Source organism: Lutra lutra, chromosome 8, assembly GCF_902655055.1.
Source record: "Lutra lutra chromosome 8, mLutLut1.2, whole genome shotgun sequence".
Lineage (NCBI taxonomy): Eukaryota > Metazoa > Chordata > Mammalia > Carnivora > Mustelidae > Lutra > Lutra lutra.
Window position 1 is genome coordinate 20,054,264 of NC_062285.1, and position 1,153,433 is coordinate 21,207,696.

The following is a 1,153,433-nucleotide window of genomic DNA, read 5'->3' on the forward strand; positions in this document are numbered from 1 at the left end:
CCACACATTACCACCACTACTGATCTTCAGTCCTGATGCTTTGTTCTGCACTTCCTTTACACACCTTGCATTTTTCTTGTCTTCTTATCCTATTGATCATACTCTTAATTTTCATCTGTATTATATGAATTTTATTGATGTCAAATTCACATAATTTAAGATTAACCCTTTTAAAGTATCTAATACATGGGTTTTTAGTATATTCATAACATGGCGAAATCAAAGCAATCATCTAATTCCAGAACATTTTCATCACCCAAAGCCCTGTACCTATTAGCAGTCACTCCTCAGTCCCCCTCCCCCCAATCCCTGGCAACCTCTTATCTATTCTCTCTGTCTCTATGGATTTTCCTATTCTGGATATTTCACATAAATGGAATCTACAATATGTGGTCTCTGGTGTCACTTCTTTCACTTGGCATATTTTCAAGGTCCATCCATGTTATATATAGTCCATTGAAGGGATCTTTTTTATATCCATCAGTTGATGAACATTTGAGTAGTTCCCACTTTTGGGCTACTATGAATTATGATGCTATCAACATCCACGTACTATTATTACAATTTGTAAGGACATATGGTATAATGATGACTGTGTGTGATGCCAACAAACTGATTTCCACAGTGGCTGCACCTTTTTACATTCTCAGCAATGTATAAGGGCCCTGATTTCTCCTTGTTCTCACAGACACTTGTTATTTTCTGTTTAAAAAAAAAAAAAATATATATATATATATATATACACACACACACATATGGCCATCCCAGGTGGCATGAAGTGGTATCTCACTGTTGTTTCGATTTACATTTCCCTAGTGACTATTAATATCAAGCCTCTTTTCATGCACTTATTGGGCATTTGTATTTCCTCTTTGGAGAGCTATCTATCCAAATCCTTGCCCCCCCTTTTAAATGGGTTGTGTTTTCATTGTTGTGAAAGTTCTTTATACATTCTAGATACTAGGCTCTTATCAGATGCCTGAATTGCAAACATTATCCCCCATTCTGTGAATTGCTGTTTCACTTTCTTGATAATATCCTTTGATGCACATTTTTTACAAAGTCTTAATTATATATTTCCATTAGTTATTTTTGCTTTTGGTGTCATGTATGACACCTAATGTCATGTATGACGCCTAATCCAGGGTCACAAAGATTTACACTTCTGTTTTCTTCTAAGAGTTCTCTTGTTCCAGTTCTTACATTTTTCATCCATTTTGTTTAAATATTTGTATACAGTGTAAGGAAAGGGACTAAAATTATTCTTTTGAATATGGATAAAAAATTGCCTCAGCCATTTGTTGACAAGATTATTGTTTTCTCATTGAATGAACTTGGCATCATTGTTGAAAATCAATTGGCCATAAATACATGGGAGTTTGTATCCTCTCAATTCTATCCTGTCAATCTGTATGTCTAGCCTAGTGCAGTACCTAACTATTTTGGTTACTGTGCAAAAATGGTAATTGGAATTTTTGTAGGGATTGTGTTTAATCTGTACATTTATATGGAGACTACTGCCATCCTGACAATATCAAATCTTGCAACCCATCTACATGAGATGCTTTCCCCCTTACCTCTCAGTCTTCTTTACTTTCTTTCAAAATTGTTCTCCAGTTTCAGTGTACTAGATTTGCACTTATTTGCTATATTTATTCCTAAGTGTTTTATTATTTTTGATGCTATCGTAAGTGGCAATGTTTTCTTAATTTCATTTCTGGATTGTTCGTGGCTAGTATATTAGTTTGCCAAAGCAGCCAAAACAAATTGTCACAGACTAGATGGCTCAGACAACATAAATTTATTTCCTCACAGTTCTGGAGATAAGAAGTACAAGATCAAGGCATCAGCAGGTTTGTTTTCTTCTCAGGGCTCTCTCCTTGGCTTACAGCTTGTGACTTTCTCTCTATGTCCTCATATGGTCTTTGCTCCATTCAAGCACATCCCTGGTGTCTCTCTGTGTGTCCAAATTTCCTCCTCTTCTGAGGACACTAGGCAGACAGAGATGCCTGGCTGGCTCAGTTGATAGAACATGCAATTCTTGATCTCAGGGTTAAGGTCAAGCCCTGTTAGGTGTAGAGATTACTTAGAAATTTTTTTTAAAAATTGGATAAAGGCCTACCCTAAAGGCCTCATTTTAACATAATATCCTTTTTAAAGAACCTATCTCCAAACACTGTCACATTCAAAAATAGTAGGATTAGGATTTCAAAATATGAATATGAGGGGATGGGACACAATTTGGTCCATAATAGCAGTTAGTATATGGCAACACACTCGTATTTGCTCATCCTTTCTGTATCCTGCAGCCAACCTTGCTGGATTAATTCATTAGCTCTAAGTAGTTTTTGATATGTATATATCCTTTAGAGTTTTCTATATGTAATATCATGCCATTTGCGAATATAGTTGGACATCGTCCTTTCCAATATGAATGCCTTTTATTTTGTTGCTAATTACCCTGGCAGGAGAATGTTGAGTAGAAATGCTGTGGCATCTTGTCTTGTTTTTGATCTTAGAGAAAGTTTAGTTCTGTCACCACTATACTTTACATTACTTGTGGACTTTTCATGTATGCCCTTTATCGAGTTGAGCAGATACTTTCTATTCCTTGTTTGTTAGGTATTTTTATTAAGACCAGGTGCTAGATTTTGTCAGATTCTTTTTTGTGTATTTGCTGCATTTGTTCCCTTTATTCTTTGGTATTACATTGCATATTTTTCATATGTTGAACAAACCTTGCATTCATGAGATAAATTCTACTTAGTAATGGGGTATACTACTTTTCCTAAGATTCTGTAATCAATTATCTAGTATTTTTTGAGGATTACTGCAATCCTACTCCTAAGGAATATTGCTCTGTATTTTCTTTTCTTGGGTTGTCTTTGTCTGATTTGGTATTGGGATAAAACTAGACTCATAGAATGTGTTAGGAAGTGTCCCATTCCCTTCTATTTTTCAGAACAGTTTGAAGAATTGGTATTAATTTTTTAAACATTTAGTAGAGCTCACCAATGAAACTACCTAAGTCTGGATTTTTCTCTGTGGAAAGTTATTTTGATGATTAATTCGATGTTTTTTTTTTAATATTTATTTTATTTTTTTTAAATAAACATATATTTTTATCCCCAGGGGTACAGGTCTGTGAATCGCCAGGTTTACACACTTCACAGCACTCACCATAGCACATACCCTCCCCAATGTCTATAACCCCACCCCCCTTCTCCCAACCCCCCTCCCCCCAGCAACCCTCAGTTTGTTTTGTAAGATTAAGAGTCACTTGGGGCGCCTGGGTGGCTCAGTGGGTTAAAGCCTCTGCCTTCAGCTCAGGTCATGATCCCAGGGTCCTGGGATCGAGCCCCGCATCGGGCTCTCTGTTCAGCGGGAAGCCTGCTTCTCCCTCTCTCTCTCTGCCTGCCTCTCTGCCTACTTGTGATTTCTGTCTGTCAAATAAATAAATAAAATCTTAAAAAAAAAAAAAAGAGTCACTTATGGTTTGTGTCCCTCCTAATCCCATCTTGTTTCATTTATTCTTCTCCTACCCCCTTAACCCCCCATGTTGCATCTCCACTTCCACATATCAGGGAGATCATATGATAGTTGTCTTTCTCCGATTGACTTATTTGGCTAAGCATGATACCCTCTAGTTCCATCCACGTCGTCGCAAATGGCAAGATTTCATTTCTTTTGATGGCTGCATGGTATTCCATTGTGTATATATAGAGCCAAACTATGGAAAGAACCTAGATGTCCATCAACAGATGAATGGATAATTCGATGTTTTTACTTGTTTTTCCTCTGTTCAGATTATCTATTTCTGTCAATGCCTGTTTTGGGATTTTGTGTCTTTTTCAGTTCTTCATTTCTTAGCTAATTTGCTGGCATACAATTAATTGTTCATAATATTCCCTTATCACTGTTATTTCTGTTAAGTTTCATGGTAATGGCCACTTTTTCATTACTGATATTAGTAACAAATCTTCTCTCTTTTATTATTGATCAATGGAGCTAAGAGTTTGTCAATTTTGATCAAACAGAAATTTTTGGTTTTGTTGATTTGCTCTATTCTTCTCTATGTTTAATATTCTCTCATTTATTCCCTCTAATATTTATTATTTACTTCATTCTCTTTCCTTTGGGTTTAGCGTGATTTCTTTTTCAAATTTCCTATGGTAAAAAGTTAGATTACTGATTTTAGATATTCATTTTTTTTACTTTTATTGAGACATACTGACATGTAATATTATGTAAATTTAAGATATACAATGTGATGACTATACACAATGCATACTGAGAAAATTGCCATTATAAGATTAATTAACACATCTGTCACACCTCACAAATTTATTATTTTTTATTTTGTTATGATGATAGGGATATTTAAGATGCATTCAATTAGCAATTTTCAATATACTATACAGTATTGTTAGCTGTAGTCACCATGTTTTACTTTAGATCCTCAGAATTTATTTCTCTTATAACTGAAAAGCTTGTATCCAATACTGAATATTTTCCTTGTTTACCCCAATCCTTGTTTCCTGGCAATGAGCAATCTACTCTGTTTCATGAGTTTTGCTTTTTAAAATTTCACATATAAGCAGACTCATACATTATTTGTCTTTTCTGACTTACATCAATCACTTAGCATAATGCCTTCAAGGTTCATTTATTGCAAATGACAAGACTTTCTTCTTTCTTAAGGCTGAATAATATTCCATTGTGTATGAAAAGTGTTCCATTTTCTCCATATCCTAGCGAACACTTGTCATTTGTCTTTATTTTTTTTTAAGATTTTATTTATTTGAAGAGAAAGAGAGAGAGAGAACATAAACGGGGTGGAGGGGCACAGAGGGAGAGGAAGAAGAAGGTTCCCCACTGAGCAGGTAGTCTGCCTACCTGGAGCTCCGTCCCAGAACACCGCAATCCTGACTTGAGCCAAAGGAAGACACTTAACCTACTGAACCACTGAGGCACTTCTTCATTTGCTTTTCTGATAAAAGCCCTTCAAACAGGTATGAAGGGATAGCTTAAGGTTTTGATTTTCATTTGCCTGACAATTACTGATGTTCAGCACCTTTCACGTACCTGTTGGCCATCTGTATGTCTTCTTAGGAAAAATGCCTACTCAAATCCTTTGCACATTTTTATTCTCATTATTTGTTTTGGGCTTGTTTTTTGTTTTTGCCAATAAAATGTATAACTCCGCAATATATTTTGGATATTAACCCCCTTACAGATACATGGTTTACAAAAACTTTGTCCCCTTCCATAGGTTGCCTTTTCGTTTTGTTGATCATTTCTTTTGCTATATGGTACCTTTTTAATTTAATGTAGTTCCACTTGTCATTGTTTTATTTTGTTCTTTGTGCTTAAGGTTATCATTTCTGAAAAATCATTGCCAAGGCCAATATCAAGATTTTTCCCCATGTTTTCTTTGAGTTTTATAGTTTCAGGTCTTGCATTTAAGTCTTTAATCTATACTGAGTTAATTTTTGTAAGATAGGTATCTAGTTTCATTCTTTTCATGTGAATATCCAGTTTTCCTAGGACCATTCACTAAAGAGACTGTCTTTTTTTCATTGAATCTTCTTGGATCATTTATCAAACACTAGTTGACCATACTACATGTGCAGATTTATTTCTGGATATCTGCCATATTCCACTGGTCTATGCCCCCCCCCCCTTTTTTAACAGAGAGAAATCACAAGTAGGCAGAGAGGTAGACAGGGGGGAAGGGAAGCAAGCTCCCCGCTGGGCAGAGAGCCTGATGATGGGCTCAATCCCAGGACCCTGAGACCATGACCTGAGCCGAAGGCAGAGGCTTAACCCACTGAGCCACCCAGGCACCCCATATGTCGCTATTTTTATGCCAGCACAATACTGTTTTGATCACTACAACTTTGTAATATAGTTTAAAATCAGGAATTGTGATCCCTCCCTCCAGTTGTGGCAATTTAGGGTCTTTTGTGCTTCCATATGAATTTTAAGGTTGTTTTTTCTATTTCAGTAAAAAAGCGCCATTAGAATTTTGCATTGAATCCATAGATGGCTTTGAGACATTTTAACAATGTTAGTTCTTCTGATGTACAAACAAAGAATATCTTTCCATTTATTTGTGGCTCCTTCAATTTCTTTCATTCATGTCTTAGTTTCCAGTGTATAAATCTTTTCCCTTGATTTATTGCTAAGCATTTTATTGCTTTTGACACCACTGTACATGGATTATTTTCTAAATTTACCTTTTACAGATAGTTTATCATAAATATATAGAAATGCAACTGATTTTGCACGTTGATTTTGTATCCTAAAACTTTACTGAATTTATCAGTTCTAACGGTTTTTTGGTAGTCTTTAAAATTTTTTATATGCAAGATTATGTCAGAGACAACTTTAGTTCCTTCTTTATGAATTGGATGTCTTTTATTTCTTTTTCTTGCCTAATTTCTCTTAGGACATCTAGTACCACGTTGAATAGAAGTCACAAAAGCAGGCACCTTTGTCTTGTTCCTGATCTTAGAGGAAAAGCTTTCGATTTTTCACCATTGAGTATGATATTAGCTATGGGCTTATTGTATATGACCTTTATTATGTTGAGGTATGTTTCTTCTAAATCCATTTGTTAAATCTTTATTATGAAAGGATATTTAATTCTGTTAAATGCTTTTCTGCATCTATTGAGATGATATGATTATTTCATTCTATTAATGCAGTATATCATATTTATTGATTAACCATCCTTGCATCCCAGGAATAAATTCCATTTGATCATAATATATATTTCTTTTAATATGATGTTGAATTTGGTTTGGCAATATTTTGTTGAGAACTTTTGCATCTATTTTCATCTGGGATTTTGTCTGCAGTTTTCCATTAACAATATCCTTATCTGGCTTTATCATCAGGGTAAGGCAACCCTCTTAATATGAGTTTGAAAGTGTTCCCTATTCAATTTTTGGAGGAGTTTGAGAATAATTGGTGTTAATTCTTTTTTTTTTAATTGGTGTTAATTCTTATTTACATGTTTGGTAGAATGCATTGGTGAAGCCTTCTGGTCCTGGGTTTTTGTTGTTCTTGTTGGAAAATTCTTGATTATTGATTTCATCTATTTATTAATCTATTCAGATTTTCTCTTCCTTCATGATTTAGACTTGGTAGGTTGTATGATAGGAATTTATCTATTTCTTCTAGATTGTTAAATATGTTGGCATATAATTCTTCATAACTATCTAGTATGATCCCTTGTATTCCTGTGCTATCAGTTGTAAAGTTTCTTATTGAAGTTATAATTTTTTGAGTCCTCCCAATTTCATGGTGAGTCTAGCTAAAAGTTTGTCAGTTTTATCTTTTTTAAAAAATGCTTCCGTTTCAATGCTCTTTTGAAATATTTTTTCTATTCTTTAGTTCTTATTTTTGTTCTGATCTTTGTTATATTTTCCTTTGACTAACTTTGGTCTTAATTTTTTCTAACTTAGATTATTTGAGATCTTTCTTTTCTCTTCATATAGGCATTTGTCACTCTAACCCTCCCTCTTAGAACTGCTTTAGCTACATCCCATAAGTTTCGATCTGTGGTGTTTCCATTTTCATTTGTTTCAAGATATTTTTGGATTTCCTTTTTTATTTCCTAAATTTCCTATTTTATTTATGGTGCATTGTTTAATTTTCTCATATTTGTTAGTTTTCCAGTTGTCTGCCTATCACTGATTTCTAGTTTTTTACCATTTGGTTGGAAAAGACACTTAGCATAATTTCAGTCTTTAAAAATTTGCTAAGACTGATCATTTGCTTTGTGATCTAATGTATGATCTCTTCTGGAGAATGTACCATGTGTTCTTGAGAGGAATATATATTTTGCTGCTGTTGGAAGAATTGTCCTACATACTACTGTTAGGTTCCTTTGATCTACAGTATAGTTCAAGTCCAATATTTCTTTATTAATTGTCTGTATGATCTATCCATTGTTAAAAGTGGAATACTGCAGTCCCCTATTATTGTATTGTTATCTGTTTCTCCCTTCAGATTTGTTAGTATTTGCTTAATATATTTAAGTGCTCTGATAGCGTATGCATGTGTACTTATAATTGTTCTATCTGATGAATTTACCACTTTACCATTATATTTTGTCTATTTAATAATTTTTAACTTAAGATATATTTTGTCTAATTTAATATATGCATCTTTGTTCTTTTGGTTACCATTTCTATGTAATATGTTTATCTATCCTTTCACTTTGAGCCTGTATTTATCCTTAAATCTGAAGTAACTCTCTTAGTAGGCAACATATAGTTGGGTTTTGTGTTTTTACCCATTAAGCCACTCTCTACCAATCCATTTACATTTAGAGTAATATTGATATGTAAGGATTTCTTATACTATCTTCATTATTTTCTGGTTGATTTGTAGTTCTTCTTTTCTTGTTGTCTTTGTGATTCGGTGGCTTTCTGTTGTGGCATACTTGGATTCGTTTCTTTAGGTATTTGCTTTGTGGTTACGTGGAGGCTTACATTAAATGTCTTACATATAAAACAATGTGTTTTAATCTGATAACAAGTTACATCATGTACAAAAACTGCTCTTTTATTCCTCCAACCACATTTTATGTTTTCATGTCACAAAATTTAGATCTTTTTTATATTGTACATTCATTAACAAATTGTTATAGATAAGAAATTATTGTAGATTTTTAATACATGTCTTATAATCTTTATGCTAGAGTTAAGTGATTAATATATTACCCTGTTATCACACTGGAGTATTTTGAATTTGACTATATACTTTACCAGTATGTTTTCTAGTTATACTCATTTTCATGTTACTAATTACTATTCTTTCATTTTAGCTTTAACAATTCCTTTCAGCATTTTTTAAAAAAGATTTTATTCATTTATTTGACAGATAGAGATCACAAGTAGGCAGAGAGAGAGAGGAGGAAGCAGGCTCCCTGACGAGCAGAGAGAGCCCAACGCGGGGCTCAATCCCAGGACCCTGAGATCATGACCTGAGCCGAAGGCAGAGGCTTTAACCCACTGAGCCACCCAGGCACCCCTCCTTTCAGCATTTCTTATAAGATGAACTCCTTCAGCTTTTATTTGTCTGGGAAAGTTTTTATTTCACCTTCACTTCTAAAGCACAGCTTTTCCAGATATTCTTAGTTGGCATATATTTCCTTTTAGAACTTTGAATATATTATTCCAGTCACTCCTTATCTGTAAGCTTTCTTCTGAGAAACCCATTATAGCATTAGGGAGGGAGTTCTAAGTGTTAAACTTCTATTATTACATTTAAGATACTCTATTTTTGACTGTTTTGTTTTACTATGTTTTGGAGAAGATTTCTTTAAATTTATTTGGGGACCTATGAGCTTTGTGAACTTGGATATCCAAACTCTCCTCAGATTTTTAAGTTCTCTTGCCATTATTTCTTTAAATAAGCTTTCTGCTCTTTGCTTTCTCCCTCTCTTCTTCTGGCTCTCCAATAATGCATAGATTGTTTCTCTTATCAGTGTCCTGTAAGTCCCAGAGGCTTTCTTCATTACTTTTCACTCCTTTGTCTTTTTGATCCTCAGATATAACTTCAAATTATCTCTGATTCTTTCTTATCACCGATTCTTTCTTCTTCTTGATCTAGTCTGTTGTTGTCTAGTCTAGTCTGTCTGATTCTTTCTTATCACTGATTCTTTCTTCTTCTTGATCTAGTCTGTTGTTGAAGCTCTTTACTGGATTCTTCAGTCACTGTATCCTTCATTTTAAAAATTCCTGCTTGGTTCTTTGTTTTCTATTTCTTTGTTGAATTTCTCATTTTGTTCTTATATCATTTTTCTGATATTAAGTTGTTTATCTGTGTTCTCCTATAGTCCTCTGAACATCATTAGCACAATTATTTTGAATTGTCAGGCAGATTGTATATCTCCATTTCTTTGCGGTCAGTCACTAGTTTATTTCATTCATTTGATGGTGTCATGTTTCCAGTTCTTTGTGATTCCCCAAACTTTGCTAGATATCTTTGCATATGAAGAAGCAATCACTTCTTTCAAATTTCATGGACTAACTTTGGTAAAGAAATATTTTCACCTATGGGGAGAAGCATGCTGGAGTACACTGTGACACTTGGTTTAGTGGTATAGAGCACGAAGTGCAGGGGCATGTGATAACTCTGGGTCCAGAGGTGAGTGTGTGATGACTTGTTGACTCAAACCCAAGTGGTCCACAGCATTGGCAAAAGCAGGATCTCAGTGATAGCTGTTGAGGTCCCCATTGATAGCAAAGGCTATTGATGGTCTCAGCAGTACCTCTAGTTCCAGTAATTGGGGACCACAAGGCAACGATGTTGGCTGGAGTTGGTGACATGTACATGATTGGCTTGTGGGAACCAGCTGTGAGAGCCACTGTGTGGTGGCAAGGATTGGCTGGAGACACCTATTTAGTGGTGTTTGTTTGATTGCTCATTTGTTTTATTTCTTAAATTCCACATACGCATGAAATCATATGATATTTGCCTTTCTCTGAATGACTTACTTCACTTAGCATTATAAACTCGAGGTCCATTTATGTTGTCACAAATGACAAAATTTCATTCTTCTTTATGGTTGAGTTGTATTCCATTGTGTGTGTGTGTGTGTGTATCTTACATTCTCTTATCCATTCACCTATTGATGGACCTCTAGGTTGTTTCCGTATCTTGGTTATTATAAATAATGCTGCAATAAACATAGTACAGCACATATAATTTCAGATTACTGTTTCCATATTCTTTGGATAAAAATTCTGAAGTGGAATAGCTTGGATCATATGGCCGATCTGTTTTTAATTTTCTGAAGAATCTCCACACTAGTTTCCAGAGTAGCTGCACCAATTTACATTCACAAGAAGAGTACATGAGGGTTTGCATTTCTCCACATCCTCTCCAACATTTGTCACTAGTCTTTTTGATAATAACCATTCTAACAGGTGTTAAGTTGTTATCTCATTGTGGTTTTGATTTGCATTCCCCTTGTAATTAATGATGTTGAACATCTTTTCATGTACCTTTTGGCTATTTGTCTTTTTTGGAAATATGTCTATTTAGATCCTCTGCATATTTTTAAATTATTTTTTTTTTGCTATTGAATTGTATGAATTCTTTATATATTTTGGATATTAATCTCCAATTGGATATATCATTTGCAAATATCTTCTCCCATTCAGCAGGTTACCTTTTCATTTTGATGACAGTTTCCTTCACTGTGCATAAGATTTTTAGTTTGGTGCAGTCCTGTGCAGTTTATTTTTACTTTGTTTCCATGTCTTTGGGTCAGATCCACAAAAATATCATGAGGATCACTGTCAAAGAGTTTACCACCTATGTTTTGTTCTAGTAACTTTATGGTTTCAGGTCTTTTAACTTCTTTAATCCATTTTGTATTAGTTTTTGTGCATGGTGTAAGACAATGGTCTACTTTCATTATTTTGCATGTAGCTGTCCAGTTTTACCAAAACCATTTATTGAAGACACTGTCTTTTCTCCATTATATGTTCTTAGAATTCTTTGTTGTAAATTGTTTGTCCATTTATATGTAGGCTTATATCCATACATATTTTCTGGGCTCTCTATTCTATTGATCTGTATGTTGGTTTTTATGTCAATACCATACTGTTTTGATTACTGTACTTTTGTAATATAGTTTGATACCAGGGAGCATGATACTCCCAGATTTGTTCTTCTTTGTTAAGTTTGCTTTGACTACCCAGGTACTTCTGTGGGTCTGTGCAAATTTCAGAATGATTTGTTCTAATTTTGTGCAATATGCTGTTGCAATTTTGATAGGAATTGCCACTCAATCTCCGGATTGCTTTGGGTAGTATGGACATTTTAACAATAGTAATTCTTCTAATACATGAACATGGAGTATCTTTCCATTCATTAGTATCTTCTTCAGTTACATTCATCAGTGTCTTGTAGTTTTCAGTATATAGGTCTTTCACTTCCTTATTTAAATGTATGCTTATGTATTTTCTTCTGGATGCAACTGTAAATGGGATTGCTCTCTTAATTTGTCTGATAGTTCATTATTAGTGTATAGAAATACCACAAATTTCACAGACTGATTTTATGTCATGCAATTTTACTAAATTTATTAGTTTTAATAGTTTTTTGGCAGAGACTTTAGGGTTTTCTATATATAGTCATGTCATTTGCAAATAGTGACAGTTTTACTTCTTTCTTCCTAACTTGGAAGACTTTTCTTTATCTTGCCTTTTTACTGCGACTAGGACTTACACTACGATGTTGGGTAAAAGTGGCAAGAGTGGGCATCCTTGTCTTATTCCTGATCTTAGAGAAAAAGCCTTCAGTTTTTCACCACTGACTCTGACATCAGCTGTGTTTTTTATATATGGCCTTTATTAGATTGAGATGCATTCCCTCTAAAATCACTTTGTTGAAAGTTTTTATTATACATGGATGTTGAATTTTGTCAAACTTTTTTCCTGTACCTATTGAGACAATCTTTTAATTTTTACCCATTTTAATAATGTGGCATACTAGGTTGATTTGCAGATCTCTGAGGCCTGAAATGAATCCTAGCTGACCATGGTATATAAATAACTCTTGTAATGGATTGTTGAATTCTCTCTGCTAATATTTTGTTGCTAATAAATGATATTGGTCTGTATCTTTGCTTCTTTGTGGTCTTGTCTGTTTTTGTAACAGGGTAACATTGGCCTTGCAAAATGAGTTTGGAAGCATTTCTTCCTCTTCAGTTTTGTAGAATCTGAGAAGCATAGGTATTCAATCTTTGAATGTTTGACAGATTAACTATTGAAACCGTATGGTTCTGAGCTTTTGTTTGTTGAGAGTCTTTGCATTACTGAATCAATCTGCTTAGAAGAAATTGGCCTATCCAGATTTTCTATTTCTTCATGATTCAATCCTGGAAGGTTATGTGTTTCTAGGAACTTATCCATTTCTCCTAGATTGTCCAATTGGTTGGTACATAATTGATTATAGTAGTTTCTAATGATCTTTTGTATTTCTTTTGTATCAGCTGTAACTTCTCTTTCATTTTGTATTTATTAAGTCCTCTGTTTAATTCTTGGTGAGTCTAGCCAGAGGCTTGTCAACTTTGTTTATATTTTCAAAGAACCAGTTCATAGTTTCATTTATCTTTTCTGTTTTTAGTCTTTCCTTCATTTATTTCTGTTCTCATCTTTATTATTTCCTTTCTTCTTCTAACTTTAGGCTTTGTTCTTTTTGTATTCCTTTCAATGTAAAGTTAAATGGTCTATTTGTGATTTTGTTTGTTTCTGGAGATAGTCCTGCACTGCTGTGAATTTCCTTCTTAGAAACACTTTTGCTGCATCCCATAGATTTGGTGTGCCATATTTCTGTTTTTATTTGTCTTTAAGTGTTTTATGATTTCTCCTTATTTCATTGATGATTTAGTAGCATATTGTTTAATATCCACATTTCTGCTGAATCTTTTTTTTTTCCAGTTTTCTGTAATTTATTTCTACTTTCTTACCATTGTGGTTGGAAACAATGCTTGAAATGTTTTGAAGCCCAACATATGATCTATCTTGGAGAATGTTCCATGTACACTAAAGGGAAGAATGTGTATTTTGCTCCTTTTGGATGGAATGCTCTTTATATATCTGTTATGCCCATCTGGTTTCATGTATCATTTAGGTTGATGTTTGCCATTGGTTTTCTGTCTGGATGATCTACCCAATGATGTAAATGTGGTGTTAAATTACCTTACTATAACTTTATTCCTGCAAATTTCTCCTTTTAAGTCTGTTAGTATTTGCTTTACACATTTTGGTGCTCCTATGTTGGGTAGATATATATATCTACCCAACAACATAGGAGCATGCATATATATATATATATATATATATATATATATATATATATATCATCCATCCAGCAAGAAGATCTAACATTTACAAATATATCTATATATAATTTTATTATTAACATTATTTTATTATTGTGCAATGCCCTTCTTTGTCTTTTATTACAGTGTTTGTATTCAAGTCTATTTTATCTGAAATGAGTATAGCTACACTGTATTTACTTCCATTTCCATTTGCATGGAATATATTTCTCCACTTTCAGTGTGTGTCCTTACTTCTAAAATGAGTCTCTTGTAAGGCAGTATATAGATGGGTCTTGCTTTTTATCAATTCACCCACTCTTTTGATTGGAGAATTTAGTCCACTTATATTTAAGGTAATTCTTGATAGTTATGTACTTATTGCCATTTTGTTGTTTTCTGACTATTTTTGTAATTTCTCTCTTTCCTTCCTTCTTCTCTTTCTCTGTTCCCTTATGTTTTCATGGTTTCTTTTGGTGTTATATTTGGAATCCTTTCTCATTTAATTTTGTATATTTAAGTTGTTGCTTTGTGGATACTATGTTTGTATATAGCATTACACACACAAACACACACATATTATGGTCATTTTTAAGTTGATAGGGATTTAAGTTGAACACATTTCAAACCTACATTTTTACCCCCCACAAACATATTTTTGATTTTGCATTTTACCTATTTCTATTTTTGTATCTCTTAAATAATTATTATAGTTTTAGTTGATTTTACTACCATTGTCTTTTCACCTTCATACTTGCTCTATATGTAGTTGATCTGTTATTTTTACTATTTATCTTTGCCAGTGACATTTTTATTTTCATATATCTTCTTGTTATTAATTAACGCCATTCCTTTTCAGCTTAAAAAAAAAGTCCCTTTAACATTTCTTGTGATGTTGGTTTAGTGGTGATAAACTCCTGTAGTTTTTGCTTATCTGGAAAACTTTTAATATTCCATTCAATTCTAAGTGATAAGCTTGACAGATAGTGAATTCTTGGTTGGTTGTTTTTCCTTTTATCACTTGGATTATACCATGTCACTCCCTTGTGGCCTTCAAAGTTTCTGCTGAAAAATATACTGGCAGCCTTATGAGGTTTCCCTTGTATGTAACAATTCTGCCCACCCCCTGCACCTTGGTGTTTTTTAATTATCTCTTTAACTTTTATGATTTTACCACTTTTCCTTTAGATCTTTGAACACATTTAAAATAGCCAATTTAAACTTTTCATCTAGTAAAATAAACATCTGAGCTTTCTAAAAGATTGTTTTTATTGATTTCTTTTTTATCTGTGCATGGGCTATATTTTCTTGCCTCTTTTTTTACTTTCTTACTTCTTTGTATATCTCATATTTTTCATTGTTGCTTACTGTACATTTTAAATAATCTATTGTGACAACTCTGTAAATTAAGATATCTGTTACTCCCCAGGGTTTGTTGTTTTCTATTTTTACATAGCCATTGTTTGTTTAGTAACTTCCCTGAATTAATTCCATAAAATCTGTATTCTTTTGTCATGTATGGCCACTTAAGTCTTTACTTGGTTAGCTTACTCGTTGCTATGTTTGGGCAGAGATTTACTTAAATGATTGCCACCCAGAATTCTCTCATTCTTTGCTGAGTGGTTCTGTATGCATGTTGTATGCCTTCAAACCCAGTCAGACAGTTTACAACTTCATCTTAAGTCTTCATTTCCTACTTGTGTATGGCCTTATGTTCAGTCAAAAGTGAGCAGTTATAGCTTTGTACAGTCTTTCCTCAGCAGGCACACAGTTCTACAAATACATCTGGCCTTCCAGATTCCCAGGAATATGTTGGAGTTTTACAAAGCCAATTAGACATACCATTTTCTAGGTTTTCCTTTTAAGATTTTTGGTTAGTCTATTGTTTGCTCCAACAGTTACCAATCTCCTCCAACAGGTGTGATAGCAAAACACCTGCCTGTAATTGTTTTTGGTAACTGCTCCTTAACCACCCTCTACTGTGCCATAAGAGAGAAGGCTTTTAGTACAGAGTGTATCCCAAGTTACCCTTGTAAGTTGGCTTCCCAGGGACTCTCTAGACAGGTAAGATATTAACAGTTTTTTGGAAATGAGGTTTTGAGAGAGATATAGCTATATTTGCTCATCTAGTGGCTGCATGCAAACTGTTAATTTTCATGCTACCACAAAGACAGAAAGCAAGGGATAGCAGAATAAAATGCAAAAAAACTTACTGCTATTATTGAGATTCAAGCATTTTTTTTCTTGAATAGACACTCCCTAAATGCTGCAAGCCTTTGGTTAACTTTCAGAATTCTAAAAAGATTCTTCTGATAATTGTACCAGTTGCTGTTACCGAAGAGCAAATTTTAGAGGTCTTTACTCCACTGCTTCTGCCAAAATCTATCCCTGAATATTTTAAAATAGTCTAAAAACATTTGGGATTAAGAAGGGCTATAAATAAATAAATCTGGAAAATAATTTAAGTATCACAGACAGAATATTATTATGTAAACTTTAAAACACCTGATTTAACTTTTAAGTTAAATTAATTCTTTTAAAATATGGGGAAGGAGAATAGGATTACATTTGTATATTCCATTCATTTAAGAAAAAATTTTAAGAGTTTTACGAAATACACTTTTATCTTTAATATGTTTTGCATTTAAAAATGTAATATATGTCATAGTGCTATATGTTCATACCTTCAAGTTCATTAGCCTCATGGACCCAACTCTGGTACTATACAGCTATGCCATTTATTGCTTAGCCCCCTTGCATAATTTTTAATTATTCACTTTTAATCTGTAGAAGAGAGATAAGCTATATACATGGAGTTTAATTTCTTTGTTATTAGAAATCTCAGCATAACTAAATTGATGAATTCTTTTTTTAACTTGGCTTCTTCTGAAGGTATCTTTGTAAGCAAAATGTGTTATTTATTTATGTATTTATTTAGAGCATGAGCTGGCGGATGAGGAGTGAGAAAAGGAGAGAGAGAGAATTTTTTTTTTTTTTTAAGATTTACTTATTTCAGAGAGAGAGAGAGTACACAAGTTGGGGAAGAGATAGAGGATGAGAATCATCAAGCAGACTCCCCACTGGGCATGGAGCCCAAATTGGGACTTGATCCCACAATCCATGAGCTTAGTTGAGCCAAAACCAAGATTTGGACGCCTGAACAACTAAGCCAGCCAGGCAACCTGGGAAAGAGAGACTCTTCAGTAGGCTTCACAATGCAAGGCTCAATCTCACAACCCTGAGATCATAACCTGAGCTGACATCAAGAGTCAGACGCTTAACCAACTGAGCTACCAGACTCCCCAAAAATCCTTTATTAATCGGTCTAGATTCAAGAAGGGAACAGATAAAGAAAATAATATAGAATTCTTAAAGAGATAGAAATTTCCTTATATGCAAATTTTCACTAAAGTGACCAATTTCGTTACATATTTCTTTTAATGGTATTGTTGTGGACCCCAGCCCATTCTTTTTTGCTCTCCACATATTTTCCTATAGTTGGATTTCACCATGGCCTTGAAGTGGCTTTAAGTTCTGAGGATGTTTCAAGTTTTCTAACTCCCTTAAAAAAAAAGATACCACTATTTATATCTAGAATCATTCCAAACTAAAACTCTGTATCTATTAAACAATAATTCCCAGTCTTCCTTCCCTACAACCCCTAGTAACCACTATTCTACTTATTATCTTATGAATTTGCCTATTCTAGATACCTCATTTAAGTGCAATCATACATTTGCCCATTTTTGCATCTGGCTTATTTTACTTAGCATGATGTCTTGAAACTTCATGTTACATGTTCTAGAATTTCATTCTTTTTAAAGCTGAATAATAATATTGTTAATATAATAATATTCTGTTATATGTACATAACACTTTTTTTTTTAAATTTATTTGACAGAGAGAGATTACAAGTAGACGGAGAGGCAGGCAGAGAGAGAGAGAGAGGGAAGCAGGCTCCCTGCTGAACAGAGAGCCCGATGTGGGACTCAATCCCAGGACCCTGAAATCATGACCTGAGCCGAAGGCAGCGGCTTAACCCACTGAGCCACCCAGGCGCCCCTACATAACACTTTTTGATCCATTCATTGTTCACAGATACTGGAGACTACTTCAACAAGGACATATTATAAGTCCATGTACACACAATCAAGAAGTCAGTTGGAACAAAAGAAAATTATATCAATAAGTGACCAAAAATCACACTGAATATAAATCCTTTGGGACACATGCATCTATAATGATGCCACATTCACATGGCTAGTATGTAAATAAAACTGAATTTTCATCTATTCAGCTGGATACAGATACAATACTGATTGCTAGCTGAAATGTTCTTTTTCCTGGATTTTTTTTTCTTTCATGTTAATATACTCTGTGTAAAAATCTGTAATTATTCTCAACATTAAGATCACAAAACACACACAAGAAGTCCTAAGGACTACCTGATATTATATCTTGTTTAGCACTAATTTTGCAATAAGCATGTTTTGTTCTGTATCTTGTTAGTCTGGTTTTATCTTTTATTTTAACCTAAGTTTCCAATGACATGTTTTAGAATTTTCCTGGCAATCTGCTTTCCTCCTGAAACTCTGCTTTGCTTCCTAAAATATGATAATTTTTTTCTTACTAGAGATTTTATTTCCATCTAGTTCCGCTCTTTTTTTTATTCTCCAACAAGAAAATACCATAGAACTGACTTACTATAAACATATTATTACTATTAGGAAGGAAAATTAATAACACAATTATCAGTGTACACTACTTAAATTTGAGAAATGTTAATAGGTTATCACAACTACAGCAACCTTTATTAAGGAATAAAGGCCAAACCTCATATGGAATTTGGATGATTAAAATCAACATATGTAAGAGGCAGGATTGCTCATGCAATGTGAACTAAAAGCTTGAGAAGTCAAGAAAGGGTGTGGTGAAAACTCAGCTGTACACTCAGTCATCTGAAACTTGATGGCTCCTGCAAGTTTCTACACACCCACATAAAACAAGCTAATGTCAACAAGTAATTCTGCTCCTTTTCTGGTCAGAATGAAAGATAAAGCCACAGTTTTGTAAGAAAACATATTCACTTCAATATGATCCTCAGCAGATCTGAACTAAAACTTCAAAAGTTAAGGACAATATTTTTGTTTCTTCCTGCTCTGTTGAATAAATATTAGATAGATTCTATTATATTAGAAGAGGATAGTAGACAAATATATAGGAAATTAGTTCCAGTAATCTAATGGGTAACCCCCATTTTTATGGAAAGGAAGTTTAAAATGGCTTTCAAATAGGATTGATGGAGATGGCATGGTCAAGTTGGATATAAGATTCCTCTCACAATGTTTTAAAACCAGGTAGATCAAGCCAGCAAAGAGAGGAAGATGCAAAATCCTGGTCAGAAGACATTGTTTTCCAAAGGTCCAAGTAGGTCATTTTAAAATTTTAATCTAGAAAAAGAAATATTTCTATAGCATATATATTGTGAAGTATGTTAATACCATAAGTTACCAGGACAGTAATAAAAATATCTTTTTATTTCATTGTACTACTGAAATCGCATTTATTTAAAAAAATTGTCAAAACAAAAACATTCAAGCATTACCATTATATATTGAATGTCTAAGAATAGACTATTAATAACCAGAACAGAAGAGTGAAGACTACTTCAGAGAGCTACACAGAATAATACTACAGTGATCTAATAAATAATACTATAACTATAAGCTACAAGAGCAAAAGTCACCTCATTTATAGTCCACATTGAGCTTTCCTACAGATTTCTATTGAGTTTGTCAGAATAAGATACTTTGAAAACTATAGGTTTTATTGTATTTTTATGATAGAACATTAGTATTTTTTAATTGTGGCTGATTTACTGAATGCAGTATTTACTGAAATTCTGTAAAAAGAGAGCGAAGGAACATTCAAATTCAGGTACTCTATGATCTATTTAAAATGACTTAAAATGACAGAAAAATCAAGGTATGGTGTGTATGTTAAAAAGCCAAGTGGAAACTTTAGAATCTCTTGGAGCATCAAATTTTTTTTAATGAATGCTAATGTTCTATTGTTAATGAATGCTTTGCACATAACTGGAAAAGTCTATTAGTTTCTTTTAATACTTAGAAGATTCCATTTATTACTAAAGAATCCAATAAGCCATTTTTTCCCCAGCTCTGCAGAATTTGGTCCAACATATTTTCCACCTGTGTGTGTGTTCTCTTCTTCTGATTTAATTCTAGTTGTCCTGATTAAATCATCCATCATTTTTAGGAAGATTTTTCTCCTTATTGGTTTTTTGGTACTGCCTCACTAGTTTTAGCTATTTGCTACTTTCTCTTCCTGATATGTCACTTTGAAAATATTTCAGTAACTTTCTTATATTAAATTTTCTAATAGCATTTTAGTTTCAGTTCATTTTTCTATTTTTTATCCTTCAGGCTGTCGGTATCTTTCCAGCAGGTGTTGAAATTTTGGGTTTCTATGTCTACTTGGGACCTTCAATAACATAAGTAGCTCCCCCACATAATGTTATCCCATTACATAGTTTGTAAATATTCCATACCCCTAAATCCTCTGACACTTAGGGGTAAAAACTTTCTAATGTATTGGATTTGGGTGATTATATTAGCTGCTTACTTTTTCTTATTTTATGGACTAAGAAATGTTTTATATTAATCCCAAAAGGACCATTTAAGCTTTGTGTTTTGTACAACATGGCATACAAAGAGATATGCTCAACAGGGATTGAGGGCTAACTTTAAAATTTACCTGATGAAGGTCAACTAAGATCAAAATCCATACCAGAAATGTTTGTATCACTGTACAGAGGATATACATGATAGGTAGATTGGTGATGTCTGAACATAGAGGCAGAGAATGTACAGAGGAAGGAGGAACAGAAGAACTCAAGCATGAGTGAAGAGAAGTAACACTGAATGGTAAAAATCAAGAGGTTGCATTTTAAAAGACTTGGAAGACCTATACCCCCTGGGGCAAATAATACATTGTATGTTAATAAAAATAATTAATAAAAAGAAAAGACTTAGAAGATCTTGATAGGTATGGAGATAGAGCATAGTCTAGGTAGATATATCCATTAGCAGGCGATGAGCATGGATGTCTGACACATGAAAGAGTATATAGTGAGTTTCTGGAGATATCATCAAAGAATGATTCCAGATAAAGTACAGAAATGTAAACAGAGAAAAACAATCATGAAATTACAACAACATGATGATCTATTTCTTTGTTCCAAGTGATAGCCCAGAGTTCTAACATCATCATCTAACCTCATGACTTGTGGAATAAATCTATACACTGTAAAATTGGGGCCAAGATTAATAACGGCCATTTGAATCAATATCCAAGTTTTTATTCTAAGCATGATAGTGTTTTATATAAATGCAATTCTCAACAGAATGAGCTTATTATTATTTCTTGTAGGACTGGGGAATATTTGGGGTAAGAATTCTGTAATAACAGGAAAAAAATCTTATGATTTTTTATCGGGGAAGCAAAGAAAATCTACTTTTAAAAATACAAACTACAGAAAATAACATCTTCTCAGCTAATGGGAATACAAAAAACAGTCATGATTTTTAACCCGAGCTGGGATGCAGCTGGCACACTCTGGAGTCATATCAGAATTTTCATGAGAACTGAGTATGGTTTTTGTTTATCAAAGGAAGACATGAAAAAAAGAAGAAAATAGTATCAGTGTTGCATAATAACTAACCCAGTGTTGTCACTCAAGTAAGCGTGTTCAACATTCAACAACTCAGTAGCTTGGAAGAGCCTATGATCAAAGGAGGAACTGGGCTAATTTAGTGGTCTTTAAAAAAATCCATAATTATTGTCATCATTATAGGCAGTTCCACAAATTGTCAATGATCTATTTAAAAACTCACAAAATGTGTGTTAGACACACATCTGACATTATATGAATGTGTACTTTAAAGATCTATAGAATAAGCCTTAGAAAAATGTGATATTAACTCCAAAAGCAGGGTTGTTTTAAGATCACTCCTTGAGCTATCTCCACCAGTATCACCAAGTATGCTTGTTTTATATGCACATTTCTGATCCACACCCCGGCCTACTGAGTTGATTCAATGAGTGTGAGTTGGGATGGAATGTGGGAAACCTCATTTTTTAAGAAGATCATTAGGTGATTAAGTAATACAAATCATCCCAATACCACTCTTGGAGAACACTGTCCTACAGCAAAGTCATAACAATAAGATCCTTTTTATCATGTATGTGTAAATGAGTGAATTTTTTTTTTTTTACTATCTCTCAATTGTTCATGGCAAACAACAGTAAGCTGAAAGAAAAAAAAAGAAATTTTACCTTTATAAAGTATTTTTTTTTTTTAAAGATTTTATTTGTTTGACAGACAGAGATTACAAGTAAGCAGAGAGGCAGGCAGAGAGAGAGAGAGAAGGAAGCAGGCTCCCCACTGAGCAGAGAGCCCGATGCGGGGCTCGATCCCAGGACCCTGGGATCATGACCTGAGCTGAAGGCAGAGGCTTTAACCCACTGAGCCACCCAGGCGCCCCTATAAAGTATTTTTTAACAAAAACCTGTAGCATTTAAATTTCTGAAGTCACTGTTATTAGTCAGATAAGAAAGTAGAAAGCATAAATTAAAAATTAACTATAAAGCACATTCCTCTAAGATTAAATTCATTTATATAATGAGGTGTTGTAATTCAGAATTTAGAAAGTAATAGCCAAGTTGAGGACAAGCCCATTTCATTAAATTATTGCTCCTTGGTTATGAGTTTACATCTTTTTAGTCAGAGCTTAAATCCTTTTGATTCTAAAACAATGGTTTCACTCTCAGGGCTTTAGAGATATCTGTGGGAACTTTTCTCCCTCTTTGTTTCATTGATCAGGATAAATAAAAAATATCTCTATGGGGCAGGCCATTGTTCATATGTTCTCATTATCTTAAAGAGAAATGTAATTTCTATCTAGGAACAAGACTAACCTTTTAATTATAAATAAAACTTCTCATTGTGTGTAATATGTTGATAGCCATCTATTATTTAATTATTATTCACTTTCCTCTTAAAATTTTTCTTTAATCAGTTAACAATCCACATTGTTTGTATCTTTATCTGAGAAGACAGTGTTTACTGGTTTTATTGTGAAATATAAGAAACAAAGTATTTTGTGTTTCAAGTATTGCACAAAGAACAGTTTTAGTCCTATTGTTTTTTTTGCTTATTTGCTATTTTATAGGATTAATTCAAAATGTATATACCATTTCAGTGGTAGTATTTCATACTTTGTGGTTCTTATATAAATGCTGTTATCTAAAAATTTAAGTGTTTGAATATTTAGACTGACCAGGATAAAATAACTGCTCTTCCAAACAAATCAAAATGATTGTTTCAGTAAAAACTGGTAATGTCATACACACAGTTTGGGATGTAAAAGTTATTAAAAAGTTAGAGACCTTGAGAAAATCTTTTATTTGAGACATTTTTATTTGGTGAATCCATTAAGTCAAACTTCTAGTTTTGTGATATCCTACAATAAAAATGAATCCTCATCCTCATAACTCAGTTGTATTCTGCTTAAGTAGAGGGTTTGCCCAAATTATGACCGAGCTTGACAAAGAGACCTATTCTCAAACTAGATTGTAAAGTAGCCACTGAGACACCCTAACACAACAGTAGAGTTACAGTAAGGGAAACAATACCCTTTTCTTCCCAGTTCAGAACACAAGCCGATTTGACTAATTTGGGAACTGTGACAAAATTAGTAATGGTCTGTAAGGGCATAATTTGAAGATTTCATACGTTTAACTTATATTTTAATATTTTGGATATAAGATAAACAGAAAATCAAATGTATATCTAGAAAAAATAGCTTCAATTAGTTCACTATTCATTTCGGCCTTTTTTTTTTTCTTTTCCTTAATGCTTATATGTGCCTTTTCCTTTCATGAAGATTCACATATTTTTAAGTCTCAAAGTGTTTTTGTCATAAACAAACAACAATTTATAACCATGGCTATGTTTCTTCAAGTTTTTCTTAGAAGATTAAAAGAAACCCCAGTGCTTGCTTATATTGACAAATACATATATAATATTACACACACACACACACACAAACACACAATATAACTGGAATAGCACAGAGAAGATTAACACAGCCCATATACAAGGATGTTTCACACATTTGTGAATCATTCTATATTTGTCAGTCTTTGTTCTGGAAGAGATGGGTGTGGAGAAGCAGGATGGTAAGAGAGCTCAAAGAGTAATTAATCTCTACCACTTACATTTTATTCATTTTATTATGTAAAACACCAGTGCTAACAAAAATCTTGCTGTGTGAGTATGGTGTTTGTTGAATGACTCTACTTTCTCTGTATTTTAAAATAGAAAAATCTATCACCATAGTAGACATTCAATTTCCAAATCTACGAAAATTATCAGAGGTGCGTGTTAAGATTTACTCATAGCAATACCCTCTTCAGCAATATTTATCATTGGGAAAATGGGAAACAGTCTAAAATCTGAATAAAGGAATAGCTAAGTAAATTACAGTAGAGTAACATGATTATTGTGTATTTATTTGGAAATCTTGTTTTCTGTATTAATATCCTATTGATGGCATAAAAAATTACCACAGACTTAGTGCTTATAAAACACATGTTTGTTACCATATAATGCTGGAGATCAGAAGTCTAAAATGGGTCTCACTGGGAAAAATCAAGACATCAGTAGGGCTGTGGTCCTTCTGAGGAGAAGACTTTGACTTTGTTAGCTTTTAGAGGCTACTGCATGTGATGTCTCCTGGCCCCTAGTTCACACCACTCCAACCTTTTGCTTCTATCTGCACATCTCCTACTGCTGACTCTGACCCTCCTGCTTCTCTCTTCTACAGATCCTTGTGACTACACTGTGCCCGTTAGAATTATCCAGGATAATGTCCCCATCTCCACATGCATTAAATCAACTACATCTGCAGAAGCCCTTTTGCCATGGCAAGTAATACACTCATAGGTTCTAGGGATTAGGATGTGAGCATCTTTGGGCAGCCGTAGGGGCATTGTTCAGCCTACCACATTCTGTAAGCAAATAAGAGCATGTGAGGATTTAAAGTGCTTAGGACAGTGCCTGGAACCAAACACCTTCCACTATGATTTGTAAAAGGAATGGGCTTGTGAACTTCTCACTGCTTTCACAACCAGATCTAAACCATCATCTCTTGCCAGGATAATTCCAGTAGTCTCCTCACAGGCCTCCCTACTTCTACCCTCATCTTCACCTAAGTCTCAGCACAGCAGCCAAAGTGATCTGCTTAAAACATAAATCAGTTTGTGCTTCTCCTCTGCTTAAAACCCTATACAGTCTGTTTTCCCCACTTAATTCAACTCTTCGGGTGGTCTCCACAGCCCTACACCATAGGCTCCTTCTAATGTGACCTATTTAACAAACTATACTTGAATTCAGCTTGCTACGTAGGCCCTTTATTGATTCTCCAAAGCGCTAGCCTTGTGCCCACCTCAGGACCTGTCACTTGTGGTTTCCTCTGCCTGGAATAGGCTCTTCTCAGAATTTCACGTGGCTCACATCCCCATTTCTTCAGATCTGCTCACTGAGGCCTACCGGGTCACCCATTTAAAATCTCAGTTGCCCCATTTCTATGCTCCCAGTCTTCCTGCTATTTTTCCATAGCACAAAACTTTTTGGTATTCTAAATGTTTTTTAAAAATCCTTATATTTCCTCATCCCTTATTGAAATATAAGCTCCAAAGGACAAGACATATTGTATATTTTGTTCAATGATACATACACATATTAATTTTCTTGAACACCGTGTGGCACACAGTGAGTACTCAGTAAATAACTGCTGAGTGATAAGATCCTATTAAGTGCCAGTTTCTGTCATAGGTGCTGAAGCCACATGAGTAAACTTGACAGTTTCTCCTTTATTGGAGTTTACTTTTAAGTTTTATCAACATACACTCTGCCCGAGTCCCCAGACGGACTGAGAGAGAAGAAAACACTTGATGAGAAGTGGTAAGACTGGAAATTATTAATTACCCTTGCTTTCTTTCCAAACCATCCCCACCCTTACCACTCCCATACTTTTGTCCCAATTACCACGTATGGTTTTACTGATGTTTTGGAGATGAATTCAAATGGATATAGTTGTTAATTGATGGTGCTATGAAAAACAAACAAAAAACAACATGGCAAATCTAAGTGTCACAGAATAAATTAGTGGGAAAAGAGTCTTTAAACATTACATCATTTTATGTGGTATATATACACAATGGAATACTATGCAGCCATCAAAAGAAATGAAATCTTGCCATTTGCAATGACATGGATGGAACTAGAGGGTATTGTGCTGAGCGAAATGAGTCAATCAGAGAATGACAATTATCATATTCTCTCCCTGGTATGAGGAATTTGAGAGATAGGGAGGAGGGTTGTGGGGGGTAGAGAAAGAAAAAATGAAACAAGATGGGATGGGGAGGGAGATAAACCATAAGAGACGCTTAATCTCACAAAACAAACTGAGGGTTGCTGCAGGGTGGGAAGGTAGGCATAGGGTAAGGTTGGGTTATGGACAGTGGGGAGGGTATGGGATATGGTGAATGCAGTGAATTGTGTAAACCTGACGATTCACAGACCTGTACCTCTGGAGCAAATAACACGTTATATATTAATAAAAGTCATTTAAAAAATTACATCACTTTACACATACATTGATAAGGTATACTCACATATTCAGGAAGAATTGGCTACAAAATGAATTAGCCTTTTTCAAAAAATATTTTCTTATTGACAGTTGTATTTAAATTACTTAAGTATAAATCTCGGTGTGAAGTGTATGCTTCAGTATGTTACATGAAGTCCTGACACAGTTACCAGTGACTCTAGGCTAGGATTTTTCCATTTGTTCTTCTGGCACCACATAGATAGCAGCCATCTTTAGAAATCAAGAAAACCAGGGAAGTCAGTGATTAGTAAACCAAAGTTTAAATCTGGCTGCTTTATACTATGCCATTTCCTTTCAATAGATGATGTATTCTTAAATTTTAGAAGAAACACACCAATATTTCATTGTTTCAGACTTTCTTTAAATCAGTGAGTGCAGTGCTGGAACATACCAAGTGACTGACATGCAACTTCCAACTTTCTGATCTCAACCATCAGGCTTCCCACAGATGAGATTAACAAAGACCAAATAATTTAATACACTGTTCTATTTGGTTTTACTTTTTTTCTATTGCAACGAATATTGTTTTGAGATTACCAAGTGTAAGTATTAAAGAATACTATATTTTAAAGTTTCATTAAAAATCAAAATTTGAAGAGATTCACCTACATGGTTACCATAGTAAAACATGTCCTCTTGGCTTAAAAGACTTTCTTTCCCTTCACATTTTGTGAGAAAATATAAGCAAGCCTCAATTTCTTAAATCCTCATCAGACATTTGAAAACTATGTAACCTTTTAAAAGGCATCCATTATTTTACGTATTTTTGCTCCAATGAAAATTACTCATCATTTATTATCTTTTAAAAAGTAAGATTTGAGGGGCAGCTGGTTGGCTCAGTCAGCTAAGTGTCCGACTCCTTAAGATTTTCTCTCTCTTCCTCTCCTTTAGCCCCTCCCCTGCTCACTCTCTCTCTAAAAGAAAAATAAGATTTGAGAAGGCACCTATAGTTTTGAAATGCTGGTAAATTCTGACTCATTCTGTCATCAACTATAATTTTAGTATCTTCATATGTAGATAGTTTCTGATTATACTCTCAATTCAATAACAGTAGTGTTACCAAGGTACAGTTAAATACTCATCAGATAAGTTTGTTTTTACTTTTTTACATAGCAACATTTTATAGTTTCATAAGGAAATTGTATCTTGCTTGAAAACAGATGTGTTAAAGTCCACATTTTTTAAATATCAATCATTTATTCCTCTAAGTAAGTGATATGACTATTTGCTTGTTTTTGTTTGTTTCTTATGTTTCTAGTTTCAACCAAATGATCTGAACCTGAGAGTAACTTATTAGTTATGTGTCCTGGATCAGGTCACCCAGTACCCCTGAGCATCACTTCCTCTATGATATGTAGATAGTTACTTCTGCCCCACCTCACAGGAGGGTTGTAAAAATGAAACAATATGGAGGCATGCTGTAAGTGCTAAAACAACTAGAAATACAACATCATTTTCTATCAGAGATATTGAGTGTTGGATAAGTATTCTTAGTATAAGTATAACTAAAATGTCTGCCCCGCACCCCCCAACTTTTGTCTGGATTACTTTGTCTTAGAAAATCAGCTGCCATGAGATACATAAAGACAACTATCACATGATTCTACTTATATGAGGCATCTAAAATAGTCAAATTCATAAAATCAAACACTGGGTCGGTGACTACCAGGGGCTATGGGAAGGAAGAAATGGGATTATTAACCAACAGGCATAAAGTTTCAGTTAAGTAAGATGAATAAGCTCTTGGGGCACTTGGATAGCTCAGTCTGTTAAGCGTCCGACTTTTGATTTTGGCTCAGGTCATGAACTCGGAGTCCTGGGACTGAACCCTATCTTGGGGTCTTTGCTCTGTAAGGAGTCTGTTTGAAGAGTCTCTCTTTCCTTCTCTCTTTGCCCTTCTTCCTGATGTGCATGCTTTCTCTCTCTCCCTCCAAAATCAATCAATATTAAAAAAAAAAAAAAAAGAAAAAAAGGTGAATAAGCTCTAGAGATCTGTACAACGTGGTACCTTTAGTCAACAATACTGGATTGTACACACAGATAATTTGTTAAGAGGGCAGATCTCATGTTAAGTATTCTTACCACAAGAAGATAAAAATGAAAATACCTAATTGTTTGATTGTTTAATTCCACTAATATGAAATATCAGAACAGGCAAATCTATAGACACAGGAAGTAGATTAGAGATTGTCAGAGGCTGAGAGGAGGGAAGAATGGGGAGTTAGTGCAAAGTTTCTGTACAGGTTGATGACACTGTTCTGGAAATAGTGATGACTGCACAATATTATGATTATAATTAATGTCACGGAATTGTACATTTAAAAATGGTTAAAATGGTAAATTTTACATTATGTATATTTTACCACAGTAAAAAAGGAAAGAAAATTGGGGGCCGCGAAAATCCTTTCTCCCTCTAGGTTATCAGACCTTAAAAAAACATGAACATGCTGGGGCACCCAGGTGGCTCAGTGGGTTAAAGCCTCTGCCTTCGGCTCCCTTCGGCTCAGTTCATGATCCCAGGGTCCTGGGATTGAGCCCCACGTCGGGTTCTCTGCTCTGCAGGGAGCCTACTTCCTCCCCTCTCTCTCTGCCTGCCTCTCTGCCTATTTGTGATTTCTCTGTCAAATAAATAAAATCTTTAAAAAAAAAAATGAACATGCATCTACTCAACAATTATTTATTGAGTAGTGATTTTTAGCTGGACTTACTTTAAAAATACCCTTTATAAACAGCCATTGTTTTCCTCTGTGGGGAATATGAATGCTTTCAGTTACAAGGTATTCACAAATTCTAACCCTAGTGCTAAAGCAAGAACTTCTCACTTTGATGTTGACTCTGTACTGATTTTTTGATAATAAAGATCTATGCCCCTATCTATTTCTGGCTTCACTCTCATTTTTATTATGATTTTTACAATGGAGGAAACCATACTGATTGTATGAAGCTCATGTTCACTACAAGGAAAATACAGGTTTATATCCACTTTTTACCATAATTCTCTCAAGATACATATTTAATTTGGTTACTCTGCTGATGTTCCAGCACCAATGACTCACTGTGCACTTATCATCTCCCTTTCCCACCCCGAGCTCCTCCCTCTGACTTCATATTAATGCCAATACCACTTCCTGTGGCCCACTAGTTTGAGAAGTCTTTTTGTTTCTGACCTCACATTTTTTATTTCCTTTACTTTTCATTCTATCACTAACATTGTTGCCCACTTAACAAATTTCATATTTTGGGCACCTGAAAAATCTTGGGCCTAAGTAGTAAATTATAGCTCTGCCTATAATCCTTCTCCACTCTATTGCCAGTCTAATTTCTTGGAGATGTTATGCTCTTTCCCTCTTAGAAACTCACTAGAGTTCAGCTTTCTTAGACTGCATTCAAAATTAACCTTCATACTGTCCATCTTTCTAGGCTCTTATCCCAGTAGCCCTGAAACTTGACTACTTGTTCTTTATGCCAAAATCTGTATTTTTTTCCTGTCTTTATTTGCTCTTGCCATTAACTTTACCCAAAATGTACATCCAACTTTTTTTTTTTTTTAAGATTTATTTATTTGGGGCAGGGTGGAGAGAAAGAAGGAGAGAGAGCATGTGCGTGCACAAGTAGCAGGAGGGGCAGAGGGAGAGAATCTTCAGGTAGACACCCCCACTTAGTGTGGAGCCTAATGCGAGGCTTGATCCCACGACCCTGAGATCAGGACCTTAACCAACCGAGCCACACAGGTGCTCCTACATCCAAACTCTTAATGCATCTTCACTTTTTACCCTACCCATCACTGAAAACCTAATCCACCACCTTTATGAAAAAAAGTGCAGATGGATTTTTCTTCTATCTGCCCAGTACTTTTAAATGACAAACTTGAATTGTATTTATATCTTACAGTGTAGAATCAACAGACTGACTACACATGGAAAGAGAAAAATCCTGAGGGAGGATGAAAAATCAAAGAATTGAGAGAAGAGTTTTGAGATGTTGGGAAAATAAGCCACTAGCCACAGCAAAAGAGGAAATGCAATTTTGGGGAAGAGAAAAGGAAATATATTGAAGACAGCAGTGAGTATATTAAAGAAATGAAATGATCTTTCCTTGGCTATTGGTTTCTGTTAGTTTTAATGGTTACCCTCTGTGTTTCCTGGAATATTTAAAAGTTATTACAGTGCTAGGTAAATGAAAGAAGAAGACATTCAATTCTTACTGTTGCCTCATTTTCCGATATAAATGCTTTGAATCTCACTCTTTCTGGGAAGTTTTCTTGTTTCACTAAGTACAGATAATGAGAGTGGTCATAATTCAGTACCATTTTGGTATCTTTGGATTGTAAGAAAATTATAAACATCTTGTTCATTCTCTTAGTTCTTTAAGTTTTTATTTAAATTCCAGGTAGTCAACATACAGAATAATATACTGTCTTACTTTTAAGAAAGGGTCTGCTTTAACAATTAACTTACTCACTGTTTTAATTACTTTAGTAATTGTCACTGATTCCCAAGACTCCATCATTGAACATTTTAGGAATTTATTAATGCTTTTTTAAAAAAAAATAGTTATTTATTTTTGAGAGAGCTCATGCGAGAGCATGTGCAAGAAGAGCAGGGGGAGGGCTGAGGAGGAGGGAGAGGTATAAGCAGACTCCATAGTGAGCAAGGAGCCCAACATGTGCCTTGATCCCATGACCCTGAGATCACAACGCCCACTGAAATCAATGAGAGTTGGACTGAACCACTCAGGTGCTCCCTGATTAATGCTTCTCCAGGATCAGGTAAAAATATGGAAAGGAAGCTATTTTGCTTCTAATATTTAAGTTATTTTGAAGGGAGAACCTTTATTTTCATTAAACTGTATCCACGCCTTAAGCATAACAGTAATTTATTCCAATACAGTATAATTAGTATAAAAATATTTACTGAGTGCCTGCTGTATGCCAGATGCTTCATATACATATGTCTTTGCAATCTTCACAATGATACTGAGTCATCATATAGACATTTTATAAATGAGGAAACTGATTTTTTTTTGTGGCTGAAGAGCTAGCACACGGTTATGTGGATGAACAATGACAGAGCCAAATTTTTAATTCAGTGCCAGCACATATACACATTTTCCAGTATGCCATGCTATGCTAGTCAAGTTATCCAAGGTTAACAAATCTCAAGTCTCTGGAGCTTTCTGAAAATGAGAGAAGAAGCATATAGATTCTAGAACCTTTGAATCTTTAAAATTCACAGCAGAGGTCAATCCATTCTAAGTTCTCTAGCTCAGTACTCAGGTGTACATTGCCTGTGACTACATTTAGGTATCACTAGGAGGCCTGATGTAGTAAAAAAAAAAAAAAAAAAAAAAAAAAAAAAAAGGAAAAGAAAGAAAAAAGAAAAAATCACAGAGGAACAATAAAAGTGACAGAAAAAAAGAAAGGGAGAGATAAAGGGGAGGTATACTTGCTTTTAAGGAGAAGGGAGACTATTATAACCAATTAGCTACCAGATGCCCCCATTTGTTAGGCCTACTTTCATACTTAATGCATTTTGGAAAGCGTGTGTAAAGGTCTCACAGGCAGTAGTCAAATACAGGGAGTCTGTCTGCCAGAGAACTGAAGGGGGGAAAAAAGCAATCTCTTTTTTGTTAGATCCAGTTTTCAAGGATAAAATTCCAACATTACATACACGTTCTTAATCTTTTTTGTTTTAATCTGACAATCAAATGCATACTATCCTCGCTTAAATCTAATGAGAATCAAATATGATTTTTTAAACTTTAAGTGTTTTCCACTGTTATCGAAAATCTATTAATTAGACTTATGAGAGTCATACTTCTTGCCAGGTTGAATCAGCATATTTGTTTCTGGTTTTCATATTTTTAATAAAGTGATAGGGACAAAATGCAATGATATGAAAATAATTACAAAACTCATGCACATAAATGGTGATGTTACTGGAACTGAACTATAGCCTGACAATAGTTCCCGTTTGTGACAGCTTGAAATGTTTCTCAGGGGATTATGAAGGTCTGAAATCAGAGCACTGAGGGTTGTTTAGCGACGCTGGTGTATAACTTGTGAAAATGAAATTTCTGTAAGAAGATGAACACATGAAAAAACTGAAACTGCCTATGATTACTTACCTTTTGTCTCCTGGGTTCAATCTTTCTGAGGTCATCCAGTGTTCCTTTAATTATAATTCATTGAGGACAGGGCTGTTTTTTCAAACCTAAAGGGGTCAAAAGTTCACTTTATCATTCATTTATTCATTCCTTCTTTCTGTTCTACATTCATTAATGCTTTTTCCTTAAAGTATCAACAGAGTCAATGCCTTCCTCCAGGAACTATGGAAGAACAAATGAATGAGGAGACAGTCTTCCCTCAAGGGGCTACAAACCCTGAAGTCCATGAGTATGCAACAACTCGGTTGTTCAGTTTGTTCTTATCTTGCTCCCTCCTGAATCCCAGTAAATGGAACAATGGCTAGTACCCTACCAGCAGACAGTCAACAAATATTTGTTGAATGGATGAAAACATTCCAAAATAGGCCAGAGTGCTCATAGGTAGAGAACAGAAGGAAAGGAGGAAGGAAGGGAGAAAAAATGGGGGAAAGGCAGGGGAGGGAAAGAAATAAAGAGAAAAAGAAAAAGAAAGGAAGAAAAAAAAGAAAGGATTTACAGCTGGGGGAAACCTTAGCAGTTTTGTAGTCTATGAGAAACCAACCAGGTTATTCCACTTAATAAAAGTGAGAGTTACGAATCATATTTTCATTTATAATTCCCAATACAGTATTTTCTCAACATTACAGCAGAACAAACAAATAGGTATTAACTACTTAAGATGCATCCAGCCAGAATCAGGCTTTATAAAGGATATAAGAAAAATAAGATATTAACTATCTTTCAATCTTTGCATAGTACAGTGTTTGTACAATAAATGCTATTATTATTATTATTAAGTAGCTTATACCAAGAATTCTGAGAATGCCTCATATTAATAAAACTACAAATACCTTTATATATTTATATATTTATACAAATATAACTACAAATACCTTTCAAGAACTGGGAAAATAAAAGATAAAAGAATCATCAAAGAAAATTTAAAATAGCACCATAACATTATTAAATTTTACAATGCTTAATATATTAGTCTTGGTTCTTATAAATAAACAGCTTAGTAAACATCTTTCAATGTCATGAAGCATTTATTCTCTGAGATAAACTAAAGCTATTAAATCTTTCCTTTTTAATTCACTTACACCTTATCTCTAGAGCACTTTGGAGCCCTTAAAGTTTTTCTGCTTTGATTTTCTAACGGTGCCTTTTCCTGAGGCTGCCACCCTGTAAAAAGGCAGATTAATCAGCATACATCACTTGCTGCTCACTTTCTCTGAAGTAAGCTAAGTAGCATTCCTGAGTGAGGCAGAGTGTCGGAAAAGAATGTCCTCCGTACCTCCGTACCTGGATAGTAATGTCAGAAATGTGTAGAAACTTGTTTCAGAAAGAGTGGTATTCTTCATTGTTTGGGGGTTTTGTTGTTGTTGTTGTTGGTTCTTTTGTTATTTTTGTTTTTGATTTGCTTTTGGAAGAAATAATGACCAAAAAATGGTGAATCAGGATGGAAGAAACTTTTTGGTGTAAGAAAAAGCAACTGCGTGGGAGGCCGTGATTTTAGATAGTACAGTATACTAGCTACATGTGGGATGGGGTGGATTATATAGTACAGATAGTAGTAACTCACATCTATGTTATGTATCTTTGCTAGCACTTACGGAAGTCTGAGTTAGAATACAGATAGATACAGTTTTTCTCTTAGTTCCCATTTTGGATTGTGAACTCCTTGAGGTTACAATGAGTGCCCAATCTGTTTGCTACCTGACATTCCTAAGCCATATCTTACATATTGTAAGGGCTGCTGCAAAATATCAAACTTTAACTAATCAGTTACCTTCAGACCTCATAACTAGACACTACAAATCATTAAATGTCACTGAAAGAAAATGATGAGGGTTTATAGTAAGAGAAGAGCAGATGAGAAGGAGGAAAGATGATAGATTCAAGATGTTATTTTGGAAATAGAACTAAGAGGACTATCTGATGGACAGGATGTGGGAATGAATCAAGAATGGCCCTAGCTAGGATTTTTATTTGAATCAGCAGGCAGACAGTAGTTCTGTTTGCTGAGATGGCAAGGACTCAGAAGAAATAATGAGTAAGAGACCTTTACTCAATGCAAAGCACCAATTTTCTCCTTCTTTCTTGGCAACACAATTCAAATTGTAGTAAAGAGGGAAGCGGGTCCAGCTGAAATCCATTTTTGCATTCCCTTCCTTGCAGCTAGGTGTGTGCCCTTTGGCCGAAGAGATATATTTGGAAATATTGTGTGAGATTCTTGGAAAGGTTGCTTTTATCTGAGTGATGTGCCCTTTTCACCCTGTTATTTTTCTCTCGTCTTCCCTCTGGAAACCTGGGCAAGATGGGCGGCATGCCAAGATGACCGTGGATACTGAAGAGCTTTGAAAGATGGAAGCACCTGCTAAGGCATTGAATCAGAAACATAAAAAGAAACCTGATGACCAAGGAGCCTTCAGAGTAGCTCCGAATGCTGACTTTCAGATGTTTTTCATATAAAAGAGAAACAAAAGTTATATTTTTAAGTTGCTGTTTTATACACATATTTACATATGTATATATTGTATATATTATATATATATATTTTTTTCCCCCTCTTCTTTGCAGCTGAATTCAGTCCCACTGATACCAAATGGCTTGAGAAGAGAGTTGCGGAAAATCAAGAACTAGTTTTAAAGTGCTAATTTGAGATGCCTATCAGACATCAAAATGAGAGTGTCAAGTAAGCAAATGAGTACAGAACTCTTATTCTAAATGGAAACAAGGGCTGAAGAGATAAATTTGGGAAAGAGTGGGCATGTTAAAGCCATGGAACTGATGAGATCATGTAGGAAGAAGATGGGGGTAGAAAAAAGGGTCCAGCACTGAGCCCTGGGGCCACAGACACTGAGCTATCAGCACAAGAGAAGGAGCCAGGGAGTGAGGCTAATAAAAGGAGTCCAACAGAGTAACACAAGAATTCAGAAATTGAGGGGTGCCTGGGTAGTTCAGTGGGTTAAGCCTCTGCCTTCGGATCAGGTCATGATCTCAGGGTCCTGGGATGCCTGCATTGGGCTGTCTGCTCAGTGGGGAGCCTGCTCCCCTGCCCCCTCACTGCCTGCCTCTCTTTTTACTTGTGATCTCTCTCTGTGTCAAATAAATAAATAAAATAAAATAAAAAAGAATTCAGAGATTGTGGTATCCTAGCAGCAAATAAAATACACCAAGATATAGGGAGTTGCCAATTGTATTGAATGAATCCAGTAGAGAAAGAATCTGTAAGACCGACTAACACGGAAGACATTTTATCTTTGACACTAACAGTTTCAGTGGGATGAAGGAAGGGGACTGGAGCCTGCACGGGAGATAGGTAGAAGAAGTGAAGGGAAGGACTTTTGTTTCCTGCATATGGAAATACAAATCTTAGAAACCCTCTCAACAAAACACAACAAAACTTAGAAATGCTGGACAGAGCATAACAAACACCTTAAATGTACAGCTAAGCTGTAAGAAACTAAGGAGATTCCTAAAGGACAGAGAGTGAAGAGGGATGAAAAGGGACTTAGTAGCCAGACAACTGTGTGGTTGTCCTTGGATAATCTGTCAATCACTGTTAATTTTTTCTCAAACTTACTAAATAGACACAAAAAATATTTATTAAGCATTTGCAATGTATGAAAACTGTAATACAATGAATACTTACAAGTCTTTAAAGTCTTTGTGTCCCCCCTTTTTTAAAAGATTTTATTATTTATTTGAGAGAGAGAGAGAGAGAGAGAGAGAGCGCAATAGAGGGGAGAAGGTCGGTGGGAGAAGCAGACTCTCCATGGAGCTGGGAGCCCGATTTGGGACTCGATCCCAGGACTCTGAGATCATGACCTGAGCTGAAGGCAGATGCCCAACCAACTCAGCCACCCAGGCACCCTCCTTTGTGTCCCTTCTAATATTACCCTTTTCCCTCCCCCACTCTGAGTTAACCCAGTCCTGAATGTTTTATTACTACTTTCACTCATCAAAGTTGTAACCCCAAACAAGTTACTGTTTATCAGTATTCATAACAAGATATAATCTATATTTAAAAGAATTCAGTTTTTACATTCTTCTATAACTTGTTTTCTTGGGCTTAATAATATTTTTCTAGTGTTTATCAATGTTGTTACATGAAGCCATAATTCAATAGCTAATGACAAATATAACACTGCCCAGCTCTGAAAAAAAGGTGGCTTTTTCAATAAATGCACAGGCCAACTGGAAAATAAAAATTTAACCCCTACTTCACCCATCTCACAGAATAAAATAAAATAGTGGATTCAAGAGCTAACTATAAAAGGCAAATAATAAGATTCTAAAAATCAATACAGGAGAAAATCTTCGTAACACTGGGGTATGAATATTTTCCTAAAGCAGATGCAAAAGTCACTGGCCATAAAAAAGAAAGATTGATAAAGAAGAACATATTAGAGTTAGAAATTTTTCTTCATCAAAAGACTACTAAGCAAAAAAAAAAAAAAATGCAAAAAAACAATTTTTTGCAACATATATATTCAACAAAGAGTTTGTAATGATGAGTATTCAAAGAATTTTTATGTATCAGTAAGAGTTTGGCTACCCAATAGAAAAATCAGTAATAAATCTGATTAAGAACTATAAGAGAGTGTAACTAAATGGCCAGACATTATAACTGAAGGTCTTGACCTCCTTATTAATGAGGGAAATGCAAATTGAAACCTCATGAGTTACATAATAGAATGACTACAATTTCAGATGACAATGCCATGTGCTGGAGAAGACGTGCAGCAATAAAAACTGTTAGGCTGGTGGGATAATAAATTAATGCAGAAAATTTGGAATGCTCATTGGCAGTTTGTATTAAAGTTAAGCATGCATTTATCCTAATATGTGGCATTTCTATTCTTAGACACATACATAGCAAAATATGTTTATGAAGAGGCATGTCCAAGAATGTTCAGAGCAGCATTACTCGCATAACTCTAAACTCAAAATATCCATGAACGGGGCGCCTGGGTGGCTCAGTGGGTTAAGCCGCTGCCTTCGGCTCAGGTCATGATCTCAGAGTCCTGGGATCGAGCCCCGCATCGGGCTCTCTGCTCAGCAGGGAGCCTGCTTCCTCCTCTCTCTCTGCCTGCCTCTCTGCCTGCTTGTGATCTCTGTCAAATAAATAAATAAAATCTTTAAAAAAAAAAAAATCCATGAACAATGAAATGGATAGATAATTGATATATCCCAATAGCCAATACTTCACAATAATGGAAACTTGTGAAATGTCACAAAATGAATGACTTTCACAAATATAATGTTGAAAAAAAGACACAAAAAAATCAAAAGAGAAGTTACCTTTGGGAAGAAGGCAAAGCTAATGATTGGAAGAAACCCCATGTCCAGGTGCTGGTCATGTTTTATGTTTTGATCCGAGTGCTATTTGTTTGTCAACCATTTAAATTAATAAACTTAAATTTCTGGGAATTTTCTTATTCAGATTCTTTTTTCCTCTGACAATTCCAGATAAATTAGGTAGTAGAAGTGCAATTATGTGCACTTGGACACTAAATTGATTTCTACAAAGGATAAACAAGAAATAAATAATTTTCACTTAATTTTAGGGATGCAGTGTTATAGTTAACTCTGGAAGTTTTAGAAGATACCAGGATAAAAAAATAGGAAAGCTTAAAAATGTCCCTAATAAGTCCTTTCCTATAATTAAGTTTCAGGTTTTCTACTTGCAGGTAAAGAGTGGATTCCCTTATATAGTATAAGGTTGAGGAAGAAAGAAATCACGTGAATGTTCGGTTATACTTTGGTGTAGACTCAGATTGTAATACTACTCTATAGACATTCAAATATCTAAAGACGTTAATAGATAAATGCCCGAGATTTAAAAAAAGACAAACAACAACAACAACAACAAACAAAAAACCAACAACCGCTAATGCTGCATAGCTCCTGACCATTCTTCCAGCTCTAGGCAGCCAACTGGAGGTGCTCCTATTCAGAGGAAACAGAGGAGAGAGTGTAAATGATGTACTTCAGTGCAGAAATCAAACTCATTTAAAAATTTTTTTTTTTTTTTAAAGATTTTATTTATTTGTCAGAGAGAGAGGAGAGCGAGCGAGCACAGGCAGACAGAATGGCAGGCAGAGGCAGAGGGAGAAGCAGGCTCCCCGCCAAGCAAGGAGCCCGATGTGGGACTCGATCCCAGGATGCTGGAATCATGACCTGAGCCGAAGGCAGCTGCTTAACCAACTGAGCCACCCAGGCGTCCCCAATCAAACTCATTTAAAATTAACTCAATGCACGTGTCTAATCAATGGGTAACCTATGTGTTCATTTATTATCATTAGTATTACTACAGAATGCACACTGTAGGAGGCAGCTAAGCCTCATAGCTCAGGCTGCATTTTGTAGAGACAGAGTCTGAATTCTGCCATGGGGTGCCAAGATTAAGCATTATTTCTTGGTGTGTCTGTGAGGGTATTTCTGGGTGAGAGTAGCATTGGAATTGGTGGACTCAGAGAAGTAGACTGTCCTTCCCAACGTGTGTGGGCCTCCTCCAATCCACTGAGGGCCTGAACAGAAAGAAAAGCAGAAGCAAGATTTGTCCCCCTTTTTTCTTGCCTCAGTGCTTTAACTGAGACATGACATCTCATCTTTTCCTCTCCTCAGACTGGGATTTACACCACCAGTTTCCCTATATCTCACCGTCTTCGGACTCCAACTGAATCACACCACTGATTTCCCTGGGTCTCTAGCTTGCAGACAGCAAATCATAGGACTTCTCTGCCTCCATAATCACACGATCCAATTTCTCATAATACACATGAAATAGAATCAGAATATACTCTGAAACAGAATCAGAAAGCATATACCTGGAAGACCCTAATACGGGGTTAACGAATTAATACATGTAAAAAATGTGCTTAGTATTTACCATTAAGAAGGTTTTCAATAAATACTGCTATCATTCTAATCTTTATCACTATTACTGTGTAACCTAAAGAGTAGGACCAGCTCAAGGACTTATGAGCATTGCTCTCAGAAAGGACACACAAGTCATAACTACATTGATTCAAGAAATCAAAACCTATCCCGGAAACCAGGGCTGCTGTGGGGGTTGAGTGTGAAAGCATCAGTATCCAAAAAGGCTCTCTCCATTACTTCCTGGTCTTTAAGGTAAATATTCTACTAGTATGGAAGCAGTTTCAACTTCTTTCTTGTGCACCATGAGTAGAAAAAGAAATGAGAAACCTCAATGAGAAGTTTCTAGCCAATATCCATGTGAAAGGAATCAAAGGAACTGTGAGGCTGGCGGAAACACCTTGAGGTCAGGTGGCGTGAGAGCTGCACAGATGAGGATGAGTGGGCCCGGGGCCCAGGTGAGGCCAGTGGAGAGAAAAGTGGGCCACCCATTCAAAGACTGACATTCCTCTGACAACTTTAACAAGTTTTAACATTTCGTCAAACTTACACCATCTTCTCTGCATACCCTCCCTTCCCCCCACCAGGCGATGACAGATGCTTCGAGCCTTCTATTGGTAGCTATGGGGTTAAGATACCACCTCAGCATCTGCTTGAATTCCTGACTCTTCAACTTTGCCAAAGACGTCAGGTCAAAGACTTGTGGTAAGACAAAACAAACAAAAATCACCTCATCAGGAGGGAACTACAAATTGTCTAGACTTAATAAACTTTGACTTTCACTAAGGGTAGTGGCAAACAGTAGGAATTGGGCAATCTGGTTTCCAGCACTTGGGACACGATACTCTCCTCAGTTATGTATTACTGAAAGGACCTGCAACTAGTGGAGGATGAAGGGCAGGTTTGAGGGTAGAAGTCCTGGCTCTGGCCCAGCAGCTGTTAGAGGTCTCCTTTTTAGCTCAAAATGTCAGAACATCTTGGGAATATTTAAAAAGAAACACTTTTTTTTTTAATACAGATTCAAACAAATAACCTTATTATTTTAGAGTGGTGAACTCTTCTTTGGCAGTGTCCCTTCCCCCTCCTTCCTACTCCCCATATACTCCAGGTTCTTTTGTATGCATTTATCTCTACTGCAGTTTTAAGCAGAGTGTGAGGGTGTGTATCTCCAGTTCTTTTGCTGGGGGTGATAGAGAGGGATGGCATGGGGTAAAAATAATGTGCTTTTCTCTCATAAAAATTGTAAATTATCTCAAGTTTCTAAGCTTTTTGCCCCCTTTTCTATTTGTTTTGATATGGAACTTGTTTTATAAAATGTAGCAGTTGAGGTAAGACTGTCAAAATATATGGATTATTGCCAAAGAGCCTTGAAAAAACAACTATGTGTTCATCAAATGAACACATCTATCAAATCATTGAGCAAATATTTTAAAAATGAATAGTGAGATGTGTGTTTTATATAACATTTATAACAAAACAGCAACAAAACACCCAAAATGTAATACATACAAAGCACCCTGATTAGCACGTAGACATGAAGATACACAAAGACCCATACCCGATAGGTATGCAGTAATGGAGCAGAAGTAATGGCAAAAAAGAGATCTTTTCATTCCTGCTACCGTAAAGCTATGATTTTGGGCCATTTGCTTAATCCCTCTGGATGGGCCTCAGTATCTACTTTCATACAACGTAAGGTTGAACTGACACACTTCTGTGGCTATTTCTACTCTTATAATCAGTCTGCAAGTACAGAGGAAAGAGTTTGCTGCAGGCCAAGTTCCGGAGGGAAGGCTTCGTGGAGGAGGAAGACTTCAGCTGGATAATAAAAACAGGATAGGAATTGAATTGCAGTAAAGACTACATAGTTTTAATTGGTAATCACGGCAGTGTGATTGTGGGTGATAAAGTCCAGGTTCAATAACACGAGGGTGGGGGTGTGTGTGTGGAAGTTTTGCCGAGAGAACGCACAAGAAAAGTTTTGAGGAAATAAGTTGCAGTTTGTCTCTGATTCATCCACTCCCCACTTTTCTGGGAAAAAAAATCTCAAACAAACTAAGAAACATACAGTGCTCTATGAACGGACTGATTCTGGCAATGGTATTAATTGCTTGCTTTTGTAATTTTCTAATTGCATGACTTATTTAATAGAATATGAAACTGAAAAAAATCACTAACATTTTCCATTTTGGATTAATTTCATACAATAAATGTTATTTCTGTATTAATAAAACCTCTTAAGCACTGGATGATATTAAATGTCAAATAAAAAATAATTTTGTGATACAGAATTGGTCTTTCAGTCAGCAAATATTGATTTGGCAACTACTATGTGCTAGGCTCTGTGGTACGGGCTGGGGCAGATATAAATAATAAATGTTCTCTGAGTGTAATAACAAATGCTGGTTTTGGAAACAAGAATGACTCAATTATATAATATAAATACATCTAACTGAAGAGTGCTGCAATTTTTACTTTATCCCAAAGAAACCTGAAAAATATTTTTACATTATCACTGAATCTTTCTTGATATAATTGTTAATTTCATCCAATAAATACATTTTTATAATTGCCAATCAGAATAAATAATATTATAACTAGTTTATAGAGGTGATCAAAGTTGTCATAACTATTTCAAAATACTCACTGATTGAAAGGAAAGGAATTAAAAACTTTGGATGACTCAAATATGTCAATAAGCTACTGTTTCCTCCTTTACAAAATAAAAAAGGTAACAGAATTCTGACATTACTTTTTGTGAGAAAATATACATCATACATAAATCAATGCCATCAAATTTCAGTGTGTTTGGATTTTCCTTGTAAAAATAAAAATGACAGTGGCAGGCACACACAATGTTAACTGTGATAATTTCTTCTTAGAGCAGAATGTATTAAAGGTGTTAGTTCTAACCAAGATAAAGTACTTTGACTTGTTCCTACATCCTTTTCCTCCCACACTTTTTTTTTTTTTTAAGTTGTGGCATTGCTAACTGTGTTAATCTTCAGCTTTATTTTATAAATGTACAGTTTTGTGAGTGTGATTTTTTTTATTTTTTATAAACATATATTTTTATCCCCAGGGGTACAGGTCTGTGAATTGCCAGGTTTACACACTTCACAGCACTCACCATAGCACATACCCTCCCCAATGTCCATAATCCCACCCCAACCCCCCTCCCCCCATCAATCCTCCGTTTGTTTTGTGAGATTAAGAGTCACTTATGGTTTGTCTCCCTCCCAATCCCATCTTGTTTCATTTACTCTTTTCCTACCCCCTTAACCCCCCGTGTTGAATCTCCTCTCCCTCATATCAGGGAGATCATATGATAGTTGTCTTTCTCCCATTGACTTATTTCGCTAAGCATGATCCTCCCACACTTCTTTAGGGACTGCAGCTGTAATTCATTTCTCTGAATTAACAAAAAGTCTATCAATTTTCTCCTACAGGTAATTAAGTGTTCAAGTTCTTAGTATTCAACCCAAGTGTTTAATATCAGCATCAGTAATGCTGGTTACTTGTGTGTGTGTTGGGAGAGGGAAGTGGATGGGATGGGAAGATGGGAGAGAAGGGTGACTTGCCTTTTGGGGGACAGAGATGGTGAGAAGCGCATAATTTGCAGACCCTTAACCTAACAACAATAACAACTCTTTTTGGTGTTTGAAGCACATAATTTGTAACCTCTTAACCTAACAACAGCAAAAGTCACGGTAACCTTAACTAGAAAGAATTTGTTCAATTTCAATGGGATTTTTGGAGTGCAAGTATGTAGGAGCTACAACATGCGGCAAACACTGCTGGTTATGTATATGTAAATTACACAAGATACTTAAATTGTAAAATATTTAGCTTGCGCATTTTAAAATTTCTGGTTATCCTGTGTTTTAAGTATTTATTCACCACATTAATAACATGAGCCAACTTTCCCTATGCCAAATTTCTCAGACCCTACTGCTGTCACTCTACAGGGAAAGCACCAACCCAATTTCTCAAGGCTTGAACAAAGGTTATACATTGCGTTGCATACTTAACTGCTCTCTGGACGCAGACTCAGGCTGGAGTGGAGTAGTGGCGCTGAGGGGACCGGCTAGGTAGGGACTCCTGCCAGCCGGGAGTGGGGGGTGGGGCTGGATCAGGCTCCTGGGACCAGGACCCGCGGGGCTTCCTGTGGCCATGACAACAAGGTGATTGATGCCATCTCTCCGGACCGGTGCGACTGCTCTGTCAGACCCCCTTCTGCAACGGCGTGGGGGCCACCCAATACTTAGTGCAGGTGACTCCATGGGACGGCCTGCCCCTCTCAACCATCATCCGGGCTGAGGCCACGCCAAGAGATGATCCGCTCTCCCGGATCTGCCCTGAAATAGCAAATTAGAGGACCTCGCTGTCTCCCTGCTTTGGGACCCAGCAACGAGGGCTGCCTGAGGAGGTGGCCTTCCCGGCTTCTGTGAGTTGTCCCACACGGAGTCTGCAGGAGAAAAGCAGCCTAGGCCAGCACAAGCCGGAGTTAGAAAGTCGCGGCCTCGCTGCAGAGCGCGCTGCGTGCTGCGTGCACCACGTGGTACTTCCTGTTCCGCACGCCGCTGGCTCTATTTTTTGCCTGGCCGCGCCTGCGCGGGGGCCCAGAACGGCCTGCGACTCCACGGCGGGCTGGAGGCTGAAGGCTTCTGACCTTCACCGTCTCCTTCTTTCCCGTCTTCCTATTTTGGGTTCTGATCTCCGCCCATTGCCATTGCTAGCTGCACTTTGAGTAGAGGAGAACCGGCCCGAGAGCGTGTTATAGAGCCAGGACTTGGGTACTCCTCCGAGAGCACTGAGAGCTCGCAACGGGCCCCCGGACTCCTGAAGAAGGTGACAGAAGGGACACCCTCGTGAGGGCCAGACGGTCAGGAGCAGAGACAGCTGGCGAGGCCCGACCTCTGACCCCTCCTGCGCGGCCAGAACGCTTCTTAGGCCAAAAGACGCCAAACGGAGCTTCTTCTGTGATCCCTGGGGAAGGTATTTTCAGATTTCTCGGCACCCGGTTGTATAAGAGAAGGGAAGAGAGACGTAGGCCTGAGCTTGTTTGGACGTCCACGCGGCCCCTTGCGGCGGCTGCAGCCACAGGTGAGTTGAGGGTACCCATTGCACGGGGAGGTTCTCCAAGCTGCTCCTGCTTCTCTGTACTGGCAGCCTCGCTTCCCGGACACCGTGGACTCTGTAAAGCAGCGCTGCGTTTCAAAAACCCACTCGGAATGTAAAAAAGAAGTCCCTGCTGCCCCTCCACTGCAAATAGTGGTCAAGAGCGTCCGTACGTCACTCAGTATGATTTTAGATGTGATAATTCACAAAGAAAATCAACATTTCCCAAGTGTTTTTTATTTAAACAGAAATTCTCTTTCAGTAATATTTTAAAGAAGGGAGGAATCCTTATCTTCTGGTTACATATTTTTCTAGTGAAGGCAACATTTTAGGAACTTTTGCCATTCCTGGGTTCAAAGGAAAGTGCTAGATAAAAAGCCCTGGGTTATTGTGGCTGCTATACTGCCTTACATCTCTAGAGTCTTCCTTATGAAACTAGATACTTCACATTTATAGGATTGTAGTACTGTCCTTGGTTTATGAATAGAGAAACCAAGGCTGAAGACTAAGGGACTCCATGATCATGGGATCACAGGAAGGAAAAAAATTCTCAACATAGACCCTCTCTCAGTCATTCTGCTGATGACATCTGACTGTAGGAGAGAGAGAATGCCTTATGCAAATATGATAATGAGTTTATCTATAAAGGGTTAATCAGTGATCTTAAGAGATTTTCTGACTAGGGGCATTCTGTGTGGCACAGTGGGTTAGCATCTGACTCTGGATCTCAGCTCAGGTCAGGATCTCTGGTATTGTAAGATCGAGCCAGGGGCTTTGTGCTGGTCATGGTGCCTGCTTAACGTTCTCTCTCTACCTTTCCGTCTGCCTCTGACCCCACTTAAAAAAAAAAAAAGTTGTTTTTTTTTTTTTTTTCCTGACTCAAACACACATTTTCCCAGACTCTCTTTTCCAGCCAAATCCTGTGGCTGGCGGGCATTAGCCCTAGTCATTACTTTTTATCAGGTACCACAGGAACAGTGTTTGGAGACTAAGCGTTTTCCAAGAGTCTAGGAAAATTTTGGAGAAAGGGGACAATGTATTTTGTTAAATATATGAAAAAAAAATCACAGAATTTAATATTTGATTCATGGTTTACAAAATGTAGCATTACAGTATCTTGGTAAGTGCAGTCCAACTCTTACGATTATGTGTAAATTAAAAAGCACACTTTAATATCTGATACGGGTACATTTTAAACGTGTTTGATGTTACATTAAGGATTTCAGAGAACATCCAGAGCTTATGAAGGACCTCCTTCCCAGGCCTACCTGGAGACAACTACTCATCTGTCAAATGCCATCTCAAGTGCTCCTTCCTCTGAGAGACTGCTTATTATTCTGCATTTCTGCTTCTTCCAGGCTAAAGAGGTAAGCACTTGTTTCTCTGTGTCCTGATGATAATTTGTTCAGATCACTATTGTAATAGTTTATTATAGTTTTCGATTGTTTGTTGGTTGGTATGCTTTGACATACTGCCTGGATTCTTAGGTTATCAAGGACAGGGACCACCTCCTACTACTCATCTCTGTATTCCTAGCATTGAGAACAGTGTTGATAATATGATAGGAGCCCCATAGCTGTTTAATGATTTAAATTCTTTTTCCATGCAGATACCAGAGCATTTGAAATTCTACCAGTACAGTTATACTTTGGGAGGGGGTCCACATATATTTTTGCAAAATACACATAATCTTACTTATATTGGATTGTTTTCCCTGGATCGCTATGAATCTGTAATAGTTTTTTCCAGGACTGGGTAGACAAAGAATGTTAGAATTATTTTTGATCATTTAACTTTCTTCAAAGGATGACAAGTAGTCTGAAACTTCCTTGAAGTGCCTCGCTCCGCCGTTCTCTTATTCTGTTTCCTCTTTCCATCTTTTTTCCCCTTTATCTTAGACCTATCAGTAAAGGTTTTACTTAGAATCAATTCTCTTGAGAGCTTTTTCTATCTAAGAACTCTGAAGATTCAAGATTTTCTTTCATATAAACCTTTTTGTAAATTACTCATTCTTCCAGGCTGTTTATTTTCTATATAAGTGGAGAGAAAAATGCAAGAGACACAACATGCTTATCCTCTTAATATTTTTGTGCTTACCCACTCCCGATTAATTACAATGATATGCTGCAGATGTCCAGCATAAACTGCATCATTTAATGTGTAATTACACTTTTTAGATGAATTCCACATCTTATTGCTATTATTTTCCATGGACTGGAGCAGTTATGTGCCTGAGCAGAATTAAGTTTCCATCATCCTGTGTCCTAGGATATTATCTCATGGAAGATGAAGAGTGAAATACAAACTAGCTTGAGGAGAAATTTTTCTTATGATAGAAAAAGTGGCACTTTGGGAATGTTTTGAGGTTCCTAAAACTGCCAAATACCACTATTAACTCATATGAAAAAATAAACTCCATTTTACAGATGGTGAAACTGTGCACATGACTGAGTAATAACTTCCACTAGAGGAAGGTTTTTCAAGAAATATTATATCATGGACTTGGTAACAAAATACTGTTATTATGCTTCAACTTTCTTTATAGGAGAATACTTATCTTTTATTTATTTACTTTTCAAGATTTTATTTGTCAGAGAGTGAGAGCACACACAAACAGGGGGAGCAGCAGGCAGAGGGAGAAGCAGGCTCCCTGCTGAACAAGGAGCTGATGGGGGACTGGATCTCAGGACCCTGGGATCATGACCTGAGCTGGAGGCAAACACTTAACCAACTGAGCCACCCAGGTGTCCCAAGAGAATACTTACCCTTTAAGCCCAAGAAAAATTTTAGTGTTCAAGTGGTAAAAGGGTTAAAAAAAAATGTAAGGCTTAATTTTTTGGGCTTCATTTTAAACTTTATTTTTCAAATTGGCATAGAACTAATAAGATGGAAGTGCCATTTTTTTTCCTGAGGGTAACTGTTATTCAAGACAACACTGATCACATCTGGCTCAGTTTTTTAGAAATAACAGTAATCTTTTAAAATTGGTTGGTTTAAATGTTACAACAGTATCGCAGTTTTAATATCAACTCACAAGAGTCAGTACAGTACCAGCTATATCCGAATTATTTAATTGAATTGTATACTCAAAACTTTAATTATAGGTTTTGGACATTTGTCTCCTTCTTGGAAATGTTTTTCTAATGGGAGTGATAAACCACTAAGTGCTTTCAAAGTCAAAAAGTTGTATATCAGAGCTCCTTCCAAATGCAGTATTTCGTAGGGCTATTTTATTGAAGTCTGAGGTAAATTCTGGAAAGAAGGATGAATGTTAAGATTTGATAGGGCAGAGCTGTAGGCTGAGAGTCAGAAGCTAGATATGCAAGATCAGTTCCATAACAATACATATTTTGTGACTGACCGTGGACAGACAAGTCATAAGCCTTATAATATCTGCTTCAAAGAATGCCTGTGAATTTGATCAGATGATGTGTGAGAGGGCACTTTGAAAAGTACAAACAAATCTGAAACTCTGTTTGGATATTTTCCTGCTCTGCTACCCCAAGGCCTCAAGTTTGACCTAAGATTGAAATATTTTGTTAACCCACAAAAACATATTTTGAAGCACACTTTTAGACTCAAATACATTGTATAATATACAATACACAGACTCAGATACAAATGTATTAACCTCAAATACATTATATATTCTCTCTGGATTATTGAATTCATTTCTGTTAATCCAAATGACTTCAAAAATAGATAGCAACATAGCTGTCATTTATTGAGGTGACTTGCCTCCTAATATTTAATCACCCACTAAAACTCTGAGGTACTATAACTACCTGCATTCTTATTTATTTTTATTCAAGTATAATTAACATTAGTGTTACATTAGTTTCAAGTATACAATATGATTCAACAATTCTGTACATTTCTCAGTGCTCATCAACATAAGTATACTTTTTTTTTTAAGATTTTGTTTATTAATTTGTCAGAGGGAAAGAGAGCACACAAGCAGGGGGAGTGGCAGGAAGTGGGAGAAGCAGGCTCCCTGCTGAGCAAGGAGCCTGATGCAGGGCTCCATCCTAGGATCTCGGAATCATGACTCTTGTGGAAGGTAGCTGCACAATTGACCGAGCCACCCAGGTGTCCCATAAGTGTACTCTTAATCCCCTTTGTATATTTCACCCCCAACACCCACTCACCTCCCCCTCAAAACCACCAGTTCTGTATTTAGGAGTCTGCTGTTTTGTCTTTTTTGTTTTGTTTTGTTAAATTCCATATATAAGTGAAATCATATGGCATTTGTCTTTCTGATTGACTGATTTACTTAGAATTCTACCATCCATGTTATTGCAAATGGCAAAATTTCATTCCTTTTTATGGCTGAGTAATATTCTGGAAGTAAGTAATGCTGAGTAATATGGAAACAATCCAAGTGCCCATCCATAAAGAAAATGTGACATGGTGTATACACACACACACACACACGTACACACATGTCACATTTTCTTTATGGATGGACACTTGAATTGCTTGCATAATTTGACTATTGTAAATAATCCTGTAGTAAACATAGGGGTACATATATCGTTTCAAATTAGTGTTTTCGTATTCTCAGGGTAAATACCCAATAGTGGAATTCTGGATCCTATGGCCATTCTTTTGTTAAATTTTTGAGGAACCTCCGTGCTATTTTCCCTAGTGGCTACATTTCTACCAATAATACACTAGGGTTCCCTTTTCTACCATCCTGTCCAACGTTTGTTATTTGTTGTGTTTTTTATTTTAGCCATCTGACAGGTATAAAGTGATACCTCATTGTGTTAATATGTATTTCACTAATGATTGGTAAGGTCGAACATCTTTTCCTTACCTTACCTTACATCTTTTCCTGTGTCTATTGGCTATTTGCATGTCTTTGAAAAAAATGTCATGACTCGACATTAAGGACCTGAATGATCAGGTCCTCTGCCCATTTTTTAACAAGATTGTTTTTTGAGTGTTGAGTTATGTAAGCTCTTAATATGTTTTGGATATTAACCCCTTGTCAGATATATCACTTATAAATATCTTCTCCCATTCAGTAAACTGCCTGTTTTGTTGATGGTTTCCTTTGCTGTGCAAAAGCTTTTTCTTTTGGTACAATACCAATAGTTTGATTTTGGTTTTGTTTTCTTTGCTAGAGGAGACATATCTAGTAAAAATGTTTCTGTGGCCAATTATCGGCATTTTTAAGAAGAAATTAGAATGATTTCTCAGGAAAAACAGGTTGTAAATTTTCTTGTGATATAAGCTGGTGTGAGTTTTATCTTCAGTCCCTGTAGATAATGTCCCTGAAGATAATGACCTGCTGATCATTTTTATTTTATTTTATTTTAGAGCGGGTGAGAGAGAGGGGGAGGGACAATGAGAGAGGGAGAGAAAGAATTTTAAGCAGGTTCCATGCCCACTGCCGAGCCCTATGGTGGGCTCTGTCTCACAACCAAGAGATCATGACCTGAGCTGAAACCAAGAGTTGGATGCTTAACTGACTGAGCCACCTAGGCACCTTACTTATTGTTTATTAGAACCTTCATTGGGATGTGAGGGTTATTCAAATTTAAGATGTTTAAATCTAGACTCATTATTTTTCTTCCTAGATTGGTTTCTTTGTCTTGCATCATGATTTTAATTAAGTAGATTTTATTCTACTTATGTTCTCAAGCCCAAAACCTAGTATCATTTTACATTTCTCCTTTTCCCTATCCCACTGCAGTTTACTGGTAAAGAAATTGCCAATTATAGGGGCACCTGGGTGGCTCAGTTGGTTAAGTGTCTGCTTTCAGCTCAGGTCATAACTCCGGCATCCTGGGATCGAGCCCCCTTTAGCCTCTCTACTCTGCAGAGCCTGCTTCTCCCTCCGCTCCCAACCCCACTCCTGTTCTCTCTCTCACATACTCTCTCTGTCTCTTAAATAAGTAAAAATCTTTAAAAAAAATTGTCAATCATATAATAAAATTGGGCCTCAAAAATCTGTCCCCATGACCATATTTTTAGTGACAAAGCCAAATAACTGTTTGTCCATGTAGTAGCCTTTACCTTGGTATCACTACCACCAGCTATTCCTTATCCAAGACGACCTATCACATTGAAATCACGTATTTTCTAAAAATAATAACTAAAAAATGAGTAGCCGTGCTACTTCTGTGCTAAAATAGCCACCATGGCTTTTCTGGCCCATATACTAGAATCCAAACTCCTTATCAAGACACAGTGTCTTTTATTCATTTGCCTTGACATACATTTCTGGTCTTATTTCCTACCTCCATATCTTGTATCTGTCTCACACTCATTAAATTACAAATTATTTGGTGCTTCTGTATTTCTATATTTTTCTTCTGGCTTTTATCTCACTAGACATTCCCAATATTTCTTGCCTTAAAAAGTCTCATTCATTCTTCAGACTTAGCTTATGGTATCTCTTTATTGAGTCCTTCCCTTCCTTCCTCCCTCTCTTTCTCTTTCTTTCTTTCTTTTGGTTCTAAAAACTGTTTTTCTTTATTGTTATCTTACAGTGTACCATGAACACTTCTTCCATGCACATGGATGAAATTCCCTAGTGAAAGATAGAGAACACTGTTGCTGGATCCAAAGGCTTCTGGCAGCAAGAGTGACCCCTACAGCAAAGTATCAGGTTAAGATTAAAGCACGTAGCCTGGCAAATGCCTGCCAGGGAAAACAGGGTCAGGAATATTCCCTTTAGAGAAATTAGAATTGAAGGCCCAAGTCATTATAGGTATGGGATATCATGTAAGCCCCTTTGGCCCCGACCTCCGCCCCTCATTCCTCTGACACCTTGTTGCCTCTTGGGGTGAAGGATTTCGTACATCTCTCTTCATCCAATGAAAACCACCCATTTTCTATTTTTTCTTAGCTCTTCCTTAGCCCTTGCCATGTCTCCACATTCTGTTGTCATCTCCACACTGCCCAAGTTCCTTTCCTGTAAGAAACCCCTGGTAGTCCTTGGGGGGATCCTCTGTCCCCCTCTCCATTTTTCTTTTTGTTTTCCTGGGTGTATAATCTTTAGGTGGGCATTTAGTGGCAGCCTGCAGCTCACTCTCAGCCTTTGCCATGGATTCTAGCTTGCCCGCACTGTGTGGTTTTCCCTCATTTTCGGGCTTGCCCTGCTTTCTTGTTTTCCTCTATCTTCTGGTTGTTCATCTTCTGACTGTCCTTCCTTCTGGAGCTTTCCTTTAGCCCTGGCTTCCCCTCCAGTTCCAGCTTTTCTTCCTCATCTGATTTTCCTTCATCTTCAGGCTCTACTTCATCTTTTGGCTTTCCCTGGATCTTGAGCTTTACCTTCACTTTCTGTAGAGTTTTTTTCATGTTGAGATTTCCCCTTCTTTTCCTATCTTGTAGGGATTCTGGACAGGTTCTTCCGCCTTTTCTATCCTTGGAGAGTGCTAGGGACAGACACACTGACCTGTGGGGACCAGGGCAGGCCTGCCCCTTCTCAGGCACACCAAAGCCCATTCACCACTTGCCTGTGGCCTGGTCAGTTCATGAACCTGGTTTCCTTGGGCAATGGGAGTAGACCGTGCAGGGATTGGGACCACAGGGTGGGTGACCGGGCTGTTGAGTCTTTGGTTTTCTGTCTATACATGTTTCTTCTAGTAGACTAATATCTTTTGAAAGATAAGACTCAAGATTTACTCCCTGATAACTGCAGCATAGGCCATCATATATAGAAATGTTTGCCAAATAAATAATTGAATTAATGATGTATTTCTGAATACACTAGAAATTCATAGGACATTCAGAAACATAGCTTATCTTAATAAAGTCTGGGCATATTTGTACACTCAGTAATGTTATTTAGATTAGATATAGGAAGCGTAGGACAATTTTGTTGTTTTTCTCTCATACTGCCTCCCAATTTGCATACATTATAGTTTTACCATCTACAAAGTAGGAGAGTAAAACAAATGCTACTTACTATAAAAAAATAAAAACAAATTACAACTTAGGATGTAGAAAGTAACCCCCAACCTAACAATGTAAAAAATCTAGACAACCTACAAAATCATGATTTGGGGGGAATCTGTTAGAAAGCTGGGGATATAAGTTAAAGCAAGTTCACTCAGTTCCTTAGTCGTCTCTCAGAGGAGAAAGAGGACAAAACAACGGTTCTGTCTTGACAGAGTGAAGGTGATAGAGGTGACTACCATAGAAGCAGGTAAAAGGAAATCCAGTGAAAAACTTCCAAATGATAGCATAAGGAGCGATGATGCCTGTTTCCCAGTAAAACTGGTGAAAACTGTATTTAAAACAAACAAAAACATTTAAAATCTCTGTAAATGGTCCTAAGGGCAAATAGCAAGCATATATGCTTGAAGAAACATCTATTCAAGAAAATTCAGTAATAGAAGTGAGAGTCTGTAATATTTGAACCAATATTCTCCTCTTGCTGCTTGCTGCCAGCCCAGTGAGACAGATACTAGATTCCACACTGGCACCTTCAAGAACATCAGGCACTCTTCTCTTAGCTCCCAGAGGGAGTCAAGCATCAGTGTTTCTTATTTCATCCCTCATCTACCTACTACTGAGGTTAAGTCCTGGATGAATGCAGTCGAGAAGTAGAGGGGTCCCTTCTTCTACTCAACCCTGACTCATGGAGCAGAGACTCTGGCTTGGGTACAACATGCTAAAATACTGGGGCCCTGGTACCTTCTGTCCTGACTTTGGAGCTAGTGGTTTCACACTAAGGGAAGCTGAGAGGACCCTGTGCTCCTGCCGCCATGTACCAAGTGTTGGATTCCTAGAGCAGGGTGTCCCTCTGAAGACTGCCATTGTCATCACTCCTAACTCCAGAGCTTTGGCTCAGAGATTTTGTCTAGGGGGAGAAACAGGCCAAAACAAAACAAAACAAACAAAAAAACAAAACAGATTCCTACTAATTTCTTCCCAAGGAACTGATTTCATTTGCAACAGAGTGAAGAAATTCCAGCCTGAAGGCACTCTGAACAGTGGAGGTTGTGGTGAATCCATTTGGGAGGAAATTCAAGCTATAGGCTAAACTGTAGGTCAAGTAGTTTGAAAGAGAGAACTAGGGAATAAATACGTCAGGGAAGAGAAGTCCTGGCAGCAGAACAAAATGAAGGGCTTATCAGAATCTGTTTCTCCAGAGAAGTCCTATTTGATTGGATTAGTTTGTAGAACAACTTATGCCCCAGGCATTATTAAAAACAATAGATCAGCTAGCTGGTGAATGATAAAGTTTAACCTTTAGAGGTGAGTAGGGGAAATAGATGAAGAGTCCCACTAGTACCACTGTCATCTCAGTGTGACTTGGGACATACCCAAGTTGTACTACCTTGAGGAACATCATCACAGGCTGATGCTGAGGGTAGGGGGAGATCAGCTTCACGAAAATATTCCAGTAAGTCACTAGATGAACAAGCAACTAATAACAACAAGCCCCATGGTAAGGGGTGAAATAATACTCAGACTTGCTATTATATATTACACAAAATTTCCAGTTTCGCCACCCCAAAAAGTAACAGGAGTCTAAAGAATCAGGAGTATATTGATAGAAAACTCAATCTGTCAGGAGGGTACAGTGATTATAAACATATATGCCCTCAGAAACAGAGTACTAATGTACATGAAGCCAAAACAAGAGAAGTAAATAATTCAATAATAATCAGAGACTTGAATATCCCATTTTCGATAATGGGTAGAAAATCTAGACAGAGCAGCAAATAGAAAACTTGAACCACATGATAAACCAACTAGAACAGACATTTTTAGGACACTCTACCCAACAAATGCAGAATATGCATTCTTCTCAAGTACACAAAACATTCCAGGGTACACCATATGTTAGGTAATAAAACAAATCTCAATGACTTTAAAAGGATAGAAATAATACAAAGTATGTTCTTTGATCACAATGGCATGAAATTAGAAACTTAGCTGGTTAGGGTGCCTGGGAGGCTCAGTTGGTTAAGTGGCCAACTCTTGAGACTTGATTTTGGCTCAGGTCAGGATCTCAGGGTCTGGAGATCAAGCTCTATGTTGGGCTCTCTGCTCAGCGGGGAGGTTGCTTCCTCTTTGTCCCTCTCCCTCCCCTGCTCACACATCTGTACATGGTCTTTCTCTCTGTCTCTCTAATAAATCTTTAAAAAAACGAAAAAGAAACTGATAGTTGGAAAAATCGGGGAACATAATTATTTGGAAATTAAATACCATATTCCCACTAAATAACCAGTGGGATCAAAGAAGAAATCATAAGGGGAATAAGAAAATACTATGCAATAAATAAAAATAAAGACCGCTTACTAAAATTTATTGGATGAGACTAGTCGTAAATGCCTGTATTAAGAAAGAGAATTTATAAATTAGTAACCTAAACTTTGACTTTTGAACACTGAAAAGAAAAACTGATTAGGCTTAGGAAATAAAGGAAATAGGGAATAGACAAGCAATAGAGAAAATAAGTTAAACCAAAAAGTGAGTTCTTTGAAAAAGTTATTAAAATTCACAAAACTTATCTAGATTAACCAAGAATAAAAAGACTCAACTTACTAGAATCAGAAAGGAAAGAGGGGACTTTACTGCTGACTCTATAGAAACAAAAAGAATTTTAGAAGAATCCTATATATACTTTAATGCCAACAAATTAGGTAATTTAATGAAATGGGAAAATTCCTAGAAATGCACAACTACCAAAACTGACTCTGGGGGAAAAAATAGACATTCTGACTTGACCTATGTAATATGTGAAGAGATTGACTAATTTTTTTTTAAATCCACAAAAAAAAAGCCCAGATTCAGATGCATTCACCAAATTCTACCAAACATTTCAAGAATTATAGCCAATTATTCGTAACTCTTCTAAAAAATTAGAAGAGGAACACTTCCCAACTTTCTTTGAGGCCAATATTGCTATGATATCAAAATCAAAGATAACAAAAGAAAAGGAAAAGAAAACAGATCAATATCCTTTATGCATACAGGCACAAAACCCTCAAAATATTAGCAAACCAAATCCAGAAACATTCAAAGAAAAAAAGAAAAAGCATTGTATACCATGACCAAATAGGATTTATCCCAGAAATCTAAAGCAGCTTTAACCTTTGAAAATCAATGAATATAATATAATACATTACATCAGTACAATAAAAAGCAAAATTTACATAGTCCTCTCAATAGATTCAGAAAAAACATTTGACAGAGTCCAGTATCTTTTGATAATAAAGACATTCAACATACTAGGAATAGAAGGGTTTACCCCCAACTTGACAAAGAGCATCTACTGAAAAAACACAACTAATGTGACATTTCATGATGAAAAACTGTGTTTCCCTTAACATCAGAAAAATGAGTTTCTCTCACACAGCTTTTATTCAACATTTTACTGGACGTTTTAGGGCAGTGAGTCCAGCAAAAGAAATAGAAGCTATCCGGAAGTAAAACTATCTCTGTTTGCAGATGACATTATCTAATATATAGAAAGTCCTAAATATTTCACTAAAGCGGGGCGCCTGGGTGGCTCAGTGGGTTAAGCCGCTGCCTTCGGCTCAGGTCATGATCTCAGGGTCCTGGGATCGAGTCCCACATCGGGCTCTCTGCTCAGCAAGAAGCCTGCTTCCCTCTCTCTCTCTCTCTCTCTCTCTCTCTGCCTTCCTCTCCGTCTACTTGTGATCTCTCTCTGTCAAATAAATAAATAAAATCTTTTAAAAAAAAATATTTCACTAAAGCAAATTAGAATAATAAATAACAAGACAAACTGAAACAATTACAACTAATACGTTTATAGGATACATCATCAGTATACAGACATCAATTGTAGTCCTATCTACTTGGAAGTAACAGTCCAAAAATGAAATAAAAAATTTATATTTATGATAGAGGAAATAACAAATATTTTAGGAATGAATTTAGGAAGAAGTACAAAACTTGCACTCTGAAAACTACAATGCAATAGGGGGAAAACTAAAGAAGACGTAATAATTGGAAAAATTCCTTGCTCATGGATCAAAATACTAAATTTTTTTATAACGACAGTACTCCTAAAAGTAATCTACAAAGGCTACATAATCTCCATAAAAATTTCAGCTTACTTATATACAGAAATTTACAGTTTGATTCTAAAATGCATATGGGATTTCAAGACACCAAGAGTAGGCAAAATAAATTTGAAAGAGAATTATAAAGTTAAGAAGACTCACACTTCTCTATTTCAAAATTAACTACAAAGCTTAAATAACCAAGGCAGTGTCATACTGCCACAAGGGTTTACATACAGACCAAGGGAATAGAATTCTGATTCCAGATACACACCTGCACATCCGTGGTCAACTGTTTTAGAATAAGAGAACGAAGACCATTCAAAGGCAAACAACAATAATCTTTTTAACAAAAATGGCCGACACAACTGGATTTGTGAAAGAATGAATGTAATCTCCTTCCTCAGACCATATACAGTAACTTACACAAAATGCATCAAAGCCTAATGCTAGAGCTACACCTATGAAACTCTGAGAAGAAAACAAATAATTTGAACTTCATCAAGATTAAAATTAAAGTATATCTAATCTGTTTCATTGATCTACTTGTCTCGTTTTGTGCCAGTACTATATATACTGTTTTGATAATTACAGCTTTGTAGTATATCTTGAAAAACTTGATCAAGAATTAGAACTTCTTCTAAATTCCAGTGTAGTGTTATGTTAGTTTCAGTTGTACAAGATAGTGATTAATCAGTTCTAAGCAACGTTTAGTGCTCATTATAAGTGTACTTTTTTTTAAGATAAGTGTACTTTAAAAAAAATTTAATTCCAGTGTAGTTAGCATAATATTAATTTCAGGTGTACAATATAGTGGTTCATCAATTCTGTACATTACTCAGTGTTCATAATGTAAGTACACCCTTAATCACCTTCACCTACTTCACCAGTGGTGCCCCCCTCCACTTCCCCTCTGGTAACCTCAGTCTGTTCTTTATAGTTAATTCTTTTTTTCATTTTTCTGTATTTTGTTTCTTAAATTCCACATGTGAGTGACATCATACAGTATATGTCTTTCTCTGACAGACTTGTCACTTAGCATTATACCCTCTAGATCCATCCATGTTGTTGCAAAGAACTCAATTCTTTTTTAAGGCTTAGTAATATTTCAGTGTGTGTGTGTATTATATATATATATATACACATATATACGTATATATGTGTATATATATATATATAAAATATATATACACCACTTTTTCATCCATTCATTAACTGATGGACACTTGAGTTGTTTCCATAATCTGGCTGTTGTAAATAATGCTGCAGTAAAGATAGGGGTGCATACATGCTTTCAAATTGGTGTTTTCACACCCTTTGAGTAAATACCCAGTAGTGAAATTACTGAGTTGTAGGGTAGTTCTACTTCTAAAATTTTGAGCAGTTTCCATACTGTTTTCCACAGTTGCTGCCCCACTTTGCATTCCCACCAACAGTGCACGAGGGTTCCTTTCTCACTACATCCTCACCAACACTTGTTATTTCTTGTGTCTTGATTTTAGCCATTCTGATAGGTATGAGGTAATATCTCATTGTAGTTTTATTTTTCATTCCCTGATCATTGGTGAGGTTGAACAACTTCTCCTGTGTCTATTGCCTATATGTATGTCTACCTTGGAGAAATGTCTGTTCGTGTTGTCTGCCCATTTGTTATTTGGATTATTTGTGTTTTTGGTGTTGAGTTGCATAAGTTCTTTATATAGTTTGGACACTAGCCCTCATCATATATGTCATTTGCAAATATCTTCTATTCAGTACATTGTCTTAGTTTTCTTGATTGTTTGCTTTGCAGAAGCTTTTTATTTTGATGTAGTCCCAATACTTTATTTTTACTTTAGTTGCCCTCGCTTTAGGAGACATTCCTAGAAAAATATTAACTATGACAGATATCAGAGACAATACTGCTTGTGTTCTCTTTTAGGATTTTTGTGGTGTCAGGTCTCACGTTTAGGTCTTTAATCTGCTTTGAATTTATTTTTTTGTATGGTGCAAGAAAGTGTCCAGTTTCAATCTTTTGCATATAGTTGTCCAGTTTTCCCAACACCAATTGTTGAAGAGACCATCTTTTCCTCATTGTATATCCTTGTCTCCTTTGTCATAGATAAATTGACCATATAATTGTGGGTTTATTTCTCAGATTTCTAATCTGTTTAATTGATCTACTTGTCTCATTTTGTGCCAGTTCTATACTGTTTTGATAATTAGAGCTTTGTAATATATCTTGAAATTTGGGACTGTGATACCTCTAGTTTTGTTCTTTTCAAGATTATTTTGGCTGTTTGGGGTCTTGTGTGGTTCCATACAAATTTTAGTTCTGTGATTTAGTTCTTTATTTTTCTGTGAAGAAAGCTATTGGTATTTTCATAGGGTTTGAATTAAATCTCTAGATTGCTTTGGATAGTATGGGCAACATTTGTTCTCCCAATCTGTGATCATGGAAAATACTTTGTGTCATTTTCAATTTCTTCAGTCTTTTATAGTTTTCATAGTACAGATCTTATACCTGCTTGGTTATGTTTAATCCCAAGTATCTTATTATTTTTGGTACAATTGTAAATAGGATTGTTTTCTTAATTTCTCTTTCTGCTACTTCATTATTAGTGTGTAGAAATGCAACAGATTTATGTATATTCATTTTGTATCCTGTGACCTTAGTTACTGCATTCATGTATCAGTTGTAGTAATTTTTTTTTTTTTGTAAAGTCTTAAGGGTTTTCTATAAATAGTATTCTGTCATCAGCAGTTATTTCTTTGTTATGAATTTGGATGCTTTTTTTTCTTGTCTGATTGCTGTGGCTGGGACTTTTCAGTACTTTGTTGAATAAAGGTGGTGTGAGTGGACATAGTGGACATCTTTTTCTTCTTCCTTCTCTTAGGGGAAATGTTCTCAGTTTTTCACCATTGAGTTTGATGTTAGCTGTGGCTTTTTCATATATGGCATTTTATTATGTTGAGTTATGTTTTCTCTAAGCCCAATTTTTGAGGGTTTTTCACTGTGAATGAAAATCAAAAACCTTTTTGCTCATAAGAATACCACCTAGAAATTAAAAAGACAACACCCAGAATGGCAGAAAATATTTACAAATCTCGTAGATATTGCTGAACATGAAGGTGAAGCTGGAGTATTGAGAAAAAACTTTTGCACCTCAGGTCCCATTCAAAGTGCAAGGTAACAGTAGCCAGTTGCTATAGGTATTTGAAATCTGTGGGAAGGAGGTTATGAGATAAGTAACAAAATCCATAGACAGCCAAACTCCTGATTAGAATTAACCGCACACACTGGCACCATGACAAAAGAAATGTTAGGCTGCTTTAGAGGCATAAATACTACGTGCTCAGTCTCTACCATTCCATATATGATATTTAGCATTATTAATTAATTAATATTACCATTTAGTTACTTTAAATTAATTTAGCATTTAGTAAAACTTAATCAGATAAAGAGGAAAACCAATCAATAATTAAGAGATGAAGTAATCAAAAGATTGGGTTTCAAAATGACCCACTTATTGAAATGATATGAAATTTTTAAAAATAATTATAATTTAACTATAATTAACTATATTTATATTAATTAATGTAACTATATTAACTATAATTAATGATAATTAAAAACTATTGAAAAACTGGGCATCATGTAGAAGCAGGTAGAATATTTCAACAGGCTGGAAGGAACTTTCTTAAATAGCAAATAAGAACACTGAAAATAAATAAGGGGTGTCTCGGTGGCTAAGTTGGTTAGGTGTCCAACTCTTGATTTTGTTTCTGGTCATAATTTCATGGTCCTGAGATGGAGCCCTGCATTGGCTCTACACTCAGCAAGGAGTTTGCTTGGGGATTCTCTCTCTCCTCTCCTACTGCCCCTCCCCCTGCTTGTGTGCACGCTCTCTCACAAATAAATAAGTCTTAAAAAAAAAAAAACACTGAAAATAAAACATATGGCATCAGAGATGAAGAATTTCTCCAGTGGACCAAGATGGGGCAAAAATTTTAAAAAATTTGCAAGTAAATCAATAGTCATTATTGAAAAGAAACCCATGGATAAAAAAAAATGGTGGTAAAAAAAAAATCACCCAACATAAAACAGTAATCAAGAATCTCTGGACAATATCAAATGGTCTAACATGCATGATATTGGAGTCTCAAAAGAAGAGAAAATGAGGGAATCAATATCAAAAGACAATGCCTTCAGATTTTTCTAAAATGTATGGAAAAAAAAAAAAAGCCACAGATACAGGCATTCCAAAAAATCTTGGCAGGATAAATTTCCCAGAATGCTTATACATGTCATAGTCAAAAGCTAAAACTTAGTGATAAAAAAAATTTTTTTTTTGAAAGTGAACAGAATAAAAAACTACATACAAAAGGACAAAGGAAATAATTTCATTAGACTTTTCACTAGAAAGTATATAGCCCAGAATAAAGTGAAATGACATCTTTAATGAAAAATCTTTCAACATAGACTTTCTTAGTCATATCTTTAAAAATGAATGCAAAATAAAACTTTTGTGAGGTAAACAAAAGCTGGGAAGATTTATTGCCTCAGGTCTATGCTAAAAGAAATGTTTAGGGAGTTCTTTAAACAAAGAAATGTGATAACAGAAACTGAGAACTATTCAGAGTAATAGTGCAGAGGAAAGAGTAAAAATCCTGGTAAAATAGGGGGCACCTGAGTGGACTCGGTTGGGTGTCCAACTCTCGATTTTGGCCCAGTTCCTCATCTTGGTCTTGTAGGATTAAGCTTTGCATGAACTCCATGCTCAGTAAGGAGTCTGCTTAGGATTCTCTTCCTCGGCCCCTCCCTCTGTGCTCGCATGCGCACACTCTCTCTTTCTCTCTCTCTTAAGTAAATAAATCTTTTTTAAAAATCATGGTAAAATATAATAGATATTTTTCATAATCTTAACTTGCTTTAAGAGATAATGCAGAAGTAGTAACAAGACCTTGTGGAGTTCTGACATATAGAGAGGTAAAAAGAATGGCAAAAACAGCATACAAAATTAAGAGGGGGGAAATAGAAGGCTACTATTTTAAGATTCTTACACTGTATATGAAGTGGTAGTTGAAGGTTGATTATGGTAAGTTATTGATGTATACTGTAAACCCTATAGCAGTCACTTAAAAAAATAGTACAACAATATTTCTTTCTTTTCTTTTTTTTTTTTTTAAAGATTTTTTATTTATTTGACAGAGATCACAAGTAGGCAGAGAGGCAGTCAGAGAGAGAGAGAGAGAGAGAGGGAAACAGGCTCTCTGCTGAGCAGAGAGCCCAATGCGGGGCTCGATCCCAGGACCCTGGGATCATGACCTGAGCCGAAGGCAGATGCTTTAACCCACTGAGCCACCCAGGTGCCCCTACAGCAGTAAGGTAGGAAATATATAGGAAAAAAATGGTATAGTCTTAAAACAAATTACGAATTAACTAAGACCTGATCTCTTGTTAAAACACATTTGTTACACATTGAAAATATAAATGTATTTTAATGAAGTCTTTAATCCTAAAACCAGTAAACTTTCTCTAAAATGCCTATAATTAATATAGTAAAGAATTTATTGGAAAAGGTGAACACCATTTTGTTCTATTCATACTCGTGAAAGTTTAAAAATACTTTGCTCTAAACAGCAAACAATAAGATGCAGTCTTTTCATTCCTTACCGTGGTAGGAAAAATAGTAAACTTGCTTTATAAAATACATTTCAGGGCATCATATTTCAAAATATACCATCAAAAATCTATAGACAGTCTGAAGAGCCCCAGGCAGTAAGAGGAATGTTAAATGTAGATCCGTCCATATGAAGAAATAACATTGGTCATTTTTTCCTAATAGTTTCTATTTTATTTTTACTTGCACTGGTATTTTAGATCCAGAAGACATCGGAGAAATAGAGTATTTGTCTTTTCAGTTGTCATACAACACATTTAGTTCAAATAAAACAAAACAAGTTGAGCTTTTAATCCTAATATCAACTTTCCTATTTTTTAAACTTTCAAATTATAGTTATTGATGTAATATGATTGATAGACATATAGCAAACACATTTTCTTGCATTAATTGAACTACATTTGTTCTAATCTTTCGCTTGGTGATGTTTTTAAAAAGCTCTGCATGGGAATGAGCAGTGACTGGTTTTTCAGTAATCTCTTTCCATCCCTCTTTCTTTCTTTTCAGTTTTGCCTCTAGATGCTGCAGTAGATAAGGCCTTTCAAAAGCAGCATCATGCTCATTGTCTTTCCAGTCATGGTATGATAGAGTGACAAAGAGGAACAAGAATGTTTGGAACAACTATAATAGTATCTATTATGCATCAATCATAGAAGGATGAGCTGAATTGTGTGGAATTGATACGTGCCTATTGTCAAAGCTTTTTCTGTTACATCTGATAGAAATAATCATTCTGAGGCAGGCTTTCCTGGGAAAGATACCCTCTGTCTTTCGGATGTGTGTTTTCAGTGTGGTAGGCGGTTCTGCAGTTAACGTAAGGCACATCAAATGAGTAATTCTGTTTCAAAGAATTGGTTTTAATTATTGTGGCAATACTAAATGATCAAGCATCGAAATGTATAATACTAAGCACTGAACTGGCAGTCCTCTGAATTAGAAATTGTCTATTTTTGTATTTATATCTGGCAAGTAACTTAAGTGTGGAGAAATGTAAATACTTCAGGGAACTGCAAATGGGTATCTGCCAAATATGTATCCATTAAGGGTAAAATATCTGGTGCTCTTGAGAATCTTGAAATTTGTTTTCAGAAATCCACAGGTCACAAAAGTCCTATTTGGCACATGCATAATTTGTCTTGTGTCCATACTTAGGGCAACAGGTGACTTTGCACCATTTTCTTCTGCTAACATAATTTAAATGAAAATGTTAAATGTTTTATTTAATTTTATAATAAAATATTTTTGATTATGGTATACTTCATCAAATGTCCTTCAAAAAGTGAAATTCCAAGGTCATCTTCTAACATTTTTTTCAGAGACTCATTTTGTGTTTTTTTCTAACAATTGTTCAGGGATCCATTTTGTAGGAAAATATACTAATTCATTAAAAACTAGAGAGATTTCTATAGCTTTATAAGCACTACCAAAAACATAATTTTCCAGTAGACGCATTATTAAGAATGTAAAGTGATAAATTTCAGATTAAAAAGAGGAAAAAAGTCTATAAGAAGTTGCTCTTAAACTTCTCTGTTAATTAAGTTCTTCAGTATTTTCCTCTATAATACCTGCAGGGGAAAGATCTTCCTCTAGTCTGTCATAATTGGTCCTTCTTGAGCAGCAGAGCTCTTGAACTAAAGAACTTTGCAAACATAGGGGAGGTGACCTAAGAATTTGACCATTGACCACTTTCGTCTTGGCTCAGCTAGGCAGGTATGGAGAGGTGACTTCTTTCTGTGATGCCTGGTAAAGCTGTCTTAATTAGATATAGATAGACTAAAGAATGGTATCAAAAGAAAGGGTTTGGGCCTCAATCTCAAGATATGCCACAAACCAGAATATGATTTTGCATTCTTTCTCTGGATCTCTTTACTTTCCAACCTACCTGGATACGCACAGATCTATACACAGTCTGCATTGACAGACCTACATCTACATCTTTGTCTTTATCTTACTTGAGAACCCTAGACTTGTATCAGTATTTAGTACCATCACTGCAAAGCTCTTTATTGAATCGCATGTTGTCTGGACATACTGTCTGGACATAAGGACTTTTTTTTTTTCATAAGGACTTTTCTAATCGTTCTATATAATGTAGTATCTGAGTATAGACACAGCATAGAATTGCACATGGGCTCAAGTGTGCTACTTACCTTTCTGGACAGAACTATGTCATTTAAATGAATATATTTCCTGCTAACCAAATCTAGGAAGTCATCACTAATTTGCAGGCACACATAAATTATAATCATTCTTAATATTAATGTGATTATAATGTCAAGTTCTAGCATTACCTAGAAATAAGTATGCTTTAATATGCCATTAAATACCCTTCAGTTCTTGAAAATTATTGACATGTACAGATTAATATGGAGGTCTTTATTTTATTTGGTTTCCAAGTTTAAAACAGTTTAATACTTTACATATTTGAATCTGAAACAAAAGCAAGACACTATAAACTGATTTCTGAGGATAACATATTTCCAAATCTTCATAGAATGTTTATTAGGACAGTGAATGTTGAGTGGAATTGTATTTATTGGGAATAAACACAATTTGGCAAAGTTGAATGGAATTATGTTTTACTAAATCAAATCTATGTAAATTTAGCAGATAAATATGATTCTTCATGCTTTAGTTTAAAAGCAGTCTTAGTAGCTTAATTCAGTGTTAATTCACCTTCACCAGTGATTTTTTTTTTAATTTTGAAAGTAGGGTTTTTTTTGGGGGGGGTTGTTTTGTTTTGTTTTGTTTTGTTTTAATTTGAGAGCCAGAGAGAGAGTGAGCATACACAGGGGAGCCAGCATGTGCACCTGCACAGGAGCAGGGGGAGGGGCAGCTGGAGAAGGAGAAGCAGACACCCTGCTGAGCAGGGAGCCTGACCCAAGGCTGGATCCTAGGATCCTGTGATCATGACCTGAGCTGGAGACTGATATTTAACTCACGGAGACATCCAGGAGCCCCTAAAAGTAGTTTCTAAAGAAAGTTGCTTTTATCTGTCCTGCTCTTACATTCTAGTCTTATATCATGGACAACTTTCTGAAAAATGTATAAAGATAGTATTCAGTATTGATTTTTTAAAAGACTAAACTTTTAATATAATTAATCATAATAATGGACAATGTGCAAAATTTATCTGCAAAGAAGACTGAAGGAGTTGTTAGAATCCTAAAGGGGATAGATGCCTTAATCCATTCTTTTTTTTTTTTTTTTTTTAAAGATTTTATTTATTTATTTATTTATTTGACAGAGATCACAAGTAGGCATAGAGGCAGGCAGAGAGAGAGGAGGCAGCAGGCTCCTTGTGGAGCAGAGAGCCCAATGCGGGGCTTGATCCCAGGACCCTGAGATCATGACCTGAGCTGAAGGCAGAGGCTTAACCCACTGAGCCACCCAGGCGCCCCTCTTAATCCATTCTTGATCTATAATCTCAGGTCCTTATCTAAATCAGAATCTGAGCCTGGTGATAGGTAGTAAGGAGGGCACAGATTGCATGGAGCACTGGGTGTTATATGCAAACAAGGAATTTGAAAGCTACAGCAAAAACCAATGATGTACTGTATGCTGACTAACATAACATAATTTAAAAAAATAAATTTTTAAAAAGGGAAAAAAATTAGAATCTGAACTTTACATTCTTACTCCATTTTCATCCAATTCTTAATATATTTCCCCCATCTATTGTCTATGAACTAAAAACAGCACACACACACAAAAACACCCAAAACATTGCAGGCTGTATGTAATAGTACTGCTGTTTGTATCTTTCAAAATTCACTTGAAGCCCTAACCATAACTTGATGGTATTTGGAGATGAGACCTTTAGGAAATAGTGAGATTTAGGTGATGTGGAAGCCACGTGATAAGATTAGTGCCCTCAGGAGAAAACAGAGAGCCTACTTTCCCTGCTTTCTCCTCTCAGGCAAGGGAAAAGATTTTTGTGAGCTCATAGTACGGGAAAAGCAGAGGCTTTAGAATGAAACCTACTTCGCGAGCACCTTGATCTTGGACTTCCTAGTCTTCAGACGTGGAAATGAATTTCTATGGTTTAAGGTACCCAGCGTAAAGTATTTTTGTTATGGCACTTCCAGCTGAATAAGGAAAGCCCTAATTTATGCTTAATTTGGTGTTCTTTAGTTGTTAGCAACTAAAACTGATCGTGACCAACTTAAGCAAGACAAAGGGATACATTGGGAAGATAGTAGGGAGCTCACACATTTAAAGAAGAATCAGAATAACCAGAACATGTGAAGTATTTGCAGAGTTGCTTTGAATATCGTAGTAGCAGGAATAAGGTCACAATCATGAGGCATTTCCTCTCAGATGCTTCAGCTTCTGTTACCTTCAGTTAAACGACCTTTCATTCTCATGTGTTTTTGCTTAAGATACAAATTCTTATCAGAGAGAACTTAATTGGCCTGCTTCAGAGTAGGTAACATTTAATCCAGGATATTCATGTCAATATTTGTAAGTGATTTTATATATATATATATATATATATATATATATATATATATATTTTTTTTTTTTGCCATCTTCTAGTTTTGTTAACAGTATGAGAGTATTATAATTGGAAAGGGGAATGACCATTTAAAATATTTTAAGTATCGCAGAAATCTGATCTTTGAAATAGATTAGAAAATTCGTTGTTATTTCCTGGAAGCCATTTGTGTTTTTGAGTTCTCAATCCTCTATGGTTACTACATGGCTTTCAATCTTGTCTCAAATCAGTTTTTTGTAACTGGAATTTTCTTAGAAAATCACTGATTTTATCTGGATTTTCATGCTTGTTAGCATTCAGTAATGCAGATTTTTTTTATAGTGAACAATTATGTTTTCTCCAGGGTTATTGAGACATATGACCTATTGTATATTAATACAGTATGACCTGTATAACATGATTTGCTGTATGTATTCTGAAATGATCACCATGCTAAGTTAACATTTGTTAGTTAACATTTTTTTCTTGTGATGAGTTTTCCTAATGTTTACTCTCTTAGCAACTTTAAATATACTTTAGAAGATATTATTAACTATAGTCACCATGCTGTGCACTTTATCTCCAGAACTTATTCATCTTATAACTGGAAATTCATACCTTTTCCCCCCTACTTTCATTAGAAATAAAGGACATTTTAATTTTATTTCATTTCCTTAAAAAGGTTTTATTTATTTATTTGAGGGAGAGCACATGAGAGAGAGCATGAGTAGGGGTGGGGAGGGTCAGAGGGAGAGGGAGAAGCAGACTCCCTGCTGAACAGGGAGCCAGAGACAGGCCTGGTCCCAGGGCCCCAGGATCATGGGATCATGATCTGAGTGAAGGAATATGCTTAAATGAATGAGCCTCCCAGGTATCCAATTTTAGTTCATTTTGAAGTGTAATTAACATACAGTGTTACATTACTTTCAAGTGTACAATATAATAATTAAACAATTCTGTACATTTCTCAGTGCTCATCAACATAGTGTACACTTAATCTCCTTTATCTATTACCAATCTCCCAACCACTTCCGCCTGATAACTACCAGTTATCTGTATATGATAGCCTGTTTCTTCTGTCTCTTCTTTGTTAAGTTTGTTTTGTTTCTTAAATTCCCTGTATGAGCGAAGTCACTGGTATTTGTCTTTCTCTGGCTTATTTCACTTTGCATTATACCCTCTAGGTATCTCTGTGTTGTCACAAATGGCAAGATTTCATTCTTTTTTATGGCTAAGTAAAACTCCATTGTGTGTATATCTATGTATCTGTCACATCTTATTTATTTACCTGTGGATGGGCACTTGGGTTGCTGCCATATCTTGGGTATTGTAAATAACAGTGCGATAAATACAGGGGTGCATCTGTTTTTTCTAATGAGTATTTTCATTTCTTTGGGTAAATCCCAGTAGTGGAATTATTGGATCCTATGGTAATTCTATTTTTATTTTTTTGATGAACTTCCATACTATTTTCCACAGTGGCTGCATCAATATACATTCCCACCTGCAGTGCACAAAGTTTTCTTTTATTCAAGTTCTCACCAACACTCATTATTTCTTGTGTTATTTTAGTCATTCTGGCAGGTGTGAGTTGACATCTCATTATAGTTTGGTGTTCATTTCCCTGATAATTAGTGATGTTGGTCATCTCTGTATCTGTGTATCTTCCTTGGAAAAATGTCTATGCAGGTACTCTTCTCATTTTTAAACTGGATTACTGGATTAGGTATTGAGTTGTAGAAGTTCTCTATATATTTTGGATATTAACCCTTTATGGGGTTTATCTTGTACATTTATTTCCTTCCATTCAATAGGTTGCATTTTGTTTTGTTGATACTTTCCTTCACTATGTAAAAACTTTTTATTTTGATGTAGTTCCAATAGTTTAATTTTGCTTTTGTTTCCCAGGCCAGAGAAAACATATCTAGAGAAATGTTTCTGTGGCTCATCTCAAAGAAATTACTGTCTCTGTTTTCTTCTAAGAATTTGATGGTTTCAGATCTCACATTTAGGTTCTTAGTCCATTTTGAGTTTATTTTTGTGTGTGGTGCAAGAAATAGTTGTTTCATTCTTTACATGTAACTGTCCAGTTTCCCCAGACTGAAGAGACTATCTTTTCCTCATTGTATATTCTTGTCTCCTTCCCTTAGATTAATTGATCATAAACACATGAATTTATTGCCAGGTTCTCTATTCTGTTCTGTTGATCTATGTGTCTGTTTTTGTGCCAGTACCATACTGTTTTGACTACTATGGCTTTATCTTGGATTATGATACCTCCAGCTTTGTTCTTCTTTCTTAAGATTGCTTCTGCTATTGAGGCTTTTTGTAGTTCCATCCAATTAAGGTTTCTTTGTTCTAGTTCTTTGAAAAGTGCTGGTGGTATCTTCATAGGGATTGCATCAAATCTTTAGATTGCTTTGGGTAGTATGGATATTTTAGCTGTTTTTGTTCTGCCTATCCATGAACATGGAATATCTTTCCATTTGTATATCTTCAAATTCTTTTACCAGTGTTTTATACTTTTCAGAGTAGAACTCTTCCATCTCCCTGGTTAAGTTTATTCCTAGGTATTTTATTATTTTTAGTGCAATTGTAAGTGGGATTATTTTCTTAATTTTTTTTCTGCTACTTCATTATTAGTGTATAAAAGTGCAATAGATGTCTGCATGTTAACTTTGTATCCTGTGGCGTTACTGAAATCATGTATGAGGTGTAGTAGTTTTTTGGTGGAGTCTTTAGGGTTTTCTATAGATAGTATCATGTCATCAGCAAATAGTGAAAGTTTTACTTTGTTATGAGTTTGGGAGCCTTTTATTTCTTTTCCTTGTCTAATTGCGATGGCTAGGACTTCTGGTACTCTGTTGAATAAAAGTGGTAAGAATGAATGGATATCCTGTCTTAATCTTAAAGGACGAGCTTTCAGTTTTTCATCCTTGAGTTTGATGTTACCTGTGGTTTTTCTTTTTCTTTTTTTTTTTTATTTTTTTTTTAAGATTTTTATTTATTTATTTGACAGAGATCACAAGCAGGCAGAGAGGCAGGCAGAGAGAGAGAAGAAGGGAAGCAGGCTCCCTGCTGAGCAGAGAGCCTGATGCAGGCCTCAATCCCAGGACTCTGGGATCATGACCCAAGCTGAAGGCAGAGGCTTTAACCCACTGAGCCACCTAGGTGCCCCAGCTGTGGTTTTTCATATATGATATTTTATTATGTTGAAACAGGTTTCCTGTAAACTCATTTCACTGGAAGTTTTTAATATAAATGGATGTTACACTTTGTTAAATGCTTTTTCTGCATTTATGGAGATGATCATATGTTTTTTATCCTTTCTCTTGTTTATGTGTTGTATCACATTGATTGATTTATGAATATGGAATCACACTTGTATCCCTGGAATAAATTTCACTAGCTCATGGTGAATGATTTTCTTTTAAATTTATTGTTGGATTCAGTTTGGATATATTTTGTTGAGGATTTTTGCATTTATGTTCATCAGAGATATTGGCCTATAGTTGCGGGTTTTTTGTTTGGTTTTGTTTTTGTTTTTTGTTTCTTTGGTTTTGGTTTTTATCTCCCTGCCCCCACCCCCAGCCCCACAGTGTCTTTAACTGGTCTTGTTATCAGGGTAGTGTTGGCCTTGTCCAATGAATTTGGAAATTTTCCATCATCTTATATTTTTTGGAATAGTTTTCTTGATTACTGATTCAGTTTCATTGCTAATAATCTGTTCAGATTTTGTATTTCTTCCTGATTCAGATTTAAAGGTTTTATGTTGGGAAACCTGTGTGGCTCAGTGGGTTAAGCCTCTGCCTTTGGCTCTGGTCATGATCCCAGGGTCCTGGGATCGAGCCCCGCATTGGGCTCTCTGCTCAGCGGGGAGCCTGCTTCCCCTTCTCTCTCTGCCTGCTGCTCTGCCTACTTGTGATCTCTCTCTCTGTCAAATAAATAAAATCTTTAAAAAAATACATAAAGGTTTTATGTTCCTAGGAATTTATCCATTTCTTCTAGGTTGTCCAATTTGTTGGTGCATAATTTTTCATAATCTCTATAATCCTGTGTATTTCTGAAGTTTTGATTGGTATTTCTCCTTGTCATTTCTGATTTTATATATTGAGTCCTCTCTCTCACTGGATAAGTCTGGCTGAAGGTATATCAGTTTTGTTGATATTTTTTAAAAAAAAGATAGTACCTTGATCTGTTCTCTTGTTTTTTCAGTCTCTGTTTCATTTATTTCTGCCCTAATCTTTATTATTTTGTTTCTGCTACTGCCTTTAGACTCTGTTTTTCTTTTTCTTGCTCCTTTTGGTGTAATCGTAGTTGCCAGTTTGAGACTTTTCTTCTTGAAGTAGACTGGTATTGCTATAAACTTCCTTTTAGAACAGCTTTTACTGTATCTCAAAGATTAGTTTTAGACTGTTGGGTTTTCATTCCCATTTGTTTCAGTGTGTTTGTTGATTTTTCTTTGACTTATCAGTTGACCCATTTCCTATTTAATAGCATGTTATGTAGCCTCCATGTATTTATGTTCTTTCCAGATTTTTTTCTTGCAACAGACTTATACATTCATACTATCATTGTTGGAGAAGATGCATATGATTTCAGTCCTTTTGAATTTCCTGATACTTGTGTTATGGCCTAACATGTGATTTCTTCTGTGGAATGTCCCATTTAACCTTGAAAACAATGTGTATTCCATTGTTTTTGGATGGGATGTTCTGAATATATCTGTTAGACCCATCTAGTCCAATGTGTCATTCAAAGCCATTGTTTCCTTGTTGATTTTCTGTCTGGATGATCTATCCACTGATGTAAGTGCGGTGTTAAAGTCCCTCACTATTATTATATTATTGTCAGTTTTTTCCTTTGTATCTTTTAAAAGTTGCTTTATATATTAGGTGCTTTCATGTTGGGTGCATAAACATTTACAATTGTTGTATCCTCCTGTTGGATTGTCCCCTTTATCATTGGGTAGTGCCCTTGTCTCTTTTTAGTTTTTGTTTAAGATCTATTTTGTCTGATATTAAGTACTATTACACAGATTTCTCTTCACTTCCATTTGCATGGTAAATGTTTTTCTATCTCTTTGCTTTCAATCTGCATGTGTCTTTATGCCTGAAGTGAGTCTTATAGGTAGCATATGCACAGATCCTATATTGCCTTTTTTTTTTTTTTTTTAAAGATTATGGGATAGAAAGCAGGGGAAGAGCAGAGGGAGAGGGACAAACAGACTCCATACTGAGCATGGAGCCTGATGTGGAACTTGAGATCACTACCTGAGCTGAAACCAAGAGTCAGATGTTTAACTGACTGAACCACCCAGATGCCCCTAGGTCTTGCTTTTTTATCCATTCAGTCATCCTATGTATTTTGATTGGAGTTTTTAGTTCATTTACATTCGAAGTAATTATTAGTAGGTATGTACTTACTGACTTTTTATTACTTGTTTTATGGTTGTTTGTGTAGTTCTTCCCTTTTTTTTTTTTTCCCTCTTTCCTTTTTTTTTTAACCTGTTTCTTTTCTTACTCTTTTACCTTGTGGTTTGCTGGGTTTTTTTAGTAACATGCTTGGACTCTGTTTTTTCTATTGTTTGCACATCTGTTACATATTTTTGATTTGTGATTATTATGAGATAGATATATAACACCCTGTGTGTTTAACAGTCTACAGTGAGTTGATGGTCACTTGAGTTTGAACCCATTCTAAAAGCAGTACATTTTTACTCCCTCCTCCTCCCCACCACCGCTTTTTATACATTACAGTGCCATACTGTACATCCTTTTATTTTGTGAATCCGTTGATTGGTTTTATCCATAGAATTGATTTTACTACACTTGGGCTTTAATGTCTGTACTGGTTTTATGTATTATTAATCTAGTACTTTAATCATCTTTGTATTTACCTGTTAAGAATTTTCCTTTCATGATTTTCTTACTTCTGATCACTCAAAGAATTAACTTAAATGTTTTTGCAAGGCTGGTTCAGTGATGATGAACTCTCTTGTTTGGGAAATTCTTAGTTTCTCCTTGTATTTTCAGTGACAGCCTTGGTAGATAGAGTATTCTTGGTTGCACTTTTTTTCTTTTTTTTCTTTTTTCCCTTTCAGCACTTTGAATTTATCAAGCCAATATTGTGACCTACAAAATTTCTGCTGAAAAATCAGCTGATAGTCTTATGGGGTCTCCCTTGTGTATGCCTATTTTCGTTTCTCAGGCTGCTTTTAAAATTCCCTCTTTATCACCACTTTTTGTCATTTTAATTACTATGTGTCTTAGTGTAAACTTTCACGGGTTGGTTTTGTTTTGTGTCATCTGTGTGTTTTGGATCTGAGTGTTTTTTCTTTCCCTAGATTAGGGAGGTTTTCAGCTATTATTTTCTCAAGTAAATATTCTGCCCCATTTCTGTCTCTTCCTTTTGAGATCCCTATAATGCAAATTTTCTTTGGCTTCATGGTGTTGCTGAGTTCCCTTAACCTACTCTCAATTTTTTATTCTTTTTTCCTTTTGCTTTTCAACTTGGTTCCTTTCTGTTACTCTGTCTTCCAGTTCACTGATCCACTATTTCTCGTCTAATCTAGTGATTTTCTCTAGTGTATTTTAAACTTCTGTTATTGAGTTTTTAAAATCTGATTGGTTCTATTTTTTTCTTTATAAATTTTATTTTTTTGACAGGGTGAACACAAGTAGGCAGAGTAGCAGGTAGAGGGAGAGGGAGAAGCAGGCTCCCTGCTGAGCAAGGAGCCCAGTGGGCTTGATCCCAGGACCCTGGATCATGACCTGAGCTGAAGGAAGTCGCTTAACCAATTGAGCCACCCAGGCACCCCTGATGGGTTCTTTTTTTGTTTTTTCTTTGTTGAATGTCTCACTGAGATTTTCCACTCTTTTCTCTAGTCCAATAAGAATCTTTATGACCATTACTTTGAGCTCTCTATCAGGTAAATTGCTTATCTCCATTTCATTTAGCTTTTTTGCTCTTGTTTAGTCCTGTTCTTTCATCTGGGACCTATTCCTTATTCTCATTTGGGCAGGGTTTGGTTCTTGTCCCATTAGGAAACCAGTCTGGGGCCATTGTGGGCTTGTATTTATGCAGTGTCAGCAGTCAGACCAGAGAATGCCTCTATCTGTTGGGGGTGCAGTAGCACTGCACTGCAGGGTGATCTCCCTGCCTTGTCCCCTGAGAGGCATTTGTTGGTAAATGGGCCCGGAACTTAAGCCAGATGCTACGTGGGCTTCAGATGCACTGATGGGCATGGCACTCTCTTTGGACTATCAGTTAGAAGATTTGGGTGCCAGGATTCCCAATATGCTAAGTGTGTGTGTTTATCTTCTCCTCTTCCTAGAGAAAGAATCCCTTTTTGAGTGTTGCTGTCTCTGACAGGGATGTTTGCAGGAATGAGAGGTGTAGGAGCTGCTTTGGAAGGACTCCTGCTGGGGAGGCTGGTCGAATGGGGCAAATCTATAGAAAATTGTGTCAGGGTGGGGGGTGCAGGTTTGTAAGACCCAAGCCAGGAGCAAGTTAGGTGAACGATGTTCTTGCTGTTTCCTGCAAATTTCTGTCTGTCTATGCTGGGAGTGGGGTAGGGGGGGTGGCATTTGTGAGCTCTTTTATTCCTGGAGAAGACCCCTTCAGCATGAGTTCTGAGATTCATAAATCTACTTCCTGTATACTCCAGGTACTTTTCAAACTCTGTGCTCTATCTTGGCAGGGTTATTTATCTCTAAGGGCTGGAACTCAGTTTCCTATTACCCTCCAGCTCTTCCAAGCAAACTTACTGATTTTTAAAGTACCGAGGTATAAGCCCTGTTGGTTATAAAAACTCACAAAGTTAAGCTCCACTGTTGAAGCCAGTTGTTAGGAGAACTCGACTTGTCTTTCCAGTGCAGGTCCCTTGTGTTTGTAAGAGCTAGTGTTGGATCTGCTCCTCTCCCTTCTTCGTGTGGTAATGTACCTCCAGTTTATGGTTAGTCTCTTAGGATTTTGGTTCCTGACTGCATCTCTGCCCTCTCTACCCTTTCTGGTCAGTCCTCCTCTGTAGGATTAACTGTGGAAAGTCCGTTCTGCCTGGAAAGTCTGAGTTTTGGTCATCATCTGGGTTGGATGTACTGATGTGGCTGTTGTCTAGGTATGTCTCTGGGGCCAGGTGATCTTAGGATTCTTCTATTCTGCCATCTTTTCAGAAGTGGAATTGTGTGCTTTTTGACTGCTGTTACCTATTTTCTACCACCCCTGAATTCCCAACACCCCATTTCTGGCAACCAACAATCTGTTGTTTCTGTGAGGTTTTTTGTTTGTTTGGTTGTTTTTTCCACATATAAGTGAGATCATTCACTGTTGTTGTTGTTGTTGTTTTTTTCCTCTGTCTAGTTTATTTCACTTGACATAATACCCTCAGGGTCCATCCCTGATGTTACAAATGGCAGGATTTTCTTATTTCTCAGGGCTGAATAATAGTCCACTGTGTGTGTATGTGTTTGTGTGTGTGTGTACCACCTTTTCTTTATCCATTCATCCTTTGATGGACACTTAGGTTATTTCCATGTCTTGGCTGTTATGAATACTGCTGGAATGAATGTAGGGGTACAGATAACTCTGAGACAGTGATTTGGTTTCCTTCAGGTATATATCTAGCAGTGGAATTGCTGAATCGTATAGTACTTTTGTTTTAATTCTTTGAGGAACCTCCATGCTATTTTCCAGATGATTGTACCAATTTACATCCCCACCAACAGTACACAAAGATTGCCTTTTTCTCTACATTCTCAGCAACACTTGGTACCTCTTGTCTTTTGGATGACAGCCATCCTAACAGGGGTAAAGTGATATCTCATTGTGGTTCTAATTTATATCTCCCTCTTGATTAGTGAATGTCAAATACCTGTTCTTGTATTTGTTGGTCATTTGTATGCCTTCTTTGAAAAAAAAAGTCTATTTAGTTTCTCTGCTCATTTTTTAATTTGAATGTTATTTTGCTATTGAGTTGTATCAGTTCTTTATATATTATAGATTTCAGTGCCTTATCAGATGTGTGATTTGCAAATATTTTCTCCCATTCAGTAGATTCCGTTTTCATATTGCTGATTGTTTCCTTTGCTGTGTAGAAGCTTTTTTGATATAGTCCCTCTACCTCAAATTTCAAAACCTGCCCTGTATTTATGAAAGTTTTCCCTGGCTCATCCCTCATGTCTTTATATTGGGTTTATTTGTTTTATTAGAATAGTTTTTGGCTTCTCTCTTTAATTATGTTACTTTAATGCATTTTTTGTCAGTTGCAATATATGTATATATATTGTAATATTTTTAAATTTTCCATTTGTCTTTCTTCAGACATTTTTTATATATTCTTTCAACTTGTTTTCAACTTGTTGTATATGTATTTGTGTTTTTGCACTCTCTATATTACACAGTTGAGTAATTATTTTTCCTCTTACCTGTTCTTGGATAGAAATAATTCTGCCCATCTGTACTATATATCACATGACCCTGCCACAGTGGTGCTCCGTGGCATCAGTAAAACACTGTGGAACTGGCACCTTTCTTTATCTTTTGCCTCTTGACTGTATTGTTTCAGTAAGTGAATAAAGATCTGATTGGTATTTGCATTTGGGCTTCTTACCCTAATTGACTCCGTTGACACCTGACAGCTTGACAGTAAGGTTCAAAATGTCTTTTGATTATATCCAGATGTCCCATTTTCAACAAAAATTTTGAGGCATATAAGGAACAAGAAATTACAATACATAAAGAAACAGTATAAATTCTATCTGAGAAAGCTCAGATATTGGGCTTATTAAAGACAAATGATTTAAACTATGTTAAAAGTACTAAAACAATGTATAAATAACTAAAGGAAAGAATGAGAATGATGTCTCATCAGAGAATATCAATAAAGAGATAAAAATTATAAAATGCAACAAAATTGAAGTTATGGAGATGAAAAATGAATTAGTTAAAATGAAAAATTCACTCCCAAGGCTCACCAGCAGATCCACATGCAGAAGAAAGTAGTAATACACTTAAAGGTAGGACATTTTCCACTATAAGGAAAAGAAAAATGAAGACCTCACAGACCTGTGGGATACCATCAGGCACACAAACACATGCACGTGGGAGGTACAGAAAGAGATGGAAAAGAGAAAAGGGGCAGAAATACTGTACAGAGAAATACAGGCAAAAAGCTTCTGAAGTTTGACTAAAGGCATTATTGAACACATTTATGAAACTCAAGAAATGGTGTAACTCTTAGAAGAAAACATAGATGTAAAATCTTGACATTCCCGGTGGTAGGAGTTTCTTAGATATTACACCAAAAGCATAAACAACTAAAAGGAGAAAATGGATAAATTTGACTTTGTCATATAAAAAAATTATACATAAAAGGACACTATTAAGACATTGAAATGACAACCCAAATAGAGGCAGAAAATGTGGATCATTTATCTGAAGCATTTAATATTCACAGTATTTAAAGAATTCTTGCAATTCAACAATAAAGAAGTGTATTAAAAATGTACAAAATCATTTAAATAGACACTTCTCCAAAGAAATTACACAAATGGACCAAAGAACATTAAAAAAATGTTCAACATTATAGATTATTAAGGAAATCCGAGTTAAAACCAGAAAATAACCATTTCATAACCACTTGCTATAATACGTGGACGATAGTAAATCTTTGTGAAGATGTTTGGTGGTACCTGAAAGAGTCAAATATAGAAGTACTATATGATACAGCAGTTGCAATTTTTGGTATGTACACCAAAAAATTGAAAGCATATGTTTACACAAAAACTTGTACATGACTGTTTATAGCAGTTCTATTCAAAAATAGCCAGAAAGTGGAAACAGTCCTGATGTTCATCAATTGATGAATGGATAAACAGATGTGGTATATCCATACAATGAACTTTTGTTAAACAATGAGAATCAGTGAAGTCCTGATAAATACTATATAATGGATAATCTTGAAAACATTATCCTAAATGAAAAAAACTGACATAAAAAGTCACATACGGGGGAGGAGTCAAGATGGCGGAGAAGTAGCAGGCTGAGACTACTTCGGGTAGCGGGAGATCAGCTAAATAGCTTATCTAAAGATTGCAAACACCTACAAATCCAACGGGAGATTGAAGAGAAGAAGAACAGCAATTCCAGAAACAGAAAATCAACCACTTTCTGCAAGGTAGGACTGGCGGAGAAGTGAATCCAAAGCGACGGGAAGATAGACCGCGGGGGGAGGGGCCGGCTCCCGGCGAGCGGCGGAGCAACGGAGCAAAATCAGGACTTTTAAAAGTCTGTTCTGCTGAGGGACATCGCTCCAGAGGCTTAACTGGGGTGAAGCCCAGGCGGGGTAAGCACGGCCTCAGGTCCCACAGGGTCGCAGAAGGATCGGGGGTGTCTGAGTGTTGCAGAGCTTACCGGTATTAGAACGGGGAAGCCGGCTGCAGAGACAGAGCCGAGGAGTGACTCTCAGCTCAGGGTTGCCTTGAACCGGTCGCAGGCTCGGTCAGCTAGGAGCGCGGCCGGAGGCCAGGGTGACGGGAGTCATTTGGCGCTGTTCTCTGAGGGCGCACTGAGGAGTGGGGCCCCGGGCTCTCGGCTCCTCCGGGCCGGACACCGGGAGGCCGCCATCTTTATTCCCGTCCTCCGGACTCTACGGAAAGCGCTCAGGGAACAAAAGCTCCCGAAAGCGAACCCGAGCGGATGACTCAGCGCGGCCCCGGGTAAGGGCGGGCAACTCCGCCTGGGGCAAAGACGCTTGAGAATCACTACAACGGGCCCCTCCCCAGAAGATCTACGGGAAACCCAGCCAGGACCAAGTTCACCTACCAAGGAGAACGGTGGAATTCCAGTGGAGAGAAAGCAAAGCACGGAACTCATGGCTTTCTCCCCATGATTTTTTAGCCTTGCAGTTAATTTAATTTTTTTTTCTTTTTCAATTTTTTTTTTCTTTTCTCTTCTTCTGCTAAATTTTTTTTAACTTTTACCATTTTCTTTTTTTTAACGTTTTTTAAATAGTTTATCTAATATATATATATTTTTTCCTTTTTTTATATTTATTTCTTTATCGGCTTTCCTTTTTTTAATAGTTTTTTTTTTTCTTTCTTTCTGAGCCCCTTTTTATCCCCTTTCCCCCCCCTCACAATTCAGGATCTCTTCTGATTTGGCTAAAGCATATTTTCCTGGGATTGTTGCCACCCTTTTGGTATTTTACTTGCTCCTTCATAAACTCTTATCTGGACAAAATGACAAGGCGGAAAAATTCACAACCAAAAAAAGAACAAGAGGCAGTACCAAAGGCTAGGGACCTAATCAATACAGACATTGGTAATATGTCAGATATAGAGTTCAGAATGATGATTCTCAAGGTTCTAGCCGGGCTTGAAAAAGGCATGGAAGATATTAAAGCAACCCTCTCGTGAGATATAAAAGCCCTTTCTGGAGAAATAAAAGAACTAAAATCTAACCAAGTGGAAATCAAAAAAAGCTATTAATGAGGTGCAATCAAAAATGGAGGCTCTCACTGCTAGGATAAATGAGGCAGAAGAAAGAATTAGCGATATAGAAGACCAAATGACAGAGAATAAAGAAGCTGAGCAAAAGAGGGACAAACAGCTACTGGACCACGAGGGGAGAATTCGAGAGATAAGTGACACCATAAGACGAAACAACATTAGAATAATTGGGATTCCAGAAGAAGAGGAAACAGAGAGGGGAGGCAGAAGGTATATTGGAGAGAATTATTGGAGAGAATTTCCCCAATATGGCAAAGGGAACAAGCATCAAATCCAGGAGGTTCAGAGAACCCCCCTCAAAATCAATAAGAATAGGTCTACACCCCGTCACCTAATAGTAAAATTGACAAGTCTTAGTGACAAAGAAAATATCCTGAAAGCAGCCCGGGAAAAGAAGTCTGTAACGTACAATGGTAAAAATATTAGATTGGCAGCAGACTTATCCACAGAGACCTGGCAGGCCAGAAAGAGCTGGCATGATATATTCAGAGTACTAAATGAGAAAAACATGCAGCCAAGAATACTATATCCAGCTAGGCTATCATTGAAAATAGACGGAGAGATTAAAGCTTTCAGGACAAACAAAAACTGAAAGGAATTTGCAAATACCAAACCAGCTCTACAGGAAATATTGAAAGGGGTCCTCTAAGCAAAGAGAGACCCTCAAAGTAGTAGATCAGAAAGAAACAGAGACAATATACAATAACAGTCACCTTACAGGCAATACAATGGCACTAAATTCATATCTCTCAATACTTACCCTGAATGTTAATGGGCTAAATGCCCCAATCAAAAGACACAGGGTATCAGAATGGATCAAAAAACAAAAACCATCTATATGTTGCCTACAAGAAACTCATCTTACACCCGAAGACACCTCCAGGTTTAAAGTGAGGGGGTGGAAAAGAATTTACCATGCTAATGGACATCAGAAGAAAGCAGGAGTGGCAATCCTTATATCAGATCAATTAGATTTTAAGCCAAAGATTATAATAAGAGATGAGGAAGGACACTATATCATACTCAAGGAACTGTCCAACAAGAAGATCTAACAATTTTAAATATCTATGCCCCTAACGTGGGAGCAGCCAACTATATAAACCAATTAATAACAAAATCAAAGAAACACATCGACAAGAATACAATAATAGTAGGGGATTTTAACACTCCCCTCACTGAAATGGACAGATCATCCAAGCAAAAGATCAACAAGGAAATCAAGGCCTTAAATGACACACTGGACCAGATGGACATCACAGATGTCCATTCAGAACATTTCATCCCAAAGCAACAGAATACACATTCTTCTCTAGTGCACATGGAACATTCTCCAGAATAGATCACATTCTTGGTCCTAAATCAAGTCTCAACTGGTATCAAAAGATTGGGATCATTCCCTGCATATTCTCAGACCACAATGCTCTAAAGCTAGAACTCAATCACAAGAGGAAATTTGGAAAGAACCCAAATGCATGGAGACTAAACAGCATCCTTCTAAAGAATGAATGGGTCAACCAGGAAATTATAGAAGAATTGAAAAAATTCATGGAAACAAATGATAATGAAAACACAACGGTTCAGAATCTGTGGGACACAACAAAGGCAGTCCTGAGAGGAAAATATATAGCGGTACAAGCCTTTCTCAAGAAACAAGAAAGGTCTCAGGTACACAACCTAACCCTACACCTAAAGGAGCTGGAGAAAAGAACAAGAAAGAAACCCTAAACCCAGCAGGAGAAGAGAAATCATAAAGATCAGAGCAGAAATCAATGAAATAGAACCAAAAAAACAATAGAACAAATCAACGAAACTAGGAGCTGGTTTTTTGAAAGAATTAATAAGATTGATAAACCCCTGGCCAGACTTATCAAAAGAAAAGAGAGAGGACCCAAATAAATAAAATCATGAATGAAAGAGGAGAGATCACAACGAACACCAAAGAAATACAGACAATTATAAGAACATACTATGAGCAACTCTACGCCAACAAATTTGACAATCTGGAAGAAATGGATGCATTCCTAGAGACATATAAACTACCACAACTGAACCAGGAAGAAATAGAAAGCCTGAACAGACCCATAACCAGTAAGGAGATTGAAACAGTCATCAAAAATCTCCAAACAAACAAAAGCCCAGGGCCAGATGGCTTCCCGGGGGAATTCTACCAAACATTTAAAGAAGAACTAATTCCTATTCTCCTGAAACTGTTCCAAAAAATAGCAATAGAAGGAAAACTTCCAAACTCATTTTATGAGGCCAGCATCACCTTGATCCCAAAACCAGACAAGGATCCCAACAAAAAAGAGAACTACAGACCAATATCCTTGATGAACACAGATGCAAAAATTCTCGCCAAAATACTAGCCAATAGGATTCAACAGTACGTTAAAAGGATTATTCACCACGACCAAGTGGGATTTATTCCAGGGCTGCAAGGCTGGTTCAACATCCGCAAATCAATCAATGTGATACAACACATTAATAAAAGAAAGAACAAGAACCATATGATACTCTCCATAGATGCTGAAAAAGCATTTGACAAAGTACAGCATCCCTTCCTGATCAAAACTCTTCAAAGTGTAGGGATAGACGGCACATACCTCAATATTATCAAAGCCATCTATGAAAAACCCACCGCAAATATCATTCTCAATGGAGAAAAACTGAAAGCTTTTCCGCTAAGGTCAGGAACACGGCAGGGATGTCCGTTATCACCACTGCTATTCAACATAGTACTAGAAGTCCTAGCCTCAGCAATCAGACAACAAAAGGAAATTAAAGGCATCCAAATCGGCAAAGAAGAAGTCAAACTATCACTCTTCGCAGATGATATGATACTCTATGTGGAAAACCCAAAAGACTCCACTCCAAAACTGCTAGAACTTGTACAGGAATTCAGTAAAGTGTCAGGATATAAAATCAATGCACAGAAATCAGTTGCATTTCTCTACACCAACAACAAGACAGAAGAAAGAGAAATTAAGGAGTCCATCCCATTTACAATTGCACCCAAAACTATAAGATACCTAGGAATAAACCTAACCAAAGAGACTAAGAATCTATACTCAGAAAACTATAAAGTACTCATGAAAGAAATTGAGGAAGACACAAAGAAATGGAAAAATGTTCCATGCTCCTGGATAGGAAGAATAAATATTGTGAAAATGTCTATGCTACCTAAAGCAATCTACACATTTAATGCAATTCCTATCAAAGTACCATCCATTTTTTTCAAAGAAATGGAACAAATAATCCTAAAATTTATATGGAACCAGAAAAGACCTCGAATAGCCAAAGGAATATTGAAAAAGAAAGCCAAAGTTGGTGGCATCACAATTCCGGACTTCAAGCTCTATTACAAAGCTGTCATCATCAAGACAGCATGGTACTGGCACAAAAACAGACACATAGATCAATGAACAGAATAGAGAGCCCAGAAATGGACCCTCAACTCTATGGTCAACTCATCTTCGACAAAGCAGGAAAGAATGTCCAATGGAACAAAGACAGCCTCTTCAATAAATGGTGTTGGGAAAATTGGACAGCCACATGCAGAAAAATGAAATTGGATCATTTCCTTACACCACACACGAAAATAGACTCAAAATGGATGAAGGATCTCAATGTGAGAAAGGAATCCATCAAAATCCTCGAGGAGAACACAGGCAGCAACCTCTTCGACGTCAGCCGCAGCAACATCTTCCTAGGAACATCACCAAAGGCAAGGGAAGCAAGGGCAAAAATGAACTATTGGGATTTTATCAAGATCAAAAGCTTTGCACAGCAAAGGAAACAGTGAACAAAACCAAAAGACAACTGACAGAATGGGAGAAGATATTTGCAAATGACATATCAGATAAAGGGCTAGTGTCCAAAATCTATAAAGAACTTAGCAAACTCAACACCCAAAGAACAAATAATCCAATCAAGAAATGGGCAGAGGACATGAACAGACATTTCTGCAAAGAAGACATCCAGATGGCCAACAGGACACATGAAAAAGTGCTCCATATCACTCGGCATCAGGGAAATACAAATCAAAACCACCATGAGATATCACCTCACACCAGTCAGAATGGCTAAAATTAACAAGTCAGGAAATGACAGATGCTGGCGAGGATGCGGAGAAAGGGGAACCCTCCTACACTGTTAGTGGGAATGCAAGCTGGTGCAACCACTCTGGAAAACAGCATGGAGGTTCCTCAAAATGTTGAAAATAGAACTACCCTATGACCCTGCAAATTGCACTGCTGGGTATTTACCCTAAAGATACAAACATAGTGATCCGAAGGGGCACATGCACCCGAATGTTTATAGCAGCAATGTCTACAATAGCCAAACTATGGAAAGAACCTAGATGTCCATCTACAGACGAATGGATAAAGAAGATGTGGTATATATACACAATGGAATACTATGCAGCCATCAAAAGAAATGAAATCTTGCCATTTGCGACGACGTGGATGGAACTAGAGGGTATCATGCTTAGCGAAATAAGTCAATCGGAGAAAGACAACTATCATATGATCTCCCTGATATGAGGGAGAGGAGATGCAACATGGGGATCGAGGGGGTAGGAGAAGCGTAAATGTAACAAGATGGGATTGGGAGGGAGACAAACCATAAGTGACTCTTAATCTCACAAAACAAACTGAGGGTTGATGGGGGGAGGGGCTTGGGAGAGGGGGTGGGGTTACAGATATCGGGGAGGGTATGTGCTATGGTGAGTGTTGTGAAGTGTGTAAACCTGGCAATTCGCAGACCTGTACCCCTGGGGATAAAAATATATGTTTATAAAGCTGTAAAAAAAAAAAAAAAAAAAAGAAAGGATGAATCCCCGTTTTGTAGCAACATGGACGGGACTGGAAGAGATTATGCTGAGTGAAATAAGTCAAGCAGAGAGAGTCAATTATCATATGGTTTCACTTATTTGTGGAGCATAACAAATAGCATGGAGGACAAGGGGAGATGGAGAGGAGAAGGGAGTTGAGGGAAATTGGAAGGGGAGGTGAACCATGAGAGACTATGGACTCTGAAAAACGATCTGAGAATTTTGAAGGGGTGGGGGGTGGGAGGTTGGGGGCACCAGGTGGTGGGTATTGTAGAGGGCACGGATTGCATGGAGCACTGGGTGTGGTGCAAAAATAATACAGTTATGCTGAAAAAAAAAATAAAAAAATTAAAAAAAAAAGTCACATACGTATTCATTTATGTTAAGTATCTAGAATTGGCAAATCAATAGAAAATAGATTAGTGATTACCAGAGAATGTGAATATACTAAAAATCCTTGAATTTTGCAATTTAAAATAGTGAATTTTATGGTACATGCATCATATCTTAAGATATTTAAAAATGCATAGTTTGAACACTCATGAAAGAAATTGAAGAAGACACAAAAAGATGGAAGACCGTTCCATGCTCTTGGATTGGAAGAATAAACATTGATAAAATGTCTATACTGCCTAGAGCAATCTATACTTTTAATGCCATTCCAATCAAAATTCCACCGGTATTTTTCAAAGAGCTGGAGCAAATAATCCTAAAATTTGTATGGAATCAGAAGAGACCCTGATGAATCACTAACGAATCGCTAAGGAAATGTTGAAAAACAAAAATAAAACTGGGGGCATCACGTTACCTGATTTCAAGCTTTACTACAAAGCTGTGATCACCAAGACAGCATGTTACTGGCATAAAAACAGACACATAGACCAGTGGAACAGAGGAGAGAGCCCAGATATGGACCCTCAACTCTATGGGCAAATAATCTTCGACAAAACAGGAAAAAATACACAGTGGAAAAAAGACAGTCTCTTCAATAAATGGTGCTGGGAAAACTGGACAGCTATATGTAGAAGAATGAAACTCGACTATTCTCTTACATTGTACACAAAGATAAACTCAAAATGGATAAAAGACCTCAATGTGAGACAAGAATCCATCAGAATCCTAGAGGAGAACATAGGCAGTAACCTCTTTGATATTAGCCACAGCAACTTCTTTCAAGATATGTCTCCAAAGGCAAAGGAAACAAAAGCAAAAATGAATTTTGGGACTTCATCAAAATCAAAACTTCTGCACAGCAAAGGAAGCAGTCAACAAAACAAAGACGCAACCCACGGAATGGGAGAAGATATTTGCAAATGACAGCGCAGACAAAAGGTTGATATCCAGGATCTATAAAGAACTCCTGAAACTCAACACACACAAAACAGACAATCATATCAAAAAAATGGGCAGAAGATATGAACAGACACTTCTCCAATGAAGACATACAAATGGCTATCAGACACATGAAAAAATGTTCATCATCACTAGCCATCAGGGAGATTCAAATTAAAACCTCATTGAGATACCACCTTACACCAGTTAGAATGGCCAAAATTAGCAAGACAGGAAACAACATGTGTTGGAGAGGATGTGGAGAAAGGGGAACCCTCTTACACTGGTGGGAATGCAAGTTGGTGCAGCCACTTTGGAAAACAGTGTGGAGTTTCCTCAAGAAATTAAAAATAGAGCTTCACTATGACCCTGCAATTGCACTACCGGGTATTTACCCCAAAGATACAGATGTAGTGAAAAGAAGGGCCATCTATACCCCAATGTTCATAGCAGCAATGGCCATGGTCGCCAAACTGTGGAAAGAACCAAGATGCCCTTCAACAGATGAATGGATAGGGAAGATGTGGTCCATATACACTATGGAGTATTATGCCTCCATCAGAAAGGATGAAGACCCACCTTTTGTAGCAACATGGACGGGACTGGAAGAGATGATGCTGAGTGAAGTAAGTCAAGCAGAGAGAGTCAATTATCATATGGTTTCACTTATTTGTGGAGCATAACAAATAGCATGGAGGACAAGGGGAGATGGAGAGGAGAAGGGAGTTGAGGGAAATTGGAAGGGGAGGTGAACCATGAGAGACTATGGTCTCTGAAAAACAATCTGAGGGTTTTGAAGGGGCGGGGGGTGGGAGGTTGGGGGAACCAGGTGGTGGGTATTGGAGAGGGCACGGATTGCATGGAGCACTGGGTGTGGTGCAAAAACAATACTGTTATGCTGAAAAGAAATAAAAATTTTAAAAAAAGACTCAAAAAAATTTTTTTAACTCACAAAAAAATGCATAGTTCATTATCACATCACAAAGATAATACCTCTATAACAACACTTAAGTAAAAAAAAAAGTAGGACATTGTCAGTTATTACATATCTCCTTTAATGTTTTTTATTTTCATAGTTTTACCACCTGGATTTGTATATCTAAGTGCTGTATTCATCATAAATATGATGTTTTTGTATATACCCTTATTTTAATGAAAATTATGCTTATAAGATTCATCAACATTGCTGTAAGTTTGTTTACTTTTATTGTAGTATATTTTTCTATTTTATTATTATGCTATATTTAATATATGCATATTCAATTGACAGAAATTTGGAATTTTTCATATTACAAATAATATAGTAATCATTCTTTTATATGTTTCTTGATGCACATATGCATGCAGTTTTGTTGGTCACACATTTTCATGGATGCACATGTGTATGTAATTCCTGAGGGGGTGAATTGCTGGATGATACGCATATGCTAAGCTTTAGTAGATAATGACAAACAAATTTACACCCTCACCAGCAAGTATGAAGGGTCCAGTTGCTTCATTTCCTTAGTGTTGTCAACACTTTGTATATGTCCTTCGTTTTTGCTTATTGTTCTAGTCAGCTCTCACTGCTGTAACAAAATATCACAGAGCAGATGGCTTAAACAACAGAAATTTATTTCTCACAGTTCTGGAAACTGGAAGTCCAAGATCAGGGTGCTAGCAATTTAGGTTTCATTCTGAGGCTTCCTGGCTTGCAAACAGCTACTCATTCACTATGTGCTTACATGCTCTCTTTGGGTGCTTAAAAGAGGAGAAAGAAAAGCAAGTCCTCTGATGTTCCTTCTTCTAAGGGCATTAATTCTCCACACTCAAGACCTCATACCTAATGACCTCCAAAGGCCTCATCTTAAAATACCATCATATTGAGGGCTGGAGTTTCAACATGTAGGTGAGGAGAGAGGAACACAGACCTTCAGTCTATAGCACCAGTATTGCCATTGTCAATGGCTTTTTTAACTTAGCTGTTCTGTCTGGCATGTGGTAGTACATATTAACCAAGTATTTATTGGTATCTAGCCTACATTTAATTTAGATTTGCCCGATGATCTATAGGGTTGAGGATTTATTCATATGTGTATTGACTCATTTTCTTTTGTGAATTTTATGTTCAACTGGCTTGACAATTTTTTGGTTGCCTTTTTTCTTTTTTCCTCTTTGGCTTTTAAAAATATGCTTACTATAAATGTTTTAACTTTTTTATATCCCAGTACAATTAACATACAGTGTTTTATTCATTTCAAGTGTGCCATATAGTGATTAAACAATTCTATACATTAATCAGTATTCATCATGATAAGTATACTTTTAATTCCCTTTACCTATTTCACCCATTCATGCCACCCACCTCTCCTCTGACAAACCATCTGTTCTCTATAATTAAAAGTCTCTTTTCTGCCCTGTCTTTTTACTTTGTTTTTTTTTTCCTTAAATTTAACTTAAGAGTAAAATCATATGGTATTTGTCTTTCTCTGACTGATTTATATCACTTAGCATCATACCCTTTAGATCCATCCATGTGTCTGTAAATGGCAAAATTTCATTCTTTTTTATGGTTAATATTCTGTGTCTATTCTGTGTATACACACACACACACACACACACATATCTAACACATTATCCATTCATCTATAGATGGACAGTTCAGTTGCTTCTATAATTTAGCTATTGTAAATAATGCTGCAGTAAACATAGGGGTGCATATATCTTTTCAGATTAGTGTTTTCATATTCTCTGAGTAAATACCCAGTAGTGGAGTTACTGGATCCTATGGCCATTCTATTTTTAATTTTTTGAGGAACCTCCATACTCTTTTCCACAGTGGCTGCATTAGTTTATGTTCCCACCAAGAGTACACAAGTGTTCCTTTTTCTCCACAACCTTACCAACACTTGTTTTCTTCCTGTGTTTGATTTTAGCCATTCTGACAGGTGTAAGGTGATACCCTATTGTGATTTTGATTCACATTTCCCTGATGATTGGGGAAGTTGATCATCTTTTCCTGTGTCTGTTGGCTATCTGTATGTCTTTTTTTAGGAAATGTCTGTACATGTCTTCTGCCCATTTGTCATTTAGATTATATATGTTTTTTGTGTTGACTTGTATAAGTTCTTTATATATTTTGGATACTAACCCCTTATCATATATGTCATTTACAAATATTTTCTCCCACTCAGTAGAATGTCTTAGTTTTCTTGATTGCTTCCTTTGCTTTGCAGAAGCTTTTATTTTGATGTAGTCCCAGTACTTTGTTTTTGTTTCCTTTGCTTTAGGAGACATATCTAAAAAAATGTTGCTATGGCTGATGACAGAGATATTACTGTCTGTGTTCTCTTCTAGGATTTTTATGATTTCAGGTCTCATAGTTAGGTCTTTAATACATTTTGCATTCATTCTATGTATGGTGAAAGAAAGTGGGCCACTTTGATTCTTTTGCATGAAGTAGTCCAGTTTTCCCAACACCATTTGTTAAAGAGACTGTCCTTTTACCATTACATATTCTTGCCCCCTTTGTTGAAGTTAAATGATCAAAAACACATGGATTTCTGGGATCTTTATCCTGTTCCATTGATAAATATATCTGTTTTTGTGCCGGTACCATACTGTTTGGGTTACTATAGTTTTGTATTATATCTTGAAATTTGGGATTGCGATACCTCCAGTATTCTTTTTTTTTTTTTTTAAAGATTTTATTTATTTATTTGACAGAGAGATCATAAGTAGGTGGAGAGAGAGAGAGAGGAGGAAGCAGGCTCCCCACTGAGCAGAGAGCCTGATGTGGGGCTCAGTCCCAGGACTCTGGAATCATGACCTGAGCTGAAGGCAGAGGCTTTAACCCACTGAGCCACCCAGGCGCCCTGCGATACCTCGAGTATTTTTGTTTTTAAAGATAATTCTGGCTATTCAGGGTCTTTTGTGGCTCCAAAGAGTCCTAAAACTCTTTCTTCTAGTTCTGTGAAACATGCTATAGGTATTTTCATGAGGATTGCATTAAACTGTAGATTGCATTGGGTAGTATGACATTTTAACAATATTTATTCTCCCACTCCATGAGCATGGAATATCTTTCCATTTGTTTGACATCCTCAGTTTTTTTCATCACTGTTTTATAGTTTTCAGAGTACAAATCTTTCACCTCCTTGGTTAAGTTTATTCCTAGGCATTTTATTATTTTTGTTAGAATTGTGAATGGGATTGTTTTCTTAATTTCTCTTTATGCTACTTCATTATTAGTGTGAAGAAGTGCAACAGATTTCTGTATATTGGTTTTTTTATCCTGACTTTAGTGAATTTATCAGTTCTAGTAATTTTCTTGGTGGAGTCTTTGGGATTTTCTATAGATAGTGTCATGTTACCATCAGATAGTGAAAGTTTTACTTCTTTCTTACCAATTTGGATGTCTTTTATTTCTTTTTCTTGTCTGATTGCTGTGCCTAGGATTTCTAGTACTATGCTTAATACAAGTGGTGAGAGTGGACATTCTTGTGTCTTCCTGATCTTAGGGGAAAAGCTCTCAGTTTTTCATACTTGAGTTTGATTTCAGCTGTGTTTTTTTTGTTTTGTTTTTTTATGACCTTTATTATTATTATTATTATTATTATTATTATTATTATTATTATTTTGGTGTTTCTTTGTTGTTTTGTTTTTAATTTTTTTGGCCTTTATTATATTGTGGTATATTCTCTCTAAACCTACTTTGTTGAGAGTTGTTATCATTAGTAGGTGTTGTATTTGGTCAGATGTTTTTTCTGTGTCTGTTGAAATGATTATTTTTTATCCTTTTTCTTGTTAAAGTGATACATTATGTTGATTGATTTGTGAATATTGAGCCACCCTTGCATCCCTGAAATAAATCCCACTGGATCATTGTGCTGACTTTTTTAATGTGTTGTTGGATTTGATTTGCTAATATTTTGTTGAGGGTTTTACATCTATGTTCATCAGAGATATTGGGCAGTAGTTCTCTTTTTGGTATTGTCTTTATCTACTTTTGGTATCAGGGAAATGCTGGCCTCAAAAAAGGATTTGGAATAAATTCTGTTTGCATTTTTCTTACTGATTTTTTAAGGTTTTGAAATACATTAGATATGTAAGTTGCTTTTATGTGTTGCAAATAACTTCTACTCTATGGTTCATTCTTTTTTGTCTCTTAATGCTGTAACTTTATTGAGCAGAAATTTCTAAATTTAATGTCCAATTTATCAGTCTTTTCTTTTATTCTTAATTATTTGATTGTTAAATAAGTCTTTCCTTTCATGGACATAATTATCATGTTTTTCCATATCTTATATCCTAGGTCAGTATAGGATGTATATTATTGTTTGTGTTATTACTGTTCACCTTTATGTATACATCAAAATCCACCTAACATTGATTTATAGTGGGAGTCAGGTTTTACTCATTTTTCTAATGAACACAAAATTTTCAACCCATTATTGACATGCCTTTCTTTATGTACTGTTCTGTAGTGCCATATGGATAGATCAGGTGTAATAGGTAGATAGATTGATCATATATGTGTATATCTGTTTCTGGAATCTCGTCTGCCTCATTGTTCTATATGTCTATTTTTATGCCAAAACCACCATCTGCTAATTATTCTAGCTTTATATATGATATCCAGTAAAGAAATCCTCATACCGTATTTTTTCAGTTTCTTGGCTACATTTGCCCCATTGTATTATGGGTGTTTTAGAAAATTATATTTTCCAGGAATTTATTTTCTCTAAAGTTTTATAATTTTTTGTCATATTTCTTCTTGTTTTTGTTTTTTATAATATCTTCATTACCTTCTCACTGTTTGTAGAATCTGGTGATAATAACATTTCCATTTCTGACATAGGCTATTTGTGCATAAACTATCTTTGATTCATTTCCTGAGGTTTTTATTAATTTACTTCACTGAAGGTTTATTTTGTTTATGTTGTTGTTTCATCAGGGATTTATTATTCATTTTAAAGAACTTGCATTTAGTTTTATTGGTCCCCTTCATTGAAAAAAAATAAATATGTATACACATATATGTGTGTGTGTGTGTTTATTTATTTATTTCATTTTGTCAACTTCCTACTTTATATGCTTAAAGATATGTATTAGCACTGGAGTGCTAACAAGGTAGAGAAAAATTTAGAGGTCCCATGTAGGGCAAGGTAGAAGTTCCAGATGGGAACAATCCACTTTATATATTGTATTTGCTATTCACTCTCCTCTCACTTTCTGTCTTACTTATTTCAATGTAATATTTATGTACAAATATTTGTTGAACAGATGAATAGCAATTATAGTTACCCCACAGTGACTATTTTTCTCTTTAACCATTAGTTTATGGGTAGAAATAGATTACATGGTTACTTAGTATCTGTTGTGGGGGGAAATCTAGATAGAGAAACTAGGACTGCTATTTTTGATCTCTTATGCTGGTTTTTAATTTTTATTGACCCCAAATTGTATTATAGTGACTGCAGAAAATTATGCTAATTTCCTGAGCTGATTTATTAGTAACACAACTCTGAATAAATATAAAACTTAAAGGAAGTCATCTTGACAGGGCCCAGAACCAGACCTAAATAAATAAATGTATAAAAATTTAGAAAAGTAAAAAGCTCTTTATTTTTGCTTCCACATTCTAGAGAAGAAAATGTGCTCTTTAGAGCACTCCACTCTCTTAGAATGTTTAATGACATGAATCAGTGTGAATTTTTAAGTGGGTCCTTAAGTATTTTGTTTATTCATTTATTTTCTTATTTATTTTTGTGCATGTTTTAACTGATTCATAGTTGTAGAGTTCTTTAATTCAATATATAACATGTATCTACTTTCATTGAAATTTCACAATGTGTGCTCATTGAAGTGTGGTGTCTTTCCACTTGTAATTATTTAAAGAGAGGGACATAGAGTGATGATAACTTTAGATATTAACCCTTGGATTAGCTTTCTAGACACATTAGCAATGAAATGGAAAGTATTTTGCAAGTTGATACAAAGAAGAGCAGAAAAACATTAAGACTCACAAACCTGTCATTGGTTTGGCAGTGAAATATATACTTAATCTTATTCTTAAAAGGCATTTTGGGTTAAAAAAAAAAAGTCACAGCTTTTTATGGAATTTCCCTGGTTTTTATCTTTAAGGTGAAATTTAAGACTACTTATTGCAAAAGATGTTGCCATGGATATAGTTGTTGGTTTACCTGAAGCACATTCCCTTAATATGCCAAACATAGGCAGTTAGTAGTTAAAGGATTTGTGAATCTTGTTCTTAGTGTGGTATATGTGAAAAATGATTGATGGTTAAGAAGATTAATAGAGAAAAGCAAATTCTTACACAGTTTCTTCAAGGTGCCATCAAAATGTGGAAAAAGGAATAGCAAAGATGATATAGTATGATAGAATGTTATTTGACATTTATATGTCAAGAGAGCACTAATAATATGTACTTGTTTATCACATATTTGTTAGTTTTCTTTCAGATAATTATGGCTTGTTTTATTTAAAATTTGTTATTATTCTAGAAATTGGCCATTTCTCGTGCTTCTTATATTTGTAGAGGTTACAGATTACTTTTGTGCTATTTATAGCAAAATACTTCAACATTGTTCTAAACAGTGCTGTCTGAAAGAACTTTATATAATGAAAATGTTTCCATTGTTTTCCATTATAGTGGTCACTGGTCACACATGGCTGTTGAGCACTTGGAATGTGGCTAGTGCAACTGAGGAGATGCATTTTCAAATTTATTTAATTTTAATTAATGTAAATTTCATATTAAATATCCACACGTGGCTGACTACCATAGTATACAGTATGCTGTTTACATTTATCTGAGTTAAAACATGTAAAATACTTAACAGTTTTCAGATAATCAGTACTTATCATCATTTATTGCTGTTATTAATATTATTATGTGTTTATAGTATATTTGGGAAATATGTTGGTCACATGAATTCAGTTAACAAGAATATTATGCACATCTTAAATATTATGCACAAAAAACCCTAAGAATCAGCTATACTCGTTAGGATCCATTCTCCTGACATTCACTGGCTTCAAAAAAAAAAAAAAATGATTTCAGTGGATTCTGTGTCCTGTGTGAAATTTGAGATCTTTTCATAATTTAAAGCTGAATTATATAATTTGTGAACTCCATATACTTCTTTTTCTTCTTTCCCCTATTTTTCTTTTTTTTTTATATTTTTAAAATCACAATGATGCAGATTTGGACTTACATCAAAAAGTTGTCAGAGGAAGAACAATGCAAATTAAAACAATCTTTTTATTCCTGAATGTCACATTCAATTATGAAAACAACAAACACATACCTCTTCTATCTATTGGATAGGAAAAAAATCAGTTCCATTATTTTAGTTTCAGAGAATCACCATATATATTTATAAGACCTCACAAAATGTTTGATTTAAACATTTTAGGGGGCACACAACTTGCACCTGAAAAAAATTTTAACTACTCTTAAGAATACCTTAATTTCTGATCTCTGTTGATTTTCTGTTGTTACCCTCAGTTTGGAGCTACCTGTATGTCATGAATTTCCTCAGTACTCCTATGAAACAAGCCTAATCTGGATAATCATTGCTATTATTTCTTTTGTAAAATGGCATTTTTCCTACATTTCTCCTATAGTAGCCCTGAGGTCTTTTACTAAAACCGTATTTGAATTTTAACACACTTCTGTTCTTTAAGCTTAGGCAAAGCTTCTGAATGTTTCTGGATGATAGTTTTTGTTTTGTTTTGTTTTGTTTTGTTTAAGACTCATTTATTTGAGAGAGCACCAGGAGAGGGAGAGAAAGTCTTGAGTAGACTCCTCACTGAATGCGGAGCCTGATGCAGGGCTTGATTTCATGACCCTGAGATCACCATCTGAGCCCAAACCAAGAGTGGTACGCTTAGCCAACTGCACCACCAAGGCACCCCAATGATAGTTTTAAGCTAAAAAAGTGCAGCTTCCCCAAATGTATATGTACTGTAATGTTAGGGGCCAAACTTCAGCAATAAGAATAAGTGATCCTCTTTTGTGTGAGTTTTTCTAGGATCAAAAATTTTGACTTCAATAAGAAAGCAACAGTTAAAAGATAATCAGAGAGAGTGCAACTAGAATGCAGTTAATGGGCTTCAAAACAATTAACAGGGATAAAATTTGAGATTAATATGTTGGAAGGTTAATGAACAATAATATATTTTTTCCCAGTCTGTAGTTTCACAAGAGGCACTAATAAGTTGGTAGTGAACCTTATATTGTATACAACTGACCTTACATTGGGCTGAGGAATGTCATAAATGATCATGTGATAGTGATTCATGAACTTTTATTCTTCTCTCCAAACCCTTAAGAACAGAGGACTGGCAGGTTACTGATCACTAATTTTGTCTGTATCCAGTAGACTGCAAGGAAACATTCCCCTTATTATTATTTAAAGCAGATGCACATAGTTGCTTGCTATATGGTTATGTCCCCTTCTTGATCTAACTATCCTCTAATTTTGTTCAAGTATCTACCTTTAAGTCCTTCTCAGTGAGCTTTCCTTTCAAGAGGTTGGCTTGGCATGGGGTCCATGTCTCTCCTGGCCAGTAAGAGTGCTGTTGCTGGGAGTGCAGCCTGATAAGGGTTTTCTTGTTGGTAAAAGGTGACACGAGAGAAATCGCCCCTTTTTCCGCCTCCGAACTTCATTGTGAATGCAACAGTGCCGCAGCCTATAAAGCTATCCTCTAACTTGTAGGAGAGCTAGCCTGAGAACATAATCTAGAGCTAAAACTTATAAATAACCAGAATCCTTGCTGAAGGCATGGAGCTTTTGCAAAAACCAACCAAAGAAAGTGCTCTACCTCCCAATTTCCTGATTTTAGGGATTTTAACTGCCACATTATTTAAACAATTGAAATAGGGATTTTTCAGTTTCTTGAAGTCCAAAGCTTTTTAACTCATCTATTTCAGTATTATTTTTATATCTATATGAAGATATGTGTTAAATAATTATTTGAATAAAGGCATGATTAGGATGACAATTTCACTTTTTTTTTTCAAGATACAGAAATAACTTTTACTCATAATTATGTGGATTAGGACTGGTGTAATTTGTCCATTCCTGCTAATTTGTATATTAATTTATTCACTTATTCTTGTTTCTAAGCTCTATCTCATTTAAGTAAGCATTTTAACACTTATATTCAGGATACAAAACAGTTTGATTTGTAATTTTAAAAAATGATCATGATAAAATCAAAGGAAAACAGGAAACTCAAGTAGAACATTTTATTAAAATATTCAGATACACAAAGAATATAAGTTCTGATTCAGATTCCATGAAAACATCTAATATATTCAGGAAGAAAATTTATTTGTAAATATAATAATTGCACTAGTATTCTGAACTCCTTCTATTTTTACTATTGCATAAGATGAGTTTCTGTCAGATTTCAGAGTAGGATTTTCTATAAACTTCATACCCTAGATCATACTGGATTTGGATGGTACTATTTCAGATGATTAGATATGGTCTCCAGGCATCCTGATGTTGTGCCATATAATGGATTTGAGAAGGAGTATACAGAACTCTAAAAAAAAAAAAAAAAAAAAAAAAAACCACATTGAAAAGGTTAGGATTTTAAGCATTAAAGTAACAGACTTCTTTCCAGATCATGCAGAATACAATGAGTTTTTAATGGATTTCCACTGAAGTAATAACTAGAGCATTCCTGACTCTCTCCCCATTACCTACAATCCACACTGCCTACACTGCTGACAGGCCTACGGTTGGTATGTGTCCTAGGCCCTTGGGGCATGAGAGTCACTGCCTTATCCTCACCTCTGGTGGAATGGGGACATAACAGTGGTAGGATCTTGACTACCTCTTTTCTGTGGTCCTGGTTTCTCTAAGTCTGCTGTGTTGATCATAGCTAAACAAAACAAAAAAATACAAAACAAACAAACCTGACTTTTAGTTGAGAGAGTTATATTTTATAGAGTATATTAGAAAACCTAAAATTTGCTAAGTTCTAATAGGACAAACACTGATTTCTTCAACAAAGAACATGCAAGGAAAACATGAGAGAGAAAATGGAGCCTAGAGATTAAAAGAGTCTTAGGAGACATGTCTCTCAGTTTGGATGATATACCTTATATCCATCCTGATTTTAAAAATATAGCAACAACAACAAATATAACCCCCCTATTTATTTACAAGATAGTGGGGATAGGTTGAACACTGAATATTTAATGGCATCAAGGAATTACTAAATTTTTAGGTATGATACTGTGGTTATATTTTTTAAAGTCTTTATCCCTTAATATTACAACATAAGTCTTTACAGGTGAAACCTAATGATATGTGGGATTTGTTTAAAAATACCCTGGTTAAAACCAAGAGTGAACCCTAATGTAGACTATAGACTCTGGATGGTGGGTAGATACAGATTTGTCAGTGTAACAGATATACCATTCTGTTGTAGGATGTTGACCATGTGTTTGTGTGTTGGGGGGAGATATGTGAGAACTCTGTGTGTCTTCTGCTCAGTTTTGCTATGAACCTAAAACAGCTCTAAACGTGCCTGGGGGGACGCCTGGGTGGGTGCCTGGGTGGGTCAGTGGGTTGGCCTCTGCCTTCAGCTCAGGTCATGGTCTCAGGGTCCTGGGATCGAGCCCCATGTCAGGCTATCTGCTCAGCAGGGAGCCTGCACCCCTGCCCCGCCTGCCTCTCTGCCCTCTTGTGATCTCTCTCTCTCTCTCTCTGTCAAAATAAATAAATAAAATCTTAAAAAAAAAAAAAAAACCAACACTACCATTCTGGTGTGTAGTGGGAATGGGTGGTAGTAGAGGTGAAACAAGAATGATAATGGATTGAAATGATTGAAGTTGGGAGATGGGTATATGGTAGTTTGTTATACTATTCTTACAATTTCTGTATCAGAATTTGAGAATTTTCTCTAAGAGGTTCTGGAAAAGTATTTTGGAGAAATCTATTTCTCTGTTACAAAGTCAGGGAAGGTACACTTAGTTTAATACAACGTCATTGTTTCTGAAACAATAGAAATCAAAGCAGCAACAAAGTTCAAGAACTGTGACATAATTTCTTCTCTAGCCATTCTTGATGAAACGGGAAAAAATGTGAAAGAGGAAATTTTTTTTTATTTGTATAGAAAAAAGGAAATTGCTTCCAAGTTTCTTTAGAGTCATCAATTGCACTGCCATGTGCATACATAGCATAGTCTTGAAAGCACCTTGAAGAGTGGGTGTTTGATATGAACCCCCACTCGTGTGCCAGAGCAGCCATTTCTCAGTAGAAAGTAAAAGATGCACAGTACCTTCCTAGCAGCTTTTTAACTATTACAATTTTAAGATATCAATATAAAAATGCCAAATTTAAAACACAGATATCATTTGTATCTTTCAGATACTAAATGTTAAAGATTTAAAAAAAAAAAAAAAGATTAAATTTTCTTTCCTTTCCTAAAATGAAAGTGAGTTTGTACTACACCTGCCTACTTTGCCAGAAAGATACCTTAGGCTTCTCAAATATCCATTTATTTATTTATTATCCATTTGAAGTAGGGAGGGAGAAAGGTGGGGGCCTATATTTTAAGTTTTACTCTGTGTCTTGACTGACTTGACAGATCATCCAAATTGATTCTCTTTGTGCGCTGGGAAATATTTTCTTGTTTTCATTCCTAACAAAATAATACTAAAAGTATGTACAACATCATTATTGAATAAAACACAAAATTAAGAAGTCAAGTGTTGTGTCAGCCTTCAACCATATTAACCAAGGCTCCAAAACTACTAGAAATCATCTAATCTGGCACCTTATTACTCATTTAAATAATGGTAACAACTCTTTGTGGCCTATTTTCATTTAAAAATAATAGGGGGGAAAGGAACACTTTAGCTTTCTATATGCTCACCTTGACAAGAATGAATCTGATAAAATATTGCTAAAATCAGATGTAAGGAGGTTTTCCCAGATAAGAAGTGATGCGTCATGGCTAATCCTATTTTATACCTAAGTGAATGCTCATATTATCTACTTAAGAAAGAGATGAGAAAGATTTTACTTCATTTTCTCTCTAGTCTACTTAGTGCACTGATAAGATATAGCCCTAAAAAGTCCCAAGAAGATGTAATACACTTTAATTTCTCCTTTAGTCTTCTAAATTAGCCGGTAATAGCCCTTTACTGCTCACACCTAAATTTAAAACACAGCACAGAATGCTGTCCTCCCTTTTGTCTTTGGGAATAGAATACAAAGAATAGTCAATAAAGAGTTACTATGGGTAGCTGAGTAATACTCTGGGTTAAACTGATATTTTCCAGATTTGTCAGCTCTTGTCGAGTATGAACAGTGACCACAAAGCCACTTAACATTGAACTGACTTTACAAACAGATTGAATCTGTCCTGGAATGGAAAATTCTCATTTCACATTCAGAGAGACTAAAACCCTTCCCATTCCCAATAAAATAATTCCATTAAAATATTCTTCTTAGCCATGATATGGAAACGTGTCCAAATAACACTGTGTGTGTGTGTGTGTGTGTGTATGTGTATGTGTGTACATATTTTTGCTTCTGAAACAATACAGTTCACCATTACCACTTACCTCTGTTTTCTCTGGGTTACTCCAGTTCCCATAAACCGGATTAAGAAATGCACAGTTAACACTTCCTTTAGTTTTCCTTGAAGCACACAGGACCATAAAAAAAGAATAATTATTGAAATGTAGCACACTACATTTCCAGTTTATTACCTGGTAGACATCTTTGAGAGACACCTTCTAGCCAGCATATTTATTTTTATGAATGTATTACCATAAGTAAAGTTATTATTATTTTTTTTCTTTGCAGGACACTAAGGCAACTACATTCTTGAAAGTAAATGTTATTTGACCTCTGAATATTTAAATCAAAATAAACACAGGGAGATAAAAAGTGGCATAAATTGGTCTTAAAATTGATTTCTTAAAGTTTTACTCAGGTAGTACAAAGGGTACAACATTATAAAGAACCAGCTATACGGAAAGGCTACCTTAGACTTCAAAAGTGCCAAACACCAAATCCTGAGGACTATTTTTAGTGACAGTGTTTGTCATAAAAATCTATAGCAATGAGTCATTCTTTAACATTTTAAATAGCAAATTTAAATATGAGTTTTTTGAAGAGTTCTTAATGTTAGCATTTCCTTTAAATGAATCACAAAGAGATGTGTCCTTGATAAGCTCACATGTTGGTCTAGATCTGCTAATATACTCTGATTAACTGAACTCCTAAATGATCATTTTCTTTTTGTGGTTTACTTAATTACTTAAGAGTCCACAGACTTACTAGAAGACGACAAGCCTTGGAATACTTGGTCACAACTGTTGAGAATAAAAAATGCCCACCAGGGGAACAAAAAATATAACCAGATAACTAAATACACCCCATTAAAGATATACAGAATGATCCCATATATGCACACACACGCAAGCATAATGGAGAATGGAAGACCAATTGTAGGATGATTGCCAGTGTCTTGAGGACAGCTAGGAGGAAAAAAATATAGTAATACCTGAGTATTTTTGCCTAATCAGCGTTTAATGATAATAAGTCTGTCAATCATATACCCTTAAATCCTAAGGGAAAAGGCAGTAAAGAGGAAACTAACTTGTTGTTTTTTTTGTTTTGTTTTGTTTTGTTTTTAATTTTTTAAATTTATTTTCAGCGTAACAGTATTCATTGTTTTTGCACCACACCCAGTGCTCCATGCAATCCTTGCCCTCTCCAATACCCACCACCTGGTTCCCCCAACCTCCCACCCCCCGCCCCTTCAAAACCCTCAGATTGTTTTTCAGAGTCCATAGTCTCTCATGGTTCACCTCCCCTTCCAATTTCCCTCAACTCCCTTCTCTCTAACTCCCCATGTTCTCCATGCTATTTGTTATGCTCCACAAATAAGTGAAACCATATGATAATTGACTCTCTCTGCTTGACTTTAACTTGTTTTTTGAAAAGATATCTTCAGTTAATGACTTCTTATTGTCATCTACCAAAACACATAGGCCAACAGCCTGGTCTGGGTAATTGTGTTTGGCTGGCAATGTGTCCTTTCTGTTGATTCAGTCTTCAAAGCTTCCTAATCTCCACTATTTCTGTACAATTGGCTTAAATATTCAAAAGCTTAACCAGCTGACCCTCATTGAGTCTACATTTTGGGTATCAATCCATAGGGAGATATAGATATATATATATGTATATATACATATATATATATATATATGAGCTATATTTGTGTATGTGTATATGTATATATATATATATATATCAGCTATATTTGTCGGTTATTATTGGAAAAAAATTCATAGATACGCTCTTAAATGATGCAACAAATATCTGTTAATTCCTTAACTACAGTAAGTGAGTACTTGGGATTTGCTACAGTTAGGTTGAATAAGTGGTATTTTATTCTTTGCCTTTCCTTCCTCCAGGACTAGTAGTCAATGTAAACTTCTCAGAGTGGTAAGCTCAGTAAATGCTACAGTTAGGTGCAGGCCTAGGCAGTGTTGCTTTTAGAATTGAGACTAGATAGGGAGTTGAATGGAAGTTTCAGAGTATGTCACAATGCCAAAACAAAGGCTGGCACAGGAGAGACTGAACATCAAGGTAGGAAGTAACAAAACAAAATGGAAACTAGGAACTAGATAAAGATCAGACGAATGCAGACACCACTCAGAAAAATTAATCTCAGGGTGCCTGGGTGGCTCAGTGGGTTAAGCCTCTGCCTTTAGCTCAGTTCATGATCTCAGGGTCCTGGGATCGAATCCTACATTGGGCTCCTTGCTCTGCAGTGAGCCTGCTTCTCCCTCTGCCTCTACCTGCCACTCTGCCTGCCTGTACTCTCTATACCTCTCTGACAAATAAATAAAATCTTTAAAAAAAAAAAAGAAAGAAACTAGGAACTAGATAAAAATCAGACGAATGCAGACACCACTCAGAAAAATTAATCTCAGGGTGCCTGGGTGGCTCTGTGTGTTAAGCCTCTGCCTTTGGCTCAGGTCATGATCTCAGGGTCCTGGGATCAAGCCCCGCATCAGGCTCTCTGCTCAGCAGGGAGCGTTCTTCCCCCTCTCTCTCTGCCTATCTCTCTGCCTACTTGTGATCTCTCTCTCTGTCAAATAAATAAAATCTTTTTAAAAACATTTAAAAAAGAAAAATTAATCTCAGCTGAAATCAGGCATGAAATCAGGAAGCAAGAGGAAATCTAAACCATAGGCCTAAAGAGGACAGATGGTCCAAAGGCCAGGCAGGCAACCAGGAACTGAAGGGACAGGCTTGGCAGTCATTCGGATAGAAGTGAGGTGCACGGAATACAAAAAGATCTTGATGTGAGACAATTATTTTTGGCTTTGGAGCTAGAATCCCAAATGACCTAGACCAAGATTGGCAGGCAGAAGTCAGGTAAATTGATCAGTTTTCCAGTTGTTAAATTCAGGTATTGGAGCAACTTTTTCCCCCCTGAGAGGATTTTAAGTCTTAAATAATTTTCTATTAGAATGAAAAAAAAAAGACCTATAGGTGGTAGACTTTGGGGATCAGGTGACCACAAAGAAGGAAAGGTTGCACTTAAGGTAAGAATGTGAAGTTGTAGTAAAAGAGGAAAGGGTCATGGTATGAGTAGCAGAATGTGAGCAGTGGTAAATTTGTCCTTCCTTAAATTATGTTTATTAGCAGTCAGAAACTACTACTGATTTTCCTATCAAAGATATGTCCCCAAATATGAATTGTTAGGCTTAATTTTTAATGTAGTTCCTGTTTATAGTATAAAATATCACCCATCATCAATAGATACTTACATTAAGTAAATTTCTAGTGTCCACTCCATACATTTACTATTTCAAGTACTATGATATGATTTTCCATATGCATCAATTATATATGTTTTATATTCAGACATAAAGAGTTTTACTTAAAGTGGTAGATCCTTCTATAAGGAAAACAAAATGTCTGTGAAGTTTTCTGCCAGTTCTAACACTGTAATGTATAATGATAAGCCTATATTAGGCTAAAAAATGCTACATTTAACTTAACACTATCTGTCAGTAGGCATACAGCTCTAAAAGAGTTGAGGTTTCAAAGAATCTCACCACCTTCAGGAATCAGCAGGGAATTGACTTGGAAGTTTGGAGTAGAGAGAAAAAAGCAGCATGGATCACATGAGTTTTCCATCCATAATTTAATCATGTGTTCACTTAAATTATTATTAAGCTCCTGCTGTGTCCGGTATGCATAGTAGCTATATAGGGTGGCATTTTGAATAGGCTGAAAGAGAGATGTCATTACTGTGAACTAGGATAATTCCAATGGGAATTTCCAATTTAAATTTAGTGAGCATATGTATAACTCTAAAGGAATTCAATTCATGGCTTATTAACTAACAATTGTTTTAGTATTGATTAAAAACATGTAAGTGTTTATAATATGTATCTGAAATTACCATATATGGGCAATGAAGAAAAAGAATAAAACAAAAACTCATTTTTGTTACATCTAGTAAACATGACTTTGAGGTAAATATTCATGTGTATTTTAACAGCTTTATTCAATTATCGCACATCATACAAATTTACTCATTTAAATATGATTCAGTGTTTAATAACAATTTTATTTTTAAAACTTGTCAATATATAGGTAACATAAAATTTGACATTTTAACCACTTTTCAGTGTATAATTCAGTGGCTTTCATTATTTTATTTTTTTTTAATTTTATTTTTTATAAACATATATTTTTATCCCTAGGGGTACAGGTCTGTGAATCACCAGGTTTGGCTTTCATTATTTTGACAGTGTTACGAACCATCACCTCTAGTCACAGAATGTTTTCATCATCAGAAATAGAAACTCCATAGCCACTAAACCATAGTTTCCCATTCTCCTCTTTCTCTAGCCCCAGGTAACCTCTGATTTACCTTCTGTCTCTATGAATTTGCCTACTCTAGGTACTTTACATACGTAGAACTGTACAATGTTTATCTTTTTGTGTCTAGCTTATTTTACTTACTATAATGTTTTCAAGGTTCACCCATATTGTAGCATGTATAAGGACTTCAGTAATTTTTGTGGCTGAGTAGTATTCCATTCTCTGCCTGTGTTACACTTTGTTTACTCATTCATCTGATAATAGACACTTGAGTTGTTCCACCTTTTGGTCTATTGCAGATGATGTTATGAATGTTGACATGTGAGTATCTGAGTTCCCGTTCAATTATATATCTTTTCACATGCTAATCTGCCATTTGTGTATCTTTATTGAAGAAATGTTTATAAAAGTCTGCTGCTTTTAATTTGGTGGTGATTCTTTGTTATTGAGTTATAGGAGTTTTTTTTATAGACTCTGGATATTAAACTCTGATCAGATGTATGATTTCAAATATTTTTTTCTGTTTTGTAGGTTGCCCTTTTAGGATTTTTAAAGTATCCTTTGATACATGAAAATTTTTTATGAAGTCCAGTTTTCTTTTTGTTTTGTTTCTTGGGCTTTCGGTTTCATCTAAGAATGCGTTGTTATCTTTTCACATGTATGTTGGTCATCTGTATGTCTTCTTTGAAAAAATATTTATTCATGTCCTCTGCCCATTTTTTTTTTTTTTTTTTGGTTTCTCTATAAACATATATTTTTATCCCCAGGGGTACAGGTCTGTGAATCACCAGGTTTACACACTTCACAGCACTCACCATAGCACATATCCTCCCCAATATCCATAACCCCACCCCTTCTCCCAACCCCCCTCCTCCCATCAACCCTCAGTTTGTTTTGTGAGATTAAGAGTCACTTATGGTTTGTCTCCCTCCCAATCCCATCTTGTTACATTTATCCTCTGCCCATTTTTAATTGGATTGTTTTTTTGCCACTGAGTTGTATAAATTCTTTATATTTTGGATATGAACCCCTTGTCAGATTATATCATTTGTAAATACCTTCTCCTATTCAGTAGGTGCTTTTTTGTCTTGTTGATGCTTTCCTTCGGTCTGCAAAAGCTTTTTATTTTGGTGTAGTGCCAATTAGCTTAATTTTGTTTTTGTTTCCCTTGCCAGAGAAGACCTGTCTAGAAAAGAAAAGTTTCTATGGCTGATGTCACAGAAATTACTGCCTTTATTTTCTTCTAGGACTTTAATGGTTTCAGGTCTGTATCACATGATCAGTGAAATGCAAATTAAAACCACAATGAAGTATTACCTCAAAATGGCTAAAATAAAAAACCCAAGACTTAGCAAGTATTGGCGAGGATGTAGAGAAAAAGGAATCTTTGTGCATTGTTGAAGGGAATGAAGATTGGGATAGCCACTGTGGAAAAACAGTATGGATGTTCCTGAAAAACCTGAAAAGACAGAATTACTGTATGATCCAAAAATTGCACCACTGGGTGTTTACCCAAAGAAAACAAAAACACTAATTCAAAAAGGTACATGCACTCCAATGTTTGTTTATTTTGCCTAAGTGCTCTGGTTAAGGTTTTTTTTTTTTTTTTTTAAGATTTTATTTATTTGACAGAGAAAGATCACAAGTAGGCAGAGAGGCAAGCAGGGGGGCGGGGGAGGAAGCAGTCTCCCCGCTGAGCAGAGAGCCCGATGTGCACTCAATCCCAGGACCCTGAGATCATGACCTGAGCTGAAGACAGAGGCTTAAACCACTAAGCCACCCAGGCAGCCCCTCTGGTTAAGGTTTCTTACTGATAAACACATTTATATCTAGCTTCTTGGTGCTAAAACCTTTACTAATATAAAACTAAATTATGCAGTGCCTGAGTGGCACAGTGCGTTAAGCATCCAGTTCTTGGTTTTGGCTCAGGTCATGATCTCAGGGTCCTGGGATCAAGCCCTGAGTCAGGCTCCGTGCTCAGTGTGGAGTCTGCTTGGGGTTCTCTCTCCCTCTGCCTCTTACCATTATGTGTGCTTGCTCTCTCTCTCTGTCTCTAATCTTTTAAAACAAACAAAACATTAATAAAACCCTGAATTGTAATGACAGTGTATGATGAAAATATATATGTCAGTGTTTGGATAGTTTTAGGATAGATTCTGATTGTCACTGTGACCATCTTTAGACTAGATGAGTGAATAAACCTTTATTTAGGTTGAAAGAAAAGGTGACAGTGAACATGAGTATCACCCTGAATGTTGAAGAATGGCTATCAGGAAGATTACACGAAGAATGATAGACGGTACCTGAGTTGTTTCTATTGAAAAGTCTGTACTCCAAAATGAACATCTGTTTACATAAATCATTAGCTTATTAATTAGTAACTATAATCCACTTTAATAATTAGTTTTGTTGGGCATGTCTTTTAATTTTATTTACCAAATTAATTGTTGTTTTTGGTTATCAGTGGGTTAGTTTCTTTTTGTTAACAACAGACATGTTTTTCTCTAAGTTACAGTATGTCATCTTGTGTGTCTGAGAAACTGGTCAGGCTTCTTAGTCTAATCTACCAAATGCCTTCATCCCCACTACCATCTCAGGGGAACAAGCTGTCTCAATTTTTTCTCCTATTTAAAAATAGGCTTAGAAAACACTCAGAGAAAAATGAGCTACAAATTTTAGTGCGAATTATAAAAAAAAGGAAATACCATTTGAGAGGGCAATGTGTGATGATTCTGGGTAGACTGTATTATAAAATTCTATTGTAAAAACCTGTATGCTAAAAAGTATGGAGAACTGTCATCTCTGAAACTGAGGTAATCATAATGCAGTTACCAAGGTGATTTGAAGGCATGAACATGATAATTTACCAAAAAATGTTGCTGTTCGTGTGTGTGTGTATGTTTGTGTGTGTGTGTGAATCTTTTCTCATGCTTCCACTAATGAAATGATCTGGATATATTGCTTCTAAATGTTGAAGGATATTCTAAAATTCAAGAAATGATTGTTCCGAGTTACTTGCATGAAGGAAAATGATGCTTTACAAAGCGATGACTCATTTCTTAAGATGGCAGAATGATAGAATATTGCTGATGTTATCATCTTTTATAATTATTTAAATATATCCAATAATTCTAGGATACAAACTATGTACTAAAACATTGTGTTAGGTCTTTGACTTACAAAGTTGATCAGTATATGCCTCTAGAACTTTTGGAGGGTGGCAGATAATGGACTTCTGTCTCTTGGATGAAATTATATGTATAGACAATGTCTACCACAAGTAGATGCCTGGTAATAGTTGAATGCAATTCTCTTTACCTTCTTTTCTTCTTCTTTCCTCCTTCTGTCAACTGTCTTTTTTTTTTTTTTAAACTTTTTACTTCTTTGTCCTGTCCACAAAGCCTGGATTCAATGAAGGGATATTGGGATAAAGAGAAATAATAAGGAAGTATCAAAGTCTTCTGGAGGAGAAAGACCGAATCTAGTTATTCTTCTCTCTATCACAGTATCTAATGCAGTAGGAATCAACTGACTACTTATGGAAAGAATAATTTAATGTATATGGTCTGAAGCATTTATGATGGAACAAAATCCACTAACCTGCTTTCTGTCCTGTTCCCTCAGGAACAGTGTCCTGTGCCCACTTCTACCAATATACTTCCTAAGTTCCCACAGAGAAAAGATAATCATTTTTACTGTCATGGAGTCACATTTGTATTTAGCTTTCTGTTCCACTTAGCACAAGACTTTAAGTGGGCCAGGAGCCTCCTTCTGCTCTCTCTCTCTTTCCATTTTTTTTTTTTTTTCCAGTGGATTAACTGCCAGCTCAGATGAATAGCTTGGGGCTTCCAGGAAGACTAGAGGAAAAAAATGGGTGTGGCCCTTCTATCTCTCTCTATTACCTAGAAACTGAAAAAGTCATATGATTGGCAAAAAAACAACTTAGTGCAAATAACTTATTTTACAGTATTTGAAAAGTAAAGGTCTGAGTTCCTAATATCTCATGTATCTCTGAAAAATGAGAGGTATGAAACATCCATATACAAATATAAGAATCTTGAAATGAATTTTCAGTCTATGAAGTATTTGATTTGTTACTATTAGGGAAAAATATTTTCTAACCATAAAGGTACTTTTATGGTTAGAAAAAGTGACTTAAAAAAGTGACTTTTTTTTTAAGGATACATCTAAATTATGAAATACAGTTATTTCAGTGGTGGAGACAGAATTCATTTATCCTGGGAGTCATGTCCATTACGTTAAATTTTGCTTAGCCTGATCAATGATGAATCGGGGGTGTCCCAGAGAAGTAAATCTCAATTCCACTCTCCCTGTTTCTACCTCTGTCATTTAAAACTCTTCAGTTAGTTTTTTTCCAAATGTTCTTAGTCTTAAGACTTTGTTAGTATGCCCCAGTCTTTCTGAGTGTGCTAATCTTTCAGATGAAAATATATTATAAAATCTTAATAGAAATAAATTATTCCTGGGTTTCCACATTTATTCATTTATATTTAATTGTTCATTAAACGTATTTTTGTCAAGAATGGATTTTTTTTTTAAGATTTTATATATTTGAGAGAACAAGAGCGAGAGAGAGGATGAGCAGGGGAAGCAGCAGGCAGAGGGAGAAACAGGCTCACCACAGAGCAAGGAGCCCATTGTGGGACTTGAGCCCAGGACCCCAGGATCATGACCTGAGCTCTTGGTAGACAGTTAACCGGCTCAGTCATCCAGGCTCCACAAGAAGAAATTTTTTCTTTTAAGAAATGATTGTTTCCGGGGCGCCTGGGTGGCTCAGTGGGTTAAGCCGCTGCCTTCGGCTCAGGTCATGATCTCGGAGTCCTGGGATCGAGTCCTGCATCGGGCTCTCTGCTCAGCAGGGAGCCTGCTTCCTCCTGTCTCTCTGCCTGCCTCTCTGCCTGCTTGTGATCTCTCTCTGTCAAATAAATAAATAAAAATCTTTAAAAAAAAAAAAAAGAAATGATTGTTTCCTGACCAGGGTAATACTAATTTTTTTCTCTGTCCCATCAAACAGATTAATGAATTTTTGTTTGTTTTTACTTCCTGATTTTAGATTGATGCACTTTTTTTAAGTTTTTTTTTGTTTGTTTTTTTATTTATGTGTTTTTGGGTTTTTTTTTTTAATGTGTTTTTGAGAGAGAGAGCAAGCAAGCCAGGATGACCATGGGGAGGGGCAGAGGGAGAAGCAGACTCCCTGCTGAGGAGGGAGCCTGATGCAGAACTCTATCCAGGACCTGGGGATTATAACTCTAGAGGAAGGTAGATGCTTAAATGACTAAGCCCCGCCCCAGGTGCCCGATGCACTGTTTCCTATGAAATTGTCAGTGCTCTATGATTCACATAGATTATCTTTTTTTTTTCCCTTTCTCTAAGCCTTAAACAAGTTTTATTTTATACCTGGTCTCTGTTCATTTCCAGTCCAGATTTTAGCCTGTTTGAATAAAACTTTTTAAAGGAGAATTATTACAAATTATAAAATTTACACCTTATTTTGTTCTTTTCTTGTCTTTCAGCTTGCAAAGATAAGTACAATAGAAGAGTATAAATTAAATAAGAAGTAGGTAGGAAGTTCAAGAAAGGAATTGTGAGGACAGGAAAATAGAACCAGAGGTAGTGAAATGGGACAGTACATGAATTGAGAGTCTATATATTTACTAAATGAAGGATACAGCTTTGACTTTAAGATTCTTAAATTTAGGGGGCCTGGGTGGCTCAGAGGGTTAAAGCCTCTGCCTTCAGCTCAGGTCATGATCCCAGTGTCCTGGGATCGAGCCCCGCATTGGGCTCTCTCCTTGGTGGGGAGCCTGCTTCCTCCTCTCTCTCTCTGCCTGCCTCTCTGCCTACTTGTGATCTCTCTGTGTCGAATGAATAAATAAAATCTTTAAAAAAAAAAAAGATTCTTAAATTTAAATGTAAGCAGGACAATCAGTTACATAGGTAACTGCACTACAACTCAGTGCAATGTAGGCTGAAAGAGCAGCAAGTCCCCAGGGCAGTTCAAAATATCAGTGATAAAGCGTGCCTCAATAAAATCTATCTCGGAGAATGTGGTAACAAGGAGGGGGATGAATTTTATGGAACCCTTGAAGCACAACAGTGCCTCAGAGAATTTGATTTCGGGAGCATTTTCATATGTTTATGTTTGTTATAAAAAAAGCCAACAGATTACAATTAATAAAAAGATTACAATTTGTAGTAGGTAATTACAGAGCAAATATTAAATGTTATAACAATCAATAGCTAGAATAAAATCATATAACATCATGAGGCATTGTAACAATAAATTGAGTCTATCAAATCACCTTTTATCATTGAATGTGTACTCCTGTAAAATACTATATAATCTGGTATGTATTTTATATATATATATATATATATATATATATATATATATACATACATATATATATTATATATATTTTAGCAGTATTATATAGTATTTTGTGTGTGTATATATATAAACATACACATATATAAAATATATATAAATATATTAAACACACACTATATAATACTATGTAATACTGCTAAAAAAGGAAAAAATCAGGACATATTCAGCTATATAAGAGTCTTTATTTCTAGCGAGATACTGAGTTTTGTTTTGTTTTAGAAGTAAATCTGGGAAGGAGAAAAAAAAAAGAAAAGCCAATTTTAATAAAGCAGGGATAAATTAGGGGGGCATGTCCATGACTCAAGTTTTCATTTCCAAGTCCTTAAGGAACAAGCTGAACCAAATGTTTGGGTGAAGAAGTTCAGAAAGGATTGGGTTTGCAAACATAACCAGAAATGCCACAAAAAGGAGAGGAAAGGATTAATCATCTGGGGTCACAAAACCAAACAACTGGGACACTGAATTTTGCTAAACTCATTCACATGACACAGCAGCTGCCATATTTTTCTCCTCTTTTCAGGCAGGAAATAAATATCACTGACTACAAAACCTGTCACTGTTTAATGTGATCTTGCTGTGGCAGAGAGCCTAAAAAGGAACATGCCTAGGAATATGGATGCAATTAGTGTGAATAAAGCTAACCCAGGTTCCTGTAGCTTAACCTTAGGGAGACTCCCCCATGCTGCCAGTGTGAGCATAGTCTCAACTTGGCTTCTCCCTATCTGAGTGTAGTGTTAGCACATTCACAACTGCCCAACAGGAACCAGATGCAGAGCTGGACTCCCTTTGGAAATATATTTGGTAGCCCTTTGAAAATCTTCTTTGGCCTGGTAAAATTACTAGGAGTCAATCTTTAGGAAATAATTAGAGAGGACAACAAAGATTTATGTAGAAAGAGGCTTATCACAAATTATTTGTAATAATGAAAAATTATATAACTTAAATGTCTAATAATAGGATAATGGTTAAATGATGATACATGTACTTGAGAGAACATTAAATATCCCTTTCGAGTAATGCTAGAAAGAATATTTATTGGTTTAAGGGCAGTGTTTCTCAAAGTGTAGTCTGTGGACTGCCAGAGGTCCTAAGACCTCTTCAGAGGTATACAAATTCAAAACTATCATCATCATCATCATCATCATCAGACCCATTGGTAAAAGATTCATTCAAATGCAAGCTAGATCGATGAATTTTTATTTTAACAGACTTTTTCACTGTGTTGAGATTTGCACTGATGTTGCACTGATGATTACAACTGTCAGTGCCTTAGCAGGGAACAAGATAATGGTACCTGGCTATATGTTACATTCTTCACCAGCACGTATTTACGGTAAATTTTTTGACAAGTTCGTTTCATTTCAAAATGATCTTGTTGAAACAACAAAATTGATTATATTAAATCTCAACTGTTCATGCAAGGTTTTTCTAGTATTCTGAGAACTATGCATAAAGCACTCTTATGGCATATTGTCTTGTGGAATAGCACTGCAAGACCGAGTTGCATGCTAAACTAACCACTTTTTTCATGCAACAGCAATTATATTTGGAAGAATGACTGACAGCTTGTGGTTATTCAGTTTAGGGCATTTGGCAGACATTTTACTAAAAATGAACATGAGCAATGATATCAGAGAAAACACCTGACAGTATCTCTTGCTAATGATAAAATTTGAACTTTCAAACAAAAGTTAGAATTCTAAAAAACTTGCATTTTCCATCAGGATCACAACAGCTTCCCAGTATTTTAAAGACTTGTCTGAAATTTTTTTCTTACATTGCATAATGAAATGTTTCAACACTTGAGAAGCTACATAACTCACTTAACATTTTCTAAATGAAAAGTGCAGGACACTACAGAATGGGTAAATGATCCATTCATAGTGCCAGATAGACTAATGAATTTTTGATGTAACAGTGCAAAGACTTCTTCATTGATAGGGTTTCAGATTCCACATTACAACTACACTTTACCACAATGTCAAGTTTTGGTATAATAGAAAACATGCATGATTACCTAAAAATCTATGAAAATATATCTCCCTTTTCAAAATGTTTATCTATGTAAGGTTGAATTTTCTTTATATACCTCAATCAAAACAATATACTGCAGTTCTTTTAATGCAATAGTAGACACGAGAATTCAGTGCTGGCTCTCACTAAATTTTTCTTTCAGTTTGAGTACCTCTGTTCTACTGAGCATTCTGGTTTCAAAGAGGAGTAAGTACCCATTTACCTGGCAGGAAACAAGACATACTTTTCTTCAATAAGTTTTTGCTATCTCTTCTAAAGATATTTTGCTATCTCTGTATTCTTTTCCTGTCTCCTATAAATGTGATGCCATAAAGTCCTACATTAATAAAGGTCATTTTCATAAAATGATATGTATATTAATATGTATAATACATATATGAATATGTTTTTATAATATGTATTTTATCTTAATACATGATGGATTTTTTTATTTTAAAATGAATTAATACATATAATTTAAAATACTTCTCAATTTTATAAATATAAATATAAATTTTGATAACTGAACCACATAAAAAAGTTTTTTGGGGTTCTCAATAATGTTTGATGATGTAAAGGTATCTTGAGAGTAAAAAATCTGAGAGTGATCAGCATAGGGAGAAAAGAAAAAAAAATTGGTAGACAACTCAAATTTCAAGATGCAAGCATGTGCACATATGTTTATACATGTGCACATTGATAAAAGTTTAGAAGATACATTGAAGTGGTAATAATACGTATCTCTTCATGGTGACATTAAAGATAATTTTAAATTCTCTTGTAGCACTTTGTTGTATTTCCTGGTTTATCATCGTTAAGTTGTTGTGTATTAGAATCTTGGAGGAGATGAGATGGTTTTCTAGTTCAGATACTATCAGGAGGCATTACCCCAGCTTGAGCTCCATACCATCCTGCCCCAACGCCTGTTAAGTCATTTGCCTAAAAGATAAGATCTGCCATGCTTACCAGGTTTTCCTGATTGCCTTCTTTTAGCATTTCTTCTCAAAGCTAGTCTGGTCCACCTTGCTGCACTACCTAACAGTTGTTGGATAGGCTGCACTTTTTCATAAATCCTGCTTTTGCTCTGAGGTTCACTCTCCATTGGCCAGAACTGAGCTAGCTCTGGAGCCAGATAAACTTTTCTTTGTACTCGACTATGCGTGGTACATTTTACTACCAGGACATATGGTACTTTTTTAATTGGAATGAAATACTTTTCCATGTAAATTGCTCTATATGAAAACTCTAATTTCATTATTGAATTCTTTTAGACATATAATCTGTTTGATTGAAACTGATGGCAGTGTTGAAGTTAATTATCAGTCTTCATGATTTCCCTTAGCAATCATCTAGCAACTTGCTGCTTTTTAAATCTTTTTAGACAATTTAAAATTTACAACACTATATGAAAATCTGTATAGAAAGAATGGACTTAATATTTTATTATGACTCACAAGTTTCCACAAATTTTTAAAAATATACTGTTTTGGATTTATTCATATATACAGCTAAAGCTCTCTTGGACCTATCAATAAATTTAGCTTATAATACATTAAAAATGGGGAAAAAAAGGCATTTTCCTGTCTTAAAACATATTTAGAAATTATAAGCACCCATGCACACAAATTAGCATTCTATGTAGATTTCTTACATTTCTACATTCTATGTAGGTTTCCCTATTAATTCCTAGTAAATTTACCATCATTTTTAAAAAATTTTTTATTCATATATAATGTATTATAAGCTCCAGGAGTACAGGTCTGTGAATCACCAGGTTTACACACTTCACAGCACTCACCATAGCACATACCTTCCCCAATGTCCATAACCTACCATCCTCTCTCTACTCCCTCCACCTGACAACCCTCAGTTTGTTTCTTGAGATTAAGAGTCTCTTATGGTTTGTCTCCCACCCAATCCCATCTTGTTCATTTATTCCTTTCCTACCCCCCAAACCTCCCATGTTGCCTCTCAACTTCCTCATAGCAGGGAAATCATATGATAATTGTCTTTCTCTCATTGACTTATTTCACTAAGAATAATACCTTCTAGTTCCATCCACGTCATTGCAAATGGCAAGATTTCATTTCTTTTGACAGCTGCATAGTATTCCATTTCATATATATATACCACATCTTCTTTATCCATTCATCTGTTGATGGACATCTAGGTTCTTTCCATAGTTGGGCTATTGTGGACATTGTTGCTATAAACATTCGGGTGCACGTGCCCCTTCGGATCACTACATTTGTATCTTTAGGGTAAATACCCAGTAGTGCAATTGCTGGGTCATAGGGTACCTCTATTTCCAACTTTTTGAGGAAACTCCACTGCTGTTTTCCAGAGTGGCTGCACCAGCTTGCATTCCCACCAACAGTGTAGGAGGGTTCCCCTTTCTCTGCATCCTCGCCAGCATCTGTCATTTCCTGACTTGTTAATTCTAGCCATTCTGACTGGTGTGAGGTGATATCTCATTGGTGCTCCACATCACTCGGCATCAGGGAAATACATACCATCATTTTTTCTTACATTACCTGTTTAGTCACACTAACCATGCCACCCTCTGTCATGGCTTGTGCCTTTACACAAGATGTTCTGTCTTTGTGATGTTCTTCCTCCTTTTCATCTAGTGGATTTCCGTCCATGATTTAAGACTTGACTGATGCAGCACATTCTCACAAAATCCTTCTTCAATGTCTCTAGCGTATTATTCTCACCTCTGAAGCAAAGTCGGCCTCTTCTTTACCTGTGTTTCTCCATTGCTGTGCAGGAAGTGACTGTATGTGCTTAATACGTGCTTGCTGAAGAACTGCTGTTATTTGCTTTTCTAGGTGCCTTCTTCACCAAAGTCTAAGTTATTATTTATTTTTATATTCTCATCATTAGCACAGTGCCTGCCACAAAATAGGTGTTTAATAAATGTTTGCCAACAAATACCTGAATGGATTGCTAGGAGTTTTATGATTTATGCCTTTCTTTTTATAAAGATGAATATAAGCTGGTCTTTTACATTCTGTTGTCATTCTGTCCTTTGATTCATTAGTGAGCTAGAAATTTTAACACAGTAAACAGATTGATGAACTTATAGGAGTATCCCTAAGGATGCTTTAAGGAGAAATTGTGTGAAATATGATTCAAAAGCATAAAAGAATCTCTCAGGAGAATAGCAAAGCAGTTACTGAAGAAAAATTATGAAACTGATCCCATTCTCCCCCGCCCTGCCAGATTCCCCACCTTTTAGTAACTCCTAATGAAGGAAAATACTTAGCATCTTGATTCTCCAAAGGTGCTGAATGTATTTGCTGCATACCATGGGAGAGCAATGTGATTTACTAAATGATTAGTATACTTATCTGTACTGCCTTCCTCATTTAAGCAGGTTACTTTTTTCAGTGAGCAACTCTGATTTCTTGGACATGAGGGAACAAATGTAACATAATGTCTTCTTGCTATGTAAGATTTATAATAAACAGAAGATGCTGAAAAGGTCCTTGAATCCTGACCTGGGGACAATTTTTGTTAAAAAGTCACCTGTATTAATATGGTAAAATATCTATCTTCAGATCAAATAATTAGAACACGGGGCTGCTAGATGGTAAAGTGCTCTTTATAAGTTTTACATGGATTTTATTTCTTAGACTATTTGGAGTCTATGTCCAATGACCATAGATTTGAAACAACTTGGGATAGGTAGTAACTGTAACATACACACTTATGCCAGTGCAGCTTGCATTATTCATGACTTGTATTTCTCATACATTGCATATAAACTGTTTTTGTTTAGTCAGTATCTTAAATGATCAGAGAATTAAACAATGACTTGATATTTAGTAAAAAATTGCAAATCATTTAAAAATTTATGTGAAATTTCTAATTTTGTTCCTTTGAGAAGTAGATTACTTTCTTTTTTAAAAGATTTTATTTATTGAGAGAGAGGGAGCAAGCGTGCACAAGTAGGGGGAGGGGCAGAGGGGCAATCGGACTCCCCACTGAGTGTGCAGCCAGACCTGGGGCTTGATCCCAGGACCCCAAGATCATGACCTGAGCTGAAGTCAGATGCTTAACCGACTGAGCCACCCAGGCACCCAATAAATTACTCTCTTGAAAAGATTTCATCTGTACACTCACAAATTACTTCTCTAAGTAAATAGAATGAGAGTAATAATGTAAGTAAAATTGTTAATCAGATTAGCAGCCAGGTTGATTAGATTAGGTGTCAGTTGCCAGGCTAAGTTTTCAGAAACTTCAGTGCCAAATCTGTCATAAAGGTGGACACCTAAATTAAATGGTCTAGTATGAGGACAGTATTGAGAATGGACACAATTACTATTTCAACTAAATTCGATTTCTTGAAATGCCCAGGTTTTTTGATGTTCAGTTTCTTCCATAGATTTTGAGTGCTTATACTTGTAGGTTTTTGGTATCCTCTAATGTTCAACATTACTATTCTAGCATTTAAGCTTCTGATTATGGACTAATTTTGTAACCCATCATGGATCCCATTAATGAGTTTGCAAAGGGTCATATGTGTAGGCATCATTTGGTATTCCTTTATTTGCTTTCAGCTTCCACAGAATGAATGAAAATTGGCCAAGCTGGATGGAATTTCTTCAAGAATATCCAACAATGATATCCCAATGTTTTGAGTCATCTGTGAGGATTCTAGTATAAATAAATTCTGGAGCATTAAGGCAAGTAAAATACTCTTTTGGAGTAAAAAAAGAAATGTTCATTTGGGTTCCAACATCCTATTTTAGATATTTGAAAATTCAATTTAATAAAATATTTACTGAGATGAATTCCTACCTGCTATTTGTTGAATTTAGGAACATAAATATGAATAGAGCAAAGATCTGCCATTAAGAGGCTTCCGAATCTGTTATAGGGGACATCAGACCAAAAGTCAGTGTGATGAAGGCTGGGAACAAAGTGCTTTGGAACCTCAGGAGTGGTTACTTCTGCCCAGTGTGTCCTGGGAAGATCCACAGAGGACACCACTTTTATGGTTAGCCTTTGAAAGTCTTCTTTTATTATATTTTATTTCTATGGTAAAGGAAGAAGTAAACCTAGCATTTCTGGAAACTTCCCCTATATTCCTTTGACCAATAAGTTGTTGGACATTATAGTCTGGAAAGATGGCAGTTGGTATCACTCATTCTGTGTCTTGGGTATATTTAGCCCATAGAAACTCAATTCAATTATTTTCATATATTATTGCAAATTTACGAATCCCAGCCATCTGACTTTTCATCTGTCCTACATGTTACTTACATAATGCACGGTGTGCTAGGCAAGGTGCAAGACAGACCAACAGTGCTGTGCCTGCTTTCCAGAGATTTATCCACAAATGGAATTATAAGTGAGTTCCAGATACTGTTTTTAACTATCAGTCTGTTGTTTGGTCAAGACTACCATACAGGTAGATTTGCCAGGTGTTTAGTCCAATACTGAATTGTAATTTAGGAACTTTTTTTTTTTTTTTTTGATAAGCCTTAACTATCACAGGGAATTGTAATGCAAATATAAAGGTAGATCACTACTAGTGAGACTGAAAACACCCTAATAGCTGAAGGTGTAATGCAGTCACATTACAACCGGAGAATACTCAGGGCCCTAAAGAACCAAGTTCAATATTCTGTTTGACTCATGCAGTTTTGGAACTGGGAGAAAACTTTAAAATAATTTATCACTCCCCATGTAATAGGTGTAACATGGGTTACAGGAAGGAGTAATTTAAGCAACATAAACATTTTAAGTTTGTAGTTCTATTTTATATTAAAAATAGAACAGAAATATAAGAATGACACAACAAAACCATGCTTTCACAAATACTATTTCTTTGGAGAAGGCTAAGAAAAAGAAAAGTCTACTTAAAGATAAATACATAAATAAAAGTAATAGTAAACATAATATGTAGGCCCTAAATTGTGGGGACAGCCTATAAATGATAGAAGTTTGGGAAAGATGACTGAGTTCAACTTCCCCCATTTTACACGTGAGAAAATATAGAATATGGTTTTCTTTCTGTTCTCCAAACCCATCTTTCTTCTTGGATTTTTGCCTCTCTCTTTGTGGCATTATCAACCATGCAGTTGCCTAAGTACAAGATCCTCAAATCAACTTTGACAGTTGTTTTTTTCTCATCTCCTATATTAAGGCATTCAACCACTGTCGGATTCAAGAATTTATAATCTCTCTTCTAAACCTCTTGTGTAGCCTTATGTCCTAAAAGATTAGATATTTTCTAATCTAGTCGCATGCTCTGCCTGTGTGTGTGTTTAAACACAGATACGATCTGGTCATTCTTCTGCTTAAAACACTTTCCTGGCTTTTATCAGCTAAGGTCCTACCGGAAAATAGCTGACATACTCAAATTGGAGAACTGCATGTTTGATAAAGTGAAAGTTTGCAGAGGTATGCCAGAATGTAGAGGAACAAGAAGAGATGGTGCAATAGACTGGGCCCGTCATCGGGCCTGCTGTCACCCTAGGCTGGAAGGGGGAAGGAGGAGGATGTTGGAGAAAGTAGCAGTAGTATGCAGAGGGGCTTTTGACAGTTCTTCACTTCTAGCAGCCAGCTGGAACTTCACTGTAGGAAGTAGTCAGGGTTATGAACACCCAGGCCTTCTCTTTTTCCTTCCTCAAGGTACCCTACTCTGGCCAAACATAATGTAAATTCAGATGACAAGGGATCCCATTAATGCAATTGATAAAGGCCAAGTCTCCAGATCAACCTTCTCCTCTTCCCCATCCTGTTTAGTGGAAAAGAGTGGAGGGTGGACCTGAGGGGAAAGATAGAAAATAGCCAGCACTCAGCTCTATTTTTTTCTCAAATGAGTTGAAATCCCCTGAGTAGGCATTCAGACTCTAGTCACCTCCCCCACAGAGTAGTACTAAGTGTAATTTTTTGTTCCCCCTACCATATTTTGTAGCTGTGGTGGCCATTTTTGGAACTCTGAGTGTCCACATTATTTTTTTTGAACTCCCTAATCTCATCTTTGTCTGGTTGCTACCTCCCTTTTGTAGCCCTCTTAATCCTTCTTCCATGTGAATTGCTAGCTCCCTCGAATGCCTCCATGTGATGTTTCAAGACTTGTCTTATGTACCGCTCACCCCACTCAAATGAGAGGCCACAGGGTAGGAAGTGGAATTCCTACGAGAGGAGCAGAAATGTGACTGTCTTGAGACAAATGCTTTTTCCTCTAAATACTCTATTGGCCTTTTCTTCCATTTCGGGAAAAGAACACAAAGTTTAGGATTGGGGGAAAGTATCAGGGAATAAACGGTATAGGCTTCTCTTTAAAATAGAGAAGAGAGAGGAGGAGGAGGAGGAATCACATGTTGTCCAATACCATTTTTAAGGGGAGGATTTGGAAACCCTGTTCTCAATTTCCCTTTTCCAACTCAAAGCAAACATTTGGCAAGATTGGCAGAGCATGGCTCCAGTATACAAAGGAACTGAGACTGGGGAGTGAGGTTCCTAGGTTTTAATGGCTGTATTTCTTTCTTTTTTTTTTTTTTTTTTAAGATTTTATTTATTTATTTGACAGAGATCACAAGTAGGCAGAGAGGCAGGCAGAGAGAGAGGGGGAAGCAGGCTCCTCACGGAGAGCCTGATGCGGGGCTCGATCCCAGGTCCCTGGGATCATGACCTGAGCCGAAGGCAGAGGCTTTAACCCACTGAGCCACCCAGGCGCCCCTAATGGCTGTATTTCTTGTGGGCAAATGCACACAACTGGAGAGAGCACAGGTTTGCCAGCATTGTGAGACACCCTTGGTTGCTGCTGCTAGTGGTTGTTGTCTAAGGGTAAGTACCTATTTCTGGGATCAGGGCAGCCTCACTAGGGACACTGTAGCTGCAAAAGTTGCTGAGTGCCTTGAACACAAAGTAAGTGAGGTTTTGGTTTTTACTAAGGATGGATATTCATTGCTGGGCCCAAGTTAGGCCTGTCCGGGGATCTTGAAGTAGAGAAAGTAGCTGCCCTTCTGCCTCCAAAGCTCCACATTATTATACAAGGTGTTTGCAGTGACAAGGGTCTGGTAGAGAGAATATAGTATTAGAGGGATAGATAACTTTATCTGTGGGCAGGGCCACTCATTCAGGCATCTCCAAAAACAAGAACACCTGAATCTCCCATGGGGTTATAGGCAGCTGGTTCAGCTGTGGAGACCCTAATCACCTTCTTTCTTATCAGAAATATAAACACCAGTCATTCTCTGGATTATCCTTTCCTTCTACTTTACCCCCAGAATATTTTGGATTATGTTTCTACTGTTACACTTATCATAGTTAAACATATGTTATGAGTTAGAAAGCAGGGTATCATCTTACATATCATCAAGCTCTTTCAATACTAGCACACAGGAAACTTAATAAATGTTTGTGGAGTTGAACCATGAAGCATTCCCAAGATCGCATTCAGATCTTGTCATTTCCTACTCCACAGTCTTTCCACTGTTGCACATATTTACAATCCTGTGAAATTACTTAGAAATTTCCAGATGCAAACTTTAAAAAAAAATCCTCACATGGACATATCTTATTTCTTAGCGTAACTAAATGAAATATGTTTATTTTCAACTTTTATTAAATTAACACAATCCCTTAGGAGTATCTGTCACAGTACAACATAATAAACAGCTCTTTATTGCCAGTTTCTCCACAGGCAAAGAAGATATAATCTAAAGTAGAAAAGCAGTGGGTATTGTATGGCTTCAGGTAAGGTGAGAATAAACGGTCCACTATTGACTTGTATCCTTTATTTTTCATTTCTTTCTTTTTTTTTTTTTAAAGATTTTATTTATTTGACAGAGAGAGATCACAAGTAGGCAGAGAGGCAGGCAGAGAGTGAGAGGAGGAAGCAGGCTCCCTGCCGAGCAGAGAGCCCGATGCGGGGCTCGATCCCAGGTCCCTGGGATCATGACCTGAGCCAAAGGCAGAGGCTTTAACCCACTGAGCCACCCAGGCGCCCCTTATTTTTCATTTCTAAGTATGTTTGGTGATCGCATCTACTTTTGATTACTGAAACAATTCTAGAAGGCTTCCATATTTGTCACTTCCTCTCAAGTGTCATGAGTTACAATCTGGTGGATTTTGTGCCATGGGAAGGGGGTACTAGGTAATTTCAGAGACCTTTCATGATGACCCCACCCCACACTACAGTGCCTTTGCTTACAGTCCCTCCAGCAATGTTTGTGTATTGATGCTACCCCAAATCTCTCCTACAGTTGTTGACCAGAAATGGGATCTTGACCCCTAGGTGGGCTAATCATTAGGTCTTTTTTGGAATAAGTAATGGGGACAAAAAGACAAAGATGTAGTTTCTCCACAAGTCTAAAGCCATAATGGGTAACTAACACCCCATTGTAGGCAGCACCATTTTTATAAAGATGTGCAGAGAGGGGCGCCTGGGTGGCTCAGTGGGTTAAGCCGCTGCCTTCGGCTCAGGTCATGATCTCAGGGTCCTGGGATCGAGTCCCACATCGGGCTCTCTGCTCAGCAAGAAGCCTGCTTCCCTCTCTCTCTCTGCCTTCCTCTCCGTCTACTTGTGATCTCTCTCTGTCAAATAAATAAAATCTTTAAAAAAAAAAAAAAAAAAGATGTGCAGAGAGAGAATTACCAAACAAAGCAGTAAAAAGCAGCAGAGATGAGAGGCAGATGAAGAATACCACTGGGTCCAGCCCTTCCCATCCTCATTCATTGTTATCTTTGAGCTCATGAAATGTACATTTTTACGCTAAATTCTTTATTCTGATTAAGCTAGCTTGAGATGATTTCTTCTGCAGTCAGAGTCCTCACTAATATATTTGGTAGCAAGTAGCTAACAGAAAGGTCACAGAATGTATAATAAAATCTACGAAACAGATCTCTAAAAACAACTTTAAGAAGCTTATTGCTGTGCTTAGCATTGTTTGAGCATGCAGTGCTTCAGCCTGTGTTTTTGAAAAATAGTAATAATAAAGTTTCTCTTAAGTCACTGAAAGGCTTCTTATGCTACAGATCCTTTTTACAGAAGCTAATGAAAAATCTCAAGGTTTATTTAGAAAGAGTAACAAATTTCCTGCTTATGTTAATTCCTGTATACTTACGTTTTGGTATTATTTTTGGTGTGAATCAAAAGACAAAAATTTGATGTGCAACATTTTTATTTAAATGTAATCTGTAGACATAAGCAATGTTTTTGGTGCTTCTCAGAAGCAATAATGGTCAACAAAATAATAGCTAGTTTTCAGTAGTCACGTAGTGGATACCGATTATGCTTTCCGAGCTAGATACTGGGGACATGAGAAAAGGACTGGTTAATATGGAAATAGTTAAGTCATAATACTACATAATAGTGCTGTCTTCCTGAGGACAACATTCTGACAGCTCAGTGACTGAACCTGAAGGGAAGCCAGGATGTTTTTGTTTGGTATCAAAAATGTGTGGGTTTGGATAGCTCTGTCAGGCAGCGGGTGTGGAAAGCCATGTGTTTTGGGGGAATGGTGAGAATTTTTCCAAAGACTAGGGGGTGGAAGGGTGGGGATGGTAGAAAGTTAAACTTGGTGCAGTGGTCTTTGAACATTGCCATTTGAGTTTCCCTAAAATAATTTAGAAAAAAAGAAAAAAAACTATGCCTCTCCTTTTATATTATTAACATCTAAAATTTTTATTATGAGTTTAGTGGTTGCAAGGGATATAATTTCTGAAATATTTTATGCGAGTTCCTTAAAATTATGGAATTTGTCTGCCATGAAATCTAAATGACAAAGTCATTCCTGCTCTCTCCTCAACTCCGACTTAATGTTCTGAAAAAGAAATGTTAAAATGTGTTCCATGACAATCATCTCGATTAATTTTCAAATTCTAAGTAGGAAAGGAGAGAGAGGGAAAGAGAGAGAAGTAACTTGGCAATGGATTCCTCTCCTACCTCTCCTTTTGTACTTCTTCATCCAAGTATCTTGGTACATGAGTCCCTTTTGGGGGGCTGTATTCTCAGTTCATACCTCTGTTTGGCTCCCTGGGGGGTATGCCTTTGTCCTCCCCTTTTCATTTATTTTGATGAGACTGAGATACGTGTGAGGTGAGAGAAGAAATGGGAAAGGAGAAGCAGCAGGCCAGATGCACCTTTTTCAATCAGAAGAGTAGGTTAAATTTGAATGTCTTTTTGAAACTACTTTGCTGTACACTTTTGAGAAGTCTCTGAGACCTAAAGTAAGCATCCTCTAGCCAGGGGGCCTCTTGTAGAGAGAATGGGGGCAGCTCCAGTTTTGGCCTATCTGGTTCCTTTGAGGGGCTCCTCTCCTCAGTCCCACAAATGAGAACTTCATCACTGTGGCCTCTGGGGCAGGATGTGTAGTGAGCAGTTCAGGAGATCATTAACAAGACAGAATACAGTCTTGAGTGATTATTTGTGTTGGGAATAAAACCTTTTGAGATTCTGGAACTTAGAAGAGAAGGTACTAGAGAGAGGGAAGTGGACAGGGAGGTAAATCAGAGCGTTACAGGCAGAGATACTGTCTGGAACCTCAAGTGTTGGACCTTGCCTGCCTCTTGTAGGAAGTGGAGACTAATATTTGGGTACCTGATTGAGTGAGCTATTTCAAGAAGGTAATTTAAAAACATCAAAATGCTTTTCTTCTTTTACAGTCATTTATTTCTACATTGTTTTATTAATCATCCTTCGTTCTCGGTCCAGTTCACATATGTTGGGCAAATTTCATAGCTATATCATCACTTTTAATGATCAAAAGTTACTTTTTAATGATTAAAAGGTAATCCGACCCACTTGAAAGATGCCAATATCTGATTCTAACCTCAGTTTGTGTCCTGCTCCTTCCCCATTTCAGACTTGACATTTGACTGTAACTACTGCTTAGGGTAAGGAAGAGGATGAGGGTCATGATCTGGCTTTGCTACATTCCCACCCCTTTTCTTGAGGCTTAACTCTCTGGTGTAGACACTGAGAAGAGGGGGAAATGGGTGCCTGGAACATTCCTACTGCCTAGTTAGCTGTCATAGTACGGGGCCCCTTTCCACCCCCACTGTTTGCACAATGCATTTGTGTAGTTCTGACTTTTTTGGTGGACTTCTCCTGTCACGGACTCCATGGTGATAGTATATGGAATTTGCATGTATATGTAAATCCGCTTCATTGGGCCCTTTCTATAATTAAAGAAAGGAAAAAAAAGGGCAGCTAAGTCAGCTGTCATCTCGGTCTGGCCTCCATTCCTCTCTCCAGGAGAGGCATCACCTCACCTAGACTAGCAGCTGCCTGATTCAATTCATCTCTGTTCTCTGTGCTTCTTCAGATTCACTGAAGAAGGAAGCTCTATTCTCTTCCTTTCCTTTGGAGGATCTTGCACAACTGGGATGCAGCTAACCCCCCACTGCCATCTCCTATCTTCTTACTGTTCTCTGGTATATTATACCACAGATCTTTTAAGGCCAGTGATGCAGAATATTCTCATGGCTATTTTCAGAACACTGAACCAAAAATTATCTTTGTCTGAAAGCATACATATGTCAGATAGTCCCAAGAACTTTTCTTTTTCTATATTTTGCTCTAATAAGCACCAGGAAGCAGATTTTGCAGGTTTTTCACCTTTTTTTCTGAACATCACCAATCCGAACTGTTGGTTCTCTTGGAGACCTCCCATCATTTGGTGTTGGGTGGTGCCGGTGGTGGCATATCCTTCCCCTTCTTTGTTGGAAAGAGGTAAAACTTCTTAACCATAAATGCTGCACTACCCTAAAGACAATGACTCCAAGAATGCCTCTTCCTCTTTTCTTTCTAGTCTTTTCCTTAGGGTAGACCAGAGAGATGAGAGATTGGATGAAAAGATTGGATGATGACAGTATAAATGGTTCTGCTTCCATTACAAGCCTTAGTGGGTTGTATTTGATGATCCCAATTACTGGTAGTTTTCGACAGCTAGGAACCTCTTATTTGAGGAATGTAGCCAGTTTCCCTCAGTTTCTTGTTAATCTTCTGCAAGAGGAGTTACTGTCACCTAAGAACTCTGGTGTGTTCAGATAGTGTGATATAAGCAGTTATGTCTAAGCTTTTCATCTTAAATAATGAAGTTACCCTTTATTTCTGGTACCTCAAAGGTAGGTTCCAGATATGGAAATGACAGGTACTAATATCCTACATGTTGAAGTCAGTGTACCTAGAAAACAATTCTATGTAGAAATCTAGGAAATGGTTGAAGGCATAGTATGGATGTGGAGATTGGAAGAGAATTTCAGTAAGGGAAAGATGTTTTGAAGCCATTAACATATAGACAACATTAAACCTTGGAGATGAATGACATCTCCCATGGAGAATGTGTAGATGGGAAGGAAAGCAGATATAGAGGGAAAGTATAAAAGTGAAGGACAGAAATGAGAGAGAAAAAGAAGTGGCTGTCAGCTGTCAGGTTATGGTGTAATGCCAACAGAATTTGTCTAAGAGATCGCTCCATAGCCCCCATGGTACAGACTGTCCAACACATATCTGCAGGAGTGAAATTCAGGGTTCTTTTTGAATATTCTCACTGGTTGTGTTAATATGACAACTTGTTCACATATTGTGATGATTAATTTTATGTGTCAACTTGGCTAGGCTATAATGCCCAAATGTTTACCCAACACTAGTCTAGATGTTGCCATGAAGGTATTTTTAGGTATGATTAACATTTACAATCAGCCAAGTTTAAGTAAAGCAGATTTCTTCCATAATGTGGGTGGGCCTTTCAATCATTTAAAGGCTTTAACAGTAAAGACTGAGGTTTCCAGAGGAAGAAGGAATTCTGCCTCAGGGCTACAGTGTAGAAGTACTACCTTGTTTCTAGCCTGATACATTTGCCTGGTGGATTTTGGACTCAGCCCAGCACCATCAACTCATTCCCCCAGGGCCCCCGCTCTGGTGCACTTTTCTTTCTTTTTCTTTTTCTTTTTCTTTCCATTTTACTTTATTTTTTTACAGTGTTTCACAATTCATTGTTTATGCACCACACCCATGCTCCATGCAATACGTACCCTCCGTAATACCCACCACCAGGCTCACCCAATCCCCCACTCCTCTCCCCTCCCAAACCCTCAGTTTGTTTCTCAGAGTCCATAGTCTCTCATGGTTTGTCTCCCCCTCCAATTTCCCCCATCTCACTTCTCCTCTCCATCTTCCAGTGTCCTCCATGTTATTCCTTAATGCTCCACAAGTAAGTGAAACCATATGATAATTGACTCTCTCTGCTTGACTTATATCACACTCAGCATAATCTCTTCCAGTCCCATCCATGCTGATACAAAAGCTGGGTATTCATCTTTTCTGATGGAGGCATAATACTCCATTGTATATATGGACCATATCTTCTTTATCCATTCGTCCATTGAAGGGCATCTTGGTTCTTTCCACAGTTTGGCAACTATGGCCATTGCTGCTATGAACATTGGGGTACAGATGGCCCTTCTTTTCACTACATCTGTATCTTTGGGGTAAATACCCAGTAGTGCAATTGCAGGGTCATAGGGAAGCTCTATTTTTAATTTCTTAAGGAACCTCCACACTGTTTTCCCAAGTGGCTGCACCAACTTGCATTCCCACCAACAGTGTAAGAGGGTTCCCCTTTCTCCACATCCTCTCCAACACTTGTTTACTGTCTTGTTAATTTTGGCTATTCTAACTGGTGTAAGGTGGTATCTCAATGTGATTTAATTTGAATCTTCCTGATGCTAATGATGATGAACATTTTTTCATGTGCCTGTTAGCCATTTGTATGTCTTCTTTGAAGAAGTGTCTGTTCATGTTTTCTGCCCATTTTTTGATGTGATTATCTGTTTTGTGTGTGTTGAGTTTGATGAGTTCTTTATATGTCATGGATATCAGCCCTTTGTCTGTAGTGTCATTTGTGAATATCTTCTCCCATTCCATGGGTTGCCTCTTTGTTTTGTTGACTGTTTCCCTTGCTCTGCAGAAGCTTTTGATCTTGATGAAGTCCCAAAAGTTCATTTTCACTTTTGTTTCCTTTGCCTTTGGAGACATATCTTGAAAGAAGTTGCTGTGACCGATGTCTAAGAGGTTACTGTCTATGTTCTCCTCTAGGATTTTGATAGATTCCTGCCTCATGTTGAGGTCTTGTATCCATTTCGAGTTTATCTTTGTGTATGGTGTAAGAGAATGGTTGAGTTTCATTCTTCTACACGTACCTGTCCAATTTTCCCAGCACCATTTATTAAACAGGCTGTCTTTTTTCCCATGTATATTTTTTCCTGCTTTGTGTAAGGTTATTGGACCATAGAGTTGAGGGTCCATATCTGGACTCTCTACCCTGTTCTGCTGGACTGTGTGTCTGTTTTTGTGCCAGTACCATGTTGTTTTGCTGATCACTGCTTTGTAATAAAGCTTGAAATCAGGCAACATGATGCCCCCAGTTTTGTTTTTCTTTTTCAACATTTTCCTGGCAATGCAGGGTCTCTTCCAAGTCCATACAAATTTCAGGATTGTTTGTTCCAACTCTTTGAAAAATGCCAGTGAAATTTTGGTCAGGATGGCATTGAAAGTATAGATGGCTCTAGGTAGTATAGACATTTTAACAGTTTATTCTTCCGATCCATGAGCATAGGATGGTCTTCCATCTTTTTGTGTCTTCTTCAGTTTCTTTCATAAGTGTCCTGTAGTTCCTCAAGTACGGATCCTTTATCTCTTTAGTTAGGTTTATTCCCAGGTATCTTATGGTTCTTGGTGCTCTAGTAAATGGGATTGATTCTCTCATTTCCCTTTCTATATTTTCATTGTTAGTGTATAAGAAAGCAACTGATTTCTGTACATTGATTTTGTATCCTGCCACATTACTGAATAGCTGTATGAGTTCTAGTAGTGTGGGGGTGGAGTTTTTTGGGTATTCCATATAAAGTATCATGTCATCTGCGAAGAGAGAAAGTTTGACTACTTCTTTGCCAATTTGAATACATTTTATTTCTTTTTGTTGTCTGATTGCTGTTGATAGGACTTCTAGTACTATGTTGAACAATAGTGGCGAGAGTGGACATCCTTGTCATGTCCCTGATCTCCGGGAAGGCTGTCAGCTTTTCCCCATTGAGGATGATATTTGCTGTGGGTTTTTCATAGATCGATTTTATGAAGTTGAGGATTGTTTCCTCTATCCCTATACTTTGAATCATTTTAATCAGGAATGGATGCTTTATCTTGTCAGATGCTTTTTCTGCATCAATTGAGAGGACCATGTGGTTCTTCTCGCTTCTCTTACTGATTTGTTCTATCACATTGATTGATTTGGGAATGTTGTACCACCCCTGCATCCCCTGGATAAATTCCACCTGGTCATGGTGGATAATATTTCTAATGTTTTGTTGGATCCTATTAGCTAGGACCTTGTTGAGAATCTTAGCATACATATTCATCAGGGATATTGGTCTGAAATTCTCCTTTTTGGTGGGGTCTTTGCCTGGTTTGGGGATCAGAGTAATGCTGGCTTCATAAAAAGAGTCTGGAAGTTTTCCTTCTGTTTCTACTTTTTGAAAGAGCTTCGGGAGAATAGGTATTATTTCCTCTTTGAATGTTTGATAGAATTCTCCAGGGAATCTGTCAGGTTCTGGGCTCTTGTCTTTTGGGAGGTTTTTGATCACTGCCTCAATCTCCCAGCACCATCAACTCTTGCTTGAATTTCCAACTTAGCATCCTGCCCTACAGATTCATGCTTGCCAGCCCCCACAATTATATGAGCCAATTCTTTAAAATATATCTCTATTTCAGTATATTAATATTTTAAATTACTATAATTAAAATGATTTCATTAATATTATGTATCATTTGTATAATTGTATAAGCATGATGTAATATAATAATACATCTTATTTGTAGAAATATGTTTAAGATATCTTCTATCAAGATTAATATATTTATATAATTTGTCAATATTCTATATTATATGTGTTAATATAGTAAGATATTTTAAGATATATACCCATAAATACACACATACACACACACACAGAAATAATAGAATACCTATCTGATCATTTCTGTTTCTAATACATGTGTGCATTCTAGCACAAAATTGTATTTCACTTAGAAACTGTGGATATCTTTCTCAGTAGATTACAAACTCCTTTAAGTCCACACTGATTCTCATTCATGTTTGTATCCACATTGTCTGGTATATCTCAAGCACATAAGAAATAATTAACGAATTAATAGATGAGTAAGATCTTCTTGATAGTAATAAGATTGAAGATGTCATTTTTTTTCCTGATGAACACTGTAGATCTATAATAACTGTCTTAATTTATATACCAAGATTGGTGTCTGCTAATTACCATGATTGCAGGCTGGAGACCTGAGAAGAATTCATCAAGTATACAAAAAACTACCACCAAGGAAAATGCAGTCATCTAGTATTCTGTGACACATTGGTATTGGTGGAGATCTAAGTCTTTGATCACATTCTGGCATGCAAGAGATGATGCATTTCTTTAATTCCTTGAAATGTCATTAAATCTTATTCTGAGCCCTTATCTTGCTCAGTTCATGGAAAAGTCAATCATTTTCATTACTGGGGTGACCTATATTCCATATGTGTGATAGGAAGATGGATATTGGGCAGGAAGCTCTCAGGATCCTGAATGGCAACGTAGATTGTAAGCTCTTCTTACTTTTTGGTATGTTTGGTTTTGGTTTTTAATTCAAAAATATGAAAAATATGAACTATTATATTAAGTTTCAGGTATACAATAAAATGATTAAAAAAATTCTACACATTTCTCAAACCATTAGTTCTGTGTATATGAGTCTTATTTTTTGGTCTTTTTGCTTTTTTTTTTTTAATGAAATTCCACATATGAGTGAAATCATACATCACTTATATCACTCAGCCTTATACCCTCTAGATCCACCCATGTTGTTGCAGATGGGAAGACTTAATTCTTCCTAATGGCTGAGAAATACCCCACTGTACGTATGTGTACGTATATCTCACATCTTTTTTTTTTTTCCAGATTTTGTTTAGAGAAAGAGAGTAAGAAAGAGTGTGAACAGAGGGAGAGGGAGACAGAGAGCATCCCAAGCAGACTCTAAACTGAGTGCAGAGCCCAATTGGTAACTTGATCTCACAATCCTGAGCTCATGACCTGAGCTGAATCAAGGGTCATATGCTTAACTGATGGAACTAACCAGGTGCCTATATACCACATTCATCTATGATGGAAATTTGAGTTGCTTCCATAATCTGGCTATTGTAAATAATGCTGCAATAAACATAGAGATATGTAGATTTTTTCAAATTAGTGCTTCTCTTTCCTTTGGGTAACTGCTCACTAGTGGAATTACTGGATTATAGAATAATGCTATTTTTAATGTTTAAGGAACCCCCATACTGTTTTCTACGGTAGCTGAACCAATTTGCCTTACCACCTATAGTGTGAGGGTTCCTCATTCTCTACATCCTCGTGAACACTTGTTATTTCTTTTTTATCTTAGGTATTCTGATAGGTGTGAGGTGCTGTCTCATTGTGGTTTTGATATGCATTTCCCTAATGATTAGTTGATGTTTACCATCTTTTCATGTGTCTGTTGGACATCTGGATATCTCCTTTGGGAAAAATGTCATGACCTGACATTAAGGTCAGATCCTCTGCCCATTTTTAGCCAGGTTGTTGTTTGGATGTTGAGTTATTTAAGTTCTTGATATCTTTTGGATGTTAACTCTTTATCAGATGTATCATTTGCAAATATCTTCTCCCATTCAGTAGGTTACCTTATTGTTTTTTCAGTTGTTCCCTTTGCAATGCAAAAGCCTTTTTTAATGATACACTCCCAGTATTGAATTTTGCTTTTGTTTCCCTTGCCTGAGGAGACCTATCTAGAAAAATTTGTCAGAAATAGCACTGCCTGTGTTTTTAGAGTTGTTGGCTTCAGGTCTCATACTTAGATATTCAGTCCATTTGAGTTTATTTTTTTGTATGGCATAAGAAAGTGGTCACGGTTCATTCTTTTGCATGTAACAACCCAGATTTCCCAGCACCATTTCTTGAAGAGACTCAGTTGCGTATTCTTGTCTCCTTTGTTGTAGATTAACTGACCAAATAAGCATGGTTTATTTTGAGGCTCTCTATTCTGTTCTATTGAACTATGTGCCAGTAGCATACTGTCATGATTACTACAGCTTGAAATCTGGGGTTGTGACACATCCAGTTTTCTTCTTCTTCAAGATTACTGTGGCTGTTTTGGGTCTTTTGTGGTGTCATATAAAATTTTAGGATTATTCTAGTTCTGTTAAAAATGCTGTTGGTATTTTGAAAGTGATTGCTTTAAATCTGTAGATTACTTTGGTAGTATGGACAATATAACACTGTTCTCTCAATTCATGAGCATGGATTATCATTCTTTTTGTTTCTGTCATCTTTAATTTCCTTCTTGAATTTGTTAAGAGTTTTCAGAGTAAAGGTCTTTCACCTTGGTTAAGTTCATTCTTGGTAGTTCATTATTTTTGGTGCGATTGTAAATATGATTGTTTTCTTAATTTCTCTTTCTGCTACTTTATTATTAGTGTATAGAAATGCAGTAGATTTCTATATGTTAATTTTGTATCCTGTGAATTTACTGAATTCATTTATCAGTTTTAGTAGTTTTGTGGTGGAGTATTTATGGTTTTCTACAGACAGTATCTGGCATCTGCAAATAGTGAAAGTTTTACTTCTTTCTTATGAATTTGGGTGCCTCTTATTTCTTTTCCTGTCTGATTGCTGTGGCCTATCCTAGCAATCAGACAAATCCCAGTATTTTGTTGAATAAAACTGGCGAGGGTGGACATCCTTGTTTTATTCCTGGTCTTAGAGACAAACTCTCAGTTTTTCACCACAGAGTATGATGTTAGCCGTGTTTTTGTTTTGTTTTGTTTTCATATATGGCCTGTATCATGTTGAGGTATGTTCCCTCTAAAACCATTTTATTTAGAGTTTTTTTTTTATCATGAATGGGTGCCATCCTTTCTCAGATGATTTTTTTGCATTTATGGAGATGATGATATGATTTTTATCCTTTCTCTTGTTAATGTGATAGATCACATTGATTTGTAAATATTGAACCACTGTTACCTCTGAAATAAATCCCACTGGATCATGGTGAATGATTTTTTAAATATATCATTGGATTTGATTTGCTAATATTTGTTGAGGATTTTTACAACTATGTTCATTAGAGAGATTGGCCTTGTAGTTTGCTTTTTTCCTAGTGTCTTTATCTAGTCTTGGTATCAGGGTAATGCTGGCCTTGTCCAGTGAATTTCAGAGTCTTTCCTTCATCTTATACTTTTTTGGAATAGTTTGAGAAGAGTAGGTATTAACTCTTCTTTAAATATTTGATAGAATTCACATTTCAAGCCATCTGGTCCTGGACTTGTGTTTGTTGGGAGTTTTTTGATTACTGATTTAATTTCATTGGTAGTGTTCAGTCTGACAAGAGAAAGGATAAAAGCCATATGCTCATGTCCATAAATGCAGAAAAATCATCAAAGTATGGCATCCATTCATGATTAAAAAAAAAAAACTCTCAATTCAAATTTTGTATTTCTTCCTGATTCAGATTTGAAGGTTATATGTTCCTAAGAATTTATCCATTTTTTCTAGATTGTCCAATTTGTTAGCATATAATTTTTCAAAATCTCTATTATTGCTTATATTTCTGTGGTTTCAGTGGGTATTTCTCCTCTTCATTTCTGATTTTATGTATTTGAGTCCTCTCTCTCATTGGATGAATCTGGCTCAAGGTATATCAGTTTTGTTGATATTTAAAAAAAAAAATAGTACTTGGTTTCATTGATCTGTTCTCTTGTGGGTTTTTTTTTTTCATTCTCTGTTTCATTTATTTACACTCTAATATTTATTATTTTGTTCCTTCTACTGGTTTGGGGCTTGGTTTTTCTTTTTCTTGCTCCTTTAGGTATAAGGTTAGGTTGCTTATTTGAGATTTTTCTTCCTAAGGTGGACCTATATTGCTATAAACCTGCCTTTTAGAACAGCTTTTGCTGCCTCCCAAAGATTTTTGGACCCATTTGCTGTTTAGTAGTGTGTCATTTAGCTTCCATGTATTTGTGTTCTTTCCAGATTTTTTTCTTGTGATTGATTTACACATTTTGTGGTCAGAGAAGATGCATGATATGATTTCATTTCTTATGAATTTGCTGAGACTCGATTTATGGCCTAATAATCTATTCTGGAGAATGTCCCATGTGCCCTTGAAAACAATGTGTATTCTATTGTTTTTGAATGGGGTTCTCTGAATATATCTATTGGATCCATCTAGTCCAATTTGCCTTCCAAAGCCACTGTTTCCTTACTGATTTTCTGTCTGGATGATTTATCCATTGATATTAGTAAGGTGTTAAAAGTCCCCTACTATTATTATATTAATGTCAGTTTAATCCTTAATATCTCTTAATAGTTTTTTTTTAATGTATTAGGTGCTTCCATGATGGGTGTGTAAATATTTACAATTGTTATATTCTCTTGTTGGATTGTTCCCTTTATCTTTGGGTACTGTCCTCATCTCATGTACAGTCTTTCAGATTTATTTAATCTTACTTGTTTCATTTGCACGGTAAATGTTTTTCCACCCTTTGCTTTCAATTTGTATGTGTCCTTAGGTGTGAAGTGAGTCTCTTGTAGGCAGCATATACCTAGGTCTTGGTCTTTTATCACAGCTACAGCATAACTGTAAAAGGTGTAACTAAGGGGTGCCTGAGTGGCTCAGTGGCTTAAGCCTCTGCCTTCGGCTCAGGTCATGATCTCAGGGTCTTGTGATCGAGCCCCACATCAGGCTCTCTGCTCAGCAGGGAGTCTGCTTATGCCCCTCTCTCTGCCTGCCTCTCTGCCTATTTGTGATCTCTGTCAAATAAATAAATAAAATCTTTAAAAAAAACGTGTAACTAAACACTGGAGTTTTTAGTTCATTTACATTCAGAGTAATTAGCAATGGGTATGTACTTACTAACATTTTGTTACTTGTCTTATGGTTGTTTGGATAGTTCTTCCCTGTATCTTTCTTTCTTGCTCTCTTCCCTTGTGGTTTGCTGACTTTCTTTAGTGATCTACTTGAATTCCTTTCTCTTTATGTTTTGCGTATCTGTTATAGGTTTTTGATTTGTGGTTGTCATTGGGTTGATGTATAATATCCTATGCATGTAGAAATCTACATTAGTTGATGGTTGCTGAGGTTGGAACCCATTCTAAAAGCACAAAAGCTTACCCCTCCATGTTTTATGCATATGATATCATATTCTGCATCTTTTATTTTTAATTTCTTGACTAATGTTTATTGATATAATTGATTTTACTGCTTTTGTGTTTTAACCTCTGTACTTGTCTTATATGTGATTAGTATGTACGTTTTTTTTTTTTAAGATTTTATTTATTTATTTGACAGAGAGAGATCACAAGTAGACGGAGAGGCAGGCAGAGAGAGAGAGAGAGAGAGGGAAGCAGGCTCCCTGCTGAGCAGAGAGCCCGATGCGGGACTCGATCCCAGGACCCTGAGATCATGACCTGAGCCGAAGGCAGCGGCTTAACCCAATGAGCCACCCAGGCGCCCACGTTTGTTTATTTTAAAGTTTGTTTATCTCTACACCCAACTTGGGGCTTGAACTCATAACCTGGAGATCGAAAGTTGTGTGTTCTTCCGAGCAAGTCAGTTGCTCCAAATCTGATACTTTTTATTATGTTTGTATTTGCTTATGAAAATTTTCTGTTTCAAATTTATCTTCCATTTGTACATTTTCTTTCCAATCAGACTCTATTCTAACATTTCTTGTATGACTGGTGATAAACATATTTATTTATTTACTTATTTCCAGTGTTCCAAAATTCATTGCTTATGCACCATACCCAGTACTCCATGCCATACAGTGAAGAGCATTTTTAACATTTGTTTGTCCGGGAACTCTTTAACAGTCCTGTGTTGTAAATGATAGCCTTGTTGGATAGAGTATTCTTGGTTGTAGATTTTTTTTTTCCTTTCAACATTTTGAATGGATCATGCCCTTCTCTTCTGGTCTGCAAAGTTTCTGCTAAAACAGTAGCTAAGAGGCTTTATGGGGTACATGTCTTCTGTTCTCTTGTTGCTTTTGAAGTCTTTTTATCACTACTTTTTTCCATTTTAATTATTATGTGGCTTGGTGTGAACCTCCTTGGGTTGATTTTGGGGCTCTCTCTCTGCCCCTTGGATTTAGATTTCTGTTTCCTTCTCCAGATTAGGGAAAATTTTAGCTATTTTTTCTTTATATCAATTTTATGCTCCTTTTCTTTCTCTTCTCGGATCCCTATAATGTGAGTGTTATTACACTTGATGTTGTTGCTGAGTTTGTTTAACCTATTAACGTATTAAACCTATTGTTTAACCTATTCTCAATATCTATTACTCTTTTTCTTTCTGTTCTTCAGCTGTTTATTTTCCATTATTCTGTTCTCCAGGTCATTCATGTGTTCTTCTACTTCCTCTAATCTACTGTTTATTTCATCTAGTGTATTTTTAATTTCAGTTATTGAGGTCTTCATCTCTAGGTCTTTTTTATGTTTTTTATCTCTTTGTTAAAAGTCTCACTGAGATCCTCCATTCTTTTCTCTAGTCCAGTAAGTTCTTTACGATCATTACTTTGAATTCTATTAGGCATATTGCTTATCTCCTTTTCCTTTAGCTTTTTGCTGTGATTTTGTCCTGTTATCTCTATTCTTATGTCCCCTCATTTTGTTTTAAGTCTCTGTGCTTATTACTCTATAGTAGGAAAATCAGTTATGTCTTCTGATTTAAAATTAGTGGCCTTACAAAGAAGAGGTCTTGTGGTGCCTTTTAGAGCACTGCTCCCTGTTCACCAGAGCCAGTCACTACAGAGGCGTTTCCTTTATGTATTGCATGCATCCTGTTGTGGCTGAGCCTTGTTTGCCCTCTGTCCAGTTGGCTACAATGGCCCCCTTTCTCTGTTCTGGGTAAGGTATGATCCTTGTGCTGTTGAAGGGCCAATCTGTAGTTACCTTGGGCTTTAAGTTGGTCCAGACCAAATGCCTACCATCAGCCCATTTGCTGGGGCTGTGGTAGCATCAAATTGTAGAACGCTTTTCCTGCATCATTTCCTGAGAGGTTTTGGGGTCTTCACCGAAACCAAATACCTGCCTCCAGTCTGTTGGGGTTGCAGTGACCCTGAACTACAGGGTTTTTTCCTTGTGCTGTTCCCCTTGAGGTTTTTGTTGGTGGATGGTGTTGGCAGTCGTTTCAGATGTCTATCCCTAGTCTCTTGATGGGGCTGCAGTGGAACTGGTGTGTATGGTTATCTTCCCCTCTCCCCAGCTCCCCAGGGCAGGAGTCACTTTGGAGTGGTGCTTTGAACTTTGTAGTTGATTAAAGGATGATACTTGTCAGAAGCTGCTACGGAGGGATTCTTCCCCAGTGGAGCAGGTTGGATGGGATAGGTCTGCAGTAGAATGCAGGGCATGTGGTGTTAGCAGGGTAGGTGAGGAATGTCACTAGTTCCTAGCAGGGCTACTTGTAGAATGAGTTTTGACAGTCACTGCTTTGGAATGACTCCTGCCCAGCTGGGTGGGTATGATGGGGCCAGATCCATAGGAGAATGTGGGGTAGGGTATACAGTGTTAGCAAGCTAGATAACGAGTGTTCATGCTTATTCTTGAAGGTGTCTGGTTGTCTAAGCTGCCAGGAGGTAGAAATGTCACCTGCCAGTTCTTATGTTCTTAGATAAGTCCCCTAAAAATCCTTGCCCTTGCTGCATGCATTCTGAGATTAGTAAAGAAATCTACTTCATGCATGCCCCAAGTAATTTTCAGATTGCTGCTGCTTTGCTATATTTTGGCTGGGTTGTTTGTTATGTTCTGTCTTTAAGGATGGCAACTCAGTTTCCTATTGCCTTCTAGCTCTTCCAAAGTAAAGCCTACTGATTTTTAAAGTACCCAGTTTTAAGCTCTGCTAGTTATAAAAACTCCAAAAGTTAAGCTCTGCTCATTTTTGGAGTAAAATGTTAGGGGCACTGGTCTTTCCAGTGTAGTTTAATCTTGTGGGACTTTGGTTCTTGACTGTTTCTCTGTGCCTCCCACCATTTTTGATGTCACTGATGCTCTAGAATTAACTGTACAGAGCCTGTTCTGCCAGTCTTCGAGTCTTTTTCTAGGTTAGTTGCACTGATGTGGCTGTTATCTAGGAGAGGAGAAGGGGAACTTGGGATCCTCCTACTCCACTATCCTCTTGGGCTCTCTCCCTCCAGTAATTGGGGTCTTCTTAGTATTGCATGAGTTCTTTTGGGTACAACAACTCCTGGTCTCTGTTTTGTATATTACCTAGAACCTGGGAGTCTTGACCTGAAACACTGATGTTTAGAGTTCACTGGGAGGGCCAAGAGAGCATCTCATTTGCAGTTCTGTTGCCTTCCCCAGGTGCCACCAGCAAGGGGGACACTGATACCCTCACATCTCTTAATCTGTGGAGAATGCCACATTCCCTTTCTTGTCATCAAAACTGCTTTTAACACAATGTGGAAAGTAAACTTAAGGCTTTTTACTGAAAAAAGAAGAATGATTATTGTTAAGTAGCTCCTACATTCTGCCCAGAAGAAATCCACAAAGCGTAGAAACACTAAAGTTACCTGCATGTAAATGAAGTGAAAGAAAAATGAAGGAACTGAAATGTTTCAGAAAATTGTTCTGCCACAGTATATTTTATTTAGCAATCAAAGGCATCACTTACCTGACTGTTACTTTTCTGTTTGCAAGAAAACACACAACTGCGACTATAATATGAATCATCAGGAAAGCTAATCCAATGCCCAGGAAAGTCCATATATCTGGAATTTCAAACCAATTAAAAAGATAAGTATGCAGCGAAAAACGTTTAAAATTCCAAATTTAAGCAATTAGTCACAATATCACCTACTATTCTGAGTGTGTGTGAAATCTGCAGGGGAAGGGTTAACCTTGATGTGGCATCGATTTCCTTTCCATCCTTGTCCACATCTGAAAAGGAGATAAAATGTGATATTTAAATTTAAAAAAGTAGAAACCTATTTTAGCAGCATTGTAATGGAATAAAATGATGAGTGCCAATAAATAATACAAGGAATGTGGGTAACTTTGATAAGAAACCAAAAATATTAAATAAGAACAAAAAAAATTAAATTTTTATTATTTTCATAATTGAGATGATTTTTAAAAATATAACCTTGATTTTATCTGTAAGGTGGGAACTTAGCTTTCACATGCTCTTTTGTTATTTTCAGTATTGATTTGATTTTTATGAACGTCCAATCCACTATTTTATTGTTCATTTGTCTCAAAGTTAAAATCTAGTATTTTTCACTAATGAACAGAATTTTTTTCAATATTGATGGAAATATTAAAATTACGTATTTACATAAATCAGACAGTATATTTATCACTACGTCAGGATGATCCTTCAGGTACATAGATTTGAAACCAGGTTAACAACATCATTGGATATACCTGCAGTATTATGACTTAATTAATTTTGCTTTATTTGGGGACAGCATAATGAAACCTGGAATACTGGGAGTATTTCCTTTATGGGTGGCTTTCAGAACATTCCGAAATGGGGATTAGCTTATATCTCAAAGGGAAATCAGGTTTATTTTTAAGCAGTAAATATGTCAGATTTTTTTCTGGTATAGTGTGTGTGTGTGAGTGTGAAAGCTTATGTATTCATTTTTTTTTATCAGAAATAACAGGATACAAATTATTTGTATTTGTTTAGTTGAATTTTCTACCAAGTTCATAGTACATCTCGCAGATAGGATTAAAAGGTAGCTTTTGAATATGTATGCACTGAAGCTGTGTGTTACAAGCAATGCTTCTTCAATAGTTATATTTTCCCTCAATCTTTTTGAACTTGAAAATTTGAATGCTTAATAGCAATTTCTGCACAAAAGCGGTAGCTTCTTTAAATATAAAAAGCTTAGAGTTTCAAGAAGATCTATAAGAAAGCCTTCTTTCTGGGACACCTAGGTGGCTCAGTAGGTTGGGTGCCTGCCTCTTGGTTTCAGTCAGGTCATGATCTCAGGGTCATGGGACTGAGCCCTGCATTGGGCTCTGTGCTCAGCACAGAGTCAGCTTGTCCCTCTCCCTCTGCTCTTACCCATCTTGTACTCTCTCTCTCTCAAGTAAATAAATAAAATCTTAAAAATAAAATAGGAGCACCTGGATGGCTCAGTCAGTGAAGCACCTGCCTTGGGTTCAGGTTGTGATCTCAGGGTCCTGGGACGGAAGCCCTGCATCAGGCTCCTTGCTCACCGGGGAGCCTGCTTCTCCCTCTCCTTCTGCATTGCCCCTGTTTGTGCTCTCTCTCTTCCTCACTCTGGCTCAAATAAGTTAAAAAAAAAATAAAAAATGCCTTCTTTCCTTCACAGAACTAGAAGAAATAATACCAGAATTTATATGGAACCACAAGAGACCCTGAATAGCCAAAGCAGTCTTAAAAAAGCAGAACAGTACTGAAAGATAAAATCCTGAATTTCAAGATCTAATGCAAAGAAGTAGTGATCAAAACAGTATGGTACTGCCACAAAAATACTTGGACAGATAGAACAGAATGGCCCAGAAATAAACCCACGCTTATATGGTCAATTAATCTATGAAAAAGGAGACAAGAGTATATACATTGGGAGAAAGACAGTCTCTTCAATAAATGATTCTGGGAAAATTGGACATTACATGCAAAAGAATAAAACTGGACCATTTTCTTACACCATAGACAAAAATAAATTCAAAATTGATTGAAGATATAAGTGTGAGACCTGAAACCATAAAACGCTGAGAAAAGCATAAGCAGTAATTTCTTTGCATTGGCCTTAGCAACATTCTTTTAGACAAATCTCAGGCAAGGGAAATAAAAGCAAAATTAAGCTATCAGGACAACACCAAAATAAAGCCTAAAAAAAAAAAAAAAGCTTTTGCACAGTGAAGGAAAGAAACCATCAAAAAACCAAAAACGCAACCTAATGAATGGGAGAAGATATTTGCAAATGATACATCTGAATTAATATCCGAACTATATAAAGAACTACTACAACTCAACACCCAAAAAACAGTTCAGTTAAAATTGGGCAGAGGACCTGACCATTCAGGTCCTCACTGTCAAGTCATGACATTTTCCATAGGAGAAATCCAGATGGCCAACACACACATGAAAAGATGTTCAGCATCAACTACTCATTTGGGATATACAGGGAAAAACCACAATAGATATCACCTCACACCTGTCAAAAGGGCTAGAATCAAAAAGAAGAAAAAAACAAGTATTGGCTAGGATGTTCTAAAAAAAAAAAAAAAGGAACCCTTGTGTACTGTTGGTGGGAAGGCAAATTGGTATAGCTATTACAGAAACAGTATGGAGTTTCCTCAAAAAATTAGAAATATCTTATGATTCAGTAAATCCAGTACTGGCAATTTATGCAAAGAATACAAAAACAGTATTTTAAAAGATAAATGAACCATTAAGTTATTGCTACATCATTTAAAATAGCCATGACTAGGAAGAAACCTAAGTGTCCATAAAAGATGAATAGATAAAGAAGATGTAGTGTGTGAGTGTGTGTTAGCCATATAAAAGAATTAAGAGTTGCCATTTACAACAACATGGGTGTACTTAAAGGGTATAATGCTAAGTGAAATAAGTCAGACTGAGAAAGACAAATACCAAATTATTTCACTTATATGTGGAGTATTAAAAAAATGAATAAACAAATGTCCGAGACCTCTAGGTAAAGAGATCAAACAAGGGGTGCCTGGGTGGCTCAGTGGGTTAAGCCTCTGCCTTCGGCTCAGGTCATGATCCCAGGGTCCTGGGATCGAGCCCCGCATCGGGCTCTCTGCTCAGCAGGGAGCCTGCTTCCTCCCTCTCTGCCTGCCTGTGATCTGTCAAATAAATAAAATCTTTTTATTTATTTATTTGACAGAGAGAGATCACAAGCAGGCAGAGAGATAGGAGGAAGCAGGCTCCCCTCTGAGCAGAGAGCCCGATGCGGGACTTGATCCCAGGACTCCAAGATCATGACCGGAGCTAAAGGCAGCGGCTTAACCCACTGAGCCACCCAGGTGCCCCAAATAAATAAAATCTTAAAAAAAAAAAAAAACAATACTTGCCAGAGGGGTGGGCAGTAGGGAATGGGCAAAATGTGTTAAAGGGAGAGGGAGAAACTGTAGGAAAAAATTCCCTTATTTTTTAAAAGTAAAAATACAGGATAAATTGTTTTGATGTCTCTGAAACTTTTTTTTTTTTAACTCTTGTCACTCACAAGATGTTTCTTTGTCATTCCTTAGTTAACATTGAATCTACATGCCAGTTTTCACATGCACAGACATTGTGTACCTAGTAACAGGGGACACTTTTTCCTCCTGGGTTATTCTGGCTCCTTTAGATTTTGAAGTTCCACTTCACTAGTGTCAGATCAGAACTACAGCAATATTTAGACAAATTGCAATTTTAAACAAATTGTAAGTGCTTGAATGTGCCTATTAAGATAAATTCCAGTGGATGGGGTGCCTGGTGGCTCAGTGGGTTGAAGCCTCTGCCTTCGGCTCAGGTCATGATCCTGGAGTCCTGGGATTGAGCCCCGCATTGGGCTCTGTGCTCCACAGGGAGTCTGCTTCTCCCACTGACCTCTCTCATGGTGGGGCACCTGGGTGGCTCAGTGGGTTAAAGCCTCTGCCTTCGGCTCAGGTCATGATCCCAGGGTCCTGGGATTGAGCCCCGCATCGGGCTCTCTGCTAAGCAGGGAACCTGCTTCCCCCTCTCTCTCTGCCTACTTATGATCTCTGTCAAATAAATAAAATCTTTAAAAAAAATTCCAGTGGAAGATCTTTTGGAATACCAGTGAAAAATAACAATGGGAGAAACTTCCAGGTAAGTTGGCAGAGTAGAAGGATCCCAAGCTCACCTCATCCCTTAGATACAAGTAGATAACATCCATGTAAAGTACATATAAAGCAGAAAATGACCCAAAGACTGATGGAACAGACTCTCCACAGATAAATATAGAGAAAAGACCATTTTGAAGAGGATAGGAAGGGCAGAGGTTTGGTTGGGAGCCAAACTGACCTGCAAGTGTGTGTTTTGAGGAGGGATATCACACATGTGAAGGGGAGAGGAGCACACCAGACACCCCAGGCACAGGGGAACCTCACTGAGAAGATAAATCCCCATAACATTTGGCTTTGAAAACCAGAGGGTCTTAATTAATTTCATGCATTTTCATAATCACTGGGGCTTAACACTTGAAACTTTAAAAAGCAGCAGGTTTAGCTGTGGGAGAGCCAGAGCCCGGGGATAAGCAGCAGAGTCCCGCCCTTAAAGCGACCAGCATAACCGCTTCCCTGAGATGCAGTATAGGAGCAGCAGTTTGAAAAACACCTAAGGTATATAGGAAGATTTATATCCTAATCTCAGAACATATCTTAGAGGGGCAGGGATCTTTGGGAGACTGTGCCAAGAACAAGAGTGGGTGGCACCATCCGCGCAGCCCAGATAGGACGGTACCTGCAGGAACTGGTGCAACTTGATTACTCTCCACCTAGCTAGTGGCCCGACCCCACCTGCTCAAACCAGTTCTCACCAGTTTTCCAAAGCCGCCACAGGTCCCCTCCCACAGACTGGAACAGTGCAAGTGAGCTAACACCATTCACCCAGCCTCTGAATTTTCCTGCACACCTGCCTCCTTGGCAGGAGTTTTCCAAAGCAGCTACAGGACTCCTCCTATAGTAGACTTGCGCAAACCTTGCTGACACTGACGTGTAACCCCTGTGTTCTCTTGCAGACCTGTCGTGTTCAATATGCCCTTGGCTAGAGTCCATCCAAAGCATAGCAGTGTGCAAGCAGCCCAGACAGCTACTAGCACTACTTCAAAGTAACTCCTGCACTGTGGAGAGGGAAAAAACAAAAAACACACATCTACCAGTTCAATTATAGCCACAGCAGTGGGCTGGGGGCAGGCATCTACTCTGAATATAGGCTGTGCCCACCAATGAAAGCTTCTCCGGAGATGTCACTCAGGTGCTATTATGGCTCTGAAAAAAATTCCTGATCTGATCCAACTCAAGCTCAAGGTGACCCCTGCCTGGTCCTTCAATAGAAGGGCCAGTTGCTCCCCACAGCAGAAGAAGAGCCATTGAGCCAACTGGAATGAAGACACACGTGGCTCTGACACAGTGGTAGGTACATGCAGTACTATAGGCTACATCTCTGAAGTGTCAGGTTCTGGTGAACATAGCATGGCAAGACACTACAAGACCTCTTCATCTAGCCACTACTTTCAAGAGAAGGAGCTATAGCTGAATATCCTAACACAGAGAAATACGAAGAGTGATTTAGACAAAATGAGACAGAAGAATCTGTCCCAAGTGAAAGAAAAGAACAAAATCTCAGTAAAAGAACGACCCAGAATGGAGATAATATGCCTCATAGGGAATTTAAAGTAATGGTCAGAAAGTTACTCCCTGAACTTGAGGAAAGAGTAGAGGATCTCAGTGACACCTCCAACAGAGAAATGGAAAACAAAAAAGAAACCATAAGAGACGAATAAATAAATGAAATTAAAAATACAGTAAAGGGAATAACCAGTAGACTAGGGGAAGGAAAATTATGAATCAGCGACCTGGAAGACTCAGTAATGGAAAGCAGTCAAGCTGAACAGGAGAAAAAAAATAATAAAAAACATTAAGGGCACTCAGCAACACCACCAAGTGTAATAACATTCACATTATAGAGATCCCAGAAGGAAAAGAGAGAAAAGGGGGTGGAAAATTTATTTAAATAATAGCTGAAAACTTTCTGAATCTGGGGAAAGAAACAGAAAGCCAGATGCATGATGCACAGAGCCTCAAATAAAGCCAACCCAAGGAGTTCCATACCAAGAGATAAAGTAATTTTAGTTGTGAAAAGCAGTGAGTGACAGAATTTTAAAAGCAGATACCTACAAGGGAAACCCCATGTCAGCTGACTTCTTTTGTCGCAGAAATTTTGCAAGCCAGAAGGGAGTGGCATCATGTATTCAAAGTGCTAAAGGAAAAACAAAAACAAAACCCAAACCTAAAACCAAGAATATTTTATCCACCAAGACTGTCATTCAGAATGGAAGAGATTAAAGAGTTTTTCAGAGAAACAAAAGTTAAAGGAATTCATTACTATTAAACCAGTCTTATATATTAAAATGGGACCCCTTGATTTGAAAGGAAAATGTAGGCAGCAGTAAGAAAAGTAGGAAGCACAAAACCAGTAAAATTAAGTATATCAATAAAAATCAGTCAAGGGATTCACAAAATGAAAGAAGGTAAAGTATGACACCATATACCTAAAATGGGAGGAGAACAGTAAATTTTAGTGCTTTTACCGTGGTTTCAAACTTAAGTGACCATTAACTTAATACAGACTACTGCATGTATAAATGTTATATATAAACTTAGCAGTAACCACAAATTAAAAACAGGTAATAGATAAACAACAAGTAAAGAGAAAGGAGAATCCAAGCACATAACTCAAGAAAGCCAGCAAACCATGAGAGAAAAGAGAGAAGAAAGGAATACAGAACTACAAAACAACAACAACAAAAAGTGAAAGGGCATTAAGTACTTACCAGCAATAATTACTTTGGATATAAATGGACTAAAAGCTCCATCTAAAGACATACGGTGACAGAATGGATAAAAAAGCAAGACCCTATATGCTGTGTACAAGATACTCATTTCAGGGGTGCCTGGGTGGCTCAGTGGGTTAAAGCCTCTGCCTCGGCTCGGATCATGATCTCAGGGTCCTGGGATTGAGCCCCACGTTGGGCTCTCTGCTCAGCGGGGAGTCTGCTTCCCTTCCTCTCTCTCTGCCTACTTGTGATGTCTGTCTGTCAAATAAATAAATAAAAATCTTAAAAAAAAATACTCATTTCAGACTTGAAGACATGAACACTGAAAGTGTGAAAAGAAAACTGGGGTCATAATATCTGTGTCAGAGAAGATACATTATCTTTTTGAAATTTATTTTAGAGACAGAGTGTGCACAAATGGCCAGAGGGGAGACGGAGAGAATCCTCAAGCAACTCCCAGATGAGCATGGAGCCCGATGTGGGGCTTGATCCTAGGACCTTGATATCATGAACTAAGCCAAAATCAAGAACCAGCTGCTTAACCAACTGAGCAACATAGGCACCCTGAGATAAAATAGACTTTATTATTTTTTAATTTAAGATTTTATTTATTTGAGAGAGAGCACATAGCAGAAGGGGAAGGGAAAAGGGAAGAGAATCTTAAGCAGACACTATGCTGAGCACAGAGCCTGATACCGGGTTTGATCTCACAGTGCTAAGATACCAGAACCTGAGCCAAAACTAAGAGGTAGACGCTTAACCCACCACACCATCCAAGTGCCCCTCAAAAACAAAGACTGTAACAAAAGACAAGGATAGTACATAATCATAAAGGGAAAAATCCAACAAGAAGATCTAATTATACAACATGGAAGCACCCATATACTGAAAGCAGCTTTTTAGCAAACACAAAGGAAGTACATCAGTGGATCGATCATCCAGACAAAAGCAAAAAGGGAACAGTGGCTTTGAGTGACACATTGGATTATATGGATCTAAGACATATATTCAGAACATCCCATCCTAAAACAGCAGAATACACATTCTTTCAAGGGCACATGGAACATTCTTCAGAAAGGATCACACATTAAGCCGTAAAACAAGTCTCAACAAATTCAAAATATTGAAGTCACACCATGAATCTTTTGGACCATAATGCTATCAAAGTAGAAACAAGAAGAAATCAGGAAAGAAAACAAGTAAATGGGATTAAATAATATGCTACTAAACAATGAATGGGTCAACCAACAATGCATAGAGAAAATTGAATATATGCAGACAAATGAAAATGAAAGACAATGGTCAAAATCTTTGGGATGCAGCAGAAGTTGTTTTCAGAGAGGTATTTATAGCTATATAGGGCTACCTGAAGAAGCAAGAAAAATCTCAAAACAACCTACCTTTACACCTAATAGAGCTAGAAAAAGAATAAATAAACCCACAACCAGTAGAAGGAAGGAAATAAAGATTTCCTTTATTTAAGAGAAAACTTTTTTCTTTAAAGATTTCATTTATTTGACAGAGATAGCAAGAGAGGGAATACAAGCAGGAAGAGTAGGAGAGGGAGAAGCAGCTTCCCACTGAGCAGGGAGCCTGATGCAGGGCTTGATCCCAGGACCCTGGGATCATAACCTGAGTTAAAGGTAGATGCTTAATGACTGAGCCACCCAGGTGCCCCCAAAAAACTTTTTTAAAATAGAAACTAAAAACCAAACAAAGATAACAGATTGATGAAACTAGGAGCTGACTGGTTTAAAAGATCAACAAAATTGATAAACCTTTAGCCAACTAACAGAGAAAAGTAAAATCAGAAACAAAAGGAAAAGTAACAGCTGACAACACAGAAGTACAAAGGATTATAAGAGAATATTATGAAAAAATATTGGCCAACAGATTGGTCAACCTAGAAGAAATGGATGAACTCCTAGAAGCAAATAACCTCCCTGAAGTGAATCAAGATAGTCCAGGACCAGATAGCTTCAAAGGTGATTTCTACCAAACATTTAAAGAAGTGTTAATACCTATTCTTTTCAAAGTATTCCAAAAATAGAAGAGGAAGAAAACTTTCCAACCTAATTCTATGAGGCCAGCATTACCCTGTTCCCAAAACCAGATAAAGATACTACAAAGACAGAGAACTGGAGGCCAATATCTCTGATGAACATGATGTAAAACTGTTCAACTGAATCCTTCATTACATCAAAATTATACACCACAATCAAGTGGGATTTATCTCTGGGATGCAAGGGTGGTTCAGTTTTCACCAATCATGTGATGCATCACATCAACAAAAGAAAAGACAAAAAGCAAATGAGTGTCTCAACAGAGGCAGAAAAAGCATTTGACCAAGCACAGCATTCATTCATGATTAAAGCGCTGGTACATCTACAGGGAACATACCTCAACATAATAAAGGTGATATATAAAAACACCCCAACCAACATCATACTCAGTGCTGAAAAACTCAACAGAGTAGTGGAGTTTGTAGCCCAGTAATCAGACACAAAAATAAATAAAAGGCATCCAAATTGTAAGGAAGATTAAAAAATACTTTCACTATTTGAAAATGAAATGATACTATCTATATAAAATTCTGAAGATTCCACCAAAACAACAAACCAACAAAAAAAACCCAGAACGGATCATTGAATTCTGTAAGTCAGTGGATAAAAAATCAATACACAGTACTCTGTTGCATTTCTATACACTAATAATGAAATAGCAGAAAGAGAACAATCCCATTTACAATTGCACCAAAAGAATAAAATACCTAGGAATAAACTTAACCAAAGAGGTGAAAGATTTGTACTTTTTATTGTTGTTGTTGTTTGTTTTTAAGTAATCTCTACACCCAACCTGAGGCCTGAACTTATAACCAACCTTGAGATCAATAGTCACATGCTCTATCAACTGAGCCAGCCAAGTATTCCCTGTATTTTACAAACTATCACACTTTGATCAAGAAATGGAAGATGATATAAATGGAATGATATTCCATATTCATGGATTAGTAGAATAAATATGAAAGTATTCATATTACCCAAAGCTATCTACAGATTTAATGCAATCCCTATGAAAATACCAATAGCATTTTTCACAGAACTAGAACAGGCAATCCTAAAATTGGTATGGAACAAAAAAAAAAAAAAAAAAACCAAACCCAAATAGCCAGAGTGATCTTAAAAAAGGAAAAAAGAAATGGAGGTACCACAATTCCAAAATTTCAAGATATACTACAAAGGTATAGTAATCAAAGGAGTATGCTACTTGTATAAAAATACACACAGATTAGTGGAATAGCATAAAGAGCCCAGAAATAAACCCACACTTAAACAAGGTCAATTAATCTTCAACAGAGGAGGCAGTAGGATGCAATGGGAAAAAGAAGTCTTTCAACAAATGGTACTGGGAAATCTGGACAGGTATATGGAAAAGAATGAATCTGGAACACTTTCATAAACCATACACAAAAATAAACTCAGGATGAAAATGTCAGACCTCAAATCATAAAATTCGTAAAGAAAACATATTAATTTCTCTGACATTGGCCACTGAATCTTTTCTAGATAAATCGTAGGCAAGGGAAACAAAAGCCTAAATAAACTATTGGAATTACATTAAAATAAAAAGCTCCTTCAAAGCAAAGGAAACCATCAACAAAACAAAAAGGCAACTAACTGAATGGAAGAAGATATTTTCAAATGATATATCTGATAAAGAGAATCCAAATATATGATGAACTTATATAATTCCACACCAAACCCACAAATGATCCAGTTTAAAAATGTGCAGAAGATATGAACAGACATTTATCCAAAGAAAAGACATACAGAAGGTCCACAGACACAAAAAAAAGATGCCCCATATCGCTAATCATCAGGGAAGTATAAATCAGAACCACAGTGAGATACCACCTAACACCTTTCAGAATGACTAAAATCAGAAATGCAAGAAACATGTTGGTGAGGATATAGAGATAAAGGAACCCTTGGGTTGGGTTCCCTTGTGTTGGGAATTCAGATTGTTTCAGCAACTGTGAAAAAACACTATGGAGTTCCCTCAAAAGTTTAAAAATAAAATTATATTTGATCCAATAATCTTAATACTGATTATTTATCCAAAGAACATGAAAATACTAATCTGAAAAGACATAGGCACCCTATGTTTATTGCAGCATTTACCTTAGCCAAATTATGGAAGCAACCCAAGTGTCCATCCATAGATGAGTGGATAAACAAAATACACAGAGGAACACACACACAGGAACATTACTCAACCTTAGGAGGAATGAAATCTTGCCATTTGGAATAACATGGATATATCTAGAGGATATAATGCTAAGTAAAATAAGACAAAGACAAATATTTGATTGTACTCATGTGTAATGTAAGAAACAAAGGAACAAGGGGGGAAAGGGAGGCATAAAACCAGACTCGAACTTTAGAGAAGAAACTAGTGGTTTGTGATCAGAGGGTAAGTGTGCGGGGGGGGGGGGGGATGGAGAAATAGGGGAAGGGTATTATGAGTACCCTTATCATGACAGGCCCTGAGTAAGGTATAGAATTGCTGAATCACTATGTTGTGTAACTGAAACGAATACTGTACTTTCATTATACTGGGAATAAAAAAAAAAATAGGCAAAAACCACAAACCATATGGGGAAGTAGTATGCATGCTACCTGTCTACCTGTCTGTATCCCTTTTATTTAGCTATGCATATTTATAGATTTATGTATATAAATAAAACCTGGTGATGAACAAGTGGGAGTATTGTATGACCTTTTCTTTGATGTTTCTTTGAGGAGGTTATACTGAAAAAAATTTGATGTTATTTTTTTTCCAGAAATATGGACACTATGGATAAAAGGAAAGATAGAGGTTTAGTTGATGGAAGTTTACCTATGAAAATAACAGGAAATAACCTTCCTTTCAGTAGGCACATAAATATATATCACTGAATTTTTATTTTTGTATTTACTTATTTTTTACCAAGGACCGATATTTTTAAAGTATAGATTCAAGTCATGTAACTGTGTGAAAACTAATGGAAAGGAATGGACTTTATGGGTCGAAATTAGTTTCAAAATATGCTTTTTGGGGCACCTGGGTGGCTCAGTGGGTTAAGCCGCTGCCTTCGGCTCGGGTCATGATCTCGGGGTCCTGGGATCGAGTCCCGTATCGGGCTCTCTGCTCAGCGGGGAGCCTGCTTCCCTTCCTCTCTCTCTGCCTGCCTCTCTGCCTACTTGTGATCTCTTTCTGTCAAATAAATAAATAAAATCTTTAAAAAAATATATACTTTTTTTTCCTCAGTCATCTGATACATGCTTAAAGTCTTAAATGAAATTATACACGAACATATGTCAAAACATAACCCTTTATCCCCATACGCAGTTCCATTCTCCTGAATGCATATGGGGATGAAGAGTTATGTTTTAACATATGTTTCTCCATAATTTCATTTAAGAATTTAAGCATGTATTATTTTTAATCTGGTAAACATCAGATGATTGAGAAAAAAGTAAACATTTGAGAATCAGTTTGGTATGGAGAGTACAATTTTTACTTCAGGATTTATATTTATATTCAGATTTATTAAAACTTTTTGAATCTGATTTCATGATATAATTAAATCTCTGGGTTAGTGGGACTGGACAGTGACAGAATTTATGCTGTCTCCACCCCACATTTAAAGTACACACTGGAGTAGGGTCAGCATACCATAACCAGTTGACTTCAACAGGTGCCAGGTCCCCAAGCCCACACCAGCTCCTGTTGTGCTGGGGCACAGGAAAAAAACAAAAAGCCCCAGGGTTTAAAAGAATGATTACCATATAAAAGAGCCAGCCCTAGAACTCAATCAAGTGGTGAGGGTGCTACTAAAATTCCCTCTGGGTAGCAGGGGCTGATGGACATAATCCATGTTCCCCCTGCACCTTGAAATCATAGAACAGTATACAATCCAGTTCCCTAACTGGCCTGCGACCTCAGTGAACCCTGGGCCCCTAGCCCATACCAGCCCCAGCTGTCCCACTAAGGAGGCCAAAGCGCAGTGCACAGTAGGATGCCCCTGGTTAGTGCTCAGGACCACTCCAGCCTTTGTGCCAAAGACACACAGGCACAAAGCACCCTGGAACACTCCAGGCCCATACCACTTCAGCTTTAGACAGCTTGTTAGGGCACCCCTCTATCAACATGCTCTGGAACCTTCTGGCTTTGGAACCAACTGCCCTGCCAGGGTGTCCTGGTGTGAAGCACCCAGAGAACCCCTGGCCCTTGACTGCACTGGTTCCACTGACCCCGCCAGGGGGTACCTCCTGTGTGGAACACATGAGAACACTCCTACCTCACTGGCCTTGTCTTCAGTCCTGTGGCTAGGGCACCTCCTGTGCTGAGCACTCAGGGACACCCCAGCTTTTACCCTGTTCAGCATCAGCTATCCTGCATGGGCAGCCCCAGTGGAACTGGGACAGCCCAGCTTACAACTGCTTCAGCTTTAGCTGTCCTGTCACGGCACATCTTGCATAAAGAGCTCAGAGACTACACCGGCTTTACACAACTGTTTTAGATTTACCTGTCCTGCAAGGGTGCTCCCTGCAGAGTGCCCCACTACCCCTCAGCCTCTGCCCCACCTCAGCTCTAGGCACCTCTCCAGGGTACTCTCTGTGTGGAGAGTCCTGGAACATGATGGTTTCACTTCAGCCTTATTTATCCTGCCAACGCACCTTCTGCATGTAGAGTTTTGAGACACCCCAGATTACCTCCAGTTTATCCTGCCAGGGGACCCACTATGTGGAGAGCCCAGGAACTCCATAATCCACGTCCACTTAAGCTTTAGCTGCTGTACTAGAGCACCCACTATGTGGAGAGCCCCAGGAACCCAGCCAGCCAGGAGAAGTGACCAAGAACACCTTATCTATATAGGGAATGACCATACACAAGACCATTCCTTGAAGTTCAGAAGGAACTGTTCCACCCAATCAATGGAAACGAAATATAGCAGATCAGGGAGACGGAAGAATATTCTCCAAAAGACGGAACATGACAAAATCTCAGAAAACTAAATGAAACAGAGATAAGCAATATGCCTGATTAAAGATGCTTACTGGGCTAGGGATGAGAGTGGCAGAACTTAAGTGAGAGCTCCAGTAAAGAAATTAAAAAAATAAAAACCAATCACAGTTGAAGAATACAATAACAAAACATCCTCTGGAGGGAATTAACAGATGAGTAGATGCAGAAGAGCACATCCGTAATCTGGCAGACAAGTGAATGGAAAGCACCCAAATTGAACAGCAAAAAGAGATAATAATTTTTTAAAAATTAGGAAAGGTTAAGTGATCTCTTGGGCAATATCAAATGAACAAACATTTGCATTATAGGGGTCCCAGAAGGAGACAGAGAGAGGCAAGAAAACTCGTGATGAAGTAAGAACTGACTTGTTCTAACTTAGAGAAGGAAATAGACACCCAGGTTTAAGAAGCAAAAAGAGTTCCAAATAGATGAACCCAAGGAACTCCAGACAGAAATGAAATCAGTAAAGTTACAGCATACAAAATCAATATCCAGAAGTTGGTAGTGTTTCTATACACTAATGATATAGCAGAAAGATAAATTAAGAACACAATCCCATTTACAATTGCACCAAAAGTATTAAAATATCTAGAAATAAACTTGAGCAAGGAAGTGAAAAACCTGTACTCTAAAAACTATAAAACATGAAAGAAATGAAGATGACATAAACAAATAGAAAGAAATTCCATGAGCGTGGATTGGAAAAATTAATTTTGTTAAAATGCCCATACTACCCAAGCAATCTATGTATTTAATGCAATCCCTATCAAAATACCAACAGCATTATTTCAGATAATTAAAACATAAGAGCCCTAAACACTTGTATGGAACCATGAAAGACCCTAAAGAGCCAGAGCAGTCTTGAAAAAGAACAAAACTGGAGGTATCACAATCACAGGTTTCAACATACACTACAAAGCTGTATTAACCAAAACTGTATGGTACTGGCACACACACACACAGATACATAGATCAATGGAACAGAAGAGGAAGCTTGAAAATAAACTCACATTTATGTGGTCAGTTAATTTATGACAAAAGAGGCAAAAAGGTACAGTGGGAAAAAGTCTCTTCAATAAATGGTGCTGGGAAAACCGGACAGGTACATGGAAAAGAATGAAACTGGACTACTTTTCTACCATACACCAAAATAAAATGGATTGAAGATCTGAATGTGAGACCTGACCCATAACAACCCTAGAGAACATAGACAGTAATTTTTCTGACACTGACTAGCATTTTTCTAGATAAGTCTCCTGAGATGAAGGAAAGAAAATTAAAATTAACTGTTGAGCCTATGTCCAAGTAAAAACCTTTTGCCCAATAAAGGAAACAATCAGCAAAACAGAAAGGCAGCTTACTAAATGGGAGGAGATATTTGCAAATGATATACTGTATAAGGGGTTAATATCAAAATATATAAAGAACTTACACAACTCAATACCCCCCAAAATCCAATTAAAAACGGAGAAGATCTGAAGAAACATTCTTCCAAAGACCTACAGATGGCCAAAAGACCATGAAATAATGGTCATCATCACTATCATCAGGGAAATGCAAACCTATACCACAATGAAATATCACCTCATCTCTCTCAGAATGGCTAAAATTAAAAAGACAATAAATGTGTTGGTAAGGATGTGGGGGAAAAAGGAACACTGTGCACTGCTGGCAGGAATGTAAATTGGTGCAGCTAATGTGGAAAATGGTGTGTAGGATCCTTTAAAAATTGAAAATGAAATACCATATGATTCAATAATTTCACTACAGGCTGTTTACCCAATGAATATGAAAATACAATTTTGAAAAGATCTGTGGACCCCTATATTTACTGAAACATTCACAATATCAAAATTATGGAATCAATCTAAGTGCCCACTGATAAATGAATGGGTAAAAAAGATGGGATGGATGGATACACACACACACACACACACACACACACACACACACACACACGGGAACATTATGCAGCAATATAAAAGGATGAACTCTTCCCATTTGAGGCAACATGGATGGACCTAGAGTGTATTATGCTAAGTGCAATAAGTCAGACTGAGAAAAACAAATGCCATATGATTTCACTAACATGGAATCTAAACAAATGAAAATAAATTAATAAGGAAACAAAAAGCAAAGTCACAACCTGTTTAAAAAAAACGAATCTTTATATTTTCAGACCCAGAAACTGTAAAATGTGCTATCTCAACTAGACTTTAATGGAACAGGTGATAACTTATTCCAAAAAATGAAGTGCTTTTATATGTATTATATAACTGTTTCAGAAAAACTGGTTATGCAGTATATACAGAAATCACCTATAACTGATGAGATCTGGAGAGATAGGTTCAGATTTTTTTCAGATTATTAAGGGGATCCTAAACTAGATTTTCCTGTCCTTTGCCACAGTATATTTTTCAGCTATAGTTCCTCTAATCTTGTAGTTTTTAATGTAGAAGGAAAATCCCACAGTATGCATTTTTTATATATTCCACATTAGATTTATAGTTTGGCATAATAGCACTACACTTATTTTTCTTATTAGGCATTTCTATTATAACATCCTGAGTATTAAATTCATATATATGGTTTTGTGTTAGAAGTCTGTATTAGTCTACATTTATATTCCATGCTTCAGAAAACTCCAATATCAAAGCCCAGTAAGAATAATGTATTGAATACCTGCTATTTGCTAAAAACAAAAATTCTAAATGCTCTAATATCTTATTTATAATACAGTAATGTTACAGGGTAGGGATTATTTCTCCATTTTGATGATTGAGGAAATAAGGCACAGAGAGACTGAGCAGGAAGTTACCCAGAGGTATATTCTGAGTGAGTTTTATATTGTATCTCTGTGGCTTCTCAGGAGATGTTCTTTTTACTACTTGGCTTTCCTTCCCATAATCTTCCTAAAGTTTATCATGGTAGTAAACTTGAAAATTTTTTGTCTGTTAGAATAGAAACAGGAGAAATTTTTTGTCTTAATGGTCTGAAAATGTCCACTTATCAATTAAAGCTCACCCTGGAAGCATCTCTAGGTTAGAGGGCACTCAGATGTGGCCCGGGGGGTGGGGGGTGGGAGGGGAGTAATAGTATCAGGTGAATGAATTTGAGGCAAGACTCTGCCACTTTCTACTTATGTAGCTTTGGAACAGTCAAATAATTTTAGTTTTCTGTTATAAGCAATAAAAATTACAACTCACCTCATAGAATGCAGATGAAAATTAAACAAAACAGTGACATGAAAACATACTGTTAACTGTAAAATGTTATTTATGCCAAGCTGTTTGACACGCAGTCTTTTGCTTTCTGGTGTAAATCATGGTCATGCCTGCTCCTGCTGACCTTATGCCCACATGCCCTAACAGACTGGTCCTCACATTCCTGCCCTATTTTCCATTGTCGCCTGAGCATCGTTTAAGGATTAGGAAGCCATGAAAAGCCTTCGCCATAGCTTCTGTTTTCATGACTTATTAATTATGCCATTAAAACATTTTTACATATGAATATGCCTGAAGGTTCTTCATCCAATACACATGTAAGGGAAGAAAAAGCAGGTGGCAGGTGTTGAAGACGCTTTTTGCTTACCATGCACATTCCTCTTCCTACCACCCCCTGGTGGCTGCTACCCATTAGAGTACTGCAGGCAGGGAGAAAGTAATGCTGTCTCAATGCAGCATGAAAGCATCAGCTCAAACCAAGTGTTTTCTGGGCCATAGGCTGAGCGGATGTCAGCGGAAAGGGAGTGGGACAATTGAGGTAAGCCCTCAAGGAGCCATCCTTATTGTCATGGGTGAATTCATTTTAACAGAAAACAAAAAAGCAGGAAAAGCCACTATATAATCTCCTAGCCGCAAAGCTCTGAAATTCCACATTGAGTACCAGTGATTAATTTGCTTAGACTAATTTCCTGTTGATTAATTAGTTACACTGTATTTTGTAACATTAAGAATTAAGTAGGGTCCACCTGAAAGAGAAAGATAAATGTCCCACTCCATCCATGCATAAGGGCCTGGGTTTTTTGCACAAACAGGAGAAAGGGAGAAATAAAATAAGACTCTTTCAGCCAGAGCCAACACCCTAAATTCAAACAGGTCTTCTGCTATTAATAGGTTATAACTGAAGAGTTATGAAACAATTTATTTCTCAGTCCGCTTGGTAACACCCATTCATTACTCACTAACACCTGAAAAAGCTCCTCCCATCCATATTGTCATTTGTGTGTTAGCCCTAGCTTAAATGTCTCATTGCCAGGGAAAACAAATGAGCCACACATTTTCTAAACATGTGTTCATGGAGTAATTTGGTGGGAACTGGCAGAGGGTTTACTTTGTTTTTTAAAGGAGTTGAATTTTTCTGGTAGACAAATCAAGGGCTAATATAGAAGCAAAGTTATTTCATAAAAATGTTGATACTGCACATTCAAATCTAGAAGGAATTAGAAATATAAGTTAAATGATGTGATCCAATATTTTTCACTAATACAGGAGAATCGGGAGAATGCATTTAATTGCATTTTTCTTAACAATTATGAAATTAAAGGGAATCTTAATCCTATTCTGATAAGGGACATTTGAAGCATCAGAAAGAGATAAGAATTTAACGCTAGGGACGCCTGGGTGGCTCAGTGGGTTAAGCCGCTGCCTTCGGCTCAGGTCAGAATCCCAGGGTCCTGGGATCGAGTCCCGCATCAGGCTCCTTGCTCAGCGGGGAGCCTGCCTCTCTCTCCGCCTCTGCCTGCCTCTCTGCCTGCTTGTGTGCTTTCTCTCTCTCTTTAAAAGAAAAAAAAAAAAGAATTTAATGCTAAAAAATATATATAAACAGTTTCTGAATTCCCATATCCATTCCTCTACTCCTACTTCATCATCTCAGTCACAGAAGTTCCATAAAATTACCTGATAAATGTATCTAACATATAGTCTTCTGCCCCCGTCCTGCTTAGACCATGTGGTCAGAATCCCCCATCGTTCTACAGTAACAGTTTCCTGACTGGATGCCCTACCTTCAGACTGATGTCACATTGTACAGCTTCCCTGATTTAAATCCTTTACCACATTCTCACAGCTTTCAAAATCCTGTCCAGACAAAGCAGTTTTACACAGAGGCTCTTATCTGATATGACCTCTTAATAGTGGAACTGGTATGATCTCAGTTCTGCTTTTGCTCATAAATCCTTTAATCTTTTTAAGATTTATTTTAGAGAAAGAGAGAGACAGAGTGTGCAAAGGGCAGGGGAAGGGCAGAAGCAGAGGGAGAGAGAATCTCAAGCAGATTCCCCACTGAGCACGGAGCCTGATGGGGGGGCTCAGTCTCACAACCCTGAGATCATGACCTGAACTGAAATTGAGTCAGACACTCAATTGACTGAGCCACCCAGGTGCCCCAATACTTTCCTCTAATTTAAAACCCCTTCACCTGAAAGATATAATCTTCCACACTTGGAGAACTTTCCATTATATCTATTCTTACTGGCCCAAAGATGGCTTTACTCCTTCTTATCAATCTGGCTGACTCATTTTCCCATTAAGGACATAGCCCAAATAACATTTACCCCTGAAAAGCTTCCTTGGTGCTCTTTGGTTCCATGGCATCCTGCCAATTCCTATGACAGCACTTACCACACAGTACTGCAAATGTCAGTTTCCTTATAAATACTCAGTTATTGAAGGAATCTGCACATAGATATTTGATGAAAATATTGTGTTTTTTTTTAAGATTTTATTTATTTGACAGACAGAGATCACAAGTAGGCAGAGAGGCAGGCAGAGAGAGAAGGAAGCAGTCTCCCTGCTGAGCAGAGAGCCCAATGTGGGGCTCAATCCCAGGACCCTGGGACCATGACCTGAGCCGAAAGCAGAGGCTTTAACCCACTGAGCCACCCAAGTACCCCTTATGAAAATACTATTATAGTCATAATAATGGCAGTTAACATGTGGATGATGTGTTACAGTGATAAAAGCACTTATTTTGTTACATCCATTGTCTTGTTTAATCATTTAGGATAGTTATTGACACTTTTCCATGCATTAAACTTACCTGGAAAGTTTGTTAAAACACAGATTGTTGGGTCTATCCCCAGAATTTCTGATTCAGTAGGCCAGGGGTGACCCAATAATTTAATTTTTAATAATTCTGCCACACTTTCAGAACAATTGCCTTTGATCATTCCTATGTGGTTAAATGTTATTGTTCCCAATTTATAGAGGAAATTGAAGCTCAGAGAGCAATGACTTTGTAAGTGGTGAATTCAGGTCCTGGGAACTGCTTAGTTTATGGTCTTGTCATCTTGTCATTGTTCTATATGAATATTCATGAAATACTATACTCCATTTCCTCATAAAAAGCAGTGTATATATTATCAGATTCTGTCCTTTGGGGATAATAAGTTGAAAATGCAAATAATGGGACACCTGGGTGGCTCAGTTGGTTAAGCATCTGCCTTTAGCTCAGGTCATGATCCCAGTGTCCTGGGATCAAGTCCCACATCAGTTCCTTGTTCAGCAGGGAGCCTGCTTCTCTCGGCTTGCCGCCCCCCTGCTTGTGCTCTCTCTCTCTCTCTGACAAATAAATCTTTAAAAAAAAAAAAATGCAAATGACATGCTCTGTGTGGCTTTTACTGCAATTCCACTTGAACTGGTAGTTCAAGATGTAGAGAATTACAAATATAGGAAGGAAGCACATTCAAACATCATTTCAAATTATTATAGCACCGTAGAAAAAAATGATTACTTCAGAGTAGAAACCAAGCAATAAAAAGTGTTCTTTTGTTTATCTTTTGTTCAAACAGATTAGTGTGTGGTGTTGTGGCTTATGTAACACCAAAAAAAATTTTTTAATTAAAAAAATAATCTTAAGTTGATGTTTTGAGTTTTACACTTTTACTGATTTTTTTTCAGCATATAAAGTTATGAAGTAATATTTCCCTGGAGTTGAATGGAAGGAAAAAAAAAGGAAGAAGAAATAAGAAAATAACTCACAAACTGGGCAACTGAAAATGGGTTGCAAGTCAATAGAACGTAGTCTTTTTCTAAGATGAAGAAGGTCAGCACATTGTTTTTCAATTTTGTTTTTTCTTGTGGAGTACAGTACTAGCAAAAAATAGGGTTTTGAAAATTTTCTCTGTCTTCATATGAAGTATGAAAGAATTTTTTTTTTTTTAAACACAGGTTCTGATTTAGGTTTAGCAAGATCTTATCCATGTTTTCTCTCCTTCACACTGAAATACACGTGAAAACACACATATAAGCACAAATGGAGAGGCTGAAAATCAGGAAGGACAATGAATTGCTGGGCTCTAGAAGGAACTACCACTAACCACAGTATCCTTACAGGTCAGGTTTATAATCCATTGCTGTCTAAGACTCACTTTGATCTTTTGGTAAAGTAACAAGGTCCTTTACTTGCTCAGTAAAAAACAAGAAATCTTCTAATGGCTTTCCAGCAAACTAACTCTATATTCTTTGTTCCCTAAGCAATAATTCAGTGTCTTCGTTTGCTAGGCCTTGTTCTAGGTGCATTGCTGTCTATTAAATCTCATGCTTTCTGGCCTCCAAACTCACTCAGCTTCATTAAGATAATGTTCTTCCCTAAACACACTAAGCTTGTTCTTGCCTCAGACACTTAATGTTTTCTGCTTTTTCTGATAATTAAGCAGTTTAGCCAAATCTTGGATTAGCTTAAATTTTCATGTAATTGTTATCTTGGCTTAAATTATACCCTCTCGGAAAGGCCTTAATCAACAAGTCTATCTAATATATACTACTGCCAGCATTCCTTCCCCTTGCCTTTCCAGTACTGTTTACTTGAATTATTTTTTATTACGTTTGTTACTGCCCCAATTTCATGCACAAGCACACATGTGCATCTGTATGTATACATATTTAAAATATATTTGTAAGTGTAAATATTAATTGGAAGTACAGATTATATATGTGAAAAATAAATTTATGTATTATGTATATATCTATATATATGTTAAATTATATGAACAGAAACTTGAAAAATCTCAATGGTTTTGTAATGATAATATAAATTATAAAATCAATGTTAGTAGAAATTCACAGTAGTTCAATAGCACTTACTAATAATACATGATACTGAAAAAGCCTTAAAAACTGCTTCAAGATGAGGCTGTTTTGTTGTTTTGTTCTTTCAAAGTTTCAAAAAAGGTAATTCTCACGTTTTACATGCTGTTCCAGAAAATAAAAGTCTAGGCTGTTTACTTCATGGGGCAAGTGTCTGCCTGATAACAGAACCTCAAAAAATAATTTGGCTCCAAAGAAAACACAATGTTACTTATAAATGTCAAAATCCTAAATAAATTCCCAGGAATCTGAATACACTATGATGTAAGATTTAGTAAAAACTGGGATGCCTGGGTGGCTCAGTTGGTTAAGCATCTGCCTTCAGCTAAGATCATGATCCCAGGGTCTTGGGATCAAGTCTGCCATCAGCTCCTTGCTCAGTGGGGAGCCTGCTTCTCAACCTCTGCCTCCTGCTCCCCCTGCTTGTGCTCTCTCTTGTGCATGCTCTCTGTCAAATAAATAAATAAAATCTTTTAAAAAATTTAGTAAAAACTGCCTCTTCCTTAGGTATGCAGTTAAAACCCATGAGGAAGAGGCAAAACAATCTGTATAAGGAGATCTTGTGGGTTAGTAATATAAATACAGTAGAAAATCTGCTCTTCTCTTTTACCAGCAGATTCCCTTCCAATGTTTCCATCTTGAAATCATGATACTGAGGAATTTTCTTAAGCTATAAATGAATAATAAATAATTCTAATGTTATAGAAAGTCTTCTAAATAGATAAAGTGGGTAATAGCGATAAAACTACTTTGTTATTAATGAAAAGTCCCCTAAAATATTTGTCTAGATCAGTTTATTGGTGAATTCTCTCAAATTTCTAAATAAACAGAAAATTCCCAAATTACATGAGCCCTTCTAAACATATGAAAAGATTTGTTTCATAAAGCTATATATCTCTGTTACATAAATCACATATAGGATATCCACAAAATCACAGGTCAGTCTCATGCCAAGATGTGCAAAAGTCTCAAAATACAGGAAAAAAAATATTAAGGAGTCTGAAGAACAGATAGTTGTGTGTGTGCATGTGTGCGCGCGTGCGCGCGCGCGCGTGTGTGTGTGTGTAATTCCACTGTTTATGTATCTGTTGTTAGAGTATGTCATGATCTTTTAAGACTTCACATTCTTGGACAAAATGAAGAATGATGGTGTTCAATGTGTAAGCCTGGTAATGTGGGAGCTCCAGGTGACTGGCTGGAGTTGGCACAGTGGCTGAATCTCTGAATAAGAACAAGGTGGTGTGCCCAACAAACAAAAGTCCAGGACCAGATAGTTTCACAGGTGAATTCTATAAAACAGTTAAAGAGCTGATACCTATTCTTCTCAAACTATTCAAAAAAAAAAAAAAAAGAAAGAAAGAAAGCTTCCAAATCCATTCTATAATGCCAGCATTATCCTGGTACTGGATAAAGACACCACTAAAAAAGAACTACAGGCCAATATCCCTGATGAAAATTAATGCAAAAATCCTCAATAAAATACTAGCAAACCAAATCCAACAATACATTAGCAAAATCATTCACCATAATCAAGTGGGATTTATTTCTGCAATACAAGGGTGGTTGACTATTCACAAATCAATCAATGTAATATATCACATCAATATGAAAAAGTATAAAAAGCATATGATTATTTCAATAGTTACAGAAGAAGCATTTGACAAAGTACAACATCCATTCATGATAAAAACCCTCAACAAAGTAGGTCTAGACAAAATATACCTCAACATAACAAAAGCCTTACATGAAAAACTGACAGTTAAATCATACTCAATGGGAAAAAAACTGAGAACTTTTCCCCTACAGTCAGGAACAAGATAAGGATGTTCACTCTCACCTCTTTTATTCCACATACTACTAGAAGTTCTAGCCTCAGCAGTCAGAGAGCAAAAAGAAATAAAAGTCATCTAAAGAAGGGAGAAGTAAAACTTTCAGTATTTGCAGATGACATGATAGTATCTATAGAAAACCCTGAAGACCACCAAAAAAACTACTAGAACTGTTAAGTGAATTCAGTAAGGTCACAATATACAAAATCAATATACAGAAATTCATTGTGTTTCTATACACCTATAATGAAACAGCGGAGAGTGAAATCAAGAAAACAGCCCTATTTACACTTGCATGAAAAATAATAAAATATCTAGGGAATAAATTTAACTAAAAATGTGGAAGACCTGTACTCTGAAAATTATAAAACACTGATGAAAGAAACTGAAGATGACACAAACAAATGGCAAGATATTCTATGCTCATGGATTAGAAAAACAAATGTTAAAATGTCTATTCTACCCAAAGTAATTTACAGATTTAAGGAAATCCCTATCAAAATGGCAACAGCATTTTTCACAGAACTAGAACAAACAATCTAAAAATTGTATGGAACTTCAAAAGACCCTGAATAGCCAAAGCAATCTTGAGAAAGAAAAAACTGGAGGTATCACAATTCCAGACTTCAAGTTGTATTGCAAAGCTGTAGTAATTAAAACAGTATAGTACTGGCACAAAAACAGAGACATAGATCAATGGACCAGAGTAGAGAGGTCAGAAATTAACCCACACTTATATAATCAATTAATCTTCAACAAAGGAGGCAAAAATATGCAATGGGAAGACAGTCCCTTCAAGAAACAGTGTTGGGAAAACTGGACCACTTTCTCATACTACACACACAAAAAAACCTCAAAATGGACTGAACCACCCAAGCGCCCCTGAGAATTTGTATTATGAAGTGGAGAAGACAGCTTTGTTGAAAACTGAAACAGAAAGTGAGAACATGTGAGGGTTGTCTTCTTTTTAAAAATGGCATAGCTACTAGAGCATGTTTGTTAATAATTCAGTACACAAGGAGAGATTGGTATCTGATGATGAGAGAAGGGTGACATAGGAGAAATTCTTGGGGTGAGTGGAAGGAATGGATTCCAGAGCCCATGGGTTATAGGGTCTTTTCTGAAAGAAGACATGAAACAGAAAAACAGAACAGATCATTTGCTGATGGAACAACTTGAGAGTTCTCTGTTAATGAATCTTTTAAAGAAACTGGAGGTTAAGTAATTAACAAAGATGATACAATGTGGTGGGGATTTGAGAACCAGGGGAGAAAGCATAATATTGAAGTAATTTCTGACTTTCAGAAAGCACTCAATCTAGAAACACAATGGTTTTCATGCAGTGTTGAGTGCCTAGTTGAGGTCTGTGTTTGTGTTTTGTGTGTGTATGAGAGAGAGAGAGAGAACAGTGGGCATTTTGCTATATTTAGATTTTTATTAAATTATTACATACAAACCGTTCAGAAACTCAAGATGCACTGAAAGTCTAAGGCTCCTAAGACAAATACTTTCAATTTCCTTACTATTTCTTCTAGTGTGAACTTCCATTTTTATAACTAATATGCATATGTGGTGTCTTTTTTTTATCTATTTTATTGTTATAGCTAGAAATTTCACTACATTATATAACCAGCAGTTTCTTACTTACTACCTCTCAGAGGCCTCCGTCCACCACTCAATGTAATTAAATCCATACTCAAAGTTTTTAATAGTAATATAATATTAAATTATTATAATATTGCTGCTCACAACTAAGCCAATAGCCTACAAAGATTAAACATCCATTTCCTTCTTTCTTGCTTTCTTTCTGGAGTTAATTTTCCAATTTATTTCAATCTGTTTAGTTTTCTGTGCTTTCTGGCTAATTCTTAAACCCTCCAACAACTTTCTCAATACAATTTTCCACCAGATTAAAATATCAGATAGACTATTAGTACCTTATTTCTTTTGGAAACCTCCAAAGCTTCGTCTTCCTGTAGGCCAACCTGGACTGCTTACTGTATAGGCTGCTTTTCAAGAGCTTCAAGGACTTCGGTTCACCATCAGCCCTGTGTTCTGTATCCCATTTTATCCTCTTTGGTTTCCTCCCTCATTTTGCTAGGGCAGTGTGTAGGGGACGTTCATTTTAAAAAATCAGTTGTTACAAAACTTGGGTAGCATGGAGGATAAGGGGAGATGGAGAGGAGAAGGGAGTTGAGGGAAATTGGAAGGGGAGGTGAACCATGAGAGACTATGGACTCTGAAAAACGATCTGAGAATTGTGAAGGGGTGGGGGGTGGGAGGTTGGGGGCACCAGGTGGTGGGTATTGTAGAGGGCACGGATTGCATGGAGCACTGGGTGTGGTGCAAAAATAATGAATATTGTTATGCTGAAAAAATAAAAAATTAAAAAAAAAAAAATCAGTTGTTTGGGAATGCCTGGCTGGATCGGTCAGTTAAGGGTCCCACTCAGGACGACTCAGCTCAGGTCGTGCTCAAGGGTGGTGAGATTGAGCCCCAAGTCCAACTCCATGTTCAGTGCAGAGTTGGCTTGAGATTCTCTCTCTACCTCTGCCCCTCCCACTGTGCACGCACATCCATGCTCTTTCACTTAATAAATCTTTATTTTTTTTAAGATTTTTTATTTATTTGACAGACAGAGATCACAAGCAGGCAGAGAGGCAGGCAGAGAGAGAGGGGGAAGCAGGCTCCCCGCCAAGCAGAGAGTCCCTTGCGGGGCTAGATCCCAGGACCCTGAGATCATGACCTGAGCTGAAGGAAGAGGCTTAACCCACTGAGCCACCCAGGCGCCCCTACATAAATCTTTAAAAAAAAATCTGTTGTTTGAAATGCTACACTTATATTCAATTTTTAGTTTGCTTGGCTTTAGAACTCAGGTATGAATATCATGTAATCAGTCAGAAGATTTACTGTCTTCTAGATATTGTCATCATTTTCTAGCTTCTAGTACTTTGATTATTCTTCATTCTTTGTATGCAAACTTTTACATTCACATATAGAGTTGTCATCCCAGGTTTTCTAAAATTTCCCCATGGAGAGTCCTAGTATAATTCTTTCTTCATCCATTATACCTGACACTTCATCAAACTAGGGATTTTGTTTTTATTAGTTCTTTGAAAATTCTTCATTTTATTTTCACTTTCTTTCTAGAATTCTTGGTCTTTGGATATTGAACATCCTGAATTAATCATTAAATTTTCTTATTTTTATCACACATTTCCTTGGGCTTATATATTTTTATTTTAGGAAAATGCTCTCATTTTATCTCCCAATGTTTTTATTAATGTTTAAAAATTTTAAGAATTATATATTTCCTAAAGCTTTTTTTCTCTATTTTTCATAGATAACAGGCATAATATATTTTCTCACTCTGGGCACACTGAATAGAAGTAAACTTTTCTTTAGATCTCTATGTTTCTGTTTTATGAGTTCTATTTTTTTATTTGAATCTACTGATTTATTAGCTCAACCTATTTTTCATATTAGTCTCTTTTCCACGTTAGCTATCTAGCTTTTTAAGTGTATTTAAGAGTAAAACCCTAAAAAAGATGGTCACCTGGTCTTTGTCATGGACTATACTGGTTCACTGATAGGCTACAGTGTAAGGCAACAAGCCTCCCTTTTTGGGTGCTGTTCCATTATGGAATTTTAGGTCTTTATTCTGGTGTCATTCAGCCTCTCAGTTGAGAGAGGCTTCCGTCTTTCACTCTGTGGTGGGGGTGGGCATTTGGCATGGGGAAGATATAAGATTAACTGCTGCTCTTCTGGGGTCTGTGAAGGAAAAGGAAAATAGAGTTTTCTTCATTAAACATGTAAAAAGACAACTCTTGGAGCAGCATTTCCTGAGTGATCTTTGCCAAAACTGTTCTTCCTGTGTCCAGAGTCTTTGGCACAATTTCTTCAGAGAACAGATCTCCTGAATGGATGGGTACATTTGGGGTTTGGCTATCTAAGAACTCATTATAGACTTTCAACACATTATTTTCTGAGTGTACCATGTGGACACTGAGATACTCAGGTACCCAGTACCTCTGTAATCATTAGGCATTCTAGGGTGTCTATAGAATGAATGCACTTGCACTTCATTGGAAGCTCCTTCTGCATGTGCTTAGGATTAAGCTTGTTCCACTAAGCTAACTCATTTTCCACCCGTATGTTGTCTCCTGAAATGCTATCAACTTCTCTTGCCCTTTGTTGTCCCTTCTTCATTACCTGCCCTTATAGATTTATAGGGCTTTTATCCATTGTTGTTGTTATTTTGACAGGTGCGGAAAGAAGATGGGGTAAGTACTTGACCTATCAGCTTTTATAATTTAGTTCATCTACCTTTAGCTGCTCTGATGTATTCATAGAAAATACACATGTTTGGGTTCACTCAGAAGTGAAGTTTTTTCCAAGAAATTATTTTAATAATGGACCATGGGAATTAAAGTTTGGTAAGAATGGAAGTAAAGACATGAGGAAGATGATAAAGAATGTAAAAACTAGTTTGAGGTCAATGGTTTGGGAATCTGAATGAAAGTAGAGACTACTGCAGTAAATATGCTATGTCAGATATGTGGTCTGGAAGTGTAGGGCTCTAGTCAAAAGACTATTATTTGAAATCTAAATAATGTAGCTGTAGGTAAGGACAGTGTCCAGAATATAACTGTAAAAGTGAATAGATCTAGAAGTAGAAAAGCTAACTGGGGAGAAGTCAGAAAATTGAAAGGATCAAGATTTATTTTGAAGAAACACTCATTGCCTTTTAGCTCAGTAAGAATGAGTACAGGAATGGAAATGAATACAACTGAAAGCCAAAACCTCTGCAGAGAGGCAGATGCTGGGGAACAATGAGGAGCAGCAAATGGTGGGGCCAGTAACACATTTTTCAAGGGACAGTCTGTTTTCTGTTACAGCAGGGAGGTAATGAAAATCACTCTAGAAGATGTTGAGGCTATGGGAAACTTTGACGATCATACATCTAGAGGTGGGACAAAAGTAAAGTGTCCAAGAAAAGAGGTAGGGGACTGATTTAGATTAGTAAATTTATTTTCACAAAATGAGAACGAAAGTCCTTGGTCATAATAGATGGAAGAAAAAAAATGTAGAAAAGTTTAAGTTAAGGTCCTGAATGACTAAGTTTTGGTAGGGTTCAAGGCAGCTGGTCTGTTCAATAGTGTAAGGTCATGCCTTGTCTTGGGGGGAGGAAGAGAATGAACACAGTCAATCCTAAATAAGTGCTTGTTTAACTACCAAGACTTTTGATAATGGCCTTTGGATTAAATCCAAATTCTTGATGATACATGAAAAATTAATATTATTTAAAAACAATTTTTTAATAACATGCAACAACTGTTTATGATAAAATGAAAAGTAAGAAAAAACATGTTTTAAATAGTACACAAACAGTATGATCTTAATTTAAAAGTAAACTTAGACAACAACATATGAATTTTGACTATTTTTAAGGTTTTCTCTTGGGTGCCTGGGTGGCTCAGTTGGTTAAGTGACTGCCTTCAGCTCAGGTCATGATCCCAGAGTCCTGGGATAGAGTCCCACATCAGGCTCCCTGCTCCATGGGGAGTCTGCTCCCTCTGACCTTCCCCTCTCATGCTCTCTCTCACTCTCTCTCTCTCAAATAAATAAATAAAATCTTAAAAAAAAAAAAAGGAAAACCTTAAGGTTTTCTCTTTGGTGTCCTTCTGAATTTTAAAATTCGCTACGATAAGTATATTAACATATTACTTTTTTATAAGAAAGAAACAACCAAAATCTTTAAAAATATATCACACCATGAAATGAATCTTTTCTTTTATTTACATATGGGCTTGTTTAAGAAGAAAAAAAAAAAGTTACTATGTGAGACTTCCAGAGTAGTAACCCAGTTCACTTTGAGATATACAAAGGCCCTGACACTTTCAACATGAAACTGAACAAGCACTTTAAGTCAACAATTTCCAGACCACACTTAACATCAGCATCACTGAGAAAGTGATTTTAAAAAAGAAAGAGAGATCGTGTGGCCCCACCTGAGAATTACTGAAGTGAGACATCTTTCTTCCAATTAGACATGTTGGAACTGCTTTTATAAAACAGTATAAAATGAAAAAAAAAGTATAAAATGAAAATTATATTAGCTCTAATGAATCATTAATGATCTAACTAGCAGGTAAATTGAATTAGTCATCATTTTTTTTCTTTCCTTTTCTTTTACTTTTTTTTTTTAATTTAAAACTAGAATTTTAGATGGAGTAAAGGCTCTGTTTTACTCTTCCAGGTGATCACAGGAGAAAACAGTGGATACATACGAAAGTCAACTCTTTTCTAAAAGGAAAAGAATAGGAAGCGACTGGCTAGGGAGCTCAGGAATGGAGGAACCCTGTGGGGATGAGTTTCCTGTAGCTTTTGTTTATTGTTTCCTTGTCTCTAATACATCCCTGCCTGCACAGTAGAAGAGGGCACAACCCATAAACACCCATTTTTTTTTTCAGTGTTCCAAGATTACAACCATAGTTTTAATCAGTAGAGGTTTCCTGCAAAGCCTGTTTTCTCCCTAGCCATAAAACTGGTTAAAGGTGGCCCCAGCAGAACAGAGACCTTTCAACCATACCGACCTATTATCTAGACTAGTGCCAGGGAAGAAGTTGTGCCATTTCCCCATCTTATGAGGTGAATTCTTTTGAAACCATCTGAAAGCACCCAGCTTTTGAGTTAGGGAGCCAAGTGCAATAGGACCCACTCAGCCCAGCTATGCTAATATTCTGTTTTGTTTTGTTTTCCATGATCATACTCTTCTGTGGGTTCCCCATGGTAGATGAATACTGGCCTCTTCTCTTCAGGGTTTTCACCTTGACTTTTTCTACAGAAACTTAGTCACCTCCTCAATGCACTCATCTACAAATTAAGGGCTATCACGGAGACTTTTCAGAATAATTTTGACTCACTTTCTTTGCTTTTATTGGATTTGTGATGGAGGTTACTTGGGTTATAGGAAAAGCCTATGATGAAGTCTAATCAGAAATCATGTTTTACTAAGTTATATATAGAACTGCATGAAATAGCGCTAAAGCATGAACTGTTGGAAATTTAAAAACTTTACTTTTCTCTTTGGATAACCTGATGACCCTGAGTAAATCATTTAAACTTTCAATATCTTTGTCTGCAAATATCCACAGTATACTTTTTAAGTCTCAGAAATGCTATGAATATATAATTGTTTCAAGAATGGGGAAATATTCTGAATTCTTCACAGAGAATGACACTATATAAACTCAACAACAACGTTTGATTTTGTTCAATTAACAAGTGATGAATAAAAAGACTCCTTCTCTCTTTACTTTTTTTGCTTCTGCAACCTAGTACTCTGAAATGTTCTTTTGCCTTGTCTCTCACTTACAAAGAGCTGGTTAGGTAGAAACTCAATGAATACTTCCATCTTAAATGTTCTTTAAGTTCCACTCAAGCCACCATTTCACGGTATACACTTTGCTTCAAATAATAAGTTCATCCACTTTTATTCAATTACAAGTAACAAAATAGTGCTGGTATTGAATAGTACCTAATCAATAGCAAAATATGGGACAAAGCCTCGTCCAATTAACTTTTTTCTCTCTAGGACTTAGAATATAGTATGTACTTGGGCTCCTTGCTCAGCGAGGAGCCTGCTTCTCCCTCTGCCTGCCATTCCCCCTGCTTGTGGGCTCGCTCGCTGTCTGACAAATAAAACCCTAAAAAAAAAAAAAAAAGAATATAGTATGTACTAATTACTATACTCTTTTTTTTTACTATATTCCTTCATATTAAAGTAGTCTATAATTTTATTAACAGATGCTACATTTTTTGATGCATTTTTAAAAATGAAAGAATGGAGGAATGGTTGTTACAGTGAATCTGTTTACATATTGGAAAGTTATTCAAAACCTCAGATTTCCTCACAAGAAGTGAGACTGTTTTCCTCAGTTTTCCCTCTGTGATTACCTTGTTGTTAATATTAATCTGTCATTTGTTTTCCTTTTTTAATAAAGAAAAATTGTTAAGTGTGTTAGGAATGATGGTATTGGAATAACTGAAGCGTCTACCATGTCTCCTGCACAAAAAGACAGTTTAACAAGCAAGTGCAGCTGCAATCCAGTTCTTTAAAGAATGATGATCGCTGTTCCTAATTAGGTCTCTCTTTAATGAAAATGTAAAGAAGTAAGAAAAGCCTTCTAGAATTAATGCCACTATTTTGATAGCCTGTTATTTTGTTCAATTGAGTGCTTATGCAAGAAAATATACAGTGTTCTCAAGGGATTACAATTGCTTTGGACTCTCAAAAGCAAAGCAAAGCAAAGCAAAGCAAACAAAAACAAAACCAAACTTCCTCTCATGGGGAAAGGTGAAGGTAGCTTATAAAATAATTTGGACATTTTGAAATGATATCTGACTGCTGTAAATATGCCTAGTCTCCTGTTCTTCCATTTTCATACATTCATCATGCAGATATAACAACTTGGTAAGAGTGTTTTTTTCCACGTAACCTTTAAGACCCACGAAGGCAGCAGTCATGTCTGTCTTGTTCACGGTTTTGTTCACCACAGCCTGGACAGGAAGCACTTTGTGGTCATTCAGTATACTCATTTTGAATTAAATTGTTCTGAATGCTTATAACTTCTTGTATTGCTATCTCTGATGACCCAGAAAAAGAAGAAAACTCAGAAACCCAAAACTAAGATTGATATCCCACCGACTGCCAGAGACAAGGAGAAATTTTTTAAAATAACAAATTAGGCAGATTAGGACAAACGTACCCAGGCTTTAACATCTTATATAAGCAAACTGTAGCTGCAAGTTCAGTGTCTGTGCCTAGCAAAGAACAAGAAGTCATTCTCTTACTGCCATGGTGTGCTTTTATCTCTGTCTTTTCACTGGGTGATTCGCCCCAGAAAGCAACATGACACAAAGATATTGATTGGGGTACATTATGTCCTCAAGATAATGTCCCCACAGCTCAAGTCACTGAACGTGGGGAGAAGATGTTCACACTAGCTCAGGCTATGCATTGTTTCATACACAATGCAGTATGTGTTACTCATCAGCTCAGCAGATCCAAAGGCCAGCTGGCAAGAATAGAAGGTTGTCAGCTCAGCACCTCAGAGCGGAACCCGAAATAGGACTGTTGTGCCCGTTAACACGTGCAGTGTGATTTGTGATAGACTTCAGATCACCTGGGCAAAAGTGGAGAAAGGACATGAGCACGTTATATACTCTGTCCACTGTCCTGAGTCCACAAGGATTCTGTACAGCTTACTCAGTTCTCAGAATAGCCCTATGAGGCAGCCAAGACAAACACTGCCATCCCATTTTTAAGATGGAGAAATCAAATTTACAGAACTCTCACAAACAATAATAGCAAAAGACAGGAAGCATCATGTTTCATGAAGACAAGGTCAGGAGAAGTTCTGGACAATCTGATGGACAACCTAATGAACCAATTGTTGCCTGCTCTAAAATCATCATGTTACTCATAAAGCAACTATATCGCTTAGAAACATTTCCTAGAATGCTAATATTCTATCTACTTAGGAAGTTTTAATAAGACTACGTGGAGGCTACAGATAAACACACAGCATTGAAGGTTCGTTTGGGTCAGACAGAGAGAACAAAGTTCAGTGTGGAAATACTGCCAGAATTTTCGGTACCACAATAGCAAAAGGAATACTGAAAAAATTTGCAAGAATACTGAAAATTCGCAAGAAGTAATTGGCCCTTAATATTATTTTAAATTCTGTTTAATAAAGAAAAACATTTATAGAACTAGTAAATTGGAAAATGCAGGCAAATATGTCTGATTATTGTTCTCACATATATTACTGATAACATCAATATATTGGCTATTGTGAACAAGATCAAATAGAGCATTCTAAGATAATTGATCTTTCATAGATATTTTTCAAATATGAGGTTATAACTGGTGAGCATAATTAAACATAAAAACGACTGGAAGATGTGGTCCATATACACTATGGGGTATTATGCCTCCATTAGAAAGGATGAATCCCCAAGTTTTGTAGCAACATGGACGGGACTGGAAGAGATGATGCTGAGTGAAATAAGTCAAGCAGAGAGAGTCAAGTATCATATGGTTTCACTTATTTGTGGAGCATAACAAATAGCATGGAGGACAAGGGGAGTTAGAGAGGAGAAGGGAGTTGGGGGAAATTGGAAGGGGAGGTGAACCATGAGAGACTATGGACTCTGAAAAACAATCTGAGGGTTTTGAAGGGGCGCGGGGTGGGAGGTTGGGGGAACCAGGTGGTGGGTATTGGAGAGGGCACGGATTGCATGGAGCACTGGGTGTGGTGCAAAAATAATGAATACTGTTATGCTGAAAATAAATTTAAAAAGAAAAAAAATTATGGTAAGGAAAAAAAAAAACAAACAAACAAACAAACAAAAAACTGGAACCTTCAGACACTCCACAATATATTTGACCTAATATATTTGAGCTAAGATATAAGATACAGTACTCTGTTTTTTGATAAGCTCTATAATACAGAACTTTTTCTTAATGCCACTCTACCAAAATAATTATAATAGCTTCAAGAATTAATATGTGCTAGGCATTGTTTTAGGTGCTTTGCCAGTATTAGCTCATTTAACCTTCACACCTACACTTGGTTCTATTACAATTTTCAATTTTCACATGAGAATTTTAAAAAGAGTAATGAACTTGCCCAAGCTTATGCAGCTAGTTAGCATAGGAACCAGAATATCAATTCAGACACCCTGAATCCCAAATTCTATACACTCAGTCATGACATTCTGGTGTCCTAAATCAAGATTTTATAAAATTAAGGACAGTGTGTAAAGCAAAGGTACGTGGAGATTGTAAGATAAATCAGAAATGTAATAGGTCTTCCTATTAGAGTTACTATCTACTTTAAAAAAAAATGTATCTGATATTTTTTCAGCATTGCATATGTCTAGATATATCTCATATAGCAACTGGTTTATTTCAGGTATAATGAGAATAATTTGGATAACACCATTCATGGTCTTATCTCCACAAATATAATGACTTTCTGGGATCTTTGGGTTCTTTAATATCAAGCGTATCTTCAAATCATCAAAAACAGTTGACCTTGAATATCATGAGTTTGAACTGCTTGGGTCCACTTAAAGGCAGCTCTTTTGTTTGTTTTTGGATAAATACAGTACAGTACTGGAAATATATTTTCTCTTCCTTATGATTTTCTTACTTTATTTTCTCCAACTTTCTTTACTGTAAAAATAATATATAATCCATGTAACATACAAAATGTCTTGATTGACTTTATGTTATCAATAAGGCTTCTGGTCAATCCACTATATTAGTAATTAAGTTTTGGGGGAGGCAAAAATTATACATGGATTTGTTTGACTTGTGAAGGGTTGGCACTCCTAACCCCTGTTTTGTTCAAGAGTTATCTGTAGTTAAATTGAAGAAAGGCAGGCCTAGAGTAGTAAATAGTATGGAGCAATTATGGTCAGTAATGGTCTATAAAATTACTTCTCTCTCACTGCATACAAATGGCAACTCCTAGAAACAGACCCTGCTCTCAGATCTTACTGCAGAAATTTAAACATTTTTCAATTTACATTTTAAAAAATTAATTTGGACAGAAGACTGTGAGAGAACCACCACCACCAAAATATTCCCAAACGGATGCACAGGTTTTCTTTTTCTTTTTTCTTCTTCTTTTTTTTTAATCTCAAATGCAGTTTCTCTGAGTTTTGAAGCTTTATTCTGTCTACAAATTTAAACTATGTGTGATTTTTTTATCCCCCAGAATATGGCAAAATATTGACCAACTGAATTATGTGTCCTGTTCTTGACAATGAGTCTTTAGTTTTACATAAATTCTGTGATTCACTTAAAGTTACTTAATTAGAGGAGAAGGACTGTTCCTTTCGGTTACATAAACAGGAAAAAAGTTAATATTCTTTACTCTTTGAACCAAATGCCTCAGATCTTCATAAGAGTGTTATGCGGCAGGTGGAACAGGAAGCTGCAACGATCCATGAATATTTAAGAACTCAGCCCCCGCGCACTCGGCGCGGTCTCTCTTTCACATTTCTTTCTTGCATCTGATTCTCTTGCTACTCACTTCCTGATTTCCCCTCTGTATGTGGATATTTTCAGCTTCAATTTTCCTGCTATCTCATTTTCTTTTTTACTATATTCAGCAACAAAGGTAGTTTCTTATGGCAACTTTGTTGTCTAACCCCTTTTTAATTTAAGAACACCGAAGTTTAGGGGCACCTGGGTGGCTCAGTGGGTTAAGCCTCTGCCTTCAGCTCAGGTCATGATCTCAAGATCCTGGGATCGAGCCCCACATTGGGCTTCTGCTCAGCGGGGAGCCTGCTTCCCTCTCTCTCTCTCTGCCTGCCTCTTTGCCTACTTGTGATCTCTCTCTCTCCCTGTCAAATAAATAAATAAAAATCTTTAAAAAATTGTTTAAAAAAAAAAAGAACACCGAAGTTTAGATTCAACAGAATCATTTGTTTGTGATTAGGAATAAGCAAATGCAAAGAAATCCAGCCATTTATCACAGCAAATATTTCCTTTCCAAAATATAGTGAGAACAAGAAATTGCACTATTTAATATAACTCTCCTTTTGAGTTTGTCTATGTAGAAGTATGAATAACGGTCATTTGTCGCAGCCAAAGACAGCCTTCATATCTGTTTTCTTATATCTTCTTTACTGACGATTACCTTATAAATCAGCAAAACACTGATAAACAGGCCTTCACTTAAAGGCTTGAATTATAACTATGTTTGATGGAATGTGTTATGCTACACATCTTGCTAGTAAGATGGATTAAAAAAACATTTTTTTGATAAATTTTTTTCTTTCCCTTCTCTTAATGTTGGTTTAGTCTTTTATCCATCAAAATTGTTTTTTTTCCCATTGGAAGGAGCCTGCCAGGGGAAGCATTACTCCTGCCAGGTGGATAGCAGTGTATATGGGAGGTGATAAATCATTTTGTCATTTCGAGAAAAATCACAAATTCATCTGCTTTCACAGGAGACAATATTATGCTATAAAGTCTATGGCTGCCTATTCTTAATGCTGTACATGTCAGAAAGCCACTCAATATATCGATGATAAACCTACTCATTGTTAGCAAAAAGCTTAATTAAACTGTTAACATGTGATTACAGTTCCACTTGGAGTTGACCCTCTGGGTGATTGCTGGGATCACGGACTGCTGCTCAGCAGCAGAGTACTCAAATTGTCTCATCAAGGTTTCAAAAAAAAAAAGTGGAAGAAGGAGAAAAAAACCTAAATGATATTTAAGGTTCCTTTCTTTCATCTATAGGAGTTTGTTTCTGTGTTTCTACTATGCTGTTCCTCTCATTATGAAGTTAAATAGCTAATTAATTAAACTCTAAACTAAGTGTAAGTAAGAGCTGTACTGGTGAAGAAGTCATAATTATCTTTGTGGTGAGTCAGTACTTCAGTGAACTGAAAGGCACAAGGATTTAAGGAGGGATGTCTGCAATTTGTAGATTATCCGAAGGATGTCACGGGAAAACAGACCAGTTTTTAAAGTCTTTAGACAACTGGAAAACATTATCTTGCATAAATTTGCATATATATTCATAATAGCATTTGTAAGCCATAAGCAATGGTGTAGAATTCAAATATTTTTATTAATAGTGGAGAAACTATTAAAATGGATCACCATGGGCCACCAAAGAATAACTGAGAAATTATTAAGTTTAGAAGTTGCCTTTGAATTATCTGCATAGAGGTAAGGAAGAACTAAGTCCTCTAAAAAGATAAAAGCACAATGAAAAAATTACAAGTGGACAAAAAAAGCTTGACTGGAAGAGGACAAATGAACTTTAAACTCTTTCCCAAGTGTTCCTCTCTGTTCCTTTCTTTCCCTGCTTTTAAACCTTTGGAAAATGCAACTTAGATCTAAGGAAAAATAATATTCAGTAATTGTTTAGGCTTATTCTTGCTAGGGACTTAGAGGATTCTTTGCATTTTTAAGCTGCAGGTAATTTTCAGTCCTCTCTTTTTAAAGAAATGTCATTATCTTCTCATATTTACTCAATATGTTTTTTTTTAATATTTATGATATCTATATCCCATGCACCTCCCCAATTTATGAGTCAGCTTTAAGGCTGCTGATACTGTATCTGTTCACAGGTGGACATCTTCCATGCGTTACCTTTCTAGGATCTTTTGACAATGGAGATAACTGGTTGAATCTTCTCTAGGATTTCATGATACCAACTCTCTCAGTTATCTTCCTTAGTCAATGTTCCTTATGTTCTTTTCTGCACTCTGCCTGTCCCTTGAATTTATAGTCTGGCAACTCCAAAATTAAAACCTGTGGTTCTAAATATTAAGAGCTAGCTGCTTTTTAGCAGGTATTCATTATGATTCATAAACATTTCTTCATATATATGAACCCTAGAAATACAAGTTAATCCTGTTTTATAATTGAAAAGCTGAAATTCAGAGAGTTCAAGTAACTTGCCTAAGTCTCACAGCCTATAAGTTGTACGAGTGGTGACTCAAATCAAAAACAGACCAAAACCATCAGCCCCTGCACCATACTATACAGATTCTGATCAACAGTCTTACCTAAGTCCTGTTTATACTGAACTCTCCAGAAGGTATCTCCCTGTGGATATTCTACAGGTGCTTCAGGTCACTATATTTAAGGTTTAACCCAACATCATCCTGCAAAACTATCTAACATATCTGTCTCACTTAGTTCAGAGACTGTTACTCCATTAACAACCGATTTGTACAAATCTGTGTTATCTTATGCCATTTATTTTCACTCAAGCCTATAACTGATCAGTTTTCGGGTCTTGCTGAATTCTCTCCTATATATATATATATATGAAATATATATATATATATATACACACACACACATACACACACACACATACATATATGTATGTATGTTTATATCTTCTTCCTTTGTTCCTGTAACTATAACCATCGTCCAGGCATTCATCTCTCCTCACCTTAAATTTCCTTGAATAGACTCCTAATTGGACCCTCCTTGCTTCTGTGTGGTACTGACCCAAACTCCACTTTTAGAGCAGCCTCCACCATGCATACAGAGTTTTATAAGATTCAAATCCAAGAATGTGCCTCCTCATTTCTCTCAGAATAAGACTTCCCTTTCTTATTATGGCATACATGAACTTCTATGATCTGGATACTCATCACCTTTAGAATTTTACCTTCTATCCCTCTCTCACGTGGGCTACGTATCTGAGCAGCACATTCAAGAAAAATCGTATGCATTTGGTTCCTTTTTCATAGAATATGTAATTCCCTCTCTGTTTAGTAAATATCTATTTTTCAAAAGCACTTCCAGGGGTGCCTGGGTGGCTCAGTGGGTTAAAGCCTCTGCCTTCGGCTCGGGTCATGATCCCAGGGTCCTGGGATCAAGCCCCGCATTGGGCTCTCTGCTCGGCAGGGAGCCTGCTTCCCCCTCTCTCTCTGCCTGCCTCTCTGCCTACTTGTGATCTCTGTCTGTCAAGTAAATAAATAAAATCTTTTAAAAAAAAAAAGCACTTTCAGTCATAAGTGAGAGGCAGAGCCCACATCCCACTGGAGAAATTGAACACTCCAGACACTTGTTTTTCCAGCTTCCATGGCAGCTAAGATGTCAGCATATGACTTAGGATCTCATAAGGAGAGGCTCTCACTTTAGACTTCAAATCTGGAGCTAGGGACGCATCATGGGGATCCTTGTTGGTAGCACTGGGAGTCTCATCACTTACTAGCTTCTGGGACAATACTACACAACAGTGCTAGAGGTGCAACACTAACGTTCTATGGCAGCTACAGTGATGCCCCTTCACCATCAGTTTTGGGGTGTGAAGTCGGCCATTGTCCCTGGCTTCATAGCCCCTGAGTACCTTCAAGTATTGCTGTAGATTGTACAGTATTTTTAAAATAACTTCCTTTCTACTGAAATCTACCAGGGTAATTTCTGTTGCTTGCAACTAAGAGCACTGATTGTCATGCCCAGGCAGGATTTAAAAAGCTGTACTCTGATCTCCTTGCATTCTTTTTGCAGGGCTGTTAATGCACATCTTTTATTAAATTGTGTCTCTAATGCTCACTTGTCTTCCTCACTATATTAATCATTCTGAAGCTAGGATAATTGCCTTCTTTATGTTTCTGTCCATATCCTATCACAGGTCCTGATACATAATAGTGCTCGGTTTAAGTGTTTGTTTTGAATGAGGATACTGTTTAATGAATAACTAAATATTTGTGATTGTGAAGTAGTCTGCTTCTGTACATTATGCTTTTTCTCCTTCAAATAATGACCTTCTCTTAAAAATAAACAAGCCTACGTAGGCTCAATCTGCCTATATTGAATCTGATGATTTAAAGTGTTTTCTAAAGATACATAATTGAGAGATCAAACAACATTCTGTCTGCTAAAAAAATGTCTGAAAGTAAATAAGATTTAGGTGACCACAGGACATCTCAACATATTCGAAGATGTCCCAGTCCCAATCAGTTTTCCTAACTAATCTTCTTAACAAAAACATCAATTTCCTAACCATGACAGTTAACTCTAAAAATTACTCTAATTAAAACAATGCCTAAGTTCTTTGGACATATGACCATTTAATTCACTTTTTTTTTTTAATAGGAAAAGGAAAGAAATGGTATTATAGAAAAATTTCCATTACTCATTTCAATTATTCCATTTGATTCAGAGACTACCCTTAGATATAGATAACGGTTCTAGAGAAGTTGAGGAGACTGGTTTTCTACTGACCACTCAGTAGAAACAGCACCAAGACTCTTAACTAGAGGGAACAAACCTAGGGTTGCTGGAGGAGAAGTGGGTAGGGGGTGGGGTAACTAGGTGATGGGCATTAAGGAGGGCATGAACTCTGGGTATTATATGCAACTGAGGAATCACTAAATTCTATCCTTGAAACTAATAATAACAGTATTTGTTAAATATAACATAGTTTTATATGTATATGTATATATATGAATTTAAATAGAGAATTTTTTTAAAAAAGAAAGAAAGAAACAACACCCAGTATATCCTCTGACATTCACTACAGTCTTCTGATTAGGAGGATTGACTGTCAGGCTGAAATGACACCAGTTCTCACTCTCAGTACAAATTGCAACTGCAGATTTAACCTAATAGGACACACAGGAAGCAGTTAGTAGAGGCCTACCTGACTTAAAAAGATGCTTATGGGAGTTGGTAAATGGCCCTGTCCTCCTGTCCTCACGGACTACGTGGTTCCAGTGCACTCAGAACACCCTGAACACTCATGAAACCAGACTGAGATGTAGGATTATACACTTCTGGATCTCTATGGGGTCAGAAGATGCCAGTCAAGGGGTAAAGTGGAAATCGGACTGATATCAGAAAATAAACAGAACAGGAAGGGAGCCACCTGAAGCAACCCATTGGAAAGTACTACCCCAACACAGGAGTGCCCTGTGATTGGGGACCAGCATTAACTTGGAGTCTGGTTAAAAGGACTCAAAAAGAGCAAAAGATCTTAAGGGGCAACTGGTGGAATCAGGTGGTCACAGGAATGGGCTTAAGCCCACGGACCCAGGACGGCCACCGCCGAGGCCACTCGTGCCAGAGGGAGTGCTGCAAAGCCTCCAGGCTGTGGTCCTTGAGCCTCTGCCTTTCAGGGGCTTGCACCAGTGCTGGGCCAGGCGCCCTTCCCATAAGAGAGTCCGATGTGTGCACCAGCCAGTGCTCTCTAGAACCACAGCCTCTTGCACTCTGCATGCTCACTGCACGACTGACTGGGGACTGAGCCCACAGGCTCCCTGCCCCTGCCTGAGTGCTCTGTGCAGGCGCTATCTCTGGTCTACCGCAGTCCAACAAAGGCAGCCATTGGAAGCGGGCTCCCTGAACCAATATCGGTAGCAGTTTTAGTAGCACGGGGGTACAGAGACAAGCAGGGGTGCTTTGCCTGAGACGGTGGCTGGGGTTGCGCACTGCCTGTGGGAGATTGACGGCTTAGCGGAATTTGCAGAGGGGGAGTCTGTGTGTTCTGGACCACCCAGAGGGGAGCAGACTGAGGCTTCTCTCTGAGGCGGAGGTCTGGGCACAGTTTGCTTTCCATTAAACCTCCGGAAAGTCGCAAAAAGCCACCAAAGAACAAAACCTCCAGAAAACAAAAGGCTGAAAAACCAGTTTCCACAGAGCCCAGCCCCTTGACAGGGGCAGGACGACTCAACCCAAGCAAGAATTACTCAAAAACAACCTGGCAGACCCCACTCCCAAAAGGCAAGCCAAAAGAATGAGAGGACAACCACCACAAGGTCCCCATAAAACTGAAAATCCCAACATCCAGGGAAAACAATATATTAAACTCATGGTTGCAAGCCAAAAGGATGAGAAGACAACCACCACAGGGTCCCCATAAAACTGTAAAACCCCAATATCAGAGGAAAAGAAGATATTAAGCCCCCAGTATTGCCCTAAAACCTGTGTATTTCATAAATACAATTTTATTTTTAAATTTGTTCTCACTATTCTTGTTCTTTTTAATTTTTTAACCTATTTACCATTACAAGAGGTTCAATACAAATAATTCCATAATAATCTTTTAACTTGAACTTTTTTCATACATATACCTGTGTTTTTCTTTTGCTTTTCTATTTTTTTAAATATACATATAGATAGATGTACATTAACACTTAAGCTTCAAGGTAATACTCTTTCCCTAATCAATACTACCCCTATATATAAACCAGTTTTAATCTCCCTTTATCTCTGGAAAGTTGAGTCCTTTAAAAAAGATACCAAGATACACCCAGGAAGAATCAAAATAAACTTCCTTGCCTACATCAAGGATTTATAACCACCGTCCCAACTTTTTCTTCTATCAGTGTTTCTGTGTATTTGTTTTTGTTCTGGTATTATATAAATCTTATACTTGGGCTTCATTATTGCTGGGTTTTTCCCCCCTTGTCATTTACTTCTGTCGATCTTTTAATTTGTCTGTTTTTGTTCATATACCTTATAAAGCTTACCTTTGGGCCCATTCTGGCTGGGTCATCTTCTTCTTTCTTCTTCCTTCTTCTTCCTTCTTCTTCCTTCTTCTTCCTTCTCCTCCTTCTCCTTCTTCTTCTTCTTTTTTTTTCCCTGTCTCTGTCTTTTTTAAATTTTTTCTTTCTTTTTGGTGGTGACTTGCAATTGCTCAGAAGTGTTTCAGAGTGCACCCTGCCTGGATCACAGTTGATATATACAGCTACGCATCCCCTTGACCACCTCTCACCAAAATGACTAGGAGGAGGAATACCCAGCAGAGGAAAAATTCAGAGACTGTGCCCTCTCCATCAGACCTATTGGATATGGACATAAACAGTATGTTGGAAAGGGAATTCAGGGTAACAACTATCCAGGCAATGGCTAGGTTGGAGAAAACCATTAATGGCAACATGAAATCTATTAGAGCAGAAGTGAAAGCTGCCTGCGAAGAAGTTAAAAATGTTATCAATGAAATCCAATCTAATCTAAATTCTCTAACAGCTAGGGTAACCAAAGCATAGAAATAGTGATCTAGAGGACAAAATGATAGAGAAAAAGGATCAGGAGGAGGCCTGGAACAAACAGCTTAGAACCATGAAAACAGATTTAGGGAAATGCCATGAAATGTTCCAGTGTCAGAATTATTGGGATCCCTAAGGCGGAGGAGAAAGAAAAAAGACTAGAAGATATAGTTGAACAAATTCTCCATGAAAATTTTCCCAATCTGGGGAATGGAACCAGTGTTTGTGTCCTAGAGGCAGAAAGATCTCCCCCCAAGATCATAGAATCTAGAAAGACCTCCAGACAACTGATTGTTAAACTGATGAATCAGAATTTTAGGAGCTCTTGAGAGCAGGCAGGGGAAAGAGATTCCTTATCTACAGAGGAAGGACCATCAGAATAACATCAGACCTGTCTATAGAAACCTGGCAAGCCAGAAAGGGTTGAAAAGACATATTCAGGTCACTGAATGAGAAGAACATGAAGCCAAGAAAACTTTATCCAGCAAGGCTGACATTCAAACTGGATAGAGAGATAAAGAGCTTCCAAGACCGGCAAGGTTTAAAAGAGAATGTGACCATCAAGCCGGCACTACAAGAAATATTAAGGGGGGGGGGGGTTGTATAAAAGAAGAAAGAATCCAAGAGTATCATAGAACAGAAATTTACAGAGACAATCTATAGAAATAAGGACTTCACAGGCAACATGATGTCAATAAAAACGTATCTTTCAATAATCACTCTCAACATGAATGGCCTAAGTGCTCCCATAAAACAGCACAGGGTTGCATCCACATGATTGTCTACAAAAGACCCATTTTGAATGAAAGGATATATCCAGACTGAGAGTGAAGGGATGAAGAAGCATCTTTCATGCTGATGGGCCTCAAAAGAAAGCTGGGGTAGCGATTCTCTTATCAGATAAATTAGATTTTAAACTAAAGACTGCAGTCAGAGATGAAGAAGGACACTACATCATTCTTAACATCTATACACCAAGAAGATCTAACAACTGTAAATATTTATGCCCCCAATACGGGAGCTCTCAACTATATAAGACGACTGTTAATCAAGATAGAGTCATATTGATATGAATACATTAATAGTAAAGGATCTTAACATGCCACTCTCAGTAATAGATCATCCAAGCAGAAAATCAATAAAGAAACAAGAGCATTTAATGACACATTAGACCAGATGGGCCTCATAGATATATAGAGAACATTCCACCCTAAAACAACAGAATACTCATACTTCCTGAGTGCCCATGGAACTTTATGCAGAATAGACCACATACTGGGTCACAAATCAGGACTCAACTGATACCAAAAGACTGGGATTATCCCCTGCATATTTTCAGACCACAATGCTGTGAAACGGGAACTCAGCCACAAGAAAAAGTTTGGAAGGAATTCAAACACTTGGAAGCTAAAGACCACCTTGCTTAAGAATGTTTGGATCAGTCTCAAGAACTCTTTCTTAGTCATCAGCTCCAGACCTCACCCCACCGAAACTCACCTATATTCTAGAACTTCATCATTTGGTGCCTGAACGTGGGGCTGTGAGTCTTTACATCTGGACTCTGAGCTTCGGTGCAAAACTGGTTAGTAGAAATATAAAATCTGGAGGGGAGAAGTCAAGATGGCAGAGGAGTAGCAGGCTGAAATAACATCAGGTAGCAGGAGATCAGCTAGATAGTTTATCAAACCATTCTGAACACCTACAAATGCAACAGGAGATCAAAGAGAAGAAGAGCAGCAATTCTAGAAACAGAAAATTGACCACTTTCTGAAAGGTAGGACCTGTAGAGAAGTGATTCCAAACTGATGGGAAGATAGACCGCAGGGGGAGGGGCCGGCTCCCAGTAAGCAGTGGAGCAACGGAGCACGAAATCAGAACTTTTAAAAGTCTGCTCCCTGGAGGGACATCACTCCAGAGGCTAGCCGGGGAGAAGCCCTGGCGGGGACAACATGATCTCAGGTCCCGCAGGGTCACAGAGGGATCGGGGTGTCTGATTGTTGCAGACCTTGCAGGTATTAGAGCAGGGAAGCTGGCTACAGAGATGGAGCTGAGGAGTGAGCTCTCAACTCGGGGTTACCTTAAACTGTGATCTGAGGCACAGTCAGACCACTGCTCTTTGAGCAGGGACCACATAAGATCTGGGGAGACCCCCCTGGAAGAGCGCAGGGACCTGCTGGGTTTGGAGACTCCAGCCGGGACTCTGTGTCGGAGACAGAGATGCTTGGTCACAGGGTAGGTGAGCTCATAGCGCAGCCAGAGGCCAGGGAGATGGGAGTGATTGAGCGCTTTTCTCTGAGGGTGCACTGAGGAGTGGGGCCCTGAGCTCTCGGCTCCTCTGGGCCAGAGATCGGGAGGCCGCCATTTTCATTCCCGTCCTCCAGAACACTACAGAAAGCGTTCAGGGAACAAAAGCTCTGGAAAGTGAACCTGAGCAAATTACTTAGCCTGACCCCTGGGTAAGGGCGGTACAATTCCGCCTCAGGCAAAGACACTTGAGAATCACTATAACAGGCCCCTCCCTGAGAAGATCAGCAAGAAATCCAGCTAAGACCAAGCTCATTGATCAAGGACAACAGCAGAATTCCAGAGGAGGAGAAAGCAAATCATGGAATTCCTGGCTTTCTCCCCATGATTCTTTAGTCTTGCAATTTTTTTTATTTTATTTTTTTCTTATGCTAAAATTTTAACTTTTATTCATTCCTCTTTTAACATTTTATAAGTTTATCACAAGAATACCTTTCATTTTTTTCATTAAAAAATTTTGAACCTTCATTATTATAGTCCTATTTTGTCCTTCATAGTATCTAACTTTATATTTTGTATACACATAGGGTTTTTTCTTCTAAAAAAATTTGGGATACAACTTCTTCTAATAGATCAAAATATACCCTAAATCTAGCACAGGGCTTTGTTCGATACTCCAGCCTGAGCAAATTCTCTCCACTTTCTTTTTCTTTATTCTCCTAACCAATTTATCAACTCCTTTTTTAGATTTTTTTTAAATTTTCATCTTTATAGTCATATTCCATCCCTTCATTGTGTGTACCCTTATTTTGTGTGTGTGTGTGTGTGTGTGTGTGTGTGTGTGTGTGTATGTAAGTTTTTCATTCTTTAAAATTTGGGGAGGTAGTTTCGTCTAAGAGACCAAAATGCTCCCAAAATTAAGTGTGTGACTCTGTTCTACTCACCAGTCTAATATATATTTTTTCTCTTTTTTATATTTTTCTTTATTTTTTCTTTTTAAATTTTTTTTTCTGAACTTCTTTTTACCCCCTTGCTTCCTTCCATGATTTGGGGTCTCTTCTGATTTGGTTAAAGCACATTTTCCTGGGGTCTTTGCCACCATTTTAGTATTTTATTCTTTCGTTCATATATTCTTATTTGGATAAAATGACAAGGTGGAAAAACTCACTACAACAACAACAAAAAAGAAAACAAGAGGCAGTACTGAAACCTAGGGACCTAATTAATACGGACATTGGTAGTATGTCAGATCTAGACTTCAGAATGACGATTCTCAAGATGCTAGCTGGGCTCAAAAAAGGCATGGAATATATTAGAGAAACCCTGTCTGGAGAAATAAAGGCCCTTTCTGAAGAAATGAACTAAAATCTAACCAAGCTGAAATTTTAAAAAAGCTATTAATGAGGTGCAGTAAAAAATGGAGGCTCTTACTGCTAGGATGAATGAGGCAGAAGAGAGAATTAGTGATATAGATGACCAAATGACAGAATAAAGAAGCTGAGCAAAAGAGCGACAAACAACTCCTAGACCACAAGGGGAGAATTCGAGAGATAAGTGATACCGTACAATGAAACAATATTAGAATAACTGGGATTCCAGAAAAAGAAGTAAGGGGGGGGGCAGAAGGTATATTGGAAAGAATTATTGTAGAGAATTTCCCTAATATGGGAAGGGGAACAAGCATCAAAATCCAGAGGTGAAGAGAACACCCCTCAAAATCAATAAGAATAGGTCCATACCCCATCATCTAATAGTAAAATTTACAAGTCTTAGTGACAAAGAGAAAATGCTGAAAGCAGCCCGGAACAAGAAGTCTGTAACATACAATGGTAAAAATATTAGATTGGCAGCAGACTTATCAGCAGAGACCTGGCAGGCCAGAAAGAGCTGGCATGATATATTCAGAGCACTAAACGAGAAAAACATGCAGCCAAAAATACTATATCCAGCTAGGCTATCATTGAAAATAGAAGGAGAGATAAAAAGCTTCCAGGACAAACAAAAACTAAAAGAATTTGTAAACACCAAACCAGCTCTACAGGAAATATTGAAAGGGGTTCTCTAAGCAAAGAGAGAGCTAAAAGTAGTAGACCAGAAAGGAACAGAGACAATATACAGTAACAGTCACCTTACAGGCAATACAATGGCACTAAATTTATATCTCTCAATAGTTACCCTGAACATAAATGAGCTAAATGCCCCAATCAAAAGACATAGGGTATCAGAATGTTAAAAAAAAAAAATCAATATGCTGTCTACAAGAAACTCATTTTAGACACAAAGATACCTCCAGATTTAAACTGAGGGGGTAGAAAACAATTTACCATGCTAATGGATATCAAAAGAAAGCTGGGGTGGCAATCAGATAAGTTAGATTTTAAGCCAAAGACTATAATAGATGAGGAAAGACACTATATCATACTCAAAGGGTCTGTCCAACAAGAAGGTCTAACAATTTTAAATATCTATGCTCCTAACATGGGAGCAGCCAACTATATAAACCAATTAATAACAACATCAAAGAAACACATCAACAATAATACAATAATAGTAGAGGACTCTAACAACCCCTCACTGAAATGGACAGATCATCCAGACAAAAGATCAACAAGGAAATAAAGGCCTTAAATAACACACTGGACCAGATGGACATAACAGATATATTCAGAAATTCCATCCTAAAGCAATAGAATACACATTCTTCTCTAGTGCACATGGAACATTCTCCATAATGGATCACATCCTGGGTCATAAATCAGGTCTCAAATGGTATCAAAAGACTGGAATCATTCCCTGCATATTTTCAGACCACAATGCTTTGAAGCTAGAACTCAATCACAAGAGAAAAGTTGGAAAGAACCCAAATACATGGAAACTAAGAACATCCTTCTAAAGGATGAATGGGTGAACTAGGAATTAAAGAAGAATTGAAAAAATTCATGGAAACAAATGATAATGAATACACAACAGTTCAAAATCTGTGGGACACAGCAAAGGCAGTCCTGACAGGAAAATATATAACTGATACAGGTCTTTCTCAGGAAACAAGAAAGGTCTCAAATACACAATGTAAACCTACACCTTAAGGAGCTGGAGAAAGAACAACAAAGAAAGCCTAAACCCAGCAGGAGAAGAGAAATAAGAAAGACTGGAGCAGAAATTAATGAAATAGAAACCAAAACCAAAACAAAACCAAAAACAAAAACAATAGAACAACTCAACGAAACTAGGAGCTGGTTCTTTGAAAGAATTAATAAGATTGATAAACCCCTGGGGCTAGACTTATGAAAAAGAAAAAAGGACCCAAATAAATAAAATCATGAATGAAAGAGGAGAGATCACAACCAACACCAAAGAAATACAGACAATTTTAAGAACATATCATGAGCAACTATACACCAGCAAATCTGGCAATCTGAAAGAAAGGGATGCATTCCTAGAGACATATAAACTACCACAACCAAACCACAAAGAAATAGAAAACCTGAACAGACCCATAACCAGTAAGGAGATTGAAGCAGTCATCAAAAATCTCCCAAAAACAAGAGCCCAGAGCCAGATGGCTTCTCAGGGGAATTCTACCAAACATTTAAAGAAGAATTAATTCCTATTCTCGTGAAACTGTTCCAAAAAATAGAGACGGAAGGAAAACTCCCAAACTCATTTTATGAGGCCAGCATTACCTTAATCCCAAAACCAAAGACCCCATCAAAGACGAGAATTACAGACCAATATCCTTGTGAACACAGATGCAAAAATTCTCACCAAAATACTAGCCAATAGGATCCAACAGTACATTAAAAGGATTATTCAACACGACCAAGTGGGATTTGCTCCAGGGCTGCAAGGTTGGTTCAACATCTGTAAATTAATCAATGTGATACAATACATTAATAAAAGACAGAACAAGAACCGTATGATACTCTCAATAGATGCTGAAAAAGCATTTGACAAAGTACAGCATCCTTTCCTGATCAAATTCTTCAAAGTGTAGGGATACAGGGTACATACCTCAATATCATCAAAGCCATCTATGAAAAACCCACTGCAAATATCATTCTCAATGGAGAAAATCTGAGAGCTTTTCCGCTAAGGTCAGGAATATGGCAGGGGTGTCCATTATCACCAATGCTATTCAACAGAGTACTAGAAGCCCTAGCTTCAGCAATCAGACAGCAAAAAGAAATTAAAGGCATCCAAATCAGCAAAGAAGTCGTCAAACTCTCACTCTTTGCAGATGATATGATACTATATGTGGAAAACCCAAACGACTCCACACCAAATCTGCTAAAACTTGTACAGGAGTTCAGTAAAGTGTCAGGATATCAAATCAATGCACAGAAATCAGTTGCATTTCTTTACACCAACAACAGGACAGAAGAAAGAAATTAAGGAGTCAACCCCATTTACAATTGCACCCAAAACCATAAGATACCTAGGAATAAACCTAACCAAAGAGGCAAAGAATCTGTATTCAGAAAACTATAAAGTACTCATGAAAGAAATTGAGGAAGACACAAAGAAATGGAAAAATGTTCCATGCTCGTGGACAGGAAGAACAAATACTGTGAAAATGTTTATGCTACCTAAAGCAATCTACATGTTTAATGCAATCCCTATCAAAATCCCATCAGTTTTTTTTAAAGAAATGGAACTAATGGAACTAAAGAAATGGAAATAATTCTAAAATTTATATGGAACCAGAAAAGACCTTGAATAGCCAAAGGAATATTGAAAAAGAAAGCCAAAATTGGTGGCATCACAATTCCAGACTTTAAGCTCTATTACAAAGCTATCATCATCAAGACAGCATGGTACTGGCACAAAAACAGACACATAGACACAATGGAACATAATAGAGAGCCCAGAAATAGACCCTCAACTCTATGGTCTACTAATCTTCGACAAAGCAGGAAAGAATGTCCAATGGAAAAAAGAGAGTCTCTCAACAAATGGTGTTGGGAAAATTGGACAGCCACATGCAGAACAATGAACCTGGACCATTTTCTTACACCACACATGAAAACAGACTCAAGATGGATGAAGGACCTCAATGTGAGAAAGGAATCCATCCAAATCCTTGAGGAGAATACGGGAAGCAACCTCTTCGACCTCAGCCGCAGCAATATCTTCCCAGGAACATCGCCAAAGGCAAGGGAAGCAAGAGCAAAAATGAACTATAGGGACTTCATCAAGATCAAAAGCTTTTGCACAGCAAAGGAAACAGTCAACAAAACCAAAGGACACCTGACAGAATGGGAGAAGATATTTACAAACGACATATCAGATAAAGGGCTAGTATCCAAAATCTATAAAGAACTTATCAAACTCAACACTCAAAGAACAAATAATCCAATCAAGAAATGGGCAGAGGACATGGACAGACATTTCTGCAAAGAAGACATCCAGATGGCCAACAGACACATAAAGTGCTCCACATCACTTGGCATCAGGGAAATATAAATCAAAACCACAATGAGATACCACCTCACACCAGTCAGAATGGCTAAAATTAACCAGTCAGGAAATGACAGATGCTGGCTATGAGGCAGAGAAAGGGGAACCCTCCTACACTATTGGTGGGAATGCAAGCTGGTGCAACCACTCTGGACAACAACATGGAGGTTCCTCAAAAAGTTTAAAATAGTGCTAACCTATGACCCAGCAATTGCGCTACTGGGTATTTACCCTAAAGATACAAATGTAGTGATCTGAAGGGGTACATGCACCCAAATGTTCATAGCAGCCATGTCCACAATAGCCAAACTATGGAAAGAACCTAGATGTCCATCAACAGATGAATGGATAAAGAAGATGTGGCGCATATATATATATATATATATCTATATAGATATATATATATATATACACAATGTAATACTATGTAGCCATCAAAAGAAATGAAATCCTGCCTTTCTTGACAATTTGAATGGAACTAGAGGATATTATGCTTAACGAAATAAGTGAATCAGAGAAAGACAATTATCATATGATGTCCCTGATATGAGGAAGTTGAGAGGCAACATGGGGGTGGTTGGGGGGAAGGAAAAGAATAAATGAAACAAGATTGGATTGGGAGGGAGACAAACTCTAAGAGACTCAATCTCACAAAATAAAGTGAGGGCTGCCGGGGGGAGGGGTGTAGGGAGAGGATGGTGGGGTTATGGACACTGGGGAGGGTATATGCTATGGTGAGTGCTGTGAAGTGTGTAAACCTGGTGATTCACAGACCTGTACCCCTGGGCTAATAATATATTATATGTTAATAAAAAATTATTTAAAAAAAAAGAATGTTTGGATCAACCAGGAAATCAAAGAAGAACTTAAACAATTCATGGAAACCAATGAGAATGAGGAAACTTTGGTCCAAAACCTATGGGATACAGCAAAGGCGGTCCTAAGGGGGAAATTCATAGCCATCTAAGCCTCCCTCAAAAGAAAACCCAAAAAATCCAGATTACACCAGCTGTCTTTATACCTCAAATAACTGGAGAAGTTATATCAACAACAAATTAAGCCAACTCACACACAAGAAGGGAAATAAGATTAGAACAGAGATCAATCAGATAGAAACTAGAAATACAGTAGAACACATCAATGAAACCAGAAGCTGGTTTTTTGAAAGAATATGATTGATAAACCATTGGCCAAACTAATAAAAAAAAAAAAAGTGAGGACCCAAATTAAAAACTATGAATGAAAAGGGTAAGATCACGACTAACACCAAGGAAATAGGAACAATAATCAGAAATTATTATCAACAGTTATATGCCAATAACTTAAGCAACCTAGAAAAAATGGATCATTCCTGGAAACCTATAAACTTCTGAAACTGAATCAGGAAGAAATTGACAACCTGAATAGACCAATATCTAGTAATGAGATTGAAGCAGTGATTAAAACAAAAACAAAAACAAAAACTCCCAATAAACAAGAGCCCATGACCTGGCAGATTCCCTGGAGAATTGTACTAAAGATACAAAGAAGAAATAATACCTATTCTCCTGAAGCTGTTTCAAAAAATAGAAACAGAAGGAAAATTTCCAGATACTTTTTATGAAGCCAGTATCACCCTGATCACCAAACCAGACTCCACCAAAAAGGAGAATTTCAGACCAATATTCCTGATGATTATGCATGCTAAGATTCTCAACAAGATCCTAGCTAATAGGATCCAACAGTATATTTAAAAGATTACCCACCATAACCAGGTGGGAGTCATCCATGGGATACAAAGGTGGTTCAACATTTGTAAATCAATCAATGTGATAGAACAAATCAGTAAGAGAAGAGAGAAGAACCACATGGTCCTTTCAATTGATGCAGAAAAAGCATCTGACAAGATACAGCATCTGTTCCTGATTAAAATAATTCAAAGTACAGGGATAGAGGGAACAAAAAACAAAAAACCCACAGCGAATATCATCCTCAATGGGGAAAAGCTGACAGCCTTCCCTTTGAGATCAGGAACACAACAAGGATGCCCACACTCACCACTCTTGTTCAACATAGTATTAGAAGTTCTAGCAACAGCAATCAGACAACAAAAAGAAATAAAAGATATTCAAATTGGCAAGGAAGAAGTCAAACTCTCTCTCTTCAAAGATGACATGATACTTTATATGGAAAACTCAAAAGACTCCACCCCCAAACTACTAGAACTCATACAGCAATTCAGTAATATGGCAGGATACAAAATCAATGTACAGAAATCAGTTGCTTTCTTATACACTAACAATGAAAACACAGAAAGGGAAATGAGAGAATCGATTCCATTTACTAGAGCACCAAGAACTGTAAGATACCTGGGAATAAACCTAACCAAAGAGGTAAAGGATCTGTACTCGAGGAACTACAGAACACTCATGAAAAAACTGAAGGAAACACAAAAAGACGGAAAACCATTCCATGCTCATGGATTGGAAAAATAAACATTGTTAAAATGTCTATACTGCCTAGAGCCATCTATACTTTCAATGCCATCCTGACCAAAATTCCACCAGCATTTTTCAAAGAGCTGGAACAAACAATCATATAATTTGTATGGAACCAGAAGAGACCCCACATTGCTAATGAAATGTTGAAAAAGAAAAACAAAACTGGGGGCATCACACTGCCTGACTTCAAGTGTTACCACAAAGCTGTGATCACCAAGACAGCATGGTATACTGGCAGAAAAAGACACACAGACCAGTGGAACAGAGTAGAGAGCCCAGATATGGACCCTCAATTCTGGGGTCAAATAATCTTCGACAAAGCAGGAAAAAATATACAGTGGAGAAAAGATAGTCTCTTCAATAAGTGGTGCTGGGAAAATTGGATAGCTACATGTAGACCATTCTCTTACACCATACACAAAGATAAACTCGAAATGGATACAAGACCTCAACATGAGGAAGGAATCTATCAAAATCCTAGAGGAGAACATAGGCAGTAACCTCTTTGACATCGGCCACAGCAACTTCTTTCAAGATATGTCTCCAAAGGCAAAGGAAACAAAAGCGAAAATGAACTTTTGGGACTTTATCTAGATCAAAACCCTCTGTACAGCACAAGAAACAGTCAACAAAACAGAATGGCAACCCACAGAATGGGAGAAGATATTCACAAATGACACTACAGACAAAGGGCTGATATCCAAGATCTATAAAGAACTCCTCAACTCAGCACACACAAAACAGATAATCACATCAAAAAATGGGCAGAAGACATGAACATTCATTTCTCCAAAGACGACATACAAATGGCTAACAGACACACGAAAAAAATGTTCATCATCATTAGCCATCAGGGAGATTCAAATCAAAACCACACTGAGATACTACCTTGAGCCAATTAGAATGGCCAAAATTAACAATACAGGAAACAACATGTGTTGGAGGGGATGTGGAGAAAGGGGAGCCCTCTTACACCGTTGGTGGGAATGCAAGTTGGTGCAGCCACTTGGGAAAACAGTGTGGAGGTTCCTTAAGAAATTAAAAATAGAGCTTCCCTATGACCCTGCAATTGCACTACTGGGTATTTACCCCAAAGATACAGATGTAGTGAAAAGAAGGGCCATCTGTACCCCAATGTTCATAGCAGCAATGGCCACGGTCACCAAACTGGAAAGAACCAAGATGCCCTTCAACAGACAAATGCATAAAGAAGATATGGTCCATATAAACAATGGAGTATTATGACTCCATCAGGAAGGATGAATACCCGGCATGGATGGGACTGGAAGAGATTATCTGAGTGACAAGAAGTCAAGCAGAGAAAATCAATGATCATATGGTTTCACTTCCTTGTGGAGCATAAGGAATAACACAGAGGACACTGGGAGATGGAGCAAAGAAGTGAGTTGGGGGAAATCAGAGGGGGAGACAAACCATGAAAGACTGTGGACTCAGAAACAAACTGAGGATGTTGGAGGGGAGGGGGTGAGGGGTTGGGTGAGCCTGGTGGTGGGTATTATGGAGGGCATGTATTGCAGGGAACATGGGTGTGGTGCATAAACAATGAATTGTGGAATACTGAAAAGAAATAAAATAAAATGGGGGAAAAAAAGAAATGCAAATTCTTAGGTCCTACCTGACCTATTAAATGAGACACACTGATTAAAAAAATGCATATGAATTGGTTAAAAATCTGACTATTTTTAGAAATACCAAAAGGCTATTACAAAGATATTAGTTGGGGCTGAAATCTAATTTTATTGACCTTACAACTGGGTATTACAATTATAAATTGATGTGTCTCTGCCATAGTCTACCTTGTGGGTAAGAATTTTGTTGGACTTTACCATTCATCTTCACACGTCTAAATACTGTGCTTGGCAATTTTTTAAAAAATAATAAGCCATGATAGGATAAATCCTGTAAGCCAGTTCCCCTTAAAATAAAAGTTTAAAAGCTGCTTTTCTACAAGTCAATTCAGTTTTTTCTAGGACCCATTTGATGGTTGAGACACTAGTCAGTAATATCCATTTTATCCTTTCCAGTGATTTCTATATTGCTTTAATCAGTTTTTCTTATTCTTCCAAGAAATTCTAAGCAATGCTTTGATTTTGTAGCATATTTAAAATTTAACAGTACCATGATCATAGTTGATAATAACAAACATGCATACTAAAATTTTAATTAATACTAATATATGTGATAATACTGTTATTTATTAAACATAATAAACATTTATTATTTTTTTTAAGATTTTGTTTGTTTATTTGACAGAGATTACAAGTAGGCAGAGAGGCAGGCAGAGAGAGAGAGAGAGAGAGAGGGAAGCAGGCTCCCCGCCAAGCAGAGAGCCTGATGCGGGGCTCGATCCCAGGACCTTGAAATCATGATCTGAGCCAAAGGCAGAGGCTTTAACCCACTGAGCCACTCAGGCGCCCCAAACATAATAAACATTTAAAATATTTAATTGATTTGCAGACTAAAACATCTTGAAGAAAAGCAAAGAACTCAAAGGATGAAACATTCAAAAAACCAATTTTTAAAAGAAATCTCTGTCACAAGAAGATTTCTGATGTAAACACTGACATGATTAATTGTGGGAATCTTGAGCCCAAATTGGGTCACAATTCCAGCTCTGCTTGTTGCTAATCCTGTGACTTGAATTACTTTACTTCTCTAAGCTTTAATTTTCTCATCCCTCAAATGGGGATATCCATATTACTATTTCATAGAGTAGCTTTGAGGATTAACTGAGATAATGCATAAAAAGTACCCAGCAAAATGCTTGATGTTATAAAAAATATTTATACCATCTAAGTCATATATATAACTACCATGGAAACAAAAACGGGCCCATTCTTTAAGTGGAAGATAAAAACCGATGTTATTAGAAGTATATTTTTTAAAAATTAAGTGGAATGGATTCCTGTCACTTTATTTTTTTATTTATTTATTTTTAAAGATTTTATTTATTTATTTGACAGAGAGAGATCACAATTAGGCAGAGAGGCAGGCAGAGAAAGAAGGGGGGGAAGCAGGCTCCCCGCTGAGCAGAGAGCCCGATGTGGGGCTTGATCCCAGGACCCTGGGATCATGACCTGAGCTGAAGGCAGAGGCTTTAACCCACTGAGCCACCCAGGTGCCCCGATTCCTGTCACTTTAAATACAACATTAATAATAATGATAAGTGTCTACTCTAAGTAGAAGGCTTAGTTATGACCACATTCCTATTGGCAATAAAGTGACAGATTCCTAGGAATACACAAAAAATACTGACCATCTACTTACATTGTTCTTTTTTTAAGAAAAGCAAATTAAATCTTATTTAGCCTGACTCAAGGCTTACTGATTTTATTGATCTTTACAAAGAACTAGCTTTTGATTTCATCAATATTCTTTATTGACTCCCTTTTTTCAGATTTATTGATTTCTGACCAAATTCTGATTACTTTTCTTCTACTTACTTGGGATTTAATTTGTTCTTCTTTTCCTAGTTTCCTAAATGGAAACTCAGGTTATTGATTTTAGATCTTCCCTTTTTTCTAATATATTTATTCAATACTATAATTTTTCCTCTAAGTGCTGCTTTCGGTACATCCCACAAATTTTTGATTTTATATTTTCACTTAGTTTAAAATATTTTTCATTTCCTCTGAGATTCCTTCTTTGACCATGTGTTATTTAGAAGTGCATTGTTTAAATTCCATGAATTTTTTGTATTTTCCTTTTATCTTTCTATTGCTGAATTCCAGTTTAATTCCCTTGTGGTCTGAGCAGACATTGTATGATTTACATTCTTTTAAGTTTGTTAAGGTATGTTTTGTGGTCCAGAATGTGGTTTGTCTTGTGAAAGTTTCATGTGAGTTTGAGAAGAGTATATATTCTGCTGTTGTGGGATGAGGTAGTCTATAGATGTCACTTATAGCCTAGATTGATGGTATTATTGAATTTAACTCTTTCTGATCTTCTGCTTGCTAGAACTGTCCATTTCTGACAGAGGGTTATTGAGGTCTCCAGCTATAATAGTGGATTCCCCTGTATTTTTTGTTTTTTTCCTTGTAACTCCACCAATTTTTGCCACATACACATTTATCTTCTGGAGAACTAACCTCTTTATCAATATATGATTACGTTCTTTATTCCTGATAACTTTCTCTGTTCTGAATGAAGTCTGCTGTGTCAGAAATAAAGCTCTTCTTGCTCTTTAAAAAAAATTTTTTTTTAAATTTAAATTCAACTAGCCAACTTGAGAGTTTCCTCAGTCACTTCCAGTCTGATGAGCCCATCAAAGGCATTCTTCATCTCTTTAATTTCTAGCATTTCTTTTGGTTCTTAGAATTTCCATCTCTATACTTACATTTTCCCCCTGTTCTTGGATATCATGTACTTTATGCATTTGAGCCTAATATTAATCATAATTATTTTAAATTCCCAGTCTGATTATCTCAGTACCACTGTCCTGTCTGGTTCTGATGCTTGCTATGTCTCTTAAAGTTGTGTTTTCTGCCTTTTGGTATGCCCTCTCATTTTTTTCTTCCTGATAGCCAGACACTATACTCTGTGTAAAAGGAACTTCTGTAAACAGGCCTTTAGCAGTAAGGTGGTGAGGTATAGGGGAATAGGAAGCAATCTATAGCCCTATAATTAGGTCTCAGCCTTTTAGTGTCTCATGAACTTCAGAAGTGTTTCTCCAGTTTTGTTTTTCTTGCCCCAGTTGGGACAGGATGGCTAGAATGGGCTGTAGTTGGGTATTTCTCTTCCCCCAAGTCAGTTAGGTCTGATTAACCAAGTCTCCCCTGAGGATAGTCCTTGTTAAGAATAGAATGCTCTGGAGTATTTAAAAATGGTTCCTTTTTTCCCCTGGTTACCACTGCTGGAATAAAGGATTTTTTCTCCGATACTCATTGTGGGAATCATGTAAAGCTGCTGGAGGTAAATCTCAGAATACTGTCATGTCTCTACCTTCAAACTTTCTACTTGGTACATTGGTTAAGATTGGTTTTAGGCTTTTTAGAATGGTATGAATTAGGCCTTATTTTGGAATGTGGTCCTTACTCCTAAAATGCGGTTTTATCTCACATCTAATTTTGTATGTTTTCAGATTTAATGTTGGTGGTGTTAACAGATGTTAACAAGATCTCTGGACTGCGGCTGAACTGGACACCACCCTCAGCACCACTTGACTTCTAGAATTTCTCTTCCATTTTTGACCCCATAACAGTTGTTTTCTGTTAATCCTTGAGTAGTTTTGCACTATGCGTGTACAGTGCCATCTTCACAGATTTCTGGATCCCAACTCTTCAGAGCTTTTTCCCACGTGGTACCCTTCTTTGCAAATGCCAGTAGCTTCAAAGGCCCTAAACATTATGTTCTGCTTAGACACCTGCTTTCACAGTTGGGAAATTACGTCCAGGCAGAGCGGAGTCTATGAAACCATGAGGCCCACCTCATAACCTTCCCTTCTTCCAGTGACTGCAGACATGTGCTGCCTGTTAGTCCAGTGCCAGAAAAATATTTGCGTTATATTTTTTGCCCGGTTTTATTACTGTTTATAAGGAGATGGCTAGTTTGGTATCAGTTCATCCATAATAGCTGAAAGTAAAAGTCCTAATATTTAATATTGTTGGTTAAAATATTCCATTTTGTCTATTTCCTCCTTTTTTTTTTTTTCATATATATCTACATTCCAGGCTAAATCTTTCTTCCTTAATCGACTGTATTCAGACTACTATATATACTGGTGGGATACAGTACAGAATATATATTTTGTGGTTTTCTTCCTTCAGTTCCTGAGTAATAGAGGTGATAGGAATATCTTTTGGTATTCATAACCAGACCCTTTCAACCATAACTGAGTTTATGCTAATGAGGTGACCCTTGGTGGGCCCCTAGATAGCTTCTGCCTAGAATATGGTTGCCAGAGAAACCCACCAGGGAACTTACAGCCCTGTCCCTAGCACTGAGGGGATAAGAGAAGGGCTGCTGATTGAATTCAAACACCAGTGGCCAATGATTTAATCAATCATGGCTGTGTAATAGAAACTTGATTAAAAACAAACAAAACAAAACAAAAAACACTGTTAAATGGTGGTGTTTGGAGATATCTGAGTTGGTGAGCATACTGAGGGGGCCGCAGGGTGGCGTACCGAGAGAAAGCATGAATGGTCCCTGCCTCCGTCTCATACCTTGTTCAGTGCATATACTCCATTGGATTGTTCCTGAGCTGTATCTTTTAATAAATTGGTTATAGTAAGCAAAATGCTTTCCTGCCCTTTACCAGCACTTGTGCTTGGTACCTGAAGTGGGGGCCATCTTGTGGACTGAGCCCTTTAACTTGTGGGATCTGATGTTAATTCTAGTTAGAATTGAATTAAATTGTTAGACACCCCATTGGTGTCTGGAGAATTGGCGAATTGGTTGGTGTGAGGAAAATACGCACACAATTGGTATCATAAGTGTCGTGAGTAAACCAGTTCAGACCCGGTTTAGTGGAGACAGTCTGGGATAATTTATCCTGCGCCAAGTGTGCCCCTCTGATATTCAAACATGTTCCAAGCAGGAGAATAAATTATGTGGTCACTTTACTTAGCTATATAACCCTGCTCAGGTGTAGTTAATCCACAATAGTAACTTTTTGATGTAAATTTCAATTGCCATATGTCCCCAAGGGGACTGGGCATGTGAAGCCCCTCTAGGTTAGTTTTATTCAAATGGATTGATATAAAAGTGGAATGCTAAGGAGTATGCTAAACATGACAAAAATGCTATACCTAAGTTGCAACATCAATTAAAGAGTTTTGAAAAACATTATATATAGAGAAAAACAGTTATAGTATGGTATACACTGTAATTTTTACTAACTTTTTCAAGATAAAGTAGGAGACTATCAGGAAATGCCATACTTGGAATCGTTGCTTCAAGCTGCACCCCTAAGCTTCTCAAGGGAAATGCATTTGTTTCTTTCTGCTACTAGGGCTCTTCCGATGGGGAAGAAAAAAAAAAACGTTTGAAGAACACTTACTTCTAGGTCATATGAAGGCATTTTTCAAACCTTACCCAGCTTTTAAAATTGCTCTCTGTGCCTTTCCTCTGTTTGCCCATTCACCTCTCATAGATCTTTTATCACTCATTACTTGGCACAGCTGTTATAACTTTTCTGTTAAAGATATATATGTATATATAGATACAGAGGTATCTCTCTCTCTCTCTCTCTCTCTCTCTCTCTATATATATATATATATATATATATATATATATATAAAATCTCCAACACATTTTAGGTCTTCAACAACAAAGCAATGCATACTTCTCTCCCTGTACTACTGAATCAGAAAGAGTGAGACGCCATTCATAGGTTATCTCACTCAACACAGAAAATAACTCTATGAAAAAATGTACTATTATTATTATGTCCTTTAGTATTATTTTTTTAAATATTTTACATATTTATTTGAGAGGGAGCGATAGTGAGAGAGCACAAGCAGGGGGAGAGGTGGAGGCAGACGCCTAACCAATTGAGTCACCCAGGCACCCCTATTTTGGTTTTAAAGCATACATGTGCCAGACACTATCCTGAATGCCAGGGATACAGACATAAACATGTACTCAGCCCTGTAATTGAGAAACTGACAGAGGAAGCTTTAAAACCTACTTTAGACATAAAATATTTTACATTCTACAAATAGGTTGGGTCATTGGTTAACCAAAAGTTGGAAACAATGTAACAGATGAGACACTGGAATGAGCTCCCCTATTAATAATCCTAGCCAGCAGCTACAGGCCAATGCCCTCCCTAATGAACTGCTGAAAAAGGAAATACTAACCTTTGGATGTGTCTCAGAGAAAATAAAAGAAAAAACAGTGTCATATTTTAGAAAGAAAAGAAAGGGAAAGTGGGGAAAACTTCATCTACATTCAACATAGTAAAACTTTGCTTTTCCTTATTTTACATGAACTATAAAACTTTCATTTAGTCAACAAAAGAAATGCAAATGAAAGAAAACCAGGGTTTGTTTTTGTAGGAAAAAAAAAAGATTCTGTTTAATGCACTGTTTAGGAGTTAAGAAAATAATTTGATTCCTACCTATTTCTTATATACTGAATTCAGAAATCATTGATCAGGATTTTTTAAGATCAGTGAAACCATTAAATATGAAAAAATGATGAGAATTATCGGATAACGTCCTTTAGTGATAACTTACATATAGTTTATTCCAAGTTCTAATCTGCACCCGATAACTGTCTATAAACTATCAAAATATAATTAATTTTTATAGGATCTGTACTTACCCCAAATAGACAATAAGCGGTTTTATGAACTATAGATTTTCTACATATGTACCAAAGGCTAATTATGAGACTGGTAGTTATGAGATTATTATTTGCAGTCAGACATTTCATTTATATTCTAATTTTGCTACTTGTTAGCTTTGAGGAAGTTAATGACTTTGAGAAAGTTAATAAAATGTTTGATCCTCAGGCCCACTGTCTGAGAATAATATCCTCATGGAATTTTTTCTTAAAATCGACAGTGCTACCTGACCTATAGTATTAAAAAATGATTATCATATATTAGATGAATAAGGTCTACTAACACAACTGTTTTGGTCTCATCATGGAATCTTTTCATGAAGTAAGATCTTTGAAAACGCTAATTTTAAGATTTTATTCCTTAGCATATGAAACTGCCTTGCTTGTAAGCATAAAATAGTATAGGTATAAATTTATATAAGTATAAATGACCCCCTATCAGTGCACATGGCCCAAATGAATGAACTGCTTCCCCGTATCCTTCTCTGACACCCATAAGTAAAACTCTGGAGATGTTAGTTCCTTTCAACAAAGCTGACTGATGGGCAGTTATGGTGAACATCTGTTGAACCTTAATACATACTTCATTGTCTCTATCAAATGAATAACAACAGGGCTTCTTTGGCAGATCAGGTATCTAATATGAGTTCAGGAAGACACTATCCCAGGAGATCTCCGGTGTCCGTACTTAGCAGCTCTATAAGCTTACAAAGCACTACCCTTGAGTCTTTTCAGCCCTTCAAATCAAGAGTTTGGAGAGGAAGTGTTCAGGCAGGGTCTTGTAGAAAACAGATGACATAGACAATTTGGTTTATTGAGGAGGATTTGTTAAAGGGAATTTTTGTAGAAGTGAAGGAAAGGTTTAGGCAAAGCAACAATGGGTGGAACAGTAAACCAGGACAAGTAGCAGTGGGAAGTGGAAGAGGCAAAAGGAGAGAGCTCTTTCCTGAGCTCAAAATAGAATTGTGGCAGGAAGGGCTCCCTGTCAGAAGCATTGTGTCAGAAGTAGTTAGGTAGTCAGTCTGTAAGAGCCCAGAAGGGATTGGGCCAGGGAAAACACTCCTTATACCCTCTGATCTCTACCAGTGTATCCCACTGGCTGAATTCAATTAGAAGCCAAAGGGCAAAGGAACCTGTTTATACAGTCCATGAAGGTTAGCATCAGGCACAGACTGTGGAAAAAGACGGTGGAGAATAGGGAGGATGGAATATATGCTTCAAAGAGGGGATTGAATATGCATATTTCTAGTGCAAAGTTTTTATAAGTGTAATATAGGGTTTAAGCTTGAAATATATCATTTAAAGGTCATTTAAAAATACAACTTAAATGACCAAGATCAGTTTTCATTTTGAGGGAGAATATTACTCAACTCAAAGATAATCTCCAGTTCTTACCATTACAAGCTTACTTGTTATTACCAAAAATAAAAGGACAGGGTTTAGAGGTATGGACTGTAACACAATTTGGGCCATTTAACATATATCAGTATTGAATTTACAATTTAACTCTGGGAAAGTCAGGCCTAGTGACTAGGAAATATTTTGTAAAGTACACGTGTCATAAAATTTAGGCTGCTTGTAACAGGCAGCTTGCATAAGAAACAGGTGAATCCACATTAGATTATAAGTAGAGGAACACAGCTGCAATGCTCACTCTTCTAACAAAAGCTTTCCACTCTAGGAAGGTAGCAGAAGGCTCTAAGATTCCTTGAAGGTCTTATTGTTCCATTCTTTGTTTATTGGGTCCTATAATTTGTAATGGAGAACTAGAGCATAAACAAAAAGTCCTAAGCAAAGTCCATATTGTAAAGGGAAAATTTTTAATTTCCTCAATATGAAAACAAAATTATTCATATGTCTCAAGATGATGTCTTTGCTTCTAGGAACCACACTCTTATAAAGTATTATCTACTTCTGTCTTCCTTTTGTATTTAAGAATAAACCTTTTCCTTTTTCATGTAAAGTCTTTGTCTAATAATATAAGGGTAATGCGTGTACATATAATTATTACTTAACATCGTGATATGTAGTCACTTTAGCCATTTTATCTAACAATAAGATTTTGAATGTTAATTCTAAATGTCATTATGCATTACTTGTGGTTTATCAGATTTATTATACCATGTATGTTATCATACAAAAACATAACCTACCAAAGAAACTATACTAAATATATCTTTGGAAGAACCAGAAAGCAATTAACAAAATGAAAATAAGTATGCAGCTATCAATAATTACTTTAAATGTAAGTGGACTAAATACCCCAATCAAAAGATATAGGCTGGTTAAATGGATTAAAAAAAATATCTTTATGCTGCCTAAAGAGACTTGCTTCAGTTCAAAAGACACACACAGACTGAAAGTGAAGGGATGGAAAAAGATACTCTATTCAAGTGGAAACAAAAAGAAAGCTGGAGTAGTAATACTCATATCAAATAAAATAAGAGTTTAAAACAAAGACTATAGCAAAGGACAAAGAAGGATACCACATAAAGAGGTCCATCTAAGGAGATATGACATTTATAAATATTCATGCACCCAACATTTACATATATGTTGGAGTGCCTAAACATATAAAGCAAATAGTAATAGACATAAAGGGAGAAACTGACAGTAATAAAATAATAGGAGAAAACTTTAATACTCCACTTACATCAATGGGTAGATCATCCAGACAGAAAATAAATAAGGAAAACTGCCTTTAAATGACACATTAGGCCAGATGGATTTAATAGATATATACAGAACACTTCATCCAACAACTACAGAATACACATTCTTTTCAAGTGCACATGGAATATTCTCCAAGATGGATCACATGTTAGGCCACAAAACAAGTCTCAAAAATTCAAGAAGACTGAAATCATATCAAGCATTTTTTTCCAACCACATGGTATGAAACTAGAAATCAATTTTAACAAGAAAATTAGAAAAACACAAACATGTGGAGACTAAAAACTATGCTATGAAACAACCAATAAGTCAACAAAGAAATTAAAGAAAAAAATGCCTTGAGACAAATGTAAATGGAAAAACAACTTTTTAAAATTTATGAGGTATAACAAAACTACTCTGAGAGGGAAGTTAATACTGATTCAGGCCTACCTCAAGAAATAAGAAAGTCCCCCACCAACAAACCTAACATTTTACCTAAAAGAAGAAAAAAAAAAAAAAAGAAAGAAAACATAGGCAGTAAGCTGTGTGATATCAGTCTTAGGAATATTTTGGGGGGGGCAGTCTCCTCAGGTAAGGGCAATGATAGCAAAAATAAACAGGTGGGATTACATCATACTAAAAAGCTTCTGTACAGTGAAGTACACCATCAACAAAATGAAAAGGTAATTTACTGAATGGGAGAAGATATTTGCAAATCATACAGTTGATGAGGGTTTAATATCCAAAATATATGGAATTTATACAACTGAATATTTTAAAAAACTACCTCATTAAAAAATGGGCAGAGGACTTGAATAGACACTTTTCCAGAGAAGACATACAGATGACCAAGAGACACATGAAAAGATGCTCAAGACCACTAATTACTAGGGAAATGCAGATCAAAAACATAATATCACCTTATACTTGTTGAATTGGTTTTTATCAAAAAGACAAAAAAATAATAAGTACTGGTGAGTACGTGGAGAAAAAGAAACCCTTGTACACTGTTGGGTGGGAATGTAAATTGGTGCAGCCTCTACGGAAAACATTACAGAAGTTCCTCAAAAAATTAAAAATAGAAATGCCATATGATCCAGCAATTCCACTTCTGGATATTTATCCAAAGAAAATAAAAACACAAATTTGAAGAGATACAGTCTGCCTTATGTTCATTGCAGCATTATTTAAATAGCCAAGATATTGGCTAAGAAGCAATCTAAGTATTCACTGATAGATGAATGGATAAAATGTGGTGTTATGTTTGTGTGTGTGTGAGTACACGAGTGTGTGTGCATGCGCACACACACACAGAGGAATATTACTGAGCCATAAAACAGAAATGAAATCTTGCCATTTGTAACCACATGGATGTACCCAGACGGTATTATGCTAAGTGAAACAAGTCAGAGAGACAGACACAAACACCCTGTGATTTCACTTATCTGTGGAATCTAAAAATACCATGCGATTTCACTTATCTGTGGAAACAAATGAACAGACAGAATGGAAACAGACTCAAAGATACAAGAAACAAACTGTTGGTTACCAGAGGGAGGAGGATTTGGGGGGGAAGCAAAACGGGTGAAGGTGATTATGAGGTACAGATTTCCAGTTATAAAATAAATAAGGCATGGGGTATAATGTGCAGTATAAGGAATACTGTCAAATACTGTTAACAACCCTGTATGGTGACAGAAGGTAATTGACTTATTGTGGGTATCATTTTGTAATGTATAAAAATATCAAGTCACTATGATGTACACCTGAAACTAATAGGATATTGTAGGTCAGTTATACTTCGATACAAATTTTGGGATGTTTAAGTCTTATAAGTTTATGATAAAGATAATTTTGGCACATTTAAATCTGATAATTTTAGCCTTTTTCTCTTATTCAAGCCTAAATTGTTTCTTCCTTTGGGATCATTAGTAAAAATTAATATACAAGATAAATACAGATGGCGCTAAGATGATAATATGAGTAGAGAGCAATTCCTAGATGCCTTCTAGTTGGATATGAAAACTATGTATCACTATTTTTTTAATAATAAAACTCCACATTGGGGAGTGTATGTGCTATGGTAAGTGCTGTGAATTGTGTAAGAGTGATGATTCACAGACCTGTACCCTTGAAACAAATAATACATTATACATTAATTTAAAAAAAAAAATAAAACTCCATTTTTCTGACAATTTCCTTATTAGCTTTTTTCATTTGAAAAACAAAAAAAAATTATTAAATAATTTCCACATTTCAGCTCTTTTGCTGAATACCATGAATGCAGTTATTTCTAAACTGTGCAGAAAGGGGGAAGGAGGAAACTAGATAAGTTCAAGAAATTAAATAAAAGGAACTTTTTAACCACAAAATAACAGTGACCCAAAGAGATATGTATTAGAATTAGGTGCTACTGGATACCACATATTCCAAAATAGCATAGTGCTATGAAACTCTACAAAATAATCTGATACAAAATACGGTCAGGGCACAAAAGAATAATAACAAAATGTTCAGTGTTCAGTTTTAATTTTTGAAAGACGTCGTAGACATGTATTTATTTTTAAAACTAAAACCCCTTTTTCAGGGTTGCAGACACCCTTGGATACTACAATCTTAGACTTCAGGGAATACCACCTAAGGAGTAGAACATAAAGAGGCATGACCCCCTGGTGGGCATCATAGTAAATGGTGAATCACTGGTATGCACTGAGGACAGGAGGTGACCTGAGCAAATTTCAATTTAATTTAATTTAATTTGTGCAGCTTGGCTGTAGAATAGACTCTATCTCCACTACCACCAATCCCGAAAAAAAAAAAAAAATTCTGTTAATACAAAACGACATATTGACTCTTTAAGGCAGTTGCAACTCTGAGGTTTGATTAATGGGGACTTAAAGTATATCTTCTCTTGTTAAGTTAAAAACATTCTAATTATCTATTCTGAGAGTGATACAATGGTTAACTTCTGGTCAGAGGCATACGCACTGCAAATATGATAGAAAATACTGATGTTCAACTGTTTTACATTCACGCTCTCTTAATTCTCTCTGCCAACAAAATAATTTGTGTATGTAATGTCTCACACTGATTTTATGCTAAAAGACTAGAAATGTGTGCTGATTTCTGTGTACTGAAGGAATGGAACACTGAGAAGTCAGTGACCCCTTCAGGGATGTTGTGGAGAGTCTGAGTCTGATTTTGAAGTGCGATTCTAGTTCTGTTGATTGACTGGCTGATGGTGTATTTCCCAAAATGTATAGTTTGAGCTAGGGAACAGTTGCTTTAAAGGGTATGAGAACCTCCTTATGTAGTGGGAAGTGTTATTTCAAAGGATTCTTGTGGGAATCAAAGAGATGTATCTGTTGAATTTAAACTACTTCATTTCAACCATGTTCCCAGGATAGAGAGGACTGTATCCTGCCATGGTTCTGCAGAAAAATAAACACGGAAGTTTCATCGATTTATGTACAATTGAACCCTACTAGATGATAGAGTGGATGCTTTTTCTAAAATAAAAGCTGTCTCAAGACTAAATTTTTTTCTTTACTACATTTTTTTTTTTTTTTGAGAAGAAAAAAGATGTATGTTTTGACAGCATATCTGTCTCTGTATTTGAACTTCTGGACCATTCCTCACTTCCATTTCCTAACTTTTACTTTCTGTTTAGTTGTATGTCTTTGGAGCTCTGACCTATTTCTTTTCTTTCTTTCTTTTTTCTTTTTTTCCTCAGATAAAGCAGAGTTTAAGAATTTAGTTTTCATGAGGCTTCAATTAAAAAAAAAAAAAAACAACTAGCCTTCCTGTTACTCTGGTCACCCACATGACAAAAAGGAAGTTAAACTGTTTGCTGACATGTCTCTTATGGTTTGAGTCTGAAGTTCCTTCACAAGGAGACTTGCCAAACACTTGGCTTCCACAGACAATCTGTTGTGGGAGGTGACCTCATTGGAATCTAAGAGCAAAGGCTAAAAAAAAAAAAAAAAGGCCATAATAATTGCAAACAAACCCTACTCTGGTGAAGGATTGTTTGGTTCGCATTCCCAAAGTAGCTGGAAATATACTTCCTGGATAGTTTAATAGAATAGTAGGTTTCTTCTCTTAAAAACAACTTTTCTTCCAGACATTCAAGTTCCGGCTCACAGTGCCACCATCTTCCCAGTTATTAGAAAGGGCTTAGGATAATCTTTGATTCTTTCTTCTTCTCCATCATCCTTTACTCAAATTCAGTTAATTATTAAATTCTAACATCTCTTTCCCAAAATTAATCTTCTGCTACTTATGGCTTTACTTTTAGACTAGCGGTGTGTCTGTAAGTTTTACAATTAATTTCAGTCTCTCTAAACATTCTCTCCACTCTGTTTATCTTGTGCCTTTAACAAATTTGACATGTTTTCATAATTTATGGTGAGAAACCAATAAGGAAAAAAGAAGTGGCCGTTGGCACTTGATCTTATTCATTGCTTTGTCTAAATGCTTCCCTTGTTATCATACCCTCCAGCATGCCTTTTCTTGACCATTAAGAACTAAAACTTCTGCCTTCTCTCCTGAATTTTTTGATCTGTCATGTGGTGCTGTCTTTCTAGCACAAAGCTCCTTTCTGGGAAAATGATCTTAACCTTGTTTTGGAGACTGCCTCTTTCCAGACATACCAGTACTATGACTTAAACCCAGATGCCCCCCCCCCGCCATCATTGGGCTGGCATATCTGTTGATTCATCTGTTATTTCTGTAGAGGGAATGGGACATTTACCTTCCCAAAATGGAATTTTGACCATTTGATTAATGTGGTTATAACCCATCAACGACTCCCCTTGGACTCTGATTCTGGAACCAGGTAGGCCCAAAGTCCAGTTTTTTCACTCCCAAAGTGGCAAGCTGTGAATTTCTCTATGACTAAGTTACTTTATCTGATAACAACTGTTATCAGATAAACTGTTTGCAAATATTTCACTTTTTTTTTTCTAATTTAATTTATTTTTTTCAGCATAACAGTATTCATTATTTTTGCACCACACCCAGTGCTCCATGCAATCCGTGCCCTCTACAATACCCACCACCTGGTGCCCCCAACCTCCCACCCCCCACCCCTTCAAAATTCTCAGATCGTTTTTCAGAGTCCATAGTCTCTCATGGTTCACCTCCCCTTCCAATTTCCCTCAATTCCCTTCTCCTCTCCATCTCCCCTTGTCCTCCATGCTATTTGTTATGCTCCACAAATAAGTGAAACCATATGATAATTGACTCTCTCTGCTTGACTTATTTCACTCAGCAAATATTTCACTTTTGATTTTTGCCTTTGTGCTTAGAAGTAAAATCGATCTTTTTTGTTCTGTCCTTATCCACTATTGGTATCAACATTATTCTATCTCATAAAATGAGTAGGATGGTTTTTCCACCTCCTTTCATATGTCTGAAATAATTGGTAGAAAATAGGATTATTGTTCTATGAACATTTAGTAAGTAAACTTCATCTTACAAAATCATCAAATATAGGAGCTTCCTTTGAAATTATTTATTAAGTTAATATATATTTTCTTCAATTTTCTTTTTTATATTTTATATCCTTTTATTAATTGCTTTTCTTGACTAATTTTTACAGATACACTTTTTTTTGCTTGCTATTTTTCTTATTCTTACTTATCGTTTTTCTTTTCCACTTACAGAGTCCTCCTTGACTTTTTTTTAAGGTTTTATTTAAATTGCTGTTAGTTAACATACTATGTAATATTAGTTTCAAGTGTACAATATAATGATTCACCATTTCCACACAGCACCTGGTGCTCACCAGGACAAGTGCGCTCCATAATCCCCACCACCTATTCTCTCTATCCCCCCACCCACAAATGGTCCCTCTGGTAACTGTCAGTTTGTTATCTATAATTGAGTCTGTTTCTTTGTTTTCCTCTCTTCCCCCCACCCACTTTGCTTATTTGTTTTGTTTCTTAAATTCCACATATGAATGAAATAATATGGTGTTTGTCTTTTTCTAATTGCTTATTTCGCTTAGCTAACTACTCTCTAGCTCCATCCACATCATTGTAAATGGCAAGATTTCATCTTTCTATTTCTGAGTAATATTCCAGTGTGTATATCTGTGTGTGTGTCTTTGTGTATGCATGCACATATACATGTATTTCCGTAATCTGTCTATTATAGATAATGCTGCTATAAACATCGCGGTGTATGTATTCCTTTGAATCAGTATGTTTGTATTCTTTGGGCAAATACCTATTTCTCATTTAAAATAGGAATGAAAAGGGGAAAAGAATATAACAGGAGTAAAAGTGGATAAAAGAACTTCTAAAATAAAAAAGGAATTTGCACCTAGAACTACCCTCTGAACTCTTTCCTCTTCTCAATGCTATTCCTTTCCAGATTTTAGTTCTGACTTTTTAAAACAAGTTTTAAAAATGGGTACAATTTTTGGAGTTAATAGTTAATAAATATATAGAAGAGCTTACCAGTTTCTTTAAACATCACTGCTTTTGCATCCTCACTTTCATGTTGGGATAAAAGTTTCATTTTGCTTAAGTATTTACCAAGGAATTATTTATCAGAAGGTCTATGTATAGTAAATATTCCTAATCTCTGTATGATGGAGAATGTTTTTATTTCAGTTTTCCAGGGCATGCAATTCTAATTTGACAATTATGTTCCCTCAGCATCTTCCCTCTGTTATCATCTGGTGTTTATATTCTTTAGGGAGTTCCATGGTCAGTTTAATAAAACTTCAAAAGTACTGTATTTTCTTCTGCTTTTATTTATTTATTTATTTATTTTAAAGATTTTATTTATTTATTTGACAGATAGAGACCAGAAGTGGGCAGAGAGGCAGGCAGGGAGAGAGAGGGGGGGAAAGCAGGCTCCTACAAGCAGAGAGCCTGATATGGGGCTTGATCCCAGGACCCTGGGATCATGACCCGAGCTGAAGGCAGAGGCTTTAACCCACTGAGCCACCCAGGCGCCCCTTTCTTCTGCTTTTAAAATACTCCCTTTCTCCTGATATTGTGCGACTTTCCTATGCTACATTAAGGTGTGGATTTTAGTTTTTTTTTTTTTTGTTGTTTTGCATGTACATGTGCGTGTAGCATTTTATGTGCTAAATTTAAATCCACGATTTTATTCAAATCAGAAATATTCTCAGTTACTTTATTTTTTCAATATTGCTTTTCTAGGGACACCTGGGTGGCTCAGTTGGTTAAGCAGCTGCCTTCAGCTCAGGTCATGATCCCAGCGTCCTGGGATCGAGTCCCACATCGGGCTCCTTGCTCATCAGGGAGCCTGCTTCTCCCTCTGCCTCTGCCTGCCATTCTGTCTGCCTATGCTCGCTCTCTCTCCCTCTCTCTCTCTGACAAATAAATAAATAAAATCTTTAAAAAAAAATATTGCTTTTCTAATATTCTATTTTTCTATGTTTTTAGAAATCATAGTGGCATATTTTGAAGCTCATAATCTGCCCTATCTCTCTATATTTTAAGTATTATTTCATATTTTTATATCTTTTTGTCTTTCTGTGTTTTATGCTGAGTCATTTTAAAAATATCTTCCAATTTATTAATTCCCTCTTCAACTGTGTTCAACTTAGATTCTATTTTAAATTTCCATGATTACTTTTTCATCCAATTTTTAAAAAAATTATAGCTGCTTCATTATTAAAAAAACTTCTACATTTTATGGACTGCATTTCTTCTTTTAGATTTTTGAGGACCTTTAATGTACCTACTTTAAGCATATTTTAAATTGCTTTTTTAAATTTTTGGTTGGTTTGGAGTTGGTTTTGCTTATTGTCTCTTTTATCATTAGATTTTGTCTTATTGCCTTAGAGTTTTATTTTGTGAACTCATCCTGAATTGGCGTTCTCTCTCATGATTCTCCCCATGGAATGATTTTAGGTTACTTTTCTTAGGTTGCTCTCCATTGGCCAAGTTTTAGTGTTTCAACGCTCCATGGCTGCCATGATATTACAGATCTCAAATATGTAGTACTCACTCCCATAGGTAGCCTGGGCCAAGTACTAGTTGCAGCGCAATCTGTGTTCTCGCTGTGACAGGCATTCTCCTTCATAAAAAGTACAGATCAACACCACAATTGTAGTTTTTTCATCCTGATTTCATGGGTGCAGAATCTTGCTTGCTACCTCGTTTCATATGTTTTCCCACCAACTTGGAATTATATCCAGTACCAGTTCTACAGGAGTCAGATGTCCAGTCAATTTGTCCTTTCTATAGTCCTTTTTATTTGGTTTTAGCCAAGTACGTGTCTGGAATCAAATGCATCTTACCAAATTTTTACAGCTTGTTTTTTTATGGCCTATTATTTTTTATAGCTGTGCAGTCATATTTGAGGACTCCAGTCTAGTTAATCCCACTCATTTTGTAGATGAGTTCTATGTAAGAGACTTCTCAGCACTAGCCATATCCATTCTCTCCTTCTTCCTCACCAAAAGAAACCTGAAAAATGCCCAGCTAAGAAATTATTAAACCTGACATTGCATAAGCATGGCTTTTGGGATATAGTAAAAATAAACCCATTCTGTCTTCCATGGTCTTTAAATCTACTACATATAAATTAAAATTCCAGTAGGCCTCATGACTCTCTTGCTCAGTTTAGGTAAATGAGTAAGATGATCGTCACTTTAAGTGATAAAAGCATCATTTTGATAATTTAAGTGCTCAATCTTATGTAATAATCAAAACCCCAAACTTAAGGTTGTGTTTCTTCCCTTCTCTTAGCAGAGACCAGCTTTAGGATGGTTGCCACATTTTGGGAACACGTGACTTGGCATTTTCTTTCTCCCTCAGCCCCCCCCCCCCCACCGCTTCAGGTCCATCGCTGGGATCTGGGAAGGAGAAAAAGAACATCCTTCCTTGACTTGTGCTTCCAGTTCTCTGGGCCTTGCAAGCATGTAAAGAATCTTTGGATTTTTCAGAAGGCTGTTTTTGTCCTTTTAGTTTGGGGTCTCCTCAACTTCTAGCATAACCTCTCTGGTGAAAGATTTTTTGTTTGTTTAAAACCACCAGGATGACATTACTAATTGAGTATAATATTCTATCTCCAGGATTTGTGTATTTGTGACCTACTTCTAGGGGAGGCATGCACTTTTTTTTTCAAGGTTCCAGCTACTGTTCCATTGTGCCCTGCCACCGTAGGGTAAGAGCCATGGCCAAACACCTCAAGACATCTCATATGCATGACAAACACCAGTCCTATGATTTCTTACAACTCTAGGAACTATTATCAGTGATCTCTGAGACATCTCTCTGAAGCCAATCTCCTTGTGCTATACCTTGAGGAACAGGGTGGGACTCAACATGGCCAAGAAATCTTCATAAATCAACTCCCTCAAAAGTCCTCTGTCAACACTTTTAATAGTTTCAATGTTACACAAGCTGTCTAAAAATCAGTCTCTTTTAACTTGATGTTCTTATTGATCTTTACCTCTTACTCCAAACTTCCACTGAATAACTTCTCATAGTGTATTTCTTAGGCAAAGGAGGTATATTCAGAAATTGTTATGTGAGATTCTGGTTAAGCTCCCTTTTCCTTTCTGGTTTGTTGTTGTTGTTTTTTGTTTTGAGTTTGTTTGTTTTGAGTTGTTTAGGAAAGGGTTATGATGGAATACCACCCCACACTGCAAACCAGGAAAAAAATCACAAATTTGTTTTGGGCATCCCTGAACAAGTAAACTGACGTTAGTAATCATTTTTCCTAGAATTTTTATAAGAAAAAAATGTACCTTTAGGTTTAATTTCACTATAGCCAGATGTCTTTTACTAGAAGCTGAATGGGCTTTCTAATTGATACACATTCTAAGATAAAGAGAGGTTCAGAGAATTGCTGAGGTTGGTTGGTGGACTCAGATCTCTTTTGATGCCCTAATCTGTGGCCTGAGAGAACACTAAGGACTTCATCCTTATCTCTGTTCCTTTGTTGGCTTTCTGTTGGGTTTAGCCAATGGAAGACAGAAGCCAGAGCTTGGATAGTAGGAGGAGAGAAAATCTGAATATGTTTGTCTGTTTCCTCCAGCTTCTATGCCAGGTCAGTTGCTGCATCTTTCCCCAACTACCCTTTCAGCTTGAACCTCCCCCCGCCACCCCCTCAACCCCCCACCAAACACACACACAGCTCTCACTGGAAACTGGTTATCTATGATCTACCCCTTGTCCCTCCAATTTAGGCTTTCTACTGCTGCCAGTCTCTGAGAGTCTTATCATTCTTTGTCATTAAGTTAATCTTACCTATACCCATCATTAAAGTAAGTATTCTTGATTGTTATGACATCCATCTGGGGTGAATTATCTTTCCTGGTAGGTCCCTGACTAACACTGCTATGTAAGTATTAAATGTAGTCAAGACAGAACTTCTAATTCCAAGTCTAGTCTTCCTTTCCTTATACCACACAGTATTTCATTAAACTTGATTTTCAATGACTGTGTTTTATATATTGTGAAGTTTTACCATAAAAAACAAAAAAACTTGGCAAAATACTTGTCAATATGGATATGTATGTGTTCACTACGGTGATTTATCCTAGTGAACAATATTTTATAAAATAATATATACCATTTTTCAACATATACCTTTTCATTCTCATAGCTTATATTCCTTCAGCATCATAGAATGCATACATAACCAATAGAAAAATACAATGCATTATAATTTACCTTATTACAGAGAAATTTTATATTATCACTTTTAATTCCAACAAAATGGAGAAGAGTAATATATGTAAAGCCTCATTTCCTATATTGAAGTCTTTTTTCAAACTAAACACATTTTTATTCTGACACTCTAACAAGAGAATCATGTTTTCAATTTTATCTACAAAGTTAAAAATGTCATTATTAGTATATATTTATTCCAAAATTTGAATTCTCCGTGTATATTCAAAAAAGCATGCCCCTTTAGTCCTCAACATTATTAGATGGTAGTGACTCTAAAATGAAACGATTTGCTGTAAAGTGATCTTAAATGTTTTACTCTGGATCCTCAAGCAGTAAATTCAAAAGGGAATGCATTTCTCTTTGTTCAGTACCAAAATGCATGTTCTCTCCTTTTATCTTTTCCTTGCTGCCCCTGTGGCATTTGCTACAATGCATTTGTATATTCAGTTATTGCCCCACACATAGAGAATGAAAAGGCAAGTAGGAGTTGTATCAACACTATCATTGTAATTTCTAGAATATTATTTTTTTCTATATCGTGTGTTTTTGCATTTCCAGTTTTTGCATGTAGGTCTCTCACAATTCTTTATTTCTCTGTACATAGTAAACAGAAGGATAATGCGGATCTAGAGATTTATAGATTACATAAAATCTAGCTACTGATCATGAACAGTCATCACTTACTATTAAACTTGAAGACAAAAATAGTTTCCATTGCCTCCTCCTTCCTCCTTGTGAAAAGAAGGAAAATAAACTAAGTCTATGAAGAAAACAAAGAAGTATCCTACATCTCAGAGGTATAATAGATGGACAGCAGATTAAGGCAATGGCAAACATAAACTAGGGCTTTCAGAGGATAAGAAAAGTCCCACGGGGGTTTCAAAATTAAAATGCATTGAACTACTTAGATCTGTCAACATTTCACTAGTAAGAGGGATAGGTTCAAAAAGTTCTACCTCATTTGCTAGATTTTGCTTCTGTAAGGCAGAGATCAGCCACCTAGCAACAGCACAAAAGATTCTACTCTGACATAGTTAAACTCATGCTGGCTGAGCAGGAAGAAAAGCTATGTAGGATCAGGGCAGAGCTGGATGGCCTGCCGTTCCAGTGCCACTGGGGAGCCTGGTTTGGGAAATTGTGAAATTCATTCTGAGGAATGACTTTTTGTCAGCATTCTTCAACGCTCAGGTCTCTGAGCGCCTCCAGGGGGCTGTGCCTCTCTTTCCCCATCAAGAGTACAACGGACACATGCACACGGCACACGCAGCAGAGAAAGAAAAGATGTTATTTCCAATCAACTGCTGTCCCATTAAAGCTCAGTCGTGCACATGCTAGGAAAATTGACAAAAATTGTGCAGATTAGAGGAAACATTTTCCTGTGCAGCTATTTTAAAAGACCAGTAAAGTAGTGAGGTTTTTCAAGTTCCTAATCCTTATAATATAGACAGCTATCTCTTGTTCTCTCTTTTAAAGCAAGTTCTTTGGCATTAGATACTGCCCTCAGAAATAACCCACCACTTTTCTTCCAGGAGGAAAGAAATATCTACTTAACAGTCAGGTCATACCAGAGAGTTTGGAAAATATCTGGATCACAAATCCCTGTCACCAGTGACCAGTAAACGAAATCTGGGCCATGTCCTTCCTTGCAGAATGCCCTCCCTGGATGAGTCAACAGGTCATTCAAGAGACACTTACATCAAATTGTCAAAGCAATGCAGTGTTCAGCTGTGAAAACTTATGCCTGGCATGAAAAGCCTAAACACGATTTAACAGTTAAGCGTACAAACACATCACAACACTTTCTTTCTGGGAAAGGGGCAGAGAAGGAAAATTAGGTATTACTGTGCTTTTCATTTTCATGACTCTTTTGGCATACGTGATTGGAGAAGGATCCAGCTTTGGGAGGGACGGAGAGAGGAAGGGAGGTTTGGTGAGAGAGGTTATTTGCTTCATCTTCAATCACATTCCTAGTCTGTCTGGCTTGTTTGGCTCTTCACGAGGCAGAAAGTGTGTAATACTTTCTGACAACAAGAGAGAAAAACCAAGGGACAGGCCCATTTATCTTGGAGACACTGTTAAAAGCAGCCAGTTGGCTCTGCCTTTTACTGTAAGCAGTGTTATTATTTTTTCAACACTGTAACTGTTTTAAGGCCTTTTTAAAAAAAATGTAGTTCTGAGTTACAGAAGCAGTATTTGTTAAAGAAAAATGAAGAAACTAAAATATGAAATTGTGCTATATCCCAAAGCCAGTTTCCTTCTAGGGAGGTCACTTACAACTCCTAACACTTAGATATGACACTGCTAGACTTGTTTTTCATTATTTATAGGCACTCACATTTATACACCTTTTCCCCCTGTAGATTTTAATATGCATATTATTGTGGAATTTGCATTTTTCATTTAAAAATATAGATAATTTTCCATGTCAGAATTTATATTTTCCATTTTAAAAACTGGTTTTACAAGATCGCATTACACTATTTTGAACTTAATTTTGTTTTCAAAACAATACTATAGGGACGCCTGGGTAGCACAGTCAGTTAAGCATCTGCCTTTGGCTCAGGTCATGATCCAGGGGTCCTGGGATCTAGCCAGACTTTGGTTTCCCCACTCAGCGGGGAGTCTGCTTATCCCTTTCTCTCTGCCCTCCCTCCCCTTGTGCTCTCTCTCACTCTTTCTCCCCCTCTCAAATAAATAAATAAAATCTTTTTTAAAAAAAAAGGTACCATAAAATACCAATTTCAGGATATTTACCTACATATTTCTTGTTAATATGTCAGTAGGCTAGATTCCTAGGACAGAGGTTGCTGAGCTAAACAGTATAAATATTGGAATCTTGAATGGATATTTTCCCTTTGTCTTTCCTGAAAGTTTCTTTTCCTAAATGCTGTATATTTTGTTGTATATTTACCTTCCTAGATATACAGATTTTATTCATATAATCTATGTATAAAAGTGCCAGTGTTTCTACATATTCACAAATAGTGGATATTACTAATTTCTTTTTGTCACTTTAGTAAAACTGGGATTTCCAAAGGTTTACTTTGCACTTAACCTATTAATGAAGGTAGAATTTTTTCCAGGTATGTGTTGAGCATTTATATTAATTCTTCTGTGAATAATCTCTGTCTAGTTGTTTATTACATAATTTTTATTGCTTTGGGGTAACACTATATATAGATAACTAATTAATGTAATAATTAATCCCTGTCTATAGTGTACTGTATAATACTATATAGCTTTCTTGTGGCCTGTTATGTATATTAAAAAAAGATATCATATGTATGTGTATACACACACACACACATATGATGTCTTTTACCATATTGTAGCTTTAATTCTGTTTGAGAACTATCCATGTGATCACATTTTCAAATTTGTTTATCTTTTCTCTTATGGCTGCTGATAAACTTATAAATGGCTTCCATATTTCAAGATTTTAAATCTTTTTTTTTTTATTTATTCATGGACAGAGAGACATCACAAGTAGGTAGAGAAGCAGGCAGAGAGAGAATGAGGAGGAAGCAGGCTCCCTGCTGAGCAGAGACCCCGATGCGGGACTTGATCCCAGGACACTGAGATCATGACCTGAGCTGAAGGCAGAGGCTTAACCCACTGAGCCACCCAGGCGTCCCTATTTCAAGATTTTAAAATGGCCCTTTATTCTTTATTCTTCCTAAAAGTTTTTATAATTTTACCCTATCTATTCCTTTATTAAATATGGAATTGTGTAAAATGTCAATAATTTATATTCTAACTAAATGGCTAACCAATTGTTTTAATATCAATTATTCCTAGTTCAGTCCATCCATTTTCATCAACCCGAAATGCCGCTTCTTTATCCTAGTTTCACATAGCTACATTAATCTACTTGTAGAATCTTTATTCTTTTGCACTAGATTATTTGTCTATTTCTGTCCTGGCTCCCCAGTATGTATCACCATGACTTTACAGCATACTTTAATATCAGGTACAACATATATCAAGTCTTAATTTTGCCTTTAAATATTTTATTTATGTGGCCATTAAAATCCACTGGTCTTAAAAAACCAACAAAAATCTAGAACACTGAAAATGTTCTTTGGTTGTCATTTGTACTCTAGTGAATACTGCTGATTCTAGAAGTAAGTTTACCCATTCTTTTTCCCATTTACATAATCAAGTCCTTGAACACCCTTCATGTGAGCTTTGCAGTTTTCTATTTACTATTAAGTGTACATTTACTATTAGTGTAGGCCTGCATATGTTACAATAATTCCTGCTATTTCAGAATCGAGTTCTTTTCCCATTATTTTCTTCAGTCATTGTCCCTACTGGTGAAAAGGAAATGTATCTAGTGTTGCATATTTATCATGTATCCATCTACCTTGCTGAACCTTTTTTTATCATTCTAACAGTATTACACTTAATTGGCTTGAATTTCCTAGAATGTGAATATCTGCAATAATATTTGTGTTTCTTCTTTTTCAATACGTTTAACTCTTACTTCTTTGTGCTTGTTTCTTTGGCTAAAACCTCTTGAGCAAACAGAATAATCCCAGTGCTAACAGACCATTCTTTCTCTTATTCCTAGCTTTAAGAGAAATGCTTTTAGTTTATTTAAATAGATATATGCATTTAAGTTTTTGGAAGAGAGGGACTACATCTTTGACTTCTAAAATTTCCACTATGTCATTCAATCTACTCAACTTTAATACCTCTTCTTGGGGTAATTTTGGTAATTCATATTTAACCAGAAAATCGTTTCTTCCATGTCCTGGATTTGAAAAACAGACACCCACATGGCCTCTCAAGCTTTATAGCATTGAAGATTTCTAAATGCCCTCCTCCTCTTTAAATTGGATTTTTGAAATTTGAAATGATTTTCATTTACAAAACATTAGCTTAACTATGAATATTTGTTAGTCCTTAGTGCTTGAGTACCATGTTTGAAAAAATAACAACGGAGGCCATGATCTTAAATTTTGATGGTTTGTTCTGTATTCCACCTCATAAAGAACTATTGCTGGTTGCTATGGGGATGATTTTGATGATGGTAAATAAGAAACTGGTTAACAGATTACTAATGCTTTCCATTGAGATACAACATTTTAAAAAATGTTCTTCAGTAAATAAAACAATTATGAATTATACATTTCAGAAATACAGAAGCCCTTTTCAGTTCACAGCACCATGGTGGCAGAGAATGTTAGTTTCTTAGTGAATATCCCTTTTCTTCTCGCCCCCTTAGAAAAAGGTTAAGTTATTTATTCAAAGTCATGGCATTAGTAAGTGCTGGATGGAGTTCATACCTAAACTCAGGTTTACCTGTTTTTAGACTCATATCCCAGTCTTCTTTTGTACATTGCACACAGGCTATGACTCACATGCATGTGGGTTCAGGGAGAGTTCTAGAGAGGAAGGTCTACACAGGTTGAGACATAAAAGATGAATTTAGAGGTTTTTTTCAAGTACTCCAGGTAGGAAGGTTAAAAAAAAAAAATGGGCAAAAAGGAATGACATGAACACCCACAGGAATTAAAAAAAAAAAAAAAAAAAGCCAAGTGCTAAGAGCCAAGTGCAAATAAAGCTTAGTTATAGATTTTCCATAGGCACTTGATTCATATCTCTAATCATAGAATCTTGCAATCATAGAATCATGAGCCACCTAGTCAAATCTCCAAAGAGGAAATGTGACACAGTGATTAATAACCTAGGCATATAAACGTTGGCAAAAAGACAGGTTTTGAATCTGAATTCCACCATTTGTTTTATCCCTCCCTCCCTCCCTCCCTCCCTCCCTTCCTTTCTTAAGACTTTATTATTTAAGAAAGAGAGAGAGACCACAAGCAGGGGGAGCAGCAGAGCAAGAAGGAGATGTAGACCTCCCACTGAGCAGGGAGCCCAACAAGGGCTCGATTTGCAATCCTGACCTAAGCTGAAGGCAGACACTTAACCAACTGAGCCACTTAGGCTCCCTGAAATCCACCATTTCTTGCTTTTCGTGTCTGAGAAAATTACTTAATTTCATTCCACTAAGTCTCAATACATTAACTGCTAAATTAGTACATGATCATCTGTCTTATAGGTTCATGTGAAGGCCAAAGACATGTCAAACACGTAAGAGGTTCTGACATGTTATTATCAACAGTAACATTGAGATTTTTTTTTTTTAAAGATTTTTACTTAATGCATTAGAGAGCGAGAGAGAGTGTGAGTACAAGCAGGGCAGGAGAGGCAGAGGGAGAAGCAGACTCCCTGTTGAGCCGGGAGTCTGAGATGGGACTGGATCCCAGGACCCAGAGATCAGGACCTAAGCCAAAGGCAGACATTTAACCATCTGAGCCACCCAGGCACCCCTACTCTCCAGAATTTTAACATTTGAGTCAAATGAAAGAACTACAGAACTATTCTATATTTCTTCGTTTCCTTTATGCTGCTCCCCACATCACCTTTCTACACCTGGCTAAAGGGACACTCCTTAACTGTTCCATATTTGAGTTATACCCCATTGTGTGCATATGCCATAGTTATTAACCACTCTCCTATATGGAGGCATTTAGGTTGTTTCCAATATTTTGAAATTGTAAGAATGCTGCAGTGAGTAACTTTGTTGCTCAATATTCTTACAGTGCTGGAGTTGTACCACCAGTGTAAATTCTAGAAGTGGAACTGCTAGGGCAAAAAGTATGTGGATATATAGGTTTTCTTAGATACTGCCAAAATCACTTCCACAGAAGTTATACTAATTTCCATTTCTGTTAGCAAAATGCTTGTTTCTTTGCATCCTTACCAACAGAATATGTTTCTCATCGGAGAGGTGAGAAAAAGCATATTAGAATCACTTAAATTTGCCTTTCTGTTATGAAGTTGAATTTTTTTATATGTTTGATCATCATTTTATATACCTGAAAAATAATAATCATCAGGTTTTTTAATATGATGTTTGGTCTTTTCCCATATCTTGAAATAGCTAAGTATTAGGGACATTTCCTTTTTCTGAGATTTATGATATAAGCATTTCCTTTAAGATTGACCTTTGTCTTTTGACATTGCTTATGGTATTTCTATATCATGCAAAATATTCTTTTTAACCTAATTCTTATGTAAATTTATCAGTATTGTCTTTCATTGCATTTGGGCTTGAGTCATTGAAAAAAGCACTTTCTTACATCGAGAGTTTAGAGAAATTTATCCTGTATGTCTCTAGTATGTGTCTGGTCTCACCCTGCATACTGTTCCACCTGAAGATTATTTTTATGTGTGTACCTGGTTCTAAGTTTGTCTTTTTCCAAATAGCTAACTAGTTGCCTGACACTTCCTGTCTAAAAGTCCATCCTGTCCAGTGATTTGAGATGCCATTTTATCATTTACTAAATTTTCATATGCACTTGAATATATTTCTAGATGTTCTACTTTGTTCATCTGAAATGTCTTTCAGGTGTTTATACCATGTTGCTTTAACAATAAGAGCTTTATTCCAATTATATTAGTAGGGCTCCTCAGCCCCTAATAGCTTATGTTTTTCCATGTTAAACCAGCTAGTCCCATGTTCATTTTCCATAGGAACTTTAATATCAAATTATTTAATCCCACAAAAAGCGTGTGGGTGTTTTTGTTGGAATTGCATTAAATATATAGATTAATTTAGTAAGAACTAAGATCCTTACTATTTTGAGCCAGCTATTCAGAAAAGAAAATGGGTTTCTACTTGTTCAAATCTTTGGGGATTGTTTTTTATCATAGAGCTGTGGTTTATTTTATTAAATTTATTTCTAAATATTTTATCTGTTTTTTTTTATTGTGAATATATTTCCTTTTCCTATTGCCCCTCTAGTTTTGTTTGTGTACATATACTGTTGTCTCAATGCTAATTTTATGTCTCCCAACCTTACTTACTGAGTTGTTTTTAATTTTTTAATAACTTTTTGTGATTAATTCCCTAGGGTTCTCCTGGGATACTATCATGATAATTTAACTTTATTATTATTATTGTTATTTTGAGACAGAGAGAGATTCTCAAGCAGACTCCACTCTGAGCTCGGATCCTGATGCAGGGCTCGAACCCATCACTCTGAGATCATGACCTGAGCCAAAATCAGGAGTTAGACACCTAACTGACTGAGCTACCCAGGTATCCCTTTATTAATTCTTATTCATTTATTTATTTATTTATTTATGGTCAAATTATGTTGCCTACTACCTCTCATTTGATATTAAATAGCAGTGAAGACAGAGGTCATGTGTGCCTTTGTTCCCAATCTTAATGGTAATGTCTCTCACAATTCTCTGTCCAGTAAAATGCTGAATTTAATAAGGATTTATATCAGTTGGATACCAATTCATATTTTCTTTAGTGCCTTTAAAAAAATATCAGGAATGGTAATTGAATTTTGTCAAAGGCTTTTTTTGCAACTCTGGGACAATCACAATGGGTTTCCTTGTTTCTTAACTTTCAGAAGTCTAATACTAGACTAATCCCTTTATTATTTGTTCTTTTTCCCTAGAGGCCCTGAGGAGGCGCATATCTATCTATCTATCTATCTATCTATCTATCTATCTATCTATCTATCTTTGTGTGTGTGTGTGTGTGTGTAGATAATATCAGGCAAAACACCTATCCTTCCCATTCTTGAAGGAGTGTATTTTTCTTCATTTTGAAGTCCCATATTTTTATTAGGCCATGTCTTGGAGTTTCTGGCTTTGTGTCAAATTTCCCAGGTAACTTCTGGCCCTTTCATCACGCAAATTCATTCTTCTTTCATTTCTGAAAGTTTTCTTGGATTACAGTTTTAAATATTAGTTCCATTCCATTGTTTTGTTTTCCTCTTTAGGGACTCCAATTATATACATGTTCTTTATCTTCCACTTCAACTACTTTCTCTTTGAATTATGTACTTTATCTCCTTTTTGTTCCCTTGGTTATTTTTCAACTTTGTTCAGAATTCTTTAATAGAATTAATTTGAATCTATCCTCTCTTGGGAGAAGTATTATAATTTAGTCTTTCCTTTTTATTTCATTTCCTTCCTTGCTTCAATCCACTCTTATTTGATTCTTACTGTTTTGTTATCCAGTTGTATTTGGACTTTAAAATCCCAATTAAGTTTTACTCCCCACTCCACCCCCTTTCCCTAAATTTAACTGAATTAATATTTAATTCAGTTTGGAGTCAGGGTCTTGGAGTACTTTCTTTTTTGCTTCATATTTCTTTGTTTTTGTTTGTTTTGCTTTTGATGGGGAAAAGGAGAGAGTTCATAAGCTGAATTTTATTTTAAACAGTGGCTTTTTATAGATGGATAACTGCACCTACCACTTAATTTTAAGCCCGGGGTTGAAGAGTTGAGGTAGTTTACAAGATTCCTAGTTTAAGAGTACCCTCTTCTGTCATTGTAGCAAAGTAGACTTTCTTTAGTGAATATTTTCTATGGGTATCTGTTCTGTCCTATACACAGGAGTGATTTTTGTTTTATAGTATAATGAGTACATCATATGTTCCCTCACTACACTGTTTGCTGTCTACATATAAAGTATCCAAGAGCTCCTTTGTGATTGGCAGTTTGGACTGTGGTATGTTATTTACTCATATCTTAATACATTTTAGGAACATATTTATTTTTTTATTTTTATTTTTTTTAAAGATTTTATTTATTTGAGAGAGAGAGAATGAGAGAGACAGAGAGAGCATGAGAAGGGGAGTAGGAGAGGGAGAAGCAGACTCCCCGCTGAGCAGAGAGCCCGATGTGGGACTCGATCCCAGGACTCCAGGATCATGACCTGAGCCGAAGGCAGTTGCTTAACCAACTGAGCCACCCAGGTGTCCCTTAGGAACATATTTAAAAGTACTGATACTTTTCCTTGAAATCTCAGGACTTTCCATTTGTATTTCATTCACTTATACTTTAGTCAGTGTATTATTCAAATAGCTCTTACAATGTCAAGTGTGTGTTAGGTACTAGTCATACAAAGCTGTGGAAAATATAACCCTTATTTTCTAAAACAATGGTCTTCAAAATTTTGCCTGCATACTCTGTCTTTAACAGTTAGAAATTCCAGTTGATCATTTTCCTCCTTAAACTGTTACTTTGGCCCTGTTCTAGCAAATATTTATCCTAATTTAATATAGTTTACACTTAAAAGCCTTTGATTATTTTTTTAATCTTTTTTACACTAAAAGTATGAACATAGTATATTTTTTAAAAATTTTCAGTGACCATAATTGTCTAAGAGTTATCCTTACAAATAAAACTAATAAAAAGTGGACAGAATAAATTTTGATAGTCATAAAGAATAAAATTATAAATCTATTTCTTCATAGGATATAACAGGTTCCAATCTGTAGTTTAGTAAAACCAATACTTGTAAAATAACAGAATGAGGGAAGCAACAGAGGAACCCAGAAGGAAGGATGAGGCATTCTCTCTGGTTGGTCTGGGAAAGGCTTCCCAGAGAAATTGCCATTTATATTTGCTTTAAACGATTAAAAGGCATCTTTTGGGCAAATGCAGAAAAATAAAATTCTAAGTAGAGAGAACAGTGCGTGTAAATCTGAGAGAAAGAGAAGAATATGGCCTGCCTACATGCCAAATCTTTTTAGACATGTTAAATTTGTAATGTCTATGACATATCCAAAGGAACTCTGGTGTCCTATTGGCAAGCAAATTTAAGAATGTGGAACCTAGTGGGATAGGGTAGTTGTTGATAAATTGTATTCCAAATCTATAAATTAACCCAAGCTCTAATATTTTTCTGCCTATCTTCACTAACAACGTGATCTCATGTATACATATATATGAAATATATAATAAATTTATCTCTATATGTGTATATATATAATTATATATGCATTAATTTAATATTATTTCCTATTTCTTTCTTTTAGCTTTGGTGACTTGATTTTTTTTTTCTTTGTAACCTCTTTCCTGCCCTTTGGAATTGAATTACACAGCTCAGTCCATTTTTCAAAGAAAAATACAGATATATCAAAATAATATAATAACCAAGCCTCCTTAGATTAGGAATAATTTCCCTCTTTTGGCTCATGATTTGCTTCTTCAGCCCTCAGACATGCCACCCTGTTGGTGGTCCTCAGGTCATGGAAAACCATAGTTCACATAGTAGTGTTTATGCTTGTGGATAATTATAAACTTCCAGCAATCCAAATGACCTTTTTTTTTTTCTTAAGTCTCTCTTCTCTAGGATCCCAGGTAAAAACTGAAGGTCCTTTCTCAAGATACCTTAGATCCCAAGAGAAAACCCAAAGACTCTCGTGACAAGCCTCCTTTTGAATACCATGAAATTCTTATATTCACAATGCCTGGATAAGAGATGGGCTTTGGTCTGTCCTTTCGTCTTTGAGTGACAGATACCTTGAATTCTCACACCTGGGAATGACAGGGGTTTGATATAAAGCCAACATCTTTCCATAGTGCTTTATGTTTACTCTAAAGCTTTTCATTCTAAAGCCACCCTCATTGAACCTTAAATCCAAAAAAGAATACCTGTGTGTGACATGACCTGCATAGGAAATTTAATAGGAAATGAATTTGATACTAAATGCAACTAGAAATAATTTACATTGTTATTTTGCATTTCAGTAAGGTATGTTATGCTTAAGGAATTGTGCAAGTCCAAGTCAAAGGATGCATGTTGCAAGATTATTTGTGAAAGCAAATATTTAAGAAAGAAACTAAACAACCATTAATAGTATTAATGGGGTTATCTAAATGATGACAAACCATACATTAAATATTGCAGACTACACAGCATAAAAAGGGATGATATAATTGTTCTGATGGCTAGCCTTCCTATAGTATCTTTTGTATGTCAGACACAGTACCAAGTGTCTCACATATTTAACCCCTTCAAGTCTCACAATACCCTGTGAAGTAGGTGCTATTATCTTGTCCAGTTTGCCAGAGAAGAAGCTAGACATATTAGATTGGGAAATTTACTCAACACAACACAGCCAAGAAGTGATGGATCTAGGAGCCAGATGTACCGACATGGAACAACAGCACAATATTTTATTAAGAGAAAAAAAACATAAGCAAGGTACAAAGTGAATGTATAAAGTATAATTCATATTTCTATAAGAAACAAATATGTGCTTATGTGGGTACATGTGTTGGTGAAAGGAAAACCATATTTAAGTGGAGAGAAAAATAATACTACAAAGTGGGATTTAGATGTTGGGGTTTCTACTTTTTGCCTGATGTACTAGTATATGCCTTCTAAAAGTTTATTATAATATACATATGTTTACTTTTGCAGTTGATGGCTTTAAAGTAATTAGAATTTGAATGAAGAAACTACCATATTGTAATATGAAAAAAAAAAAAACCCACAACTCATTTTTCATACCTATGTTGAAAAGAACACTAATTCTAAACATTTGTTTATACTGGTGGCAATTAGTTATTTCACTATCTGAAAAGTATTATTTATTACTAAAAACACTATTTTAAAATATTTGATTAATGAATTTATTTCTACATTTGTCACACTGATTTCCTTCCTCTGGTCCCTTTGCCTCTTAATCCTCCCACTGCATCTTCTCCCTCACGTTAAGAGTTTTCTCATGTGAGAGAAACCCATTTCAGACGTCACCATCTGGATTTCCATTTTTAAAGTTTATTTAAGTACCAGAGGATGCTGCCAAGAACGCAAAATTCTGTTTGCTTAGCTAAGACTAGCTACAGTCTGAGAGAGCTTTCTTGTCTGGCAGGGTTAGAGAAGACAAAAATGCAAACCTCCTTATTGTAAATAGTTAACACTAAACAACATTATCCACTCAGCTGACATTCGATGGACATTATTTATGGCATCATTCTCAATTTCTTTCAGGAGATTTTAGAAATTATACTATGCATCCTGTCTTTCCATCAACTTACAGTTTGTAAAAAATTAATTTCCATGGAAACTGATACAGGGGAAAGCATAATTTTGTTGAGATGTTGTGAAATAAATTATGTAATGAAGTAGAGAGACAAAACACTTAGAGAAACCCATTAATAATTCACTTCCAACAATGTTAAAACAGTGTCTAAACATATCTCATCAAAAAAATTTTGTTGTTGTGTTAATTGGTAGAGATATTTGCTTTTATAAGGCATAAACAACTTTTCCTAAAATACAAGTGTTGACTCAGAAGGATATAAGGATTCAAACAACTATCAATCATTGTTTTCCAGATACTTCTGTGTGTTTTGTTATGACTTCAGTTTCAAACTACCATCCGTTCTCTAATAAGCAAAGTAATATATCCATTGGTCTGCTAGATTAAAAAGTCATAAACACAAATATAATGGAATATGCATCATTTCCTTTGGAATTTATGAAACTGTTTTTGCACAATTCCCTAAAGGGTGAGGGGAAAAAAAATCAAGCAATCTTTGATATGCAGTATAAATAATTCCCCAAAGAAATCACAAGGACCGGTTTTGTTTATTTTTGCTTTAAGCATGCAAATGTATTCCTTATCTGTACCTTAACTTTGGGTACTCATAAACATCCACTGCTTAAACTAGAAAAAGGTCTTATTTATGAATTAATTTTATCCTTTGTTGTTAGAAAAGAGAAATATGAAATGTGAAATAAAAAGGGAATAAGGAAATACAGACACTAAGTTCATCTGAAATAGGATGACACCCATATATACAATCTTTTTATAACCTGATATAAATATTAAAAATAAGAACGAATGAGTATTAAAACTACGTCCTATATAATACAAAATGTTAAGACATAAAATCATGTTAAATAATTGCCATCTTTTTTCTAAAATATACCCACATCTTCCTTTCTCATATTCAGAAAGATAAATGCATATAATGCCATTATCCACTATTTTTGCCTTAATAACTTTGTGTTCATTGGTGTTGTATTATACCAGCTTTGAGAAAAATAAGTAAGCCAATGGCAATAACTATTCAAAGACAAAGTAGACAATGCTCCTTACCGACACACAGGGCCGTTCTTCTCCACTACACAATTCCCACCATTTCTGCAGTAACCCAATGGGCACTCTATAAAGAAGCATCACAAAGCCCACAGTTAATTATAAATATTATTAGGAAGGAGGAGGACATATTACTGTTAATCGCTGCATTAAATCTAGCCACTGAGAATAAATTGCTTCTAAAAGAACAAGAATTCTCCTACGCTACTTCTCTGTGGCCCACAAATTTGTTCCGTGGCCCTTGCCACCCTCGATGTGTTCATTCTCTTCACATGCCTGAGTGGTTGACCACAAGAGAAGACTCTTTTCCTCCCCTGGATTAGCAAAATCTACTTATTTAGAACATGTCTGCAAGACATATTTGTGATTATACTGAAATTTGTTCTTTAATGCAACATTTATTGTCTTCAGTTCCACACACAAGTCACTATCATGACAGACAACGCTTTCCTGGGTGTCCTTGTCTTCTTGGTAAAATGTCACTTGTGCATGAGCATGTCCAACCTTTGCATCCACGACAAACATCAGTATAGCTCAAACTGACCTTTGCTTCCCTGGTGCTGCTCTCTTGCTGCTTGTACCATTCCCCACTCCTAGGTTAGTGTCAACATTTATCTTCAGAGGTGGTTTGCTTATAGATTAAAAACAAGCTAGATATTGTCACATAGGTATGACACTGGAAGTGGTTAGTGCCTTTAGCTCTTCAGGTTTCTTTACAGTATCCTTGGATCCTCACATGTATTCTGATCTACTAAGACCTGTTGGTTTCCTTACTCACATAATCCCCAAATTGCTTTTCTTGGCTTTTTTTTTTAAACAACTTCTCTCTTGCAGGATACCATTCTCCCCTGGTTGGGACTGTCTTACCTCCAATACTTGGTGGAAACTTGTAATTCAACATATCTATTCTGAGCATCTGTTAATATCCAGCACTAGGCTAGGCAATTGATATGTAACAATATATAATACAGGAAGTTTACAAAATTATTAAAGCTGCAGGCACCAGAGCCAGACTGCCTGAGGAAGAATCTCAACTCAACTTAATTAGCTGTATAATACAGGATAAGCTAGTTAATCTCTCTGTATCTCTGGTTCCTCTCTGTCAAACTGGGTTAAAAATAGTATCTATCCTGGAGTTGCTGAGAATGTTAGAACACAGCTAGCTCATGACACATGCTTAAGAAATGTTGACCTAAAGAAGAGACAGGGGAACCTGGGTGGCTCAGTGAGTTAAGCCTCTGCCATGCAAGATCTTAGGGTCCTGGGATGGAGCCAGCGTCCAGCTCTCTGCTCAGTGGGGAGCCTGCTTCCTCCTCTCTCTCTGCCTGCCTCTCTGCCTACTTGTGATCTCTGTGTGTGTGTCAAGTGGATAAATAAAATCTTTAAAAAAATAAATAAAAAATAATAAAAAAGACAATTGCGGTCTTTGCTCATGTTGACCTTCCAGCTTTATAGAAAATGCAAAAAAAAAAATGACTAGGGAATTAAAATAGAATATTAAAATTAGTATACTTTGGAATTGTAAGGGTAACTGGAGTACCAAGAAGGGCACCTAAATCAAATTTGGGGAATAAAGAAAAGCTTTCCAGAAGAAAATCAGCATTCATTTGGGTACAGGGGTATATGTGTGTGTTTAAATATAGTCATAAAGACTCAGAGGCCCACAAAGAGAGTGTGGTATGTTTGAGGATCGGAAGGAGGTTCAGCCTGATTGGACTGATCATGCAAAGAGAGTATGGGAGAAGGTCAGAGACACACAGGGGCCAGCTCATATAGGCTCAGTGAGCAGTTTAAGCTTTAACCTGGAAGGCCAGAATTTTAAGAAACTAAGTGCATGTTTCATTCATTAAAAAGACAGTTCAGGGGACGCCTGGGTGGCTCAGTTGGTTGGACAACTGCCTTCGGCTCAGGTCATGATCCCCGGGTCCCGGGATCGAGTCCCGCATCAGGCTCCCAGCTCCATGGGGAGTCTGCTTCTCCCTCTGACCTTCTCCTCGCTCATGCTCTCTCTCACTGTCTCTCTCTCAAATAAATAAATAAAATCTTTAAAAAAATAAAAATAAAAAGACAGTTCTGGATCCAGTATGTAAAGTCAACAGAAGGGCTAAGAATAAAATGCAAGAGCCCAGTTAAGAGCTTTTTGTAATAATCCAGTAAGAAACCATGGTTGCTTGAATGAAAGAGGTGGGGTAAGAGCCTAAGAATTGTGGGGATTTGTAAGATAGTTTTTTTTAAAGATTTTATTTATTTATTTGAGAGAGAGACAGTGAGAGAGAGCATGAGCGAGGAGAAGGTCAGAGGGAGAAGCAGACTCCCCACGGAGCTGGGAGCCCGATGTGGGACTCGATCCTGGAACCCCGGGATCATGACCTGAGCCGAAGACAGTCGTCCAACCAACTGAGCCACCCAGGCGTCCCGATTTGTAAGATATTTAAATGTTGGGACTGAAAGATCCTGGTGATTATTTGGAAGAATAAAGGGTGATGTTAAAGCCTCTGGCCGGGCCTCTGGTTAGCTGGTGGTTTCATTCACTGAATTGGGGGATCTGTGGGGAAGGGAGAATTTGTAGGGAAAGATGCTGGTGTTTTAAGTGCCTAAGGGGACATCGAAGTGGAAGTATTCCTTGGGCAATATTATTTGCAGGTCTGAAGCTCAGATAAAATACAGACTAGGGCATGGATTTGAAACTTTGGATTTCTTCCTCTGCCTTTCAGCTATCATCAATTTTCAGGCTTGCCCCTCAAAAATCACTTGAGATCATTTTATTAAGTGTCATGCGGGTCACAAAGACACAGTCTTTGACTTTACGGGAGCAGACTAACCTTAGCAGAAAGAGAAACGATTTACTTGGGTCGGGAAAGGATGATGGTAATGAACAATAGCAGAAAAGTAATAAGGAGAAGCAAAAATGCCATGTAGGAAAATAGCCCTCGGAGAAGAACTCTGAAGGGCAACTAGACAGAGTCAGATTGTGGAGTCAGTCACTGAACACTGGAAAGGGGGCAGAAGAAAGAGTATGAAAGAGGAAAAATAGGCAAGGAGGAAGGTTGCAGTGTGGGAACAAATTTGCAATATACCACATGTCTGGTGTTCTTTTTGCTCTCAAAGGTTTCCAGTGATTTGCTCTTCCAGGGATGTAGTTGGCCCCTAAACAATGTGGGGGATTTGGGGCACTGACCCTCGCACAGTTAACAACCCATAGATAACTTTGAACTCTCCCGAAACTTAACCTCCAATTGCCTACTGTTGACTGGAAGCCTTACTGATGATATAAACAGTTGGTGAACGTATCTTTTATATAAACAGTTGGTGATAATATAAACAGTTGGTGAACATATCTTTTATATATGATGTGTATTATATATTGTACTTCTGCAATAAAGTAAGCTAGGAGAAGAAAATGCTATTAGGGAAATCAAAGGAAAAGCAACTGCATTTCCAGTATTTTCCTGTAAAAACTCTGCCTATAAGGGGAGCCTCACAGCTTGAACCTGTGCTACTTAAGGGTCAACTGTAGTTTCCAATCTTGCCTTCCCTCCTCCTCCCTATTTAATTACAGCAAGGGAGTGTGGCACTAAAGATGGGGGTACAGCTACACCCCTCAGGCTTTCGGGCATGCTCAGCTGAACACAACAGATGTGAAATTTCCTTCCTAAACAAGAAATTATCTGGTTTGACTAAAAACAGCCCACCAGCATGATAAAGCATAAATAGCTAGAAACCTTTTAGATAAACCATTTTATGGTTATGTTTGGTCTTAAGTACAATTTCAGTCTTTCTCACATAAGGGCTTTGTTTTTATAAGAAAAAAAAAAAACCTGTAGAGTGTCTGATATTACAGAACATCAACATACACATGGCTGCACGTTTTTTTTCCCCCTGGGGTTATTAGTATTTACCTTGATTGCTGAGAGTAAAACATAGGCTTGCTTTACATCAAAATAAAGCTGTGGAAATTTAAATATGCATTTTATTACACTGGATAATGGAGCACAGTGGAAAGGAAGCATTGGCCAGAGCAAGGAGTTAAACTCGGTGTTTTGGAAGAGAGACTGTAGATGACCTCCACAGGTTCTTTATCCATAAGAATGGAAAGACACAGTACAACATATTTTCACCTTTACTTTACTCAAAACAGTTTAAAGTAGGGAACAGCTGAAATAGGCAGGGAGGGGTCTATGACTAGTTAGCAATGAAGAGATTAAACTCCCAGGATATAAGCAGCTCTCAAATGGCAAGTTGGGGTCTACGGGGTTGATAGGAGAACCTCAAGCTCCGTAGCCACATCAGTGTCTCGCTGCCTTGTGCCCTCCTGCATTGGTTATTATGACCATGTATCTGGAAGCCAGTAGGATTCAACTGGAGGCCTAGGATGTGAGAGCTCTTGTACGGTGGACTGCTGAGAAGACTGATAGACATGTGAGTCCTGGTTCTCCCTCATTGACACCTGCTCAGTTAATGGGTTGTGTAACTTTGGACTAAGCGGTTTAAGTCTAAGCTTTCTCATGTTTTAAAGTGCAAATTATATCTATCACCTTGCCTTCTAGGGCTGCTGAGAAGATAAAATGAAAGGTATTTGTAACATTTCTATACGAGTGAGTTAGGTATGCATAATGTATTAAATAATTGTTCTCAGCTAGCTCTCTGTATTTGGGGATTGTTTAAACTGCCCATGAAACCTAGTTTCTATTACCAATGCTCTCTCCGCTTTTCCTTTCCTTCTCCCCTGTACCATTATGATCACCACTACCACTATCATTTACTGAAGACCTGATCTGTGTCAAGACTGTATTAAGAGCTTTACTGGCATTACCTCATTTAATCCTCATAGCATTATGTGCTATATTAATAGAGATCCTTTTTCACAGAGAAGGAAACTGGTTAATAATATAATTTGCTCAAGTTAATAGCAAAGGAGCAACAGATATTGAACTAAATTCCAGTCCTCTAACACCTAAAGTCTATTGGTTTAAAAATGTCAAATGATCTGCCAATAACTTGCCTGTAGTTTCAGGAGCTATATGGATCTAAGAATCTTCCAGAAAACCAAATGGCTTGGTGCAGTAAACCAAATACCCAGTGGGCACAGACTGTTCTCTTTATCTTGAAATCCCAGCACAGGGACTGCAGGGAAGATTAACTATGGCTTAGAAATCTGGCACAGCTCTACTCTATAGTGCTTTGGTTTGGTGGATGCTTCGAGTAAAAAATGTTCTTGTTGGAAAGAAGAGTAACTCTAACGGAGGGTATTCATTTAAAAGAGAGCAAATGGAGGTGAAGGGGTGAAAGAGGTGAAGGGGTGAAGCTCACACTTATCAAAGCGAGCACGGCGTGAGGCACAGCCGTGATGAATCAATGTACTGTACACCTGACGCTAATATAACACTGCATGTTGAGACCACTGGAATTAAATTTTTAAAAAAACTTAATAAAAGTAAAACCTTCTGAAATATTAGGCATTATTATTATTAAACATATTAAATTGTATTCATAACATCCCATCCTAAAACCTCATTTTTTTTCAAGGATTTTATTTATTTATTTATTTATTTGAGAGCGAGAATGAGCACGAGCGGTGGGGAAAGGGAGGGGCAGAGGGAGAGGGAGAAGCATATTCCCTAATGAGCAGGGAGCCTGGTGCAGGGCTTGATCCCGGGACCCCCAGGTCATGACCTGAGTTGAAGTCAGATGCTTAACTGACTGAGCCACCCAGGCATCCCTACAACTTTATATTTTTGATGCCTTTTCCTTATTCTACTTCAAAGGATGATTATCATAATTGTAGTATCACCTTAATTCATTAACCTCCACTACTACAGATGACTGGAAAAAACTCCCAATTTAAATTAAGCCAGACACATTCTGTTCAATAACCTTCTGCTGCATAAACAACCAAAACTCGAAAATAATATGCCTTTCTAACATAACTTGGGAACACACGGCCTTGTCAAAATATATTTAACCTGCAACACTTACATAGGGCCTGAGGTCAATGTTCCCGTTAATGACTTAAACCTCAGGTGAGAGGAGACCAGATGCTCACCACCTGCTGTGCGACCAGGGACATTATTGGATGCTGTCAGGATCGGGCTCATAAAGTCTATGAAATGCTACCCATAAAGGGATATGATGTTTGGAAAGAAAGAGGAAGGTGTCATGGGCATTGACACCTCTTAGTGTGGATTAAGCCGAGACACATTCTTAAACACAGAAGCATTGACTACATCGTATTTGTTTGACAAACTAAAAAGCACAGAAAATATAGAGAACAAAAAATATAATGTGAATTTTATTTCTGAAAACTGTTTCCCTAGTTCTTTATATTACTGTAACCCAGTAGCTGGGGCAGTATGACGTGTAAATGAACTGTGAATGAATTGCTGAATGGCGCAACTAGATGGGGCGACCAGAATGTGCTCTCCGTTACTACCTCCATGTTGTCAGGATGAATGATAAAAGTAAAATACATAAAGTCAGACAATAACCCATCACATGTTATGGCATATTTGTTCTCACTGAGGACTATCCTGAACAAAAATCTCACCTTTATGCAAATAAATTTGGGTACTGGATATCAATGCTTTGTCTTAATAGTTTCAAAGACTGAAACCATCTTGTTTATATTTTTCTTACTCTGGAAAGAAAGTGAAAGCATTTTCTTTGGGTTTCAATCTGATGTATAAGCATGCCTGGTACAGAAATAATGGCAGAGACCATTCATCTTTGCATATTTTATGGGACCAGATTTGCTCGCTTCTTGATTTCTTTTTGTACTCATAAAATTCAGTGCTCTGTGAGTATTCATTTCAGCAGCATAAAAAATAAGACTTTCTTGCACTGTGATCTGATTATAATTATCATGCTTTTGTCTGCGCTCTTGAAAGATACAAAGAATATATTCTCACCTAGTTTTGATATTAAATATCTCCAATTTATTTAGAATATATGATTGAATATATCTTTTATTATGACTTTGTATTTTCGTTGTGAGAGATTTATATTGCCCCTACTTATCTATTATTTCATATATCTCCTGCATGAAATAAAAGTTCAATTACCCAGGAGAGATGTTAGCAATGGACTATAATAAATTAGAGAATTTTAAAGCAGTTCTGATAAAAGTATAATCACAAACATACATTATCAGTTCTGATAAATATTGCAGGGTCAGGAGAGAAGAATTTTTAAAAGTCAGTCTAAAGCTTAATAAACTGACTTTTAAACATGACTAGATCATGCAAATAGAGAAGTGGGAAAATTATAATTAAAAAATTAATAACATGTTAGATTGTTTCCTTATTCTAGATACCAAGCAATTTGCATCAAAGAGATTATCAAATACTAATAACTTTAAGTTTTATTAACTTAAAATTTAGTGTTTGATTTTTCTTCATTGGGGAACATTCATTTATATAGAATAAGCATGAGTTCACTATATATTTATATATATTATATATGTTATATATTATATTATATATTTATAAGCTTTTTATATGTTAATGTTAATATTCTTCCTGACCTAAACCAATAATAGAAATCCAATTATTCCGTACTTGGAAATTATTCAGAATTTCAAGTTTTGCTATTTTTATCATCTACAGGGTTAAGTTACTGGCTTATATTGTAAAGAATATGTTAATGGAAATCGAGTACCTGTGCAGCTGGACTCATCAAGGTGGAAATCCATGCAGTCGACCAAACCATCACAGCGCTTGTGAAGTGGGATACAGCTGTTAGAGGAAGTGCATGTCAACGCACCATCAGAACAGCTCCTGTTGGCTGGGGGGAATAATCATCATTTTTTAAAAATGAATTTCTTCTAATGAAATAGTAAGACAGTTTATTATATCATCCCTCATCTTTCTGGTCTTATATTTAAATTATATATTATAGTTCTTTTTGATTTTTCAAAAAGAAGTTTGTTGACAGAATCGTTTCCCAGCTGCGCACTAGGTACTGTTATACAGGCATGTATGTATAAAATCTACTGTGTATACTATGTCGTCTGAATTGATTTTAGACTTAACTTTTATGTCCAAGTAGAGCTCTCTGTTCCTCTGCTGCTCCCCTAATGTCCCTGCCATTATGCTCATTTGCAGTGATAGCAACCATTACTTGAATGTTCATCAATTTCCACATGATTGTAAGTCCCAGGTGGTCACCAGATACATAATGTAGGTCACAGCAGCTCAATGTAAGATGACTCTGTGTCTTCCTGGCATGGTGCATTTTACTAATTCCAGAGTCTCTTGTCGGCCTGACTTCAAGAGACAAGCCCAAGTCTTGCTCATAGGATGAGTTGTTTCAGAAAAATGACTTTACAGATGCTAACCAAGGGCACTGATACTTCCGTGGCAATCTAGTCCTGACAAGTACTCGACCTCCCCCAGATGCTGCAATTAGTCCTGAAACTGCATTTTTGTCTTCCTGCCCCTCATTCTCTTGTCTCATCAGGGCTATAATTTCCTGTAAAGTGGTAAAATGTTGAGGCTCTTTTTACAAGTTAGCGCCAAAGAACCCTCCATTCCAGACTGCCATTAGACATCTCTCAATTTGTATTTGCTTGAGAACCTGGAACCATGCCTGATTTCTCCTCTCTGGTTGTACTCCAGTTTTGCCCCATGCTGAAATCTGTCATGTCTCTAAGCCTTTCTTTGTGATAACTCTTCCATCTAGCTTTGCTGTGTTCGGAATAGAGGGAATGTCGAAGCCTGGACCCATGGCATCATCTCGTCAGGAATCCTGGATAGATTTCAAAAGCATGAAATTATAACAATATTGATTACACCGATTTTCTATGCTTAATCCTTTGAGTCCTAGGGTTCCTCAGAGATAAGTGGAGGGCAAGGTTTTGTGGTGCTTAATCCAAGTTCAGCAAGAATGGTTCTGCTTCTCTCTGACTTCCCTAATGGTGTCACATACAATACCTTATTTGAACACTTTAATCCAAGCCTGCTGCTAGAATTTTTTAAAGAAGGATTGACCTGGGAAGTTACTTCTACTAGGATAGAGACAAGTTGAAATTTCTCAAGCTAAATTGGTATTTTAGAAGACTCGGGAATAAATGTACCCATGAATGGGTCTTACACAAATTTTGCCAATATTATGTTTTTTTTCTCTTCTTTAAGTATATTTATGGGCTGGTGAGGTGCCTGGGTGGCTCAGTATGTTAAGCATCTGCCTTCAGCTCAGGTCATGATCCCAGGGTCCAGGGATTGAGTCCCGCATCGGGCTTCCTGCTCAGTTGGGAGCCTGCTTCTCCCTCTCCCACTCCCCCTGCTTGTGTTCCTCTCTTGCTATGTCTATCTCTGTCAAATAAATAAATAAAATCTTCTAAAAAAAAGTATATTTATGGGCTGGAATTGAGTTATCATACAGTTTGACAGCTACCTATCAAAATTAATTTTCAAGTTACACACAAGATGTTTTTAAGAGTGTGTCTATCCATTGATTAAAAATGCTAGCTCTCAACAGACGAATGGATAAAGAAGATGTGGTATATATACACAATGGAATACTATGCAGCCATCAAAAGAAATGAAACCTTGCCATTTGCGACGATGTGGATGGAACTAGAGGGTATCATGCTTAGCGAAATAAGTCAATCGGAGAAAGACAACTATCATATGATCTCCCTGATATGAGGGAGAGGAGATACAACATGGGGAGTTAAGGGGGTAGGAGAAGAGTAAATGAAACAAGATGGGATTGGGAGGGAGACAAACCATAAGTGACTCTTAATCTCACAAAACAAACTGAGGGTTGATGGGGGGAGGGGGGTTGGGGGGGGTGGGATTATGAACATTGGGGAGGGTATGTGCTATGGTGAGTGCTGTGAAGTGTGTAAACCTGGCGATTCACAGACCTGTACCCCTGGGGATAAAAATATATTATATGTTTATAAAAAATAAAATTTAAAAAAATGTAATAAAAAAAATAAATTAAAAAAAAATGCTAGCTCTGAAAATTAAAGCGATGCTTTTCACTGAGTAATCCTGTGGTGCTAGAACTTCAGTTCCCACCAGTATATATGACAAAGCTGTTCCTCCACGTAAGACTCTATGTTTAGCACTCCAACTGGAGAGTGCGGGGAAACACTTTTCAGAAAGAGTGACGAGAAAACAAACAAAAAGAGTGACCAGAACATATGTAACAATAAAAGCAAAATGACAATATGAAACCAGTTAAGAGTCCAAAATAATAACAAAAAGAAATGCCATAAGGCCAGACTTAATTGCAAAAGCATTGGTACAGATCAGTATTATAAAAATGAGAGTTTCCTTCAGTGCACGAAAGTCTGTAAGGACTGAAAGAGTAGAGTCTCGAGATGTTTTAAATTTTCATGTTTCTAGTAAAAAGCCATTTAGCAGAGTGGGAACAAAATCTATAAATGGGGAATCAATAGGTTTGATATTAGAACAGTGAGTAAGGCAGTTTGTCTTTCACTGGGGAGTGTGTGTAAGGAGGTAGTGCAGACAAACAAAAACCACGCCAAAACCAGACTATACAAATGCCTAATGTCCCAGAAGATATGATCTTTAAGCTTTTGCAAAAGGTTAAATAATTTTAAGATCTACATTGACAAGATAAATGATACTGCAAACCAAGTAAACTAGGAAATAGAATAATCTTCCAACTCTTCTAAGATGAAGAGGTGTTTGTAAAAAATGAGTATGTATGTACACACACGCACTATATATTCGTGTGTGTGTGTGTGTGTGTGTGTGTGTGTGTGTGTACACATTCTTGTCATCATTGTTTTGCATTGCAAGGGGCTGAGAGATCATATAAGATGACAGTTTTTAGGGGTTTTTAATTTTTTTTTTTTAAGATTTATTTATTTGAGGCTGCCTAGGTGGCTCAGTTGGTTGAGCGACTGCCTTTGGCTCAGGTCATGATCCCGGACTTCCAGGATCGAGTCCCGCATCAGGCTCCCAGCTCCTTGGGGAGTCTGCTTCTCCCTCTGACCTTCTCCTCACTCATGCTCTCTCTCTCATTCTCTCACAAATAAATAATTAAAATCTTAAAAAAAAAAAGATTTATTTATTTGAGAGAGAGAACACAAATGGGAGGGGCAGAGTGAGGGAGAAAGAATCATAGGCAGACTACATTCTGAGCAGAGAGGCCGATATTGGGCTTGCTCTCATGACCCTGAGATCACAACCTGAGCTGAAACGAAGTCTTAGATGCTTAACCAATTGAGCCCCTCAGGCACCCCGACAGTTTTAATGTTTTAGATAATAGAGTATGTTGAAATTTGTATACAAAGCTCATAGATAATACTCATCTACTGTTGAAGCATTATTTCAGACACTTCTACACTTGAAAATACTCATCTAATCCAACCATATTCCCTCAACCAATTTCCAGTGTGAGTGATAGCTTATTTTCAAATTGACTATACAGTGAAGAGCTCTAACCTGTAAGGGCTATAAATCCTCTCAGCTTTGGCCCAAATAGTATTAAAACACATAAAAATTATGTAACAAAATAAATGGTTTCAATGTACAAAAAGTATTCCTTTTCCCTTCTTGAGAAAGTTTAAGAGTTAAAAATTAAGTGTTTTATGAAATTTAAAACTAAATTCTTAGTTTCTATGGCATTTAAAATAGTATAATATTAAAGTTAATAGATATTTATCAATTTCCTTTAAAAATAGGTGGCAAATAAATTATGAATAGCAAGTAGTATTTACTGAAACCCACACAGCAAAGTACATTGTACTGAATATAGGAAAAGTCATCAAACCATTACTTTCTTTTTCTCCTTCATTATTACTACAGATATGACAAAGAAAAATTTCAAAAATACTCCAAGTAATCTACATATGAAACTTATAGGAAACTCAGATTTTGTAATTTCCCTGGATAATATCTACTTTCACCATATTCAAACATTATGGTTTAATGTCTACAAAAACATTTATTTCAATCTGTCATCCTAGAATTTGACACTCTTTCTTACCAAAATAAGCCAAGTAACACAGAACGTTCTGTGACTTTTAGCTCCTTCACTAGGTATTAGAGATACATTAAACAGAAGCAATTCATGAAGGGTTCACTAGAGTTACTTTCCTAAAGCAAAATTCCCTTTATAAATTATTGTTGCTGCATACAAAACATACACAAAAGTAAAGTACATGTGTCTAGGGATGTGTATCCATTTACTATTATGAAGAAAACTCATGTATGCAGCTCAGTACTTCTGAGAGCAGAGTGACCACGCTCTTGCTCCCTGAGAATAAAGGCTATCAGCCTTTCAAGGCATGCCTGTACCTAGCACAGGAAGGATGGGTATTTACTCTATCCTTAAACTAAAACCAACTACTACTCTTACTGAAGTATCTTGGCAGTTTAAATAATTTTTATAAAACTACAAAAACAATTTAATGGGAAAAGAATAATAACTTATTATGTGTATTACACAATTGACTATATTCATCCAATTCTTCAATATCTCTGGAAAACATGGGGCGCCTGGGTGGCTCAGTGGGTTGGGCCGCTTCCTTCGGCTCAGGTCATGATCCCAGGTCCTGGGTTCGAGCCCCACATCGGGCTTTCTGCTCAGCAGGGAGCCTGCTTCCTCCTCTCTCTCTGCCTGCCTCTCTGCCTACTTGTGATTTCTCTCTGTCAAATAAATAAATAAAATCTTAAAAAAAAAAATATCTCTGGAAAACAGACAATCACCATTATTTTAATGTTGAATAAGCTGAGGAACACTTTGGTAAGAAGCTGTCAAATGCAGAGGGATGATCTTCATACTATCATTGAGAAGCACCCGAGGATGCTGGGATCACAGCTAATATATTTAAAGGCTAGTAATAAAAATATTGATGATAAAGGTTGGTTCACAAATCTGAGGAGCATGACCCATTCTAAATCTTCCAAGTGTCAATCAACTTCATAAGACATGTTGACTAGTATAGGAGTATAAAGTTAGGAAGTAGGTAGACTACCCACTTTCCTATCTTTTTCAGTCACATCCATCACTGGCAGCTTCCATGGGCCTCTCCTGGAACTTTCTGCATCTTCTCTCTCTGCTCAGGATCCAGGAGGCTGAACTATAAAGGACATATCCACATGCTTCTTTGTCCTCTAGCTTTTCCTTGGGTTTGGCTGATATGTAGAACCGGCAAGAAGTAACATGGATGGAAGAGGCTATGAAATCACCATGGGCTAGCTGTTCCCTGACCTTGCATCAGGAGGCTCTCTTTGATTCCAGGTTAAGACAAATCTTCCCTCTTCTCACATACTTTGGTCCAAGGGTGATAACAGCACCTGCTTTTACTATCTGTTGTGGTTTCTTTCTGCACACTACTTCCCTAAATAACTCCTTTATTGAATAATCTCAAATTTAAAAATATCAGTGTGCCATCTCTGTCTTGCCAGGATACTGACTGATGTAACATATGATGAACTGGGGGAATATCAATAAGAGGAATCCTCCTAATTTTGTGCTATTTTCCTTTATAATTAAACCATATTTATTTTTCCTCCTTTTTCTTTTCTTTCTTTCTTTTTTTTTAATGGAAGGGGGATATTTTTGGTAAAGATGTACCACTTCAGTTTATTAAAAAAAATGTTTCCAGTGGAAAGACAATATTAAATATGAATTATTTTTAAATGCTGAACTCATCACAGGTTTACATAAACATTCTGATCCCTAAAACATTTATTTTTGCAAGAATAAAAGGCCTTTAAATACCATTTTCTATTGATTTCCCTGTTTAAATTATAACCACTTCAGAATCCTTATTCCTACCAACATTTAAATGTGTACAAGGTTCTCAAAACCAACCAACTTAAAAAACAAAACAAAAAACCTCTTATTTTGTTCTATAACACATTCTAAGTACCGGCTTCTTGGAAGAGTCAACAGTTGATGTCTCTCTTTGACTATTTTCTCTATAAAAGATTGGCTTCAGAATTCTCCCCTTCCTGTCCATAGCAAGTTTCCTTTCCAAAGTCACCAGGACTTTTGCTGTGCTTTTCCCAATGCATAGTTTTTAGGCCGAATCTTACATGATCTCTCAAAAACATTCCAACCTGTGAATACTCTTCATATTTAAGACTTTCTACCTCTCATTTATGGCTATCACTCTTCTTTTGCTGTCCTCTTGTGCCTGTGACATCTCCGTGTCTTTAAGCATTTTGTTTTTTTAACTGTCCTCCACCTTTTGTCTTCCTCTCTATGTTATCTCCTCCACACCCACAGCTTCAAGCCTGTATACTGAAGGCCATGTGATTTACATAAATCGCTTTATCTCTTTCCTGAGCTCCGCACATCCATTCTGAATACATTCTGAGTATCTCCATGTGAATGTGCCATAAATACCACAATCACAACACGTTTAAAAATGAAGCCATAATCTTCCTCTCAGAGGTGCTTCTCTTCCCGGTATCCCCAGCTCAGGAAAGGGCAAATTTGCTGTCCTATTGCCCAAATCAGAAACATGGAAACTAATGTTGGTTACTTTCTCTTCCTCCTCACCTGACCATCTCTAAAGTCTAATCAAAATCTTTCCTTCACCTTCTTCCCCAATCAACTCCTGTGACATCTCCTAGCCAGCCCGTCCCTCACTGCAGCACATTCCCTGTACTACCTGAACAGTGAGTGGCGGTGGTATGATGGGTGAGGAAGGACTCTTCCAGACCTACTCCCGGCTTATCTCTCCAGACTTATTTCTACATTTCTCACCACAAATTCCACTCCAGTTATACAAAATTTGCTTTAGGCAAACAAATTTTTCTCTATTTCCAGACCATTCTTTAGTGGAATCAAGCACCTCTGCTTCACTTGCCTAATGACTACTATCTTTCTAAATTTAACCCTGAAATCACTTTTCTTATTAAAATTTATGGGTTGCCTAGCACCACTGTTAGGAAGTACCCTACACAGTCAATAACACTGTGTTTATCTGTCACAGAACTTCTCACATTTTATTCTTGATGATCACCTTCAGTAACATATTATGTATCTACAACCTGAGTTGGTCTAATACCATATCCATCTATCATCAATGCCCATATAATATATGGCATAGATTACATTCTTTTATTTTTTTTTTTAAGATTTTATTTATTTATTTGACAGAGAGAGATCACAAGTAAGCAGAGAGGCAGGCAGAGAGAGAGGAGGAAGCAGGCTCCCTGCTGAGCAGAAAGCCCGATGTGGGGCTCGAAACCAGGACCTGGGATCATGACCTGAGCCGAAGGCAGCGGCTTAACCCACTGAGCCACCCAGGCGCCCCCATAGATTACATTCTTAATGAGAGTTTGTGAATGAAGAAATGACTGAATTTTTAAAAAAATTACCATTCTAAATCAATAGGTAAACCCAGCAAAACAAACAAAAAAACTAGTATGTCTTTAATTTTGGTAAACTGTCATCATTAGGTATTTTTATCCTCTAAATTTGCCTAGCACTTTTTCCCCTAGTTTATTTTCATACAGTTTTCCTTAGAGACTCACAACTTAATCAAATATATCAGAGATGGATAGAAGCGATACTCTCATGATACCAGTCTATTCCTAGCATGGGCTTATCTCCCTTCAGGAGCAGAATTTCATATGTGACTCCATCATCAAACACCAAGTTTCCAGAGAGTGTCTCAAAGTATAAGGATACTGTACTTTCCTAAGCTTCTATTTAAATAGCATTCGTATTTGAAATCAAGTATCATATGACTCTATTGAACTTACTAAGATTTCTTTCAACCAAATTATATTAGAGCCCTGATGGGAATAGGGATAAATTACTTGGCAGGCTTTCTCTTCTTTATTCACTTCCATTTGTTTACCTTCCTCTAAGAAAATGTTATAGGATTTGACAAGCTGGCTTTATTACAGAAAGAATATACATATAGGAAATAACATGGAAACGGAAAACCAATCTCTAAGCCTAAACTAGGAAACGAAGTTCACTTCTTTATGACTGAAACCTTTAAACATCCAAATGCTGTCTCCCCTTTCTTGCATTCATCTGTACTCCTTTTCTGATAGTTATAATTCCTGATACCCACTCTAAATAAGACACTGAAATAGCCTTGTATTTCTTTCAGTGTCCCCTCTTACATTCCAAGATGTTTTTTACTACTTAAAAACTTTTTTACTACTTAAAAAAGAAAAGTGGTCATTAACAGGTAGTTTGTGTAGCCCTATCACTGCAACCTATGCCAAATATAGAATACAGTATAATATAACACCAAGCATACAAATAATTAAATGAGATGATAGTGGTGCTTTGACTCACTATGCTTTTGTGCTCACCTTAATGATGGGTGTAATTACTTCTTAACCAACACTCTCCCTTCCTTAAACGAATAGGTTAGTTATAATGAAAGTAGAAGGTGCTGAATGCCAGGCTAAGGACTGTCCATATATTCTCTCAAATCCTCATAGCTCTAAAAGGCAATATTATGTGGATGCTAAGGCTGGTTCTAATAACTTTCCCAAGCCTGAACATGTAGTAAGTGATAAGGAGGATATTCAAACCCATGTCCTTAGGATTTACTATTCCATGAACTCTTATTGACATATCTACCCAGGTAGTTGGTCTAGGTCCAACCTCTACCTACATATATTCATTAAAATGAATATTTGCCTATAGCCCTTTGCTTGAGCCAGCTTCATAAATACTTACATTGGGAAGAAAGTTTACCTACGTGTCCTCGATCCATTTCCAAAAACATTTGTTAAAATGGTAACAAGTCCCATATACAACTGCATCAAAAAATATCTAAAAATTAATTTAACCAGGGGGTGAAAAATCTGTATGCTGAAAACTGTAATGATGTAAAATCTGTATGTTGAAAACTGTAAGATGTTGATGAAAGAAACTGAAAACAACACAAATGGAAAGATGTATCATGCTCATGGGTTGGAAGAAATAATACTGCTAAAAGGTCCAAAATATTTGAAGCAATCTATAGATTCAATGCAATCCCCATCAAAATACCCATAGTATCTTCCACAAAACTAGAACAAATAATCCTAAAATTTGTAGGAACTACAAAAGACTCCAAAGAGCCAAAATCATGAGAAAGAACAAAGCTGGAAGCATCACAATCCCAAATTTCAAACTATAATACAAAGCTATAGTAGTCAAAGTAGTATAGCACCAACAGAAATCACGCACACAGATCAACGGAATAGAATAGAGCTCAGAAATAAGCATGCACATAAGGTGACTAATTCATGACCAGGGAGACAAGAGTATACACTGGGGAAAAGACAGTCTCTTCGATTAATGGTGCTGAAAAACTGGATGGCTACATGCAAAGGGGTAAGTCCAGAGCATTTATGCCATATACACACATAAAATCAAAATGGATTAAGGACCTAAATGTAAGATCTGAAACCATACAATTAAAAGAAAACATAGGCAGTAAACTTTTGGACATTGGCCTTATTTTTCTGGATTTGACTCCCCAGGCAAGGGAAACAAAAGTGAAAATTATCTATTTGGAGTACATGAAACTAAAAAGCTTTTACACAAAGAAAGCATCAGCAAAACTAAAAAAACAAACAAACAAACAAAAAAAAAAACCCAAAACCAAACAAAAACAACAACAAAACCCTACTACATGGGAAAAGATATTTGCAAATGATGTACCTGATAAGAGCTTATTATCCAAAACAAATAACTGCACACACACTCATCCACACACACGTAATCTAATTAAAAATGGGCAGAGAGGGGCACCTGAGTGGCTCAGTGGGTTAAAGACTCTGTCTTCGGCTCAGGTCACGATCCCAGGGTCCTGGGATCGAGCCCCTCATTAGGCTCTCTGCTCATCAGGGAGCCTGCTCCCCCCTCTCTCTCTGCCTGCCTCTCTGCCTACTTGTGATCTCTGTCTGTCAAATAAATAAATACAATCTTAAAAAAAAAATGGGCAGAGGACCTGAAGAGACATTTTTTTTCAAAGAAGACATCCAGATGGCCAACAGAAACATGAAAATTTGCTCAACATCATTCATGGTGGCACACGGTAATAGCAACAACAAAAAAGATAAAAAATACATAGGCACATTCTCCACATGAATGGCTCAGATATAAATAAAAAAGGAAATCAGGTAAGTTTAACAGAGATTAGTGTGACTACAAACAGAATGTTTCCAGAAATTCTAAGTAAACACAGCAAAGGAAATAGTAAAACCAAAAGACAACTGACAGAATGGGAGAAGATATTTGCAAATGACATATCAGATAAAAGGCTAGTATCCAAAAATCAAAAATCTATAAAGAACTTAAACTCAACACCCAAAGAGCAAATACTCCAATCAAGAAATGGGCAGAAGACATAACAGACATTTCTGCAAATAAGACATCCAAATGGCCAATAGACACATGAAATAGTGCTTATATGGCATTATTCATCAACTCATCTGTCGATGGACATCTGGGCCCTTTCCATAGTTTAGTTATTGTGGACAACAGCCACAATAGTAGCCACTGGCTACTGTGGACATCACTTGGCATCAGGGAAATACAAATCAAAACCACAGTGAGATACCACCTCATACCAGTCAGAATGGCTAAAATTAACAAGTCAGGAAATGACAGATGCTTGCGAGGATGTGGAGAAAGGGGAACCCTCCTACACTGTTGGTGGGAATGCATGCTGGTGCAGCTACTCTGGAAAACAGAATGGAGGCTCCTCAAAAAGTTGAAAATAGAGCTACCCTATGACCAGTAATTGCACTACTGGGTATTTACCCCAAAGATACAAATGTAGTGATCCGAAGGGGCACGTGTACCTGAATATTTATAGCAGCAATGTCCATAATAGCCAAAATCTGGAAAGAGTCCAGATGCCCATTGACAGTTGAATGGATAAAGAAGATGTGATATAGATATATATATCTATATATATATATATCTATATGATGAAATAGTATGCAGCCATCAAAAATGAACTCTTGCTATTTGCAACAACATGGATGGAACCAGAGGGTATTATGCTAAGTCAAATAAGTCAATTCGAGAAAGGCAATTATCACATGATCTCACTGATTTGAGGAATTTGAGAAACAGACAGAGGGTCATAGGGGAAGAGAAGAAAAAATGAACTAAGACAAACAACAGAGGGAGACAAACCATAAAAGACTCTTAATCTCAGGAAACAAACCAAGGGTTGCTGGAGGGAAGGGGGTTTTGGGGGGATGGAGTGACTGGGTGATGGACATTGGGGAGGGTATGTGTTGTGAGTGCTGGGTGCTATGTAAGACTGAATGAATCACAGACCTATACCCCTGGAACAAATAATACATTATAAGTTAATTTAAAAAATGCTAAGAAAGGCCTACATGCTTTGTTTAGCAACATAATACAAGCAACTATGTTACTGATGAGAAAATCACGGTAAGACTCTAGAGAACTTTGTTTCACCCGTCAAGTTCTCTTTATAATTTCCAAACTGCATTTCTTCCCTGGCACACCGAGTTAGTGAAAATAACTCACAGCAGCTGGATTCATCTTCATTAAAGTGACAGTCGGGCACTTCATCGCATAGCAGGAGGGATGGGATACACTCGTCGCTCGAGCACTGGAACTCCATTTTACCACAGCTCTGAGGAGCGGGGCTGAGAGAACAATCCATTTCGTCAGAGCCATCTATGCAATCTTCCTGACCATTACATTTCCCCGAGAGAGGGACACACTGGAGTGTGTAGATACAAGAAAATTGATTGGCTTCACAGGGTGATGGCCGGGGTGCCACAGGACCTAAACAGAAAGCAAGTCATTTCCGTATTAGGAGAATTATTGCTCTGTCCATTGTTGAAACATTATAGGATACATTTATTACTGGGTAAAAATGAAAAATTATGGTAATTTAAGTAAATTAATCCTCAATTAGGAATGATAGGAGCTCTACAAAACATCCAAGTGCTATTAGAGAAGATGTCTCTTCTTAACCTCAGAAACGACATTCTTAAAAAAAGGACACTTCCAAATTAAAGAAAAAATTTTGGTTCATCAGTCTTAAATTTGACCACTAAATCAGATTTTCCTCAAGAGTAAAGATATTTTATGCAGTAAGGTAAGCATTTTGGAAAGCTGCATTCACAATTTTCAAATTTTGTGAAGGGAACTGTCATTCTACCAGTAGGAAATTAATAAACATTCTGTGGTTCCACTTGGGAGATTTGGCTCCTGAGACCCTGGTTAGGACAGGGTCACAGAAGCAGACCTCTGCCATGGCTCTATCACACTCCCCTCTGCCTCTGGGTCTTGATGACAGCTCAAAGGTCACATGCTACCATATGTAAAGTGCCAACAAAGTCATACTGGATGGCAAAACCCTGCACTAGCAGGCATCCTGAAGATAATGTGGTTCAAACCCAAACTGACTTCTTTTACAAATGAGGACCTGGAAGCCCATAAATTTTAAGGGCCCAAAGGCATAATACTAGTTTAATAAATTATTAGCACATGAAACTATTCTGCAGAAATGGTTAAAATCAGCTCTCAGTCAAACCTAAAGCATGAAAAAAGACTGTTGACTTGTTGCAATTTCCAGAGGTCAGAAATACATGAGCGTATACATAAGTGCACTAATTTGCTGGGACATTATTAGTAGAATGGTCCTTACACTTCATACTGTCTGAGAGTAGTTGATGGGTGACTCATCAGTATATCAAGAGAGAAAAAAATACCTAATAGTGGGGACCAGTTCAGGAATAGTTTTGTGTTCTTTACATCTTAAAACAACTTTTACTCATAAATTATTTAAATTATATGTAAAATTATATATTATATCTTACATAGAAGATATAGGATATAAAAATTACATAATTATATATAAGATGTAGATTACATATTATATGTAATATATGTGAGATTATGTAACAATGGTAATTATATAATTATTTAAGAATAATTTGTTTTATGCATTAAGATGGTGATGTGACATATTAAGAAAAAAAAAAACCAGAATCTGACACTTCCTCTTCCCCCTGATTTGCTCACTAGAGGTAATATATCTAGGATATATTTAGACTCAAACTCAGTGGGGAAAGCCATATATTTGAGGGAACCTTCCATGGAAACCAGCATATTGAACTGGAGACTCTGCTACCTTGTTCTTATTTAGCGACTGACAGGTCAGAGCAGCACAGAGAGTTATATGCTCCCACATATACGTGGGATCAGGAACATGACAAGGATGGCCACTCTCGCCACTGTTGTTCAACATAGTACTAAAAGTCCTAGCAATAACAATAAGACAACAAAAAGAAATAAAAGGTATTCAAACTGGCCAGGAAGAAGTTAAACTTTCTCTCTTTGCAGATGACATAATAATTTATATGGAAAACCCAAAAGACTCCACACCTAAACTACTAGAACTCATACAGCAATTCAGTAATATGGCAGGATACAAAATCAATGTACAGAAATCAGTTGCTTTCTTATACACTAACAATGAAAATATAGAAAGGGAAATTCCATCTACTAGAGTACCAAGAACCATAAGATACCTGGGAATAAACCTAACCAAAGAGGTAAAGAATCTGTCCTCGAGAAACTACACAACACTTATAAAAGAAATTGAAGAAGACACAAAAAGATGGAACACCATTCCATGCTCATGGATCAGAAGAATACACATTGCTAAAATGTCTATACTGCCTAGAGCCATCTATACTTTCAATGCCATCCCAATCAAAATTCCACTGACATTTTTCAAAGAGCTGGAACAAATAATCCTATAATTTGTATAGAAACAGAAGAGACCCCCGCATTGCTAAGGAAATGTTGAAAAAGAAAAACAAAACTGGGGGTATCATGTTGCCTGAATTCAAGCGTTACTACAAAGCTGTGATCACTAAGACAGCATGGTACTGGCACAAAAACAGACACATAGACCAGTGGAACAGAGTAGAGAACCCAGATATGGACCCTCAACTCTATGGTCAAATAATCTTTGATAAAGTAGGAAAAAAAATACATGGGAAAAAAGACAGTCTCTTCAATAAGTGGTGCTGGGAAAATTGGACAGCTATGTGTAGAAGAATGAAACCCGACCATTCTCTTACACCATACACAAAGATAAACTTGAAATGGATACAGGACCTCAATGTGAGGCAGGAATCTATCAAAATCCTAGGGGAGAACATAGGCAGTAACCTCTTCGACATTGGCCACTTCTTTCAAGATATGTCTCCAAAGGCAAAGAAAACAAAAGCGAAAATTTATTTTTGGGACTTCATCAAGATCAAAAGCTTCTGCACAGCAAAGGAAACAGTCAACAAAACAGAGAGGCAACCCACAGAATGGGAGAAGATATTCACAAATGACACTACAGACAAAGGGCTGATATCCAAGATCTATAAAGAACTCCTCAAACTCAACACACACAAAACAGACAATCATGTCAAAAAATAGGCAGAAGACATGAACAGACACTTCTCCAAAAAAGACATACAAATGGGTAACAGACACATGAAAAAATATTCATCATCATTAGCCATCAGGGAGATTCAAATCAAAACCACATTGAGATATCACCTTACATCAGGCAGAAGGGCCAAAATTAGCAAGACAGGAAACAACAAGTGTTGGAGAGGATGTGGAGAAAGGGGAACCCTCTTACACTGTTGGTGGGAATGCAAGTTGGTGCAGCCACTTGGGAAAACAGTGTGGAGATTCCTTAAGAAATTAAAAATAGAGCTTCCCTATGACCCTACAATTGCACTACTGGGTATTTACCCCAAAGATACAGATGTGGTGAAAAGAAGGGCCATCTGTACCCCAATGTTTATAGCAGTGCCTCAGTGAGGGACATCTCTGAAAGGGCCAGTGCGGTTCCAGAGCCCAGTGACATGGGCTGAGGCCCCTACCGAACCTGCCTCGTCCCCTACCGTCCCTCTGCCCAGTCCCACTCCCTTTGCTTCACGGGGCTTGCTGCTGGGAGGATTTCTAGTCCGCTTTCTGCATAGGAATCTGTGCCTCGGGGTCCACTTCCCTGGGAACCCGACCTAAGATACTCTCTAACCAGCAAAATGTATCTTGTTTTAAACCGAATTCCTCTGAATCACTTCTTAAATTTTCCACTGAAATATTTCTGATGCAAGAGGAACACGAACTTGCATCTCTAGGGGAGTCTAAATAGGCTCTTAGCCAGAAGCAGTTCTCCACACGCTCAGCATTTCTCTTAAGTCTCTTGTTTTATCTAATGAAAATTCTCTATTTTACTACAGAATATATCTGTGCTTTTTTCTAATATAAAAAACTTCCTCCAGGTATTCAAATGAAATGAGCACTCTGGGAAGACGTGGCATATTTATCTTCTGAATTCAGCGCGTTCTGCTGCACAATCCCTTCGAGAAGTTCAGAAAGTGTTCCTAAAATTTTAATAAATGTATTTATTCTTGGGTGTCACCCGTGGAGTCAGCTAATCATTACAGGTGATATCTTTGTCATACAATCCTGTAAAAAATGAACAGTATTAATTGTTCTTTTTTTTTTTTTTATTTGACAGAGAGAGATCACAAGTAGAGAGAGAGAGAGAGAGAGAAGAGGAAGCAGGCTCCCTGCCCAGCAGAGAGCCCGATGTGGGACTCGATCCCAGGACCCTGAGATCATGACCTGAGCTGAAGGCAGAGGCTTTAACCCACTGAGCCACCCAGGCAGCCCCAATTGCTCTTTTTTATAACCAGAATATTCTCAGCACCATCTTAAACACAGATTACTGAATGGAAAAAAAAAAAAAAAAGTCAATTGGAAAAGGTGAAGTATTGCCAGATTCTAACTATATGATATTCTGGAAAATACAAAACTGTGGAGACAGAAAAATGCTCAGTGGTTGTCAGGGGTTGGGGGGAAGAAGAGATTAATGAGTGGTGCATAGGGGACTTTAGAGTGGAGAAATTCTTCTGTATGACACTGTAATGGTAGCTACGTGTCATGCCACAGACTGAATGTTTGTGTCCCCCCGCCCCAGTTTCATACACTGAAATGTGGTGAAATCTGGAGGTGGGGCCTTCCAGAGGTGATTAGCTCATGACGGTAGAGCCCCCATGGACATAAAAATAACTCTTGGCCCTTCCACCTTGTGAGCACACAGCAAGAAAGCATCGTCTAAGAGAAAGCAGTGACAATATACCTCAGAATCTGTATGCTAGTCTGTAACTCATATTTGATGTTCTGCTTCTGAAATTTTTACGTTCTAGTTTCTCCAGATCCCTTCTGAAATTCAACATTTAAAGTACACAATGCTTTCGGGGCACCTGGGTGTCTCAGTTGGGTAAGTGTTCAACGTCTGATTTTTAGTTCAGGTCATGATCTCAGGGTTGTGGGACTGAGCTCTGTGTGGGGCTCCGCACTCGGCGCTGGGTCTGCTTGTCCCTCTCCCTCTGCTCCTCCCCCATGCGCACTCTCTGTCTAACTCCAATCAATCAATCAATCAATCAAATCTTAATAAAAAATAAAGTACACAATATGATGAAAAATATAGAGTACACAGGCCAAGCACACTGACCCATTACTTACCAGGCCCAGTGAGCCGCTTAGGCAGGTTGTTTAAAACCAGGGGAACTTAAGTGCGAGGCCAGTGAATACACAAGGGAACAAATGCCAGATCAGTCCCAAGCCTAGCACACTCTTTTGGAAATGTGCGTTGCTGTTCACTGCATAACAACGTGGCCAGAGCAGAACAAAGACCTCCGCCAGGAAGGTGAGCTAAAATAGCACATTCAGGGCTCACAGTGTCCTTTCCATATACCCCGAAGGGCTCCGTCAGCATAGAGAAAGTGGAAGAAAGTAGGAGAGAGAGAAGGTTGCTCATATGGTGGAGATTGTGACAGGGAAAGACAGGAGCAGGAAAAAAGACACTTCAGGAAATTGGTGGACTCATTTTAACAATATGATTCGCTGTTAAACTTAAAAGTACTTCTTGTTAAGTCACCATCTCTCGGGCTGTATCTGATGGGAGGTATTGGGTGGATCCGAGGTTGGGGCAGGAAGAAGCCAGAGGCCCGGTGGGCAAGCCTGGTGCACGTGCGCATGCACAGACACACACACCTGGTGCACGTGTGCATGCATGCACACACACACACACACACACACACACACTATCTCATATTAGCCATAGGGGAAAGTGTCTCAAATGATTTCCAAGTCTAACGGGTGATGAGATCAATAATGAGGTGTATCTCCTGCTGCAGTCTGCAACTGATTTACTCTCTGTGTGTTAAAGCCGACGCAAGGCGGTCCCAACAGTAAAGCTATGCTCCTGCGCTACCTCCCGCCAAGGATGATTCCTCCAGGGGAGACGAAGTGGGGGGGTACAGCCGGCATCACAAAGTGTGCCGAAGTCACCGCCCTCTTGTCTGCGCTGCATGAGGAGTGCGGGAAGCACGCAGGCATTCACTTCAGTGTGTTTCAGCAGAAAACAGGTTAAGACATGCTGCTTTAGAGTACAGGGGATCTGTATGGCCGTTTGTTTTGACAGGAGTCGTTCTGAGACCAGCAGAAAAATCCCACCATGAAAGCTATTCTAGCGCCATCAAGAAAGGGCAGGTGCGTCACTGCGACCGCCTATTTGCCACGTCTACTGCCTGGTTTTTGCTCAGAGTCTGGACAATCCAAGCCAGAGGTGGAGAAGTTTCGACCTTCGTTTGAAAATACGGTGACATCTTAATGTCCAAAGGAGCACACATGAAGTGTGGGCTCAATATTTCTTAAATGGATGAATAATAAGGGAATGGCTTATAATAGTAGTTTTACTTTCCTCGACAATATAAGCAAAATGGATAAAATAACGAATGCACTGACTAAATGACTATGTCCCTTGATTTAATTAGCCATGAGACAGGGTAGACCAGAAAAATAGAGACCAAGAAGTTCTCTCAAAAATAACCTTCTAATGTATTTTAATAAATCTATAATTTTAGCAACTAAAGCTATCATACATTCATACGGACACTATGGGTTTTTACCAATTGCTTCAGAAGGTTTATGGGATTTTTACATGAAAGGACTTTGACAGACCACGCTCTCTATATGAATAAATCTGCCCTTTTGGTTTTGCAATAAATCTCAGGATATGGTAGAAAAAATGAAAACAAAACACCTGGGATAAAAGGGAACTGACACTGTTTAACATTCATATTCCCAGTAACTAAGACATTCTTCTGAACACCACAGTCTGCTTCATTCTATGCTCTACACACAATTATAATTCCAGATATTCTGGGGTCTTTCTTTTGTCCTACAGGATGTTGAACTTCCTTGGTCACTCAGTTTGGGAAGCCGTTGAAATATCTTTCTCATACCAATAAAAACTACTTCATACTGATGATTTACAGTGAAACACAGTGAAACATTCTTATGATTTTCATATAAATTCAATAAGAGTCTAGAGTCCCAAGGATAATCAGATGGATTTTTATCTTTATGATTAATATGCTTAGTGAAGACAAAATTGATTGCCTGTTTTGAAAGGAAAAAAATATGCACAAATAAGTTCAGTTTTAAAGAGCAGGAAGTAAGCTGTTGCCAAATATTGCCATACCCAATGACATAAATGGTAAAATGCTCACTGTAAAATATATCGGTTATAAATGGGTAATTGTCTCTGGCACACATCTCATGAATAATACTCAGAAACATGACAAAACATTGTAAGATTATAGGAGGGGAAAATGTATATATATATATATATATATACACACACATACACACACACACACACGCACGCATGCACACACACACGTATATTTTTAATTTTAATTCTTTAGAACTTTTAGTTTGAGGCTATTTTGAGTTATAATTTTATGTTTCCTATTTCCTGAGGGACCTTCATAAAGTATAAAAATATTCATTTCTTTTTTCATTAATAATGGTTATTTCTAATTTGGAATCCTAAGAAAATCATTTTGATCTACTTTAATTTCCATATCTAATAGCTTAAATATTCCTGAAACGATGGAATGTGACCTCTGTTTGGACTAAAGAGAAACAGAAGAGTAGGGGCACACAGAGACGTCTGGGGCGCATGCAGAGTATGTGAGAAGTCAGGAGGGCTTACACGGTTTGTCAGAAGGGCTACACAAATGAGAAATGTCAAAAGTCTGACAGAAGAGACCAAAGTCAGGAAAATCTAAAAGCTTCCAGAAGTTGGATCCAGCATGGAAGCTGATAAGGGCCTGAGAACAGATGCCAAATAGAAAGGCATCATTATTTTCAAAGGGAGGAGCTGTGGCTACTCAAGGCTAAGCTATAATAAATATAGAAGAAAGCTGAGTGAATTTCAAAATGTATACAGACATACGTATAATGTGTATATATGTGCATTTGTGCAAATACTGTGTGTTCACCCGTATGCACACATGTACTCGTGCACATTGGTGGGTGGTTTGAAAGCACGGAGCTCTTTGCTATTGACAGAAGGGTGGGGGGAGGAGAAGGCGGTGGGGGATAGGCACCAGAAGGGAAGTGCATACGAGGCTATAGAGGGGTGAATACTCTACTGCCCTAGTTCCCGCTCCCCCCCAGCTCATATGGAGGTCACATGCTTAAAAGAAAATCAAGAACACATTTAGGGAACATCAAGAGTTGAGGAAACAGGACCTAATTCAGAGGCCCCCAAGAGTGATCCCTTTTACTCCACATCAACGTTTGCCACGATTATGGCCAACTCCTTCCTAAAGGAAAAACAGTGACGGTAATGTAAATGGCTGAGATTGCATAAATGAAGAATTTTCTGCCATTAACTAACCTCAAATAATCTAAAACGTGTGTGAATGTGGGAATATATATAAAATGTTGCTGGTCATTTCTTTCTTGTCATGAAGCCTGGAGCCCAGACAGACCCTAGTGGATTAACTGATTCATTCCTATTTTATCATTTCCAGATGGTGTGATAGTTCCCGGTCGGACACATCTATGCTGGTGTGGCCTTAGCTATACTCCATGTTGGACCAGGTTGCGCACTTGACCTAACTGACTGCTGTTGTTCACTTGGTAGCTCTGGCCCACATTAACTACAACTTTATTGAATAGTTTCAAAAAAAAAAAAAAAATCCCCCAATGCTGAACTCTTGACTTCTAATTTTAGGACCATTATTCTTAAATACATTCCTTTTTAAATTCATGCTTCATATTGTTTCCAGTTTACATTCCCCAAAGGAAGACTCCTGCTCAAAAAATGGTTCTCCAATGCCTTACAGGATTTAGGGCTGAAGTACCACTGTCCAGATGCCTGACTCAGCCTCACCCATGTTCTCCCTCTTAAGCCTATAACTGTGGAGGAAATAACGAAGATTTCAGATATGATGGTGTTATACTCTTTGCTGGCTGGGAAAGGACCAGGAAAGAAAATGTTGTTGGCAAGCTTTTACTTACAGAAATTTTGAGTATTTTGGCACCGATCAATTATTAGATTTTTGTCTAAGCATAGAAGGCTTGAGATGGAGAGTAGGAAGCTATCTCTCCATCACACACCAGAAATACAGGCACTGAAGGGAGTCTAAAGAGTTTTAAGCAATCTGCAGTGAGAGAAGATTGTTCAGTTTCATACACACTTAAGAAACATCTGCTGTACATGTCTTAGGAAGGCCAAAGTACAGATAGATGATGAACTGAGGTAGATGGTAGAGAAGACCACTCAGGGGTCAAATAGAATTCTATGGTGGTCTTTCAGAGATCTCTCAGCTGTAGCGTCTTGACTACTTCTATGACCCAACCAGAAAAAAATGGCTGTGATATCATCACTTTCAGTTAATAGGGCACTGTGCGCTGGAGACAGAGAAAAATAGAGCTATGTTTAATTTAATCAATATTAACTTTTGAGAAATATTAATCAGTAGCTCACCTCTAAGTTCAGAGTGTTGTATGTGATTATTATTATTTTAAAAACCACATAATTTTTAAGATTAATTTTTCCCTTCTGATGAAATGATTAAAAGTGATTACTTTGAAGTATATTGGGTTATCTTGCCCCATATGGGATTCTACAGAAGGAAAGAATAACATTATGTTAATTATATTACAATCAGAAAGACCAGAAGGGGCAAACAGCAAAGTCAGGATATTCTAGAACTTGGACTTACCTCCTAATTGATCAATCATTTGCCCCACCTGGCAGAAACAACCCAGTCATCATTTCTTTAGAGCTGTTTTTACCAAAACCTGGTTATTTCCCTAACTTCTTGTTTTCTGTTTTGAGCAAGTTTATGTTAGTGAAAATAACTCATATGTATGAAACCATTTATTCTTCATTAAGCCATGAAAGTTGTGTTTTATTTGCTTTTGTTGTTTTCTATTTCTGTCACTTCCAACTATTCCCAGAAAGAGTAACCAGTCATTTCTGGGTAAAATGTTGTCACAGGCCAATAAGATGTTATCAGAAAAACCGTTATGAGAATTATTGAAGTCACTTGATTTTTAATTAAAAAAAAAATCTTCTTAAAAAAATTTTTTTTTTTTTTTTTGTTTTTAGTGAAGCAGTGTCACTTTTTTGTTCTATTCCTTAGGCAACAAACAAACAAACTTGTTTTCATAAAGTCTGGATGTTTTCTAGGTAACAACATATGTGTTCCAGGGAATTAGGAAAACCATGATAAAAGTAGACTCTAATAGCCCAAGAGAACAAAACAGAGCCAGATTGACCTTGGCAATGAAAAACTCCCAGAATGTCTCAGACACACTTGGCCTGGTAAAACAGTTGGCCCTATTTCTGAGTGAAAAGAAAGGATTTAGCAAAGGTTATGATAATTTCCAAACATGACTAGGAATTTAGGAGTTGATTACTGCTTTCATATGGTAGAGAAATGGCTATATTACTACACCATGTTTTGTTTTATACAGATGTTATATTACTTATACATTAAAATATATATTATGTATATATTATATGCCATACATACAGAAATATGTACATTTATATGCTAGTTATCAGTGCTCACGTAAAAGCATTCACCTTTAAGACAGAGTTAGAACAATAACCTGTGTTTATCTTCAGGTTCAGAGGGAGATACTTATCAAATCCAGCAAACCTAATGGAGTATGGTTCATAACGGGACTGAGTTTTTCATGGTTTTCATTTGGAACTTTCCCCCTAATTTAACAAAATTCCTTCCAGCCTGATAATAAGTAAGAAATCAAGTAAGAACCATTTCATAGTATAACAAGCAAGCTTCTCCAAACATAGGCAAGGGGAACCCAGGTCTTGCCGGCATAAGCCAGCCTGGTATTAGTTTTTAATGCCATTTTCTGGTTCTTGTGTTTTGTTTTGTTTTTCCTTTAAATGTAATGTCCCTTCCTTGAGTAAAAAGGAATTATCCCATCCTTTGATAAACTGTGAGGACTTCATAACCCACAATAATAGATTTAAAGTCTATGGGCGCCTGGGTGGCTCAGTGGGTTAAAGCCTCTGCCTTCAGCTCCGGTCATGATCCCGGGGTCTTGGGATCGAGCCCCATATCAGGCTCTCTGGGGCCTGGGTCATGATCCCGGGGTCCTGGGATGGAGCCCCATATCAGGCTCTCTGCTTAGCAGGGAGCATGCTTCCTCCTCTCTCTGTGCCTGCCTCTCAGCCTACTTGTGATCTCTGTCAAATAAATAAATAAAATCTTAAAAAAAAAAAAAAGATTTAAAGTCTAATAATATTCTCTAAGCCAAAAAGTGAACTGGGGTTGACTGGTTACCATTTTCTTTCAGCTTTTTTGGTAATCATCACTACTCATTTTAAAATTAGGCTCATGATTCACTAACTGAATCAAAATTATAAAAATGAACCATACATTAAAATCATGTTTTAAGGGGCGCCTGGGTGGCTCAGTGGGTTAAGCCTCTGCCTTTGGCTCAGGTCATGATCTCAGGGTCCTGGGATCGAGCCCCACATCGGGCTCTCTGCTCAGCAGGGAGCCTGCTTCCTCCTCTCTCTCTCTGCCTCTCTGCCTACTGTGATCTCTCTCTCTGTCAAATAAATAAATAAAATCTTAAAAAAAAAAATCATGTTTTAAATAATTTATCTATAATTACTATATACTTCTGATATAAAATGAATATCTATTCTGTATCATGTGCTGACTTGGAATTTATTTTAGATTTTTCTCAACATAAAGTTAAAGATCACTCATTCTCACTAAAATTAAAACACACACACACACACACAGAGAGAACAAGATAATGACAATGGTGATTTTTTAACATGGGCCAAAAAAAAAAAAAGACTGAAAATAAGCCATGAATATCATAAAACACCATGTAAACGATATTATAGGAGAGCTGTAAACTTTAAGCTAAGAGAATCTGCAACAGGGTTTGGCTTCCTGTGGGAAGTATCAAGGATAAATTCATGAAAAAGGCGGTTTTGCTCTGCCCTTCAAAATAGAAAAGCATTTACACAAGAGGAGGTAAAGGGCAGGGCGTTCCCAGCCATAGAAGTAGTGGGTCCAAAGTCATGGAGGTGGAAGACTCTGGGCATAGTTGGATAGAGGGAGGGGGTGCTATTTTGAGGTATTATTTCATAGACAGAGACAGATAAGACAAGAGTTGTACTAAAGGATATGAAATTTATTTAGTAGGTAATTGAGAGCCTATAAGCATTTTTCTTCTTCTTTATAACTTGTGTGAATTTGTGTATTTTGATTAGTTTCCCTTTTATTTCCCCTCTCTCTGTTAGAGTCCAGACAGATGATTTACTATTCTTGGTTAACTTCATAATTTGGTCCATATGCTTCAGAGTATTCAAGATTGATTATGATTAAAAAGAGAACTGGCCATTACGCAGACCTGGATGGTGTGGAGATTAGATATGAGAGCATAACCTAAGGGACCCTGACGCATGGGCTTGGTTAAGGGTATGCTTCCTAACAACAATTTTAATTCTGACAGAATGACACAGGGACTGTTAGAGATCATTCAGAGTGATGACAGGGGAGTAGATAGACCAGTTTCCAAAGCAAGTTTTCAAAGACGGTGGAATTAGCCAGTTTTACCCTCTGATGTACTTCATCTCACTTGCTTCCCACTTGTTTTTCTGAGTTAGATTCTCAGTATTCTATTTAATTTTTGGAACTATCCAAAATCCTTTCAACAAATTTAGTTTCTACTTAAGTTAACCCAAGTCAGATTCTATTGCTTGGGGAAAAAAAAAAAATCGTTACTATGTTGAATAAGAAAGATGCCAGATCTACTTTTCTATAATACGTCCTAGAAGATGAATTTGGTAGTTTGCTACATGTCAGTAAATTAGATAAATCAGTAATGCAGCCATTACAGAGATTCTGGTGACTAATAAGGATGACTTGAACTAGAGTTTGAACAGTAAAATGGAAGCAAAGTCGGGGGGAAGCAAAATCTATAGAATCTGCCGCCTGAGGTGTGTTTAGACTAAGGTAATGGAGGGGTTAAAACACACACACACACACACACACACACACACACACACACACACACACACAACTTCTGCTTGTAAGTGCTCTTCCAATCCAAATCCAGGACAGTACACAGTAGATTTCCAACTAACCTGGCTGAAGGGCCGTCCTGCTCAAGTTCACCAACACACCAAAGAGTGAGGACCTTCTCTAACTGCAATGTCACCTCTGCTTTCCCCTGTCTGCCTTACCCCTACCTTACCCCCTTTCTGCCCCCCGCCTCCTTCTCTCTGGACTCTCTCCCTTTCTCCATCACTCTCTATGCATTCCTTCCGCTTTCCTGATCCTCTTGTACAAACCCAGCCCTGCGTGATTTGGAAGGGACTTAGGAGATCATCTATTTCAGCTCCCTGATGAAGAAACATGGTCTAAGGAGTTACAATGATTTTCTGAGAATTGTACAGTTATTTAGTGACACAGTCATGATTTAGACTCGTGTCTCCACAATTTTAGTCCAGCTGTCACCTCCTCAGCACTCAGTACGTGTTTATTCCAAATGTCATGTAACGCTTTATGTAACTTCTCTCCCCAGATCGTCAAGTGAATCCAATGGAGCATGCTTCCTGGCATGTCACTATGGGGGCCCTGATACCCCCACTGGAGAAACACTGGTTCAATTGATGATTTTCTAAAAACATCTGCCTGAATCGACCACAAAGCACTGCTGTAAAAACTATACCTAAAGATTCTGGATTTTGGATGTGGGTTTGGTTGGAGGCACTCTTTTGTAGAAACTTACAGAAAGAAGACATGGTTTAATGCCAAAGATCTTACTGTTTATTCATTTGTTTGTTTGTTTTTAACTATCTTCAAAAGCAGAATCTGTCCTATAACATAGTGGGCAAGAACCTAAGGCAAATGTTAGCAACTCTGTTCACACAACTAGTTATCATTGTTATTATGATTATTTAGAATAATAGTAACTTTTCAGCCCAAATTTCCTAGTCATTGTGTTAGACTCTGGAGATGAAATGAACAGGCTCCTCTTGCTCATGAGGAGCTCAAATTAGTGGGAAGTGATGTATAAATGCATGTACGTGTTTATATGTATGTGTATATACATATGTACGTATGTATGTTTGCATGTGTGTGAGAAGAGCTAAGAGTAAGTAGGGGAAGGAAAGAAATAGGAAGGAAGATATAGGACAGGGAAGACTTTGATGGAACAGTGACTGGGAGGAACTAAAAGTGGAAATGACCGAGAACATTTACTCTTGAAAGACAGAGGATTTTTCCTGAGACAAATGGTACAAAAAAGAGTTTGGTTGTGGATATAGTCACATTTAGAGGTAGAAACAAGAGGTTAAGGGTGTTTGTTATTTAAGGGAGTTATTTTCTATTCAAGGGATATAAGAACATTGGCAGAGTGAAGGATGTTCAAGGGAACAGCTGGGAGATTTGAGGATTATTATAGAAAATCAGTGCCAGGAATGGGAAATAGATGTGTGTAGGACCCTTGACCACCAGCTAAGGTGATAAACCAAAACATTTAGTGGTCCCAGTGAACATGATCAGCAGCAGCCTGGAAAATACAAATGGTTATAGTAACCCAATTTCAAAGACCAATAAAGCCAGTATGACTGAACATGTCCTGGATATTTTTATTTATCCTACAGAGTTTGTCCAATAAATAAGTGTGTTAATACATGTAATATACTTAGCAAGATGCCTGGCACATAATTAGAACCCAAATTTATCTTTTAAAAAATCTGGACATGGGGCACCTGGGTGGCTCAGTTAGTTAAGTGTCTGCCTTCAGCTTAGGTCATGATCCCAGGGTCTTGGGATTGAGCCCTGCTTCAGGCTCCCTGCCTGGCAGGGAGTTTGCTTCTCCTTCTCCCTCTGCTCCCTGCCCCCTCCTAGGGCTCTCTCTCGCTCTGTCTCAAATGAATAAAAATCCTTTAAAAAAAGTTAATAAAAAAATAAAAAATTGGACATAAAATAATTCAAAGTGCTGATTGAGAATGGAATTGAAATGTTAGATCACTAGATCTAGGATTATTAAGGGAAAAAAAGTATAAAGAAACTGTTTTGGGGCGCCTGGGTGGCTCAGTGGGTTAAAGTCTCTGCTTTCGGCTCAGGTCATGATCTCAGGGTCCTGGGATCGAGCCCTGCATCGGGCTCTCTGCTCAAGCGGGGAGCCTGCTTCCTCCTCTCTCTCTGCCTGCCTCTCTGCCTACTTGTGATCTCTGTCTGTCAAATAAGTAAATAAAAGTCTTAAAAAAAAAAAAAAGAAACTTTTATGGGAGAAAGCGGGAAGCACTGAGAATCTAGAATTGCATTTTTTTTCTTATTAACAATGTTTGAAAACAGGTTCTGGAGGAGTAATTAGAAAGTAGAGGATATGATGATCAGATGAAATTTTCAACCCTAAAATTTCAGACAGGATGATAAGATCCAGTGTGGGAGCTGGTTATGAAGGAAGAATATTTATGAAAGTAACTGAAACTGAAAAGGTCAACACTGTACAGGGCTGAGTGACCTGGAAGCTGAAATTACCAAGGATTTAGGATCTAGAGAAAAATCACTGGAAGGATAAGAACCCAGATGTGTGGCCTTTTTTTATTTTAAAGATTTTATTTATTTATTTGACAGAGAGAGAGAGAGATAACAAGTAGGCAGAGAGGCAGGCAGAGAGAGGGGAGAAGCAGTCTCCCTACTGGGCAGAGAGCCTGATGCGGGACTCGATCCCAGGACCCCGAGATCATGACCCGAGCCAAAGGCAGAGGCTCAACCAACTGAGCCACCCAGGTGCCCCAGATGTGTGGTCTTAAAAAGAAGAAAATTTTAAAAAACAATTTTAAGTTTTTTTTAAGTAATCTCTACACTCAGTGTGGGCCTTGATCTTATAACCCTGGGATCAAGAGTCACATGCTCTACAGACTGAGTTAGCGAGGCATCCCCAAAAGAAGAAACTTTTAAATAACTCTGTAAAAATAAAAAAAAAATTTTTAAAGATTTTATTTATTTGTCAGAGAGAGAGAGAAAGAGAGAGAGAGATCACAAGCAGGCCGAGAGGCAGGCAGAGGCAGAGGGAGAAGCAGGTTCCCTGCCGAGCAAGAAGCCCGATGTGGGACTCAATCCCAGGACGCTGGGATCATGACCTGATCCCAAGGCAGCCGCTTAACCAACTGAGCCACCCAGGCGTCCCTGTAAAAATAAAATTTTGAATGAGGCATAGAGTAGCCAGAAAGATAATGACCCTATTATTTAACACTGAAAATCTGAAGATTTTATAAAAAATAAACAGCCAGTCAAGCGGAAGCATCATAAATAGCAGAAATTCGGATTTCAGTTAAGGGGATGATTTCTTACAAAATGTGTTATTGACAAGACTCTTGTTTTGACTAAGAATTCTACACTGTACTGTAGAAACAGTGAGGAGAAGGCAAATAGCCCAGGGAATGGGGAAAAGCTAATATGGATGGAAAAGACACTTTGGAAGATGATAGGTGACCAGAAGAATCCTTACCTTGTGTAAGTCTTGTGAACCTTTAGAAATAAAGTAGACAATAATGCTCTTCTAATGAAACTAACTTTCCCCTATGTCTCTTAAAGGACTGTAATCACAGTAATCTGGTTGCCTAGAGGACATGAAAACTTGATGGTTAGGCTTATGGACAGAAAAACTTTACCCCCTACAACATATACTGATCTTCCTTCAATGTATGAATAATCTTAGACCTGGAAACAAATGTTATTCATCAGGAATTCCCAGTTCTTCTATATGTAGATAGTAAAACAATCCTTGCACATCCCATCTACTAAGGAAATCACTTACCTCCAAAGACACATTCTGGGGTGAAAATGATGTCATCAAGGGCAATAAAGATGTCCTCATTTCCAGCCAAATCAGCTTCAAATGCCACTTTAAATGCACTAGTACTGGAGAGAGGAACATGTCCATACATCCAACCAGTTCTTTTACCTCCAATCACTGACCACACAAGGATGTTTAGTCCAGATTCCTCAATGGTATATACCTAATAACGGGGACAAAAAAAGAAAAGGCAACTCTTTATGGTTTGGATGTTAGAGATATATGGGCATCCTGGTTGTTAATGGAAGAATGGAGTCTGGCAATGGGACAGCACAACACCTCGGCTATAATGCTTCCTATCTGTACAAATTGGGGTTAGAGAGTGAGTTATTTTTTCTTTAAGCAGTCAGACCTTTGTTTGTTTTTTTCATGTCAATTTCTGTGTATCATGGTAGGCATGGCCAAAACCTGTAACTATCTTAAGAATCTAAAAGAGTTGGAAAGCTATAAAACTAGAATCTCTCATGCTAAAGGACCACATTTCCCCAAGGCTGTTTCAATAGAAGAGAACACATATCGTAAGTGAACATGACCATATACGAGTCATTTTGAAAGCCAAAGTAATGTGCAGAACATACTTATTATTCTGACAAACAGGGTATCTTCCTGAATTAACTAACATCAATACCCAGGACTTTTCAAATGCAAGAACTAACAGGTTCAACACATAAAAGTGAAATAGCAATAAAGTTAGCTTTGAAACCAATCACCAGGCCAAAGTTCCAATAATCTTTTTGAACAGTAAAAAGAAATTCAAAACAAAACAAAAAATGTCATTTCCTAATGCACTTCAAAAAAAAAATCTGTATTTTAAACAACAAAAACAAGCAAGGTTGTAAACGTATTTTTCTATACTACCTTTCTGTATCTAACTTTCAGTTATCATTTCGCTAGAAATAGTTATACACACACATACACACACACATATAGTAATGTATGTTAGCAATCACTTATACAATGCTTTCTTTCATATGGGAAAAATATGACTCAGAGAAAAGAAAACATATAATAGTAATTTTCTTCTATTGCAACAGTGTTTTTGTCTAATAACATTTCTTCCTACTAAAAAATCCTACTTTCTCACTTTTTTTCTTGGTATCAAAATTTATCTAAAGATAATTTATCCTTCAAAAGTTCATTCATATTTTATACTATCAGGAGAAAATAACACCACTCATTCTGTTGCATGTAATGATATGATATTGTATGGCACTCCAGAAATACTCCTAAGAGCCAGAGCCACCAAATTATCTAAAGCCAGAAATTAGCATGCTGCTAACCGTAGTTAGCAACTACAACGTTACTGTACTACAACTACAACTGTAATGTTCACTGTTACAAAAAGTCTAAGTCAGGAATCCAGCTATTAATGGACGTTAAAAAAAAAATTAAAAACACTTCAAGATGATCATAGAGAAAGAAAAGTAGAAAAACCTGCCCCAAATTTGTAAACCTGAAAAGTGAGATTTAACATTAATGGTATGAAAAAGCACACATTTTGTAAGCAAAAGCCCTTTTTACATTGATTCCTCAATAGATGAAATTAACTAAAAGTCAGTATGAAGGGAATTTGGGTCAACAGAGTGTTTCCAGTCTCAACATAAGCAAACATTCATCCCAAAGCTCTAAGATCTGGTGGGTACCTATCTCTCAAATAAATACAAATTTCCTCCATTTTCAAAAAATTTAAAAAGGTAAGAAGCTTCCAATTCAATGTGATAAGAGGACAACTTTATAAAGTCAAACTATGTTGAAGTATCTCTTTTTTTCCTTCATAAATCCTGTTACAACTTAAAGATTTAAAAGGGGATGGCTTTATTTTATAACTTTTTCTACAAAAACCAATTCAGAAAACCAAATTACATGAAGACACACCCAACACTTTTTGCTTTTTTTTCAAAACCTTAGTATAAATGTATTTTATTAACTTTTTTATTGTTTTTCATTTCATTTTTCTCTTTCAGTCATCTTAATCTTCAATTAAGCTAGCATGCTCTTGCCAAATTCCATGCTCCTTTTACTATGCTTCTCCTGAATCCACCATGACATCCCCTGCCTGTTCTCCCTCCCCCTGTGCCCCATGAGCATTAACTCTAATAGACTTCAAGCTATGGTACCCAATATTTCACCCTACTACAGTCCATATTCATTCTGATCAACTTCACTAATCCCTACTTAACTCCAATGAAACTTTTTGACAATCTCATGGATTGTTTCAATTGTGACATGTATTTATAATACTATCAGTGCATTAAACTGAGTAATTGCTATGTCAGGGTTTCTGTAGCCACAATGGCCAATGGTAAAAATAGGAGGACCATTTAAGGGCTCCATATAATGCTGGGGTTTTTTTGTTTGTTTTGTTTTGTTTTGTTTTTTTGGCAAGTGAGAAACCTACAAAAGGTTAATATTGTTTATTTCTGTCTTTCAGTGAAAATAATATTCTCTGTCTTCACAGAAAATTTTTGTGATAACTGTCAGCAAAATATTTTTTATTATTATTTTTCAAAAACGTAAAAAGTAGACAATATGCAAGAATGGGTGGACAGTATAAACAGAGAGATAGGAACTCTAAGAAATAATCAAAAGTAAATGCTAGAAATAAACAAAAACACTCTAACAGAAATGAAACACACCTTTGAAGGGCTCATCAATAGACTGGACATAGGAGAGGAAAGCATGAGTGAGGTGGAAGATATGTCAATTGAAACTACTAAATCTGAAATAACAAAGGAAAAAAAGAAGACTGAAAAAAAAAAAAAAGGAACAGAATGTCCAAGAACTGTGAAATGCTTCCAAAAGGTGTAATATGTATAAGGTAAATATCAGGAGAAGCAAAATAACAGAAGAAATATTTAAAGTGATAATGAATGATAATTTTCCAAAATTAATGATAAACAACAAACCACAGATTCCAGAAGATTTGTGAACACCAAACATTTATGTACACCTTGGCATATGATTGCAGAGAATCAAAGACAAGGAGAAAATCTTGAAAGAAGCCACAGGGGGTTGGGGTGGGGTGGGGGCAAATACCTTACTTAGAGAGAAGCAGGGATAGGAAATATATCAGACTTCTCTTTAGAAACCATGCAAACAAAAAGAGAGTGAAATAAAAATATTGGAAGTACTGAAAGAGAAAGAAAAAAAAAGAGAGAGAGAGACTCCAACCTGGAATTCTATACCCAATAAAATTACCCATCAAAATAAAGAATAAAGGTTTTCTCAGACAAATATGAGTTAAAACAATTTTTCATTAGTTCTACTGCCTTGCAAGTAAAGTTAAAATAAATTCTTTAGAGAGAAGGAAAATGATAGCAGTCAGAAAATATAATCTACATAAAAAGTATTGGAGAAGAATAAATTAAGAAATAAAATATTCTATTTTTATTATTAATTAATCTAACAGGTAACAGTTGGTTCAAAATAATAGCAGCAAGAATGTATTCACTGATTTTAGTTGTGGGGTAAGTGAAATAAATGAACAGCAGCATGCTATAAGGACAGAAAGGAGGACCTGAAAATACTGTTTATAATGTTCTTGCACTACCCATGAAGTGGCATAGTGTTCTTTGCAAGTGGACCTGGGTTACTTATAAATGCATACTGCAAATTCATGGGCCCAAAATTAGAAAAATGAAGTTTAAAAAGAAGTATAATTGATATGTTATGAAAGGAGAAGAAAAGGAATCATACAAAACAATTAAAACAAAGGTAAAAAAAAAAAAAAAGAGTAGAGAACCAAACAAAGCAAAGCAAAAACAAAACAAAAAAACCCAAAGGGGGTTAAAAAACAAAAAGAAAGCAAGGTCAGCAAGTATAAAAGAGAAACATATATGCTAGATATTAATCTGAATACCAGTAATCACTTTAAATGATAGTTTTCTAAATATACCAATTAAAGAGACTGGTATAGTAGATTAAAAAAAAAAAGAGAGACCCAACTATATGTTGCCTATAAGAAACTGGAGTTAAATATAAGGACACAGATAGATTAAAAGTAAAAGGAATAAAAATATACCACATTAATATTACTGAAAAGAAAGCCAGAAAAGCTGTATTAACTTTGGACAGAGAAAATTTCAGAGAAAGGAAAATTATCAGGGACAATAGTTCATTATAAAATGAAGAGAGTGGTAAATTCCCTAAGAAGACACAACAGTCTTGCATGTGTATGCACCTAATACCACAATGTCAAATGCTTGAGACAGTAACTGGAAGAAGTGCAAGGAGAAACAGATGAATTCACTCAACATCCCTCTATCATTAATTGACAATCAGGAGGCAGCAAATCAGTAAGGGCATAGCTGAACTGAACAGCGACCATCAACTTTATATTTATAGAATACTTCATGCAGCAACAACAGAAGACACAGCACTCTCAATTTCACAGGGAACACTCACAAAGACTGACAACATTCTAAGCCATCCAGTACACTGTAGCAAATCTGAAAGAACAGAAATCATACTGTATATGCTCTCAGGTCACAATGGAATTTAACTAGAAAACAGTAACAGGGAGATATATAGGAAACCCAAAAATACTTGGAGATTATATAACACACTTCTTAGTAACACACGGATTAAAGAAGAAATCACAAGAAAAAACTATTTCAAATTAAATGAAAATAAGAGTATAATTAATTAAAATTTGTGGGATGTAGTGAAGCAGTGCTTAGAGGGAAATTTTATAGACTTAAATTCATATAACCGAAAGCAAGAAAATCTGAAATCAATCACCTAAGCTAGTTTTTTGAAAAGTATAAAATTATTGTTTATATTTACCATTATTTTTATATATTTATTATCATATTTATTAAAAATAAAATTAAACTTTTAGTCAAGTTACCTAAGGAAGCAAAAGAAGATGCAAATAGAAATATCAGCGATGACAGAGGAACTATGACTAGTGATCCCATGAAAGGATAATAAAGAATTATTATTAACAGCTCTATGCCCACAAATTTGATAAACTAGATGACACTGCCAAATTTCTTGAAAGGCATATCTATCAAAATTCACACAAGGACAAATAGATAATCTCAATAGGCCTGTAATAATAAAGAAATTGAATCAACTATTCCAAAAGAGAAAGCACCAAGCCCAGATAGGTTCACTGGTAAATTCTACCAGACATTTAAGAAAGAGATTATACCAATTATCTGTAATCATAACCAGAAAATAGAAAAAGAGGAAACATTTCCAAATCCATTCTATGAAGCCATCTTTACCCTAATGTCGATACTAGGTAAAGAAAACGCTAGAAAGAAAAATGACACAGCAGTATCACCCATGAATATATAGATTCAAAAATTCTCAGCAAATATTGGCAAAGTGAATCCAATAATGTATAGAAAAAATGACAAATAACCACTAGGTGAGATTTATTCTAGGTATGATAGGCAAATAAACACTGGGAAATTGACCAATGTCATCTATCATATCAGCAGGATATAAAAGAAAAATCATATGATAATATTGATGACTGATATGCAGAAAAATCATATGACAAAATACAACACCCATTCATGATAATAACTCAAAGAAATTAGAAATAGGAAAGAAACTTCCTCAATTTAATAAAGAACACCTACAAAAAACCTACAGCTAAGCCTATTCCTCATGGTGAGAAACTACACACTCTTCTGCTAAGATCAGGAGATAAGCAAGTATATCTTCTCTCACTGCCTCTATTTGTACTAGAAGTCCTAGCTAATGTATACATAAAATAAAGAGAAGAAAAGGAATAAAAAGATATACTGATCAGGGTGTTTAGGTGGCACAGTCAGTTAAGCTTCCAGCACTTGGTTTGGGCTCAGGTAGTGATCTCTGGGTCCTGAGATACAGCCCCATGTCAGGCTTCATGCTCAGTGGGGAGTCTGCTTGCAATTCTCTCCCTCTGCCCCTCCCCACCTCTCTCTCTCAAATAAATAAATAAATATTTGAAAAAAAGATATGCTGATCATAGAAAAATAAAAATCCTTTGTTTGAAGACATCCAGATGGCCAACAGACACATGGAAAAAGTCTCTACATCACTCGGCATCAGGGAAATACAAGTCAAAACCACAATGAGATACCACCTCACACCCGTCAGAATGGCTAAAATTAACAAGTCAGGAAATGACAGATGCTGGCGAGGATGCCGAGAAAGGGGAACCCTCCTACACTGTTGGTGGGAATGCAAGCTGGTGCAACCACTCTGGGAAACAGCATGGAGGTTCCTCAGAAAGTTGGAAATAGAGCTACCATATGACCCAGCAATCGCACTACTCGGTATTTACCCTAAAGATACAAACATAGTGATCGAAAGGGGCACGTGCACCTGAATGTTTATAGCAGCAATGTCCACAATAGACAAACTATGGAAAGAACCTAGGCATCCATCAACAGATGAGTGGATAAAGAAGATGTGGTATATATATACAATGGAATACTATGTAGCCATCAAAAGAAATGAAATCTTGCCATTTGCAACAACATGGATAGAACTAGAGGGTGTCATGCTTAGCAAAATAAGTCAATCGGAGAAAGACAACTATCATATGATCTCCCTGATATGAGGAAGTGGAGATGCAACGTGGGGGGTTTGGGGGATAGGAAAAGAATAAATGAAACAAGATGGGATCAGGAGGGAGACAAACCATAAGAGACTCTTAATCTTACAAAACAAACTGAGGGCTGCCGGGGGGAGGGGTGTAGGAAGAGGGTGGTGGGGTTATGGACATTGGGGAGGGTATGTGTTATGGTGAGTGCTGTGAAGTGTGTAAACCTGGTGATTCACAGACCTGTACCCCTGGGGCTAATAATACATTTTATGTTAATAAAAAAACAAAAAAATGCTTTTGTTTGCAAACAACAGGATTGTCTACATAGAAAATCCCAAAGAATCAACAACAACAACAAAAACTCCTAAAACTATTAATTTACAGCAAGGTTGCAGGATATAATGTTAATATACAAAAGTCATTCATTTTCTTCTAACCCAGCAATGAACAACTGGATTTGAAATTAAAAACATAATACTACTTAGAGTAGCCCAAAAAGTACAGGCTCCATATGAAGAACATTATAAAACTGATGGGAAAAAAATGAAAGCTCTAATTAAATGGATGATATTCTGTAAGGAAGACTCAATATTGTCAAGATATAAGTTCTTCTCAGCTTGATACATAGATTCAATTCAATCCCAGTCAAAATCTCAGCAAGTAACACAGAGGCTCCTGAAAAACTCATTCTAAAGTTTATAAGGAAAGACAAAAGTCAGAGAATAACCAAAACAATACTGAAGAATAAGAACAAAGTCCAAGAACTGACACAACTTGACTATATAAGACACTTCAAAGTTACAGTGATCAAGCAGGTGGTATTGGCGAAAGACTAGACAAAGTGATCAAAGAACTGAAGAGAGCCTGGAAACAGACCCACATATGTACAGTCAACTGATTTTTGATGAAGAAACAAAGGCAACTCAGTAAGGGAGATTAGTATTTTCAACAAATGGTATTGAAACAACTAGATCCACATGCAAAAAAAAAAAAAAAAAAAAAAGTGATCCTAGACATGGAACTTCCATAGCTCACTCACCAGAACAAATTCAAAGTAGCTCACAGACCTAAATGTTCACCACAAAACTCTAAAAGTTTAAAGAAGATAACATGGGAGATAAGTCTATGTGATCATGAGTTGTTCTTTTTTTTTTTTTTTAAGATTTTATTCATTTATTTGTCAGAGAGAGAAAGAGCACACAAGCAGGGGGAGTGGCAGGCAGAGGGAGAAGGCTCTGGCTCAGCAAGCACGATGGGAGACTCGATTCCAGGACTCTGGGATCATGACCCAAGCTGAAGGCAGATGCCCAACCGACTGAGCCACCCAGCCGTTCATGATCTTGGGTTTTGAGATGACTTTTTAGCTATAAAACAAGAATCCTGCATGATCCATGAGTAAAAAAACTGGTAAGGTAGACCTCACTGAAATTAAAAACCTCTGCTCTGTTAAGGACACTGTTATGACAATGAAAAGGTAACACAAAAACTGGAGAAAATATATTTTTTACAAATTTATTTATCCCAGTGAGATAGTGCACGCGAGAGAGCAAGTGGGGGGCGAGGAGCAGAGGGAGAGGGAAAGAGAGAATCTCAAGCAGAACGCAGAGCCCTACTCGAGGCCCGATCCCATGACCCTGAGATCATGACCTGAGCCGAAACCAAGAATTCGATGCTCAACCAACTGAGGTCCCTAGGAGCACCTGGGGAAGATTTCAAAATACACATCTGATAAAAGGACTAGTATCCAAAATATGCAAGACGTTTAAGACAAAAATGAGAAAGTAACCCAATTAAAATAGGGACAAAAGATCTGAAGAGACCCCTCACCAAAGCAGTAATACAGATGGCAAATAAGCAGAGGAGCAACTCTCAACATCATATATCACCAGGGAAATGCAAACAGAAACGGCTAGCATACTCATTAGGATGGCTAAAATCCAAATCACTGAAAACACCAAATCCCAACAAGGAACAACAGAAACTCTTTATCACTGCCGGTGGGAATGCCAAATGGGACAGCTACTTCAGAAGACAATTTTGCAGCTTCTCACAAAACCAAATAAACTCTTATCATATGATCCAGGAACTGTGCTCCCAAGGGAGTTGAAACTTATTTCCATACAAGAATCTACACATAAATGATTATAGCAGATTTAGAATTGTCAAAACTTGGAAGCAACCAAGAGGTTCTTCAACGGGTAAATGGATAAACAAATGTTGGTGCATCTGTACACTGGAAGTTTCTTTAGCCATAAACAAAAAAATGAGCTATCGAGCGACAAAAAGACATCAGGGAACTTCAGTGTTTACTTCTAAGTGAAAGAAGCCAATGTGAAAAGGCTAGAAACTAGAAAACTTTGAGAAGATAACAAAGGAAAAAAATCTAGGTGACTGTGGGTTTTGTTTTGTTTGTTTTTTGGTTTTGTTCATTTGTTTTTGCTGTTTTAATTTTGTGTATGTGTTTTGAATAAGAGGTAAGTTCAAGGATAACAGTACGGGACAGAGTGGGTAGATGCTAGGGCCTGTAGTAATGAGCTTCCCAGAAATAGAAACACAGACAGGAATTGTCCAACAGATAAGTAGACAGACAGAGGGACAGGAAAACAAAGACAAACGGGTAGGAGGCCAGGACCAGTCTCAGCACCAGTGTTGGGGCTGCAGATCCAGTTCTGCCCTGGCGACCTAGGAAATGGACAGGGCTGGCATGGGCCTCAGTCCCCATTGTGCCCCTCTCTTCACTTGGTCTTGTGCCTCCCCAGAAACCAGGGACTTTTGCATGTTGTTTCCTGGGGGAACAGAATGTTTTTTCTGGGAGTGCAGGGAAGGCAGAGGGTGAAGGCGCTTGGAGGCTCCCTGAAGAGGTGGAGGTGTGGGTGATGTCGGGGTAGCAGCAGCAATGGGGCCAATCTGCTCAGTTGGGGGCTCTGCAGCTGGGGCAGGCCCCTCGCACCCTGCCCACCACCCCAACATGGTGCAGATCAACACAGTTTCCAGTATAATTCTACCTTTATGGATTTCTGGAAAAGGTGGAACTATCTATAGACATAGTAAAGAAGATGAGTGGTTGCCAGGGGTGTTGGACAAGAAGGGAGGGAGGAACAGGTCGAGCATAGGGGACTTTCAGGGCAGTGACACCACTCTGTCCAATACTGTCGACAGAGGTCATGACATCCATGTGAAAACCCACGGAATGCACAGCACCAAGAGTGAGCCCCAATGTCAACTACAGACTTTACTAATAAAGTGCTAATACTGACTCATCCATCAAAGCAAACATGCCACAGTGATGTAAGATGTCAATAATAGTGCAAAATTGGAGAGAGGTGTGGGGAGGGGAGGCTCTATGGGAACCGTCTGCGTAGGCTGCTCATTTTTTCTGGAAACCTGAAACTGCTTAAAAATTAAAGTATTAATTAAAGAATACTTAAAAAATCCAAATATACACAGTAGAGGAGCAATATAGCTAGTGGAGAATTTTTCTTATTTGCTCTGATTCACTCAATTGCCTATTTTATTGGAAAAAGACTAATGTCTCATCCATTTCAACACCAATTAAGCATTATTCAAATGGGTCACTTGGTCCTCTCTCTTTTTTAAGATTTATTTATTTATTCATTTTAGAGAAAGAGAGTGAGAGAAAGTACGCATGCAAGTGGGTGGAGGAGGACAGGGAGAGAGAGAATCTCAAGCAGGCTTCACGCTCAGTGCAGGGCTCCACATGGGACTTGATCTCATGATCTGAGCCTAACCAAGAGCCTCACACTTAACAGACTGAGCCATCCAGGCGCCCAGTCCTCTGAACACATCTACTCTCTCTTTCCTCCCTTCCCTCTTCCCATCACACTTTCTATTTCCAGTATTGGACATTTATAAAAATCACGTGGCCCATCATCTCTTGCCTTGCAGATGTCAACCGCTTACCCCAGTTCCCTCTTAAGAAGCATCTTTGTCTATTAGAGGCATGAATTATCAAAGTACTAGGTACATTAAGCTATCAAAGGAAGCCCTGAAGAACTCAGTAATAGCACTTTTCTAGAACTGGGCCTCATAACACAGGTAATAAAAATGTCCTTCCAGAGGTATAAATACTTCAAGATCTCTCTCCCCTCCCTCTTCTTACACATCTCACTACTCTCTCCCTCCATGAGGCTCCCTTGCCAGTCCTCCTAAACATCAAGGAATTTCTCAACTCGGGCTGTTGCACTCTTTTGCTTTGTTTTCTTGTCTGAAATATTCTCCCAGTATGTCTCCCCTAGTTGCATGGCTCACTCCCTGGTCTCTTTCAAGTGTTTGCTCCAAGTTTACAATCTCAGCGTGGGCCACTGTGACCATCCCAGACCCCACCAATCCTCTTACTCAGCCTCACTGTGTTACATGGTCTTTGCAAAGAGTATCCCACATACTCATTGATCATGTTTCCTGTTTTAACGTCTGTTTCACGGTGACAGCGGAAATCCTATCAGGGCAAGGAGTCTGTTTTGTTTATTTAGGTACACCTAAAATACATGTATATAACAGGTGCTCAGCAAACATTTGCTAAAGAATGAAAGAATGGAAAAGTTCAACATTTCATAACTCCAGAGTTGGAGAGCATCTCAAGACTTTCTAATCAAAAACTTCAGAGAGGACCAGGGAAAATGCCTGACTCTCCAGTCAGGGTTGGAAGCAGAATCTCGGGTTTCTCGCTGTGCAATTTCCACCTTAGCAAATTCATTATTTTGTTTGAAAAATAAATGTATCTACTTATAAGAATCAAGATCATGCGGGTACTGCACTGAGAGCTAACAAAGCTCTTATGGCTAAGTTTACAATTAAGTGCGTGTTCACACTAAAACATCACCATGCAACTTTTTGGGTTTGGAAGGCACAGAGTTATAAAGAAGCTACAGTGCCTTAAGATAAGGAATTTATCTGAGGTTAAACAGAGGAGCAGATGATTAAAAAACAAACAAAAACCAAAAAAACTTGGAATGATCAGAATTTGAATCAAAGAACAATCTACAATTCAGCTCTGTCTTTAAAAGTTGAAAAGGAGGCTGTCTGGGTGGCCCAGTGGGTTAAGTATCTGGCTTCAGCTCAGGTCATGGTCCCAGAGTCCTGGGATCGAGCCCCACATCAGGTTCCCTGCTCCAGGGAAGCCGGCTTCTCCCTCTCCCACTGCCCTTGCTTGTGTTCCCTCTCTCTCTATCAAATAAATAAATAAAATATTTTTTAAAAATAAAAATAAGTAAAAAAATAAAAGTTGAAGAAATATATCACTCTTTTATATATCACACATTTTTTTTCTTTGTCTTTCTCATTTGAGATAGGGGATCGAGAACTCCAGTCTGTTATCTAATATCTCAAAGCAGATGAGGTAAATTCATTCACATGAAACCACTGTTCAAACTAAAAAGAACTACCTAAAAGTGGCTGGTGATTATTTATGGTATAGGAAGACATTTCTGGTCATCCTTTTCATATTTAAAAAGTGTGAAACTTTGCTTTAGTATTTAACTTACCTAGCAATAAGAAGGCTGAACAGTGTTACAATCAGAGGCTAGGACCCAGATTCTAATCCTGGCCATCCCAATACTAATTGGATATCTTAGGCTAAATTATTTAATCTCTTTGAACTGTGACTTATCCTCTATTAAATAGAAGAAATATTAATATCTATTTGATAAGTCTATTATTAGATCTAAATTAAAAGTATATACATTTATATACAAAGTATATAAATGTACATAAAGTACTAACACTAAGTGCATTTCCTTTCTATTATTAATCATTTACATGTTTGCTACTTCACATCCTATTTCATCTATTCTAAAAAAAAAAGTTCACATATGAGGATGAGTATGTTCGTGAGAATGTTAACTGGATGATTTCATTATGAAAAGCTGATACTCTCTGTGGGATCCCAAAAAATGATCTCACAGTACAATTCAAGGTTTTTTCAGATTTTTTTACAAAAACATTGCCCGGGTCCTTGTAAATAAGGGGAAGAAGGACCAAAGAGCTTTAGAAATGTTCTGTGTTTCTAGTCATTAGTAACTTAGGAAGCTAAGGTCTCCTACCTTTCAGTCAGTTGCCTTTCCTGAACATCACTCAGTTTGCAATAAACATCACAGGCTGTATCCGAGGGGAAAGAGCTGAGAAAAATTACAGCTACTACCCATGTAGAAATTGAAATGGCTGATTTGCATGTAGCTCTACAACATTAACTTCACTTTCCTTGAAAGAGGCAGACTGTTTAGGAGTAATGAGAAATAAAGAACCAAACAAATGTCTCTTACTAGCAGAATGACCTGGGTAGCATTTGATGTTACGCTGATACTCACGTGCTTTTTCTCCCACCTGACAAGACCAACTTTAAAATGCTTTCAAAACAACTTCCCTCAAAGTGAAGGAAAATTTAGACTGCAAAACAGCAAAGGAAAAAACATGGAACTGTGAGCTGATTGACTTTTCTTTTAGCATGTTCCACAAAACTGTAAATATGTGGAGAAGATGGTCTCTGGTTCTGATAGGCAACGGAAAACACATATTTACCTATATTCCTCAAAATAAATATAAAATATATTTACCTATATTCCTCAAAACTATTCCACTGAAAAGACAGAAAAAATTCTGAAATAAATCCCCAGAATCACTGGAAAATGAGGAGCACAGCTACCAATACACAGAAATAGTTTTTAAGGACTTTCTATAAAACAAATGGAAACTGTTGGATAAAAATGCGTGAAATTGAAAAACTTGCAAACACCTGCAGGTGAAACAAAGAGGAACAAAAAATGTTCCCAGCAGAATTCTGGAATAACCCAGATTGATGGAGGAGGCCATAGTGGAGGAGCCGTACATGCGTCACTAAGTAAGTCAACACACTTCTTAAAAAAGCCAGGTCACTCCCTTGCATTAGAAGCCATTGATTCTAGTGTTTGTACTTAAAGGACTTAATTACCAGTGACATGGGAGATGTGACACAGGAGTCCCTGAGGGGCCAATGGGATGGGAGAAGTAACTGCCATGAACAACTTTACCTCCCACACCCCACCCCCAAATAAAGAAGCTACCAGGACATCATTAACGTAAGCCCGATGGAAAACAGAACTCCTCCTCTACACTCAGAGCAACACATAACCAGAGATCTTGACTCAGAATGTGCGTTCCCTGCTGGGGCAGTGAATTTCTTACTGGGTCTGAGGGCAACAAAATACATGGAGTAATACTGTTCAATCTGGATTCATCATCATATAGGAATAGAAAACCAACAGTAAGTAACCTGACAGTTGAGGAAAATTCTGAGAGAGAGACATTATATTAAACAGAACACTGAACATGATGAGGATGACTGCTATCAGAATAAATGGGGAAAAATAAGGAAATATAATTAATTCCCTTGAGAAACTGGGGCCTCCATCATATCTATGAAATAGGACAGGCTTTAAAAGAAGCATTCAGAGTTCTCAGAAATTAACAAAATGATTGCTAAAATAAAACTCTCAGAGAAGAAATGACTAGCAGAATCAATGCAGATTAAACTCCAACCAGTGAACAGGAAAAATAAGCAAAGTGATCCTTCTAAGACTACAGTGCCAGAGAACCAAGAGATGAAAACTTGGAGAATATCTGTGAAGGGATAGCAAGGACAGATCCAGAAGTTTCTATGTCTGTCTCATAGATTCTTCTAGAAGGAGATAATCAGATAAATTACAGATGAAAATCTCCCTGAGATGAAAAATGACAAAGGCCCATCAAATTGCTGTAGGGATTTATGAACTCCAAGCATAAAAAGAACATTTTCCCTACTTCCTGACAGAAAAGAAGAATACGTAAAAATCCTGGAGCAGAAATAATCAGACATCTCTCTTCTATAAGGCAAGTGGGTAATGGATGTTAGAATACATTGAAACAACACTATCAATTACTTAAGAAAAAAATAAGTCTGACCCTAGATCAAACTACTTTTTAATAAGGGTACATATGTATGTACACACACACAAACACACACACTTTTTTTTCAATCAAGAACTCAAAAAGCTTATCACCCATGCACAATTTCTGAAATGCATGAGCAAAACATGTTGTTAGGGCTGAATGTGCCTCCTGCCCCCAGTCCACATGTTGAACCCTAAATCCCAGTACTTTACAATGTGACTGTATTTGGAGATAGGCGCTCTAAAGAGGTCAGTACATGAAAAGGGGGCCATTCACATGGCCCTTAATCTAATCTTGCTGGTGTCCTCAGAAGAAGAAGAAATTTGGACACAGAAAGAGACTCTGGAGTTGCACACACAGGAAGAGATACTGCGGTTGCCCACACAAAAGACACCCAACTCGAGGACACGGCAAAAAGGCAAACATCTTCTGCACCAAGGAGAGAGGACTCAAGAAATCAAACCTGCCTGCACCTTGATCTTGGAGCACTAACCTCCAGGATTGTGAGAAAATAAATTATTGCTGTGTAGGCCACCCAGTCTGTGCCATCTCCTTAAGGCAGCCTTAGCAAAGTAATATCAGCAAAAAAAAAGAATCCAACGTAGCGGATTATGTAGGAATCAATAAAGAGTAGTGAGCAAAGATGCCTAGAAAACATACAGAATTATATAGTATAAACGTACACTTGGTAATTGTGTTCTTGTGAGGTCTACAGCGTTTTTACGAATATGACTGTCAAGAAAGCAGATGAATTATTTTTCACCCTGAATCTAAGGTTCCCGCCAAAAAGAATAAGCCATAAGGCTGTAGGAGAAGATGAGCTGGGTCAATAAAACTTGCCAAAGTTGTCTTTCATTTGAGGGGTGGGTGAAAACATGCAATTGATTTTCAGTGATACTGGATAAATATTTTAAACAAAGTGATCCTCCTTAAATCCTAGTCATTAAAATCTTAAATCACTTAAACAAAGTGATTTACTAAAAACTGTGTCCACTTTAGAAAGAGAGACCCAGAAAGTAAAATTTACTGGAAGTTAGGGGCACTGGGTGGCTCAGTTGGTTAAGTGTCTACCTTTGGCTCAGGTCATGATCTCAGGGTCCTGGGATCCAGCCCCTGCATCAGGCTCTCTGCTTAGCAGGGAGTCTGCCTCTCCCTCTGCCTACTGCTTCACCTGCTTGTGCTCTCTCTCTGACAAATAAAAAAATAAAATCTTTTTAAAAATTAAAATAAAGAAAATCAAATTTATTGGAAATAATTGGAAAAATTCAGGAAATCTAATCAACCCTACTAAAGACTGGTATAGGGGAAAATATAAAACAAATGAAAGACAAATAGAAAACACACAAAAAATAGGTCTATATCATGATGAAACAATAACACATGTGAAAAGGACTTAATTCAATTATAAAAGCCAGAGACTCAGATTATGGGAAAAAAAATCTAGCCATATGCTGTTTGAAACTGATATAACTAAAGCCAAGTATCATGGGAGAGTTAAAAATAAAGGCATGGGTAAAGTACTAGTAAAATTATTTTTAAAATTATTTAAAAAAAGAAACTTCCATATTATTAACTGAAAAAAAATAAGATTTGGGGAAAGGTATAAAGAGGGACATTTAATATTGATAAAAGTTATGACTCTCCAAGCACATATAACTGTCTGGAATCTTTATACATTCAGCAAAATGGCTTTGGAATAAAAAAGGCTGAGAATAATGAAAACAAACTGTAACTTTCATAATTTCCCTGAAGCAATTTAAAATATTATTTTCCTAAGTTGACAAATTAATTTGAGATAATAGTAAATATGTAGAGGAGTATGACTTAATTTATCTCTGTGCGTCTATCATCTCTCTCGCCATCTACTTATCTTTGTAGGGAAGGAGTAATCATTCTTTCATACACCCATAGAAAATTCACAAATAAACATATGAATTCCACATGTGATAATGAAAGTATGTCAAATTAACAGGGAGAGGACACAGTAATGAATCAGTAGTATTGAAAGAACCAGCTTGCTATTTGGGGGGAAAAAAAATGAGCTTCTAACCTTTCACCATACCCACACAAAATGAATTATAAGTGGCTTAATTAGTTTAATCTAAAATCGAAATTATGTATTAACTAAAAGAAATGACAATATTTTGCATTTTTTTAAGGTTTTATTTTTTTGAGACAGAAAGCTTATATAAGGGGAGTGGGGGGAGGTGGCAGCGGGAGAGGGAGAGAGAGAGGTAGCCTCCCCACTGAGCAGGGAGCCTGGCTAGAAGGAGCTCAGCATTTGGACCTCGGGATCATGACCTGAGCTGAAGACAGATGCGGACACTTAACCAACTGAGGTATCCAGGTGCCTCAAGAATATTTTGTTATTTTACAACTGGCAAGGGCTTCCTCAGCATTAAATCTAGAATCCACTAGTAAAACAGATTCAAAGATTTCATTAGATAAAAATGTAAAAGGTGCTTTCACTTTGAATATGTTTTTTGTTTTTGTTTTAAGAAATCCTATTGTGCTTGGGACCTAGACTTCTAAGCAAAGCTGACCTTTGGTTCTTTCTCAAGGTGACTTTCCATCTTGCCCCTTTGTAGGCAGGTGTAAGAAATACCTTCTTTTGCAAATTCCCACATCTCTGTCTTAAAACTGTGACTTGATTTTAATTTTTAGCAGCAAATATCTTTGACTTGAGGTCACTTTTCTTTTTCTGTTTTTCTGATATCCTAAAGGCAAAGTCTAATCTGAAGGTCAAATTAGATTAGCTCCTTCTCCCAAGTGTCAACCTTTGCATTTCCCACGGCACCTTCCCATTCTGCTAATTTAGCAATTATTTCATAGCAACTTAACAGCTGGGTTTTTACCATCCTTCAGTTAACTTTTCTGTTATCTACAATGGAAGATACACAGTACATGCCGGCATCCTTTTCTCTACCTGAGCTATCAAAGTTTCACTGCTGTGAAGATCTGTACGCCTGTCTTTACTAAGCTGCTGATACAAGCCCAGGATTCTTACTATGTCTTGGGTGACATGTGTGTGTTTGAGACATTCCCCTACATACGTGTAACCCACCGCAGGGTCGGAGGTGGTGAACTGCCTTGCAGAATGCCCTGCACACTGGATCCCACCTTACCTTTCTCTCCTACTCTGAGACCTATCAGATTAAAATATCGGATACTGATATTATATAGGGAGAATTGTGAATCTATTCTCAAAAAGGGAGGAAACTGCTAAAACATACTTCGGTTCCTTTCAACTATTGTTCTCGATATTACCTGTGCCACATGAGTGTGCAAAACACATTTAGAACTACTGCCCTCATATTTTACTTTCCATATTTCTGCTTAAAATAGCATGAAATGCTCAAATTTGGAGTACGATCCAGAATCTTCCCTACAAGTCTGTTTAGAGGGCAGAAATTTGCTAAGTATGTTCAACAGCTCCTACCCTCATCTCTCTACCTTTTATGCAAGGGGACATTTGCCCTATTATTTCCTGTCTTAACCATTATTTAATGGGCATTCTCAAAAGCTTCCTTCATAAACTGGGTGCCGTCACTTGTACAAACATGTTCATGAGGTTCGGCGTTCAATAGGAATGAGAGAGCAGCAGTTAGCCTGGAACATTGGGTAAAACGTACTTTAAAAAAGGGTAAGATTAAGGGTACCTGGGGGCTCCGTCAGTTAAGCATCTGCCTTTGGCTCGGGTCATGATCCCAGAGTCCTGGGACGGAGCCCCACATCAGGCTCCTCCCTCTGCCTGCTTCTCCCCCTGCTTCTGTGCTCTCTCTGACAAATAAATAAAATCTTAAAAAAAATTTTTTTTAAAGGATAAGACTATATATAGAACACTGATGGTGCCTCCCAACAACTTTCATAATAATATATCATAAAAAATGTATTTTAAAATGAAGCATTAATAGTAAAGAAAATGAATAAAAATCTATAAATTGTCTTAAGCATATGCTATGCAAACTTGTATCTATTTAATTTTGAATATGTATTTTCATAAATCAAGTATACATTAGACTTTTATGAATATATTTGCTCCCCTTTGGAAATTTAATATTTTTGCTCATTTTTCTTGTTATTCAACATAGGACTGGACAAATTTCTGCATCGGACTATTTACATAATAATTATGCCATTTTTTGGTAAAGTCTGCAAACTCAAATCAAATCTATACTGAAAACTATAATATGCAGAACATGTACTAGGCAAAGCACCTTTGAAAGAATAACTATTGGTCTAACATATGATTTTGAATAATAGAAATACAAAACATAAAATATGCCCAAAAAAATAACCTTCTAATTCTAAGATGCAGTAGAGCAGAGTAATTAAAAGCACAGACTGGGGCCAGAGGATCTGGGGACACCCTGGCCTGCCATCTGCCATCTCCTAGCTCTCTGACCTTGAACAATTTCCTGAAGCTTTCTTGATCTCATTTTCCTCATCTGTTAAAATGTAGATAATGTCAGTATTATCCCATTGGCGTGTGAAGACTAGATACACACACACACACACACACACACACACACACACAGGACTTTAAACAATGGATGGTATAGTAACCATCTGATATTTTTCTCAGTCTTTTTTTCCTCTGTTCTTACTATCTCCATAAACATCACATTAAAACAAAACAAAATTCACAAACATGGGGCCACAAGAAAAACAGTTCCCTGATTGGAACATTTACATGCTAAATTCCACGGGTTTTAGCAGAAATCATTTGTGTTTAAAACTCAACCCTAAGATAAAGATCATTTCACACGGTAGGCTGACTGTTCTGAAATATGAATAATAGGCTTCTTGAAGCCCATTTAGATCTATTAATTCATCTGTTATCACTGAAGGAAACTTTAGGAAGTAGTTCATTTTTTTCCCCTCTGAGCAATTAGAAATTACTGTAAATTACAAAAAAAAAGTTATGAAAAGTATCGATTATAAAAGTTCCCTATCCATTTCCTTTCTGTGCCTTTATAAATGAATCCAGAATAATAAAAAAGATATTAGTCATTTTTAAAGAAATTCTCTTTCCCTGTGACAAACTTTCTTTTTGTCAGCATTCAATAATTCACCTGAGTTGGCTAAGTATCAAAACAAGCCAGAAGCGGGGTGCCTGGGTGGCTCAGTGGGTTAAAGCCTCTGCCTTCGGCTCAGGTCATGATCCCAGGGTCCTGGGATCGAGCCCCACGTCGGGCTCTCTGCTCAGCCTGCTTCCTCCTCTCTGACTGCTTTCTGCATGCTTGTAATCTCTGTCTGTCAAATAAATAAATAAATAAATAAAATCTTTAAAAAAAAAAAAAAAAAAAAAAGCCAGAAGCTAGGAAGCCGAACTAATGGAACTAAGTCATCTCATGGGAAATTACTTGGTTCACTTAGGGCTCTTTTAGCAATGTGGATCAAAAAGTGACCAGCACCATTTTAAGGAGAGCTTTTAATTTTATATGTAGGGAGGTAATTGAAAGACAGAAAAAAAAAAAAAACCTGACCTAAAAAATAAAGTATGTATTAGCATTATCCTTTAATTTTCTAAGCCTTTGAATCAAAGGACACTGATGCCTGTGTGAACATTTTATTATTCTGAATATTATCCATTTACTATTTTGAATATTATTCCTTTACCATCAGGCTTCCATGTTCCTATAAAATACAACCCTTCTCTATGCAACCTATTTTGCCAACTTTGCAGGCTGGGGCAAATCTGAATCTTTTGGCTTTTTTTTCTTTTTTGCTTTTGGCTTTTTATCCTAAAAATTAATTGGAAAATCATATCACTCTGATCTCATTGACGGTACAAGTCTTATCTGCTTTAGGTCTATATGATGCCCTTCATTAATACACTAATAAATTAAAGCATTTTTTTTTAAAGATTTTATTTATTTATTTGAGAGAGAGCATGAGCTAGGAGAAGGTCAGAGGGAGAAGCAGACTCCCCATGGAGCTGGGAGCCCGATGCGGGACTCGATCCCGGGATTCCGGGATCATGACCTGAGCCGAAGGCAGTCGTCCAACCAACTGAGCCACCCAGGCGTCCCGAAGCATGTTTTATTTAGAATATAGTTTTTTATGCCAGGTGAAGATCTAAGTATTCATTATTTATAGAAATTACTTCCCAATTTATCCTTAGATTAGACTCTAAGCAAAGCCTGGAAATCACCTCTAACTTGCCTCTTTGTTTCACTGCCACACCTCTAGCCACCTACCACCCACCAGTCCCCATTTCTTCCCACAGAACAACCAGATAGACCTTCTAAACTTCCAAATGAGGTTATATTATTCCACAATTAAATACTCTCTTCCATCAACTGAACACGTCCCCCCAACCCCGAATCACATGCAGAAGCTCCAATTCTCAGTGTTCTGCATTTTGGAGATGAGGTGAGGTGTTTGGGAGACAATCAGGTCAAGAGGGTAGACCCCCGCCCCCCATGAATGGGATGCATGTCTTTATAAGACAAGACGAGGAGAGATGATCTCTCTAGAGGTGAGCACGCAGTGAGAAAGAAGGCAGCCATCTGCAAACCAGGAAGAGGTTCCACACCAGGAACTGAATTGGTCAGTACCTTAAACTTGGACTTCTCAGCCTCTAGAACTGTGAGAAGTAAATTTCCATTGCTTATGCCACAGTAACCTGCTGTAGCAGCCCAAGATGACTAAGACCCTCTTCAATGACTTTCTGTGGTTCTTAGAAGTGTTCCTAAAAAGGGCCCTGCCTATATGAAGTGACTCTAGCCTGCTTCATATCATCATTCTCCCGACCCCCACCCCGGCCTCTCTCTCTCTCTCTCTCTCTCTCTCATTTTGCTCCAGCTATACTGTCCTTCAAATACCTTACACGTTGAGCTTTCTCTAGCTTTTTTTGCCTTCCGAGAGATTCTTACTCCAGATGTTACCGAGGCTGGCTCCTTCTTTTTTTTCCAAGCCTAAATTCAAATGTCATCGTTCTCAAAGACTTCCTTACCATTCAGTATAAAATAAAACTCTTTCAGCAGACCAGGAGTAACTATTTATTATAGAAACCTGTTTTATTTGCTCCAGAGTACTGCATCACAAGTTGAGGTTTTCATATTTGCATTTCTTTAAATTTGTTTTCTGTCTTCCCCAACTGAAGGGCAAGTTTTTAATAAGTCAATACAAGGAGGACAAATTTAAGCTGACTGGAGCTCGCTCAAAATTTTTCATTGTGTTACAAGTTATTATCTTGAAAAGATTTGTGTTTTCTTTGGAGTGGACGCTGTATCAGACTGGGCCAAGCTAGAAAATATAGACTAATGTATTTCAAATAGAAAAACTTTAATGTAGAGCACTGGTTATAAAGTTCATTGCCAAGGAAATCATGAAGCATTCTAGAGATTAATCATTATGTGTAGGAAACACCTCTAAAACCAGACAGTCAAAGGGAGGGAGTTACTGAAACTGAGATTGTGAAAGATGGAGTTTGGCAGGCTTATTTGGTGGAGGCAGGGCTTAACTGGAAAAAGCTGAGTCATAAATGAAATGCAGTTAGAAACTCAGCAGAGGGAGGTGCTGGGGGTGGGGGAGGTAGGGAAATTAGGAGGGAGGGGGAGGGGGGAAGGAGAAGAGAGGAGGAGGATGAAAAGGAATGAGGGGAGGGAGGGAGAAAGGAATAGGGAGAGAAGAAAGGCTTGTGTTCCTGCTTTCCTGTCTTTGGCCAGTGGAAAGCTCTGGCCAAACCTATCCAGGAAAGCAGAGAGCAAAGAGCCTGGGAAGTATAGTTCTCTTGGGTACAGAACAAAGCACAGAAGAGCTGGGGATGCACAGCACTTAATACAATTGCATAACATGTGTGCTGACAAGAAAGCATTCCACCACAAACTACAATCTGAAATCTCTCCTAAGAATTCCCAGCTATTTCCAAGACCCTCTACTATAAAACTTCACCTTGGGTATTTTGCCATACCTTTTCTAAAGGATTTGTGCAATCAATTTAAGAAATGGTTTCAGATTAGAACAATTATGATGCACCATGTGCTCCAGAACCGCACACACATAGAATTTTCCAGACCAATAGCTGAGAAAGTGAGACTTGCCCCTTATGTTTGTCATTGACATAAGGATACATTATGAAAATGGTTTCTTTTAGATTTCTGTAAAGGTTAGGACTTTTCAATAGCAAGTAACAGAATTTTATGGGCTCAGACAAGGTAGGATCCAGGATTTAAACAGAACAAATATTGTTCTGTTTCTTCATCTTTTTTTTCAGTTGGAGTCCTTCTTATGTTACCTTCTTTCTCCGTCTCTCTCTCCACATTGGGAAAGATGGTCTCCACGAGCCCAAATGTAGTCTATCTCCTTATGACTTGTGAAACAGAAGAAAGACAAATCATCCTATAATCTGCACCAACTACTGGAGAAGATTATGACCTGGGTCAGCTGTGGAGGCGGTAAAAGAAACTTAGAGCGACCGTCAACCCTATCAAGACGGTCTGGAGTGGGGGAGGGTGATTCCTCTTCAAAAACCAGATGTCCCGCTAATCCCCCAGTACTATTCTTCCCAGTAGACCTCTCTGAAAACCGGAGCATAAAAGCATTGCCACACATACTTGCTGCCTCTGGTTAGGAAAACCAAAAGTTGCCAAAAGTAAGGTATCAGAAATCAAGAGTTGAGGCCAACATTTCTTTTTGATGTTTACACGTTCCCCGAAATATGGCTCAAAGCAATGAGTAACTTAAGTAGTTGTCTCAGAAGCTCACAAACGAATTGCCCGGGGTGGGGGTGGGAGGGGGTTCGAAAATATTCGGTCTGACCAACCAGCTGGACATAAGGATGCTCTTTTTGAACTAAGGAAGCAACATTCTGAGAGGAAGTGACTGAAATCAACTCGTGTTCTGTTGAAAGGTCTCTTGGCCTTTCCCTTGGTATTTACTTCCATAAATAACCACCATGGACGTGTATCCTCTTTCACCACAGCAAGCTGCGTTTAAAACATCGGTAGAAATAATGCGCTGTGGAGTCTGTCTAAGGTTAGTGGTTATAAATTACTCTAGGTAAAATGGAACATAAGCAATAAGCTAATCTGCTGAGGTTTCAGATACTGTAACTAAAAACTATGAAAAAAAATTCCAGGGGCGCCTGGGTGGCTCAGTGGGTTAAGCCGCTGCCTTCGGCTCAGGTCATGATCCCAGGTCCTGGGTTCGAGCCCCACATCGGGCTTTCTGCTCAGCAGGGAGCCTGCTTCCTCCTCTCTCTCTGCCTGCCTCTCTGCCTACTTGTGATTTCTCTCTGTCAAATAAATAAATAAAATCTTTAAAAAAAAAAAATTCCAAAGTTGTCAAAGGATCTTCATTTACTTGTTTCAAAACTGTTAAAAATGACTCTCTGTTGTTTTTACCCTCTTCTTTTCAGGAACACAGATGTGCTTGGAGAATCAGTACAAATTCCCTAATTTCTTTGCATGTTTGCATTTTTACTTGAAGAGCTCTCTTTTCTATTGCTGGCTAGAACGAATAAGGCCCTTTTTTCCCTTTCTCTCTGTTCCCAGGTTCCTCCCTAGACTTCTTTGGCAGACTGCAGAACACCTGTGAAACCATGCTGGGTAAGGGATGTCAGATTTTGAAATCAAGATTTTTCATTGATTTTGTAATAGAAAAGTTACTAAGCCATGTTGAGTCTCAGTTTTTAAACTATAAAATTGGGGTGAATACACTACCTCATGAGATGAATGATAGAATTAAAGCAGAGAGCAGGTACAAGTTCATAATACCCAGTTACTAAGATCACTTAGTAACTGTTACTGTTTATAAGGGATGATGTTTGAGATACAGTCAAAGATTCCTATTTTCTTTATTCAGGACAACAGGTGGTTGTATAATTACAAAGCAGTAACACCAGGTATTGTGTTCTGATATTTAATCTTACTGTTAGAAATCAGGATTTCCAAATTGCTTCAGGCTGATTGAAAAGCTTACGGATATTCCAGACAATGAAAAGTAAAAATGCAGTAACCTGCTTCCTCAAAGACATTTGCATCTGATGCAGATTCTTGTCTTAAATTAGTCAAAAATGGAGCACACAATGTTATTTTTCAGGTAAGTTGATAGATGCTTAAAATTGTAAATTTCTTTGCTTTTACCTTGTTTGGGGAAGAAAATTCTTTTTATCATTATCCTTGCCATCACATTTCTGCATTTTCCCTAAGTTTTTAGTAGAAGATGCATGAGAATGTGCCCATCCTCTTTTATCTCTAGATAATGTTTTCAATAGCAAGCACCATAATTGAGTTCAGGTGGCTGCCTTGAATGAGATAAATCTTGAATGAGATTAAGATGAATGACAGCACTGCTGGCCAAAGTCCCACTGTCCCAGAAAGAAATGAGAAATTAATGGACTCAACACCCGTTTTGTGTGATTAAAAAAAAAAAATGTTCAAACACACGCTATGAACATTTCCGTGAAAAACTTCCTACCTTCCTTTCGTACCTTTAATATCCCCATACTCCTGGGATCAACCGTGTAGAACCAGAACCGAACAGCACATATTCCGAGACTTGCTGGAAAGTACTGGGAAGTAGTGATTCTTGCCATGTGTCCTTCTTTGTGTCCAGATGAGCTGACATATAGGAAGTGCCGGCCGCTCCCTTGAAATAGACAAATACAACTCCTTCAGCACAACGATAGGTGTCATAGCGTGAGGCAGAACATATTTAAACCATGAGCAAACTGCATGCCTCCCACCCACACACAAACAAACACAACTCATTTTCTTTCTGTGGAGTCACAAATCAATAATGTTTCATTCTTTTGACCCAAAAAGAAAAAACAAGAAGGAGAAGGAGAAGGAGAAGAAAGAATGTCATGTAATCACTGTGATTACATGATTCACAAAGTTCACCTGAGTATGTGACTCTTACCGAAAGTGATCAAATATCTGAGCTCACTCTTTAGGTACATTTCTTTTCTTCTAATTTGCTCAAACCTGTCTGCCCATTTCAAGTAAGGAAAATATTTTGTATACTGTGTGCAGAGCAGGGACATGGGGTATTGGAGGCTGATTGATAGTGTATCTCATTTCCAGTTTTTCTGATTCCCACAATGAGCACAGTAGTAGCGAATGGCAGTAAGAGTGAATGAAATGTAAACTTGAAAGTCACCATGCTGAGCGATAGCTTCTATTCTCCTCAACTGCAGCCGTACATGAAAGATCTCTCCATTTAAACACAAATGGATTTTTTTTCTACAGACATCATTGTCAAAATTCATCATAACTACTATCCTCTGCATGGCTTTTATTAGGAAAGAATGAAGATAGATAGAAAGATAGATAGAATGATTTTCAGTGCTAGCATATAATAAAGTAAATGACATTGTGTACTAATATATATATGTGTGTGTGTGTGTGTGTGTACATATACACACACACATATATACATGCATTTTTAGGTTAAATGTTTATTCACAGTTTTAAATCAAAGCTATTAAAATATTTTCTAATTAAAATATTCTCCCCCCCGACATTTTAGTACTGTTACTGAGACATATGGTTTGCAATCATCAATTGTACATTAATAGTACAAGAGGCTTCTTTTATGAAGCTTTCCTATTGAAGAACCTGTCAGGTGAATTCAGTATTCTCTGAGGAATCAGTATATATGTTGTGACCTTTATTCCTATGGCACTGTATTCTTCAATGCAAGAAACACTCATGCATTACTCCCTTGAATAGAGTTAAGAACAGAAGTAGCCCAAGAGAATTGCAAAAGAGAGTTAGATGATCACAATCACACCCTCTAATGGGTTAACTTTTTGCCTGTTCATGTTCACAAATACCATTATTTCACCAAATGGATTGCCAGTAAATATAAATATGTGGTTAATAAGACAGACTGGTTGGAGTCCTCATGAAGTCACTAAGGGGTCGCTTGTTCTTCTATCCACTTAAAAAAAGAGAGTTGTGAGAAATTACAGAGTTCCAACCTCCCCAGTACATGGAATTTGCCTAGTATTAACACTTTGCATTAGTGCAGTACTTTGTTACATTCAATGAATGAGCCTATACTGATTCATTATTATTGACTGAAGTCCATAGTTTACGTCAGGGTTCATTCATTCCCTTGTGTGTTCCACGGGCTCTGACGAATGTACGACGACATGTCCACCACTGCCCTATTGTGCAAGAGAGAGTTTCTGTGCTCTAAGATCTCCGGCGCAGCCCCTCTCCATCTCTTCCTCCCACTCTCCCCCATCAAATGCCTGGCAACCACTGATCTTTTTACTATATCCACTGGTTTCTCTTTTCCAGAGTATGATATGCTTGTAATAATATAGTATGTAGCCTTTCTAAGTTAGCTTCTTTCACTTAACAATATGCATTTAACGATTTTCCATATCTTTTTTGTGGCTTGATAGCTTACTTCATTTTATCACTGAATAAAATTCCTTTGTATAGATGTACCACAGTGTGTTTATCCATTCACCTATGAAGGACATCTTGGTTTCTTCTAACTTTTAGCAATTATGAATAAAGTTCCTATAGCAACTGTGTGCATGCTTCTGTCTAAGCTTAAGTTTTCATTTATGTATATACCAAGGAGCACAACTGTTGGATCTTATGGTAAGAGAATGTTTAGTTTTTTAAAAAATGCCAACTTGTCTTCCAATGTTGGCCGTACCATTTTGCAGCCCCATCAACAAGAAAGGAGAGTCCCCTGTCCTCTTTATCCCCATCAGCATTCATGTTGTTAGTGTTTTGGATTTTAGTTATTATACTAGGTATGCAGTGGTATTTCATTTCAACTCAATGTCATTTCAATGTGCATTTTCCTGATAACATATAATATGGAGCATTTTTTCTTATACTTATTTGCCATCTGTCTATGTTCTACAATAGGTATCTGTTCAGATCTTTTGTCTATTTTTTTACTTTTTTACTGTTAAGTTTTAAGCATTCTTTTTACATGTTGGACACAGTCCTTTCTCAGATATGTGTTTGCAACTATTTTCTCCAAGTCTGTGGCTTAAGTTTTATTTTTCTTAATAGTGTCATATGCAGAGTGGAAATTTTAATTTTAATGAAGTGCAACTCAGCAATTTTTTCATTCACAACTCAAGCTTTTAGTATTGTATCTGAAAATTCATCACCAAACTTAGAGTCACCTAAATGTTCTCCTATTTGGTCTTCTAGGAGTTTTACAGTTTTACATTTTACTTTAAGATCTACAATCCACTTTGAGTTAATTTTCATGAGAGGTTTAAGTTCTGTATCTAGATTTTTTTTTTCATATGGATGTCCCGTTGTTCTAATACCATTTATTAAAAAGATTATCCATTCTTTGTTGAACTGCCTTTGTTCATTTGTCAAATATAAGTTGATCTTACTCATATGGGTCTATCTCTGAGCTCTCTGTTCTGTTCCATTTCTCTATTTATCTATTATTTTTCCAATATTACACTGTCTTAATTACTATAGCTTCATAGTAAGTCTTGAAATAAGGCATTATACTTCCTCCAACTTTGTTTTTTTTTAATACTTCAATATTTTGTTGGCTATTTGAGTCTTTTGCCTCTCCATATAAACTTTAGAATCAGTTTGTTGCTATCTATAAAATTATGTGCTGGAATTTTGATTGGAATTACCTTGTACATATACATCAAATTGGGAAGAATGGACAGCTTCAAAATACTTATTCTTCCCGTCCACGAACATGGAATATCTCCCAGTTTATTTAGATCTCTGATTTCTTTCATCAGAGTTTGTATTTTTTCTCATGTAGAACCTGTAATTATTTGTTATATTTATACTTAAGTATTTCTCTCTCTCTCTCTGGTATTAATATAATCATTGTGTTTTAAATTTCAAGTTCTAATTTTTCAGGGCTAGCATATAATAAAGTAAATGGCATCTGTGTACAAACCTTGTATCTGACAACATTGCTATAACTGTTTATTAATTCCAAGATTTTTATTCATGGTATATAACTGCATGTCATCTGCAAACAAACACAACTTTATATCTTTCTTCCTAATCTTTTGTTTTCCTCACTTGCCTTATTGTATTAGCTAGGACTTCTGGGATGATGTTGAATATGAGTGGTGAGAACAGACAACCTTGCCTTACTCTGCTCTTACCAGGAAAGTACCTAATTTCTCACAATTATAAATGCTTGCTGTATGTTTTCTGTAGATATCTTTTTTCAGCTTTACTGAAGCATAATTGACAAATACAATTGGAATTCATTTAAAGTGTACAACATGATGATTTGACATTTGTACACACTTTGAAAGGATTCTCACAAATGAGTTCATCCATGCATCACCTCACATATTTACTTTGTGTGTGTGTATGAAAATGCTTAAGAACTACTCTCACAGCAAATTTCAAGTATATAATACAGTATTATCAACTACAGTCACCATAAAAATATGGAATATATCACAAATTCATGTGTCATCCTTGTGTAAGGGCCATGCTAATCTTCTCTGTATCATTTCAGTTTCAGTATGTGCTGCAGGAGCAAGACATTCTTTATCAAGTTAGAGACGTTCACCGCAATTTTTTAGTTTACTGAGGTATTTTATCACAAATGGATGTTGGATTTTTTCAAGTGCTTTTTCTGCATCTATTGACATGATCACTTAATTTTTTGCTTTACTCTGTTGATGTAATGGATTACATTAATTGAATTTCAAATATAAAACAGGTCTGACATACTTGAATAATTTCCACTTGGTTGTGCTGCATATATATGTTTTCATTAGATAAGATTCGCTAATATTTTGTGGATAACTTTTGCATCTATGTTGATGAGAGATACTGATTTGTAGTTTTCTTTTCTTGTAATGTCTTTGTTTTTTATTTGAAATCCTCGTCTGATTTAGAACAAGGCAGAAGATGTTCCTTTTGTTTGTATTTTCTGGACTATATATAACTGGTTTCATTTCCTCTTTAAATGTTTGGGAGAATTCACCAGTGAATCCAGTCAAGTCTAGTGATTTCTGACTTGGAAGATTTTTAATTATGTATTCAATTTTTAAAAAACATTTATTTGAGAGAGCCTGAGCGTGTGGAAGTGGGAGAGGGTGGTGCAGAGAGAGAGAGAGTGAGAATCTCCAGCAGACTTCCTGCTTTAATGTAGAACCTGAGTAGGGCTCAATTCCATAGCCCTGAGATCATGACCTGAGCTGAAATCAAGAGTTGGACATCTAAACAACTGAGCTACCCAGGCACCCCTGTAAGCAATTTCTTTGTTACAAGCTTGTTTAGATTATCTATTTCTCATGTGATTTTGGTTGCTTGTGTCTTTGAAGGAATTGGTCTACTTAGATTACCAGATTTGTGGGCACTTAGTTGTACGTAATATTTTTCTATTATCATTTTAGTGTCTATTATCATTTTAGTATCATTTCTATTATCATTTAGTGTCTATTATCATTTTAGTATCATTTAAGTAATGATGGTTCCCCCTTTTATTTCCGATAATTAGCAGTTTGTGTTTTATTTTCTTTTGAGGTTTATGTATCTAGAGGATCTTCAATTTTATTAATCTTTTCAACAAACTAGATTTTTATTTTACCTATGATTTATTTTATTTATTTTTATAATTTCAAGTTTTTACTTAAATTCGAGTTAGTTAACATAACAGTATAATATTAGTTTCAGGAATAGAATTTAGTGACTCATCACTTACATAGAACTCATCAAATGTGCCCTCCTTAATACCTATCACCAATTTACCCATCCCCCCACCAACCTCCCCTTCAGCAACCCTCTTTGTTCTCTGTAGTTAAGAGTCTCTTACAGTTTGCCTCCCTCTCTCTTTTCCCCCTATGTTCATCTGTTTTGTCTCCTAAATTCCACATAAGTGAAGTCATATAGTATTTGTCTTTCTCTGACTTCTTTTGCTTAGCATAATACACTCTAGCTCCATCCACATTCTTGCAAATAGCAAGATTTCATTACTTTTTATGACTGAGTAATATTCCATTATCTACCTATCTATTCATCTATTTCACATTTTTTTATCCATTCGTCAGTGGATGGAAATTTGGGCTCCTTCCATGATTTGACTATTGTTGACAATGCTCCTATAAACATCAGGGGACAGGTGCCCCTTCGAATTTGTATTTTTTTAAATTTATTTATTTGAGAGAGAGAGAGAGAGAGAGAAAATGAGAGAGTGAGAGACAGCAATCACAAGCAGGGGAGGGGCAGAGGGAGAGAGAGAATCTCAAGCAGACTCCCTGCTGACCACGACTCTGAGATCATGACCCAAACTGAAATCAAGATCAGATACTCAATGAACTGAGCCACCCAGGAGCCCCACTTCTAATCTTTACTTTTGTATCCTTTGGATAAATGCCCAGTAGTACAGTTGCTGCCTCATAGGGTAGTTCTGTTTTTAACTTTCTGAGGAAACTCCATACTGTTTTCCACAGTGGCTGAACCAGTTTACATTCCCACCAATAGTGTAAGTTCCCTTTTCTCCACATTCTTCCCCATGTGCTGTTTCCTGTGTTGTTAATTTTAGCCATTCTGACAGGTGTGAAGTGATATTAGTTTTGATTTGTATTTCCTTGAGGATGAGTGACACTGAGCATCTTTTCATGTGTCTTTTGGCCGTCTGGATGTCTTCTTCAGATAAATGTCTTTTCATGTCTTCGACCCATTTCTTAACTGGATTATTTGCTTAATGATTTCCTGATTTCAATTTTATATATTACTCTTCTTTTCCTAGTTTCCTAAGCTGCAAACAAATTATCAATTTTAAATATTTCTTCTAATGTATGCATTTGTTGCTAAAGATTTCCCTCTATGCATTTTCACTGAATCTCACAAATTTTTGTAAGTTATATTTGCTTTTTCATTTAATTCACAATAGTTGTAAATTTCCTTTGAGATTTTTTTCCTTTGGTTCATTATGTTATTTAGAAATCTACTCGTTTAATCTTCAAGTTTTCTGGAATTTTCCAGTAATATTTGTTACTGATTTCTACCTTAATTCCATTATGTTCTGAGAGCTCACATTATAGTATTTCTTTTAAGTTTGTTGTGTTTTATGGCTCAAATGTGGGCTATTTTGGTGAATGTTCCATGTGAGCTTGTGAAGAATGCATATTCTGCTGTTGTTGAAGGATTCTATAATGTCCTTTGTATCCAATTGATTGATGGTGCTGCTCAGCTTGACTATGTCCTTACTGATTCCTGCCTGTTGGCCCTACTATTGACAGAGGGGTGTTGAAGTCTCCAGCTGTAGTAGTGGATTCATCTTTTTCTTCGTTCAATGCTGTTAGGTTTGCTTTGTGTATTTTGATGTTCTGAGGTTAAGTGCTTACACCCTGAAGGATGTTTTGTCTTCTTAGAGTAATGACCTTTTTATCATTTGTTAATCCTCCTCTTTATCCCTGCATGTTCCCCTTCCTCTGAAGTCTTCTTTGTCTGAAATTAATGTTAACATTGCATATTTTTCTCCATTCTTTCACTTTTTTCCCCATTCATTCATTCAATGTATTTATACTGGAAATTGGTTTGTTACTGACAATACATGGTTCTTTCATTTTGTTTTAATCTTCTCTTAATCTTTTAATTAGTGAATATAGATAGACTAGCAACATTTAAGCTGATTATTGAGATAGGTGGATTAACATTGACCTTATTTGTTAGAATTTCCTATTCACTGGTATTGTTCTTTCTTTCTCTTTTTTCTTTCACTGTTTTTCAGTCTTCTCTGATCTTAATTGAGGATTTCATATGATTTCATTTTTTATCATGTCTTAGCATACCAATTAGATATTTTTAATCTTTTCTAGGGGTTGACAGTGAGTTTGCAATATACATTACCACTAGTCCAAGTCCTCTTTAAAATATCACAGTACCACTTCATGAGCAGTGTAAGAAACATACCAGGTTATTTTCCCAGTAAATTCTCCCATCTCTTATCTCTTAGGTCAATTGTTTGTTTTTTGTTTTTGTTTGTTTGTTTTGTTTTTAAGTCCGTTAGTGCTAGTAAAATAGTTTCTCTTGAGGGCAGGTTTGTTATGAAAAACAGAAAGCTCTGGGAAATGTTCAAAATGGCTATTTCTTCCCTCTACCTGCTGAAAGCAGAGAGGAGCTTCCTCTAATCTTCACTGTGAAAACCGACATGGTTTCTAAAGGTAAAACTTACAAAAGTGTGGGGGCTCTCTAACACTGAAACCCCCTGGACTAGCTCTCCAACTCGTCCACATTGAACCTACAGCAATCCATCAGTAATTGGTGAGGATGTCCTGCCCCATAAGGACTCCTGTTTGACCCCATACTGACTGGAGCATCTGCTCCAGTAAGTGTCTCCAGTTTGGGGGCAGTGGTGTGTGTGGAGCCCTTAATTCTCTAATAAATTTAAAAAGAGTTTTGTTGATTTTTAGTTTGTTCAGCTTTTGGTTTTTTTCTTATTATGGGGAAAGAAAAACTGACTTCCTAGCTCCTTACATGCCAGACCAGATACTGAAAGAGACTTACATCTACTTTTTTAATGATTTATTTTAGAGAAAGAACATGTGCCTGTGCACAAGTGAGTGTGGGGAGGGGCAGAGGGAGAGACTCTCCAGCAGACACCTAACTGAGCTCCAGCTAGATGTGCGGGCTCCAATCTAACAACCCTCAGGTGTTCGATGCTTAACTGATTAAGCCACCCAGGTGCCCCTATTTTCTTTTTAAGTTCCTTACTGAAAATATTTCTGTTCACTTAGAACACTTTATAAAAGTCTCACCAAAAAAAAAAAATCTTAAGAAAAATACCAAGGAATATGACATGTGAACGGATGCTGCAAGATTTTCCTCAATATAAAATAGTAGTGGAAATAACCTGTTAAGTTTCCTGGCTTGCACCATTGAACTGTTTTCTCTCCTCACTATTTTATGAAATACATGTACTACCTAACATTGTATTAGGAAAATTGTGCACAATATTTTAAGTCAGCCACAGAAAAGTTTGCTTTCATAATTGTTTGCAAGGATGACATGTTTGTTTTCTTATTTGGAACAAGAAGACATGAATGTGGCATGTGCAGCCAAGATATACCTAGACACCATCAGTCAAATCTCCTACAAACTGTGGCTTATTCATTAAGAACACACATTTGTTAAATCTACGCTCTCTGATTAAAGAAGAAGATCTAGGTGTTCCCTCATTTTATTGCCTTTTACACCCATAAGGATTCCCAGTGCACTTGGAGAACAATATCAGACAAATCTTACAATGTTATCCTGAATAAAGAAAATATATATAGTCCAATTCACTATAATAATAATGTATACAGTTAAGATGAAAGCATGGAATCTATTCATACTATACTGGATGTGAAGAAATAGCCGTGACCAAGTTCCAAATAAGAAAAATTAATGTTCAGTATGTGTGTATGAAACTATTTTGTATTTCATAGCTCAGCTCTTAAATAGTATGACATATATAATGAGAAGTAATATACCTCCATCTCAAAAGCAAATCATGTTTAACCCTGACTTTAAATATATATCTATCCGTGCTGTACTACTAACCTGATATTGAATGTCAAACATTTGGAGCAGTGAGAAAATAACTGATTGTGTCCACTGGCATAAACTTAATCCATTTTAAAAATAGAAATTCTGGGGCTGCCTGGGTGGCTCAGTGAGTTAAGCCTCTGACTTCGGCTCAGGTCATGATCTCGGGGTGCTGGGATCGAGTCCCGCATCGGGCTCTCTGCTAGGCAGGGACCCTGCTTCCTCTTCCCTCTCTCTCTCTCTCTGCTTGCCTCTCTGCCTACTTGTGATCTCTCTCTGTCAAATAAATAAAATCTTTAAAAAAAATAGAAATTCTGATTTAAAATCTTGTATTTTGGTAAATTTATTCTTCTAACTACATAAATACACTAACCCTTCACTAACTCAGATGTTTCTTTTGAGTAATTTTAATCATGTGATACTTCTTTTTTAAAGGTAAGTTTTAAGTCTGCACAGCAAAATGAATACAAACTAACCAAATTCTCCAGCCTTAGTCATTGCCTATAGGCTTCTTGTGGAACCCCAGTCACAGCATCCTCAGGGTCTCAATAATTTTTTTATGGCACCCCAGGAGGAAAGCAATATTTTGGTTTTGTTTATTAAGTCCTTAAGTCCAAACAACTTAAAGCCTATTAAAATACTAACAACATCACGGCTTTCGAAAAACTAATACATACAAACTGAAAAAAACAAAACAATTCTTAAATAACCACAATTACTTTCCACTAGAGAGTGTGTTCATTAGGCACTGCCCAAAGTCTCAAACCTCGAAATTACATTGAACATCACCACCTTCATTTCCTATCCCATTTTTGTTTTCCCTAGTACTTACTTTCATCATAGCAACTACCATAAATCAGCTTAGCAAAGATATGACATCATTGAAAGGAATGTAGAACAATATAATGTTTGTATTTTAGGGATATATTATGAAACTTAATGTAAAAAAAAAAGTAATTCATGGGGGATGATAATAATCCAGGATGTTTCATATTTATTTCATATTTATTTCAGTATTTCATATTTATTTCAGTATAAGACAATGAATATTCTGTAGGGCTCAACATCAAGGGTAGCAATTCCAATTATTAGTTAGGGGACTCTGGGTGAGCTTTCAAAGTGTACCCCACCTAGCCTCTCCTGATTTGCATATTCAATTTGGTCTTACAACATCCTGCAGTGGAACACAAAAGTCAGAAAGTCAATTCCTGGCTGATGTATTAATGCATGCAAATGTGAACTTTTAACCATTTTAAAATTTAAGAATACAAAACTATGCCTGGAAATTTAGAAGCAACCATTGCAAATTTGGTATTTTGGTATTTTTAATTCTAGAACTCTAGTATATCCAAGCTTGACTTTGTAAGGGGAATAGACTTGTTGAAATGCCATATTTTTTCCTGAGAATCACTAAGGTGAAAAGTTGCTTAGCCTCTTGAAATTATTAATAGAAATATGTGAATTATCCAGGAACTATGTACTATATCACAAAGTTATAAAACCTTACATTGAATTATATTTTCAGAAATAGACTCATTCTTTATCTAGCAAGCTCAGACTAGACCTACTTTCAAACATTTATAAATTTTCAGTTGCTTCATTGAGAACTACCTATTTATATCTAGCAAAATCCTTGGGGAAGGTCAATCAAGCTTTCCACACGAAGTTCAGAATTTGTTAAAGCAGATAATAAAGCTTAAAAGTCTCAACTGCCACAACATATTTAGAGTTTAATGGTAAATCATTAAACCAGTTGACTTTATTTACATGTGACTCTGTGGAATGATCAACCACCTTCATCTCCAATTCTACATTTATTTTTCCCAATCCCTACTTTTCCCAACAGTCATGGGATAGATTTTTACAGAAGCAGACTTTTCTGATTGTCGGTCTGATTTTAAACTGCTTTATGGCTTTCTGTTGGCCATTGTAAATTAATTCTCATATATTAGAATGCCTTTAATTACGTTTGTAAAACTTTAATACTGCCAGAAGCAGTACTCCGGACTGTGGGCACTTACTAAATATGTCTGAATGTTACCTCTCCCTACACTCTGCCTCCTGATATTTTCTGTACATTTCAGTGTAACACTTCAATTTTGTTGGTACAGGTTTTAGGATTACAAGTTCTTAGGGTTCCTAGCGTACAGATTTTATATGTCATATGTTAATTAACTACAATCAGGCACTGGAAAGAAGTTTCTCATCAATATTCAATTTTTACCTTAGACACTCTTTAAAGAATTACACACATTCTCAAAAACTGGAGCCACTTACTGTCAAATAGTATAAATTCAGCATCACTTTATTTGGCTCTCCATTGCTACTTGACAGGAGAGAGCCAAAATACATTAGCCACATTCAGAATCTAACGGGGTGCCTCACGGACATTCTTTTTCACTTTGGTGTTGGCATGCAGTAGAGACTCTAATTTGTCTTTTCGATGTGATTAGCTACAATCTTGAGTTTTTGAAAATGTTTTGTTGAGTCATTATGTCATAATGTAATAAATTTGACATTTCTTTTATAAAAAGACAGTTAATACTTTCAAAAGAAAGCTATATTTTTTTCAGCTCCAGTGCCCTCGGAAGAATCATACTTACTTCTACTAGGGTCAAATCATAAAAGACAATTTCCCACTTCAAGTGATCTGAATTCACTTCCCACTTTAAATTGTAGGCCATTTTAGTCTTTTTTTTCCCCCTTGCTCATAAAATAAAGTTGCCTAATGGTTTTTGAAAATGTGATGCAGTATGCCTCTCTTCCAAAAGAGCAAATGCTCCCTTGTTCAGAGTTAGACTTACTTAGCTTGGTTCCACATCCTCTGTAATTTCTGCCTGTCCTTCGCTCTACAAAGAAAGGGGAGGGGGCACAATGATTATCAGCTGAAATGCCCTCAATCTCTTTCTGTCTGCAAGTTTTAAAGACTGTGAAATGTAAACATGCTCAGAGAGAGACAAAAGTTTTTCTTAAAGTTGTCAAAATGGCAACCACAGATACAGTGCCTCTGAAGTCAAATGAAATGTTTTCATGGCATTTGATGAAAATGTCTGTCATCACTTCTATTTGCTTTTTGAAAGGCTATACAATGAATTGATTTGGCATTTCTTTATTTCTACCTTTTCTAAGTTTATTCTTCAGGCATTACTCTTCTTTTTTTTTTTTTTTTTATTTGACAGAGAGAGAGAGAGAGAGAGATCACAAGTAGGCAGAGAGGCAGGCAGAGAGAGGAGGAAGCAGGCTCACTGCTGAGCAGAGAGCCCAATGCGGGGCTCGATCCCAGAACCCTGAGATCATGACCTGAGCCGAAGGCAGAGGCTTAACCCACCGAGCCACCCAGGTGCCCCAGGCATTACTCTTCTTAAGAATAATTATTACTTATTAAGAAAAAATAGGCTATCTCATTTTAAGGCTATTTATTATTACCAAATCTTGGTGCTATAAACTGTTTCCTTCAGTAATCACTGACCTGATCTAAAAATGAAGCTTAAAGTTGAGACACGCCAAAACGTGATCTATTCATCGTAGGGATATATTCACCTTATTTTGAAAGATTTTAATTTGCTCAGGGATAAGTATACCTCAATCCCATGAAGGTGCCATATGAATGGAGTTGTTGGCACTTCCAGGAGTGTAGCTGGAGACAAAGGATTCTGACTCTCTTAATCTTCATAATGGAAGAACCCTGAAGAACCTCTTTATGTGTTATTGTCAAGATGTCTTGAGAAACAAGCATTTGCTTAATAGCATTTGTGTAACTTGATTTTATTTGCCAAATTGAGATTAAAAAGAAAACTTGTTTCCCTGTCATGTAGGAAGGGAGAACTAATAAAGCATAAATCCTTTAGTAAAATGATAAATGGTATGAACTTTGACTTTAGATTTGACTTTGATGTTTAGATTTCAGGCCCATTTTACCTGAAAGAGTGTGGAAAGCAAACAAGAACAGAAGAATGTTTCTTTTCACTAAAACAGAAAACAGTATCATCAGGTTATTTTAATGAATATGTAATGAGCAGAAACCTTGGGCTGGGTGGCCCTATGGTTAAGCCTGCAGGTACTTGAGCCGTTGGCTTCCATTCAAATCCTGACATTACCACCTATTTGGTATGTGACCTTGGGCAACCTATGGAAATTCTCCAGGACTCAGAAGCATGAAGAGATAATTATAGTCAGTACCTTACCTCATGGGGTTGTGGTAAAGATTAAAGGATACACTACATGGAAAGTGCTTAGAACAAAGTTGCAAATTAGTGTTACTCTCCTGGGAATTTAAAAAAAAATAGATTGAAAGATGATTCTAGTAGTAGAAAAAAGACAGTCAATCACAAGTTATTGACTGGATGACTACTACAAGGAAGGTGTCATGTCTTGCATTTGGATGTTAAGGAGAAAGACAAGTTATAGCTCAGAACACATGAAACATACTCAAAAGAATCTGACAATGAAAGCTAGCAGTATGTACTATTTAGAAGACACATTAAGGTCAGACTACCCGGAGTGCCGTACTGTACTTACAAGCTTTGTGACTTTGGGAAAATCACTGAATCCCCATGGTGTCTCATATCCACCCTCTGTCAGATGGGCGGTAATAATAATAATAATATACAGCTCACTGGGGTTATTGTGAGCCTATAATGCCAAATATTGACATAGGCTGTAAATGCCATCTAGTTCATCTAATAAAAGATGGCTTAAACTGGATGACTAAGAAAAGACTTTATAAGAGACCTATCATTATATTAAGATGTTAAGGAATATAATGGAGATGGTAATAGGTAAAGAAAGTAGGTTAGAGGGGCAAAAGTTCATTCTTAAAAAATCACTAAGAGGTTCTTCCTGGTTTCTAGTCTAGCATGTAAGAAGCTTAGAGCACATCTTTACAACAAAAAAAGCCAGACAAACTAAAAAAAATAAAAAACTCTTCTTATATCTATGAGAGAATTAGAGTAGACATCACAGGGAAAACCACTGGAGACAGGAAGGCAGACACAGAGAATCACAATTCACTGGAGCAAAACCGCAGGAGCAGGAACCACAGATGGAGCCAGCCCTGGGTGAGGAAAACGGGAAACTGCAATTAACAGACTGCCGGAGGCTCAGCATGGAGAAGCTCGAGAGATCGGAACTCCAGGGGGACAAGTCTTAAGGGCATCCCCAAAGTCTTATATCCAGAAGCCCTACCAAGTTCCCCAGTGAAGACAGGAGAAAAATCCCCTCTGTTTCTTTCTGGGAGAGAGGAAAAGTAGCCATTTTGAAGTATGCCTATTTTTCTTAAAAAGGTCTAGAATTCCCATCACCTAAGGGGGAGGGAAAACTGAGAAGTACTTGTCAAGGTCACAGTAAAAGAGCACACGCTTACTGAAAGATTGTGATAGATCACAGAATTATGGAGGGTTCCTAGTGCTGTGACTTTCACACTCAACACCTCTTCACCTTCCCATCCCATCAAAAGGCTCCTATATTACAGTGGGGGCTGAAACTGAAAGGACGCCCTCTCTCAGAGCTTATTGAAGAAGTCACTAGGGAGGGGTGCCTGGGGGCTCAGTCAGTTAAGTGTCTGCCTTTGGTTCAGATCATGATCACAGGGTCCTGGGATGGAGCCCCCCATCCGGCCCCCTGCTCTGCGGGAAGTCTGCTTCTCCCTCTCCCTCTGCCCCTCCCCTGCCAGTATGCACACTCTCTCGTTCTGTCAAATAAGTAAATAAAATCTTTAAAAAAAAAAAAAAAGAAATTCACTAGGGAAACCAAAAGACAAGGGAGAAGCTGAGGGGGATACTGGTAGACGTTAAAACCTTCTGACTCCTACAGCTCCAACCAACAGTAAATAGTAAATGACCTTACTTCCTACCAGATAGACAGAAAAGTTCACCCAGAAGACCTCTTTACCTTGATTCCTTTTACCTGGTACACTGTATCCACTATCAACAAAAAAATTACAAGCCATGCTAACACAGTGATATGACCAAAAGATGACATTTATAACTCCCAGAGCATGTCTGAGGAACAAGAACACAAGAGTTTGTAGGAGAATTAAAATCAGAAATGTCATTTTGGGAAGAACATAGAAAGCTCTTCATGCTACCCTAAAAGTCAACGGAGAGCTTCTGATGATTTTCAGAACTAATAGTCCCCATTGAAACATTAATCCTGCGTCAGTGAGAAGAGTGGCCTGGTTTAGGAGAGTATTTGCACTGGTGATGAGTTTTCTTGACACTGGCAACAAGAGCCCAACAGTGACTTGTGATGACAGAAGTGAAAATGCTAAAGTAAAAACATGTAAGTTGAGAATGAAGAGTTGAATGAATTGGAAATTGAGAAAGACTCGTGTTAAATAATAATAAGGTCAATAACAGAAATATTAGGGGCAGAAATAGCAGGAGGAGATCCTTTCTGAAAGGAAGGTAAGCTTGAGTTTGGATACGTGACTTGCAGATGCTGGAAATTATCCCACTGATAACAGATAATGTGAGATTAGACATGGAAATAGAGACCAGAAGCATGCAGAAATTAGCAAATTTTGAACATTGAGAGTATGAAAACTCTGTGCGATCAACAAGTGTAGGAAGAGATTTAAAATAGTAAAAGTCGGAATACTGAGTAAGACTCACAGTTGGGTTTTACAAGGAAAAAGAAAAAGCATCAAATACACCTATTAGGAAATATATATCACAGTCCACTGCGGGTGAGAACTTCCAGGAAGCTGTGCATTGAGCAGCAGTGTCAAGTGCAACATGAGAAGAATCAGAATAATGCAAGAAGAATTACAAAATCATAAAGTCCTCAAAGGAGCTAGTACTTAAGCCCCATGAGAGCTGGTGTGTTTGGTAAATGTGCGTCACTACAGTGTTTAGATCAGTGACCCAGAGTGGGCAGCCAAAAGTTATTTGCTGAGGAAATAATATTTTTGCAGAAGATAAACTGCAGGGAACCAAAGAAAGTATGTATAGTGTGGTAGAGAGTATAAACACTTTTTTGTATTGTCTCATCTTTGAAATATAAGAAAAAACAACAGTACTTAGAAGTGAAATTGAGGTTAGATTTCGTTTTTCAAGATAAGAAAAGTGTGATGCTTAAAGGCAAAAAGTATGATAACAGTAATAGGCAGTTTAAGGACACTTAGAAAAAAGGAATAAATACAAAAAGTTTTTGAGAAATAAAGTCAACAAATAAATAGGAGTTGGGTGAATTCCTTTTTGGGAAACTATAATGCCTGGATACTTGTGAAATGATGGAATAATTGACCTGAAAATTATGGAAGAAGATACTCTCATATTTGAGCAATAATGCAAAAAAGCATTATTTGGGGACATGAAAATTGCTGATATCATAAGAAGACTGTGTGTTACTATTTAATGGATGTATTTTGTTAATATACATAATGAAATATTCTGAAGATAATAAATTGGATTAAATTATTATAATTGTACCACTTTGCTAAGTACCTTCCACCCTTCCACTTAAACCAGATTGGAACCTGTGAATAGATCATCTTTGGAGGTCCCAGCTGGAAGTGTATGAATTCATAAACAAGAGACTGCACATCTTTAAAGAGATCCAGAGATGGGCACTTTCCAGTATTTCTTTAGTTGCTTCTAGTGTTTTATTCCCTTTGTAGACAGGAAAGCCTTCCCTATGGTGTGGGCAGTGTAATACAGAATAGGGCTGTCCCATAGAAACATACTGTGGGCCATTTATGTAGTCTTAGTATTTTCAGTAGTCATATTTAAAAGAGCAAAAAGAAACGGGTGAATTTTTTGTAATTTATTTTGTATATATTTTGTAATATATTTTATCTAACCCATGAATCCAAAGTGTTATTTTGATATATAAATAATTGTTGATATCATATGATCTCCCTGATATGAGGAAGTGGAGATGCAATGTGGGGGGTTTGGGGGGTAGGAAAAGAATAAATGAAACAAGATGGGATCAGGAGGGAGACAAGCCATAAGAGACTCTTAATCTCACAAAACAAACTGAGGGTGGTCGAGGCGAGGGGGATAAGGAGAGGGTGGTGGGGTTATGGACATTGGGGAGGGTATGTGCTATGGTGAGTGCTGTGAAGTGTGTAAACCTGGCGATTCACAGACGTGTACCCCTGGGGCTAATAATACATTATATGTCTATAAAAAATAAAAAAATATTTAAAAAATAATAATTGTTGCTATGTTCATATATATATATATATATATATTTTTTTTATGCTACATCTTCAAAGTCCAATGTGTGTTTTATGCTTATAGCACATCTCAACTTGCACCAGCCACAGTTCAAGGGCTCAGTAGTTTGTGTAGCTACTGGCTATTATATGGGACAGTGTAGGCTATAGAACAAAGTCTTTTGAGTCAGAGTCTGATATTCAAATCCTCCAGCTCAGTCATACCCATGACTTGTTCAAATTTTTTAACGTTTCTAAGAATGTAGCATCTTCCATGTCTCAATGTTTTAAAGATTAAATGAGATAACATCTATATCACCCTTTACACTGCCTGACACTTAGGAAACATTTAACTGCTGTTACTTCCCTTTCTCTAGATCCCTCTGGAATTTCTCCTTCTTTTGTCTGAAAAAAAAATATTTTGTTTGGATTTGAGTGAATGGATAAGAAGAGCAACTGTTTGACATCCATTCAGCCTTTATAAAACTGAAAACAGGAACACAGGCCCCCTCCTTCTAGTGGCTACACATGAAAATTTCCTTAACTTACTTCCTCCCCATACTCCCATAATTCCTACACCACCCCGCACTGGTCCTCTCCTGATTGATCCTTCTTTTACTGCTCTGTTTCCTTTTCCGCCCATTGTTTTAATTTATAATGCTTGACATTGATTTTCTATCCCTTTCTCTTATGTTAGCCATGAGGTGGCAGAGATCCTTCTCTGATCTGACCTACAAGTATTGTAAGTACCTAAAATAGTGGCTGGCAAAAAATGAACTCAACATTTGTGAAATGAATGAATGGGGGAAAAACATTTTTTTACCATGCCAATGCATATAATTTTATCTTCCATTTCGTCACATGTATCTTTAAAGTGATGGCTGAAGCATCACACAAATCACATTTCTTTTTAATACTCTTCTCATACTTTAATGTAATTATTATTATTATGGTATATTAAGAATTAACTCCTCTTAGTATATCCAGAAGGTATCCAATTTTAAACAAAAATCTCTTCTGAACTGGTATCATAATAAATGCCAGTGTATTATTAAATGATGAGATAAAAGGCGGATTTACAAATTAAATCCTTTGATATATCTCAGTGTCCTTGAAGGATCTAGCGAAGATATTATTTCTGTTATTATTGTTTTTGTTGTCTTCAACTTCTACCTGTTGACAATTCTCTTGGTGTTTTCTGATTATTCAGTTCTTATTTCACACTAGACATCATATTGTCAGTTTCTTTACTTTGGGTAAGTCATACTCATCTCTTGAGGGAACAATTTTGTTTTTGGAAACTTTCACACTTCTACCAAAGTAGAAAGAATAGCATAATGAACTTCCCTGGACCCAAGACCTAGCTTCAACAAGTTCAACCATGGTCAGTTTTGTTTCCTCTCTTAACACCTACCTCCTTAACACCACTAATTTGAAAGTAATCCTAGATATCAAATTACATCTCCTTTAACCACATCAGTATATATTTCTATAAGATTAGGATTAATTTTTTTCATAACTAGCATATTATAATGAAAAATAACTGTATTTCCTTATTGTAATTAAATTTTTGATCAATAGGACACAGTTTATATTAAGATATATTAAGTATAGATAAGATTGTTGGAATATTATATAGGTATTATATATATGTTCCTCTATTTTAGTATCATTTTGTACATAAAAATGGTTATAGTCCTATAGAGCATGTTGGGATAAAGAGAGGTGAATAATGGGTCTTGCAGGCATGTATCTGATTGGCAGCTTTCATCCTAAATCCACAAGAAGCTGGGCGAGCTCACCCAGATGGGGCTTCTACAGCTCAATATGAAATACAGCCTTCTAAAGAGCACCAAGAAAATATAACGAATGTCCACTACACCGAGCCATCCATTTCCTCCAGGGGGAATTGTTCTCTTTTCATATCCCCATTTCTTTCTTTCATGGTATTGGTTGTCTTTGGTTGCCTACCGACTCTTGGTTAGGCATTGAAACTTCTGAATGAAGGCTTTCATTGCTTAGTGTAGGCAACTTGGGAGAATTTCCACTGCTGTTACACAGAACCGTTTTCCTGGGAGGCTTGTCCCTCAGGAGAATGAAAAGTAGGTGTGCTACAGGTGCACTGGGGGTGTAGGCCTCCCTGTAGTTCGCAACTTCAGCTACATGCTAAAATCACTTGAGGAATTCTTATATGTCTTAATGCTCAGGCCACAATATTAACCAGTTAAATCAGGATCTGAGTGGATAGAGGCAGATAATTTGCATTTTTTTTTAACTCTTCAGATAATTCTAATAAGCAGCCAAGTCTGAGAACCACTTTCTTTGGTTAAGTAAGCAAGCAGACAGGCAAACTGCAATGCCCCCAATTTTTTTTTTTTTTTTTTTTTAGGATTTTATTTTTCTAGAGAAAGAGAGAGAGAGTTTGTGTGTGTGTGTGAGTGCAAGCAGGGCAGGGGCAGAGGGAGAGGGGAGACTGAATCTCAAGCAGACTCCATGCTGAGCCCGAGATCATGACCTGAGCCAAAATCAAGAGTCAGAGGCTCAGCTAACTGAACCCCCCAAAATCCCCTTAATGCTTTTTTTTTTTTTAAATTCTTGGATGGAGTTATCTTTATTTCCCTGCAAACTTACAGTGTTGATCCAGTGTAACTCCACACATGACTGTGCCTTTATCTTAGATTGTAATTGTCTCACGATAATCTCTCCCCACTCAGATGTCTGCTTATCTGTACGTGGCAGCTCTCTGATTTTAGTTTGTGAGAAAAAGCCCTTCTGTGGTCACTGGAGGGAATGCACGGGTGGGGCCAAGTTCCCAACTCTGCCGGGTGATCTGAGTGCTGGTTTCCAGCAAGTTAGTCTGAAGAGTTCACAATCTTTCCTGGTATTTGTATAATTCGGTTCAACCTGCCATAACAAAATACCACAGAGTGGGTGCCTTAAACAACAGAAGGTGATTTTCTCATAGTTTTGGAGGCTGAAAGTCCAAGAGGTGCTGGCAGGGTTGTTTTTCATGAGGCTTCTCTCCTCAGCTTAGGGGCTTGTCCTTGTCTCCTCACAGGGTCTTTCCTGTGTGTGTGCACATCCCTGGTATCCCTTCCTTTTTTTATAAGGACATCAGCATTAGATTCAGGACCCACACTTAAGACTTCATGAATTACCTTTCTGTCCCAACTCTGAATGTCATCACACTGAGGGTTAGGGCTTCAACGTACAAATTTTAGAGAGACACAATTCTGTCCATAACAGTATTTTTACTTTGATTTTAGACTATTTATATAGCTTCCTTGGGAAGACCTACAGTGAACCATATTTCCCTGGGCTGGAATTTCTACTGTTTTATCCATCCATTCTGGTCCCATTGGCCTCTCCCCTGCTTCCTGGAATATCTCAAAAACTGCTGGTCTAATGATCAGATTTTATATGTGATGGTTTAAAAAATGTGTTACCATACAATTATTATCTTTCTCATGTGTATGAGTGCATGAGTGTACATGAGTAAGATCAGAGTGAGCAGTCTGGTAAACTGTGAGTGAAGGCTGGCTTCCATATCTCTAACTCCACATCCTTGGCCAAGCCCCAATCTCCCAAGCAAATGAATATGAGGGTCTCCCTCTATTCTATTAGAAACCAGAGTGAGATGGTAATATCCCCCAGACTGAAAGAGAAGTTAAGTGGCCCCAGATAGAGAGGAAGGAGATTCATGATTTATAAAAGTATCTAAGGTTAACTCCTAAATTACATCCTCACACTCTCTCTATAAGATCCAACACAATAGTGAATATACATTAAGGACAAAGCCTGCTCCTGGGAGGTCCTGAAGTGGGCTTGGATTAGGCTCATACACGCGGGGTTCAATTCTGGCTTTGTTATTCTTTATATAGGCTTAGACAAGTCATTCACCTTTTCTGGTTCCTCACCTGTGGGAATAATAATAGTACCTGCATCTACTCAAAAAGAAGTACCATTATCATCTGCCTATGGTTCTGTCAACCCACGTTATCAATTAAGTTTTATCTGTTGAACACCTAGTACTTTAAATTATCATTATACACATTAGAGCATTAGTATCACTAAGATAGTTTTAGAATATTTTTTGACCTTGTGTTGTGAATATACAATTGCACAATAGTAACTTCCTGTGCCTTACATCAGGCAGCGTATTTCATTCCAGTTACTTTACAAACATCTTCCTTAACTCACACCCTTAGTTACCAACACACTGTGTATTTACTAGGCACTCAGGAAGTGCTTGTTGCATTAATTAATCCAAAATATTTTCCTGTTAATAAACACAGAAGGATACAGACAAGTAACATGAGACCTACACAAGTATGATCAAGTGCCTTTCCGTCTTCAATGCTAGAGGGAATACAAAAACAGCAAAAAGATGACTCTTATCTTTCCCAATTTTAGAATTTAATTGTGGATATGGTCAATTATACCACAAAAAAGAAAATGAAGTTGTGAAGAAAGGGGGGAAAAAGAGAGAGAGAGAGAGAGAGAGATGGCAGCTTTTGTTTTATACCTTTGTTAGTTCGTGTTACCCAAATGTCACTCTTGCCATTAAAGGCTGTATATACTAAGCCTAAACACTATTCATGTGCACACGAAAGTGGATTAATGTCTGTAGTTTTCCTCCACAGCTTCCAAAATGGCTCCAAAAAGGCTCATAAATAGGCCTGTGATGAGCATTGAAAATGTACTCCTTATGGACCTAATGCCTCATCTTGGTGACAAAAAGTGAAAAGATCCATAAATACAGTTTTAATTAACAGCAACGTTGAGATGTTTAGAAATAGACCGTAGGCTCCTTGAATCGGTTGGCCTTCTCATAAAGAATTTTGTTTTTCCCAGGGGGTCAAAATTAATTAATGTCCTTTATTTAGCAGCCCATTGTTTCAGGGATGCCTACACAAGTTCAGTGAGCCACATTAGTGTGTCAAGGATGATGTAATCGGGCTGCTTTGAAGCGAGTACTCTGTAAAAATACACTGTCTCAAGTAGTGATTAACAAGGAGGATAATAAAGTATTCTGTCAGAATGATTACTTTTCTTTATCTGTGGACATTACTTGTGTACAATATTGCAAATAATGACCAGATTCAAAACCTTTCAGGTGGCCTTTCATGAACTCACACAAGCTATAAAAGTTCAAAAAAGAAAATAAATGCAGCCATTAATAGTCTCTAATTGTTCCATTAAAAGGTATCAATTGATCACTCATATTTGTCTCTTTGAGCAATGCACAGAACATTTCCCACGTCTGCTGATTATACTTTTATCTTTTCCTAAACTGAGCCTCTGATACTTTTGTACCCTTAGAAGCATTATACTAGCAGATGTCCTCCCCGGTTTCCAAATTCTGTCTTAAGATAAGGAAAGATTGCTGCAGATGTTATCAGGAGACCTCACAGACACGGCATCTAAATGGGACTGTTGAGATCTTAGCAGCAAAAATGAAAACTGGATTATTTCTCCTAAGTTCTCATGAAAGAGAAAGTATTTATCCTCAGGAACTATCATAAAAGTAAAAAAACAAAATTTCATCTAAATGTATTTTCACTGTTGTGATGTTTACCATAGTGAAATTGTTAGGAAATAATTTAAGAGTTTACCATTAGATAATTTTTATAAATTATGTTATATCCAAAAAGCAGAATATCATGTTAAAAATATTTCATAACAGATGGAACTAGAGGGTATTATGCTGAGCAAAATAAGTCAATCAGACAAAGACAATTATCATATGATCTCCCTGATCTGAGGAATTTGAGAGGTAAAGTGGGGGGTTTGGGAGGTAGGGAAGGAAAAAATGAAACAAGACGGGATTGGAAGGGAGACAAACCATAAGAGACTCTTATTAATCTCATGAAACAAACTGAGGGTTGCCTGGGGAATGGGGTAGGAAGAGGATGGTTGGGTTATGGACATTGGGGAGGGTATGTGCTATGGTAAGTGCTGTGAAGTGTGTAAGCCTGATGATTCGCAGACCTGTACCCCTGGGGCTAATAATACATTATATGTTAACAAAAAAAAAAGAAATTAAGAGTTCAAAATTTAAAAAAAAATAATTTCATCACATATAAACTTGTTCATAGTATATTTATCAAATCACTTAGTAGAAACCTATTTTTATATGAAAATGTATACATCCAGAAAGAATGGCAAGATATACAAAATAGAAAGATTACAGGTGATTCTATCACTCTATTGTGATTACCAGAGAAGGTTTTTTTTTCTTTTTTCGGCTTATTTACACATTTAAATTTTAGGAAGGGATGCATTACTTAGTAATGTAAAATTGATGAAAAGAAATATTAAGGAAAGAAATCAATATTAATAGAGGAAAAAGATCATTCTTCAGGGTTTTTCCACGGTAAAACTTAAAAATACTCACCACAGTTTCCACAAACAAATGTAGGTGCTACCATCATGTACCTTAGATTTTCTTTTGAGGTGCAATTCTTGTTTTTACTTATTTCCTTTTTGTTTTTAGATTTATTCTCCCTGTCGTCTACTCCAGCCCTATCATTCATCCAAGGATTCTGGGTTAATAAACCCGTATATCCTTTTTTATCTTCCTCTCCATGCTCACACAGTTATTCACAGACATACTATGTGGAACTATATATGTTCACGAATAAGGGGGCATTAGTTATTGTCTGTCCTATAAAAAATTGGACCATAGATAACTATAGAATCATTTTGTGTATTGCTTTAGCCTTTAATAATATGTTCTGGGAATGCCTGGCTGGCTCAGTTGGTTAAAGTCTGCCTTGACTCAGGTCATGATCTTGGCATCCTGGGATCAAGTCCCACATCGGGCTTCTTGCTCTGTGGGGAGCCTGCTTCTCCCTCTCCCTCTGCAGCTTCCCCTGCTTGTGCTTGTTCTCTCTCAAATAAATAAATAAATAATATCTTTAAAAATATGTTTTGGAAATCCCTACAAATCAACTTCATAGTGCCAAAATCTCTCTTTTTCGTGGCTGCATGATACTGTATGCTGTGGATTTAAAAAGTTACACAGGCCTCCAAGCTGTCCCTCAAGGTTCCCAAAAAGGGGAGACATTGTCCCCCAAGGGCAAGCTGGCAATTTTTAAAAACCTTTTTAGCAAGGAGATGAATGTTATTGGTATCTAGTGACTAGAGGCCAGGAAGACCGCCCAACATCATACAGTGCACAGGATGTACCACAGTAACTCATTAGATCACCTAAAACATCACCTGTGGCCTGGGGCACACACCCCGGGCATACTCGGATCTCAGGGCATTTGGCACTGGCTATTCCTCTGACCTCAATACTCTTGACTTAGGAATCCAAATTGCTCACTAGTCATCTCCTTCAAGTCTTTTTTGAATGGCATTTCCCCACCACAGCCTAACTGACCAGCCTAGAAACTGTGATCCTTCCCCAGCTGTAACACACACAACCGTCCATATGCCTTCTCAATCCTACTTCTTACTCCACTCAACTTCTAATGGACCCTGTACTTTATTTCCTTACCATGTTGAATCAGTTAGATTTTTCCCTCCTTCTAGAATGTGAACTGCACTGGGGCAATTGAGTTTTACTCACTAATGTATCCCCAGCACCTAGAACAGTGCCTAGCATTCAACAGGCCAATTCATGAATGAATGAGGGAACAAATAAATGATGGTATGAATGAGGGACATTCATTTTATTTCCCATTATTTTCAACTACAAACAATGTTGAGGTAAATATCCTTATATACATGTGCTTATGTGGTGGTCTTTTTATTTCTATATGGTCAGAATGCTTTCCAGAATGGAAAATTTCCCAGAGAAGCATGAGTATCCTTCTCTGGCTACCTGCTTCTCCACTTCTCTGCCATCCAATGGTGGCTTTTAAAAACCTTTCCCCATCTTTTTTTTTTTTTTTTAAAGATTTTATTTATTCATTTGACAGAGAGAAAGAGAGATCACAAGTAGGCAGAGAGTCAGGCAGAGAGAGGGGGAAGCAGGCTCACCGCCGAGCAGAAAGCCTGATGCGGGGCTCGATGCCAGGACCCCAAGACCATGACGTGAGCCGAAGGCAGAGGCTTAACCCACTGAGCCACCCAGGCGCCCCCCGCCATCTTTTTATTTTGATTTGTATTTTTCTGATAACTTGAGGACTTGAGCATCATTTGATATTTTTGTTGATTATTTGAATGCAATCACCTGTGAATGAGTTATGCAGATCTTTTCTGGTTGTTAAAATTTTCATCTCCAGTAAGTCCATAAGAGTTATCTATATGTATCCAACTTGTAATTGACACACAAAAATTTTTCTAGCCTATTGTTTGCCTGTTGATTTTGTTTATGGAATTTTTAGGCCACAGCTATAATTTTTTTTTTAAGATTTTATTTATTTATTTATTTGACAGCAATCACAAGTAGGCAAATAGGCAGGCAGAGAGAGAGAGGAGGAAGCAGGCTCCCCGCTGAGCAGAGAGCCCGATTCGGGGCTCCATCCCAGGACCCTGAGACCATGACCTAGCCGAAGGCAGAGGCTCAACCCACTAAGCCACGCAGGTGCCCCTACAGCTATAATTTTTCACCATCAAATACATGCATCTTTTCTTTTGTGGCTTCTGGTCTCTTGGAAGTGAGATTCTGTCCTTACATTGCCCATAGTTTACCCTCTGTTTTCTTGCAAGAGTTTTATTGTTTTTACTTGTTGCATTTAAGTCTTTAATCCACCCAAATATATTTCTGTCTATAAAATACACAAAAAATGTCATTTCCTTTCAGCTATGTACCCAGATAAGCCAACTCCATACTGAAAAAGACTATCTTTTTCCCCTCTGAACTGGTCTCTGTTTTGTATTAAATCCTAATTACCAACCTCAGTGTCCTGATGGCCTATCCTGTTCCATTAACCTATAATCTAGTGTATACTAACTTAATGCTTTAAAAAAACAAAACAAAACACTCAAAAACCACACTTGGTGAGGAAGAGGAAATACAATCTGGCAGGTCAAATGGAGTAAGAATATTCAATCTGGAAATGAAAGGCAGGCCATATGTCAAGCAAAAATGAACACATAGGCTGTAATGGAATGTCATAAAGTTTTCAATCTGCCTGAATATACAAATAATACAAGTATTCTTCCCTTTTTGCTAGTCATAGAATGGCTGAGACAATCTTGCATATTTTTCCTCTGAAGTGTCATTTTAATCAATTCCATTATAATCTTGTCCTTTTTCATTGTGCCTATGCTTCAACTGTTTTGAGTGATACTGTATTAGAGTTCTCCAGAGAAGCAGAACCAATAAAATGTATATGGATCCAGAAAGACATTTACCGTACGGAATTGGCTCATGTGATCACAGAGGCTGGCAAGCCCCCGGGATTCGCTGTGTGGGCTGGCGGGCTGAAGACCAGGAAAGCCAACGGGACAGATGACATCTGCATGCAGCGTTGAGGGGAATTAATTACTCCTTGCTCAGGGAGGCCAGTCCTTTTTTGTTCCATTTAGGCTTTCAACTGATTGGATGAGCCCCACACCCTTTTCCCACATTACGCAGGGTAATCTTCTCAACATTCACTGATTTAAATGCTAACCTCATCCAAAGACATCCCCCAAGCTGACACGTAAAAGTAACCATCACAAATATCTCAGTTTTTTTTTTTAATCCCTAAGAAAAACTAGATTTTATCCCTAAGAAAATGTAGACAAGTTTTATCCCTAAGAAAAGTTGTCTCTAAAATGATTATTTTTTTATCCCTAACAAAAGTTAGATTCCATGGTGGGGGGCATACAGAGTAGGCAAGACTTCTGGGTAAAAGTAAATGAGAATATAAGCTTACTTCTGCTCTGACCCTATTACCTGGCAGACCATTAAGGATTCCTTTAACCTCAAATAACAAGGAAGGAGGCAAACCCTGTCAAGAGTTTGTTGATGTTCATTCCTTCCATCACCACTTATCTTTTATGTCTCAGCCCCTACACATCAGAGGGACTGGAACAACACTGGTGGCCAGCTGCTGGCCACTGAGGCCACAAGAGAACTCCTCCCATTGTTAACCTCTGCCTACAGCAGGCATTCATCTGAATGTCCCTTACTTGTTGAGTAGATGAAACCTGTGAGTCTCTTAAAACAGGAGTCATGGATTTCCTTGTTGTAGCAATATCAGTTCTGGGTCTAGTCAATAATTCAGAGGTTACAAAGGACTCACTCTCTTTTCATGAAGACTATTGAGCTCTGCCCACACATAGACACAAGGAATGCTGTCTGATATTCACTCAAATGGTGAAGGGAGATTTCCAGGGGTGCATTACTTGGCCTGGGGATCTCTGTTAGACTTACCTGGGGTATGATCCAAGTCTGGGCTCAATGCTTCAGCAGGAATTCTGGTGCCAATGGCCCAGTCCAAGTCATCTTCAGAGTCCTGAGTAAGACTGCAGGCTGTGGTCCAGTTTCCTGAAGTTATTTCAAAATTGCAACTTCCTGGTGTGCTTGTATAATGGCCTAAGGAAAGGAAGATATTAATAGAATGTTCTGGAAATGTACATTACACTAGGTATTATACTACGTTTGTGATAATTTAGAATTAGTGCCTGCCTATTTTACTTATTAATCAATTTAAAGAACCAGAACATTGGCATCCATTGGTAATTTCAATTGTACAATGTACATGGTAGCTTTTTTTTTTTTTAATCAGAAAGTCTAGAGGCAGTGCATGAACACTATCATTTATCCATGAAGGCATTGTATGGATTGACTAATAATATTATAGATGATAGATAAAACTGTGTCTACACATAAGCAATGAACATAATATTATGATAATACAGGTAAGTCAGATCAACTAAATCAATAGCTTCAATTGTCTCAAAGTTCAGTTCAGTCCCTGTGTTCACTCTGGTGTTTGAAGAGTACAGACGATTAGAGGGGCAAAGTCATTAAGGAAAAAAAGGTGCCTTTGGAGAAGTAGTAAACTGTAGAGGACACACACCCTCTCAGCATACCATACTAACCAACCGCATACAACATTTCAGAGCTAGTCACTCAATACTGAAAAAAGTTCTCTTCTAAGGGTTGATTGATAACTCATTAAAAATTAAGTTATTCATAATGAGACAAATTACCAGATAATAGCTGAATGTCTACTACTTACTCATCCGTGAAAAGTACCATCATAATACAATTGATATCTGCTTTCGTTTTTAATTTTTTTCACACAGCAGTTATTATCTTTGAGCATTCACTGTAAAAGTGTGTTGTACTGACAGAGTGATTGCGTGATTTAACCACTAGGAATCAATTGAGATTGTTATTGACTTTTCCTTCCTTTTTAGAGAGATGACATTTATGTTGCTTTTAATATTTCTTCTCCAGATGGTTTCCCGTTCATAACTTCTTCTTAATGTAAAACTAATACTAGCATAAAGAAACTGCATCAGGAGAAAAACATGCTGTTAAAATGGATGACAAACATATCGAAAGCAAAGCTTTAAAAAATTGTACAGAAAATGTTCTGGATTCCTGACGATACTCTCATTAAATATCAGTATTTCACTTCTCAGGCATGATTGCATCTTATCCTTAAAATCTAGAATCATGGAACGCCTGGGTGGCTCAGTTGGTTAAGCAGCTGCCTTCGGCTCGGGTCATGATCCCAGCGTCCTGGGATCGAGTCCCACATCGGGCTCCTTGCTTGGCAGCGAGCCTGCTTCTCCCTCTGCCTCTGCCTGCCATTCTGTCTGCCTGTGCTCACTCTCGCTTCTCTCTCTATGACAAATAAATAAATAAAATCTTTAAAAAAAAAATCTAGAATCATTTTTAATTATGTACATTTCTTTCATTCAACATGGTATATAATGAAGTTAATTTTAAATGCTTATTCATGGGCTCTCTATATCCCCTCCTTATGTTTATCATTCTAGTATCATGATATAAATAGGTTTATAATGTGCTATCAATACAGATGAAAGTAAGAAATCTAGTTCTCCAGGTGTTTAGCTAACATTAGGGCAAACATGCAGAGTCTTCCAGTATAAATACAAAATGGCCATTGTGTGTTCTTTAGAATGATGTCATATACAGGTTCTGCACTATTGCATTTCCATGTAACTGACTCCCTAACACACAGGACCTATAAAATAATTGTTCTATATCCTTTTTGATTTTCTGTAACCACTCTTGAACCTTCTGTTCCACCTTATCTAACATATGACTTTATGTATGACTCTAAAGATATCAATACAATCACAATAAATTCTATTTCATTCTCTCTACCTCAAAATTATGTCATTTTTCCTTTTCCCTTTTCTAGGGCTAATCTCAGCTTATGATTTCAACACCTTATCAAGCATTCTACAGCTATTAGCATTCTATGGCTCCACTTATTTCAGTTAGAGAACTTTTCCAGGTCCTTCAATCTCACACTTTCTACCAATTCCTTTCTTATAACTTACAAACATAGCAGGGTGCCCCTCTTGATTCAATTTTATATCCTTAAATTTCTTGCTCTGTATACCTTTCACTCAACCTTTCCCACAGCCCTTCACACTTTAATGCAGATGACCTACAAATCTACAGCCAGGATGGAATGCAGGTGTTTACCTTCAAATGTTTGTTGAATATTCCATTTGGAACTTGCAACTGTTGTCTCAAAATCAAAAAGCCTAACATGAACTCATCATTCACCTCTCCAGATGAGTTCTTCTCACTGAGATTACTGATTAAGTTCAGAGAATGAATCTTCTCTTTTCTTAAAGATTCTACCTTTGAAGTTCTCTTTGGTTCTACATTCCTCATTTCCATATTCAGTCTATCACCAACACTTGTCAGTTCTCCATTTGAAAACTTAATTCTCTCCTTCCCCTGAAGTTTATAACCTCTGCCCCAGTTCCATTGGTCCAAGCCCCTGATTTATTTAAGAGCCTATTGTTTTTTCAGTGTAGCCTTCATTGATCAACTTTACAAACCCAAACCACATAAATCATCCTTAAGAATGCTCTTGGGTTATTTCCATGGCTCAAAATATCAGGTTTTTCATACTGTTTGAATATACTCTCCTAAACCCCTTGCCTTGCATACAATAACCTTTACTTTGATGCAAAATGTTTTGAAACTGAACCTTAAAATTGACTCTGTGCCAACTAAATTTTTCAGAAAATTATCTCTTAAATAAAAACCGATTTTTTTTCCAAATTTTATGTGTAAAACTACTTTCCTCTATTTTTTTAATGTTTTCCTTAGTTTTGGGGGGGTTCATTTATCAGTCGTTCCTTCTCTCTCTTGTAGAGGACAGAAGTGCTATTTTATTTGATAATCCACCCTCTTTCACTCAGATAGCCAGACATGACTTATAAGTTATCTAAGCAATCGTGATGGGCAGTGTTTTCTCTTTCCTCATCTTGATTAGTTTAGCCATAGTCCTGGGATACAATATAGACATTGAGCCTTACTGTGGAAAAGGCACCTAGGAAAAGTTTGCCTTTTTCTTAAAAACAAATCAAAAGAAGGAAATCCATTTATTTTTTTCTCAGGCTATCACTGTAAAGATATGATCATTAGGACCAAAGACATTATATGGGTAGGGTGGCTAACTTTATTACAAAGTCATTTACATGAAAACAGCCCTGGATAAAGAAGGAAGGAGTCTGTGTAGTTCTAATGTTTTGATAACAGAAGTTGCTAAAATCAACCAACTCTAGGATTCTTGCTTTTGACCTCTTACTACTAGAGATAATACAGCTTCCTTATTGTATTAATTAAACATCGGATGGTTCCAAGCAACTGAAAACCCAAGTAGTAGAAGCTGAAACAGACAGGAATTAATTCATCTCAGTTAAAAAGAGGCCAGGAAGTTGTCTGTTTAGGGTTGGTATTATAGTTCAACTGTGTGGTTGTGAAGCACATATTTTCCATCTGTTATTCCTGCCACCTTATCATCTTCCTGCTCATTCATGGTTACAAAAGGACTGTGGTACTCCCTAGTATCACATGTGTTCAAGGCACTGAAAGAAGTGGAAGCGGAAAAGAGAAGAGACTTTTCCTCTAGTCTGGTGTTTTTCCTTCTAAAGAGATACCTTCCCCAAATTCCCATGTATAGTCATTGGCCTCCGGTGGCTACAAGGAAGTCTGGAGAGGATGGTATTTGTCACTGGTTGCAATGCCACCACAGGTAAAATTGGGAGTTCTGTTTTTAAGAAACACAAAGGAGGGCCAGGCAACTAACAGGAATTACCATGATGTTAGGCTGGCTGATGTTGAAGTTTCTACTGTAAGTATATTTACTAATATACTTAGTATATTAGTAAATATACTTAAAGTATTAACCACCAACGTCTCAACAAATGGCATTTTCCCAGTGGTATGGTAATCCAGCCATACAGTGGTATGGTCAGTGTAAAATTGTTCAACTTACTTATATATTTTTAAGAGCTGGCTCCATAATTATTTTTAATTCATCACATTCACATTATTTGCCCTATTGAGCTATACCACGATACGTAATACAGGGATATTTAATACTGTCTCCTCAGCATGAAATGGCTTCATAAAGTGCTGCATTGAGGAGGATTTGGAAGACTTTGGGTTCAGTGGGAAAGAAGGCTCTGACTGGATAATCATGTTTGTAGCTGCTGTAAAAGGCATCAGAGTATGCACCCATCTACACCCTGCACATCCCTAGCCTAGAGTACAAAGCACACTTAATACAGGCTTTAGGTAATTTTCTTCCAAGTAAAAAAAAAAGAGCACATTTTGGGACTTTATGGTTTCTTTTAAAAAGAATCGATTTCATTTATTCCAAACCAGGAATTTTTCCAACAGGAGTTAGAGATGCAAAAGAAAAATTTACCTTTGTTTATAACCTACAGTAAAAATTTACTTTTGAGGAATTGCTGAGTTTATTTTCTGGTAAGTATATAAAGTATATATAATACATCCATTTTGACTGACAAATTTCAAGAGAGTATAAAAATAATGAATGGACGAAGATCAATTTTGTATAGTTTATTTCAACTTAAATAAAATGTGAATTTTGTTTAAAAAAAATAATGAATGGAAGAGGCTGACATTATCAATCCTAGAAGACTGAACAAATACATTCTTTATATCATTTAATTCCCAAAGTACTCTATAGAACGGATGGGATTCTAGCTAAGATGAAGATGAGGAAACAAGTCTCTGAGAATTTAAATAGTTGCTGAACATGAGAGGGTCAACATCAAAATGAAGACTTCAGTTTAATAAACCAAAGGTCCATTTTTTCCTTATTTTTCTCCAAAGGTCATTTTGAAAATTTTGTAATTTATTTCATCATCCACAACAGATTATCTGATTGCAGGAATCTAACCCTGATGTCTCCAATGTATCCAAAAGACTTTCAACATAAAATACTGATGAAGTCACTTTGCAGAATCAGTAAGCCACCCGTATACCCACGTGTGCCGTGGAGTGCTCCTTTTGGATGTGAACAAAGTCTGTCAAAGATCTTCAGGAAAGTGACCATTTCATTTGTCAACATACTGTTTTAATTTAAAAAAAATCAAATTATGTATGCGGTTGTCCACCAAAGCTGTAGGAAACACTAACAAATATGGGCATGCAACTGACTCAGGTTCTGAAAATCAAAACTGCCTCTGTGTATTTTCACATCAATAGGTCAAGTACCGTGGGAAAAATAAAAATCATATAAAGCAGTCTGAGAGGAAAAATGAGTGAAGCTGAGGTGGCGGGGGGGGAACAAAAGCAGCATTCACATTTGAAAAACCAAAATAGTAACTAGGTTTTACAAGCCGATATTCACATTTCACGGGCACGTGCACGCACGTGCGCATGCACACATACGCTTGTCTTCATTTGTACTGTCCAAATGTGCTGTGATAACCTTATTATGAATAGTATATATTACATTTCAAAAGTAATCAGAATTCTTTTATAACCAACTTTTTCAAAAAGCAAAGAACACCATATTTTAATATATCACTTTGCACCCCCCACCTGGGAGAAAGTGAGTTTCTGAAATCTAAGACAATGTCTTACTCATTTTTATATATTCAACACTTAGAAAGCTGTTTCCAGCCCATACTAATAATAGGAATAAATGGAAGAATATAATTTGTATATAAATATTTTCAATACATGTGCATCTGGAAGTGAGAGGAGGAACATTTACTGCCTGTAACTATTTTTCTTTGTGCACATGACAGCTCTCCTTCCCCTCACTGGATTATGTATGTCAATGTCACCTTGTTCAAATTATTTTTCTTTTAGAAAATTCATTTTCTTTTGCTGGTGATTTTTTCTTTGACTTTTGATTGGATATTACTTATTTTCATATGCAACCAATGAATCGTTGACCACTACATCAAAAACTAATGATACTATATGTATATAGTATACATACATACTATAATGGTACTATATGCTGATGATTTTTTAAATACTCTCTACTTGTTATGTCTGGTGGGGAAAATAGTGATTTTACAAAGGTTTTGGAGCTTTTTTTTTTTTTTTTTTTTTTGAGTGTCACTGGAATTGGTTCTCTACAGTCAGTATTAAAAATTTATTTTTGGGAGTACTTTAAAAAAGCTAGAAAGAACACTAGGGGAAAAAAAAATAAGTTAAACCTAAATAGAAGCTTTTAAAAAAGAACAGTAGGAAATCTTTCAATATATTATGAATTTCATTTGAGAATGCATATATTATAAAGGTAATACATAATCGTTTGTAAAATTAAGATTATAATACTGTGGCATTGATAGTACAGTTTTAGGAAGTGCCAGTGATTTTCACTCCCTTTGACACTTTGACTTAAAATTAAAATATAGCATAAATGAGAAATTTATGATAAGTGAATTCAGTCCATCACAGCAAGAAAAATACTATATGGTTCCAAATACTGGTGTTAGATAGCCAGATTGTCAAATGCATAGAAACAGAGAATCAAATGGTGGCTTTCAGGGGCTGGGGGAGGGAAATTGGAGCATTAATTGTTTAATGGGTATAGGATTTCAGTTTTTCCAGATGAAAAATGTTCTGGAGATGAACAGTGGTGATATCTGGACAATAATGCCAAAGCACTTAATGCCACTGAACTATACAGTTAGAAATGGTTAAAATGGTAAATTTTTTTTTAATTTTTATTAATTTTATTTTTTATAAACATATATTTTTATCCCCAGGGGTACAGGTCTGTGAATCACCAGGTTTACACACTTCACAGCACTCATCATAGCACATACCCTCCCCAGTGTCCATAATCCCACCCCCCTCCCAACCCCCCCTCCCCCCATCAACCCTCAGTTTGTTTTGTGAGATTAAGAGTCACTTATGGTTTGTCTCCCTCCCAATCCCATCTTGTTTCATTTACTCTTCTCCTACCCCCTTAACCCCCCATGTTGCATCTCCTCTCCCTCATATCAGGGAGATCATATGATAGTTGTCTTTCTCCGATTGACTTATTTCGCTACGCATGATACCCTCTAGTTCCATCCACGTCGTCGCAAATGGCAAGATTTCATTTCTTTTGATGGCTGCATAGTATTCCATTGTGTATATATACCACATCTTTATCCATTCGTCTGTAGATGGACATCTAGGTTCTTTCCATAGTTTGGCTATTGTAGACATTGCTGCTATAAACATTCGAGTGCACGTGCCCCTTCGGATCACTACGTTTGTATCTTTAGGGTAAATACCCAGCAGTGCAATTGCTGGGTCATAGGGTAGTTAAAATGGTAAATTTTATGTTATGCACATTTCACCACAATTTAATAAAACTAATAAACACAAAAGAAGAGAAAATGAACACTTCAGAAGCATCATTACTATAAGATCTTGAGGAATAAAAAGGATATTGAGTTAAAAAGAAAAATTTGAACATGACTTCTATGATACTCCTTTCCTGTACATGCATGAAATTGTCCCAAACGTAAAATCCACCCCCTTTCTCTGTTCGAACTGAAGCTAGACATTTTAATTTGCATGACCACTGGAAAGACCCAAGAGTGACCTTCTAGAATTACCGAGGCTAAATCATATGAATTCTTCCTGTTTTTCCTGTGGCTCTTGGAATGTTTGCTCTTGAAAGTATTTACTCTGGTAAAAGCCAAACCCATGCAAGATATCTGACTGTCCTGTGATAGCCCTGTTATGGAAAGCCCAAGCCACATTAGATTGCCCTGGAGAATGAGATGCTATGTCAAGCCAGACAGAGAGATCAAAGAGTAATAATGTGCCAAACCCGGAGGGAAGGAAGCCATCTTGAAAGTGACCCTCCAGTTCCAGCCATACCTGGTGGGAGCCATGTGGATGAGAAACAACCTGCCTTGCTGATTCCTTTCTGAATTACTGATCCACAAAATTGAGTACAAAATGAAACTTTTTTAGGCTACTAAACTTTAGGGCAGTTTTCTATGCAGCAAACCCTAATTACAACAGGTAGTTTATATGGTAGTGAGGTTCCTTCCGTATGAATGTTCATCAAAAAGAAATACAAAAAAAAAAAAAAAATCTTTGGATTTAAATACATGCTCATATTTTAAAACTACATACTTGGTTTTATGCATGACTTCTAAAAATCACTTGAATTAAAGTTTGAATAAAAAAAACAATGTGGCTGGGGCGCCTGGGTGGCTCAGTGGGTTAAGCCGCTGCCTTCGGCTCAGGTCATGATCTCAGGGTCCTGGGATCGAGTCCCGCATCGGGCTCTCTGCTCAGCAGGGAGCCTGCTTCTCTGTCCACTTGTTATCTCTCTGTCAAATAAATAAATAAAATCTTTAAAAAAAAACCCATGTGGCCAATCTAGCTCCGTTTTCCCAGAGCAATGTAACTGACTAAACTAATCATTTACTAGCATTTATTTGAAGTGCTCATTTTTAGCCTTATCTATAAAATCAACCATCTTCTGGAAAAGGAAATGAAAACCAATGAAGAAATGTAGACCAACAGGTCAGTTTTGGCGATTAAAATTCTGACACTCCCCTCCCCCTGCAGTTCTGCGCAATGACACGTTGAGAAATTTTTAGGACAAGATTTGCTATGGTGTTTAGTATGGGGATAAAACAGTTAAGTGGGCTGTGATTTGGATGTGTGGATAGAGAAGCTGGGAAAAATGTTTTGACTATTTTAAATCTCCTCTAGTGCACGGAAAGAGTATTTCCTCTCCGTCATCAATGCCAATATGTTACTTTCCTAATGAAGTAAAATCTGTGCTGAATGGGCTGCATGAGAGCAGACAGATCACTTACCACAGTGAGCCTCATCAGACCCATCAGGGCAGTCTGGCTTATAGTCACAGACAAGGTGGGATGCAACACACTTCTTGTTGTGGCACAAAAAATCAGTGGCTTCCGGGCAACTCTCAGAAGTCTCTCCCACTGGGAAAAATAATAAAAGCAAAGTCATTTTTATAATATTTCTTTAAAATTCTAATATTCCTTTTAGTGGTTTTACAGATACACTTAACTAAGTTACTGGTTTTTTTTTTTTTTTTTAAAGATTTTATTTATTTATTTGACAGAGAGAGATCACAAGCAGGCAGAGAGGCAGGCAGAGAGACAGGAGGAAGCAGGATCCCCGCTGAGCAGAGAGCCCGATGCGGGACTCGATCCCAGGACTCCGAGATCATGACCTGAGCCGAAGGCAGCGGCTTAACCCGCTGAGCCACCCAGGCGCCCCTAAGTTACTGGTTTTAATAGCTGTCCAAGGCAGACTTCTAGACCCCTCTCTGCTCTTGGTCTCACAGCCAGTTTTCCAGCAACTTATATAGACTGTGCTTTCAAAATCATCCATTGCCTAAATCCAACATCTTAATCAATGCAGTAAAAATGTTTTGTTTTGGGTGCCAACTTAGTTTGCTAGTCTCATTTTCTGCAACTCTCCTGGTAAGCACCTGCAGCTAAACCACAGTACACCCTACTCCTTAAGGGCTCATGAAGAGGTCACATGTTCATTTCTCCATGTGTGCACATCTGCTACCTCCTTCACCTACATTGGCCATTTCCTCTTGGGCTCCTGGAGGTCTGCTCAACCTCAAGACTCAGGAAACAGCTCCCTTCTCCCCTTGTTTTGCCTTTTCTTTGTCAGCCAAGCCCCAGGTGGATACGCTATGTTTCATGCCACCTAAGAACCCTTCTATTTCTATGTTAAATGTTTACCACCTCATAGAGGAGCTGCATTACAGCTCTGTCTGCCACTCCAGTTTCCAAGCCCCTTAGAAGCAGGAGTTTGGGTTGTATTTTCTTAAGCCAAACACAGCTCCTAATCCATAGTTTGTGCTTAGTAAATTCCGGCTATAGTAACTGAAGGCATAATGGTTTTATCTAAAGGGAGCTTAGGAATTAGCATAGAATTTTCAAAGCAATTCATACTTTTTAATTGAAGTATAATGAACATACAGTGTTATATTAGTTTCAGGTGTACAATACAAAGATTCACCAATTCTATACATTACTCAGTAGTCATTAAGTGTATTCTTAATCCCACTTACCTCTTTTCACCCATCCCCCCCCACCCCTTCATCTCTGATAGTCATTAGTTTGTGCTGTATTTAAGAGTTTGTTTTCTCGGGACGCCTGGGTGGCTCAGTTGGTTAAGCGGCTGCCTTCAGCTCAGGTCATGATCCCAGTGTCCTGGGATCGAGTCCCACATCGGGCTCCTTGCTTGGCAGGGAGCCTGCTTCTCCCTCTGACTCTACCTGCCACTCTGTCTGCCTGTGCTCGCTCTTGCTTCTCTATGTCAAATTAAAAAAAAAAAAAAAGAGTTTGTTTTCTCTTTTTTTTGCTTGTTTGGTTTCTTAAATTCCACATATGAGTGAAATCAAGCTATTTGTCTTTCTCTGACTGACTTATTTCACTTAGCATTATACCCTCTAGGTCCATCCATGTTGTTGCAAATGGTTGAATAATATTCCACTGTGGGTCTTTACATATATATGTGTGTGTGTGTGTGTGTGTGTGTGTGTGTATACACACACACATCTTTATATATAGGGTATGGTGTGTGTGTATATTTACACGTAATATATATAAATATACACATACACCATTATCATTCATCTACAAATGGATATTTGAATTGCTTCAATATCTTGACTATTGTAAATAAGGCTGCAATAAACAGAAGAGTGAATATATCTTTTTGAATTAGTGTTTTCATTTGCTTTAGATAAATATCCAATAATGGAATTACTGTATCATAAGGTATTTCTACTTTTAATTTTTTAAGGAACCTCTACATCGTTTTCTACTATGGCTACACCAATCTTCATTCCCACCAATAGTGCATGAATGTTCTTTTTCTCCACATTCTTGCCAACACTTGCTATTTCTGTTGTGTATGTGTGTGTGTGTGTGTGTGTGTTTTGTTTTGTTTTTGCCATTCTGACAGGTATAAAGTGATATCTCATTGTTTTGATTTGCATTTCCCTGACGGTTAGTAATGCTGAACACCTCTTCATGTGTCCTTATGCCATACATATGTCTTTTTTAGAAAAATGTCTGTGTCCTCTGTCCATTTTTTAAATGTGATTATTTGGGGGTTTTTTGGTACTGAGTTGTAGAAGTTCTTCATATATTTCAGATATTAATCCCTTATCAGATATATCATTTGAAAATATCTTCTCCCATTGAGTAGATAGCTTTTTTTGTCTTGTTGATGGTTTCCTTTGCTGTGCAAAAGCTTTTTATTTTGGTCTAGTCCCAAGAGTTTAATTTTGCTTTGTTTCTCTTGAATGAGGAGACATGTTGAATGGAAAAATGTTTCCATTTTTCCAAAGAAATTTCCAAAGAAATCACTGCCCCTGTTTTCTTCTAGCAATTTTATAGTTTAAGGTCTCATACTTAGGTCTTTAATCCATTTTGAGTTTATTTGTGTGTGTGGTGTAAGAAAGTGGTCCAGTTTCTTTCTTTTCCATGTAGTTGTCCAGTTTTCTCAAAATCATTTCTTGAAAGGACTATTTTTCCCCATTGTATATTCTTGCCTCTTCTCTAGCAGATGACAATATAAGTGTGGGCTTATTTCTAGATTTGCTATTATGTTTTATTGATCAATATGTCTATTTTTGTGCCATTACTATACTGGTGTGATTATTACAGATTGGTAGTACATCTTGAAATCTGGGATTGTGATGCCTCCAGATTTGTCTTTTTCAAGACTGCTTCAGCAACTCAGGGTATTTTGGAGTTCCATATGAATTTTAGGAATATCTTTTCTAGTTCTATGGAAACTGTCATTGGTATTTTGATAAGGATTGCATTAAATCCATAGATTGCTTTGAGTGGTATGGCCACTTTAACAATTTTCACAGGTAGGGTCACCTGGGTGGCTCAAAGTGCCATCGGCTCAGGTCATGATGTCAGGGTCCTGGGATGGAGCCCCGAAGCATCGGGCTCTCTGCTCAGCAGGGAGCCTGCTGCCCCCTCTCTCTCTGCCTACTTGTGATCTCTCTCTCTGTCAAATAAATAAAATCTCAGAGATGCAACATGGGGGGTTTGGGGGGTAGGAAAAGAATAAATGAAACAAGATGGGATCGGGAGGGAGACAAACTGTAAGAGATTCTTAAAGTCACAAAACAAACTGAGGGTGGCCAGGGGAAGGGGGTAGGGAGACGGTGGTAGAGTTATGGACATTGGGGAGGGTATGTGCTTGTTCTATGGTGAGTGCTGTGAAGTGTGTAAACCTGGCGATTCACACACCTGTACCCCTGGGGCTAATAATACATTATATGTTTGTAAAAAATTTTTAAAAAAAATTAAAAATTTTCACAGGTAAATTCTACCAAACATTTAAAGAATTAATACCAATTCTTCTCAAACTATTCCAAAAAAATAAAAGAGGAAGGAAAGTTTCCAAATTCATTCTATAAGGCCAGATTTACTGATATTGAAACCAGACAAAGAGATATATAGGTCCATATCTCTGATGAGCATAGATGAAAAAATCTTCAACAAAATATTAGCAAACTGAATCCAGCAACATGTGAAAAAATTGATTCACCACAATCAAGTGGCATTTATTCCTGGGATACAAGGATGGTTCACTATTCATAAATCAATCAACATGACATCAGATTAATAAGAAAAAGGACAAAAACGATATGATTACCATATGATCAAGAAATGCAGAAAAAACATTGGACAAAGTACAACATCCATTTATGACAAAAACTACCAACAAAGTAGTTTCAGAGGGAACATATACCTCAACATAATAAAGGCCCTATATGAAAAATCCATAGCTAATATCATCTTCAAGGGAGAAAAAGAAGATATTTTCATCTAAGAGCAGGACAAGGACTGTCCACTCTCACTTTTATTCAGGGTAGTACTGAAAGCCCCAGTCACAGCAATCAGATAAGAAAGGGAAATAAAAGGCATCCAGATTGGTAAGGAAATAAAACTTACTATTTGGAGATGACATGACACTGTATATAGACTCTCTCTCTCTCTCTCTCTCTCTCTCTATATATATATATATATATAAAGACTCCACCAAAAAACTGTTAGAATTAATAAATGAATTCAGTAAAGTCACAAGATTAATTAATTAATTAAAAAATTAATATATAGAAATTTCTGCATTCCTATACACTAATAATAAAGTAGTAGGAAAAGAAATTAAGAAAACAATCCCATTTACAGCTGCACCCAAAATGACAAAATGGGAAGAAACTTAACCAAGGAACTGAAAAACCTGTACTCTGAAAACTATAAAACATTAATGGAAGACATTAAAGATGATATAAAAAATTGGAAAGATACTCCATTTCCATAGATTGGAATAACCAACATTGTTAAAAGTCCATATTACCCAAAGCAATCTTAGCAATTTACATATTTGAGTATCATTTTAAATCACAGGAAGTCCAATGACGATACTTTATACCTTCACAGAGATGTGCATTAACGGTCCCAAACTATTTTTAATCTACTTCAACAAATTAAATAAAGCTCACAATTCCTTTGTTACAGATTATAATAGGTACATAGCTGATGTGCCTGAGATAAGGGTAATTTACTCAAAGTTAGGTAGTATTTCCATGAAGAAAAAGAATAAATCTCTTGGGGTGCCTGGGTGGCTCAGTGGGTTAAGCTGCTGCCTTCAGCTCAGGACATGATCTCAGAGTCCTGGGATCGAGTCCCGCATCGGGCTCTCTGCTCAGCAGAGAGCCTGCTTCCTCCTGTCTCTCTGCCTGCTTGTGATCTCTCTCTGTCAAATAAATAAATAAAATCTTTAAAAAATAATAAAAAAAATCTTTAAAAAAAATAAATCTCTTGATAAAAATGCAAGTTTTAACTTCTATAATTTCCAAAAATAATTTATCAGTAAAATATAGTATAAAAATGAAGAATGAAAAGAAGGCATATAAGAAAATGGCAAGTAGTTTAACTACAGGCATCAGCAAGAAGAATTAAAGGTCATGGTCACTGAGTGGTTTATAGAAGAAGCTTTGCCATATAATTTTTAATTAACACTAGTGAGAATTTATAGTTAACTCAGAGCAGTATGTGAGCATTATTTAGTATGCAACTCTATGCATTGGGGATTATTTTATTTCTCCATGCCATAGGCTGTGGAGCCCTATATAATTACTCCACAGAGGAAATGTGTTTTGACTTTAAATAATTCACTCTTTAGTTTTGAAAAATAACTAGAATAGACTACATGTCTAAATGAGGCTCATTTCCTTAACAATATAGAGTAGCAATGACATGAAAAGAAATCAAGTCAGTTCTTTGCATTGCGGTAAAGCAAGCAAAGACTAAAATATCTATAGTTTAGACATCACCCCAAGAAAAAAGAAAAGAGCCTACAATTCTAAGAGAAGTAGATCTTCTTTAAGACAAGAATGTAGACAGACAGTTGTTACCAAAAACATCATGGTAAGTAGAAAAGGCAGATTCTGTTAGTGGGACTGTCTTACACGTATTCAGCCACTTTCAGGTTTATTCAATCAAAATGATAAAAGTACCTCCTACCTGGTTGACAAATATGTGGGATGAATGATAATCTCACATATTCCACAGTTAATGATATAAGAATGAAAAGAATAGTGGTGCTCATAATAGAGAGTTGAGATAATATGGCTGGCAGAATAGAGCATATGAAAAAAAAAAAAAAAAGAACTAGAGTTAATATTTATTTTAGGAAAAAAAAAAAAGTTGGGGCACCTGGGTGGCTCAGTCAGTTAAGCATCTGACTCTTGATTTCTGCTCAGGTCATGATTTCAGGGTTGTGCGATCGAGCTCCACGCCAGGCTCTGTGCTGAGCATGGAGCCTACTGAATATTCTCTCTCTCCCACTCTCTTTGCCTCTACCCACCCCCACCCCCTCCCCAAAAAAAAGAAAAAGAAAAAAAAGGGTGGCAGAATCCTAAAGACCTAAAACTAAAGCATGATACATCGAAAATCCTACAATGAAGAAAAGGTCTATAGAAGAATGTAGCTGAGATATTTAATGCAATAAAAGGATGATGCATATGTTAAGACTAATCTGCTATGGATTGGAACAGACTGTCACCAGCCTGAAAGTGACTCCAGGTTAAAACTGGCTTTATTCTGCTTTGAAACAGTACTGACAATCAAGAAGCTCTCGCCCCTTTAAATTTGTATTTGGATTAAATTTTTATATACGGGGTTCATTATACAGAACTAGATATAATCGTTCTGTAGATTGTATTTGTGGGCAAACATGAGTTTTATCATCTTCTCAAGTAATGATATTCAATATACCCTCAACTGCAGACAGTAAATTTCACATGGGCATACATCTTTCAGCACCTTCATTTCTCCTACAAAATATACTAATCACATGCAAGACATAATGGGCATATTCCCCGCCTTTGAAGACAATGCTATTTAGGTGGTAATGCCATGTCTTCTCAGGTGACTCTGTTCTGACCACTTCTCAGATTTACCTTGTTTTTGATGACTTTCCTAGTTGAAGAATACTGGCTAAGTCTTTCGTAGCATGCCTTTCTCCTGGAATTTGGGTTTGTTGTTGTTATTGTTTTATTTGTTTTCCCCTCATGATTAGATAGAATTAATGGCCTAGGGGAAGAAAGACTACAGAAGTTATATTTTCATCAGGTAGTGACAAGAGTATAAACTATTAACAGGACTTGGTAGTGCTCCTGTTGACCTTGTTCACCTTGCTGGTGTAGTGCCTGCCATGATTCTCCACTGTAAGGTCTCTTTTCTATCCCTTTCCATACTGCATTCTTTGGAAGGGAATCACTGGGTGTAGGCCACATCTACAGTGATCTACAGTCCCCCTTCTTCAGGGCATGGAATCTACATAAATTAGCTGGAAATCTTATTCATGGAAAATGTTTCTTCTCTCTCGTTTACTTATTTATTCAGTAAATATTTATTCGGACGATCTGAATATTCAGTAAATATTAGTATGGACTCAAGAATATTTTATAATTTGAGTCACAATACAATGCAACTTTATTTTATTGTTCAACTTGTTCCAGTTTCGGCCAAGAAGAGCTCTTTCACTTGGCTCCTGGGTGCCTTTGATATACCCACCAACGTAGGCTTCTCTTTCTGCACACCACCTTATCTTGTAGCACTGTAAGTTGCTTCAGGCAAATCTTGCATGTTTTCTGGCCCAGTCCTAGGATCAGCCATCAGCCATTTCTCTATGAAGTGGTAGGCCCTTTTTTTAACCTTTTTTAAGATTTTATTTATTTATTTGAGAGAGATAAAGCAAGAGAGAACGGAGCAGGAGGGAGGAGCAGAGGAAGAAGCAGACTCCCCACTGAACAGGAAGCCTGATGCAGGGCTCCATCTGGGACCCTGGGATCATGACCTGAGTAGAAGGCAGACACTTAACCAACTGAGCCACTCAAGCTCCTCACCCGGTTCCTTTTACTGGAAAATGTTATATGAAACCAAGCTCTGGATACTAGGTTGCTCCTTGTCACTGAGATGTCATTGTTTCTAAGCTATAATGACTTGAAAAGTCATGCCATTTTTCAGTTATAAAAAATCATCAGTATTATCTCCTCACCTAATGTCTTTCCCTAAGTCTTTTCTAACTCTGGAGCTCCTATTAGAAAAATGTTGCATTTCTCTCTGATCCTCAGTGTCTCTTAGTCACTGTCCTGTGTTTTTCCCCTCTTTACTATGCAGTATTCTGGTAAGCTCATATATATATATATGTGTGTGTGTGTGTGTGTGTGTGTGTGTGTCTGTACACACACACACACACACACATATATTTTATATGTATATATATAAAAATATATACACATGTGTATTATATACTTATATATATATATATATATACACATATATATATATTTTTTTAAGATTTATTTATTTAGAACACATGCAAGCGGGGGGAGCAGAGGGAGAGAATCTTCAAGCAGATCCACACTGAGGGCAGAGCTGGGGCTGATCTCATGAGATCATGCCATGAGGCGAACCCAAAAGTCACTGGCTTAACAGACTGAGCCATCCAGGTGCCCCAAACTCATATTCATTTGATGATTTACTCTTCAGTTTTTTCTCTAATCTCTTTGTTCCACTTTTCCATTGATAATTATGTTCAGTTATAATTTTATTACTAGTTTAACTCTTTTTATTTAGCATCCTGCCTATTCTTTTTGTCATGCTTTCCTTTTTTCTGTATCATAATCCCATTAGCAGATGGCCCCAACAAGCATAAATTTACACCAGCTTCTGCACTGTCCTTGAAGTTAAAGTGGTTCTAAAAATTTTAGTATTAATTTGCTGTTTGGAGTTCTCACTCTTACATTACATTCCATCCTATATGTGGTGTGGCACCATTTCATGGTTTTGGTTTCATGACGGTAGCTCCTGTTTTGTTTGTTTTTCCCAGGTCCCTACACAGACAACAAATTATCTTTGAGGCTTTTCTGGAAAGGACCGGGCCTTATGCAAAGGTTTCATTGCCTACCTCTCCCGTTCCCCCTACAGGATTAAAAAACCCGGTCTCCAGGTACTATACTCTATGGCCAGGTCCTCAAACCCTTTAGGACACTGGGAAGTTAGCTTCCACCTATGATCTAGGTTTTGAATTCCTTCTTATGATCATAAGACTGGTAGATTTTTTTTTCTTTCTTTAAATTTAGTTTAGAGTACTAATTTGCACTTTTTGAAGTATTTTTATATGTTTTAGTGAGTGGGAAGCATATCCCATGATATAATTTTGTCAGTTCTTCCATAGCCTAAATTTCAATATAAATTTAATATTTAAAAACTATTAATGTCTTAGACCATGTATTCTAAAGATAACCCAAAGAATGTCCAATAAAACATTTTCTCCCAATAGTTCTTTATTTAATATAAACATTACACTAATTGCATTTTGTTCAATGGTAGATCTATGCTTTAGATTGAAATTGGCATATATGATTTTTTTTGTATCTTGTGTTCACTTAAAGGTAAACATATATCAGCATCTGAGGGCATCCATTGAAGCAGAAACATTAAGATGCATTTGTACTGTCTGGAAGAGGGAACTTTTCCATAAATATGGTTTCTTTTTACGGGTTAATATGTAGGTTTGCCTGGTCATTTGACTGTTTTAACCTCTTGATTATCTTTGGATAGTTTTTATGGAAGGTATGTTTCAAAAGTTTTATCATTCTAAGTAAGTTTACCTCTAGTGAGAACTGGTAGTGCTCAGCAGTAAATATCGATTATTTTTTTAAAAGATTTTATTTATTTATTTGACAGACAAAGATCACAAGTAGGCAGAGAGGCAGGCAGAGAGAGAGAAAGGGAAGCAGGATCCCAGGACCCTGGGATCATGACCCGAGCAGAAGGCAGAGGCTTTAACCCACTGAGCCACCCAGGCACCCCGTAAATACCGATTATTAATGGGCAGTCCAAATATGAGGACCAAGGTAGTGATCTGAACCCCCATTCTTAGAAAAGCTCTGTGCCCTTAGGTAAGCCATTTAATGTTCATCTCTAAAAGGGAATACTGAAAATCAGTCTCCCATAAAAAGTACTAAATGTTTACATCTAGTGATGTTATCACCTTAGAATCTTGTATTCATTCATCCTAGAAACATGTATTAAGCCACTGTTGGACAACATGGTGGATATTGCAATAGTTCTTACCTTCAAAGAATTTATAACCTGGGGATAAAAATTTATTAGTAAAACAGTATGGGTAGCACTATAATTAAAGATATTTATGTGTTGCCCTCAGAAAGCAATAAAAAGTCCAAGCTTACAGTGTTGCATTAATAAATATTTAATGCAGTTCTTTCATTGATGGCCTTTCAAAGTGTCTGTCATCTCAGCTAGTCATTTAACCAATTAGAAAGATAGACTGGCACCAACAACAAGACAGAAGAAAGAGAAATTAAGGAGTCAATCCCATTTACAATTGCACCCAAAACTATAAGATACCTAGGAATAAACCTAACCAAAGAGACTAAGAATCTATACACAGAAAACTATAAAGGACTCATGAAAGAAATTGAGGAAGACACAAAGAAATGGAAAAATGTTCCATGCTCCTGGATTGGAAGAATAAATATTGTGAAAATGTCTATGCTACCTAAAGCAATCTACACATTTAATGCAATTCCTATCAAAGTACCATCCATTTTTTTTCAAAGAAATGGAACAAATAATCCTAAAATTTATATGGAACCAGGAAAGACCTCGAATAGCAAAAGGAATATTGAAAAAGAAAGCCAAAGTTGGTGGCATCACAATTCCGGACTTCAAGCTCTATTACAAAGCTGTCATCATCAAGACAGCATGGTACTGGCACAAAAACAGACACATAGATCAATGGAACAGAATAGAGAGCCCAGAAATAGACCCTCAACTCTATGGTCAACTCATCTTCGACAAAGCAGGAAAGAATGTCCAATGGAACAAAGACAGCCTCTTCAATAAATGGTGTTGGGAAAATTGGACAGCCACATGCAGAAAAATGAAATTGGATCATTTCCTTACACCACACATGAAAATAGACTCAAAATGGATGAAGGATCTCAATGTGAGAAAGGAATCCATCAAAATCCTTGAGGAGAACACAGGCAGCAACCTCTTCGACCTCAGCCGCAGCAACATCTTCCTAGGAACATCACCAAAGGCAAGGGAAGCAAGGGCAAAAATGAACTATTGGGATTTTATCAAGATCAAAAGTTTTTGCACAGCAAAGGAAACAGTGAACAAAACCAAAAGACAACTGACTGAATGGGAGAAGATATTTGCAAATGACATATCAGATAAAGGGCTAGTGTCCAAAATCTATAAAGAACTTAGCAAACTCAAACCCAAAGAATAATCCAATCAAGAAATGGGCAGAGGACATGAACAGACATTTCTGCAAAGAAGACATCCAGATGGCCAACAGACACATGAAAAAGTGCTCCACATCACTCGGCATCAGGGAAATACAAATCAAAACCACCATGAGATATCACCTCACACCAGTCAGAATGGCTAAAATTAACAAGTCAGGAAATGACAGAGCTGGCGAGGATGCGGAGAAAGGGGAACCCTCCTACAATGTTGGTGGGAATGCAAGCTGGTGCAACCACTCTGGAAAACAGCATGGAGGTTCCTCAAAATGTTGAAAATAGAACTACCGTATGACCCAGCAATTGCACTGCTGGGTATTTACCCTAAAGATACAAATGTAATGATCCGAAGGGGCACGTGCACTCGAATGTTTATAGCAGCAATGTCTACAATAGCCAAACTATGGAAAGAACCTAGATGTCCATCAACAGACGAATGGATAAAGAAGATGTAGTATATATACACAATGGAATACTATGCAGCCATCAAAAGAAATGAAATCTTGCCATTTGCGACGACATGGATGGAACTAGAGGGTCATGCTTAGCGAAATAAGTCAATCGGAGAAAGACAACTATCATATGATCTCCCTGATATGAGGGAGAGGAGATGCAACATGGGGGGTTAAGGGGGTAGAAGAGTAAATGAAACAAGATGGAATTGGGAGGGAGACAAACCATAAGTGACTCTCAATCTCACAAAACAAACTGAGGGTTGATGGGGGGAGGGGGGGTTGGGTTATGGACATTGGGGACGGTATGTGCTATTGCGAGTGCTATGAAGTGTGTAAACCTGGTGATTCACACACCTGTACCCCTGGGGATAAAAATATATGTTTATTAAAAATAAAATAAAATAAAAAGAAAGACTGGACCACGTGACTGAGACAAAGCGGTTCCTTTATGAATTTCCTTTATAAAACTCCTTTCTTCTCAGTTTCCTTAACAAGAAAGTTTGGCAACATATGGAAGGTTCGGGTCTATTTGAAGGAAGAGCAACATCTGGTGTAAAAAAGAAAAAGGCTAAAACACATTTTGGAAGAGGATCATGCACCCCAAATCTTCCTTCACAGGTGAACTGTTTATTTCACTTGAGCACTCTCCTGCTCTGTAAATGCAATCAGGGGCAATTCTGCAAATGAAAGTAGATTTCAACACTGCTGACAACTTAATATCGCATGACCCGTATTTTCAAACATCCGGAAATTAACAATACCTTCCATAGTTTCTATTCAGCAGAAGCATTTAAATCTATCTTATGTTAGAAAAATTGTTAGGTTTTAAGAAGGTCAATGCACACATATCAGGCAATTCTTAGCAAGACATCTGAAAATGTAACCTCAGTGGTCTCCGCGAAGGCAAAGTTCAGCTTGCGTCAAAATTATCAGAAGTGTTAGCAGAGTTAGTGGACTGTGTCTTGGCATACAGCGAGGGTTTAGGAACATACCAAAAAAAAAAAAAAAGAGAGATTCAACTGGTGCACACTAAAATCTCCTAAAGACTGATATTTTCATGTTTTTACACAAAAAGGTGATTTCATAAACTATTTCTAGGTTGGTATGAACGAAAATATTGATATTTCTACTTTAGATCCGGACATATGTTAAATATCCAGTGTTCTTTATGGATTCTTCATATTCTTTAAGAACAATGGACTTCTGAACCCCAGGCAATATATCAAATCAGTGACTCAAAGGTTTCGACAGGAAAACATTATTAGAATGCCTGAGAAGGAAGGAAGGAGAAATAATAAGGAAATAAAACACCACCAACAACAAAACTCAGAATGTGATACTTTTATGCATGAATGCTTTAGTGGTTTAGTGACTTGGAAGTGCTTACCATTCGCACCTCTTTTCTATTCATTATGTACCTCAAACAGGATGCTTGTTCAGCTATCTGGTGAGTTCCTGATTACCATTTTATTTTATTTTTTTTTAAAGATTTTATTTATTTATTTGACAGAGAGAAATCACAAGTAAGCAGAGAGGCAGGCAGAGAGAGAGGAGGAAGCAGGCTCCCTGCTGAGCAGAAAGCCCGATGTGGGGCTCGAACCCAGGACCTGGGATCATGACCTGAGCCGAAGGCAGCGGCTTAATCCACTGAGCCACCCAGGCGCCTCCTGATTACCATTTTATTTTTTTTTATTTTTATTTTTTTAAAGATTTTATTTATTTATTTGACAGAGAGAGATCACAAGTAGACGGAGAGGAAGGCAGAGAGAGAGAGAGAGAGAGGGAAGCAGGCTTCTTGCTGAGCAGAGAGCCCGATGTGGGACTCGATCCCAGGACCCTGAGATCATGACCTGAGCCGGAGGCAGCGGCTTAACCCACTGAGCCACCCAGGCGCCCCCCTGATTACCATTTTAAAAGAAGTATCAACCTTTTCCATTCCGGACTTCGCTGTTGCCTCTGGTATGTGAAATGCCTTTCTTTTTGAAGACCCCTGTTCCCTTAGCTCCTTGGCTAAAGGAATCACATTCCTGGCCCTCTGACATTTCTTCACCTTCCTTCTCATCTTGGCTCCTTTTTAGGCCAAGCCTTTTAATTAATTAATTAATCAATCAATTAAATTTTTTTTGAGAGAGAGAGAGAGAGCATGCATGTGAGTGGGGGAGGGACAGAAGGAGGGAGAGAATCTTAAGCAGGCTCAATGCTCAGCAAGGAGCCAGATACAGGGCCAGATCTTGGACCTTGAGATCTTGATCTGAGCTGAAGTCAAGAGTCTGATGCTTGACTGACTGAGCCACCCAGGTGCCTATGACTAAGACTTTTAAATGTTAACAAAACAAACTGTGATTCTGCTTTACTTCTTTTTGTTCTTCTTTGGACATCATGGTTTTATGTGCCACCTTGGCCTGATGACCTGATATCTATATCCCAATCTGTACCTCTTCCTGAATTTAGAAACCTAATACATTTTTCTGTTGGATTTCTCTACAGCATATCAGACACACTAAATATAACAAAAAATACACACACTTTCTTCTTTTGCCTACTTTATCTCTCCCACCTTCTTGCATTACTTATAAACCTCATAATGCCTACCTACGTATGGTCCACAAACACACAGATTTTTCACCTATTTCTTGCCTATATTCATGTTTCTATGTTCTCATCCCAGAATCCTTAGCAAAAAATGACCTTGATTTTCTCAAGGCTGGTAAAACTGGTTTCAGGACATGGACTAAAAAGGAATGTGAACAATTAATTACATCTATTATTGATCTCTCTTGGTCTTATTATAGATTGGATGGGCTATAGCAATGGCCAATAACATATGCAATAAAAAACAATCCCATGTACAAAAATACATGGCCTTCTTAAAAATATAAGGTGCTAGAACCTCTCTGATTTTGGTACCATTTATGGGCTTTAATGAAGAATAAGAGATTCTAAAATGCTAAACAATCTAATTCAGACTTTTTAATTAGCCCATCCTATTATTTATGTAGTAAGGTTACTGCAGGACATTGTTATATAATTTTCAATTTATGTGCAAATTTCAGGGTCATACAATGATCAAGTTATGCTTTTGTGTGCAAAATGAATACAAACAAGTCTAATCACAGTAAATATTATCTTTGACCCTTTCCATTGAACTCCCACATATTTGTAAGATGTATAAAATTTTATTCTGCACTGTATTGTCAATACACTATTTGAATCAGCTCTTCAGAATTTAAGAGGAGTATTATCAACTGAAGATGATTATTAAAACTGAGACTCAAAAAACACAGAACTACTTTATAATTGTAAACAAATAATTTACCAAAGAAGAAAATTTAAAATATTTTTTAACAAAACCTTAATATCTCCCTGAGTAAAATCTGTAACAACTGTGTGATCTGCTTAAATCAGTGGATCTTTTTGAGGCTCAGGTTCTTTCTCTGACAAATGGAGATACTGTAGGTCCTATACAAACTTGTATGTGAAATTCAGATGAGATGATGTATGCAAAGTTTTTAGTATATGCTTGACACTGGTAAAAGTTCTGTTACTATCAGTTCTTCCATTTTCTTCTGGGTTCTGGACTGCTTGCCCCTCAAAACCTTTCTTTATGTATAAAATGTGTTCTTCAAAGATTTAGCTAACACAAAATATATAAAGCTGATAAAACTATTCTATTTATGGATAATGGAAGTCCTAATTCATTCATCCTGGGCCAGCTTTCTTTCTACAACAAAACACTGCCTTGTGAAACATTAATAATATTTTATATTATCATTTACTTTCTGAACAGAGTTAGAAAACAAAACCAGTATTAACAAATAATAAAAATTGTTGATTTAGGCTAGGATCACTTTGCAAGGATTAAATCAACACATTTTCACAATAATCTAATTGTAAAGAAGAGGCAGGGTAGCTTACTGACTTGTCCCAGGTTATACAGCTGAGAAATAGTAGAGTTAAAATTCAAACTCAGATAATGATATGAAAGCCTATCATGTTATATAGTATCTAAGATCACTGCTTTTCTAATCAAAAAGAACAGAATCCTTGTTTTGGAGAGAATTAAAATTGAGAGAATATAATTAAAGTTTATGTTATAAAAATAAAATTAAATAAAGTTCATGTTCTACACTTTTAAGGAAATTTGAAAAATGATAAAATATTTAATGTTTTCTTTGAACACAACATAAAAATTTTAGACTCAAAACACCTGGATACTCACTGGATTCACTAAAAATCTCAACATAGTATTTAAATTGCTTAATATGTTTCATAAGTTAGTTTAAAGAGAAGCTCACCAAAGAGTACATTATTTCCTAAAGAATAAAGCAAGACTGACATCTTGGGAAAAGATGTACATTTTAAATACCTAACCTTTCAAAAATGGTATTAAAATTTTTCATAATATATGTTATAGAACATTCTAAAACACCTTTATGTTACTATTATATTCTACATTTTTAAATATTATGGATGGAAAAACCACTTTTTGATTAGCATTTTGGGCAGTATGAGATTTTAGTCACCTTATTAAGATCATCTGAGAGGAAATACCTACATGTGTAATACAATATTGAAATGTTTTTAAATGCAAGAGTCTTCAAAGCCAGAGATGGAACGGATTCAGCCAACTGGAAATTTCTGTTGAAATCTGGAGACAACTTCATTGGCTTAGGGCCAGCCCAGGGCAGAGGATGCATCGGAGGCTCCCGTACAAAACTGGGACCCACAGGCTTATACCTGCTGCATAGAGTAAATGAGAAACCTGTCTCAGTGGCAGATGAATGTACATCCATATACGTAGATACAACATGGATGTGTGTGTGTGTATTCGTATCCACATGAATCTAAAATTTCCATGGAAGAACAAAAGGCTAAAGTAGAGCCAAGGTGCTCCCATAAGAGACTATAGACTCCAGATAACAAAACTTAGGCATAGCAAGATGGTGTGTGAGAAGAGTAATAAAGAATAATAGACTACTGAAACATAAAAGACCTAGTCTGAGCCTCATGTGTTTAGAAATTTGATTTTTGACAGACCCGACATTCAAACTGGAAGGAAAACAAAGGACTAAATATATACATCATCAATCTTCGGGCTGAGCTATGGAGACATCAGAGATTACATAAAGATTTTACAGTGGAGATAAAGGAATACAGTTTTAAGGAAATTGATTTTTAGATCTCCATTTCCAAATGCGAAGCTTCCTAAACTGATCTGCTTGAAAACCCACCCATGATCACTCTGGTTCTCCTTTGTGCACTTGCTTTACCAACACACTCCATACTTTGCAGAAGACAGACCTTTTCATCTTTCCTCTATCTGACATTCAGAGATATATATATGGCCAGGTTGTGACAGGAGAGATGTGGTATTTCTAGTGCATTTAATGCCTCACACTTTTTATCCTCTATCTTAAAAAAAAAAAAAAAAGACTCATCTAGGTGGAGTTTCATGAGACTGAAATAAAACAAAATTAGCATGAGGCCACTTAATCATACAATATTCTTTACTACCAATGCATTCATAACTAAAGCTACTTTTTGAAAATTAGGAAAACTGGGGCACCTGGGTGGCTTAGTCGTTAAGCTCTGCCTTCAGCTCAGGTCATGATCCCAGGGTCCTGGGATCAAACCTGGCACAGGCTCCCTGCTCAGCGGGAAGCCTACTTTTCCCTCTCCCACTTCCCCCACTTACGTTCCTGCTCTCACTCTTTCTGTCAAACGAATAAATAAAATCAAGAGAAAGAAAGAAAGAAAGAAAGAAAGAAAGAAAGAAGAAGAAAGGGGAGGGTGGGAGGGGGAGGAAGAGAAGAAGGAAATTAGGAAAAGTGAAGTATAAATGTAAACAGGTTTGATATTCACAAGCTCTCATCAAAGTTGTCTTCGGAAGTTTGATACAAATTAGCACTGCTCACAGTGAAAGCTAGAGAAGCATATGCACCCACAGAAAAATGGCAGTCCTCAGTATACATTAGTAGCTATAAGTTAGAAGTTCAGCTCATCACCTCAGAAAACTGATTCTCTATAATGAAATCACTGTGCTTGATGAATAAATATGATGGCTGAAGCCACTGTTCAACAGACTGTGTCACAAATTATGGTAGATTAAAAAAAAAACTATGCCTTAGAGCAAACAAAACTATGGTATTACTGAGAAGAAAAGAGACAAATGGCCAATAAGCACATAAAAAGATGTTCACCATCATAAATGCAAATTAGAGCAATACAAATCAAAACCCAAATGAGATACCACCTCATGCCCATTAGGATGTCTCCTATTAAAACAAAATAAAGAAAATAAATAAATAAATAATAAAATAAATAAATACAATAAAATAATAAATAATAAATCAAAATAATAAATAATAAAATAAATAAAAATAAATAAATGAAATAAATAAAAACAATAAAATAAATTAAAAATAATGAAAATAACAAAGTTTGGTGAGAATATGGAGAAACCAGAATGCTTATGTACTATTGGTAAGAATGTAAAATGGCACAGGGACCATGACAAACAGAATGGCGATCCTCAAAACACTAAAATATAATTACCATGTGATCCGGCGAGTCCATTTTTGGGAAACTGAAATCAAGTACTCCAACAGGTATTTATACACTCATATTCTTACTATTCACCAGAGCGAAAAGGTGGAAGCTACCCAAGTGTACACTAACAGAGAACCCATAAACAAAATGTGGTATATACATACCACAGAATATAACTCAGCCTTAAGTAGGAAGGAAATTCTGACGTATGCTACAACATGGATGAACTCTCTATGCTAAGTGAAGTAAGCAAATCACAAGTAAGTCTGGGTCCATCTAGATGAGGCACTTAGAGTAGTCAAATTCATAGAAACAGGAAGTAGAATGGTGGTTGCTATGGGCCGTGGGTAGAGGGTGGTGGGGAGAAGAGGTTTACCTGGTACAGAGTTCCAGTTTTATAAGATAAGGACTTCTTGGGTGGATGCCAGTGATGGTAGCACAACCATGTAAATATCTTAATGTCATTACACTACACACTTAAACACAATTAAAGTGGTACATTTTATGTTCTGTTTATTTTACCACAATTAAAAAAATTTTAAAAAGGAAAAAAAAAAATGTTTGCTGATTGCCTACTAAGTGCTAGGTACTGTGCTAGGAGCCAGTGTTATGGCAAAGCCTGATTTTATCTTCAGCTTAAATTTGGAAACATTTTTACTGAGGAACAAGTGTTGGATGCCTAAATGTTTTCCCTTTGATTTGCATGGACTGTGGGATGTTATCATTAAAATGGCAAACAGTACTGTTTAGGATATTAAGCTTGCATATGTTTTAAAGAAATATGTGAAGAATGTGGGACAAATTCACATTCTGTAAGTACTGCATTTACAACTGGGATGGGGATGTGTTTTTACACACTTAAACATGAATTTTAAAAAAGACAGGCTTATTATAATGACAGGTAAACCTGATTTAATCTGCCATTTTGACTATGAGAACTGTGGCAGACATTTCAAATCAGTAAGTGAACTAAGTCCGCATCTCCAAAGGTTAGACATAAGTATGTCTGAATCATGTATGAATAAGTTAAAATCACATTAACTTATTTTATCAAAAAGTAATTGACAAAGCTATATTAAAATTATTCATGTTTCAAATTTTCCACATCTTTTTTTTTTTTTTTTTAAAGATTTTATTTATTTATTTGACAGAGAGATCACAAGCAGGCAGAGAGGCAGGCAGAGAGAGGAGGAAGCAGGCTCCCTGCTGAGCAGAGAGCCCGATGCGGGGCTCGATCCCAGGACTCTGAGATCATGACCTGAGCCGAAGGCAGCAGCTTAACCCACTGAGCCGCCCAGGCGCCCCTCAAATTTTCCACATCTTTAGGAGTATATTGAGTTAAACAAGGAGCCTTGAATTGGAAGCATAAAAAGATTTATTAGCGGTGATTCTCTAAGTCTTGATACGTAAATAATTCTTGGATATTGTTCCCAGAAACTGAGAGAATGAATGATTCTACCAACTGTACTGTAATAAATATTTTTGTAAGTCGGGTGGTTTCTAATTTGTTGCTTCCAAAATCTGAGGAGTGACTTAATTTTCTGAAGCTGGGTCAAAAAATAAATTTTAATTACACAGTAGTTTTTTTTTATACAGTAGTTTTTAATTTACAACCTATTTTGACACATAATCCCGTTCAAACACTTGAGAGAAAATGCTATGACAAAACTCCCATCTTAGCAATTATCACAATCTTATATGAATGAGGCTTTTTAGCACTGAATTCTCTAAAAGCAAGTTTTAGAAATAGGATCAAATTTTTTAAAAAGATTTTATTTATTTATCTGAGAGAGAGAGATGGTGAGCACATGAGAAAGCATAAGTGGGCGGAGGGGCAGAGGGAAAGGGAGAAGCAGACTCCCTGCTGAGCTAGGAGCCTACACTGGCTCCATCCCAGGACCTAGAGATCAGGACCTGAGCCAAAGGCAGAAGCTTAACTGACTGAGCCACCCAGGGACCCCCTGAATCAAATTATTTTGAGCTAAGAAATAATCGCCCATGACTATATGAAACAACTGATAAAATTAATGTCACAGTTCTATGCCTAGTGAAGAACTTCACAACCATACAACTAGAAAAGAAGCAAGTCACCAAAAATGCACATTATTTTATAGTGTAACTCTATTTATATCAAGTACAAAAAACTGACCAAGCTAAATAACATTATTTAGTACCATCAACTGCACTACAATAAAAATAAATTCCAGAGGATGATTATCATAAAATGCAGGCCAGTGATTTTCTCCAGCAGAAAAGTGCACATAAAAAATTTCCAAAGTGTAGGGGCGCCTGGGTGGCTTAGTGGGTTAAGCCTCTGCCTTCGGCTCAGGTCATGGTCTCAGGGTCCTGGGATCGAGCCCCGCATCGGGCTCTCTGCTCAGCAGGGAGCCTGCTTCCCTTCCTCTCTCTCTCTGCCTGCCTCTCTGCCTACTTGTGATCTCTGTCTGTCAAATAAATAAATAAAATCTTAAAAAAAAAAATTTCCAAAGTGTAGATAATGCTCTTAATTTGTGTATAGTAACCTGGGGGATCACTTTATTCTAATATTAAACTGAAAATATAATTTGAGATACTGTTTCATATGTGTAATAAGGGCTACATGTTAGAATTACATAAGGCTTGAAAAATTATGCATGCCAGAACCGCACACCCAGAGATAACAGTTTAATTGGTCTGGAAGGAGGCTTGGGTAGAGATATTATTTTAAGGTTATGATATTTAATATATACTGAGATAATAATCAATCAATGACTCAACTCATAAAAATATATCTAGGCATAAAACAGTCTTGGAAAGATGATCTCGAAATATACCAACAGTAGCAGATCAGTTAGTGAATAATAAAATGGTGAACTTCTTAATTTCATTTCTTTTTGGTTTTCTTTTTTTTTAATAGTTCAACTAAGGTATTTAGCTTTTGTATAGATTAAAAGAACCTTTAATACTTTGGACTATGCTTATACTTAAAGCAATTAAGAAAATGAAAACATCACCCTGCCAAATGAATTCCCATGAGTCCTGGATAATACGGATAATCACCTAATTCCATGTTTTAGTTTCCACCAGAGTAAGACAATAAAGAGAATTCTAATTAACCACTAAGAAATAACAACTGAAAAGAAACTAGGGTGTTCCCCCAGTGCACAGCACAACAAACTAAAAAATAAAATAGTAGATCACAACATTAGGAAAGTAAAATGTACCAGAATATTGTAAAGAAAACAACAATAATGTTATGGTGAATTGTTCTTGGTAGGGCACTTTGGAAAAAGAAACAACAAAAAATATAAAGCATAATTAAAGTTAACAAAAATCTCTATGGTGATGGAGAAGTATGGCACAAAGACATTTAAATATAAGCATTAAAATTAAAGATGAAAAACAGAAGAACATGAGACCCACATTTTAATCTCAGAGTGTTTCTTAATGACAAAAGCAAACCTATAAAGTAAAACCTTCATTAAATTAAATTGAACAGAATTAAGTGAATGAAATGTTCTCAAAGTACTATAAACAATATGAAATGACAATGAAAAGCAAGAAAATCGTATTAGGATATATCTTAAAATAGAGGGTTTATATAGTTAGTGAAGAAAGAGCATGCCCAAATCAACATAAGAAAGCAAACAACTCAATAAAAATCTTGGCAAGGAAACTAATGGGCAAGTCTCAAAAGAAGAAATGTGAATGTGAATAAGGACCACACTGGTTTAAAAAGATTTAGCCTCATTATTGATAGTATATATAATTAAAACACTATATCAACTAACCTACTAAATTAGGAAAGATTATGGAAAGGGAAACAATCTTGATGGAAAAGGTGGGAGTTTAAGAAAGGGTTAAGAGGACATTATGGAGATTGGGAAGGGGGAGGATACGTCCAAGGATTGAAAGTTAACACACAGGCACCTTAGCAGAGAGCATGCAGAGAAACAGAGCAAAGAACTGGGTGCTCCGAAGAAGGGTGGGACAATATACCTTTATTTAGTTTTTAATTTTAGATTATTTGAGACAGAGAGAACACGAGTGTGTAAGCATGAGCAGGGGGAAGGGGAGAGGGAGAGAGAGAGAAATTCTCAGGCAAACTCCCCGCTGAACACAGAGCCTGTCTTGGGGCTCAGGGCTGGATCCCAGGATCTTGAGATTATGACCAGAGCCGAAATCAAGAGTTGGGTGGTTAACCAACTTAGTCACCCAGATGCCCAGACAATATACATTTAAAGTCATAATTCTGTATGTTCTTAGGCTGAGAAGTTGCCTAGCAGGAAACTGTGGTAGGCTATTTTTCCCTAAACAAATTTCCGCTACCTTCTTCCTTAGTTTTGAATAAACATATGGCCTGTATTTCTTTATAGTTTGAACACGGATTCAAAATTGGGCTAATTAGTCATAAATGAAATTGCTGTGCAAAAGAATCTTTTAAAGGACAGTTAGTATATGCTCTTTGCCTCTTTCTCTACCTTTTTTTTTTTTTTCCTGTCAGCTGGAAGGTAGACATAATGACCAGCCCTAAAAGCACCCATCCTGAACTGTCATCTCCCCACAATTTTTTATACACCCTTTGACCACTGTTCTATTCCCACTGCATCTTCTAGGTCAGTTCATTGCTTTTTACCTATGCCATTAGACTAGCCATCTACTGAAATAGTCGATTCATTTGTGTCATATAATATTTGTTTGTAGAAAGTCTTATATTAATATTTGTTTAGTGAATGATACAACATCCTAAGAATACATTGTCAATGGACCCACACTAGAATTGTTTACCTCACTCCCTTCATCTGATGATTCCCTCTCATCCATATGGTTACCGAGCTTGGGTCCCAGTAGGCTTAGGTGTACAGTATGTCCTTGCCATCGGACTACAGTTCTGATGAAGGTCATCTGATCATTGATCTTGATCAATCAGAGTCCTCTACCAGAGAATTTAGAAATATAATGAGTTTCTGCTGCAATTGTTAGGGCTCTTAAATCATGAGGTGTACTCATGTTTTCTGCCTATGCATGGCGAAGCAGAGAAAGCTGGTTCCACAGGGGGAGGGAGTGAAACAGATGTGCAGACATGCAGTTAAGAGACAAGAGGCACAGAAAAAGCATGGCTCAAGTTCCCTCTTCAATCTTGGTTTCAGAATCTTCTTGAAGCTGGACTGTGTTCCTGCTCTTGGCTTTCCTAAGATGCCTCCTATCCTTAAATCAACTCACTTTGTGTTTAATGCTATTGGCAATTAAACTAGACCTAATTAACCTAGAGACTTCCCAGAAATTATCATGAGAATGTATAAAGACCCAAAGACCAAAAAGTAAACTAGTGGAAAGAAATCCAAACCACACTTGGTTTCTTTTGCTGAGCTCCTTCCTGACCTTTGAGTCAACAATTTGAAACTTTGCATTTCCCAAATCTGCTGAGGCAACTTTCCAGACAATTTGTGTGACTTATTTTGCTCAAATCCTTCAAGAACCCATTCTGTATTAAATATCTTTATCCCCTCCTTAAAAGAAATCATGCACAGGATACGTCTAGTTTGACCTTGGCACCCACGAATGTCCAGTAGTACTAGGTCCCTTCTACTATCTTGATTATTTCATAGGTAATCCATGTTTCTGTAGAACAATGAAGACTTTATGCAACTGACCAGGGGGGGAATTAGGTCACTACAACACAGAAGTCGTGCTAATTCCTCTATGATGCTCTTCACTAAAATAATGCCTTGTGCCACCAAGTAAGGAAACCAACACAGCTGAGCCAGAGAGCCAAGAAAATGCAGGGCTGTTCAGTATGCGTGTTAGGCAGTGTTCACTCTGCTTCTCCACATGTTTTCTTTTGCCAGGTACTTCTTTATCATACAGTTATTCCAGTCTTTGGGCACTTTCCCCTTGTCTCCATTATTAAACAACCTCACACATTTTTTAAACCACCCTTCCACCAAGATTTCTGGCTTCCCAACTTACCCCCTTTTTAGATACAGTAATATATTTTCTGAAAAGTTCCTCCATGAGGATTTTAAATTGTTTTATACTGTGCTAGTCTTTATTATTATTATTATATATAATATTACCATTATTATTATTGTTTATATTATTATTTATATTAGTAGTATTTACATTAGTTATCTATGCCTCACATGGCCTGCCCCAATCCTATTTTCTCACAAGCTCTTTCCTTGTGTGATTATTCAAAATATGAGGTTTTTCAGAAACTCACATATGCCTCAGTGTGTATGTGTTTGTGTGTTTCATCAAATATGATAAGTAAGTTTGTTTCTAGCTTTGGCTTAATATTTGTACACGTACATATATATGCAAATTTTATTAAAATCTACTTCTTTATGTTTGATCCAACTGATAATAATTTCTTGTGTGAAGTATACCTGTAGATTATATATGTTATATGTATTTCTACTAATGTTTCAAGACTGAAGAACACATCTTTCAACTGTGTAATGGAAAATTTTTAAAAAATAACATGAATATAAAATGGAAGTTTTGTTGATATGAATATTAATTTTGAATAGAAAATAATTATTAAGACATAGTTCAGTAAAAAATGAGGTTCCATATTGTCACAAATAGTTTGTGCAATGGTCTTCCCAACCAAGGTAACTGTGGAAATATTCACTGTAATTAAAACAAAAATTCTAATTAGAAACTAAACGAACTGAGGATAATGTTAGTATTCGAATTTATAGTAGCCTTCATTTGAACTTACAGGTATTTCAAAGGCATTTAATCCTTACTGAAAGGTATGCTTCAGCAATTACTTTCCTTAATATTATGAATGAATGAAGTTATATCATTGTGCTTAGATTATAATCAAGAATAATCACATTAACTATAATATTTAGTTTGTCACTGTGATATGATTATAATTATAGCTTTAAGTATGGACTTTTTTGACACTGGAACACTAATCTTATCAACTATATTGAAAGATAAAGTAATATCTGATATTTCCCAGGAATATAACAAATGATTTCTATATAACACTAATTAGATGTATAATGGCTTTAATTTTTTAATTTGAAATAGCTGATTGTGGATATAATAATCTCAACTGCATAGTTCTGTTTCTAAAAATATGGGCATGGGACCAAGAACAAGAATCAATGCCCTGAGTTTACAAGAAGCAAATAACTTGGCTCTAAGCCTTATTGAAGAACAATGTTATTGGTTGACCGTGACAATGAAGCCTCTCTCCTGAGGCCTGTCTCCAATCAATTCAAGCAATAAAGCAAAGCGAAGACTATAGCTGGCAACAACTGAAAGCAGAGGGTTGAGTCCACAAGGACTCTCCAACCCCTGGCTCTGAATTTTGTGTACTGTCAACTTTTTTCTCCTAACCACTTTCCCCACAAGGCTAGAGAAGGGTTGCTGAAAGCTCTTTCTTAACGTAGAGTATTGGATTCTGAAAGATCGGTATCCTTCTCCCTTACATCTTCAGTTTGGAAAAAAACCTGCAAAGGATTGACAGCTTGGGTTGTGATTTCTTTTTTGTTCATTAATTAAGCAACAACAATCCTCATGAGGTAACCTCGAAGACAACAAATGTATTTGTTTCAATACATTTGACAACCCAGTGTCAAATACAACTTCATATATGTTTACTACAATTCTGTAATAGCTCTAGCTGTAAAAATATTCCCTCTGTAATATAGGGGATATGACACGTAACAAATAAACCCAAAATTTCAAAAACACCGTTTCTGGAGGGTCACTTGCTATCCACATCTAAAATAAATTGGCAGAGGGACTTTTCTCTACCAATTCAGGAAAGACCAGGCAGGTGGAGACGAAACATCTGGAAAATAAGGCCTCCTCTACCACAGCATCAGAAGGGAGACCCGGAGGGTTGTCTTCCAGCATGTAAATGCTTCAACCTGCAAGTGATGCTTCACTTTCTCAGAGCGCACTGACCACATCTTTTCACATGGATCCACTTACCCAAAAGGGTCTGGGAAACATGGAAAGAAATGATGAGCATTGGGTGTTATACGCAACTAGTGAATTGTTGAACACTACATCAAAAAGTAATGATGTGGAGCACCTGGGTGGCTCAGTGGGTTAAAGCCTCTGCCTTTGGCTCAGGTCATGATCCCATGATCCTGGGATCGAGCCCCACATCAGGCTCTCTGCTCAGCGGGGAGCCTGTCCCGCCCCCCACCCCGCCTGCCACTCTGCCTGCTTGTGATCTCTGTCTGTCAAATAAATTTAAAAAAAAAAAAACCTTAAAAAAAAAACTAACAACGTACTATATGTTGGCTAAATGAACATAATTAAGACAAATGAAAATGGATATTTTGTGAATAGTAAATAATATCTACAACGAAAAATGATAGGTTTAAAAAAATTGTATTTTTTGTTCCTAAGTCCATGAACTGATATCACCACTCTTTTCCACTGATGAAGAATCAAAATTTTCGAATCAATAAAAATCAGTTGCCTCTCTTGACTAAAACCAAAGAGTATCACAATTTTAGTACTGCTACATGTTTTTATGGCTAACAATGGCTACAGTTCTATGTTGTTAAGTATCAGTAAGGAAATGTACCTAGCTGGTATTAGTTATTGCAACCTCTGGGTACCTCAATTTTCTGGAGTTTTACTGAGGATTAGATTAAATATGATGGTGATGATTATGATGATAATCATATGTTTAGCATTTATTGAGTAGTTAAAGAGTTTCTGTTTAAACCTCTTAGCATATGTTAATTTGTTAAATCTATAAAAGTAGGTCTGATTTTTACTGCCATAAAGATACGGAGGTAACAGAGTTGATAAGCATGTATTCAATGTCACATGGCAAGTAAGTGGGAGCGGCAAAATTGAAACCTAGGGAGACCAATTCCAGTCGGCCTGTTTAACTCCGGCGCTGTGAGGAGATCCCCAATACAGAGCAGGCGTTTCTGATGACAAAGTTCTGAATGATGAGACTCACTGCTATCCCCTTACCCTTCATCCATCAATGTGCTATCCTTCTGATAAATCTGCCTGGCTGGCCCAGAGAACTCTTCACTGAGATGTTTGCATGGTTACCTCTTCTTTCATTTAAGGCTCTGCTCAACTGTAACCTTCAAAGAGATTGTTTCTTACCACTCTAATCAAGGTAATGATTCTCCATCGCTTTTTCCCTGTATAATTCATGGCATCTATTACCCCATGACACAATATTACATATTACTTGGTTTATTATCTGCGTCTGCCACCAGAATGTAACTCAATGAAGGCAGAAACTTGCTCTGATCTGAATTTTCACACACATACCAAGATCTGAATAAATGGTTTCTATTAATCTACCTGTCATTCCTTCCTTCCTTCCCTCCTTCCCTCTTTCCTTCCTTCCATCCATCCATCCATCTGGATTCATTCTTTATCTATCCTTATGTTATACATAGCTACAAATCATCTAACCATTAGTTATTAAAAATAAGTGGCTTTTAATTATTTCATAAGGGTGAGATACTCAATTACTATTATTTTTTTTTTACTCACTGCCATCCTTTTTTTTTTTTTTTTCTTTTCTCCAACATATACTTTAAAAGAAAATTATGTGAGGGGCGCCTGGGTGGCTCAGTGGGTTAAAGCCTCTGCCTTTAGCTCCTGTCGTGATCCCATGGTCCTGGGATCGAGCCCCACATCGGGCTCTCTGCTCGGTAGGGAGCCTGCTTCCCCGCCCCTCTCTCTGCCTGCCTCTGTGCCTACTTGTGATCTCTGTCTGTCAAATAAATAAAATCTTAAAAAATTTTTAATTAAAAAAAGAAGAAAATTATGTGAGATCTAAAAGCAACACTTGAAGCACTCATATGTTGAGCAGAAGTACAGCTTTTCATCTGAACTAAGTGACAAAGGTTAAGTTTCGAAGGCAAACTCTACAGACTTCTGTTTATAGATTTATGTATTTGTGAACTTTATATAGAGCAATCACTGTTTTGTGATCTCCCCAGTTCAATTTGAATCCAGAGTAATGCTGCACTGAAATCATTATCATCAAGCCACTATTTTTCACTCCAGATCAATTACTATTTAAAGGATACTTAGGAGTCATACATACAGTTTTTGAGGGGAAAAATTAAAGGTGTGAAAGAGTAAGCCTTTTCAGTTTATGTGTGAAGACAATGCACCAGACAGCTAAAACTATAATGATGCTGGCCTCCCTTATTTTATCCCCAAACTATTTCCCTCTCTTCACATTTAGGATTATTTGGGAAGCATGATTATTTTGTTCTGTATGAATTTAGAGAAAGACAGAGTAGCTACTGTGCTACTGTCTACTTAGAAGATTTTATTGACTTCTGGAAGCATTTTCTACTCCCTAAATTATTCCTTCCTTTTCCCTAAACTCAAATCTAGTCATCATTCAATTGAATCTTCTAGATGTTTTAGTGGAAAAGGCAACATCTTACACTATTATTGGCTTCCACCCTAAGGGACCAGGCTAAGGGACCAGGCTTGCGAGTTTCTTGGAAACAGTTCACAGAACAGTCCAGGAAATATAAGGCACAGGGGGCATGTGGGGAAGGGGAGGAAGTGCTGGGAGTCAAGGCAGGGGCACTGAAAGGGGAAATGGAAAATCAATGAAGCCAAACACTGCGTAACATGTGCATCTCAGCTCTGTTTGGAGGAGATGTGCACAGTACATTGCACAGAATTTTCTGCAGTCCAGGCAATCGATACATGTTTGCTGAACAAGTGAACAGAAGAGAACCGATCTTGAACAGTGATATAAAAAGTGTTATGCCTACAATTAACAAGTCTTTTGCTCTTGCTGCTCCTTTATACTTTTAGCTAACAAATATTCAGGGCTTACTGTATATCTCACGCATTCCTCAAAGCACTTTGCATGAAGGAAATGATTTAGTCCTAAGAGCTCCCGGAGATGGAAGCAGTATTATTTCATAGCTGAGGAATGTGAGACAAAGGAGGATCATGTGACTTGCCTAAAACCACAGAGCGGACTGTAAGATTCTAACCTAGGATTTGCACCTAATGGTTTTGCAGAACTGGGCTACCAACAATTGACATAAATGCTACTTAGTATTCATAGTAAACACAGTAAGTACCAGCTGAATGATGGTCCTTAATAAATAATATTCTCTTTGAAAAATGAGTGACCATTAAATTTAGAATTGACACTTTGATAATTACAATGATGGACTATTTCATTCCTGTCTATATAAATTCCAGTCCTACATCCCTCTTCTATAGGATGGTAGTTGCACTTTATAAGATTTTTATTAAAAAAACCAACATTTTAAATCAACATGAATTTTAAAAGAGGAGATAACGAGTTCCTAATCTGTCACTTATTTTTCCATGAATAAGCTACTTGCTTCCTTGTTAACTTGCCCAAAAAAGAGATATGCTTCTTAATGTGTTCCTGGACAGACTGAAGACTATGCCTATGCCTTATTTTTCTTTTTAGAAAAATACAATAGATTTGGCAGTAAATTGAAGATAGTACGGTGATGTATTCAGAATGCAGAGAAATAAAAAAATACATACAGCTTTATGTTGGTCATGTACTAAATATTATCTAATAATTGAGTTGTAAGTTTTTGAATGGAAAATAAAAAGTAACTATGGAGCTCAAATAGCTTTCTTATTTGCAGGTAAAGTAGATAACCACCAAATAGAAATAGAAATACATGGAAATCATATATATCCTCCACCTTCTTCCACATGCACTTTTCATCAATTTTAAACTTTGTTCCCAATTATTCCAAACTTTTAAAAATATGCATAGATTCCAGGATTGTCAGATAGTTCTAGGAAAATCTCAGAGTCCATTATGATCCTGCCATTCTGCAAATGTGAAAAGTGAAGCTCTATAATGACATGGAGGAAGTTAAAGGATTTGTGTTAAATCCCTGAAAAAGGTTATTAGTGTATAGTAACCTACATACAGTGCTGTGTCTGTTAATGTTTTGCTTCGCTGGGTTTCCGAATGGGAACCACTGAAATGGAAGGGGATCATGGTGGATCAAGCTTGCGAGTTCATGGTGTCAACGGCTCCAACCTCACAGAACTTCCCACAGAGCTCTGGACCCATTCATTCCATAGGTTTTAGCGCCCTCCAGTTTTAGCTGCCCTTCTTAAACCACATGACTGAGTTTCCCAGTGAGTGTCTGTTGGCTCCTTCATGATTCTCCTGCCTTCTCCTTTACAGACATAAATAACAAACAGGAATTGTGGCTATTGGTGGTTTATCCCTATTTTATTTGCTTATATACTGGATTTTGCAGGGATGCCTTTGCACTTAATTTTGTTGTCTATGTTTTCTGTGATTTACTGACTTTGCTAACTAGGTGCTCTGACTGTTTTGATGTGAGAACTTGGGAAAACCCAAAAACCACTCTGCATCATCACTACCATGTTTCCATAATCCTCCCTGCTTTTATAGATATTTTAAACAACTTCATTGTGTTCTAATTTGGAATTTACATACCTTTGAGGTCACCTGTATTTTGCTTACAATTTAATGTCTTTTGTATATTTATGCAGTTGTACAACAAGTGCCATAAAAAATGTAGAATATTTCATCATCCTACACAGAAATGCCATGTTCCTTAATAGTTACTCCTCAGCCCTTTTTTCCTTCAACCCAATGGAACCACTAATCTACTTTCTGTCTTTACATATCTGCCTGCTATGCATATTTCATATAAATGGTATCACATAAAATATGGTCTTTTGCTATCAGTAGTATGGGACAGAAAAATAAACATGATGTAATGTTTTAAGTTCTTTACCTCAAATGGCTGACAGCAACAATTCCATGACAGACATTATGACAATGTGTTTGCATATGATTTGAAGTTGGCTACCTGGTGCAGGGCAATAAAACACCAACTGAGAACATGGTCATGGTCAATAGGAACGGTGACAACTATAACAATAAAATGTGACATACAAATTTTACTATGTGTCAAGACTCTTCTAAGCACTTCACATATATTAACAGATTTAATATTCACAGGAAGTTATGATGGAAGTACTATTGTTATCGTCCCCATTTTATTGATAAGGAAACTGAGGCAAACTAAAATAAAGTCACCCAAACTCTAAGTGGAAAAGCTGATTCCATACCCAGATAGTTAGACTCAAGTCTCCTTGTTCTTTTTTTTTAATTTTTCTTTTTGAGAAAGAAAGAGTCGGTGACTGAGAGGGAACAAAGAGAATCTCAAGCAGACGCCTGCTGAGCACAGAGCCCAATCTCACAACCCTGAGATCATGACCTGAGCTGAAATCAAGAGTCAGATGCTTAATTGACTGAGCCACCCAGGTGTCACAAGACTCCTTGTTCTTAACAACTGTTCTATAGTGCCTTTCTGATTTTGGGGTGTTTCGTTAAATGCCATTCTCTTCTAAATTGGTGACAGTGCCAAGCGCTTAGGGTAACAAATTCTGAGTAATACTAACATTTTACTGGCGTGTAGGTTAAAACTAAGAAGACACCCAGGTGGTGGCTGGGTGGCTCAGTCCTTAAGCATCTGCCTTTGACTCGGGTCATGAACCCAGCATCAATGGATCAAGCCCCACATGAGGCTCCCTGCAGGGAGTCTGCTTCTCCCTCTCCCTCAGCCTCTCCCCCTGCTTGTGTTCCCTCTCTCACTGTCTCTGTCAAATAAACAAAAACAATTTAATAAAGAAAAACCCAAGGAGAGAAAATATTCATTGTCTTTTAGTTTCATAGATATTCTTGCACACGTTGTCATAATGCTTTTTTACTTCTATCTTAACTAAAACGTAATTTGAAAACCTTCATTATCTGTAGCAGATTGGGCTTTAACTGCTTTTTAATAAAGCAATGGCTACTTTGTCCTAAAACATATTTGATATACAACTGACCACGTTCAAGTACAACTGGTCATGATTTGCCTCTTTATTTCTAAGACACGGAAAGAACTATAGGCCTAAAAAGTACTTTATCACTAAACATAAGATATTAAAGTATTTCTCAGTAGGCTGAGCAATGATTATAATCATGTAAATTCTCACAGGACTTCATAAGAATGGGGGGAAAAAAAACAGTGTAAACTCCTCCACAAAACTGGCAAAGTTGGAAAAATAATGCTCGGATATCTTCCCTGAATCAGCCCATCTAATAATCATTCTGCCTCCCTGAAGAGGAAAGGAATCTCTTCTGTTCAATAAAAACTTCTTTCTGTCAAAAATCTTAGAAAAAAAAGTTCTGGACATTTTTTTTTTAAGTTGCCAGAATCATTTATAGATTGAAGAACTAACTATAATGGAAAATCAGCATATTACTAGGAAGGTGACTAGAGAAGAACTGAAGAGGCTCTTTCTTCTAGAACAAACGCCTATCTTCTAAGATACATCTTCGTGATTGTATGTCCAGAGACTCATTTTCTGTTGCCCAGCACCCTCTCCCAAACATCTCCACGCCCAAATCCTGTCCCATTCTCGACATGAAGACCCGGAGCTCTGCACTACCTACATCATCTGGGATCTTTGAAGCTGCCTTGCTCATAAAATGAGCAGATGCGGCAATATCACCAAATACTGAATCACGTTTAGGAACTGACTCAGTGAAAAGATACTGTAATGTGAGAGCAATAATAAAATTAAACAGCACTCAAGTTTAGCTCTCAGTCCCAGGAGCTCGCCTCCAAGAGAATCAGTGCAGAATTCGTTGGCAGTGTCATTCGCATGGCGCTGTTTTGGAAATCAGATGGAATAGTGTCTCAGAAAGAACTTTGCCAGTGTATTTGTAATTATTTTTGACATTTTCTGGGTAGTTTTGTAAAGAAAATCTAAGTACAGTTATACTTCACACATTTGGAAGTGAGATAAATGAGAGCAAAATTTTTCAAGTTGCTGCTCACTTGCTGAAGTAGCATTTTAAATACCCCAAGTCTTGCTCTCAATTCAAGTCCGGGTTGAATTTATTCCTCCTATTTCCACTAAGTGATGGCTTTCTACCAATTTTTTTTTTTTTTTACTGGTTCATTTTAAATTAATTTAGATAAATGTATGTAAATGTTAGGAATACACTTACATTGTGTTGAAAAATAAATGCAAAGGGAAATACTTGGGCATGTCAGGGGATGGTCTGAAGGAAGAAAGGAATTAAATGCTTATGTACTTGTGGGAGGGAGAAGCTATCTTCCCTTACACGGATGTTCAACAATTGTGAAATGATGCCTTTCGACATCTTTGTATGCATGTACCAAATAGATGTCAGCAGAACATTTTGTAAATGAGAAGTAAAGATAAAAATGCCTAGATTACGACAGTTGTTCCAAAAAGAAGTGATTTCCAGAAACTTACCAGTCATGCAGTCTTTAAATTCAATGTCATCAACTGCCGCTCCTCCTCCCAGATCCCTGGTTCTGATGCCTTGAAATATGACTTCGAAATTCCTTAGCTTTCCTAGCAGGATGGCAGCCTTTTGCCAATGCTCACCAGAGTTCTGCTCAGGTTCTTGCCATACTTTTGACAGTCCTTTCTCTGTCTGCAGTAGAGAAATAAACACAAAAGAAGAAACAAAGCCAATCCCTTAGAACAGAAGTATTTGATTAGGGAAAACTGATGAAAAAACAAACCCTGGAACTCTGATAATATCCATGATGTACCTGACCTCAGCGAAACCGAGGCATGTTAGTCTACTACAGTGTTTCCTAGCAGCACGGATAAATCTGTTTGGGTGTTTTCAGAGACACCACTATTTAGGCGTAGCTCACTCAGTGCTTTCTACCTCTCCCCTGCATGCACACGAAATCCTCAATATCTCATGGGATCTGAACATTTTATAAAAACCCTGGATTATAGCTTGGGATGCTCCCCCAACCTTCTATTCATTTTCTGAGTGGAAATAATTTACATAGGGGAAGAGAAGAAATGAGATGGAAGGAGGAATACGTGGGAAAAATCACTATCCCTGATGGATATAACAAAGGGATTGTGACGTGAGCTACAGTGGCAAAGTGATGATTTCTAAGATCAGCAGGATTTCAAAAATCCTACTAATATATTATTTTGGCTATCTAAAAAATTCTATTATAATATGACTGACCACTCTTCAGTTATAGGAAAAATTAATTTTCTAAAACACTTATGTAAGTATCTCCTCCGTATGTTTAAAGTTGGTTTTCAATGCTCTTTGGTCTTCTAGACCTAGTTCCTCCCGAGAATTAGATGTTTTGATAAATAATGATGATGGGGGGAGGAGTCAAGATGGCAGAGAAGTAGCAGGCTGAGACTACTTCAGGTAGCGGGAGATCAGCTAGATAGCTTATCTAAAGATTGCAAACACCTACAAATCCAACGGGAGATCGAAGAGAAGAAGAACAGCAACTCTAGAAACAGAAAATCAACCACTTTCTGAAAGGTAGGACTGGCGGAGAAGTGAATCCAAAGCGACGGGAAGATAGACCGCGGGGGGAGGGGCTGGCTCCCGGCGAGTGGCGGAGCAACGGAGCACAAAATGAGGACTTTTAAAAGTCTGTTCCGCTGAGGGACATCGCTTCAGAGGCTTAACAGGGGTGAAGCCCACGCGGGGTCAGCGTGGCCTCAGGTCCCGCAGGGTCACAGAAGGATCGGGGGTGTCTGAGTGTTGCAGAGCTCACAGGTATTAGAATGGGGAAGCCGGCTACAGGGACAGAGCCAAGGAGTGAGCTCCCAGCTCGGGGTTACCTTGAACCGGTTGCAGACTTGGTCAGCTGGGAGCGCGGCCAGAGGCCAGGGTGACGGGAGTCATTGGGAGCTGTTCTCTGAGGGCACACTGAGGAGTGGGGCCCCGGGCTCTCAGCTCCTCCGGGCTGGAGACCAGGAGGCTGCCATCTTCATTCCCGCCCTCCGGACTCTACGGAAAGCGCTCAGGGAACAAAAGCTCCCGAAAGCAAACCCGATCTGATTACTCAGACCTCAGGGACAAAAGCTCCCGAAAGCAAACCCAATAGGATTACTCAGCCCAGCCCAGGTAAGGGCAGTGCAACTCCGCGTGGGGCAAAGACACTTGAGAATCACTACAACAGGCCCCTCCCCCAGAAGATCAAAAAGAAACCCAGCCAGGACCAAGTTCACCTACCAAGGAGTTATAGTTTCAATACCAAGGAGAGAGGCAGAATTCCAGAGGAGGAGAAAGCAAAGCACAGAACTCATGGCTTTCTCCCCATGATTCTTTAGCCTTGCAGTTAATTTAATTTTTTTTCTTTTTCAATTTTTTTTCTTCTGCTAAATTTTTTTTAACTTTTACCCTTTTCTTTTTTAACGTTTTTTAACTAGTTTATCTAATATATATATATATATTTTTCCTTTTTATATTTTTCTTTATTGGTTTTCTTTTTTTAATTGTTTCTTTTTTTTTTTCTTTTCTTTCTGAACCTCTTTTTATCCCCTTTCTCCCCCCTCACGATTTGGGATCTCTTCTGATTTGGCTAAAGCATATTTTCCTGGGGTTGTTGCCACCCTTTTAGTATTTTACTTGCTCCTTCATATACACTTATCTGGACAAAATGACAAGGCGGAAAAATTCACCACAAGAAAAAAAAAAAAAAGAACAAGAGGCAGTACCAAAGGCTAGGGACCTAATCAATACAGACATTGGTAATATGTCAGATCTAGAGTTCAGAATGACGATTCTCAAGGTTCTAGCCGGGCTCGAAAAAGGCATGGAAGATATTAGAGAAAACCTCTCGGGAGATATAAAAGCCCTTTCTGGAGAAATAAAAGAACTAAAATCTAACCAAGTTGAAATCAAAAAAGCTATTAATGAGGTGCAATCAAAAATGGAGGCTCTGGGGGGAGGAGTCAAGATAGCAGAGAAGTAGCAGGCTGAGACTACTTCAGGTAGCGGGAGATCAGCTAGATAGCTTATCTAAAGATTACAAACACCTACAAATCCAACGGGAGATCGAAGAGAAGAAGAACAGCAACTCTAGAAACAGAAAATCAACCACTTTCTGCAAGGTAGGACTGGCAGAGAAGTGAATCCAAAGCGACGGGAAGATAGACTGCGGGGGGAGGGGCCGGCTCCCGGCGAGCAGCGGAGCAACGGAGCACAAAATGAGGACTTTTAAAAGTCTGTTCCGCTGAGGGACATCGCTCCAGAGGCTTAACCAGGGTGAAGCCCACGCGGGGTCAGCATGGTCTCAGGTCCCGCAGGGTCACAGAAGGATCGGGGGTGTCTGAGTGTCGCAGAGCTCACAGGTATTAGAACGGGGAAGCCAGCTACAGAGACAGAGCCGAGGAGTGACTCTCAGCTCGGGGTTACCTTGAACCGGTCGCAGGCTCGGTCAGCTCGGAGCACGGCCGGAGGCCAGGGTGGCGGGAGTCATTGGGCGCTATTCTCTGGGGGTGCACTGAGGAGTGGGGCCCCGGGTTCTCGGCTCCTCCGGTCCGGAGACCGGGAGGCCGCCACCTTCATTCCCGCCCTCCAGAACTCTACAAAAAGCACTCAGGGAACAAAAGCCCTGAAAGCCCGAGCGGATTACTAAGCCCGGCCCCGGGTAAGGGCGGTGCAATTCCGCCTGGGGCAAAGATGCTTGAGAATCACTACAACAGGCCCCTCCCCCAGAAGATCAGCAAGAAACCCAGCCAGGACCAAGTTCACATACCAAGGAGTGTAGTTTCAATACCAAGGAGAGCAGCGGAATTCCAGAGGAGGAGAAAGCAAAGCATGGAACTCATGGCTTTCTCCCCATGATTCTTTAGCCTTGCAGTTAAATTAATTTTTTTTTCTTTTCTTTTTCAATTTTTTTTCTTCTTCTGCTAAATTTTTTTAACTTTTACCCTTTTCTTTTTCAACATTTTTAACTAGTTTATCTAATATATTATTATATATTTTTCCTTTTTATACTTTTTCTTTATTGGTTTTCTTTTTTTAATTTTTTTTCTTTCTTTCTGAACCTATTTTTATCCCCTTTCTCCCCCCCACGATTAGGGATCTCTTCTGATTTGGCTAAAGCATATTTTCCTGGGGTTGTTGCCACCCTTTTAGTATTTTACTTGCTCCTTCATAAACTCTTATCTGGAAAAAATGACAAGGCGGAAAATTCACCACAAAAAAAAAAAAAAAAAAAAAAAGAACAAGAGGCAGTACCAAAGGCTAGGGACCTAATCAATACAGACATTGGTAATATGTCAGATCTAGAGTTCAGAATGACGATTCTCAAGGTTCTAGCCGGGCTCGAAAAAGGCATGGAAGATATTAGAGAAACCCTCTTGGGAGACATAAAAGCCCTTTCTGGAGAAATAAAAGAACTAAAATCTAACCAAGTTGAAATCAAAAAAGCTATTAATGAGGTGCAAACAAAAATGGAGGCTCTGACGATTAGGATAAATGAGGCAGAAGAAAGAATTAGCGATATAGAAGACCAAATGACAGAGAATAAAGAAGCTGAGCAAAAGGGGGACAAACAGCTACTGGATCACGAGGGGAGAATTCAAAAGATAAGTGACACCATAAGACGAAACAACATTAGAATAATTGGGATTCCAGAAGAAGAGGAAACAGAGAGGGGAGCAGAAGGTATATTGGAGAGAATTATTGGAGAGAATTTCCCCAATATGGCAAAGGGAACAAGCATCAAAATCCAGGAGGTTGAGAGAACCCCCCTCAAAATCAATAAGAATAGGTCCACACCCCGACACCTAATAGTAAAATTGACAAGTCTTAGTGACAAAGGAAAGATCCTGAAAGCAGCCCGGGAAAAGAAGTCTGTAACGTACAATGGTAAAAATATTAGATTGGCAGCAGACTTATCCACAGAGACCTGGCAGGCCAGAAAGAGCTGGCATGATATATTCAGAGTACTAAACGAGAAAAACATGCAGCCAAGAATACTATATCCAGCTAGGCTATCATTGAAAATAGTAGGAGAGATTAAAAGCTTCCAGGACAAACAAAAACTGAAAGAATTCGCAAATACCAAACCAGCTCTACAGGAAATATTGAAAGGGGTCCTCTAAGCAGAGAGAGACCCTAAAAGAAGTAGATCAGAAAGAAACAGAGACAATATACAATAACAGTCACCTTACAGGCAATACAATGGCACTAAATTCATATCTCTCAATACTTACCCTGAATGTTAATGGGCTAAATGCCCCAATCAAAAGACACAGGGTATCAGAATGGATAAAAAAACAAAACCCATCTATATGTTGCCTACAAGAAACTCATCTTAAATCCGAAGACACCTCCAGGTTTAAAGTGAGGGGGTGGAAAAGAATTTACCATGCTAATGGACATCAGAAGAAAGCAGGAGTGGCAATCCTTATATCAGATCAATTAGATTTTAAGCCAAAGACTACAATAAGAGATGAGGAAGGACACTATATCATACTCAAAGGAACTGTCCAACAAGAAGATCTAACAATTTTAAATATCTATGCCCCTAACGTGGGAGCAGCCAACTATATAAACCAATTAATAACAAAATCAAAGAAACACATCGACAAGAATCCAATAATAGTAGGGGATTTTAACACTCCCCTCACTGAAATGGACAGATCATCCAAGCAAAAGATCAACAAGGAAATCAAGGCCTTAAATGACACACTGGACCAGATGGACATCACAGATATATTCAGAACATTTCATCCCAAAGCAACAGAATACACATTCTTCTCTAGTGCACATGGAACATTCTCCAGAATAGATCACATTCTTGGTCCTAAATCAAGTCTCAACCGGTATCATAAGATTGGGATCATTCCCTGCATATTCTCAGACCACAATGCTCTAAAGCTAGAACTCAATCACAAGAGGAAATTTGGAAAGAACCCAAATGCATGGAGACTAAACAGCATCCTTCTAAAGAATGAATGGGTCAACCAGGAAATTATAGAAGAATTGAAAAAATTCATGGAAACAAATGATAATGAAAACACAACGGTTCAGAATCTGTGGGACACAACAAAGGCAGTCCTGAGAGGAAAATATATAGCGGTACAAGCCTTTCTCAAGAAACAAGAAAGGTCTCAGGTACACAACCTAACCCTACACCTAAAGGAGCTGGAGAAAGAACAAGAAAGAAACCCTAAACCCAGCAGGAGAAGAGAAATCATAAAGATCAGAGCAGAAATCAATGAAATAGAAACCAAAAAAAACAATAGAACAAATCAACGAACTAGGAGCTGGTTCTTTGAAAGAATTCATAAGATTGATAAACCCCTGGCCAGACTTATCAAAAAGAAAAGAGAGAGGACCCAAATAAATAAAATCATGAATGAAAGAGGAGAGATCACAACAAACACCAAAGAAATAGAGACAATTATAAGAACATACTATGAGCAACTCTACGCCAACAAATTTGACAATCTGGAAGAAATGGATGCATTCCTAGAGACATATAAACTACCACAAATGAACCAGGAAGAAATGGAAAGCCTGAACAGACCCATAACCAGTAAGGAGATTGAAACAGTCATCAAAAATCTCCAAACAAACAAAAGCCCAGGGCTAGATGGCTTCCGGGGGAATTCTACCAAACATTTAAAGAAGAACTAATTCCTATTCTCCTGAAACTGTTCCAAAAAATAGAAATGGAAGGAAAACTTCCAAACTCATTTTATGAGGCCAGCATCACCTTGATCCCAAAACCAGACAAGGATCCCATCAAAAAAGAGAACTACAGACCAATATCCTTGATGAACACAGATGCAAAAATTCTCGCCAAAATACTAGCCAATAGGATTCAACAGTACATTAAAAGGATTATTCACCACAACCAAGTGGGATTTATTCCAGGGCTGCAAGGCTGGTTCAACATCCGCAAATCAATCAATGTGATACAACACATTAATAAAAGAAAGAACAAGAACCATATGATACTCTCCATAGATGCTGAAAAAGCATTTGACAAAGTACAGCATCCCTTCCTGATCAAAACTCTTCAAAATGTAGGGATAGAGGGCACATACCTCAATATTATCAAAGCCATCAATGAAAAACCCACCGCAAATATCATTCTCAATGGAGAAAAACTGAAAGCTTTTCCGCTAAGGTCAGGAACACGGCAGGGATGTCCGTTATCACCACTGCTATTCAACATAGTACTAGAAGTCCTAGCCTCAGCAATCAGACAATAAAAGGAAATTAAAGGCATCCAAATCGGCAAAGAAGAAGTCAAACTATCACTCTTTGCAGATGATATGACACTTTATGTGGAAAACCCAAAAGACTCCACTCCAAAACTGCTAGAACTTGTACAGGAATTCAGTAAAGTGTCAGGATATAAAATCAATGCACAGAAATCACTTGCATTTCTCTACACCAACAACAAGACAGAAGAAAGAGAAATTAAGGAGTCCATCCCATTTACAATTGCACCCAAAACTATAAGATACCTAGGAATAAACCTAACCAAAGAGACTAAGAATCTATTCACAGAAAACTATAAAGTACTCATGAAAGAAATTGAGGAAGACACAAAAAATTGGAAAAATGTTCCATGCTCCCGGATTGGAAGAATAAATATTGTGAAAATGTCTATGCTACCTAAAGCAATCTACACATTTAATGCAATTCCTATCAAAGTACCATCCATTTTTTTTTTCAAAGAAATGGAAAAAATAATCCTAAAATTTATATGGAACCAGAAAAGACCTCGAATAGCCAAAGGAATATTGAAAAAGAAAGCCAAAGTTGGTGGCATCACAATTCCGGACTTCAAGGTCTATTACAAAGCTGTCATCATCAAGACAGCATGGTACTGGCACAAAAACAGACACATAGATCAATGGAACAGAATAGAGAGCCCAGAAATAGACCCTCAACTCTATGGTCAACTCATCTTCGACAAAGCAGGAAAGAATGTCCAATGGAAAAAAGACAGCCTCTTCAATAAATGGTGTTGGGAAAATTGGACAGCCACATGCAGAAAAATGAAATTGGATCATTTCCTTACACCACACACGAAAATAGACTCAAAATGGATGAAGGATCTCAATGTGAGAAAGGAATCCATCAAAATCCTCGAGGAGAACACAGGCAGCAACCTCTTCGACCTCAGCCGCAGCAACATCTTCCTAGGAACATCACCAAAGGCAAGGGAAGCAAGGGCAAAAATGGACTATTGGGATTTTATCAAGATCAAAAACTTTTGCACAGCAAAGGAAACAGTGAACAAAACCAAAAGACAACTGACAGAATGGGAGAAGATATTTGCAAATGACATATCAGATAAAGGGCTAGTGTCCAAAATCTATAAAGAACTTAGCAAACTCAACACCCAAAGAACAAATAATCCAATCAAGAAATGGGCAGAGGACATGAACAGACATTTCTGCAAAGAAGACATCCAGATGGCCAGCAGACACATGAAAAAGTGCTCCACATCACTCGGCATCAGAGAAATACAAATCAAAACCACCATGAGATATCACCTCACACCAGTCAGAATGGCTAAAATGAACAAGTCAGGAAATGACAGATGCTGGCGAGGATGCGGAGAAAGGGGAACCCTCCTACACTGTTGGTGGGAATGCAAGCTGGTGCAACCACTCTGGAAAACAGCATGGAGGTTCCTCAAAATGTTGAAAATAGAACTACCCTATTACCCAGCAATTGCACTGCTGGGTATTTACCCTAAAGATACAAACGTAGTGATCCGAAGGGGCACATGCACCCGAATGTTTATAGCAGCAATGTCTACAATAGCCAAACTATGGAAAGAACCTAGATGTCCATCTACAGACGAATGGATAAAGAAGATGTGGTATATATACACAATGGAATACTATGCAGCCATCAAAAGAAATGAAATCTTGCCATTTGCGACGACGTGGATGGAACTAGAGGGTATCATGTTTAGTGAAATAAGTCAATTGGAGAAAGACAACTATCATATGATCTCCCTGATATGAGGGAGAGGAGATGCAACATGGGGGGTTAAGGGGGTAGGAGAAGAGTAAATGAAACAAGATGGGATTGGGAGGGAGACAAACCGTAAGTGACTCTTAATCTCACAAAACAAACTGACGGTTGATGGGGGGAGGGGGTTGGGGGGGGTGGGATTATGGACATTGTGGAGGGTATGTGCTATGGTGAGTGCTGTGAAGTGTGTAAACCTGGCGATTCACAGACCTGTACCCCTGGGGATAAAAATATATTATATGTTTATAAAAAATAAAATAAAAAAAATTTATTAACCTAATCAAGTTAGTTTAGAAATTAGAAAAAGCACAGGAGAATAAACATAAATAAAGTTAAAGGAAGGAAATAATAAAGATAAGAGAGAAATTAATAAAATTTTAAAAAGATACAATAAAGATAATCAAGAAGTCTAAAGTTGACTCTTTGAAATACTAATAAAATTATCAAGTACACAGCAAGATTTGTATCAAAAAGAGAAAGGTCACAAACAAAGAGTGAAAAAGAGGACTAAGTACAGACAGAGCAGAGATTAAAAAGACATGAGAAAATTACAGATAACTTTATGCCACTAAATTTAAAAACAAAGTGGACAAATTCCTAGGAATTGAAAATGTTTAGGACAATGTTTACCCTTAATTGATCTAAGAAGGTTGAAGAAAACTGGATCATCTTATAACCATTGAAGTAGTTGAATTGGTAGTTATTTATCTTTCCGTTTTTAAAGCCTAAGGCCAGAGTTTTTCTGTTGTGATCTAGCAAAATTCAAGGAAGACATAATTTAAATCTTGGATGGAACTAGAGGGTATTATGCTAAGCGAAAGTAGCTAATCAGAGAATGACAATTATATGATCTTGCTGATATGTGGAATTTAAGAAACAAAATGGAGAATCATAGGGAAAGAGAGGGAAAAAAGTAAGATGAAAACATAGATGGAAATAAATGGTAAGAGATTCTTAAGCATAGGAAACAAACTGAGGGTTGCTGTAGGGGAGGGGGTGAGGGGTGGGGTAACTGGGTGATGGACATTAAGGAGGGCACATGATATAATAATGAGCGTTGGGTATTAGAGACGATTGATGAATCACTGACCTCTAACTCTGAAACCAATACATTATATGTTAATTGGATTTAAATAAAGATTAAAAAATAATAATAATAAAATAAATGATGATGGACACATTGCAAAGAAAGAGAAATAAACTATATATTTGCTATAGATAGCATTATAAATATATATACTTATTATGTATGTTATTATAAATATATGCACATCTATGCTTATGTTTATGGTTAGCCCCAAATAACTAATATCTCAGGATCCACTATTTTGTTTTCATAACAAATTAACAACAGTAACAACAAAACCTTGTGTCTGAAGCTTGTAATCAAACAGTGGAATCGAGGGGAATACTGAGGGGAATGGCAGCCATAAAATCAAGCAAGCTGTTCCAATAGATTTATAGCATGCAACTGTGAAATACATAATTTACAGGTATTTTTTTTTTAATATAAGCTGAAGAAAAACAGAAATATTGGAAAAAGGATCCAAAGGAATTACATTTCTACAGGTTTGAGCTTTTAGGGTACTAATGTTGATAAATATGGCTGACACCTTGTTGTGCTGAGGGAGACACAATCAAACAGTTCTTCCTTGGCTGAATTACAGAGAAAGTGGAGCCTCATATTAGTTAATACAAACTTAACTTTGCAAAACAACTAATGGTGTCTAGATAGGTTTCTCAATGGTCTTCCCAAAAAAATATAAGAAAAAGAAAAGTCTTTACACCCAGAGACTCATGTAACTTTTGTCTTGAAGGGGATGGGAAATTCACACCTAATTAATAGAATTTTATATCCTTCTGATGACTAAAGAAGCGAAGCCTTTCTCAAGGTTAATCGTTGACTATCAGTGACGTTGTAGTGATGTGAAATCAAAGGAATGATTACTTAAATTAAAGATTAAAGTAGAGGGGGCCTGTCTGACACATAACAACATAACAGGCATGGATATTGGTAAAGTCTGTCTTAATTTACAAACTTAACTCACTTTGCTAATATTTTCTATTAATCTACTTCTGAAGTTTCTAGAACCACTCATTAACTGTGACAAGCCCCCAGTGGGTTTTCAACAAATACCATCACAGAAGGTTGTGTGATTACTTTAATCAATAACATAAAAACCATTTCTTCAATCTTACAACTGACCTTCTGGTGAAAAAGAGATTTGAATAACATATCCATTATCATTTTATGTAGTAAGAAAAGAAAACAAGGGTGAATTCTTTTGAAAACCAACCATGGGTCAACCTAATGGCTGGTGACATTAGAATATCTAATATATTTACTATCATTCCTCTTTAAATATATCAAATCTTATCCCCATAATTTCCAAAATTATGCATCCAAATGTAAAATGGGAGATTTATTTGCTTATTGGTTTATCTGCCCATTCATTCATATATTCTGCAAACATTTGATGTTCACATGTACTATGTTAGATACCAGGAATAAAAAGGTGAAAAAAAAAAAAAAGAGAGAAAGAGAGAGAGTGTCTCACTGTGGAGTTAATAATCTGAGAAAGTAATAAAAATAAATTACTAGAAAAGTTACATAAATATAGATTATATTTATTATTCTTATATATGTCAATATACATCAGAACAATTTTTCAAAAAGTAGTTATATGTCAATCTAATTTTTGTTCCACATACACTGTTGCTTTATTTACTTAATATTCTGATTTTCTATTCTTTCTAAATTGACAAAAGGAAAAACTTCTTAATTTCAACTCATGACTCTGCCACTGGCCGAGGACATATCTCTTGCATTCATCCATATGGATGTTGAACTATCCCAAGGACCCAAGGTAATAAACATATGAAAGTGAATGGCCACACTAATAATAGTAAAAATAGACATTAGTTCAATAATAATTAAATTATAGAAATTGAAGGAATACTCTCTCCTTATAATTTAACCATTTACCTAACTTTTAACTGATTTCCATGTATTATGCATTTTTGACTCTTTATTTTATATATTGTGTATTTGTTCTGGCAATGTACTTGCCCTCATACTTTTTTTTTTAAATATTTTATTTTTTTGACAGAGAAAGAGAAAGCCAGAGAGGGAATACAAGCAGGGGGAGTGGGAGAGGGAGAAGCAGGCTTCCCTCTGAGCATGGAGCTTGATGTAGGGCTCGATCCCAGGTGCTGGGATCATGATCTGATCCAAAGGCAGATGCTTAAGGATTGAGCCACCCAGGGAACCCTGCCCTCATACTTTAAGTCAGTGTTTCCCTTTTGTGTAATGAAAAGAAAAGATGTAAGAAATACTAAAACTCTGCTTCCATCCCCAAAGCAAAGGCTGCGCAGAGCCTAGGACCCCTTCTTCCGAGATTTTTTCAAATGAAGGAAAACAAAGAGAGTTTGTCACCAGTAGACATAACTTAAACGAATGGCTAATGGAGTTTCTTCAAGATTAAAGGAGAGGATAAAAGAATAAACCTTAGAATAATTATCAAGAAGGGATTTAAAAAACAGTTAAAATATGAGTAAATACAATAAACTTTTCTTGTGTTCTTGAATTTATTTTTGATGGTTGAAGAAAAATTAAAATACCATCTTATATGGTTTTCAATGTATATAAAGCAAATAATTAAGGCATAAATACTATAAGTGCAAGAGAGTAAAGACATAAAGGGAAGTAAAGTTGCTATACTGGAGTTGATTAAGTCTTAATGTTGCATTTCAGCAGGTCACATTTTCATCCTCAATTTTTTGTTGTTGTTCTTTAGGTTTTCTCATACATTCAGTCTCCCAAATGAATTTTAGAATGATTTAATGAATAGCTGAAACGTTAAATGTTTAATTATTTTTACCCTGAGATATCTTTTATTTTTTTACTTATTCAGGACTCTTTATGTCACTTACTAAAACCTGTCTCTTTAATAAATAAGTTACATACTTATTATAACATTTATTTCCAAATATACGGCATTGTGTGTTACAGTGGTGAGTGGGAGACAGGCAAAGGGCTGGCCTTCTGCCTTTCCCTGAATCACCAGAGACAGCAACTCACATTAATATACTACAAGTTCATAGGCCAAAGTTACTAGGCTCCCAGGGGCCAAATAACTATTAAAAGATGACAATAAGTGCGGAGTCAAGATGGCAGAGGGTTAACAGACTGAGATGACATCAGGTCACAGAAGTTCAGTTAGATAGTTATCAAACCATTCTGAACACATACAAATCCAACAGGAGATCGAAGAGAAGAAGAGCAACAATTCTAGAAACAGAAAATCAACCACTTTCTGAGAGGTAGGATGTATGGAGAAGTGAATCCGAAGTGATGGGAAGATAGTCCGTGGGGGGAAGGGCCGGTTCCCGGCAAGCAGTGGCACAACAGAGCACAAAATCATAACTTTTAAAAGTCTGCTCCACTGAGGGACATCGCTCTGAAGGCTAAGCAGGGGTGGAGCACTCGCTGGGAGAGCGTGGTCTCAGGTCCCGTGGGGTCACAGAAAGATCAGGGGTGTCTGAGTGTAGCAGAGCTCATAGGTATTAGAGTGGGGAAGCCAACTACAGAGACGGGGCTGAGGAGTGAGCTCTCACCTCAGGATTACATTAAACTGTGATCCGTGGCACAATCAGGCCACTGCTCTTTGAGCAGGGATCCCAAAAGTGGGAGATCCAGGAAGAGCCACTGGAAGAGCAGAGAGGCAGGAATCTGCTGGGGTTGGAGACTCCAAATGGGGCCATGCACCAGAGATAGAAACACTTAGTCACAGGCCGGGTGAGCTTGGAGTACAGCCAGAGACAAGGGAGATGGGAGGGCGCACTGAGGATTGGGCCCCCAAGCGCTCAGCTCCCCTGGGCCAGAGATTGGGAGGCCACCATTTGCATTCCCATCCTCGAGAGCTCTACGGAAAGCTTTCAGGGAACAAAAGCTCCCAAGAGCAAACTCGAGCAGATTACTTAGCCCGGCCCCTGGCAAGGGCAGCGTAATTCCACTTCAGGCAAAGAAGTTTGAGAATCACTACACAGGCCCCTCCCCAGAAGATCAGCAAGACCATCCAGCCAGGACCAAGCTCAATGATCACAAACAGTGGAATTCCAGAGGAGAGGAAAACAAAGCATAGAACTCATGGCTTTTTCCCCATGATTATTTAATCTTGCAAAATTAATTAAATTTTTTTTTAATTTTACTTTTTACCTTATTTTAATTTTTTTAACTTTTCCTCTTCCCTCTTTTAACATTTTTAACTAGTTTATCTTAACAATACCTTTCTTAAAAAAAACCTTTTTAAACCTTCATTATTATAGTCATATTTTATCCTTCATTGTATCTAACTTTATTTTTTGTATACATATCAGATTTCTTCTAAAAAATTTTGGGACACAACATTTTCTAATAGATCAAAATATACCCTAAATCTAGCACAGGGATTTGTTCTGGTCTCCAGACTGAGCAAATTTTCACCACTTTCTTTTTCTTTCTTTCCAAACCAACTTATCAATTCCTTTTTTAGAATTTTTTAAAAAATTTTCATCTTTACAGTCATATTCCATCCCATCATCATGTTTACCCTTATTTTTGTATATATATGTTCTTCTTTCTTTAAAATTTTGGGAGGTATTTTCTTCTAAGAGACCAAAATATCCCCAAAATCAAGTGGGTGACTCTGTTCTAGTCACCAGTCTAATATATATATGCACGTGCATATATATATGTATATATATATATATATATATATATATATATATATATATAATTTTATATATATATAAATTTTAAAATAAAATTTCAAAATTAAAATAATAATATATATATATATATAAATTATTTTAAATTTTTAAAAAAATTTCTTTTTATCCCTGTTCTTCTCTCCCCAGTTTGAAGTCTCTTCTGATTTGGTTAGCATGCATATTTCTAGGGCCTTTGCCACCCTTTCAGTATTTTATTCTCTTGTCTGTATATTCTTACCTGGATAAAATGAGAAGGCAGAAAAACTCACCACATACACACACAAGAACAAGAGGCAGAACCGAAAGGCTAGGGACCTAATCAATGAGAACATTGGTAGTAACTCAGACCTAGGGTTCAGAATGATGATTCTTAAGGTGCTGGAGGGCTCAGAAAAGGCATGGAAGATATTAGAGAAACCCTCCCTGGAGAAATAAAAGCCATTTCTGGAGAAATAAAAGAACTAAAATCTAACCAACCTGAATTTTAAAAAGCTATTAATGAGGTGCAATAAAAAATGGAGGCACTTACTGCTAGGATAAATGAGGGAGAAGAGAGAATTAGTGCTATAGAGATGAAATGATGGAGAATAAAGAAGTTGAGCAAAAGAGAGACAACTACCGGACCATGAGGGGAGAATTCAAGAGATAAGTGACACCATAAGATGAAACAACATTAGAATAATTGGGATTTCAGAAGAAGAAGAAAGAGAGAGGGGGGCAGTAGGTCTATTGGAGAGAATTACTGTAGAGAAATTCCCTTTTCCATATTAGGGAAATTAGCATCAAAATCCAGGAGGTGCAGGGAACCCCCCCTCAAAATCAACAAGAATAGGTCCACACCCCGACATCTAATAGTACAATTTACAAGTCTTAATGACAAAGAGAAAATCCTGAAAGCAGCCCAGGACAAGAAGTCTGTAACATACAATGGTAAAAATATTAGATTGGCAGCAGACTTATCCACAGAGACCTGGCAGGCCAGAAAGAACTGGCATGATATATTCAGAGCACTAAACGAGAAAAACATGCAGCCAAGAATACTATATCCAGCTAGGCTATCATTGAAAATAGAAGGAGAGATAAAAAGCTTCCAAGACAAACAAAAACTGAAAGAATTTGTAAATACCAAACCAGCCCTTCAGGAAATATTGAAAGGGGTCCTCTAAGCAAAGAGAGAGCCTAAAAGGAACAGACCAGAAAGGAACAGAGACAATCTACAGTAACAGTCACCTTACAGGCAATACAATGACACTAAATTCATATCTCTCAATAGTTACACTGAATGTAAATGGGCTAAATGCCCCCAATCAAAAGACACAGGGTATCAGAATGGATAAAAAAACAAAACCCATCTATATGTTGCCTACAAGAAACTCATCTTAAACCCGAAGACACCTCCAGGTTTAAAGTGAGGGGGTGGAAAAGAATTTACCATGCTAATGGACATCAGAAGAAAGCAGGAGTGGCAATCCTTATAGCAGATCAATTAGATTTTAAGCCAAAGACTATAATAAGAGATGAGGAAGGACACTATATCATACTCAAAGGAACTGTCCAACAAGAAGATCTAACAATTTTAAATATCTATGCCCCTAACGTGGGAGCACCAACTATATAAACCAATTAATAACAAAATCAAAGAAACACATCGACAAGAATACAATAATAGTAGGGGATTTTAACACCCCCCTCACTGAAATGGACAGATCATCCAAGCAAAAGATCAACAGGGAAATAAAGGCCTTAAATGACACACTGGACCAGATGGACATCACAGATATATTCAGAACATTTCATCCCAAAGCAACAGAATACACATTCTTCTCTAGTGCACATGGAACATTCTCCAGAATAGATCACATTCTAGGTCCTAAATCAAGTCTCAACCGGTATCAAAAGATTGGGATCATTCCCTGCATATTCTCAGACCACAATGCTCTAAAGCTAGAACTCAATCACAAGAGGAAATTTGGAAAGAACCCAAATGCATGGAGACTAAACAGCATCCTTCTAAAGAATGAATGGGTCAACCAGGAAATTATAGAAGAATTGAAAAAATTCATGGAAACAAATGATAATGAAAACACAACGGTTCAGAATCTGTGGGACACAACAAAGGCAGTCCTGAGAGGAAAATATATAGCGGTACAAGCCTTTCTCAAGAAACAAGAAAGGTCTCAGGTACACAACCTAACCCTACACCTAAAGGAGCTGGAGAAAGAACAAGAAAGAAACCCTAAACCCAGCAGGAGAAGAGAAATCATAAAGATCAGAGCAGAAATCAATGAAATAAACCAAAAAAACAATAGAACAAATCAACAAAACTAGGAGCTGGTTCTTTGAAAGAATTAATAAGATTGATAAACCCCTGGCCAGACTTATTAAAAAGAAAAGAGAGAGGACCCAAATAAATAAAATCATGAATGAAAGAGGAGAGATCACAACGAACACCAAAGAAATAGAGACAATTATAAGAACATACTATGAGCAACTCTACGCCAACAAATTTGACAATCTGGAAGAAATGGATGCATTCCTAGAGACATATAAACTACCACAAATGAACCAGGAAGAAATGGAAAGCCTGAACAGACCCATAACCAGTAAGGAGATTGAAACAGTCATCAAAAATCTCCAAACAAAAGCCCAGGGCCAGACGGTTTCCCGGGGGAATTCTACCAAACATTTAAAGAAGAACTAATTCCTATTCTCCTGAAACTGTTCCAAAAAATAGAAATGGAAGGAAAACTTCCAAACTCATTTTATGAGGCCAGCATCACCTTGATCCCAAAACCAGACAAGGATCCCAACAAAAAAGAGAACTACAGACCAATATCCTTGATGAACACAGATGCAAAAATTCTCGCCAAAATACTAGCCAATAGGATTCAACAGTACATTAAAAGGATTATTCACCACGACCAAGTGGGATTTATTCCAGGGCTGCAAGGCTGGTTCAACATCCGCAAATCAATCAATGTGATACAACACATTAATAAAAGAAAGAACAAGAACCATATGATACTCTCCATAGATGCTGAAAAAGCATTTGACAAAGTACAGCATCCCTTCCTGATCAAAACTCTTCAAAGTGTAGGGATAGACGGCACATACCTCAATATTATCAAAGCCATCTATGAAAAACCCACCGCAAATATCATTCTCAATGGAGAAAAACTGAAAGCTTTTCCGCTAAGGTCAGGAACACGGCAGGGATGTCCGTTATCACCACTGCTATTCAACATAGTACTAGAAGTCCTAGCCTCAGCAATCAGACAACAAAAGGAAATTAAAGGCATCCAAATCGGCAAAGAAGAAGTCAAACTATCACTCTTCGCAGATGATATGATACTCTATGTGGAAAACCCAAAAGACTCCACTCCAAAACTGCTAGAACTTGTACAGGAATTCAGTAAAGTGTCAGGATATAAAATCAATGCACAGAAATCAGTTGCATTTCTCTACACCAACAACAAGACAGAAGAAAGAGAAATTAAGGAGTCCATCCCATTTACAATTGCACCCAAAACTATAAGATACCTAGGAATAAACCTAACCAAAGAGACTAAGAATCTATACTCAGAAAACTATAAAGTACTCATGAAAGAAACTGAGGAAGACACAAAGAAATGGAAAAATGTTCCATGCTCCTGGATTGGAAGAATAAATATTGTGAAAATGTCTATGCTACCTAAAGCAATCTACACATTTAATGCACTTCCTATCAAAGTACCATCCATTTTTTTCAAAGAAATGGAACAAATAATCCTAAAATTTATATGGAACCAGAAAAGACCTCGAATAGCCAAAGGAATATTGAAAAAGAAAGCCAAAGTTGGTGGCATCACAATTCCGGACTTCAAGGTCTATTACAAAGCTGTCATCATCAAGACAGCATGGTACTGGCACAAAAACAGACACATAGATCAATGGAACAGAACAGAGAGCCCAGAAATAGACCCTCAACTCTATGGTCAACTCATCTTTGACAAAGCAGGAAAGAATGTCCAATGGAAAAAAGACAGCCTCTTCAATAAATGGTGTTGGGAAAATTGGACAGCCACATGCAGAAAAATGAAATTGGATCATTTCCTTACACCACACACGAAAATAGACTCAAAATGGATGAAGGATCTCAATGTGAGAAAGGAATCCATCAAAATCCTTGAGGAGAACACAGGCAGGAACCTCTTCGACGTCAGCCGCAGCAACATCTTCCTAGGAACATCACCAAAGGCAAGGGAAGCAAGGGCAAAAATGAACTATTGGGATTTTGTCAAGATCAAAAGCTTTTGCACAGCAAAGGAAACAGTGAACAAAACCAAAAGACAACTGACAGAATGGGAGAAGATATTTGCAAATGACATATCAGATAAAGGGCTAGTGTCCAAAATCTATAAAGAACTTAGCAAACCCAACACCCAAAGAACAAATAATCCAATCAAGAAATGGGCAGAGGACATGAACAGACATTTCTGCAAAGAAGACATCCAGATGGCCAACAGACACATGAAAAAGTGCTCCATATCACTCGGCATCAGGGAAATACAAATCAAAACCACCATGAGCTATCACCTCACACCAGTCAGAATGGCTAAAATGAACAAGTCAGGAAGTGACAGATGCTGGCGAGGATGCGGAGAAAGGGGAACCCTCCTACACTGTTGGTGGGAATGCAAGCTGGTGCAACCACTCTGGAAAACAGCATGGAGGTTCCTCAAAATGTTGAAAATAGAGCTACCCTATGACCCTGCAATTGCACTGCTGGGTATTTACCCTAAAGATACAAACGTAGTGATCCGAAGGGGCACGTGCACCCGAATGTTTATAGCAGCAATGTCTACAATAGCCAAACTATGGAAAGAACCTAGATGTCCATCTACAGACGAATGGATAAAGAAGATGTGGTATATATACACAATGGAATACTATGCAGCCATCAAAAGAAATGAAATCTTGCCATTTGCGACGACGTGGATGGAACTAGAGGGTATCATGCTTAGTGAAATAAGTCAATCAGAGAAAGACAACTATCATATGATCTCCCTGATATGAGGGAGAGGAGATGCAACATGGGGGGTTAAGGGGGTAGGAGAAGAGTAAATGAAACAAGATGGGATTGGGAGGGAGACAAACCATAAGTGACTCTTAATCTCACAAAACAAACTGAGGGTTGATGGGGGGAGGGGGGTTGGGAGAGGGGGGGTGGGGTTATGGATATTGGGGAGGGTATGTGCTATGGTGAGTGCTGTGAAGTGTGTAAACCTGGCGATTCGCAGACCTGTACCCCTGGGGATAAAAATATATGTTTATAAAAAAAAATAAAATTTAAAAAAAAAATGGAAAAAAAAAAAAAAAGAGTGTCCCAATATATTGACCCAGGACTATTTTACCATCCACTGAATATGGCATTAAGATATCCTTTAACCAGGAAAGCATGAGGTGTGGGTGCACCACCTCATAGAGTAACTGTTGCATGGACCCATCTCTCTTGGTGGTAGAGTAAATCATGAGTAAGCAGGGTCCATGTGCCATAAGCAGTATGACTGACGTGCTATTAAATAAAATTTGGCCCTATCAAGTGATTTCATAAAATCAACGTTGACATCATGACACCAGAAGGCTGCTACTTACTGCTCGATGAGCAGACACCTGCAGTCTCAACATTGAAGTGGCTCACACCACCCCCAGGCCGACCTCATTTCACCAGGCTTCCCTCTTTCCTCCTCCTGCCTCAACTGCACTCACTCTCTGGCAGTCCTCCAATGGCCCAGGCTCCTTCCCTTCTCTGTACATTCCTATGAAATCTTTTTCTTTCCTCCTTTCATCTAGTTAATTCCTACTCATGTTTCAGTGGAACCACCACCTCCTTGCGCAGCTCTCGTTGATCTCCTCAACTCGATCGTACCTCCCTGCCAGAGACTCTGAGACGACTGTGTGCTTCCCCGTCACAGTACTCGCCACTCCTGTAATTACATAAAGTCTTCACGAGTGTGATGACCAGGTACATATCTGCCTGTCCTCTTCGATCCACGGAAGGCAGCGCTGGGCGTGATCTGAGAAACGGCACCTCACGTGGTGCCTTGCATACAGTAAGCGATTAATAGACAACTGGAAATGGACTGCATATTTCTACATAGACATGTTTCTGTGAAAAGAAACAAAAGCACCCTGCGTAACTGATACTAAATGAGTATGCAATGTATAGATCACCTGAAAACATTTTTATTGTAAAGCATCTAAAATATTTCAATTTCCTTTTCAAACTGTTGACAAGGCTCTAGCATATTTGGAGTTTGGGAGAGGAAGAGAAAACTGTAGCAGGAATGCGATTACTGGAATTACAGAAATGCAGTATTTAGTGATAGGATTTTTTTTCTTCCAGTATCACCTTAGAGAAGTGGGCAGAACCTTGAGGGTGGGTTCTATCCTCACTCCTACTCTGTTGCTGATAGTACCTTTCACTTCTCACTTTTCAATATCATTTTATGTTTCAATTACTTCAATATTTGTTCATTGTCTGTCTTTCCCACTACAGTTTAAGGTCCATGAGGATGAGAGCTTTCTCCCATCTTTTTCGCCTCTGGAGCGCCAAGCCTAAAACAGAGCTTGACATAGTGCAGGTCCTACAAAAGCATTTGTTTAATAAATGAATGGATATTTAATTTCAACTTGTGAATTAAGATGTTGCATGAAATTACTAGTATAGCTGAAAATTACCTCAAAGCTTCCTTTAAAACTTCTATTTGATTTCAGATTCTTTCTCTGATACAGGTAAAAAATTATTTTAATAGGTTTAATTTATTTTTAAAATTTTTTAAAGATTTTATTTACTTATTTGACAGAGATCACAAGTAGGCAGAGAAGCAGGCAGAGAGAAAGGGGGAAGCAGGTTCCCCATCAAGCAGAGAGCCCAATGCGGGGCTCGATCCCAGGACCCTGAGATCACAACCCGGGCCAAAGGCAGAGGCTTAACCCACTGAGCCACCTAGGTGCCCGTAATTTCAATAGGTTTAAGTTGTATAACTTAATTGTCATAAACTTTTAAAAACCCACCAAAAGATATGTTCTCTAAAGAGTGTGTTACTATATTCATAGAGATAATTTTCCTACAATTGTTCTAAATCTCAGGTGATAGAAAAAGGAGTGAAAGAATTATCCATAATAAGGAACAGGCCATAGAGGTGGAAAAGTTAGACTCAGAATGATTCTTGCAAGGTCTTTATTATACTCTTTATAGAAATAGCTCACGAACCCAATTAAAATCCCCAATCTATGATATTCAAGGTGATTTCCTACTTAGTGGTTGATGGCTGGTTTCTATTGTCTTTCACACTACATTTGGTTCCTGAAGGAGAAAAACATTCCTATGGTTGAGCACAGAAGAACAATGGGAAAAAATAAAAATGAGGAGTCCTTAGGAAGCATCTGACAGGAAGAATAATATAAGGAGACAGCAAGGTCTGGAACAAAATGTCAGTCATGAATGATTGTATCTGTCCCTCGGCACACTACTGTTCATGAGAGTTGATAATGATTCAATGCAAACAGAAGAGCAACATTTTATGACAAAATTATTGGACGTAACTCAGTTTGCTGTCTTCCTTGAGGGGTGGGGAATAATGGCAGAGAAAATAAAACAGATAAATGTGCGTACAACAGCAAATGTGTACAAATGAATAGCAAACTTCAAGCTGAGATCCTTGTACAAATTCTTCTTCACAAAGGGACACCAATATACATTGTTTGTAAAATGTGAATAAAAATCTTTCGGTGGTGGGGGCGCCTGGGTGGCTCAGTGGGTTGAGGCCTCTGCCTTCGGCTCAGGTAGTGGTCCCAGGGTTCTGGGATCGAGCCCCTCATTGGGCTCTCTGCTCAGCAGGGAGCCTGCTTCCTCCTCTCTCTCTCTCTGCCTGCCTCTCTACCTACTTGTGATCTCTGTCTGTCAAATGAATAAATAAAATCTTAAAAAAAAAAATCTTTCAGTGGGATTGGGAGGGAGACAAACCATAAGTGATCTCAATCTCACAAACTGAGGGTTGATGGGGGGAGGGGGGTTGGGAGGGGGGTGGGGTTATGGACATTGGGGAGGGTATGTGCTATGGTGAGTGCTGTGAAGTGTGTAAACCTGGCAATTCACAGACCTGTACCCCTGGGGTAAAAATATATGTTTATAAAAAATAAAATTAAAAAAAAAATCTTTCAGTAGAGTGTTAAAAGTCATATTTGCAATTCAAATTCCTCTAAGTATCAATACTATGTAATAAACACAAAATTCAATGTACAAAGGGGCTACTACTCAGGAAAGTATATATTATGTATATATAAAGAATGGGTGAATTTTCTTGCTTGAAAAAATCACTGGATTCCCCAAAATAGGAATAACGTTTGGTATTTAACAGACAAGTCAAAAATATCCAAACTTCTATTCTCAGAGTAGAATAATGAAATAAAAAGATACATTGAAAAAGGATGACAAACCTAAGATATGAAAACAAAGATGAAAGACCATACAAGTATAAGAATTAAGTCAATAACAAAAGAGATAAGACTAGCCATTAATTCACAAAGGATAGGAATTAAATAAGATAAATAATGGTTTATTAATTAAAGATTAAAATGCCAACTTCATAAAATGAATTGATCATTTTTCTACTTGTTTAACCCATATATTGAGCATTGACTCTAAGTCAGGCATTCTTCCATTTGCTGATAAAATGTTATAATGATAGAAATAAAACTTCAAGTTTCTTTTTGCATAAGCTCAAAGGAGGCATGTTTAAATTGCTAACTACATTTTAATATTCCCTGATGCATGTGAGGAAAGTAATGAAATCCGAATAGATATGATTCACATGAATGCTGTATTTTAATTTCAATCAATTATTATTAGGTTTCTTTTATATGCCATTAATTCAGCTGAGTGTTGAGAAGAAAAATAAGTTATTATTTAAATGGCTCACAAACCGAAGGGAAGAAAAACACCATATATATCGCATTCGAGTGTGAGCAAATTCCATTATATCATGGAACATGGCATAGTGCTTTGGTGGCGGTTGCAGTGAGATGAAGGGTCTACGTGAAATTAACAAGATACATTAAAGGGTGTAGCATTTGAATTGGGCCTTGAAAACTCAGCAAGAGACCACCAAGTACATCAGCTATAATGGGAACATTCCAAGCAAAGAGTACCACACGATTAAAGGTGCTGGCATACAGAAGTGTTTGAATATTTGGGGCCCTGAATTGTTTGATGCAATTAGAATTTCAAAAGTATGTTAAAAACTGAAGAGTCAAGATTAGACATACAGACATACAGACCAGGGTCATGTTATGGAAAGTGTCTTTAATGCCATTGTGAGAATTTAACAATCAGTCCTATAACCAATCAGAAGCCACTGGTAGCTGATAAGTAATGGAGCAACTTAGCGAGACTGCTTCCGTGGTAGCCTGAAACTAGGAATTAGAAATCATACAAAGACTGTTGAAAATATGAAGGGAAAATATATAGGACAGAGTTCAGAAAATTTAGGGCTAGAGCATTTATCAGAAGAAATGCATGCTTAAAGATCAGGTTCTGGATACAGATCGACTTTGGGATTTTAATTACATCACTTACTAGTGTGTGACTTTGGGCAGGTGGCCCCGTTCACTTTGACCTCTCCTTCCTTAGCTGTGAAGTAAGTGACAATGACAGCAATACTCATTCAGTTTGTGATTTCAACCCTTTGTGATAAATGTGCTCTTTAATTCAGAATTTTTCAGACTTTAGGAAGAAATTACAGTACACCTACCCTATTTTAGGTGTATATCCAGCAAGTTTGTACTATCGATTCCACAATAAGATATATGAATACTTCCGAAGTAAAACATGACTATTTTTTGTTCAGTGGAATCAATCAAGACTAGCAATAGCCTCTTCTAGTTTTTGTCAGGTCTTGATGTCAAATGAGTAAAAAATATTGGTTTTTTATTTTCAGAGTGTTTTAGATTTTTGAATTTAAAATTGGACAGGGAAGTGTGGACCTATAGCATCCAACACATAAGACTGAAATGATTAAAAGAGATAATATATATAAAGGCTACTGAAGATCACCTAGCACATGGGAAACAATCCTCTGAGGATGGGGATGGGTGTGGTGGGCATGATCGAGAAGAGGCAGAGATTAGGAGAATAAGGAGATCTTGGGCTTACCATGAGATAGAAAACAATGTTTAGTACTTTGAGGAATAAAATGATAGAAGGTAGTAATCAGAGATTAGAATTTCAGAGTTAATAAGAGCAATTTCAGGTAAATAAATCATTTTGAGCAGCTGACTGGCTATGAAGTTTGAAGAGAAGAGAAAAGAGGAAGGAGATAAACATATACCTGTATTTTATGAAGAAGGAATACCTTTGATGAAAATCACCAAATATGGAGCCTGCAGTGAATGCCAGCTAAATCTTTTAGAGACCATCTACTCGTGTCCAGATTACCAAAGCCTCTCTCCCCACACCAAGAAGACAAGAAGGCAGAAAGGGAAAGTGATGTGGGGTCAGACTCTTTATTCTGTCCACAAGGTGGGGACGTTGACTTAGAACAGCTGACAATGGTCAGAGATTCTGGACAAGTGGTGAGAAAGAATTGTCAAGCATTTACAACTCCTGATGCTTCTAGTTCAGGAAATTATTGCACGTGATTTGATATTTGGTCTGCTTGTATATCTATATGTGTAGTTATATTTAGTGTGTGTGTGTGTGTGTGTGTGTGTATCTTATTGGGATGAATTCCTTCATGGGAAATCCCATGTCTTATTTCTTTGTTCCTCTATCAAAGATGCCATATAAAATATCTCCTATACAGAAGATAATTGAACCTTTTATTTCCTTTCTTATACGTATATACTATATATAGATTATAATAGTATTAACATAGTAATTATAGTAATACCTATAATTATTCTGGGGTTTTAGATACAGTCTTAGAATGCTAAAAACAACCCTCAAATAACCTATTAATAATTCACTTTATAAATAAGAACACTGAATCTCAATAGTTGGGAAACTTGAAGCTGAGGACACACAGCAAGCAATTTAAGGGCAGAGCAGAGAATGAACTCAGATTTGTCTGATTCTACTGCCTGTGCCGCTGCCTACTACCGGGAACTGGAGGGCTCTGCTAACAAGAGGTCATCTATAAGACATGGTTTATGCCCCTGCTAAACCTCATGTATTATTTCTGTTTAAAAACTGAACAACGCTCACTCTATAATTTATTATCTGGACATTTTAACTGCTGAAATGCTAGAATAAGAACCATACATGAAAGTGATTTGGTTTAGCCTTTAATTTTATCTATCTATATGATTGAATATATGTATACATACATACATATACACAAACACACAAAAAATATGAGAGCCATACTAAGGTTTAATAGCATAAAAGAGCTATATGCATTCCTTAAAATCTTAGGCAACATCACTGAGACCTGGATGCCCATTAGTGGTGGGTTAATTACTCTGCAATAAAAGGCAAGAAATTTACTAGGGACAAGAACACTACATGTAAGGAATAATTATTGCACTTATTTACTCCTGTTTTTGTTCCAGAGATTAGAAATGATGATGCTAGAGTATAACAAGATAAAACTAAGTGATAATAAGGTAGTTAAGAAAAAACTTCGGTAAAAATTAAGCAGATCCTAGTACACTGACCTAGATGTCGGCCATGAAATTCCTCATGACCACACTCATTAGTGAAAGGAAGCTGCAAATAGACACACACACACACACACACACACACAAAAGGAAGATTAGAAAAGCATTACATGAATATATTAAAAGAATAAAATTGATAAAAAGTTCTATCCATAAATTTGAGATGCCAAAGCTTCTTCTCATTTATCAAAGACTGAAAATTCCAAAACTGCCCGTGGGCTTAGCAGAAAAACAACAATGAGTGATGTCTTCCATGAGACTTGTATGGGAGGGCAATGTGGCTTTTTCTCAGTATTTCCCACCCCTTAAACCACATGGTCGTGACAGAGAAACTACAACCTCTCACCACTTTCAAATCTGACTCAAGTATATTTATTTTGAGCTCAGTGGAGCGTAACAGAAATAACCCAGTTCTTTACTAATTAGACATGTTTTTAACCATCATGAACCTCCCTTTATGTAAAAAATGGAAACTGTCATATTTACCCTGTTTTGTGACAATTAGAGATTGAGCGTTTAAAGCTGCTAACACAATGCCTGGCGTGTAGGACACACAAATATTTTACCAATATCCTCATGCATGAATATTGAACATTATTAGTAGTATATTAAAAGTGTATTTCTAGGGGCACCTGGGTGGCTCAGTGAGTTAAACCTCTGCCTTCCGCGCAGGTCATGATCTCAGGGTCCTGGGATCCAGCCCCACGTTGGGCTCTCTGCTCAATAGGGAACCTGCTTCCACTCTCTCTCTGCCCACCTCTCTGCCTACTTGTGATCTCTGTCAAATAAATAAATAAAATCTTTTAAAAAGTATTTGTAAAATATAAATAATCATTTAAACAAGGTCATCCCTCGTCCGGTTTTCTTTCTAGTGGAATGTTTTGGGAGAGAGAGGAAGAAAAATAAAAATGAGAAAAACAAATACAAATACATAAATATGAGATACATAGATCTCTTCAGTCTCCAGGACTAGATTAGTGCCCTAGCATTCCTGGGGGAGGGGAGGGAGACTCGGGAACGAGCTGGTACCTCGCACTGGAAGGACAATCTAAGGACAAAACAGTTACCCTGCAATCATCCTCCCGCACAATGCCCTGGACCACAGAGGTCTGCACATTCGTCCTGTCAAAGTACTGCCAAATGTCCGCTGGAGATCTTTTCCCTCTTCCTTCCTTCTGTAGCTCTAATCATATCGGGGGCACGCATGCAGGTCTTTTAATACAACAGACAGAAGAGGCTCGGGTCCTTCACTTCTGCTCCAGGATTGCGGTCCACTACAGCCCAGTAAGAACAGCCATAACCTCCCTCTGATGGCACATTCGTGGGGATCCAGTGAAAACATATATATGTGCGGGCCTGTGTACACATACCTGTACACACAGACACGTGTATGTATAGCTACTATGCCATGTGTATACACACCCGCGTATGTGCCTCTACGGCCAGACTGTGTATGTGCGCATGCGCACACATACGTATACCCACCAGAACACTTTCCACGCTCCTGCCCCCGAGAGCCATTCTCTTTAAAAGAGAGATTGTGGGGGCGCCTGGGTGGCTCAGTGGGTTAAGCCGCTGCCTTCGGCTCAGGTCATGATCTCGGGGTCCTGGGATCGAGTCCCGCATTGGGCTCTCTGCTCAGCAGGAAGCCTGCTTCCCTCTCTCTCTCTCTGCCTGCCTCTCTGTCTACTTGTGATCTCTATCAAATAAATAAATAAAATCTTAAAAAAAAAAAAAAGAGATTGTGAATAATGGGTGAAGAGAGGACCAAACTGAGGCAAAATCAAAATAAGCTGCGAAGATTCTATTATGTAGGCTAAGGCTGTTCTTTTAAGGGCCAATAAAAAGATTGGGAGTTTACACTGACATTGAAAAGCTGTCTTAGGGGGCGCCTGGGTGGCTCAGTGGGTTAAGCCTCTGCCTTCAGCTCTGGTCAAGATCCCAGAGTTCTGGGATCGAGCCCCACATCGGGCTCTCTGCTCCGCGGGGAGCCTGCTTCCCCCTCTCTCTCTGCCTGCCTCTCTGCCTCCTTGTGACCTCTGTCAAATAAATAAAATCTTAAAAAAAAAGAAAAGAAAAAAAAAATCTGTCTTAGAGCAGATCACTGTTGTCTTGGAAAACCACTCGGGCAGATGAAGAAACAGAAGACACAGCCCCTAATCATCTTTTAATGATTTAATTAAATATACAACTACAGTACTTAAAAAGACAAACCCAAAAGTAATTCATGTCAACCACCGGTATCTTTTCGGAAAGTGGTTCTCTTGTTCCAACCCTACCTTCTTCCCCTTTGTTGCATTTTTCTTTTTCTTTCCCTTCCCCCCACTCTTGGAATCTCTTCATATCCAGTTTTAAAGAGCCACCCATTTTCACCTACGGCCCCCAAATTTTCTGGTATCTGATGTTAATCTGGTTGCTGGCATCTGCTGTCAACTAAACTCAGCTCGGATTTTTATCGCTTTTGGACAACGGCCATTTCAAGTCTTAGAGAGGATGAACTTGCGATTTTTATGGCAAATGTTAATACTTAACACCAAACACAACTGGGGGAGTTTCTGAATACAAAAGCAGGTAAGAGTGAATTTTTCATTTCATAAAGGCAACAAATCAATTTCTATAATATTTTAATCATATACTCATAATGACATTAACTTTGATTTTTGAAATGCCTCTGTAAAGAGGCAGATCTCAGGGTAATGAATGTTTGTGTGAGGGACAATCGGTAATGTCTCTTTTGTACTGCTTGAGCTGAAATACGTTAAGATTTAAGGAATAATTACTTCCAGAAATATGAGTTGGATTTCCATATTCCCAGTTCAATTCATTTAATTAAGCATATATTCCAAACAAATGGCTTTTTTTCCCTCTTTGCTCTATTTTAGACTTCACATGTTACATCAATCTCTTCTTAGACTGGCTTCATTTATCTTTACATGTCATCCCTAATTAGATCAATGCTTCCCATAAATTATTCACATGACATAATCATCTCCTTTCGTTCTTGGGATATTGGTCAGCCTCCTCCTATGTCACACTGTGTTCATTGGTAGAATGGCTGTCCTTATGCTGATTGAAATCAGATTCCCTGCTGTGTCCTGGCCTTCATAAACAGCAGAAGCAAGTGCTTCAGGGTGACATTCAGCTGCCGATGATAGAAGTCTCCTTTCTGCTTTGTCAATAGTTGGGTTCTGGGCATCACGTGCGGAAGGAACGCACAACCTTCCTTCCATGGCCCCAATTTGATTTCTCTTCTCTTCCTTCTTGGCAGTAGGGTCAGTTGGTTGTCTCATGTCTTTATACAGATGACAACCTGCCATTGGGGTCTCTCAATACTCTGGTATTCTTCTGTGGGTACTCAAAGTGCCATCTGTCCTACATTTTGTACAAGCAGGACACTTGTGACTTAATGCATTTAGTCTAAATCCTGATATCATCATTTGCATAGAGTATTTCATTGTAGGGTGTTTGCTTTTGGCCATTTTAGTTTCATGTTAACTCTGAAGCCTAATATTCCTTAATCACGGTCATTTGAGTTAATATAGACTACCTTAAAGATAGTAGAAATAATTATTATGGTATTTGTTCATAGAGTTAGTTGTAGTAAAGTTCTGTCACCAACGAAAGAGATTTAGAGTAAAACTTAGTAAGTAGGATTGCATTTGACCACGGAATGGCAAGATTATAAAATATATAGACCTATGCTTTGTTGGAACAATACAAACAATTACCACCTTATAAAATCTACTAAGCCAGATTTAGCTGAACCTCAAAATAGCAACCACTAGGTTTCACAAAACTTCTTCAATTGGAAGGAGCACATTATTTTCTGGCTGAATCCTCTCATTCTTTCCATCCTAAGGGGCCTCTTCCAACCTGACAGCATAACCCAGCAGCCACTGAATATAGAGTGAGCGCTGCAAGGATTTGAGAAGCTCATTTGGGACTTCACTGCTTAGGAGAAGATTAGTTATGATCATGACAAGTGAGGGAAGAGCCTGGTTAATGATGGAATTGCCCTAAAGTGGAACCAGAGAGAAGAGTGCAGACCCAAACTACTTCTCTTGGGGGTATACTTGATAGCATGAGAATGGTATCATTATTCCACACTTTGCATTTCTCACAGAAATTTCCAGGCCAATTAGTGAGGCTTCATAAACTTCCCACATTGGAGGGACAATGAAAACCCAGACAAATAAACTTTAGGAAAGAATTCTAGACAGGAAGTGAAATCTGGCTTAGGAGATTATAGGATATAGTAATTACTCTACATTGTTTCCATAAACCATAGATCCAGAGTTTTCTACATCTTAGCATTAGGTATAAAAATGCAATTCTCATTTGTTAAATTTGTTGGTCTAAATCTGTATCTTTGGAGCCAGAAAGCAATTACCACTCTATGCACAAATATCATGGGGCAATAATTATTTTCATCATTTTTAAATTCTAACGTGTTATCTCATAAGCCTTCAGGTTTTAATTCATGATTTCTCCAAATATCATAGGTCTTCCTGTTGTAGTCTACATGTTGCTATGTGTATTTTCCATATATGACATTTTTAATATCTAAAAGATATTTATCTTGCTAATACTTTTATTACTTTGTTTGAAATTCATTTCTCATGCATTGATTACTATGTTCTGGCATAAGGGTATTTTATTGATCATAAAATTGCAAAGATATTGCATAGTGGCATTCCATCTCAGGGCTTCAGAGTCAATTTCTAACATGAGGTTAGAAAAGAATGTAAATGGGGCAGAGCCCACATAGAAACAGTAAGACTTCTTTAAAGGTTCAAGAAATGGATTTCCCTTCTCAAAATCTCTTCCTGGAAGAAAGGCTGTTTTTCTGCACCAGCATTTTTATCAGCCTTCCAAAGGATTTTGTTCACTACTGGGATCATTCGCTGCTCTTTGTTGTGTTTTAATTATTTTTTGTTGCATCATCAAAGGCAATTTGCTACAGATGGGTCCAGTCATATGCTCCTTCCATCCTTCTTCTTGGCACAAACATACTAACTTTGGCTCTGGTCTTTGAAATCCCTGTATCTAAGCCAAACTTTCTACATGTCTTTCAAGTTGAGGGTTTTAACCCTGTCCTGTTTTAAAAGAAAGAAAAGATACAGTAACAGTCTGCCTTTGAAGACTGGGAGGGATATGATGAATTATAAAAATCTTTTTTATGTATAGCCGACAAGCCAAAACTCTGAGAGTGGGGAAAAAAGATTGGTGATATTTCTAACCATACTAATTTGAGAAGGATATATAGGATATGTTAACTAGAGCAGCAATTAATCACTGGTGCATTTGGTCAAATTTGCAATGATAAAGTGTGTTCCTTTCTTACACTCTTCAGTGTGTAAAGCTTTTAAACTTTCTCTAACCCTGGAGTAATTATCCAGGGACATAGTAATTATAAGACTTTGGTGTCTGTAATGTCTTGTACTTATTTCACTGTGGCCTCTAACCAAGAATTAAAAGTGCCCTCTTTTAAGATTGCCTTGTCCCACAATGACCCCAAGGGAACTGGGTATTACTTGGTATTCCTTATTTAACTTAGTGAGTTTCTTTGCATATCTCCAAAGCCAGCATTATAATGTCAGTGCTTCAGATCAGAGTGCATTGGACAGCCAGGGTTCAAGTCCTGGTTCTCATTAGCAGAATTTTTGCAATGTAGTGTGTTGCTTTAAAACACACGTGCACGTGCACACACGCACCAGAAACATCTACAGTGACAGAAAAAGATAACAAGAGTTATTATTGTTTTGACAGATTTGGAAAGGAATCCCTTTGAGACAAATGACAAAAGCACAAGATCTTTCCCATTAGCTTACCTACTGTGTCCCACCTATCTTTGGTAAGATTTACCCTCATCTTTGAGAATCCATAGTGGACCAAAAGATAGAGCCCTTCTCTAATTATAACAGAGAGTACTCAGGTGAATTATGTGAGCAAAACAAAAATGAATGAAAAAATGAAAGAAAAGTAGCCCCTCACCTCTTTTAAGAAAGTTGAATGTACATATTTGACACTGGTAGTAAAGATGATTTCACACCCCTGTACACTTTGTAGTTCCTCACAGGAGAGATGTTGTGAGCCCCTTTGGTGATATCACTGCTCTTTTTGCACTACATTTGTTGTTTAGATCTTCATCCCTTAAAATTTCTGCAAAGAAAATGTGTTCTTTTGTTTCATAATATTGCTATCCAACATGGATGGCAAAGATCCAATCCAGGTAAAGAGAATAAATGCAGAGAAGACTGTTAGAGACACAATAAAAACAGGGCTTTAAAAAACAATATGCTTAGGGCACCGGGGTGGCCCAGTGGGTTAAAGTTTCTGCCTTTGGCTCAGGTCATGATCTCAGGGTCCTGGGATCAAACCCTGCATTGGGCTCTCTGCCCAGCAGGGAGCCTGCTTCCCCCCGACCTCTCTCTGTCTGCCTCTCTGCCTACTTGTGATCTCTCTGTCATAAATAAATAAAATCTTTAAAACAACAAAAACAACAATATGCTCCATTACTGGCTGAAACTTGATGAAATGACCAGTAATCCAAACCATGGTTCGCTGATGAGCATTAGTTAAATATAGAGATGACTTTAAAGAAAACTTATTCTTTTTCATATCTGATAAAGAAAACAGTGACTCCACAAATAAGATATGATAGAAACAAATATGTGATAGCTCTTCTTTCTGCAGGTAACTTTTATCTTTACATTTAATAGAGTGCTAGGAAAGTAACACCTCACTTTAGGTCTTCCTGTTTTCCTTTTCCTAATAACAGCATTGTATTTAGTCCATTGATTCATTCAGTAAGCATTCATCATGCTTGGTTCTAGGCCTATGAATAAGGAAAGCTATCTGTCTTAAGGAGCTCAGAGACTATGGGAGAAGATATAATATATAATATAAAATACTACAAACTGCTAAAATTGAAGTATGAGCAAAATGCAAAGGCCACTTGTTTTTTTTTTATTAATTTTTAAATTTTTATTAACATATAATGTATTATTAGCCCCAGGGGTACAGGCCTTGGCTGGAACATTTCATGGTAGTGGTGATAGTGAATTAGTTTTGAAGAGTAAGAGGAATTTTTTTTTTTCCTCATTTGAAGTAAGGAAGATCATTCTGAAAAGGCCATGCATAAAACTATGAAAACCACAGAGGAACATGCATTACTGAGAGAAATGTAAGTATTAATAGCCTGGAATGGCTAGGGTGTAGACCTTGTGGGACTCAGCTGGCAGTGGAGGGAAGTGGGAAAACAAAGCAGTTAGCTGGAGAAGGTTGTGCATATTGAAACCATTTGAGTTCATCCTCGAGGGTAACAGGAGTCCGCCAAACGATCTTGAATAATGAAATGTGAATGTGAAATGATCACATACGTGTTTCAGAATCCTACTTTTTGTGGATTGATAAAGGAGGCAAAAGACACAGAGACCACTATCCTAGCTGGTTAAGGACATGTGAAGATAGAATGTTAGAGAGGCCAATCCCACAGTTCCTGTGTGATAAGGGGCCTGAACTGAGATATTGGCCATTAAGAAAGGAGGAAGTCATAAAACATTTATGGGTTAAACTAGGAGGAAATCATGATCAATTTATTTTGAGAAAGGAAATATATCATTTTTTTCTTACATTTACAGATAAGAACATGTTCTCTATATGACTCTGAAAAGAAGCTTTCCATCATGTTTAATGTATAGAATATGACAAGTCTTCATTTTGCAGTAATTTCAGTAATCAAAAAAGCACCTAAGGAAAGCCATATGACCATACTAGGTTAGCTATCATCCTACTCTAGAACAGTGATAGTAAACAACTTGGACATCATGGAAGGCCCTAGCAACCCACATTTATTATAATTTTACCACATGTTAGACACTACAATGGGTGTTGGAGTGTATTCAAAGAACAAAAACTTAACCCCAACCTCCAAAACACTTATGCTAAAATTCAAAGAAAATATAAGATATACCTTAAAAAATAGTGGATTATGTTAAAAATTATCAACTTTTATTTTATTATTAGTGTGGAATCTTGTAAAGTATGACATTAATGTTTGAAAGCAATGCATATGTGTGCATACGGAAGTTTATCCATCTGTCTATATTATCTAGCTAGCTGGATATATCCCTTAAGCCCTGATATTATGATAGTTATCAGCACATATATGAAGCTCTACCTTTATCCTAAATTTTTGCATTGTTTGTGATGATGATACTCATGGGTTCATGCATGTACAACTGTTAAGACCTCTCTTAGGAGAATCTATTTGCCTTAAAAGAAATGAATCCAGAGGGCAGGGGTCTATGCATGCATGTGTTTGCTGTTGTAACCCCAGGGCCAAGCACGCTATAGGTATTTGGTAAACATTTGTTGAAAGACAAGGAAATGATAATTAACATGACATTTATATGATGTGATATGTAATGTAAATATACATATCTATCATATCATATCTATCTATAACTTTGAACTGAGAACCCTACACTCTACATCATGGTGAAGAAATGAATAAAAACAGCAGTAAAAATAACTGTACTGGGCATAAATGAAAAAGAATGGTGTCAATCTAGGAAAAGCATTTTGTATTCATTTATATGGAAGCACATTCTATCTACCTGAAAATGTTACATGTACTTAAGACATAGTTTTAGATATTTTTGTTTATGTAAATTATTATAGAAAGGTTAATTAACAACTGTACTTAGAAGTAAATTTGTTTTACTGCCCAGAGCAAAGATTGAATTTATTTTACAGAGATTATTCCTCCTGCCATATTGATACATTAATTGAATTCAATGAGTATTAAGCATCAAATAGCTCCTTCCTCTTGTGTTAGATGTCATGACAAATATAAAGGTGTGAAATACAATTTCAAAACTGAGTACTTAACAACCACTCTGGGGAATATAAATCATGCATAAATGAAGCTATTATAAAAATAAGGGAGCATTAAAGCAGGCACCAAAATCAAAGTTTCATCTGGGTATATTAAACTCACTGGGTAAATTGAACTTGAATTCACTGGACAGTTTGATGTGAGACAAGTAATAAAATAGTGGACACTTAACCTATATGAAAGAATGAAATAACATAAGGAGACATCAAGAGAAAAAAATAAGGAAGCAATGATCCTGTCCTGAGCTCAGCCAGTATTTTACAAGTTGAGCAGAAACAGAAGAGTCTGGAAAAGGATGTGAAAGGAAAAGATGGAGGACTTAGAATAACACCCATTAAGGTAGAGCATCCCATAAGCTAAGAAAAGCAAAAGAAAAGTGTTTCTAAGCAGGGATGGACACAGATGTCGAATACTGCTGAGCCGCCAAGCAATATGGGCACAGAAAAGTGTTACTGGCTTCAGTGAGATAAAGCTGGTAACCTTTCCAAGAGAAGATTCAGTGAAGTTTTGAGAGGTGAACACAAATTGAAGAAGTGAGAGCAGGGAAGGTGAATAAAGACATGGTAATTGTAGTAAGGAATGAGAGAGGTAAAGGATTTTTAGAAGACCTTTGCACACCGATGTGATGCTTTGAGATGGTAAGACTGAAAACACAGGAGAAAGGACAGGGTTAAGGAGGCAAACGCAGAAGAAGGAGAGAGGGCTCCTGGGCAGCTCAGTCAGATAAGCCTCTGCCCTTGGCTCAGGTCATGATCCCAGGGTCCTGGGATCCAGCCCTTCTTGGGGCTCCCTGATCAGAGGAGAGTTTGCTTCTCACTCTTCCTCTGCCGCTCCCCCTGCTCAAGCTTGTGCCTGTGCTCTTTCCCTCTCTCTCTCAAGATCTTTAAAAAAAAAAAAAAAAAAAAAAAAAAAAGGGAAGAAGAAGAAGGAGAAGGAGAGATTACAATCCAGAAAATGCATGGATAGTAACCAGAGGTCCCCTATGGGACAAGGATGTGAACTTTGGTTACTGCCAAACCCGCAAAAGTGATTTAGCAAGGATTACAGATTCCAATTTTCTTGTTATTCACCTGGGCACGAGGCACTGCTGAATATATATGAGCAAACAAGGAGTGTCAGAAGGTATGTCAATGCAGATTACTCCGGTAGTGGTTATCAGGCAGCCAGCCTCCCAGCCGGGCCCCCAGCCCCCACCTGGCTGGTAAAAAACACTGTGACTTCTGCCTCGCTCCATGGGCAAATCAGTTGTCAGACAACCAGTGCTTTCTTACAAACAGACAATTTGTTTACAGCCAGAAGCAAGCCACAAGACTCTCCTTAGATTTTTTTTCTCTTAAAAGTCTAATTCATTTAGGAAATGAGTAGCTGCGTGTCTCTCTTTACCAAGCCCAATTCCTGATGCTTGGAATTCATCTATGAAAGAAAGAGACAAAAATCCCTGACCACTTTGAAACAAGGTAACTGTTCAGAGATCATAAAGACCATAAGCGTACCCTTTCCTACTGGCAGTATTACAGTATTTTTCACTTCTTAAAATTCTTTTAGTATGCCCATTAAATATGAAAACTATCCTAGGATCCTTTAAAAAATAGTTATCATGTGGAAGTCTACAGAAATGATCTATTCCCTAGGACCTATTTCTTAAAAGAGCACATTCAATGAGCTACAAAAACAAAAAACAAACAAAGAAAGCCATTAAGATGGTCTGGTACTTTGCGTATGTCCTATTAAAAAAAATTCTAATTTCCTCTCTGATCAACATATAGAAATGGCATGTTGATTGCCATTTATCATGCTTAAATATGCGAATCAACTCCATTAGCATGAAGACAGTGTAATAATACATTATTTATGAAAATACAAATCATTTTAATTAATAGACTCTCAAAAATTAGAGAGATTATGGCTTTGAATTATTGATTCTGTCTAATAAGTCAGAAAGGGAATCGTAAAATCATTTACTATTTTTTAAGATTTTATTTACTCATTTGAGAGAGAGAGAGAGATACAGAGAGATAATGAGCAGGGGAGAGGCAGAGGGAGGGGGAGAAGCAGGCTGCCCACTGACCAGAAGCCCAATGTGGGGCTCGATCCAAGGATCCCAGCATCATGACCTGAGCTGAAGGCAGACGTTTACCTATCTGAGCCACCCAGGCGCACCTCTATTTTTTGAGAAGTTTATGTAACCAACCTTCATTTAAATGAGCACAGATCTTATACTGATTTGAAGGTATGATCAATTCCCTAGTAGAAAAATCCTTTTATGGCTATATATCACTAGTATGTGTGCTTTAGCTGGTTGGCCATCTATCTGGGGGGCTATTAAGGTTCTTATCAGCCGCACCCAAGTCCTGCATACACTGTCCATACCCTGTTAGGCAACCTTTAAGTTTAGCTGTTTGACTCAGCAGCCTGGGTGAGCTACCTTCCCATGCCCACAGTACCTGATTCAGAGGCCCTCTTCCTGTTCCAATCATACTGCTTTGGTTTTGAGGATATAATGTCATTTTGGGAAGAGGCCACAATGCTCCACAACCAATTGCTTAAAGCAGTTCAACTGAACTTTCATAACATCTTATGTCCTATGGTTTAGTGGATAAATGCCTCTGGGGTAGAACAATTTAAACATGGAGCTAGGAAGTGCCAGGATATGAGTTTCTCAGGAAGGGACACCTGTCCGTTAAAAGGGCAGTAACATCATTGTAAAGACATGGGACCCTGAGCTCAGATACTCTGCGGTTAAAGACTGAAGTCCAGTTGGAGATACAAAGTGAAACAATTATGTAATAGAAAAAAGAAGACTGATGAGTCAGAAAGGCTCTTCCCCTAAGGAAGTAAGCAAATAATTATAATAATAAGGAATATATAACAAAATAAAACAAAAAATTAATCCAAAGTAGAATTAGAAGAACTTTTAACCATGACAGATTAGGAGAGGCAGTCAGAAAGTTTGGTGCTCTCAAATAAAAACATTTTCTTTAATTATAATTCAAATAAATAAAACAAACTTAACTTTTAGTGTTGGCAATCTACAAATACCAGGGGAAAAAAGTAAAAAGTATTAAAATAAAATTAAATGAGCAGAAAAGTACAATAACCGTTCAAGGACTCTGAACTGCCCATGAATTCCCATTGGCCTCCATTTATTTTATCACTCCCAAAATAAATTTAATTTTTCTCAACTACTAACATCCAAAATTAAATCTAAAAACCCATTTTCCTCAAGGCATGTTTTCCATTTGGTTTAGCTATCTCTAATTCAACACATTTAAAAATTATTGTGTCCACTGAAGGCTATTTTGTCTGTCCCATTTGCTTAATTATGCTTCTGGTGTTTACAAAAAACAAAAAGATATTTTCTATACCTATGCTTTTAACTTTAGATATAGAGCTGCATTATAGTTTCAATAGGGTTTTATGGACTGGTTTCTGAAACAAACCATGATTTACAATATTCTTTCTATAGAAAAAAAATGTGTTGCAAGTTTGATCCAGCTGATTTATTGATCTTTTGGAAAATAAAACATCCACACATCTGGGGCTGCCCAGCATTGATGTGAGGAAGGTTTGGTTGTGGTAAAGACTTACGGTGTATTCAAGATGCTTTCTTCTGTTTTGCTATTTATGTAAAAAGTTATGCCATTTATAAATTTTACAAGAAATTTCCTAAGTCCCACAATAGTCCAGAAAATTGCTAACCTACAGAGCTCTTGGGGGAATGGGTGGCTCAGAAGATGCTGATTACAACACTGATTGTCCACAGCTGTCATTACCTCTTTACGCTTCTCTTGCACACTGAAATTTACATCCTTCTCCCCAACTTTAGTACATTCCTGAGAGTAACGACCAAGTCTTTATCTCCGCCACCAGCGTCTTCCTGACCACAGCTGCGTAATTCAACTGACGTGCCCCATTTCACATAAGCACTAAAACACAACCTAAAACTACCTCATCACCTTCCTTCCAAAATGAGTTTGATCCTCCTCAGACTTCACGAATCTTCCCACTTGGAATTTTTACCCCAACCACTCAAATTCCAAACTTGGGAAATCTGTCCTCTTTACCTGGCTTCCCAATTCCAAGTCACAAATCACTTATTTAACAATGTGTTTTAAGATCTTATCATATAGTGTCCATCCTATTTGTGGCAAAATGGTTTATCAATAACTACTTTATGAGTTTTAAATTACACCTGAACAGACTTTGTTCTTTCTCCCCCTCACATGCATCCCATGTGCTACCATTAGAACTACCATCTAGAAGAGGAGTCAAGATTACTTATCCAGAGGACTAGTTCCTGGACACAGTATGTTATCATATAAGGGGTATAGCTTCTACAACTAGGAGAACTCGAAAAAAAATTATTGAATAATGTACTACATTTAAAAGCAAATTAACCTAGAAGGAAGGAGTGGGAAGCAGTGGTGAAGAAAGAAACTGGTAAACACACTATTAAAAAAAACCAAACCAATTGGGAGGGAGACAAACCATAAGTGACTCTTAATCTCACAAAACAAACTGAGGGTTGATGGGGGGAGGGTTTTGGGAGAGGGGGGTGGGGTTATGGATATTGGGGAGGGTATGTGCTATGATGAGTGTTGTGAATTGTGTAAACCTGGCAATTCATAGACCTGTACCCCTGGGGATAAAAATATATGTTTATAAAGCTGTAAAAAAAAAAAAAAGAAAAAAGAAAAAAGAAAGGATGAATACCCAAGTTTTGTAGCAACATGGACGGGACTGGAAGAGATGATGCTGAGTGAAATAAGTCAAGCAGAGAGAGTCAATTATCATATGGTTTCACTTATTTGTGGAGCATAACAAATAGCATGGAGGACAAGGGGAGATGGAGAGGAGAAGGGAGTTGAGGGAAATTGGAAGGGGAGGTGAACCATGAGAGACTATGGACTCTGAAAAACGATCTGAGAATTTTGAAGGGGTGGGGGGTGGGAGGTTGGAGGCACCAGGTGGTGGGTATTGTAGAGGGCACGGATTGCATGGAGCACTGGGTGTGGTGCAAAAATAATGAATACTGTTATGCTGAAAAAATAAAAAATTAATTAAAAAAAAAAAAAAAAAGAAACTGCCAAATTGTTTTCTTGGGTGGGTATAACATTGACATTGTCACCAGAAGTTCACAAGAGTTTCAGCTCTTCCACATCTTCGTCAAACTTGGTACAGTAAATTTTTTTTAAATTTTAGCCATTCTAAAAAAAAAAAAACAAAAACAAACAAAAAAACCAAAACAAAACAAAACAAAAAAAAACAAACCAAACCAAACCAAACCAAAAAATCATCCCCAACTCACTGGCTGCAGACTGGAGTAGGAAAAAAAGGAGAAACTGGAGAATAGTAACCTCATAGATGGATGGAGATAGTTGGGAATGCAAGTAAATGTTTTCAAAAATTCTTCTATTTTTCACGATTAAAAGAGAAATAGTCCAATTGAATTGCACACACCAAAGAGAAATTTAGCATACATTTTTGTAAGCATGAATCAAAAGTTGTAAGTAGAGAGAATCTCTCAAAATCAATCTAATAGTAGGAAATTGGCAAAAGAAGCAGAGGGAAACCATAGAAAATGGAATATTAACAGTAAAGTATTACTGTGTTTTATCTGAGAATTTTAATCAACGTCTTAGTCCTAAATTGAAGTAGTTGTAAAACGATAAAAAAAAATTTAAAGGCAATTTATTTTATTTTATTAAAGATTTTATTTATTTATCTCTTTGAGAGAGAAAGAGAGAGAGAAACCATAAGCAGGGGGAGCGGCAGAGGGAGAAACAAGCTCCCCGCTAAGCTCAACTTGGGGCTCTATCCCAGTACCCTAGGGTCATGACCTGACCCAAAAGCAGATGCTTAACAGACTGAGCCACCCAGGTACCCCCAAAGACATTTTATAAAATGCTAGCATAAAATTACCAATAGCTCCCAAATTTCAAAACTGTTTGGTAGTAGTTCATTGTTATCAAAAGCTATGAAGTTAGATTTAAAATCTTTGTGTCTTGGTTCTTCACTTCGTAAAGTGTAACAGATGACCTTTTTTATAATACTTTTCTAAAAAAATATTTTATTTATCTGACAGAGAGAGGGAAAGAGCGAGCATGAGCAGGGGGAGCAGGAGGCAGAGGGAGAGGGAGAAGCAGACTTCCTGCTGAGCAGGGAACCTGATATGATTCTCATGGGGCTCAACCCCAGGACCCTGGAATCACAACCGAGCGGAAGTCAGACACCTAACCAACTGAGCCACCCAGATGCCCCTCATAATGCTTTTTAAGGGAATTACAATATATTATGTGTATGTGGTGTGCCTGCACATAGAAGATGCTCGATAACTGGTATTTACTCTCACTTTCTTTTCAAAGGTTTCGATCTAGGTATATTGTGTAGGTTCAATATATAAAATTATTTTCTAAAATGCATGATCCAGGAAAGGAGTTTTTCTCCTTCTCTGTAAACTTTTAATTTACTCAATGTTTTAAGCATCCAACACTTATCATGACTATGAGAGAGAACACTGACACGCCAGCCAATCACGGAATTCCCCATGATGATGGGCAAATGTGTAAGGAGAAACATAGCAAGATGTAATCTCGGGAAGAGAAATGAGGTTGTAGTTCGTTCAGCTTTTGGGTGGCTGATACAGACTTGAGGTGGCTCATTTACTATCTTGGTTTGTCATTTTTCATTGTGAATCCATCCTTTGCAGGAGGTTGTGTGTTTAAGTTATGGCTGGATCTCCACAGGACTTCAAGTTCAGCCCTAAAGGTTCTAGCTGCCCTCCATTCACATGAATACTAACCTTTCAGCTCAGTGTGTCTCCACCATGCAGAAAGAGTACACCGGGATTTCCCATGAAGCATTTTACAAACTATGTTTTCAAGTATTTCAGAGACTTTCTAGCTCACACAAGAGTCCAAGAGGTGGCATACTTCTTTGTTGCCTTTCCTTGCTGACTGATGGGGTTTTGCTAGTACCATTTTTGTTGATTATTGGTTGAATCAATTTATGTGGGTTAATTATATGAACCCGGACCCATTTTTCCTTCCTTAAAAGCGTGGATTCCATTCTAAACTTTTTAATACAGTGTGTGTTACGAAATTTACATACACAATAATCATTGTGAAATGAAGATGACAGAAATACATCAGAAAAATGTGTGTATATCTCCCACACAGCTCATAACTTTCTTTAAAACTCTTTAATGGAGTTCTGTAATTAAGTGGTAAAATGTTCTCTTACCAAACTACAAATCACTGTTATGCTCAAATAATTCTAGGGAAGTACTTAGTGTCCTTTGGTTGCTTTCCTGCTAGATGTTGAGTGAAGGCTAAATGTGGAATTTGCAAACCTTGGAGTCCTACAAGTAGACAGGCACCTTAAGCTGATGCTTGGGAGCTTGAATCCTCGAGGTGGACCAGCTCAGCCACCAACTTTAAGAATCTGGGGCGCCTGGGTGGCTCAGTGGGTTAAGCCGCTGCCTTCAGCTCGGTCATGATCTCAGGGTCCTGGGATCGAGTCCCGCATCGGGCTCTCTGCTCAGCGAGAAGCCTGCTTCCCTCTCTCTCTCTCTCTGCCTGCCTCTCCGTCTACTTGTGATCTCTCTCTCTGTCAAATAAAAAAAAAAAAAGAAGCTAATGAGTACTCTGCGTTTTTGTTGCCTCTGAGTAAGAGCGTAATGATAATGCCCTTTCCGCAGAGTTATTATAAGGAATAAATGAGGCAATGTATTGAGTTAAAAGAGAGCTTAGTTTGTAAGAACAGATGAATAAGACTTAGCTACCCTTTGTTCCCTTAAGCAGATGTTTATCAATTGCTTATTCAGTGTTAGGTAGTCTTCAGAGATGACTGGCATTAGACCCTACTGCATAAGTGCTAGCTGCTGCCGCTCCTAGTTTTCAGAACTAGGCGAATCCATTCACAAACAGGGTCTCTGTATCTCTCCTCAGCTTAAAATGCTAAGAGGATGGAGCGTAAACACTATCTTCTTATATGCCCGGATTTTATACATTCAGGGTTGGCCCACACATCACTGTAGACAACTGCTATGGCCTACTTTGAAATGTCCTTTGTCCCCACTTGCTGTTGACTAAGACAGTGGCTCAATATTCAGCTTCTTCGTCAAAAAAGTGTGCAACTTGATATCCTATTAAATGATATACTCATTGACAAAACTTTTCTAAAATGAAATTGCAGCATATTTATCAAAAAAGTTCAGTTAAGAGAGAGTCAATAAAACTAACCTGGAAGAAAAAAATCCTTATCATCAAATAACTTATTAAGAGAGACTATGTTGCTGAGAAACACTGATACCAAGAAGATCCTTTATTATTATTACTATTTAATGTTCTTTTACACAAATTTAATTGCTGATGGAGTTCTGTCCAAGTATGAAACCCCTGAAGTAACCCATAAGCTAAAAAGAAATCTTAGAATATTAAATCAATCATCTATTCACTGCTACCATGCAGTATTTATTCCCATCTCTGCCTAGCTTAAAGTAGGTCCTCATTAAACACTGGAAAGAAGGAAGGGAGAATAGGAAATGAGGAGGGGAGGAAGGGAGGGAATAAGGAAGGGAGGGAAGTGGGAAGGAAAGAAGGGAGGGTGGGGGGAAGGAAGGAAGGAAAAAGGGTGGGAGGGAAGAAGAAGAAAGGGAAGGAGGGAGGAAGGAAGAGAGAAGGAAAGGGAGGGAGGGAGGAAAAGAAGGAGGGAGGATCAGAGGAAGGGAAGGAGGGTGGGAGGAAGGAAGAGAGAGAGGGGATGAAGGGAGAGTGGGAGGAAGGAAAAAGGGTGGGAGGGAGGAAGAAAGGGAAGAGGAAGAAAGGGTGGGAGGGAGGAAGGAGAAGAGGAGAAGAAAAGGGAGGGAGGGAGGAAAAGAAGGAGGGAGGATCAGAGGAAGGGAGGGAGGGTGGGAGGAAGGAAGGGAGAGAGTGAGGGATGAAGGGAGAGTGGGAGGAAGGAAAAAGGGTGGGAAGGAGGAAGAAAGGGAAGAGGAAGAAAGGGTGGGAGGGAGGAAGAAGGAGAGGAGAAGGAAAGGTACAGAGGGAGGGAGGAAAGGAAGGAAGGGAGGGTGGGAGGAAGGAAGTAAGGATGGGAGGGGAAAAGGAAGGGATAAAGGGAGGGAGGTAGGGTGGGAGGAAGGAAGAAAGGGAGGAAGGAAGGAAGGAAGGAAGGGCAGGTGAGCAGTTCACTAGCTTCTGTTTCCGCTCTCCCACATCTATTACCGAGGTTATTTTCCTGAAGTGCACAATGTTCACACTTAGCTGAGAGATTTAATTTAGATTTCCAGAGGTCGAGAGCTGAGCTTGTACTATGCAATTCTTTTGATTCGAAATACCTGACTACAGCTTCATCACAAAGTGAGAATTACTTCACCTAAAATTTCAAAGTAGTGAGAAAAGTATCTGTTTTCTAGGCTTCACATTTGTGAGGACTGCTTCAAGGTTCACTTAAAGTGATTTGTAATGAGCTTAACAAAAAATCCAAACTGAACTTGGGCACAAAATATCAAAAACCACTTAGCATACTATCAGTTAAAACCTAAAACTTGACATGGGATAATACAGACAATATGAAAAGCAGAGAGTGTGAAAATAATACATTTGGAAATAGGAATTGATGAAATAAGGGTAAAACTGAAAAGAAACCATAAGTAGCCAGGGATATTATCTGTGCATTAATTTCTCCAAGACACGGTTTATAATAGACAAGAACAACTTTCCAATTAACTAAAATCTGGAATATCGTGAGCTTACCATGGTAGCCATTTTGTGATAATACCAGGAATCTGTAGTATCTATAATTTGCTCCTTTTGATGGCAGAGTTACTATTCCATGGATATGCCACAGTTCAGTTAATCATTCACCCACTTACAGAAATATGGGCTCTTTCTAGGCTGTGCCTATCACAAATAATGCTGCTATCAACATCTGGGCACAACCTTTCATATAAACATAGGTCTTCCTTTTTCTGGGGTGAACACTTGAAAGTTCAATTACTAGATCACACAGTAGTTGTATATTTATATCTTTTTGTTGATTTAAGAAATCACCAAACTGTTTTCCAGAGGGGCTGTACTGTTTTATAGTGAGCACCACAGGAGTGCCCCAGTATCCCTACACGCCTCTCACATTTTGGTGCGGACAATTTTTTTTTTCTTTTTAAATATTTTATTTATTTATTTGACAGACAGAGATCACAAGTAGTCAGAGAAGCAGGCAGAGAGGGAGGGGGAAGCAGGATCCCCGCTGAGGAGAGAACCTGACATGGGGCTCGATCCCAGGACCCCGGGACCATGACCCCAGACGAAAGCAGAGGCCTTAACCCACTAAGCCACCCAGGCGCCTCTGGTGTGGACATTATTTATTTATTTTTATTTTAGCCCTTCTGATGGATGTAGTGATATTTCACTGTATATTTAACATGTATTTCCCTACTAGCCAATAATATTGAAAACCCTCTCGTGTTTCTGTTTTTGCTTTTTTTTGGGGGGGGCATCTATATACTTTCTATAGTGAAACATGTCTTTATGTCTTTTGTTTCTTACCTAACTGGATAGTGCAACATTTTCTATGTTAACATAGTCCACTAATGTGTACGATTTACATTGTTTCAACACATCACACATTATTTAATGGAGTCTATGAATGCATTAGGAGGACAGGAGAAGTAATTCCTTGAAAATACGCAAAGGCGGGTCAAAACTTCAACAAAAGAGCAAGGCTGGAAACCAGAATGTGCTTAAGAAGGGAATTCACGTGTGAAAGTTTGATATTTATTTCTCCTTTTATGTGAAGGGAATAGTGACTCACTAATTTTCTTCTTGACTAATATTTGGGTTGGTTCTAGCTTAGAACATTTATAAACTCTCTGCTTTGAATAATTTTTTTCATGACTCCTGGATACACAAGTATTTTTTTTTTTTTGAAAATGTACAAAGGAGAAACACAACTAACAGAAAACATGTGGCTTCAATTTTACTTAGTACTACCAAGTTATTTTCCAAAATTTCTATACCAATTTACACTCCCATCACAAGTGTTCAAAATCTGTTTTGTGTATGTTGAATTCCTCAAACTTAACACACACAAAACAGATAATCATATCAAAAAATGGGCAGAAGATATGAACAGACACTTCTCCAATGAAGACCTACAAATGGCTATCAGACACATGAAAAAATGTTCATCATCACTAGCCATCAGGGAGATTCAAATTAAAACCACATTGAGATACCACCTTACACCAGTTAGAATGGCCAAAATTAGCAAGACAGGAAACAACATTTGTTGGAGAGGATGTGGAGAAAGGGGAACCCTCTTACACGGTTGGTGGGAATGCAAGTTGGTGCAGCCACTTTGGAGAACAGAGAGGAGATTCCTCAAGAAATTAAAAATAGAGCTTCCCTAGGACCCTGCAATTGCACTACTGGGTATTTACCCCAAAGATACAGATGTAGTGAAAAGAAGGGCCATCTGTACCTCAACGTTTATAGCAGCAATGGCCACGGTTGCCAAACTGTGGAAAGAACCAAGATGCCCTTCAACGGCCGAATGGATAAGGAAGATGTGGTCCATATACACTATGGAGTATTATGCCTCCATCAGAAAGGATGAATACCCAACTTTTGTAGCAACATGGACGGGACTGGAAGAGATTATGCTGAGTGAAATAAGTCAAGCAGAGAGAGTCAATTATCATATGGTTTCACTTATTTGTGGAGCATAACAAATAACATGGAGGACATGGGGAGATGGAGAGGAGAAGGGAGTTGAGGGAAATTGGAAGGGGAGGTGAACCATGGGAGACTATGGACTCTGAAAAAAAACCTGAGGGTTTTGAAGGGGCAGGGGGTGGGAGGCTGGGGTAATCAGGTGGTGAGTATTAGGGAGGGCACATATTGCATGGAGCACTGGGTGTGGTGCAAAAACAATGAACACAGTTACGCTGAAAAAAATTTAAAAAAAATGTTCAAAATCTTTCACTGCTTGTTCTGTATTTTTGGCAATACTCGGTACTGTCTTATAAATTTGTTTCTGTTGTTTTTGTTTGTTTGTTGTTGTTGTTTTGGTACTGAAATGCCTTTGGAAAGTTTTCTCAACAACTGAGTATGCAGTAAGGTCTGCCTATGTTCTTACTTGTCTTATCCTGATTACTCCAGTGGTAGAGCATCTCTACGTATGTTCAATGGTCATTTCGTACTTTGTCTTAGGTAGAATACCTACATATATCTTCTGCTTATCTGGTTATGTTTTGCAGGAATTCTTTATTTATTTACAGAGGAAATAGGGTATGGTAGTTTAAAGTTACAGATTCCTAGGCTTAAATTTGAGATTTAATCCAGGCTCATGTCAAGCCAGATTCTAGGATGAGGGTACAATTAAGACTAAAAGTGGAACTTAGCCTACATCAGGAAGAGAGATCCTATCATCACTTAAGACAGGAATCAAAGCTGTAAATGTATTTAGAGATGGAAGAAGGACACAGTGGTATACATGGAAAACAAAAAAAAAGGTATTTATAAAATCAATCATTATTAGATCATCCTTCTCTTACTCAGTGCTTTTCTGGAGAACTGGCACTCTGATAAAGTATGGACACTATTTTTTTTCTCAGCAGAGTGCTACTAAGTGAGTTGTCTGCAGCACTATGTCATGTTAATGTTCTCCTAACCTGTGAGATATGCTGATTATTTGAGCATTTATCATGTGGAAAAAGGGAAATAATGTTTTCTTAATAGGATACATTGACATATCTCAATGTCCTTCCTTTACTTTAAAAATAAGTATCCTAGTTTCACCTGGGTATTTATTTGTCATGAAAAACCCACCTCAGGACAACATTCTGCTTTTTTAACATTATTTCCTAAATGACAGACATTCTTAGCCAGGTTATGAGAAGCAAACAATAACAGCTTGTACTCTAAGTTTAACACCTGACAGAACCTCATCATGGCTCAGTTATCAGGAAACGGAGGGACAAAGTTCTATGCACACCCATCCAAGCAGACAATGTGCAGGAATAAACACAGATCAGGAATTATGGCATCAAAAAAAAAAAAAAAATGGCTCCACTTAAATGAAAGCAATATGAAAACTCTCATTTTTTGGATAATACATTTAGTAGTACTTAATTTATTTTTAACAAAAGAACAAAAATAAATATTCTGGATTATTCTTTTTCCTCCTTTCCCTATGCTTACTTTTAAAAACAAACAACAACAAAAAAGGACCTAAAATTTGCTAAGTGCATTAGAGGATCTGCAGCACATTCTCACTTATAGCATCTGATGATCCTAAAACTATTACATTCCTGTTATAACTACCATTTTATATAGACAGATGGTAGCTCATAGATGGTACACCAGCTCATGGTCATAAGGTCCTGACTAATAAGTGGCAGAGTTAAGATTCAAGTCTAAGTTTATCTCTCTGGCTACTTGTCCAATGATCTTTTGTCACATCAAGAAGCCCACTGTGATGTTCTGTCAGCTAAATATCTCACATTTTGGGAAATGAGCTGATATAGGTCATGGCATTTTTTGATTGCTTTGGCAAAAGGGAGGAAAGTGCATCCAAAGTCAAGATCAATTGCTATATTTAGGGGACGGTGTTATTTGAGTCTGGAATCCATCTATGCATTGAAAGATGGACCATGAGATTCCTTAACTGACTCCAAGAAATGTCAAAAGTGAAGCAAAAAATAAGCCTGGGAACTAATTTTGTTTCCCCTCCAATGTTCTAAACTTCAAATTAGATTCAGGCCTGTAAAATCTAAGGCATACACCTAAGACTTGTTAGTGGTTTTATTGTGAATTAGTGGGTGAGATCAAAGGGGAACATAGTTCTCCTTCTTTGGTGAAAATAGCAAGGTGACAGCAGGGGAGTATCAAGCCAGGAGTCTGAGTCCCAGCCAGCAACCAGAACAGAATAATCAATGACCAAAAATATTATTAAGAGTTGCAAGTAGAAGTGTACAAGACTGAGAAGCAGCTTCCTGGTAAACAACTCGGTAGTAGACATAAAGACAAGACCAAAAATATTAGGAAATAGTGACCCTTGAAAGGGGTAGCCGTTCTTGTCCAACATAAATTTCCATAAAACTAATGAATTTGTCATAGAGCTGCCTGCACATGTTACTAGTAGTAACCACTTCCCTCATCAAAAAGGACAAGGATGTCATTTCAAGTATCTTACCAAATTCACAAATATAGAGAAAATTAGACTAAGGTGAATATATACAAAAAATCGCAAATGCTTCATTTCAAATCTCATTTTCACAAATTTTGCCATTCAAAGCAGTGAATTTCTGTTGTCATTATGTAAAACTTATTGAGTAAAACGCTAATTGTCTTCATGAATACACATATAGGCCCTTTATTTACATGAATATATTCACAGTAAATTATAAAGAGAAAATTGGTAAGTTTGCTTTCTTTGTGCATAAAATTTCGTATATATTCAGAGTGGTGATCATACATGAGAAGGCAAAAAAGACTGAGTAGTGTGCCTTGTATTAATGACTCTGATCTTAGCAATTCACACTGAAGTTAACAAATTCAACAGAACTTTTCTAAGTGCTAACTTAAAAGAAAATATAAGTAATTTACATTTTGTGTGTGCAAGATAAAATATAATACGGAGCTATCATTTCCCCAGAGAGCTAGGAAAACAAAGTGAATCTACAGAATCTGTCAGTCAGAATAATATTCTGCAATTTATTTGTCTCTAGTTCACTGCTTATGTTTCAATTCATAAAATTTTCTTAGAAATTTAATAGTGTCTAAGACAGACCAAAAAAAGTCCATGTATTTGGGATTAGAGAGTTTGGAGGAAAAAAAAAGAGAGATTTTCAAGAATACGAGATAAATAAGAAACTTTTCATATGAAATAAAAAATACTGCATCTTAGCAACAAAAAAATTATCTGAAGCTCCAGGTCAATAATATGCTTTTAATTGTTTTACAAAGTATAAAAACATTTTTCAAGTACTTAAATATCTATTTAAAGTATGAGTTTTTCCTAAATGATGTTTACTGCTGCATGGGTAGAATAGTAATAAAAAAGCATAAATGTACTCTGAACTCACTATTAATTACATATCTGTAGAGATACAATTATTCACAATCTCCCCACATTTAAGTTAAACAAAGCACATTGCAAAAAAGTTCATTTCTATGGGCCTATCGTATTTTGTGCTCAAACTCAGAAAGAAAATGAAAAAAATTTCCTGTAATTGTGACTATTTCATTCTTTATATACTTTCCCTTTAAACATTTCTCAAAATAAAAAAAAAAAATCTCAAAAGGAACAAAATTGCTTTGCAAAGGCTTAGCTTGTTTAACACTATCTGAAATTTTATTTTTTATTTTTCAATTTATGTGTTTGTGTATGTACATATTCTTTTGACTACAAAGAAAAATTAGGTCTGGTTCCAATGAAGCTAAGACATTTATTAACTTCAACAGTCTACCTTATAATTTAGAGCTCTTCTCAAAAGTAATTTCAATGAACCCACCTATCCCCACCCCGTCCCCCCCATGAATTAAGTCCTCCTCCTGTAACTTAAAGAATTTTCTCACCATTCTGTCATTCAGGAACCATAGGCACCTCTAACTTTGGTGAGATTTTATTTGCTGAATGACCCTCAGTGAAGTTAAAAAGAGTCAAGATCACTCATTAAAAATATGACCCCTAAATTAGGGCTCCTGAATGCTAATGAAAAGAAATCCATGAATTTACAAAAAATATTATTTTATCCTTCTTTTTAACCTTGAGTCTCTATGTTACTTCCATGCTAGCACTCAGAATAATGATCCTTCAGCTCACAAAAGCGAAGAACTAAGTACACTTTCTTGCCATAAAAGAGGACAAGGAAATGCACAATGATCATCTACGGAACATAATAAATAGCACACAGTTAGCAAAAAATAAAATCTAGGGGCGCCTGGGTGGTTCAGTGGGTTAAGCCTCTGCCTTCGGCTCAGGTCATGATCTCAGAGTCCTGGGATCGAGCCCCGCACCGGGCTCTCTGCTCAGCAGGGAGCCTGCTTCCTCCTCTCTCTCTGCCTGCCTCTCTGCCTACTTGTGATCTCTGGCTTTCAAATCAATAAATAAAATCTTAAAAAAATAATAATAAATAAATAAATAAATAAATAAATAAATAAATAAAATCTACTAGTATTTGAACCAACAGCAAAGTCTTCAATGAGTAATTCATGGAAATTTGATATGTATGCCATACATTTGATATGTAGCCATCCTACTAAAGTGGTCCTGGCACAGCATACCCAGGAACCCCAGAGCCTACACTTGGTCCATAAAGTAAATCCATAAGTAGATGGTCTAGTTGATAAAAAGAACAGTATTTCAGCCAAATCCACTTTAAACATCTATTTTTTTTCAGTTCTTAAGAGAATGATATCAATCACAACATGATAGAGGGCTTTAATTTAGGGCCAAAAAGTAGTGGTTTTATACAGTATGAACAATCTGTCTAGATTGCACAGGTAATTCTATCTTCAGCTCCTACTCAACATTTACCCCAAATCTTTCACTTTGCAAATTCTTATTATTATGTATTAATATATTGCTCCCCTTGTTTATATTTAAGCTTCCTGAGATACTGATAATTTTTTTTTCTAACAAGTATTTTTTTTTATTTAAACATTTCACTGATTTACTACATAATAATATACTTAGGGTAATCATATGCTTTATCATTCAAACTGGGATACTTTTGAAAGTGAAAGGAGAGCTACTGATAATTACCTGGGGACAGGTTATACAAGGACTACCCCATGCAAAACTTATTTCCATCATCCTATGTCTATCATAAATCTGTGCAAATCTCTCCAAGGTAGTACTATAATCACACTCCAAGTATACATTAGACTTCAGTGGCTAGAGACTAATGTAAGTCTTCTCTATGGCAGTGGTCCTAATCAAAACAACAAAATGCCATCCTAGAATGGATATTTTAAAAATGAAGACAGGGAGATAGGAATTTGGGCAGGCAATAACACAAAGTTAACAATTATGTTAAAGGTTACTATAAAACACATAAGGATGGGTTAAACAAATTTTAGAGTATCTAAGACCTGTTTGGGAAAAGGTCGGCATGGGCACTGAGTCTTGATGCTGAGGTGATATCTGTGACAATTGGCCCATCACTGAATGTTCCAGAAATCTAACAGACCAAGGTCTTTCCCTTTTCCCTTATCTTACTTAAAGGCTAATGACACACCACATATTAGCTTCAGGTTTAAAACATACTGACTCAGCAACTCTTTACCTTACACAGAGCTCACCATGGTAAGTGTAGTTACCACCTGTCACCATACAATGTTATTGTAATATTATTGAATATATTCCCTATGCTGTACTTTTCATCTCCATGACTTATTTATTTTATAACTGGAAACCTGTACTTCTTAATCCTCTTCATCTATTTCATTTATTCCCCTGTCCACCTCCCTCTGGCAACCACAAATTTATTCTCTGTACTAAAAAGTCTGGGTTTTCTTCTTTAGTTTGTTTTCTCTTTTTAGATTTGACATATAAGTGAAACCATATGGTTTTTGTCTTTTTCTGACCAATTCACTTAGTATAATATATTCTCAGTCCATCCATTTTGTAGCAAATGGGAAAATCTCATTTCTTTTCCATGGCTATGTACACATATATCTATATATCTATACACACACACACACACACACACACACACACACACATACCACATCTTTATCCATTCATCTATTGATGGGGATGGGAGTTGTTTCCATATCTTGGCTATTGTAAATAATGCTGCAATAAACATAGGGTGCATTTATCTTTTCCCTAACAGGTATTTTATGTGCCTAAAATGAATCATTCATTATGGGGGACACAAAATAAATTGTAGTTGTATCCTACCTTCAAGGTAGTGGTAAAAATGACAAGTACTAGAAGAATGTAGAAAAAGACATCGATTTTTTAAAATTATGAATAAGAAGAAGCCATGGATATGAGCAAAAATGATAAATGTACATGATAACATGTGTTTATATTTGCTTGATGAGAAATAGTTTAAGGGAAAAACTAAATGTAGCAATGGTGTTAAGTTAGAAAGCTTGTCCTGAGAAAAGATGAAAAATGAGGTCCTCATGAGAGGAGGAGGATGTGCAGAAATCATAGCTGGGACTTTTACTAGCAGAGAGGCAAGTAAAAGATTATAACAGACACTTTTAATGGGGTCAAAAACTGGTTCTTGGAAAGTAAAATTTCAGATATCACAATGGTTTGTGGCCTTCCAAACTCAGTGTTACTGAGAAAAATCTTATTCTTCAGTATTTAATTAATTGCATAGTTTCTTAATCACATGAGCAGCACTGATATGGAGTTCTTAAAAAATTACATAAAGTGTATGCAAGATGAGTGCTACAAAATGTTGGTAAATGCATAGCACTGAATAGAAAAACTCTTAATTGATTGCTCAATATTAAAGTCACCATGAATGGTGGCTACTGTGTATCTTTAGCTGCCATTAGCTGTCTTTATCAATATTGTCTATATTTGATCTTAAGAGATTTTGTGCATAATTTGGGCTATGAGAACTAAATAAAATTTATATGTATTTTTAATTTAATTCTACATAAGTTACACAAGCCATCATGTCAGTTACTGAAAATAAAATGTCAACCATGCCTAAATGAATATATAAAAGCTCACTTGATATTGGTTTTCCCATATCAAGCAAAATTTTAAAGTTAAATTCATTAAAATAAACTTTAAGAATTTAATTTTCAAGTGTTTTCCTTTTGCTTTTCAAAAAGCAATTTGAATTATTTTTTTTTAAGATTTTATTTATTTATTTGTCAGAGAGAGAGAGGGAGAGAGAGCAAGCACAGGCAGACAGAATGGCAGGCAGAGGCAGAGGGAGAAGCAGGCTCCCTGATGAGCAAGGAGCCCGATGTGGGACTCCATCCCAGGACGCTGGGATCATGACCTGAGCCGAAGGCAGCTGCTTAACCAACTGAGCCACCCAGGCATCCCAACAATTTGAATTATTTTTAAATTTGATTACACTATTACTAGTATTTACACAGTTAACTAATTTCCAATTATAATTTGATATATTACAATTTATTTACTGTAACTAATTACAAGTTACTCAATAAATGTGGCTATAAAGTTAAGTTAAAGCTATAGTTGACCCAGGGACTATGTGCTCTAAAACCCTCCACCTCTGCCTGCATACAAACCAGCTACCTGACCAATGTGATCCTCATCTGAAGTGACCAAGGATACCCTGGGATAGTACTTACACCATCTCTAACTATTGCACAAAAGTGGCCCCAGTACAGCATACTGTGGGACTCTCCTGCCAGACCACATCTGTATCAGCTTCAGCTGGCATGCCAAGGCAGACCCAGCAGAGTGTGACTTGAGCAGCTCTAGCCATCCTCCTACAGTGGTCCTGGCACAGCACACCCAGGAACCCCAGAGCCTGCACTTGGTCCAGTTCCAGGTGTCAACACAGCTCGCCTGTCAAAGCCACCAGGGATACAGATTTTATACAGGGGATGCGCCTACCTGAGCCCCCTCCTTCAAGTCTGGAAGAGGAAGCTATTCCACCTAATTTGTAGAAACAAAAATAGAAAGTCAAACAAAATGAGTAGACAGAAAACTAAGTCCCAAACAAAAGAACAAGATAAGACCCAGAAAAAAAGACATAATGGAAAAGAAATAATTAATGTTCTTGACAAAGAGTTCAAAGTAATGGTCATAAAATTGTTCACCAAATTTGGGAGAAGAATAGAGGAACACAGTGAGAATTTGAACAAAGAGAAAGTTTACAAAAGAACCCATCAAAGCTGAAAAATATAATAACTAAAATGGAAATATACTAGAGGGAACCAACAGCAATTTAAATGATGAAAAAAAAAAAGGATCAGTGATCTGGAAGATGGGGTAGTGGACATCACCTAATCAGAACAGCAAATAGAAAAAGCAATTTCAAAAATGACGATAGTTTAAGGGAGCTCTGGGACAACAATAAGCATTCTAGCATGCACATCACAGGAGTCCCAGAAGGAGAAGAGAGAGAGAAACAGACAGAGAAAGAGAGAGAGAGAGAAAGTGGCAGAAAACTTATTTGAAGAAATAATGGCTGAAAACTTCTCTAACCTGTGGAAAGAAAAAGACATCCACATCTAGGAAGCACAGAGCATCCCAAAGAAAATGAACACAAAGAGATCTACACATAGTATAAATAAAATGGCAAAAACTAAAGAGAGAATCTCAAAAGAAGCAAAAAAAAAAAAACAAAAAAACAAAACAAAACAAAACCAAAAAAAAAAACAGTCACATGCATGGAAAACCCCATAAGACTATTAGCTGATTTTTCAGCATAAACTTTACTTTTTATGTATTTTTAATTGACAGATGGAAGTGACAGGATATACTTGAAGTACTGAAATGGAAAAACAACCAGAAATTCTGTACCGAGGCAGGTTATCATTCAAAACTCAAGAAGAAATAAAGTTTCCCAGATAAACAAAAACTAAAGGAGCTCATCACCATTAATCAGGCCTTACAAGAAATGCTAATGGGTCTTCTTTAAGTGGAAAAGTAAAGGCCATAACTAGAAATAAGAAACTATATTAAAAAATGTTCACTGATAAAGGCAAATACATAGTAATGAGAGTGGATCAGTTACTTAAAAAGCTAACATTGAGATGAAAACACAAAAATAGTAAAATCAACTATAATAAATAGGTAAAGTTAATAAAGTACTGAAAGGATATAAAAAAATAAAAAGATGTAAAATATTACATCAAGAACATAAAACATGAACAGGAGTAAAAATGTAATACTTTTAGAATGTGAACTTAAGTGACTATCAAATTAAACAGACACTGTAGATATAGGTTCATATACATGCACTTCATGGTATCTACAAACCAAGCACACAAGATACATAAAAAAATACAGAGGAAAAAAACCCAAACATAACACTAAAGAAAGCCATCAAACCACAAAGGAAAAGACCCTGAGAAGAAGGCAGGAACAGAGAAGAACTACAAAAACTAAACTAAACAAAAGAAAACAAAAACAAAAACAAAAAACCCAAAATGGCATAAGTACAAACATAATGAATCATTACTTTAAATGTAAATGGACTAAATGTTCCAAACAAAAAACATTAGGTGAATGGATATAAAAACAAACAAAAAAAAACAAGATCCATCTATATGCTGTCTGTAAGAGACTCACTTCAGATCTAAAACACACACAAATTAAAAGTGAAGGGATAGAAAAAGGTATTCTGTGTGAATGGAAATGAAAAGAGTGCTGGAGTAGCAGTGCTCAGAGAGACAAAAGAGACTTTAAAACAAAGACTGTCACAAAATGCAAAGAAGAAAATTATATTATAATAAAGAAGTCAAAGAAGAGGACATAGAATTCATAAATATTTATGTACCCAGCATTTGAGCACTGACTATATAAAGCAAATATTAATAGACATAAAGGGAGAAATTGACAATAATGCAATAATAGGAGAAAACTTTAATACCCTATTTACATTAACAGATCACCCAGACAGAAATTCCATAAGGAAGCACTGGCTTTAAATGACACAATAGACAAACTGACTCAGTAGATAGACAACACTGCATCCAAAAGGAGTAATATACATTCTTCTCAAATGCACAGGAACCATTCTCCAGGATAGTTCACATAAAGAAAAAAATGAAAAGGCAAAAACACAAAGGAATCAACAAAGAAATCAAACAAGAAATCAAAAACACCTTGAGAAACATGAAAATGGGAATAGAACTTTCCAAAATCTATGGGATGCAGAAAGAACTGTTATAAAAGAGAAACTCATTAGCAATACAGGTCTACCTCACACAAGAAAAATCCCAAGTCAACAATCAAACTTTAAGGGAACAAAAAACAAACAAACAAACAAAACGACAAAACCAGAGGAAGACCAAAGTTAGCAGAAGGAAGGGGATAATGAAGATCACAGGAGAAATAAATGAACTAGAAACTAAAAAGCAAAACATCAACAAAAACAAACAAACAAAACCCCCACACATAATTCTGTTGATCAACAAAACCAAGAGTTGGTTCTTTGAAAAGATAAATGAAACCTATAAACTAGCCATAATCATCAAAAGAGAAAGAGGGCCCAAATAAAATCAGGAATGAAAGGGGATAAGTTACAAGTGACAAAGAAGTATAAGAGACTGCCACAATTATATGCAAACAAATTAGAAAACCTAGAAAAAAAATGGATAAATTCCTAGAAATGCACTATCTTCAAAGACTGAATAATGAAGATACAGGAAATGTTATTAGGCCAATTAGAATTTTTTTAAAAATCCCCCAAAACAAAAGTCCAGAACTAGACAGCTTCACAGATGGTTCTACCAATCATTTAAAGAAGAGTTGGTACCTATACTTCTCAAATTATTCCAAAAAACTGAGGAGGAAGGAATGCTTCCAAATTCATTTTACAAGGCCAGTACTACACTGACAGCAAATCCAAAGACACCACACAAAAAGAAAATCACATGCTGGTGTCTCTGATGAACATAATGCAAACCCCTTCAACAAAATATTAGCAAACCTAATTCAACATAACATTACAAGGAGCATACATTATGATAAAGTGGGATTTATCTCAGGGATGGAAGAATGGTTCTATGCTCACGAACCAACATGATGCACCACATCAACAAAACGAAGAATAAAAATCATATAATTTTCTCAACAGATGTAGAAAAAGCATATCACAAAATTCAACTTTCATTTATGTTAAAAACTCTCAACAAAGTGTGTATGGAAGGAACAACGTAATAAAGGATATACATGTCAAACCCACAGCCAACATCACCCTCAATGGTGAAAAACTGAAAGCTTTTCCTTGAAGTTCAGAAACAAGATAAGGATGCCCAACCTTGTCACTTTTATTCAATATAGTATTAGAAGTTCTAGCCAAAGCAATTAGATAGTTAAAAAAAATTAAATAACAGCCAGATTGGAAAGGAAGAAGTAAAACTGTCACAATTTGCAGATGGTATTACACTATATGCAGAAAACCCTAAAGACTCCAATAAAAAAACTATTAGAATTAACAAATGAATTCTGCAAAGTTGTAGGATACAAAATTAACTTACAGAGAAATTTATTGTGCTTCCATACACTAATAACAGTGAGGAAAAGATATTAATGAAGCAATCTCATTTACAACTGCATCAAAATAAATAAAAAGCCTAGGATTAAATTTAACTAAGGAGGTGAAGACTTGTATTCTGAAAACTATAAAACACTGATGGAAGAAACTGAAGACAAACACAAATAAATGGAAAGATACACTGTGCTCACAGAGTGGAAGAATACTATAAAAATGTCCATACTACTCAAAGCAATCTACAGATTCAATACAATTCCCATCAATATACCGATGACATTCCTCACATAACTACAACAGAGAATCTTTAAAACTTATATGAAGCCATGAAAGACTCAAAATAGCCAAAGTAATCTTGAGAAAGAACAAAGGTGGAGGTATAATGGTCCCTAACTTCAAGCTATACTACAAAGCTACAGTAATCAAAACAGTATTGTACTGGCACAAAAACAGACACATGGATTAATGAAATAGAGACCCAGAAACAAATATACACATATAAGGTCAATTAACCTATGACAAAGGAGGCAAGAATAAACAATGAAGAAAAGAAATTCTCTTCAATAAATGATTTTGGGGAAACTGGACAGCTACATGTAGAGGAATGAAATTTAACCGTTACCTTACACCATATACAAAAATAAATTGAAAATGGACTAAAGACTTGAATGTAAGACCTGAAACCATAAAACCCCTAGAAGAAAACATAGACAGTAAACTTTTGATACGGGTCTTAGCAACAGTTTATTTTTTGGACCAATTTCCTAAGGTAAGGGCAACAAAAGCCTAAAATAAACAAATGAAATTATATCAAAGTAAAAATCTTTTGCACAGTCATACATTCAATAAGGTGTTAACATCCAAAATACATAAAGAATTTATACAACTTAATACTAAAAAAAAGCAATCTGATTAAAAAATGGATAGAGAAGTTTGACAGACATGTTTCCAAAGAAGACATACAGATGTCTAACAGGCATGTGGAAAGATGCTCAACATCACTAAACATCAGGGATACCAGTCATACTGGCTATTATCAAGAAGACAAAAAATAACAAATATTGGGGAGTCTGTGGAGAAAAAAGAATTCCAAAGCACTGTTGGTGGGAATCTAAATTGGTGTAGCCACCATGGAAATTATAGAAGTTCTCCAAAAAATTAAAAATAGACTACCTGTGGTCCAGCAATTTCACTTTTGTTTATTTATCCAAAGAAAATGAACACATCAATTTGAAGATATATGCACCCTATGATTACTGGAGCATTATTTACAACAGCCAAGCTCTGGCAGCAACCTAAATGCCCCACAACAGATAAACGCATAAAGATGTGCTAGGTACATACAATGGAATACTACTCGACTGTAAAAATGAATGACATCTTGCCATTTGAAACAACATGGATGGGCTTAGAGATTATCACGCTAAGTGAAATAAGTCAGAAAGAAAATGAAAACAAAAACTGTATTAGTTCATTCATAGATAAAATCTAAAAAATAAAACAAAACAGAATCACAAGTACAAGAAACAAACTATGGTTACTGGAGGGGGTAGGAGTTGGGGGTAACAAATAAATAAATAAATTTGGTAAAGTGGAATAATAGGTATAAACTTCCAGATATAAAAGAAATAAATCATGAGGATGTAATGTACACTTCAGGGACTATAGTCAATAATATTGTAGTAACTTCGGCACAGTGACAGATGATAATCTGACTTACCATGGGGATCATTTTGTAACATGTAAAAATATCAAATCACTATGATATATACCTGAAACTAATACTATCTTGTATATCAATTAACTTTAAAAAATGACATTCATAAAATATAGTATTTCCTCCAAAAAGGACAAAAGGATCAGAAACAATTGAAAATTATAAAAATAAAAGCAACATTGTGTTAAATAACAGTAACTTCACAGTATCAGACATAACCTGAAGAGTTAAATCAATGCTTACTTTATTATTTCCATTAATATTCTATCTTTCGTTGCTGATAATTGGTAAACTCAAGGTCTGTGGGATACATCTGCTTCCCTACATTTATGCGTTCTCTCATTTGAAATGCCCTGCCTCCTTTCCTCTATTTATCTAAATCCTTCTTAACTGTCAAAATCCAGTTCAATTTTTTCTTATATCCTCTAAACACTTTCCGTTCATAAACATGTTAATAGCTTTGAATTCCATTCCTAGAATATTAAACATGTTTCATACGTAATTGCCATTTAATTATGCCTTGCTTGTACTTTGACTCATTCAATCAAAGTACCTACTACCAGCTAGGCACACTGCTACAGCTAGAAACAGGACAGTAAACAAGGCAGATGCAGTCTTGGTGTGGTTAAGGCTCCCCAGTCATTGGAAAATAGAACTTCAAACACAGAGTCATCCTGCAGGGTAATAAGGCCATGAAAAAAGGCCCAGTGGTATGGAGACATGATGCTACCCAAAGAGGATGCAACCTCGGAGAGGTTCCAGTTCCAAGAACACAGCACAGGAAGTCCCAAGTCACCTTTCCAGAAAGAGGATAATTTCAGAAAGAGGACAATTAAATATTGAAGAACACCCAGGGACTAGTGGAGAGCTCTGGCTGTGATAGAAAGACTGAATGGCATACTGCTGCTTTTTTGCAAACAATTAATTCCACTCTAAATTCAGAAGATCCATGACAGCTGGGAGTGTATTTAATAGAAGCTCAGTAAAGATCTGTTTGAATGCGTGAACTGGAAGTGAGGGGTGGACAGAGTGGGGATTGAGCCAGAACTCAGTATTTGCAAAGGAAAAGTTGTAGTCCTCAAATAAAAGAGATTGTTAGTTAGCAACAGACTGTATAAATTAGTGCACAGTATATCTTAAAGTGCCCAGATTTTCTTTATGTGTCCCATAATGCTATCCACAGAAGTGGAGTCAGCAGAATTTGCAGAAGCCCTTCTGCAAATATGTGAAGCAACTTACACATTAATAGAAAATATTTCTGACCTCTTTAGAAGATGTGAAGAGAGGCACTAATCTGGAAAATGTGAATTTAAGCCTAAATATTTCTTCACTGTTGAAGAAATTTTAAAGATTTTGTTTTAAAGATTTAACTGAAATTCATGAGAGATTACAAGCAGGAATATGTGATATATTCATTTCTTACAGAGGGAAGATTGCTAACGTTATTAGAATTTTGTTTATTTGGATAATGCATACAAGGGTGAATCACAGGGGTTTTCTCTACTTGGACTCTATGATCTATAATTAGCAAACACAGATTGCCAATCTTGTAGCAGCCTCTGAGTCAGAGATGTGATTTCAGTTAGAATAATCAGCCGACAGATAAGCAATTCTAACTTATTTTGGTAGGAGCCTGTGTCACAAACTGTGCGGAAAATTAACAGAGCAGGCGTTAAAAATTAACTGATGAGAACTTGTGAATTCCAGAAATTTACTACCATGTGCTGAAGACCATTATGATTTTTCAGGCAGTGTCCTTAAAAAAAAAGAAATGTAGCGAGAGGACAAAGGACTGTCTTCTCATGATAAATTTGTTTCAAACAGGTAAAATAAAAACATCACAGGAAACAAACAAGGGAAATGAACTAGCACAAGGGATTCCTATAAGAGACCAGTTCTGAACACAACTGCACCTACGACTTCTCTGGGGACAAATGAATGGTAAACCTGTAAAGCGACTAGCTACTTACCTCTTAAACTAGGTAAATTACAACATTGTTTTTCTTCTCTGCCTTCTCCCCTATCTTACATTACACGGAAACATCACTAGCTATGACTACTTACGACATGGGAAAAGACACCCCATAATCTGGGTGACGAATCTCAATATATTCATCCACTAACAGCCAATCTGTAAATCACTGACCAGCTGGGAGCCTGCTACCAAGGCTTCTAAACCAGCCCCTTGCTGTGGCATCACCTACATGTGATGTACGATTAGCTTGTTTTGAACTTGGTTCAGAGAGAATGTTACCTTCCATGTCTTTGCGCCTCAACTATTAGGAACTGAAGGCACACTGATCTTTCTTAATAAATAAATGTAAATGCTGAACACATAAGATAGATACCCTTACACAATTAAAAAAAAATTCAAGGCTTCTTACATATAAAATATTGGTTTTCAAGAGACCATAACACTAATGGGAGAAAAACATCTTTATTTTCACTAACTTCAACTAAAATTTGGTGTTTTCTTGAGTCATGAAAGCAAGCAACAAATCATGGTGTTAATACACCTGTGACTCTCTCGCCAATAATACTACTAAATATTTTAATATCACATTACAGTATTGGGGATATGTCAAAAATATCATTTATGATTATCAGTCCTTTAAAGTTATAACAGTTAATTCTATCTTCCTTCAGCTCTTATCACTTAACATATATTCACTAAGTCAAAATTTGGGATTTTAAAATATTTTAATAATTGGTAATGTTTTCTCTATAATTCTAGCATTTTGCTTCATATATTTGATACAGTATGATGAAAACCAAGACATTCATCAGACTGCCAAAGAGATGTGTGACACCAGAAACACATGATTAAGAAGCACCTGTCATGAGGCGCCTGGATGGCTCCTTGATCCCTGTTTTCAGAGGGAAAAACTTACTAACCAAGTCTGATCATACTAAAAGCCCAAGAGAGAAGATTCCCAAAGAATAGATGTTTGCAACAGTTTTAAAGATTTCGTGTTTGAACAAAAATTAATTTAATTAAGAGGTTTTATCTAGTTAGCTTTGCTCTTATAAAAATCAAATTACATTGTTTCTAATTCAGTTATTCCTCACTAAAATTAAAATGCAGCTATTAAATATGATTTTGAAATTTTTGAATTATGTTAGATGTGAAGCACAATGATTTAGATAAATATAATTACTGTCACAAGCTGTTGACAAGCTAAGTTAGAAAACAAAACTATAATAGTTGTTGAACACTAAGTAATCACCTCCCCTCTCTAATATATGTGGATCAGTGCCACTGGAAAACTCTGATAGTAATATCACGGCTTCCTGGATATGAGAATGTTTTAAATTCTAATAGCAGATGTTGAATGCAGTGGCTTGGAGGATGGATTTTGGAGTTAGAACTGGCTTTTAATGCTGATTATACCATTTACCATTTATGTGACCTGAGTCTCAATTCTGAGTCCTGAAAAATTAGGACAAAATACCTACCTTACAAATTTATTCTGAAGACTGAGTTAACAAGTGTAAAAGAATGAGCACATCATACGGAAAAAGGGAATCAGTTCATAACTGGGAACTGATCACAAGAGCGGCACCAGGAGTGGGAGGAGAAATGGAAGGGAAATAGCAGGAAGGGTATGAAAATACCATTCTTTAGAATTGGTCATAGGATTCTCCTGAAAGCAAAACGACTGGAAGCAATTAAATGAAACTGTTAGCATCTGAACAGAAACCCTCTCTTCAGCATTTGAGGCATCTGAAAGAGGTAAGTGATGTGGGGTAGGGGAGCAAGAACTTTAGAAAAATCTCAGTCAGAAATAACCCCGGAAAAAATATTGCCATGTTCTCCAAGATGATAAGAAGAAACATTGATTTTTATATAAATCAGGGCAGTGTGAGCTTGTGGCAATTAATTTAATAAAGCTCTGGAGGTGTTGATATCTTGTGTGCTGGAGTTTAAAATGCAAATATCAAGCTGCTTTCCCTCTCAGTTTGCTCCAGGTCAATAACAGAATATAGCCAAAATTATGCAGATTGAATTGCTAACATGCTGAAACAATTCAGGAAAAGCAAGAGAAGTTTTGGGACTAAAGACTTAGTTTAATGGATTTATGGTCTAAAATCTATTAGACAGTCTTTGAGAAATCAATTTTCTATACTCAGATTCTACGTATCCTCTCCATCCATGTTCCCTACATTCTTTCCTCTGAAATAATGAATAAAATGCCAAGATGACTAAAATAGGATCAGATGTTCAGTAGGCTGAGGAGATCAAAATACGCCTAAACCCGAAAATGTATCTGACACACTCCAAGTGTTGGACACTTGTAGTGTTAGCAATTAGTTGTCGATCTCTTCAGATGAGACTGTGGTGAGCATTTTGGGGGCGGGGGGAGGGCGTAGTGGTGACTCAGGAAGGAGAAGGAATGTTCACTCCTGTCGGTTAACCCTTACACACAACTGAGGTTCATTGTTCACTGGACTGAGGAGAAAAGCAGTCAGAACGACCACAGTCTTCTAAGCAGGGAAAGGAATCTGGCCTTTCATTTGTTGACTTGACCTTTTTCACTGCCTAGTGAACAAAATCTGTATTTCCATACTGAATAGGATCTTCAGATAGAAATTCCAGGTAGACAAATAGCAGAGCTCTAAATGAGAAATCAGGAAAAAAAAAAACCCACAAAAAACAACTGGATTCATATTCTTTTTCTTAAATACCATGTGAGCTGGGGCAAGAAATATAACCTCCTAATCTTAGCCCCTTCATCTGTAAACGAATAGTTTAGATTAAACAAATTACCGGCGACCCCATCTGCTCTCAAATTCTCTGAACCACTAGGCAAGATAAAACAATGAACTAATTTAGTAATGGTCTTTCAGCGTAACTAGGTTGCTATAATCAGGAGTCTCCTGAAATCCATTATTTTTCTCCACTTCTGTTTTGAATAAATTATTATTTTTTTTCTATCACAACAGTATAACAGCCCTGAATGCCTTCGGTCAAATATGTTAAAATTCCCTACAGCACACAGTCATCTTGATTAAAATATCAACAGTTTATTACAGATGCAGTGGTTCCAAAAAAACAATAATGCTCTTCCGGTAGCAGGTGTTCCTGAATTTTATTCAAATGGCTAGCTGAAAAGATGCAAAAGTTCTTTGTTTCCTAATGAGGCTAGACAGACTTTAACCCAAGAAAACCAATCGTCAAATACCAGTAAATTTAAAAACCCCTTTGAATTCTTCATCATGTACTAAAATCTACATATTACTCATCGTTGATTAACCCCATCATAAAACAAGTCACTATATAAATAGGTAAAATTAAATATATTTGTAAAACCAAGTTGACTTTTATGTAATGCAACTCTGTTCCACCCCTGAGTACTTGTTTCATTTTTTCGCTTTAAATCTTAGATGGTCTGAAAAGCAATATATTTGGTGAGAAATTAATGCTGAATGTAAATGAGTAAAAGTAAAAGGTAAGTAGAAATGATAAATGTTATCAAGAATGAGCATACTATTTAAAAAAAAAAAAAGAATCACTAAATTCAGAAAAAGACTCAGCCAATGTATTTTAATTTAAATTACCAACATCCAACTTTCCTCCATAGAAAGACAGAAACAAAACTGATTACGTAACATTCTAATCTTAACTTTTCAATCACCTGAGTTCAAGTCCGAGCTCATCCACTTTCTTACAACCTTTAACTTAAGTCCCTCTGAGTTTTGACTGACTCACCATAAACGAAGGGAACAAAATCACAGAGATCACAACTAGTCCCCATGCACTAAGTCCTACTCACAAATTGGCTTAGCCCAAGAAATGAGTTATCATTATATCCTTCTATGTACTAAATTACTCATTTCATTTAAGAAATTCAGTTATAGGGGCGCCTGGGTGGCTCAGTGGGTTGGGCCGCTGCCTTCGGCTCAGGTCATGATCTCGGAGTCCTGGGATCGAGCCCCGCATCGGGGTCTCTGCTCAACGGGGAGCCTGCTTCCTCCTCTCTGCCTGCCTCTCTGCCTGCTTGTGATCTCTCTGTCAGGTAGATAAATAAAATCTTTAAAGAAAAAAAAAATTCAGTTATATTTTAAAAAGTTATTTCTCTTGAAAAATTCACTGTGTATGTGTGTGTATTTTTTACACATATAACTAAAGCAAACTTGAAGGAAAGAAAAATTAATTTCTCAATAAAATATTTTCCCATCTTCTTGTAATTCACCCATCACTTCAAGACACAAACATTACATTTGCTCCAAACACATCACTTTAGTGAAAATGAGTTCTCATGTGACTGTAAGCAAGAAATATAGAAGAAAAATATAATATATAGAATAAGTAAAATTGCACCATTTTTTACTAATTGCTTCCTAAACAAATAGCATTGCTTTCCTGGTATTTTCCTAAATTCATACCTTTATCACAGGAGTAGTTTAAGGACCACACATACCCATGCTAAGAACTATTACTCCTTTTGTTTTCCTAAAAAAGAAAATATTCCATGATTTCATCCCATGAAAATGTATCTCACTAAAATAGAATCTGCATTTCATTAAAAAAGCGGAACTTTTTAACATCAGTGGAAAAATTCCTGGTAAGGACATAAGGATTCAAAGTCCCAGTCTGTCACTTAACTGGTTATGTAGCCATAGGATGGGCAGGTTATTTCTGTGAGACCCCTTGGCCCACCTTCAGTGAAATAGGGCTTACATTCTTTAACTCAGAGGGCTGTGCTAAGAATTACAGGAAATTGTATTAAGAGTTGATGTATCTACTATTGTGGTTGTAATGTGTAATCAATACTGTCCTTTAAAATTATAGTGTCATTAAACGATTGCTTAATGGTTGTGTGCCTTTTGCATCCGACTGCATGTATACATTTCAGAGTTAAGATTACAAATTTTCCAAATCAGACTTTTCATTGAATTAAAATTGACATACATTATTATATTAGTTTCAGGTGTATAGCATACTGATTTGATATTTTTACATATTATGGAATGATCACCTGGAGAGAACTAGTTACCATCTGTTAGTTTACAAACTTTCTACAATGTTATTGACTGTATTCCCTATGTTGTACATTACATGCCCACGAGTTATTTTATAATTGGAAGTTTATACCTCTTGATCCCCTCTGCCTATTTCAACTGTCTCCTGACCCTCTCCCCTCTAGCAACCACCAGTTTGTTGTCTGTATCTATGAGTCTGTCTTTCTCTTTGGTTTTGTTTAGTTGCTTTATAGATTCTACACATAAGTGAAATCATATGGTACTTGTCTTTCTCTGACTTACTCACTTAGCACAATGCCCTCAAGGTGTATCTGTGTTGTTGCAAATGCCACGATTTCATCCCCCCCCCCCCCCCTTTTTATGGCTGAACAACATTCTGTTATATAAATGTACCACATCTTCTTTAACATCTATCTCTCAACAGACACTTAGGTTACTGCCCTGTCTTGGCTATGGTAAGTAATGCTGCCATCAACACAGGCATGCATATATATATTTTTCCAATCACGGTTTTTGCTTTCTTTGTATAAATATCCATAAGTGGAATTACTGGATCATATGGTAGTTCTATTTTTAATTTTTTTTAGGAAAACTTCATACTGTTTTCCAGTGGCTACACCAGTTTGCATTCCCACCGACTGTGCACGAGGGCTCCCACATCCTCACCAAGACTTGTTATTTCTTGTGTTTTTGATAAAAGCCATTCTGACAGGTCTGAGGTGACAGCTCACTGAGATTTTGATAAGGCAGCATATAGAAGATCTTGCTTTTCATATCCATTGAGCCACACTCTGTCTTTTGATTGTAGACTGGTTCATTTACACTTCAAGTAATTATTGATTAAGTATGGACTTACTGTCATCTTGTTAATTGCTTTCTGGCTATTTTTGCTACTCACCTCTGTTCTTTTCTTGGTTTGTTCCTTTGTGTTTATTTTCTTTACATTTAGATTCCTTTGTCTTTTACTTTTGTGTTCTTAACTCTAAGTTTTTTATTTGTGGTTACTGTAAGGTTCACATACAAGACATATTTAACAGTCTCCTTTAAGTTGGCAGTAAGTTAATTTTGAACATATTCCAAAGCTTTATATTTTTACTCCCCTCCTGTGCATTTTATATCTTTGATGACACATTTTACATCTTTTTGTGTTATTTATCCCTTAACTAATTATTGCAGTTTTAGCTAATTTTACTACTTTTGTCTTTTACCCTTTATACTCGCTTTGTAAGGTGTAAATCAGTATCTTGATGACTTGTCTTTTCCAGTTCGGTTTTCAACTTCATGTGTTTTCCTACTAGCATTTGTGCCTTTCTCTTTTTAGCTTAGATGACCCCCTTTAACATTCCCTATGTGTATGGTCGGGTTCAGTGGTGATGAACTACTTTAGCTTCTGCTTCCCGGAAAACTCTTAATCTTGTCTTCAACTCTGAATGGGTTGGGAGTCTTCCCTTCAGCACTTTGCATCTATTGTGCAGTCCACAACCTTCTGAACTGTAACATTCCTGCTGAGAAACCTGCGGGTAACCTTATAATGGTTCCCTTTCATACAGTGTGTTGCTTTTCTCTGGCTTTTAATATCTTCTCTTTATTATTAATTCTTACCGTTTTAATTATAATGTGTCTCAGTGTGTTTCTCTTTGGGTTCATCTTTTCTCTTTTTTCAAAAAATTTGTTTGTTTATTTGAGAGAGAGAGCAGAGGGAGGAACAGAAGGAGAGAATCTTCAAGCAGACTTCCCGCTGAGTGTGGGAGCCTGATGTGGGGCTCGATCCCACATCCCATGAGATCACGACCTGAACCCAAACCAAGAGCTTGTCACTCAACTGACTGAGCCACCCAGGCCTCCCTGGGTTCCCCTTGTCTGGAACTCTCTGGGTTTTCTGGACTTGGATATTTGTTTCCTTCCCGGAATTAGGAAAAGTTTTCTGCCATCATTTCTTCGAGAATTTTTCTGGCCCTTCCTCCTCTCCTCCTTCTGGGACTCCTATCATGAAAATGTTATTCTGCTTCATACTGTCCTAGAGGTCCCTTAAGGCGTCCTGTCTTTTTGAAAATTCTTTTTTGCTTTCATTTTCCTGCTGTGATTGGGTGTTTTCCATTGCTCTCTTTCTGGTTCACTGACTCATGCTTCTATTCCATCCGTTCTGCTGTTGAACCCCTACAGTGTTATTTCTCAGTGCCGTTTTAACTTCTGCTCGGTTATTTTCTTCTATTTTTCTATCTCTTTGTTGAAATTCCTGCTGTGTTCATCCGTTCTTCCACCGAGATCAGTGAACATCTTTATGGCCATTACTATGAATTCTTTATTAAGGGTGTTGCTTATCTCAGTTTCATTAAGGTCTTTCTCTGAGAATTTCCCTTATTGTTTGGTTTGGAATAAACTTTTCTCTCTGCTCATTTTGTTTCTCTTTATTTCTCTCTATATATTGGGTGAAACGGCTACCTGTCTTGGTCTTGAAAGGATGGTCTTATGGAGGAGTTGTTGCATGGGATCCAGAAGCACCACCTCCCTTGGCACCAGAACCAGGCACTCTATGGGCTGCATGACTATGCTGGCTCAGACAGAGCCACAGCTGCTGTGTAGGGAGATCGGGGCTTACATCGCTGACCCATCCCAGTTGTGCACAGGGTGGCTGGGGTCCAGGCCATTCATCTGTCCTGGTTGTGCCTTGACTGCTGCATGGGGAAGATGGGTTCCTGGTACGTGCCTGGCCTTGCTGCAGCTCTGAAATGTACAGGGTGAGTGGAACATGGGGTGCTTCCCCCAGTCTGGTTATATGACGGGGAGGGCAGACCATGCCCTCTGTGCGTTAGCTAGAGAGAGGGCACCAAAAATGGCACCCATGTTCCATCACCAGGAAGTTAGGATGAGTGGCAAAAATGGCATGCACCAGCACTTCCAGCCCTGGATAAAATCCTCACACGTTCTCGCTTCCCTGGCAGTCATTTTAAAATTAGTAAATGGATCTCCCCTGCTTATGGTCTAGGTACTTTTCAGTCTGTTCCTCTTATGCTAGATCTCAGTGTAAGCGGGTTTGCAGTGAGCCTTCTTCAAGTGGGGTATATGTTCCTTACAGTTCGATGTTTCTCCTGGTCTTCATCCCCATTTATTTTTAAAATCAGATATTTAGCAGGCTCATCTTTCTGGTGCTAGCACTCAAGGTCAGAGTGCCTGACGTAGGGAACAAGCTCTTTACTCCTTGAGGGAGATTCCAAATTTTGGGGATCCCTCCCATTGTGGGATCACTGCATCTGTGGTAGGGTTCCAGGAAGGATGTGTCTCTGCTTCTCCTGTCCTTCTCAAAGTCTCTTCTGTCTTTTGTTGTGGAAATGCTAGTCATCTAGTTCTCAGGGGTTTTTGTTTGTTTACAGAGGAAAATTACATATGTAGATATAAATCTGTTGTATATAAAGGAAGGGGTTGTCTTTAGGGTCTTCCTAAGCTTGAACCACCACCCCTGCTTCCCAGACTAGAATTTATTGTTGTGCATGTTACCCACAACAGTCATTCCTTCATAAGGACTGTCCCAAAAAGGGATGCCTTGAGCCTGGCCGTGAGCTCAAGGAGGACATCTCTCCTTTCCTGCAGTCCCTTCTCTGAAGAGCTCAGAGGGACATAAAGACTAAAACTTCAAGGTCTTGCTCTCACAATTTTATGACCTACCTGTTGAATAGAATACATATAATTGAACCTTAAGTGAGAAAGAAGATTTCTGGAGCTGTGAGGGACACTCTGAGAAGGAGTAATCGTGGTGGGCAAAAGTGGTCAAGGAAAGTTTTGTGAAAAGCTGAATTTGCCAGATTGTGTTAGCTTTGGTAGGCGGCAAAAGAGGGAAACACAGAAGGAGACTTTCCTGAGAACAGACAGGGGAGACTGAGCCAGAGGCAACACATGCATAAATTGAGACCATTTCACAAGGGAGAGGTAGAGAAAGAAAAGGCTGAATCCCTGCCCCTATTGTGTTTGCCATCTGGCTAGGAAGCGTTCAACTTAATGAGCAGGTTAAAACCCAGCATGGTTCCACACAGAGAGCAGCCTAAGAAGTACTTTGTAATGATGATCAAAAATACTTACCATATTTTTTTTTTGTTTTTTTTTTTTACAGCTTTATAAACATATATTTTTATCCCCAGGGGTACAGGTCTGCGAATCGCCAGGTTTACACACTTCACAACACTCACCATAGCACATACCCTCCCCGATATCCATAACCCCACCCCCTCTCCCAACCCCCTCCCCCCATCAACCCTCAGTTTGTTTTGTGAGATTAAGAGTCACTTATGGTTTGTCTCCCTCCCAATCCCATCTTGTTTCATTTACTCTTCTCCTACCCCCTCGACCCCCCATGTTGCATCTCCTCTCCCTCATATCAGGGAGATCATATGATAGTTGTCTTTCTCCGATTGACTTATTTCGCTAAGCATGATACCCTCTAGTTCCATCCACGTCGTCGCAAATGGCAAGATTTCGTTGAGGGAAATTGGAAGGGGAGGTGAACCATGAGAGACTATGGACTCTGAAAAACGATCTGAGAATTTTGAAGGGGTGGGGGGTGGGAGGTTGGGGGCACCAGGTGGTGGGTATTGTAGAGGGCACGGATTGCATGGAGCACTGGGTGTGGTGCAAAAATAATGAATACTGTTATGCTGAAAAAAAATAAAATAATTAAAAAAAAAAAAAAATACTTACCATATTAATTACCAAAAAAAAAAAATGATTGCCCTAAAGATCCTGAATGTAAAATCAATATACACGACGAAAGATTTCTCTTTTGAAATAAATGTCACCAAAGGAGGATAAGCATCTTTCCTTTAAGCAAGTGTTACTGTGTTTTGAAAAATATGGTAGGAAGATAGTTCCTTAAAAATGCTGTGAAATGCCCACAGAAATCTGTTGGAGGAACCACAGGAGTTTAACCTGACTTCATAGGAAGACTTACCTCGCAAGATAGCTTCATTTTACATTTCACAGTAATAAAAAGTTTGTTACTGAGATGTAAGATTAAAGGTGAACATGAGGGGAGCAAATACTAACAGTGAAACCCACAGAGGGGTACAAAGTCCTTCACATGCGAAATCCTTCACTTTGTCACCAAGTGTCACGCTCAGTAATGTACAAGCAAAAGACTCTTGTGAGAACTTCCAGCACTACAGTTAGGCTTCTCTATTTAGATAGAAGCATAATTCACTGTGGTATTTGCTGCATGTTTCTTATCAGCATTTCCGATTATAGAAGAATCCAAAATTATGAAGTTACCTCAGGTTTCGGATAAAACATGGACTATGCAGCCATCATCGCGTCAGACATCAGAGCCCTGTGGCACTCTAGTCAGGCATTCTCCGATGGCATTAGGCCACTCCAGGCAAGCTCATGTGTGAAAAAACAGCAGTGGCCTCAACAGCATGTTTCTAAAATCAGCTTTCTCGGAATTCTAATCAAATTCTCTAAATGAACACACACACACACGCAAACTCATCTCCTTTTTCCTGCTGTTTTAACTTGTCAAAGAATAGAGGTATATGAACCAAGTCCTATTAATATTAATATATACTTTGCTATTTTGCTCCCTGAACACTGTCACTTTGTTATACTAAATTAAAGCCCTGACAGAAACATCCAATTAATTTCTCTAAGAAAATGCATTATTGTGTCATAGTTAATAAGCAGTTCAATGTAATCCCACCTTGATCATTCTTCTGACCAGTTCAGTCCGTGGCAAGGTATGGTTAGAACCCAAATGTCTAATATTAGTTCCCTTCGTGATTGCTCACCCAGGAGTTAAAAATGGATACTCATTCTCCCTTAAGATGTACAGATAATCGATTCTCTTTTACTGGGAAGGAAATGCCGAGATGGCAAGGAGAAATCTGAGTCTTCGACTAAATGTTATCATAAAAGGAATCTCTGGGATTCAGTCATAACCACAGAGTCTGAGGTTGAGCTCCAAGCTAGTTCCCATGGCCTGCTTATCAAAGCCCCCAGAGCATCTGAACCCCAAACAGAAGTGCCCCATGATGAAAGAAGCGTCCCCTGGTCAAGGTGGCTGAATTGTGAACACTCCCTTTGGCCACAGGCTGCCTGTAGGAACCTTCGCTAAGCTGAGAGGCATCAGGGACAAGGATCCTACCTTAATGAGGACCTGAATGGAGCCTGTTGCTTTTGCAGATATGAAATACCAGAAGCTTAGGGTGCAGGCAGTGCTGGATTCTTGCCACACAGCACTCCTGAGGTGTGCTTCTTCGCCCCGAAGGCCCACCGGAGTGGCCTCCAGGTACAAGAAGTGCCCTAGGAAGGAGGACAGCGTTCAGATACGACAGAAACAACGAGGGGATTATTTTAGCTTTTCCATCTTAGTTAGGGGTTTTAACTATAGTTCATAGAATATGAGCTGCCAAAGGCATTTGCATTTGAAACAGAAAGAAAATCGAATAGCCTTGCTTCTAGCTCACGGACAGAACATTTTCCAACTGTCTGTGCTTTGAGCAAAGTACCTCACAGTATGCAGATTAACTGATGTGACAGGATATATACGTGACCGAGTCAACAACATAGTTACAGATATCATTTAACAGACTCGCTATACCTTCCAGTTCTTGTAAAACAATGCAAAGATATTATCTATGAAAAATAAAGGAATTACAATGTACTTCCAAAAATGCAGTCATCTACTGAGAGCAAAAATAAAATCCTGAGAATCTTAATATGTTACATGGAAGACCCTGAGTTTTATATTTATGTATCCAAATATTTGAAACATTTTTTACATGTACATCAGAGTGTCTGCATGGAGCTCAGACCTTCCTTTCTCTGGGGTGGTCAGTTTGGCTTAGAGGGTTTTGCTATATCATAGGCATGAGGACTTGCTACTCTTAGACACCTTCTTTCCTATTCTGAAGCTTCCAGGAATTCAGGGTCCTTGCTTTATTCTGCTGACATCCTTTGTCCTTTGACCAAGGAGTCTGAGACTAGACCTCATCTACTCACTGCAAAAATGAGGCACTCTAACACGTATGACAGGTGTGACCTTACAGTTAATTTGCATGTTACCATCTATAGCTTCCGAACCTGCTTTCCCTTCACACGTATCATCTCATTTCTCTAATCCCTGCTTGGGACACAGGGAAAACTGGATTCTCTCCATTTCTGGATGAGAAATTTGAGAATCTGAAAAGCTACAGGACATGTTAATGATCCAATGAGTGGCAGAATTCAGGGTTATTAATTATAAAGATGGGTCATTGAGGAAAGGTGCCCGATGGCAGCATACATTATCATCTATCTACAACGATCAGAACAATACTAAACTTTGGTTACTCCCTGTTATGTGTTGACTTGTGTCTCCCTGCCCAACCCCACAAAATTGGTGAAGTCCTAATTCCAGTTCCTGTGAAAATGACCTTATTTGGACCTTTGTGGACGATCAAATTAAAACAAAATTATCAGGGTAGGCCCTTGTCCGGTAATGAAAAGGGTAAATTTGGACACAGAGACAGACATGCATAGAGAGAAGACAATGTAAAGACATAAGAGAACGCCACCTATAAGCCAAGTAATGTGTGAGACCACCAGAAGCTCGGAGAGAGGCACGGAATAGGCGACTCTCCCTGACAGCCCTCAAAAGGAACCAGTTCTGCTGACAACTTGATTTTGCTCATCTACGTTCTAGCACTGTGAGAAAATGTCTGTGGTTTACATCTCTGGTACTTTGTGATGGCAGCCCCAGGAGACAAATACACTCGTCAAACGTTGGACTCGCCTGCCATGACCCCACACTAGTCTCTCCGGAGCTCTCTAGTAGCTATCCAGGAGGACAACAAGATGACAACACTGTGACTATGATGAGGAAAACCTACCGTTTTTGTTTCCAAGTGTGTGGTCCTCAGGAGGTCGTAGGCTCTGATGAGAGCCAACTCCCAAAGCCCAATCAGAGTTTTCAGCCAGGGAGTTTTGCCAGCCACACCAGCCTTTCTCAAAAGTACAGGAGGTACCACATTCATTTTCATCCGTGTCATCTCCACAGTCATCTACAAAATTACAGATTTGCTCTGGTTTATAACATTTGCCATTTTGACATTCCCGATAGCCACGGGGGCAGGAACCTAGAAAACAGAAAATAAACGAAGATGAGGAAACACTACTAACTCATCACTGAGCTTAAAAGCTAGTAAGAGTGATTTACTTTAACATATAAAGAAACATGGTGTTCTTAGGAGTATAAGTTATCTGACACCAATCTCTTCTCTCCTGATCCTGTCCAGTGCTCTAGCCAACATATCGCTTACTAGGATTATTCAAAATGAAAAAAAAAAAAAAAAATCAAGTATCATCTTATTGATCTAGGAAAGTACCCCAAGTCTCCTCAAATACAGCATTTCCTGCAAGCTAAGTTCAAGGATATAAATTAGATCTGAAAGCCAGTGAGGCTGTCCATTTTTTATCCTGAAACAAAATCTTTAGGATACTAAGAGCATATGTATTATGGTGTATTCGGAAGCACATTCCATTACCACCCATGCATTTCAATATTTATCAGAAACCAAATACATACATATATATGTGTGTGTGTGTGTGTGTGTGTGTGTGTGTGTGTGTGTATTTGGTACTTTCAAAGAAGCAGGGATATGAATATATAAGTAATATTCAACTTTATAACAGATTTTTCTCTAAAAAGCATATATATCTGTCAATTGCTTAGAATTTTAGAAATAATTTCCCTACAAAGAAATGTCAACAATAGTTTTATTGTTAAATTGCTGATTTTTCTTTTCCTCCAGAAAGCTTAAAATAAAGAGCAATGTTTCCGAAGACCTGAGTTTGAACCCTGGTATTGATCCTCCTCAGCTATGAGACTTGCATCATCCTATCCTTGATGAGTTTAGTTTCTCTATCTAAAAAAATTAAAAAGAATAGTACAACCTACAGAAGTTAAGCTAATTAGAGAGACTACTGTTGATATCCCCAGTGCCTAGAACAGAGCTTGCCCATTAGTAGGTGATCAGAAAATACTAGTCAAATACATGAATGAGTGAAATACAGTGTTCTGGGAATGGTAAACCAGTTCAGTGTGTATGCTTAAGATATTATAATTATCCTGCTCCAATATTACAATAGGGTATAACACCAGGGTAACAATATTTTAGTAGAAGAAGTCATTTAAAGATCCAACTTAGGATTTTCCACTCCTCAGTTGCTGTGACTCTACAGTATCAGAAATTTTCTCCCTTTCTGTCTTTCCCATCTGGTATGTACAGAAACTGATAATGCCTCCCTTTTTTATTTCTCTGTGGTAGCTTCAATGGCCTGAGGTTGTCTGGGAGCTAAGGACAGGTGTGGATTTGATCTGGGGGGTGATACAGGGATTCACTAGATGCTGTTCTGGTTGCTGAAAACTGCTGACAAAATCTCATAAAGAAGCTTTCATGTCCTGGATCAGTCCCATATTTTAGAAAATAGATGGCTAAGAGGGAAGCAGTGGGAGGACATGGATGGGATGCCATGTAGAAACCACTGGGGAGAAGACTAGTGTTCTGAAGGCTTCTAGCCATTTTGTGTGCTAAGCTGTTTCTGGACTGTTTGTTCAAAATTGCCTAATTAAATGGCCTTTACACTTGCAAAGCCTTTGAAAATAAGTTTCAACCATGCATTCTGCCTCTAACAAAACTTTCTTGTCCGGGTTAATTGCTAACATTTTCCTTTCTTGCAGCGTGGGATTAAACTATTTTTATTTCTGCCCAGTTCAGTTTTAGCAGATTGGGGGTAAGACAAAAGGCCTTTAATGTTTCATTCACAGAGCCTGACTCAGAATCATAACATTAAAGCAATTCTGAACTACACAGAAATGAAGAGCATGTCCATCATCCTTCATTTATAGATGAAAAATAAATGATTATAGATGTTAAGCAACCTGATGATTTTTCAAGAGTAGAGATGCAATTTGGACCCAGGTCTATTGTCTTCTGAACTTTTTTTTTTTCTTTTCTTTTTTTTTTTTTTTTTTAATCTATTGAAAAAAAGAAGAGCAGTGATCCAGGTCAACTACCACCAAACCAGACCACCAAGAAACAAAAATGGTAGTGTTGACTACCAGATGCATTATTTCTCATGGGACTGTTGAGAACCTGTAAAATTACTAGATCATTTAATTTTACACAAGTTGGCATTTGTATTGATTCTGTCAATTCCAACTTGTTTGGGGAGTAAAAACAAAACTGGTTCTTAAGATGCTGTTCTCCAAAGATAAACCATAAGAGACTCTTAATCCCACAAAACAAACTGAGGGTTGCCGGGGGTAGGAGGGTGGGAAGAGGGTGTTTGGGTTATGGACATTGGGGAAGATATGTGCTATGGTGAGTGCTGTGAAGTGTGTAAATCTGACGATTCACAGACCTGTACCCCTAGGGCTAATAACACATTATATGTTAATAAAAAATAAAAAAAAATTTAAAAATTAAATTATATCTCTAAGGAGGTCACTTAGACGGTACCAATAAAAAGAGAAGTGCCTTTAAAAAAAAAAAAGATGCTTTTCTCCAAAGAGACTACATCAAACCAAAATTTAATTCTTTTAAAACAAGAAAGTAATTTGAACATGCTTCTAAATGGAAACACATCACAGATCCCAATATATTATACAACAGATATAGCCAATATTTTAGAATAATCATAATTTTTTAAAATTTCTAAAACATATGTAGCTACGTAATTCAAAAAAACATAACAATTTAAATATTACATTAGATTATTTTGAACAGAAAGCCCTTCACATTAATAAAAACAATTTCATTGCTATCATGTGTTCCTACCCATAAAACATTTTGCCAAATATCAAGGAAAATTATCAACAATGTTGATAGTGTTATTTACCTATCTCCAAATTATTTCCCATGTCTGTTGTTCTGTCCAAAGAAACCAGCTACTAAGGGGGAGGGTGTATATATTTAAGTGATTCTGATATTAAAGCTTTTATGACATTATTATCACTTTGATTTTTAGTAAAAAATATATTATTCAAATTAGACAGAGACCTTCTTCCTGGACAGTTTATTTTTGCAAAAAGGAACAAATGATGAAAGTGAAAAACCTCCAATGCAAATAAATCTTGGAGACATCTGAAGCTTAACTTACTGGAATGAAAACTGATTCTTTTTATTTTTTTTTTTTAAAGATTTTATTTATTTATTTGTCATAGAGAGAGAAGCGAGAGTGAGCACAGGCAGACAGAGTGGCAGGCAGAGGCAGAGGGAGAAGCAGGCTCCCCGCCAAGCAAGGAGCCCGATGTGGGACTCGATCCCAGGACGCTGGGATCATGACCTGAGCCGAAGGCAGCTGCTCAACCAACTGAGCCACCCAGGCGTCCCTGAAAACTGATTCTTTGCCTCCAAACTCTTCCAGGGAAGAGCCTTCCTCAACTGTGTTTATGGCAACTCTATAACCCCAGCTACTTGGAGGAAAAACAAATCTTAGAAGGAGCTCAGTGTGGTAGGGTCTAGCTCCACGTTTTGATGTCTGACTGGATTTGCTGACAGTGCTTTCTTTGTGTTCCACATCCAGAAACCCAGCACAATAGCCCAGGTGCTCCCCTTACTGGCAGGCAGTTCAAAACTTATCTGTGCACGGAAATTCTCACCCCAGTCCCGCCATCCAACCACCAGAAAACTCCGAATCAATTTCCTTTCCTTGTTCTCTAAAACTGCTTCTGGACATGCCTTGGAACTACCCTGTTGTCCCAGAAGGCCTCATTATGTGAGTAATGGACATTTTCAACCCTTTGAGTGTACAATCAATATTGTCAGTCTTAGCATCCAAAACAAATTTTGGCCGAAGGTGGGCCAATCCTCAGTTCCAAGGTGGGTACATTTGTGTGTGTATAAAACTTTTTATTTCATAACATATATAATTTTTCACTGTTACTATTTTGGTCTAAGAAACATCATTTTATGTGATTTTATTATAATGCTTTCCTTTCTGATTTCTGTGCCTTACCCTTGACCCCTTATGGTCCATTAAACAAAATAAAACCATGTGGTATTTTAACATAATTGAATATCACTCCTCTATCTCAAATTCTATTTATATTTAAATATTATTCCCCATTACAAGGAACCAGATCTCTGAGAAAATAGTCTGTTTGGAACTAAGAACAAAGAAATTCAAGATGAACCTAGATTTTTTTTTTTTTTTTGTACCAGAAAATAATAAAGTGCTCAAAAAATTATAGCATTATGATGAAAGGCTTTAGGGGGCAGCTTTTAGAGAAATTTATTGGCCAAATCAGAGACAACTTGAGTATCAAAATAAGTAATAGGAAGACTTTTGCTCCCAGCATATACACAGCAGGAATCAGTAATAAAGCATGAAATTATCCTTTAGCAATAAACAACTAGAAACGTAGGCAAAGTATATACAAGTGTTTTTAGAGACTGAACATCAGGAAATACAGGTTTGTGATCCCTTAGAGAAATGAAAAAAGGCATACCCTATGATCACCCCTAGATTTCTGTACGGAGGCTCTTTCTGGACTATAACTCCAATAGGATAAGCCCAGCATTAAATGGATTCACACACTGTAGAGGACATAGTATGGGACAGCTGGAATTTTCAAGGCTGGGTGCTGGGGGAAAGAGTGCTATACAGAGGAGATCCAGAGATATGCCTAAGTCTTTGTTTAAATTCTAGTTTTTATATTTGTAGGATAAAAATCCAAAAAGAGAGACTGAGAACAACTTCTAAGAGACTAATAACTAGGAGTTATATGCTGAAAAATTGCCAGAGTTCACAGAGGGCCACATATCTTTGAGTTTCTATCAGCCAGACTGTGGACGTTCATTAGGAACTCTAGAAAGGTACAATTTAGTATGGGCCAAAGTAACTCTAGAAGGAAGTAGAATCTAGACCGTGGATTGGATTGGCAATCTATCATCTTAGGACCAAATCTGGCCTACCACCTGTTTAGGTAAATAATGTTTTACTGGGACTTAGCCATGCCCACTTGTTTACACATTATCTATGGTTACTTTCACACTAAAATGGCAGTTAAGTAGTTGCAATCAAGACCATATGGCCTGCAAAGCTGAACATACTCACTCACTGAACATATTCTTTTAATCTCAACTTGTTTTTACACTAGATTACTTTAAAAACTAAAGTTTCCTGAGTTCAAGAAAAAAAAAATACAGAGAAAAATTTGCAAAGAGGCAAGTGATAAGGAAATACAAACTTCCAGTCATAAATAAAATAAGTCACAGGAATGGAAAGTGCCTCATAGGGAATATAATCAGCAATACTGTAATAACTTTATAAGGTGACTACAGCTATTGTGGTGAGCATTTTGCAACATACATCATGGTTAAATCACTGTTGTCACCCCAAAATAATGTAATATTGTATGTTTAACTATACTTCAAGAAATTAATATCAAAAATTAATTTTTATATTAATCAAAAATTAAAATATTTTAAATAATCAAAAATTAATATCAAAAAGTTGCAGACTTCTAACTTAAATCTGTCTTTTAAAAAACTTAAACATAAACCTCAAAAGGACCAGACAGAACTGTTAGCAACTTCAGAGCCTCTAGAACAAAGCTCAATGCTTTTTAAAGGAATATATCAAGCTTTAACACTTAGCAACAGGAATTCACAATTCCAGCATCAAATTAAAAATTACTAGTATGTGGGCACCTGGGTAGCTCAGTTGGTTAAGTCTCTGCCTTCGGCTCACGTCATGATCCTGGGGTTCTGGGATCCAGCCCCACGTCAGACTCATGGGAGTCTGCTTCTCTCTCTCCCTCTACCTCTCCCCCAGCTTGTGCTCTCTCTCCCTTTCTGTCTCTCTCAAATAAATAAATAAAATCTTAAAAAAAAAGAAAAAAAAAACATTAGGGCTTTGGGTAGATTATTTTGGGTAGGGTCAAAGAAAGTGGAATTTTGATCCAGATTGGGTGCTTTCAGGAAGGAGAAATAATTACATGATTGTCTCTCTTAATGATTCTTAACTAACAAAGGGATGACTAGAATAGGCTAAAGTCATAATGGGTTGGAAACACTCCTATGAGTCAAGATATGGAGATGTCTGGTCCTTTATTTTTTGGCCAAGCTAATGGTCGTGTTTGGCCTGTGTTCAGTCACAATTACAAAGTGATCTTGTTTATCTTGATCCATGGTTCCAGAGTGGCTTTGTCAGATGTTGACACTCTGTGAAATTGTTTATGTCCAACAAGAGAACCACCAGCTCAGAGCAACACCAAAGCCTAAATGATATAGTACCAGGCCAGGTCCCAGATGCCATGGGCTACTTTCCTTTTTTCTCACTTTGCAGTTCTATTTATGTGGCAAGAGAGTTCCGAGGAGCAGCCAACCCTTTTAAGGGATGTAAGGATAGAAAACAAAACCCTTATGGTTCTTCTTGGGTTTTTTGTAGTAAGTTAAAAAAAAAAAAAATGGTAGACCAGTTGCTTTGGGAGACCCTGAAACATTCTGAATGTGCTTCATATTTGTTATTTTTTTAAGCTTCTTGATCTCTCCCCTTAGTAATCTAAAGCAAAGACTTGAAAATGTGAAGGTGTTGTGGCATCTACTTTACTGTTAGCACAAAAGGAGGTAACACGTGGAAAGAAATTCCATAAAATAGATGACAGTAGCCTGAAGGAATGGACAAAGAAAACAGGTAGAGGAATGGTGGTTTGTGTTAAGAAAGCAAGGAAAACACGGAAAGGACTCTAGGAGGAAGAGAAGTGCCTAAGCTTTGAGAAGAAGGCCCATCACGGTTCCAAAGTGGCTAACTACTGCAGTCTGTCAGAGACTTTTGTTCAAAAACCAGCAGCTTCTCTGTTTTTAGGCTTCTTGGGCCGTCGGCTCAGCCCTCGACTGAGAACAAAGTGCAAATTGGCTCAAATACTGTTCTGGCAGCTTCTGTCTTCTTCATTCCAATCAAATGTTCAAAATGTGTGAAGAACACTTCCTAGAGCCTTGCTCAGCATGACAAAAATTTACACTGAATTGCCACACATGTTCATTCAAAAAGATATTTCCAGAAAGAATAGTTTATTCCTCAGTTTTTTAATTACCCAGTTTAAATACTTAACCATTAAGAAATGCTATGCTAGGGGCACCTGGGTGGCTCAGTGGGTTAAGCCTCTGCCTTCGGCTCAGGTCATGATCCCAGGGTCCTGGGATCAAGCTCCCCATTGGGCTCTCTGATCAGCAGGGAGCCTGCTTCCACCTCTCTCTCTGCCTGCCTCTCTGCCTACTTGTGATCTCTCTCTGTCAGATAGATAAATAAAATCTTAAAAAAAAAAAAAAAAAGAAATGCTATGCTAACATTACATGCTAATATTCAAACGGTTCTAATCCTTTGCTAGAAAAGCACTCAAACAAGAAATCCAAAGCTACTTTCTAAAAATAAATATTCCTTCATGATTCTTACGTGAAAGAAACTGCTGACATCTTGGTGGCAAACAAATTGTATACCTTGAGTTTCTAGTGTATCACATTTAAGAAGGTAATGAGCTTGATCATTTAAAATCATCATTTTCTGAAGTTTCAAATTCATCTATCAGGAATACCATGAAGACAGTCCAAGGAATTATTTCTGCTGTCAGGAAATGTAAAATACAGCAATATTTTATTGTTTTCCAGTGTACTTGATAGAGGCTATGAATATTTAGGGAGAATTGGTTCTAAGATATCATAAATGAAGCCACTACCATGAGACAGAGAACTAGACCTAAAGTATGACCTAGGGATAAATCTCCAGATAAAATCTCTTCAGGAAAATTTTATTTTATACTTTTATGCAATCAAATTTGTCATTCTTTCCTTTAATGATTTTTGACAATGTAATATTAAAATTCTTCCATATTTTTTTTTTAAGATTTTATCTATTTATTTGACAGAGAGATCACAAACAGGCAGAGCAGCAGACAGAGAGAGAGGGGGAAGCAGGCTCCCTGCTGAGCAGAGAGTCCAATGTGGGGCTCGATCCCAGGACCCTGAGACCATGATCTGAGTCGAAGGCAGAGGCTCAACCCACTGAGCCACCCAGGTGCCCTGCCATATTTTTTTCTAATACTATATGATTTCTGTATAATTTCATTTTAAGAAATATTTAAATATTTTAAACCTTTGAAATTTACTTTGGCATACAAAATAAAAGAATATTCTTAAAGTAAGAAAGAGGAACACACACACGCACGACATACACACATGCTGGTATGTGTGTGTTTTAAGATTTATTTATTCATTCTGGAAGGAGAGAGAGGATGAGCAGGAGGGGCAGAGGGAGATGGAGAGAGAAATTTATTCATATACTGCACTGAGCACGGAGCCCAATGTGGGGCTCGATCCCACAACCCTGAGACCACAACCCAAGCTGAAACCAAGAATTGGACACTTAACAGCCTGTGCCATCCAGATGCCCCTGTGCTGGTGTGTTCAGTGAATGTCTTTAGAAAGAGACATAAGAAATTAGCAGTACCTCTGGAAATAGAAAACAAAGAAGTCAGAAGAAAATATTTTTCTTTAATCCAGCTCATTTTTTATAATACTGTGTATATTTAAATAAATGTTTGCTTTATTTAAAAATAACATGCCAGGGGCACCTGGGTGGCTCAGTGGGTTAAGCCTCTGCCTTCGGCTCAGGTCATGATCCCAGGGTCCTGGGATCAAGCCCTACATCGGGCTCTCTGCTCAGCAGGGAGCCTGCTTCCCCTGCCCTCTCTCTGCCTGCTGCTCTGCCTACTTGTGATCTCTGTCTGTCAAATAAATAAATAAAATCTTTAAAAACAACAACAACAACAACAACAACATGCCAGGACATCTATCTAGGATAAAGAAAGGATTCAAGTAGTAGTTCTAGTTGGGGAATCCAAAATAGCTAACACTCCTCTAATGAGTATTAACCTGGACTGAGGGACAAGAATGTTGACAGTTTTCTGGACATCATGGTTTATGGCAAATGAAAGACTGAACTCTCTTCATTCCAGGTGGCTGTGGACAAAATGCTGAAGTTAAGGAAGAACCAAGTTCCAGTTTGGACAAGTAGATATACAGAATGAAATGCTCTACAAAATATAGAAAGATCTATACTACATTTATATAGTGGAGTATGAACTACAAAAGGCAGAATAAATAGGGAAGGAAGGTAGTGGAAAAAGAATTCAAAAGAAATCCCGTAGTCATCATTGATCCCTGCTCCTCCTTCATTTCCTATATTCAACCAACCTCTAACACTGTCCCATTTTATTTTCTCAATTTTTCTTGAACCACCCACTTCTCCAGGGACATCCGGGTCTCTCCCTAATGAAACAATGTCCTAACTGATGCTCTGCATCCACGCGAGTCCCCCTGAAATTCGTATCGTACACTGGGAACACAACAATGTTTCTGAAATGCAAACTGGATCACTATGTTGCTTGAACATCCTTAAATGGCTTCCTATCAGAGTTAAGGTAAGGACCAACAATGCTAATGGACTAATGGACATAGGTTCAACTCAAGGTCTGTGTGCTGTTCACCTTTCCAGCCTCATCTCAAGGTCCCTCCTCAACCCTCCACCATAAAAATCTACGAGCCTTCTTGCAGCCCTCCAACCACAGATATTTTACATATGCTGGGCCCCCCGCCTCTAGAAATCTCTCTTTGAAAACCTTGCACATTTCAGCTCAATATCCACTTTCTGCAAAACGGTCTTGATTGGTCAAGACCGTCCACCACGGTCTTTCACCATTCCAGTCAGCTCTTCTTCACAAAACTTTAATAATATTCATTGTACTTGTCTACATGGTTCTGTGCATAATGACTCTTTCTCCCCTGCTAGTCCGCACCGCCCATGGGGGAGAGAAACTACCATGTACTCAGAAAATGCTTCCTGTGCATTTTGCCAGGTGAACAAAGAAACAAATGAATGAACAAGTGAAGGAATGAACTGAAAAGAACAAGGCGGAGGGGCACATATCCATGAGCAAGTGAGAGCCTTCCAGGAAATGGTTTATTGGAAGATGAACTGGCATTTTGGTTTCTGGATAAAAATGACAGGGAGAGAGCTGTGCTTGGATTCCTGAACTTTGAGATGCCAAGACTGAACGTATTAGAGAAGGAGAGTCAATCACCTCTGACCTATTTACTGTGATGAAAATGACAAACATTTCTGAGTTTCTTTCTTCTGTTTTAGATAGTAACGGCGGTTACTGAATTTGTTCAAAATATACATTTCTAACACTTTCCACAAAGATTTCGTTATTATATATATAGACAGAATTCTACAGTCACAATCCCAGCTTAATACTACCTGTGTATAATTTGATCTATAACAGAGCAATTTCCATTTGTAAACCTTGCCAACCTGGTGAAAACAAATTCTATGTAATGAAACTAAGCAATTATTTCATTCAAAGGGGAAAATAAAAGAAAACAAGTCATTTAAGCTAAATTCTATTAATAGGAAGCAAAACAAACCCCAAGTGTTTGTATGCCTGAATACCACTCCAGTTACGCTTCAAATTAACTGGGATAAATAGGTTTGAATTTGTTTCAATGTATATATTTTTTACTTTGTATACGTCATTCATAATGAATAGAGTATAAAAATCTTTTGTAACAGCATTCGTATATGGGCTCTCTTTCCTTAAAACATGCATGTATCATCAAACTAGGGTAAAATTGTTCTCCAGTATTTGTGTGTGTGTGTGTGCATATGTAGGCACGTGTGTATGTCTGTATAATTCACATGTTACATATAATTGTGTATATTTTGTGCATGCACGTTGTGACAGCATTACATCTATGAATTTCCATATGTATGAAAGGTGTAGTTAAAAATGACTGTAGAGCAAGGTACAAGTGGATGATAAAATTAGTCGTGATGGTAACGACTAGTTAGTCATCACCTCCCACATGCTGTGCTTTGTGCTGGGTACTTGATGAATATTATCTCTAATTCTCATATGAGAAATGTTAGTTACTTCTATTTTCTCTTTTTATTTAAAAGTTTCTATTTAAATTCCAGTTAGTTAACATATAGTGTAGTATTAGTTTCAGGAGCAGAATTTAGTGATTCATCAGTTGCTTGTAACATAGGGCTTACCACGACAGGTGCCCTCCTTAATGCCCACCTCCCATTTAGTGCATCCCCAACACCATGCCTCTGGTAACCAGCAGTTTGTTCTCTCTAGTGAAGAGTGTTTCTTGGTTTGTGTGTCTCTCTCTCTTTTTTTTCTCCCTTGCTTGTCTGTTTTTAAATTCCACATATGAGTGAAATCATATGGTATTTGTCTTTCTCTGACTTATTTAACTTAGCAAAATACTCTATAGCTTCATCCATGTCATTGCAAATGTAAGATTTCATTCTTTTTAACAGCTGAATAATATTCCATTATACATATATGCCACTTCTTCTTTATCTGTTCTTCAGCTGATGGACCTTTGGGCTATTTCCACAATTTTAGTTATCTCTATTTTCAAACGTGGCAATAAAGGATAAGAAAGCTAAAGTGCAATTCCCAAAGTTATTACATCTAATATGTATTGGACTTAAAATTTCCTAACTTTATTAAAATTTATCAAACATGTGCAAAGTAAAATAATAACATATTAATAATAGCTTATAATTTAATTATCAAGTGTTTACTCCTGCTTGGCCCTGTGGTAGGTGTTTGCAGTGCATTATGTCATATAATTCTCAAAATCATGCTGTGAGAGTGGTACACTGAACATCTACCATGGCGCTGTGCTAGGACTGGACAATTTGTCTCAGCTTATCAACTATATAAACTGATTAACTTACTCCAAACCAATAGGTTCCAGGGAAGGCCTAATAGCCCTAGTCTCATATATCTGTTTGAGCTGTGAATTCACACACAATGCCCCCCTTTTTGTTGCTGCGCCCACCCATGACTCTTAAAATAATAAAGGATGAATACGATTGTTCCACTCCTTCATATGGTAAGGAGAAGGGACAGAATATCTGAAGCCCCTTGTTTAACACTGAATGGGTAACATCGATCTTGAACATGGGAACCCTGAGAGCACCGCATTCAGGTTTTATGGGGAATCTTCCAACAAAGTGTGAGGACAAACAGATCAAGGAGTCAACATGGTTAGAATGACCCAAAGATTTCATTTGGCCAACTCCAGCCTCGTGTATCAAGGGCAAACCATTCTGTCTCTTAGTTTAAGCATAATAAGTGGATCTACGTGTCAAATAATGGGTAAACATAATTTCAGAGATTAGCATAGATACATTTTAGTATTTTAATATTTTATTTCTTTTCAGTAAGAACCGAAGTAGCCAAATGTGTAAATTAATTTTATCGGCCCTGTATAAGAGGGACTAGTACAATGAATCTAGATAAAATCATCCTGCAGTTAAAATAACTGGGCCATGAGGGGTGCCTGGGTGGCTCAGTGGCTTAAGCCTCTGCCTTGGGCTCGGGTCATGGTCTCAGGGTCCTGGAATCGAGCCCTGCATTGGGCTCCCTGCTCAGGCGGAGCCTGCTTCCCTCTCTCTCTCTGCCTGCTGTTCTGCCTACTTGTGATCTCTCTCTGTCAAATAAATAAATAGTTTTAAAATAACTGGGCCATGATATCACTCTGAAAATATTACAAAATGGAGGCATAAAGAATTATAAAAATCAGTATCTGTAAGATAAAAGTCACATTATCTGCTTAGGAGAAACATAGTATTCCCTGAAACTATGCTGTAAAAAAAATTTCTCCCATGGATCTTCAATATTGTAAAGTGCTTGTCATAAATAAATAAATAATAAATAAATAAATAAATATTAAGTTAAGGGAATTAAACTTTTGATAAGACCAAAAGTATCACAAGAGTTTGCACATCATTACTTCACTTATTCCTTTATACAACAGAGAAGTAACAACATTCTCCTTTGTGCCAGGCACACTGCTCTGGCACAGGGAGTACAGTGTTGAAGATGATAGTGTTTGTCCCCATGGTGTTTCTCCTCCCATGAGGAGAAAGATAATGCTGGAATACACATACAAGTGTGTGTGGGTGGCCGAGGCAGTGGTCTTTTGCAGACATCTCCAAGGATATAACACAGGAGTAAAGAACCTAAATAAAATGTAGAACATAAAGCCATGCAAGGTAGGTGAAGGGAATCTCAAGTTACATTTGAGTTATGGTGGAGGGTCATCGCAAAGCCCATATGGCTAGATCCTAGTGAGCATGGTTCTAAATTACAGGAGGAGAGATACAGGGGAACAGCAGGCAGGCTCCATGGCCATTGTGAAGGCTTCGGCTTTACTCTGAGATGGGGAGCTACTGGCAGTTTTTGCCCAGAATCATGGGATAATTAGTAACATTAAAAAATTCTAAAAAAAGGGGCGCCTGGGTGGCTCAGTGGGTTAAGCCGCTGCCTTCGGCTCAGGTCATGATCTCAGAGTCCTGGGATCAAGCCCCGCATCGGGCTCTCTGCTCAGCAGGGAGCCTGCTTCCTCCTCTCTGCCTGCCTCTCTGCCTGCTTGTGATCTCTCTCTGTCAGATAAATAAATAAAATCTTAAAAAAAAAAAATTCTAAAAAAATAATCTTTGGCTAGTATATGGAACATGGACAATAGAGAAGCATGAATGCGTATAAGGAAACCAATTATGAGTCTATTACAGTAACCCTGTGAGGCAATGCAGTAGGTTCACACTAGCAGTATTAAGAGTATTAAATAGGCAGTGCCTGGAACACAGTGAGCACTTAACAAATGTGAGCTACCATTATTACCATTAGAGTACAGGCTGGATAGTAAAAAGGGGATGAATTTTGAAAATGTTTCTAAGACAAAGCCCACAGAAATTTCTAAAAGACTGAAGATAGATAATCAGAGTGGGAGAGTTCAAGAATTGCTTTGAAGTTTTGGCATAAAACACTGGGTGAATGACGTAAACTTTTACTCAAGTGGGAGTTGGGGAGGGGTAGCGGGAAGAAATCTGAGGCAGAATAAAGTTCTATTCTATTATTATTTGCAAGAAAGAGAAATTAGAATCATGTTGGAAATTATTTTTATAGAATATTAACATGTATTATTTTATATTACTCTCATCTCATTCCCTAGGGAGATGTAGAGACCAGGATCCTTTTGTATAGATGAGAAAATTGAATTTGCAGGAAATGTAAATGGCTTCAAAGTCTATAAATCAGCCAAGATATATTATCACAGCTAATCACGCCTTAGCACATATTGACTATACTCCCATATTCAGCCGTTATTTCTGGAGAAGGATAATGCTGAATTTTCCCTGAAGTTTGTTGATGAGTAACCTAACTAGCTATCTAGCTATCTATCTAACCAATGTATTTCTATACTAGGGACTAGTCATAAATTACAAAAAATAGGTTGAGAAATGAACTGAAGGGTAGAGACAATGAAGCAATTAAGGTAATCAAAGGTACCTTCCTTCTGGAGTTTTTAAAAATATAACAATTTGGAAATAACAAATAACCAGTGTAAAGAAAAACCTTTTTGTTGTTGTTGTTGTTGTTGTTGTTGTTATTTAGATTTTCTGTTGCATAATCAAGAGCCCAAATAATTTTAGTGGAGATGTACAAAACATCTTAGGTCTTAGGACCACAAATTTCACCTTTGGTAAGAGAGGGTTTAATTACAGGAAGCAAAATAGTTAACTAACCACAGCACCAAAAATCACCATATTGAGGACAAGTCACAGAACCGCAGTGATTTAAAGTCTGGGTTTTTTGGTTTTTTTTTTTTTTAAGATTTTTATTTATTTGTTTGACAGAGATCACAAGTTGGCAGAGAAGCAGGCAGAGACAGAGGAGGAAGCAGGCTCCCCGCTGAGCAGAGAGCCCGATGCGGGGCTCAATCCCAGGACCCTGGGATCATGACCTGAGGCGAAGACAGAGGCTTTAACCCACTGAGCCACCCAGGTGCTCCTCAAAGTCTGGTTTTAATCAGTTCTTTTAACCTTTCTGTATAAAATGTTTCCATTACTATAACTTACTATAACTGACCTCACAAGACTGTTTTGAAATATAAATAAATAATTATAAGATATTTGGGGGAAAAACCAGATCACAATTTAAATAACTATATCAAAACAAATTTAGGTGAACATATGCTTTGGTTAAAAGAAACGAAAACAGGGGCGCCTGGGTGGCTCAGTGGGTTAAGGCCTCTGCCTTCGGCTCAGGTCATGATCCCAGGGTCCTGGGATCGAGCCCCGCATCAGGCTCTCTGCTCAGCGGGGAGCCTGCTTCCTCCTCTCTCTGCCTGCCTCTCTGCCTACTTGTGATCTCTGTCTGTCAAATAAATAAATAAAATCTTTAAAAAAAAAAAAAAAAAGAAAACATTCATTAGTAGTCATCACTTTCATTACCATAGCTAAAATTAACTGAATGTCAATCAATACCAGACACCATATAGATATAATAATTTACATTTATAAATATACTTACATATAATTTCTAATTCTCACAACATTGAAGAATAAATATTATCTTGATTCTACACTAAAATTAATTAACTTGAGCACATTCATGATGTTGGCATATGGCAGAGCTAGGATTTAGACCCAAATGGAACTAACACTGAAATTGTGCTCTTTTTCATTATAGTCCATTGCTTAAAATCCTAGGCCAAAGAGAATAACTAAGAAATAACAAGAAGCAGGGGGAGGGGGGTTGGGAGAGGGGGGGTGGGGTTATGGATATTGGGGAGGGTATATGCTATGGTGAGTGCTGTGAAGTGTGTAAACCTGGCGATTTGCAGACCTGTACCCCTGGGGATAAAAATATATGTTTATAAAAAATAAAATTAAAAAAAAAAAAAAAGAAATAACAAGAAGCAAATGGTTACATCTCCCTCCTGAAGGTATTTAAAAATAACACCCAGGTATGCAATTACAGTAAAGATTTACTAATCACACAGTTCAATGTATGGTGAGAAAACTGAATGACATTGTGAACGCAATGCAAGATCTCTGACACGAAGGGATATGAGGTGACCAGGGTCACAGCAGTTGGATACTGAAGAACCACATACTAAGCTGCCTTATAAAGAAGAATAGAATTCATGGAAGAAATACAGAGAATAGTAAATGCCTTTCCAGCAATTGAAAACTGGCATGATTCATAAAAACAGGCATGAATCACAGCATGCTTGTGACTAAGAATCAACTCGATCTTACTTGACAGGCAAATGAATATTTTTACATCACTTGATAATTTACAAACACTTTCATATGTGTGTGCGTGTGCAGAAATATACACACATGGACCTGCCTGTACACACATGTGTATGATCATATTTGTTCTCCATCAAACTAGAAGAGCAATCAAGGACAGAATAAACCAGTCACTACTGGATCCAGAACTCAATCCACATCCTCTCACTCCAAAATTCATGTACGGAATTAGTGGAGATGTAATGATGAGGATTTTCAGCTGTCTGCTTCATGGTCAAAGCATTTCCTCATCCCCACCTTCACCAGGATTTACTCTCAACTCCTTAGTACATTACTCAGAGCCATTCACAAGTCTTATCCAGTCTGTCTTTCATCCACACCAGATACCTGTCCATTCCTCCAAACACACATGGACTTCTATGTGCCTGAGTCCTTGCCCATGTTCTTCCTACTTTGGGGTATACCCCATTAGATCCAAGTAACTAAACTTCACCAGATACCTTATTCTTTAGGGGGGGAAAAAAGATAAAGAAACTGAGAGTGGTAGTCTGAATAATGATCCTGCTCAAATCTCTGCACATGGTGCGGCTAGGGGTGGAGATGTGACTTTGGCACTGTGATCAAAGGCAAGGACCTTTAAATGGGAATGTTATCTGGAATTCTCCTAGTAAACCTAATCTAATCTCATAAATCCTAAAAAGTCAGAGGAAGGATAGAAGAGCAAAGTGTGAAGACTGAGAGGCAAAAAAGATTCAAATTATGAGAGACTTGATTCACTATTTCTTGCTTGGAAGATGGAGAAAGAGAGCCACTGGCCAAGGAATGTGGGTGGTGTCAGAAGGCTGGATACAACCCTCAGCTGACAGTTAGCAAGGAAATGGGGAGCTGAGCCCTACAACCACGAGGAACTGAACACTGCCAACAGCCTAAATGAGCAAAGAAAGAGAGTTTCTCCTAGAGCCTCTGGGAAGGAATGAATGCACCCTTCAGACAGTGTGATTTTCACTCAGTGAGACCTGAGTCCCACTTCCGACTTACAGGACTCTGAGATAATAAATTTGTGGGTTTTTTCCCCAAAGATTTTATTTATTTATTTGACAGAGAAAGAGAGAGAGAGAGAGAGATCATAAGGCAGAGAGGCAGGCAGAGAGAGAGGAGGAAGCAGGCTCCCCGTTGAGAAGAGAGCCCAATGCAGGGCTCTATCCCAGGACCCTGAGATCATGACCTGAGCTGAAGGCAGAGGCTTAACCCACTGAGACACCCAGGCACCCAAGTTTGTGTTCTTTAAAGCCACTAGATTTGTGGTATTTTGTCATGGCAACCACATAAAACTAATACAGTGGGGCATGGGTGTTGTAGTTAGGCAAATCTGAGTATGAATCCCACTTCTCTTTTCATTATACAATTCGTAAAAGGAAGACAATCTTTCACCAAAAAATGCATCTAAACTTCCAAACAGTGTCCTGACATACCATACATCTATCAACAAATAGTGGCTCTTGTTATTACTATTACAACTAATATGATGGCTATTGATTTTACTATTTTAATTATTTCTTTTTGGAGGATCTTCATAGCACGCAAGTTTATCATAGTACTACTGTACATAGTGTGATTTTAAAAAAAGAACTGTTCATCTACAAGGGAATCTCTCCTATTACACTGTAAACTTCTAACAAAAAAAGGGAAGAAGCCTATGGCATTCATCTTTGCATCATTAGAGCCTCAATTATTGTTTTATATATAGTTTCCCCTCAACAAATGTATGTTGAATTGAAACAAAGTGACATACCCATCTGAGAAGTTTGAACTTTATCTTTCAGCACAGGAAATATTCAGAAATTCTCAGCAGGGGCGTGGGGGGAAGGGTGGGGGTGATGTGGTCAGAATATTGTTCTAGGAAGTTTAATCCTTTAAAACTGAAAAATGAACTGAAATTGGGAATGACTGGAGGCAGGAAGAGTAGTTAGGTCTTAATTAGTTTCTTTCATTTGAGATTTGACACATCAGAAAACTGGCAGAGATTGAAGTCGCTTACTTAAGGCTATATTTTTAACTCTGAGGAGACAAAGAGCTAAAACTCATTAAAAAGATCAAATCCAATATTCTTTCCACTGTGCAGCATGGCTGCGTGTGGTTTAGAGTCTGGTGGTGAATTTAATGCAGAAACCTAAGAAGTAAGGTCACCTGCCCGACAGTATATCTACTTTCTAATGTATAATGGAAAATTAACTAGGGATAGCCTCCCTTCCTTCAGCTTAATTTCCAAGGAAGCACTGATTCAGAGGGCTGAAGCTAGACATAAAATCATGCAAAGCTATTCCTGGGATTCTATGCCGATAGTAGTTTTTGGTTACCTTAGGTCTCGTGAGACTCAATAATATGAAGAATCGTGAAGAACCAAGCACAAGAATAAATACTGGGGGCAGGAGCTATGGCGAGGGTTCATTCAACCTAACAGGATTCTCTGAAATCAGAGACAACACCTCTCAGGAGCCGATGCCAGTCCACTCTCTCAGCGCATCTGATGGGGACAAACAGACCAGACCATGCGGATTTGCACCAGGACGTAGCAAGAATTCACCACTCACAATCTACACCCCAACCTCAGTCAATGAGTCATCTAAATATTCTAATTACAATAAGGTGAACTGTTGTGCGACCTTAAGATTTTTTTTTTTTAAACTAGCCAGGATGTTAGTCGCTCAAACAAATAAACTGGGCTCTATGCTTCAAATTCATTGAAGCAAGATATAAAATAAAAATACATTCTTAAGAAAATGAAGACTTAATTTAAATTCAGTTATAATAAAGGATACATTCTTTGAAGAGATGTATCTTGAACTACGGGATAATTCTTATAGGACCTGGCCTGGAGACATGTGATATGCAAGATCTGACTGCTGCCTTCTGTGAGCTTAAAATCTTCCTAGTAAAATAAGAAATTCGTATGTGAAACATACACAATAAAGACTGGTTTGCAGACTACTGATCTAAGGCCAGAATAATAGTCTTTCAGAGTACTTACTGCCGCTGGATGACTGCTGCCCCCCAGTGGACACCTGCGGCTTTCAGTCTGGCCAAGCCATTGATAAACCAAGTCCAGATATCCTCAAGAAATTCCTGGAAGCGGGCTCCCAAGGTAGTCAAAGCTTTCTATTACTGGTCAAGGGGGAGGTAAAAGGCTCTGGAGATGTGCCTGTGACCATTCTGTATAAGGAAGACATGACTGCAGATCCAGATGGCTTCTCTCTTGAATATACCCTCTCCATCTAATAAAAGACTGTTGAACATTTCCAACTCAGCAGCTAGCCACTGAGTAGCTCCCAACCCAACATGGGACTATCTGGAAAAAATATTTCACCTGGCAATCCTGTGAAAGGCACTTGGTCTTCAGGAGTTCCCCAAAACAGGCCAGTACCTGTGTCTCAAGTGAATGCAGTGGTACACCTCCTAGGGAAGCAAGGAGTCCAGTACCTGTAGAAAACCACCACACAGAAGCTGCCTCCCTCTGTCAGAGGCTCCCGTCAGAGCAGTCATCAGTGACAGATCTGTGTAGTTCAGATGGAATGCTGGGGGATTTAAACCACCAGAGGAATGCTGCTGTGACGGCCTGTTACACCATATACTACTCAAAACCCCAGCCACACTAGCCATATTTTCTGCCCAACTTGCATAAAGGACCCCAGATAAGGGGGATATTGTCTCTAATATCAAAACAATCTAATTAGGTGCCAGACTTTCTTTTTGGTACTGAGGGCCACGGGGCCAAGTAAGTGTTCCTTTCCTGCCTCAGAGATCGATCTTTGAGCCTCAAACCTATGTTGCTCCTTACGCTCTGACTTGGTTGTCAAGAACTGTGAAGGGTTTGAAAGTGGACACTCACTATAAGCTAGTAAGTTGGCCTGCCACAGTTTTATGCATACCATTAGGAAATCCAAGACTCTTGGCTCAGAGATGAAAGACAGTTCAATGCTCATGGTCAGAGCACTGGCCAGAACATCACCGTGTTTAGTGTAAGTTCCCTGAGTTTGAATTTCCAAGGGGGGATGTGAGGAAGAGTACATGGCACTTGGACAGGTAGTGGACTGCATTGTTGGAGAGGGGCTCTGAGCAACTCACAAGAACCCTGTGACCTTCTTTTCTCCACTTGGAATGTTAGAATGTTTGGGATTTTTGGATTTTTTTTTTTTTTTATACAAATGGAAAGACTATTTGATGTTATGAGGGGCACTGCTAGTCCCACTGAAGCCTCCCTACATGATGTTCTTTGAAATGCACAAAATCCCACTTGGACTTGATAAGCACTCATATTACAAGCAGATAAAACATCAAAGCCAACAGTATGTTCAGCAGCATGCACAACAGAAGATAATAAGCATCTGAATGTTCATACCCAAATGATTGCAATTACCTCCCTCCCTGATTTCACTCCATTTCCAAAATCCAGCCAATTGAATGCTTGGCTCACATGTCTCAAAAGAACCTGATACTCAAAGAGCATAAATGTTTCTATTGATCATGTTCTGCTCCTACCCCGCTATATCTTCACTGGGATATAAGGCTTTCTGTTTAACCTGTAGATGGGAAACCTGAAAGGTCTTGGTTCTCCTTTTTCCTTAAAGGCTGTCAGATGAGAATACTGAGGTCCAGGGTCACATAGTGGAGAAGCCTAAGGATTAATTTGTTCTAAGAGCCACACCCTTGGTTTCTCCAGTAAAGGAAGATTTATTTTTATGGAAGAATTTGGTTCTATAGAAATACCTTGTTTCAACTAGTTGCATAATCACCTGGTTGTCTTGCCTTGCATACTTTGCCTGGTTTAGAGAAGAGTCTGTCTTTATCCTGGGCATCTTTTGGCTTGAAATGAGCAAAGCCTGCTACAAAGGGTCTCCTGGCACTATCAACAAGTTTAGTGAAGTCCTCCATATTGTGGAGTAGGACGAATGCAGCAGACCTTAAAACTTATCAGTCATTCTCTATATGAGCAATTCATGTTCATGTTCAGAGCTGTCATTCTGTCAAATTATACAACCAGAATGAAGCAGCTTTCACTCACATCCTCCATGGGATTGCATGGAATTATACTGGCCTTGGAGAAGTGTCCCTGTGTTAGCTATAATGTAATCACAGAAACAGAAATCCAGAGTAGCAAGCTCTCTTTGGGGCCGATGTGGTCCTCAATTAAATCATAGTAGCTTGAAGCATGAAGTCATGTGTGGGATGGTTGCCATTAGCCTTCTAAGAACACAACCTTTCTTACTGCTTCTTCTCTTAGGAGCACCAGCCAAAGCTCCAACAGCATTGTGGTCTCTTGTGTAAAGTGGTCCTGGATTTCCCTTCCCTTTGTCTAATTATAGGTCAGCATCTCAGTAGCACAGAGGCCCCTTGACATCCACTGATGATCATCACATTCCACACCTGAAGCCCTCAAGACCCAGGTCTCCACCCCTTTTGTAACAGGCAGCTAACAAGCCAGTTCCTCTCCTCTGGGGAGAAACCAGTCACAGGAGAGTCACTCTGTGGTGACCTTGACCTACTTAATTGTCTTTGTGACTAGCTACAGAGAGTGTAAATGTCAAGGGACAGTTTGGTACACTCAGCAAGAATGTGAGATGGGTTGACGGTAGACTCTCTGTCCCAACAATAGGTTAAAACTGAAAAGTAGCAGTTGAATTATTTGTAGAAGTAATGGTAAAATTGAGTCAAGCAGTATCATGTGACATATACTCTGATACACCCTACTTTTCTGGATTTTAACACTGTATATTGTAAAAAAAAAAAAAAAAGTTGATAAACTTTGCGATGTCAAAGTAAAACCAGTAAAAATAGACATCTATAGATGTGAAATAAGGTCCTAACTTTCAGTTCACAATGATTGATTTAATGGCATTGCCTTTTAATGAAGGGTACAAAATTAACAAAAACATTAACTCAAGAATATACAAATGCAGGTGCACCGGTGAGATGTGCCTATTTCACACCCTCCTCACAGGTCGTCTAACCCTGGCACCCTGCCCCTAAGAATCATAAAAAATAAATGAAAGCCAGAAAGGAACATTTGTCCTTTCCCCACAATAACATCAATAGACAACTTAAACATACATCACCTAGGATATTTGTTCTTAATACCTTAAACAATGCCCTCTATATGTTTCATGTATTTACTATGGCACCAGTAAACAGAAACATCTGATTCACTCAAAATGGGGACTCGGTAAATACAAAATTTTTTTGTTGTATCATTTAAAACATACATTCCATTTCTAAGTCTCTGTATAGCAATTACAGCTCATGCATGCCTTGCATGTAGTAGGCATTCTAAGTATCTGACGTTGAACCACAATATGGTTCTAAGAACAATTCACAGTTCTGATAAGAATTGCTCGGGTATGAATAGGTTGGTCTTGGAGCAGTCAGAATATATGTAGAAAATGAATAAAATGAAACACAATAACTAGTCAAACTATCAAAAATATTTCAAGGAGTGCCGTAGACATCCAGAGATCCACCTCGGGAGCTGTGCTGTTTGAGTGCAAAGACAAAGCTGGGGAAAGTCTTATGATTTATTTAGATTTGCTTCCAGTGCAATTCCCTATGTGGCTAAAGGGCCATGATTCCAGTTTTATCATCCATACAAAGCATGCATTATTTAAAGAGAAGAAGAGAGGAAAGGAAAGAGAGGAGGAGGAGGAGAAAGTTTACTTTGAAACACTTATTCGTAGCTCTTTATTCACTTATTCTTAGCTCTTTATTACTGAAATAACCCATATCAACAACTAAGAATAGTGGTTACCTGGAACACAACCACGTCCTCATTAACTCTCATCTTCCAACCTGCTTATAACTATTGCTTTTGTAGGCAAGGTTTTGGGGGTTTGGTGTGTTTTATGGTTCCTCATTCTCCAGGTACATGAAGCTTAATGCTATTGTCTGTTATGTACTCACTGAAGAGAAATATTTCTCCTTCATAAACATGACCCTCATTTATGGAAATGAATGGAAGGAAATGAATGGCAACATGACTTCTAACCAGATATTTATCTGGACGCCAACTGATTAGATTCAGTGTGTAAGACAAACTCTAGGGCTGGTCTATGAAAAAGAGAAAGAGAGACAGAAGGAAAGAGCTCCTGACAGTGCTTTCTGTTGCCTAAAGCCACAGGGCAGCAATACATTTATGTGATGCTTCTTTCCAGTTTCTTTCATGTCAGTGGCCTCTGGGTGGTACACTCACTTGACCAGGATGGCCGCAAACCAAAGTGACTCACCCCTGAGAACGGATTGTAGGGAAAAAAGTCAGGAATCAACTCATTTTCAGAAGGGATTGGGATTGAAAATTTAGGTAAGACTGACACTTTTTAAAAACTAAGAGATACGTGGGAGTGGCATCTATGGTGATAATTTTGATAGGCTGTATTTTCAGCTCAAAATGTTTTCAAGTTTCCCTTGTGATTTCTTCTTTTTTTTTTTTTAAGATTTTGTTTATTTACTGGAGGGAGAGAGAGACAGAGAGAGACAGAGAGCACAAGCAGGAGGAGGGGCAGAGGGAGATGTGGGGTTTGATGCCAGATCATGACCAGAGCCGAAGTCAGATGTTTAACCAACTGAGCCACCCAAGCGCGCTCTTCTCTGATGATCAATTTATTTAGAAGACTAAGCCTTAATTTTGTGTATTTGGAATATTCCAGATATGGTAATATTAATGTCTAATTAAATTCATTATGCTTAGAGAACATATGATTATGATAATTATTTGTACAATTTCCATTCATTTAAATTTACTGACACTAGTTTTAGGGTTCAGTATCTAATTGCATATTCTCTGTGCACTGAAATCAGTTTTTGCTGTAGCTGCATATAAATATCCTATTGTCCTATTCTAGATTTCCTCGAATTTGCCAGCTTACACAAAGCCACTTATGATCCCGAAGTTCTGTTTGTTACAAGTCTGGATAGGCTATACTGGGTTTTCTGCTTAAGGTCTCGTCAGATGGAAGTCTTCAAGGTATTGGTCAGGCTGAACTACAATCCAGAAGCTTGGAGAAAAATATACTTGGAAGCTCATTCAGGTTGTTGGCAAAGTCCCAAAGCTTGCAACTGTAGGTGTGAGGTCCCAGTTTCCTTGCTAGCTGTCAGCCAGGGACGGCTCTTCTGCTCCTATAAGCCACCTGCGCTCCTTTCAAGTGCCCTTCACCATCCTCAGAACCAGCAGCAACTTCTGCCCGCCAGCCGGAACGATCGCTCTACTTTTTAAAGGGCTCCCGAGTAGTACTTCAGAGGCTGATCTCCTTATCTCAAGGTAAAGGACTGGAGACATGCATTACATGGACAAAACACCTGAATTAGTGTTTGAGTGAACATGGAACAGGAATCTTGTTGAGAGGACATCCTTAGAATTCTGCCAGGGACATACTAAGTGAAGTGTCCTAAAGATGTGAATTTCAACAATACAGTTGATACTGTTTTCCACACCTTGGTGTGTACTGATTTTGTTCTCGTTCTCTTAAAAACTGAGAACAAAACACTTACATCTAGTATATTTTTAATTTTTTTAGTTCTCCTTTCAGTTGTCAGTTTTTTCATTTGTTTTCACGTATTTTGGAATGTAGCTGTTGAATGCATATACTTTTAGGAATGTATGATGAATTGACCCTTTTATAATAAAATATTTTTTCCCAGTAATATTTTCTGCTTTAAAACCTACTTTGTGGGGTGCCTGGGTGGCTCAGTCGGTGAAGCATCTGCCTCCAGTTCAGGTCATGATCCCAGGGTCCTGGGATCGAGTCCCCATCAGGCTCTCTGCTCAGCAGGGAGGCTGCTTCTCCTTCTTATTTTGTGTGTCACTCCCCCTATTTGTGTGCTCTCTCTCTGTGAAATAAATAAAATCTTTTTAAAAAACAACTCTATTAAACCCTATTTAGTGTGAAATTATTATAGTCACTCCAGATTTATTATTAGTGTCTCCATTCCATATATTTCTTTTAATTTTTTTTTTAAAGAGTTATTTATTTGGCAGAGAGAGAGTGGCCATGAGCGAGTAAGGGGAAGGGCAGAAGGATAGAATCTCAAGTAGACTCCCCACTGAGCATGGAGTTGGAGGCAGGGCTCAATCTCATGACCCATGAGATCATGACCTGAAGAGAAAAGATGAGCCCAATGCTTAGCCAACTGAGCCACCCAGATGCCCCTTTTTTCTTTGCCTTTAAAGTAGGTTTCTTATAGCAGTAAGTTGGTGAATATTGCTTTTTAATCCAATACTTGCCTTTTGATGAAGTGTTTAGGGTATTTAAATTATTGGTGATTATACTTAAATCTCCCTTATTAGTAATTGTTTTCTCTTTGCCCTGTACCTTCTTTGTTCCTATCGTTTCCACATATTCCTTCACGTCTATATTTTATATTATACATTTTATTTTGCATTTTATCTCTTGCACAGACTTTCTAATGATTCCATCTGTCCTCCATTCCTTCTTCCTCTTTTTTTAGCTTCTTTTGAGTATTCATAATAATTGTAGTTTTATCACCTCTCCTGGCTTATTAATTTACTGTTTTTTTTTCTAATTTTACAGGATTCCTCTTTGATTTAAAATATGCATCCTTGGGGCACCTGGGTGGCTCAGTGGGTTAAGCCGCTGCCTTCAGCTCGGGTCATGATCTCAGGGTCCTGGGATCGAGCCCCGATTCGGGCTCTCTGCTCAGCGGGGAGCCTGCTTCCTCCTCTCTCTCTGCCTGCCTCTCTGCCTGCTTGTGATCTCTCTCTCTGTCAGATAAATAAATAAAATCTTAAAAAAAAAAATCTAAAAAAAAAAAAAAATAAAATAAAATATGCATCCTTAATTTATAATAGTCTACTCTCAGCTACTCTTGTCTCTGTTAATAAACATAGGTATGAACATCACAAAAGTATACTTCCTTATTAATGCTCTCCCTGGGCTTGTGTTTTCACAAATTGTTCTACTTTATTATTGCTTTTGTAAATTCATTACAATACATTGTAAATATTATTCCTTTAAACAATTACCTTTTAAAGGTTTTTTAATGAGAAAATTATGCTTTGTTTATCCACATATTTAGCATTTCTGGTCTTCTTCATTTCTTATTTAGATCTGAGTTTCTGGATGACGGAAGTTCCTTCCACCTGTACAAATCCCATTAATGATTCTTTTAGCATATGTAGGGGTGATGAAGAATTTAAAAATTTAAATTAAAAAAAAACTTTCAGTTTCACTTTGGAGGCTAATTTTACAATTCTCTCTTTACATTGTTTCAGCCATTAGAATGCTTATATCTTACAGGCTTTCTTTATATTTACCTTGCTTGGTATCCGCTAAGATTTTGAGTCAGTGAGTGAACAGAATTCATGAAATACATGGATGTCCTAGACATTTCTTCAAATTACTTTCTAGTTTCCTTTTCATTCTAGGATTCAAACAAGCAGCATTTTATTTTATAAAATTTATCTTTTTTAAGATTTTTATTTATTTATTGGAGAGAAAGAGACAGAGATGGCAAGAGAGAGAATGAGTGGGGAGGACAGGGAGAAGCTGACTTCTCACTGAGCAGAGAGCCTGATGTAGGGCTCAATCCCAGGACTGTGAGATCATGACTGGAGCTGAAGGCAGACGCATAACCAACTGAGCCACCCAGGCTCCCCAAAACTAGCAGTATTTTAATTCATTTGATATTGTCTTGCAGGTTACTAAAGCTCTTTCTTTTTCATCTTTTTTCTTTCTCTTCTGTAACGTGGATTATTCGTATTGCTATGTCTTCAAGTTTACTGACCTTTTGTTCTATACTGTCTAACCTGCTAATCCTAGTGAATTTTTTATTTCATAATTTTCATAATCTCTCATCTCTAAAATCCATGTATTTTTTTCTGTAGAGCTTCCATTTTTCCTGATTATATTCATATTTTTCTTCAAAACTTTGATTATATTCATCATTTATTAATCTCATTCTCTATTAATAATTCTATTATCTCTGGCTTTTTTTGTGGGGTTTTTTGGTTTTTATTGATTTTTACTGTTTTTCTTGTATGTATATATGTTGCCCATATCTAGCAAGTTTTGACTGAGTCATGGGCACTGAAAATGTAATTTTATTGATAGTCTCATTGTTTTTTTTTTTTTTTTTTTCATTTAAAGAGTCTGGTCTTTAGAGGGACATCAGCACGATGGCAAAATAGGAAGTCCTAGCCCTGTCAGCCCACAGAAAAAAAACACCAATTTACCAACAATATATGGGCCAAAATATCTTTATGAGAAGTCTGAAAACCAGTTAATTGGTTATGGTACTACAGACAAGCATAAAACTGACAACAGTCATGCTGAAATGGATTGGAAGGACAATTTCACTTTACCTGCATCAGCCCCTACCCCAAGGTGGTACAGCTAGGTACCAAGAGAGATTGTGTCGGCCTAGTTTCTCCCTCAGGGAAAAGAGATTGGAACGTGCATCCAATATCCCAGCCACTTAGTGCACTTCCTGAGAGATGAGGTTCTGTGTCACGTTACAGGAGCACTGATGGAATCAGCATAATTTTGACACCTGGAGGCTGCTCAGAACAAAGAAATGGGATGAGTGACATACTGCTGCTTGCATGATTCTATGGGGCTGAGAGAAGGTACCAAACCTTGTGACATTTTATTTCCCCTAGGAAATAATAAAAGACTGGAGTTTGTCCAATACCCTTTCAGTGTACTACCCTAGGAACTAGTTTGTGCCTCATTTTACCTGGAGTGCTGAGGGCATTCGCATAGTTTGGATGCTTAGGTACAGATAAGGATAAAGTAAAGGAGTGGGCAGTTTACTGAACCCAGCATGGTTCTGCAAGCTTGGGAGAGGGAGAAAAAGACTGTAAAATGATGCAAACCTTGAGGCTTCTCCCCCAGGAAGAAGGAAGAGGGGCAGAGCAAGCCTCTAAAATCCCACCTTTTCAGTGTACAATCCTTGAGGCTTGTTTCTATCTCACCTAACCTGAAATGTTGTTGGAACTAGCATGGTTTGGTGCGGATAAATTAAAAACAAAGAAAATACTGTTGGCATCTAACTGTGCCCAGCGGTTTCGTGAGATAAGGAGAAGGCATAAACTTTTCCACAAAGAAGAAGGGAGAGGAGTGGAGCATGTCTCCAATGCCCCATCCCACAGTCTAGTAGTAAGACACTGTAAAGAGCAAGAGATTATGGGATGCTGGGGAAAAAAAAGGGGAAGAAAACATCTTTCTATTTAGGAATTTATATTCAAAAGTCCAGAGAGTATAATTCACTGAAAAGAACTGAGTAGCTCCTGGAATAAATGGACACACTGCTGAAGTCAAACTATAAGACTCGGAGAAGTGCCTCTTTCTTCAAATGACACCAATACTAAGCCAGAAAGAACATGAAGATTCAAGAAAACATGACACAAAGGAACAAAATAAATCTCCATTAACCAACCCTGAAGAAATGGAGATCTATGAATTTCCTGGCAAATAATCTAAAATGATTATCTTAAAGAAGTGCAGTGAGTTACAAGAGAATGAAGATAGACAAATGAAATCGAGAAAATAATACTTGAACAAAATGAGAACATTAACAAAGAGATAGAAACTATACAAAAGAGGGGCCCCTAGGAGGCTCTGTCATTATGTGTCTGCCTTTGGCTCAGGTCATATTCCCAGGGTCCTGGGACTAAGCACCACATCAGGTCCCCTGCTCGGCAGGAGGCCTGCTTCTTCTCCCTCTCCCACTCCCCCTGCTTGTGTTCCCTCTCTTGCTGTGTCTCTCTCTGTCAAATAAATAAAGTCTTAAAAAAAAATACAAAGGAACCAAACAGAAGTTCAGGAACTGAGTAATACAATAACGGACTGAAAAAATCCATAGAAAAGTTGCTACAACAACAAATTTGATAAACAGAAGAATCAGCAAATTCAAGAAAAAAAAGGTCATTTGAAATGATCCAGTCAGAAAAACAAAAAGAAAAATATTGAAAGAGAGTGAAGAAAAACAGAGGGACTTCTAGGACAACCACCAAGTGAACCAACATATGCATTATGGAAGTCCTACAAGGAGAGGGTAGGGAGAAAGACATGGAATGCTTATGTGGCAATAAATAAATAAATAAATAAATAAATAAATTAAATTCCCAAATCTGGGGAAACAAATGGGACATCCAGAATGAGGAAATCCAAAAGACTCCAAAGATGATAAATCATGAGAAGTCTATACTAAGACAAATTATAATCAAATAGTCAAAATTTAAACAAGAAGAGAACTTTGAAAGTTTTGAAAGAAAAAAAATATTTATCACATATAAGGAGCCTCCCATAAGACTATCAGACTATTTCTCAGCAGAAATCTTACTGGCCACAAGTGGAATGATGGATTTAAAGTACTAAAAGAAAAAAAAGAAAAAAAAAACTGCCAATCAAAAATATTGTATCACGGGGCACCTGGGTGGCTCAGTTGGTTAGGCAACTGCCTTCAGCTCAGGTCATGATTCTGGAGTCCCGGGATCGAGTCCCACATCGGGCTCCCTGCTCAGCAGGGAGTCTGCTTCTCCCACTGACCTCTCTCCTCTCATGCTCTCTCTCATGCTCTCTCTCTCTCAAATAATTAAATAAAATCTTTAAAAAAATATATTGTATCACATAAAACTGCCCTTCCAATGTGAATGTCTCAAGACATTCATAGACAATCAAAAAGTGAGTGAATTTATCACCACTATAACTGACTTACAGGAAATGCTAAGGGAGTTCTTCAAGTTAACCTGAAAGGATGATAAACCAACACACTGAAACATAGTAAAGTATATAATTCATTGGTAAAGGCAAATATATAGACAGATACAGAATACTGTAATACTGTAATGGTTGTATGTAAATCATTTTTAATTCTAATTTAAAAGTTAAAAAACAAAGTACTAAAAATAGCTACAACCACAAAAATCTATTAATGAATAGATTAATAGCACAACATAAAAAGATGAAACTGTGATAATAATAATAACTGTGTGCAAGAGAGTAAAATTATAGATGACTTTGCACACAATCAATGTTACCAGTTTAAAATAGACTATAATTATTATAAGTCTCATGGTAACCAGAAAGAAAATACCTATAGGTATTTATTTATAGGTAAAAAAGGTAGGTAAAAAAGGTACCTATTTATAGGTAAAAAAGGAAGGAATCAGACCATATCACTACAAAGAATCAACAAACATTAAGGAAGGCAGCAAAAGAAAGAAAGAGGGACAAAAGAACTAAAAGTCAGAAAGCAATTCAATGGTATCAGTAAGTGCTTAACTATCAATAATTACTTCAAACATAAATGCATTCAGCTGCTCAGTGAAAAGAGAGTAGCTGACTGAATTTTTTAAAAAATCCATCCATACGCTGTCTTACAGGGGACTCACTTTAGGTTTAAGGGCAGACATAGGCTGAATGTAAAGGAATGGAGGCAAAAGATACCCACACAAACAGTAACCAAAAGACTTCTTATCAGACAAAAAGACTTTGAGTCCATTTGTCACAAGAAATAAAGGTGGCCATTATATAATGACTTAAGGGACAGGTCATCAGGAATACTTAATCACTATAAATTTTATATGCCTTAAACATCAAAGCACCTAAATCTATAAAGCAAACATAGATGGGTCTGAAGGGAGAAACAGATCACAATACAAAAATAGTAGGAGACTTCAATATCCTGATTACAATAATGGACAGATCATCCACACAGAAACTCAATAAGGAAATAGCAAACTTGAGTAACAGTAGAGTAAATGGGTCTACAGACATACACAGAACATTCCATTCAACACCAGCAGAAAATACACATTTTCATGTGCATGTGGAATATTCTCCAGGATAGATCACGTTAGGTCACAAAACAAGTCCTAACAAATTTAAAAGGTGGTATCTATACCAAGTATGTTTTATGACCACAATGGAATGATATTAGAAATCAAAAAGAGGGCGCCTGGGTGGCTCAGTGGGTTAAGCCGCTGCCTTCCGCTCAGGTCATGATCCCAGGTCCTGGGTTCAAGCCCCACATCGGGCTTTCTGCTCAGCAGGGAGCCTGCTTCCTCCTCTCTCTCTGCCTGCCTCTCTGCCTACTTGTGATTTCTCTCTGTCAAATAAATAAATAAAAATCTTTAAAAAAAAAAAAAGAAATCAAAAAGAAAGAAAATTAGAAAATTCTCAAATATGTGGAACTTAACACATTCTTAAATAACTAATGAGGCAGAGAAGAAATTAAAAAGAAAATTAAATATCTCAAGACAAATGAAAATGAAAATGTAACATACCAAAATTTAGGATGTAGCAAAGTAAGTACCAAAAGTAAAGTTTATAAGTGATAAACAGCAACAGTAAAACAAAACAAAAATTCAAAAACCTAATCTTACACTTCAAGAAATGTAAAAAAAAAAAAAAGAAGATTGGAATAAGCAGAAGGTATTAGAGCAGAAATAAATAAAATAGAGACTAGAAAGACCAGTGGGTCAGAAAAGCTAAGAGTTGGGGATTTTTAAAAGGTAAACTAAATTGACAAACTTTTAACTAACTAATGAAGCATAAGAAAATCTCAAAATTGGACATGAAAGATGAGACATTATAACAAATGAAACAGAAATACAAAGAATTACAAGACTACTATGAACAACGATACAACAAATTGGATAATACATAAGAAATGGATAAATTCCTTAAAACATACAACCTACTGAGACTAAATTTTAAAGAAACAGAAAATCTGAACAGAAAAATTACTGGTAAGGACACTGTAGTAGACAAAAACCTCCCACAAACAACAGCCCAAGACCAAAGGCTTCCTCAGTGATTTTTTTTTTAAATTTTATTTATTTGACGGAGAGAGAGCGTGGACAAAGAGGCAGAGAGGCAGGCAGAGGGAGAGGGAGTAGCAGGCTCCCTGCTGAGCAGAGAGCCCGATGTGGGGCTTGATCCCAGGACCCTGGGATCATGACCTGAGCTGAAGGCAGCTTCTTAACTGACTGAGCCACCTAGGCGCCCCTCATCAGTGACTTCTACCAAATATTTAGAGAAGAATTATCACCAATCCTCGTCAAGGCCTTCCAAAAAACTGAATTGGAGAGTCCATTCTCAAACTCACTTTATGAGGGCACCATTACCCTGATATCAAAACCAGGCAAAGATACTACAAGAACAGAAAACTGTAAGTCAATAGTCCTGATGAATACAGATAACAAAATATCAGCAAATCAAATTCAATAGCATGTTAAAAGGATGGCACACCATCCCCAAGTGGAGTTATCCCTGCAATGCAGCAGTGTTTCAAATTATGCAAACTAATGTAATAATCCACATAAACAGAATTGAAGATAAAAATCACATGTTCATCCATTCAGTGACGAAAATCATGGAGCATGTATGAAAAGCTCTCCACTAACATACTCAGGGGTGAAAAACTGAAAGTTTTTCCTCAAAGATCAGGAACCAGACCAGGATGCCTGCTTTCGCCATTTCTATTCAACACAATACATCTGTTTTCAAATGACATGATCTTACATGTAGAAAACCCTAAAGAAAATTTAGGAATAAACAAACTTAGCAAAGGAGGTAATACTTATACAGTGAACATTATAAACCATTCATGAAGGAAATTTTAAAAGACACAAATAAATGGAAAGATACCCCTTGTTTGTGGATTGGAAGAATTAATATTGTTAAAATGTCCATACTACCCAAGCAACCTACAGATGCCATGTAATACCTACTAAAATCCTAATGTAATTTTTTTACAGCAAAATCCATCATAAAATCAAATGGAAGCACAAAACACTCCAACTAGCCAAAGCAATATTGGAAAAGAGGAACAAAGCTGGTGGCACCATACTTTCAGATTTCAAAAACATATTACAAATTTGTAGTTATAAAAATGGCATGATCCTGGCATGAAGGGAAACATACAGACCAATGGAACACAACAGACTGCCTATATACATATATACATACATGTATATATCTATATATATATATATGTAACTTCTATAATCCCCGGTGAATATCTAAAAAAATAATAATAATAAGGAACTCACCCAATATGTACTATGTGCCCTGTTTTTTGTTTGCTTTTTTTTCCCCCCTGTGTCTCACTCACTTTGTGGTGGTGTCTTTAAGATCTCAGCACACATCAGTTCTTTTGTGTTACATGCAAAATGGGTGTTATATGCAACTAATGAGTCGTTGAACATTGCATCAAAAACTCATGATTTCTAGATTGTGACGATCTAAATTGTGACGACCTTCCCATGTTTACTGAACTTGGGAAGAAGAAGCGCCAGGCGGTAGGTGAAATGCTCTGCTATCACGCTCATTCTCGAATGTGCAACAAACACTGATTGAGGCCGAGGGTCTGTTCAGGACAGTATTAAGCACAGTGGTTAGAAACACAAAACACTCTATGTAAAAAAAAAATGGATTTCTCTACCATCTTGAGAATTGCAACAAGAATTATTTTTGTGTACATCTTATTTACATTCATCCCTAACTACGTCTAATCGTTATTTTTAATGTTGTCATGTCTGTTATGAGACTAAAAGCATATGACTACATTTCAGTGGTTATACCACACAGCCCTTCATGGATGCAGAATATTTGCTTGATGGCCTCACTGAAAGGTTCGATTCATTGTGAAAAATAAAAGAAAATAGCTATAAAATTTGGCTGTGCCTTGAGTCTCTGGTAATCAAATCCCCATGTGTATGTTTTGTGTGGAGTGTTGGCTATTTTCGGCTTATTCTTGTGGCTCTCACTTCAGACCTCCAGGTTTTTTCTGCCCTTTCAGCTTGGCATGCCTTCATTAGGCACATAACCCACTCAAGACAATTGTTTTGTAAGTGTGCTTATGCTTCTGTCATCTGTTAAAGGTCAAATGTTTACCAAATTGTTCGATCTTATTTTTTAATTTGTGCAACTTCCTATTACATCTGTGTGCCTTAAATACAGAGCAAGTCTGTCAGCAAGAAGCCACAGGTACATGATGTCAAGAAGGTAGCAGCGTTAGCCAAAGGTTTTTGTTTGTTTTCTGGTAGAAGATGCTTGGAGGGGAACTGTGGCCTTTGCATCCATCCTATCTCTCTTCATCTGTTCAACAGTCACTAAAATGTCTTTAGGAAAACTGAAACCTACCACGGTGTCTGTAAGGGTTAGTAATAAGGGTACGTTTTCGATCAATGGTGGTGGTGTAGTTACTCATATTTTTTCTCCTCCTTTAGTCCTCACACCACCATTCTGAAGGGAATGGTACATATCAATTACAATGTAACCCAGACAGCTGGGATCTACAAGACCCCAGCTTTCTGGGGTCACCATTTCTTCTAGCATTTAGGAAAGAGACTAGACGAAGCATCCATCCCATGTGCTATGGAAAATCCAGAGCCCTCCTCAAAATATCTCGGGATGATAAACATTTTTATTTCATTTATTTATTTTTTAAAGATTGTATTTATTTATTTGTCAGAGAGAGAGAAAGAACACAAACAGGGGGAGTGAATCAGGCTCCCTGCTGAGCAAGGAGCTCTATGCAGAACTTGATCCCAGGACCCTGGGATCACTATCTGAGCTGAAGGCAGATGCTCAACAAAATGAACCACCCAGGAATCCCTAAACATTTTTTAAGATTTTATTTATTTGACAGAGAGAGACACAGTGAGAGAGGGAACATAAGCAGGAGAAGTGGGAGAAGGAGAAGCAGGCTTACTGATGAGGAGACAGCCCTATAAGGGGCTCGATCCCAGAACCCGGGGATCATGACCTGAGCTGAAGGCAGACGCTTAACGACTGAGCCACCCAGGTGCCCCATCCCTAAACATTTGGAATTAGTGAATTCTCTACCCCCATAAATTCTGCCTGATCTCCCTACTGGTAAATTTGCAATACTGGCTGTTTTGTTTCTCAATCTAGAATCCCAGGGTTTTTCTTGATTTTATCTCAAGTTCTACCATTCTCTTTGTCCAGTTGCTTCAATAATCTAAATATTTCCTTAATCCCTTTCTCACTGTAATGGGCAATGGTCAACTATATTTTGGTTTATTGTGTTAAGGAAAACTATCCAATAATTGGGAATAAAGCACAAAAGAGGATCATAATCCTTTCGGTATCATATGGGGGCATTAATAAGCTCATCCCAAGATTATTTAATGTTACAGGGCAATGTACCATTTGGGGATTTGCTAGTTAGCATTAAGGGATAAGACTATTCAAATTGTCTATTTCTTCTTGTGTGAGTTTTGGAAGATTATGGCTTTCAATAAATTGGTCCAGTTCATCGAAATTATAAAATTTGTGAGGAAAGATCTGTTTATAATATTCCTTTATTATTCTCTTAACAACCATGTGATCTGTAGCAAACTCTTTCATTTCTGCTATTAGTAATTGTTGCCAAAAGATTTAGAAACATGTATTAGGTCCCATTAACAAGTTTGTTTCTCAAAGGTGGTAAGAATCTAATTATTGAAGACATAGAATACATTCTTTTAATTCTTGGAGAAACACTGAAAGTCCTAATGGAATTTCATCATACAAGCCACATGACTCTTAGACATTCAAATGTACCAAAGGGTCCTACTCCCTGAACATTCTGGAGAAATGAGGTTGAGGGTCCCCTGACTTTATAAGGATTCCCACAGCAGACCAGGAAAGTTTATAGAAAGCACAACATTCCCAGGATAAAAAAAAAATTCTAATTCTTTATCTGAATTACACAGCATGTAAAAATTCTAGGCTATTACCTCCTCAATCCTATCTTATACAAACTCAAATAAGACAAATGAAACCGCATTATAAAAATCAGAGAGTAATTAAAATTAAGAGACATAAATAAGAAAATGTCACTAAGTTGTAATCATGTAAACCTTAGCAGATAAGCCAAGAATAAAGACATCAGACTTTACGCCAACACTTCTTTATACTCTCTGCTTATCTCCATCTCTCAGATAGACACATACACACACACTTACATCTGTCAAATAGTATCTGATGTCATATATATCACATTATTGTACAAGTCAATTAGGCCTATTTTGAACATCAAATTTTCATTTATTTTTACAGTTACTTAGGAAAAAAGTATCAAAACAGTGCATTGTGAAAAGTATATTTAGTTATTTGGAATTTTTTTTTAATGCTGTGAGATCTAAGAATCTTAAATTATTTTCCTTAATTGTTAAAGTCAGGAGGCATTTGACAGAAAAGATACATTCTTGACCTTAAGGGCAGTGTTTTCAAGTTCAATAATCTATAAGCTATTTCTCAAAAGATACACACATACAAGTTTTATAGCATTTGTGATCATGTTTTAATAGATACCAGCTATCAAAAAATTCAGTTAAAAGTTCATTCAGTTGGAAATATGTTTCTTCCCTAACTGCTTGTACTGCTTTCTGCTCCATTACATTAATAATAACCCTATTTTTAACTGAGGCAATAATGAAAATTACAGAAAATAAGATATACTATAAATCCATAAGGAGAGATACTTAGAGATAAAACATTTGGCGAATGTGCCTGCAACGGGTCCAGTAACTTAACTGACTCCTGTGAAATGAAATTTAATGCAAGAAATTGTTCGGCATTCTGTCCTCCAGACTAGGTGCATTCATCTTCTAGGAAAATATGTAAATGACATTTGCATATCTTCCATCTTTAATGTAATAGTATGAAAGTAGCAGTCATGGTATAATCTATATTGTATTTTTATGAATATTTTACTAAGATAAAATGGCTACAATTCCTAATGTGTGTATGATGTTATTTCTTCCATTAACTCTGATTTCACGTACATTAACTCTTGAGATAAAAATGAAATAGATTCCTTAAGATTTTATTTATTTACTTGCAAAGGGGAGAGAAAATGGGTGAGCATGAGCTGAAGGGAAAGGCAGAGGAAGAGGGAGAGGGAGAAGCAAGCTCCCTGGGAGCCTAACGTGGGGCTCCCAGGATCCAGAGATCAAGACTTGAGCCAAAGGCAGATGCTTAACCAACTGAGCCACCCAGGTGTCCTGAAATAGATTCTATAAAGGAAAATTAAACCAAACAACAAGTGGAGTTATAACTATTTCTTCTTTTCCTAGATATCTTGTACTTTATGGTCCCTTGATTTTTTTTTTCAAATGATTGGCAGTAGAAAAACTACTAGATGATAGTCAGTTTTGGTATTAAAAGACATTTTTAAAAATAGGAAATTATAATTCAATTTGTATAGCCATACAAATTCTATGATAACAAAGTTAATAATTTACAACATAACTGTCACATATCCTATTTGCCACTACAATACAAATTTACATGTGCATTTTTTTTGCTGGGAACTCAGTAAATCAGAAAGGCCCATTCACAAGTGGACAGGAAAGAAAAAAAAAAGCAGAAAGATTCTTCCCAAATTATTAAAAAATGGAGGGGCGCCTGGGTGGCTCAGTGGGTTAAGCCGCTGCCTTCGGCTCAGGTCATGATCTCAGGGTCCTGGGATCGAGCCCCGCGTCGGGCTCTCTGCTCAGCAGGGAGCCTGCTTCCTCCTCTCTCTCTGCCTGCCTCTCTGCCTACTTGTGATTTCTCTCTGTCAGATAAATAAATAAAATCTTTAAAAAAAAAAAAAATGGCAAGCACCACTGTTAAAAACCCCTACCCCTCAAGTAAAAATCATGCAGTGAGGGTTCCCCTTACAAGAAATACAATAGGGAAGGCCTTTTGGGTTCATACCCTAAGTAATAGATAATGATTTTATGAGTCATAGGAATAAATGTATAGGGACAAAATGAAGAAAATCATTTGCGCAGTACACAGAGATGAAGGCCATAAGAAATCTGGTACATTATATTGTGCAATATAATATTCTAAGTAACTGAAATTGTACAGGACTTAGGCAACGAGAGAAATAGCTAGCATGAGACAGTTTGGTGGCAGCTGATTCAGAACTGAATGTTAGACATTCGCCACAGAGAGTCTTTTCCAAAGAACTAGAAGACTCACAGACCACTAAATTCACAAGGGGCAAGGTAATGACCTTGCTCTCTAAGAAATGACTGCTGCGTACAGGCCATGTGTGGCCGTGTGTAAGACCACCCTCTGGGGGCTGTGCAAGGTGTTTAAGCAAGAGGGAACCGGCCTAGTGCTTGATGACCAAACGGATAGTAAATGACTGATGCTGTAGAAGGGTATATCTACCAATCACAGAGTATGTTTCTCCTATATACACTCAGGGTCAAAATCTGAAGTAATGTCACCGGCTATATCGGATGGTTAAGTAAAGTGACACCCAACTATCACAAGGCTTAAGTTCTCCATACTTTCTATAACATTCTGAAACCTCAACCAATCCCACTGGAGTGGAAAAGGGATCCTTGACAATAAAAGCCAAACTATGACGAACCATCTCTAGCCTTTTTAATCTAAACTTTCATCATCAATAAACTCATTCTCTCACTTATGGTCTCAATATGCTGCTAAACCCTTAGTCAAAGCAAAGTTTGCATTCACCTTTGCTTTCCTGTGCTTTAGACTCCCTAAACATAACCACTTACATATTTTCTACCCGAATATCACTTGAAGAGCTAATATTCAACATATCTAGAACTCCCTGTGCCTCTGATCACAAAGTCACCTGTTAAGTTATACAAAGGGGCCAAAGAAAACTCATAGGTTCCTTATGGCCAATCCTCTTTTGTCCATGGTCCCCAATCTGCATTATTTCTACATAACACTTCTCAAATATGTCTCTCTATCCTAACACACTGCCTCGATTCACATACTCCTTATCTTTCATTTGGAATACTGTGCTAGCTTTCCCTTCCTCATAATTCATCCTGCATGTCCTCAGCCTCTATTATTTTTCTAATTAACGAATGAATTACATCACCCCCAAGGTCCTAAAAAGCATTACAGTATCCAAGAGTTAATGAGCTCCATCAAACCCCAACGTGAATGTTCATGCTCTTTACCATGTCATTCAAGGCCTGTTTCAGTTGCATCCACATGATCATTCTCATGTCTAAGGACAAACATGGGGAGACCTGCCAATAGCTAACCACCTTCCCTTTCTGCATCCATCTCTCTGAGCATTCCTTTCACTGTGGCAGGGCCTCCTTCACTTTTCATTGCCCATTCTTTGAGTTTCAGTTTAAATATCACCTGTTAACGGACAACTTTATTCCTAATAGGTACTAAGTGCTTCTTCATTCTCTGAGGTCCCATACTATATTGACAACACAACTACCACTTCACTAAACATGCTGAATTTCATTATTTTAATTACCTAATTTAGTCCCTATCACATTATATATGCCAAAATGCATTGGAAGGAATAAACAAATGAATGAAAGAGTGAATGAATGAAGAGTGTTTCAATGCTAAAGATGGAATCAGGAGCCTTGTGGGTTTCAGTCACAGAATCACTATTAACTAGATGTGTAATCTTGGAAAAATCATTTAAATGCCATAGGACTCAATTTTTTTATCTCTAAAGTGCAAGATTTTGTTAGGTAATTTCTCATTTGTGTCTCAGTCAAAATGGTATTTTGTTCTATATCTTCAATCAGGAGACAAATGTTCAGTCATAATCTCAGGTTAGTATACTTCCCTAAGCAAACTGATGATTCACTGTTTTACTCCGTATGAGTTTGAAAACTGTTGAACCAGAAAGTAATGTAGTATGCTGGAAAGGAATGTTTAATTTTCATTAACCTAGGGCATCCTACTTACTGGGATGTGACCACCATATTCCATGATCAAAATTAGGTTTACAAAATGCTTTTCATATTATTTACATTTCTAGTCTTTTAGAAAAACCTCCACAGTTGTTTTCTTTTTAATTTTTTAAATAAATGCTATGCTCCTTAGGCTGAGAATTTAATCTTTTGGAATGGTATCATTTGTACATTAAGAAGCCACACTAAGGGGCGCCTGGGTGGCTCAGTGGGTTAAGGCCTCTGCCTTCGGCTCAGGTCATGATCCCAGGGTCCTGGGATCGAGCCCCGCGTTGGGCTCTCTGCTCAGCAGGGAGCCTGCTTCCCTTCCTCTCTCTCTGCCTGCCTCTCTGCCTACCTGTGATCTCTGTCAATTAAATAAATAAAATATTAAAAAAAAAAGAAGCCACACTAATTTAATTTCAATCCGCAGAGATACAAACAATGAAAATAACCAACATAGAAAATATATAATGTAGAAAGTAACAGAAGAGACATAAGTAAACTGTTCTTTTTTTAATTTAAATTCAATTAGCCTACATGTAGAAAATCATTAGTTTCAGATATAAAGTTCAATAATTCATCAGATGCGCATAACACGCAGTGCCCATTGCATAATATGCCCTCCTTAAGGCCCATCACCCAGTTACCCCATCGCTCCACCGACCTCCCCTCCAGCAACCCTCAGTTTGTTTCCTAGAGTTAAGAGCCTCTCCTGGCTTGTCTCCCTCCCTCTCTGATTTCTTCCCATTCCATTTTCCCTTCCTTCCACTATGATCCTCTCTGCAATTTCTTATATTCCTCATATGAGTGAAAGCATATAATAATTGTCTTTCTCTGATTGTCTTCTTTCACTCAGCATAATACCCTCCAGTTCCATCCACATTGATGTAAATGATAAAATCTCATCCTTTCTGATGGCTGCACAATATCCCATAGCGTGTATGTAAGTGTATGTGTGAGTATGTTTAGGTGTGTATACATACACATACATACAAATACCACATCTCCTTTATCCATTCACATACACATACATACAAATACATACACTCTATGGGATATTACACACATACACATACATATACGTACATACATACAAATACCACATCTTCTTTACCCCTTCATCTGTCGAAGGACATCTAGGTTCTTTCCATAGTTTGGCTACTGTGGACATTACTAATTAAACACTGGAGTGCAGGTACCCCTTCAGATCACTATATTTGTATCTTTGGGATAAATACTTAGTAGTATTCTAGGGTAGCTAGCTCTCTTTTTAGCTTCTTCAAGAACCTCCATATTTTGTTCTCCAGAGTGGCTGCACCAGCTTGCATTCCTACCAACAGTGTAGGAGGGTTCCCCTTTTTCTGCATCCTTCCCAACATTTGTTGTTTCCTGACTTGTTAATTTTAGCCATTCTGACTGGTGTGAAGTGGTATCTCATTGTGATTTTGATTTGTATTTCCCTGATGCCAAGTGATGTGGAGCACTTTTTCACATGTTGGCCATTTATAACATAGTAGATTGTTCTTAGCTCTGTGCTCATTTTTGAGTATAGGAACTCCTATTTGTATACCTATGGTTACAGATTCTGAAGAAAATCCTGTAGTGACACTGCTAAATACACTGAGGAAATATAGAGAACCATGTGGGGTAAAGCCATGTTTCCCAACTTTCTCAACTCATGACTCATGCAAAAATTAATATTATTTGTTTGCTGTGATAAATGGTTGGTCTGCTTACTAGTGGAAGCAATCAGCCTGGCTGCTCTGGCTTGCCCAGTGCAGTAGACTGAATGCTCCTGACCATCCAAAATTCATATGCTAAAGCCCTAGTCCAGGGCGATGGTATTTGGAGGTGGGGCCTCTGGGAAGTAATTGGGTCATGGGAATAGAGTCTTTACCAGTAGTATTTAGGTCCTATAAGAGAACTCAGAGCGCTAGCTAGTTCTCTTTCAGCCATGTGAAAACACAGAAAGATGATAGCTGTTTAAAAACCAAGAAGAGGGCTCTCACCAAAATCTGACCATGCTGGGACCCTGATCTGGTAATTCTAACCTCTAGTAATATGAGAAATAAATGTTTATTGTTTGAGCCACCCACTTTATGGTATTTTGTTACAGCAGCCAAAGTTGATTAAAATACCCAGCCCAATTCTGGCTGACTTGAGAGTTGAGGGGATCAGTGGCTCAGTACACTCTAAGCCGATTACAATACACCCATATACCAAGAATACCAGCTGGGAAGCTTCAGTCTAAGGTTTTATAGTGAAGACTGGAGTCAACTTTGGACCTTTGAAGCTGTAGGGAGCTATAAAAGAGACAAAAGCACATAAAACCGGGGCCAAAAAGAACACTATTCCAAAGAATAAAATGTTTTTTTTTTTTCCAAAAGTCATCATAAAAAAATCATTGTGTATCTTGACCTTAGATCTTAGAATAAAGTCAAATTTACTTAAAGTAAAATTCCTTGACAATTAATTGGTATTAGCTGTATATTATATAGGTATTTTTACCAGTCCACACTATCTGATCAGTCCTTTAGACCAAGCTGAAAACTGCATTTGAAAATACAACTATCCCTGTGCTGACAACAGGTGCTTGGCTGGAGCAAAACTATACCTGCTGGGAGGACAGACACTTAACTTTAGCCACAAAGAAATCACACAAGTGACCTTCTAACAAGTATTAGCTCACTATCAAGATTCAAAACATATCATAAGTCGGTGTATGTATAAGCAGTCACCAACCATCTGAAACAGGTTCACAAACACCACAAAACAGATGCTACTAAAAACAGAATATAAAACAAATTCATTTCCTAAGTTTAAAAATAAAAGAGGAGAGTAGAAACACGAAACTATCCCAAATGTCGAGAAAACATTTCAAAAAAATTTATAAAATCTGAATTTAAATTCCAATAGAAAGAATAGTAGAAGGTTAAATCCAGGTAAAATTAAAATTAGATAGGAATACAAATCTGAAGCAATCACCTAGAATGAAACAAGAAAATGGAAATACAAAACTCAGTTTGAGAAAGTAATAGAGTGAGAAAGCCTGGCTACAGCTAATCTAAATTCCAGAAGGAAAGAAGAGCTAAATTAGAATAAGTAAGACAACATTCAGTGTCAAACACGCCCTCATGAAACTGTGGAACACCCCTAGAGATGGAAGACCTTAAAAGGACTTAATGAGTAATAATACATTGAATTATCAATAACAACAACAGAATCTTGAGAAGAGGGGAATAACATACATCTTCAAACTCTGAGAGAAAGCAATGGTCAATCTATGCCTATTATATGAATAACATACATATGCTATTCATATATATATATATATATATATATATATATATATATACACACACACACACGATAGGCATATCCATGCCCCCGACGCTGCCATAAAAAATAAGGGTTTATTATTAGACATTTTCAGGTGAACAAAAATCTAAGTTTATCATCCAAAGACCCCTGAAAAAGGAATGCTAAAAAATGTTCTCCAGGAAGAAGCCAAATGATCCTAGAAGACAAATCTGAGATGTTAGAAGAAATGTGAAGTGAACAAATGCTATAAGAAGGGTAACTATTGAAAAATAATGACAGCAGTGAGGTCAACTTTTGATGTAAAAATATCAAATTAGAGATAAAGCACTTACAACTTCATAGAAGTGATTAGAAGGGAAGTTGAAGTTAAATTCTCTTAAATTTTAGGTAATATCCAGAAGGATGATAAAGATATCAAATTGCATTAAACCCTATATATATAAATTAAAGTTCTAAGGTAAAGTCTAAATTAAAGTGTATATTTTCCAAAAGAGGAAGGGATTAAAAACTGCATAAAATAAACTTTAAAAGTCATAAAAAAAAAAGACTAAGCAAAAAGCAATACAAATCCCTTAACCCTCAGAGATGTGGGAGATGTTACCATCAACCCCATCAGAGTAGAGAGAACAAGTAGAATTCAAGGTGAGAAATGCCTCCAAGCATAAAGAGGGACATTTTACAATGATGAAGGCTCATTTAAGCAAGAAAACATAACAATCCTAAGTGTATATGCACCTCATTACAAAAAGCAAAAATGGAACAGAGCCAAAAGGAGAAATAGGCAAATCACAATTTTAGTTGGGAATATTACCACTGATCTTACAGTATTGATAGAAACAGTTTAAAGATACGAAAGATTTGAACTCACTAGTGAGCAAATTGGCCTACTTAACAATCATAGAACACATACCAAACAAAAACAGAATATACATTATTTTCAAGGGGATATAGAATGGTCACCAAGATGGACCATATGCAGGGCCATAAAAAATTTAAAGAAACGAAATCAGACAGAGTATGTTGTTTTAGCACAACAAAATTAAATTAGAAATCAGGAGGCAAATGGTTATCTGGAAAATCCACCCAATATTTGAAGCCAAACAACATACCTTTATATAAGCCATGGTTCAAAAAAGAAACACGTAGGTAATTAGAATATATTTTAATTAGAATATATTTGAATGAAAACAGCGTATCAAAATTGATGGGATGTAGTTAAAGCAGAACAGGTGAATACATAGCTTTAAAGCCTATATTAGAAAATCCTAAAAGGTCTAAAAGCCATTGTCTTAAGTTTCTATTTTAAGAAGCTACAAAAGCCAACTTAAGTCACAGAAAGTAAAGGAAGGAAATAATAAAGAGGAGAGTTCAGGGAAAGGCAAAACAAAAGGATGAAAAAGATAAGTGAAACTCGAAGCTGTTTCTTTGAAAATATCAGTAAAATTGATAATCTTCTCCATTGACACTAACTGAAAAAATAAAAATGAGATGCAGATTACCAACATGAGAAATGAAAAGGAGGGATATCAAGACATGTGCAGACATTAAAAAGATAATAGTTTATCTTTAATGAAAAGTTTAAAACAACAAATTCGACAATTTTGGTGAAATAAATTCCTTCAAACAAACTGCCAAATCTAACTCAATTAGTAATAAAAATGGTGAATAGCTCTGTATGAATTAAATAAATAAAATCCATAATTAACACCTTCCTACAAAGAAGACTCTAGGACAAAATTTGGTTGATAAATCATACCACACTTTTAAGGAAAAAGACTACCAATCCAATTATGCACTCTTCAATCAAAAAGCAGAGGGAACATATTTTATGAAATTAGTATTACTGTAACACCCAAAAAATGATAGATCAACATTGCTCACAAATGCAGACAATATTTTTTGATAAACTAGTGAATAAAATCCAGTGACAGAGAAGATATAATAGTGAAAATGTTTACGCCAACATGCATAGGGTTTGTCTGAATGTTAATATAAATAGTCACATAGAAGGGGCGCCTGGGTGGCTCAGTTGGTTAAGCAACTGCCTTAGGCTCAGGTCATGATCCCGGAGTCCTGGGATCGAGTCCCACATCGGGCTCCCAGCTCCATGGGGAGTCTGCTTCTCCCTCTGACTTCCCCTCTCATGCTCTCTGTCTCTCAAATAAATAAATTTAAAAAAAAAAATAGTCACATAGACAAAATAATGGGGAAAAAAAGCACAAAGTCTTTTTCATAGATGCAGGGGAAAAAGCTGAACATAGCAGAGCAGGAGCCAGATTATACATCCGGTGACAGGCTCTGCGTTCTTCCAACTACACCAGAACACCGTGGGCTCTCATTTCCTTTATCCCTTTGCCTCCAGGAGTCAGGACTCCTTCCCATGGCAGCTACAGAAATACTATTTGAATTGGAGAGCATCTGCTCGAAAGGTGGCATAAAGCGAGCCTAGAAAACACATTTCCATCCAGCAAATCCACTTCTACTGGTAGATTGTATCTCACCATCCAGATCATTATAAAATACATCTGGTAAATCATCGTGGAGAATTGTCTCATCTTCAATGGGGCTTTGTGAAATTCAACACTATTAAATGTCTCTCATCATTAATTTAATATGTATTATTAAAGCTTCAGTGTAATTTGAGTTCAAGATACAGAGATGACTTCCATACACTATAAAATCTAGTGCCTGGTTTCCAGAAATTTTAATTTTAGTGCGAAAAAAATTATATGCACTCAAAAAGCTAAATGACTTCTGTTTTCTAATGAGGTATGTAATGGGTGGTACGGAAGGATAGTGTCAATGAGTCCTATTAAGTTTTAAAATCTGTATATCAATTTTACTTTTATCATGAAATTCCTGATGATTCTTAGGTTGACAAAATGGGGAAAAAGGTGAATTAAGTTGTACTGGGATTTTATTGCTGGCAATTGTCAATTATATCATAAAACTGAGTAAATCATTGCTCAAGGAATATTTAAAAATCTAGTCACAAGAAATTACATGTCAATTTTATCAACTTTGAGTTGATTAATTTGTCTATATTGCGGACAGTAATAAAAAAATACTCAGAAATCATAACCTACTATTCCCTGAAATCACATTTAGACTATACCTGGTATTTTCTTTGAACATAAATGCTCACAGTAACAAACTTGGCCCTCAGTCATCAATGGTCAAATGATGAATGGTAATTATTAGCAACAATAACAGAACAATAATCACGACTAATACTTACAAAGAATTGACCAATTGCCAGTCACTCTTGTAAAAGCTTTATAGATCTTATTCAAGCTTCACAACACTATGGGGTTGATTTGCTGAGTCACCCCATGTTACAGGTGAAAAATCTTATGAAGAAAGAATCAAGTACCTTGTTCAATGCCACAGAGGTAGTAAGGCCACCTGAGAGGTAAACCCAGGTAACTGGTTTGAAAGTCCATATTCTTAAATACTACGCATACTGCTGCTTGCTGAAGGGCATGACATGTGTCTTAGTAAACATTTTTTCCTTCATGAGTATAGACTTGTTAATTTTTACTTAATGGCTAAAAAATCAATATATTTTTTTAATTTTTCCCTATTGTTTCAAACACTTTTCATTTTTGAAATGGCCCTCCCTCAGCTTTCTCTCCATTTTATAAATATTAATGAACAGTTAATATAGAGATGGCAAAAAAAGCTTGAATAATTGTTTGGAACTCATTTTGCCTAGTTTTGTTTATGCCTTAACCTATTTGACACTATGTTATATTTTTTAACTGACTATTTTGTACTAAACAGAGAATCACGTTGCAAGACTTGCAGAACATGTTTTATTTATCTTACCATCTCAATCTTCCCCTTCCACTTAATAAAATTTGAAAAGAGAGTCCCTCTGCTATTCCTACTTAGTTTTTTTTTTTCCCTGATAAATCAAGTTAGTAGAGTCTCTTCATAAGAACAAAATGAATTCTTCCCTTTTAAAATAACGTCACTTGGGGCGCCTGGGTGGCTCAGTGGGTTAAGCCGCTGCCTTCGGCTCAGGTCATGATCCCAGGTCCTGGGTTCAAGCCCCACATCGGGCTTTCTGCTCAGCAGGGAGCCTGCTTCCTCCTCTCTCTCTGCCTGCCTCTCTGCCTACTTGTGATTTCTCTCTGTCAAATAAATAAATAAAATCTTTAAAAAAAATAAAATTTAAAAATAAAATAAAATAAAATAACGTCACTTGAATAGGATAATATATCAACCTCTTGGCTTTAAAATCTTTTTATTCTCAATTGTTCGAACACTGCCCAACATCAAAGAATATCCACCAAGCTGCTGTAGGGAAAGTAAGGTTATGGTGTCTGGAGATCTCTCTTTCAACATTCTTTTGCCACCACATGTAATTGCTTTTTGAGGGGCCCCTCGGATAAGCAGAAACTCGGTGTAATATGACTTGAAAATCCTTATATTAACCACAGAATCATTAGTCCAAATTAATTTGGGGTAGGAATTAGAGGAAATAAAATACTTAACACTTACAATTTGAAGGACATGAGGACAGAGAAAAGAAAGAGATCTTCTTTAAGTGCCTTGAAGAATTTTCCAGTGTAGCCATCAGAGCCTGAAGATTTCATTTTAGGGAGCTTTGTAATTATTAACTCAAGTTCTTTAATGGTTATAGGACAGATTTTCAGGTTTTCTATTTCATATTGGTTGAGTTTGGGTAGTTTATGGCATTCAAGGAATTGGTTTTTCTGCCTTCTTATAATTAGGAAATAAAACTTCTGACATCTATACCAAGGGTTCTCAACCACATCAACTATCAAAATGACCAATGTATCCTTTAAAAAATACAGGTAGTGGGGCACCTGGGTGGCTCAGTGGGTTAAGCCTCTGCCTTCAGCTCAGGTCATGATCTCAGGGTCCTGGGATTGAACCCCGCATCAGGCTTTCTGTCTGCCTTTCTGCCTATTTGTCATCTCTCTCTCTCTCTGTCAAAATAAATAAAATCTTAAAAAAAAATTCAGGTAGCTAGGCTAGGCCTGAGGTCTTCCAGCAAAATAAGGGAATATGAGAAAAGGGACAGTGTGGCTGAATGTCTGCCATTTTGACAAGGTTTTGCAGGTTATATTGGTTTGTCAACACAGTTAAGACTATTACCATAAAGTTCAATATACTTCTCTATGATTACAACCTTCTCTTTTCCCAAAGCCCCCATCCCTCACCATCACAGCGAACTTCCTCCTCTGTAATAAACATTATACTAGATCAAGCTATACCATCCTATATCTGTGGATACCACTGTCTTATTTCTTATTCTTCTGGAGTTGCCACTGATGAATTACCCCTTGGCATACTCTGAGAAACATTAAACACCTGAAACATTAAAGTCACCTATCATATCTACTGTGGAGAATGCTGAATGTATACTGGTAGTAAACACTATCAGGTCCTGAACTAAGAGAAGCTCTGTGTCTATTGAACTGATTATTGATTATGGCTATGGATATTATTATATCTTATCATAATTTTATTTTCCCTTTGGTCAACAAGAGGCTTATAATATTTCTGGTTTGTCTGTAGATACTGTGCAATATACTATGGCATGATTTTCCTGTTCTAACTCTCACTCTACAGCATATTATTTCATAGCATAGTTCCGCAGTTTGACCCACATATCTGTCTTCTGCTACTGATGTACTTTCTAGCTGTATACATGACTACCCATACAGTCCATTTCCCAGAAATCCTTAGTGTCATCATGGGACTAGATTCTTGTCAGTATCACCCCAAGTGTACTATGGCAACTTCCAAAAATGGTTCTTAATTTTCTCTACATCTTCATCAATCGTTTTCACTGTCTCTCCAACCATCTCACTACCACCATCTTGGATCAGGAAGACTGAGGACTGTGAATAATTGCCTTAAATGGACGGCAGTGAATTGGGTCCCTAGAAACTTGGGTCCCTATACCCTTCGTTGAAGACACACACACACACACACACTCTCTCTCTCTCTCTCTCTCTCTCCCCCCTCCCCATACCCTCTCTCTATATACATATAGGAATGTATATATGTATGTGTGTATATACTTAAGTACACATTATATATATACTTCTTCAAATCATTTATGGAATAAGACGTGATACTAAAAGAAAAGCATATAACTGTCTCAAAAAATTTGCATGGAACTTCAGAAAATATGTTAACTAGGTTGGTGATAGCTTGAAAATAACCTACAGCATTTCTGCTGCTAGGCTATGTACCAATCATGAAATCTTTAATGTGAACATTTGTCATGAAAATATTACATTGGAATTTTTAATTTATCTGAAATAAACTACTATAGTAATATAAATTGAAATCTCAGTGATATGGCCTGGCAAGATTATACAATATAATTTCTAGCATATTAAAATGTTCTCTGTATTACAAGCAAATGGATTTCTACATCACTACTCTACTGACTACTCTACTGTACTATGCATGCAGTTTAAATAAAGCATGTAAGAAACAGCAGTGTATGCTTATATATGCAGTCAGAGTCACTGAAAACATTTAAAAAGTAGCTAACGCACACATATATTGAAATGAACTTTCTTTGAAAAGGCAATAAAGATGTCAAAATTAAAGTCCCTTCACAAATAGCTTCTCAATTTACCAGTACAAACAATAATTTATGCTAAGTGAGCAGTAAAGAACTGCATTTCATTCAGTTCAATTGCTTGTGCGATATCCAACATGAAGAAGAAACAACCTGGTCACAAATTGGTTTGAACTGATAAATGTGTTTTCTTGAATATTCAATGCTGATAGAAAATTCCAATTTTTCTATTTCCATGCTGACTTATACCCTCAGTCTGATGTTTGGGTCACAGCCAAAAACAGTGCAAAACCTGCCAAGCCTTCTTGGCTAATTGGTCTTTATAATTTTTTGGAAAATACTGTGAACAATATCCAACCCACAGATCCAAGGGCAATTCAAAGTGAGGAACAGTACATATAAAAGTGTGAGAGGGGTTCCAGTTCAAGAAGGCCATGTACAAGAATCCTGAACTCACCTCCTCTCATAGATACACCAAATCTGCAACTACATATGGAAAAACTTCCTAAAAGTAAACCTAAAAACTGGTGAAGCAAGTCCTGTGCATCAGGAAATAAGAGAAGGCTCACATTAAAGCAGATGGCAACTAAGGACCAGAGAGGTTAAAGCTGTAGTCAAAGTCTCACACTGAATGCAAAGCTCTGTGAGAACAGGGCCTGTTTTGTATCCTTCTGTTTCCCCAGTGTCTACAGTAGAAACTGACACGCCAAGTAGGAGCTCAATAAATCATCATTGGGGAGGTGGTTCAAATGGTGGCAGAGGAAGATCCTGAAATAACCTCCTGCCATAGACACAACAAAGCTACAGCTACATATAGAAAAAATTCTGAGAACTAGCTGAATGACTACTCCACAAAAGAGGATAAAAGGGCCACATCAAGACAGAGAGAAGAGGCACAAATATCACTTCACCAAAACCCTACCCCTGGCACAGTGACCCACCAGTGTGAGGGATCTACAAATATGGAACTTCTCTCTTTGGAACAAGGGGTTTCTGTTCCACAGTAGGCACACCAGGCCTTCAAAGGTGGATCACAAAGCCAAGCCTCCAAAATGTTTGGCTTTGAAGGCAACTGGGCTCACATCCAGGAGAACCACAAGACTGTAGAGAATTGAGATTCTGCTCTTGAAAGATAACACAGAGGTTCATTAGCCCCAAGACCCAGTGCAACTGTAGTAGTTTGAAGAATCTAAATCATATGTGCAAGAGATTCACTTACTAATCTTAAAGAGACTGCAAGAAGGGCAAAAGCCTCTTGTAATACCATCCAGGGACAGAGGTGCTGGTGAGCACCATTTTTATGTTCTTCCTTTACCTGGTTAGTGCTGGCACTGCCAAGTACAATTTGTGCACTATCATTTTCTCCAACTAGTGCCTGCCCCCACGCAAAGGGCCATGGCGCTGCCAGAGGCAAATAGTGAGCACAATATCCTCATGTCCTATTTCCACAGCCCCAAGCACCCCACCCCACCACACTGCCTCAACAGTCCCACCCAAGACAGTAAGTGAGCACCTTACCCCCACCACTCACACATACCTTCAGGAGGCAGGAGGCAAACACCATGTCTACTCCCTGCCTTTGTGGTGTTCCACGGCCAGCAGGTGCGTGTAGCCTACACAAGGGATATACCTTGAATGTCAGCTTGTGATGTACAAGTGGACAGACCCCAAGGGTTCAGAACCAATCAGGGAGATGCTCTGAGAGACAATCAAGACTAAGATTAAACAATAAGTTACATCTCCTGCACAAGGCCACCTGTTCAGGAATGGGTTATATAGCTATTTTGCCTAATACGTAGAAATGAACACAGACTCAACCAAAATGAGGAAATGAGAATATGTTACAAATAAAAGAACATGATAAAACCCCAGGGGAATAAAAAAACTTCAATGAAATGGAGGTAAGTAATTTATTTGATAAAGGGTCCAGAGTAATTATCATAAAGAGATGTCCACTGACGTTGGGAGAAGGACGGTTGAATGCTGAGAACTTCAGTAAAGATACAGAAAATATAAGAAACCACCAAAGAGAAATGACAGAGTTACAGAAAATAATATCCGAACTAAAAAATACACTGGTAGGATTCTACAGCAGATTAGATGAAGCACAAGACAGACTGGTGATCTGGAATTCAGGGCCATGGAACTCACCCAAACGAAGTACAAAAAGAAATAAAAATTTTAAAAGGTGACGATAACTTAAGGGATTTATTGAAAAACAGCAAATGCAGTTATATCTCATTCCAGGAATCCCAGAAGGAGAAAAGAAAAAAAAATAGCAGAAAATATATTTGCAGGATTGATGGCCAAAAACTTCCCTAATCCAGGGAAGAAAACAGACATACAGCTCCCACAAGCCTAGGGAGTTTCAAATAATAAGAACCAAGAGGGATCTACAACACACATTATAATTAAAATGTTAAAGTTAAAAATAGAAAATCTTTTAAAAAGCAAGAGAAAATAACTCATTACATACCAGGAAACACCATAGGTTATCAACAGATTTCTCAGCAGAAACTTTGTAAGCCAGAAAAAAGAAACACGATGTATTCAAAGCACTGACAAGAAAAAGCTTCCAACCAAGAATTCTCTACCATGAATATTCTACAAAGAGAACTGAGAGACAATCAGTTTTCTAGACAAGCATAAGCTAAAGGAGTTCACCCCCAATAAACCAGTCCTATAAGTAATTTAAAGGGATGGCCATCAGTTTAAAAAAAAAAAAGAGTACTAAATTACCAATAAGAACACATAAGAAAGTAAAAATCTCAATAGCTAAGGTAAATATATAGGAAAGGGAATGGAATAATCACTTAGAAAGCTAGTACAGAGATTAAAATAAGACTAAAGTAGAAAAAAATAACTCTAATAATTAGATAGGGAGACATCAAAAATGTAAGCTATAGCATCAAAAACATTAATGGGAGGGGAATAAAATGTATTAAATCTTTACTTGATATTAATTTAAAGTAGACCAGTGTGTGTGTGTGTGTGTGTGTGTGTGTGCGTGTGTGTTTCTCCTTATATGTGAGCCTCATGGTAACCAAAAAGTGAAAACCTATAATAGGCATAGAAAGAAAAACGAGGAAGAAATTTCAGCAAAATACAACAGAAGGTCATGAAACCACAAAAGAACAAAGAAGAAAAGAAAGGAATAGAGAGGGGCGCCTGGGTGGCTCAGTGGGTTAAGCCGCTGCCTTCGGCTCAGGTCATGATCCCAGGTCCTGGGTTCGAGCCCCACATCGGGCTTTCTGCTCAGCAGGGAGCCTGCTTCCTCCTCTCTCTCTGCCTGCCTCTCTGCCTGCTTGTGATTTCTCTCTGTCAAATAAATAAATAAAAATCTTAAAAAAAAAAAAAAGAAAGGAATAGAGAGAAACTATAGAACAGCCAGAAAATAGTTACCAAAATGGCATTTCTCAGTATCATACCTATCACTACATACCCATTAGTTATTACTTTACATGGACTAAAAATGGACTAAATTGTCCAAGCAAAAGACACACGTTGAATGGATTAAAAAACAAGACCTAACCATGTGCTGCCAGTAAGTGACGCACATTGGGTGTAAGAACACAACACAGACTGAAAGGAAAGGGTCGGAACAAGATGTTTCATGCAAAGGGAAATCACAAGTAGGGTGGTATAGCTATACTTACATCAGAAAAGAGACTTTAAAACAAAGACTGTAATAAAAACAAAGAAGCATATTACATAATGAAAAGGGGTCAATCCAACAAGAACATATAACACTTGTAAATATTTATGCATCCAACACAGGAGCAACTGTATATATAAGAATATAATATATAAAACATAAAGCAAATATTAACAGACCTAAAAGGAAAACTTGACAGCAAAACAATAATATTAAAGGATTTTAATACCTCACTTATGTCAACGGATAAATCATGCAGACAGAAAGTAAGGAAACATAAATATTGGCCTCAAATAACACATCTGAGCTCATGGACTTAACAGACATACAGAACATTCCATCCCAAAGCAGCAGAATGCACTTTCTTTTCAAATGTACCTGGAACATCCCCCAGGACATACCACATGCTTAACCACAAAACAAGTCTCAATAAAGCTAAGACTGAAATCATACCAATTTTCTGACCACAGTGGTATAAATTAGAAATCCATTATATGAAGAAAAGTGGGAAAATCAAAAATTTATAGTGATTAAACAACATGCTATTAAAAAACCAATGGGTCAAAGAACTTAGCAAACTCAACACCCAAAGAACAAATAATCCAATCAAGAAATGGGCAGAGGACATGAACAGACATTTCTGCAAAGAAGACATCCAGATGGCCAACAGACACATGAAAAAGTGCTCCATATCACTCGGCATCAGGGAAATACAAATCAAAACCACCATGAGATATCACCTCACACCAGTCAGAATGGCTAAAATTAACAAGTCAGGAAATGACAGATGCTGGCGAGGATGCGGAGAAAGGGGAACCCTCCTACACTGTTGGTGGGAATGCAAGCTGGTGCAACTACTCTGGAAAACAGCATGGAGGTTCCTCAAAATGTTGAAAATAGAACTACCCTATGACCCTGCAATTGCACTGCTGGGTATTTACCCTAAAGATACAAACGTAGTGATCCGAAGGGGCACGTGCACCCGAATGTTTATAGCAGCAATGTCTACAATAGCCAAACTATGGAAAGAACCTAGATGTCCATCTACAGACGAATGGATAAAGAAGATGTGGTATATATACACAATGGAATACTATGCAGCCATCAAAAGAAATGAAATCTTGCCATTTGCGACGACGTGGATGGAACTAGAGGGTATCATGCTTAGCGAAATAAGTCAATCGGAGAAAGACAACTATCATATGATCTCCCTGATATGAGGGAGAGGAGATGCAACATGGGGGGTTGAGGGGGTAGGAGAAGAGTAAATGAAACAAGATGGGATTGGGAGGGAGACAAACCATAAGTGACTCTTAATCTCACAAAACAAACTGAGGGTTGATGGGGGGAAGGGGTTGGGAGAGGGGGTGGGGTTATGGATATTGGGGAGGGTATGTGCTATGGTGAGTGTTGTGAAGTGTGTAAACCTGGCGATTCGCAGACCTGTACCCCTGGGGATAAAAATATATGTTTATAAAGCTGTAAAAAAAAAAAAAAAAAAGAAAGAAAAAGAAAGAAAAAGAAAAAAAAAGAAAAAGAAAAAAGAAAGGATGAATCCCCAAGTTTTGTAGCAACATGGACGGGACTGGAAGAGATGATGCTGAGTGAAATAAGTCAAGCAGAGAGAGTCAATTATCATATGGTTTCACTTATTTGTGGAGCATAACAAATAGCATGGAGGACAAGGGGAGATGAAGAGGAGAAGGGAGTGGAGGGAAATTGGAAGGGGAGGTGAACCATGAGAGACTATGGACTCTGAAAAACGATCTGAGAATTTTGAAGGGGTGGGGGGTGGGAGGTTGGAGGCACCAGGTGGTGGGTATTGTAGAGGGCACGGATTGCATGGAGCACTGGGTGTGGTGCAAAAATAATGAATACTGTTATGCTGAAAAAATAAAAAAATTAAAAACAAAAAAACAAACAAACAAAAAAAACAATGGGTCAACAAGGAAATCCAAGGAGAAATCAAATGATACTTTGACACAGTGAAAACGGAACTACAACATACCAAAATCTGCAGGATGCAGCAAAAGTGGTTTTAAGAGCAGAGTTTGTAGCAACAAAGGTCTACCTCAAAACAAGACAAATCTCAAATAGGCAATCTAACTTGACACTTTTAGGAACCAGGAAAAGAAAAACGAACAAAGCCTAAAATTAGTAGAAGAAGGAAATAACAAAGGCCAGAGGGAAAATAAATAAAACAGACTAAAAATACAATAGAAAAAAAAATCAATAAAAGTAAGAGCTTGTTCTTTGAAAAGATAAAATTGACAAACCTTGTTCACTAAGGAAAAAAGAAAGAGGGTTCAGACAAATCAAAACAGAAATGAAAGAGGAAAAATTACAGCTGATACCATAAAAATATAAAGGATCATAAGAGACTACCATGAACAATTACAGACTGAAAAATTGGACAATTTAGAAAAAAAAAGGATAAATTCCTAGAAGGAAACCATCTTCCAAGACTAAATTATGAAAAAAACAGAAAATCTGAATAAAATCTGAATAAATGATTATTAGTAAGGAGATTAAATTATCAATAAAAAATTTTTAAATAAGAAAGGTTCAGGACCAGATGACTTCTCTGGTAAATTTCAACAAACATAGAAGATTTAAGACCTTACCTTTCTCAAACCTTTCCAAATAAATGAAGAGGAGCAAATACTCCCAAACTCATAAAAATGAGATCAGCATTACCCTGATACCAAAACCAGACATGGGACACCACACACACACACACACACATACACACACACACAAATAATAATAATAATAATAATAATAATATTTATAATTATAATTATAACCACAAGTCAGTAACTCTGCAATATAGGGGCAAAAATCTTCACCATAATAGTAACAAAGTGAATTCAATAATACAATAAAAAGATCATATATCATGATGAAGTGAGACTTACTCTATAGACGCAAGGATGTTTCGACCAACATCTGCAAATCAAGCAATGTGATATTCCACATCAACAAAGTATAAAAATTATGTGACCATCTCAATAAATGCAGAAAAAGCATTTGATAAAATTCAACATCAGTTATAATAAAAACTCTCAATGAAGTGGGTATAGAAGGAACAAATCTGAATATAATAAGGGCTATAAATGACACCTAAGAACTAACATCAGACTCAATTGTGAAAAGCTGAAAGCTTTTCTGTTAAGATTACTAACAAGAACCCCCACTCTTGCCATTTTCATTGAACACAGTATTTGAAGTCTTAGAGCAATCAGGCAAGGAAAAGAAATAAAGACCAAACTAGAAAGAGAGAAGTAAAACTATCATTATTTGTGGAAGACATGATTTTATATAGAGAAAATCCTAAAGATTTTGCAAAAAACAAAACAAAACAAAACAAAAACAAAACTAGACTGTTACAGTAAAGGAATTTAGTAAAGTTGCAGGGTACAAAAATCAATACGCAAAAATACGCTTTGTTTTTCTACTAACTACGTTGTTTTTCTAACTAACAAAAAACTATCAGAAGGAGAAATTAAATAAAACAATCCTATTTACAGTTGCTTCAAAAATAATAAAATGCCTAGGAATAAATTTAACCAAGGAGCTGAAAGACCTATATTCTGAGAACTATAAGACACTGATGAAATAAACTGAAGAAGACACAAATAAAGGGATGATCATTCCAGGTTAATGGACTAGAATTAATATATTATAAAAATGTCCATATAACCCAATGAAATATATAGATTCAAGGCGATCCCTACCAAAATGCCAATGACATTTTTCACAGAAGTAGAACAATCCTAAAATATGTATGGAACCACAAAAATCCTCAATAGCCAAAGCAATCCTGTGGAAGAACAACAAAGATGATGTCATCATGCTCCCTAATTTCTAACTATATTACAAAGCTATAGTAACCAATATAGTACGGTATTGGCCTAAAACATAAAGATCCATAGAATAGAACAGAAAGTTCAGAATAAACACAAGCATATATAGACAATTAACTTATGATACACAGACAAGAATACACAGTGGGGAAAAGACAGTCTCTTCAAAAAATGGTGCTGGAAAAACTGGACAGCCATATGCAAAAGAGTGAAAATGGACCACTGTTTTACATCAGACACAAAACTATTAGAAGAAACGATAGATGGTAAACTCCTTGGCATTGCTCTTGGTAATAAACGCATTTTTTTTTTTTTGTTATCTACACCAAAGGCAATAGCACCAAAAGCAAAAATAAAAAAGATGGGACTATATCAAACTAAAAAGTTTCTGCAAAGTGAATGAAACCATCAACATAATAGAAAGACAACTTACTGAATGGGAGAAGATAATTATAAATCATATATCCAATAAGGGGTTAATATCTGAAATATATAAAGAAGTCATTTAGGGGGCACCTGGGTGGCTCAGTGGGTTAAAGCCTCTGCCTTTGGCCCGGTCATGATCCCAGGGTCCTGGAATCGAGCCCCGCATCGGGCTCCCTGCTCAGCGGGGAGCCTGCTTCCTCCTCTCTATCTCTCTGCCTGCCTCTCTGCCTACTTGTGATCTCTGTCAAATAAATTTTAAAAAGAAAAATCTTTTTCTTTTTTTTTTTTTTTGATTTTTAAAAATTTATTTATTTGACGGACAGAGATCAGAGAGAGAGAGACAAAGGAGGAAGCAGGCTCCCTGCTGAGCAGAGAGCCCAATGTGGGGCTCCATCCCAGGACCCTGGGATCATGACCTGAGCTGAAGGCAGAGGCTTAACCCACTGAGCCCCAGATGCCCCCCAAACGGAAAATCTTTAAAAAAAAAGTCATTTAGCTAAATAATACAAGAACAAAAATTCAAATTAAAAATTAATGAGCAAAGGAACTTAACAGACATTTTCCCAAAAACATACAGATGACCAACAGACACATGAAAAGATTCTCATCAGTACTAATCATCAGGGAAATCCACAATGAGATATCATATCATACTTGTAAGAATGGCAATTTTCAAAATGACAAGAAATAACAAATGTTGGTGCAGATGTGAAGAGAAAGAAACCCTCATGCACTATCGGTGAGAATGTAAATTGGTGGAGAACCTATGGATGCTATGGAGTTTCCTCAAAATTTAAAAAATAAAAATGGTCACAATGCAGAAATTCCACTTCTGGTATTTATTAAAGAAATCACAACACTAATTCAAAAAGGTACATGCACCCCCATGTTTGTCACAGCATTATTTACAATAGCCAATTATGGAAACAACCTAATTGTCCATTTATAGAAGAATGGATAAAACAGATGTGTTATAAAAATACAACGGAGTACTACTCATAAAAAAGAATGAAATCTCACCATCTCCCTCAACATGGATGGACCTTGAGAATATTAGGTGAAGTGAAATAAATCAGACAGAGAAAGACAAATAACATGGTTTCACTTATATGTGGAATCTAAAAAATACTAAACAAAACAAAACAAAACTCACAGATACAGAGAAGAGATTAATAGTTTCCAGAGAGAAATGAGGCTGTGGGGGGGTGGCAAAATAGGTGAAGGGAATGAAAAGACACAAACTTCCAGTTATGAAATAAAGTCATGAGGATATAATATACAGCATAGTGATTATATGCAATAATATTTGAAAGTTGTTAAGAAAGTAAATCACCACAAGAAAAAAAATGTATAACTTTGTATAATGACAGGTGCTAAGTAGACATTGTGGTGATCATTCTGCAATGTATATGAATGTCAAAGCTTTATGTTTTGTTTTGTTTTAAGATTATTTATTTATTTACTTATTCGACAGACAGAGATCACAAGTAGGCAGAGAGGCAGGCAGAGAGAGAGAGCGAGAGAGAGAGAAGGAAGCAGGCTCCCCGCTGAGCAGAGAGCCAGATGCAGGGCTCGATTCCAGGACCCTGGGATCGTGACCTGAGCGGAAGGCAGAGGCTTTAACCCACTGAGCCACCAAGGTGCCCCAAAGCTTTATGTTTTATACCTGAAACTAATATAAAGTTGTATTTCAATTATACCTCAACAACAACAAAAAAGGAAACTTACAAGAACACATTTCCTTAAAAGTTTTATAGAATCATTTTCCTCATGCTTTACATTATTATCCCTTTTTCTTTTTTTTTGTATTTAATATTTACTAAAACGTAAAAAAGAAACCTGTAAAAAAAATAAGATGAACTTTTATCTTTCCCTTCTACTGAAATAGCATATATTTTAGCAATGACTTAATTTTCCCCAAAAAGTATAAATTCACATTTTCTAAGAATTTCAATCTTTAAAAGACCACTTGAAAACATTCATTTGGCCAGAGGACTTATTTCACAAGAGTATTGATTTTTTTAATCATTAATGATCTTACTATAGATTATTCATGAAGAATATAATGACAAAGAAAAATAGATGGTCTGACTGGTAATCCCAGACTTGAGAAACCTGATGATTTTTTTAAAAACTAGACCCGTCTTGCCTTCATTATACATAACCTACTTATACAGATAAAATTTAAATTATTTTTTATTTTTCAATAAAATAATATATTGAGAGAGTTCTAAAAGCTGAAAACTACTTCTGGTAACTCATGTCTCATTCGACACTAAGTTTATTATTATTCCTTTGGATAAATTCATTTTTACCTCTTTTATCTATTTTGTCTGCTATTTTTTATGTGTGTATAAATAAAATATTTATGCTAATCCTTGAATTTTTAAATTTTAGGTACAACCTATTGCTTTTGTCCTTTGGGAAATAAGGACATAAGTCTTACACAACTCTCTTCTCCAACACATATACTCTATCCCCATATATCTGAAAGTTATTATAATTTTTGGTGAAATTCATATTCAGTGTTCATTATCATTACACATTATATATATATATATATATATATATATATATATATTCGTCTTTTGACTTAACCACATGTATATGTATTACATTTACATTTACACAATTATTAGTTTTCCTATTCTCAATTATTTGTATGTTTTCTTGAAGATATTGCTTCTGCAATTTATGCCTCCTGACCCAATCTTAGCTGACTGCCTTGTGAACCAACTCCATACCCATATCTGTGAGAATTCCCTTCGACTTTTTCATTAGGTCATTTAGAAAATAACTACTGAGGGATGCCTGATTAGCTCAGTTGGCTAATCTTCTGCCTTTGGCTCAGATCATGATCCCCGGGTCCTGGGAGCAAGCCCCACATAGAGCTCCGGCCTCAGCAGGGAATGTGCTTCTCCCTCTCCCTCTGCCTGCTGCTCTGCCTGTCTGTGCTCTTGTTCTCTCTCTCTCTCTCAAGTCAAATAAACAAAATCTTAAAAAAAAAAAAAAGAAAGAAAAAGAATTACTGAGCTCCAGTTATGTGCCAAGCAGTAAAACAAACAAACAAACAACAAACAAAAAGACAAGCAACTCTAAAAATGTCTGAAAACATGCAATAAAATTCTGTAAGGGGAAATGTAACATAAATATATAAATGAATGTGATAGATATACTATAAAAGATGAGGTAACTGTAAACAAAATATAAAAAAACAAAAGCTGGGGCGCCTGGGTGGCTCAGTTGTTAAAGGACTGCCTTCGGCTCAGGTCATGATCCCAGGGTCCTGGGATCAAGCCCCGCATCGTCATAGGGCTCCCTGCTCAGTGGGGAGCCTGCTTCTCCCTTTCCCACTCCCCCTGCTTGTGTTCCCTCTCTCACTGTGTCTCTCTCTGTCAAATAAATAAAATTTTTTAAAAAAAAAGTTACAGAGCAATGCTTTTGATTAATATATATGCAAAAACCCCAAACAAACACTTACCAGCTATAATCTAAAATGTAGACAGGACGATACACTCTAATCAAGGGGGCTTAAATCTAAGAATGCAAGGCTTGTTCAAGATTTGAAAATCGGCCGGTGTAATACAGATATTAAATAAGATAGAGCACATGATTTTCTTCATAAATCCAGAAAGAGCATTTGACAAAATTTAATATCCAATCATGATTAAATCTCTTAGAAGATCAGGAATATAAAGAAATTTCTTCAAACTGATCATGGACACGACGTTAAATTATACAACTAACATTATACTTAATGGAAAAAGACAGATTGCTTTCTTCTAAAATGAGAAGCAAGGCAAAATGTCTCTGCCCATGACTAATTTTTTTTAGGAATCTTATATATATATTTATTTATCTGAGAGAGAGAGAGAGAGAGAGAGAGAGAGAGAGGAACAGAACACACTTGCATAAGTGGGGTTTAGGGCAGAGGGAGAAGCAGAGAGCAGGGTGCCTGACACAGGGTCAATACCAGGACCTTGGGACCATGACCTAAGCTGAAGGCAGACGCTTAACCATCTAAGCCACCCACGTGCCCACCACCACTTATTTTTGGTGTTGCCCTGCTTGTCCATTCTAGGAGGAAGAAAAATAAATAAACTCTTGAAGCAGGGAAAGGAAGAATAACACTGTCTTTTATCGTGTTCCATGATTTTAAGTCCTAAAGAATTCATGAAAGATGACTATAAAAATTAATATGTGAATTTTACAAAGCTATAGATATAACATTATCACACAAAGTCAAATATAAATAATCAACTCTTGTAAAATAAGACAAAATAAAGCAGTACAACTAATAATAGCATTACAAAGTTAGAGATAACTTTTTTAAATATGGAAGACCTACACGATAAAAGTACAAAGCAGGACTGAGAGAAATTAAAGAATACTTGAATAATGGCAGAGATATGTCATGTCCATGGATAGGAAGACTTAGTATTACTCATATATCAATTCATCCTAAAATGACAGCTACAATGCTATGACAACCAACAACCAATATCCCAGCAGACTCAAAAATTTATATAAAAATATGTAGGGGCGCCTGGGTGGCTCAGTGGGTTAAGCCACTGCCTCTGGCTCAGGTGATAGTCTCAGAGTCCTGGAATCAAGCCCCATGTCTGGCTCTCTGCTCAGCAGAAAGCCTGCTTCCCCCTCTGTCTCTGCCTGCCTCTCTGCCTACTTGTGATCTCTCTCTGTCAAATAAATAAATAAAATCTAAAAGAAAAAAATATATATACATAGGATATAAAACAGGTAGTGAGAGTAAACAAATCGGTAGAAGAGAACAAAGGACTAGTTTTAGTTCTACAGTTATACGATTAATTTTTGACAAAAGTTTCCAGGCAATCTGTAAATTACTGTAAACAACAGTAATTTCAATGAATGATGTTGGAACTCCATACATGATAATAATTCATGATGAACCAGGAACCTAAATATAAAAGCTAAAGCTTTATAGGCGCCTGGGTGGCTCAGTCAGTCAAGCATCTGCTTTGGGGTCAGGTCATGATCCCAGGGTCCCAGGATTAAGCCGAATTTGCAGGTCTACTTGCTCAGCCCTCTCCTTCTGCAGCTCCCCTGCTTGTGTGCTCGCTTGCGCACACTCTCTCTGCCAAATAAACAAAATCAATCTTAAAAAAAAAAAAAAAAAAGCTAAAGCTCTAAAACTTATGAGAAATTATAGAAGGATATTTTTGTGACCTTAGATAAGGGAAGTTTCCTTAGTAAGACTCAGAAAGTAGTAAGAATTATGGGAAAGAAAAAATTGATAAATTGGTCATTTCCCAACAGCAGAAGACACCATTAAAGAAACAGGACACCAATATGTTGAGGGGGCAAAAACATGTAATAACATATATATGCTGATATGTGACATCCTCAGTATTTAATATCTATAACTCAGTATTAAACATACAAATAAAAAAAAAACACTTACACAGATACTCCAAAGAGGAATATATACAGATGACCAATAAGCACAAGTAAAAGACATCAGGAGAAAGTAAACTGAAACCACAGTGAGATATCATTTCATACCTATGAGAACTAAGATTAAAAAATAACAAACAAACCAAATCTGGCAAAAAACAAACTGGGAATCTCATACGTTGCTAATGGGATTATAAAATAATAACTTTTCAATAATGCGAAGCATACATCTGTCCTATGACCAAGGAATTGCAGTAACAGGTATTTATAAGAAGAAAACATATTTTCACACAGAGATGTACACACAAATTTTCCTAGCATCTTAATTCACAGTATCCAATAATTTGAAACAACCCATGTGTTCATCAAGAGAATGAATGCATGATAATATATTCACATAACAGAATATTCTTCATTGATAAAAAGAAACAAATAGTAATACACTTGACAATATAAATTTCAAAATCTTATGCTGAGCAAGAGGAGCCAGATATACCATTGATAGGAAGCTCATGACAGGCAAATCTAATATATAATGATAAACATCAGAACATTGGTTGCCTCAGACTGGAGAGACGCGGGGGAAGTAGTTCTTTTTAGAGGGCAGTATTAATGAGAAGAAAAAGGAAAACTTCTGGGGTGGCAGAAATGTTCTATACTTTGATGTGATTTGGGTTATACTGCATGAACTTGTCAAAACCTATTGCACTATATACTGAAAATATGCACATTTCATGATATCTAAATTGTACTTCATTTTTAAAAGGAAAAAGAAGATGAAAAGATCCAAAATAAGTCTTACCAGAGATCCAGAGAGAAAAGACTGAATGGGGGAAAAGCAATATCAAAAGACATAATAGCTTAGAATGTTTAAGAATTCATGAAGCACATCAATCCTCAGATTCAAAAGTTCAATGAATCTCAAGGAGAATAAAAGGAGGACTACCTTAATTCACACAATTTACTGGAATATCAGAGAAAAAGAGAAAATCTTAAGTGCGGAGGGGGAAAGAAACTACTTATGAAGGAATGGCAATTAGATTAAGAGCTGATTTCTTGATCTCAACACTAGAAGCCAACATATAGTGAGAAAATGGCCATTAAAATATTTAATAGAAAATCATGGTCAAACTAAACCTGTATGCCCAATGAAACTATCATTCAAACATTATGTTGATATTAAAGCATTTAATTAAATTAGATTCAACATTAAAATATTATCATTCGGCCACCCCTCACAACGCTGAGACAGCAGCTCTTTCTGTCCACGGGTGCTGTCCCCATGCTTTACTAAACCACCATTTTGCACCAAAGATGTCTCAAGAATTCCTTCTTGGTCATCGGCTCTGGACCTCACCCCACCGAACCTCACTTATATTCTAAAACTTCATCATTTGGAGCCCAATGTGGGGCTGAGTCTTTACATTTGGACTCTGAGCTTCAGTGCAAAATTGCTACAACCCACCCCTCCTAAAAGAAAGGGAAAGAAAGAAAAAGAGAAGAAAAAGAATATTTTGGGGGGAGGAGTCAAGATGGCGAAGAAGTAGCAGGCTGAGACTACTTCGGGTAGCGGGAGATCAGCTAAATAGCTTATCTAAAGATTGCAAACACCTACAAATCAAACGGGAGATTGAAGAGAAGAAGAACAGCAATTCCAGAAACAGAAAATCAACCACTTTCTGCAAGCATATTTTCCTGGGGTTGTTGCCACCCTTTTAGTATTTTACTTGCTCCTTCATAAACTCTTATCTGGACAAAATGACAAGGCGGAAAAATTCACAACAAAAAAAAGAACAAGAGGCAGTACCAAAGGCTAGGGACCTAATCAATACAGACATTGGTAATATGTCAGATCTAGAGTTCAGAATGACGATTCTCAAGGTTCTAGCTGGGCTTGAAAAAGGCATGGAAGATATTAAAGCAACCCTCTCGGGAGATATAAAAGCCCTTTCTGGAGAAATAAAAGAACTAAAATCTAACCAAGATGAAATCAAAAAAGCTATTAATGAGGTGCAATCAAAAACGGAGGCTCTCACTGCTAGGATAAATGAGGCAGAAGAAAGAATTAGCGATATAGAAGACCAAATGCCAGAGAATAAAGAAGCTGAGCAAAAGAGGGACAAACAGCTACTGGACCACGAGGGGAGAATTCGAGAGATAAGTGACACCATAAGACGAAACAACATTAGAATAATTGGGATTGCAGAAGAAGAGGAAACAGAGAGGGGAGCAAAAGGTATATTGGAGAGAATTATTGGAGAGAATTTCCCCAATATGGCAAAGGGAACAAGCATCAAAATTCAAGAGGTTCAGAGAACCCCCCTCAAAATCAATAAGAATAAGTCCACACCCCGTCACCTAATAGTAAAATTTACAAGTCTTAGTGACAAAGAAAAGATCCTGAAAGCAGCCTGGGAAAAGAAGTCTGTAACGTACAATGGTAAAAATATTAGATTGGCAGCAGACTTATCCACAGAGAACCTGCCAGGCCAGAAAGAGCTGGCATGATATATTCAGAGTACTAAATGAGAAAAACATGCAGCCAAGAATACTATATCCAGCTAGGCTATCATTGAAAATAGAAGGAGAGATTAAAAGCTTCCAGGACAAACAAAAACTGAAAGAATTTGCAAATACCAAACCAGCTCTACAGGAAATATTGAAAGGGGTCCTCTAAGCAAAGAGAGACCCTAAAAGTAGTAGATCAGAAAGAAACAGAGACAATATACAATAACAGTCACCTTACAGGCAATACAATGGCACTAAATTCATATCTCTCAATACTTACCCTGAATGTTAATGGGCTAAATGCCCCAATCAAAAGACACAGGGTATCAGAATGGATAAAAAAACAAAACCCATCTATATGTTGCCTACAAGAAACTCATCTTAAACCCAAAGACACCTCCAGGTTTAAAGTGAGGGGGTGGAAAAGAATTTACCATGCTAATGGACATCAGAAGAAAGCAGGAGTGGCAATCCTTATAGCAGATCAATTAGATTTTAAGCCAAAGACTATAATAAGAGATGAGGAAGGACACTATATCATACTCAAAGGAACTGTCCAACAAGAAGATCTAACAATTTTAAATATCTATGCCCCTAACGTGGGAGCAGCCAACTATATAAACCAATTAATAACAAAATCAAAGAAACACATCGACAAGAATACAATCATAGTAGGGGATTTTAACACTCCCCTCACTGAAATGGACAGATCATCCAAGCAAAAGATCAACAAGGAAATCAAGGCCTTAAATGACACACTGGACCAGATGGACATCACAGATATATTCAGAACATTTCATCCTAAAGCAACAGAATACACATTCTTCTCTAGTGCACATGGAACATTCTCCAGAATAGATCATATTCTTGGTCCTAAAACAAGTCTCAACCGGTATCAAAAGATTGGGATCATTCCCTGCATATTTTCAGACCACAATGCTCTAAAGCTAGAACTCAATCACAAGAGGAAATTTGGAAAGAACCCAAATACATGGAGACTAAACAGCATCCTTCTAAAGAATGAATGGGTCAACCAGGAAATTAAAGAAGAATTGAAAAAATTTATGGAAACAAATGATAATGAAAACACAACGGTTCAGAATCTGTGGGACACAACAAAGACAGTCCTGAGAGGAAAATATATAGCGGTACAAGCCTTTTTCAAGAAACAAGAAAGGTCTCAGGTACACAACCTAACCCTACACCTAAAGGAGCTGGAGAAAGAACAAGAAAGAAACCCTAAACCCAGCAGGAGAAGAGAAATCATAAAGATTAGAGCAGAAATCAATGAAATAGAAACCAAAAAAAAAAACAATAGAACAAATCAACGAAACTAGGAGCTGGTTCTTTGAAAGAATTAATAAGATTGATAAACCGCTGGCCAGACTTATCAAAAAGAAAAGAGAAAGGACCCAAATAAATAAAATCATGTATGAAAGAGGAGAGATCACAACAAACACCAAAGAAATACAATTATAAGAACATACTATGAGCAACTCTACGCCAACAAATTTGACAATCTGGAAGAAACGGATGCATTCCTAGAGACATATAAACTACCACAACTGAACCAGGAAGAAATAGAAAGCCTGAACAGACCCATAACCAGTAAGGAGATTGAAACAGTCATCAAAAATCTCCAAACAAACAAAAGCCCAGGGCCAGACGGCTTCCCAGGGGAATTCTACCAAACATTTAAAGAAGAACTAATTCCTATTCTCCTGAAACTGTTCCAAAAAATAGAAATAGAAGGAAAACTTCCAAACTCATTTTATGAGGCCAGCATCACCTTGATCCCAAAACCAGACAAGGATCCCAACAAAAAAGAGAACTACAGACCAATATCCTTGATGAACACAGATGCAAAAATTCTCACCAAAATACTAGCCAATAGGATTCAACAGTACGTTAAAAGGATTATTCACCACGACCAAGTAGGATTTATTCCAGGGCTGCAAGGTTGGTTCAACATCCGCAAATCAATCAATGTGATACAACACATTAATAAAAGAAAGAACAAGAACCATATGATACTCTCCATATATGCTGAAAAAGCATTTGACAAAGTACAGCATCCCTTCCTGATCAAAACTCTTCAAAGTGTAGGGATAGACGGCACATACTTCAATATTATCAAAGCCATCTATGAAAAACCCACCGCAAATATCATTCTCAATGGAGAAAAACTGAAAGCTTTTCCGCTAAGGTCAGGAACACGGCAGGGATGTCCGTTATCACCACTGCTATTCAACATAGTACTAGAAGTCCTAGCCTCAGCAATCAGACAACAAAAGGAAATTAAAGGCATCCAAATCGGCAAAGAAGAAGTCAAACTATCACTCTTCGCAGATGATATGATACTCTATGTGGAAAACCCAAAAGACTCCACTCCAAAACTGCTAGAACTTGTACAGGAATTCAGTAAAGTGTCAGGATATAAAATCAATGCACAGAAATCAGTTGCATATCTCTACACCAACAACAAGACAGAAGAAAGAGAAATTAAGGAGTCCATCCCATTTACAATTGCACCCAAAACTATAAGATACCTAGGAATAAACCTAACCAAAGAGACTAAGAATCTATACTCAGAAAACTATAAAGTACTCATGAAAGAAACTGAGGAAGACACAAAGAAATGGAAAAATGTTCCATGCTCCTGGATTGGAAGAATAAATATTGTGTAAATGTCTATGCTACCTAAAGCAATCTACACATTTAATGTAATTCCTATCAAAGTACCATCCATTTTTTTCAAAGAAATGGAACAAATAATCCTAAAATTCATATGGAACCAGAAAAGACCTCGAATAGCCAAAGGAATATTGAAAAAGAAAGCCAAAGTTGGTGGCATCACAATTCCGGACTTCAAGCTCTATTACAAAGCTGTCATCATCAAGACAGCATGGTACTGGCACAAAAACAGACACATAGATCAATGGAACAGAATAGAGAGCCCAGAAATGGACCCTCAACTCTATGGTCAACTCATCTTCGACAAAGCAGGAAAGAATGTCCAATGGAAAAAAGACAGCCTCTTCAATAAATGGTGTTGGGAAAATTGGACAGCCACATGCAGAAAAATGAAATTGGATCATTTCCTTACACCACACACGAAAATAGACTCAAAATGGATGAAGGATCTCAATGTGAGAAAGGAATCCATCAAAATCCTCGAGGAGAACACAGGCAGCAACCTCTTCGACGTCAGCCGCAGCAACATCTTCCTAGGAACATCACCAAAGGCAAGGGAAGCAAGGGCAAAAATGAACTTTTGGGATTTTATCAAGATCAAAAGCTTTTGCACAGCAAAGGAAACAGTTAACAAAACCAAAAGACAACTGACAGAATGGGAGAAGATATTTGCAAATGACATATCAGATAAAGGGCTAGTGTCCAAAATCTATAAAGAACTTAGCAAACTCAACAGCCAAAGAATAAATAATCTGATCAAGAAATGGGCAGAGGACATGAACAGACATTTCTGCAAAGAAGACATCCAGATGGCCAACAGACACATGAAAAAGTGCTCCATATCACTCGGCATCAGGGAAATACAAATCAAAACCACCATGAGATATCACCTCACACCAGTCAGAATGGCTAAAATTAACATGTCAGGAAATGATAGATGCTGGCGAGGATGCGGAGAAAGGGGAACCCTCCTACACTGTTGGTGGGAATGCAAGCTGGTGCAACCACTCTGGAAAACAGCATGGAGGTTCCTCAAAATGTTGAAAATAGAACTACCCTATGACCCTGCAATTGCACTGCTGGGTATTTACCCTAAAGATACAAACGTAGTGATCCGAAGGGGCACGTGCACCCGAATGTTTATAGCAGCAATGTCTACAATAGCCAAACTATGGAAAGAACCTAGATGTCCATCTACAGACGAATGGATAAAGAAGATGTGGTATATATACACAATGGAATACTATGCAGCCATCAAAAGAAATGAAATCTTGCCATTTGCGACGACGTGGATGGAACTAGAGGGTATCATGCTTAGCGAAATAAGTCAATCGGAGAAAGACAACTATCATATGATCTCCCTGATATGAGGGAGAGGAGATGCAACATGGGGGGTTGAGGGGGTAGGAGAAGAGTAAATGAAACAAGATGGGATTGGGAGGGAGACAAACCATAAGTGACTCTTAATCTCACAAAACAAACTGAGGGTTGATGGGGGGAAGGGGTTGGGAGAGGGGGTGGGGTTATGGATATTGGGGAGGGTATGTGCTATGGTGAGTGTTGTGAAGTGTGTAAACCTGGCGATTCGCAGACCTGTACCCCTGGGGATAAAAATATATGTTTATAAAGCTGTAAAAAAAAAAAAAGAAAGAAAGAAAGAAAGGATGAATCCCCAAGTTTTGGACGGGACTGGAAGAGATTATGCTGAGTGAAATAAGTCAAGCAGAGAGAGTCAATTATCATATGGTTTCACTTATTTGTGGAGCATAACAAATAGCATGGAGGACAAGGGGAGATGGAGAGGAGAAGGGAGTTGAGGGAAATTGGAAGGGGAGGTGAACCATGAGAGACTATGGACTCTGAAAAACGATCTGAGAATTTTGAAGGGGTGGGGGGTGGGAGGTTGGGGGCACCAGGTGGTGGGTATTGTAGAGGGCACGGATTGCATGGAGCACTGGGTGTGGTGCAAAAATAATGAATACTGTTATGCTGACAAAAATAAAAAAAAAAATTTAAAATATTTCTAGATGAAAAGATTTCAAAGACAGAACATGCATATTCTGGCACAAAACTGTACATTAGCAATTGTGGTATTTTAAATAATACTCTGATTAAATAATTTTATTCTGGTTATCTATCCATATGTCTGTTAAAGCAATGTTCATTGGAAATTCCAAATATAGTTAAAATAATAGCCCTCAGATATCCTAATTCTCAATATTTTTTCCACAAAATAAAAGAAATGGCTCTGTGGAAAAAATCCTAAAGTGAATAAAGGACATTTTGTTGGAACAATAATACAGTTAAAAATTAAAGCATTTTAAACTGCATCTCTCCATGACTACATAAGTAGGGTACAGCCAATTGGCATTTCAAGTGAAGCTGAAATTTCCCGACATATTAAGTTCACTGGGTCGTGAAATATATTTGATTTCACACAATCATATTTTTCTTCCAAGAGAAACATTATCTCTTGTTTCACTGACACTCAACCATTCAAATAGCTTATCTTATGACCATTCCTGGTTTTTATGTAACTGGAATATATTTTGGGGGCACAAAAAATAAAAAGAGTTTAATGTTACCTTGATAACCAAGATAATATGCTGATAATGTTATGATTTCTAACTTTGCTTATAATATAAATATTTCAGTAAGGATCAAGTTTATAGGAAACACAAACACATATATTACTTAAGAGATTACAAATGTAGTGTTCTTTTTCGAGTTCCTAAGAACCAAAATGTAAATGCAAAGGAAGATATTTAACTTTCCAAAGCATATTTTTGAGAATTATGTAATGATATCATATTACTAATCATTTAGTAAGAAATGAAATATTCATTATAAACTGGTTTATCAAGTACAATTTAAATTATTTCAGTAGTTATTCAATAAATACAGTGTAAGGTGCTACCTGAAAAATGTTTATAGAACACTGTCTTTAGTTAATTCCATTCTTGACTTTCATTTCCTAACACTTTATCCAAAAAGAGGTGATTTTTAGTTCCCAATTCTTTCTTATTCTCTCACATAAAAACTGGTTTTCCCTTCCTTCTCCCATGCTCAATTTTTTTTTAAACTTATGTGTCTCTTTCCAACACTTTCCATCACATGCTCTGATTCTACCTGCAAGTAAATTATTCTGTATTCTCAGAATCAGAATGGCACATTTGGAAAACCCATACAACTACAAGTAATCAAAACAATAAAATCAAACTTTCTGTACCAAATGCTTGATTGATCAGGATTTAAACACAGATAATACAAATTACTCTATTTTAAACAGAATGTGATTTGATAGAGAATTATATAGAGAATATGTAGAGAAATAGTTAAAGGAGTGATCTGTTGTGTGGTCCCAAAGGAATGACTCCCAGAATTGACTTCCCAAGAGGCCAATTATCAACACAGAAATCATAGAACATCTTTGTTGGTGACATCTGGAAAACTAGAGATCCTCTAAGTATAACTAGAGACAAGCCAATAGACAAATAAACATCAAAATAACACAGTATCCAACAAATGCAGCCAAACTGAATTCAACAATACATTAAAAGGATCATTCACCACGATCAAGTGGGATTTATTCCAAGGACGCAAAAGTGGTTCAATATTCTCAAATCAATCAATGTGATACATCACATTAACAAAATGAAGGATAAAAACCAAATGATTATCTCAACAGATGCAGAAAAAGCACTTGACAAAATACAATATTTGTTCATGACAAAAACTCTCAACAATGTGGGTTTAGAGAAAACATACCTGAACTTGATAAAGGCCACATATGAAAAAAACACAGATAACATCATACTCAATGATGAAAACCTGAAAACTCTGTCTCAGATCAGGAAGAAGAGAAAGATGTCCACTATCACCACGTTCGTTCAACATATTACTGAAAGTCCTAGCCACAGCTATCAGACAACAAAGAAAGGAAAGGATCCAAATTGTTAAGGACAAAGAAAAACTGTCATGATTTGCAGATGACTGATTTTATATATATATATATATATATATATATATATATATGAATGATACAAAATCTAAAGGAACCTATCATGTTTCTTTAAATTAAAAATAAAGCAGCAGAAAAAGAAATTAAGAAAACAACCTCATTTACAATTGAACCAAAAAGAAGAAAATGCCTAGAGATAGCAAGAGATAAAAAACCTATACTCTGAAAACAGTAAGACGTTGATAAGAGAAACTGAAGATGAAACAAACAAATGAAAAGATAAACCATGCTCATGGACTGGAAGAACTAGTTAGTACTATTAAAATGTCCATACTATCCAAAACAACCTACAGTTTCAATGCAATCTGTACCAAAATACCCATAGCACTTTTCACAGAACTAGAACAAATAATGCTAAAATTTATGTGGTAACACAAAATACCTCAAATAGCCAAAGCAATTTTGGGAAAAAAAGAACAAAGCTGGAGGTATCACAATCCTCGATTTCAAGAAATACTACCAAGTTATATTAATCAAAACATTATGGTACTGGCACAAAAATAGACCAAAGATCAATGGAACAGAATAGAAAGCCTAGAAATAAAGCCACATATTAACGGTTCATTAATCTGACAAAGGAGGTAGCAATATACAATGGGGGAAAGACAGCTCTTCAACAAATGGTGTTGGAAAAGTGAACAGGTACATGCAAAGGAATGAAACTGGACTGTTCTCTTACACCATACACAAAAATAAACTCAAAATGGGTTAAACACCTAAATGTAATACCTAAAACCATAAAATTTCTAAAGAAAACTTGGACAGCAATCTCTTGGACAACAGCCTTAGCAACATATTTATAGATATGTTTCCTTTAGCAAGGGGAAAATAACTACTGGAACTACACCAAAATAAAAAGCTTTTGCACACCAAGTGAAACCATCAAACAAAAAGGCAATCCATAGAAGGTGAGAAAATATTGTGTATACACACACACACACACACACACACACACACACATATAATGGATAAAATGGATTATTACTCAGGCATAAAAAAGTACAAAATCTAGGCATTTGCTGCAATGACTTGGATGGGGCTAGAGAGTATGATGCTATGTGAAATAAGTCAGTCAGAGAAACACAAACACCATATGATTTCACTCATGTGTGGAGTTTAAGAAGCAATACTAATGAGCAAAGTGATAAAAAAATGAAAGAGAGGCAAACCATACAACAAACTCTTAATTACAAAGAACAGACTGATGGCTACCAGAAGGGAGGTGGGTGGGGGGGATGGGTGAAACACGTGATGGGGAGGAGGGCATTTACTGTGATGAGCACTGGGTGTATGTATGGAAGTGCTGAATCACTATATTGCACAAATGAAACTCACATTACACTGTATGAGAACTGGAATAAAAGTAAAACCTTAAAAAATATGTAACATTATTACTAATTTGTACTAACACGTTCTATAATTTCATAAGAAGTACTGATTTCATGAATTTAAAAGTGATACATGGGATAAATAATGTGGGAGAAGCCCCTGAATAAATATTTATAAAACTGCTTACCATGTTATGCTATATCCAAAACCTATTTTAAGTATTCTAAATGTATTGGCTAGCAAGTTGCAATAATTTTATACAATATCCATTGTACAATCTATAAAACTAAAAGAAAGAAATTTCATAAAATAGAGTCTATCGCAGCAATACACAAATGTGGGACAGGAAAAAGCGGAAGGCGAGGCAGACACTTAGCTGCCATAGCGAGAAAAGCTAAGTTTTCCTTAGAATATAGAAAAAAGCAGAAGGGTTCCAGAAAAAAGTAACTGTATTAAAGAACAAACAGTAATGTTACTAGTTATTACATCCATGAACAGAAGATGGGTATTTTTTCAATGGACCTAAGTGGTGCGCGCGCACACACACACACACACACACACAAAAGCAGAACTCTCAAACTTGAAGAGGCCCAGTCAGTATCTCACTGTTCAAATCCAAACTCTCACATGTCCAAGTGCTGGCTAACCATATCCACCACTGTGTCCCACCGAAAACTTAAGCTAAACATAGCCCCTTCCTACACATTGTTAGTAATGTGTTCCAAAGAGGCAGAAATTGGGTTTTGAAATGCTACACCCATAGCTAATTTCCATTATTTAAATAGGAAAATATAATGCATTACCTATCTACCCATGTATTTACAACTAAGTTCTAAAAATGCAAATGAAACAGTGAAACACCAATAAAATTATTGTATTTATTACTGTATTTTGAGAGCCATAAATTCATTTGAGCCAGCAATGTCTATCGGTTTGATTAGCTGGTCTTTTGAGAGTTCACTGTTGTCTTCCTAAGACTAACCTTACATGTTTACATGAACAAACTTAGAAGTGAATCTGTGAACAAACTTAGAAGTGAATGAGATATTCTAAGAGTTCTTTCTTTTCTTTTTTTTTTTTTTTTTTTTTTTGGTCTACCACTGCAAAGCCAGCTCTCCTTGATCAAAAGGTTATATTTTTCTTTCTCTTCTCTTACATCATAATCTTTCACTTGTTTTGCTTTCCTCTCTACAGATTTTTTCAAGACTTTTTCAATTTCTAGAAGCAGTCCTTGTTCAATTTAGACAACGCATGACTACCTATGAAAGTCACTGAAGAAACACAGTCAAGACAAATGCACAATAATGGCTCATGGCGCATTTGCTGCTGTGACATCCTTCTCTCAGCCATAAAAATGCCCGAGATGAACATCCTATGTAATGCTACTGCAGAGTATTTTGAAAACATATTTGTCTACAAATTGTATTTGGAATGCGACTTGAGATTTTCCCTGTAGAACATATTGCTTAAAGAGTACTCTAATGAGTTTTGAGTCATCTAAATATATTTTCCAGTATAAATATTAGTGCCCTCTCCCAACAACAACACAAAATAAGGAAGAAGAGATACATGGATACAAGCATGCTATGGATTTGAGTATTTAAAAACAAGAGGTATTTTACTGTAACATTAACTTGGGAAACACTCTGTAAAGAGTATGCCTGTATAAACTTCTTTCCTCTTCCCTCTCTGTTTCACACCCAACCAAGTCATCCACCTCTGTGATTTTCAAGAATTTTTTTTTCCTCTGCATGATTATGAATAGTAAGTCAAATCAACAAATTCATTTTTAAATTATTTTCAAGGGTAGAATTTAGGGATTCATTCAAGCAATGAGGTATTTGGAGCTTTTGTGAGAACCATTTCTTTGAAGAGAATGAGAAAGACAAAGCAGGTCTGAACCCTTGCTTTGAGCAATTAAGTTGGAATATGTTGGAGAAAAAACAGCAAGTAGACAATATGCTTTCAATAAATTTCAAGGTACACAGTGAAACTTTGTAATCTCTCTAGCAGGGAAGAGGGGTAACAAGAAAAAAAAAGGAAGTAACATTTTTGCTGAACGTCAACTATTTGCCAGGTATTGTTTAAAACACACTGAATATTACTATCTTTAACTGTTTTTCAAATCACTCAGAAGTAAATTCCAATAGACTCATTTTTGGAGACAAGGAAGATAAGAATTAGAGAGGTTAAGAAGACCAGATGACATTATACATGTAGTGGGCCTTGCAAAGGTCCAAGCCCATGTCTTTAAACCTCAGACACATGCATTATGCACTAAGCATTTTGTACAGAGTTCATTAAATTAGAGCCAAGCACAATTGGCCAAATTTTCCTAACTCAGGACTCTGCCTGAGCTGCTGTGCCAGCATTTTCATCAGTAGGTAGCAGCCTTTTAATTACTGCCAAATATTTCAGGGAAATGAGTGACCTCAAAGAGGAGCTAATCCACTTGGTCCCCATTGCCTTACATTTTCTTAAAGCAAAAGTTGATTAGCATGTGATATCCCAAAATATATTTGTTGTATAACTCATATTTGGAAATGACTGTAGGGATTTAAAACACACCCACACCCACACATACACCTGTTCCCTGCCTTCATTACGCTCGGAATTTTTATTAAATGTCTGCCAACAATGCAGAGAATACGATAGTGATGAAATTTGCATATGGACATTTAGAAGATGAATCCTGGTTGCCTTTTTCTTATTAAAATTCATTTAACAATTATTTTTATCCATCATCACTTAGCAATTAACAAAATTGCCATCAAAATAAGCTCTCAAATATAACTTCTAGAGACTTAAAAATAATTTAATATTACTTTTGCTAATAAAGTCCTGGGTCTTATTTGACTAATTAGAATCACTGATTTCAGATTCAGTTCAATTGCCTCTTCCTAAATATATATGTTTTGTCTCCTCTTGTCTTTCCTATTTTAAGCCACCCTTGATGGAATTGTTAGCCTACCCACATGAATATCAATGAAAAGCATGGGAATAAGAGTCATTTTCAAAAGTTTAATGGACGTAGCTACTGTTTATGGCACATAATGCCATTTACCCTTCTTCAATTTGTACAAGTTCCAAGTTAAGTGTTTTCGCAGGAAAGAGAAATTAGCAGCCTTTTCAAGAAGGGTATATACACATGTTATTAATGACACATCAAAAATATTTAATTAGACTGTCAGAAAGTGATAAGATTGAGCAATTACAATGCAATGTGAAAAAATTATATGTGATCTCGGCAAGAAAAAAACATTTTTTTCAAAATATATAAAAGAAACATATCCTTAATAAAGTGCAAATAATGGAGGCTTACTCTCAAATATCTATACCATCTAAGGAAAACTGACAAAGATGCCCCAAAATAAAGGATAATATGAGTTGATTTTATTGAATAAATGTCTACCGTGTGCCAGACATGAGACTAGGCAAATTACATAGGCAATGACCTCTATTCTCAGGGGCCTAAGAAATAAGAGATACTCTTTCTGCTTTACAGATGAGGAAATTGGAGTCTCAGGGCAGTTAGGCAATACATAGTAGTAAGAAGGGAATCTGAGATGAGTAGCTAGTCTTCTCAAACATGGTACCTGCGCTTTCACACTTGGTGTTGGGGAAATATATCTGTACTTCCATTTAAAGAATATAACTGCAATTCTTGGATATTCAGGAACTCTGCCCTAACTAATGGAAGCCCATGGACAGACCTGAAAATGCCCTAGAATATTCACTTCACCTCCTGCACTGTCCACTCTATGTCCACTATGTCCACTATGGTAGCCATTAGCCGGAAGAGGCTACTGAGCAACTGAAATGTAGGTAATGCGGGCGATCCCAACTGAGGTGTGTTGTGAGAATAAAATATACAGAATTTAAAACATCTTATTAATATTTTTATATTGCCTTTGTATTGAAATGATAATTTTTTAATATATTAGGTTAATGAAAATATATTGATTTCACTTTTTAAAAATAGAACTACTAGAAAACATAAAACTACCTATGTGGTTCACATTTGCGACTCTCTTTATACTTCTATTAGACATTCATGGTATCAGTGATGTGTTCAGGATACCACCCTTCTCCACCCCCCGCCCCGAAAATCTACAGAGAGAGAGAGAGAGTGGGAGCATTCCTTTAAAAATATCAGTGACTCCAACAGAGTCCTCTAAACTCAAAATAATATCACAGTGTGTCAGAATCGCTTCATAGTTCAAGTCTAAACAAGGTGTAGCTTTTCACTTCTCCCAAGAGAAAGTCATATACTTTAAGTTTCTGGAGGCACAGTTACAAATACTCCAATAGTCTGTAGGAATGTTAACTCTATACACGCATATTTCTCATCTGCCACATTTGAATGTGGGTATTGTAGCTAAGGGAGCCATCAAAAAATTCAAGTATTTCACCTTATTTTTCAGAGTGTTCATCAATAATATAAATAAAGACATTTGGTTGTTTTTTTTTTAAATTTTCTTCTTGGAGTCCTTCTACCATAGGCATTTCTACCAGTTATCATACTTTATGCAAAGGAATACGATACCTTCTTTTGAGCTTTTATTGTTTCCTTTGCTTTCCCTTCCTTTCTTTCTTCCTTCTTATTTGTTTCCTAAGACTAGTCAATACATTTTCAATGCATGTTCATTTGGGGAAAAAACTGAAACAAGCCAATAATTGAGTTGGTCCCAGGTTAGCTTCCTATTTCTTTTGTAATATTATCACGGAGACTCAGGGATACTAGGTTCCTGCTTCGGACAAATTATCCACTCACAGGACAGGCCACCTTGGCAGCCTGTGTGACACCGTCTCTCCTGTCTCATGCCCTTAGACGTGCCCACAGTGCTTTCCTCCCCACATTCATTATTTGATCTACTGCGCTCACACATGGCAACCCTATCCAGCAAACCGAAGGAGGCTTTCCTTCCTATAAGCCCCAGGTGAGGTTCCAAACTCTTGCACATCCTATAAATAACCCTCAAATCAGATGGCCTCAGCTGGGGGTTTTCTTCATTTTTTTTTTTGCATTCTCATAAAGTTTTGTGTACTTCTCCTGGCACTTAATTATGGCCTACCTACTATTAGAGTTACTTGAGGTGTTTTTCCTATAACCCTTTATCATACTGAATTATTCTTAAGAGCAGAGATTCTTTTATTTTCCATTCATCAAAAGGTTTAATATGGATGGCCAACAGACACATGAAAAAGTGCTCCATATCATTCAGCATCAGGGAAATACAAATCAAAACCACAATGAGATATCACCTCACACCAGTCAGAATGGCTAAAATTAACAAGTCAGGAAATGACAGATGCTGGCGAGGATGCGGAGAAAGGGGAACCCTCCTACACTGTTGGTGGGAACACAATCTGGTGCAGCACTCTGGAAAACAGCATGGAGATTCCTCAGAAAGTTGAAAATAGAGCTACCCTACGACCCAGCAATTGCACTACTGGGTATCTACCCTAAAGATACAAATGTAGTGATCTGAAGGGGCATGTGCACCTGAATGTTTATAGCAGCAATGTCCACAATAGCCAAACTATGGAAAGAACCTAGATGTCCATCAACAGATGAATGGATAAAGAAGAGGTGGTATATACATACACAATGGAATACTATGCAGCCATCAATAGAAATGAAATCTTGCCATTTGCAACGATGTGGATGGAACTTGAGGTTATTATGCTTAGCGAAATAAGTCAATCGGAGAAAGGCAACTATCACATGATCTCCCTGATATGAGGAAGTGGAGATGCAACATGGGGAGCTTGGGGGGCAGAAAAAGAATAAATGAAACAAGATGGGATCAGGAGGGAGACAAACCATAAGAGACTCTTAATCTCACAAAACAAACTGAGGGTTGCCGGGGGTAGGAGGGGTAGGGAGAGGGCGGTGGGGAGGGTATGTGCTATGGTAAGTGCAGTGAAGTGTGTAAACCTGGCGATTCACAGACATGTACCCCTGGGGCTAATAATACATTATATGTTTATAAAAAATTAAATAAATTATAATAAATTAAAAGAAAAAAATTTAATATGATACTTCAAGTATCATAAGGATATACAAAGAACTCTACCATTATTAATATGTGTCCAGTAATATATATTTTACACCACTTTGTAGATACTTTAAAATTTTCCTTTTGGAAATGGCTTTTAACTAACTTTTATCTTAGATTTCACAATTTAAGAATCTGACATTCCCAACAAGACTGATTTGTTCTTCATGTACCCCGCTTTAGAGCTGTTCATTAAAGTTTGAAGTGATTGAACATAAACCTTGCTCCCTCACTATGTAGATGTTATTAGATTATTTTTTCAAAGACTAGACCTATACACAAGTTAGTATAGCCACTATCCAAACAGTCAACACAGAATGGAAAGCAAAGCTTTTCTCAAGGAAGTAGATGAAGTCTGAGGTATCTGAAATGCTCCTGCATTACAATTTCATGAGGACACTTATACCTAAACAGCCTTCAAATGTTCATTTGTTTTTCTCTATACTATTCCACATAGTGCTCTGTTCAACAGTCAACTGGGAAACATCTATCTATAAAGTTCCTCTTAACCAAATGAAAATACTAAATGCAATGTTCCTTATTCCATCTACCATGCTAAAAGCCAGAGCAAACATTTGTTCTTTTTAAAGCACTTTCTTGGGACACCTGGTTGGCTCAGTTGGTTAAGCCGCTGCCTTCGGCTCAGGTCATGATCCCAGTGTCCTGGGATCGAGTCCCACATCGGGCTCCTTCTTCTATGGGGAGCCTGCTTCTCCCTCTGCCTCTGCCTGCCACTCTGTCTGCCTGTGCTCGCTCTCTCTCTCTCTCTGACAAATAAATAAATAAAATCTTTAAAAAAAATAATTAAAAAAAAAATAAAAAATAAAGCACTTTCTTTTTCACTAATTATAAAAGATATAATTTATATACCAAAGGAATGGCATTTTCGGTTTCTTCAGTAAACTCGGGGTTTAAATATTAATATGTCCTATAAATTGACAAAATCTGCTGTCCTTTCATTTTAATAACATAGGCAGCATTTATTTTCATTTCATACCACTGAGAGATCACACAGATCAATGGTGCTTGCTATTCCCACTTCCTACAACATTGTTACTATACACATTATATTAAACATATACATACCAATATGCTGATATAATTCCTTAGACAAATTACAGAACGAGAGTTTAAAAGAGTATATGAACATATTCAATCTCCTGAACTATTTAAATATGTAAATGCAACCGTTCAAGTCACAATATCCACAGGTCTAAAAAGAATAAAGTAGGGGCGCCTGGGTGGCTCAGTGGGTTAAGCCGCTGCCTTCGGCTCAGGTCATGATCCCAGGTCCTGGGTTCAAGCCCCACATCGGGCTTTCTGCTCAGCGGGGAGCCTGCTTCCTCCTCTCTCTCTGCCTGCCTCTCTGCCTACTTGTGATTTCTCTCTGTCAAATAAATAAATAAAATCTTTAAAAAAAAAAAAAGAATAAAGTAAATGGCCCATCCACAGTCATGCCTAATTAAAATCAAGTAACTCTGTTTCTGATGTTCTTATATTTCATTGGGTAAAATGAAATTTGTTAAGGATTGAATTCTGAATCAGACTGCAAACAAAGGAGTCTTCTCTTACTTTGTTGATCTAAGAAGCAGCTGACTAAACAGAAGTCAGAAACTGTTTAGACTTCTGACTAAACAGAAGTCAGAAACACACTGAAGCTTGGAAAAAATCTGGAGGACAGCATTATGAGTCAAGGCTTGAAAGATTTTAAGACTTTTTTCTTTATGAAAGCAATGAATCACTCGGGGTTTCTATCATTTCTTCTCCATTTCTTTCCTTCCCTTCCACCTTTCTACTCTATAAAAATACCAAGCAATCACAACTTAAAATGTTGTTGTTAAAATGTACCTGTTGGAAGAGGCTCGGGGAGATCTCCTGTCACAGAGCGGTGAGGTGACAGACAGCTCTTTGTAAGCACAATGTCATCTAGGGCAATATCACCATGGTATCCTTCACCAACTCTTCCTTCAAATTGAAGTTGGAAGTCCTCATCGCCAAACAGTGATAGTTCCTTCCGCTGCCAGAAATTGCCTTGTTCTACAGTGAGGTTAAGTAGGACCTTTGTTTGGTTGGATACTGACACCTGGATCAAGGTGAGTGCCCCAATGCCATTTCCATACATGTGATAATGAAAAATGATCTGTAACCAAAAACAGGAATATTATATATAACTAGTACGATTAACTCCACTTTACTTTCAATTGTATCATATCGCCCATTCCTTTATTAACAGACTCCCAAAGGAAAACTAGAACTGCGTGCCCTGTTGTTCTGTGAGTACTCTAATACTGAGTGGAGTCAGGCCAGCCTTAAATTATAAGTTACGATACATGGAAGACAGAGCAGTAAGAATCAAAAAGAAATTTAGATGAAAACCTGAGCAGAGCTTATTTTCATTCTTTAACTTCTAAATGGAGAATTTCTCAATAAACTCCTAAAGTCCACTGGCAAAGGAATAAAATATCGTTAAAAAGTGATCCATTATCTAAAGACTTTTCATGATTAAACAATAGTAGGAACTAAAGAAGACCAATTTCAGTTTTCTAAAATTTAAATCATTTTCTTCAAAACAGTGGAGTACTCTGTTGCTTATTCTACCATATTCTTGCACTTGAAACATGTTTTTAGATCTACACGATTTCAGGGCTCCGATATCTACCACCAACTACCAGCAACAGGACAGCAGTTATCCAAATTTAGCTGAAATGCTAGAGATATGATCTAAGAAAGCAGCCTTGGGCATTTCTCCCCCCAGAAGAAAAATCAATATAAGTAGTTTCAAAGATTAACAGCTCACCAGATTCTTAGTAATTGTTACACAGAAGGGAAAAGTTAGGGGAAATTCTAGGAGAAAGAACTGTGTAGGTTAGAAAAAATACAAACTCAGAGCACTTTTAAGCTTTTGTCTTATCATGTGTATGAATGAGGGAACACAGTAAAGGTGAGTGATCCCCACACAGAATAAAGGTATTTTTGAAACACCAGCAGTCATGTAATATTACACTTTAGAGAAAGAAAGGAATGAATGTGCTCAAGGGGAAAAGAATCTGATTAAACAAAATATGCAGTGCATACTTCAAAAAGCATCAACTTAGAATAGAATAAGTAAACCATGTGAAGTGACACTACTCAAATTTCCTAGCTGATGAAACCTTCAGGCATTCTTCTGGGATCCAAAATGGTTTCTTCTATTGACAAAGCTTTCCAACACAAGCTCTGTGACCATTATGACTTGTTCTGGGAGAAGACCCATGAAATCTGGGTTATATGACTCATGAGAGGAAGAAACATAAGGGGCCTATGGCCAACCTCTTGACCAGCATCAACAGACACAAGGGAAAATGGTCCAATGCACGTCACACATGTCTGTCTGGATTCCCTGCAGTCACAGACATGGCCTTTCTAGTCGTCTGCCTTATTTTGTCTTATTTGTGCAACAAATCTGAGGCCTACCTCTTAAGTTGCAATAAATATTTCCCTGTCTTCTTGAGGTCATTTTTTAAATGATCCCATGTGATTAACATGCAAACATATAGACGTGTGTGTTTATACATGTTAAGAAAATACTTGACAACAACGTAGTCTAACTGCAGGGCATAGTGAGGGAATGCTAAGTATGAGATTCAACTAGAGAGGCACTTTCTCTGAAAATTGCAGAGTAACTCAAAGGTCTCATCCCTTCCCATATCAATCTGTCTCATTCCTCCTACCATCCATCCCTAAAAAGGAAGAAAAATCTTCAATTTGATTTTGTTCTGCTTCAAGGTATTCCACAAGGTCAAGTGACAGAAAGGATTTTCATGAAATCTGGGAGGTCACTCTGCTTACCTGATATACATATTTTTTATATGAGCTACACAATCATTCCCAGCATGACCTTTCCTCACTTCTTTGTATTCAATCTATATCATAAATATTCATAAAATGAACCATTCATCATTAATTTTTTGACATTTCTTCTAGGCATATTTCATTATTCTCACACAGATGTTTAAAACAGTGGGGACTACAGTTCCGGGACCAGGGCAAAATAGAGATGGATGAAATCCTGAGTTACTACACTATGAAAAACAAACCTTTGGAGCATTTTCAGAGGAAGCTTAAGTTAAAAAGCCATGAAGTCAAGCTGGAATACTATACATTTTGTGTTTAATTTTTAATTAGCTTTCTAAGACTAAAATTTGTAAATATCAGAACATCTATGAACATAAGAGATTTATAGATAGAGACTTGACATATAAAATCTGGTGTGCTTGGACTTTGTTTTGGAGAAACCTATCAAGTAATGTGGAAAACAACAAAACAGATGAGAAATATATTTGATTAAAATTCATATTTTTGGCTAACGAATTAGATAAAGTTTAATGTTATTCTGTATAATTTGTTATATTTGCTTTAGACTACTGAGTTTTCTAAAACTCTGATCAGATCATGTCACTCTCTCGCAGAAAATTCTATCAAATGTGCCTCACAAGATAATAGAAATGAGGTTACCCCCTGAGAGTTAAACTACGAAATCAACTTAAGATGAAACAAAAACTTCCAATACAAACTAAAAGCTTAACATGCATTAAAACCATGACAATAGTAGGAAGTGAAGGGTGCTCGGTATAAAACAGAGGAGCGAGCACCTGTAATGGGGGCAGGGAATCTGGGACGTCTTGGGCCAAAGGTTTAAAATGTCTCCTTCCAAAGGTTAAGGCTCTGTGGTGGAGGTGGCAATACAAGGATATGATACTTTGAAGACAACAAAGATTTCGATCATGCTATTGTCTTTGATCAGCTGACATCTTTCTGAATGTAATTTGCTTTCCTTTCAGTGTTCAGACCCTGAGAACTCACCAGTCAGAATATGTGTGTTCCGATCCTACGGAGATCACACTTCCCATTGCAAATATAAATGCCACATTTATTCATATACTATTCTTTTTATTTTATTTTTTTTAAGATTTTATTTATTTATTTGACAGAGATCACAAGTAGGCAGAGAGGCAGGCAGAGAGAGAGAGAGAGTGGAGGAAGCAGGCTCCCCGCTGAGCAGAGAGCCCGACGTGGGGCTTGATCCCAGGACCCTGGGATCATGACCTGAGCCGAAGGCAGAGGCTTTTACCTGCTGAGCCGCTCAGGCGCCCATATACTATTCTTTTTAAGCAAGATTCTTGGGAAGTCATCTCTGAGTGGTTAATTTATGTTATACGTAAAGCTAAGTTTAGATCCTAACTCAGCTGACTCCCATTCTTTGTGAAATAAAAGCAATCAATAAACAAAAAGGAAGGACCTGAAAATACACAGTCATCATAGAGGCTGGTTGTCCCAAAGAGCCATACAATCCTATTTATAATTATAATAGTACTAACATTTTCCTGAAAGTTCCACAGGATAATAGCTAAACCCTCTTCTCCTCCTGGCTATAGAAGTTCTTCTACCTTTTTTAGGGCTAATTTTCGTTCTTTCCTTTTTCATGAAGACTTCTTCAACCATTTTACAGTGGATCCAGCTATCTCTAACATTTGTTCTTGGGAATATTTAAATATATACTACTTGAATTTTCTTTCTGATGGTGAAATTCTCATAATTCCAGTAAGTACTAAATACCTTGAGGGGAAGCAACTGCATTTTACTTCCATTGTACTATCCATACTTTACGGATAGTAACCATGAAGTCTTCTGGTGCTTTCCACAATTCAAATAACTATGGAATTTATCAATAGGATAAATTCTTCCCACAGTTCTAACAAACTTTCTCTTTCATCCATATGGTACTTTCTCCTTGCCATACATATCCTAGGTTGAAGAAATTCAAACTCAGCATTGGTCTGGTCCTGGCCATTCCATTTTCTGTATTAGCGCTCTCAGCAGTCACAACATTTCTGGGTATTTTTCTTACCTTGCAATTTTTGCTTCTTCTGCTGATGACTGGACTGGAAATTCTGGCAGCCCTCATGGGCTGCTGAGGGAACAAGCTCTTTATGAAGATGTAATGGCCAGAGGAGTTTCCTAAGGTGTGATCAGCTGCTGGCTCTGTGCCTACAGCAGGGAGGCTGCTAGCTTTCAGATTCCAGTCAAAGTCATCATCCTGCTCCTGCTCCCAAGAACAGAGGTCAAATTCAAAATCACAGCACCCACTGGAGGTACCTGGAAAACATTTCCCAAATTATGGCAGAGAGAAAATTAGTGGGCTTTAAGATACGCAGTCCAAAACTAGAGCAATCTTGACACATCCTGTAACAGCACCTGAGAAAATTATCCTGACACTAGCATTAAAATAGAATATTTTAAACCTATGTTTAATAATTAATGCTTCCGCATTTTATCTTAGAGAAGACTCAAATATCCAATAAATATCATTTAACCTAGCAAAACTTCAAAGTGTTAGGTTACCAAAGATTTTGAAAGCCATTTAATAATTTGTCTACAATATTTTTAATATTTCAACCAACTTGTTTTTAACAATTAGCCATGAAAACTTCCAGAGACAAAAATCAACCATGATCTTAGGTCATTTTTGCTGGCAAACTGCACCAGTCCCAACATGAACTGAACTTGTAAGTTTGGTAAAATAAAAGCTGATTATCTAGCGAGGCTTGAGAAGACGCGGGAGTAGTACAGTTCACATTTGGTTACTACTTCGTTTTTAGAAACTAAGGTTTCTAAGAATTAAAATTCTGATAAATGTAATTAAGATGCTAGAATGGCTCAGGGAAGCAACTCTGTGTGTAAGAAAGAGGTGCATAAAAAGACAAAAGGGATAAAAATACATTTTTGTTGAGGGAAAAGAAAGTAATTTTGTCCCAAAATGAAACTGGTTATTTAGAGACAGGAGGCTTACACCAAAATCTGTATTGAAAAAGAAAAAAAAAAAAGAAGAAAAAAGAAATTTGTAAAACATTTGTGAAGGGGAATCACTGGAGAATTTTTGCTAGGGTCAGGACTGACTTGGATTGGGATAAATGGGTTTTAAAAGTACACTGGTATAAAACTTAAACTTGGTTTCTCTCTCTGCTAAAAAGATGGTTTCCTTGGATTATTGCTCTGCTTTAGTAAGAAATTATAAGCAGAGTTTCTGTTTTGTCTTTATCAGGTCTTGACTACTTGAAACAGTTAAAACTTCTCAAAATTAAAGGAGCAAAGTTTTGCTAACAACTAGATAATCCAATGTTTTTGCCTATGAAATCCCTTGTTAACCACGTTGGTTAAAGAAATTTCTGAAACATTGAGTTTTATAGTGACTGTGATCCTATTTATTTATTTATTTTTAAAGATTTTATTTATTTATTTGCGAGAGAGACAGTGAGAGAGAGCATGAGCTAGGAGAAGGTCAGAGGGAGAAGCAGACTCCCCATGGAGCTGGGAGCCTGATGTGGGACTCGATCCCGGGATTCCGGGATCATGACCTGAGCCAAAGGCAGTCGTCCAACCAACTGAGCCACCCAGGCGTCCCTGTGATCCTATTTAGACACGTGCTTTAGAACCTTCTGATATGGTTAACAATCTTCCCTAACATTCAAATTCTCAATCGTCTTTTTGACAAAAAAAAGGGAAAACAAAAGAAAATAATATTTTAGTTTGCTACACATAGTCTTTCCATGGCTTCTGCAAGTTTACTTTTCCACAAATCTGGTTCTCAGTCCCAATATCAATGAGAAGATATTTAAGTATTACACACATTTCCTCCTCTAAACACCTATTTGGTCAATGTAATTTTATTTCTTCTTTCTTCTCATCTTTGCTCCCCAGGTCCTGGTAGGGAATTTAGGAAGCTTCTTATTCTGTTCAGTACAGTTTGGGTTGGGAAATGCTGCCTAAAGTAAAAGTTATGAATCACTGAAATTGTTTTTTAAAACATAATCTTCATTTTAGAGACGAGAAAATTGTGAAACAGAAAAAGGTAAAAAGTATACTAATTGGAATTTATCATAATAAGTTGCAGAAATTAAATATGTTAGGTTGCATGAAATACCGACTATCTCTCCAAGGTTCCTAAAAATATTTTATTACAAATATTGCTAAAGTTTTCTTCTACTTCCAGGACAGCAAGAATTATTGAGTTCAACTATGACCTTATTGACTTTCTGCCTACTGGGTCTATCCATTTCTTTTCTTTTCTATTGTCTTATGTTAGTCACCATACAGTATGACATTAGTTTTTGCTGTAGTGTTCCATGATTCATTGTTGGCGTATAACACCCAGTGCTCCATGCAGTATGTGCCCTCCTTAATACCCGTCACCCAGCTCACCCAACCAATGCCTGACTTCAAGCTGTATTACAAAGCTGTGCTCACCAAGACAGCATGATACTGGCACAAAAACAGACACACAGACCAATGGGTCTATTTCTAATAGATGGGTACAGAAATCTCCGACTATGATAGTCGATTCATCTATTCTTGCAATTCTAGTAGATTTTGTTTCATGTTGTATGACAACATGATAAATGTGTTTTACCTAATAGATATTAATAAATAATATCTAATAATTATCTAATAGAATGTGTTTTATCTAATAGATATTAGATAATATCTAATAATTAATTATATAATAGAATTATATTAGATGCATATACATTAGGGATTGTCATGCCTCCTTGGGGAAATGACTCCTTCATTGTTATATAATGCCTTTATTTATCCTTGATAACTTTATAAGTTTTTATTTTACCTTCATTTATTTTCCAAGGCTCTCTTTCCCTTTCGTAGATTTGAGTTTCTGATTTAGATCATTTTTCTTGATCTAAAAACTTTTTTTTTTCAAAGTAGGTTTTCTGGCCCCCCCAAAAAAAAAAAAAAATTCTCGCAATTCGTGTTTGTCTGAGAAAGTTGAGAAAGTGTTTGTCTTTTACTTTTGAAGGATAATTTCACAGGGTATGAATTCAAGGTTGGCAGTTTTTTGTTGTTGTTTATCCCCCAAAACACCTCAAATGTTTCAATCTACTCAGTTCTCATTTGTGTAATTTCTGAAAAACATAATTCTTACCTTTGTTCCTCTGTATATAAAACATCTTATCTCTCCAACTTCTCTAAAGATTTTACTTTGATTTTCCATAGCTTGGAAAGGATAGATGTTAAGGGTAGGAGTGTTTTTTGTTTGGTTGTTTTTGCATTTATCCTGCTTCATGTTCTATGCTGTGGTTTTGTGCCCAACATTGATTTGGGGGGAATTCTTAGTCATTATTTTTCCAAATGTTTCTTCTGTTCCTTTCCTCTTTCTTATCCACATGGTATTCCCGCTACACGCGTTACACATCTTGTTGTGAAGTCCTTGAACATGCCGTTGTTTTTTCTCAGTCTTTGTTCTCTCTGCTTTTCAGTTTTGGAAATTTCTATTGTGATGTCTTCTAGCTCTGATATCGTTCTTTAGCTGTGTCCAGGCGACTAATAAGCCCACCAAAGCTTATTTGTTTCTGTTGCAGTGGTTTTGATCTCCAGGATTTCTTTCTGATTCTGAGGATCTCTATTTACATTGCCCATCTTTCTTGCATGCTGTTTTATCCACTAAAGGCCTTAGCACACTGATCATAGTTATTTTAAATACTTGGTCTAATTATTCCAACATGCCTGTCATGTCTCTTTCTAATTCTTCCTCTCTCCAAATCAGACCATGTGATATTTTCTCAATAGCTGGACATGATACACTGGGTAAAAGGAACTGCTATAAATAGGCCTTCATGTGGGGAGAGGGGAAGAATTCTATAGTTCTATGATTAGGTCTCAGCCTTTTAGTGATCATGTACCTCTGGACTGTGAACCTCACAAGCATTTCTCAGATTTTTTTTCTCCTCTCCTTACATGGAACGGGATATCTAGAGAGGGTTAGCAATGGAGATTTCCCTTCCACCAGGCCAGTTAGGCTCTGAAAATACCCTGGCAGTTTAGGCTTTCATTGTCTGAGGGAACGCCTTGTGAGGAAAAGCAGAGTGCTCTGTGATACCTTAAAATGGTTTCCACCGATCCCCTGCCCCCAGCTCTTGGAAGCAGGAGAGGATTTTTCTCTGATATTTACTGGAAACCTGGCCAAACTCCTTGCAGTATTATATTTATACACAATATCATAAATAAAGATTATAAATATCAATCTCACAATATTACAGGGTGTTCCGATAAGTGGGTTTCCTGAAGTTTTTAACTCCTGGGCTTGTCCATGTGGCAATTCCAGCATGTCATCAATAGCCAACTCGGATCTCTTACCCAGGTACCGGTTCTGTTAGTGGATTCGGCCCGCGAGTTTCTAATCTGCTAATGTGTGATTCCCTGGGTTCACTTGCCTCTCTTCAATCTCGGAGACATTTGTCCTGTGTCCTCCTTCATTTATGGATTTAATAAGAGTTCTTGATTTTTTAGTCTCTTCAGCCTTTGACTTGTTAGAAGAGAGCTGTGACCTCCAAAATCTTCATATACAGCACTGGACGGTAGGAACTACACAAACCTCTTCCTATAATTCTGCTGGTAAATCCTACAGCTGATGATGTAAGCAATGATGCTGTAAAACTGAGCACTGTGTTACTAAGAGCTTGTATTTTCTAAAATTGTATATTTAGGATACTTTTCATGTTCTTTATGTTTAAAGGCATGATGCAGCATAAAGCCAATGAGCAATCTGATCTTAAGTAATAAAATGTATAGGTCAGAATTCTTTGATAATAGTTATTCTTTATCAGGTTCTCTCTGAATATTAAAGTGAAAATGAAAATATTAAAAACCCTAATTTTATGTGAGGCGGTGCTCAAAAGTTAAGAAGGATCTAAGTTGCAGCATGTTAAGTACTTATATAGATTTGTCTCTTCAAGAAAGCTAGTTAGAACAAGTTCTCAAATATTTAAGGAAATTTAATGTACATGAGAGTAGGAATGATTCTGCCACCAAAACTCTCAGGGCCCTGTTCTTCAGTGCACAAGCCAAAGGAAGACAGGTACACATCCCAGCTGAAGCCACAGCAATTCTGGGACAAAGATTCTATACTATTGTTAAGAGAATGTAATCATCAGACTCTTTAAGACTCTCCAAATTCTGCTAGGCATCAAAATCATGTCTTTATGGATTCATTCTTACAGTTAACATAGATCAGATATAATTGTTTAAATACACAAAAATAACTATTATGTTATTTGAAATAAAGTGGAAAATTTGAAAATACATGGGTCTTACCATTGTTTTGATACCATTTTGGAGTGTAAAGACCACTAAGATGAAAGTTAATTTTATCACACTATCCAACAACAACAACAAAAAAAACCTTGCCCAATAGTGAAGAATGGCCTAAACTAATTTTCAGTTTTTGAAACAACTAAAAATTAATTAAGAAAGCATCAAGACTAATATGCTTTTTTTTTAAATGGTTTAACAGTCTAGCTAACTGTTTTATTACTTTCAAGGATAGAGAAAATTTCTCTGTCATAATTCTGTCACCAAATGAACATGATGGCATTTTCTATCCAATTCCTGATTTGATTTTTAAAAATTGCATTTGAAACTTTCTGGTAATTTATTCTTTCCTACAATAATAGACTGTAATAGTCTCTTTTGCTTTAGAATAGTAAAGTTCTCCTAAGTATCCTTTCAGAGGCCTGAGAGGTAAATACATTAAAATAATAATGAACCCCAACTCAGCATCGTTTAGAAGCTGAATAGTTGTCTTAATTAAAAATTATAAAATGAAATAACTAAATCAGTTCACCTTGTGTTGGAAAATTTATCAGCCCATGAAGACTAGTTTGCCATATAGACCAGCATCCAGAAAGGCCAATTGCATAAGGAAATGATGCTGGGAGATGGAGAGGAGAAGTGAGTTGGGGGAAATTGGAGGGGGAGACAAACCATGAAAGACTGTGGTCTCTGAGAAAAAAAACTTAGGATTTTGGAGGGGAAAAGGATGGGGGGTTGGGTGAACCTGGTGCTGGGTATTAAGGAGGGCACTTATTGCATGGAGCACTGGGTATGGTGCATAAACAATGAATTCTGGAACACTGAAAAGAAATAAAATGAAATTTTTTAAAAAAAGTGATGTTTGCTGGGGAAAATCAGATTTGTTCTGTTTCAAAAATCATACAAATGATGCTACATGAATTTCTATCATGTAAATTCTGTTTTTCTTCTGATATTTACTATTGTTTTAAAGATATTTTTCCTTGGAAATTTTAATTCTAATGTATCAGTGGGGGAAATACAATAAGCAAGCATAAGTTGTTAAGATTTCAGATCACTGTGGTGAGAAGGAACAACTTATAATTTCATATTTCACAATTTCCCCTGGGTGCCAGGTGAGAAAAGCAGCAAACAGTCTTTTGTGCAGATGCCAATTCCTGTCATTTCATGGAGCAATTAATTCCAGAACCAGACAGGTGTGCCATCAGGAAGACAATGATCACCTTTGTCTGCAGCTGTACCATCCATCAAACCAGTTTCTACCTTTCTAAACGCTATAACTTTTCCATCGATCACTATCCTCATGAGCATGAAATATCAGTTGCATTAAAAAAGTTCATGGGGCGCCTGGGTGGCTCAGTGGGTTAAGCCTCTGCCTTCAGCTCAGGTCATGATCTCAGGGTCCTGGGATCGAGCCCCATATCGGGCTCTCTGCTCCTCAGGGAGCCTGCTTCCTCCTCTCTCTCTCTCTCTGCCTGCCTCTCTGCCTGCCTCTCTGCCTACTTGTGATTTCTCTCTGTCAAATAAATAAATAAAATCTTAAAAAAAAAAAAGTTCGTAATTTTGAAAGGCAATAATCTAAATCCTTTTAAGACCCAACCATCAAATTCCTAAAATTAAGATCTCATTGTTCTATTCAATTGTTCAATATAAATTTATTGAGCATATGCTATAAATAAGGCACATTTAGGAAGATAAAAAACTAACTGGAAGGGGGGGCTATTGTGTATTGACCATAATGTGTGTCAGGTTCAGAACATTCTCTTTATTTAAGTTATGTTATGTAAGTCCCACAACATATCAGTATAATAGTTGTTATTTTTAGTTTGGTTGATGAGAAAACTGAAGTTCAGAGTAGGATACTAAGCAAAGTATCACATTGTAAGTAGCAGAACTATGAGTTGAAGAATGATATACACAGAACCCTGTGCCACTACTCCCCCTTATAATGTAGTATGCAGTGCTCCAGGATGGGAGCTGCAAATAAATAATAATAATAAATCTACAAATACTACAGGATAAGAACTGTATGTGTCTATGAGAAAATTCTCAAAGAGATCTCTTTACATGTAGGCGGCTATGAAAAGATGGCAACCCTCCACTTTGACTTGATTCTTCTTGAGGTAGTTTATCAATTCTTTTACACTGTTCATCTAAATATGAATGTCCTATGGACATATGGACATATGGAAGAAGGGTCTGTAGTCAAAGGAATATGATGAATCCTATAAATTATATCTCTGTTAAAGGGATTTAAAAATACACGAGCATATTATTAACACACTAGCTCTGAGAAATCCCACAATATGGAAACTATTTTTTTATATAACAAAGAATATTCCCAACCTATCTAAGGAAGCTATGAATTTATTTATTTACTTATTTAGTAGAACTATGAGAATTGTGTAGATTATTACACTGATGATGCACAGGACAAGTTTTACAAATTCTATTAAAATAAACAAGAAAAAAAAGCATAATTTGAGAAATTAGTTTTCAGTTATAAATGGGGTACTTTCTCAGTTTTGTGACTTTGGAGATTGTTTTAGTTTCTTAGTGATTCCATAATAAAGTACAACAAAATGGGTAGCTTTAAACAATAGAGATTTATTCCCTCAAAGCTGCTAAGGATAGCAGTCTGAAATCAATGTGTCTGCAGTGCCATGTTCTCCCTGATAGCCCTAGGGGAGAACACTTCCCTGACTCTTTATACCTTCTCGTGGATACTGGCAATCTAAGCATTCATTGGCTTATCGATACATTCCTCCAGTCACACGACATTCTGTGTGTTCTCACATTATCTTCCCTCTGGATGTCTATGTCCATATTTTGTTCTTCTTAAAATTCTAACAGTCATTGGGTTAGAGTGTACCTTAATCTAGTATGACCTCATTTTAATTCAGTACATCTGCAAAGACACTGTTTCCGCTAACGTCACTTTCACAGGTTCTTCGTGGACATGAGTTTTGGGAAGACACTATACAACCAAATACTGGAATGATTATGTTCTTTAAAGCAACTCTCTTGGGTTTTGAGGTATATAATCACATAATTAGAAAATAATTATAATTTTGTGTTACTGTATTTCATTTCACACCTTACATACTGCCTAGAACAAGAACAAGAGTGTTAAATAATAATAGTAAACACTCTTAATATAATCTTGATTTTAATGAAAATATTTCATTGTTTCCTTCAATTTATTCAATCATCTATAAGATGTTAAAGTTCTATCATTCTAACTATTACAGAAATCACCTATCAGTTTGTTATGATTTTTTTCAGTGGTTTATTTGGTTACATGGACAGTGTGTTATTTCCTTTAAACAGTGTAAGACCCTGACCTCAAAATGTATAATGGTTCTAATGCTGAATTTGGCTTGCTACCATTTTCAGTTCTTCTACATTTATATTCACAAGGAATTTGAACTATAGTTTTCTTACTTTTCCAATTTTTTGGAGGCTTCATTGTCAGTGATATATTAGCTTCATAAAATAAATTCAGTCATTTTCATGTTAGAATAGTTTCTTTGGTCATTATCAGTTCATTAAAATGTGATAGAACCCTGTAGTACCTATCTCAAGAGATAAAATCAAGGACATTTGTTGATAACTTTATTTGATAGTTAATGGTCTATTCAGGTTCTCTACTTCATTAGTTAATTTTGGCATTTTTCTCATAGAGAGTTAACTATTTCATTGATATTTTCAAGCTATCACAAAGTTACTGGTTTCTATATGGTTATTAATTCTCCTTTAAAAAGGCTACATTTATTCAAGTATGTTTTTCTCCTTTTTTAAAATTAAAAATTGGTATTTTATCTACTTTTAAAAATAACATACTTTTGAATTTATCATTTGAATTGCTTGTTTTCCAAACCATTACTTCTTTCTCCTGAGTTTCTTAATACTACTTCACTTCTTATAAATTTCTCTTTTTAAGTAATTTCAAACTTATAGAAAAGTTGTAAGGATAGCATAGCACTAGAAAACCTTTTGACATTTAAATAAAATAAGGGAATAACTGTTTTGAATAATAAATTTATCCTAAAAAAATCAACAACTTGGAAGAAATGAGAGAATACCTTTAAAAAAAAAAATCCTTAAAACCAAAACAAATCTGAATGAGATTCTATCCATTACAAAAACTGAATTCATAATAAAACATTTCCCACATACCCAACTTTAAACTCAGATGGCCTCCTGGGTCAAATCAATTGAACTTTTAAGGGTGAAACTGTATTAACTTACACAAACTCTCTCAGAACATAAGGAAAGAGAACCCTTCCCAATTCTCCTTATGAAGCCAGTATAATGCCAATACCAAAGGCAGACAAGCAACTATAAGAAATTTAGAGACCAAGATCCCCCATAAACATAGGTGCAAAAATCTTTAACAATACATTTTATCAAGGAATGTGTTTGACTTAATGTTCAAAAATCAAATAAGGTAATTCATCATTTTAATACAAAAGGAGAAGAAATCATATGATCTTCTCATCTAGATGCAGGAGAGGCACTGATAATATTCAACACTTCTTTATGATAAAACTTGACGTAAACTAGCAATAAAGGGGAACTCATTCAAACTGAAAAAAGGAACCTGTGGAGAACATATAGCTAGTTTCAGACTTAAATGTTAAATATTGCAAAATTTCACCCTAAGACTGGGAACAGGGTAAGGTAGTCCAAAAGCACCTCTTTTATTCAACAACTGTCCACAAAGTTCTAGTCTGTGCAATAGGAAAAGAATGTAAAATGGAATTGAAGAGAAAGCATATAAAACCACATGGATGGAACTAGAGGGTATCATGCTTAGTGAAATAAGTCAATCAGAGAAAAACAACTATCATATGATTTCCCTGATATGAGGAAGTAGAGATGCAACATGGGGGGCTAAGGGGGTAGAAGAAGAATAAATGAAACAAGATGGGATTGGGAGGGAGACAAACCATAAGTGACTCTTAATCTCGCAAAACAAACTGAGGGTTGCTGCGGGGAAGGGGGTTGGGAGACGGGGGTGGGGTTATGGACATTGGGGAAGGTATGTGCTATAGTGAGTGCTGTGAAGTGTGTAAACCTGGCGATTCACAAACCTGTACCTCTGGGGATAAAAATATATTATATGTTTATAAAAAATAAAAACTTTTAAAAAATCACATAAATTAATCAGTTATCTACACAAAAAATTTCTAAGAAATCTATATGGTAACTACTAGAACTCTTAACTAAATTTGGTAAGGTTACAGGATACAAGGAAAATATATAAAACTCAATTGTATTTTTATAAGTTATCAGCAAAAAGTTAAAGTTGAAATTAGAGGGCGCCTGGGTGGCTCAGTGGGTTAAGCCGCTGCCTTCGGCTCAGGTCATGATCTCAGGGTCCTGGGATCGAGTCCTGCATCGGGCTCTCTGCTCAGCAGGGAGCCTGCTTCCTCCTCTCTCTCTCTGCTTGCCTCTCTGTCTATTTGTGATCTCTCTCTCTGTCAAATAAATAAATAAAAAATCTTTAAAAAAAAAAAGTTGAAATTAGAAAGTAATTTTATTCACAATTATGAAAAGAATAAAGTATTTAGGAATATATATTAAAAAGACATGTCTATACTGGACTTGCTTATATAGGATGTCATCACTGGAAAACTCAGGGTCATTAGCATTCAGTTTTCTTCCAGTTTCTGGAACCTATCTGAAATCCCAGAGAATTTCTTTGTAAAAATGTTTGTGTATATAGTAAATATGCAGACACGTAATGGAAAGAAGTGTGAAAGAACTTCTTTGGATGACATAAATGTACTATATTTGTGATATATGTGCATGTACTTGTCAAAATACCAAATTGTGATGTATGCACTATATATTTCATCTTAAAAAACTAAGAACAATTATCAAATTCTAATTATTTTGCTTGCTTCTAACAGTGATGTATGTTGGCATTTCTGAAATTAGAATGCCTTCTCCATATTCTAGATTTGAGCAATTAAGTATAAAAATTGTTTTAACTTGGTACTAGGCTGTTGCTGTTGTAGATAAATGTGACAAATATGAAAATGTGGTATTGGATTAAAATTGGTGTTATCCATGGTGGATGGAAGGATGAATGGATAGGTAGATGGAGAGGTAGATAGGCAGACTGATAGGTAGGTAGATAGGTAGACAGGCAGGTAAATAGATAGACAATAGCCATGGAAATACGCAAACACATGTATACATATACATATATTTACTAGCTCTGTCCACTGAGAAGGCCAAGAAGCAATGACTCATTAAAAAAATAATCTTGATTTTTAAAATATCACTCTCCACTAAAAAGAATCAGGGCTCTTTAGAGCTGATATCAAGTCTGGGGAAGAAAAAGTATAAGGTCAGTGTGGGATATTTTGTTGTGCAAGATGAAAGGAAGTGATCAAAGAGTGATTAAAAAGTTCATAGAAGATAGTTTACAGGAGTTCCTATTAGCCTAATCTGGAATAATTCAATAATCAGAATAAATTATGATGATTATAACCCTTTGGATGAAATTTTAATCTGTGAGACCATAATAATATAAATAGATAACAAGTTAAGAAATGAATAGAACAAAGGCAAAGCTGCTCTTTATAGCAGAAAACCAATTTGTGTGGAGTGAAGACATAAAAAAATCATCAGTGGGCTGTATGACCCAGCAATCCCAATTTTGGGTATATCCAAAAAAACTGAAGTCAAGAACATGATGAGATAGCTGCACTCTGATATGCACTGTGGTATCATTCACAATAGCCATGATAAGGAAACAATCTAAACATACACTGATGGGAGAATAGATAAAGAAAAGGTGGTGTTTACATAAAATGGGATATTATTCAGCCATAAAAAAGGAAATCCTGCCATATTTGACAACATGGTTGAATTTGAAATACGCTAAGTCAGTTGCAGAAAGAAAAAATATTGCATGATTCAACTTATATGAGGTATCTAAAATAGCCAAACTCAAAGAAACAGAAAGTAGTATGGTGATTGCCAGAAGCTGCAGAGAGGAGCAAATGGGGACTTGCTGTTCACAATGGGTATAAAGTTTCAGGTATGCAAAATGAAAAATTTGTAGAGATCTACTATATAACATAGTGCCTAGAATTAATACTATATTTCGTCCACTTAAAAATTTGTTGAGGGTAGATCTCACGTTAAATGTTCTTACTACAGTGGAAGGAAGGAAGGACGGAAGGAAGGAAGGAAATCAAGAAGGGAAGAAGGAAGGAAATCAATCAATCATCAATATGAGCTAAAACTAGCTGAATGTTTGGCAAGGGCAGTATATTTTCATACCTACTGGTATTTGCATATGAATAATTATTTTTAAAAGAATTACTTTATAGAAGAGAGATGTGACTGACTATACCTTAACCAACTGTTCAAAGTAAACATCAGGAATAGGAGCACAAATCAACACATGCCTCCTCATATGAAGCACTGAGAAGGACGCATGATTACATCTGTGGTATTTTTCTTTAAGATTATTTGTTTTCAAAGAGAGAGAGAAAGCATGCATGGGGGAGGGGCAGAGGGACAAAGAATTTCTAGCAGACTCCCTGGTGAGTAGGGAGCCCAAAAATGGGCTTGATCCCAAGACCCTGAAATCATGACCTTTGCTGAAGTCAGATGCTTAACCAACTGAGCACCTAGGCGCCCCTGAATGTGTGGTATTCTTGCTAACACACTGAATATTTTATCTAGTTGTAAGAATTAATGACAGAGAAGTGATCAAATCTCCCACAATAACTGTGAATACTTCTATTTTTATTTAATTCTGTCTGGTTTTTATCTCACATATTTTGAAGTTCTATTACAATGCACATTTCTGACATATCTTCCTGATAACTGACTTTTTCTTCTTTTTTTAAAAAGATTTGGGGCGTCTGGGTGGCTCAGTTGGTTGGGCGACTGCCTTTGGCTTGGGTCGTGATCCTGGAGTCCTGGAATCGAGTCCCGCATCGGGCTCCCTGCTCGGCGGGGAGTCTGCTTCTCCCTCTGACCTCTCTCCTCTCATGTTCTCTCTCTCTCTCTCTCTCTCAAATAAATAAATAAATATATTTTTTAAAAAAATAAAAATAAAAATAAAAAGATTTTATTTATTTATTTGACAGAGAGAAACACAGAGAGAGAGGGAACACAAGCAAGGGAAGTGGGAGAGAGAAAGGCAGGCTTCCTGCCAAGCAGGGAGCCCCATGTGGGCCTTGATCCCAGGACCCTAGGATCCTGACCTGAGCGGAAGGCAGATGCTTAACAACTGAGCCACCCAGGCATCCAATAACTGACTACTTTATTACAATTTTCCTTTTATCATTGTAATTTTTTCAGAAGTCTACTTTTATATTAATTTATGTACTATATATATATATAGTACACACATATATATATATATTTGCTGTCTTTAACAGAACAAGTTTAAATATAAAGTCAGAGATAGGTCAGAAGTCAAAGGCTGGAAAAATATAAACCAAATATTCTATCATGCTTTTCTAACCAATCAGAATTTTTTGCATTTTAATTGATATGTTTAGGTTAGTTACATTTGATTCAATTAAATGTTTTGACAAGATTTAGATCTTTCAGGACCACTGGGTGGCTCAGTTGGTTAAGCGGCTGCCTTCAGCTCTGGTCACCATCCCAACGTCCTGGGATCAAGTCCCACATCCGGCTCCTTGCTCAGCAGGGAGCCTGTTTCTCCCTCTGCCTGCCATTCTGTCTGCCCACGTTCTCTCTCTCTCTGACAAATGAATAAATAAAAAATCTTAAAAAACAAATTTAGATCTTTCATTTTATTTTTTTCTACTTTTTTAAATTATTTTTTCCCATTTGTTATTATTTTTTCCTCCTGTGTGCTTTTGAATACTTTTAGTATTCTATTTTAATTCTTCTGTTGGGTTTTTAATGTATCCCTTTACATTTTAGTGTTGGTCTAGTGATTTCATGTGCATACTTCACTATCACTATCTAGAGTTGATAATGTTCTTCATGCAAAATTTTAAGAACCTTGGTACAGTTTAATTGCAGTCACCTCCTGTTCGTTGTGCTACTTTTGTCATGTTGATCTACCTAGGATATAAAAGCTGCAAAAATGTATCTTTTCTTTAGAAAAGTCATGTATCTCTGAAAGAAAGTAGTAGAAGAGAAAATGTGATCTTGTATATTTACCCACATTTTTATTATTATCTTCATTCATTCCTAATGATTCAAATTTTAATCCGGCATCATTTACTTTCGACTTGAAACATGTCCTTTAACATCTTTTACAGTGCATGCTGATGTATACTGATACCTTTGCTTTTCATTTATCTAAAAATGTCTTTACTTTGCCTTAAATTTTATGATATTTTCCCTAGATAGAAAATTCTATGTTGATAGGTCCTCCCTTCCTCTCCCATTTTCGCAGTTTAAATATATTCTTCCAATATCTTTAGGCCTATCTCTGGGTTTTGTTTACTGATGAGAAGCTAACAAGCCTATGATTATTCTATTTTTGATGAACTTTTTTCTGGTTTTGGCAAAATTTTCTTTTTTATTTTGAATTGATTTTCATTTACTTTGTCTTAATCATCCTAATCATCTTAAGTTGATATTTTCCATAGATTTGGAAAAGGTTTTGATAATTATTTGTTCAAATATTTTTCTGCCTCATTTTTCCCCATTTCCTGGTGTTTCTTTATTAACATGTATGTAAGAGTATTTGATGGGGTCCTGGGCAACTCTAAGGCATTGACTGATCAGGTTCTTTTTTTATTTTTCTCTTCTTAGATAACTTCTAATTAGTGGATCTGTCTTCAAGTTCAATGATCACTCTTCAATTGTCTCTAACATCCCTTTAAGTCTATCCAGTGAATTTATTTCAGATAATGTACCTTTCAATTCTAGAAGTTCCCTTAGGTTATTTCTTCTATTATTCTTCCTTTTCTCTTTCCTCCTCTTTTTACTTTACTTCCTCCTCTTTATTCTTCCCCATCTTCTTTTTCTTCTCCTCATTCTTCATTTTCTTGTCTCTGCTGTTTATTCATTATGGCTATATTCTTATTTAAATCCTCAAACACATTTGTAACACCTGTTTTAAATCTCCTGTTTACTAAATCCAAGTTGTTGTTGTTGTTGTTTTTTAATCATTTTGGGCTCTAGTTATTTTTTTTTAAGATTTTATTTATTTTAGAGAGAGAAAGAGAGAGAGAAAACATATGCAAAGAGGAACAGAGGGAGAAAGACAACGGTGGAGCCTGATGAGGGGCTCGATCCCACAATGGTGAGATCAACTGAGCCAAAAATCAAGATTCAGACACTCAACTGACTGGGCCACCCAGGAGCCCCAGGCTCAATTTCTACTGATATTTTGTTTTTGTTCTCTCAAATGAATATCAATTTTCCTGTTTCTTTTTTTTTTTTTTAATTTTTTTTTTTAAGATTTATTTATTTATTTGACAGACAGAAATCACAAGGAGGCAGAGAGGCAGGCAGAGAGAGAGGAGGAAGCAGGCTCCCCGCGGAGCAGAGAGCCCGATGTGGGGCTCGATCCCAGGACCCTGAGATCATGACCTGAGCCGAAGGCAGAGGCTTTAACCCACTGAGCCACCCAGGTGCCCCTTCCTGTTTCTTAATATGTGTATTTTTTTTCCTTTTTACTTACGTGGTAGGATTATAGATTATACATTGTAGCAAATTAGAATTATGCTATGTTCCTTAAAAATGTGTTATATTTTTTACAGTTAATTCCTGACAGATCTTCTTTATCTAATCAAGCTAAATTTTATTATTGTTTTGGTTAGGTATATTAAAATTTTCCACTTAACCTTAAGATTATGCTCCTATTCATAACCTGGTTACTTATTGTGATCTCATTTGAATGCCTGAAGTGTTTAGCACCACCTTTCAACATCGGTTGTTCTAGAACTTTCATATGTCTCCAAATTGCTTACCTCTGGAATAAGCATTCAGTCCTCAGCCCTGCAGCATATCATCTTTCCTTAGAGGGTTGTACCATGGGCACAGAGAGTCTAACTCTTAGCCGCAAACCTGTGGTTAATCCCCACAAAATCTTCTAGGGCAACCACAGGGACCAGTTCCTTTTCTCAGATAGTCACTTCAGCAGCCAAGAATTCTAATCTCTCTCTCAATTTAGTGACACTGATAGTATTTTTTTAACTCTACCTCTGCTCTGTGATACAAAAATTTCCTCACACAGAAATCTGTGACAATCTTGAGGCAATTATGAAGCTCATCTTTTCTATTTCCATCTCTAAAGAATCACAGTCCTAAGCTACAAATTGTGTAATGACTGAAAACATTTGTCTTATATATTATGTCCCATTCTGTAGCTGCTTTTGACAATGGAACAAGACCAGTAACAGCTTTTTTTTGATAGATGGAAGCATAAGTTCTTCCTAATATTATTTTACATTCTAGTATCTTGCCTGATTCTCTTATTTTGCTTCAATAATGTATGCAAATATGCATGCATATTTTATGTTATGATATTTAAGCTTTTCAATTTATTTTTAATCATCTTTTACAAATGTTTTAACTTTAGCGTATTAAGTGCATTTTTGTTTCTCTTTTATTCAGTAATTATTTAAAAGAGTAAAAAATACGTATCTAATTGCCCTGGCATTTTAGCTTAAACTTTAAAATTAATATTTGGTTTTACCATATTTCCAGTGAATAATATGACCTATATAATTTCTATAATAAATGTATTAAATTGTCTCCTAAATCGTGACAAATTTGTAAATGTAATAAGTATGGTTAAAAGAAAAACTTTCATTTTTAATGTTCAAATTACTCTATGCCTTTTTAACTTACAAGTGACCCTTGAACAACACAAGTTTGAACTGTGTAGGTCCACTTATACATGGATTTTTTTTCCCTATAAAAGTACTTTCTTTTATGATTTTCTTCATAACATTTCCTTTCCTCTAACTTTAACATACAAAATATTGTTAATAGACTGTTCACGTTATCAGTAAGGCTTCCAATCAATTGCAGGCGACAAGTTCATTTTAGCAGGAGTAAATGTTATATGGGGATATTAAAATGTGTTTGTGTGTGTGAGAGAGTCACCATCCCTGACTCATGTTTTTCAAGGGTTAACTGTAATGAATTAACTAGTTAATGTGTATGTTTTTAATCTAATCAGAAAAATAGAGGTATTTTGAAATATGGTTCAACATATGGATCTTCAGATTTTTCTTGTTATGCAGCAAATAGTTTGTTTTATAAATTTAGTTATCCTATTAGAGGCAGAAAGCTTCAAAATTACATCTTCATTTTAGATTTCACCTTTTAACATTCAATAATTTTGATTCAGAAATTTTGAATTAATCTTTCACTATATCATAAATTGCTGTCCATGTTTTATTCACTTACATCAATGCCTACATTCATATATCACTATCAATATTCCTTTGGTAAAACTTACTCCTGTAAGTTATGAGGAAACTTAGTTCTTAATTAGTGTAACTTAATTTTAGGTAGCTTAAGTACTTTTAATTTAATGAAAACCATATATCCTATATATTGGCTATTATTTGTTCTACATATGCCCTATTGTCTTACTTATCATAACCAATTATGCACAGTACTAATTTTCATCCTCTGTCATATCTATTATTTCCTCTCAGTCTTTCATATCTTTGAACATTTTTCTCTCTGTCCTAAGGTTTTCAAATTTGTTCTCCCTAGCAATAATTCACACTTCTATAATGTCATTCCTGCTCAAAATTTCATTTAAGGTTGTAATTATTCTTCATATAATTCTTATTGTCCTATCTCATTGATTATAAGGTCTTAGAGACTTTAAGAAATTACAGATTGTCTTATGGCTAATTAAGATAATACCATAAAGATCTCATCTTATCTAATTCCATCTTAACCTTTTCTTTCCTTTTCTCTTATAGCCTGCTACTTATATTTTATACAATCTGTAATTTCTTACAATATGTTGGATATGTATAACAATATATACATATAAATACACACACATACATATATATGTATATATTTGCTTCATCTGGGCTAATGTAATAAAAACATTTCAGGAGAATTACTCCTTCTGATGTTCCTATTTTTTGTTGTTGTTTTACCAGTCAACATTTAGATAATATTGCAGAGCTGGTTATCATCAGTAGGGTATGAAACTTTCCTTTGGCTGATTCAATATTATCTGGTAATTTGTAGAAGAGGTATACTTGGAGGTCATAGACTATTCATATTCCAATTTCTAGTCATAACAAATTGCAGTTAATGTAACCTTTTATAATGAGGTGTGACTATTTCTTCTTGGCCCTATGACCCTTTAATTAACAGAACACAAAACAATCAGAAACAACTAAAAAAAAAACCCTGTATTTGTCAACTAGCACCAATTCCCAGAATGTTCTTGGGTACATACTCTCCCTAACCCTTCAACAGCCAATGCTGGTCCTCACTAGCAGTAGTACTATATGAGTCCAAATGCAGCTTCTTGCCTTCTTTTATATAATGTTGTTTATTTCTGGAAAAAAGATGTTGGGGCGGGGGGGAATCAAGGAGATGCAAATAGGTCTTCTTTTGTTCACATTTTAAATGGAAAACTCTCTTAAAAAGTTAGATACTATTTTTATATTACTTAAAACCAAATAGCTACATATTGGCTGCTTTATCTTACTTAAAATAAAACCAATTAGCCTCATATTGACTATTGAAATTCAAAAGCTATAGATATATAATTTCACTTTCTATTGAGTATGGATAGAAAAAGCCCATTTGATTTTTGAGAAATATTTAGGTAATGAGGAGTGATGCTGTGTGTCTGTTTTGCAGGAGCTTCTACTCTGATGCTGCACCACAAGGATTACAGGATAATCATCAGAGCTCAACCACTGGGAAACACACTGACAGAGAAGTGGGGAGGGGCTTATAAAAGGCTCAAGGATCTTGACAGATGGAGTTCATACCTGTAGTGACCAAGCAGTAATTCCACCCAGCATTTTGCTCACCTGTAGAATCAAGACATTACATACTCCAAACAGAAAATGTGGAAGGTTGCAGATGTGCCTGACTTGGATCCTCAAAGGAGAAGTTTAGCTGGCCCCAAAGACAGGTTTGCCTACAACCAGGCAAAGAGCTGAATCACATCTTCACACTTTCTGGAGAGTGTCTTTCAGCCCCATATGACCACAAAAACTGGTGATAACTCCTAGAATCAGTGTGCCCCGGTGCTACCCGAGCTGAGAAGTGGGTGGGCACAGCTGATCATCTCCAGAGCAACACCAATACCAGGCATAAAATGTTGCCCTGCACTGCCCAGGCAGGGGGACTAATTCATAACCAAGGCTGAAGGTGTATCATGGCCCCTCCTGACTTGAAGTCTATATGGAAAAAACTAAAGGCCTGGAGTGACCCATCCCCATCCCATCCAGACATAGCCCCACCTGCTGTGGAGTGTCTCTAGCCCCATCTGACCAGATGAACTGGCAAAAACTCCTGGAAGCTACGTAAGTTAGTGATGCTTGAACCAAGAAACAAGCATGTAAAGCCAACAGTCTACAGAGCAAAGCCAGTGGCCCTGTCTGGCTAGGAAAGCTGGGGTGCAAGCTGGCTTGATTTAACACAACAAAGACTTTTTTATTGGCTTTAACTATTTCTCCTGCTGTACTAGGGCAGGGATTCAACTTTACGGCCCTACTGAATACATATCTCAACCTATCTGACCAGAGAACCTAACTAGAACACGTAAGAAGCTATGCAATGTGGTCTAGGTATGGAACACGTGGACAGAGAGTATAGTTCATGACTTCCTCCTGTATGCAGAGCAAAACTAGTAGCTTCACATGACCAACAAATTCTTTGCACACTCTGGCCTGATTTAGGACCCCAAGCAGAGTCATACAAGTTCTCGATTCCTATCTGAGGCCATACAAGTTCTCGATTCCTATCTGGCTACCCAGTTAGGGCTGGGAAGCTATTTTATAACCCACCTAATAATGAACATAGTACACACTCCCAAAAATTTAATAAGCCTCACTACAGAATCAAAGAACTGCACAATCCATAATAAGGATGTAGGGAAGCCATATCCAGCTATTCCCAGCTAGTGGCACAATCCCCTATCTCGGTCCTCAGAGCACAAACAGTTGAATCAACAACAGTTGATTCACCAAAAGGTAGACCAAATGGGAAACCCCAGCTGCCCAAAGACATTACCAGAAGGCACACCCAAAAACCCAAACTGAGCTTACTAAGGAAAGAGCAGCCATCAAACACACACACACACACACACACACACACACAATTCCATACCTGAAAAATATAATAACTGAACAATTCAATATAGAGTTTAAATGCACAATCAGCCATACAGAAGAAAGAATAAACAACCTAGGGTGCCTGGGTGGCTCAGTGGGTTAAAGCCTCTGCCTTCGGCTCAGGTCATGATCTCAGGGTCCTGGGATCGAGGCCCGCATCGGGCTCTCTGCTCAGCAGGGAACCTGCTTCCTCCTCTCTTCCTACTTGTGATCTCTCTCTCTCTGTCAAATAAATAAATAAATAAATAATCTTAAAAAAAAATAAAAAAAAAGAATAAACAACCTAGAGAATTAGACTTTGGAAATTATCTAGCCGGAGATAAAATGAAAAGGAGTGAAGGAAACCTATGGGAATATGAAACACAATGAAAAGAAGCAATATTTGTATTACAGGAATTCCAGAAAAGGGAGAGAAAGACAAAAAGACAGAAAGTATACTTAAAGCAATAACAGCTGAAAACTTCCCAAACCTGGGTAAAGACCTGGTCATCCAGATTCATAACACCCAAAGGACCCTGAATACATCTGACTTAATAGGGCAACAATGAGACAAAATTTAATTATCATTAAATTGTCAGAAGTCAAACACAAAAAAAGAATTTGAAGAGCAAAAAAAAAGAATAGAGAAAAGATACAAACAAAGGGAACTACATAAGACTTTGGTGTATTTTTCAACAGAAACTATTCAGGCCAGGAGAGAATGGAATGATATATGTAACATTTTGAATAAATAAATAAATAAATAAATGTCAACCAACAAATCTATACCTAGTAAAGCCATCCTTCAGAAATGAGGTGGGATAAAGATTTTCCCAAACAAACAAAAACTGATGGAGTATATTACCACCAGATCTGCCTTATAAGAAATGTTAACAGGGACTGAGTGGAAGAAAAAGAATGCTAATTAATAACACAAAAACATAAAACATAAAAGGTAATATAAATCTCACTGGTAATAGTAACTATATAATTATAGTTAGATTCTGAAATATGGTAATAATGATGCATAATTCATTTACAACTCGAGTTTAAAGGTTTAAAAAATATAGTATAATTACCATAACTACAATAGTTATTCATTATACAATATTTTTAAAATGTAAATTATGACATAAATGATTTTAAAATGTAAGAAAGGAAAAAGCAAAAGTGTAGAGTGTACTAATTCTATAAAAGTTAAATTGTTTTCAGTTTAAAATAAGGTGTTCAATTTAAGAAATTTTATGTAAGCTTCGTGATAACCACAAAGGAAATTCTGTCATAAAAACACAGAAGAACATAATGAAGATGTCCAAGCATACTGAAATCAAAAGACAGCAAAATACAAGACACAGTGTAAAGAACAAAGAATAACAAATCTATGAAATATACAGAAAACAATGAGCAAATTGTCAATAGTAAGTACTTACCTATCGTAATGTAAGTGGACAAATCCTCCAATTGAAAGACTTAGAAAGGGTGAATGGACTAAAACAAGAGAAAAGCCAACAGTATGCAGCCTAAAAAAAGACTCACTTTAGCCTTAAAGACATTAACTGTGAGTGAAGTGATGGAAAAATATATTTTAAGTAAATAGTAACCAAGAATAATAATAATAGTGATAATAATAAATTTAATAATAAAAGCAGGGGTAGCTATGCTTCTATCAGACAAAATATACTTTAAAAATGGTACAAAAAGAAAAGAAGGTCATTTTATAAATGATAAGGGAGTGCATACATTAAGAAGATATAACGGTGCAAATATTTATGAGCCCCAGATTGCAGCATCCTAAATGCGTAAAGTAAAACCTAACAGAACTAAAAGGAGAAATAAACAGAAATGCAATAACATTTGGGCATTTCAAACAATACTAGTTCTTAACAAAGAACAGATCATCCAGATACAGAATCAATAAGGAAATATTGGATTTGAACAACACTACAGGCCAAATGGACCTAAAAGACATAAATAGCACATCCTATCCAACAGCAGCAGAATAAACAGTTTTCTCAAGTACACATAGTAGATTCTCTTGGATATATCACAAAACAAACCTTAGTGAATTCAAGAAGACTGAATTATCTTCTTTGACCAGGATGGCATGAAACTACAAATTAATAAAAATAGGAAAACTAGAAAACTCATGAACATATGAAAATGAACAACACCCTCCTGAACAAGCAGTAATTCAAGGAAGAAACTAAAGGGGAAACAAAAAATATTGTTGAGACAAAAATGGAAACCCAATGTACCAGAATTTGTGAGATGCAGAAAAAGCAGGTCTCAGAGGGACATACGTAACACCTACATTAAGAAGCAAGAAAATACCAAATAAAGAACCTAATTCTACACCATTAAGGAAAAAAAAAAGAACAAATCAAGTCCAAATTTAGCAAAAGAAAGGAAAAAAATAAAGATTAGAAAGGAAATAAAATAGAGAACAGAAGAAAACAAAAAGATTAACCAAATAAAAAAAAAAATTGCTCTTTGAAAAGATAAATAAAATTGACAAATCTTAAGCTCGTTCAACCAAGGGAAAAAAAGAACCTAAATCAACAATATTATAAATGGAAAACATTTATGGAGAATTATAAGTTATAAGAATTATAAGTTATAAGAATTATAACGGATACCACAGAAATCAAAAGATCATTTAGGAGGCTATTCCAAAGAAATATACACCATCCACTGAACAAACCAAAAGGAAAGGAAAAACTTTTAGAAATATACAACTTACCAAGACTGAATACTGAATAATGAAAAAAATTGAAAATCTAAATAGGCCAATTACCGGTAAAAAGACTGAATTACTAATAAAAATTCCAGCAATGAAGAAAAATCCAGAGTCACGTAATTTCACTGGTGAATTTTACCAAACATTTAAAGAAAAATTGATACCAATCCTTCTCAAATTCTTCCAAAATATCAAGAAGAAAGGAACACTCCCAAATATATTTTAGGAGGCCAGAATTAACTTTATTCCAAAACCAGAAAAGATTACTACTAGAAAAGAAAACTATAGGCCGATGTCCCTTGTTAATATAGATGCAAAAATTCTCAGTATAACACCAGCAAATTGAATTTGGCAGCACATTAAATTCACCACATCAAGTGGTTTTTATCCCTGGCATGAAAGGATGATTCAATTTATGCAAGTCAGTGTGATACATCACATTAGCAGAATAATAAAAAATATATGACCGGGGCGCCTGGGTGACTCAGTGAGTGAAGCCTCTGTCTTCGGCTCAGGTCATGATCTCAGGGTCCTGGGATCGAGCCCTGCATCAGGCTCTCTGCCTCTGTTCCCCACCGCCCTACCTGCCTCTATCTCTACTTGCGATCTCCCTCTCTCTCTGTCAAATAAATAAATAAAACCTCTTAAAAAAATCATATGACCATCTATCTCATTAGACAAAAAATCATGTGGGAAAATTCAATATCAATTTTTTATTAAAAACTCAATAAATTAGATAGAGAAAGAACATATCTCAACATAATAAAGGCCATATATGACAAGCCCATATTCATATTCAATGATGAAAGGTTGAAAGCTTTTCCTCTAAGGAACAAGATAAAGATATCTACTCCCACCCCTCCTATTCACCACAGTATTAGAAATGTTAGCCACAGCCATCAAGCAAGAAAGGAAATAAAATGTATCAGAAATAAAAAGAAAGAAGCAAAATTGTTTCCATTTACAGATGACATGGTTTTATATAAAACATCGCAAACACTAGACCAAAAAATTTTAGATATAATCAAGGAATTCTGGAAAGTTGCAGAATACAAAAATAATATTCAGTAGTGTTTCTTTACAGTACCACTGAATTCTCTTTTCTTTCTTTTTTTTTTTTTTTAAGAATTAATTTATTGAAGATGGCGGAGAAGTAGCAGGCTGAGACTAATTCGGGTAGCGGGAGATCAGCTAAATAGCTTATCTAAAGATTGCAAACACCTACAAATCCAACGGGAGATTGAAGAGAAGAAGAACAGCAATTCCAGAAACAGAAAATCAACCACTTTCTGCAAGGTAGGACTGGCGGAGAAGTGAATCCAAAGCGACGGGAAGATAGACTGCGGGGGGAGGGGTTGACTCCCGGCGAGCGGCGGAGCAACGGAGCAAAATCAGGACTTTTAAAAGTCTGTTCCGCTGAGGGACATCGCTCCAGAGGCTTAACTGGGGTGAAGCCCAGGCGGGGACAGCGTGGCCTCAGGTCCCACAGGGTCACAGAAGGATCGGGGGTGTCTGAGTGTCGCAGAGATTACCGGTATTAGAACGGGGAAGCCGGCTACAGAGACAGAGCCGAGGAGTGACTCTCAGCTCGGGGTTGCCTTGAACCGGTCGCAGGCTCGGTCAGCTCAGAGCGCGGCCGGAGGCCAGGGTGACGGGAGTCATTGGGCGCTGTTCTCTGAGGGCACACTGAGGAGTGGGGCCCCGGGCTCTTGGCTCCTCCGGGCCGGAGACCGGGAGGCCGCCATCTTCGTTCCCGTCTTCCAGAACTCTACGGAAAGCGCTCAGGGAACAAAAGCTCCCGAAAGCAAACCCGAGCGGATTACTCAGCACGGCCCCGGGTAAGGGCGGTACAACTCCGCCTGGGGCAAAGACGCTTGAGAATCACAACAGGCCCCTCCCCCAGAAGATCAACTGGAAACCCAGCCAGGACCAAGTTCACCTACCAAAGAGAGCGGCGGAATTCCAGAGGAGAAGAAAGCAAAGCACGGAACTCATGGCTTTCTCCCCATGATTTTTTAGCCTTGCAATTAATTTAATTTTTTTTCTTTTTCAATTTTCTTTTTCTTTTCTTCATCTTCTGCTAAATTTTTTTAACTTTTACCGTTTTCTTTTTTTAACGTTTTTTAAATAGTTTATCTAATATATATATATTTTTTTTTCCTCTTTTTATATTTTTTCTTTATGGGCTTTCTTTTTTTTAATAGTTTCTTTTTTTTCTTTCTTTCTTTCTTTCTGAACCCCTTTTTATCCCCTTTCTCCCCCCTCACAATTCGGGATCTCTTCTGATTTGGATAAAGCATATTTTCCTGGGGTTGTTGCCACCCTTTTAGTATTTTACTTGCTCCTTCATAAACTCTTATCTGGACAAAATGACAAGGCGGAAAAATTCACAACAAAAAAAAGAACAAGAGGCAGTACCAAAGGCTAGGGACCTAATCAATACAGACATTGGTAATATGTCAGATCCAGAGTTCAGAATGACGATTCTCAAGGTTCTAGCCAGGCTTGAAAAAGGCATGGAAGATATTAAAGCAACCCTCTCGGGAGATATAAAAGCCCTTTCTGGAGAAATAAAAGAACTAAAATCTAACCAAGGTGAAATCAAAAAAGCTATTAATGAGGTGCAATCAAAAATGGAGGCTCTCACTGCTAGGATAAATGAGGCAGAAGAAAGAATTAGCGATATAGAAGACCAAATGACAGAGAATAAAGAAGCTGACCAAAAGAGGGACAAACAGCTACTGGACCACGAGGGGAGAATTCGTGAGATAAGTGACACCATAAGACGAAACAACATTAGAATAATTGGGATTCCAGAAGAAGAAGAAACAGAGAGGGGAGCAGAAGGTATATTGGAGAGAATTATTGGAGAGAATTTCCCCAATATGGCAAAGGGAACAAGCATCAAAATTCAGGAGGTTCAGAGAACCCCCCTCAAAATCAATAAGAATAGGTCCACACCCCGTCACCTAATACTAAAATTGACAAGTCTTAGTGACAAAGAAAAGATCCTGAAAGCAGCCCGGGAAAAGAAGTCTGTAACGTACAATGGTAAAAATATTAGATTGGCAGCAGACTTATCCACAGAGACCTGGCAGGCCAGAAAGAGCTGGCATGATATATTCAGAGTACTAAATGAGAAAAACATGCAGCCAAGAATACTATATCCAGCTAGGCTATCATTGAAAATAGAAGGAGAGATTAAAAGCTTCCAGGACAAACAAAAACTGAAAGAATTTGCAAATACCAAACCAGCTCTACAGGAAATATTGAAAGGGGTCCTCTAAGCAAAGAGAGACCCTCAAAGTAGTAGATCACAAAGAAACAGAGACAATATACAATAACAGTCACCTTACAGGCAATACAATGGCACTAAATTCATATCTCTCAATACTTACCCTGAATGTTAATGGGCTAAATGCCCCAATCAAAAGACACAGGGTATCAGAATGGATAAAAAAAACAAAAACCGGGGCACCTGGGTGGCTCAGTGGGTTAAGCCGCTGCCTTCAGCTCAGGTCATGATCTCAGGGTCCTGGGATCGAGTCCCACATCGGGCTCCCTGCTCAGCAAGAAGCCTGCTTCCCTCTCTCTCTCTCTCTCTGCCTTCCTCTCCGTCTACTTGTGATCTCTCTCTGTCAAATAAATAAATAAAGTCTTTAAAAAAAAAAAAACATCTATATGTTGCCTACAAGAAACTCATCTTAAACCCGAAGACACCTCCAGGTTTAAAGTGAGGGGGTGGAAAAGAATTTACCATGCTAATGGACATCAGAAGAAAGCAGGAGTGGCAATCCTTATAGCAGATCAATTAGATTTTAAGCCAAAGACTATAATAAGAGATGAGGAAGGACACTATATCATACTCAAAGGAACTGTCCAACAAGAAGATCTAACAATTTTAAATATCTATGCCCCTAACGTGGGAGCAGCCAACTATATAAACCAATTAATAACAAATTCAAAGAAACACATCGACAAGAATACAATAATAGTAGGGGATTTTAACACTCCCCTCACTGAAATGGACAGATCATCCAAGCAAAAGATCAACAAGGAAATAAAGGCCTTAAATGACACACTGGACCAGATGGACATCACAGATATATTCAGAACATTTCATCCCAAAGCAACAGAATACACATTCTTCTCTAGTGCACATGGAACATTCCCCAGAATAGATCACATTCTTGGTCCTAAATCAAGTCTCAACCGGTATCAAAAGATTGGGATCATTCCCTGCATATTTTCAAACCACAATGCTCTAAAGCTAGAACTCAGTCACAAGAGGAAATTTGGAAAGAACCCAAATACATGGAGACTAAACAGCATCCTTCTAAAGAATGAATGGGTCAACCAGGAAATTAAAGAAGAATTGAAAAAATTTATGGAAACAAATGATAATGAAAACACAACGGTTCAGAATCTGTGGGACACAACAAAGACAGTCCTGAGAGAAAAATATATAGCGGTACAAGCCTTTCTCAAGAAACAAGAAAGGTCTCAGGTACACAACCTAACCCTACACCTAAAGGAGCTGGAGAAAGAACAAGAAAGAAACCCTAAACCCAGCAGGAGAAGAGAAATCATAAAGATCAGAGCAGAAATCAATGAAATAGAAACCAAAAAAAACAATAGAACAAATCAACGAAACTAGGAGCTGGTTCTTTGAACGAATTAATAAGATTGATAAACCCCTGGCCAGACTTATCAAAAAGAAAAGAGAAAGGACCCAAATGAATAAAATCATGAATGAAAGAGGAGAGATCACAACGAACACCAAAGAAATACAGACAATTATAAGAACATACTATGCGCAACTCTACGCCAACAAATTTGACAATCTGGAAGAAATGGATGCATTCCTAGAGACATATAAACTACCACAACTGAACCAGGAAGAAATAGAAAGCCTGAACAGACCCATAACCAGTAAGGAGACTGAAACAGTCATCAAAAATCTCCAAACAAACAAAAGCCCAGGGCCAGACGGCTTCCCGGGGGAATTCCACCAAACATTTAAAGAAGAACTAATTCCTATTCTCCTGAAACTGTTCCAAAAAATAGAAATAGAAGGAAAACTTCCAAACTCATTTTATGAGGCCAGCATCACCTTGATCCCAAAACCAGACAAGGATCCCAACAAAAAAGAGAACTACAGACCAATATCCTTGATGAACACAGATGCAAAAATTCTCGCCAAAATACTAGCCAATAGGATTCAACAGTACATTAAAAGGATTATTCACCACGACCAAGTAGGATTTATTCCAGGGCTGCAAGGTTGGTTCAACATCCGCAAATCAATCAATGTGATACAACACATTAATAAAAGAAAGAACAAGAACCATATGATACTCTCCATAGATGCTGAAAAAGCATTTGACAAAGTACAGCATCCCTTCCTGATCAAAACTCTTCAAAGTGTAGGGATAGACGGCACATACCTCAATATTATCAAAGCCATCTATGAAAAACCCACCGCAAATATCATTCTCAATGGAGAAAAACTGAAAGCTTTTCCGCTAAGGTCAGGAACACGGCAGGGATGTCCGTTATCACCACTGCTATTCAACATAGTACTAGAAGTCCTAGCCTCAGCAATCAGACAACAAAAGGAAATTAAAGGCATCCAAATCGGCAAAGAAGAAGTCAAACTATCACTCTTCGCAGATGATATGATACTCTATGTGGAAAACCCAAAAGACTCCACTCCAAAACTGCTAGAACTTGTACAGGAATTCAGTAAAGTGTCAGGATATAAAATCAATGCACAGAAATCAGTTGCATTTCTCTACACCAACAACAAGACAGAAGAAAGAGAAATTAAGGAGTCCATCCCATTTACAATTGCACCCAAAACTATAAGATACCTAGGAATAAACCTAACCAAAGAGACTAAGAATCTATACTCAGAAAACTATAAAGTACTCATGAAAGAAATGGAGGAAGACACAAAGAAATGGAAAAATGTTCCATGCTCCTGGATTGGAAGAATAAATATTGTGAAAATGTCTATGCTACCTAAAGCAATCTACACATTTAATGCAATTCCTATCAAAGTACCATCCATTTTTTTCAAAGAAATGGAACAAATAATCCTAAAATTTATATGGAACCAGAAAAGACCTCGAATAGCCAAAGGAATATTGAAAAAGAAAGCCAAAGTTGGTGGCATCACAATTCCGGACTTCAAGCTCTATTACAAAGCTGTCATCATCAAGACAGCATGGTACTGGCACAAAAACAGACACATAGATCAATGGAACAGAATAGAGAGCCCAGAAATGGACCCTCAACTCTATGGTCAACTCATCTTCGACAAAGCAGGAAAGAATGTCCAATGGAAAAAAGACAGCCTCTTCAATAAATGGTGTTGGGAAAATTGGACAGCCACATGCAGAAAAATGAAATTGGATCATTTCCTTACACCACACACGAAAATAGACTCAAAATGGATGAAGGATCTCAATGTGAGAAAGGAATCCATCAATATCCTCGAGGAGAACACAGGCAGCAACCTCTTCGACGTCAGCCGCAGCAACATCTTCCTAGGAACATCACCAAAGGCAAGGGAAGCAAGGGCAAAAATGAACTTTTGGGATTTTATCAAGATCAAAAGCTTTTGCACAGCAAAGGAAACAGTGAACAAAACCAAAAGACAACTGACAGAATGGGAGAAGATATTTGCAAATGACATATCAGATAAAGGGCTAGTGTCCAAAATCTATAAAGAACTTAGCAAACTCAACACCCAAAGAACAAAGAATCCAATCAAGAAATGGGCAGAGGACATGAACAGACATTTCTGCAAAGAAGACATCCAGATGGCCAACAGACACATGAAAAAGTGCTCCATATCACTCGGCATCAGGGAAATACAAATCAAAACCACCATGAGATATCACCTCACACCAGTCAGAATGGCTAAAATGAACAAGTCAGGAAATGACAGATGCTGGCGAGGATGCGGAGAAAGGGGAACCCTCCTACACTGTTGGTGGGAATGCAAGCTGGTGCAACCACTCTGGAAAACAGCATGGAGGTTCCTCAAAATGTTGAAAATAGAACTACCCTATGACCCTGCAATTGCACTGCTGGGTATTTACCCTAAAGATACAAACGTAGTGATCCGAAGGGGCACGTGCACCCGAATGTTTATAGCAGCAATGTCTACAATAGCCAAACTATGGAAAGAACCTAGATGTCCATCTACAGACGAATGGATAAAGAAGATGTGGTATATATACACAATGGAATACTATGCAGCCATCAAAAGAAATGAAATCTTGCCATTTGCGACGACGTGGATGGAACTAGAGGGTATCATGCTTAGTGAAATAAGTCAATCAGAGAAAGACAACTATCATATGATCTCCCTGATATGAGGGAGAGGAGATGCAACATGGGGGGTTGAGGGGGTAGGAGAAGAGTAAATGAAACAAGATGGGATTGGGAGGGAGACAAACCATAAGTGACTCTTAATCTCACAAAACAAACTGAGGGTTGATGGGGGGAGGGGGTTGGGAGAGGGGGTGGGGTTATGGATATTGGGGAGGGTATGTGCTATGGTGAGTGTTGTGAAGTGTGTAAACCTGGCGATTCGCAGACCTGTACCCCTGGGGTTAAAAATATATGTTTATAAAGCTGTAAAAAAAAAAAAAAGAAAGAAAGAAAGGATGAATACCCAAGTTTTGTAGCAACATGGACAGGACTGGAAGAGATTATGCTGAGTGAAATAAGTCAAGCAGAGAGAGTCAATTATCATATGGTTTCACTTATTTGTGGAGCATAACAAATAGCATGGAGGACAAGGGGAGATGGAGAGGAGAAGGGAGTTGAGGGAAATTGGAAGGGGAGGTGAACCATGAGAGACTATGGACTCTGAAAAACGATCTGAGAATTTTGAAGGGGTGGGAGGTGGGAGGTTGGGGGCACCAGGTGGTGGGTATTGTAGAGGGCACGGATTGCATGGAGCACTGGGTGTGGTGCAAAAATAATGAATACTGTTATGCTGAAAAAATAAAAAATTTAAAAAAATAAAAAAAGAATTAATTTATTTATTTCTCAGAGAGAGAGAAAGACCAAAGCGGGCAGAGGTAGAGGGAGAAGCAGGCTTTCCGCTGAACAGGGAGCCCAATGTGGAGCTCGGTCCGAGGACCCTGTGATCATGACCTGAGCCAAAGGCAGACACAACCAACTGAGCCACCCGGGCTCCCCATCAATGAATTTTCAGAAAAGAAAAAGAAAAAGAAAAGAAATGAAAAAGTAAAAACGAGGACACCTGTTCCTCCTCTCCCTCTACCTGCCACTCCCCCTGCTTTGCTCTCTCTGACAAATAAAGAAAATCTTAAAAAAAAAAAAAAGAAATGTATCCCATTTACAACTTCAAAAATAGTAAAATACTTAAGAATAAATTTAACTAAGGAGGTGAAAAATCTCTCCTCTGACAAGTACAAAACACTGATGAAAGAAATTTTTAAAAGACACAAATAAATGGAAAGGTATCCCATGCTCATGTACTGGAAGAATTAATATTTTTAATATATCAATACTACCAAAAGCTGTCTATTGCTTCACGATGCATATCCTACCAAAATTATCAATATTCTGACATAATTTTTTTTACAGAAGTAGAAAAAGCACTCCTAAAATTTATATGGAGCCACAAAAAGACCCCTAGAAACCAAAGAAAATATGAGAAAGAACAACAAAGCAGGAGGCATCATACTTCCTGACTACACTATAGTATAAAGTTATAATAACCCAAACAGTATGATACTAGCAGAAAAACAGACAAGTAGATGAATGAAACAGAATGAGAGTCCTAACATAAACCCAAGCACGTAAGGTTAACTCATTTTTGACAAGGGAGACAAGAATACACTATAAAGAATAGTCTGTTCAGTAAATGATGTTGGGGCGATTGGATATTCACATGTAAAAGAATGAAATTCGACCTAGTCCAATTCTACACCAGTCACAAAAATTAACTCAAAATAAATTAAAGACTTAAATGTAAGACCTGAAACCAAGATACCCTTAAACACACACACACACACAGAAATAAACCTGCTTGGCACAGGTCTTGGTAATGAGTTTTGGAAATGACACCAAAAGCACAAGAAATAAAATAAAAAATTAAAAAATGGGACTACATCAAACTAAAAAGTTTCTGTACACTGAAGGAGATCTTCAACAAAATGAAAAGACAACCTACAGAATGGGAAAAATATCTGTAAACTATATATCTGATAAGGGGTTAATATCCCTAATATATAAAGAACTCATAAAGCTTAATAGCAAAACCAAAACAAAACAAAACAACAACAAAAAAAAAACAATTAAAAAATGGGCAAAGAATCTGAAGAGACATGTCTCCTAAGAAGATATTTTTTAAAAAGGCCAACAGGTACATGAAAAGATGCTCAACATTACTGGTCATTAGGGAAACGCAAATAAAAACCACAATGAGTTATCCCCTCATGCATATAGAATTGCCATCATCAAAAAGACAAGAGACAACAAATGCTGGAATGAATGGAGAGAAAATGGGGAACTTCTATCTGTTGGTAAGATTGAAAAATTGTTAGAGACACTATGGAAAACAGTATGGAGGATTTTCAATAAATTAAAAATAGTACTACTATATGACCTAACCATTCTATTTCTGGGAATATATCCAAAGGATACAAAAACACTAACTTGAGAGATAACTGCACCCCCATATTCACAGCAATATTATCTACAATAAATAAAAAAATTACACACACACACACACACACACAGGAATATTATTTGGCCATGAAAAATGAGGAAATCCTACCATTTGTCACAATATGGATGCACTTTTGTACTATGAAGAGAGTTATTAATACAGATTCCTCTATTACCTAAGAAACTCATCTACATAATAGGGCAACCTTTGTTTCCCAAACATCTCCTGCCACTTTCCTGCTAATAGTCTTTCTCCCCTTTGTAACCTCGGACCCCTATTCATCTCCTTAGTCCATGTAAGCACCATGTTACCTCACTGTCTTTGGAATTTCCATGTCTGTGTGGAATCCTTATATATGTTCAATTAAATTATATTTTCTCCTGTTAATCTGTCTTATGTCAATTTGATTCTCAGTCCAACTGGAAGGATTTTGAATGGCAGAGAAAATTCTTCTTCCCCAACAATATGTATAGGACTTCTATGCTGAAAACTAAAATACTGATTAAAAAAGGAAATGTAAATTATGAAGAGACATACTGTGCTCATGGACTGGAATACTCAACATATGAAGTATGTTACTACTCCCAAACTGATATATGCGTTTAATGAAATTCTTATCAAAACTAATAAAATATTATTTATAGATATAGACAGGATTTTTCTAAAATTTATATGAAAAGTCCAACTAGAATAACATAACTGATTTTGAAAAGAAGAATGAATTAGGAGGAATCACTCGCCCCAATTTCAAGATTTATTATACTGTTAGTTTTAGTTAATAAAACTATGGTATTGATAGAAGAATAAAATCTTTGATCAGTAAAACAGAACAGAGAACCCAGAAATAGCTTCACATAAGTACAGCCAATCCTTGGCAAGGATATAAAACCAGTCAAATGAAGAGAGAGCAGTCTTGTCAACAGTGCTGCAGGAATTAGATAATCACGGGGGAAAAAAATCTTGGCCTAAATCTCACACCATATATGAAAATTTAAAAAAATGAGTCATGAACTTAAATATAAAATATAACACTATACAATTTTAAGAAGAAAATATGAGGGGGAAGGTGGGAAACAAACCTGTGACCTAGAACTCGGTGAAGTGTTTTCACATACGCTATCAAAAGCATGATTCCTAACAGGAAAGATCAATAAATAGGACTGTATCAAAATAAAATTAAAATGTGTGCTCTTTTCCTTTTAAGAGAATGAAAAGACAATCTAAAGCCTGGGAGAAAATATTTGCATTCACTTATCTGTCAAAGGACTTATATCTGTAATGTATATCAAGAAAAAAAAACCTTCAAAACTCAACAGTTTAAAAAATTAAATTAGAAAATAGGCAAAAGTCATGAAGAAACATTTTGCCAAAGAGGATATATCTACATGGTAAAGAAACATAAGAGATGTTCAATGTCACGAGCTATCAAGAAAATGCAAATTAAGACCATGATTAGGTATTACTCCACATCAATAAAACAAAAATGAAAACAGTGCAAATACCAAATGTTCACAAAGCAGCAGAGAAACTGGATCTCTCAGGCACTGTTGGTGGTAATATAAAAGAACACAGCTGCTCTGAAACACAGTATCATGGTCTGTTACATCCATGCCATAGGACATGACTCAGTAATAAAAAAAGAAATATGACTTATGCACACAACACTTTTGATGGATCACAAGAAGATTATGCTGAATGAGAAAAAGTCTCAAAAGGTCACATACTATATGGTTCCATTTACATAAGTTTCTCAAAATGACAAACGATAAACAAAGGGAAACAAGTAACAGTTTCCCAAGGCTAAGATAAGAATGGTAGGAGTTTAACTATAAAGGATTTGCTCAAGGAAGATCTTCATGGGGATAGAATATTTTGACTGTGGTAATGATTACGTGAATTTATGGACAAAATAAAGTAATGAAGAATTATACATGTACATCAAACCAATGTCAGTTTCCCAGTTTCCCAGTTTTAATATTATACTATAGTATCACTGAGGGAAATGCATGAAGGGCACACAGATTTCTCTCTACTACCTCTGAAACTTCCTATGAATTTGTAATTACTTCAAAATTCGAAGTTAAAAAATTCATGTCATTTTCCAATTATCACTGAGTGACATTAGGAATTTAACTTCCTTTGCATTTCCTTATTTTATCAGGTACTAATAATAAATTCTCTAAGCAACATTTTCCAGACAGTTTCACAAAACAAATGCTCTATACAGAATATAATCGTTCCCATACGAAAAGGGTTTTGGGGGCTAATTTGGAAAACCCCGCTGATAATACCAACTTTTTGAAAATTTACAAGCGTAAATTGATTGAAAGATGCTCCTAACACATAAATTGTTTCTTTCCTGATAAACTACTTGATTTCATAATATAGACAAAACTACCCTAACACCCATCACTTAAAACACTGGCTTGGGGGGCGTGCCTGGGTGGCTCAGTGGGTTAAAGCCTCTGCTTTCTGCTCAGGTCATGATCCCAGAGTCCTGTGATCGAGCCCCGCATCAGGCTCTCTGCTCACAGGGAGCCTGCTTCCTTCCTCTCTCTCTGCCTGCCTCTCTGCCTACTTGTGATCTCTGTCAAATAAATTAAAAAAAAAAATTTTTTTTTTAAAAACACTGGCTTAGAGAGAGCAGGGACCAGTACTGGTAATTTGGGAAAGACTATGAGAGCTTTCTGAATCCCAGTCATTCAGCTACAGTCTACAGTAATGAATTTCTGATGCTTAAGACAATTGATCCTTCACCAGAAGCCTGTTTTTTAAAATAACATTATGATACCTGACCTACGTTCTCACATAATCTCCCAAAGAAAACTTAAGTTATTCACAGTCCATGATTAATAAAGTCTCTAAAAACACACTAGCTGTTTTCAAGGTGATGTATTACTTTTGAAAGCTCATGCTGGGATTAGTATTTTATATATAACTAAATTATCTCTCCTTGTCCCCTCTAAAAGTGATCTGTACCTTATTCTAACTCTCATTATCTCATTATCTCTTTTACTAGACGAGTTCACAGTTACTTAGGTAATACCTTGTTTTTGTTTGTTTATGCTCCAGGGCCACTTATATCTGAGGTACCCAATGTTAACCCAATACATAAATGAAAAGTACATGTCAGAGATGCAAGCGTTAATTACAAAATGCTTGGTTAAATTTTACATGACTATTGACAAAGAACGAAGTAATTGTCTAGGTCAGTGGTTTTCAGTGATGTGCATTACTGCACAGTTGCCCTCCAACTGGGTGACCCTATGCTTTCAATTTCATTTTTTGCCATGACTGAGCACAAATTTGGATATGCTAAATGTTTCAGAGGGAATACTGAACCGGATATGGCAGAGAAGTAATATACATAATTCCACAGTGAGCAACAAGTAAAATATATATAATAGTATCAGGCCATTCCCCCTACCCCCAAATTCATCTTTTTATTAAAAAATGAAAATATTCTGGACGCCTGGGTGGCTCAGTTGGTTAAGCAGCTGCCTTCGGCTCAGGTCATGATCCCAGCATCCTGGGATCGAGTCCCACATCGGGCTCCTTGCTCATCGGGGAGCCTGCTTCTCCCTCTACCTCTGCCTGCCATTCTGTCTGCCTGTGCTTGCTCTCTCTCCCTCTCTCTCTCTGACAAATAAATAAATAAAATCTTTAAAAAAAAAAAAAATGAAAATATTCTGCTATAACAAGTGAGAGAAGGCAGTCAGAATATAAGTCAACTCAAAACAAATGTTCACAAAGAAAAAATTCTGAAGGATAACTACATCAGGAAATTATAGTTACACATGTATGGAAACCAAAAGACATTGCTACTGACAAGGTGATAATATAGAAAGGATTGTGTTTTCATGATGGCTGACTCTTTAAATATTTTTGAGTGTTTTTAAAAATTCTGGCACAAATACCTGATATCACTTAGCTTAATCTATTATTTTTTTCGTTCTTTATTTGAATGGCAACTTCTTAAAGAGGATGTCTCTGACTGGCCTATTTAAAACCATAGCCACCATTCCAAATGTTTTCTTTCCTACTTTTTGCTATTTTACATTTCATTAGACCACTTACTGTTATGAAATACACTGTGTCATTTTACTTATTTTGCTTAAGTTTGTGTCCCTCTGCACCACTACCAACAACAACAGAAGCTCCTGGAAAGCAGGAAATTTGTCTACACTCTTCACCACATCCAAATAATTAGAACCCTGGCACATAATAGATGTTGAATAAATATTACTGAATGAGTAAATTTTCATTTTAAATTTTTTTCTTAATACCTCCAATAAATTATAGCTAGTAATCATATACATAAACACTAAACCTTGACTTCAATATAACTGTATTAATTAAACTCATCAAGAAGATATACACAGAATGACTTTTTTTTTTAAATTTCAAACACTACTGTCACTGGTTAAAAAACCTATATCTGTGCATATGTCAATAAGGAAATAAAGAACAAAATATAGCTCTCCTTTCACCCTTTTCAAAGTTTTCTATTGTTTAGGCTAGTGCTTCTCAAGTTTTAATGTACATGTGACTCATTGGAGGTTGTCATTAAAATACAATTTATGATTCTGGGGTGGGTACTGAATTCTAAGAGCTGTTTATCCATGGATCCAGATTTGAGTATCAGAGTTCAGATTTTTTTTCACAGTGTTAAATTGCACACTAATATTTCTAAAACCTACTATTTTGAGGAAAACTTAATTCAGAAGGGAAAATGTGCTTTAAAATATTTGTAATGACTCAAATAAGGCTGCTATTAATAATTCAGCATAAGAGTATGCAATATTGTTTATCAAATGTCCTTTCACCAAGAGGGAACCCAAGTAAACTATGGTCTGTGAGGGATAATGATACATCAATGTAGGCTCACTGATCATAAGAGATCACCACTTCAGTGGGGGACCCTGATATTAGGAAAGATTGTACATATATGGGAGCTCTGATTTGCTATGAACCTAAAACTGCCTTTAAAAACAGAAAAAGAGTACTTGACCATAGAGTTGAGGGTCCATATCTGGGCTCTCTACTCTGTTCCATTGGTCTATGTGTCTGTTTTTGTGCCAGTACCATGCTGTCTTGGTGATCACAGCTTTGTAGGAAAGGTTGAAATCAGTCAATGTGATGCCCCCAGCTTTTTCTTTTTCAACATTTCCTTTGCAATTCGGGGTCTCTTCTGGTTCCATACAAATTCTAGGATTGTTTGTTCCAGCTTTTCGAAAAAGCCAGTAGAATTTTGATCAGGATGGCACTGAAAGTATAGATGGCTCTAGGCTGTATAGACACTTTAACAATGTTTAGTCTTCTGATCCATAAGCACGGATGGTCTTCCATTTTTGTGTGTCTTCTTCAATGTCTTTCATGAGTGTTCTGTAGTTCTTTGAGTACAGATCCTTTAACTCTTTGGTTAGGTTTATTCCCAAGTATCTTATGGTTCTTGGTGTTCTAGTAAATGGAATCGATTCTGTCATTTCCCTTTCTATATTTTCATTGTTAGTGTATAAGAAAGCAACTGATTTCTGTACATAGATTGATTTTGTATCCTGCCACATTACTGAATTGCTGTATGAGTTCTAGTAGTTTGGGGGTGGAGTCTTTTGGGTTTTCCATATAAAGTATCATGTCATCTGTGAAGAGAGAGAGCTTGACTTCTTCTTTGCCAATTTGAATATTTTATTTCTTTTTGTTGTCTGATTGCTGTTGTTAGGACATCTAGTACTATGTTGAATAACAGTGGCAAGAGTGGACATCCTTGCCGTGTCCCTGATCTCAAAGGGAAGGCTGCCAGCTTCTCCCAATTGAGGATGATATCTGCTGTGGGTTTTTCACAGACAGATTTTATGAAGTTAAGGAATGTTCCCTCTATCCCTATACTTTGATCATTTTAATCAAGAAAGGATGCTGTATCTTGTCAAATGCTTTTTCTGCATCAACTAAAGAGGACCATGTGATTCTTCTCTCTTTTATTATTCTGTCACATTGATTGATTTGCGAATGTTGAACCACCCTTGCATCCCAAGGATAAATCCCACCTGGTCATGGTGGATAATCTTTTTTAATGTACTGTTGGATCCTATTAGCTAGGATCATGTTGAGAATCTTGGCATCCATATTCATCAGGGATACTGGTCTGAAATTCTCCTTTTTGGTGGGACCTTTGCCTAGTTTGGTGATAAGGGTAATGCTGGCTTCATAAAAAGAGTCTGGACGTTTTCCTTCTGTTTCTATTTTTTGAAACAGCTTCAGGAGAATAGGTATTATTTCTTCCTTGAATGTTTGGTAGAATTCTTCAGGGAATCTGTCAGGTCCTGGGCTCTGGTGCTGGGAAAATTGGACAGTATGTGTAGAAAAATGAAACTTGACCATTCTATTACACAACACACAAAGATAAACTTGAAATGGATAGAAGACCTCAACATGAGGCAGCAATCTCTCAAAATCCTAGAGGAGAACATAGGCAGTAACCTCTTTGACATCGGCCACAGCAACTTCTTTCAAGATAGGTCTCCAAAGGCAAAGGAAACAATAATGACCAATAGTGAAAATGAACTTTTGGGATTTCTTCAAGATCAAAAGCTTCTGCACAGCAAAGGAACAGTCAACAAAACAAAGAGGCAACCCACAGAATGGGAGAAGATATTCACAAATGACACTACAGACCAAAGGCTGATATCCAAGATCCATAAAGAACTCCTCAAACTCAACACACACAAAACAGATAATCACGTCAGAAAATGGGCAGAAGACATGAACAGACACTTCTCCAAAGAAGACATACAAAATGACTAACAGACACATGAAAAATGTTCATCGTTAGCCATCAGGGAAATTCAAATCAAAACCACATTGAGATACCACATTACACCAGTCAGAATGACCAAAATTAACAAGATAGGAAATGACAAGTGTTGGAGAGGATGTGGAGAAAGAGGAACCCTCTTACACTGTTGGTGGGAATGCAAGCTGGTGCAGCCACTTTGGAAAACAGTGTGGAGATTCCTCAAGAAATTAAAAATAGGGGCACCTGGGTGGCTCAGTGGGTTAAAGCCTCTGCCTTCGGCTCAGGTCATGATCTCAGAGTCCTGGGATCGAGCCCCACATCGGGCTCTCTGCTCAGTGGGGAGCCTACTTCCTCCTCTCTCTCTGCCTGCCTCTCTGTCTACTTGTGGGTCTCTGTCTGCCTCTCTGCCTACTTGTGGTCTCTGTCTGTCAAATAAATAAATAAAATCTTAAAGAAAAAAAAAAAGAAAGAAATTTAAAATAGAGCTACTCTATGACCCTGCAATTGCACTACTGGTATGTACTCCAAAGATACAGATGTAGTGAAAAGAAGGGCCATTTGTACCCCAGTGTTCATAGCAGCAATGGACACAGTCACTAAACTGTGGAAAGAACCAAGATGCCCTTCAACAGACGAATGGATAAAGAAGATATGGTCCATATACACAATGGAGTAGTATGCCTCCATCAGAAAAGATGAACTGCAAAGATTATTTGCAAATCATATATTTGATTATATTTGATAAGGGTTTAAGATCTAAAATATATAAATTACTCCTATACCTCAACAACAAAAAACAAACAATCCATTAAAAAGACAAGCAAAAGGATTTCAATAGACATTTTTCCTAAAAGATACACAAATAGCCATTAAGTGCAAAAAATGATGCTTAACATTATCTGTCAGTAGGGAATGACAAATCTAAATCACAATGAGATTCCACTCTATAATGTACTATAATGGCTATATTTTTTTAAAAGAAATTATAACAAGAATAATAAATAACAAGTGTTAGCTAAGTCCCAGACCAGAGACAGCCAAATTTCCTTAACATTACCATTTGCCCTCCCCCCATTTATGGTCTCCCTTAGTTTACTCTTTATTTTCCCATAGCACTTGTCACCTTTTAAAAACTCTATAATTATTTTATAGACAAATGTGGGGGTAGGTGGAAGATGGAGGAGAGAGAGAGAGAACATTTTTTGTTTAAATACAGAAGATGAGAAAAACCATTTTTTTTGTTTTACTTACTGACATAAACTAGGTGTCTCCAACACAGCTTAACATATAACTTCTCAATAAATATGTGTTAGATTTATTTGCTCTGTTTTCTCCACCTCCTTTGATGGGGTTTTAAAATTTTATGTCTTTCCACAACTATCATATGATCTCCCTGATATGAGGGATAGGAGATGCAACATGGGGGTTAAGGGGTAGAGAAAGAGTAAATGAAACAAGATGGAATTGGGAGGGAGACAAACCATAAGTGACTCTTAATCTCACAAAACAAACTGAGGGTTGATGGGGGAGGGGGGTTGGGAGGAGGGGTGGGATTATGGACACTGGGGAGGGTATATGCTATGGTGAGTGCTGTGAAGTGTGTAACCTGGTGATTCACAGACCTGTACCCCTGGGGATAAAAATATATGTTTATAAAAAATAAAATTAATTTAAAAAAAATTTTATGCCTTTCCAAAGCCTCTGTCTTTTTTCTATGTTCTTTTCCATTAATTGCACATTAGCTAATTAGCTTCTAATATAAGATTTCTATATAAAGTTTCTATATTAGTTTCTAATATGAACTAATATAAACTATATATTAGTTTCTAATATCTATAAATTCTTCTCTATGTATTCACTAGGCTAAATCCCACAAGATTTGTGTGCATTGTTTTTAATAGTTAAAACATTTCTAATTTACTATAATTTTTTTATTGGAGGGGAGGAAGAGGTTACTAAAAGTGTGTTTTTTCCTAACCAATAGGTATTTTCCAGCTTTTTCTAATTGATTTCCAATCTAATTAAAAGACATAATGTGCCACTTTAATCCATTTTAAAGCATTAAAAATTTCCTTAATGTTTAACAATAATATAATCTCTTTTTGATAAATATACTGTGTATGTTTCAAAAAATAGGTATCTACAGATGGTAAATACAGTGTTACCTTTGCCCATTAGGTTCAGATTCCTTACTAATTATGTTGAGTAAATATCCAGCATTCTTACTAATCATGGAACAGAATTAAATTACTTTCAGTATGCCTGAGACACTCTTAATTATGTATGAACAATAAATATGCTAATTAGACTATATGTTGAAACAAAAAATATGGATGCTTTCTGAACAAGCTTCTATATCATTGGCAAAGGTATGTTCAAATAAGATTTTAGAGTTGTCAGACATACATATTCCTTTCTTCTTGTTTACTATGTCCCATATTTTAGACATGATATTTATATAGTAAAGCCAAAAATAACATTTTAATTTTTCTGCCAGATTTTGTTTTCAGAGTCTATACTGATCTATAGAAAATTAAAGCAGCAGGTACTACTATTTTATAAAAGATTATTCTCTTCCTTTGCATCAGAGATATTCCATTCCCTTAAAAGGAGTTTTAAAATCATTCTGCTATTCCTCCGTGGTGTATTTCTACCTAATGATATTTCAGAAATTTTCTTAGAGTTGTGATATTCAATCAGACTTTACGTAGGATTCTAAATAAAACAAAAAACAAAACCCCAAGTACTACAGAACTCAAGGCTGGATTTTTGATTGGTTGTCACCCAAATTTCTGCAATCAGTTGCTATGGTAATTTTTAAGATTATTTTTTCCCTTCCTATTCTTCTGGGACTAATCAGAGCATCAAAGTTTACAGTATACACAGGATAACAACTCATAATGCATATGGCATATGTTAGCCACTTTAAAATGTTTAATATTATAAAATGAGATTATAGGTAAATTTTTAAAAATACATAGTATTTAAGCAATGTTACTTAAAAAATTATACATCAACAATGAATCTTGGAACACTACATCAAAAACTAATGATGTACTGTATAGTGACTAACATAACAATCTAAAAAAAATGTACAAATAAATAAATAAATAATCATGCTCATGTAGGAGAACCAGTATCAAAATGGGGCCTCTTTTATAAGGTCTAACGTCTTGCTGTTTATTTGTTCTAAGAGCTGAAAAAGTTTTCTTTTTTCTATATAATATCTGGAAGTAATTCAGCTTTCTTGCTCTAGTATTACTGATATGTGTAGCTCACTCAAACCTTAAACAAGGGTAATTTGGCAATCACTTCACCAAAAAACACATTCTGGTGCAACTTTTCCTCCAAAGTGTGATGATACTTTTACCTTTATTTTTCATACAAAAGAACTATCAGTATTATGCTACGTGAAGTAAGTCAGAGAAAGACAACAAATACCAGATGATTTGTATGTGGAATCTATAACATGGAACAATTAAATAAACAAAAAGCAGAACCAAACCTATAAATACTGAGAGCTATGTGATGGTTGCCAGAGGGTAAGAGGGTGGGGGATGGGCAAGATGGGCGAAGGGCAGTTGGGAGACACAGACTTCCTGTTACAGACTGAGTAAGTCATGGGGATGAAAAATACAGCACTGGGACTACAGTCGATGGCATTGCAATAGCACTGTGTGGGACGGCAGGCAGCTACACTGGTGCTGAGCACAGCATGGTGTATAGAGCCGCTGAATCACTATGTTGTACACCCGAAACTAATGTAACTGTGTGTCTACTGCGCTCATAAAAGGAAGAATGACCACGACAGTAAGTTCCTATACATTTCAGACTCTGTCAGCATATCAGCATCCTTTCCTGAATACAGACAAAGCATTCCTAGAAATATTTACAAATTTAGAACCTAAATACAAAGAGTTCTGGGAAACTTTGGCTATAAATAAATCAATACTTTCAAAATTACATTACATTTTATCTGGGGAAAGAGATAGATTGGCAACATAAGAAATAAAATTCAAAAGCCTAATATCTGCTCTATTTGATAGATTTGATAGATTTCTGTGATATTGAAATGAAAATGGCAATGAAGAAATTGTAAAAACCATTTGATGCAGAAAGTATACGTGCAGCAGAAAACATTTATAAGGTAAAGATAAATATTAATTCAGAACTCAAGATTAGCCAAATATTTTTGCTTGGTTCCTACGTGCTAATAATGAAATATTGTAAGAAACAATCCACAAGTAAAGGAACAGTTACTTGATATAAATAGGATTTCTATGTCTACAACTTTTTTTTATATTGTTAAGATTCAGCATTACACAGAGGAGGTATGGTAGCTTGAGCAAAGCAATGAATCATAAAGTACTTGATTCTAGGATCAATTCTGTCAATACCAGTCTTAAGAACTCTGACAAAATCTTAAGCACTCCTGTTGGCAGCTTTGTCTGTGCAATATACACTAAGAGTATCTGTCCCACTCACCCCTCAGGGCTTCTGTGAAGATCCAGCAGACATTAGTAAATGAGATGGCTTTGAAAGTTAAAAGCTCTAGATAAATGAGAGCTCTCATTCCACTGAAACCGTTCCTGATATTCACAGATTTGGTTCAGCAACAACAGCAAAGGCTCAAACTAAAATATTCTTGCTCAGAAATTATTACTAGTAAGTAGAATAATTTGTCAACCTTCATTTCAAAAATATGTATTCACCTCATTTGCAATGAAATGAGGTAATAACCAGGCTGTGTTGCACAATTTATAGACTTACCAAATGAGCACACATGGCCCATTTAGCTAAGGATATTTTAATAGGTGCTGTTTATTATGAGTTGATCTCCTACAATAATATCATATAGCTGATATGTATTTCCTTTAGAAGACTGCTTTGTTTAATATAATATCTAGGTATGTACATATTTTTGGTTTCTTTTTTTTAACATTTATCACATCTCTTAATTTACGCAAAGGAATGACAACTCTCTCCAGCGCATCAAAGCACAGAGGCCAGTGAGCCCTGCATGAATTGGCATTGATGGATGTTTTGCTTGTCTTTTTCCCAAAACATTCTTTCATATGAAAAATACCTGTTTCCATTCTGTTTGTCTTTGAAGACACCTGTTTTTCAATTTATCGCCAATTATCTCACACATAACCAAGCCACCAACTACTTTCAAATGAATTACAGTTCTAAATTAAGTATGGAGAGAAAGAAAGAAATGTATTTACATAGGTAAATTACCTTACCTGCCTTGGCCGCTAGGCTATGCATACTTTGTATGTTTCAGCAACTAACACACTACTTACAAGCTAAGGTTGTAGGAGACAAAGGGAAAAGGGAGGAAATAGAACACTTCCACTTACTGCAAATGAAAGTAGACTCATCTGAATTATCAGCGCAGTCATTCACAAAATCACACAGCTTGTCCTTTGCAATGCATTGCTTGTTGGCACACGTGAATTCTTGAGCAGTACACTTCCTGTCTGGGCTAAGTAGGGGGGCACAATCTTGAAAGGAAATATCGTCCACTGCTACATCTCCCATGTAACTGATACCACGCTTTGCCCTAAAGACAATCTTTAAAAAAAAAAAAAAAAAGGTAAGGAAGAGAGGAAAGAAGTAAAGAAATCCAATTTTAGTTGAATAATTCAAAATTTGAGGCAAATTTTAAATATAGGACATCAGGTTTGAATCTAAGAAAATTACCCCCAACATGAAACTGACCCAAGATGCCTGAGGGTCATCCCACAAATGCAGGAGGGGCAACAGCACTGCTCTTGTCTAGATTTTTAGGACAGGTGGCAAAGAAAACCAGTAGGGGCCACCAAGCTACCAGTGCTGCTTCTGCAGCTCTCTCATCCAAAACAAGATCTGCTCCCTTCTTAGGGTCTCACTTGCACCTTGTATGGGAGGAAGGAGGTCAATCAGGTGACAAAGCACACGAAGAGAAAAAAAGATACAACCACATCCTTTATTTTGACCAATATGTTGCCACTCCTCAGATCTGTCCACCCCAACTATGTGAAAAGAAAGATATCAAACCTCAATACCATGAGTTTTTTTAAATTGCCCCCATATTAGGAATGGAAATGATTTTCATTTGCCTTTGATGTATGTGATTGACAAAATTCTCATTTGTGCCACTGACAGGGAGGTCCCACTGAACATGGTCTCCAAATGAATTAGAAATGATTAAAACTAGTAACAGGAGCTGCTAAAATGTTTAGAAATTTTGTCTTCAGTTGTAACACTACCAATGCTTGGAAGAACAATTAACACTGTTTCACAGAACCCAAGAAGTCACAAATTATTTAGTTTCAAATTTCTAAGTGACATTAATTCAGAATGCTTCTATTAAATTTTTCTGCATGCCAAATATGTATTTGTGTATTAACATAAGAAATATTCACTTTTTAAAGTAAATGTAGAACAATTCAAAATGAGTTAACAAGGAATACAGATTTACTTCCGTGATTTTATACAAATATTTATTGTTCAAGCTCCCAAACACCTTTTGACCAAATCTAAACATTTTTCTCAAAAGAATTACAATTTCTCCTGAGGATGTGTTATGCTTTCATGTGTCTCCATGAAAACCTCTGTGTTCTCCTTTTAAGATTAGATTTTAGAATTGAAAATCATGCCTCTCAAATTATCAAAACCAAAACAAAAAATACAATTTTCATATAAATTCATATACCAAATTTACATAAACTGTTCTTCATAATAGATATGCTGGAAAAGAAATATAAATTTGATTGAGAGGTTTGAAGTCATTAAGAAGAGGTGAAATTAGAAAGAATAAGGACTCCAGTGTTTTGTAAGGAAACACCATTACACAAATGAAAAGGGTACTCAATTTTCTGGATGCCTCTAAACATTTAAATATGTGATACAATGTTCTATGAAAAAGGAATCAGATAATAAGTGTTTCCTTATTAATTTATTCTTGTGCAGTTCTATAGATGGACCCTCAGGTGCCTGCGAGGTCCAAATGATCAAATCCCTGCTTATATCCCAATGCTCCATAAAATGTTGGTTAAGATTCCATAGACTTTCCTACCGAATGTGATTACACTTTTTTTAAAAAAATAATTATATATTTTTCAGTAGAATAAAAGCAGGGTCAATTATTCTGGAAAAGTTGGAAAGTAATATGGCACAGTATTTGGATTATGAACTTAATGAACTTAATGAACTGGCCTTGTTGACAGTCTCCCTATGCCATTTTGTAGTCTACAACTAGGAGTTCCCTCATGTGTAGGTAATTGTGTATTCTATCTATAAAAGGGGATAATGATCATACAATTACTGTAAAAACTAAAATAAATGTTTCAAATTTATAGACTAGTACTTAGCACTTACTAAGTGCTCTAGTTAATCAAACTATTTTAATTAAACACTCTGTTTACATTTGAGGGCTCCCAAATAAAACTCTGAAAACTACCCACTGTTGATTCTGCATATAACTTCTAACCATATCTTTGACTTTTTCTCAAGGTTTAGAGTTTCACCTCTTCCTGAGGTGAAAGGGGTAACACTGTAAAAACGGAAGAAACACAGACAGTATGCCTGGCTTATCAGTCTATCTCCAGTGCACAGTAATGAGCTTTGCACATAGTGGGGGCTTAGTAGGTCTGTATTGAAAGAATGAGTGAATCACCAAAAAACATCAAATATTCACAAGCCATTATTATCTAATTTTAAGATTCAAACAACACAGGCGTATATCTCTTCAATCAAATTTCAATATATGAGAAAGCACATTTCAGAAAGGCTAAGTTAATTAATAATTGATTCTTCCTGCTGAAATTCCCCCTAATGTTATTTTGAATATGATTTTACTATACAAATATTCCACTTGCACAGAACTAGTTAAGAATTCATTGCCTGGGGTAGAAGACTATGTCCAGCAGCAGCAAAACCTTCTCCATGTTCTTGCTGAGGATTCTTCTACCCTCAATTAAAAGATGTTAGGGAATGAACTGGTGGAATCATTTTAAAAATAAATTTCATATTGTGCAATATAAAAGTACAGTCCAATAATTACACCTTCAGGCTGAACTTATTTCTTATCAATTTCCTAAATTATCTACAAATGACCCATAAGAAAACAGGACTCCAGTGAGAGGCCAAAAACATACGGACTTTATCACACCTGCCATTCCAAGAAATTGGGGACAGTGCTGTATTAATGCCTTTACACAGAAGTAGCTGTTCGGTGTTTCCACTGGAATGGAGAGGGGCTGATCTCTCACACAGCCCATGAATATATATAGTTACTGACTGTGCACAGCAGAAGAGGCTACTATATACAGAGGACTAGAAATGCGATAATTAGCCAAGATATATCTTCTATCTAGAGATAAGTAGTTCTAAACTCATGAAATTAAGCCCTATGCAATTAAGACTAAGAAAATGTTCCCCAGCATAAATGCCTCTGGATTCTCACTCTCCTGATTCAAATCTTTACAATTTTAATAGCTAAGCCTCATCTTCCAAGAAAATCCCCTTCTGCCAAATACATGCACACACCACACGCACACACACACACACACATCCATCAGCTCTTATTTTCTTGATAACCCATAAGAAACAAAATACACACCAATTATCTTGGCATGTAATTACCTTCAATTTTAGCACACATACTACTTCTTATTTTAAATTTATAGATAGGAATAAGTCATATTCTCCTAATATTATTGTAATCTACATGAAGACAAATAGAGCATTATATAATTTCGTGCCACCCCCAAATATTTTTTAATTAGGTAAATCTATTACCTCTAACAAGGTTCAACAATACAATGTGCTTCAAAAGTCTATCTTTTTAATTAGCTTTGAAATAGAGTAACATAATTACTCTGCAGTCTCTGAGATTATATCTGTAAAATCAAGGGAGGTGTTCTTTGTACGAGGAGGCTGATTGGAAAGTGCAGCATAGTTGGCATTAAAATTACAAAGTCCTAGAACATGGTTGTCTGATTGGGAGAAATTAGGACATCTGGAACTGTTAAATTCCTTATGGAAATGATATAGAGTGGTAAGCGTTCATATAACATATCAGGAATGGGAGGGAAAAAAAGCTAGGAGTGGAGGAAATAAAGTAGGATTAAAGAAAAAGAAAATGAAAACACTCCCTCGTCACCCCACAACTACTTGGCTTACCAACCTGTATATGTGACTGAATGCCTAGAAACACTTCTACTTTCTTCCACTGTGCACCTTGCTGACCTCTTTGAGCCCACAATTTAGAAGTAACATTGTCTTTCTTGCTGAGTACCTAAAGAGATAAATCGAGTAAGAGGTGTTAAACTATTCTGTATTGATAAAATTTTAAACATTTAAAATTTGCCCAGTGAGTTTTTAAAATTTTAATATCACCATGAAGTTCCTTAGAGAAAAGTGGGGACAGTTTTCATCACATGTCTTTGTTTTCTACATAGCAATGTGTCTCCAGGATCCCTCAAGAGCTTTCTGTAATAAAGGTATACATGAGTATCTATCAGTCAAGTCCGAAGGGTCTAGACATGATCTCATTAACTCTTAAGTACATTGGCTTTAAAAAAAAAACAACTGACATAAGTAACTGGAATTTTATAAATTAAATAATGGTCATGGAGTCTAAATGAAAAGCACTTACTACTTACTAAAACGGTTTTAGGCTTTGGTTTTTTGTTTTTGTTTTTGAGGATGATTTCCCTTCCTCATGCTCTTGGGTTCAGTGGGGACAGTGTGTTAAAATAGGAATCCATTCAATTTTAACAGCATACCTGGATGATATGAGTGAGTGCTTACCCATCTGTGATGGTAAGAGCTCCCCACCCAAGAGCATTCTCATCAGTACTGTATCCTTGCTCTTAAAGAAAATTCGGATTAGCCTCAGCAGACAAAATTATCCTGGCTCTCCTTTTAGAATATACAGAATAAACCAAAAAGAGAGTAACTGAAGAGAACAGGAAAGAAAGCAGAACTCTACCTTTTAAAAGTAACAGACTTAGTTGGATTATTAAGGATTTCACAACATTACTTTTTAAAAATACAATGTGTACAACCGAAAGAATAATTCTGGTAATGGGTTTCTGAAAGGTTTTGATTTCTGAAAGTGAAGGTAACTTTTAATGGCTTCATTATCTCCTTCCTCTCAATTAAATTGAAACAGCTATATTTTATTGGAGTATAAGAACATTCAAACTATTAATTTTATAGAAATAGAGTTTCTAGACCCTTTAGAATCTCTAAGTAATATGGGGCTAACAAAAATAATACCATAGTTTCGGTCTATATAATTTAAGTTAAAACAACAGGCTATCAAGGTCAAAAATTAATTTCAAAAAAATAATTTTTATGAATACTTCAAAAATACTTTAAAAAAGGATGGGAAATAGATCTTTGTATGAAAACCATTCTAAATACAAATGGCCTAATAAAATTGTGTTCATGCACAAAAATAAGGATCACATGCATACCATTTTAGTTATTTGTTTATATTATTATATTTATATTTATATATATTTATTAGTTATAATCATTTAGTTATTTTAGTTATTGATACTTTTAACATTTTAATATTTTATAATTTTTCACCTAACACAAAACTGAAAAAAGGAAAGTATATTTCAGATAATTAATCTTAACTACAAAATATACCAGTTAAATAATCTTATTTTTCTGACGAAACCCCTGCAGTAAGCTGTATTGTTTGCCAAAAACCATTAAAAAAACAAAAATCAGGAGTCAAGAGGCGGAGAAGTAGCAGGCGAGACTACTTCAGGTAGCGGGAGATCAGCTAGATAGCTTATCTAAAGATTGCAAACACCTACAAATCCAACGAGAGATCGAAGAGAGGAAGAACAGCAACTTTAGAAACAGAAAATCAACCACTTTCTGAAAGGTATGACTGGCGGAGAAGTGAATCCAAAGCGACGGGAAGATAGACCACGGGGGGAGGGGCCGGCTCCCAGCAAGCGGCATAGCAACGAGCACAAAAGCAGGACTTTTAGAAGTCTGTTCCGCTGAGGGACATCGCTCCAGAGGCTTAACCGGGGTGAAGCCCACACGGGGTCAGCGTGGCCTCAGGTCCGCAGGGTACAGAAGAAGATCGGGGGTGTCTGAGTGTCCCAGAGCTCGCAGGTATTAGAGCGGGGGAAGCCGGCTACAGATCAGAGCCGAGAGTGATCTCTCATTCGGGGTTACCTGAAACCGGTCGCAGGGCTCGGTCAGCTCGGAGCTGCGGCCGGAGGACAGGGTGACAGGAGTATTGGGCGCTGTTCTCTGAGGGCGCACTGAGGAGTGGGGCCCCGGGCTCTCGGCTCTCCGGGTTCTCGGCTCCTCTGGGCCTGAGACTGGGAGGCCGCATCTTCATTTCCTGCCCTCCAGAACTCTACAGAAAGCGCTCAGGGAACAAAGCTCCCGAAAGCAAACCCGAGCGGATGACTCAGACCGGCCCTGGGTAGGGCGGTGCAACTCCGCCTGGGCAAAGACACTTGAGAATCACTACAACAGGCCCCTTCCCCCAGAGCTCACAAGAAACTCAGCCAGGCAAAAGTTCACCAACCAAGGAGTGCAGTTTCAATACCAAGGAGAGCAGCGGAATTCCAGAGGAGGAGAAAGCAGAGCACGGAACTCATGGCTTTCTCCCCATGATTCTTTAGTCTTGCAGTTATTAATTATTTTTCTTTTTCAATTTTTTTTCTCTCTTCTGCAATTTGTTTTAACTTTTACCCTTCATGTTTTTTAACTATTTTATCTAATATATATTTTTTTCTTTTTTATATTTTTCTTTATTCATTTCTTTTTTTTTTTTAAAGATTTATTTATTTATTTGACCGAGAGAGAGATCACAAGTGCCAGAGAGGCAGGCAGAGAGAGAGAGAGAGGGGGAAGCAGGGTCCCCGCCGAGCAGAGAGCCCGATGTGGGACTCGATCCCAGGACCCAGAGATCATGACCTGAGCCGAAGGCAGCGGCTTAACCCACTGAGCCACCCAGGCGCCCCTCATTTTCTTTTTTTAATTGCTTCTTCTTCTTCTTCTTTTTTTTCTTTCTAAACCTATTTTATCCCCTTTTCTCCCCACTCACGATTTGGGATGCTCTTCTGATTGGTTAAAGCATATTTTCCTGGGGTTGTTGCCACCCTTTTAGTATTTTACTTGCTCCTTCATATACTCTTAATCTGGGACAAAATGACAACGTGGAAAAATTCCACCACAAAAAAAAGAACAAGAGGCAGTACCAAAGACTAGGGACCTAATCAATACAGACTGGGTAATATGTCAGATCTAGAGTTCAGAATGACGATTCTCAAAGTTCTAGCCGGGCTCGAAAAAGGCATAGAAGATATCAGAGAAACCCTCTTGGGAGATATAAAAGCCCTTCTGGAGAAATAAAAGAACTAAAATCTAACCAAGTTGAAATCAAAAAAGCTATTAATGAGGTGCAAACAAAAAATAGAGGTCTCACTGCTAGGATAAATGAGGCAGAAAGAAAGAATTAGCGATATAGAAGACCAAAATGACAGAGAATAAAGAAGCTGAGCAAAAGAGGGACAAACAGATATTGGACCATGAGGGGAGAATTTGAGAGATAAGTGACACCATAAGACGAAACAACATTAGAATAATTGGGATTCCAGAAGAAGAAGAAAGAGAGAGGGGAGCAGAAGGTATATTGGAGAGAATTACTGGAGAGAATTTCCCCAATATGGCAAAGGGAACAAACATCAAAATCCAGGAGGTTCAGAGAACCCCCCTCAAGATCAATAAGAATAGGTCCACACACGCTAATAGTAAAATTTACAAGTTCTTAGTGACAAAAGAGAAGATCCTGAAAGCAGCCCGGGAAAAGAAGTCTGTAACGTACAATGGTAAAAAATATTAGATTGGCAGCAGACTTATCCACAGAGACCTGGCAGGCCAGAAAGAGCTGGCATGATATATTCGGAGCACTAAACGAGAAAACATGCAGCAAGAATACTATATCCAGCTAGGATATCATTGAAAATAGAAGGAGAGATAAAAAGCTTCCAGGACAAACAAAAACTGAAAGAATTTGCAAGCACCAAACAAGCTCTACAGGAAAATATTGAAAGGGGTCCTCTAAGCAAAGAGAGACCCTAAAGTAGTAGATCAGAAAGGAACAGAGACAATACTACAGTAACCGTCTCCTTACAGGCAATACAATGGCACTAATTCATATCTCTCAATAGTTACCCTGAATGTTAATGGGGCTAAATGCCCCCAATCAAAAGACACAGGGTATCAGAATGGATAAAAAAAACAAAACCCATCTATATGTTGCCTACAAGAAACTCATTTTAACCCGAAGACATCTCCAGATTTAAAGTGAGGGGGTGGAAAAGAATTTACCATGCTAATGGACATCAGAAGAAAGCAGAGTGGCAATCATTATATCAGATCAATTATATTTTAAGCCAAAGACTATAATAGGATGGGAAGGACACTATATCATTCCTCAAAGGATCTGTCCAACTAGAAGATTCTAACAATTTTAAATATGTATGCCCCTAACATGGGAGCAGCCAACTATATAAACCAATTAATAACAAAATCAAAGAAACACATCTATAATAATACATTAATAGTAGGAGACTTAACACTCCCCTCACTGAAATGGACAGATCATCCAAGCAAAAAGATCAACAAGGAAATAAAGGCCTTAAATGACACACTGGACCAGATGGACAGATATATTCAGAACATTTCATCCCAAAGCAACAGAATACCATTCTTCTCTAGTGCACATGGAACATTCTCCAGAATAGATCACATCCTCAGTCCTATATCAGGTCTCAACCAGTATCAAAAGATGGGGATCATCCTGCATATTTTCAGACCCACAATGCTCTGAAGCTCTAGAAACTCAATCACAAGAGGAAATTTGGAAAGACCCAAATACATGGAGACTAAACAGCATCCTTCTAAAGAATGAATGGTGTCAACCAGGAAATTAAAGAAGAATTGAAAAAAATTCATGGAAACAATGAATAATGAAACACAACGGTTCAGAATCTGTGGGACACAACAAAGGACAGTCCTGAGAGGAAAATACATAGCGGTACAAGCCTTTCTCAAGAAACAAGAAAGGTCTCAGGTACACAACCTAACCTACACCTAAAGGAGCTGGAGAAAAGAACAAGAAAGAAACCCTAACCCAGCAGGAGAAGAGAAATCATAAAGATCAGAGCAGAAATCATGAAATAGAAACCAAAAAAAACAATAGAACAAATCAACAAAACTAGGAGCTGGTTCTTTGAACGAATTAATAAGATTGATAAACCCCTGGCCAGACTTATCAAAAGAAAAGAGAGAGGACCCAAATGAATAAAATCATGAATGAAAGAGGAGAGATCACAACGAACACCAAAGAAATACAGACCAATTATAAGAACATACTATGAGCAACTCTACGCCAACAAATTTGACAATCTGGAAGAAACTGGATGCATTCCTAGGAGACTATTAAAACTACCACAACTGAACCAGGAAGAAATAGAAAACCTGAACAGATCCATAACAGTAAGGAGATTGAAACAGTCATCAAAATCTCCAAACAAACAAAAGCCCAGGGCCAGACGGCTTCCCAGGGGAATTTACCAAACACTTTAAAGAAGAACTAATTCTATTCTCCTGAAACCTGTTCCAAAAAATAGAAATGGAAGGAAAACTTCCAAACTAATTTTATGAGGCCAGCAGTCACCTTGATCCAAACCAGACAAGACTCCCATCAAAAAAGAGAACTACAGACCAATATCTTGATGAATACAGATGCAAAAATTCTCTCCAAAATACTAGCAATAGGATTCAACACAGAACATTAAAAGGATTAATCACACGACAAAGTGGGATTTATTACAGGGCTGCAAGGCGTGGTTCAACATCCGCAAACAATCAGTGATACAACACATTAATAAAAGAAAGAACAAGAACCATATGATACTCTTATAGATGCTGAAAAAGCATTGACAAAGTTCCAGCATCCCTTCCTGAACAAAACTCTTCAAAGTGTAGGATACCTGGCACATACCTCAATATTATCAAAGCCATCTATTGAAAAACCAACGGCAAATCATTGTCAATGGCGAAGAACTGAAAGCTTTTCCACTAAGGTCAGGACCACGGCCAGGGATGTACGTTTTCCCCCACTGCTATTCAACATAGTACTAGAAAGTCCTAGCCTCAGGCCAATCAGACAACAAAAGGAAATTAAAGGCATCCAAATTGGCACAGAAGAAGGTCAACCTATCACTCTCGCATATGAATACTTTATGTTGGAAACACCCAAAAGCCTCCCACTCCAAACTGCTTAGAACTTGTACGGAATTCAGTAAAGTGTCAGGATATAAAACTCCAAGGCACAGAAATCCACTTGCATCTCTCTACACCAACAACAAGACAGAAGAAGAGAAATTAAGGAGTCCATCCCATTTACAATTGCACCCAAAACTATAAGATACCTAGGAATAAACCTAACCAAAGAGACTAAGAATCTATACACAGAAACCTATAAAGTACTCATGAAAGAAATTGAGGAAGACACAAACAAATGGAAAAAATGTTCCATGCTCCTGGATTGGAAGAACTATTGTGAAAATGTCTATGCTACCTAAAGCAATCTATACATTTAATGCAATTCCTATCAAAAGTACCATCATTTTTTTTCAAAGAAATGGAACAAATAATCCTAAAATTCATATGGAACCAGAAAGACCTCGAATAGCCAAAGGAATGTTGAAAAAAGAAAGCCAAAGTTGGTGGCATCACAATTTCGGACTTCAAGCTCTATTACAAAGCTGTCATCATCAAGACAAGCATGGTACTGGCACAAAAACAGACGCATAGATCAATGGAACAGTAAATAGAGAGCCCAGAAATAGACCCTCAACTCTATGGTCAACTAATCTTCGACAAAGCAGGAAAGAATGTCCAATGGAAAAAAGACAGCCTCTTCAATAAATGGTGATGGGAAATTGGACAGCCACATGCAGAAAAATGAAATTGGATCATTTCCTACACCACACACGAAAATAGACTCAAAATGGAATGAAGGATCTCTATGTGAGAAAGGTAATCTATCAAAATCCTCGAGGAGAACACAGGCAGCAACCTCCTCGACCTCAGCGCAGCAACAATCTTCCTAGGAACATCGCCAAAGGCAAGGGAAGCAAGGGCAAAAATGAACTATTGGGATTTTATCAAGATCCAAAAGCTTTTGCACAGCAAAGGAAACAGTGAACAAAACCAAAAGACAACGGACAGAATGGGAGAAGATATTTGCAAACGGACAATATCAGATAAAGGGCTAGTGTCCAAATCTATAAAGAACTTAGCAAACTCAACACCCCAAAGAACAAATAATCCAATCAAGAAATGGGCAGAAGACATGAACAGACATTTCTGCAAAGAAGACATCCAGATGGCCAACAGACACATGAAAAAAGTGCTCCATATCACTCGGCATCAGGGAAATACAAATCAAAACCACAATGAGATATCACCTTTCACACAGTCAGAATGGCTAAAATTAACAAGTCAGGAAATGACAGATGCTGGCGAGGATGCGGAGAAAGGGGAACCCTCCTACACTGTGGTGGGAATGCAGCTGGTGCAACCACTCTGGAAACAGCATGGAGGTTCCTCAAAATGTTGAAAATAGAACTACCCTATGACCCAGCATTGCACTACTGGGTATTTACTCTAAAGATACAAACGTAGTGATCCGAAGGGGCACGTGCACCCGAATGTTTATAGCAGCAATGTCTACAATAGTCAAACTGTGGAAAGAACCTAGATGTCCATCAACAGATGAATGGATAAAGAAGATGTGGTATATTTACACAATGGAATACTATGCAGCCATCAAAGAAATGAAATCTTGCCATTGCGACGACGTGGATGGAACTAGAGGGTATCATGCTTAGCGAAATAAGTCAGTCGGCAGAAAGACAACTATAATATTACCTCCCTGATTGAGGGGAGGAGATGCAACAGGGGGGTTGAGGGGGTAGGAGACGATTAAATGACACAAGATGGGATTGGGAGGAGATAAACCATAAGTGACTCTTAATCTCACAAAACAAACTGAGGGTTGATGCGGGAGGGGGTTGGGAGGGGTGGGGTTATGGACATTGGGGAGGGTATGTGCTATGGTGAGTGCTGTGAAGTGTGTAAACCTGGCGATTCACAGACCTGTACCCCCAGGGATAAAAATATATTACATGTTTATAAAAAATAAAAATTAATTAATTAAAAAAATCAATGTAAAACAAATGAAAGGTATAACTTTAATCCATAAGACTAGTGGATATTTTAGATTATCAAACATGCATGCATACTTATATACAACAAGTTTACTTCTAAATCATTTATTGGTAAGGGAATCTCACCTATAATAAAGAAGGTAATTCTTCCAAACTGGTAAGTAAATATATTTTCAAGGTAAAAAAAAAAAAAAAAACTAACAGCATTTTAAAAATATGTTTTATCTAAACATATTGGAAAAATAAAATTTAATATAGCCAGGAAAATCTTAGAATAAGAGAGTAATAAAATGAGGAGATACAGCACCTAATACTAAAATATAATCAAAGGTATCAGGGGAAGAAGTGGTTAAGCAGCTAGACTTCAGTCTATTTCTTCTATATGGGGGGGGCGGAAAGTAGGTAACCTACCTGTAATCTTTTTGTAAATATGCTAAACATAGACTTCTTCACTAACAATTAATGGTACTTGACAAGGGGAAGAGCCTTTGCTTTGCCTGCGCTTAGCAAGATTTCCTGGTCTAAAACTGCCACAGTAAATGATTCTAGAATTTTCGGATTGGTCTTTCAGACATGGCTTCCTGGAAAATGCTACCTAGGGGTATGAATAGTACAAATGGAGATGTTTTACAACTGAGTTGGCTTGTCTGTGTAAATGATGCATCTATACATATGACTTAAAACCTCATATATTGTATAAGGCATGTCCAAGATGGGAAAAAAGGACCTAGGCATCTGCACTGAGACTCCAGAAACCTCTCTCTCGGGTTTGCCTATATAAACTTGGTCTTCTAAAAGAAATCAGGACCCCTGGAAAAAGTTAACTCCAGGGATGGAACAACATAAAAATAGCATGAGTCTGGAATGTCTTCTTGGACAGAAAAAAAAGAAACTGCTTCAAGACTGATGGGATTGTCAAAGAGACATAGGAGTCAGCTTAAAAGGTCTCCTAAGAGTAAATCTGGGACAAATTTAAGAATCAATGAAAAATAACAAAAATAATAGATGATAACAAATTGAACAGAAAAGGATCCATGAATCCACACTGATATAAATCCATAAATGGAGAGGTAATTTTCTGGGTCCTGGTGGTGATAGTGGTTTTATAAACAGAAACCAACCAACAGATGTAAACAGAATATGCAGTTAAAAAAATCACAATTAAGAATCATCAGAGTAAAATTAATCCAGTGAAAAATATTAAAGGAAGCAAAACTACCAAGTAACATTGACTTGAGAACAGGATTTTACATACTATCAAAGTATCTCTTCACAAATATTTATTGATAACAAAGAGAACAAGTAGTAAGACCTATATATATCATATACTACCAATGGGATGCAATTAAAAAAAAAACAGTTTTGGTGATACTACAGCAAATATACATAAAATATATAAAAAATAATATATATAAATATATATGATATATATAACTTGTATATAGAGGATTAACACCGAAGAGAACTAAATTGAGTGGATTCTACATATCAGAGTATAATATTTTAAATTATCAAGATCATAAAAGCCTAGAGAAGATTAAGGAATCATTCTAATTCAAAAGACACGTAGGAAGAAATAACTAGGTATGATACACGATCCTGTCTGGAATTTTTCCTATAAAAGATGGTCTGGAACAATGAGCAAAAAAATAGGAACTCTGGGTGGAAGTTATATTGAGGTTCTCTGTGAAATTCTTAAAAACAGTCTGAAATAGTTTAAACAGTAATTCTGAAATAGTTTAATTCTTCTAACCAAGAAACAGCTGGAAAAAGACAATTAGAAAATGCAGCCGCAGCACCATGGGCAGAAGAATGCACATTCAAAGGTCCCCAAAGCGTGTAAGACCCATTTGCACTGTTCTTAGAACACTGGTATTCTCAGAACGCTGTTGCTACAACTACATGAAACATTTTCAAGTACAAAACTGTACTACACAAGCTGTAACCTCAGAATAAAGATAATAACCATAAAATGAAGGTAAAAACAGCCTACTGGCCATTCAGGTCTAATTCTGCTAGTAAGACTATTTTTTTAAATCCATACCATACTGAAACTAGTAAGGTGTTGATAATTACCCATTCTCATCTATTTGCAGACTATATTTTAATAACACTAAATTGTACAGTATGAATTTTTATAGAGAAAATTTAGTGCAATTGCCTAAGGAGTACCTGGAGAGAACCCACTGTGACACCATTCATATGAGTCCAGAACAACAGGGTGCACCTTGGTCCCGTGCGTGAAATAACAGGAGTGAGTAGATCAGCCATGTCACCAAATTTTCCATTTGAGCTATCAGCATACAGGTACCAGCCATCTGTGGTATTTCTGCAGAAAATACAGTGTGTATCAGATTTACAAAAAGAAGAAAATCATAAATATAATACAGTTCATCACCTGACATGTTTTATGATTCTTTAAGTTTTCCTAGAAGCATAATAATGTTTTATAGCATAATGATGATTCACAATCTTCAGCAGAACTAATCTACTGCTTTTTTCTTGTAGCCAGGAGGATGCCACAGTTGGTTCGTTCAAGACTAACTCCATCTGATCAGTTTCTGGGGGCTGGGGACAAAGGTCACAGGCCTTAGCCTCATCTCACCCCAGAGGCACTGGGACAGGAGAACAGAAATTCTGTCCTCCTGCCCAGACAGGGTTTGCCCACCATGGCTGCTTTTCTGAGTAAATCCAATGTTTACTTAAGAAATACCATGTTGAGGGGGCGCCTGGGTGGCTCAGTGGGTTGGGCCGCTGCCTTCGGCTCGGGTCATAATCTCAGGGTCCTGGGATCGAGTCCCACATCGGGCTCTCTGCTTGGCGAGAAGCCTGCTTCCCTCTCTCTCTCTCTCTGCCTGCCTCTCCATCTACTTGTGATCTCTCTCTGTCAAATAAATAAAATCTTTAAAAAAAAAAAAAAAAGAAAGAAATACCACGTTGAGGGCAGCTGGGTGGCTCAGTCGGTTAAGCGTCTGCCTCCAGCTCAGGTCGTGATCCCAGGGTCATGGGATCGAGCCCCGCATCAGGCTCCCTGGTTTGTGGGGAGCCTGCTTCTCCCTCTCCCTATGCCTACTGCTCTGCCTGCTTGTATTCTCTCTGTCAAATAAATAAATAAAATCTTTTAAAAATATAAAAAGAAGGAAGGGAGGGAGGAAGGTGGGAAGGACGGAAGGAAGGAGGACTGTGTTGGAGGTGGAGAAGAAAGATGCCCAACATGTGGACATCTGACCTCTCAGCCAGGCCCTGGTCTCCTTTCCGGCACTGCCAGTGGGGTGTCCCAGAGCAAATGAACAAAGATGGCAAGGACAAGGACCATATGCCCTGCACTCCCTCTGCTCCCTGATCCTGTGGTACAAAGACCACTCACCACCTTCCTCAAAGCCTTGGGCCTGGGCACTCCCCGCTTCTATCAGTCCCTTCCTCCAAGGTTCTCAGCTCCTTGACCTGTCAGCTCTCTCCTAGAAAGTCAGGGTTTGGAGCACTAAGATTATTTTTGCTTGAGTCTTTTTTCTAAGGAAAGGTAAAGAGCACTGTGTTAATCTTTATGCTGTTGCAGCTTACTTTTTTTTTAGAAAACAGATCCTAATAGCCTGGAGGCCTGAGTTTCAGCATCAGAGTATCTTTTGGAAACTTGGAACAGCAAGAGTTCCGCCTCTACAGCCTAAGGAGGGGACCCCTCACTCACTGCCTCACCCCTCACTCGTGCTTGCTCCCCGCTGCCTGTGTTTCCAGGCCGTCCATCACGTGCACCACTCACCTTTGATCCTGCTTGCGCCTGCACCCCCCACGTATACGGGGGGGCACTGGTGGGTGTTGGGTTATTACTCTCCCCTGATTCCTTTCCCTGCCTTTGGTCTGTCTGGTGGCCCCTAGACAGTCACCTAGGAACTTGGCCATCCTCCCACAATGAGCTGAGACATAGTTTTGGGGATGCCAAACCCATCTCTGATCCTGCCTGCTAGTCTTGGAGGACGGGGTGTTCCAGTCTAGAGAGAGGTCTTCAGAGGGGAAACCAGGAAGTAGGACTTGAGGGTTGGTTAACATAAGCTTCCAGAAGTGAATCCACTGCCACTGGTTGCCAGATGCGTCCACATCTTTTTCCATGAGAGCCCACAGGCGGAAGGGAGTTGATTAAGGAATGTTTTAAAGAAATCTTTTGTGCCCTAGGAGCCCTAAGCAGAAAAGCAGCTTGCAATGATTTAACATTTGTGTATGGTCAACTCAGGGGCAAGGAGCCTTTAGCCTAGGAACAAAGTGAGTTTCAAATACTAGATAATAAATCCATTTTTCTTTATTTTCTTTTTTTAAGCAGAAGCTGGTAATCCAGGACCTACGTGTGAACAGCTTTATATGAATATTTTTGTACATGGGTTTCTTGGATTGGCGTGATACGTTATATTTAAGCTCCTTGAACACTGTGGATCCCCCTAGTGTGGATGAATGACTGAGGCTTTGTAAATTCAGGGATGTTTGTGTGAATAAAGTTATTTGATGGCATCAAAGAAGCAAAAAAAAAAAAAAAAAGGAGCGAGAGAGAGGGAGAGAAAGAAAGAATTACTCTACTATTTTGATTTACAATCCATGTATCAGTTGGTACAATGTGTACAAATTATGTAAAAGGCTGAAATTACCAGTTCTAATCTGTAATTACTTGGTTGTGTGCTTTTTCTTTGTTTTGTTTTTTATAATATTGCTAATAATGTCAGCTTGTATGGCTTTTTTTTTTCAACATTTAATTTTTTTACTGAAGTGTAACTGACAATGTTATTAGTTTCAGATGAATCACATATTGACTTGACAATTCTAACATTACTCAGCGCTCACCATGATAAGTGTAGTCACCATTTGTCACCATATATTATTACAACATTACTGACAATATTCCCTATGCTGTACCTTTCATCTTTGTGACTGACTTACTTTATAACTGGAAATTTAAAGCTTGTACCTCTCAATTGATTTTGCCTATCCCCCCCATCTACTTCCCCTCTAGAAACCACCAGTTTGTTCTCTGTATTTAAGTCAGCTTGGTTTTCTGTTCATTCATTCTTTAGATTCCACGTGTGAGTGAAATCATATTTTCATGTGTGTAAAAAAGGACTCTAAAGAACTGAATACTTTTAGAAGAGGCACATAAAGAAGAAAAATATATATATAAAATTAAGCATGTAAAATAGGAAACTGGCCTGGGGTTCTACTTAGAAGTTTAAAAGGTTTTCAAGGTTCAAGTTTAATCTCTACTAATTTAGGTCAGTTTTTTTTAAATATTGTTAATATTTTAATAAGCTGGTAGATAATTTTTAAAGTGTGTCTTTTTCTCCTACGTCTGAATCAAAGAGGAAAAGGTGGGATGAAAACAACTGAATATCAATATAATCTTGCCATAAAAGACAGAGTTGATGCCCCCACTTTAAATATCAATTCCAAAAAGAAATAATAAAACATTAAAGACAGCTAGGTAACACACAGTCTTCTGAAGTATTAAATGAAGAGGTGATTCCCCACAGTTTGGGCATTTTCACGCATTTTGATTAATTAGATTTCTTACCACTTTCTCGCTTAAGTATTATGCTAGATACTATAGAATGTAAATTTGCTACTTATTAAAACCATTTTTATCTTGAAAGTTTCATCATTTTTCTTCAGGAAAGAAATGTGAATCACTAATAGCAAATCAATGGAGAAAAACATGTAAATATTCATTCAACCCCCACATATTTATCATCAGTCTCTGCAGTTTTGCCTGCTGGAGGCCCCAGGAATGGGACTGTGGGCAAAGCATACAACAGGGGTTGGTCTCTGACCTCATCATTTACAAAGTGGACAACATTAGGCAGGTTAGTTAACCTCTTATATTAGTTTCTTCATTTATGAAATGTTCCATATAACGTCTTAAGAATTAGAAATAAAGGGTGCCTGGGTGGCTCAGTCACTGAGCATCTGCCAGTGGCTCAGGTCATGATCCCAGGATTCTGGGATCGAATCCTACACTGGGCTCCCTGTTCCATAGGGGGTCTGCTTCTCCCTCTGCTATTCCTCCAACTCATTCTCTCAATCTCTCTCTCAAATAATAAACAAATAAAATATTTTTTAAAAAGAATTAGAAAGAAAATAAAGGAACATCTATAACATTACCTGGCCTATCTTATATATTTAATAAAGGACAGTTGTGATTTGTGGTTATGTTTATGTCATTAGTTGCTGCTAATGGAATAAAGAGTTTAGTGTCCTACAAACCACAGAGGGTATGAGTAAAGATCATTTGTTAAGAGACAGGATTATTAAATTAATTTGAATTAATGTCTCAATACCTAAGCACTTCTAGCTTTGTTCCTTGTGTGCTTAATATCCCAGGATCCTAGGGATATCAAGAACAGAAATATATAACTGATTCACTGATTTATAGATTCACTGAGATCTAGCACAATTTCTACAGATATTTTTTCCCAGATTGGCAAGCAGATATTAAGCTTCATATGGAAATCCAAAGACAAAGAATAGCCAATTTTAATGTAAAGGAGAACAAAGTTAGAGAATTTATTGACAGATGTATTCATTATAAAGGTGGAATAATCAAGACACAGAGATACTGGAGTAAAGACAGGCAAATGGACCAGATAAATGGATGGAATAGTCCTAACACTCATTCATATATATATGTGCACACCTGACTTATGAAAAGTTTGGTTCTTCAGAGCACTAAAGGAAGGACAATCTCTTCAATGTGTACTGAATAAATTAGGTAGCAATGTGGGGGAAAAAAACAAAACCTGCCCTTATTTCACAGCCTTCAAAAATAATAAATTCCGGGTAGATGGCACCTGGAGTGTAAAAGGTCAAACAGTAAAGATTCTCTAAGATGATCTAATAAAAACGTCATGATGTGAAAGTGAGAAAGTTTTAATAATATACAAAAATTGCTAACCATGAGGGAAAGTGTTTAAAATGGACTATATCCAAATCAAGGATTTCTATCAAAGATACTGAAATGATGATCAAAGTCATCACTGAATCATCATTAGCAAATTGGAGGAAAACATATGTATCGCATTTAATGAATATAATATTTACTGACTGTTTGCTAAGTACCATGGACTATGCAGGATGTTCAACCGTGTGGGGGTGTGTGTGGGTGTGTGTGTGTGTTGGGTGTGTATATTGTGTGTGTGTGTGTGTGTATTGTGTGTGTGTGTGTGTGTGTGTGTGTGTAGGGCTCTATTTTGTTTTCAAAGCAGTACCTGGTTCATAGAAACTCAAAAACTACTCAATACACAAAATAAATGATTAAAATTAGTAAAACATATGTAGAAATAAAAAGACTAAAGGAGTGATAGAACTATGGATTCAGATGAAATTATTCATGAAAAGTTGATAAATGTGTCTCACACTGAGGGGAGAAAAACAACATAAGAAAAGACAAAACAAACCCAACAGGAAACCGTGGAGGAATTAACTGACTAAAAGTCACAATTCTGGCAATGATAAAAGCATCTAATCAAAGTTCTTCCACTGGAAGTCTCTGGATTAATTTCCCCAGAAACTATGCACTGAAAAACCATGCATGTTTAACTTTCCTGAATCAATACCATCCGTTAAAATTCGAATGCAAATATAAAATACTAAAACAATATCTTATAATTATATACCCCTGTAATACTCCCCACCTTCAAGAAGAAAAAAGGAGATACTCATACCAGGAGATCAATTTGAACACTACAAGCAACAAAACTGCATTTGTGTTTTTACATCCTACTATGAACACAGTGCTGGTGGAGCAGTACCTCCATCAGTCACCAATCTTACGTACATTAATTGTGGGCACATGATGACTACATGTATGATGCCTAATGGAAAAATGACAAATTACACAAACCCTTGCCTGTGTCTAGGATGAGATTATTCAAGCATGTACCTGCAAAGGAAATCAACTCGCCTCCTGGAATGAGCAAAGCAGTAATGATCACACCTGACAATGCTGTCACCCACAAAATATCAGCATCTCTCCACCAGCCTTCAAATGGTCTTTTCACATTTGAGGTACGAAGCAGAACTTTGTATAGATATATCTATTTTCTAATAAAACATATCATTAACCACATAGAAAGTGTTGTAACACCTGAAGGAGTGTTGTACACCCAGGAGTTGCAAAAGTAAAGATACCAGGTGATGATGTAAAAGTCATTAAAAATAGTGATTATAAAAAGAGATCTTTTGGGGGGGTGCCTGGGTGGCTCAGTGGGTCAAAGCCTCTGGCTTCACTCAGGTCATGATCCCAGCGTCCTGGGATCAAGCCCCGCATCAGGCTCTCAGCTCAGCGGAGAGCCTGCTTCCCCACCCCAACCCCACATGCCTCTCTGCCTACTTGTGATCTCTGTCAAATAAATAAATAAAATCTTAAAAAAAAAAAAAAAAGAGAGATGTCTTTTACAGTGCATGCTATTTTAAGGAAAGTCTCCCAGGCCTCATAGGAAAATCAGTTTCTGCAAGTCTTAACATTTCATAAAGTAAGCAATTAAAATATTGCCCTTTATCCTCTTATTTGAGAATCTCCTGGGTATTCCCTCTAATTAAATTAGTAAGAAAAAAATACACTTAGATGGACAAATCAAAATATTTTTGAGTTAGAACAAACTGACCTTTGACCCTGTACGTCTCTAACATCAGGCACATATTCTCTAGGCTTATTTGGGGGGCTTAAAAATATCCTTTAATTTGTCATGATATTACAGGCATTTTTAACATACCTGATGAGATACGATCTAGTAAAAGTGGTCATGAACTTTATTAGCTTCATGTGTAGCAGAAAATATAAAGTGTTCAACAATACAATGATTCTACTGGTTCCCATATCATTATGCTACTATCTGTAATGAACAATTCTTATGTGAAACTTACTGCTCCCCCACTGACCCCCCAACTGCTGTAGCAGGCTTCTTAAGCAACCATACCAATCAGTGCTCCTGTGTGCGATTTTCCGAATACAAATTAAGGGAAAAGGAATTTTAGCTCTTGAGCATCAAATCTTACTAGCTGCATCCCCAAGGTTCTGACTCCAAAACACACCACACATGCCGTCTACAGTATGCTTTGGTGATGCAGAAGAGACCAAAAAAAAAAAAAAAAAAAAAAGAGGGATTCTATTTCAAGTTATTAGTCCTTTCACAAATACACATCTGATCCTGCCATCCTGCTTAGAAATCTTCAATACAGGGGAACCTGGCTCAGTAGGTTAAGCATCTGACTCTTAGTTTAGGCTCACGTCATAATTCCAAGGTCATGGGATTGAGCACGAAGTCAGGCTCCACATTCAGTAAGGATTCTGCCCGCTCACACAATTTCTCTAAAATAAATAAATCTGGGGCACCTGGGTGGGTCAGAAAGTTAAGCTTGTGCCTTCGGCTCAGGTCATGGTCTCAGGGTCCTGGGATCGAGCCCTGTATTGGGCTCTCCGCTCGGCAGGGAGCCTGCTTCCCTCTCTCTGCCTGCCTCTCTGCCTATTTGTCATCTCTCTCTCTGTGTCAAACAAATAAATAAATCTTTAACAAATAACAAAAAAATAAAATCTTTTTAAAATAAAATAATATAAAATGAAATAAATAAATCTTGAAAAAAATTCAATACATCTTTACTGAGTCAAAGACCCTTGAACTAAACTATACACCATTATGCTACAATAAAAAAACTTCAGTAAAATACAAATCTATTCACTACCCATGGTGTCCAGATCAGCTGACATAACTTTTTTCAGAGCACGGCCTTCTAGATAAAGGAAACAGTGAATTAATTTGCATTCTGGTGCAAGCTCTTTATATCATCATGTATTTGTAACTAATGGTACATTTTATACTGCACTGATACATAACACACATACATAACTATGTCTGATTTTTATTTTTTGTGAGGGCCATATAGTAAATATTTTAGGTTTTGTGTGCCATAAGATCTCTGTTACAACTATTAAACTTCTGTCTTTGTAGGATAAAAGCATCGATGGACTGCTTAAATGAATGGTTAGAGCCATATTCCAATAAAACTGTATTTACAAAAACAGGCCTCAGGCCAGAATTGGCCCATAGACCATACTTTGCTCACCACTCTTTTATGCATAAAGTCTCCATTCATTGGGATCATAGGAATAACTTTCCATAAAAATATCTGGCATCAACTTTCACATATTACTTTACTCAGACACCCAGATTTATAACTATTGTAATGTTCATGTAATGACTTGAATACATAAGGCACTTTCTTTTCTTTGTCTCCCTTGTATCTGTCCTTCTCCTGAGCACACTTAACAACCTCTGCTCTTAGTCTGTCCTCTATACTACTTTGATTTTTCCTCCACAACTTATATCATATATACTCTTATTTCCAAGCCTCCTTAGATTCCTAGGCTCTAAAGTCCTTGATTCAAAATTACCCCCCCTCACCTAAAACTTTCCTAACATTTATACATAACTTCTTAGATGTATTCTTCACATTACATTTTAATTCACTGATTATAAAGTTTTATTCCCCCACAGTTTCTATACATACCAAGGAACAGATTTTAACTCACTTATCTACATCACCCTGTGAATCCAGAAAACCTTGCAAAGTGGCTTAAACTCACTGGTACTCAACAAATATTTCCTGAATCTCTTGCTGAAGACTAAATAAAAGTGTTAGAGAATTCTTGATTTTCTATATCAAAATTCTCCTTTACAAGTGCAAGTCATCTCAATTTAAAAAAAAAAAGGGGGGGGACTTACAAATTTTAGCAAAGTGTTTTTGGACTTCTCTTTCCTAGTTTCATGAAATAAAAATGAAGTCATGCACAACATTTGCTGAAATTTTATACAACACCTGGGGTTTTCCCAACTCAAAGTCAATATCACATGTATCAAAGCCAACTATTTTAATTAGGAGGCCCCACAGTTCCTGTTTCAATATAGTATGACATTCACTGCAGAAAATCTTTGTGAGGCAAGAATTTACACACACACACACACACACACACACACACATACATAACAGTGGATAAATTTCAAAGTTGAATTACACAATGTAGTTGTATTTATTTATTTTCTGATTTCAAAACAGAAAATTTAAAGGCTCATTAATTATATTCTTTGTAAAATAGATTTTAAGCCAAAAAAAAAAAAAATACTGGTTTCTGAGATGAAAAAAAGTATTTGAGGTTTTTAGATCGGTTTTTAAATTGTAACCTTTTATTTAGAGAGTATTAATAATAAGTTTGTCATTCAATATTTGTAGCAAAGCTGAGAAGATGCAGTCATAACCACTACTACTTCACAGATAAGGAAAATTAAATAATTTGCCTGTGCTAATTCCTTCGGTGAGTATTAAAATCACGACCACACTTAGATCCTTCTCCCCATGTTTTATATTCTAAACTAGTTGTCCTCTAAGTGTGATGTCAGAACCAGCCACGTTAGGATTACCTGGAAATTCACTTTAATCACCAGATCTTGGGCCCTATCTCAGGCATACTGAATCAAGAACCCCCAGGGTAGAGCTCAGCAGTCTGTTTAACAAATTCTCCAGCTTATTCTGGTACATGCTGAGTATTGAGAACCACTGCCCAAAACTACCTACACTAACAGCTAAAATAGTATCTAAGTTGCCAAATCAGATGCTAATCCAAAAGGAATACTTAGAAAACAGACATTCAAGCTTAATTTTTCTTCTCAAAATGAACACTCTGTGGAAAAATAAGTAACTATAAGATTAGAGAATTTCTTAACACTTGTTTTTTGCAACATCTCATTTTCTATTACACACTATGTAGAACACAGGCACTACACTCTAGTTAAAAAAAAAAAAAGAGAGAAAGTTGGCTGAGAGAGGTATGGGTTGGAATTCTTAGTTAAATATATTTGAGAAACTCAATGAGCAATTCCAGGGTACCATTTACATCCACATATACATACACACCGATTTGATGTAAATAATTCTTTAGGAGTTCTGTCATCAGTCCTCCATTATGCCTTTTTTTTTTTTTTAAGATTTTATTTATTTATTTTTTATTTATTTGACAGAGAGGGGGAGATCACAAGTAGGCAGAGAGGCAGGTAGAGAGGCAGGCAGAGAGAGGGGGGGAAGCAGGCTCCCTGCTGAGCAGAGAGCCCGATGCAGGACTCGATCCCAGTGCCCTGAGATCATGACCTGAGCCAAAGGCAGAGGCTTAACCCACTGAGCCACTCAGGCGCCCCATGCCTTTTTTTTTTTTTTTAATAACTCACACATCCTTAATGTATTTGACCCCCCCCCCCCAAAAAAAAAGTCTGGCACTAAATATTTGTCAAGTGAATGAATAAAACAAATAAAACAACTGATGAACTGTTTTGGAGGATCAAGAGATAAGTAATACCTTCTAATAAAAATTTTTGACCTAGATTTCAAAACAAATTAGAGTAATTTAAATTTTTTTGCGAAAATAAAAATTATTTTTAAAATTATACTTTATCAGAAATGACAATTATTAATGCAAGAATTTATTCACATGTTACTGTGAATGAAAGTTCCATTTGTTTCAGACAAATCTGTTCCAGGTTCCAAGGCAAAGGAAGTTGTCAGGATAAAGAATAGTATTACATATTGATAAAGAGGTTAATAGTCTAAGAAGACATAATAATCCTTAATGTCCATGAGCTTAACAACAGAATATCAAACTATGTGAGGCAAAAACTAACAGAATTTTAAAAAGCAAAAAACAGGGGCGCCTGGGTGGCTCAGTGGGTTAAAGCCTCTGCCTTCAGCTCAGGTCATGATCCCAGGGTCCTGGGATCAAGCCCCACATCGGGCTCTCTGCTCAGCAGGGAGCCTGCTTCCTCCTCTCTCTCTCTCTGCCTGCCTTTCTGCCTGCTTGTGATCTCTGTCTGTCAAATAAATAAATAAAATCTTTAAAAAAATAAAAAGCAAAAAACAAAAGTAAAAAACAAACAAAAAAAAACAGATAAATTTGCTATCATAGTTAGAGACTTCAACACGTCTCTATCAGAAATTGACACATTTCATGGGCAAAAGATCAGTAAGCACAAAGGTGAACTCAACATCACTAATCAGATGAATGTAACTGACGTCGATAAACTACTTTATCCAATAACATCAGAATATACATTCTTCTCAAGCTCAATGGAACATCCACATCTAATAAGGACTGTTAAATAAAACATACAAAAAATTCTTAATACACAACAATAAGAAAACAAATAACCTGATTAAAAAAAGGGCCAGGTTTGAGAACTGTCTCTGTCCATCACAGGTCAGCTGGTGGGTCTGTGAGACCCAAAAATGGAGAGCTTTTTTGCTTCCCAGCAGCTGCCCCCAGTAGCCTCATGGTTGTCACCATGCCACGAAATGATTATGCTGAGTGGCCCTAGAAGCACTATGGCTATTGTATGGATCATCATGGGAATGAAGGTCAAGAGTCTCAAGAACGCTCACGGGGATGGTGAGCCAGGTGATGGGTATTAAGGAGGGCACGGACTGCATGCAGCACTGGGTGTTGTAGGCAAACAATGAATCATTGAACACGGTGACTATGTAACTTAATAAAATATAATAATAATTTAAAAAATAATGAAGGCAAAATGATGAAAGCTAAGCTCTACCATAAACAGCACCATGCCAGGAAAATACAAACGAAAAAGGCCCAAGCTGCATGAAAAGACAAACACCAAATGAAAGAAAGATGAAAGGTCTCCACAAGGAGCAGTACCTGTGTATCTGCTGGACAGGGAGGAACAGTCCAGAGCTACAGTACTTTCCAATATGACTAAACAAGAATGCAACGAGAAAGTGGGAAAATGGGAAGTTCCTTTGCACAAAGTTTGTGCCCAGGAAGAAACGGAAATATTAAAAGTTATCTGAACAGGGAAGAGAAAGAATGATGGAATAGTATGGTTACTAATGTCTGTTTTGTTGGAGATGGTTTTACTCAAAAACTATCCAAATATGAGAGATTCATTAGGCCAATGGACTTACGATTCAAAAAGGCCCATGTAATACAGCCCGAACTGAAAGCCACCTTTTGCCTGCCGATACTTAGCGTAAAAAAGAATCCCTCATCCCAACTATACACCACTTTGGGTATTACTACCAAAGATACTGTCATTGAGATGAACGTGAGTGACTTGGACCTTGGAAGACAAGGAGGCAAGGTTATTTGCAGAAAATATTGCCCAGGTTACCAACAATCTTGAAAACAATGGATGGATAAATGCAGTCTTGGTTTGAGAGCAGTTTCAGACAAATAACTCCTTATAATTACTGAAGACTACATACCTAATCAGAGAAAACCACCACTACTGACCACTACTGTCGTGGTTCTGAATACCACCAAAGAGCCTAACATATCTGCAGTCATCAAGAAAACTATTTATCCTATTGTAAAAAGCATTAAAATACCCCAGTTTAAAAAAGAGAGAGAGAGAAAGAGAAGACAGGAAAAAGAAGAAAAAAAAAAGAAATGAGGCAAACACCTGAATGGACACTTCACCAAAGAAAATATGGAGGAGAAAAAAAAATTAAGCATAACAAAAGATGCTCCATACAGATGTTGTTCAGGGAAATGCAAATTAAAACAACGAGATGTTGGGACACCTGGATGGCTCAGTTGGTTCTGCATCTGCTTTTGCCTCAGGTCATGATCCCAGGGTCCTGGGATCAAGTCCCACATAGGGCTCCTTGGTCAGTGAGGAGCCTGCTTCTCCCTCTGCCTGCCACTCCCTGGTTTGTGCTCTCTCTGACAAATAAACAAAATCTTAAATAAATAAAATAGAACAATGAGATGTTACTATATGCCTATTAAAATGGCCAAAATCCAGAAACTAACGACACCAAATGCTGGCAAGGATGTAGAGTAACAGGAATTCTCATACATTAATGGTGGGAATGCAAAACTGTATAGCCAGTTTAAAAGACTGTTTGATAATTCCTTACAAAACTGAACATATTCTTATTCATATGATCCAGAAATTATGCTCCTTGTTATTGAGCCAAAGGAGATGACAATTTATTTCCAGAATTTATTTCCAGAAACCCACACATGGATGTTTATAGCAACTTTATATACAATTGCCAAAACTTGGGAGCAACCAAATGTCCTTCTGTAGGCAAATAAACTTTGGTACACCGAACAATGGAACATTATTCAGCACTAAAAAGAAATGAACTATGAAGCCATGAAATGGCAAGGAGGAAACTTAAGTGCATATTATTCACTGAAAAAGCCAACTGGAAAAAGCTACATGATGTACAATGCCAACTATGTGATATTCTAGAAAAGGTAAAACTATGGAGACAATAAAGGTTAGTAATTGCCAGGGCTTTGGTAGGGAGAGGTGGAAGAATGAACAGGCCGAGCAGAGGATTTTTAGGACAATTAAGGTACTCTCCATTAATGGTGGATAGCTGCCATTACACGTTTGATCACACCCATAGAATATATAAAACCAAAAGTAAACTCTAATGTAAAATATGGGTATTTTGGGGGTGCCTGGGTGGCTCAGCGGGTTAAAGCCTCTGCCTTCAGCTCAGGTCATGATCTCAGGGTCCTGAGATCGAGCCCCGCATCGGGCTCTCTGCTCAGCAGGGAGCCTGCTTCCTCCTCTCTCTCTGCCTGCCTCTCTGCCTACTTGTGATCTCTGTCTGTTAAATAAATAAATAAATAAATAAAACCTTTAAATAAATAAATAAATAAATAAAAATACAGGTATTTTTGTATGTCATTTAAGTCCCTCAACTGTAACAAATACAATGGCATTAATTCTAGAGAATGAAGCAGAGTTCATCTTGCACATAAGGGAAGAATCTATAGATACAGATACAGATACAAAGAGGGGCTTAATATATCACACAGATGCATTACAAATAGAAGTAAGGTAGAAGACACAAAATTACTTGAAAATTAAAAATTTCAGTATGTTATACAAATGATATAGCCATTAGTTTATTGATTTCAATGTCATGCAAAAATAAGAGAGAATTCTTAATATTTCCTGAAACAATAAGATCCAGCCATGTTTGTGGTAAATGCATTTATTTATTAAGACTGACCTGATTTTTAAAAAATTCAATCTTTCCAGCACTGACCTATAAGGATATTTAGTCAAAACTTTACTTGTAACTTCATTGGAATTTTGAAAGTTCCATGTAATGCAACTAGCAAATTGGATTCTGCTCACTAGAGTCATGATTTTCTCCAAATTTATGAAATGGACTTATAATGTTATAGGATTGTGAAATTCATAGTAAGCATAAATCAATATAAGATACAGCCAAAACTTATTTTGGAATGCTGTATAGATGAAATTTCAGTAGTAGTGGGGATTAAAATGGTTCTGTCCCCCCTCTCCCCAAAGATAACAATCCTAAGTATTGTGTAAAATACATAAAGTTAATTCAAAAACACAAACTAGGAAATTTACAAAGCAGAAACAATCAGAGGAAAGCATAATACACAAACCTGCAATGCAGAGTGGAAAGAACAGTGTTTTTGTGGCTTTTTGATCTGAGAGAACGAACAATCTCCCTTACCCTTTGGCTATGTTTGCAGAAAATGACACAATTATAACCTCACTGGTGAAAGGAAGCAGGGATCATAATTTGGAAGAAATTTTAGAGGAGAAATCCTAACAATAAAGCTACGCAGGTATAGGAGAGACAATAGGAAGTAAGGGAAAATGCAGGTAGAGATCAGAGAAAAAACTATACTCAAAAACTAGAGCTTTTTTTGGACCCAATGGTGGGTGGACCCAATCTTCAAAGCTGAGGTTTCTCCTAACAGTAAATTTTTAACCAGACATAATTCAAACAGCAAGAGGCACAAAGCTTTTAAGTCCTGGTAGACAAAGTTTCAGAAGAGAGAGCCTGAAACTGACAGAGCACAGAAAAATAGAGAAGGAATGCACAAAAAAGCAACAGTGGAAAGCCATAAAAACAGAGCAGAGATAGGAGTAGTTGCATATGGTGCAAGAGATAAAGTTTACAGTTTGAAACCAGATAAATTTACCACTTATTAAAACAAGAAACAGGGGCGCCTGGGTGGCTCAGTGGGTTAAAGCCTCTGCCTTCTGCTCGGGTCATGATCCAGGGTCCTGGGATCGAGCCCCATGTCGGGCTCCCTGCTCAGCGGGGAGCCTGCTTCCCTTCCTCTCCCTCTGCCTGTCTCTCTGCCTGCTTGTGACCTCTGTCTTTCACATAAATAAATAAAATCTTAAAAAAAAAAAAAAGAAACAAAAATCTTCATACGAACATGACAGGATCCAGCGTCACTAAAATATATTATCAATAATATCCAGTTTTCAATAAAAAATTTCTAGACATAAAAAACATTTAGTTCTAGACATGCAGGAAAAAAATGTAGTGTGATCATTATGGACTAAAAAATAACCAAATGGGTAAAGATGTTGGACATATCAGACCAAGATTTTTATGCCACCTTTCATAAATATATCCAATGAACTAAAGGAAAATTATTCAAATAAATTGAAGAACATTATAGTATCAATGAATGTACAGATGGATAATCTCAAGAGTAAAATGGGAACTCTAAATCACCAAACTACTAGTAATTCAGAGAGTGAATTGTACAGCAATCGAAATTAAAACATAAGGATACATGAGCTCAACAATAGTTTGGATATTGCCAAAAAGGAATGAATAAACCTTATATCAGTAAAGCTATCAACTCAAGAATCACAAGGCTATTGATTGAAAAAAATTAATACCACATTAGAAACTTATTACACAATATAAAACAGTCCAATATTGATATAAATGGAATCCCAGAACAGGAAAGATAGAATATTCAAAAAAATAAATGACTGAAAACCTTAAGTTTGCTAGAAAACAATGCAAGCATCTATAAAGCTTAATAATAGATATACCACAGCCAAAATGTTATAAGCCAAACATAAAGAGAAAATCTTGTAAGCAAAGAAAAATGAATCATTTAATAAAGACAAACATCAATATGAATAAAAATAGATACCTGAAATGACTGAAAATATTGAAATTTCTTTTCAAAGTGTTGAATAAAAACAAACAAAAATTCTAAGTCCAGTGAAACTGTCTTTCAAAACTGAAAGGGAAATAAAGAAGTTTTAAATTGATAAATGAGGGGGAATCATTTGCCAGCAGACCTTTACCACAAGAAATGCTAAAAAAACAAAAAACACAAAAACTGAAGGAATATCTTTAGAAAGCCTAAAGAAATAACATAAGCTAGGAATTCAGATGGATTAAAATGATGTTTTTAAAAATTATATCTATATGCAATTTTATATATCTTACTTATATATTTTAAATTATATATGCAATGTATATATGTGTGTGGACTCTTTTTCTCTTAATCCTACTAAAAGGCATAAGACAGAACAAAGCAAAAGTAACAACATTGTTTTGATAGGCTTGTAATTTGGTAAAGACTCAGAGAGGTGGTTATTTTTACAAGTGTCTGATTTTCAACCAAAAAAAAAAAAATCACAAGATATAAAACACAGGAAAGGACTATAAATAAATATGCCAACAAACTCCTTCAAAAAATTGAAGAGAACACTTCCTAACTCACTCTATAAGGCCAGTACTTCCCTGATAGCAAAGATAAACACAAAGACACAAAGACAAAAATGTAGGCACTAAAATATATATAGACACTAAAATATATATAGATAAAACACTGTACTGACCAATTCCCTGATAAATATGTAAAAATGCTCATCAAAATACTGGCAAGCAGAATGCAGCAGGAAAGAAAAAATTGTACACCGTGACCAATTGTGATTTATTCCTATAATGCAAGGATGGTTTAACATACAACAATCAATCAGTGTAACCCACCTCATCAACAGAATGAAGGAAAATAACTATATAATTATCTCAATTGAAGCAGAAAAAGCACTTGAAAAACCCCAATGCCCTTCCATAATAAAAATACTCAACAAAGTAGGAACAAAAGGAAACTACCTAACATAATAAAGGCCAATATGAAAAGCCCACAGTTAACTTCAGACTCAGTGGTGAGAGACTAAAAACTTTTCCTCAGAGGAACAAAACAAGGAGGACTGCTTTCACTATTGCTATTTAACATATTATTGGAAGTTCTTAAACAGAGGAATTAAGCAGGGAAAAGAAATAAAAGACACCCAAATTGTAAGAAAAACTAGTAAAGTGACCTCTGCAGACAATACAATCTTCTATGTAGGAAACATGAAAGCTTCCACCAAAACCAAACCTCATAGAATAAAGAAATTAAGCAAAATTGTGGAATACAAATCAGCATGCAAAAACTAGTTGTGCTTTCACACTCACGTTGAATAATCCACAAAAGCACTAAAAAGAACCTATTCCATTTATAAGCACATGAGAAAGGATAAACTGTTTAGTAACAAACTCAACCAAAAAGGCAAAATACTTGTACACTGAAAAACTATAAAATATTTCTGAAAGAATTTAAAGACAAATTGAGATTACATCCCCTGTTCATTTATCAGAAGACTTCATATTATGAAAATATCAGTAATGCTCAAAGGAACTTACATAGTTGATGCAATTGTTACCAAAATCCCAATAATTATTTTTCCACAAAACTAAATAAATCCATCCTAAAATTCATGTGAATCTCAAGGGATCCGAAACAACCAGAACAATCTTGAAAAAGAAGAACAAAGTTAGAGGATTTATACTTCTTGAAATCAAAATTTACCAACACATGTGGTAAGCAAAACAGAATTAACACTGTCATAAAGACAGACATAAAGACCAATAGACTAGAAAAAAGAGTATAGAAATAAACCCTCACATATGTGGTCAAATTTTGACAAGAGTATCAAGACTAGTCAATGGGAAAAGGACAGTCTTCTCAATAAATGGGGCCGGGAAAACTAGATATCCATCTGCAAAATAACTAAAATGGACATTTACCTTGCTTATAAACTCAAACTAAATCAAAGTCTTAAATGTAAAAGCTATAAATCTCTCATGAGAAAACTTAAGGGAAAGACCCCGTGTCTGCATTTGGCAACAATTTCTTGGAGATGACACCAAAAGCAAAGACAACAACAACAAAAAATAAACACATTGGACTACATCAAAATTGATACTTTTGTGCATCAATGGACCCTACCAACAAAATGAAAAGTAAACCCACAGAATTTGAGAAAAATATTTGCAAATCATATTCTGATAAGAGATTAAAATCCAGACTATATAAAGAACTCCTATAACTCAACAACAAAAAACTAAAAACCCAATTCAAGATGGACAAAGGACTTGAACAGACATGCAAATTACCAACAAACAATAAAAAGATGGGCAATGTCAGTATCCTTAGAGAAATGCAAAATCAAAACCATAAAACCACTTTACATGCATAAAATGGTTATCAAAAATAAGTGTTATCAACAAGGAACACCTGTTATATATATAAAATGTCATGTGATATACATTTTATCACAATAAGAAATAAAAATTTAGCACGATTGGGGCACCTGGGTAGCTCAGTTGGTTAAGCAACTGCCTTCAGCTCAGGTCACCAACCCAGAGTCCCAGGATTAAGTCCCGCATGGGGCTCCCAGCTCCACGGGGAGTCTGCTTCTCCCTCTGACTTCTCACCTCTCATGTGCTCTCTCACTGTCTCTCTCTCAAATAAATAAATAAAATCTTAAAGAAAAAAATTAGCACAATACAAATTTAAGGTTTTATTATTTTTAAAAAATCATTAGCTCTATTGAAATCCAATGTTTAGTATCTTCCAAAGTTTCCCTTTCTCTTACCATTATTCCATTAAAAAACATGGACTTTTTAATCTTATCATTATATATATAAATACCCCCTCAAATCTCCTGTAATTTACCCAGAGTATTACTTATATTATAGTTTCCTACAGGTGCAATGACATGACAATGACTGAGAAGCACAGCTGTATTTAAGCCTCCTTGCCTAGTTATTGGCCAGTTAATTTAGTTGTAAGAATATAGGAACCGAAAGTCAAAGGAGAAACTGAAGGGAGCAGAAATATAGCACTCTGTCTCAAAAAAGTAGTATCTGTAATAGAGAGACAACTGTGTAAAGATACTTTCCTGTAAAAGGCAGTTTTCCTTAGTCTATAATCTAAAATCAGCATAAGCCTGCTAATGTAGGGGAATAAAAGTAAGTACAAGCAGCCTGTTAGCAGGTAATAGGCTGGTCAGATGTAAATGAAAATCACATATATGCAAATGAAGCAAGGTTTCTGGTCAGATTCTTACTCCTTCAATATTACCAGGGTCTGGAAAACAAAAAAGTATCATATGCTCAAAATGTAAATGATTCCTTTATTGGAATATTCACAACTGGAAAGACCTTGCAAGAGGTTAAAAGCAATGCTGTCGAACGAACAGACCCGAAACACTTCTTCTGTACCATGTTTTTTTAAAAAAAGCTGCGCTACACTTAACCAGAGATTAAATTAGTAATAGAGCATGGACAGCTCACAGCTGTGGTACATAAATCTATTCTCCTGCATCATCCACAAAAAGCTGACCCTCGGATTTAGACATTCGCCGTGAAAAGACAATTTGGTTCTTGTTCTTAACCTCCTCACAGTCACGTTTACTTGAGGGGATTCCTGTCGTGCAGTTCCTTCCCTGTGCTTTGCCACCAGAGTTCAGTAGCAGTCTTTTAATGCCTTGTACGCTTTGTTAAGGATGATCGTTGAATTATCATACTTTGACCTTTGCATTATTCTACAGCACCCCTCATCAACAATTGCCATTATCAGTTATTTATAGCATCACTGGTTTGTAATGGAAAGGCCAATCTAAATACTGAATATGTAAAAGATGTAGATCTTTCAAATGTAAACAAACACCACCACAGCATTTGACAGCTCATTCCGGTTTTTTTTTTTTTTTTAAGATTTTATTTATTTGACAGAGAGAAATCACAAGTAAGCAGAGAGGCAGGCAGAGAGAGAGGAGGAAGCAGGCTCCCTGCCGAGCAGAAAGCCCCATGTGGGGCTCGAACCCAGGACCTGGGATCATGACCTGAGCCGAAGGCAGCGGCTTAACCCACTGAGCCACCCAGGCGCCCCACATTCCGTTTTTCTAATGATAGGAGTACAGAATGTTACAACGGAAGCTCACGAAGGCAACACTATCAATGAAATGCAAATGATAGCAAGCTACAGCAGTTAAGTACTGTTAAAAGGGAATTCTTTCTTGATTTGAACATGAACACTGAATAAGTCTAGTACAGGACACCTTAGAACCTGATATTTCCATCTCCTAAAAAGCTTATCATGCCCTTTCATTTTAGACAGGGCTTTGAAATAGGCTGATTCTACTGACTAGAACTACTAGGTGTTCATATGCAGATGTTCCAGAAGTTTTGTTGATAAAAAATTAAAGCACTGAATTTAAGAATTTAAAATAATTTAGGAATAAGATAAATATAATTTTTAAAATCTACATTTTCTAGTTAAGTTGATAAAAGCTTTCCCAGAGTACTATTTTGAGTTCATGATGTCCTAGCCAACAGTATGACTGTGTTTGGTTAGAAAACTTTGTATTTAATTTGAAAGAGACTGAGAAGTAATCCCTAGCAGGAAATTTAGATCTCTAAAGAGAATAGGAGAAAATTTAATTTTAAACCTAGTGATTTCCCCAAAGAAATTCTAGTTCAAGACATTTTTCCCTTTTTTTTTATGAGAAACTTTATACAACTCATGTTAAATATATCCAAAGTGAATAAAAGTAATGTACTTGTGCATGTGAGTTAAGAATATAACACAGAAGGAAATAATTCATAAAAGCACTACAATTCTATCTATAGCAGCTTAGAAAAGAGAAAAATATTTTTATCCTCAAGATTTTATTATTGTCACCGATCTCCTTTGGCTTTGCCTTCAGCTCTCCTTTTTAAGGACTCTTCTCCTTCGGCCCAAATATTAAATGTTTCATTTTTGTTGACTTTTCATCATTGATGGTATCCCTTTCCACCTAGCCACCTGATTTGAGATAAGCCCTATGCTAGCTGTTGACGACAACAGTCAAATTCGTCAACACCTTTTCCTTTGAGATCTTCACAGTATTATGAAGGAGGCAGACAAGTAAGTTAATATGGATGGTATTCTGGGACATATGCTGTAATAGAAATAACACCCACAGAAGAAATATTTGAATCAGACTAGGGAGAGGAACCAGGAAAAGTTTCCTAGGAGAGCTGACTTTCAACTCAAGTTTCAAAGGTTAGGTAATTATTCAATGAAAGCAGGATCTGTGAGCTTCTGACTCCCAGATCAATTTGACTAATATAAGACACTAGCAAGAGACTGGAGGGTGGGAGGAAAAATCATCCAGGGTACTTATATCCATAACCCCATGCTCTCTGCATCACCAAGGTTCTGATAGAGAGCTGTGCTCTTTTAAGGGTTTTTCCCTTTGGGGGCAATGCCTCTTCTGCAGCTCCAGCTTTTCCTGTGTTTGTACAACCCAGTCTCCTTCCTTTGTCCCTTTGAGTTTAGAGATGATGATAATGGCTTCATTTTTGCTGGTCTCGGGTGCCTCACCGGCCCTGCCCATGTCCAGGATGAGTTCACCATGACATCAGAGAGGCCAACTGCATATCTGGCAGTAAAAACCAGCATAGAATCCATTTTTCCTATTACACTGTGAGCCCTTTAAAGGTAAAGAGGTATCTTTTTTTCTGTCTCAGGTACCTTAGCTTTTAATACAGCGTTTGGAACAAAAGAGTTCAGTGAATGTAAATTTCCAAATTCAGAGGGAAAAAAAAAGATGCAATTCAATCTTCAGAAAAAAATTATTTTGCTTTTGGAATATTATAAATCAAGTACAGCTAAACTAAGAAAGAAATGCAAGAGACTTACAATGGATGGCGTACGATTTAGTTTTAGAACATTAAAAGAATGGTATTACACTTTATAATCTGGGTTTTAAGCTTATATTGAAATGAGAATTAGGAAAGACAAATAAATTGGAAATGATAGGATTTAAGGTCTTCCCATTACCATAATTCTAAATTTAACAATTGTTATATAATTGTAAAGGAAACAAAATTTCTTTTGTTTTCGCTTGCCAACTGGATTTCATCTAACAGAGGAGATGTATGCAGTGTACATTTATTTTTAGAGGACACATGGCAATGAGAGTAGAACATGGGCTTTTTCTAATGTGGTGATTTTGACTTTCTAATTAGAACCTCCAAAGAACAATAGTCACCAATACATCATGATTTATAACACCTCTTGTTTTCTCTGCTCACTCAATGCTCTTACTCACCCTGCATCTTATAAAAGAAAAAAAGTATTTGTTACCAAAATGTATCCACTTATAGGTCTGATCACATTTATATTTGGCCATATTTATGTCCTTAAACTGAAACTTATATGTGGAATTCTCTATAGTATATCCATATAGTACTATGTCAGACTCTACATGAAGTTTCATGGATTTTTATTGTTAAAGTTGTTCAGTATTTACAAACTAATGCTATGAATCACGTTAAGATTATGGAACCACTGAAGGAGGTAGAAGGTAATGAATTTAATGATATACATTCTTTGTCAGAATTTGTTGGCTGAATAATGGAAGCATTCCATAAAAATTTACTATTACTAACTCCCATTCAAGATTTCTTTGAAACAAAAGGGATGTTTACCAAATTCTCAATAACCAAAAAAAAACTGGCAGTGTGATTTACATTTTCTCACCTATATCAACATCACACCGCATACAGATAAACTAAACCTAAAACTTCAAGAAAGAAAAAAGCTCACTTATGACACTGTAACCCAGATCACAAAGGTGGCAAGTACAAGAATTCATATTGAAATTGAAGGTTTTCATAGTACAAATTGATAGTAATGATATTACATGTTTTCTAACATAAATCAACATGTAGCTCAATTTAGATATAACTAGTAGCATTATATATGTGGTCTACAAATCTACAAAAAGAATTTCAAGAATGCTTTGTTGATATTGATGAATTTAAAGTTGCTTTTCAGGACCCTGAGTTCACCCTGCCTCACGTTTACAACTGAATACCATCTGCATCCAAGTCAATAAACCAGAGAATGACCCTAAGATTAACTGAACAAACTCCACAACTAAATGAAGAGAAGCAGCTGCATCTGAAAGGTTCAGAAGGTCAGAAAGGCAGAGGAAGGCTGCCTGAAGCAGGGAGGAAGCTGCAAAAGCAGAGAGGGCAGAGAAATGGGTCCTTGCACCAGAGGGCGCACTCACGTGGGGAAGACTAATCCTCATAACAGGTGGCTTTAAAAACCAGAGAGGATGAATTCTTGAAGTTTGTAAAATCAATGGGACTTGGAACCTGGAGCTTTGAAGGTCACCTGACTCAGCAATGGGTGAGCCAAGAGGACAAGGAATATTAAGTTGCAGCCCTTAAATAGACACCAGCCTGTGTGGAGAGGCAAATTTAAAGGCCGTCTATACAATAATAGGGGTAAATGAGAGACATATCTATTCATATTGATTTTGGACCATGTTGGGGGACATCCTTGAAAACCATTTTCCTCCCCTGGCCCTCAGCATAAACAGAGACATCTTCAGGAATGTGGGCTGCATAGACACTTGTAGTCTCAGAGCAAATTTTGTTAAAGCTGCCTGCACAGCACAACCAGCCACCTGGAGCACAGCTGCCTCCATGAGCTCTACCCAGCTTCCAAACAAAACCCCGCTGCATGCCGCCAGTCACTTTCACAAACCAAGCCCAGCAATGCCTAATCATCAATGCATGCTGAGCCCAGGTTCGCACCCACAGTCACCCCTGCTTGCAGCCCCCAGCCACCACAGCACACTGGGATCCAGCATAAAACACAGGCCCTATGCAAATTTTGCTAACATTGCCACCAAACCCCAAGGTCCACAGCAGACAACCCCCACCAGAGCTGGCTGGCCTGTGTCCCACTAACACTACAAAGAGCAAAAAGAGCCCAAAGGCAGAGAGTCAGTGAGGAAAAAAGGAAAAGTGACTCAGACATAATAGCAGGACATAAGCATCACATATAGGATACTCTCCTGAAGAACCAGTTTCTGGTGACAGGGGACACTGCACTGCAGGGCACTCTGGGATCTCCTCTTCATAAAGTCACTGCTTCCAAGAGCAGAAGACATAGCTGACTGACTTGACACACAGAAACAGACACAAAGAGGCAGACAATGTGAGAAGACAGAAATTTATCCCTGCACTAACTGAATTTAAATTTTAAAAAATAATGATTTTTTTTTAAAAAAGATATTCATCCCAAATGAAAGAACAGGACAAAGCTAAGGCCAGAGATCTAAGAAAAGCAGATATAAGTAACATGCTTGATAGAAAATTCAAAGCAATGATCACAAGGAGACTCACTGGGCTTGGGAAAACAGTGGAAGACATGAGTTCAACCCTTAACACAGAGATGAGGAATAACAGTGGAGATTAAAAGGCTCGAGAAATAAAATGAGAAACACGTTTGATGAAATGAGTAGGAGGATTAAAGAAGCAGAAGAATGAATGGGGGACCTAGAGAGCAGAATAATGGAAAGTAATCAGGCTAAACAAAAGAGAGAAAGAAGAATTACACCAAATGAGATGAGACTTAGGGAACTCAGGGACACCATCAAACATAATTACATTCATATTATAGGAGTCTGAGAAGAAGAAGAAAGAGAAAAGGAGGCAGAGAATTTATTTAAAGAAATAATAGCTGAAAACTTCCTTAATATGGAGGAGGAAACAGACATCCAGATCCAGAAGGCACAAAGAACTCCCATCAGAATCAATAAAAGGCCAAACAAAGACATAATGGAATCAACCTGCAAAATATAATGATAAAGAAGAAAAAAAAAATTCTTAAAAGCAGCAAAAGTAGTCAGCAACCTCCAAGCGAAAATGCCTTGAGGCTAGTAGGAGATTTTTCGCCAGAAACGCTGCAAGCCAAAGTGCCATGATATAATCAAAGTTTAGAATGGGAAAAATCTGTAGCCAAGAACACTCTGCAACAAGGCTATCATTCAGAATAGAAAGAAAAAGAGTTTCCCCAAACAAAAACTAAAGGAGTTTGTAACCAGTAAACCAGACCTGGAAGAAATATTAATGGGAACTCTTTGAGTGGAAAGGAGAGATCGAAAGTTTTAGTATAAAGGTAGGAAACAAAAAAGCAGTAAAAATGAGTATTTCTGTAAAAAATCTGTAAAGAAACTCATGAAAAAGGAAATAAAATTAATAATATAAGATGGCAACAATACATGCCTATCTAATTACTTTGAATATAAATGGACTAAACACTCCCATCAAAATATACAGGGTGACAGAAGAGATTAAAAAAAAAAACAAAACAAAACCACAACACTATGAAACTAGAAGTCAACTATAAGAAAAAAATCTAGAAAGAGCATAAATACACGGAGGTTAAATAACATGTTATTATACATTGATTAGGTAACCTGTAAATCAACGAAGAAATAAAAAAGTACATAAAAACAACTGAATATGAGAACATAATGGTCCAAAACCTTTGGGATACAGCAAAAGTGATTCTAAGAAAGAAGTTCACAGCAGTATGGGCCTAACTCAAGAAGCAACCAAAACCTCAAATAAACAACCTAACTTTACAGGAGCTAGAAAGAGAACAATAAACAAAACCTAAAACCCGTAAAAAAAAAAAAAAAAAGTAATAAAGGTTACAGCAGATAGAAGTGATATAGAAACTAAAAAAACAAACAAACAAAAAAACAGGTCAATGAAATCAGGAGATGGTTCTTTGAAAAAAAAGCAATAAAATTCTTATACTTCTACCCAGACTTACAAGAAAAAAAAGAGAAAGGACTTAAAAAATCAAAAATGAGAGAGGAGAAATAGCACCACAAAAATACAATTATCAGATAATATTATGAAAAACTCTATGCCAACAAATTGGACAACCTAGAAGAAATGGATAAACTCCCAGAATCATGTCAACTATCAAAACTGAAACAGGAAGAAATAGAAAATTTGAACAGACTAATAATCAGAAAAGAAGTTGAATCAATAATCAAAAGAGTCTCAATAAACACAAGTCTAAGACCAGGTGGCTTCACAGAGGAATTCTACCAAACACATAAAGAAGAATTACTACCTGTTCTCCTCAAACTATTCTGAAAATAGAAAAGTACAGACAATTTCCAAATTCATTCTATGAGCCCAGCATTATTCTGATACCAAGACTGTATGATAAAGACACCACTAAAAAAGAGAACTATAGGCCAATATCCCTGATGAACATGAATGCAAAAAATCCTCAATAAAATACTAGCAAACCAAATCCAACAATACATTTAAAAAAAAATCACCATGATTAGTGGGGTTTATTCCTGGATTGCAAGGGTGGTTCAATATTCACAAATCAATCAATGTGATAAATCACACCAACAAAAGATAAGAACTACATGATCATTCCAATAGATGCAGAAAAAGCATTTGACAAAGTACAACATCTATTCATGATAAATAACTTCAACAAAGTAGGTTTAGAGGTAACATAGCTCAACATAATAAAGGCCATATATGAAAAACACAGCTAGCACCAGCCTTAATAGGGAAAAATTGAGAGCTTCTAAGGTCAGGAACAAGACAAGGATGTCTACTCTCACTTTTATTCAACATAGTATTGGAAGTCCTAGCCACAGCCATCAGACAACATAAAGAAATAAAAGTAAGAAAGAAGTAAAACTCACTACTTGCAGATGACATGATACTATATATAGAAAATCTGAAAGACTACATGAAAAAACTGCTAGAACTGATAAACTGAATAAAGTCACGGGCTACAAAATCAATGTACAGAACTGTTGTATTTCTATACACCAATAAAGAAGCAGAAAGAGAAACTGAGGAATAAATCCCATGTACAGTTGCACCCAAAATAAGATACCTAGGAATAAACCTAACCAAAGAGGTAAAAGACCTATACTGTGAAAAGTAGAAAATAATAATGAAATAATTCAAAGATTACACAAATAAAAAGACATTCCATGTTCATGGATTATAAGAATAAATATCATTAAATACTGTATTGTCTATAGTACCCAAAGCTATCTACATATTTAATGCAATCCCTATCAAAATACAACCAGCATTTTATTAAAGATTTTATTTATTTATTTGACAGAGAGAGATCACAAGCAGGCAGAGAGAGAAGGGGAAGCAGGATCCCCACTGAGCAGAGGACCCCAATGCAAGCTAAAATCCCAGGACCCTGAGATCATGACCTGAGCCCAAGGCAGAGGCTTAACCCACTGAGTCACCCAGATGCCCCCAACCAGCAATTTTTAAGGAGCTAGAACAAATAATCTTAAATCTGTATGAAGTCAAAAAAGACCCCAAATAGCCTAAGCAATCTTGAAAAAGAAAAGCAAAGCTAGAGGCAACACAATTCCAGACTTCAAGTCTGCCATGATCAAGATAGTATGGTATTGGCAAACAAACAAACAAAAAAACACAGACACAGAGATCTAAGGAACAGAATAAAAAAACCAGAAGTAAACCCATAACTATTGGCTCAATTAATCTTCAACAAATCAAGAAAGAATATCCAATAGGAAAAGGACACTCTCCTCAAAAAATGACGTTGGGGGTGGCTCAGTGGGAGGGAGCCTGCTTCCCCCACCCCCTGCCTGCCTCTATCCCTACTTGTGATCTCTCTCTGTCAAATAAATAAATAAAATCTTTAAAAAAAAAAAGTGATGTTGGGAAAACTGGATAGCAACACACAAAAGAAATTAGAATTTTCTTACACCATACACAAAAATAAATCCAAAATGGAGTAAAGACCTAAATGTGAGACCTGAAACCATAAAATCCTAGAAGAGAACACAGGCAATAACCTCTCTTACATCAGTCATATCAACTGTTTTCTAGATTTGTTTCCTGAGGCAAAAGAAACAAAAAACAAAAATGAACTATTGGGACAAAAAGCTTCTGCACAGTGAGGGGAATAATCAACAAAACTAAAAGGCAACATACAGAACTGGAGAAAATATTTGCAAATGGCATATCCTATAAAGGATTAGTACCTAAAATATATAAAGAACTTAAAAGACACAACACCCAAAAAACAAAAAACCCAATTTAAAAATGGCCAAGACATGAACAGACATTTCTACAAAGACATCCAGATGGCCAAAAGACACATGAAAAGATATTCAACATCACTTGCCATCAGAGAAATGCAAATCAAAACTACAATGAGATAGCAACTCACACCTGTCAAAAAAGGCTAAAATCAACAACACAAGAAGCAACAGGTGTTGGCAAGAGTGTGGAGAAAGGGGAACCTTGCACTGTTGGTGGGAATTCAAACTGGTGCAGCCACTGTGGAAAACAGTATATAGTTTCCTCAAAGAGTTAAAAATAGAACTACCCTATGATCCAGCCATGGCACTACTAGGTATTTACCCAAAGAATACAAAAACACTAATTCAAAGGGATACGTGCACCTCTATGTATACAGTAGGATTCTTTTACAATAGCCAAAATATGAAGGCAGCCCACGTGTCCACTGATTGAGGAATGGATAAAGAAATGAAACAGCCTGTCATGACACACAGCCACACAGATGTGCAGTGACACCAGACCCAGAGAGCACACTGGGCGGTTCTCAGTGCACCAAGTTTCAGAATAGGGAAAGGGTCCCAGGGCAATGGACATCAAAACCATGTGAACTCTCTGGTGTGGGGTCTGACTGGGGAGGGCCTGAGTGAGTTCTGGGCACTGGGAATGTTCTATGTCTGGATCTAGGTGTGATTACTTGGGTACATGGGTGTGTAAAAATTCAAGAGCTGTTCACTTAAGATTTGTTCATCTTGTAATCTGTCAATAATATCAATATAGGAGAAATAAAAGAAGAACTTGGTGTGGGGAAAAAAAGTCACACACACACACACACACACACACACACACACACACACAAAGGGAATATTGCTCAGCCATAAAAAGGAAAAAGGAATGCAATCTTGCCATTTGCAATGGCATGGATGAAGCTTTAGCATCTAAGGCCAAGTGAAATAAATCAGAGAAAGATAAATACCATATGATTTCACTCATATGTGGAATTTAAGAGACAAAACGAAAAAGCAAAGGTGGGGGGGAGAGAGAAACCAAGAGATGGACTCTTAATTACAAAGAAATGATGGTTGGGAGCTGGCAGCCGCCCCACCCTCCCACCCCACCCCACCCCACCCCCCCCCCCCCCCCCCGCCCCGTGGATGGGTGAAACAGGTGATGGAAATTAAGGAGAACTACATTATACACCTGAAACTGATGTAACACTGCATGTTAGTAGGAATTAGAATAAAAACTTAAAAAAAAGTTGTCTTTCAATTCCTGATGTACATCTTTGATTCAGATGTTAATAATACAAAGACTTAGAGACTTTATTTCACTTGCACGGAAGAAGTTTTGAAACGGATATGCTGTTTCTTTAATATCAGAGTGGTTAATTGCTGTAAACACAATGAGCCAGTTTCTCAATATGATGACAACATAAGAGGAAAATAATATTTTGATCTTGAACTCAAGTATATTTGGAATAACTTGAGTACCTGAATTTACTTTTTCAACTGTGAAGTTTATTAATTCTACACCGAAAACAACTCTTCCCAATAGAAACTTAGAGTTCAAATTGCAATGTGAAATGTAAAGTTCACACTGGGTATTGAAAACTGATTATAAAAAAGAACATAAATATCTCAATTTTATATTTATTACATGTTGAAATGAAGTCTGCATATATTGGGTAGAGAAATATACCAGAAATAATCTCATCTATTTAAATAATCTCATCTATTTTTCTTTTTGTATAACTTCTGGAAAATTTTTAAGTTACACATGGTTTGCCTTATGTTTCTACTGGACAGCCTGAATACAGTGTTCTAGACACATGAATTAGTTCAAGTTAACCAATTGTACAGCATACCTCTACATGCTCACTGATTTTTCTGTTTAGTATCTTTCTGAGAGAGGTGTATCAAAATCTCCCATTTTAATTATGATTTGTGTATTTATATCTCTGTCTTCTGGTCATTCTGCAAATTTGTAGTTATATTTTTAAAGATATATTATAAAAGACACCTATTTAGAATGGCAATCTAAGTTTAGTGTAATAACAATCTTCTCATTATAAAACAGTCTTTTTTTTTTCCTAAGGATTTTACTTATTTTATTTGAGAGAGAGAGAGAGAGATTGTGAGCAGGAAAGGGGGAAGGGACAGAGGAAGAAGGGAAGAAGCAGACTCCCTACAGAGTAGGAGCCTAAAATGGGGCTCAATCCCAGGACCCAGAGATCATGACCTGAGCTGAAGGCAGATGCTTACTGACTGAGCCACCCAGGTGCCCCTTAAATGGTCTTCAGTCTCTGGTAGCATTTTTGACCAAATGTCTATTTTCTCCAATGTTAGCACTGTCAAACTGCCTTTCTTGTTTTGGTCTCTTAATGACATAAATTTATTATTTTTTTTTTATTTTGTTGGCTTAAGTTTTTTTTTTTTTTTTATCATACTATTTTCAAACTTGCTAAATCTTTTTCATTTACAGTGCTTGTCTTGTAAGCACCACAGAGCTGGGTTTTGTTTTGTGTTCCCTTTTATCCAGTCTCTGACTTTAGTATTTAGTCCACACATATTTAACTTAAATATTACAACTGTATAATTTGATGTACCTTCATACCAGTTTTTCCTGTGTTCCAACATTTTTAATTTCTTGTTCCTCCTTCCATCCTTCTACTGAGTTAGTCAAGATTTTTTTATTACACTTTCTGCTCCACTCTATTATCTTTTAATTTTAACCTCCTTTTAGAGATAGAACGTTCTCAATTTAATTATGTGTTAAAAAATTCACTTCTCACCTACGGAATACAGGAGTCTAAAATAAATTTACCCCTTTCCTACTTATTTTTTACAACAATCTTATTGAGATATAATTCATATACCATAAAGTTCACATTTATAAAGCACATAATTCAGAGATTTTAATATCACCGAGTTGTGAATCCATTAACACTGTTCTACAATACGTTCATCACCCCAAAAAGTGACTTCCTATCCATTAGCGGTCACTGTACATTCCACACCCCGCCAGCCTGGGTAACCATGTACTTACTATTGTCTCAACAGATGTGCCCATTCTGGACACTTCAAATCAGTGGAATTAGAACATATATGGCCCATACATGTATATTTTTCTTTCCCTTTTTTAGCTCTGCACTAAAAGAAGAGTCTCTGCAATCATGTTCTTCTCTTACACCCCAGTGATTGCTTTACCCTTTTGGCATTGATTATTTCTAGTAATCCAATAATCACAGAGAACATGCACAAACTCTCGAGGGTTTATGTTTCTTAAGACAGTGGAATGTTCCCTCCCCAATATCGTTTTTCTTTCTTGTCTTTAACTGGTGATTTGCAAATCATCTCCTCATGAAACCTTTATTTCTCATTCTGGTACCAACACCCTTCCAGTCACCATGACACTGAATCTGGGAATCAAACATTTCCCTGCCAACCATTTGCTCCGAATTATTAAGTCTGTATGTAATAAAACGAAAGTTTATCATTCCTCCATAATGGCTATAACCACAACTTTACCTCTGCTTGATGAAATTCCGGGCAGCTCAAACATTACCTTTTTCATCAGACTTTTCTTCCTTGTGCACAATCCAACACGGTACCTTCTTTATGGCCTTTAAATTCTGTTTTAAATGATACCTAATTTTTAAAATCTGTCTTATCTGTACTCCTAAATTTTAAGATTCTTGCATCTTCTTTTGTTGCTAGCATAAAACATTCCACATAACTCGTGCACAAAAATCTCTCTTAAATTTTAACATGCCTTCACAAGTAATGTATCTTAGAGAATATCATGTTACAGTTTTCATATTTATGAAGCAGTCTATGTAGTGACCACATTCTTATAAAAATTTGACTAGATACATAGAGACAATTCTGAGAAATAGCAATGATGATACAGTGTTTAAAATCTAAAATCTGAACCCAAGCCTTATTATCCCAGAAATTGCATTACTGTATTGTATTTTTATGCCACAAACAAAAATACCCCATTTTAAGTTGCCTAAAGAAATCATCTATATGTACTCTCTTTGACTCTTACAATGGTAGAGTTTTAAGAACTCTTTTTAATTATTTTATGCCCAAATAATGAGGAAAATGAAATTACTTCATAAAAGTGAAAACAATTATCAGTAAATAATAAAGTATCCCAATTAAAACAAAGTTCACAGAACAAGTATACTTCTGAGAGCATTATTACTTGCACTTCCTTAATTTAATTTTTATTACTTTTAAAATCTAACCTTGTTATCAAAATATAATGCTATTAAAATACATACGATAAAGTATAATATCATAAACTTAAAGACACACAAACGTATATAAAATATGGGTTGAAACACTATCTATGGTGTCACCAATAAAACTAGATCACAAAATGCATTCTGTATGTTTCACAGAATCACTAACATGAGATTAAATACCTGATTCAGAGCTTTCTATGAGCCGATATAAACAGGGAAGCATGAACAGTGATACTATTCAGAGCCTCAAAGGAGCACAAAACCAAAGCACCTTCATTACCCCTTTGGCATCACTGAATTTCTACAGTGGCAGAACTGTAGATGGGCTACACACACACACTGTTGATGGGCTACACTTCTCAATGCAGTAGGATGTTGATAATGGTGAAAAGTTATCAGAAGCCCACTCCTGTATGAGAATTGGGGCAGGAAACTGTCTCTGGAGCTGGTGTTTCAAGTTACCTGTATGACACTTGGATATCGGTAGCTTTTAACTGTGTCTCCAGGTAATTCTAAGAGCTGCCAATTTGAACCATCGGATCTCGACTAAACAAATGAGACCACAGAGTGTGGTTTCCAGACTAGCAGGAAACCATGTCACCAGGGAACTTGTTAAAAATGTAAATTCTTAGGGTCTACCCCAGACCCACTTAATCAAAAATTCTAGAGTGAGCCCAAGATGCCTGTGTTTTAACAAGCTCTCCAGGCGATTCTGATGCATGCTTGAGAAGCGCAGAACTAAAAAATCCTCAGCAAAGCAGAATGAGATCACCTTGATTGGCTCATATCCACAGATTCTGGGGTCGGGACATTAGGAAAGAAGGCAGGCAAGAACGGTTTGGGGCACTGGACATTTCCTGATGACTGCTTTCTCTCCAGGTCGCCATCACTAACACTTCTCTCATCTTCTCTGCTCTTTCTTGAGAACTATTTATAGACTACCGTTTTTTCTCTCTTCCCATCTCCTGTGGCATAAAACTGCAATCAAATCATGTCATAAATCTTGAAAATGCTTAGTTTTTAAGCGAGAGAGATGTATGAGAAGATGGAGGGCTGCATTTAAGAGCACAGACTTTAGCATAGGTGAGATCCGGATTTCAAGGTTCCTGCTCTCAAGCTTACTAAACGGTGGGGTCACAGGCAAGCTGGTTAACATCTGAACTTTGATTTGCTCATATGTAAAACAGGGATAATTATACCACCCCCCAAAACTTCACTGTGAGGACTGAACGTGATCACACAATAAATACACAGTTAGTACTGCTTTCATTTTGAAGATGCTTCATTATATGAAAGCCACTCCTGTTTATTTATCAGACCTTCCTGGTGGCTTTGTGTAATCAGAGAGGACACGGGGAAGACACACACCTACTGAAATGTCACAATTTACTTATAAACCTGGCATTTCCCCCCATTTTCATCAATATCGTTCACTTAACTCTTGTTCTTTCAAACAGGCAAATTAAAGGTAGGTTTTAGATATAAGCCATAGACATAATTTATTTTTACTTGACTTAAAGTTTACTACTGATACATAAATCACCTGAAGCCTCTAGAGAAAACAATTTAAAGTAGAAATAATTCTTTCCATTAGCCAACACATTTATATTATCTATGAATTGGTAAGCACATTGGTGTTAGTAACTATTATGTATAAGACTATGCATACTTTTAATAAATGCATTGAAAGGTTTTGCATAGGTACCTTTTAAATAAATACTAGAGTCAGTCAAAGGAGTGAGATCTATTCATTAATGCATGAAAAAATAATATTATGTTCTTTAGTATGTCATCTTCTATCCTTTGGCTATTTAGCCCATAAAATAGAACAAAATATAAACAAAGCTTTTTTTTTTTTTTTTTTAATCAGCTATCTTTTTTGATAAACTAATTGGATCTGCCCCCTGGATAACTAAGGCAAAACTACTCTTCTTGGATAGTAAGGTCACTAAAAACTTGAAGAAAATTAGTTCCAAATAGCAACCTTGCTGAAAAAAATCCATGAGATAAAGGAACTATACTTCGAATTTCATTATGACTGCAGTTCTAAGAGACAGACTTTATAAGATCAATGTAAACAGTACCTTAGAGAAAAGGTCTGTGCCAGATAGCATTACTAAATGAAAACTACCTTTGCTCCTAGTTTATGATTTAATTCAAATACCATACAACTCTCAGGAACAATTTATGTTCTTAATGTCAGAGGTATTTGGATGGCTGCATTAAAGTCATATCTTCCTGCAAATAAATACCTGTTTATTTATTTTTATTTTTTAAAGATTTGAGAGGGAGAGAGAATGTGTGTGTGCACGTGCGCACGCACACACACGAGTGGGGGAAGGGGCTAAAGAGAGGGAGAGAGAATATCAAGCAGATTCTGAGCTGAGTGCAGAGCCCTTTGTAGGGTTCGATCTCACAACCCTGAGATCATGAGCCAAAATCAAAATTCAGACGCTTAAAAGACTGAGCCACCCAGGCACCTCTAAACATCTTTTTAATAGGCAAAACACAAACACTAGATTTAAGTAAAAACCTTCATTCCATACAGAAAATGCACTGTCCTCCCTTGTATTTCTGTGCCTACTTAATGGATACACAACAAACAGAGAAGATAATAGAGCTTTCTTTACTGCTCTATTAAAGTTCACATGTACTTTTTTTACACTAAGCCTCATGTAGACTTTGTTAACTTCTGCTCAATTTATTTCAGTATCTCAAAATCCCCAGAAAAGTTGAAATTCAATCCAGTGAGTTTCTTTTAAATGGATAGAATTTTAAAAACCCACTTTTATGGTACTCCTTGGTGACTGAAAATACTAAACTAAACTAATAATGTTTATAATGAAGATTAAAATGCCAAATTGAAAGTAGAACTAAATCAAGCAGGTACAAGCAAAGAAATGTTTTCATTAGAATAAAAGTATCTAAGAATGCAGATTACAGTAAAAGATGCATTTGGCTAAATTTTAGGAAGCTGCTTTATAATGTAAACTCAAAAGAAGCATATTCAAAGCACAAGGGCTCACTTCCAAGTCTATAGTAGCTTGGATAAAAAAAATCAAATAACCCAACCTGAAGGAAATGGGGTGCCCAGAGGCTGGGAATACTCTTCAATAACAAGGCATCAAATTAGAATTAGAGAAGCATCACAGATGACATAGGTCAGCAGTAACCCTAGATACTTTGTTGCTATATTGCAAGAAAAGTTGGTTTTTGAACCTGGCAGAGCTAATTCTGCAAGACGGAAACAGCCAGTTGTTTCTGAAGGGAGAGAGTCCCATGTCGCAGCAAACTAGTAAGGTATGTTGGATGAATGTAGTCATATGCATTCATTGCTGGGTGAACAGCTGTAAGCAGGTGCATGGTTTAATGAAGGGGCAACATAAAAGCAGATCCTGGCTACATGTGACAGAGAGAGCCTTGCCTTTGATGATTCTACTCAACATGGACATCATTAAGTACTAGCAATAGAAAGACACCAAGGTCAGGAGGTAGATTTTGTTATCCAGGGCTATGCATCTTTCAGTGAGAAAGTATAGTAAATTAAAGCAGACTGCATTTATAGGCACATCTTGGAGATACTGTGGCTCAGTTGCAGACCACCAAAATGAAGCAAATATCTCAATAAAGCAAATCAAATTAATTATTTTTGTTCCCCACTGAATATAAAAGTTATGTTTACACAATATTGTTATCTATTAAGTGCACAATAGCATTATGTAAAAAAAAAAAAAACACACAGTGTATATACCTTATGCTTAAAATTACTGAATTTCTAACAAATGTTAACCATCATGTGATCTTCCAGTGAGTTGTAATCACTGATCATAGATTCATATAACAAATCAAGTAGTAATGAAAAAGTTTGAAATACTGCAAGAATTACCAAAAGGTGACACAGAGACATGAAGTGAGAAATGCTGCTAGGAAAAAAAAATTTTGTTAAATAGCACCAAGAGACTTACTCAATGCACAGTTGCCACAAAACTTCAATTTGTTAAAAAAAAAAAAAAAAAAAGTGTGAAGCACGATAAAACAAGGTATGCCTATATTAAAAGGTGTCAAACCGATTAGTTATTAAGGAAAAGGAGGTGTTTTTTCTCATAACATTTACCAAAGTTGTCAGATGAATTAAGGACATAATTGCGAAACACTGAAACTACTACAATAGAAAATATAAGTGAATTTTATATGTGAACATTGATATAGAAGGCCTTTCTAAGCATAAAAGATGGAGTGATGTCAGCAAGATGGCAGGGAAAATGGTTCTTGTTTAGTCCCCTCAGAGAAAGACCAACTAGCAACTCTCCATAAATAAGGCACATTGGTAAGAATCCCAGAGCCAGGGGTGAGGCTGAAGTACCCCCCCCCCCCGCCTTGGCTCATTTTTTTAAAAATGCATTTTAAGGGTAAAAGGCGCAGTTTCACTGTGATCCAATCACCCCTTCCCAAAGCCAGTCCAGCATGGCACCAAGATGTACCCCCAGGAACCTCTGGTTTCTCCAGTGTGAAAAAGAGACCAAGGTGGGCATCCAGCTTCCCCAGTGGTACAGGTGCTTTTAAGGATGGCCACTTAGGTCTCATCTCACAGGACTCACTGGAGAAACAATTGGAGTTAGACATCCAGATATCACTGACAGAGAGAGAAAAGGAATCCATAATGCAGGGATCATGGTGAGCTGTGGTCCTGCTGGTGGTACTACCTGAGCAGAGATCTTAGCCAGTGACCCTTCCCATTTGTAGAACCAAAATGATCACCCCCTCTGGCCAGGGAGCTCAGTTGGCTAGATTTGGGTCTGGGTCCCCAGCCACAGGGCCCTAGGTACAGCCCATTCTATAGCCTGCCCACACATGGAAGGAAGTCTGCAACCCCACCCAACGTGAGCACTGCCTCTGGCCCCACCCAGACAGGGAGCCTAATCAGTGAGCCCTGGGAGGTCCCACAGCCTAGGCTACGGCCCCACCCAGACAGGGAGCCAAGTCAATAGCCCTGCCCAGCTGTTAAGTGGAGACTATAGCTCTGCCTAACTAGGCACCTGAATAGTGACCATGGGCAGCCTCGGAGCTCAGCATAGAGTATTGCCAGGACACAGAGCATAGCCAATAGTCCTGTCCATCACTGGAACGAACCTAGCCCACAGCTCTGCCTCATTGCTGAGCACAGCCTGAGATTCCACCTAATGCCAAGAGGTCTTACCTGAATGCTGAGTCATGCCAGAGACACATCTAGATGTGGAGAACGGCCTGCATCCCACCCAACCAGGCCCAACTGTAGACCCACAGTGGTATGAAACTGATACCAATAAGAGGAGGAAAGTTGGGAAATTCACAAATATATGGAAATCAAAACATGCTTGTGAACAAACGATGGCTCAAAGGAGAAATTAAAAAAATATCTTCATACAAAATTTATGGGATGCATTAAAAGCTGTTCTAAGAGGAAAGCTTACAGTTATAAACACCTACATTAAAAAAAGAAGGATCTTGGGCGCCTGGGTGGCTCAGTGGGTTAAGCCGCTGCCTTCGGCTCAGGTCATGATCTCAGGGTCCTGGGATCGAGTCCCACATCGGGCTCTCTGCTCAGCAGGAAGCCTGCTTCCCTCTCTCTCTCTCTCTCTCTCTGCCTGCCTCTCTGTCTACTTGTGATCTCTCTCTGTCAAATAAATAAATAAAATCTTTATAAAAAAAAAAAAAAAAAGAAGGATCTCAAATAAGCAATCCAACTTTACATGTCAAGGAACTTGAACTAAGGTCAAAGTTAACAGAAGAAAAAAATAGTAAGATTAGAGCAGAAATAAATATAGAAAAAGAAAACAAAAGAAAAAACCAACAAAACTAAGGGTTAAGTTTTGAAAAAGGAAACAAAATTGACAAACCTTTCACTAGGCTAACCAAGAAAAAAAAAAAAAGAGAGAGAGAAGACTCAGATGAATAAAATTATCAGTGAAAGATGGATATTACAATGAAACAACACAAGTCCAAAATATGAGAAGAGACTATTACAAGCAATTGTATACCAACAAATTGGATAATCTAGAAGAAATTGATAAATTCCTAAAAACATACAACCTACCAAGACTGAATCAAGAAGAAACAGAGTATCTGAACAGACTGAGAATGAGTAAAACTAAACTTAGAGAAGAATATGGTTGGCAGACATAGCCATGTACAACCTGAAAATTTTGAAATGTAAAAACATTATAAACCAATAAAAGGCCAAGAAAAATTGGGAAAAATCTTTGCAAAATTCATAACAAGTAAAAAAAAAATACCTTGAGGCTTTAAAAGATCATGTAAGTCAATAAGAAAAATAATAACCACTACCTGTTGAAAACCAAGCAAAGAGCACAAATAGGAAATACAGACACACATACACAAAAATACAAACGGAAAAGGCACACATACACACAAACTTGATTACCCTGATTAGAACTGAAGAAACAGAAAAATATATATTTAGCTGCTACTTTAACCCTATTTTACAATTTGAACTGTGAAAAAGATAAATACTCAAGAGTTTTGCAAGCATACAGAAAAACAGACGTAGTCATGCATGGCTTGCAAAAAAAGGTACATTTTTGAGGAATAATTTAAAATTGTAAATCAAATGGTTAAAAAATGAATAATAAGATAAAAATTCTACTCTATTTTGTTTACTCTTAGGATATAATCTGCAATGCGTTCAAACCTGTATATAGTTCAGTAAACACTGATTAAATTTGTGTATAACCAAAATCAACTCACAAATCAATAGTGAGGAACTGAATTAGTGAATCATGCTGCATCCACTTAACGAGATACCATTGGCCCATTAGTATTAGTGAATTAGTGAATAGTTGTTTACAGATTATATATAAAATTAAAAGCAGATTAACTGAAAATATGGTTTTTATTTATTGTATTAATTGAAAGCAATGTAGTTGATTATGTAGACATATACACACATAATACTTTTATCATGATGGTATAATTATCATTGATGTGATTTATCTTTCCTACTTATATTCAGACATTTTCCTACAATAGAGACCGATTCCCTCTTTTGTGGTAAAAGGAAAAGAATTGTTGTAGAAATTAAAAAAGGTAAGAAATTCTTCAGGGAGTCAGTATGTGGTCTTTACCAAAACTATTATCTTAGTTCATCTGCATTATCCAGTAACAACCAAAAATAGAGACCTCCTTCAAGTATTATTAAAGACACATACACAACCAAGATAGAGCTGAAGGCTTGGTAACTGAACCTCCCAGTGGGCCTCTCTTTCAACAAGTTACGTGTTCTCCCAACATTACGTATTTGTTCATGCATATGATGGTCCTACATGTGATTAAGTTTTCTATCCTTTCTAGATGCTCAGAAAACACATGCCTAACGTAATAAATTATGGGCCTAGCCAAGGCTACCTCCACATCTTTCAGGCCATAAAGCTCTGGGATGTTTCCTCTAGATTGTGTCTAAAAATAACAGTTCTGTGCAGGAACTAGAATAAAACTACATTGTTTTTTTTCATTTTAACATAGGTAAAGGAAAAGCATATTCAAAAATTATACAATGAAAATGAATTTCTAATATCTGAATGCAGTTACAACCATAATATAATATTTTTGGATTATTAAACAGTGATCTTTGATAACAATGTAAAATCATACACTGCATGACAAATTTATCCTTAAAACTTCAGCTTGCAGATAGCAAATATACCACCTAACCACTGTGGATCTGTTATTTTAGGTACAGTGTGCAAGTGTGACTTTCGGCAAAGATTTTTCTCAAATTCTGTAATTTTAAGCCACTGTAGTTAACTTTTAAAATTACTTGCCAAGCTAAAATACACTGGAATAAAATTAAAATTAAAGTGATTTAATTTACTTCATTAACACAAATTATTAATGTATGCAAATATACAGAATAGGTGCTTAACTCAAGGACAATGTAAAGAGGAGCAATTTTTTCCTGGGCTTTAGAGGTCCAGCCACGTTTCATATTCAGTCCTGTGGCAACACGGCCAGAAATGCCGCTTCCCACAAGTATTATAACCATTAAGAGAAAATTATTACAGTTAATTTAGATTTTGACTGTTTGCACTTTTATTTTTATTTCAGCAAAAGTGTTACTAAAGCCTGGTATTTAACCATTATTCCAGACTGATAAAACTGGATCTTTTAGAAATTATATTGAGAGAGTGTTAAAGCATCTAAATTGGCCTATAAAATACTAGCTTAACTTCTTACCAAAGAAGGCTTGGAGAAAGCAATAATTCTAGTATTTAATGTCTAAGAGATTAAAGCTTTGGAAATTGTTATTGTTGCAGAGCAGAAGACATTAAAATATTTTCAGTTTTACTGAAGCTTTTATCCACATTTACATCCAGCACTCAGATACATGATGATATGCACGGTTATGTCACAGGACAGTTCACATTATTTATGTGGCTTTTAGTTTATAATGATGTTAAGCCTGCACGAATGCATTACGTACGCTGGAAGGCAGGTGCACTTCCAAGAGTGGGGCTATAACTCATTTCCTCCTGAAAGACGAGGACTAGTGTTGAGAAGTAAAAGGAAAAATCTAAGAAAAAGTACTTCTACTTTACAAATGACAGACTTAAGAAACGGTATTCTACCTAATCTGCATTTTTAATGAGATAGTTCATATTCAAATAGTTTCTCAACACTTTGTAAGCAAACTAAATTCCAATGTATTTTAAAGTACCTGTCTTCTCCAGATAGGCAAAAACATTCTGAGAAAATAAAGTGCTGGGGATTATACAATGAATGGAGCAATGTAGAGGGTGTCTTGAAATTACATGTCTTCTAGATTAACTGAGGGTAAAGATATTTTCCTGTTTTGTTTTGTTTTGTTTTTTTGTAGATTTTATTTATTTGAGAGACAGAGAGGGAGAAAGTGAGCAGGAGGGACAGGGAGAGAGACTCTGAGGCAAACTCTGGGCTGAGTCCATCCCACGACCCCAGGCTCCATCCTGACCCCAAGATCATGACCTGAATGGAAACCGAGTCAGATGCTCAACTGACTGAACCACCCAGAGCCCCTGAGGGTAAAGATATTTCTTGCACACTATTTCTCAATTATTAACAGTTACTTTTCAAGACACAAATTTCGTATTATTTTTAAATGTAATAACCTTAGAACAATTTTTTTGTCTTGAAACATTTTGTACTTTTTTTTAATTAGTCACTAGATTTAGAGAAAAATGAATCTGCTCTGACCAAAACTGGAATAAGGAATTGAGAAAGCCAACCTCTATCTTTCAGCAATACCTTCCCCACTTCCTGCCATGGAGGCATCTAGGGACGAGGTTCTAGAACCTTCTAGGAATTACACTAAAATACAGATTCCCAGATGTACTCCTTGAGATTTTGAATCAAGTGTTTTGAATCTGCATTTAAATATATTGTATGTATATATAAATTGACAGTGGCCCCAATCACCATTTCGAAAAACTTCCAAAAGGCTTCTGTGAGCACAGTTAGAAATCACTAATCTGGAATATATTTCCCTAGACATCTTTCCATATCAACAATGAAGTGTGGAGAATTTAACTTTGCCTGAGGGGATGATTTTATACTCCAGATAAAACTTAATATTAAACCTTGTTTAACCAACAGATGGGCATTTAGTCCAAAAAAATTTTTAAAAATTGACTTAAGGGCCAAGAACTCAAGACTTTGCTCTCCTTGGCTTGTTGCAATAAAAATAAATAGTAAGTTGGATCAAACGAGGCCTCCTTCGAGGAGATAAAAACAATTATAAATTCATGGTACTTAGCTACATACCAATTTACATGCTATGGTAAAATTGCCTGAGCTAAAAGACTAGGCTAATTAAACCAAATCTGGAGGTCAGAGTAAAGAAGTCTGAGATCATATAAAACTACAAACAGGGAGTTCAGTCAGTTGAGCACCCAACTCTTGGTTTCCACTCAGGTCATGACACAACAATTCCAAATCTACAATATTCTAAACATATTTAAATTTGAATTAGCTTCAAAGCCTAGGTGTTAGGCAATCCAAATATCTTAATTCAATGTTAAGCAATTAAAAAAAATTCTCAACTGACTAGGACTAATGTTCTTGCTGAGTTCCCCAGTAGTACCCGGTATGCGAATGGTTATAAGCTCATTTTTCTTCTGAGTTTTTTTTTTCTTCTTTACTACATTGTGTTTCTTTTTCCAAAACACTAAGAAAATAACTTTTCAACTAAATGTTCCCTGTCACTGTATAAGTTAAAGGAAATGGAAATTTCACCCAACCCCAATCTCAAAAGAATATGCAAATCGCAACTGATGGTATTTACACTGAAAGCAATTTACTTTATTTCACCGGAGTATCACTGAGAACAGTTGATTTCTATGTGCCTTGATTTCAATCCTAGGTAAAAATCACACCTAGGTGCCCTTCGTTGGGCCTTGCGGAGCAGAGTGTAGAAAGAATCCATTCGCCAAGCCCTGTGCCAAGGCTGTGGCTGCATGTCCCCAGCCCGAGAAAAAGAGATACCTTTTTCTAAGTCTTCATATGAAAGAGCTGAATAAACCAGTGGTACTCTCCACAAAGTGAAAACTAAAGATATAACCCTTTCTTTAAGCTACATTTCGGATACTTAGGCTTATGAGGCCATGAAAGCGTGAAGACCAAATGGTAGAATGTCCCATGGAACATCGCTTCTTTTAGCTTTTACCACAACATTTTCATCATGAATCACACATATTAAGATGTTATCTGAGGGGCACCTGGGCAGCACACTTGGTTGCATCCGACTCCTGGTTTCAGCTCAGGTCATGATTGCAGAGCCGTGGAACTAAGGCCCGTATCAGGCTCTGCACTGAGCGTCAAGTCTGTTTGAGATTCTCTCTCTCCCTCTGTCCCAGCACCCCAACCCCCAATTTCTCTCTATACAGAATAAATAAATGATTTTTTTTTAAAGTTGTTATCTAAGACTTGACTGCACAATGAAAACTTCCTGACATATTCCCACACCACCATTACTTTCCTAGACTTTTATGGCTTCATTAAGTATATGAAGTGAGAGAATATTTTGAAATATACTAATGTGCTCTTTTTCTTTTGCAGTTCTGATTTTTACCAACCTGAGCCTGAACCCATGTCTGCTTTTAGGAGAGGTGCTATCACAGAATGTGAAGACGAAGAAAGAACTGGTCCAGAGCTTTTTGATTTTCAAAATTGGGTTTTGAAAACTATTTCAAACACAATGGGCTTAAAAACCTGGCTTTAAATTTCTGGAGCCAAACATCTGAGAGAAGAAAAGCATTTTCTAAGTTAGAAAAAGCTTCCTTTTGAATCTTGGAACACTGAAAAAATAAAATGGAAAAAAAATAGTCAAAGAAAGAAAGGAAGGAAGGAAGGAAGAGTGAGCCTCCCTTTAAATATAAAATAATAAAATTTGGAAAATGGAGCTTGGGATTTACTATAAACCACTGAGTAGGATGGATATATGATGCATAAAAACTACTCCTTAGGACAAAGTAAAAATGTCAAACCTTCCTTGGCTGCAGAAGGAGCCTAGAGAGAGGGGAGAGGACAGCTAGGGGAGATACAAGCTTTGGGACCATCACTCCCTTTTCCAGATTCATTGTCATGTAGAGCACATCTATTAAACATTATCTGACTACTGAATATTATTTAAGGACAACTAGGTGGCTCAGTCCATTAAGCAACTGCCTTCAGCTCAGGTCACGATCCCAGAGTCCTGGGATCGAGCCCTGCATCAGGCTCCTTGCTCAGCAGGGAGCCTGCTTCTCCTTCTGCCTCTGCCTGCTGCTCCCCTTTCATGGGCATGCTTGCTCTCTCTCCCTCTCTCTCTCTGTCAAATGAATAAATAAAATCTTTAAAAATTTTTTCTTACTTAAAATATATTTTTTTCTTGCAGCCTATAATTATAAAGCACAAATATATAGGTTCTAATCATCAACTAATTCACTCAACAAATAATTATGGAGATTCATTATGTACCAGTCATTTAGAAATAATGCAGTAAAGAAGGAAGCCGCAGACCCTGTGATTCCTCAGAGACTGAACAGTCTACGTTGGGGATGGGCAAGGCAAGGAGAGAGACAAGGAAATTAAAAGCCAACTCTTACTGTGCTTTTAACATGCTACCATGTTTCTATTCATACCTTTACCACATAGAAGGTAGATTCTAGTCTGCCTTTTTTTTGGTGGAAATACAGATTATTAAGGCAGCGTGGTTTACTTGGATGTGCCAGAGAAACTTCCTGAAATTGCCCTTTGCTTTTCTATGAGTCAGAAGCAGCCCACGGAAAATCTGTAGAGGGAAACCTCCACAATTCACTGCCAACTGTTGAAAGTGATCTAAACACTCGGTCTTCATATCTGCCACTCTATATACTTTGGGCAACATGGTTGCTAATGTCGAAATCAAATGATGGTAAAACTGGAACCATTTCAACGAAATAAAACAACAAAAGAGAGATCAGGAAACCAGAGTAAAAATGTCAGCCCAGAAGGTATTATGGCTCTCTTCAAGCACTAGGTCATGTCGGCCAGGGCAACGACGGACAGGCAGCAGACACACCACTGTTAGTTTTCTTTGAAACAGAAGCCACACAAGGAGAGCTCTTGAAGGTGTGAAGGCATAAAGGTTTTGAAGACATTCTCTGTAATATAAATGGGGATCCCCTTGCTGTCTTCAGTAGTACTTCCATGAAACCCTTAAAAGGAAAGAACCCTTAAAAAGAATGGGATCTGCTAAGAAGGAAGCACTCAATATATCTGTGGCCTATAAAACAGGGAGAGGTGTAAGTTATGAAGCCTTGAAAAGGAAAGACCAAAATAAATGACAATGAAGATCAAAGACTGGAAGAGAAGGGAAAGGGGTGAAGAGAAGGAGGAGCTAAAAAAAAAAAAAAAGAAAAAACAGATAAAAGATTTGGACAGGGGAAGGAATGAATAGATAATTCTATTTTTTAATTTAAAAAAAATTTTTTTTTAATTTTTTAAGGAGGCTTCAAGTTCAACATGGGGCTTGAACTCACGACCCTGAGATCAAGAGTCACATGCTCTACTGACTGAGCCGGCCTGGCATCCCTGAATAGATAATTTTAAAACAACATATTAATAGTACTTTTCAGTGAGTAGTTATATTACAAATTATTTTTCTTATTTTTCTTATATTTTCTTTTCTCTAGTTTCTATGACTTTTATGAGCGTTCACAGCCTTTTCTATTTTTTTTAAGATTTTATTTATTTATTTTGAGAGAGAGGACAAGTAGGGTAAGGAGCAGAGGGAGAAGCAGACTCAAGTGGGGTGAAGGGCAGAGAGAGAGGGAGAAGCATACTCTCTGCTGAGCAGGGAACCCACTGTGGGGCTCCATCCCAGGACTGCGGGTTCATGACCTGAGCTGAAGGCAGACTCTTAACCAACTGAGCCACCCAGAGGCCCTGATTCACAGCTTTTTTTCAACTGAATGGCTGTATTTTTTTTTTTCTCAATTTTATATGAAAGAGTACACTTAGCCCATTTAGTCTGTAATTTCATCATTCATTGGCTTAGGGTAAGACAGTATGGCAAGAATTTGGGAACTGCTTAACACATAGTTCCTAAGAGACATGTTCAAAGCATGTGGTCACTTACGTTGTATGATCCACCAGTGGCCTGTGATTTTCTTCCCCATGATGAATACTGATTCCATTACCAAGTCCCCATCTGAATGTGTTTGAATCTTGAATTAGGTCTTCTGGGATTGGCTGGTACCACTGACACAGGCTGCCTTTTTCAAAGCTGCAAACTTTCGTAGCTTGAATAGAGTAGAACGAAGACAAATGAGCTAATCACAATAAATGCGTCCACAAAAGGTAATTTCTACCTGTATCAAGCACTTTCTTACTATTTGTTTTTAATTATTTCTTAAGCATAATTAAAATAATTAGAAAAATGATTTCTATTATCATGAGAAGAGTTTTAAAGAAATCTATGTGTACCATATTCAAATATCTACAGCAGCTATAACATGGAAACACATGCATATACTGAAGAATTTGTTCTGATAAGGAGATGAGATTTTAATTAGGTCCTCAAATAGCAAAATCGGAATTCCAAGTCTCTTTTAAACATTGCTTACCAAGTTCTGCTAAGTCTGTTCTTCTGCCATAGTATTATTACAAAGCTGAACTTCAGCTCAGCCTTTGAAGGGGTTAGTCTAAATTCCAAACTCCTTACGTTCAAAGCAATAATATTTTCCTTGAAAGTTTTCAATGTTCTTGTAATGACTGTAACTTGATATCACATGAAATTACAAGTCCATGGGGCGCCTGGGTGGCTCAGTGGGTTAAAGCCTCTGCCTTCGGCTCCGGTCGTGATCCCAGGGTCCTGGGATCGAGCCCCGCATCAGGCTCTGCTCAGCAGGGAGCCTGCTTCCCTTCCTCTCTCTTTGCCTCCCTCTCTGCCTACTTGTGATCTCTGTCTGTCAAATAAATAAATAAAATCTTTAAAAAAAAAAAAAAAGAAATTACAAGTCCAGTGATTTGTGAAATACATAGGCTATGTGTGAAATGTTCTTTCTTCCTCTCTGAAGATGTCCGTGTGTCTGTCTTAAATTCTCCACTGTTCCTATGTGTGCTGTAGAAGACTCCAGATTTTAAATACTATAAGCAATGTTGGCAAACCATCACCATCTTTTAGGAATGTGAGTTCATGATTTAAGGTAAAGTTTGAGAAGGAAACACTCCATCAAAAAAAAAAAAAAAAGTGATTTTTAATCCTGACATTCAGGCATGTCATTTAATCTCTGACATTAATAGTGATCATATAATTATATTAATCTTGTGAAGACATTTAAAATTGTTTTTTCTTTTTTTTTCTACTTGTTTCAGAGGTAGAGTTCAGTGATTCATCAGCTGCATATAACACCCAGTGCTCATTCCATCACCTGCCCTCCTTAATGCCCATCACCCAGTTATCCCATATCCCCACCCACCAGACATTTAAAATTCAATAGGATTCTGTTCTTTATATCATTAAAAAAGAAACTAGTCATTGATTTTTTTAAATTATAAGGCATAAAGTTTTAGTCAAGCAAGACGAATGAGCTCGAAGATCTGCTGTACAACATTGTACCCACAGTCAACAATAATACATCATGCACTTAAAAATTTGTTAAGAGGGCAGCTCTCTTGTTGTGTTCCTTATAAAATAAAAAGCATTAAAAATGCAAGACCATAGGTAACAGACAGATTTATTATATAACAGCTCTTCTTACAAAAAGATGGAGGAAGAAAGACCACATAATTTGAGAGTAATAAATGCAGTTCATGTGTATTCAAAGTAAATTAATAACCCCAGGATTTTAAAATAATAATTTTACAGGAGACAGTCATTCAGGACATTTAAAGAACTTTATCAAAACTGCCTACCCAATCATCAATGACATCACTAAAATTGCAAAGGTGAACAAAGAAGTCAGTATTCACTAAAGATATTAATTAGGCGGAATTAACTCAATTCTGTGTAAACTTTCAGAAACACAACTTCAGTGTGATCAAAACAGGATATGGTCTTCCCACGAGGAAGTCTGAATACCACAACACTTTCCGTTATATTATCTCCCATCTGCAATGCACCGTACGTATCCCTAGCCAACTTGAGTTAATGACTATGTTGTCTCATTCACAGAGTGAGTTAGCTTTGATTTTATGAGTTTTGGGGTCTAGCTAATTTGTTTAATTTATTGTGTATCTATACATTAAGAAGCATTTCTTTTTCTATGTTAAATTAATATGAACCTTATTTGGCTTTTCAAGTTTTAGATTTTCTGCATAATGCTGACAGAAGATAGAAGAGAGTTCCACTACACTCTGTATTATCTGCATGGTTTGAACCCTTCATATCATTAAGACACTTGAGAAATATTACAGTATAGGGAATTCATATACCAGCCAATAAATAGTAGGGAAGGGGAAAAAAAGCAAAAGTGTTCACTCCTTCTGAACTTGTGCTTTGCCCCTGCAGGCACACAGATCAATTTCTTTTTTTCCCTCTAAGATTGTATCTCTGGCTGAGAAGTTCACTTCTAAATTAAAAATCTGCCCTAAAAGCCAGAGATTGGCAGATGCCAATAAGTAAAAACCATCTTTCAACAGGACACAGGTGCTGAAGGGCCCATCTGTATTAGAACTGGTTCTTATGAATTCTACATATTTAACATAGTATTCATTTTCTATTTTGGCAATGGCAAAATTTGAACAAATTCATCTATTTTGAGAGTATTATAATACTTCCACTTTAAGGGTGCCTGGGTGGCTCAGCGGGTTAAGGCCTCTGCCTTTGGCTCAGGTCATGGTCCCAGGGTCCTGGGATCGAGCCCCACATCGGGCTCTCTGCTTGGCGGGGAGCCTGCTTCCTCCTCTCTCTCTGCCTGCCACTTTGCCTACTTGTGATCTTTGTCTGTTAAATAAATAAATAAAATCTTTAAAAACAAAAAAACTTCCATTTTAAACATTCCTATTTCATGAGTGTGAGGAATAGAAGAGAGACAAATGGTGGAGGTAGGGAGTGGATAAAAAAAGAGCTAGTCAATCACAGTCCCAGAGTCAAGTAAAGTCCATGAAACAAGTGTTTTGAATCTAAAACTTCAATTTAGAAACACTTACCTCTTGCTGAGCATCACAGAAGAATGCAATGCTGACTCTTCTACTATAATTTTCTATACAAGCAACCTTTACGTTTAAGAACCTATTCTAAGCCAAGTCGAAAATTTCTAACTAGGACATGAGGCCATGCTACTTAAAGATCATATTAGTATTGTCTTATCCGTCTTATGCTATGTTTTAATACAAAACAGGAATTCACCTACCACAGAATGATTCATCTGACTGGTCGGAACAGTCATTTCTAAAGTCACATTTCTGGATTTTTTCAACACAGTGACCATCGGACCTGCAAACAAATTCATCGTCCGTACAGTTGTGTGGAGGCAACGTTACTGGAGCTGACACTTCTGGTGGAGTTGGAAGGTCCACTGGCAAAGTACCTTGGTAAGGGATAACATACAGGCATAATCAGTAGATTCTCCATTTAATTTTTGACACAATAAGCTTTTCTAAGTATGTTTCACATTCAATATTATAAAGAACATTTGGTAGTCTTTGGTAATATGCTGAATTTCACGTAAGCATAGAAGTTGGGAGTTCTCAGTCTTAGCAACAACAAATAGTTGGATATAAATAGATGAAGGTACAGAGAGAAATTACTGAAAAACTGTTCAAAACTCACTGAATAAATGGGAGGCTCAAGGACAGGGCTGGGATTCCTGGGAATCAAGGGAGTCCCAGATGCTGGCATTAGGAACCAGCATTAAGGTCTGGTTAAACCTTCTAGTCCACCAGGTAAATAAACATGGCTCTTCCACTGCAACAATTAATCCAGCAGCTCCTCATCCCTGTTTCACCTGCCCTTACATATTCAAAGTTGCAAGAGGGAGATTCATATGCAAGTATTCATATAATTAAGATAATAATTTCTGAAATTACAGAGCTGAGAAGAAATTTATAGAAGCTAATTTATACTGTAAGTTAGTCAATCAACATTTATTAATAACACCCCATATCACAGGCATGGTAGGTGCAATAGACTGAAAGCCAAAGGTTTTCATTGCTGTCAAATAATTTACTGAGTAGTGGATAATGCACTCAGGTCAATCTTTCATTATAGTTCCATAGGATACATGTATGAGAAAGAGTATAACACCGTAGAAGCAAGAAGGACACCTACCCTTTCACTCCTGCATTCACAGCACAATTCACAGACCGCTGTACCCGGTAGGCGTACTATCATCACTTAGAAATGAGTGAATAGACAGACAGATGGAAGGATGGATGGATGGATGGATGAATGGATGGATGTATGAATGACAGAGGGAATGGACAGATGGACAATTGGAAGACTGTACAGTGTATAGAAAACACATGAAAAGCATACATTAGTTGGGAGGTAGGGAAGACTTCCTGGAAAAATAATGTCTTCAGTTTTTAGCTTTATTTTTTTAAAAGATTTTATTTACTTACATGAGAGACAGAGACAGAGAGCAAGAGCATAATGCACAAGCAGAGGGAGAGGCAGAAAGAGAGGGAGAGGGAGAAGCAGACTCCCCAATGAACACAAGAGCCCCACACAGGGCTTGAACCCAGGACCCTGACTGAGATCATGATGTGAGCCAAAGTTGGACGCTTAACCAACTGAGCCACCCAGACACAAGTTTTTAGCTTTAAAAGATGAGGTGTTGTAGGCGAAATGAAAATGGGTATAAGCTCCTTTTGGACAATGAGCAAAGATTTGTGTGAAGGCAGAAAAATATACTGGCCCATCGTTTTTCAAATGCTGTGAGAATTTGGCATGGGGAACATCTTGTGATAGAGTAAGAATGCATGTGATAAAGTCACTAGATGTGGAACTAGTTGGGAGACAATTAGCACATCATAAAGAGCTAAGTGGGACCAATTTAGGAGTTTGAAATAAATATAAAAAGCGGTGGAGAAATGCCAAGGTATACAATCTCCACTTTAAGAGATACTTTTCTGGCATCAGTGTGAAGAATGATTTGCAGGTGGTTCTGACAGGAACAAGAACAGCTAAGCTTTTACTTTAATTCCAGGCAACTAATAAACCAAAGCAGAGAGAGTACGGAGGAAAAAGCAGAGACCTGAGCAATGTCAAACACCCAGTACCTAGAGGACTGGAGATTTGGGTGGTATTGGGAATTTGAGGAAAGTCCAAAAAATACTACGTATTCAGCTTCTCAGCTCAAGTTTTGAAATAATTAAGAACTAATAAGACAAAAGCATATAAGACAAATCAAAATATCAACATTTTATGGATGAAGTTAATAATGATCTATTATCTATAGACAAGTGGTCTTTTAAAGCATAAAACTCAGAAAGAAACAGCCTAAGTTATAATCTGTACTGGAAACTTCCAGCTCTCCTTGTACAGAAGGAAGCCTACCGTTGTGAACTACCGCAAGAAGTTAAGCAGAACTCATTCTCTCTTCAGCTAACTAGCTCGAAAAAGAAAAGAAACTAAGGCAACATGTACGCATGCTCTGGCACTCCTTGCAAACTCGGCAATCCACTCTGACTTTTCCACGCAGCTGATATTAGGGTTCACTCTTAGGGTTTTACTGCTATGGGTTTTACCAAATATGCAATGATGCTTCCACCATTAGTGTCACACAGAGGAGTTTCACTGCACTCAATTCCTTCAATGTCTGAGTCCCTGGCAACCATGGATCCTCTTACTGTCTCCATAGGGTTCCCTTTCACAGAGTGTCAACAGCCAGCATCGTATGTTACCTTTTCAGATAGGCTTCCTCCTCTGAATAACGGCATTCAAGTTTATTCCAGGTCATTTCAATCACCTGACACTTCATTTCTTTCCAGCACTGAACAGTATTCACTGCTTTAGGGCATTCAATTAAATGAACACTCAGTTAAATATTTATTGTATGAAGAGTCTGTATCTCTTGTCAAGCAGGACAGGACCTTAATATACCTTCCTTATTAGAAAGTATTAACGTGCACTGCAATACCCATCTCTGTCCATTTCTTTTTGAATCTTTCTTTGTGAACACATGCCAGTGTTATTTCCAGGACAAATCATCTGAAATGAAATTGCAGTTATAGGGTATGTGATCAGTCAACTTAAGCAGTTGTTTTCAAAAGTGATTTTACACATTTCCACTCAGAAATGTGTGCATTTCTCATATTCTCCGAATCCAGCTAACACGTGGCATTATCCAACGTAAGAAAGATCTACCAGTATAATGGGTCTGAAATAATAATTCCTTCATATTTTAACTTGTATTTCCCTAATTACTGAGAATTTTTTTTTTAATTTTAGGGGCTACTCAAGTACCTTGCCCTCGCTTATGACTAACTGTTCACATCCCTTGCTCTTTTTTCCTATTGCATTCTTTGGGTTGTTTTTTCTTATTAATTTATAGTTTTATTTCCCATATACTCTATACTAATCCTCTGTCATTTACTTGGGTGAAAAATACATTCTACTAGTCTATAATAGGTCTTTTCATTTTGTATGGTTTCTTTCAAAATAAAAATTTCTAATTCAATGCCTTCCAATTTATCAGTTATTTCCTTTATGGTATATAGTTTGAAGCTTCACTGGAAAAAAAAATTCTTTCCTCCTTTTTTTATCATCAATATTTTTTCTGTGATTTTCACAAAATTTTGATAGTTTTACTCTTCATATTTAGGTCTTTACTCCATCTGGACTTTATTGTTATCTGTTGTATATGATATGAACTTAATTAAATTTTCCTTATGAGTGTCCATTTTGGATCTACTAATTTATTGAGCAACTCAAAATTTTCTCACTTATTCTATATTTGATCATGAAATGTATTACTCATATATAAGAATGGATAGAAAACATATACCTGGTTTAAATAGTAATTAAAAAGAACAGCCATAAATCTACCATCCAGCTTATGAAATTAAAAGTCACAGCTTTTGAATCCTCCACTGTTTCCCTCCTGATCCCATGCCACCATCCCTCCAGGTCTGCGGTATGCTGAATCTTGTGTTTTACATTCCTGTTTTCATTGGCTCTTTTCTGAAAGATTTTATTTATTTATTTTTAGAGATAGAGAGCTCATATAGGGGGAGGGCGCAGTGTGGGAAGCAGAGGTAAAGAGACAAGCCGACTATACCCTGAGCAGGGAGCCTGACATGGGGCTCAAACTCACAACCCTGAGATCATGACCTGAGCCAAAATCAACAGCTGGACGCTTAGCTGACAGAGCAACCCAGGCACCCCATTTTCATTTGCTTTTATCATTTTCCTCACTTGCATATATGCCAGATAATCTACAGTGCCCATTAGCTCATCATGTTATTAAATGAGCTGATGTCGCAAACATCTTAGAACAGTGACTATACAGCTGGAATAGCACGTAGGTCCTTTTTGAATAAATAAACCATTTAAATTTGAACTTGGATGAATGGACTCATTCTCTATATGAATTTTGGCAACTTGATTTATTTCCTGAGCAATGTGCATTCACCCATCCATGTTAATAATGTTCTTGCAGTTCACATATTTTGACTGCTGTATAAGATTTCACTATGTGATCAAATATATCATTTAGCCTTTCTATCATCAGTGGGTTTTTTTTTTTTTTAAGCTGATTCTGTTTGAGGTTTTATTTCATACATTTCTCCTGATGTTTCTAGGAGTGGAATTGCTTAGTTGGAGAGAATAGAGAACTGTATGTCAACTTTACTAGAAAAAGCTGAACTGTTTTCCAAAGTCACTGCATCAATTTCCATACCTCCCACCAGTGTATAAATATTCTGATTGTGTGGCACACACATTATCCATTGGTACATGCAGATTTACGCATGTGTCTGCTACTTCCTCTGCTGTCTATTCCCTTGTGCATCTCAGCCCTTGGTGAGCTCATTTCATCTCTGTCTGATGCTCACATTCACATAGTTCATCTGGTAAGAGTCTGGTGAAGTAAAGTCTTCTTTTGTGTATTTGCAGATATTATCCTCTGAAAGCCTTTTTTCACCCTCATTCCTGGAAGGTTTTTTTTGTTCAAGGCTAATAGTTATTATTTCTCAAGACTTTTAAATTCAATTCAATTCTCTTCTGACTCTCATGCTTGTTGTTATAAAGTCTGTCTTGAGTCTAATTGTGGTCTTTTTGCAACTGTATTTTAATCTCTGGCTATTTTTAACATAATCCTCTCTTTTCTTTGTTGTTTTTCTAATTCATTTCCAGGAGTCAAGACCTGGACATATTCTTACTATATTTTGCACAGGGTTCACGACACTTCTAAATCTGTGCCTTATATTAATTTTAAGCCAGTACAGTCTTTGAAAATGACTTCTCCATTTTCTTCATTCTCTTTCTGGAACTCCAACAGCTTTTATAATCAATCCTTCAAGTAAGTCTACCCCTCCATTTCCCCCCTCTATCTCTATATATTGCACTCTGAAATTCTCTCATACCTATTTTCCCACTGGCAAATCAAAACATCGACTTTTATTTTTGAGCTATTTAATTCATGCACTGAGATTTTTATTTCATTTATTTCTCATTTCAAGAAAGCCAACAGGATTTTTCTTTTTTTAATGTTCGGTCTCCCCCACCAGCCCCCAAACACTTTTTTAAAACAATGTCATGCTATTTTCTTAGGGATTGGAATCCTTTAGTATTTTTAATTATTTATTAGTTTTCTATTTTTACATAACAAACTTCCACAGACTTTAGAAGTTAAGACTAATAATCAGTTATTGTCTGACACAGTTTCTGGGAATACAAGGTGCAGAAGAGGCTTAGCTTAGTAGTTCTGACACAGAGTCTCTTAAGATTGCTATCAAGATGTCAGCCAAGAAAACAATCATCTGAGGGCTGGACTGGGGCTAGAAAATCTGCTTCCAAGGGAGCTCACTCACATTCCTGAGAAGTTAGTGCTTCTATTGGCAGGAGGCCTCAAGCTCCCAGGCTTTCCCCACAGGGCTGCTTGAGTATCCTCTTCACATGGTGTCTGGCTTCCCCTCAGACTGAGTGATCCAAGAGAAGACAGGAGAAGCCTAGCTTTGGAAACTACTCATAGTCATTGCTGTGTGGGTCAATGGTTACACAGGTCAGTGTGAGAGGAAATTGGTACACAGAGCATGAATAACAAGAGTGGGGAATCACTGAGAGCTTTTTGACTATGGTTACCATAATTTACTATGTTTACTTTTCTTTGTCACTTAGTTTGTCCAAGAGTTCTTCTAGATCAACCTTGAGTCATTTCTTTTGGAACCCTACTGGTAGCCCCAGTCAAGGGATGGAATGTTCCTTTTGGCCCTATTTTACCTTTTCTGCCCTCTCATCTAGCCATAGTTTCTTATGTCCTAACTCTGAAGTCACATTATGCCTCCTGTTCTATTTTCCCATACTCTGTTCCTCTCATCTGGGGATTTCTCTTTTTTAAGCTTGACTTAACATTTAAATGCATATTATATTTGACTTTTCTAGATATATGTCATGTTACATTGTTCAGATCACCTGGTCTTTCATATTATTAAAACCAGTAGTCATAACTGCATCCTTAGGCCTGATTTCAAGTTAAATGAAGAAACAGTTTCCCTTAAGAAGAAATCATGAACATGAATAGGTATCTTAGAAAAAGAAGGTTGATGAGCCAGTGCTCTGGAAAAATAGACAACTCATTTTTGTATATCAGAAGTGAGCCAGCAATGACAGATAAAAGGACCAGTACTCTGAAACAGAAATTGCAAGATCCTGAAATACTTTGTCCTTATTACTCTGTTATTCTACCAGAATGAGTTCATCTTAAAAACCAAGTAAGTCCAATATGTTTCTATTTGATAGCAACAGAAGAGTAAATAGAGAAAAGTGTCTCTTATTCCAGATCCAAACTGGAAAAGGCGGTGTTTGTAGCTGTCTACAAAGATGAAGTTGCAGCTGATTCCCTGACAGCTGGTATGTAGGAGTAAAACAAAGGCCTGAAACATGGTCAGACCAAGACACAATTTGGAAACTGAGGCATGCAAAAGACTGCAAGTTTCCTGACACATTCTCTGGCTTGGGCAGATGGTCTAGACTTTCATTCCAAGAGCATGAAAGTCAACTTGCTCTACACTGCAGTGACTTCAAACAGTATTTCCTAAAGTATCATCATACTCTCAACTCAGGTGATACTAGAAATTACTTTATGCAGTTTTGAACAATTTTAATAGTGAAATATATCTAGAACCATATGCCCATCTTAGCCAGTTTGGGCTGCTATCCATAGACTAGGTGGCTTAAACAACAAATTCCTAAGAGTTCTGGAGGCTGAATGTCCAAGATCATGGTGCAGCATGGTTGGGTTCTTGGAGAGGGCTCTCCTCTTGCTTATGATCTCTTGGGCCTTTCCTTGGTGCATTCATGCAGAGAGAGAGCTCTATGTCTCTTCCTCTTCTCATAAGAGCACTAATCCCATCATGAGGGCAGCAGCACCTTCTGACCTACTCTAGCCCAATTACTTTTAAAAGGCCCTACCTCTAAATAGCATCACATTGGGTGTGAGGGCTTCAACATATGACTATTGTGAGGACATAAACATTCAGTCCATGAAAAAGGTTATGACAATTATTTTTCACCTATTTTTAACCTTAAAAGGCTAGTGCTGGTAGTAATGATAAATGAAAGTAATGATGAAGTCAAACAAACAAACAGAAACAACACAAATATCTTTGCATGTTGAACAAAATTGCAAAGGTGAAATGTAGATGACTGAAATTTACACTCACTAAGAAGCAAAGATTAGTCTGGCTAATCTGATCTTCTCCCACATCCCTAAGCCACATGGAAACCAACTCACCCACCCACCTGTCATCCTAAGTAGATGACTCAATGTTCTAACTTCTTGCTCTGTGAATTCTTTTTTTTTTTTTTTAAAGATTTTATTTATTTATTTGACAGAGAGAGAGAGATCACAAGCAGGCGGAGAGGCAGGCAGAGAGAGGGGAGGAAGCAGGCTCCCCACAGAGCAGAGAGCCCGATGCGGGGCTCGATCCCAGGACCCCGAGATCATGACCTGAGCCGAAGGCAGTGGCTTAACCACTGAGCCACCCAGGCGCCCCCTCTGTGAATTCTTGTAGCGAATATACTTCATGTTACCCCAATATAATCTTTCTGATGAAAGAAAACTCACTTTATACTAGACTTCACTCCCTATAGCCATTCCTGCATTGGTAATTAAGAAAATAAAACCAGTATTTTATTTTCTTTTTATTTTTAAAGTCATCTTTTTATTTATTTTTCAAAAATAGTGTACTGGACATTTATTTTTCTCTTTGATCTTTTTATAAAACAAGTATTTTAACACCTCTAGTCCTTGATAAATTATCACCAGTTTCAACATACCTTAACTGTGTGAACTGCTTGACTGATGATATGTCTAGTTCTTCTTTATTTATCGCCAGTAATAATGTCTACGTTTTTCCTGGGACTTCTGATGTTAAGAGATATATTAATTTAAAAATCTAAAAGTATACTTGAAGATTAGACACATTTGATCTTCAGACAATTGAAAAATCTGAAATATCTCCAGAGGAAAAATATATATTTTTCCTATGAGACTGAATACAATAACATAGCCTTACCCACAGGGTAAAACAACTACATACAGCATAAATGTACTGAATGCCTGTATTGGGTCTCCTTTGCAGAAGAGCAGCTTTTACTAAAATTTGGCTATTCTTTGGATATGATTTATAACAGCTATGTGATACAGCTATTCGCCACATATTATGCAATCCCTTCTTTCTCTGTCTCCAGTAACAACTCAGCTCTTTTTGAAACATTTTTCCTTTAACTCATGCATTCAATGAAATTTTCTAGCTGGCACCAAGTATTTTCCATCTTTACAAACACTATCACATATGAAAGTGACTACAAGTAGACTAAAGTAGCAGTTGAACAATTTTCAAGCTAAAATCAAAGTACTTCAACAGCCTTCTCCATTTTTGGTATTTAGCACTTCTCTCAAAAGATGACAAAATAGGGGCACCTGGGTGGCTCAGTGGGTTAAAGCCTCTGCCTTCAGCTCAGGTCATGATCCCAGGGTCCTGGGATCAAGCCCCACATTGAGCTCTCTGCTCAGCAGGGAGCCTGCCTCCCCCTCCCTCTCTGCCTGCCTCTCTGCCTACTTGTGATCTCTGTCTGTCAAATAAATAAATAAAATCTTAAAAAAAAAAAAAGATGACAAAATAAAGGTTTGGCTTTACAATAGGTTAAGGTTACTTATTTGTCCAATTTTATTTTCTAGAAACAATAAAAATACTAAGTTGAATGGACCACAGGCTTTGGCCAATATTTTTCATATATATTTGCTACCATTTTCTACATATTTCTAATATATTTCCACTTATTGCTAATATTCCTATATGCTTCCTATATTTTGCAAGACTACACCAAACATGCTAAAACCAGAATATTTAAGACTGCAATCATCAGTTTCAAATTTCTTCATTTTTGCCCTGAAGTCTTTTATTAAACTGTAAATATTTCCAATACTTTGCTTTTTCAGAATCCATATTTCCTTTAGAAAAACAGGGAAGACCTTAAAATGAAGTATTTTAATGGAATGGATTATTCTCAGGCAAATATAAGAGACACACCAAATGACTTAAAATTATAAAGTAAAAAGCTGCAGGTGAGGTCTTAAAAACGAAGACAAAAGTACCCAAACTTTCCCCCTTGCCTTTTCATTCATGCTGAAACAAACATTCCTCTTTGCAGAAAGAAGGGTGACTTGTTCAAGCATTTACACATAAAGCTGGTGAGACATTGAGGTTAATGAGGAGGGATGCCAGAAATACACAGCTCAGTCAGTTTAACAATGACAACAACAAAACCATTGGAGGAGGACATCATAAAAACTATGCTGAAGCATCCTATAAACAGTTACCACACCTTCTCAACTGTAAGCCATCATCAGCTGCAAGATATGCCACAGACTTCGTAACAACTTCCCTGAAAAAAAATAAAACACTAATACCTTGGGATACCTGATATTCATTCTAATAATTGATATACCTAGCAAGTAACAATTCTGATATTGCTGAATTCTGAGTTTTTAAAATAGGATGAAAAGCACTTAGGCGATTTTTTTTTTTCAGTTTGTACACAGTATGCTGTGATGTCATGTTGTTATGACTTTAGTTTTACAAACAACCCAGCTATCTCACAAATAATCCTTGAGGCAAGATAGAAACTGTCATATGTGGTCTGCTGAAGGGAACACCCTTCTTGTTTTTCTCATATAGTTTGGAGAAAGAGTCATGAAAAACAGATACTTTCTATGGGATACTTATTTTTAAATCTGAATATTGTCTGGCAACAATTCTTACTTAATCATCTACTCTGATGATCTGATTCAAAGTGAGGGGATTTGACTTTGCCACCATCCTCCATGACTCTCTACTCTGGGAATGAGCAACATCATTATACACTGACACAAAAATAATCACAGGATTCTATTGCATGGTTAAGTTTGTCTACTTTCCCTAGAAATGCAATTAATCTTGCCTAAAATGTCTTTTCTCTAGTATCCTCCTGGATTAGTTTTAAAATCTATATTCATCAAGATATGGAAACAAAGAAGGTACAATCCATAACAGAGAACGCATTTGAAAATTAAGTTAGAAACAACTGGAAGTGAGAACATGAGAAAGAGTTGACCTAGGAAAGCAAATAATGATGTTGTAGGAAAAAGTGAAAGGAAACTAAGCTCACGGCATATATACTATTGGGGGGAAATTAATGAAAGTTTGCAGTTAAAAGGTTACTAGTCAACACTGTTTTGAACTACGGTAACAATGGGGAAAAAAATAGAAGAAATTTGAGAATTATTTTGGAGTTGGAGTCAGCAAGTTTTGCAAGTAGGCAATCTTAAGGGGAAAGTCAAAGAATACTGTGGAATTTCAACCTGGGTTGCTGGAGAATAGTGACATCATAAAAAGGTATAAGAAATGAGGGAAAAAGAGGCTGATTTTAAGGAAATAGGTAAAAACGGAATAAAGGACTCCTTATGGTCATTTAGCACAAGATAAAAGATATCGGTTATGTGCCAACCCACACTTTGGGGATTAGGTCAATATTTTGCATCTGTGTGTATGTATTTTTAAGTTTTGTTTTATTAGCCAAGGAAGAAAAACACTGTAGATAATCAGTTCATATTGGGAAACAAATCAACATCTGCAAGAGAATCTACATGTGCTGATCCCGTCTCAGCTAAAAGAAGGAAAAAAAAAACTGGTCATCATCAAGGGCAATATTTTTATTGAAAGCCGAAATTTTATTTTTACGTTCATCTTATGGAAAGATGACATCAAATTCCTTTAAGAAACCTATCTTTTCAACAGGCTCTGTGGTTTTAATTCAGTGTTTCTTTTGTTACGAAGCCAACATTAAAACCATACAGTTCAGGCAGTTTTTAAAATTCCATATTTTTCATCCAAAACTTGAACCAGAAAATCAGGACTAATGGTCTGTAACTCATACTTCACATCTCTGCCTCTGGGTCTGGCCACTTCATTCTCTCTCTCTCCTTTAGAACCATCAGCCACAGAGCATAAGTAGCAAGATAACCGGAGCAGCAATAGTATCGGCAGTAACTTGTGTTCCCTTCTGTATTATTTTATGGTCTTCGCTGCCACTGGAGTCACAGTGATGCTCCCTAAGCTCAGACTCGGGGGCGATTTGGGAAGAGCCCTGGCCACTGAAATCACAGGTTCTTAGATGAAACTCTTGTTCTTTCCCTCAACTATGTATTTTCATCCCTGCCCTTTAGGCTCTTTACATTTAATTTTTCACATCTCTAAAGTAGAATATATATTCTCTTCCTTGTGAGGTTAGTGTTTTTGATGAGCTGTATGATAGTGGTTAACGCTATTCTCCTAAGAAGCAGACATAATTTGTCACTTTTTAGCTAGGTAGCCTTGGGCAGGTTATCCCCTTCTCTGTGTGCTCCATAAAACTGGGATAACAAAGATATCAACCCTATCCAACATTTAAGATCTCTTCACTGACAACAGACTAGACATTATTCTAGACTCATAAAAGGTTAGAGGATTGGGGGCACTTGGGTGGCTCAGTTGTTCAAGCAACCAAGTCTTGATTCAGGCTCAGGTCATGATTTTAGGGTTGTAAGATCAAGCCCCATGCGGGGATCCATGCTGGATGTGGAACCTGCTTATGATTCTCTCTCTCCCTCTCCCTCTGCCCCCTCCACTCCCCCTGCCCACCCATTCACGATGCATGTGTCACTCTCTCTCTAAAAAAATAAAACATCAAAATCAAAGAAGTTAGAGTAGTATGTAAGATGGTACATATGAGTGGTAAATGCTATTAATATACCGATTCATCACCTCTCTCTCTCTCATAAGGACTTTCTATATTCCTATCCTTGCCACATCAGTTGAGAAAGTTTCCCTGCCCCCTTGTTAGTCTTGACCACGTGACCTGTTCTGACCAGTGGATGTGAGCACTGTGCACAGCATGTCCCAACAGAAGCTTTAAGTGTGTTTTCTTTTTCCTGCCCTCTGCTTCACAACAAAATATGTCAGATAAGGCCTCTGTCCTCTAGCTTTGGTCCCAGATAAACAGGACAGAAGAAACAGAAATACACAACCTGAAGCTCTACAGAATTAAGAAGAGCTCTGAACAAGAAACACATACTTCTGCCATTATTGTGCTCTGCCCACCCACATGCTTGAGAGCAAGAAATACATGCCTGTGGTTATAAACCACGGAGGCTCGGCTTTCAACAAAATCTGGGCTATAAGCGTGTCTTATAAATTATAAAAAATTATAAACCATAAATTTATATTTATACATAATTTATAATAAAAATTTATAAATCATAAAAATTTATAAATCATAAAGTATATTTTATATGTAAATATATATGATATATATAACAGGTCTGTTATATATATCATATATATTTATATATAAAATTTATAAGTTATAAAAATAATATTGTAGCAATAATAATAAACTAAAATATATATCAAAACTATATAAAGCACTTCAAAAGATATAGGCATCTCTCCACCTTTCTACCCATTTATCCAACAAAGGTTAATACTAAGTAATATTATGTGCCAGATGCTGCTTAAGTTCTGGACATAAGATTATTAAATCTTTAAATTAAAAGTCACTACTGTCAGGCAGCTAACAGTATAGTTGGGGAAAGCAGAAACAGAACCGTAAGGGTGATAGGAGTTATGGAGAAAAATAACATGAGAAGAAGAAAAAAAATGTCAATGAAGAGACTCTGTATGTGTGTGTGTGTGTGTGTGTGTGTGTGTGTGTGTGTGTGTGATGTTCAGAGAAATCCTTACTAATGAAGAAACTTCGGAGCAGATCAGAAAGAAGTACTGAAGGGAGTGGAGTATTTATCTCATCTCAGGATGAGGGACAGGAAGGTGTAGAAGCCCCGAGGCGTAAGTGGGCTGGAGGATTTAAAGATTATCATAAAGGCCTTGTAGATAAGAGAAGTCAAGCAGAAGCCAGGGGGAGGGTGGGTGAAGTCCCCAGGTAAGAGGGCACCAGGCATGCCTGCCTTGGAACCTACTATAGAAGTTGGCTTTTGCTCTCCATGAAAGAGGATATCATAGGAAGACTTTAATGACAGGAGGACATGATCTTATCTAAGTTTGAAAAAGACCATTTGCCTGCTGTTTGGAGAACAGATTATATTCCCAAGGGTAGAAGCAGAGATCGTTTAAAAGGCAACGATGATAATCCATGCAGGCACAGTGGTGGCTTGGACCTTGGACAGAAGCAGTCGGCTCTGGATATATCTGAAGCTACTGGCGATGCAGATTTGTTCATGAAAAATACACAAATAAAAATAAACTGTCTTTTACTGAGACAGGAAGGCGTGGAAGAATGGCAAGATGGAGGGGACCATCAGTAGGCAAGAATTCACTTGCAGCCATCAAGAGATAAGGGTAGGGACGCCTGGGTGGCTCAGTTGGTTAAGCAGCTGCCTTCGGCTCAGGTCATGATCCCAGCGTCCTGGGATCGAGTCCCGCATCGGGCTCCTTGCTCAGCAGGAGCCTGCTTCTCCCTCTGCATCTGCCTGCCATTCTGTCTGCCTGTGCCCGCTCTCTCTCCCTCTCTCTCTGACAAATTAAAAAAAAAAAAAAAAAGAGAGATAAGGGTAAACTTGTTGAATTCTAATTTCCTTCTTGCTGGCCTTATCCAGAGAGGGATTTGGCTTTCTGCAGAGTTCTGTGGAAACCATGACACAGAGCAGTTAAGGGAATTAATCCTGCCAGGATGATGAGGTAGAGACTCAGAGCTGAGTCCCACAGTACAAGGAAAAGTACTGGAGTCCAGCCCTGATTGTGTCCAGGGAGAGACTGGTGCTCTTCTAACCAGTAACACTACAGTGATGGAGCAGGACTGAAGGTTAAGTCTTCAGAACTTGAGAGTGCTTTCTACATGGATTATTGCAATTGCTTTTTAAATTACTGTGCCTCTGATCTCTTCAGAAAGGAAGCTGTGCTCCCCCTTGCTGGGCAATTTAAGAGCCTCTAGCCTCTGAGCCAAGAGCTTGATAACCAGTCCTATTAGATTGCTACTATTTTTTTTTTTTTTTTTTTTTTTTTGCACTGCCTGGGTGGAGCTTTGCCTGGGGTGTTTATTTTAGCTTTATTTTAGTTTACTATAGGCTTGTTTTAGGTTATTTCCCTTCATTATCTTTGAGACGTCTACCAGACACCTAAGTTGAGATGTTCAGTAGGTAGTTAGTACACAAGTCTGGATCTCAGGGTAAAGGCTGAGGATGGAAATAGAAATCTGGGAAACTATATTTGTGTTGTTGGCTTTTTTTCATAAAAGAAATGTGTGACACAGAGAAGAAATGGTTGACAGCAATCCTTAGGAATATTTAGTGTTGCCTGACAGGAAACCATCTCTGAAGGTAATGGAGAGATGTATACATTCTCCAAAACAATGTAATTATAAGGTGACCAATTCGGTTATTATAACCCCTCAAGTATAATGGAATTATGGTTTAACTTCAGACATGATTTCCTAATATTTTCCACATTATGAGACAGAAGCATAACTGATTCAAACCTCTCTACCACGTTTGCAAAGATATTAAGACTAATTACTAACAAAGATTCACAGTAACATTTTCCAGAGTTAATACACTAACAGAACAGAAGTAGGGGTATTTTTACAATATTGTGGAAATGAAAAATTGATTTCCTCCACAGCCTTTTTTTCCCAAGTAAATAGGTTTGAGAATACTCCTATGTTAAAATATTCTTCCTTACCAGGGTAGAGGGTACAGTCCATGAATGACAAATCATCAACAGCAATGTCTCCAGTGAAGCCATCTCCTACTGAAGCCTCCACCAAAACCTAAGAAAAATACAAGAAATCTGTTGATACTGAGAAGGACGTTAACTTATGGAAACTCACGGTAGGAAAAAAAAAAATCAGAATTTACTTAAAGAGAAATTCCTTCCAAACCATTGAAAAAAATACTTTCTGATAGTGTTTCTAAACAGGTATCTTATCCCTACCTAGATAATTCCAGTAAGGAAGCTCCATTCCTTTGTGGGCCCATTAGAACCATGAAGCCCCTTGTGCTTCTAGTGATTTTCCAAAAATTATAATAGATCAGATTTATATCTACTTCCCTATAACTTTCAACCTTTAGTTTAAGACTCACCCCACATTTTTTTTTCAATCCTTTGAGTATCTGAGGACAAATTGTCTCCTTTTCCCACCTTTGCCCAAAGAGTTCATCTGTTTCCAAGATCAAACCTCCTCATTGTTCAAGAAATCCAATTTGTGGCCAGAGGGACTTGCCAGCATGTACATTTTTAAGAGCTTTAGAATTTTCTCGCACTGACCTAATTCTATAACACTTTATGAAACTGGCTAATCGTTATTAGATCTCCTTCAGAACCGCATTAATCACAGCAAACTCCGATGACATGTGTGCTGTTCCAGGAGCACCAATTCCACCAAACCTCCCGGAAAACATGAAATACTGACAAACCACTACAGTATATGGCAGATTGTGATTAGGCCTGAAATTTACTATAATAGAATTAATCATGATAAATTATTTTAATACTTATGCAAATATGCTGCATATTGAATAGGAATCCTGTTATAATTTAATAATGAAGAAATCAAGCAAACTCACAAAACACATTCGGTTTTCCCACATTTTATATGAATGTAGGTTTCTGTCACATTTTTCGTCACAAATGCTGTATGAGGGAGCTGAAATTTTATTTTATTTTTTTTTAATTCTTCGCTTCTGTTCAAACTTGTCTCACACATTATTTATGGATATCTTTGTTGAAGAGGAGTTTTAAAAGATTAAATTCCTAACCTCAAACCTCTTGACATCTTCTCCAACTTTCCAGTCTTTCTTGAGAACTACCCAAGTTTACTCCATCATTTGTCAGTAAGGAAATTAAACAACGTGGGAAAGGTATGTACCGATAGGTGAAGGCAACCCACCTACTACTGCCAGAGGAACATTTACGTACCAGTACTATGGAAGAAGTGTCCTAATGCTTTATAACGGATCACCCCAAATATAAAAAGCACCCTTCGTTTCTCTATGGTCATGAATGAAAGAACTATTATCGACAGAAAACAAAAACGCAGAAAGAATACTCAGTAGAAAATCATACAATTATTCTAATAAACAAAAAACCAGCGGTCAGAATTTGGCAGAACATACTGGAAGAAAATATTTTTTTGTTCTATTAAAACAAAAAAGTCAGCAGTTGGCTCCTCGAGAGGGAAAAGGCAAATGCAAAGATTAATTACCAATTAATTCCCCAGATCAATAGGTCTGTCTCACTGCAGTACCACACACGACATGCTAACAAAGGCTGAGAAGATGCAAGAAAAAGGAAAAATTAGGGTCAATAAGAAGAAACACAACTGACTTTGCTGCACTGCTCATGATTATATTAGTTCATGAACGAGGAGGGATAGAAAATGATATCGAAATCCCAAAGTTTATGGAAAGCACCGTGCCTGTCCATATAAATATCTGTAGGCTAACTTTGGGGACATGTACATACTTCTCTCCACTTGAGAATGTGGACTCAACTGTTCCAAAGTATTCTTTTTGTTGTCATAATGTAATCACAAATTTAAGCAATGGCCACTTGTGAAAATTATGAATATTCTTATTTGTGGGCCACACGGGGTAAGCACACCTCTGAATGGATGCTGTTTGCAAAACCTTGTTTCTATTGGAGTTCACTGCATATTACATGAGAAGCATTTTCATAGTGCTTGTATTAGCATTAGGTGCCAAGAAGAAGACAAAAAAATAATCTGAGGCAGAAGACAGTCGGGTGTTGTGCTAAGACACAATGTAATTATAATTTTTGCCAAAATATATTCCATTTCCTAACCCTCTAAATGTTAACATTTTTGAAAATAAACAATAGCTTCACGCTGAAATACTAAAAATGCTACTTTGTATGTATATCTGCAGTCTCAGCCTCTTTCAAATATTTAATTAAACCAGCCATTTAAAAAAAAAAAAGAGCCTACGTGGTAACAAATCACATTTTGAGAACGTTATGAATGTTCAGATTGAATTCTACCTTTGCCCTATATTTAGATGTGGTCTTGCAAAACACTTTGCATGTTATCCTGAGAAACTAGTCCTAAGAAAATAGTCACACACACAAAAAAACAAACCCAAATGTCTCTATTCTGGAAAATTCACTTTCATTTCTGGTATTTTTCCCAGAATAAATGGGAGGATGTTAAAACACAAACATTATTGTAAGCAGGGCAGTATTGCCATCCTGGAAATTAGAGAAGCCACATTTTACTCTTAAATGCCATTCGTACCTTACTGAATTACTTAAAGGGCAATTGGAAATTCCAGTTTGGTCTAAATGACCTGCATTATCTGTAGAGGCCAATTCTACTTACATTAGAACTATCACTGGCTTGGAAATCTTATAAACTATTCCAGTGCTTCTAAGTTGCTGTTTTCATGGGCTGCCGCATCTAGATGCTCCAACTAAAGACAAGAGTGGCCTTGTCAACTACACTGCAACTCGTAGTTCTAATTTAACCAAAGACTCAGCTATTAGAAGGGTTTCAAGACTTGCCTGAACTCATTAGTCTCTATATTTAGGAAGTTCTGAATTACTGGCCAAGCATTTTAAGTGATCTGGAAACTCCCATTATTGTATATATGTAACACACCATTTAATCATAATTTTACTGAAATATCTTTAATTTCCTAACATATATATGTATCTATATTTGTGAACTAACTCATAGGAAAGAAAAAATGGTATTAACTCAACCTGACACCCCAATACCCTAACCATCCCATGTTTGTAAAAGAATACAAAATTCAAACATAGTATATCGATTTTTAATATAATGCATCTTCAGAAAGACTTGAAAGGATTTCTACTTTAAGATAAAAACAAAAACAAAAACAAAACAAAACAAACAACAAAAACCCTATACTCAATGTAGAGCAATTACAACTCCAATGCACTGCTGATGGGAATCCAAAATGGCGCAGCCACTTTGGAAATGGTTTGGCAGCTTCTTTTAAGATTAAACATGTGCTTCCCTACAATGTTGCAATCCCACACACAGGTATTGTTTACCCAAGAGAAATGAAGCCATGCCAAGCGAAAACCTGTTCACAAAATTTATGGCAGCTTTATTTACGATCTCCATCTCCAAAAGCTGAAAACAATTCGAATATCCTTCACCTGGTAAATAGGAAAGCAACTTGTGGGAGATCTATACAATGGAATTCCACTCAGCAATGGAAAGAAACAAATGAGGGGTACATATAACAACAGCTGTGAATCACAAAAGCATTGCACCTCGTGACAGAAGCTAGGCTCAAAAGGCTACATATTTGATCAATCCATTTATACAACATTCCAGAATAGGAAGAACTATGGAGAAAGAAATCAGATGAGTATTGCCAGGGGCTGTGGGGAGAAGACGGGGATTGATGACATAGAAGAATGGAGATCTGGGGAGATGAGGGATATATTTCCTTAGTTGTGGAGGTGGTTACCCAACTGTATAAGCTTACTGAAATTCACAGAACTAATCACCTAAACAGGATGAATTTTACTTATATAAATTATACATCAATAAACAAAAACATTTATTCTATACTCACTGCTATAAATCATCATTATCCCAAGTAGTATTTTCACTGTTTTCTAAATTACTAATTTCATGCATGAAATTTTATAATTAGCACATAGTAATCTGAAGTAACTCACTATATTTTTTAGTTCAGCTATGAAAATTTGCTTGTGATCCACTAATAATTTTCCAGAGAATATTTGTTTTCCCTTATACTTCCTAGTGATGTCCACTTATTTTCATTTACTATTTCCATAATTAAAAATGCAGAAACAAAGAAAATGAAAGATATAAAAATTCTCTTTTACCCTGTTTTTATACTTGACTAACAGCTGAAGTAGCCAAACTCTCATAAACACATCCAGACAGCTAATATTTTACCATATAAGCTACAATTTAAGGGCTCATAGAAAGTCAGCTTAGGATCTCAAACTTTCTAGGTTAATATCTAGGGAAATATTTGCTAGATTTAACATAAAAAGGTTCTTAAAATCACTACTGGGGGGGCACCTGGGTGGCTCAGTGGGTTAAGCCGCTGCCTTCGGCTCAGGTCGTGATCCCAGGTCTTGGGTTCGAGCCCCGCATCGGGCTTTCTGCTCAGCGGGGAGCCTGCTTCCTCCTCTCTCTCTGCCTGCCTCTCTGCTTACTTGTGATTTCTCTCTGTCAAATAAATAAATAAAATCTTAAAAAAAAAATTACTACTGGAATTTTTTATACAACCTTGAAACTAATCTCAATGTAATAAAACTTAGATTTGTGTGACAAATTTTGTCTTTCCTTTGTCCTTTTTTTTTGTGTGTGTATGTCTCTGGCCATATCACATAACAAAAAGTGCAGAATAATTAGAGTTTTCCAATTATTATACTATGTATATGAACATCATTTATCATTAAACATGGGTCACAAATGTTTTACCTAAATTGTGATATACCGAGCACAGAAATGGATAATAAAAATAAAACCATGGCACTAGAGAGATGAAGTAAAATGCGGGAACAGGTAAGCAGGGCAAGTGTTATAAAAGGATTACTTAAAAGAAAATGTCTGACGTCTGCCTCATCTGTTTAAGATCTGTTTGGTTTAAAAAATCATGGCAAAATTTCTGTTGATATTTTGGCCACATACCATGTATCTTCTTACCTAACGTCAGGCATAATATATGAGTTCCTAAGAATTTTTTATTCTTCAATGACTGTGTGCTTTGGCATTGTGCCAAATGTTTCCATGGTTACCAAAAATAATTAAAAAAAAGAAAAGTCTGTCTTGGTGGGTTTTCACCATCTAAGACAGGAAAGTCTAAATGGTGACATTCTGGCTCCCAGGAGTGTGGTTTGATCAAAACAGGGCTTTCAAGGAGAACAGGTTCCCAATATATTAATAGTAAGATTCTTTCACAAAAAGATACTGTCCTGTAGTTGCTATGGTCCCGTTACTCCCTATTAAAAACATAACTCTAAGGCTGAGTGTCAGCGGCCATTTATTATTTAACACCTGACCTACTTCCAATTCCTATCCCTTGCCTGGTTCCCATAGGCATTTGAGTTTGCAATTAGTTGTGCATGTTAGGTCAGAAACCATGAAGGGTCTGAGACTTTACCCTGCTCACAAGCTAACAAGATAGCCTGCCACCGTTTCATACACATATACTGACAGAAGACACCAGATGCTTGATTTAGAGGGACGGCAAAAAGCATCAGCCAGGAGAATTCCTTCTACTTTTCCCTCAATTAGATGTTTTCCTCCACAGAAGAAGTTCTCAACATGAGGACACTAACTGTTATAAGCTGCTGGGACACCTGTTCATCTCAAACTCTAGAGAGAGAGGGAGGATCGGAAGGAGGGAGAGAGGGCACTTAATCTGAAATTTGAAAGCAAATGTCTCAGGGTAAAGGCTATTCAAGCACACTCTTTACTCAGATACTGAACTGTGAAGAACACAAGAAATCCACAGAGAATTACCTCCCAGCAACGTAGCTGGATGCTGCCACGTTGCTGATATATTTAATTCGTGGAAGCACTATCACTCCTGCCACTGTGGGTGTAAATTAAAATGTTTATATCAATTCAGCCTCCTTTTCTCTTACACAATACCTCATTTTTTACTATTCTAAACTAAATGGGTATAATTCATTGGAGTCTTCCGGAGATGACCACCCACCTGCTGTTGGTCTAGCTCCTTTTATACCCACAGAATTCTTTTCCCATCAGAGCTTCTGCTGTTTTGAGAGTAGAGATTTAAAAGAAAGAAAAAAATCAAGGAATAGGGAATGCGTTTGAGGAAATAAGGGCATTCAAAATATCATTCACGTTTCCTTACTTTGACAAAATTCTGTTATTCTTGAATGAAAGAAACAGAAACCTTAAAAAATCATGTCTAAGTATGCAGGTCATGTGAAATTGATTTGCTTTCCACGATTGTTAAAGGGTTGGCAAACCACAGCAGGTCTTCTGAGGTATTTCATGTAGTTTCAGATGTACAAGAAGAGCCAAAATTTTAGTGAGTTCCCCTGTGCCCTCAAATATAGTTGCCTAATATGCCCGAGTTAAAAAATAAATAAATGTTAATCGTCTGAAACTAATTGGCTACTTGACATTCTGCAAACTCACACACTACTTAAAGCATCCTCTGGAGACCCACATACCATGTAACCCATTTCACATCTCATCTAGTACTTCAATGTGGACAAATAATACTCAATTTCCCCTGTCTTGGGAATTTACAGAACCTATCTGACTGGAGGTTACAAAGAAGCATTTAATTGAAAATAGTCTAGTCCATATCAAAGAGAAAAAAAAGTAAAGAAGGTTTGGAACTATTAAAAGTTCAAAAAAGTAGGTTTTTGTTATTTAAAAATGATGCAGTAAGGTATAATAAGATTTTCCTACAATACAATACTGGCCCAAGTGACTGGCTCACACATGCCAGATCGAAATTTCTTTAAGTAGTAGAGTTCTAAAATTCCTACTGTCATTTTTTTTTTCTAATCATGAGGCTAATTTTTCATCCCCTACGCCATTAAAGGTAATATTTAAAGGGAAAAAAAGAACTGTAATCTACTGTTTTGATATACAATGCTCTTTTACGATATTATCTACCTCTCATTCTTCTCGTGTAAGAAGGCTCCAAATAATAAACCCTACACATCTACTACGTGACAACCTAAAGGTGATCTGTACCTAAAGCACCAAAAACTAGGTCATAGATTTAAACCCAAACAATAACACTCATTTGCCTCTTGGTCTAGTTTAATACCCCAAATACCCACCAAGTAGTTATCATGCAAAATCCTATTTGAGGTGTCGGCATCAATGCTACTCCCTCAGAGAAGCCTTCCTTTATCACACAAGCTGAGGACATTTTCCTTTACAATTTTCTCATAATTTTTAATTATATCAGCATTTGTACATTTAAATGCTTGTCGATCTAGAGACTTTAAGGACAGCCTCCATGAGACTCTTCTGAGGAATACACAGCACCCATAACAGTGTTGGGCACACAGTAAGTACTTAATAAGCACCTGAATGCTTCAGGGAAAAATAATAAATTTCAACTAAAATTATTGATGTCATTCAATGCAATCCCTATCAAAATACCCACGGCATTTTTCACAGAACCATAAGAAAAAAATTCTAAAATTTGCATGGAACCACAAAAGACTTGGAACAGCCAAAGCAACCTGGAGAAAGAAAAAACAAAGTTGGAGGTATCGCACCTTGTGATGTCAAACTATACTACGAAGCTCTGGAAACAAAACAGTATGGTACTATAGCATGAAAATGGACACACAGACGAATAAAACAGAAGAGAGTCCAGGAATAAACCCCCAGTAATATGGTCAATTAATCTTTGACACAGGAGGCAAGAATATACTATGGGAAAAAGACAGTCTCTTTAGTTAGTGGTGCTGGGAAGACTGGACAGCTACATGCAAAAGAATGAAACTAGACCACGTTGTTATACCATATACAAAAATAAACTCAAAATGGATTAAAGATTTAAATGTAAAACTAGAAATCATAAAACTTCTGGAAGAAAGCATAGACAGTAAGCTCTTTCACACTGGTCTTGGAAATATTTCTTTAGATCTTTCTTCTCAAGCACGGAAACAAAAGCAAAAATGGGACTATATCATACACATTGTACAGTGAAAGAAACAAAATGAAAGGGTGACCTACTGAATCAGAGAAGATATTTACAAATGATGTAAGTGATAGGCGGTTAAAATACAAAACAGAAAATTCACACAACCCAGTACCCCTCTGAAAGATCGGATTTAAAAATGGGCAGAGGACGTGACTAGGCATTTCTTCAGAGATGACATACAGATGGCCAACAAGTACCAGAAAGACGCTCGATGTCACTTATCATCAGGGAAACGCAAATCAAAGCCACAATAAGGTATCACTTAACACCTGTCAGAATGGCTAAAATCAAAAACACAGGAAACAACAAGTGTTGACAAGGTTGTGGAGAAAAAGGAACCCTTGTGCACCACTGGTGGGAATGCAAACTGATGCAGCCACTATGGGAAACAACATGGAGATTCCTCCAAAAATTAAAAATAGAATTACCACATGATCCAGGAGTTCCACTTCTGAGTACGTACACAAGGAAGATGAAAACACTAACTCAAAAAGATACATGCATCCCTACGTTCACTGAAGAGTTATTTACAATAGCCAAGCTATTATAGCAACGTAAGGGTCCATCAATAGGTGAATGGATAAAGAATATATGGTGTGTGTATGTATGTGTGGAATCTAAAAAAAAAAAACAGAGAGACATAGAACAATCTGGTGGTTGCCAGAGGCGAGAGGAGTGGGAGATGGGTAAAATAGGGGAAGGGGATTAAAAGGTACAAACTACCTGTTATAAAATAAGACAGAGGGATGCAACGTACACCATAGAGAATACAGTTAATGATATTGTAACAGCTTTATACAGTGACAGATGGTAGCTAGATGTATCCTGATGATTACTTTGTAGTGTATGTAAATGCCGAATCACTATGCTGTACACAGAAACATAATATTGCATGTCAACTACATTTAAAGTAAAATGAAATTACTGGTGTTACTCATAATGTCATACCATATTGCCCACATGTTTCACATGACACGATTATCATAACAACAAAAAGGTGCAATACATATTGACTTGCCCTAGTATTTCATATCACATACCTAAACTGTTGACAAATTCTGGTCCTTTTTTCTCTTTTACAATTCCCTGTGTCTTTCCCTTTCTTAAAGTGCCTTGTTCCCGGATTCCGATTCAATTTCTAACCTGTATTTATAGAGCTTTCCTATGCTTTTCTTCCTTTTTCCCTTTCTAATGCAAATATATCTGCATTTCCAGGTTCTTCCCTTTTAATCTTCAGTTTGTTTTTGAAGCATTTCTTTTTTTCTGTGATGGTATAAAATACATTTGTTACCGGGATTTTATCTCCATGTAATTGATAGCTTTATCAGTTGTAGGCATGTGTAAGGAGGGGAGGAATCTACCTCATGGAAATCCATGATTTCACATATATTCATGCTTTAGGCTAAAGTACATAATGGACCTTCCTAAACCACAGAATTACAAGAATACCACACGGAAATACCCATAAATGCAGCACACCCTTTAACACAGTCACTAAACATCTCTCCCTAAATGCTTGGAAGAGTGGATAAGTTTAACCACACAGAGCTAGAGTAAAATCTACACTGTATTTTACATCCCGGGAAGCCCCTGCAACCCAAATCAAATAAAAATAAAAAGCAAATACCAATTTCTGACAAACTAGTATATTATCTCCCCTTGAAAACAGGGAATTAGTTTTCAAAACCCCTCACCCTGCACTCTCCGGTGGCGCAGCTGGAGGGCCCTTTGTCCCAGTTCCGCCTGAGGAAAATATCCAAGGACAAGTCACCTCAACTTTATTTGCCTTGAAATAAGCTTGAATCTTCCTTTGTTCTTCGCCCTCTGGTGGCCAGTCTCTGCCCCCGGGCTTCTTCTCAAGAGTCTCAGTGTCTCAAATCAAAAGTTACTTCGGAGCCCTGGGTCAGCAATCGCAGACCAGTTTCCATCTGGGTCTTTCCCCTCATGCCCAGCCACTCCGGGGCAGGAGAAAATCAGCACTGGGGCTCGCCAGCCTTCTCTCAGTATCTGCAACTCGGTACAGTCACCTTGGGTCTGGTCTTTAGAGACCCAGGCACTTTCCCCAGAAACTGAATATAAACCTCAAACGCCAATTTATGAATATAAAATAGAAGCATAACTGGAAATGTGTCTGAATACCTATGCCAGCTGGTCCTCAAACAAGGTTATCGGGTGAGGAAATCTACGTAAACAAAACCAAGATCAGAAGCACGTTTGGTGTGTACACAGAGAGGAGGTGGTGTGGGATTTCCAGGAGAGACAGTATCAGTTGTCCATCAGACAGAAAGGCATAACGTCCTTTATATAGAACTAAAAACACAGATAAAATCTTCACCAGCAATAGAAGCTTATATTAGGAGTATAAAACATCCATTTATGATATTCAGCTATCTTCCATTAACTACATTTAAGCTGGTGTCTTTTTTAAGGCAATTAAGAGAGAATATAGGCCCCTTGATGCTATTTGGCAGATAAGCTAAAATGAATAATTCCATTTACAATTCATCTCCAGGTATTTTAAAAATAGACTGACATTAAAATAACTGTGGCTCTTATTTAGACATCATTAAATCTAATATTTCCTAAACTTGCTTTATCATCAGATTTACTAAGGATTTTTGTTAAAAATACAGATTCTTAAGACTTTCCTTTGGAGTTTCTGATAGGATATGTATAAGGACTGAGAATCTATATTTTTCTTAAAAGACTCCAGAGGAGTCTAATCATCAGGAACATTTGAGAACTAACCTAATCCAAATTCTGTGTTTTTAGAAGGACAAAGTAAAGTTCTTTGCCTGACAAGGTATTAATGTGCACTATATATACGTGTATATATGTACACACATATATATACACACACACACATATATGTATGTATATAAACACAAACAGATAAATGCCTCCAGAGACATAGTATTTTGCCTTATAACAGAAATAAGATGTCACATATGAATGCCTCTTAAACCAGATTTTTGTCCATTGGATCATGTTACCAGGAAATACATATTAGGCACAGATTTATTTTGTTGTTCAAAAGGAAATTTTTCCTGACTTTTTCCTAAACTCTAGATGATTCCTAGTTGTATCTTATAGCCTCCTGTATACCAGCTAAAGCCTTGTGAGAAAATCAGTTTCCATTTGGCTAAGCTCCCTGTTCCGTTTCTACTACCTAAGAATCAATTCTGTTTCTTCTAGTTCTCCAGGTCTATCCCCCAAAATACTGCATCTCACAGTGAGCTCTCAGTATTTGAGCTTCTGCAGGATATGAGTTTTCTTTAATGACAATATTTTGACACTAAAACAAAATTAGAACTAGCACAAGATGAAAGCCACTTAGTATAGTATTTATTTAAACCTGCTTTTCATCCCCAGGATTTTAAAGGTACACTTGTGCAATGCTGCAAGCTCATCGATAGAAATCACAAGTTACTGAAATGCAATCTAAAAATCAGCTGAGAAACCATTCTCACTGCCCTGGTCCTGATGATCCTGGCTCACTGTCTCCCTGAAGGAGGTACAGACAGGCGTCCGCATAACTGGGACAACTCACACACAAGGCTTCGACACTCTCAGAAGTGTTAAAGACAAGAAGATACAGAACGACCAGTCGACATTTTGTCTGGCAAATAAAAGATAAAGTCTGCAATAAATGAGTCTCAAAGTAAATCTAAAATCTAACTATACCTAAAAAACAGCTTGGTTTCTGAGCTACATGTTGATGTACCTGCTGGTTCTACAGAAAATACAAGCAAGCAATGGCCTTTTACAATAAGTCATTAGCCTTGGAACTCTCCTAATTTTGAACTGGGTGGAAATCAGAATTTCACCTGTCACTAATTCCTTAAAAATTAATTCTACATAAAATTAAGCATGCAAGGAAAGGTGACACCTCAGGAAGAAATTAGTGGGGGAATAAATGTAGTAAACCATATATATAAACAGCATGGTATAATGTGGTACTAAAAAAAGAATGTCACTTAACATGTTTTAAAACATGGGGACTTTTCTTAGAAAATGAGTTATTAGTTTAGAAGGTATTTTTCGATAGAAGAGTAGACAGATTCCTTAAGTTTAAATTAAGGATAAGATATTCACTTCCATGTAATTTATAAAAGTAATTTTTCCCTTCGCAAACCCTCACTTTTATGCTCTTTGCATCTTCTTCATCCTTGTATTAGGAACTTCATTCCAATCTGTTCTATTAAACCTTCTAAAAACTTCTATTTTGCTTCCAATCTCATCAGAGAACCATCGCTCCACATCTAAGCCTTCTGAACCAGAAGAGTGGTTCTACCCCAAGTTTCTTAGTAAATACAGCTGATGCTTGCATTGTGCAGAGGTCGGGGTGCCACCTTCTGTGCATTTGAAAATCCTTGTATAACTTTAGAGTCCCCAAATACTTGACTACTAATAGTTTACTGTTAACCAGAAGCCTTACCAATGACAACGAGTTGATTAATATGCAGTTTGTATGTTATATGTATCGCAGATTGTATTCTTAGAATAAAACAAGCTCGAGGGAGAAAAAATGTCATTAAGAAAGTCATTAAGAGAGCTGCCTGGATGGCTTAGTCAGCTGAACATCCAACTCTTAGTTTTGGCTCAGATCATGATCTCAGGGTCATGAGATCAAGCCCAGCACTGGGCTCTGCGCTCAGCGGGGAGTCTGCCCCCTATCTGATCTCTCTCTCTGCTGCTCCCTCCAGTCACATGCATGCACGTGCTTTCTCTCAAAAAAATAAATAAACCTTTTAGAAAATTCCACAAAAAAAGTCATAAGAAAGAGAAAATACCTTTACAGTACTGTACCATATTTTTGGGGAAAAGATCCACGTGTAAGTGCATCTACATGATACAAACCCGTGTTGTTCAAGGCTCAACTGTAACCCCAAACCTGGATGGCAAAGGAGCACTGATACAATACCCAACATCCGTTTCAGCGAATGAATGTTTTCTGTCTCCAGGGTAGGGAGAAAGGGCCTGCTAGTGCTGGCTGTCTGCCTGTGGAGTCATGCAAACAAATCAAAGTGCGTGGAAATGTTAAAAGTTATGTTTAAAGCAGCAACTGGTAATAGGGCAAAAAGCAGGAAAAAAAAAAAAAAACCAGAATCATGACTAAAGATGACTGAGAATTTCTAAGATCAGCAACAACAAAAAAATACTGCGTTGACTGTATACTGAAAGAACGTCAACAATCTTGTGGAATCCGCAGTGGCTGATCAGAAAGATCAGAGCTCAGCAAACTTGTAAATAAATTTTTATTATTTTTACCTGGAAGCCTTATGGGAAAAAAAAAAAAGTGGGCTTTTTTTGGTTTGTTTTTCAATTGGAACATAGCCATACCAATTTATATTGTATTCTCGAAGCTGCTCTCATGGTACAATGACAGAGTTGAACAGTCCTGACAGTGACTACAGCTGTGGAGCCTAAAATATTTAGTACCTCACTCTTGAAAGGAGGAGTGTGCAAATGGCTGTAATAGATGAAAACTGTTTTGACTGTCAGAATCAATAATACAATGAAAAGATCCTTACAACCTTTTTTTTATTAAGCAACTTAAAAATACAAAAAGATCTTAACACATCACTTGATGTTGAATCATTAAGACTAAAGTGTTTCAAAGTTGCCCTTTTAGGATCCATAATTCCCTTCTATCAGAGTAAATATTAAGAGCGTTGTCTTCAACTCAATTCTAAATCCAAAAAAAAAAAAAAAAGTGTAAGGAATATCTGTGGATCTTTGCATTTTTAAGACTCGTAGCTAAACTTGTGAAATGCAAAACACATTTTATACTGTATACTCTTCAGTGTACTCTTAGGTGAACTCTACTCTTGGCTAAGGCCTACAAAAAGGAAACCTATATCTGCAATAATATTTTAAAATAGGGACGCCTGAGTGGCTCGGTGGGTTAAGCCTCTGCCTTCGGCTCAGGTCATATCTCGGGGTCCTGGGATCCAGCCCTGCATCGGGCTCTCTGCTCAGCAGGGAGCCTGCTTCCCCCCCCACCCCAACTGCTTGCTTCTCTGCCTACTTGTGATCTCTCTCTCTCGTCAAATAAATTTTTAAAAAATATTTTTAAAAAATAATATTTTAAAATATTTTGGAAAATTGCAACTTGATCCATGAAGCCAAATTTTCTACATAGCCATCTTCCATTTTATTTGCTTTTGATGGTTTTATAGGTTGGAGTCTAAGTTTTGGACATATAAATGGAATATCAAAATGTTCTCTCTAACATGAGGCAAAGTACTGAAAGTAGGCATTTTATTGGTAAGGTTAACTGAAAAAAAAAAAGCATAAAGGGCAGAGTGAGACAAGGAAGGAAGGACAGCTGATAAGGACTTATCAACATGTCTGTCACTGTGTTGGAACATAATGGGCTTGTGAGGAACCTTAAGAAATAATTTAAGAATTCCTAATCTAGGAGGAGTAAAGAGCTTCATCCTCTATCAGCCATGAGTGGCCTCATGGGCACAAACTCTCCCCAACTTCTTGGTTGTACCTCCATGAATATCTCACTTCGTCAAGTGTATAGAACCATGAGAAGTAAGCCAATCCAAGCACACACCTACACACATTTTGTCAAAAAGAGATGGAAATCCAGGCTTGAAAAGTCACCTATTCCTGCTATCTGCATTTTGGTCCTTCAACACTTTAAATATTCTCCCTATGTGAGCCAAGTTGGTATCTTCAACTACCAGAGACATGCTGAATGGTTATCCCAAATCTCACTTCACTCTGTATTTCTGCCCTAAATTGCAGTCTTTTTTCCCAATCATGGGCTGGGCATTTCTCCTTTGATGTCCCAAAGAAATGTCAAAGTTTAAAATGTCTAAAAACACAATTAATTAATTAAAATAAAAAATAAAATAAAATGTCTAAAAACAACTCCTTCTTCTCCATAAAACTCCCTCTCCCTTTCTCCATTCTATCTTTCAACTGATAGCTCCTAATGTTGTCCCCACAAAAATCCTGAATTATCCCTATTCCCCTTCCTTCACGCTGCACATGCAAGCTCAACTGAATTACTTTCTAAATATTTCTTGAAGCCCTTTCATTCCATCTGGACTAGCTTATGTTCCCTTTTTAAGCTCTGATTGTCTCTTACCTAGACTAATATACATGAGTGTATGTATATATAAATTACATATATATACAATGTACTATATATATATATACATCAGATGTACATACATAACATTATGTACATGTCATTTTATGTATGTATATAAATATATAAATACACAAATACATAATATATAGATGTATAATAATGATATATAGTATATAGTTGCATATATATATATTTAATAGCATGTATATGTGTATATAGTTAATGGTATCCCCACTTCAAACATGTCCTCCTCATAGGCAATACAGCAATTCTATCTAAAGTCTCTTCTGATTAGCTCAGTCAACAGAATAAAAGCTTTAATGGTTCCCCATCACTTGTAGGTCAATACATGCATTCTAGAACATGACCTGTGAGACATTCCCTGTTCTAGCTTCGGTCTACTTCTTCCTGCCTCAAACTTTATGCACCCTAAATTCCAGATCTGCTCCGTACTTCTTCACAAGGGCATGCTACTTGCATAGGTCTCTAATCCCCAACCCCAAGATGGCTTTCTCCTTCTAATGCTTTAAGACATAACTTTTACAACACTTCCCTTAAAATCACCATGCTAAGTCAGATGTCACTACCTTTTTTATTGTAATTATTTGCTTGTCTCTGTCTCACTTTGTCCCCTCTGTGCTCTATGAAGACAATAATCATCTAGTATTCATATCTGTATCCCACCAAGTGGCACAACCCCTAGGGCATTGTAGGACCTAATATCAGTGAACAAATGAGTATACCAACAGACATGAATTAGCACTTAAATAAAAAGGTTGCCTTTGAACCAAGTTAAAATTTATACAGGGAGATTATACTCAAAAGTTCATTTTTGCTATTTATGTTCCATTTTCTTTCAGACAATTCATTACTTACTTTCAATGTATCAATACTCCTTGCAGATATAAAAAAGAGAAACTATAATAATTTTATCTAAGATATATGAAAGTACAGCTACTGATATCCAAAAAAAATTGTATTAGTTGAAAATAAGTTAAAAACACACCATGACTGTGTGTTTTAGGTATTCAAAAATAATTGGAATTTATAATAGCTTATACTAGAAGTTAAGGAAAGCTTTCTGTAACAATACGAGAAGCTAAGTTTTATTTTCTAATAAAGATTGTTACGGCTCTTATAATACACAAAAAAATTATAGAGTTCAATTGTGAATTTAAAAACTAGAATTTGTAGTACTTTATAACTGAAATAATTTTAGATTATTTCATTATTCTAATGAGGAGTTAGGTCACTGAAAGATCAAGGAACAGCGATAAGATCACAAGATCCCTTAGTAAAATATTTAAACATATGAATCAATGTACTGTAACTCCTGGACTAAGCCATTTCTAGTTTATCATATTGTTTCCTCAGTACTTCTAAAAATAAATTTGCAAAACATGAAAGTTTCACTTCTTTCTTACCAATTTGGAGAGCTTTTACTTTTTTTTTTGGTCTGTTGTGGCTAGGACTTTCAATAACATGTTGAATAAAAGTAATAAGAGTGGATATCCTTGTTTTTTCCTGATTTTACAGGAAAAGCTCTCAGTTCTTCCCCACTGAGTGTGATGTTAGCTGTGGGTTTTTCAGATATGGATTTTATTATGTGGAGTATGTTCCCTCTAAACCTACTTCGCTGAGAGTGGTTTTTTTTTTTTTAATGAGTGGATATTGTACTTTCTCAAATACTTTTCCTACATCCATTGAGATAATCATATAGGGTTTTTATCCTTTCTCTTGCTAAAATGATTTATCATGTTGATTGATTTATAAATATTGAACCACCCCTAAATCCCAGGAATAAATCTCACTTGACCATGGTGAATTCATTTTTATTGTTGGATTCAGTTTCCTAATACTTGAGTATTTTTTTGCATCTGTGTTCATGAGGGATATTGGCCTACAGTTTTCATTTTTTGAGTGTCTTTGGTCTGGGTTTGGTGTCGGGGTAATATTGGCCTTCTAAAATAAATTTGGATTCAATATCATTACTGGTAAGAAGTCTCTTGAAATCATCTATTTCTTCCTGATTCACTTTGGAAGGTTATTTGCTTCTAGGAATTTTTTTTTTAAGATTTTATTTATTTATTTGTCAGAGAGAGAGAGAGAGAGCGAGCACAGGCAGACAGAGTGGCAGGCAGAGGCAGAGGGAGAAGCAGGCTCCCCATAGAACGAGGAGCCCGATGTGGGACTCGATCCCAGGACGCTGGGATCATGACCTGAGCCGAAGGCAGCGGCTTAACCCACTGAGCCACCCAGGCGTCCCTGCTTCTAGGAATTTATCTGTTTATCTATTCCAGTTCCTTGGCATATAATTTTTCATAATATTTTCTCATAATCCTTTGTACTTCTGTGGTGTCAGCTGTTATTTCTCCTTCTTTCTGACTTTAGTCCTGTTTTTTAAGTGAGTCCTGTTAAAGGTTTATCAATTTTCTTTGATTTTTGAAATACCAGCTCCTAATCTGCTCTATTTTTTTAGTTCTCTATATCACTTATTTCTGCTTTAATCTTTATTATTTCTCTCCTTTTTTCTTTGTTATTTCTTTATTTATTATTTTTCTTTATTTATTATCTTTCTTTATTATTTCTCTCCTTATTTCTCTCCTTATTTTTCTAGCTCCTTTAAGTATAAGATTAGGTTGTTTGAGATTTTTCTTGTTTTTTGAGGTAGGCCTGTATTGCTTCCCTCTTAGAACAGCTTTGGCTGTTTCACAATGTGAAACATTGTATGTTCATCTTCATCTGTATCCATGTACTTTTTAAATTTCCTCTTTAATTTCTTGTTGACCCATTCATTATTTAGTAGCATATTATTTAGCCTCCATGTACTTGTATTCCTTCCAGATTTTTTTTTTTCTTGTGATTGATTTCCATTTTCATACCGCTGTGGTCAGAAAAGAGGCAGGACATGATTTCAAACTTGAATTTAAGAGACTTGTTTGATATTATAGATAAAATGTCCTGGAGACTCCACCAACAAACAATCAGAACTTAATAAATTCAGTAAAGTCTCAGGATACAAAATTTCTATTCAGAAGTTGCCTTTCTATGTACTAATAATAAAGTAGCAGAAAAACAAATTAAGAAAACAATTCCATTTATAATTACACCAAAGATAATAAAATACCTAGGAATGAACTAGACCAAAGAGGTGAAAGACCTGTACTCTGTCAACTATAAAATCCTGATGAAAGAAACTGAACATGACACAAATAAAAAGATGTTTCATGCTTATGGAATGGAAAAACCAATATTGTTAAAATATCCATATTACCCAAAGCAACCTACAAATTTAATGTAATCCATACCAAAATACCAAAACATTTTTTCACAGAACCACAGAAACCAGAAAAAACTCCAAATAGCCAAAGCACTCTTGAAGAAGAAAAACAAAGCTGGAGGTATCACAATCCCAGATTTCAAAACATACTCCAAACCTGTAGGAATCAAACCGGTACAGTAATAGCATAAAAACAGACACAAAGATCAATGGAACTGAAAAGAGGGTCCAGACATAAACCCACACTTACAGAGTCAATTAATCTACAACACAGAAGGCAAGAATATACAATGGGGGAAAGACAGTATCTTCAACAAACAGTGCTGGTGAAACCAGAGAGCTTCATGCAAAAGAATGAAACTAGTTCACTTTCTTATAACATCCACAAAATTAGATTCAAAATGGACTAAAAAACTAAATATGAGACCTGAAACTATACAGCCCCTAGAGAAGAACACATGCAGTAATTTCTCTGACATTAGCCATAGAAACATTTTTCAAGAGACCTATCCTTAGGCAAAATTAAACTATTGGAACTACATCAAAATAAAAAAGCTTTTGTATAGCAAAGGAAACTATCAATGAAACTAAAAGGCAACCTACAGAATGGGAGAAATCATTTGCAAATGACACATCTGATAAAGGGTTAGAATCCAAAACATATAAAGAACTCATACAACTCAACACCAAAAAATCCAAAAACCAGAACAAAAATACAACAACAATAATAACAACAACAAACCCAATTCAATTATAACATGAGCTGAGTACCTAAATAAACATTTTTACAAGAAAGACTTACAGATGGCCAAAAGATACATGAAAGGATACTCAGTATCACTCATCATCAGGAAAAAGGAAATTGAAACCAAAATGAGATATTACTATATACCTGTCACAGTGGCTAAAATCATAAAGACAATAAATAACAAGAGTAGGTGAGGATATGGAGGAAAAAACCCTCACACACTGTTGGTAGGAATGCCAATTGTTGTAGCCACTGTGAAAAACAGTATGGAGGTTCCTCAAAAAATTAAAAATAAAATTACCATATGATTCAGTACTTCTACTGCTGGCTATTTGTATAAAGAAAATGAAAGCACTAATTTGAAAAGATATGTGTATCCCTATGTTTACTGCAGCATTATTTATAATAGCCAAGACACAGAGGCAACCCAAGTGTCCCTCCATAGATGAAAGGATAAGTGGCGGCATATATATACATATAATCACAATGCAGTGTTATTCAGCCATAAAAAAAGAATGAAATCTTGTCATTTGCAACAACATGGATATATCTAGAGTGTATAAGGCTAAATGAAATAAATCAGTCAGAGAAAGGCAAATACCTTATGATTTCACTCATATGTGGAATTTAAGAAATAAAGGAACAAACAAACGAAAATGGGGACAAACACACAAACAAAAAAAAAAACCAAAGTCTTAAATACAGAGCACGAATTGGTGGTTGCCAGAAGGTGGGTTGTGGGATGGATATAACAGATTAAGAGAATTAGGAGTACACTTTTCTCGATGAGAACTGAGAAATGTATAGAGTTACAGAATCACCATACTGTACCACCTGAAACTAATATAACAATGTTATACTTTTTTTTAAATGAAGAATTAAATTTGCTTTACATGTATAGCACCAAATAACAAACTCAGCATAAGAGCATAACAATCATGTGTATTTATCAAAGTTAAATAAGAAAATTTCAAATTGGGCAAATAATCTTTGACAAAACAGGAAAAAATATACAGTGGAAAAAAGTCTCTTCAATAAATGGTGCTGGGAAAACTGGACAGCTATATGTAGAAGAATGAAACTCGACCATTCTCTTACACTGTACACAAAGATAAACTCAAAATGGATAAAAGACCTCAACGTGAGACAGGAATCCATCAGAATCCTAGAGGAGAACATAGGCAGTAACTTCTCCGATATCAGCCACAGCCAACTTCTTTCAAGATATGTCTCCAAAGGCAAAGGAAACAAAAGCAAAAATGAACTTTTGGGATTTCATCAACATCAAAAGCTTCTGCACAGCAAAGCAAACAGTCAACAAAACAAAGAGGCAACCCACAGAATGGAAGAAGATATTTGCAAATGACAGTACAGACAAAAGGTTAATATCCAGGATCTATAAAGAACTCCTCAAACTCAACACACACAAAACAGACAATCATATAAAAAAATAGGCAGAAGATATGAACAGACACTTCTCCAATGAAGACATACGAATGGCTATCAGACACATGAAAAAATGTTCATCATCACTAGCCATCAGGGAGATTCAAATTAAAACCACATTGAGATACCACCTTACACCAGTTAGAATGGCCAAAATTAGCAAGACAGGAAACATGTGTTGGAGAGGATGTGGAGAAAGGGGAACCCTCTTACACTGTTGGTGGGAATGCAAGTTGGTGCAGCCACTTGGGAAAACAGTGTGGAGATTCCTCAAGAAATTAAAAATAGAGCTTCCCTACAACCCTGCAATTGCACTACTGGGTATTTACCCCAAAGATACAGATGTAGTGAAAAGAAGGGCCATCTGTACCCCAATGTTTATAGCAGCAATGGCCATGGTCGCCAAACTGTGGAAAGATCCAAGATGCTCTTCAACGGACGAATGGATAAGGAAGATGTGGTCCATATACACTATGGAGTATTATGCCTCCATCAGAAAGGATGAACACCCAACTTTTGTAGCAACATGGACGGGACTGGAAGAGATTATGCTGAGTGAAATAAGTCAAGCAGAGAGAGTCAATTATCATATGGTTTCACTTATTTGTGGAGCATAACAAATAACATGGAGGACAAGGGGAGATGGAGAGGAGAAGGGAGTTGAGGGAAATTGGAAGGGGAGGTGAACCATGAGAGACTAGGGACTCTGAAAAACAATCTGAGGGTTTTGAAGGGATGGGGGATGGGAGGTTGGGGGAACCAGGTGGAGGGTATTAGAGGGTATTAGAGAGGGCACGGATTGCATGGAGCCCTGGATGTGGTGCAAAAACAATGAATAAAAAATTTAAAAAAAAAAAGAAAAAAGAAAATTCCATATTAAAAGCATCTCAAAATAACCGAATATAATTGGTAATCGAACAGTAAAACTTCTTGGAAAGGCATTTTTCTCACTCCCCCCCACAAAAAGGAAACAAATTGAAAAAATAAGATAAATTCTATGTAAACATGATGGAATATAAGCTAATTCATTTTAATCCAATTCTTCAAATTGAAGCAAATTGAATTGAGTTATTCTCATTTTTCATTACAATCTTGTTTTCATTACATTATGATTCATATTAAATAGAAAATCTATTTTTCATCTTAACACATGCTAGAATTACAAAGTTCACCATATTGGAATCACTCTGAAGAATATTTGTTTCCAACTAAGTTTTTCCTTTTTTTAAAGCTTATTGGTAAGATTTTATAATTCAACAGCTTTATTCAAACAAGATGATTCTTCTTCATCCCAAGAACTCAGGTCCATAAGGAAAAGTAAAAAGCGTCCTGAAGATGACAAAGTGTTAACGATAAGGGTGCTTGAACCATTTCCATTTTTGGAACACTAAAAAGCAAGAGGTAACAAGCTGGATGTCACAGATTCACTTATTTGGGGACTGTCACCACTATATTCACTGAAATTCATCTGCATGCTTGTATACATGTTTTTTATTCTAGCTGATACAGTGAAAATTATAAGACATTGGTCCCTGTTTCTTAGGCAATTACAATCTCAGTGCTAATATTGCTGATAATTTATATAAAAACTAATACCCGTGACAGAACATTGCAACAATTGTCTGAATACACATCCTACTTCACTTTCTGTTAAAAAAAAGCACACACTCGGAGCGCCTGGGTGGCTCAGTGGGTTAAAGCCTCTGCTTTCAGCTCAGGTCATGATCCCGGGGTCCTGGGATCGAGCCCCGCATCGGGCTCTCTGCTCCGCAGGGAGCCTGCTTCCTTCTCTCTCTCTGCCTACTGTGATCTCTCTCAAATAAATAAGTAAAATCTTAAAAAAAAAAAAAAAAGCACACTCATATTACACTGTCTTGGTTTGAGTTCAAAAGTACTTTTGTTTTAAAAGCAATTTAGTAAATAAGAACTTAACTCTAAATCTTAAAAACCTGGTTCTACTACTTGATTTTTTTTTTAAAGATTTTATTTATTTATTTGACAGAGAGAGATCACAAGTAGGCAGAGAGGCAGGCAGAGAGAGAGGGAGAAGCAGGTTCCCTGCCGAGCAGAGAGCCCAATGCGGGGCTTGATCCCAGGACCCTGAGATCATGACCTGGGCCGAAGGCAGAGGCTTAACCCACTGAGCCATCCAGGCGCCCCTACTACTTGGTATTTTTAAAAAAATTATTTTGTCTTAATATTAGACTTATAGAAAAGATGCAAAATAACACAAATAGTCCCCTTGTGTCCTTCAACCTACTTCCCCTAATGTTAACATTTTACAGAACAGTCCTCATTTTCTCCATGAAAGAACAGAACCCCTATGTTGGACTTTGGGGGAAATAAGAAGAAGATAATGTAGAAAACACAGCACCTGGCACACAGAGAGTATTAAATAAGTATTAGCCATAGCAATTGTTTTGTTTTATATCTACATGAACAAAGCTTTTCTAGAAATACATGCTTGAGGGACGCCTGGGTGGCTCAGTAGGTTAAGCATCTGTACTTGGCTCAGGTCATGATCCCAGGGTCCTGGGATTGAGTCCCACATCCAGCTCCCTGCTCAGTAAGGAGGCTGTTCTCCCTCTCCCACTGTCTGCCCCCTGTTTGTGCTCGCTCTCCCTCTCTCTCTCTCTCTGACAAATAAGTAAATTAATAAAATCTTGGGGGAAAAAAAGGAAAGAAAAGAAAACGAATACAGGCTAGAAGAAAAAACAAAAAAAAACAAAGGTAAAGCTCCATAACCTGACTTTGAGTTTCTAAATAATTACAGTATGGCCAAAATGTAACGGAAAAATGTTTCAGGTGAGATTCCTGTAAAACAGATAGAAATTTGGGTACAGGACTTTTACCAGCACCCCTGCATACCCCTTGGAAGCAACCCCTGCGGGGAGTGAAAGGAAGAATGGGAAAACTGAGGAGTTCACCTGGGAGGCAGTCACAACAGAGCCCTCAGCCAATCACAGAGGATGCTCAGGAACTGGGATGGCCCTTCAAAGTTGCCCAAAACTGAAGTAAAACTACTGAGTTCTTATATCCAGCACTGGCTATTTTTTCGGATATGGGCTTCTCCATGGAGAGAGCATCTCCTTGGCATATTAACTCTCTTGAGGGCAACTTCTAGTGATAAAATCAGTTGGGAGACATTAGCTGCCAACAATCACAGCATCTGAGAGAGAAATACTTCAACATGAGGAAGGATTTGGGTCAGGTACAACAAACCACACAGGTCCAACTATTCATGAGAAACTTTGTGGGCAGAGCTAACTCACGGCCAATGAGTTACTACATAACTACATAACCTACTTATTCTGTTGGGTGAAGACATTAAAAAGATAAATTGAAATCTATAAGTTACTCTTCAAAGTCTGCTATAACTTTTGTCTTCTGCTATGATTTCCTTGATTTTTCTATAGTTGCTTAAAAACCTTTAGAGAGAAATAATTACTAGTCTAACATGGAGCAGTATAGAATTAGGGAAAGAGAGAAGCTAATTCTCTTCCCCTTTCCAGCATTCAGGACTGTTAAAGATCCTGACCATCATGAGCTTTGGCAGCATCCACTGAAGACACCTCTGGAATGAATATAGATGGGCTTTCTTTCAATGTGCATAGAAGTCCTTAGGTTACATCAGGAAATTCTGTGAGCAGTAGAAATAAAGTTGAATCTAGATATTCAGAACAAAGTAAATGACACATGATAACAACGGCCAAAAGCTGTTTGTTGTTGCTATTGTTGTTTTGGTTATGTGTGGACTATAAAAAAAAAAGGGGGAGGGTGTTACTAGTAAAGGAGAGAAGGAAAAAATCTGTTTTATGTAGGTAAAAGCTATGATAGAATAAATTTGGATTACACATCATACACAAATCAAACTAGAGGCATGGAAGGCAAAGATTAGGCAGCAACCAGAATAGATACGTGTCAGAGGAAACAATGAAAATCCTACACCCAGAGAGGCCAAAGAAATCCTAGATGGAGTTGCCCTCTTTGTTACCAAAGCTAACTAATGAAATGGAACTCAAAAAGAAATGTGTTATCACATATAACTGAAACACAGGCAAATTCTGATATAATCTGATTGAATATTGACAACATATTTTGGTATAAATTTCCCCTCTAAACATTCCAGAAAAAAGTATATAAAGCTCCATTTAATCTCCTTCTAAAGAGTATATAGATTTCCTATATCAGTTTTTTTCTTTACCTAATATTTTCTGATATATAATTACATGAATTAAAGACATATGTTCATGCCACCATAGAGAACACAATGCAAGCAATAGAAACCATTTTCAAATTCTTTTAGCATGTTCCTTTATCTCAAATAACAATTTAAAAATTACACGTCAGGTCATGCAAGAAGGAACATCCACGGTGGCAGTGCAGGAAGGCCCTAAACTGACCTATTTCCATGGACACAATGAATTTATACTCACTATAAAGAACTTCCAAAAAAGAAAAAAAGAACTAAGGGCTGATTGAACATCTGCTGCACAACAAATAATAGAAGTACCACATAAAGATGGGCAGGAGAAAAGACAACAAGGTAATTATAGGTTTTCTACCTCCCAGTACGAAGACCTACAGTAGGAAGGGGTAGCACTGAGAAGCCCATATGCAGACTTGCTCTTCCAAAGACACACACAAAAAAATTGCAGTTTAAAGAGCATGTAGATAATAAATGGAGAATATCCATTTACTAAACCTAGAGCATCTACCAAATGGGCAAGGAACTTCTAGAACTCTTGGCAGGGACAGAAGTGCCAGTGAAAGTCACTTTTTACATTCTCCCTCCACTTTGATAGTGAGAGCAGAGTGCAGGCACTCTAGCTGGCCTGCAAGGGCCACCCAAGCATTCCCTGGGCCCCTGGCCCATACCAGCTCCAGCCATACCGAAGAAGGCCCCAGTGAAGGGTACCTAAGGACAACCCCCAACTACACCCACTTCAGCTGTGTTGTCCCACCAAAGTGGCCCCCATATGGCATAAGCTCAGACCTCTGTCCCTGCCAGCTCCAGCCAACCTACCAGGGCAGTTCCATCACAGTGCACTCCAGGACAATGTCCGCACACCCAATGACACCCATCCCTGACACATGACTCCTCCAGCTCCAGCAGGCCTAACAAAGCCACCAGGCACACATAATCTAGGAAATGCTCCTACAGGAGTGCACAGCTTTAAAACCAGAAGAGGTAGCTATTCTGCCTAATTAATAGAAAGAAATACAGAAAGTCAGCCAAAATGAGGAGAGAGAGGAATATTTACCAATTCAAAGAATAAGATAAAAACCGGGGGGGTGGGGGGGGAGACTAATAAAACAGAAACAAGTAATTTATCTGATAAAGGCTTCAAAGTAACAGCCGTAAAGATGCTAAGTTCAGAAAAATGGAGAAACACAGTAAGAACTTCAACGAAGAGTTAAAAAATTCAAGATACCATCATAGCTGAAGAATACAGTCACTGAAATAAAACATACACTAGAGGGAACCCACAGAAGATTAGAAGATGCAGAAGACAAATCGGGGCTCTGTATGACAAAAGAGTAAAATTATACAATCAAAAATATAAAGAGAAAAATAAATTTTAAAAATGAATACAGTTTAAGAGTCCTCCCTCCAGGACAGTATCAAACGTACTAACATTCACACTAAATACAAGTCCCATAATGAGAAAAGAGAGAGAAAGAGGCAGAAAATTTATATGAAGAAAGAATGGCTAAAATTTTCCTTAATCTGGTGAAGGAAACATAATCTAAGTTCAGGATACACAGACAATGCCAAATAAGATGGATCCAGAGACTCACACCAAGGGGTACCTGGCTGGCTCAGTCAGTTAAGCATCTGACTCTTGATTTTGGCTCAGGTCATGATCTCAGGGTCATGGGATCAAGAAGCCTGCATCAGGCTCCATGTTCAGTATGAAGTCTGCCTGTTGCTTTCCCTCTGCTCCTCCCCTCGCTTTCTGTCACTCTCTCTAACAAATAAATAAATAAATAAAATCTTTAAAAAAAAATCCACACATACAAAGAAATCCACACCAAGATATGTTATAATTAAAACAGCAAAAGTTAGGGGTACCTAGGTAGCTCAGTAGGTTAAGCATCTGCCTTTGGCTCAGGTCATGATCCCAGCATCCTGTGATAGAGTCCTGCATCGGGATCCCTGCTCAGCAGAGCACCTATTTCTCCCTTTCACTCTGCCACTCCCCCTGTTTGTGCCTACTCTCTCTCTCTCTGAAATAAATAAAATCTTTAAAAAATAATAATGAATAAATAAATAATAAAATAAAATTTCAAAAGTTAAAGAGAATCTTACAGGCAGCAAAAAAACAATAACTAGTCACATACAAGGGAAACCCCGTAATACTATGAGCTGATTTTTCAGCAGAGACTTTGCAGGCCAGAAGAGAGTCGCAGGATATATATTTAAAGTATTGAAATGGAAAAACTTACAATCAAGAATACCCTACCGAGCCAGGTTATCATTCAAAACTAAAGAAGAGATGCAAAAACTACATTTCACTTACTTGTGGAGCATAAGGAATAACAGGGAGGGCATTGGGAGATGGAAAGGAGAAGTGAGTTGGGGAAAATCAGAGAGGGAGACCAACCATGAGAAATGGATTCTGAGTTTCTGTGGATTCTGGATTCTGTGGATTCTAAGAAACAAACTGAGGGTTTTGGAGGGGAGGGAAGTGGGGGTTTGGGTGAGCCTGGTGGTGGGTATTATGGAGGGCACGTATTGCATGGAGCACTGGGTATGGTACGTAAACAATGAGTGCTGGAACACTGAAAAGAAATACAATAAAATAAAATGGGAAAAAAAAGGTGAAATTCATAGATACAGAGAAGAGATTGGTGGCTGTCAGAGGTGGTGTGCGGAGTGGATGAAATGGGTGAAGAGAGGCCAAAAGTATAAACTTCCAGTTATAAAATAAATGTAATGGAGACATAATGTATAGCATGGTGACTACAGTTAATAATACGGCATTGCGTATTTGAGAGTTGCTGAGAGAGTAGATCTTAAAAGATCTTGTCACAAGAAAAAAAAACTATAATTATATATGATGATAAATGTTGGCTGGACTTACTGTGGTGCTCATTTTGTAATACACACAGATGTCAAATCATTTTATTGTATCTGAAATGAATGTAATGCATGTCAATTACACCTCAATAAAAAATAAAATAAAATAGTAATAGGTTAAAAAAAAAACAACTAAAGGCTTTCAACACCACTAAATCAATCCTACAAGAAATGTTAATGGATCTTCTTCAAGCATAAAGATCCTAACTGGAAATAAAGAAAATATATGAAATGAAAAAAAACCTCACTGGTAAAGGCAAATATATAGTAAAAACAGTGGTTCAGCTACTTTAAATTCTAGTATGAAGGGTAAAAGGCAAAAGTAGTAAGAGCACCTATAATCCCAATAAGTCATTAAGGGATATTCAAAATAAAAAGATGTAAAATGAAGTCAAAAATATAAAATGTGAAGGGGATAAAAATGTAGTGCTTTCATAATGCATTTGAAGTTAGAGAACTGCATGCAACTCTTGATCTCAGGGTTGTGAGTTCAAATCCCACATTGGGTATAGAAGATTACTTAAAAATAAAATCTCTAGAAAAAAAAATCCTAAATAATCAAAATTTATATCTAAAGCAATACAAAAAATAAGAACAAGGCCTGAAGTTACAAGGAAGGAAATAAAAAAGATATTTGTGTGGAAATGAAAGAGTGATTAAAAAATACAGGAAAGTTCAATGAAACTAAAACTGGTTCTTTGAAAAGACAAACAAAATCAATAAATCTCTAGCCACACTCAGTCAAGAAAAAAAAAAGAGAGAGCCCAAATAATTAAAATCAGAAACAGAAGTTATAACTGACATCATTGAAATACACTATTTTAAAAAATTGTGTGCCAACAAACTGGAAAACCTAGAAGGCGCAGATACATTTCCCAGAAACGCACAACCTTCAGAGATGGAATCATGAAGACACTGAATCTCTGAATAGACTGATTATGAGTAATGACATTGAATCAGTAATTTAAAAACTCCAAAAACATAAAAGTATAGGACCAGACAGGTGCACAGCTGAATTCCAACAAACATTTAAAAGAGAGTATCTATCCTTTTCTTTTTTTTTTTTTTTTTAAGATTTTATTTATGTATCTGACAGAGAGAGACACAGCGAGAGAGGGAACACAAGCAGGGGCAGGGGCAGTGGAAGTGGGAGAGGGAAAAGCCAACACAAGGCTTGATCCTAGGACCCCAAGATCATAACCTGAGCCAAAGACAGACACTTAACTAATGGAGCCACCCAGGCGCCCTTAAACACTTTTACTCCAAAGTTCAAACTGCACCTTTTTCAGCAGCTTGAATTCATTCTATAATAAACATTTAAATTTATTATACCAAAAATACAATAGAAACAGGTGATATGAAGTTATAACATTGTGTAATATAATGTGTAATATAACAGTACAGATTGTAGTCACAAGGTATGCAAAGCCTGCTTAAAATAGAATGACATGTAAAATACCTATACCACTATCATTAGCGGTTATCTGAGCAGGGATAAGAGTTATAGAGGAGGGTCCCATTGCCTATACGAGCACAGATAGCAGAAAAGCCTAGAAAGAAGCAAGATAAATCTTTAAGTGTGATCAGGGACGCCTTCGTGGCTCAGTTGGTTAAGCAGCTGCCTTCGGCTCAGGTCATGATCCCAGTGTCCTCGGATCAAGTCCCACATCGGGCTCCTTGCTCATCAGGGAGCCTGCTTCTCCCTCTGCCTCTGCCTGCCATTCTGTCTGCCTGTGCTCGCTCTCTCTCCCTCTCTCTCTCTGACAAATAAATAAATAAAATCTTTAAAAAAAAAAAATCTTTAAGTGTGATCAAATCAAAGATCAGAAAGAATGGAACAACACACGAAGAGCAATAGGGTCTTAGAGGTCAAAACAAGTAGTTATACAGTTTATATGATAAGGTAACATAAAGGCTTATCCTCTGATAGAATCTGAAAGCTCTCTAGCTTCTTTTGCAGTTCTCAGTGGATTCTGATTGCTTTTGACGGTTAAAATTTAGATGAAGTTACAGCCATGGACACTGGAGGTGAATCTGTACTGATCAAAGCAATAATGGGAACACTGCAGTTAAAAGGATAATCATACTAATAATATATATGAATGAAAATCACAAAAACCATGCTAATGACAGAGAAAACATTAACATATGTATTTGTACACATAGATGATCAGAGAACCATGAATTAAGAGCAGGGGAATAGGGAAACAGCCTATACCTAATAAATCTACTATGTACAAGGACACACATTTCCAGATTTTCCAGAAGAATATTCACTTCAAATAGCCTAAGAAGTTTCTATAGACCTCTCAAATGCCCTGAAAATTTTAATGGATCCAAACATAAATGAAATTTCCATACGCAGCAACGCACACAGAAATTGGAAGGAATTTTGTCTGAAATTGGAAGTAATCTTTGTCAAATATTCAGTGTAAATATAGGCTTTAGGTACACCATGAAATTCCCCAATAGATCCTAAGTTCAGTGTTATGGGGACTAACTCCTATTTTTATCATTTTTTAGGATTTTTCTCCATCTTCATTCTCCACGCTTAACCCTCCTGGAGATCAACTCAGGATCCATAAGAATCTCCAACCCTAAACATTTCAGAATTGCATTCATTCATATATTTGTTTTTCTCCCTTTTGCTGAAGGCTTTATATCATAAAATGTAAAGAATCTCTCCACAGCACAAAGCAGGACTGATACTTTTTAAGCTCCATTAAAAGTTCAAGATGGTAACAAAGAAATACTCTATTCCAACACAAATAATGACATCATAAAGCAAACTAGAATGTGTATTTGAGTAAAAAGGTACTTGAAAGATAATATCTTGCATTCCATTTCAAGAAATTAGTTTTCAAAAGTTTGTAATCTGATTTCAGTTTGGCAGTAGTTGACAAAGCAGTTTTGAAAATAATTTCAGAAGAGCCCCTCAAGCAGTTCCAAATGGGAATCCCAACCTAAGTAAGGGAAATTTTGTTAAGACAAGAATACTGAGTTTGTTTTCAGACCTTCAAATTCTGGGCTGCACTAGAAATAATAATTACCTACAATCTCCTTTTAACCTAGAAAGAAGCATTTTTACCAAAAATTTTAATTTGAAAATTTGGTATGAACCCAAATCATCAATCTGAAATATTTACAAAAGAAAAAAAAATGGTGTCCCTAATCTATACAGTTGATATATTCCATAAACAATTCTGGAAGGAGGCTGTGCTGAGAGCATAAATTGGTATAGATCGCTTTGCTTTCACAGCAACACAATATTTTCTGCTGAATGAGAAAAAGTTTGAAGGCATAAATCAAGATAAAGCAATCATCTGACAAAGAATTACAAAAAAGATCCCCTACCTTCTCTTAGTGAACACTAGGACACATTGATTTTCTAGTGAAGATAAAAGCCAAAATCATGTGTCATCAATATAAGCTAGCAAAACTATTTGGTTCAGTATGTTATACTTAAAAACTGTAGAGAAAAACAAGTTTAGATCAGCAGAGGAAAAACACATGTAAAATAAATTTCACCGAATTTATTCCTGGAGAGTGAATACTACACTGAAGGAGAATAAACAGTGGCTTTCATTTGTCTAATGAGTTACAGAGATATGGTCTCAATCAGAAGATTCACATCCAGCGTGTTATTTGAACGTATAATTTTTTGCAAAATAATTCATCCCTAATAATCAAATGTACTTTGCTTCATATGGTAGCTTCTCATAAGTAAAGTTGAATACTTCCTTGTAAAAAAGAGGCCAGGAGGGCAGCTGTTAGTCTATCTAGCACTTTTGCATAAATGCCAAATGGCATGTAAATTCCACAACTAAAGACTTCAACCCCACTCAGAGGCCCTCAGCTGGACAGCCTTGCTGGGGCAAAATTCACAAAATCAAATATGACAATCCCCAAACTAGGTCAATGTTTTCTCCTTCCATTCTACTAAATCTAGCCAGAAGGAACAGTAAAGGGATTTGGAAGTATTCACGAGTAGGAGGCCCCAAATAGTTTATGCAACACCAGGGACAAAAAGTAACAAACAAAAACATAGTTACATGAAGTTTCAAAACAGGGCACAGACTGAAAAGGGATAAAAAACACACTGGAATTAAAGCATTAATTTGTACTTATTATTTTTCCTGACCCCCACTTTTTTTTTAATGTAACTAATTGGCAATTTAAAAAAATTCAACTCAACAACCCAAATCTTACTTCTTTTTCAATATGGATTATACAAATATTTGGATATCACAATGTGATATGCAAATTTTTATGATTTTCCCAATGCCTAATGACCTACAATAACATATATTATTAATAATATACATAAAGAAATACATTCAAGGTTTAATGACCAATAATGATGTTCTACTGTTATCATGAAGGGTCAAAATATTAGATGCCATTTAGTATTACAGAAGTCATAACAAACACAGTAGGATTTACATAATGGATTTACTAGGAAATTGGGCTTGTTTTCTCTTCTATACACTCTTGTAATAACCACTAACTAAGCTTTTCTTCTCCCCTTTTTTAATTTGTTCTTCACACTGGAAATCAATCTCATTAATTTGCATCAGGAATTAATGAAGAAATGACATCATAAGCGTGGTTATATTTGAATCCAGCTGAAGACAACAGACTATGAGAAACTAAAGATTGTAAAATGAGATTTAGTGTGCTGTTTGGTAAGCAACAAATCTATGAGAGTTGCTTAAGGAGGCTTCAAGCCAGCAGACTCATCCAAAATGTTTCAATGCAAATTTTAGCAAACTGTACACACTTGGAAGAAAAATGTTACATGAGGCTGCATATATAATTTATACTTTTAGCATTTCTGTATACAATTTCACAGAAAGTGGGATCAACTTAACATTATTAAATATGACCCTGTTTTATTTATAACGTAACTCCAGAAACATTTTTTCCTAGATGTACTGAAAAGTGATGCACCATCTAAAATTTAAAGGCATATTCCACAAATGAAAACATATTACAATTGTGATTTTTTTTAATCTTTCCCCTCAAAATCTACCTGGGAAAAATCTCTTTTTCTTTATTGCTGAAGATGTTATTAGAACCTGGCAAAATTATTTCAGATTTAGTTAGAAAGTTCTATGGCATTAAAAGGCTGAGCTGAAGAATCCTGTCTTTGAAAACCAATAACCCCTCCCCAGTTCTACCTCACACATAAATATACACTTCAGAAAAAGAGGTCATGTTGGGAAGAATTGAGCTGAGAATACTAAGTCCCAGTTTCTTCAGTGCCAAAGAATGAGTAATTCATGCCAAAGAATGAGTAAGTTGAATTAAAGTGGGTTTTTGTAATACTTATCAGTGACTACCACAGATACTGAATCTACACCAAGAAACTCAATCTTCCCACCGAAAAGCAAAAGAGAGATTTCAATGCTGTATAAGAAAACATTTTCTGTCACTATGTCCTCAGATAAGATAGAAAACATCGCAAAGCAATAAATTCTTAACACTAGAGGTGTGAGGGTACCTCTGGGCCAAATACCTGGAAAAAAAGTATTCAAACTAATTTTGCTGTGACATAATTCAGAATATTTTATGATTCTGATGTAATTAACTCAAGGTGCACAAACAATAAAGCCAACTAAGAATATCAGGTAATAGCTACTTGGGTAAGATAGTTATTTTCCATTACATACCTACACCCTCATTTAAGTGTTAGCAAAAATGATATACACAGGTGAGACCAGATACAATAAAGAATCTCACTCTGGTTCCTTTGTTAGAAATAGCCCTTCAGAAGGTCAATAAATGCTATTATGAGAGTTGAAACATCTTTAAAAGTTCTAATTGGAAATTTTCTTCAAAACAGTTGTGATAAATTATCCTTTCTCTCTTATTCCCATTCAAAAGCCTCTACAATTGAGCATGACTCAAACACCTTTCTCTTTTGACTTGTGAGTATCCCCCAACACATAGGGTACTATATAACAAGTTGTTTTACTATGTTGATTTTTCATGTAAAATTCATGCGAAGTAGTATGGACTCAACAGAAAGAGAGGTATCTCCTATCCAAAAGTCATTCTGGGAAAATGAAATAACAGTAAGTCCTAAGGAATTCTAAATAACTTCTAAATAATTGAAGCAAGTATTAGTGAACACCTTTATTAAAACCAACTTAGAAAAAAAAAAAAAAAACAATGAGGATCCTTCAAAGAAAAAAAGACGGCTAACCCCAGAGCAACCTAATCTAGGTAAAAAAGTACAATAATTTGGGGTACCTGAGTGGCTCAGTCATTAAGCATCTGCCTTCAGGTCAGGTCATGACCCTGGGGTCTGGGGAGGCCTGCTTTTCCCTCCCGCTCTGCACCCGCTTGTGTTTCTCTCTCGCTGAGTCTTTGTCAAATAAATAAATAAACTCTTTCAAAAAAAAAAAAGAAGAAGAAGTATAATAATTTGTATTGGAACTAAAGATTTAGTGATAAAATTTAATTATATTCTTCTGGTGACAGTATTCTGAAATGAATGGAACATCTGGGGGTTCCTGGGGGGCTCAGTTGGTTAAGTGGCTGCCTTCAGCTCAGGTCATGATCCCGGGGTCCTGGGATCAAGTCCCGCATCAGGCTCCCCACTTAGCAGGAAATCTGCTTTTCCCTCTCCCTCTGTCCTTCCCCTGGCTTGTCCTCGCTCTCTCTCATTAACTCTCTCTCAAATAATAAAACCTTAAAAAAAAAAAAAATGGAACATCTCCTTGTCAAACTGAAAGTATCCTACAATATTAGTATGCAGGATCACAGTTTTACAGATTCTGTATCTCATCCTCAGATCCACGCTTTTAAGAGTACACCATTCAAAATAGAAAACACTGAAGAATATCTTTTGGTAAAGGAAACATTATACTGATCTACCCTCCAGTATCCATATACAACCACTTCTCTGCAGTATCCTATAGGACTTCATTTAGACCAACACTTAATAATTTAGCATAGTGTATTATTAGTATTAGTAAGTATATAATTAGTATAGATGACCAGGGCTACAACAACCATATTCCACAAATAACGGGAATCTCCTGAAGTTACAATAAATGCCATTACTCTCCTTCAGAAAGCTGTTACACCATACTTTCTTCTGCATCATGAAAACCTGAAAATGCCCTCTAAAGTATATCTAGAAAAATTCTGAGAAACATCAGTATACCTTCATAAGATTCATATATTTGAAAATTAGTCCTTAGGAATAAATAAATTTTTCTCCATGGCACATAAATACATTTTTCAGACCAAAAGGGTAGCATTTGGAACAGTCAAAATTATTATATTACAAAATTGTAGTCTTATATGAAAAAATGGTTTAGGCAAGGAATGACTAGAATTATTAATCTTTGAGTTATTACATACTGAACATGAGTATCAAAATATGCAAGATAATATTATATTTTGCAGTATAATATTTCTTATACTTTTGCTTATTTTAACATGCAGTTATGCTTAATTATATGGATAATGTTGATCAAGGGTATTGAAGTGTCAAGTTTGTTGAGTTGGGAGTGTGAAACTCAGGACCTAGTCTTTCCTTTTAAGTACGTATAAAGACATTACAGAAGAGAGATTTTTCTGGATCTTTAGTTTTTACACCCACAGAACAAAAGGGTTGTACCTAAATAATCCCATTCTGCCTATAAGTTTTCTAATTCTATGACTGAGCTTCCACCTGGAAAACAAAGTCCATCCCCTATACCAATTGATGGAAATGAAGACAATCATATCTTATGAAATTAACCTAAAATATTAATGTCAACTGCTCCGAGATTATGTGCATGTGTTATAGGAATTCTGAGATACTATAGAACTAAAAGTAGGAAACATAATAATTTTTACATTTCTGAAGAAGATTTAAATAATTTATATGTACACACTAGTCTGTATAGAAGAAAAGAGGAAGGCACAGTCTTGGCATAGTCAATGTCTAACCAGAACTTTTATTACTTCAAAGTAAATCTAGAGTGATAATCACCTTACTGTCATAATGAACATGAGTACTTTTCAGGTGAAACATAGCTTGATCTTATATTTAAAATGTACATAATCCAAAACATAAGACATCAATTAGATCAATTACTGAAACTGAAATAAAAATTCCAAATTATGAAAGCCCTGCACATGTATAAGCCAATCACTGTCTAAATGACTCTGAGATAATGCTCCATGGTTTCAGATCACTAAGAAATAATCATGAATATACACTAAAGGAACCAAAATTAAGTAAGAAAGAAAAAAATAAAGGACTGAAAAGGGATCCTGGCTCTCCACTTACTAAATATGACTTTAATTATGCAGTCAAATAGTTCTTCAACATTTACTACACACCACCCCGATATCTCATGTCCTGTGCTCTATGCTAGAACAACAGAGACATGGTTCTTGCACTGACTGATTTCAGAGGTGAACAGACACACATGAAAATGATATGATACAATTGTGTCTACAAAGAGAACAGGAGAATTAGTGGCCAACTCCATGGAGGCATATGGAGCTATGTGGAAAAACTTCATAAACAGTAAAACTGAAGTGAAAGCTAAGCTGAATCTAAAAAAGATGAGTGGTTAGATTCCAAGTATGTTTGGAGAAGGAAATGTGCAGGATGAAGAAGTCTTCCCAAGGACGGGAAAAGAATGACATCAGGGCACTCCTGGCAACTTCTGACACTCAGGAAACAAAAGCAGACTTGGGCATGGAGAGAAGAAATATGGGAAGACACACAGGAATTTGGACTTTATGCTATCAAACATGGGAAACCAGCAACAGTCTTTAAGAGAAGAAGTATCAAGACCAGGTTTGCATTTCAGAAAGATCAATTTTGCTTCAGTAAGTACAAGAAGGATGGCAGGACCAATTGAAGAGGACTGTTAAAACTAGTCAGGGATGGGGATGACCTTAACTGAAATGAAACCAGTGATAAATCCAAGGGAATGAATTTAAGAGCAACTGGTTTCATTACATCTGTAATATGGGGATTAAAAAAAAAACAACTATTATCTGAATCTGAACTTTTATTGTTACCTGAGGATTAAATAATATTTTGTAACAACATCTAATATTCAGGAAATATTTACTTAGTCTTGAGAGTTAGGAGAAAAGGAGAAAGGAGAGAGGAAAGGAAGGGAGAAAGATAAAAGTAAAAAAGGAAGAAAAACAGCATAAGGAGAAGGGAGAAAAAGGTAGAGTATCATCACATAACCAGTTATACTACAAGGAAACTGCATTTTTCCACACTCTGCCTTTCTCACATCACCGATGAGGTTAAAGGCAGTGAATAATTGACCAAGGCCAGAGAGAACAGGTAGAATACTGTTTCTGTGAGGAACCACTAGAAGGAATTAGAGTAACAGAGATTAACAATCCATGCACTCGCAAACGTCTGGGAATAGCACCTTTTTTGCCAAACTAGAAAAACTTCAAGATTCACAAGAGTATCAGACATGTGGTTTGCAATTATTTTCTCCTATTCTGTAAGTTGCCTTTTCATTTTGTTCACTGTTTGCTTTGCTATGCAAAAGTATCTTAGTTTGATGTAGCCCCTCATTTACCATTGTTTTTGTTGCCTATGCTTTTGGCGTCTGATCAAAAAATGTCTACATCATTGTCAAGGAGCTTTTTTTCCTCCATGTGATAGAAATTCATGGTTTCAAATCTACATACAAGCCTTTCATCCATTTCAAGTTAATTTTTGCAAGTGGTATAAAGGTCCAATTTCTTTCTTTTGCATGTGGATATCCAGTTTTCTCAATACCTTCTACTAAAGGGCCTATCCTTTGCCTCTTAGGTATCTCTGGTATCCATGAAAAAGCCTAGTTGACCACTTATGTTTAGCGCATTTCTGGGCTCTCTATTCTATTCCACTACACTATGTGATTTTATGTCAGAACTATAATGTTTTGAATATATGAATTCTATACTATAGTTTAGAATCAGGAACAATAACACCTCTAACTTGGTTCTTCTTAAAATTGCTTTGACTATGTGGAGTCTTTAATGATTCCACACAAATTTTAGGATTTTTTTTTCCATTTCAATAAAAAGTATCAATAAATATCTAGAGGAATTGCCTTGAATATATGAATAATTTAACAATATGAAAACTTCCAATTCACAAAAACAATATATCTTTCAAATTATTAGTCTTGTAAATTTTTTCATCAATGTCTTAACAGTTCTCAATGTATAAATGTTTCACTCCTTTGGTTAAAGTTATTCCTAAGTATGTTTTTCTTTTTGATGCTATTGTTAATAAGACTGTTTTCTTAAATCTTGTTTTCAGATCATTTCAGATCAGATCTGTTTGCATAGAAAAGCAACTGACTATTATATATTGACTTTTATCAAGCAAATGTACTCAATTCATTTATTAGTTCTAAAAGTTTTTGATGGAGTGTTTAGGATTTTCTGTATCTAAGAGCATGTCATTTACAAGCACAATTTTATCCTTAATAACTTGAACAGAACTGACAAAAGCGGACTTCTCATAGTCCTCCTCCTGATATTAGAAGAAAAGCTTTCAAGTCTCACCATTGTTACATTACCTGTAGGTTTTCCATAGATGGCCTTTCCTTTGTTGAAGTATAATCCTTCAATAGCTAATTTGAGAAATCTTTATCAAGAAGAGATACTGAATTTTGTCAAATGCTTCATCAACAAGTATTAGATGATCATAGGACTTCAGTCTTATGTTAATGTGGTTACCACATTCAACAGTTTATATAAAATCAACCATCCTTGCATTCCTGAGTTAAATCTCACTTGCCCTTCTTGATGTGCTATTGACTTTGGTTTGTTAGCATTTAGTAGAGTATTTTTGCATCAATGTTCATCAAACACACTGGCCAAAAATCTTTTCTTAAAATGTCTTTCCTTGGCTTTGTTATCAGGGTTAATGTTGGGTCTTGTAAAGTAATTTCAGAAGTGTTCCTTCTTCTTCTATTTTTGAAGGATTTGAGAAGGATTGGTATTTATTTTCCAAATTTGTTAGAATTCACCAGGAAGACATCTTATACTGAACTTCAGTTTGATGGGAGGTTTGTGTTTACTGATTCAATCACCTTACCCATTACTGATTGGTTCAGATTTTCTATTTCTTCATGATGTGGTCTCATTAAGTTCTATGTTTCTAGGAATGTATCCATTCTCTTTTATCCAACATTTTGGCATATATTTGTTTATAACAGTCTCTTACAATACTTAGTACTTGTGTAGTATCAGTTCCATGTCTCCTACTTCATTTCTGATTATATTTATTTGATTCTTCTGCCAATTTTCTTTTAAAAAAACCAAGTCTTAGTTTTGTTGATCTTTTCTATTGTTTTTCTACTCTCTTTTTCATTTACTTCTGCCCTATTTTTTATTTCCTTCCTTCAATTAACTTTAGGCTTAAATGTTTTTGTTATTTGTTAGTTGTTGCTGTTATCTAGTTTATTGGAATAAAATTAGGTTATTTCAGATCTTTCTTTTGTTCCAATATGTATTTATCACTAGAGATTTCCCTCTTAAAGCTGCTTTTGCTGCTTCTCATTAATTTTGGTATGTTGTGTTTTCATTTTCATTTATATCAAGATAAGCTTTTTCTACCTTTTTAATTCCTTTTTTGACCCACTGGTTATTTAACAGTGTGGTTATTCTTACATATTTGTGAATTTTCTAGTTTCCTCCTGTTTTTGATTTCTAGTTTCATACTGTTATGGTTATAAAAGATACTTGACATGATGTCAATCTTAAATTAGCTAAGAACTGCTTTGTGAATTAACCTATGATTTAACCTAGAGAAAGTTACATGTGTGCTTGAAAAGAAAATATACACAGCTGCAGTCAAATGGAATGTTCTGTAGATGTCATTAGTCCACCTGATCTGATGCAGTGTAAGCCTAACGCTTCCTTACTGATTTTGTTTTGATGATCTATCCATTGCTAAAAGTGGGAATTTGAAGGCCCCTACAATTATAATGATGTTTCTTCTCCTTTCATTCTGTTACTATTTGCTTTACATATTTAAGAGTTCCAATATTGTGTGCATATATATTTACTATTGCTACATGCTCTGAATGAATTGTCCCTTTTTTCCATTACTTAATGACTTTATTTGGCTCTTCTGACTGTAAGTCTTTTGTACCTGAAATAGGTATAACCATACCTGCTCTCTTTTGGTTACCATTTGTATGGAGTATCTTTTTTTTTTTTTTTAAGATTTTATTTATTTATTTGACAGAGAGAGATCACAAGTAGATGGAGAGGCAGGCAGAGAGAGAGAGAGGGAAGCAGGATCTCCGCTGAGCAGAGAACCCGATGCGGGACTCGATCCCAGGACCCTGAGATCATGACCCGAGCCGAAGGCAGCGGCTTAACCCACTGAGCCACCCAGGCGCCCTGGAGTATCTTTTTCTAACCCTTCACTTCCTAAGACACACTTCCTTTGTGTGTCTTAAAACTAAGACAAATCTCACAGGAAGCATATTATTGGATCTTGTATATTGTTGTAAACCATTCACCCACTCTATGCAGAGCCTGAACTCACAACCCTGAGATCAAGACCTGAGCTGATATCAACAGTCAGACACTTAACTGACTGAGCCACCCAGGCACACCACAGTCCATTTATATTTTTAAATATTATTGATAGTTAAGGAATTACTATTGCCTGGTTTGCATTGTTTTCTGAGTATTTTGTTTTTCCTTTTCTCCTCTTGCTGTCTTCTTTTATAATGTTTTATAATGTTATGCTTTGATTCCTTTCTCTTTAAATTCTGTGTCTCTATGCAGTTTTTCTTTGTGGTTACCATGAGGCTTACTTAAACCATCTCACAGTTATAACAATCTATTTTAAGCTGATAACTTCAACTGCATTTTAAAACTTTATAAATCTACAGCTACACTCTCTCCATACTTTATGCTATTGATGCTTTCATATTGTGTATAAATTTTATCTTTTTGTATTATGTATCTAATAAATTATAACTATAGAATTTTTAGTATGTTTTTATGCTGTTATACTAGAGTTAAACTAGATTTGTGAACCACTATAGTATTAGAGCATTCTGAATTTGACTAAATTTACCTTTTATACTTACACATGTATTCATGTTGTTACTTAGCATCCTTTTGTTTCAACTGAAAGAGCCCCCATTAGCATTTATTGGAAGCAATGTCTATTGGTGATGACCTACCTCAGCTTTTATCTAGAAATGTCTTATCTCTACTTCACTTATGAAGAACAACTTTACCAGATATAGTGTTCATGGTTGGCATTTTTTTTTCTTTCAGTACTTTGAATATATCATTCCATTCCCACCTGGCCTATAAAGTTTCTGCTCAGAATATCACTGATAGCCATTTGGTGGGAGTCCCCTTGCATGTGACAAGTCACTCTTCTCTTACTGCTTTCAAAATTTTTGTCTTTGACTTTTGACAGCTTGAATATAATGGGTCTCAAAGAGATCTTCTTTGAGATCATCTTGCTTGGGAATCCCGAGCCTCATATCTAAATGGCCAAATCCCTCTCATGATATGAGAGGTCTTCAGTCATAATTTCTTTAAATAAGCTGTCGGCTCATTTCTCATTTCTCTTTCAGAATGCACATATTTATTCTTTAGGTGAGTTTCCACAGTCCCCATAAGCTTTCTTCACTCTTTGTTTTTCTTTTTCCTCCTCTTACTGACTCATTTCAAGTACCTGTGTTTAAATTTCCTGACTTTCTTGTATGAACTAGTCTGCTGTTGAAGCACTCCAATGAAATTTTCAGTTGTGCCACTATACTTCAGCCCCAGAAATTGTTTGGTTTTATTTTAAAGATTTACATTTCTTCATTAAATTTCTAATTTTGCTCACACATATTTTCTCAATTTCATTCAGTTGTGTAACTATGTTCACTTTAATGTCAGTGGCCTTTTTTAAGATTATTATTTTGAATTTTTTGACAGAAAATTTGTAAATCTTTTTCTTTTGGGTCAGTTACTGAAGGTTTATTAACTTATTTTGATAACATGTTTGTTGAATCTTCATGATCCATGCAGCCTTGGTTTTCTGTCTGTGCATTTGAATGGTCTTCCAATCTTTATGGTCTTGTTTCAATAATTAACAACCTTCTTCTGTCAGTCCCCCGGCTCACAATATCACAGGTGACCAGAACTGGAGCCAAGTCTTGTGGCTGCTCCTGAATGCTCAGTGGATTTTGCAGTTGTCAGGCCTGTTACCAGTGGTTTAGGTTGACAGAGACCTTCCCTGGTCCCTGATTAGAAAGAACTGCCTACGAAACCTTGATCAGTATGGCTGGCACAGGACAGAGGTCTGCCTCATGGTCTGCAGTTAGGCATACAAATGGCAGGACTGTAACAAGATATGTAGACAAATATGGTTCCTGTGTGGTCCTTAAGCACGCTCCTGCCAGATCACTAGGAAGTTTCCTGGGTAAAATGGACTACCCCCCGAGTATGGCTATGAGGAGCTTGAACTGGCTTACAGGGATGTTTCAAGATCTGAAGTCAGATGAAAGTCTAAAGGCCTACCTCTAGAAGAACAGATGCTGATATCTCCTGGTGGGTCCCTGAAAAGTTAGGGTCACTTCTGTACCATGAATGAGAGGTAATGGAGTGGTTGTAGTGCTGATTCAGTATCATTGTTGGACTGAGATTGGTGGGGCAACCTCTTGGGGGCATGGATGTAACTTCTGGCAGCTCAGTGAGCAGGCAGGATGGCTCCCACCCTGTGGCTGGATGCCATAGCTCCCTCAAAGTCATCTTCTCCATGGATGATTACCAAATTATTTTTGAGAGGAATACAAGCAGGGGATCTTCTTTACTGCTACCTTGTTTTCATCACTTCAGTCATCTAAAAGAGTTATGAAAACTACTCTATGCAGTCTAAAATAGAGATGTGGAAAATAACATGAAGGCCCAAATCAAAATTTACATATAAAATTGACAATAAAATTGAAAATAAGAAGAAAATATACACTGAAAAGGATTAGTAGCTTAGGAATTGAAGATATAGTAGCTTAGACATTGAATAGTAGCTTAGGCATTGAAGATACAAAGGTAGGTACTATCCAAAGTAAAACACAGAAGGAAAAGAAAATTAGGAAAAAGTTGAACAAAGCAATAATAAGCCCTGGAACAACTTCAAACAGCTTAATTTACATGTAATAAAGTTCACAAAGGATAGGGAAAAAAGGAAAGGAAAGCTTTGGGGGTCTGAGTTAATAATAAATTGGATTTCATCGAAATTAAAAAGTGCCTCCTTTTCAAAGAAACTATTAAATGATTAAAACACAAGCCAAGAGAAAGTATTTGTCATTAATGTATCCAAGCAAAAGCTTGCATCCAGAAAATATAAAAAAGCTCAAAACTCAATAATAAGAAAACAAAAATCCAATCTAAATATTGGGCAAAAGATTTAAACAGACACTTCAAATTATGTCCATTTGGCAAGCAAACATAGGAAACATGTCCAACATAATTAATGCTTAGGGCAATTCAAATTAACACCACAATAAGATACCATTATATACTTCTAATAACTAACATTAAGAAGATTGATAATAACAAGTACTGGCTAAAATGTGGAGGAACTGGAACTAATATATTCTGCTGATGGGAATAAAAAATGGCTCACTATGAAAAACAGTTTAAGAGTTTCTTAAAATGTTAAACATACTTCTGGCATATGATCCAGCAACTTCACTCCTGGGTATTTACCAAGAAAAATAAAAGCAGATGTTCATATAAATATTTACATGCAAATATTCACAGCAGATTTACTTATAATACTCCAAACTACAAGTGACCCAAATGTAGATTAATAATTGATTAAACAGTGTCACATCCATATAATAAAATACTATTTGGCAATAGATACAAATTAATTACAGATACATTCCATAACATAAAGGAATCTACTAAATGCAATAAATCAGGAAAAAAAAGCTCATACTGTACAATTTACTTAAAAGTTTGGAAAATATAAATTAATGTATACTAAGAGAAACCAATTCAGTGTTATTAAGGGATGGGAGTGAAGGCCAGATATAGGTATTACAAGGTGACGTGAGGAATCTTTTAGAGGTAAAGCATATTTATCTATTATCTTGATTGTGGTGATGGTTTCAAAACTTTCAATATGTATAGTTTATTATATGTCAATTATACCACAAAAAATACCATAATAAAAAAATCAGTTAGAAGGATGGTGTAAAGTCTTATATGTAAATGACCAGCTGAGCCTTACTGACCAAGCCACACATAATACCAGTGCTCAATTATTTCAACTGACGTTAACAAGTCAAACACTTCCTATACCTACATGTGCAATCTAGTTCTAACCTATGCATTTCACTTTAAACAAATAATCCTGAATGGAAAACACACAAACTGAACAGTAAAATGAGAAAAGAACTTTTTAAAAAAAGGGGAGGTAGCTTAAAAGATCTCTTAGACAACATTGGGTGTTGAGTTTGCTAAGTTCTTTATAGATTTTGGACACTAGCCCTTTATCTGATATGTCATTTGCAAATATCTTCTCCCATTCTGTCCGTTGTCTTTTGGTTTTGTTCACTGTTTCCTTTGCTGTGCAAAAGCTTTTGATCTTGATAAAATCCCAATAGTTCATTTTTGCCCTTGCTTCCCTTGCCTTTGGTGATGTTCCTAGGAAGATGTTGCTGCGGCTGACGTCGAAGAGGTTGCTGCCTGTGTTCTCCTCGAGGATTTTGATGGATTCCTTTCTCACATTGAGATCCTTCATCCATTTTGAGTCTATTTTCGTGTGTGGTGTAAGGAAATAATCCAATTTCATTTTTCTGCATGTGGCTGTCCAATTTTCCCAACACCATTTATTGAAGAGGCTGTCTTTTTTCCATTGGACATTCTTTCCTGCTTTGTCGAAGATGAGTTGACCATAGAGTTGAGGGTCTATTTCTGGGCTCTCTATTCTGTTCCATTGATCTATGTGTCTGTTTTTGTGCCAGTACCATGCTGTCTTGATGATGACAGCTTTGTAATAGAGCTTGAAGTCCGGAATTGTGATGCCACCAACTTTGGCTTTCTTTTTCAATATTCCTTTGGCTATTCGAGGTCCCAATCAAGAAATGGGCAGAGGACATGAACAGACATTTCTGCAAAGAAGACATCCAGATGGCCAACAGACACATGAAAAAGTCCTCCATATCACTCGGCATTAGGGAAATACAAATCAAAACCACAATGAGATATCACCTCACACCAGTCAGAATGGCTAAAATTAACAAGTCAGGAAATGACAGATGCTGGCAAGGATGTGGAGAAAGGGGAACCCTCCTACACTGTTGGTGGGAATGCAAGCTGGTGCAACCACTCTGGAAAACAGCATGGAGGTTCCTCAAAATGTTGAAAATAGAACTACCCTATGACCCAGCAATTGCACTGCTGGGTATTTACCCTAAAGATACAAACGTAGTGATCCGAAGGGGCACGTGCACCCGAATGTTTATAGCAGCAATGTCTACAATAGCCAAACTATGGAAAGAACCTAGATGTCCATCAACAGACGAATGGATAAAGAAGATGTGGTATATATACACAATGGAATACTATGCAGCCATCAAAAGAAATGAAATCTTGCCATTTGTGACGACATGGATGGAACTAGAGGGTATCATGCTTAGCAAAATAAGTCAATCGGAGAAAGACAACTATCATATGATCTCCCTGATATGAGGGAGAGGAGATGCAACATGGGGGGTTGAGGGGGTAGGAGAAGAATAAATGTAACAAGATGGGATTGGGAGGGAGACAAACCATAAGTGACTCTTAATCTCACAAAACAAACTGAGGGTTGATGGGGGGAGGGGGGTTGGGAGAGGGGGGGTGGGGTTATGGATATTGGGGAGGGTATGTGCTATGGTGAGTGCTGTGAAGTGTGTAAACCTGGCGATTCGCAGACCTGTACCCCTGGGGATAAAAAATATATGTTTAGGGCGCCTGGGTGGCTCAGTGGGTTAGGCCGCTGCCTTCGGCTCAGGTCATGATCTCAGGGTCCTGGGATCGAGGCCCACATCAGGCTCTCTGCTCGGCAGGGAGCCTGCTTCCTTCTCTCTCTCTCTCTGCCTGCCTCTCCATCTACTTGTGATCTCTCTCTGTCAAATAAATAAATAAAATCTTTAAAATATATATATATATATGTTTATTAAAAATAAAATTAAAAAAAAAAAAGTTAAGGAAAAAAAAAAAAAGATCTCTTAGACAACATTAAGCAAATATACACATTACAGCTGTCCCAGAAGAGGAAGAGAAAGAAAAAAGTGTAGAAAACTGATTTGAAGAAATAACTAAAACCTTCCTAACATAGGGAAGGAAACAGACATCCAAGTCAAAAAAGCAGAATTACAAATGAGATGATCTCAAGGGGGTCCATACCAGCACACATAATCATTAAAATGTCAGAGATTATCATACTTAAAGGGTCTATCCAACAAGAATATCTAACAATTGTAAATATGCCACAAACATGGGAGCAACCAAATATATAAACCAATTGATAACCAAAATAAAAATACTGATAATATATTAATAGTGGGAGACCTCAACATTCTACTCACAGCAATAGACAGATCATCTAAGCAGAAGATCAATAAAGAAACAAGAGTGCTGATGACACATTGAACCAGATGGACTATGTAGATATATATAGAACATTCCATCCTAAAACAACAGAATACTCATTCTTCTCCAGTGCACATGGAACTTTTTCCAGAGGAGACCACATACTGGGTCACAAATCAGGTCTCAAATGACACCAAAAGACTGAGATGATTCCCTGCACATTTTCAGACCACAATGCTTTGAAACTAGAACCCAACCACAAGAAGAAATTTGGAAGGAACTCAAACATTTGGAAGTTAAAGAGCATCCTACTAAAGAATGATTGGGTCAACCAGGAAATGAAAGAAGAACTTAAACAATTCATGGAAACTAATGAGAATGAAAACACATTGGCCCAAAACCTATAAGATACTGGAAAGGTGGTCCTAAGAGGGAAATACATAGCCACCCAAGCCTCTCTCCAAAAATTAGAAAAAAATCTCAAATGTACCAGCTAACTTACACCTAAAGGACCTAGAGAAAGAACAGCAAATAAAGCCTAAACCAAGTAGGAGAAGAAAGGTAATAAAGGTCACAACAAAAATCAATGAAATAGAAACCAGAAAAAAAAAGTAGAATAGATCAACAAAGCTAGCAGCTGGTTCTTGAAAGAATTAATAAGATCGATAAAACTCTGGCCAGACTTATCCAAAAGAAAAGTGAAAGAGCCCAAATAAAATCATGACTAAAAGGGGAGACATCACGATTAATACCAAGGAAATAGAAACAACTATTAGAAATTATTACCATCAACTATATGCCAACAAATTCAGCAATCTAGAAGAAATGGATGCATTCCTGGAAATTTATAAACTACCAAGAATAAAATAGGAAGAAACAGACAATCTGAACAGACCAATAGCCAGTAAGGAAATTGAAGCAGTAATCAAAAACCTCCCAAAAAGCAAGAGTCCAGGACCAGGTTGCTTCCCAGGGGAATTCTACCAAACATTTAAAGAAGAAATAATATCTATTCTACTGAAGCTGTTTCAGAAAATAGAAATAGAAGGAAAACTTCCAAACTCATTCTATGAGGCCAGCATTACCCTGATCCCAAAACCAGACAAACACCCCACCAAAAAGGAGAATTACAAACCAATATCCCTAAGGCACATGGATGCCAAAATACTCAATAAGATCCTAGCCAACAGACTCCAACAGTACATTAAAGAGATTATTCACCATGACCAGGTGGAATTTATTCCTGGTATGCAAGGGTAGATCAATATTTGGAAACCAATCAATGTGATAGAGTCCATTAATAAAAGAAACAAGAACCATATGATCTTCTCAATTGATGCAGAAAAAGCATTTGACAAAATACAGAATCCTTTCCTGATTAAAACTCTTCAAAGTATAGGGATAGAGGGAACATACCTCAACATAAAAACCATCTACGAAAAGTCCAATGGGGAAAAACTGAGAGCTTTTCCCTTAAGGTCAGGAACACAACAGGGATGCCCACCATCACCATTATTGTTCAACATAGTACTAAAAGTCCTAGCGTCAGCAATCAGACAACTAAAAGAAATAAAAGGCATTGGCAAAGAAGTCAAACTCTCTCTCTTCACAGAAGACATGATACTTTATGTGGAAACCCCAAAAGACTCCACCCCCAAATACTAGAACTCATCCAGCAATTCAGCAACATGGCAGGATACAAAATCAATGCACAGAAATCAGTTGCATTTCTATATACTAACAACGTAACTGAAGAAAGAGAAATTAAGGAATTAATTCCAGTTACAATAGCATCAAAACCATAAGATATCTAGGAATAAACCTAACCAAAGAGGTAAAAGATCTATACTCTAGAAACTACAGAACACTTATGAAAGAAATTAAGGAAGACACAGAGATGGAAAAACATTCCATGCTCATGGGTTGGAAGAATAAGCATTGTTAAAATGTCTGTGCTGCCCAGAGCAATCTATACTTTCAATGCAATCCTTATCAAACTACCATGGACATTGTTCACAGAGCTGCAACAAACAATCCTAAAATTTGTATGGAACCAGAAAAGACCCCAAATTGCCAGAGGAATGTTGAAAAAGAAAACTAAAGCTGGGGGCATCATGATGCCTGACTTCAAGCTGTATTACTAAGCTGTTGTCATCAAGACAGCATGGTACTGGCACAAAAACAGACACATAGATCAATGGAACAGAATAAAGACCCCAGAAATGGACCTTCAACTCTACCGTCAACTAATCTTCGACAAAGCAGGAAAGAATATCCACTGGAAAAAAGACAGATTCTTCAATAAATGGTGCTGGGAAAATTGGACGGCCACATGACGAAGAATGAAACTGGACCATTCTCTGATACCATACACAAAGATAAACTCAAAATAGATGAAAGACAGTAATAAAAATGAAAAAAAAAATAGTGATGAAGAATTTCAAAAGCAGCAAGAGGGGAAAAAATCACATAGAAAGGAAACCCCATAAGGCTGATTTTTCAGCAGAAATTTTGCAAGACAGAATAGAATGGCATGATATATTCAAAGTGCTGAAAGAAAAAAACCTGCAACCAAGAATATTCTATACAGGAAGGCTATAGTGCCAAATAGGAGAGAGAAAGAGTTTCCAGACAACCAAAAATGAAAGGAATTTATCACCATAAGCCAGCATTAGAAGAAAGGTTAAAGGGGACTCCTTGACTAGAAAGGAAAGAACATAACCAGGAGTAAGAAAACTAGGAAGCACAAAAGCAGTAAAATTAAGCAAATCTATAAAACAAACCATTCATGGGAGTTACAAAAAAAGGATGTAAAGGGGCACCTGGGTGGCTCATTCAGTTAAACGTCCACCCTTTGGGGCGCATGGGTGGCTCAGTGGGTTAAAGCCTCTGCCTTCGGCTCAGGTCATGATCCCAGGGTCCTGGGATTGAGCCCCACATCGGGCTCTCTGCTCAGCCAGGAGCCTGCTTCCTCCTCTCTCTCTCTCTCTCTCTGCCTGCTTCTCTGCCTACTTGTGATCTCTGTCTGTCAAATAAATAAATAAAAAATCTTAAAAAAAAAAGTCCACCTTGATTTCATCTCCAGTCGTGGTCTCAGGATTGTGAGATCAAGCACCACATCAGGCTCTGCACTCAGCATGGAGCCTGCTTGAGATGCTCACTCTTTCTCTACCTCTGCCCCTCCATCTTCTCTGTCTCTTAATAAATAATAAAAATTTTTTTAAAAAAAGAATAAAAGGATGTAAAGTATGACAGCATACACCTAAAATGCAGTGAAGGAAGGAATAAAGATATATTGCTTTTAGAATGGGCCAAACTTAAGTGACTATCAACTTCATACAAACTCTGTATGAATAAGATGTTATATGTAAATATAATGATAACCACAAATCAAAGAGTGGCAATAGATACACAAACAATAAAGAGAAAGAAATCCAAGTACATTACTAAAGAAAGCTAGCAAACCCTGAGAGAAAGAGCAAGAGAAGAAAGGAACAGAGAACACAAAACAACCATAAAACAACCCAAAAAAATGCAAATAAATACACACCTATAAATGATTACTTCAATATAAATGGACTAAATGTTTCAAACTAAAGACATAGGGTGATGCAATAGATTTAAAAAAAAAAAAAAAAAAAGCAAAGCCAATCTATATTCTGCCTCCAAGAGACTCCTTTCACACCTAACGAAACATGCTGACTGAAAGTGAAGAAATGGAAGAGTATTTATCATGCAACGGAATTGAAAAGAAAACTTGGAAAGCAATACTTATACCAGAAAAAGCAGACTTTAAAGCAAAGACTGTAACAGGAGACAAAGAAGGACACTATATCATAATAAAGGGGACAATCCTACAAGAAGATGTAACAATTGTAAATATTTATCCACCCAACATAGGAGCACCTAAATAAAGTATAAAAACAAACATAAAGGAAGTAATCAATACTAATACAGTAATAGTCAGGGACTTTGACAACCAAATTATGTCAACAGACAGATAATCCAAACAGAAAATGAACAAGGAAACACTGGCTTTAAATGACATGTGGACGAGACGGATCTAACAGATATATTCAGAACATATAAACAGTGCAATATACATTCTTTTGAAGCGCACATGGAACATTCTCCAGACAGATCAAACGTTAGGCCACAAAATAAGTATAAACAAATTTAAAAAGACTGAAGTCATACCATGCATTTTTTCTGACCACAATGCTATGAAAATAGAAATCAAGAGCAAGAAAAAAATCTGGTGAATACACTAATACATGTATGTTAACTAACATGCAATTAAACAATTTAAAGGATCCACCAAGAAATCAAAGAAAAAAAATACATGGAGACAAATTAAAGTGAAAATGCAATTGTCCAAAAATCTTTCGGATGCAGCAAAGGCAGTTCTAACGTGGAAGTTTATGGCAATACAGGCCTACCTCAAGAAGCAAGAAAAATCTCAAATAAACAACCTAAACTCAAATAAACAACCTAAACCTAAACAACCTAAAGGAGCTAGAAAAAGAAGAAAAAAATTCAAAACCAGTAGAAGTAAACAGTAAAGATCAGAGCAGAAATAAATGACATAAAAACAATAAAAATTAAACAGCTCAATGAATTCAGGAGTTGGTTCTTTGAAAAGATCAACAAAACTCACCAACATTTAGCCAGACTCACCAAACAATAAAAAGGGGGGGGGAGGGGACTCAAAATGTGAAAGAGAAGAAACAAGTGACATCATAGAAATACAAAGAATTATAAGTTATAAAAAATTATATGCCAGCAAAATAGACAACACAGAAAACATGGATATAAAATCTCCCAAAAGTAACTGAGGAAGAAAGAGTAAATTTGAACAGACCAAGTAACAGCAATGAAATTGAATCAATAATTAAAAAACTCCAAACAAACAAAAGTCTAGGACCATATAGCTTCACAGCAGAATTCTACCAAAGAATTAAATAAGCATTAATACCTATACTTCTCAAACTGTTTCAAAAAATAAAAGAGGAAGGAATGCTTCCAAATTCATTCTATGAAACCAAACCAGACAAAGCTACAACAACAAAAGAGAATTACAGGATGGCATTTCTGTGAACACACATGAAAAAATTCCTAAACTATATTAGCAAACCAAATCCAACAGTACATTAAACAAATCATTTGCCACAATTAAGTGGAATTTATTCCTGGAATGTGAGCATGGTTCAATATTTGCACATCAATCAGCATGAATCATCACATCAAAAAGAGAATGGATAAAAAAATCATATGATCATTTTAATAGATGCAGAAAAAGCACTTCACAAATTATAACATCCATTCGTGATAGAAACCCTCAACAAAATGGTTTCAGAGGGCACATACCTCAACATAATAAAGGACATACATGAAAAACCCACAGCTAACATCATCCTCAATGGGGAAAAACTGAGAGCTTTCCCAAGACAAGAATGTCCCCTCTCAGATTTTTGGTTTTGTTTTGTTTTTTAAACATTTATTTTTAGAGAGAAAGAATGAGCATGTGGTGCGGAAAGAGAGGCAGCCGGAAAGGGATAGAGAATCCCAAACAGACTCCCAGCTGAGCATGGAGCCTGACACAGGGCTTGATCCCACTACCCTGAGATCATGACCTGAGACAAAATTAAGTCAGACACTTAACCAACTGAGTGCCATCCAGGCACGTCTGTCCCCTCTCAGTTTTATTCAACATGGTACTGGGAATCTTAGCTACAGTAATCAGACAAGAAGAAATTATAGGAATCCATATCGGTAAGTAAGAAGTAAAAACTTCCCTACTTGCAGATGATATGAAAATCCTACTAAGAAACAATAAATGAATTCAGTAAAGTTGCAGAAAACAAAATTAATACCCAGAAGTTGGTAGCGCATTTCTATACACTACAGATGAAGTAGCAGAAAGAGAAATTTAGGAAACAACACTATGTAAAATTGCATCATAAAGGAATAAATACCTAAGAAGTGAAAGGTCCGTACTATGAAAACTATAAAACACCAATTAAAAAGAATTGAGGATGATATTTAAAAAATGGAAAGACATTCCATCCTTGTGGATTGGAGAAATTATATCATTAAAATGTCTACATTACTCAAAGCGATCTACAGATTTAATGCAATCCCTATCAAAATGCAAGAGCATTTTTCACAGAACTAGAACAAATAATGCTGGAATATGTATGGAACCACAAAAGACTCTGAATAGCCAGAGCAATCTTGAGAAATAAGAGCAAAGCTAGAGGTATCACAGTTCCAGAAGTCAAGATATACTACACAAAGCTGTAATCCAAACAGTTTGGGATACTGGTACAAAAAATAGATGCACAGATCAACAGAATAAAAAAGTTCAGAAATAAATGTATGATTATATTATCAATTAATCTATGAATAAAGAGGCGAGAATACGCAATGGAGAAAAGACAGTCACTCCAATAAATGGTACTGGGAATACTGTACAACTACATGAAAAAGTGAAACCAGACCACTTTTTAACAACACACACCAAGTCAAAATGGATTAAAGACCTAAACGTGAGACCTGAAACCATAAAAATCCTAGAAGAGAGAACAGGCGGTAATTTCCCAGACCTCAGACATAGCACTATTTTTCTTGACATGTCTCCTGAGGCAAAGAAACAAAATCAAAAGTAAACTATTGGGGCTACATCAAGATAAAAAGCTTTTGCACAGCAAAGGCAACCAACAAAACAAAAAGACAACCTACTGAATGGGAGAAGATATTTACAAACGATATATACAATTGGGGGTTAATATCCAAAATATATAAGGAACTTACATAAATCAACACCAAAAAAAAACCAAAAAAACAATTATAAAATGGGCAAATGACATATACAGACATTTCTCCAAAGACATACAATGGCCAACAGACACATGAGAAGATGCTCGATGTCACTAATCATCAGGTAGCTGCAAATTAGAACCACCTGTCAAAATGGCTAAAACCAAAAACACAAGAGATAAAGAATGTTAGAAAGGATGTGGAGAAAAAGGAACCCTCTTACACTGTTGGTGGGAATGCAGATTGGTGCAGCCACTGTGGAAAACAGAATGGAGGATGCTCAAAAAATTAAAAGTAGAAATATCATATGACCCAGTAATTCCAGTATTGAGTATCTACCCAAAAAACCACAAAGACACTAATTTGAAAAGATATATGCACCCATATGTTTACTACAGAATTATTTATAATAGTCAAGATATGAAAGCAAACTAAGTGTCCACCAAAAGACAAATGGGTAAGAAAGAAGTGGTACACACACACACACACACACACACACACACACACACACACACACACTGGAATATTATATTGCCAGAAAAAGGATGAGACGTGCTATTTGAGACAACAAGGATTAACCTAGAGGATACTGTGCTAAGTGAAATACATTGGAAAAAAACTATATAATTCCACTATCTGGAAGTTTTTTAGAAAATGAATAAACAAAAAGCAAAATGAGACCTATAAATACAGACCACTAACTGGTGGTTGCTAGAGGGGAAGAAGGAGGCGTATTAGACAAAATGGTTAAAGGTGAGTGGCAGTTACGGAATTCTGGTTATTGAACATGTAAGTCATAGTAATGGATGCACAGCATGAGAAACATAGCTAATGATGGTGTAAAAACAGTGTATCAGGACAGGAGGTAGCTACACTTCTGTTGAACATAGCATAATGTATAGTCTTTTTGAATCGCTATGTTGTACACCCAAAACTAATGTAACATTTGTGTGTCAACTATACATACATAATCCCTGAAAAAATCCTTGAATTTTTCTTTGAAATAAACATTTAATGAGCACGTTACCTGCTGGATTGATACTAGGTAGTTTCACCAACAATATCACAGTTGAATAAAATCTTGGTTATTGCCACTCTTGCAACAACTACGTATACTCATTCAATGAAGAAAAGTATCTGGTTGCTTCAACTGGACCCAATTTTTACACTCTTAAATAATTAATCCACACGGCACGCACTATCTGATTCCACCTTTTCATGCCTAAATGTCATGGAAAAAAATCAAAACCCTAGAAGAACCATTAGATGAAATCAAACAGAGAACTCCATGTATAACCCAAAATGGGTTTCAAACCCCAATTTCTATATTTCAGATTCATAACTAAAGGATTCCTTGGTTAGTTCCATGTTATTCTGAATGTGAAGCAGCTCCCTTGCCAAGATTATTTTTCTCCTGGCAACCAATTCTTGAGTAAATATCACAAGGAGAGTTTATCCACTGAATACTAGTTTGACCCAAATTACAATTCACCTGATTAAATATTAAGAATTAATTTTAAGTGGATGAGCTATTATTAAATAAAAGTCAAAGAACCTTCCTTCAATTTCATTTCTTATGATTACACCCATCTTACCGTTACAGCTGAACTCTGTGCATGCAGCAGATTAGTTCTCATGATTTCATCTTATGCCTATTTAGACAAATAACTAATTTCAGTGTGTTTTCTAGTGAGTCATATATGATGTATATCTATGATGGCTCTTAACGGGGGGCCTGGAGCTAAGTTCTTGGCTACAAAGCTGTGAAGACAATTAGAAAGAGGCAGTACTTTAAAATTAGGGTAACAGAGAAATTCAGCATATATAAAAAAGCAAAAAACAAAAAAATGTTTAGCCAAGAGAGGTAAGAAGTCTCTCTCCATATATTATATGTAGATCTATTTGTGCAAAGGTGAAAAGAACACATATTCAATACTCCTACATGTGACAAGCTATATGATATATAAGAAAGGGAATGAATGAGAATTAATCGGAAACCGCAGCTTCCAGTCCAAGTCCCCATTCTGCGGCTCACCATCTCTTTGACCAGATATAAATAACCACCTCCCTGGCTTTTTTTTTTTTTTATTCCTATCTGTAAAACTGACAAAAAAGGAGCCTGACTTACCCACTTCAGGGAATTGCAGAGGGAATCAAAGAGATAATAGATGGAAAATTCCTTCACCAAACTACAAAAGTCACATAAGCATTTAAACTCGCCATTCTAAGTTTTCCTTTTAGGAGAAGGTCCGAGACTCAGAGTAAAGAAGTAAAGTCTACTCCACCAGGAGTAAGGAGACCTAGCTAGACTGACCTCTGGCTTGGCCCCAGAGTAGCTGTGTGATTCTCCAACAAAGCATGCACTCTTCTCGAATTTTTGTTACTTACCTACAAAATGTGAAGAAGTCAAATGAAATATTCAAAATAACAGATCTTAGAATCTGAACATTTGGCAGAATACCAGAAATTGTGCAGAACTCTTTTTCCCTCCAGATTTTTTATTTCAGTAGAAAAATGACCTCAAGTCAGAGGGACCTGCAGCTGTTGCCAATACCATGTGTCCACCTTTAGAAATTTTAATCACACATTATTGGGGGTAGTCAGGAGGAAAACAACTTAACAAACTTTGGTACACCCTTAATTGAATGACAAATGTATTTCGAAGTAACTCTGATCAAATTCCACTTGCTTTTAATTCAAGGTTATAGGAATCTTTCATATTCCTTAGACATTCTGATGCATTTTAAATACACATAATGAAATCCATTATCCATACCTGAAAAGGCTGCCTGCTGGAAACACTGAGGTGTTTCCTTATCCATCTGTTGCCTTGATTCCCAAATATCTGCCACAGCAGCTGTCCTCTTGTGTTACTCCAGACTCGCTGGTAGATGGCCAGCCTGTAAATGTGCTTTCCAAACATGTGGTAATAGAAGCGGAAGGTGCAGCCCTCTGTACTGGTGGCGTTGAGGACAGGGCTGAGTAAAGCAGCTCTGTTTTGGAAAACCTGTGGCTCCGAAGATTCTATGTAGAGATAGTGTCCTTTAGCTGTGCCCAAAGTGTTATCCTTCATGGGCCCTGTATTAAGTGTCGAAGTTGGACCGCGCTTCCTGGTCCAATCAAAGTCATCTTCTGTATCTTGTTCCCAGTTACAAATTCCATTTTCAAAGTTACACTGGAGTTCAGGTACTGAAATTGCATTAAATAATAGCAAATGAATGAATGAATGAATGAATAATTTAGGATAAAAATAACTACAATTAAGAAAACTCTTTGATATTTTGCTCCTGACATGGTTAACCATTTTAATTGTTTTTTAAATGCAACATTAAAGTTTCTAAAAGGTGAATAAATCCTAGATTTATATCACATAATAATATTTTATAGACTGAAGGCAGCATTACTTTAGCCATCAACTTCCAAATGCCTTTCATGCCTATCCCTTCATCATTTCTAGCACTGTAACTCCATGCAAATGATCATGACACCACAGCCAACTCAAGGTGCCCAACTCCTGGCTCAGCTGATTTCAACCTCAGCTGAATGTCCCAATCACCAGCGAACATTAAATATCAAAACAAAACAAAAAACACCAAGGCCCAGAATTCATCTCCAGAGATGTTAATTTTTTAAAAAAGATTTATTTGAGAGAGAGAGTGTGTGAGAAGGAGGGGGCTGCAGAGGGAAAGAGACTGTCAAGCAGACTCCCCGCTGAGCATGAAATCCAACGGAGGGCTCGATCTCACAACCCTGAGATCATGACCTGAGCCGAAATCAAGAGTTGGACGCTCAACAGACTGAGCCACTGGGCCCCCCAGAGATGTTGATGTAACTGGTGCAAATTGTGCACCAAGTATCAGGATACTTCATCATCTCCCTTGGTGAGTCGAACATGCACAACTGAGAACAGTCATATTTTAATAGGGCTCAGTCTTCCAGAATCACCTGAAGGATGGTAGAATTGCCACTCCATGGTGAAGCCCCATAGAAGTACTAGCTTGTCAGATATGGGGTAAAGCCCAGGAATCCATATTTTTAACAAGCACCCAACATGATTCTGATGTCAATGTTTTCCAGACCTCATGCTGAAAAACTCCTCCCTCTGGTTCCATCTTGGCCCAGTTCCAAATGTCCCTTGGCCCCAGTGCCAGAATGACCATCTTTTCACCTTCCATGGCAATTTATCGTTTTCCTCCTCTATTCAAATTCTTATAACATACACTCACTTAATCTAAACTTAAATCTAAACTCTTCTTTCAATCTTCACCTTTCCCAAATGAAATTAACTTCCTGTTCGTCCCTAACTATCCTTTCATTTCGCATATAACATCTTCCCCACATACTTAAACACCTCACGCCTCTCTCCTTCCCTATTTATGCTTCCTGTTGTGCTGTGTCCCCTGGGAGGCAATCTTTTCTTCCCACTGCACTGCAGCTCCTTTGAGCTGGAGCTGTGAAACTTTAAACTCCCCTCAGTCTCTAGAAGAATTGAAAGCACTTATGAAGAATTGACTTGTCCCTTGTCAACTAGACAAGCTACCATAATTTCTAGCATAATATAGGAATGTATTCATTTTGGGGGATGTGAGCATTTTTGTTGACACCCAGGATTTGTGTAGAATAAATGCCAGAGAATGTACATTTAGTGTTATTTGGGCAGAAAGAACAGGATTTAGAATTAACGAAGAGTTCTACCTTTTAGCTTCATTTACATAAGTTGGTATTTTTTTAAAAATAAATGTCAGCTGTCCTTTAACTATTCATCTTAGTAAATGCACTTTGTGCCAAAGGGGAATAAATATTCTGAAACAGTAAATACAGGCATATGTGGATAAATGCAGCCAGGCAAGAACAGATCATCTGTCTCTGCAAACCACAGAACAGGAGCTTAGACCTAATGAAGGGAACCCAGTGAGTAAATGTCAAATGAAAGATGAGCTTTCATTTGATATTTCCTCACTTGTGACTCATCAAGCCCAGCTGTGACGTGAACTGGGGACCTGCAGGGTACTCCCCAGGTGTCAGTCTTTGGTTGTGGAGCAGAAGGAGAATGTCAAACTGCTAAGATTTTTGACATAAAACTGGCACTCAAGCCAACAGATTTTGATATCGCCTGTCTTCCTATGGACTGTATGTGCAATCTGTATTTCAAAAGGGAATGTGCGCAGCTCCATCTATAAATAAAAGACCCTGTCTCTAAACATGGGCAACTTTAGGAAGCATGACAGCGATTTCTGGATGTCTAATGGTTCTATTCAAACCAATAATATGTCTATATGGACAGCTGTGAGAGAAACTCACCATCTAATGCCACTCCTACTCTCTTTCATTAATATTTAGTCACAAGAAGATTCTGATATTATATTTGTACTGCCGTAATTCCACTCTAAATTGGCACTGAGTGGTTTGAAGGATAATTTGCTTATTTTTAGTGACATACCAAATTTTTTTTTTTTGAGGAGGGGGATTCAGAGAGCTTCAAAAAGATGAAAAAGTGGGACGCCTGGGTGGCTCAGTTGGTTGGGCAGCTGCCTTCGGCTCAGGTCATGATCCCGGCGTCCTGGGATCGAGTCCCACATCGGGCTCCTTGCTCGGCGGGGAGCCTGCTTCTCCCTCTGCCTCTGCCTGCCATTCTGTCTGCCTGTGCTCGCTCTCTCTCCCTCTCTCTCTCTCTGACAAATAAATAAATAAATAAATAAATTTTTAAAAAAAAGATGAAAAAGCTTTCTAAATCTGAACAAATAAATTACCTGGAGGACAAGTAACATTTCTTGTGTTAGCCATTGTCTAAACTATCAACTTTATTTCTATCCACTCAAGTATTAGTTGAGTAGTGAGACGCATGGTAATTCTGACTTCAATCCACCTGACTGTATCAAAGACCACATATATGCAGAACTCTCTACAATAATTTATATGGAAATTTCTTAATGCAGTGTTTCCTATGATGTACCAAGCATTTTATGGCTTCCCTCTGATTTATAATTAGCCTCTCAATGTAATAAGCATATAGCTTGAATTTTAAGAATTGTTGTTATTTCCGGACAAGGGAAGATGCAAACTCTTTTTCTGAATGATTTTTGTAATTGGAAAAAAAACAAAACAAAACAAAACAAAAAAAAAACAAAAAACCAGCTATGAGCTTCTGATTCATTTTCAGGAGTAAGTGCAGTGGGCACTATCTGGATCTAGGTTCATAAAACTGTAGAACACATGTTATCATCAGATACCATAAGCTTTCAGGTAATTTAAACCAGAAACTCAAGACTTATCTTTGACAGCCTATCTATCAGCTTATCTATCTCTGCTCCCTGTAGCCAAAACATCATCAAATGTTCCTTCCAAATATTTCCCCAAATAGCAATCCCTCCATCTCCATCAATCTGGCTGGGATGCCGACCCCTCCTCATGGACTACCTCAAGGGCCTACTGATGGGTCTTCTGAATCCACTCTCCTCCAACCCACTCGTCACACTGTATCCACAGTGACATGCTTTAATATGCCAATTTTTTATATTACCTTCCTTATTAAAAACCTTCAGATGAAGAAAAACCTCCCTAAGACAGACAATGAAGATCTGCAAATCTGGCCTCCCCCACATTCCTGTCCTTATGCTGCACCCTCCATCCCCTTCACATCCTCCCTCCAGCCACACTCGCTGGCCTCCATCCGCCATGCAGTCACTTATCAGGGCTTTTGCACAGACACTCTGACTTCTTACTTTTCAGATCTCAGCTAAGTTGTCACCTCTAGGAAGTTCAATACCATTATCATAAAAAGTCATCTCTATATCTTCCATCAAAGCTGCCAGTTTGTATTTATTCTTTAAATATTCGAATAACATCCATCTCCTCGATTAGACTGTAAGCTCCCTGAGATCTGAGACTCAGTAGTTGTGTTCAGCATTGAATCTCTAGTAACTAGTTCCTCAGTCACCATAACAAATATTGGTAGCTCAACTAATTCATCACTCATCACAGTCATCAACTTTGGAACAATGCTTCATGTCTTTGCCTCAACTGGCTAGAAAACACTGAACTAATCAAGATCCCCACTATCAAAATAAGAAGGACAAAAAAAAATAAATAAATAATAATAATAATAAAGTACTTACCACAGTCATCCTTTGTGTCTTTGCCTTAACTGGCTAGAAAACATTGAACTAATCAAGATCCCCACTATCAAAATAAGAAAGACCAAAAAAAAGAAAAAAGAGAAAAATAATAAAGTACTTACCACAGTCATCCTCATCAGTGTGATCACCGCAATCATCTACCAGATCACATAACAGAAGCTTCTCTACGCAAGCTTTGCTGCGTCGACACCAGAAGAAATCTGGCTCTTCGCAGCTGTCCACAGGAAGCGGAAGAGTACAATTTTCAAATCTGATGTCATCAATTGCGGAGACTCCATCATAAATGCCAAGACTTACTTTATCTAGCGACAAATGGAAGGGCTGAGTGAGGCGTCCAAGCTGAACAGTCGCCTGTGACCACTGGTTGCCCTGGTTATATAATACTCTCCAGAGTACGGTGGGGTCACTGGAATTTTCCACGTGTAGCTGGAGCTCAGCGGCCCCCACTGACAGACCATAGTTATAAAACCTGAAAAAAGAGGCAACATAAGGAATGGAAATGATTTATGGCACAGACTAAGCATTTAACTTACGGGTTCTTCCGCTTGATCAACAGCCAATTAATCATTAGCTATCACAAAGGACGCCTTTCTTTCCTGCCGTAATCGCGGCTGCTCATACTCGAGAGCTTATCTGCTGAGGGGCACACTCTGGCTCGCAGGACCCGGGGAGCCTTTCTCAAGGAGTTCAGTTCAGACTAGGGGACGCAGAGTTAATTAAATTATAATCCACTGTCGGAGGGAAAGAGTCCCTTTCCTTCAAAGAAAGAACACAACAAATGCTGACAATGTGTTCCTAAGAAAAATTCTGACTGTGTAAATCTAACACAACACCTATTTTTAAAGCCAAACCAGGGGCAAATCATGAAGTCTGGTAAGTGCAGGAGTGTGCCTGCAACCACAGGCTGTAAGGGTAGCTGACCACAGTTTTTAGAATTTACCAGAAGGAAAGCGTGCATCCAGGTCCCGCCTGGCTAAAGGTTGGGCTCTGGAGTTTGGCAACTTGTGACAAGCTTCTGCTTTTCTTCAGAATGAACATAAAATGCCCTATTAGGACACAAATACAAATTGTAAGTTAGCAGACTGAGCTGACACACCTGCCTCTTAACCCCATCCTAAGCTCTGTGCCTGACTAAAATTAAGACTAGACCATTAAAAATCAATAAAAGTGATTGTTAGTCAAATTTGCTCTTGCAGAAACTAAACTAGTATCCACCTCCAGGTTAAAATGATGCAAAAAGTTAATAATTTCAGTGAATTCAGCCAAAAATATGTCTATACTCTCTCCCCACCACCCATAAAGGAGTCACTTCATAATAACAAACATAAGCATAACTAAGCTGTCACACTATTTGTTGCACTAACATAGAACTTCAAACGCTTCTCTTTCTCTGAACAAACCTGACCAAGGGTGAACGGAAGGAGTAACAGCCAGCCTCTCCTTGTTTCTTACCTTGAGCTGTGTTGTGAGTATGATCCCAAAGTGGGGCCTGTTGCTCAAATTCAGGGGAAAGGTTACTTCTAGAGTTCCATACCCAGTCAAAATTGTCACCACTAATTGCTTCAAACCAACCACAGCTATTTGCTTCAAAGTCACATATGGAACCTGAAAAAGCAAAATGTGACTCCTAAGGTGGCTCTCCAAAGTGTTCACAAACTTTAGAAAGGGTAGAACTCAACTGTCACTTTGTTAAATCTAAGTACATTAAAAGACATCTTGGAGGAAAAAAAAGGATCCTATCAGTTCTTAAAAAAAAAAATGAGTTGTGCTTTTCATACTGGAAATTGATAAGGCAGAATCATCAATTCAAGAAATTAAATTTTTACCAAATATTTTTTCAAAGAAAGAGTATTAATAGCCATTTTGGTTATAGAATTGCTAAGTTCTACCTAATTTATTCCGATACTCATGTTATTTCTCTGCTGCTATGACATCATCTGGAAGAATTAATTATTCCTACAGATTATTTTACATTAAAACATGGTAAGTAGGGGCACCTGGGTGGCTCAGTGGGTTAAGCCGCTGCCTTCGGCTCAGGTCATGATCTCAGGATCCTGGGATCGAGCCCCGCATCGGGCTCTCTGCTCAGTAGGGAGCCTGCTTCCTCCTCTCTCTCTGCCTGCCTCTCTGGCTGCTTGTGATCTCTCTCTGTCAGATAAATAAATAAAATCTTTAAAAAAAAAAAAAAAAAAACAACATGGTAAGTAGCTACTTGCAAAAAAAATATTGGAAAAATCCAGTTTATATTTAATATAACATTCATCAGCAATTTTGTAAAGCTTAATATTTCCTGAAGCATTGTGTAATTTGTGCAGGGAAGAATAATTTGACCCACTTTTCAGGTCAATATGTAAGAAACAGTTAATTTCCACAAAGCCATAAGAAAAGAGGAAGAGAAAAGGCAGGACTGGGAAGTTATAATAATAGTGTTGAATTATACCTAATGTTTAGTAAGTACCAATGTCACAGACCCTGTACTAAATGCTTTATATAGATCCAACTTTCACAATAGCCCAATGAAAAAAGTGCTATTATTATAACCGCTTTACAGATGAAGAAAGGAAAGCTCAGGGAAGTTACTGATATAACCAAGGTCAGAGAGTTACAAAACTGTACAAATGGATTGAAATCCAAAGATTTTCACCCCAAATCTAATATTCTTTCTGCAACTATTGACAATAACTGTTAATTGCTATGATTCTGGAAGAAAGATAAGCCCAAAATGCACAATTTGAGTTTGTTCAGTGTGGACATTCAGTGTTACTATATATCCCAACACAAAATGAGCTTTGCTCCTACAGATGATTATTGCACTGGAATCCTTAGTCATTGGTTATTTATATCCAAGGATACAGTAGTAATTTGCATAGGTGTTCCCTTATAAAAAGACTTAGGAAGAAAGCACTAAGCTTAGGGAGCTTTAGGGAATTTTAACCTAATGATAAATCATGTTCAATTTTGGAAATGCTTTACCTACACAGGGAAGAAGGTGAGGTGAGCTGTAATATTATAAATACAATATTTTTTAAATACTTATAAATATTATAAGCATTAAATTTTAAGTTTCTATAAAATATCTGATTTCAAAAATATGCTTGCTTTCTATCAAGTTACTGGCAGAGTAACTTGAAAATGAGACCAAAAATCAATGAGAATGTATGATACTTTTAAAATGTTGCATCAACTTTGGGGCACCTGGGTGGCTCAGTCATCTAAGCATCTGACTCTTGATTTGGCTCAGGTCATGATCTCAGGGTTGTGGGACCGAGCCCTGCCATCAAGCTCAGTGCTCATCAGGGAGCCTGCTAGAGATTCTCTTTCCCTTTGCTTCTTCCCCTCCCCCCTCTCTAAAATAAATAAATCTTTAAAATTTTTTAAATTTTTTTATTTCAAAAAATAAATCTTGAGAAAGCACACTAATAAAATAATAAAATGTATCAACTTTAATAAGCAAGGAATAACTATATTTTATTAGAAATCAGAAAAATCAACAAATTATACTTAGAATGAAGATTTCTTGAGTACAGTTTACAAATTTGTGGAGAGACAATTAAATGCTGCTCAAAGGTGAAAAATAATAATGATAATTATGATAAGTTAGGGATAAATGCTCAGAATATTTGACTATATTTTCAAAGGCCATCTCTGTTTATAAATATATAATATATAAATAATCCAGATTTTAGGGGTTTCAAAATATGTAGATGCCATTTCAATCCCTGGGAAAGCATTTTTTTTTGCTATATATATATATATTTTTTTGCTTTTTATTGCTATTTCAGACAATCCAAAAATTAAAAAAAAAAAGAAGAAGAAGAGGACCCAGGAGTTGTTTTATGCAAAGGAAAGGAAAAGAGTTATTGCTGCTTTGGAATAGTTATCCCACATAGCTACCTGGAAAGGGAGCCTTATCCTCTATTGTCTGCTGTCCAGGGAGATACTGATGTAGAAATAAATGAATATTCTAATGGTAGTAAAATTTCAGGAACCATTATGGCAATTTGCTAGTTCTCTAGATAAAGCCCATCAAAAAAAATCAATCTTTAACAGATGGTTATGTTGTTAAACTTCAAATACACCTGTCTCATCTACTTTGTTCCTAAATATTTAGATTTCTATACACACTTTAAAACTCACCTCAGCTGATCAGAGATATAATAAGGTCACCTGAAATTAAGCTGGTTAGCTGTTTACCAAGTAGATACTTCATTAGAGCAGTTGTTGAAAATTATGTATGTCTTTTCCTGACTTAAAATACAGTATCCTGGTACATTTTGATAATTGAGGTTCAAAGATTGTTCACTTTTCTGGAGCCTAACGATCAACTTTCTCAGTTATCATCATATCATCATCTATCATCATAATTTGCAAGAACAATCACAGTTACCACTATTACAGGGTTTATCTTGTACCAAGCTTTGTGCTAGGAGCTATTAAGTTCATAACACGATGTCTGTTGATATAAATCTTTAAAAATTATCTATTTCTATGGATATGGGTTAAAAGCTAATGACTCCACTGCAGCTTTTATTAATATTCAGCAAAATTACCCTTGTTGCCTCTATTAGTCATGTAAATATAATTTCAGTAGCTACCCCTGAGGAAAGGGTGCTAGGGGATTCTTGGCGGACTGACACACAGTTCCATCCCCTTACACTATCACGGTCATAGCTGAGAGCTTTTCACTGAGACAGGAGAAGATAAATTTATGTAGGAGCCAAGGAACCTTGTGAGGGGGAAAAATACAGAATCAGATGGTCTTATATCAAATTCACTGTCAGAACTTCTTTGATGGTTTGAGATGATCCCCACAGAAAATCACGTGTAAGCAATAAACATGAAAGGCAGAAAGTGTCTGAGCTGGTAATTTGGGTCCCATGCAAAGACTTGAAAATTTACAGAAGAGTGCTTCTTAGTATCTACCCAAGGAACTCAAAAATTTACATCCACACAAAAACCTGTACATGGATATTTACAGCAGCTTTTTTCCTTTTTCTTTTTTTTTTGGCAGCTTTATTCCTAATTGCCAAAACTTGGAAGTGACAGAAGTGTTGCTCAGTAGGTGAATGGTTAAATAAACTGTGGTACACCCAGACAGTGGAACAGTGGAATATCATTCAGCACTAAAAAGAAATGAGCTATCAAGCCATGGAGACATGGAGGAAACTTAAATGCATATTACAAAGTGAAAGAAGCCAGTATGTAAAGGCCCATACTGTAGGCTTTCAACTATATGACATTCTGGAAAAGGCAAAACCATGAAGACAGTAAAAGGAGTAGTGGCCGCCAGAAGTGGAGGTGGGGGGAGGGCTGACTAGGTGGAGTACAGAGCATCTTTATGGCAAGAAAATAGTCTGCATGATACCATATTGACAGACTGTACCACACATTCTTCCAAAAGCACAGAATGTACAACACCAAGAGTGAATCCTAATATAAATTACGGATTCTGGGTGATTATTATGTGTCGGTGTAGATTCATCAGTTGTAACAAAACCCCCCCAACCCACCCCACCCTCCCATATTGCCAAACGCTGATGTAGGATAAGCTCTGTGTGTGTGTGTGTGTGAGAGAGAGAGAGAGAGAGAGAGAGAGAGAGAGAGAGAGACAGGGTAGAGGAGGTAGATGGAAAATCTCTACTTTTTCCTCAACTTTTCTGTGACTCTAAAACTGCTATGAAAAAAAAAAAACCTTAATAATTAATAATTACTCAGTTAAGGTAAGTGCTTTAAAGAAAAATAAAACAGGGCGCCTGGGTGGCTCAGTTAGTTAAGCAACTGCCTTCAGCTCAGGTCATGATCCTGGAGTCCCAGGATCAAGTCCCGGAATCGAGTCCCGCATCAGGCTCCCAGCTCCACAGGGAGACTGCTTTTCCCTCTGACCTCTCCCGTCTCATGTTCTTTCTCACTCTTTCCTCTCAAATAAATAAATAAAATCTTTAAAAAAAAAAAAAAGGAGAAAAAAAGAAAACAAAATTTTATAGGAGGACATATGTTCTTACACATCATGTGGCTGAACTCTAAACCCCCTCTGGTGTCAGCCACATGAGCAAAAGATTCTCAGGAGAAAAAAAAAAAAGGAAAATGGCTAAACATGTAAGTGGTAATTGTAAAAATTAGAAACCCAAAGCCCAGCTGAAGGGCGCCCTGTGGTTTACAGAGAGATCTAAACCAGTAAAGACATAACTGTTGTGTGAAAGACATCCATTTATCGCATATGTCACGTCGTCTCTAATTCTCTTCAAATACAGAACATATTACTGCACCCATTTTAGAGAGGAGAAAGATAAGGGTGAAAGAGGAGTAACATATAATTTATAGGGGTCATTATTATGGACAAAATTCCAACCAGGACCTGATGTCAAAGTCTGTGCTCTTAAAAAATTATACTGCATTTGTAGTTAAAGTAATAATCATGATAACTTACAATTTTAGAACTATTACATGCCAAGCATTGTGCTTTGAGTTTTTAATGCAAGATCATATAAAATCTAAACATGTATAACTACAGGGCATGCTCTAGAAGTAGATCTTAAACTGTATAATAATAAAGGCATAACTTGTCTTACTACTCTTCACAAATATTACTTTTTTTTTTCTTAACAAATTGAAGGCTTATGGAAACCCTACATTAAACAAGTCTACAGGCTTCATTTTTTTCCATTTGCTCACCTCATTCTGGCAATTCTGGTCACATTCTGGTAATTCTCACAGTATTTCAAACTTTTTATTATTATATTTGCTATGGTGATCTATAACTATAATCAGTTATCTTTGATGTTACCATAGTAATTGTTTTGAAGCAACGCAAACTGTGCCCACTCAAACTTAATGGCAAACTTAATAAATGTTGTGTGTGTTCTGACTGCTTTACTGACCAGCCATTCCCCAGTCTCTCGCCCTTTCCTTTGGCCTCTCTATTCCCTGAGATACAACAACATTGAAAGTAGGCCCATTAATAACCCTACAGTGGCCTCTAACTGTTCAAGTGAAAGGAACAGCCACATGTCTCTCACTTTAAATCAAAAATTAGAAATGATTAAGCTTAGGGAGGAAGACATGTCAATAGCTGAGATAAGCCAAAAGCTAGGTCTCTTGACCTAGCAAACAGTTAGCCAAGTTGTGAATGCAGAGGAAAAGTTCTTGAAAGAAATTAAAAGCGCTCCCAGTAAGCAAACAAATGTAAGAAAATGAAGCTTTAATGTTGATATGGAGAAAGTCTGAGTGGTCTGGACAGAAGATCAAATCAGCCACAACATTCCCCCAAGCCAAAGCCTCATCCAGAGCAAGGTCCTGACTCTCTTCAATTCCATGATGGCTGAGAGAGGTGACAAAGCTACAGAAAAAAAGTCTGAAACTAGCAGAGGCTGGTTCATGAGGTTTAAGGAAAGAAGTCATCTCCATAACATCAAAGTCCAAGGTGAAGAAGCACGTGTTGATGTGGAAGCTCAGCAAGATCTCCAGCAGATCTAGCTAACTAAGGTCAATACTGAAAGCAGCCACACGGAACAATGGATTTTCAATGTAGATGAAACAGCCTTCTAGTGGAAGACGACGCCATCTAGGACTACCATAGCAAGAGAGAACTCAATGCCTGGCTTCAAAGCTTCAAAGGGCAATTGTTAGGGGCTTGTGAGGGGCTAACACAGCTGGTGACTCCAAGTTGAAGCCAAAACTCACTTACCATTCTAAAAAATCTAGGGCCCTTAAGAATTATGCTAAATCTCCCATCTGTGCTCTATAAATGCAACAACAAAGCCCAGATGACTGTTCATCTATTTATGACACGGTTTCCTGACTAAGTTACGCCTACTGTTGAACCTATTGCTCAGGGGGAAAAAAGAAAAAAAAGATTCAAAATATGGCTGTTCGTTAACAATGCACCTGGTCACCCAAGAGCTCTGATGGAGAGGTACGATGGATCAGTGTTGTCTGTAGCCTGCTAATACAACACTCATTGTTCAGCCCACGGATCAAGGAGTCATTGCACATTTCAAGGTTTATTATTTCAGAAATGCATTTTATAAAGCTATAGCTGCCAAAGACAGTGACTCCTCTCTGGTGCATCTGGGCAAAGACAACTGAAAGCCTGCTAGAAAGGACTGACCATGCTAGATGCCAGTAAGAACATTCAGGACTCATGAGAAGAGGTCAACATATCAACATAAACAGGAATTTGGAAGAAGTTGATTCTAACTCCCCGGGATGACTCCGAGGGGCTCAAAACTTCAGTGGAGGAAGTGACTGCAGGTGGGGTGGGAACAGCAAGAGAACTAGAGTTAGAGGGAGAGCCTGAAGATGCGACTGAAATTGCTGCAAAGCTTGGGTGAAAGAAGTCTGAGAAAGACCAGTATCGTCTGATTTCACTCATATGTGGAATTTAAGAAATAAAACAGATGAACATAGGCTAATGGGGAAAAAAAAAGAAAGAAAAAAGAGGGAAGCAAACCAGAAGAGACTCTTAACCACAGAGAGCAAACTGAGGGTTGGAGGAGAGATAGGTGGGGGATGGGCTGAATGGGTGATGGGGATTAAGTGGGGGGCACTTGGGATGAGCACTGGGTGTTACACATAAATGATAAATCACTGAATTCTACTCTTGAAACCAATGTTGCACTGTATGTTAACTAGAATTTAAATAAAAACTTGAAATTTTTTTTTAAAAAGTATTAATGCCAAAAATGATGGTTTTAAAAGTGAAAAAAAGAAAAACTTGAACAGGTAAGGATTTGCTTGTTATGGATGTGCAAAGTGATTTTCCTGGAGATACAACCTACTCCTACTCCTGGGAAAGGATCTGTGGAGGTTGCTGAAACGACAACAAAGGACACAGGATACTACACAAACTTAGTTGATCAAGCAGCAACGGGGTTTGAGAGGACTGACTCCGATTCTGAAAGAGGTTATACTAAGGGTAAGATGCTATCAAGCAGCATCACATGCTACAGAGAACTGTTCGTGAAAGGAAGAGCCAATTGATGTGGCAAATTTCATTGTTGTCTTATTTTAACAAATTGTCATAGCTACTCCAATCTTCAGCAAACACCATCCTGATCAGTCAGCAGCCATCAACACAGAAGCAAGAACTTCCACCAGCAAAACAATTACGGCTCCTTGAAAGCTTAGATGATGGCATTTTTCTAGCAATAAAGCATTTTTTAATTAAGGTATGTACATTGTTATTTTAGACATAATGCCATTGCACACTTAGCAGACTGCTGCATTGTGCAAACAGAACTGGAAAACCAAACAACTGATTTGCTTTATTGCAATACTTGCTTTGCTGCAGTGGTCTGGAACTGAACCCGCAATATCTCAGAGGCATGTTTATAATAACTGTAAGTCCACTACATTACCTCTCCGTAAGTTTCTTTCTTTCACTAGATTTCATGACAGTCCTGAAAGTTGCATGATGGGTAACAAAAGTTAGCTGAGTATTCTAGTACACTGTCTTAAGTTCATCGAGGCTGTACTTTATTTGACTAAAAAGAGGTTATTATAGGGGCGCCTGGGTGGCTCAGTGGTTTAAAAAACCTCTGCCTTTGGCTCAGGTCATGATCCCAGGGTCCTGAGATCTCTGCTCCACAGGGAGCCTGCTTCCTCCTCTCTCTCTGCCTGCCTCTCCGCCTACTTGTGATCTCTGTCCGTCAAATAAATAAATAAAAATCTTAAAAAAAAAAAGAGGTTATTATAAACCTCAAATGCATTAATACCATATACACTATTTTAGAACATGATCTTTCAGGCTTTTTCATGTGTTCAAATGGTTATATGTTTGAAATTATAATAATGTTAAAATAACTGTAGACTTCATCAATAGTTAATATTCATTAGTGATTTAAAATATAATATAGTCAAGAAATATGTATAAAAGTACCATGTAACAAAAAAGATGTCTATATAAATAAATAGAAGTAATGAAATCTTTTAAAGGAGCACCAACGCATAAATAATAACACCTGGCATTCAAAATCATTGCATTTGAAATAAAAATGATTAATTACCTTATTTTACAAATGGTTTTAAGGGTCTCCTGTAATCTGACCAACAAAGACAGTGTTGGGACACAATTCTCCATGGGTCTCTCATGTTTGTGCATGTCTTATAAGCTGAACCCTTAACCACCCCTTTGTTCCAGACCATCCTTTTAAGGATAAACAGAGGTAGTGACTACACCTATAACAGAGGGCAAGTTATTACCTTGTATGATATAATAAGGAAAATGTCTTCCTCATAGGTCAGACACATATGCTTGAATCCTACTATAAAAGATTTGGGTTCCATAAACTCAGGTTTTCTTAGCTTTGAGGCAAAAGCCATTTCATGTGTACATCCACCTGGACCTCTCCGTGATGATCCTGGGACTCAGCGAGCAAGAGGAACAAGGGCAATCTTGACACTTATGCTCTGTGTTATACCATAATAATACGTCCTTTTGTCCTGACCCAGGAGCCTCACCTACTTTGCCAGCATCCATGATATTATGGCAGGCTAACTTGTTAGCTTCTAAGTAGGGAAAAGTTTCAGACCTTTCACATTTCTCAACACACAGTAAATTAAATACTGTGTGTGTGTATATATATGTATATATATATACAAAATACAGAAGTATTATATTTATAGTAATCACCAATAATGAGCTTAGAATCTAGTGTGGGAAATTTATAAGCAAACAGGCAGTGAAGACAACAGAATAACTAACATACTCATTCACTCTTCATTCATTTGGCAAACGTACTGAGTACATGCTGTATGTTTGGCACAGGCACAGGGTCTTCTAAGAACATAGTAAAGTAAAATGGGGGAAAGAAAGCAGAAAAAAATCTCTGTCCTCATGGAGTTAAAATAATGTGAGTGAGAAGGGTAGGGACATTAGGGGAAAAAAAAACAAAAGTGAAAAAACAAAAGAATTAAGTAAAATATATATAATTCATTTGATGATAATAAGGCAAAAGAAGAAAAAGAAAGAAAGAAATAGAGCATTACAGAGAAGGGTTGAAAATTCATAGACAGTGATCAAGGGAAGTGTCGTGGAGAAGCTGGCAACCAGAAACTACTGGGAGATGCAGGTGAGGAAGCAAGGCATGTGACTATGCAAGTAAAGATGACTCAACACAGAGGAAGATAAAGGAAAAGAGCATTGAGGCAGGAGCATGCCTCTCATATTCCAGAAATATCAGAGACTATGGTATCTCCAGAAGAGTGAGTGAGGGAGAGGAACAGATGAAATCAGAGCAGTCATTTTAATTTTTTTGGCTTTGAGATACTGGAAACAATTGGGATGTTTTAAGGAGAAGAGTGACAAATTCTGACTTAATCTCATCCCCATGGCTACTGTACTGAAAGAAGACAAAAGTGGGTGACATCAGCAAGAAAAGAAAAGGATACCTCAAAAATTCAGATAAGAAGGGGCACCTGGGTGGCTCAGTGGGTTAAACCTCTGCCTTTGGCTCAGGTCATGATCTCAGGGTCCTGGGATCAAGCCCCATATCGGGCTCTCTGCTAAGCAGGGAGCCTGCTTCCCACTCTCTCTCTCTCTGCTTTTCTCTCTGCCCAATTGTTATCTCTGTCTGTCAAATAAATATACAAAAAATTTTTTAAAAATTCAGATAAGAAGTGATAATGCTCTAGACCAGAGTGGTAACAATGAGACAAAAATGAGGCATTCTGGTTATATTTTAGAGACAGACATAACAGAATTAACTGACATCAGTTATGGAGCATGAGAAAAAGAGATGAAACAATAGGATTTCAAAGTCTTTGACCTGAGCATTTGAAACAATGAAAATACCATATATGAAATGGAGAAGACTATGAAGAAGCAGAGTTTGGGGGAGGAGGAGGAAACAGGACCTCAGTTTTGGACTTGCTATATTTGAGATTCCTATTAGGTATTCAAGTGATCATGTAATAGAGAGCTGGGTATATTAATTAGTCTGTAGTTCAGGTGAAAAGTTCAGGCTGGAAATATAAATCAGAAAATAACCAAAGTGGCAAGATCAAGATATGAAAATAAGAGAAGGATCAAGAGTGGCTCCCAGTGTCATAGAGATCAAGTCAAGTGACAAACTATTGGTGTCAAATGCTATTGATAGGTCCACTGGCTCTAGATCATTGGTGACTTTAATGTGAACACTTTCTGCTTGATGGTGACAGCAAGGCCCTGATGAAAGTGAATCAAACAGAAATTCTGGAGAGTAAAGCTAAAGGCAGTAAATATAATTAATTCTTTTGAGGTGTATATATACTTTGGAAAGGAAAGGGGGAAAATGATGTGATAGCTAAGGAAGAAGTAGGATCAAGAGGAAAAAAAAATTTAAGATGTGAGAAATACAAACATGGTTTTATGCTAATAGAAAAGATACGGTAGAGAGGGAAAATCACTGGAGCAATGTCAAGCAGGCATGCAGATAGCTAATACTTAATAGGAGAAATGGGGTGACCATTGTTAGGAGCGTGGACAGTTTATCCAGGATAAAAGAGAAAAGAGAGAGTTTACAGGTGGGGTGAAGGGGTGTTGGGGCTTATAAAAGTCCTTTGATATAAGATCATCAGCTGAGGCTAGAGATAGGAATGTAGAACATGGATGTTGGAGAAGACAGGAGGAAAATATGCTAGTCACTGGTAAGTGGGTGAGGGAATGGAGTGGAGAATTACAATGTGATTCCTGGAAAGCTAAGAACAAAAGTAGGGCAGCAATTATCAATGTATAGTAAGGACAGACGACACTGCTTTGTTTTCTTCCCCAGACACATTCAGTTGTGCAGCTAAGGGGGCTGTGAAGTTGATCTGAGCTGAGGGGGCTGAGAGCCACAGTTAATCAGTTAGTGTTTTAGTGACTATCAAAGGATAGCAAGGCAGTTGAAGGTCAATGTAAGGCAGTCATTCCAGTATTAGGCCATGGAATTTAAACTGCATTAAACAGAGAAAAAGGAAATAATAAATATTAGAGCAGAAATAAATGAAATGGAGAAATGAAAAAACAATGGGAAAAAATTAACCAAACTAAGGGTTGGTTCTTTGAAAAGACAAACAAAATTGACAAATTTTTAGCAAGAAAAAAAAAAAAAAGACAAGACTCAAATTACAAAATTATAAATGGAAAAGGAGATATATTACAATGGATACCACCAAAGTACGAAAGAACATAAAAGGCTACTACAGACAACTATATACCAGTAAACTGGACAACCAAAACAAAATGAAAACATTCTCTGAAACATAAAACCTACTGAAATTGAATCAGGAAGAAACAGAAAAATCTGCCTAAACTAATTACTAGTAAGGAGACTGAATCAGTAATAACCATAATAATAATAAAAGTCCCAATGAAGAAAAGCCTAGAACCAGATGGCCTCACTGGTGAATTTTACCAAACTTTTAAGAATTAAAACACCAATCATCTCAAACTTTTCCAAAAAATCCAAAAGCAGAGAATACTGCCAAATAAACCTTATGAAGTCAGCATTATATTGATACCCAAAGTGAGATGAGAACCCTACAAGGAAAGAAAACTACAGGTCAATACCCCTGATGATTATAAATACAAACATTCTCAATAAAATACTAGCAAAAAATTCAGCAGTCTATTAAAAGGATCATTCACCATAATCAGTTGGGATTTATCCCTGGGATGAAAGGATGGTTCAAAATATGGAAATGTATCAATGTGATACATCACACTGATAGAATGAAAGAAAAAGAACCCTATAAGCATCTCAATAGACACAGAAAAAGCATGTGACAAAATCCAAAAGCCATTCATGATAAAAACAGTTAACAAATTAGGTATGGAAGTAATATACCGCCATATATGAGAAGCCCACAGTTAACATCACACTCAATGGGTAAGGATGAAAACTTTTCCTCCAAGATCAGGAACAAGATAAGGTGCCCACTCTCCCCACTCCTACTCAATATAGGACTAAAAGTCCTAGCTAGAGCAATCAGTCAACAAACAGAAAAGGCATCAGAATTCAATAGGTAGAAGTAAAATGATCTCTATTTGTAGAAGACATGTCTCTATACAGAGAAAATCCTAAATACTCAACCAAAAAACTGTTAAAACTAATAAAAAAACTCACTAAAGTTGCAGGATACAAAATTAACATACAAAAGTCAACAGAGTTTCTATGCTCTAACAACAAATTTCCTGAACCAGAAATGAAGTGATCCCATTTACAACGACATTAAATACAATAAAAACAATAAAATACTTAGGAATAAATTTAACTAAGGAAAGTGAAAGATCTCTAACAACTGTAAGACAATGATGAAAGCAATTAAAGAGGACACAAATAAATGGAAAAAGGTGCCCCATCTTTGTGGACTGGAAGAATTAATATTATTAAAGTGTCAATACTACCAAAAGTCATCTATAGATTCAATGCAGTCCCTATCAAGATTTTTGTTTTTTGTTTTTTTTGTTTTTTTAGCAAAAGTAGAAAAAAACAGTCCTAAAATTTATATGGAACCAAAAAAAAAGACCCCAAATAAGCAAAGAAATCCTGAAAAAGAACAAAGTAGGAGGCACCATACTTCCTGATTTTAAGCTATACTGTAAAGCCACCGTCACCAGACCAGGATAGTACTGGCATAGAAAAGACCAGTGGAATAAGGAATCCAGAAACAAACCCAAGAATATATGGTGAACGAATATTTGACAAGGGAGCCAAGAATGCTCAATGAAGAACTGCATCTTCAACAAATGATGCTAGGGCAATTGGATAAAAGACTGAAACTGAACCTGTATCTTACACCACTCACAAAATTTAACTGAAAATTAAATGAAGGCTTACCTGTGAGACCTGAAACCATGAAACTCTTAGAAGAAAAACACAGAAAAAGATCCCTGACATTGATCTTTGTAATAACATTTTAGAAATCACACCAAAAGCATAAGCAAAAAAGTTAAAAATAAACGAGTGGGACTACATCAAACTAAAAAGCTTCTGCACACCTGAGGAAACCATCAACAAAGTAAAAAGACAACCTACAGAATGGGAAAAAATACCTACAAACCATGTATCTGGTAAGTGGTAATATCCAAACCACATAAGTTCAATGGCAGAAAAACCACCCAATTTAAAAATGAGCAAATAACTAATAAATATTTCTTTAAAAAAAAAAAGATATACAGATGGGCAACAGGTACATGAAAAGATGTTCAACACCTCTAGTCATTAGGGAAATGCAAATTAAAGCTACAATGAGTTACCACCTCAGGCCTGTTAGAATGGCCATCATCAAAAAGACAAAAGATAACAAATGCTTGCATGGATGTAGAGGAAAGAGAGCACTTCAGCATTGTTGGGAAGATTGTAAACTGGTACAGCCACTGTGAAAACAGAATGAAGGTTCCTCAAGAAATTAAAAATACAACTAGATATAATCCATTTCTGGGAATATATCTAAGGGCACTGAAAACACAACCAGAAAAGAGAAATGAACCTCCCTATGCATAGCAGCATTATTTATAATAGTCAAAACAGGGAAACAACTTACGTGTCCAATGATGGAGGAGTGGATAGAGAAGTTGTGGGAGTTAGAGGTACTGACCCTGAACAACGTTGGAGTTAGATGTGCTGACCCCCCCCTCCACGCAGTTGAAAATCTGCATATAAATTTTGACTCTCCAAAAATTTAAATAGCCTACCATTGACCAGAAGCCTTACTGATAGCATAAAGAATCAATAAATACATACTTTGTATATTGTATTCCTACTACTAAACTAGAGAAAGGAAAGCACTATATGTACCTTAAACTTCATACAGTGATGTATGCCAACTCTCTCAATAAAACTGGAAAAAAAAATATGGAAAGAGATACAATTTCACTTACCTTTTTGAAATATTTGCAGTAACCTATCTCCTCCTTTCCTGAAGGACCCTAGAGGTCTGGGAGTCAAGCTGGGATTCCAAGCTGGGAGTCATTAATCCAGTGAGTGAAAAAAATGTGTTGGGTTTTTTTTTCCACTTTCAGAGTCTTTAGTATTACACAAGAATCTTCTATTTCCTCATAATTCCCAGTTTCTAAAGCAAAATATCCACAATGATCATGGCCACACCTCCCCACCTTGCAGGGTCTACTCCTATACAGTCCAACTTTCCTCTGTTAAAACTGCCTGGGTTCCTAGCTGAGGCCATTCTCTGCTTGTATACGAGATGATACCCTCTCTTGGAAATTCAACTGCATCTCTCCAGAAAATGCTCCCCTCTCTTACATCACACACCATTCCTCTCTATTCTACTTTGTCTGCAAGCCTATAAAAACGTGCTGTTCAACTCTATTTACCCCATCTGACAGAACAACCACCAACCCATTTCTCAGTTTCCCTTTCTGAAGTCTTAGAAAGAGGTTGGTGAGAGTTACTATCTTTCCAATTTTTCCTTGTGCTTCCTCCAGTCAGGCCTTACTCCTCTTATCAAGATCCAAAACAATGTCATAATGTTACATCCAAAGTCAATTCTCAGTCCTAATGGCCAGGCTGCAGTACTCTTTTGTTGAACATAAAGATTTTCACATACCATGAATCTTAAGGACACTGTGTCAACTAAGAAAAACCAGACAAAAGTCTATAATCGTATCTGAGCCCAGGTAAAATGATCATTGTGCAAGAGCGCCTGGTGTCTCAGTCAGTTGAGCATCTGACTCTTGGTTTTGGCTCGGTCGTAATCTCATGGGTTGTGGGATCAAGCCCCACACTGGGCTCCACACTGAGTGGGGAGTCTGCTTTAAGATTCTCTCCCTCTGCCCCTCCCCTCATTCACATGCATGTACACGTGCTCCTGAGCACTCTCTCTCAAATAAATAAATCTTTAAAAAAAAAAAAAAAAAAAGACTGCTGTGTAAACTCAAAATCTGTGCAAATGTCCTGGATAACATGAGTTAACTGTTGCATCTTTGATAGTTACAATATTAGTTCCATTTCTGTCACTTTTCAAATAAAATTTATTTAGATACACAATCAAAGAATTATCCTGTTCTTGTAACCACCCAATCCAGAGAATTCTAGCTTCCTTGCATCCTCCTGCAAATCACCCAGCGCAAGCCCAAATACTGTCCCTAGTTCCTCCTAACACTTTCTTGCTGAGATGCCTCACAGATCCCCATGGTAAGCCATTTTCCTTATTCACCAAGTATCAGTAAACCCAACTTTGTTACAGGCATTTTATTGGTGGTCTCTGACACACATTAATACTCTCCTGTCTACTTCCCCTAAGCAAACACCGTACTCCTGTTAAGTCAATCCTGTAAATCCTCTGTTCAAAATGTTCCAGTACTACCCCCTCATGCCCATTTAAAAGCCAGTGCCCTCTTACAATGACTCCTAAGGTCCTAGCTGAATGATTGTGAAGCCTGGATGCACATTAAAATCTCGAGGGGGCCTGGGTTCCACCTCCCAGTGATTTGTAACTTAATTGGACATGGCATCCAGAGTTTTCGAAGCTCTCCGGGTGGCCTCTCCAAAGAAGCCAAGATTGAGGACCACAGCTCTGGATGGGCTGCTTATTCCTTTCACCTCATCTCTAATTATTTTTTTCTCCTGTCCCTCTTCCAGCCCCACTGGCCCACTTGCTATTGCTCAAACTCACCAACTATGCTCCTGTTTCACTTCCTCCTTTGTGCATGGAACACTTTTACTTAAAGTATCCTCAGAGTTTATTTTCCGACCTTTTTCAAGTCTTTCCTTTAAATCACTTCAGCATTGAGACCTGCTATGATCACCGTATTTAAACTGGCAAAGCCCTCAGCCAACCACATCACTTCCCCATTATTCTTACCTTGCCTTTTTTCTTTGGCATAGATGCCCCTCAAAAATATTAAATTTACTCATTTATTGTAGGTTCAGTGTATTCCCAATTAGGAAGCAAGCTCCAAGAGCACAGGAATGTCTACCTGTTTGTCTACTGTGAGATCTCAGACCATGCACAGCATACAGCAGGCACTCAATACACACTTGTTATGAGCACTAGTGACCTTCCTTTCTTCAATATGAAATTTTCTTTCTCATTTCCCTCAAATTCTTGGTTCTATCAAAGAGTTAAACCTATTTAGTTGGTACTCTAAAACAATCCTACTTAATAGTCCATCCACTCCTAATTTTTCCCCCCCAAAGGCTTATCTTCCCTCACATTTCTTCCTTAATTGTGAGTTTTTCCTTAGGGTTTGTTACTTGACCCTTTACACTTCCTTATTTATATTGACACTTAATTATCTCTCTCCTTTGAAGAGAGGAGATTCCATCTTTCATACATCAGCTAAAATGGAAAACTTCAAGCAGTGCCACCATGTTAAAGTTTTAGTTAAAAACACTGGCTCTTACTCTATACTCCCATCCTGGTGAATCCAGCACAGTACCAAAGCTTTAATCATTTATGTCAATAAATCAAAAAGTTATTTCTCTAATGCACTCTTCCCTTACTACTGTCAAAACTCCAAAAAAAAGAAAGAAAAAAAAAAAACAGAAAATAATGATCTCCTCCCTCCCTCCCACTCCCCTTCTCACACTCTGTAAGTCAAGATAAAAACTAAAGACTATTACTTAAAACATCCCTTTTCCTTTCTCCCAAAACTCAGTCAAGTGTTTCTTTATTCTACTTACTTTTATTATGACCTATCTCTAAATGTCACTTCTGTTCATGATAATCTCTTACCTTTCCTCTTAAAGCCTCCCGACTGAAACCATATTTCCACACTTTCCCCTTCAATTCATTCTATACACTGCAGCCAACGTATAAACATTTAAAGACCTCTAAAATTCAGACTTGATCATGCAACTGCACAAAAATTCTTAAATGGCTTTCCTACTTTTTAGTGTAATAATCCTTATCATGGTTAAGCTAATTCTCAACAACCTCTGTGCTTCTCTTGCATATATGCTCAAACTACCTCTATTATCACAGTTTCTTTAATAAATCAAGATTATTTTCCTCCTCATTTTAATGCCTTACTACAGTCCATTTCTTCTGTTTGGAACCCCCCATTTATGTTCACTTAGCTATTCAAATTCATTCTATCACCATCCTTTTACAAGTTAATGAGACTCATATAGTCAATGGATCTTGACAAAGGACTAGACAACACAATAAAAGAAAAAGACCGGATTTTCAACAAATGATGATGAACAACTGGATACCGCATGCAAAAAAATTAAGTCCAGACAGACCTCACATCCTTCATAAATAAAAACTCAAAATAGATCAGAGCTCTAAATATAAAATGCAAAACTCTGAAACTTCCCAAAGATAATGTAGGAGAAAATGTAGGTGACCCTGGGCAATGACCTGTTAGATGCAACACCAAAACACAATCCATGAGAGAAATAATGATACACTGGACTTTACTAAAATTAAATTTTTCTGCTCTGCAAAAGACAACGTCAAAAGAATAAGAAGACAAAGCACAGACTTGGAGGAAATACAAAAGACCCATCTGATAAAGAACTGTTATCCAAAATATGTAAAAACAAGCCACCTGATTAAACGATGAGCCAAAGACCTGAAGAGACACTTCACCAAAAAAGATATACATATAGCATTTAAGTATATGAAAAGATATTCCACGTCATAGGTCATCAAGGAAAGGCAAGATACCACTAAAAATCTATTCGAATGGCTAAAAACCAGAACACTGACAATACCAAAGGATGGTAAGAATGTGGAGCAGTAAGAACTCTGATTCATTGCTGGTGAGAATACAAAACAGTGCAGCCATTTTGGAAGACATTGTGGCAGTTTTTAATAAAATGAAATGTATACTTATCATATGATCCAGCAATGATGCGCCTCGGAATTTACTTAAAAGAATTAAAACCTTATGTTCACCTAAAAAGCAGCCATGGATGTTTACGGCAGCTTTATTCCTACAGAATACTGAACAACGTAATGTTATTCAACACTAAACAGTAATGAACTTGTAAGCCATGAAAAAACATGGAGGAAGCTTAAATGCATATTAGTAAGTGGGAAAAAAAATCTGAAAATGCAATGTACTATATGATTCCAACTATATGACATTCTGGAAAAGGCAATGAAGACTATGTAGATAGTGGAAAGATCAGCTGTTGACAATAGTTGGGGGCAAGGGAGGGATGAACAGTCAGAGCACAGAGGATTTTAGGGCAGTGAAAATACTCTTTCTGATACCATAAAGACGGATACATGTTGCTGCACATTTGTCCAAAGCTATGCGATGTATAACATCCAGAGTGAACGCTGAGGTACGCCATGGACTTCGGATGATCATGATGGGTCAAAGTAGGTTCATCAGTTGTAACAAATGCTCCACTCCGGTTAGGGATGTTGATAATGGGCAAGTTATGCATGTGTCAGCACAGGGGCTGTATAGGACATCTCTGTACCTTCCTCCTCAATTTTGCTGTGAAACTAAAAGTACTCTAAAAAAAAAGCTTAATTAAAGAAAATTTCAAAAAAAGTTAATGCATATTTAAATCCGGCTATCTCCATACTAGTGCTAATTAGAGAGTCAATCTATAACTTTCACAGCCCACTCTGTGGCCTCATCAAGATCGGAATTATGTATATATGGGCGTAATGTAGTTTTCCCCACTAGACTATAATCTCTATGAAGGCAGAAACCGTATGTCTTGTTCGCTCTGTAAACAGCTATAGAGTTGACTACAGTGCTTGATAAATATTTATCAAATGAAAGTGACCCTGAATGGGGCGCCTGGGTGGCTCAGTGGGTTGAAGCCTCTGCCTCCAGCTCAGGTCATGGTCCCAGGGTCCTGGGATCGAGCCCCACATCATCAGGCTCTCTGCTCATCGGGGAGGCTGCTCCCCCCTCCCCTGCCTGACTCTCTGCCTACTTGCGATCTCTGTCAAATAAATAAATAAAATCTTTTAAAAAAAAAGAAAAGATGGGCGCCTAGGTGGCTCAGTGGGTTAAGCCGCTGCCTTCAGCTCAGGTCATGATCTCGGGGTCCTGGGATCGAGTCCCGCATCGGGCTCTCTGCTCAGCAGGGAGCCTGCTTCCCTCCCTCTCTCTCTCTCTGCCTGCCTCTCCATCTACTTGTGATCTCTCTCTGTCAAATAAATAAATAAAATCTTAAAAAAAAAAAAAAAAGAAAAGAAAGAAAGAGAGCCTGAGGACAAGTGTTATATAATACTATTATCCACTCCCTCCAGGCACCCTCCCCAAGTACCCACTCCTTTACCACAGTGATATAAAATTACCTCCCCAGGTAGACCCTCTCTAGCCAACCTGCCTCACTCTCACTTTTAGCAACAACTCATTTCTACAACTGAAAACCATCCTTCCAGCCAACTTCCCATGAGCTATACGAAGTTTCCAAACGAAGTCAAGAAATGTCTCCACTCCCGAAGTTTTCATTAATGCCCCTCCTGTGCTCCTTATCTTAGACTCCTAAAGATTCCAATCTAGACCATCCTTTATTGTCAATGGAGCAAAACTTTTTCTACTCTTTACAATTTTGTGTGTATTTTTTATCCTCTCATCTAAACTGTAATCTACTCCACAGCAGGGCAAATACACTAACATCTTTGTGTTCTCTGCACACTTTTTTTTTTTTAGCAGGTATTAAACAGTCATTATTAACAACTACATTTGATGGGCAATAGACTATTATGGCTTCTTTTATGCACATGTGTTCAGATTATCTCACTAGATTATTTTTTCCCTAAAGAAAAGACTCCTTTCTACTTTTTCTATTTGTTTATGTGTATTTCCATACAAACCCAGCAAAATGATGGAAATGCTCAAACACACTTGAAATATAGTTACTGGAAATTGAGAAATACTAGCCTATCTAAAAGCCTTCCTTTTAAATGCCCATGGGTGTGAAGAGGTTTATACTGCTGAAGAACTTTACAAATTTATTGCCCTGGAAGACTTAGTGAAATGAAAATCAACCCAAAGATCCATTTCACACTCCCGCCTCTACCCTAAAGTAACTGTGTGAAAAGAGCCATGACATTCATTCTTTTTATGCCTTACTTTTCTTAACTGTAAATTACTAAAAACACATAAATACATTTCAAAGAATGTCAGGTACAAAATAAGTGCCTTTTGACTGTTGGTATTTATTATGTTATCATACGGTATCTTTAAGTGTCTTTAAATCTATACCCCAGGTATAGATTTCAGGTCTCTTTAAATCTTTATCCCAAGAAGAGAAGTCTATATGAACACTAGAAGAAAATGTCAGTTTCACTATCTACAATGGTAAAGTTCTGCAAGGCAAGAAGACACAGGCTGCTAAGAAAATTGGTGTCAAATAGGGAGGATCATTATCTCTTCTACTTCTCATCACACACATTGCTAGTATGAAAATAGAAACAAAATGGACAAGAGCAGTACTTATGGAAGAAAAGAGAAGGACTCAAGGAGTTGTGACATACAAGCAAAAAAAAAAATGCCACTTATAGTTCTAATTTATAATTTTTAGAGTGAAGAACAATGACCTTGCAGAAAAAATAAAATCCAAAGGAGCTCAAAGTAATGACACAGGAAAAAAAAATCTACTGTCTCTACAGATAGCTTTAATAATATAATTTATTGAAATTTAATCTTAAGTAATCATAGAAAAATACTTTCTTATTAAATACAGATCTTGTTCTCAATAGAATTTTCAACTGAGAAAAATCCTTTATTTTTGTCTGAACTCTTCATTACGTACTTTATTATCCACTTTATTATCTTATCTCTACTATCCCAAATTTCTCTAATCTAGCAATATAATTATCTGAAGCAAAGACTGCTGAAAATACCATGGGTTATTTACCAGATTTTACTTTCTACAAAAATACATTTTTTTCCTCCTCTGTGATCAATGGCTCCATAAATGAGAAAGAATGGACTTTTTCTCTACTTCTTGGTTTTATGTCACAGTAATGATGAGCCTTTTACCTCAACAACTTCTCATTCCAGTCTTTTACCATCACTTCTGTCAAGTGAACTGTGTTTGTTGACTACAAAACAGTGTTTAAATTATAATTTGAGGACAATATGAAGAAGACAATAAAAATCCAGTTTACTAAGAACAAAACAACTAGGAACTCTTTTTTTCTACAAGGACTTATTTACTAATATGTACTTAATAAAAAAATAAATGCTCAATAATTAGCAAATTTATTTGGTAGTTAGGCCTATAGAAAAGAGTATAAGCTAGAAAAGAGAAAATAGTAGCTTCATTTCCCATCTTCTACTAAAACAAAAAAGCAATTTGTGGTCATACAGAGAGGAGCATTTTAGGTAGACTTTAATTCTACAATTAAGTTTAAATATGTCAAATCTCACCAAAAAAAAATACGTTCTTGCAACATGTTTTTCAGAATACATGCAGAAAAAGCACAGCCCTAAATAGAAGACCAAGATACACACATATATAATAAATTCACAGCAAAAGACACAAGGCTATAAGCAATTCAAGCTTTTTCACAGTGCGTATATGGGGTGAAGGAAATTCCTAAATCTCAATGCAGAATACAATTACTATGAGAGGGTAACAAATTGTGAAAATACAAATACGGTTCCTACTGGAGGTAACTTCCAAAGCACCAGCATATAAACTCTGTCAGGTTCTATTTTATATCTCAGCTGCAGAAATGCCAGCCCAAATTCCTAAATTTAGTAGATATAGTAGTTTGAAGAAAACATATAACTGGTATTTAAGTTTGAAAATGTAAATCAGAAAAATAATAAATCATTCCATTTTCCTAGATTGCTTCACCTGTCTTTGCTTAGACTTTACTGGATTCAAATACTACATACTGACTTATGTGGTTTTTCCTGTGAAGAGATAAAGTAGAAATTGAGAAATAATTTAGATCTTTTTTTTTAAAAGCACACAACTCAAGAGTTTGCAGGTAGAAATAAATTGCAGTGCTCAAAAAAATTGTTTGAGAATATTAAAATATCTTTACCACGTACAGAGTTTATGAAAACTTTGGACTTGCATCTACATTACATAATGTCGACTAGAACAAAATAATTTATGTATGTCCTGTTTATACAACATGGACCTGAGAAAATGTACCACTGATGCTTTTTGACACATGAAATCTTCATTTTCTAGTATATAAGTTATTTTTTGGAACTAAACCAAGCTTAGTGTAAAGTAATATTCCTTATGCTGGTCTTTGAGAAAGCTAATATTTGTTCACAAAAATAGAAGAGTATCTTCATGACCATGAGAGGAGTAAAAGCAAATTTCAAAAGGCACTTCAAGCACAGAGAAATTAAAACACTTCTACTTTGCTGGTATGACCATTTTTTTAACACAGTGACCCTTAGGGAAAAAAGGAGAGGGGCAGGATGGCAGGAAGACAGGGTTCATAAAATATAATTAGGTCAATTAAAGTAGTTGTAATTTTGTATTATAAATAAACATTCCATTAAATAATCCAAGGTTCTCAAATAATCTGCAAGTGCTATAATCTTTTTTTAACATCCACAATTTTTAAAAAAAATGTTAACTTTTCTCTTGCCAAAATTGTGTTAAGCCATATAATTCATTTTTTTTCTAAAACTTTTTTTTAAATTTTTTATTTCTTTTCAGCATAACAGTATTCATTGTTTTTGCACCACACCCAGTGCTCCATGCAATCCATGCCCTAATACCCACCACCTGGTTCCCCCAACCCCCCCCCCCCCCCCCCCCGCCCCTTCAAAACCTTCAGATTGTTTTTCAGAGTCCATAGTCTCTCATGGTTCACTTCCCCTTCCAATTACCCTCTCCCTTCTCCTCTCCATCTCCCCTTGAATCCTAGAGGAGAACATAGGCAGTAACCTCTTTGATATCAGCCACAGCAACTTCTTTCAAGATATGTCTCCAAAGGCAAAGGAAACAAAAGCAAAAATGAACTTTTGGGACTTCATCAAGATCAAAAGCTTCATCAAGATCAAAAGCAAAGCAAACAGTCAACAAAACAAAGAGGCAACCCACAGAATGGGAAAAGATATTTGCAAATGACAGTACAGACAAAAGGTTGATATCCAGGATCTATAAAGAACTCCTCAAACTCAACACACACAAAACAGACAATCATATAAAAAATGGGCAGAAGATATGAACAGACACTTCCCCAAATAAGACATACAAATGGCTATCAGACACATGAAAAAATATTCATCATCACTAGCCATCAGGGAGATTCAAATTAAAACCACATTGAGATACCACCTTTCACCAGTTAGAATGGCCAAAATTAGCAAGACAGGAAACAACATGTGTTGGAGAGGATGTGGAGAAAGGGGAACCCTCTTACACTGTTGGTGGGAATGCAAGTTGGTGCAGCCACTTTGGAGAACAGTGTGGAGATTCCTCGAGAAATTAAAAATAGAGCTTCCCTATGACCCTGCAATTGCACTACTGGGTATTTACCCCAAAGATACAGATGTAGTGAAAAGAAGGGCCATCTGTACCCCAATGTTTATAGCGGCAATGGCCACGGTCGCCAAACTGTGGAAAGAATCAAGATGCCCTTCAACAGATGATGGATAAGGAAGATGTGGTCCATATACACTATGGAGTATTATGCCTCCATCGGAAAGGATGAATACCCAATTTTTCTAGCAACGTGGACGGGACTGGAAGAGATTATGCTGAGTGAAATAAGTCAAGCAGAGAGAGTCAATTATCATATGGTTTCTAAAACTTTTGAAGATATTTTAGAGGACGAAAAACCTAAATCCATGGGAAGTTTAATAAATCTCTGAGGGTAAGTAATAGTTTCAACTAAAAGAAAAAAATCAAATTGTGTTAGAGATGCTTATTAAAAAATGACAAAATTAGAATAAATTGCATTAAAAATATTAAATATCTGAAATTCTAGAATACCAAGATTCATAAACAGAAATCCTGAGGGTGGTATTGTGTTTTTCTCCTCATAGGAAACGCCTGTTTTGTCAAGCAGTTAAGGTTCTCTGTGGGGAAAATGATATGCTAGTCAGTCCACTGCCAGACTCTCAGCCTAAATTCCACTGGCTTCCCTCCCTTTGCTGCAAAACAGACAAAGACCCTTACTCTTACTCCACTCAACTCTTTAATGTCTTTACCTCCTCTCAACTCAATGCCAGAATTTTTAATGCATAGGTTCATAAAAATGGGGGTAAAGAAAAAGAATTTCTATCAATAAAATAGATTCACAGTATAAAATTAACTCTGCCAAAAAAAAAAAAAAAGCAGGCAAAGAAATAAAAATAAAGACTTTAGAAATCTGGAGCTCATTTACTAATTTTTTAATTCAATTCACTATGATCAGGGTCCATTGCCAAATTGTGGTCTCCTATCCTCTTTTCATGTCTATAAAACTATCTTATGAAATATAATGTGATTAAGCAAATAATCACTAAAGGGAAATTATAATCTTTTTATTAAAAAAAAAGAACATGAGGAATGACATCACCAAGATGGCAGCATAGCTTATTCCTGACTTCAGTCCCCTCTCAAGAACAACAAACAACTATTCAAGAACAAGACACCACTGAGAGACTCCTAGAACATGGGGCTGAGGCTGAAGTAACCCCTGCACCTCGGAGCCTCGGAGACAAACTACGTAGGAAGAGAAGTGGCTACATACACATTGACCTCACTACTGCCCCCCACCCACCCCAGGCCAGCATAGCACCCACTGAGGTCTCCAGTGAACTTTCATTTCTTCCCCATGGGAAGAAAAGAGAGTCTAAGGGAAACAACCAGCACCCCCAAATCAGCACTGTGGGTACTTTGTGGGAGCCCCTACTCTGATCTCATACCTGCACAGGGATTGCAGGAAAACTATGAGGTTCAACCATTGGGAATCAGACTGGGACAGAGAAGTGGGGGGAAGCTTGCAACAACCAGCACACAACCTTGGCAGACCAAGTTCACACCTACTGTGCCCAAGTAATAATATCAACCCGGTTGCTTTGCTCATTATCAGAACCAAGATGGGTATATACTCTGACCAAGGAACTTGGCAGAATACAGATCTTATTTATTCAGATCCTCAAATGAATACTGTTGACCAAAGAGCCAAGTTTGCCTAAGCCCAGGGAGGGAGCTGAATCATAGCCCCTTCTGTGGAGAGTGTCTTCCAGCCCCATCTGACAAAAAGGACTGGAGAAAACTCCTAAAAGCTATGTGACCCAACACAGTCAAGCTGAGATGTAGGAAGAGCTGAAGTTTGCAAAGACAGTGGCCCTGTTTGGCCAGGGAACTTGAGACTGTGGGTCAGCCTGAGTTGAGACAACAAAGAACTTTACCAGCTTTAGCTGATGCTCCCACTGTACCCAGAGAGGGAATCTAATTCATAACCCTGCTCAGTGTTGAATGCAGCCATCAGCCTATCCAACCAGAGAAGCTGACCAAGCAAAAAGAAAGCTGCGATGCCCATCCTGTAACCTCTCTTAGGCAACCAAGCCAGCAGTCCTATCCAACTGCTCTTGCCACCAGAACACCTCCCATCCCTGACCTTAAAGCTTAAACAGTTGCCTCACCCAAGAGAAGACCACAACAGCTGGTCCCAATTGCCCAGATATTCCCAGCACATGCCCAGAAACTGAAACTGACTGAACGGTGAAGAAGTGTCTCTGCCAAACCAAACCTGTAGAGTCTGGAAATGGAGCCCAGTTACTTAAAAATACAGGTACCAACATGAGGAATCAAAGATCACAAAAACTCAGGTAAATGGGACACAACCAAAGTAAACTAATAAATTTCCAAAACCTAAACCTTAACAAATGGAGATCCAGGAACTCTGAGAAAGAATTCAAAATAATCCCCTTAAGGAAATTACTGAACTACAAAACACACACACACACACACACACACACACACACACACACACAGAAAACTAAATGAAATTAGGAAAACAATGCATAATAAAATGAGAACTTTGAAAGGGCAACCATCAAAAAAAAATCCAAACATAGTCCTTAGAGTTAAAAAATAAAATAACTAAACGGAAGAATTCAACAGAAAATGTCAAAAGTAGACTCAACCATGCAGAAGAGACAATTAGTAATCTGAAAGAGAATACAATGAAAATTATCAAAAAAAGAATACTAATTATCATCATTAAAAAGTGTAAATCTCACTGGTAATGGTAAACATAGAGTCATAGATATGCAATATTTATGCAATATGGTAATAGTGTTGGTGAATTCACTTAAAATTCTACCTTAAGTTTAAAAAATGTAGTAAAAGTGACTGTAGCTATTATAATCTGTTATTACTTACACAATGTAAAAATATGCACATTGTATCAGCAATAACCAAAAAGGAGGAAAAGAGGTAAAAGTGTAAGGTTTATAAATTTTATTGAAATTATCAGTTTAAAATGAGGTGTTTTAAGTTTAAGATATTTTATGTAAGCCTCATTGTAACTACTAATAGAAAATCCTATAGTAATTACATAAAACCTGATAGGAAATCAAAGCACACTGATACCAAAAGACATACACACACACACACACACACACACACACAGGACTATTACTCACCATAAAAAAAGAATGAAATCTTGTCATTTGCAAAAACATGGATGGATCTTAGAGACTATAATGCTAAATTAAGCTAGTCAGTCAGAGAAAGACAAATCCCATATGATTTCACTCATATGTAGAATTTAAGAAACGAAACAACAAAAAAAGAGACAAACCTAAAACAGACTTTTAAATATAGAAAAACTGGTGGTTGCCAGAGAGGAGGTAGGTGGGAGGATGGGAAGAAATGGGTGAAGCACTTTCATCATGATAAGCACTAAGCAATGTATAGAATTGTTGAATCACTATATTGTATACCTGAAACTAATATAACACTGGGTGTTAATTATAATGGAATTTTTTAAAATAAATTATTTTTTCAAGTTACAACTTCCCTCCCCACATGGGCATCTCCCCTTTATCATTATGTGATTAATTTTTCTCCATACTATAAACATTTTACTTATTTCTTTTGTTATTGTCTACATTCCACTGCTTTAACATAAATTCCGCTATGGCAAAGAGTTTTTGTCATTTTGTTCAATGTTCATTCCTGGCATATAAAAGGTGCTAAATAAATTTGTTGCATTAAAAAAAAAAAAAGAAAAGAAAATGCCCTAAAGAAGAAAAGTCCAGGACCAGATAGCTTCACCGGTGAATTTTACCAAACATTTAAAAAAGAATTAACACCAATACTTCTCAAACTCTCGCATAAAATCAATGAGGAGAGAACACTCCCAAATCCATTTTAGGAGGCCAGCATTATCTTGATAACAAAATCAGAAAAAAATGCTGTAAGAAAAGAAAACTACAGGCCAATATCCTGATAAATATAGAGGCAAAAATTCTCAACAAAATACTAGCAAAAAATTCAGCAGCCATTGAAAGGATCATTCACCACAATCAACTGGGAATTATCCTGGTACAAAAGGATGGGTCAGAATATGGAAATGGATCAATGCGATACCTCACATTAATATAATGAAAAATCCTATGATCATCTCAAAAGAGAAAAAGCATTTGACAAAATCCAACTGTCATTCATGAATAAAACAATTAACAAATAAGGTATGGAAGTAACATGTCTCAATATAATAGAGGCCATTTATGACAAGTCCACAGCTAACATCACACTCAATAGTGAAAGGCTGAAAGCTTTTCCTCCAAGATCAGAAACAAGATAAGGTGCCCATTCTTACCCCTCCTATTCAATATAATACTGAAAGTCCTAGCTAGAGCAATCAGTAAAGAAAAAGAACTAAAAGCCATCAGAATTCAAAAAGAAGATGCATGGTCTCTATTTGCAGATAACATGTCTTTAAATAGAGAAAAATCCTAAAAACTCAACCAAAAGCCTGCTAGGCTAACCAACAAATTCAGTAAAGTTGCAGGATACAAAATCAACATTCAAAAGTCAAAAGGGGGGGCACCTGGGTGGCTCAGTGGGTTAAAGCCTCTGCCTTTGGCTCAGGTCATGATCCCAGAGTCCTGGGATCAAGCCCCACATCGGGCTCTCTGCTCTTCGGGGAGCCTGCCTGCCTCTCTGACTCCTTGTGATCTCTGTCTGTCAAATAAAATCTTTAAAAAAAAAAAAAAAAAGTCAATAGGGTTTCTACACAATAACAACAAATTTTCTGAAAAATAAAGAAACTTATCCCACTTTACAATTACATCAAAACAATAAAATACTTAGGAATAAGTTTAACTGAGAAGGTGAAAGATCTCTACCCTGAAATCTATAAGGCACTGTTGAAAGCCATCCAGGAAGCCACAAATAAATGAAGCTGTACATTGAAAACATTGATACTATTAAAATGTCAATACTACCCAAAGCATCTATAGAGTCAATGAAATCCCTATCAAGATTCTACAGGTTTTGTTTGTTGATTTGGTTTGGGTTTTTTTTTGTTTGTTTTTTATCAGAAGTAGGAAAAACACTCCAAAACTTCATGTGGAACAAAACAAACAAACAACAACAACAAAAAACCCAAATAGGCAAAGAAATCCTGAGAAAAAAGAACAAAGCAGGAAGCATCACACTTCCTGGTTTCAAGCCAAACTATAAAGCTCCAGTCACCAAAACAGTATGGTACTGGCACAAAAACAAAGAGACCCATGGAAAGAACAGAAAACCCAGAAATAGACCCAAACATATATGGTCAACTAATATTTGAGAGGGAAGATAAGAATACTCTGAAGAAAATGCAATCTCTTCAATAAATGATTCTGGGATAATTGGATATTCACATGTGAAAGAATGAAAGTTGACCCATATTTTACACCACTCACAAAAATTAATCAAAAATGGATTAAGACATAATTGTGAGACAGGAAACTCCAAAAATAAAACATAGGACTAAATTTCCCTAACATGGGTCTTGGGGATCATTTTTTAAATATTAACACCTAACACACAAGCAACAAAAACAAAAATAAGTAATAAATAATGCCATAGGACTACAGTAAACTAAAAACCTTCTGCACTCTAAAGAAATCATCCATAAGGTTAAAAGACTACCTGCAAAATGGGAAAAAATATTCATAAAAGAGATGTGTATCTCCTGCAAATTATAAAGAACTCATAAAGCTCAAGAGCAAAAAAACAAATAACTCAATTAAAACACATGAATAGACATTTCTCCAAAGAAGATATATAAAAGGCCAACAAATACATGAAAAGACATTCAACATCATTGGTCATTAGGGAAATGCAAATTAAAGGCACAATATCACTTCACAACTGTTAGAATGGCTACTACCAAAAAATGAAAACAAATATTGGCAAGGATGTGGAGAAAAGGGAATCCCTGTGCACTGTGGTAGGAACAAAAATTGGTGCAACCAATATGGAAAACAGCATGGAGGATCCTCAAAAAACTAAAACTAAGACTACCACATGATCCCACAATTCCACCTCTGGGAATACACTTGAAGGAAACAAAAACGCTAACGCAATAAGGTATCTGCATCCCCATGTTCATCACAGCATTATTTATAATAGCCAAGACACAGAAACAACCTAAGTGTCTATCAGTGAGTTAATGGATAAAAAAGTAGTGGTATCCATACACATACACACACATGTATATATGTATAAACAATGGAATATTATTCTTCCATAACAAAAAAGAAAACCTACCATTTGCAACAACATGGATGGGTCTTGAAGACATGATGCTAAGTGAAATAAGTCAGAGAGAGATAAATACTAAATGATCTCACTTATACGTAGACTCTAATACAAACAAACTCACAGAAAAAGACATTAGACTTGTGGTTACCAGAGGTAGAGGCTAAAGGGGGATGGGAGAAGAACTGGAAGAAGGTGATCAAAATACACAAACTTTCCAATTATAAGATAAGTAAGTACTAGGGATGTAAGCACAACGGGATGACCACAGCTAACGTTGCTGTAGGATATATACGGAAGTTATTATGAAAGCAAATCCTCAGCTTTCTTATCACAAAGAGAATACTGTTTTCCTTTTTTTCCCCTTTCTTTCTATTGCATCTGTATGAGAAGATGGATGTTAGCTGAACCCACAGTGGCAATCATTTCACGATATATGAAAATCAAACCCTCAAGTGATATGCCCTAAACTTCTACCATGATGCATGTCAATTATTTCTCAATACAACTGAAGGGGGAGTAAAGAACATCAGACCTGTAGATAGCATTTACCATTCCAATGATAAATGACCCTTGGAAAATGACCATTTGACATCCTAGGGGCCTAAGGGCATAATGTCTCCTCCAAAAGTGAAGTCTTTATTTCTGGCTTGTCTCAATTTAATGATGACTCTGAGAGGATGAAAGGGCTGTGTGATGTGTGCTGAGAATGTGGAGTAGGGAGGCTGATAGCCTAGATTCAATATGGGGTTCCACCATTTATGGACCTGACATTAGGCAAAGATGCACATTATAAAATGTATTAGTCTTGGGGCACCTGGGTGGCTCACTGGGTTAAAGCCTCTGCCTTCGGCTCAGGTCATGATCTCAGGGTCCTGGGATAGAGCCCAGCATCCGGCCCTCTGCTGGGCAGGGAGCTTGCCTCCCCCTCTCTCTCTGCCTGCCTCTCTGCCTACTTGTGATCTCTGTCTGTGAAATAAATAAACAAAATCTTTAAAAAAAAAAAACATTAAAAATGAATAAATAAAATCTTTAAAATAAATAAATACATAGGGGCGCCTGGGTGGCTCAGTGGGTTAAGCCTCTGCCTTCGGCTCAGGTCATGATTCCAGGGACCTGGGATTGAACCCCGCATCGGGCTCTCTGCTCAGCAGGGAGCCTGCTTCCTCCTCTCTGCCTGCTTCTCTGTGATCTCCCTCTGTCAAATAAATGAATAAAATCTTTAAAAAAATACATAAATACATAAATTTTTTAGTCTCAGCTCCAAGTCCACACCTTCCCTCCCATGCTGGACTCTGTAAACATTTCTGAGTAGCTCATACAATGTTTGGCTTTGTTAGTAGACAGCATACGATGGATACCACAAAGCACAGTAGAATAGGAAGCTTCTGGAAGCTTCTCTTTGTGGCTCCAAAATACTTGGGTTTGTTCGTTTGCTTGTTCGTTTTTGCTTTTGCCCTGTGACTGCCAACAATTTAAAACAACCCAGTTACAGTGCCCCTTCAGTGAGTTTTGCAGATATCCTGGTGGATAATATCTCCCTTGGCCCATGAGCTATTAACCAAATCTAGCTCACCCCAGCAAATTTTTCTACCTTCCTGTGGGTCCCAGGAACACCCTCTCCAATAAAGTTTTTTTTTTTTCCCCACTAAAGTTTAAATCTTACTTTTGGGATATGGAGAGTGGGGTGCACTCATTCAAACCGATTCCTTCCTTGGGATTCCTTTCTTTACTGTTCTTTTATTTCTTTTGTAGGTAACCACTTTTTCAAATTACGTAATTCTTTTTATTACATTTTTCTTCTTCAAATTACTAGTGTGGTTTCCGTCGCCTAAATGGACACTAACTGTTAAGAAAGTCCATAAAACTAAGCCAACAATACTGACCCCTTAGACTGGTTTTGATTTTTACAGAGTTCATATAAAGTTCTTAAAACCATGTACATTCGGTAACAGTCTTAATGTATGCAGAGACAGGCTTACAACTATTAATCCCTGGCAGAACTTTCAGTAGATCATTCTTCTAACAAGAAAAAACCAGAACATTTTTAAAGAAATTCCTGCTGAGGGGCACCTGGGTGGCTCAGTCATTAAGCGTCTGCCTTTGGCTCAGGTCATGATCCCAGGGTTCTGGGATCGAGCCCCGCATCAGGCTCCCGGCTTGGTGGGAAGCCTGCTTCTCCCTCTCTCACTCCCCCTGCTTGTGTTCCCTCTCTCGCTGTGTCTCTCTGTCAAATAAATAAATACAATATATATATATATAAAAAAAAAAAGAAATTCCTGCTGAGAAATTATCTACCTTCTAAAGAACATTCTCCAATCCTGTAACAGCACTTTGTTTACACCTCTATTAGCATTATAATTAAAGAGCAACAGTATTATACACAAAGTATTTCTTACCCAATTCACTAAGCTTCTTGAGGGAAATCATCACATTTTATTCTTCACTGAATCTCTTGGTATAGGATAGATGCTCGATATAGGTTTGTGAGGACCCAGAGCATGGCTACGTTGCCAACCTATGACAACCCAACAATGCCCCTGATTTTTCTCACCATCCTGACCTACGTTTTGCATGGATTGCTGAGTCTTTCCAATGCTATGCTCCACCAAGCTTCATAAAAATGTCCATGCCCCTATACTGTCTTGAGTAAAAATACTTGAGTTTCATTTCAGGTATGGGTGATAAGTAAAATGTGAGATTCTTATAAGCTTCCCTCTTGCCTGACTTCAGTGTCTTCTACAGGTGTTATCTAAATAATTTTGCAAAAGATTGCTCACCAACACCATCCCCTTCTTTTCCTTCTTTAATATTTTCCCAGGTATGGTAGGATAACTTTAGAGCCATGTAAGGGTAATGCAGAACGGATGTATACACTGCCTTCAGAAAGGAAAAACTTAAAGGAAACCCTAAAAAATTTAAAAACATATCGAACTAGCCAAGATCTATAGTTTTATGACCAACTGATTTATTGGTACACTATAGTTTGAAGGAGCATTCTTAAGTATTGTATAGTCTTCTGCCATTAGTTGTACTTGGGTGGCAATTGTTTAGAATAAGAGTAAGCATTCTTATATATCCACAAAGAATAAAGGAATACTTATAATATAATCTTGTTGTCTTTTGAGTTCTATATTGCATTTATTTTAAATTCTATACTCCAACACAGCAAAACGGAAGGAAAGAGGTATCTTCATTTTTCTGCTACTGTTTTAAAGCTAATCTGGTTTGCTTTCAACTGCAAGTCATTTTAGTTTTATAGCGGACTCCATTCTGGTGCTCTTCATTAAATATTCACTTGAGTAGTGTGTACTTTATTTTCAGAGTAGATATGTACAGTAGTCCCCCCTTGTCTGCGGTTTTGCTCTCCCTGGTTTCAGTTAACCAAGGTCAACTGTCTGAGGGAGCAGATGATCCTTACTCTGATGAATGGTCAAAAGGTCAATACTAGGCTGCTTTTTAGTTTTGTTGATTGTTTCCTTGGCTGTACAGAAGCTTTTTATTTTCATGTTGTCCCATTACTTTATTTTTGTTTTTATTTCCCTTGCTTCAGAAGAGATATCTAGAAAAATGTTGTTTTGGCTGATGCCAGAGACATCAGAGAATTTGTGCTCTCTTCTAGGACTTTTATGCTTTCAGGTCTCACATTTATTACTTTAATCCATTTTGAGTTTATTTTTGTGTGTGGTATCAGAAAGTGGTCCAGTTTTCCAGTTTCACTCATTTGCATGTAGCTGACCAGTTTTCCCAATCCCCTTTGTTGAAGAGACTATCTTTTTTCCCATTGGGTATTCTTGCATCTTTTATTGAAGATTAATTGACAATATAATCATTGCTTTATTTCTGGGTTTTCTATTCTGTTCTATTGATCTATGTGTCTATTTTTGTGTCAGTAGCATCCTGTTTTGATTACTATAGCTTTGAATATAACTTGAAGTCTGGAATTACAGTTTCGGTTTTCTTTTTAAAAATTTCTTTGACTCTTTGGGGTCTTTAGTGGTTCCATATAAATTTTAGAATTTTTTATTCTAGTTCTGTGAAAAATGCTGTTGGTATTTCATAGGGATTGTATTAAATCTACAGATTGCTTTGGATACTACAGACATTTCAACAATATTTGTTCTTCCAACCATGAGCATAGGATGTCCTTCCATTTTTTGTGTTGTCTTTAACTTCTTTCATCAGTGTTTTAGAGTTTTTAGAGTACAGGTCTTTTACCTCTTTGCTTACGTTTATTCCCTGTGCCATCTTATTTTTCATGTAACCTACTGAATGGAGAAAATATTTGCACATGACATATCTTATAAAGCGTCAGTATCCAAAATACATAAAGAACTTACACTCAATACCAAAAAAAAAAAAAAAAAAAAAAAGTAATCCAATTAAAAAATGGATAGAAGACATGAACAGACATTTCTCCAAAGACAACATCCAGCTGGCCAAAAGGTACATGAATAATGCTCAACATCTCTCTCATCATCAAGGAAGGACAAACCAAAACTACAAGGTATCACCTCACATCTGTCAGAATAGCTAAACTCAAAAGCACAGGAAACAAATGTTGATGAGGACATAGAGAAAAAGGAACCCTTGTGCACTGTTGGTAGGAATGCAAACTCCTGTAGCAACTGTGGAAAACAATATGGAGGTTCTTCAAAAATACCCAGTACTGGGTATTTACCCAAAGAACACAAAAACAGTAATATAAAGGAATATATGCACCCATATGTTTATAGCAGCATTATTTACAATAGCCATGCTATGAAAGCAGCCCAAGTATCCATCGATTGAGGAGTAAAGAAGATGTGGTTTAGAGATACTAACAGAATATTATTCAGCCATAAAAAAGTATGAAATCTTGCATTTGCAATAACATGGATAAAGCTACAGAGTATAATGTTATGCAAAACAATCAGAGAAAGACAAATAACATGATTTCACTTATATTTGGAATTTAAGAAACAAAACAAACGAACAAAGGGAAAAATAGAAAGAGACAAAACAAGAAACACACTCAACTACAGAGAATAGACTGATGGTTATGGGGGGGAGTGAAATAGTGATAGTGAAATAGGTGATGGGGATTAAGGAGTGCACTTGTCCTAATGAGCACCGGGTGTTGTAAGTGTTGAATTGCTGTATTGTACACCTGAAACTACTATAACACTGTACGTTAACATACTGGAGTTCTTTTTTTTTAAGTCAACAGTAGCCTAACACTGTTTCACAATAACTAATTGTTTATCTCACTTCATCTAATCAGGCAGGCATTTTATCAACTCACATCATCACAAGAAGAGTAAGTACAATGAGATATTCTGAGAAACAGACTACATTCACATAACTTTTATTACAGTACACTATTATAATTGTTCTATTATTGTTGTTAATTTCTTACCATTCCTAACTTATAAATCAAGCATTATCACAGATATGTATATACAGGAATAAACATAGAGTACACATTGGATTTGGTACTATCTGTGGTTTTGGGCATCCACTGGGGGTCTTGGAATGTATCCCCTGTCGATAAGGTGGCGGGGACCACTGTGGACATAAATTTTAGCCAATGACTAAGTACTAAAGGGACTAAGTAATTAAAGTACTGGCTCACCAAAATTGGCTTCATCTGTTCCATTTGAGCAGCCAGATGGAAAATCACGGAATCTGCTGGATGAAATATAGCCTGCATCTTCACGTGACAGAAATCCACCTTCAAAATTAAGAGATGGAGGAGATAAAACATACTCTTCCCCTTCCATAAACGGAATGTGTAATTATTTTATGAACACTAGTTTTTAAATATGTTAGAGACACAGAAGCTAGATCAAAAAACCAAATCAGAGTAGTTTTCTCTTTTCATCCTGTGTATGGTGCTTCAAATGTAAAAGGAAGGCACTAGGATTGCAATGAAGATCTTACAGCCATTTGCATGCTGATTAAAGCCTTCAAAGGCTTTAATTCAAACACAGGATCTAGGTGAATCTCTGGCCATTCTGCCCCACAAGTATAACATAATTCATTACCGGGGGATTTGGCTTACTTTTTAAAAGCCTATTACAGTCCCATTCTAAACTTCTGCTGGGTGATAATACTAAATTCTACAAAGGAGATCTTATAATGACCTACTGGCCAAATTCGCAAAAACAGTAAGAAAGCTTTTTTTTTCCCCTCTCTTTTTGTGTACAATAATTGACCTTTCAGGAAAACTTCATATAATTTTGGTCTAATTAGAATTATGCTCTACCCAACTATGATGGAGTTCGGATTAAAGCACACATAGATTGAGTTTTGATTTAATTTCTGAAGACAATTCTCTGTAAATGAGATCAAGCACTCTCAGAGACTTCTGCTAAGGTTGATTTTAGAGATAATTTAAAACTTTTAACCACAGTCTTGCCTCCAGTTACATTCTCTTCAATGTCAACTTCCAATTCTGGTGATGCCGTATTTGATTAGGAGAAGGAAAATGTTTAATTAAATACCAGAAATAAGGGAACACTGGTTAACCCTCAAAAACTCATTTAAATTAAAAAAAAAACCTCAATCATTAAATCTGCTGCTTTGCATTCCCCGATGTCTATCAGAACCACATACAGAGCTTAGAACGGTTTATTATATTCAGAACACATATTCTGACTAAAGTAAATACACAGGACAATATAAAGTTAGTATAGAGAATTATACAATCTCACCAATGAAAGAGGTCTTTGCTAAAAGAATACTAATTAGAAGTTCTTCAATGTAGTTCTCAGTCCAGAATTGTTTTTGCTATAGTACCCTCAATGACTGCATTTAGCTTATGTAAGAATTCAACTTTTCCACTTACTGCATATGTTCTTTAATAAAACATAACTTCAGATTATAAAATGTGCCTGATTTCTAAATGCAAGTAACATTCATGTATATAAAGAAAAATAAAATGTGATCATTTTCAGGCAAAATCTTTAACATTGTCTATTTACTAACAGACTCCTGGGTAGGAGTGGTCAAAGGGAAAGAACAATCAGTGTTAAAATGACAGGTAACTGCAGGCACAGTGCACACTGTTGCAATCCATTCTCAGAACCTAAACAATGGTTCGATTTTCCAAAAATGCCTATTTGACTATCGGGGATTCATTTTTGTGACAATCTTTTGGCCTCTTAATTGAAACGCTCTACAAAATATTTAGTCAAAGAACTGGCCAAACTCCATCTGTTACTTGAAAATATATGTTCTAAATTTAAAGAGAATTTTAGGATCAAGATTTAAATGTTTGGCCGGCCTTAAGTCACTTTTCCAAACACAGTAAGTTTTTTGAACTCCTAGGTGATTCTGAACATGAATTTCATTATATATTCATTAGAAGTGCCAAATAAAATTAAAATAGAATTAAATTTTTATAGAAGTGTTTTTAAAACATGCAAAATAATGAGAATTCTTTCATGTTTCTTATAACTAAGAAACTGTGGCAATTTTAGCCACAAGCATTGAATATTATTGGAAAAGTCTATAAGGCCTAAGCTGTGATATATCTCATTTTATATATATATACATATATATGTATTTTTAAGTATGTTTTAGTTTTCAAGGATATGTGATAGAATCCACATCCTGGTATTAGCTATTCATGGACTATATTACTGAAGGACTCTAATATATTTTAAATTTTGGTATCAGGAGGAACTCATTATTTCAATGTTTAAAACGTCAGTGGCCACAAGAAGAAACTTACCTTTCTTTAGTATGCTGGTACCTGGAAGTGACTTATTGGAAATTTCACATTCTTGGGATATACTGATGTCATCTAGAGCAACAGTAGCATTTGATGATAAAACAGTAGCTTCCAAAATCAACTATAATTACAGAAAAACAAATTATTAAAAATACACCATAGATGTCTTACAATCCCATACTTTGTGTGGAGAAGCTCATTTGCATCTGTCCCACCTTCCAATCTAATTTTAGAAGACTGTTTTGACCAGCATGTTCAAATTATAAATTTATAAAGTCACAGCGTCTTTGACAGCATCTTATGTAACCTTAATGTCTTAGGTAACCTCGTTTCAATTAAAAGTTGAAACATTCATCACTCCTGAAGAGTTGCCTTCCCATTGGAGCCATTAAGAGTCATATGCATTTAAAATGAGCTCTTTGGGGTAATCAACTGTGTGGTTTACAACTCAATTTAATTGAGATATGAATTCATTCATAATGGGTCTGCTGGAGGCAATGATTCATTTTCATATCAGAATATTTAAATACTAATATATATTATGTATATATACAGAAACCTACTTGGTGAGGGAAAGCACAGAATCAATAATCACATACAGTGTTTAATAATATTCATAAGTTAAAGCACTCAGAGGCATCTACTTCAGTGTAATTTATTCTAATACTCTGAATAATGACTGATACAATTTGTTTTCTTTCTTGTTAATCACATTATTACACTGTTAATCTACCATCTTAAAAGAGAGAAAGAAAGAGAAATTTTGCCTGAAGTCAAAGACATGTAGCAGGACCACCTGTCCAGGACACTGTAGGTGGTGCATCTCGGTCTTAAAAGAGAGGACCTCAGATCCCAAAGATCTTTTGATTTACTTGGTATGACGCATTAACAGCTAAACTACATCACAAGTGCTATACAAAGAGATATGTTTAAGATACTATGAGAATCGAAGAAAAACACTTCATTATTTCTGCCAAGAATGTGAGACAAAAGTTGAAAAAAAAAGTTGGTAAAAATATGAATTACCTAACAACCAATAACTAATTACCTAATAATATTTCTCAGCTGTAACTGCCACTTCAGATTTTGTTAGAGAAGCTGGTAACATTACAAGCAAAAGCAAGGAGACATGGAGGTGCATGGTACTTTTAGAACACTCTGGGTGAAACGCTTGCTTTAGCAGCACATGGACGAGAACACTAGCGGTGCTGTAGGATGTTGGGTTTTGAGACATGCTATCCCCAAAATATGGTGCACCTTGGCATAATCAGTATTTCAAGCTGGAGGAATTTAGGAAAGGGCATGTGCAGGATGGACTATCTGATCTTCCCTCGTGTGAGGGAAGGGGCATCCTTATTTCAGAGGACAAAAGGACACACAAGCAGAGGAATCTGAATCTTCACCTGCCTAAGTTTCTCCCAGTTGATCACACTTCGCTCATACTCTTTACCCCATCATATCTTCCCATGACTGTTCTTCATCGAACATTGCATGAAAAGGCTCAGGATTAACTGTTTCTTTATTAACTGGTATTTATTTCCTTATTAAGGCTCCACTGTCATGTAAGACTTGTATTAAATAATTTTATACACTTTCTCCTTCAATCTGCTTTATTAGTTTAATTTTCAAACCCAGCCAGAAACCATAAGAGAATATATTTTCCTCCCATACACAGGAATATAGGATTTTAAGAGAACGATAAATGAAGTAATAGTAATAGATACAACAACCTGAAAGCAAGAACTGGTGCAGCCCAGTTGGAGGGCAATTCAATGTTATCTAATAAAAAGAAAAATAGCATGGAGGACATTAGGAGAAAGAAGGGGAAAATGAAGGGGGGGAAATCAGAAGGGAGATAAACCATGAGAGAACTATGGACTACGGAAAACAAACTGAGGAGTGAGGGGTGGGCAGTTGGGTTAGCCCGGTGATGGGTAGTAAGGAGGACACGTACTGCATGGAGCACTGGGTGTTATACGCAAACAATGAATCATGGAACACTACAGCAAAAACTAATGATGTACTGTATGGTGACTAACAGTATAATAAAAAAAAAAATAGCACAGATTACAAAAATTAAACCCACTTCTCAGCATTTATGCTAGAGACACATTCTTCAGCATGTATGTGAAAACCTGTCCAGAATGTTTACTTCAATGTTGGTTTTAATAGCAAATAAATGGAAACAATTTAAACATCAATCAAAAAAATAGTTATACAGACGATGAGTAACCATGCCAGTTAAAAATAATACCTCTATTTGCTAATACGGACAGAACCTCAATAGGTGTTTCTGAGTGGAAAATTACAGAAAAAAAGTTTACGATCAGATACTACTTAGGCTAAAAATACAATGGTTTCGATTTCTAGATATAGTGGTACATACATACACATTACATAAGTAGAATAGGGTTCAGAAGTAAAAATGAACTAATGTCTATGCTAACCTCAAGATATAGACTATAATAGGAGGTGAAAGAGGTCAGGAGAGACTATTGACTTATCTGCAATTTTTGATGAGATATATATATAATTTTAATGATTTTTAAAATTTTTATTAGAACTTTTTTTTTGTAGAGTTTTAACCAACTAAGGCACTTGGTCTTCATACATAAGGCAGAAAATAACAATAGCTTTTAGGGAAGGATTTTGACAAAGTATCTACAGACATTGTAATTGAAAAAAAATATTATGCTTATTAGCACCATTAAGTCATAGTAATCTATTCTGGACAGCTTTAAAAGATTTTTCCTTTCATCCATTACTAGAAATCATCCTTGACTGAAGTCAATGAAAATACAAATGCTTAATTCTTCAGACTCATTAGACAAGCCTTTATTAACCACCATATTGGAAGCCCTAAACAACTTCTAAAAAGACTGGGGGGAAAAGAATGCTTGGGTCACTTCTCTGTGCAGCTAAAGAGGTAGGTACATGGGGCGCCTGGGTGGCTCAGTGAGTTAAGCCTCTGCCTTCAGCTCAGGTCATGATCTCAGGGTCCTAGAATCAAGCCCCGCATCAGGCTCTCTGCTGCGTGGGGAGCCTGCTTCTCCCTCTCTTTCTGTCTGCCTCTCTGCCTACTTGTGATCACTCTCTCTGTCAAATAAATAAATAAAATCTTAAAAAAAAAAAAGGTAAAGAAGTACCTGAAGTGGTTGGGACCCTGGCAGAAGTTGAAATGGAATTGTGGAATTAGGTCTGTAAAATATGGTTATATCATTTTGTCTGAAGGGAACCACTAGACTTTCAGATATTCATATTAAAATGTTAATATAAAACTACATCCAAAGCCAAATAAAAAACCACATTGGGTCATGTACACCTTGTTTACTTCCATATTATTAAATTCAGAAGTCTAAAATAAAAAATTATAACTCTACCATGAATTAAAGTCTTCCAAATTTAAAAAGTAAAATGGTCACTTCCTTTAAAAATGTATCTTGTATCTGTAAATAATACCATCAAGTGATTCCAGAATCATCTTGGCTATTTCTGTTTTTTATTGCTTGTTTCAACTAAGTCGATCCTTTGATTTGTGACCAAAGGCAGTTTTCCTTCGGGAAATACAGGACGAATTAATAATCAGTAGGTGAGAAAGAGTTCACGCAGAAGAAATGTTTCAACCACGGGTATTTCAACCACAAATGAAGGAGAAGTGAAAACGTCATTTTTTAAGATTCTCAAGAAAATCTGAGAATTTAAATTCTAAGTTATATGCAGAAGTCTCTCCCTTCTAAAACTACTGCTCAGGATCTTGCTGATATTTGTTTTACTCACTGATATCATGTTACTCCCCGAAAAAGCAAAATCATTTCTGGTTTTTGCTTTCAGGAACCAAACAACTTAAAGAAATGTTGCTTATATTCCAGTGATTACTTTTTATATCTGAAAAACCAAGGTAAGCCTTTCCAGAGAAATACTCAACTAGCACATTTAGATTTTGGCTATTTGATATCTTGTTTTTTAAAAAAAGGAGTAAGAACAGCAACAACAACAACAAAAAAGAAATCTAAGAGGCAATGGGGAAAGTAGATAATATAAGATAAATAGGAATATAGTAATTTTTGAATGATGGTATCAATAATAAGAGCGACCACAAACATTATTTAAAGGTTACTGCTATACGAAGCACGTTCGTTTGTTCTAACCCTGTGAAGATGTGCTATTTTCGTTCTCATGTTAAAGCAAAAGAAACAGAAGCTTCAGAGGTGAAGTAACTGGTTAAAGGTCATCTATCTCATAAACGAGATATGTAACCAGAGCCATTAAGGATTAGGCTATATTGCACTGCTAGAATAAAATAAAAAGCTAACTGGCCTTTAGCAGATGCTACAGACCAGAGCTGTCTGGTAGAACAATATTCAGTGCAGCCCTAAATTAAGAAGGCTGAGGAGGTTGTAACTTCATAGAGACTACACCAGCTTTTACTATTGTATTATAAATCTTGCCCTTCACTGAATCTTCAAATAATGTCAGGAAATTGTTATTGATTTATATCATTGACTGATAAAGAATGAACACAGTATCAATCACTGTGGAAAATTTCACAAAAGGGTCATTTCAAAATGAAGTCTAAAATATGATACAATTACATATTAATAGGAAACCTGAAAAAAGTACATCAGCTGGAAATCAATGGACAGTATTCAGAAAAAGAACAACCTTTAGATAGTAAAACTAAGAACAGCAGTTAGAGGAAAAAGAAATTGCAAAGAAGTACCTTTCTGTAAAAACTCAACATATCCAATGAGCGAGCCAAGTTAAAACAGATTAAAAAGAATACTATCAACTACTTGACTTATATTCTTTCAATAAAAAAACATAAAGGAAAGGGAGACACTATGTAAATGGTGTTAATTTGCTGTTCTTATGGAATAAAGAGGAAGCCTTATCCTTTTCCACCAGGGAGAACAAAAGCCCTACCTACCTAAGGATGTTTATTTCCTAAGAAACTCAAAGCAATTTGTACTCTGTTGGGAGGTCTACAAGAGACATCAAAAGGACGACAGTGCATCAAGAGTTCATGGCTACAAGGGGACACAGAGGTCATACGGATTGATGCCTTTCTCGTTTCCAGTGTGTGGACTGGGAGACGCTGTATACGTACGTTCAGAGTTCAGTCACTTTGAAGGACAGTCCGGGGATGACTCAGGTAACTCTTAAAGGATTCAGTCTACTAAAGTGGCAAAGAAGCCCGTTCCCAAGAATGTAAACTTTAAATATCTGAATATTTTAAAAAACTAAAGTGACTATTTATAGGTAGAGTATCTGTTGCAATTGTGGCTAAAAGAATAAAGGAGAATTGCCCTAGCTAGAATTCTAGCTAGAATCCTCATGCAGAACTCCAGGTTTCTTAATAAGAATTTACAGAAATCAGGCTAAAGCTAACATAAGATCTGCAATTTTTTTTTTTTTTTTTCCAGCAGAGGACAAGAAAAGGAATAGAAATGGGTACAAAGAGAACAAAAGCTGTATCTTCATATGCAAACAGGTATCATGTTATAAGCAAGCAGAATACTCACAGTTCATTCTGAGGTGCAAATACAGGAGAGTTGCCTCTGTATTTTCTACTTGTTTGAAATATTTAATATATATGTAGTAATAATGTATTAAATACTACCATGCATACATGTGACTGTGTGTATTTATGTAGCGTGTACACGTGTGTGTCTGCATAAATTCAGGACTGATTCACTCCAGAATGTGGACACAGGACCTCATCCCTTCCCAAAGCCTTTGGGGCCGTATGGGTTTTGAAATTTGACTAGTTCAGAGTTGAGAATGTCCACCTAACACTTAGCGTGTGTATTCCAGAAGCGGCACTCTCTAATCCAGCATCTCACTGAACGAGCGGCCTGAACACCTCACACAGGTTCAGGTGAGGTTAAGTTTTGCCTCCAAATTGTTTTTCAAAAACTTACTATTCCCCAAATTTTAACTTTCCAAATTGTTGGTTAGAGATTGTGGACCTACAGTGGGCTTCTTGATGATGAAATCTGAGGGAATTCTTACTCTTTTCTACTTGCAGTTTCTAAAACAAATATACTGTAGCCAAGTAACGGAATTAAGGAGGACAGAGGCAGAGACTAAAATGTCCTCTGGGGCAAAAGAAGATCTAGCAAGAACGCGGAACCATTCAGAAAAACATCACAAATCCACTGCCGCCCAATTACAAAATCCTATCAAACCACTAGTCACCCTACAAATCAGTTCATATGCCCCAGATAATAAAGATCAGGCTCACTTTTCACAGAAAAACAAAGGAAAACACAAAACAGAACCCCGAGGACGAAATGCTAAAGGGAAAAGAAAAGGGTACTGCGCTCAATCCCTTCAGTAATGGTGATCCGTTAATGAGGGCCTGCAGGCCCAGGAAGGAACAGCATGTGTTTCAACCCAAAATGTTTCTTAAATAACTGGTTCTAACAGAAGACAATCTGGTTTAGTTTTGTTTTTCATTAAGACTTTTAGAGCGGGGCGCCTGGGTGGCTCTCTGCCTTCGGCTCAGATCATGACCTCAGGGTCCTGGAATCGAGCTCCGCATCAGGCTCTCTGCTCAGCAGAGAGCCTGCTTCCCTCTCTCTCTCTCTCCCTGCCTCTCTGCCTACTTGTGATCTCTGTCAAATAAATTAAAAAAAAAAAAATCTAAAAAAAAAAAAAGACTTTTAGAGCAATTTTGGGTTCACTGCAAAACTGAGGAGAAGGTGTAGTTTTCTCCTGTACCTTCTGCCCCATCATATGCTACAGCTTCCTCGTTATCAACATCTCCCAAGGTGCCTGGGTGGCTCCCCTGGTTGAGCATCTGACTCTTGATTTCGGCTCAGGTCATGATCTCAGGGTCATGAGATCAAGACCCACATCAGGCTGTGCACTAGGCTTAAGCCTGCTCAGGATTCTCTCTACCTCTCCCTCCACCCACCAGCCTCTGAGAAAAACAAAAAACAAACAATCTCCCAGCACAGTGGGACATGTATTATAGATGATGAACCTCATAATCACCCAAAGTCCACTGTCTGTATTATGGTCCCTTCTTGATGTTGAACATTCTGTGCACTTAGACCAATGTATAACATTTATCCATCATCATATTATCATACAGAGTATTTTAACTGCCTTAAAAATCCTCTCTGCTCTATCTGTTCATCCCTCCTCTCTCCCAACACCCCCAGGCGTTGGCAACCACTGATCTTTTTTTGTCTCCCTAGTTTTGCCTTTTCCGGAATGCCATATAGTTGGACTGAGGGAGAGAGTAGCCTTTTCAGGTTGGCTGCTCTCACTTAGTAATATGGACCTGAGGATCCCCCATGTCTTTTCACGACTTGATAGCTCATTTATTTTTAGCATGGAATGATATTCCACTGTCTTGATGGAACACAGTGTATTTATCCATTCACCTACTGAAGAACATCTTGGAATGTTTCTAAGTTTGGGTAATCATAAGGAAATCATGAATCATTATTCACATGCAGGTTTTTGTGTGGAGAAGGACATTCTGTTTAATTCCCAGTAATGGGAATTAACAATGGACTGAGAAAGATCTTCATGGTAAGTTTCATTCTAACTAAAAGCAAACCTAATGAAAATCATGTTGTATAGAATATAAATAAATGAAACAAGAGAACAGACTGTTCTGATTGTTTTTGTCCTATCACATGTAATGGAGATTGGCACTTATGTAATCCCATAACTGGCCTTTACTGCTTTCCTATTAAGAGTTACTAGATTCACAGTACTTTTGTCCATTAGATATGGGAGCACACTCATAAATGTGATCCTTGAAAATCAGGGAGTTTAGAGACCTGAGTGACATAGCTTCTAATCACTAAGCCTAGAATTCTGGTCAAGAGGAGACTCCTTTTCAAAATAAAGAATACTAATATTTACTGAATGTCTACTATTCCCAGATAATGTCCAACTGATAATCACAGCAATAATAAGAGTTAACTTTGTGTGTTCACTCTATGCCAGAATATCTTTATATATGTGCTTTACATATATAAATCTTCCAACCTTCACAACAGTTCTAGAAAGAAAAGAATACTGACAGGAGTCCATATTTATTCCCTACTCCTCCTACTTCCAATGGGCAGGAACTTACCCCTGCAGAAACACTGCTATAATTGACCTCACTCTCTCCCATGGACGGAAGGATATAACTGATTAGTGATGTTAGAAGAATAAGCTGTATGTGCTAAACTCATGCTGTTGGTCTCTCCTTCAACTCCCACTCTTGGACACTTACACTCTGACAACAGCTCTGGCTAATAGTCATAGGTTTCCCCCAACATGTGAGTCCTGAATTTCTCTGGCACAGTTCACTGCTTTCTGGATAAATCTCTTTATTCTACATATGGCTGCAGATTGTAAAAGCATCTCCACTAAAATATTTTGTTGTTTTTGACTTCTATATTTATCTTAACTTGTTCAGAGATGAGGACCAATGAGGAACATTACCATGAGGGCTCCTAACCGGCAACAATGACCCTCACCTCCTATGTAACAGAAGAAGTAATAAGTGCTTAGGGATTAAGCAACTTCCCAATGATGACACACACCTGGCTTGAACCCCAGACTCCAGAGCCCATGTTTGTGGCCACCATTTTAGCTTTATCTTTAATACTCCACACTCCCCTGAAGCCTTGCTTTTAGTATCTCTGTGGTTTTCACAGATAGGGAAATGTGAAGCTCAAAAATATAATTCGGAGTCACTTAGTAACCCATGAGCTGAGCAGAGATCAGAACTCAGACCACCTAACTCTAAAGGTGGTGTTTTCTGCTATATTCTATCATCCAATCTAGTTTCTAAAATCTCTCTTTTCAAATGTCATCCAGAGGGAAGCCATATCCCGGAGGGTGGACGTTTGGGCACCAATTTGATTATCTACAGTTGCCTTCTTTTATTATGAGCCAAGAAAATGACAGAAAAGATGGACACAAAATCTCAGTATTAACGGGCAGCAGAAAATAAGGCATCAGAATTAAAAGGCAAGCAGAGTGCAAGCCATCTCATATAATCTGCCATCCTCACTTAAAAAATAAATATTTTCTTATTAAATTACTTTTCTCTCTGCAATCCTATTCAGTTGTTTTCTCTTCCTCCTATTCAATTCTTATCTCCAATTTTGCTAAGTGTCCACGCAATTACTTCTATATAATTGAATTCAGAACTCTAAAGTGAAAAATTACAATTTCTGAGCACTCAATGTAACATCTGTACTCATCCCTGACTGTGAATGTGCTGGTTTTTTTTCAATATCTGATAAATCTATGGGACATATGTGCTATATATGTGTTACATTGTTCTCTAAGAAAAATAGTATTAAGTTAGCATCTTCTGCTGAGTTGTATTCATTTCTTATGTGCTTGCTTACCTGAAAAGGTAGAGTAGATTCTCCAGCCTTCACAAGGAGATTGATTTTTGCTTGTGTCCACTGAGATTTGGAGATTCCAATGAGATCACCTTGCTTTTGCAAATCCCCATCCAGGGAGGTTCTTGTAAAAACCGAGAGATGTGAATGCCGGGACAAATGATACCAAAATCGCACCTGTTGGAAATGTTTTTGAATGACATGAATATTCCACTTGCCGGTCTCCAACAGCTTTTCTATAATTAAAAGTACCACAAATCATTCTGCTGTTAAATATAATCTCGGGTGCCTGGGTGGCTCAGTTGGTTGAGTGACTGCCTTCGGCTCAGGTCATGATCCTGGACTTCCAGGATTGAGTCCCGCATCAGGCTCCCAGCTCCTTGGGGAGTCTGCTTCTCCCTCTGATCTTCTCCTCTCTCATGCTCTCTCTCACTCATTCTCTCTCAAATAAATACATAAAATCTTAAATAAATAAATATATATTTAAGATTAAATAATAAATTTTTAAAAAATTAAAGATTATATATATATATACATATATATATATGTATATATATAAAATCTCAAGTCTCTTTTCCTCCAAATATGCAAGTCAGAATATGCTAAGTATGTCTTTTGCCTGTTTTTGCATTCTCCCCTTAAAGAAAAGGCTCAAGGCGGCTCTCCTGACTGGTATTTTTAACACATGCCATCAAGAAGTCTAAAGAAAGGGACGCCTGGGTGGCTCAGTTGGTTGGGCAGCTGCCTTCGGCTCGGGTCATGATCCCAGCGTCCTGGGATCGAGTCCCGCATCGGGCTCCTTGCTCATCAGGGAGCCTGCTTCTCCCTCTGCCTCTGCCTGCCATTCTGTCTGCCTGTGCTTGCTCTCTCTCCCTCTCTCTCTGACAAATAAATAAATAAAATCTTTAAAAAAAAAAAAAAAAGAAGTCTAAAGAAATAGAACGTCAGCACTGAGGACATGTATTTGTCCACACCATCACGGGTGGTACTAGTCTGCTTCCACATTAGTTTCTATGGTCCTTCCTTCTATGGTTATAAATTTCTTGCTTATAAATCTAGGGAGTTACATATTCTTAGTGTACAAAAATCAGGTTTCACTTATACATTCTCTTTGACGTCTCAAAATCCAAACCAAAAAATAATAATACTTTCCTGAAAAAAATATTTTCTCAGGTAAAAGAAAACTGTACTGAATACTTTTCATTAATTCCTTCTCTTGGGGACACTATCAAAGAACTTGGGAGCTCATATAAAACTGTTGGTTCATAATTTAAGTAAGAAAACAACCTTGGGGGGGCGTGATCATTTCACCTCCTAGTCATTATCAGGGATGACAATCTAAGTGTTTGAGCACTTAACTAAATGTAGTTTAAAAAAAAAAAAGTAAAGAATTATTTTAAGTGCTGACAGCAATAGCTAAAGCATGAAATTCAGGAGTCTCATTTATTCAAGCAATATTTACTGAGCATTTACTAAGTATCAGATACTGTGTGAGGCAGGGATTCATTCCCTCAATGGCTGGATGACTCACTCTATAAAATATGTCCACAAAATCTCCTTAAAAACAAGTTCAGACACATAGTAATTCTTTTTCTTCTCATGATGTCTTTGAAAAGTGCAGCATTAGGACTCTCTAAGAAAACACAACATTCAGAGATGAGGCCTCTCAGAAGTAAAATCTTTTTCTTGGGATTCAAAGTGACTCCTTTTCACTTGCACTGTATTTTAGATTTTGGGGGTTTTTTCTTTCACTGCTATGGTTTTGTTACATGGACAGATATTAGTGCATCTACAGTCTCCCCATTTATTTTATGCTTGGTACCAATTTCGGTGGAAATTGAAGTCAAAAAAACTTTTTTTTTAAAGAACTGCACAGCATAGGAAACGAAACAGTCAACAAAACAAAGAGGCAATCCACGGAATGGGAGAAGACATTTGCGAGTGACACTACAGACAAAGGGCTGATATCCAATATCTATAAAGAACTTCTCAAACTCAATACTCAGAAAACAGATAATCATGTCAAAAAATGGATGGAAGACGTGAACAGACACTTCTCCAATGAAGACATACAAATGGCTAGCAGACACATGAAAAAATGTTCATCATCATTAGCCATCAGGGAGATTCAAGTCAAAACCACATTGAGATACCATCTCACACCAGTTAGAATGGCAAAGATTAACAAGGCAGGAAACAGCAAATGTTGGGACAGGATGTGGAGAAAGGGGAACCCTCTTACATTTTGGTGGGAATGTAAGTTGGTGCAGCCACTTTGGAAAACAGTATGGAGGTTCCGCGAAGAATTAAAAATGGAGCTACCCTATGACCCGGCAACTACACTACTTGGTATTTACCCCAAAGACACAGATGCAGTGAAAAGAAGGCCATATGTACCCCAAAGTTCATAGCAGCAATGTTCAAAAGAGCCAAACTGTGGAAAGAATCGAGATGCCCTTCAACAGACGAATGGATAAAGAAAATGTGGTCCATATATACAATGGGATATTACTTGGTCATCAGAAAGGATGAACACCCAACTTTTGCATCAACATGGATGGGATAGGCGGAGATTATGCTGAGTGAAATAAGTCAAGCAGAGAGAGTCAATTATCATATGGTTTCACTTACTTGTGGAACATAAGGAATAACAAGGAAGACATTAGGAGAAGGAAAGGAAAAGGGAATTGGGGGAAATTGGAAGGGGAGACGAACCATGAGAGTTTGTGGACTCTGAGAAACAAACTGAGGGTGAGCCTTGTGGTGGGTATTAAGGAGGGCAGGTATTGCATGGAGCACTGGGTATTGTGCATAAACAATGAATCTTGAAACACCGCATCAAAAACTAAGGACATATTTTATGGTAACTAATGTAACACAATCAATCAATAACATAATTAATTAATTAATAGATTTTAGAGAGAGTGTGAGCAGGAGGTGGGGCAGAGAGAAAGGGAGAGGATCTCAAGTAGACTCCCCACTGAGCATGGAGCCCAACAAAGGGTTTGATTTCATGACCCTGAGATCATGACCTGAGCCAGAATCAAGAGTCAGACACTTAACAGGCTGAGCCACCCAGGCACCCGTGAAGTCAAATAATTTTTTAGATGCACTTTTAAAATGTTGTCTAGCTTAAAAGAGCAAATATCCTCTGTTCCAATGTGGCACACGTTCTTTTAGTCTATCTATTTAACTGGCACCACTTCATCAAAAAAATTCTGTCCGCTTCATTTTAGACTTTACTAACACGCTCCCCTAAACTCTGATAAGCAAGACAGGTAATTGAGGAATGAAAAGTCTAATGGAAGTGTCTGATTAGATCCTATGGGAAGGGATTATTTAGGTTCCTCAACCAGAATTAAATGTTAGATCCCTGCTAGAGTTTCAGCACGTTCCAAGCTTGTAAATATGCAAACCAGATTTTAACCTTAGTAGTACAAGAGATACACAAGCCCCATCAGACTATCAAGCTGTCAAACTGTCATTCAGTACATCACCAGTGTTAATGTATTTTAATAGTGTATTAAGAGTAAATACCAATGGGATCCATATTAAATAGGCTCAGAGCTTAAGATTTATATTTAATTTACCGCATTAGCAGAGTTGGCATCATAGACCATTAAGAACTCTTCAGCTTAGCTGTTTTCAAATTTAATATTGGTAAGGGTGAACTCACTGAACAAAGTCACTAACACAGCTGTGGTTTCACAGAGACTCTCGTCAAGTGTGCAACCTCTGCAGCTCTCGATCTGCCGCACACCAGAGAATGCGAAGCCAGGAACCCAAGCACACGAGGTGTGTCAAGAATTCCTCACAGAGTCTATTAAAGCAGTTTGTGTTTAATAGGTTTTCAGTTAATAGGTGTTTCTTAAAAAAGAAGAAGGGAGCGATGAGCGGGACTATTAGCATCAGCCCTGAGAGTGAACACCTGTAAACTCTCCCAGAGAGCATGAAGGAAGCGGCTCCAGGTCAGAAAAGGTACAAAGTATTAGGTGTCTTTAGGGACTCCAGAGTTTTTGGGGGGAGAATGAAATGAAAAGGGAACAATTAACTATAATGTGTATAGTGGCAAAGGTATGATAATCGTGTGGCTATTTACATGTAAATTAATTAAAATGAAACCAAATGAAAAATCCAGTTCCTCAATTATACTCATCACACATTAAGTGCTCAAAAGCTATATGCAGTTAGTGGCTACCATATTAGACACAGCAGAGAAAAACTTCCATTATTGCAGAAAATTCTATTACACAGAACTATAAAACAGGTATGTTAACATTACACCAACCATTTAAATTGTATTTACCACTTACCAGTCAAAAGGAAATTATTTTTGTGATTCATGCCTGATTCATTAAAAAGTAGCCAGATCAATGTTAATATTAAAGGCCTGGTGTTATTTCTTTTGGTTTTTCACTAAGACACGTTTTATACAGACAATGAATTATTGTATCAAAACAATGTTGTGTGGTTAAAAAAGCTTCCCACAAAGCAGTTACTTTAATTGCAAATTGGAGAGAAAAAGAAAATGAAGCTTAGACTATTCTATTAGTTTAAACTGTATTTTCTGACTCCATTTTTTTTTTTTTTAAAACACCCAATCAGGGCTCCTGGATGGCTCAGTCAGTTAAGCGTCTGCCTTCAGCTCAGGTCATGATCCCAGGGTCCTGGGATCAAGCCCTGTATCAGGCTCCTTGCTCAGCGCGGAGTCTGCTTCTATATTTCCTTCTCCCTCTCTGTGCTCTCCCTAAATAAAATCCTTAAAAAATAAAAATAAAAAATAAAATACCCAATAATTCATTTTTATTACAGAAGGACAGCTTTTCAGATGATATACTAATAGTTCTGAGTACAGGTGAATAGCCTGGAAAGCGTGATGGCCCTGGTCAAACCACTTGCCCTTCGGTTCCTACATCGCCCCATGACGTGGCCCAGAGGAGCGAGAGCCCAGGTCTACAAAGGAGTAATTAGGCTCTCTGATACTTAACTCTGTGAATGACCTTCCAGGGCATTATTTACAAGTTGAAAATAATTTCTTCCTATTTCTATTTCATTCGATGTTGGTCTGTGTCCAGCTGCAACTCTAACTCTTCAAAGGTTCTGTATCTTTCCTCAACTTTCCTACAGTCCTTTTTCCAACTGCTCCCCTATCTCAGAACTGCTTGGCCAGATCTTCAAGCTTTTTCTCAGCTGTATTCCAAATGCTCAGCTACTTCTGCTTTTTCTGCCTCACAAAGGACCCCGTCTAGTATGTGCAACACCTGTTTTATCTTCAAGACATAGAAAAAAATAGTTAAAAAAAAAAAACAAAAGAGAAAAGATGATATATATGTAGCTCCTCAAAATTCAGCTGGGACTAAGTCCATGTTGAGTGGGGATCATTCATCACACATACCCTCCACATTATCATAGTGATTTCTCTAATCCTAGTCATAATTATGTGTTTGCCTGTCTATACTCCATCTGAATAAGCTTCATTAGAAGTTTCAAATCTTCAGTAAAATGTTATTTCCATTTAAATGATTAGCCTCCATGTGTTTTGCTCAAGTGCAGGTGGAGAGGGTACCAGCTCAGCCTTTCCCCCATACACTGTTGCTTCCTCTAGAATCCATGCCTACTTCAATGTCTACGCTTGGATTGAACAAAACAATCAGAGGACAAAGTGTGACTGCACCATTGCAAGCCCCACTCCATCATTTTTTGTTTCTTTCTTTTTTTTTTTTTTTTTTACTAAATTTCTCATTGACATGCGTTCACTTGGGGAACATTATAAGACATGGCCTTTCAAAATTCGTTGAGAGAATTGTTGTAAGTAGATTATTATTGTTATCCTGTACCCACTCTCTCAGAGCACTTTAACACTGAATTGCCATCAGAATCCCTAAAATCGACATTTCATTAGGACAAACGTACTTCGGTTGTCCCTATTGTATTCTCAGCATTGCGGGCTGTGATCAGCACAGAGCAGGTAAACAGTATGTGTGTGCCGAATCAGAGCAAGAATGTTTACATTGTTATCACTGTATGCACTCAGGAGAGAATTCTCACAAGAACTATTTTTGCTTTGTTTTCTTATTTTTACTGCCTTAGATCTAAACCAAATGATGATTCATCCAGCTCTACTGGTTGCTGGAAAACTTAGTTCAAATGTGTAGCCTGGCTCTAATAAGCTTCATTTGTAAAACCAACCCATCTCTTGCTTCATCTATCTTTTCCCTGATAACCTCATTCACTTTTTAAAAAATTTTATGATTTTTTTTAAATTAAAGACTATTAAAACAAGGTGCAAAGCAAGATGGGAATATGTTTTTAAAGTAGACAAGTATGCAAACCAGCTTCGAAAACAGGAGCTTTGTAATATCCATCTTCCTGTCTTTAATTAATAGTGAAGCCCCAAAAGTAATTTTATATAGTAACTCAAATAGAAGAACTCAGAAAGTATTAATACCTACCATAAATCTCCTTCATATTTGATATTTCCTCGTTAATTCAAAACAGTAACAGCATTTCAACACAAATAAGAAATAGAAGCTTCTGGCTCCCATGTGTTCTGTTTGTCCTATCTCCTGGCTATTCCACGGAAAAACGCCAAGTTTCCAACAGTGACTGAAGGGACTTTTGAAGTCTTTAAAGTCCGCATCTTAAGCAAGGAGTGGGTGTAGGAAAGTTTGCACGTGTTAATGCCATGTGCTGGCTATACATAAGGCACAAGATAATTCATGCAAAATGACTCTACTAGACTGTTGTTAGAAAAGGAGACTCAAAAGAAAGCTTCCCGGTTTTAAAGTTTAAAAAAAAAAAAAAGGTTCTGAAATGCATTAGCTTCATATGATTATGTAGGGAAAAAATGTAATTTCATAAAATGAAGACTTTAATCATATCAAAGCACACAACTTCGGTATGTCCCTGCCTAACTTCACCATTTTATAATGACTAACATCTGCTATTCCACGAATATAAGTATTATCAATATGTTGCAATTAGGAAGACTGGCTGGACTTCTGATAACTCAAGAAGAATTTGGTTTGTTTATTCCGTAACTTTTATGAAAGAAAGTATCACACAGTACCACAGACTTGTAAAAAAGTAATACTATATTCTTAGAATACCCCTTTGGGAAAGACATTAAGCTATGTGTATCTCAGACAACAGACAACCTTCTCTAGCTGTCTAGTTCCACTTCCTAGCCCAAAAAGTATTATAAAGTAACCCAAATATCCATTCTTCTAACTCAAAAGTACTAACATTCAAGCAGATACAGATAAAGGGGGGCGGGGGGAACATACCTCTTCTAGCAGTCTGGAATGGCTCCCTGAAACACTCTTACTTTTCTAACAAGCAAGATCAACCACTAACTCAGCATTCAAGGCCTTAGGAGATTGAGTACTTGTTCTGAGAAATATATCAGCAAGTGTCCAAACTGTCCATGGCTTTCACTGAGGCCCCACAAGCACTAAACTCCTAAGCAACCACAGAGAAAAATACCTCCAAGTGGAAACAAACCATCTGTTGAAACAAAATCCCAATGATCACAGATTAATGGCTACCAGCACACATCAATGGAAAATGTGGATAATCTTTCAAAAGAAAAAATGTATATGATTTCTCACTGAATCTCAGGAATTTCAATAAGCTCTTAATGTTTGCTTTCAGACCTCCGCAGAACAAGTAGAATTAATACATTTTATTGTTTAGTATCCAATGCCTTATGTATGTAACAACGGTGACCCCATCCCTTTGGTGTATGACCTTGAATTAAGGCTAAGTAAGCTTGTAAAGTACTTTTACAGAGCGAGTAAATGCCTCAGGAGTTCTCAAAAAAAAAAAAAAAATCTGTATCTATCACATGGGATGTAATTGAAACAAAGCGAAGGTAGAATGCATGTGGGCTAAGTGGGAAGTGGAGTCCAGGCAGTTATTTTACATGTAATCCCCACAGAGAAATGGGCAGGAAATAACAAGGGAAACAAACTAGAGAGAGGACAATCCATTAAGAGATCTGAGCACTCCCATTCAGATTTATATCAAGCTGAACACATAATGAGATTTATTCCTCTGAACAATATGTAATTTGTCAGCAGGAAAGCCTGAATAAACTGCTATACCCCCACATTTACAGAAGATGAATTTGGTGTGCAGCGGTATCGATCTGCACGGTCTTCTGATAACTAAAAAAATTAAACTGCAATCCTGAGGGCCTGGAGGCTTGCTGGAATGCTCAAAAGGATAGAAAACAAGGCAAGCTGAAAAGAAACATCTAAGTGTAGGTGTTAGTTCTACGGAAAATAAAGGAATTCTGTTTAGTGAGCACCTACTATGTGCCAGATACTTTGTCAGATAATCCTGACAGCCAGGTGAAGAAAGGCACTCTAATATTACACTTCCAGTGTGGACACGGAGTCTCGAAGAGAGTATAGAGTCTGTGGCAGAACGGAGATCGGAACCAGGTCTGTTGGACTCCGAAGTCCTTCTCTGCCTTTTTCTCTCTCTCGCTGTTGAAATGGACTGAGCACATATCGCCTGCTCTATGTTTACTCGGCATACAAAGACTAACTGAAGAAATAAAATTTCAGAAAATGTCATTTTTTATGCACACAGTTCTTTCTCTTTATTTGCCCTTTCATCTTCCTTTCAGCAAGCACTTGTTTGGCTTATTTTATTTTACTCAATTAACACTGTTGGCCAAAACAATCAGCAGCTTTGGCAACATGTATCCACAGCTTTGGATTACTGGAAGGACTGTTTGGAAAGAATACAAAATGAAAGAAATATTCTTTAATAGGCCCCACAAAAGAACCATTTAAGTTATAGGCTGCAAATGGTCTTTTGGAAGGACATGACATTTCATGTTGATAGTCTATATAAATCTCTCAGTTCATCATGGAAATGGCAGTAAAACATAACAGTCATTTACTGGCCCAAGTAACCCACACCTAACAGTTTACAACCACAGAATGGCCGATGGAAGTTCCAGTAACTGGTTACCTGACATGGGGTAGAGGCAGTGGGGGCTTTTGTAAGAACAGGACTTCCAAGCTTGGCCACTCTTGGAGATTGATGGGACCGGAAATAAATGAATGAGCCTACGAAATAAATAAATAAATAAATAAATTTGTAAAAATCACATGGATACAAATTCTGTTATACATTTAGCAGTCCTTTGCTCTGACATCTTATCCTTGCAGACAATCAACTGTCAATCACATCAAGAAAATTACATGTTTTACTTATTTACCATTTAATTCAATAAATGACCAAGTTTTTTCATGTGGATAACATTAAGTATCTAAGATAAAATCCAATTGATAAAAACAAGCTCTTGATCTAAATCCCCTAAACGAATAGGTTTATTGTCTTAACTTGGGTCATAATTAGGATCTGTAATCAAATTAAACGAAGCTTCTAAGCTTACAATTAGATAGTCAACATGCCCTTACGAAATTCTCACGAGAGCATTATTTTTAAGTTTCTTCACAAAGGACTGAAAGATGTGAGCCTGTGGAATGAGCTGGGTTTCTCTTGGGGCTTACATGTTTGACATTGCTGTCTGTGCTAGTGGGGATGAAAGCTTAATTAAAGATCTAATCTGAGCATTAACAAAATAACTGCTTTTAGATTTTAACTCCAAGGATGCGCTCATGGCAAACATACAGGGGGATAACATCTTTTAGCAGCTGAAAAGATCACACATTCTGAACTGCTGTCAGGGGTGGCTTCCTCGAATACTGAAAATTCACAAGGCTGGCTATGCAGAACAATGTCAAGGTCTGATCCTGCCCTTTGATAATCACGAAGTGATGGGCAACTTGGAAAGCAGACAATTTTGACTGAAAAATACCATTTTCAGAAGGTGATTTTCCTAGATATTGGTCAATGCTGACTACACGGAAAGGATTTCAGAATTAAATTGTATTATTTTATAGCTACCGCCACATGTTTAACCAAACAACCAAGGTTGCAAATCAGCAGTATCATCTCTGAATGAGAAAAAACAGAACCAGTTTATATGGACTTTTTTTTTTCTTTTTTTAAATATGGGGTTTGAACTCATAACCCTGAGACCAAGAGTCACATGCTCTACTGACGAGCCAGCCAAGCTCCTCTATATGGGCTTTAACATCACAAAACCAACAGGGAAGAATAAAAGCTATTATTCCCTAACTCCAAACCAAGAGTGATAGAAACTATATAAGCTCATTAAATTCTGTTTCACCTATAAAGGACTAGCATAGGAAAAGAGGATTTTGAAAAAATTGTTTCAGCTTAAAAATTCAAAGGTTCAACTAAAATTCACTTGAATACTTTTAAAAGACTAATCAAAATTCTACAAATTAACAAATATTCAAGGATCCTAGTGCCCTGGTCATTTAAAAACAGTATGTACAATTTCAAACAAGCAGTCAATAAAGGATGGGACATATAAACTAAAACTCCAAATCCTAAAAGCAGTAAAGGTTTGAATAAATTGGGTATACCACAAAAGTGACTACAAAAGTGATTTTAAAAAATCTACTGCACATATATGGCAAAACAGTTGAGTTTTATTTAATTTTTAAGGAATACTTGTAACATTATTCAAGGGATCTTGAGTCTTAAAGAATATGAAGAACTCCTTGACTCAGATATCTCCCTGCCAGATATCTCTAACTTATAAGTTACAGAAATAGGAAAATAAAAAACTGCAATGTCACTCATGATCATAGATACAAAATTCTAATTAAAAAGTTATCAATTATATTTGAAATCCTTATCAAAAAAATTGTATGTCCTGACAAAACTGAGCTTTCCGTGAATGGAAGCTGAGTTTAATTTAGCTGCTCTATCAACACAGTCGATCAGATCAACAAATTAAAGGGTAGAGTCAGACTCGGATCAACAAATATTGAGAAGACTGTGGAAAAAATAGCCATTGACAATTAAAAAAACTTAAGAAAATATTAAAAGTAAATAATTAAATGCAGACCAATGATCAACCCCAAAACAAATACCCTAAATGTCAAACAACAAAGCTACTTTAATTAAAATGAGAAACTAGAGATTTCTATCACTATTAATCACAGATAATATTAATTACCTTAGACTAACATTATCTTATAGGCCTAGTGAATGTGAGTCAAGAAAATAACATACTTAGCAAATATAACAGAAAATAGAAATACAGTTCTCATGTTTTGCCAATAATATTACCATAAAAGTAGAAACTCCCAAGGCTTCTATTGTTAAATAATGATAAGTATTAATAAGAAAATCTGATAAGGTAAATGGAAACAAAGAAATGTGATTAAGTTTTTTTTTTTAACTTTAGCAATAAAACCCTAGATACAGAAATGGTTAGAGATATCCTCTTCACAATTACATTAATACAAAATATGTAGGAGTAAAATAGAAAGAGATAACATGTTTTTAGATGAAAAGATATTGTAAAAATATTAATTTAGTGAAAATCTGAAAGCTAAATAAAATCCTAAGAGAACTTTAATAGTTAGAAAAATAAATAATAAAAACAAATAACACAGACTTAATTTTTATAAGTGCGGGGTAAAGAGAATCTGAACTCTGAGCCTAGACCCAAAGACTTCTAGAAAAATGTCTCTGGATTTACCTTCTTATAAGTTTGCTGTGCAGAATGTACTTAGTTAAGAGAACTATGGAATTATAATATATCAAGGAGATGGTTCCTGGTAAGCTGAGTTGTTCATATTGCAAAACTCCACAAAACCTAGAGGGGCTAACACAGTATCAGAATTTATGACTAACACAATATAAGAATTAAAGAAAGAGGGGGTCAGCTTCCATGTATTAAACCGTCCATAAGCCTCAACCTCATCATTTATGAAGCATGCACCTGCTTTTAATGCAATGGTCTAGAAGGGACTCCTTACATGATGTGAAAACACTAGAGATCAGACTTTATAATGAATACAGATAATCATAAGCCAGTATCATACAGAATAAAAATACCATAAACATCATAAAACAGTTATTATATAGAATAAAAAATCATGTATACAATAACCAAAACCAACCAAATGAGATCTGGCTCATGAATGCAAAGGTGGTTTAATATTTGAAAAATTCCCCTTATGAACAAAAAATATGATGATCATATGATTATCATGATACTAAAAAAAATCTGACAAATTTTAACATAGACTCATATACATACACACACAAGGAAAACCACATTATGAATAGAAGGGAACATCTTTACCTAATAAAGCAAACAATCAGCAAATACAGCACTTAAGTTTGAATTATTGACAGTTTTCTTCTGAAATAAGAACAAGAGAAGTATAGCAGCTATCACCAGCTATATTCAACATTTTTCCAGATTTACTAGCCAGTATAATGAAACAAAGAAAACAGAAGGCTTAAGATTTAAAAATAAGGAAATAAAATTGTCATTTTTTTTAAAGATTTTATTTATTTATTTGACAGACAGAGATCACAAGTAGACAGAGAGGCAGGCAGAGAGAGAGAGGGAAGCAGGCTCCCTGCTGAGCAGAGAGCCCGATGTGGGACTTGATCCCAGGACCCTGAGATCATGACCTGAGCCGAAGGCAGCGGCTTAACCCACTGAGCCACCCAGGCGCCCCTAAAATTGTCATTATTAAAGAGAAAATAATTGGGAACCTAGAAAATTGTGTGTGTGTGTGTGTGTGTGTGTGTGTGTGTACTTGCTATAATAAATAAAATCAGCAAGGTCACTGGATACAAAGTCAATATTTAAAAATATAATTGCATTTCTACACACCAGCAACACACAAAAGTATTTAAAATATAACTTAAAATAGTTGCAAACATATAAAAACCTAAAAAATTTGCAAAATATTTTTAAATCTATACACTAAAAGGTTCAGAATATTATTTAGAGAACTTAAAGATGATTTAAGTAAACTGAGAAATTAGAAACATTTGAAAAGATCATTTTTCAATAAAGTACAAATAAAGGCTACAAGTAAGCAATCATTTTATACCCACAGATTAGAAGAATTTAAGAGAATATAATGCCTTTGCTGACAAATGGGGGGGAAAAAAGCACTCTTATTTTCCTAATGGAATTTCAAGTATTTTTTTTATTAATTTTTTATTTTTTCAGCATAACGGTATTCATTATTTTTGCACCACACGCAGTGCTCCATGCAATCCGTGCCCTCTACAATACCCACCACCTGGTGCCCCCAACCCCTTCAAAATTCTCAGATCGTTTTTCAGAGTCCATAGTCTCTCATGGTTCACCTCCCCTTCCAATTTCCCTCAACTCCCTTCTCCTCTCCATCTCCCCTTGTCCTCCATGCTATTTGTTATGCTCCACAAATAAGCGAAACCATATGATAATTGACTCTCTCTGCTTGACTTATTTCACTCAGCATAATCTCTTCCAGTCCCGTCCATGTTGCTACAAAACTTGGGGATTCATCCTTTCTTTTTTCTTTTTCTTTTTTTTTTTACAGCTTTATAAACATATACAAGTATTAAGATTTTGGGGGCACATACATCTTTCTGTAAAAATATAGTTGTCTCACTCATAGTTATTTATTGCATAGAACTGAAAGCATCCTATATAAGAAAGTGTGTAAAAGAATGGATTTTGCAGCATTGTCATGATATTGCCATGATATTTTGGCACATCCGGATGAAAGAAATGAAGCAAACTAACAAACAAAAAATAGGCTTCTTCTACTTCTTGGCAAGGTTGTGATCAGGGACAAGATTTAGTCTTCCTGAACTAGCAAACACACACACACACACACACACTATGCATTAGACAGTGGTTTATGTAGGACAATGAGGATATAAGATCCTTGGATAACGATCTCTAAGAGAGGGAAAACAAATGTACTAAGGCCTACAACTTCCCCAGTTTACTGCCTACAGAGTTTCTAGCTGCCGCATAAGTAGTGGTCTCTTCAAACTGAGAAGATAGAGATGCTACTTGGCGCTCCTCGAGTTCAGAAGGCAGCATTCCAGGAGGACAGTGCTGCAAAGGCAGAGTTCCAGAGATCTGCAGAGTCTTCTCCCATAAATCTTCACTCGAGAACTGACCAGTGCATGCACCCGAGGAAACACCCTGAGGTTGGACCTTAAAATTCTGAAAGGGACCACTTCCTGATCAGAGGTCACAGAGGGCAGAAAATAGTAGGCTCCTGCACTCATCACCAGAATGAAAAAAATTAATTGTACAGAGGGACTGGACAGAGTACGCAAGTCAAATGAAAATCTATGTCCAAACAAAAGCCCGTATGCTAATTTTACAGAATATCTGTAAACACCATTTAGAGAGAGCCCAAATACCCTTCAACTGATCAGAGATCACAATCCGTGCTTCATCCATGCAATGGAATACTACTCAGCAGTTAAAAAAAAACAACAACAAAACAGACACTATCGCTGCAATCAACAATGTGCTGAATCTCAAATCCATTCAGCTAACTGAAAGAGGCAGGACTCCAAAGGCTACATACTGTAGGATCCTATTTATAGGACACTGTGGAAAAGGCAAAACTATAGGGACAGAAATCAGATCAGTGGATACCGGTACCTAGAAATGAGATGGATACGGACTACAAAGCGGTATAGAATCGGGGGAGAATGGAACGCTTATATCCTGAGTTTTCTGATGGTTACAGAATTATATAGGTTTGTGAACTGTGAACTGAGTGAACTGTACACCAAAAAGGCTGAATTTTATTGCATTTAAATTATACTTTAATAGATGGGCAGCCACCTCGGAAACCTGGCTGGGCTGCCATGGAAGGCAGGGTCCCTGATACCGGACACAGCACCGTCATTCCTGTAATGCCCCTCCCATAATAAACCCTTGCGAGTGGCCATACTGCTAATAAATATGTATGTTTGCCCATATATGTGTATATATACATGTGTGCCTATACACATGTATGTGTGTGTGTATATATGTATGTATGAATATATATTTAACAGAAAAAATAAAATTCAAAATGACTATAATTGATGACTTGGAGGAATTGCCATGAGCTATCTTTAGTAAAGTAAGATACAGTAGTTACAATAGGATCTCATTTTTCGGTAAAATAATTCATCATCAGAATACTTATAATTTTGAATGTATACATATCCATTACGTACACATATGTGTACATGAGCATAGATAAGAATGGATAAACATGAGTTGTCTGTTTGGAAGTTTCTTTTTTTTTTTTTTTTTTTTAAGATTTTATTTATTTATTTGACAGAGAGAGATCACAAGTAGACAGAGAGGCAGGCAGAGAGAGAGAGAGAGAGAGAGAGAGGTGTTTGGAAGTTTCATAAGGTAACAACTAGGAACTGGAAAATAAAAACCAAGCAAAGAAGGGAGGTAGGAAAATCAAGGTTTTATCACAAAAAGAAAAGCTACATAATGTCAAGCCATTCATCTTTTATGTAAAATTACATATGGGAATGTGCATATATGAGGAAAAATACTAGAAATTAAACAGTTTTCTCAAGCACTGTAATCTGCAAACACAAAGGTCTAAGAACATAATAGGCTGGAGGTAAGCGTACGGTCTTAGATGTGGGAGCCGGGAGGCTGAGCCTGCTGCCTTCTCCCAGAAACTTCCGCTTCACTTCTCCTAGGTCTTCCTGGTACGATTTTTCCTCCTCCTCATTTGTGATGTAAGACCACTAGCGATCATCTTAAAGTCAGAATGACAATCACAGGTAAAGAAGGACAGACTTAATGGCAGAGGGACTTCTTGATGTGCCCTTTCCAGAGAGACTTGCTGCAATTTCTTTGCTGCGCTCACTTCCAATTATAACAATTGCCTCCGGTTCTATCGGTTTATTGTTATCTGTGAGCATTGTTTAGATCACAGAAAAAGAAAAATGGGTCCTTCAATATTTAACAAAAGAGAACTTTTAGAATCTCTTTTTGGCATAAATCATAATTAAGTGGTAATTACATGATGTCTGAAGATTACTAATAAATGTTTTCTTATTATCACAGCCCTGGTGGTATCCCTAGTTTTCTTACTAGAACGAACAGACAACAGACAGTCACATTTAGTGGGCTTTTACCATATTAAAAGCCTTAACAGGTATTACTTCATTTAATCCTCATAATAATTTTACGTGAAAGGTATTTTGATTTTTACCTATTTTCTAGCTGAAAAAAAAAATGGGGCACAAAGGCATTTAACGAATTTGTGCAGTGTCAACAACATCCTGACTTACCCTTGGGCAAACAGGGATCTCTGCCACCCTGCTCTCAAAGAGGTCACCCAAGGCCACCCCACGCACCATGTGAGCGGCTTATGAGTAGAAAAGTAGAAAAGCACCATTTTGTACATGGCAGAGCTCCACGCCTCCCGAAACAGCAAGCCCATCTCCCCCAGAGACCCAGGCACAGAGCCAGACTGAACACACCGACAGGCGAGCCCCCAATAAGATGGCCAGAGGCCTCAGTATGTCTCACCCTTCCCAGATAGTTCTTAAAGCTTCCCAATTACAGCCTCTATCTAGCCAGGCCACGTTCCAGCCTCTGAACCACCACGGAGCTTCCTTTAAAGGTTAATCAACAAGCCACTCAGTGTTACAGAAAAGTGTTGCATCTCAGCCTTTTAGAATAAAACTAATGGGTCACGTGCTTTCATAGAATGGTTACCATGGGCCTCCAGAGATTTCAAATTCCTAAGCACTCCATAACCCCCCTCTTTCCTTGGCTACTTCATCTTTTCTATACTCTGCCCAGACATACACATCACTCAGCTGGAACCACCTACATCTCTCCCATCCTCTTCCAGGATATTCCATCAGTTAGAACACCTCCCTTGACACCTCTCCTTACTTTAGCCTTTCTGGCAACTCTCCCTTCAGTGCTCAGTTCTGGAGTCACCTCCTCCAGGAAGGCCTTTTGATTCCACTGAGTCACTCTCCATCTCGTATAAAACATTTATTATATCTTAGTGCAAATCCTCACCTATTGGCTTCAGTCACTAGACTTCAGACCACCCCAGAGGCAGGGAGCATGGCTTCCATCTGTGTACCCCAGGTGTAGTACAGGATATGTACTCAGACAATGGTTTTAGAACAGAAAAAGAAACATTATGTGAGCTTGAAGAAAATGGGCTGTTAACTTATAGCTCCCATCATTAGTCCTGTTTCAAACTTTAATCCTCCAGAATCTGAAAGAAAAAATAAGGTTCACTGGCATGAAAAGAAAAAGTAGGACCTTACTCCACTGTCAAATAAGCTGGGTTTATAGTTTTAGACAACAGATAGATGGCTAGAGTCTCCCTCCTACCCCCTAATATGTTCCCCCACCGACTCCAGTGTCCAGTGGCTATAATTTAAAACACGGTCAACACTGTTATCTCTGGCATACCTCTTTGGAAATCTCAAAGGAGAAATAAATAATGTCCAAGGGGGTTATATGAGCTTAAAGAGGATCTACAGTGCAGTTGTGTTTTTATAAAGTTAATACGATATTCATGTACCTAGGCAATGCTGTGGACACAAACAAGGGAAAGTAGAACAAAACCCTTCTGTTTTCCTTGGAGATTCACAAACCCGGATTGAAATGCTATGTGTCATCTGACTGCTGTATTTTAAGAGTACATGGACAAATTGTAACGTCGGTTAAAAATACATGAGAAAGAAGATCGTTACAAAGACTTAAGAGTGATTAAACTGCATTCAAGCATTTGTCGATTTATTTTATAGATAGCACTAAACCTCTGTTCTCTTTTCCAGAAAGATTAAACTATTTTTTTTGTTTTGCAAAAATTGGATTGCTCTAAAAAGAAAGCAAGCCCATTGTACAGGAGTTCTGGCAACTAAAGAAAATTATCAGAAGACTTCCCCTCTCACCATGCTTTCAGCCCAACCTTGTAAAAAACTAGACCTCAAAAATGTTGGTTATTAAAACAGTATTATTTTCAGGAAACTCAACTCAAATTATGATGTTGATCAGGAGAGTTTCAAGCGAGACAAACCAGAGATCCATGTATGTAGCCTATAGCTAGAAATGAAAACACAAAGGATCATCATTCTGCAACATGACAGAAAGGCAACCAATTTTTTTTTTTAAAGGAAAATATCCTACCATGACGTGTGTTTGCTGTATGATCATCATCGGGAAGGTGGCTCTCTCCACTGGCCAATCCTTTCATGATTTCCCATTGCGAATCTTCTGTGAGAAATGGCTCCCAACCGCAGAACCCAGATTCAAAGTCACACGTGAGGGGATTTGCTGTTCCACATGGAAGACAGGTGAGGAGAAATTAAGCAAGAAATTTAATTCCTGAAACACTGACTTCACATGAGCCAATCAACCTTGGAGGGCAGAACAATCATCCCACTCTGTAATAAATGTCTTCTGATTCCCAAAACGGTTTTACTTTTCCCAGCCGCAAAGTTTTCCACGTGTTGTGTGAGGCATCGTCCTTCTATATTCTTCTAACTACGAGTGTGGGATGCTTCATCCTGGCTGGCCATCTCTGCTGTACTTAGCCATGCCCGGTGAAGCTAGAGCTCTTCAAGGGACTAACCGATGCACTGGCCAAGACTAACAGGATTCACCTGCTGAGTTCATAGTTTTTTTTTTTTTTTAAAGATTTTATTTATTTATTTATTTGACAGAGAGATCACAAGCAGGCAGAGAGGCAGGCAGAGAGAGAGAGAGAGAGAGAGAGAGAGAGGAGAGAGGGAAGCAGGCTCCCTGCCGAGCAGAGAGCCCGATACGGGGCTCGATCCCAGGACTCCGAGATCATGACCCGAGCCGAAGGCAGCGGCTTAACCCACTGAGCCACCCAGGCGCCCCTGAGTTCATAGTTTTAAAAAGATCCATTTGAGAGGGGAATTGATTCTGGACACCTGAAGAGTTTGAGGTTGGCACCTTGGTATTCATTCTGATATGCTATTTTAACAGTCTCTCAAAAATAAGTAAATAAATAAATAAAATGACTAACCACTTTGGAAATGCAGGTAAATTAGAACATTTTGAACTTTGCTTTTGTTTCCCTCTTAAAACACAACTAAGAATTTGGGAAATACTTAAGTGTCTAAATTGATCACAAACCATAAGAGACTCTTAACGTCACAAAACAAATTGAGGGTTGCTGGGGGTAGGGGGGTAGGGAGAGAGTGGTGGGGTTATGGACATTGGGGAACATATGTGCTTTGGTGAGTGCTGTGAAGTGTGTAAACCTGGCGATCCACAAACCTGTACCCCTGGGGTTAGTAATACATTATATGTCAATGAAAAAAATTTTTAAAGGAAAATTTTAAAAAAATAAATTAATCACAAAAGAAACCAGTAAGGGGGCGCCTGGGTGGCTCAGTGGGTTAAAGCCTCTGCCTTCAGCTCAGGGTCCTGGGATTGAGCCCCGCATCGGGCTCTCTGCTCAGCAGGGAGCCTGCTTCCTCCTCTCTCTCTCTCTGCCTGCCTCTCAGCCTCCTTGTGATCTGTCAAATAAATAAATAAAATCTTAAAAAAAAAAGAAACCAGTAAGGAAGTTCCTCAAGAAGTTAAAAATCGAACTACTCTATGATCTAGCAATTGCACTATGAGGTATTTACCCAAGGGATATGAAATACTCATTTGAAGGGATACATGTACCTTGATGTTCATAGCAGCATTATCAACAATAGCCAAACTACAGAGAGAGCCCAACTGTCCATCGATTGATGAATGGAAAAAGAAGGGATGGTGTATGTGATGGAATATTACTCAGCCATAAAAAAGAATGAAATTTTGCATTTGCAACAACGTGGACAGAGCTAGACAGTATAACGCAAAGTAAGTCCATCAGAGAAAGACAAGCACTGTATGATTTCACTCATACTTAGAATTTAAGAAACAAAACAGATTAATATATGGGAGAGGGGAAAAAGGCAAACCTGGAAACAGACTTAACTACAAAGAACATGGTTATGGGGGCGGGGGTGTTAAACAGGTGATGGAGATTAAGGCGTGCACTTCTAATGAGCCCTGGGTGTTATATGTAACTGAAGAAGCACTAAATTCTACACCTGAAACTAATTTAACACTGAACAGTGACTAGAATTTATATAAAAACTTGAAAAAAAAATGAAATAACTTAAAAAAAAAATAAGTTCTAGATTAAGTCAGTGCCTGGGGTTAGTTAGCCTCACAGAATCCTTACCAGTTTTGCCAGCAAATTTGCGAGAAAAAAGGAGCAAGACTGGGCCATAAACTAAAATATTCTAACAATAGGATTTGTGCTTTTGAGACATCAGTTTTGATGTGCTTAAATTCCCTTTGGCTAAAGTAAGAATCAGAGTATCAGGCTATCTTAGATAACAGCTTGGGGAATAAATTAACGTAACATAAAAATTTATTTCTACATATTCCTTTCCATGCATAAGCTTTTTTATAATACCGGGTGAAGGGAGATGAAATAACTCTTGGTTAGAATACCCCCAAGGTTTTAACAAACCTGAAGTTTTAGCAAGCTCCCTAGGATCAGAACACTATTATCTTTAGTAATAAGAAAAGTATGTATTAATACACAAAGGAAATAAATCTGTGCAAAGAACAATCTTACTCACTGCAGGTGACCAGAAGCTCCCAGTACGTGTCAGGTTTTTTGGATATATTACCATTAGTCCTTTCAAATCCCAGCACAGTAAGGGTAATCATCCCCCGAAGAGAAAAGCTGCTCTAGGCAACTTGTTTGTGGTAAATTTAGTAAATGGAACATCTAGGCTTTGGAATGTCTGACACCAAACCTTACATACTGTGAAGCCTCCTGAAACCAAAGATTCTGTCACCTTAAAACTGCTCCTAATCATTATTTTCAACTTTCAATAATATGACCAAATCCAAGCATCTAAGGGGCTCAGAGTCAGTTTGAGCTTCTCTCTCTCCCTCTTTCCTCTGCACCTCCTCCAGATTGCTCGCTCTATAAATAATAAATATTTTTAAAATTAATAATATGACCAAATTGACCGGTATACTGCAAAAGCTCACTATATCTTAATAATCAAAGGATCTTCAGATTTCTATAAACAGGGATGCCAGGTTTCATGACCAGATAGTTCATTACTAACATGTCAACTTTTAAAATACTAAAGTGCACTATGCAGTAACACTACCACTTAAATTTTCTCTACATGGAAACATTTAGATCTCAGAGCTATGCTGATTTAGACAGTCATATAATGGATACATTATTTTTCCTTTATAAGCAAATACTGTATTCTCACTTAAATGGATTTCCCCCAAAATAAACAGGAGTTAAGTACAGTATAATAAGGAAAAGATGTTGTGTATCACCTAATGGTGAATCGATATGCAAGGAATTGCCACTCACCCATACACCTAACTGAAAATCTACTGCTTCTGGATGTGTTCTTCTTTACTCGGCTCTGCCTACAGGGTTCATACGATACCACTGACACTCCTCAAAGAAGAGTCTCTTCTGTTTTTTGACATACACTTAAGCACCAATGACGAGCTGTGACGGTCTCCCCAGGCATCCGGAAAATCCTCTGGTCTAGTTCCTTGGTTCTCTATGAACCTTGCCACTTGTTAAGTGACCTCAGAATTCTTCTCAGTCAGTTGGTAGAGTCCAGAAATACACAAGACTCAAAGTACCTATCTGACCACTGAAATTTGCTTAAAGGTTCCAAATTCTTGGTTTTGGACTTGGTCGGGAAACCCTTCCACCTACTTCCAAGGGTACCCTAATTCTTCCCTGGAAAACACTTTCCTGGAATAGAAAATCTTCTATGGTAGGATAACCACATATCTGGGTTGCCACAATTTATGCCTGTTGTCCTAGCATAATAATGAATGCCTTCCCCCTCCCCCACCTCAAGTGTCCCTGTTTGGCTAATCAATTCAATATTGTCCTGTTGCAGGCTATAAATTACATATTAGGGCACCAAGGTGGGTCAGTCAGTTAAGCCTCTGACTCTTGGCTTCAGTTCTGGTTGTAACCTAAGGGTTGTGGGATCCAGCCCCGTGTGGGACTCTGCGATTAGCGTAAGTCTACTTGAGATTTGTCTCTCTCTCAAACGGATAAATCTTTTTTAAAAAATTATGTATTAATACACAAAGGAAATAAATCTGTGCAAAGAACAATCTTACTCACTGCAGGTGACCAATGAAGGAACAAGTAACCATCTTATTCCCCAAATAGGCAATGGTACAAAATGGCAGTAAGACTAGTAAGGGTGGATGGAAAGTACAATGTGACCCAAGCATCACCAAATCCTTCCACAGCTCTTCACAACTGTTCCTAGGTCACTGAACTGCAAAGATACAAAGATGTCAAGACAAAATAACTTTGGATTTAAATGCTGAAATGTGGCTTTAGGAGAAAAGTTGCTTTCTTCCATATCTGATGTTTCACCAGGTAAAATGTCAATCACTGCACTTTCTGCAAAACATGAAACACCCTGTCCTTTGAAAAATGAAAATTAGTCTTTAAAATTCATCACCCTAAAAATATGTGAAAGTAAAATCAGGCAGTCATCTCTATAAAAATCTTGGTGAATGGCTCAGCTGTTTTTACCAATGACATTTACCCCAATATACTTCAAAGGACATTTTTTAAGCTACGTATTCTAGAACTTAATTGTGCTATAAAATATAAATCAAATTTCAGTCATCAAAGTTTAGGTTCTTATATTAAAATTTCCCTACATAATTCAATAAGTTTAAGGTGTAGTTATAAATATCTGAAGAAAACCGGGAGAACCAAACACATCCTGGACACTAATAAACGCTGTTAATACCATTTATGATAAATGCTAAATATAAAGTCTTAAAAAATCATCTATTCATATTATAGGTAGAATGTATTCACTACAGTGAATTATTTGGTTGCTTTTATTTTAACTTTCTGTGATTGTAGAACACACTTCACTATTTCTTTTTTTTTTTTAAGATTTTTTTTATTTATTCATTTTACAGACAGAGATCACAAGTAGACAGAGAGGCAGGCAGAGAGAGAGAGGAGGAAGCAGGCTCCCCGCTGAGCAGAGAGCCCGACGTGGGGCTCGATCCTAGGACCCTGGGACCGTGACCCGAGCCGAAGGCAGCGGCTTTAACCCACTGAGCCACCCAGGCACCCCAACTTCACTATTTCTAAACAGAGCATGAGAAATGCCACTGTTCATAATTTGAGTGAAACTTTGCTGAGTTCATCAGAGCAATATTTTAAAATTATGACAAAGCCTTCTCTTGCATAGTTAACCACTGCAGCATATTGGCAGAAGAAAAAAAAAAATTCACTGTGACAGCTGAGAAAAATTTTTCTGGATCATGAAAATTAAAATATTTATGAATCTTCTAGTTCAGAAATAAATTAGAAAAATATATGGGAATAAATGGGGAATTTCCATTCAATAAGCATCTACTAGATATTAAAATGATATTATATAAACATTTGTTAATACTTATTGAGAAACCACAAGGATCTTTTCTCCCATGTATCCTTCCCTTGTGTACAGGAAATTTTTAGCATATTTTTTTTCAAAATATAAAAGACATTCAGAGACAGCATCACAGTAAACATTAAATGTATTTCCCCGAATTCTTGGTTTAACCTTCTTTCACTTGAACATTGTACCAACTTCTCCTGTGACGTGTCACCATTTGCACAGCATTTTGGTTTTTTTAATCTTTAAAAAAGATTTTATTTATTTAGAGAGAGAGAAAGCACAAGTAGGGGAAATGAGAGAGGAAAAAAGAGAGAATCTGAAGCAGACTCCACACGGAGCATTGAGCCTGACCAGGGGTTCAATCCCAACCACCGAGATCATGACCTGAGCTGAAATCAAGAGTCAGATGCTCAACTGACTGAGCCACCCATGTGCCTCTGTATTAGCATTTTAAAAGCTTTAAAAAAAAAAAAAAAAAACCAACAATTAAAAGAACTTCTCCTCCTTCAGAATTTCCCACACCTTTCTGATTTGAACACAGATCTGTCCATCCTTCCATCTTTTTTGGAACATACATACAGTCCTTTTGCATGTCATAATTGAAAAATACACATATACTTTTAAAATTTTGTGAAAAAATAGAGATGGCATAAAATTAACATTTTTCACTATTTTAAGTGTACCATTCAGCAGCGTTCAGTACATTCACACTGTTGTACATCCATCACCATCCCCCATCTCCAGAACTTCATCTTTGCAAAGTCAAACTCCATACTCATTAAACACCAACTCCGGTCTTTCCCTCTGCTTACCCCATGGTAACTCCCATTCTGCTTTCTGTCTCTATGAATTTGACTCCTCCGTGCACCTTATATAAGTAAAATTATACAATATTTATCCTTTTGTGACTTGTTTCATTTAACATAATGTCTAACGTTCATCTATATTGTGGCACCTGTCTGGAGATTAGGTACATTTTATATGTAAATTATTCAGCTAGCCAATGTATATCCTTAGATATGTTTGGGACAGGTATATTTTAATTATTTTATTAGAAATATGTAAAGATACATTGCAATGCAATGCCTCTATTTTATACAGGAGCATATTAATAACTGTTGAGCACTTATCACTTGGAATTAGGCAGTATTTGTCCTGTGGCTGCTTTATTTCACTTAGCATAATGACTCCATTTACATGACCTATCTAAAATACTCAAACTACTGAAATCAGAGAATAGAACTGTGGTTACCAGGTGCTGGGGGGTACAGGGAAATGGTGAGTTGCTGTTCAATGGGTATGAAGTTTCAGCCACGCAAGATGAATTAATTCAGAATTTCACACAGCACACAGCCTATTGTCAACAATACCATATTGTGCATTTTTTTTCAATTGTTTTGCAATACTTTTATTTAAGGCTTTGTTGAAAATATGACCTTTCATAAATTATTTTCCAAAGAGGCAGAAAAGGGGCATTTAAAAAAAAAAAACTCACTTGTCTGTTCACTAACACACGTTCAGCAGGACCGTTTGTCACACTCATTTAAATGATATATTTGAAGCGAAAGTGCGGTCACAGATGTTTGAAACTCCCACACAAATCTCAATGACAGGGACTTCTAGGGTCGGAGCGGCGAAGTCTTCCTGAGCAGGAGCATCTAGTCTGTTTACGACTTTGACAGGTGATATCTTCCACCCGGGAAGAGTTATTAAGATCTGACAAGTTCAGCAAAACTGCTTGAACCGCCCTGCACACCCCACACCAGGGCACCGTGCCATCGGATGCCGCAGCGCTCGCAGCGATAAACAGCGTACGAACTGGAAGCGCCGGTGCGCTGCTCGGGGCTGGGGTCTCGGTGGCGCCCACCTCTCTCGCAGGGGCCCGGCTCCCTGCGTCACCGCGATCCTCGGTCCCCCCCACCCACCTCGCCTGCGAGCACCCCGGAGCGCACCGCGGGGGCCGCCCCGCCTCCCCGTACACCCCGGCCTGCGTTCGCTAGCCCGGGCCTCGCCCCCTTTCCTGGGGGTGGTCCGGTGGCAGAAGGTCACACGCGAGCACACGGCGACCGCGCGGGACGCGCTCGGGCCCGGGGCCGCCGCTCTGGAAGCGGGCTGTGCTGCCGGAATGCCGAGCCGCGGCTGCCCGCCCTAGCCGCGAACGCCGGGCCGGAGCCCCGAACGCCGCCCGAAGTCGCGGGCCGTGCACAGCAGCCTGCGCCGCCCCAGCGAACACGACAGCCACACCTCGCGGCGCGGGGTCACGGGCAGAGCCGGGGAGCCGTCGCGGAAACCGCGCGGAGCACTCACCTGCGGCTGGCGGGCCGTGAGCTGCGCCCGCCGGCTGGTAACCGTCCAAGTACTCGGCGGCCCCCAGCTGCGGGAGGCCGGCGAAGACCACGAGGCCACGGAAGAGGAAGAGGGAGAGAGTCCCCGCCCAGGTGCGGCCCACTGCCCCGCCGGGGCGGGCAGGGGAGGGCACTGGGGTGGGGGGGGCGCGGGGGCAGAGGTACAGGTAAGTGCAAGGGGCGCACGCCAAGCTACAGGTAACCATCTGGCATCTCTCCCCACCTGTGCGGCCACACGTGGTGCCCCACCAAGTTCGCGGGGTGAATCTCAACGTTAAGTGTCCTTTCTCCAAAAAGAAAGGACATAGGAAAACTTTGGAGGTGAAGGAAAAGATCAGATGTCTGCGTATTCCAAACTCAGACTGTATACATTAATTATGTGTATTGTTGTATGTCAATTATACCTCAATAACGCTTTTTAAAAATTTATCGTTTGGGGGCGCCTGGGTGGCTCAGTGGGTTAAAGCCTCTGCCTTCGGCTCAGGTCATGATCCCAGGGTCCTGGGATCGAACCCCGCATTGGGCTCTCTGCTCAGCCGGGAGACTGTTTCCTCCCTCTCTATCTGCCTGCCTCTCTGCCTACTTGTGATCTCTGTCAAATAAAGAAATAAAATCTTAAAAAAAAAAATTATCGTTTGATGGTGTAGTGATGCTCTTAGGAATTAGTTACAGGAGTTTTAGCTTCTGTTAAAGATCTGCCAGCTGGTTTGCCTTAAGTCCACTTTTTTTTTTTTTTTTTAAGATTTTATTTAGGGACCCCTGGGTGGCTCAGTCGGTTAGCGTCTGCCTTCGCGTAAAGTCGTGATCCCACCATCCTAGGATGGTGCCCCGCATCTGGCTCCCAGCTCGGCGGGAAGCCTAATTTCCCTCTTCCCACTCCTCCTGCTTGTGTTCCTGCTCTTGCTGTCTCTCTCTAGCTGTCAGGTAAATAAATTATTTGAAAAAAGAAAAAAAAATTATGTATTTATTCGACACAGAGAAAAAGCGCACAAGTATAGGGGAGGGGCTGAGGGAGGAGCAAGCAAGGAGCCCCATGTGGGGCTGATCCCAGGACTCTGGGATCATGACCCTAACCTAAGGCAGACAATCAGCTGAGCTACACAGGCGCCCTGCCTTGAGTCTACTTTATATATGCCATCTGTTTTCCTCTCAGCGGTCTTTTCATTTCTGAAGGTTATTTGGCACAGTGGTACTCAAAGTTTAATATGCAGAGGAACCACCTGAGACATTGTTAATAGGCAACTTTTGGTTTGGTAAGATTGTGATGTAGCCTGAGGTTCTGTAATTCAAAAGAGCTCCCAGATGATGCTAATGCTACTGGTCCACAACATACAGTAGCAAAACTCTAGCAACACTCCTTTTCACTTCCAATTAACTGCCTCAGAAAAGGCATGGGGCTAAAGGCTGTCAACTACTTTTATTAAAAGTATCTAGAATTAAGAGGCACTTGGTAATAAAAAATACCTGAGTGAGTGTGCCTTTGGGGACAAGCACGCTGACAACAATACCAACTAACAACATCCATCAGTCAATATTACTGAGTCTCCAGTAAGTAGTCTTGGTGCTATTCAAACTGCATGTATGAGCTACACTCTTAGAGATCCATCCTAAAGTGGGATAAGAAGGAGGTATACAAGTATGTTTCATTCGCTTCACGAACTGGGGAATTCTAAGAAGAGTTTGCATTACAAATTCAACTTGTAAAATACAAACTTAAAAGTACATGTAGAATCAGGGGGCCTGAGTAGCTCAGTTGAGTTACTGAGGTCATGATGTCAGGGTGGGGAAATCAGTCCTGCACTTGGCTCCCCACTCAGCACTGAGTGCTTGAGATTCCCTTTACCCCCTCCCTTACTCTTGAACACGTGTATGCTCTCTCTCTCTCTCATATAAATAAATAAATGAAGTATATTTTTTAAAGTATTGTAGAATGTTTCAAAGTGGTTTTGAATTTTAAAGGGAAGTTTCTCCTATTTAGTAATAATATACATGAGCAAGTGTATGTATGCACAAATGTATTAAATATCCTAATGCAGAAAATAATGTAGTATCAATTCAAATAATTCCATTGTTCTATAAACAATTTCCTTAAAACAAACATGATTGTACAAATATTGACATGAAATACTCATGTTGGCATCAAAATATATAGATAAACATGCATCAAAATACATAAATATTTTATAATATGCAATATGGCTACATTGTTATATCATAACACTATATGAAGTTGATTTCAAGCAAGCATGCCAGGTTTTCTTTGTTCAAATGAAGTTACATAATTTTGAAAATTAAACACACTAACACTATTTGTTGATAACCATGGACATCTATCCTTCATTTTAAAAAAAGCAGATAGCAGAATGATGTCAAGATACACTCCACTGGAAAAATCCTAAATATGTAACCAATGAAACTTCAACAGAGGAAGAGAAATGGGAAAATATGTTCAAAATCAAATGCTAAAGTATCTACTAATACTCCAGGTGGAATTTGATTAAGAAAACCAATTAAAAGGAGAGGATAAAGAACCCTTGGCGGGGGGGAGTGTCAATATGTACAAGTGAAAAGAGGAAATGTATTTACTTTCATTAAAGTGAGAATAACGCAAACCATTAGAAAGGTGAATCTTTCCAAAGAAATGGACCAAATTGTGAGAAATGTTAAAGCACAGAAAAGAAACTGACACTCATATTAGAGATAGTGAATTGCCCTCACATGTTTTTTTTTTTTTGAGGGAAAAAAGCACGGAGATCATACTGAGAAGTAGATTGTTTTATTTACGACTAGTGTTAAAACTAGGTGTCTGAGGAATTAATGGTGCTGTTTACAAACAGGCAGAGGAGTCCTCCCTGGCTTACTCATCTCCTCTTTCCTGTATCCCTTTCTATTGTTCTTAATAAAATCCCTCCCCACCAACAGAAGCATTTTGTACAAAGAACTTCTCATTAAAAAGGTGACACATTTATCTTGTTGCAATATTTTTCTCTTGTTCAACAACACACATCACTAAAATAAAACAGTGCAGCAAAATAAATGTCAAAATTTTAATAATTAAGAAAACCCACTTGTTTGTGATATGGGATTTGGATTCATTTAGTTAGAATCCATCATTTCCAAAGAGACACAAGTATCTTAGTTGCTAAGTTACCTCAGATGAGAACCATCATGTGGGCTGTAAATTAAATTATATTTCCTTTCAAATACAACTAGGTTTGAATAATAATGGGATTTCTTGTCATGACTCCTATCAAAGACTCTCCATAAAAGTCCTACAAGGCAGCTGTTGGACCTAAATTTTACCCAGACACGAATCCAAACATGGCTGACATGATTTCTATAGTCATCATGGCTGCCTAGAAGGCAGTGGCAGCCCTTCCTCTTCAACACCTCCCCACAGCCTTCCACATAAGAGGTCAGAATGGAAGATGCCCTATACTTAATAAAGGTCAGCAATCCATCATATATGTCTCCCAAGGGAAAAGTATAAAGAGGTTCCTTCTCCCACCCATTTTCCTTTTTGACCGAAACACACACACACACACACACACACACACACACCCCATGTTGCCGTGTTAACAAAAAGCACCAAAGTCTATATTGGCATAGAGACCACCCCAAAGGACAGTGCTAATAGCTGCAGGTGGGGATGTGTATTCATTTCATGTGATACATACTAACTTTAACTCACTCAAAGCAACGACTTAAATCCAAACACAGTCATGAATGTGAGCGTGTGAACAAGTAAACCATTAATTCACTTACAGCAAGTTGTTGGGTCTTCATCACTGTCATCAGAACAGTCCGGCTGAGAGTCACAGACCAATTCTTGGGAAATGCATTGGCCACTGGCACAAGTGAACTCATCCTTAGGGCAAAGCCTTCTGGGTGGGGCAAGTGCACAGGCATAGACCCAGAGCTGATCCAGCCCAATAAAACCTTTCTGGCTCAGAAGAGTGCCTTCAAATATAATCTTAAAAAAGAAAAACATGAACAATTTATGAGTTTATAATCTCCTTTAAAGGACCCGTCCAAAAAGGAATAATAGACATTTAATAATTACCAAAACAAATACCTATTAAAAGAGCCAGCAAATACAACCACCAAAGTTCCTACTTGGGAAACCTGACTCACACGTGTAATTGATCTGAATGGAAAAAACCCTACATTTAATAAAGTTCAGCAATCCATAATATATGTCCCCAAGGGGAAAAGTATAAAGATATGGACACAGTAGATCCACGGAGGCCTCTGAGAAACCGCTCATGATCCAATGAAATACAACATGCCACTTAAACCATGGGCCATGTCCCTGCCTGCTAACTTTTAACTTGGGCATCATCTTCATGGCTCTCTTTAACATGCAGGAAAAACAATAAGCATTATCACTACTTATACAACAAGAGCTATAACTACATCTGGTTTTTAAAGTACTGCATTTAGGGGCACCTGGGTGGCTCAGTGGGTTAAGCCTCTGCCTTCGGCTCAGGTCATGATCCCAGGGTCCTGGGATCGAGCCCCACGTTGGGCTCTCTGCTCGGCAGGGAGCCTGCTTCTCTTCCTCTCTCTCTGCCTGCCTCTCTGCCTACTTGTGATCTCTCTGTCAAATAAATAAATAAAATATATTAAAAAAAAAATAAAATAAAAAAAAATAAAGTACTGCATTTAGTGTTGGAATGCAGGCAGGGAAAGGTTAGACAAATAGTAAGGGACACAACAGATGAACAGAAAACATAAAAGACTAAATATAAAAATCTATTTTCACAAAAGAAGAATTTCTCTATTAATCAAAGAAGTGCCAATTAAAAGAAATAAATCTCATGTTCTCCAGTCAAATTACTAGCTTTTTTGGAGGGTATGCAACATTAGCAAGTGAAACAACCATCCTTGCTAGTCCAATGTAAAATACTATATCAAAGTATTAACGTTCCTTGAGGTTCCACCAAGAGCAATGGTTGGCTAACACCAGACAGAAGGAGACGTATGAATAGCCGACTTTACCATGTAACTAATTCTCTCCTGTCCAATAGGGTGGCCACAGCTACAAAGGGCCATTTCAAATTAAATTAACTAAAATAAAATTAAAATTCAGTTCTTCAGCCATACTAGTCACTTTGCAAGTGCTCAGCAGTCTTCCATGCCTACCTTCTACCATATCTGAGAGCACAGATACTTACATTTTCCCCTAGAACAGAAAATACTATTGAACAGCAATGAACTAGGTATTGTTTGTGTATAAATAAGATACTAGGAAGAAAGATTAATTCCTTTTATTTTTTCCAGCTGAAAGTTTCTGGATAGGTTTTCTCCTTTGCAAAAATATGAGGAAAAAAATATATATATATATTTGTTAAAGATTATGTCTCAGTTTGCAAATATATTTAACAATTTAGTCCAGAAGATACTATATTCCAATCACATCTAATAATAAGAAACCTATATGCTGCTATATACATTCCCCATAGTGAATATCATAATATAATTAAGTATAAATTATTGGACCTACAGCCACATATGTTTATAGCAGCAAGAGATTAGGTATGCAAAAATGACATTAATTTGGGTTTCAAAATTGATGCATTTAAACTTAGATTTGAAAAAGGTGCTATTATTGAAAGTTAATTACATTTAATATGCACTTGGAAATCTGGAATAACTCCCAAATTACTCTCTTTTTATTTTGTTTTATCTTTGAGTTAAATAACAAGACCAACTTTAATATTCAGTTTATATTAAAGAATGAAACTCCAATCATTTCGTACCTCTTTCAGAAGTTATAAAGATAAATATCAGCTTAGAAAATTAAAATAGTGTCAAATATTAATTCAACTGGCTATGATATAAACCTCAACTTCGCTGTGATTAATACAAAAATGCTATGGTTCAGAAATTCCAATCTCAGCAGTAAATGGGATTCTAAAAATCTGTATGGGTTACAGTTCAGTATCATTTGGGTTCTCCCTTTCAGTACCTAGAAAAATGTATATATGTGATATTACCATAAGGGAATGAAATTGGTTTCATGAGCCACATGTACGGTCTTATTATTTTATACTCACAGTCCAGCATAAGCATATTCATACACTCTTCATATAACAAAAAAGAATAGAATTTTAAATAAAATACTACACTTCAAAAGTAAAATTATGAATAACAATAATACCACTTAGTTAAATATTGATCACACTGACATTGCTACGTTTTGCAATGTTGCTAGGATATTAGAAAAGAAGGAAATGACGGACAAGCATTTAATATGAAAGCCAAAAAGAAGTTATCAGATATATTTTTCTATATCTCAATTCTATATACAATACAAAAATCCCAAGTTCATTTTCTTAAGAGACCATATTCCCACTGGGCACATGTATATTTCAGATATTTCAGATATATCTTTGCACAGGTAGATATAACCATATTTTATAAAGATATGAATTACTGCCTTCAAAACATTTGTATGGTTTTTACTGGTTTTCAATACCAATTTATTTTTTATCTGCTTCGTAATGACATTTTCTTCCTTGTTGGCAATGCATGGTGTTGGGCTTAGAGAGGGTAGGAGGAGAGCCCATGTACAATGAAGAAGCTTTATACAGGAGTAATGTGGCTGGGGAAAGGCTAAGTACAATGAAAGGAAGTAGGCAATTGTTCTCTCCAAATACACAAATCTACATCCTTAATTTAAGTCCTAATTTAAATTTAGCTATGGGTCATAAAATTCACTACTGCAAAGCTACAAGGTTAACTTATGATATAAAAGAATACTTGCTTTTCCATTTTGTACCTTAAACGTCTTCAGGCTTTCTGGTATTAACACCTCTGCTTTCACCCATTTTCCGTCAGTTGATGTATTGTATATCCAGAATACTTCTTCCTTCGATTCAAATGAAATGACATTAGTCATTCCCCAAATTCTACTCTCATGGTTCCATGTGTACTCTCTCAATTACATTTCAGTAGAGTTTACCCTACCTGCACCACACCAAGTACTGGGAAGCCTAAAGTATTGGTAAAAATGTATATGACCTTTTTTTGTTTTTTAAGATTTATTTATTTGTCAGAGAGGAAGAGAGAGAGAACACACAGGCAGGCAGAGAGGCAGGCAAGGGTTGAGAGAGAAGCAGGCTCCCTGGTGAGCAAGGAGCCCGATGCGGGACTCGATCCCAGAACTCCGGGACCATGACCCGAGCCTAAGGCAGCGGCCTAACCCACTGAGCCACCCAGGCGTCCCGTATATGACCTTTTTTAAAGGAACAATAAAATGGAGGGAGGGAAGGATGAAAAGGCAGAGCCCAGAGGATATTTAGGGCAGTGAAAATACTCTGTACAATAACATAGGGTGGACATATGTCATTAAACATTTGTCCAAATGCGTGGGACGCGCAACACCAAGCCAGAACCCTAATGTGAACTATGGACTTTCAGTGATAATGACAGGTCAATGCTGGTTCATCATTTATCACAAAGATACCACTCTCAGGGAGTATACTGGTAAAGGGGAGGCTCTGCGTGTGTGGGGACAGGAGGAAAATGAGAAATCTTTGTACTTTCCCCCTAATTTTGCTAGGAACCTAAAACTTCTCTAAAAAAAAGTCTTTATTTTTTTTTTTTAAAGATTTTATTTATTTACTTGACAGAGAGAGAGATCACAAGCAGGCAGAGAGGCAGGCAGAGAGAGAGGGGGAAGCAGGCTCCCCACCAAGCAGGGAACCCGATTCGGAGCTCGATCCCAGGACCCTGAGATCATGATCTGAGCCGAAGGCAGAGGCTCAACCCTAAAAACAGTCTTTAAAAAAAATAAGGAAATAAAGCATATCTATATAGTAAATCTGTTTATTTTTTTATGATGGCAAGTAAGGACAGAACAAACATTTAAAAGAATTTTATTTGATTTTTTTAAAGATTTTTATTTATTTATTTAACAGACAGAGATCACAAGTAGGCAGGGAGGCAGGCAGAGAGAGAGAGAGGAGGAAGCAGGCTCCTTGCTGAGGGGAGCCGGATGCGGGCTCGATCCCAGGACCCCTGGAATCATGACCTGAGCTGAAGGCAGAGGCTTTAACCCACCGAGCCACCCAGGTGACCCTTAAAAAGAATTTTAAATAAAGTACTTCAAAAATACAAATTTAAATAGGAATTCGTACTGCCAGCTACTTTAATGTTGGTCCCAATAACATTACTACATTTTATTATATTGTCAAGACATTAGAAAAGAAATGACAGGCAAACACTTAATATGGAAGTTTAAAAAAACAATGTTATCGGATATATTTTTCTGCACAATCTCAATAAATTGACATACTTTTTTTTCCCCCTATGGGAGAATTCATTCCAAGTTCCAAACAATACAGTTATTTTCTGGAGATTATATTTCTATTTGACTCTCTTGTCATTCTATCAGACCTTTTTGTGCCGTCTAGAGTTCGTATCGCATCTGAGAAACGATCATTTTCCAGGGGGCAAAGTATATGCAAAATTATGTTTCTACTATACACTATAAGGTAAGATACTTAATAAAATTCCATAATGTAGTACAAAGTTTTGCCTATTTTATTGTGCTTTATGATCTATGTCCATGCTTTTATGCTCTGAAATAATAAATTCTTTAGATTCTACCAAACATATAAGTTCATTTGACATTTCCTTGGTAAAGACAGCCCAGATTGTTTGTAATATTTACCCAACGGATGCATTGATTTTTTTTTGTGTATCGGTACAGTGAAAATGCAGTGGCATAAATATGTCTCAGGTTGAGCTCTGAGACTGTGCCCTCCTTCTACTGTAGGATAGAAGACAGCACTGGAAGGTGACATCTCATTGTAATTCAAGTGACACATGACACTTGGACTTTTTTCAGACTCTCGCAAGCATCAATCTCCCCTCAGCTTCGCTTATTTCATTCATAACCAACATTTTCTAAAAATGAATCTATTCTCAACTTAGTCCTTTACCCTCTGATGTCTACTCCAATTTCCAAGTCTTAAATATTTCAGAAGATAGTCTAAACCCATTAAAATGTACTTCATTTTATTACTTATTCATATCAACTGTTAAGACTTCGACAAGACAGGGGCGCCTGGGTGGCTCAGTGGGTTAAGCCCCTGCCTTCGGCTCAGGTCATGATCTCAGGGTCCTGGGATCGAGTCCCGCATCGGGCTCTCTGCTCAGCAGGGAGCCTGCTTCCCTCTCTCTCTCTCTCTCTGCCTGCCTCTCTGTCTACCTGTGATCTCTCTCTGTCAAATAAATAAAATCTTTAAAAAAAAAAAAAAAAAAGACTTCGACAAGACAGTGAAACATCCATGGTAGACGTATTTTCGGCTGAGAGCTTCTGGGTCACTTCAGGAGGAAGTGGAGTTATACACAGTTGGGACACACAACTAATTTTTCTTGAAATAATTTCCTATGCAATTTCAACTATTTAGCATTGAGACACTTATCTCTTGCACAGACATTTTAAGTGACACCGCTTGGCAAGTTGCATTCATCATGTCCCTTCACTTTCATCTTATGAAAATAACTTAGAGCATTTGTGCTCTTTTTTCACAATGACTAATTAATTCCCCTCTACTCTACCAGAAGAAGAATGTGTTTACATTTTTTTGAAAAGTGAGCAGAATTCTTTCTAAACTTAAATGGCTTTTTGTACTCTAAGTTAATGGTATGTTATGAAATACAGATCTTTTTTATCACAGTTTCCTGTCTGACAACACAAGTAATGAAAAAGAAAGAGTTTACTTCAACTAAATAAAAGCAGCTTTTATTTTATTCTGTCCTAACTCTCAGACTCTTCTTACCTAGTTACTTTCAACAGGTATCCATATAAGAAAGAAACTTTCGGCTCAGAAAAAACTTTCAAGTGATGTTTTAATTTTCTATTATTTTAAAATCAATCAATCAATCAATCAATTATTTTTAAGTATCTTTATTCCCCTAGACTAGGATCGATAATGCCATTTTACCTTTCAAGGAAAGAATTACTCTATCTCCTAAGAGACCTGAGCTTATCCTTCCCTCTGCCAGTGAAGAAATCAAAGGTCCCAATTTCCAGCTTATCGTTTTTGTTCTCTTAAAACTACTTTTGAGGGGTGCCTGGGTGGCTCAGTCTTGGTTAAGCATCTGCCTTCTGTCCAGGTCATGCTCCCAGGGTTCTAGGTTGGAGGCCCGCATCAGGCTCCCCACTCAGCAGGGAGTCTGCTTCATCTTCTCCCTTTGCCCTTCCCCCTACTTATGTCCTCTCTCACTTGCTCTGCTCACTCTGCTCTCTCCCTCTCTCTCTCTCAAATAAACAAATTAAAACAAATTAACTACTTTTGATTAAATGCAGGAACAAGAACATGTACTTTGGAAAAGATTTTCCTTCGAGGAAAGCTTATGATGGCCTTCCTTTTTATAAACAGTATCAGGGGTGCCCGGCTCAATGGGTTAAGCCTCTGCCTTCAGCTCAGATCATGATCTCAGGGTTCTGGGATCAAGCCCCACATCAAGCTCTCCGCTCGGCAGGGAGCCTGCTCCCCCCAACCCTGCCCCTGCCTACCTCTGACTACTTGTGATCTCTGTCTGTCAAATAAATTTTTAAAAATCTAAAAATAAATAAATAAAAACAGTATCATATGAGAAAAGATATGTTCTAAGGCATTTTCTTCCCTGCCCCAGCTATGTGTTCTTCCTATTTGTCAATGGAAATTTTTTTTGAATATCTAAAAAGTACCACAAGCTGGGCACCTCACTATCCTTGGCTCACTGACGTGGAAACTCTCTTCAGGATAAAGGATAGGCTGTTGCTAAGATTATTATTTTATAGAAGATAGAGACCTAATCTCAAGGATGGTGATATGGTACAAACTAGAACGGCTACACACTTAAGCTGATCCTAACAGAGTCAACTTTTTATTTAACAACTTGTCTTTTACCTGTGTTATCTAATTCTCAAGGTCTGATGTCTTCTGAAAATAAAGAAAACTACCTTCAGCATCCTTCCTAGGTATTTCTTGATTTACCTGCACATATGCTAAGGGTTGTTTTCTATATTCTATTCATGGAAGATTTGAATGAGCATTTCATGAAGAGCTAATTTTTTAAACGATAGGTTTGGAGTCCTTTTTAACTTTGTGATAAAACATGAGCTTAAAACTTAAATGTATTTTGATGTAGATTTTCCATTGGTGACCAATATATTATATATTATATGTAGAGATCAGAGCCAATAGTATGAAAGAAAAAAACAGGAGATTGTCTTGCAGAATACTGGGTAAACTAATAAACAAAACATCTCTCAATGCTCTGAGATGTATGCCCCCACCAGTTCTAAGTAATACATTAAGTCAGTTCTCCGTGACTAACTTCTTTTCTTACAATGTGGGAGATGGAGCTCTGATAATTCTATTCATATTATTATGATGTGGTATCTGAAGTCAATTTGTTTATAATCTTTTCTTATATAGTCCCAAAGTTTATAATCCATCACTGATGTTCAGGGTAGATTAAAATAATCTTTAGGATTAGGAGCTATATTGAACAAATTTCTACTCAAATTTAAGATAATTCATTCAACATTCAGTGAATAGTAATTACCTGTCATGTGAAAAGTACTATTATAGGAACATATATTTTTTTAAAGACTTTATTTATTTGTTTGAGAGAGAGAAGGAGAACACGAGCACAAGCAGGGTGGAGAAGGGTAGAGGGAGAAGCAAACTCCCCACTGATCAGGAAGCCTGATGCGGCACTCAATCCCAGGATTCTGGGATTATGACCTGAAAGGCAGATGCTTAACTGACTGAGCCACCCAGTCACCCAGACCATATATTTTTTAAAGAACCTTTAACTATAATATAAACTCAACAAAATTATTCTACTGTCAGGGGCGCCTGGGTGGCTCAGTAGGTTAAGCCTCTGCCTTCAGCTCAGGTCATGACCTCAGGGTCCTGGCATCAAGCCTCGCATTGGGCTCTCTGCTCAGCGGGGAGCCTGCTTTCCCGCCCTCCTCTGCCTGCCTCTCTGTCTACTTGTGATCTCTCTCTCTCTCTCTGTCAAATAAATAAATAAAATCTTTAAAAAAAATTATTTTACTGTCAAATGCTACCATAAAAATGTCACCAAAATATAACATAGTTACAGAATGCTAGAAATTGTATCTCATCCATAAAAACAAATTATATTAGGCAATCTAATGAGCCTATAACTCTAATTTCATGCTTTAGAACTCTGTGAATGTTCTGGAAAAGAAGAGGTAGAAGAAAAAAGGCTGGGCATGAAGAAAATGATACAAAAGAAAAAGAGAACAGTGATGTGATAGAACCAGGAAAAAAAAAAAGAATCCCTTTTGAATTTTCAGTTCTCCCAGTCATAGGCAGCTAATAGGTCATATCTAAGGATTAATTATGATGGTCTTTCAGACTTCAGAAGCAAACAGAACAGAAGAAAATGCTATTGACAGATGGTCTGTGATACTTGATAAGCATAGATGGTAAATAAACTTTTGTTGGAAAATGAATCTGGCCGATATGAGGAGGAAGTTTCAACTCAATTTATTCAAAGCATCTGAAGCCAAAAGAATCTGACTTGGATGTTTTTACTATCTTCCTTTTTCCTTTCAGAATTCCTGCAATTATTGTCAAATGTTTCCCATTGCTAGAATGACCACTATTTATGCCTGTGATTTTTTTAAAATTCCATCTATAAATAAATTTTCTTCACAATAGAAATTCTCAAAGTGCCTCTGATAATTTTCCACTTGTGAAGGATTGTTTTCAGTTAAAGTTAGATATTAAAAAAAAAAGCTTAGATTTGTTTTATTTGCTAGCATAACCACTGCAACTTTCATTCAACCCAGTGAGCCATTTTTGCCCATTCCAATGACTCATTTGTTTGTATTTAATCAGTAATTACTAGTCTCTAAAATTGTATCTGATGGTACCATAACAAGTAATTTGTTTCCATCATAATTATAGCTCTAGTGATATATGGATCTAAAATCCAAAACAGATCCCATCAGAAAGTCAACATGAACCAATAATACAGAATCTCAAATATCTCATTTTTATTAGACCTATAGTTTCTTTAATATACTTTCATGAATTTTTAACGATTTTATAAAATAATATTGTACAAATTATCACATTATATTTTCTACATGATGGTTTTTTGTTTTATTTTGTTTTTGTTTTTTTTAAGTAGGCTCCATTCTCATCATGGAGCCAAACACTGGTCTTGAACTCACAACCTGAGATCAAGACCTGAGTTGAGATCAAGAGTAGGACATTTAACCAACTGAGCCACCCAGGCACACATACATGACAGTAGGTCTTAAACCAGGTTCTTAATATTTCTTTTCAAAGGTATACTAAATAAAGTCAAGTTAAAGAATACCTAAAGCCTACACACAAATGAGAAAGAGAAACACAAGTTGTTAAAATAGAAATTTCACTTATTAAATGAATTTGAGATAAATGTAAGTTTCTTCTCACCTTATTATTGTATAGTCCTACTCTCAGAACACTGTTTTCCATGGAATAATAGAATTGAAGATGGCAGCTCTTGCCCAGGCAGAGACACAGAGAGCTCTTTAAATAAGCTTTGCTGTCTAAATGGTTAAGAGTAGAAGCATCCGTAGCTCTTAACCAGATATAGTAACCTGAAAAATAAAGGAAAAGGAAGCAATTTAGAAGAAAATGAGCTGCTTTCTGTTTGAACAAAATTATTGTTTTGTGGACTTTTCAAAATCAGGCTTGGAAGACAAATATTTTACTTAAAGGGATAGGATGTTTTATTCATTCACTTATTTATTCATTATTTTTAGGGATATGTTTTAAAATGATTGTGTCAACTACAAATTATAGGCTTTCATTTCTATATGTGATTTTTAAATGCACTGAAATCTGCTCCTAGTTCCTGAAATTAGGAAATTTCAATTCAATATTCTTTTAAAAAGGTATCGACTGATATAAAAATCTCCTGCTACAAAATTATCATCATTTTCTTTTAAATGTCACAATGCAATCTTTCTTTAACCAAGAATTTCTCACCTTTCTTCCCAGAATTATTTCCCCTCTTACTTTTTCTACTTCTTAGTTGTAGAAAAATCTTTTTAGTTTAAGGGAATATAAACAGCCCTCTTTCTTACCCAACCACATGGAAGTATCAGATACCACAGTTCCATTAAACTGCAGGTATGGATTTTGTACTACATAAAAATATTGTCAATCAATTTTATCCCATCTGATCCTTAAAACCAATATGCACTATTTTTAAATTTAGTAATATAGACAATGAAGAGATACAAAGATATTTCTATGCTCTTGCAGCTTTTCAATAATGGTTTCCAATGTGTTATTTCTGTGTAAGTTAGTGAATATTCCTATAGTTTCTTAAAACTATGAATTTAAATTAGATAAAACTCTTCTTTGCTGCAAAATGGAAGACTTTTAGGCAAAATACAATTTTAAATTAACACTTTGCATCTAACTTACACACAAAGAAATGATAAATAAGATAAAGACATATTTTTACAAAAACTGAGACAGCTCAATTTCAACATAAAATATCTCAATAGATAAGTAAAGAACAATTCTACCAAGTGATGAGTAGGGCTGACACCAAAGAACTCTGGAACTTTCAGATCAGCCCCAAGCTGTGGTAGCTTAGATTCTGACTAACTTGAATGCTGCAAACAAAAGCTGGAGGAAAAAACTCTCTCAGTGAAGTCAAAGATTAGAGTTGGGGAATCCTGCTCAGAAACTGAGGTGGAACATATACCAACAGTCACTACCTTGCGCTATGAATAAGTGATAGGATGTGCAAAATTCCATGAATTATCACAAAGATGAAACCCTAAACTAGTATTGTTACTAGGGGTAGTCTTGGGGAAACAGACATGTAAAAATGACTGGGTTGTTCAACTATTAATAGCAAGGCTTATATTAAAAAAAAACAAAACTTCATCACTGCCTTACTAACTGGAGCTTGATCAGAACCTAACTGACCTGGGAGAAGAGAAATATCAACTCCAGCAGGCTTTAGTCTTACACATGAGAGGAGGAAAATACCCAGATCCAACCCCCTCTAGCCTTCCTTCCTGTCTCACCTAAGGCTGGAGGAGGAAGCACCTTTAAAGGTCATGTAACTGAAGAACAATCTCACGAAAAGAATGAAAATTAATCATAGGACTCTAGAATGTTACTCCTCTCCTACTTAAAATTTACCACAACTCACTTCAAAGGGGGTCCTGTATAATAATAGGATAATACTATCTAAAGAACTGTAGGTCTCAGACCTAATTTAAGATGTCTCTAGGGAAACCCAAAGACAATAGGTAAGACAAAAACAAGGATACCAGATGAAATTCTAGCCTCAAACATCTACAGCTGTGGCAAAAAGTAAAGAGTCTAATCTCTAGCTACAGAAAAATAATAGGTCATGCTAAATACTTATTGACCTTAATTCCCTTAATATAGCACATCATGTCTGGCTTTCAACAAACCATTAGACAGCACACTGAAAGGCAAAAAACAAAAAATAGGGTTTGAGGAGAAAGAGTAAGTATCAGAACAAGACCCAGATATGGCAGGAATGTTGAAATTATCAGACTAAACATTTAAAACAACTATAATTAATAAGTTAAGAGCTCTAATGGAAAAAAAGTAGAAACATGCAAAAAAAGATAGATGATGTAGTCAGAGAGATGGAAATTCTAAGAAAGAATAAAAAATACTAGAGACCAAAACAAAACACTATAACAGAAATGAAGATTGCCTTTAATAGGGTCCAACTCTTGATTTCAGCTTAGATCATGATCTCAGGATCGTGAGATCAAGCCCCACATAGGGCTCCATGCTCACTTCAGAGTCAGTTTGAGATTCTCTCTCTCTCCCTTGCCCTCTGCCTCCCCCCCACATTCACGTGTGCACTCTCTCTGTCGCTCTAAAATAAATAGAATCTTTAAAAAATGAAGAAGAAATAAACACTTTCTCAGACAAATGAAAATTGAGACAATTTGTAGCCAATAGACCTGTTTTGTAAGTAATGTTAGGAAAGAAAGATGGCAGCAGTGTAGGAGGAACCTAGGTTTACCTTGTCCCAGGAACACAACTAGGTAACGATCAAATCACTCTAAATACCCCAGAAATTGAGCCAAAGACTGACAGAACAAACTCTACAACTAAAGGGAGGGAAAAGGCCACACTGAAGAAGGTAGAAAGTGTGGAGATGTGGTTTAGAGCAGAAATGGTTGGTGGGTATTGCAAAGGGGAAGGAGCCATGGTCACTGAGAAGGGCAAGAGATAGAAGAGTACACAGGGGAATGCACAAAGAGAAAGTTTCCCCAAAGTCGTTGGCTTGGAAAAGAAGAGGAGCTGAAGATTGTGAGTTCTTGCACCTAGGAGGGCTTAAAGTCTGAAATTTTAAAGGTCAGTGAGCTTGGCTGGGATAGAGCCCAGAGGTCACCTCACTACTTCTGGAGAGCAGGCAGGCAAACAACCTAAGGGCAAACAGTGCAGAAGCACTGATCTACATTCGCTCTTCTCAGAGCACACACCTGAAAGGCAGAGTTCACAGAGATGCCTCTCCAGGAACAAAGGAGTTGGTTGGCGCCACTCCACTGTGTTTATGCGCCAGCATAAACACAGAGCCCACCCAAGGGAAGCAGGATAGCACCAACATTAGCTACCTAATTTGCTTACACTAAGCTCCATACCCCTGAACTCTGACAGAACTGCTCTTCTCAGTCAAGCATGCCTCAGTCCTAACACAGGAGCGCTTTCCTCAGAACACGAGCACAAACCCCTGCTCACATCATGTCTCCTTGCCAGAGAGTTCTTCAGGGCCTCCATTCTGGTGAAAGTGGTGTCAGGTCTCACAAGCAGACCTGAGCACTTCTAGTTAAAACTTGTCACATTCAGGCCAGGAACCAAACACTGCTCACAGCAGACAACAAGAGCCTCTACAGAGGACTGGTCTGAAGGACAGATCAACAAGAACACAACAGCAGAGTGCATTCAGGACATTCCAGAGATACTCCTTGAAGTGCCAGGACCTTGACACTACATGACCTCTTCTTCATGGTCATTAGATTCAAGAGGAGTCATAATTGGCTTTTCTAACACAGAGAAGAAGGCACAGAGTTAGACAAAATGCCAAGATGGAGGAATTAATCCCAAATGAAAGAACAAAATAAGGCCACAGCCAGAAATATAAGTGAAGCAGATATAAGTAACAGACCTGATGAAGAATTTAAAACAACAATCATGAGGATACTCATTGTGCTTGAGCAAAAAATAAAAGACATTAGTGAGACCCTTAACAAAGGGGGAAAGGAGTTAAAAAAGAATCAGAGATGAAGCATGCAATAAATGAGATTGGAAACAGACTTGATGCAACGAACAGCAGGCTAGAAGAAGCAGAGAAATGAATTAGTAATGTAGAAGGCAAAATAATGGAAAATAATGAAGCTGAACAAAAGAGAGGAAGAATTATGCAACAGAAGAATAGATGTAGGGAACTCAATCACTCCATCATTCACAATAACATTCAGAATTTAGGAGTCTTGGAAGAATCGAAGAGAAAAAGGGGGGCAGAAATTTTTAAGAAGTAATAGTAAAAAACTTCCCTAGTCTGGGGAACAAAACAGATATCCAGATCCAGGAGGCACTGAGAATTCCCATCAAAATCAACAAAATAGTCCAACACCAAAATATATTGTAATCAAACTTTTAAAATAGTCCAATACCAAAATATATTGTAATCAAAGTTTTAAAATATAGGGATAAAGAAAAAAAAATCTTAAAAGAAGTCCTTAACTTACAATGGAAAACCCATAAGACTACGTAGAGATTTCTCAATAGAAACTGCAAGCCAGAAGAAAGAGGCAAAGTGCTGAATGGGAAAAATCTGCAGCCAAGAATACTCTATCCAGCAAGGCTCTCATTTAGAATAGCATAAACAATGAATTTTGGAACACTGAAAAAAAAATTTAATTTTTAAAAAATTTAAAAAGAGAGATAAAGAGTTTCCCTGACAAACAAAAACTATAGAAGTCTGTGACCACTAAAACTGGCCTGCAAGAAATATTAAAGAGGAATCTTTGAGTACAAAAGAGAGACCAAAAGGGACAAAAATAAGAAAGGATCAGAGAAAATCTCCAGAAGCAACAATATAACAGTAATGAAATGTCAATAAATACATATCTTTAAATAATTACTTTGAATGTAAATGGACTAAATGCTCCATTAGGAAGACACAGTTTGTCACAAAGGAAAAAAATTAAGACATATCTATATGCTGCCTAAAAGAGATTTATTTTAGACCCAAAGATGTCTATAGATTGAAAGTGAAGGGATGGACATTTACCATGAAAATGGATGCCAAAATAAAGCAAGAGTAGTAATACATATATTAGACAAACTAGATTTTATTTTTTTTTAAAGATTTACTTATTTATTTTAGAGAGAGAAGGAAAGCATACAAGTAGGGGGAGGGGCAGTGCTAGAGGGAGAGAATCACAAGCAGACTCCGCACTAACTGTGGAGCCTGACATGGGGCTTGATCTCATGACCCTGAGATCATGACCTGAGCCAAAACCAAGAATCAGATATTCCACTGATTGAGCCACTCAGGCCCCCAGACAAACTAGACTTTAAACCAAATACTATAACAAAAGATGAAGAAGGGCACCATATCATAATAAAGCGGACAATCCAACAAGAAGATGTGACAATTGTAAATATTTATGCACCGAACTTGGAAGTGCTCAAATACATAAAACAATAACAAACATGAACTAATTGATAATAACACAATAATAGTAGGGGACTTTAACACCCCCCACTTACATCAATGGACAGATTATCTAAACAGAAAATAAACAAGGGAACAATGGCTTTGAATTTAAGGAACGTTAGAAGAAATTCTTCAAAGAAAAGGAAAATGATATCTGTCAGAACCTCAGATCTAAATAAAGGAAGGAACAGTACTAGGAAAGCAATAAATGAAACACATCGGTTGCTAAGTTTTGGCAAAATCTTTTAATTATAGTTTCCTTAATTGATCTAAAAGCATAGTTTGTTCAAAATAGTGACAGCCACAATGCATTTGATGATTATAATTTGCAAATAAGTGAAATGAATGTCAACAATGATGCAAGGGGCAGGAGGGAGGAATTAGGAATATTCTATTATAAGATACTTGCATTACATGAAGAAGTATGAAACTATTTGAAAGTGGAGTTGGATTAGTTGTAAATGAAGTTCACAAATCCAGAGCAAGCACTAAAAAAAGGGTGAAAAAGGAAGTATAATTGAAATACTAAAAAAGGAAATAAAAAGGAAGCATATAAAATCTTCATTTAAAACTACAAAGGCATAACAGAAGTGGAAGACAAAAATAAGAACAAAGAATAAGGGCAACAAATAGAAAACACTAACACACGGGACATATATTTAATAGGAATTTAAGAAGATAAGAACAGAGGTACTAAACAAGAATTATTAGAAAAGAGTAACATACCATTTCCACAAGTGATGAAATACATATATTCTGAGCATTGAAAAATTTAATTAAAAATATATTCATGATCTGTACTCATTATAGTGACATTTTCAAACATTAGAGATAAACATTTTTTTTAAATCTGCATAAAACTGAAAAAGAATTAGATGAGTTCAGACTTCCCAATGACTACCATAGATATCAGGAAATAAAGAACCATCTCCATGTGCTTAGAAATAAAATATACAGACTTTCTTTAGAAAACCGTCTGACCTGATTGATTATTATTTAGGAGTGAGGTCGTTAAAAATATTCTAAGTTTATAACATAAACGTTAAGCAAGCCCATCACCACAGATCTTTTCTAAATTAAAGGACAATTAGTAAGTGAAGCTTTTCAAGAAGGAAAAGAAATCAAGGGCATGAAATAAAAGAAACAATGGTGAATAAAGAAAATGTTAGGGATGACTGGGTGGCTCCGGTGGTTAAGCATCTGCCTTCAGCCCAGGTCATGATCCTGGCATCCTGGGATTAAGCCCTGCATCGGGCTCCAGGTTCAGCAGGGCAGCCTGCTTCTCACTCTGCCTCTCCCCCTGCTTGTGTTCTCTCTCTTTCAAAAAAATAAATAAAATCTTGAAAGAAAGAAAGAAAGAAAGAAAGAAAGAAAGAAAGAAAGAAAGAAAGAAAGAAAGGAAGAAAGAAAGAAAGAAAATGATAAAAGATAAAAGACCAAAAACCGAAGACCTTAACAAACACCTCACCAAAGAAGACATATGGATGGCAAGTAAGCATATGAAAAGCATAAGGCATTAGGGAAATGCAAACTGAAACAAGGAGATACCACTACACACCTATTAGCCTGGCCAGAATCCAGGACACTGACATTGCCAAATGCTGGAGAGGATGGAAAGCAACAAGATCTCTCATTCACTGTTGATGGAAATAAAAAATGGTACCTTTACTTTGGGAGACAGCTTGGTAGTTTCTTACAAAACCAAATATATTCTTACTACATGATCCAGCAATCATGGTCCTTGGCATTTACCCAAAAGAGGTGAAAACTTAAGTCTACACAAAAACCTTCACATAGATGTTTATGGTAGCTTTATTCATAATTGCAAAACACTTGGAAGCAACTAAGATGTCCTTCAGTAGGTGAATAACTTCCGGCACATCCAAGCAATGGAATATGATTCACTATGAAAAAGAAATAAGCTATCAAGCCATGAAACAACATAGATGAACCTTAAATGCATATTACTAAATGAAGGAAGTCAATCTAAAAAGGCTACCTATTGTATAATTCCAACTATATGACATTCCAGAAAAGACAAAACTATGGAGAAAGTAGCTATTGCTTTCTGCAAAATCTTAAATTAAGTAAAATCTTAAATTACTACTTTAAGAAAAGACTAACAATATGCCTCCTCAAAAAAAGAAAGAAAGAAAGAGAGAAAAACAGTGGAAAGAACAATAAACAGAAACACAAATTTAATATTAGATGAAAAAGAAACTCATCGACACTAGTGAAAGGGAGAGCTAATACATTTTGATAGAAGCTTTTTAATACCTTTCCTTTTGGTTCCCACAAAATCTATTATCTCCTGATGATAAGAAAATAATAAAATTTACAAAATTAAAATAGTTCACCTAGTATAATTCTTCCTTTACATTATTGATAATAAGGTTTTATTATTTTTTTTACTTTCACTATGTATGGTAAACATAGTTTCAAGAAAATATACTCAGTATCTTCATCAGGATCCCTGATGAAATGTTTTAATTACCACTCACAATAAATCACAATTCTGAAAAAATATATATAAAGAATATTATTTTTTTTTAGTTCCTACCTTCATCACTCCTTTGATCCTGCTGAGGTCTAGATTCTAATGCAGGAATTTCTCTTGCTTTTGAGTGCATCCAGGAAATTTGCCCAGCAGATGTTTCGGACGCCCAGTCATGCATATCAAATTCAAATCCACAGATCTGATACACTACAGAGAGGTGGAAAAGACAATGGTGGACCACCAGAGTCACTAGAGTGGCTGCTTAGCCATAGCATATGATTTGTAATCAAGGCTTCACATACACACACACACACACACACACACACGCACGCATGCACACACACATTCTAATTCATACCTAGAAATTTTGGTTCAACAAGCCTTGGAGTATACCAGCATACCTGTGTTTCAAAAGTTCTTCCTTGATCCAGATGGGCACCCTCCCGAAGGAAAACCATTCCAGTTAAAAGTAAAAAGATGTTTTCCCTTTTTCTTGTACCACTGCTCCAGTTACAATGTTTTCAGTGGCAAACATAGTATCTGACCTGACCTATCTTACAGAACTAAGTTAGTTTAAATCATTTGTTATTCATAATCGCACTGAAATTTTAAAGAAGAAACTCTGGATATAATTCAAAGATGGTCTTTAATGGAACTATTTTACAGAACAACATCACTTTAAATTGACATATTTAGTATCTTTCATGCTTTGAATAAACCACAGACTTTCAATAACACTTTGGCTAAACTTAGGACATAAATGTCAACAAAGTTTACCAAGTGAGTATCAATAGTAGTGGTCTGAATTACTACCAGTGGTCCAAGTCTCATGGGTGGTACATGCCATTATGGTGGGCATCTCAATTTAACACTTACCCCTCAGTCCTTCATCTGTAGAATCAAAACTGCAGAGACTTGTATCTAGATGGCACTGCTCCTGCTCTGTGTTCAATGTTTCTGGACAGGGTAAAATTTCATCTGTTAAATTTAAAAATTGGCAAGAAGTGAGATGTAAGTGCATCTGGAAAGGCACATGTATTTTTTAAAATGTTAGCATTTGTTCTAGAAAGCACTCTCCACCCAACTCCATTCTGTGGCAGCATCTCCCCTCAGGCAACCCCATTACACACAGAGAGAGACAGAGACAGAGAGAACAATACAACTCTGCTAGTGCTTCTGGATTTTAACCAGATCCCTGTGGTGACTACCAAGCTCCCAAACCAAATCTTCCATGTATCCATGAAGTAACACGGCCTAATGTGGAAACACAAAGCCTATCGTTAGGAGCATAATGGAACATGTGTCAACTGTAAAATAGACTGTCCTCTTTAGTTGGAAGCTGATCTACTGGAACTACTGCCCCTGCCATCTTCTCCCATTGTGTCTGTTTTTCCCTCCACCGCCCTCCCAACACTGAGCTAGAAAGTGGACTAGGTATCCTTCCTGTCCTGTTGCTACTTCCAGACAATTCTCACTCTCTCCTCCTGAAATACCTGAGCCACAATCCTGACAAGAACCACAAGGTCTGGGACAGCCACAACATGGGCTCTGGTTGGGGTGGGAGAAATGTGCGCAGGAGCTCACCACAAGCAACATGGGTCCAGGTGAGCGCCCCGAGCATTTCCAGTCAAAGGCATCACTGTGGATACCCTGAGACCTCCAGGAAATTTAAGACCTACTCCAGCCTGTATCTGTGTGGTGGAAGGTGAGCAAGGAAGAGCCCACCACCAAGCCGACTGAAATGGCTTTGTATCTGTGACTACTCACTTGGTTGCATGTGGCCATCCCACCACATTTTCTTTTCTTTCCTTTTCCGCCACTCCTAGGTAGCTATTCAAAATCCTTTACCCGCTCCTTCACCTTCCAATTCCTTCTTCCCCATCATCATTCTCAGATAATCATGTTGCTTCACATTTCACTGGGAAAATGAGAGGAAACAGGAGAAAACTTCCCAAGTCCCACCACCCATCTCCCTGCACTGCTGCCCATGTTTCTTCAGAAAATCATCTCCTCTTTCCTGTTTTAGGAATTATTCTAGCAATTTCCTCCCCTCTTTTACATCAACGGGTTTTCTTTCACTTCAGTACGCAAGGGGGCCAAAATTTCACCCATGGTAGGAAAACCCTCTGACCCTACAACCCCTTCCAACTAACTTCGCTAAGTTCTACCTATTTACATGGATTCCAACACCAGTTCTTCTCCCCACATCCTTTCTTGAGCCTATTCCAGTGAGGTTTTTGATTTTTTTTTAAATGAGGTAAAATTCACATAACATAAAATTCACCATTTTAACCATTTTAAAGTATACAATTCAGTGGCTTTTCTACAATTACAATATTGTACAATCATTACCACTACTTCCAAAACATTTTCATCCCTCCAAAATAAAACCCATACCCAGTATAAGTCACTCCCCATTCTCTGCTCCTCCTTCAGGCTCTGGCAACCACCAACCTTCTTTTCATCTCTATAGATTTGCCTTTTCTGGACATTTCACATAAACACAATCATACAATATATAGCCTTTTGTGTTCGACTTTTTTTACTTAGCATAACGTTTTCGAGGTTCATTCACATTGTAGGGCATATCAGAACTTCTTTTTTCTTTTCTGTACCCTTACCACTCCACTGAAAGTGCATATATCAGGAATGACCTATATTGCTAAATCCCATATTTAATTTTTCCACCTTGTCACACCTGACATGTCAGTAATATTGGATATACTTGATCACTCCCTCTTTCTTGAAACCGTTTCTTCACTAGGTTCTGATACATGATTCTCTCCTGGTTTTCCTCTTCAATTACTAGCTGTTCATTTTCAGTCTCCTTTGCTGGTTTTTCCTCATTTCCTCCGCATTACACAAAGTAACATGAGAATGCCCCAGAGCTCAGTCCCTGGATCTCTTCTCTTCTCTACACCCACAATCTTGTTAATATCACCTCATTTCATATATTTAAAACACTTCCTAGATGCTGACGACCCATAAAATTATCTTTCAGTCCCAGCTTCCCTGGACTCCAATATCTATATAAACTGTTGCTGTCTTGGCCCTTTCACTTGGAGAGCTAACATGCATCTTGATAGAAATGGGTCTAAAACTAAACTTCTGCTTCTGTCTCCCCAGACTTTATCCTCTGCTTTTCTTCCCATCTCAGCTCATGACAATCCCATCCATTCTATTTCAGGAAGAAATCTGGATCCATGACCCATCTCTTGCTCTCACCCATCACTATATCCATCAGCAAATCTTTACTTTGTCTGTAAACTAGCATCCAGAATCTCGCTATGTCCTACCACCTCTGCTACTACTACCAATTCTGACTCAAGGGAGCATCACCCTTTCTGGATTACACTAACTTCTTATTTTGCCTCCTTACCCTCTTCTGACCTTTAAGTATGTCTGTTAGATCATGTCTCCTCTGCTCAAAATTATTACATGGGTTTCTGTCCTTCGTGAATAAATGCATTAGCTCTTACCATGATCTTCCTCATACAAACCAAGACGACTCTTGCATTAGGACCTTTGCATTTACGGTTCCTTCCAAAATACACATGGCTTACTCCCTCAACTCCTTGGGGATTTTTCTGCTCCTAAATGTGCTCTCCATGTACTATGCCTGACTACTCTATTTAAAACTCCATCTTACCTGTATCTGTGGCACTTCTTTTCTCGGCTTTCTGGTTTTCTCCATGGCACGTATCACCACTTGACATAAAATTCTGTTTTTACTTACTTACTGTATTTCTCTCTTTCACTAAAATGTAATTCCATGAACACGGGGATTGCTGTTTGTTTTTTACTGCTATCTCCCCATTATCTGAAACAACCCTTGGCACAACAGGTGTTCTCTATATTCTTGTGTAAGGACTGAATAAATCCATGACCTGAGAACAATTCAACAAAATTCTTGAAAATATCATAGATAGTATGTAAATTGTTTACACTTTTATTTGGAATAAAATTGAAGCAATTGGTTATAAAACAATTTATGAATAACATCCATAAGCTGATTTCTTATCATGGGAGCTTATAAATGATGAATATGCAAAGTCTCTTGAATGTAAGATCCACTGAAAATAAAACTGCACATGCAATTAAGGGAGTGTGAGTAATAAACGAAGCTAAGATTACACAATAACAATTAACATGAAACAATTAAAACTGTAATTTTTGTAGATTCACATAATAGCTGTAGATCTTCTGCCCCCTAGAGCTAAATAATTAAGTATTGGCCATAGTTCAACTAAATGTTGTACATTATCTCTAATTTTTCACTATTTATACAAGACAAAAAACTCACAAAAGTACTATAAACAAAAATAGCAATATAGTCAAATATAAATTATAAGATATTAAAAATGTAGCTAGTGTCAATTGGTATTCAATATCTTTCATCAGTGTCAACCATTATTCTACCTTCATCCCCCAAACTGGAATTTATAACCATAAGAACAGTAGATGGGGGTATGAGTCGACAATCAATTAATCTCCTGGGTACCTCTTTTTATTTTAGTGCATTCAGTCTCAGAACTCAAAACTATTTAATGATGTCAATTATCTATATTTATATTAATATGTATTTTCTCTACATCCCCACCCTCTTTATTTCTCACTGTTACATTACACCACAATCTGGCTGCAGAAAACTATTTTGGGGATTTTAAAATCCTCCACCCATGATACGCTTTCATCAGGATGAAGCTTTGTCAACCATTTTAAGGTCTCTATACCAGTGAAGACACATTTCCTTCAAATCTTATCTTGTACAAGCAGGTTATGAAAAATTGGCCAGATTCTCTCTCACATGGTACAAAATGAAGTCAAAGTCTCAAGGCCATTGGAGTAGAAGTTATAATTGGCATCTACTTTTGACTCCAGGGGCTTTAGACAATCTCCTTGTCAATTTTCTTAAATTAGTAATGAATTTCAAGGAACAGTTATTGGATCCTAAAAGGTAGCTAGAAGCTAATAAGACAAAAAAGGTAACTAGCTCCTTAGTTATTTAACTGGGTAATATGTATGCACCATTCAAATTCTCATTAAAAGATGGTTTTGTGTATTTGGGGCCTTCATAAATGAGATGAAGGCAAGATCCTGGCAAACCAATATAAAAATATTCAAAGAATATTCACAATATTCTGATTATGAACCACAACAGCATGCCATTTTTATAAAAATCATAATAAGCAATTTATTCAAAAATCAGTGGCTAAACACATATTCAGTCACAAAGCTTGACTTTTCTTTCATACATGCTACTTTGATAAAGTCTAAAAATATCCTTCTTTCAATGAATGTGCAGTGAATTTTTTTGTTAAAGGGCAGTAATTAGAGTGATACTGTTTGAAGGTGTGGGAATAATATAAAAGATTTCTCTAATGTTAGAAAAAGAATTTAGTTGAACTAAAACGTTCAGAAACTATAAGGGTACCTATACCTACACCATAAGCACATTTATAAAGTTGTTCACATTTTTATAGTGAAGAGAAATACATACAGCAAAACAATAAAGTTGCACTTTTTCTTTAAAGATACTACTACTAGAGGCACCTGGTGCCTCAGTGGTTTAAAGCCTCTGCCTTGGGCTCAGGTCATGATCCCAGGGTCCTGGGATCGAGCCCCATATCGGGCTCTCTGCTCTGCAGGGAGTCTGCTTCCTCCTCTCTCTCTTTCTCTCTCTGACTGCCTCTCTGCCTACTTATGATTTCTGTCTATCAAATAAATAAAATCTTTAAAAAAAAAAAGATACTACTACTAAGTACTCTATGTGGCAGCTTCCTCACCATCAGAATTGTTTAAACTTTTAAAAGTTACTATTTCTTCTTTAAATGTATTTAAACTTACATATGGTAAAATGAAGTCAGACTTTTGATTATCCAGTTCTATGAATTTTGGCAAACATAGACCCATCATCTTTCAATCAATACTCCATTTATTTAGTCAGATCTTCTTGATGTCTTTGATCATTACTTGCTAGTTTTCAGAATATTTTTTGTTAGAGTTATAAGTAAGAATTTACTTTGATTGTATTACAAATGTCATTTGTCTAATTTCAGTTTCTAATTATTCATTGCCATTATGTAGAAATCCAATTGATTTTATACCAACTTTGTATCACTATCATGATAAATTCATTTACTAATTCTAGAAGTTTTTTTAAATACATTTTATGATTTTTATCCACAGACAATGATGTTATCTGCAAATATGGATAGATTTATTTCTTCTGTTCCAACTGTATGCCTTTACTTCTATGTCTTGCCTTATTGCATTGACTGGGCTTTCCAGTATGTCATTGAATACAAGTGGTAAGAGTGGACATCACTGCCTGCTTCTCAGTTTTAGAGGTGAAGCATTCATTCTTTCATAATGGGTATGATGTTAGCTGTTGGGTCTTTATCTCTGCCCTTTATTAGGTTATAGATGTCTATCGTTTGCTGAGGTTTTTAATTATGGCTGTACGTTGATTTTGTCAAATGCTTTTTCTGCATCTACTAAGATCATCATGTGCTTTTCTTCTTTTGTCTGTTAACAAGGTACATTACACTAATCGCTTTCCAAACATTGAACCAACTCTGCATCTCCTGGATGATTTTAATGTATTCTCTTTCTAATATGTTACTGGATTTCCATTGGGGTTAATGAAATCAGCTATAATACCTGGCTTGTTAAAATGTAACATGGGGCGGGGTAGGTTTCAGAGTAGCCCTGTGCCTTTGGAATGCCAAGGCCCAAGGCCACTCAGCTGCTGAAAGGTTGTAATGCCTTCCGGAGTTGCCTTCCCTTCCGGAAGCTTTCTTAGCCCAAACAGCTTGCCTTAGGCTATGTTTAGCAGAATAGCATATTAGTGTATCTTATCTTTCCTGTAAACAGATCCTCCTAGTTTCTGTAAGGCCCCTTGTCACACATCACCCACTTGAGAAATAGTGATGAGGATATGTGAGTATCCTGAAGGACCAATAAAAGTGAGAGCAAAAAAGAGCAAAGGTATTCGCCTCTGAGCATTGACCCCCTTGCCTTCTCCTCTCTTTCACAGCAAAGTCTGGAGTAATTTTTCATCTGTGGGTACAGGGATTGCTGGCCATTCCTGGCATATTCCATTTGTTAATATGCTGTTAAAGATCTTTTGTGATAGAAACATTGGTCTGTAGCTTTCTTTTCTTAAAATATCCTTGTTTGGTTTCATGATAGGACAAAGCTGCCCTTATAGACTAAGGTAACAAGTATTATCTTCACTTATATTTTCTGGAATAGAATGTATAAAACTTGTGGGGGTTTTTTTCCCCTAAATATTTGATAGGATTTTCCAGTGAGACCATGTGGTCCTGAAGTTTTCTTTAATGGAAGATTTTTACTATGAGTCATATTTCTTTAATAAACATAAAACTACTCAAGTTATCACATTCTTCTTGAATAGCTTTTGATCACTTATGACTTTTAAGGAATTTGTTCATTTCACATAAATTGTTTTATTTATGTGCATAGAGTTTTGGTGGTTATTTCCTTATTTCTATTATCCTGTTAATACCCAGAGAGTCTTTGGTATTAGCACTATTTCACACCTAATAGGGTAATGTGTGCCTTTTCTCTTTCTTTCTTGGTCAAACCCAGCTTTTGGTTTTGATAATTTTCTCTATTACTTTCCCATCTAAAATTCCATTATTTATTGTCTTTATACGTATTATTTTCCCACTGCTTGATTTAGCTTTTATATGTTCTTCTTTTTCTACTTTAGTTAGATGGATAGTTAAATTTACTGCCTTGAGAGCTTTCTTCTTTCCTAATAAAAATTTTATATCAATTACTTTTTTTTTCTAAGCACTGCTTGAGCTATGTTACACAAATTTTAGTAAGTTATATTTTCATTTTCTTTCAGTTCAAAATACTTGACAACTTCAAAGTCTGTTTTATGTAAATGTGTGACATTTACTTTCCAAATGACTGTGGATGTCCCAGATTTGTAGTTAAATTTCATTTTGCTCAGAGGATTTTTTTTTTTTTTTTACCATTTCAATTGTTTTAACATTCTTGAGGGTTGTCTGCAGCCCCCGTAGTACTGCTAAGCCATATCGGAGACTGGAAAATTCAGTAATACTATCTTCATTTAGTATTTTTATATTTTGTTCATCATTGATTTTTTTCATTAATTGTGAGCTCTCACTATGTGGTATTAAAATATTATTTATGTTAATTAGTGTTTGTCTCACTCTGCTCAGGCTGCTATAACAAAGTACCATAGATTGGATGGCTTAACGAACAAAAATTTATATTCTCACAGTTCTGGAGCCTGGATGTACAAGATCAGGCTATTAGTGTGGTTGGGTTCTCATAAGGGTCCTCTTCCTGGCTTGTACATGGCCATCTTCTCACTGTGTCCTCACATGACAGAGGGACAGGGAGAGACAAAGATATGGGTGATGGGGAGGGAGAAGGAAAGAGCTGGGGTGGAAGGGAGAGAGAGTGAACCCCTCTTCTGACAAGGCCATAGTCCTTCCTGTCATATTAGGACCATACCCTAATGATCTTACATAATCTTAGTTACCTAAGACACTATCTCCAATATAGTCACACTGGGAGTTAGAGCTTCCAGATCTGAAGTTTGGAGGGGACACAATTTGGTCCATAATAACAAGCTTTTAGTGACCCCTTGAATTCTGTATCTGTGAAAGCATGTTATTTGCCTCCCTAGAGTCTTGCCACTGGGCCCAGGCTATAGTCTATGTTACTAAATGTTCCACATGCACTTAAAAGGAGTTTAAGTTCATTACTGCTATAGTTTTAAATTATTTTTTTAAAATATCAATTATTTCAAGTAGGTAGATAATATTCTCCTTTTCCATAGATGGCTTTTCATTTTGTTGATTGTTTCTTTTGTTGTGCAGAAGTTTTTTGGTTTGATGTATAGTCTCACTTGGTGATTTCCTTTTGTTGCTTATGGTTTTTGTGTCATTCCCCCCCAAAAAAAATAAGGTTGCCAAGATTACTGTCAGAGATTTTCCCCTATGCTTTCTCCATGAGTTTTGTGGCTCCAGGTCTTATGTTTAAGTCTTTAATCCATTTAGGTTTAATTTTTGTTAGTGGAACAAGATAAGGGTCCAATTTCATTTCTCCACGTGGCTGTCAATTTTCCCAACACCATTTATTGAAGAGACTATCCTTTCTCCATTAAGTATCCTTAACCCCTTATCAAATATTAGTTGATCTATATATAGCGTTTCATTTCTGGGTTCTTTATTCCATTCCATTGGTCTACGTGTCATTTTTTTATGCCAGTACCAAACTGTTTTAATTAGGATAGTTTTGTAGTCTAATTTAAAATCAGGAAGTAAGATGCCTCTGGCTTTGTTCTTTCTCGATTGCTTTGGTCATCTGAGGTCTTTTGTGGTTCCATACAAATTTTTTTCCACAGGTTTTGCAAATTCTTGCTGATGTTTTTTGGTATACTTTTTCTATTATTTACTGAGAGATGTGTGTTCAAGTCTCCTTGTATAATTGTAGTTTTGCCTATTTCTTCTTTCATTTCTTCATGCTGCTTTTAGGTACACATATCTTAGAGACTGTTCTTCTTAGTGAGTTTACCCTTTTATCATCATATCATATCCTTCTTTATCCCTATTAATTTTCATTGTTCTGAAGCACATCTTGTTTGACATTAAAATAGTGATACTACCTCATTTAATCCCTTCACTTTTTAAAAATTCTTTATTGTTCTTTCTTTTTTTAAGTGTAGTTGACATATAATGTCACAATAGTTTCAGGTGTACAACCTAGTGATTGAACAAACCTATACATTATCCTGTGCTCACCACAACTGTAGCTACCATTTGTCACCATACAACACTATTACAGTACCATTGACTATATCTCTACCTTGTACCTTTTATCCTAATGACTTATTCATTCCATAACTGGAAGCCTGTACCGGTCACTCCCCTTCATCTATTTTATCAATACCTCCACCCCACTCCCCTCTGGCACCCATGAGTTTGTTCTGTTTATGGATTGTTTCTGTTTTTGGTTTATTTATTCATTTGGGTTTTTTTTTTTAATTCTACATACAATTAAAATCATATTGTGTTTATCTTTCTGTCTGGCTTATTTCACCTACCATAATACCTTCTAGTTCCATCCATGTGGTCACAAAAGGCAAGATCTCATCTTTTTTTATGGCTGCATAATATGCGTGTATGTGTGTGTGTGTGTGTGTGTGTGTGTATACACACCACATCTTCTTTATTCATTTGTCTACTGATGGACACTTACGTTGCTTCCATAGCTTGGCTATTGTACATAATGCTGTGATAAAAATAGGAGTGCATATATCTTCTCAAATTAGTGTTTTTGTTTTCTTTGGGTAAATACCTAATAGTGGAATTATTGGATCACACAGTATTTCAATTCTTAATTTTTTGAGAAATCCCCATATTTTTTTCACAGTGACTTCACCACTGTACATTTCCACCAATGGTACATGAGGGTTTCTTTTCCTCTATATACCTTACCAATATTTATTATTTCTTTTCATTTTCATTTTAGCCATTCTGACAGGCATAAATAATTTCTCATTGTGGTTTTTGATGTTCATTTCCCTGATGATGAGTGATGGTGAGCATCTTTTCATGTGTCTGTTGGCCATCTGAATGTCTTCTTTGGAAAAATGTCTATGCAGATCATCTGCTCATTTTTTAATTGGATTGTCAGAATGTTTTAGTGTTGAGTTGTATAATTTCTTTATATATTTTGATAATTACATCTATTGGATGTATTTTCAGAACTATCTTCTTCTACTCAGTAGTTTGCCTTATCATTTTGTTATAGTTTTCCTTAGCTGGCCAATCTCAAAGACATTATTATCTATGTTTACTTCTAGGAGTTTTATCTTTTATGTCTCACATTTAAGTCTTTACTTCATTTTTGAGTTAATTTTTGTATATGGTAATAAGTGGTCCAGTTTCATTCTTTTGCATGTAGATGTCCAGTTTCCCAGCACCATTTATTGAAGAGACTGTCTTTTCCCCAATGTATATTCTTCCCTACTTTGTCATAGATTAATTAACCATATTTGAATACCTTCACTTTTAACTAATCTATATCATTATTTTTAAATGAGCTTTTGCAGTCAAAATATAGTTAGCTCTTATCTTTCAACCAATCTGACTGCCTCTGACTTTCAAAAGGAATACATATGCCACTTACACTTAATGTAATTACTTTATCATTATAACTAAATTAGCAATTTTATTATTTTTCAGTTTGTGTCCTTGGCATTTATTATTCTTTGTGCTCTTTACCACCACGCTACTATTATTTCTGCTTTTACCTTCTGTTTTGGTCTTCTAGTGGATTATTTCAGTATTTTAATTTTTTTATGCTCAATTTTAGTGTATCTATTTCCTTTACTTATATCTGTTTAGTGTTCCTCCTAGGGATAATAATACACACCCCTCAGTTTAACACTCCACATAGAGTTTGTTAGCATTTCTAATAAAATGTAGATGTCTTAAAGGTATGGACTTCTACACTCCCAACTTTATGGTTTACTTACCGTATGTGTTACACCTACATATTTTGAACCCACCAAGAGGATGTTCAAAAATCTGCTTGTAAGAGTCCTGTGTACATAAAAATCTTTAGAGGTAATTACATTATATTTACTCTGATATTTATGATTTCTGTTGTTCTTTCTTTATTCCTACTGATAAAATTTTCCTCTGGCATTTTTTTTTTCTTTGTCAGCTGGAAAACCTGCCTTAGCATTTCTTTTAGAGTAGCTCTTCCAGGGATGAATTCTATAGTTTTTCTTCATCTGAGAATGTCTTTATTTTATCTTAATTCCTGAAAGATATTTTCAATGGATATAGGATTCAGAGTTACTTAGTTTAAGCATTTTAAAAATGCATCTCTGTATTCTAGCTACCATACTGATGGGAAAACTACAGTCTCTACAGAAAATGTAGAGATGACCACCTCTCCTAAGCAGAGACTTTAGTGGCTACAGATGAGAAAGAATTCATATGTTACAGAATTAGCTCAGGAAAGCCTCTCTAATTGTTTGCTAGAGCTGCCAAAACAAAGCACCACAAATCTGGTCACTTATACAACATAATTTGTCTTCTCATGATTTTGGAAGCTAGAAGTCTCAGATTCTAAAATCACATTAGATAGCTTGAAGACATACATTAATTTCTGATGTTAAAACAAAAGCAAAAAAATAATATATATTCTTAGCATAAATATAAGTACTGCTAAAAAATAGTCCCAAGATATTTTATTTAAATCTCTGTTCTATGAAATGGAACACTTGCAGCTCAGAGGAAAGAAGAATTTACTCAAATTCTCAAATACTTGATACTTAAATAATTGCACATGTTCAGTGTTGAGTCATTTAGTCAACAAGTATTTATTAAGTGTTTGCTCTGTGCTGGAGATCCACAAAGGAATAAGACACTAGTAACTGTTTCCTCAAGAAACTTAGTGTTTAGCTACAAAAACAAATCAATACAGTGTGTATCTGTGTGTGTAGGGGGGGGGGGGATGGGAGTCTGGGGAAAATTTTCTGTAAGAGAAGGCTTCCCAGAAAAGAGACCTCCACTTAGTCTGCTCAGTCAGTAGTAGGAGGACAGCCAAAAATAAATAAAAAATAAAAAAGTTATGAAATGGGCAGAGGGAGAAAAGTTTACAAAAATACCCAAGAATAAGATGACAACACTGTGTTGCTGAACTACTAAGCAATTTGTTCTGGTCAGAGTCTGGGGATTCTTGGAGGACTATGAAGGAGGAAGTTGGGCTTGTGTGCAAGAGCAGGATCCTGTGAGTTTAGAAATTTGAAGTAAGAATTTATAAGAAATGTGAATTCTATTTTGGACATGATAAGAGTTATTGATATATTTTTAAAAGTAGAGATTGGTCATATTTGTATGTTAGAAAGTATAATCTGGTGGACAGTACATAGTACTGGGTAGTAGAGTTGAATAGATCAAAACCAGAATTTTTAAAAGTCCATGGGAAAAAAATACATGCTTAAGGGAATCACAGTTGGATAAATAATAATGGTAAATAAGAGGAGACAATTTGAAAAATGTAAGAACAGGCCCTCACTGCTATTTTTTAACTAGATTAATAGAGAGATACGAAAAGGGGAGAATGATTTAAGAATATCTCCTAGGCTACTGAGTGAGACCAGATGTCAATAATTTAAAAAGAGAATATATGCAAGGAACAGATTTGAAAGAAAGCTAGAATTTACTTCTAAGTATTCTGATCCATTTGCTCACTCATCTCATAAACCTGTTTTCCTTGCCTGCCTCTATTATAGAGGCTGAATCCCAATACTCAAATTTATTAGTCTGCCTAGCAACCGAGGTAGCCATGTGACCATCATCTAGCCAATGGCATGACCAAAAACACTGCCCTTTCTCATTTCTGCCTTCCTCCTGCCTGAATGTGAGATGTACAGAACCTCAACAGTCATTTTAAGAATATAAGGTGACAGGCATGAAGTAAATACCAAGGAAATCCCTTAGTCCTTGACTTTAACAGTATCAAAGTTGAAGAATCTACGTCCGTAACTGTCCATCTCCTCTTATTTTCTTAAGTCAACTAGAAAACTCTTCTCTTTTTTTTGCAACCAAATGCATCCCTAACTCCACCCTCCACTGGAGTAAGATTTCTGATGGTGATGTCTGGAAAAGGTTGAGTTGGCTCTGCCTGCATGTCTCAGATGCTCCCTGATCATCACCATCAGGACTGCATGGGACTGAAACCACTCTCTGATCAGCTGGAACTCTGTCCCAGGACACTCCCTGCCAAGTGCAATAATCAGCATGAGACCAGAATGCATGACTCCCAAATGCTAGTTTGGTTCCTTTTTTTTTTTTTTTTTTTTTAAGAGTGAGAGAGTGAATGGATGCATACAGGGGCAGAGAGAGAGAAAGAGGGAGAGAGCAGCCTCCATGACCCTGAGATCATGAACTGAGCCAAAATCAAGAGTCCATTGCTTAACCCATTGAGCCACCCAGGTACCCCAAATCCTAGTTCAGTTCTTAAACCTGAGATCAGCTGGTTTCACAAAATGTGTCCCGAGAACCTTTTTTAAAATTCAGGCCCCATCCTCAGTGATCCCCATCTAATAGTCTAATAAAGCTCAGAATCAATCACTTCTCTTTGATTCTAGTGATTGACTAAGGTTAGTCTATCACTATAACCTCTGAACTTGACTAGAAAGAATCATTTGGAATTTTTTAAAAAAGATTTTATTTATTCATTTGACAGACAGAGATCACAAGTAGGCAGAGAGGCAGGCAGAGAGAGAGGAGGAAGCAAGCTCCCTGCTGAGCAGAGAACCCGATGTGGGTCTCTATCCCAGGACCCTGGGATCATGACTTGAGCAGAAGGCAGGGGCTTTAACCCACTGAGCCACCCAGGTGCCCCTCATTTGGAAATTTAATGTTACATAATATTACCATCTCTCACACTCCTACCATTTACAAAATGCAACTCCAACCAAATGTCAATCCTATTCCATTACACTTTATTCTATTTCTCCATTATTAAACCTCATGCTGCTTTGTTTTCCTCCCAAAAGTTCAAATATGCTATCGACCCTCATTCCATTTGAAAAACAATAAAACAAAACTCCCTGCACCCTCAAGTTAAAAGAACATACTGTGTGACCTTATCTGGATACTGGTTTTCCAAAAAGAGACTACTTCTTTTGCAAATCTCCAGAGGGATATCTTTTCCCAATGCCCCAATAAATACAAGGCCTAAAATTAAAGGTCGCCATTCTTCTAAATCCCCGATGTTGATTCATTTATTCTTCCATGTGTAAAAACATCTTGGCTCATGACATCCAACTTATTGCCCTGGGTCATCCATGCATCCGTATTCATGGACGACTTCCGTTTGGGATTTCAAAATCTTCTCTAGCCCCATACCTTGTAATGTTGCATACATTTAATATCCATGTGAAAGGCCTATAACTTTGCTTTACAATTCAAGCCTTATCTTCAGTAAACTTTATTTCCACACCACCTCAAAAACAATATGGCTGTAACATTATCTGGAACTATCGTCTTAGAAATTATAGACACCAATATTTTTTCTATTTGACCACGACCTTTCATTGAATGAACAACGTTTTGTGTTCTCACTCCTGTGACTATTGCTTTTTTGCTTCTATAGTGATCTTATAGAGCTCTTTTAAGTGCTTACTAAAAATCTGGCATCTGTCTTCTGAATATTTATTATGGTCCATCTACACTGGCCTTTGTCCCAGTAGATGGATCATGAGGAATTAAGGAAATGGCTTTGGTTCCCAGATCCAAAGATGAACAGAAAGGTCATCCGTGAAATGACAGCAGAGTCCTAATACAGGCGATGTAAAGTCCCAAGCCTAACCCCAGCATGTTCCTCTTTGTTGTAATGCAAAGTTTTTGAGGCAGAGGCCAGGTTCTAATTTTCCCTACAGTTAGGAAAGTCTGGCCAATAGCTGATTTCATTCCTTATTTTCTTTGGGGGGTGATTAGCTAGACCGAGCAATACACATGACTAGCTGGGGATCAATTTATTTGGCAGATCTCAGTTTCTGCAGAAACTATTAAGAAAAGGTGATATATAAAGATACTGCTGAAGTGCTCACAGTTAGGGACCAGCTGCCCCATACAAACTAAGCAAACCAAACTGCCCCCATTACAAGCCGCACTCTGGATCCAGGAATACCATCCAGGGTAACAGAGGAGACAGCATGAGGGGAGACTGAATGGCAGAGCAGTCAGTAGTTGGGTCTTCTCTGCCTGCGGTCCACAGTGTATTCTCTCCTGATCTATTGGTTCCCTTCTGATAAATCCTAGAAATATTACCTTCTGTTGGTGAAAAGGCATTGAGGTTTATACTTCAACAATTTCCTTCTAGGAATGGGTGGACCTTATAGTCTGCTCCCTTAGTTCTCCATTTCAATTTATCTATATTTCAATTTACCATATAGTGATTTCTTAGCTAAAATATACTGATAACTGATAATATAAAGATGAGAGAAAGCTTTTTGTGTTCTAGTGTGGAAGGAGCTGTCAGCAGCTCCTATAAAACCCTACCATCTTGTCTAAGTGTCAAGAGATGCATTCCTATAAAGCTCTTCTACCAGCGGAAGTGCTGTTTAAAATCGAAGCATAATACAGGCATCCTTTATCAAGATTCCTTGGTCTCCTTTAGGTAAATCAACTCAACTCTTCTGTTCTCGAAATATAATTTACCACAACTACCATATCTTTGTACCAAATTAGAACTTAGAATCCTCTCGACAAAGTAGCTATATTATGCTATCTCACACTACAGTATAATAACATTTTAAAGGGAAAAAAATCTATCAACTATCTATAATCATATATATGATTTTGCATGATCATTAGACTAAATTAAGTTATCCTGACCAATTCATAATTTTAACATTAAACTTTTCTATTGAGAACAATATGCATGGTAAATAGAATTCAGTTAATATAATCAGAGAACCAATATGAGTAATTTTTTAGATCTGATATATGTGGATTATTGATCTAGCTATTTCAGTCTAAATAGAAAATAGATTATAACTAATATCTCTCTCCCTCCAGTTGTGTCTTTCAGTGGAAGAGTCAAATCAATTCACCAAGAAGACAATTTCAAGCCTGGAGAAGCCAGTTTTCACCTTTCTCCTAAGGGGCAAGGAGTTCTCTTGGTGAGATTTAACTAGCCAGTGTAAACATTGCTACAAGGTTTCAAATCTGAGACCAAATTATCCCTTCAACTCTTAACAGCATCAGACGTAGTGAAAAAACAACTTATTTTAACTTCTGGCATAAACCTAGATGCTGTTATACAATGGAAAATAGTCCACTTTAAAACATCAGGCCAGAAAGAAAGAATGAACGAACGAGCATACACAATGCTTTCATTTCATTCAAAGAATGAAAGTCATTACACAATGTTTAAAATGCACTGAATTTATATACATAGTAAGGATTAAAATGAGAAAAAGTTCTTACCATTTGCAGGCAAACAGCCTGAACTGAAAGATATATCGTCAATAGCTACGACTTCATCCTGTTCAGGAGTTGAAATTATTTGACCTTGAAAAACAACCTGCATAAGAAAAACAAAACAAAAGCATAAAGCAAGGAATATTATAGCACAGAGCCTACAAATAAAAAAAACACGCCAGTTCTAGAAACACTTTGGCGACCATGACATTTCCAAGTGGAAAGAAATCCACACATATATTTTCAAGGACAAGAAAATTGGTCATCTCTTTATCTCAAATGTCTACCATAGGTTATATAACATGTTTGTGAAATGAACCAATATTCATCTGGTTTTTGCCGTCTCATCATTTCTGCTTGGTTTGTATGTGTTCACACTATTCAGTATTTACCAGCTCTTGGACCCAGCTCCATCCTGATCTCTGGTTCTTGGCATTTTGCAACTGTGCCACATTTCCACCTCTGGCTCTCTAAATTTTGCTCACAGGCTTGCCTTGGCGTCCTTGTGCTCTATCCTTCTGCACATTTTCTGCCATTATCTAAATAAAACTTGGGACAGTGACTAGAAATGGTTGTGCAGTGACTTATTACTAGAATGAGTGAATGTGAGGGTTATCTGGGTGGCTCAGCCGGTTAAGTGTCCGACTCTTGATTTTCCTTCAGGTCATGATCTCTGAGTCCTGGGATTGAGGCCCACGTCAGGCTCCATGCTCAGTGAGGAGTCTGCTTGAGGATTCTCCCTCTCCTTCTCTATCTGCCCCCGTGCCCCACATCACGCTCACTCTTGCTCTCTCCCTCTCTCTCTCTCTCAAATAAATAAACTTAAAAAAAAAAAAATGAGTGAATGTGATATTGTGATGTAAATCCAGCCCAAGTCTGCACCAAGAGGAAATACTCTGGTGTAATAAATCTGAGAAACTTAGGAAGAAACTACTCTCTAATTTCCTAGTTACTTAAATCAACAGAAAATTGCTGTGTTGGTGGAGAGCATTATTCCCAACCTCACTAATGAATACCAGTGATGTTTGAGGCTTAATTCATAGATGCATTAAACCATGTGCATTGTTCAGCCTTATTTATAATATAAACATTTTATTTTTTAGCTTGACAGCTGATCTCCATACAGCAGACTCTAGCAGGTCCTTTTGCCATACCACATTCTCTCTACAACATGACATACTGATGTATTTCCTTTCAAACAAGATGCTATCTAATAGACTATTGAAAATATAATGTGAAACATCCACAACCTGTTGAGTGATATGTCAACATGTAGCCCTAAGAGAGTCCTCATCACATAAAACATAATAACCACACGACTACTTGTAAAGGAGGACAATGCTGGAAAAGGCCTATCAAAGATTGTTGCGTAGACCAACTAATCCACTTGGCACCTGAAAAGATGAGTGCTGGTTATACATCTGAAAAAGAAAATTTTGAGGAAAAATAGAAATAGGATGGCAAAAGTACTTGGCAAACAGTAGTAACCATCTCTAAATGATTTTACTACAGATTGTGTGATCTCTGGTAGAGACTAGATCTTTCTGGGAATACATACAGGAAAGTAGATGAAATGTGACTAACCTCAAGTAAACCACATCTAGAAGATAACAATTACAGAGAATTGAGTCTCAAGGTTTATTTGTAGCACCTAGCTGATCAACTTTTGCAAAATCCCTTTACAGTGTATTAGTATCAAAATCGTGACTAAAATGGGAGTGTTTTACATGCACACTAATTGATTATTTTCTCAGTATTTTATTTCACTACTTTCCCCAGAATTTTCTATAAACCTAACTGCTTGGTTTATAGTTTTAGTCATTCTTTTTACAGTTTCTAAAAATTTAGTTTGTAGATTCCATTTGGTAAGAAAATTAGTGGATATCTTTTCCATTTAACATTTTAATATTACTTCTGATACTAATACAGTTTTGGTTATTAGATTTGGGCTACTCTTTCTTTAATTCTTTTTTTTTTTTTCTAAGTAGGCTCCACATCCAGGGAAGAGCCCTACACAGGGTCTGAACTCAGGACCCTAAGATAAAGACCTGAACTGAGATCAAGAGTCAGATGCTTAACTGACTGAGACACCCAGGTGCCCAAATTTGGGCTACTCTTAGTCATGAAATAACCTTATGTTTGTACTGGTGTAAGATTCAATGAATGACTTAAGCTGCATGAATATAATAGTTATACTGCAAACATTTTGCATCCCTTTTGTGACCCAATTTACAAACATTTAAAAATGTGTTGCAAATTTGCTTTGCCTTTTTTTTTTTTGTTTTAAAGATTTTATTTACTCATTTGACAAACAGAGATCATAAGTAGACAGAGAGGCAGGCAGAGAGGAGGAAGCAGGCTCTCCACTGAGCAGAAAGCCTGATGCGGGGCTCGATCCCAGGACCCTGGCATCGTGACCTGAGCAGAAGGCAGAGGCTTTAACTCATTGAGCCACCCAAGTGCCGTGCTTTGCTTTTCAATAAAAAGCCATTTTAGAGGGGGAAAGAAAAGACTTACATAGGGATGATTTTATCTGAGGGGAGTTGAGCACAATGATTAAAGTATGTGTTTGGAAACAGACTACTTGGGTTCAGACCCTCGCTAAACCACTTAATAGCAACAGGTCATTAGAAGTTATTTAACATCTCTGTACCTCAGTTTCCTTCTTTGTAAAAAGGCACTGATAAAAATAAGTTATTGGGGTGCCTGGGTGACTCAGTCGGTTAAGCGTCTGCCTTTGGCTCAGGTCATGATCCCGGGCTCCTGGGATTTAACCCCACATCTGTCCTTTTCCTTGTGCTCCCTGCTCGGCGGGGAGTCTGCTTCTCCCTCTCTTTCCACCCCTCCCCCCAGTTCATGTTCTCTCACAAGTGAGCTCTCTCTCAAATAAATAATAAAATCTTTAAAATAAATAATAATGCTATTCCCTATATGTTAAGATTTATGCACAGATAAATGAGTTATTACATGTCTATCAGCACTTGGTATACAGTTAGTATTAAATAAGTGTTACCTATTATTGTAACACCGAGTTATTATAAAGTATGTAAGCCACTGTATGAATAGTGTGTTTATAGATAAAAAATCTGTTCTCTACAGATTAAGATTTATCCTTCTTGAAAATCTTTTCACCTGTTTTTGCTGAGCTAAGGACACATCAGTGGTAGCCATATTTAAAGAGAGAAGGAGAGATAAGCATGAACTAATCACCAGTTTGCTCCTTCTTTCTCCACACTTTCTTCTCAAACCCATTGATCTTCAGGGTTTAAACTGTCACCCAAGCCGATGAAACACAAATTTATATCACAAACATCATCCACTTCTCTGAGCTTTCTGACCATATCTCCACAGCCTCCTGGACGTTTTCACCAGATGACAAAAGTCACTTCTAATTCATATTTGTTCCCCTCCCATGACTCCGATTCTCTGACAATGGCACCAGAAGACTGCCACTTTTCAATGCTCAAAACTCCAAAGTGGCTTGAGGAATCACATTCTCTTCTAGCCCTACACCCAAACCATCAAGACCTGTGAAGCCTTCTCTGCTTTCCATTCCAACTTCTCTCCCTGTATCTTCATTCCTGATCTAATGAAAAGGCTTTTAAGTGACCTTCTCACCTTCAATTCTCTCCATCAAAGTTTGCAATATGTATATTTGTTTGATTCAATTAAATTATATGTTAATTTGGTCTAACTGAAGAAAAGTTAGTGTGAAAATTGGTCTAGCAAGGGGAAATGTTTTTCTTAGGGAGAACACTATTTCTCTAAATGTAGGTAAATTCACCCATGGGTCTGTGTAGCTATAAAACTTAAGACCCATCAGACATAATGCAGTACTCAAATTAAATATATTTAAATAGAAAGACTTTCCAGAGATTTTGGCTGGGATCCTAAAAAGAAGGATGGGTTGAGCCAGCTCAAGAAAGTGGAATCTCAAGATGATTTTTTTAAAAAGCCAGGTCTAGGGTCAGAAGCCATGTTTATGTTTGGTAGTTGTATTTCTAAGAAAAGTGAGGCCTAGCATCCTTTGTTTTCCCCAAAACTTTGGTAAATAAGTTTTTCCAAACATCCACCTCATTTTAACTGCATTAGGGAAAATAAAGCAAAGAATAGCAAACTAGCAAATAAAATAATACAGATAATGAAGTTAGAAGTTTAACGACATCATAGAAGTCAGGTAAGGGCTGCACTGATCAACAGTAAATAATTTACAAATTGCTTTCACCCCAAACATTTTAAGAGAAGATGGCCTCTAAGGGAGGCAAGGAGTCAGCGTTCAAGCCTTCAAGATTTAAATCTTCAACGAATCTTTGACAGTAGCTAAATAATAGCCATAAACTTGCTTGGATGACACCAGTAACTGCATGAACAGAAACTCTAGTAGTTAGATTTATCATAGGAAAGTTTTCTTAATAAGTAGTGTGCATTCAATATTATTTCTCAAGCAAACATGTGAAATGCAAAAAGATGACTGTAATTTTTTGCCATCATGGGTTCACACAGTAAATAATCTTGACTTATAAGGGAAAATGACTCCAATCATGAGTGTGAGAGTAGATTTTTTTAACTTAATGATTTGTATTTATTTTTATGAGTACTTCTCTCTCGTCCATGTTAATAAAATCTATTGTTTCTGAATACAAGGTTGCTAAGAACTCTTTGGCATGTAGAAATGGAATATCAAAGAAATGACAAGCAGATAATAGCATACAAAAAAATGCTTTGATATCATTTTAAAATTCAGGCACTGACTTCTCATTAACTTTGAGAATCCAAACATTTGACAGGAAAATCACAGTCAATGATATACTTAGTAATGCAGTATTCCTTCCTTCCTACCCATAAAACCAATATGAAAGTACCTTCAAGAACAAAGAAAAGGAGAGCGAGGGAAGGTTTTACTTGCATCTGAGACTAAATTTCTGCTATATATTTGGCCTGGTTTATTATTTGCTTCTGCAAATATTTTAGGACAATAGCAAAATGAATTGCTTAAATCTACAATTCTGAGAAATGCAATTGCAGTTAATCAGCAGAATAATGTATAAAAATGTTGTTTTATCCAACACAGCAGGCAAAAGAATGTTTAATGAGTCACCTGCAACATATTTGGACAAATCTAGAAGTTGGATTTTTCCATCTATATTTTATAAATCCTTATAATGCTTTTTTATTTTTTTTTAATCCTTATAATGCTTTAACATGATAAAGAAATGATCATGGCTCAGTGAGTAAATGATTAAGATGTGAAATCAAACTATACTGGGTTCTAATCTGGATGGAGTTTAATAGGTTATTTCACTCTCCAAAGCTTGTGAATTATAGTTCTGATTCAGAAGACTGCTATGCAGGGCCCATAAAATCATATATACAAAGGACTAAATGCAGTGCATTATATGGGGTAGTAAGTGCTCAGTAAATCCTAGGTGTTATTACTCCTTAAACATCTTCAGAAACTTTCTTAAATGCTGCTGTCTTTGTTGACTAGATGCATAAATACAATTCCTTGTCAGGTTGCAGTATTCCCTCAGAAATGAATGCGCTTCATTTCATTAAGGCGTGGACCTAGCACTGTACACATAAAGGTGACAAAGCCCCCACATGACAGAGACTTTCTCAGAAGCCCGTGCTACGCCCTGGTCCAGCGGAAACTGCCATCTCCTATTTGGACATCTCTAAAGGAAGCATGAAAGGCTTTAAAACTGTCCAAAGGCAGCATGGAGGGAAAACTGCAGAAAACAGAGTAATTCTCGGAGGCTTATAAACTGATGAGGCAGCAGATATTGTCTGGAGACGCTGATTACAAAATACCCTCCAGTAAGCCTGTCACTCAAGCTTTTGCAGGACGAAGCTACGCGAGGACCGCGGGAAGTGTGACAAGCACAGTGCGTCTCTGTGGCTCAGCTAAGCAAAAGCATGTGAACACCTGCTCCCTTGCTGACAGGACAGAACGAACACATGCCTGCAATCTTAAAGATTGGTGTAGCCAAAGGATCCCAGGAGAGTCATACGGTTTCCTAAGTTTTACAAAGCCTCTAAGGTAGAAGCGCTGTTTTCATATCAGCAATAAAGTATTTTGGCAAACTACTTAATATACTGCACAGGCATCTGCTTTCGCTGGAGCCACTGACTCATTTTAAAACACTCAAGTGAATAACCTCGCTGCCTCAGCTACAGCCCCGCGGCCCCCGCAGTGATATATTTGGGAGTTTTCAGTTTTATAGTTGCTGCTACACATATTTAATCATCAGCCCCTGCAATGGGCCACTTGGGAACGGATGGCTGGGAAAAAACAAGGAAGTTGTTTTAAAGGGGTTTAACACACAAGACTCAGCTGGTTCCAGTTCTACCCAATGCCCAGATCTCCATCTGGCTACCCTACCCATGAAGATCTTGACCTTGAGTTGGAGACAGAGATGGGAAGGCACAAAGCTTGGCAAAAAGATAGGTTAGGGTTCTTTGACCATCCACTCTGCTTCAGAGTCAGAAAAGATGTGTAAATGCTGACAAAGTTTATACACAGACAAAATCCCATTTCAGTCATTAAAGTTATGTGAGCATACAGACAGAAGGGACTTTAGCAAGTTCATCCTTCAGTATCCAGTCATTGTGACTCAATCCCCTCAAAAGCACTCTTGGCTCTGATTTGTTGCTCTTGTGTTTTGTTTTGTTTTGCTTTGTTATTGAGAGAAGACAGAGAGACATAGGGGAGAAAAAAGAGAAGTGTTAAATAAACTAGGGGCATCTGGGTGGCTCAGTGGGTTGAGCAATTGCCTTCAGCTCACGTCATGATCTCAGGGTCCTGGGATCGAACCCCACATTGGGCTCCCTGCTCAGCGGGGAGCCTGCTTCCCCCTCTCCCTTTGCCCCTCCCCCCTCCACTAATGCTGTCTCTCTTTCTCTCCTTCAAATAAATAATAAATAAAATCTTAAAAAAAAAAAGAAAGAAACTAGAAACTTCTTTAGTGGTTAATGATACCTGAAAATCCACAATAAATTAGATGCATTAATGGTGCTCAGAGTTCTCAGTCTGCACACACACACCCCAAATCCAGGAACACATAGTCTCCCTTCCACATGCCTATCATTACTGCCCCCCTTACAAACTATCTATCAGATAAGGGGTTAACATCCAAAATATATAAGAAACTCGTACAACTCAACAGCGAAAAAAATGTCACACAAATAAAACAGTTAGAGAATATCATTCCAAAGATAGACATTCCAAAGAAGACAGAGAAATAGCCAACAGGTACATGAAAAGATACTCAACATCACTGATCATCAGGGAAATGCAAACCAAAAGTACAATGAGATGCCATTTCACACCTCTCAGAGGGGCTATTATCAAAAAGATAAGAGATAATGTGTTTGGAAGGATGTGGAGAAAAGGGAAACCTTACTCACTGTTGGTGGGAATGGAAACTGGTGCAGCCATTATGAAAAACAGTATGGTGGTTCTTCAAACAATTAAAAATAGAACTACCATATGATCTAGCAATCCTATTTCTGGGTATTGAACTGAGATCACAACCTCAAAGAGATATCTGCACTCTCTTATTTATTGAAACATTATTTACAACAGCCAAGCCATAAACAACCCAAGGGTCCATCAACAGATGAATGGAGAAAGAAAATGTGGTATGTACATACAAAGGTATAATTCAGCTAAAAATGGAAAGAAATCCTATCACTTATGACAGCATGCTGGAACTTTGAGGGTACTATGCTAAGTGAAATAAGTCACAGAAAGACAAATACTCTATGATTCACTTACACGTGGACTCTATAAAAGCCAAACATAGAAACAGAATAATTTTTTGGTTGCCAGGGTCTGCATGGTAGGGGAAACAGGGAAATATTGGTCAAAGGGCACTAACTTCCAACTATAAAATGACTAAATCCTCAGTATCTATAAGCAGCATGGTGAATATAGCTAATAATACTGTATTATATACTTCCAAGTTGCAAAGACAAGTAGATCTTAAATGTTTTTACTGCATGATAAAAATTATAATTTTGCAATGTGATGGATATGTTAGCTAACTTTATTGTGAAAATCACTTCACAATGTACATACATCAAATCATCATATTACATCCATTAAACTTACACATATATCAGTTATATCTCAATAAAGCTGGGAGAAAATTCTTTTCTTCACATGTACTAGGAACATTCCCTGAATCCCACCTGATACACCCTGAGTGCCCCAAGTGAGTCTTTGTTAAATAAATGAATCAATCATTCACAGGAGGACTTGAATGCCTGATGGCTTAAGATACCCTGTGGTCCCCATGCAGGCCCCACACCAATAAATCTGACTTCAATAGAATGCAAAGCTTCAAATGGCAGAGTTATGTTTTCAGCCATACAGTTCCTCTAACGTGCTCTCATCTAGGTGTCATTTAACCATCTACGAAGTGATTTTCTCTGATCCTCTTTGGAACCCCATTTAGTTTACAAAAGCCTGAAATTTCAAACTACAGTGAATTTATGACAGATCAGTTAAGAAAATGTGTCATTCTTATAGCTTACAATTCAATTTTATAGTAGAAATCCTGCTCATTCTCCCATCCTTCCTCTTGCCACTCAAAATAACTGAAGTTAAAATTCAAACCAATTCAATCCCTATAGTTAAGCAAGTGCTAAGTCCATCACATGGCAGATGATTTTCTACTCTGTATTAAAATTACAAAATTGATTATTATACTATTCAAATAACAGACAATAAAGGAAACCTGCTTTAGCCAAGATGGCTAAATCAGCCTGCAAGCCAGGTTTAAAAAGCAAATTTATAAAATGCTTTAAGATCCTGTTTTTAATGGGAAATTTTTCTCAGCTCTCTCAAATGTAAAAATATGCAATGCTTTACCAAGAACTCCTGTAATAATCATGAGATTATAATTTCCACCATACATAAGTTTTATTAGGCTGCATAAATAAGTTTGTCTTTTATAGGCTTGCATGGGCTTTCATTCTCAAAATTATTTTGGAAAATAAAGGCTGTATTGAATAATTTGAGTTTAGCCATGAGATGAATATGACAATTATTCTACTTGAACAGCATTTGGAATTAGTATTTAAATCAAATTGTCTATTTCCTCATTACCCAATATAACCCTGTTCTCTGATAAGCATGAGAAAAGTTTGGAAGATAAGTAATTCTTAAGAATAAGAAATGAAAAGAAAGAGGAGGTTGGAATAGTAAAAGAAATAGAAAATGAAGGGGATTTAAGAAATTAAGAAGATAATTAGAAAGCTATATTTTACTGATATATAAATATATGTTAAAATATATCAACTTTAGTTTTTATACATAACATTTAAACCCGTCTTTTAAAGGTGTCTTTTAGGGTGACTGGCCATCCCAGTTTCCTGAGACTGTGGTTTCAGTGCTTGACAGTCCTGGCAAATCCCTTAGTTCTTGGCCAACTGGGACACTGGTCATCTTATTTTTAATTCATCTATTATTAATGATATAGGAAAGATATTAGGGTTCGAAGCCAGGCAGCCAAGAAAGAATTCTTGAGATGTCTTTGGTGCAAAAAGGCAGTTTTATTAAAGCATGGGGATAAAACCCATGGGTAGAAAGGGCTACACTGTGGTCACAAGGAATGGCTCATTATATCCTTTCAAGTTGGGAGGGAGTTAGGGATAGTGTTAGTCTCTAAGGAATTTTGGAAGCAAGGTTTCCAGACTTGAGGGGGCTAGCTGTTGTTGGGAAAGGTCATTTATTACTGTGTAATAAAACCTGAGTCACGAGACCCTTCAGATGTATATTGGTGGGCCATATGCTTGGAGAATGATTGCCAACATGTATCTTGGGGGTAGAGTTAAAGGTTATTTCCAAAGGAATTTTTATATATGTTAAAATGGACTTACAGGGTCCTGGGGGTCAGGCTAAGACTGCCTCCTCCCATTAGCAAATAACATCAAGGTAACTGAGTTCCTAGAGTAATGTCACTCTGCCTGTTTTGAGGACTTGTCAATAGGCTGTAGGGAGTAAGGAAATTTAATAACTTTTCTTCTGCCTTTGTTTCCTACATCAGTTAAAGACCTATATTTTACCATTCTTCCTTCAATGACATAGTCAGAAAATAAAACATGCATACCTGAAATTTCTGGTTGCTCTGGATGTTCATGACATTTCTCTCCCACTGATTGCGGAGCCCAGCTGTGTTTTGCCATAAATGCTGAATGGGACCACCACGTGTAGTTTGAAGGCCAGCCACTAACTTGTTACTCACCTGGCTGGAGAAGTAATAAAATGTAATCTGTGAAAAATAAGTAATGTCTGAATGATTATAAAACAGAATTTCCCAAATGTGAAAAGTATTTGAAATGCTGTGTGTTTTCAAATACCTGACAAGCATGTTGGTTATTTGTTGGAAGAAAGATTCTGCTTCTTAAGTCTGAGGAAGTAGAATTTCCTTTGGAGACCAGTGAGAGGAAGTGGGCTGTGGGCAACAACAGTCAGCGTGTTACTGACAGAAATCCTTGGTAAATTTATTTAGTATACCAGGCAGTAAGAATTTAGGTCCATATCCACATTAGGTCAATATATTTCTGTTTCAAGAATAAAACATTTAACCACACCATTTATTTTTGCAAATGGTCTGACTGATCATTTTACGTCACTACATTCCCCAGAGAAATATCTTATTGTGATTATACTCCCTATAACACTACTATGAGCTGCAGTCATGGCCTAATTTATCTCCTGCAACACAGAAAGTTATAGCCCTGCAAAGACAGTATCCAGGGAAAATACTGTACTGGCATCACCCACCAAAATAAATGAAAACTTCAAAGGAGATCATTGTTTGCTCTAGAAAGAATTGGATCAAAGAGTCCCAGCTTTCCCTGTGATTGTAGAAAATGATGCAGAGCCCTGATGCTGTCCCACATTTTGCAGTGAAGACCCTGCCAGAGAACCATTATTATTAAAGGGCTAGAACATAAGTGTGGGACATTTTCTGGGCTTTCATAATTTCCTACAATGCTTGACACGGTTATAGTGTATAATTGGGGAACTAACTGTGTCCTACTCTATTTGGTGTCTTGCTATTTGTCAAAAGGAATGAAAACATAATGTGGATGATTATGATAACCTATCGACCAAGTTATTCCATGGTCATTTAAAGCTGGGTTGGAAATCAAATTTAATTGTCACATCATTGAGAGAATCAATAGTAAAATTATGCAACCTAAGATACCTCTTCTTCCCTACACCTCTTTCAAAACTGTACCCTAATTAGCAGAAAATAATGGCATTATTGATTGCTGTAAATATGGTCAGAGCCATAACTGAAACCCCTGCAATAAAGAAGACCGTTCTGAGAACGTACTCCCTGGAATAATTATATAAACATGACTTAGATGAAGAGCTGGTATCATGTAATACAGTGGACAGTCATTAGTTTGCTCTTGCTTCATGTTCAGAAGGTAATGCAAATGCTAAGCAAATGAATAATCAAATAAGCATAATGAGTTATTATATTTACTATATATCATGTTATCACTTAAATAAGTGTTATTGCAATCATATTACTAGCAATACAAGTGAATAGTATTCAACTGGGTGGCTCAGTCAGTTAAGCATCCAACTCTTGAGCTCAACTCAAGTCATGATCTCAGGGTAGTGAGATCAAGCCACACATGAGACCCTAAGCTCAGTGTGGCATCTGCTTGAGGTTCTCTCTCTCCCTCTCCTTCTGCCCCTTCTCCTGCTCACACTCTAAATAAATAAATAAATAAATAAATATTTTTTTAAAAAATGTAAATTTTTATTTTTTAAAAAAGGCTTTATTTAACAAAGAGAGAGAGAGAGAGTGAGTGAGCACAAGCAGGAGAGTGGCAGGCAGAAGGAGAGGGAGAAGCAGGCTCCCTGCAGCGCAGGGAGCCCAAAGCAGGACTTTATCCCAGGACCCCACATGACCTGAGCTGAAGTCAGATGCTTAACTGACTGAGCCACCCACGTGCCCAAAAGGTAACGTTTTAAATTCAGAAACAGCTTGAGATCTTTTGACACTTGTCTAGGAATAAACTTTCTTCTTATGGGAGAAAACAAAGCAGTGTTCAAAATGCACCCAACACCAACATCTGATTTCTACCTTTAATTCCAACAATGTAGTGGCAATACGAAGTATTTCTTGAAATGCACACTCAATTTTACCTTGTTCCCTACAGTGTGAATATAGAATTTCTTTAACTGATGAAGCTGTTCCTTAGAGAAAAATACTATCTTATGGAAAACTCTCTCTTGTTCTCCAAAATACTTTAGTCATCCTATCTATAAGTATACAAGAAAGAAGCACATCCTTGGCAGTGTAAGTTTTTCCCGCATGTACATTCCCTCATCCTACACCCCAACCTACTGCTGCTTCTAACCAATGAGAAGAGACTTACAAAGCTGATAACCAAAAATGTACCAAATGTTTTCGGCACATACTCCTTTTACTCCTGAAGCAGCCTACCAACAATCATATTATACACATATACGCAAACATCACTATCACCATTATAAGTTTCCTATTAACCTCTACTGTATTCATCTCGGTTTGCTTATTTGGCTCATAAATTTCCATTTTATGCCTGTATCCATAAAAGTAAGTGCACAGCATATCTTTAAAACATATTTCAAATAATCTCATGGTAAAGTGTTAACTATAAAATGACAAAATAAGAATAAGCAGTGTGATTTTATTGATAATGTTAAATGTTTACATTAAAGGGCTTTCAAAGAAAAATTTTTTTTCTCAGTTGCTGGCTAAGTGTTGAAATAAAATCCCAACATAAACCAAGACTGATGACCAAAAAAAAAAAAAAAAAAAAAAAAAAAAGGAAGCATATAAAATATGAAAGCAACAAAAACCATGAATCAAGTCAGAAGGGCTAAATCCAACAACTTTGGCAGTGAATTCCAGCAGCCTTGATCCTCAGGAAAGATAAGGTAGAATTTTCAGTCTCACGTTCTTCAACTATTGACAGGCAGCCTTGCATTTCCTCCATTTCCCAAGTTCTAAGTGATTAATAGGAATGAGTGTGAGCAGAAGGGACATAAATCCTATTGCATGTTATAGAGCAACCAACTGGCTCAAAGGAACTTAAAAAGTTTGAGTGTTTTGACAGTGAGATAATATCAGTGCTCGAGAACATTTCCCCAAAAATCAGGCTGCAGAAATGGATCATCATGACAAGGCCCAAGGACTGAAGCAAAGGTTAAAATGTGAAAACTTTTGGAAAGGCAAAAGTGTGTTCACCTACGACAGAAATATGACTAAGTTCAGATAACAGAGAGGAAATAATAGTCTTCAGTATAAAGTTTTTCCAGTTGGTACTTTCTATTTATTAAATTCTGTTTCCATTAAGTCATAAGTTTTGTCTCATACCCACTCATTAAACTAACAAGCTCAACACAACCACATAATATTTGCTAAAACTATATGTCTTAAAGGACACCCTCAAATAGTAATCTCTTAAAATTGCTGGTAATTTATCAATGAATGTGGCCATTTCAATTTAAGCCTGTTTCATTGATGAAGAGCTACAGGAATCACTTTAATGTATCATAAAATTTGACCATAAGCATAAGGGTGATATCAACAAAAATGCCAATGAAAATTTACTCCTCCATTCAGGCAATGAAGAAAAACAAAACAAAAACAAAAACAGAAACCAGCAAGTGAGTTTTATGGGTTTTGGTTGTGTTTTTGTTTCTGCTTTTTTTTTTTTTTTTTAAGTCTTCTCCACACCCAAAGTGGAGCCCAACACGGGGCTTTAATGCATGACCCTGAAATGAAGACCTGAGCCCAAATCAAGAGTCAGATGTTCAACTGACTGAGTCCCCAGGCTCCCCTTATGGTTTTTTAACTTGTCCTATTCCCACAGCCCACTTCCAGATCCATAACAACTTTGAAAAATAGCAGTCCAGCATGGCAGCCAGAGCAATGAGAAGAAAACAGAGTTCTTTCAAAACCTCATTACCAAATAACCGTCATTATTTGACATGTCTGGTGTTTCCCCCAAAAAGCCCACTTAGAAGGCTGTCTGAAATTCACCACTTTAATACCTTGTTCAGTGGAAAAATCCTTCTTCCCTGCAAGCACTTGAGCCCACAGGCTACCTGTAACATGTAATTTATTTATCCTTCTGCTCACCTTCATTCCTATTAATCACTTACAACTTAGGAAATGGAGGAAATGAGAGGTAAGTATTTTAATTTTATAATTGCCTGAGGTAGCATATAACAGTTGGGCTCAAAAGTCTAACCAAAAAGCTAAAAGCAAACTCTGGGGAATGGGATGTCCCATAGAACTTGGCTTTGAAATACTCCTATTTTTCCTACAAATCTGGATGGACATATACTTGCACAGGGCTACGCACATGTTCTGGAAAGACCTAGAAGGCCCTCAGCTCTCATCTCTGGCTGACGTTGAGGCTCTATGAAAGCAGAAAGTTAAGACTAAGATGGAGTTGTCAACTGCCTGGTTTTGTCGATAGTGATCCTCTACAGGAACAGCAAGTCCCTCAACAAACACTGGGAGATTTAGTGATTGCAGGCATTTAAGGAATTCTCTTTTTGATCATTAACTGACCATGAAGTTGACCTTACACAGAATCCAATGGCTATACATGACAAGAATAAAGACTCCAGAATTGGTCTAGAAAAGTCACTGAACTAAAAAACAACAAATTAAACAAACAACAAGAACGATAACAACAAAATGTGGCAGGTAAGACATCAGACTTTCAGATTTGCTTTATTATATTGTTTTAAATATCCATGTTCCCAAGGTAATTGTGAGAAACATAAAGAAACAAGAAAATACGACCCATACAAAAGAAAAAAAAGCAATCAATAGAACGTGTCTCTTAATTTGTTGTTATAATTGATGAAAGTAAAATTATAATTCACTGTTAATGAAAGAGAATGAGAAATAATGAAAAAGAGAAAGAATGAGAAAGTAAATTAACAGGATACACTACAAAATACCTATGTAACAGAAAACAGTAATGGACAAAAAGAGTAACAAGAAAGGCATGAGACATACAGAAAACAAACAGCAGGTGGCAGGTCTAAATCCCACCTTAGTTGGGGCACCTGGGTGGCTCAGTGGATTAAAGCCTCTGCCTTCGGCTCAGGTCATGATCCCAAGGTCCTGGGATCGAGCCCCACATCGGGCTCTCTGCGCAGCAGGGAGCCTGCTTCCCCTTCTCTCTCTCTCTGCCTGCCTCTCTGCCTACTTGTGATCTCTATCTGTCAAGTAAATAAATAAAATCTTAAAAAAAAAAAAATCCCACCTTAGTAGAAGTTATGCTATTTGTAAACTGATTAAAGTCTCCAATCAAAACTGAGGTTAACATGTTATATAAAAATATGATCAAATAGGGGCGCCTGGGTGGCTCAGTGGGTTAAGCCGCTGCCTTCGGCTCAGGTCATGATCTCAGGGTCCTGGGATCGAGCCCCGCATCGGGCTCTCTGCTCAGCAGGGAGCCTGCTTCCTCCTCTCTCTCTGCCTGCCTCTCTGCCTGCTTGTGATCTCTCTCTCTGTCAAATAAATAAATAAAAATCTTTAAAAAAAAATGATCAAATAATACAACTACCCCAAAAGGAAGAATATAAAAGTATATAAAAACCATAACATACAAATAATAAGAAAAGGAGAGCTGGAAACCCAGGGGGAAAAAAGATTTAACACACACAAAAAAATATTATTAGAGACAAACAAGCACCATTAATCATGATAAAAGAATCAAGCTATCAAGAAAATAAAATAATTATAAACATATGCACCTCAAAACAGAGCCTTAAAGTATATGAAGCAAAAGCTAATAAAAGCAAAGGGAAAATAAACAATTCAACAAAAATAGTTGAACAGATGCCCCATTTTCAAGATTGGATAGACCACCTAAAAAATCAGTAGGGAAACAAGAGACTTAAGCCACAATACATCTATTAGATCTAACAGACACCTACAGGACACTCCATCCAACAACAGCAAAATACACATGTTTCTACAGTACACACAGAATATTCTCCAGTGAAGACCATATTTCAGGACATAAAACAAGTCTCAATATATTTAACAAAATATGAATTAAACAAGTATCACTAAGGAGTGATTTGAGTCAACAGTAGAAAGAGATGTGGGAATTCCCAAATATGCGAAAATCAAATAACATACACCTAATTAATCGATGGGTTGGGTGCTTGGGTGGCTCAGTCAGTTAAGCATCAGTCTCCAGCTCAGGTCATATCAAGCCCTACATCGGGCTCCCTGCTCAGCAGGGAGTCTGCTTCTCCCTCTCCCTTTGCCCCTACCCTCCCTGCTCATGCTCTCTCTTTCACTCTCAAATAAATAAATAAATAAATAATAAAATCTTTATAAATAACCAATGGGTCAAAGGGAAAATCAGAAGAGAAATTAGTAAATACTTGAGATGAATGAAAATGAAAATACACTGTATCAAAATGTATGGGACACAGTTAAATGAGTGCTTAGAAATAAATTGATAGCTGCAAATTTCTAAATTGAAAAAAAGAAAGCTTTTAAATCACAGACTAACCTTCCACCTTACAAAGCTTAAAAGAAAAGCAGACTAAACCCAAAATGAGCCAAAGTTTAATTTGATACTAGAGCAGAGATAAATGAAATAAAAAAATAACAGAAACAAAATAAAGAAACCAGAAGTTGGTTCTTGGAAAGATCAACAAAATTAACAAATCTTTAACTAAACTGACTAATAGGGGAAAAAAAAAGACTCAATTTGCTAAATGAAGAGTTAAACAGGGTTGGAACCACCAACCTTATAGAAACAAAAAAACTATAGGGTGATATTATCAACAATTTCAAGCTAACAAATTGGATAATATAGATGATATGACAAGTTCCTAGAGAGATACAAACATTGACTCAGGATCAAAACTCACTTAAGAAAAAATAGAAAATCTGAATAATTATAACAAGTAAAGAGAATGAATCTATCATCAAAAAGCTTTCCACAAAGAAATTCTCAGTCACAGAAGGATTAACCAGTGAATTCTATAAACATTCCAACAGGAATTAAAATCAGTACTTCACAAACTCTTGAACAAAGTTCAAAAGGAGAGAATACTTCTCAATTCATTCTGTGAGGCCACTGTCACCTTGATACCAAAACCAGAAAAACCAAATGATAAAAAAAGTATAGATCAATATCTCAGACTAATATAAATGTGAAAACCCTAAACAAAATACAAGAAAGTCTCATCAAGCAAAGATATAAAAAGGGTTATTCACCACGACCAAGTAGGATTTATCTCAGGAATGCAAAGTTAGTTCAATGTATGAAAACCAATCATTACAAAATGCCATATTGATCAAGTAAAGTCCAAAATCTCATGATCATCTCAATCAACACAGAAAACACATGTGACAAATTCTCATGACATAAATATTCAACAGATGAGCCACAGGAGGGAGCATGCGTACCTGACAAATGACATTTACAAAAAACCCTCACCTAACATCATGCCTGATGGTAAAAGACTGAAAATGCCCCTCATAGGAATAAGACAAGGATATCTGATATTACTACTTCTATTCAAAATTGGACTGGAGTTTCTGGCCAGACAGTTAGATAAGGAAAAGAAATAAAAAAGCATCCAGAATGGAAACAGAAAGTAAAACTATCTCTACTTGCAAATGACATGATCTTATATAGAGAGGGTCCTAAGGAACTATGTGATTACACAGGTCTCACTTCAACAGCCCAGGTTCAATTTATTTTAAGGTCAACTGATTCGTAACCATAGTACATCTATAATAGCACCTAGATTTGTTTTGATTGAATAGCCAGGGGATGGGAATCTTAGGGTACGTGGGCAGCGGACCTCTTTAGAATTCTGCCTACCACAATTAGATAGGCATTAGTCTGGTTCTCTCGTTCCACTTACTACATGTTAAAAGTACTGACTAGTCTATGAAGCTTAAACTAGTTGAGTCCTTGTAAATCCTTCCTTGACTAATTCAGTTGTAGCATACACTGAATCAATGTATCTTCTCATCAGGTTGCCAGACTTTATTTACAAAGAACTGAAATCCACTGGGTCCTTTCCAAGGGCTTTGATTGGTAAAATTCCCTGCCTGCTTATACTTGGCAGAATCTCAGTCACTGGTTATTTGACTGTGGTTGCAAAGATATATTCTTTTAAAAAAAATATGTTCCTTGAAATTTGTATCATATTTATTTTAATACACTATTATTTGACTTTATGTATTTCTGGGGGGGTATAGGTTTTTTTAACTTGTGGTTGAATTAATTTGAAGAATATATACCCATATAAATTTCACGGAGAAATAAGCCATCTGCCGATAAAGAATAAAATTCATGCCAAAAGAAAAACAAATGACCTATGAAAAATTTCTGTATTTCTACAGAGAAATTACAGAATGTATTATTATTTAGCTCAAACCCGTGGAATAATAAATTTCTGTATTTCTACAGAGAAATTACAGAATGTATTATTATTAAGCTCAAATCTGTGGAATAATAATATTTACTTTAAAATATTTGACAGCTTGACTACTTTTGTTATATGGAAAATTTTCATTGATGTTATATCAGGTAAGTCAAATAATCATCTAAGTTGTCAACTATGATTCCCTGACTGATGTACTACTCTGAATTTGAAATAAAAGAAATGGGAAAATAAACAGATATTGTATTATCTAATAAGAAATAGGCATCAGTTTTGTTCAGGAATTATGAAAACTTCATGTAGCTCATGAATTTAAAATGCACACAACATGCGGGCACACATAACGGATCTTGATATTATTAGCTTGACAATCAAAGAATTTGTAGAAGAAATAAAGCTCTCTGCAAAATACTGCTTGAGACAGAATGAATCATTAAGTATCAAATATGCATGCTTTTGAAATTCTTTGTGTAACATTTAAGCCACTGTGATACATCTGTCAACATCTCTCATTTCTGCTGCCTGGTTGGACAGAGGTAGAAGTCTCCTTAGGACCCTCTCTATATAAGATCACGTCATTTGCAAGTAAAGACAGTTTTACTTTCTGTTTCCATTCTGGATGCTTTTCATTTCTTTTTCTTATCTAACTGTCTGGCCAGAAACTCCAGTGCAATTTTGAATAGAAGTAGTAATAACAGATATCCTTGTCTTAGTCCTATGAGGGGCATTTTCAATCTTTTACCATCAGGCATGATGTTAGGTGAGGGTTTTTTGTAAATGTCATTTGTCAGGTACGCATGTTCCCTTCTGTGGCTCATATGTTGAACATTTTCACATGAGAATTTGTCACATGTGTTTTCTGCAGAAGGAGGAGGGAAAAGAGAGAAGGCAATGGTACTGTTGAATAAAATCAGTAACCTTTGGCTGACATAAATCTTGACATTCCCAAAGACACATTTGGCCTAATCTTCATTTCCAAAGACAACATCCTCAGAGCAGACTGGTATTTTACTGTCTGAGCACACCAAGTATCTATACAGCGTACTTATGTGGTTCTCTCAGTCTCAAATATCATGCCTCTCACTTCCCTGCCCATTGAAATACCACTCATCCTTCAAGTCCATTCTCAAGTCTTGTCTCAAAGTGATGACATCAGTTTCCATCTGGAGTGGGCTTCTTCTGGTGTCAGAATTTGCCTATATCCACAGAGCAGTATGCTCCGACTAATGTCATAGCACTTTAAAAAATTTCCCCATATTATAATTCATTGTGTCATTGTCAAGCGTGCTTTTCAAAGAGATCCTATCATATCATATGCAGCATGTATTGTCTTTATAATATTCATAGCACACATTGTGATGCCTTACACACATTGGGGTTAATAAAAGCTTTTGAACTGAAATTCACAATTGTCACCACCATATATAAACACATGCATGTAAATATATAAAAGAAAAATTTCACATTTAATTTTTTATTAAAGTATTGAAAATGGGACAATACACTGAATTTCATTTCACAAATACAAACCTTGCCTACCTGTATTTTTATTGTAAGACCCAAGCTGACCTACTATGATAAAGTCTTCTCCTTCATAGAAAATTCAGATGGAGGGGCACCTGGGTGGCTCAGTAGATTAAAGCCTCTGCCTTCAGCTCAGGTCATGATCCCAGGGTCCTGGGATCGAGCCCTGCATTGGGCTCTCTGCTCAGCAGGGAGCCTGCTTCCTCCTCTCTCTCTGCCTGCCTCGCTGCCTATTTGTGATTTGTCTGTCAAATAAATAAATAAATAAAATCTTAAAAAAAAAAAGAAAATACAGATGGATGTTGAAGAAACAGCACGATAAAGCTGATTTTTACACGGAATCAGTGCATACATCAGGTATACTGACCTATGTTTGCTACAAAAGTGACCACTAACCACTAAAATCAAGATAACTTATCTGTTAGTTCTTGGAAGAGGAATTTGATCCTTTATTCATGTATCCCCAACAGTGCATATTGTCAGAAGCAAAAATGCTCAATTAATGTTTATTGAGCAAACCTGAGACAGCAAACCATGGCTCATAGACAAATCCCACCTGCCACCCGATTTTGTATGGCCTGAGAACTAAGGGTTTTTACATGTGTAAATGGCTGAAAAATTCAAAAGAATAGTATTTGTTGACATGTGAAAATTATATGAATTATAAATTCTAGAGTCCATTAATAAAGTTTTATTGTAACACAGCCATGCTCAATCTTCTATTCTATTCTATTCTATTCTATCAATCAATTGTCTATGGCTACTTCTACAGCATAATGGCAGGGTTGAGTAGCAGGGACATAAACTATGTGATCTAAAAAGCTAAAATTATTTACTCTCTGGTCCTTGAAGGAAAAAATATGCAGATTCATAGAATAGAAAAGGTATAAGGTTTATGACTCCATCACTAGATGGTGAATTCCCTGGGTACAAGAACTTTGTTCTTCACTCTAATATCTGTAGATCCTATAATAATATATGAAGCAATGTAAATGCTCAAGAAGAAACTTTTGAAATACAAAAATATAGAAGAATAAATGAACATTAATTTTTCACTGATATCAAAATAGATATTAAGACTATAAAGGCTGCACAAACAAAATCTAGAAAGTGAGTATGAGATTCTTTTTTTCCCACCTTTTGTCTTTTGCTGTTTATTTTTTTAAGATTTTATTTATTTATTTGACAGAGAGAGACACAGTGAAAGAGGGAACACAAGCAGGGGGGAGTGGGAGAGGGAGAAGCAGACTTCCCACTGAGCAGGGAGCCCAATGCAGGGCTCGATCCCAGGATCCTGGGATCATGACCTGAGCCAAAGGCAGATGCTTAATGACTGAGACACCCAGGTGCCCTCTTTTGCTGTTTCTTATTAGTAAAATAATACAACTCACTGTCTAAACCATGCACCTTGCCAAATATCTAGAAATACATTACGGTTCCTAGTGCCCGTCACAAAGGGCAGCATGGAGCAGTTTAGGGCATGCTGGTATGAGTACGCCCAGTGATAAATATAATACTCATACAGAAAAACCTAAAAGTTAAGACCTCAGGAGGAGTTAAAGGTAAACCAAAGAGGCATATTTTCATGCAAACAGAAACTTGGAGAAAGGGATCACAACACGTTAGATTCCTACAGGCTTTGGCCCGAGGTTAGGCTGTGGTTGTAGCTGGTGTGTGTGACTAAAATTCTGATAGAAAAGCTGCTGTCTCCTTGGCCAGAAGAATCAAAGAAAAGGAGCTAGGACAGAGCCAGGTCCACCATAAGTAAAGGGAAGAATTCTAGAAAGAAGAGAGCCAGAAGAAGAGGTGGCTTATGTTCCATAAATAAAGCACCCAGATCTCAAGCTAAAATTAAAACATGCATGTGTAGGCAAGGGGCACGTCTAGTAAAGTTTAAAAGAACTGAATTGATAGCTGAACTTCTGCCCACAACAAACAAAACAGAGTTTTCCATTTGAGTCTAAACAAGTTAAGCCTCCACTTAAACAAAACAAATTATAAACATCTTAGAAAAAGCTCTGGCAGTTCTCATAAAACTGGACATTCATTGACACAGTATCTCAAGGCAAAAAAACTTATTTATATAGGAATGGTTATAGCAGTTTTCTTCACAAAATTTCGTAACAGGAAAAAAACACAGGTGCCCATCAATAGAATGGATGGGTAAACTCAGCCAATTGCACGCTACTCAGCAATAAAAAGGAAAGAACTCATGATACACGCTACAACATGGAAGAGTCTGCAGCATTATGCTAAGTGAACAAAGCCTTGCACCAGGCGTATATACTGTATGTGTTCAAGTACATGAAGTTTGAGAATAGGCAAGACAAACCCAAGGGGGAAGAAACTGAAATGGTGATTGCCTTGGGAGTGGAGGGTGGGAGCAAGGATGGGTTAGGAAGTTGTATGAGTGAACTCTCTGGAGTGAAGATAATGTTCTAGATTTTGTTAAGCGTTCAGGTTGCACAGGTGAATGCATTTGTCAGAACTTATCAAATAGTACACTTATGATTGTTTTCATGTAACTCAGACATTACCTCAAAATTTAAAAAAATAATAATTGTAATGAATATTGAATTTTAAAGGGGCAAACACACTTTTTCTTAAAAGGCCAAATAGTTTAGGCTCTGTGGACCATGCGGTCTGTCACAAACACTCAGATGTAAGGCTGTAGCATGAAAGCAGACACAGGCACTTTGTGAATGAGTAGGTGGGGCTGTGTTGCAATAAAACTTTATTTACAAAAACAGGAAAATGACCCACAGGCCCTGTGTCTAGATGATACCATGCTAACATATTTGGGGTAAAATGATTCCTGTCACTTCTTTGGAATGCATTGAAAATATGATGGATTGATAGATGGAGAAAGGGATCGGTAGATGGATAGATATTTGATAAAACAGTATAATAACTTCAGTTGAATACCTAAGTGGTGGGTATATGGCTATTCACTGTAAATATGCTTTGAAACTTTTCATATGCTTGAAAAATCCATAATAAGCTGGAGCAGAGTGGAACTATACAATTAAAAAATAAGTGGGCATATAGATCTAGCTTATGTTTACTTGACAATATAGAGTTAATATGACCATGAATTTAGAAACACAGTGCTCAGTCAGTTAAGTGTCTGCCTTCGGCTCAGGTAATGATCCCAAGGTCCTGCAATCAAACCCCCATGGGGCTCCCTGCTCAGTGGGGAGCCTGCTTCTTCCTCTGGCTTTGTTCCTCCCTCCCTCACCACTGGTTCATGCTCTCTCTCTCTCCCTGCAGTCTCTGTCTCTCAAATAAATAAGTAAAATCTTTTTAAAAAGAAAAAAAAAAAAAACACTGTAAATGAAACTTTCAAAGCTATTATGTGCTACCCAGCAATCCCATACAACCAAAGAAATGCCACAGCAATGGGTCATTGCAGGTGTGGCCATAGAGAACAGCGAAAGGCCTTCAGTCCTAGACTAAAACTATCACACTTTCTAGAATAAAATTAAAAGATTGGATGATGTTTAATAATTTGTGTTTGTCGTATGATAATACATGGATTTTAGATCTAATTTAATAACTGGTCAAAATAACAAGAGTTCTGGGGCACCTGGGTGGCTCAGTGGGTTAAGCTTCTGCTTTTGGCTGAGGTCATGATCTCAGGGTCCTGGGATCGAGCCCAGAATCAGGCTCTCTGCTCTGCAGGGAGCCTGCTTCTCCGTCTCTCTCTGCCTGCCTCTCTGCCTACTTGTGATCTCTCTCTCTCTGTCAAATAAATAAATAAATAAATAAATCTTTAAAAAAAAAAACAAAACAAGAGTTCTAATACCTCCCTTCAAACCTGATTTTAAATACCAAATAAGAAAAATAAGATGGAAATATAGATGGAAATATTAACTTTTCAAATACATTATTTTTTATCTTTGATAATCTATACATTTTACATTTATAGTAAATTATATATTCTAAAAGCCTCACGTATCTTCTTTAGTATCACCTCAGCTCTAGAATTATTTAAAACTTAATAGTCTGATAAGAGTTACAAGAAAAACTCATATTCCATTCTTTTTTAAAATATAAAGTTTTACCATTGTTGCAAAGATGTATTTGCAGTGTAGGGATATCATTTCATCTAAACGTAATGTTATATACTTCTTAAAAATCAATATTATATTTTAATCACTCTGCTCTAAGCTTTAGTAGACTTCAAATATTGACACAGTGATGTTTTTAATGTTCTTTTTTTTTTAAAAGATTTTTATTTATTTATTTGACAGAAAGAGATCACAAGTAGGCAGAGAGGCAGGCAAAGAGAGAGGAAGAAGCAGGCTTCCTGCTGAACAGAGAGCCTGATGCGGGGCTCGATCCCAGGACCCTGAGATCATGACCTGAGGCAAAGGCAGAGGTTTTAACCCACTGAGCCACCCAGGCGCCTCTGTTTTTAATGTTCTAATAGATTTTCAAACTTAGCTCTGAAAACTTCTCAAGGCATTGATTACATGATGGAAAATATTATGTTGGAGCACTAGCAAATTATTTCGAGAGTAAGTTAATCAAAAATTTTATTAATACTCATGAAATAAGGATTTTTGAATGGAGACAAGATTCCAACAAGATGATTTTTATATAAACATTTTCACAGCTAATATCTAAAGGCAAAACATTTGCCTATTTAAAATTATATCTAGGGAAATACTCATATTTAAACATTTAATTGTAGTTACAAGAGATGCATCTCTATTATTAAAATCACCAGCCTTCAATAATTATGCCAGACAATATTTTGCCCTGTTCTCCCTATGAAGCTGGTCTTATTATTATTCCCACTTTACAGATGAGGAAACTGAGACCACGGAACTAGCAGGTTGACGTGCCAGGGTTCAAACCCATCTAGTCTGACTTCAGAGATGGGAACACAAACCAAGTGATGTGGCTACAGTAATATCCGCCTATAAAACATCTCAATTTTGATGTAATTGCTCCCAATTTATTTATTGACCAGCTATCAAAAAAAAATCAGCATGACAAAATGAGAAAAGAGTAGGAAGAAAGAATGGAAAGAGAGAGGAGAGGAAGAAGGGAAGGAGAGTGGGAAGCAGGAAGCACAGTGACAGAGTCTGGTTGTCTAACTTGAAGATGATGGGACATACAAGAGGAACAGAAAAAGAGCCACATGCAACAAAAGGAGAAAATTTCAGGTATTCTGCCCAAGACGAAGCCTAGGATAAGTAAATGGATGCTGTGAAAGTTTTTAAGTAAAAGAAAGAAGCAGTGGGGAGGTTCTAAAGGAGAGATATATAGAGAATCAAACAATTTGCAAGGTATTGTAATAACTAAAAGGTGGGAACCAGATTCAATATCATCACCATGTAGCGTAACTGCACACATAAAAATTTTCTGTGTTGCAGCAAGTCATTGGTCCTGCTTGAAACCCACTGAGCCACCCAGGCACCCCTGCTCACTAAAATATCTTAATCACCTGGTACAAAATGGTGAATGAATGAAGTTCATTGGTTATCAAATAAAGAAATCAATAAATGATTGGCTTCAGAGCCACCTCAAAGGCTAATGAGAGGTCCATTAGAGCTTCCTAGATAGCCTAAGAAAACAAGTGTTGTTAGAGCTGAAATCAGTATAGCCAAAAGCAAAGTAATTTGATGAATTAACCTATGTAGCATTATCATGTTAAATTTTCCATTTTCCGGGGTACCTGGGTGGCTCAGTGGGTTAAAGCCTCTGCCTTTGGCTCAGGTCATGATCCCAGGGTCCTGGGATCGAGTCCCGTGTCGGGCTCTCTGCTAAGTGGGGAGCCTGCTTTCCCCTCTCTCTCTGCGTGCCTCTCTGCCTACTTGTGATCTCTGTCAAATAAATGAATAAATAAATCTTAAAAAAAAATAATAGATTTTCCATTTTCCATAAGGAGTCAAAACAGCTAGAAAATCCCAATCTTTCTATAGATAGACTGTCAGGATCCCAGGAATGCAACTATGAGATTCCAGTGTGATATTTTATATCATAAACATCCTGAAAATAGTTAAAGAAGGCATAAAATTAGGCATTATAATAATTGATTTCCAAATATCAGCCAATATTCTACTGCCATAATCAACCACTTGACAAGAAAGAAAAAGAGAGAAAGAAATTCAAAGTGTTTACCAGACGTATTGCCGCTGTGATCATAAAATGGAGGTGAGACACCAGTCATCCCATTTCTCCTTGTCCAACCAAGTTGCAGACTCTGATCTCGTGTCATACTACAGAGCCCATTCTCGAAATCACATCTTTCATAATTGGAGCCTAATGAGAGAAAAAAGAAAGTAGCTTTCAAAACCCCATTTGGCTTCTTAAGAAATCAGACAAGAGTAGGAGGGAAAAAAAAAAAAAAAGCTTAGCAACAAATGGCAAATATAGATTAACATAATAACATAAGGACTATTTTTCACATTTTACGTCTACTTTATTAATGCAAAGCTTTTTTGCAGATGACATTCTAATAAATTGTCACACACAAAAACCAGTATGGTCGGGCGGGGGAGCCTGGGAGGCTCAATGGGTTAAACCTCTGCCTTCGGCTCTGGTCATGGGATCGAGTCCTGCGTCGGGCTCTCTGCTAAGTGGGGAGCCCGCTTCCCCCTCTCTCTCTGCGTGCCTCTCTGCCTACTTGCGATCTCTCTCTTCAAATAAATAAATAAAATCTTTTTGAAAAAAAGAAAACACAGTGTGGTCAAACAGAAAGAAGGCCACGTGAGGTCAGGAGATGGAGGACCTAATCCTGGTTTTGTCTCCTGTTACCTGAGTGCCTGCTAAACCACGTAACCATAGCAAGCCCTTTTCTTCCCTTGTAAGATGGGAATAATGACATCCGGTCCCCTCCCCCTCAAACGGTTGCTATGAGAATCTAATGATATAATTTATGTAAAATAGAACTCTTAGAACCATCAAATATGAGGAATTATTACTCAGGTTATCTCTTCAGCTCCACCTCGATATTCCAGGCTTCTAGGCATATCAGAATGTCCCGTGTGGACAGAGCACACCACCGAGGACCCCTCTGACTGGAGACCAGCCATCCATGGCTATGATGCATCGCTGCAATTAAACAGGACACCTTCCTGTTAAATATCAGTGTTCGTGGAATTCTTGGTGCTTTTATCACAATGATAATTTCTGGCTCTTTTTCTCTTTTCCCCAGCTTTAAGTGATCCGAGCAGCTTGGCAGAAGCTGAAGGATTTGGACATTTATCTGTTCACAATAACCACGAGGTCGGGCTTCATTTCATTATCCAACATCTGCGAATATCACTCTCTAAAAAACAGGTTATCTGGACCACAAACAGCCCGTGCTGGGTCATAGTTCTTAACAACTGTGGAGGTTTGCCTTCGACGAGTTTGTTCTTGCCCTGACTGGTTGCATTAGCCACTGCAGGAGTAAATATGCCAGGGAATAGTTAGGCAGCGTTTGGCAACCCATGCGGGAAATCATAATTTTTACTTAAGCATATTTTGGACAAAATATTATTTAACAATAATATATCAGATGCGTGCTCTTGAGATCATACATCTGCATACTGAAAGCTGATTTAGAAATACCACTTTTAAACAATATTAAGTAAACTCGCTTTATTACCAATGGTCTATTTCATTTATTTTTCTCCTAGATCCCCTATTTTGAAAGATTTCATAGACCAGTTCTGTTCTGTAATAACAAGAATCTTAATAGCTACAATTTATCAAGGTACTTTGCTCCGTGCTAGGCGTTCTACTTGTGGTTGTTTATTGATTCCTTACAACAACCGTATGGAGCAGGCATTGTTTTCCATTTTAAAAGTGAAGAAGCTGGGGGCCTGGGTGACTCAGTCAGTTAACTGTCTGCCTTAGGCTGAGGTCATGATCCTGGCATCCTAGGATCGAGCCCCATGTTGGGATCCTTGCTCAACAGGGAGTCTGTTTCTCCCTCTGCCCCACCGCCTCATGCTCTCTCTCTCTCTCTAATAAATAAATAAATTAACATATTCTTTTTTTTTTTTTTATTTGACAGAGAGAGAGAGAGATCACAAGTAGGCAGAGAGGCAGGCAGAGAGAGGAGGAAGCAGGCTCACCGCTGAGCAGAGAGCCCGATGCGGGGCTCGATCCCAGAACCCTGAGATCATGACCTGAGCCGAAGGCAGAGGCTTAACCCACTGAGCCACCCAGGTGCCCCTAAATAAATAAATTTAAATTTTTTTTTTTTAAAGTGAGGAAGCTTAAACTCTGTGTTACAGACATAAAGTGTCTGAGATAGAACAGCTAGTGAGGGCTGAGGCTAAGATTAGAACCCAGGTCTCTTTCTCACTTCAGGTCATGAACTCAAAGCTCTGTTCTGAGGCCCAATTATTAGTGCACTCTCCTATTTTGATCAAAAACTTAGAGTCAGAGGTCTATCAGAATCACTAGTCAGCCCAAGGCAACCAGTATTTCCAGACTGAACTGATGTCATTCTATTCAAAAGCTAAAAAGTTTGATTAGTCTGGGAATCATACCATGGCTAAATTTACAATGACCATAACGTCTTTGAAATATTTAAAATAACTGGAATATCCCAATTATTACTTCATGGACCTCTTGTGATCCAGAGAATCTGGCTGAACAAAAAAAAAAAAAAAAAAAAGGAACTAAATTATATAATTATTTGTATAGATGTGTGCATGTCATTCAATTAGTTTTGCATGTATCTGCATAAATAGATTTTCAAGTTTCCTATAGTTCCTAGCAATTTTTACAACAATCTATTTGTGATTCTAAAATATTCTAAACTATTTTCATCACCATATTTCAGCAATTATGTGTATGAAATATACGTATATTCTCACATAAGTGTGAAACATTTTTTAAACACCAAGAAATCACTTTGCATTACAATTACTTAGTTGACTTCTGTTCACAATGTTTTGTTCTTTTTAATACAGAAAGATAATCATAATGATTTCTGGAAGTGTTAAAGCTAGAAAAATAGCTAAATAGAACATTTTTTGCTTCTGAATAATCTCAACAGGGATTCTTTTTGTTATAAAATGAATCTAATGAATATATATTTTCAAGTATTTCTTGTAAAAACCACAAACTTCTAATAATGGCTGGATTATTCAAAAATCACATCTGAAAATTTTCCATTTATTTTCCCCCTACAGAGGGCTATATTTTAAAACCCTTTGAACCATGTTTCTTGCACTGTCGCTGACTTGCCTCTTAATTCCATATGCCACACGTCTACATCCAAATCTGAAACTATTTGCTTTGCTAAAATCTGTCTGCCCTAAGAGTTCTGCTACCACAGCCATCACTAAATTGTATTGAGTAAGGCCACAGTTCAACTAGATAGGGAACAATAAGGAGCTGTGTGCAGAAATTTATCAGTAGAATCCATGTTCGTGGGCTTTTTGATGTGTGGAACTCATTTTTCCAATTTTGTGATCCCAAAGGTGGGACGTACTGTACTCAAAGAGGGAGGGTGTCTCCATGTTGTGATCTGAGGTTGCTCAGAAGGCCCAGTTACCCCCCAAAATGTCTTCCATAGTGCCAGACTCTCTCATTTAAAATTCACTGAAGAGTTCTTCTTAGAGTCAATCATTAACACCTTCATGGGAAGAAAAGCATCAAATTATATCCCCAGGTGATGGTTAACTTAGGGCATACTTCTGAGAAAATGAGTAGGAATAGAATAAACTTTTAAATACTGGTAATGGTGAAAAAAATTGGTACAGAACTCAGAATTAAGTATGGTATGGATCACAATATAAAGTTCTTAGAAGACAGAGAAAATATAAGAATTAGGAAAGTCTAAAAAGGGCAAGGCAGAAGATATCAAAAGCAAACCATTTATATTACAATTTTGCCTGGGCCTATACTAATAATGCATTTCTCTCTTCCTCTTAAAAGATCCATGAGGCCCAGTTGTAGTCTTAAGGATGAGTCCTGCTCTTTCTGAAAAATTGTGACAAAATATTACACGACATAAAATTTATCTTTTAACCATTTTTAAGCGTACTGTTCTCTGGTATTAAATACAGTCACGTTGTCATGCAACCATTACCTCCATCTAACCCCAGAACTTTTTGTTTTTTTTTTTCCAACTGAAACTCCATTCAATTCCAACTTCCCATTCTCTCCTCCCCCTAACCCCCCATTCTTTTCTGTCTCTATGGATTTGACTACTTGATATACCTCCTGTAAGTGGAATCACAGTGTTTGTCCTTTTGTGACTTGTTTATTTCACTTAGTATTATGTCCTCAAAGTTCATCCATGTGGCAGCATATGTCAGAATTTGTTTCCCTTTTGAAACTAAATAATATTCCATTGCATATATATACATTTTGTTTACCCATTCATCTTCTGAAAGGACATTTGGATTGCTCCCACCATTTGGTATTAGGAATAATGCTATTATGAACACTAGCATACAAGTATCTGTTAGCCTTCCTGTTGTCATTTCTTTGGATGTAGCTCCAGATGTAGAATTGTTGTGTCATGTGATAATTCCATTTTTAATTATTTGACGAATTGCCACGCTATTTCACAGAAAAGCTAAAAGATTTTACATTCCTACCACAAGGCACAAGTGTTCCAATATTTCAACATCTTTGCCAACACTTATTATTTCTTGGAGTTTTGTTTGCTTATAAAAGCCGTCCTAATGAGTATGAGGTGGAATCTCATTTTGGTTTTGATTTGCCTATCCCTAATGATCAGAGATGTTGAACATCTTTTCATGTGCTTGCTCATATTCGTGTATCATCTTTAGAGAAATGTCTATTCAGGTGTTTTGTCCATTTTTAAATCAGGTTGTTTGATTTTGTTGTTGAATTGTGAGAGTTCTTTATATGTTCTGTGTATCAATCTAACCTCATATCAGATATGTGATGTGCAAGTAGTTTCTCTTAGTGGATTGCCTTTTCATTCTGATAGTGTCCTTTGATGTGCAAAAGTTTTCATTTTGATGAACTCTAATTTATCCAGGGTTTTGGTTTTGTTCTGTTTTTTGGTACCTCTGGTTTCAGTGTCCTCCAAGAAACCATTGCTAAATCCAGTATTTTACTTAATCCAGTATTTTATCCAGTAAAATCCAGAATTTTACTTTACTTAAGATTTTACTTGTGTTTTCTTCTAAGAGTTTTATAGTTTCAGCTCTTACATTTAGATTTGCAAACCATTCTGACTTAATTTTGCATGTGGTGCAAGGTAGGGATCCAACTTTAATCTTTTCTGCATGTAGATACACAGTTTTCACAACACTATTTGTTGAATAGGCTGTTCTTTCTCCAATGAATGGTCAAGGAAATAAATTTCCTTGTCAAAAATCTTTTGTCTACATATGAAAGCTTATTTCTGGGCTCTGTATTCCATTCCATTGGCTTATGTGTCCGTCTTTATGCCAATACCAAACTCTTTTAATTACCTTAGCTTTGTAATAAGTTTTGAGTCAGGAACTGTAAGGGCTATAGGTTGGTTCTTTTTTGAAATTGTTTTGGTTATTTGTGGTCCCTTGGTTATTTGGTTATTTGAGGTTGGTTCTTTTTTGAAATTGTTTTGGTTATTTGGGGTCCCATATATATTCTAGAATGGATTGTACTACTTCTGCACAAAATATTCTTGAGATTTTGATAGGAATTACATTGATTCTGTTCATCACTTTTGGTAAGATTGACATCTAAACAATATTGATTCTTCCAATCCATGAACATGAGATGTCTTTTCATTTACTTGTGTCTTCTTTAATTTCTTTCAGCAACAATGTTTAGTTTTCTATATAATGTCTTTAGTCTCCTTGGTTATGTTTTAATTTTTAGAGGAAGAAGAAATGTATTTTTTATTGAAGTAACATTTACAAATAATATTATATTAGTTTCAGGTGTATAACAATGATTCAGTATTTATGTACATTACAAAATGATCACCACAATAAGCCTAGTTGCCATCTGTTACCATACAAAATTTTTACATTATTAACTATATGTGTCAATTATACATATGCTAATATTATATACTGACTAAATATTATATATTGACTAATATTATATATTGACTATACTACACAACATAGTACGTTACATCATGTCTTGTTTATTTTATAACTGGAATACCATACCTCTTTTCTTATTTAAATTCAAGTTTTATTTAAATTAAATTTAAATCAAAAAACATACAGTGTATTATTAGTTTCAGTGTAGGGTTTAGTGATTCATCAGTTGCATATAACACCCAGTGCTCATTACATCAAGTTCCCTCCTTAATGTCCATCATCCTGTTACCCCAACCCCCCACCCACCTCCCAAGACTACATCTCTTAATCCCTTTCACACATTTCATCTATCTTCCCATTCTTCTCCTCTCTGAAAACCATCACTTTATCATCTATACCTATGAGTCTATTTCTGTTTCTGTTTTGTTTAGTCATTTGTTTTGCTTTTTAGATTCCATATATAAGTAAAATCACATAGTATTTGTCTTTCTATGTCTGATTTAAGTTAGCATAATACCTTTTAGGTTTACTCATGCTATCACAAATGGCAAGATTTCATTCCTTTCTATGGCTTGTAATATTTCATTGTATATATACACCACATCTTTTTATCCATTCAACTATTGCTAGATACAAGTGGCTTCTATATCTTGGCTATTGTAAATTATGTTGTAGTGAACATAGGGGTATATACATCTTTTCAAATTAGTGTTTTCATTTTCTTCAGATAATTACCTAGAAGTGGAATTTGGGATTATTTGATAGTCCTATTTTTAGCTTTTTGAGGAACTTCCATACTGTTGTCCATAGTGACTCTACTAATTTATATTCCCACCGACAGTGTAAGAGGATTCCCTTTTCCACACATCCTCACCAACATTTTTACTTAATATCTTTTAATAATAGCCATTCTGACAGGTGTGAGATAGTATCTCATTGTTGTTTTGATTTGCATTTCCCTGATGATTAGTGATGCACTAATCTTTCCATGTACCCATTGTCCAAATGCATGTCTTTGGGAAAACGTTCATTCAGAACCTCTGCCCATTTCTTAATTGAAATGTTTCTTTGTTTTTTGATATTGTGTTGTATGAATTCTTCAAATATTTTGAACATTAACCCCTACCAGATATATTATTTGTGAATATCTTCTCCCATTCAGTTAGTTGTTCTTTTATTATGTTGATGGTTTCCTTCACAGTGCAAAAGGTTTTTCATTTGATGTAGTTCTATTTATTTATTTTTGCTTTTTTTGTCCCTGCCTAAGGAGACAGAGCCAAATATATATATATATATATATTTATAAGACATGTCAAAGAGTTTACTGCCTATGTTTTCTTCTAGGAGTTTTCTGGTTTCAGGTCTTACATTTAGCCTTTAATCCATTTTGGTTCATTTTTATATATGGTATACAAAAGTGGTCCATTTTCATTCTTTTGCACATAGCAACCCAATTTTTCCAACACCATCTATTGAAGAAACTATCTTTTCCTCATTGTAAAGTCTTGCCTTCTTTGTCATATGCTAATCGACCATATGAATATGCATTTATTTCTGGACCCCCTATTCTGTGCCATTGATTTATGGGTCTATTTTTGTGTCTGTACCATACTGCTGTGGTTATAATAGCTTTGTACTATAGTTTGAAATCTGGAAGCTGTGATACCACAGAACTTGTTCTGTGAAAAATGCGATTGGTATTTTGATAGGGATTGTACTGAGTCTGTAAATCACTTTGGGTAATATGGACATTTTCACAATGTTAATTCTTCTAATCCATGAGCATAATATATCTTTTTATTTATTTGAGTCACCTTCAATTTCTTCATCAGTGTTTTATACTATATTTTCAGAGCAGGTCTTCCACCACTTTTGTTAAAGTTATTCCTAGGTATTTTATTCTTTTTGATGCAATTGCAAACTGGACTATTTTCTTAATTTCTCTTTCTGATAGTTTTTTATAAGTTTGTAGGAACACAACAGATTTCTGTGTATTAATTTTGTATTCTAAAACTTTATTGAATTCATGTAGTAGTTCTAAATGGTGGAGTCTTTATAATTTTCTAAATACAACATCATGTCATCTGCAAGCAATGACAATCTTAGTTCTTCCTTTCCAACTTAGATGCTATTATTTCTTTTTCTTGCCTCATTGCTGTGGCCAGTAATTCCAGCACTATTTTGAACAAAAGTGGCAAGACTGTCTTAGAGGAAAAGCTTTCCTGATTTTAGAAGGAGAGTTTTCAATTTTTTCCCATTGAGTATGATGTTAGATTGGGGGAGGGGCTGTCATATATGGCCTTTATAATGTTGATGCACATTCCCTCTATAACCATTTTGTAAGAGCTTTTTTTTTTTAATCATAAATGGATGTTGAATTTTGTCAAGTGCTTTTTCTGTATCTATTGAGGTGTTTCCTAAGTATTTTATTTTGTTTGATGCTCCTGTAAATGGAATTTTTTAAAAAATTTCCTTTCCAGATTGTTCATTGCTAGTGTACAGAAACACAACTGATTTCTGGGTGTTGATTTTGTATCCTGCCACCTTGCTAAATTTGTTTATTTGTTCTAACAGGTTTTTTGGGAAGAATCTTTAGAGTTGTCTACATCAAGATCACATTTTCTGTGAACAGATGATTTCACTTGTTCATTTCCAATTTGAATACTTTTCTTCTCTAAATGTTCTGGCTGGTATTTTAGTACTATGTTGATAGAAATGATGAAAAGATGGCATCTTTGTCTCATCCCAGATCTTAGAGGAAAAGCTTTCAGTCTTTCACCAGGCAGTATGATGTCATCTGTGGGTTTTTATATATAGCCTTTATTGTACTGAGGTAATTTCCCTTTAGTCCAAATTTATTAAGTGGTTTTAGCTCCTTCCCTTTTTGAGGAAAGCTATGTATTACATAGCCACAATATTTTACATACCATTCATTTTACCATTTAGAGAATGACTTCCTTCATGTAGATAACATATAAAAACATATTCACAAAAAATTGTCTCTTTGCTCTCATTTAGTGTAAAAAGTAATGGTCAGTTCCTACAAAGGATGAGATGAATTTAAAATATTCCAATTAAATAAAAGTAAAATTTAATTACACTCAAATTTCAATGAAAGACTACTATTATTTGGCCTGACAAGTTAAAATATTAATTAATCTTTACAAGGAAATATTTATCTTTCACACTGAATTAATTTTAATATTTTCATTCAGACAGAAATAGGAAAAACCCTAACTCACAAAGTTATGTGATAGCAAATGGAATTAGCACTCTATGGCTCACACCAGAATTATCCAATATTATTTTGGATGGATTCTTGTCATATAGTCACCTTTATTCTCAGGTCATTGAGACTGTCAATTGAGTCATTGATGGCATCTAAGTCAATGAGAAAAGGATTTCCAAATCATGTTTTAACTATAACATTGTTTCACAATTAGTAACCTTCGAAGAAGTTCAGAGGAGTGCTTGTGTCTGGTGATTTCTGTAGAAACACTGACAAGGCATAGCATTAACTCCAGTCTGCAGCAGTATTCACTTGAGTATTATAAATGTTGCATAGCTGTTTACATATAATTTTCCATTCCAGAGTAGCAGATTAGCCAAAATATCTTAGGGCTTTTCAGTAGTTTCTATAACGGTGAATACAGGGACTCTACCAGAAAGTTATATATTCTTGCATGAAGAAACTTTGCATCACAGAAACTAATTCAGGCACAAATAAATTCCTCTCATATTTTTTTCTTCCCTAAATAGGTTTTCAATTTCTTTCAAAATAAGTAAAATTTTTCTTCCAAATCCTATCAAGCATTTCAAGACTTAGTCACTGGAAAGTCACAATGTTTTCTGGGTTGTAAAGAACATCATATTATATTATTTCCACTTTTTTTATGGAAACTTATTTAATAGCTGTGATTCAAGGTTCTTGCCTTCATAAATTTGGTAACTTTGACCAAACAATGCAAGTCTTCTCTCAAGATTCCTAGCCAAGCCTTTAGGGTCAACCTGCGCATGTAGAAATGGCATTTATTGACAAACAGAAAAGATTACAAGAATTGCAGGAGTTCTAGCCATGTTTATATGCTTCAGAAGATACTTTGCTTGTGGAAGAAACAGTTTGCCATTTGATGTCACCAGGTGTCTTTGAAATTTTTTAAGGGAACTTGTATTCTGAATGTCCTTCTTGGATGATGTCAATGCACACTTGATCAGTAAAACAAGAACAGAATACATGGCAAGACTGAGTAGTTGCATCAAATCCCACGATGAAAGAAAATAGTGCAGTTGACAGATCCAGCCTAGTGAACTAGTCTATCTAACATTTTTTGACTCTGTGTGCCATCAGTCTTCTAGAATATGGGATGGATGAGGTAAATTCCCTGTCCTCATAAAGTTAATATTTTGCTTTTCCATGACCTCCTTCAGAATATTAATGAAACTATTGACAGCTCTGGTAGGATAGCACCCATAAAGGCAAACACTGAAGACTTTGAGAATTTTAGGTGTTTTGTACAGGACTTATGAATCTAGAATCTAAAACCCTCTTTGTTTATTTTAAGGACTGCAATTCTAGAATGAGGACCTTTTGAAACAACATCAGAATATTTTATCCAACCACCCCAAAATGGTGATTTCTCTGGGCTTACCTAGAAATTCAGACCCAAATACCAACTTTCAGAATTAAGATAATTCTTTTTTCTTTAGTTTTTTTTTTTTAAGTATAGTTGACATACAACATTATGTTAGTTTCAGGTGTACAAGGTAATGATTTAACATATACATTACGCTTCACTCCCAAGTGTATCTACCATCTGTCACCATACAATGCTGTTACAGTATCATTGATTATAGTCCCTATGCTGTCCTTTCATTCCCATGACTTGTCATTCCATAACTGGAATGCTGTAATCTTCTACTACTTTTCTTATTTATTCATTTATTTATTTTAATTTAAATTTGATTGGCCGACATATAGTACATCATTCGTTTCAGATGTAGAGTTCGATAATTCATCAGTTAGGTACAACACCCAGTGCTCATCACATCACATGCCCTCCTTAATGCCCATCATCCAATGGGCAGATAATTCTTCATAATCTCACTGTTTGCAGCCCCCAGTGCAGCCCACAGTGGAGCTGTGACTGTATATTCTGGTGAATTCTGCAGTTATGCCTGTGATATCCAGGCAGAAGGAATACAAAAATCAGTAAACTAGAATATATAAAATAACAGTTGCAATGTAACAAAAGCATTGTAAAAAAGACAAAAGAGGAACAATACTTTCAATGTATTTGACAAATAGTTCCCTTCCAGGTAAATATATCAAATAAAAGATGCATTCTTTCATAGAAATATGGGTAAAAGTCCTGAAAAGGCAACTCGCAAAACTTACAGAAAGGGAACCACAGGTGACAAAGTGTTCAACTTCACTGTCAATCATATGTCACAGTTGAGTTTTAAGAAAAAGTTAAAAGGCAAATAAGAGAACAGGAGTTCTGTTCAGCATCACGTGGCCTACATGTATAAAATGACTTTGTTATCAATGGAACAGAATAGAGAGCCCAGAAATAGACCCTCGACTCTATGGTCAACTCATCTTCGACAAAGCAGGAAAGAATGTCCAGTGGAAAAAAGACAGCCTCTTCAATAAATGGTGTTGGGAAAATTGGACAACCACATGCAGAAAAATGAAATTGGATCATTTCCTTACACCACGCATGAAAATAGACTCAAAATGGATGAAGGACCTCAATGTGAGAAAGGAATCCATCAAAATCCTTGAGGAGAACACAGGCAGCAACCTCTTCGACCTCAGCCGCAGCAACATCTTCCTAGGAACATTGCCAAAGGCAAGGGAAGCAAGGGCAAAAATGAACTATTGGGATTTTATCAAGATCAAAAGCTTTTGCACAGCAAAGGAAAGAGTTAACAAAACCAAAAGACAACTGACAGAATGGGAGAAGATATTTGCAAATGACATATCAGATAAAGGGCTAGTATCCAAAATCTATAGAGAACTTAGCAAACTCAACACCCAAAGAACAAATAATCCAATCAAGAAATGGGCAGAGGACATGAACAGACATTTCTGCAAAGAAGACATCCAGATGGCCAACAGACACATGAAAAAGTGCTCCATATCACTCAGCATCAGGGAAATATAAATCAAAACCACCATGAGATACCACCTCACACCAGTCAGAATGGCTAAAATTAACGAGTCAGGAAATGACAGATGCTGGCGAGGATGCGGAGAAAGGGGAACCCTCCTACACTTTTGGTGGGAATGCAAGCTGGTGCAACCACTCTGGAAAACAGCATGGAGATTCCTCAAAATGTTGAAAATAGAACTACCCTATGACCCAGCAATTGTGCTGCTGGGTATTTACCCTAAAGATACAAACATAGTGATCCGAAGGGGCACGTGCACCCGAATGTTTATAGCAGCAATGTCTACAATAGCCAAACTATGGAAAGAACCTAGAAGTCCATCAACAGACAAATGGATAAAGATGTGGTATATATACACAATGGAATACTATGCAGCCATCAAAAGAAATGAAATCTTGACATTTGCGACGACGTGGGTGGAACTAGAGGGTATCATGCTTAGCGAAATAAGTCAATCGGAGAAAGACAACTATCATATGATCTCCCTGATATGAGGGAGAGGAGATGCAACATGGGGGGTTAAGGGGGTAGGAGAAGAATAAATGAAACAAGATGGGATTTGGAGGGAGACAAACCATAAGTGACTCTTAATCTCACAAAACAAACTGAGGGTTGATGGGACGAGGGGGTTTGGGGGGGTGGAGTTATGGACATTGGGGAGGGTATGTGCTATGGTGAGTGCTGTGAAGTGTGTAAACCTGGCGATTCACAGACCTGTGAATTTTATCCCTGGGGATAAAAATAAATTATATGTTTATAAAAAATAAAATTAAAAAAAACAATTAAAAAAATGACTGTTTTCATTTCTACAATAAGCACAGTAGAGCAGCTAATAGAATAAAATGCCATTTTATTCTGATTTTAAAAACAACAGATGCTATTTGGGAAAAGTTGAAATATAAATATGCACAAAAAAGAAAAGTCACTTGTAGGTCTAACACCTACACATTATTCTATCTAGTATTTTACATGCAATGCCATACTCTATTTTTAAGTATATGTATTGATCAGTTATCATAATTTTTCTTTTGACAATATATCATGAGCTTTTCCCCACTTTTAAGCAGCACCAAAAATTATGACAGATGGCTGCACAGATGTCCATAGTATAGATGCATCATAATTTATTTAAGCATTAACCTAATATTATAAAATGACATTTTTCCAATTTCCACCACCTTAAATAATGTTGTGATGAGACTTTTAACATGCACTCTTTCTAAATGTTTTCCTAGAATAAACTCTTAAAAGTGAAATTACTAGTCAAAGGGCATGATCACTTTTTTAAATCTTTATTCATACTTCAAAGATACTACCAAAAATGCAAGAGTTTATTAACACCACTGCCTACAGTATATAAAAAATGTTCATTTTTCATACCCTTCACACTATGGACATTCTCTTTTGTAATTTATGTGTATTTAATTTTTTTAAATATTGAGAGCTTTTGGGTTTTGACTATGATATACGACTGATGGTGAAGTTGATCATTTCATCACATGTGATTTTTCCCTTTCTTTAAGTTTTGTGAATTATGCTTTCAGGACTTTTACCCATATTTCTATGAGAGAATGCTTCTTTTATTTGATATATTTACCTGGAAGAGAACTATTTGTCAAATATGTTGAAAGCATTGTTCCTCTTTCATTTTTATTTACAATGTTTTTGATAAACTGAAACTGTTATTTTATATTCTAATTCACTGATTTTTGTACATTCTTCCTTTCATGTAATGCATAAAATGGCCCTTCCTCATCCAAATATTTATCCAATATCAATATTCAAAAAAATAAATTTGAGGATTTATTACACCTCAAAGCAAAACTTTTCCTGACTTCAAAACATATCATCAAGAATAATAAAGACTATGGCTTTATCTTCTACATTTAACATTTACCTTATGGAAATTTTGATGTGTGGAGTAAATAAGAAATTTATTCCATAAAATTGTCTCATCTTCATTGGTTGCAAATAAAAACACAGTTAGAGTTGTATGTGGTTAGAATTAAGGGTACCAGGGTGCACCTGGGTGGCTGAGTCAATTAAGTGTCTGCCTTTGGCTTAGGTCATGATCTCCAGCTCCTGGGACTAAGCCCCATATTGGGCTCTCTGCTCACTGGGGAGTCTGCTTCTCCCCACTTCCCGCTTCTGTGCCCACTCTCTCTTTCTCTCTCCCTTTCAAATAAATAAATAGAATCTTAAAAAAAAAAAAAAAAAAGAATTAAGGGTTCCAGAATCAGACAGAACTGGTTGTGAATTCCAGTTCCTCCACTAAATAACTCTGTGTCCTTTGGCATTTTTATTTACTTAATCTGAGCCTATTTTTTTTAAGATTATTTATTTGACAGTGAACCTCTTTTTACCAAGCTATAAATTGGGAACAATAATATTTCTTACTATTTTGATGTTTGGTGAAGATTAAATGAGATACTCTATGGAAATTTCTCAACAATGCATGACCTATAGGAAGTACTATGAACTGACTTCAAATGCCACCATTAGTTTTTAATATATTATAGATATTATGTTATATTTCTTAATATTTTTATATGTAGAAATATTATTTCTAGTGATCAGATGCTTTTCTAATTTTGAACTTTAACAATGTTGGAGTAGTTTACATGATACCCATTATAAACCTACTAATAAAAGTTATTCCCCATTATTAATCATTTTCTTCTCCACTGTTCTATTCTAGCTATTCTCACACATTTTCCTGAATGAACTTGCAAATCACTTTTGTCAGATTTCCAGATAAATTCCAAAATTTATCCTGTATAGAATTTAACAAGATTGATTTCATGAACATGAAAAATGTACATATTTACACTATTGAAGCACACCATTAGGAAATAGTCTTGTCATCAGTCTTTCTTCCATACATCAGTAATTTTTTTATGATTTTTCTTCAGCTAGGCTCTATATAGTATTAGATTTTTTGAATTTTATTGTGCTATGGACTGAGTATCTGCATCCCTTCAAAATTCATATGTTAAATCTCTAATCCCCAGTGTTAAGATATTTGGAGGTGGGGCCTTTGGGAAATTCTCTCTTTCTCTCCCTCTATCCCTCAACTCCCCTCTTCTGCACATGTGTGTGCTCTCTCTCTCTCTCTCAAATAAATAAATAAAACTTAAAAAAAAAAAAAACAGCTATCTGCAAACCAGGAGAAGGGCTCTCATCAAACACCAAATCTGCCAGTACTTTGATCCTAGACTTCTCGCCCTCCAGAACTATGAGAATTAAATGTTCTTTTTGTTTAGGCCACTCAGTTTATGATATTTGTTATAATAGCCCAAACTAACACATTTTGCTTAGAATTTTTAGTTGTTTCATGAAAATATATGTCAAACATTTTGCATACATTATAGTAGCAAGATAAACACTGTACATGAAATCTCACATTTCATTCATTAATTCTTTAACTTCATACTTAAATGAACCACTTTTTTGTCTTATTTTATTTATTTATTTGACAGAGAGAGAGATCATAAGTAGGGGAAGAGGCCGGCAGGGGTGGGGGGTGGGGAACCAGGCTCCCTGTTGAGCAGAGAGCCAGGTGCGGGGCTCAGTCCCAGGATCCTGAGATCATGACCTGAGCTGAAGGCAGAGGCTTAACCCACTGAGCCGCCCAGGCGTCCCTTAAATGAACTACTTTTTAAAAGTAGTTGACATGTCATCCTATTAAAGAAATAACATTTGTACTTAAACATCACCTGATTAAACACTGTCATCTCTCAAATTTTGAGACCTCTAAGGTAATTTTTACATTTTCCCCATATAAATTTAGATTTATATGAAGTAAAAACCTTTTGAATAAATTTCTTCTTCCTAAATCCAAAAAGTTTGCAAAAGAAATAAGGTAAAACCCCAACTCTTATGATGTATTCCTTCAAATCAAAGTATAAAAATAGATTCCTATCTCCTTGTAAAAACACTAGACCAAACGGAAAGTTCTTAAGTGCAACAGGTAGATAGGAGAGAAAAATGTCAATTTAACGGAATATATTTTTTTCATTTGAGTCACAGTTAGCTCTAAAAGTGAATGCATGTACCAGTTAATTTTAATACTGACTTCAGGTATGCAAAAGTAATTATCTAAGAATATTTATTTTCCGGCGACACATCAACAGTGAGGATCCATTTCATGAGATATAGCTCAACACTTATCAATAGTAGTTTATAATCTTTTGGTTGATTTGACTTTGAATGGTTGCAATATAAGCAAGGCTCCTTTCTTTATTGTTAAGTAAAATATAACAGTCAAGCCTTTGTATATCAAATAATTTTGAGAAATTGCTAGAAGTTAGATTCTCTCTGTAGTTGACATAAGGGTTCCGATATTAAAATAAACAAATACAAATCAAAGAGAATGATGGGCAATGGGGATCAGCATGGAAGCAATGTAATGTTTAGAACATGATTTTTTAAAAAGATACCCAGGACTACAACATTTATTTCCCTGACTCAGGATATCGGTAAATTATATTGGAGAAGGGTTCTTGTCAACACAAGAACCAAACAGTTGTGATACCTAAAAAATTATTTTCCTTAATCATTATATATTAAATGCTCTATATTGTATATAAGTAGAATTTATTTCATTGTGAAGACTGTCTTTCTAAAACTCTCATCTTTAAAAAAAATCTGAGTTAAAACAAAAGATTCAAGTATTCTGAAAAGGAGGTCCATCATGTAAAATAAGAAAATTTTCAAAAACTTATTAATAGAATCAGTTGCATCTGAAATTCAACTACAACTAGGCCAATTTCATTACAAAAAGTCAACATAGTAATCTATTTCTTTAAAGGTCACACCATTTGGATGCTAAAAAGAGACACAGGTTGATTTTTTTTTTCAAAAAGGGACTATTTTAACATCATTAAAAAGTTAACTTTTTTTTAAAGAAGTCTCATCTATAAGTTTGAGTGTCACAAATTTTTATGAGAAAAATCGCTTGCCATCATTATTCCTCCCCAATATTTTCCCCCTCCTGTGGTGTACAAAAGCAACTCACACTTCATAGTGATTCTCAGTTTTTATCGACAAGGTTATAGTCTAATTTTAAATAAAATACCAAAGTGGAAAGTTCTCAGGAACAAAAATGAAAAGTGAAAAAGCCAAAAGGTGATCTCCTAATGTAACATTTAAAATGAAATCTGTTTATTCGACACATCTGTTCCTTCGTTTCTCTCCACGGCCGCGAGTTATTAGAATTTTTCATGCAGCCCAGACCTTTTGCACTCAGCAGCTTTCCCCTTCTTTCACATTAACCTTTTCCCTGAAGCAGGACCATGCATGTTATCACAGCAAGCGTGCTAAAGGAAGCTTCACAGAGATTAATAAGGGAAGGGACTTTGCATTTCTTGTCAAACCAGCCAAGTGGTTCCTCTTTGCTGCTCACCAAAGAAGAGGAAAGGTTTTCCCAGCCAGATCAGAGAAAGGGCAGCACACCCACATTCAGCCTCTCTGGGCAAATTGGACAAATATAAATGAACCTCTGTCTTTGCTGGCATTTTGTATTTAACAGTTACTAACGGCATGATCGCTGTCCCAAATTATGGGAAACAAATCAATAGCTTGTTTTCTTCTGCAGAGAAGAGATTTTTCACTATTCACTGTTCTTGTTCTACTCCAACGACAACTGACTATGTAAGTAGAAGTCCAACAATAGCAAAACTAAATATATAGAAACTAAGCAACAATAGTAAAAATGAAGATATGGAAACCTAGCAACAATAGCAAAACTGAACATGTAGAAATTTATTTTAGTAGAAGAAAGTGAAAAATTCCATAAACATGAATTAATATAGCATCTGAATAAAAGCTAGAAAATATGTTTAAGGTGCTCTAAACTGCTAGAATTAGTGCCCCCCAATAACTGAACCAGCAGTTACTACGAACCAACAATGAACTCACTTAATTGTATGAAAATGTTGTCTGTGAAAGGTGATCACCCTCATTCCACTAGGGAAATGCAGTATTCCTTCAGGATGTTGGATTGCAAGAGAAACGATAGAAACACACATGTCTTTATCCATATCTTGCCTTGGTGAACAGTTTCCTTTTTCACATGATAGCAGTTAGCAGTGGAGCATTTTCCTACTGCTGAAAGTCAATTTATCTCACTTTACAACCTCTTGTAATGAGATAGAGGGTCAAGATCACACAAATAGTACATAGTTTATGCAGGATCCAAATCTAGGTCCTGCACTCTCCTAAGCTGTTTCCAGCACCCCGGAATCAAAGGATTCAAGCCCATGCTGTACTCCGTGTGCAGTTAGTACCAACTCACTGGGAGGTAGTGTCCTATAAGCAAAAATCAAATCTACTCATGCAGCCTAAAAGTCGTTTCAAACATTTCCATCTTGAAGCCAGATTTAGGCTCATCATTTCCATCACAGCATTTTAAAGCTTCAGTCCTGAGCTTCTTTTGAATTTTATTTCCCTGACACATTAAAAGCTACATGACTGCCTATCACTTCCTTCTTTATAATCAGTTAAAACTAGTTTAGGATACATTCCCTTCAGTTAGAAGCTTAGCAATTTGATATAGTTTCATGAGGGGAATTTTGGTCTATGAACCCACCTCCTTATTGAAAAGTATATTTTAGTTTCCGATTAACACTAAAGGCTTATAAATGAAACTAGGGCCAGGTACCTAGTCTAATCTCCCTGGACTGCCTGTCGGCCCCTGGTTTGAAGGTGTCCAGGGAATTGAAACTGGGGAAAGGAGAAGAAAGGCACTTACATTGCTGTTCATCACTCTTGTCCCCACACTGATCCGTGAAGTCACACACGTTGTCAGGAGGCAAGGACAATCCATCGCCACACCGAAAGGCTTCCGTTCCTTGCTGAACCCATGCAGAGATGAAAACACAAGCAATCCAAAGGAAACAAAATTCTTCATTCCTTGGGAATGCTAACATTTTGGCCAAGAAGAAGAGCATGGCTTGATAGGTCTCTGGGAGATCAGGAGGTTATAATAGGTGAAGCCATAATTAGAAACATCCTTTCTCTTTTCTCTACTCTTTCTTTTCCAGGATTGTCTCTTACCATCGGATACTCTTGCAACTGTAACAAATGACTCCCAGAGCAATTCATTTACTCTTTCAGAGGAGTGTCCTTAGGAAATATTTAACTTGAGCAATTGCACCATTTCTGTATCTAGCTAGATGTGGATATTTATTGCCCTGTGTATACCATATTTAAACAATGTAAGCCTTTATGATCATGCTATCTCCTGAAAGAAAATTTTAAGAAACAAAGGGCAGGCACATAAATGGGGCAGGGGGCTGGGGAAGACCACAGTAAAGTACTAAGTAATGTAGCAATGTTCTGTATTAATTCCTGTGCTCACATAATCACATTCATGTAATTTAGAACATCATTGTGGCGGCTAAAACTTATTCAAATATTTCAGGCCCAATTATTAGAATTTCTCTGTGAGCTCAAAATGTGTAGCCGTAGTTATCGAATAGAAACCTTGTATTGCTTGTTTAGATAAATTGAGTATCATAGGCTTTTTTAAGACTTTATTGCCAATAATTTTCATGAGGCATTTAAAAATCTCTGAGACTTCCAAACAGCAAAATATTCAAAAGTGACAGAACATATTCATCCTCAAGTAGACCACACTGTTTTATCTTTCTTTTTTAAAGACCGAACACTATTTATGTTAGACACTGGAAATGGGGTCAGGAAGATAGGAGAGATACAGTGAAGAATAAGACAGTGTCCAGGCTTGAAAGAATGTACAACTTGAGAAAGGAGATATAAGACATTTACAAAAAATGTACACAGGCTACTTCTAGTTTGGCCAAAACAGTGGGTTTTTATTTTCTATAAAAATATATAAGTCAACTTTCAAACTATAAAAATGTTAGATGTGGAAAGAAGTGGAACATAAAATGCTTTTAAATATATAACTGAGTCCCAAGGCAGCAAAATGTAAAGCAAATCCCAAGAATTGAAAGGGAGATGGGAGGAAGCGAAGCCAACATAACAGTTTATTACTGAATGACCATCCTGAGTAATATTTTAAGAATGAGTCCAGGGCCCCAGTGGTTTGAGTGTCCAAATCTTGATATTGGCTCAGGTCTTGTCTCATGGTTGTGAGTTCAAGCTCCACATTGGGCTCTTTGCTGGACATGGAGCCTATTGGAACAAAAATAAAACCAAACCAAACAAACAAAAAACAATTCCAGAATTAATTCAAAAAAGATGCAAGAATGTGAGGAGAGACTGAAGATATAATACAGATAAAAGCAACCCAGATTCTTAGTCTTGAAAGTGGAACTGAGAAAGGTAATAAAAGAATTTAGATCTGTATAAGATAAAAAATTAGAACTGACGTCTTTGCATAAAGCCAGAGGAAGACTTTGCTAGGAAAAAAAATTCCTGGCACCTTCATAAGGCCGTATCAGAATTCCCATAGATTATGATAATCAAAATAAGAACTCACAGTGATAAATTAACTGGCAAATGACAAACACATCTCTATGATTCAGAGCTAGCACAAACAATCAAATGAAATAGGGTACAGTTAGATACTCAAGGATTTCACTCACTGGCATTATGTGATAATGAATATAAAAAATTTATGTATCAAATATATAAAAGATTAAATTTTAAAAATAAGCACAGGAAGAGACCAGGCATGGTTTTGTAAAAGTGACCATGAAAACATAACCATTCAAAATGAAAACAATGTAGGTGGTATAAATAGAAAAAAAAAAGCGCATACAGAATTCAATGAATTGGAGGATATTTAAGAGAAAATACATAAAATGCAATAAGGAGATGTATACAAATATGAAAAAAATATAGTTTAAGAACCTGGAAGATAAATGATAGGGTCCAGTGCATGACTAAGTGAACCATATAGGGGAGATAAAAAATAGTGAGAGGCAGTACTTGAAATGAAAATTTTTCAGAAATGAAAAAGTCATGAACTCTAAGAATCAGGATGCAGGGTACTTAAAAATATAATAAGCTAGATACTTTGTAATTAAGCTGAAGAATTCCAAAGAGAAGTGAAATTTTTCAAATCAATTAGAGAGACAAAACATATCTATAAAGACATATTATTCAAACTAGCATTAACTTTTCAACAGCAACAATATAAGCAAATAAGATAGTGGCCTATGGAGCAAATGTAAGATAATGGAATAATATTTTCATAGTGATAAAAAAACCACAGTGAACTTAGATTTAATGGAGACCTGAATGTGTATTCAGAGTAGGGGATAAGATAATTTTGAAATGGTTAAAAACTGAGGGAGTTTGGTTTTGACAGACCCTAAGTAATGGATATATTCTAAATTCTGCACCCAACAAGAATACATGGAAATAAAATACTAGTTCATAAACTAATTTCAATATATTTCAAAGATTTGGTATTACCCAGATGACTTTCTCTGCTGGCAATGTCCTTCAGTGGAAAATCACAAAACAGAAAAGAAATTTATTTTTTAAGTGAAAATTTTATACATATATATATAATTTATGTATTAATTATATATATAATTAATACATAATACATATATAATTTATGTATATATATTATTATATATTATGTATTTTATATGTATTATATTATATATTATGTATTTTATATGTAATTTATATATATTATATATATAATTAATACATAAATTATATATATAATATATATTGCCATATCATTTATGGCAATATTGTATATATATTGCATATATATATATATACTGCATATATCATTGCTATATCATACAATGCCATATCATTTATGATATAAATGATATTTATGATATAAATGATATGGCATTGTTAACAGATGCCCTGGAAGTGTGAGCCATCTGCTTGTGACATTTATCTGAGACCTCAGGCCCTACTCAATTCTGGTCCTGTATACATTGCTTCCACTGATGACCGAATGCTGTTGCTTAGCACTCTCAAATTACATCACATTCAACTTATTTCAAGCAGCTCAAGTTGCAGGGTCATTATTTCATGATCAGGAATTTAGTCTTAAGTGGTGCCCAGTAGCTATTTCTCAAGGGGAAAAAATACCTACTTGTTGGCTTTACTCTAAAATGATCCAGACCTATAAATGTGATTCTCACAGAGTTGGGCATACTCTTATCAAGCAGACTAAATGTCCACAGATCTTTGGGCTGAAGCCTTAACAAACTCAAGAACACTGCCTCGTATTAAATACCAGACAGCTTTATGCTTTGCTTCTGAAGTTTTCTTCTGAAACTCTAATAAGCCAACCAGGTTTTCTGTATTTTTCTTAGAGGCTTAAGATGCAAGACAAGGCAAGTTTCTCTCACTTGGAGAGTTATCTTTCTTTATTCCAAATAACTTCATGAATGCATTCAAAATCTGTATATATTAAAATCTGTATATATTAACCAACCTCTGCCATATATGAACTTCCCCAAAGTATTGTAAAAATCTGCTAATCTGTGGTTACCAAATTCTGTCAGATTATTGCCATGTCTGTAGTGAGTGAGCACGATGTCCTACACAATAGTGAGACAATTCAGGCATCTACAGACCATACGTGATCCGGTGCGAGTGAGTTGATCGTGCTCTGAAGCACAGCAATGAAGGCATATGTTGTCCTCTTAATAGAAAACAAAATATTTCTAGAGTTCTCTCCTTATTGGAATAGAAAATACAAATACAGTTTGCCTGGGGAAGGGGGATAGGGAAAGGATGGTTGGTTATGGACATTGGGGAAGGTATGTGCTATGGTGAGTGCTGTGAAGTGTGTAAACCTGGTGATTCACAGACCTGTACCCTTGAGGCTAATAATACATTATATGTTAATAAAAAATAAAAAAATTTTTAAAAAGAAAATACAAATACATTTTCCACATACAGAGTGACACAGAGGCTTTGCTGACTTGCTCAGTAAAGAAACTATAACTGGAAGAGCTCTGCTATCAGAATCCTAAACTGGTTATACTTTCAATAATAAACCATTATTTTCCAAGACTCATCCACTCTCACAAAGGGCAAAAAGGCAGGTCAAGTTAATTGACAGGAATTGGTGCCCATGGTGGCACCCATCTCCGCAATTCCCCCAGAGATGGGGTTTCCCTTTGTTTAGTCTTACCTATGAAGAATGAGCAGGACTGGCTAATATCCTTCAAAAGCCAGACTTTCAATGTTGGCCCTTGGCTGGTATCTGGGATTACCAGTTCCCACCATTCTGACTGATTAAGAGTAGCTCACTATACCTAAGTGGTTTGTGCAAACAAAAATCTAGTTTATGGTGAACACCTGCTTTCTTTCTGCAAGTCTAGAATTTTAATATTCGCCAGGCAGAAACGATCTACATGACTAACCACCAATAAAAAATCCAAGGCACCGAGTATCTTAGGATCTCCCCTGGTTGTCACAAATCTTTGCTGGATTAAGTGTGTCCTGCATGACTCCACCAAGAGAAGACTCTGGAACTGTGCCCCTGGTTTCCCCCAGACATTGCCGCATGCACCTTTTCCCATTATTGATCTTGCTCTGTATCCTTTCACTGTAATAAATCTTTGCCATGAGTACAACTACATGCTGAGTCTTGTGAGTCCCCCTGGCAAATCGCCAAACCTGGGGATAGTTTTGAGAGCGTCCTGACATGCTCCCATAATGGAACTCATTTAATGGATCAGGAACCAGTGTGAAGATACTACCAAATACTGAGTACATCTATCCCAACTACCCACTCACCAGTAGAAAAGCAACCACAGAATGGTTTTGTAGACTCTGTGAGCCACTGAAAGGTGGACTTGGACCTACATTCCATTCATCACCTAAACTTTATATATCCCACCTCTGACCAATAGAATCATGGTGATTTTCCTAATATCCAGGGATTAATATCAGTATAGAACCAGCATCTGAGTATTTCCCATTTTCCAGTGAACCATTACCATTAAACCACATAGGCACCTGACCCAGAAGAGGTTTTTCTGTGGTTTTTATAACAAGCCATGTAGGATTTTCCTACCTCTTTCATTGCAGTGGATCTCAAGTTCCACTAGCCACCACTAAAGTCCCTAGAGTACCTGGCTTTGCTGACCACTATGATAATATTGCAGTAATCATGCTACCCTTGCCTCTAACAATTACATTTTGTTACTGGTCAGCATCTTTTTAAGATAACATCATCTCCAATTCATGTGAGGTCTGAATAGGTCAGCCATTAGAGCATTTCATAAGAATGTCAACACTCTTCTCAACAAACTACTTCTAAATGTTTTATTACACATGGTCTTCTAGGCCATCTCAGTTTATATAGACTAGGAGAAGAACAAACAAACTACACCCAAAATTCTATTGTTATCATTTGGCATTAGTTACCAAACAATCCACTCCAACATTCCTATTTTCCTAAGTCTTGAATTACTGCCTCTTCATTATTAACATCCCAAATTCATTTAATAAATAAAGTCTAGGACTCAGTCAGTTGAACTGAATGACTAGTTAGCACCCACCCTACATGGTCAAAAATAAAGAGATCTTTAAACTAATTCAAAATTATATTTCTTCTTACCTGAACCAGGCTCTTTGTTTCCACACATATTTCCCATTTTCTACTGTTATGATTTAGCAAATAATTGCAAATCCTTTCTGTGTGTTAGTTTGCTCTTCACAGTCTGCTTATAGTTCAGAATGATGATGATCAGAATGAGGCATGTGGCAAACTTACACACACAACTGAGGTGACTGTGTATCTCCAGACAAGGTATAATCAGGCTTATCAGGGGAGGATTTTTATCAAGAGAAGCTGGAAGCAGGGATTTCAGGGATTAGAGGTATTTGCAGTCATCCAAACGCTTCCCAGTTCCCCATCCCAATTCTTAGGATCCCACGGTCTCATAAACAATGCCCTCACTTTTCCACAAGAGGCTTAAGAGGTCTTTGAATTCAAACTATATTTTAAATCAACAAATTACAAAAATAAACAGTCTATAACAACAACAACAAAAACAACAACAATACAACAAAGGTTATTTTAGGAAACCATAAAGTTTCCATGGTCTTCTGACCATGACTTCCACCAAGATTTAATAGTCTGAATCTGTCATTTTTTTGAAGAATTGTACCCAGCCAATGCTACAATTCTTTAATTCTACTTTCTCAACCACAAGATTTTCATAGTAGCAACCTGATCTGCCAAATCTTCACCTTCAATATGCCCCTCAGTCCATATTGACACAGATGAAATTTTACCACTCTTTGCCACAATATACTGTGGCAAATGTTAAAGGATTTTCACTGCTTTAAACCCCAATCAAGTCAGATACTCCATCCCAGATGTAGTTTCTTATAGAAACTTCAGTTGGCAGGGTGCCTGGGTGGCTGAGTCAGTTATGCATCTGCCTTCAGCTCAGGTCATGATCCCCAGGTCCTAAAATCAAGCCCTATGTCATGGGGCTCCCTGCTCAGTGGGGAGTCTGCTTCTCCCTCTCCCCCTGTGCCAACCCCCTGCTTGTGCTCTCCCTTTCTCAAATAAATAATAAAATCTTAAAAAAAAAAAAAAAAACTGCGGTTGGCAACCTTTCTTGTGAGCAAGTGTATGATCATTTAAGAGTCAGCAGCCAACAATAGCAAGTATTCCAATGGGTTAAGCAGATAATAAATGGGTTAAGCTGATTATAAATGACCAGCCTTTCGTTAGTTTCAAAATAATGTGCCAAGGCTGAAGGGGTAAACTTTAGAAGGAATTTCTAGGAATTACTCACAGATCCCAAAATCACAATCCTGTCTTGGAGTCTACTTCTTGAAGGACCTAACATACCCGATATAAAGTACACTCAAGTAAATGATCATAGGAACTTTGGGAAAAAGTTTGGAAAATAATCCTAGTCTATATTTTTTGTGGTGTTGCAGAACAATTCCTCCCAGGGACCTGAAGACTTTTTTAGTCAATGGGTTTCAGATATGAAAACTTGCTTCAATCAGGCCTATATTTAATAAGGAAATTCAATTGACAACTAATAACCTTCCAATCAGAAAGCTGCAAGCCCAGATGATAACATTGGTAAACTGTACCAAACATTTAAGGAAGAAATAATTCCAATACTCTACAATCTCTTCCAGAAAATAGAAACAGATGAAATACCTCCTAACTCATTTCATGAAGACAGGACAGCATTACCCTAATACCAAAACCAGACAAAGACATTAAAAGGCACTTCAAACCAATATCTCACATGAACAAAGATGTAAAAATCCCCAACAATTAGCAAATAAAGTCCATCAATGTATAAAAACAATTATGTATCATGACAGTGTGTGAATTATTCCAGGTATGTACAACCAGTTCAACATTCAAAATCAATTACTGTAACCCATCACATCAACAGTCTGAAGAATGAAGATCATATAATCATAACAACTGATGTAGAAAAAGCGTTGGACAAAATCCAACACCCATTTATAATAAAAACTCCCAGAAAACTAAGAACAGAGGAGAATTATCAACTTGATAAAGCATATATACCAAAACCTACAACTAACATCATACTTAATGATGAAACTAGATGTTTTCTCCCTGAGATGAGAAATAAGATAAGGATGTCCCCTCCTCTTGTCATTCCTATTCAACCTCATACTGGAAGTCCTAGCTAATATAGTAAGATAAGAAAAGAAAAAAGAAGATAGATTGGGAAGGAAGAAATAAAACTGTCATGTTCACTAGTGATGAAATTTCCTATGTAGAATATCTTTAAAAATCACACAAAAAACTCCTGAAACTAAATGATCACAGCAAAGTTACAGGATACAAAGTTAATATACAAAACTAACTGTTTTCCGGTATGCCAAGAATGAACAATAAAATTTGAAATTTAAAATACAAAGCGGTTTTTATAGTACCCCCAAAATTAAAAACATAAGTCTAAATCTAACAAGATATGTACAAGGGAAATATGAGGGACAATCTAAAATTCTTATGAAAGAAAAAAGAAAACCTATAATAATTAGAGAGATATCCCATGATTATGGATTGGAATACTTAACGTTAAGTTGACAGTCCTACCCAGTTTGATGGACAGATTTAACCCAATCCCAATCAAAATTCCAGTGAATCATTTTACTCAAAGAATGATTCTAAAATTCATATGGAAAGGCAGAGACCCAGAATGGCCAACACAATACTGAAGAAGAAGAATTATGTCATAAGACTGACAGTCCCTGATTTCAAAAATTAGTATGAAACTATAGTAATCAACACAGTGTGGTACTGGTGAGAACATAGACATATAGATACAAATTGATCAGTGGAACAGAATCGAGAGTCCAGAAATAGACCCACAAAAATATATTCAACTGGTTTTTGACAAAGGGGCAAAGGCAAGTGAATAAAGGATTATCTTCCCAACAAATGGTACTGGAACTACTAAACAACCACATGCAAAAAATATTAATATAAACACAAACTTTAGACTTTTCACAAAAATTAACTCCAATGGGTCATAAATATAAATGTAAAAAGCTTAAATAAAAAATTCCAAGAAAATAACACAGCAGAAAATCTATGTGACTTAGGGTTTAGTAATGGCTTTTTTTTTTTTTAATTAATCTCTACACCCAACATTGGAACTCAAACTCATGTCCCCATGATCAAGAGTCACATGCTCTACCAACTGAGCCAGACAGCTGCTCTGGCAATGACTTTTTTTTTTTAAGATTTTTTTTTTTTATTTGATAGAGAGAGAGATCAGAAGTAGGCAGAGAGAGAGAGAGAGGCAGAAGCAGGCTCCCTGCCAAGCAGAAAGCGGGGCTCGATCCCAGGACCCTGAGATCATGACCTGAGCCGAAAGCAGAGGCTTAACCCACTGAGCCACTCAGGCGCCCCTGCTCTGGCAATGACTTTTAATACACAACATACAAAGCACTATGCAAGAAAGAAAAATATAGATATGTTTGATTTCATTCAGATTAAAAACTTACTCTCTTGGAAAGACTTTTTTTTTTTAAGATTTTTTAAATTTATTTGACAGAGAGAGAGAACAAGTAGGCAGAGGGGCAGGCAGAGGGAGAGGGAGAAGTAGGCTCTCAGCTGAGCAGGGAACCCAATATGGGGCTCAATCCCAGAACCCTGGGATCATGACCTGAGCCAAAGGCAGACACTTAACTGACTGAGCCACCCAGGCACCCCTGAAAGATTCTTAAGAAAATAAAAGATGAGCCACAGACTGGGAGAAAATCTTTGCAAAACACATATCTGATAAAGAACTTGTATCCAAACTAAGAACATTTAAAATTCAACAATGAAAAAATAAATAATCTAATTCAAAAATGAGCAACAGAAAAATTGATTAAAGACTTGAATGTAAGACCCCAAACCAGAAAACTTCTTGAAGAAAGGATAAGGGTATGATCCTTGATATATACATCTTGGAAATGATTTTTTGGATTTGACACTAAAATAAAAGGCAAAAACAAACAAACAAACAAAGGAACTACTTCAAACTAAAAAGCTTCTAAAAAGGAAAGGAAGGGCACCTGGGTGGCTCAGTTGGTGAGGCACCCAACTCTTGATTTCAGCTCACGTCATGATATCAGGGTCCTGAGATTGAGCCGCATGTTAGGCTCTACCCTTAGTGTGGAATCTGCTTGAGACTCTCTCTCTCTTTCTCTCCCTCTGTCCCACCTCCCCACTCACGTGTGGTCTCTCCAAAGTACATAAATAAAATTTTGAAGAAAAAAAGCAAAGGGGAGAAAATATTTGCAAAACATATGCAGGATAAGGAGTTAATGTTCAAAATATGTAAAGAACCCATACAATTCAATATCAAAACAAACAACAATCCAATTAAAAATGGGCAAAAGAACTAAACAGGCATTTTCCTAAAGAAGATGTACAAATGTCAACAGGTACATGAGAAAGTACTTTAAACAACACTAATCATATGTAAATCAAAACCATAATGAGATATCACCTCACACTATTAGAATGGCTATTACCAGAAAGACAAGAGATGAGTGTTGGTGAGGTTGTGGAAAGAAGAGAACCCTACTACACTGTTGGTAGGAATGCAAAATGGTGCAGTCACTATGGAAACACTATGGAAATTCCTCAAAAAATTAAAAATAGAAACACCCGATCAATAGTAGTCCCATTTCTGGAAATGTATCCTAAGGAAATGAAAACAAGATATTGAAGAACTATTTGTCCTCCCATATTCATTTAAGCATTATTCCAATATCCAAGATATGGAAACAACCTCAGCTTCTGTCAACAGATGAATGGATAAAGATGTAGTAAGCATTATTATAGCCATGGAAAAGGAAGTAAATCCTGTCATTTGCAACAACATGAACCTTGAAGGTATTATGCTAAGTGAAAAAAGTAAGACAAAGAAAGACAGACACTGTATATCACTTATACATAGAATCTAAAAAAGCCAAACTCATAGAAATAGAGTAGAATGGTGCTTACTGAGAGCTGTAGGGTAAGAGAAATGGAGAGATGTTGGTCAGACAGTACAAATATCCAGTTAAAAGAAAAGTAAGTTCTGGCAATCTGATGTACCATTTGGGCATTATGGTTAATAATATTATATACTTGAAAGTTGCTAAGAAAGTAGAATTTCAGTCTTCTTACCACATAAAAAGAAATGGTAATTATGTGACATGAGGGAGGTATTAGCTAATGCTATGGTGGGTAATCATTTTGCAGTAAATAAATAAATCAACTCATTATACACCTAAAACTTACATGATGGTATGTCAATGTTATTATCATAAAGCTAGGGGGAAAAAAAACCTTAATGACAAAAATCATGGACACTTCACCTGAGAAGATACACAGGTGGCAAATAAGCATATGAGAAGATGATCAACATAACATGTGTTCAGAGAAATGCAAATTAAAATAATAACATAATACTACACACCTATTAAAATGGCTAAATTCCAAAGCAGCGGGAAATCTCATTCCCTGCTGGTGGGAATGCAAAATAATACAGTCACTTCAAAAGACAGTTCCGCAGTTTCTTACAAAACTAAACATACTTTTATCATATGATGCAACAATCGCACTCCTTGGTATTTGACCAAATTAGTTGAAAATTTGTCCACACAACCCCTTCACATAGATATTTAGAGTACTTTATAATCACTGTAAACTGGAAATAATCAAGATGTCTTTCAACAGCTGAATGGATAAACAAATTGTAGTACATCCATACAATGGAATATTATCAAGGAATAAGAAGAGATAAACTGTCAAGCCTTTAAAGACAGAGAAGAAATTAAATGCTTATTCTAAATAAAAGAAGCAAGTCTAAAGCTTTATACTCCTTGATTCTGACTATATGACATCTTGGAAAAGGCAGCATTGTAGAGATTATAAAAGATCAATGGTTACCGGGGCTCCAGGGAAGGAAGGAAGGAAGGAAGGCAGGAATGAATTGATGGAGCAGAGCACTTACTTACAGGGTGCTGAAACCATTCTATACAATACTGTAACAGTGGACATGTGACATTATGGGGTAGGAGAGAGAGGGGATCTGAGAACTCTCGGTAGCTCCTGCGCAATGCACAATTATCTGTAAACCTAAAACTGCTCAACAAAATAAAGTCTATGAAGACAAAAACAAAACAAAACAAACAAACAAACAAAAAACTGGCAAGAATTCAGGAACTGAACAAGTGACCATGATTTTTACTGCGTCAACCACTGTCAACCTCCCATATCTCCACATTTGCCTTTTCTACTGGTAGAAGTTAAGCAGCACCCTCACTGGTCGCCCATCTGTGTTTCCCCTTAGGATGCCAGGTTCAACTGATCATATCCCTGTGGGTAAAGGCCCCTTGGATGCCCCTCTGACCTTGAAAGTCATTATGGATGCTCAATTGCAGCTTCTGAGCTGCTAGCACTTAGAACCTACCACCTGGTCTCTATCACTCCAGGATTCCCTTGGATTCCCTTGGATAAGGGAATGAGCCCAGTTCTGTGACCACTTCTGTCAAAAGCTCCAGCCTGCAGAAAGCTGCCCCGAATGTGCTAATATCCCCCTCAGCCGCATGGTCCTCATAGTCTTGGCGGGTGACATGTCCTCTGCACCCTCCCATAACTAATGTATCTCTCTCCATTTCTATCCTTTACCAGGGAGACTTCAAAATCACTTCTGGAGGGTGCAGCAGAGGGCAGCAGGGAGGCATGTGGGAAAAGGACACCAAAAAGACAGAGTGCCAAGTGCAGCTGCTGCAACACTCACAGGAGCCCACCAGAGCCACCCTGGTGAAGGACAGAGTGAACAAGCAGATGGTAGCCAGACCACAGAGGACATCACCCTTTCTGCAGCAACCAGGCCAGGAAGCTAACCCATAACTATTGTTGCAACTGACACAGAATGGTTAAGACCTGTTCCAGGACCACAAGCTCCATCCTTGCTTCTGCTTCCAACTCAGGATCAACCAGGGAAAGTCAAGTATGCTTGACTTGACTTGATCCCCCAATGGATCACATAGCAGGCCTCACTCTTAGTTGGCAGGTCCGCCTCTAGCTTCCCTGGGCCAACACCATCCAAGCAGGTCAGACCTGAAGCCCACCCTTCCTTCCTCCCTTTTTTCATTTTACACCTTCCCTACTTTTCTGTCTGCCTTTGAGTCTCTACACAAATGATGGTGGCTGACTCTCTTGCTGTGGCATGCTCTGACTAAATAGACTGTTCTCATTTGAGTGGTCTTTGTTTATTTCCACACTGGTTAGAGGGTTAATATCCCTAAACCCCACTCCACTCCCTGCTCAGTCTGTGAGAGAAAATGCATCAGCTCAGGAGCTTGGGGATGAAAATGCATTAGGTGTATTTAAAACCTCATCTTATCGACTGTTATCTTAGACCACTCACAGTACATGTGTTATTTGGGTCCCCTAAGAGTAGATGCTAAAATGGAGTACAGGAGATCGATTGGCGGACCAAGGAATAAAGGGCTTGGAGCTGGAGGAGGAAGTGCCTTCTAACACCGTGCAGAAAAGGGGAAGTTGACTGGACAGCAAGAAATCTGCAGCTATTTCACAGAGAATTTTCCAGAAACTATCTCTTAACTATTTAGATGTTATAACCAAGCTAATGAAACCACCTTAGAGAAAAAGTTTTGTGTGATAATAGCCATTTTCCCCCAAAACTAAACATATAATTTTTGCCTTTAAGACTTGAAAACGTTTTGTTGATGATTTCATTCCCACAGGAGTTGGGCATACAGTGTGATGATCACATTCTTAGTTGAAGAAGAGCCATCCAGAGACTCTGGAGTAATCAAAATTGTATGATCTCTCAAACTGTGGAGTTCTATTGCTTTTCTCCACAGTGGGGTGGGTGTCTGTTATTATTGGTTTCTACCATAAAATAAATATAACTCTGTAGAGAGCTAACTGTGCAGAAGTGAAGAGAGTGTAAGAGAGGTCAGATTTCCAACAAATATTAGAGTTCTTCTTTTCAAAATATCTATTAGCACACAGTTTAACTTTTTCAGCCACTTCTCACTTGGGGCATTTCACATTTGACTTTTTCCCTCTCCGGTAGAATAGACAACATGCACCAACACATTACCTCTGACCTGAGTTCCTCTCCAGAAAAAACAGAAGCTGACCTGGGCAGTACCAACCCTCCCACCAGGTCTCTGGATAGGGGGCATGCACTCCACAACGCTAAGGCCCAAGACAAAATGATTCTATAGGTTATGTCCACCTGGGAATAAGCTGGGAAGAAGGAAGAAACATTGAGTTGCTGTGAATGTGAATTCAGTCTCCAAATTTCTATGGTTCCTCACTGCCCTCTCTCCTAAAATCCCTTTCCTACCTCCCGTTTCTATTCCTACCCAAGGACAGGACAAGTGTAGGTTAACAGGGTGGTTAACAGGGTGGTTCTGTTTATAAGTTTAGAAGCTGGCCTCTTCTCCTTTTGCCTCCTACATTCAGTCCCTCCATACATGACCTTGGGTCACTGCAAGGCTTCATCTGGCCTTCCACTTTCACAACACCCAGTGACCTCAATCTCTTCACTTTGCCCTCAGAATGTCTTTCTCATAACTTCCAAAGCATTCTGATTGATTAATTCACCTTGAGAAAACAATGGACCTCCTAGAGAATTTCACTATTAAATGGAGCTTGATAATAAAATAATGCATTTTAATGTGTTGAATTTCAAACTATATTGAAAGGGTCAGGATTTCTGGCTACTTGGGAGAAATGATTTCCAACAGAGGGATTACTCATACAGCCTTTATGTTGATTAATCCACATTTCAGAAATAGAGTGGCCCAGCTCTTCGGTTTATGCCAGCCTAGTAAGTCTTACCAGTAGCCTTCCTAGTGATGGGTTGATCTGGTCTGACTGTGCCTCATAGTCCAATCAGGTGCCTGATCCTGGAACCAGAAACACAGTCTCTGGGGGGCACAGGCTGAGGTCAAGGCAGAAGAGGTCAGAGTGTCCCTTTATTTTCCCCTCCAAGGACACCTATCAATGTATTTCTTCTGTATCCATTTATTTATTCAAGTTTTTGGAGAGAATTTGAGAGGCTTATGAAACTAAGCACTTTATTTAAAAATCCAGGGCAAATACGCTTTAAAAATAGGGATAGCAAATTTGAATACTGAATTAGTTACAAAGGACATGAAGCAAAGTAGCTTATATTGGGCCAAAATTATGATAATTACTGTGAAACTTCTCAGAAGCCTCTATTGAGGAAAGTTCAAGTATTTCAACATTGAAGATGCTTTTGTTTTGTGGTCCTTCTAAGTAATCTCTCTGTGTAATTCCTATTCATCCCCCAAGACTCAACTTAATCCTAACATCCTCCGAAAACCATTCCCGACTTCTGCCACCTCCTAGTTCATTTGTTTCCATGACAGCTAGCTTACATTTCTGTAATAGACTCTATCTTGATGGTAAGTTTCTGTGTCTGACCCTCTCCTCTAAATTGTGACCTCTTCAGGGCTACAAATTCATTCATCTGTTTATTCTCAATGCTAAATATAGCATTCATTACATATTAGTGCCCAATAAATATTCATCAAATGTATACATGAATGAATAAGCACTACATTATAAAAATAACTGCCTCAGGGGCGCCTGGGTGGCTCAGTGGGTTAAGCCGCTGCCTTCGGCTCAGGTCATGATCCCAGGTCCTAGGTTCGAGCCCCGCATCGGGCTTTCTGCTCAGCAGGGAGCCTGCTTCCTCCTCTCTCTCTGCCTGCCTCTCTGCCTACTTGTGATTTCTCTCTGTCAAATAAATAAATAAAATCTTAAAAAAAAAATAACTGCCTCAAATTCTTACTGGGTTTTTAAAATTTTGTTTATCTGGTGGGCAACTAATTTTCAGCAAAACAGGAAAGAATACCCAATGCATTAAAAAAAAAAAAAGACAATCTCTTCAACAAATGGTGTTGGGAAAACTGGACAGCAACATGCAGAAGAATGACACTAGACCATTTTCTTACACAAATTGGATGAAAGACCTCAATGTGAGATCGAAAACCATGAAAATCCTAGAGAACACAGACAGCAACTTTTTTGACTTCTGCTGTAGCAAATTCTTACTAGACATATCACCAGAGACAAGGGAAACAAAAGCAAAAATGAACTATTGGGACCTCATTGAGATAAAACACTTCTGCACAATGAAAGAAATAATCAACAGAACTAAAAGGCGACCTACTAAAGAGCAGATATCTGCAAATGACATATGTGATACAGGGTTAGTATCCAAAATCTAAAGAACTTGTCAAACTCAACACCAAAAAAACAAATAATCCAGTTAAGAAATGGGCAGGAGACATTAATAGATATTTCTCCAAGGAAGACATCCAGATGGTTAACAGACACATGAAAAGATGCTTAGCATCACTCATTATCAGGGAAATACAAATCAAAACCACAATGAGATACCACCTCACACCAGTTAGAATGGCTAAAATTAACAAGTCAGGACATGACAGATGAGGATGCAGAGAAAGGGGAACCCTCCTACACTGTTGGTAGGAATGCGAGCGCGTGCAGCCACTCTGGAAAAACAGTATGGAGGTTCTGCAAAATGTTAAAAATAGAGCTACCCTATGACCCAGCAATCTATTTAACCTAAAGATACAAAAATACAAATTCAAAGGGATACATGCATCCTGATGTTTATAGCAGCATTATCAACAAAAGCCAAACTATGGAGAGAGCCCACTGTCCATCAACAGATGAACGGATAAGGAGATGGATACTCAGCCATCAAAAAGAATGAAATCTTGCCATTTTCAATGACGTGGACGGAGCTAGAGTGTATTATGTTAAGTGAAATAAGTCAGTCAGAGAAAGAAATACCATATGATTTCATTCATATGTGGAACGTAGGAAACAAAACAGATGGATATATGGAAGACAGGGGAGAGAAGAAATGGGAAACAAACCATAAGAGACTCTTAACAATTGAGAATAAAGTGAGGATCGATGGAGGGTGGTTGGTGGGGGATGGACTAGATGAGTGTTGGGTATTAAGGAGGGCACTTGTGAGGACCACCGGGTGTTACATGGAAGTGACAAATGCAAAATTCTACTCCCGAAACCAATGTTACACCATAGGTTAACTAACTAGAACTTAAATAAAGATTTGAAAAAGAAAAAACAAATTAGAGGCACCTGGGTGGCTCAGTCAGTTGAGCCTCCAATTCTTGATTTTGACTAGTCATGATCTCAAAGTCCTGGGATCAAACCCCATGTTGGGCTCTGAGTTCAATGTGGAGTCGGCTTGTGTGTCTCCTTCTGCTCCTTCCCCCACTTGCATGCTCTCTTGCTCTCTATCTCAAATAAATAAATGAAATATTTTAGAACATTTTTTGTTTACCTGTACAGCATGTATTTTCCCCTCTTGGTGATAGCAGACTGATTTTTTATTTCTTTAAGAAACCACACAAACTAATTCTAAGGTCTTGCAATTTCTTACGAATTAGCAGTATTGAAAGAGGACTTAGTTTTGGTCAATCGGACCCACCTACCCTCCTGGCCACAGTAATTTGTACCAGGATAAATACAAGACCCAAGCAAAGCCATGAAGGGGCAAGTCCCAGACTTCAGAAACTATTAGAAGAAAAGGTGTTCCTTCTGCTGAGGTGGCTAAGCCAAGACAGATTTTCTGGTGGCTAGCTTTGGCAACATTTAAGGAAAACCTTTCTTAAAATGAGGCCAATACACATATTAGCTGAGCCAAGAGATGAAGATGGATAAATCTGTCTTTGGTTAAGTCCCTAAACACAGAGATGCTAAAAACTGAATCTATACCCAAGATTCTTCATTTACATAAGCTCAGAGAATTGTTCACTTCGTTGAGTTTCTCTCCTAGCCAACCAAAATGTTTAGACTAATATATACAATTTTGTTTTTTTTTTCTCTTACTGTATTTAATATTGACTTTGAACTTAAGGAAAGAGGATATTTTTCAAATAAATCTCTCCTAGTGTCTCTCTATCCAATTAGTCTTAAGAAAGCTTTATTTTATAATTGTTAAGCTTAAAGACATATTCCCTAAAAATTATAACCAAATCAGAGATTTCTCTCATGGTTTTCAATATGAGGTTACTTAAAAAGTAGTTTATATAAGTTTTATATTAGGATATAATGAGGCTGCCAGTAGCACTCTCATGGTGTTTGCTGGCAATTCATAGGAAATTTAATCTCATAGCTGAATAAAATGTTTCTGTTGGAAGTTAAAAGCGACTCTCTGATAAAGTTAGATGGTAGAGAACCTAAGCAGTAAATGCAAGATGGAAGGAATAGGGGCTCTTCTAATAGAGGCACTCCCCCCCATGTAATACTCGGTTTCATTGTGAGCAGGGAGGTCAGTACACAGCTTGGGTTGAGCAATCAGCAGGTGCTCATTGGCTCATCGATTCTAGAAGAGGAGAAAATGGAGTATCGTACTTGAGGTCCAAGTTTAAGACTCGGGATCTCATAGGGAACAGCAAGGAAGCTGGAATAGAAGCCTCTCTGAATTTCCCACAAGCCAAATATCATAACTGGGTAAGGACTAGGATTTGGTAAGGTGGAGAAATTGGTAAGTTATCCATCTACAGTATTATTTTATTTGAGGCTACCCCTATTTAACCAATTTTGCATCAAACTGAATGGCATAGAGGGAAAGAACACTGTTATGTTATATTTCCAGGTATATACCTAGAAACCTATACCAAGAACGCTTGTGGGGATATGAAATCCTTGAACATGGCAATCCTGAAACTCTGTTTTGGAAAAAGAACCCCATTTAACATAAAATGTAAGTTCAGGGGCACCTGGGTGGCTCAGTGGGTTAAAGCCTCTGCCTTCGGCTCGGGTCATGACCCCAAGGTCCTGGGATCGAGCCCCGCATCGGGCTCTCTGCTCAGCGGGGAGCCTGCTTCCCCTTCTCTCTCTCTGTCTGCCTCTCTGCCTAGTTGTGATCTCTCTCTCTCTCTCTGTCAAATAGATAGGTAAAATCTTTTAAAAAATGTTTTAAAAAAATGTAAGTTCATTTGATAGTTTACAAAAATGTAAGTCTATGTGTAAGTTTATCATGTAAGGGTACCAAATCTTTACAAAGATATCTTATATAACTTAGAAGAATGTCCCTCCAGTTTTCTTTCAATTGTTTTATTTTGTCATTAAATCACACACATAGGCCTCTAGCACAGCTCCATTCTTCCATTTACTGAATATCCACCATTTCCAGCACCCAGCTTGGCACTGGGCATACAGAGCTAATTACTGTGCTATCCCAGCTTCATGGAAGTAACAGTAAATACTCAAGAGCTGCCTGCCAATTTATTGCAAAAGAATGTATTTTAATGGATTCAGTCTACATTCGGAATTTGTTTGAACTCTGTTGAAGATGCAAAGAACATTTCACCAGTGATTTCAACAACACCTTACATGGCTGTCATCTCTGCAGAGTGTACTGCTAGGGCAGATGAGAACTTCATTACTACCTTTCAAAAGTTTCCCCAAACTGTTGGTTATGGATAATTTTTACTAAAATCGTATGATTTGCAAAACTTCCAAATATTAATAAATATATTTTAAAATAAAAAGATGCTATGTTACAAATTTTACATTAGATGACACAGTTAAAAGCACCATATAAAATCTAATCTAAAGCAATGGCTATCACTGCTGCAAGCAAAGTCTGAGTTAGTGCTGAGAATCTGGGTTCTAGCTCAGGGGAAACACTGATATGGCAGCAAATTTATTTTCGAGGGATGAAATACAGTCTCCAAGACTCAAACAGATCACAGGAAGGAAGTTTGATTTCATCCTCATCAAGGCTCCAACACTCCCCATCTACTGAAGTGCAGGACTCACTCTGTCTCCTTGATATGGAAGCTAATATGTTCAGTTACAACGACATGCCCAGAGCAATTCTTTTCAAAACTTTGGAATGATTCAGCTCCACTGACTGACGTAAATGGTCCTCTGTACACAAAATGCAGGCAGCTACTGAAAGCAGACCAAATGAAAAGAATCGGTAAATCTCTTAAAGTGATGGTGCTTTCCAAATGTTCTGGAGGGGCACCCGCATGGCTCAATCACTTAAGCATCTGCCTTATGCTCAGGTCATGATCCCAGGGTCCTAGGATCCAGCCCGTGTGGGGCTCCCTGTTCAGTGGGGAGCCTGTTTCTCCCTCTGCCTACCCCCCACCCTCATCTCATGCTCTCTCTCTCAAATAAATAAATAAAATATTTATTTTTTAATTTTTTAAAATCCCTTATTTCTCAGAGAAAGAGCACAAGGAGGGGTAGCAGCAGGCAGAGGGAGAAGCAGGTTCCCAGCTGAGCAAGGAGCCCAATACAGGATTTGATCCCAGGACCCTGGGATCATGACCTGAGCAGAAGGCAGACGCTTAAACGACTGAGCCACCCAAGCACCCTACAAATAAATTAATTAAATCTTTTTAAAAAAAATTCTCAAGAAAAGTGTTCTTGAAATATGACTTTTGAACACTTCTCTTAATATCAAAATATTTCAGTTTTCTTTATCTTTCCTACTTATTTAAGCCTTAAGTAGAAAGTCCATACTCTGGTCTTAGAATCCAGAAACATAATTGCTGTGAACATATTTAATTAAAGTACATCAGTCTGTATTGTTGATTTTCTGTTAGATCCATGTCAGTCTAAGACTTCTGTTCACCCATAAGGTTAGCTCTGCACCCATTTGATAGATGGCAGTGACAGAATTAATGCCTCTAAATCAGTCCAGATCTCCTAGAGTACTGAGACAACTCAAGGAAAACATTACAGTCAATCATTCATGCAAAATTAAAGTCACCAGGTGCTCAAATATGGCTGTCTCACAAATCAAGTCTTGCCTTGTATGAACCTCATGCTAATTAGCAGACGGTGCTGTAATGACCCATGTGCCGGCTCTTCACTAGAATGGGGGACAAGGATGTGATCTTCCTCAGTGCATCTTCAGTGCCTAACAGAGTAGAGAATGTACTCACAAATGAAAAATAAACCGAGGCCAGGTTTTGCTGCTGCTCTGGGAAAATATTTTAGAATAGTTCAAAGAAAGTGTATGAACCGTTAAGGAAGAAAACAGTCCTGATTTGTACCACGTCTTTTGGGGACCTCTGATATTACCAGGCGTTAGCTGAGAAAAATGTGTGTCTGATGTTAATTACAGTTGTTCAGAATTCTCTTCTCATTTAAAAAAAAAGGTCCGAAACAATTCCAAAATATATGATGTCAAAGTTAAAGTGGATAGGTAATTGCATGCTGCTGTCCTCTGCTTTGACCTGACCACTGGCTCAGTTGAGGGACTTCTGAAGACATTCTCCAATAACCAGAAGCTGTGGAGAATAACTAATAATTTAGATGACAGAATCAGGCTCCTAATTTAATGTCTGATTCTTACCTCAAAAGATAACTTTTTCAATCCATGCCCAAAAATCCATGCACTTCTTAAGCTAGGGGAAAATGTAAATAGTGGAAGAGTTTAATAAATATGACACATATCTACATTTTAGGTATTGAGAAATCATTACCTAGATTGGGGTTGGCAAATTATGCTCTGCAGGCCAAATTTGGCCTGTTGCCTGTTTTTGTTCAGTCTGAGAACTAAAAAGTGGTTTTTAGGGGCACCTGGGTGGCTAGGTTGTTGAGCTTCTGCCTTTGGCTCAGGTCAAGATCCCAGGGTCTTGGGATTCCGCCCCACATCAGGCTCCCCTGCTCAGCAGGAAGCCTGCTTCTCCCTCTCCCATTCCCCTTGCTTGTGTTCCTTCTCTCAATCTGTCTCTCTCTCTCTCTCTTTCTGTCAAATGAATGAATGAATGAATGAATGAATGAATGAATAAATAAATAAATAAATAAATAAAAATTTTTTTAAAAGTGGTTTTTATGTATTGAAGGCTCTGTGAAATAAAAAATAGCAACAACAAAACAAAATGAGGAATACCATTCACCAGAGACCGCATATATCTCATAAATAAATAAAATATCTGTTATCTGGCACCTTGTAAAAAATGTTCGCTGACCCCTAATAAAAACTGACCAAAAAAGATGTTCATATAATAAGCAGGACACAAGACAGCATGTGTAGTATTTCATTTTATAAAATTCTGCATTTGTACATACAGAAATATTTATAAAATTCTCTATGTGTTCACAGAAATATCTAGAAGAAAATGAGTGACAGTGGTGATTTCTGAGTTCTGAAACTGTACTTTTTCTTTATCCTTTTCATTCACAGATTGATTTTTAAAGTAACCTACATGTGTCATTTTTATAGTAAGAGGCTATTTTCATTTTGAAAAAGAGAGCCCCCTAAAACATAGTCAAAGTTAATACTTATCATGCTTCCTTTCTATGCCAGCAAGTCTCAGGACTTAGCATGCATTTACTCACATGAATCCTTACAACATCCAATAAAATATATACTTTTCTAATCTTATTGTCACTTTCACAACTAAGAGAGAGCTAATTACTTGTCCAAGTTTGCACTAGAATGCCATGGAGCTGGGGTTAAAGTCTTGAAAGTGCTGTCCCTAAGACTATGTGTCTCACCGCTACGCAATCCCGCCCTGCAAAGACATGGATCATATGGGTCCTGATGGCAAGGCTGGGGCAAAACTCCTGGGTCATTTTTGATATCAACTTTTAAGCAATTCATAGTGTGGTATGACCTCCAGAAAAAGATGTCAATCTTTTGTTTCATAAACAGCATCTAGAACCAAAGAAGTTATAGTTCTGCTCCATATCTAGAGCACTGGACAAAACTCTGAGAATTGTATTCAGTTGTGTCCTGCTTGGAGGAAAACAATTGATAATCTGAAGCATCTCAAAGGTAGAACAAAATAATGGCCAGGATGGAAAAACAACTCAAAGCTTTGTTCTAAGAAGTTTATAGCAGGAGACATAAATTAAGGAAAATCACACAACTGTCTTCACTATATGAAGACCATTAATAAGGGAGAGTTAAGTCTTGTTCTCTGACTCTAAGGATAGAAACAGGACCATTACATTACTAGTCATGAGGAAGTAGCTCTTACCTTGATGGATGTAAAATGTTTTTTCTTAATACCAATAGCACAAGAAATGGACTATTCACTCCAGTGGTGTGTTACTTCCCCAAAGCTTTTATAAAAAAAAAAAAAAAGAGAGAGAGAGAGAGAGACACCCCTTGAAGGGGACTGAGTGTGCTAGCTTAGCCACAAATGGTAAAATGAAATGGCCACAGGCTGGAGGGCAAGCTTGTTCCACACACTAGAAATAACTCGAACACATAAAAACTCAACCAAATGGACCAGTGTTTTCAAACTCCATCCTAGAAAATATCCATCATTGGGTTGAAAGTAATCATCTCTCTTTTCATGGATGAGGATGTGAGAAAAGACACATTAATTTTTAGGCATTTTAGTCCTTCAAGGATATACATAAGAAATAGAAAGTGAGAAACAAAACTGTCAAACCCAACACTTAGCCTGGATGTTGAAATCCAAACCACATCCTACTGTCTTCATGAAAATGGCTCTGCTGCCTTTGACTATCTTCATTAGAATTGGTTCCAGGATCTTCCAGAACTGCCCTTGGGTTTGCACTGAAAGATTCCTTGAATCACTGCCTCAAAATCCTCACCTTGCTGTTTCTGGCAATCCTGAACTGTTGTATCATGACTCTTACCCAATTCCAATCAGGTCCTTGCCTTGACAGGCCTGCCTCAAGTCAAATTTCCAATTCTCCGAGACAGTGCCAAAGCTTTGTGAGGTGGGGCTCCTTCTCGCCATGGTAGGCAATACATTCAGCTTTCTCTTATCAAAAGGCTTTGTTGTAATGTCTGGGGAGCCAGCTTTTGACAAAGGCAGCTAGAGAAGAATGGCACCAAATAATAATGATCCCAGAGAGAGAGAATTAGAAATGGATACGTAAGGAAGATTAAAGTAGTAAGGTAGGAACAACTTGGCAACCCTACTATCATGGTTGACACTGTGATGATATGATGATCAGTTCAGGAAATAGGCGATTATAAATAAAGAAAACAAATTAATTGCATGTCCATGTGTGCTTGTGTTTAGAGAAAAAAAAAAGGTGGAACTTGGATGATGCTACTTTTGTTATCTAACAAATGACCCAAACTCTTATCCCTCCACATGACATATGGCACTCTACGCTTAAAGATAGAAGCTAGACAAATAAATCACACAAGGAATATGCCAAATGTTGTGATTAAATCTGGGTAATGCTCCCTTTCTTGACATTTACTTTTGTACTTGCCCTTTACCCTTTGTTCCTTAGCAAGAGTGTGGAGGTAGGAGGGAGAGGAAGGGAGCCATAGGACAGGCTGCTTATTATTACAAACGTTATAGAATGGAACTTGAAAAGCTTGAAAGTGAACAAGAAGATGTCCAAGTGAATAAAAAGAATTTTTTTTTTAACTCTTCAATGGTAAACAAAGACACATCTGGTATTTCTCATTCTATTTTTCTATTACTTTTGCTTCAACCTCTTAAAGACCCAGATGCACTGAGTTCTTAGAATTACAATTGAATAAACACCAATGTCAGAGAATGTAAGATGTGTATAGTATGGACCTGGGGTAGGAAAGCATGGGTCAGAGACCCTTGCAGCAAGACATTGAAAGATATTTTTAAAGCAAATGATTAACAAAAGCAAGCTTGACTGGGAGAAAAAGCAGAAAGACTCACTAAGGCAAAGAGAAGATCAAATCACAAATAAGAAGTTGAGACAGCACCTATATTGAAAGCTAGGTAACTATAACATTTTAACTACAAAGTAGAAAGTAAAATGGGCTGGGAAATGTCATCATTTGCTATGTGTGGGTATGTCATTGAAACTTGGCAAATTTACTTATACAATCACCCAGAGGTATACAGTGAGTATAACTTCACATGGTAAACAGATACAGAGCATCTGACCCCAAATAAAATTGTAGAATATGATGGTTATGAAAAATTCTGGGATCTAATGAAAAGATATGTAACATTTTTGTCAAGGCTATGTTTAGAGTCTTTTACAGGAAAATGTGAATGGTGTTCTTGGCTTGCTCTCACTCCTGGAAAAACTGTGAAGAAGTAAAGAAAACAAAAGCACCAGGGGATGGGATTGCAAAATTGACTGTGATAAGAGAGCCAGTAAGTGGGAAATAGGAAAAGAATTCATCCACTGAATCTCAGTGCCAGGTGACATTATCCCCTGCTGGGCTGCAGAAGTATGGATGGGGAGCGTGAGCAGACAGGGCTCCAGGTGGCATTAACAGAGAAGCCTCTCACTGTGTGCTAGTCCATTCAGGCTCCTGTAACAGTATATCATATACTGGGGGGCTTTCAAACCTCAGAAATTTATTCTGAGAGTTCTGGAGGCTAGCAAGTCCAAGATAAAGGTACGGTGAGTGTCTGGTGAGGACTCGTTTTCCTGGTTCCTGGACAGCCATCTTCTCTGTCTTTTCTCACATCTTTTCTCACAGGGGAGAAAGAGATGAAGAAGCCATCTGTCTCTTTTCTAAGAGCACTAATTTCATTCTTTATAACCCTGTCACCTCTCAAAGGCTGTGCCTCCAAAGACCACCATCTTGGGGATTCTGTTTCAACATAAGAATCTCGAGGAGAAAGACTCAGTCTATGGCAAACAGGAGGAAAAAACCAAGGGGCTTGGGGGTGAAGGATGAAGATAATGCAGAGCGAGAACAAAAGGAATCGTCTAAGAGGATGTGAAATGGTACCCAAGAAAAGCTGATACAAACAGTTATTGAAAGCCATGAGACAGGATGGAGAGCATCAGGACAGTAAGGAGAGAGAGAAACTTTGAGTCTAGGACCACCTCAGTGTGGTTAAGCAGAAAGTTAAGGAACAGACATGGCAGAGAGGGAACTATTGCGGAAATAGGATAAAAGCCAAGACAGTGTGCATTCTTGGAACTAAATTAAGAAAGGGATTCAAGAGGAGACAGTCATCAGCTATGTCAAATGCAGCTGGGGGAGCAACTGAGCAAAGAAATGATGGCTTACAGCAACAATGTAAAGGTTATTGACTTTGTCAAGAGCAGCAGGCAAGAGCCCACCAGGGGTTCAAGACTGGATGCAAGGAGAGGAATGGGGAAAAGTGATTTTAGGTAACTTTTCCAAGAGTTTTATGATAGTAGGAGAAAAAAGTGGGAGAGTCCCTGAAAAGATGTGAGGTGAAAGGAGCTTCTTTGTTTTTCTTTTTTTTTTTTTTTAAGATTCATTTATTTATTTTAGAAGGAGAGGAGCAGAGAGAGAGGGAGACAGAACTAAGCAGACTCTACACTGAGCATGGGGCCAGAGGCCAGGCTCAATCTCACGACCCTGACATCACAACCTGAGCCAAAACCAAAAGTCAGATGCTTACCGACTGTGCCACCCAGGCACCTTATTTTTTTTATTTTTTTATTTTTTTTAGAATAAAGAAACTGCATGTTCATATGTTTATGAGGATAACACAGAAGAAAGGACAGAATTAATAATGCAAAAGAGGAGAAAATGGCTCAGGATTCTGTGGAGTGGGTAGAAGGAGGTGGACTCCTCTATGCTGGGGCAGGAGTATATAGGGGCAATTGGTCCAGATTTCCTGGAGATGGCTCAGATTATAGATGCAGACTGAGGTGGGCAGGCAGTTAATAGTACTAGAGTTCTCTTTGGATGATTTTTATTTTCTTAGAGACGTAGAAAGCAAAATCACAGGCTGAGAATGAACAAAGGAGACGAGGTACTAGAGGCCTGAGGAAAACTGAGAGGCATACAGTAGTCCTACAAGAGAGGAGGGAAGAGTAAATGCACTGGGGACAACTGTACAAAAGCACAGCAGCCCTCAGAGCCCCCTGGCCAGAGTGACATGGCCCCTACAGAGCCAGAGAACCTGACTGAGAACCCCGCCTCCATCAGCTTTTCCTTTGTGATCTGGGCAAGTTAGTAACTCTCTGCCTTCCCTTTCCTGCTCTCCAAAACAGGAATGATAATACTACTTTCCTTAAAGAATAGAGGATTAGACGATCATCTATATTTATCACACATATACAGATGACAGACACACAGCATAGAATTGTGCCTGAAGCAGTAACTTTTATCTACAGCCATTATCTATATTGATGTTAATGACCATGAATTTCAATTCAAGATAAACACCAAAGATCAATATCTATCAGTCACTTAACTCCTTCCTCTTTCAGCACCTAATAAAATAAATGACCAAGTCCTGTTCACGCTAATTTTATAAAATCATTAAATATTATGTTGCATCATACAAAACTGCTCCTTTTCTGCAAAAATTAAATCCAATTCAACTCTTAAGTTCACAAATCTGCGACCAACTTTAGCAGAGGGACCCAAGCCCTAATAGACCGTAGGATTTTTGGAGTGCTTTATTGGGCAAGTTTCTTCAAATGCCAAAATGCGACTGCATTCAGCCTTTCCATATCTTTTTCTGTATCTATTCCTAGTTTGTTTTAGAACTACATGACATTCACACACATTCACACACACACACACACACACACACACACACACACACCTAAAAACTTTCTTTGAAAAAAAATCACTGACAAAAAGCATTTTTTTTTTTTTTTAATTGAAGAAAGAGGCATCTAGATCAGTCAGGAGAGAAATGAGTGATGAGCTCTCAGAGGCGGAAAGGGAAGTGACTGGTCTGCGGAGGAGAAAGATCAATTGAGCCCCAGAGGGAGAAAACAGAGCTTCAGCAGGGACCCCTCCCGGGCCTGGGCCTGAAACAGAGATTTCCCAGAAAAATATCACGAAGATGAGTGATGACCCACAGGAGAAGCAAACCCCTCCAAACAGTAACAATCCCCACAGCCCATGAAGACAGTCAACGCTTGCTGAAAAACAAACAAGCAAACACACCTCAAGTCTGAACCAGTAAGACCCGCGCTGTTTCTCCCTCAATACATAACTCGGCGGATTCCCCTCACTCAAACATCTGTTCCAGCCTGAAAACTTCCAAATGGTAGTGCGGTTACCCAGTGTGGGCCCAAAGAATCAATTAAAAAGGAACCTTGAGGGGTGCCTGGGTGGCTCAGTGGGTTAAAGCCTCTGCCTTAGGCTCGGGTCATGGTCCCAGGGTCCCAGGGTCCTGGGATCGAGCCCCATATCGGGCTCTCTGCTCGGCGGGGAGCCGGCTTCCTCCTCTCTCTCTGCCTGCCACTCTGCCTACTTGTGATCTCTGACTGTCAAAAAAAATCTTTATAAAAAAAAAAAAAAAAAAAAAAAGGAACCTTGAGAAGGGAGTTGAGGGAAATTGGAAGGGGAGGTGAACCATGAGAGACTATGGACTCTGAAAAACAATCTGAGGGTTTTGAAGGGGCGGGGGGGTGGGAGGTGGGAGGTTGGGGGAACCAGGTGGTGGGTATTGGAGACGGCACGGATTGCATGGAGCACTGAGTGTGGTGCAAAAACAATGAATACTGTTACGCTGAAAAGAAATTTAAAAATTAAAAAAAAAAAAAAAGGAACCTTGAATCTTCTGAACAGGTCTATGTATAGATTTGCTGGATATTACTTTACCTTCCAAAAAAAAAAAAAAAATGTGGTGACAGAGTCTGAAGAATGAAAATATCATTTGAATTCAATCCACTGCTTGGATTTAAGGGAGCCCATGTTGGCGGAACCTCCAAGTTGCCATCCTTTAAACGGAGGAGATTGTGGGGCGGATGTGCAGGCTGCAGTCTCCCGGGTCTCTGGGCTTGAGGACAGCATTTCGCAAACACAATCAGTTTTAAAATATGCAAACGTCGGGGCCCCTGGATGGCTCAGTGGGTTAAAGCCTCTGCCTTCTGCTCAGGTCATGATCCCAGGGTCCTGGGATCGAACCCCGTGTTGGGCTCTCTGCTCAGCGGGGAGCCTGCTTCCTCCTCTCTCTTTCTCTGCCTACTTGTGATCTCTCTCTGTCAAATAAATAAATAAAATCTTAAAAAAAATAAATAAAATAAAATATGCAAACGTCTGCCTCTGTTTACACAGAGACCGTTTTATTTTCTAACTTAAATAGCAAAAATGAGTTCTATTTCCAGAAGAATTCACTACCAAACTACTTCATTTGGAAGTTGAGGTGCCGAGATGCATAATACATATGTAATTCATGGGATTTCTACACATTTTAATTGCCAAATTCAACTTGAACGAACTGTATTAGTGAAAATGCAAGCAGTTGCAGTAACCCTTGGCTTAATCCATATTTAACATGTATTGACAGGCTTTTATTATTATTATCATTATTATTATTATTATTATTATTAGGAAGGCAATTATCACACACCATCTGCTGCCAGTTCAATGGAACTAATTCAGTTGTTAAATTACAAATGGAAAGGACTGAGTTATAAATATGTTTGATTAAAACGGACCCTGGGCAGATTTCTTTTGGGGATGTCTGGTGCACCCGACTCTCAGTCATGTAAGGGTGGATAATTCGGTTCCTGTCCTTCTTTCTCCCTCCTCTTTGCAATTTCAGTGTATGGACATGTCTGCCAGAAAATGGAGAGAACAAGAAGTGATAAGTATACATACATCCCGGCAGGTGTATGACTCCATGTTAGAAACAGTAACCACGCATTGTTTGGAACTGTTTATAAAGGACAGAAAAGTGGACGAAATGCCGCACAACACTCAGCCCCCTGAGGGCGAATACAAAACAGAATTTTTCATTGTACTGCACAGTGGTCAGATTCATGAATTTCTAGACTTACAGACATATTTAGTAGATAAAATTGTTATTAACCAGTGCTTCTTAATTTATTAAGAAATCAATAAATTAATTTTAATTAATTTATTAATTTAATTAATTAAATTGAATTTCTTAATTAAATTAATAAATTTAATTAAGACATTTCACTGGTGAAATTTACATTTTCCATGAGTCAATTTATAAAGATATCAAAGAATTTTTGGTTAAACATGACAGATAGTTTGATTCCCGAGTTACCTAATATAAGAATAAAAGACCAAAAAAAAAAAAAAATACAAATGCAGAAGTACAAAGAGATCAATAAAGAAGAGACTAGTAGAAATGAGATTTCAACAACATTTTAAAAGATGGAAAATAGAGAAATTGTAAATGACTTTGCGGGGAAGAAGAGGACAGAAGGTTACACGTCTAACAGAAATCCAGAGAATTTCAGTCATTGGAGACACTGACACCTTGGAAAGCATAATTGAGTTGCAGGAATAAAAATTAAGACTCTATTAAAAGCTGGCATACAAATCTTAACCTCTTAGATCTCTCCCTAACCCAGCACACCTGGACCAATGCCCTTTATTCCTTTCTCCTTCCATTCATCCTATGGAAGACCAAAGTCTGGCCTTAAAGAAATACTAGACTTTCCAATTAGCTCTTAATTGCATCATTCATAAATGAAAGCATAGCAAAGGAACACTAATATTTTCAGAAGGCTCAGTGCTAGATATTATCCATTTGCCTTTCCAGAACCACCCCTCTTCCTCTCTACCCTGAAGTGTTACTAAGGAGGCCAAGCTCCAGAGACCCAGGCCAAGTCCTGTCCCCCATGTGGATTGGTAAATGGCCGGCACCAGCTACAGACTGCTGGTGAAGGAAGAGTGAAATCTCTCTCCTTCCTGGGCCACAGGTTAGAGTAACAACATTTCCTTATCAAATGATATGCTATTTATTAAGCAATATAATAGTGACTTTTTTTTTTAAGTAGATATTTTCAGGCAACCTTCTTCTCCAGCAACAACTATCATTAGTTCCAATAATTTCTCCTCTCCTGTCCTTTAGGCTTCGGGGAAGTAACAGCTCTGTGTGGCTGCTAACCTCTGCTTTTCACTATTCCTTTTTGTTAACCCTTAACCCTGCAAACAGAGCTTGCTTGTGTGTGCCAACTGTCACCTACCAGAATCCTATTGATACAGCCTCTGACTTGAAAGACACGGACCAAGCCAAAGAAGCAGAGACCCCTTTTCAGAAATAGCAGAGTTATCAGGTTATCAGTTATCAGTTATATATCAATTATCAGTTCATAAATATCCTATTTATGAACAGGAGATACAAAAAAATAACATCAGAGAATAAGAAAAGGTATTAAGATAGTATGTTCAATGAATAACAATAAGAACATAATGCTAAAGAAAAACTATCAGAGAACTGAAAAATTCTCTTGGAAATTAAAATTTTAATCAACTAAGATTTTTTTTTAAAGAAGATAGAATAAGGAAAATCTACTAGAAAGTAAATTAAAAAGACTGAAACAGGAAAATGGGAGAGAAAATTTACAAAAATTTGAGCACTGATCCAGGACATAGAACATCCCACTAATAGGTATTCTAGAAAAAGAGAACAGAGAAAACAAAAGGAGTAAATTATCAAGAAAAGAATTTAAGAAATCAGGGAAGCTGGGTGAAGGATATACAAGAAGTATTTGTACTATTTTTGTAAATTTTATAATTTCTAAATTATTTCAAAATGAAAAGTTAATTTAGATGGTACATGTACCTACACATATAACACATATAAACTCTTATTTGGCTATATGTGTTCAAGTAGGAGAAGACAGATAATATACAAAGGATCAAATGGCACAGGACTTCTCAATGCAATGGGACTGTGAAGGCAATGAAGTAATAATGTCAAAATTTTGGCAGAAAATTACTTTCAACCTAGAATTATGAACCCAGTCAAACTGTCAACCAAGTCAAGTTCAAAATAAAGATATTTCAAAACTGTAAGAACTGAGAAAATTTATCATCTATGCTCTTTTCCTTAGGAAGCCACAATTGAACATGTTACAGCAAAATAAGGTAGAAAACCAAGAGAGGAATTCTTGGGATCAAGAGATAGGCTTTCAATCACTGGGGCTGGACAGCTGGAAATCCCAGGAGGACAGTCATGGAGCAAATCTAGAGAACAGTCCATCAGGCAGGGGCAGGGCCAAGATATAGAAAGATGTTTCCCCGGGGGGGAAAAAGAGGAATTATGGGTTAGTTGATGCATTTGAATATTTGGGGGATAAAAAAGGAGACTGCCGTTAATTCCAGGAAAAAAAACAAAATGTTGTGCCAGAAAGAAGGCCATCAGCAATATTCACATAATAATGATAATGTAAGCATCAACTATGGTGTAAATAAAAACTCTAATACAGAGGGGGTCTGAGAGAGGCATATTATCAACTCCCATCACAGGAAGCAAAGTCCAAAATTGATAATAAAGAAATAAGACTCATATGTTGTTTGAAAATATGCATGTAAATGCCAGATGAAATAGCAAGAGAATTAAAAGTTACTGCTTTTGGGGCGCCTGGGTGGCTCAGTGGGTTGGGGCCTCTGCCTTCGGCTCGGGTCGTGGTCCCGGCGTCCTGGGATCGAGCCCCGCCTCGGGCTCTCTGCTCTGCGGGGAACCTGCTTCCTCTTCTCTCTGCCTGCCTCCCTGCCTGCTTGTGATCTCTCTCTGTCAAATGGGTAAATAAGATCTTAAAAAAAAAAAAAAAAAGTTACTGCTTTTGCAGAAAGAGACTAAGGGATAAAGGGAGTCAGGGTGGCAGAACCCTGTTTTTTAAGGTAAGCTTGGCATTTTAATATCAAGTATATACATATTAATTTGATAAAAATAAATTAAAAAATAAAAATACAATGACCAAGTACTCTTTATATGCCCTATCATTTAAGTTAAAGTATATTTATATCTATATTGTTTGTATCCATATCTAAAGATAAACTTAACTAACATCAAGGAGCTTCTTCATGAAATAAACAACCTATGGAATGGAAATAATGATGTACATTGAGATCACCTAGACAAATACTCATCTGTTCATCATACCTCCTTAGATTTTCCAGAATAGTCATAATTTCAAATATTTTATCCTACTATCCTGATAAATATGCTGACACTCATCAGATCATGTGACCTAATTTTCTGATTGAAAACTATTGTTCCTCTACCTTTAATCTATTACTAATGTGATTTAGGCACATCAAAGAACTGAATGCTGTGCTATCACGAACCTTGTACACAAGTGGAGAAAAATCTATCGCTTATATCTTCAGTGTGGTAAAGGTCACCTTCAGACAAAATAATCACCTTGCTGTTTTAGCCATGTCATTTAAAGAATTATAGCTACAGTTCTGGAAATATAGATCCATTTTGAAATCACCTGCCACAGTTTGCTTAACCTTTTCAGATAGCTAAATCATAAGGTGTGTTGCAAGTAAAGCAAAGAGCTTTCAGAGAAAATATGTAAGTGGTGGATGATGAGGCAAAGGGAAAAATGAAGCAAGAATGCTTTCATATCCATCAGTTCACTGAATTTTTTTGACATTTTTAATCAAGTCTTTTAATTCCACTATTGTTAACATACAATGTTACATTAGTTTCAGGTGTAAATATAGTGATTCAACAATTCTATACACTACTCAGTGGCTCTTAATCCCCTTCACCTATTTCACTCATCCCCCAACCCAACTCCTCTCTGATGACCACTAGTTTGTTCTAAGTAGTTGAGTGATTCTTGTATGGTCTCTATTTCCCTTTGCTCATTCATTTTGTTCCTTAAATTCCACATATGAGTGAAATCATATAGTATCTGCCTTTCTCTGACTTATTTTGCTTAGCATAATACTCTCTACCTCCAACCATGTCATTGCAAATGGCAAGATTTCATTTCTTTTTTTATGGCTGAACAATAGTTCATTGTAGTCATCTATCAATACTTGGACTGCTTCCATAATTTGGCTATTGTAAAGAATGCTGCAATAAACAAATGGGTGCGTGAATCGCTTTGAATTAGTGTTTTTGTATTTGGAGTGTAAATACCCAGTAGTGCAATTACTGGGTCATAGGGGTAGTTGTACTGTTAGCTTTTTGAGGGAACTCCATACTGTTTTCCATAGCGGCTGCCCCAGTTTGCAATCCCACCTACAGCGCATGAGGGTTCCCCTTTCTCACACCCTTGCCAACACCTGTTGTTTCTTTTGCTTTTGATTTCAGCCATTCTGATAGGTGTGAGGTGATGTCTCATTATAGTTTTGATTTGCATTTCCCTGATGATGAGTGATGTTGAGCATCTTTGAATGTGTTTGTTGGCCATCTAGATGTCTTCTTTGAACAAATGTCTGTTCATTACTTCTGCCCATTTTTAATTGGATTATTTGTCCTTGGGTGTTCGGTTCTATCAATCCTTTATATATTTTGGATACTAATCCTTTATTGGATAAGTCATTTCCGTATATCTTCTCCCATTCAGTAAGTTGTCTTTTGGTTTTCTTCATTGCTTCCTTTCTGTGCAATAGCTTTTTATTTTTACATAGTCCCAATGGTTTATTTTTGCTTTTATTTCCCTTGCCACAGGAGACATCTAGAAAAATTGTTACTACAGCTAGTATCAGAGAAATTGCTGTCTGTGTTCTCCTCTAGATTTTTACAGTTTTAGGGCTCATATTTAGGTACATGATCCATTTTAAGTTTACTTTTGTGGATGGCATAAGAAAGTGGTCCACTTTCAATTTTTTGCACGTAGCTGTCCAGTCTTCCCAAATACTGTATGTTGAAGAGACTGCCTTTTTTTTTTGTATTACATATTCTTTCCTGCTTTGTCAAAGGTTAATTGACCACATAATCATGGGTTTATTTGTGGGTTTTCTATTCTGTTCTGTTGACCTATGTGTCTATTTTTGTGCCAGTACCATACTGCTTTGATTACTAAAGCTTTGTAATATAACTTGAAGCCTGGAATTGGGACACCTCTGGTTTTGTTTTTCTTTTTCAAGATTGCTTTAGCTATTCAGGTTCTATTGTGGTTCCACATAAATTTTAGGACTGTTTGTTCTAGTTCTTTGAAAATTGCTCTTGGTGTTTTTATAGGGATTGAATTAAATCTGTAGATTGTTTGGGGTAGTATAGATATTTTAACAATATTTGTTCTTCCAATCTATGAGTGTAGAATATCTTTCCATTTCTTTTTTGTCATCTTCAATTTCTTTCATCAATGTTTTATAGTTTTCAGAGTACAGATCTTTCACTTTTTTGGCTAAGTTTATTCCTAGATATTTTATTATTATTTTTTTTTTTTTTTTTTTTTTTTTTTTTTAAGATTTTATTTATTTATTTGACAGAGAGAGATCACAAGTAGACAGAGAGGCAGGCAGAGAGAGAGAGAGAGAGGGAAGCAGGCTCCCTGCTGAGCAGAGAGCCCGATGCGGGACTCGATCCCAGGACCCTGAGATCATGACCTGAGCCGAAGGCAGCGGCTTAACCCACTGAGCCACCCAGGCGCCCGATATTTTATTATTTTTGATGCAATTGTAAATGGGATTTTTTTCTTAATTTCTTTTTCTGCTGCTTCATTATTAGTATAGAAATACAACAGATTTCTATATGCTGATTTTACAACCTTTAACTTTACCAAATTCATTTATCAGTTCTAGCAGTTTTTTGGAGAAGTCTTTATGGTTTTCTATATATAGTATCATGTCATCTGCAAATAGTGGAAATTTTACTTCTTTACTGATTTGGATGCTTTTTATTTCTTTTTATTGTCTGAGTGCTGTGGCTCAGACATTCAGTGCTATACTGAATAGAAGTGGTGAGAGTCAACATTCATGTCTTGTTCTTAACTTAAGGGAAAATGTCTCATTTTTCCCCCATTGAGGATGATGTTTTCTGTGCATTTTTCATATAAAGCTTTTATTATGTTGAAGTATGTTTCCTTTAAACATACTCTGTTGAAGGTTTTTTTTATCACGAATGGATGTTGTACTTTGTCAAATGTTTTTTTGCATCTATTGAAATGATCATATGGTTGTTATCCTTTCCTTTATGTGATGTGTCACACTGATTGATTTGCAAATATTGAACCACCCTTGCAACCCAGAAATAAAAGCACACTAATTGTGGTGAATGATCTTTTTTAATGTATTGTTAGATTTGGTTTGCTAGTATTTTGCTGAGAATTTTTACATCTATGTTAATTAAAGATATTGGCCTGTAGTCCTTTTTTTTTTTTTTTTTTTTTTTTTTGTAGTGTCAGTATCTAATTTTGGTATCAGAGTAATGCTGGCCTCATAGAATGAACTTGGAAGTTTTCCTCCGCCTTCTGTTTTTTGGAATAGCTTGAGAAGAATAGGTATTAACTCTTTTTTAAATATTCAGAAGCATTTTCCTGTGAAGCCATCTGTTGCTGGACTTTTGTTTGTTAGGAGTTTTCTGATAACTGATTCAAATTCTTTGCTGGTAATTGGTCTGTTCAAATTGTCTATTTTTTACTGCTTCAGTTTTGCCAAGTTATACATTTCTAGAAAATTATCCATTTCTTCCGGTTTCTCCAGTTTGTTGGCACCTAATTTTTCACAATATTCTGTTACAATTGTTTGTATTTGTATGGTCTTGGTTGTTATTTCCCTCCTTTCATTAAAGATTTTCTTTATTTGAGTCCTCTCTGGCATTTTTCTAATGAGTTTGGCTAGAGATTTGTCAACTTTGTTCATCTTTTCAAAGAACCGGCTCTTGGTTTCATTAATCTGTTCTATTGATTTTTAGATTCTGTATCATTTATTTATGCTCTACTATTTATTATTTCCATCCTTTTGTTGGTTTTAGCTTTTACTGTTATTCTTTTTTAGCTCCCTTAGGTGTAAGGTTAGGTTGTTTATTTGAGATTTTTCTTTCTTGCTTCTTGAGATAGGCCTATACTGCTAAAAACTTCTCTCTTCAAACCAGTTTTGCTGCATCCCAAAGATTTTGGACCATTGTGTTCCATTTTTATTTGTTTCCATGTAATTTTTTATTTCTTCTTTAATTTCTTGGTTGACCTATTTACTGTCTACTGGCATGTTATTTAACCCCTATGTATTTGTGGTCTTTCCAGATTTTTTCATGTGGTTGATTTCTAGTTTCATGGCATGGTTATCAGAAAAGGATGCATTGTTGGAACACAACCTGGATCCTCGCCAATGTGACTGGGGTCATGTCAAATCCTGTGAGAAAACTCCAGGAGATGGAGGGCAAGAGTCTCCCTGGGCTGACACCCAGAATAAACAAGGGAGGATCCCTGGAGTGTTTTCATGGTCTCCTTTAGATAGATCTGATAAGTGTGGAAAATCCTTAACTTGCTCTTGTCATTTAAAGCTAAGAGATAATCATTGTTGTTCACTCCTCTCACTTGATTGACTGCACTAAATCACATCTCACACGTAGCCCACGCCCTGCACATAAATCTATATCCTATTTCTAATTGGACCTTATGGAAGGTATAAAAGAAGTGATTGCAAGAAATAAAGACATCTACTGATCATCAGTTGGTAGTCCCCCCATCATTTCGACTCCAATCACCAGGATCCCCACCTCGCGAAGGTGACCATGCATGTTATGACTTTGATTTTCTGTATTTGTTGAGGTCACTTTGTGACCCAATATGTGATCTGTTCTAGAGAATGTTCCATGTGCAATTGAAAAGGATGTGTATTCTGATGTTTTAGGATGGAATATTCTTAATATATCTATTAAATCCATCTATTCCACGTGTATCATTCAAAGCCACGGTTTCCTTATTGGTTTTTCCGTTCGAATGATCTGTCAGTTGATAAACATGGAGTGTTAAAGTCCCATATTATTAAATACTTATTATTAATGTATTACTATGGATTAGTTCCTTTATCTTTGTTAACTCTTTATGCATTCACACTCTGTTGTTGGTTGCCTAAATATTTATAATCACAATATTGCCTAAATATTTACAATTACAATATTTATAACAATCTTCTTGTTAGATTGTCCCTTTTATTATTACATAATGCCCTTATTTGTCTCTTGTTATAGTCTTTGTTTTAAATTCTATTTTGACCGCTGTAAGTATTGCTACCCTAATTTTCTTTTGACATCTATTTGCATGATGTTTCTCCACACCCTCACTTCCAATCTGCAGGTGTCTCTAGATCTGAAATGAGTCTCTTGCAGGCAGCATATAGATGGCTCTCAGTTTTTATCCATTTTGACACCCTATGTCTTTTGATTGGATCATTTAGGCCATTTACACTCGGAGTAAACATTGATAGCTGTGTACTTATTCTCATTTTGTTACTTGCTTTGTGGATGTTTCTATAGATTTTCTCTGATCCTTTATTCTCTTGCTTTCCTTCATGATTTCTTGGCTTTCTTTAGTGATATACTTAGATTCCTTTCTCCTTATTCTTTGCTTATCTATTACTGGGTTTTGCTTTGTGATTACCATTAGGTTTATATATAAATTTTCTGCATATAGCAGTCTATACTAAGTTCATGGTTGCCTAAGTTTGAATGAGTTCTTTACTCCTCCCCCCGCCGCCCCAAGTTTTAGGTATATAGTGTCATATTTTACAACCTTTTATTTTGTGAGTACCTTTACTGATTTTTACAGATATACTTACTTATACTGTTTTTATCATTCCTAACTTTCATACTCTCACTTATAGTCTTTCCTTTCCACTCAAAGTATCCTCTTTAATATTTCTTATAGGGCTGGTTTTAATGGTCATGAATTTCTTTAGTTTTTGTTTGTCTGAGAAACTCTTTCTCTCTCCTTCTATTCTGAATGATAGTCTTGCTGGATAGAGAATTCTTGGCTGCAGATTTTTCCCCCTCAGCACTTTGAATACATCATGCCACTCCCTCCTGGCCTGGAAAGTTTTTACTAAAATATCTGCTGATAGCCTTATGGGGTTTCCCCTTCTATTTGATTGTCTTCTTTTCTCTTGCTGCTTTTAAAATTTTGTTTACCACTACTTTTTGCCATTTTAATTACTATGTGTCTTGGTGTGGACCACCTTCAGTTGATTTTATTGGCAGATCCCCATGCCTCCTGCATCTGGATGTTTCCTTCCCCAGATTAGACAAGTTTTCAGCTATTACTACTTTAAATAAATAAACCGCCCCCTTTTCTCTTCTTCTTCTGAGATCCCTATAATGCAAATATCATTATGCTTGATGGAGTCACAGAATCCCCAACGTCTATTCTCAGTCTGCATAATTTTTTTCTCCCTCACCTGCTCAGCTTCATTACTTTCCGCTACTCTATCTTCCAGGTCATTAATTCATTCATCAGCTTCCTCTAGCCTGCCATTTATTTCATCAAGAGTGTTTTTAATTTTGTTTATTGTATCCTTCTGTGATGTTCTTCTTTTTTTTTTTAATCTTTGCTAAGGGTGTCTCATTGATGTCCTCCACTCTTTTCTTGAGTCCAGTGAGTATCTTTATAATCATTACTTTAAATCCTCTATAAGGTGTTTATTTATATCTGTTTCACTCAAGTCTCTTGCTATGGTTTTATCCTGTTCTTTCATTTAGGACACATTCTCCATCTCCTCATTTTGTCTACCTCCCTATGTCTATTTCTGTATGTTAGGAAAGTCAACTACATCTCCTGCTTTTGAAGGTAATGGCCTTATGAAGAAAAGGTCCTATAATGCCCTACAGTATAGTGTCCCCTGTTCAACAGGACCTGGCACTTCAGGTAGTATCTCCTATGTATGTTGCCTGTGCCCTGATGTTACATTCTGGACACTTTCCCCTTCAGTCCAGTTGTCTGCAGGGGTTCTCTTTGCCTATTGTGGGGAGGGTTTGGTTCCTGGTCAGGTAGAGTTAAGTTTAACAAGGTGTATGCCAGTCTGCTTGTGAAATGAGACCTGTGGCTGCTGCCACTGAATCAAGGCCCTTCAAAGTGCACGAGTCAGAGAAGTGGTGTTGGCGAGGTTTATGCTGGTCTTCTGGGCAGTCCCATAGCACTGGGACTGAGGGAAGCATGATTGGGAAAGACAGATCTGCCAAACTGTGGGGTGGTGAGGCTGGATATATGCAATTAGGTAATGGGTATCAGCACCATGCCAGTCCCCCCATGTGACCATGCATTTATGCTGGACGTGTGGGGTAAGGAAATGGCACCTGCCAGCTCCTCTGTTCCTGGAAGGTTCTCGCCACAGTCCCTGTCTCTCCAGCTATGTCCTGAGATGAGTAAATAAGGATTTCTCCCATGTACCACAGACATGTTTCAAACTGCTGCTTCTGGGGCGCCTGGGTGGCTCAGTGGGTTAAGGCCTCTGCCTTTGGCTCAGGTCATGATCCCAGGGTCCTGGGATCGAGCTCCCCATGGGGCTCTCTGCTCATCAGGGAGCCTGCTTTCCCCTCTCTTTTCCTGCCTGCCTCTCTGCCTACTTGTGATCTCTGTCTGTCAAATAAATAAATAAAATCTTAAAAAAAAAAAAAAAGAGTCAAACTGCTGCTTTTATGCTGTATCTCCACAGGCTATCTCCCAGAGTTGTGTCTGCTGATTTTTTTTAAAATCCCAGTGTCTAAGTAGTATTGTAAGAACTCACAAAATTCAGCCCCTCCTGCTTTCAAAGGCAAATGTTATGGGGATTCATCCTCCCCATGCAGGTTGCCCACTGCGGTGTGACAGTCTGTTTCTTGCTCTTCTACATGCTACTGTCTCCTTCTCCATCAGGGTGGTCTGTTTGGCTCGCAAACATCCCTGCGCTCCCTTTCTTCCATGTGGCTTCTTCTCTACCTTCAGTTGTGGAGTTTGTCTGTCAGTCTTCAGGTTGTTTTCTGGCTTATTTACACTGATGTGAGTGTTATCTAGTTGTATCCATGGGAACAGATGAGCTTAGCATCCTCCTACTCTGCCACCTTCCCAGCCTGATCCCACTGCATTCTCTTAACCAAATGCAATGGATTACCTACACTTTATAGATGAGGAAACTAAGGTTCAGAAAGTTTTTAACATGCTAAGGATGATAGATTAATTTAATTAGACAACTACTGAGCAGCTACTATGTATCCTATACGGCACCACCACACACTGGGAATATGATGAGGCTGGTTTTCAAGGAGCTCACAAAATCAGGAAGAACACATAGGAAACCACAAATAGTAAGTGGGATACTATGAAACATTTGGGAGAGGCAGCCAACCCAGGGCTTCCTGGGAAGCTGAGCGCTTAAGCTGAAACCTGAAAAACAAGTAGGAATTAATGAGGCAAAGTAGTTAAGCTTTCATTCCAGTGATACTGTTTTAATATTTGTTAATTATTTTAGAGGATACTCAATATATACAATGCATGGTTCCCATCTGTTATGGACTAAATATGTCTCCAGAACATTCCTATGTTATGCCCTAACCCCTAACGAGTAACAGTGGAAGTGGGGCCTTTGGGGATTAAGTTCAGATAAGACCATGAAGATAGGGCCCCCATGATGGGATTAATGTCTTTATAAAATGAGGAGGATAGACCAGAGGTCATTTTCTCTCTCTCCCCACCTTATAAGTACATGGTGAAAAGGTGGCCAGCCAAGAAGAGGGCCTTTACCAGGAAACAAATCAGCCATCACCTTGATCTTGAACTTCCCTCCTCCAGAACTGTGAGAAAATAAAAATACATTGCTTAAGCCACACAGCCTGTGGTATTTTGTTATGTTATCCCAAGCTGACTCATACATCACCTTTTATAAAATTCAAAATCTACTTAAGAAAGTAGGATAGAATTACAGAATAAATTAGTAGGTCAGACAGCATCAGAATTGAATAAGTGACCTAGTTTTGAATATAAATTCTTCAAGTAACTGAATCTCTCCAAGACAGAACTCTTTAAATTAGTGATCATATATACCTATAGAGTTGTTGTGCGAATTAAATGAACTGATGCATGGGCCTGTAAAGGTTCACAAAATGATAACCATCAGTACTATGATAATGAAAGATATCATGAGACAATACCCAATTACATGCCAAATAATTAGTACAAAAAATATACATTCATTTTCTCTCAGCATCTTTGCTCTTCCTTCCCTTTAAAACATATTCCCAGGGACACCTGGATAGCTCAGGTGGTTAAGCATCTGCCTTCATTCAGGTCATGAACCCAGGGTTCTGGAATGGAGCCCCGCATCAGGCTCCTTGCTCAGCAGGGAGCCTGCTTCTCCTTTTGCCTGCCTCTTCTGCTTGTTCTCTTTCTCTCTATATATTTTTCTGACATATAAATAAATAAAATCTTAAAATAAAAAATAAAATAAAATATATTCCCACCAGCTCTTCCCAAACCCAGCCTTTTATCATTTTTCAGATCCCCTCCTCTGAGAAACCTTTCTGAGCCGAAGGAAGCCTCTTCTTAACCCCTCCTCAAGGCACTATCTCAGCCCCATATTCCTTAAGGATTTGTTGCATATGAAATTACCTATTTTATTGCACACTTTAATTACCTATCTCCTCTTAATAGAATGTAAACTTTGTGAAACTAGAGGCATTTTCTCATCCAGTGCCCTTTCTCAACACCCAGAAATAGTATCTGGTGCATAGTAGTGACTCAGCAAACATTTTGAACAAATGAATAAAAGCTGTTGGATTAAGAAAGTATAAATCAGATACAGAGAATTCATGGAGAATTCATGGTTTCATGGAGAAGTAGGCATCTGTATAGAATTTTAATAGTACCTGTGGTATCACCACAAGGAGAATAATATTCTGCCCAGGAAGCCAGCATCCACAATTTTGGTAGCTGTCACCACACAACTTTAGAATTTATCTTGATCTTAACATATTCATGTGAGACCTTTACATCTCACCCAGTAGTTCTTTTCAAGGGACAACACCATCCCCTTAGGGCATATTGTTTTGTTTTATTTTGTTTCGGCTGTGGGGTATTTTTTGACAAATATATACAATGAACAGTACCTGGAGAGTTTTGCTGGCACATAAAGCCCAAGACTGAGGAATTTAAATGTCCTGAAATGTCCTGGGCAATCTCTCACCATGAAGAATTACCATGAAAACAAAACACAACAAAACAAAAACAAAAACAAAAAACCACAATAGCACTCTTCTTATAGAAAGAGCAGGGCAAAGCTTCATAGCTTCATCAGCTGCTGAGACTACGAACCCAAGAATTTGGGGGTTCTCTTTATAAACAATTGTACCTGCTTTCTCTCTGGCTAAGGAATTTTCTTTCCTCTGCTGACACGTTTAGCCTTAACCAAGAAACATTCCTGGACTGCCTTTTCCAAGAACTCTTTGCTTCTAATTAAAGTAAAACCTCTCAGTTGTATATCTTGTGCCTTAAATGAGCAACATTTTAGTAAATATCTGACAAATTAATTTTTCCCACAATGTATAGTCTCAAAAGGAGTTGAACTAACAGCATTATAGCTCTTAAACAAAATTTTTTTTAAAAATTAAAAAAAATATATACTAAATTGGTATTAATCCATATTAGTAGGATTTGGGTAGATGCAGACAATAGGAAAAAGCAATGTAATCAGGTATTTCATTTATTGGATACATATTTTCCTGAATCCCTAAGTATATAGGCCTGGGCTAGGGGTAATATGTAGTAGAGGCATATGTCTAAATCAGTTCAGAGTGATATAACAAAAAAAACAGACTAGGTGGCTTAAACAATAGACATTTACTTCTCATACTTTTTGACACTGGAAATCAGAGATGAGGGAGGTAGCAAGTTCAGGTTCCTGGTGAAAGCACTTCTCCCACTTCGCAAATAGGGTCTTCTTGAAGTGTGCTCACATGGCAGAGAGCAGAGAGAGGAAGCAAGCTCTATAATGTCTCTTTTTTATAAAGAAGCACTAACCCCATTCCTGAGGGCTCCGCCCTCATGTTGTAATTACATTCCAACACCCCATCTTCTAATAGAATCACGCTGGGGCTTAGGATTTCAACATATAAATTTTAAGGGAGGTCACAAACATCCAGTCTGTAATCGTATAGGACACTTGGTCTTTGTGCTAATGACACTGAGAGATAATCCTCAATCAATCTCATGGTTCCACACACCTTGTGAGCAGAAGCATGAACTGCCTTTTGGTTCCAGACTATGTTTTCAAGGATATTTGTAGAGTGAACACCCTTACAAGGCAGAGCAGAGGGTAGGTTTGCTGATTATAACACCATTATATATACAAAGAATGTCTCCTCCCCGAGAAAAAAATCTAGAAGATTTATTTGCAACTCATTAGAAAATAATTAGATTTCCTAAGTTTGATGTTCCTCAACCATGACACAAAGGCCCTGAGTACACAGTCTCCCCTGGGTTTTTATTGCCACGGCACTCAGGGAACAAGAAGAATCAACAAAACATGAAGTTCATGCACCCTGTTATGCCATAGTATTGAAGTCTTTAGTCTCTGACTCAGGAATCTCTTGTTTTCTGCCAATAGCCATGAAATTGTGAATTGCTAACTTGTTAGTGTATGATTAGGATAAATTCTCAGGTTATTCATGATACTTGGCAATGTGAAATAGCAATTATAGACTATTTAGCAATCAGAGTACAGAGCATCTACCTTGAAAAATGTAATAATAAAACTGCATCAGAGATGAGAGAAAAAAATCTCCTCAGTAGTACTTGAATAAGATCTCAAAAACAATTGTTTAAATGTATAAGGAAAATACATTTCAAACAGGAAGAAATGTCTTGTGTAGAAGTACAGAATTGTGAACCATGAGACAAGTTCAGGAAGGGACAAATAATTCTTTCGGCTGAACCACAGAGTTGATGACAATAAAACTAAATATAAAGACATTACTTTCCAGCATGCAATATTTATTTCAGGACTTAGACTGGAGAATAGTGATATATTGCCCCCAGAGACCACTGAATAGTCCAGAATTTGTCTCTCCTGCTCTTGGAAATATTCTGAGGTAGTTCCATGGTAGAGACTAGAAACATAACTGATGCTCAGAGCACATCTGCTCTCATTTTGGATGACCACAGCAGCCTCCCAGTTGGTTTGCCAACCTCCATGCTTGTCCCACCCACTACACCATATTCCTGTCTCCACAAATTGGTCAGAAAAATCTTTGAAAATTGTAAGATAGATCCAGTCATTCTTTTTTTTTTTTTTTTAAGATTTTATTTATTTATTTGTCATAGAGAGAGAAGCGAGAGTGAGCACAGGCAGACAGAGTGGCAGGCAGAGGCAGAGGGAGAAGCAGGCTCGCCGCCAAGCAAGGAGCCCGATGTGGGACTCGATCCCAGGACGCTGGGATCATGACCTGAGCCGAAGGCAGCTGCTTAACCAACTGAGCCACCCAGGCGTCCCTAGTCATTCTTGATTTAAACCTTACAAGGACTTTTAATCATACTGGAATAAAACCTGAACTCCTACCAATCTAGACAGGTCTACACCTCTCTCACACATTCTGAAATTGTTAGAGGCTCAGTGTGGATACGTGTAAGAGTTAAAAACTGTAGAGGGACTTCAATCATGGTGGGCAGGATGGGGGCTTACATTTACCTGAGTCTCACCTACAGGAACTCTACAGATTCTCACAGTGAAGATAAGAGAAAAATCCCCTTGAGCTTTCTGGTAGGGGGTGTTGGAGAGTAACCATTTTTAAATATGCCAACACATTCTGTTCTTCACAAGGCCTGCCCTCAAGAGAAACTGTTTATCAGAGACTAACCTATTGGGGTTTTAGTGAGTTAAATCAACTCAAGGCAAGAGAAACACCTAATTCTAGTCCCCTCTAGTCATCCCTGCACCACCTAAAAGGGTTGTAAAAACAAAAACAAAAACACAAAAACCAAGAAGCACTTATAAAGTTCTCAGCCCAGAGCACAGGGTCACTAAGAGACTGAGACCGAATCATGGGCTAGAAGATGCTCCCTTCCCCCCAACACACACCTCATCACCACATTACTAAGAGCCTATTTACTATGGTTCTTTTTATCCAATACATTGTATCTGGCTATCAGGAAAGAATGATGAGGTATATAAAGGGCAAAAAACAAACAAACAAACAAACAAACAAAAACACAGCTTGAAGAGACCGAGTAAGCGTCAGAACCAGAGTCAGATACGGCCGGAATGTTAGATTGATCAGACTGCTAATTTAAAACAGGTATGATCAACATGTTCAGAACTCTAATGGAAAAAGCAACCAGCACACAAGAACAGATCGAAAATGTAAGCAGAGAGATGGAGATTCTAAGAAAGAATCAAAAAGAAATGTTAGAGATCAAAAACACTGTACAGAAATAAAGAATACTTTAGTATGCTCACTAATAGACTGAATACAGCTAAGGAACAAATCTCTGAGCTGAGCTTGAGGCTAATATCTAAAATAATCTCCAAAACTGAAAAAGAATGGCTCCAAACTCTCCAAATATGAGGAAAGATGTCAATTTAAAGATCCAAGAAAGTCATCATGCCCCAAGCATGATAAATAAAAAGAAAGCACAACATAATCAAAAAACTAAAATAAATAAACAAGAGAGAGATTCTAGAAGTACCATGAGAAAAATGTTTAAAAATTATTGCTTTGGGGCTCCTGGGTGGCTCAGTTGGTTAAGCGTCTGCCTTTGGCTCAGGTCATGATCTCATAGTCCTGGGATCAAGCCCTGTGTCGGCCTCCCTGCTCAGCAGGGACTCTGCTTCTCCCTCTTTCTCTGCTCCTCCTCTCCCCCTCACTCATTCTCTCTCTCTCAAATGAAATCTTTTCAAAAATAAAATGAAAAATAAAAATTATTGCTTAATGACAGCAAAGGCTAAAGGACAATGGACCAACATTGTTTTAGTGCTGAGAAAAAAGAAAACTGTCAACCTAATAATTCAATATCCAATAATACCATTCTTTAAAAATAAAGGTAAAACACAGACATTTCATATATTAATAAAATATAAAAGCATCACAAGAAATGCTAGTAGAAGTGCCTCAGGCTGAAAGCAAATGACACCAAGTGATAATTGGTAGAGGAAATGATGACACTATGAGTACACTTTCTAACACAGCCTAACAAACCACCCCAAAATTTGTAGCTTAAAATATTAGAAAAATGTTTATTTCTCTCTCATGGTCATGTAGGTTAATTGGGATCAGTCGGGTAATACTTATTTGGGATCTTTTTTATGTGGCGATATTCAGATGATAGCTGAAGCTGGAGTCATGGAAAAATACAACTGGCAAGATCTCCAAGATGGCTCACTCCATGGCTGGCAGTTGGTGTGGCTGCTGGGTAGGAGCTGACTTGAGACCTCTCCACCTCATGTGGGCTCCCCGCAGCATGGTGGCTGAGTTACAAGAGAGAATGTTTCAACAAACTCCAGTGGAAGCTACATGGCCTTTTGTGAGCTAGCATTGCAAGACTAAGGACATTACTTTTGCTATGTTTTATTGAGCAAGCTCTGAAGTCAGCCCCAAGCCAGGAGGATAGGAAATTAGACTCCACATTTCAACAGAACTAGTACAAGAATAAATATTTGTGGTTGTGCTTAGTTCATCATAAAATAGAAAATATAATTGGCCACAAAAAACCTTAATTTCTTTAAGTTATGTAACAGTTTAAAACAAAAATCATAACACTATATTGTAGAGTTTAGAATGCATATAGTTGTAATGTATATGTTATAACAGCACAAGAAACAGTGGAGGAAGTGGTATTATACTGGTGGAATATTCTTATTTTTTTTACGGATTAGTACAATAATACCTTCTAAGCAGATTTTTATTAAATATAAAAAATGCAATTCCTAGAGCACACTAAAAGGTTTTCAAAGGGAAAGAGCAAAGCTGTAAATATAAGTATCAAACTAGAATATTTTAAAAAATGTTGGTTTATCCTAAAGAAAATCAGCAAAAGGAAGAAAAGAAACAAAAGAGAGATGAGATAAATAGAAAACAATTAATAAAAGAGTAGATTTAAATCCAACCATATCAACAATTATATTTATTTTCAATGGGCTAAACTTCCACCAAAAGGCAAAAATTGTCAGACTAGATAAAAAAGCAGAGCTCTATGTCTTTAAAAGGTACACTTTAAAGACATGACTAAGATGAAAGAAAAGGAATGAAAAAAGATATACCATGAAAAACATAATTATAAAAAAGTTGGAGTCACTATATTAACATCAAATAAAATAAACATCAAGGCAAGAAGTATTACCAAAATAAAAAGAAACTTTTCATCACAAAGGAGTTAATATACCATGAAGACATAACACTCATTAATGTGTGTGTACCTAACTACAAAGCATCAAATTAAATGAAGTAAAAACTAATGAAACTTGGGGTGCCTGGATCGCTCCATCATCAAGCATCTACCTTCAGCTCAGTTCATAATCCCAGGATCTTGGGATCAAGCCCCACATTGCATTGGGCTTCCCACCAAGCAGGACCTACTCCCTCTGCTTATTTTCCCTCTCTTGCTGTGTCTCTGCCTGTCAAAAACATAAATAACATCTTTAAAAAAAAAAAAAAAAACCTAATGAAACTAAAAGGCAAACTAGATAAATCTCACAACAAAGAAGGATATTTTTGTATCCCTCCTCAGTAAATGATAGAACTATTAGACTACCAACCAACTTGATCTTTTTTTGTTTGTTTGTTTTATTTATTGAAGTAATCTCTACACCTCATTGTGGGGCTTGAACTCATGACACCAAGACAAGAGTCACATGCTCCTTCAACTGAGCCAGCCAGGCACCCTCCAACTTGATCTTATTGACATTTATAGACACTATATCCTCAAACTGTAGAATGTATTTCTTTTCAAATGCATACACACATTCAGTTATATGGACCATAATGCTGACCCACAAAAATACCAATCATAATCCCAGCAAGATATTTTTATAAGACTTGATCATCTACTCCTAGGACCTAGAATACATAAAACAATCTGGAAAAAAACAGTTAAAAACATATACTATCTGACTATAAGATTTACTTTAACTTAACAGTAATCAGTTTGAACTTGGAATATGAATATGACAAAGAGACCAATCAGATTATTGGAATACAAGAAAAAGTCTAGAAATAGACCCACATTTTCGATGGTTAATTGATATTTGACAAAGGTATCAAAGCAACTGAATGGGAAAAAGAAAATCTTTCCAACAGATAATATAAGGACAGCTAGATATCCAAGTGGAAAAATAACTCAATAACATCCACTCCTATTTCACATTATATACAAAAATTATTCTGGGATGAAGCAGATTCATAAATTTAAAAGATATAACTAAAATACTTTTAAAGAAAATATGGGGGGGCACCTGGGTGTCTCAGTCAGTTAATTGAGCAACTTTTGATTTCAACTCAGGTCATGATCTCATGGTCCTGAGATTGATCCCTGCATCAGGCTCCATGTTCAGTGCACAGTATGCTTATCCCTCTCCATCCCCCTGCTTTCTCTCTCTCAATCTCTCTCAAATAAATAAATAAATAAAATCTTTTTTTTAAACATTTTTAAAAAGAAAGAAAGAAAATATAGGGGCATCCGGCTGGCGCAGTCAGTTAAGCATCAGACTCTTGATGTCAGCTCACGTCGTGATCTCAGGGTTGTGAGATCGAGCCGTGAGTCAGGCTCTATGCTCAGCATGGAATCTGCTTGAGACTCTCTCTCCCTGTCACACTGCCCCTCTGCCTCATGCTCTCTCTCTCTCTCTCAAACAAATAAATAAATCTTCAAAAAAAAATAAAGTAAACCATAGGAAAATGTCTTTGCAGACTGAAGTTAAACATAGATTTATTAGAAAGAAACAGAAATACCCAAAAGAGAAAAAAAAGAAAAATCAGACTTTTTCAAAATTAAAAATTGTTCATCAAGAGACATCATTTAGAAAATTAACAGCAAACCACAGATCAGAAAAAAAATTCACAAAACATGTAGCTGACCACAGTCTTGTATTCAGACTATATAAAAGATACTTAGAGGAGACAATAAATGAATAGGTAGTAAGCATATGAAAAAAAATGTTCAATATCATTTGCCATCGGAGGACTGGAAATTAAGACCATAAAGCATCATTAGTGGAAATAAAAGTGGTACAACTATGTGGAGATATGTTTAGCATTTGTTACATAGTTAAACATATACCAATTCTTTGGCCTAACTATTTGACTCCTAAGGATCTTCCAGGAAAAAAGTGAAAAATAGATTTCTGAAAACAAAACCAAAAAGATTTAGAGAAGAATGTATGTAGCAGCTTTCGAACAATAGCCAAAAACAAATTCCTTTCAATTGCTCATGAAACATACAGCTAGATATTCCACGTGTTGAGCCACAAAACAAGGGCAAATGTCCATCATTGGGAGAATGGGATGAGAAACTGCCGTATGTTCATACAATGGAATACTACTCAACAGAAAGAGGAACTTATTACTAATACATGCAAACACATGAATGAACAGACATTTTTCTGAGTGAAGGGGGCAGAAAAAAAATGAAGAGTCCCTACTGCACGGTTTAACTTAAAGCTGATGTTCCAGAACAGGTGAAACCAAGTTAAGGCAGGAAAAAAGAAGAGCAGTCATTAGGTGGGTGGGATGGAGGTGATGGTGTCAGGAGCAGATTACCTTGGAGGGGATATAACTGGACTTTCTGGGCAGGTGACAATGTTTCATATCATGATACAGGTGTGGCTTACTTAGATATATGCATTTGTCAAAACTGTGCAGATAAGATTTATGTATTTTAATATATGTAATCTTACCTGGAAAAAAAAAAAAGAATTGCATCCACACTGAATTATTATTGAGTAGGAGATAGATGGGCTAGCTGAGAACAGAATAACAGAATGAGGATCATGGTTGAAACCGGTGACTGGTATACAAGGTGGTCCATTACCCTATTGTCTTTGCTTTATATATGTTTTATAGGTATTATGATATTGATTGTAAACTACTGTATAGTGATTCATTCACTCATGCAACAAATACTCCTTAGGGATTTCTATGTATTAGGTGCTCCTCTGATAACAGAGCAATTAATATAAGAAATATCGCTACTGTCATGGAGATCCCATTGTAGCAGAGGAAGATAAAAAATAAATAAAACAGTAAATAGATAAGCAACGAATAAAGATAAAGTATAATGGGTGGTCGTAGGTGCTGTAAAGGAAGAATGGACAGAGGGGAAACCGTGAGGAAAAAGGGCTGGTGATCCAATTTTAATAATATGATAAAGGACCGAGTAAGAAGGTGACATTTGAGGAAGGCCTGGGAGGGAAAAAAAAAAAAAAGGAAGAAACAGGTCATGAGAGGGAACAGGAAAAGCAAAGGCCCCAAAGTGGGAACATACTTGGCATGTTCAAGGGATAGCAAGGTGGGGAGTGGGGCAGATCATTAAGGAAACTTGCAGGCCATTGTAACAATCTTGGCTCTTACTTATAATGAGATGTGAAACCACTGAAGGGTATTAAACAGAGTAGTGACATAATCTTATTTACATTTTAATAGAAACATTCTGGCTCCTGCATTGGGAATAAATTTAAGAAGTCCAAGGCAGGAGCAGGGAGAACACCCAGATGAAAGAAAACCTAGATAAGAGAATGTTGGTTTGTAGCACCCGTGTTGTAACTATGAGAGTCGTGAGAAATGGTGACAGTGGGGGCATATTCTTAAGTTAAAACTGCCAAATCGTGGGGTGCCTGGGTGGCTCAGTCATTAAGTGTCTGCCTTTGGCTCAGGTCATGATCCCAGAGGTCTGGGATCAAGCCCCGCATCCGGCTCCCTGCTTGGTAGGAGGCCTGCTTCTCCCTCTCCCACTCTCCCTGCTTGTGTTCCCCTCTCACTGTGTCTCTCTCTGTGTCAAATAAATAAAGTCTTTTAAAAAAAAAACCTGCCAGGTTGTGCTAAAGAATTATTTCTGAAATCAAAAATGAGTCCCAGATATTACCCTGACAAGTATAAAGAGGTACAGAGTTACCTCTTATGGAAATAGGAAAGACTGTAGTAAGTCGGCATTTGGGAATGCCCTCCATCCTAGGAAGGATCCTGGGGGTTCTAAACATCCATCATGGTTCCCCCTGAGGCTTCAACATCAGATCTGACGGGCTTTGGGACTTTCCTGTTCTTAAGAGTGAGACTCTGCAAGGCACACCAAGATTTTATTGTCTTGTCTAAAAGCTCCTCCCAATAAAGAGTGAAAGTGGGCAATCTAGAACAGCAGGAAAGAGAAGGGAAATCCAACTCTGTTCCACGAAAAAGCAAAGAAAAGGCATAGGACTGTCAAATTTCAGGCTGTAATTATTCATCATCCAAAATGCAATTTTAAATTCCTAGTGCATGGGAAGAAGGAAGTTCGAGGAAAACAGTATTAAGAGATGGTGGAAGCAAGAGGGTGTCATGGAGACAATTCAGAGTAAAAGAAAGCCAGAAAGAAAAAGAAAGACAGACACGCAGACAGTCAGGCAAGCAGGAATGTAGAGAGGAAGCAAGGGAAGGAGGGAGGCACCAGGATGATACAGCAATCAGTGCTTTTGTGTCATTTCAAATACCTTGTGGAAAACAAAATCTAGAGGAGCTTTTCCTAATATTACCTGGAAGTGTGCCCTTGGTGGTTGCTGGTTACTTATCTCTGGCCATTTTAGTCTTTTCCCTTCTTCCCTTTTTGTGAACAGAACAGAATACTGAAGAGTGTTCCCACAGTAGATACTAAAAAAATACATCTATCCCTCCATTTTCCTGCTCATGAGGGCTATTGCCTTGGTACCTAATGCTTAGAGCTGCCACGGCTATCCAGTTATAGGTAGTTGTGATATCTGGTGATTTCAGGAAGACACAACCAATACTCGCTGTCACGGAAGGAAGAAAAGAGTGTGCGTCCTGGATGACCTTGTGCCACTGAACCTCCTCAGGATCTTTTATTTCTGGATTTCTTGTTATATGAGATAATATCGATGGTTTGAACCACTGAAGTCAAGTGTTCTGTTATTTGTAACATCAAGCATCCACCTGAAGAAGCACTTCCTCTGTCCCAGTGGTTCTCAAAGTGGGATCCCCAGGCTAGCAACATTAGTCTCACCTGAGATCTTTACAAAAATACAGATTCCCAGTCTCTGGAGATGGAGCCCAACAATCCAGTTTAACAAGCCCTCCAGGGGATATCAATGCACCTACAGGTTGAGAATCCCCACTCTGTACTTCAACGAGTAGGGGCAGATGGATAAGAAAATTTTCACTGGATTCTCCTCAACTCTGACTCAGAAGTTCAGGGTCTATCAGGGCAGAACCAAGAATCTACTAGAAAGATCTATGCTTATATCTCGGAAACTATAAACAGTAAACCTATGGGCAAAATCAAGAAACATTTAAAACAACTGCCGTCTTTGTAACAGATTTATCCTCCTAAGCACAACTCTTCAGTGAGGGATATTGAAAACTTAACTACTGGGAGGAGAGAAAAGTATTAAGTCCTGCTTCGGGCTCAAAAAAGGCCCTTCCCCTCCACATGCCACATCAAGGCCAAAGTCAATTTCACAGCCACTGCTAATACCCTTTCTATATGCATATTTTAACCACTTCACCTATAATCCCCGATCTTGGTCCCCACTGCTAAATTTATATATCAGTTGCTAGCAGCAGCAGAGTTGTTTAAGCACGGCCAATCATAGTCCATACATTCTGAATTTAAAACATTTGAAACTAATTTAATGGTTATGTCTAACATCAGATGTTTTAAGTGCAGCAATAAGCTCTTACTGCTTTCCTGACTGGTGGAACACCAGATACAATCGCCACTCTTGTGTTTGGACTGTCAAAATGATTCATTACATCCTGGAGAAAACTTTTTCACAAAGAGAGAAACAGTTACATCAAATAATTTGAATAAAAGTTTAAACCCAAGGTCATCAAAGCACTTAACACACCTTTTAGAATTCATTGAAATTCAGGTACGTTCTCTGAAATGATCTGAAGTCTCTTTCCAAATACACAAGTCGTCTGAGAGCAACAACTTGCCCTCGTACTAACTGAGCTGTTAAGCAATTATCAGTGACAGCTGTAGCTCAGGGATCTGCCAAGCAAGACCTGCACGCAGCCAACTTTTTAAATTCTTTCAGCTGACGGTTGCTGGATTAACATCTGACACAGTTCAACCAGCTCCACTTTATTTGTGATAATGGGGCCCCAAGATGCAAAACCCACTAAGAGCCTACTAAGTGCTGAGCTCAGTGCTCCATAAATTCATGATAGCGCCTCACACTCATTTGCCATCACAATTTAAAGAGGCCACCAGAAGTCAGAGATGATAAAGACTGTTCCTAAGCTCTAGGACTAGTGATATTTGAGGTCAGATGTCTCTGATTCCAAAGGGGCGGTTCTTCTTCTTCTTCTTCTTCTTCTTCATATTTGAGGTCAGATGTCTCTGATTCCAAAGGGGTGATGGTTCTTCTTCTCCTTCTCCTTCTTGTTCTTCTTTTTTTTAGCACATTAGGGTTTTATGCATAATAATCTGCCTAATTCTTAAAACCACTTTGTGGGGACGCCTGGGTGGCTCAGTTGGTTAAGCAGCTGCCTTCGGCTCAGGTCATGATCCCAGCGTGCTGGGATCAAGTCCCGCATCGGGCTCCTTGTTCGTCAGGGAACCTGCTTCTCCCTCTGCCTCTGCCTGCCATTCTGTCTGCCTGTGCTCACTCTCTCTCCCTCTCTCTCTCTGACAAATAAATAAATAAAATCTAAAAAAACCAAACAAACAAACAAAAAAAACCACTTTGTGATATGAGAAGCTTATACTTAATGTTTAAGAAACAGTACACCAGGCACCTGGGTGGCTCAGTTGGTTAAGCAACTGCCTTCAGCTCAGGTCATGATCTCGGGGTCCTGGGTTCAGGTCCCATAGCAGGTTCCCCCTGCTCTGCACGTAGCCTGCTTCTCCTTCTCCCTCTGTCTACTACTCCCCCTTCTTCTGCTCGTGCGCTCTCTCTCTGTCAAATAAATAAATAAAATCTTTTTAAAATTTAAAAAAAAAGGGACACCTTCCACAGTTCACTGTACCTTTTAGAAGTAGGTGCCCCATTGTGAGCTAGTCTTCAACTTAATCATGGCTATGTTAACCTCAGGTGCCCTCCCACTTCCTTCTGGGGGAAAGGAGAGTAGAGAAAGAGTGGGTAAAGAAGGCAGGCAGGCAAAGACCCAGCATTCACCCAGTCCCTACCATGTGGTGGCCATGGTATCTGATCATTTCTGCATATGTTAACTCATTTAACATTATTCTCCCCACTATCCAGTGAACTGGATATTTATTCCAATGGTAAAGCCAAGTCTTAAATTGGTGAGATAATTGCCCAGAAATTACAGGGAAACTACTGAGAGGTACAATTGGGATTAAAATTTAGTTCTGCTTGATCAAAAGTAATTGCTTTTCCCTTCACACTGTTAGGATATATGCTCTGCCTTCTCTCTCTCTCCTTGAAATAAAGCTCTAACGATAAAATTTTAGGCAACAGGGCAAGTCCCCTGTTCCCCACTGTAGACAAATGCTTCCTTTGGCCACCCTGGCTTTGGTCCCAATTAATCCAGAAAAATATGTGACTGCATCAATCAAAAACTTCATTTGTAGCCAAGCACTTGAACTGATAGTCATCCTCTGTCTCTCTGCGGCTGAGCTCTGCACTTGGGTTTCACCATCTTTGATTTCCCCTGGGCATCTTTCTGATGGATTCACTGTGAACACAGTGTTGGAAAGAGGAAAACCACCAACAGGAAAAGTTCACAGTATTATGATTGGAAAATTAATGCAACTCCCTTACAACACATACATTTTATTTCAAAAGCAATTATCAATTACAGATTGATTTACTTTAAATATTGCATAGGCATTTTCTTTTTTAAACATTTTATTTATTTATTTGACAGACAGAGATCACAAGTAGGCAGAGAGGCAGGCAGAGAGAGAGAGGAGGAAGCAGGCTCCCTGCAGAGCAGAGTCCGATGTGGGACTCGATCCCAGGACCCTGGGATCATGACCTGAGCCGAAGGCAGAGGCTTAACCCACTGAGCCACCGGGCGCCCCTGCATAGGCATTTTCACTAAGAAACTGCTGGTTTGTAATACATCCATTCCCTCACCAAATAGGAACTTTACAAAATCTAGGCTGCATTAAAGGGACTGCTTTAACAGAGTAGGAAAGTATTCACTGTAATGTTTTCCCTCGTTTTAATGGGATTCTCAGCAGTTCTCAGTGTTGTATTTATCAGTCACATTTATCAAAATAAAGAAGGTTTAGACCTCCACATACAGTTAATCTGCAATGATTGTCAAATGTATTCTAATTGATTTAATGCCCATTAAAATTCTATTTTGACATATGAAACATCCAGGCATGTAATAAATAAATGATCAGTCATCTAGCACAACCAGAAAAATCACATTGATTATAAATTATTCAAAGTGAAATGGTGTCTCAGCAAAACCTTTAGACCATCTCTGTCTGAGCATTACATAAATAAGGAAGAAGAAAAATCAAGATTTTAAATGGATTTTCATGGCCAAATTGGTGTTATGCTTCAAATACCCAATAGTTACAAGAAAATAATGCTAAAATAAGCCCAAATATTTATATAACTCTTGCTATATTCCACCAAAGAAGATAAAATCAAGAATGTTTCATTAAAAGTATGAAATTATTTATTTTGAGGTTTAATGTTAGACCAACTACTTGCTCAGAAATCTAATATGCTATGAAGTTAATCTTCATAAGCATGAAGGTATTTTTAAGAAAACAAGAGGAATTTAGAGCTTATGAAAAAAAGAAAAGGAAGCAGACACACAAAGCTTAACATATTTTAAGCATTTAACTCCTTGAGGGAGAGATAAATTATGTAGATATATCTATATATGAGAGAGAAAAAAAGAGGAAGGGAGGGGTGAAGGGAGAAGGAGAGCATGAGAGCATAAAATCTGGAAACATATCAAAGATAAGGAACGTGTCAGATGGCAGTTTGCAAAACTGGGTTGGATGACTCTAGTGGCCATGGGAAATGTGCTGTGTGCTTGTCATCATTTCTTCAATTACTACTTCTCTTGGATTATGCCAAATGTATAAGAATATTCAGCAAAGATCAGAAGCACAAATCATCTGATGCTCTGTGTCACATATTTAAGTCCAAGGATTGATTAAAAAAAAAAAAAAGCTGGGTCGATGCACAGTGTTCATTGCAATTTTGTCTAGGACATCTAATTACTCGTTGCTTTGGCAAACTCACTTCCCCAGCCCTTTAGGGGTGGCTTAACCACACCTTGCTCACAAAGTTTAATCTGTGCTTGAGGCTGAGGTAAATAGGTTACAATTGTGAATTCAGAAGCAGGTGACTCACTTCCTATCACTAAGATGCAAGAAATTTATTGTAGCTTCTAAGAAAGATGCCCATCTAAGCAAGATGTCTATTCACTCTTGTGAGAGTTTCTAGAAGGGCACTCACATCTCTTCCTACTGTTGACCAGGAATCATGTATCCCTGGGAATAGTTGGCAGCATCAGATAAAAAAAAAAAGCTGACGTTGTCAAAGGCAATAAAGGGAGACATAGATGAACTCCATTCTTGATGAAGTGAATGAGCCATTAGGTCAAACCAGGGTCAAAGACTCTCTCACCTTTGTATTTACTGATGTGTAAACCAGTGATCTCTCCTCACTGTTTAAGTACACTTGAGATGGTTTTGTCTCACTTAGAACAAAACCCACTAAAAATGACATAATTTACAAAGTCTCAGTTCAATCAAAAATATGTATTTAGTGTCTACTTTTAAAAAGGAACTAAAATTTATTAAAATAAAAAGGGTCATATTTCTGGACTATATTCAGGCAATAATAGAACTCTGCATCACTCAGCTTTTATTAAATTACGTGATAGCAACAAACTACCCCAAGATCCCAGGATCTTGGGATTATTATAACACAGGATTATTTCTCACTTTGGTTACACACCCATTGTGGGTTCCCTCCTACCATGTTGTCTTCATTTTGAGCACTTGTTTTTGTGGTAGCAATGGTACCACACAGACTCAGAGCCTAGCTTACAATCTCATTGAGCAGCAGAGCCTAGCATACAGCTCTGCTCAATTGTTTAACACAGTCTCTAGCCCCACCCAACTGTGGGGTACAATGACAGGTCCTCCCCAACCAGAAAGCCTGAACAGTGACCTCAAACAAAGACAGGTCACAACCAATGGGCTTACTCAATTGCAAAGCCCAGCCTCAATCCCCAGGCACCTTTGGAGCACAGCCTGAAGCTACATCTGACCATGAAGCCCAGCCTACTTCCCTGCCTGAACATCAAGTCAAGCCAGTGGAACCATCCAGTCAGGGGAATACAGCCTAAGACCCCACCCACCCAGGAGTGATCATGGATCATGGCCCTCAGCCCTGCCCAACTGTGGAATACAAACAATGGCACCACCCTGCCAGAGAACACAGCCTACAAACCTGACCAACCAGAGATGACTGCAGAATCCAACTAAGTCCCCATCTGACTGTGGAAAATAGCCAGCAGGCTCACCTAATCAAGGATCCCACCCAAAAGACCCACTTGAAAACAGGGCCCAGTCAACAGGCCCACCCAAGCAAAGAAACCACCTAGAGGCACCCCCAGCCCTCACAATTAGAGAAGGCAGTGATCTTGCCCAGCTAGAGACCCTGATAGCAAAACTCACCTGTTCACAGATGCTACTAGATCACCCATCCAGTATGCCAAACTGAGCTAACGGTTAAAGGTCTTTCCCTGCTGAAATGAACCTGTAACATCTAGAAGAGAAGACCACTTATTCAAATGCACAGATAACTGCATATACAAGGATCACAAAGAATCAGGAAAATAAAGGTAACTAACAAAGCTCCAATGACTAACCCTAAAAAAGCAAAAATCTATAAACTCTCCAAAAAAAAAATTCAGACTAATTCTCTTAAAGAAGTTCAGTGAACTATAAGAACACACAGACAATGAAACAAAATTAGGAAAACAATGCATGCACAAAATGAGAAGTTCAACAAGGAAATAGAAACCATCATAAAAAGAATCTGAGAGATGAAGAATACAATGGTTGAACTGAAGGATTCAATATAGTATAGCAGCAACTTTATTACAATATGCGAATGTATCAAAGTAACACATTGTATACCTTAAATTTACATAATGTACATACCAAATTTATCCACTAGAAAAGAATTCAATAGACAGTTTCAACATCAGACACAGATTCATCATCACCAGAAGAAAGAAATTAGCGAACTTGAAGATGGATCTTTTACATTGTATGTATTATGGAAATCCCAGAAAGGAAAGAGAAAGAAACAGAAAGCATATTTAAATAAATAATGAATAAAAATTTTCCAAATGTGAGGTGAGAAATGGACACCCAGATTCATGAGGCTAAAGGGATCCCAAACAGGTTGAACTTGGAAAGTTCTACTGAGACACATTATAATTAAATTGTTTAAAAAAAAAAATCAAAGACAAAGAATTTTGAATAGAAATTGCAATAGAAAAGCAACCTGTCATATACAAGAGAGCCCTACACCCAACACACACAAAAGATTAAGCAGTTTCTTAGTGGTAATTTCACAAGTCAGGAGACAATGGGAAGACATATTCAAACTATGAAACAAAGAAAACTCAACAATACTATATCTGGTAAAGCTGTCATTCAGAAATGGAGTAGAAAGAAAGACTTTCCCAAACAAACAAAATCTGAGAGAGTTCATCACCACTGGATCAGCCTCACAAGAAATGCTAATGAGTATTCTACAAACTGAAATGAAAGGATTCTAATTAACATCATAAACACATATGAATGTATGTATTTCATCATTAAAGATAAATGTGGTCAAAGTCAGGTTTTCTAATATTGTAATGATAGTATGGGAACCACTTAAAACTCTAGTTTAAAAGTTAATGATGATGATGATGATAATAATAATAATAATAATAAACAACTAGCAACAGGGGCACCTGGGTGGCTCAGTTTATTAAGCATCTGACTCTTGATTTCAGCTCAGGTTATGATCTCAGAGTTGTAGGATGGAGCCCCAAGTCAGGCTCCATGCTCAGTGGGGAGTCTGCTTCTCTTTCTCCCTTTCCCTCTGTCCCTCCCCTATTCACTCTCCTTCTCTCTAAAATATATAAATAAATCTTTAAAAAAAACCCTAAAAACAATAGTTTGTTACTCGGATACATGATAAAAAATATAAATTTTAACACTGATAATCTACAATGTGAAGGGACAGAAATAAAAGTTTAAAGTTTCTGTATGCTATAAATTTATTATCAGCTTAAAATAGGATGAGTATTTTATGTAAGTCTCATGGTCACAAAGGAACAACCTTTAGTATATACACAAAAGATAATGATAAAAGTGTCAACACATACCACCACAATGTCATCAATCATAAGAAATACAGCAAAAGATGGGGCGCCTGGGTGGCTCAGTCGTTAAGCATCTGCCTTCGGCTCAGGTCACAATCCCAGAGTCCTGGGATCGAGTCCCATGTCAGGCTCTCTGCTCAGTGGGAAGCCTGCTTCTCCCTCTCCCTCTGCCTGCCTCTCTGTCTACTTATGATCTCTCTCTGTCAAATAAATAAATAAAATCCTTTAAAAAAAATACAGCAAAAGAGAAAGCAAGGAACATAGTATCTATAAAACAGGAAAAAATTAAAGAAGTAGAAATATTAAGTCCTTACCTATTTCCCAGTAATTACTTTGAATGTAAATGGATTAGAATTCTCTAATCAAAAGGTCTAGAATGGCTAAATGCATCAAAAAGACCCAAAGACAAGTTGCCTACGAGAAGCTCAGCTTTAAGGTCACACACAGACTAAGAATAAAGGTGGTCCAAAGGTAAAAATTTCCAGTTATAAAATGAATAACTTCTGTCAGTCTAAGGTACAACAATACAATTTTGTATTGTATACTCGACAGATAAAAGAATAAATTTTAAAAATCTCTCATCACTCCCTCCCATAAAAGGGTAACTATATGAGGATGTCTTAACAGAAAAAAAAACCAAAAACAAAAACAAATTTCCAGAATACTATTAACCTAAAAGGATCCTATGTGGCTTCAGAAGAAAATACACACACACACACACACACACACACACACACACAGAGGACTGGAAGCCACAAGGACTTTTCCCCAGGAAACCCTACATGGTAAAGTAATTCTATTATTGCTTTAAAATTATGAAGTGAAAATATTTTTTTAATTATTTTTTAACCTAGAATCTGTGTGATCTTGAACACTCAAAGTTAAGGGAAAAATAAGAATATTTTCAAACAAAGTCACAAAAACTTTGTTTCCAAAGTAACCCTTCTCAAGAAGCATAGAGAGGATATGCTTTACCAAGACCAGAGGAAAGCCAAGAAAGAAGACATGGGATCCAGGAAGCAGTAGTCTACAAGAAAGAAGCACAATGTCATCATCTCATATATGATACTGTGGAGCAGATTTAGACAGCAGCAGTCTGCATAAGAGGAAACAGGTAGAAATCTCTCATCTCTAGGACTAATGTCCCCATGAGAAACCAGTAGGAGTCAGGAGTCATAACTGATGGGTTTGATTAACTTCAGAGACCAAAACCAACACAAAAAAAGCAGCTTCCTCCAAGGAAAACAGGAGTGTACATCAAAGTAAATGTTATCATCGCATGCAATGTCGTTCACTTGCCAATAATATTTACATATTATCAATACTATCATATTAAAATATTATCAAAGGACCAGGACAGGGAGCTGCTTTTTAAAATTACAATCCTCATAGTCCTACTTGACTTTAAAATTATTTCCAGCTATTTCTTTAATGTAAAAAAATTAAATAAAAGAAGTAAAGAGAACAGTTTAAATGTTTAATGTTCTTTCCATTTTTCAGTCTATCTCAAATGAGCTTCATTTCCTAACTTTGAGATGAGAAGCTGGGCCATATTCTATGTTCTCTCTCAATTGCATTATTTATTCTGTGTCCATGTGTCCACAGATATAATTTATCTCACTCCACTGGTGAAGAATTATGAATCTGTAAAGAAAAAAACCATTGAATTCATTTTTTGAGCTATTTCCCAGAGCTCACATTTGCTGAGTTAACAGGTTGTTTTCAGGAACTATCTGGGCATTGTCCTTATATTTTTATTGGTGTAATGTAGCTAATCTTTATCTCTGTACTCCAACCTTTAAGAAGCAGGGTATCCTTAAAAGCCAATGAATATCTGTGAATTACATGATAGAATGATCTTTTAAGGAAGAGAGGGCTCCCTGGTTACCAAGTAGTTCCCATTTCCTGCACTTGCCTATAATCTCTGTAAGTGACTTTTAAAACATATTTTTCTTTTTTCTGAATTTATAGAGTTATATTTTTGAAGATGAATTCTGTTCTAAAACTAATGATATAGAGACAGCCCTGACTGCTTTCTGACAAGGTGAATTCTAAAAATCAAAGATGCGCAATTTCCCTTTTTTACATTAAAGGTCAAATTTACAAAATGTCTCTCAAAGGCACAAGCCTGCTTGTCATCTTTATCAAATAAGATCTGGATGTATTGATTCAGTCATTTTGATTGGTAACCCAACTATAAAGTATATGCCCTACCAGGAAGATTACCTAATGCTATATTACATTCTTCATATAAATACCAGAACTGAAAAAGCAGAACCAATTTCGCAGAGCTGTGCATGAATTCTTTTATGGTACTCAAGTTTCACCTTTCTTATATAAAGCATCTTAGAACCCACAAACAATTATATCTGAACCTTCCCACTGAAACAACTAATGCGATATGATAGACATGATTATTTGAATTTGGCCCATATATTTTATGGCTGAATCAATCAGCCTATTTCAACTTTTAATGAATGGAAATGTCAACATTTTTTTATCAAAACTGCAAAGAATTTTTAAAACACAATGGAAATGTATCTGATGTGCATTTATAATCAAAATATTCTAAAACAAGGTGAGAAGTACTGTACCTTAAAAACATTTTCAGCCTTAAACAGAAATTTAAACAACCAGAGGGGGGAAAAAAAACAACAAACGTTATAGCTAATATTGAACGAGTATTTGAACATCTCCTTGGTAATATTCTATGTGTAGTGAGCCTCCACAGGCCCAAGGTTAAACTCTTCCCAAAGTCAGGAAGGTTTCCAAGTGTCTTCCTCTTTCAAAAATAAATTACTGCCCACTTGTTTCTATATTATGCCAAATAAGGTAAAATGGGAGATTTGATGCTAAAGTATTCATTGGTTCTGAAATTTGGGGCTTGAAATAGTTAAGTATCTGTAGCAATTAGGAAGCTTTTAGTTCTAAGAGTAAAAAAATCTGAGTAAATTCAGCATTTTTTTAAAAAAGGAAATTATTATAGAGCTGAAATTCCAATCCAGAGTATGAAGCAGTGTCATAGAATTCAGTTTCCTTCTCTCAGTTCCTCCACCTTCTCTGTGTCAGCTTCATTATCAGATTTTATAGCTGGCTCTTAAGAGAGCCCGTGATGCATCCTTCCTAATGGCAAGGGGTCGACTGGGGCAAAGAAAGCACATGCTTCCCTCCCCCAACAGTCCCACCAGACATGCCTTTGGCTCTGGTTAGTTTCAGGTCCATCATTAAACTAATCCTTGTGGCCGATGAAATGTGTTGCTTGGATGGGACAAGACTGAGATATAGGTCTATCAATTCAATACACAGACTAAGAACTGCGGTATGAAATAATAAAAAATGTACATATTGGTCTCTGGGTTCCTGCTAATATTTTGTTCTTGGTCCTGTTTTTACTGGCACGATGCTCCTAAAACCCTTGTAATTTCCTAAACGATAGCAGAACTCCTAAATCTTTCAGTATTTCTTTGGCGTGAGAGTGTCTTTTGTTCTAATAAGGTGATTTTTGGTGGGCTCTTGCATGGGTGCTGGTCACCAGAGAGACCATTCCATTATTAGAAGCTTAGGACTTTTAGCCTTACCCTACATTTCCAGAAAGAGGATGAGGGCAGGAAGTTGAATTAATGATTAATCATACCTACATAATGAAGCCTCCATAAAAAAATCCCCCAAGTATGGAGTTCAGAGGGCTGTCAGCTTAGTAAACATATCCACAGGCCTGAAGGGAGGTACAGCTCAGCTCCACAGGGACAGAAGTTCATGTGCTTACGACCCTCTTGGATCCTAGCCTGTGTATCTCTTCATTTGACTGTTCATCTGCATTCTTTATTGTATTCTTTTTTTTTTAAGATTTTATTTATTTATTTGACAGAGATCACAAGTAGGCAGAGAGGCAGGCAGAGATAGAGGAGGAAGCGGGCTCCCTGCTGAGCAGAGAGCCCTATGCAGGGCTCGATCCCAGGACCCTGTGATCATGACCTGAGCCGAAGGAAGAGGCTTAACCCACTGAGCCACCCAGGTGCCCCTTTATTGTATTCTTTATAAGAAACTGGTAACCTATAAGTAAATATTTCCCTGAGTTCCATGAGCTATTCCAGCAAATTACCAAACCCAAGGTTTCCAAGACTTCCAACTGATAGCCAGTTGGTTAGAAGTATAGGTAATAATCTGAGACTTGAAATTGGCATTGGAAGTTGGGGTAAATTTTTGAGACCAAGCCACTAACTTGCGTGATCCAACTTTAAACTTCATGGTGTCACAGCTAAACCGAAACACAGGACACCCAGCTGGTTATTGAAAAAGAAGTCAGTCTGAGAAAACCCCCACACATTTGGTGACCAGAAGTATTTAGTGTAAAGGAAAATACTCTGATTTTTTTTTTCCAGAGAGGAATATATTGTTCTCTAGAAGAAAAGTAGAGTATTCATCCCAAAGAAAAATAAACAGATTCTGGATGGCAAAACCAAATATCATCTATTAAAGTCCCTACCTGCTCTTTTATTCATTTGCTCCCTAACTACAACTTCCAGTTTACTCCATAAACTGAAAAAAAAAAAAAGATTTTTTTCCCTGTTAGACTTTTGTTTGTCAGTGCTACGTCAGAGAGGGTTAATAATCTCCTTGATTCACAGTTTCATCTGAAACATAATTTCTGGCTATCTGGGTACCTCAGTTGGTTAAGTGTCATGTTCAACTCACGCCATGATCTCAGGGTCCTGGGATCCAGCAGCAGGTCAGGCTCCCTGCTCAGTGGGGGAGCCTGTCTCCCCTACTCGGTTGTCTTTCTCTCTCTCTCTCTATCTCAAACAAATAAATAAACATATTTTAAAAATAAATAAGTAAGACAATTTTGGTGCACCACTCCCCTCCCCATGTTATTTTAAGTTTGAAAGACACAGATGAAGTTCTTCATTATGATAATAATATAATAATCATTGATACATTATATTCATGATATATTCTAGTGTGCTAAATTTCCTGATATAAATAGATGCATTTTGAAGCTCTGATTCTTAAAACTACACACTTAATGTTATAGTACATCAGCTTTGAAGCGCATAGTAAGTTCGTTTTTCAGATCAAATATTAATGACATAATGATTTAAGAGCATATTTCCACCATCAAAAAATTGTTAATCAATAGTTTTCTTTTACAGAGCATCAAAGTACCATAAATTCTCTATGTTCTTCAACTATATTTGAAGAAATGTCACCTCAAATTTTACAATAAGGCATGGTCAAAATGTTTATCTTATAAGATTGTGCAATAGTTAAAACACTGGACCGATATTCAGGAAAAGAAAAATCCCAGCATCTCCATCCAGGGTACAAATGACAGTATCTGATAATCCAGGGAACAAATGGCACCCCAAAATCTCTTGTCAGATCTTTAGACAAAGAAGTAGTTTCCAAAGCGCTTTCCAATTTCATGACCCATACAGAGTCATCCTTACACATAACTTCCTTGCATTACTATTATACAAGTAAGACTTTATTTAGGCTCTTTTGACTACATCTTTTGAAATAGTCATTTGAAAACAAAAGACTTGACCTACTGCATCAGGCTGGCCTACTCAGTCTATTTTTTTCTTTCTGCCTGATTCCAAGTGATTTCATGTGACCACTGTGACACAGTCCTCTGAATTGACAATCTTACAATACGGATGCATCTTTCAAGCCCCTAAGCTTCCTTTTACAACACATTATATAGAGTTAATTCTCATTATTCACTGTAGTTCTGTTCTATGAAGTCATCATGAACAGTGAATTAGTGAATACCGAACCACTGCTTCTAAGGGAAACTCAACATTCAGTTCCTTGTGAGTCTTGACCAATGAAGAGATAGGCATGTTGGGGCACCTGGGTGGCTCAGTGGATTAAAGCCTCTGCCCTCAGCTCGGGTCATGATCCCAGGGTCCTGGGATTGAGCCCTGAATCAGGCTCTCTGCTCAGTGGGGAGCCTGCTTCCTCCTCTCTCTCTCTGCCTGCCTCTCTGCCTACTTGTGGTCTGTCAAATAAATTTGAAAAAAAAAAAGAGAGAGAGAGAGAGATAGGCATGTTCTACGTGTTTCTGTTTAAATACCCCCTAAATTTTGTTGACCCATTATATATACTGTTACATATATTGTTGATCCCTTAACATGGAACTCACAGCCAACAGCACTAGAACTCGTGGCTGAATGAAGCTTATGTAACACATGTATTTTCTCCATAAGACACATCACTGGCTTCCTGCGCTTAGGTACACGGCCAGCACTTAAGCACTATCTTTGGAAGCCATTTTAACCACAAAATTGTTGGAAAGCCCAACAATGTGGAATCTCCATATTGTTTTCCCCAGCAGCTGTACCATTTTACATTTCCACCAACAGGGTACAAGGGTTCTAATTTTTACACATCCTTGCCAACAATTTGTTGTCTTTTGTAATTTTTTTTTTTTATTATAGCTATTCTAACAGGTGTGGTTTTGATTAGCATTTCTCAGATGATTAGTGACACTGGGCAAGAAACACCGCAGTAAACAGACCATGAAAAGGATACTTGTTTACAGGATGAAAGCTGAAACAAGAAAGCAGAATCTCACTTCGTTAACCTCGGCTGGGGACGTGAGCTTTAGGTGACTCAAATTTTTTGCCAATCTGCATATACCCATGCCTGCAAAAGCATGCTAAGTATCAGTTTGGGCCTTACAGATAGATTTTAGCATGCAGATAAATTTGCAAGTACAGTATCCATGAATAATGAAGATTGACTGTACCTCCTCTCCAAGACTTTTTTGAATCCTTCTTTAATATTTATAATTTCCTTGTTTTACCATCCACTAGGTAAACCAGTATTTTATATATTCTTAATTTCCTTCTCTTAAAGCTTTTAGAGCCATCTTTTTGTCATTCCTCTTTGCTATTTCTTAAAGATGTGAACAAACTATTTTGCTTTTCATTGTTTTGCATTCCAACTCCATTTGGGAACAATATATATTTACATGCTGTCTTACTCTAGCTTTTCAGATGATAGTTTGCCCTGTTTCTGTATTAATAGCTTGTATCATACCATGAATTAGACATCGGTTAATATTTTTTTAGGCTTCTCTGCAGCACCAGCTTCTGAGGGCTTGAGGCCCAAATGCGATTTGCATGACACTGCATTTGGGAGGTTGGAAGCTAAGCTGGAATTGTTAGTGAGGAACTTCTCCACTACTGTCTCTTTCTTCTAAATCCACATCAAAGAGAAAAATCCCCAGATACCTGAAACTAGAAATATATAGCCAAGCACCAATTGGAACTACTTTAATCCTCTCTATAATAAAGATAAATCTTTTTCTTACCTGTATACTTTAGGACTAGGAAGAGCCACCAAACAACTAGAACCTTTAAACTGGGTCTCAAAAATCCATTTTAATACCTGCTATATACCTCTTTGTCAGTTGCCTGTGTTAATTAAGCATGTTTTTAATAATGGGGGAACAGGGACAACTGGGTGGCTCAGTCGGTTGGGCGTCTGCCTTCCACTCAGGTTATGATCCCAGAGTCCTGGGATCAAGCCACACATCAGGCTCCCTGCTTGGCAGGAAATCTGTTTCTCCCTGTGACCCTTCCCCCATCTTGTACTCTCTCGGTCTCTCACTTTCTCTCTCTCTCAAATGAATAAATAAAATCTTTTTTTTTTTTTTAAATGGGAGAACATATTTAATATCTTAACTTTCAGTAAAAAATGTTCAATATCCTACATCTCTCTTTTTTACCAAAGTATTTATTTGTAAAGGATTAAAATAGTTACTTGGTGTCCAGTCTAGATTGTACTTTGAAATATTAGCCTTGAGATATGCGAAGAAAGAACCCTTTGGTTGAAATGGTGCTCAGAGATTTTCTTGAATTTTCTTCATAGCTCCTGTCTCTTAATAGCTCTCTCTTATCCTTTCTCCCTCCCACTGACACATGATACTTTTTTGCCTGGTGTCATCTCACTTGGCATTTAGAGCAACTAAACTTCTATCACAGAGAAGCTGCTGCATATCAAAGTTCAAATTTATGTTGCTTTATCTTTATTCCTTGTGTCTGAACCTTGGCCTAATAATCCACAGCACTAACTCCAACTACAGGGAAAACAAGATGGGGATAAGCGTTGAGTCAGTGTTGTAAAAGATAAAGGAATCCAAAACAACATTGATAGTGACTTTCATTTGAAAGTTATCTATCTGTAGGTGGTTCTTATCTAAGCTGCAGTTCACCACTTATTAAAGGTAGATTTTTTTTTTTTTACATATTTCATTGTTTGGGGAAACTAATTATACTAATGTTTCTCTTTGCCAAAGAAAATTCAATCCTGGGAATCACAATGGAAACTATTAATTTAGATTTAAGTAGCATAAGTAAGGAAGTCAGATAAATTTGAAATAAGAATGTATGCTTAAGAATATATATTATCTATTACATAAAGGACCTCCAAGTTGAAGGTACAGTATCATAAGGACAGAAAACCCAAAGAGGTTATCCCACTCATTTTCAACCCTCACATCTGTCCCTCTACCATTGCAGGCAGATACTGGAACTGGCTCACACTGGCTCATAAGATCTCGAAGGTATGCATCTCTACCCAAACCCACCATGAGGAAGTTCATAATGGTAGCTTGAAATTGGCCATGGCAGCAGAATTTACAACTCAAAAATCAGAAAATGATAGAAATCAGATTTTTGGGGGGCATCTGGGTGACTCAGTGGGTTAAGCCTCTGCCTTCAGCTCAGGTCATGATCTCAGGGTCCTGGGATCGAGCCCCACATCAGACTCTCTGCTCAGCGGGGAGCTTGCTTCCCCGTCTCCCTCTGCCTGCCTCCCCACCTACTCGTGATCTGTCTCTGTGTGTCAAATAAATAAAATCTTTAAAAAAAAAATCAGATTTTTTCTTGAAATTCACTTGTTAAATATTTATCAGCCTGCCACTGATATCATTATTCTAGCATTTGTAAAGGAAGAAAATGCCTATTTCCCAGAGTAGCTGGCTTCAGAAAGAGGAAGACCACACATTGCTCAGTAGATACATTTCTTAGGTGTTAATTCCTCTGACTTTTCCCTTCAGGCTACACAATGTAAAAGTCACAGATTGCCCCACAGGCTATTGTGTAGTTATTTAGTTGTCTGTGGTAAACAGTTACCGGGCAGATAGATGCTGCCGCAGTGTCTGAACTGGACACACTGGCTCCTTTATCTTACTGACTATTATAGGGAGCCTCCTTCTCAAAGTCCAAGATGGCAGCCTCCACAGTCCAACCAGAACAGGATGAAAGAAGGAACAAAGAAGACAAGGGGAATGGCACAGACCTGCTCTCTCCTATAAAGGGTTCAAAATGATTATAACCTATTACCCAGAACTTGGCTATATCAAACTGCAGGAAGTGGAAAAACAATTTCAACAACTAATTATTTGTATGTATTAAGATTATATGATTTTCTTCCCTCCCTATACTAATGTAGAAAACTCTATTGACAGATACTCTAGCTAAATTACTCTTGAGTTTCTGGGATAATACTATTTGATCACCAATATTCTTCCAACATGTTACTAAATTATATTTGCTAATATTTAGGATTTTTGAGGGTTATAATGGGTTAATATATGTAAAGCAGTTAGGAAAGTATCGAGTTTATAAAAATATTACATAACTCTTGGATATGATTAAGTTCATAATTCAGCTTGTCATAATTTTTCAAGATAATATGGCCCTTTAAATGTGTTGGTAAGTTTTTTTTTTAACTTTATTTGGAGCAGTTTATATGTTTGTACAAGCATTTAACTTATGAGTACTTTGTAAAGTGTCAATTTAAACTTTTCCAAAAAAGATGTTGGTTTATTCCTGCTTTTTCTCTCTTCTTGACAAATTTTTATAATCCATATTTTTCTAAAATATTGTGTATTCAAATTTGTGGGGGGAAAAAGGTATTCATAGTGTTTTCTTATGCTTTTTGAAGTTTTCAACGTTTTCTGTATTTATGAGTCCTTTTTCATTTCTAAAACTATTCACCTGTGACTGTTTCATTTTCTCGGTAACTTTTGCTGGCATTTTCTCTGTTTTAACTAGTGTAAGTTATTTTATTGCTTTTAGCCACACTGTGTTGAATCTCATTTTCCCTATGGATCCTGGTCCCTTCATAACCTCCCGACCAGACTTCATACCACTTAATAAACGATCTCATTTTGATATTTAATGAGCATTTACCTATTTGTATTGGTCTCATTTATTTTTAAAATATTTAATCTCAAAATTAGTGATCACTACATTTATTGTTATTGTTGATGTAATTCTTGTTGTTTGCCACGGTCAATGGTTAGATAGAATTACTCACACATTTACCAGTTGTCTTTACACACGATTGCTTCTTGAATCCCACTTCCTATTTTGGGGTTCAAGGTCCTCCTTATTGAAGTGCAGTCTGTAGTAGAACTTCTGGCAATTATCTGAAATTTAAAAAAAAAAAAACATTCTCACGCTCACTTTACTGATTCCTTTTTACTTACTTCACTCTTAAATGTGATGTTAGCTGAGTTTTGACTTTTAGATTCTAACTTCCAAAGATATTGTTCCTTCCAAAAAATACTCTAAAGATAAAAGTCTGTTATCAGTATAACAATCATTCTTTTTTTTTTAAAGATTTTATTTATTTATTTGAGAGGGAGCGAGCACAAGTGGGTGGAAAGGAAGAAGCAGACTCGCTGCTGAGCAGGGAGCCCATCTCTGGGCTCAATCCCAGGACTCCGGGATCATGACCTGAGCTGAAGGCAGACGCTTAACTAACTGAGCCACCCAGGTGGCCCTGTCATTCTTTTTAAATAATTGCTTTTTCTCTCTGGTTGCTTTTAGTTTTTTTCCTATGTTTAATGTTCTGCAGTTTCACTACAGGATATCTAGGTAGGATCTGTGTTATTTATTCTATTTAAAAACCAGTGTCTTTGGTTCAGATTCTTATCTTCTGTTCATTTAAGAAAAATTCCATCCATTATCCCTTTGAGTCCTGCCTGTCTCCTATTCTCAATTTCCTCTTTGTTGATTTCTAATTGATTACATTTGGTGATTTATGTATAAGATTTATATTTTTTAATGTCATATTTTCCATTTCTTTATCTTTCTGGAGTCTATTCTGAGTCCTTCTGTTATATCTTCTAGGTTACTTTTTTTTTTAAAGGTTTTATTTATTTATTTGACAGAGAGAGAGATCACAAGTGGGCAGAGAGGCAGGCAGAGAGAGAGAGAGGAAGAAGCAGACTCCCGGCTGAGCAGAGACCCTGATGCAGGGCTTGATCCCACGACCCTGAGATCATGACCTGAGCCGAAGGCAGAGGCTTAACCCCCTGAGCCACCCAGGTGCCCCAAGGTTACTAACTTTCTTTATAGCATTGCCTAATATTCTCTATAACCATTAGGTTGTTAATTTCTAACTTTATCAGACTGTTAATTTCAATGAATATATTTTTCTTTTCTAGAAATTCTTATAACAATACCATCTATTCTTTCTTCATAGTATTCCATTCTTCGTTATAGTTCCAATTCTTTATTGCTGGAAGAATTTCAAACTGATGTATACTCTTAGATTTTTATTTCTGATTTTTTTTTTAAAGAGTATTTATTTATTTATTTGACAGACAGAAATCACAAGTAGGCAGAGAGGCAGGCAGAGAGAGAGGAGGAAGCAGGCTCCCCACTGAGCAGAGAGCCCGATGTGGGGCTCGATCCCAGGACCCTGGGATCATGACCTGAGCCGAAGGCAGAGGCTTTAACCCACTGAGCCACCCAGGTGCCCCTTTATTTCTGATTTTGAGAGTGTCAATTATCTCATTATTCTATCCATTGACTTTACCTTCTGATAGTAAAGTGAGGGATGTAATTCTTTTCCTTGTGCAACTGCCTTTAATGCATGTTGTTTACGAGTCCACTGTGCCCTAGTTCATGGTTATGTTCACATGTAGACTGTTTTCCCCCTTCTTTTCTGGAAATTAGAGGTTTCCCCACCTCAGGACTAATGTTTATAGCTTAGCTTGGGTTTTCCACAGCAAGCATGTCATATAAAATCAAACCTCACTTCCATATCTTGGTATGCGCTCTCAGGGAAATTCTATAATATTTTTTCACTGAGAGTTTGAGAAATCACTGTTGCACTATGTTCCATAGTTTTTCTATTCCACTTCAGTGACTAGAAAGCTCATCTAGTATTTCAACTTCATACAAAATACCGGTTGCAACTTTTCACTTAGTTCAGGACCAACATCATAAACCTTGTTCCCATATTCTGGTTAAAATTACAGCCTCCTTCCTCAAAGGCCTATATTCTTATCTAATGCCCTATGGATTGCTTTAACACGAACTACAGCTCACAACTATTCCTTTTGATTTTGTCTTTTAAATTTGGAAATATCTCCCACCTTTTTTTTTTTTTTCTGATGAGCACGGTAATATTTTTTAAAATTGTATTTATTTATTTGAAAGAGAGAAGGAGAATGAGAGAGAGCACGAAAGGGGAGAAGGTCAGAGGGAGAAGCAGACTTTGCAGAGCTGGGATCCTGATGTGGAACTCAATCCCAGGACTCCAGGATCATGACCTGAGCTGAAGGCAGTGGCTTAACCAACTGAGCAACCCAGGCGCCCCGAGCATGGTAATATTTTAAAATTGGTTTTATTGTACGGTATTATATTGTATCCAGCATTTCTCCATATTTGTACCAGGAAAATACGTATGCATCAGCTTGGACAATCTTCTTTTTGTAACAGAGAGTTCCTCTTACACATCAGAATTTTCAAATTCCCCCTCCCCTAAAATACATATGTAAATCAGTGAAGGGAAATTCAATGAACAAATACCATGTTATATTTAGTATCACCCCACCCCATGACAATTGGCCTAATTTAGAACTGAGTCAAGCTTCTCTGCCTGACTCCCTCTTCTTTTATGGAACAGTTCTCCTTGAGGAAGCATTTCGGTCCCTCTACGCAAGACGGATCTTAGTGCACATTCCCTATGAGTTCTCAGACATATTTAATGTAGTTTGTGGACTAAGCATAAACTCGGTCTGGGAACTCCTCTACACAGAGAGATCATCTCATAAGTGAAATACGTATGAACAAAGTAAAAAGGTCCTCAGTGTACATCATACTACCCAGAAAAAGAGGTAAGACAACATGAACTATGAAGAAAGAGAAAGAAAAAGAATACTGTTAGAATGATTACTTTAGTCACTCTGATGAAACGGTGCACAATTTGCTTAATGAAAAGGAACGAGCCAGATTACAATCCAGTGCAGGTCTTTTCTTTTTCTATCTGGTCTTCTTTCAGGTTTCTCTGTGAATTACTTTATCTTCTTCCTAGTTGTGCAACCAAAACCCAACACTATATTGGATTACTCAGTCCTTGACTATTGGTCATTACCAACCTATGCATGGCTTTACTTTATTCAGCGAATTTAAAAAATATAATAGCCAATTTTAATTTGCTTCCCAAATGAAGGACTAGCAAATTAAGAATAATTTAAATCTACCTCTGAACTCCTCCTCTCTTATCCCATACCTGGTTTCTACCCCTACAAATCTTCTCCTGGTGACAACATCTAATCTGAATTCGTGCTAATCATTCCCTGCTGTATACATCAATATAATACGTTGTTTACTGTTTCCTGGTTTAGAACCATGTATCTAGTACATAGTCTCCTGGGATTTGATGGGGGATTTTTTTTTAATTACATTGTGAATATTATCCATTATTATTATAAAAATTTATAGCTGAAGTATCCCATAGTAGAAACTGACCAATTTGTCCCTATTTGTTGAATATTCAGATTTTTTTCCCAATTTTTGCTCTGAAGAGCAGGAACATTACTTTTCACTTCTCTTGGTGCTTCTGGATAAAAAAGTCTCTTGAATATATAACTAAGATTAGAATTTTTTTATATTTTTCTTATTTATTTATTAGAGAGAGAGAGAGAGCATGAGAGGAGAGAGGCCAGCATGAGAAGCAGACTCCCTGACAGGCAGGGAGCCCGATGTGGGATTTGATCCTGGGACTCCAGGATCATGATCTGATCTGAGCTGAGGCAGTCGCCCAACCAACTGAGCCATCCAGGCGCCCTAAGATTGGAATTTTAAGGCAATCAATTCAAATACAATGGTCAATGTTTAAGCAGATTTACTCCCAGCCTATAGATGATCAGCAATATGTAAAAGATCCAGCTAAGCCATATCTCAAACACTGTCAACTGTCAGACTTCCACGTGCTTCCGGTATGAATTTCTCCTTCTGTGAAATACCTATTCATACATTTACGCATTTTTATATAGTGTTCTTTGTTGTTCTTACTGATTTGCAGAAGTTATTTCAGTAATCTTGTTACCAGGTATTTATACTTCCCAGATTGCAGCAGCCTCTCTTTTCAGGTTTTTCAAGGTGTTTTTGGTAAATAAAAGTTCTTCATTTTAATATAACAATTATTAATATATTAATATTTATTAATATTAATATTAACAAATAATTTCTCTACCTATTGGCTTTTTGCATATCTTTAGAAATCCTTTCTAATCCTAAAACCAGTAGGACATTTCATTATATTTTCTCCTAAAAGTTTTGAAACTTTAGGGGCACCTGGGTGGCTCAGTCTGTTAAGCATCTGCCTTTGGCTCAGGTCATGATCTTGGTGTTGTAGGATCAAGCCCAGTGATGGACTCCCTGCTCTGCCCCTCCCCCTACCCATGCTGGCTCTCTTATTCTCTCTCTCTCTCTCAAGTAAATAAATAAAATCTCAAAAAAAATTTTGCTTATAATAGTACGTCTTTAATATGTTAGGGATTAAATATTTAGTACGGTGCAATGTAAGGATCTCGCTTTCTGTTTTCATATGGTTAACCAGCTTCTCCAATGTCATTTAAAGAACACTGTCACCTTTATCAAGGATCGGTTTTGTCATTTCTGCCAAGTAATCAAGTTGCAAATATGCACAGCCCATTTCTTGTCATTCTATTCTTCTACATTATTCAATCTGTCCATCTCTGCACGAACAACGCACTGTCTTAATTACTACATCTCCATAAAAGCCTTGACATACGTTATGGCAACTATTTCTTCGTTTTTTGTTGTTGTTGTTGTTGTTTTTGTGGTGTTTTGACTTTTCTTAAACCTCTGTTCTCCCATATAAATGAGAAAATTACCTTGTCAAGCTCCATGAATAACTCTGTTGAGATATTTGTTGGCCCTGCATGAATTCTATAAACAAATTGGGAAAAAGTGAATTATTAATGGTACTAAGTCTCCTCATCCATGAATTTGATATAACTCTCCATTTACTGAGTCTTCTTTAATGGCTTTAATAAAATCTTATAATTATAAATCTTGCTCATCATTTGCTAAATTTATTTACATGTATTTTATAGTTTTTTGTTGCTATTAAAAATGATGCTTAAGTATGACTCAGTGTTTTATGACAAAACAAAGAAATAATATAAACGATGCTTAAAAACTTTTTTTTTTCTGGTGAATTAGGATACAGTTGACTTCTTTATATTAATCTTATATCCAGTCATCTTGCTAATCTTAGTTTTAGATCTAATGACTTGTAATAATTCATCAGATTATTTTAAATATCTTTAGGTAGACAACTGTATCAAGCAACCCAGCAACAGTTACATTTCCTACTTTCTAATCTTTGTGCTTTAACTTTCTTTTTACTGACTTACTACATAGCTAAAATTTCCAGTAAAATCTCTAATACAAATAATGACAAGAGCATATCTGGATCTTTGTGGATTTCTAGAGGAATACTGCTTGTGTTTCTTCATTTATATGATTGTTATAGCCATATAAGGACTGTACATATATTAGCAATATTTATTGCCTTTTTGTTAACCACTTTTACTTCTTTAACTTGATTTTTTTTTTTAATTTTATTTATTTATTTGACAGACAGAGATCACAAGTAGACAGAGAGGCAGGCAGAGAGAGAGAGGAGGAAGCAGGCTCCCCGCTGAGCAGAGAGCCCGATGTGGGACTCGATCCCAGGACCCTGAGATCATGACCTGAGCCGAAGGCAGCGGCTTAACCCACTGAGCCACCCAGGCGCCCCTTTAACTTGATTTTTAAAAAACTGTATTCCATTCCTATTACTGATTTCTATATTTGTCACTGGTGTTTATAGTATATTTATAGTATGGCTCAGTATAGTAAATACTACATATGATAGTATTTATCCTTAGTATTTATGCTATAATATGTATAATAATTTTTGCCTTCCTATCATCCCTCCTTTCTTCTCCATAAAAAAGAGAATACATTTTAAATGGTTTATGCAAGGGTGAAGTTTCACCTATCCCAACCACCGACTTGAATAACCAGTACTTCCATAGTAACTGCCAGCTGACTAGAGCCATCTTAACTAAAACAACAAAGAAAGGACCATTTGTTTCCTTCTGAGATCACAGGTGCTCAGGACAATGTAAACTGGGAGTACAAGGAGTCATCTTAGCTAAGATGGGCAGAGAGCCTGACTGATCATAAGGTACCCAAGAGGACACTGAATCTGGGAATTGGTGAGTGACAGTTCCCTAGTCCTAATGCCTCAAAATAACCTACACCTTTCAGTTATATGTGCTCAAAATTCTTAGCCACATCTACCACTTCTATCTCCACCACACTTATTTTCATTTCTTTCTTTCTTACAGTCAGAAGAATCCTAGACATCACTTTATATTTTTAGTTTCCTTTTTTGTCCCCAAGTTTGTATTTAAATTCCAGTTAGTTAACATACAATGTATTATTAGTTTCAAGTGTAGAATTTAGTGATTCCTCACTTACATACAACACCCAGTGCTCATCACAAGTGCCTTTCTTAATCCCCATCACCTGTTTAACCCATCCCCCCAACCACCTCCCCTTTTTAACCCTCAGTTTGTTCTCTAGAGTTAAGAGTCTGTTTCCTGGTTTGATCTCTCTTTTTCTCCCCTATTTTCATCTGTTTTGTTTCTTAAATTCCACATATGAGTGAAATCATACAGTATTTGTCTTTCTCTGATTGACTTATTTCACTTAGCATAATACTTTCTAGGTCCATCCACATTCTTGCAAATGGCCAGATCCATTCTTTTTTTTGTGGCTGAGTAATATTCCATTGTGTGTATCTACCATGTCTTCATCCATTCATTAGTTGATGGGCACTTGGGCTGTTTCCATAATTTGGCTGTTGTAGATACTGCTGCTATAAACCTTGGGGTGCATGTAATCCTTAGAAATTGTATTTTTGCTTCCTTCAGATAAATACACAGGAGTGCCATTGTTTGATCATAGGTAGCTCTATTTTTAACTTCTTGAGGAACCTCCATACTGTTTTCCAGAGTGGCTGCACCTGCTTGTATTCCCAACAGCAAACGAGGGTTCCTTTTTCTCCACATTCTCACCAACACCAATTGCTTCCTGTGTTGTTCATTTTAGCCATTCCAACAGGTGTGAGGTGTTATCTCATTATAGTTTTGATTTGTATTTCCCTGATGATGAGTGATGTTGAGTATCTTTTCATGTGTCTGTTAGCCATCTGTATGTCTTCTTCAGAAAGATACCTATTCATGTCTTCTGCCTATTTCTTAACTGGATTGTTTTTGGAGTGTTCAGTTTATAAGTTCTTTAAATATTTTGGACACTACCACTTTATCAGATATGGCATTTGCAAATATCTTCTCCCATTCAGTAGGTTCTCTTAGGTTTTTTTTTTTTTGGTAAGATTTTATTTATTTATTTATTTATTTATTTTTTAAATATTTTATTTATTTATTTGTTAGAAAGAGAGAGAGAGAGAGGGAGCATGAGCACAGGCAGACAGAGTGGTAGGTAGAGGCAGAGGGAGAAGCAGGCTCCCCGCTGAGCAAGGAGCCTGATGTGGGACTCGATCCCAGGACGCTGGGATCATGACCTGAGCCGAAGGCAGCCGCTTAACCAACTAAGCCACCCAGGCGTCCCTATTTATTTATTTGACAGACAGATCACAAGTAGGCAGAGAAGCAAGCAGAAAGAGAGGAGGAAGCAGGTTCCCTGCTGAGCAGAGATCCCGATTCGGGGCTCAATCCCAGGACCCCTGGACCATGACCTGAGCCGAAGGCAGAGGCTTAACCCACTGAGCCACCCAGGTGCCCCAGTTCTCTTAGTTTTCTTGATTGTTTTCTTCACTGGGCAGAAGCTCTTTATCTTGATGTAGTCCCAATAGTTTATCTTTGCTGTTTCCCTTGTCTCAAGAGATGATATATCTAGTTAGAAGTTGCTGCACCTGAGATCAAAGAGGTTACTACCTGTGTCCTCCCGAAGATTTTTATGGTTTCCTGTTTCACATTTAGGTCTTACAACCATTTTGAATTTATTCTTGTGGATGGTGTGAGAAAGTGGTCCAGTTTCATTCTTCTGGTTGTCGCTGTCCAGTTTCCCAAAAGCCATTTCTTGAAGAGACTGTCTTTTCTCCACTGGATATTCTTTTCTGCTTTGTCAAAGACTAAGGATATCATTGTGAACTCACTTCTGGGTTTTCTATTCTGTTCCACTGACCCATGTGTCTGTTTATGTGTCACTACCATAAAATCGATCACTAAAGTTTTGTAATGTAACTTGAAGTATGGAATTGTGAGGCCTCCCACTTTGCTTCTGGTTTTCAAGATTGTCTTGGCTATTTGGGGTCTTTCATGGTTCCAAATAAATTTTAGGATTGATGGTTCTGAAAAATATGAAAAGCTGAAAAGTATTTTGATAAGAATTTCACTTAATATGTACATTGCTTTGAGTTGTATAGTCATTTTAACAATATTCTTTCAACACATAAGTATGGAATGTTTTCCCATTTCTTTGAGTCAATTCAATTTCTTTCATTAATGTTTCATAGTTTTCATACAGATCTTTTGCCTCTTTAGTTAGGTTTATTTTTAGGTATCTTATGGTTTTTTGGTGCAATTGTAAATGGGATCTATTCCTTGATTTCTCTTTCTGCTGCTTCATTATTGGTATATAGAAATGCAACAAACTTCTGTACATTGATTTTGTATCCTGCAACATTACTGAATTTGTGTATCAGTTCTAGCAATTTTTTGGTGGAGTCTTTTGGGTTTTCTGCATAGACTAACATGTCATCTGCAAAAACTGAAAATTTTACTTCTTCCCTGCCAATTTGGATGCCTTTTATTTTGTTTTGTTGTCTGATTGCTGAGGCTAGGACTTCTAGTACTATGTTTTGTTTTTGTTTTTGTTTTTGTTTTAATTTGTTATTTTTTTATTTTTATTTTTTTAATTAATTTTATTTTTTATAAACATATATTTTTATCCCCAGGGGTACAGGTCTGTGAATCACCAGGTTTACACACTTCACAGCACTCACCATAGCACATACCCTCCCCAGTGTCCATAATCCCACCCCCCCTCCCAACCCCCCTCCACCCATCAACCCTCACTTTGTTTTGTGAGATTAAGAGTCACTTATGGTTTCCCTCCCTCCCCATTCCATCTTGTTTCATTTACTCTTCTCCTACCCCCTTAACCCCCCATTTTGCATCTCCTCTCCCTCATATCAGGGAGATCATATGATAGTTGTCTTTCTCCGATTGACTGATTTCGCTAAGCATGATACCACTAGTTCTGTCCACGTCATCACAAATGGCAAGATTTCATTTCTTTTGATGGCTGCATAGTATTCCATTGTGTTTATATACCACATCTTCTTTATCCATTCGTCTGTTGATGGACATCTAGGTTCTTTCCATAGTTTGGCTATTGTAGACATTGCTGCTATAAACATTCGGGTGCACGTGCCCCTTCGGATCACTACGTTTGTATCTTTAGGGTAAATACCCAGCAGTGCAATTGCTGGGTCATAGGGTAGTTCTATTTTCAACATTTTGAGGAACCTCCATGCTGTTTTCCAGAGTGGTTGCACCTGCTTGCATTCCCACCAACAGTGTAGGAGTGTTCCCCTTTCTCCGCATCCTCGCCAGCATCTGTCATTTCCTGACTTGTTAATTTTAGCCATTCTGACTGGTGTGAGGTGATATCTCATGGTACCATGCTGTCTTGATGATGACAGCTTTGTAATAGAGCTTGAATAGAGCTTGAAGTCCGGAATTGTGATGCCACCAACTTTGGCTTTCTTTTTCAATATTCCTTTGGTTATTTGAGGTCTTTTCTGGTTCCATATAAATTTTAGGATTATTTGTTCCATTTCTTTGAAAAAAAATGGATGGTACTTTGATAGGAATTGCATTATATGTGTAGATTGCTTTAGGTAGCATAGACATTTTCACAATATTTATTCTTCCAATCCAGGAGCATGGAACATTTTTCCATTTCTTTGTGTCTTCCTCAATTTCTTGCATGAGTACTTTATAGTTTTCTGTGAATAGATTCTTAGTCTCTTTGGTTAGGTTTATTCCTAGGTATCTTATAGTTTTGGGTGCAATTGTAAATGGGATGGACTCCTTAATTTCTCTTTCTTCTGTCTTGTTGTTGGTGTAGAGAAATGCAAGTGATTTCTGTGCATTGATTTTATATCCTGACACTTTATTGAATTCCTGTACAAGTTCTAGCAGTTTGGAGTGGAGTCTTTTGGGTTTTCCACATAGAGTATCATATCATCTGCGAAGAGTGATAGTTTGACTTCTTCTTTGCCGATTTGGATGCCTTTAATTTCCTTTTGTTGTCTGATTGCTGAGGCTAGGACTTCTAGTACTATGTTGAATAGCAGTGGTGATAACGGACATCCCTGCCATGTTCCTGACCTTGGTGGAAAAGCTTTCAGTTTTTCTCCATCGAGAATGATATTTGCAGTGGGTTTTTCATTGATGGCTTTGATAATATTGAGGTATGTGCCCTCTATCCCTACACTTTGAAGAGTTTTGATCAGGAAGGGATGCTGTACTTTGTCAAATGCTTTTTCAGCATCTATGGAGAGTATCATATGGTTCTTGTTCCTTCTTTTATTAATGTGTTGTATCACATTGATTGATTTGCGGATGTTGAACCAGCCTTGCAGCCCTGGAATAAATCCCACTTGGTCATGGTGAATAATCCTTTTAATGTACTGTTGAATCCTATTGGCTAGTATTTTGGCGAGAATTTTTGCATCTGTGTTCATCAAGGATATTGGTCTGTAGTTCTCTTTTTTGATGGGATCCTTGTCTGGTTTTGGGATCAAGGTGATGCTGGCCTCATCAAATGAGTTTGGAAGTTTTCCTTCCATTTCTATTTTTTGGAACAGTTTCAGGAGAATAGGAATTAGTTCTTCTTTAAATGTTTGGTAGAATTCCCCCGGGAAGCCATCTGGCCCTGGGGTTTTGTTTGTTTGGAGATTTTTGATGACTGTTTCAATCTCCTTACTGCTTATGGGTCTGTTCAGGCTTTCTATTTCTTCCTGGTTCAGTTGTGGTAGTTTATATGTCTCTAGGAATGCATCCATTTCTTCCAGATTGTCAAATTTGTTGGCATAGAGTTGCTCATAGTATGTTCTAATAATTGTCTGTATTTCTTTGGTTTTTGTTGTGATCTCTCCTCTTTCATTCATGATTTTATTTATTTGGGTCCTCTCTCTTTTCTTTTTGATAAGTCTGGCCAGGGGTTTATCAATCTTATTAATTCTTTCAAAGAACCAGCTCCTAGTTTCGTTGGTTTGTTCTGTTGTTTTTTTGATTTCTATTTCATTGATTTCTGCTCTGATCTTTATGATTTCTCTTCTCCGTCTGGGTTTAGGGTTTCTTTCTTGTTCTTTCTCCAGCTCCTTTAGGGGTAGGGTTAGGTTCTGTACCTGAGACCTTTCTTGTTTCTTGAGAAAGGCTTGTACCGCTATATATTTTCCTCTCAGGACTGCCTTTGTTGTGTCCCACAGATTTTGAACCGTTGTGTTTTCATTATCATTTGTTTCCAGGAATTTTTTCAATTCTTCTTTAATTTCCTGGTTGACCCATTCATTCTTTAGAAGGATGCTGTTTAGTCTCCATGTATTTGGGTTCTTTCCAAATTTCCTCTTGTGACTGAGTTCTAGCTTCAGAGCATTGTGGTCTGAAAATATGCAGGGAATGATTCCAATCTTTTGATAACAGTTGAGACCTGATTTAGGACCAAGAATGTGATCTATTCTGGAGAATGTTCCATGTGCACTAGAGAAGAATGTGTATTCTGTTGCTTTGGGATGAAAAGTTCTGAATATATCTGTGATGTCCATCTGGTCCAGTGTGTCATTTAAGGCCTTTATTTCCTTGTTGCTCTTTTGCTTGGATGATCTGTCCATTTCAGTGAGGGGAGTGTTAAAGTCCCCTACTATTATTGTATTATTGTCGATATGTTTCTTTTATTTTGTTATTAATTGGTTTATATAGTTGGCTGCTCCCACGTTAGGGGCATAGATATTTAAAATTGTTAGATCTTCTTGTTGGATAGTTCCTTTGAGTATGATATAGTGTCCTTCCTCATCTCTTATTGTAGTCTTTGGCTTAAAATCTAATTGATCTGATATAAGGATTGCCACTTCTGCTTTCTTCTGATGTCCATTAGCATGGTAAATTCTTTTCCACCCCCTCACTTTAAATATGGAGGTGTCTTCAGGTTTAAGATGAGTTTCTTGTAGGCAACATATAGATGGGTTTTGTTTTTTTATCCATTCTGATACCCTGTGTCTTTTGATTGGGGCGTTTAGCCCATTAACATTCAGGGTAAGTATTGAGAGATATGAATTTAGTGCCATTGTATTGCCTGTAAGGTGACTGTTATTGTATATTGTCTCTGTTTCTTTCTGATCTACTTCTTTTAGGGTCTCTCTTTTGCTTAGAGGACCCCTTTCAATATTTCCTGTAGAGCTGGTTTGGTATTTGCAAATTCTTTCAGTTTTTGTTTGTCCTGGAAGCTTTTAATCTCTCCTTCTATTTTCAATGATAGCCTAGCTGGATATAGTATTCTTGGCTGCATGTTTTTCTCATTTAGTACTCTGAATATATCATGCCAGCTCTTTCTGGCCTGCCAGGTCTCTGTGGATAAGTCTGCTGCCAATCTAATATTTTTACCATTGTACGTTACAGACTTCTTTTCCCAGGCTGCTTTCAGGATCTTCTCTTTGTCACTAAGACTTGTCAATTTTACTATTAGGTGACGGGGTGTGGACCTATTCTTATTGATCTTGACGGGGGTTCTCTGAACCTCCTGGATTTTGATGCTTGTTCCCTTTGCCATATTGGGGAAATTCTCTCCAATAATTCTCTCCAATATACCTTGTGCTCCCCTCTCTGTTTCCTCTTCTTCTGGAATCCCAATTATTCTAATGTTGTTTCGTCTTATGGTGTCACTTATCTCTCGAATTCTCCCCTTGTGATCCAGTAGCTGTTTGTCCCTCTTTTGCTCAGCTTCTTTATTCTCTGTCATTTGGTCTTCTATATCGCTAATTCTTTCTTCTGCCTCATTTATCCTAGCCGTCAGAGCCTCCATTTTTGTTTGCACCTCATTAATAGCTTTTTTTATTTCAACTTGGTTAGATTTTAGTTCTTTTATTTCTCCAGAAAGGGCTTTTATATCTCCCGAGAGGGTTTCTCTAATATCTTCCATGCCTTTTTCGAGCCCGGCTAGAACCTTGAGAATCGTCATTCTGAACTCTGGATCTGACATATTACCAATGTCTGTATTGATTAGGTCCCTAGCCTTTGGTACTGCCTCTTGTTCTTTTTTTTGTTGTGAATTTTTCCGCCTTGTCATTTTGTCCAGATAAGAGTATATGAAGGAGCAAGTAAAATACTAAAAGGGTGGCAACAACCCCAGGAAAATATGCTTTAGCCAAATCAGAAGAGATCCCAAATCGTGGGGGGGGGGAGAAAGGGGATAAAAAGAGGTTCAGAAAGAAAGAAAAAAATGTTAAAAAAAGAAAACCAATAAAGAAAAAGTATAAAAAGGAAAATATATATATATATATATATATATATATATATATATATTAGATAAACTAGTTAAAAAATATTAAAAAAGAAAAGGGTAAAAGTTAAAAAAATTTAGCAGAAGAAGAAAAAAAAAATTGAAAAAGAAAAGAAAAAAAATTAATTTAACTGCAAGGCTAAAGAATCATGGGGAGAAAGCCATGAGTTCCATGGTTTGCTTTCTCCTCCTCTGGAATTCTGCCGCTCTCCTTGGTATTGAAACTACACTCCTTGGTCCTGGCTGGGTTTCTTGCTGATCTTCTGGGGGAGGGGCCTGTTGTAGTGATTCTCAAGCGTCTTTGCCCCAGGCAGAGTTGCACCGCCCTTACCCGGGGCCGCGCTGAGTAATCCGCTCGGGTTTGCTTTCGGGAGCTTTTGTTCCCTGAGCGCTTTCTGTAGAGTTCCGGAGGACGGGAATGAAGATGGCGGCCTCCCGGTCTCCGGCCCGGAGGAGCCAAGAGCCTGGGGCCCCACTCCTCAGTGCGCCCCCAGAGAACAGTGCCCAATGACTCCCGCCACCCTGGCCTCCGGCCGCGCTCCGAGCTGACTGAGCCTGCGACCGGTTGAAGGTAACCCCGAGCTGAGAGTCACTCCTCGGCTCTGTCTCTGTAGCCGGCTTCCCCGTTCTAATACCTGTGAGCTCTGCGACACTCAGACACCCCCGAACCTTCTGTGACCCTGCGGGACCTGAGGCCATGCTGACCCCGCGTGGGCTTCACCCCGGTTAAGCCTCTGGAGCGATGTCCCTCAGCGGAACAGACTTTTAAAAGTCCTGATTTTGTGCTCCGTTGCTCCGCCACTCGCCGGGAGCCGGCCCTTCCCCCCGTGGTCTATCTTCCCGTCGCTTTGGATTCACTTCTCCGCCAGTCCTACCTTGCAGAAAGTGGTTGATTTTCTGTTTCTAGAGTTGCTGTTCTTCTTCTCTTCGATCTCCTGTTGGATTTGTAGGTGTTTGTAATCTTCAGATAAGGTATCTAGCTGATCTCCCGCTACCTGAAGTAGTCTCAGCCTGCTACTTCTCCACCATCTTGACTCCTCCCTCCCTAGTACTATGTTAAATAACAGTGGTGAGGACGGATATCTCTGTCTAGTCACTGACCGTAGAAGAAAAGCTCTCAGCTAAACACCACTTCGATGTTTAGTTCCTTTATATCACAGTAGTCCATCAGCTGTGAAAACAGAAGCCATATCTATTTCTACTTACCACTGTACTCACAGCACCTATCATAATGGCTGGCACATAGTTAAATGGTTTATTTTTAATGCATCAATGAATAGACTAAGTATGTATGTAAAAATTATATTTATTTTTCTACATAGAATGTAATCTGATGTATTCTGTCATATCAATCTAAATTTCTTTTGAAAACTTAATCTTTTATGCACAACCCAATAATGGTAAAGAGTAGATTTTTATGAATCTTTTCTATCGTCTTTTGGTGGTCACTCTTGGCTGTCACTTTTTCTCCTGTTTTAAACTGAGGGATGTAAACTCTTACTATTGGTCTTGTCCTTCTCTCCCTCAAGCATTCAGTCAACAAACAAGTGCCTTCAACTATATGACACCATGTTAGATACTCCAGGAGGCTAAAACTAAATAATGTAATTCACTCCCTTCAAAAATCATCCTTATGATCTTCCCCAAGAATTCCAAATGTCTTCTGTGCATCTCATAGAAAAAAAGTACAAGAAAGGGAAGAGAATTGTGGTTACCAGACGGCTTTCTAGTAATCCAAATAATAAAGGGCTGCAGGTGTGTGTTCTTGCCTGAGACAAGTGCAAAAGAAAGGAACAAAAACAACAGCAAGGGGGAAAAGGTAATATGTTGAAGAGGTAAAAATAAAGAGAAATTAAGACAATCAGAAACATCTAATTAGAATGGAAACAGATGCTGAATTACCAGCAGCATCTTTAAAATCACATTTTACAAAAAAGCAATCATTTCTAAAATCTTAATCCATGATCATCCTTTTTCATACAAATTGCCCATGTTTAGCTATAGTTAAAGGAGTCCACATTTATGCAGCAGACTCAAGAAAGCAACGGTCTTATGCTGCTTTTAAGCTGTTGTTGCAATATTAATTTGGCCATTTATATACTATTGAGGCAAAATACAGAGTCTCAACACTTTCATCTGGAAATATAAAATGCAGAATTTCCAACATCCTAAATAACACTGGGGAATATTGGGGAATTAAGCAAAATGATGCATTCAAAAGTACAACATATACTCATGGACTTCATAAAATTAAGCAGTGAAAACAGAGTGGTCACTACACCAAGAGAAATATTTTCTACTAAAACAGAAGAGATGTCATAAGTTGTGTGTGCTAAATAAGACTTTCAGGTTATCATCAACCTCAGAAGTTGTTCTTTTCTTTTCCAAACCCCACAGGCCCCTTCCACAGCAATAGCATGGACTGGACAGTTAACAGAGCAGTGATGTGTACAGAAATCCATACTGGATTTAAAAAAAAAAAAATTCTTAGGATAACAGGCTGCAGGTATTTCTCAAGGACTTTGATGAAGGAGAAAAAAGATTCTTTGAGAAAAGAATGATGAACCATCTTTGCTCAGATAATCACAAGTCATCACAATTAAGATGTGTTTGCTGACTCTTAGCAACGTGCAGAGACCCCTGGCTTAGATCAGCACAGTGTTCCCCAGACTATCCTAAAAAGCTTCTGCACAGCAAAACAATTAACAAAATAAAATTGCGACCTATGGAATGGGAGAAAATATTTGCAAACCATATATCAACCATACATCAAATAAAGGAGTTAATATCCAAAATATAGGAAAACTCACATAACTCCATAACAGTCCAATTTAAAATCCAATTTAAAAATGGACAAATTAAATAGACATTTTTTAAAAACCACCTACAAATGGCCAACAGGTACATGAAAAGAGGTCTGACATCACTAATAATCAGAAAAATGCAAATAAAAACCACAATGAGATATCATCTCTCACTGTTAAAATGGCTGTCACCAGTAAAGATAAGAGGATGTGGAGAAAAGGGAAATTCTTGCACACTTTAGGTAGAAATGCAAATTAACAGAACCACTACATATCATGTGATATGTAGTAATCATGTGATATAATGGAGATATTAGCTAACGCTATGGTGGTAATCATGTTGCAATATAAAAATGTATCAAATCAACATGTTGTACACCTTAAACTTCAACAATCATATGTCAATTATATCTCAGTAAAGCTGGAAAAAATATTTGTTTTAAAATGATTGCATGTAAATATGTATGTGTATAAATATATATGTACATAATGTTTATATACATGGACACATTCATATATATTCATGTTTTAGCTAGTTGATAAATAAAAAGCTATTTGTTAAGTAAAAATAAACAGAGCTTACTTCAAGTGAACTCAGTCATTCAAACTAATTACAAGGATATCTTTAAAATTTTTTAAGAGCACCTATATCTTTTTTCTCAACCATATTCCATGCGCAGTGCTGAAATTACATATGAGGTTTCTTTCAGTTGTCAGACCAGGATGATGAGAACAGTCAGGAGGGGCTAGAGAGCTTAGAGGGAAAAGACGGGAAGAAAGATGCTTAAAAGAATCTGGGAGGCAGCCTTCTCACAACCAGTTGAGAAGTATTTGAATATTTCAACAACTAGCATGACTGGGTCAATACCCTATATGCATCCCCAGTGAACAAGTGCCTTTAGGATCATGGCACCCAGAGTGGACAAACCAGAAAAGCAACACCCCTTCCGGTATGGTAATGGGTTGTGAACAAGGCCTGCCCCCTGCTTGGATGCGCTATGTGAGAGCCCATTATATGACTGATCAGGAAAACAATAAGATAGTCACTATACATATACAAACACTCAGTATAAACATGCACATGTTGCCTGAGTGTTCTGGGGAAGAAGAAAAAAAAAAAAGATACTATTAATCCACCAGTATTAGAGTATGTGCTTAAACCTTTCTCCGACGATGATGAGGACCAAGTGCCTATTTCCAAATGCCTGCAACTTCCCCCACAGTGGTCAGCTGTAGCCCTTCACAGAGTGGCCAAAAGAAGGGTTTGACATGTCTTGTGTTCCAAAGGAAACAGACTCTGAGCCAGGATTCAAGTGCCCAGTACTTTGACTCGCACAGGAGATTACTGTCAGGGAGTGAGGATACTGACAGCAAAGGGAAGCAGCCAGAAAAGGCTGTGTCACTAAGTCAGCCGCTGATGTAGTCAAGAAATGATTTAGAACACAGCTGCAGAGTTCCCCTCTGGGGGCCAGGAGTGAGACACCATCAGCCAGTAGCTGAGAGTTGCTGAGGGTGGGGACAGCACTGGTTCATTTCTTGGCATTTTCCAGACCATAGACTGAGCTCCCTTTGTTGCTTCAGAGAAAGCCCTCAGACAAGTTACAGTAATGGCAATGGAAACCTAACCTTCAAACAATGAAGTGGGGCCTTAATCAGCTCAGGTTGCCGTAACAAAATACCATGACTGGGTGGCTTAAACAACAGAAATTTAATTTCTCACAGTACTTGAAGCTAGAAATCCAAGATCAAGATGCTAACATAGTCAATTTCTGATGAAAGCTCTCTTTCTGAATAAATGGCCACCTTCAGCAAGAAGAGGGGATGGGGTAGGAGCACAAGTTCTAGGGTATATCTTCCAAAAGGGCACTAATCTCATAATGAGGGCCCCACCCTCATGACCTCATCTAAATCTAATTATCTCTGGAAGGTCTTAGCTGTAAATACCTTACACTAGGGGTTAAGGACTTCAGCATATGAAATGTGGGTAATACAGTTCAATCTATAACATTGGTAAGTAAGGCCCTAAACCATGGGCAAGGTGCAAGCTACAAGCCTATTTCCAAACCTAACTTGGCCACATGGAAACAGGCTCTGATCTTGATCCATTAGACTTCTGGTCTAACTGTGCACAGTCATAAGACACCAGCCTTTGCCTCAAGGGCAGACTTTAAAATTATCCCTCTCTAGGGACGCCTGGGTGGCTCAGTTGGTTAAGCAGCTACCTTCGGCTCAGGTCATGATCCCAGCGTCCTGGGATCAAGTCCCACATCAGGCTCCTTGCTTGGCGGGGAGCCTGCTTCTCCCTCTGCCTCTGCCTGCCATTCTGTCTGCCTGTGCTCGCTCGCTCTCCTCTCTCTCTGACAAATAAATTTAAAAAAAAAAAATATCCCTCTCTAAAGTGATGACAATCATACTTTCTCAAGAATATTTTACTTACAATTATTCAGAAGTAGGATGAACTGAATTACAATGTCCCCAGTTCCCTATGCAAATGTAAACTTCACAAGTATTAAAAGTGGAATTTTTAAAAAATTAATTAGCAATGAACATTAAGCCTTATCCTAAAGAGTATTCCTTTTTATGGTAAAACAAAACTAAGTAAAAATCTCAATGAATATGGTTTAAATTGGAAAATCATTCACTGTGTTATAGAAGCACCAAATGGATTTATAGATGGAAACTAAATGAGCTGGAAATGAAGGAGTAATGCACTAGGGGTGATATTCTTTATGTAATATGTTTCTTGTATCTGATGGAATTGGAATTGACCACCTCTCCAATATCTCATGAGATGGAAATGCCAACATTGAAGACAAATGCTCTAACTGAAATTCTTACCGTTCATGGTATTCATTTATCTTAATCATATGAAGCTTCAGAGCATCAATTATCTTTCCATCTACAAGTGTATTATTTTCCTGAAGTTAACTGCAAACCAACCTTCTTGTGGATTCAGGCTACATCCCAACAGATCATACCTTCCATTTTTTAAAACTGTATAACATTTCAACATTGAAGCAATTAAGAATACATGGTGATGAACCCCTAGTGCAATGAACCTATCACTGTGCCCATTTTTTTTGTCTTCCTTTGAATATTCTCATCTATATTCACAGAGTTTTATAGTTATCATGGCACCTTACATATAATTTTATGTTGCCAGGTTGCTGAAGTGCCTTCAAATATTCCATCAAGTTGATTTAACAATTTATATAACCATTTCCCATTGTCTCTAATTTAGTCTTTTTGAAGGTTTTATATTACAAATAATTTTGCAACCAACATAAAATAGATTTTATTTTATTTCAAATTACGTCCGTGAAGATGCATTTCTGGAATGGGATACATTTTCTAAATGAGCCCCAGTGTCTAAAAATGCTGTGTACACAGCAAGCACACAATAAATGTACAACACAAAACTGGAAATACTCAAGAAAGGATCACAAAAATAGTTAGCAATCTACAGGGATAGTTATCATGAGAGTTAACGATTGAAAGAGGGGAATGGGACCATAAGGATCTTACAAAGCCTCCAAAATGAACCCACTGGGTGAAAATAAATAGCTTGCATTGTCAGGAGAAAGAAATCGAATAATGTAATAAAATGAGGAAAATATAATGTAGTTTGAAAATCTAAAGATTGAATGCTTATAATGGCTTTTAAAAGGTAAGGCAGTGTTGCCTAGGTCTGGGACATATTTTTCAGTAGGTGGTTGTCCTCTGACCAATTCCTGGCCCTCTACATAGCCACCCTTTACCTGCTCTCTGGGGGCTCTGCCTCTTTGTTTGACTCTTCAGAGTTTCAGAATTAGTGGCTGAATATCTGCATTCAAATACAATCAAAACTCATCCCTTCAGGGTAAGTTATCCCTTTCCTGCTGTTCTCCATTTCAAGTAGAGTTAACCAAGAAGAAAAACTAATTTAACAGGATTTTTATTAATGTCTCCTACCTCTGCTATTGTGACTCTTCCCATTGGAATTATAGATCAGACAGGGAAGAAGGTAGTATTTGGATGGGTCAGTAGGAAAAATATTTTTTTTTTAAGATTTTATTTATTTATTTGACAGAGAGAAATCACAAGTAGGCAGAGAGGCAGGCAGAGAGAGAGGAGGAAGCAGGCTCCCTGCTGAGCAGAAAGCCCGATGCGGGGCTCGAACCCAGGACCTGGGATCATGACCTAAGCCGAAGGCAGCGGCTTAACCCACTGAGCCACCCAGGCGCCCCAGGAAAAATATTTTTTGATGGGTAAAAAAGACCTCTAGAATTTTTCTGAATATGACTTAGAGGTTATTGCATGGCCCACCTGGTTTTGTGTTTAAAAAAAAAAGTTTACTTTTATTTAGAGTCTATTTAGTATCTCATGAATAATTCTAAACTAATAGTTTGAAAGAAAAATAGAAGCGCATTCACCCAATTTCACACTTTTGTACTTACAGGCAGATTAAGAAGGCAGAATAAGAAGTGATCTAGATTAGGGGGACTTCAAGCAGCTAGGGTCCACTGGACACCCAAGAAAAATGGAACAAGTAACTATATAGACTACTGAGTGGCATAAATTTGTATAACCTTTTTGAAAAACAATTTGACACTACTATCAACAGACATGTAAGAAAAACTTTCTTATCCTTTGATCCACTAAGTTGACCTCTAGCATAAATCCCAATAATCTCATATGTAAAAGTTTCATAACCATAACATTTTTCTTAGAAATAATCATAACTAGAAAAAATAATTACAAACAACATAAATGTCCATTTACAGGAACATGGGTAAGAATCTTGGTTCTGCCACTTTCTAGCTACTTAAGTGTAAACTGTAGGCGAATTACTTAACTTCTGCTGTGCCTTAGTTTCCTTATCTGTAAAACGGGGATAATAATATTACCTACTTTATAGCTTCATAGGATTGTCATGAGAATTCCATGAGCTGATAAATGCAAAATGTAAAGAGGCCATAAAGATGGCAGATAAGCACACAAAATGATGCTTAACCTCTGTTGTCATTAAGTAAATGCACATTAAAATGACATTGAGCTATTACTCCATCCCTATTAGGATAAATAAAGTTATATTTAATACTAAATATTGACAAGGATGTAGAGCAATTGGAACTCTGATGCTTTGCTGATGGGAATGTAAAATGGTACAGCCACTCTGGGAAAAATTTGGTAGTTTCTTACAATATAAACATTCAATTATCATTTGACCTAGCAATCCACTCTTGGAGAAATGGCAATTTATGTTGCAAAAACTGTATGTGAATGTTCATAGAAAGTTATTTATAATCCTTTACCAAAATGGAAATAACCCAGATGTCCTTCAACTGGTGAATGGATTTAAAAAATAAAAATGTGGTGAGGGGTACCTGGGTGGCTCAGTCAGCTAAGTGCCTGACTCTTCATTTCAGCTCAGGTCATGATCCCGGGGTCATGGAATCGAGGCCCACATCAGGCTCCCCACTGAGCATGCAGCCTGCTTAAGATTCATTCTTTCCCAGGGCGCCTGGGTGGCTCAGTGGGTTAAAGCCTCTGCCTTCAGCTCAGGTCATGATCTCAGGGTCCTGGGATCTGAGCCCCGCATTGGGCTCTCTGCTCATTGGGGAGCCTGCTTCCCCCCACCTCCCGCCTGCCTCTCTGCCTACTTGTGATCTCTGTCTCTGTCAAATAAATAAATAAAATCTTAAAAAAAAAAAAAAAACTTAAAAAAAAAAAAGATTCATTCTCTCCCTATTTCCCTGCCCCTCCCCCAGTGGCACTCTCTCTCTCAAATAAATAAATCTTGGAAAAAAAACTGTAGTATAGTCATATGGTAGAATACAACCCAACATTCAAAGGAGCAAACCAATAACACACACAACAAAGTGCATCACTATTAAAGTAATGCATTATGGTGACTGAAAGAAACCAGTCCCAAAAGGGTATGTACTGTATAATTCCAAATATATGATGTTCTTAAAAAGACAAAACAGCAATGAAAGAAAGTAGATCAATGGTTGCCAGGGGGGAAATGTAATAGGAAGGGTGGACTCCGAAGGGGTAGCGCAAGGGGTGGTTTTAGGGGATAATGAACTGTTCTATATCTCAATTGTGATGGTAATTAACACAAATCTGTACATGTGTCAAAAGTCATAGAACCATACACCAAGTCGTTTTTACTACATAATATTTACCTCAAAATAATAAAAATATAAAGTGCCTAGGAAAGCATCTGACACATGGTAGGTGCTATAAAGGGGTTAGACATTTTAAACCATATATCAAATGTGATTTTAGCATTAATTTAAAATGATATTTACAATGATCACATGATAACATGCAAAAACCCTTATGAAGTCATGTTGTTGGGAAACATCATTTTTCTCTGTAGTATAATATCGGTTATATTATTAAAACTACAGGGTCTTTTTGTTTTCTTTTTTTTTTTTTCCTCAAGACTTTGAGCTTTTAAAGTAGTTTTAAGCTCACAGCAAAACTGAAGGGAAGGTACAAGGATTTCCCAATACCCCATCCCCATTGGATAGCCTCCCCATCATCAAAGTCCCCCACCAGAGTGCTACATTTATTATAACTGATGAGCCTACATTGACATTTCATTATCACAGAGTCCATAACTTACATTATGGTTCACTCTTGGTGTTGGACATTCTCTGGATTTGAACAACTGTATTATGACATGTATCCATCTTAATAATGTCATACAGAGTATTTTTACCATCCTACAAAATTCTCTGTGGTTCACCTATTCATGCTCCCGGCCAACCCCTGGCAACCACAGATCTTTTTAGTATCTATAGTTTTACATTTTTCAAGGATGTCAGATAGTTGGAATCATACATTAAGGCAATCTTTTCAGATTGGCCTCCTACACTTAGACATATGCATTTGAGTTCCCTCCATGTCTTTTTGTGGCTTGATAGTTCATTCCTTTTATTGCTGAATACTACTCCATTGTATGGATGTCCATCCATTGTATGGATGTCCATTACACCTACTGAATGGCCTCTTAGTTGCTTCCAAGTTTGACAATTAAGAATAAAGCTGCTATAAACATTAGTGTGCAGGTTTTTGTATGGACATGAGTTTTCAACTCATTTGAGTAAGTACCAAGGAGACAAAAACTGTATTTAAACATATCTATGTATTGGCAGAGAAATATAAAAAATGTTAACAGTGTTGGTGCTTGGGTAATAACTCACAGCATGGAGAAGAAAGCTCTTCAAGGAAATAGTATCAAGGGGCATCAGTAACAATAAAGACTGAGATGACTTGAATTCCTCTTCCTACAACAAGCAACAAGAAATGCTGGATAAGTTACAAAGATTTTTTTGAAAGGACTAACTTGAAACAATACTATCTATGCTCAGAATACTGAAAGGAAACTCCCAAGACTGTATCAAATTTATTCATTCAATCTGTACCATCTTATGTGATCAGCTACTATTATTATCCCCATTTTTTTTTAATAAGAATAAACTAAGGCACAGAAAAGTTAAATATCTCAAGGTTATCCTGATGGGTCTAGTAGTGGCTGGTCAGAGTTGGAATTTGAACCCGGACACTTTGGCTCAAAAGACCACACTGTGAAATGCAACAAAATAAGCCTCTTCATAGCAAACTGGTAAATCTATTCATTGAATAAAATCACCACAATGAGCAATGAGATGCCAATTCACATTCATTAGGATGCATAGTAGCCTGAAAAAGAGAGAAAATAACAAGTGTGGGTGTGTTGGTGAGGAATGTAGAGAAACTAGAGCCCTTTGTGCTTTGCTGGTGGGAACAAAAAATGATGCAGCCACTGTGGAAAATAATTTGGCAGTTCCTCAAAAATTAGACATAGAATTATCTTATGACCCAGAAATTTCCCTTCTGGGTATATACTCAAAAGAACTGAAAGGAAGTATTCAAATAGATACTTATACACCAATGTTCATAAGAGTATAATTCATAAGAGCCAAAAGGTAGAAACAACCCAAATGCCCACTGATGGATGAATGGGTATATAAAATGTCATAAAATGTCATATATGTATGTATAAATATATGTACATATTTATAATTATATATATAATTAAATATTATTTAGCCTTAAAAAGAGATTAAATCATGATAAGTGCTGCAACATGGATGAACCTTCAAGGTTCCATGCCAGATGAAATAAGTCAGACACAAAAGAACAAACACTGCATGATCCTCCTTATATGAGGTACCTAGAATGGGCAAATTGATAGAGACAGAAAGTAGACTAGAAGCTACTGGAGCAGGAGGGGAAAAGGGAATGAGGAGTTATTATTTTAAAAGTACAGAATTTCTATTTGGAATGATAAAAAAGTTTTGGGAATGGATAGTGACTATGTTGCACAACACCATGAATACACTAAATGCCACTGAATTGTACACTTAACGTGGTTAAAATGGTAAATTTTATGTGTACTTTACAACAATGAAAAGACCTCAAAAATAAGTAAGTAAAATCACATGGGGTCCTGAAAAGTTAAAAAAAGCTTAATTATTTATTCTTGGGAACATAGTTAACTCAACTTGATCAATGTGCTAGATTAAAAATGAGGTTATTCTGGGGTGCCTGGGTGACTTAGTGGGTTAAACCCTCTGCCTTCAGCTCAGGTCATAATCCCAGGGTCCTGGGATCCAGCCCTGCATCGGGCTCTCTGCTCCGCAGGGAGCCTGCGTCCCCCTCTCTCTCTCTCTGCCTGCCTCTCTGCCTACTTGTGATCTCTGTCAAATAAATAAATAAAATCTTTTTTAAAAATGAGGTTATTCTAAAATATGTGCTGTTTAAGTGAAGACAGATATTTCTCAATTATAGGTCTTTTTTTTTCCCATTATAGAATACTACTTCTTTGCTTGTTTGATAGTGGAGGTTTGCCGGGATGGGCAGAGAAAGAGTTGGAGACAGAGACAGAGAGATCTCACCAGTATAAATGGGAGAGATGAGCTTAGATCCTTAGGTAGCATAAAAACAGCTCCATCTGGCATAAGCAGTAAAACCATTTATTTTCCCAGGTCACTGGGAAAAGCAGAGGTGGGCAGAAGTCAGGGTCAAGCTCAACAGAGTCAATTCACCCTAGTTCTGCTTGTGGAATTTCCTCAATGTCCCTCTCCGTGTGTCTCAGCTTTGGCCTCACACTTGAATTCTAGAACAGACAGTGAAAGAGAAAGCTGTCCAGAAAGACTCTAGCAAATCTGTCTTTGAAGCTTACTCTTCCAGATTTGATCATAAACCCATTCCAACCCCTGGCCAGGAGAGTGTCATAAAGTAACCAGAAGACACTTCTGAATCCTGAACCTATCAATATGGTAAGAGTGATCAAATTACCGAGTGGCACAGGTTAGTCAGTATCCCCTTCCTTGAAGTTGGAGTCCGTGCTCCAGGAATCACCCTCACACCACCCTATATAAAAGGATAGGGCACCTGGGTGGCTCAGTCGGTTAAATGTCTGCCTTCAACTCAGTTCATGATTCCAGGGACCTGGGATCAAGTGCTGTGTCGGGCTCCCTGCTCAATGGGGAGTCTGCTCCTACTTTCCCCCCCGGCTCATGATCTCTCTCTCTCTCAAATAAATAAGTAAAATCTTTGAAAAAAAATAAAAGTACAGAATAGACGCAAAGAAACAACCACAGTGATACATAAAATTCTTCATTTCCTATCTTGGAGAAAGAACACAGTCACCATAGTCCATTGTCTCTGCTTGAACAAAAATATTTCTCAAATAACTACTATGTTTTCTTTCCAGGCAGTTGGGATATATATGAATAAGATGGACAGGGTGAGGGCCAATGGGAGAAGGAGACATTAAACTTAATTATGCCAGTGAATGATTAATTCCATTTAAGTAAATGCTAAAGGGGAGAATCAGGACAGTGTGAAAGCTCAGACATGGGCTAACTTATTTATCTGTTCTGAATGTCACATGATCTGAATGACAATGATTTTAAGCTGAGTTCTGTAGAGTCAGAGATAAAGGAGCCTGTCAAAAGACAGAGAATGACAGGAGCTGGCCTACTTCAGTACTACGTAGATGGTGAGGGAATGTCTGCCTTTAATTTGTCTTCTACGCACTTAACACTTTTTCTTTAATTATAGTCTCTGTTCACTTATTTGCATGGTTTTATTTAATGTGTATCTTTCCCATTAGATAGTGAGTTCTTCAAGGAGGGGCTTTCTATATTGCTCACTGTCTTATATTAGCGTGTACCTGACACTATGTTCCACAAATATTGGTGGAAGGAGAGAGAGAGAGAAAGGGAAGGGAGGAAGGGAAATCGATCCAGAGCACTGGGATCTGAGGTTTGGGCATTTCACACACAGATTCCAACACCATAGCCACTGTACACAGTGGCAATCAATCAATCAATAATACAGAATCAGGTAAAACCACAAAGTGGGAAATTTTGCAAACTTAACCAGATCCCACATAGATACCGATGCAGCATTTTCACCTCAAAAAGGAAGGATCGCAAGAAGACCATACGTTCCCAAAAGGATCCAGTGTTCCCTGCCAAGCTTAAATTATAAAAATGAAATCTTGATTCCTGGGGCAGAAATGGACCAGACATAAAAATTAGAAAATAAAACCAAATGACACCAATTTTATTTTTTTAGACTTTAAGAAGTATCTCAAAAGGGAAAATATTCAACCAATCAGATAAATAGTGAGTCAAATTCTAAGAAATGAATCTCACAGCTTGAGCCCAGAGCTCTTAGAGTACATGAGAAATGCAGTAAATTACTATAAAGGCAGTTAGTGGGAAATGGTGTAGCGAAGTTTCCTGGCTGGAAGATGTTTGTGGCTGATCTATGCTCACACAACCAGAACTGAGGGTTCTCCCATGTTCCTGGCCCTAGTTTTACTTTAATCCTCATTTAAATAGACCTTATCCAAATATCACATTCAGTTTTAGATTTTTTTTTTTAAGATTTTATTTATTTATTTGACAGACAGAGATCACAAGTAGGCAGAGAGGCAGGCAGAGAGAGAGGAGGAAGCAGGCTCCCTGCTGAGCAGAGAGCCCGATGTGGGCTCGATCCCAGGACCCTGAGATCATGACCTGAGCCGAAGGCAGAGGCTTTAACCTACTGAGCCACCCAGGCGCCCCTCAGTTTTAGATTTTTTTATACTGAAGTAGACTTCTCTGGGAACCTGCATGGCTCAGTCAGTTGAGTGTCCAACTCTTTTTTTTTTTTTTAGATTTTATTTATTTATTTGACAGAGAGAGATCACAAGTAGGCAGTGAGGCAGACAGAGAGAGAGAGAGGAGGAAGCAGGCTCCATGGCTGAGCAGAGAGCCCTATGTGGGGCTCGATCCCAGGACCCTGAGATCATGACCTGAGCCAAAGGCAGCATCTTAACCCACTGAGCCACCCAGGCGCCCGAGCATCCAACTCTTGATTTCGGCCCAGATCATGATCTCAGGGTGGCGGGATCAAGCCCCACATAAGGCTCCGTGCTCAGAGAGGAGTCTACTCCTGATCCTCTTTCCCCCCACCCTTTCCTCCCTGCCCCCCACCTCCCTTCTGTCTTTCTCTCTCTAAAATACATAAATCTTTAAAATAAAATAAAACGGACTTTTCAGAGGAATTTGTCTAAATGTATACTAAATAATGTCCATCCTACAACATTTGTGATATTCTTGTGGTACCTTAAGGGAAGGATTCACTCTGAAGGTTTGTATCATTTCTTTTTTTTTTTTTTTTTTTTCATTTTAGTAGGGCCATGAATAACTCGGAGTGGATTGCTTCTTCTTTTTCTTTTTCAGTGTTAGATATTATCTCTTGATCCTTGCCTCTGTCCCTGTCCCAAAGGATATCTGGCTCAATGGTTAAAAAAAAATTTTTTTTTTAAATCCATAAACTCATGTACCCAGGAGTCGTCAAAGAGTTGACACATTTTTGAGAGAAACATGAGTCCATGCTCAAGGGTGACAAGATCAGGACCTTGGTTTAATTTCGGAATGTAATAAGAAGTTAAATAAACTTAACTATTTGGCAGCTCTCATAAGAAATCTGGACGTCAGCAAATAATGGGAAATTGTGGAACAGGGTGGTGGGGCTAGACCTTGATACTTCATTCTGAAGTTAATAAATATTTAACAAATTGATTGATGATGACAACCTTAGAAGTCAGGTGGAAGATAAGTAAGAGTGAATTTCCCACAAGTAGTTTTTGTTGATGGAATGAAGGTAGGAGGGAGAGATTTATAATATTGGCAGTACGCCAGGCCAGAGAAAAAGGCAATTCTGGACTATATTCCAAGGAGTGTTAAGAAATACGGAAAGCGGAGACTGAAAGGATTCACATAGAGAAAGTAGAGCTAATTCATGGCTGTGAATTTAAGGGAACTTGTGGAGCAAGATCAACTTCCAAGGGGCGCCTGGGTGGCTCAGTGGGTTAAGCCGCTGCCTTCGGCTCAGGTCATGATCTCAGGGTCCTGGGATCGAGCCCCGCGTCGGGCTCTCTGCTCAGCAGGGAGCCTGCTTCCTCCTCTCTCTCTGCCTGCCTCTCTGCCTACTTGTGATCTCTGTCTGTCAAATAAACAAATAAAATCTTAAAAAAAAAAAAAAAAAAAGATCAACTTCCAAGACAGAAATGTCTTACTCAGAATGCAGGGGCAAGAAGAGGGTGACATGTCCTGCAGACTCAGGAACAGAGGAGTAAGCTGAAGCCACTGTGGTCTGTTAATGGGGACATGGAAAGTGACCATTTGCCCTTCTTTCACTTTACTATTTCTGCTTTCACTTTTGCTATTTCTGTTTCTATTCCTGGGCTTTGTTTTGTGTTTCTCTCTTTCCCTTACAAGGCTGAAACTCTAGTTCATATTGAGTTATTCTTCTTATACTTTTTGATTAAATAATATGTTATTAACTTAAGAATAACAAAAGTAGTTTGAATGTTGCATATATCATTCTAATTTCTTTAAATTTTTTTAAAAAATTTTCTTTATTTATTTGACAGACAGAGATCACAAGTAGGGAGAGAGGAAGGCAGAGAGAAAGAGGAAGGCAAGTAGGCTCCCTGCTGAGCAGAGAGTCTGATGCGGGGCTCAAACCCAGGACCCTGGAATCATGACCTGAGCCGAAGGCAGAGGCTTTAACCCACTGAGCCACTCAGGCACCCCTCCAATTTTTTTTTTAATTCTTTTTTTAGTATAGAACCTGACCCCTATTTTATTCTCTGAATAAGTGATTCTCAATAGATACATGTTGTACATTTCTTCTAGGGAATGAGTTTATTAATTTATAATAATTTTTCTGATCACATTTTCTTATAGCACAAAAAGGCAGACCTTTTGAAATAGTAGTATAAAATAGAACTGCATACAAATCAAAACCACAATGAGATATCACCTCACACCAGTCAGAATGGCTAAAATTAACAAGTCAGGAAATGACAGATGCTGGCGAGGATGCGGAGAAAGGGGAACCCTCCTACACTGTTGGTGGGAATGCAAGCTGGTGCAACCACTCTGGAAAACAGCATGGAGGTTCCTCAAAATGTTGAAAACAGAACTACCCTATGACCCAGCAATTGCACTGCTGGGTATTTACCCTAAAGATACAAACGTAGTGATCCGAAGGGGCACGTGCACCCGAATATAGCAGCAATGTCTACAATAGCCAAACTATGGAAAGAACCTAGATGTCCATCAACAGACGAATGGATAAAGAAGATGTGGTATATATACACAATGGAATACTATGCAGCCATCAAAAGAAATGAAATCTTGCCATTTGCGACGACGTGGATGGAACTAGAGGGTATCATGCTTAGCGAAATAAGTCAATCGGAGAAAGACAACTATCATATGATCTCCCTGATATGAGGGAGAGGAGATGCAACATGGGGGGTTAAGGGGGTAGGAGAAGAGTAAATGAAACAAGATGGAATTGGGAGGGAGGCAAACCATAAGTGACTCTTAATCTCACAAAACAAAGTGAGGGTTGATGGGGGGAGGGGGGTTGGGAGGGGGGTGGGATTATGGACATTGGGGAGGGTATGTGCTATGGTGAGTGCTGTGAAGTGTGTCAACCTGGCGATTCACAGACCTGTACCCCTGGGGATAAAAATATATGTTTATAAAAAATAAAATTAATTAAAAAAAGGGTAAAAAAACATAAATAAAGAGGAAATATATTTTAAAGCACCAACAGGATTTTTTAAATGCATACACACGTATGTTTGTTTATAAAGCATATACATGTGTTACCATTCCCTATATTAAACAATATATTAGTAAAAAAAAAAAGTTTTTATTTATTTATTTATTTGACAGAGATCACAAGTAGGCAGAGAGGCAGGCAGAGAGAGAGAGAGAGAGGAGGAAGCAGGCTTCCCGCTGAGCAGGGAGCCCGATGCGGGCCTCGATCCCAGGACCCTGGGATCATGACCTGAGCTGAAGGCAGAGGCTTTAACCCACTGAGCCACTCAGGTGCCCCGGTAAGTGATGATTTTATTAATCAATATTAGAATTCATAGAAATATCTGTTTCCAAGTGTTGATTCAAATAAGCCTGTTTCAATTGCAAGCAACAGAAACCAACTTGACAAGCCTTAAAAAAAAAAAAAGAAAAGAAAAGAAAAAGAAAGAAAGAAAAGGAATTTATGATAAGGGTAAAGGAAATCAAGGAGCTCTCAGATAGATGGAAAGTTTGGAGAACCAGACTTGGTAATAGACGGAGACTAGGACAATTTTTGAAATATATAGCAACTATTTGTTAGACAAGGTAGAGTCATTCTGTTCTGGTCATAACAGCTGGAACAAATAAGCTTTACCCAGTTCTACTTTGATTAAAAGTCATTCCTGACTATATCAAAACAGGGAAGAAGTGATTTTACCCAAGGATATTAGGTTGTCATTATCAGAGAAGGTAGAATTAGTATAAATAGCCCAAACTCAACAAACGTCTAGTACAAAAAAATCTGTGTTTGGAAAATCATAATAGTTTTATGAACTGGGATTTTGGCACTCTAGACAGGTATCAGAATTTACCTAATAATGTTAAGATTACATGATTTTGCACTTTTTAAAAAAACCTTTACGTGTTTGAAAGTATTCACAAAAATTGAATTTAGGTGGGTATAGTTGGTTTAAGAATGATTTAAAATAGTTTTATGGTCTTTAATTACTTAATACCTTGAATTAAATATTCCCAGGAATGTGTTAATACAAAATGATAAATTATTTTAAGAGAAATTTTTAGAATTTTATACCCTTCTCAGAAATAATGCAGTTCTATTTTTTTTTTAATTTTTTTTAATTTTATTTTTTATAAACATATATTTTTATCCCCAGGGGTACAGGTCTGTGAATCGCCAGGTTGACACACTTCACAGCACTCACCATAGCACATACCCTCCCCAATGTCCATAATCCCACCCCCCCTCCCAACCCCCCTCCCCCCATCAACCCTCACTTTGTTTTGTGAGATTAAGAGTCACTTATGGTTTGCCTCCCTCCCAATTCCATCTTGTTTCATTTACTCTTCTCCTACCCCCTTAACCCCCCATGTTGCATCTCCTCTCCCTCATATCAGGGAGATCATATGATAGTTGTCTTTCTCCGATTGACTTATTTCGCTAAGCATGATACCCTCTAGTTCCATCCACGTCGTCGCAAATGGCAAGATTTCATTTCTTTTGATGGCTGCATAGTATTCCATTGTGTATATATACCACATCTTCTTTATCCATTCGTCTGTTGATGGACATCTAGGTTCTTTCCATAGTTTGGCTATTGTAGACATTGCTGCTATAAACATTCGGGTGCACGTGCCCCTTCGGATCACTACGTTTGTATCTTTAGGGTAAATACCCAGCAGTGCAATTGCTGGGTCATAGGGTAGTTTTGTTTTCAACATTTTGAGGAACCTCCATGCTGTTTTCCAGAGTGGTTGCACCAGCTTGCATTCCCACCAACAGTGTAGGAGGGTTCCCCTTTCTCCGCATCCTCGCCAGCATCTGTCATTTCCTGACTTGTTAATTTTAGCCATTCTGACTGGTGTGAGGTGATATCTCATTGTGGTTTTGATTTGTATTTCCCTGATGCCGAGTGATGTGGAGCACTTTTTCATGTGTCTGTTGGCCATCTGGATGTCTTCTTTGCAGAAATGTCTGTTCATGTCTTCTGCCCATTTCTTGATTGGATTATTTGTTCTTTGGGTGTTGAGTTTGCTAAGTTCTTTATAGATTTTGGACACTAGCCCTTTATCTGATATGTCATTTGCAAATATCTTCTCCCATTCTGTCCGTTGTCTTTTGGTTTTGTTAACTGTTTCCTTTGCTGTGCAAAAGCTTTTGATCTTGATAAAATCCCAATAGTTCATTTTTGCCCTTGCTTCCCTTGCTTTTGGCGATGTTCCTAGGAAGATGTTGCTGCGGCTGAGGTCGAAGAGGTTGTTGCCTGTGTTCTCCTCAAGGATTTTGATGGATTCCTTTCTCACATTGAGGTCCTTCATCCGTTTTGAGTCTATTTTCGTGTGTGGTGTAAGGAAATGATCCAATTTCATTTTTCTGCATGTGGCTGTCCAATTTTCCCAACACCATTTATTGAAGAGGCTGTCTTTTTTCCATTGGACATTCTTTCCTGCTTTGTCGAAGATGAGTTGACCATAGAGTTGAGGGTCTATTTCTGGGCTCTCTATTCTGTTCCATTGATCTATGTGTTTGTTTTTGTGCCAGTACCATGCTGTCTTGATGATGACAGCTTTGTAATAGAGCTTGAAGTCCGGAATTGTGATGCCACCAACTTTGGCTTTCTTTTTCAATATTGCTTTGGCTATTCGAGGCCTTTTCTGGTTCCATATAAATTTTAGGATTATTTGTTCCATTTCTTTGAAAAAAATGGATGGTACTTAAAAAAAAAATCATCACTTACCAAGAAGAGACACGGAAATAAGAAAATCTTACATCCCCACCCTGAATGGAGTATGGCACTGGTTAGGCAACCCAGAATTATCACAGAAGTTAGAGACAGCTTGTAAAAGAAAAACAAGCTATAGATAAGCAGAAGGAAGTGACTCAAGTCAGACTGGAGGGTGAAGAAGACCAGGTAGCCACAGGAAATCGACTGGACTCAAGGTAATGTAATTGCCTGGGATAGCAGTATCATTTCTAAACACATATCTACCTAAGGGATAGTTAAAAGAGATTCATTTTCAAAACCTAATGTCAGTATCATTTTACTTTTCAAGCTTTGAATTTGCCAGAACACCCTATACATTTCATAAAAGTAGCGAATGTAATTTTTAATCTAGTGTAAGGAAATATATATATGCCAAATCGTCATCATCATAACACACTGGCTCTTCAGGTCCCCATAAGAAACTTACTGACCACTCTTGACGACCTTCATATTTGCAGTAGCACAATCATAATAATGTACCGTAATCTTCTCTTCTTCTAAGAGTTAAAAAAAAAAAAAGACAGCAATAAATGTTATTTTATTTTCTTTATTTTTGATAATCAACCTTTACTAAAGGGACCAGAGATGTGCAAGAGAAAAATAGTGAAATGGGAGGAACATGAAAAATTCACAAATTGGGGCATCTGGGGGGAGGCTCAGTTGGTTAAGCGTCTGCCTTTGGCTCAGGTCATGATCCCAGAGTCCTGGGATCGAGCCCTACATCTGGCTCTCTGCTCAGTGAGAAGCCTGCTTGTCCCTTCCCCTTTCCTCCTCCCCTATTTGTGCTTGCTCGATCTCTCTCTCTTTCTCTCATAAATAAATAAATAAAATCTTTTAAAAAAAAGAAAACAAAAGAAAAATTACACTTTTAAGAAAATTCTACTAAAAGAAAAACTCTAGAGAAAATTATAATATCCCTTATTAAATTTTTGAGCATGATAATAGTATTGTGGTTTTATAGGAGAATGCCCTTGTTCCTAAGGATACAGGCTGCAGTATTTGGAGATGAAGGATCATAATGTCTGCAATCTTCTTTCAAAATTATATAATCATCTGCTGCAAATTTAGATGCCTATAAAACAGCAATCATTTGCAGAGCCTGGGTGGCTCAGTGGGTTAAGCCTCTGCCTTCGGCTCAGGTCATGATTCCAGGGTCCTAGGATCAAGCCCTGCGTTGGGCGCTCTGCTCAGTGGGGGCTCTCTGCTTGCTCCCCCCACCCCCGTCTCTCTGCCTACTTGTGATCTATTTGTCAAATAAATAAATAAAATCTTAAAAAAAAAACAGCAATCATTTGTTCAGGAAGAAAAGTTAAACAGAAAAAGGAAAGATTCAATCACACACAGAGCTGCTGGAACTACAGAGCAGTCTCCCGTGAATATGAAAGTCTCAGGACAAAGTAATACAATTTGAATATTTAGTCCTAGTTGAACATCAAGTCTTTATACAGACTGACAGAAATTTGAGGTTTTCTTTCTGGCCTTATGAGTCAGGTGAAGTTAAAGGTTCAAAAAATCTTTTTGTCATTTTACAGATGCAGTTTAGCTAGAACACAAGTGTGATTGTCCTACCACCTCAATATTATAGTTCTCAAAGAAAATGTCTTCAAAAATACCTTGTCAGAAGCTTTCAGAAATGGAAATCTATTCTCTTAAGGAACAACAGAATACCGAAAAGGCAGTAAGAAATCAATTCTACCCAAGTCAGAGGAAAAATGAAAACTATTTACTTCCAATGTCTACATGTACGGCATTCAGACAAGATGTTGAAAAATAATCGGACAAAAATGAAAACAAAACAAAACTAGGCCTTTTGTTTTAGAATCTCCCCCTCCAAAATTGTCAGGACCAGGAGATAAGAAAGCCTAAGGTAATAGAAGTGTTCACTCAAAAATACTGATCTATAACCAAACCCCAAAATGTTTCTATTCTTAGAACCCATCTAGTTTCTTTCTCATAATTTGAAAAATTGTAATTCTTAGACTCATTTAGATATACCTAGCTCAGAATTTTAAAAAATATTTTAATAGAGTTGGGGTGCCTGTGTGGCTCAGTCGGTTAAGCATCTGCCTTCAACTCAGGTCATGATCCCAGGGTCCTAGGATCGAGTCCTGCATCTGGCTCCCTGCTCAGCGGGGAGCCTGCTTCTCCCTTTCCCTCTATGTTCTCTCCCTCTTTCCCCCCTCCCAAACAAATAAAATCTTTTAAAAAAATAAAATGAAATATTTCAATAGAGAAATCCTATGAAAATATGGATTTTTTTAAAAGATTATCATAGAGGGGCGCCTGGGTGGCTCAGTGGGTTAAGCTGCTGCCTTCGGCTCAGGTCATGATCTCAGGATCCTGGGATCGAGTCCCACATCGGGCTCTCTGCTCAGCAAGAAGCCTGCTTCTCTCTCTCTATCTCTGCCTGGCCCTCCGTCTACTTGTGACCTCTCTCTGTCAATTAAAAAAAAAAAATCTTAAAAAAAAAAAAAGATTATCATAGAAGATGGAGATCTTTCTGGTTTCAACTAGAATATTAACAATGGCATGTACAGGTGTGAATGATCTTAAACTATTTAGCAGGTGGAATCATCAGATGTTGGAATGTGTTGGCATATGATTTTGTAAGGGGATACTAAAGAGGATCTTCCTGTTTTGTCTCCCTCAAAGTTGGGTTGCTGTTTCTAATCCTCCCAGCATTGTACTCAGGAAAGAGGGGATTCAGTGAAAAGGCAAGTTTTTAGGGCTGATGTTTAGGTTTAATCTCAGGGGCCCTCTGGAGTGGCAACGTCCTCTGGTGGTTCTTTTTTCTATGGGCTCACATGTGATTTTCAACTGCAGCTTCCTTGAGCAAACATGTCTCCTCTTCTGGTCCTATATAACTGATGTGGTCTCTTTTTTCTTTCCAGGATCTCTCATGTGGAATCCTAAAATGTCCACAGAGTGCCTTCCTCTCACATGTACACATGTGGGATGTGGGCTGGTTTGTATACCAGAGGTGGAAAAGATTATCAAAATGATGCCCAGGTTTGTGGTATAAGCAATTCTGTAGATGCTACTATTATATACTGAAGAGTAAGCTGACGATGAGAAGTAGGGAAAGGCAAAGTAGGTAGAAGTGATTTCCACTGGGGATATGCCAAGATAGAGCTCCTGGAAATTGCTGGTGTGTAGTAATGGAACTGAAGCAGTGGTGGGAAGAGAAGAGAAGTTAAAACAAAGCACTGAAGAATTGTTCTACTTACTGGTCAGGGGAAAGAGGACGACTCAATAAAGGAAACTGAAAAGTAGAAGCTAGAAAAGTAGGAAAAAGAGAAATATGTGGATTTCAGAAGAACTGAAAAGAAAAGATGGCTTTGAACATATTACGGTGGGCAGTTACATATATGTCTGCTGAGACGTCAAGTACGTTGAGGACTGAAAATTGTTAATTAAACTAATCCATGAGGAAGTCATTTGTGATCTAAATGTGTTTGATTTTATTCAGCCAAACTCATGAGCTTAACTGCCAGCCTGGGGACGGATGATAATTAGGTTCATTCAGGATTAGGGCTTTTGCCAGAAATTGTGGCAAAGGATGGGAGAGGAAAGGGAACTTAATCACTTTTTTTTTTTTTTTTACTAATTTAATACTATACATCATTTTGTTTTCTTTTAATTTTATGGACATCATGCTATATTAAGGAGGGAAAGGGTGAAGGGAGGAGACAAAGAATTTAGTGAAAATACTGCCTTTCCAATTTTGATTCAGTCCTTCCTAGAGGGAGCTCTTCGTAACAATAGAGAAGAGGAGTTTGTCAAGGCCAGACCCAACTCCAGAGTAAACTCCAAGAAGGTCAATCACATGTATGTGGTGTTCACTGCTATACATGTAGCATCTTAAATGGATGGCAGACATTCAAAAAATGTGAGGGGCGCCTGGGTGGCTCGGTGGGTTGAGGCCTCTGCCTTCAGCTCGGGTCGTGGTCCTGGTGTCCTGGGATCGGGCCCGCATCGGGCTCTCTGCTCAGCGGGGAGCCTGCTTCCTCCTCTCTCTCTGCCTGCCTCTCTGCCTACTTGTGGTCTCTGTCTGTCAAATAAATAAATAAAATCTTTTTTTTTTTAAATGTGAGATAAAGAGCTAAAAACTGATTATACATCATGTGCAACTTTTTAGGAACTTAACTGAATGCACATATCTCTCCCCAAATGTTGAAACCATACACGCTTCTGTGGACCCCAAGAATCTTAGTTTCTCCTATGTAGAGCTGAAGCAATTGCCATGAATAAACCATATGTGTGATTTTTGCCAAAGACTCTAATATTATGTATTCTGCAAGCTGGTGCACCCAGACAAAATTGAGAAAGCAATATTGTATATAAACTGGGAATGCTTCTATAAAAGCCTCTTAAAATATCCAAATATTAACTTAAGTTATATATAAATAATCAAAAGCCTCAATTGAGGTCACACAATAGAAGGTCACCCCAACAGCTAGAAAGAGAGGCCCCCACAGAGAATCACGATATACCAGGAATAGAAACCACCGTTCGAGCCAGTTACTGGTAGGAAAATTTAAAGGGTGATTCATTTATTGCTACAAATTGAGCATGGACATGATTGAGGGACAAAAAAGCCAGCCTCACAGAGATCCTCCCAACATTTTCATGAGTTTGTTTCCAAGAGTCCCATTTGGTTCTTAAGGAAGTTTGCGGGGGGAATCCTCACATCTTTTGGGGGGGGTGAAGTAACCACTTTTAAATATTCCCAGAGCTCAAAAAATTGAGCTCTAGTAAAAATTAGACCATAATCAATGTGGGTTCCGCCAGAGCCTACCAACTCTTGCCTTTCTGTCTCTTCCAGGAGGATTATTCAGGGATGTAGAAGGCAGAGACGTATATGTAAGTTACAGCCAAAGGTACAGGCTCACCAAAATCCTGAGACCCAATCATAGGATTAAGAACGCACTCCCTCCCCTCTCCCCAACACATCAATCAGGCTCCTGTATAACACAGCAGATTACAGCTTAAACAATTAGAAACTCACTTAAGAAGAAATATCTAAGGAAACCTAAAGATAACAGGGCAGCCAAGAACAAGGCTGCCCAGGGATTTCTTAGCCTCTAAGACCTACAGCTATAGCAAAGAGTAAACACAGCCTAATTTCTAAGCAGATAAACATAAAACCTCAAACTAAAGGCTTATTTACCATAGTTCCTTTTACCCAGTTCTTCATGCCCCCCTTTCAACAAAATATTACAAGGCATCCTAAAAAGCAAGAGACAGGATGAAGACATAAGTAAGCATCAGAAATCAACGTAGATAGGGCGGACATTTTGGAATTGTCACATGAGGAATTTAAAGAACATTGATTATTGTGCTAAAATCTCGAATGGAAACACAAAACTTAAGGAGAGAACAAAGTTAGAGGACACTGGCATGACCCGACATGAAGACTTACTATAAAGCTACAGTAATCAAGACAGAGCGACACAGACAGAAAAACAAATAATTATTAGAACAGAATAGAGAGCCCAGAATTGCTCCACAAAAACATAGTCAACCAAACTTTGACAAAGGAGCAAAGGCAATTCAGTGAAGAAAGGGTAGCCTTTCAACAACTCTGTTAAAAAAATAGGACATACACATGCGAGAAAATGTATCTAGAAAGAGATTTACACCTCTCACCAAAATTAACTCAAATGGATCATACATCTAAATGTTAAATGAAAACTATAAATCTTCTAGAAAATAAACATAGTGAGAAAATCTAGGTGATCCTGGGTTTGGCAATGACTGTTTAGATAATTTAAAGCATAACTTGGTAATTTTAATGATACTCCTTACAATTACACATTTTCCATATTAAGAACATATTTTGATCTTACTATTTTTTAATAATATACTTTACATTTTAGGTCATGTTTAGATTTACTGGAAAGTGGTGCAGAAAGTACAGAGAATTCCCATATGCCTCCTCTCCTGCCTACACACACTTTCTTCTACTATTAACATCCTGCATTAGTAGGTGTGTGTGTTACAATTAATGAACTAGTATCGGTACATTTTTATTAATCAGAGTCCAGAAGCCCTGTAAGTGAATCAGGTATAAACAGCAATATGTTTTGTTTTGTTTTGTTTTGTTTTGTTTAAACAGCAATATGTTTAAGTCAAGTTAAAGTACAGGATTTTTAGATCAGAATTTCTGCAATCAATACTATATAGATATATAAAGGAGATCAGGAATAAATGACAAAGAGATTAAACATTTAAAGAAACTGAAATTACAAAGTACTTTTGAATGCTTTCATTCAGAAAGCCATCAAGATGGTCTGTCATTGAACATTTTGGTCACATTTTCAATTCAGCATCTGCAATTACAACACCAGAGTAAAGTTTACAAAATGATTTCTATTGAAATTTCCTATTTTCACTAGCATATAAATCCCTTGAACGATCTCTGTTAGTTTTACGCTTTACCTTTCCTGATTATTGCTGAAGGATGAGTTTGAGAGATGTGGTGAAAATCCTTTTAGCTATAATTAGTTTTATTTGTTAGAGCTACTGTCAAATTAACAGAGTCAAAGGGAGACTTTTCCTAATTTTTTTTTCAAATTTTGGCATAATGAGACATTGCTAGTAGAAAAAAGAATAAATAGGAAAGATTATGAGAATGTATCAGGTATAAATAGGGGTGCTGTTAGTATTTGAAAATGGCAATATGTATCATATGACTTTCTAACTAAAACTGAAAACACCATAAAATCTATGCCACTCATTCTTTGTAGAAATGAGTACTTGCTACTTACAGAGCACTATGCCTGGGATCAGTAATTAAGTGCTAAGACATAAAAACCCAGTATGGCCTTTACATAGAACACGGTACGTCCTGATAGAATGACTGAAATATAATATAAAGCTACTTGAAGAGTTATGTCATTCGTAAGTGAGATAGGTTAGACAGAGAGAGATAAATACCATATGATTTCAACTCTATGTGAAATCTAAAACACAAAACGAATGAATAAACAAAAAAGCAGAATCAGACTATCAACACAAAAACTGGTGTTTGCTGGTGGGGAGGGAATGGGGACATGGGCAAAATGTGTGAAGGGGAGAGGAGGGAGATACAGATTTCCAGTTATGGAATAAATAAGTTATGGGAATAAAAAGCACAGCATAAGAAAGATGGTCGATGATACTGTAATAGTGTTGTCCGGAGGCAGACGGCAGGTATACTTGCCCTGAGCACAACATCATGTAGAGACTTCTGGAATCACTAATCACCTGAATCACCTGAAACTAATGTAACATTATATGTCAGCTACATGCCAATAAAAAATAAAATTAAATTAAGTAAAATAATAAAGACAAGGGACGGACAAGAAAAATTCATTAAAATGACAGAACAATTGTTCATCAAGATGTAATGTACAGCATAGTGACTATAGTTAATAATACTGTGTTGCATATTTGAAAGTTGCTAAGAGAATAGATTCTGAAAGGCCTCAACACCAGAAGAAAAAGAATTTATAGCTATGTATAATGATGCTTGTTAAGTAGACTTCTTGTGGTGGTCGTTTTACAAAATACACAACTATTAAATCATTATGTTGTATATTTCAAACTCATATAATGTGATATGTCAATTACACCTCAGTGAATTTTTTAAGTTAAAAAAAATGAGTTATGTGATCGTATCTTCTCAAAAGAAGATGACAGTACCCTCAGAGTTCAAGGGACTTGCCCAAAACATATTCTCTGTTTCACAGGTGATGGATGGGAACATTTGGGAACATGAAAAATTGAAAGTATCCTGTTGATTTCAAATAATTTACCCCTACTCTCCCAACCTGTACTTTGAGATCACTGAGTTTTAACTTTCTGAGTTTTCTGCATGAGCCACAGTAGAAAAGAAGAAAGTAAAACTAGTATGAGTTTCAAAAGAAGAAGGTAAAAAATACACTAGATATAGAAAGAACAAAATCCACTGCATTATAGTCATTTTAAAATAAAGACTTTACTCAGAAATCAAAGAACTGGGTTCTGTTAGGTAGAGCACTTCTGCTCTTACATTAAAGGAAGCCAGACTCAAGGCAGAAGACTCAGGAGGAGGAAATTTAAAGGGGAAATATCACAGCATGGCAAATAAAGAGTATGTCTTTACTCACTTCTAGTGACAGGGGCAGGGATGAGGTGGTTTTTTTCCTCAAAAAGAAAGAAAAAAAAACGCTGTGGATTTCTTCCCAAAAAAAACAAGAAATCTGTTTCTTTAGACGTTTTAAACTATCTTTTCATGTTTTCCTCCAGGGTTTACCAGAGCATATAGATTGATCAGTCAATAAAAAGTGGCCTTTATAAATACTTGAATGTGTTTTCAATGCATAAACGTGTCTTTATAAATGTCACCAGTCTCCCTGTCTCAGCATTTTCCCCTTGCCTTATCAGGACCAAGGTTCTGATCATTTTTCACTATCAATTTTCTGGACAACAGCCCATCTTCCTTATCAGTACAGAAATCAAGCCCTGCCCCATTATTCAACCTTTATCTCTCAAGAGCTGAACTTTTCAGATAAATAAGATCAAAAGTAGATATGAAGAGCCTGGGTGTCATCCAGGCCTTTTTCCCCTAGGTCCTAAGTACACACCTAAAACTCATTTCCACAGCTGTCTTTTCCTCACCTGCATTTTCTAGAACTTTCTATCTACTGCCTAGCCTAATAGGGCTTATTCTGGAAGTAAATACCATGGGTCCTAATTTATATGCTCCCTAAGTACACAATAATATGTGAATTAATATAATTTCTTACCCTCATAATTAAATTATTCATCTTGTTTTGCATTTCTTAGAGCCAAGTATGGCAGCAAGCCATTAGGACACACTATTTGACTGATCTTTCTCGTTAAGAAAGAAAGAAAGAAAGAGCCTAAAATGGATCACATGCACCCATGGCAACAAACAGACTTTAACTTCAGGAATGTGACCTTTAGACAGTCAGTCTGGGATTTTCTGATGGGCAGTAATGAGGTAATCTGCATGACAGACCCCTGCCCTTCCCCCAAAGAAAGGTGACTTTGCCTGAAATAATTCCTTTTGCTAACAACTTTCTTGTCCCACCCCCATTACCATCTTTTATAGAAGTCTTCCATTTTGTACAGCTCCTCGGAGCTCCATCCTACTTGCTAGGCAGGATGCTGCCCCATTCATGAATCCTTGAATAAAGCCAATTAGATCTTCAAATTTAATCAGATACATTTTGTTTTTGAACAATCTTAAGGTAATTCTTCACTGCAGCCATTTTGTTTCCTGCATGCATTTCCAGGTAAATGGTGGACTTATTTTATTAAACATGGAGAATCAAATTATGTCCTTCCTTCTAATCAATATAAACTTTGAATCCTTGTCTTAACACAATAGAAAATAAATGGCCATTCTACTTCTCCTCAGAACAACTTGACTCCCTCCGGCTATTTTTATTCCCAGAAAGGACAAGTCTGGCAAAACTGGCCCTTTTATTTTTTCCCCCTTCATTTCACTTCACTTCACCACTATTATTACTCCATTTTATCTTTAGGTAAAAGTGTGGGATAGTTGACTGACAAGATAGCTCAAGGAATGTGCATGGTATTTACACAAACAATAAGTAAAATATAAAAGGTGGTTTTATTAAAGCACAGGGACAGGGCCAGTGGGCAGAAAGAGCTGTAAGAGGGTTGTGAGGAGTGACTGATTCTATAATTTCAAGTTGGGAGGGAGTTAGGGATAGCAGAGGTCTTTAAGGAATTTGGAAGCAAGGTTTCCAGGACCTTGGGGGTCATTTACTACTGTCTAATAAAACCTTCGTCATGAGACCCTTCAGATGTCTATCAGTAGGCCATATGCTTGGAGGATGATTCCAACATATATGGGTAAGGGGGGGAGGTAGAGAAAAAGGAAGTTTCCAAAGGGATTTTTATATGTTAAAGAAAACTTACAGGATCCTTGAGGTGGGGTGAATGTCAAACTGAGGTTGCCTTTTGCCTTTAGCAAAGCATTAACACTGAGGCAGTTGGGCAGCTTGAGGGGGTCATTCTGCTTGCCCTGAGTTGTAAAGAAATTTAATTTTTCCTACATTTCTTTTGCCTTTGTTCTCCACATCAACTTTGAGACATTTAGAAAAGATGGGCCCTTTTATTTTTCTAAATGTTTACAAAGACATTCAGAGTATAGGCATTGAATGATATACTTCGAATTGATTACATTAGAGGAGAAAAAAATCCTCTGTAGGTTGAGACCTGGATATACATTTCATTACGTGTTTTATTTCTTCATTATGAATAAGGAATTTGCAAATTTGTTAGAAATATTTCATGAGAGTGTCTTTGGGTGCTACCTCTAATATATTCCAATGAATCTGAAAATTTTTAAAAAGCATATTAGAAATAGTAAACAGTGTTAACTACCTTGAATTTAACCAAAAATTTTTAAAAAGACAAAAAACAGAAAATTACAACATTTAATATCATAGAAAACTAATTTCAATTAATATTCTTATAAGCAATTGAACACATCAAAATTATAAGCTTCACAATGCCCTTGCCCCCACTTGACAAACAAAAAAGCAAGACACATAGCAGATTATTACTTAGAAGGATACTGAAGCTTGAAGCACACATATTAAATCTGGGCAATCTTGGCAAAAATGAGAACAGGTTTCTTCATTATAAAATCTGACCTCCTTCATCTAAAACCAAATGAGATAATAAAGTAAGAGAAACGAGATATATTTTCTGCATAAAGAACCATATAATCCTTTATCTCATTTAAAAAATAGATTCATAATTTTATTCCAACCAAACTATTGGGTGAAACATTGACATGCTTGATAATGCCACAGGTTTGAAATATACATCCTATTTCTGTATAAATATAAAGTGCACAAGTACTCATATGTTTTGACTTGGGCCTAGTTATTTTTATGGAGCTTCTCATGTGCCATTTATTATAAACTATGGGGCTATAAGGAGGTAATTTTTCAAAAACAGGATGACAAACTACTTTTATGTAAAACGAGAGTCAATAAGACTGAACTGACACTTAATGCAACCAATGAAAATGTTAAAATAACTAAAGTGCACCATTCCTGGAATATCTCATTTAGAAATAGGATTTTTAATTCTCTTTTTTTTTAATTTATTTATTTGACAGAGAGAGAGACAGCAAGAGAGGGACTACAAGCAAGGGGAGTGGGAGAGGGAGAAGCAGACTTCCTGCCCAACAGGGAGCCCAATGTAGCTTGATCCCAGGACCCTGGGATCATGACCCAAAGAAGAACCAAAGGTAGATGCTTAGGAATTTTAATTCTCGAAGACAGAGTTAACTTTAAAGAATCAGCTCAACTTTGTAAAGATTTCATAAAAATAGATAATGTAAGTATGCACTAAAAAAAAAGTATTTATCTTGCTCTATTCTTACACTTAAAAATCTTTTCCAAATACTGAAGTGAGGTGAGTGGTAAAAACATGGATGTTCATCACATTATTCTCTATACTTTCTTAAATGGTTGGAACACTTCATGACGTAAAAATAATTTTAAGATACATTTTAAATTTTCATTTCACAAGTACTAACAAAGTCTCTGAAACTTGGAATGTTACAAATGGTTAGGCTTTTACATTCAAATGTTTAATACAAAATGTAAAATTAATTTTCCATAACAGAGATTATTATGCCTACTACAATATTATGCTTCTAAGTATGAACTAGCAGACACATCTCAATCCCATCAATCCTACTAGTTTCTCCCTAAAATTCTTAAGAGCAAATAATAACTATAAAAATGAGTTTTCTAAGATGAATGAGCCAAAAGATTTTTAAAATATTAGTTAACTTCCTTTCCTCCTTGATAATCTTTTATGAAGTCAGAAAAAATAAACTCGTTAATTCAGTTGAGCAAATAATGCCAAATAGAGACCAGACCTTCTTTAGGAATTCAAAGTCTAGTGGTGCCATCATAATAGAGCAGCAGATACATATTAGTATGCATTTTTATGAACTATATTTTATACTCCATAACTCAAATTAAATCGAGTTTGCTTTTATTGACCTATGCACTCCAATAAAGTTCTGGGAGAGAAAATATCTATCTCTGAATCCAAAGTGCCAGCAGCTCTGGAGTTCCTAGAAGATTTAGTGGTGAGAGTGGGGATGTTGGGCTCCAGCCAACCAACAGTAAGACATCAGTCCTCTTTCTTCTTCTAGTCCCATCAGCACTATTAAAATGATCTCTACCTTAGATCCCTCTCTACTCAAAATATGCAGAGGGGCTTGTTTGCTCTGAGTAAACACTACTGACCGATAACACTAGTATGAAATAGATCCATCTATTTTATTTTTAATTTAGGTGAGTAGTTCATGTATTTGAAAGAACAAAGAAAAAGACCAACCAACTGCATTACAATTATAGATCAATCATTGTTGTCATGATTTCATAGAAGCTACATAAATATGAATGGAAAAATGCAAGGTCAAAAAAAGACTAGTGTGGTAGAAAGGACAAACGCACAATATGCTATATTCTAAATAATTTATTTTCATATTCATAACCAATAGTCCTAGCATATATTAGGTGAAGGAAAGACAATGAGTACTAGACACTGGGCGGGGTGGGAGGGGGGTATGCGGGAAGCTCCTTTCCTAAAATGAGTCAGATGGGTGTCCACCTACTGATGAGCTCTTCAAAAAAAATCCCTGTTAATCAGAATTACAAAATGTTCAGCTCCTCAACACACTGCACAGCAGCTGTCAGAAACAGTAAACAAACAGCGCTAACATATGTATATGTGTTAATATACGTATAACACATAACATATAACATATAACATATATAACACAATTTGTATGATAAAGCAGGACAGGAAAGTCAGTACATTCAGGTAGATCACTGACAGCTAATGCTACATTTGAAAATTCTAACGGAGAAATGCATTACTATTGTTCTATGATTTTTTTTTCTGATTGACAATTTATTAGCTAAGAAACATTAGACTCACATTTATTATTTTAATAATATATTTTAATAACCCTAACTTTCACTCTTCATTGATTTAATGCAACATTTATTGATTTTCTACTATGTGCCAAGAATTCCAAATATAGAAAAACCTAGAATAATATACCAATTGCCTTAACAATCTAAGTCTGATGATTTCCCCTTAAACAACAGCCTACCTAGCTATGTTTCAACTTTAAGTTATAAAAATGTGACCATCGTTTTGAAGCAGGGAGATCTTTGTTTTCCAAAATTAATATTTTACTTGAAGAATAAAGTTTTTACTTACATAATAAGTTATTATACTTGGAGACAGAGAAGAAATTTATCTAAAATTAAAGTATTTGTAGTAAAATTACTTGCCAGTAAATTAATGTGTAAATTGTTAGAAATTACGAAAATCCAATGATATCATTTATTCTTCAATACTTTAAGAAGATATTAATGATAAAACGCACCACTTGGAAAACAAGCATTTCTTGTCTGTTTACTATGTGCCATGAAAGGTCCTACACACTGGGGTACTAAGGAATACAACAATGCAGATCTATCCCTGAGATACTCACAGGGCAAATAAAACCTCTCTTTACTTGTAAAAGGAACCTCAAAAAGAAAAATGCAAAATTCTTACTTAAAATGATGATATATAAATTACATATAAAACAAATTTGCAAAATTCCTCTAATAAATCAGAGGCTTGGAGGTTAGAGTCTACCTTAATTATTTCCTGAAGCAATTCTGAGGAATGTAGGTACACTGAAAATGTAAGTGATTATAAATATAATTTCCAGTAAAAGTGATTTGGACCCAAATTACCCATGGGGAACATCAGAAATTTCAAATTACATATTTGAAGCTTTGGTTGATTATAAGCTCTGCATTTTACTTTAAAAAGATGCTTACTATGACTTTTTGTTAGTTTCTCTTGAATTTAAATATTGTCGACCCTAACTTATTCTTCTAGGGATGAACATTAGAAAATGGCGTTGTTCTATAAGGTGTGGTAAACCAAATGTGCTTATTTCTGCAAGATAAGCAACTTTATATCATAAGCTTGGAATCAACAATCATATCTGCTGAAAAAAATTAATATCCTATAAAAATTTAAAGGCGATAACTATTATATCCTATACAAACTCAATACCAGTTATTCTTAAACATTATACTTTGCTAGGTAACTGGGTGGCTCAGTGGGTTAATCCTCTGCCTTCGGCTCAGTTCATGATCTCAGGGTCCTGGGATCAAGCCCCACATCAGGCTCTCTGTTCAGTGGGGAGCCTGCTTCCCCATCTCTCTCTCTGCCTGCCTCTCTGCCTACTTGTGATCTCTCTCTCTCTCTCTGTCAAATAAATAAATAAAATCTTTTAAAAAATTATACTTTGCAATTCATACTCTTTTTCAACATCCTACAAAAGTATATTTTCAATATCAGGAAAAAAAACACAATGACTCTTTCCTCTGGTTAGCTTGTTTTTAAACAAATACATATTATAAAACTCATTTTATAAAAATTATGGCCTTTTGGGCATAAAAGGCAAATAAGAAGAAAATGTGATATAAAAGAGAACAAACACCACCTTGAATCTGTCCCAGTTCTCCATTCCTGTCAAACTGGAATTGGCTTCAGTGACATGAGAAAAGAAAGACTTGGTCATTTTAACCAGGTGTTTTGAATAACTTTCACCCACACTCATCTCCAGGTTCCATATAGGTTTTTGTCAAAAAAACAAACAAAACATTTTTCCATGCACATCTAATTCTAAGTCCCAACAATTTGTGTTGCCATTAACATTTCTTTTTTCACATGTTTTTACTGATCAATGAACTTTCAAGTTTACATTTGAGTCTCACCATCAGTAAATGAGCACTAAGCACAAGGATCAGCTTTACTATGCATGAGTTAATTTATCTGAACACTAGACGTTGCTACGTGTTTAGAGGAAACTGCATTAGGAATAAGCTAGAATATCCATAATTGGTTTCTTTCACGGTACAAACTGGGTGAGTTACAAACAGAAAACATTTATTGTTTGATCACCTAAAAAAAAAAGAATCACTGACTTCAAAAATGCTTTTTGACTTTTCCTTCCTAAGATGCCTTAAGACAGATTTTATAATTGATGGTTACTCTAGTTTATTAAAAGTCTATACTGATTTTGTTTCCAGTAATGGCAGAGTGGATGACTCTCCCATGGATAGCAACTATGAACTCTGGACAAAATATGAATAAAAACAATCATTTTAAGTGAAGGCACTAAAGAATGAGCCAAACTTTTGAACCTTATGGAGAAAACACCTGTGAAAAAAAGTAACTGCACTGGGTGAAATTTATGTTCATGCAACTTTGTCTATGAGGGTACTTTGCAGTCTGAGCTGCCTAAGACATCATGTACTCAGCCAACAAAGTTCAGGTCTGATGGGGAAAATTCCCAGTAAAGAGAATTATAAAGAAAGGGGAACAAATCTGTTTATAAATTCTATCCAAACCTTTGGCTGGTCTCTGAATTACACATACTCCAGGGTACCAGGTGAAAAAATACTGGCGGCTCAAAGAATTGACAGGAAAATAACTTTTTGCTCACCAGAGTTGTGGCAAAGTTAGAAGTTGCAATTTAGCTGACTTAACTGCCTGCAAGGACTAAAGCCAAGATTCTACACTGAAAGACAAAAAAAATCTAGAACCCTTAAAATACATCAACCACAACGTCCAATATGCTACAAAAAAAAAAAAAATCTGACATAAAAAGAAAGCAAAGAAAAAAAAAAAGTGCCCCACAGTCAAGAGAAAAACCAGTTAACAAAAAGCAACTGCAGGATTATCCAAATTTTGGAGCTGGCACAAACTTCAGAGAAGCTATTATGAACATGTTCAAAAATATTAAAGAAAAAGATTTGGGGGATACCTGGGTGGCCCAGTCGGTTAAGGGTCTGTCTTCAGCTCAGGTCATGATCCCAGGGTCCTGGGATTAAGCCCCGCATCGGGCTCCCTGCTCAGTGAGAAGCCTGCTTCTCCCTCTTCCTCTGCCCCTCCCTCACCCCATGCTCACTTGCTCTCTTTTTCTCAAAATAAATAAATCTTTAGGGGAAAAAAAATGGCAGGGTTTCTTTCTTTTTTTAAGGCTGAATAATATTCTACTGTGTGTGTGTGTGTATGTGATATCCATTCATCCACTGATGAACACTTAAACTGTTTCTGTTTAGCCTACTGTAAATAACACTGCAATGAAATAGGAAGGCACATACCTTTTCAAGTTGTTGTTTTCATTTCTTTTTGATAAATACCCAGAAGTAGGATAGCTAAATGATATTGTAGTTCTATTTTTAATGCTTTGAGGAAACCCTACAGTGTTTTCCATAATGTCTACACCAATTTATAATCCTACCAGCAGTGTACAATGGTTCCTTTTCCATTATAGTCTTCAACAAAATACCAGCAAACAGTACAATTCAACAGCACTTTAAAGGAACCACATTTTATGATGAAGTGGGATTTAACCATGCAATACAAGGATGGTTAAATACATGCAGATCAAGAAGTATAATACACCACATTACCAGAATGACGCATAAAAATCATATAACCATTTAGGGGGCTCCTGGGGGGGTTCAGTGGGTTAAGCCTCTGCTCTGGTCATGATCTCAGGGTCCTGGGATCAAGCCCCACATCGGGCTCTCTGCTTGGTGGGGAGCCTGCTTCTCCCTCTCACTCTGCTTGCCTCTCTATTTGTGATTTCTCTCTATCTAAATAAATAAAATCTTTTAAAAAATCATATAATCATCTCAACAAAGGCAGAAAAAGAATGTGACAAAATTCAACATTCTTTCATCATAAAATCCTCAACAAATTAGGAATAAATGAATGTTCATCAGTATAATATGCACTGTATATGACAAACCCACCAATAATATCATACCCAATAATGAGAAGTTGAAAGCTTTTCCTCTAAGATAAGGAATAGGACAAAGATGCCCACTCTTGCCACTTGAATTCAACACAGTTTTATAAGTCCTAGCCAAACCCACTAGGCAAGAAAAATATATAAAAGACATCCAAATCAGAAAGTCTCAATAAATTTTTAGGTATTTAAAGAATACAGATTATATTCTCTGACTACAATAAAATTAAATTAGCAATCAATAACAGGAAAAAAAAATACGAGAAACACCCAACTATTTGAAAATTAAACAACATGTTTCAAATAACACAGGTCAAATAATTCATAATGGAAATGAGAAAATTTCTTGAACTGAACGGGGAGAAAATGACAACATATTAATACTCAAGTAGTGCAGCTAAAGTAGTGTCCTCTGGTCCTTGTTGCATTACCCTGCAAGACCTGGGGCTCAGATAACCCAGGCGAGAAAATTATGAATCTATAGCAACTGTTTTTATAGTAATAAATGGTCCTTTGCCTCTGAAGTCTTATACCCTCTTTCAGCACCTGTAAAACTGTGGCAGGCTAACTTGTCAACTTAGAGGTAGGATTAAATCTCACAGCCTCCAAGGTCTTTATCTATTAAGCATAATCCAGAAATATATCTAGTATAGTTGAAAAGTTCATGTTTGACAAAAGAGAAATTTTAATTCAGTGAAAAACGATGACTTATTTAACAAATGATATTGGACAGGGGGAGGAATTAAGATGCCAGAGTGGTAGCGGGACCCTGCACTTGCCTCTGCCCTCAAACACAGCTAGATCAACATCAAATTATTTTGAACAACTAGGAAATCAATCCAAGGATTGAGAAAACAATCTGTACAATTGGAGGGAGGGAACATGGCAGATGTGAGGTTCAGAGATGTGAATTGGGGAAGAGAAAAGCTGTGGTGCCATGGAGGGGAGGGAGCCCTTTTCAAGGAAGGAAGTCAGGGAGAGTAGGAGAGAGAGCAGAGTGTAGGGTTTGTGGAAGATGCCATGGTATGAGAATTCCTTGGGTCACACTGGGAGAGAATGTTCCCTTCCTGGAGTACATTTGGGAGAAGGTATATTGCCTCTCCAAGGACAAAAGACCTTCCAGGTGCCATTGAACATGGGACAGGGCAGGAGCAGAGGGTGGATAACCTGGTCACAGCTTTTCACTGTGCTTCACCTCAGTGAAGGTGTGCCACTTCACCTCACTGTGCAGGTGTGCCACTGCTCTTCTGGGACAGAACAGTGCTGGGCGCAGTACTTCAAGGCTCTCCTCTGGGAAAGGACAGTGGGTCTGCACCTTGCCAGGTCCTTTAACATTTGGACTTTTGAATCCCAACCTCCAGCCAGAGACAAAACACAGGAGAACTGTGGCATGGAAGGGCCAACAGCCTGGGCACAGACAGGTGGAGGGCAAGGAACTAATGAAAGCCTGCAACACAGGAGGAGAGACTGTTCACTTATCTGTGAGGGCCTCCTGAACAGCGGCGGTGATACCATCTTCCACTCTCCTACCACCCCACCCCTCCTCCCCGCCCCTGCCAACTCCCACAGCATGGTCAGACTTCAGCAAGAAACACGGTGCCTTCAGGGGAGGCTGGAGTCACTGACACCAAACCCTGCCCCACTGCACCTGGCAGGCCATCTTTACTAAGGCAGATCTGACTGTGAGCAAGTGCAGCAGGCCTCTCCCCCAGAACACCAACACAGGCCCCAGCATGTACCAAGTCTACTGATCACAGAGTGCTCCAAAGCATCAGCCTCAGTTCTGGAAGGAACTGGAGGAGATAGGATCAGCCATTCTTATATTATTTTTTCATTTTTTATTTTGTCTTTATTTTTTTCTTTTTTCTTTGGAATCAGGCTTATAGTTTTTGTTCTTTTGTTGGTTTGTTTGCTTGTCTCCTTTTTTGTTTCTTGAATTGGGCTTCTTTTCTTTTCTTTTTTCCTTCTTTCTTTTTCTTTGGAATCACCCTTATAGTTTTTTGTTTGTCTATTTGTTTGCCTTTTTTGTTCCTTTTCCTTTTCTCTTTTTGTGGATTAGGCTTTTTTTTTTTTTTTTCAATCAGGCTAAACAAATCAAAGCATACATGGTTAAAGATCCAAACACTGCTATTGCAAGCAAGGAGGAACTCTACAGATGACTGACCTGTGCTAAAGAGCAACCAAAACACAATGGCAGAGTGTACACAGCACACACCAGAAACATTTCCTGAAGTGCCAGGCCCTGGACAGTGTAGAACCCCTTCCTAATATAGTATTACACTCAGGAGTAGGAAATATAATGAGCTTTTATAACAGAACACAGAAACCTAGACACGATGACAAGACAGAGGATTCTCCCCAAAAGAAAGATCAAGAAGAAATCACAGCCAGGGATTTGCTCAAAACAGATAAAAGCAATATCCCTGAGCAAGAATTTAGAAGAACAGTCATAAGTACTCTAGCTGGGCTTGAAAGCAGCATAGAAGACACCAGAGAAACACTGCCTGCATGGATAAAAGGCCTAAAAACTAGTCAGGCCAAAATAAATAATGCTGTAACTGAGATGCAAAACTGACAGGATATAGTCAGAATGAGGATGAAAGAGCAGTGGAACAAATAGGTGATAAAGAAGATAAAATTATTGAAAATAATCACAATGAAAAGAAAAGAGAAAGAAAACTATTTTTAGAACTATTTGTTATGGGGGAGGGGCAGAAAGAGAGAGAGAGAGAGAATCCTCAAGCAGACTCCCTGCTGAGTGTAGAGCCCAATGAAGGGCTTGAACCCAGGACCCTGAGATTATGACCTGAGCCAAAATCAAGAGTTGGCTACTTAACCAACTGAGCCACCCAGGCACCCCAGGGAAAGAAAATTATTAGATCAAGAAAATAGACTTGTTTATTTGAATAATTATAGCTGAGAATTTCCTAATCTGGGAAAGGAAACAGGAATTCAAGTCCAAAAGGCAGAGAGAACTCCCCTCCAAATCAACATAACCGGTCAATATCATAATGAAACTTGTAAAATACAAAGAGAAAGAAAATTCTGAAAGAGGCTAGGGACAAAAGGTCCTCGACCTACAAGTGTGAACACGTAAGGTTGCAGCAGAGACCTGTCCACAGAAACTTGGCAGGCCAAAAGGGACTGGCATGGTATATTCACCAAACTAAGTGGGTAAAATATGCAGCCAAGAATACTATATCTAACAAGGCTGTCATTCAGAATAGAAGGAGAGGTAGAGTTTCCAAAATAAGCAAAAACTAAAGGAATTCATCCACACTATACCAGCTGTGCAAGAAATATTAAAGAGGACCCTGTGAGCAGGAAAGAGAGACCAAAAGCAACAAAGACAAGAAAGAAACAGAGACGATCTTCAGGAACAGGAATGAATGCCAAAATACTTAAGACACTAGCTAATTGAATCCAACAGTACATTAAAAGGATTATTCACCATGAACAAGTGTGATTTATTCCTGGGCTGCAGGGATGGTTCGATAGCCACAAATCAATCAATATGATTCACCACATCAATAAAAGAAAGGCCAAGAACCATATGATCCTCAATACAGATGCGGAAAAGGCATTTGACAAAATATATCTTCCTTTCTTGATAAAAACCCTCAAGGGGAAAAAAAAAAACCCTCAAGAAAGTAGGGATAGAAAGAACATACCTCAAAATCATGAAGGCCATATATGAAAGACCCACAGCTAATATCTTCCTCAATGGGGAGAAACTGAGAGATTTTCCCTTAATGTCAGGAACATGACAGGGATGTCCACTCTCACCACTGTTGCTCAACATAGTACTAGAAGTCCTAAAATTGGCAATCAGATAACAAAAAGAAATAAAAGGCACCAAATTGGCAAGAAAGGAAGAAGCCAAACTTTCAGTCTTTGCAGACGACATGATGCTCTATATAGAAAACTCAAAAGACTCCACCAAAAAATTGCTAGAACTGATACATGAACTTAGTAAAGTCACAGGATATAAAATGAATGTACAGAAATCTGTTGCATTTCTATACACCAACAATGAAGCAGCAGAAAGAGAAATCAAGAAGTAGATCCCATTTATAATTGCACCAAAAAAATAAGATGCCTAAGAATAAACTTAACCAAAGAGGTAAAAGATATGTATTCTGAAAACTACAGAAATCTTATAAAAGAAATTGAAGATGACATAAAGAAATGGAAAAATACTCTATGCTCATGGATTGGAAGAAAAAATATTATTAAAATGTCTATACTACCTAAAGCAATCTACACATTCAATGCAACCCCTATCAAAATAACACCATCATTTGTCACAGAACTAGCACAAACAATCCTAAAATTTGCATCAAACCAGAAAAGACCCTGAATAGCCAAAGTAATGTTGAAAAAGCAAAGCAGTGTGGGAGGCATCACAATTCTAGACTTCAAGCTCTATTACAAAGCTGTCATCATCAAGACAGTATGATACTGGTACAAAAACAGACACATAGATCAATGGAACAGAATAGAGAGCCCAGAAATAGACCCTCAACTCTATGGTCAACTAATCTTTGACAAAGCAGGAAAAGATATCCAATGGAAAAAAGATAATCTCTTCAACAAATGGTGTTGGGAAAACTGGACAAATGGTGTTGGGAAAACAAATATATGATGTCATTCATATGTAGAATTGAAAAAACAAAACAGATAAACCTAGGGAAAGAGAAGGAAAAATAAAATAAAAATAAAACCAGAGAGGGAGGCAAACCATAAGAGACCCTTAACTATACAGAGCAACTGAGGGCTGTTGGATCAAAGGTATAGAGGGCGGGAGATGGGCTAAATGGGCAATGGACATTAAGAAGGGCACTTGTTGGGATGAGCACTGGGTGTTAATATGTAAGTGATAAATCACCAAATTCTATTTCCTACACCAATACTACACTGTATGTTAACTGACCTGAATTTAATTTAAAAACAAATAAACACATGATAGTGAAACAAGTGGCTTTCCATCTGGAAGAAAATTAAAGCAAACCCATTTTTTTCACCACATATGTAAATACATTTCAGGATGAAATATTTAGATGTAAAACATAAAACAATAAAATTCCTACGCAATATACAATCTAAGGAGATTTTCTTTACAAAGGATAGAAGCTCAGTAGCTATGAAAGAGGAAATAAACTTATTTGATAAACTTATGAGTTATAAATTTTAAAAATAAATAATTTTGTATGCTGTAAGAACCTAACAGATGAGGAAGAGATTTTTAAAATATCACAACAAAGAATTAACATATAATTTAAATAATTTAACATAATAAAATTCTTACAAATAGCTAAGGAAGAGATAAGCTACACTGTAGAAAACATACTAAGGATATGGAAAGATAATTCACATAAGATGTCATCTGAATGACATAAAATACATTTAAACAAAATGTCCAACTATATTAGGAGCAAGGGAAGTGTAAATTTAAGTTACTGTGATCTATCATACCCATACAATTGGCAAACATTAAAAAATAATGTTATCTCTTGCAAATAGAATGTAAAGGAAGTTTACTCTCATACATTTTGGGGAGAAATCTGGCTTCTTACAACTGAACTGGAAATCTTTTAGAAAGCAATTTATCAACAACTATTAAAACTAAGAATATCACAGCCCTCAGGGTTGCCTGGGTGGCTTAGGTGGTGAAGCATCTGACTGCAGCTCAGGTCATGATTTCAGGATCCTGGGATCAAGTCCCACATCAGACTCCTCACTCAGTAGGGAGTCAGTTTGTTCCTCTGCCCCTCCCCCTACTTCTGCTCTCACTCTTTCTCTCAGATAAATAAGTAAAATCTCATAAAAAAAAAAAGAATATCATACCCCTTCAAACAGGCATATGAAGATACATGTGTAACAATGTCAACTGCAACACTGTTGAGAGTGGTTACAACTGCAAACAAACTGAAATGCCCATCATCTTGGGAATACAGGACAACTTACAGTACAGCCAACCGTGATACATTATGTAGCAAACACAAAGAAGGAATGACAACTAAATCTTTGAATCTGGAGAAATTTCCAAACTCCATTGTCAAATGAGAAAAGCAAAGTGCAGAAAACTGTGTTTATTTCAATATGATTATCATTCACATCCATCCATGTGTATTTTGTGATTATATAAGCATGAAGAAAATGGAAGAATGTGTTGTTAGCATGGAATGCCTGTGGTGCAGATGGGACATCAGGGTGATGTGATGGCAGAGGGGAAAAATGGGGAGAAGTTCAGCAAAAAGTATAAGGGGAAGCATAATATGATAAAATGAATTCATAGAATATGCATGTGTGTGCAAGTACATGCCTATGTGGACATTTCAACCATCAAAGAACAAAAGACTGTTTGAATAAATTGTCAGAAAGTAATGGGCTCTCTAAGTCACCGTAGTAATAGGGGGTAATGTTACTACTTTGGGGGTCACTTCAGTTAAGTGACCTGGTTTCAAATTTTGCCATTGCCAGTTACTAGCTATACCACTTTAGACAAATTAAGTAACCCCCAAAGCCTCAGTTTCTTCATTTGTAAAATTTAACCAGAAATATAATCCATCATCTATTCTCACAGAATCATTAAAAGATTAAATTCTACAAGGTACATACAATTTTAATAAACTGTAAAATTGGCACTGTACAACTATCATTGTATTAGAATTATATATAGATGTCATCCTGACATTTTCCTTAGTCACTAAAGTTACCACTAAATAGAAATGGATTTATCCAGTCTTACTTCCAAAGTAAGGTAATGAGGTCACCAAAATGAAAAATGAAAATGGGGGCGCCTGGGTGGCTCAGTGGTTAAAGCCTCTGCCTTCGGCTCGGGTCATGATCTCAGAGTCCTGGGATCAAGCCCCATGTCAGACTCCCTACTCAGTGGGGAGCCTGCTTCCTTTCCTCTCTCTCTGCCTGCCTCTCTGCCTGCTTGTGATCTCTCTCTGTCGTATAAATAAATAAAAATCTTAAAAAAAAAAGAAATATGAAAATGATAATAATAAACATACAACAAGACAGTATTGTACTATAAGCTTTTCCTACAACTACCACCACCATCATCATCACTTACTCCCAAATTTTAGGTTAATGTAGGGCAGCCTGAACTTCTTCCTTCAGAAAGGCAGGCCATGTGCAATTTGTATTTGATCTTACTCAAGAAAATGAAATATTTAACAGACACTATTTTTTCTGACTCTACATTACTGTACCTCCTGGGCAATCACTGGGAAGGGAGGCAGCACAACTCAGTAGATGTTCTCGGAGTGGCCACTGGCACCAATGGCTGTGTGGCTCAGTCCCAAGCAATGTCAGGGGCAGCCAGCATCAATGAGGTAGGGCTGGAGTCATAATGAAGAGAGGCTGAGTATGGCATAGGAATGGAAAGCCTTGTTCTGGTGACACTTTGGGGAAGTGGCTAAAATAATGGAGGCAGGATTCCTGAGGCTCTGGGTGAACAGGGCGTGTTGAGAGTCAACAGAGAACAGATGTTTTTGAAGTGATCCTTCTTGGACCCTCATGTTACCTCATGTTGCCTCCTGTGACTTGGAGAAATACAGGTTAAATTGTGCAATATTTCTACATTTTTTTTCTTCTAAGACTGAATCTAAATGTGGTTAAGCCATCATTTTTTAGACTTCTAAATTTTTAGGGCAAAAGAGTTTCGAGGCCTTCAGCATATTTGTCCTGGAAGCAAAACACGGGAGATTGACTTACATAGTGCTAGCAGTAATATTTATAGTTAACGAAAGAATCAGTTCTCATTTTTTAAAGCTATTTTTCCAGGATGACAAAAAAAATGATGGCTAATATTTTATCTTGCTTTAGACTACATTTTTTTTTTTTCCTGTCAGTGACATGAGAGTGTACTGTTTTTTATATGGAGCAGGTTTAAAAAGATGTTTCCCATATTCTTTTTTTTTTTTTTTTTTTTCTCATTAAACTTTTGTTTTAATGGGTCTCAAAATTCTGTGACAGATTTTTGGTCAAGTTGTTTCCATTAAAAAGTACTGATTTTAAAAACTAATAACTTAAAACTGCCACACACACACAAAAAAACAAATGGTCCACAAAACATTCTCCTTTCCTTCTGAAGGTTTTACGATGCATTGTTATCATTAACCAGTCTTTTACTATTAAACTTAAATGGCCAATTGACACAAACAGTTCTGAGACCGTTCTTCCACCACTGATTAAGACTGGGGTGGCAGGTATTGGGGATAATATTCATTTAGCCTTCTGAGCTTTCTGGGCAGACTTGGTGACCTTGCCAGCTCCAGCTGCCTTCTTGTCTACTGCTTTGATGACACCCACAGCAACCGTCTGTCTCATGTCACGAACAGCAAAACGGCCCAGAGGAGGATAGTCAGAGAAGCTCTCAACACACATAGGCTTGCCAGGAACCATATCAACAATGGCAGCGTCACCAGATTTCAAGAACTTGGGACCATCTTCCAGCTTTTTTCCAGAACGACGATCTATCTTCTCCTTCAGCTCAGCAAACTTGCAAGCAATGTGAGCTGTGTGACAATCCAGCACAGGTGCATATCCAGCACTAATTTGGCCTGGATGGTTCAGGATAATCACCTGAGCTGTGAAGCCAGCTGCTTCCATTGGTGGGTCATTTTTGCTGTCACCAGCCACATTGCCACGACGAACATCTTTGACAGATACGTTCTTGACATTGAAGCCCACATTGTCCCCAGGAAGAGCCTCACTCAAAGCTTCATGGTGCATTTCAACAGACTTGACTTCAGTTGTAACATTGACTGGAGCAAAGGTGACCACCATGCCAGGTTTAAGAACACCAGTCTCCACTCGGCCCACAGGGACAGTGCCAATACCACCAATTTTGTAGACGTCCTGGAGAGGCAGACGCAAGGGCTTGTCAGTTGGACGAGTTGGTGGCAGAATGCAATCCAGAGCTTCAAGCAGTGTGGTTCCACTGGCATTCCCATCTTTACGGGTGACTTTCCATCCCTTGAACCAAGGCATGTTAGCACTTGGCTCCAGCATGTTGTCACCATTCCAACCAGAAATTGGCACAAATGCTACTGTGTCGGGGTTGTAGCCAATTTTCTTAATGTAGGTGCAGACTTCCTTAACGATTTCCTCGTATCTCTTCTGGCTGTAGGGTGGCTCAGTGGAATCCATTTTGTTAACACCAACAATTAGTTGTTTTACACCCAGTGTGTAAGCCAGAAGGGCATGCTCACGGGTCTGCCCATTCTTGGAGATACCGGCTTCAAATTCACCAACACCAGCAGCAACAATCAGGACAGCACAATCAGCCTGAGATGTGCCTGTAATCATGTTTTTTATAAAGTCTCTGTGTCCTGGAGCATCGATGATGGTCACGTAATACTTGCTGGTCTCGAATTTCCACAGGGAGATATCAATGGTGATACCACGTTCACGTTCAGCTTTCAGTTTATCCAAGACCCAGGCATACTTGAAGGAGCCTTTTCCCATCTCAGCAGCCTCCTTCTCGAATTTTTCGATAGTTCTTTTGTCGATCCCACCACATTTGTAGATCAGATGACCAGTAGTGGTAGACTTGCCCGAATCTACGTGTCCGATGACAACAATGTTGATATGAGTCTTTTCCTTCCCCATTCTGGCTTAGGTTGAGCGGTGGTTTTCACGACACCTGTTTCTGGCGGCAAACCCGTTGCGAAAAAGAGTGTTTCCCATATTCTTAATTGAATTTGGTGATTATATGATCATCTCTCCTCTAAAGAAGACCAATGGCACACTATTTTTTTTTTTCCCACTCTCTGAACTTAACTCCTACAATCAAACAGGGAAGATGCAGGGCAAAAGTATATATTCATTTATAAGTAAAATAAATTGAACCTTGACTTAGTAGGAAATGCAATTTGAGAACAGAAAAATTACTTGCTTCATATTATGGCTTGGCACTTGTCATCCTTGCATAAATCTGTTCCTTTTAAACTCTTAGCTTTTAGGCCTTGGCTGCTCTCATTATATTTAGGAAAACTGTCTTCAATTACATGACCCCAAACAAGGCCCTGGGCTCTTTACAAATCCATTTCTAATGTGTCAATCCTTATGCTGCACCTTAAGGACTCTTATATCTAAGGCTGAATAGAACTGCATAATGGCAGAGAATTATTATTCCCAGTATCTTAGACACCAAATGAATAGGGAAGCAAAACAGAATTCTCGTGCTTTGTAAAACTGTTCCTGAGAAGCTAAGACACAAGATTTTCCAGATCTCAAATATCAGTCCAGTTTTTTCCTATGCCATAATCTCTGCTACATTAGGGACTTACAATATAGGCTATAAACATATTTTTGACATTTATTCAACACAAATTTACTAAACACCTACTATGTGCTAGACACTGATCCATGTATGGAATTAGAACACAAACACAGTATATGGAATTGTTAATAATTATATGTAACTTGATATTACTTTTTATTGATTCTGTCTCTATTTGTAGATCCAAGAAGGAAATAGCAGCATATGCTACAATTTATTATTTTTTTCAAATGAGACAAGGTGCTAGTTTTTATGACTTCAACACATGCTAAAAAGAAACAGTAAATATAGAATAAAATACAGTATTTACCTGACATTATATACTGTTCAGGTATTAGCTTCTACTTCTCCTCATTGGACCCCACTTTAAACCACTAAGAGGAATAAAAGAGGATTGAAAGCAGCATACCCTTTGCTTTTTCCTGATTCAATTGTAATTCAAAATCCCAAGTTGTAGGCCCCAAATGTTGTTTCCAAAGACAGAAAGCAATTAATTGAGGAAAGCAGCCTTCTTGGAGTTAGGTAATTTTTCTTTTTACTATACATACATCTTTATCCTTTCAATAAAAAATATAATTCTAGGTTTTCTTGGGATGTATTCCTACTGAGAAATTAAAATATGGACATAGATATATACGTAAAAAAATGTACCCTGCATCAGTGTTTTTAACAGTGTAAACCACAAGCACCCTCAAAGTCAGGGGTCACATTAATAAATTTTGGTGTCATCAACTGTAAAATACTACACAGAATTAAAATCATGCTACATTTGTATTATGGCAGATTGTATCAATGACTTCAGTTTTTCACACCTGCTTGTACCCCCCACACTGATTCTAAGCTTGACCCCCTACTGTCAATAGGATGGTAGCAAATGTGATGCTAACAGAAGCTTACAAAACTCTTGTATACTTCTTCATCCATTCTTGGATCCCTGCCTCCATGATTATAACCTGCCTGAGCTAGCCTCTTGAGAAATGTGAAAGATACATGGAGAAAAGCCAAATTTTCCAGTTGAGGCCGTTATATAACAAGCTCCTAGCCTACTTGTCAGCAAGTCCATGCAAAAACCAAACCTAGATCAGCCTAGATCAGAAAGAGCTATCTAGCTACACGACAGATTCATTAGAAATAATAAATGGCTGCTGTTTTAATTAAATTAAGTTGTGGGGTACTTTGTTACACAGCATCACTATGAAAACAGATCATTGAGAAATACATTTGCACATAATCTCAAAGATAATAATTGAGTCATAAAGTCAGTCACTGGAAAATGATTCTAGAATGATTGCATTATGTACAAAATAAATCTGATTCATATATTTTTTAAACACCTAATCTGGAAGGATATACACCAATGTTTATAATATCTACCTCTAGGGAGAAAAGTAGATTAAACATAAAGGATAAAATAGAGTCTTGTCTTTAAAATCTATATAATCTTTATTGATTTTTTTTTCCTTAGGGAGCATATTTTCATGCATTACTTATGTGATTTTAAGAACACCTTTAAAATAAAACATAGCTATAGGAAACTACCACAACAAAATAGATTTTCTCTCTTCTTAGCTCATTTGCTAAAAGAATATTATGCTGTGGATGATAAATATTTTAGTGATATTTCATTTGATTTGCAGAACATCTTGAAAATCTAGGAAGTTGCAAGAGCCTCTTCAGGGAACACATAAGATAAATAGGTAGACAACAAACAGTAAGAGTATATCCCTCTTTCACCAAGTTGTTGATACCATTTAATTGTGGCTTTAATTTTGACAGATGGGCAACAACAGACACAGAAAACTCAAAATCCTCTTCAACCACCTGGGAGCATCAGCACCGTCTCTACATTGGATATAAATGCTAGTTCCTTGATCCCAAAATTGTCCTAGTATTTCAGTTTTAAAAGATACATCATTCTAAGGCATGTAATTCTAAAGTATCTCTACTAAGGGAGTTCCCATTAAGAAACTTGCTATGATCTGAATGTTTGTGCCCCCCCCCCAATTTATATGTTGAAATTCTAATGCCCAATGTGATGATATGAGGAGATGGAGCCTTTGGGGTTCTTGTGTCCTGAGGGCAGAGCCCTCAAACAGGTATTAATACTTGTATAAAAGGACCCCACAAAGTTACCTTGTCCCTTGCACCATGTAAGGATACAAGGAGAAATACAGGACCATGAAGAAGGCCCTCATCCAACCATGCTGGCACCCTGATCTGAGTCTTCCAATCACTTGAATCCTGACAATTAAATTTCAGTTGTTTGGTATTTTATTTTAGCAGCCCAAATAGATGACGACTAAAGTCATAGCCTTTGGGCTAGAGAATCCAGTGTTTGAGTCCTAATTTGGTCATTTTTTTTCCAATCTTTTCCTCAAATTTTTAATCTGTAAAGAAGAATTTAATTGTATGCTCTCACAAGGTAATTTTGAAGATTATGTAGGGGAGGAAAAAGTTTTCCTCAACCCTTTTAGGGTGTTCCTGGCTAGGTCTAAAAATTAAACTGCCAAAGACAGATTAATAGGAGAAAAGCATATGCATGTATATTATAAATTTTATGTGACATGAGAGGCTTCAAAAGGACATGACAACCTGAAGAAACAGTTAGACCTGAGTATTTTTGTGCTAGGTTTGATGAAGAGTGGACAGAAGAATATGATAGGTTAAGGTATGAGGTAATTATAGTAAACTGGGGGAATTAACCAACGTCTGTTTATTCAGATTCTTTGGGCATCCTTTTTTGTCTTCTGAGACAAGGATGCCTCTTTTCTCTGGGCATAGGGAGGGCACTTCTCACATGGGACTTTGGGATCTGTTTTTAGGGAGAAGAAGGTGTGGAAGGTCTGCTTCTGTGGTTTTCTCAAACTTCGTGAGCTCAAAATATTCAATATGCCAAGGTGCCATGTTTTGTGGTAGCTTGTCCTGAACCCCATCAGATTCCTTCCCCTGCCATATGAAAAAAGGGAATTATATTACTTAAATGTCTTTGAGATGTACCAATAAAGCACAAAGCCAGACAATCACCCATGTAATAAGATTTTATTACCAGAAATTATTTTTCTGTCCCTAAATATCATCCCTTCTCACTTATAATGGATCACTGAAATTTTGCATTAGAGAATCATTTAACTGATTTAAACACTCCTTTTAAAAATCTAAAATTCCCAAGAGGAAGTAAAACCTTAACATATGAATAATGAATCTGTCCTTCACTAGCTATGTAATCCCGACCACAATAGACAACTTACTTTGCAGATTTGCGGGAAACAAATTGATACGACATACAGTAATGCCTAGCACAAACCCTGAATGACAGTAAGAGAGGAATAAATATCCTGTTGGTCGTTCTGACAAATCTATTCATGTTACAGTAGATTCCTAAAGTCTTTATAACTCTGAAACAAAAAGCAAACAGCTCACCAGAGGTATGTGTATCTAAAACATCACTACCATATGAAACTATAAGACAAATTCCTATTGAAGTCCTGCCATCTCCCGTGTATTATAATAGGTCCCAACAATTCAAAATTAAATGAAATGGTGTCTAGGTGGCTCTGTTAAGTGTCTACCTTTGGCTCAAGTCATGATCCCAGGGTCCTGGGATTGAGCCCCACATAGTCTCCCTGCTCAGTGGGGATTCTGCTTCTCCCTCACCTTCTCCCTCTGATCCTCCTTACAACTTGTCCTCTTTCTCTCCCAAATAAATAAATAAAACTTAAAAAAAAAAAAGTTAAATAAAACAAAAGCAAATTTCTCCCCCAAATTCACTATCTAGGTAAGAAAAAAAGGTTAAAAAAACAAAGGCATTGAACAATGTATTAAATTTATTAACAGAGCTATATTCAAGGCGCTAGGAAATTACTCAACACCCAGATATCTATACTAGGACTATCTAATATGGTAGCCACCAGCCACACATGGCCAGTGTGACTGACAATCTGATTTTTTAAATTTTTTTATTAATTTAAACTTAAATAGTGACATGGGGCTAGTTGCCACCATAATGAAGAGTGCACATTTAAATCTGTCCATCACTACAGAAATTTCTATTGGACAGTGCTGTGCTAGATTAAGGGTTAGCAAACTTTATCTCTAAAAGAGGTCAAATAGTAAGTATTTTAGGCTTTGTGAGTCGTAGTCTCTGTCTTGACTACTCAGCTCTGCTACTATAGTTCAAAAGAAGCCATAGATAATCCATAACCAAGAAACAAATAAGTGTAATAGGTTCCATTAAAATTTTATATATGGACACTGAAATATTATTTTCATGTAATTTTTACATGTTGCATTATTATTCTTTGGGTTCTTTTGAACCACTCAAAACTACAGAAATCATTCCTAGCATCAGGCCATAGAGAAAACAGACAGTGGGCCTGATGTGTCTTGCAATTCATCCAATCCCTGCTCTCAACAGTCAAGGAATGCATCTGGGAGGGCTTTCATTTTGTTGAAACTTGAGGAACTAGAACTCACTAGGGCAATAATGGTCTGAAGAAAAAGGAGGAAGAAAGGAAGGTTGAAAAGGAGAAGGAAATGAAAGAGGAAGAGGAGGAGGAGGAGAAAGAAACACACAGAGAGAAGAGCATGAGGGAATATAACACACTCAGAGAAACAGAAGTAAAACTGGTAGGTAAGACATGAGTTTGAGAGTGGCTGGAGATGTGGGAAGGAGAGACAGGAAGTGGTATATCACTGCACTAGCCTCTCTTGTTGATATTTGAGTTCAGCTAAATAGTCACACCCACAGGACTACAGTAAGCTACACTTGGCGTAAGATTAACTTAGGGCAGGGACAAGTCAAGAGGGCAGCTTCAGACATGGTTCCTCAATTATTCTCAGAGAAGTATAGTTTCTTTGTGTCCCATCCCCCCCCCAATCCAACACTCAGGTGCTAAAGGAATGAGATCTGATTGGTGGATGTGGACACCAAATCAGTTCAGTAGTCCCATGACCCACACAGAAATCACTCTCTCGTAAGAGTATATAGACGTACCTTCCAGGGACTCAAAGAGATATACCCAGTTACATGCATCACCACACTCATGAAACCCAGAACCATGGTCTTCTGCTCACAATTCTTCTAGACAGACACAGTATAGCAACCATTTTACCATTAGAAATATTGCCCAGTAATATACCTGACATTCTACCTTTCACAAGTTTCCGGTGGGAGGCAGGGGAGGCACCCATTTCACAATAAAATTCCCTTGTAAAATGGAAAAGAGTTCGGTTAACTAGTTACTCTCAGCCTAAGACTAAGGAACTTAGTCTTTATCTTATAGGCAACAGAAATGAATCAAACCAAACTTATGCTTTAGGAAGAAGATCATTCTGGTAGTAATGCAGAGGACAGACTGAAGAGGAACGGGAGGCTTGGGTTTTGAGAAACCAATAAAGAAGTGGTTGTGGTAATCCCTAGGATCACAAATTAAGGTAGAAATAATAGAAAACTGAAAGGACTTGGTGACAAATTCAGGAGAGGAGGTGAAAAAGAGTCATATGTTAAAAGTAACTCCCACATCTCTGGCTTTCATGACTTTCAGTCACTAAAATAGAGAATGTGGAGAAAGGAATCCTGCCAAAAGTTGTCCTTATAAGAGAAAATGAACAGTAATTCAGCACCATTTACAAGAGAAAAACACAAAGCAATCTTGGTTTATATATCTTATGTGATATCTTGACCTGGAAAGTATGCCTTAGTTTTCAGCTCAGAGCTATCTAAATATAGAGAGTAGTGCTACAAAATGCACTTACCTAAATCAGAGCATTTTATACTAGAACGAAGGAAAAATGATATTTTGCCATTCAACTGCTTACTTACAGAACTCCATGAATCCAACTTATTTGATGTAATACCTCAGAGGTCCCTGCATTAATAAGAGAACCACTGATTGGTCTGATGCTGAAAAGAAACTCATTCCTAGTGCTTAATTCATATGCTTGTATATACCCCAAATCTTGGTGTTTTTCCTATATAACACTTATGTGTTGCACCTGAAACACATATGTTTATAATAAGGGATAAGGCTGGTCACTGCCTTAAAGAGGCTATAAAAGGTGTAACTATTTTAAAAACAGGTGATATTCTCTTTCTAGACCACGGTTGCTTCAATTAGTACCTTCCAACCAGTTTCCCATCCATGAAATACATATAACATGGTCATGTTTGCAAGGAATACTAGAGTAAATGGAAAAAACAACATTCCATTTCCAATCTGGCAACCCCAGAACCTGTTGGTTTGGGAACTCTGCACTAGATTATATAACTTTCACTTCTTAATGTCTCCCCCTACCTTCCACTGCATTTGAGTTCCAAAGCCAACCATGCAACCTGGTTGAGCAAGGGTTACTTAAGGCCTGGTGTGCCTCGGCTTTGAGAAATATCTCTGAACAATCAATAAATCTATTTTCTGTGATTTTCCCTGAATAGCAGAAAGACAAGAGAGTAGAGTTGATTTAAAAAAAAAAATCTTTCAATTAATCCTTCACAGGAATCAAATAGTCCTTCATGGATTCTAGAAGGATGCACAGAACAATTCTTTCCTTCAGGCAGGTCATCTATTATTATCTGTAAAGTCTGCCTGGAATGGGTTCTCTATGCTATTCAACTTGTCCCAACAGAACCTTAACAACCAAGGAAGATTTCTATGCTTTTTCTCAGGGTCACTCAGAAAAAGGTCACCTTCATCATGCAGTTAATATGAGAAGAAAGAAACTATAGCCCATAACTTCCCCCAAAGTCCTTTCGACAGCTCACATACTACAGTAGTTGAGTCCGCAGAGATATGTATAACAATCTCTCGCTGCACGCTCATGCCACCCTGAAATCCATAAATTGCCCCATTCACTCCAACCTATCTGCTTCTTACAAACCTGATAGGCCCTCGTTTTAAACTGTAAATATTTCCAAAAAATTTCTCTTTCCTCTGTTCTCTGTGATAAGGATGTGTCTATGTCCTAAAAGCAGCTGTTCACTCAACTTCTTACCCTCCCTTGTAATTGAAGATATTCTGTCTCTATCAAACTTGCTTTGTCATTATGTTCTCTTGGTGACTGTTGCAATATGCTAAAGGATGAAGAGAATGAGAGTGGAAAAAATAGGAAAAAAGACTGGAAGAATTCAGAAGATTCACTAATTTTAATATATAATAATAATATTTTTTAAATATGGGAGAGAAAGGAGATAGAGAAAAAAATCTGCAATTGGGGTTCCTGTGCATATCATTCCCAGGGAGTTGCTGGTGGGGTTACATACTGGCGCAATCACAGCCCCTTCTCACAAACCTCAGGGCTTCCTGAGGCTTTAATCTTTCTTGGAACCTTGGTATTTCCATCTCTACCTTTCAATGGAGGATGTCAGCACATGTTAGCAACTCTCTCTGGTGAGTCGCAAATTCATAAGCTGTTACCCTCAGCTACCACTGGGGTAAACAAAAGGTCTCCTTCCCTGCAGGTGGGAGACTCTAGACCACCAGGCAACGAATGGACACTGTACGAACACTTTTGCATAATTCTGCCAAAACAGGTAAATCAGAGGGCTAATGATAAATTTGAACCTCGTGAAATCCCCTTTCTCTATTAGAAGCAAATTAGGCTATTACCGTTAACCACGTTTCTAACCTCTATAAACTTGACGCTTTAACATCAGCCCTCTATGAATAAGCTGGATGTACCTTATTCTGCACAACCTGACATATACCTGAGTCTCCATGCCTTAGCCTCCTGCTTACCTCAGCATCCCCTCCCACTCCTCATCCCTGTCCCTAGAAGCACACCTCTGAGGGGGTGACTTTGAAATACAAATCAACCAATCCAGAGTCCAAGCTCCCAAGCCCTACTGTGATTACCCCAAGGCCAGGCGCCAGACACCTAGGGAAAGCCATTATGCCCCAGAGCCTGATAAAATCATTCTTACCAGCCAAGCTTAAGCCTGATTACTCTAACTTAACCACTGCTTCCTGTAGAAGTCCCAAAACAAAGTCTCTTGCTCATAGATCTTCTTCTCCCGGTGTAGCCCTACCACCATGACATGGCATCCTTCTTCCTCTTGGGAACTGTGGGTAATAAACTTTTAAATGACAGTTGTTTTCAGAACTGTTAGCCTTACTACACCTCAAATTTTCTATTAATATAGTATATTTTGGGACCACTGCTCCCACTATAACACAGTACTGAGAAGAGAGTAATCACAGTGATGAGAAGTGAAATGTAAACCAGGTATTAAGGCTAAAATGTCCCTCCCTAGTAACTGCCATCTGGAAGGGAAGGCTGGCAGGGAGCAATCTATCTCCAGAGTGGCTTTGAGGCATTACCTCTTTCTTCTGGAGGACAGAGTAGTGTATCAAGAATCAAATCTCTCTCCATCATCACCACTGCTATTCAACATAGTTCTAGAAGTCCTAGCCTCAGCAGACAACAAAAAGAAATTAAAGGCATCCAAATCAGCAAAGAAGAAGTCAAACTATCACTCTTTGCAGATGATATGATACTATATGTGGAAAACCCAAAAGACTCCACTCCAAAACTGCTAGAACTTGTACAGGAATTCAGTAAAGTGTCAGGATATAAAATCAATGCATGGAAATCAGTTGCATTTCTTTACACCAAGACAGAAGAAAGAGAAATTAAGGAGTCAATCCTATTTACAATTGCACCCAGAACCATAAGATACCTAGGAATAAACCTAACCAAAGAGGCAAAGAATCTGTACTCAGAAAACTATAAAGTACTCACAAAAGAAATTAAGGAAGACACAAAGAAATGGAAAAATGTTCCATGCTCATGGATTGGAAGAATATTGTGAAAATGTCTATGCTACCTAAAGCAATCTACACATTTAATGCAATCCCTATCAAAATACCATCCATTTTTTTCAAAGAAATGGAACAAATAATCCTAAAATTTATGTGGAACCAGAAAAGACCTCGAATAGCCAAAGAAATATTGAAAAAGAAAGCCAAAGTTGGTGGCATCACAATTCCGGACTTCAAGCTCTATTACAAAGCTGCCATCATCAGGACAGCATGGTACTGGCACAAAAACAGGCACATAGATCAATGGAACAGAATAGAGAGCCCAGAAATAGACCCTCAAATCTATGACCAACTAATCTTCGACAAAGCAGGAAAGAATGTTCAATGGAAAAAAGACAGCCTCTTCAATAAATGGTGCTGGGAAAATTGGACAGCCACATGCAGAAAAATGAAATTGGATCATTCCTTACACCACACACGAAAATAGACTCAAAATGGATGAAGGACCTCAATGTGAGAAAGGAATCCATCAAAATCCTTGAGGAGAACACAGGCAGCAACCTCTTCGACCTCAGTCACAGCAACTTCTTCCTGGGAACATCGCCAAAGGCAAGGGAAGCAAGGGCAAAAATGAACTATTGGGATTTCATAAAGATCAAAAGCTTTTGCACAGCAAAGGAAACAGTTAACAAAACCAAAAGACAACTGACAGAAAGGGAGAAGATATTTGCAAATGACATATCAGATAAAGGGCTAGTGTCCAAAATCTATAAAGACCTTATCAAACTCAACACCCAAAGAATAAATAATCCAATCAAGAAATGGGCAGAGCAGCAATAGTCACAGTTGCCAAACTGTGGAAAGAACCAAGATGCCCTTCAACGGACGAATGGATAAGGAAGATGTGGTCCATATACACTATGGAGTATTATGCCTCCATCAGAAAGGATGAATACCCAACTTTTGTAGCAACATGGACAGGACTGGAAGAGATTATGCTGAGTGAAATAAGTCAAGCAGAGAAAGTCAATTATCATATGGTTTCACTTATTTGTGGAGCATAACAAATAACAAGGAGGACAAAGGGAGATGGAGAGGAGAAGGGAGTTGAGGGAAATTGGAAGGGGAGGTGAACCATGAGAGACTATGGACTCTGAAAAACAATCTGAGGGTTTTGAAGGGGCGGGGGGTGGGAGGTTGGGGGGTCCAGGTGGTGGGTATTGTAGAGAGCACAGATTGCATGGAGCACTGGATGTGGTGCAAAAATAATGAATACTGTTACACTGGAAAAATAAAAAATAAAAAAAAGAAAGAAAAGAAAAGAAAAGGGCAGAGGACATGAACAGACATTTCTGCAAAGAATTCATCCAGATGGCCAACAGACACATGAAAAAGTGCTCCACATCACTCGGCATCAGGGAAATACAAATCAAAACCACAATGAGATACCACCTCACACCAGTCAGAGTGGCTAAAATTAACAAGTCAGGAAATGACAGATGTTGGAGAGGATGCAGAAAAAGGAGAACCCTCCTACACAGTTAGTGGGAATGCAAGCTGGTGCAACCACTCTGGAAAACAGCATGGAGAATCCGCAAAAAGTTGAAAATAGAGCTACCCTATGACCCAGCAATCGCACTACTGGGTATTTACCCTAAAGATACAAACGCAGTGATCCAAAGGGGCATGTGCACCCAAATGTTTACAGCAGCAATGTCCACAATAGCCAAACTATGGAAAGAACCTAGATGTCCATCAACAGATGAATGGATAAAGAAGAAGTGGTGTGTGTATGTATATATATATATATATACACATACATACATACACACACACACACACACACACACACACAATGGAATACTATGCAACCATCAAAAGAAATGAAATCTTGCCATTTGCGACAACGTGGATGGAACTAGAGGGTATCATGCTTAGCGAAATAAGTCAATCAGAGAAAGACAACTATCATATGATCTCCCTGTTATGAGGAAGTGGAGATGCAACGTGGGGGGGTTGGGGGGGTAGGAAAAGAATAAATGAAACAAGATGGGATCAGGAGGGAGACAAACCATAAGAGACTCTTAATGTCACAAAACAAACTGAGGGTTGCTGGGGGGAGGGGGGAGAGGGCGGTTGGTTATAGACATTGGGGAAGGTAAGTGCTATGGTGAGTGCTGTGAAGTGTGTAAACCTGGCGATTCACAGACCTGTACCCTTGGGGCTAATAATATATTATATGTTTATTTAAAAATTTAAAAATTTAAAATTAAAAAAAAAAAATCAAACCTCTCATCTTACAAGCCCAGACTGGCTCCAATGCTTACCTAATTTATTTGACCATCTCGCTGACTATATAATATGAATAAGATAATGGTTCCAAATTCATGGGCTGTAAAAGAATTAAAGAAGCAACCACTGTGAGGGGCACCTGGGTAGCTCAGTCAGTTAAGCATCCAATTCTTTTTTATTTTATTTATTTATTTGAGAGAAAGAGATCAGAAGTAGGGGGAGGGGCAGAGGCAGAGGGAGAAGCAGACTCCCTGCAAAGCAGGGAGCCCGACACGGGGCTCTATCCCATGACCTTGGGTTCATGACCTGCGCCAAAGGCAGATGCTTAATCAACTGAGCCACCCAGGTGCCCCAAGGAGCTGGCTCCTGATTTTGGCTCGGGTCATAATCTCAAAGTCATAAGATCAAGCTCCACATCAGGCTCCATGCTCAGCATGAAACCTGTTTAAGATTCTTTCCCTCCCAGTCCCTCAGTCCCTCTCCACCCACCCCCAACTTCCCCCAGCCCTGCTTGCATTTGCAAATGCCCATATTCACACTCTTTCTCTCTCTCAAAACAAAAAAGAAAAAAAGGAAGTAAACATTGTGGAGTTCCTGTTATAGTGCGCAACAGACAGTAAATACATTCATTAAATGGTAAATATTACTACTGGTATTATTAATATCACTATAATTATTTTTGTTTGTTTGTTTAATGTCTCACTTCCTGCTGAAATGGTAGCTAAGATGCAATACTCAATAATTGGTAAATATTACTGGTACTACAACTATCACCATAACTAATTGTTTAAATTTTTTATTTAATGTCTCCCTTATTGCTGAAATGGTTAAAGATCCAATCAGGCCCCAAATTTCTGGATTATTTCAAAAATTTTAAAAATGAATGTCATCAATCAAAAAAAAGAAAAAAAAAACAAAAGATTTGTCATTTCATCACGCACAAAACTTCTGATTTGTTTTCATAATAACCAGCCCACTTGTCATGTTACAACCAATAAAACTTACAAAGTCTTCATTCTGAAAGGGGGAAAAATCGTAATGATTGTGACAAGGCAAGAGACCATCAAGCATTCACTAATAAAAAGACATAAAAATAACTACGAAATGCTCTTAAAAAAAGATGCAAAATATCACAGCATACAGAACCTAGGTATACATAATTTTGGGTCAATGTCTAATAGTTTTCATGCTGTGATGGTTCTTTTTTTTTTTTTTTTTTTATTTGACAGAGAGAGAGATCACAAGTAGGCAGAGAGGCAGGCAGAGAGAGAGGAGGAAGCAGGCTCCCTGCTGAGCAGAGAGCCCGAAGTGGGGCTCCATCCCAGGACCCTGAGATTATGACCTGAGCTGAAGACAGAGGCTTTAACCCACTGAGCCACCCAGGTGCCCCTGTGCTGGTTCATTTTATGTGTCCACTTGACTGAGTGATGAGGCACCCAAGTATTTTGTAAAAGGTTCTTGGTGTTTCCATGAGGGTGTTTTTGGATGAGATTAACATGTAAATTGATAAGAGTGAGTAAAGCAGATTGACCTTCTTAATGTGGACAAGACTCATCCAAACAAGAGAAGGCCTGAATAAAACAGAAATAGCAAAAAAGGCCTGTCCCCACCCAGAGTAAGAAAGAATTCCTCCTCGGTGCTTTCCAAATGGGACATCTGCTTTTTTCTGCACTTGAACTCAAACTGAAACATCAGATCTCCTGGGGCTCCAGCTCACTGATTCACCTTGCAGATCCTGAGGCATGTCAGTTTCCACAATTATGTAAGTTAATTCCTTAAAATAAATAAATAAGTAGATAGATAGATACATAGACGATAGATAGATATAAAGCTTATTGGTTTTGTTTCTCTTGATTAAAATCTTGATTAACACATGTGTGCCAAAGCATGTAATAATAATGAGAAGAAATACTCACAGAAGGCTAACCTTGTGCTGGACACTGTTCTAAGTTCTTTCTAGAAATTTCCTCATTCTTTGTAATCTGATGTACCAGATACTATTGATACTTTCAGTAAGAAAAACAGTGGCATTGAGAAGTAAAATAATAGCTTACATCAGCTTATACAACCAGAATTTGAACCTATGCACCATGGCTCCAGAATTTGTGCCTCTAATCACAATAGATCCTGCCTCTGAGATCCTTCTGAGATCCTACCCTGAGATCCTTCCTGAGGCATGAAGCAGGCCATCACTGAAAATCCAGTTCCACTGTGGACAATTCCATGTGACTTCAGCCCCATCTTCCTATCTTTTAAAAATGACTGGTAGAGGGGCGCCTGGGTGGCTCAGTGTGTTAAGCCTCTGCCTTTGGCTCAGGTCATGATCTCAGGGTCCTAGGATTGAGCCCCGCATCGGGCTCTCTGCTCAGCGGGGAGCCTGCTTCTTCCTCTCTCTCTGCATGCCTCCCTGCCTACTTGTGATCCCTCTCTCTCTCTGTGTCAAATAAATAAATAAAATCTTTTTTTAAAAAATGGTAGGAATTTTGTAAAAATTAAAAATTCAATTTATAATACAAATGTATTTATAAAAATTAAATTTTCAATTCATAATATGAATATATTAGGAATGTATTTTCCGAATACACTGCTAATACTCAATGACTGTTACTTCTTTGTCTCACTGTGAACACAATCTTCTTGATGCTATCTTCATAAACACAGACTATAGTAACCCATGAGTATTTCTCATTAGAAAGCAATACACTTCTATGTTGTTTCCTCCTTTGCTCTTTTGATGATGTATCTCCCATACACTTACAAAATTAGCAGTAAACATGAAAGCAACTCAGTTTTTATACCCACATTTCTATTAAGTTACACCACACTTGCCATGTTGTAAAACAGATTTTCATAATTTCATTATCATGATAAAATGAAAAAGAACTTGCATTCTGACATTTAAAATAATATACCTTCTCTAAAAATAATATACCCTCTTTAAGAGCTCTAACTTCAGCCTCACAAATATGACAAATTATTTTGTATTCTATTTATACTTTATGTGGGAAATTTACTTGTCAGTCGAACTATATACAAATTGCATTGTTCATTATTCCATATAAAACAAACTACAAGAGCTCATAATTTTGGTAACATCTGAATTGATGTGAGTAGCAGTAATGTTTTGTAGACCTTACATTTCTTTACAGAAAGCTGACTACATTAATATCATTAATACATTTTCATCTAGAGAGCAGTCAAGGTTGTAACCATAAGTCAACTTATCTGCAGCTAAGGAATTGCCAATGTTTTTCTTCGCCTTTTTATTCTTGCTTGGCTTCAAATTCCATCTGGATATATAAGCGAATATAATTCTTTTTTTAACAGATTTACTGAGCTATCAATGGCATACAGTAAACTCCACATATTTAATTATATAATTTGATATGTCTAACATACATTTACACCCACGAAGACATCACAATAAAGATAATAAACATATCCATCACTTCTAAAAGTTTCCCTCTGCTGTTTTGTAAATCTATCCTCTTTTCTGCAGTCTTCCCTCCCAGATATGGTGAAAAGACTCCAAGGTGGCCTCCTGTTGTTCATGCTCTTGCACAATCTCTTCCCCCTGAGTGTGGGCTGCACATGTGACTTGTAACCAACAGAATATGCAAACGTGATGGGATGTATGTGATGGTACATGCATATGGTAACATACATGGTCTGTAATACATGTAATGTCTCCCCGCTAACCTTGAGGAAGCCAGATATCAGTTCGTGAGCCGCCATATGGATAAGGCCATGAGGCAAGGAACTGAGGACAGGCTCCAGCCCCAAAACCAGAGAGAAACTGAAGCCTCAGCCCAGCAGTCTGCAGAGAAGGTATATTATTTTTAGAGAAAGTGTATTATCTTAAGTCAGAATTCAAGTTCTTTTTCATTTTGTCATGATAATGAAATTATGAAAATCTGTTTTACAACATGGCAAACGTGGTGTAACTTAATAGAAATGTGAGTATAAAAACTGAGTTGCTTTCATGTTTACTGCTAATTTTGAAAGTGTATGGGAGATACATCATCAAAAGAGCAAAGGAGGAAAGAACATAGAAGTGTATTGCTTTCTAATGAGGAGAAATACTCATGGGTTACTATAGTCTATGTTTATGAAGATAGAATCAAGAATTTGTTAACAGTGAGACAAAGTAACTGGATGCTACCAACGACTACATGAACTTGGAAGCAGATCCTTCCCCACACTAGACTCAAACAAGAACCCAATCCTGACCAACACTTTGAGTGCAGCCTGGTACAGCACCCACAGTTAAGCTGTGCCCAGACTTTTAACCCACAGAAAGTATGAGATAATAAATATATGTCATTTTAACCTGCTGAATTTTGGGAAATACTGTTATACAGCAATAGATAACTAATATACCATGCAAACACTGATCTCCTTTCTGTCACTGTAGATTAGTTTCCTTTTTTAAAAATTTTATGTAAAAGAAAATACAAAGTATGAACTCCTTTTTGTCCAGATTCTTTCACTGAATATAATTATTTGAGATTTATCCATGTTGCTGGATGTATCAATAATTTACTCCTCTCTACTGTTGAATACTGTTCTATTATTTGGGTATCCCATAATTTGTCTAACTTTTCACCTGACACTGGACATATCAGTTGTTTCCACTTTGGTGTTAAAACAAATAAAGGTGCCATGAATGTTAGTATGCAAATCTTTGTAGGGCTATACACTTTAATTTCTCTTGGGTAAATTCCTAGGAGTAGAATGGTGAGGATTACATGATAAATATCAGTATTTTATGTCGCCTCCAGCAGCCTGTGGGATTCCCATTCTTCTACATCCTTCCCAGCACCTGACAAGCTCAATATTTTTAAAAGGTGTGTAGTTGTATCCACTGTAGTTATAATTTGCATTTCTCTAAAGACTAATGATATTGAACATCTTTTCAAGTGTTTATTTTCTATCTGTATGTTTTTTGTTTAAATTGGCCCATTTTATTTTTTTTAAGATTTTATTTATTTGTCAGAGAGAGAGATCACAAGTAGGCAGAGAGGTGGGGAGGAGAAGCTGACTCCCTGCTGAGCAGAGAGCCCAATGTAGGGCTCGATCCCAGAACCCTGAGACCATGACCTGAACCGAAGGAAAAGGCTTTAACCCACTGAGCCACCCAGGTGACCCTAAATTGGCCCATTTTAAAAATTAGTTTGTTTGTTTCTTATTACTGAGTTTTCATACTTTTCTATATATTCTGGAGACAAGTCTTTTATAAGACATTCTTTGCAAATATTTTCTCTCAGAAAGTCTTTTCATTATCTTTTTTCTTTCTTTTTTTTTCTTGTTTAGAGAGAGGGAGCATGTGTGAACTAGGGGTAGGTTGAGGGAGAGAGGCCAGAGGGAGAGGTTAAATCTTAACCAGGCTCCATGCCCAGCAAGGAGCCTGTCATCAGGCTCAGTCTCATGATCCTGATATCATTACCTGAGTCAAAATCAAGAGTAAGACATTTAACTGACCAAGCCACGCAGGCACACCTAGAAATGATTTGTAACTATAAAGAACAAACCAAAGATTACCAGAGGGGAGGTGGGTGGGGGGATGAGTTAAATTGGTGATGGGGATTAGGAGTGTACTTGTGATGAGCACTGGATGTTGTATGGAAGTGCTGAATCACTATATTGGATACCTGAAACTAATATAACACTGTATGTTAACTACCTGGGATTTAAAGAAAACTTAAGAAAATGAAGATCTGAGGTAATGCCTGACAAATAATAAATGATCAATAAATATTTGCCTTGCAAAATATAACTTTCTTTTGTATTCCAACACTTAATACTAGGTGGGGATCAAGTAATGTCAGTTGTATATGATAATGATGAGTAATAATAAAGAAAATTAGAGAAGAAATGGAGAGGTCTAGCAAAAGAAAAGAACAGGATTTGTAGGGAAATGCAGTGACTAATTTTTTTCTGGCGATTTAATGTACATTTTTTTCCTTTTACTCAGTTACCATGGTAATCATTTGATACTGAATTAAACCCTGTTTTACACCACCTAGGACATCTAGAACCATCTAGATTTGTCTCTATTGTTGAACAAAATATTTAAACTCTCTTCTATTTATATTTAGATTTTCACACACACCTAAAGTCATAGGACCTAAACTGATAAAGATCCTGAGAAAACTAACTGATCTCAAAACTGAGGCTTTTGCTTCCCTTCAGGTCAGATCAACATACATCTCCTGAGTGGTAAGGTTAGATGATGAATCGGAAAGAGCATTGTCCTTGAGGAAATTTTATTTGCATTGTGGACTTAGAAACATAAGAATGGGGCGCCTGGGTGGCTCAGTGGGTTAGGCCGCTGCCTTCAGCTCAGGTCATGATCTCGGGATCCTGGGATCGAGTCCCGCACCGGGCTCTTTGCTCAGCAGGGAGCCTGCTTCCCTCTCTCTCTCTCTCTCTGCCTGCCTCTCCATCTACTTGTGATCTCTCTCTGTCAAATAAATAAATAAATAAATAAATAAATAAATAATAAATAAAAAATAAAATCTTAAAAAAAAAAAGAAACATAAGTATATGATTTCAATGCAGTGTTAAAGAACAATGAGATACAAAGTACAACTTCAAGGACTTAAAAGTCTACATAGTAGGCAAGTAGCTGTGTAAGCAGCTGTGTGGGACAGATTTGTTTTACAGGTTTTATCAGAAATATTTTCACAAGAGTGTGGTGTCAAAACTTTGTCATCCTGCTAGGATAAGCCCCAAATCAAAAGGTATAAAATATACAATAAGAGAATTTGAAAACAAGTTCAAGGGGAAAATAATCTGAACACAATTTTTCTTTTATCACCATCCACACTTCTATTCAGTATAAAAGGTCCATACATTCTGTTGAAGGGCTAATGATATTAAAATGAAGTAGAGGAAAAGCTTTTACCATGTCCTAATTAGATTTGTGAGAATTTCAATTTTTACAAATTTCAAAAATATATATGGAAATTTTACTTCCTGTAGTGGCAATCCAAACTTCCCTGCAGAAGAACATTAGAAGGCTCCCTAAAAGTTTTTTAAAGATCCATAACTGGCTCTAAGGGGTTAATAAGGCAGTTTAAAAAATTATATATTCAAGACCTAGATAAAAAGAAATATCAAAAGAGGTGAACCTAGCCCTTAAGGCTATTTCCACCCCACTCGCCCCCCCAGGAATATTTTCTAATTCTAGAAGAGGCACATAAGAGAGAAGAGCTGAACAGGGCTTTACAAAAATTAATGAGGCCTGAGGACCAAAACTTGGAGTGCAAGACCAGTTGAAAAGGGACTGTCAACATGAATACCTTTCCATGGACTTCATACCTGATTTAAGCCTGTCACATCTTGATAACTGAATTCCAAAAGGAAGCATCTCAAGTATAAACATGCCAGAAGCCCCAGGTGGAAGCTACATGGCTTCCTGTGACTTTGCCTCAGCAGTCATGTGGCATTATTTTTGCCATATTCTACTGGTTAAAACTGAGTCACAGTGGGACATTGGGGAGGGCATGTGCTATGGTGAGTGCTGTGAAGTGTGTAAACCTGGCGATTCACAGACCTGTACCCCTGGGGATAAAAATACATTATATGTTTATAAAAATTTTTAAAAAAAAGAAAAGAAAAAATACCCTTCCCAGTTAAGCCTTAGGAAGACCATAGCCTTGGTCATCATCTGACTAGAATCATATAAGAGAACCCAAATGAAAACTCTCTAGGTGAGCCTTGGTACCATAGAAACATGAGTAATAATAATAAGTTGTTGCTTTAGGGGATTAGGTTTGCAATGTTCTTTTATGCAAAATTAGATGACAGAAACATCTTTCACTATCCAGGTAATAAAAATAAGATGAGAATGCATGCTATAGTATCCAGGGTAATTACTTAAAAGAATACAGTAAGTAACTATATAAGTAAAAAGCCAATAAAGAGGGATAATAAAAATAAACAAGCCAAACAAATGAGTATATAGCTATTTCACAACAGACAAATGTTCTTGCAAAACTAGGAAAAAATTAATTATTTGAATCATATTTTTAAAGGTATTAGGAATCTGTGAATGCAAAGAGTTAGATGAAATAAAATCCCAAGGAGAATTCTAAAGAGAAGTATCTAAGAGACAAACTTTCTCAGGGAAGCTAGTAACATACAATTATTTTCCCCCACAGAACAGAGGTAATTTCAGCTGTATACTAAAGATCTAGTTTGTCCAAGCTTCAGGTATGCCAAAACACAGAGCCTGTAATGAGGGAAATGTAACCTGGAAAAGTTGTGGGTAATCATAGAAGAAATAGTGTGGCAAACTGAAAACCTGAAGGAACCAGAACAATAGCTGACATATTCATAGGACATTTTCTGCATTCTGAGGTCATGATGGTGTAAACAGACATAGGTTAAAATCTCCTAGAGGCAGATTGAAAGTCTGTCCATTTCTCAATGCTTAGGAAATAAAAACTTGCTTCAAACACACTGTCAACTTTCTCTTTCAATATTTGCCATGTTTTGAAAATATGTGGGGTATGAGCCTAGAGATTTGGCTCTGAAGCATAGTACCAGAACTACTACACTGATTCACATCTGAGAAAAATAAGATGGTCCAGACCCTAAAACAAAGGTCTGGGAGAGCCTCATCCTAGAAACAAAGGTAAGCCAGAGGTAGACTGTCTAAGTAAAACTCGAACTCAGCTATTACCCAGTTCAATTTTGAATTGGAGCTAGAAGACTCTCACTCTATCTGCTCAACAGAGGAAAGAGAGAATCCTTAACACTAAGTTAACAAATTAAGAATAAATTAAATTCAAGGAAGTAAGTGGAAAGAATTTTAAAAGAACTAAAATTAGTAAGATGGAAAATAAAACATAAAGATCATCAACAAAACTTAAATTCACTTCTTTGAAAAGACAAATAGTATTAACAGACAGCTAGCAAGACTGAGAAAAAGAGTAAGACAGCTCAAATAAACATTTGAAAAGGGAGCATCACTACAGATCCAACCAACATGTAAAAGACCTTAAGAGAACTTTATAAACAAAGTTATAACAACTTAGAAATTTTAGATGAAGTAGGCAAAATCCTTGAAAAATGCAACCTAACAAAACTGACACAAGTGTAGGTCATGTGGTAATGTTAGAAAAATAAATATTGGAAAAACAGAAAAAGAAAATGTTCTTAGAAAAAACTTCATTGGATACTTAGAAAATTCAAGGGACTACACAGTTTAATTGTTAGAACTAATAAATGATGTCTAAAGTTTGCTGGATACATGACTGACACATAAAAGCATTTCCATGTGATAGCAATGAACAACAGAAAATGAAAGTTTAAAAAGAATCATTTACGAGGCACCAGCATGGCACAGTTCGTTAAGCATCCTATTTTTGGTTTCAGCTCAAATCATAATCTCATGGTCGTGAGATGGAGCCTTGCATAATGCTCCATGCTCAGTGTGGAGTCTGTTTTCTCTCCCTCTACCCTGTCACTGCCCCATCCCTGCTCACACACTCTCTCTCCCTCTCTCTCTCAAATAAATAAACAAACAAAATGATAACAAAAAAAATATCAGAAACACAAAAATAAATCTACCAAAACATTTGCAAGTCTTCTACATAAAAAAACCATAACAGGGGCACCTGGGTGGCTCAGTGGGTTGGGCCGCTGCCTTTGGCTCAGGTCATGATCCCAGGTCCTGGGTTCAGGCCCCGCATCGGGCTTTCTGCTCGGCGGGGAGCCTGCTTCCTCCTCTCTCTCTGCCTGCCTCTCTGCCTACTTGTGATTTCTCTCTGTCAGATAAATAAATAAAATCTTAAAAAAAAAAAACATAACAGTCAGGGAAATTTTATAAGATCTAAATAAATGGAAAATATTATTGTGTCTATAGATGGAAAAGTCAATATAAAAGATGTAAATTTCTACTAAATGGCTTTCTACTAAGTCTATGGCTTAAATGCAATCACCAAAAATATTTTAATACTTTTTTTGTGGAAATAAATTAATTCTAAACATTTCATGAAAGCAAAGAGGCAATGATAGTCAAAATGCCCTTAAAGAGGAAAAAAAAAAAATCTGAGAAAATTCACAAAGCCAACATTAAAACTTATTGTAAAGTTAAGGCAATGAGAGCATTGTGGTATGGGCACAAGGACATACAAATAAACTAATGGAACCAAAGAAATAATTCTAAAATGGGCTCATCTGTATACATTTTACGTATTTCAAAGATGGTAGAACACATTAGTGAGGAAAGGATGGCCCTTTCAATAACCAGCTCAAGATCAAGTGGAGGGGCACTTGGGTGGCTCAGTGGGTTAAGCCTCTGCCTTCAGCTCAGGTCATGATCCCAGGGTCCTGGGATTGAGCCCCGCATCAGGCTCTCTGCTCAGCGGGGAGCCTGCTTCCTTCCCACCCCCCACCCCCCACCTGCTGCTCTGCCTACCTGTGATCTCTCTCTGTGTCCAATAAATAAATAAAATCTTTAAGAAAAAAAGAAAGATCAAGTGGATATCCTCAGGGGAGAAAAATAAAACTCAACACATGCACAAAAAATAGTTTTGGGTGGACCGTAAATCTAAATGTAAAATATAAAACACTTTTAGAAGTCTTAGGATATTTTAGAATATTTTAGAAGCCTTTAGTATATTTTTAGAATATTTTTATGACCTTAAAATATGAAATTGCTTCTTAAACAGGGACAAAATAAAAGCACTAACCATAATGGAAAAGATTGCTAAATTGGATATTGAAATTAAGAGCATCTTTATATCAAAAAGACAGCAGCAAGAAATGAAAAGTCAAGTCACAGAGTGGAAGAAAATCTCTGCCACTCTTATAGCAAAACAAATCACTCAAATCCAGATATAAAGCCATTCCATAAATTCAGACAACCCTATTTAAAAATGGACAAAAACTACTAGAGGCACTTCAGAAGAGAACAGTGTATATGGGGAAAAGCGCATAACCCATTCTTAACCACCATTACTCATCAGAAACATTAAAACTAAAACTACAACAAAGACCACTATCCATCCACAAAAATGGCTGAATTTTAAAATGCTGATAACACCCAATATTATTGATGATATGGAAAACTGGGAATTCTTTTACAGTGCTTAGAAAAGTGTAAATTGGTAAAGCCACTATAGAAAATTGTTTGGCATTATCCACCACAGTTGAACGTACGCACTCTTATGACCTGGCAGCTTCATTCCTAGGTATATATATCCAACAAAACTGCATATATATGTGTAGTAAGAGACAGGAAAAAATGTTCATATTGGCATTGTCCATGATAGCAAAAAACTGGTAACAACCCAAATATCCCCCCGAAGGTAGAATAGATGGTGATATATCCATATAACAGAATATATGAAATGAATTAACCATAGCAGAAATTTGGATGAATCACATAGACATATTAATTAACAAAAACCAGGCCCACACAATACACAACAAACATACAATTCTAGTTAATAAATACACCAAAATTAATAAAGTCAAAATTAAACTATAGTGTTAAATGTCAAGATCCGTGATTCTTTTGTGGGAGGAAATAGAGATTGAGCAAGGGCACTAAAGGGTCTTGTGTGATATTGGGAAAATTCAGTTTTGACCTAGATGGTCATTATAGACTTTGTGGCAATTCATTAAGATGAGCACTTAAAATTTGTTGTGTGTTTTTAGATGGGTATGTTAATAGAGAAATTTCAAGTCATACAGATAGATCTCTTTTTAAAAGAAAACACTTCTGATTTTAATACATCCAACTGAAATATTAAGCAAAGATTTTGAAATAATTCTTCTAGCAGATATCTTTTTGACAAACAAATATAAAGGTAACGAGACATGTAGGCTTTAGGGACAGGGATAAAAGAGGGATAGTTCAAAAGAAGGAGAGCCTGCACTGGAAGATGCTTGTTAAAAGGCAAATCTATGAAATTTCCTATCAAATTGGAATATAATAATGTGAAAATAAATTGAAGTTTTCAAGTAATCACTTAAGAAAAATATATTTTACTGAGTTGTTTTCTTCATCTACAGAAATTCATTTGACTAAGGCTGGGGACATAAATGAATAGGCAGTTGCTCTCTAGTATATAATCACGAAGTTGTGAGCAGAAAATGGTCTATTTATTTGATCTCCACAAAAAGAAATCACATTTAGAAAGTAATATAATTTTGACAATGCCAATTTTTAATTTTATTAGATTTATTAGTTGAACAATTGTGTAGGGATTTGGCTTAATAAATACTTAAGAGAGGAGAGAGAAAAGTTTCCCAGTTATTCAGCTGGAACTTTGTGTAATTCCTTAGTGGAAGTCTGTTTACACACATCAGGACTCCAGAACTCTGGGTCTCCAGACCTCCAATTCAAATATATCAGGGAAACATTTTCATTTGCCAAAATAACAATGATAACAGTAAAAACTCCTGACAGTAAGCTACAGCAGAGATACAAAAATAAAATACATTATAACATAACATTATGAAAAGAAAATACATTATAATATAACATTATGTTTAAATGGAGCTATACTTATCTAAGTATTCTCAGGAAAAATAAGCCTGTGATCCTGTAGGAAATATGCACAGACTAAGGTTAAATTTTTAATTAAAACAATAAATTTTAATCTTATTCTAGAAACTTCTCTTCTAACCATTCTCCCACATGCATAAGAAATAAATTAATTGCATTTGTGAAACATTGTATAACCTCTAAATTTTAAGATCAATACATTTCTCTGTAAATTTCTCTCAAACATTTCTCTGTAACTCATACTTCCTACTGTTCATTTGTATCTTATTTTTTTAAAGAATTTCAGCTTTTCATCATTAGAAACTAGTTTGTTACCAGCAAACAGAATGTCTTTCATAGATCTCATTTACTCAGACCACAAAAATATATATATAAGGTTTTTTAGCACTAAATCAAATTTTAAAAAAAGTAAGACTCAAAATATAGATTTATAAATTTTACTAAAACCCATTAAACCATTTACATAAGGCAAATCCTGGTACTATTATTTTAATTATATAAAGGATTAGTATCAATCATATATAAAGAACCAACAAATCAAGTAGGAAAAGGCACATGAGTCAATAGAAATATAAAGAAAGGAACAAAAATACAAGAATTTCACAGAAACATAAATAAGAGGCCCCTGAAAGTTTCTTGACTTAATTAATAATCATGGAAATGTAAATTAAGACCAAATAAAGATAACATTTTCTATTAATGAGATGGGCAAAAATAAGAATCTAGTAATATTGTTTTGGCAACAACAGAGAATCATGAAGATCCTTATCTAGTTCTGAAGGGACAGATGTAAACTGATATAACCACTTTAGAAAACAATTTAGGAATTTCTTATGAAGTTGAAAATGTGCATACCTTCTCATCCAGCAATTTTATACTAGGTATATGACCCACAGAAATTTCTGCATATGTTCATCTCAATAGGAGTATGATAAACCAGGCAACTTTTTTAGTAATAGCAAAAAAAAAAAAAAAATTACAGCAAATAAGTGTCCAACAGGAAATGTAAAATTATGGAATACTCATGCAAAATGTATTTTATAACAGTGAAAAGAGTGATCTACTCAATACATGAATTATTGGTATTGAATCTCACAAACATAATCCAAGTTTTTTTCTTTAAAAGGGCATTTTAATAAAGCCTGCAAATAAATAAAATGAATTAATATATCTTTTAAAAGTGGTGATAAATATCAAAATCAGAGCAGTAGTTTCTGCTCAGAGCAAAGGGAAGGATAATGGAGCTGTAATGATAATGATCTAGCTCAGGGTCAGCGAGCTATTACCATAGGTCAAACCTAGCCAGCCACCTGTTTTGTAGTTTTATTGGAACACATGCATTTACACAATAGGGCATAGTGACTTTCCTGCACTAGCAGAGTTGAGTAATTACAACAACAACAACAAAAAAAAAACACAAAACCTAAATATTTTCTATCTGGTCCTCTACAGAAAATATTTGCATATCTCTGTTCTAGTTTATAAATTATAAATACATGCATTTTATATATATATATATGTATATATATAATATATAATTATATAATAATTATATAATTAAATAATTAAATAATGTTTTAAAGTATTTTTCTTACAGAACTCGAGCATGGAATTGGCATGGCTTTATAGTAATGTGGCTAAGGGTGAACTCAATTAAGCCAGCACTCCTTTCTAAGGTCATTGCTTACTTTTCATTAGATCAACCATGCAAATTACCCGGCCCCAATCTTGGAGAAAATCAGCAGACTGGACCTAACATAAATTAAGAAAGAAGTAAGAATTAATAACATAAATTAGGAAATAAGTAAGAATTATAATAATAGCAATGCTAAAAAAAAAAGTTGGTATATTAAATTCCTAGGGCTCCTATAATAAAGAACCATAAATTGGGTGGTTTTAAACAAAAGAAATGTATTCTCCTACATTTCTGGAAGCCATAAGTCTGAAATCAGTTGTGTTGGCAAGGCTAGTTCTTTCTGGAGTTTGAGGGACAATCTGTTCCATGACTCCCTCCTACCTTCTGGTGACTGTCAGTGATTTTGGTGTTTCCTGGCCTATAGATATATAACTCTGATCTTTGGCCTCCACAGTTACATGGCTTTTTGTATAAGGACACAAGACATTGGATTAGAGCCCTCCCTAATTCAGTATGACCTCATATTAACTAACTAAAAATACCTGCAAAGGGGGGCGCCTGGGTGGCTCAGTGGGTTAGGCCGCTGCCTTCGGCTCAGGTCATGATCCCAGGTCCTGGGTTCGAGCCCCGCATCGGGCTCTCTGCTCGGCGGGGGGCCTGCTTCCTCCTCTCTCTCTGCCTGCCTCTCTGCCTACTTGTGATTTCTCTCTGTCAAATAAATAAATAAATAAAATCTTTAAAAATACCTGCAAAGATCCTATTTTCAAATTAGGACACATTCTTGGATTCCAGATAGACACAAATCTGGAGAGAAAACTATTTGACCCAGTATAGTTGGTATGGCCCCAAAGAAAGTGACTGTACATCTATACCAGACTACAGAATATTCTTAAAGTAATCATTACACCAGGGGCAAGTATATTGTACAGGGACTGCTCAGGGAGACAGAAAACACTCCAAATATTTAAAATAGAATTAAGTTAAAGTAATAAGTTATAGTGGTGTTTGGAGGGATAAAGAAGTCCAACGCAATAATGAGGCAACCCAACAACCATGCCTAGCCTGGAGAGACAAGGGAAGTAATAATGTTCCAGGGATCAGAATCACTCCACAGTAGGTAAACCAATAGTAAGCCTGCCAGGCAGAAAAGGGGTTCCTTGAAGAGACAGAGCAGGTGGCAGAGACAGATCAGGCTGTAGGCGTGCAGGGTAGAAAACAGGTTGGAGATACCCTGTAATTTCCCACCCATCATCCCATTTTCCAAGCCCAGCTGGAAGCCAACATCACCTGGAAAATAGCAGCCTTCAGGCATTGATCCCCACTGCCAAGGTAAGAGAAAGACTAGGAATGGCTGGAGGGCAAATAGGCCACAGCCAGCCCAGCAAACAAGGAGAAACGTAAAATTACACTTTCTCAAGTTGCTACTCATTGGGATGGAAGATTGAAATCAAACAGTTTAAGAAGGTAGGCATGGCTTCTAATGCTTCCAAACTGTTCAGTCTTCTCACTAACAGGAAATGTTGCTTTATGAATTCTTAGAAAACTGACAATTCAATAAAATTTATTTAATGGATTTAGGAAAATCCTTAAAAGAGCTTAGTCTATTTTTTTAAATGTTGACTACTGTGTGTCACTTAATGTGATAAATAGGTATTGAGCTAAAATTCTAAATACGTGTTTTCTAATTTTACCTCTTCTCTAGGATTGTTTTGAGCTAATATAAAAGCATTTCTGTAAGAATAGCCATATTAATAAAGTAAATAACTAAGAGTCCTTTTCTCTTCCTCCTTCTTGATCTTTAGAATTAAAGAAAGTAATGAATATCTAAGTATATTCGTCCTTGAAAAAGGTATAGTTTTCCTTACACATATACCAAAAAAACAAATAATCCAATTTAAAATAGACAGAAGACATGAACAGACATTTTTCCAAAGAACACAGACAGATGGGCAGCAGACTCATGAAAAGATGCTCAACATCACTCATCATCAGGAAAATTCAAATCAAAACTGCAGTGAGATATCACTACACCTGTCAGAAGGACTAGTAGCAAAAAGACAAAAAAATTTTAACTGTTGGCTAGGATGTGGAGAAAAGAGAACCCCATGCCCTGTTGGTGGGAATGTAAATTAGTGCAGCCACTATGGAGAATAGTACAGCATTTTCTCAAAAAACTATAAAAAGAAATACCATATAATCCAGTAATTCCACTGCTGGGTATTCGCCCCCTCCCCACTGAAAACACTAATTCAAAAATACATATGTACCCCTATGTTTATTGCAGCATTGTTTACACTAGCAAAGATAGGAAAGCAACCTAAATCTTCACAGATAGATGAATGGATACAGATGATGTTATATACAGTGACAGCTATAGAAATAGATATTTATATAATGGAATATTATTCAGCCATAAAAAATGACAACTTGGATGAACACACAGGTTATTATGCTAGGTGAATTAAGTAAGACAGAGAAAGAGAAATACCATATAATTTCACTTATGTGTGAAATTAAAAAACAAAACAAACAAAAAGCCCAGAAATACTCTCACAAGTACAGAGAACTGGTAGTTGCTAGAGAGGAGGGAAGTGGGGGGTGGGTGAAATGGATAGAGGGCACTAAGAGGGACAAACTTACAATTATAATATAAATAAATCACAGGGATAAAAAGTACAGCATAGAGAATACAGTCAATAATATTGTAATAACTTTGCATGGTGACAGAGGGTAACTACCTTTATCATGGTGAATAATGCATGTAATTGTTGAATCACCATATTGTATACCTAAAACTAATATAATATCGCATGTCAGCTATACTTCAATTAAAAATTTCTTAAAATTTGGGACGCCTGGGTGGCTCAGTTGGTTGGACGACTGCCTTTGGCTCAGGTCATGATCCTGGAGTCCCGGGATCGAGTCCCGCATTGGGCTCCCAGCTCCACGGGGAGTCTGCTTCTCTCTCTGACCTTCTCCTAGCTCATGCTCTCTCTCACTGTCTCTCTCTCAAATAAATAAATAAAATCTTTAAAAAAAAAAATTCTTAAGGGGCACCTGGGTGGCTCAGTGGGTTAAGCCGCTGCCTTCGGCTCGGGTCATGATCTCAGGGTCCTGGGATCGAGCCCCGCATCAGGCTCTCTGCTCGGCAGGGAGCCTGCTTCCCTCTCTCTCTCTGTCTCTGCCTGCCTCTCTGTCTACTTGTGATCTCTCTCTGTCAAATAAATAAATGAAATCTTAAAAAAAAAAAAAAATCAGTAAAAAAAAAATTCTTAAAATTTAAGCTCTAGGGTGTTCAAAGCATTTTGATTCTCTTATAGAAATGCAGAAAGGAGGTTTTCACCATGCAATGATTTAATAAAAAGTATGAAAATGTTATCAACATTGGTATTTGTGAATTGTCTATAACCTAAGTACAATCTCCACTAAGAAAAGCTAAAAAAAGAACTCTGAAGAAATGGATTGACTCCAAAGCTATTAAAACATTTCACGTTTTAGACAGATCCCAACTCTTTGCTCTCTGCCCATTTAAAATATTCATTGTTACCCAAATAGCTTTGATGCAAACCCATCCCCATAATGATAGCAGAGCAAATTAATATGACTGTGGTGATTTCATTGGACTTCAGTGATGGCCATATTACATGCCAAAAAATGAACAAAATCAGATGGCTAAGACAAGGACTCCGCTGGAGAATATGCCACCTAAAACATCCTTGGCAGATGGCACAGAGTGGTCCAATCATCTCTGGGAAATAGCAAGAAATTTATTTAAAGCTGCTCTTCAAATCTTAAAGACTTGGCAGACAGCAAGAACTCACAGGTGTGGGGTTCTTCACCAGCTGAGCTTTTGTGGGTCATTTCCCTCAATCTCAGTATAAGCAAACAAAGAGCCAAACAAGTGGCTCCTACATTGTTTAATGATGACATTTATGAAAAGTATCAATGAAATGATCTTTTAATAAAAATCACCCAGAAAACAAAATAATATTTAGACAAACTCACTTTCAAGGTATCTTGAAGATTTTCATAAAACTTAAATAAATAACTTAATTTTGTGCTTTCAGACTATAAAAGAGAGATGTTTGAGCACTGCCCTGTGCTCTCCAAAGGTATGACTGGAATACAAATCAATGGACTTTCAATTCCAGAAAAGAGATTTTCCTCACTTTTATTTTGATAAGATACTTCGGTCACACTTGCTTTTACAAAAAATATTCTGAGGGTAAGGTGAGCCAATAGAAGACAGATCTGAAATATAATCATGGTTCATTGATCAAACAGGAAATTGTACTATGAATTTAAGCACTAGGTTACACAATAAACAATTAAATGTAACTGAATTGCACCTTGGGTTTGAATCTATAGTTGTTTTAAGGAGTGGCCTGCCTAGCCAGATATGAGCTCTGTAGAGCTTAGAAATCCAGGCTTTGCGGTCAAGTACATCTGGATTAGGAATTGCTTTCCACTGTTTATGATGTGTTTGACCTTGGAAAGTCATTTAAACTATGCTTCACTTTCATTATTTTTAAAAATGGGTTCATAATTGTATCGCACACATTTCTTCTAAGAAGTAAATGCCTTGGTATGTTAAAAGGGCTCGGCGTCTGGTACTGGGTGATGGCTTAGTAAATGATTTTACTATTTGATATTGTTATCGAGGCATGAGTTGTTAAAAGAACAAATTACATGGTCTTCTCAAACTGTGGCTAAAACAAGTGACTTTAAATGTCAGTCAGGTCAGTTGAATTGAATAGTAGGTCCTTAAAAATACCTGAAGAAAATATCTTATGAGAGGAGAAAATTCGGCCAATATTATTCTAAGAATTGTTTGCTGTTCAAATTCTCAGAAGGCTCCAGAAAATGGGCTGTGCTGACCAGAGGGCAGGGCAGGGAACCAGAAATAAAGAAGCAGCTCAGTAGCTGGTTCAGTGGATGATTTAGGTTTAGCAAGAAGGGTGAAGAGAAATATTTTGGGGTCAAGTTCTCATAAGGGTCACAAGGAAAAAATGTTTTGTTCTTCAGGGTCTTTTATGCATACAATTTTATGATGACAACAAAATCATTACTTCATAACTACTTAATTTACACAAGAGCATGAACTATAAGCTATGTTAATGTAACCTTAAATGTATTACAGTAAGATCTGACACTATAGTTATCATCATTAGGCTAATACAGAAAAATGTGGAACAGAGGGAACTGTTGGGAAAGAAATTATGGGGAAACCCATTTCAGCAGCATGTTTAAGACTGGGAGGAAGATGGAAGAGGGGTTTCAGATGAGAGTGACTCCTTCATGAGGTGAAGGGTGAAGCCCAGGAATGGCTAGGATTGACTCTTTTCAGGCTATTGTCTAGTTAGTTTTGTTTGTCCATCTGGTCAGATTAACAGTATAGACTCTGGAGTCAAATGTAGGGGTCTGAAGACCTTGAGCTAACAACCTCATGGTCTTGGTTTCCATACTTGCAAAGCAAAAATAAAAACGGTTGTCTCATAGGACTGCTTTGAGGATTACAGAAAATAATATATGAAAACCCTGGTACAAATCAGTAGTCACTCAAGTGATCACTATTATTCTGTGTCAGCCACTGATGTGCTTCTATAGTTCATATCGAACTTCTCACATTTGCATTTGAAAGGAATAATAAAAGATTCTCCAGGTCCTGAATTTCCTACCATCTCAAAGCTAATGCAAGAACTACTAGGAACAGAAGTAACTAGAAATGATCCATTCATCTCTTTTCTAGTAGTACTTTCTAGGGGAATAATCTGAAATAATAGCAAAGGCTTATGTACAAAGACATGAATATTCTTAAAAATTGTGCTCACCAGGAGTTTTATGCCAGAGGAAACTTCTAATATTGCCTGAGAAGAATAAGACTCAAAAATTTATCTGCAGTCTCAACTTAGCTATTTTAAGATGCATAGAGAAAAAGAGAGGATGGAAATAAAAATGTGCTTTGCAACTGATCTCTACCTTCTGTACAATGCCTCGTACCACAGGCTTTCTTTGTGTGAGGTGAAGTTTTTCAGACCCTCCTGGCTTTTGGCAGGAGCATTGTATCTTTCAGGCCAAATGTTGCCTCAATGACTCGTGCGTTATTCAGAACCTCATTGCTTCATGAGTGTCCCCATCATTTGCAATTACACATGGCCCGGCTCTAACAGTGGATATTAAAAGCTGTGTTGCTGCTCCAATGGTACACATATGAAGTTATATTGATCCCATGCGGTGCAATTATTTCTCCATTCTTTAGAATTCTTGAAACAACAATAAAAACTATCTCTTCCCTAGATTCCTTCTGTTTCCACTATGTCAGGAATGTCTCACACACAGATAACTTCAGCACCAGTGTTCCCACTAACAAGCCCCATCTTCCTAATCCACTGTGCAACCACGAAGAAATAAAATGTCCTAAACAAAAAGATTAATTATATTATTCTCACAACAGATACTTATTTTCTAACTAACCAAATCTATAGTTCTGTAATTTTCCCTCAGATTATTGTCTCCATGTTTCAGCCACCCCCAGAACACAAGAGAATGCCTCTCCATTCTCCTGTCATAAATATCTCATCACTGTCTCTAATTTTTCTCATACCACTCCTTCACATTAAAACAGTCTTCCCAGGACGCCTGGGTGGCTCAGTTGGTTGGACGACTGCCTTCGGCTCAGGTCATGGTCCTGGAGTCCCGGGATCGAGTCCCGCATCGGGCTCCCAGCTCCACGGGGAGTCTGCTTCTCTCTCTGACCTTCTCCTAGCTCATGCTCTCTCTCACTGTCTCTCTCTCAAATAAATAAATAAAATCTTAAAAAAAAAAAAAAACAATCTTTCCTCTCAGTCTTATTCCACTCAAATTGTCCTCACAGTTAGCTTTCTAATTGTTCCTGCTTCCACATTTGACAGTATACTTATTATATCCCACATGGTGGCCAAACCGATATTTAGCAATTAGCTCATTCCACTGTGGGTAACATTTGATAATTTCAAAGTAAGGTCTAGAAGACATGTGGGACACCAATATCCCAGCACTTCCCCCCCCATCTCCCTTTAAACAGTCCTCACCGTCCTTAGCACTCTCCATTCTCATTGCCTGCCTACATTGGGTTTTTGCTGTCCCTCAAGCACTTTAAGCTCATTCCCACCTCTGGGCCTTTGCACCTGCCTTACCCTCCACCAGAGACATTCTTCTCCCTCCTCCACTTACCTTCCGAATTCCTCATAGCTTTTTCCTTCCCAAAATTCAACTTTCTGCCCAAATGTTTCTTTTTTCAGAGGAGCCTTCTGTAGCTACCCTGTCTAAAATAAGTTCCTTCCCACTTCTTGATCACACTTTATTCCTCTCCCTGGCTTTTCACTTTTGCATTTGTTTGTATTACTTAGAGCACTTGTTTCCCTGTTGAAAGATGAAATAGACAAACAGACAGTGACTAGATCATATGTAAAAACAGAACTCTGACCCATAATCTACAGCGAGCCCAGGAAGTCAACCTATTACCTACAAATCGGACTTGTAGAAAGTCTGACCACTATCTCTAACAACAGTTCCAGGAAGTCAAACAATACCCCTTGTAACAAATTGGCCCCAAATGTCCAGGATTTGATTAGCTAACAGCTTCCCTAACTTCTGACCTACTTCTAACTTAGGGCAAACTGGAGAAAGCCAAATATGCACCCTTAACTAATCACATAGGGTGTCCACTTCTATTAGACTGCCTTAAGCTTCCCCATGCCAATGGCCTGAAGACTACCTTTTTTCTCTCTTATAAAGCTTTTCCACTCCTCAGCCTGTCTTTGAGTGTCTGCCAGAGGCAAGTAATGGTAGTGGCTCACTCTCTTTACTAGAGCAAGCGCTGAACCAATATCCTTTGCTTATTCTCATTATTTTCATTGGCCTTCATTCATTTCTGCATCAATGATCTATCTCAATCAATATATAAATTCCATGAGGACAAAGTGAGTCTATCTCATTCATCACTGATTCTCCATAATGCAGAATGGTGTTTGGAACAAACATGCTAGATTGAAATATGTTGAAAAGAAGAAATGAATGAGCAGCTTTCCTGAATACAACAGCCAGAAGTTACCCCTTATTCCTCTATGATACCATATAACTTACCTCTATAATCTACCTCTAGCTCTACCTGTGTGGACCCTATCGGATTGCTTTGTAGTTTAGGACCTCATACCCGATATTATCTACTCCTAACTGTAAAATTACCTGAATATAGAGAATGGTGCATATAATTTTTTTTCATGGTAACAGCTCAGGCTACCCTCTTATTGTGTCTTTGATTGTTTTGTGCCTGTCAGTCTTGTCTCTAAACAGGACTTTTCTCATTTCTATTCTCTCTTAATGTATGCGAGTCAGAGCTTCTCTGAACAGTAGCTAGCTTGTCCATAAAAGGTGATTGTTGGACCATATGATCACCAAAGCCCCTTCTAACTTCAGCAAGCTATGATTATCTTAGGGCCTGAGGTAAAAGACCAAGAAAGCAAAAAGTGTCCAGATTTCAAAATGACTTTTCATTCAGTGTATTCCATTAATATGCAAGTTATAAAGTCAGTTGTTCTGCATTGCAGGTAAAGCTTCTTTATATTCAGAGCATTGAGGAAGTTTCTGTGTAAAACACAAGAAACATCTAGCATGCCAATGAAGTTTCTGTCCTTTGAGGACAATCCAACTTGAAAAACAGGACAACAAAACTAAAGAACTGCTAGAGGTAAAATGTGTCAATCTTTCATGTCTTACAGCAACAACACTAAGGAGTTTCCCATCAGACATAAATAAAATCCTTTAATGTACATATAGCTTTACAGTCTCCACAAATTATACAGTCCAAAAACCAAAGGAAAGTGCATCAGTATTAGATGTAGAATTTCTAGGACCTTTGCATTTAAGATTTTCTTTAAAAAGCCACCTAATATTAATTCATCATGTCTTCAGTACATATTCACTGACCACTTCTATATCCAGCTCTAGATACCTACTCTATCCACCTTGCATTACTAGCTATGTGAGTTTGAGCAAATTGATTTAACTTATTTGTGCTTCAGTTAAATGGGAATCATGATAGTATCCAATTCAAGGGGTTGTTGGATAGAGTCAATGCATTAGTATGTACAAAACCACAGGACAGGGACCAGCACATATTTAGTATTTAAGTGATATTACTGTTGGTGTTACCTCTGTTGTTCTGTTACCATTATTTTTCCATGGAAAGAATTCAGCTAAATGTGTGGGAGAATTAAAAACAAGATTGTAAGGGAGTGGAAGGGGGCAACAGGCAGAGCACAGAGGATTTTTAGGGCAGTAAGAGTGCTCTGAATGATATTATAATGTCAGATACATCTCATTGTACATTTGCCCAAACTCAAACAAAGTACAACACCAAGAATGAACCCTAGTTAATATACAGACTATGGGTAATGATGATGTGTTCATGTAGGCACATCAGTGGAAACAAATGCTCCCCTCTAATGGGGGAGGTTGAAAATAGGGAGGCTGTGCCTGTGTGGGGAAAGAGGTATATGGGAAATCTCTACATATTCCCTTCAGTTTTGCTTTGAACCTAAAACTGCCCTAAAAGATTATCTTAAAGTGGTGCCTGGGTGGCTCAGTTGGTTAAGCATCCTACTCTTGGCTTCGGCTCAAGTCATCTCAGAGTCGTAAGATGGAGCCTCACATTGGGCTCCATGCTCAGCATGAATTCTGCTTGTCCTTCTTCCTCACCCTTTTTTCCTCCCCCTGTTCTCTCTCTCAATAAAATCTTTAAAAAAAAAAAATTTCAACTGTCTTGAAAAAATATCAAAAAACCCAATATCCATGACTTGCTCCTCAAAAACTCTGAAGTCATAAAGGAGAGATAATGTCTGTACTAAAAGGTAGAAGTCATAATGCATATGAGGGATTAAGGTAAAATGCTATGAAAATTAAGAAAAAGAAAGAACTACTTGCATAAATTTCCATTAGAGCCCTTACCACACTATGTGATTTTTTTACATGCTGTCTGTCCCTCCTCTCCACCCCCACTGGGACTGAATGTCACCTAGAAAGTAAGTACCATGGCTAATTCATCTTTGATTCACTTGCCTCACACAGAATAAAATATTTAAAAAGACTTCAATAAATCTTATTTAATGAGAGTAAATGTGGATAAGTTTAGATTTAGATAGATAGTATTTGACTGTGAAGTTGGCATTCACATAGAAATGTCTAACAAGAAGGTAGAAATAGCAATTAATTCAAGTTTTCTTGAGTGAAAGAAGGGCCCTAAATTAGGATTTGTGCTTTAAGAAAATATTCTTCTGGGGATACATGGGTTGCACAGTTGAGCATCTCACTCCTGATTTTGGCTCAGGTCATGGTCTCGGGGTCATGGGATTGAGTCCTGCATCGCACTCCATGTTCAGGGTTGAATCTGCTTGGGAATCTCTCTCCTTCTTGCCCCTTGCCCCACTCTCCTTCTCAGTCTCAGTCTCTCTCTCTCTCTCAAATACATAAATAAATCTTTAAAAAAGGGAAAGAAAATATTCTGATAGCTGTACATACGATGAATTGGATAAATCAGGAGGCCACTTAATTTTCCAGTGTTATTCCAATGTAAAAAGAATTTAATGCAACATATGTCCAATTTTCCATGAGTTTTACATCCTTAGTAAAATTTATAGGAAACCCTTCAATTGCATTATTGGAGTGATACTACTTGGCTCATTATTAAAATCAAAGGAGAACATTCTAAATGAAGCCATTCAGCAGATACAGACTTTCATCAGTTCTAAGATAACATTAACGTTGTAAATACTGTCAGGGGGAAGGGTCTTATAACAGAGACACAGCTAAGAAAATTTTATTATGAACTCTATGATTGAGATTTTACATACATCCAGTCCTTTCCATGAGGATTAGACTATACTCTAATCTGTGGCCTTTAAAAAATAATTTAGGGCAATGGCTTCACAGTTACACAGAAACACAGTGTGGTCTAGCCACACTGCCTCCCAAAATTTTGATATTTGCAACATACCTTCCCATATTACAAGGCAATTATTTTTTCCCTTTATTTCCTTCTTCCCCAGGAGCTCAGAATAATTGCAATGTTAGTTCCTTATATTTCTGAAAAGATGATGAGACTTCTTTGTTTCTGGCTATTTGGGAATTAATACTTTGAACCCAGCACTCCAAACCACTGCATTTAAAAAAAAATACATACTGGATAAATTACGGAGTCATATTTTTCAAAGGCATTGCTAATCTAAAAAGAAAGTCGGGAAAAATACCCCAAGGCAAGAAATAATGATAACAATAATAATAAAAAAGCTAAAATAGAATAAGAAAGAGAACATAAAAAGCTGGAAATGTTCTAGAGACAAATGCCAATAACAAGAGTCCAGCATTTGGGGTGGAGTTCTCACCAAACTGGTAACTGAGGACAGGACTCCAGGCCTTTGCCAGGATGGAAACCACTTGACATAAAACCCCACACAAAGAAGGAACTTTAACCAGGATGAAAGGATGAGTATGCAACCCAGCCCTGCTGTAAAGGGAGCTAAGAAGAAAACCTGTCTGTCCCAACCTTGGTCCCAGAGGGGAAATAAAGAAGAAAAATGGCCTCATAAAAAAATTTTAGTTACAGACCTGCCAGCACATGTGTCTTGGGCTTGATTTTAGATTACATGTATGATGATAATTTGGGAAAGTTGAAGCCAAAATATTAATTAAGGTTGACCTGGAATGATCACACAAATCCTCTCTGGAGGGAATCATCCTCAATGGAGACCCCACAGGATTTTCCCACAATCAAATATTAGTCCAAAATAATTATCAAATGCACACAAACAGCAGTCATCTTCAGTGAGAATCAGTAGAAACAAAAACAATAGATTTAGATCCCCAAAGCTTCCATTACCAGAACACACAGAAGATAAAATAATTAAGCAATAAAAAGCAGAGCAGAATGCAGAAAGGAAAAAGAATAAAGAATCAAGCAATAACCAAAGCTCGAGAAGATATTAAAAATGACCAAGTCGATTTGACAAAGAACCAAACGAAAGGTCTAAAAAAAGGAACTGTTGAAATTCAAGATACAAGGAAGAGTTAAACAGCACATGAAACAAAACCAAAGAGAGAATAAATAAATCAGAAAATAAATCTGAAGAAATTACCCTAAGGCAGCATCAATAAACTAGAAAATTTAAGAGATAATACAAAATAGAATGAAAAGCTTTAACACATACCTAATCACTGTTCCAGACAGAAAGAAAACAGAGATTGGAGTAAAAATAAATAAATAAATAAACAAACAAAAGAATGATGCCTAAGAGTTTTCTAGAAATGACAAAACACAGAAACAACTCAAGTAGGATTTTAAAAAGTAAAAAAAAAAAAAAATCACAGCTTAGATACATCATATTTAAAAAGTAGAAAGCCAAAGATGCAGAAAAAATAATTTAAGAAGTCACTTTAAAAAGCATAAATCGGGGCACCTGGGTGGCTCAGTGGGTTAAAGCCTCTGCCTTTGGCTCAGGTCATAATCCTGGGGTCCTGGGATCAAGCCCCACATCAGGCTCTCTGTGAAGCAGGGAGCCTGCTTCCCTTCCTCTCTCTCTGCCTGCCTCTCTGCCTACTTGTGTCTCTGTCTATCAAATAAATAAATAAAATCTTAAAAAAAAGAAAGATAAAAATCAAAGCAGAATTAAATAAAATAGAAAACAAAAACAAAAATACAAATAATTTCAATTTATCCCAATCACACCAATGAGCATGGGGCTCCCCACTGGGGAATAGGAATAGGAAGCCCCCAAATCAACCCTCATATACATGGAAACACAGTATCTCACAGAGAAGGATTTGCCAATCAGTACAGAAGAACTGCAGCTTCACAATGATGCCAGAAAAAGGATCAATAAAACAGTGATGCTGGAATACTTGATTACACACATTTTTAAAAAAATGAAAAAAAAATGGAACCTATCTCATGCCATACAGAAAAATCAATTCTAAGGGATGAAAGACTTAAATGTGAAGAGATTTTCTTTTAATTAGAAAAAATATATGGGAGTGACTAGGTGGCATGGCTGGTTAAGCATCCAACTCCTGATTTCAGCTCAGGTTGTTTTCTCAGGGTCATGAGATGGAGCCCCAAACCGGGCTCCATGGTCAGTGTGGAGTCTACCTTAGAATTTCTCTCCCTCTCGGGGCGCCTGGGTGGCTCAGTGGGTTAAGCTGCTGCCTTCGGCTCAGGTCATGATCTCAGGGTCCTGGGATCGAGCCCCGCATCGGGCTCTCTGCTCAGCAGGGAGCCTGCTTCCCTCTCTCTCTGCTTGCCTCTCTGCCTGCTTGTGATCTCTTTCTGTCAAGTAAATAAATAAAATCTTTAAAAAAAAAAAAAAAGAATTTCTCTCCCTCTCCCTCTGCCCCTCTACTCATGCTCTCTCTCTCTCAAATAAATAAAATAAATCTTTAAAAAACTATATACATATATATGTACATAATACATGTGAATATCTTCAACTGCAGTAAAAATTAATTCCTTAAACAAGACACAAAAGCATAAGTCATGATTGAAAAATAAATACATATGAATTAAAGTTATCTTTTCATCAAAAGATACTTTAAAAGAAAATGTAGAATTAAATATCAAAATTAGAAGATGTGTTTGCATTTCAAAGAGCATAAGCCAGAGTGGGTAAACAATTCTTAAAAACCAAAAAGGAAAACAACCAGTTGAAAAATGGTCAAAAAGAGAAATATAAATGCCTAATAAATAAGTGGAAGTATACCCCAATCTCACTTTTAAACAGAGATATGAAAATTAAAACCTTGAGAGAACATTTTGCACAAGCCAAATTCGCAAAAATGTAAACACCTGACTTTAGCAAGTAGTCATGAGTACAGTGAGCAACAAACCATGTACTGTTAAAATTGATTCAACAATTTTGGAAAATAGCTTGGCATAATTTTGTAATGCCACTTGCCTGTGATGCACATTACACTTTGCTTTAATGCTTATTCAATAATAAAATTGCTTTCTTTCTCTTCTTCCTTTGTAGAGCGCTTTCCTGGATTGGCAGGAAATTTTGTTTTTAATTACATTTCCTCAACAATAGCAAAAGCAAATCACGGAAAAATACAAAGGGGGTATTATTTATAGATAATTCAATATCCAAAATTGATCAACATATTGTAAAAGATATGTACTATTTTTAAATGCTATTGAAAACAATGGGATTATAATACAAAAATCAGAGTAGATAGGACTGGGAAAGAGAAGAGAGTTTGAATGGACAAAGGCTTATAGGGAGCTACAGTGTTATTTGTTCTTTTTAATCTATTCGGTGAGAACCCTGATATTTCATTTAATATTCTTTGTACATTTTATATACTATTATTTGGGTTCAGTTTATGGGCACCCAGCTCCAAACCCTTGCCTTGCTGTCTAGACAGAGATAAGGTCTCCCAGTCTTTCATGCCTCTCAGCATACCTCATCCCTGCCTCACCGCACTCCTCACCCTGTCCTTCAGCCTCTACCCTGACTCACGAGACCAACAATGCAGAGAGAGAATGCAAGGAATTGGCACTCTAACAAGATAAACTCTGACAAACAGCAGACAGTGTACAATTGATAAACAGTCTACTCCCAGGTAGACTATTTGCTGGACAGTAGCTTCCCAGAGCTCCTTTGAGGATGTCAAAGTATGAATGAGTGATTGGCTTGCCCTGAAAGCGAGAACAGCTCAGTAACATATTAATTCATACTCATTGCCCCTCCTTCCCTGCCTCATGCTCCTTTGGTCCCAGCGAAGCTTTAGCTACAAAGCTTTTGCCTCAGGCTCTGTTTTGCCAAGAAACTCACACTAAGAAAAACTTGAATGAGTTTTTAAAACTTCATGTAAATATAGAGAGTTTTAGGAAATGGTAACAAAATTATTTTTTTAAAAAATCACGTTAACAATATATAAGATGAGTACAGAAAAATCATTCCAAGGAAAATGGGATCCAGAGAACAAAAGGAAAGTTTATTTCAGCAATAACTATTCAGTTCTAGAACTGGATGGAAGGTTGAGGCCAGAGAAGAGAATATGAGGAAATAAATAAGAAAGCTCATCGTTCATCTTTTTCCATCAAACAAAAACCTTGGCCATTCCCTGGAATCAATAGTGGCAAGAAGAAAACTGAGATCTGAGAAAAAAGGGAAGAGTAGTTCCTATACTTATTGTAGGTGATAAGTACAGAGGTGTCAGTGGAAGGCGAGATGAGATGACTGATGGCAATCTGAAATGGGCAGGCTCCTCTGTTCTTTGGATCCCACCGGCAGTGATTTCTGGTTCCAGGACAATGGCAAGGCAGCAGAGGCCGTGAGGACTGGAGGTTATCCAAGAGTAGAGTCAATGATCATAGATCAGCACAAATTAAATGGCCTGCCAAGATGGCAAAATAGCAGAGTCGCTAAAACCTTTTCCCAAAATTCAACCCTGGAGAATATATGGACTCAGGAAGCAAACATAGATTCCAGAACAAAGAAAAAAACAAATCAAACGAACAAACCAAATGTGCGAAACTACTAGAAAGAACAAAAGCTGCCTCGAATTGGTGTATGTGTGGGGGAAGGAGGGGATTGGAAGGTGAGTGACAGCTGTGTGGAGGATGGTAGGAAGGAAGGCTCTTTCAATGTTATTCTTTCCTCTCCCCAAGGTTGCCCTGGACAACTACTGTGTTTACTCTCACCACAGTAATTAGCAGCAATAGCACTGGCCTCTGGCGCTGGCTAGTGAGGAGAGTGTCCTGCTCAAAAACCTGCTACAGTGTTGGGTGTTGGTATAAGCAGGTATGGCCTGACCAGCTGCCCTATTGCATTACTCCTCCATTCCCTCCTGTTCAAAGCTCCCAGGGCTCAGAAAAAAGAACTCAGGGAGACTATATCTTCCCAGGGCTGGCCCTCCTCAGAAGTAAAGGTGGTTCTGGGTGTGGTTATCCCTTGCGGAATCCAAAGAGACTGGTGTTCTGGAGTGTGGCCCCTCTCTCCCAATAGTCTCCCAATGAAACAGAGCCTGGAAACACAGCTCTTTCCAAATTCACACTGCCTAAGGGTATTCTAGAAAAACACACACAGACAAAAATAATACACAACTGACGCTTAACATGACCTCAACTGAAATGGGTTAAATAAGCAAAATATAAAACCTACAGTAGAATTGTTTTCTTTAAGTTTATTCATTTATTTGAGAGATAGAGAGAGAGCACAACCGCAAGCAGGAGGGGTAGAGGGAGAGGAAGAGAGAGAATCTCAAGCAGGTTCCACACTGAGTGTAGAGCTGGACCTGGGACTCGATATCACAACCATGAGACCATGACTTGAGTTGAAACCAAGAATCAGGAGCTTAACCAACTGCACCACCCAGACAGCCCTGGGCCTACAGCAGAATTATTGAAGACCAAGAAATGAAGAGTAGAAAGCCCCTGGAGAGGCTTCTTCAAAAGGTTATTCTCAATTTGAAGGAAGAAAAAGTAATCACAAGTAGGGCCAAGTGTAATATCAATTATTATATTTGAAATAATGAACACAGTATACAATTTAAGCAATAAGATGAATATTATTTTTTTAAAAACACAACAGAGAGTTGGAAAATTAAATTGGAAAAAATGGTAGGAAAGGATAAAGAAAATTTCTTTTCAAAGTTAAAGAATCTGGAAATAGATGTGCCAAGATACAGATTATAAGAGTCCTAGAAGAGAAGTAAAAATTTGAAGGGGCAAGTCTTGAAGAAATAACAGAGATAAATTTCCCAGAATTAGAGAGACAAAAGACCTCAGATCAAATGGGATTACAGAGCACTAAATATAAGAGATAAGAAAAAAAGAACCACAGTAAGACAGATGATGGGACATTTTAAGAACATCAAACAGACAGAAAATTCTGAAGCCTTTCAGAGAGGAAGAAATCCAAAAGGAATAAAAATCATACTAGAGTGAGTCCCAAGAATTCGCATTTCTAAATTCCCAGCTGATACTAAACCTGCTGGTCCAGGGACCACACTCTGAGAACCACTGAAACATATTTCACTCAGAAATTGAAAGTTAAGCAAGAAAAAAAAAATCAATGATCTACAGTATCTGAATAATACACTCAAAAGTTGTTAGATGAACAGATAATTCTATGTCTAACAAAGAATATACTCTTCAAGTACCTATGGAACATGTACTAAATGAGCTATTAGGCCTCAGTATAAGGAAGCCTCAATAAATTCAAAGAATAAATACTATGTGGGCCCTACCATCTAACCATAATACAAAAAACTTTTTGAATCAAAATTAATTTTCTTAGAATGATACTGGGTGGTGTGGAATAGGAGTCAAAGACATCATGGAGAGAGAGAGAGGAACGTTTAAGATGGAGAGAGAGGTGTAATGTGTGCATGTGTGTGGGTTACCATACATCATTTATTTTCTAGTTCTATTTCCCGAGAGGCATTAGAAATAAGAATGAACACTCTGGTACTCAAATCGTGGCCTCCAAATTCCATTCTCCAACAAAAGGAGCAGAGCTCCATAGAAAACTGGTGGATTTCAAGATTAGAACAGGAAAAACACAGGGTCAGCCTGGAATCTCTTGTGATGTCAGAAAGTAAAGCACACCTAAAGAAAAAAAGATGGTAGTATGTCAAAGAGTACAGGAACAAACCTGGATCTCAAAGATAGGATATCCAGAAGGACACTAAGTACCCACCCCCAAATACTTACCCATTTCAAAGGGAATGGGTTGGTTTTAGAGTAGAAATTCCTGATAAACACCACCTTAACCAACTGATCAAGGTTAACATCACCAGTAATATATACCGACACTATGGAGCCCTGATACTATGTTCTGATACCTTTGTGGCACCCTTCCCAATGATGCCAAACATCATCGTGATCACACAGAATCACTGAAGAACATTCTACAGCATGACTGACCAACAGTCTTGCAGAGTGTCACAGTAACAAAAGCCAAGGGAAGACGGAGGGACTGACACAGATTTTAAAGAGATAGAACAGTTCAACGGGATGCAGAATTCAGGATTGGATCCTGGGAATAGAAATAAGGCTTAGCTGGGACCCTGGTAAAATCCAAGGAAGTTCTGTACATTAGTTCATAGTATCATACCTAGGTCAGTATCTTAGTTTTGATCATTGCTCAGTGTTACAGAAGATGCTGACATGAGCAGAAGCTGAATGAAGGGCATCCGAGAATTCACTGTCCTACTTGGGCAATTCTTCTGAAGTCTAAACTTACCTCAAAATAAAGAATGAACTATTAGTTTTTATTGAAGTCATACTCAAAACTACACCAAAATGTAAAACTATTTTAAATTTACAGTTGTACCCATAATGGAACTTTTAACAGCCAAAAGAATTTATTTTCATTTTTAAATTAATAATTTAATATGTACATCAGATTTTTGCTGACATGTCTCTTCAATCCATATTTTGCAGCCATTCAAAACAAACAGGAAACTTAAGTGTAAATATATAAATGTTTTTATGTTACCAAAATATTGAATGTGAAACTCTAGAAAATGACAAGGAACAGTATACAGTGTACAGTAACACAGCCTTTGTAATTTTTGTCCCCACCCCACCCCACCCAACCCACCTGCCTAAGAACTTTCCTATTGTTATGGTTGCTTGGTCCTGGGGTACACAACTGCACCTGAAGAAAGCAATCCATTGACTGGACTGAATCACTCAAATTCTCTGTCTCCAGTCATTTAGAACCCAGACACCAGGGGCGCCTGGGTGGCTCAGTTAAGTGTCTGCTTTCGGCTCAGGTCATGATCCCAGAGTCCTGGGATCGAGCCCTTATGTCAGACTCCCTGCAGAATGTGGAACCTACTTCTACCTCTCCCTCTGCTCTTCTCCCTTCTCTCTCTCTCTTTTTCCCTCTCAAATAAATTAAATCTTAAAAAAAAAAAGAACCCAAACACACCAGTAATATATTATATTGACGTTAAGATGCACATTTTTATCATTTCTAAAATCACAAGGCATCTCACAATAGCCTGTGCATCATATTGAATAGTGTTTTTTCTTAGTAATATATAAATAAATGGTATATCAAATATAGGATATGTCTCTTGAATATTCAGGCAGAAAACCACATTCATCTGGTGCTACTACAAAGACAAAGATAGGAATGAAGCCAACATGCAGAGGAAAACAGAGAGGAGAGAACTTGTGGCACAAGAGAGAGATAAAAAAAACTTTAATGCAGGATAGTAAAAATTGCTGCTCTGGTTCAATTCAATTATCAATATTCCATTTTGCTTATCTAATCTGCATGGTCCACTGGGTCTTTCATCATTAGGTTCTGAGTTATTTCATATTCTTATAATAATCCTTTTTAATAAAAAATATACATTAAAGTTAAAACATTCAAGGACACCCAAAAGATTAATAAATCAGCCAATTTTCCAGAATTTCAGGAATTAATATGTCAAATGCTTTGAATGGGTTTATGTGAAAGGTGATGCTGTTTGCTGTTCCTTTCTCTTACCAAAGTAGTTATTACCAAGCCAAAGCTGGATAAAGATCACAGAAGGATGTTTAAAAATGAAACCAAATCTCATTGAGAAAGTCAAAGGCAAAAATAAGGAATAAATCAGAAAGAAGATGCAAGAACACAATCGTCTTATACTGTACATAAATTCAATTAACTTTATAAAATGAAGAATACAAGTTTGTTTGCCCTTAAAAAAAATCACTATGGTAGTAGATTCTTTGATTCCTATATTTTCCTCTATTCTCCCTTAAAAAAACATCACCATGGTAATAGATTCTTTACTTCCTATATTTTCCTCTACCTTCATAAGGCTGATGTTTCTAATTTATTTTGTGATGTGAGCTTTTCAATTCTATAGGCATGGAAAGAGAATTCCACATGAAGTGTACATATTCAGTGGTACCATTTTTTTTTTAAGATTTTATTTATTTATTTGACAGAGAGAAATCACAAGTAAGCAGAGAGGCAGGCAGAGAGAGAGGAGGAAGCAGGCTCCCTGCTGAGCAGAAGGCCCGATGCGGGGCTTGAACCCAGGACCTGGGATCATGACCTGAGCCGAAGGCAGTGGCTTAACCCACTGAGCCACTCAGGCGCCCCCAGTGGTACCATTTTTATGGACTGACTTGTATATTTAAATTTAGAATCAGGCAAAAAAAAAAAAAAAGTACTGGGAAGGATGCTGTATAGCACACCTTTTGCAATGTACAATGTATCTAGTACAAGAATATAAAAACGGGTGCTTGGGTGGTTCAGTGGGTTAAGCCTCTGCCTTCAGCTCAGGTCATGGTCTCAGGGTCCTGAGATCGACCGCGCATCAGGCTCTCTGCTCAGGGGGGAGCCTGCCTCCCCATCTCCCTCTGCCTGCCTCTCTGCCTACTTGTGATATCTCTCTCTCTCCCTCTCTCTCTCTCCCCCTCTCAAAAACATAAATAAATAATCTTTAAAAAAAAAAAAAAGAAAAGAAAAAGAGCAGTGATGAAGAGCCAGGTGAACAACTAAGGTCCCAGTGTTTAAGAATACTTCAGGGCGCCTGGGTGGCTCGGTGGGTTAAAGCCTCTACCTTCGGCTCAGGTCATGATCTCAGGGTCCTGGGATCGAACCTCACATCGGGCTCTCTGCTCAGCAGGGAGCCTGCTTTCTCCTCTCTCTCTGCCTGCCTCTCTGCCTACTTGTGATTTCTGTCTGTCAAATAAAAAAAAAAAAAAAAAAAAAAAGAATACTTCAGAGGGAGGAGTCAAGATGGCGGAGAAGTAGCAGGCTGAGAATGCTTCAGGTAGCGGGAGATCAGCTAGATAGCTTATCTAAAGATTGCAAACACCTACAAATCCAACGGAAAATCGAAGAGAAGAAGAACAGCAACTCTAGAAAGAGAAAATCAACCACTTTCTGAAAGGTAGGACTGGCGGAGAAGTGAATCCAAAGCAACGGGAAGATAGACCACGGAGGGAGGGGCCGGCTCCCAGCGAGCGGCGGAGCAACGGAGCACAAAATCAGGACTTTTAAAAGTCTGTTCCGCTGAGGGACATCGCTCCAGAGGCTTAACTGGGGTGAAGACCACGCAGGGTCAGCGTGGCCTCAGGTCCCGCAGGGTCACAGAAGGATCAGGGGTGTCTGAGTGTCGCAGAGCTTACAGGTATTAGAACGGGGAAGCCGGCTACAGAGACAGAGCCGAGGAGTGAGCTCTAAACTCGGGGTTACATTGAACCGGTCACAGGCTCGGTCAGCTCGGAGCGTAGCCGGAGGCCAGGGTGACGGGAGTAATTGGGCGCTGTTCTCTGAGGGCGCACTGAGGAGTGGGGCCCCGGGCTCTCGGCTCCTCCGGGCTGGAGACCAGGAGGCCGCCATCTTCATTCCCGTCTTCCAGAACTCTACGGAAAGCGCTCAGGGAACAAAAGCTCCCGAAAGCAAACCTGAGCGGATGACTCAGACCGGCCCCGGGTAAGGGCGGTGCAACTCCGCGTGGGGCAAAGACACTTGAGAATCACTACAACAGGCCCCACCCCCAGAAGATCAACGAGAAACCCAGCCAGGACCAAGTTCACCTACCAAGGAGTGCAGTTTCAATACCAAGGAGAGCAGCGGAATTACAGAGGAGGAGAAAGCAAAGCACAGAACTCATGGCTTTCTCCCCATGATTCTTTAGCCTTGCAGTTAATTTAATTTTTTTTTCTTTTTGAATTTTTTTTCTTCTTCTGCTAAATTTTTTTAACTTTTACCCTTTTCTTAACATTTTTTAACTAGTTTATCTAATATATATATATATTTTTTTCCTTTTTATACTTTTTCTTTATTGGTTTTCTTTTTTTAATTGTTTCTTTCTTTTTTTTTTTTTTTTCTTTCTGAACCTCTTTTTATCCCCTTTCTCCCCCCTCACGATTTGGGATCTCTTCTGATTTGGCTAAAGCATATTTTCCTGGGGTTGTTGCCACCCTTTTAGTATTTTACTTGCTCCTTCATATACTCTTATCTGGACAAAATGACAAAGAGGAAAAATTCACCACAAAAAAAGAAGAACAAGAGGCAGTACCAAAGGCTAGGGACCTAATCAATACAGATTGGTAATATGTCAGATCTAGAGTTCAGAATGACGATTCTCAAGGTTCTAGCCGGGCATGAAAAAGGCATGGAAGATATTAGAGAAATCCTCTCGGAAGATATAAAAGCTCTTTCTGGAGAAATAAAAGAACTAAAATCTAACCAAGTTGAAATAAAAAAAGCCATTAATGAGGTGCAATCAAAAATGGAGGCTCTCACTGCTAGGATAAATGAGGCAGAAGAAAGAATTAGCGATATAAAAGACCAAATGACAGAGAATAAAGAAGCTGAGCAAAAGAGGGACAAACAGCTACTGGACCACGAGGGGAGAATTCGAGAGATAAATGACACCATCAGACGAAACAACATTAGAATAATTGGGATTCCAGAAGAAGAGGAAACAGAGAGGGGAGCACAAGGTATATTGGAGAGAATTATTGGAGAGAATTTCCCCAATATGGCAAAGGGAACAAGCATCAAAATCCAGGAGGTTCAGAGAACCCCCCTCAAGATCAATAAGAATAGGTCCACACCCCGTCACCTAATAGTAAAATTTACAAGTCTTAGTGACAAAGAGAAGATCCTGAAAGCAGCCCGGGAAAAGAAGTCTGTAACGTACAATGGTAAAAATATTAGATTGGCAGCAGACTTATCCACAGAGACCTGGCAGGCCAGAAAGAGCTGGCATGATATATTCAGAGTACTAAACGAGAAAAACATGCATCCAAGAATACTATATCCAGCTAGGCTATCATTGAAAATAGAAGGAGAGATTAAAAGCTTTCAGGACAAACAAAAACTGAAAGAATTTGCAAATACCAAACCAGCTCTACAGGAAATATTGAAAGGGGTCCTCTAAGCAAAAGAGAGACCCTAAAAGAAGTAGATCAGAAAGAAACAGAGACAATATACAATAACAGTCACCTTACAGGCAATACAATGGCACTAAATTCATATCTCTCAATACTTACCCTGAATGTTAATGGGCTAAATGCCCCAATCAAAAGACACAGGGTATCAGAATGGATAAAAAAAACAAAACCCATCTATATGTTGCCTACAAGAAACTCATCTTAAACCCGAAGACACCTCCAGATTTAAAGTGAGGGGGTGGAAAACACTTTACCATGCTAATGGACATCAGAAGAAAGCAGAAGTGGCAATCCTTATATCAGATCAATTAGATTTTAAGCCAAAGACTATAATAAGTGATGAGGAAGGACACTATATCATACTCAAAGGAACTGTCCAACAAGAAGATCTAACAATTTTAAATATCTATGCCCCTAATGTGGGAGCAGCCAACTCTATAAACCAATTAATAACAAAATCAAAGAAACACATCAACAATAATACAATAATAGTAGGGGACTTTAACACTCCCCTCACTGAAATGGACAGATCATCCAAGCAAAAGAGCAACAAGGAAATAAAGGCCTTAAATGACACACTGGACCAGATGGACATCACAGATATATTCAGAACTTTTCATCCCAAAGCCACAGAATACACATTCTTCTCTAGTGCACATGGAACATTCTCAAGAATAGATCACATTCTCGGTCCTAATTAAGGTCTCAACCGTTATCAAGATTGGAATCATTCCCTGCATATTTTCAGACCACAATGCTCTGAAGCTAGAACTCAATCACAAGAGGAAATTTGGAAAGAACCCAAATACATGGAGACTAAACAGCATCCTTCTAAAGAATGAATGGGTCAACCAGGAAATTAAAGAAGAATTGAAAAAATTCATGGTAACAAATGATAATGAAAACACAACGGTTCAGAATCTGTGGGACACAACAAAGGCAGTCCTGAGAGGAAAATATATAGCGGTACAAGCCTTTCTCAAGAAACAAGAAAGGTCTCAGGTACACAACCTAACCCTCCACCTAAAGGAGCTGGAGAAAGAACAAGAAAGAAACCCTAAACCCAACAAGAGAAGAGAAATCATAAAGATCAGAGCAGAAATCAATGAAATAGAAACCAAAAAAACAATAGAACAAATCAACAAAACTAGGAGCTGGTTCTTTGAAAGAATTAATAAGATTGATAAACCCCTGGCCAGACTTATCAAAAAGAAAAGAGAAAGGACCCAAATAAATAAAATCATGAATGAAAGAGGAGAGATCACAATGAACACCAAAGAAATACAGACAATTATTAGAACATACTATGAGCAACTCTATGCCAACAAATTTGACAATCTGGAAGAAATGGATGCATTCCTAGAGACATATAAACTACCACAACTGAACCCGGAAGAAATAGAAAGCCTGAACAGACCCATAACCAGTAAGGAGATTGAAACAGTCATCAAAAATCTCCAAACAAACAAAAGCCCAGGGCCAGACGGCTTCCCGGGGGAATTCTACCAAACATTTAAAGAAGAACTAATTCCTATTCTCCTGAAACTGTTCCAAAAAATAGAAATGGAAGGAAAACTTCCAAACTCATTTGATGAGGCCAGCATCACCTTGATCCCAAAACCAGACAAGGATCCCAACAAAAAAGAGAACTACAGACCAATATCCTTGATGAACACAGATGCAAAAACTCTCGCCAAAATACTTGCCAATAGGATTCAACAGTACATTAAAAGGATTATTCACCACGACCAAGTGGGATTTATTCCAGGGCTGCAAGGCTGGTTCAACATCCGCAAATCAATCAATGTGATACAACACATTAATAAAAGAAAGAACAAGAACCATATGATACTCTCCATAGATGCTGAAAAAGCATTTGACAAAGTACAGCATCCCTTCCTGATCAAAACTCTTCAAAGTGTAGGGATAGAGGGCACATACCTCAATATTATCAAAGCCATCAATGAAAAACCCACCGCAAATATCATTCTCAATGGAGAAAAACTGAAAGCTTTTCCGCTAAGGTCAGGAACACGGCAGGGATGTCCGTTATCACCACTGCTATTCAACATAGTACTAGAAGTCCTAGCCTCAGCAATCAGACAACAAAAGGAAATTAAAGGCATCCAAATCGGCAAAGAAGAAGTCAAACTATCACTCTTTGCAGATGATATGATACTCTATGTGGAAAACCCAAAAGACTCCACTCCAAAACTGCTAGAACTTGTACAGGAATTCAGTAAAGTGTCAGGATATAAAATCAATGCACAGAAATCAGTTGCATTTCTCTACACCAACAACAAGACAGAAGAAAGAGAAATTAAGGAGTCCATCCCATTTACAATTGCACCCAAAACTATAAGATACCTAGGAATAAACCTAACCAAAGAGACTAAGAATCTATACACAGAAAACTATAAAGTACTCATGAAAGAAATGGAGGAAGACACAAAGAAATGGAAAAATGTTCCATGCTCCTGGATTGGAAGAATAAATATTGTGAAAATGTCTATGCTACCTAAAGCAATCTACACATTTAATGCAATTCCTATCAAAGTACCATCCATTTTTTTCAAAGAAATGGAACAAATAATCCTAAAATTTAATTGGAACCAGAAAAGACCTCGAATAACCAAAGGAATATTGACAAAGAAAGCCAAAGTTGGTGGCATCACAATTCCGGACTTCAAGGTCTATTACAAAGCTGTCATCATCAAGACAGCATGGTACTGGCACAAAAACAGACACATAGATCAATGGAACAGAATAGAGAGCCCAGAAATAGACCCTCAACTCTATGGTCAACTCATCTTCGACAAAGCAGGAAAGAATGTGCAATGGAAAAAAGACAGCCTCTTCAATAAATGGTGCTGGGAAAATTGGACAGCCACATGCAGAAGAATGAAATTGGATCATTCCTTACACCACACACGAAAATAGACTCAAAATGGATGAAGGATCTCAATGTGAGAAAGGAATCCATCAAAATCCTTGAGGAGAACACAGGCAGCAACCTCTTCGACCTCAGCTCACAGCAACCTTCTCCTAGGAACATCGCCAAAGGCAAGGGAAGCAAGGGCAAAAATGAACTATTGGGATTTTATCAAGATCAAAAGCTTTTGCACAGCAAAGGAAACAGTTAACAAACCAAAAGACAACTGACAGAATGGGAGAAGATATTTGGCAAATGACATATCAGATAAAGGGCTAGTGTCCAAAATCTATAAAGAACTTAGCAAACTCAACACCCAAGAACAAATAATCCAATCAGAAATGGGCAGAAGACATGAACAGACATTTCTGCAAAGAAGACATCCAGATGGCCAACAGACACATGAAAAAGTGCTCCATATCACTCGGCATCAGGGAAATACAAATCAAAACCACCATGAGATATCACCCCTCACACCAGTCAGAATGGCTAAAATGAACAAGTCAGGAAATGACAGATGCTGGCGAGGATGCGGAGAAAGGGGAACCCTCCTACACTGTTGGTGGGAATGCAAGCTGGTGCAACCACTCTGGAAAACAGCATGGAGGTTCCTCAAATGTTGAAAATAGAACTACCCTATGACCCTGCAATTGCACTGCTGGGTATTTACCCTAAAGATACAAACGTAGTGATCCGAAGGGGCACGTGCACCCGAATGTTTATAGCAGCAATGTCTACAATAGCCAAACTATGGAAAGAACCTAGATGTCCATCAACAGACGAATGGATAAAGAAGATGTGGTATATATACACAATGGAATACTATGCAGCCATCAAAAGAAATGAAATCTTGCCATTTGCGACGACGTGGATGGAACTAGAGGGTATCATGCTTAGCGAAATCAGTCAATCGGAGAAAGACAACTATCATATGATCTCCCAGATATGAGGGATAGGAGATGCAACATGGGGGGTTAAGGGGGTAGGAGAAGAGTAAATGAAACAAGATGGAATTGGGAGGGAGACAAACCATAAGTGACTCTTAATATCACAAAACAAACTGACAGTTGATGGGGGGAGGGGTGTTGGGAGGGGTGTGGGATTATGGACATTGGGGAGGGTATGTGCTATGGTGAGTGCTGTGAAGTGTGTAAACCTGGTGATTCACAGACCTGTACCCCTGGGGATAAAAATATATTATATGTTTATAAAAAATAAAATTAATTAAAAAAAAAGAAAGACAAAGAGACATAATAAAGGAAATATGACCTCACAAAAAAAAAAAAAAATTAACAAGTCAGGAAATGACAGATGCTGGCGAGGATGCAGAGAAAAGGGAACCCTCCTATACTGTTGTGGGAATGCAAGCAGGTGCAAACCACTCTGGAAAAACAGTATGGAGGTTCCTCAAAATGTTTGAAAATAGAACTACCCTATGACCCAGCAATTGCACTGCTGGGTATTTACCCTAAAGATACAAACGGTAGTGATCCGAAGGGGCACGTGCACCCGAATGTTTATAGCAGCAATGTCTACAATAGCCAAACTATGGAAAGAACCTAGATGTCCATCAACAGACGAATGGATAAAGAAGATGTGGTATATATACACAATGGAATACTATGCAGCCATCAAAAGAAATGAAATCTTGCCATTTGCGACGATGTGGATGGAACTAGAGGGTATCATGCTTAGCGAAATAAGTCAGTCGGAGAAAGACAACTATCATATGATCTCCCTGATATGAGGGAGAGGAGATGCAACATGGGGGGTTAAGGGGGTAGGAGAAGAGTAAATGAAACAAGATGGAACTGGGAGGGAGACAAACCATAAGTGACTCTTAATCTCACAAAACAAACTGAGGGTTGGTGGGGGGAGGGGGTTTAGGAGAGGGGGTGGGATTATGGACATTGGGGAGGGTATGTGCTATCGTGAGTGCTGTGAAGTGTGTAAACCTGGCAATTCACAGACTTGTACCCCTGGGGATAAAAATATATTATATGTTTATGGGCGCCTGGGTGGCTCAGTGGGTTGAGCCGCTGCCTTCGGCTCAGGTCATGATCTCAGGGTCCTGGGATCGAGTCCCACATTGGGCTCTCTGCTCAGCAGGAAGCCTGCTTCCCTCTCTCTCTCTCTCTGCCTGCCTCTCCGTCTACTTTTGATCTCTCTCTGTCAAATAAATAAATAAAATCTTTAAAAATATATATGTATATGTTTATAAAAAATAAAGTTAAAAAAATTAAAATTTAAAAAAAAAGAAAAAAAAAGAAGGGAAAATTGTGCATTTAAAATTGTTTATAGGGTAAACTTAAGATACTGAAAATAAAAACAAAAAATGAATAAATATATGTGATTTCAGCTTTAAAAAAAAAAAAGAATACTTCAGAACCTGATTCTTCCTATCTTTATCCTTTTTTTCTGATATCTTGGCTCAGATTTCCCCAAAAGACAGGGTCTGAGACAAAAATTTGCTTGCAACTAATTTATTCTGGAAGGTGACTGTAAAAAAAAGAATTGACAGACTGAGAAGAATAAAACAGAGGAAGTAGGTTAATAAGAAATACTTATTTGGTCTTTGTTCTCAGCTCCTGACAGAGAACTTCTAATACTCCCAAAGTTCCTGAGGAGCATCTTTTGTTATTTGTAATGAGTCCCTTTCTTACCTAACCTAAATTTATGCTAATGAGGTGACGCTTGGTGGGTCCCTAGATGGTTTCCTAATGGGGATGGTTGCCAGAGGAACCCACCATGTATTAGAGAGTTTGGACTTCCAACTCCACCCCTGGACCTCTAGAGAGAAGAGAAAGAATAGAGATTGAGTTTTAATTACCAATGGTCAAAGATTTAATCAATTGTGCGTACATAATGGAACTTCCCCCAAAATCTCTAAACAACAGGCTTCTGAGAGCTTCTAGATTGGTGAACACACTGAGGTGCTGGGGGGTTAGCACACCAAGAGAGAGCATGGAAGCTTTCTGCACCTCTCCCGTTGCTCTATGCATCTCTTCCATTTGGTTGTTCCTGAGTTGTGTCCTTTCTGATCTATCAGTATTACGATAAATCAAGTGTTTCCCTGAGTTTTCTCTGAACCATCCAGAAAAGGGAAGTGTTCATATATAGGCGTCTGCTCTATTAATGAAGGACTACTCCATGAAGTATGAATTCCTTTACCCATGCAGGTTTATGCACAGGTCCAAGGGGTTGAGGATATTCCCATGGCCATCCCACACAACAGTAGCAGAGAAGTCTTGAGGTAGAAATATTAGATCAGCTGAGACAAGTTTCTGTCAGGTTATACCACCCTACAGATGTTATCACAGCAACAATTGGAATAAGAAAGTAAGTAACAAAGGTGAGGGGGACACAAGAGGTAAGCAACACTGCTGACTTCTTACCCCTCTTAACTACCACATAAATCATATTCTCAAATATACATTGTATTTATTTAATAAAGTTCCAAATGAACTATTTCAAAAATTAATGAATTCTCTCCCTAGTCAATAAAAAGAAGCAAATATAAATTTGATCTGTTATATTAGTAGTGTAAATATCAAAGCATTTACTTTTTTTTTTTTTTTATTTGTCAGAGAGAGGGAGAGAGAGCGAGCGCAGGCAGACAGAATGGCAGGCAGAGGCAGAGGGAGAAGCAGGCTCCCTGCCAAGCAAGGAGCCCGATGCGGGACTCGATCCCAGGACGCTGGGATCATGACCTGAGCCGAAGGCAGCTGCTTAACCAACTGAGCCACCCAGGCGTCCCTCAAAGCATTTACTCTTAATATAACTGTATGATATGGTAGTAAGCAAGTAGCTGAAAACACAATCTTAAATCATTACTGGAAAAGACTCTGATTTAAAAAAAACAACAGTATATGATTCACAAGGCCCTTACAGCAGATGAATACTACTCTCTATTTATTCTGTCAGTATAAAAGGCACACTTAAGCTTACCATGTACAAGGAAGTGACTTTAGGCCAATAAGGAAGAATAAGTAACTACACAAAGTGGGATGGACTGCTAGATGGAGTAAAAAGGTCAATATTCATTCAATGAATGATGGTATCATGTTGTATTAAGTGAAAGAAATGTACACATAACCAAATAAGCTATAATAGACCATGAAAAAGCCATGACAGGTGAGTGCCAACTGTCAGGATCAGAGAGGAGTATAATGGAAATAAGGTGAGCAGGAGATAAGCTACTCTCACATGGCCATCCTCTTCCCTCCTTGGGACCACTGGAAGAACACAGGTCCCCACAGAGGTCCTTACTATGATAGGAGCCTTCAAGGAGCCTTCAATGGCTAGTATTTTCAGTGACCAATAGGAACTTCACCTCCTCCTTCCTTGACTCATATTTTCTCTCCCACAAAATAAACCTAATCCATTTTAGATCGTTTCACACCTTCTATCATTAACTGTTACAAAGCTGTATTTGTGCTAAAACTTCTGAAACTGTGTGTCAGTGAATGTTTTAAAGGTCTTGTGGCCATTGTGTTCACTGAGTTTCTGCAGCTCTATTTCACTGTCTGGAGCTGCTCAAAAAACCCTGCCATATACCCAGAGCCAACATTGGCAAACCCTGCTCTAACCCCATTGTGTGGCATATTTTCTCTATTGATTGTGACTCCTGCCCTTTCTTGTTTGGGTGACATTGACCAGAGTAGTGAGGATGTGCTCCCCATGAACTTAGATTACAGTTTATCAAAGGCTGGTCACTAGCTCTGCTGTAGGCTTTCCTCTGGAAGATACACTGATGTCACATTGAACAAGAATTCCTCATGATGTGTTTTATTTTTCTTAATTCAAATTGTATTGCACATTTTTAATGACAGTCTTAAATACTTCTAAAGATAGGTGACAACAAATAGACGGTGATTTGTTTTGGTTTTATAGTCCTTTGTTCATTTGATTCATTAGAAATTCTACATAAAGGGACGCCTGGGTGGCTCAGTTGGTTAAGCAGCTTCCTTCGGCTCAGGTCATGATCCCAGCGTCCTGGGATCGAGTCCCACATTGGGCTCCTTGCTCATCGGGGAGCCTGCTTCTCCCTCTGCCTCTGCCTGCCATTCTGTCTGCCCGTGCTTGCTCTCTCTCCCTCTCTCTCTCTGACAAATAAATAAATAAAATCTTTAAAAAAAAAAAAAAGAAAGAAATTCTACATAAATATATAAAATAAACACTGATGCCTGAAGGAAAAGCAAGATGGCAGAGGAGTAGCAGACTTAAATGACTCAGGTCCCAGGAGATCAGCTTGATAGTTATCAAACCATTCTGAAGACCTACAAACTCAACGGGAGATAGAAGAAGAGCAACAATTCTAGGAACAGAAAATCTACCACTTTCTGAAAGTTAGGACATGCAAAGAAGTGAATCTGAAATGACAGGAAGATAGACCACAGGGGGAGGGGCCAGCTTCCAGCAATCAGTGGAGCAGTGGAGCACAAACTTGGAACCTTCAGAAGTCTGCTCCACTGAAGGACATGCGCCAGAGGCTAAGTGGGGGTGGAGCCCTCGCTGCGACAGTGTGGTTTCAGGTCCCACGGGGTCACAGAAAGATCAGGGGTGTGTGGCAGAGCTCCCAGTACTGGAGCGGGGATGCTGACTACAGAAATGGAACCGAGGAAAAAGCTTTCAGATTGGGGTCACCTTCAACCGTGATCCAAGGCACAGTCAGGCCACTTCCCTTCAAGCAGGGACTCCACAAGTGGTAGATATGGAGAGACCCCCTCCTTCCTCCTCCAAGACGAATGGCATGGGATACAGGAATCTGCTGGATTTGGAGACTCCAAACAGGGCCCTGTGCCAGAGACAGAAGCGCTCGGTCACAGGCTGAGTCAACGCAGAGTACAGCCAGAGACCATGGAGATGGGAGTGACTAACTGCTTTTCTCTGAGGGTGCACTGAGGAGTGGGGCCCTGAGCTCTCGGCTACTCTGGGCCAGAGACTGGAGGGTCGCCATTTTCATTCTCGTCCTTTTCCTCAGAAAGCATTCAGGGAACAAAAGCTCCCAAGAGCGAACCCAAGCACATATCTTAACCTGCCTCTGGCAAGGGCAGTGAAATTCCACCTCAGGCAAAGACATTTGAGACTCAAGCAAACTGGCCCCTTCCCCAGAAGATCAGCAAGAACATCCAGCCCAGACCAAGCTCACCAATCAGGGAGAATAGCGGAACTCCAGAGCTGGGGGAAAGCAACACATAAATACATGGCTTTTCCCCCATTATCCTTTAGCCTTGCATAGTTAAATTTTTTTTTATTTTTTCTTATTCAATTTTTTAAAATTTCCCTCTTTCCTCTTTTAACGTTTTTTAACTAGTATATCTTAACAATACCTTTCTTTAAAAAAAGATCATTTTAAACCTTCATTGTGATAGTCATATTTTATCCCTTCTCTGTATTTAACCTTATTTTTTGTGTATATTTAGGGTTTTTTTTTTCTTTAAAATTGTGGGATACAATTTCTTCTAATAGATCAAAATACACCCTAAATCTAGCACATGGCTTTGTTGTAGTCTCCAGCCTAAGCACATTCTCTCTCTTTTTTTCCCTTTTTCCAGCCAACTTATCAATTCCTTTAGAATTTTTTTAAATTTTCATCTTTACAGTCATATTCCATCCCTTCATTGTGTTTACCCTTATTTTTGTATATATATATTTTTTTCTTTAAAGTTTTAGGAGGTAGTTTCTTCTAAGAGACCAGAATACACCCAAAATCAAGTGGGTGGCTCTGTTCTAGTCACTAGTCTATATATATATAAATATTATATATATATATTTAATTTCCTTTTTTCACCCTTTGTTCTCCCCCTGGTTTTGGGTCTCTTCTCATTTGGTTAGTGTACAGTTTTCTGGGGTCTTTGCAACTCTTTTAGTATTTTTATTCTCTTGTTCATATATTCTTATCTGGATAAAATGAATGGTGGGAAAACTCACCACAAAAAAAGAAAAAAAAAGAACAAGAGGCACTACCAACAGCTAGGGACCTAATCAATATGGACATTGATAATGTCTCAGAACTAGAGCTCAGAATGACAACTCTCAACGTGCTAGCTGGACTCAAAAAAGGCATGGAAGAAATTAGAGAAACACTCTCTGGAGAAATAAAATCCCTTTCTAGAAAAATAAAAGAACCAAGTTGAAATAAAAAAGCTATTAATGAGGAGTAATAAAAAATGGAGGCTCTTACTGCTAGAATAAATGAGGCAGAAGAGAGAATTAGTGATATAGAAGACCAAATGACAGAGAATAAAGAGAATAAAGAAGCTGAACAAAAGAGAGACAAACAACTACTGGACCACAAGGGGAGAATTCGAGAGATAAGTGATGCCCTAATAAGACCAAAACAGTATTAGAATAATGGGATTCCAGAAGAAGAAGATAGAGAGAGAGGGGCAGAAGGTCTATTGGAGCAAATTATAGTAGAGAATTTCCCTAAATGGCAAAGGGAACAAGCATCAAAATCAGGAGGTACAGAGAATCCCCCTCAAAATCAACAAAAATAGGTCCACACCCCATTATCTAATAATAAAACTTAGAAGTCTTGGTGACAAAGAGAAAATCCTGAAAACAACTCAAGACAAGAAGTCTGTAACATACCATGGTAAAAAATATTAGATTGGCAGTAGACTTATCCACAGAGACCTGGCAGGCCAGAAAGAACTGGCATGATATATTCAGAGCAACTAAATGAGAAAATATGCAGCCAAGGATACTATATCGATCTTTGCTATCATGAAAATAGAAGGAGAGATAAAATCTCCCAGGACAAACAAAATTAAAAGAATTTGCAAAGACCAAACCAGTCCTACAAGAAACACTGAAAGGGGTCCTCTAAGCAAAGAGAGAGCCTAAAAGTAGTAGACCAGAAAGGAACAGAAACAATATACAGTAACAGTAACCTTACAGGCAATTCAATGGCACTAAATTCAGACCTTTCAATAATTACCCTGAATGTAAATGGGCTAAAAACCCCAATCAAAAGACACAAGGTACCAGAATAGATAAAAAAAAACAAAACCCATCAATATGCTGTCTACAAGAAAACTCATTTTAGACCCAAAGACACTTCCAGATTTAAAGTGAGGGGATGGAAAACAATTTACCATGCTAACGGACATCCAAAAAAAGCTGGGGGGCGCCTGGGTGGCTCAGTGGGTTAAAGCCTCTGCCTTCGGCTCAGGTCATGATCCCAGGGTCCTGGGATCGAGCCCCACGTTGGGCTCTCTGCTCCACAGGGAGCCTGCTTCCTCCTCTCTCTCTCTCTCTCTGCCTGCCTCTCTGCCTATTTATTGTCAAATAAATATAAATAAAATCTTTAAAAAGAAAGAAAGAAAGAAAGAAAGCTGGGGTGGCAATCCTTATATCAGATAAACAGGATTTTAAGCCAAAGACTATAATAAGAGATGAGGAAGGACACTATATCATACTTAAAGGGTCTCTCCAACAAGAAGATCTAACAATTTTAAATATCTATGCCCCTAACATGGGAGCAGCCAACTCTATAAACAATTAATAACAAAACCAAAGAAACACATCAACCATAATACAATACTAGTAGGGGAGTTTAACACCCCCCTCACTGAAATGGACAGATCATCCAAGCAAAAGATCAACAAGGAAATGAAGGCCTTAAATGACACACTGGACCAGATGGACATCACAGATCTATTCAGAACTTTCCATCCTAAAGCAACAGAATACACATTCTTCTCTAGTATACATGGAACATTCTCCAGAATAGATCATATCCTGGGTCACAATCAGGTCTCACCAGTACCAAAAGATTGTGATCATGCCCTGCATATTTTCAGACCACAATGCTCTGAAGCTAGAACTCAATCACAAAAGGAAAGTTGGAAGAACTCAAATACATGGAGGCTAAAGAGCATCCTGCTAAAGAATGAATGGGTCAACCAGGAAATTAAAGAAGAATTGAAAAATTCATGGAAACAATGATTAATGAAAACACAATGTTTCAAAATCTGTGGGACACAACAAAGGCAGTTCTGAGAGAAAGGTATATAGCGATACAAGCCTTTCTCAAGAAACAAGGAAAGTCTCAAGTACACAACCTAATCTTACACCTAAAAGAGCTGGAGAAAGAACAGAAGAAAGCCTAAACCCAGCAGGAGAAGAGAAATAAGAAATATCAGAGCAGAAATCAATGAGATAGTAACCAAAAGAACAGTAGAACAAGTCAAGCAAACTAGGAGCTGGTTCTTTAATAAGATTGATAAACCCCTGGCCAGACTTATCCAGAAGAAAGAGAAAGAGAAGAAAAGAGAAAGGACCCAAATAAATAAAATAATGAATGAAAGAGGAGAGATCACAACCAACACCAAAGAAATACAAACAATTATAAGAATATACTATGAGCAAATATATGCCAGCCAATTTGACAATCTGGAAGAAATGGATACATTCCTAGAGATGTATAAACTACCAAAACTGAACCACGAAGAAATAAAAACCTGAACAGACCCATAACCAGTAAGGAGATTGAAGCAGCCATCAAAAACCTCCCAACAAACAAGAGCCAGGACAGATGGGTTCCCAGGGTATTCTACCAAACATTTAAAGAATAATACCTCTTCTCCTGAAACTGTTCCAAAAATAGAAATGGAAGGAAACTCCCAAACTCATTTTATTAGCCTTGATCCAAAAACCCTTAATCCCAAAACCAAAGACCCCACCAAAAAGGAGATTTACAGACCAATATCCTTGATGAACCCAGATGCAAAAATTCTCACCAAAATACTAGCCAATAGGATCCAACAGTACATTAAAAGGACCATTCACCACGACCAAGTGGTATTTATTCCTGGGCTGCAACGTTGGTCAACATCCACAAATCACTCAATGTGATACAATACATTAATAAAGAAAGAACAAGAACCATATGATACTCTCAATAGATGGTGAAAAAGCATTTGACAAAGTACAGCATCCCTTCCTGATCTAAACTCTTCAAAGTGTAGGGATAGACGGCACATACCTCAATATATCAAAGCCATCTATGAAAAACCCACCGCAAATATCATTCTCAATGGAGGAAAAACCGAAAGCTTTCCGCTAAGGTCAGGAACACGGCAGGGATGTCCGTTATCACCACTGCTATTCAACATAGTACTAGAAGTCCTAGCCTCAGCAATCAGACAACAAAAAGAAATTAAAGGCATCCAAATCGGCAAAGAAGTCAACTCTCACTCTTTTGAAGATGATATGAAACTTTATTGGAAAACCCAAAAGACTCCACTCCAAACTGTTAGAACTCATACACGAATTCAGTAAAGTATCAGGATATAAAATCAGTGTACAGAAATCATTGGGATTTTCTATACACCAACAATAAGACAGAAGAAAGAGAAATTAAGGAGTTAATCCCATTATAATTGTACCCAAAACCGTAAGATATCTAGGAATAAACCTAACCAAAGAGGCAAAGAATCTGTACTCAGAAAACTATAAAGTACTCATGAAACAAATTGAGGAAGACACAAAGAAATGGAAAAACATTTCATGCTCATGGATTGGAAGAACAAATATTGTGAAAATGTCTATGCTACCTAAAGCAATCTACACATTTAATGCAATCCCTATCAAAATACCGTCCATTTTTCTCAAAGAAATGGATCAAATAATCCTAAAATTTATATGGAACCAGAAAAGACCTCGAATAGCCTGAGGAATGCTGAAAAAGAAAGCCAAAGTTGGAGGCATCACAATTCCAGACACCAAGCTCTATTACAAAACTGTCATCATCAGACAGTATGGTACTGGCACAAAAACAGACACATAGATCAATGGAACAGAATAGAGAGCCCAGAAATGGACCCTCAACTCTATGGCCAACTAATCTTCGACAAAGCAGGAAAGAATGTCCAATGGAAAAAAGACAGTCTCTTCAACAAATGGTGTTGGGAAAACTGGACAGCCACATGCAGAAAAATGAAACTGGACCATTTCCTTAAACACACACAAAATAGACTCCAAATGGATGAAAGACCTCAATGTGAGACACGAATCCATCCAAACAGCAACCTCTTTCATCAGCCACAGCAACTTCTTCCTAGAAACATCAGCCAAAGGCAAGGGAAGCAAGGGAAAAAAATGAACTATTGGGACTTCATCAAGATCAAAGCTTTTGCACAGCAAAGGAAATAGTCAACAAAACCAAAAGACAACGGACAGAATGGGAGAAGATATTCACAAATAACATATCAGATAAAGGGCTAGTATCCAAAATCTATAAAGAGCTTAGCAAACTCAACACCCAAAAAACAAATAATCCAATCAAGAAATGGGCAGAGGACATGAACAGACATTTCTGCAAAGAAGACATCCAGATGGCCAACAGACACATGAAAAGTGCTCCACATCACTCGGCATCAGGAAAATACAATCAAAACCACAATGAGATACCACCTCACACAGTCAGAATGGCTAAAATTAACAAGTCGGGAAATGACAGATGCTGGCGAGGATGCAGAGCAAGGGGAACCCTCCTACACTGTTGGTGGGAACGCCAGCTGGTGTAGCCACTTTGGAAAACAGCATGGAGGTTCCTCAAAAAGTTGAAAATAGAGCTACCCTACGACTCAGCAATTGTACTACTGGGTATTTACCCTAAAGATACAAATGTAGTGATCCAAAGGGGCATGTGTACCCAAATCTTTATAGCAGCAATGTCCACAATAGCCAAACTATGGAAAGAACCTAGATGTCCACAACAGATGAATAGATAAAGATGTAGTATATGTATATAGATAGATAGATAGATAGATAGATAGATAGATAGATATACACATACACACACACACACACACACACACACACACAATGGAATACTATGCAGCCATCATAAGAAATGAAATCTTGCCATTAGCAATGATGTGGATGGAATTGGAGGGTATTATGCTGAGCGAAATAAGTCCATCAGAGAAAAACAATTATCATATGATCTCCCTGAAATGAAGAATTGAGAGGCAAGGTGGAAGTTTGGGGATAGGGAAGAAAAATGAAACAAATGGGATCAGGAGGAGACAAACCATAAGAGACTTAAATTCACAAAACAAACTGAGGGTTGCTGGGGGGTGGGAGGGAGGGGTGTGGCTGGGATTATGGACAGTGGGGAGGGTATGTGATATGGTGAGTGCTGTGAAACATGTAAGCCTGATGATTCACAGACCTGTAACCCTGGGACAAATAATTATTATATTATATGTTAATAAAAATAATAAAAATTAAAAAGAAACAATGATGCCAATGGTAAGAGATGATGCAGAATATCAAGGGACAGTAATGATTGTAAAGGAAAAAAATAGATGTTAATCAAACACTGGGAGTGCTACTTACAATATGCATGTTTATGTCAGTAGTTCAGGAACCTCATGTATAGGATAGCATGGTTTGTTTTTTTTTTAAGATTTTATTTATTGACAGACAGAGAACACAAGTAGGCAGAAGAGAGGCAGGCAGAGAGAAAGAGAGAAGCAGGCTCTGCACTAAGCAAGATAGCCAATGCAGGGCTCGATCCCAGGGACCCTGGGATCACAACCTGAGCCGAAGGCAGAGGCTTTAACCCGCTGAGCCCCCCAGGCGCCCCTAGGATAGCATAGTTTTAAAACATGACCCGAAATTACACACCTCTATTGAATAGGTGCTGTCTAGGCTCCCTCTCTGAATTGGGGCTCTATGAAAAGAATATCAGAATATAGCAAAAAGAACATGTATCAGTTTCTGAGGCCAGGCATATGAAACCTGCAGCTTTCACTCCTGTCTCTTGGGATACTTGCTCTTAGAACCGAGCCACCACGCTGTGACGAATCCAAGTAGCACAAAGAGAGGCCCAGGTGAAGAGGAACCCACTCCCAGCCCACAGCGTTGACTGTTCCCACATTGACTGTTCTGAGGCAATGGCCTGTACCAACTTGCTAGCCATGTGAGACAGCAATCTTGATATGGATCCCTTAGCCTCCACCCAAGCAGCCCCAGCTGATATCCAATAGAAATGAGCTGCCCCCTGTTGAGCTTTGCCAAAATTGCAGATCCATAAAAAAGGGTGGAAAAAAAAGATTGATGTTTCAAGCCACCATGTTTTGGGATGACTTATTATCTACCAAAACATAAAATTTTATGACACACTTAAAAAATTCTTAAAAGTCTTTAACTTTTTTTTTTTTAAGATTTTATTTATTTGACAGAGAGAGACAGCCAGAGAGGCAACACAAGCAGAGGGCGTGGAGAGGGAGAAGCAGGCTCCTGCTGAGCAGGGAGACCAATGTGGAGCTCAATCCCAGGACCCTGGGATCCTGACCTGAGCTGAAGGCAGACACTTAACGGACTGAGCCACCCAGGCATCCAAAAGTCTTTAACTTTTAACAAAAGTTAAAAGAAATAAAATTAACAATTAACAAGTACAAATACATTTTATATGCATATATCACATATATTTGATATACATACATCAGTTCTAGAGATATTCATGTGTTCTCATTATAAGTGAGAAGATGGTCACCAAAGGTTAAGGCGTTTTTCCAAAATTAAAAATTTAATAAGGAGAGCCATCAGGATTAAATATGCAATCCTCCAGCCTCCTACTCAATGTTTTGTCTATAGGTTGTGCCCCTCTGGCACACAACCTATGTTTGAAAGACATTTTTTCCCTAGGGCAGGTATGCAGTTAATTGGCATTCTTCAAAAGATAACTCCAATGCTAAGCAGGGCAAAGGAAACTCACATTACAATGGAAGGCATGACCAACCTATAAACATTTATTTAGGATCAAAGTTTCCCTCCGTAAGCTTAAATAATAGTATTCATTAATTATGGTGACAGGTTTCTATCCAACATCTTTGAGTAGGACATGTCAATATACCATAAGTAAGGAAAACAGAACAGCATAAACACCAGCAATAACAAAAACAATGTCCCACCAAGTTAAAATTTTAAGTTTAGCAAAAAAATATGTCAGATAATAAGCTCCAATTGCATGCAACTTGAGAATCTACTGACCCATCACTGAAAAGAAATTTAAAATAGAAATGTTCACCTGTCATCCCATAAAATATCACTTGATGTTTGCATTTCTGTGATACATTTACTGAGGAGGAACCCTATGTAACTGGTATCTCCTACTGTGCTTGCAACTTGTTAACACCCAGTAAATATAAAGCAACAAAATCAAAGTAAAATGCCATGTTGAAGAGGTTAGACAAACCTGATAAAGCCAAGTACACAAAGGAGAAAATGTAAGCAGACTATAACTCTTGTTTGTATACTCAGCTGAAATACCTAGACCATAGTACAGGACTCCCTTCCACACAAAGCCAACAAGAAACTTTCTGTCCTTCTGACCAGCAAAATAAAATAGTATTTCCCTCTTCTATCCCAATGTTTTGACACATAGGAATCAAATGAATATATAAATCCAAATCATAGCTCAAGTTTACTGCTATGCTAGCCAGGACAATCTCAGCAGCTAATACATGAGGTCCAGGTCTGGATGAATGACAATTTCTTTTTTATAACAAATTTCTCTCTGAAAGTTCAATAACAGCAGTGACAGATGTCTGTTTTGGGGAGCTTCCTGCTTTGATTTCTCTTCCTTAACACAACCATGTCTTGTCTGTTTCCAATGAGTACTTTAGAATACATTCAGGGACCTGTTGACCAAGATTCTCCCATAATTCTAAGTACTAGATATGAAGCACCTGCTACTGATTATACCAGCTATTTCATGGACTTGTAATAATAGAGTGGTTAAGAATTCAGGATTGGAAGTCAGGTAGACCTCAGTGTGAATCCTGATTATCTTCTATAGCACGATGACATTGGGAAAGACAATAAGCCTCTCCAATCTGATCTGGTTTTCTGATGGATTAGTAGGATTAAATAAGAAAACAATTTTGAAGATTTTTTTTATTCACCCATGTATGAATAAACAGCCTAAATGGCAATAAAATTCAATCCTGCCTGTCTCCAAAGCCCCTACTTCAGCTACTGCATAAGACTACATCTAAAACCATATAGGGGGGCGCCTGGGTGGCTCAGTGGGTTAAGCCACTGCCTTCGGCTCGGGTCATGATCCCGGGGTCCTGGGATCGAGCCCCGCGTCGGGCTCTCTGCTCGGCGGGGAGCCTGCTTCCTCCTCTCTCTCTCTGCCTGCCTCTCTGCCTACTTGTGATCTCTCTGTCAAATAAATAAATAAAAATAAAAAAAAATAAAACCATATAGGAAATACACCCTGGAACACATGGCATGAAAATATTATTCTATGCAGGGATTTTTTTTTACCAGCATTTAAATATATTACCATTGTAAAACTTTACACAAATGTCACATTTTCCAGAAAATATAATGATATCACGAGAAGTGCTTCCTGTGAGAAAATACCTCCTCATAACAATTGTTGGAAGACAACTCTTCCATTGGCCCCTTTGCACCTACAAATGCCTGATAGGCAAGGCACTGACTACTCTTCATTCTGGACCATCCTTTCAAGGATGTTTGTACAAAAAATTGCCTTGGAAGATAGAGATCATTTCTCCCTCAGGAGCAAGGAGTTGGTGTGCTCCCTTGGAAAATACAGTGTCTCCCTCCAGAGGAAAGGGTAGACATGCTTACTGAACAGTATAATGAAGATAATGTTCCTTTGGAAGCAAAAGGCAGTCATGCTTGCTGCCCATTATAAAAGATTCAAGTTCCCTAAGCTCAGAGTTCCTTTCCTGCAGTTCAACCTGTTGTTGTGTGCAGCTGTATTCGGACTCGCTTCACATCACATGTTTGGGACTGGGGCTCATGTTTGGGAATTGGTACAGAATTCTGATACTCTGGCTACTGCTAGTGCTGTGAGTGATGCATCACACTCCATCTCTGACCCAGGATGTCTGTTTGTCCCACCAGCATCCACGACATTGTGACAGGCTAACTTGTGTCTGCACATAGGGTAAAATCTCTGACTACTCATAGTTCTTGAGAATAACTTATAATACATATTTTATAAAATTATGCTCAGATTTTTGAAATTGAGCTTCTAGGTAATGATAGATCAACTGGATCATAGATGTTCTCATGTAACTAATGAAATTACTAAAAGGTAGCAACAATCTACGAAAGAAGTAGGTACACTCTAAATTCAAAAGATTTCAAAGAGTGGTAGGTCAAGGGGAGCAAGACAGAAGATTCTGGCTCTGTGAGAACACTAATCTCAGTGTTAGTCCTTAGAAAGGGTACTGGGGGAAGAAGAGAAGGCTAAACACTCTTCTTCTTGTTGTCAATCTGGAAAGAAGCCTGCCAGGGTAGAGAGCTAGGAACCCCAGATAATTTAAAAGAAGAAAAGAAAAAAAGCTTTCAGGAGAAAAAAGCCACTAACAACCACCACAGGATATTCAGGTCTGTAGTGAAGACCAGCAAGAATCATCATCTCCATGACTGCTATGGGTTGAATTGGATCCCCTGCCAAAAGATATGCTGAATGTGACTGTATTTGAAAATGAGGTTGCTTTGGGGATAATTAGTTACAATGAAGCTATGCTGGAGTAAGGTAGCTCCTAATCCAATATTACAAGTGTTCTTATAAGAAGAAAGACACAGATACACAGGACAATAGCCGTGTGACAATGGAACAAGAGATTTGCCAAGAATCTACTAGCCAAGGAACACCAAGGATTATTGGTTATCACCAGAAGCTGAGGAGAGTCAAGGCAGGATTCTGCCAGAAAGCATAACCCTGCTGACACCTTGATTTTAGACTTTTGGCCTCCAGAATTTTAAGAGAATAAACTTCTCTTGTTTTGAGGTACTCAGTTTGTGGTATGGCATATGGCAATTCCAGGAAACTGATGCAATGACCAAAGTGAAGGAACAATCTGAAACGTGGTGAATATACCCATGAATACAGCATAGATAAAGGATGCATGAAGTCCAAATTAATCTCCTCAACAGTTCCCCCCTCCCACCAACCATGTCCACCCTACCATCCTACCACCACCTCAGAGACAAAAAGGGAGTAGGACAAAACACGCTGCTCCTCTTCTGTAAATGAGGAAAGATAGCTCTTAAGTCAGTCTCTTTTTCTCTTTAATATACCCCCACCAGAAATGCAGTTCATTTTTTCTGAGTCAAATTAACCTTTCTTAACTCTCATGCTCTTAAATAACAATGCATCTAGTAAAATAAATGTTAATATTTTACATTTTCTTTGAATTTTCAGTAACCACATAAGCATGTATGATACCACTCAAGAATAATTTTAAGAGACATACAAAGGAGGGAGTACAATTTGCAATTATGCTCTTCAAAGTCAATTCTGAAAGTTTTTGAAATGAGTAAAACACTCTTCAAAGCAATGATTTCAAACCTTGAAATTATACAAACTAACACAGAATTCATATGTGTGGCTAGCTAACACATGGCCAGTGTATATGTTCTCTACTATGTAAAATTCCTATTGCCCAAAGTTAACATATAAACTTGTCAAATATAGTAATGAGCCCAACACAAAAATGTACATCACAAGGCTAGCAAGGCATTTATAAGTATATAAACTGTTGGGATAAATTATTTCCTTGACTTCTTGGATTACAACGTTATTGGAGCTTGGCATTTGGGGGAATTGGAACTTAATGAACTTTAGATGAACTGGGACATGGGCGGTTGCCTCAAATGAATCATTGTGACAAAGGCTTCTTTTCCTTCCTTTCTTTTTTTTTTTTTTGTTTTTAATAGGAAAGTGAATGCAGTGAGAGTTACAGTTTATTTCCATCAAAAGCTCAATAAGAATTTGCAAGGTGAGTGGGAGTCTGAGACTCTTTTTTTGATAAATAACTAAAAGGGTTCACTAGCTGAATGCTAGATATCCAGCAATTTGCCAAGCATCTAGAAAATATAACCTTCCAAGCATTTTACAAATAAACTTGGAAGCAATTTAGAGTACAATGTTTCTCCAAAACAGTTCATCAGTCAAAAGCAACCTCACTTCCCACTGGTACAATCTCAACATCGACCAAGGGAACTGCCTTTCAATTCACAGGCATTAATAGGCTTTGCTTGAATTTCTAAGAAAGGAGTTTCAAACAAGACAAAAATAATTCAGTTGCCCAATTCTTGGCCACAAATCAAGAGTACAAATTTGACATCAACTGACCCCTCTAAGAAGAATTTCATCCAAAAGTGATCGTTTCCATATACCCATCATCTGCCCCAGAATATCAGGATTCTTAACAAAGGGGACAAAAATTATTCTACCATCTCATCATTTCATTTCCCCTCCTACCTTTTCTTCTTTACCTCCTCCTACCAGCATCATGGCTATAAGTTTACATCCCTATCCATTTACCTTTGAATTATAGGGTAACAAAGCTGCCGTGTTAGTCCCTAGAGCAGGCACAAAAATCACTGCTAATCACATAAGCAATTAATCTAAGTACGATCTGAATAATATCTGAATATCCATGGGGAACTAAAAAAATAAATCAAGAGGAACATCTTCCTGATGCAATTTTTTCTACTCTTCTCTACTCCCGATGAAAGAACAATGCTTATTAGTGACTGAGATATTATGTAATTTAAAGTAACATGATGATCCCGTAGGCATGCTCGAAATGCAGCCTGGCTCATTTGAATTCATCATGGCTAAAACAAGGTCTAGCTGGCAGGTAAACATCTTCTAGCTTTATTCCCCTGCAAGGCTTCTTAGAGGCTGACCCTACCACCTTGTACTAACATGTGCAATCCACACACATCACTCGGTTAGCAGCCTCTTAAACACGAGCTGGCTAGAGTCTAGCATTAATGTCAAAATTCTCTCAGCTTTCATTTTGACTTGGCCACAGACTAGAGAAGAGCTAGACCCAGTGTTCTAAATGATGTTGCTGCTGTGACCCAAACGTTTGCTCTCCTTGTGGGATGTTCTATCTGGAGAGGGAGATCAAAAAGATAGCAGGGAGGGGGACTAAAAGGTTTTACCTTCTATATCATTTTATCACATCTCCAATCCTCCTAAATTATCTGTGGGTTGCTTTGCCCACCAGACTGTACCAGTCCTAGAGTCAGACCATCTGGGTTAGAAGGCAGCTTTACCACACTTGGGCAAGTCACTTGTCTTCCCTGTAACTCAGTTTCCACATCTGTAACACTAATCACATGGGATTGTTCTAATGACTGACTCTAACAATTCTCACAGGTGGTGATGGTGGTGAAGAAGACCAGATCTTCTTTGTGTCTGCGCTTCCAATGAGCCAACTCAGTCCGGATTCCTAGGAGGGACGTGGACAGCACGCTGATTGTGCAGACCTGGGCAAGGCATTTAAATGCCCTGAGCTGTAGGAAAGAAAAATGTGCTAGGGATGTAGGAAAGAGAGAGCACGGGTGCCAAAAGGTTGACAAATAGCAGGGATTCTTGAATCTGGGTTTCTTTACCCCTTTTCCTTTATTTTGATGTATGTTTGGCTCTTCCTATAGTAAAATTTAAACAAAAACAATGATCTGAGCCCCAATTCCTTCACCTATAAAATCATGATCATAAGAGCCTTCTTGCAGAGTTGGAGAAGGGATGAGAAATGTGTGCAGCACAGAATATGACACATGACAAGGACTGGACAAATGGTAACTATTTTTATTCCTCTTAGTAACTTAGAACTAAACTGTTCTGCCAGTTGAACCAGTAATATCTTCATGCAGGCGGCTTGTTCCACACTCCATCGTTTCTTTGAGGGTCTAGAAACTCCATTATATTAATGCCCCAAAAGAGCTTCTAAGAACCTGATTGAAAGTAGCTAACCACGTAAAATTTCGTAAATAAACTTGACACTGGAGCTGCTGGGGAGACCCAATTAGTAGTTGGGCCAAAACTCGGAAGCAATAGGACCTCAAAAGGTATTTCTTTCATGCAGGAAGTGAATAACTAACTAGAATCACCTCTCACTTTCTCTGCTCTCTGTCTGTCTCTCTCTCGCTGAGGATAAAAGATGCCAGACTCTTAGCTTCAAATACCTCTTTTCCCAGGCTGCAGATCACCTCTCTGTCTTCCGATGAGTTAACGTTAGCAATTAAGCTATGCTTATATTTTTATTGCTCAACCTCTCCCAAGTAAAAACCAGAAATAAACAAAAATGTCATCTCACTTCCCTTCTCGTTCCACATATTGTTCTACCTTCCCTCAAGCTTCACCTTCTTGGCATCATTTCTTGAGAAAATGTCCTGCATGTGACTCCATTCTCTCATCTCCAGCTCCTTTATCTACTCTAATTGGCTTCCACAACTCATCAAAACTCTCCACCTCAGGTCACCATGACCTCACTGCCAATTAAATGTCAACAACATGGGGCACCTGGGTGGCTCAGTCAGTTGAGCATCCAACTCTTGGTTTTGGATCTCAAGGTCATGGGATCAAGCCCCATGTTAGGCTTGCAAGTTCTGAGAAGGCTGAAGAAATATGTTGAAGTCAATGTTAATCATGATTAGGAAAAAGGCAACACCAGATCAAATCCACTCATTTTCACCATCACAGCCTACTACATGTTACCATGTGTGGAAATATCTAGTAATATAGCAGTTTAACATAACATATATGGTAATTTTTTTAAGATTTTATTTATTTATTTGACAGACAGAGATATAAGTAGGCAGAGAGGCAGGCAGAGAGAGAGGGGGGAAGCAGGCTCCCTGCTGAGCAGAGGGCCCAATGCAGGACTCGATCCCAGGACCTCATGACCTGAGCCGAAGGCAGAGGCTTTAACCCACTGAGCCACCCAGGAGCCCCTATGGTAATTTTTATATGTATTTCTATGGCAGGACCAGAGTTATTTCTAAATCCTGTAACAATATTTTTCTTAAACAAAGTAAGTTTATCTACTGAGGATAATATCAATGTTGGCTAGAATATTATATAAAATGAATAAAATGCACATTACAGAAGAAACACAGCTTTCATATACACATTTAGGAAAATTCTGTACATGTAGCAAGTCTGGGAGAAATAACTAAAAATATAAATTTAAGGGACGCCTGGGTGGCTCAGTTGGTTAAGCAGCTGCCTTCGGCTCAGGTCATGATTCCAGTGTCCTGGGATCGAGTCCCGCATCGGGCTCCCTGCTCAGCAGGAGCCTGCTTCTCCCTCTGCCTCTGCCTGCCATTCTGTCTGCCTGTGCTTGCTCTCTCTCCCTCTTTCTCTGACCCAAAAAAAAAAAAAAAAAAAAAAAAAAATATATATATATATATATATATATATATATATATATATATAAATTTAAAAATTTGTTGTAATAGCTGAAAAAGCAAGTGTGGATAACCAACACAATTCTCAGCTTACTTTATTCTTCACAAATGTCTCATACATGGTTTTTGTAAAAGAATGATACTTCCTCTGATATTAAGAAAAAAAAAAGCAAGAATTTGCATTCCTAGTAAGCAGTCTGCTATGGCATGAGAGATGGGGCTTGTGGCCTCTCACAAGGCAACAGAAACAATTATTTTATATTACATTTCTTTTCAACCAAAAATATCTTAGTTGGCAAATGACTGAATTATGTAGTAGAAATTCTATCATGAAATTGGTCAAGACAGTCTGGGACATTGTGAAGACATTCTAAGTGCTCATACTTCTATTTTTCCTGATAAAGTACTGTAATTACACTCTTGTTTTTTTAAATATTTTATGTATTTATTTGAAGGAGAGAGTGAGTTAGAAAGAGAGCACAAACAGGGGGACAGGGAGAAGTAGACTCCCCATTGAGGAGCAAGTGGCTTGATCCCAAGACTCCGGCATCATGAACTGACCTGAAGGCAAACGCTTAACCAATTGAGCCACCCAGGTCCCCCCTGTGCTTTTATTTTTAAAAAGAAAATATTTTCAATTAAAATGACATAAGATCTAACAGAATTTATTCATTGTATCATAAGTTATAAAAAACATCAATATGCAGTTCCTCAATACTTTATTTTCATTCAATGTAATGTGTAGCTAAAATTGATAAGTTATTTATATTGCAAGGATGTGGTAAAAGGCACAGTAATCCTTTGGCAAATGTACATGTATGTACTGAACTTTGGTATTTGCTTTGGAAATAAAAGAATTATGAGTTAAAAAAAGAAAGAAAAAAGAAAATATTTTCAAAATAAATACGGTTTGTTGTATATAATGAACAATTACATTTCAAAACAATTTTTTTAAAGATTTCATTTATTTATTTATTTATTTGACAGACAGAGATCACAAGTAGGCAGAGAGGCAGGCAGGAGGTGCAGGGGGCGGGGAGGGGGGTGAAGCAGGCTCCCTGCTGAGCAGAGAGCCCTATGCGGGGCTTGATCCCAGGACCCTGAGATCATGACCTGAGCTGAAGGCAGAGGCTTTAACCCACTGAGCCACCCAGGCACCCCACATTTCAAAACAATTTTTAAAAACCTCAAAAAAAAAAAATAAATAAATAAATAAAAATAAAAAAAAAATAAAAACCTCAGTGCTTCCCTATCACCTCTAAAGTACATTAGGCTCTAATATGAATACAATTATACAATTCAGTTATGTTAAAGTATTTCATACACTCTTTAAAATGCTCTAAATTAGTGTTAAACTGAGTGTCAGCACTACCATCTAAATTACTCAGCACTACACATACCAAATCCAGCAGTGTAAATGTAAATGAACATTTTTATTAGTGATGATATAAAAATTTAAGCCTATGACTTGCAGATGGAATTATTCATTTTAAATGTCTACAAAAGTGCTTCTAAAGGAGGAATTATTCCACCCTATAAGCATATCCTTTTAAGTAGAACCATACTTTTAAGTCGCCGGCCCAGGACCGCCAAACCCCACCTGTACAAACTTTTCAAAATACAGATTTTGCACTTCTTTATTTTTTTTTAAGATTTTATTTATTTATTTGACAGAGAGAGATCACAAGTAGACAGAGAGGCAGGCAGAGAGGGGGAGGGAAGCAGGCTCCCTGCTGAGCAGAGAGCCCGATGTGGGACTCGATCCCAGGACCCCGGGATCATGACCTGAGCTGAATGCAGCGGCTTAAACCACTAAGCCACCCAGGCACCCACATTTAAAAAATTTTATTTCAGTGCAACTGTAACAGACCCAAGTAGGTGTGAAACCCAAAGATGGGAGCACCGTCGCTTATCATCGCTTCCCCTGAAGCCGAACCGCAGATACAGCACGAGAGCACACAGACAGAGCCTTCCTATTCCCGAGCCCACATGAGAAAAAGGCATTTTTCTAAGGTAACTGCAGTCTGATCATAACATTTTTCATTTAAAGTCAATGTCTCAAATTGCAACCTGCCGGTGAATCACAGAACTGCCCTAATGCCTGTAAGCCTCACATTTCTCAAGGACACAGGCCAAAATGTCCAATTTAAAGAAAGAGTGGTATTTCACAGAGGTCATGGGGCACTTGCTTAAACAGAAAGGAGAGCCTTAAAATGCAAATGATACTTTGTGAGTTTTTTTTTTAAAGCACTAAAAGAAGGTTGAGGGAGGAAATTACAAAGATTATAGAAACAAGAAACAAAATGGTCTCTCTATAGATGTGAAGTGTTCCTAATGCTACTGAAGACAGAGGATTGATCATTGCCAAAATGCTTTTTTAAAAATACATTCTTTTTTTCAGTTGTGGTTTTGTTGTTGTTGTTGCTGTTGTTAAAGATTTTATTTATTTATTTCACAGAGATCACAAGCAGGCAGAGAGAGGCAGCAGAGAGAAGAGGGAGGAGGAGGCAGGCTCCCCGCTGAGCAGAAAGCCTGATGCAGGACTTGATCCCAGGACCCTGGGATCAAGACCTGAGCTGAAGTCAGAGGCTTTAACCCACTGAGCCACCCAGGCGCCCCATTCTTTTTTTCAGTTTTTATTTTACTTCCAGTTAGTTAACATACAGTGTCATATTAGTATGTACAATAGAGGGATTCAACAGTTCCATACATCACCAGGGGCTCATCGCAGCAAGTGCACTCCCTCATGCCCATCTAAATTTTAAACACAAAACCTAGAGAAAAGTATCATTTCAAAAGCAAAAATCATAGAGAAGCTCTATTTTTAATTTCTTAAGGAATCTCTACACTGTTTTCCAAAGTGGCTGCACCAACCTGCATTCCCACCAACAGTGTAAGAGGGTTCCCTTTCTCCACATCCTCTCCAACACATGTTGTTTGCTGTCTTGTTAATTTTGGCCATTCTGCCTGGTGTAAGGTGATACCTCAATGTGGTTTTGATTTGAAACTCCCTGATAGCTAATGATGATGAACATTTTTTCATGTGTCTGTTAGCCAATTGTATGTCTTCTTTGGAGAAGTGTCTGTTCATGCCATCTGCCCATTTTTTGATGTGATTATCTATTTTGTGAGTGTTGAGTTTGAGGAGTTCTTTAGAGATCTTGGAGATCAGCCCTTTATGTGTAGTGTCATTTGCAAATATCTTCTCCCATTCCGTGGGTTGCCTCTTTGTTTTGTGGACTGTTTCCTTTACCATGCAGAAGCTTTTGATCTTGATGAAGTCCTAAAAGTTCATTTTCACTTTTGTTTCCTTTGCCTCTGGAGACATGTCTTGAAAGAAGTTGCTGTGGCCAATGTTGAAGAGATTACTGCCTATGTTCTCCCCTAGGATTTTGATAGATGCCTGCCTCACATTGAAGTCTTTTATCCATTTCGAGTTCATCCTTGTGTATAGTGTAAGAGAATGGTCAAGTTTCATTCTTCTACATGTAGCTGTCCAATTTTCCCAGCACCATTTATTGAAGAGACTGTTTTCCACTGTATATTTTTTCCTGCTTTGTCAAAGATTATTTGACCATAAAGTTGAGTCCATATCCAGGCTCTCTACTCTGTTCCACTGGTCTATGTGTCTGTTTTTGTGCCAGTACCATTCTGTCTTGGTGATCACAGCTTGGTAGTAAAGTATGAAATCAGGCAACATGAAGCCCCTAGTTCTGTTTTTCTTTTTCAACATTTCCTTAGCAATTCTGGGTCTTTTCTGGTTCCATACAAATTTTAGAATTGTTTGTTCTAGCTCTTTGAAAAATGCCGGTGGAATTTTGATTGGGATGGCATTGAAAGTATAGATTGCTCTAGGCAGTATAGACATTTTAACAATGTTTATTCTTCTGATCCATGAGCATGGAATGGTCTTCTTTCAGTGTGTTCTTCAATTTCTTTCATGAGTGTTCTGTAGTTCCTCGAGTTCAGATCCTTTACCTCTTTAGTTAGGTTTATTCCCAGATATCTTATGGTTCTTAGTGCTATAGTAAAAGGAATTAATTCTCTAATTTCCCTTTCTATATTTTCATTGTTAGTGCATTAGAAAGCAACTGATTTCTGTACATTGATTATGTATCCTGCCACATTACTGAATTGGCATATGAATTCCAGTAGTTTGGAGGTGGAGTCTTTTGGGTTTTCCATATAAAGTATCATGTCATCTGTAAAAAGAGAGAGTTTGACTTCTTCATTGCCAATTTGAATACCTTTTATTTTTGTTGTTGTCTGATTGCTGTTGCTAAAAAAAATCATATTTTCCCTCCCTTTAATTTTACTATTCATTACAAGAAAACAGAGAGAGTAAAGTTAGATTTCAAACCAGTTAAGTTCTGCAACTTACTCAAGAAACTTTTGGTGGCCATGGGCAGGTGTTTTATGGGGACAATGGTTTATGATCAGGAAATCAGCTTAACAAAATTTGTGGGATGCAGTGAAAGATATGGGATTCAGTGTTAGAGTAAGCTTACAGCATTCAATGCATATTTTAAGGAAAAATATATAAAATCAGTAATCTAAGCTGCCACCTTAGAAACCAGAAAAAAAAAAGGAACAAATTAAATCCAAGCCAAAGAGACAAAATAAAATAATAAACAATGGAGAATAAATCAATGACACTGAAAAAAGAAATCATGGGCAAAATCAATGAAAAAAAGGTTGATTTTTTGAAAAGATAGTTATAATTAATAAATCTCTTGCCAAGTTAACATAGGGGGGAAAAAAGGAGAGAGAGAGAGAGAGAAGACACAAAGTACCAATATCAGAAATGAAAGAGGGACTCTCACTACCAATCCTATGGCCAATAAAAGAATAATAAAGAAATATTAAGAATCTAATGTCCGGGGGCACCTGGGTGGCTCAGTGGGTTAAGCCTCTGCCTTCAGCTCACATCATGATCTCAGTGTCCTGGGATCGAGCCCCGCGTCGGGCTCTCTGCTCAGCAGTAAGCCTGCTTCTCCCTCTCTCTGCCTGTCTCTTTCCCTACTTCTCCCTACTCTCTCTCTCTGTCAAATAAATAAATAAAATCTTTAAAAAAAAAAAAAAGAATCTAATGTCCGCAAATTTAATGACCAAGATGAATTACACCAGTTCCTTGGAAAACACAATGTATCATGGTCTACATCTCCACACCAGATAGAAAGGTAATCTAATCTAAATATAGGCCTATATCTATTAAAGACATTAAATTAATTATTAATAACCTTCCAACAGAAAGAATCAGGCCCAAGTAGGTTCACTGGTAGATTCTACCAAACACTTAAAGAAGAAATTTATATTAATTCTCCATAATCTTTTCCAGAAAACAACAGAAAAGGAAGCACTTCCTAAATCATTTTATGAGAGCAACATTACCCTAACACCAAACCGGGCAAAGACAGTACAAAAAGAAAAAGCTATAGACCAATATGTCTCATGAACAGAGATGCAAAAATCTTCACCCAAATATTAGCAAATCAAATACAACAATACATAAAAATAATTATACATGATGAACAAGTAGGATTTATTCCAGGTACAGAAGGCTAGTTCAACATTCAAAAATCAATTTGCAGACAAATAGATCAATGAATCAAAACAGAAACTCCAGAAATACACCCATATGTATATAGTCCATTGATCTTTGACAAAGTAACAAAAGCAATTATATGGAGAAAATATAATCTTTTCCACAATGGTGTGAAACAACAAAATAGCCACATACCAAAAAAAAAAATCTGAAACCACACATTATGCCATTCAAAAAATCAAAATGGATCATAAAACTAAACATAAACTGAAAAAATATAAAATTCCTAGAATAACTTAAAATCTTGGTGACCTGGCTTTGGCAGTGATGTCTTAGATACAACCCAAAAGCATGATTCATGGAAAAAAAAAAAACTGGTAAGTGTACTTCATCAAAATTAAAAATTCCTGGTCTATTGAAGAACTGTCAAAAGAAAAAAAAACAAAAAACAAAAACCCAAGCCACAGACCAGGAGAAACTCTTTGCAAAACGTGTCTACTAGAGGACTGGTATCCAAAATACACAAAGAAGTCTTAAAACTCAACAAAAAGGAAATAAGCAACCCAATTTTAAAAATGGGCCAAGATCTGAATAGCCACCGCAGCAGAGAAGATACGCTGTTGAAAATAAGCATTTGAAAAGATGCTTGGAATCTTACATCATTGGGGAATTGCAAGTTAAAGTGACAATACTCTTATCATATGATCCAGCAAGCACATTTCTTTTTTTTTTCCAGCAATCACATTTCTTGATACTTACCCAATTGAGCAGAAAACTAATATACATACCAAACCATGCATAAAAATATTTATAGCAACTTTATTCACAATGGCCAAAACTTGGAAACAACCAAGATGTCATTAGATAGGTAAATGGATAAACAAGATGTAGCACATTCCTTCAGTGGAATATTATTCAGTCATTAAGAATGAGTTGTCAGGCCACAAAATGACATGGAGGAAATACAAACACATATTGCTATGTGAAAGAAACCAATCAGAAAAGGCTAGCTAGTATATAATTAGAACTACATGTTATTCTGGAAAAGGCAAAACTATAGAGATAGTAAAAAAGAGAGAGAAAGCAAAATAAAAATTCTTTCCAGTGTTGCACAATGGAGGGAAATTTTAGGGCAGTGAAACTACTCTGTATGAATCTCTAATGATAGGTACATGCCCACTACACATTTGTCAAAACTCATATAATGTATAACACAAAAAGCAAACCCTCACAAATATAAGCTTTTATTAAGAGTGATGCATAATAGGGGCGCCTGGGTGGCTCAGTGGGTTAAAGCCTCTGCCTTCGGCTCAGGTCATGATCCCAGGGTCCTGGGATCGAGCCCCGTGTCGGGCTCTCTGCTCTGCGGGGAGCCTGCTTCCTCCTCTCTCTCTCTCTGCCTGCCTCTCTGCCTACTTGTGATCTCTCTGTCAAATAAATAAATAAAATCTTTAAAAAAAAAAAAAGAGTAATGCATAATATTGGCTCATTGATTGTGCATTGATTAGTATACCACACTAATGCAAGAAGTTAAAAATGGGGAAAATTAAAAAGGGGGGGCAGGAGACTTTGAAACTGAGTATGGGAACTTCATATTTCCTGCTTAATTTTTCTATAAACCTAAAAACTACTCAAAAAAAGAAAATCTGGGCACCTGGGTGGCTCAGTGGGTTAAGCCTCTGTGTCTGGCTCGGGTCATGATCCCAGGGTCCTGGGATGGAAGCTCTCATCCGTCTCTCTGCTCAGCAGGGAGACTGCTTCCCCTTCTCTGTGATCTCTGCCTACTTGTGATCTCTCTCTCTGCCTACTTGTGATCTCTCTCTCTGTCAAATAAATAAATAAAATCTTAAAAAATAAACGAACAAACAAAATCTACTTAAAAAACACCAAAAAATTATCTGGATATGGGGGTCTATGTCTGAACTCTATTTGTCTATCTTTTTATTAGTAATCATAATCTCTTGATTACTTAAGCATTATAGTAAGTTTTGAAATTAAATAATTCTAATCCCCAATTTTGCTAATTTTTTTCAAAGTTATTCCAGATCCTTTGCGTTTCTATGTGAATTTTGTCAGCTTGTCAGTGAAAGTCAATTATCATATGGTTTCACTTACTTGTGGAGCATAAGGAATAACATGGAGGACATTAGGAGAAGGAGAGGAGAAGTGAGCTAGGGGGAAATCAGATGGGGAGACAAACCGTGAGAGACTATTTAATTGACTTCTGCTTACATTTCCTTTCTTCTGATTACTTTGGGTTTAGTTTGGGGGTTTTTTCTAGTTTCTTAAGGAGGAGACTGAAGTCACTAATTTGAGAAGTTTCTTCTCTTCCACTAGACATTTTAAGCTAGAAATTTTGAGACATCGTACTTTCATTTTTGCTTAGTTCAAAAAAAATTCAAATTTTCCTTTTGACTCATTCTTTGACATGTGAGTTGTTCAGAATTCTGTTGTTTAGTTTCCAAATATTTGAAGATTCTTCAGAGATATTTCTGCTCAATTTCTAGTTGAATTTTGGAAAGTTAGAGAATATACTTTGTGTGACTTAAATCATTTTAAATTTATTTAATCTCATATTATATGGTACAGAATGCAGTATATCTTGGCAAATGTTCCATGAGACTTGAAAAGAATGTGTATCCAACCCTTGTATGGAGTGTTCTATACATGTTAATTAGATAAAGTTGCTGTTCAAGTCAATATCTCACTGATTTTCTATATAATGTTCTAGGAATTATCCAGAGAAGGGTATTAGAATCTCCACTTTCGATTAAGGATTTGTCTATTTCTCCTTTTACATCTGTAAGTTTTTTCTTCATGTACTTCAGTGCTCTGTTCCTTGGTAAACAAGCATTTCATATGGTATGTCCTTTTTAGAGAACCTAGATGGCTTAGTTGGTTAAGCGTCTGCCTTCAGCTCAGGTCATCATCCTGGACTCCTGGGAATGAGCCCCACATCGGGCTCCCAGCTTAGCAGAGAACCTATTTCTCCTTCTCTCTCTCCCTTTACCTGCCACTCCCCTCTGCTTGTGCACTCTCTCTGTCAAGTAAATAAACAAAATCTTAAAAAAAAAAAAAAGAGAGAGAGACTGTACTTTGACTCTTGTTAACATTATATATATATATATATTTTTTTTTAAAGATTTTATTTATTTATTTGACAGACAGAGATCACAAGTAGGCAGAGAGGCAGGCAGAGAGAGAGGAAGGGAAGCAGGTTCCCTGCTGAGCAGAGAGCCCAATGTGGGGCTCGATCCCAGGACCCTGGGATCATGACCTGAGCCGAAAGCAGAGGCTTTAACCCACTGAGCCACCCAGGCGCCCCAGTTAACATTATATATATTTTTAACCTTTTAATCTATTTGTCTTTACATTTAAAGTGGATTTCTAGAAACTGAAATATAAACTGAGTCTTGCTTTTTTATCCAATCTTACAACACCTGCCTTTTACTGGGGTATTCATACCATTTGCATTTAATATGGCTATTGATATAATCAAGTCATGCTATTTACCTCATTTTTTTTGTTCCTTTTTTCTTCTTTTACTAATTTCTTTTAGATTGAGTAGTCTTATGAATTCATTTGACCTCCCGGCTTATTGATTATAATTCTTCATTTTGATATTTTAGTGATTGTTCTAGGGTTCATGGTCTACATCTTTAATTATCACAACACACATTCAAACATACCATAATATTAAAAAAAATAGTATAACAACTTTTCAAGAGTGTACTTTAATTTCTCCTCTCCTGGACTTTATATCATTCTTGTTACATTTTAACATACATATGTATACATTACAAATATAATATATATATGTATTAGGAATCTTAGAGTATATTATAATTTATGCTTAAACAAGTATATCTTTAGGAGATTTAAATAAGGAAAATATTTTATGCATTGACTGGTACAGTTATCATTTCCAGTGTTCTTTATTCCTGCCTTTGGGATTTATAAAATTTCCTAGTTCGGTAGGTCTACAGTTTTAATCAAATTCAGAAAATGTTCACCCATTATTTTATCACATATTTTTCTACTCACCTCACCTTTGGGAACTACAACTACGTGTGTATTAAGCAACATTCAGTTGTCCCTCAGCTCAGTGATTTTTTAAAATTTCATTTTCTCTCTTCATGTTTCATTTGGATTGTCTAGTATTGTCTTCAAATTCACTAATCTTTTCTTCTGTGATATTAAATCTTCCATTAATCCAAATCAGTATGGTTTTTCTGACACCTTAAGTTCTCATTTCTAGAAGTCTGATTTATGTCTTTTTAAAATCTTCCATGTCTTTACTTAATTTTTTTAAATTTTTGAATATTTGAAACATTATTTACTTTAGGACTAATTATTCCACCATACTGAGGCAAGACTTTTCTGAGCTCTCTACCCAGTGCCCCATAATTGTGAAATTTTCCAGACTGGCTTGATGGGACAGGTAATATTCCAACCTTGACTGACTGCCACATAATGCTCCTAGTAATCCTTTTGGATGGTTTAATTTCCTGACGTTTATTGTTTTCTCACATACACATGCTGATCAATATTCTGCTCAATATTCAAGTGGATCCCCTTCCAATCTCAAGAGTTCTTTCTTTGTACAACTCTGTCCTTTCCAGGGCTCTGTTCAGCAGACTGTAGCTGATTTGGTCACCTTGAACTCTCAGCTCTATTTCTTCATTTCAGGGAGTCCTCTATTTCTACCTGAATCACCCCATCCTGCATTACAGCCTGGGAATTCTCTCAAGGTTCCTGTAACAATCAAGGGCTTACCTTGTTTATTTTCTGTCTCCCCTCAGCCTTCACTCTCCTTCATATGCCTGATGTCTAAGGCCTTCAAAATTGTTATTTCATGTATTTTGTCCAGTTTTTTGTTTGTTTTGTTTCAGAAGAGAAAGTTATCTAGTAGAAACAAGACATTTTTAATTTTTTTTAAAGATTTTATTTATTTATTTGACAGAGAGAAATCACAAGCAGACAGAGAGGCAGGCAGAGAGAGAGGAGGAAGCAGGCTCCCTGCTGAGCAGAAAGCCTGACACGGGGCTCGAACCCAGGACCTGGGATCATGACCTGAGCCGAAGGCAGTGGCTTAACCCACTGAGCCACCCAGGTGCCCCGACATTTTTAATTTTAGAAAGGAATCTTGTTTATGACTTAAGTGATGATTAAAAATATATATATATATATTTCTATTTCTTAAGAGTATTCAGATGAGGGGCGCCTGGGTGGCTCAGGGGGTTAAAGCATCTGCCTTCAGCTCAGGTCATGATCCCAGGGTCCTGGGATCGAGCCCCGCATCGGGCTCTCTGCTCAGCAGGGACACTGCTTCCTTCTCTCTCTCTGCCTGTCTCTCTGCCTACCTGTGATCTCTGTCTGCCAACTAAATAAATAAGATCTTTAAAAAAAAAAAAAAGAGTATTCAGATGAGGGTTCCCAGAGTTTTCAGTCAGGGCAGAAGACAAATGAGACCCACCAAACAAATGGAGAGACTACTAAGGAAAAAATTAAATTACCTTTTCATTACATCCCACAAGTTGTCTTGTTCACTGTACCAGTTATCTGTCAACTGGAAAAACTTCACTGACCCTGAATATGGGATTTGCTCATTCATGCCAACCTTTACTGCTATTAGTGTAACTACAACCTCCCTCTATTCAATGATAATTGTAAAACTTTCTCTTAGAATGAGGAATTTACTTCCTCCTTGTAAAGTTTTCCAGTCAACACTTTTCTGCCAATCACCTATCACCGGAACTTAAAGGAAACCTGCTACACCCTGGTCATACTTATTGCTCCCACAGAAGGATTTGATAAAGGAATCAGGCCCCTGGAAGTTGTTTCTGCAGGGTCCCAGATAGGGGAATCTTTACAATATTGCTAAATCGGATTTTAGTGCTCCACACACTGTATTTGATATTTCTCTGACATAAACCTACCTGGTCTGAGTGTCTGACTACATGGATTCCCTGAATACAAGCTCTCAGTCAAGAGCTTTTCTTGGTATTGCAGCAATAAAAATGTTTCCAAAGGCCAAAAGAAACATTTATTGGTAGGCTCATTATTGTATAAAAAGGGACCCTTGAGTACCTACCCTGTTTCTAGATTTTTTCAGGATTTTAATGGCTTAAGGCTAGAAATGTTTAAACACTTGATGTTTCAATTAAAATATCTATTAAATATCTATTTAAAGATGGACACTATACTGTGCATTGAGAATACAGAAGTGAAATAAATCAGCTCTGCCATTAAAACATTTATGGTCTGGAGTGGGTCCCAGAGTTATATAGGCAAATAAGTGTTAAATTGCAAAGATTTGTTTTGTTTCCATTAGTGGTCATACCCAAGGTGAGCTATTATAGAATTTAAAAATTATAGAACAATTACAAATTATAATGATAATTAATTAAAATCTGTGATTAAAATCACAGAAATAGAGTTCACTTATTATCATTCCTCTTAAACTCTACCATGCCAATGTTCCAGTCTTCCATAGAAAAATATCACACCACAGAGCTGACACACTATAACCCAAATCCCACCTGCCTCCTGTTTTTATGAACAAAAATTTATTGGAACATGGCCATGTTGATTCACTTACATACTGTTTAAGGCCATTTAAGGCAGTTTCATCTTACCACATCAGAGTTGAATAGCTGCAACAGAGGTCACATGGTCCCCAAAACTGAACATATTTACTATCTGACCCTTTAAAGAAAAAGTTCCCTAACTTCCACATCAGATGATTAACTTGTCAGTCCTGTGTCTAAACAAAGAGTGCTACCTAAATTAAGACTAATGCTCATCTGCTTTTAAATCTGCAATAAAGAAAGTTAAACAACCCATTAGCCAATTTTATGCTCAACTATATGACAATCCCCTTTTTTACACTTAGCCTATATCTTTTTTTTGTTGGCTTGTAAAGGCCAGTTGCCTTTATTGCACTCAGAGGAGGTACAGAACACCCATCACTAGACACATTACAGTCCTCTATATAATTATGTGCATGTCACCCTTTCCCTCAAAATAGCCCAAAGATACAGATGTAGTGAAAAGAAGGGCCATCTGTACCCCAATGTTTATAGCAGCAATGGCCACAGTCGCCAAACTGTGGAAAGAACCAAGATGCCCTTCAACGGACGAATGGATAAGGAAGATGTGGTCCATATACACTATGGAGTATTATGCCTCCATCAGAAAGGATGAATACCCAACTTTTGTAGCAACATGGACAGGACTGGAAGAGATTATCCTGAGTGAAAAAAGTCAAGCAGAGAGAGTCAACTATCATATGGTTTCACTTATTTGTGGAGCATAACAAATAACATGGAGGACATGGGGAGATGGAGAGGAGAAGGGAGTTGAGGGAAATTGGAAGGGGAGGTGAACCATGAGAGTCTACAGACTCTGAAAAACAATCTGAGGGTTTTGAAGGGGAGGGGGGTTGGAGGTTGGGGGAACCAGGTGGTGGGTATTAGGGAGGGCACGGATTGCATGGAGCACTGGGTATGGTGCAAAAACAATGAATACTGTTACGCTGAAAAGAAATTTTGAAAAAAAAAATATTTCAAAGTTTTTAGAGTCATCATAATGCAATGATACATGAAAACCTTGACTCCAGTTCCATCTGCTATGTGACTCCCCAAATATAGGATTATTGGTAAATCTTTTTCTTTGCATGACCCCAATTTGGTGAATATCATCAAACTATCAATTTTTTCCAGCATTATCTTCTTGAGAAGTTTTCTTGTAGTCTTCTTATAAGAAGGGATTATCACAATATTAATTTCTCACATTCTGCCTTTCTAGCTTCACCTTTTACCAATAACATAGGTATTCTAATTTGTTTACAAATACTTCAGGATACTTAATAATTTAGCCATAACATAGCAGATTTCTTTTTTTTTTTTTTTTTTTTAACATAGCAGATTTCTTAATGCCATTCAGTTTGGAACTCCTTACATAAGGAGTATGCAGTAGTACTGCATTAAAATGTTATTAATTATTCCCAAATAGATTATGAAGCAGCTGAACAAACTATACTAACTGAAAGTGTCAAGAACTCTTAAGAAGATAAATTTGAAAGAAAATTGCTTAGGACTATAAATAAACGTCCTTAAAAATAATAAATCACTGGTGTTAACAAAGGTGTTTCTCATAAAAGTGTAGTGCAGAAGGGGCTCCTGGGTGGCCCAGTCCATTAAGCAACCAACTCTTGATTTCAGCTCAGGTCATGATCTCAGGGTTGTGAGATCAAGCCCCTGAAGTTTCCACGCCCAGCTTATGATTGTCTCTCTCCCTCTCCCTCTGCCCCGTGCCCCCCATTTGTGCGCATTCTCTCTCTCTCAAAAAAACTGTAGTGCAGAAAATGTCTATGTCTATGTCTATGTCTACATGGATGTCCCTATGTATGTTTGGATGGATCCAATTGGTAGTTGTCTTCGTCAGTTTGAGCTGCTCTGACAGAATACCATAAACCAGACGGCTAAACGACAACCACTTAATTCTCACAGTTCTGGGGGCTGGAAGTCAGAGATCAGGGTGCCAGCATGGTCTGGGTTGGTGTAGGGCCCTCTCCCTAGTTATGTCTTTACATGTCTAGAGAGAAAGAGAGATCTGACAGGTATCTTACAGATATCTCTTTCTCTATCATCTCTATCTCTACCTCTATATCTCTATCTCTATCTCAGAAGGCCATATATGCATAGGCAGAGAGAAAGAAAGAAAGAGATCTCTTCCTTTTTTTATAAGGGCATGAATCCACATGAGGGCTACATTCTCATGACCTAATTACCTCCCAGAGGCCCCACCTCCAAACACCACCACATTGGGGATTACAGTTCCAACATATGAATTTTGGGGGAACACAAACATTCAGTCCATAGAGTAGTAATTATCTGCTAAGATGAAAATACATTTAGATAATGGAACATCCATCTCTATAGACCCCCTATTTATAGGCGAACTTTATTTCTACTTTATTTAACCTACTTCCTCCTCAAATCACATTTCTAGAATCTCCAACCCTACTTTCAGAAACAAGATTTCCTCAAAGGTCCTCGGCTGAAGTAATTAGATAAGCATTCAGACTTCTATTTATCAATTTGGGTCAGTCAGTGAGCATGAAGCAGCTTACTTCCCAGACTGAACTGCTGTATTCTTGAAATGTAATTAGAGATATGAACACCTTTGTGAGTTTGCAGGGAGTTTTATAAGGTAGCTTTAATATTACTGCACCTTAACCATATTAACCAATGTTATGTCTAGTCACTGAATTATTTATGTTACTTCTTAGAAAAGTCAAAAATACACTCTGAAGTTTCCAAAATAAAAAGGCAAATGAATAGATCTTTTTAAAAAGGGGGGGGGTGAATCTGGGTGGCACAGTCTGTCAAGCATCTGACTCTTGGTTTTAGCTCAGGCCACGATCTCAGGTTCATGAGATCAAGTCCTGCATCAGGCTCCATTCTCAGCATGGAGTCTGCTTGAGACTCTCTCTCCCTCTCCCTCTGCCACTCCCCACTGCTCTCTCTCAAATAAATGAGTAAATCTCTAAAAAGATTAGATTAAATTTAATTTAATTAATTTAATTTAATTTTTTTAAAAAAGCTACTCTTCTAGCTTGTGTGATTTCCTTATTTTAACCCCAAGTACTAGATGTGCAGTTCAATGAGATTTTCTAAATTTCATTTATATTTTTACATGGCAATATTTATATACATTATATGTAATAATGTGCAATAATAATACTAATGTCATTATCCCAATTGCTGTCTTAATTTTTTTTAAGATTTCATTTATTTATTTGACAGACAGAGATCACAAGTAGAAAGAGAGGCAGACAGAGAGAGAGAGGGGAGGAAGCAGGCTCCCCGCCGAGCAGAGAGCCTGATGCAGGGCCTGATCCCAGGACCCTGGGATCATGACCTGAGCTGAAGGCAGAGGCTTTAACCCACTGAACCACCCAGGCCCCCCTTCCTGTGAATTCTAATTTTAGGTAAATATTAACCTTTTAAGCTCAAGCACCATCAGACCTATTTATAAAAAGCCATTGCTTTCTGGTATCTCTAGGTGTGTTATTTTTAAAAATCACTGGTTAAAGATCACTAGTTTTCCTTTTATAATTTTTAAAAAATTTTCTTGAGTTGGTCCTCTTATGAGAACAGCTTTTAGAATAGTAGAGGGAAAATAAGAAGCCTACTTCCTCTCTAACAATTTTATGGTAATGAATAGGTGTCCATGGCAAAGAAGACACCATGTAAACTACTCAAACACTCTGTTGCTTTTAGTCCCTCACCCTAAATATTGACCACGTCAGAAATAGCAAGACATCTGCATAAATGCTTTTTGACACCAACAGTTGCCCTCACACTGATTTTTTTTAATGTCAAGCCAGTCCACTAATACTGGATTCATATCTCAAAAGATTTGTCTGAAGAGTGTTATTGGAAATACTAGCAAAATACACTCATCTAGGAAAACAGAAGACCCTTTGTTTCTAGTACTATTTACTTATGTACCCCTGGAATCATAGCTTCTGCCTCAGAAATTATTGTTCTGTCTAGAAAGGATGGAGTTTAACAATAATGATGATGATGATACTAATAAAAGCTATCAATAATAAGCATTAAAATGTGCCAGGCTTGTACTAGGTACATTAAATATCATGTATTTAATCCTCACCGTAATCCTAGTAATAGTCCTTTTTGTACATAAAGAACCAAAGAGGATAAATAAAATGATCAAAGGCCAGTAGATAATAAGCCATTGAGCTAGAAAGTGCATCAGTGCCTGAGTCCCAGATCTGTGCCAACTTCAGCAGAACCCTGTCACTTGTTAAAAATGGCTACACTTAGTTTTGAACTGTTATTGGTCAAAGGTCAAAACAATAGGCTAACCAGGGTAACTCTTCATAATTTCTCTACATTAAAATAGTACTGACAAGTCGAGGAAATTCAAATGGCAACTTTATCTTTAGAGAAACCAGAGTCAACTATGAACATCCCTTGCTCAGTTTACCAGACTGAATGCAAAACTGTAGAGTGTGAGGCTCAGTGTCTTTCATTTGGAGTTTTAAAAATTTCTGTAAACCACTGGAAATTTAGCAGGTTCTTCCAAGAAATCTACTGCCCTTTGCTATTTGGCTCAGCTTCCCTAATTCTACTCCTTCTAGATCCTTTCTATTGAATTCTAGAAGGCAGCATGAGAATAAGTCAGTGGATCCACACAGCACATTCAATGTGTATGGAGTAAACAATGTGTTTCATACACGTATTTGTTATTATACTTCAAATCTACACAGATTTCAGTGATTAATTCATTATAAATTCTTTGAAGTATTCTTAAATTTATAGCATTTTTGTCCTGTCAACTACCAGAGAAGTATAAGTAATATAACACAAATGTTTCTATTAATTTCTTTTTTACTTTAAATAGAATTCCTCAGAGTGAAAAAAGTTGAAAACTTCTACACTAGTCCTTGAAAATTTCCATTCTACTAGTCCTATCATGATCTCAACAGTAAAAGTAGTTTAGTACCTTCTCCATAACTGTATAAGACTACAGTATTAGACAAATGGGAAAAAAAAGAGAAGAAAAAATTCAAAGTCCCCCAAATACAATACCTCATCAACTGCAACCAAGAAATTACTGTAAGAACCTAAAAGAACAAAAAACCTCTAATGCCGACTCAGGATACCCACTCTGTCTTCTCTCCTAGCATAAACATCCCTTTCTGCAGCCCCTTCATACACAGAACTGAGATGCAAAGTCTAAAAAGAAATGTAGTCTGGGGGCGCCTGGGTAGCTCATTCGGTTGTCTACCTTCGGCTTAGGTCATAATCCCGGGGTCCTGGGATCAAGTCCCGTTTCAGGCTCCCTGCTCAGTGGGGAATCTGCTTCTCCCTCTTCTCCCACTGCTTATAGGTTCTCTCTCCCTCTTTCTCCGTATCTTGCTCTCCCAAATAAATAATTAAAATCTTTTAAAAAAAGAAAAAAGAAAAAAAAAAGTAGTCTGGGCCATGTTTCTTCCCAGCTATTAGCATGTGTTTTTCAAAAGACGTAGCAGTGTAAATGTGAGGACATTTTAGGCAAAATATTCAAGTCACTCTTTAATTAACTCCACCAACGATATTCAACATTATACACCAGTGATTAGAATGTGGAGCTATTTGCTCTGTAATATTAAAGAATGTCAAGACTTCCATTATTTATAAAGCTGTATTTTTTTTTAACTTTCATTTCACTTGCTCAAATCAGTTCTGAAAAGACATGTGAAAGTATCTAGCTCCATCATTAAGCAAAATCATTTGAACACTGTGACATGCTTTCATTCCTAGCAACGGTCACCTAAATAGACACTTACTTCATAGTCAGAAGTGATTAACCTTGATTAATACCCAGGTAATGTCCCTCCAACAGTTACATTAGAAACAGAAAGCTAGCTGTTGTCTGACCTTTGAGCCACATTAATTTTCCTTAGTCTTTTATCCTAAACCAGTAGAAAGAAGTCAACTTCTGAACTAGACCTGTCTGCCAATCCCAGCTCCATTATTTGCTACTGTATTATTTAAAGCCAACTGTTTAATTTCTTTGAAATTCCCTCCCATCAAAATTTACTTCACTGTCTTCTCAAAATTACATGAAACAATGCTTCTTTATATATAACTAACATTAAATATGATTTAAAACAACATTGTTTGGGGCCCCTGTGTGGCTCAGTTGGTTAAACATCTGACTCTTGATTTTGGCTCAGGTCAGGATCTCAGGGTCTTGAGATCAAGCCCCACATTGGGCTCCTTGCTGGCATGGAGCCTGCTTAAAATTCTCTCTCCCCCTCTCTCTCTGTCCTTCCCCCTGCTTGTGCATTCCCTCTCCCTCTAAACACACACACACACATACACACACACATTGTTTTATTCCCTCAAAGTAGCCCACGCTCGTATCTACTTTCCTAAATGTATTTTATTCACATCTCTTCCTCAGCTCTGAATACTCCTTTTAGTCTATAGAGTGCCCAGTGGCTTTGACCAATGTGCCCATGAAATATGGGGATTGACTAGGAATATCTTAAAGGATGGGTAGCCAATGAGATCATTATTATGGATCTTACCACTTCCCTTTGCAGTGGCTTCTCTTCTTGCAGTGGCTTCTCTTCTAACCCTTCATCCTCAAAGGGTTAAGTTTAGTTTCAAGAAACATTTAAGTAGGTGCTAGTCACATGACAAGATGAAATTCATAGTTTGTAATCCAGTTGAAGAGATGTTTTATACACACACAGACACAAATGAAAATATATAGGTCTTTTTCATTCATGACAATATTGGTTTAATTACAAATAAAATTATTGTCAGAAATAAAATGTTTCTGGAGATCATGAATGCTAAAAGCTGAATGTTTTGATGCTGTGAACTAGATATGCAAATACCATCCACAACCTTATTTTTTCTTGATTTCTGTAATAGAGACTAGAGAATTGGGATATCTTCCCAGAATCCCTCACATCTGGGTTTAGCCACCTGACTCACTTCCAGCCAATGAAATGTAAGCAGACATCATTGACTAGGCTTTTAAATGGAAAATGTTGTAAGTTTTGGCATTCTGCTTTTGCCCTTTATCCTTTCCCCTTCTTCTACATGGAACAAGGATACAATGCCTACAGATGGAACAGCCATAGTGTAACCATGAGGATGAAGAACACAGTTTAAGGATGAAAGGAATCCAGGTCCATGATGAAACCATTAGACTACTCTGCCAGGCTAAGACTTCCTGCTTCCAAATTTCTTGTCACATGAGACAAATCTCTTACTTGGTTAAATCACTATTTGTTGTATTTTCTGCTACTTATTTTTTTTAAAGATTTTATTTATTTATTTGAGAGAGAGAGAGAGCATGAGAAGAGAGAGGTCAGCAGGAGAAGCAGACTCCATACTGAGCAGGGAGCCCAATGTGGGACTCAATCCCGGGACTCAAGGACCATGACCTGAGCCGAAGGCAGTTGCCCGACCAACTGAGCCACCCAGGCGCCCCAAATTTTCTGCTACTTATAATTACTTTATCTCAGCTGACACAGCCTAAATACAGAATAAAATTTATTTTTACAGAGAAGAATGGGAGAGAATTTCCATTAGGAAAAAAAGGAGGAAACATGACCGTATCCAAGAGTGAATGCCTTCTGTTTGGAGAAAAATGAACAAAACAAATTCACTTTTGTCAAGGATATATAGGAGGCAGTAGTTGATAAAATAGGGTTGTGTCTGTGGGAAATGGTACAGATACACAGTGTCTGAATGCCAGGAAAAAGAATGGGAATAATACAAAGAATGGTATACAATACAAAAGTCAGCAAGGGATTTTTCAGTTGTTGCCTCCATGTATACATTTTTAAAGATCTAGAATGATACAACCATCTAGCATGTATTTCTAGTAATTTCCTCTTCGTAATCAGTGAAGGAGCCCTCCCTCCCTCTAGACTGAGTGGTACCTAATCCAGATGAATACTAGGGATAGGTCTCAAAGTAAGTCAGTCAGTAAAAAGCAAGGATGTATTTATCACTTAGACTCCTCTGTTCCTTACATAAGACTCCGACTCTTTACTTTTCTTATCTCCCATATCACTTATGACACCAACTAATGTTGCAGTAGCAACAACTGATTACAGCTTCTCCTGTCCCTGAAGAGCACCTCAAATTTCACTTTATCACTTTAACATCTACTCTACATATTGAAGAAACAGGTGGCTCTTAGTTTGGGTTCCCCTACAAGCAGATGCTCATACAAATATTTGAATACAAGACTTTTATTTGTGAAGGGAAGGAACATCAGCCAGGGAATGGAGAAGTTAGTCAAGGAACAAAGATGACTCTCCTACTGCTTAACCCATTGGAAGAGCCCTAGATTTAACCCGAAGGAGAGGATTTGGTATATTTGGATACCATCTCCCATCAATCATGGGTTGAGAGCAAGTGCTGAGTGATATCAACTCTCCTTCACTTTGGGCCAGTCATGTACATAGTCAAGTTTCACTCTTTAGCTTCAGAGAAAGCCCCTGGAAGACCATGGTAGATGGAAGTCTGATGTGAGGCACAGACATGGCAAGTCCTGGGAAGTAGGGGTGGAGAGCCAACAGCAACTGCTACAACATGCTTGGCCTGACCAATGACTGAGTCCAAGTTCCAGTTTAAGTAGCAAGTTTCCAGTTTTACAGGAATGATAAAACACAAGAATGAAGGAGTCACCAACAGAACACAAAAATATCTTCCTTCTTTGTGGCAACCTAGAAGTCGATATGGAACCCAAAATGACTCCAAAAAGGGAGTACTCAAGTGGGATTTGCTTTTACTCCACAAAGTTTACGGTAGTCTAACTGCAATAAGACCCCTTTTGGATTAATGTTAAAAATAGAATGAAAATTGCAGGTGGTCAGGATGATTCTTGGCAAACCCAGTAAGAAGAAAAATCAAACTCTTGATTGACCAGGATGCCAAGGAATAAATCAAATTCTAAGATGAGAGTCTAATACCCGAATGGCTAGGCAAGAATCAGGAGAGAAAGCCATACTTGGTTCCTCAAATGGGCTATGACATTTTGCAGCCTTAACTTTTTTTTCTCTATTTCACAAACATTAATACAATGTTTGCAATATGCTTGCCACTGTTTTATGTGCCTTGTAAAGAAAACTCTTTTAATTTTCCTAACAATATTATGAAATACTTACTATAATTTATCATCACTTTACAGATACAAGCATAAGGAAGCCAAATAAATTTCCCAAGAAAAATCTACCTCCAAAGTATTTTCTTTTAATCACTGCAGTCTTCTGACTCCTGCTAAATAAGAATTCAATCAACATGGCGGGCACATGATAGTCCCTTAATCCCTATTACAATTTTTTGTATCCTTATAATTATCATTGGACTATCCTCAGATTGTGAAGCAAGAGACAGGAGAGAAGAGCTGAGTCTTCTGTCAAATGTCTATTGCTTGGCTAATTTTAACAACTACACCCAAAATCACCTCTATCCTTATGAGTGTTTGGTACAATGGAAATAGGCTCAACTGGCTAAAATAAGAGTGAAATAATTGCCCTGGAGAATCTAGAACACCAGCCAGCTGGCTTAGTCTTTATTATCCTGTAATCACAAAAATAAGGAACCACTGAAAAATCTGAGAAAGAAATTAAGAGCGTGTACATGTGGTCAGATGTCAGTATGAGTAGCAAAAATGGCAGATGGGTGGACCTTCCTCCCAGGCAAGAGGGATTGCAGGAAACCACAACCATCTGGGAAAGTCCACCTTATCACAAGGACAGAACATAATTATTCCCATTCTAGCCTTCTAAAATGCAAGTAACAGGTTAGCAATAACAACTGTATTCACTTTGAAGGAAAAACACATTTCTCCATTTTAAGGTGAACATTCATAACCATGACACCAACTGGCCTCTTGGGGTCCTTGAATTCATTCTCAAGACAAATCAGACAGAAAGGTGCTATTGTTTTTCAGTAGGAACCACTTGGTAATACACAGGGAAACATTCTTCCCCCAAAGCCTTGTTCCACATAGACCCCATTCAACAGCTGCTTTCCACACTTCCACTAGATAGCCAAAGACTTCTGGACATGACTTACTTCAGTATTAATGGGTTCAGGGCTTGGTAGCTCGAGTTATGTGCCTTTAGTGATATGGTTTCTACAGGGGACTACCATTCTTGCTTATCTTCAGGTTTCTTCTACCTGAGAACATATCCTAGTGACGTGGTTTTGGAATGTAGGTGAGGTTTGGTGGGGTGGGGTCCAGAGCTGAAGACTAAGAAAGAATTCTTGAGACATCTTTGGTGCAAAATGGTGGTTTTATTAAAGCACAGGGACAGGACCCAGGGGCAGAAAGAGCTGCTACTTCACTGTTGTGAGGGGTGACTGATTATACACCATGGGGTTAGGGGAGGTAAGGAAAAAGGGAGTTTTGAAAAGAACTTTCATATGTTAAAAAAAAAAAATAAGGGAGATTTTGAAAAGAACTTTCATATGCTAAAGACCTACAGGATATCAGAGGCCTTGCCACTATCAAGTTGAGGTTATTTTTCCCTCTACTAAAGCAATTAACATTAAGACAGTTGGGTGCTTCCTGGGAGAATATCACACATATCCCATTGAGGAATGGGATGGGGGGCGGGTTTGCAGGTTGTAAGCTTGGGTTTGTCCTCAGCTAGCCTCTTTCCCTCATCACTAGAAATGCTTCTCACAGCTAACTACACTTGAGAATCCCTGGAGTTTTCTTCCACACATGCCCAGACTCCAATTCCAGAAATTCTGATTAATGGGTTTGGGGTAGAACCTGAGCGCGTGGGCTTTTTTTTCAAACACCGTGGCTGACTGATGCAAAGCAAGGTGAAGACGGACAGCACGGCAAATAAAAATGATGACAGGAGTTCACAACTTTTGCATGCTCCCCGTGTGCCAGGTGCTTGGCTGAGAGACCTACATGTCTCAATTCATTTGATCTCCATAACAATTTTCTGAGGTGGGAGCTAGCATTATGTCTCCTTTTCTGTTAAGAAATCTGAGGCAGTGATAAACTGAATGACTTTCCCAAGGTCACAGAGGAAATACATGGTGGAGTCAGGATTTAAAAGCAGGCAGCCTGCTATAAATCTACATATGGATGTTCCTCACACCAAGTAAGAAAAAGCAATTTCTTCCTATAGCCAAAGTGATGGCTTAATAAGGTCTCATATCTTAACATCGTAAAGCATCAAAACCATAAGATTTAAATGATATTGGCTTGAACCTCCACTGAAGTGTCTTTGGAATGTCTAAGGACCTCCCCCAAATTTCTACACCAGGTCTTTCAAGCAGGCAGTTCTGCTCCAAGCTCTGGCCTCCATTGAATTAGTTTGGTTCAAGGAACATCCTGACCACTGCCTTGCACTTGCCCATGTTTTAAGTCTTTGCTGGCCCGTGGGACCACCACATATGGTAATCAGCCACTTCCCACTATTAAAAAATAATAATAACAACAACAGTAAGCTAAACAAGTCATAATAGTTTTCATAAGGTGGTATGTAGCAACCTTCTTTCCTGATCTCTTGGGTGAGCCAGAGAGTTTATTTTCTTTTTTTTTTTTTAAAGATTTTATTTATTTATTTGGCAGACAGAGATCACAAGTAGGCAGAGAGGCAGGCAGAGAGAGAGAGGAGGAAGCAGGCTCCCCGCTGAGCAGACAGCCCGACACGGGGCTCGATCTCAGGACCCCGGGATCACGACCCGAGCCGAAGGCAGAGGCCTTAACCCACTGAGCCACCCAGGCGCCCCAGAGAGTTTATTTTCTTGATTGCAGTAAGACTGACAACCTAAAATTGAGCAAGGACGCCCCTTTATTAAACTTTCCCCAGCCACTATGTATGCCAGCTGCTCAGCCATACTCCTCTTTGTCCTCTCTCCTGTCCACTCTCTCCTATTTTATCCAGCCTTTGCTTTCTCCTCCACCCCTGGATTTCTCTTATCTCTAAAACAAAAGCATTTAGGAAGCTCATCTGCTGTCTCCCGCGTATTCTTCCGCTAATAACTGCTTTCAGGTGCTCACATTTATCCTCAGTGTCGTATCAAGTATTAAGCAAATGTCGTGCTTTCTCTGAGTGGTATTCTGTTGTGTTGTTTTTCACCTTCATATACATTTTCATTGCCAAAGTTTGGGCTGTGTCAATAGTTATCCAAAATAAGGTTGAGATATGGCTCCTAGTCAAAGAGGTGACAATTTATATGGTAAGGCAAGATATGTATGTGTAAGGCAATGTGATAAGGATTTAATAAATGTTTTAGGGTATAATAAGCTTGGAAATTCAGATTGAGAAATATAGACCAGGGGTGCCTGGGTGGCTCAGTGGGTTAAAGCCTCTGCCTTCGGCTCAGGTCATGATCCCAGAGTCCTGGGATCAAGCCCTGCATCCAGCTCTCTGCTCAGCAGGGAGCCTGCTTCCTCCTCCCTCTCTCTCTCTACCTGCCTCTCTGTCTACTTGTGGTCTCTGTCTGTCAAATAAATAAATAAAACCTTAAAAAAAAAAAAAAGGAAAAAGAAATAAAGACCAGAGATGTAGAAGAAAATACTACAGAGAATAAAATACTTCGGTTAAGTAGGATTCAGATCAGAGATGGGAAGTGGGAAGACAATTGTGTCCCATCCCAGATCAATTCAATCAGAATCTTTGTGGATGGGACCTGGAGTAAAATATTTTTAAAGCACTCCAAGTGATCCTAATATAATCATGGTTAATTATCACTGTTGTATTTAGTGCCTCATGGCTTGACTAGTTAGGAAATGATCCAGCAAAGTAAAGATATTCAAATTTTTCCGACCTGGGATACTATCCCAAATTGTCTAATTGACCTTTACATTATACACACAATAGGCTTCAAATATTGCATTTTATGGGCTTTACTAAGGATCCAATAGATTCTAAATTAGAATCAGAATGTGGATACAAAGCGATCTGAATTCTCCCTACCTAATCTTACTGTTTATCTCCCTTCCAGTTGTTATAGCAATAGCTACAAGCAGCATTTGGAAGTGGGTACCTGCCAACGAACTGTCAGATGGACAAAGCTTTCCACTTAAGACAAATACTGCAGAATGCAGTATTTCATTTCAGCCTTCCTGGATTATGCATTGATATTGGTAGAAGAGGGCCAAGAACAGCATCACTGTGATTACTGAACAATGATGGAATTTGCTTCCAGAACTAAATCAATCAATAGGCTTCCAGACAAACTCTCATGAAAGACTTCCACTTTATACCTACAGAGGCCAGCTGCTGTCTGACCACTTGCTGCTGAAAACTAGAAAACTCAGGTAGAATATTTTTTAAAAAGAAAAACAAAAAAAAAATTTAAAAACTGAAGGCCATGTACTACCAAGGCAGTGAGAACTTAAGGGGCTGATATCCCCAAGAAAGGGAAATACAAAGAGAGAAAGCTCAAATTCATCATTATATTTTCCCTTGTGTCATTGGCTTTGCTTACGGGGTGACCAGGAGGCTGAAAAGCTGAGCAGAATTCAACACAGTTCCGTGGCCTCAGTAGACTAAGGAAATTTTAAAAACTGAAAAGGAGAACGCACCAAGGGGGAAGAACCCAGTAGCCACTTCTTGATGTCACTTAGAACTCATGAGGGGCTATGCTATAGGAGTAAGGGCAATGGGAAATGGAACAGCTTTCACAAAAGTTTAAATATGGCTGCATACAGCGGCTAACTGAACAGAATAAAACAATAATAAATAAATAAATACGGCGGCAAATCAGCTCAATTCCAGATGAGAGTGAAGTGTTCTCCCGAACTTTCTGCACGTCAGAAGCAAAGGCAAAATCTCTCTACAACAAAGTCACACACAGAGTCTCAAAAATCGCTTATCATTTTTTTCACACCCAACAACTACAAAGAATAGTCACTTTGGTAAAATGGGGATGACAAAATGTACCTATTCTGTAATGATGAGGACTGAAGGTGAGGTCTACAAATTACTACAAAATGCCTAACAACAACCCAAATCATGGACACTTAGGGAATATTTATAGATTACATCATGTATAAAAAATATGCTTCCTTTCATTCTTTCTATAAGAGACGCTGGGTAATTGATTTATAACTTTGTGTGAGGTAAGAGAAAAAGATGTGCTGGCTTTATAATTAGATTAACATTAGTATTAGAAGCTAGAGATGGATACTTTCCCCTGTCAGGTCCTCAGCAAACAACCAGGAGTCAGCAAAAAGGACAGTTCCACATAATGAAACAAGCACAGCTTGAAAAGCTCTTAAACCTTGCTTTCCTACCCATTGTCACCATGTCAAATCCCAAGGCTGTTCTGTTTATAATTAAATGAAATTTCTGCATATAGCATGGCAACCTAGTGTTTCATAATCAAGGGAAAATAATTACCTTTCACTATGGGTGTTCCTTAATGAATGAAAATGAAATGTATTATCCAGGCTTTTAAAGCCTCTATATTGTACTGCAACTTTGAACAGCAGAATATAGTGGTGGGACATTTGCAATGAAAGGCACTTCAAATTTACGAAGTGTTTTGAAAACATCTGAGTTATTTTTATACCCTGAAGCAAGGACTGTGTTTTTGTATTTATACACTAAAGGCTAAGAATATGAGGCATGCAAATTCGAAATGCCAGGAACAGCCCCAGTAATATTAAATTTGGGCAAAATTAAGTCTAAAGTGAATAGAAATGGTGATTTCAATTTTACTTTGCCATTTAGTCATCAGGTTTGTACAGTGACTTTAAACTAGATTTGAAATATCCAAATACTATTTTGAACAACGCGGCCCACGACTTTAGATATACCCCAGCCTGGCCAGTTGTATTGCTGAAACATACAAATTTCCAAAACGGGAGGGGGAAAATTGCAATGAAAAATCTTTTGACCTCCCCTTGCCCCGCCGCCCACCCCCCCACCCTGCCCCACCAGCCCACACTGCTCTGACACAGCTAGCCTGGGGGGTACTGGAGGTGAGTACTTGTTCAGGGAGGTGCCCATGGTCATGGGCTCCAAGACTGACCCGCGCGAGGCCAAAGTGCTGGTGAAGAGGCTGCGGAAAATGGGTTGGCACCGGTGACCCAACACAGGTGCCTGCAGGTGGTGAAGCCCATGGGCGCAGTGGCCTACCTCGAGTGCTGGCGTTTCCAGGAGGCCACCCCGGTTCTGGCTGCGGATTGCGTGGAGTTTGGGCACGGTGACTTGATGGAGCCCTCCCTGCCACCACCACCCCAGCCGCGCGACCAGCAGCAGGCACTGATCATGCGCACTACCGGCCACGCCGCGCTGAGACCGGGCTGCGACCACCGAGCTACACCTCCAACAGACCGGCACCGCCGAGGACCGCCCAGACCAGGGCTAGACTCCTTCACGGGAGCAAAACCCCTGTGAGGCTAGAGGAAAGGGCTTCCTAGGCCCACTGGGCCCATGGAAGGGTAGTCCTGGAGGTCCTTGGAATTCTGGCCGACTTCCAGCTCCCAGCCCTGAACCTCACATCTTGGCGCAGTGGCGCAGCCTGGCACCACGTGGCGGCTGCTTCCAGAACCTCATCTTCAGGACCGAGCGTTCCTAAGACCCTGTGGCCAGAACCCACACCCTGCCCATTTGCCCTGTCCATGCCAGTGGTAACAGCCTATAACTGTAAAAACTAAAATGACATCAAAATTTTTTGGTCCAAAATTTTTTTCATGAAGTTAACCACTGTTTCCAACTACTATGCCACAAACCCTACACTGACAGTGCTACACTTGAAAAAGGATACTCATAAAAGGGGTGAAATAATTGAATATCTTACGAGTCCTTGCTTAAGTGACAGTAAGCTCTTCTAAGAGGTGAGGGGCCTTAACTACAATAAAATCACTGCACAGCATGTAAGGAATTTCTCTCTCCCAAAGGATGGAGACAATAAAGAGTAAAACTGTGGAAGACTAGAGAGATGCAAGAAGGTCCGTGGCTTCAGACAAGATCTGAAATACAGAAAAGGGACATATCATAAAGAGAAAAGAACAGTTATATACATTGGCAGCTTTCAGCGCCATTATATCAGAAAAAATTTTTGGATGACAAGAAAAAGAAATACTCGATTCTTGGTTTTTAAATAGTTTCAAAAGCCACCTACATATTAAAATGTGTTCAGAGACTTGCAGGCCATGATATGATAAGATGTGATTTTTGGCTGAAGCACTATTTTTTACTGTAAGAAAAATTCAGTTTATAATAGCAACAAAAACTGTAAAATGCCAATGAATTAACATAAGAATGGATATACAAGAGATATACCAAGAAGCTATCGAATTTAAACTTTACTCATGGACACAAGACAGAGAATCACACCTTATTCTGGATTAAAGGATAAAAAAAGGATAAACCATCAACTTCGCTCAAATCTATAAAATCAATGCAATCTGAATCAAATTCAAACAGAAATTTTATAGAACTTTACAAAGTGATTCTAGGATTCAACTGCAAAAATAAGTGAGCAAAAAGAACAATAAAATCTTTAAGAAATGGTAAAGAGTGAGAGTGATTCATTTGACAACTCAAATGCCAAAACAATAATAAAAGTTTAGTACTAAGAGTCTGACTGTCTTAGGAATGGTGAAGTAGATAAATGGAACCAAATACTGCAGAACAGACCTACACACTAAAGAAGAATTAATATATGATAATGTTGACATTTCAGATAATTGAGAAAAATAGCATTATAAAATTATTTACTTGAAAAATTACAGATCACTAAAACAGACAGTTATAAAAATATATCCCTGTCATACTGAAAACCTAAATATAAACAAAACTACTACATTTTAAAATATAGGAAATTATATTTTTGTAAAAAAAAAAAAAAAAACCTACTGAAACAAACCAGAAATCATAAAAGAAAATTTTATAATTTGACTTTTAAAAAAAAAGTAACAAAAAGGGGCGCCTGAGTGGGTTGTAAAAACCTCAGTGGGTTGAGCCGCTGCCTTCGGCTCAGGTCATGGTCTCAGGGTCCTGGGATCGAGCCCCGCATCGGGCTCTCTGCTCCGCGGGGAGCCTGCTTCCCCCCTCTCTCTCTGCCTGCTGCTCTGCCTACTTGTGATCTCTCTCTCCCTGTGTCAAATAAATTTAAAAAAAAAAAAAAGTAACAAAAACCCCTTAAACAGGGGCTCCTGGGTGGCTCAGTGGGTTAAAGTCTCTGCCTTCAGCTCAGGTCATGATCCTAGGGTCCTGGAATTGAGCCCCACATTGGGTTTCTGCTCCGCAGGGAGCCTGCTTTCTCCTCTTTCTCTGCCTGCCTCTCTGCCCACTTGTGATCTCTGTCTGTCAAATAAATAAATAAAATCTTTTTAAAAAAATCCCTTAAAGTAAAAATAGATGAGAGAATGAGGATTATAGCTTATTAAGGACTTCTCAAACTTATTTTTTAAAGAAATAGAAATGCCTTTCAGACATATATGTAAGCAATTATATAGAAATAAGAATAAATACAAAGTCCAAATTAACATAGGAAATGATCAAATCATTAGAAACTATAAGAATTCAAGTTTACCATCAACTTGGAATAAATTGAAAAAAGAACAATAACATCTAATGTCAGCATGTCCTTACACAATTGGTAAGAACATAAAATGTCAGAACCACTTTGAAGGACATTTGATAAAATCAATCAAAATTTAAAATGGGCACAAATACAGACCAAGGTACTACAGTTCCTCAAATTTATCCTTCAGAAATACTTGAATAAATGCACAAATAAATACGCATTGCTTGTAAAAAAAAGTTAAAACAAATGTCTATCAATTAAAGAATTTTTATATAACATGGTATCCATGCTATGGAAGTACATTCAGATGTTAAAAAGAAAAAGGAAAACCTATGTGTTCTAACACAGAAAATTCTCACAAAATGTTAAACAATTGAGGCAATATGCAATATGTCCATTAAAATCCAATTTATGGTTTTAAAATACATACATATGCACATACATGCAAATTAACAGAAAACTAAAAGAATATATAATACCAAATATCAACAGTGATTAATCTTAGGGAGAGGTAAATGACTTAGAAAACTCAGTTTAAACTATGCATAGACTAAGTGGTAAGAAGTTATAGCCAACCTACTTTATAGGTACATTGAAATATGTACCTGTTAACTTTATGCCATCAATAAAATTGTTATTTGAAATATAATACATGTGGTAAGTGATCCTCTATATTGGTTTTTTATTAAGACAGAAGAAAAGCAATACTAACATTCATCCACAAAAATATAATCAATGAAACTACTTTCTTTGAGTTCTCATTTAAATTCCCAGTCTTTTAAAAATATATCTGACAGTTGTTTCCACATGAATAAATATCTATACATGATCAAAATGAAGCCAGACTTAGAATTATCATCATCCTCATCAGTTCTGTAATATTCAGGCCCCAAATTATTCTTGCAAAAGATGAAGAACTAGCCTGTATTTATCCTTGAAATGGTTATTTTGCTTTTGCTATTTACAGACATTCATAAGGTAAATTTAAATAATAACTGTAGTTTTGCAGTTATTTTTTTAACCAATATTTCAAGGTATTTCAAAAATTTGCATTGCAAGCATCTCCCATGCAATCCAAATAAAGGTCTATAAGAAAGGTTAAAAACAGGGGTGCCTGGGTGGCTCAGTTGGTTGAGCAACTGCCTTCGGCTCAGGTCATGATCCTGGAGTCCCGGGATCGAGTCCCACATCAGGCTCCCTGCTCAGCAGGGAGTCTGATTCTCCCGCCAACCTCTCTCCTCTCATGCTCTCTCTCTCATTCTCTCTCTCTCTCTCTCTCAAATAAATAAATAAAATCTTTTAAAAATTAAAAAAAAAAAGAAAGGTTAAAAACAAACCATTTAATTAATTTATCTTTGGGGCACCTGGGTGGCTCAGTGGTTAAGCCTCTGCCTTCAGCCCATGTCACGATCTCGGGGTCCTGGAATCAAGCCCCGCATCAAGCTCTCTGCTCAACAGGGAGTCTGCTTCCCCCCCCACCCCCCGCTCTGCCTGCTGCTCTATCTGCTTGTGATCTCTCTCCCTCTGTCAAATAAATAAATAAATAATCTTTAATTAATTTATCCAACTGAAGCCTACCTGAACTATTCAGGGAAACCAAGGAACAAGCAAAAATACTATACCTAGCCATTCACTTCCTCTCATCACACCAAACTACCCCTCCAGGTGTGATCAGAGATGATCATTTCTGTGTGATGAACCCCAAAGACGTCCTTGTGTCAGAATTCCCAGTGAAAGTAGTTACATTCATACCCGCTGTTCCAAATACCCCAGTTGGGAAAAATAATACAGAAGGAACAGAAATTGTCTAAGGTGTAAGTATGGAATTTTTTCCTGAGACAATCAAACCAAGATATTTTTGTAGTCTAATTAGAAAGGAAGAAAGATTTGAGGTTCACTAGTGAAAAGCCTATTGTCACGTAATGTTACCTATGTGGTCTTAAATACCCATCCTGGAGTTTATTATCTGGTCTATACACTGGAATGATTGGACTAAATGATCTCCAAGATTACTCCAATATTCACTGAGCTTATGGACCAACCCTCCAAGCTTAAGAGAACCAGAGAAAGGGTATTAAGTGCTAGGGATAGAGGTAGTTATCAGGCAGTGTCAGTATCAGCTTATACTATATAACAAACCACCCAGAACTTGGGAGTCTTACAACAAGCATTTATATCCCTCATGATTTTGTGGTTTAGCTGAGTAGTTCTTTGGGTCTGGGTCAGCTTACCTGGCACTGGTGGTTTACAACAGGAGTCAACAAACCTTTTCTGTAAAAGACTTTATGGACCAGATGGTCTCAGTCACAGTCACTCATCACTACTGTTGGAGCATAAAAGTAGCCATAGACAATATGCAAATGAATGGGCATGCCTGTGTTCCAATAAAGCCTTATTTACAAAAGCAGATGGTGGGCTGGATTCCACCCACAGACCATCATTGTTTACCCTCCCCTGGTCTATGTGGTCTAACACACATGCCTGGCTGTCTGGTTCAAGATCAGCCAGGGTGCTTCAGTTCTCTTCCACAGAGCCTCTCCTTCTCCATGACACTAGCCTATGTTCATTCACGTTGCCTACGTGGAGTTCCAGATGCAGCAAGATCAGAAGCCCTACTGCATAGCATTCTTTAAGTGTCTGCTTATGAGAGTTTGCCCTATTGGCCAAAGCAAGTCACGTGGCCAAGAGCTGCATCAAGAAATGAAGCCATGACTCCACCCCTTGAGCGGACCAACCGGAAGAGTCAAAACGTAAAGTGGTGTGCATAAAGCAATGGAAGAAATCAGCAGCCATTTTTTTGATATGCCAGAGGGAACCTGCTAAAAATATATCTACAGTGAATCCTAATTCCTAATCATTTAGGTTTAACCAACCCTGAGTCAATTAGAAAGATAATGTCTTGTTTTGCGATGACAGGAAATAAACCTGATTTCTCCTAAAAGTAATTCTAATCTTCTGATTATGTCAAGCTTCTCCACATGGAAAGAAATACTATCACCTGAAGAATTCTGGAGTTTCTCTGACAATATAAACTGTAATTTATAAGGTTTGTGGCTACTAGACCATTAGAAAGTAGATTAATAAAATCTTATTAAGTTGGGGGCTTGGTGGGTTTTTTTGTTGGGGTTTTTTTGGTTGGTTTTTTGTTGTTGTTGTTGTTGTTGTTGTCGTCGTCGTCTTGTCTTTATATGAAAAGAGTTGTCTGTAACCTACAGCAGTAAGAGTACATTTATCACCCGAGACTAGACATACACACTTCACACCATCATTTTCACTTGGGTTTGATACCTGTCCTCTGGGCAACAGAGTCCTGCAATGATGAAGGCAGCAATCACTACAGAAATTGACTGGTGTTATTTTATAGCAGAAAAATGTCTGAGAGAGTGGTCTGAAAAAATGGAGAAGCACCCTTAGAAAGCTAAAGGTGGAATTCCCCCTGAGCGTTTTGTCAAAAAATACAGAAATAAAAGTGAGAATGTTTAGTTATTTGAGATAGCTTTTGAAATAATAAATGGCATAGCATGGCAGCCATAGCTAAATCTAGGACTAACATACATTTATTTTTAAAACTAGTTTTATTTATTTTAAAGTGGATCATTAATTTGTCAGCAATAGAGAAGCATGAAGGTACACAAGATAGAGAGGCATATGAAACAAAATTATAAGTTTCCCATACATGAGAGTGATGGTGTCTGTGTTTGGAAGATTTTATTTGTTGTTCTTAAGATTACCTTTCATGAGAACATTTGCCCCTGCATACCTTCTAATTCTCAGGAAGGAAAAAATAAATCTTTAGGTAACCCTTTTAGAGAAGAAGCTATAGACACTCAAAAGCATAAAAAGAGCAATGTAAGTTATTTTATATGTCACCTACTGGGGGGAAGTCAGAGAAGGGAATCAACTCACTTAAAAACAGGGGTTCTTAAAATGTGGAGCTTCACCAGCAGCATCAGCATGAACTGGTAATTTGTTAGGAATGCAAATGATCTGGCCCCACACCCTACTCAGTGTACTAGAAACTCTCGGAGTGGTACCCAGAAATCTGTGTCTTACAAGCCCCCCAGTTCATTCTACATGAGCTAAAATTGGGAATGATCATATTCGAATATAATCCAATGTGGTTATTACACTGAGAAGGACCACTAGAAGCAATTACGTCCGGTGATTTTAAATCATCTTTCTGCACTCTTCATGGCCAATTCACTTAAAATAAATATTCGGGGCACCTGGCTGGCTCAGTCAGTTATGGGTCTGCCTTCAGCTCAGGTCATGATCTCAGGGTCCTGGGATCGAGCTCTGCATTGGGCTCTCTGCTCAGTGGGGAGTCTGCATCTCCCTCTCACTCTCCCTCTGTGCTCGCTGTCTCGATCTTTCTCACAAATAAATAAATAAAAATATTTTTTAAAAAATAGATATTTAATCAGGAATTTGTAGTTATAGGAACAGAAGTTGACTACTGACAAGGAGTTTGACTGGCACTTCATCATGCTGGGAAAGCCTCCTCATTTTTTATTCACCTGAGGTGGGATCTGTATAGCTAAGGAAGCATTAGTTTTTTGCATAGAAATGAGATAAAATTCCATTTCCTTCTCTACAATAATTTTCAAGAGTTTTATACTTCCCATGACTCCAGGAGATCAATTTGGATGATAAGAAGAGTAAGAAAAACTTGTCATTCTGCCTTGAAAGCATTGAAATCACACAATATGAGTCCAGCATAAACAGAAAAAAGAAAAAAAAAGATTTTCTCACTTACCCAAAGTACAGTAGAATTTTTCTTCTTTTAATGAAAAAATGAAAAGTAAACAGACACTTGAAAATGTTAGAGAGAATAGCACGGAAAAGTGGATAACAAACTAGTCAAAAAGGCAATTTAGCAAAATGTAAGATAAAATGATAGACGGAGAGTAAATTGAACACAATATGACATAGGAAAGAGCTCCAGAATCTCAGGTGTTTCTTACTTAGATGGTGGGTTCCCATGAGTTTACAACTGTATTTGGTTTTGCTCTTTTCTGCCTTCACAGAAGTAGTGAACAGCCACGATATTAAAGGTATAGATCACCTGCTCTTTTCTCACCTGTCCTCCGTCTCCAGCCATGGTCTACATGCTGTTCTCACTTTTGAACGTGGTTTCCTGGTAGAAATACATATTTCACAGGACTTTCCAGCACAGTTACATAACTGTAATCACTTTCCAAATAATTCTCTACCCCAAGAAGCATTAGTCGACATTCCCAAGTGCATTTACCAGCCAAAATAATCTTAAACCCAAACAGTGTAGCGGTTGATGGAGTACAGGACGTGCTACCCCAAAGTCTGGCACCTGCATATTGAATATTTTAACTGGAGCAGTTTGAGAAAATGGCAGAAGCAGAAGGTCACTCTGACTTTCCCCCTACCCTTCTCCCCTGAAACAGTGCATAAAACCTGCATGTGAGGGGTACCGGAAGGAAAAAAGCATTTTCATCTCTAAAGACCACACTAAACTCATACCCTTGAATTCTATCATCTTTTTATTCAACTGTCCACTCTGAAATCATGCCCCACGGGCTAATGAGGTCAAAACTAGCCAAAAAGCTAAAGCTTGTTTTTCAGAGAACTGTTTCTCCCCGGTCTGCTATTGTGTCTTTTCAGACCCCAGTAACAAATCCACTCTCTGCGGAAGCCGGACTCAAGGTCAACTGATAAGCTTTCAGCGTGTGAACAAGCAAGACCCTGCATTCCTTCCCCAAGGTAATGAGCTCAAGACTCCATCCAGTTTTTACCAGCTATGGAAGCATGCCCATACCTCTTCTCGCTGTCCTAAGGCAACCTCCTGACTCAGGTTGAACTTTGTCTCCTTCTGATATTAAGTCTTCCCCCAAAGCACACATGGAATATATGTTACATATATGTTGGCTCAAGGCACATGTTCTGTCCTTCCTCATGAGTAAGCCTAAGTTTCTCTGCCTTTTTCATCCATATGTTTGTAATCTCAACCCCTATGATTATGGGAAAACTCATTCTCTCCTTCTTTGGAGATTCGAGCCTTGCCCTCCTGTCTTTCCGTTTGGCTACCTCTCTAATAAATCCTTTCCTTAAAAAAAAAAAAAAAAAAAAAAATCCTTTCCTTGCTGCATACCTGATGTCTCAGTGATTAGCTTTGCTGTGCGAAGGGCAAATGCACTTGGGTTCAGTTACAGTTCATTAAGCCTCACTTGAAAATACTCTATTTCTGTAGGTCTTCATTTCCTTATAAAGGCTCCCATGTCATGTAAAATTTATGTTAAATACATTTGCATGGTTTTTTCCTGTGAATCTGTCCTTTCCAGTTAAAATTGCAAGCATAGCCAGGCATCCTAAAAGGGTTGAGAAAAACTTTTTCCTCCCCAGCAAGGTCATAGAAACTCATGAAGGAAAAGATCATCTTAAAAGCAAAAGACTGGTCTTCTACCTCTGAAGCCAATAATACGTTATATGTTACTTGAATTTAAATGTTTAAAAATGGAAAATAAAATAAAATATTACTAACTCTGAAATAACAATACATTGTATGTTAATTATTAAATTTAAATTTAAAAATGGAAAAAATTTAAAAAAATAAAGAGCAAATGACTGCTTTTTCTGTATATGTATTTTTCAGAGTGATAGAACCATAGTTAACCAAGGTATCTTCCACAGGTGACAATTGCTAGGAACATGCCTTCCTAGAATAAAAGTGGGAACAAGGAAGCTTTATTAATTTGAATTTCTACAAACCAAAGCAAAAAAGCACCACTAAGTAGTGCTAGCCTCAAATATTCAAAACTGAAATTTCTCTTTCCAAAGTGAGCCTCCAACTTGGAAATGATATTATACATAGAATAATTAGAGGGAATGACCCAATAATATGTGCTCCTTTTATATTGCATGAAAGATTGGTTTTTACATCTTCAATACAACAAAGGAGCCAGGAGGCATTATACTAATGAAGAAGTTAGGATATTTCCTTATGCATTATATTATATGATTGGCTTATTACATCATATAATATAATGCATAAGGAAATATCCTTATTATGTGTCAATTTTTAAAGCTTTGAACATGAATGACAATAATGTACCAACTGTGCAGACATTAAAAGTATGATTTCCTGGGTGGTTCAATCGGTTAAGTGCCCTACTCTAGGTTTTGGCTCAGGTCACCACCATCTCACAGTTGTGACTCAAGCCTCTATTCAGTTTCTACACTAAGGGCTAAGTCTGCCTTAGAGTCTCTCTTCCTCATCCTCTTCCTCCTACTCATGCACTCCCTCTCTCTCTCTCAAAAATGTAAACAAAATCTTAAAAACATGATTTTCTCAAAGCCAGTCTAAGAATCAAAACCACTGGCTGAGAGCTCATTCTTAGTCTAGCAATATCCTCAAAATTTTTTAGGCATGATTTTAAGCTCAGACTATCGATGTAATCAATTACTTATAGACCTTATTAAACTTATTAAAAAGAGAAATTTCTCAATTGATCAGACTTATTTTGTTTTTATGATTTATGTCCATAGCTAAAATCTAAGTTATAAGTGCTTTTTTTGTGGGAAGGAAAAGGAGACATTGCAGCTGATAAAAATCCAAAAGATCAAATCACGTAGGATGCAGCAAACACAGTGCAGAGAAAGAAATTGATCTCATTGAATGCATGTAACAGAAAAGTAGAAATAGTTAAAATCAATAATATAAGCTTCTACATTAGGAAACTTAAAAAGAAGAAAATCAAATGCAAAGCAAGCGAAGAAATAATGAAAATTAGAATAGTTATCTATGGCATTGAAAATAGAGATCAATAAAACCAAAAACTAGTTCTTTGGAAAGGATCAGTAAAATTGATAAACCTGTAGCCAGGCTAACTAAGAAAAAAGAAAGCTGACACAAATTACTAATATCAAAAATTCAAGGGTGTGGTTTTGTTTGTGATATCATTTTTTTAAGATTTTATTTATTTATTTGACAGAGAGAGAGAGAGAGCACAAGCAGGGGGAGTGGGAGAGGGAGAATGTGGGCCTCGATCCCAGAACCCCGGGATCATGATCTGAACCAAAGGCAGACGCTTAACTGAGCCACCCAGTCACCCTGTTTGTGATATCTTTTGTGAGTAAATGTTTCCTTCTTCTGTGTGATTTTTGTCTCTCTTTTCCTTTTTAAGCTTTTCTGCTATTTCTTTTTGAAACTTGTGTTAGTAGGGTCGCTAGAATTTCTGATCTAAGCTGGGACATTTTTTAGTAAAAAAGGGGATGCTAGCATAATTAGAATTGTATCTCCTGAAACATTTATTTGTTAACTGACAAATGCATTTTATTATAGTGGTGGACCATTATATTTTTATATAAAATTCAGTTCTATAAAAATAGCTCTTACCAAAAACTATTTCCAAAAGGAAAATTATTTATAAAAGTAAAACATTATATACACATGCATTCAAGCAAAAAGGATGCTTTGTACTACCTGAATGTTTAAAAAATCAGATTAATTAATTTTGGTATTAATTTAATCCATTTCTTAGCTGTATCTTTCTCTAATGTCATATCACCAGTATTTTTCTTTTTTTTTTTTAAAGATTTTGTTTATTTATTTGACAGACAGAGATCACAAGTAGGTAGAGAAGCAGACAAGAGAGAGAGGAGGAAGCAGGCTCCCTGCTAAGCAGAGAGCCCGATGCAGGGCTCGATCCCAGGACCCTGGGATCATGACCTGAGCTGAAGACAGAGGCTTTAACCCACTGAGCCACCCAGGTGCCCCCAGTACTTTTCTTAAAAATACTTTTTCCACATGGTCTTAATATTTTAAATTCCTCATGATATTGCTTATAATATTCTTAAAAGTTGCATTATTTTTTAACACTTCACTTATTTATTTATTTATTTATTTTAGAGATAGAGCATGGGGCTGCGGAGCAAAGAGGTGGGGGGGGGGGGTCACAAACAGACTCTGCTAAGCACAAGTCCCATGCAGGGCTTGGTCTCACAACCCTGAGATCATAACCTGAGCCTAAACCAAGAACAGGATGCCTAACTGACTGAGCCACCCAGGCATCCCAAAATTTGCATTCTTTTTTTTTTTTTTAAGATTTTATTTACTTATTTGACAGAGAGAGAGAGAGATCACAAGTAGGTAGAAAAGCAGGCAGAGGGGGAGGGGGAAACAGGCTCCCCGCGGAGCAGAGAGCCCGATGCGGGGCTCGATCCCAGTACCCTGAGATCATGACTTGAGCCGAAGGCAGAGGCTTAACCCACTGAGCCACCCAGGTGCCCCCAAAATTTGCATTCTTATGGTTAACAAATCTGAAATTGTTAACATCTCCAATTAGCTCTTCTTGAGAAACTGTAATAGTTTAAGTTTAGAAGACTGTCTCCTTACAGATTTTGAGGAATCTGTTCAGCTCAAACCCAATTCAACAGAATGAGAGTATTTCTCCTCTGATACTTAAGTATGTAACTATTCCATCCCAATTATTTTCACAAATGTTCACATTTTGCCATCATTCAGAGGATCTTCCTTAAATTTTGCAAGATAAAACATCTCACAAATGTGTTTATTTAGAATTACTTTTTAATTTTGAAACAAATATACATGCCACAAATTGCTGTGTGTCACAAACTCATTCCATTCCAGGGAAGAATATGAATATGTCCAGTTCAAATGGTAATCCCACCAAAGGATTCTGTTCTTGCACAAATCAATATATTTCAAAACGCAATTACAGAATTTTTACATTAAATTGTATACCATTTACACTCTTAGTCTTCCATTTGATCAGTTCTCCATATTTGTGGGGATTTATTTCAAAGTCTTCCGTTTTACAAGCTCTGATTTCAGTAAATGCTATTCGATAAAAGTTATTTTACAAAAAGCTACAACAAATCCAGCCCAGAATAGACATTCAACCATATATATTTGTGGGTTGTATTAATAATTTGAATATGGTATAGAATTTGAATAAGGTATACTAAGCTCTGTAGCTATAATTACAGATTTGACCTTTTTTTAAATTGTAGTTCTATTTTTGTTTTATATTTTCTGAGGCTATGTAGTTGCATGAATGTAGGTTGATAGTATATCTTCTTGGCGGGTTATCCTTTCTATCAATATGAAATTCCTATCTCAGCATTCATTGATTTGTGCTTCAAATACTGTTTTGTGCTATAAGGCTATATACCACCTTTTTTGTTACAATTTTTCCTTCCTTTTATTTTTCAATCATATCATTTGCTTTTTCAATTATGTCTCCTAAAAGGATTATTTCATTTAATCTAAGACCATCGCTGTCTGTATATCCACCATTATATTAGTTATCTCTGTGAAAGAAATAACCTCTGCTAATTAATGTGTAAATATGTATATAATAATAAATACAATGTATAATACAAATAAATATAAACAAACATAATGTACAAAATAATGTATTTATTACTTAGATCTCTAATTTTGCACTTCTTGAAACAACTCTTACAAAACTAGTATTTAGAAGTTGGTTGTTAATATATATCGACTATGTGCATGTATTTTTTTTTTTTTAGATTTTATTTATTTATTTGACAGAGAGATCACAAGTAAGCAGAGAGGCAGGCAGAGAGAGAGGAGGAAGCAGGCTCCCTGCTGAGCAGAAAGCCCGATGTGGGGCTCGAACCCAGGACCTGGGATCATGACCTGAGCCGAAGGCAGCGGCTCAACCCACTGAGCCACCCAGGCGCCCCGTGCATGTATTTTTTTTAAAAAGAAATATAAGCGAGGCACCTGAGTGGTTCAGTGGGTTAAGCCTCTGCCTTTGGCTCAGCTCAAGTCATGGTCTCAGGGTCCTGGGATTGAGCCCCACATTGGGCTCTCTGCTCAGCAGGGAGCCTGCTTCCCCCTCTCTCCCTGCCCCTCTGCCTACTTGTGATCTCTCTCTCTCTCTCTGTCAAATAAATGAATAAAATCTTTAAAAAAAAAAAAAAGAAATATAAGCAAAATCAAATGGTAAAGTTATACCTAAAACAAAATTTCTTCACATTCAGAATGCAACGTTTCTGAAACGCTTTTTACTCAGAGATGTTCACATTCACGTTTTTCCATATACTATTGTCCTGTGCGCCATCAAGAGGATAAGGGGCTTCTGTCCTTTTGGAAATTTCATTCTTGCCTCCAGAATTTCCTTCCAAGCTGCTGACACTCATTCTGACAAGGTTTGATGTCAGTGTTTTCTTAAACTTATCGTAAGATGTCAACAGAAGGTTTTCAAACATTGCAGACTAAGATTTCTTTCAAATGATCCTTACTGATTTGTTGACCGGAACATCAAAGGGTTGCTGTAGCCTCCTTGAGCCACCAGGAAAACTATAGATCCTAGGGATGCCAATCACATCTGCCGTGCCTAGGATATTTTGTAGTTTCAGAGTTGTCAAAACTGAAAATAATATGCGTCTTAGAACGAAGGAAACATAGAGTATGGCTTTATTTTCTTTAATGAGTCTGAGAGATGCTGTTAATGGACTGAAACCCATTTCTATATCTAATTATTACTGATTCATGTGGACATAATTCTGCCATACTATTGTGTATGTTTAAAATAGTAACAGGAATTTTCAGCCTCTATGCAATCCAACATCTCAAACAGGAATTTTCTAAAATTGGCTCCTTTTTAAAAATTCCTAATGCCTTACAGGAAAAAAAAAAAATCACAATATCCTTTAATTATTTGTTGTATCAGAATAGCTCACCAGCAAATGAAATTGAAATTTTTGCCCAATAAGTGATGGAAATTAAAATCACCAGTTCATTATTTTGTGATGATGCAGACATAAAATATGCAGGTGGGGAGAACCACACTATTCCTGTTTTCAATATAATGCAGTGTACCTCATAAAACTCAACGGTTAATTTTTCTGAATTGCACAGTGTCTATATTAAGGTGATTTCTACCAACAAGAATGTACTCCTTGTAGGAAGAAAATTGATGGCAATGAATCTTTACGATGAATCCATTTAATTCAAATAAAATCCCTCCTGAGTGAAATACTTAATATTTCACTCCGAAATGGATTTTATTATCTGTGTTGCCATTTTTTACTTTCTGAATAACACTCATAAAAAGATAAGGTTTCAAAAACATTATAAAATTCTGAATCGAAAAATGTAACTTCCGGGTACATCTTAGAGAGAAAATGTGATCTAGCCACAGGAGTTATTAGAATGACGGTACTTACTATTTACTTTAAACTCTGACAATGTTTTTCGGGAAACTTTAGGGCAGGAAACAGTAAGACATTATCTTTGAGAAAAATGCAGTTTTACGCTGATGGTTTCCAAGCCCGATCTTTCTCCAGAGGAGGAACACTCAGTGATTAAATGCACTTCATTACTGTTCTCCCAGAAATGCAAAGAATGGTATAAAGCAGGAAAGGATTATTACTTCTACTTTGACTACTATTCTCTCCATATGATGCCACTAAATGTGTGAGAAATGGAAGGACTTTAAGGGGCAGTCACTAAATGAGCTCAGAAAGTAAACAAACTATAATGGAAAACAATACCAATAGGGCAATTTTTTCCCTCAGAATCAGGGTCTCATTAAATGCTGTCTAACTCTAAAAAATTTGGCAACTTAAAAAACACCTTTTTCTGTTATCTTGCTATTTACCAAATACACTTTATACACTACAGATTCACTAAATCCCAAAAGGCCCAAAATCCCCTAGGACAAACAGACAAGAGCTCAGGGAAAGACCATTTTCTGGTTTTCTCTACAACTATTTCAAGCATAGGAAATGAAAAAATATTAGGCCGTCTTTCCTTTAATTACTTTGGGCTGTGGAAAGTTAAGTGGATTGTCTATTTTAGCCTTCAGTGGCATTGTCTAGATTATGTTTTAAACTTGGATAGTGAAAGGGAGGAATAAGGACAAAAATTGTTCAATGTTTCATACAACCTAGACATTAAGGATGCTATCAAATGGCCCAAGTAAGCAGTCTTTCCTGTGTTAACTCATTTTCAAAATTCCAGAGTCATCTGGACCTAAGAACCCCAGACCTGTCCCATGAAATACAGGGAGAGGTCACCAAAAACAAGAAAAATCACACCACTAGATTCTTCGAGGCAAGGTTTTGTCTTACTTTTCAATGTATCCTTATTGCCTTGCATAGCGTCTAATTGCATCATTAATAAATTTCTGATATCTATTGTTTATTGAAAGAATTTTTAACTGAGCTGACCAACTACATAGGAAAATAACCTGCCTTGTGTCTCCGCAATGTCTACCTCTTTCACATACACACGCACGCACACATACACACACACCAAGGAAGTAAGCAATAATCATTTTGCTTTGTTAATTCTCTCTTCCTTTAACATAGCAACTATATTTCTATTTGTCCTCACATGCAGTTTTCTAATTAGGCATCCAGAGAGTCAAGGGGAAAGAGATTTGGTTGAGGAGCATCTCTGTCTGAATTGTGCGATAAATTGCTTCTGACAATGACATTTATACGTGCCAGACATTCGGTTGGGCAATATGACTACTACAGCGGCATAAATTTATGCAAGCTTATATAATTGCTGATGATGGGAGCAAGATAATTGAGCTTAATATTTGATGAGAAAGACAGAAAAATTACGATCCCTCCTAGTCCCCAATATGCTGAATTCCCAATTACCGGGATTCGAAGCTGAGTGTCACAATGGAAAGAAAGAACAACAGCAGTGAACCTCATTGAGAATTACAGTTTAGCCAGGGGGAGAGATTAAGGCCAGTGCACAGTAGGTGAAGAATTGGTCTAGGGACTCAGCCCAGACTGAAATCAGAACGCACAGATAGTCTCTAAATCACAGTCTGAAAGGCAAAACTGAGGTTGTGTGACAGGGAGGGTTCAGGGACAGGGTAATAAAGGGGACAGCCAGCAAGCCAGAAAAGCTCAGAACAGGCAGTTTGGAGCCAATGGAGCATGGAAGTGTTTTCATTTCTATTTCAATTGACCACTGGCTGGTGATCCCAGTCCTGTATGTGCCGTGAGACCCAGGATTGATACCTGGTTCCTGGACTTCTGATGTGACAAAATCAGCTTGGTGGGCCCATGGGGTTTGCTCTGGATCCGAGGAGACCACACCATTCTCGGCATCAGTGCACTTGGATTGGATTTTCCTTGTTGCTAATTCAGTCATGGGACAGTCCTTAGTATTCATGAAGTCTCACCTCCTAAAATAAATACCATTTTATGCACTCATCCCTTCAGCTGAGCCTCGCTAAGCCTTTCTGATTTGGAAATGAAGGTTTTGCTCTTACTAAATGGCACAGCATCAGGGGGCTGGGGAGGAGGGCTTTGTGGTGTGAATGGGAGTTTAGAAATAGATAAAATTTAAATATCATTATATGGTGGTAGCCTGCAGAGATTTTTTTTTTTTTTTTCTGAGCCAAATGACATTCCAGCGTACTCCTACTTAATCACCACAAATTTGAAAATGTCCACTTTTGGTTTTCTTTACAAATTCTTGTTTAATCAGACATTTCCTGCCTTTCTCTTGTTATCTTTCAGTTTTTAATTAATTATCTCCATCAGTCCCAATTGGTTCTGATCTTATATGCAAGTAAGATCCCATGAAACAGTATGTATCCTTGTTAATAACGAGATTCCATTTTGACTTTGCTCTCCCTAGATGATGTGGATGGAGTTCCATCAAATATGAGGGAACTCCTTGAGGAAATTGGCCAGCAAGAAAATACAGTTACATCATAATTACTATAATTACTATACCCTCTTCCTTCCACCTAGAGCACAATTGAAATTGTTCTTGTTATGGGATCCAAGACCTACTTTCTCACGTATTCCTCTTCCTGTAACGATGGCCTCCTGGAGAATCCTGAAATATCAGCCAAGATAGATACAAGTCTTCATTCCAAATTTGAAGAAATGCTAAAGATCTCTCGATCTTCGAGTTGTATGGAAATAAGAAAAAGGTCATCTAAAGCCCAGATCAATAAAGTAAAAATTGAAATCCTCTCTTTATTCACTGTATTCGATTCCTATGGCTACTATAAAAAATTACAACTAGGTAGCTTAGGAGAAGAGAAGTTTATTCTCTCACAGTTCTGGAAGCCAGAAGTCCAAAATCAGTATCCCTCAGCCAAAAGCACGGTGTCAGCTGATGTCACTGGTGCCATGCCTCCTCCAAAGGCTCCCAGAGAGAATTTGTTCTCACCTCTACCAGAGTCTGGTGACTGCCATCTTTCTTTGGTGTGGTGGTTAATTTTAAGTGTCAACTTGCCTGGGCTAAGGGATGCCCTAACAGCTGGTAAAACATTATTTCTGGGAGTGTTTCATGGGGGTACCTATGTAAGAGATTCACAGTTGAATTAGTAGACAGAGTAAAGAAGATAGCCCTCATCAATATGAGCGGGCATCATCCATTCTGTTGAAGACTTGAGTCAAACAAAAAGTCAAAGGAAGGGCAAATTCCTTCTCTCTGCTTGAGCTGAGACATTCATCTTCTCCTACCCTCAGATGTCAGTGCCCCTGGTTCTCCAGCTTTTGGACTCACACTGGATTTATACCATCAGCCCCCAGATCCTCACTTGGACTGAAATATAACACAGTGTTTCCTGGTTCTCCTGCTCGCAGAAGGCAGATTGTGGGACTTCTCGGCCTCCGTACCCACCTGAGTCAATTCTTATAATTATCCTTGGTTCTGTTTCTCTGGAGAACTCTGATTAATACACTCAGGTTTATGGCCACAGCACTCCACGCTGCCTCCGTGGTCACCTTGCCTTCTCATCTGTGTGTGATTTCCTCTTGCCTATCTTTTATTAGGACACTTGTGACTGCAATTAAGCTCACCCAGATAATTCAGGATAATTTCCCCATCTCAAGATTGTTAACACACCTGCCTCTGCAAATACCCTTTTTCTATAAACAACAACACTTCCAGTTCCCAGGGATTTGTACCCAATATCCTTGGGGCTATTATTCAGCCAATTTTTATCACATTGCATAATCTTCCAAAATGCTCTTCAGGTTCTACCCCTCGCATCCCATAAGAGGAGGCACAAATATTACTGAGAGAACTGGGATGAGTCATCTCTGCCCATATCAGAGATATTTGTCCTCAGAGAATCCATTTCATGATTTTAACTTTTTTGCATAGACCCTTAGTTTCTTGCACCATACAACCACAGCCAACTAGGTCTGAATGGAACACCCCTGCATTCCAGGCACTCTGACATCTTCGGGCATCACCAAGTCCCCCTACATTTTTACATTCCTGCAGATCAAATTGGTTAAAGGTGAAGCTCCCCACCCCACGCCAACAAATTCCAACTGTCTAAACCAGCAATTACCAAAAGGTTCGCCCTCACTTGCTTCTGCCCTCAAATGTTAATAGATGCTGGTGGGGGAAAATGTGACTCATGATCAGATCAGTTAGGAAAATCCAACATTGAAAAATGTTGGGGGCACCTGTGGCTCAGTGGGTTGGGCGTCTTCCTTCGGCTCAGGTCATAATACTGGAGTCCTGGGATTGAGCCCCACATCCGGCTCCCTGCTTGGCAGGGAGTTTGCTTCTCCCTCTGCCCTTTACCCCACTTGTGCTCTCTCTCACTCCCTCACTCGCTCTCAAGTAAATAAAATAAAATCTTAAAAAAAAAAAAAAAAGTTAAGTGCATGGGGCGCCTAGGGCACCTGGATGGCTCAATTGGTTAAGCATCTGCCTTCAGCTCAGGTCATGATCCCAAGGTCCGGGGACCAAACCCCATCATGGACTCCCTGCTCAGCAGCAAGTCTGCTTCTCCCTCTCCCCTCCCTCCCCCCCCCCGCTCATGCTCCCTCCCTCTCTCAAATAAACAAATAAAATCTTTTAAAAATATGTTAAACCCATTTTACTATGGGTCTACAGAGAGGCTTCCATGGCAGGGCATATGCGGAGATCCTCCTAGAAGGGGGCTGGTGTGTGTACAGCTTTCTAGTCCTGGCCCCCTTTTAAGAGGGATTAACTTCGGGGGGACAATGTGTAGATGACAGTTTGTGAAACACTAATCTAACCCACAGGAACATCACAAAGCAAGTACAGGGTGGCATTTGCTATAAAGAAATGCAAGTTGCTAAGAGAGCTGTGGGCATTCTCTCCAGGAGAGCTTCAGAAAAGGAAGACAAATACTGCCTGGCTTTGGCTTCCATCTCTTTAAGCTAAGTATGCTCAATATATCTACCCAATTTTTTTTAAGGCATCTGTTTTAACTTGGCATATGTGGTGTGGTCCTTCTGTAAATAATGTGAGTAATCAAATTCTGCCAATTACAAATATTTGCTCTAGGGCATATCAGTATGGGGAGCTAGGTCATATCTGGACAGTATTTTCTGGGTGATCTGTAGGGTGGCATGGCTATTTTTTTTTTTACGTTATGGGTCCCAAGAGAAGAAAAGCATTCGGTGATTACTGGAAACAGTTCCGCTAGGACTTACCCACCTGATTGGGGAGGTAGTCCAATCAAAAGTATAGGAAAACCAATGGGCGGGCCTATCCATCCCACCTCAAGAAGTAAGCAGATACATCTTTCAGACCAGAAGGTTATGTTGCTAATCAACACAACAGTAACAAAAATAGGTAGGGGACATTAGAATCACTACAGAAACCTTTCATGTAATGATTCCTTGAATTACCTGAACAACAAAAATCTAATAGACTCATTCAAAAAGACATTAATCCTGCTTTGTCGAAGATGAGTTGACCATAGAGTTGAGGGTCCATTTCTGGGCTCTCTATTCTGTTCCATTGATCTATGTGTCTGTTTTTGTGCCAGTACCATGCTGTCTTGATGATGACAGCTTTGTAATAGAGCTTGAAGTCCGGAATTGTGATGCCACCAACTTTGGCTTTCTTTTTCAATATTCCTTTGGCTATTCGAGGTCTTTTCTGGTTCCATATAAATTTTAGGATTATTTGTTCCATTTCTTTGAAAAAAATGGATGGTACTTTGATAGGAATTGCATTAAATGTGTAGATTGCTTTAGGTAGCATAGACATTTTCACAATATTTATTCTTCCAATCCAGGAGCATGGAACATTTTTCCATTTCTTTGTGTCTTCCTCAATTTCTTTCATGAGTACTTTATAGTTTTCTGAGTATAGATTCTTAGTCTCTTTGGTTAGGTTTATTCCTAGGTATCTTATAGTTTTGGGTGCAATTGTAAATGGGATGGACTCCTTAATTTCTCTTTCTTCTGTCTTGTTGTTGGTGTAGAGAAATGCAACTGATTTCTGTGCATTGATTTTATATCCTGACACTTTACTGAATTCCTGTACAAGTTCTAGCAGTTTTGGAGTGGAGTCTTTTGGGTTTTCCACATAGAGTATCATATCATCTGCGAAGAGTGATAGTTTGACTTCTTCTTTGCCGATTTGCAGGAAAGAATGTCCAATGGAACAAAGACAGCCTCTTCAATAAATGGTGTTGGGAAAATTGGACAGCCACATGCAGAAAAATGAAATTGGATCATTTCCTTACACCACACACGAAAATAGACTCAAAATGGATAAAGGATCTCAATGTGAGAAAGGAATCCATCAAAATCCTCGAGGAGAACACAGGCAGCAACCTCTTCGACGTCAGCCGCAGCAACATCTTCCTAGGAACATCACCAAAGGCAAGGGAAGCAAGGGCAAAAATGAACTTTTGGGATTTTATCAAGATCAAAAGCTTTTGCACAGCAAAGGAAACAGTTAACAAAACCAAAAGACAACTGACAGAATGGGAGAAGATATTTGCAAATGACATATCAGATAAAGGGCTAGTGTCCAAAATCTATAAAGAACTTAGCAAACTCAACACCCAAAGAACAAATAATCCAATCAAGAAATGGGCAGAGGACATGAACAGACATTTCTGCAAAGAAGACATCCAGATGGCCAACAGACACATGAAAAAGTGCTCCATATCACTCGGCATCAGGGAAATACAAATCAAAACCACCATGAGATATCACCTCACACCAGTCAGAATGGCTAAAATTAACAAGTCAGGAAATGACAGATGCTGGCGAGGATGCGGAGAAAGGGGAACCCTCCTACACTGTTGGTGGGAATGCAAGCTGGTGCAACCACTCTGGAAAACAGCATGGAGGTTCCTCAAAATGTTGAAAATAGAACTACCCTATGACCCTGCAATTGCACTGCTGGGTATTTACCCTAAAGATACAAACGTAGTGATCCGAAGGGGCACGTGCACCCGAATGTTTATAGCAGCAATGTCTACAATAGCCAAACTATGGAAAGAACCTAGATGTCCATCTACAGACGAATGGATAAAGAAGATGTGGTATATATACACAATGGAATACTATGCAGCCATCAAAAGAAATGAAATCTTGCCATTTGCGACGACGTGGATGGAACTAGAGGGTATCATGCTTAGCGAAATCAGTCAATCGGAGAAAGACAACTATCATATGATCTCCCTGATATGAGGGAGAGGAGATGCAACATGGGGGGTCGAGGGGGTAGGAGAAGAGTAAATGAAACAAGATGGGATTGGGAGGGAGACAAACCATAAGTGACTCTTAATCTCACAAAACAAACTGAGGGTTGATGGGGGGAGGGGGTTGGGAGAGGGGGGTGGGGTTATGGATATTGGGTAGGGTATGTGCTATGGTGAGTGCTGTGAAGTGTGTAAACCTGGCGATTCGCAGACCTGTACCCCTGGGGATAAAAATATATGTTTATAAAGCTGTAAAAAAAAAAAAAAAAAAAAAAAAAAACATTAATCCTAGAGTCCTTAGGACATGGCCTTTGTATGAAAGAGTCATTGGAGTCCTTAAGCCTCAGATCTGACCCGTGGAAAAAACCCATAAAAGCACTCAGACATGTTGGTGGGGAAAAACAAGAAAAATATGATGTTATTTTTATACTCTCCACACATTTCAAAAGAACACCTAATAGCGAAAGCAAGATGGGAAGACTCACGGGCTAACAGATAGGGCCAGCTATGTCATTTCCAAGGCATAGTGCAAAGTGAAAAGGCAGGACTTCTGTGTTCCCAAAGCTGGCAAAAAAAGCTCCCTTCTTGCTTCTGACATCTATCTCTTGACTTGCCCTGGTTTCTTTTACTTACTATTCAATGTTGCACCCTCTTGGGAGCATGACGACCCACCCAGCTGGGCACCCAGGGTGCACACCCAATCCCAACCACCCCTGCACCCACGCCCAGGCCCCCTGCTCAGGTTGGAGGCCACAAGGCAGCTGCTGGGAAGAGCAGGAGAGCAGGTGCCTGAGCATCTGTCCTGGGGAGGTACAGGCACGGCAGATGGCAAGACTTTCCCTGAACCAAGGTTCCAAGGCCCTGGCTCTGACTTCATTGTCCCATCAGACTTCACCCCCAGAGCACAAACACTAAGACTAAAGCATGAAGAATTTCACTGGCCACTGCAGAGCATTAAACTCCAAGTGCCTGCACTGGTCATACATCCGTGAAACAGGTCCTAGGAACAGAGGGTCCTCCACGCCAGGGCATATGGACTGATAGGCTGATGACAAATGAGAACCTACTGAGCCATGGAAATGGTGACTCTGGCACAAGAAAATCCTCCTCTCCCTATTTTTTCTCTGCTCTGTTGAGCTGCCAGGAAAAAAACAAATGAGATTTAGCCAAATATGTGATGAAAGGGAGACTTTCTGAGATATGCTTTGAGTGGCTTCATTTTCTTTTTCTTATTATTGATGACACTTTTTTTTTAATTTTTTTTAAATTTTTTTCAGCATAACAGTATTCATTATTTTTGCACCACACCCAGTGCTCCATGCAATCCGTGCCCTCTACAATACCCACCACCTGGTGCCCCCAACCTCCCACCCCCCACCCCTTCAAGATTCTCAGATTGTTTTTCAGAGTCCATAGTCTCTCATGGTTCACCTCCCCTTCCAATTGCCCTCAACTCCCTTCTCCTCTCCATCTCCCCTTGTCCTCCATGCTATTTGTTATGCTCCACAAATAAGTGAAACCATATGATAATTGACTCTCTCTGCTTGACTTATTTCACTCAGCATCATCTCTTCCAGTCCCGTCCATGTTGCTACAAAACTTGGGTATTCATCCTTTCTTTTTTCTTTTTTCTTTTTTTTTTTTTACAGCTTTATAAACATATATTTTTATCCCCAGGGGTACAGGTCTGCGATTCGCCAGGTTTACACACTTCACAGCACTCACCATAGCACATACCCTACCCAATATCCATAACCCCACCCCCCTCTCCCAACCCCCTCCCCCCATCAACCCTCAGTTTGTTTTGTGAGATTAAGAGTCACTTATGGTTTGTCTCCCTCCCAATCCCATCTTGTTTCATTTACTCTTCTCCTACCCCCTCAACCCCCCATGTTGCATCTCCCTGATATTGATGACACTTTTAATTAACAGCTTTGCTGTTAGTGAGTAACTATAAAAATGTTTAGGAAATAAATCTATTCTTCTTACCTTGGTCTATCTCCTACTCAAACAATTTATTTTTTTTTTAAATTAGGGCCAAGGAGATCCACAAATTTTAATCTAGTTTTGATTAAATTTAGTTCCCCCACTAGTTAAAGTGACTGTAAGAAGAAAGTATAATTATGTATTTGGTGTAAGTGACATAATCAGAACAATTTTGCCTGGTTATTTCAAACGTTTGCTGGGGCATCTAGCAAAATCTTTATATATTTCTGAATTGTTTTTATGTGCTTGGTTAAAATTTAGAGTACAGGGACTGAGACCCATAAATTTCACAAAGAGGGCAGTTAGGGACTTTTTTTTTAAAATGTAGCTTCTCTTTGCCAAACTCAGAAAATCTAGAACACATTAAATAAATCATCAAAAAGATGAAGTCTTCAAAGCTAGAGGAGACCGTTGGTAACAAAGGACTGCTAATGAGAGTAGCAAAGTTTTATTACAACTTCCTGCAGTCTTTCAAAATTGTGAAATGATTTATAAGGTTCTGACAAGGGAATAATATAGCATCTGATGCAGTCTTATTAACTGTAAACCATCTAATTCTTGAACAGATGCACCATCCCTCTTCAACCACCTCCAGGGACTAATTCAACACCACAGGGTTTAATTTGAGGGAAGAAGAGAGTACTTTTATTTTCTTAATAATATCATATTTAAGCCAGCTCTGCTGCAGTTTTAAGAAAAGGACACAGAAAAATAGCCCTCTTTGAGTCCCAGCAGCAAAAATACCTGAGGGGTGAATCCTTCCCAGGGCTTTTGTCTATTACTATTTTCAACCCAACTGTAGAGATCTGGAAGAGTCTAAAGCAGATAAAAGCACAGTGAAACAGAGTTTCTAATGGGATGGACATTCAGCAGGAGACAGGATTCATAATCTTTGCAGAGCCTGCTGATAACAAAAGATTCCTGGAAAGAAAAATAGGAGTCATGTTCTTTAGAATGAATTCTTCGAACCAGGCTTAAATTGTTTTCCTTTTAATTTCAGGCAGAACAGTGTAAATAGAATTATTGACTTATATTTGGCAAGACTAGCACACCTATAAGGACAAACAAAGGGGTATCTCAGCTGCTCACTAAATGTGCTTTGGAGAAAACACATGTTTGTTTAACAGCTGTGTCTCCTTAATCAACATCATTAAAGGAAACGTAAGGCAGCCCTAATTATAAAACACAGTCCTAAACTCTTATCTTTCCTGCAGTATTTCATATCTCCCAACTCCAACATGGACCCATGCTTTTTGTCTTGCAGGACATATTATTTTGTTGCCTGTAGGAATATTTAGAGGAGATTCTCCCCTGCATCATACAGAGTTTTCTACATGAAGACCCATAAGATACGGTTCTCTCAAGTCCAGGTACATAGCAGATATATGGGTAGATGATATTAAGCAAATTATTTAGTTATACCCTATGATGATTAAAAAACATGTAACCATCATTAGTCATCAGGAGAATGTAAATCAAAATCACAATGAGATACCACCTCATGGCCACTGGAATGGCCACAATAAAAAAAAAAAATTAGATAATAAGTGTTGACAAATATGTGGCGAAACTGGAATCTGGATATCCTGATAGTAGAAATACAAAATGGGGCAGCCACTTTGGAAAACAATGCGGCAGTTCCTCAAAGCACTAAACCTAAAGTTACTATATGATCCAGGAATTCCAGTCTTGGCTATATACTCAAGAGAAATAAAACACATTCCACACAGAAACTTGTACACAAATATTTATGACAGCAATAATCGTCACAGCCAAAAGGTGGAAACAACCAAATGTCCATCAATGGATGAGACTTCGCCACATAGAATATCATTCAGCCATCAAAAAGGAATGGGGTACTGATAACACTATGATAGAGATGAAACCTGAGATTAGGCTAAGTGAGGGAAGCCAGTCATTAAAAAAACAAAACAAAACAACAAACAACCATATATGACATGATTTCATTCATATAAAAACCCAGAATGGGGGCGCCTGGGTGGCTCAGTGGGTTAAGCCGCTGCCTTCGGCTCAGGTCATGATCTTAGAGTCCTGGGATCGAGCCCCACATCAGGCTCTCTGCTCAGCAGGGAGCCTGCTTCCTCCTCTCTTTCTGCCTGCCTCTCTGCCTGCTTGTGATCTGTCAAATAAATAAATAAAATCTTTAAAAAAATAAATAAATAAATAAAAATAAAATAAAAACCCAGAATGAAAAACATCAAAGAGACAGAAAGTAGATTATGGTTTCTCGTGGCTAATGGGTAGGGAGTAGACTGAAGGATGGAGAGGTAAAAGCTAAAGCGTACAAGGTTTCTTTCTGAGGTGATAAAAATATTCTAAAACTGCGGTCGTGAGTGCCCACACTCATAAATATGCTAAAAACCATTGAACTGCACACTTTCAATGTGTGTGAACTGTATTGAGTTATGTCAATAAAGCTCTGAAAGTTGTCAGTTGAAAGAAGAAAATCATGTAACCTACTCTGTTTTCTGCTACAAAGAAGTCAGAGTCAAATTTCTGCACAATTTCAGTAAATGCTTAAACTTTATAGATTGGGTCTTAAAAATACTAATTTTATCCCAGTTTTATTTTCCAGGTTTTTGCCCTTCTCTTTCCATTTCTCTCACCACCAACACTTTAAGCTTGATTTATTTACTTACTTATTTTCCATCTACTTATTTTCTAGTTAAATTTGTGCACTGAGGGACGCCTGGGTGGCTCAGTTGGTCAAGCGGCTGCCTTCGGCTCAGGTCATGATCCCAGCGTCTTGGGATCGAGTCCCGCATCGGGCTCCTTGCTCCGCGGAGAGCCTGCTTCTCCCTCTGACACTCTGTCTGCCTGTGCTTTCTCTCTCTCTCTCTCTCTGACAAATAAATAAAATCTTAAAAAAAAAATTTGTGCACTGCTTTATTTTCTCTCTGGGATGATTACACTATTATTAATTAAACTGTTGCTAACTTAGTTTAACTTTATTTAGCCAGCTGGTTTGGGCAAACCTCATTTTATGGTAATAATATATACCAGATTTACAATTTCTTCTTAAAGGAGACAAAATTCATACAAAAATTTTTTTGGTTGAGTTTCACCTATCTGAAAATCTCATCTTCCTTTAATTACAAGGCATTATTGTCCCCTTGTGGTAAGTATTCTTTGTACAAGAATAATATTTTTGTCAAAAACATGAACATCTGCACTACCACATCTCAGTTCTTAATAAATCATACCTCCCTTCTCGGGCCGACAGAAGGCAAAAAGGCCAGGAACTCCACAAAGGTAAACATGAATAAGACAACATATATTACATTTTCTGCAGTTTGCCTATTTCAGCCTCATGGCTAATTTCATAAAAGCATGATGCAGAGATCCTCCTAAAAAGATATCATTAATCCTAGTCACCAAGGTAGATGGCACTTTTACAATTTTGATTTTTCACCCTGTAATAGCAAAGCTTTTCGTTATTACTCAGCCTCCTGCATGAGAAATGTTAACACTGTTGAAAATCCAGTTAACGTACTCCCTCTGCTGGTTAATGGCTGTCTTCCTCAAGGGTAAGGACGTTCAAGTTCATTATCTCTTCCTCCCATATGTGGTTCCTTTACACATCAGAATCTCTATTTTACAGTACCTTTTAAAGAAGCAAGTTACCTAGACAAGCTATGAGTGAACAAGTGAAAAATTCTTTAAAATGTATGTTTTTGTTGAATATTATATGCAAAATCTTCCTTCCTGCCAAATCCCAACCATTTTGAAGATTTTGATAACAGTATCAAATTTTAACCATCCTCTGTTGCATCTCCTACAAACTAAACTCATTTCCAACAGCCCCTTCTAAAAACTTTACTAGTCATCCTGCCTCTCACATAACTAACTACAGAACCTCTGATATAGAATACTTGCTAAAAGATTTGGAACATTACATGTAAAAATTAAAATGCACACTAGAAAATTATTCATTGCATGCCACTGACCAAAAAACTCATCTTCATTTACTAAATGAGCAGTATTTTCCTTTTATGGCCTTAATCTCTATTCCTACAGCTGCCTTTCTAGTCTGGATTGTTTTCATTTCATTTTTACATTTCTCTACTCAGTTCTTTCCTGGCTCCAATCATTTTAGTTATACTGCTATCAGGATAATTTCCCTAAGCCAGAAAAATGGTAAATAAACCCAAGTATAATTTCACTCCACTGCTCATAAATCAATAGTCATTTTGAAACAAACCACTTCTACCGTATTTCCTCCATTAGCATTTAAAGAAGTTATAAATCCCTACAACTAAGTACAAAATGGTACATTTGGATACATATGCATCTTTCTGGAGAAAGGGTTATACAATGTTCATTATCTTGTCTAAAGGATTCACGACACCCCCCTCCAAAATGTAAGAATTCACTTCTTCTAAGTCTCTGCATATACCTACCCCTCTTCATATAGTAAGGTAAACTCCTTATTGGCCCCTTTGCTCTGCTGGATCCCACAGCCACAATGGCCCCCTTTTCCACATCCATCTACCCAAGTTCTGTCTTCCTCCAAAGTACCACTGAATTTCTATTCTCCTTTGAACAACCTCTCTCAGATTAGCACTTAATCATTCTTTAGTAATTTCCAATTATGATCAAAAAACCATTTCCTTCTTTTTTAAGATTTTATTCATTTGAGAGAGCGAGCAAAGCAGAGGGAGAGGGAGAAGCACAGTCCTCCTGAGTAGGAGCCTGAGATCATGACCTGAGCTGAAGGCAGACACTTAAATGACTGAGCCACCCAGGCGCCCCTCTAATAACCATTTCTTAATATTTATGTCATGCATATTGGCCTTCTTTTCCTACCTAGGCTGCACATATCTGTATTCTATTGTTTAGTATTATCTTTTCATCCCATCAAGGGTGAGCTTCCTGAGGACAGAAAGCTCTTATTCGTATAAACTTTCCCAATGTCCAGGATTGTGCCTGGAATAGAGATTCCCTAATGTCTGATGAATCTATTAATTCTCTGAAGGAAACAAAACATCTCACTATTTTCTTGGCTTCAATTCAACAGGTTCTCCAAATTCTACTTGTTTATGGATTTTTTTTTTTAAGATTTTATTTGTCACAGAGAGCGAGCGAGCATGGGAGAGAGAATGCACAAGCAGGGGCAGAGGCAGACAGAGGGAGAAACAGGCTCCTGCTAAGCAAGGAGTCCAATGCAGGACTCAATCCCAGGACTCTGAGATCATGACCTGAGCCAAAGGCAGACGCTGAATGACTAAGGCACCCAGGCATCCCTGTTTATGGATTTTTAAGAAGATTTTGTAAAAATAATATTCACAATCTAAGCTTTTCCTTACCTGGAAAAGACAAAGAATAAAAGGGCTCCACTGTAGAAATATGATGGCACATCTTCGAAGTTCTAAGACCTAAATACTGTGGTCTCCAAGGAAGACACACAGTTCACTACAAAATATTTGGAATTATATTTTTTTAAAAAATGGATGATAAGAGACAAACCAAAATCTTGGTTTTATGGATGTTATATTCATATTTCTCATGGAGGATGTTAAAACCTGGTAGTAAGTACTCCGGTTACAAGGCACAAAGTAATGTCTCATCACCTTGTTTTTCCTTTTGGGCCTCAATGAAGCAATTTGCCATCTCATTAAAATCTGCCGTATACAGTATGGTACTGGCACAAAAACAGACACATAGATCAATGGAACAGAACAGAGAGCCCAGAAACAGACCATCCTTTCTATGATCAACTAATCTTCAACAAAGCAGGAAAGAATGTCCAGTGGAAAAACGATGGTCTCGTCAACAAATGGTGTTGGGAAAATTGGACAGCCACATGCAGAAAAATGAAATTGGACCATTTCCTTACACCACACACAAAAATAGACTCCAAATGGATGAAAGACCTCAATGTGAGACATGAATCCATCCAAATCCTTGAGGAGAACAAAGGCAGCAACCTCTTCGACCTCAGCTGCAGCAATGTCTTCCTAGAAACATCGCCAAAGGCAAGGGAAGCAAAGGCAAAAATGAACTATTGGGACTCCACCAAGATCAAAAGCTTTTGCACAGCAAAGGAAATAGTCAACAAAACCAAAAGACAACTGACAGAATGGGAGAAGATATTTGCAAATGACATACCATATAAAGGGCTAGTATCCAAAATCTATAAAGACCTTATCAAACTCAAAACCCAAAGAACAAATAATCCAATCAAGAAAAGGGCAGAGGACATGAACAGACATTTCTGCAAAGAAGACATCCAGATGGCCAACAGACACATGAAAAAGTGCTCCACATCACTCGGCATCAGGGAAATACAGATCAAAACCACAATGAGATACAACCTCACACCAGTCAGAATGGCTAAAATTAACCAGTCAGGAAATGACAGGTGTTGACGAGGATGCAGAGAAAGGGGAACCCTCCTACACTGTTGGTGGGAATGCAAGCTGGTGCAGCCACTCTGGAAAACAGCATGGAGGCTTCTCGAAAAGTTGAAAATAGAGCTACCCTACGACCCAGCAATCGCACTACTGGATATTTACCCTAAAGATACAAACGTAGTGATCTGAAGGGACATGTGCACCTGAATCTTTATAGCAGCAATGTCCACAATAGCTAAACTGTGGAAAGAACCTAGATGTCCATCAACAAATGAATGGATAGAGAAGATGTAGTATATATATACACACAATGGAATACTATGCAGCCATCAAAAGAAATGAAATCTTGCCATTTGCAACAATGTGGATGGAACTAGAGGGTATTGTACTGAGCCAAATTAAGTCAATCAGAGAAAGGTAATTATCATATGATCTCCCTGATATGAGAAATTTGAGAGGCAAAGTGGGGGATTTGGTGCGTAGGGAAGGAAAAAATGAAACAAGATGGGATCGGGAGGGAGACAAACCATAAGAGACTCTTAATCTCACAAAACAAACTGAGGGTTGCCGGGAGGGAGGGGGTTATGGAGACGGTGGTTGGGTTATGGACACTGGGGAGAGTATGTGCTATGGTGAGTGCTGTGAAGTATGTTAGCCTGACAATTCACAGACCTGTACCCCTGGGACAAATAATACATTATATGTTAATAAAAAATTTCTTTTTAAATCTGTCCTATACAATATAAATTTTTGCATTTAAATGATATGCAAAGCAACAACTAAAAAGGCAGAATGCAGAAGATCTCAGGCCTAGTTTAAAAACTTGAATGCCTTAAGGACAAGCAAAATTACCTAGCTATTCTCAACCTTGAATGCCATTAGAATCAACAGGAAATCTTTCAGAAGAATACAAATACCAGAATTCTAGCCTCGGATTTAATTACAGGGATGGGGGCAAGCAGGTGCATGGTCTCAGGTATTTTTCTCTAAGCTCCCCAGAGAATTCAAATTTAATGTTAGATTTGAGAAACTCTGCCCTACCCCTAATTAAAATCATATACAAACAGTGCTTATTGAGATAAATTATACAGCTCAGTAAACTAAATTCTGATATAGATTCTAGGCAGGAATGAAAAAAAGAAAGACAGGAAATTAAAAAGGAAAACAGGGGAGAAGACTGGAATTATCACGAGGGAAGGGAAAGGTAATAGAGATGTGACATCATAAAACCTTGCTTCAGACACCTTCAGATCAACAATTAGAAAAAACATTGCTCTAGAATTCTATGGCTTCCTAGCTGTTAGCTTGGTGTCGTCACCCTTCAAGAAATCATTTTATCTCACAAACACTTCCTCCCAAAGTTCCTTGATTTTAGAGGAGCTCTTTTCAAACCCAGCCGAATTATCAGATTTCATTTTTTTTTGTTTTTTTTTTAAATACAGGTTTCTTGTTCTGCCTCCAAAAGCTTCTGATTCAGTAAAATTGCAGTGGGGTTCAGGAGTTTATACCACTTTTTCCAGCATTTCAGAGTCAGGACCAAGAACTACTGATCTCAATTACTAAATGATAAACTCCGTCAGAGCAAGTGTATGCCCACTGCAGGGATTCCCAAATTGACTTTCTCAAACTACACGCATTCAGACTCAACACAAGAGATACTCATTTGGCAGACAGAGTTTGGGCTAAAGCATCCGTATGTTTTGAAGCACCATAGGTTATACCGGAGCACCCAAAGTTGAGAATCTCCAGCGTAACATACTATGAAATGTCAATGAGTAGTTGTTGAATACATCAAAGAAGGATGCAGTATAAATGTCTCTGGCTTTTGCCTCCTCTGAATCTTACAACTCACCTAGCTTTTGACTATAATAGTGTTTTTGTATCTATTTCTCATTTCAGAGACAGAATGTCTCCTAATTCCTAGGAAGACTCGATGAAGCCAGGATTCATGAAGCCAGGATTCCAAATAGTGATGGATAATGTCATGCCTCAATCCTCTCTGCAAGGTGTACTATGTCCTTCAGTGAAAACACGGAGGAATCTCAACTTTAGTAGATGCCTTGGAACAAAAGGTATGGCTTGGTCTTCTCTGAAGTCCAGCATCAGTTAAACAGCTGAATGCTTAAATAATATGCACCTTCACTGTATCATCCACTTACCAGATCAAAATCTTGGGACAGGAGGAGGGTATTCTGGGACTGGGTATTTTAAATAAGCACTTACACGTGGTTCTATAATGAGGCAAGATTTGGAAACACTGAAAGAGGAGCAAAGGGAAAATCAGCCAAGACAGGAAGGGAATGAAGGATAAACAACCAGAGCTTCATCCAATAAATAAGGAAAGGCAGCTGGTCATCACAGTGCTTAATGCAGACTGCAAGGTGTTAAAATCACGTCTCAGATGTAAGAAACAAGGAAGAAGACAGTACTTCACCAGTGTATGTGGAATAGCAGTTAAGAAGCTAAGCTTTTAAAGGTAAAGATTTTAAGAATCTCATTAAGTCTATTCTTTCCATTTCAAAAAATGATTTGGACTGGCTAACAAAACTACAACTACAACTACATGAATATTCAATAAAATAGAAATGCCAGGGCACCTGGGTGGTTCAGTCAATTAAGGATGTGACTCTTTTTTTTTTTTTTAAAGATTTTATTTATTTATTTGACAGAGAGAAATCACAAGTAAGCAGAGAGGCAGGCAGAGAGAGAGGAGGAAGCAGGCTCCCTGCTGAGCAGAAAGCCCGATGCGGGGCTTGAACCCAGGACCTGGGATCATGACCTGAGCCGAAGGCAGCGGCTTAACCCACTGAGCCACCCAGGCGCCCCAAGGATGTGACTCTTGGTTTCAGCTCAGGTGGTGATCTCAGGATCATGGGAACCAGCCCTGCTTTGGGTTCCAAACTCAGTATGGAGTCTGCTTGTCCCTCTTCCTCTGCTCTTCCCCACACCCTCCCAACCTCCCTCCCCTGCTCACTTGCACTCAATCTCTTTCTCCCAAATAAAATCTTTTTTTAATTTTAAATTTAAAAAATTAAAATGCCAATTTATAAGGATGGGGGTAGCAGTTAATATCCATAAAATTCTGAGTGATGAAAGCTAAAACAGCTAAACTCAAAGGTTTGCCCTGAACTTCCTAGCAACCTAGGAAATGTTGATATGTTACATAACTCTCCCTCCTAGGAGAAGCAAGCACATCAGTTCATCAGGTGAAAGAAACTTTTTCTTACATCTGAGTGTTAATGAAAAATTTGTCCCAGAAGTCTTTTTATAAGAACCATTGAGAATGTAATGGGCTGTGAACTCTAAAGCAGTAAAGAACAAAGAATGTCATTCAACATATGGCTATATGGCTATTTTTAATATCAAAGCCTCCATGAAAGCAAGCAGCATAGTGTTAATGATTTGGTACAGGTATGCTGACTTTTGGTAACTTCCTCCAGTGAAAGAATGACTAGTATCACATTATGCTCAGGAAATCTTTTTTTTTTTTTAAATGCTCAGAAAATCTTGAGAAATGAACAAATCCATAAAGCCTGTGTTTCCCTAAGTTAATCAAATATAAAAATCACACAGGAGCTGTCAAAAAAAGTATAAATTCCTATACTGATCCCTAGGGCCTCTCAGCTGGGACCAGGAATCTACACATAGAACAAGTGATCCTCGGGTGACTGCAGAGAACCACTCCAAGAACTGCCACTTTCAAAAATCCATTGTCACTGCTGGAATTGTTCTGATTCAAGAAAAAGAAGGAGGGAGGGTCTGGCAGGTACGCTAGTTGAAAGTAACGGGAACAATTGTCTCTCAGATCGGTCTGTCCAAGTAGGCCCATCCCCCTTGGTAGCTTGCTAAAACATACATGTAAAAATAGACCTTACGGGGTGCCTGGGTGGCTCAGTGGGTTAAGCCTCTGCCTTCGGCTCAGGTCGTTATCTCAGGGTCCTGGGATCAAGCCCCCCATCAGGCTATTTGCTCTGTGGGGAGCCTGCTTCCCCCCTCCCTTTCTCTGCCTGCCTCTCTGCCTACTTGTGATCTCAGTCTCTGTCAAATAAATAAATGAATAATAATTTAAAGATTTACATAATAAAATAAAATAAATAGACCTTAAAACAGGAAAACCCCTTTCTTGGTGATGGAATGCAGAAATTTGCATTTTAACTAATACTGCTGGTGATTCTTTGTGCAATAAAGTTTGAAAACCTTTGTTCAACATACAAATGGAAGAGAAATGATAAAAAGATACTTTATTATTAGAAATAAAGTTCCTTAGTTGAAACATGGCCAGAGTGGAAGATTTGGAGCTCACACAGGTCATCCAAGCTTTCTTAGAGAGCAATTTCAGATCTGTTCCAGTGCTTGAACCAGAAGTCAACTGAATATTGCACTATCCATGATGAGTAATTAATCTAAAAGTTCCAGCAACATTCAATTCCAGGAAATGTCCTAATATAGCATCAATTGGCATTGCAGACCTATATGCTTCCAAAAATATAATCATTCTTAGTTCAAAACCATTTTTAAACAACAGCAGAGCCAGGACACTTTCCAGTTCATCTAATTAAATTCTCTCAATTTGCAAATAGGGAAAGCTAAAGACCAGAAGTCATGTCCAAGGCGACATGGACAATTTTAGCACATGTACCTCAAAACTCTGGGCCCCTTGGAACTACCATTATACAATGCATTCTACTACAGACTTGTTGATGCAACCCAAACTTGTTGTTTGTTGGGTTTGGTTTTGTTTAAAGAAAGAGTTAATTTAAGGGGTGCCTGGGTGGCTCAGTCAGTTGAAGGGTTGAGCCTCTGCCTTTGGCCATTATCCCAGGGTCCTGGGATCAAGTCCTTAATAAGCCCTAAGTAGAGTTGGGCTCCCTACGGAGCAGACAGGCTGATTCTCCCTTGACTAATGCCCCTCCCCCTGCTTGTGCACGTGTGTGCTCTCACGCTCTCTCTCCCTCTCTCATGCTGTCTCTCAGATAAATAGATAAGATCTTTAAAAAAAAAAAGACTGAGTTATGAAAGCAGGAACTTAATTCTCTTAATATGCTATTTTTCACATACTAAGAAGACACTGACCCATCCTCCGTAAATGTTGATATTTTTAAAGATTTTTATTTTTATTTATTTGACAGAGAGATCACAAGCAGGCAGAGAGGCAGGCAGAGAGAGAGGAGGAAGCAGGCTCCCTGCCGAGCAGAGAGCCCGATGCGGGGCTCGATCCCAGGTCCCTGGGATCATGACCTGAGCCGAAGGCAGCGGCCTAACCCACTGAGCCACCCAGGCGCCCCAATGTTGATATTTTTAAGGAGGGGAGAGGATTTGGCTTGGTTTTGGCTTTCATTTGCTTTTTGTTATATTCTGTTTTGGTTTCAGAGAGGATACTTTTGTGATCTGGCCATTCTTTTTACCCAGACCCCCTATTTTTTTTTTTTTAAGATTTTATTTATCTATTTATTATTTATTTAAGAGAGATTAAGAGCACATAAAGTGGGGGGTGCGGAAAAGTAAAGGGAAAAGCTGGTTCCCCATTGTGCAGGAAGCCCCGCATGGGGCTTGATCCCAGGACCCTGGGATCATGACCTGAGCCAAAGGTAGACACTTAACTGACTGAGCCACCCAGGTGCCTGGAATTTATCCAATTCTTCCAGGTTGTCCAATTTGTTGGCAAATAGTTTTTCATAATATTCTCTGATTAATTGTATTTCTGTGGTGTTGGTTGTTATTTCTTCTCTTTCACTTGTGATTTTATTTATGTGAGTCCCTTCTCATTTTTTCTTGATAAGTCTGCCTAGAGGTTATCAATTTTATTGATTTTTTTCCCTAAGAACAAGATCCTGGTTTCATTGATCTGTTATATTGTGTGTGTGTTTGGTTGGTTGTTTTTTGTTTTGTTTTGGTTTTTGGTTTTCTTTAGTTCCTATATCACTTATTTCTGCTCTAATCTTTATTATTTCCTTCCTTCTGATTGTTTTAGGTCTTGGATGTTATTTTTCTGGCTCCTTTAGGTGCAAAGTAAGGTTGTTTGTGTGAGATTTTACTTACATCTTGAGATAGGCCTGTATGGCTAGAAAACTCCCTCTTAGAGCTACTTAGGCTATATCCCAGAGGTTTTAGACTGTTGTGTTTTCACTTTCATTTGTTTCCATTTACCTTTCTTTCTTCTTCTTTTTCCTGGTTGACCCATTCATTGTTTAGTAGCATGTTATTGAACCTCCACGTATTTGTGGTCTTTCCAGATTTTGCCTTGTGGTTGACATCAAATTTCATAGTGTTTTGTTCAGAAAAGATGCATGATATGATTTCGATCTTCTTGAATGTGTCGAGGTTTGTGTTGTGGGCTAATACGTGATCTATTTTAGAGAATGTTCCGTGTGCACTTGAAAATTATGTGTATTCTGGTGTTTTAGGATGGATGCGATATGCTGTTTTAGAGCCAGAATGGCACCGAATCCCTCAGGAATCTGCCCCTTGTAAAAACAACTCCTTCCTGACATTTTCTAACAATAATGCCCAGCTTTCTTGATGTAAATTAATCCTGCCTGAAAAACCAAATATAGATCTCTCCCTGAGATTACACATTTTGGCTTTATATTCAAAAAGAACTCAGAAAGAAATGATTCATTTTCTCTAGAGTTTTTATCTGCAACTGTGTTATCCATAAGTCTCCCTAATGATCAACAAATCTGATTTTTTTAAAATGTCTTCAAAGGGAAAGACTCAAGGTAAACACTAATTATTTCCCTGAAATACTTGAGAGTGTTCGTGCATTATCTGTGTACACATTTTCTTTTTCCTTTTACCTTCAACCGAGCAAGGCCTTGTTAGGGTTTGATTGGAGGGGTCCTAAAAGCCTGCTAATGGCAGCTCTGAGGAAGAGAAGGCATTAGCACACATTTCAGGAAAACAGGCTTAGCAAACAAGCCCCTGCACTTAACAGAGGATGAGATGTTCTTACACCAGAAACACTATTTCACCAGAGACTCTACTGAAGGAAAGAATATTTTTAAGTGAAACCTAAGGAAGGGTGTTGGGACCAGATACCCCTCATTTAGATATATGGAATATAAGAGAACCTATCGAATAGGACAATCATGATTAACAAATCCTGCCACCAAAAAGTGTTGAAATCTGATGTGATTTCTGTAGTCTTGACGAAAAAAATTCATCAAGGGAGATAGGTGGAATTTATTTTTTAAAATTCTGAGTCATTCTTAAAAATTTTTTTAAATGAAAAAATAAAAAAGGGGCTCCTGGGTGGCTCAGTGGGTTAAGCCTCTGCCTTCAGCTCAGCTCCTGGGATGGAGCCCCACATCAGGCTCTCTGCTCAGCGGGGACTCTGCTTCTTCCTCTCTCTCTCTCTGCCTGCCTCTCTGCCTACTTGTGATTGCTGCCTGTCAAATAAATAAATAAAATCTTTTAAAAAAATAAATAAATAAAAAATAAAGATAGAAAGAAAAGTTCTGAGTCATTATGATTACACGTTTTAAAATCCATTTATATCTCAGGGGAGATAGCCAACATAGAAGCTTTTGACCCGATAAATGATTCATTGATTATTTACTTGCTGCCATGGGCCATTTACCACACCACAAATAGGAAAGAATCTTTTATATTCACTCAACATTTTTTGTACTTTTTTTTTTTTTTTTTTTTTTGCTTCTGGGCCTAGGACCACAAAGAAAAATAAGATTGAGCCCTTCCTGCTAAAACCTTATTGACATGTAAGAAAATAATTACAATTCCTTGTGGTAAGTGTTAGATGTTTAGATGCTAAGGAGGTCCCTGAAGCTGACTGAGTTTTATCCTGGGATGCAAACAGAGCTTTATTTCAAAGCCCTCTCCAAACTGAGGTTTATAGCAGAAGGAGTTGATCAGGATATATGCAAATTCTGGAAGGCTGTCCCCACAAAGAAAAAGCAGTACAACAAATGCAAACGCGGGGTCATTAACTGGATTAGTAGGTTCGGAAGGCCATTCATATCTTGGTGTGGATGCAGACACTGGGGAAAGAGGTGATAAGAAGGGCAGATTAGGACAGAAGAGCAGGCAAATGCCAGATTCCACAGGGTTTTATGTGCTCAGCATTCTCTGTAATGATTTTTTTTTTAAAGATTTTATGTATTTGTCAGAGAGAGAGAGAGAGAGAGTGCCAGCAAGAGAACACAAGCAGGCAGAGCTGCAGGCAGAGGCAGAGAGAGAAGCAGGCTCCCCACTGAGCAAGGAGCCCGATGCGGGACTCGATCCCAGGACCCCGGGATCATGACCTGAGCTGAAGGCAGCGGCTTAACCAACTAAGCCACCCAGGCATCCCTGTAATGATTTTCATTAAGTTTACTCTGTAAGTGCTGGGGGTCAACGAGAACCTAAACTAAAGTAGTGGGGATAAAGAAGATGAAAAATAGATCTGAGGTATTTGTATATCTGGTGGTAATTTGCAATAAATTACTTAGTTTAACAAAAAATACAGCTAAGTTTCAAAAATTAACAACTGTGAACAAAGGCAAAGTTGATGCTGTTTAGGTAAATCTGAGGTACTCTTATACTTCTATTCTCAATAGCGAATTTAATTTAAAACTATAAATTTGGGGTTGTTTTAGAGACACAAAGGACAGTTGTCATGTTTTGAATCTAAATTTTTGCATTCACTAAATTTAGGTCCTTCTGTCCTTTTATGCCTATAGTCTATCTCAGGTCCACATTTTTATCACTTATATTCTGCGTTCTACCAGCATCCTACTGCAGTCTGGCTGGTATGGGCTCTAAATCATCCCTCTTCCTCAGCAGCATCTAGAGACTTCCTCCATTAGGTAGTTCAGGTGAATGTCAACTAATCACTCGTCTAAAAACAAAATAAAAATACATAGCAATATAGTGAGAGGTTTGAAAATTGAACTGTACACACTCAATGCAAAAAATGAACAGAAATTTAAAAACGCAATTTAGTGAAGGTTTTTCAAGGTCTTAGAGAAGTAATTATGGAATACACATTGGTAAAAATATTGACTTCCAGTCAGGCTGTTCCAGGGCTATTTCAAGTTTCATCTTCTCCGTAGATAAAGGATCAGTGGCAGATGTCAATCCCACCGACACACACACACACACACACACACTCATGTACACACGCACACTCACATGTCGGGGAGAAGTTGTCTCCTTCTCTCACACCCCCAATCACATTTATTAGCAAATGTGCTCCTGTCTCTACCTCCAGAACAGATCTAAAATCTGACCTCCTCTCACCACTGTGATAAGGAATCGGGAGAATAATAAATAGAGGGATGTCAAGAAAGGAAGTTTTACGATGGGCATATAGTTTGCAGAAGGAAGGTCCTACAAAGAGGGAAAAACTACTGTGGGTGGGAAAGAATCGATGAAAAAAAAAAAGATTTCAAGACTTTACTGTATACATTTTATCTCCTTCATAGCATTTCGGCAATTCAAGTAGATACTTTAATTACTTTGACTTAGACTTGGTGAACTATATGTCTTTAGATGATGACTCTGCTTCCTGTCTAAACTGAGACTTAGTTAATAAGTCTTAGCTTAGTAGAAGATCTGTAGAGTCTCCCTTGATTGTTTTCAGTCACTCCTGTAGTTTCCATCTTCTCCTATGTAGAGGAATATATTTATATCCCCAGTCCTGCTTTCTGTCCTGGGTGCCAATCTTGTGTTTTAACTGCCTTCTCCTCAAATACAATATCCTTAAAATTTATTCACCAGTGTTCCTTCTAAACCTCCCCTGGTCTTCTGGTCTCCGTGAACGGCTTCCATTCCCCTAAGCAGCACCCACTCTGCCTCCTTGCTTCCTCTGCCCCTGACAATCAGTCAGTTGCTAAGTCCCATCATTTCTGCCTTTGCATCATCACATCAGTAGTGTATTGAGTAGGTCCTGGCAAGAAGTAGATGGCACACTCAAACTGGGCAGTTTGCAGAGAGGTTAATAGAGGCGTTAATACAATAATATGGAGAGAACCCATTACAACCCCCAGGACTGAAAGGCCAACAAAAGGAAGAAATCATAATGGAAATAGGAAGGCACCTGGAAAAGTCTAGACCTAACAGGAGTTATGGCCTTGGGCCACAGCAAGACCACAGTGATTCCCAACAGAAGAAGCTGGTGGAGGTGGAGGGCAGGGTATAATTATCCTGATCTCAGGCTCTGTCACTCCGCTGATATCTAGCCTGCATGCACCATTATCTGAACATGACTGGAAGCCAGGGAATAAAACTATACTTTGATGTAGTCCAAGCTGTTCAACTTCTAGATACTACCACTCCAAAACAGGCTACAGAGGGACAAATGGAAAATGTATAGCACAGTTAGCATCCTCTTTATCTCCCTCGTTACTCCATTAACTCAGGACCCAATTTTCTCTTCCCTTATCTGCTATCTTCTCAAGATCTCCCTCCCCATGCTTAGGACACTGAACAATCCTGCTTTTGACTCTAGAAGACACTATCTCTCTCTTCCATGGATGTTCACTGTACAAACATCCTTAAAAATAGTCCAAAAGAGTTTATGTCCTCTCACCAACCATCTACCAGAGGTCTGGTCCCTGGTCCAATATGGTACACAAAGGGCCCAACACATCTCCTTTCTGGATTTCCATGATATACTCAATACCTTTTGAAACCATGACAGAAGAGACCACTACTTGGTACCTAGAACTAAAAACTGAATTTACTGTTTACCTAAGTAAAGAAGAGCTGTGTTGACCAAGCAGTCTTTTGGACAAAGGAAGTTGCTGACTTAATAGAGGGTTTTCAGAAAGTGTTCGTTTCAAAGTTTTGTTGGTTATGTCAGCAGGAATGAATTGATGTAAGCATGTTTTTATTATTTGTTATAGCGATGGGACTGAACTAACATCAGGGACTGAGTTAATATCAATCTTAGACACATATTCACTGGGATGAGTTCTCCATCAACTATCTGACTTTTAAAGTATGAAGCTGTTGCTCATGGCTAGATTTTAGGTTTGTGTTTAACTCAGGTGGTTAGTCATTCGTCAACTAAAGATGTTTAAACCAGGTCTGTTGGTTACTACAATAGCTACAGAACTATTATTGGTTGGTTAAACAGATTTAAAAATAACTTTGTCAGCTTACTAGTGAACTTGAATATAGAATAGCCTTTTCCCTAACTTTATTTAAAGAGAAACCCTGTTCTTATAAGACTTTTAGCTCTGTGACCTCCCAAATCACATCACCATGGACTAAGGACCCATAATCTTATCTCATATCTGAGACATCCATTTTAAGCCTCAGATATGACTGTATTTTTTTCCTGTCATCAAACTGATCAGAGTGAATGTGTTAACTTCAAATGAATGAAACAGCTCTAATTTAATTCAAACTACTAGAAAGTCTACTTTACCATCCACTTGGCCCTGGTACACATCAGAACCTAAGCCAAAAGATACTCCCTTTCACGGCATCTCTTAGTCCCCAACTCCAATATACTGAATCCCCTGATATTATTCTGTCCACCTCAACCTCTGCTCAATCCTTAGAGAGCTAAAGTCTCTGACAAGAAGATAAATGGACTGTATTTCAGGAAGTTTAGGGGAGTCGTAGTACCACAATAGATAGATCTTCCAAAAGAAAAGAGGTCGTAAATCAGAGAACAATTCCGGAGTGATGTTCATCTCAGAACATCTGTTCTTTTTTTTTTTTTTTAAGATTTTATTTATTTAATTGACAGAGATCACAAGTAGGCAGAGAGGCAGGCAGAGAGAGAGGAGGGGAAGCAGGCTCCCTGCTGAGCAGAGAGCCCGATGTGGGGCTCGATCCCAGGACCCTGGGATCATGACCTGAGCCGAAGGCAGAGGCTTTAACCCACTGAGCCACCCAGGCACCCCAAAACATCTGTTCTTGATAGCCGTGATGGAGTACAAATGCTTGACTGAATTATGGTGTTCTGCCTCAGGTTCCCTTCCATCTTCCCCCTGTCCCCCATCACCCCTTTGCATGTCCTCCTGCGTTCCATCAGACCCTCCAAGTCTGGGCCTACTGGAATTCTCCTTTACAGTCACAACTCTTTCAAAGAAATTTCATTACAGTATATTGAGAATCTTATTAGGTCTATAAGTTGTAAAATGAGTTTTAGAGAATTTTAGGATTTTGAATCCCACCCCTCTATCACTTTGTTTCCATTTTTGGATTATTAGTAAGAATTATTCAATTCTGTAAATCTTTATAAACTCTTACTAGTTTATCTTGTCAATTCATAACCACTAAGAGTCCTTGAATACTTCATAGCACAGGAAGTACTAATGTTGTTAGTGGACATGACCCATTATTTTGCCAAATAAATGCATCGGCCAATTGAATCCTCCATTGTAGATCAGTGTCCCAACACATTGGCTTCACACTTATCAGAAGAGCTTAGTACAGGTGACACAAAGACCTCTGCTAAAACCTGAAAGTGAGTGACAGGACAACAGCATCATAAAACAACTGTAGAAATGGAACCCTAAGCTGAATTATTCTTAAGTCCACTGTACCACTTGCAGAAGCCTTAGCATAACTATGACTATAATTATGCTCCGTGGAGTTATTCAGCTGAAATAGAAAGCACATTTTCTGGTCTAAAGCAGTATATAACTTTATAGGGAAAAGCGAATGAACAAATAAAAAACGAAATAACATGTGAAAAGAAAACCTAAGTACAGCTAAATATAATTACTCATCCTTCAGGTCTCAAGTCAAATGCCGGTCACATTTTCCTGATCACAGTCAATTTGGTATTGCTTTTAGGATACTGTTATAATTTCCTTTATTGCATGTATCCAGTTGTCAATGTTTATATATGTGTGTGATTACCTGATAAATGTCTCCTGTGCTGGCCTGTAATTCCCAGGTAGATGGAGTCCATACCTTCTTTTCGCTCACTATTTTACCACAAAAACCTCATCATTACATGTAATCTGCTAGTACTAGTCAATAAATCTTTCTGAATGAATCATTGAGTATAAAATATTTCCATTATTATTTTTATCACTAGTTATATCTTTTTTTTTAAGATTTTATTTATTTATTTGACAGAGATCACAAGTAGGCAGAGAGGCAGGCAGAGAGAGAGGAAGGGAAGCAGGCTCCCTGCTGAGCAGAGAGCCCGATGCGGGGCTCGATCCCAGGACCCTGGAATCATGACCTGAGCCAAAGGCAGAGGCTTTAACCCACTGAGCCACCCAGGCATCCCACTAGTTATATCTTTAAAAGCATATCCTGGGGTGAAAACAGTCCACTATTGAACTGACACTAATTTATTTGGAAACCCTGAAAATGTCACTTATCTCTCTCCCTTTACTTGTATTTCCACAAGTAAAATGGTGATAAAAACATCTGACTAACCTACTTGTCCTTATATGGTTGCTGTTCCAGTTACGATTGCTACATAGTAAACCAAAACGTAGAGACATAAAGCAATTATTTTATTATGCTCACAAATTCTATAAATCGGGAATTCAAATATGGCAGAGTAGATTTTTTTGTTTCTGCTCCAGGATGGTTACAGCCTTATCTAGGAAGACTCGAAGATTAGTGGCGGGGGCTGGGGGGGTGACTCAGTGGCTCAGAGCTAGAATTTTCTGGAGGCATCTCCACTTACATATTTGGCAGTTGATGCTGGTTGTTGACTAGGAGCTGCTCCACTGGACTATTGGCTGGAAAACCCACAAGTGACCTCTCCATGTGGGCTAGTTTTGACTCCTTTGCAACAGAGTAGCTAAGTTCCAAGAGGAAGCATCGAAAGAGAATCAAGAAGGAACTACAGCATCTTTTATGATCTAACTTCCAAACTCATATATCTTCACTTGAACTTACACAGTCTCTATTCTTCCAGGCTCAAAGTGATGTACATTATAGAACCAACCACTCAATGGAAGGAATGTCAAATTCATGTTGTAGGAAGAGCATGTAGTTGGAAATATTGTTCTGGCATTTTGGAATATATGATCTGCCACAGCTGCTTTGATGATCCAAGAGGGTACCAGGAGAAATGTTAAACTGCATCTTTAGGAGTTAGCTTTTGTCTAAATCTTGACCCTTTGTTAATCTTGCAAAATCCTTGAATCATGCATTTCTGAGGTTTTCTAGTGGTTCCTATTTGTACCTTTATACTGTTGTACTGGTTCTTGATGGAAATTAAAGGAAAAAACTGAAACTCTCATTTTAAAATCCATGAAGAGACATAAATCACCACTGGAAGTGAAAAAAAAAATATGATTAATCACAAGGAAATCACTAACTAAAATAAAACAAAAAGATAACATTTTTCTGCCCAATTAGCTCAAAAATGACAAAGTCAGCAAGGACTATGCCAACTGCTGGTAGGCATGGGTATTACTTATCTATTGATGTGTAACAAAATATCCTAAAATATAATGAAACAACAAATACTTATTATCCTACACAGTTTCTGAGGGTCAAGCATCAAGTAGTGGCTTAGCTACTTGGCAGTTCTGGCTCAAGAGATCTCAGGAGGTGGTCATCAAGGTGCTGGCCAGGGTTGCAGTCATCCAAAGGCTGGGTGGGCCTAGAGGATGCTTGAGAGATGGCACATTGATATAATTGCTGGCTAGAGGTCTCCGGTCCTTGCTGGCTCTTGGGATGGAGCATCAGTTTCTCACTACAAAACCTCTTCTTGGGGCTGCTTAAGTGTTCCCATGGCATGGCACCTGGCTCCTTCAGAGCATGTGAGCCAAGAGGGAGCAAGGCAGATACCACAATGTCTTTTCTGACTAACCTTCCTTTCCATAATATCATATTGGTTTACCCAGGTCAACCCTATTCATTATGGAAGGGACTATCCAAGGGCATAAATACCAGGAGGGAGGTATTGGAATAATCACCAATAAATGGGTATAACCACACTAGATAGCAATGTTATAATATGTATCAACATACTAAAAAATGTTTCATAGCCCAAAGATGGTTTTCAAAGGATATTAGTTGCAGAAATGATTAAATAAGTAAATAACCCAGTAGTTCCAGTCCTATGAATCAACTCTACAGAATTAATAAGATAGCGATGATAAAGATTTATCAAGATGTTTATTAATGCATTATTTGCAACATGGATGAAGTAGAAATAAACTAAATATCCAAGCAGATTCATTAAATGAATTATATCTTGATTTTTTCTGTTATTAAAAATTAAATTTTCAAAGAATTTTAATGAGATGCTTCTGATAGAACATTAGATGAAAAATGCACAAAGAAAATAAAACAATAATTAAATATGATCCAAATCAGTTGCATTCATATGTGAAAATAAAGAATACTGGAAGGAATACAACAGAGTAAACAAAAGTTATTTCCAGGTTGCATGTTATAGAGTTTTTTTTCTTTCTTCTACGTCTCTATACCTTCAAATTATCTATATTGCACTTATATTATTTTTATAATCAGAAATATTATTTTTTGATTCTAACTTATTGCTCTTCTCATGCACTTTATACTCACCAGGTCATGTAGCCCCATATAACCTTGACGATAAGGTCATAGCTAAATTTTTGCACTTTTCTATTTAATAATTTAATGTTATGCACATGCAGAAATGAACTATATTCTTAAGATCTACAATCACTAGAAAGTCAGCAATATATATAGCAACTTAGACTATTTTTTGGTTCCTCTAAATCTGGGCCAGTTTTTATTTCTGTGTCACAAAATTATCTATTCTGCAAAATACTTCTATTTAAATCCTAGAAATCATTGTTTGAGTAAATATACAATGAATACCATTTGGAAATAAACACATTTTTTGTTTTGTTTTTTCTTTCTTTCCTTATGCTAGGTAATTCTAGTGACTTTAGACTCTACAAATAATCAGTTTAGCATCTGACCTCAAAGCAATTCTGAAGGTCATCTTGCCTGTTCTATCTGCCTGTGATAGAGACCCTGAAGTCTTCCACGCAGAAAATAAAACCTTTTACAAATGATTTATTAAAACATGTAACCCTGCAGGGAAATGGAATAATTTGACTCTATAAGGTAAGATAAGCAAAACTTAAATGACCAACAGAACTTACAAAACAAAACAAAACAAAAAGAGCAGGGGTGGGGAGGGAGAGAATGCAGGGATGCAGGGGAGGGCAGAGTGAGGAGAGAGAATCTCAAGCGGACTCCCTGCCCAGCCTGGAGCCCTTTGCAGGGCAGGATCCCACGACCCTGAGATAACAACCTGAGCCAAAACCAAGAGTCAGACGCTCAACTGACTATGCCACCCAGGTGCTCCCAAAGCAAATTTTTAAAAGTCCTGGAAAGAAAAGGCTTTTTTTCTGAAAGACCAGCCTTTCTTATCAAAAGTCTTTTATATCTTTGTCCTCCCTTGCAAATAACAACAAATATATGAAAGAACTTGAACCTTTGCTCTGGAATGTCCATCATGTCCAAATATCTCAATACAGCAAATGAAAAATTCAGTTTTCTTAAAAATGAGACCTATCATATTCCATTACGTATTAATAAGGTCATTTTTTGTTTTTCTCCTTTTTCCGAGATTTTATTTATTTATTTTAGAGAGATAGTGACAGAGAGCAGGAGTGGAGAGGAAAGGGAGAAGCAGGCTCCCCGCTGAGCAGGGAGCCAGATGTCAGACTCGATCCCAGGACCCTGGGATTGTGACCTGAGCCAAAGGCAGATGCTTAACCAACTGAGTCACCCAGGCGTCCCATTTTTGGTTTTTCTTTAAAAATTAAAGTCAACGCATTCATGTGGAAAGAAATAAATACATTCCTGCTGTACTTCCTTGTTGAAATAAAATATGTTTCAAACTAAATACCAAGTTAAAAGAAATAGTTTGGACAAGACCAATGAAATGTTCATTTTGAGGTCTTTAATATCTTATCTGTTCCATCATTAAGCTCAGAACAAGTCCAATCAAATATGACATTAATTAAAATGCCCTATATTTCCATTATTTTTGATTAGTTATTAGTATAAAATTGTTAGCATTTTTATGAAACAGCTTAAAAATGTACCCCCAACGAAGGTGCAAACCACATATTTAATAACAGATGTCAAGTGTGAGATTGTCCTCGCTTTAGAAGTACAATGCACCACTTAAATAAAGAGTAAGAGCCAGAGAAGTCGTAAAAAACGTTTTTCTCCATGGGTTTTTTCTATCTTCAGACATAAGGACTGAGGCCTCAGATTACAGTAAATCCTAAGGCAGGCTATTTATTGTTGAATTAGTAAGTTACCCAAAAGCTTTTTGGCAAATTGCTCACCTTATAAAGGGAAATGTGTGGGTTTTGCTACGTAACCCAAAATCAACCTAACATGTATAGAAGTCTTCATTTGCATTCTGCATAGAGTAAGAATCAACTATTTACATTTTCAATTGTGTTTCTGAAAAACACCTCAAAAAAACACATTTACATCTAAAAAAATATAAATGTCTATCATTTTGGAGGCATTGGAATAAGCAGATTTAAGATATCTTTACCCTTTGAAAGACAAATCAAAGGAAGACATTTAAAAATGTATCTCCCATCATTCCATTTTAAACATGCATTATCTACCCTTAACTCAAATGATACGCCATGTTGAATGTTACTAAAAGCTATCCAAGGGACAGAGATGTTGCTGCTTGTCTTCACATACAATATAGAATTTCCAAATACTATGTACATTTCTTCGTAAATACCCCTTTACCCATCCCAAAGGCAATGGGATTTAGCAGCCAAGAGCACAGACTGTGTAGTCAAGTTGCCTGGTGGGATCCAGGCTGTTATGTGCCATGAGAAGGTTACATGACCTCTTGTTCAGTTTCCTCATCTATAAAAATGGGGATTATTATAATAGTACATACCACATAGTTTCTGCAAGGAGTAAATGAGTAATAGAATAAAAGACTTAGAAATGTGTTTGCCACATCCTAGTGGATCTGTGTTAGCTATTATTTTTTTCTGATCATTTCTGTTCTTGCTGTCACAACTTTAATTAATAAAGAATATTTATGTTCCCCAGATTGCTTTATCATCCCATCAACCTCTCTCCTTGCCTTCTCTGTTCTCCAAGTCTAACATACTTTTTTAAAATTGTGGTATAGTCGAGATATGGCATTATACTAGAATCATATGTACAATGTAATGATTCAGTGTATGTATACATTGAAAAATGATCACCACATTTAAGTCTATTTGCCATCTGCCATCGTACAAGGTTACATCTTTTTTCCTTGTAATGGGGACACTTTGGATTTACTTGCTTAGCAACTTTCAAATTTGCAATACAGGCACATATTACATGGAGTACGGGGTGTGGTGCATAAACAATGAATTTTGGAGCACTGAAAAAAAAATAAAATAAAATGAAAAAAAATTGTGATATGATATTATTGACTATAGCCTCCTGGTATACATTATATCTCCATGACTTATTTTTTTATTTTCATTTTTTAATTTTTTTTAAGTTGGCTCCACGAGAACCATGGAGCCAAACATGGGGCTTTGAACTCATGAACCTGAGATCAAGGCCTGAGCTGAGATCAAGAGTCCAATGCTTAACTGACTGAGCCACCCAAGCCCCTGAGACTTATTTATTTTACAACTGGAAGTTAGTACCTCTTCACCTCCTTATTTTCAAGAAATTAGCAAATAAATGTACCTACTCACAAGTGCTGTGCTCAAATAATTGTGATTTCCAGTTTTCTCCAGAATAAAGAGCAAATATCTTATCTTCATCGCCTCCCACAATTTGCCCATAACATGATGTGCCAGCGTTATCTTTCCCCATCTGCCATCCAAGGAGAGACAGCCTCACTACCTTCCTTCAACCTCTGAGACTCTCGGTGTTTCTCCTTTTAAAATGTCTTCCCAAGCCCCAGTCTATCTACCACGCTCCCATTCATTCTTTAAAGCCACTGAAGTCTCAGTCCATTCACAAAAACTTCCTGTCTTACCATGAAGCCACAGTGTCCTGACCTGCTATGGACACATAAATACTAAAATTTCTTATCTGGGATGCTCGTTGGAGTCCTTTGTCCTGCATTTCCCCACATTTCAGTATTTCAAGGTGTAATTCCCATGTAAACATAAGGCATTTTACGTTTACATTTTAGCATTCCTCCCAAGCAATTAGCCTGCTTCTCTGAGGATCAGAATGTGTTTTACTCATCTTTTATTAGAGCTACAGCCAAGCACATAACAAACACTACATGGAATTGATTTGAATATTTATGATCCCTGTCTAGGCCAACATTAGCATATTAGCATCTTGTAACTGACAAAAAAGGGGGTGGGTAGGGACGCCTGGGTGGCTCAGTTGGTTAAGCAGCTGCCTTCGGCTCAGGTCATGATCCCAGCGTCCTGGGATCAAGTCCCACATCGGGCTCCTTGTTTGGCGGGGAGCCTGCTTCTCCCTCTGCCTCTGCCTGCCATTCTGTCTGCCTGTGCTCGCTCGCTCTCCTCTCTGACAAATAAATAAAATCTTTAAAAAAAAAAAAAAGGGGGGGGTAACTCTGCGGGAAAACTCATAAAAAAGTGCACAAAATTCTCGAGTAGATTACCCAATGTTTGTATCTGGGGCAAGAGGAACCTATTAGAGCAAATGCGCAACTTTGAGCCCTAACAGCTGTCTTATTGTCCCAAAGGGAATTCCTAATGGTCTGGATTTCACCTGGTCGAGTTTTACCAATCCTGCCATAGGTGTGAGACTGTGACTAATTCTACTGTATTGTTATCAAATGATTAGCGTGTCTGACTTTTTTTTTCTTTCCATTAAGTGGGTCATGTTGGGTTGAGCAGATGAGCCATGTGGGAATTGGGATCCTGGAAGTTCTAGGTTTCATATGTGCCCGATCCCCAGGCCTGGCAGGACATTGGGGTGAGCCCTGGTTTCCTAGAATGTGTTCAGACTATACCAAAAAGGTAAATGGCCACTACCAACAAGAGTATTTTTGTAATTGAGAGGCCTAATGGTGGAGTTTATAAAAAGGATAGATTTTTTTTTTTAATCGTTATTGCAAAATACATTTGTTAAGCCACAGTTACCATCTACCTTTCCAAACAACCAGTGTATCCATATCCCTTCGTAGAAGGCTTTGGAGCCATCATTTCGATTGTATATATTTCAGTAATATATATCAACATTGCCCCACTTTACTACTTTTAGCATTCGGTTTCTCTTCTTCACTACTGTTCTGTTTTATTTTCCTACTGACCATTTATAATCCCTTTAAGTCCTCAACTCCCTCTGAAGTCTGAAATGAGGGGCACCTTGGTGGGTCAGTTAAGTGTCTGTCTTTGGCTCAGGTCATGATCCCACAGTCCTGGGACTCCCTTGTTGGGCTCCCTGCTCCTCAGGGATCCTGCTTATCCCTCTGCCCCTTATCCTGCTCACACTCTCCTCTCTGTCTCTCCCTCTCTCTTTCAAATAAATAAATAAAATCTTTAATAAATAAAGTCTTAAATGATAACTTATTTCTGGAACAATCTCCATCCAGGGAAGACCCAGATATAACTTGAGGTATGGGACTATGTCTGCCAGCTGGCCATTATGTGGGACTTAGGAGGACACTCACCTAAGAGGAGACAGAAGGAGGCGTGCAGGGAGTAAGAGTAGGGCCATGAGTCTCAGGGGAAGGGTAAGTCATCCACACCATGTGAGAAGATCTCATCTCAGTGAGATGTTGACAATCTACAAGGCGTGTAGACCACCAGGCGATGCAGAAACCACGAGAGTCATCATCGTTAAGTCTGATCACTCCAGGAGATTCATGCAAGGGGATCAAGAGTAGGATTCCAGCCCCTTTCTGTAAGTGGACCTGGACACTGGCACCGTGCCAGAACATCATTCAATTCCGTGAGCATCCAGCTACAGGAAGTTTGCAGGAAGCACCCACTTTTTCACTGACCAAAATCGGGCAGCAGCCTGGCCACTCACAGCACACATTCAAGGGGAGCCACCTGAGTGATGTTCATCCTCAAACACCACCACCAAAATTGCCTTGTGCTTTTGCCCTGTGCTTTTGTGTAAGCTATCTGCAATGCCTAGGATTCTAAACTTCACTCCTTAAATTAGGAAAACTGCACTTACCGTTTCATGTCAAGTCAACCTTCTCCCTCCCCATCATGGATAAGAGGTCCCTCCTCTGTGCCCTAGTCATAATCATAGTATAATAGAATTATATATTTATCACCTTAATAGACTGAGGGTTTCTTGAGGTCAGAAACTATATATATTTTTTTCATCTCTATGTCTCCAGGATTGCCTTACTGATGTTGCTGAGCAAATACACAAATAAAAGAAAAAAAGGGTGAGCACGTTCCTGAGCATTTGTGGTTTTGACAGAGACACAACTGATGATTACTGAAGCCTGCTGGCACTGAGGGCTTTGGTGAGTTCGAGGAACCGATGGTGTGGAATTAGGGAATTCCGCCCTCTCACTGAGCCTGAACAAGAGGCAGAGCTGCCTCCAGACACCAGCGCACCCATAAGAAACACAAGGAAGGCACCAGAAAGATACAAGTGCTGATTCCACCTCTAACAATAATACTTCTCAGGGAACTAAAATATCTTTACTTCCTGCCTCCAACCAGAGTCAAGGAATGAGTAATTGCACACCACTGGTATTTCTCATTAAGGCATTTTACAGGGGAATGGACTTTTCTGCTTAGGAAATAAGCCCTTTAGGGAAATGACTACAACCATATGCTGTATGGCAGAAAGCACGTTATCACCGTGAAGATAATAGCAATGCCACCTCTAAGGCTAGTGATAAGAAGTTAGCTTAAACTTTCCTGAGAGAACTGAGATTAAAGAAAAGAATAATTACAGTATTTCAGGGTAAATCTGTTCCACAGGTTTGAATAAGAGAAAGAGAAAAAAATCTCGACTCAAGCCTCTGTAGTCAATGATTTCAAGTGCACCGGGGGTGTTTTATCCTTAACAATGAGTTTATTCTCACACAATGCATAGGGCTATAGAAAAATGGTTAATGTTTTATAAGGAAGAGAAGGGAAGGCTGCTATCAACAAGCCAAGGTTCTGATTCTTTCTTCCTTACTGGTTTGCTCAAACAATGTTTCTTAGCGATCATGCTTAGGAATGTCTCATTCAACTCCCCAACCACAGAAAGTATCACCCCTTTTGTGTTTCAAATGTCAGCTGTCAGACCATTTCAGAGAAATTAACAAGGTTAGCAATACCGTCAAGCCTAAATAATAGAAATGAATTAATGATATTATTAGACCTTATAATTCGCATGTATCTCACTTTTCCATGAATGAAGAAATAATTTTTTAAGTCTAGTATTATAACGTAGGACATAAAGATTGAATAGCAATGCAAAAAAATGAAACTGAACTACCTTATTATACCATACACAAAAATAGACTCAAAATGGATAAAAATCTAAATGTAAGCTGAAACCATAAAACTCCTAAAAATATATATATATAAGCAGTCATCTCTTGGACATCAGCCTTAGCAGCTTTTTTCTGGGCATGTCTCCTCAAGCAAGGGAAACAAAAGTAAAAATAAACTATCGGGACTATAACAAACCAAAAAGCTTTTGCACAGCAAAGGAAACCACCCACAAAACAAAAAGGCAACCAACTGAATGGGAGGAGATATTTGTAAATTATATATCTGATAAGGGGTTAATATCCAAAATATACAAGGAATTCATACAATTTAACATCAAAAAAAAAAAAAAAAAAGTCTGAGTAGGAAGAGAGCAGAGAACCTGAACAGACATTTTTCCAAGGAAGACATCCAGAAGGCCAACAGACACATAAAAAGATATTCAACATCACTCACCATTGGGGAAATGCAAATCAAGACCACGATGATTTATCACCTCACACTTGTCAGAATGGTTAGAATCAAAAAGACAAGAAATAACAAATGTTGGTGAGGATGTGGTAAAAAGGGAATCCTCAAGGATTGTTGGATGGAATGTAAATTGGTGCAGCCACTGTAAAAAAGAATATGGAGTTTTCTCAAAAAATTAAAAACAGAAATACCACACAATCCAGTAATCCGCTACTGGGTATTTACCCAAAGAAAACAAAAACACCAATTTGAAAAGATAGATGTGCCCTTACACTTACTGCAGTATTATTTACGATAGCCAAGATATGGAAGCAACCTAAGTGTCCATCAATAAATGAATGGATTAGGAAGATGTGAGATAGATCTATTTATATAATGGAATATTACTCAGCCATAAAGAAGAATAAGCTCTTGCCATTCATGACAACATGGATGGAACTAGACAGTATCACACTAAGTGAAATAAGTGAGACACAGAAAGGCAAATACGATATGATTTTACTTACATGTGAAATTTAAAAAACAAAACAAAGGAGGGATGCCTGGGTGGCTCAGTCCATTGAACATCTGACTCTTGCTTTTTTTTTTTTTAAGATTTTTTTATTTATTTATTTGACAGACAGAGATAACAAGTAGGCAGAGAGGCAGGCAGAGAGAGAGGGAAGCAGGCTCCCCGCTGAGCACAGAGCCCGATGCGGGACTCGATCCCAGGACCCTGAGTTCATGACCTGAGTCAAAGATAGAGGCTTTAACCCACTGAGCCACCCAGGCACCCTGATTCCTGCTTTTGATCAGGTCATGATCTCGTGGGCATGAAATCAAGCCCAGTGTCAGGCTCCACACTCAGCGGGGAGTCTACTTGAAGATTCTCTCTCCCTGCTCCTCCCCTTACTGTCTCTTTCTCAAAACAAAACAAAACAAAAAAAAAATCTTTTAAAAAGAATCTTTCAAAAAAATGAGCAGGGGTGCCTGGGTGGCTCAGTTGGTTGGGCGACTGCCTTCAGCTCAGGTCATGATCTTGGAGTCCCAGGATCGAGTTCCACATCAGGCTCCCTGCTCTGCAGGGAGTCTGCTTCTCCCTCTGACCCACCCCCTCTCTCATGCTGTCTCTCTCTCTCATTCTCTCTCTCAAATAATAAATAAAATCTTAAAAATAAAAAAAAATGAGCAAGCAAACACACACATGCAAAACTAGAAAGGACTCTGAGAAACAGATTGAGGCTTTGGAGGGGAGGGGTGTGGGGGGCTAGGTGAGCCTGGTGGTGGGAATTAAGGAGGGCACATATTGAATGGAGCACTGGGTGTGATGCATAAACAATGAATCCTGGAACACTGAAAAAAAAAAAAAAAAAAAAAAACCTAGAAACAATCTTATAAGTAGAGAATAAACTCCTGGTTGCCAGAGGAGAGGAGCCTGGGAGGGGAAGGATGGGCAAAATGGGTGAAGGGGATTAAAGAATACAAACTTCCAGTTATTAAATAGTTTCAGGTATAAAAATTATAGCACAGGAATATAGTCAATAATACTGAAATGACATTGTAGGGTGAAAGGTGATAACTACAATTACCGTAGTGAGTACTATATGATGAATGGATTTGCCCAGTCACTATGTAGGACACCTGAAACTAATATAACATTGTATGTCAACTATACTTCAGTTTAAAAAAAGAACCAATAGCAGAGTCTAAAGGCAATACACATTCTTCATTTCCAATTTAAAACAGTCCCTAAGTAAAATAGACATATGTGTGTCCTTTGATTAGAACAAAACTAATTCTAGCATTGTTATTCTGTTTTACAGATTAGAAAGTTTAGGCTCAGAATCATGAAGCAAGATGTTCAAAGTCATATAATTCATATACAGTAGAACTTAGATTTAAACTTTTGTCCTTTGAATTAATGAGATGAAGGTAAATGGGGATTCTGATAGATGCATAAATCACCTTTTATTTGACTACAGGCATTATTCAAATTCTCCAGAATCTTTTCCTTCAAAATAAATAAGAATACGATTTATCATAAGTGTGAAAAGTGACATAAACAAAGTTCCCCAAATGATATGGAAAAGCAAATACGTTTAAAGAAAGACTTTGCAACAACAGCAACAACAAAAATTAGTATGTCCCTTTGGACAATATTTTCTGAACTGTGCTCTACAGGACAATAGTTTTTCAGGATTTTTAGAGATATTATATGGGAGAAAAAAATGTTTCAACAAAACTCAGTTGCATTTCCATACAGTAACAATGAGCAATCCAAAAAGGAAATTAAGAATGCCATTCCAATCGCTTCTCGGCCTTTTGGCTAAGATCAAGTGAAGAATGCCATTCCAGCATTGGGGAAGATATGTACTATGGTGAGTGCTATGAAGTGTGTAAACCTGGTGATTCACAGACCTGTACCCCTGGGGCTAATAATATATTATATGTTAATAAAAAAATTAAAATTTTTTAAAAAAGAATCCCATTCCACTTAAAATAGCAACAAATTGTGTTTTAACTAGCCTTATTCTAGTAATCATTTCATAATATATACATCTATCAAATCATCACTTAGTACACCTTAAACATACACAACAGTGTATGTTTGCTTTTGACTCAGGTCATGATCTCATGGGCGTGACATCAAGCCCAGCCTCAGGCTCCATGCTCAGCAGGGAGTCTACTTGAAGATTCTCTCTCCCTGCTCTCCCTGAGAGATTCTCTCTCCCCCAATTATATATCAATAAATCTGGAGAAGAAAGTTAAAAATAAAAAATAATATGGCATCACAAAAGAATTAAATAGTAAGAAATCCATCAAGGAGGAAAAGAATGAAAACTACAAGATGTTGCTGTAAGAATTAAAGAAGACACCAGTAAATGGAAAGACATTCATGTTTATGGATTGGAAAACTTAATATCATTAAGATATCAATACTACACAAAAGGATCTACATACACAACAAAATCCCTATCAAAATCCCAAAGACATCTTTTTTTTTTTTTTTTTTTTTTTTGCAGAAATAGAAAATTCCATCTTAAAATTCATTGAACATCTCAAGGGACCCTGAACAGCCAAAACAATTTTGGGGGGAAAAAAAGGAACAAATTTAGAAGTTTCACACTTGCTGATTTCAACACTTTCTACCAATGCTATAGCGATCCAAGCTCTGGTGCTGTCATCAAGACAGACATTATTCTAGTGCAACAGAAGAGAGAGCCCAGAAGCAAACCCTCCCATAAGTGCTCACATAATTTTGACAAGGATTCCAGGACATTCAGTGAGGAAAGGGCAGTCATTTCAACAAGCATTGCTGGGAAAACTGGGTATCTACATGCCAAAGAATAAAGTTGGACCCCTACTTGATACTGTATTCAAAAATTAACTTAAGGGACGCCTGGGTGGCTCAGTTGGTTAAGCAGCTGCCTTCGGCTCAGGTCATGATCCCAGCGTCCTGGGATCGAGTCCCACATTGGGCTCCTTGCTTGGCGGGGAGCCTGCTTCTCCCTCTGCCTCTGCCTGCCATTCTGTCTGCCTGTGCTCGCTCGCTCTCCTCTCTCTCTGACAAATAAATAAAATCTTAAAAAAAAAAAAAAAAAAAAAAAAAAATTAACTTAAAATGGATTAAAGAGCTGCTTCTCCTGGAACACTTTGTATCTCACTAAATGACAATCTCATCTTCCCATTTGCTCACACCAGATGCCTCAGTCATCCTTGTCTTCTCAATGTCACACTACGTGCTCAATCCAACAGAAGACCTATCATTTATCCTTCTAAATATATCCTGATTCTGACCACTTCCATTATCTCAAAGATACAGTTACCGTCTCTGCATAAAATCGCTCTCTAGTTTCCCTTTTTTCTTCTCATCTTTATTTGCCACACCGCAGGGTGATTCCTTTAAAGCAAACCCAAGCATATCTCTCATCTGGTGAAAACCCTGTAATGGATTCTTATCTCATCCTATGTAAAAGCCAAAGTCACTAAAGTGGTCTAAAAGTCCTACACCCTCCATACCCTGCACCCACACACACAACATTTTGAAGTCATTGTATGGAAGTCTCCTCCTCATCCACTCTGCCCTAGCACACCGGCTTTGTTTCTTCCCCCAGACAATACCCAGAATGTTCCACCTCAACACCTGGACACTTGCTATGTTTCCACCTAGAAGTCCTTCCACATACCTGCAAGCTTGTCCTCTCCTGTCTTCAGATCATGATTCTGGTTTTTCCGACCTTCTATGACCACCTAATATGAAACAGATCTGGGGGTGCCTGGGTAGCTCAGTCAGTAGAGGATGTGATTCTTGATCCGAGGGTAGCGAGTTTGAGCCCCATGTGAAGCATGCAGCCTACTAAAAATAAAAAGGAAATAAATAAAACAAGTCTGCCTATAGTGTTCTTAGCTTACTTTTGCTTTTCCTGTGCAAGCTGAAATTTTAAATTTTGTATATGTATATGTTTACTTGTTTAGCATTTATCTCACTCCGCTAGACTACAAGCTGCATTAGAATGGGGACTTTGTCTTGTTCAGTATGATATCCCCCAGACTACAGCATGCCACATGTAAAACCTCAAAGAATACTGCTATGAATATGAATATTATTATAATGTGAGTGAATGAATGAATGAACATAATTACTGCTACATTTATACACATAATTAACAACTCATGAAATTCACAATTTACTTCATTGCTCCAATTAAATCCTTAAAACCGGGTATTATCATTTTGGTCATAAATGGTCATAGCTCAATTTAGTGAACAAAAATTACCTTCTAAATTATAATACAGCCCACTAATGGAAAAAGGAATCCTATTGCTCTTCGTGTACTGCCTTACAATTTAGATGAACCCTTGATTCAGTGATGTCTTGGTCAGTTGGACCATGAAAGAATCTAGGGGGGGAAAAAAGATCACCTTTCAAAATCTTGCCAGTTGTTAGTATTTTCTGCATGGCATAATGACAAACAACAGAACTAACAAGTGTGGCTCTGACTTTACTGATTTGGCACCATTGTTACCACAGTCACGTTCCTGTGTTGTGTTCAATTTCTGGTCAAGTCAGTTTATTATTCTTCTACCCACACTGGATACATGCTGTGAATCAGTAACATCTCCCTAAAGATCCTCCAACCCAAGACAGGAAAAACACACTTACAGTCATCTCTTTTCATTTGCAGGTTCTTTCCATGTCTGTACAAAGCTAACCTCTACATAAATTGTATAGTTCATATGCCTCAACCCAAAAATAAATTTTATACTGCAAATGAAGTATCCTCGCTGACCCTTTGGGGTGTTGATTCTCACACAACAGCCTGTGCTCAGTGTCAACCCACAGCTCAGTACCCCAGGGTGAGTGAGCCTAGGCTCAAACACTCAGTGTGTTCATGTCTTCTCCATTCAAAATGTATTTCTCATATTTTGGGTGGAACTAATATGCTAACTGGTTTAGGCCAAGGTATAAGAATGAATAATAACTTTGTATGGATATTTTGAAATGAGAAATATTTTTCAGCCCTACTCCAATCATACCACATAGGGAGTTATTTATTATAACTTAATATTACAAGTGTGTTCTCAAGACAGCAAATAAATGTGACTGAGTCCAGCATGAGAAAAGTAGTTAGGCAAATTATAGCAATCCACTGAAAGGAATATAGTGATCAATAAAAATGATACTTATAAAGATTACACAGCAAGATATGAAAATATATGTAATTTTATGTTAAAATCACAGATATCAAATTGCACATAACATGATTATACCTATTAAAAAATGTGTGGATTGAGGTAAGGACTGGAAAAAGCATGAAATATAAATGCAATTTATGTATCAGAGTGTTCCAATTTCTTTCTTTAAATTTTTTTATTAACTTTATAGCTATTTTAAGTTAAAAATGATGTAATTTTATGGAATATGTTTTGGTAATATAATAATATGTAAAGTTTCATACAAGGATATTTTGACTATTCTAACTTATTTTATGATATATCACAAAAATTCTAGCAAACACCTCATTTACTAGATGTGGAATATTTTAATGAATTAAATAACCAAAAAGCCCCACTAATCCTTACATTAATCTTTACATTAATTTTGTAATTTATGATAATCACATGGAGAATTTTAATCATCTTACTGTTGTACTATTTAGTAGGGCTTCCATGTCATTCTCTTTAATGATATCTTTTACTGAAAACAATGTTTATCTCAAATAATTTTTAAAATTATTATTTATTTCGATAGTAGCATTCACTACTAGAGAAGAACATATATTTATCAAATATTAAAAATTATCTATATATTTTTTCCATCCTCAGGATTTATTTGAAATGGCAGATTTAATTTAATTTCTGTCAAACCGTACCCTGAAGAGATATACATCACAAAAATCCTATGAAATCTTAAATTTGTAGCGGTAAAATGTGTGCTTCTGACTGACATTTTATTTTGGCTGCAAATGATTTTGATAAGCACTAAATATCCAATGAAAATATCGACTTCAAAGTCAGATTCAGACAATTTGGCCACAGCAGAAGTACTTCTAATATATCTTTGTTTTTGAGCATTTTGTACACCGTTCCCCAGCATCCTCCCGTAAAATAAAACAACAGTTCTACAGAACTAGGCTCCAGAAAATAACTGAACAGGCTGAAAATAAATCCTGCTTTTGTGAAGAAGTAACTAAAGGGTGATGGCCTTGTTCAATGCCAGACCCACAATACTGGAGTAGGAGACAAGTTTCACAGCAATCACCCTTCTCACGGGGCTGGATTGGTTTTCCACTATAAGTCTAAGCAGGAAAAGACTCTTCCAGCAAAAAGCATGTGGAATGACCCTTGCATTACCTTGAATGAGCGCCTCAGAGGAGGAAAGAATTCTCAGGGTAAAGAGGCATAGCACTGATTAATCATATACCCACACCAGCAATTTATAGATTATACACAAGAAAAAGAAATGCTTCCAGCCAATACCCTGAAAGCCATTTCCCATCTCTTCCATTCATTCAGTCATTGAAAACAGTATTTATTGAGCGCTTGCTGTAGGCAGGTAGTCCTTACTGTAACTGCAAAAACAAAGGCAAAATCCCTGTTACCAGAGAGCCTACCTTCTACTGAAGAAAGGCAACGATCAAGCAACTGACTCAACAGGTAAGTAATATTGATATGTGCTCTAAGGAGAAGAAAAGTGAGTCAGAGGATAAAGTGGAATTAAAAGGCTGGCAGAGCTCCTATGTTCGATGGAGGTTCGGGGAGGGACTCTTGGATTAAGTGGTGTGACAATGGATAGAAAACCTAAACGAAGTAAGACAGCCAGCCGCCAGGCTATCTGATGAAAGTGCTTCCAGTGAAAGCAGCAACCTTTGCCAAGTCACAGGCAGACTTAGCATGATCAGGGATGACACAAGGAGGTTAAGTTTGGCTGAAGTAGAGTGAATGAGGCCAAGCCTGGGAAGTGATGCAAAGAAATAGGTAAAAAGGCTGTTTCACAGGGCGCCTGGGTGGCTCAGTGGGTTAAGCCTCTGCCTTCGGCTCGGGTCATGATCTCAGGGTCCTGGGATCGAGCCCCGCATTGGGCTCTCTGCTCAGTGGAGAGCCTGCTTCCCCCTCTCTCTCTGTCTGCCTCTCTGCCTACTTGTGGTCTCGGTCTGTCGGGTAGATAAATAAAATCTTAAAAAAAAAAAAAAAAAAAAGGCTGTTTCAGTGAGAACATTATTTCCCATGGTAAGCACTTCGAATTTTGTTCTGAGTGAAACTGTAAGTCATTATTGGGGCAGAGGTAGGGGATGATGACAGAGCAAAAGGGAAAGCTGGGAGACACATTCAAAAACTTATTCCAGTAACCAAGTAAGAGATGATGGCAGCTTGGACCAAAAACATTTCATTGATCCCTCAAAATTCAGACCTACGTTGAAGGTAGAGTTGTTATTTTGAAACATGGGGCTTCAGGGAAAAGTAGATACGTTTGAGAGTCAAATCTCTGGTTCAGGATGAGAAAACCCAAGTGAGTGAATATAGACAGAGAAGAGAAAAGATCCAAAGACTATACCTTGAGAGACTCTAATATTTGAGGTCACAAACTCAGTAGAATGCAGCAAAGAAAACAGAGAAGCAGCAGTGCAGTGAGACAGAAATCAAACAAAGGGAAGGATATTCTGGTGACCAACTGCAGATTTCTTTTTATTTTATTTTATTTTATTTATTTCAGTTTCTTTTTATTTTATTTTATTTTCTTTATTTATTTGACAGAGAGAGAAAGCACAAGCAGGAGGAGGGGCAAGCAGAGGGAGAGGGAGAAGCAGGCTCCCCACTGAGTAGGGAGCCCAACACCTGACACAGTCCCAGGACCCCAGGATCATGACCTGAGCTGAAAGCAAACTCTTAACCAATTGAGCCACCAGGGTACCCAACACAGTTTCAAAGAGAAAGGAGCAACCAGTGAAGTCAAATGGGGCTGCTCAATCAGCAAGAGGAGGACTGAGGATTCACCACTGGATTTAGCAACAGGGAGAACATCGAGGTCATGGATAAGAAACAGGTGTGGAATGAGGGGAAAGCCTAGAGTGAGTTCAGTGGGAAATGAGAAGAGAAAGTATTGACACTGTTTCAAGAAAGTTTACTAGTGAGGAAATTAAAGAAATTAGATAGGAACTGTTGGGATATGAGGGATCAAGAGAAGGTTTTTGGATAGGAAATATTTCAAACATCTTTAATATTTTCAAAGATGTAAAAAGATACATCCTTATATATCCCTTGGCAAATATCAGAGTTACATAGCCCCATTATAAAGTTTCTCTCTCTCTCTCTCTCTCTCTCACACACACACACACACACACACACATACACGCACAAAGCCAAGTATTTTTCTCAGTCTGAAAATCTTCATGGCAAATGGCAATCTTTAAAACACACTTTCTAAGGAACCTTTAAGGTAAACTCCTTTATAAAAAATGTCAGTCTTTTGAACAAAATGTTTTTTTTTTTTTAATTCTTGATACAAGATGAGCTAACCATAAAATTTAACATTTGGCTTCCCACAAAAAAATAACAAAATTATTCATGAAATGGAAATTAAAGAAAGAAGATTATTGTTACCCTACTGTACTTTTCATTTTCAGGGGAGAGAAAGTTTCCTGCTAGTAATTTCATTAAGAAAATTTGGGGTGCCTGGTTGGCTCCGTGGGTTAAGCCTCTGCCTTAGGCTCAGGTCATGGTCTCAGGGTCTTGGGATCGAGCCCCACATTGGGCTCTCTGCTCAGCGGGGAGCCTGCTTCCCCCTCTCTCTCTGCCTTTCTCTCTACCTACTTGTAATCTTTCTCTCTCTGTTAAGTAAATAAATATTTTTTTAAAAAAAATATTTAATAACATGACGAACATTGCTAAATGCATGTACCTTCAATAACAATATATTCTGTGGGGTTTTTTTGGATAATAATCTTCTAAAAAAAAATGCTGGATGCCTTGGTGTCGTAGTTTGTTGAACATATGACTCTTGATTTTGGCTCAGGTTGTGATTTTAGAGTCGTGATATCAAGCCCAGAGTCGGGCTTCACACTGAATGTGGAATCTACTAGTTTCTCTCTCCCTCTTCCTCTGCCCCTCCCTACCATGCTCTCTCTCTCTCTCAAATAAATAAATTTTTTTTTAATGCTTAGAACATATGTTAAAATTCTTTGAATAATTTCTACAGCATATTAAAGTCATCTAAAATATCCATCTAACTTTCTGGTGACATTATATTAGAAAATCCAGAAAATGAATGATCAATTTATCTTTTGGGCCATACTTTTTCAGACTCACACATATCCCTCCCAAAGGGTCTTGAACATGCCTGCCTACAACTGGACGGGACCAGGGACTCAGTATCTCTACATACCTTCAATCCCTCTGTGGTAACAGCAGCTGAGAAGAGCCTTAGATTACAACTCTTAAACATGAATTGTTTTAAACTGTCCCATGAGATGAAAGTACAGTAAAATCCAGACCAGACTCTCTAACAAGTTCCTGAGATACAGAATAAAGAGATCTCATTTGCTCTGACTACCTGATATGCCAGGAATGAAGCTGGATTGTTGTTATAAATTTTTAGAAACCGGTCTAAAATTCTTCTGTATAAGAAGGAAAACTCCATAAACATCTATACCCAGAGATAACGTTGTCCTCATGTGGCAGCTTTCTACCAATTTCTACTGAGATTGAGGGAATCAACAAAATGATCTGTTGAGATTACAGAAGAGAATATTATTACTTCTATTCACATTTATTGTTATTATTTCATCAGTTGACAATTTCTGTTTTGTATATGTTTTAAAATAACATTTGTAGGGTTACATATACATATATTTTAGAAGAGGTGTTCAAAAATATCACGGCATGGTCTTCAGTCAAAAAGTTCACAGATGACTGCATAGATGTGGTCTTAAAATCTCTCTGGTGTGGGAATGCATGGAGGATAGGGTTAATCACCTACCACCTTGACTGAAAGTAACTTCGGTGAGGGTACTCCAAATGTCACATTTTTGAGGAGCATTCCAGTACATCTACCTTTGGAGAGGTGTCAATGGCTTTAATGGCTTATAAACCCAATGGGGGAAAGGTACAAGCATTCTCATTACAGGGGCACCTTGGTGGCTCAGTCAGTTAAGCACCTGTCTTTAGCTCATATCATAATCCTGGGATCCTGCGATCCAGTCCCCATGTCAGGTTTTCTGCTTGGCAGGGAGCCTGCTTCTCCCTCTCCCTCTGCCTGCCGCTCCACCTAATTGTGACCTCTCTCTGTGTCAAATAAATAAATAAAATCCTTTTTTAAAAATGCCTATTACACTGCAACTCTTGTGTTCACGTACTGCTATATTCCGCCATACTTCCAGTGCTTAGAACAGTGCCTGGCTCATGGTAAGTGCTCAATAACTATCACTTCCAAAATAACTCAGTGAACATTTTATTTTCTTTTTTCTTTTTTTTTTTTTTTTTTTTGTTTACCATAGTACATACCCTGCCCAATATCCATCACCCAGCTACCCCATCCCTCCCACGCCCTCCCTTCCAGCAACCCTCAGCTTGTTTCCCAAGATTAAGGGTCTCTGATGGTTTGTCTCCCTCTCTGGTTTCACCTTGTTTCATTTTTCCCTCCCTTCCCCTAAGATCCTCCACTTGTTTTGCAAATTCCTCATATCAG

General features: G+C 37.2%; 2 protein-coding genes, 2 long non-coding RNA genes and 4 pseudogenes across 6 annotated transcripts; 2 read left to right on the forward strand and 6 right to left on the reverse strand.

The window, feature by feature from the left end:
- Nucleotides 1-23,982: 23,982 nt before the first annotated feature.
- On the forward strand, nt 23,983-24,070 carry LOC125108113 (uncharacterized; annotated as a pseudogene).
- Nucleotides 24,071-51,221: 27,151 nt separating this feature from the next.
- LOC125107506 (transcription elongation factor A protein-like 3) lies at nt 51,222-52,138 on the reverse strand (annotated as a pseudogene).
- Nucleotides 52,139-95,827: 43,689 nt separating this feature from the next.
- On the reverse strand, nt 95,828-859,424 carry MALRD1 (MAM and LDL receptor class A domain containing 1). Of its 3 annotated transcripts, none has more exons than XM_047742656.1 (41): nt 859,115-859,424; nt 840,350-840,490; nt 824,593-824,687; nt 824,343-824,504; nt 814,234-814,330; nt 798,086-798,187; nt 797,273-797,416; nt 789,407-789,574; nt 782,726-782,817; nt 779,707-779,914; nt 768,288-768,434; nt 759,209-759,306; nt 750,227-750,400; nt 740,856-740,976; nt 738,753-738,851; nt 703,011-703,163; nt 702,499-702,604; nt 701,660-702,027; nt 697,199-697,611; nt 641,344-641,431; nt 626,319-626,495; nt 623,102-623,264; nt 577,299-577,455; nt 567,023-567,133; nt 563,211-563,424; nt 518,067-518,314; nt 514,028-514,319; nt 432,293-432,538; nt 430,567-430,724; nt 357,653-357,836; nt 324,310-324,438; nt 315,410-315,571; nt 287,900-288,057; nt 262,953-263,154; nt 246,249-246,512; nt 234,441-234,566; nt 226,788-226,854; nt 137,791-137,870; nt 137,605-137,701; nt 99,166-99,241; nt 95,829-96,128 (listed from the first exon to the last, which is right to left on the reverse strand). In XM_047742656.1, exons 1-41 carry the CDS (start codon nt 859,311-859,313, stop codon nt 96,048-96,050), a joined length of 6,567 nt encoding a protein of 2,188 aa, XP_047598612.1. In that variant the 5' UTR covers nt 859,314-859,424; the 3' UTR covers nt 95,829-96,047. The 3 variants fall into 3 exon arrangements, with proteins under 3 accessions (XP_047598614.1, XP_047598612.1, XP_047598613.1); XM_047742657.1 differs by lacking the exon at nt 859,115-859,424 and adding an exon at nt 858,283-858,346; XM_047742658.1 differs by lacking the exons at nt 779,707-779,914; nt 782,726-782,817; nt 789,407-789,574; ... (5 more) ...; nt 840,350-840,490; nt 859,115-859,424 and adding an exon at nt 775,904-776,085 and having other exon boundaries at nt 95,828-96,128.
- Nucleotides 291,833-291,931, reverse strand: LOC125108069 (uncharacterized; annotated as a pseudogene).
- LOC125107505 (ribosome biogenesis protein NSA2 homolog) lies at nt 588,479-589,367 on the forward strand (annotated as a pseudogene).
- A 128,128-nt stretch (nt 859,425-987,552) lies between the features above and the next one.
- On the reverse strand, nt 987,553-989,139 carry LOC125107473 (elongation factor 1-alpha 1-like). Its single transcript, XM_047742602.1, has one exon. The coding sequence runs from the start codon at nt 989,089-989,091 to the stop codon at nt 987,703-987,705; it is 1,389 nt and encodes a 462-aa protein (XP_047598558.1). The 5' UTR covers nt 989,092-989,139; the 3' UTR covers nt 987,553-987,702.
- Nucleotides 989,140-1,111,884: 122,745 nt separating this feature from the next.
- LOC125107161 (uncharacterized) lies at nt 1,111,885-1,133,406 on the reverse strand. The gene is made up of 3 exons (XR_007129475.1): nt 1,133,095-1,133,406; nt 1,113,859-1,114,035; nt 1,111,885-1,112,265 (listed from the first exon to the last, which is right to left on the reverse strand). It is a non-coding gene; the product is annotated as an uncharacterized LOC125107161 (long non-coding RNA).
- Nucleotides 1,133,407-1,133,414: 8 nt separating this feature from the next.
- On the reverse strand, nt 1,133,415-1,146,590 carry LOC125107160 (uncharacterized). The gene is made up of 3 exons (XR_007129474.1): nt 1,146,436-1,146,590; nt 1,133,898-1,134,031; nt 1,133,415-1,133,687 (listed from the first exon to the last, which is right to left on the reverse strand). It is a non-coding gene; the product is annotated as an uncharacterized LOC125107160 (long non-coding RNA).
- Between the last annotated feature and the right edge of the window lie 6,843 nt (nt 1,146,591-1,153,433).

Excerpts from the sequence above, each read along its gene's own strand:
- MALRD1 (XM_047742656.1), bottom strand. The coding sequence starts at position 859,313 with ATGCTCTTCTTCTTGGCCAAAATGTTAGCATTCCCAAGGAATGAAGAA. Across the intron at positions 840,491-859,114 it reads CAAGAGTGATGAACAGCAAT|GCTCCAATTATGAAAGATGT; the intron begins GTAAGTGCCTTT and ends TTCTCTCATTAG. Across the intron at positions 514,320-518,066 it reads GAAGAAGCAAAAATTGCAAG|ATCATTTTTCATTATCACAT; the intron begins GTAAGAAAAATA and ends TTTTGGTTACAG.
- LOC125107473 (XM_047742602.1), bottom strand. The coding sequence starts at position 989,091 with ATGGGGAAGGAAAAGACTCATATCAACATTGTTGTCATCGGACACGTA.